At 35.5% G+C, this 943,424-nt stretch overlaps 1 protein-coding gene, 1 long non-coding RNA gene and 1 pseudogene across 14 annotated transcripts in view; all 3 read left to right on the top strand.

Annotated features, from left to right (window-relative positions):
• The first annotated feature begins 25,583 nt into the window (after positions 1–25,583).
• Positions 25,584–532,134, top strand: LOC130544001 (uncharacterized). The gene is made up of 4 exons (XR_008959844.1): positions 25,584–25,624; positions 169,732–169,781; positions 347,124–347,157; positions 532,064–532,134. It is a non-coding gene; the product is annotated as an uncharacterized LOC130544001 (long non-coding RNA).
• An 84,529-nt stretch (positions 532,135–616,663) lies between these two features.
• On the top strand, positions 616,664–617,346 carry LOC123001411 (coiled-coil domain-containing protein 43-like; annotated as a pseudogene).
• A 216,527-nt stretch (positions 617,347–833,873) lies between these two features.
• Positions 833,874–943,424, top strand: part of PTPRD (protein tyrosine phosphatase receptor type D) — a 502,533-nt gene continuing 392,982 nt past the window's right edge. For 7 of the 13 annotated variants that reach the window (XM_057313437.1, XM_057313436.1, XM_057313441.1 and 4 more), the window contains exons 1-2: positions 833,874–834,159; positions 943,378–943,424. The exon at positions 943,378–943,424 is cut by the window's right edge and continues 120 nt beyond it. The gene's annotated coding sequence lies outside the window, so the exon portion shown is untranslated. The remainder of the gene's footprint in view (positions 834,160–943,377) is intronic. The other 6 variants (XM_057313439.1, XM_057313440.1, XM_044386932.3 and 3 more) reach the window with 1 other exon arrangement.

Raw genomic sequence — 943,424 nt, 5'->3', positions numbered from 1 at the left:
ATTTCTTTCATGAGTATTCTATAGTTTTCTGAGTACAGATTCTTTGCCTCTTTGGTTAGATTTATTCCTAGGTATCCTATGGTTTTGGGTGCAATTGTAAATGGGATCAACTCCTTAATTTCTCTTTCTTCTGTCTCACTGTTGGTGTATAGAGTTGCAACTGTTTTCTGTGCATTGATTTTATATCCTGCCACTTTACTGGTTTCCTGTATGAGTTCTAGCAATTTTGGGGTGGAGTCTTTTGGGTTCTCCTCATAAAGTATCATATCATCTGCAAAGAGTGAGAGTTTGACTTCTTCTTTGCTGATTCAGATGCCTTTTATTTCTTTCTTTATTTTATTTTTTTTTTAATTTTTGTCTGATTGCTGAGGCTGGGACTTCTAGTAATATGTTGAACAACAGTGGTGATAGTGGACCTCCCTGCCGTGTTCCTGGCCTTAGGGGGAAAAGCTCTCAGTTTTTCCCTATTGAGAATGATATTCACTGTGGGTTTTTCATAGGTAGATTTTTTGTTATTGAGGCATATAAACTCTATCCCTACAAAAGTAACAGACCAGAAAGGAACAGAGACAATATATAGTAACAGTCACCTTATAGGCAATACAATGGCACTAAATTCATATCTTTCAGTAATTACCCTGAATGTAAATGGGCTAAATGCTCCAATCAAAAGACACAGGGTAACAGATTGGATAAAACAGCACCCATTGATATGTGGTCTGCAAGACACTCATTTTAGACCCAAAGACACCTCCAGATTTAAAATGAGGGGGTGGAAAAACATTTATCATGCTAATTGACATCAAAAGAAAGCTGGGGTAGCAATCCTTATATCAGAAAAATTAGATTTTAAGCGAAAGACTAATAAGAGATGAGGAAGAACACTATATCATACTTAAAGGGTCTATCCAACAAGAAGATTTAACAATTGTAAATATTTATGTCCCTAACATGGGGACAGCTAATTATATAAGCCAAATAATAACAAAATCAATGAAACACATCGACAATAATACAATATTAGTAGGGGACTTTAACACCCCCCTCACTGAAATGGACAGATCATCTAAGCAAAAGATCAACAAGGAAATAAGGACTTTAAATGACACACTAGACCAGATGGACTTCACAGATATATTCAGAACATCCCATCCTAAAGCAACAGAATAAACATTCTCCTCAAGTTCACATGGAACATTCTCCAGAATAGATCACATACTGGGTCACAAATCAGGTCTTAACCAGTACCAAAAGATGGAATAATTCCCTGCATATTTTCAGACCACAATGGTTTGAAACTTGAACTCACTCACAAGAGGAAAGTTGGAAAGAACTCAAATACATGGAGACTAAAGAGCATCCTACTAAAGAATTCAACCAGGAAATTAAAGAAGAATTAAACAAAAATTCATGGAAGCAAAGGAAAATGAAAACACAACTGTTCAAAATCTTTGGGATGCAGCAAAGGCGGTCCTAAGAGGGACGTATATGGCAATACTATCCTTTCTCAAGAAACAAGAAAGGCCTCAATTACACAACCTAACCCTACGCCTAAAGGAGCTGGAGAAAGAACAGCAAATAAAGCCTAAACTCAGCAGGAGAAGAGAAATAAGAAAGATCAGAGCAAAAATCAATGAAATAGAAACCAAAATACAGTAGAACAATTCAATGAAACTAGGAGCTGGTACTTTGAAAGAATTAATAAGATCGATAAACCCGGCCAGATTTATCAAAAAGAAAAGAGAAAGGACTCAAATAAATAAAATCAAGAATGAAAGAGAAGAGATCACAACCAACACTGAAGAAATACAAACAATCATAAGAACATATTATGAGCAACTGTATGCCAACAAATTAGACAATCTGGAAGAAATGGATGCATTCCTAGAGATGTAGAAACTACCAAACTGAATGAGGAAGAAATAGAGAACCTGAACAGACTCATAACCAGCAAGGAAATTGAAGCAGTAATCAAAAATCTCCTAAACAACAAGAGCAAAGGGCTGGATGGCTTCCCAGGAGAATTCTACCAAACATTTAAAGAGGAGTTAATACCTATTAATTAACACCTATTAACTAATACCTATTCTTCTGAAACTATTCCAAAAAAAAAAAAAAAGAAATGGAAGGAAGACTTCCAAACTCATTTTATGAGGCCAGCATTTTCTTGATCCCAAAACCAGACAAAGACCCCACCAAAGAGAAGAATTGCAGACCAATATCTCTGAAGAACACAGATGCAAAAATTCTCACTAATATACTAGCTGATAGGATCCAATAGTACATTAAAAGGATTATTTGCCACTACCAAGTGGGATTTATTCCTGGGCTGCAAGGTTGGTTCAACATCTGCAAATCAATCAATTTGATACACTACGTTAATAAAAGAAAGGACAAGAACCATAGGATACTCTCAATAGATACAGAAAAAGCATGTGACAAAGTATACTATCCTTTCTTGACATGGTGTTATTTTCATAAGGACACCATTCATTTTGGATGAGGGGCCCATCCTACTCCAATGTGCCTTTTTTTTTTTTTTAACTGGATTGTCTGTGTAGAAGACCCTATTTCCAAATAAGGTTACATTGGATGTAATATGTCCTCTTATGGTGGGACACAACTCAATCCATAACAGGTAAGTATTATCCTTACTTTGTAGATAAGGTGGCTAAGGTTACAGTGTTGAATTAATTTTTCCAAGTCCACAAAACCAGTCAGTGGGGGAGCTGGGATTCACATCCACGTTTGATGGTTTCATTTATTGTTTAGAAAATTATCCCACTATTGAAAAAAAAAGCTTTGTCATTCTCCCAGGTTTAAGAATATTGAATATAATCTTTTGGATAATTTCAGTATTGTAGAGGATTCAGCAAGAGTGACCAACATCCAAAATTCATTGATGGCACCAAAGCTCACTCTGCACTTGTCAGAATTGATTCTTAAGAAAGGTCTCCAAACCTGGCATGGATAAAAGAAAAGAAAGAAAGAAAGAAAGAAAGAAAGAAAGAAAGAAAGAAAGAAAGAAAGAAAGAAGAAAGAGAGAAAGAAAGAAAGAAAGAAAGAAAGAAAGAAAGAAAGAAAGAAAGAATAAAGGTTGGACCCCAAGTCATCTTGAAGGGGACCCATATGTAAAATAACCCTGAGAAATCTAATAATGGAGTGTCCTTGTAAAAAAGATTTTCTAATGAAGTATAATTGATGTACAACATTTGAGATGTACAACATAATTGACATTTGTATACATTGCAAAATGATCACCACAATAAGCCTAGTTATCATGTCTCCATACTATATATATGTATATTATATATATGTATATTATATATACTATATATATGTATATTATATATATATTTGTGTGCATGTGTGTGACAAAAATTTTTAAGATTTATTTTCTTAGCAACTTTCAAATTTGCAATATAATGTTACTGACTGTAGTCACCATACTATAAGTTACATTCTTGAGACCTCTTTTATTATAACTCAAAATTTGTACCTCTTATTCACCTTAACCCATTCTGCCCACTTCTTTACTTCCTCCCCCTTGGGAGCTATGAATGTATTCTCTGTTTCTATGTGAATTTTGCTTTGTTTGTTCATTTGTTTTGTTTTTTTAGATTCCACATGTAAGTAAAATTATACAGCATTTATTTTTCTGTCTGACTTATCTCATTTAGCATAATACCTTAAAGATCCCACGTTGCTGAAAGTGGAAAGACTTCATTCTTTTTTTGATTGAATAATATATATATATATATATATCTCACATCATCTTTATACGTTCATGGATCAGTGGACATTTAGGTTGTTTCTGTATCGTGGTATTGTAAATAATGCTGCAATGAACATAAAGATGCATATATCTTTTTGATTCAGTGCTTTGTTTTCTTTGGACAAACATCCAGAAGTGGAATTGCTGGCTCATATGGTAGTTCTATTTTTAATTTTTTGAGGAACCTCCACATTGTTTTCCCTAGTGGCTGCACTAATTTATATTCTCAACAATAATGCACAAGGATTCCCTATACTCCACATCCTCACCAACACTTGTTATTTCTTGTCCTTTTGATAATAGCCATTCTGACAGGTGTGACACGGTATCTATTGTTTTGATTTGCAATTCCTGATGATTAGTGATGTTGAACATCTTTTCATGTGTCTTTTGGCCATCTGTATGTCTTCTTTGGAAAAATATCTTTTAAATCCTGTTCCCACTTTTTAATTGGATTGTTTTTGTTGTTATTGAATTTCTTTCATCAATGCCTTATGGTTTTTAGTTACAAGTTTTTACCTCCTTGGTTAAATTTACTCCTAAGTATTTTATTCTTTTTGAACAATTATAAAGGAGACTGTTTTCTAATTTTTTTTGATAATTTGTTGTTAGTGTATAAAAATGCATTAGATTCTTGTATGTTCATTTTGTACTCTGCAAATTTACTGAATTTGCTTATTTTAACAGTTTTCTGATCTAGTCTTTAGGGTTTTCTATATATAAAATTATGTCATCTGCAGCTACTGATAGTATTACATTTGCCTTTCCAGTTTAGATATCATTTGCTTCTTTTTCTTTCCTAATTGTTCTGGTTGGGACTTCCAATTCTGTGTTGAATAAAACTGGTGAGAGTGGGAAAAAGATTTTTAAACATTTTTAAACATCCAGTATTTACTTAGTAGGTAATTGATAGATAGCACCTAGCAGCATTATTTTATTTTGTTTCATTGTGTGTGTGTGTGTGTGCATGCTTGTGTGTGTATTCCATTTAAGAGTCACTCTCCTGTGGCAGGAAAGGACAATTAACATTCTGCAGTTATATAAGAAGTTGCATTGCTAGATCAAAGTTAACTATCATCACATTTCTGATCTTTTCCCCATGTTTTGCTTTATGGCCCTTAAGGGGTTGGTCCTTGTGAAACTGGCTGGCTGCCCATTAAACTTGGTGCTTGTGAAACTTGGCTCTGCCCTGAGTACATTTATTTACTATCCTGTACATAAGTGGTTGAGATAGAACCTTGGGAATTTGGAGGGAGCAGAAAGGCTTCAGAAACTAATGGAGGGAATCCACAAATGTAATGATTAGGGTGAATAGGAGAGTTTCCATTAGGTCCTTGAATCTCTGCAGTCCTCAGGTTCCTCCAACAAATAACCCTTATTTTTTAATAGTTTACCAAAATAACCCCCTACCTTAAGATATCTTGACAGTGTTTGGATAACATAACTGATATTTTGCTTTATGGGGAATTACTTATGTTATTTTTTTTAAGTGAAAAACTGTGGGAGGTTAAAGGGAAATTAGCTATTCACAATTTAATATGAATTATTATGTTCAGCCTTTGCTTTAAAGAACACTCATTGAGATTAGTTACAGTGAAATAAGTTGAAGTCTTGTTGCATGAGTGGGGAAAAGGAAGGGATAAGTAGGTTGGGAATGTGTTTACTGAATGAAGAGACTTTATGGTGGAGGCATTTTGGTTTGTGTATGGCTATCTCTTTTTGCATTGATGCCATAAACTAGACTTATAATCTATTTTTGATTTGTTTTATAATTGAAGAAAAGCAAAAATATTTTTTTTGTGAGAGCCATTAACATTATTTTATTTATGAAATTTCAATAATAGATACATGGAATATGTAATTGTTAGAATAAATTTAAATGTCTAAATAATTATCACCTTTGATTGCACTTAGAATATGCACTGGGAGGGTGAATGAAGGCGTTGACATAATGGCAAAATCTTTGCAATTTGTTTTAGTAATGGTTGGTAAACCAGGGGTAATGTTAAGTAAAACAGATTTACATTAATCATACAAAGGGTGATTTTCACAGTTGTTATCAATTGAAATAACAAGTTCCAAAATCCCATAGCTGCTTCTTTTGAAGTGCTGTACATGTATTTTCATACACAGTAGTCAACATATCAGCACTCTTTATTATTTTATATAGGTAATAAAAATTGTTGCTGGTCATCTGAAGTGACTTTAGCTGAATCTAACTTTAACCGAATCCTCCTCCACCACCACCTCCTCTTTCTCCCGCTCTTCTTCCTTCTCCTCCTCCTCCTCTTCCTCCTCCTCTCCTCCTCTCAATGGAAGAGAAATAGAAGAAGGAAGAATTATTAATCTGAGAGCAGTTCTAATAACTATACTCCTAACTTTTGTCTTATGAGTTTTCCAAATGAGCTGTCAGACTCTTAATATAAATCCATTCCTGAGGCCTTTCTTCCTCAAAAAAAAATTAGAACACACAAATGATTTATTATTAAAAAAATAATACCTCCTCCACTGACCCTGAGGTGTATACACTCTGTAGATTCTATATAGAATATTGTCTTGTTATGGAGTCTTGAATGGAATTAAGACTGTTAAACAATGATTGATCTGATAGTAATAAATATTTGGTAATGTCATCCAGTGTTTTATTATATTCACTGCTGTTAGGGTTTAGGGGATCAATAAATAATACCCTGTTATTCCCCTCCTGAGTTTAAAATCAATTCAGAATTAAGGCCCAGGAGACAGACAAGGTCAAGTAGCCAGTTTTCTTATAAACACGATTAGAAAATATGTTTTTAAATGTTTAGGCAAAATGGCTCAATACTCCACCACTGAGTTAAGCAGACTTTCCAATATAGTCATCAGCATGTCAGAACAACCAAATGCCTCCTCAACAGGGCCAAGTTGGCCCCTTTAAGTTTATTGCATGACATCAGAGAAATTGACTGAGAAATGATGATCAAGAAGCACTGAAAGAGGCAAGATATCAGAGGGTGCTGAGTTAGATATGCTCAGTGCCCTCTTCCAAACTTTGGAAACAGTGGAGCTGGGAGGGTGGGTTGCTTTAATGGAGACCTTCATGAAAACAAGAGGCAAAGGGGAGAGGGAAGAGTCTACTCATCATCCTCTATCTAGTGGTTCTCTTAACCTGTTGAGCTTTCCCACACTACTCATTTCTTCCATCACAAATTATTATTGTGTATGTTGTCAATTACAGATTAAAATATTATGTGAAAAATGAATATCAGTATACAGACAATAATAGAATGTCTCTGATCTAAAAAAACACCAAATATGGAGAGTATAATTTTTCCATTATTGAATTCCTAGATATCGATTAAAATTCCCATAATTAAATCACCCTGATATGTGAAAATCCAAACAAAAAGCCAAAATTGCTTAGTTAAGTCCAGAGAATTAAAGTCCAAAATCAAAATTTTTGCTCAGCCAGCCAGTGGTAACTCTTGTGATACCTGAGTAGTGAGTGACTTCAGTGGCTGTCATTCAATAAAATTGGGTGTAGTTCTTTCATCATTTCAGAAGCACTCTTGATTTTCCCTGTAGTTTTTATTAAGTATATATCTCTTATAATTAATTACTTAGTTTGATCGGTTTTTGAACATTAAGGAAATTGAAAAATGCTCAACATAGTCTTCTGTCTTCCTTTTTTTGCTAGTCTTGGTTCTATATATTTTTAAATGTGCGTAGCTGTAGTTCATTGACAGCATATGCCACAATTTATTTATCACTTCCTTGGATCATTGCTTCTTTTTATTGTTCTTGTTATTCACAATAATGCTGATGTAAGTATTCATGCAAGTATTCAAGAATTCCTTTAGTATGGGATCTTACTTTTTAAAAAGTACACTGAATTAATAGGACACACAATATTATTACAGCACATACGTTACATATACTAAATTTAGAAAACACAGCAACCCCATATCCTATAGCAGTGAATTTGAGATTGACTGGTAACTCACGGAGGAGGGGTGGTATTCTAGGAACATCTTGATGGGATCAGCTTGCTGTGATGCCAGTTGGTCAATGCTAGTTATGTATATTCCAAGACCTATGAACTCATACAATATATTTTCTTTTGTAAACTGAATCATGATACTAACCACATTTTGGAGGAACTCTCTCTGTGCATACTTTCTTTTCTCAGAGAGTGTCATTTGAAACTTTCTAGCCATTTTGTTAAATTTAGAAACTTTAGTTTAGTCAGTTGCCAGGTAAAAACCGAGGTGACTTCTTTCCCAGTGCCATATTCAAAACCTTTTAATTTGCATTTTGCATTTCAGTCCTGTATCTCTGGAGTCCCAACGCTGTAATGAATGTGGATTCTGTCTTGTGACATGGCTCATACACTCTCTTATGTGTGCACACATATAAAGTTCTGAGCTGCACCAAATGCTACCCTGAACTCTAGATGTTGAAATGCTTAAGTCTATGAAACATGCCTTCTAGGAAGGGTTCATCCTCTAATTTCACACGTGTTCCATCTGGAAAATCAACTTGATCTGAAGCTGTTGGTAGTCCTGAAGCATGTGACCTAGTGGTCTGGCCAAACCCACTACCACTACCATGAGCTACTCCCTAGAATGCTCTATCTTTTCCAGACCTTGAAAAACTTCTATTCTTTTATAGACATTAGAAACTTCTTTATTTTTATAATACCTTTCTCAGTAGCAATGGAGATGTTGCTAGTGTTCTATTTTCTGCTGTTGTTCTCTAACACATTTTTGGGAGGGAGACTCAGCTGAGTGTTTAACTGTTCAAGTTGTTAAAACCTTTCTTTCTTTTTTTAAAAGATTTTATTTATTTGACAGAGAGAGAGAGAGCCAGCGAGGGAGGGAACACAAGCAGGGGGAGTGGGAGAGGAAGAAGCAGGCTCCCAGTGGAAGAGCCCGACATGGGGCTTGATCCCAGAACCCCAGGATCACACCCTGAGCCGAAGGCAGACACTTAGCGACTGAGCCACCCAGGCGCCCCTGTTAAAACCTTTGTAACACTTACAGAACTAGTACTGGTTGCAGGTTCAGAATGTTCTGTTTCCTTTTTCCGCCACTTTATTTTGTGGTCCAAGAATTTGCTTTGACAGTATACTTCTCTAGATTTTTGTTTGTTTGTGTGTTTGTCTTATGACAGTTAAAATTTAAATGAGTACTGTATCTGTCAGAAGGAAGTGCTTTTCAAACATATCTTGTCCAACTTTACTTCTGAAGTTGAATAACCCTGTCCAAGATGTACACTCCTGAAGAGTGTAATGGAGGCAGGGACTCAATATATTATTGCGTGCTGGGCATTCTGCTTCATCTTTTCTGTGCCTTCTTTTATTCCACTTCCCATTTAACTTCTCAAACAGAACCCCTAATGACTAAGCAAAACATATCTCAATCCAAATTACATTACAAATCATGTCAACTTAGTGAATACCAATTTATGAAACTAACTTTATGATGTTTTAAGAATTCTGTGCCAATCTTCCTGGTGTTTTCCTCTCAATCCTGTCCAGATTTCCACATGTAAATTGGTCTAATAAACTAAGTTTTCAAGAGGTAGTTTTCCAATAGTGCTACTCTACCTTTGGATCTCCTCCCTCTCTCCATGGAGATGCATATGTATTTTCTCCCAAGAAGATAGTTTAGTCTCTTTATGCAACCTTGCTTTCTTCTTCTGTTAAATATATTTGGGTATAAGTAACTTTCTGGTTTAATAACAATTAAAACTTTTTCTTTTCCAAAACCCTTTTAAAGAAAAGTTTGACATGGGCATTCCTTCTCTTTCACTTATATATATTTAGCTTACCCATTAAGATCACAACCTATCCCTTAAGAACAATCTTTTCCTTCTAGGTCAGGCTATGTTTCTTTTTATTTTTCTTTCATAATTTCATATTTATAGTCAGACTGAAGCACATTTTTAAAAGTATTGCAGAGTTTCTCTTAGATTTTTCTGAGTAAACAGTTTCTTTAGAGTATTCTTACAAAAGTTTTTTTTTAAAAAAAAGATTTCCAAAGTACATTGAGTTTGTTTTCTTTTCTTTTTTTCTTTTTTTCTTTTCTTTTTTTCTTTCTTTCTTTCTTTCTTTCTTTCTTTCTTTCTTTCTTGAGTGTGAGTGGGAGATTGGGGGTGGGGAGGGGCAGAAGGAGGGGGAGACAGAGAATCTTAAGCAGGCTCTAGGCTCGATCTCAGGACCCTGAGATCATGACCTGAGCTGAAATCAAGAGTTGGATGCTTAACCAACTTAGCCACCCAGGTGCTCCTTTTTTTTCTATCCCAACCAAAAGCAATGGCATATTTTCTTTATAATAAATGTCCTCCATTTTTTTTATTTGTTTGCTTTTAAAGCCAATTATATTATGCTTGAAGTTACTTCTCAGTCTCTAGTTAGCAAATCTAAAGTCATTTTATGGCTATAAATAAGTGGTAGGGAACAATCTGAGTTTACATATAATTGATATGAATTAAAAAAAAAAAAGTTTGCCTTTCTACAGTTCCTTTCCCTGAATGTATTTTGGAGGAGCAAAACCTGGAGAACTGTTCTAACATTCAGCTACCTCACCACACCAAATGCAAAGACACTGTGAAAAGGATGGAACATAGTGAATTTTAGGAACTGAAAGTCCATTGTGGCTAGAGCACAAAGATGGAGAAGAAATTGAGTCCAGAAAAGTAGACAAAGGGCTGAATCACACCAGCTCATAAAGACTGTGGTAAGGTTCGTGAGCAATAGGGGACACTCTGCTTAGAGTTTAGAATCTTCAGAAAGTTTGTAAAGGAGAATGAAACAGCTAAAATCTTAGGAGAAGAATCATAATATGTAAGTGAATAAAAATCAGGGAAATGCTGCTGAAAGAAACACGGATTTGTCCTGTCATGATGGGGAAATTGAAGGAATGAACTCTTGCTAATGGATACCTATTTTCATTGGACAATGTTGCTTCATCTTAGTGTCTGTGTTCATTCTCCAGGACTATATAGCCTTTTATCCAGACATTGTTCAAGAAGCAAGATCCAGTCAATATGATTTGAATAGTGATAGTGAATGAAGAAAGGGAAATTGAATAAGATAATATTTTGCAAATTCTGATTTCATTTTGTGGGTCATTTTGGTGGAAGAAAGATCTTTTTTGGGGTGCCTGGGTGGCTCAGTCGTTAAGCGTCTGCCTTCGGCTCAGTGCGTGATCCTGGCGTTCTGGGATCGAGCCCCACATCAGGCTCCTCCCCTAAGAGCCTGCTTCTTCCTCTCCCACTCCCCCTGCTTGTGTTCCCTCTCTCGCTGGCTGTCTCTCGCTGTCAAATAAATAAATAAATAAATAAAATCTTAAAAAAAAAAAAAGAAAGATCTTTTTTGTTCTAGTTGTCTTTCCAGGTGGGACTGACACCTTCATTTTAATATCAGGAAATAGCTTATCAATAAAAGTAATCAAAATTACTGAATTTGTCCTCAAAAATAAGTTCATATTTAGCATAGAACAAGATGTAAAGCTGTTTTCTCCCCCACAATGAATCTAAGGCATAGCTATACAATCTATTCCCAGTTAAAATAATTGTTCAAGAAAGAGAAAAGATGTGATAAGCTTTGCTGCTTTCAAAATGTCTGAATTTTAGTTTGAGTCTATGCTATTTTGATTAAGTTATTTCTGTATTATATGTTTTAAGAATTAAGTATATTTGGGGGAAACTAGCTGGCTCAGTAGGGAGGACAAGTGGCTCTTGGTCTTGGGATCCTGAGTTCAAGCCATACATTGGGCGTAAAGCTCACTTAAAAAATTATAAAATAAGCAAATTAAATAAGTATTTTCCATTTTAAAATGTACTTTACCAATCCACTTTACTTTGAACATTAAAAAATGTTTAATCAAAAAATTTCTTTGTTCTACATAGCTATTTGTTGGTTTGTTGTTATGGAAATCAGCTCCAAGGAAATTTGTTTTTATTTCTGATATCAATAGATAGTATTTCAGTTTTACAATATAACTGTATTTCAGTGTTACAATATAACTGCATGCAAATGAAATTTTCATGCATGTTTTTATAATTGCTAAATTTTTCAGATTATTAAATTCGCTGAAGTTCTCACATAAAAGTTACATGATGAATTACATTATATTGTAGTTTACAATATTAACTCCCATTTATTGAGCATTTACTAATTGTCAAGCACATCAAGCTTTCATTCATTAATTTCTTTACTCTTTTATTCAACATGCTGGATGACCAACTATTTGTTAGGCATTATTTCCAGTCATTGGATAAGTCAAAATAATAATGTCTCTGTTTTAGTATTTTATTCTTTTTTTTAAAAAAATTTTTTAAAGATTTTGCTTATTTACTTATTTATTATTTATTTATTTGAGAGAGAGAGAAAAAGAGAGGGTAGCATGGGCAGAGTGAGAGAAACTAAAGCCTGACATAGGGCCATCCCACGACCCTGAGTCCATGACTAGAGCTGAAACCAAGAGTCACTTGCTCAACTGACTGAGCTACAGAGGTGTCCCTGTTTGAGCATTTTAGATCACGGTGGAATGTCAAAAGTTTTATCACATCTCTTTAAACCAAACCAAACATGTAAATGTTGTAAGTGCTCAGAGGAATGGCTATAGACATTTCTAAAACAAAACTAAGGAGGGGTATCAGAAAAGGCATTCCTCATTTAATTCTTAGAATGACTCAATGAGCCTACACTCTGGGTCAGATTGACTACCTGTTTAGGAAACCTGGCTATGCCCCCATTGCTGTTTGAACTTGGGCAGGTTAAAAAACTTTCTGTCATCAGTTTTGTCATTTGTAAGTAAAGAAAGTGTAGTACCTTCTTATTTGGTTCTTGTGAGTATTAAACAAATTAAAACCAAACCCGCTTTGGCTGACATCAGAATGCAAGTTTTAATCACTGCATGGTTTTTGCCAACTGGTTGAGAGAGATAGACTTTGTAGGGAAGATCTGTTCTCTGGGTAACTAGTTGTCAGTCACAGTGCAAATCAACATACTAATCTTTGATAAGGGGAATACTGGTTATTTCACAAGGAGGTGCCTGTGCAAGCTTCATTGGGGTCAGGTTGCTGAAGCTCTTTTTCTTTGTGACTTATATCCATATTTGTCATATAGTGAAATATTTCATTTGTTACCTTTCATTAGGCTACATGAGGAAAAGTAACATATAATGGTTAAGGGCATAAACTGTGGAGCTAGATTGGTGGAGTGCAACCTTGGCTCTGTCATTTACTTAGCTGTGTGACCAGAAGAGTGTTTAACAATTCTATGCTTTAGTGTCCTTTCTATAAAATGGAGATGATGATAATCACATGTACCTCCTAAGGCTGTTATAAATCTCAAATGAATTGGTGTATATAATAGAGCCTGGCCCACAGTGAGCTTAATGCAAGTGACAAGTAATGAACAAATATGTACCCCAATCTGATGAAAGTTCCCTTTGTGGATGCAATTATTGTCAAATCTAGTTCCTTAAGCCACTTTTCAAAAAAACTAGTGATAGCCATTTGAAGCCTGAGAATCAGAATTACATTTCCTTCCTTTACCTTATTATTCTCCAAAACAACTTGATTCCCAGACTTAGGCATAGGGAAAGCAAGTACATTAACACAACAAAATGCTTTTTTTCCCCCAAAATGGATCTGAAATCTTTTTACATTATTTTTTTTAATCTATCATGAATAAGGAAAACACACAACAAATAGAACTGGTTCTGTTTACCATGCTATCCCCTTGTTAAAAACAGGAACTAGAAAAATCATCTCCTCAGAAATCACTCAAGAAAACAGTAGGTTAATGTTGCAAATGTACAGTGTTCTTTGAAGCAATTTCCATGCTTCATCACTTGCTATCTGAGACACCATGAACACCAACTAACTGAAAATTGTTTGTATCTCATTTAGGTATTTATAAATCAGTTTGTATAACACTGTCTACTAGACTAGCTGTGAGCACCAAGAGCTTCAGTGATTTTTCTCCATGTACCTAGTTTTTCCAAACACCTGCCTTTGCACTCTATTTTGTTGAAATAAAAGGCATTTTATTTTCAAGAAACTACTCCATGGAATGGTAAAAATGGATATTCATCCCCCCAAATGTATTCTCAAATATATAAAACAAATGATCACACATTTTTCCCCCATATTATTTTTCATATGGTATGGTTTCAAGCATATAGTATGGTTTCAAATAGTATGGTTTTCATTTAGTATGGTTTCTGATAATGAGACTCAATCACAGTGAAAATTCACTCTAGACATCCAAATATGACATTTGAACACATCTCAAGGTGCAATGTTAGACATGGGAGAGCGTGAATTAGCAGAAGGTGGAATCACTTAGTGAAACTTGGCATACCGTTAAATTTTTGAGGGATTTACCATGGCATCTTTACCAAATGGAATTAAATGCAGGGTGGGGTGGTCAGGCAGGATAAATCACAACTACTTGGTAACAAGGAAAAAAAAAAAAACCTGGGAAGATGGGGATGTGGTCTATTTAACTAAAAGTGTCAGAATCAAATTTAGGTCCTAGAAAATGGTATTTTGGGCTTAGTGCTTTGGGAGAGCTTAAACAATCAAAAATCAGGTTTTTTTTTTTTTTTTTTGCAAGACTATTGAACTTAGAGACTTACTTTTCTGAGTGCAATGGAGAAGGATCTTGTGAGACATTTCTAACGGGTTCTACCTACCTTTCTAGGTTAGAAAAAAAGTGATCTGGTTTTTATAGTTGTTAACTCTAGGAGACATGTTTGGAAAGTTTAACTTTCTTCCATGGTGCTGTGGATAAAGCTGGAATTTTGTGAAATAGAGTGCCTGAAGTGTAAAGGTGATGGGTTAATGTGTAGACATCACTGGTACCATGAACACTAAAAACTAAGCATGCCAAAGTGACTGATTCAAGAAATATTTATTTAGTATCTTCAAAGTACTGAGTTCTAGACTCTAGAATTAGAGGTAGTAATATGACAGACAAAATAAATGCAGTTGACTTTCTAGTGGTAAACAGAAACTGACACTTAGAAAAAGTACACAGTATCCTTGTGAAATATGCCCATGGAAAACCCCTTTACTTTTTTCTCCCAGTTACTTAGTCTTTAGGATTGTCCAAAGTCAGGGAGAGGGGTGGATTAGGATGCTGTTATCATTGATCCCACCAAGCAAAAGGAGTAGGGAAACAGGAGCCATCTGAACCCAGAAAAAGATATTGATGTTGACAACTTAGAAAATTGTATCTATAGCACTAGCATCTCAGAGCATGTTCATATAATTAGTTCATGTAATCAGTTCATGGCTCTATGTACACTGCCATGCCTGGTAATTATTTATTTGCTTCAGTTTTCACTAGTTAACATGAACCTTTTAAAAGCAAAATTGAGTCTTAGTCATATTTGTTTCTGATTAATAATTTCTTGCTGAATGGATGAATGAATATACAGATATTAGTGTAACATGAGATAAGACAGGAAAAAAACTGGAAGACATATTGAAATATGTTGTAGCCAATTATTCCTATATCAAACTACATTTACTAGTATAGGCAATCACATTCACTTTGTTTTTTTTAATAATAATATTTTTTATTGTATTATGTTAGTCACCATACAGTACATCCCTGGTTTTTGATGTTAAGTTCCATGATTCCTTAGTTGCATATAATACCCAGTGCTCCATGCAATACGTGTCCTCCTTACTACCCATCACAAGCCTATCCCATTCCCCCACCCCCCTCCCCTCTGAAGCCCTCAGTTTGTTTCCCAGAATCACATTCACATTGAACATGAGCGGCTTTCATTCACAGGGTTGTACATGTAAGACTTATGTGAAAGTCTTTCTGTGATTTAAATAAATTTGATGAAATTTGGTTTAAAACATCTTAATGTAAATTACGTCTCTGTTATGTACCATCTAATAGTTCATTATTTGCTAATGTGCATATTGGATAGTAAGAAGGGGATGCAGTAATAAATTTTTTCCCACAAAATATCTGTGAAAGCATTACTTGTTTCAAAGAAAAATTTAGGACGTGCCAACTTATATGTTGAAGTCATTGTTATAATAGCAAAGATTTTGTGTATACCAATAGCCAACATATATTTAGTGAATTAAAGCTATTTAAAGTAAACTGAGATAATATTGTAGAAAATATGTTAATCACCAGCAATTCTTCAAATTCAGTTATGCAGAGTTTTAAATAATAAAGTTGATTATCTATATATCTATAGAATACATATATAGACTAAACACACACACATATATATATTCCTCAATATCTACATTAAAGATCTATTGAATATACTTATTTTTACTTGAATCTTTTGCCACCAATCCTGCTGCTCTGCTTTGTACTTCTAAGAACAAATTTCGTTTCCCTAAAACAAAACAAACCAAAGCAAAACAAACAAAATGTAAAAATGTTCTTCCAATCAGGTGTCATGTAGGTATTTGCATGAGTCGCCTTTACAATTAATCATAAATTATTACTCATTTGATGAGCACAGTAATTTGGAAGGTTGAATTAAATAATTTACCCCAACTGAATTAAAATTCAAATTGAAAATGGTAGAAGTCAGTATTTGTGCAAGAGATTCTTAAGCTTAAAAAAAATCTATTAAATCAAAGAAATGTAATAAGAGTTTAAATAGCATGACCTTATTGACATACTGCCAAATCAGATAGATTACATGGAACACATAGACATTACAAAATTGGAGGATGTTGATTGTTAATGTGACTATTAATGTGAGAAAGAGAGTAGTTGCATTATATAGACTTCTATAATCAATTAGCCTGTGTTTTATCTTCTCAGAAAAAAGTCAAGGCATAATTAAAACCTAAAGGGAGCTCATGAAACTTACTCAATTTTTGTGAGGGCAATTTCCTGAGTCAGAGAAATCTACATGAATGAAGTTTTGGGTGATAAGCCATAGACTTGAGGTGTGGAATAGCATGTGTGATGTTTTAATCTCTTCTTTCATTTCAAGGTCATGATTTTGGAAAGGGAAGAGGATGTGGACTATGAGCAGCTGACTACACAGATGATATCAAGGAATAGATTATTGTTTATGGTACCAAAGAAAGACACTCTTAGGAAGGTCATATCACATCTCAGATCAAGGTTTATCCAAATTTATGACCCCTCACTAAGGCACAAACACTGTCCTAGGTATCTTTATAAGAATAACATTTAATTCTCTTAACAATCCTGTAAAAAAAAGTGTCTTAAGATACCCTGTTTATTGATAAGGTAACTGAAGTTAAGACAAATTATCTAAATTAATAAAACTAAAGAGCAGTGAGGTCAGGAAACAAACTCTGGCCTGTTAACATAGCTGCTTTCCTCTGAAGGATCTGAAGTATGCATCTGGCAGATGACTTTCCACTTACATAAAGTGGTTTTATTCATTCATGCATTCACTTTTTTTACTCATATTTATTTATTCATTTAGTGAACACCCTCTGAGGTTCTCTAAGCATGAGACTATACAGAGAATGGAGAGAGAGACATCAGTAGTAGGAACAGTATCCTGAAGGACTTAACTGAAAGGAAAAGATAAATTATTTAAATAAAAAGATAAAAATGGACATCATTTGGAATAATTGGATGATGTAGACAGAGGTACAATTATGTTCAGTAATTATCAGGAAGAAACTAAAGAAAAAGTAACAATAGAATTGATTTCATGTCTCTGTATACCAGTATAATGATTATGTGTAATATAAAAAAGAAACTTGAAATTCTAGCAAATGTAGTTGAATATAATCCCACAGGCACCAGGGAACATCATTTAAAGTACATTCTTTGATCAAAAGAAGCTAGTAGAAGGAGAGAAAAGAGTTGACACTCTTAAGGGACATATCCAAGTGGAAACTTGAGAGTCTAAACGTAAAACCTTCATGGTACATATTTATGTGAGAAGAAAAGGAGGAACAAGTACAATGTCCTTGTATGTCTGCCATATTTTTTAAGGTTGATTAAGATTATGGGTGAAGCTCTTTGATCTAAAATTTTTAAGAAAACTTGTACATAAATAAAAGCTACATTTCTTTAACTCCATCACTGCATACAAACCTTGTTTCTGCCTTTTTCTTTCCTTCTTTATCAAAAATCAAAGAAGAAAATTATATATTCAATTAATTATATATGTTTAAGTTACCATTAATCACCCAAACTGTTAAGCTTCCAATCTCAACACTCTGCTTAAATGACTCTTACTAAAGCAATAATGAAGGCCAAATTTCTGTTTCATCATCTTGGACCACTCTGAAGAACATTTTGCATTTCTGACCCTTTGTTCTTGGCTCCTTGCTCCTACACCTCTTAAGTTTCTCAGCCAATTTTTCTTATTGCATTTTTGGTGCCTCTTACAGAAGTGTTGATGTTCTTCTAAGTATCCATGATTGGTCATACTTTTGTGTCCTCCTTTTCTCCCATGCTTCATCTATCACTAAAACACTGATAAATTCCAAATCTGCATCTTCAGTTTATAACTTCCTTTTGAACTCCATATCTATTTATCTAGTTGGTTACTAAAACTACCACTTAGAGAAGCTACAGGGTCCAAAACTCAATACATTAAAAATTTACTTTCCATTTACTTTTACTACCTCTTCAGATTGCTTCATTTTAGTTAAGGGCATCATCACCCTACTACAAAATCTCCACTGCCTTGTCTTCAAAGTTTCAGCTAACTACCAAAGTCTTGCTGTTATTGAACCCTTTGATTTTGGTCTTAAATTGAAAATTGGTCATATCTCTTTCCATCACATACCTCAGAGCCTGGCTACTTAGAATTTATTGCCACCTATGTTGTTATACATACAATATTTCCTATTTAGAATATGTATTTACCCAGTTAAAACCTTCTTCGACTTTCCCTGGAAGAGCTGGCAACTTACACTACTGAGGTGACCCCCTATGTTTTTACCTTAACATTCATTTCTCTCTACTAAAGTTTGAGAGAAGTCAACGTAAATGCTGTTGGATCTCTATTAATTTCCAATAAAATCAATTTAGAAACAGAAGTAGTACTAGAGATAAAATGGAACCACTTAATAAGTTTCTATTGGACAGAAGGATATAAACTTTCTAAATTTGTATGTATTTCTTAAGTTAACCTAACAAAGACAAGAAAAAATAACTAGATCCAAAAGGAAAGAAAAAAGACAAATTCAAAATTATGGTGGGAGATTATAGCATTCATCTTCCAGCAAGATTAACACATTTAATATAATTTATATCTATAGAGTCATGCACACAATTGCAGAATATATAGTACTTTCATATGTACACAGAACATTTGTAAAAGTTGACCAGATGCTGAAATATAAAGCAAGTTACAATACTTTGCAGGATTTATATCATATAGCTTAAGTGTTTCATGTACAAATTAATGAACTAGAAAATCTCCAGATATTAGGAAAATCAAAATACATATTTTTGGAATACCTCTTGAGAAAAAAAATCAACTTGAAGTCATTTACAAATAAATAAAAGTTAAAATGCTATGTAACAAAACTAAAGCCATTGTTAGATGAAAGTGTATTTTAAATACACATATAAGAAAATAATGAGGCAGAGAATCAGTTATAAGTATCCATCTCCAGAAGTTGGGAGAAAATAATACATTTAACCCAAATACAGATGAAGAGGAGAAATAATGAAAATCAAGAGGTATTATAATGAAAAATATTACTATGTACATTGTACCAAACATACAATAGAGAGGCTCAACAAACCAAAATTGGTTCTTTGAATAAACTGATGAAAGTGAGAGATATTGATGTGACTGACAAAGTTAAAAAAAATGAGAGGGGTCAAAAATAACTTATAATTGGAATAAAAAGTCAAATCTCTATAAATCCTGAAGATATTAAAAAGCCATTGAGAAACTGTTCAAAATTACCTTTTTTTTTAAAAATTGAGATTTTTGAATGCAGTAAATTTCTACTAAAATACGATTTAAAACTGACAAGAGAGAGAACAAGACAATCTAAATAATCTTGTACTTACTAAAGAAATGTAATGAATAATCCAAAACCTGTATAACTAAAACTCTTAGTAGACAGATACAGAAGGAATCTTCCTCATTATGATAAAGTATATCTACCTAACGCCTATGACAAATACTGGACCCAATGGTAAAAATTTCCCCTTGAGATCAAGAGATGGATGCCCAGTATCACCCCTTCTATTCACTATTGTCCTGGTAGTGCTAGGAAGTGTGAAAATGCAAAATACGCACAGGCATGCATATATACATACCTGTGTGCATACACGCAGACATTCATGCATACATATAAACACACATTTTTTTAAAGTTCAAAGATTTAAATGGAATATATGAAACACATTATTTGTGCATGATGTGAGTGCAACTAGTAAATTGAAAAGAACATACAGATAAACTGTCAATTTTAATGTATGATTCAACCAAGGTTACTCAATGTAAGGATAATTAAAAATCAATTGCATTTCTATATACAAATGATAAATAGCAAATAAAAATACTACATCTAATAAAATAAAAATATCAAATAGATAAAGCCAATAAAGTAAACTTGTAATAAATTCTGATTTTGAAATATTTAAAGTATTGAAACTTAAAGTGCTTTAATATCTCTTTATTTTAAATATTTTTCAATTACTTTCATGTTATAGGAAATATTAACCACTAAAAATTAATGAAAGTAAAACAAAATAAAGACACTTGGTTGGTGGTAATGCAAACTGGTAAAGCCACTCCTGAAAACAGTATAGAGTTTCCTTAAAAAGTTAAAAATAGAACTACCCTATAATCTGGCAATTGCAGTACTAGGTATTTACACAAAGAATACAAAAGACTAATTCAAAGGGATATATGCACCCTGGTGTTTTGGCAGCATTATCTACAATAGCCAAATTATAGAAATAGCCCAAGTGTCCATCGACTGATGAATGGATAAAGAAGATGTGATATATGTGTACACACACACACATACTAGAATGTTACTCAGCCATAAAAGGAATGGAATCTTGCCATTTGCAATGATGTGGTTGGAGGAAGACAGTATTATGCTAAGCAAATTAAATCAGAGAAAGACAAATATCGTATGATTTCACTCATATGTGGAATTCAAAAAAAACAAAACAAACAAGCAAAAGGGTGGGGAGAAGAGAGAGGCAATTCAAAAAACAAACTCTTAATTATAGAGACAAAACTGATGGTTACCAGAGAGGAGAAAGAGTGAGGTGATGCGGGAAAGGGGGAATGGGGATTAAGGAGTGCGTGTGTTTGTGTTGTATGGAAGTGTTGAATCACTATATTGTACTCATGAAACTAATATTACACTGCACACTGACTAAGTGGAATTTAAATAAAAACTTAAAAAAATCAAATAGAAATGCATCTGTTGTAAGGTATAAAAATTCTACATAGAATTAGATAAATTAACTAAAACAACAGAATGAAAAGGGAATCCATAGAATGGGAGAAAATGTTCTCAAATCACGTATCTGATAAAGAATTAATGTCCATGGAGTGCCTGGGTGGCTCAGTTGGTAAAGTGTCTGCCTTCAGCTCAGGTCATGATTTCAGAGCCCTGGGACTGAGCACATCAGGCTCTCTGCTCAGCAGGGAGTCTGCTTCTCCCTCTCCCTCTGCCCCTGCTTGTATGCTCTCTCCCCCTCTCTCTCTAAAATAAATAAATAAAATCTTAAAAAAAAAGAATTAATGTCCAGAATGTAAGAAGAGTAGTGAGAATGCAACAATAAAAAGATAAACAGTCCAATTAAAAAGTGGACAAAGGATATGAAGTCATTTCTCCAATGTTCTACAGATGGCCAGTACCCACATAAAAATGTACTCAACATCATTAGTCATTAGGGAAATGCAAATAAAAACCACAGTGAGATAGTATCACCCTCACTGTCTATAATGACTCTAATTTTTTTTTTTTAGTGGAAAGTAGTATGTGTTGGATAGTATGTGGAGAAATTGTAACCCTCATACATTGCCAGTAGGAATATAAAATGGTGTACTCACTGTGGAAAACAATTTGGCAGTTTCTCAAACAGTTAATCATAAAATTATTGTATGGCCCAGGAATTCCACTCCTAAATATATACCCAAGAGGACTGAAAAAATATTTTTAAACAATACCTTATACACAAACGTTTATAATAGCATTATTCATAGTAGCCAGAAAGTGAAAATAGCAAAACTATCCTTCTGTTAATGAATGAATAATAAAATATGCCATAGCCATTCAAGGGAATATTGTTAAGCAATAAAAAGGTAGGGAATGCTTCTATGTGCTACAACATAGCTGGACTTTGAAAACATTATGCTAAGAAATAAGCTAGACAAAAATGTCCATTTAACATGATTCCATTTGTATGAAATATTCAGAATAGTCAAATGCATAGAGATAGATTAGAAACTGCCCAGGAAGAAGAATAAGGGAGAACCGGGATTGGTTGTTGATAGGGTTTCCTTTTGAGGTGTTGGAAATGTTCTGGAGTTAGTGGTGATGCTTGTATAATACTGTGAACATTACCACAAACCACTAAATTGTACAATTTAAAATTGTGAATTTTATGTAATGTGAATTATATTTTAAAAATGTTAACAAACTCTTAAGGAATGGTAGAAGGGCCTGCTCTACCAGATACCAAGGTATATTATAAGGTTATATTATGTGAGATGGTGTAATGTAGACAAATTGTTAAATGCAGTACATTGAAATCTAGACCAAAGCCAAGCATCTATGGGCACTTAACTTATGACAAAACTAGCATTGTAGAGCAGTAAGAAAAGATATTTTCAATAAATTCTGTTGGATCAATTTGTAAAATAATGAAATTGTTCCCCAACTCACATTGAGCAAACATTAATTTCAGATAGGTTTTTTGATTATATGTGAGACACAAAAGAATCATAACATAACAAAACTTTTAGGAGAAAATAGAGAATATATATGATCATTTTATATAATAAACAGGATACAAAAATAAGTAAAAATAGTTAATTTGACCGTAGTAATATTAAGAATTAATGTTCAATAAAAGTCACAATAAGTGAGCAGAAGGGTAAGCCATGAGTGGGAAATGTATTTTCAGCATGTATAACCAACAAAAAGCTCATAACTAGAAGACATAACACACTTCTACATATTAATATGGAGAAAACAACCCACGGAAAATGGAAAGAAAATTGAAAATTCCTGGTTAGTATATATAAACAAACACATATATACATGACTAATACACGAAAATGCACTAAAAGTCATTAATAATCAAGGAAATGTAAAATTATATTCTACTACACAGTAAACTAATGACTAAAATCAAGCAGAATAAACATTTTCAGGTGCATTTGTGAAACAATACCAACTCTCATTCAGTATTTGGCAAGATCTTTTAAAGTAGAACATATGCACATTTTCTGACATAGTAATTTACTCCTAGGAAATATCCAACATAAATACATGTTTTAAAAGGATGCTCATAGAATTATTCATAATAACTAAAAAGTAGAAACAATCTATATATCTGCAAAAAGAGGATCAAATATATAGATTATGTAATATTTGTCCAACGGAATATTACAGAGTAATGCAAACTAATGACAGCTACAAGCCACAAGACAGGTGAATTTCACAAGTGTGGTGCTAAGGGAAAGAAGCTAGACATAGAAGAAAATATAGTGTTTGATTCCAATTATATAAAGTTCAAAACTAAGGTAAAATAAAACTATAGGATGACCCAAAACTCTGGAAACATAAATAGACATATATCATACATAGTTTATTGAAATGACAATACACAATGCATTCAGTGACATTACATGATGTGTGCAAACGGTCGGCCCTCACTGGCAATGCAGAATTCATATATCCTGCAAATTTATGACGAATATGTGGTGTCCATGCTGCACCTCCACAAATCCCCGCTTATGCATCTGTGTTTCCTCAATGGTTTGTATTTTCATTTGAGCCTGTGCTTCAGCATAACCCACAAGAAATAATGAAGTGGGTTCCACACTGTGTGTGTGTGTGTGTGCTGTGTACATATATGCGTGTATACTATGTGTATGTATTTGTGTGTGTGTTGTGTGTACAGCATGTGAATATGTATGATGCATATATGTTGTGTGTATGTGTGTGTATATGTGTGTGTGTACATATGCACTCTGTGACCAAAAGCTGTGGGCTTCTAGTGTCAGCCATGTCCTTGTTCTTGCTCTGTGTGGTGATTACATGAGTGTTTACTTTGTGATAATTTATTGAGCTTTATACACTTGTACTTTTGCAAGTTTCTTGTGTGGTTCTCAACTGACAACAAATAAATAACTTAAAATATGAAAAGGAATGAAAACTGGCTCTTAGGCTTGGGGCTAAGATCCTAGAACAGAGGGGCGCCTGGGTAGCGCAGTCGTTAGGCGTCTGCCTTCGTCTCAGGGCGTGATCCCGGCATTCTGGGATCGAGCCCCATATCGGGCTCCTCTGCTGGAAGCCTGCCTCTTCCTCTTCCACTCCCCCTGCTTGTGTTCCCTCTCTTGCTGGCTGTCTCTCTCTATCAAATAAATAAATAAAATCTTAAAAAAAAAAAGATCCTAGAACAGAGGTTTCCGCGAGACAGTACCCACTTTACAGCCCTGAAGGCAGACTAAGGAATTCAAAGAAACTCTCTCGTAATACGACAAAATCCATTACTTGCTCCTCTCACGTGAGGAGCTGGTCTTCTCAACTGATTCTAGGTCCTAGAGATGGAATTTTAATAGATTCACTCTGGGCGATTTGTTACCAGTTAGTGATCCAGCATTATAGGTATAATTCTGACCAGAGACCCTAATTTAAATGCTCTGAGAATAAGGGGAAAGTCACATACACATACGCACACAAAACCCTAGACACAGTGTCAATTCTTTTTCTTCGTTTATTGTATTTTCCATTCTCTTTCAAAGGAAGATATGTGTTTCAACACTCGTACGATATGTAATTTCAAACTTGATTCCCAAGGCAAAAAGAAAAGGTGATCGTCAAATGTTTAAAAAAAAAAAACCCTTATTTTATAATAATAATGGTTAGAAGTTCAATATTTCTGCTCAAACACAGAGAAAGGCAGGCATATTTACAAAAGGCCTCACAATGTTTGCCGTTGCCTTTACACGAGACAACATTTATAAAACCTCTGTAACCCGTGGCAGGTGCTAGGTCTTCTCTTGGGGATTTCTGCTGTTCAGATACTGTCTTTCATTTGAACTTCAAAAACCGTTAAAAAATAGAAGCTGCATTTCAATATAATTTGGAAATTAAAACTCTTTTATTTTTATCATTATAATATCTTCCAAGGATTTACTTTTCAAAAATGAATCAAAGCCCAAACTAATTGCTGTCTGATAGCTAGCAAAGGCAGAAAAATTGGAAAAGCTTTTAAAAATGAAGCTTCGGTTTGCCTCACCCACAGGAAAATTGAATGCGAGTAATAAATACAGAATTTCAAGTACGTTTAATAATGATATTCTCCCCTTCCATTGAGAACGTAAAGAATAAAACTGAATAACTGAATAACCTAAATATTGGAAATATGGTTTTAGGAGCAAGACTATATTCCCTTTCTTTGTTTTAATGGCATAATAGGAAATCAAATAAACATATTAATTTAAGTGAAAAAGATGTTTTCACCTATGAAAATGGTTTCCTAAAGTATTCTCATCAGTCTGTAATACTTGTGAGGATTTTATAGAATTATAAAATTTTATTGTATGTATTTTTTTAAAAAAAGAAAACTAAAACATCTCCCCCCACTCTTCTTCTTATTTTTATTAGGCTTGGACTCCTAGATCATCTGGTGACTTCAAGTATCTGGTAAGACTTTTTTTTATGAAGTATTATCAGTATTTTTGTTTTATTTACCACGAATATTTGGAGGATGTTTTTGCTTTTTTCCGCTCTCAGGCTTCAATCATTTTCTTAATTCTCCCCTCATTTCCATCATCTGTGGTTGAATCTCAGAAGGCCAATAGAAGGTCAGTTACATTTTAGCACATAGCCCAGACACTATTTCCAGATTCAACTTCATGAGTCAGGAAATTATTACAAAGAGTGGTAGCATTTGGTCCTTAAGGAAACAAAACTTACCATGGAAAGAATCTGATATAGAAAAGAAGATTATTCAGATAAAATGTAGAAAGTATCAATTGGAAAATTTTTCTTTTAATATCAAATGCAGTAGATGCATTTTGGATAAAAACCATGAGGGCTGAGTATGATGACTGGATTATAATTTTTTTCATTGCTATAATGTTGGTATTATAGTTTACATAATATGAAACTAGAAACACACTGAAGGAACTGCTCTTTTCACATGGAAACTCTTAAATGTCTTATGGCATTTGCCTGGTACATACATTATAGACATGGGAAAGATATATTGTATAATTAAAAAGATGAGATGTTAAGGTAGAAGTTTTTCTATTAAATTGTACTTTTACAAATAACAGCTTTTTATTCATCTTAGAATCTACCCAGTCCTTTTATTTTTCTCCAAATATTATTGAAAGTTTCATAACATTCAAATTCATATGTTGGGATCCTACTCTGTTCTGAATCTCTGCAAGATTTACAAAATATTTTATCTCCTATTCTCTTATTTAATTTTCTAAAGAATACTCTTTCTTGGATTTTTATTCTTGTGTAGCCTGGGAGTCCCATTTTTTTTTTTTTAATTTCTAGAGTCACCTTTTCTATAATATCCAGCTTAGAGTCATATGAAATTCCATCTTGACAGATTGCAGGAATAGTCTTACACTACTAACTGGTTATACTAATTCTATACTAATAACTGCTTATTGCTTGGTTAGAATGGGAGGGTGGTGAGAGTTCAGCACGTCTTTCTGTTGTGCATTACCTCTTGCTCCCAAATGTTCTTCATGGTTTCTCAACTAGTACCTTCTGGCCATCTTCTCATGATTTTTCTGTGCAACTTCAAGCTATCCCAGTCTACACTTCCTACCAAATAGTAACAGAGTAAACTGTCGTATTTAAAAACTACTACTGAAGACTTGAGGTTAAGCTAACAGAATTACAGCATGAAAAGAGAAACTTAAACTTCTCTCAGGTCTTACTGCTCCTGAAACCACTGGATATGCATTCCCAAAAGGTATGGCATTCTCAGTTCTTTCTTCAGCACCAACACTCCAATGTATTATGCAGGCCCACATCCCTTCCAGCAGAATCCACTATGGTGTTCCTTATATTTGAGTCTAGCCATTTAAGTGAAGAAAAGATTAATATTATAATAGTCTGCCAGCATTTTACCCAGCCTACAAAGAAGACCAATTTTTCTTTATCGTGCAGACTTTTCCTAGGCATGAGTAGGATATTGCATTACCTTTGGATATTGCTCCCAAACGAACTCAGGGTTCCGTATTTAGCCATAAGCAGGAGCAACAGTATCTTGAAGTTTGTATTTTTTCCTTAGGAATTTGTACAAGTCCTGATCACATTCTTAGCCACTAGTTATTCTCAGGACGAGAATGAAGATTAGCCTCCCATCCCTTCAGTACTTTACGCAAATGGGAAGCTTTGCTTAAGCATTTGTTGGGAAGGAGGAGACACTTGGTGGGTCTCACAGGCAGCAGAAATTTCATGTCCCCATGTTCAGCATTACAAATCCCAGAGTTCCTGGATTTTTTCCAAACCTAAACTTTTTTTTCTTATTTATATTAGTGGAATTGGACTTTCCCCTGTAATTATCCTTTACCTTAATTCCACTTTCTTTCCTCATTTAAATTGGCAGTGTATTCTTCCCAATTCTGATCATCACAATTCATTATCTTCTGGGTTTTCTTCCGTCTTGTAATTCATCTCATTTCTAATCCCTGTCTCATAAAATAGATGTTTCATTCTAAAACAGCACTCCCAGACTTACGTATCTCACCGTGTTTCCTATAAGTTCTTCCCCCCACCCCCGTCTGCTGTGTAAAATATAATGGAGTCCCGCCACACTTATTCAAAAGCAGTCTTCCTTGAGTACAAACCAGGAAACTCAAAGCCGGTCACATTACTCAGTTCTTTCCTTTCTCATCCCCCACTGTCACCATTTCTGCTTCTGTGAACAGAGTGATCTTCCCTATCTGCCCATACACCTGCTTTCTATTCATCCCTCAATGCGTAGTTCAACTCTCACTTTCTCCTGGGAGTCTTCATTTTTAAAAATATTGTAGCTTGATCTTCCCTCCCCAAACTCTTTATTTTCGGGATCACAAATTTCAGCTCTTTACCTTATATTGTCATATGCTATAAGGTTCTTTTGTTATGTATTTTCTACTCAGCAATTTTGTAAGCTTGTAAATGAGGGAACAATGCCATTTTGTGTTGTTTACAATGGCTTACCTAACATGTTTCTCTATGTCTCATATTTTCCAGGAAATATTTTCGGTTGACTAACTCATTTAGTCTCACCTACACTTATAAAGATCAAACCTAAAATTTAATTTCTATAATTGTTTTCTTCTGTCCAATTATGCTTTTCAAAGGAAAGTGATATGAACAAGGACGATGATAAATAGTATTACCTGAAACAAATTCTGCATTATATGATTCATTCTAGAAAATTCTTTTTAGAGTATAATTCAAAGAAAAGAAAATAAATGTAAAATTCAAATCAGAATAGTACTGAACTGTAAGTGATAATACACAATCTATTATAAAGTAAATAGATTAAAATATACTCTATTCAATTATGATAACTCTCAAGCTAAAAAAAATATTTACTCTGGAACTAAAGGCCAGCAATAAAAATTCACTTCAATATAGAAGAGCTAACATTGCCTACATTGAAGTTGAAAATATTTACAGAAAATCGTATTGCAGCATTTTTTCACTTATGTAAGATAATGTGTTTAATTCTTACAATTCACTGAATTTTTTATCTGTGTGTGCAATTGCAGCAATCTGTTCCAATTCATAACTTTTATTTTCTGCACCTGGAGTTTGGACCTTTTAAGAGGTCAGAATAATAACATATGCACAATTATGTACGGTTGAAGGAAATTCATATTTTTAAGCATTCATTTTTTTCAGATGTTAGGTTAGGTGTTTTTTTCTACATAGTCTTATTTCAACCTTCCAATCATACTTTGAGTCATACGTTTTGGCCACCATTTTAGAGCTAAGAATACTAAGGGTTAGAGAGGTTAATTATTTCATCTGTAATCACTTAGTAAATTAAGATACTGAGATTTCAATCTATTCCTAGGACTCCAAAGACTCCACTGATATGCCTTCTCAAAGAAAACTTATCCCAGTAAGCTTTTAATAAAACTTAATTCTACATGTATTGGAATAATAACCCTGATGTGTAGTCTTTAGAAAGTTGATACATAAGTGGTTAAAAAGAGATTTAATTTTTGTACTTGCACAGTTATTTGAGAAGATGAAAATCTTGCTTATTTTAAATCCAAAGGGGAAAAATTGTTACAGACTGCCCAAATTGTGTGTGTGTATCTTTTATATCAAATATATCTCATATATCTTTTATGTATATATGTCTAGCTATATCTATGTACATATATGATATATGTATGTACATATGTACACATATATGTACATATATATGATAGAAATATACCTGTGTCATTAATAACAAAAGCGGAATCTATGGAAACCCACATAATCTTTCTGTATTTGAACAATGGTGATTAATGAATGATTAATGAATACTTTATCTCTCATTCATGTTCTCAGGTTTTAGTGCAAATTTTATGTAAATTTGGCCATCCTGAATTTTTTTTTTAACAGTATTACAGGCAACCTGCAAATTACACTCATGTGCTTAGCATTAGTCATGGAATTTCTTTGAAGTAATATAAATTATTCAACTGGAGTACTGCATCTTCCAGGAATTGAGTGCTGTCTTCAATATAGAGGGTTTAAAAATATTTCTTCAACATATGCCAAAATATCTTGATGTTGTAAAGTACCCCCCCCTTGAAAATTAAATGTTTGGCGTTAAAATATTGTATGTCTTGTGAGTTTCTTAGGTTGTATGTGAAAACTGAAGGGAACAAACCACACACATATGTCTACCTCATAGGTTTGAATAAGTATATCAAGATACCCTGTAAATTTTAAAGCAATATACTGTTACTAAAATTGTTTACTGTTAGTGTTCTCTCCTGATGTGAATTGTCATGAAGTATACATAAATCATATGGCCAGAGACCAAAGGAGAGATTCATACTCCTGCCAATTCATTTCTCCATGCATCCCCTCACAGTTTGAGTCATTTATCTATGCAAACAGTCTGATAGAGGTTGGGTGATAGAAAAACAATAGGACATGACCCTGACTTCAGGGATCATCATTTTATGTGTTCTGAAAAATTGTGCTGCTTTTACTCATTTTTTTTTTCTTTTCAAAAACTGGTATTATTTAAAATTCTGAGCTTTTGTTTTAGGCCTTGCATTGTTTCCCTTTACCTTGCTGGGACACAGGTTATTGGAACCGCAAGGATAGTGTGAGACATGTTCCTGGTGCTCATCTCTCTGGGTTTCCTTTCACTCTTGAGCATGAAGGAGATGATATTTCCACCTCGCAGTTTGGTGGGGCCATGGGGTTACTTCTAGCTAAGGAAAAGTGGGAACGTGCTTTTCTAGCCTCTCTGCTTCTGCACAAGAGGTACCAGCTTGCAATAATGGGGCCATAAGAAGAGCTCATCCTGAATCTTGGACTCACCGATGAAAGACAGCTGCTGTGGCAAGTCCTTCAGTCCCACAGCCAACTGAGACTAGGAAGTGTTATTTTGTCTTAAGCCACTGAGGGTGTTTTGACGTGTTTTTTTTTTTTTATTTGGTTTCATTATAGCAACAAAAAATCTACCCAAACTAATCTAATAGTTCTGGGAAAATGCGAATTATAATTTTTGGGTGATTCTAAAATCTGGAGACTGTTTCTAAAGGTATATTTTGGCAATTATTTTTTACTTTAAAATAGTTCTCTCCGGTCACCAAGTAATCTTTGCTTGGCAAAGTAGGTAACACAGGCCCCCAAATAATAGTCTTAGGAAAATGTGTACTAAAATATTTAATAAGGGGTGCCTGGGTGGCTCAGTCGTTAAGCGCCTGCCTTCGGCTCAGGGCGTGATCCTGGCGTTCTAGGATCGAGCCCCACATCAGGCTCCTCAGCTGGGAGCCTGCTTCTTCCTCTCCCACCCCCCTGCTTGTGTTCCCTCTCTCGCTGGCTGTCTCTCTGTCAAATAAATAAATAAAATCTTTAAAAAATAAAAAATAAATAAAATATTTAATAAAATTCAGCTATTTTTTTTTTAACAAATATCTTTAGATGAACCAAAAAACACAAAGTAGGGAAAAATACAAGACATATATCTCACTTTGAAATGGTTTGCTTTCAGTTGAAAGATGATCAACTTCCTTGTAATAATGCTTTTAGTTCTTTAATCTTATCTGGCTTTAGGGATAGAAAGACCATATAACAATGCTTTCCTTTTTCTTAAGTTAAAAAGACTCTCCATGTCTTAGATGATTTTATTAAGGTGTGGTGATCAGAGTAATCTACATTCAGCCTTTATTTATTTATTTTTTTGGAATGACCTAAAACAACACCCCGTCTAATGTCTTATTCTTTTTTTTTTTTACCTTTTATAGTGGAAGTCTCCATATGCTTTCTCATTTTTACTTTTTAAGATATGTACTCATTTAAATGCCACCAACATGCCCTCCAGCAACATTTTTACAACAGCAAATTAATTAAATATAACCCCTTTTCTTCACACGCAGGACTGGAGATCAAAAATAATTGTATATAATTAGCCGGAACTGAAAGAATTTAGATGTAGTACTATGGAACGGAGCACAACAAAGTATGCCTCTTGAAGTATTTCATGCCAATCATTAATAGCCTCTAAAATAGTTGTGGGACATTAAAATTTACCTCTATAATATTTATTCAACTCTTAAGAATCAGAGTTATTACATCTGGACTTCAGTCTAACTTTGGTGTTACATGCTTTCAACAATTTCTATTAACCTTGTGTCTGAGTTCAGGAGACCTTTGTAAGGCAGCACATTCCATTTTTGGGAGACTATTAGTTTTTAAACATATTTCCTTAACACTGAGTAAATTTATTTCATATTAGTAGTTAGCTCCTCAGAGTGGCATAGGACTCACATACTTGCAAGACACAACCCTTAGTTGGACTCTCCTGGAGTCAATAATCAGACCACATGGATAAGTGTCCTTTTAGTGGAAAGTTAGCTTACCTACTTTCCAGGCACTCTCACCTGACATAGAATATTAATAAATGCTTTTGTGAAAACAATTTAAATAAAGATTCTAATAAATCTACTGGCATTATCTTCTCTATCTTAGTACTAATACATTGAAAGAATATTTTGTGGTTAATTAAGCACACGTGTGCACAAGCATATGTGTCCCCTGCTTGATTTTTTTGCCTGCTGTACTAAATCAAGCAGTACTGCTCCAGGCATTCACCAAAACAGAAATACTACCCTAAAATTTTTTAAAATATATATATATTTATATTATTATAAATTTTATATATATTATACATTTATATATATTAAATATATATATATTTATATACACTCCATGTTTATTATTCTCTGTGCTGGCATGTTACTTCCTCTATTTGGAGTACTCAGAACACTGGACTCATTGTCCAATAAATATCATGTGATAACAGGGAAGCTCTATGATTTGCAGCTGATGCACTGTCAACTTCTCATCCCCTCCTTTTGTTTGTGAGAGAGATGCTAAGACAATCATTTCCACTTTGTCCCAGCCTGAAAACCACTCCTGCAATACAAACTGTAGTATTAGAAAAAGATACTTTGAAAAGTTTCCCATAAACATATTGAAGCATACGAAAGGGTCTTTGCATATGTCATTACTATTTTCTAGCTGTTGGATTGGTTTTATTGTTAGTGGGAGATATATGGTAGGAGATGTCTTTCACAATTTCAGAAATAGAAGAGGAACAGGGAAACATGAAAAGATAATAAAAATGAGATAAAAGAAAGGCAATATTTACAATGTGCTTAATTTTCCTGAAAAAGATGTAAGCGTAGAGTTTTGATACTGACCTTATATGCTTTTGTTTGTCCTGTAAGTATCGATTCACTGTCAAATAAATACCTTTTCCCTATTTTATTGTTTCATTGACATAGAATGTACTACTTTGTCTATATCTTATATTTCAAATTAGATGATTAGTCCTCAAATATGTATATTTTACTTATTCATTTAAATATTCTTTCTACCAAATAATGTAGCTCTGTTAATAACACATTGAAAGCAGTATCTCCAGGTGCCTGGGTGGCTCAGTAGGTTAAGTATCTGAGTTTGGTTTAGGTCATGATCCCAGGGTACTGAGATTGAGCCCTACCTTGGGCTCCCTGGTCAGCGGGGGGCCTGCTTCTCCGTCTGCCTCTTCCCCCTGCTTGTGCTATCTCTGTCTCTGTCAAATAAACAAATAAAATCTTTAAAAAAAGAAAAGAAAACAGCATCGCCAAATGACCGCTACTTTTCAGCCATGTACGATGTCATACATATGCATTTGTGTTTTTGAAATGTATATTAGTTTGCTTTTTGCCACAACCACCAAAATTGCTTTGAATTTGCATTTGATCTTTTCTAATATGCTTTTTATTAAGTAAAATTTTACAATAAGCCTTATAGACAATTACAATGAATTTTTAAAAATGCTTAAAGAATATCATAGCATTTTGCTGAAGATACTGAGCATTAGTACGTGGCAAGGTGGGTGGGCTTTAGGCGAATGGGCTATGCTAATCAGCATGAATATGGAGGATTTTACAGTGTCCTGCCAAAGGCTACCTACTCTAGAACGAGAGTCCCACTTCAACCTCTATCCTGGCTTCCGAGATATCCATTATAACCTGGACATGTGTACTGGTTCCTACCTACAGAATGCAGAGGCTTGGTACAAATGTGTGAAAATGGCAGTGTTCTCATATGGATCTCTGAGAGTGAGGATGTTTTTGGTTAAGATTAAATTGATAAAACTAAGGAGATTTCTGAGAAGGATCATAATAGAAGATTAATTCTGGAATAATGTTTTCTTGGTATTATATGACACGGCAATGCTCTGTTAAATAGATATACAAGTGGTCCATAAACCATAGTGCAGGTTTTCTTCTTCTAACCTAAAACTCTACCAAGTCAAATAAATCATGTTTCATACTTAGGTAGCTATGTAGTTGCTGTATTACTCAAAACACTGGATTGCTTGGGTTCTAGCTCTAATTTTGTATGGTTCTCCTGAAGTCATCTGCCTTTTAAAAAGAAATCTCCTGTTAAGAAAAACTTAGAATAGTACTTCCAATTATTACATGTATGGTCAAGTTATGTTTTGAGTGTTTAAATTTTGAAAGAATAATTCTCTTAAAAGACTTCCCTGTAACTTCCTGAAGTACTGAAGTGTGTCATTAATTTTCACAAAAATATTTGTGTCAAAAACGCAAACATTTCATTCCCCCCAAAAAAGAAAATTTGGACATTTTGTTCTATCAACTTATATCTGAATAATTATAAATACTTTCTACTGAAAAGAAAATCAAGAAACCTGAGTCAAGGGACTATATTAAAACTGAAGGAAAAAATGTCTGATAAGCCTCCCTCACTAATACTCCTGCAAATCTTCTTTTAGGAATGAGCAAAACTGTTTTTCAAATTGTATGTATAAAAGTCTTGATTGGTATTCACAGCTGAAATTTTTATAAAGGAGCTCAGATTTTAGTTGTTTTCTGTGTCTTTGCTCCTGACTGTTCAGTCTGCATTCCAGTGCGTTAAAATGGTTCTGTACTATAATTCTGGTACTATTTCAATTAATGTACTCTTCCAGTGAACACAGAAATGATTTAGTGGCAAACAACTGAGGTTTAGGTAAGAAATTGTACCGCCTGTGTCCATCTCTTTAAAAATTCCACTGGGGAGAATTGAAATTCTCTTTGAAATGTGTGACATCATTGATATTGATACATCAACTATACTTCAATTAAAAAAAAGTGCATGGCATCATCATTCCAGAATCCTAAAGTCAGACTTTAAAGACATTGGTGAAGTTGTATATCTAACTTCCTTAGTAATATCACTCCTTTTAGCAAAATAGTCTTTTTCTATTGCCAAGTCTAGGATATCAAGATAAAATTTCTGTTCTGATAGAAGAGAGATCACCTTTCTCATGGTCAAACATGTATTCCATGCAGAATAAAGACACATAATTCAGTCTCATTGTGGCATGGTTTTGTTCTAATTTCTATTAGGAAGTAAGATTAACTTTTTTCTCATTAAACGTAGTGTAGTCTTATCCTGTCTTTTCCAGTTGTCACATTTAGCAGCATCATTTTTAGGGACTTTACTTAGGCTATTATTATTTTACAATATTTATTTTGACCACACAGCAGGACTTTAGCATATACTTTATAATTTTTAAATGTATTAAGCAAACTTTAAATATCTTCTTTGAGGATTATTCTAATAACTTTTAATTCAAAGCAATGCACCGCCATTCTATATATGTTTAGTACACTGCCCAAATGTCCTCTGTGTGTCCTGATTTAAGATTTTTAACTTTGTATCCTTAAGGAAACTCAAATTTAAAAGAGCAGATGATTTATTATTAGTTTGAAAAAAATATGCCTATGGAAACAATCTTGTGCTCCAGGAACATCTTCGTGCTCCTTGAGATTGAGTTGTAGACCAGTTCTACTGACTTCTTGTGTGTGACTTAATGACAAACAATTTAAATCTCCAGATCTTAGTTTTCTCATCTGTGAAATGAGTCTGTGTATAAATTATTTCCAATCTATTTCCAACTCTGGAAATCTATTTTGGATGAAAAGCCTCACCTCTTCTCCATCTTTGCATCTAGGTAAACAGTTACAAGATGACTTCTTAAATTTTCGACAAAGTTCATGTAGAATTGAACATGAAAATCTCAACAGCATGATGTCATTTTGTCTTGAATGTTGATCTTGTTTTATACTCAGCTTTGCAGTTATTTTCTCTTAGAAAATAAAATATGTTGGCATGCGTTCTTTAAAGAATGCCAGTGAATAACTCAAGTATTTATCTTGTATTTATACTTACTCTTTGACAGACTCAAGTAGCATTTTTTCTATAAAATGTATACTATTTTCTTCCATTTTTTTCATAAAGCAAAGGTCAAAGTTCGTTGAACTGGACATGGTTTGACACCAATGCTTAATTCCTAAAGGAATCTTATGAAAAAGGTATTTTCTGGGAAGTTAGAGATGATTATAATTTATTCTCAAAATTTACTTAGGAAAAAAATTGGATTTTTTGTTTCACATCTTTCCATTACTAGTTTAGTTTGAATCCAACAATATATACTTTTTATTGTGAGAGTATTACAGATGGAAGTATCATGTAGTTCATATGTTCCCATATTCTTTTTTTATAGAGTGCCTGATAATCCAAAAGGAAGGGTTTATCATGCCAAGATTAATTGCTTCCATCTATCGTACAGAAAACTGGCTTGTCACCTCTTCCCTCTAAATTGTCAAAGGCTTCCAGGACTGCAGTTAAGGAATAAGTGCTGCTTATATTCATGGTAAAACTTTCCCCTGGGATCACAAGGCACCTTAGTTCTAAATCACTCCTTCCATTTTTGTTGTTTTCAAAACTAAACTTATAAGATCTTGGTTGAAATGGCCACAAAAATAATGTAAACAAAATGAGTGAGTTTTATACATTTTTATTTTAAAAGGTGAGCTCATTAAAAAGTTTATTACGACTCATTCGGCTATTAAAGTACTTGATTTTATATAGAATTACAAATTTTGTGAAAATTACTTTTCACAACAGTCTTCAGCCCTTCAATTCTCTGTTTCACATCTGTTTGGAATAGGGTTTTAAAATTTTCTTTTCAATTTGAGGTGAAAGAGCTCATTTTTATAAATGAAAACATTCTCTTAATATTGCGATGTCTTCTTTTCTCCATCTATACAGCCAGAATTTGTATCTAGATTCTTTCTGAAGTTGAGGATTTACATGGATTTAATTATGGTATATTCTACCTTTTTAGCTTTATCAGAAACAGGTGTTTGTACTTTGATTCTACAAATGAACCAGAGTGTCCATTCATTCTTTTCTTTGTCTAGAATATATTTCTCATGTGTTATTTTACAGCTCCAACCAAGGCATTGATATAACTTTTTATCATTGATGCTATGGAATTATAGAGACATCACTAATAATATGTCATCTGTGCAAGGACTTAGAAGTCAGATAATCAGCATAAGTCAACTTAACAGACATATAAAGAGTTTTTACTTTGTGCCAAACAGTGTCAAACTCAAAGGATTTACAGTTGAAACATATACTGCCTTCCTTCAAACTGCCCACAGTATAGTATGGAAAACAACCTATAAATTATAGTACAGTAAAATGTGTGCACACCCATAGAAGAATGTAATCAAAACATCACATTTTAACTATGAAGAAGCTAAAATCCAGAGACAAAGTAATTTGCCCAAAGACACCCAGGTATCAGGATGAAGATTCAAAGTAAACTCAAGGTGTTCTTATTTCTTCTCGATAGATCTCTAAGTATTGTAGAAAGTGAATTAGCATTGCCTATACTTTCTTCTTTCTCTTAGAAGTGGCACACGCACACACAAAAGTCACAGCAGTAACATATACATGCCAAAAATATAAATTACAATGTACTAAATACTCCTAATCCTGCCTTATGTTCAATCCGTCCCTCATTACCACCTCATCGTCATTTAAAAAAAAAAGATTTATTTATTTATTTATTTATTTATTTATGAGAGAGAGAGAGAGAGAGAGAGAGTAGGGGGAGGGGATGAGGGAGAGTGAAAGACTATGAGGCAGACTCCCTGCAGAGTTTGGAGGCTGACGAAGGACTCAATCTCAATACCTTGATACCATGTCCTGAAGCATCTACCCTGTTAGATGACATCTGTTAAACTCAACAGTCACATTGTTTTCTGAAAGTGTTTACCTTTAGATCTTGCTCTCCACCCCCATCACCCTCACCTGGAAGACCTGGAAGACTTTACAAATATTAGCTTCACTCATTCTTCAGTCTTTCATCTCAGATTTCTCAAATGTCTCTTTAACTACGTGCTTCCTCCCTGATACCAAAGCCCATAATAAATAATATTACAGTCTATCATAGTATGCTTCCAAGTTTTGCTATTATTAATAATATTTACCGAAAATAATTTTACATGATCTACATGCCCTTGAAAAAAGTTTAATTGAGGCATAATTGACATAATATTATGTTAGTTTCAGGTGTACAACACAATAATTTGGCATTTATATACATTACAAAGTGATCATCACAATAAGTCTAATTAACATCGGTCACCACACATAGTTAGATTTTTTCTTTTATTGAGAACTTTTATGATTTATTCTCAGCGATTTTACAATATGCAATACAGTATTAACTATAGTCACCATGCTATATATAACATTCCTATGATTTATTTATAATTGGAAGTTTGAATCTTTTGACCTCCTTCACCCATTCAACTATCTCTGCCCCACCTCTAGCGACCACCAGTCTATTCTCTGTATCTATGAACTCAAATTTTTTTTTTAAGATTACATTTATGAATGAGGTCGTATGGTATTTCTTTCTTTGTTGACTTATTTTACTTAGCGTAGTTCCCTCAAGGTGTCTCCATTGTGTTGCAAATCCCAGGACTGCCTCCTTTTTGGCTGAATAATATTCCATTATATATACACACCATGTTTTCATCTATTTGTTCATTGATGGACGCGTAGGTTGTTTACATACCTTGGCTATTGTAAATAATGCTATTATCAACTAAAGGTGCAGATATTTCTTCAACATAGTGTTTTCATTGTTTTTAGATAAATAACCAGGATTGGAATAGCTGGATTATATGGTAGTTCGTATGGTAGCTCTGTTTTTTAAATTTTTGAGGAAACTCCCTAATGGCTGTGCCAATTTACATTCCCACCAGCAGTGCACAAAGGTTCCCTTTTCTCCACATTCTTCCCAACACCCGGTATTTCTTATCTTTTTTATAATGGCCATTCTAACAGGTATGAAGGGGTATCTCGTTGTGGTTTTGATTTGCACTTCCCTGATGATTAGTCAGGTTGAGTACTTTTTCATTTACCTGTTGGACATCTGGATGCCGTCTTTGGAAAATTGTCAATTCTGGTTCTTGGCCCATTTTTAAATTGGGTTGTTTGTTTTGCTATTGAGTTGTATGAGTTCTTTATGTAATTTAGATATTAGCCCTTATCAGATATATGATTTGCAGTTATTTTCTCTCATTTGGTGGATTGTGGTTGCCTTTACCGTGCAAAAGCTTTTTGGTTTCATAGAATGTCATGTATGTACTTTTGCTTTTGGTGTCAAATTCAAAAGTCATCACCAAGACTGATATCAAAGAGCTTACCATCTATGTTTTTTTCCAGGGATTTTATGGTTTCAGGTTCTACAGTTGAGTCTTTAATCCATTTTGAATGTATAATGTAAGGTAGTAGTACAGTTTTATTCTTTTACATTGTGGCTGCCCAGTTTTCCCAACATCATTTAATGGTTTTTAAGAGACACCATTCCCCCATAGTATATACTTGGCTCCTTTGTCGTAAGTTAATTGACCGTATATACACGAGCTTATTTATGATTCTTTATACTGTTTCATTGATCTATGTGTCTGTTTTTATGTGAATACCATGTTGTTTCAATTACTAAAGATTTGTAATAGTTTGAAATCAGAGAGTGTGATGTCTCCAGCTTTGCTCTTTGACTTAAGATTGCTTGACTATTTTGGGTTTTTTTGTGGTACCATACAAATTTTAGAATTGTTTGTTCTATTTCTGTGGAAAATGTCATTAGAATTTTGATAAGGATTTGCATTGAATCTGTAGATTGCCCTGGGTGGTGTGGACATTCTAAAAATATTACTTCTTCCGGGGCGCCTGGGTGGCACAGCGGTTAAGCGTCTGCCTTCGGCTCAGGGTGTGATCCCGGCGTTATGGGATTGAGTCCCACATCAGGCTCTTCCACTATGAGCCTGCTTCTTCCTCTCCCACTCCTCCTGCTTGTGTTCCCTCTCTCGCTGCCTGTCTCTATCTCTGTTGAATAAATAAATAAAATCTTTAAAACAAAAATAAAAATATTACTTCTTCCAATCAATAAACACAAAATATTTTTCCAGGTATTTGTGTTGTCTTCTATTTCTTTCACCAGTGTCTTATAGGTTTTAGTTTACAAGTCATTCTCCTCTGTTAAATTTATTTCTAAGTATTTTACTCTTTTAATGACATTGTAAATGATATTGTTTTCTTAATCTCTTTCTGATAGTTCATTATCAGTGTATAGAAATGCAACAGATTTTGTATATTGATATTGTATCATGCAACTTCACTAAATTCACTGATTATTTGAAGTTTTTTGGTGGTCTTTAGGGTTTTCTGTATATAGAAGTCATCTGCAAATAGTGACAATTATACTTCTTTTCTGCTTTGGATGTTTTTTATTTCTTTTCTTGACTAATTTCTCTGGCTAGGACTTCCAATACTATGTTGAATAACAGTGTCAAGAGTGGGCATCCTTGTCTTTTTTCTGATCTTAGAGGAAAAGATTTCAGCATTTCACCCATGGGTATGAGGTTAACTGCAGGCTTGTCATAATTGTTGTTAATATGTAGAGGTACATTCCCTCTATACCTACTTTGTTGAGAGATTTTATTGTAAATGGGTGTTGAATTTTATAAAATGCTTTTTCTGCATCTATTGAGATGATTATATGATTTTTATCCTTCATTTTGTTAATGTGGTGTGTCATGTTGATTGATTTGCCAATGTTGAACCATCCTTGCATACCCTCTTGATCAGGATATATGATCCTTTTGATGTATTGTTGAATTCAGTTTATTAATATTTTGTAGAGGATTTTGCATTTATGTTCATTAGGGATACTGGCCCATAATTTCCTTTTCTTGTGGCATCCTTGTCTGGTTTTGGTATCAGGTTAATGCTGATCTCATAAAATGAGTTTGGATGTGCTCCCTTTTCTTCTGATTTTGGAACATTTTAAGTAGGTTTAGTATTAAATCTCTTTTGAATATTTGGTAGAATTCACCAGTGGAGTGTTCTGGTTTTGGACTTCCATTTGTTGGGAGGTTTTTGATTACTGATTCAATCCCCTTATTGGTAATTGGTCCAGTCACATTTTCTGTTTCTTCATGACTCAATTTTAGTAGGTTGAAGGTTTTTGGGAATTTATTCATTTCTTCCAGGTTGTCCAACTTCTTGACATTCAATTTGCTCTTAGTAGTCTTTTATGAACCTTTGTATTTCTAAGGTATCAGTTGTAATGCCTCCTCTTTCATTTCTGATTTTATTTATTTGAATCCCCTCTTTTTCTTTCTAAGTCTAGCTAAATGTTTGCCGATTTTGTTTATCTTTTCAAAGAACCAACACTTAGTTTCATTGATATTTTCCACTGACGTTTTAGTTGCTATTTCATTTATTTTCTACTCTTTGTTATTTCCTTTCTTCTACTAACTTTAGGCTCTGTTTGTTTTTCTTTACCTATTTCCTTGAGATGTAAAGTTAGGTTTTTTATTTGAGCTATCTTGTTTCTTGAGGTAGGCACTTATTGTTCTGAACTTAGAACTGCTTTTGCTGTATCCCATAGATTTGTTATGTTGCATTCTCATTTTTATTTGTCTCCAGATATTTTTGGATTTCTCTTTTGATTTGTTCTTTAACTCCTTGGTTACTAGTCTGTTGTTTAACCTCCACATATTCATGAATTTTCTAGTTTTCGCCTGGTAATTGATTTCTAGTTTCATACCATTGTGGTTGGAAAAAATACTTGATACAATTTTCATCATAAATTTAATAAGACTTCTTTGTGGCCTAACATATGGTGTATTTTGGAGAAGTTCCATATGTACTTGAGAACAATGTATATTCTGTTGAATATATATACATGTATGTGTAGTTATGTATGTATATGTGTGTGTGTTTGTGCATATGTGTGTGTGTTTATTTCTTCTGGTCTGATGTGTCATTTAAGGCTCATGTTTCCTTATTGATTGTCTGTATGAATGATCTCTCCATTGATGAAAACAAGACATTAAAGTCCCCTATTATTATTATATTACTATTTCTCCCTTTAGGTTTGTTAATATTTGCTTTATATGTTTAGTTGCTCCTGCAAAAAATATTTTTACAGGAATGAATCTTAAAAAGTGGGATTGCTGGAAAGAGGTCAAGTACAATTTTAGACTTTGAAAGGTATAATCTGTGTGTGTGTGTGTGTGTGTGTGTGTGAATTGTTCACATTTCTTGCCCATTTTCCAATAGAATTTTATAAAAATTCTTTAAAATACTTGGAGATTTATGTCTTATTTTTCAACTGCATTTATAATGTGTTTTGCCACTCAGAATTTTTATGTAGTTAAATTTACCAGCTGTTTCCTTTATGGTTTTTAGTTTTCATATCATGTTTAAAAGACTTTTCCTCGTTTCAAAATTCTATACTCACTCACTATTCTATAACTCACTATATTCTCTTTTGGTATTTTTAGAGTGTTTATTTATTTCAATTTTATTTTAGATTAATCTGAATTAGTTTTGTTGCAACGCATGCCAAAAATATAGCTTTAATTTTTTGGCAAAAAATTAGCTAATGGTCTCAATTCCATTACTGTGTTATCAATATTTCACTCACTGATTTAAACTAATGAAATAGTATTCTTATGGTCATTAGAATTTCCATTTTAAAAATATTCATATGCCAAAATATGTTTCATGCCTATAATAAGAGCTCTTAAAGTTATCTCACATTTCCCCAGAATTTTATGACTCTGGACAGAACCCAAGTCAACCCTTGCAACATTTAGCTTGATTTTTCAATAGCATTTAGTATTGCAATGATTTAGCAGAGCACTTTTTCATATTACTGTGCAACAATATATTAACTCAATAATCTTCCTTTGAAAAAGTTGTTATGAGACAAAATATACAGTAGCCCTCTAGTAAGAGTAGCAATCTTACCAATTAGGGGTAAAAAATGAAACTTCATCTTAACGTTTGAAAGGAAGCTCCAGTGAGGCAAATCTGTAACCCTTATTTTTTATATTTAGCAATTTGTATTCAGTATTTTTTTTTCTCAAATGGAGCCCCTGTTTTAAAAGATATATTTGTCCTATTACGCCATTATGTATCTGCAAACATGACTTCAGGCACAAGACATTCTATTTTGAATGTGAAACTTAGACAAGTAAAAGTTCAGCTTGCCTGGTGGCTAGAAGTAGGGAGGGTAATCTACCTTCTAGGAAATTCTTTTGAGTGTACCAGCACTTATAATGTAGAGACACAATTTCAGAGAAGAAATCCCCTGATTAATGAGGAAGTCTATGAAACTAAGCTTCACAAAAGCTCCAACTTACAAAAATGGAGACAAGTAGCCCTAATTTTAGTGAAATCTTACAACATCTTACTGAAGATGTGTTCTAATATTCTTTTCTTGTGTTTCTCTCTGTTCTGGTGATGAAAAGAGCATGAATGTGCCTTGGTAAGATGGTGGCTGTGGCAAGCACCTCCCGTTGCCTCTGCCATGTGCTGCTTCTCCTCTCACAGTTCTGTTACTTGTTCTGCTGTCCTTCAATTTAGAACATTCACAGCTGCTGGCTCTGTCAATAAAGGACCCAGGTCCAGCATGAACTTTTGCAGTAGCTCCCAGGGCAGCAGAAAACACCACAATCCCACTTGATGGGATAAAGTGTCTTATCAATGGTCTGCATAGCAGAATTCCTGAAGACTGTGTAGAATGTAAGATAAATTTATTCTTTGTTATGGGAAACCTGCCATTAAAAAATAGTTTAAAAATGAAGAAGAAAGCAGCATGAATGGAACAGCCTATGTAATCCTCTCATCTCTCTCGAAACTGTGTTTCAGGAAGCTCTGCACTTATTTTTCTAAAGTGACCCATCTGTTCATGGGCCAGCTCAATTTTAGTTCTCCTGTTATGCCTTAAAATGTCAGAAATTAATCTCTCCTGGACTTTAATTACCATTAGTATATGGTTTGGATGCTGCATTTTGCACATGGCGTAATCTATTGTTAATAATTTTTGCCTGGTTGCTTATGATACTTCTACTCTGTAGGTAACCAAGGACAGCAGTTTGACTCACATTTCTTTCTGTCTTTCCTAATGTGTAGCATGAGGTCTAGAGATCTAAAATGACTAGTGATATTTTGATCCATCTTATCTCGTTATTCCTGAAGGATCAGAACTATGATCTCCTTTCCCCACCTAAAATTTCTTTGGTGTTAGATTCTATCTCATTTCAATAACATACAAGAAGAATTTATGTCTTTGATGCTTTGTTCTTAGACAAAGAATAACAAAATAAATAAAAAGAATAATGTCTGATATTATCAGGCAGAAACAAGCTGCATTTCTTAAGTACCAAATGTGGACATCAGTGTAATGGATCATTTACCAAGTAAAAAAAGCTTGCCCATTTACAAATATTTTATTTAAAAGTTTGTTCATGGCTTAATGAGTGATGACCATTAGGATTATTTTTCAGGGACCTGAGCAAGTCAAATTGAACAAGAAGATTAGTGGTTAATTTAGCAAATGAATGTTTCATTAGTGTATCGTGTATTCCTCATCCATCATAGACTTCATCTTTCCAGTTCTTTGTGTCACTACAGCAATCATATAACCTTGTATGAAAAACAATAAACACCATAAAACAATGTTTTATAGATTTTTAAAGTTAAGTTAGGTAGTAGATTATTTTTAATGCATTTTTAAGCTTCTTTTGTTATGTTACTGGCTTTCAAGTGCTCAGATGTAGCAGAACATTTGCTTTGTTTGGCACCAACTAGATAAACGAAACTAAAAAAAAAAGTCATCCTAATTCATATAATAAGCTATTGTAGTGTCTGATACATATATGTTAAAAAAAATGGTGATACATCACAGAATAGGTGTGTTATCTGGGAGAGATTTGCTGTCAACCATTCCAGTAGTTTGGAATGCCTTTTTTGACAAGCTGAGGAAGGAACCTTTTCTCATGGGTTAGTATTTCTCCTTCCCTGCGGGTTTAATTTGTTTTTGACTGAAAGAGAGCATCATGCTTTTGGCAGTGTGCAAATTAAAAATATTAATGAACTGAAGTAAAAAGTAAAATAAAATTTTTTTATTATTATTAAATCACAACCAAAGTTTATGTTCATATCTCAGACTTGTCAGCCTGTCACTGTTTCCCTAGGCTCAAGCAATAGGGGAGAAAATCTGATGAATTTTATTTCTTCAGGCTTATGGTTATTGCTTATTTCTTTTAGAAATAGGAAATGCTGTTATTTGCTTTTTCAGTCCAGATGGCTACTATTTTCATGTTCACTAATAAAAGAAATCAGAAGTAAGTGAGGGAAATTATTTCAATGGGTATTTTATTATTACTATTATTTTATATTTGGTTTCAAATGACAGAGAAACTCAAAATTAAGTTCTGCAGGTTAAAATCAGTGAAAAACTTGTTTGGCTTTTGTTTTGCTAAGCTGGTGCAAGATCTCAAATCACTAATGTTGGATTGAATCCTAAAAGAAAAATCATGTACATTCAACCATCAAAATGACAGTATTTGTGCCAAGGGAACTGTTACTGGTTTATTTTCCCATTGAACAACTTTGTATATAGTTGGGTACAGCTGTTTAACTTAGAAATCATGACATGGCTGTGAAGCAGACCTGTCTAATTATTTAGGTTATGTGAATCCATCTCACTTGTAACCCACAATAAGAAACCTGTTTGAATAGATCAGGGTTCCTTTTCTCCACACTATTGACATTTAAGGCTGTTGAATGCATTGTGGGATATTTAGCAGCATCCCTGATTTCTACCTACTACGTGCAGTACTAACCCACCAGTAATGACAACCAAAAGTGTCTAGACATTGCCACTGTCACAGGGATGCTAAAAATCCCTTTGTTGAGAACCACTGGAATAAAATAGATGGAACACTGAGAGAAATCCTTGTTTCTCAATATGTGCTCCCTTTCTGAGAATTAACCGTCAAAACAAGAAAAGACCTGTAAGATATTATTAAGCATATTGTTTTATTTTCAGCTATTTTGTTTTTGCTAGCTTATAGGTTTACCTAATGAGAGTTACAAAGTAGATAGAAACAAAGCACTTGCATTTTCAACTGATACACATATATCAGTTAGTATCTCTTTATAGATATCAGGCAATCTGTATGTATCAACTAATCTATATCTACATCTGCCTATCGATATATATTCTGCTTGGTATCAAGCAATGATAATAACTTATTGACAACTTTCTGAGTGTTCTTAGGTTAAAATGGTGTAATGTTGCTTAATCTAAAAGAAGGATTTCATAATAAATAAGATTCAGTTAAATTTTCTTCTTGGTAAATAAAACTTTTCGGTTCTCTTAAGATTTTTTAAATTAACCATCAAAACAATACAAACAACCTTATTAGAATTGACAATACAAAATCTTTGAATGAAGTCAGAATGACCTGAAATGAAGCAATCCTTTAAATTCACTGTGAGTTGCTTCCCAACTCATAATTAAAAATCAAATACTTGGAATAAAGCTGCTGAAGTTTCTGTCTTTCTTTATTTACTAAGAATCAAATTAGATTATTGTAGGCCTAAATCTTTGGTAACTTTCTTAATTATCCTTCCCATTCTTATTATTCCTTGGAGTCTGGAAACAGATAAAGACTTAAATTTTAGAGTTCTGGGTTCTTGCCCTCCTTCTGCTACTAATTAACTCTTTAAATGAGTTGAGGTACTTAACCTTATTTGACCTTTAGCTTTCATATGGAAAAAAAAAAATCAAGTAATACGACCTCCTACTTATTTTACACCTTTGTATCAAAGATCAGATAAGACATTAAACTGTAAGCACTGAAGTATATTTGCTATACAGATAATTTCAGCTCATTCTGATAGATGTGCTACATAGGCAAGTGGCATTCATAGTAAGGACACTAGAGACCCGTTCTAAACTCTTTGACAAAAGAGGTAACAAAATCTAGCTGGAAAAAGCTCATGTTTGTTGGATGTGATCAATACAATTGTTTTCTACTGAATAATAGTGTCTCTAGATTAGCAGATAATTTCATAAACATTTACATAAATCTATATAAAATACAGAAAAATAATATTCTATTAATTGTATTTAGTAATTAGATTTCTGGGGAAAGAATATTAATATATACATAAACAACCAATGTAGACCACATTTTTCTAAATCTCCAAAGTCTGATTACATGACTGCTGCTATATAAATTGTGATTACTACTTAGGGCAGTAATACAAAGCAAACAGTACTTTTTCTTTTGACCCTTTAAAGTTTGTTTAAAGTTTGCCTTCTGCTAAACAGAAAGGATCTGCTACATTACCCAGATACTGCCTTTCCCTTTTAGAACAGGCAAACGTGAAATGTACTACTTAATAAAGCAGATGCAAGGCTTTGTAGTATGTATTAAGACAGATTGCTCATGTGAAATGGAAGTGGATACCATAAATCAAGATAGCTCATTATACGTTTCTTGTTTTATAGTAATTTATCAGTTTTATTTTTAGTTTTTTTTTATTGTTCAGGTCTATGGTTCCTCGCTGAGTGAAGGCCTCCTTGCAAAATTTGGTTACGTGTGTGCCTTTACCACAACAAAAGAGGGCAGAAATAGTATCTTGCTGTTGCAGATGAGTGACAGAAATTATTGAGAAAGTTGGAGAAAGTCATACTAATTAACGACCTCTTACCAGTGACATTTAATCAAATTTTGATATTTCATAAGTAGTGAGGAAAAATGCTTCAAAATAGACAATACCACCTAAAATATAAGTAGAAATACAACAGGAATCCAGAAAGTTGTAAGAGAATATAATGTACTTCCGAAAAAACATCTTTTCTTAATACTGTTCTATTTTAATATTTGAAACTCTGTAAAACCACGTGTTCTTGCCTTACAACTCTTATGCCAACTTATTCAGAATAAAAAATATTTATAAGGCTTAAAAGTTTTTACGTTTATTCACTCATGAAATTAATAAGATGACAGATGTTAAAAAATATAATTACTGCCCTAAAGATGCTCATGGTGTAACTGGTGCTGTTCAACAAGGGGAGTGCAAAGAAGATCTTCTGGGATTGGCAAAATGGAGGAAAAAATTCATTTTAATGAAATCATAATTTTAAGAGTTATATTTTTCATTAATTTACAATGAAATTTCTACTAAATAGGAGTACAGGAAGTGCGTCATGTTGTCTTTTCAGTAGTATCCTGAATTAGTTTTTTACAAATCCAAGTATTATGCAAATTTCCATGAAATTGTTAAGTGAATTTACACAATTAATGGTTATTCGAAAGCAGATTTTCCCTTCCCTTACCCTGGATGACTTCTACCAGCAAAAGTAGAAGAGAAGAGAATCGTGACTGGGAGGAGACTGCACAGGTAGAGAGAAAGAGTAAGTACATATTTGAATGGATCAGTCAGAGATGTCCTAAAATTAATAAAATTGGCCCCAATAATTATAGAACTTTCTGGATACAGGTTTCTCCAGAAATCCAATATATTATTTTGACTATCACAAACCCAGTCAATAACCTTTAGGCAGGCAGAAATTATAGCTTAAGCAAACACTATAGTTCCTCTCATTAATGTACCAGTTTTTAGAGAGAAAGCTCTCTGGGTGCCATTTAGATTCTCTTTGTTTTTTGAACAAATTTTTATATGCTTAGTCATATGGTTTTTCTCTCATATCACTAAATAAAACACATGAAAGGGTGAGCAAGAGAATTCTACAGGTAAGCATGTGTCCCTGAGAGGTAAAAACTGTCAATGAGATGAAAATGAGAGAGAATCTCATGAGCATAAGGAATTTCAAAGCACAGCTATGGGGAAGCTTGGATTGTGTGGACATAAACTCTAGATTTCAATAGTTCTTTCCATAGAAGATTGCACCCCAGTGGAATAGTGGAACTGCTAGCACATCATCAAAAATAAGATGAACTTGTACCATGTGCCTGTAAAAGAGAGAACTTAAGCACTTAGCATATCTTATGAAAATTTTATTTTAAGGGAAAAACTTACTTTTTTGATAATTCATATGTGAAACTTTTTTTCCAGGTTGATTTCAGAAAAATGTGGGTTGTTTAATTATTTAAAAAATGGCATAATGGATAATTTGAACAATAATAGTGCTATTCTAATTAGTATGGCAGCATTATTTAGAAATAACTTATACCAATCCTATCGCACATCAAATTCTATTTTCTACCAAAACAAGCACTCTCAACAATTTTTTCTAAATTGGCTTCTATTAGAAATGGATTGAATATAAAGTAGATATGTCTTAACCATGACATAATGATTTGCATCTGATGTAGGTTGAATAATGAGTAATGAGATTTCTTTTCACAAGTGTGGGATCTCTAAAGATTCCAGGATGGAATTAATAAAATACAATAGTTTTAATTAATAATAACATCATAATTTCCAGAATATACTTTATATACATAAATGCCATTTGATATTGCCTTCAAAATACTGTATCATTTATATGCTAAAAATAAGAAAAAATTTCTGATTTATACAATTCCTTTAAGGTGTTTCAAAAATATTACTCAGGTCATTATTACTTTCACAGCTGGTAATTGTATTTAAAACTTAGATGTTAATTTATCTGTAATCACAGATTATCACTGTTGAGTAGTATCTCTTTTAGTTCTTTTAACTAGTTCTATCATTTTATTTTTGCTGATAACTAATCATTTCGGGGAGTATGTCTAAATAGTCTTTTGAATGGATGCATGATGTTCAGATTTTTAAATGTCTGTTTCTGTTTGTTTCATTCTATATAAAACATGACTTCTCTCCATATAATACATGTCTCTTCCCCTCACTCCCAGCTAAGAAAGGCTTTCTGTTCGTTTGTCTTTTTGTTTTTTGTTTTTGTTTGGTTGGTTGGTTGTTTTTCTGAGAGAGAGTTTGGGGGAGAGGGCAAAGGGAGAAGGAGAAGGAAGGAATCTTAAGCAGGCTCCATGCCTAATACAGAGCCTGTTGCGGGGCTCAATCTCACGACCCTGAGATCATGACCGGAGCCAAAATTAAGAGTCCAATGCTTAACTGACTGAGCCACCCAGGTGCCCCAAAAGCCTTTTTTATGTTAGATTTCTCTCTGACAGAATATTTAGATAATTTTTAAAAATTAGCAAATCTTTGGTGATGTGAAAGGATATTGTAAGTAACAATTTAATATAACCTTCATCTATTTTAGTATTTGATAATCCATAGAAGGAAAACTTTATAAGAAATAAGTCAGTGTATACAAGAGGCTTGATCAATTGTCAGTGAAATATTTTGGAATAATCAAAATCATTTGGAAAGTTTTTATCCAAAACATAAACATGAATATTAATAAAAAAGAGATCTCAAATGGAACAATTTGTTGTTTTTTCATGCTGGGACTACACATTTCCCCAGATTAGTGAGTAATCCAAAACATACTGCGTGGTAATCAGAGTAGCTGTAATAGAAGTGGGAGTTTCATAATAATAAGAGCTGTCAACTATGCAATCTCCATGTGCCGCTAATTGTGCTGTGTTTTACTTCGGTTATTGCACTTAGTCCTCACATGGACTTCACGAGCAGACATTATTATACTCATTTTGTAATTGAGGAAACTACTGTTCAAAGAGATTAAGTAATTGCCCCAAGAGCTGGGCAAACCATGGTCTACTGCGCTTTGAAGCCTAGTGCACTCTCCAGTAAGTGAGTTTCCCTCTCTCTCATCTGACATCACTGGCAGAAAGCCGAATACATTTTAAAATTATTGATCAAATATGAGGTTCTTTTGTTAGAGTCAGATTTTTTCAAGGATGGAACAAGCTGATAAAAAATATCTAATTGAGAAATCATTTTACAAAGATATAATTTTTTTGATCTTTTAATACATTAGTCAGCACTACAAAACTAAAGTAGCTAACTTTTAATATTATAAGTAGATATATTTCTCTCAAAATGTTTTAATATAAATATACTTTTATTAGCTGAGAAAATTGATAGTTTAATCCTCATACACTATCATTAATATTTTACTATGAGCTTCTGAGACCAGGGAGAGCAAAGACCTCAAGTGTTTGAGGGAACAGTTTCTATTTTAGATAGTAGGAGTTATCTCATTCTTGGCAAAGGTAAAATAAAATATAAAAACACTTCGTTATATTAATACCACTTGAGAGTGTTTTAATATAAAAAAGAAAATTTAATTTTTTATCTCTGTATAATCATATTTCAAAATATTGGATTTCAGACTATGGACACTTTCTTAGATTAAATCTACATCTAATTAAACTAATCATAATGGAAAATGTAGGTCTACATTTAAAAATTCTTCTCAAATCCTAATTCATTTACAGTAATTCAGCACAAAACCACCAGCATGAGAATGGAGAAACCATTATGAAATATTACCTGTCATATGCAATTCTGTGAATGTTTACTGAATAGTACTTGACCTAAAATGCAACCAAGTATGTAAGATGAATTTCTAGCTCCACATGAAGTGCTCTGTGTAGCATTAAAAATTGCTCACATTTATTCCATTAAATAAAGAAAAAAAGAAAGAGTGAGAGAGATGGCATATATTAAACATGTAGCTTGAGGAATCATTCATTTATCTATTGCTGTTTAACAAACTACCCTGAAATGTAGTGTCTGAAAACAACAACCATTTTACTTTATCTTATGAATTTGGGGGTCAAGAATCTGGACAGGGTTTGCTTGGGAGATTCTTCTGTTTCATGTGGCATCAACAGATGCCACTCAGTGATATTAGGTAGACAACGACTGAGCTGGAGTGGACAAGATGGTTTCACTTATATCTGGTGCTTTCATGGGTATGACTGGTCAGCTGGACTCCGCAGGTACTGCCGACAAGAACACCTTCATGTAAACCTTCAAGGCTTCCAAAGAAAGTAATCCAAGCAATCCAAGCAGAAGCTGTAAAAGTTCTTACATGTTAGCCTTGGAAATCCCAGAATGTAATTTTGACTTCCTTATTTTGTTCAGAAAAGTCATTGACTCTAGTCCACATTCAATGTGAGAGGAATTATACTCAACCTTTCAACTGGAAAATCATCAAAAAATTTGTGACCACCTTTCTTGCATCATCCATGGGGCATCACAAACCAGATTCTCTCCCACTGTTTTCATTTTCCCTTTCAATTTGCTTTAGCTATAGATTCAAAGCACACTGGATAATTATTTAACATAATATATCAGGTGGATTTAAATGTCCTTTTTTATCTATGCTTAAACAAAGACAAAGGAGTAGGATTTTTTTTTTTTTTGCTAACTGCAATAAACCAGAATGCTATTTGATGATCTGAATCACAGCTCCTATCTGCTAGAATGTATGGGGATGCCCTACACTTGAATTTGAAGGGATTCAGCAAAGGCAGGGTTGCAATATAAGGTCCAGGTAATTGAAACCAAATTTTTAAAAACTTTCCTGTTTTGGGGCATCTGGATGGTGCAGTTGGTTAAGTGTCTGACTGGGTTTCTCCTCAGGTTGTGATCTCCAGGTTGTTAAGACTGAGCCCTGCCTAGGGCACCACGCTCAGCCTGGAGTCTGCTTGAGATTCTCCCTCTGCCCCTCCTGTTCATGAGCTGTCTCTCACCATCTTTCTCTCTCTCTCTAAAATAAATAAATAAATCTTAAAAAACTTAAAAAAATTATCTGGTTTTAGTAATCTTGCAGAACCATTTAATAAAAACTAAAATTAATCAAGTAATTATTTTACAATTCAAAGTCCTGCATTCTATAGTTGTTTGTAATATTGCTTTAAAATGTGATATCAGATATTTTTGTTGCAAGTTACTTTAACTCTTAAAACTATTTTACTGTGTTTTTAATCTTCCTGATTTCGAAAAACAAATTAAATATGTGTTGGTTTAGGCACAAAAGATCACTTACTAATCAACATATTTTTTTCAAACAGGCAGATTATACTTTATATAATCAACAGTCACATACATACAAATAGTAACATTTACCTTAATATTGAAGTTAATATTTCTCATAATTTAACATGCAAACTAATTGCCCGAAGATTCGTTTTAAATGCAGATGATATCTCAGTACATCTGGGGTGGAATCTACGTTTCTCCATTTCTAACAAGCTGTTGAATGATTTTAATCCTTCTGGTATATGAACCACACTTAGAATACCAAGGTTTTAAGTGGTAAAATGATATTGTGACAATAAGGTGTAGGATATCGTAAAATTTGAGTTTAGATGATGTAATGCATTGTGTTTAAAAAGAGGATAGTACTAGGTTGGCTTTACAGTGTATACCAAAATTGAGTTGGCGACTGAGTTCCTGCCATTCTTCAATCTCCTTGCCCCTCTCACTTTCTTCTTGTAAATCTTACTAGAAGCTAGCCGCTAAGTGTACTAATTAATGTCACGTAGATTCTTCCCTTCTTCATTGCTCCGCTCCTATAATCAGTTACTACTACTTCCAAGTAAGCTGCTTTTTCTACTTCCCCTCTATATGATGAGCATTCTACTTCAAGACCACATTTCTCTGAAATATCTTATTCTCTTCCATTTTTCATTAGTTTTCTCCAAAAATGGCTTGAATTTTCTATGTTCTTCTCTCCATTAAGTCTTCACCTTGAATCTGCTCCCCGGAGCCCCACTCCAGCCTGTGTAATGAAATTACTTTCTCGGAGGATGGCTAATAATAACTTCCAGCCATCAAAGGTGAGAGTTTTCCTGGGGGCGCCTGGGTGGCACAGTTGGTTGAGCATCCGACTTTTGGTTTTGGCTGAGGTCATGATCTCAGAGTCGGGAGATGAAGCTCCATGTTGGGCTCCATGGTCAACACAGAGACTGCTTTATGATTCTCTCTCCCTCTTCCTCTGCCCACTCCCACTCATGTTCTCTCTTTCTTTAAAATAAACAAAAAAATCTTTTTTTTTTTAAAGGTGAGAGTTTTCTTAATCTCATTGGCATTTTTGGAACATCTGATCCAGAAGAAGCCCATGTGAAATTCTGTGCTTCTTTGGGTCCATGATACTGTATTTTGGTGAGCTTTCTCCATCTTGTCCTGCTCTTTATATGCTCCTCTTTAAATACTCAGTAAATATAGACATGACAGGAGACCTCTTTTTAGAATACCCTCTCATTTATACACTGTTTCCCAAAGTGAATTTGTTCTTTTTGTGCTTTGTTTACTGAGATATAATTGTTATGTAACATTATATTAGTTTCAGGTGTTACAAAATAATGATTCAATATTTATATTGTGAAATGATCACCACAATTCTATTTAACATTTGTCACCATACATAGTTATGATTTTTTCTTGCGATGAGAACTTTTAAGTTATAATTTCTTAGCAACTTTCAAATTTATAAAACAGTATAATTAACTATAATAACCATGCTGTACATCACATCCCCAAAGCTAATTTATTCTATAAATGGAAGTTTGTACTTTTTGACCACCAATTCATTAATTTTTTTAAAGATTTTATTTATTTATTTGAGAGAGAGAGAGAGAGAGAGCATGCACACGCACACAAGTTGGGGGAATGCAGAGGGAGAGGGAGAAGCAGATTACCCACTGAGCAGTGAGCCTGATGTGGGGCTCTATCCTAGGACTCCGAGATCATGACTCAGCTACCCATGTGCCCCGCCAATTCATTCTTAATCATGGTTCAGCTATCTCTTCATTCAATGACTGCCAAAAATACACTCAGCCTCTTTTTTTTTGTTAGGAAAAGACTTAAGTTTTCAACTAATTTTTGATCAGTGTGTGTATAAAACAGAACCTATTTTCTTCTCTTCTAAAACTCTTGTGAACTCTGAAATTATTTTAAAAGCATAATTATTCTACTCATCTGAAAAGGAATTATCTGGGTGATTTTAGCCTTAACATACTATCTCTCATACCTAATTTATTTCTAAATCTCGTCCACTCTTCCTCTCCAAGTTCTCTCCTTTGTCTCTTTTTCTCCATCCCTATTTTCACCATTCAGAAGACCAGTGACTGGCTAAATTCAAATCGGTCCTCAAAGTCTTCGGAAATACCCAATACAACATGATCTCTAGTGTAATAAGTCTGACTTCTGCAGCATTTAAAACCTGGTAACTTGCATTTAATACAACTCAGATTTCTCCATTGTATCTAGATTGTTCTCTTACGTTTCCAACCTAATTGGTCTCCATCTCCAGCTTCTTGCTTCCCATCCATTCCAGGAATTGTTAGGGTAATTTTTCTATAATGTAATTCTATTTTCACACTCAATTATTTTAGATTTTGAAATGGTTTCTTATTGTATATGAGGTATAACTACCATCATATTATAAAATGTTCTTTTTAAAAATTCTATGTTTGGGGGTTCATCTGTTAATTTCTTCACTGCCTATATATGCTTTGGATATATCAAACTCCTACTCCTCTCAGAATGGGTAAAACAAGTCTTTCAATATCTGTATATGAGCTCTTGTATATTTCTTAGTCCTCCAAGCTGCTCCACCTTGGAAATACTAATTTTTTCAAAATTCAATACATAGTGTTTAGAAAGCTTTTCTAACTTTTCTTAGGCGAATCAAGTACCCCTTCTTCTCAATTCCCTCTGCTCCTCTCCCCCACCCACTTGTGCTCTCTCTTTCAAATAAGAAAATAAAATCTTAAAAATATTAAAAAATAAAATCTTGTTGATTCATGCATAATCTATAATTCTTTTTCATTCTTAGAATGGGATGAATGAACTATAAACTTGGGGTCTCCATTGTCTATCCTCAGTACATAGAGGATTATATGCTTATGATGGTTTAACTAATACTTAAAATAAATTAGAACTTTTAAAGAAATCTTCTGTTAAAATGTTTTTTCCTAATATGTCAGCAACCTAAAATATCCCATTTTGGAAAATGCTCACTTAGAGCAATCTGAGTTTTCTTTTGACCAACTAAGTACCAAGGAAAGGTCACAACAGCGGGGTTTCTATTTGCTAACAGTCTTGTTTCTTATATTTATTGAAATCAGAGGGACAATTAAAGTTTCAGCAGGGGAAAATTATCCATTAATTAGAAGTAGAAGCAAGAAGTCATGAAGTACAGGTGATAACCATATATCAGAGCAATTAGTCTGTCTAGAAAATCAACATGATCAAATCAGAGTCACTATACCAGCTGCTCATTTAATCTGGGGTGGCAATGTTTTTCTATTCCTTGTGAGATAACCCTGCAGAAAGAGCTTAGATCTGACATGTACACATCCTTCAGAATGAGTCATTATTTCAAGGAGTTGTTTATTATTTTTAAAGAAACTTTTGAATTTGAAGTGAAAAAAAGGGACATTTGAAATGCAAAATGTGAAATTCCCTAATAATGTCACATTGTAATCTAAGATAAATATAACACTTAAATTGAAAAAGATACTGAACTGTATATTTATTTCTTGAGATTGGTATTGATTGACGCTCATTTATTATGCATGCATTGTCATTTTATTGTAATACTGGCTTTGAGGAATATATTAAACTCCTACATATAAATGGAATTATTTTATAATGAAAATAATTTTAATATTTCTCTAAAATTTACCTATTATTTCTAGAATTTAGATGTACAAGGCACTCTATAGAACTTTGGAAGCGTACATAACCTATCTCTTGTTCTCAAAAACATTATTTTGTAGGGGCGCCTGGGTGGCTTAGTCAGTTAAGCATCTGCCTCTTGATTTTGGCTCAGGTCATGATCCCAGGGTCCTGGGATTGAGCCCTGCGTTGGGCTCCCTGCTCAGCAGGGAAGCTTGTTCTCCCTCTCCCTCTGCCCCTGTCCTTGCTCACTCTCTCTCTCAAAGAAATATAAATAAATAAATAAATAAATAAATAAATAAATAAATAAATTCATTTAAAAATTGTGTTTGTAGGAAAATGAGATGTTTACATAAACAACAATAATATAAGGCTAAAAGTGATTGGTACCATTAAAGAGACAATAAAACAGCAAGTGAGAGATTAGAAAATTTTAGTAATTCAATATACATATTGAATTAAAGCTATAAACAGTAATTTCTTATTGTATACATAATATATAACAATTACTTATTGTATATGGTACGACTACCATCATCATTAAAATATGTAATTTTCTGACCTGAAGTTTTAGAGCTTATCTCGTATTTTTATCTATTAAAACTTCCAGCAGATTTTAGTCAGTGTCCTAAAGCTGTCAGAATGCTCAGATGAATAAGATATGGTTTCTGCCATCAAATAACTCACAGTCTAACAGAGTTAAAGATGTAGACAATTATAATACTGAATATTTTTCAAAGATTTTGTTTATTTATTAGAGAGAGGGAGTAGCAAGAGAGAACACGAGCAGCAGGGAGAGGGAGAAACAGGCTCCCCACTGAGCAGGGAACCCAATATGGGGCTCGATCCCAGGACCCTGGAATCATGACCCGAGCCAAAGACAGACACTCAACTGACTGAGGTACCCAGAATCAACAAGATTTTAAAAGTATTTTATTGAAAGATAAGTTAATGACAATTAGTAATTCAGAAACAAAATGAAGATAATTATTTACAGCTTTATTATTAGCAAATTCTTAACAGTCTGTTGTGCTGAAAAACACAGGACTCCATAGAATCCATGAATGTAGAACAAAAATGTTACAATTGGTTGTATTCCAGAAAAGCAGTTTGACTAGAACGCAAATTTCAGAACTAAACATTATTGGTAGCACTATAACAACAGCCAAGATACCCAATTATGGTTCTTTCTCAAAATACAAGCTGGACTTTTTTTAACAGAAAGAATTATCTTGTAGCCCTTTTCTCAGCTAATAATGACAAGTAGGAGCTATTAGAAAATTTCACAGTAGCAAAGAGAAAGTCATCCTAAAAATAAGTTTTTAAATAAAAAGGCAGACTCACCTAACAGTGAAGAATCAAATTTTAATCACTTGTTTGATTAATACTTTTTCATAAATCTGTAAAGCAAAACAGTCAATAAATAGAATAAAGTTAGATTTCGAATAATGATTCATAATTTGAAGCTTGCCTTAAGTGTTTTATCCTGCTCTTTTGGCCTCATGATTGTTCAAATTTCTCTTTCCAATCCATCACTCTTTAGTCTTCTTAAAAGCAAATGCATTTAATTGACATTAACTCCACATTCCAGACATCTGTCATTAAAATGACTAATACAGGGGCACCTGGGTGGCTCAGGTGGTTAAGTGTCTGCCTTTGGCTCAGATCATGATCCCAAGACCCTGGGATCAAGCTCCACGTTGGGCTCTCTGCTCAGCGGGGACCCTGCTTCTCCCTCTCCCTCTGCCTGCCACGCCTCCTGCTTGTGCTCTCTCTCTGTCAAATAAGTAAAATCTTTAAAAAAAAATGACTAACAAAACACAAGATTTTTAAAGAAAATACTATATTTCACTTAAATGGTTTTATGTGGTGGTACTTGATAGTTTTACAGATGAGATAAGGAAGGGAAAGAGAAAGAAACATTGTGGTTGGTAAGGAAACGGAGATTCAAAGCCATGCTGTCTGTCACTATACAACTAATATTCAAGAGCCTCAAACAGAAAAGGATAGAAACACACATATACTTTAAATATAAGATATAGTTAACCACACAAGATTGAGTTAAGTTGCACCTGACTAGTTTATATGTTTATCTACATTTAATATTCATTATTTTCAACTTTGCTGTTTTATTTTTACAGAGTATGTATGTATGTATCTATTTATATCTAATATGCCAACTTATCTTCCTATTAAGGAAGATAATCTAGCTAACTGTCCACCCATCACTCTATCAATATTTAGGATATAGCATCAGACTAACATAACATCAGTTTAAAACATAGCCCCTTAGCCCTATTTTTTAAAGGACCTCTTGGATAAAATGTCTCTGGAACTTGGAAAGTTTAAAACCTGTGTGCCAAACCAGTGGGAGAAGTTTCTTTTTTTCTTTTATATCACCTAAGCTTCATAATCTTTAAAAGAATTGTTCTTTCAGCGAAGTACATTAAACTTTATGAAAATTTCCCTATGTTGCCCACATTTTTGAAATTCACTGAGGACCAGAGAGCACAAAGCCAGTGTCTGACATTTGGGAACTACCATTTCCTGTAGACAGCCTGAGGCATTTTACCCTTCAGGAAGCCCTGTGAAACATGTCTCCAGAGGATAAAGCTTTCCTATGCGGCTCCCACAAAGGGGTTCCACTTATCCTGTCATCGAAAGGGGTTATTTCTTCCACCTGTGTAAGGTTTATTTTAGTAAATTGTATTTCCTCATTTTAGCAAGTTCTATATTTTTGGGATATTTATGTAGACAAGGGTCTCAAGTTTTTAAACATAGCTTCTCTCTATTTCCTGGGAACTTGTAAGTCTGACTATATTGTTAATGCTGTGCTGTGCAGATCTGTGTGCATGTTTATGTATTTGGCCCACCCTCCCTTTCTTTCCACTGGGTTCATTTATTACATATTTATTAACGCCTGTCTTGAACACTGCACTGTTAAGTGTTAGGATACAGAGGTTAATAACACAACCTGAACTCAGTTCATGACCTAATATCAAAATAGAAGCTCTTGGAAGACAAGGACCATGTTTTATTTTCTCTGTTTCCTGTAACACCGAACAGAAGGCCAGACACATTGGAAAAAATCGGATATATTTGTTGATTTGGAAACATTTCTCTCAAAAAAAAAAAAAAAAGAAAAGAAAAGAAAAAGAAAAAAGAACAGAAACATTTCTTTCAAAGTTACATTGTATTCTTAGCTTTTTTAAATATGAGGACTTCGAAGAGTATCATTTTTTGTTTATAGTTGTGTGTATTCCGGTTATTTAACCTCTATAAATACATCTTATGTGCATATGTCTTATCCTAAACATTTATTGGTGTACTATACATAAAGTATTGTAAAGTAAACAAATCTTAAATGTATAGATTGGCGAATCTCTCAACATGGTTTCAAGATAACAAAATTCATAGCACTCCAGAAGCCTCTTTCTCTCGCTGCCTTACTCCAAATGTAACCACCACTGTTTGGGCTTCTACCAGCATGGATTATTAACTCTTCTAGATAGATATCTGTTCATAATAATAAGTTCATAATAATACTGCCTATTCTAGATAGATAATATATCTATAGATATATATAATTACATAAATAATATATATGGGTTATATATAGATAGAGATAATGTATCTAATATAATCTATAGATTATTTAATAAATGTATAATAGGTGATCTATTCTTTCACCATAGATCTGACTAATAGAATCAGAGTGACCTTGAAAAATGTAAATCTAGTCAGTAAATAGCAGGTGAATTGAACCATTGAAATGTTGGTAGATAAGTTCAAATGTAGAAAATAACTCATACAAATATACACAGCTCAAAAGATGATGTGATAGAGGATTGACTGAGGTTGGAGTAAAATTGGTAGCATACAGTGTTACAACGTTCAAGAGAAAAATTTTAAGTAGGACAAAATAGTAAAATACATTGTTTAAAAACAAACAAACAAAAATTAGTCATTTCAACAATGAAAACAAAAGGAAGAGAAAAAATCCATTACAAGTGGAGAATCTAGCTTTTTAAACGCAAAACTTTGGAGAATGTTTTGCTTGAAAATTAAGTAAAAGTTGCCTGAAATTTTTGATATATATTTCTGCTTTAAATTCCTTCATGCTCTCCTCTAAATATTCTAAGAATTCCAGATTTCCAACAGCATTTCTTTCTTTCAAGATTTTATTTAAATTCAAGTTAGTTCACATATAGTGTAGTATTAGTCAACAGCGTTTTTAAAAACATTTCAATGCTTTCAAAATAAGTTGGATTTTTACTTGTAATTGAGATGTAAATATTTTTTGATCGATCAGATAAAGCAAATGTAAACCTTACTCTTTTCAAGAAAGAGAAAAGGATGTTATTCACAGATGATAAGAACTGGATAGTAGAACTTAAAAATAGTATAATTAGAAAATAGTATCAGTCATCCTCCCACAATTACCTATAAAAGTTTTTGCTTAAGTATTTTGATCTACTTTACTAATCTACTTTACTGATCTATTTTACTAATATTTTTTTCTGAGGCAAATTTGAAAAATTACTTAATTTAAAAGGCAGCATTCCAATCTGAAACTAAGCTATCAGTAGATATGCAACACACTTTTCCTTATTCCTTTAATTCAATGAAGGTGCTTGCATATTTTGATTTGGATATTATTGTATGTTTTGAAACATAACCAGGAGGAAATTAAGTTATATATATATATATATATATATATATATATATATATATATATATATATATATATATATATATATATATATATAAAATAACAGAGGAGTTATACACTTCAAGACATATAAATCATGGAATGTGAAAGTAATAGTTTTCCTAAAATAAAATAAATTTGTTCTCACTTTTAAATCCAGTAAACTTATACTGAACTTGCATTTGGGAAGTAGACTCTTGTTTTAAGTGTATATTTATGATTTATGTATTTGTGTGGATTACATTTGCATTCTTCTAAAAAAGTGAGATCTAGAAACTACATATACTAGAAACTATATATATATACCATATAAAAATAGCCACACATTTAAGGATTTCATGTGCTTATGAACTGGAAATTGGTTTTATTTTCACATTTTTTTCTTGTAAGTTGGTAAGAACTATGATCAGCATACTTGAAAACCAAATGCAGATGGAGTTACATACCTGAAGTACGCTTTCATATTTTCCTTAAAAAATCCATTTGTAAAAAGAAAAAAATCCATTTGTAAAAATTAAAAGTAAATGGTTTTTGTTGAACAGTAATAGATAACAGTCCCTAAGTGCTCACCATATTCCAAGGACGTATGCTTCAAGTTAGCAACTCAAGTAAGGTTCTTAACACCATGAAGTATAGTCTGTTCTTATTTTAGAGAGGAAGAAACTGATACATAGAGTTTAAATAACATGTCTAGGATCAATAGCTAATAAATGACAGAGAAAGGATTGGAGTCTAAGTAGTGTGACTTTAAATTCTATGATCATAATCACTCCTTTTGTTCAGCTCTAAAGACTACAATCACTTCTGAAATGCCTGAAGTAGAACAAATAACTCAACCTGGGGGGGGGGGGGAAGAAATCCACAAATACTGGCCTAAAATTTCAATACACATAGAAATAATTGCTAGAACATTTATCTATTGTTAAAGAAAAGGTCTTGATATACATTTACTGAATATTTAAATAATTTCTTGCATACCTACTCTGCCTCACCCCAAGCATTTTTACTCTATTGCTCGGTGAGAGATAAGCAACTATCCCCAAGGTAGAAGGAAAATCTTTCTTTGAGTTAAATTGAATGGCAAAGGAGAGTGTAGCCAGGACCACAGAGAACAAGGTGTCTTGATGTTTTTAGGACTGAACTGATCCAGGAAGTTAGCATCTGACGTTCAAAATGCCTTTCATCAAGTACCTTCTGAGTGAAAATGTGCCCCATACTGGCAGCATCTGGGGACTGGAAAGTGATAACATTTCACCTATTATTGTGTCATCTTAGATAACCTGGAGGCAACGTTTTGAATTATTCTTGCTATTTGAAAGAAGACTCCAGTCCTTGAGTAATATAAGATGTTAGGTGGTCTTTCAAGGTTAACCCTGCACGTCTGTTAAATGTTCAAGCTGTCCTCTTGTTGAACAAGGGGTAAGTGGTATCTTCAATTATGAGTAGGGAATCTGACCTTTTTTGATGGTGGAATTGAGAAAACAGTTCCTAGAGGTCTGAAAATACACTTTAAGCTACAAATAAGAAGCTGTTCTTGTCATTTTCGGAGCATGTTTTTTATATTTAAGAACTTTAATGTTCATCATGCTTGCTTCTGCCACCATAGATTGCTGGAATCATATAATTGCCATTAAAATTAGAATAGTCTTTATCTTAGAATCTAAGGTAATCTAGATTCTTAAGAAAGATGCCCTTGTGATTATAAATATTAATGTGTTAAAATGACTAATCATCTTTGAATTTTCTATCATTTCTGTTGTGATTTTTATGCATATGAGATGATACATTATATAATTATATCTTACACTACCATCTTAAAAAAACATTAGGTGCATGCTTATCTTGTGTTTATCTTTCATGATAAATTCCTGTTATATGATTATTAAAATCTAATGCTAAAATGCAACAGGCAAATAAATCTTACTACCTTGGAGCTCATAATCAGTGTTTTTATTTTTCTGAATGTTTGCTCTTTAACTTACAGGCAGAAAAACATGTGGAAGAACAATATATCAGTATTTTTATATCATTGTCAAGATTTTCTTATCAGTGAAAATATTTTTCATTGAAACTGTTATTAGCTCTCTTATTTTTTTCCAAAGGTAAACTGGGGCTGTTGTCTTTTACGTGCATTGTTGCTTCTTGAATTACTCTGATAAGAAGGAAAATAGCATGTATCTTGTTACTTTGGTTTTGAGTTTTGGTTGTTTGTTTTTCCTGGATTATTATCTGTCCTCAGTAGCCCCATTTCACCAGGGTCTGGTATCTGTTGTCAGATCTCACCGTTTTGCCAGAAACCCTGCTATTTACTTGACAGAGTTCTATGTTGCAAGTAGCCTGCTTATTTAGACTTCAAAAAAAAAAATCAATTTACTTCTAAAAGCCTGGTAATTTTTCCTTGTCCCCCTTCAATTGGGAAGCACTTATACCGCATGTTCAACTTCTTAATTAACAACAGTTCATTTAACTTTTTGAATATAACTCTTATAATTTCGGTGACTAGCTAATTAGTGCTTCAGATCTGTCCACGAAATGGCAGAGAAGAGTAAGTATTATAAAAAGAGAATCCAGGATCTTAGCTGGCAGAGCTTGCTATTCAGAACATTGTATTTCTTTCAGGTTCCTGGTCTTAAAAATGTGTGATTTTGGTATTCTATCCTTAATGTATCTATGTTGATTTGGGTATAAATGGTAATAAGGCTATCACTGATGACTGTCCTATCTTGCTCATCAGTTAAAGTTCTTTCCAGTGATCATCCCCACCACCACCTGATTAGCGATCCAGACCAATCTCTCCCCAGGTCCTGGAAAGAGATTGCGAGGTCCTGGAGCTCTCACGGGATTAAGCAAAATGTGATGAGACCGATAGGCAGTGTTCATACAAAACTCCCAGGGGTATGGGCTTGTAGAACAATTTCTAAAAAAGATATTGGGTGTTGGAAATGAAGTTTTTGCTGGAAGGAAGGCTAGGTGGCTTCCAGAAAATGTCTTTGCTACTGAGCCTGGGCAATGGGCTTTCCCTTCCCCAGATACTTCCAAGGATCATTTTCCAAGCTGATAACCTCTTTTCCTGCTTTCTTCTCTTGCCCCAGTCCTCTGTAGGGCTCCCATTCACATTCATCCCACACACACTTGTATTAATCTTCTCCATCAGAAACAAAACAAAAGAAACAACAGCAACCATAAAAAACAAACAAATAAACAAACAAAAACAAAAACAAACACACTCTTATATTCTTTCTTTTTAGAAATAAACCTTCTAAATCTCCCAAAGACCCTTAATTATTAGCTGATGTCAGTTGATAGAAAATATGAGCATTGTCAATATATAAAGGAAATACCCGAGAAAGTCATTAGAAAAAAAGAGTGTACCCTTAGGAGTATGGGGGAAAGGATCCAATACAACTATAGGACTAGAGAAACCCAGGTTAGAAGAGCCTTAAAAGATCACTAATCCTAATTCCTGACCTCTTGCAATTTTGCCTCGAGCCAGTGCAGACTTCAAGGAGGATGACACACTAGCAACCTGGCTTATAAAACAAATTTTTCATTAATATCAGTGCCAGGTTTGTGTTAAACCATCACTTTGCTGTTATCCAGAGGCTGGCGATTTAGAGCCTCTGCAAACTATGTATTTGGCAGTTTAATGAGGTTGTCAAGCCCATCAATTGTCAGAGAAAGAGAATGGGTAATGACAAGGAAGAAAGTTCAAGGTGATGTCTTTGCTAAGCTCTGGAATGCTAATAACTGGAAATAGACATAAATACAGCAACCCCTATATAAACATAAATGATTTTACTGCATTATTACTTTCTTATTGTCAACAGCTCCTACATCCTGAGTGGTGTTTCTCTAGCTGGTTTTTATGTGACAGTTATTTTCTGTTGTAAGTCAACAACCAGCTAGGAAACGAACCCTTTGGTGATCACCTTTTAATTAAAACAACGGCTAAACTCAACATTCACTTTTCTATTATTAAAATGACTTGCTTGCTGTATAGGGATAACATGGAACAGATTAATTTTCCTCAAGGAGATAAAAGATACAAGGAGAGGGGAAGTAATCTCTCCCAGCCTCATATGGTGTTTGCTTCTTTTCAGATGTTCTGATTAAAAGAGATATCAAAGTGAAAAAAGGTCACACGGGGAGGCAGTAGGGGACCACATGTGGTAGCATGCTGGGTTTAGACAATATTATTTTCACTAGGATTATGTGTTGAGATCATATCTTTATATACCATTTGTTTTGAAACTACTCAAATATTGCATGGGGGTAGTATTTACCTAGGCTGCCAGGAGACCAGAACACAGATAATGAGAGAGGAAAAAACTAAATAAAATAATATCCATTCAGATATTTTGATGTCTTAAACTTTGTGATAACGGTTCAGTCCAATGTAAGAATATAGAGTTGATGAAGCAAACAATCTGTTAATCAAGGAAACAAGCCTCTATATCCTAAAGCCACACTATAGAAAGAAATTGTGTTTCAGTTTAAGACACTTTAAAATAAGTGTTTTCATTACATTAATTTAAGAAATATATTCCTGATTGAAGTAAACCAAAAGATAAGCTTTGATCAGTATTTACAGTTTTAAAAAATATGCTTATTTTGAAATATCTATTATAAATTTGGGAAGTACAATTAAGCAGGAGTTCCCAATTGCTGCTTTGTGGCAAAATTTTCACTAGTCCCCCGTAAAAGAGCTAAAGGAGAACAGCATAGACCTTTATGAAGATTTATTTAGTTAATTGAAAGATGATTCTTCTCTGACAGAATGTCCTAGTAACTTTTTTCAGTTGTGGTAAATGTTCTTTTCTAAACTATTTTACATTTGAAAATACAAAATATCATACATATATATATATAATTTCTCTTTAAAACATATTTTTGATAATTGTGGTAACATGATGTCACACTATATTGTTTCTCACTTTTTTAAACTTCGTGAAATCAAAACTTTAGGACCAATTTCCCTAAGCCCAGAGCAAAATTGCCTTTATGTTGTGACTCCTTTTGTTGAGATGATAGAGAAAGAGAGACGCGGCTGGAGGCGAAGGGAGGTGCAAGCGTTCATGTAGTACTCCGTGACTGACGTTTTTGACTTGCACCATGGAGAACACAAACATCGGATCACATGGAAGCACAGGCTACATAAATGTTTTTGTATCATTGTGTCACATTGATTGTAATAAAGTATTGAAAGAATAGTATCTTAAAGCCACCAATCTTAATAGATAACTGGGAAAACATCAATTTAGCATGTTCCCATCAGAATACAGTAATATGTAATTGTAAAGGGTTCAGTTACCCAAGGATATGCACACACACAGCTGTTAGGGGCTAGACTTTGTGCTAGTGTTCACTTTTTTTCCACACAAAAGAACTTACTGAAGACATATTAGTGTTCCTATTTTAGAGATGGCAAAACTGAGGCTCAAAGTTAAAGAATTACCTAAAGCAATGCAGCTGTTATGTAGGGGAGACCACAGACTAACACAGTGCTTTCAGGTAACTTTTCCTGATTCTCTTTCTAGTATAGCATGCTGGAGGCTACAGTATCCTGTTTTATTTTTAATATCTATTAGGTTCTGGTTTGTTGATTATATTGATATTATCTTAAAGCATTTGAATTTTTTCAGCCTTCACATAATATTAGCAGACATCTGAGAGATGGAATTGCAGCATTTGAGGACTAGGAAAGAGCTTAGGGATCTCTTACTAGGGGACCTGACTTTTGCTGTTACCTTCACAGTCATAACCTCCCACCTCTGCAAACCCAGCCAGTAGAACTGACCACAGTAGCTGCTAGAACTTAAGCTGGAGGACTGAAGGATTCCCAAATCCGAGCAAGGGAATCAGAAAGTATCTCTCCATTCGTGGGAAATCCTATACCCTTTCCTCTGACATTGCGTGGGACATTAAGGCTGTAAGAAGCAAGAGTACCATATTATTAACACTCACAGAAGTTAGATGGAAAAAGACCTGCACTCCTTCGGCTCACGCATAGGAAGAGGTGGCTGCTCTGAGTGGTCTGGCAGGGGATCAGCTCAAGCAGCAAAATGCTTTTATTGAACCAGGCTTTATTTTCTCTTCTTTTATCAGTTAATTCCCAAACAGTTCAGAAGTTGCATCCCTTCCTCCTCTTTATCCCAAAAGGGAATGTAGTGGAAGTCAATCAAGATACTTAGGCATCCAGGCCCCAAGGAATATTTTAGTAGTAAGTAATGACCAGTCACGTCTCCCCAATAACCTCTTCCAATAACTCACATTACCTTTGCCTTTATGTATTTAAATTGAGTTTATTTAACAGCATAATTTTTTATAGATGTAAATTAATTGCTCTTGATTTATTTGCTTTGGTAAACTCCAATCGAATGGAAATCAGCTTTACAAATGACAAAAATTAAAAGGGCAAATTTCATTTTATCCAGATATTTTAGCTTTGAATGATGTTTACTGATTATTTTAACACTATATTTTAACAACTTAATTGGCCATGTTGTGATGGATGAAGTTTTAATAGGTTAAAAGCCACCTTTATAGTGATTCCTACAGTGAATGACAGCTTTTTCAATCAGAGACTCTCAACTTGTCAGATTAAAAATATTTAGCCAATAGTAAGAAATACGTATGATAAATTTGTTGCAAAGATTATGAATAAAAGATGACATAAAAATCAGTAAGTAAATTTAGAAACTCTAGAGCCTTATAAGAAAAAAATTAGTATACATCTTGTGATAAAATATTTTTCTAATTATTACTGAATTGATTACACTTGGGGTTAAATATAAGACTATTTCTCATTAATGGAGGCTCACCAAATGATTGTATTCAAACAATTTATGTTATAAACTTTTTAATCTAGAAGTATTAGCAATAATTCTAGCAATTTGTGAAAATAAATTGCTACCCTATAATTTTTGGGCTTGATGGGCAAATGATACCAAAATAACATTTCTGTTTATCTTCTAATTTTTCAAAGCAATATATTTAAATTAGATACTTTGGAGCCCCAGTTTTGAAACAGTCCAATACTGCAAATCAGAAAATTTATTTATCCTTTTGCAGATTATAGAAGATAAAGGCTTCTTATCATTTTAAGTAGAAAAATAGTTGGGATGAAAAATTACCTTGACAGGATTGCTTGAAATAAAATATCTTTGTAAGATTGAGAAGCTATTATGAGTCATATAACTGTCAAATGTAAGTGAATCTTAGCAGTATTCATTGTTTTCCTGATATCCCTATTTATCTTGGGAGAATTTGAAAGGGAAATATTATTTTAAAAATATTGTTCTCAACAGGAATAAACATAGATTATTTTATATTCAAAAGAGAGAGACATATTCAGATAAGCTTGTGACAGTTTCGCATATCTTATATCAATTTTGCTATTTGAGTAAGCACTATTTCACTCCCGTGTGCTATTATTTATTCTGAAAATTATTGACAGACTCTCTGGATTTCAAGAAAGATTTGCAGAAATAAATATTTCTACACTTTCATTTTGTTTTTAATCAAAACATCTTTGAGTCACTGAAGTACAATTGAACTGGCAGACCAAGCCTTCCTGATTTTGGTTATTTTCCTTGCCTCATTCATTCATTCACTCATTCATTTATTCTTTTTTATCATTTGTTTATTTTTTATGGTAATCTGTCAATCTTTACAAGGTCGGAGAATCCATGATACCTGACTAGCTTGGTCTGGCCTATGTTTGTTGAGTGCTGCTTCGTAAAAGTTCTCACAGATGGAATTTGCTGTTGCCATCCTGTGACGTTAAACATTTCTCTGTAAACTATTACTTAATCAAAGAGACTGATCCATTTGATTACAATTTTTCAGCCAGATTAATTCGAGATCTTGTATACTTCCCTCAGGTGGCACATGGTCTCTATTTTTACAGAGATTTTATAGCTATGTTTCAGAGCTAGAGCTGTAGAAACTTTTTTTCTTATCAAGGTAGTTTTGACTTATTGATTATATATTTGGCATCTTTGCTTATCTTTTGTCTTTTATATATTTATCTGTATCCAAGATTCCTAGATCAATGGTGCCTTCTTTTGTGTATAGTAAAGTGTTTGTGTTTATGTGTGTGCGTAGGAGGGGAGAAGGAGTGAAAGGATGGAGGAAGAGAGAGAGAGGATGAGCCATGTTTGTGTTACCTTTGAGTTTTTTTTAATCAATCAATTTTCCCCTTTGTTTTTTTTCTTCCCCCTATATCACTTAATTGCTGAAAGGCACCTTTCCCTTTTTCAACTCTGACTGTCTAGTAAGTTTTGAAGAGTACCTCCTTACATAGTGCATTCTTTCATGCTCTTCCGCAGTGATGAGTGCTGGGTGTTGTATGTAAGTGATGAATCACTAAATCCTACACCTGAAACTAATATTACACTATATGTTACTAACTGGAATGTAAATAAAAACTTGGAGGAAAAAAAAGGACTCGTGAGCTACCTTAAATGCTTAGTTTAAAAACATAGATTTTCGGGGCGCCTGGGTGGCACAGTCATTAAGCGTCTGCCTTCTGCTCAGGGTGTGATCCCGGCGTGATGGGATCGAGCCCCACATCAGGCTCCTCTGCTAAGAGCCTGCTTCTTCCTCTCCCACTCCCCCTGCTTGTGTTCCCTCTCTCGCTGGCTGTCTCTCTCTCTGTCAAATAAATAAATAAAATCTTTAAAAAAAACCCACAGATTTTCTGTTTTCTTATCTTTCATAATTGACTTCTAATTGTCACAGTGTGGTTGTCAAAAATCTCTTAATTTTTTAGACTTATTTTATGGATTGAATAAGGTCTATTTTTATGAATGTTGAATATGATTTTGACATGAAAAAAATTTTTTCCTCTAATTTTGTATGTAGGATTCTACATAGGCCGTATGTCCCCAAATAAAACTTACTGTATTTTTCAAACCTTCTATAGCTTAACTATTTTTATTGTCTGTTTGACCAACTAATAGTTGAGAGATAAGGGGTTCATATTTTTCACTGTTATGGTTAATTTGCCAATCCACTCCCCTCACAGCCCCCTACCACCAGTGATATGAAGCATATTTTTTCCTCTATAGGTATCAAAGCCTTTTCATTTGATGCATGTAAAACATATTTGGAATCACATATTCTTAGTAAATTGAATCTTTTATCTTAGTGATACTTTCTGTATGGAAAATTCGTTTAATATTAAAATTTATTTTGTCTAAGAGTAATGTAGTTAACTTAGCATTTTAAGGTATACATTTGAGTGGCTTGTTTTTATATCCCTTAGTTTCAATCTTTCTCTGTGCTTATGATATTTGTATGTCTCTCAAAAAGCATATCATTTTGTCTAGGGGTTCACATTCGATTCATCTTTGTGAACAACCTGAGTTCTTGCTTTTTTCTAGTAGGATTCTTCCCTCCAGAAATAATTTGGGTTTGTTTCTTCTGGGAGCCAGAGGGCACTACAGACCTAGATCCCCTTAGTTTATTAAGAGCATTGAGCTTAATCCGGGCATCTTAGACCTCCCTTCAAATACGCCTTAAATTTCCTTCCACATACTCCTAGTCATACTAATACTGAATCTCACCCTCAAAATAATCTTCCTTTTTGTATTTATAATCACTGTTTACAGACCTAATTTTTTTCATTACTATGGAGATCTGTTTGTTTTTATAGCATTGGCAATTTTTTTAACATCATGTAAGCCCAGCAATGCAACAACATATATGTATAATGTAGTTTCCAGTCATTCGCAGTGGAAGGAATCCTCAGAGTTTTAGTATGCCATTCTCTTCAAAGTAGAAGTTCTATTTGGTAATAATTTCAAGCACATCAACATTCATTAACTACTTTTGATCAATTTTTCTGAACTAAGCAACTTAATAGGGCTGTAAGTATATCTTGGTTAGAGAAACAGACATGATTTTTTTCCCCTGGAGCTTACAGTCTGAAGGTAGAATAAAAAAACCTAGCAGCACACCAGAGTGGCTCAGTCAGCTGAGTGTCCACCTCTTGGTTTCAGCTCAGGTCATGATCTCAGGGTCCTGGGATCAAGCCTCATGTCGGGCTCTGCCCTTGGTGGGAAGTCTGCTTGGGATTCTCTGTCTTCCTCTGCCCTTTCCCCAATAAATAAATAAATCTTTAAAAAATTAACAAGGAAACAAATAAATAAATAAGTGGTTTATCAAGAGTGTTTTATATGCTTAAAGGATATGAACAGGACATTAAAATGTATGGTGAAAAGGATAATAATGGACAGCTCTCTAAGATGAGATCTGAAATTTATATCTGTTTCTCAGTCCTGTGAAGTGGCATTTGAGTCATTATTTTTAACAAACTTCCTCAGTATTGAGAATTTGTACATAGCGTCATATTATCATTCTAGTTTTTATATTGTTATTACCCTATACATGCCTGCCTTTCCTTGGTTAACAGGGATCGTATTACCTGTTTAGACTAAGTCTAGAACCGACTTCAGAAAATATTGAGATTGTGTAAATGCATATATGTTACTATCTATATATGTGTTCTTAGCACTTTCAGAATCTTGTTTCATCTTCAGACATCGGGGTTATTCAGACTCAGGTTGTATGTCTAGACCATACTTACGAGAGCTTTCATCTTACATTGCTAAATCTTTTGTAGCCGTTAATTTCTCAACAGTGAAATTAGACAAATAATAACTTTCACTCAGAATTTCTATAAAGACTGAATTGAAGGGATAGATAGAATTCAAAATGCATTTCTTTTTTTTTTTTAAAGATTTTATTTATTTATTCGACAGAGAGAGAGACAGCCAGCGAGAGAGGGAACACAAGCAGGGGGAGTGGGAGAGGAAGAAGCAGGCTCATAGCGGAAGAGCCTGACGTGGGGCTCGATCCCAGAACTCCGGGATCACGCCCTGAGCTGAAGGCAAACGCTTAACCACTGTGCCACCCAGGCGCCCCTCAAAATGCATTTCTAATCCCATTCTCTCTGTGAGATAGCTGTTTATAATGGTTCCTCTCATCACGAACTCTAGGATTAACTTGGTTAGGAATTCCATCTCTGCCATTTATTTATTAGCTGTGTGATACCAGGCAAGTTATATAACTTCTCTATGATTCCATTCCTCATATAAAGTAAGAATAGTAATAGTATACTCTCCATAGGATTGTTTTGAATGAGTTAACCTTTAATAAACCTAAAATAGCTGCAGACACAAGTAAAACATTATCTAAATATATATATATCAGTTCACCTATATGAGTAATTCTTTTTTATTTTTATATTTTGCTGTTTGTAAATTATCCACCAATATTTTTCAATTTATTAAGATAGTCTTTAATATAGATTAATTAATAATCATACTTGCTTGGATTTGTTACAACTATACTGGGAAAATTACACTGTAGTTTTATGACAGAATCATGTAGAATGATATCTGTTTTCTTTTATTTACATATTGAAATGAGTAAATTCTTCTTGCTTTATCCTGTAACCTTCTTAATAATTGAATGTCCTCCCCCATAGTGATCTGTTCAGTGTGATTCATTTTTCACAGCAGGTACATAGGCTGTAAAGGTTGGCTCACCCTCTCAAATGTATCCCTGACAAGTCCTGATGGTTTAATGTACTGTGGCAATTTTTATTCTTCCCATCAAATCTCATAAAAACTCCCTAATCATAGTCTCCTTTGGTTTGGAGGTTTCACGCAGGCATATTTGTGGCAACTGTGAGTCTTTCTTCTGTCAGCTACTCTGGTCTTGTTAATTTTCTTCCACATTAAACACACTTTTTATAGTGTCTTATATTTATTTTTAGTTCAACAGAAATTACTCCTAATTCTCTGTCAAATATTAATGTACCTTACTGTCAGATGATTAAAATTTTTAGTCCCTTCTATCTGAATAAATGTTGAAAATAAGCTAGAACAAAATGAATGGACCAATAGAATATTTATGAAGGGTGGTGATGGATGAATTAATAATATTGCAGTTGATGATATCATTGGATTACAAGCATATTTTAATGGACACATGGTTGTAATCATCAATATATATATTCAGTAAATTGTCAATAATGACTTTAATATACATATACATGGTATTCAGAATTCTTGTCATAAAGGTTATTTCTGTTTTAACGTTTTAGATGGCTGATTTTGAATTATAAAAATGATATGGAAAAAATACTGAAGTAAATTGAAATTGGCCAAATTTCTGTGAAAGTTTAAGTTTTAATTCATAAACATGTAATAAAAATGTAGTTTATTGATTTTAAATATCTAGCTAAAGCTGTTTATTTTCAGATAGTTCAATAAACATATTTTAACAAGTTTAAAAACTCTTCAGTTTTCAATAGTTTAAACACACATTAGAATTGCAGTCTATGTTCAAAATTTGTTTAAAATGGCGCCTTAGAAGTGGTGTTCCTTCCTTTTCTAGCACTCACATATGGTTTTAAGAACTCCACTAGATGCAGCACTTTGATCTTTCAGCTCTTCTTTTTTATGATGTCAATTCCTTACTGATAGAAAGTAGGTTACTTGTGCTTGGGCCAGAACTAGTTCTATTCCAGCCAGGATCAGTTTTATACCAGTTTCTATCAGTTGTACCTGTAGAAACTCTATGTATTGTGTTCCTTGTCCACCTCAGAAACTGTGGAAGTTAAAATTACCCCCCGTTGTTATTGTAGAAATTAAGGAAAGAGAACAAATCTGGTATTAATTTACCATTTCACTATCATTTTGCACTAGAGCAGATGATAAAAAGTTAATTTAAAAGAAATATGTGAATCAAAATATCATCCAAAACTTAAGTTTAGGATTGGTCCCTGAAGAGATACCGTCCCCTCCCCCCCAAGAGTGGATTCTTGTGAGGCAGGAGATGCAGGAGAAAGTGAAGACAGTTTATGGGAGCCATTATTGACTTTGGTGTCCTGAATTTATAAAATCATATCAATCTAAGAGGAAAATAAAATCAATTAGCTGAACTGATTAAGAGTTTAAAATAATAATAGTAATAATAATAATAATAATAAGTAAATAGGTACAAATACCTTTAGAAAGTTAACAAACGCCAGGGGCAATTTTACAGTTTAAATGATTAGTACAACTGAATTTCTCTTTATGCTTAATGAACAAATCTATTAAGAGGAAAGAAGATAAGAGTTAGTTTATAATTTCAAGAGGAAAAAAAAGCCAATCAAAACTTAATTGGATCCATTTAGAAGAAAAAAGATAAACAATGTACTAAAAAGGCAGTAGTAATTAAGAAGGCATTTAAGGATTAATACAATATACTCTAATATTGTATGTCTCAGGGTAACCAAATCAGACCTAATTTAGACTTTGAAGACTGCAATTAGCAAAAAATTCTACTAATAAGCAAAATCCTTTGAAATTTCTTTTTTTACTTCTAGAGAGGAAATGTGAAGTCTTGCTGAAGACCATTCAGGAAATAAATTGTCGGGTCCAGATGGTTATTCAAAAGTGTTGCATAAGGAAAAAAAATGACACTGGAATTCATTTCCTTTATCAGTCGTGCTTATAATCAGTTCTTGTTTTAAGAGCTTCTTCCATTTTCCACGAGTGAGACCTGAGGGCTTATTATTCAAAGGCATGTAGCTTTGACAAAGTAAACTATTATTTGAGTTTGAGGATCTAGGATTCTAGCTTATATTTTGAACTGGAAAATGGACAATAATTTGTGCATTTTCACAAGAATTTTGTTTCACCACAGGTTGTTCTAATAATATATGTAGGTCATAAATTCTTATTTGCAAATTCCATTTCTAAGGGGATGTTTTGTAAAGTGGGCCTACGGATTACCTGCAGCAAAGTCAGAAGGGATTATTGGCATAATGCAGACTTCCACCCCACCCCCACCCCCACAGACCTCTGAATAAATATTTCGGGTTGACATGCTGGAAATCTACATTTTGATAAGCACCACAAATGATTCAGAGGCATGCTAATATTTGACAACCAGCTCTCTGGGCATCTGCCAGCATTTGCCGACTACTCCAAACTGGCTGATTGTCCAGCTGTTGCTTCTAGGTGATTTGGTCTTCACTGCCAGCACTTGTATCCCTTCTAAAAATCTCTGGACTATTGAAAGAATTCATTTTTAAGGATAGAACTAGCTTAAAAGAGTAGACAATACTACCACTACATATAATTAAAATAATAATTCCTTACATATTTGAAATTACAAAACACATTAATTAATATACACTTATCTAATGGCATTTATGGAAACAAGTAAGTGAAGGAGAAACAGTTTTAGTGGTTCTGGTCCCAGTACCACAGACCCATTCAGTACTTCATTGAGATAATATTAAGCACTGTAAGAAAAGTAAAATGCCTAATTGGAAAGTGAGGATGAGAGGTTAACAATGATTGTGATAATCTCAGAACATATAGGGAAATAGTAGAATTTGAACAGGGTATAGAAATATTTGGAGCTTTAGTAGAGATGGAAATGGTTAAAGAAGGCAGTGGTGCAAGAAGAAAAAATTGGCATAAAAATAATTATGGAAGTTAGAAAAAGTGAGTTGGTGTTTACCACCTTGAATAATTAGTTGTCAATGAACTGCATGGAGAAAAGGGAGTAAAGAAATCAAGCTATAGAGGAATTGGATTATAAAGTAATCCTAAAGGCCAGGCTAACAAATTTGTGTCCCTTTGTGTTTGCAATTTTGGGTAAACATGGAATATGTTTCAAAAGAAGTAATGGGTACTGTTTGTTTTTTAATAATACTAATAAAAATATCAGTCATTCAAATGACCTATACCTTTTTGCTGATGGCTTGTATGCAACAATGTATCCATGGAAAGAGAGGGAAAGAATTAAGGAAAAAAGGAGTGGAAGAAGAATCTGATATTGGTCTTAACATTCTTAGATCATCCTGATAGATAATATGATAGATGAACTCAACCAACTCTTGCTTTTAGAATGATAATGTATGGAATTCATTGAAGAGGAAAGAAACTAGATACACAGATGAGGAACTATTGCAGCAGTATAGTTGAAATAAAATAAAGGCCTTAGCTAGAATAGTAGAAACCAGAAAATAAGACTTATGGAGGCCAACCTAACAAAATTTGCAAACTGGTTAAATACAAAGTCAATGGCTTAAGATGCACATCCCTTTGGTAGTAGTAGGAGTAATATTTTGTTAATGTTTTTAACTGTTATTATTTTTATAAGATTGAGCTGTGCATAACTTTAAAATAGTAACTTAAAAAAAAGATTTTATTTATTTATTTGACAGAAACTGAGAGCACAAGCAGGGGCAGAACTAGAGGGAGAAGCAGGCTCCCCACTGAGCGGGAAGCCCAATGCAGAGATCCACCCTAGGGTCCTGGGATCATGATCTGCGCCAAAGGTAGACACTTAACTGACTGAACCACCCAGGTGCTCTAAAATTGTAACTTTTTAAAAGAAAAAGCAAAAGCCGCACATACTTCCCCCAAAGAAAGACAATATCCTAGAAGTTGAACTCCCTCAATGGAAGATAGCAAAAATGACACAAATTACAGAAATAGAATCATACTGTATGTATTTTTTGATACAGTTTTTATTACTCTGCATTGTGTCATAAACATATTCATGTGTCAATCAAAATGTATTAATATCATCCTTTTGAATAATGGTACAATATACTATTTTACACAGGTACAATACTTTAATTAGCCAATCCATTAGCAACGAACACTTTATTTCTTCCTCTCTTTTTGATATTATGAATAGAGCTTCAGTCATCATCCTCATACATATTTATTTCTTTGGTAGAAATGCTTATATGTAGAATTTTTGTGCCAAAGGGTATACACATTTGACATGTGTATCTCTACTGAAGAACTTCACTCCACAAAAATTATACCAAGTAACTGACAACATTTTATTTTTTATATATACAGCACTTGCTTTAAAACTTGAGAAGATGGGGCACCTGGGTGGCTCAGTCATTTAGCATCTGCCTTCGGCTCAGGGTGTGATCCCATGGTCCTGGGATTGAGCCCCACTTCGGGCTCCTCTGCTGAGAGCCTGCTTCTTCCTCTCCCACTCCCCCTGCTTGTGTTCCCTCTCTCACTGGCTGTCTCTCTCTCTCTGTCAAATAAATAAATAAATAAATAAAATCTTAAAAATAAATAAATAAAGCTTGAGAAGATGGGGCACCTGGTGGTTCAGTTGGTTAAGTGTCCACCTTCGGCTCAGAACATGATCCTGGATTCCCAGGATCGACCCCCTCTTGGGCTTCCTGCTCAGCAGGAAGTCTGCTTCTCCTTCTGCTTCTTCTCTCAGCTCTCTCAAATAAAGAAATTAATTAATTAAATAAAAATCTTTAAAACTTGAGAAGAAGAATGATTTTGAGCTCTTCATACTTTATATATTCCCTGTTTTTGGAGTTAATATCTATCCTTTGGCTTATTATTTCAAAATAAACATTTGAAATATGGCATATCACTTCAATCAAATTACCAAATTCTCTGTAATCTGCTCCCTAGAATTTTGGCAGGCGAAGTTCCTAGTTTATCTCAGCACTGTGAAAGAAATATTTGCTTTAAAAAATCAGTCATTTGAAGACTTTTATATTAATATCTTTAATGTAACCTAGGAAAAGAAGGGTAGCAATAAATTCAAAGGGTACTATTTTGGGTGTGTTACATATGGGATGTGGGGATGTGGCTGAAAGAGAATGGGCCTTGACACCCCTCAGACCTAGGTTTGAATCCTTGTGCCATCTACTGTCTGAGGGGCTCTGTGTAAAGTATTTTACTTCATGGAATCTCAGTATCTCCAGCTGGATATTTAGGATCTCCTAAATGTCAGGAAATCAGAATACCAGAACATGGTAGGAATTCAATCAATGTTAGTTTTCCTTCTTCCATTTTTTTAAAGATTTTATTTTTAAGTAATCTCTACTCCCAACCTGGAGCTTGAATCTACAACCCTGAGATCAAGAGTCACATACCCCACCAACTGAGCCAGCCAGGCTCTCCTCCTTTTTCCATGTTCTATCACAGTGACAGTTTATTTTTTTTAAAGATTTATTTATTTATTTGAGAGAGAGAGAATCCTTAGTCAGACTCCCCACTGAGTGTGGAGTCCATTTGACCTGGGGCTTGAGCTCACAATCCTGAGATCATAACCCTGGGATAATGACCTGAGCCAAAGCCAAGAGTCAGATACTCAACCGACTGAGCCACCCAGGCACCTCTCACAGTGACAATTTATATATTTTTGATATTAAATGAAAAAAATCTGCTTCGTCTATTCACTAAAATGCTCTACTCCAATATGATCTTGTTAGCAACTATTTTGCAAGTGTATGCAGCTCAAACGACAGACTGTACAAAAATATTAATGAAAACTGTATATTTATATCTTATTTGTATGTCCATCAATTATTTATGGATTTCAAATAACCCATTCTAGGGTTTTTGTCCATAACTGGAAAGTTGGCTATTCATCTTTTTGAGTCCAACAATATTTTCTGGAGTTAGCACTCTGAATAATTTTGTTTCTCTCTCTCTCACTCCCTCCCTGCCTCCATTGCTTTTTCCCTCCTAGACACACTCTTTCCTTCTTTCCTACATGCCCATTCTTTTGTATAATCTGCTTAATATAAACAAATATGCACACACAAAGAGAAGAGTGATACTGTTTGATTACTTGCTTATGTATAAGAATTCGAGTATATAACAAGTTTTTAACAAGTAATTGAAATAAATTCAATTTAAAAATATAATTTTCTATGCTTAAAACTGATGGGGAAAACTTTGTGTGTGTGTGCTTACACAGCTCTAATATGCTCTATTTTCAGGAAGCCAAAGGTTACTAGTTTAGAAAACTTTCTGAGATAGAAGGTTTCTCATTAATATACAACAAAGGTAGAAAGTACTTGTTCACTGATTTTTAATCAGTTTATGACATGGACTGCAAGGCTCCTTCAAAAGGAGATTCTGCTTGACTAGTAATACATTAGCAGTAATCCAGTGATCTGTCCATGCATTACGGATACAATTTATTTTTCTACTGATCAGTTCTTTTCCTAGTAAAATGAATTGTCTAACTTTTGATGGAACTGTCTAACAAAAGAGCTTTGTGGATGAAATTGACAGACCTTATAGGTTCAGTTTGGTTTGAATGCTTAAATTAGAAGCCCTTGTATTAGGATTAAAATGGGAAAAGAGCTGATCTAATTGCATGTCCGAGCAGATATGTCAAATCTCGTTTCCTAGGAGCATTAAATTCTAGCTTAGTTCATAAATACAGTTAATATATGAGAAGAGAAGTGATTCTTAAAAGCTAAAGAAATATTAGAAGTAGATTCTCCCCCCACTTTATTCTTTAGGAAAGGATTCTTATATGTCAGTATCAATAATTTTGCTTTAATAGCAATTATTAAGTTCATAGATGGTTACCACTACCAACAATAATTTCTGCATATGCTGTTAAGACTCACATCTTTTCCAATTTTTAAAAATTTTTTAATTTTAAACACAGATTGTGTAGGGGACTCTACAAACAATTCACAACTTATTTTTTTCTTAGATGCATGGTTTGCCTTTTATTACCTGTGTGAGTAAATGTTGTTATGCATATACATAAATATAGTCTATTTATCAATTATCAATTAATGTAATCAGAAGTAATGTAAATAAAAGCTCTTTCACTGAAATGCATGATATAGTATCTGTGAAGGATGAGTATCCATGAGAAAATTTATAAAACTTTATCTTTAAAATTACCCAAACCAACTACTACACTTGTAACAAAATTAATTTAATTTTGTGTATCAAATATTGCTTTTGACATCTGAAGTATGAATTCAATTGGCTGTTACAACAACTATTAATCAAAACCATTAGAAGAGAATGGTAAATAGTATATATAGATAGATGATAGATAGATAGATAGATAGATAGATAGATAGATAGATGATAGATAGATAGATAGATAGATGATAGATGATAGATAGATAGATAGATAGATAGATAGATAGATAGATGATAGATAGATGATAGATAGATAGATAGATAGATAGATGATAGATAGATGATAGATAGATAGATAGATAGATAGATAGATAGATAGATAGAGTTATATATACAGTTCTGTGAAATGTTCATTATTATGTTACTTTATCAGTGAATAAATTAAAAAGCAAAGTCAGGTCTTAGTGATAATTTGGACATGAAACTAAGAAGAGAGAGACAGTCCAGTTATAATGCCCATGGCTTTTACTTCAACAAACAGATTGAATGGTGACATTTATTAATATAGTAAGATTGGTGTGGGGATTTCTTAGGAGTAGAAGTATAATTCTGTTTAGCTTACGTTTGAAATATCTATGACAAGACAGATAAGTTAAATGGATGATCGTTTCTACCAGTGTGGGCTGAATTTGTATTTTAAAACATATCTTACTGAGATGATGTTGTCACTTTTTTTTTTTGCTTATGTTGAACTATCTGTCCTTACTAAGTATTGCTATGAAATCAAGTTTATTAATATACCTAGTAAGTTCATTCATAAATATTTATAATATTATAATGGTTGTATTATACTTTTGTATATTATTCATCATAATTTTCTAATCCTGTTTCAAAATAAGTATTTCCCTCACACGATATTGTTGAGTACAGCAGAGATGGAAAGAGAGAAGTGGATTAATGATATCAACCCACTCCAACATTTAATTTCAATTCTGAGCTTTCGATTATGATACCTTTGCTAGTTCCAATACCTACATTTATAAACAAATGTGTTAGCTTTTGTTTTTTAATATCAAATTTTGCTGTTTATGTATCTCCAAATTAGATAGGAATTATGGGATGTGAACTTTTTACGAAATGATCAAACTCACAAATAAAGGGGAAAAGTAAATTTGATTGTTGCCTTGATTAAAGTGAATGAGATCTATTGATCCTAATGATAATGACTTCAATAGAAATGAACACAACTAAAAGTCTTTGCACTCAAGCACCGCACAGTCAAGTGAGAGACAAAACATGCATACAGCAAACTATGGAACGAGGTAGACTACAATGAGCATCACCTGAGGATACCAAGACCCAAGTGGTTTTAATGCTTTGGTGCAGTCTCATGTATGGATTAATTTATGAATTCTGAAAAAGAACAAGTCTTCAGTAGACATGTGTGGTCTAGTCATCTTGGACATTTTGCTTTGTCTTTTTAGAATCTTACTTTGTATGGAGCGTATTTTCTTTACACAAAGAAGTGATGATTGAAGTGGTGATTGAAAATATTTTTCCAGCCTTTTCACACTGATATTATGCAGATATTTTAACAGAGGAAGAAAACACTATTGCTTCATATGGTGCAAAATAATAAGGAATACCATCGCAAAACTCAGCTCTCATATCCTTGTTGATGGTTTTCTCCATACGTTATTGCTTATTTATAGCACAGAATGTTTTCTCTTAAAGAGAAGCCTATTGCTGTTGTAGCAGTAATGTGGTGCAAATAAAATCATGATTACATTCCTTCGGGAAACGCAGCTGCAGTTTTCCAATTTAACTATCTAAGGTATATATTTGAATAGTTTTCTTTTTCTACCACACAAAGAGTTGAATGTCACTTTCATAATAATTAGGTAATAGGTTTGTTTTGATCCTCTGTAAGAGGGTTCAGGAATAATATATGTAAATACTGGAACAGAGACCTTACCTTCCCAGGCTTTGAAGATATTTTATAATTGTATGAGGTATTAAGAATGCTACAGTTCTTTACTCTCACATAGACGAATACTACTTTATAATTTATTATGTAGAAGGGCAGTATTTGACAACTTTTGTAAAATCAGGCATTGATATACTTTAGATTAAATCAGGAATTATATATTATGTATATATTATATGTTTTTCTGTGTGTTTTGTGTTCATGTGTTTGTGTATTGCTAGGTAGTATTAAAAACTCCTAAAATCTATAAGAACTTGAGAGTTCAGATAGATTCACCATTGCACTGGCATAACCATAGTTCAAAATAAATTAGCTGTTTAATACCTGGGGTGACACAAACATTCAGATCTCCTGATTCTCAGAGGGTCTTTCTCCTTTCCTTTCATCTCCATCTTTCCCTCCTTCTGTCTTCCTCTCCTTCTTTTCTTCCCTTTCTTCATTTCATTTTTCCTTAGATGATTAAAATATAAATCGGATCATATCACTCCTCTCCTTCAAACTTTAGTGTATGGCTAGTACTATGGGCAAGAACCTAGATTGAATAGTGCTAAACAAGTTAGCCATGTTTTTCTTATCATGGAGCTTGCAGGGCTGAAAAGACAAATATAAACAAATAAACCCATATATACTATTCTGTGTTGATAGAGTAAGCCATAAACATTCCACATATCTAATGATACCATGGCTTAGTAGAATTGTTAAAGGGTTGCCATTATTTGTCCATAGAAAATAAGATTGCTTCTACATTGAAGCATTAAAAAGATATGATTTGAAAAACATTTGAAAAAGAGTGAGATAAGACTGAATATAGTGTATCAGTTTTAAAACATAGAGTTAGTTTAATTCATTTGAAGCACTGGTTTTTAAAATACTACTGGGGGGAGGGGGCTCCTGGGTGGCTCAGTCGGTTAAGCATCCACCTTCAGCTCTGGTCATGATCCCAGGGTCCTGGAAGCTAGTCCTGCATTGGTCTCCTTGTTCAGTAGGGAGCCTGCTTCTCCTCTCCCCCTCACACCTCCCCCACCCCACTCATGCTCTTGCACTTTGTCTCTCTCTCTCTCTCTGACAAATAAATAAATGAAAAACTTTAAAAGAATTTAAATAAATAAAATACTACTTTTTTGGTTACTGGACAGTAGTTTTACATAATTAGTTTTAATTATTATTTATGTAACATGGAGTCTTAATTAGAAAATGGTGTATGTAGAAGTGAGAAAAGAACTGGCTCATCTTGATGTGTTAAAACATCTGGGTTGGGATTCTCTCCCTCATCCTCTGCCCAACCCCCCACCCCGTTCATGTGCTCATTCTCTCTCTCTCTCTCAAAAAAAAAAAAAAAAAAAAGGAAAATCTGGACAGCTTCCCACTGAAAATATATAGCATACATATAATATTTAATTTTGACTTCCACATACAGGAAAATTGCTTAATATATTAGTGTTTGGATTTTTCTTTTGAAAATAAGAAACTGTATTTCTTTGGGGAAAGTTATATGATGATGCTTTAGCAACAAAACTGAACAGTAGATAATTACCTGAATAAAACATGATTTCCCTATGAAGCTGTTCATGAAGTTATTTTTTAAGTCTTAGTTATGGAAAGTCACTGTGTAAACATGACACAATGATCAGAAGATAATGGATTCTGGCATTGACAAAAGTAGAATTTTCTAATCCAGGCTCTGACTATTATAATGGAAAGGAGGGAAAAGCTTGTAGTTGGTGGTTATTTGAATTGTGCTAAGATTGTTAGTTTTCTATGCATAATCTGTGTGTATGTTGGAATAGGAGCAAGTGAAACACTAGAAATCACTGCATTTTATACTCAAATATCTGAAGCTGAAGAACCTGTAAATATTTTTAAGATCCTGATAAAATGTTATTTGTCATCTCCCAGATGAACTAAGAAATTACAATTTCTTGGAATGCTTATGTATATGTTCATATTAGTGTAACTATCAGTTTCAGAAACATAATACATACTGGGGTTACATCTTCATCTTGGCTTCTCTTTTGCCTAGATCCCACATTCAAGTACAACTCACGTTTCACACTAGAGATACTGTCAAATAATTTTCTAGATCCCACCATTCACACCATTTCTACACTCATCAACCCAGGGCACTGGCATTCCATGCTCGGACACTGAAATAACATTTTAACCTGTTTTCTTCCTTGCACCTTTCCTTATATCCTGACTCCCTGCAGTCTATTCTCCACAAAAAACAGATGATCTTGTTAAATCAGACCATGTCAGTCCTCTACTCTGAACCCTCCAATGGCTTCCAATCTCACTTAAAATACGTCCCCAAACCTTTATGATCTTAGGCTCAGGTACTTCTCTAATCTATCTGCTATCTCCCTTTGTCTGGTTATGAATACAGAATTTTTTGAAGTACAAGCATGTTGTTAGCATTTAACAGGCCAAACAAATGAAAGGCAAATACCCATCTATGTTAATTTAAAATGCTATATATTTTAAAAAAATAAACAGTTGAGGTCAGGTTTTTCCATTGCCTCAGACATTCTAATCTGGTTGGATAGGTTGTTTCCTTTAAATAATGTTGAAGTAACTGTCATTAAATGAAAAGATAACAACACCTGTAACATGTAAGAGAATTGTTGTGATCTTGCAAAAATAATGTTGGAAGTCTTTTGGAAGCCAATAATTTGGCAAGATTCAAAAGGAAATTAAGCATGAATGTCAAATGCATTCCACTTGCCTGGATTAAATATGTAACAAAAATCAGGTCCCATCTTCTCTTTAGGTCATGGAGAAAACTGTCCCACCATATTATAGTTCACTGCCCAATTAAGTGCTTTAGAGAGGGTTTGTGGATTTGTCTTACTTTAAGGCATACTGTGTCAATCACTATCAAAGGGAAGATTATGGTCCATTGGTTTGTAGCTGTGTGACAAGCCTTATGGTCTTATGTCATGTATGTTCTAAATATCTTCTGTGTAGTATGCTTTTTAAAAAATAGCCAAAAAAAAAAAAAACCAAGCATTAAGTTCTCAGCAAACTGTGACTTTGGTTAGTGATTTTCTGAAGTGCAAAACTTTGAAATCATTAATTCATGTCAATTTTTATTGTATTGTTGATAGTATTTATCTCATTTTATTATTATTTTTTTCTATTGTCATGGAATAGCTGGAAGGTTAGATTTGGTCATTTGGTCAGTCAAATTATTTTCCAAGTCTCTATTACATTTCAGGCTCTCTGCTAGGTTTCTAGGATTCAGCATGATTAACCAACACAATAGTCATTTATTCAGTGCACACTAGACACCAAACATAGGGCTAAATTTTTGGCATACTGTTCTGATTTTTTTAGATCATAAGCTTTATATTTTTAGAGAATATTTAGTTTCACCAGAAACTTGAGGGGAAAGTACGGTTCCCATAGACATTATTCACCCATGAATGTCATGTCATTGGAATAATACAGTAAGCATATTGTCTTTGTTCACTTAGTAATCTATATTTAAGATTCCTCCAGGTCTTTTCATAGCTTGATAGTTTACTTATTTTTAGTAATGAATAGTATTCCATTGTCTGGATGTACAGTTTATTCCTCCATTCACCTACTGAATGGCATCTCGGTTGCTTCCAAATTTCAGCAATTGTTAACAAAGTTGCTTTAAAAAGTTCTGTGCAGGTTTATATATGGATACAGTTTTCAACTCATTTGAACAAATACTTAGGAGTGCAGATGCTGGAATTTGTGTTAAGGATATGTTTATTTGTGTAAATGATGGCCAAATTATCTTTCAAAGTGGCAGTACCATTGTGAATTAGCACCAGCAGTGAATAGAGATTCCCATTGCCCCACATCCTCATCAGCATTGTTACTGTTATTGTTACTGTTTTGCATTTTCACCAATCTAATAGGTTTGTAGAGGTAGCTAATTGTTTTAATTTGCAAATCCCTAATGATACATGATTTTTTGAATGTCTTTTCATATACCTATTTTCTACCTGTATACCTTCTTCAATAAAGTGTGTGTTCAGATCTTTTCTCTATTTTTAATAGGGTTGTTCATTTTCTTATTGTTGAGTTTTAAGACTTCTTTGTATATTTTGGATAGCAACTATTATCAGATATGTCTTTTGCAAATATTTCCTCCTTGTTTGTTGCTTGTCTTCTCAGTCTCTTGATCATTTAGTTTTTATAGCAATGCTGTAAAATGGGTGTTATGATCCCCATTCTAAAGATAAAAATTTTTTTCAGAGAGTAAATATCCCTACCTCAGAGGGACTAAGCAAACTTTTCAGATATATACACAAGCTGTATTAAAAAAAAAAATAAACTATTTGTGCAAAAACATTATTCTTAAATATGTACATATCCTCATTTTAAAGAAAACTTTATGAAACCATTTAAGGATTTCTTGGTCAGTGGTATGATCATTTTTATCTTAGGTTTTATTATAGGGATGTTTTTACAATCTGTGATGGGAGTAAGTCATTTATTCTATACTCAGCACCAAGCCTGATGTGTATATGCATGCTACATAATTGAGTGTGTGCAGATCTCAATTGACAATATCTTGCTTTTGATATCGCACCTGCCTCTAGCCAGCCCCATACAGATTATCTTAACCTGCTGAGGACTAAAAAGGTAGATAACCAAACTTGGGGATGGAGAACTTTGCTATGAATATTTGCTATCATTAACAAAAGAGTTTTGCACAATTTATTTGGAATGCTCAGGTGTTGTTTTTTGTTTATTTCTGTGTTCTTAATATTGTTTATAATGGATAAGTAATTACCAGTTAAATATGGTGTTATTATGAATTTCTTATGCTTTGTGTGTCTGTGTGTATAATTTATTTGCAAGTATATACTTAGACATATGTGTGTAAATATAATTAACACATTGCTCATATTGAAATCATTACTTATTTCAAGCATTAACATTTTTTGAAGAGTATTAAGCATGCTACTCCCCATCATGAAATTATACACGCCACATTTTAGTATTCTTATAAAATCTCACTCTTACTGCAAATATTAAGATTAGGGGACAATAGGGTTATTAAAAATCTTCCAGTGCTATTACCAGCCTACTTATGTGATATTGCAAAGAAGCAATATAATGTAGCCTGGGGTTGGATAAAAAGTGTATTCCTTTATAAGAATGAATTATCAGAACCAGCCCATTATTTTCAGCTGAAGTCTTTGATCTAAGACTGTGGCCTTGTAAGATTTCAATTTTGTAACCCTAACCTTCCTTTCATCATGTTCTAAGTGAGGTTTATAATATCCTAGCTACATCAAAGCAAAAATAAAAAAGTTCATATATAATAAAAATTACCAAAAACACCATTTAAATAAGTCTTCTATGAAAATAATAGATTTTAAGGTTTTTATAAAGAAGCAAGAGGAGAAGTCTAATTTGTCTTTATCATTTCAAATACCATGTGTCCTTAGTTAATAGTCCTTCAAAACCAATCCCTTAAGGCAGGGGGGAACCCTGTAAGTGTATCAAAGAGTAAAATGTTGGTAATGTCCAAAACACTAAGTTCCAGCACTGGTCTTGGTTTCTGTAAGCAAACCATTTCAAAGCTTTTAAAGAATTATTTATTTATTTGAGAGAGAGAGTGGGGGGGCGGGGCAGCGGGAGAAGGAGAAAGAGTCTTCAGCAGACCACACTGAGTGCAGAGCTTAAAGCAGGGATCAGTTTCATGACCCTGAGATCACGACCTGAGCCAAAATCAAGAGTGGGACAGTAAAACTGATTGCCCCACCCAGGCACCCCACTTTTTTAAAAGATGTATTTGTTTATTTTGGAGAGAGAAAGAGAGTCAAAGCTTTTATTTGGATTGCTAATTCCTTCCACTAATTTATAACATGGTATCTGAGTAAACATTTTCTCATGCTATTACGTATAGTTTCAAACTATAAAAACAGGTAAGCAGCATACTAGCAAACCCATTAATGATGAAATCTCAAGCTGTTGATTGTTTTGTTAATGTTTCTCTAAATTAAAGGTACAGAATCTTCTTTTGCATTTTGAAAAAAAAATTCTAAATTTGCTAAAGGAATTGCATATTTACTAACTACAAATCATTATTTTGTGTTTAAGTAGAAACTGAGGATGGGGAAATTTCTAAGTGAAGGCCGGAGCTTGGATAGAGTCCATATTGAACATTTATTTCCTCATAAAGGAGAAACTGTGGCTAGGAGTACATTTAAGCAAAAACAAAACAAAACAAAACAAAAAAACATATTGAGCACCTTAAAAGTGCCATTTTTCCCCCCTCTGGTCAGAGACAGAAAGTGTTATGCACTAAATGTTGAAATGCCTATGTTGAAACACTATGCCTCAATGTGATGGTATTAGTAGAGGAGCCTTCTGGAAGTAAGTAGGGTTAGATGACTTTATAGGGGTTGGAGCTATCATGAATGAGGTTAGTATCCTTACATGAGTCATGAGAGACTTTGCTTGCTCTGCTCTCCACCAAATGAGAATACAATGTTGGCCATCTGCAGCTAAGAAAAGGGCTCTCACCAGAACCCACCGTGCTGGCATTCTGATCTTGGACTTCCAGCCTCCAGAACAGTGAGAAAGAAACTGTTGTTGTCTATAAATTGTCCAGTTTATGGTATTTCGTTACAGCAGCCTGAGCTAAGACAGAAAGTAGAAGACCTTGAATTTACCTTCAAATAGTTCAGAATTTGTCTCATTCCAGCTAGGCGATAAAGGAGTTGGAGGGAGCCTAGTGAGATTATAGTGGTCAGCTTCCCCAGATTTCGATGTCAATAAACTACAAACTTTCTTACTTCCTTTAAAGAGGAGACGCAAGGGTTTATTACACAGTCTGAGAGCAGTCTCTAAAATCTAAAAGGAAACCACCATTACATATAATCATGACAATGATCATTTTCACATATTTTATCTCAGATTATTGGTTGGAATGTTGGTGTGAGAGCAGGGAAGTTAAAAAAAAATTCAGAGACATGAAGTGTGGGGAGAGAATAAAAGGCTTCAAACCAAGTTAACATATAGTATAACAAGGAAATACTGGTAATAAAGCAGACAATCTTTAAGCAGATATAATTAAAAAGTAGAAAAACAATATATTATTGCTGTTATAAATAATGTGAAATCTATATTGCAATAATAATTTTCAAAGCTTATTCTCATTTGGTACCAATGTATCTTTTACATATGAGTTGATGGTTTGGTGATGGAAAAAGTGTAAGACTCAACTATCCCAGTTGACCATGGGGATCTTATTTAACTTTCCTTCAGCCTCCGTTTCCTTACTAAGTTTCTTTACAATGGAAGTAGTAATCCTTACAGTATTTTTGTGAAGAAGAATTATTTGCATAATTTCAACTAAATCATCTGCATAATTTATACACAGAAAATTTACTCATGTTTACAAATATTTAATAATAATTTATAAGTGAAACATATTTATAGCTCTATATCACACATTTATGTGTAAATGTATACATATATTTCCCTTATATAGAAAATATATAATTTTATTGATATTATAACTACATTTTTAAATTGGATTACTATCTATTGTATACAATCCATTGTAAATGTAAACATAGATATTATTTATGTTTTAGTCAATTATATGTAATTTCCATTAATTCATTCTAATAAATTCCTGTCAAAATATACATGTATACGACTGCATTTTGAAAAATGTGATATGCTAGAGAAATTTGTAATATTGTTACATTATTATACTTATTGGATTCTTTTGACACAGATCTCCCATTACTATCCATAGTTTATTTACAAATGAAGCTGAAAATATTTTTAGAGATTCTAAATAGCATTTACATTCTGATTCAGTGGATATACAGCAGAGCCAGGACTCATGTCTAGGTATTCTAATTCCAGTCCCAGGTAGAGGTAGCAGGTTGGAAATAGCTCTGCCATGTTAGGAAATCACTGCTTCCACATATTTTACATCTTCTAACAATATGTGAGAATACACCTTTTATACTTAAGTCTGATGTATTTCTGTAGGAGCAATACCCAGTTTTGGCAAAGTCTTTCCTCATTATGTGCCTGAAAAATGACTATTTATCCTTCAAGACCAAGATCATATTATGTTAACAAAATTCTGTTTCACCATCTGAAAGATAAGGCAATATAATTAAATAATTAAAACCCCCAGATTAAACAGATAGATGTTATCCATCAACACGTATTTAAGTCAACTTTTCCATTATTTATTTATATACATATATAAATTTACATTATTTATATCATGTACATATATATTGGAAAGAAATGGGAAAAATAACTTATAGAGCTACCACACAAAAATAAACCACTCTTCCTGGCATTTTTTTATTCCAAACTTTTCCTCAAATGGTTTTCTTTAAGAAGTATTTTGGAAAACTAGTTGTGATTATATTGATTTTTATCTTGCTTCTTTAATTCCTTTAATCATTTTCAATATAATAATGAAGTTTTCAAACATACCTTTTGGAAATTTAGATTTTGAAAAATTTTTATTAACATAAATAGTGCTTTGATAAACATTTTTATGTTAGATCTTTTCTGGCAGTTGGTATTATTTTTAGATTTGATTCTTAGAATAGCTAGATTAAATGGATTAACTTTATTCAATAGTGGAAAAGTCTTCCGGACAAGTAATATAAAAGTGTAAAGTGACAGCAACAGAGAATTGAAGATAAGAAGTGGTGTGGCTGGTGTTCAAGTGGGGTACATACATCCTCCTTTAAAGAGTTAATTAAATTCAACACTTTGGAAGAAAAAAATCCTAGTGTTAATATTCTTTCTTTTTAATGTTTTCTTTTATTATATTATGTTAGTCACCATACAGTACATCCCTGGTTTTTGATGTAAAGTTCGATGATTCATTAGTTGCGTACAACACCCAGTGCACCATGCAATACGTGCCCTCCTTACTACCCATCACCAGCCTATCCCCTTCCCCGACCCCCTCCCCTCTGAAGCCCTCAGTTTGTTTCTCAGAGTCCATAATCTCTCATGCTTCATGCCCCCTTCTGATTACCCCCTTTCTTTATCCCTTTCTTCCCCTACCAATCTTCCTAGTTCTTATGTTCCATAGATGAGACAAACCATATGATAATTGTCTTCCTCTGCTTGACTTATTTCACTTAGCATTATCTCCTCCAGTGCCGTCCATGGTGCAGCAAATGTTGAGAATTTGTTCTTTCTGATAGCTGAGTAGTATTCCATTGTATATATGGACCACAACTTCTTAATCCAGTCATCTGTTGAAGGGCATCTCGGTTCCTTCCACGAGTTAGCTATTGTGGACAAAGCTGCTATGAACATTGGGGTGCATATGGCCCTTCTCTTCACTACGTCTGTATCTTTGGGGTAAATACCCAGTAGTGAAATGGCTGGGTCATAGGGTAGCTCAATTTTTAACTTTTTAAGGGACCTCCACACTGTTTTCCAGAGTGGCTAGTGGCTGTACCAACTTGCATTCCCACCAACAATGTAGGAGGGATCCCCTTTCTCCACATCCTCTCCAGCAATTGTTCTTTCTTGCCTTGTCAATTTTTCCCATTCTAACTGGCGTAAGGTGGTATCTTAGTGTGGTTTTGATTTGAATTTCCCTGATGGCTAATGATTTTGAACATTTTTTCATGTGTCTGTTAGCCATTTGTATGTCATCATTGGAAAAGTATCTGTTCATATCTTCTGCCCATTTTTTGATTTGTTTGTTTCTTGTGTATTGAGTTTGAGAAGTTCTTTGTAGATCTTGGATACCAGTCTTTTACCTGTAGTATCATTTGCAAATATGTTCTCCCATTCTGTGGGCTGTCTCTTAGTTTTTTTGACTGTTTCCTTGGCTGTGCAGAAGCTTTTTATCTTGATGAAGTCCCATAAGTCATTTTATCTTTTGTTTCTCTTGCCTTTGGGGATGTGTCATGAAAAATGTTGCTTTGGCCGATGTCGTAGAGGTTGCTGCCTATGTTCTCCTCTAGGATTTTGATGGATTCCTGTCTCACATCGAGGTCTTTCATCCATTTGGAGTTTATCTTTGTGTATGGTGTGAGAGAGTGGTCAAGTTTCATTCTTTTGCGTGTAGCTGTCCAATTTTTGCAGAATCATTTATTGAAGAGACTGTCTTTTTTCCACCGGATATTTTTTCCTGCTTTATCAAAGATCAGTTGCCTTAAGAGCCGAGGTTCCATTTCTGGGTTCTCTATTCTGTTCCATTGGTCTATGTGTCTATTTTTGTGACAGTACCATGTTGTCTTTGTGATCACAGCTTTGTAGTACAGCTCGAAATCTGGCATTGTGATGCCCCCAGCTTTGTTTTTCCTTTTCAACAGTTCGGGGCCTTTTCTGGTTCCACACAAATTTAAGGACTATTTGTTCCAGTTCTTTGAAAAATGTCATTGTTATTTTGATCGGGATAGCATTGAAAGTGTAGATTGCTCTGGGTAGCATAGACATTTTAACTATGTTAATTCTTCCGATCCATGAACATGGAATATTTTTCCATCTTTTTGTGTCTTCTTCAATGTCTTTCAACAGTGATTTATAGTTTCTAGAATATAGATCCTTTACATCTCTGGTTAATTCCAAGGTAATGTATGGTTTTTGGTGTTATTGTAAATGGAATGGATTCCCTAATTTCTCTTTCTTCAGTCTCGTTATTTGTGTATAGAAATGCAACTGATTTCTGAGCATTGATTTTGTAACCGCCACATTACTGAATTGCTCTATAACTTCTAATAGTTTGGGCGTGGATTCTTTTGGGTTTTCCTTATAGAGTATCATGTCATCTGTGAAGAGAGACATTTTGACTTCTTCTTTGCCAATTTGGATAATTTTATCCCTTTTTGTTGTCTGATTGCTGTTGCAAGGACTTCTAGTACTATGTTGAATAATAGTGGCGAGAGTGGGCATCCTTGTCGTGTTCCTGATCTTAAGGGAAAGGCTTCCAGCTTTTCCCCATTGAGAATGATATTCGCTATAGGCTTTTCATAGATGGTTTTTATGAGATTGAGGACTGTACCCTCTATCCCTACACTCTGAAGGGTTTTAATCAGGAAAGGATGCTGTATTTTGTCAAATGCTTTTTCTGCACCTATTGGAAGAATCATATGATTTTTGGCTTTTTCCTTCTGGATAAAATCTAAGACACTGATCTATTTGCGAATGTTGAACCACCCTTGCATCCCAGGGATGAATCCCACTTGGTCATGATGGATAATTCTTTTAATATACTGTTGGATTCTATTAGCCAGGATCTTGTTGAGAATTTTGGCATCCATGTTCATGAGGGAAATCGGTCTGTAATTCTCCTTTTTGATGTGGTCTTTGCCTGGTTTGGGGATCAAGGTAATATTGGCCTCATAGAATGAGTTTGGTAGCTTTCCTTCTGTTTCTATTTTTTGAAATAGCTTTAGGAGAATAGGTATTATTTCTTCTTTGAATGTGTGGTAGAATTCCCCAGGAAAACTGTCTGGTCCTGGAGTTTGGTTTTTTGGAAGGTTGTTTATCACTGTTTCAATCTCTTCATAATTAATTGGCCGTTTAAAAATCAATTTCTCCTGTTTCAGTCTTGGTAGTTTATAGGTTTCCAGGAAGGCCTCCATCTCTTCCAGATTGCTTAATTTATTGGCATAAAGCTGTTGATAAAATTTTCTAATAATCCTCCCAATTTCATTGGTGTTGGTTGTGACCTTTCCGTTTTCATTCATAATTTTATTAATTTGGGCCCTTTCTCTATTCTTTTGGATAAGTCTTGCCAGTGGTCTGTCAATTTTATTAATTCTTTCAAAGAACTAGCTTCTAGTTCTGTTGATCTGCTCTACTGTACTCCTGGTTTCTAATTCATTGATTTCTGCTCTAATCTTGGTCAACTGCTTCCTCGCGCATGGATTGTGTATGTCCCTCTATTGCCGTTCCAGCTTCTTGAGGTGAGAATATTAAAACTGCGTTTTAGATTTTTCTATTCTTTTGAGTGAGGCTTGGATGGCTATGTATTTTCCCCTGAGGACTGCCTTTGCAGTATCCCATAGGTTTTGGACCATTGTGTTTTCATTCTCGTTGGTCTCCACAAATTGTTTAAATTGATTTTTGATTTCCTGGTTTATCAAATCATTCTTGAGCAGGATGGTTCTTAGTCTCCAAGTGTTTGAGTTTCTTCCAAATTTTTACTTGTGGTTGAGTTCCAATTTCAAAGCATTGTGGTCTGAGAATATGCAGGGAATAATTTCAGTCTTTTGGTATCAGTTGAGACCTGTTTTGTGTCCCAGAACATGGTCTATTCTTGAGAATGTTCCGTGGGCATTAGAATAGAATGAGTATTCTTTGGTTCTGGGGTGTAGTGTTCTATATATATCTATGAGGTCCAACTCATCGAGTGTGGCATTCAAAGCTCTTGTTTCTATGTTGGTTTTCTGTTCCGGTGCTCTATTGCTGATAGTGGAGTGTTGAGGTCCCCTACTACTAATGTATTTTTATCTATATGTCTCTTTATTCTGGTTAATGGTTGGCTTGTGTATCTTGCTGCTCCCCTGTTGGGGGCATATATATTTATAATTGTCATATCCACTTGTTGGATACATCCTTTAAGAATAATATAGTGCCCTTCTTCGTCTCTAACCATAGTCTTTAGTTCAAAATCCAATCTATCTGATATGAGAATTGCTACCCCAGCTTTCTTTTGAGGTCCACTGGCATGAAAGACGGTCCCAGCCCTCACTTCCAGACTGGTGATTCAAAATGAGTCTCTTGTAGACTGCAAATGGATGGGTCATGTCTTTTTATCCAATCTGCAAACCTGTGTAATTTATGGGAGCATTTAGGCCATTTACATTGAGACTGATTATTGAGAAATATGATTTTAACGATGCCATGTTGCCAGTAAAGTCTTTGTTTGTATTGGCTGTGACTTTCTGTTCTGTATCACTCTTGGAGCCTTTTACTTTTATAGAACCCCCCTTAATATCTCCTGTAGGGCTGGTTTCATGGTTACGAAATTGGTCAATGACTGGTGATTCTGGAAGGTCTTTATTTCTCCATCAATTCTGAATGACAGCCTTGCTGGATAAAGGATCCTTGGCTGCATGTTTTTCTCTGAAAGAGTTTTAAAAATGCCCCCCGCCAACCCTTTCTCTCATTCCAGGTCTGTGTAGACAGGTCTGATGTAATTCTGATACCTTTGCCTTGGTACGTGAGAAATTTCTTTGCCCTGGCCACTTTCAATACTGTATGTATCCTTGGATCTAATATTTACGAATTGTGCTATGATGTGACGTGGCGTAGATTTGTCGTGGTTGAGCTTGGGAGGGGTTCTCTCTGCCTCTTGGACACAAATGCTTGTTTCCTTTGCTAGATTAGGGAAGTTTTCAGCTACAATTTGTTCAAATATCTCTTCTAGACCTCTGTTTTTCTCCATCCCCTCAGGGATGCCGATGATTCTGACTTTGGAACGTTTCATTGAGTCAGTAATCTCCTGTAACCTACATTCTTTGGATGGGATTTTTTTGAGCTCAGATTCTATTTTAGCTTTCTCTTCTACTAACCCATCCTCCGATTCGCTAATACGTTCTTCTCCCTCATTCACCCTGGCTGTCAGAGCCTCTGGTTTTGACTGCATTTGGCTCATAGAATTTTTAATTTCTGCCAGATTCGCTCTCATTTCTGCCCTTAGAGATTCTATATTCTCATTAACATTTTCGTTAATACTTTTTTCAAGTCTACACATCATCTTGACCATTGTTACTCTGAACTCCATTTCTGATAATTTGGTTATATCCATATCCATTAGTTCTGTGGCAGAGGCCACAGACTCATTGTCTTTTCTTTGCTGGGGGGGATTTCTCCTTCTTGTCATTCTGATGAGGAGAGGTTGCAGGGTTGTCCAGAGCCCAAATTATTGACCGTGACCCAGGCCGTGCGCCCTTGATTTATAGGGATCTTAGGGATGTGGGCTTCTTGATTTTTCAGCCTGCCTTCTGGGGGAGGGGCCTACCACACCGATACTCAGGCAACCCTGTTTGGGTAGAGTCTCCAAGTCCCCTGCGAGGGGGGATGGGGATGGGCACACTGTGAGCCAGTATTTCCAGGCTTTTGTTCTCTGGCGGCTTTCCCTGGCAGTTTGCTGTACCTCTTCTGAGAGTCAGAGCAGCAGTGGCCTAATCTCAGCCTCTGTCACAGGACAGAGGGATCGCAGACCATTCTCCACTGATGTTCTGGCCACTTTAACTCTGTTACTGTTGGTTCTGCTCAACCCTGCAGCGTCCCGGGATGTGCGCCCCACAGCCGGCGTCCCAGCTCTCACTTCCAGGGCCGGCGCGTCTCTGTCCTTTGTGTTTCTAACACCGCCAGCTGTCAGCCACCCCTGTGCGCTCCCGGAACTCCCTGTCTCAGTCTGGTTCCATTGAGCACACCGGAGCTCCGGTTTTCAGTCTGGTCGCGCACATTCCCTGGCTCACAGTATCAGTCTGCCCTCTTGTGGTGCCGGTCCACGAGTCTGCCCGCTCCCCCGTGCATGTGGCTACTGCTTCCCGGCGCCTGAACGCAGCGGCTCTCTCCCCCTTCCGTTTATCTTCCGATATCTGTGCACGGTTTCACGGCTCCCCGCTTCGTACCTCAATACTCAGCGCTGGAGATGTTCATTTGTAGAGATCCAGATGTATCTTCCTGTGTCTCAGGCTGATTCCGTGGATGTTCAGGCTGGTCTGGTACTTATCCAGCTTGACTCAGGGGACCGGCTGAAAAAGGGGTCCCCTACTCCTTTGCCATCTTAACTCCTCCTAGTATTAATATTCTAATACAAACAAACAAGTGTAACCAAACTAGCATGGGTTCCCTCTTGGCGAGTTGCAAATAGAAACTATATCAGGTGGAGTTGTCACACAAAGTAAAATTTATTTGCAGCAAATAAGAATCACCAGGAATAACTTGCAAAGCTGTGACTCCCTGAGCGAGGGTGGATGGTTTTCTTTTATTCACAGTTAGGATGAATATTTTAAAAGGGGATCCCTGTCATTGTATGTAGAAGTGGTCATAAGGTTGTGCATGAGCCTTAAGGAAACATACCTGTATATACATTGTATGTTGTGTAAATGAGACTTATGCTCCTCCTTGGCAGAGATTTTAGTATTATAATAAGGCAAAGGTAGTTGTTGGTCACTCCATGGTCCATCTGCTCAGGCGTGAGTCAGAAGTTAAGCTCAGACTGGTCTAGGTGGTCTGGGATGCCTGCAGGTCTTGTCAGGGCAGTTTCCATCACTCAGGCAGTGGTATTGGGTTTCATCTGCCTGAGTTAAAAGATAAGCTGGAAAGAACTTAAGGAAAAATGGGACAAAGGTCTGTGATTACAAGCAGGTAGGCAGTAAAGGTCAGGTCTTGGGGTGTAGCTGGTGACACAGGCATCAACAACAAACTCACCTATAGGTAGAATTAGCTCCTGCCACACCCCCTCCCCAGGACTTGATTTCTGTTTCTATTTTGAAATATTTTTTAACAGTTTGCTAATGGGCTTTATAGGAGGGTTATATTGAATTGTGTTTACTGTTATAATTCAGGTATTTATTTCAACAAATATTTATTGAGATCCTAATTATGTTTAATTCTGAGAATTCACTGATAAACAAGGTAGACATGGCTCTTTGCATTGCCTAGTAAGAAAGAGAGACTAAAACATGGGAATCAACACACATATATGATGATTGTGATGTGTTATTAGATCACAAGGAAACAAATAAGACGTAGGAAGGAAGGGCCTCTCTGATGAGGTGACAATTTAATCTGAGACTTCAGTCTAAGAAAGATCTATCTGGTCATGGAAAGAGAAGGAAAGAGTTTTCAGTCAGAAGAAGTATGAAAAAAGTCTTAAATCAGGACCCAAAGAAAGAAGATCGTATAGCTGGAATAGAGGGAGAAAGAATAAAGTTGTGGAAATAAGCTACTGAAGAGAGTTTGGATAACATTGTTCGTGCAGAGGATGAGGAATGATCTTTTAACAGGGAAGCAACTTGATTTAGATGGAAGTATATACTATATACTTCGTTGGTATTTTGATCACTCCTATTGTTAGGTGAAAACAGATGAGACAGAAGAAAGAGAACTGGAGATTAAAACCAAGAAGCTGACCTACACAAAGTTGGTCGTTAGGAAGAAGATTCAAATGGCAGGATTTAGCATTTGATGTGGAGTTTGACGGAAAGGGAGAAACGAAGAATTAATGGGTAAAGCAAAAGTTCTGTTGAGGGCAAGTGAATGTCAAGATATGCTAGCGACACACCAGAAGGGCTGTGTTGTCCAGTTACCTGTCACAACCGCAAAGGTGAGTTTAGATTTTAGAAGCAAATCCTGGATAAAAGATATAAAACTAATATAGGAATGTATGAGATCAGGTTTCTATAGAGAATTTATGAAGAAGAGATAGCCCGGAATATACCCCTCAGGAAGATTACACTTAGAAGACTGCTTATGAGCATCTTTGCCATTCTGTCGTTATTTTAAAAAATTACTAAAAAATTACATCTCATTTTAATTTGCATTACTTTGATGTTTTTGGTTGCAACATATTGCATTCACTATATGGCATTTAAAATCATTTTGACAGAAATAGTGAATATTTATGATTAAAATAATATTTTTCTTAAAAGAAAAATAGTGCAATATTGTATAATCTTAAACGGAGTAGAATCTAGCTAACAAGTGTTTTAACACTAACTTCCAGAACTTCTTCAGGACAACATGGTGACATACGAATGGTTTAGCAAATAAAGTACCAGGTGTAGGAGTTTGTTTCTTAGAGCCATGTGACTATACTACTTTACACAGTGCTGAGCCAAAAAAGGTAAATAGGCATGCTTTGATTTTCAATTCCCCCACTTCTCATTTGGTCTTTTTTCTATAGGTAGCACAACATGATACCATGTTTCTAAAACCTGGTTACATATACTTGAACACATTAATTTTACTTAAAAAATAGGAAAATATTAAAAAATAGGAAAATATAAAGAGACATAAGTCATAGAAGAGAATGCTAAGTATTTTATTAACTTATAAAGCTAACACCTTCATCTTAAAACTGGAATGTTATACTTTAACAGTAATGCTGATAGAATAATCAGGTAAATACATGTAATATGGGAAAGTAATAAATTATCCTACTCCAAGGTGGTACCACATTAGTGAGTACAAAATGAGTGACTCTAATTATGAGAATTTCAGATATAATGAAAATGTAAGAAATATTTTAGTTCTCTCAGGTTGTGATAAGACTCAATGTCACTAAAACTAGGGTGAATATATATTTTGTTTTTTCTTTCTTTTTATAAATATAGAGTGATCTTTCATTTTTTTTTATGGTTTTTGCTTTAAAAAATGCTCCCACTCTTAGAGTATATAATTAATCACCTAACTTTCCTTCCCATGCGTTTTTAGGTAAGTGAGTAGCATTGAACTTAAGAAGTTTATAATCGCTGCTGCCATAACGGCTCTTCTCTAAATTTTGCTATTTTACAGATACTGAGCACATTTTTTTAACCTCAAAATGAAATATGTAGTGCGAGAAGGAATATCCATGTTCTAGAAGCAGTTTTGGCAATATAGTAGATATATACAATATTGGAATTTCCAGTGTATCCTTCTAACACATAAAATGGATCTGAATATATGAAATGAGGAGTATTCTAGAAAATTCATGGTGTGTGTTGCAATGTCATTATTTATAAGTCTTGAGTAATACTTCAGTCTGGGGTCTTTTACTACCTCTCGATCTTGCCCAATTCCTCTGGCTCATGCTGGGGACTTTGGGAAACTCATACCTTATCAACCAGGCCCCTCTGCTTGGCTGGTCAGAAATGCAGACGCTCCCTATGATATTTGTTTAATTTGTGAACCTGTTCTTTCCCTGCTGCTAGTCTTTACTATTGTGACTTAAATTTTGCTTACTCGGTAGCTATCTTAGCTAATACCTCCCTGAGGGATTTCATGTTTCTATTTCCCACCTCCAGCTTATTTGAGGGTTTGGGCTATTTGTTTAGCTGGTTTGAATTTTTGTAAAAAAAAGTTTAGAAATAGAGATAAGGGCAAAATAAAATATAGCAAACTTACCTTATATTTAGCATTTGGTTTACATAGAAAAGAAACATAAAATTGACCTTATTAATACATTCAAGCAATATTGGATTCAAGTCCCAGCTGGTATTATGCAGGATTGGCAAACCTTTGCATCGCCCACAGATTGTTAGGTCTGGGTGCTCTCTAAATTTTTTCTGCCTCTAAATATCTGCACCTCTGTGTTTCACATGACAATTAGTTTCCATAAGAGACTTGTATATAGACTCCCATAAGTCAAGCAAAGTATTTGTGAATACAAATATAAAACATTTTCAAATATGTAAATAACCCAAAATTCTTTTGTCAAAACCAACATAATGACAATTAAGAAAAAAAATAAAATTCTCATTGCTAGGAGGGCAAAGAAGACAGGAAAAGAACTTGCGGAAGTTAAGAGATCACCATGATTAAAAAATAATTTAAAAAAGCATTGCAAAATATATTTTGTGCTAAAACAAAGGAAGGGATATGTAGAGGATATGAATGAATGTAGGAAGTTTGAGAGCTAAAGTGACTGTACAGAAACCTTTTGAGGTTAGAGTTTTGGGAGCCTTTAATTTGAGCTTTGCAGTTTAAATATAAGTTAGATCTTCCTCAGGGAGTGAGAGAGAGGATTTAAAATCTAGGTCATGAATAAGTTGTGAAGACTAATAGGAAATGCCCTCGAGAGCGGGGGAAGAGAGAGAGACCTGCATGCCCTGGGGATTGGGTTTCCATATTTTATTGACAATTGTTAACTAGGGGGCGGGATATTTATTACTTGGGGTGGGAAGCAGGGTTTTGTGCTATTTTCCACTAATTTGGTCAGGGGTTTCCTGTCATGGCATCCACCATCTTGGGCCTGTCTGGTTTGATCTGGCTTCTTGTGGAGTGCTGTCAGGACAGGCCTCTGAGCTTCCGCATAGCTGGCCATGACCTCCTCATTCCTGACCTCCAAGTATCCTGTTGGAAGCTAACTGCCTATTCTAACTGTATCTAGTAAAAATTTATTTCAAGAGCAGACAAAGGAAAGACACTGAAAGACAAACAAAAATTAAAGTTAACATCAACAGATCCTCAGTAAATGAAATTTTAAATATGTAACTTAGGCAAGAATGAATATAGTTCCAGATGGAAGATCTAAGATGGAAAGCATCCTGGTAAGTAAAGATAATTGTAAATATGTGTCTAAATATAAATAAACATGAAACGTATTCTAAACTAGCACAAAACAACAAGGAAAGCAGCAGCAGCAAAACCAATGTCCCATTTACCGGTGGGGGGGGGGGCAGAATAGATGCAAATGCTGTACAAACTTTGCTTGTAATTTTGGTGGAGAGTAGCCATTAAAATCCACTTAACTATTTTCTTTATATTGTTCAAGAGAAAAGTAAAGATATGAATGTTAAAATATTAAGGATTAATATTAAAATATTAGACACAGAGAACATAATTTTCAAAGAAGTAGAGGAGGGAATGGAATAAGAAAAAAGGAGAGTGAATATCAATCGAAAGAAGGAAAGAAAAGGGCGAAATCCAGGTGGGTCTGATTCTAAAATGTGTGGAGTTTGTAGCACCCTTTGAAGATACCCAAAACCCTAGATTATATTACAGCTTAGATTCTTAAATTAGAATACTGAAAAATTAATAAAAAATGTCTTGATCATTTGATACTTCATTTAAGCAAGTAAAAAAGATATGTGGAGGGGTTCCTGGGTGGCTTAGATGGTTGAGCGTCCAACTCTTGATTTTGGCTCAGGTCATGATCTCGGGGTCCTGAGAGGGAGCCCTGTGTCAAGCCCTGGGCTCAGCATGGAGTCTGCTTGTCCCTTTCCCTCTGCTCCTTCCCCTGCACTCTTTCTCTCTCAAATAAATAAAACCTTTTTAAAAATGTGGAAAAACATGAAAATTTCTATGATGCCCAAAAAAAACCCTCATGAAAACACACAGAAAAACAAAAACAACAACAAAATATCACCAACAGCAAATCAACGCCTATTTTAGCCTTCCAAAATTAAAAAAAAAAAAAAGTTTAATATTAACCGGGTGTTCTCAAATTTTATGTCATTTTATCTCTAGAACAAGTCTTAGAAATAAATATTGTTATTCCCATTTTACTCTGAGAAAACTGAAGCTCAGGGAAGTTAAGTAACTTGCCCACAGTCCCACAGTGGAATGGTCAAGTTTCAAACCCAGCCCTACAGAAAGCTTGTATTCATTATGTGAATATGGCACAGCTGAAATGAAACATAATCATTTTAATGGCCTTGTAAATCTTTATTTACACCAAATAATTTGAAAATGCTCATTCTGAGAGTAGAACCGCCTAAACACAGAGGCAGAGATTGGACTAGTATCATCAGTCATCAGTGAGCGTACTAGATTTTTACTGTGTTAAATCAACTAACTGAGAAGCCCGGACAAGCGTCAAGTTTTGCTGTTCCCAGATTCCCTTCTCTGTCTTCCCAGCTGCAGCCATCCTTCACCACTTGAAATCTCTCCGTTTTCTATGCAAGGTAAACCCAAAATGTCATGAGGGCCAAATAAGGCTACAACAATGCACACTTTCTGCTGTACTAGACAGATTTCTACATAAGCATTTTTATGAATAAAAGTAATTATCAGCAACACTTTTGTGTTTCTTGAATAAAATGGAAAACTTACATGTTTTTAGGAAAAAAAAAACATCTTTGAGGGACCAGCATTTTCAAAAACATAGGCTTGCGATTCATAAACCTTCCCGTTAAACTTAATGACTTTAGAAAAATTCTAAGTAAATGGTAGATTTTACACAATCGTAATAGCTGTAGAATATTGAAATGCATATGAGTTTCATTGATATAATTCTTTAGCAGACAATGGTTAAAATTAAGGTAAAATTGGTTCTAAAATAAAACATCTATTTTAGAAAACTAGGATTTATTGTGTTTGGAAACTCATGATATGAGTTTTGGGAAAAGCGGCTTTATATTTTACTAAAAGGGACTATTATCTAAGAACAATCATTTATATAGCTTCTGATTTGGCAGTGATCCAATGATATCATTATGATAGACAAAGAAGCGAGGCTTTTCAAGCTTTTTAATTTAGAAAAACAGATTCTGTTTTATTCTTCTTTCTATTTTCTATAATATGTTTAAAAGACAGGATAGGATTAATTTTATAAGGCGAAGACACAAAGAAAAGATTCACTATCACATCCATCAAGCACAGTTGCCCTGAGCATTATTTGCTTCCTTCATGAAGAAAAATACGTTCTTGTATTCAAACTGCTCATTCTAGAATCCTCTCCACTGTAACAGGTACAGATGAAAAAGCTGTTTTCCTAGCAGTCCTGGAGTTACAAATGCAATTTGAGTTTAGTGATTGAGACCCCATGTTCTTTTTTTAATGTAACTCCGCAAAGCCTAGAGCTTTTTATGTGACTGGTTTTGATTAAGTATAAATCTGTAATTTTATGTGTTGTCCTTTGTCATCAAGATACCACTAGAATCCTCATTGCATGGTTTCCCTGTATAAAAAATCCCCAGACTTTTGTCATACCAGGGTTCTGTAAAAGACATTCTAGGCTATGTGTCCTGAAGAATGCCTGCCTCAAAATTCCCTGAATAATTGGTTTACTTTGCAAATTTCCTAGGTGCGTCCATACCCTACCAACTCAAATCTCTCTCTGATGGGAATTCACATTTTAGCAAGCTTCTCTGTAATTCCTATACATATAGAAATTTGAGAACCAGCATTTTAAAGGTTTAAAGAGAGTTGAAGGCAGCTCATTCTAAGGACAAGATAATGGACTTTGAAGTCTCAAAGGCTAAGATTTTGTCCTAGGAGGAAATTACAATGTGCTCCTACAGCATAGTAGCTATGCGACCCTAAGTACATCCCTTGATTTCTCTGAGCAGTAGAAAGATATGTAGATAGATAGCTGCATATGCATATATAGAGAGAGAGAAAGAGAGAGAGCATGCGCACAAGTGCATGTGTGTGTGGGGGAGTTGTTTAAAACATGGTGCTTATTATTTAACCTCTGTTTTTTTTTTTTTTTTAAAGAACCCATGGTTATCTGAGTAGTCATATAATTTATTCTCTTTACTTTCATAAACCCTCTTCTCGTTTCCAATTGTGAGACTGCTCAGTTCATGGGGTTAAAAATGAAACCCTTTCCCATCTTTGCCTGCCCATCATCTCATTTGAAGAAAGGTTTATGGAAACTTAATGGCCTTTTTTTGCAAAACACTAGGAAAGATTTGAGCCTATCCTGTCACTTAGACAACTAATTACACCATTACATGCTGCAATTACAATTAAAGATTTTCAGCTGATGAAAGGCATGTTCACTGCATTCTCATTACCTGATATTTCCTTGCCAACACTCAAGAGTATCATGATTTTGATGAAACAAAAACAACTCAAGGAGCTATATTTGCTCAGTAACATCAACAGAACCGTTCAGGGAGCCCGTTGCAATTCCCTTCTGCCCCATTGCATTTTTCCACCAAGCTATTTAAAGCTATAGTTTTCATTAATACCTCACAGAACTGTTGGCTGCCAAAATCATTAATAATTTCTGCTGATCCAGCATGATCTCTGTGAAACATCACAACCTGTTAGGTACATAGAGCAATTTTGGCAGTAAGCCAGTTGAATCTGGTCTTAAGTTGACTCAGATAAGATCAGTCAAGTTAAATCACTTAGTGCCAGCAGTGCCTGGCAAATAATTTGCTTGCCTTAAGTATCCATTATTTGCAACATCCTCCTAGCAATAGCAGAATCAGACAGATGGGTCAGGGCCAAAGGACACCCCCTTATTATTCTCTCCTTCCTCCCTTTTGACTTACTGCTGCCTAGGATCACCCCTTGGCTTCCCAGCCCCATAAATGTCATCAAGACCAATCACCATTCTGACGTTTGGTCCATTTTAAATCATTCCTTTCAAGTAATTGCCTAATGTCAGAATATGAATCTTTTAATGGTTAGAAACTTGAAATTTCCTGTGGCTTTACCTTTTGTGTGGATGTTTAATAATTAAAAAGTTCTTCTTCATTGTATTAATTATGACCAGTTATGACTCTGCTCCAAATAACAGAAAACCTGATCTAAAGTGTCTTAAGTGAAATGGTGATTTATTATCCCAACTAAATGAAAAATGCAAAGGCTGTAGGCATGGCAGGATATAGAGATCAAAAACAATGTCATTGGGCTCTTGTTCCTTTCTCATGGTCTCTCAGTTCTGCTTCATTGCTTACAGACAGGTTTCCCCCCCAAGTTTGTGAAATAGCTGCACATGCCCTGGGATCTCACATTGGCTCAACTTCAAAAACTGCGGGAAGGAGTGGCAGCCACCATTTGAGCGTTCCTGGCAAAGTTTATATTGTACTTCACTGGCTTTATTTACACCACATGCATGTCACTAAGCCCATCATTCTGGTGAAAGGAATGGGGTGTTCTCATTTATCTTGAAAACACCATATATCTGCCTTTGGATCAGGTTTGATTATCCCCACTCCTACCATATGAGCTGAGAGTTGAGAGTTGAAACAGGTCTCTAAGAAGAAAATCTAAGTTTAGTTACCAAGAATAGTGAAAACAATGATGAAAAGATCTTGTCCTTAGAGTTAATATTTACCTTCATAGAGGTTTCTCTCATTAATCTGTTTTTGATTCCTTGTATTCTAAATAACAGAAGCTATGTCTCTTTTCTCTGCAATCTGCCAATTCTTGGAGCAACAACAATGTTCTTTCTTCAGCCTACAATATATTTTGGATGGCTAGTTAATGCAACAGGATCACCTAAGTTTTAATGCAAATTTAAGTTAATAGAAGTTTAGTATATAGATCAAGGAATCTAATCCCTGGAGGCATATCAGAATTACTTCATAGAATACTGAAAAAGTAAATATGCCTGTGTATAAACCACACCAGATCTACCACCTCAGCCTTTGGGAGGATGTTGCATAGATATATGTACTTTTTAAAAGCTTCACAGCAATTCTCATGCACTATTTTATTTATAAACCCCTGATCTTTATAGACTGAGGGAAAATATAAATCTATTCTTCTCTATCTGGCCAAACAACAACAAAAGAATTTTACCTTGTACTAACTGTCATATTTCAGAGGGACAGAGATAAGTATAACTTATACATAGGGAAATGACCAGAGTGAAACTATGCCTTTTGAAAAACAGTAGTAACTGACCTCATGGATAATAAGAGTAGCCAGTAGTTAGAGAGAGAGAGAGAGAGAGAGAGAGAGAGAGAAAGACAAAACAGTATCTCAGGAGTTATTTCAGAAAATCATTAGAATTTATCTATCCATTTATTCAAGAAATATTTAATGAGTTCAAATTATATACCAGGCACTGAGCTAGACACTAGTATTAAAATGATGAGTAAAAACAGTCATGGGGTCTTCTCAAAAGGAGCTTACAGTCCAAGACTGGGACAGATATTACATGGTTAAACTGTTTTTGCCTGCAGACCCTAAACCAAAGTGGTTTAATAATTAGAAAATTATTAACTTCACATTGTTTGTGTACACGTAGGAAAGAAGTCGAAGTTAAATAAATAAATGGCTCAGTGACATCGGTAAATACCCAGAATCTTTCTCTTTACTCTTCCAGCGTTGGTGTTGACTTCATGCTCAAACCTATTATATCAGAGACTTTGGATCAGAGACTAGATCCAAATACAAAATAACTAGAGGAAAAAGAAGACTTTGTTTTTATTACCATCACATAAATGAAAACAAGAGTCCCAGAAGGCCCCATCAATTTTTTTTCTTACATCTCATTGGCCACATTGAGGATACATTGAAATCCTTGCACCCGTCACCGGGGAGGAGTGAAATTATTATGACTGGCCTAAACTGTATCTAGATTATGTGGATGTTGAGAGTGAACCAAAATGGCTGCCACAGACATTAATACATTTCAGAAACAAAAAATTATGAATGTTTGAAAGCCTCTACTAGGAAAGTGTGATATCTAGAAAGGTTTTCTTGAGGAAGCTTAAGCAGAGAGCAAGAAAATGAGTAACATTTGAATGAGTAAGGAGCAGACAGGGAAGTGTTTTGAGCAGAAAGAAAAGCATGTGAAAAATGTCCCGAGGCAGGACAACGAAGAGTCATAGAACAAGGGGGAATCATAGGAATATTACTACTCCTGCATAAATGAGAGTCAAAATGAATAAAGTGAGAAAAATGAGAATTTTGAGATGATGATACTTTCTTCGACTTGAGCATTTGTGGTGAAAATGTAGAGAACTGGATTTGTCTATTTAGAGGGAGAACTTGACCAGACTTGAGATGAATCAGGTATGTATTGGGTGGGGTGTTTCCGGGAGTAAGGAAATGTATGCTGCCAAAAGTGACTTCTGGGTTTCCTGGCTTGCTGAAGTACTGGTGGTCAAAGGAAGTGGTTCATGTTGAGTCTGTACAGCAAGACGTATAGTAGAGTATCAGAAAAGGAGTGGCAACAAGGATAAGAAGTTACAGAGGGATTGCACCAATGCTCCTTAAATCTGTCAGTGGCTCCAAAGCTTAGAGAACGTTGGCCCTTCACTGTGAAAACGTAATCAAGCAGCTCATCACAGTCCCCAGAATTCAATGACTTTGGGTGAATAATGACTCTTGGTCCAAATGAAATCATTAAGCTCCCAGAGAGGAGCAATTTTCATGGAAAGTACAAGACTTTATTGATAAATATGAGAGTATTCAGTAGGAGAAGAATGGGCTCCCCAAGGCACCCTTAGCAAAAAAAAAAAAAAAAAAAAAAAAAAGCTTCCTAGTAGCCAAAAAACAACCCAAAAGGTAGCATTTCATCATCGGGCAAAATCTTACATTACCAAATTGCTAAAAGGCACATAAATAGCAAATAGTAAGCCCTCAATATAATTTGAAATCATAACCCTCTCAAATATATCCTAAGAATTTTTTCCACTTATATTCTGTTGGTGATCTTAATATATCTTCAAGGGAAAAAACAACAACAATGTATTTCAGTTTTCATGGCTATAGATGTCATTCTGAGCCCAAAAATAGATGGATACCTTTTAGTTGGTCTAATCCATCCTTTAAATAAATAGTAAGGATGTGTTCTCCTGTTGAGATACTAAATGTCATTCACTTAATATACTAGTAAACATCAAATGGCGTCTAATCCATCCATTCATCTGTGTTTAACATTTCTTCATTTCATTCTAAATCTCCTCTTTTCATCCTACAGCTTTATACAATCTTACCTCTCTAACTAGTTATCTCACAATGTGGCTAACATTCAAAACAGCACAAGTACTCAACATAAAAGTAACCTGTAATCCCCACTTTGTGGAAGCTGGTACTCAGTTACCATTAACACAGTGGGAAGTTATACACCTTACTCCACACCCATTCAAATGAGGTGTATGTGCAGTCAGCATTACAGAAATCCACTCTGAAATTGAATATCTTGATTTTTGAGCTTTTGGAATTGACTGCTTTTTAGATTATATCTTCTGACTAGATAGAAACTACTGCTGTGAAAGATATTATTTTATTATGTATTCACATTTTGGTGGTTGTATAATGAAACATGAATTTTACCTGACAGAGATGTGATCAAACACTTCCTTCCTTCTTCCTATGGTACATATGATTGTGTGAATTTAAGTATTTAACAGTTTGATCAAAGAGTCATTGCAGAAACACACACTCACACACACGCCCTCATTTGATGTATTATGTGATCACAATTACCATTTTTTATTACCATTGTTCACATCTATTGTTTAAGCCCTGGAGTCACATAGATATTTCTATCATTGAAATTAATGACCCCCCTCCTCCTTCATTCTTTGTAAGAAGATCAAAGGTATGTTAAGGCATCAAAACAAGGATAATTGTGCTTAATGAGTTTGGGAACATTTCAAAATTAAATAGTATCTTTCCGCCATGCTGGAACCATATTGAATTCTACACAGCTTTGTTCTCATTTTCTTTTCTTATCTCTTCAAACTGTTAAAAGTAATGCTCTAAGAGGTCCCATTTATAAGCAGTATTGAACTCTAAAAATAACAAGAAACTTTTGTACCTGGGGCCATTGTTTCATTTGCTCAACATGTATTTACTGAGCAACTACATACCTATTAAGATTCTAGGTGCTGAGGGTACAGCAATGAACAAAGCAGGGGGAAACAATCTCTACATTAGTGGAGTTTATGGGAAACTAACTTCCCATTCTAGCACACACATGCACATGTGTACACACATGCAGAGTAAAAGGAAATGAGCGATGTCAATAAAATGGAATCTCTGATACGTGAAAGTAGAAGAAAGTCATTTTAATTAAATAATAAATTATATTAACAATATCAAGAAAATGAACAAAAGAAACTAAAATCTTTTGATTAGCTGTTATCTATCAGACAACATATTAGGTATTTTTAAGTACTACAGCATCCACAGAAATTTCAGTATAATTAGCCGAAGTTTCTGATCCATCCATCCGTATGTGAACAGAGTTTTGACACATGATGATTTCATAAGGAGCATCATCCTACTTTTGTGGTCTAGACATTTCTGCCATGTAATAGAAGCTGCTTTATTAAGGTGAACATATTACTGGCTGATAATACCTAGCAATCTTAAAATAAGTAAAAATAAAATAAAAGATTTATATGTGATTAGACTCTCATAAAGGTTCATATTTGGATAACATGTTTTCTTCAGAGACAGGTCAAGGGGAAAAGTTAACTATATAAACTCTCGATTTTGACTCAGCGCTATGTGTGTGCATGTTTGTTTGGGTGACAAATGAGTGTAGATAAAGTCTATTTATGCAAATGATTTGCACTGGAGAAGACAACACAAATTATTATGAGAAAATTCTTAGGGGAAATGAACTTCCTAAATTTCAAACAAATGGTCTTACCTAAAAATTTGTCTGTGTAAGAGATTTCCTCCTGCTCTGAAAGCCTTACCCTTTCACTATATATGAGATGACCTACAACCTTCAGGATGTGTTTTTAATTATTATTACTTTTTAGTACAGGGATTATGAGATCACATCAACCAGATTTGCCTCTCAGGGGGCAGGGAAGAAATCTCTCACTAAGAAAGAATCAAGTACCTGGGTCCTGGGTGGCTCAGTTGGTTAAGCTGCCTTCTCTTGATTTCTGCTCAGGTCTAATCTTAGGATCCTGGGATCAAGCCCCAAGTTGGGCTCCACACTCAGTGAGGATTTTGCTTCAGGATTCTCTCTCTCCCTCTGCCCCTCTCCCTGCTCGCTTGCTCTCTTACTCTCCCTCAAATAAATAAATAAACCTAAAAAAAAGCAGGTATTATTCACTTTTGATAGCTGTAAATAACTAATATATACCTTAATATATTTGAAACTTCCACATTCTATATGCAATGGCAGTGCAAGGAATTAACATACGTGTTATTTTGAAACAGTGCATATTTGGGAGTATTTGAATTATGAGGGGTTCAGAACATGCTACCTCAAAATATGCTGCTTTGGCATATTGATTATTTTGAGCTAAAGGCATTTGAGAAATTGTAGATAAAGGAAGGTCTCTGTTACCTTTCCCTTTTTAATGAAAAGAAGGTTCATAGAATTTCCCATGAGAAAGATGTTCTCCCTGTACCAGAAAGAGAAGATTCTTATCACTGTAGACTGGGAGTTGGCACCAAATGAACCTGTACAAATAAACCTACTAAAATAACCCTTATCTTCTATTAGTTCTCCCCATATATTTCTTAGTCACTGTCCCACATTTAGCTGTCCCTACCCCAACCCCAGCTGTCTTATCATATTATGACAATTTGTCATCCTTTGTCTAAAAAAGAATATAGTCTTTTTGGCCTAACTTCTTTGGGTCTTTATTTTCTTTTTGAAGATGCCCATGTGTACATAAAAATACTGAATAAAATTCGTACACTTTTCTCCTATTAATCTGTTTTAGTTCAGTTTAATTCTTAGGTCCAACCACAGAAGCTAGGAAGGTGGAATGGAAATTTTCCTCTCATGAAACTACATTTTGATGAGATCTTTGGTAACTCCTTATGATCTATAGAATAAAGCTCAAACTCCTCAGCAAATGTGTTGTTAATTTTTCTTACCCACTGACTAGAACATTTCTTTCTAATTTCCTTTCCTTCTCCCATCCCGTTTTAGCTGATCAGCTTGCCATGTTTCCCAAGGACTCCCTCTGTTTCTTCGTTCTTCTTCCAGTTCCATGAACTTTTTCCCATCCTTTAAACCAAGAATCCCTTCTCATTTATCAGTGCCTGGCCCAAAAGCACATCTTCTGAAAAGCCTTCTACAAACTTCTGGTCTCCCAGAGCGGCACATTTACATCTTTACACATTTAATCTTTAATTGTATGTATGCCTGTATAACTGTCTCATTTTTGGCATAGTTTATCAGGCATTCTTTTGAGCCCCCTGGTTTTGAGGTCAAGTTTTACATCCTAGATAGAGGTTGGAGAGCTCCATTAATAAGAGGTATGTCAAAGCAAAAAAATGAAGCAAGCCAACTTTTTATTAACTCCTTTTTGCCATTTTATTTTGTTCCTAATACATTTTGTATTGGAATGATTGAGTTTGCCATGTTCTGAGGAATTCATGTTACCGTTAAGCCCTATTTTCTTTGTCAACTTTAGTTTTTATATGATTTTGATGAACTTCTTGCAGAGAATTAGTGTCAGTATTATACTGTTATTGAGGTGTAATGACTTATCTTTCCCAATTACTTATATTTTCCAATAATTAAAAGTTTGTTTTAACTGCCCAGCAAATGGCAGAATCCGGCTGTTTGTTTTTGTGCGGTAAATGAGGCTCTGATTATTTTTCTATTGTAGGGTGATGATGCCTGCTAATTTTAGATGATTGTTTTTATGCTTTGCTGTGTCTAGTGTCATCAACACAGACAGAAGATGCACTCAGAATACACAGATGACAACTTGCTCCTTTGTCTGTGTTACCTGGCATTGCTTATGTCTGTGCTGGGTTAGAGATGAGGCTGAATATACTTGGTCTGTATCTAATTCCATAACACAAGCCTGAAACCTGCTGATTTTTATAGGCTGTGTTTAGAAAAAGAAGAAGACATTATTTAAAATAAGGAATGCTGCATAGAGAACTCAGTGAACCAAGGAAAACTGTTGCACCTTGTTTTTAACTCAAACTTAACATTTGAAACAATAATTCTTGTCACTTTTCTATATGCATTAGGTACATGCCAGGTGGAAATGTTGCAGAGGTTATACGGGCTAGGACTGTACTCATTCTTTCTGCTGCATCTTGTGGCATCTTAATTTTCTTGGATTTGTAGAATTTTATACCTGGGAGAATATTTAAAGATTATAGTCTAACTAGATTTTATTCTTTTTTTTTTTTAAATAAAGGAGATGATTTATATAAGACCACACAGCTAAGAAGCAGTGGTACTGGAAATTAACCCTTTGCCCATGTGATTACAAATGCTCCATTCTTAATCTTCTGTAACAGGCTTTTATTGCTTCAAAATGATGGCAGAATCATATATGCTTCTTTATAGACACCTGCCCTTTCATTAAAGGCATAGAAAATGAAAAGGATTTCTATACTCCGCATCTATTTCTACTTTTGTATTTTACTCTCTTTAATAATTTATTTTCTAATCAGATTTAATTCCTTTTTAATCAATAAATATTTATTGATCAGTTTTATATGCAAGTATTGTTTAGGCTTTATGGGGGAAAATTGTGAAAAGCCTAATTCCTGACCTTACAAAGTTTACAGTCTTACTGGAGATATTAGATATATGCAAATAGCATATATGCAAATAAGCCTAATAAAATGCAATATGTGAATAACTTAAAATCAGTTTATTGAAAAGTCTCCACTATTTGGGGTATGACAGTGAAATGCTTTTTTTCCAGTCACTAATTTCCTCCCAGGTTTTATATACTGACTCCCTCATTTTCAACAGCTCTTTTAATGGCATATTTTGCTCAGATTTCATAAATTGTTAGCAACTTTGGGTTAATAAAAGTTTCTTATTTGAGTATTTGAACCTACTCTCAGTGCATTTTAAAATGTCAAGTTCTGTTCCCTCACTTTCCCTTTCCTCAATGCAACCTAGTGCTCTAGTTTCAATGACTTAAAGGGAAGGTGTGGGGAAAGTGGGGCTTGGGCTGGGTCTCGGAGACCATTTGTCTATTGTCTTCTCTTCTGTGTCAGAAGGAGAAAGATCAGGAAAAATGCAAGTATCTTCTTAGGTAACTGGGAAGGATGACTTCTTCTTCACTGTAAAATGAATGCCCAGCAAGTTGTCTATGACCTACATGAAAATGAGTGGCAACCCCAACCTGTCCCCAAGAAGAGGAGCTCACCTCAATTCTGTTCTCTTCAGAATCTGTAAGTCCTGGAAGACAGCAGCCTACCGTGTCTGGCTGACCTTCTGATGGTGCATCTCCCCTGATGCTCCTGTCTCCCAGAAAGACTGCAGCCCCAATCCCAGCCGCCTCCTAGAATAACTGTCAGATCCAGGAGCACACATGCCAGTAACCTTCCTCAATTCCCAGGAGCTTCAGGCAGCAACCTTCACTGTCTTCTTCCTGAACATGGTTCACTTTGTCAGATCTCACTGGTTCCCATTTTCCCTGTTGTTTGCTACATGAAGAGACAAGATCCCAGATCAGACATAGAATGCTTTCCTCCTGTAACCCCCACCCCCACCCCCGAACCGTTTTGAGTGATTCTCTCAAAACAGCCTCCTTCTAAGACTTTGAATTTGGGAGCAAATCAACCCATTCTTTCCCCAAAAGCATTTTCCTCTCAGCTACCTACTTCTGAAAACTGGCAGTCTGTACCCTTACCTTTTTGGGTAATGTAATCATTTAGGGTTCCATTTTCCTATTATATCTTATTAAATTTGTCTTTATTTTTTTGAATAAATTCATGTGCTCTTTTTTATCACCTGTTTTAAAAGGTAATCTGTGATTATTGCCCTCTCTTCAATGTACCCATTCCCTCTGCAACCGGTCTTGGAAACCTTTCCTTCTCCGGCTGTCTCCAGTAGTTTCTATTGGAGGAAACAGAAGGGCTTCAGTTATTTAACAACTATACAGAGCAATTTAGGTCTTATTTGTGAAAATAGATTTGTCTTTCACTTTATTAGCAGGTATGTCACCTTCTAGCCCCATCTTACTGAGAAGAGTGAATAAGCTGTGAAACACTAGCATTGCAAAACGATGCTTACTTTTTTAGAGGAAAACCCTATCAAATTGATTCAAATTGATTTCATTTATCTCCAGCTCTCTCATCTCAGTAGCAAATAATAAATTATTAACATAAATAGCAAATAAATTGAATACAAACAAATCAGGCAGAAAAATTGCCTAAAAGTCTACAACAAGTTTTGGCATTGCTTCTCTAAAAAAGAATTTAATTTTCCATGAATTCTAGAAAGTTCTGAGTCTGTCTTATTGACTCCCAAATTATTCTAAAATGCATACTAAATTAATATTTGATGTTGACAAGTTTGTCATTCAAATTGTCTCTCCCACTGATTCCTCCATCTCCTTCTACTCAACATCAATATAGTTATAATTTCATGGAGAGACAAATGGTTTTATAGTCAGAATGTCTGAATTTGTGTCCATATGGGCACTTACTAGATAATTAATTTTGAACAAGTCATTTCATTTTACCCCCTCGAAATCTGTTACAATAGAAATTGGGTTCCCTATCTCACAGAGCTTGATTCAGTTTCAAATTAAATATCATATGGAGAGTGTTTAAGAATTATAAAAACTTGGTTCTCATCAATGAGTTTTAAGCTCACATAACTTTATGTGAAAACTTTGAGGAAATTCTCCTTTTTTCCTTCCTTCCTTCCTTCCTTCCTTCCTTCCTTCCTTCCTTCCTTCCCTCCTTCCTTCTTTCCTTCTTTTCTTCCTTCCCGCCTCTCTCTATCCAGTTTTTGTTTACTTTTTAATCAAATAGTCCATCAATAAGTACAAATATGGGTTTCAATTTTGAAGCCATTTAAGATAAATTCTTTCCCAGTAGTTTTGAAGTATGAATTTGCATGTATGTGAATGACTTCCTTTATTAGAAAATTATAAACCCTTTCCCAATTGTTAAGCACTATGCTAGGTGCCGAGAAACAGCAGGGTATAAAATCAGGCAGAGCCTTAGGTTTTAGTCTGCTTTTCAAGCTTCTTTATGAGAGTAGCCATTACTATCAGCATCCTACCCACGCTGCACTAACTTATGAAAGTATTTTCTGTGTTATATGGAAGAGGGTTTGCTTCATGAAAAATGCAGGTAACCCCACTGGCTGTGGGGCAGGGACACTAAGAACAACATGAATGTTTTCTCATTTTAAACTTTTTTATTCCAGAGCAGAGGTGGATAAACTATAGCTGGTAGATCTAATCTGGTGTTCTGTAGGTTTGGCAAACAAAATCCTATTGGAACCCGGCCTTCCCTGTTCATTTACCTATCATCAAGGGCTGCTTTTGTGCAATAGTGGCAAACCCAGTACTTGTGACAAAACCCTATGTTCCTCAAAGCTGAAAATATTTACTGTCCAGCCCTTCACATAAAAAGGCTGTTGATCCCTGCTTTAGAGAAAAATCTCTTCATCGCAGTCCATCATAGTCCTGGCTTTCCAAGCAAGCCAGCAACATGATATAATTGACTCTGTTCTCTCTACAGTTAACTGTTCTTTGTTCTGCTGTTCCTTCAAATAGAACCTACCCTGACATTGTCTTTGAAGATACTTCCCCAAATGGCCTTGTGAGTTCTCGTCTCCCTTAGTTACTATGGCCCGCACCATGCATACAAAACTAAGAGATGTCCTGTGGTCATGCGGAATGGTGACCACCTCAGACTCTGATTTCTTAAAGTTTTAACATTTCTCTTGGTACAAAAACAGTTTTTTCTTTCAAAGGAGTATTTGGTCAGAAAATCTCTTTACTAATTCAGAGGTATTGACAATGTGGTGGAGTCTAAGCAGGAAGCCAGAGCTGCGAGGGTTAAAAACTGGCAGAAGTTCTCTGACAGCCCCCCCCCCCCCCCCCCCCGTGCTGCAGAGCCACGGTCCACTTCTGGCCACTCCAACAGCCTCCTCCAGGCTGCAGATAGTCCTGGGCGTTCCCATTTTAGCAGAGCCTCCGACGCGGGCCAGCAGCTTTCTCTTGTTCTGCCTGAGCTCTATTAACTACAGCATGTGCGGCTGCTTCTCTGTCTGCTTCCACATTCCCCGCAGTCACCTGTGTCCTTATTAGTAACCCCACTGTAACCGGTCTATGAACTTAGGAGAGGTTGAGTGGAAAGTATACTGCCAAGAGTTGGGTAAAGGCAAGTCCGAACATACTGCACCCTATTAGCTGGGTGACTTCAAATACTTCGAGTTACTTTTCTAGGCCTAAACGTCACCACTGTGGATTTAATAGTCATTTAACGATAGTGGTTATTTTTTGGCCCTATGAATCAGTAGAAAATTGGCAAGTATTTGTCTTTCTTCCCTGCAATGATTCTTTAATATTGCATGACTAAATTTTAGAGAAAAGCAAAGAATAAGTAAACCAAGACCACATTGCTGGTTACCAACAGAGCTAGGATAAATATCAACTCCTCCTGGCTTTAAAATCCCTACTTTCGGGGCGCCTGGGTGGCACAGCGGTTAAGCGTCTGCCTTTGGCTCAGGGCGTGATCCCGGCGATCTGGGATCGAGCCCCACATCAGGCTCTTCTGCTATGAGCCTGCTTCTTCCTCTCCCACTCCCCCTGCTTGTGTTCCCTGTCTCGCTGGCTGTCTCTATCTCTGTCAAATAAATAAAATCTTTAAAAAAAATAAAATAAAATCCCTACTTTCCCCCACGAATCTACCCAGTTTATCTCTAGCAACCGGCCCTAAAGCAACATGATTAGAGTTCTGAGATCTGAGACTGCAGGAAGGTCCCCAAGTGTAGCACTGACTCAGTCCCATGGAAACAGTGGTGACAGAGCAAGCAAACTGGGCTCTTTAATTCTGGATTAGATCTTTGTAAACTGAACTCTGTTACGGAACAGTTACAATAGTTAAAAACAGGAGTTGCTAGAATATCAAGTAATAGAAATGGGAAAGGAAAATAATAAATACATAATTCTTAAGCATAAATGTCAGCCAATGGCAACCTATAATTTAATTGACTAGGACTTGCTTTTTCCGCTGCTGGGAATAAGTATTTTCATTTTCTACACAACCATGGTTAAATAAGGACAAAAACTGCTCTTTAACTTATTTTTTTTTTTTTAGGATTTTATTTATTTGTCAAAGAGAGACAGAGAGCACAGCAGGGGGAGTGACAGGCAGAGGGAGAAGCAGACTCCCTGCTGAGCAAGGAGACCAATGTGGGACTCGATCCCAGGACCCTGGAATCATGACCTGAGGTGAAGGCAGGCGTGTAACCAACTGAGCCACCCAGGTGTCCCTGCTCCTTGATTTATGACTCCAGGTTGTTGGTTGATTCCTGTCTGATTTTCTGTAATGATCAATGCTTCTTATGATGATGGGTTCCCAGAAAATGTGTTTTTTATGAAGACCCAGACCAACTAACCTCCTTCACCATTTACCTTGGTTTTGAACTTTCACTTACATGTTATTCTAAGGTTTCCATTCGTTCCGAATTTTACTTTTACCCAATCTATAACTAAGAGATTGCATAGGGAAAGTATTGTAGAATGATTGTATAAAACACCGCTGATTGAATATCATTTTTTAAAAAACCTGTTGACCTGTTTTCATAAGATTGTCAAGTTATTGTGCAATGCTTTTCTAACTTCAGTATCCATGAGATTCCAATTCTGTAAATCTGGGATTGGGCCCAGGAAATTTGAGTTTTTAACAAGCATCCAGATGGCAGCAGGTGGATCATTGGACCACACTGTGGAGTAAACTTTAATTGATTACTGTATCATTTATATCCTACAGTGTGGCACAATGCTAGGTATTTAGTAATAAATGAGTTGAATGGATAATTAAAAGTGTTAAATAGAAATAAGACAATGTGAGATATTCATTTATTCACTCAGTGATTCATTGTTTCAGCACTTAATGAGTGGCTTTCATGTATTGGACATTATAGTCTTATATGTGTGTATATATATATATATACATATACACATATACATATATATACACATGCACATGTATGGACATTACAACTAGAAAAGGCACTTTATACATACCCTGTGCTTCCAAAGAGCATGCAAAAATCCTCTAGTGAGGGTTTTGAGAAACTAAACATGCCATTTCAAGGTAATATTGAGGTGTTATTAAGGTGGTAATTGTACAGAGGAGTGATAACAATACAAACAAAAAATAATGTCTTGCCTCTTATATAATTATTATATTAGATGAGTTATGTGAAAATAAGATGATAAATTGTGAAAGGGAATAGATATGCGAATAATAATATTCATTAATCTCCCCCCCCCCTTTATAGAGCTAGCTAGGCCTCCCCAGCTCCATTCAGTGTGTCGATTGGATGCCTCAGCTCACCCTCCTTACCCAACAAGGTAGTGAATTAGTTATCGCTATCTGAATTTCCATGGAAGGAAGTATATATTGCCCATCTCTGTGGCATGAAATCTGAAGGACCGGAGCTCTATTCTAATGCCATGCTCCCTGAACTTTAAAATGTTTTTCAAGCTATAGTAGCTATTAAATACTTAGTTGAACTTCCGTAAGTAATAAAAACCTGTGTCCTAAGGTACCTGAACAGAGTTTCTCTCTTTACCAAGCTTGTAAAATAATACTGTGGTAGGATAATCCTTAAAAAATGACTTCACTGTATGCTTGTTTTGAACACTGTAAATATATGTTACCAATACTCAGAATGGACAGTATGATCTTTTCTTTCTAGGGTCCCTGCATTATCTAAACTTGATATGAGGGCAGACTTCAATAATACACATTGAACTTGCATGAGGTTCATGGAAAGTAGCATATTGAAAATTCTGTGTAAATTACTAGGAGTTTTGGTTGACGGAGACTTTTGTATATATTTTCCCCTTTGAGATGTAGTTTTGTTCTGTTTGTGCAATATGTGATACAAAACAATGAGAAGTAAAAGGAAGAAACGCGAATCTTCTACGTATTAATCAAGGGCTCATCTAGACTATATATCCAACATGACATTTTCCACACAGTGTGTCTAGTTCTTAAATTGCTACTTGATTTCATGGTGAATATGTGTCTTCATATGAGAAAATATGAAGAGCAGAAAACAAACCTGTTCATCTTGGCAGTCAGCACACTGAACTTTGAATTTAATGAGAGCTAATTGTACAAATCAGAGTTGAATACAGCAGACCTAATGGTCTGTTTGGATCAACATCAGTCCTTTTTGTCCCCTAGCCTATACATAAGGCACACTAAGTTATTCTGTGTTCCCAAATACTTTCTATCTTGATTCTGTATTTTGAGACACTTTTTGCCTAGGAGATTTTAGGAGCCTTTTACAGGAATAGGATGTAAAATTAAAACAAATTCAAGTTAGGGAAATGTTGAGGGTCTGCTCAGAATGCCATCAGCAGCACGGCAGGCCACAGGGAGCCAGCAGCTGAGCCCACTGCATGAAAAAACCCCCCAGTCCAGGCATGCTCCACTTCAAACTTAAACTAAATGTATTAGAAAAATCGAATGCCTCTAAAAGCAGATTGCACCTTATAGTCTTCTTTTTCAAGGAGTTTAAAAATGTCGTAAGAGAGGGTGATGCCTGTTTGGGATTTATGATTATTACTCATGGGCTTTATTGCTCATTCTGCTTTCCCACCGAACACCCGCATCACATCTACCAGCAAGCATCCAGAGGCAGGCTCGTCGCTCCAAGTTGTTTTGATAATAATTTATCCTAAAGTCTGACTCCATTGTTCTGCATGTATTACATAGAACTTCTATGGAACATCAAACATATTTATTGATAGGAGGAAATTGTGTCTTTATGAGTGTTTCTGTAATGAAATAGGATGAGGGATGTGGAAAGTCACTGGCAGTTTCAGTTCAAGAGGCGCTCTTCAGGAAGAGAAAAATGGAAATGTTTTTATGAACATGAAATAAAACTCTAAAAATGATGAGATGTTCTTCTAATATCCACTGTTCAATAATATATAGTCATAGTGTCCTTTGTGAATAAAGAGGGCACTGCAGATCCTTCCTGGTTGCCAGAAGTGTTAAGTGTTCACAGTTAGAGGAAAGGAGCGTTACACACCTCTTCCTTTGTATCCTCACAGCCTGGCCAGTGACTACTCTCACAGATATTAAGACCCCTTCGGTGGTTGCCAGAAGGGTACTGATTACCGTGTTAGTGAGAAGTTCTTTATCTCCTCCAGCACACCCGTACCTGCCCTCCACAGACATCAATGCAAGTGAAACCAGGTCTTAAGTTTAATACCGTTGACAAGATAACCCTCCATTTCTGGAACTCTGGCTTGCAATACAGGCTATTACCTTGTTGGCCCTGTACCATATCACTTTGCTGCCTGCTAATGCTTTGCCCCCTTTTTTTTCTTTTCTCTTTTAATTTGCATTTAGAAGAGCTAGCAACCTCACTTGGCAAAGCTAACTGCTGATGTAGCTAACGATAAAGCACTATGGCATCACTTGAATCTCAAAAATTAGAAGAAAATAAAGAGCTAACATATATTACTTTTTTTTTCTAAAGCCAGAGCCTACTTTAATTTTGTCAAAATTGTGAAGAAGAGTTATCCCAATGTGGGCTAGGTCATAGCATTTAAATTTATGTGGAAAGGTCAAATTGGAAAACTACAGGGGGTGGGAAGGAGTTGATTGAATGGGAATAAAGACCATTAAAAGACAATGAGAAATATAAGGACACTTGGAATACTCCACAGTGAGAGAGGGCTTAATATTTTATTTCGCTTAGTTTAAAATTGGAAGAAATCAGTTCAGGTCGGCACCGCTTTTCCGTAAAGCATGTTACGTAAGCCAAACCTCCCAATACACCAGGTAAGGATGAATATGGTTATCAAACCATCCTAATTATGTACTTGCCCGGGTGAAAGATTAGGATAGTTAATGGATAACAGAATGATTTGACATAGTTCTTCCATTTAAGGGGCTTGTAGTCTACTTGAATATAGTTATTTACATCTTTTTATGTTCTGAAATACGTATATCCCTTTTTCTCTCCAGTAGGGCTGTGCTAGTCTAAATATGTTTCTGAATACAGAAGCTTCTTCTCCCTAGAGGATGGGAGAATATCACACACAGTAGGCATCAGAAATTCCAAAAGATGACTTTGTACCTCACAGATAAATGGAACTTTATATTAGAAGGACTTTAAAACTGAGGAAGCCCGTGCAAGGTTGATGGTGCTAACTGTACGTGTTGAAAACAAACTATCTCTCCACCTCTCCATCCCCCTTTTCCATGTATGTATGATTCGGGCAGGATCAGTGTCAAAATCAGTGAATGTCAAAGTTGATGTAAAAATCTTTAAGACTAAGAATTATTTTAATTTTCCCACCTTATATGCTGTTTATACTTCTTATCTCCTTGCGGATTTTATTTTATCATTTATTTCCCTTCTCCTGTATTTTAAACATTAAGTTCTCAGAATGTTTCAACTTCCACATTTTCAAATCTTTCTCATCTTATGGCAAACAACCTAAAATACCACCTTGGCTTGACGTATCTTTTTTTTTTAAATATTTTATTTATTTATTCGACAGAGATAGAGACAGCCAGCGAGAGAGGGAACACAAGCAGGGGGAGTGGGAGAGGAAGAAGCAGGCTCATTGCAGAAGAGCCCGATGTGGGGCTCGATCCCAGATCTCCGGGATCACGCCCTGAGCCGAAGGCAGACGCCCAACCGCTGTGCCACCCAGGCGCCCCTGGCCTGACGTATCTTTACAGCAGTCCTCTTCTTCCATTGTCAAGTATCTTGAAAGAGTTGTTTTGCTCAAAGTTTATACCTCCTCACTTTTTGTACATTCATCCCAGTATAATATGAAATTTAGCCCCACCAGTTTCATTCTTCTAAACATTGACCTCTATGTTGCTAAAGCCAAAACACCTATTTTCCATTCTCCCTCTTGTTTTCTCTGTGCCATTTCATTTCTGGAAGTCTGTTTGCTTCCAGTATACGACACTCTCTTGCTTTTTTGTACTCTTTGGTAGAAAGAGGTATTTATATATTGTAAATTCCCTGTAGAGGTTCCTTTTTCTCTGTTCCTTAAATAGCAGTGTCTCCCTGGGTGTTCTCCAACCATGTTCCCTTTTTCTTCTATACATTCTCCTTGGGTGATTTCCTTTATATTCATGGCTTCAAACATAACCTACAAAGTTCTGATTTCCAAATATATATTTTAAGTTCTATCTGGATAATAAACCTATATCAGATGTTATGTTCCTCAATCATTCAAAAAAAGTTAATTATTTGTGGACAGTTTAGTTAAGTTTTATGATGTTTATGAGTTAAGATAGTAGTTACGAGCACAATCATAGTATTGAGCAAGGGCTTGTTTTAAATCTTGAGTCAGTCACTTGACCCTGAGTAAACTGCTTTAATTATAAACCTTAGTTTGTAAAGTGAAGTTCCCACTTCATAAGATTTCCATGAAGATGAAGTGAGATCATAATGGTGAAGAGCCTGGCACATAGATAGTTCACAATAAGTTGTAACCCTTACTGTAATAAAATGATCTCTTGAACAAGTTTCACTTCTAATTGTAGAAAGCTAGCATAGCACTCTGAGCCCAATCAGGAGACAGAAACCATGCAGTAGGTTAAAGCAGGATAGTTTAAGACAAAGAGTTATTGACTCTGATAAAATAACTATAAGATATGAAGATTTCTGTATGGTAACCTAAGGCTGAGAGAGAGTACCTAAAGAAAGATAAGCTGGAGCAGGGTTCAGACCCCCTGGAGAAAATGTAGTTTGGCCCCTGGAGAGCAGAGCTGACCACTGGTTTGGCCAGAACTGGTTTGGAGCTTCTGTGCAAACACCAGGCCACCTTCCGCAGTATAAACGAACAACAGGTGATAAGCAAATGGTGGCTGGGTCTGCAGTGGGAATCCCAGTGCCAGTAGGGGTGAAAGGTTGTCACAGCTTGCTTTTTCAAGGACTGACTACTTGGTGTGTGACCTTCTGGACACAGGTGGCGACATGCAGGCTGTGCTGGGCTTGTCAGAGGAGTCTGGGCTGTCTGTAGCAATGTTATCGCCAGGATGAGGCTAAAAGATCGAAGGACCACATTCTGGGCTTGTGGCCGCTGAATAGTTCCTCACCAGATGTCCTCATACCCACACTGCTGACCCCCTGGATAGTGCTGCAAAATGCAGGAAGTCTCTATCTCCTGCAAAATCTCTCCTGCTGCCCTCTACTGAGAAAACTTCACATTGTACATTTTAAAGGAGAAATGCTGAAACAGATTCTGTTGTTTACCACACTGAAGGTGCATTTGGAACTGAAAGGCAACAAATTGATAACTGACACAGCAGATAGGCTTAACAAAAACAGAGATAATCTAGAAATCACAACACCATAAAATTGTGTTCAAATACTGTGTTTTGCTCTATAGTTCTTTCAGTTCCAGGTTTTTTGATATGATAAAATTGGCTTATATATGTATAAGGTAAATTTAGTTCATAATTTAAATAGGAATACCCATTAGCATCATGATAACTATGCATGTGCTAGAAAATAATTTAATGAATTACAAAATAGCACATCAAAGAGATGCTATGGTCTATTGAACCAAAAACCCAGTTTTTGAAAACTGCCTAAACATAATTTACCTATCGAATATCAGTTTAAAATGTGCACAATAGGCCATAATGATTTTTTAAAATCTCATGTAAATAATGACCCATTTGATATGTTTTCCAAAGAAGTATATTTTAAACAGTCTTTTATATTTCTTTGATATATTCTAAGAGAGGGCTCTTTTTTCCCCCTATTACCTAAAAATGTTTCTCAGAGAAAATAATATGAAAAATTACTATGCTGAGCATGATGCCAGGAGAAAACTAAAAATCCTTGAAAATATAAACTTAGTTGAACTGCTAAAAATTACTGTGTTATAGCAAAGTGACGTGGCACTAGAATAACTCCCACCGGTCATCAGTTTAGTGTTGATTCCCAGAGAATGTACAATTAACCACTTTGTAACCTCAGGAATCATACCCTTTATTCTTCTAATTTCTTTATCTCTAATAATAATTTTTACCAACAATTGACCATTTATTGCACGTCAGACTGTGCTGAGTTCTTTTTATTTTTATCACATTTCTTAATACAGCAGCAAAGTCTTATTGTCATCATTGCACTGATGGGGAAAGTGAGGAGAAATGTTGCATTACCTATTCAGGAGAATCACCTCAGAAGCAGAAGGGCTGGGATTTGAAGAGTTTTTGTTTGTCTCTGAAGCTCCTATTGATTTTAGGCATGTTTCTGACTCTAGGTCAAAGTGGAGATTTATATTTCATAATCAGAGACGTTAAAGTTGATGGCACTGCTTCTCAAACTCTCATGCACACAGGAATCACCTGAGGACCTTCATCAAATACAGGTTCTAATACAACAGCTTGGAGTGAGACCTCAGATTCCAAAAAGCTCTCATTTGGTGCCTATAATTACTAGTCCATAAACCATACTTGGCATAGAAAAGGTAAGCAACAATAGGGTTGGAACAAACCAAGATTTTAGTGACATCCAAATAACGTGAAGACTTCAGCTCTTTGGCATTTATCTGAAGGAGTTGAAAACTTATGTTCACATAAAAAACTGCACATGGATGTTTATAATGGGTTTATTTATAGTTGCCAAAACTTGGAAGGAACCGAGAAGTCTTTCAATAAATTATGGATAAACCATGATACATACAAACAAAGAAGTATTATTCAGCACCAAAATAAGAACGAGCTATCAAGCCATGAGAAGACATGAAGGAAAGTTCATTGCAAATTACTAAGTGAAATAAGTCGATGTGAGAAGGTCACATACTATACAATTTCGACTATATGATGTTCTAGAAAAGACAAACCTGTGGACACAATAAAAAGATGAATAATTGAAGGGAGTTAGGGAGGAGGTGAATTGTTTTCATGTTTGTTTGTCTGTGTTTGCTTTGTTAGGAAATTGAAAAGATGCTATGATGTTATAATAATGAATATATGTTATTGTAAATTTGTCCAAACCCATATAGTGTAAATATTGAGAGTGGACCATAATATCATCTATGGGCCTTGGGTGATTATGGTGTGTCACTGTAGGTTTATCCTTGGTAAATAATAGTAATAATAATAATAATAAATTTAAAAAATTCCCTTCTGGTGAATCACTTTGATGATGGGAGAGGGGCTATGCCTGTAGTAGGGCATGGTGCACATGAAGATCTCTATACTTCTTTCTCAATTTTGCTGTGAGCCTAAGACTGCTCTAAAGCAAAGTATAAAAATCAAACAGAAAAATGTTGACAAAGGAAAGGACGCTTATCTATCTACCGTACCTAGGATTAATAATCATGAAGGCAATTATCATTCGCACTCGAGCCAATTCTTTTTCTTAGGTGAGAGAATGCTTAAAGTTTTAACATTACAATTTAATAACTAAAAAATATATTTTGTTAGATTTGGGTTATCATTAATTTAATTAGTTACATCTGTTGTCTCTGTAAATCTACTTATAAACTTTTTATTTTATTTATTTATTTATTTTAAAGAGAGAAGTGGGGGGGGGGTTGAAAATCTTAAGCAGGCTCCACACAGTGTGGAGCTGGTCGCAGCAGCTTGATCTGACAATCCTGAAATCACGACCTGAGCTGAAATCAAAAATCTGATCTTTAATCAACTGAGCCACCCAGAAGCCCCTACTTAGAAACATTTTAGTACTAGTTTATATTTGTTGGAAGATTTCTGGTTACAGTTTTCAAAATCATTTCACATGTTAAGAAATCACATACAAAAAATCTGCTGCTTTGTTATTCAGAGTGTAGTGCATGCACCTGCACCATCTGAGAATCTGTTGGAGAGGCACGTCTCAGGGCACATCACCTGGGTGGCTCAGTCATTAGGCGGCTGCCTTTGGCTCAGGTCATGATCCCGGAGTCCTAAGATCGAGTCCTGCATCAGGCTCCCTGCTCAGCAGGGAGTCTGCTTCTCCTTCTGCTGCTGCTGCTGCTCCTGCTTGTGCTCTTGCTCTCTCTCTCTCTGAAATAAATAAATAAAACGAAAGAAAGACAGAAAGACAAGAAAGAAAGAAAGAAAGAAAGAAAGAAGAAAGAAAGAAAGAAAGAAAGAAAGAAAGAAAGACACATCTCAGGCTCAAACCCAAACCTTTTGAATCACAATCTCCTTTTAACAATACCAACACATGGTTTCACGTGCATAGTAAGGTTTGAAAAGGACCGCTCTCCAGAAACTCTGATTTGAGAGACCCAAGAAAAACATCCCTCAGTGGTGTTCTTTAGAAGTATGTGTAAACCAAATACATTTGGTTAAAAAAAAATGAAATGGTGAATATGTAATCACACAGTAGCAGTGTTTATGTTGACAGCAAAGTGTTTCCTATATCAGCATGAATCAAAATTGTCCAAGCAGAGGCTGCCTTTGAAGAACATTTTATCACTTTCTTTTTTTTTCTTTTTTTCTTTTTTTGGCTTTCAAATTTGATTTTATCATCTTCTAATTTTTTTAAGATGTTGTAGTGAAAAATTACGACAATTACTGACTTAGGATAATTGGCTGATGCTGACCATGTGTTATTATCCCATCAGCACCTTGGCCCTTGAGGTGGAAGAAAAAAGAAAAACAGAAACAGATCATGAGGAAAAAACACTTCCTTAATTTTGCTGTTGACTTGCCCTTTGAATTTTGTATTGACACCTCCACTCTGGCCTCAGCAAAACAACAGGTGCAAACTGCAGAGGGATCCATCGCAGTGGCAGACAGACACATCTGCCACTGGTTACATGAGTCTCAATTTGAAAGATGGCCAGCAGCAACCAGATTTGTGTCCTGGGGTGGCAGGGCAGAGGGCTTCCTTGAACAGTGAGGATACTTATAGGCTGTGCTATTTTTATCTGAGCACTCAATCAAGTCCACCGTTCCAACTTTATTTCAGAAGCTTAAATACCGATTTCCCCCCTCCTGCAGGGAGGTATAATTAAACATTTTTCTTCAAGTTAAAAAAAAAAAAAGGAAAAAGGTACCTTACATAAACATATATTCAGTTTATGTTTACTCACCTATTTACCAATATTATATATATACCACAATATTATATATTATTATTATATATCTACACCATATAACAATATTATATATATAGTTCACCAAAATAGCATAAAATATGCCCCCCCAAATTGAAAGTTTAAAGTATATTGCAATAAACGTCTTAGTTCTTTTTTTTTCAATTTTGTGCTCAGAAACACATAATGTATTTAAGTTTTTTGTGAAGCAATTGGGTGTTTGTCAAGTCTTATATATGTGGAATTGCTAAGATAGATATTGTCTGTCAGTTCAAAATGTGTGTGTGTGTGTGTGTGTGCGCGCGCGCATGAGAAATAAAGAGAGGATGGGTATAGTTTTGAGACATGAATGTATTTTGGTGTGTAAAATAGACCAGAATTTAATATTATCTACTTCAAATGTTAGTATTTTTATCCTTGAGACATGAATGTATTTTGGTGTGTAAAATAGACCAGAATTTAATATTCTCTACTTCAATGTTAGTATTTTTATCCTTACATAATTCTGCATCAGTCAATGAATATCCATCTGTTATCACATAAGAAATATATGTATGTGTCAGCGAATGTATAATTAATACACATGTATGTGCATGTGTGCCTGCATTTTTAAATCACGATTACCTAAAATGAATAATATAACTATATAGCAAAAGACTACATATGTCCATGTTTTTATAGCTATATACAGATTAATGGGATCAAATATTTTATATATTGGATTTCTGTTGAATTTTTAAAACAATAATATTTCCAGTTAAAGATAGTGTTATTGACAAGCACAAAAATATACATTAGTAGTAATCAAGTAACTACAAATCAAGCAATTAGATACCATTTATTTTTCCTATAAAATTTTCAAAAATTATAATGATCAGGGCACCTTGGTGGCTCAGTCGTTAAACGTCTGCCTTCAACTCAAGTCATGATCCCAGAGTTCTGCGATCCAGCCCCACATCGGGCTCCCTGCTCAACGGGAAGCCCACTTCTCCCTCTCCCAGTCCCCCTGCTTGTGTTCCCTCTCTCGCTGCCTCTCTCTCTGTCAAATAAATTTTAAAAAATCTTTAAAAAAATTATAATGATCAATATAAAGACTCAGTTCACTGCTGGCATTCATGTGGCATGCCAGATATTTATACTAACCAGCTTTATGTGCAAAGATGTTTACTGACGCATTTTGGTATTGATGATAATTTGAAAACAACCTAAATATTCAACAATAGATATTATGGCACAACATGTAGCCATTTTAAAAAGTACTTTGTTAGAGCACTTACAGACAGAAAAAAATGCTCACAATATGAAGTTAAATGAAAAGAAGGCACAAAATTAAAAGAAAATTAAAAGAACTCTAATTTTGAAAACACGTGTTCAATCAATATTCATCAAGTGCATACTTTTTTGTTTTTGATAAGCACTGTGTAGGTATTGGAGATATTAGAGAGCAAAATGGAGACTCCTGGTCCATATATATCTTATGGTTTAGCAGTAAAAAGACAAAAAAACCAAGAAGATTGAAACTTTTTTTTTTTAAAGATTTTATTTATTTATTTGACAGAGATAGAGACAGCCAGTGAGAGAGGGAACACAGTCAGGGGGAGTGGGAGATGAAGAAGCAGGCTCCTAGCGGAGGAGCCTGATGTGGGGCTCGATCCCATAATGCTAGGGTCATGCCCTGAGCCAAAGGCAGACGCTTAACCGCTGTGCCACCCAGGTGCCCCAAGAAGATTAAAACTTTTAATAGTAAAATGTTGATAGTAAAATTATGGATGAGCTATACTTTATTTCTACTTCTCTGTCTCTTCTAATCATCTACATGGAGAATGGGTTACTTCTACTGTAACAGAAATACAAATATTTAAAAATACAAAAAGCTAGCAGAAAAATAATTATACTACTTAAAATGTTACTAAACTAGTACAGTAGCACTAGTCAGTACTAGTGCTAACTAATCCTTAGTCCTTTTTGAGTATTCAGCCATTCCCTCTGGACCTTAAACTTCAGCCTCTCTCTCTCTCTCTCCCTCTCTCTCTCTATATATACATATACACATACACATATATAAATATATATTTATTTATTTACTTTTTCTCCTCTATTCCAAAGAAGCATACTGGTCTTACTAATTTGTTCTAAAAAAAATTCAATGAAGATATAATTAGTTGCAATTAATATGTAAATATGAATCTTTGGGTCTGGAATTGGTTTGCCTGGCCCAATTTAGCTCTGTAATTCTAAGTGATTATCCATCCATTTAGAGTAGTGCCTTGATAGTACACATCTAGTTTGAATTCTCTTTGTAAAGTAACTCAATACTAATTTACCTGAGACTGTATGATCTGTGATTTTGTCATTTAACCAAATCATTTTTACATTTGCATCTGATATTTCTGAAAATATCATGTTTAATGGCTGCATAATGTTATAGTTGATCAAGTACTAAGTAGGTAATTATTCTCATTTGCATCATGACTATTATTATATTGAAATAAACTACAGTATAAACCTGCTGATGGATTCCAAACCTACCTCTACTGGGTTACACACTGCTGAGTGTCAGATTTTAACACTTCATCCCTTGACATCTCTATGCCAGTGGCCCCAAGCACAATTATGCACAGAGACAGGGGACTAAGAGGTATTTGGAGAACATGTGCCATGAGTACGAGGGACAGCAAGTATTCAGCTTCAGCCAATTTTGCCAATCAAGAGTATTAGCCTAAATTTTCTGATTTTTTAAAATAAATTAGAAAACTACATTTTTAAAGAGATTTTATTTACTTATTTGACAGAGACAGAGGCAGCAAGAGAGGGAATACAAACAGGGGAGTGGGAGAGGGAGATGCAGGCTTCCCGCTGAGCAGGGAGCCGGATGCAGGGCCTGGGATCATGACCTGAGTCAAAGGCACACACTTAAGGACTGAGCCACCCAGGCTCCCCAGAAAACTACATTTAAATGTAAAATTTCCCAGTTATATAATTTGCAAATCAACCAAACACAACATACTAGCCAACTGGATTTGGTTTCCCAATAAGGAGAGTTCGAACTTATGAAACTTCCACATTGTCACTTGTTATAACCTTCTTGAGACAGGCTTTTTTATTTCTGCTTTTGTTTTTTAAATATAGCATAGGGAAAAATTTTAAAGAAAGCCTTAGAATTTCTTTGTATGTATATAGAAACACCCTCACCCTGAAATGTTGTTAGGTTTATTGATGTTCAATCAGATGATTCTATTTTAAGTTTATTATTTTAAGTGTGTGCTTGCTTTTTAAATTGTTAGGCTTTTAAACTTTCATTTGATAATAAATCAATGTAGGTTCATAAATGCCATGGATAATCATGATGGGAATATAGGGAAATTAAGTATATGTGTACAAATCACACATCCAGTCTCTTGCTTCTTAAGGATTGTATACCTTAGATCTATAAACTAATTTTTAAATAAAATGCAATGTATAATAAATCTTGAGCTTGGAATACTACGTATAATCACGATGTTCTAGCATCTCAAAAGTAGGCAGGGAAAATTAAAAAAAAAAAAAAACAGAACAAAGGGAAGCTATTTTTTTTCCAAACCAAGAATAAACAATAAACCAAGTCTTAGTGACTATAAACTCAAGGCATAGAGTCATGGAAGAGGGTAGTTTTTATAAAGTAAGGTACGGAATAATCTACCAAGGCATCAAGCAAGTTCTATGGAATCTAATAAATCTACAACTTTTACTAGAGTGCTTGGCAGGAAATCATAGAGCAAGCTCAGTACGACCAGTTCGTGTGCACAGCTGTCACCAGAGGACAGGGGTGAAATTCTGACTAGATGCAAAGGCAAAAACACAGAAACTAGAGGGAAATTTCATGTCCTTAACACTATGAAGCAGTGTTTGCTCAGCTCAACAGCCTCAATGATGATGTTTTGTTTTTCTGCACATCTACATTCTATTCATGGAATTCCCATGTGATTCAAGTGGTGTCCCTATCAGTCCTCTGACAGGTTACTGTTACTGGTTACTTTATGGGGAAAGGAGGTATTTAGAGATGTTTGTCTCGGGGATCCACCTAGGTTTAAGAAAGGATAATGCCCCCTACTGGACAATCTTACTTCAAAAACATTAGTATGATGTTTTAGATAAAGGTTTAAGGAAGAGGAAGTATTACAAAGGTCAAATTCCATGCTCTAGATGCAATAAAATTGCATACATTACCTAATTTATTAAAATTTATATAAATTATTATTTTAATGTAACAACAATAGTAGTAACTAATTGTTGGTAAGCAACATGCCAGGAAATATACTGTGTATCTCACATGTCTTGATTAATTTATCCTTAGGTCACTCTGTGAGGTAGCTACTATTGTTACATCTTTTTTCAGATATGGAAATACAGTAAGTGGCAGAGCTGGGATTTGAACCTGATCAGTTTGATTCAGGAGTAGTAAACGTAACCTCTTTGAATGTCATTATGGTTAGATGTTTGCCTGGTAGGCAGTTAAGTCTGGTTCCAACCCATATTTAATCTAAGTCTTCAAAATGGAAGGTCTATTCATTTTGCCAACCCACCTTTTATTCAAATGAGGAATCTGCGGGATGCAGCTGATCACTGAAAACCCTGAGAACTCGCTCATTCACTTCAAGACTGGGAGGGTTTATTTACCTTGCTGTAATCAAATTATAACAGAAGCAAATGAGAGTTTGTCCACTCAATGCACAGCAAACCAATAAAAACTGACACTGAGCTTTTGCAGTGAAGTAAGATGGGCTGTTAATGGCGTGGTGCCACCCATGAGAACAGGAAGCTAGTGCTCAAAAGCCCTGTACTCCCTAATGGTTGGCAAGTGAGGATGTTTAAGGCCATAGTTTGGAGCAGGGGTCTCCTGAGAAGGTGGACACCATTGATTGGAGGCCCATGAGGTCATACTAGCAGATGCTCTGGTACCACTTCATCAAGTCCCCCAGAGGTCTTCTCCTTCTCAAGAGATTTGGAATCTGAAAAACATCTTTATTCCTTATGTTAGAAATTTCACTAGGTATATCTGGTGATTGTAACTATTTGTAAGCTAGTGGGGTTGCATTCCTACAGGTTTCTTGGCCAGTTCAGCTGTGCCTGAGGACGATATGACCTCTATTGTTCATTCTTTCATTTGAATTGACAAGATGGAAGCCAGCTTCAAATGTGATTGACTTACTTGTGATTTGTTCAATTTATGTCATAAGTCTAAAATCATATTGGTACTCTTCTTTTTTACTAAAGATTTTATTTATTTATTATTTATTTATTTATTTAAGAGAGAGAGAAAATGGAAGAGAGGGGCAAAGGGAGATGGAGAGAGGGCCCAACAAGAAGCTTGATCTCACGGCTCTGCGGTCACAACCTGAGCCAAAACTGAGTTGGACTCTTAACCAACTGCACCACCCAGGTGCCCCAATTGCTAGCTACTCTTCTAATGTCTGCTTTTGTAGGGGAGGAAATTTTTTTCTTAACATTCTGGATTCTTTTGTCTGCCGTACTAATTAGATTGATTAACATTCCATTTTGTACTTATGGGAGCCCCACAAAGACATGAAAAGCTTCAAGACAGGCAGTTGAGGCTTGCTTATATGCCATCCTGAGGTAAGGAGTTAGGGCATAGGGATCTGGGGCTTCAAAAAGAAGGAAGACAATTAACAGAAAGATGGTAAGAACAAATGTTTGGAAAACAAATGTTTGTCATGACCTGCAGAGACAATGGGACACAGAGAGGAATTTGAACAAACATGTCTTGCTTAGTTCCTCTTAGTTTGGCCCACCTACACTATACTCGTCTTATATATTTCTGGTGGTACCTCTCTTCCTGGACAAGGCCCTCTAAATTCTCAGAGACAAATAAGGGCAAGGTAAAAGTTTTTGGATCAGCTGGGTCTTGATTTCCTTCAGCTCAAAACAGTCCATATGCCAAAGTGACGCATTTTGTGGAAGCCAACTCTGCTTCCCTTTCCTTTCAAAGGGCTTTAATATGCATAAGTGAATAAACCATTACATTCAGTCTGTATAAAGGTGTTATCAGTCATCTGCTTTGCATTGGGGAGTTTTCATTTGAGGGTAAATTCTTCTGAATTATGCTGCCCTATGAAAGACAGCTATGCTCACCGCTACACCACTAAGGCTGTACTATGCTCCCTATGATATGGCAGAAACACATCTTTTATAGCAGCGCCAAGGAGCCAAATTTCTCCACCAAAATGAGCTTTCCAGATAGTTCTGTGTGCCTTAAACATTGAAGAACAATGCTCAGAAGTATAGCCTGCAGAGAATACTTAGACATAATCTATGTGTGTTTGACTATCACTTATTGTCTTGGACTTTAAGAAATTTCTTCGTCCACTTCAATCTACTATTTTAATAAGGACTCCAGTAGTTTTTCTGATGTCAGAGAACTTTCTTTTTAGAGGCATATGTTACCTCCAGATAGTAGATATTGTAAATACATAACAGATGTTCCTTTCTTCAGGATAAAATTCAGGAGTATTAGGACTTTTTTCCTAAAATTTTTTATGATCAGTAACTCTTATTTTTTTTAAAGATTTTATTTATTTATTTGAGAGAGACTGAGAGCATGTGAGTGAGGGGAGGGGCAGAGGCAGAGGGAGAGGGAGAGAGCAAATCTTAAGCAGACTCTGAGCTGAGCACAGAGCCCAACCCAGGGCTCAATCTCAGGATTCTGAGATCACGACCTGAGCTGAAACCAAGAGTCAGTCGCTTAACCAACTGAGCCACCCAGGCACCCTGATCAGAAACTCTTTAGCTTAACATAAAAGTTCATAGTTTTTTTCTGAGATTGCCAGACATTATCAGGAGCATATCTTCCCAAATATTGGAGGAACTTCATCCTAGACGCGTGATATACCAATTTAGTAACGGAGGATATAGGAACAGGCAGGGATAGGGGGAGGAAATAACTGAAAACTATTTGTAGTTAAAAAAAAAAATCCCAGATTTCATTCTATCATACAATAAGCTTTAAAGAAATTGCTTGTTGTATTGAGACCAAACTAATTAAAATGAGACAGGACCAGATAATGATAATGTGCTTTGATTTTAGAATGAAATTCAAGAAATAGCTCCAGGGTCTGTTTTTAATGACAGCTCCATTGATAAAGGATGTAAAATTTTCCAAGTCTATTAGCTAGTCGTTTAATAGTAAATTTGACCAAGTGTAATGACACCTACATTTTCTTATTAGAGTGCTTATGGTTATCTACATAGCAAATGGCAAATTGGAGATTTATATGCCATTTAAATTAGGTTACATCTAGGAAAATTCATTCTGGGTCATCGTGGAAAGACTGCTCTTAAAACAGTCTAGTGGAACAGTTTTAGATGGTTTCCTGTAGTACCAAGAGGCGTTAATATAATAAGAGATTCTTTTTTAGCAGAAGAGTTATTTAAGTAGACAGCTGGGCATTGTAGTGCAAAACAGGCAGCAACTTAGTTTTGCACTTTGGCCTTTACTTATAACATAAAGGAGTCTCATTATGACAAGCCCCATTAAAGCAAGAAATCTGTCCAATGCAGCTCATTCTTGCTCTTAATCCAAGGAGGTTTAATTACCAGAAGACTTAATCTCACTAATAATAATAAGTAACATTCGTAAGGACTTTGAAGTTTACAAAGAATTTTCCCATATAGTTCCTGCCCTTGTATCATTGCCCTTACTTTCTAACTGTTTTCTCTGACACCTGTCTCAACTCCTTCCCGTTCATTCTTAGTATTGATAGTCAAAAACACAAATTTCTTTTTTTTTAATGATTTTTTATTATATTATGTTAGTCACCATACAGTACATCCCCGGTTTCCGATGTAAGGCTCGATGATTCATTAATTGCATATAACACCCAGTGCACCATGCAATACGTGCCCTCCTTACTACCCATCACCAGTCTATCCCATTCCCCCACCCCCCTCCCCTCTAAGGCCCTCAGTTTGTTTCTCATAGTCCATAGTCTCTCATGTTTCATTCCCCCTTCTGATTACCCCCCCTTTCTTTATCCCTTTCTTCTCCTACCGATCTTCCTAGTACTTATGTTCCATAGATGAGAGAAATCATATGATAGTTGTCTTTCTCTGCTTGACTTATTTCACTTAGCATTATCTCCTCCAGTGCCGTCCATGTTGTAGCAAATGTTGAGAACTCATTCTTTCTGATAGCTGAGTAATATTCCATTGTATATATGGACCACAACTTCTTAATCCAGTCATCTGTTGAAGGGCATCTCGGCTCCTTCCACGATTTAGCTATTGTGGACATTGCTGCTATGAACATTGGGGTGCATATGGCCCTTCTCTTTACTATGTCTGTATCTTTGGGGTAAACACCCAGTAGTGCAATGGCTGGGTTATAGGGTAGCTCAATTTTTAACTTTTTAAGGGACCTCCACACTGTTTTCCAGAGTGGCTGTACCAACTTGCATTCCCACCAACAATGTAGGAGGGATCCCCTTTCTCCACATCCTCTCCAACAATTGTTGTTTCTTGCCTTGTCAATTTTTGCCATTCTAACTGGCGTAAGGTCGTATCTCAGTGTGGTTTTGATTTGAATTTCCTTGATGGCTAATGATTTTGAACATTTTTTCATGTGTCTGTTAGCCATTTGTATGTCTTCATTGGAAAAGTGTCTGTTCATATCTTCTGCCCATTTTTTGATTTGTTTATTTGTTTCTCGTGTATTGAGTTTGAGAAGTTCTTTGTAGATCTTGGATACCAGTCCTTTATCTGTAGTGTCATTTGCAAATATATTCTCCCATTCTGTGGGCTGCCTCTTAGTTTTTCTGTTTCCTTGGCTGTGCAGAAACTTTTAATCTTGATGAAGTCCCATAAATTCATTTTATCTTTTGTTTCTCTTGCCTTTGGGGATGTGTCATGAAAAAGGTTGCTTTGGCCGATGTCGTAGAGGTTGTTGCCTATGTTCTCCTCTAGAATTTTGATGGATTCCTGTCTCACATCGAGGTCTTTCATCCATTTGGAGTTTATTTTTGTGTATGGTGTGAGAGAGTGGTCAAGTTTCATTCTTTTGCATGTAGCTGTCCAATTTTCCCAGCACCATTTATTGAAGAGACTGTCTTTTTCCCACCGGATGTTTTTTCCTGCTTTATCAAATATTAGTTGACCAAAGAGCCGAGGGTCCATTTCTGGGCTCTCTATTCTGTTCCATTGGTCTATGTGTCTATTTTTGTGCCAGTACCATGCTGTCTTGGTGATCACAGCTTTGTAGTATAGCTCGAAATCCGGCATTGTGATGCCCCCAGCTTTGTTTTTCCTTTTCAACAGTTCCTTGGAGATTCGGGGCCTTTTCTGTTTCCATACAAATTTAAGGACTATTTGTTCCAGTTCTTTGAAAAATGTCCTTGGTATTTTGATCCGGATAGCATTGAAAGCGTAGATTGCTCTGGGTAGCATGGACATTTTAACTATGTTAATTCTTCCAATCCATGAGCATGGAATATCTTTCCATCTTTTTATGTCTTCCTCAATGTCTTTCAAGAGCGATTTATAGTTTCTAGAATAAAGGTCCTCTATGTCTCTGGTTAAGTTAATGCCAAGGTAACGTATGGTTTTTGGTGCTGTTGTAAATGGGATGGATTCCCTAATTTCTCTTTCTTCGGTCTCGTTATTCGTGTATAGAAATGCAACTGATTTCTGAGCATCGATTTTGTATCCCGCCACGTTACTGAATTGCTCTATAACTTCTAATAGTTTGGGAGTGGCTTCTTTTGGGTTTTCCATATAGAGTATCATGTCATCTGTGAAGAGAGACATTTTGACTTCTTCTTTGCCGATTTGAATACCTTTGATCCCTTTTTGTCGTCTGATTGCTGTTGCAAGGACTTCTAGTACTATGTTGAATAATAGTGGTGAGAGTGGGCATCCTTGTCGAGTTCCTGATCTTAAGGGTAAGGCTTCCAGCTTTTCCCCATTGAGAATAATATTTGCAGTAGGCTTTTCATAGATGGCTTTTATGAGATTGAGAAATGTACCCTCTATTCCTACACTCTGAAGGGTTTTAATCAGGAAAGGATGCTGTATTTTGCCAAATGCTTTTTCTGCATTGATTGAGAGGATCATATGGTTCCTGAGTCTTTTCTTGTTGATATGATGTATCACGCTGATTGATTTGCGAATATTGAACCATGCTTGCATCCCAGGGATGAATCCCACTTGATCGTGATGGACAATCTTTTCAGTGTTCTGTTGGATTCTATTAGCCAGGATCTTGTTGAGGATTTTGGTGTCCATGTTCATTAGGGAAATCGGTGTGTAATTCTCCTTTTTGATGGGGTCTTTGCCTGGTTTGGGGATCAAGGTAATATTGGCCTAATAGAATGAGTTTGGTAGCTTTCCTTCTGTTTCTATTTTTTGAAATAGCTTTAGGAGAATAGGTATTATTTCTTCTTTGAATGTTTGGTAGAATTCCCCAGGAAAACCGTCCGGGCCTGGAGTTTTGTTATTTGGAAGGTTGTTTATCACTGACTCAATTTCTTCATAATTAATTGTTCTGTTTAAGAAATCAATTTCTTCCTGTTTCAATCTTGGTAGTTTATAGGTTTCCAGGAAGGATTCCATCTCTTCCAGATTGCTTAGTTTATTGGCATATAGCTGTTGATAAAAATTTCTAATAATCCTTCCAATTTCAATGGTGTTCGTCGTGACCTCTCCTTTTTCATTCATAATTTTAATAATCTGGGTCCTTTCTCTTCTTTTGGATAAGTGTTGCCAGTGGTCTGTCAATTTTATTGATTCTCTCCAAGAACCAGCTTCTAGTCCTGTTGATGTGCTCTACTGTACTTCTGGTTTCTGCTTGATTGATTTCAGCTCTAATTTTGGTCAAATGCTTCCTCGTGCATGGATTAGGCCTGTCCCTCTGTTGCTGTTCCAGCTTCTTGAGGTGAGAATATAAAAACTGCATTTTAGATTTTTCTATTCTTTTGAGTGAGGCTTGGGTGGCGATGTATTTCCCCCTTAGGACTGCCTTTGCAGTATCCCATAGGTTTTGGACTGTTGTATTTTCATTCTCATTGGTCTCCATAAATTGTTTAATTTGATTTTTGATTTCCTGGTTTATCGAGTCATTCCTGAGCAGGATGGTTCTTAGTCTCCAAGTGTTTGAGTTTCTTCCAAATTGTTCCTTGTGGTTGAATTCCAATTTCAGAGCATTGTGGTCTGAGAATATGCAGGGGATAATTTCAATCTTTTGGTATCAGTTGAGACCTGTTTTGTGTCCCAGAACATGGTCTATTCTTGAGAATGTTCCATGGGCATTAGAATAGAATGAGTATTCTTTGGTTTTGGGGTGTAGTGTTCTATATATATCTATGAGGTCCAACTCATCGAGTATGGCATTCAAAGCCTTTGAATCTTTGCTTAGTTTTTGTCTATTTCTGATAGTGGAGTGTTGAGGTCCCCTACTATTAATGTATATTTATTTATATGTCTCTTTATTCTGGTTGAGAGTTGGCTTGTGTATCTTGCTGCTCCCCTGTTGGGGGCATATATATTTATAATTGTCATATCCACTTGTTGAATACTTCCCTTAAGAATAATATAGTGCCCTTCTGAGTCTCTAACTATAGTCTGTAGTTTAAAATCCAATTTATCTGATATGAGATTTGCTACCCCAGCTTTCTTTTCAGGTCCATTTGCATGAAAGATGGTACTCCATCCCCTTACTCTCAGTCTGAATGCATCTTTGTGTTCGAAATGAGTCTCTTGTAGACAGCCAATGGATGGGTCATTTCTTTTTATCCAATCTGCAACCCTGTGGCATTTATGGGAAGGTTCAAACCATTCACATTAAGACTGAGTACTGAGAGATATGATTTTAATGATGCCATGTTGCCAGTAAAGTCTTTGTTTGTATTGGCTGTGACTTTCTGTTCTGTATCACTCTTGGGGCCTTTTTACCTTTATAGAACGCCCCGTAATATCTCCTGTAGGGCTGGTTTCATGGTTACGAAATTGATTAATGACTGGCGATTCTGAAATGTCTTTATTTCTCCATCAATTCTGAATGACAGCCTAAAACACAAATTTCATCACACTATTTTCCTGATTATACATTTTCAGTGTTTCCTTATTGCCTACATGGTAACGTCTAAGTCGTTAGCAAACCATACAGTGTAGAAAATATTGCTTGTGGGGAATCAGATTTTCCATGATGCACACACACAAATATACCAAAACGTATTAAAAAGGTAATGATAATATTATAGGGAGGAGATGCTGTAGATCTTTGCTAGCTTTGTTTCCTATGTGAAGAGTTCACAGCTTCCAGTGGCATAGATAATACAGGTCAGGGACCAGATAGATTAAGACAAATTTTTAAATGGCTCATATATATTAAACATTTTATTACAATCATAGCATAGTACTTAATACATAATAGCCACTCGACACTAATTTTCTAAACTTTATTTCAATGTGGCAAGTACTGAGTGTAACACATCTAATGTAGAATTTCCACAAAGACTCGGGATGTTGTTATGATAAGGTTCCAGGGTATAAATTATGTGAAAATACTGGGCAAAAGGAAAGGAAATGTTTTGCCAGACGATAATAGAATGCTGCAAATTTCTATTCAAAGAGATTTTTTTTTTTAAATCTGAGTTTACAAGTGTATATTTTGCAGTTGAAAGTAAGCTCTGGCCCATTAGATTTTTACGTACATAATATCAGAGACAACATCTTGATAAAATAAGATTGTAAAGTTTATAAGAAAGTAGTAAAACCTACTTTTCCATATAGATTTACATTTTTGTTCTGGTTTCTTTTCAAATCAGCATTTTTCTGTGAATTATGAGTATTTCCTGGTCAACCAAATGTTCTCTTAGCCTACATTCATTTGGTAGTACACTGAAGAACTGCAGAAATGTGATTAAAGACCAGGAATGTAAATGTTTTTGGCCTGGAAATAGATCATTTTTTACTTTTTCAAACATGCGCTCTTGAAAATTTGCCACTCATATGTACAGACATGACTTAAATTTCTAAATATAATAAGCCGTGAAAAAGGAGCTATGGTTTGAGGAAATGAGTGTAGTAATGATTGTTATGGGAAGGACCAGAGCAAAATTGCCAGTTCAAGAACACTTTATGGAACTTAATGAATTTTCATAGTTGTTTTTAGAGTTAAAAAGATTTCTTATACTAAATGTTAGAACGTCTTTCTTTAACAGGATTCATTCTAAGACATTCAAATACATTAATTTGTTATAGTCAGAACTAAAATTTCACTGATCTCTCTTATATAGAAGTCATTTAAATTACAAAGAACAAACATTTCCTTCACAAAATCTGAATATATCCTTGCTTAACTTGAATCTTAATTGAACTTGATAAATGTAATTTGATTTTCAAGGTTGTTCCTATCATGTCTTACTGAATTATAAGAAACACATTTAAATTTGTTCTGTATTTCTATGGTATGTGTTGTCACTGAAACAGTACTGAATTGACTGGATGCATTTTGATTGTTTAATCATGGCTTTCTACCTATAGCTGAGGATTCGTCACTGAGATGGTGCTATATATTTGTGTTTGTGAAGTAGTATAGCTTTTTCACTTTTAGTGCTAATGCCTGAGTAAAACTGGGAGCCAACTCTCAAATAATACATGTTTATGTTTCCCAGTTAAAAAAAAAATGAGATTTTAGAAGTCAAAGCAAAATTATGTAAACCCAAACCAATGCTATATTATTTGCAGTTAAAAGAAATAATTTACAACAAGAATTAAATAAAATAACTTTTTAATCACTTGTATATCCTGTTTGGTATCAGTTGCAATTTATGATAAAGAAAAGTAGTTAACAAAGTTTTACTCTTCCTACTGGTTTTGAGATCTCCATGTACTTTATAGCCTAACATGGTTTATATAAACTTTATTTGCTATTTCTCATAGTTTTGAAACTTGGGGCACCAGAGCTGGGTATAAAAGCTGGTACTTAAACATCCTAGAGCTCTTCAGCTTGTTTTGACCCTGTTTGTATTTGGTTTTATCTGGCCAAGTGTCAACTACTCATGTCCATGCAGTAGGTGGAGGGATTCATTTCATTGTCCATCCCTGCCTAACACGGACAATGCAAAGGTACTGAGATAGATCGAGCCTGCAGCATATGTTCAGTCATACTGTCTTCTCTTTTAGAGGCATCGTATCTGGCAGTGTATCTCATTTATGCATTGCCTCTTCTAATCTCCCTTTAATCAAATATTTGCAGCATTTTAACCTAATTGTTTTTATAGATTATACTCGATCATTGATTATTTAAGAAAGGGATTCTTCTTTTCTTCCTCCTACTCTTATTCTCATGTATTTTGTAATACAACCTAATCTTTCAAAACACATAGAAGCCAATCTGGGAACCTTTAGAAAAGTAATATTTTCTCTAGGATACCACAAGTTATCATTCTCATTATTTAGAACTTTATAACATGAGACAGCTGAACCATTCACATAGAGATAGATTAGGGAAAGAAAATAAACCAGTAGCAATTGATTGGCATTATTGGTCTTCATAATTAAAAGGTAGAGAAAGAACATGGGGAAATAGTTTTCCCTTAATGAAAGAACTTTTCAAAGATTATCTAGAGAAGATTAAGATATGGTAACGTTGGAGAAACCATATGTCAAGGAAGACTCCGTCGTAGCAAAGAATCCTTCTATGTATGTTTTTTATAATAATAAAAAAAAATCACAGTTACACATTACCTATAAAGAAAAAGAAGGAATATGATATAGGATGAGTTTAGTTGTATATTACATCATTTAATTCCTCTAACAGTCTTTTAAGGTAGGAATTACAATACTCATTTTAGATGTAAATTACCAGTGCAATACTATATTATATAGAATAAAATTACAATTGTTTAGAAAGAATTGATGATTATTGTTTCACCGTGTATTTAACACTTTCTAGATGATGTTGTTTTTAAGGAAATTAGTGTAAATGTAAAAATTCAATATATTGGTGGGATAAGTAATTGTGATCACATTCAGTATTTATAAACACATTTTCTCTTTAAATGCAAAAGAGCTGTAATTAAAGAAGAAAAAACAAGGATTATTTGTATCATTAATTTTATTATTTACATTTTTTTCATATTAAAAGTTAATATTAACATGTGTAATGATAGCGTAGTCTTTTCCAAAAAGTCTGGCTCCCACAATTATTTTTAATAAAAGCAAAAGTAATAGGAAAGAAGCAATGTTATTTAATTTTGTGAAAACACAAAATATTGAAAATGTCAGACTTTTTGTTTGGGAACGTGATCTCTAAGAATATGATGAAAGTAGTAGATCATCTTCTCAGAAGATCCACATGTGCGTACACACTAATCCTCCAATCCTCAATCAGTTAAAATCACTTTTATGTATGCAGTAGCATGAAATACAGAATCCACAGATTTATGATGACCTAATATCCTATAATTATTTATTCCCTGTAATCTTCATGCTTACCCCCAAGGACTCCAAACTCCCCTTACTCTCCCCTGTTTGTTTTCCCTAGCACTTTCACCATCCAACATACTTTTTAACTTACTCATGTATTCAGTGTTCATTGTCTGTTCTGCTTCCTATAATGCAGCTTCCACCAGAGCAAGGGTCTTTGTGTGTTATAGTCAACTGTGCACCTAGAGCAGTTTCTGACACAAATCAGTCCCTCACCATTTCCTGAACTAATAAATGGATTTATGGTGACTGAATATCTTCTATTAAGAGTAAGAGTTTGAAATTTGAATTTAAGAACCTTTATTGAATTGTTGATCTGTATATCCCTAACTTCATCTTTTCAAAAATAATAGATCATGCATGCTTTGTAATGTTTTTAGGATGAAATAGCAAACACATAATCCTATAATAACCATATATTACTTATATGGTTCCACAGACTGTTGCCTGATTTAGCTATAGAGTGTGGAGGCCAAAGCCACGGCTTCTCAGAGAATTATCATATGTCACTGTTGAGTGTCAGTTTGGATTACAAGTTTCTTTAAGGGTAAATTGATTTTTTACAGCCTCATAATGACAAGACAAATTTTATCAAAATAATCATAACTCAAATATTATTATAGCAAGTAAATTATTAAATTCTGAATCTCTCTCTTTCTCTCTCTCTCTCTCTCTCACACACACACACACACACACACACACACAATTAGATCTTTGTCCCCAGTTTATTACCCTGGGTGATACCCATGATTTTTCTTTGATTTATTGATTGGTTTTCACTGTTTTATTTTCTTTTCTAGCATTGTGTCCTTTCTTTCATATTTCTGGGCCATTCCTCAAATAGAATATTCTGGTTTCATTACTAATGATAAGATGGAACCATGGACTTAAAAGACACCTTAATAACCAAATGTATCATGAAATGTACAAGTAGGAAAAAAAAGTCTGTAGCATCTCTAGCCAATCTATCTTTATCACAGCTACTATTGAGAAGACAGACTGATAAAATGTGGGAAGATAATTCAGATTTTGTGAGGAAGGAAAAAATGTTCTTACACTTAGGGACTATTCATTAAATTTTAGTACAAAGGAATTTTTTATATAGCTGAGTTATCAGCCAGTGAATGAAAACAGAAGGATGAACAGTTCTGCTATAATTGTTGTAGAATACTAGCCAAGTCTTGTGAGATTCAGCCTGAGGATAAGTGGGAAAGAAAGAACAGTTAAAAGCAGCTCATCAAACAGTTGATATTCTTTGTTGGGGAGGGCCTCTTGGTTGTCAGATAGGAGGAAGCAGGCAGATGTCAAAACTATGTTCATAGCTCCTTCCTCTATAATGACATAGATCCTGCTAGGCACTTCTCACACTGAAATAAATGACTCTGTATCATATGCCAGTGTGCTAGACTACAACATTTATTCTCCATGATATGACTAATCCTTAAAATCAGGGCCAGCTGGCTAACAATGAGTGAATGAATGGATGAATGAATGAGACCTATGAGACCTATGAGATCTACAAGTGGAGTGTGCAGAGAATGAGAGTTTATTATGTTTGTCTAGATAAGGAACATACTGGGATGTAAGTTTTTGTTTACCTAAACCATTTGTCAATTATACTCCTTCTTACTATTATTCAGTTTCAACTTAAATTTCATAATTATCTTCTTAAATAATTTGCTATAAATACTCAGCCAGAAAGTCCCCTTGTTCCTGTGTTTTCTCATACCACTGTGATACCATTTTTTGTTTGTTTGATCAGTCTGTGTATCCCACACACATAAGAACACAGCAATTGAGATATTAACAATGTTAAATAATTATTTTCATTAATAGGCTATATATCTCCATTGATTCAGGTCTTCTTTAATATCCTTTCATAGTTTTACAATTTGCTACATAAATTCTGCAAATATTCTGCACTCAAATAACAGCTAGATGTTTTATAGCATTTCTTCATTGTGAATGGTAGATATATTTTACTATGTTTTCTAACTTGTTTTTGCTATGTAGAGAAACGTGCTGGTGTGTTTAAGTTTACAGAAGGTCTAGAAATGCTGATTATAACAATTGGAATTTTAGAAATGTAGGTCAAAGCATAGATAAAAACAAAGAGAAAAATAGTGAATTACACAGTAAATCTGATGAAATTACTCCAAATGAAGTGCAGAGAAATAACGATAAGAATGTAAGAAGAGATTGAGATAACTGGAGGAGAGAGTGAGGAGAACCAGTCTACAGTAAAAAGTTCTAGAAGGGCAGACCAGATACTGGAGGAAGAGCTGTACCAAAACTGGGTCCAGGGGCGCTTGGGTGGCTCAGTCGTAAGCGTCTGCCTTCGGCTCAGGGCGTGATCTCAGAGTCCTGGGATCGAGCCCCACGTCGGGCTCCATGCTTTGCTGGGAGCCCGTTTCTTCCTCTCCCACTCCCCCTGCTTGTGTTCCCTCTCTCGCTGGCTGTCTCTCTCTGTCAAATAAGTAAATAAAATCTTTAAAAAAACAAAAAACAAAACAAAACAAAAAACTGGATCCAGGAAAGCCCAGAGCTGCTCTGGCGGACCTTGGACAAGCCCACGAGGACATGAAACATCATGATTAATGGCATGGACTTTGGGTTTGAATTAATATCAGTTAAAGTTGCAACTCAGACATTTACTAAAAGGGTGAGTGGCCTTGTATAAAATATGTGTTTTCTTTAAAGCTCAGTCTCCTCATCATCCTAATGGGCATTGTGTGAGCTCCTAATTTATGATATTGCCATGGGACTCAGGAAGATAATACAAGGGCATTGTTCAGTATTCTGCCTGGCATATAAGTACTCAGAGAATGTCACCTATTATAGGATTCTAGAAGTGTAGTGTTACTTATATTAGTATACTACACTAATATATATAGTAAATTAATGTAATAATCAATATATTATATATAATTATATATTATTAATGTATTCGTAATGCAATGATTCATATTATATATTGATATAATTATATTAATATTAATTGTATGGAGGTATAGAGGTGCTAAATGATACTTTTAAAATTTAACTATCATGTGGTTAAATACAATGTTCTTTGGAGATGAGAACATTTATCATGCTTATCTAGCACTGCTATCATCCTGGTAATAGTATAATCTTATTCTCATTTGTCAGTTCAAAGGCTCCACTTTGGGGAGTTTAGGAACAAGAATTCTGAGGAGCTAAACGTCGGGCAGCAGGCACTTCAGATAAAAAAAAAATACTGAAGCTTAGATCATTTGTAAAAATGACACAGCTGAAAAGTGATGAAGCCAAGATTCAAACCCATGTCCACTTCTGTACAAATTTCTTTCTAATAAGCCACTATGAGAGGAGGAACTGAGTCACTGAAATACAGAATAAGTGATGGGGGAAACATTAAAAAGTATGTCTACCAATAATGTAAAAAAGAAGGAAGGAAAGACGTACGGATGGGCAAACAAGGAAAGAAAGAAGGAAGAAAGATAGGTAGGAAAGAAAAAAGGAAAAATATACTATGAATGAATTTTAAATGGGATAAGAATTTGTTTGTAGCTTATAACAAAGAAAAAATCGAGCCTTTTTTTTTAAAATAGCTGTTTTTAAAGGTCTGGGAAAGAGTTAATCAAAAGATCTCTATTAGTCGCCTCTAAAAAATGTTTTATAACTTCCCAAACTTTTCTACCATGCAAATTTTATTACTTTTTAATAATTTCATAAAAAATGACTTTTTAAACAAAATATAGTAGTCAAGGTTCAGAAGGGCAAGAAACTACATTTGGAGCTAGGATTTTGAAGGGAAGCGATAGTTCTAATTATAATGAATTCAGAATATAAAGAAATAGTGAAGGACAGGCTTCCACTTCCTTTCCTTCCTCTCCTCCCTCTCATACTCCACTCACCCATTTTCCCTTTGATTCTTCCTACAAGTGTGGTAGTGCAGGGTGTGTTCTGCACAAGGGATCCAGTCCAAGAGGATGAAGGGGGACTTTAATCCAGTGCTAAAATGGCGCTGCATCCACCAGGAAAAGAGAGAGTCATTTCTTATTTGGTAACCTTTCCACTCATATTTTTGCATGTCTATACTATAGTGGAAGCAAGGGCCTTAGTTGTGAGGCTCTTGGTATTGAGGGTGTAGTGGGGACAGTGGGAGTATAAGCCCTAGCAGTCAGTCATTTGCCCAAGCCAAGTGGCCACCTAAGTCCTGCTTATGTGGCAGAATACCATTCTATCTTTCTCCTTTTCTCTATTGCTTATCATACCATGGACTATTCAGGAACTGAATGAGCAATTGGACAAAACACTCAAGGTGGGGGATAATAAGCTCCACCTTTTTTTTTTTTTTAAGATTTTATTTATTTGAGAGAGTGGTCATGAGCATGAGCAGAGGGTGGAGAGGAAGCAAAGAGGGAGAGGGAGAAGCAGACTCCCCGCTGAGCAGGGAGCCCAGTACAGGGCTCCATCCCAGGACCCTGGGATCATGACCTGAGCTGAAAGCAGACACTAAACCAACTGAGCCCCTAAGCTCCACCTTTGAAAGGAGAATGATCAAAGAATTTTTGGACATATTTTAAAGTGACCACTGTCTTTATATTGTTTGCATATAAATGCAATGAGAATTAGAGTGTTATGTATTGAGTGATAATTTAAGGAATAATCCTACACTTTAGTTTTTGAATACAGGAGAGCAACACTATTAATTTGTACTGGTTACCACAGAAAAGTGTATATACACTAATTTTGAAACAACTTCTCAATTTAGAATATCTTAACCAAATTTTTCCAATTTATAATTTAGATTAAATATTGCTATGCTACATTGAATATTTAACTCAAAAATGTTTCTGTACTCAGAGCCCTGTGGAATACCAGATTGCTATAGACTGTGAACAAATCTGTATGAACAAATACATCCCAGACTATGTTCTGGTAAAATTACTATTGTAGCAAACCATATTATATATTTAAATAGTTTCTAACCTGGCAAGCAAATATAAAAAATTTGGAGTGGATTTGAGGCAAAAATAAATTATATTACAAAGCAACAAAATACACTTCTGTAAAATCTGATTTCTAAGAAAGCTAATTGAGAATTTCTTACAGCCACTAAAATCCTGAAGTTCTGAGTATATAATCATTTTTGGGAAAAACATCTTTAATCATGAGATATGGTTTTTGTTCATAAACTTTATATGAATAGTATAATGATTGAAAATATAAGATGCTGACAGGGGCGCCTGGGTGGCTCAGTGGGTTAAATGACCTGCTCTTGATTTCAGCTTGGGTCATAGTCTCAGGGCCTTGATCAAGCCTTGTGTTGGGCTCTGTGCTCAGTGGGGCATCTGCTGGAGAGTCTCTCTCTCTCTCCCCCTCTGCCCCCCCCCCCCCCCCGCTCATGTGCTCACTCTCTCTTTCTCTCTCAAAGAAATAAATCTTTTAAAAAAACATAAGAAGCTAACAAAAAATATTAGTTATGGTATCAAGGAAAATTAGGACAGGATTGTGTTCTTTTATCAACACTGCTAATTTAGTATTTGGCATACTATATTCTATTTAACATTCTGCTATTTCCCTATTTTACTGCCAGTTTTGTTTTTCAAATATCTCTATATCTTTCCATCCGTTTCTTATCCACTTGCCTCTTCCTGTCCATTTGTACTACTGAACTGAAACTACTTTCTCCACCGTCATTCATGACACATCTTTCTGTTTTTTATTTTTCACAAACCATTGATCTTCTTACTGTTCCTATTTGTTGACTTTCTGACACTGTTTTTGTTTTGTTTTGTTTTTTGTTTTGTTTTAAAGATTTTATTTATTTATTTATTTATTTATTTATTTATTTATTTGACAGAGAGAGAAACAGGGAGAGAGGGATCACGAGCAGGGGGAGTGAGAGAGGGAGAAGCAGGCCTCCCACTGAGCAGGGAGCCCAATGCAGGGCTCAATCCCAGGATGCTGGAATCATGACCTGAGCCAAAGGCAGACAGTTAAGGACAGAGCCACCCAGGCACCCCATCAGGCACTGTTGACTTCCTCTAGTTTTGTAAAATTCTTTCCCACTTTGGATTTTGCAACTTCACAGTATTTTTTTTTGTTTTTGTTTTTGAATAGTTCTTTAAGGATGCATATTTCTGTAATCATCAGGTCAAACAATCAATACTCAAGGGGTATCATCCTAAAGCAATTTTAGCAGGTTTTTCCCTTCCCTTTATGATTAATCTATAGGACCACTTCTTTATTTCTAAATGGAATTTAAGACAGTTTCCATGACTTTTTAATAACTTCCAAGTATAAAATATTGTTAATTAGTACAATTAATATGACATTGTCAACTATAGTGATAAGCATTTTTAACTTTTTTTAAAGTTATGGCATTCCTACTTGAATGGGCTGATAGCCTGCAAGGGGGTGGTGACATGTGTTAGTCTTTGTCCATTTTTTGCTTTTAACTATGATTTTGAGCCTCCTCCTTGCTCTCCTCTTCTCTCCTCTCCTCTCCTCTCCTCTCCTCTCCTCTCCTCTCCTCTCCATGTTAGAGCTCTGCAGATGTTTAAGGGCCTATTCCCTCTCTCTCATTATTTCCCTTAGTTTCTAAGGCACTGGGAACTTCTCACCTACAGTTTCTTTGACATAAGTCAATGCATCTTCATTCTTGCTAATGTCTTCTTTCTCAGTCCCAAAGCCTTCTTTCTCTGACCCCTCCAGTTTCTTCATAGTTAATAGTGTTGCCAAAGCAATGGATCTCAATTTTATTAATGATAAGGTCTATATCCTAACTTGTGTGATTTATGAATAAATCATATATATACACACACACACACACACACATATATATATATATATATAATATTTCTGAAATATATTTTAAATTAAAGGCAGGATGTCTTTTATATTTCTTTGTACCCAAACATTTAGAATGAATTTAAGCTAATAATAGTTCAATGTATGTCCAATTCACATACCTAATGCTATTAGGCTATTTAGATACTGGTTAAAGAATACGAACTGGTGCATACAGTAACGTCTTGGATCTTTAACCACAACCAGACTACATTATTTCAGCTTTTTATTTGTTGCTGTAGCATCTGAAGGAAAACTTGCAATCAATCATTTCTTCTACATTTTGCTGGTCTTAGAAAAATGAGGCTACCATCACAAATGATATATGAGGTGATGTGCTAAAAATATTTCTGTGTATTAACAATAACAGTTGACCTCTCTAAATAAAAAAAATGAGGTTTTTAATAAAGTGAACAATGGAAAAAATATAGTATGATATCATCCTTCCAAGAACTATTAAGGAAATACAAAAGGTACCTCTGAATACTTTGTTGACTATATAAAGGTATTTACATATAATACGTGTGTAATGTGCAGAACACTCAGACAAGAGTTATTCTGTTGGAATGCTGTTTGTTTCTTATGGCCTCTCTGATCAAAAGATATTCACTAAAAGAACTTTAATATTTCCTATTTTTAACTTGTCATTATGACTCAAACATTAGAATAAACACTATATAAAAATTAATACCTATTTAACGTAAGTGTCATGATAAACAGTATACACATGTTCCTTTGCCCATGAATAAATATATGTACTATGGTTATTCTTAATTACATATATATTTTTTTCCTGGTTAAACACAAACTTTTCAAAAGAGTGTGTGTGTTCATGGGATAATGAACACTCTGAAGAGAAAAATTCTTTGCCCTGGGTGATGATGGAATAATGTTTTGCATTAATTCCATTATATAGCCCATCTTGAGAACGGACAAAACACTTTAACACTGGTGCCTAAGGAAATGTATCTAATTCATTTATCTTTGAATGCTTGTCATTTATTTTTTTGTTCTATTTTATTATGTTCTTCCTTTGTGTTCTAAAGTAATCTGTACTAAACTGACAGTTTTAGTGTAACAAGGATACTATAGAATTGTAATAACTGCATCATTAGCTACTAACCATCATTAATGTACAGATACTACAGTGCTATCATACACTACCATGCCAATAGAAAGTCAAAACTCCAAACACCATTAATCAGGCTGCAGGTGTCCTAGGTCTTTGGGAAGTAGATGTCTTCTTCGGGTAATGAAAAGGGTACTGAAGTCATGAAGGATCTTACTCCTCCTGTATAGTCAGTGAATGGGGTGCAGTGCTGTGTTGAGGAAGGGGTGAGTTGTCTAGGTCTTCAACAGAGGCTAATGATCAGATGGAACATGACTAAACTTCCTCAATGACCTTAATCTTGGCTCTTCCATAGTTTTACATCCAGGACAGAGGGTCGTTTCACTTCTTAAGAAAATTATCTTCACTCTTGGGGGTGCTCTCTGGGAATGTCCCCACCCTCAATCTCTTGGTACTTGTTCTCCACTTTCTTGTAACCTGGAGTGATCCCCTCCCACATTCTCAACATTTCCTTCAGAGGTATTCCCTCTTGCCTCAAACCTCATTCATCATATTCTCTCACAGGAGTCTTAAATAGACTATTAATATCCAAGCAACAACAACAAAACCACGTTTCCCTTTCTTTAAGGAGAAAAATTGTTCAATATTCAAACCTTTGCAGAAGTGAATACAGATATAAAATCAGATATACATGCATGTGTACATGTACATATTTGTATTCCTTACCCTTTCTGCAGTAGAGAAAAGGAAGCTAATATTTTTCTGTAGTCACATTTATGAAGGTGGGTGATTATACCACTACTACTATGCATCCTCCAACTTGTTAATTATAGAAATAAAAATGAAAAGAGAAAACGTTGGTTACAGTAGCTTCATAGATTTATTTTCTAGAGAAACACACATATATATTTAATGTTAAATATATATATAAGTATATATATATATTTTAAAATTTTATTTATTTATTTGAGTGAGAGAGAAAGCACAAGGGGGAGGGAGGGGCAGAGGGACAAGCAGATTCACCGCTGAGCAGGGAGCCTGAGACGAAACTTAATCCCAAGACCCAGAGATCATGGCCTGAGCCGAACGCAGACGCTCAACCTACTGAGCCACCCACGTGTCCCTTTTTCCTAAATATTTCAATTATCAACATCAGCATCATAGCTGATATTTGGTGAATATTTACTACGAGCCAGAACTTGCTTTGCACACTTTACATACATTTTATCAGTTAAGACTTGTAATCAAGTATAAACTCTTTGTATCTCCATTTGGAGGAATTGAGTCTTAAAAGAATTTTAATATTATTTTGCAAAAGACATGTTCAATCTTGAGGCAAAAATTTATCAATTTTAATTTTTAGGTGTTACTAGTAAAGTTGACCATTTTATGATGCTTATTGGTCATTTGAAGCAATCCATGCCATTTCATCTTTCTTATTTCTAGGTCGTTCGAGTAATATTTACTCCTAAAGATTTAAAGTGTTGAAAATTTTGTAATAGTAGAAAAAACACAACAATAGTTTTACCTGATATATGATTAGTTTTTAATATTTGAGAGTAAAAACAGCACATTGTGGCAGCATATGACAGATAAACTCATAAAATCTTTTCAAAGATTTTATATATTTCTTCCATAGAAGAATGAGAGGTTTTTGATCACAGATATATCCACTTTTTTCACTTATCTCCTAATATATGTTTTCTTTTACAAATGTTTTCTGTTAATTTAAACCCAGTAACATGTTCTCCTTTTTTCTTTTCTCTTTTAAATATAAGACAAGTAATACTGATTTGTAGCAATTAAGACATGTCGTCTATTTCTGATTTGTCAGTAAGCCCATGGAAAATAGGGTATTTCTTAGGTAGTTAATCAGAGCTCTAAGACAGCATTCAGCACACAGTGTTCCAGTGATATTTCAAAATGTTGAACAGCATTGGATAGCTTTTGAAGTAATTATGACTAGTATTCACAAATACAGTACTAAGATTTATGTGTCACGGGAGTTTTCTTTTTTGAATCTAAAATGCCATAAGCTGTAAGACAAATCATTATTTTTATAGAGCTCTACAAAGGGGGGGAAGCTAAATTATTCCATTGGGTATGCATCTTGATTTCAGAGATGTTAAAATTCGAAAAACAACATATGGTAAACACATGTAGCAGTAATTGTTACTATTGGCAGATATATGAAATAGTGTTTATGAGCAACGGAAATAGCACAAGCACACAGTGCTGGTGGGAGTAGAAGCTGGGACATTCTTCCTGGAGGTCATTTTGGTAATGCCAATCCAGAGCTGTGAAACCATTCATATCTTTTGACTCTGTAATTCCTCTAAACAGAAAGAATTAGTGAGTGAGGGGCAGATATTTATGATTACCTTCTACATGTTAGGTTCTGTCTTAAGGATTTGGGATATGTTAAATGAGGGAACAAAGATCCCCACTCTTATTTTTATTTATTTTTAAAAATATTTTATTTATCTGAGAGAGAGTATGAGAAAGAGAGAGTGCATGAGCAGGGGGGAGGGGAGAGGGAGAAGCAGACTCCCCCACTGAGCAGAGAGCCCAATGCAAAACTTGATCCCAGGACCTTGGGATCATGACCTGAACCAAAGGCAGACACTTGACCCACTGAGCCACCCAGACACCCCATGATCCTTGCCCTTATGAAACTCACATTCTAATAAAATATAGAAAATGATCATGATATAGTGCACCTTGAATAATATATATATATATAATATAATACATATAATAAGATTTATATTTATTATTATAGATATATATTAATATAATATATATAACATAAATGCCTTATAGAACAGTATTTGCTGTATGAGTCTAATTTGTAAATGTATTTTAACAAATAGAAATATTGCAAATACCCCACAATAAGTGATTGGCATAATATATTTAGTCAACTGAGTTTAATTTGCATTTGGATTTTATTTTATAAATCTTAACCAGATTTGATTATTAAAAAATTAAATAACTTACAGGCGCATGTTTCTGTTTTATTAACCAATCTATATGTACCCTATTTTTATTCTGTTTGTGTAAATCTTAAGTTCTCAAAACAGAGTCTTTATGAGATTGTGTGGCTTGAGATGCCAAGACTACATATGTGGCGTTTCCCTTTGGTAAGCACTGACTCAGTGATTCTTATAGTGGGGTGTCTGGATCAGCAACAGCAACAGCCATTAAGAACTTGTTAGAAATGCAAATTTGGGGGCTCCATTCCTCACCTAATGAATCAGAAGCTCTGGGGGCATGGGCCCAGATATCAGGATAACCAAATCATCCTTATGTGCTCTGACGTTTGAGAGGCACTGTAGTAACTCATATTCAATCGGAAAAAAGCAAACACGTTTGTTGGGGAGCTACCAAGAATCAGTCACCGTAGTGGGCACTTCAACTAAATTATCTCATATAAATTCTAATAGCATGCAAGAATGTATTATTAGCAGAGTCCTCTCCTAACTAGATCTATGCCCTTGGGGGAAGTTATTTAGCTGCTCGGTTCCCCAGATAATTTATCTATAAAACAGATATTATAGAAGTGCCCTACTATTTAGGGTTGTTAGGAGGATTAATTAAACTGACTAGTGTAGGAGAAATTCTAGAACACCTGTAATTCCTTTGTGTTTGTGATCATTATTATTGCTGTCGATTGTAATCATTATTATTGCAGCCTCAGTAAGTTAAATAACTTGCCAGATTCCACACAACTAAAAGTTAATCTGAGGTCTGATACTGCCTGAATCTGTCTCTAGGTTTGTCTTCCTCTAAAAGAAGGTCTGTTTTTCCTCCTTTTTTCCTACTGGGTACAACAGTTATATTTGTACTGTATATTTTGCGTCCTATATACACATACATTTCCTCTTCCTTTACTGTTTAACATTGATATAGTAGACTGGTCTTTGTAACAAAACATCATTAGAGAGGGTTAATGCTTTATATTTCCCAACATCTGATATCATGTTTAGACATATAATAAATAGATACTTAAACACTTGTTAATTGATGAGGAAGAACAAGTCTGTGGCTAAATGTTTCTTCAGATGCTAGTGAAATGGAATAAATCTGCTATGCCAGTGAAATCCGAGATAAAGAACCATATTAAAGAAAAATAGTTTTCCCTCCATTTGTGATAGGTGTGTATCAGAATAGCCTACATATGTAAACAAGCTTATAAACTTACATGGTATCTCACTAATCTCTTTCATTTTTCAATGTTCAACCTATCTAATAGAAGTGATAGATAAATATACAAATGTTCATGGGTTTTTCTATTAAAAAGAAAGAAGAAAGAAGCCAGGTATTAAGTAGTTGAAAGAAAGGTGTTTTATCTTAAAGAATTATGGGAAATAATGTATCTCGAGACTAATTATCTTTAATATAGTTTGTTTATGTTTCATATGGGTGATTGACAACTAGAAGAAAAAAAGGTTTAATAAAATATGTTCAACATTAAAATAGCAATGCTTTGGTACACAAAACTCAATCCATAAAATTATAACTTTACTACATACTCATAACCACAAAATAATTCCCCACTATGCCAATTATATTAGATTTTTTATTGTATTAAATACTCATTGAACTTCTATATATCTCAAATATTATATTCTTCTTTGGTGATGGGAAGCTTAGACAATCTGTCCTCAAGGATACATAATGCAGTATAAAATGTAACTAGCGGCTGAATTGAGGAATGCTGCTGTGATTGGAGGGGGAAAATGAAAAACAAGATATGTGAGTCGAATGAACAAATGGACAACAGCCAGACCATATATAACAATAGAACTCTGGCCAGCAAGCCTAGGAAGACAAACCACAACCTATACAGCATTGGCTCAGAATGGTCAGAAAAGTCCAGGAAATATAGGGCATTTTCAGGAGAATAACAGCCAATTTCCTTAATTTTTACTCCCCACTCCTCACTTCACACTTCCAACTCCTAATAAACTGGAGATAATAATAATAAACTATGCTCCCTAAACCAATCACATAGGATATTCTCCTTGTAGTTAACCCACTCCAGCTTTTCTATGCTAACAGCGTCCCTTCAGAGCATACTTGAAGCTTTCCCTTTTATTCACTGCAAAAAAAATTTTTTTTAGATTTTATTTATTTATTTGAGAGAGAGAGAGAGTGAGAGAGAGAGAGAGCACAAGCCAGGGGGAGAGGCAGAGGGAGAAGCAGACTCCCACTGAGCTGGGAGCCCGATGCGGGGCTCCATCCCAGGACCCTGGGATCATGACCTAAGCTGAAGGCAGACGCTTAACTGACTGAGCCACCCAGGTGCCCCCACTGCAAAACTCTTTGACCTTGGCCTTGGTAACTATTTTTTGGATGACACCCAAAGCAAAAGCAATAAAGGCAAAAAATAAATAAATGGGACTACATCAAACTAAAAAGCTTCTGCACAGCAAAGGAAGCCATTAGCAAAATGAAAAGTCACCCCACGTAATGGGCAAAGTATTTGCAAACCATTTATTTGATAAGAAGTTAATATCCCATATATATAAAGAATTCATAAAACTTTATAACCATAACTTAAAAAAATCTGACTTAAATATAGGCAAAGGAGCTGAATAGACATTTTTGTAAAGATCTGTAAATGGCTGACAGGTACATGCAAAGTTGCTCAACATCACTGATGGAAACCCAGCCACACTAAGGTATCACCTCACATTTGTCAGAATGGCTATATTAAAAAGACTAGAGAGAATATGTGTTGCCAAAAATGCAGAGGAAAGGGAATACTTGTGTGCTATTGGTGGGAATGTAAATTGATACAGCCACCATGAAAAACAATATGAAAGTTCCTTAAAAAACTGAAAATGGAATGACCATATGATCCAGGATTCCCACTTCTGGGTATATTTCCAATGAATATAGAACTGAATGAAGCTCCAAAGCTTATTTGAGCTCCTGCAACAGTTGAAGTGAGATGAAAATTAATGTTGCTATAGTAACCAATTAATTCACATAAAGGTTAAACCAATCCTGTGAACTTTCACACATTCTTGCAGATTTTCCAGTATAATCATCTCCAGTAACTAAAGAATCATTATATTATGCTGGGAGTTACATTTAATTTACATTTCTTTTCAAATGTATGGTTCTCTATAACATGGCCACAATTTTTTCCCCTTCTTTTAAATTTTATTTTATTTTGAATTCCAGTATAGTTAGCAACACTGGTCTATTAGTTTCAGGTGTACCGTATAGTAAATGCCCGACAACTTTTATAATGACATTATTATTTTTGAAGCTTTATCAATTAGTGTGGCTGAATGTTAGCTTAGGAAGATTATGATGGTGTCATTCATGAAGTTTGGAGGACTCTTTATTATGTAACCATTTATAATTTGAGGTTACTGTTGCCAATCATAGCCACACAACAGGAAACACTTTTTTTTTTGAGTTTTATTTATCTAAGTAATATCTACACATCACATGGGGCTCCAACTAAAGACCCTGAGATTAAGTGTTGCATGCTCCTCTGACTGAGTCAGCCAGGTGCCCCAAAAGGAAGCATTTTCCATAAAATTTCAGTGTTTTGAATAATGTATAGAGGCATTTTTCAGAATAGTGGTGTTTGAGTCAGAATATCACACATAGTATCTGTATATTTTAGATTAAAAGATTTAAATCCCCACCGCCAAAAAGGATTGTTTAATATTGCTTCTTTAAGTATTTGACACCAGAAATATTTTCAATCATTGCTTTTATATGCATGAGAATAAAACTTTATTTAGTGGTTTCTAACATTCTGGTTTTTTGTAAGCACAATTTCAAAACAGTTATTCATTTAGTTACAAAGTTATTAAAGACACCACTACCAATAGGCTAAAATACAAATTTCAGCCTATGCCATATGATCCAACTTTATTGGCAAATTTTGTTTTTCTAATCATGAATTTTGTTATTTAGTAGTTTTCAAACGACTTCCCATCATATATTAAATCCTCGCAAAAGCCCTGGATGGTTAATATTTGTCTTGGTGTTAGTTAATTCATGAATAGCCTCTTTCCTAAGTAAACTGTAGATTATGGAAGACAGAGATTGTTTTTTTGTTGTTGTAATTTTTAATTCCCCTAATCTCTACAAACATGTTAGTGCATAGTACGAAATTAATAAATTCAAGCAAATTTGAGTTCCCAAAGAATATGCTACACAATTTTCTAGCACAGTAAAATGTATCCAAATTATTTAAGAGCACATTAAACTAATAGGGCAAATAAGGCACACGTTTTTAATAATAGCTTTATTGAGATATAATTCACATACCATAAAATTCATTTTTTGTGTAACTTTTTAAAGTGTACACTTTAGTGGATTTAGTATATTTGGCATTGTACAAACAGTAACTAATTTTAGAATATTTTTATTATCCAAAAGAAATTCTGTACCCATCAGCAATCATTCCCATTTTTCTCCTTGGTCCCTAAAGCCTCTAATCTATTTTCTGTTTCTATAGAATTTATTTCTTGCTCACATTCAAGAGATAATCCTTCCAAGCCTGAGGTGACACTCACTGCTGTTCAGGATCTAGTCTCCTCCTATTTTAGGAGGTGAGGGTAGTCTGTCATGATACAAAATGTCTGCAGGAGCTCCAGGCATTTATTCTGCATTCTAGTGAGAAATTAATGGGAGAAAGGGTCAAGGATACGCTATACATATTTTCTACATTCAGTGACACTCTAGAAGTCACTCATTCTACTTCCATGCACATGCTTTGCCAGGACTTAATCTTGGCACCAAGTTTAAGAATACTAGTCTTGTTCCAAATGGCCATGGTAGCTAAAATCAGAGGTTCTCTTATTGAAAGCAACATTATTTGGATAAGAGGATAACTGGAATGTTCTGCCATAATGTTAAACCCTCTTGAATTAATAGTGTTTATTATGTTGGTATTTGAAACATCTAAAGAGCAATCCTTACAAAAGTGTATAGACTCTTATGGCCGTCTGTATCTAGTGGCTTTTGATAGTGGCAACAAAATATTGTATCATTAAATATAATATCAGTAACCAGGGTATAACATCTATCAGAATAGACCATATTTGTGTTGTTCATCACTTTAACCTCACCTTCTGGTATAATAGTGGCTGACACATTGTTGCTCAGTAAATACCTGTTGAATAGATGCGTGCATTACTAATATATGTTATCTATAGTTACGGTTACAAAACAGATTTACGTAGATTATCTAATCATGGGATAAGTTGATAGTCCCAAAACCCATCACTCCTGTCACTCCAACTTTCCAGGGGTTTAAAATCTACTTTGAAAGAAATGATCTAGGTATTGAAAAATATATTGAGAAAGTATGGATACTGAGCTAAGGTAAAATCTAGCACGTAAACAAAGGATAACTTTCTTCCTAAGGGCCTATCCAGCAATCATTTATTTATTGGTGCATTTAGGTTTTCATTAGTTATTTATTGAGAGTTTAAAATATGCCAGGTTTCATTGAAACAGCCTATTTTTTTCCCAAACATTTTTCCTATAATTATAACAAGAGTATGTTTCTGAGATGATAAGCTTGGCAGTCTTGAAAGAAGTGAGAGTTCAAAGTTGGTTTTTTTACACATTATTTGCATTTTCCTAAATGAATAGAAGGCTATCTGGTTTTCCAAGTAAGTGTTTCTGATAACCTATACCAAATTGTGCATATATTACATGAAATTTACATATTTTGTAAAATCTTATGTATTCTCTAATTTATTGGCAGAAAATTCTAGAAATTGGCATGCCTGATAAATAATGCATAGTTTCAGTTTAACATTTAATGAGCTAGACACTGAGGGGCTGTCACTACCTAAAATTAATCATAATATATTGGCATTGTAAGACTGGAAAGATTTTAATTCATTTGATATTCTTATAGATTTGTGTGTTTTTTTTTTTAATTAGGGTGTAGTCAGAGCTCTGCTTTAAGAAGTTGAAGTTTTAAGCTTTTTTCTAAATGAACTAAAATGAGAGCCTCAAACTTCTTTCACGCTTCCTCCCCATTGGAAGAATCAGAATCTTTATGCTGCATCAAACTAATAGGGTGAGAGAGTTTATATTTGAAACTCAGCTGTGCCTTTTACTTACTCTGTGTTCTTGGACACATCTATTACCTTTCTAGTCAATTTTCATATCTATGTGATGAAAGTGACCATAATACCAGTTAGGACTGCATAGGAATTAAATGAGATGAATTTACAGCACTTAACATACTCCTGACACAGTATATATTCAATAAATGCTAACTATCATTATTATTATTACCTACGACCAACCAGCCAAGATGATAGTTAGATGTGTAATGAATGTATAATTACATATACATGATGCCCAAACCTGAAAAAAGTGTGCATTGAAATACCACTTGCAAGAATACTCACAATGATTAAATATCATGTAGAGACTATCATGTAATGCTTCATAGTATAGTTTCCCAAGCCAGAATCTGTGTGCTTAAAACATAAATAAAAGAAAGCATAATAAAGAGCAGCTCACTTCATCTATAGAAATACAGTTGTAAGAATTAAATGAGATAATACATACAAAATACCTGACATATGGTATGTATTCAGTAAATGTTATCTATTAATATTATCCTACCCTGGCATATGAATTAATTGGGATTCTGAATATAATTAAGCTTGTATTGAATTTTGCCTCCACGATGTACTAGCACTAAGACCTTTTGGAGTTTATTCAGGCAACTGTTAGTTTCCAACGTCTTTTCTGAAAATGTGGAAAATAATCGCTAACACAAAGAGACTTCTGTGATATCAATGTAGGATACATGACATAGAGTGTAGAAATCTTAGCACTGCACTATTTATCTATTGCTGATTGTGATTTTCCTAAACCCATCAAACTATCTTTAAATTTATTTACTATTTATAATTTTTATAATTACTTAAAATGATTTCACAACCTTTAGGTTTCCAAATCATTTTAAAATTCTGCTTCCTCTCACTCCCTCCAAAATATTGAACTCCCCTGCAAAAGTGAGCTAGGAAGAGATAACACAGTCTAATTCTTTTTAGCATCAGAGAAAATCACCATCTAAAATGCTGATTCAGTGAATTTCTTCAAATGCTGAGTCCCATATCTGATAGATGCATTCATTACTAGCATTAATTAATTTATAGAAATATTAATTCAAGTACAACTTCTCAAGATTTCTGCAGTACTTTGACAGCTATGTAGACAGAGGATAGGTTTAGGATATTAGAATTTCAGAATTACCAAAATTGTAATTTTGCTGAGGTTTCCTTACTTTGCTCAGCATAAATTCTTTCTGAATGGCTATCCCCACATGGATGAGTAGTACAAATGAAAGGAGTATATATGATCAAATCTATTTACTAGAATCTTATCTATGAAATAAAATTTCCTGAAGTGCATCAATGATAAAACTCTAACATAGTACCAATGTCACTGACAGTTTAATTACTGATCCTTCACTACAAATCTCTCCCCTAAAAACAGTTCTCTTATCTACATCATGTTAAAATTTATTTTCTCCCCTTTAATTGTGTCCCAATACTCAGCATTGTTGCCTGAGTCAGGCCATGTAAATCATTAAAAAAAAAAGTAGATTAAAATTGAGGTGAGTCATATTTCTGCTTTGGCTTTCTTATATGCCTAAAATCACCTCTCTCTCTCGGCTTTCACTTTGAAGACCAACTAGCTGAAGTGTTGAATATCCCTGAATTTACTCATGGGTCATGACATACAGTCTGAGAGTCTGATGTATCTACTCAGTATAACAATGCCCATAATACAAACAAAGAAGTCCTTTGGATTTATTGTTATTATCCGAATATTCACATTCAAATATAAATAAACATTCTAGATATAACTGGAGGACATAAATTCCCTTATGTGCTTTTTATGTTGAAATTCTATTATTCAGTTAAAACTGTCAATTTAATATTGCAAATATGCAACATAGTGCCTGCAAGAGTAATCTAGCATCTGATAGTGCTACAAGAAATTATTGTTCCTGTATTATAATGTCAAATGTTTGACTTTAAATCTTTAATAATAAAATAATAATAATTAAAAATGTTAATATATGTATTCAAGAAGTTCATTTTACAATGGCGATCCTTTGCTTCAGCCAAAGGTAGATTCTAACTTAACCTTTTAACATTTACCCCAAATTTAACTTGATGAAACTCTTGATAATAAAGGAGGAGGGTGCAGGACATTATGTAATTTCCTGATTGATTTGTTGAGGTATAAGTATTCAGATCACACTAGATTCTTGGGAAAGTTTTCCTTTTTAGTGAATATCAGTAGGAAGTAGATCTTTTGAAGTCATCTTCTCACTCCTTATTTTGGCAGGGAAAATAAAAGCAGAACACAGTAGAGAATGAATAGCTGGTGCACAAGGTTAATTCCTGTGCAGTGGAATTTGTAAAAGGAATGCACAGGAGACACATCTGTGGAAGGCTAAGAAATATTGTCTACCAACTCAGAAACAAGAAGACCTGGAGTAATGGCCAATAACTGGAGTGAAATACAATGGACTGAGAATCAAAGACTTAGGAAACAGTCAAGTCCTTGCCACTAGTTAGCTCAGTGACTTTGACCAAGAAGGTCTGAGCATTCATCATTGAAAATTTTACTCCACACATGCATTTCAATTGGCAGAATAAGAATAATAAATTTTAATGTAAACATTCACATCTCAGAGATAGTGATATTTTGTTTTCTGCTAACATTTCATCACAAGGATATTAGAAACATTTTATTTCACTCCTCAAATGGTTCTTTTAGTGTCAGAATCATATTTGCATATGATAATTCCTCCTAAGAGTTAAATATCATTTCTTTGGCAGAAAACTATGTTATATAATGTTTCTTTCAATTACAGTAGAAAATAGTTGGAATAGTTTAATTTGCAGGCCTTTGAGAAAAACATATCCTTAAAAACAACACCACTCATTAAGGCATTACATAATAGATTCAATCTATTGTGGTTTCTCTCTTCTATTAATTAATTTTTTTAATGATTTTTTATTATATTATGTTAGTCACCATACAGTACATCCCCGGTTTCCGATGTAAGGCTTGATGATTCATTAGTTGTGTATAACACCCAGTGCACCATGCAATACGTGCCCTCCTTACTACCCATCACCGGTCTATCCCATTCCCCCACCCCCCTCCCCTCTGAAGTCCTCAGTTTGTTTCTCATAGTCCATAGTCTCTCATGTTTCATTCCCCCTTCTGATTACCCCCCTTTCTTTATCCCTTTCTTCCCCTACTGATCATCCTAGTTCTTATGTTCCATAGATGAGAGAAATCATATGATAGTTGTCTTTCTCTGCTTGACTTATTTCACTTAGCATTATCTCCTCCAGTGCCGTCCATGTTGTAGCAAATGTTGAGAACTCGTTCTTTCTGATAGCTGAGTAATATTCCATTGTATATATGGACCACAACTTCTTAATCCAGTCATCTGTTGAAGGGCATCTCGGCTCCTTCCACAATTTAGCTATTGTGGACATTGCTGCTATGAACATTGGGGTGCATATGGCCCTTCTCTTCACTACGTCTGTATCTTTGGGGTAAATACCCAGTAGTGCAATGGCTGGATCATAGGGTAGCTCAATTTTTAACTTTTTAAGGGACCTCCACACTGTTTTCCAGAGTGGCTGTACCAACTTGCATTCCCACCAACAATGTAGGAGGGATCCCCTTTCTCCACATCCTCTCCAACAATTGTTGTTTCTTGCCTTGTCTATTTTTGCCATTCTAACTGGCGTAAGGTGGTATCTCAGTGTGGTTTTGATTTGAATTTCCTTGATGGCTAATGATTTTGAACATTTTTTCATGTGTCTGTTAGCCATTTGTATGTCTTCATTGGAAAAGTGTCTGTTCATATCTTCTGCCCATTTTTTGATTTGTTTATTTGTTTCTCGTGTATTGAGTTTGAGAAGTTCTTTGTAGATCTTGGATACCAGTCCTTTATCTGTAGTGTCATTTGCAAATATATTCTCCCATTCCGTGGGCTGCCTCTTAGTTTTTTTGACTGTTTCCTTGGCTGTGCAGAAACTTTTAATCTTGATGAAGTCCCATAAATTCATTTTATCTTTTGTTTCTCTTGCCTTTGGGGATGTGTCATGAAAAAGGTTGCTTTGGCCGATGTCGTAGAGGTTGTTGCCTATGTTCTCCTCTAGAATTTTGATGGATTCCTGTCTCACATCGAGGTCTTTCATCCATTTGGAGTTTATTTTTGTGTATGGTGTGAGAGAATGAGTGGTCAAGTTTCATTCTCTTGCATGTAGCTGTCCAATTTTCCCAGCACCATTTATTGAAGAGACTGTCTTTTTCCCACCGGATGTTTTTTCCTGCTTTATCAAAGATTAGTTGCCCAAAGAGCCGAGGATCCATTTCTGGGTTCTCTATTCTGTTCCATTGGTCTATGTGTCTGTTTTTGTGCCAGTACCATGCTGTCTTTGTGATCACAGCTTTGTAGTACAGCTGGAAATCCGGCATTGCGATGCCCCCAGCTTTGTTTTTCCTTTTCAACAGTTCCTTGGAGATTCGGGGCCTTTTCTGTTTCCATACAAATTTAAGGACTGTTTGTTCCAGTTCTTTGAAAAATGTCATTGGTATTTTGATCGGGATAGTATTGAAAGTGTAGATTGCTCTGGGTAGCATGGACATTTTAACTATGTTAATTCTTCCGATCCATGAGCATGGAATATCTTTCCATCTTTTTATGTCTTCCTCAATGTCTTTCAATAGTGATTTATAGTTTCTAGAATATAGGTCCTTTATGTCTCTGGTTAAGTTAATTCCAAGGTAACGTATGGTTTTTGGTGCTATTGTAAATGGGATGGATTCCCTAATTTCTCTTTCTTCGTTCTCGTTATTCGTGTACAGAAATGCAACTGATTTCTGAGCATTTATTTTGTATCCTGCCACGTTACTGAATTGCTCTATAACTTCTAATAGTTTGGGAGTGGCTTCTTTTGGGTTTTCCATATAGAGTATCATGTCATCTGCAAAGAGAGACATTTTGACTTCTTCTTTGCTGATTTGAATACCTTTGATCCCTTTTTGTCATCTGATTGCTGTTGCAAGGACGTCTAGTACTATGTTGAATAATAGTGGCGAGAGTGGGCATCCTTGTCGAGTTCCTGATCTTAAGGGAAAGGCTTCCAGCTTTTCCCCATTGAGAATAATATTTGCAGTAGGCTTTTCATAGATGGCTTTTATGAGATTGAGAAATGTACCTTCTATTCCTACACTCTGAAGGGTTTTAATCAGGAAAGGATGCTGTATTTTGTCAAATGCTTTTTTGGCATCGATTGAGAGGATCATATGGTTCCTGAGTCTTTTCTTGTTGATATGATGTATCACGCTGATTGATTTGCGAATATTGAACCACGCTTGCATCCCAGGTATGAATCCCACTTGATCATGATGGATAATCCTTTTAATGTACTGTTGGATTCTATTAGCAAGTATCTTTTGAGGATTTTGGCGTCCATATTCATTAGGGAAATCGGTCTGTAATTCTCCTTTTTGATGGGGTCTTTGCCTGGTTTGGGGATCAAGGTAATATTGGCCTCGTAGAATGAGTTTGGTAGCTTTCCTTCTGTTTCTATTTTTTGAAATAGCTTTAGGAGAATAGGTATTATTTCTTCTTTGAATGTTTGGTAGAATTCCCCAGGAATACCGTCCGGGCCTGGAGTTTTGTTATTTGGAAGGTTGTTTATCACTGACTCAGTTTCTTCATAATTAATTGGCCTGTTTAAGGAATCCATTTCTTCCGGTTTCAATCTTGGTAGTTTATAGGTTTCCAGGAAGGATTCCATCTCTTCCAGATTGCTTAGTTTATTGGCATATAGCTGTTGATAAAAATTTCTAATAATCCTTCCAATGTCAATGGTGTTCGTCGTGACCTCTCCTTTTTCATTCATAATTTTAATAATCTGGGTCCTTTCTCTTTTCTTTTGGATAAGTCTTGCCAGTGGTCTGTCAATTTTATTGATTCTCTCCAAGAACCAGCTTCTAGTCCTGTTGATCTGCTCTACTGTACTTCTGGTTTCTGCTTGATTGATTTCAGCTCTAATTTTGGTCAACTGCTTCCTTGTGCGTGGATTAGGCCTGTCCCTCTGTTGCTGTTCCAGCTTCTTGAGGTGAGAATATAAAAACTGCATTTTAGATTTTTCTATTCTTTTGAGTGAGGCTTGGATGGCTATGTATTTCCCCCTTAGGACTGCCTTTGCAGTATCCCATAGGTTTTGGACTGTTGTATTTTCATTCTCATTGGTCTCCATAAATTGTTTAATTTGATTTTTGATTTCCTGGTTTTTCGAGTCATTCCTGAGCAGGATGGTTCTTAGTCTCCAAGTGTTTGAGTTTCTTCCAAATTTTTCCTTGTGGTTGAGTTCCAATATCAGAGCGTTGTGGTCTGAGAATATGCAGGGGATAATTTCAATCTTTTGGTATCGGTTGAGACCTGTTTTGTGTCCCAGAACATGGTCTATTCTTGAGAATGTTCCATGGGCATTAGAATAGAATGAGTATTCTTTGGTTCTGGGGTGTAGTGTTCTATATATATCTATGAGGTCCAACTCGTCCAGTATGTCATTCAAAGCCTTTGATTCTTTGCTTAGTTTTTGCCAGGGTGTTCTGTCTATTTCTGAAAGTGGAGTGTTGAGGTCCCCTACTATTAATGTATATTTATTTATATGTCTCTTTATTCTGGTTGAGAGTTGGCTTGTGTATATTGCTGCTCCCCTGTTGGGGGCATATATATTTATAATTGTCATATCCACTTGTTGAATACTTCCCTTAAGAATAATATAGTGCCCTTCTGAGTCTCTAACTATAGTCTGTAGTTTAAAATCCAATTTATCTGATATGAGAATTGCTACCCCAGCTTTCTTTTGAGGTCCATTTGCGTGAAAGATGGTACTCCATCCCCTTACTCTCAGTCTGAATGCATCTTTGGGTTTGAAATGAGTCTCTTGTAGACAGCAAATGGATGGGTCATTTCTTTTTATCCAATCTGCAACCCTGTGGCGTTATGGGATGGTTCAAACCATTTACATTAAGACTGATTACTGAGACATATGATTTTAATGTTGCCATGTTGCCAGTAAAGTCTTTGTTTGTATTGGCTGTGACTTTCTGTTCTGTATCACTCTTGGGGCCTTTTTACTTTTATAGAACCCCCCGTAATATCTCCTGTAGGGCTGGTTTCGTGGTTACGAAATTGGTTAGTGACTGGCGATTCTGAAATGTCTTTATTTCTCCATCAATTCTGAATGACAGCCTTGCTGGATAAAGGATCCTTGGCTGCATGTTTTTCTCTGAAAGAGCTTTAAATATGCTCCCCCAACCCTTTCTCTCATTCCAGGTCTGTGTAGACAGGTCTGACGTAATTCTGATGCTTTTGCCTTGGTACGTGAGAAATTTCTTTGCCCTGGCCGCTTTCAATACTGTATCCTTGGATCTAATATTTGCGAACTGCACTATGACGTGACGTGGCGTAGGTTTGTCGTGGTTGAGCTTGGGAGGGGTCCTCTCTGCCTCTTGGACACGAATGTTTGTTTCCCTCACTAGATTAGGGAAGTTTTCAGCTACAATTTGTTCAAATATCTCTTCTAGACCTCTGTTTTTCTCCACCCCCTCAGGGATAACGATGATTCTAACATTGGATCGTTTCATTGAGTCAGTAATCTCCCGTAACCTACATTCGTGGGCGTGGATTTTTTTAAGACCATCTTCTATTTTCATTTTTTCCTCTATTAACCCATCCTCCAATTCACTAACGCGTTCCTCTGCTTCTGCGACCCTGGCCGTCAGAGCCTCTAGTTTTGCCCGCATTTGGCTCATAGAATTTTTAATTTCTGTCAGATTCGCTCTCATTTCTGTCCTTAGGGATTCTATATTCTCAGTAACCTTTTTGTTAATAGTTTTTTCAATTCTACTCATCATTTTGACCATCGTTACTCTGAATTCCATTTCTGATACTTTGGTTACATCCATATCCATTATTTCTGTGGCAGAGGCCACAGACTCACTGTCTTTTCTTTGCTGGGGGGGCTTCTCCTTCTTGTCATTCTGATGAGAGGTTGCAGGGTTGTCCAGAGCCCAAATTATTGACTGGGTCCCAGGCCGTGCCCCTTGTTTTATAGGGATCTTAGGGATGTGGGCTTCTTCTTTAAAGATTTTATTTATTTATTTATGTGGCAGCCAACCAGCGAGAGAGGGAACAGAAGCAGGGGAGTGGGAGAGGAAGAAGCAGGCTCCCAGTGGAGGAGCCCGATGAGGGACTCCTTTCTGGAATGCCGGGATCACGCCCTAAGCCAAAGGCAGGCGCTCAATGACTGCGCCACCCAGGCGCCCGGGTTGTGGGCTTCTTGATTTTTCAGCCTGCCTTCTGGGGGAGGGGCCTGCCGCGCCGATACTCAGGCAGCCCTGTTTGGGTAGAGTCTCGGTGTCCCCTGCGAGGGGGGATGGGGATGGGCACTCCCTGAGCCGGTATTTCCAGGCTTTTGTTCTCTGACGGCTTTCCCTGGCGGTTTGCTGTGCCTCTTCTGAGAGTCAGAGCAGCAGCGGCCAAATTTCAGCCTCTGTCACAGAACAGAAGGATTGCGGCCCGTTCTCTACTAATGTTCTGGCCACTTTAACTCTGTTTCTGTTGGTGCTGCTCAACCCTGCAACGTCCCGGGATGTGCGCCCCACACCTGGCGTCCCAGCCCTCACTTCCAGGGCCTGCACATCTCTGTCCTTTGTGTTTCTAATGCCGCCAGCCGCCCTGCGCGCGCTCCCGGATCTCCCGGTCTCAGTCTGGATCCAGTGAGCGCACCGGGATTCCGGTGTTCCGCGAGATGCCTGGTGGCCCGCACACCCGGCTCACGGTCTCAGTCTGCTGTTTTGCGGGTGCCGTCCGCGAGCCCCGCCCACTCTCCCGTGCAAGTGGCTACCGCTTCCCGGCGCCCAAACACGGCGGCTCCCTCCCCCTTCCGTTTATCTTCCGATATCTGTGCGCGGTTTCATGGCTCCCCGCTTCGTACCTCAATACTCAGCGCTGAAGATGTTCATTTGTAGAGATCCAGATGCGTCTTCCTGCGTCTCAGGCTGGTTCCGTGGTTGTTTAGGCTGGTCTGGTATCTATCCAGCTCGACTCGGAGGACCGGCTGAAAACGGTGTCTCCTACTCCTCCGCCATCTTAACTCCTCTCTCTTCTATTAATTTAAATTGTAAGACATCACGTAATAGATCACCTGCCTATATACCAGTCATTCATAGTTTTCTAAAGTGTTTATAAAAGCTACAAATTTCTTCAGTGATGGAAAGGATCAAATCTTCAGTTTATTCTTTTGTTCATATGGAGCAGAAACTACCTAGAAGTAAACAAATTCAAGGGCTTAATAAGTATGTGTAATTGGTAGGTTACCACTGCATCAAAATATTAAAACTCTTGCAAAGCACATTACTATTAAATATGATCACATATGATGGTAACTAAATGGCTCAATTTAAAGATGATAATATTAACCAATATTATATAGTGTTATTGTTGAATCAAGTATCTTAAACAACTTAAGGTGTATAACAAATTATGGAGTATTATGCAGTCTTTAAAATTATGATAGAGAATATTTATATTCATGGAAAGTTATATATTCTCCACTGATTTAAACAGATAAAACAAAGATAAATATAAGATTGTAGTGTGATAACGACATTTGCATGTGCATGTGTGTGTGCCCACATGCATAGCATGTGTGTCTGTGTATGGGTGTGCGTATATATGAAACCATTAAATGAGTGTAACTGAGAAAGTTCTCTAATATATGCAAAATAAATTTCTCTTGCAAATGTGCCCGTCACCCAGAGTTCCACGAGAAACAAAGGAGACAATAAAAATTATCTACTTGTTTGTCATCCCTGCATTAAAGAGCTCAACTTAGAGTAACTAATCTTAAATCACAATAGTTTGATGTGAGCTGAGTAATGATAATGCTATTTTAGAAGCATGTTGTAGTCAAAATTGTTTGTCAAATTATGTGTATACTAATTACTCATACAATGAAAAATTTTCATAATATTGAATCACTATTTAACATTTTGTGATGCTTGAATTAAAATATGATGCCAGTACTGATAGAAAATATTTTTGCTTATACTTTTCTAGGTCTCAGGGTGGTGAACTTTTTGTCTGAATTCCTAACCCGTGAGCTTATGGTAAGATTATAATTAATACATTCAATTTCAGAGGTTTTTTTTCCCTTTATAATCCCTGCTTGATAATATCCAGTAAATATTAAAGGTAATTTGCACAGTTCCCTTGATACTTTACCATACTTTTACATAAATGTTGAAGAAACTGTGTGATATTTTCTATTAAATGTTTATGTTCTTGGGTAGATTATAATAATATAGTCATTTGAAATAGTCTTTGATAGGCTCTAAGTGAATTTGAAGGCATTGTTCAGAAAGGTAAGATTTATACTACTGAAAAAAGTTCTTTGGACATGAATGACAAATGTATATATTAAAATTTTTTATAATGAGGTCCATTTGATGGCAATGAATAAAGGCAATGAGTTATTGAAAGGAAAACTTAATTTTTTCATCTGTCAAGATTTATCAAAATTGATTCCTCTATGAAAGCTTGGTATTGGAGCTTTAGAAAGTTGAAAATAAAATATGTAACTATGGAAATAAAATGATAAGAAGTAATCAATGACTTTGAAGGTGATCTTATGGGTCTTATTAATTTGTCCATTTATTTGGTTAATGTATTCAATAACACTTGTTAAAAATGTGGGTTCCACTTACAATTAATTACTACAGAATGTAAGTAAGCAATTTCATTTGTGTTGTTTTAGTAAGTGATTTTTCAGTTTATCTCTCCTTTAATGGTAAACATAATAATGATTTAGCTTATAACTGATAAATATAAAATGCAGATAATATGGGCAATTATGTCATATTTTTATATTTTTGGGTAAATGATATCTTCAGAAACACAAAGGTGATTAAGTAAACTTGTTAATTTGATAATGCAGCATTATTGAAATGTATCTGGAAGAAGATGTTTTAAGTGACTGTAGGCAATAACCAACTCTTGGTGTTCTAAGGTATATGCTTTGGTTACATTTTTTTGAGACACTCAGCATATGGTTATTAAAGACAAGTGTCACATAGAAGCAAGGGGAAATTCCACTTTCTACCAAATGGACTCTGTTGGTAATGGAAGAAGTTTTTTTATGAAATACATTATTTGGATATGCACAGAGAAATAATTTTAATCCCAATAAGTATTATTAAGTTGTAACTTATATTTTATAAATATACCTAATGAACTTTTCTCACAAGTTAATTCAACTTATAAAATATGTCCAAATATTTTTAAAAATTGCATTTATAATTATCATCTCATATCTTGCTCATATCTTAAGTATACAGTCTCAATAAATTGTAACAAAATGAACACACCCATATAACCAGCTCTCACATTAAAAAAATAAAAAAGATAGAACACTAGAGTACTTTGAAACCCATTGCACAGTACTCTTCTGGTAACTATATCCATGGATAATAAGCACTATATTGACTTCTAGAAGGATAGATTACTTCCTGTTTTACATTCTATAAATGAAGTCATACAGTAGTTACTACTTTGTCTCTTTTGCTTAGCATTACATTTCTAAGATTATATGCAGTGATAAATCCTCATTTTCATTGCTGCATAATATTCAAGTGTGCGAACATACCAAATTATGATCCTTTTCCCCATTTAAAAGCATTGGGTAGCTTGCAGACTTTGGTTCTTATGCATAGTGGTTATATGGACATCTGGAACATGTCTTTTAGGAAACACATGCATGCATTTTGTTGGATATATAGGATATGCATACGTTTTGCTTTAGTGGATACTGATAGTTTGCCAAAGTGGTGGTACTGGTGGTACTGATTTTTGAAGGCAGGATGTGAGAGTTCAGTTGCTCCCTATACTCACTAACATTTAGAATTTTTTATCCCTCTATTTTGGCCATTCTGGTGTGTTTATAGAAATATTTTAATTTGAATATCTTGAGAATTGATGACATTAAACATTTTTTTATGATTATTTGTCATATTTGTGATGATTATTTGTCATATGAGTATTCTCCTTCTTGCAGTGTTAAGACTTGACCTTCTTCTACTATGCTATGTATCCCTTCTCTCTCTCTCTCTCTATATATATATATCTATATATCTATATAGATACATATACATATATATGTATATAGAATGGGTATAGAGTCCTCTGTGATGTAGCTGGCTCAAACTAATTCACAAGAGCCAACTGTTAAAGTGTCAGGAATTTTGAGAGCTTCCCCGTAGCTTGAAAATCTGCCATGGTAGAAATTTTTACACCACACACACTGGCAAACACTAAAAAAACAAGAAAGTTAGTTGCTAACCATTTTCTGGCATACCATTGGATATTTATATTGTATATTAAAGCATTTGGTGGACTTTCTTGGTACTCTTCTAGTGGTGTCTTTTGATGAATAGAAAGTCTTAAGTTTATGTCTTGTCTGATTAGGGCTTTTTGTGTCCTATTTAATAAATGTTTTTTAAAAAGAGAAATATCTGCCTTTGCCATGGTTGCTAAGATATTTTCCTATGTTTTTTAAAAAAGTTTTATTATTTAAACTTTTACACTTAATAATCTCCAGATTTTAAGGATATTGTTTTATTACTAAATTGTAAGGATATTGCTATGTTTAAGATAGTTTCTTGTATGTTTAAGATGGTTTGCTGGATAGCTTTTCATTAGAATAGTAATTGCTCTGTGTATATTTTAACTCATTGTAAAATTCATTAATAAATATGAAGATGCCAATATTTGTTTAAAAATTTAAGTTTATTTATAAGCAATTTGTAGGTTTTTATAAAATTTAGATATGTATTTATGCATTGTCTTCTCTGTGTCACACACCACAATCAGTTATTCGGCCATCAATTATAATTTTGAAATAAATATTCAGCAGCATAACAAAATTATTTCACTTTAACCCTTAACGTATTATGATAATTTATTTCCAGCATATATTAAGTTAAACAAAGTCTGCAAAATAAATAATCTACAGAATCATTAAAAACCTCAGAAATTAGTCTGTTTAGTATTAAAATAAAATTATTAAAATATATTTAGTTGTCTCCAAAATATTATGTTTAATAAATTGCATAAACACATAACAGCCATGATAAATACAGCCTACAGGATTAACTACAGAATATTATTGTATGTACTACATTGAGATTTTATTTGCCTTGAGATTTTATATATATATGTATGTATAAACACAGAAATGCATCCCATACCTGTTTTGTGCTGGATAGGAATGATAGTATAAAAATCACTGTTATATCTTCCTTAAAATTCTGAGTCAATTATGCAAATGTGTATATGTTTGCCACAGATTGCATTGTCCTATTTTGCATGATTTTGAATTGCATGTGTTTTTCTCTTGAAGTATTCATCTTGATTTAAATACCTTCAGTTGTCTCCAGAATAGCTGAAATACTCAAGAGATGTAATGAAACATAATGGAATTAAATAATTATTTAAAGCGGAAAGTTCAATAATTTCATAGTCACATATCCAATTTTGGCCATTCCTTTTTTAATCTCTGGGTCCATAATACAAGCTATTTCATTAACTTTGGAGTAACTCCTAACTCAAAAATGGAAGTAGAAAAGCAAACCATATAATAGGTTGTTTTTAATAGTTACTTATTATTATTAAATCTTTATAATAGTGAAAAATCTGATGAGAAGACTGTAGGGTTCATAGATTAAAATCCTGAAGCTAAAGAAAGATAGCACTTAATTTATTTTCATAAATTTGGAGAGCATGGAGTTTGTATCGCAACTGTTTTAAAAAAAAAAGAGTTTTTTTTTTTCCTTTTAGACTTTCTTGTCTATTTTAGGTAGCCAAAGATGATGAAATATGGAGCATGTACTAATTAAAAGCTAATTAGGTGATTTTTACTTTTACTAAATTACTGATCTCTGTGGGGTAATTAAGAGCAGGAAGAACAGCGGTGAAACACAGAAAGGTATCTTGAAGATTGGTACAAAGACGTTATGTAGCATTAATAGGTCTGATCCTCCACTAGCCATGTCAAATAGCTAAATAACAAGCTTATTAATAACTTTATCTGTGAAATACAGCATAGTTTACACAAATACTTCAGGATTTAATACCTGAAGGTGTCCCTGATGGTAAATGATAGTTAAAGGGAAAAAATGCACTTGAGATCGATTACTGGCAGATACGAGTAAATGATGCCAGTTAAATATACTTGACTTCATTTTCAGAGAGATGACAGAGTTTGGGGACAAATAAAGTTCAAAGACATGTAATTAATTTGCTGCATGAAGGAAAATGGTACAAACTGAAGACTTATAAACATGTAAATTGGTTTGTTATGCATAGCTTGAACCCAAAATCAAAAGATTGAATAATGCAATAACATTATAATCTGAGAGCATGAACACTTTTTAAAAAGACTAAAAAAAGAGAATCAGAAAAAATATATAGCTAAAGTTTTGGTAACATAAATGAAGATTACCTTGAGAATAAAATGATTGGACACACAGAATACTCTATGTTTTTCTTTTATTTTTGTTGACATATTCAATGATATATTTATTTTGCTGAACTGTTAAAGAAATGTTAGGGTTCCCCACTGAAAAATAGAAATATTTTCTAGTTCCTGGCACAATATCTGGCAGTAGCAGATGCTTTGTAAATTTTTGCTATCTAGAAAAAAACAATTGTATATGAGCTAGACAGATTACTGGGTTTCTTTTGCTAAATCAAACATTTGTTTCTCAACACATTCGTTTTCCAACCATTCATCCCTCTTCCCCCCTTCTCCCTCCCTCCTTTTTCTCTCTCTCTTTTTTTCTTTCCATTGACTTATGAAGAACTTACAATATGCTACTCATGTCAAAATGGTGGAGATGACAAAGTTTTTATCTTATTGATTTCATAGTCTAACGGGGAAAAAGAATTAAACATGAAAAATAAATTTCAACTTTGATAAATGTCATGAAGAAAAATGTTCTCAAATACAGAATAATGAGGACAGGAATTGGTATTTAAGCTAATAACTTTAAATGAATTATGAGTTCACCACATGAAGAAATGGAGAAAGAAAGGAGGTATAATGGGATTTCTAGGCTCTGAATTAAAGAGGAACTTGAAATGTTCAAGGAAATACATGAATGTTAGTGTAGCTGGAGCACAGTAAGTAAAGAGGAGAGGGGCTTGAGATGAGGTAAGCTTCTCAGTCCATGACAAGTATATTGGATTTCATTGTAAGTGCTACTGGAAGTCATTGAATGCTTTTAAACAATAGTGTATGGTAATTCCATTTATATTTTAAGATAAGTGCTTTGTGGAGAATGAATTAGTGGGAGGTAAGACTAGAAGTGGGAAGATCATTTAGGATGAGACACTTGAAGATTTCCAAGAGGGAAAGATGTGATGTCCTAGACCAGGATGGGATCACTGAGGTGGATTTGCAGTCTATTGGAGGCAGAACTCAAAGGACTTAATAATTGATTGGATGTAGAGGGTAAGAGAAAAAGAGACAACAAGCATGACTCCTAGATTAGAGCAATTGATTATATGGCAAAACCATTCACAACCGAGCTGGTCAAAATGAAATTGGGAAACAGGCTCTAGTAAAAGAATCAATAACTCCATTTGGGATCGAGAATGTGTTGTCCTACCTTATTCTACTCAGAGTGTGATTTTTAATTATTACTTCAGATGAAAACCAAATTAGAAGTAGGGAATAAGGATTCAATACTGGACATTCTAAGGATTCATTCAAACCAATGATCTAGCAACCCAGACTATTCTAGCTAATTGTCCTGGGTTGATATGTGTTGTATGGATGAATTGACACTGAGAAGGTATATGGTAACCATTGGGGCTGAAACATTCTATGGGATAAGGTTGAGATTAAATATATTTTTAATACAACAGACTTCAACAATATTTGGGATTATAAAATGAGTCTACAGTGTGATCAGGACAGTGATAAATGGAAAGGAGTAGCAATGGCTGGTATTCTTTAAAGAAATAAGTGGGTAAAGAATAGGAAAAGATTAGTTTATTGAGCAAAGAATTTCCTTTTTTTTTCTTTCTTTTTTTTTAGAGTTAAGTTTCAATTATGTAATATTTTATTTATTTTATTTTTTTAATAATAATTTTTAAAATTATATTATGTTAGTCACCATATAGTACCTCCCTAGTTTTTGATGTAAAGCTCCATGAATCATTACTTGCATATAACACCCAGTGCAAAGAATTTCTAACTTCAACATGACCTCTCATAGTTGAATATAAGCACAAGTAGGAACAATATGGAAGGAGAAATTCACTAGAATAAGTGGAAATTGAAAGATCTCTATAAACTTCTGTCATCATTATTATCTTCTCTAGAAAATCACATCTCTAAACTTGAGGGAATATGATAGAGGAGAAATGAAAACAGATCATTTTCCCTCATTAACTTGCAAAGAGGTTTCTATACATTCGTATCTGCCTTTTTGGTAAAGTTGAAAACATTGGAAACAAAACTGTCTTGTCATTCCTTTTATCTGTTTGTCTGTGAAGGTAGGGACAGCTGATTGTCTTGCAATTGTGTTTGTAGCATGAGGTCCCTGACGCCTCATTTAATTTATTTAGTAGCATAATTATATTATGATTTGTATCTATCTGCACTAGCATAAACTGACCTGTTTACCTGAAATTTTGACCCAGAAATTTTTTGCATTTACTTCAGATCATCCCACTCCATTTTAGTCCAGCATATCCCTAATTATAATCCTGAGAACAGCATATGATATTTAGCCACGATTAATAAATACAGAAAAAGTTGGCATTTAAGCCTATGACTTCTCATTTAAAGAGCTCCTTTTTACCCAAGATAAGCATAATTTATGTCTACAAAAGAAGAATAATGATATGGTAAAATTAAAACCTTAATTATCTCAGAACTTTTATATATTAATTATATATACAAATGATTCCTTACTTACAATGATGTGAACGCTATACACATTGAGTAGAAACCATACTTCAATTTTTGAATTTGAATCTTTCCCCAGGCTAGTAATATGTGGCACAATCCTCTCCCACAATGCCAGGCAGTAGCAGTGAGCTATAGCTCCAGGTCAGTAATGCCATTATAAGGGGAAACAACCAATATACTCACAAAAATTCTGTAGCCACACAAACATTCTGTTTCACTTTCGGTACAGTATTCAACAAACTACATGAGATGTTCAACATTATTAAGGGATTTTGTCCAACTATAGGCTAATGTAAGTGTTCTGAGCACATTTAAAGTGGACTAAACTAAGCTATGATGGTCAGTAGGTTAGGATTACTAAGTGCATTTCAATTTACGACATGTTCAATTTATGATGGATTAATCAGGATATAACCTCATCATAAATCAAGAAAATCTGTATTGAATTTTTTTAAATTTCATGTTCAAATAAATAATCTAAGTATGCTTATTTGAAATCTGTTGTTATTGTTATAATCATTCACTGGATAGTGAGTTTATTTCAAGGTATAATTATTACAAAATACAAATATACTATCCTTAATATAAAACATTCCAGAAAATGCATTCATTTCAACTATGATGTCTTATTCCAATCTGGTGGGCTAAGGGAAAGATAATGTCATTATGAATACCTTATCTCAAAATAAACTTAAAAGTATAAAGTGTTTTATTTATTTTGCTGTATTCAAAGAGGTAAATATATTTTTAAGTTAAATTGATGTCTCTATTATCTGCTTAAAATAAGGTCACGAGCATTTTAGCTCATAAGTAAAGTGTCATAAGAAATCAAAATGGTATCAGTAAGAACTCGGCATAGGATTTCTGCTAGTTTTCTAACATTCTTGCCAAGTGCTTGGAGATGGACAATAATCTGCACCATTGTAAAGGGGAATGGAATAGATGGAGGGTGGAGAAAGGCTGAGGAGGTTGAGGAAATCTATTACTCCAAAATACATATCAACTTTTAAAAGATACAATAATTATTATTCTGTTTAAAAGATACAATAATTATTATTCTGTTGCTACTTCTACTGTGCTGGATATTTATATTTATAGGAGGTAATGGTGTGTGTGTGTGTGTGTGTGTGTGTGTGTGTGAAAGAGAGAGAGAGATGAAATACAGATACTCTAAATATCTTGAAGCAGCATAAATGGGATCCACCTCCCCACCACCCTTTCCTCCAACTTAAAAACACCATTTAATAATATCTGAATTAATGGAGAAATCATAAGCTCTGAACATCTATAATTTAGGGGCAATGCTAATTTTCTTTTTCAAGAGTAGATCTTTAAAATTAGTTTTTTCCCCACTATAAAATCTATAAAATGAACTCAACTAAGGTAGAATATCTCCCTGAAAGTGTTATATGAAAAATATTAGCTAAGACGGTCTTTTTAATTTGTTAAGTCTCTGAAGCCAAGAAGTAAGATATTCAAGTTTGCTTTTCTCTTATTAGAAGTGATAACATTTATAATCAACTGATATCTAATTCAAACAAAAATATTTATGAGGCTTGTTTCTAACCTGAAGAGATTCTAACATGTCTCTTATTAATAACACTGGTTTCCCACTGTATGACTACCTGGATATATCTGTGATAGAAATGGACTTCCTATGGCATCATAATTTAACAGTGAGTCTTTTTCCAATAGCAGAGTAAACATGTTTATCATTGTGAATATTGATTTTTTCTTCACTTTGTAGATTTTTTTTCAAAATTGAAAATAATTATAACATGCATATATTTATTTATTATATTTAAGTATGCATTTATCTATTAACTGGATCTTCAAATTATTCATAAAATATAATTTTATTCATGAATTTTCATAGTTCTTTAAAGGTATCATTAAGTAAGGAAGTCAATTGTTCTTCTAATGTAAATTTCAAGCATGACAGGTTAAATGTTATATAAAAAGCTTACCATGCAAAATTGTTTTGAATACTATTGCTAGAGCATTTGCCCACGCATGAAATAGAGATATAACTTCAGAATTTTCAGGTCAAACCACAGCATCAGGAAAAGGTTGAATATAAATTAAGGATAAAATCCAATATATTTGGGTGGGACTACATTTTCTTCTTGAGAAATCATAGAAGGACACACTTATTATTCTTGGTATGAAATTTCTCAAGTAAAACAAAAAAACCTGACTTTGCTAAGGACACACATAACAAAAGCACTGGCTTGTTCAGTGTTTCATTTTAAACTTCTGGAAATAATTTTGATTAAGGGATTAAATAGCATTGTGCATATTCTGAAGGATACATGATGGAGAAGGGACTTTACCAGGGACCAAGCACATGAGAATATTCATTCCTTAACACGTTCAACACAGACTGCTTTAAGGTAAAGTGTGCACAACCCAGTGCTGATCACAGGGCTACTGACTGAATAAGAGATCGTTTTGGAACTCCCCAATTAGTGAAAAGGAAGGGCATGTGAAAACATAAATTGTATAAGCCCAACAACAGTAAGATTTGTTGAGCATGAACTACGTGCCAGGAAATGTGCTAAATCCCTTACAATGATTATTTCTTTTAATCGCTACAATATCCCTAAGAGAAAAAGGGACTGTTGCTTATTCCAGTACAATTGAGATTAAGAGAAGATATAAAACTTGTTCAAGGCATCACAGCCAAAGAGAGGTGCACCAGAGATGATAGATCCTATTAGAAGGTTATGAAACAAATGTTATAGGAGAGGCTAGGATAATAATAAATGCCTACAGGAGTCTGTGAAGGTATCCTACCTCACAGATGAGAAATTTGAGCTAGGTCTTACAGAAAGAATGCGAGGTTTGCTAGGTAGTGAAGGCAGATAAGGAGAGAGTTTCCATCTAATAAGATTTTCTAGGAGCATAAACTTCTAGCCTTCATTTTATCATTTAAACATGTGATAGTGGGACAACATAATTTCTAAGGTTTTTCGAGTTCTGGAATTTTTTGATGATATATTTGTTTACATAAAAATAAAAGAAGAGGCTTCTGAGTGAATGCTGAAGCATCTGAGACTTTTGACAATATATCACTGATTCTCCAGAAAGAAGAAAGATTTCTTTTATCCTGTGCATGGATAAAGGATCATCTGTTTTCTTCCAAGATAGCTAGTTATACTTAGAACTTTTCCCCCTTAAAGGAGATGGGGGAAAGTATGAGAGTGACATATAAGGAGACAGCTTAGCCAGTCTGTCGTAGCTGATAGCTTAGGATTCTGTATTCTATAAACCCAGTTACTTCTGGTTTAGGGCTCTCTTACCTTTTTTTTTTCTAAGTACTTCAGGAAAACTTCATGTTTTAGACTTCAAAGGATTTCCTTTTGTTGGGTGAGAAAAACCAAAGTATTTATAACCCCTAAAGAGGTGTTGCATGGTGCTGGTGGTGACAGCCACTTAGACTCCCAGGAAAAGTCAATGGAGTTGGGAAGATAGCAAAGGAAACAAATATAAAGATGGCTATGATTGTATGTTCCCTTCACCTTGACCATTTTCCTTATGGAACAGTAGGTGAACAAGGTCAGGATGAATTTGTCAGGAAGGTTTACCAAAGGTTTTACAATATCATCTGTTTTTATAATACGTTAGTAGAATTTATTGATGAAGAAACAATTAGAAAACCTCTGTTCTCATTTCAGGGAGAATGGAATAAACTTACAGAAGTTAACATAGTGAATCAGAGCTTTCAGGACTTAAGTAACTGGAAAGACTAATATATGAAGGGTGATCCTATTAATATAAATACATCTGCATTTATATGTATGTTAAGTGTCCAAAATAATTAGAATTGCATACATCAAAGCAGTGAAAGTGCACAGTAGGAAGTGAGAATGTTTCTGTTGAGAATTATTGCCAGAGTCAAAGGGACATTCTTAGACATGTACAAGTATGCCTCAGTGTACAGAACTGAAGATGTGCATGTGGAATTCATGACTTTGAGTGTGGTATTTGAAATCCTGTCAAAGAATAACTATCATTATATTATTTGTATTTGTATTTTATTTTATTTTATTTTACTTTTAAGTAATCTCTACATCCAACATGAGGCTCAAACTCACGACTCTGAGATCAAGAGTCACATGTTCTACTGACTGAGCTAGGTGCCCTTAAAATAATTATAGAGAGAAGAAATTTCATAAAGCTTACACATTGGAGGAGAGATAGAAGAGCACAATATCAGAGAAATAAAAGGGAAAAAAGTAGTTTCTCAAGCCAAGAGGCCTGTGTTCAAATCCCAGCTCACCCTCTTTATCAGCCAAGAGGGTTATAATAATCCTAAATGACAGTTAAGTGCATCACAAATAATACTCACAACCACAGCAACAGCAGGAAAAGACATTGCATTTGGCCAAGAGAAAGCCATTGAAATCTCAGCAATTCATTTATCATCTTGAGATCTTTTCTTAAAGGAGTGTTTTGACAAACTGATCTCCTGACTATGTGAATATATCTGACTATGAGGTTACTTTTGTAGTTGAGTAATAAAGAACGTTTGCATGAGTATTCTATATCTTAGCTGCTAATAATAATAATAGCATATATAAATATTTTCTTGAGTATTATGTACCGAGCCAAAAGAATTTAAAGAAAATGTCACCTACAAGTTTTTGTAGCAAATAGAAGAAGCAGTAAAAACAATAAAAAAAAAACACTTGAATTCATTTTAAGAGTCTTGATGTTCCTATTCTGATGTTATCTGACAGATAACATAGTTTTAAATTTGGGCTTTAAATAATACAATTTCATCAGAAAAAAACTGAAAAGATTTTTAGCTATATATTTTAAAAGAAGTTAATATGAAAGAGTTCAATGGAGAAATTACATTTGGAACAAAATCATCAGAAAATAAAGTAGGAACATAGCGAAGGAGGACACCAGTAATTGCCTGTCCAGGCTTGGAATAGTGTAGGTTTCGCTATCTGATGCTGACAGACCACATTTTTAATCAAAAAGCACATCACTACTGATGACTAGTGCATTTTGGTAGATGCAATACCAGAATTATTGTTCTGAGAAAGAGTTCAGAGACCTTTTTTATGGTTTGCCTTTGACTTTTATCTTTAATCCAAGAATGGTCTAGTTAATATAATCATTATTACTTGCAAGAACTACATTGTAAAGAACATAATTATTCTGTTATTAAAGCATGTTACTCTCCACTTACCAAAAAGAAAATCAAGGTAAACTAACATTTTCTGAGAAGAGGAATCAAGAAAATTAAATGGTAATACTTTTTTTTTTGTAGTCGGCATCAGTGACTTTAACTGAAACAAAAATTATTTTAAAATACTGCTTAGCCAAATGCATTCCACTCATTCATTCTAAGTTCTGTGAGCTTCCTAGAGAAAATAATATGTAACTGAAGACCCAGACAATATTCTGATACCATCTTAAAAAGTTATCCTTATGGAACTAGACTCAATATATCCATGTGTTTTCATCCACTAATAATTGAACTTGTGGTTTGAAATGAGTTGCTTTTACATCAAATTTTACATCAAATTTTACATCATATAATTCTACTATATTAAGCAGTTTATCTCATCTGTAAAAAATAAGCAATGATAAATATTCAGGAAGATCTTTTACAAATTCAAAGAAATATAAAAATATTTACTTTATTAAAGTGTTGGCACTGTCATTTAAATGCTCAAGTTTTCAGAGAAGAGTGACAAAATTGTCTTCTTACCCCAAAACACTGTCCTTTATAATTTCTGCACCATATTAAGATATTTTTTCTTCTAAAATTAGGATATAAAAGAAAAGAAAAGGTGAATAAACAATACATTTATTAGTATTTAGTGACAAGGAATACAAGAAATTTAGAATATAGGTCAAAAAAATTCCAAAAGGCAGAGTCAACCACAGGTTGCTGGTGAGTACGTGAGTGAATATAGTACTTTCACCATCAGCTCTGTCCAGTCCGAGTTGTTGCAAAGTACAATTAATTCCATTTCCCACTTTTAGTTTTTCTTATTGTAAATTTAGAAGGTAGCCTGCCAGCTGTGATTAAGATTTTCGCAGAGTAGAGGTGCTAGAACATAATAGAAGACTGTTAAAACCATTGTGTAAGCATAATGGTTTAAATCAATTGTATGCAAATTTAGTGTGCACCTTCCCAGAGCAAGCTTGTTAAAACACACATTTTCAGGTACCCGTGCCATCCAGGGTGTCTGATTTGGTAAGATCTGGAGTAAAGCCTGGGATACTCAAGCATCCCAAGGTGATTCTGACACAGGTTCTTTTTAGAATACCTTTTGGGAAATTGTTTTGGAGAGGAATGAAAAGCAGGGTATATTTTTATATGAAAGCAAGGAATTAAAAATGTGAAGAAGGGGCAATAATGAGGAGGAAAAAGGGACTCTCATATTGAAGTACTTAGTTAAAATGAACCTGTTCCTATTTCGTTTAACCTTCATAAAATCTCTACGAGAGGCATTATGACCTCCACCTCACAGAATGAAAGTCTGTGACTCTAAGATACCCATGACTTTTCCATATGTTACCAGCACGATAGCCCCCAAAGCTCATGCTATTTTCACTATACCAAATGAAACTGAGAGAGTGTGTGAGATAGAAGAAAAAGAAATCATTCAAACAACAACTCAGGGAGAAGCTAATGAGTTTATGTATTAGTTACCTTCCTAAAAGTTAAGTGCTAGTAATATGTTAAGGACTAAGAAGGGACAAAAAAGAAAGAAATGTAACTATCCTTGTAACCCATTGGGCATATGTGTACGCATACATACCACAACTCTCCGTCACCTGGAAGCTAATGGCTATAGATTTGTTTACAATCCTCATTATGTCATGAGTGCTCCCAGTTTTTCCTAAATCCAACGTTATGTACTTTTTCTTTAACACTTTGTGCACACATACTGCCAATAAATCCAGCTCCTTAGGAAGTGCTCACCTTGATCTTCAGAATGTTTTATAGGAAAGACACTTTTATTTTAATCAAAATTTCCATTTATGTTCACATTGTGAGTAAACTTTCAGCTGTTTAGTCAATTATCATGAGTCAATTACAGTTTACGGAAATTCAATTAAAATTTTCTATTCTTGAACTGTGAAACTTTAAAAATTGTCACTTCCCATTACCTGAATTTAGAAGGGTGAAAACTGAGGCTTGTACTCTTCTACTTCTCTTCTACTCCTCTTTTGAACTTCTAAAGTTCTTCTCTTTAGAAATTTACTAATGAGTACTACTGTATACTTCTTTCTACAATGAATGAGAAACACACACACACACACACACACACACACACACACACACACACTTGCATTTCTATTATCCATGGCAAAATTTTATCTTGGGTAGTATACTTACTTCCTTTTATCCACCCCCCCCCATGCAATCATCTCTGCTGGTAGGTGCTAAAATATTGTTACCAGATGATTAATATTTTCAATGAAAGAGATTTAAGTTTGATATCTTTCAGAACATCTATATTGTAATTGTGAAATTTTAAAAAACAGACAAAAAAATTCTCAATATCATTTCAAAAAGGTTTTAATCATGGAAAAATGAGAAGTGAATCTGAGATTATGGCCTTGAGATTCAGTAATAAGAATACTTTTAACTACCTGATGGATGAAAACTAGTACTCTAACAGCATATTTATAGTACAAAGTGTTACCTATTTCTTTACTGATTGCCATGCCAAATCCTACATCGAAATCTCTGAACTCTGTCCACTTGTTTCATTGTGAACCAACTCTTAATCGTTTTACTAACTGAAGTAGCTCATATGCCTTTTAGCCCATCTTCCCTCAAACCCTCATAGCACACTTCTGAAACCCTAGACTAACAGAGGTCACATAAAATATGTTAGGTAACTGGTGGTGACATAATCCTACATAGCCAAACTGAACAATACATAGAAAAAATGAAGTTCAACTTCAACTACTGTTTATGAAAATCTGGGTCATTGATGTTTACTTATAAAATGCCTCATCTAAATCCTTTAGTCTGAATACATATGGACTATCACCTCTTTACACCTTTGAATGGATCGTTTCTATCCGGCTAGTTCACACCTAACTCTGATTAAATAAATTATCCGTCTGTGAATTCTCTGGGCTTAACTTTTAATACTTACCTTATATTATTTCCACACTAAATCTAGCCTTCTGCCTGCTCCCAACATGTCAGAAACAAGTAATTTAGTTGCTAAGACTTTTCCATTTGTCTAAAGGCAAACTTATCAACCTCTATAAACATGTGCGTTTTATCTTGCTCCCTGTTTGGTATACCATGGATATCCAGGAAAATCAAGATTAGACTTTTGTCGATTTGACTTGTTGATAATGAGGTAGTAGGAAAAGCAGTAAAGGTATTGAAGAAAAGAGCTTTAAATCATATTTAAGCTTCCTAAAGCCTTTCAACAGAACATATTTAATTCGGGTAGTAATAAAATGGATGGGATTTCATTGTAAAGCTGAGCAGAATTCGGCTTATAATATGTCAGCTTTACATGACAGATTATTAATAAACTGCCACTGTTATCACTTGATACCAATCTTTGGTGACGGCCTTTTTTAAACTTGAAACTCAAATGTATTTTTTAAAGTAATCTTACTTTGTGAACCAGTTTCTTCTTTTAAATATGTTTTTTTTTCTTTGCTCTGTAGAAATTATTATGTCATTCAATTAATGGTTTCAATTTCATTATACTAATATATTCTAAAAATCACTAGGGCATTATATGACTTCACAAAGATCAAGTTTTTTTTTGTTGTGTGTGTGTGTGTGCGTGTGGTTTTATTTTATTTTATTTTATTTTTTGATGAAGATGAAGACAAGGCAGAGTAAGATTGGGAAAGAGGATTTACTTTGAACTTGGTACCTAACAAAATGAGAAAATTGGAAAAATTCATTTTCTCAACTAACTTTCCCCAGTGTGTTTGCCTTTTTCTCTTCTTTGTTCACCCATCCCTGTTATAGATACACATTTTCTATTGTCCATTAATTCAACAAAACACATTAAACATTTATATGAAATAGGCATTTTGGAAAACTCTTAAGCAGTGGGCAGAGCCTCTAAGAAATTGAGAGTTCAGGAGAGCTTATAGGGTCTAAGATCATCCTCTAGATACAAAGGGGTCATCACTTAGGAAGTTCTTTATGCTGTACAACTCCTTGTCACTTGATCAAAACATGAGCTATCTATCAGAGAGAAGTTAGGAGTTACTTTAAAATAAGTTGCAATCAGTGGGTTGAAGGACATAGCATTTGATGATAGTATAGAAAGTGTGTATATAAGGTCATAGAGAGGGCAAAGCAAGTAGCAAAACATGAAGGTGTGACCCACTGAGTTATCTAAGTAGTATATATTATCCTCATTGTCATAATTGGATGGTTAATGTCAAAACTGTTGGACAAAGCTGAAAATAAAGATTCATAATTAGTAGGGTACTCATCAGTATTTACTGAGCGCTTAGTTATTACATACCGCACTGTGCTGGATGATTTTATACAAATAAGAGAGTACTATTTTTTGAAATAAAACTGAAGCATATGTTAGCAGAGTATTTGTGGAATTTAGGAAGCCTGACTCTGCTTATAATTAATTGAGTGAGATCACACAAGTCATTAACTGTCTTAGGTCCTCCCTTTGTTCAAATATCAGACAAGGTAGATGAGCACTGTGAATTTTTTTTTAAGATTTTATTTATTTATTTATTTGACAGAGAGAGCGAGAGAGGGAACACATGCAGGGGGAGTGGGAGAGGGAGAAGGAGGCTTCCGGCTGAGCAGGGAGCCCGATGCAGGGCTCGATCCCAGGATCCTGGGATCATGACCTGAGCCAAAGGCAGACACTTAACGACTAAACCACCCAGGTGCCCTAGCACTGTGAATTTTTAAACCTTTCATGCTTTACATTTAATTATTCTTATTATATAGTTGGGGTGCTTTTGGTTACAAGTAATAGGAAACTAACTTGTTTAAACTCCAAAAAAAAGGTTTATGATACACCATGAGAAATTGAGCAGTTGTAATAGTTCCACAAATGTTTAATTCAGTGATTCATTGACATTAGGAACCTATGTTATTTCCATCTTTGTACTCTGTCTCTTGTCATAAGCTTGTTCTTAAACAGCTTCCTTCAAGAGTGAAAGACATTGGTCATAGTTTCAGGTTTCACATCCGGACACGAGTTACCCAGTAAAGGAAAAGGGACTTTGCCTTCTTTGTTTGTCTTTTAAGATTAAGGAAGCTATTTTGAGAAGACCCACCTGACTGCCTCCTGCCAGCAAATATCTCTTCACATCTCATTGATCAAATGTGTCATATGCCCCACTCTAAAAGAACCAATTACAGTTGGCTTAGACCAATCATGTTTACCCTCTGCATCCAAAAATATGTCTTGCTTCCAAAAAAGCTCATGGCTGCACAGAAGAGGAAAGAGCTTAAAAAAAAATTCTTTTAGAAAGGTGGAAAGAAGGAATGGTTCTTAGCAAGGCACTGAGTGGTATCTATTATACTAATTATGCTTTGTTGGTATACTGCATTCTTCCTAGATTAAAATTTTAATTTTCCCTGAGGACAAAACAGATAAACTGTGGGTCCACTTTAGAATGAAAAGTCTCCAGGAATACACAAATCAAATTGAATAGGTGCCTACTTACTAGGCAATTGTTATTATTTACATTCACATTTTTCCTCCAAATTCTTTTTTGAGTCCTCATTTTCAACAGAATAATTTTTAAATATACAGCATAAAGATTTGGTCTACTCTTGAATTACACAGCTTGGTTCCCATCCACAACCATATGTATAACTGTACCGTTTGCTTTCTAGCTGCTGTGTTTGCCCACGCGGTTCTCTCAACACCACAATTATACCCTTAGCCAACCCCAGCAACCAATCCTCCCTATAATTCTCTCTTGTACCTGACCAGCTCATGTGTATTTATTTGCCTGACAAAAGAGGAGTCGTTCTTCCATCATTCCTTCGTATTTTAGTGATACACTTCACTTCCTCTGTGAAATATTTCACAAATCCTCAGATGACCTATTGCTCCTTCATTAACCCATTAAGCTTTGACCATATTCCTATTAGATTGATTATGTTATGACTTTACATTCAGTTGATGATTTCTGCCTGCACTGAACTTTACACTTTTTGAGGATAAAGCTGGTGTCCTTGCTGCTTTTGTATTTGAGTCTGTAATAACTGGCATAAGGCAAAGTTATTGTGTGTTTGCTTGAGTGCGTGCCTGGGCAACAGATGGTGTTAGAGTCAGTGTACATAAACCAAGCAAATAGTTGGACATTTTTTTTCTTTTTCCATGATAAGGAAATAAGGCATCCTAGAGAAGTGTTTCTCAAAATTTTCCACAAATGTCAAAATGTTTCCTTACTCAAAAACTTGACCTACAAGAGACAATCTGTAGAATATAATTAGTAATGACCTACTGTAAGTGCAAACTTTCTTTAAATAGGGTATTTAATCTTTTAAAACCATACTGATTTTTTATTCCATAGTGTTTAGTCTTTTAAATCCTTGTTATATCTGTATTCTAGATCATACAATACCCAGGATTTGTTTAGCATAAAATAATGTTTACATATCATTATGTAAAATCAATATCCAGGAAGAATCAACTTGTTTATTTATCTTGATATCCTCGGCAAACCGTTAAATATTCTCCAAGGGGTTGAATTCTATAATCAAGAGGTATGAATGTAAGGCGATAGAGATACAACATTTTGTCCACAGTACTACTGGTAATTGCTGGGCAGGGATAACTACTTTCACCTCACTGTGCAAATAAATAAGATCCTTCTGGTTGTATTACTATAATTTACCTTGATATATAAAACTGTTTTTGAAAAGGTTAACATATGCAGATTATGTTCAACTCCTGGAATTCAAGGGTTCGTATAAGTAGTCTTTAAAATATAAAAATAGTTTGATTTGTGTTGTCTATTTATAAATATAAGTATTGGTAGATTATGATTCTTTTAGACAAGTATTGGAAAAAGAAAAAAAAATCCTAAAACGAAGCCACTGGGGAAGAACAGTAGTTGCAGGAAAAAAAGAAAAAAAAAAAGCAGGTCCTAACAGCACAGCATTTGAGTTGTCACAAATGAGGAGACAGCCAATAAATGATTCATTCTGTGTCTATCATAGCATATTTATAAATCCATCTGACATGTTTAGCCTATCAGAGGGCTAAAAATGAAATTATAGATTTCCTACTATAGATGACACCATCAATGAAGGGGTTTAGGGAGGGTTATTTGGTCATTTTCATTTATCTCATTTCTCTCCATCCCATGCTTGACAGCTCTAACACCTAAGGCCTTCAAAATCCCAGGAAGGGCCAAAGTTTAATCCTCTATTTAGTTCACCAAGGACATTTGGTTGTTTTTACAATTGCACAAAAATATGAATAATATGTACAATTCTGGGAATATGTTAGGAAAAATGTAAAAGTGATTATAAAAAACAAAAGACCCATAGTTTGTTCTTGACCTCTATAGGTTTGAAGCATATTCCTTTTATTTCTTCCATCTAAAAGTGTTTTCATATCTTTACAAAAGTAGTTTGCAATATTAAGAACCAGTTTAAAAAATTCAAGAAAAAAGAGAATGAAAACAAAAGAGAAGAATCCTCACCATTAAATCTGGCATCCTAGGATGCAGATTCTAAAATATTGAGATAAACAGAATTGAATGCTTTTCTGTCCAATCCTTGTACAGATTCACATGAAGATATCATCATTCAAAACATGAATTTCTTCCCGATTTAACTCAATATTTTACTCATAATAAATATAACTCCATTTCTACATACTCTTCAAAATTGTAAATTTGAAAGACTGCATATTCTGAACTAAAAGTTCAGAAAAATTCCTGTCCAAACAGATCAAGGCATCGTTTAGTGGGCTTAAAAATGTATGGTTAGAGTGGCAAAGATAGAGGGAAATTAACAAAATATCTTTTATTTCACAGTTACCAACTTAGATAATACAGTAGAAACTTGAGATAAAGGCAGTTTGAAAACTGGCTGTCGTTCATTAACACTTTTAAACAAATACTATATGTCCTTTTTAAATATTTAAACATAATTGACGTATAACATTACATTAGTTTCAGGTGTAAAACGTAATGATTTGGTATTTGTATATGTTGCAAAATGATCTACCACAGTAAGCATGGTTAACATGAATTGCCATAAAGAGTTACAATTTGTGGGTGTGCGTGTGGTGAGAACTTTTAAGATCTACCTATCCCTCACTCTACGCCTCTGGCAACCATCAGTCTGTTCTCCATATCTATAAGTTTGGCTTGGCTTGGGGTGTTTTGTTTTATTTTTATTTTCTCAGATTGCACATACAAGTGGGATCATATGGTATTTGTCTGTCTTTTCTGACTTATATCACTTAAGCATAATGTCCTCAATGTTCATCCATTTTGTCACAAACAGCAGATTTCCCTTTTCATGACTGAATGATATTCATATATGTATGTTTTCTTTATCTATTCACCCGTTCATGGATACTACGTTGTTTCCATGTCTTAGCTATTGTAAATAATGCTGCAATAAACATGGAAATGCAGAAATCTTGTTCAGATAGTGATTTTATTTTATTTTGGATATATAACCACAGAGGAGTTGCTGGATCATATGGTAGCTCTGTTTTTAATTTTTTGAGAGGACGCCATATTGTTTTTCATAGTACCTGTATCAAATTACATTCCAACCAATACTGCACAAGGATTCCCTTGTCTCCACATCCTTGCCACCAGCATTTGTTATCACTTATCTTCATAATAGCCATTCTAATAAAGTATGAGGTAATATTCCATTGTGGTTTTGATTTGCATTCTCCTGATGATTAGTAATGTTAAGGACATTTTCATGTACCTATTCAGGCCATTTGCATATCTTCTTTGGGGGAAAAAGTCTACTCAGCTCTTTTACCCATTTTAAAACAGATTATTTGTTTTTTGCTGTTGAATTTAATGTTTCTAATGTTTCATATGAAAAAAATATATATATATAGCCCGACAAGCAGGGCGAGGGGCAGAGGGAGAAGCAGACACCCCACTGAGCAGGAAGCCTGATGCAGGGCTCTATTCTCGGTCTCTGGGATCAAGACCTGAGCCGAAGAATGACATTTAACCGTGAGCCACCCAGGCATCCCTAATGTTTCTTATATTTTTTAGATGTTAACTGCTGTTTGCAAATATTTTCTCCTTGCCATGGGTTGCTTTTCATTTTGTTGAATGTATACTTGCTTGTGCAGGAACATTTTATTTGATATTATCCCACTTTTATTGCTTGTAATTTTGGTGTCATATATACAGTATCATTGCAAAGACCAATATCAAGGATAATTTTCCCCTGTTTCTCTACGCTTTCTTCTAAAAGTGTTATGGTTTTAGGTCTTACTTGTATGTATTAATCCATTTCAAGTTAATTTTGTGAATGAAGTAAAATAATGGTTCAGTTTCGTGTGAATATCCAGTTTTCCAACACCATTTATTGAAGAGACTATCTTTTCCCCAGTGTGTATTCTTCACTCCTTTTGTCAAATATTAGTTGACTATATACATGTGGGTTTATTTCTGGGCTCTTGATTTTCTTCCATTGATCTATGTGTCTTTTATACCAGTTGTAAACTATTTTTTGTTTTTGTTTTTTTCCAAGTATCAAACTGTTTTGATTACTATAGCTACATAGTATCATTTGAAATCGGGAAGTCTGATACTCCACCTTTGTTCTTTCTTTAAATTGCTTTCTCTATTACATTTTAGTATTAATAATTCTTTTAACCATGAACACACGTTATCTTTCAATTTTTTTGTGTCTTCTTCTATTTCTTTTATCAATGTCTTGTAATTTTTAGTGTACAGATCTTTTATCTCCTTGGTTAATTTTGTTTTTTAAGTAACTTTATTATTTTTGATGCTATTGCGAATGGATTTGCTTCTCTTTTTTTCAGGTAGTTCCTTGTTAGTGTACAGAAGTGCAATTGATTTCTGTGTGTTGATCTTTTGTTACTTTACTGAACTCATTTATTAGTTTTAACAGTTTTTGGAAAATTCTTTAGGATTTTCTATAAGTCATTTTTCAGCAGAGACAATGTTACATTTTTTTGTTCGTTTTTTTTTTTTTTTTTTCAAATTTGAAGGTCTTTTATTTCTTCTTCTGGCCTGATTGCTCTGGCTAGGACCTCTGTACTATGATGAATAGGAGTAGTGAGAATAGGCACCCTTGTCTTGTTTGTGATCTTGGGGGAAAAAAGTCTATAACCTGTCACTCTTGCGTATGTTGTTATCTGGTTTATCATACATGGCCTTTATTATGGTGAGGTACATTCCTTTTATATCCAACTTATTGGGAGTTTTTATCATGAAATTATATTATATTTTGTCAAAGTTTTTTCAGCATCGATTGGGATAATCATATGATTTTAAAATATTTTTCATTCTACTACTGTGATACATCAATCACCTTTACTGATTTGTATACATTGAACCATCGCAGGGATGCACCCCAGAGGTGAATCCCACTTTATCCCAGTGTATGATTCTTTGAATGTGCTGTTAAATTTGGTTTGCTAGAATTTTGTTGAGATTTGCATCTATATTCATCAAGAATATTGGCCTGTAGTTTTCTTTCTTGGTGTTTTTATTTGGTTTTGGTGTGAGGGTCATGCTGGTGTCTTAAGGGAGTTTGACAGTGTTCCCTCCTTTTCAATTTTTGCAAGACTTTGAGAAGAATTGGCATTAATTCTTCCTTAAATGTTTAGCAGAATTCACCAGTGAAACCATCTGATACTGGGCTTTTGCGGCTGTTGTTGGGAAGTTTTAGATTACTGCTTATATTTACTTAGTCATTATTAGTCTGTTAAGGTTTCCTATTTCTTCGTCATTCAGTCTTGGTAGTTGTATATTTCTAGGAATTTGTGCATTTCTTCTGGATTATCCAATTTTCTGGCATACAATTTTTCATAGGTATCTCGTATGCTCCTTTGTATTACTGTGGGATCAGTTATGATGTTTCCTCTTTCATTTATAGCTTGATTTGGGTCTTCTTTTCTCTTGGTTAGTCTAGCTAAAGTTTTGTCTATTTTACCTTTTCAAAGAAACAGATACTTTCTATTGTTTTCCTGTCTCTATTTCATTTATTTCTGCTCTAATCTTTGTTATTTTCTTCCTCCTCCTCACTTTGAGTTTAGTTAGTTCCTTTTCTCATTCCTTGAGGTATGAAGTTGTTTTTTGAGATTTCTTTTTTCTTGATTTGTGCATTTATCACTATAAACTTCCTTCTTAATATTCTTTTTGCTGCGTCCCATAAGTTTTAGCATGTTGTGCTTTCATTTTCATTTGTCTCAAGATATATATATTTTTAAAGTTTCCTTTTGATTTCTTTTTGATCCATTGGTTGTTCAGGAGTGTGCTATTTAAGTTCCACATATTTGTGAATTTTTCAGCTTTCCTTCTGTTACTGATTTCTAATTTCAAACTTTTCTATTCACAAAATGTATTTGATAATTCAAAATGCATGAACTAGTTTAGACTCGTGTTGTGGTCTAATGTACGATCTATCCTGGAGCATGTTCTATGCACAATTAAGAAGACTATGTATGCTAGTGCTGTTGGGTGGGATATTTTGTATCTATCTGTTAGGTTCGTTTGCTCTATAGTGTTGTTCAAATCTGCTGTTTTCTTTTTGATTCTGTCTAGATGATTAGTATTCATTAGAGAAAGTAGAGTATTAAGTCCCCAAATATCATACTGCTCTTTATTTCTCCTTTTAGTTATGTTAGTGTAGTGTCTAAATGGGTTGTCTCTCCGGAACAGATGAAGGTCCCTAAATGTGGGGTGACTATTGGGTGAAGGCTAGTGTCATGGACAGTGAAAGAATTCACCTGAGGCAGAACAAAAATGATAGAAGGGAATCAACACAGATATTCTATAAATTACTAACCTCCCTCTTTTGAAAGTAACAGAAGTTACGATTTTAGTTAAGTCATGGGCTAAGTAGCTTTCCCCTTCCACATTCCCCACCGTTGTTGTGAAAATAGAAGGAAGGTATCCTCTTTCATTACTTGAGTATTATGTCATTTGATTGTGAAAATGCTATTTTCCCCCAGATAGCATGATGAAAAATTAATGACCACTTATTAAATGGCAGTGAGGATCAGACAATGTGCTGGAAGGATACTCTTTTTTTCACTTGTGGACATTCTATCTTACACTCACAACAATCATTCAGTCAACATTTTGTGGATGAGGTACTGAGTCTCAGAGAGGCTAGGTATATTACCCAAAGTGATAGTAAGTAACCAGTGGAACCACCAGGTACATCTTAGTTCAAGACTGTGCTTTTCTTACAGTAGAATTTAATATTTCATCTGAAGTTAGAATATACAGTTCTAGTCCTTTAGCTTTTTCTGGTAGCTGAGAGACCGTCCAAGGTATTAAGCATCTCTAAGGCTTTACTCCCCCATCATCAAGATAGTAAACAAGAGAATTCTCTATTTCTTGCCAGGAATCATATTCTGAGGCTTGAATTTAATCTGATAGCCTAACCATCTAAGCTATGGTAGTCTCAGGTTTTGTTAGCTCTCAGAAAAATAAAGACAAAGCTATATACTATCCATTCATCTGATACAGGGCCCCAGCAACAATAACTAAATAAAAAGTAATGATTATTTACAATGGGGCAAAGCAGTGGGCAAGAAAATTGGAGGCAAATTAGATTCAAAGGGTGAAACATAATTTCTAGCCCTCCAGGAGTTTACAATCTACTCACAATTATTGTGAACAATAGCAAGCATAATATAACGCCATATAAAGAAATAGTTTAGGATACAAATAATAAATGTAATAGGAGATAGAACTTCTATTCATTTATTTTTCTATTTGTAAACTTTGAAAGCATTTGTTAGTTTTGCATTTCTCTTTATTTTTTAATATTATCATTCGATAATATCAATGTTAAATGTCATAAGGCAATCGGATTTGGGTTTATTATTTTCTCATATAATACAATGAAAAATGTCATTTCACACCTAATGTTTTCTCTCCTTTTATCTGTGTACTTGATAACACATGGATTTAGGGTATATTTTGTAACCTACATAATAAATGCAAAACACAGCTCCTTATATATACTAGGTCCACAAGATATTGAATTTAGCCTGTTCCTAAAATAGAAAGCAAACAGGGAAGTAATTAGTTGATAAAAGATGCTTCCATCCCACAGTGATGTTGAGCTATAGATACAGATACTATTTGAAACAACATGTAATAGTGTGTGTGTGTGTGTGTTTGTGTGTGTTTATGAGTATGTTAGCAAATTTGATGGTACTACAATACAGTGAAGTCAAATTTAAGGATTTTGCCCATAGGGTTGTTTAGATTTGTCCCAGTCTGTGACTGCCAACTCTCTCCCTCATCCTTAAGCTCAGTCAATAATGTGTGATACCGCTCAGAAGGTGAACTGGGTCAATGAGTAAAGGAAAAATTTAGGTTCACATAGGTAAGTAATGCAGAAGACATAGCCATATATCTGCCCTAGGAAATATTTTATCGTACTAGAAATTATTCTAGATGTATAAGAGCATGAACACAATGTATATATGAAGCATTTATGCTGGCAGTGTTTCATATATTTTCTCTTTAAAACTCACACACAAAACTGTGAAATATATCACAAGTATATAGAATTATTTCTTTTTTACATAAACACTAAAAATCCCTGCCCATGTTTAACTAGGTTATACGTACAAACTAAAATTTGTAAAATACAGAAAATACCAGCTATAAGCAAGGAAGTTAAATTAAAACCCATATTTTCTGATTGGTTTTATTTCATTGAACAATTAAATATACATCATTTTCTTTGGCTTGAAATTTATGACCTTTTGGCCTATAATCATACCTTCATACTGTGTGTGTTATGGAGCAAATTCCATTAAATCTAAGTTTCCTGCAGTTAAGAAGCGTTGTCGTTTCCTCTGCGATTCTTTTTATCTCTATTTCTCAGTATCTGTGTAGAGATTCTTATTCATTTGAAGACAGTGGAGCTGAATTCCAATGAGTCAAGCCCCAAGTGTTCATTTCATGGGTAATTTCTTCAGGTGCCAAACATCGACCAATATTTTCAGGTGCCAGAGTGGGTATGATTGTTCATTTTCTCTTGGGTGGTGCCAGAATGCATTTCTTTCAAGATATTTAACCCTACACTATTTACTTGACATGCCCCCTTAAAACTCATGTCAAGATTTTTTTTTTCTAAATAGCTACCAGTGTAATCTAAAAAATGAGTGACTTGGATCAAAGAAAAAAAATTAAAACAGAATCATTTGTCACCATGTGTACTAGTAAATAAATATTCTGGTCTCAATAATGTTGGGGAAAGAGAATATATTAGTCTCTATCCATTAGTCATACACTCATCCATAAAATGCTCAAATATCATTCGAATGGACATTCCCTGGCATGTGGACTAGAAGAAGTCAGATCCTTATTGGCATGGCATTGAAGATAAATGACTTGGTAGTGTTTCCTGTATTTCACACACCCACATGAGCAAGTTAATGGCATTTGCAATTAATATTTTTGGATTTTTGCCCACTTATCTTTTGAAATCCTATAATATGAAAAAGTGGAAGCTTGAATTTAGCTTTATTACCTAGTCTATAACAGAATATTCAAAAATGACATGAATCCCAGATGTCATGTTCCCACTAGGCTCTAGTTTATTCCTTGAAAAAGTCATAGAATCAGAAGCAGGAAAAATTCCCATATATAAGCTCTGTTTTTTGAAGGTAGGTGCTTAAAGCTGTCAATTTTCCTTCCTCACTCCCACAGGGCCCAATAATCATCAATTAAATAATTGATACATGTTGAGAAGTTGTGAGCATTATTTAAATTTTTTGGTGTAGCTGTAATTATTGAATTTTGAAATGTATTAAGCTTCTTTGCCTCATTTTTCTAAAAAAGTCCAGGTACTAATAGGTGATACCATGAATATTTTGGTAGGAAGTTCTTACTGCTGGTAATATTGTCTGGTATATTTCGATTTACTTGGTAGAAAAAGATAATTGTATACTCTCTTGCCTAACCTCATAATTTCAGCAAGCTAAAAGTATCCATAATGTCATTTAGAAGCCTTACAACACAGTAGACAGAGCATGATCTTTGGAATCCCAACCTGGAAAAAAATACCAGTTTCCCCTTCCTATTTATGGAGCTTCAGCAATAGTCTTAATTCTTTGAGTCTGAATAGCCTCATCTGTTCAATGGGGATGATGTCATTTGCTACTATATGGCAGGATGTTTCAGTAAATTAAGTGACATTGTTTTGTCCAATATTTGCAGAATGGTATGTTTTGTAAGTGTTGTTTAATAAGGTGTCTTTAATAAGGTGTGTTAACAGTGACTATTATTCTTAATAAGAAATTTGAAAAGAATACTAAACTTAATTAACTCACCCATTCAGTAAGTATTAAATGGTTAATACTTAACAAGTTGTTAGGTATTGTTGTATATGTGCAAAGCAGTAAAAGAATTTCCCAGAAACAGACTTCTAAGAACTAGATATTAGGTTTTATCTATCAATCCCATGCTTTCACATTGTCGAAGAAGATCCTGAAAAAAGCACAGGTTGCAATAATCTGTTTTATAAACTCTCTTCCCAGATGTTAGAACTGTTGGTAGAGTTTGTGGTCTTTGCCATCATACTTAATAAATAAGAAATCTAATAAATTGTATAAATTGTTGTACTACCACAATGCAAATTTGGCCCCAGTGTCCATACCTTATTTTATTTCCTGAGATGGGAGAAGACGGTCCTCTCAAATTGGCTTTTGAAACCCAACCAAATGCTCCAGATGTTTGAGCACCGCCAGCAGAGCTTGCCTGTGATCCATGTCAGAACTGCAGCTGTCAACACAAAAGCACACCTGCCACTGGTTTACTGTCAGCAAATGACTTTTCAATTGTATTAGGAAGTGAAGCAAACGGCCGAATGAAGCATTCACCTCTGAAAAGAATCCGTGTCAAAGTATGATTTTGCTCCATAAAAACGCAGGAATCTCTGGAGCCTTCTTAGGCACTAACCTTGAGCCTGGGCAACGTCAGAAAAATCAGTAGATAAATCTCAGAGTGTTCTTAGGTCATTAGATAGAACAAGCTTGTCATAGGCTCATTACAGAGAAGCAAGTATTTGCACATTAGTTAAGGAAACCCTACTACAAATTGGCACAATTCACTTCATAAGCAGAACAAAATTGTAAAGTAGAACTAAGTAAGCTTATTTGATCCTCAATGCTACTGGGGATTTGACTGAAAGGCTCTCACTGTTTGGAGTAACACAATTTTAGATATTTCTAGGTTTTAGTTATGTTTTGAGATGTAACTAAACTTGGAAAATGGCAGTTGACAGTGAAGTTCATCCCCAAGTGCAAGTCCAAGAGCAATGACTCTGTGACTTCAGGTTAAAATCATTTCCCCCTTTTTGTATGTTCCGCATATATTGTTTCTCTTCAATTTTGTTTTGTTTTAGAGGTTTCTTGGAGCAACTGAGAGGTCATGTGTTTTGGAGTTAGACAGACTGGGCAAATGAATTAACCTGTCTGAGCTTCAGTTTCTTTGTAGAATTGAGATACTTATACTTGTTTTATATGAAGAGTAAATGAAATTTTAAATATTGATGATTCTCAAACTTAGAGGAGATTCTGAAGCAGGACATATAGGTCCATACACTTAGAAACCCTTACAGGTAATGGTGATGAGCAGTTAAACCCGTGCGTCTTTATAATTTATGTGTATTTGCTGCCTCTTCTGCCTCATGGTTTCAGTTTACTTTCTCTCTCTCTCTCTCCACTTCCTACCTTTGCTAACGATGGTAGCCATATTTCTGCAGGTCTTAAATTCAAACTCCCTGAAGGATGATCCCAATGTTCCATTTAGTCACTTGCTCCTTTTTGATTACCATCTTGCAACACCCCAAATTACAGGGCACTGGCAGAGAGGTTCAAAGCATTGTGCCTAAGCCTGGTCCAGGCTGGTGGGACTTGGTTGGTGTAGTTACATGGTCAGCTTTTTAACAACAGCTTTGTCCAGTAGGATGGAAGGATTCCCTGACCATTAAAATGGGGGCTACTACTGAATTTTAAAAAATCTTAATGAAAGGAGGGTAGAAGGTATAGTGAAAAGTGCATAAAGGCCAAACGTGAATATATTTTCAGCCTCTGTTCCCTAAGTTCATATCTAGTTTCATGGAACCATGTCTCAGAACTCTAGTAGGTGGATATAGAGTGAATTTTCTTACTTGATATATATTTGTAAAAAAAAAATTAAAATATTTTATTTATTTATTTGAGAGAGAGAGAGAGAACACAAGGGGGGAAGGGGCAGAGGGAGAAGCAGACTCGCCGCTCAGAGTGGAGCCCAATAAGAATGATGTGCCTATCCCAGGACCCTGAGATCAAGACCTGAGCGAATATCAGAGCCTTAACCAACTCAGCCACCCACATGCCCCTGTAAAATTTTAAATACATCAACATTCAACAGCCATTTTTATATTTATACGTATATACGTAACTATATCTATGCCGGATTAGTACACTTACATGTTATCATGTGTAGAAGAAAGCACCGTGTTGATGGAGGATTAAAGAGAAATAATGCTGCTAATTACTACTTTTGGAAAACTGGAAGTGTACTAGCTTATTGAATAATTACACATCTTTATTTTAAATACTGTATTTCTAAAGGTTATAAGATTTTGACCTCAATTTGTCAGCTTTATGAAATTTTACGGTTTAGGAATTAGTGCTTTTTCTATTGTAATTTTATAAAGTTTATGAAAGGTCAGGTTGGTTATCATTACAAGTGATTTCCTCCACCTTACTTCCAAATTATTTGAAATACCATTAGATTAGACATATAAAGAATACTAACTTGAGGCTCTACTTAAAGATAGTTTACGGTTTTGAGCATGTGTCTATAGCCATTCAGGGAGCTAACATTGTGTACATTGTACCACAGCTAATACTCTCTGGGGACATTACTATTTACACCCTCTATTGTCCATTTTGCTATGTGCCGGGAAAGGGAAATGGGGCTGCTGAGTATAGGCTGGTTAAAAAGAAGTTATTAAAAATATCATGAAATCCATTACATTTGAAATCCTAAAATGATTCATTTTTAAGAAAGTCTAGAAATTCACTAGCTTTAGAATCTTTCACCTACCATGAACTGGAAGAAAAGATTCTATTCCAATCCATATCATTTGTTTTCTCTAAAGCTGTACCACCTTTCTCAGGAGAAAGACAAAGATAACTTTAAATACAATTGCAATTGAAATGAGAAAATGAATCCCAGCTTTTGGTTATTGTCTTCCTGCGGAATACATTTTTTAAATTTAGTTTTTACATATTATTATGAATTATATGAATATCAATTTTCTTATGCTTTTAATCTAGAAATAATTTAAACAGTGAAATCTTCATATTTTAACTACACAGTCAGATAAGTTTTGTCAAGTGTGTATACCTGTTTATTTCACATCCTTGTCAAAACACAGACTATTTCCATCAATCTGGAAAATTTCCACATTTCACCTCCCAGGCAATCTCTACTTTGCCAAGAAACAACCACTGTTACGCTTTCTATCATCAAAGATTAGTTTCGTCTGTGAATGAACTACAAATAAATTGAATCATACAACAGATACTCTCTTGTGACAGATTTTAGTTGTTCAACGTAAAGGTTTTGTGATTTAAACATGTTTTACATGTATTATTAGTGTATTCTCCTTCCGTTGTATGAATATACGTATTTGTATATCAGTTATTTCCAGTTTTTTGCATATTATGAAGAAATCTCTTGTGGTCATTCTTGTATTTCTTTTTTTTTTTTAATTCAGACTTTTGTTGAGATAATTGTAGATTCTACATGCAGGTGCAAGAAATAATTCAAGATCCCTTGTACACTTTGCCAAGCTTCCTCCAAGTTTCCTCTTATATTTGCAAAAATATACCATAATATCACAGCCAGGATATTGACCTTGATACAATCTACCTACCATTCTCAGATTTTCTCAGTTTTACTTGTACTCACAGGTGTATGCACGTGTGTGTATTAAGTTATGTGCAATTTTATCACCTGTGTAGGTTAGTGTATCTACCACCACATTCAAGATACTCAGCACTTCCAAGACCACAAGCAATGCCTCATGTTGCTCTTATACAACCACAACTACATCCTTCCTCAATCCACCCTCTATCACTTATTTAATCCACCCTTCACTACTAACTTCTGGTAACCACTGACCTGTCCTCCATTTATAAAACTTTGTCGTTTCAAATGTTATATAAATGGAATCATGGAGTATATAACATTTTAGGATTAGCCTTTTAATTTATTTATTTATTTTTTGGTGTTAAGTTTCTTAAACTTTTTTTTTTATTATTATTATGATATGTTAGTGACCGTACAGTACATCATTAGTTTTTGTTGTAGTGTTCCATGATTCATTTTTTGCATGTAACACCCAGTGCTCCATGCAATATGTGCCCTCCTTAATACCCATCACTGGGCTAGCCCATCCCCCCCCCACCCCCTCCCCTCTAAAACCCTCAGATTGTTTCCCGGAGTCCATAGTCTCTCATGGTTCATTTCCCCCTCTGTTTACCCCCACTTCATTTTTCCCTTCCTTCTCCTACCAATCTCCCTAATATTCCTTATATTCCACAAATGAGTGAAACCATATGATAATTGTCTTTCTCTGCTTGACTTACTTCACTTAGTGTAATCTCCTCCAGTCCCATTCATGTTGATGCAAATGTTGGGTGATCATTCTTTCTGATGGCTGAATAATATTCCATTGTATATATTTGGGACTTTATCAAGATAAAAAGCTTCTGCACAGGAAAGGAAACAATCAACAAAACAAAGAGGCAATGCACGGAATGGGAGAAGATACTTGCAAATGACACTACAGATAAATGGCTGGTATGCAAGATCTATAAAGAACTTCTCAAGCTCAATACCTAAGAAACAAATAATCAAATAAAAAAATGGGCAGAAGATATGAACAGACACTTTTCCAATGAAGACATACAAATTGCTAACAGACACATGAAAAGATGTTTAACATCATTAGCCATCAGGAAAATTCAAATCAAAACCACCTTGAGGTACCACCTTACACCAGTTAGAATGGCAAAAATTGACAAGGCAAGAAACAACAAATGTTGGAGAGGTTGCAGAGAAAGGGGAACCCTCTTACACTGTTGGTGGGAATGCAAGTTGGTACAGCCACTTTGGAAACAGTGTGGAGGTCCCTCAAAAGTTAAAAAGAGAGCTACCCTATGACCCAGCAATTGCACTACTGGGTATTTACCCCAAAGATACAGACATAGTGAAGAGAAGGGCCATATGCATCCCAATATTCACAGCAGCAATATCCACAATAGCCAAACTGTGGAAGGAGCCGAGATGCCCATCAACAGACTAATGGATAAAGAAGATGTGGTCCATACATACAGTGGCCTTTTTCATTTAACACGATTTTCGGAGATCCACTCAAGTGGTTGCACATATCAAGGATTCATTCCTTTTTATCGCTCAGCAGTGATATGGATATTCCACAATGTTTTTAACCATTCACCCACTGAGAGACATCTAGGCAGATTCTGATTTGGGGCTATTTCAGATAAAGCTTCTATGAAACATGCAGGTTTTATAAGTTTTATTTTTTCTGGGATATACAAGGATTTATATATTTAGTACAATTTCTAGGTCTTTTATATTTGTATGGTTCATTTTATAAGAAACTGCCAAACTATTTTGTAGATGACTGTAGCATTTTACATTCATACCAGCACATTTATGAGCAGTTCTGTTTTTCAGGTTCCTTGCAGTATTTGGTATTGTCATTGACTTTTATTTTAGCCATTTTGATCAGCGTGTAATGATATTTCATCACTGTTATAATTTGCATTTCCCTGATAGCAAATTATATTGAACATCTTTTCATGTGTTTATTTACCATCTCTGTATCCTCTTAGGTGAAATGTTTATGTCTTTTCTCAATTTCTAACTGGATTTTTTTACTGTTGATTTTTGAATGGTGTCTACATTATATTCGATACCAGTGCTTTGCCAGAAATGTGACTTGTGAACAGTTTCCCCCAGGATATAGCTTACCTTTACATTCTCTTCATGTGAACATTCAGAGCAAAATTTTCAATATTTATGAGATGTGTATAAATTAAGAGTCTCCAGAGAAGTAAAACCATTAGGAAATCTTTAATTATGTATGTGTGTATATATACTTACATATGTATACATATGTATAATATATAAATATATCTCATAATATATGTGTATATACATAATACACTTATGAATATGTATATATATACATATATATATATGTATATATATATGAGATACTTTAAGGAATTGGCTTATGTGATTGTGGACTGGCAAGTCTAAAATCCATAGGGCAAGATGGCAAACTGGAGTTTCGGGTAAGAGTTGATTTTGTAGTCTTAACTCTGAAGGCTGAAAATTGGGGCAGAATTTCTTTGTTGCATGCTAGGGCAATTTCCTTTTTCTTTAGAAAACAAGTCTTTCTTCTTAGGGCTATCAACTGATCGGATGAAGTCTACCACATTATGGAGGGTAATCTGCTTTATTTAAAGTTTACTAATTTAGATGTCAATCACATCTAAAAGTCAACCTTATAACATTCAGATCAGCGTTTGACCAAACAACTGGTCACCACAGTTTAGTCTTGTTCACACACAAAGTTAACCATCACATGTTCAATTTATCATTTATTTCCTTGTATCAATCATACTTTTGTCTAGAAATCTTTGAAATATCTAAGAAATCTTTGTCTAGTTATAGATCCCCAAGATATTCTGGGTTGTTTTTCTTGAAAGTTTTATACTTTGTTTTATATCTAGGTCTGTGTTGCACTTTGAGATAGGTTTGTATACAATATAAAGCTTAAGTTGAGTTTATGTGTTTTACCTATACATGTTTGATTGCTCCAGCAACATTTGTTGAATATGCCAACACTGAATGCATTTTGTACCTTTGTCCAAAATCAGTGGAGCATATTAATTTGGGTTTATTTTCCAAAAGCATTTTTGTGACATGTTTTTATCTTTTTTGGGTGAATACCAGGGCAGGGAACTGCTGGATCATGGGGTATATTGGTATTTAACATATTCTCACAGCAGTTAGTCACATCCGTCTTGAGGTTTTTGTTCATTCACATTGGACGTGTAGTGGTATCTTATTATGGATTCAACTTGCATTTCCCTGATGATGAATGGTCTTGAGCACTTTGTGTATGTTTGTTGGCTTTTTTAATTACCTGCTCACCTTTTTGCTCATCTTAAAAACTGGATTGTTTGTATTTTGATTACCTTGTGGGAGATGTTTATATATTTTGAGTGTAAGCTCTTTGTCGTGTGTATAATATATATACATATATATGCATAATTTAAAAAATTTGATGCTCCGTTTTGTTCAGATTTCTTTCTTTTAGAAGTTTGTACTTTCTGTGTAATTTTTTTTGTCGACTCCAAAAAGAGTTGCCTATGCTTTTCTTGAAAAGAAGGTATATTCTAAAGTCATTCAGTATAATGTTCTAAAAATATCAGTTATGTCAAACTGTTTCATAGTGTTGATCAAATTGACATTATTCCAATTATTTTTTCTGTTAATTACTGAAAATTGGCAAAAAATAATCAAATCTCATGATTGTGGAAATTTCTGTTTCTCCATCTAGTGTTGCCAATTCTTGCGTCATTTATTTTTGGAGCTCTCTTTTTAAGTGCATATACATTTAGGATTGTTGATATCTACTTGATGAATTGGCCATTTTATTATTGCAAAACATCCTTCTTTAACTTTAATAATGTTCCTTGTTTTGAAGTCAACTTTGTCTCATACAGCACTCTAGATTTCTTATGAGTAGTGTCTGCAAGGTTTAATTTTTACCACTGTTTGCTTTTAACCTATCAGAGTCTTTGTATAACAGTGTGTGTTTAAACAGCAAATAGTTGCATCTTTATCTGTCACAACTGATATGCCTTTTAACCGAGAGCGTAGCCTACATTTTAGTCTATTTCCATTTAATATAATCATTGACAAATGTGGGTTTAAGTTTATATTTTTGCTATTTGTTTTCAGTTTGTCCTAAAACTTATTTACTACTTGAAACCTTTATCTTCATTTCTTCATTCATATAGATTCTAATTTTGATCTAGTATCATTTCTATTCATCATGAAGAATTCCTCTTATTCCTTGAAGTACATATCTGCTGATGACAAATTATCTTATATTTTATTACTCAGCAGATGCCTTTATTTCACTTTTATTTCGCTAGATAAAGTAATCTTGGATGACAGTGTTTTCCTTTTTTCTTGGCATTTTAAAGGTGTATCCTTGTCCTCTGGCTTGCTTTGTTTTTGAGAAAAAGTCAGAAAAAAATCTTATAATAGCTGTTTTTTTACTGTAATAAGCCTTTTTCTTGAGCTATATTGAAATTTTTCTCATTATCTTTCAGTTTGAGCAGTTTGTTTATGATATATCTTGGGCTCTTTCTTGGTGTGTGTGCACATACATGCACATATGTGCATTTGTGTTTATTATGCTTAAGGTTCCCTGATCTTTCTTGGATTCGTGGTTTTATAGTTTTCATCAAATTGGGAAAAGTTTAGAAAGTATTCTTCAAATATTGTCTTTTGTTCTAATCTTTTTCTTTTCTTTTATCTTACACTTCATCTGAATGTATCTTACACCACATAGTATGATCTTATATGTATGCGACGTATGTCAGCCATTATTTCTCTGAGTCCTTAAGTTTGGACATTTTCTACTGCCTTGCTTATGTGTGGGTGTATATATTATTATATATTATATCATATTATTATTATATTATATTATATTATATATAGCTATATATAGTATTCCTAACTTTTCATTTGTTTTGTTTTTTTCTTTATAGTCATTTCTTTGTTGAGAATCCCCATCTATTCATTTGTTAAATGCACCTTTCTTTAAAATTATTAATCACATTTGCAATGTCTGGTGTAAAGTCCTTTTCTGATGATTCCAACATGGGTATCTTTATTTACTTTTTTTTTTCTGGATACAGGACATATTCTTCTGCTTCTACACATGTCCAGCAATTTTTCCTTGTGTCCCTAGTACTGTAGAAAGCTATGTGATTTGGAGAATACAGATTATATTATCTTTTTAAAGATTATTTAATCCCATCAGTTAATTTCTTGGTGGCTCCCTATGAGTTTTGTGGGCATAGAGTTTAAAATTTATTAGGGTGGGTAGACAGTACTTCTTTCTCTAAAGCAGAGTAGTTTTACTCCTAAGTCCTTGTCTTTTTGGGAATCTCTGTTAAATGCTGTCTTGTTCACAATGGTGTCTGCACTCGGAGTGATCAAAATTCTACTTTCTCTCATCAATGTGTGACCTAAAGAATCTCCATGCAGCTCACAACTCCACCATAGCTATTCTTGGCTTTCTATTCTCTAACTGTGCATAATTCATTTCTATACCTATTTTTCTTTCTTTTCAAGGATTATTCATTTTTCAAGTAAGTCAGGTAAATAAATGGAATGCTATGTGAGTTTACTGGAAACAAGACCTATTTATCAACTGTAGTATTTTTTAAGCACCAAATTGGAATTTTTAACTGGCCCATGAATGTTTAAATACTTCATCTAAGCCAAAAAATAAATATCTTTACTCGACTTAGCTATTGATGTCATATCTTAAAGAAATTTCAAATATGCAAACTAAAAAATAAAGTAACAATTAGGAGAAAAAGACAGTTATCTTTCTTGGGTTGTTCTGGGATTCTTCATTGGAAATGAAAAATAATGTAGCTATCTAATTCTAGTCATTAAATCCAAAGAGAAAATTCAAACTAAGAGCAGTTCTTTAGGGTCACCAGAAGGATTAAATATGCTGAAACACAAGGATTTTACCTGTGTTTAATCCTCAAAACAGTTTAAAGTAGACTCTATTGTTATTCAGGTTTTAAAGAAGAGGCTTCTGACAGTTTCACTTAGTTTCAGGACTAATTAAGTCCTGGTGCAGGGTCCAAATGAAAAATTCACTGAATCTAGATTGTGAGCTATTATCACCCATTAGCTCATTACATTTTAAATAAGATTCTCACATTTATCTGGTGTTTTCAATGTTCTTTCATTGAGAAACAATGTTTTCAAATACCTCAAATATCATACTAGCTTAGATTTAAATATTCTATGAATCCCAAGGATTTTAATCTTTCATTACAGATATATGATAATACATGTAAAGCACTTAGAGTAGTTGACATAAGTAGTCAATAAAAGCAATTATTATTATTGACATAAAGATAAAATCTAGTGGTAAAGGGAAGAGCACTTTTAAATTTGGACATTGTTGTCAGCATTTTAAATATAAAGGAAATAATCTTTAAAAATAATCAGTAATTGGGAATACCAAAGAGTTAAAAAGTAATACTGAAAGTTAATATAGGATAAACAAAGAAAAGGGAACAAAAATGAAATTAAATGAACAAACGAGATTATTTCAAAACTGTCTAAGGGAAAATTATAAAAGAACATTAACTAGAAAAATGTAAGGGGCGCCTGGGGAGCACTGGGGCGCCTAGGGAGTGCAGTTGTTAAGCTTCTGCCTTCGGCTCAGGGCGTGATCCCAGAGTTCTGGGATCGAGCCCCACATCAGGCTCCTCCGCTGTGAGCCTGCTTCTTCCTCTCCCACTCCCCCTGCTTGTGTTCCCTCTCTCGCTCGCTGGCTGTCTCTGTCAAATAAATAAATAAAATCTTTAAAAAAATTTAAAAAAAAGAAAAATATAAAACATGAATGCAGAACAAAAAAATAAAATAAGTGACATACAGAGAACCTGCAACAAATGGAAGAGCTGGGATTTGATTTTGCTTTAAATAGCATGAGATTTAGGTTACCTGGAGCTTCCAAACTTACTCAGAGTTAGTCAGAAGCCTCTCCTAATTAGAAATGTGAACTATGGGTTAGAATTTGCTTCAGGGTTCCTACTTTTTAATTTCCTATAATAATTAAGCTATAATAAAATGATAAAATAAAATATCTAAAATAAAAATTTAAAATAAAATGTAACAAAATGTCTAAATATAAGTCCTATTGGACTTGTCTACAAACAATCTAAATTTTTTGAAGTGCATGATTCAAAGTATGTTTTATTAATAAGCATAGGAAAGAGCCATTATAGATCTAAACTGCATGAATGTGAAGGGTGCACCAAGATATTAAAATTATACTTTTGGTTAAAGTAATTTATTATAAAGTCAGGTGACTGATATTCTTTGTGCTTCAAAATAGATCTAAAGATAATTTCAAGATAAGTTCTCAAAACATTCTAGGCATAATTGGATTAAGTGTATATTATATAAAGAGAATATTTTGAAAGAAATATTTCTTAATGAGTATATAAACCTTACTAGAATTAAAAAATTTGTGTCATATGTAGGTGGCAAATGAAAATGAGATCCGATTTAGAATATATAAACAGAGTAGTCCTTTTGGAAAATTTTATAGAATAAAAGGCATTTTCAGGGACAAGCATTAAAAATACATATTTAATCCAATCAATTAAAATGTCATAAACATTTATTTTAGACATAACTAATAACACTTGCTTCTTATGTATTTGATTCTCATGATAAAAGTTTTAGGGGAAAAAAGTTTTAAGGAAAAAATAAAATCTACGGGTTTAATGAAATAAGATGAAGTACTGTTTTATAAGAAACCGTGTAGTATTGGTTTCGTATTAAATAGACTTTCTAAATGCTTCCCATTTATCAGAAAGCTTAATTCAAACCAAGGTTATTTTGAAGTACATCACAGAGATATGGGCAGTAGCTTAGATGCATTTCCTACAAGAGAACAGATTAAGTCCAGTTTTACGAAATTTAGAATAGCTTACAAAATTGAAGGCACAGGTTCTAATCTGATAGTTGCCTGATAAAATGTGGACTCAAAGCAAATTTTGTTAAGAGCTCTGAAAAATGGTAGCTTCTAATAATATGCATTTAATAAACGCAAATTATTTCCAAATAGTTGAACACATATTCTTCTGATTCCATTATAGCAACTACTTTCAAGTTTTAAGGTAATAACCCTTTAAAAAAGTTAAGCGTACAGCATAATAACAGGGGCTGGATTACAAAGAAGAAGCCCCAAACCAAAATTCTCTCATCTAACTTATTTTTTTTGTTTGTTTGTCCCCTGCAATACTCATTCAGGCCCTATCTGTGACCTAAAATGAACTCTGGAAGTTGGAAAATTCTTGGCAAGTTATTTGTAGATATTTTATCCATCACCAAAGAAGTATATCATTAAATATACTCTAATATGGAAAAATAATGGAATTGTTTGTCAATTAAATTTTTAGGCACTTAACTAATCTTTATTAGAACAAAATTTGTATAAAATAAAATTCAATTATATAAACTGTTGTGTTATTGATATATATATATATAATATTAATTTCAATTAATTTGGTAATTGCATATACCCCTGGGATTGCTACCTGAGGCAAAACATAGAACATTTGCAACCCTCCAGAAAGTTATTTTTTACAAATTTCCAGTCAATTCTATATCTCTAGCACCCACCATTGGCAAACTTTCTCTGCTTTCTGTTGCCATAATTAGTATTGCCTGTTTTAAAATCTATGTACATGAAATCTTAAATAGGCTCCTTTTGTGCATGGTTTCTTTTGCTCAAATTAATGTTTTTGAATTTCATTCAAGTATTGTGTTTATCAGTAGCCCATTCCTTTTTATACCTGGGTGATGATATATCACTGTATGAGTATACCACAATTAGTTTATTTTCCTATAAGGAGACAGTTGTTTTCAGTGTGATGAATACTGTCGTACAAGTCTTCTTCTGGACGTATGTTTTCATGTATTTGGCATAAAAGCCTATTAGTGGGATTGCTGGATATTAGGGTAGCTTTAGCTTTAGCTTTATAGTACATAGAAGTTCTCCAAAATAATTGCAAAAATCTATACTGCTACCAAGGTAATCCTTAGCATTTTATAACAATTCCACTTATTCCTGGGGCTTCTGAGTGGCTCACTCGGTTAAGTGTCCGACTCTTGATTTTAACTCGGGTCACGATCTCAGGGTCATGAGATGGAGTTCTGCCTTGAGCTCTGCACTGGGCATGGAGCCTGTTTAAGATTCTCTCCCTCTCCTTCTGCCCCTACCCGCCCCCCACCCATGTTCTCAATCCCTCTCTCTCTCTAAAAAAGAAAGAAAGAAAGAAAGAAAGAAAGAAAGAAAGAAAGAAAGAAAGAAAGAGAAAGAAAGAAAGAATTCCAGTTATTCCACTTTCTTGCTAACATTTGGAATTGTCTATATTACTGATTTTTAGCCATTCTAGTAAACTGAAATGGTATCACATTGTGGTTTTACTTATATCTCTCTAATGACAAATGATATAAAGTACTTTTTTGTATATTTTCTTTATGAAGTGTCTATTCAAGTCTTCTGTCCATATTTAATTGGGTTGTTTGTCTTTGTATTGTTGGTCTGTCAATGCTCTCTCTATATTCTGTATATAAATCTTTTGTCAGATATAAGTACTACTAATATTTGCTCCCACTCTGTAGTTTCACTGGCTTATTTACTTTCTAAATGATATATTTTGATGGGCTGGTATTTTTAATGTTGATGAACTTCAGTTCAACATTTTAATCTAATATATTTTTATGGTTAGTACTTTTATGTGCAGGGTAAGAAAAATGTGTGGTTTGTATAAGAAATATTTGACTAATGCAAGTTTTGAAAATATTCTTCTATATACGTCTAGCTTTTACATTTATGTATGATATACCACAAATTAATTTTTGGTGTTGAGATGAGTCATGCAATTTTTAAAGGAATCTGTTCATTTTGAGCTATCCAATTGTTGGCATAAAGTTGTTCATGATATTCTCTCATTCTTTTAATGTTTATAGATTTGATGTGATGTCTACTCTTTCATACCTGTTAATAGTTAATTGTATTAATCTCCTTTTCTTTTTTTTTAATGATTTTTTATTATATTATGTTAGTCACCATACAGTACATCCCCGGTTTCCGATGTAAGGCTCGATAATTCATTAGTTGCGTATAACACCCAGTGCACCATGCAATACGTGCCCTCCTTACTACGCATCACCGGTCTATCCCATTCCCCCACCCCCCTCCCCTCTGAGGCCCTCAGTTTGTTTCTCATAGTCCATAGTCTTTCATGTTTCATTCCCCCTTCTGATTACCCCCCCCTTTCTTTATCCCTTTCTTCCCCTACTGATCATCCTAGTTCTTATGTTCCACAGATGAGAGAAATCATATGATAGTTGTCTTTCTCTGCTTGACTTATTTCACTTAGCATTATCTCCTCCAGTGCCGTCCATGTTGTAGCAAATGTTGAGAACTCGTTCTTTCTGATAGCTGAGTAATATTCCATTGTATATATGGACCACAACTTCTTAATCCAGTCGTCTGTTGAAGGGCATCTCGGCTCCTTCCATGATTTAGCTATTGTGCTCATTGCTGCTATGAACATTGGGGTGCATATGGCCCTTCTCTTCACTACGTCTGTATCTTTGGGGTAAACACCCAGTAGTGCAATGGCTGGATCATAGGGTAGCTCAATTTTTAACTTTTGAAGGGACCTCCACATTGTTTTCCAGAGTGGCTGTACCAACTTGCATTCCCACCAACAATATAGGAGGGATCCCCTTTCTCCACATCCTCTCCAACAATTGTTGTCTCTTGCCTTGTCTATTTTTGCCATTCTAACAGGCTTAAGGTGGTATCTCAGTGTGGTTTTGATTTGAATTTCCCTGATGGCTAATGATTTTGAACATTTTTTCATGTGTCTGTTAGCCATTTGTATGTCTTCATTGGAAAAGTGTCTGTTCATATCTTCTGCCCATTTTTTGATTTGTTTATTTGTTTCTTGTGTATTGAGTTTGAGAAGTTCTTTGTAGATCTTGGATACCAGTCTTTTATCTGTAGTGTCATTTGCAAATATATTCTCCCGTTCCGTGGGCTGCCTCTTAGTTTTTCTGACTGTTTCCTTGGCTGTGCAGAAGCTTTTTATCTTGATGAAGTCCCATAAGTTCATTTTATCTTTTGTTTCTCTTGCCTTTGGGGATGTGTCATGAAAAAGGTTGCTTTGGCAACCTTTATAGAGCAATTCAGTAACGTGGCGGGATACAAAATCAATGCTCAGAAATCAGTTGCATTTCTATACACAAATGACGAGACAGAAGAAAGAGAAATTAGGGAATCCATTCCATTTACTATAGCACCAAAAACCATATGTTACCTTGGAATTAACCAGAGACATAAAGGACCTATATTCTAGAAACTATAAATCACTCTTGAAAGACATTGAGGAAGACATAAAAAGATGGAAAGATATTCCATGCTCATGGATTGGAAGAATTAACATAGTTAATCTCCTTTTCTCATTCTCTTTTAATATCTCCTTTTTCTTGGTTAGCATAACCAAGCTTGGCTCATTGATTTTAGATGCTTCTTTTTTTAAAGGTCCCTTTTGTGCCCCACCCAATCTTAGCTTGCCACTGATTTACACTCACTCAAAGCCCTGAATTCATCATAAGGAGTATTGCACCATTCCTGTACTACTGCCATTCCTCCGCGGGCATCGGCTTGCATTTGAGAAATACTACACTTGCTTCAGGGAAGTCCCTCATCTCTTCTTGCCTCCCTTTAGCTATCAGCCTAGCACTTCTATGCACTTGATGAATGCTTGTGGGAAACATTGTGTGGCTGGATTCAGACTTGTTCTGTAATAAGCTTCCCTGTCACTGTAATTCAGCAAACCTGCCACATGTGGCAATTGAGAGTTTGTTGAAAGTTTAACTGATGTATCAGTTAATTATTCTTGTGTAACAAACTACTCCAAAATGGTAGTTTAAACCTCAACATTCTTGGGGCGCCTGGGCGGCTCCATCGGTTAAGCGTCTGCCTTTGGCTCAGGTCATGATCTCAGGGTCCTGGGATCAAGTCCCATATCTGTCCCTGCTCAGTTGAGAGCCCTCTTCTCCCTCTCCCTTTGCCTGCCACTCCCCCTGCTTGTGTGTACTCTCTTTGTCAAATAAATAAATAAGTTTGAAAAAATCTTAAACCTCAACATTTTTTATGATTCTGGTTGGTGAGGCAGTTCTACTCCGCATGCTGGTTGAGATCACTTATGTGGCCTAAGTGACCTGGTAGCTAGGCTGGGCTGGAAGTTTCAAGATGGCCTCTCTCCTATTTCTGGAGCCTTGGTAAAAGAGAAACTGTCAGTCAGTGTGCCTCAGTTCTCTGCACGGCTCCTATATTCACATGGTGTTTTATCTTCCTGGGCCTCTCCACATGACCTCTCAGCAGTATGACCTGGATTTCCTTATATCATGGCAGACAGATTCAAATAGGGAGCATTTTAAAAGGAGAAGCCCCAGTATGCAAGCACCTTTCAATGTTGCTTGCCTAACAGTTCTAACTGCCTTGACCAAAGCAAGTCACACAGTAGAGCTGAGGAAGATTGGCTCATCCTAGACCACCATGGCCATTTGTTCCTTATTCCTGATGATCTATGGCAAGTAGCTCCTCCCACCACTCAGCAAGGAATGAAAACAATGAATAAAGAGAAGTATCTTTATTTTCTTATTTAATCTTTTTAAGTTCCTTTGTATCCTCAGCTATCTGAGGAGTTAAACAAAAATGAGAGTTATGATTCTGTAGATTATATATTTGTTTTTATAGTTAACTTGGAAGGAAAAATTTCCTGCAACTTTTTACATCCAAACTCTGAGTGCAACCAATGCCCACTGTTTGTATTTCATACTTTCTCACTGTCCTTAATACTTCAGGACCCCGTAGCTTTCCCCCTTAAGCTAAGTAGATAATCTTATCTACTGATGGCACGGAGGAAACAGAAGCCAGTGGAGAAGGTTTTACTTCATCTTCCTCTCACCAAGCCTATAAATGCAGCTAATGTAATATAAATAAGGTAATAGAACTTATTTTCTTACCACCAAGAATTTTTCTTACACTCTACCTGGAAATCTTTTTTTCTCAAGTTCCACTTTATCTGCCTTATTGCTAACTTTTCTTTATTGCCTTATTGCTGCCTTGTTGCCTCTGGTTTTTAAACATGTATAGGTACTATTCCTTCCTGTTTCTATTTCACTCAATTCCTCTTCCGACACAGATATTATCATTGCATATTGCACTTGATTACTGGCTTGTCTGCAACCCCCTGCATGGCTCCAATACACACCATCACCGACCATGACCTTTGTGAGGTAGAAATCCTATCTCTACCTCCTGGTTGTCTACCCAACTAAGCACAGTGCCCAACACTAAATGCGTGCACAATAACATGTGTTAAATACATGGATGTGTGAATGATGTATCTCCCATCTGATCATGTGACACTAGCACGTTGCAAAACCCTGGCTGGGAGATACTAACCTAGTGATAAAGCAATAAGTGGCCAAAGTTTTAAAAACAAAAGCTATACATGAGTAGTAGAAGTAAGTAATTTTTTTAAGTTAATGAATTTTATTTAGTATAATTAGTAACTTTAGAAGAATGATTCTTGGGGAAGGAGAACAAAAAGAAGTCATATTTCCCAAAGAGGAACCTTATACCAAAAGGATAGTAAATTATTCAAATGCCTTCATAGGGTAATTCCCATTTCACCTTTAGGAATATTAATAATGGGGATGTATCTGAGAATGACATGTCAGTTGGGAAAAGGCTGAAAAACATTGATTTAAAAAAATGGATTCCTAAATGTAGATTGATTCTCTATATTCTATATATGCCTAGAGTTTAGCTAACTGGAAATGCTTTTTCTATTCACTGAAGCAAAGCAACAATTTACTAAGTAGCATCCTAACATCCTATAAGAGTTTAATGCAGTTTCCAAAAATGGACAACACTCCCAGTTAATGGCAGTGAGCACTTTGGGAGAACTAATTTTACAAATACATTTTTATCTAGTGCTTTAAAAAAATTCAATGCATTACCAGCACAAATAGATGCTTTAACCCTTTTAAGCAAGGAGTGTGTATTTCTAAATGCCAGCAACGGTTAATGTGAATGAATTAACAAAGAATAGCCCTCTGGAAGTATTTCAACAGAATATTTTAGATGTGAAGGGACTCCAAAGATCAGCTCATGATTTATGAGAAACATAAGGCTCAAATTAGTTAAGTTTTGCCTGTACAAGAAACAAAAGTAGTTTACAGCAAAAGCCTTTCATCTTGTCAGGATGTTTTTCTTCTTTTCCACTGCAACCCCCCCTTTCCACTCTCCAAGTTCAAGACACAAAAGCTTGCTTTCTGCAGTTGAATATTCCAAGGTTATTCCCATTTAAGGGCCTTTGTACCTGTTCGTGATTCTGCAAGGGGTGTTCTTTCCCCATATGTTTTCATAAGTGATACCTCTTCATTCAGGCCTCAACAAGATATGTCACTGTGAGTCCTCTGCCTCAAGTAACTCCTTCCACTCCCCTCGTTATTTTATTATGTCACCCTACATTGTTTTCTTCATTGTACTTAAGTGAAATTATCTTGTGCATTGATTTAATTGCATTCTGTCTCCCTACCTTGAACCTAAACTCCATAAAGTAACATAGCTGTCTTACTTGCTGCAATACCATCAGAGCCTACAACAGTACCTGGTACTGGAGAGCATTCAATAAATATTTGCTGAGTGATTGAATTATTTAGCCATATGATATCTGTGATGCCAGTCTGGTTACAGTGTTTCGAAAGGAAAGAAAAGCAAAAAGTAGAACAAGAGTATGCATTTAAATGTATGTTCAATTCCCATTGACTTTTTAAATCAAACCTTTCTTCATAATCTCTCTGAACATTTGTTTAGAAAATGAAAATGATTCCATAACTTTTCATTGACATACATGTATCAATATCAATTTAAAAGTGCATCAATATTTTTATTCATGTCTGCCTGCATTAATTCACATACCACTATGCATTCTGCTTCTTGACATCTGCTGATTCCAGATTTTCTATTTTGCAGCATAACATCATTGAGTTTGGTGCCATATGGCTGCCCTTCTTTGGTCCAAGTTTTGATCAGTCAAGTGATGGCAGACTGACTCATGCCATTTTGAAGAAGATAGGGATTTGATGTGGAGGAAGTCCACTAAAAAATTTCTTGAAGAAAAATGTGTTCTAAGCATCGAACTTGGGGGGAGGAATAAGCTATGATTATATATATATATATATATATATATATATATACACACACACACACAAATATATACTTTGTACTTAATGGCTGTCTCAGAGACAAATTGCCAGAAAACTTGTTTTATCCCTAAAAGGAAATACTCTTTCCAAAATTCTAACTGGTACTGTGTTCATGTGTGTGACTAAAATTATTCTTTATCGACAGTACTGAGGGCTTTTATTCCCTGAAGTAAGGTAGTCTATTCTTTCCCTGATAGCAATTTGGAAACCCAATGTTGCAGTTTAGTGATTTGAAACTCCACCAACAAATATGAGGAAATACTTTGAAAGACGCTCTGATTATGATCTAATGGTATAAAAAAATGCATCAAGAAGTCTGGCCCACATCCTTCCTCTGTCTCCAGTCCAAATTCTGTTTATTTTTTTTACTGATAACTCATCTCATTCTCAAAAATGATAGAGGTAACTCCAAAGGTGTTCATAATGACATGGAATAAATGTTGAAGGCATAGAGAAATTTAAAAAAAAACATTAAAATAAACCTAAGGGTAAGATTAAGATTGTAAAATAATTTCTGGAAGTTTGTAAAACTGGGTAATAAACTTGGCCTTGATATTATTAGTGGTTAAAGTAGAAATGATAAAAGGTTTTTCAGTATCTATGAGATACATAGTTTTTAAATACCAATTATTTAAGAAAATTAAAACTTTTAATTGCACTGATGTTTGAGAAAAAAATATTTGTTATATGGCATCATAAGGAAGACATAGTTCTTGACTGAACGTAATACCCCTAACGACAATTATAAGGTCAATAGTGGGAATTCTGTTGAACTATGCCAAACAATAAGAGGCACCAATGCAATTCTGAAAAACAAATTTTAAGATGTGATTTAATTTTGCGTTAGAAATTTGCAGTAGGCTGAAGTTTTCTGAATTGGCTCTAAGCACAGCGTGTTGTATGTAAGTGTTGAATGACTAAATTGTACACCTGAAACTAATATTACATTGCATATTAACTAACTGGAATTTAAATAAAAGCTTTAAGAAAAGATACCAAAAAAAAAAAAAAAGAATTGGTTTTAAGATAAAAGGCTATTGGCTATATACGTTTCAAGAACTTCATTTAAGGAAAGTTCAAGAGAGAAGTAAAAGTTGCCATCATTAAATAAATAAATAAATGTTTAATTATGTCAGTATGTTGATGTTATCCATAATTCTCCATTTTTAAATTTTAGCACTATTGTACCTAATATACTAGACTAGCTAATATACTATACCGCCAACTCTACTACTTAATAAGTGTGTGACCATATAGAAGTTACTTAATTTCTTTACTCATGCATTTCTTTTTCTATATAAACAAAACATGAAAATAGTCATATCTAGATCATATTCCTTAGTAGGAATGAAATAGCACATGTAATATTTACATGAAATAACACAGGTAAGAGTCCCCCATCGCCAGCCCTGCACTGACAGTACTTGGCACGAGCAGCTCCTCGTTAATTGATACGTTATCCCCCCTTTGCCTTCTTACGCCCTGTATCAGAAAAAACATTCATTGAAGAAGAGTTCTATTGAAAGAAAGGATCTTTTCAGCAACGTAAGTTTTAGGTAAGGCTTTTGTCGAACTATAGGAACCGCAAATAGTGGATGAAAAAGGCTGATATGTACTTAGCTGAGCCTGGGCCACTCTACATCGTACTACTGTCTTTTCCACGTGATTCCATAACTGTCTCGAAAAAGGAAAGAATATGCCAAACTTTTCTCTTGCTACAAAAAAGTTTTAATTGAAAACCAGAGTGCTGGGCTGAATACAGCTTCAGCAGATTCTCAGTTAAATTAGAAGGGGCTTTTCATTTAAGTCCTAGTGTTGATATGTCACTATGCTCTGTCACTTTGAAAAGCGATAGTGCTTTATTATCAGCACGGAGCCCTGGCAGGCTTCTGATGTAGACTTAGACTAAAATAGAATGCCAGAATGATGAAGGCACTGCTTACCTTCGAACACCTCCAGGCTGTGGATGTGGGCAAAGGTGCTGACATATTGCTCTGTCCAGCGCAGTGGGTTTGATAATCTCCAACTGATCATTTTCACATTTCAGAGTAATTTGAAATTTTATAAGGGTTGATAGGTTTTCAACAGAAGCATGAATGTTACTGATTGCATGTGATTTATGCCATCTAGAGACTTAATTTCTTAGGCAAATTATGAATAATTAATTCTTGCCCTTTAACTTGTAAATTCTATTTAGAAATTCTTTAAAGAAAAAAAATTGTACTTGGTGAGTTACAGAGGAAGTTGGCCTGACAACAAACATAGTCATTTCTTGAATCAAACATTGTGTGACAACCTTCTGCCAAGCACTGAGGTAGGTGCTAGAAACAGAAGGACATTTAAGAGTACCCATCCTCAAGCAGGGAGACATATATAGAGATAGGTAATTATAAAATAATGCAGCAAGTGAAATATTATGCATAGAATATTACTGAAGCACAAAAAGCAATTATCTTGATATCTCTTAGGAAGCAAGTAACAGAAATAGTTCATGTCTAACCAGTATCCTTGTTCCTAATTACCAGATCAGCAAATTTCAATGTATGGCTGAATATTTATATTGATATGACATTACCTTTCTTGGCTAGGAACAAGATTTCTCTTAGGAAGAGCTGAACACGCATATTCAAATAGAATATGTTATAGGAAAAGTGGAAAGGTTTTTGAGGGCTTAGAGTTAGTATTCCTCCTCATTTTTGCCACACCGCCCCCAAACACGCACACAGTTTAACCCTCTATACACTGAACTGTCCCATGCCTTTCTTTTGTTGACTACATAGAATGGAAGTCCTTTTTGAAAAAGCTTTGCACTTCCAGGATCTTTCATATGGGCTCACTTTTCTACTCAGCGTGTTTCTCCACATTAAACTCATTAGAGTTTCTGTTAAGATACAAGAAGCAAATAGCTAAAGAACATTAAAAAGAGTCTACATTGTGAAAGGAAAATATAGGTTTTGCCACATTTGTTGCTTTTTAAATAAATAAACATCTTTCTGAATGCATTTGTATAGGATTTTCAGAGCCCTCCCCTCTGCAGTAATGTTTTAGAAACACAGCAGTGCTGCTCTGTGCTTTAATCACTGGGTATTTGTTTTTTCACACTAATTTCAAATCACAAACTAACATTCAAATTGAAAACAGTAATAGGTTCACAGCCTTTCAATTGACTTTCTAGTGTCATGCTATCTTTTCAGAGCATCTGATCTAGTTTAACGACTAATTTAAAACTCTGCAATAATCCACAGCCTCAGAAATATTTGACTTCTACCTAAAAGCAAATAAAGGTCTAGAGTCTCTTACATCTTCAGTAAAAGTTTTCAAAAATGAATTGGCCACATGTTAGTCCCATCTTTATGAGCAAATTCCCAGAGGAAATCCATTCTGGGCTTGGCCCAATTCCAGAGCTGTGTGTGTCTCAGTCCAGAGGGCTGCATATATGCAAACTGACCGTTCAAAGTTAAGGAAATACCTATTTTCCATATTTGTAGATGCTGCCACTTATGCTTCGTATTTTATTTGATCATTTCCTTGACCACCTTAATCTATTAAGTTTGTGAGGGTGGGAATTTGTTCAATCTATTCACAGCCATAACTCAGTACCCACAGACCAGCAGTAGGCACTCAACAATTACCTGTGAATAATCAGGTGCCTGTCTTTAGGGGACTGTGAGTGCAAAGGGGGACCAGAGTTGTACTCAGATCTTAAAGATAATTTCATATATACTGATCCTTATCTCTGAAGGCAAAGATAAAAATGATAAGGAGGGCATAGATAATTAAAGGTGATCCTAAATGAGTATGGCACAAAGGTTCCAAGGAGTTTCATGGACACTTTCCTCTACTTATTTATTAACTGGCATTAAAGTGGTAATGTATAACACAATGCTTCCTTTAAGCAACAAACTTTCAGAAGTATTGCCCTAAGACAAAACTCAGATAGTAAATAAAGTATAATGTCTTAGAATGTTCTTTAGGACCTGCATTTAAAATAGGGCTCTTGTTTCTAACTTGTTCCTAACTGATAACACACACACAGACACACACACAAAGACACACACACACACATTTATATATATACACACACACATATACATATATATGTATATGCATAAATGTATGCATAGGTATATACGTAAGTAATAGCAATGCTATATGTATACATTTGATACATATATAAATAGATCTCAGTACATATTTATATATTATGCAAGTAATACATTATGCATGTTTATAATATTTATATATTATATAAGTGATACATATTTAATACAAACATATTTATTATGTAAGTCATAACTATCTTATTAAGCTATTATCCCTTTCGACAGTAAATATCATCTCAATTGGGCTTGCTTACTTTCTATTTCTCAGTTGGGATTTTGGGCACTAGGTGAGGGAATGAGTTCGTTTTACCTCTCTAAACAAAGCCAAATGAAAAATGGCTTTGATGGCACTGTGGAGGTAATTGAGGATGCCCAATTTTGGCAAATAAAGAACATATGACTATTTTGCTGTGTCCTCATTCTTTCAGTATTGCATAAATAATACTCTTAAAATGTCAAACAGATCATAAGAATATCTTATAATATTTCTAGTCCAATTTTATAGAGAAACACTAACAAGTTGTAGCTGTCAGAGTGATCCTCCTTCCTAAGCAAAACAACTAACAGAGCAACAAGATGAATGAGGAGATCAACAATTTATAATAGAACTACCTTTTGCTTCTATTTTTAAATTCTCTGCTGGTTCACACTATGCCTTCATGGCTACTTATTTAATGTGTGTCTGTGTGCATGAGTCTGGGTTTTCTTTCCAGTTACGTTGTAAGTTTATTCAGCAATTTTATTACCATTTGACAAAAGTTAAGAATTTAAGACATTTTATAGCAGAATTATTTATTATGAACAAAGTTTCATCTTAAATAAAGATAATAAAAAATGTGAGTATAGACAGGTACATTTTAATTTTTTCAAGATACATTAATTAAAAACTATTCTGGATCTTTTTTCATTCTTCTTTTTATTCTACTCTCCTTCCCTGCAAAAAAACATGCACATAAACACAATCATTTTTTATGTAATTATTAAGATAAAATTAATGTCATTTGGTCAGAGTTCAGGTATGAAATTTATTAATTTATATGGTTAGTGGTTGAATGGAAACATCATCATTAATACAAAGGTAGTTTTTTAGGGCAAAGGAACAAAAGGAAATTGAATTAAAGATGACAAATAATATGGAATTAAGTATTGTTTCAAGCATAGTTTTGTGGGTTTTTTTTTAAATTTGAAGGTCATTCTGCATGTTATTTATTCCGTTCAAAGGAAAAGCAACCTTGAATAGTGTATTTTTAAAATAAGCAACGTTAATTAGAGGAAAAATTTTAAACAGGCATAATAAACAAAACACCCAGAGTATGAAAATCAAAACAGGAAATTATGGCACAATAAGAGGTAATCAAATCATTCCTTTAATCATTCTGATAAAAAACTAATGTCAATGTGGTATGAATGAGCCCATTATAAATAGCATGTTGTCTGAAAATGGAAAGAAGAGTTTAGATACATGGCTTGAAAGTCATCACTGGAAACATTAAGACACCTAGAAATTTCATCTTAATCCACTCATTCTTAATTAATCATTTATCTGTCACCATTAGGTTGGACTTTTGTGGTGTTTGGAATAAAAAAAAAGGAATAAAACATAAGCTCTCCTTAAGGAGCCTTCATTCTAGCAAGAGAAAGAAAAAAATATAAACAAATAATAGCAACGCTATCTATCTGTTTACAAAAATGCTTGTAGATGCTACCTATTCATTACAGACCCATGTCAAAGTTTGTACCCATAAACCAAGCCAGGGATGCTGGCCACCTCTTTGAAGTTCTTCACCATTTTCACCGAGCTCTTCATTCTTATTTGATAGTTATTAAACAACTGAAGGGAAGACGTAGTAAAACCAAAATATTTAAATAGTCACACAATGGCCATTTTGAAAGAGATTTTTCTAGTTCATAAGCCAGTCATACAAATTGTACCAAGTTATTTTGCAGCTGAGCATACAGCTGTAAGTACCTTTTTCAGTGATTGCACCAGTAGTGCCCATATGTACTTCTGGGTTGGAAGATTGGGATGCAGTATTGAGATGGAAGGCTTATTTAAAATCCACCTGCTATGAGTTTCAATTCCACTGGCCTGTAAAATGATCTGAACCACATGATCTACTCTAATAACCTCTCCTAGTTTCATAGGGACCAGCAGCAGAGAACCAAAGGTGCAATGAGTTGGAAAACCTTTTCATGTAGCTTTCCTGAATCACAAGGAAATCCAGCCTATTAGTTTCAAAAGAATCTTTCAGCCACTACTGTATCTGTGCTTCCATCTGGGTGGGGACCTAACCGAAGCATGATTCCATGTTGGAAACCTGGACACAGAAAGGCCAGTTCTTAGCTTCAGAGGGGACAGGACACCAGTTTGGATCGAGGTTCAGTAAGGACAATTTGTGAGTTTACTTCTGGGTTCAAAGCAATCCAACTGTCACATGCCCCAGGTCTTGATTTCTTGGGAAGTTAGCAATAGAATGATCTAATTGCCTAGATCTTCTCCTCATTTAAGTGTCTTCAGATTTGAAGACCACACAGATTTTGTCTTTTAATTCTAAACACATAAAAGCTTTTTATCCATCCCATTATGGATCAGACTCATCTTTGTTTCTCCCTAGCTCGCCTGTATTTTTTTTCTGTATTCATTTAGATTTAAGTTTTTTAAGGCAAGAACCACATATAGGGGCACCTGGGTGGCTCAGTCGTTAAGCGTCTGCCTTCAGCTCAGGGCGTGATCCTGGAGTTCTGGGATAGAGCCCCACGTCGGGCTCTTCCACTGGGAGCCTGCTTCTTCCTCTCCCACTCCCCCTGCTTGTGTTCCCTCTCTCGCTGGCTGTCTCTCTCTCTCTGTCAAATAAATAAATATTATCTAAAAAAAAAAAAAAAGAACCACATATAAGGCTGCCTTATTTATGTTCAAAGTCTTAGTGCTTAATGCAAAATCTGGCATATAGTGATTAATAAATACCACTAATAGTTTATTAATACATATTAATGGGAAAACATTTGCTATTTACATAGATTTCTTTTCAGACATATCATATGTAATATATATCTATATACACATGTGTATACATAAATATGATACATGTCTCTCTATATGTCTGTCAGTAAGACATTCGTATGTGAAGTTTTACCTGAATTTATCTCTCTCTATATATATATACAATCAGTTTCAGTAACCATAATATCAATACAGCAAAGAATACATCTTAATAAAAAGATTTATGATCAGTAAATTAAACATAGAATGACAATATGACCCAGCAATTTCACTCCTAGGTATCTGCCCAAAAGAATTGAAAAGCGTTACTCAAAAAAACTTGTACGTAAATGTTCATAGCACAATTCACAATAGCCAAAAGGCAGAAACAACACAAATGTCCACCAACTAATGAACAGATAATATGTGTAAGGAATATTATTCAGCCATAGAAATAATGCAGTCTGAACAATTGCTACACAATGGATGAAGCTTGAAAGCTTTATAATAAGTGAAAGAAGCCAGACATAAATATAACATGTTTGTGTAAACATATGTTTTCATTTTGGTTGGGTAAATGCCTACAAGAGGAATTGCTGGATCATTAGGGCAGTTATGTTTAAGTTTATGAGAAACTGTCAAACTGTTTTCCGAAGTGGCAGTGGCATTTTTCATATCTAACAACCGTGAGTTCCAGTTGTTCCTCATCTTCAAAAAAACCCTAGCATTATTGGTCTTATTAATTTCAGCCATTCTACTGAGCAGGTAGGGCTATCTTATTGTGATTTCGTTTGCATTTTCCTAATGACTAATGATGTTGGGCATCCTTTCTTATTTTCCATTCTTATATCTTCTGTGGTGACATGTGTAATAAAATTAAAAACCCATTTTAATTAAGTTTCATATCAATGAGTTGTAAGGTTATTTAAATATTCAACTTACATGTCCTTTATCACAGCAATGTGTTACAAATATTTTCACTCAGTCATAGGCTTGTCTTTTATTACTAATGTCTTTTGAAGACTAAATATTTTTAGTCTTGATGAGTCCAATTTACGATGTTTTTTAATGTTTGGAGCTTTTGATGTCCAGTCTAAGAAATTGTCTAATCCATGGTCACAAAGATTGTCAAATTCCTTGGGTGACAGATCTTTTTTTTCTTTTTTTTTTTTTTTAAAGATTTTATTTATTTATTCGACAGAGATAGAGACAGCCAGCGAGAGAGGGAACACAAGCAGGAGGAGTGGGAGAGGAAGAAGCAGGCTCATAGCAGAGGAGCCTGATGTGGGGCTCGATCCCATAATGCCAGGATCACGTCCTGAGCCGAAGGCAGACGCTTAACCGCTGTGCTACCCAGGCACCCCCAGATCTTTTTTCTTTCTAAAATTATGAAGATGTCTTTCCATTGTCTTCTGGTTTGGATACTTTCTGATGAGAATCCTTCCTTCCCTTCCTTCCTCCCTCCCCTGCTTGCTTCCTTCCCACTCTTTGTCCTTTTCTTATTTGCTTTCTTCCTTTAATCTGTATTCAATGTTTCATTTCTCTCATTCTAGTTTAATATTTTTTTTCTTATCACTGACTTCAGTAGTCTCTTTATATTATTTCTTGGCCTGCTTTATTTATTTTCAAGATTTTATTTTTAAGTAATCTCTACACTCAATATGGGGCTTGAAATTACAACCCCGGGATCAGTTTTGCTCACTCAACTGACTGAGCCAGCCAGGATCCCCAGCCTGCTTTATTCTTTTATACTGTTTGGGGCTCTTTTGTTTTTCTTGAATCTGTTTTCTTCAATCTATTTTTCAGCAACTTGGAAAAATTCTGACTATTAGTTATTTAAATACTTTTTTCTTACCCTGTGTCCTCCATTTTCTAGCAATCCAATTACATAAATGTATGCTCTGTTATATCAAGTCTTTGTTTTTAAGCGTTAGTAAGGAAGGTCTTGAGAAATTTTTATACTTAAGCTAATTTAGCTTTAAAAGTAAGGCAATATCCTGAGGAGTCTACCTGATGCTCTGTATATCATTCGGTCTTTCCATGCTGGCAAGTAGAAACATGAGTCTTCCTCATCCTTGTGAGAGCTCCATGAACTTCTCTACTCCTTTCTTGTGGCTCTTTCCATGGCCTCTGGTGGGTTCCTCTCATGGCATGTACAGAGCAACACTCAGTGACAGAATTGGGGGATTCCCTGAGATTTTACAGAGTCGTCTGTCTCCGGAACTCTTCACTCCTCTCTTTTATTCTGACCTGCCAAATCTAGTTTCCCTGACTTCCCCAAAATTTGATCTCTATCTCTGAAACTTGGCAAGATGGCTTGATTCTGTTACAGCTAACCCTCCTTTGTTGTTTGGTACAATTGAAGGGCTCATCTTTTTTTGGTTCGCTTATGCCAGAGGTCATAGTCCTGTGCTGCTTGTTGTCCAATGTTTGAAAAATATTACCTCTATTTTGTCTGCTGTCTAGTTGTTTGACACAGAAGGTTTTTTTGTTATTTCATCCTAGCCAGAGGTCAAAGTTCTAGTTCGATTCAACATGCTGAGTTTAAGGGATTGATGGAACATAGAGCAAGAAATCAAAAAAGGGAAACATGGGTCCTTAGAGAGGAACTTATTTTTTATATGAAATTTCCCAATTATTTCTGTAACTATAAAATTGAAAGTAGAGAAATAGTGATTCATTGGAAATTACTATATTTTATGTCCAAAAAGCAAAAGACTAAAGATGTAATTCTTGGGAGTTATACATAAGAGAAGAAAGATTTATAAAAAGAAAATTATATGTTAAATAAAAACAGATACAATTTTAAGGAATTTGGAGTTATTCTGAAAATTCATTGATACTTAAGGAAGAAACTCGTCCTGTTTTCCACTAAAAATTCAGCAAGCTCGAATGAAAATCTTTAAAAGGGATATTATTTTCCAATGAAGTGACAGTTGGTATCAGAAATTTGTGCCTGCTGACAAGACAGTGACTTGGTACCATAACAAGTGCCTACGATTCAAATGGTGTCTAGACAGGAGGGATCTTTTTGAACTTCTTATTTTTCACTGTCATTGAGTTCTGTATCATGAAATACACTTTCTTTTATGCACAGTGATTAGGCATAGATTTCACACAAAAGGAGCATAGAGGGAATATTGTAGCATACTGTAAATAATCAGAGGAGTCAGTTTATTTAAGTAGATTAGATGATCAAGAGAATAATCTATAGTTCTCTCATAAGGATGAAATCAAAACTCTGAACTGTGATTTAATTCTTTGAATATACATACATGCACGCATGTGTATATATATGAAATGATTGAAATATGATACTAAATGAAATCATCTGTTAGTCCAAAAAGAATTTTAATAGACTAATTTATTGAATATTCTATTTCACTTAGCTAGGTAAAAATATTGTTAAAGAGATGCAAAATGGAGAACATTTAGTTTTATACATACATTAAAATATATCCTTGACTCAATCTTTGATTGATAGTTCACTGGAAGATGAAATAATTTTATGATAAAAATATAAATGAACATCTGAATTTTTTTAAAATGTGGATTTCTGGAGCATTATAAATTATACTTAAATTGCCAAACTTTAAGTGATCAGAAATCATATAGAGCTAATCATGTTAATTATTCTGAAAAAGTTGAATAATCACCTAGTTAAGCCCATTTGGAAATGCCGCAGAGAAAATTTTAAATGCTCTAAATAATTTATTACATCCTTTTAGAAGGAAATTTCTGGGGAAAGTACATTTCAAAGACATAAGGATGAAACCATCAAGTCTTTATTAATTTATTGTGGCATTAAAGCCATGTCCAGTTATAGACCAACTTTGTTTACACATTCCTGAGAACTATCCATCATTCCTCAAGTGTAGATTAACTTGTAGTAAAATATCTGCAAAGAAACTGTAGTCTGTATTTGAAAATATTCTCCCTAAACTTATAGTAATTTTATGAAGCAAAAATAAAACATTTAACTTTAAATTATATAATGTCATGATACCAACACTTTGGAAAGCACTTTGGTCTTAATCTATGTGAGACGGGAATTGACATAAACTGTGACTTACTCTATTTAAATGCCCTAGAGAACTCATGTCTACATACACCCAAATGTGTGTATACCAATTTTCATAAAAGCATTGTTAATAATAGTTTGAAATTAGGGGGTAATGTCCAAACATTCATCACAATAGAATGCATAGATTGTGGTATTATCATTACAATATTATATTATAGACCTGTAAAAATAGTGTAACCACAACCACACTCAAGAACATAACTGTACCTTACAAATATAGATTGTGATGAAGATGTAAGACAGAAATACATATAATGTGATTTTTTATTAAGTTTTAAGAATAAGCGTATCTAAACTTCATTGTTTGGGATGCACACCCATGTGGTAAAGCAAAAAGAAGAGAGTAAGGGAATTATTACCAAGTTAAGATTGGGTTCTTGCAGGGCGAAGGGAGGGTTTCTAGAGTAAGGCAATGTTCTTTTTCTTGACCTAGATGTTGTTTGTATGATCACATACATTTTAGTTGTTTGTTAAACAAGTGTATGTTAAAGAAGTGTTTGTTGCAGGGGCGCCTGGGTGGCACAGTGGTTAAGCGTCTGCCTTCGGCTCAGGGTGTGATCCTGGCATTATGGGATCGAGCCCCACATCAGGCTCCTCTGCTGTGAGCCTGCTTCTTCCTCTCCCACACCCCCTGCTTGTGTTCCCTCTCTTGCTGGCTGTCTCTATCTCTGTCGAATAAATAAATAAAATCTTTAAAAAGAAAAAAAAAAGAAGCGTTTGATGCACTTATTTCTATGTATGTCTTTCACAATAACAAAAATTTTTCCAAAATATAAAATTTCAGAAATGACTGACCTAGCAATATTTGGAATATAACAGGTTTTCAAGCTCTTTGCAAGTTTCTGTATAACTGACTTTTTCTCTACATCGATTTTATCATTTGCTATGTAAATATTAAGCATCTTCTTCATATTTCTAAGCAGATTAATCTATGATTTAATCTTTTTATTTGAACAAAATTTATTTAACGAATGCAGCCCTGTCAATTTTCCCATATGTTGCTTTCATATTTCACTATGAATAATTTATCCCTCTCAAATTAATATGGAAAAACATGAATTTTATTGATGACACATCTTCCATTTAATTTGTGAAACATCACTGTGACTTATGACAGTTGTATTTTTGTGTTCTTTATTTGTAATTTATTAAGATTTGCATTTTGAAAGGGGCAAATAGACCACATTATATTGTTGCTGACAATATTTGATAATCACTAATCATTCTTTGATTAAAATATAAGAGTCAGGGATGGGATACATATATCCTTTGTGAGTAAAGGCAGGAATATAGGCTGCAGAAAGAAAAAGGACAGGAAGTCCAGGCCTATAAGATACTTGAAGATGAATGTCTGAGAGACAAAGAAACAGTGACATAAGGATCATGTGCCATATGTAACTTCTGTAAGAATTCCTATCCTCCAAGTATCAATCCAAAAAGCAGTAAATGATGGATAGGATTGAAGTTCTTTTAGTAGCCTGCTTAAAATATAGGTGGCATAAAATCTAAAATCATTAAAATAGCAACAAAGTATCAAAGATATATTAAGGAAGAAGAGTGTAGACAAAAATATGAATAGTAGTTATCCTCACACATCTGAGACCAATTTGGTATTATTTTCTAAGAATCTCCAGGGACACTATCTAATAATCCAGCAGTTTCTGGCAAAGACTTATGCTTACTAGTTGATGTTGGATAATTTCTAATAAATGATGCAAAACCAATAGTATTTTTGTGCAGTTAAATGATGTAGCGTACAAAAAGCATCTAAAGCAGTGACTGCCAATTTTGTAAAACAGAATAAATATTGACATAATTAATAATATTAATTCCACCATAATTTTTACTGGAGTATCTTGAAATTGGCTTCCTAACTTATCTCTATGATGATCAAGAATTTTTCAATGTTAATTTGATTTCTTTCATCTAAATCAGAAAATAAAAGAAATGCACTGATTAGGAATTCAAAATGCTTAAGATAATATTTCTGGCCTGGAAAGAAGGTAGATAGGACCATCAAAGAAAATAAAGCCCAGAAGTTGAGTGTATTGTGGAGAAGAAGGGAAACTCGCCTTACTTTGGGATAAGTTATGTTTGAGAGACGTGTGAGAGATGCAGCTAGAAATATTTGATAGGCAGGGATATACCTGAAGGGGAGATATGATAGAAAAGTTGAGTTATCAGTGTTAAACATTAATCTCTGGAAATTACAGGGAATATTTAAATAAACAAAATAGAACTTGAGAAGCAAATGGCTAAGGGTCAAACACAAGCATATTTGTTAGACTACTTTGATTTTTGAGATTGAGAGAAAAGAAATGGGGAGAGGGAGACATAGAAAGGAAGGACGGAAGAGAAGGAAAGGAACTATTGGTAAGTGAAAGCCTTGGCACAGCTTTCAGGCACAGCTGGATTTGAGGGCTTTTCTATGAACTTCCAGAAACTGACTCTCTCTGTTGCACCCCACCTCCATCCCCCTGTCATCTTCCAGCCAGACTTTTCCCTTTGCTGGCTCTTTCCAAACTGGCTCTTTTCTTCTGGTGACATACAGCAGATCCTTCCTGGTTCATGTCCAGAGGAACCAATAGTTCAGATAAATATCCTGATCCTGTTTCACACTCACTGTCCTGGATCATTGATCCACCCATGAATGACTGAGGATTGTGACTAAGGAGTCAGTACTCTGGCTGGCTCATCCTGGGTCACCTGCTCACTCCTGAAGTCAACCCACCTAAAGCACATGGATTTTAGATGAGTTCAGTTGAGACAGTTGCTAAAGAAAGGGCCATTGACCATGCCTTGTTGAGAAATAACAGGAGAAGGAAAATACAGAGTTGAGAGAACAGATGGAAGGAAAAGTAAGAGGTAAGTTGTCTCCAAAGTTGAGGAAGAAAATTTTAAGGAGAGGGCAGTGACGGGTGTCAAGTGCCTCAAGTAAATGAGTTGAACTGAAAGCAGTCCTTCAAAGTTTGCTTTGGAAAGTCAAGTACTTTAACAAGTGCAGTTTCAAGCGAAGGAAGAAGCCAGACAGTTATGAGGACAGGGAAAAGTCCTAAGAATTGTAGATAAGCAAAAGAGATGAACAGTAGTTAGATAAATATGTTGTGTCAAGGAAAGCTTAAACACAGTAAATATATATTTGTTTGATACTAAAGTGCCCTTAGCAAATTGCATTCAATTCATGAAACAAATGTTTGTTCTTGAATTAAATCAAATATCTCCCTTACATTTCACAGGAGACACCAATACTTAGCAATTATGATTCTTCATATGCATGTGGTAACTGCTTTTTTTCCCAATAACATATAGGAGGATATCAGGCAGGAGATAACAAAAATATTAGTAATTAAATATACTTCTTGCCTAAAGTAACAATTTTCCACTTGTTAGTTTATGATAATATATTGTTCTAAAAAAAGTGTGCATGTTTTTTTTTTAAATCATGAAATTTAAGCCCCAAACTTTATTGTTTTTCTGGATTTTTGCCTATTTTAGGGGGTTGTGAAAAGAGATTTGTGAGAGGTCTGTTTTTCACAACATGAAGAAATTGTAGTTAATTTAGGTTACTTTTTAAAAAATAGTAAGAGTGTTGTTCTCTGCCATATACACCTTATCTTCCATTGATCAGAAGTTGTGCACATTTCCTGTCCTTTCTCACCAAACATTCCTTTGCACAGTAGCTGTTTTCAGGTTCTAAGTGTCAAGGAACGTGCTTGTTAGAGGAAGGTGCACAGCTGGAGTAACCCCTGCTCCACAAGTATTTTGCTGCTGCTCACTCTACTGCTTCAAAAATCTGAAGAATCTCAGGTTTCAGAATTCAAAACTCTCAGCTGAGTTCCCCTATTTTAAGGCATTCACTATCCAGTGAAAGCTGTTTGTTTTTCTTTTCTATGAGTGAGGAGGGCAAGAAATTACACCAACAGGCAAGATGGGTTTCCCTTGGCTTTTTTTTTCCTTGTTGCTCAGCACTAGCACAGAATTCAGATTCTTTTGTTTTCGTAGATACTTATTCTGTGGAATCTATTATTATTTGATAGTGAAATATGAAGCTTTTTGGGTTGCCTGGCAACACAACCAGCAGTGTCCTTTTAAGCGCTTACTGTAGCTGAACTTACCAGTTTTCCTTCTGTCTGGTTAAATGGGTTCTGCTTTTATCACACCCAGATATTTCCCTTCAGAAATGATTCTTAAGAGTTCCCTTCCAACACACACACACACTGCACACCCTCCCACATATTATGGGTTTTTGCTAAAAATCGAACTTTATCTTTATCTCATTTGTATACTAGTCAAACCTCAAACAGTCTTTGAAATGAAATAACAAAGCTCTAGCTCAGAGATTACCGACTTTGTACCTAGTATGCAACATTATTTGGAATAGACAGACTTAGCTTTTAGTGAAAGTAAGTCTCAAAATAACATAAGACAAGCTGGTGATAGTTATAATGCCACAAAATAGCAATAGTTTTACTAAACCATAGAATAGCTATGTTCGGACGCCTGGGTGGCTCAGTCCGTTAAGCGTCTGCCTTCGGATCAGGTCGTGATCTGATTCCAGCGTCCTGGAATCGAGACCCACATTGTGGTCCTTGCTCAGCAGGGAGCCTGCTTCTCCCTCTGCCTGCCGCTCCCCCTGCTTCTGCGCTCTCTCTCTCTCCGACAAATAAATAAATAAAATCTTAAAAAAAGAAAAGCTATGTCCCTGTAGCTGTAGAAAAGATCATACTATTCACTTCGCAAAACTTCCTGTTTGAGTAGAATGGTTTATTGCTCCTACCATATGCTTCTGTGTCACTTATCAGGCATAGATCTCTCATTTTTAAAAGGAACTGTGCTTTACCTTTGCCCCTTATAGTACCTCCTCTTTTCAGGCAAGTGGTGATTTCACGCACAGTTCCTTGCTTTTAGAATAAGTGCATTCCTGGGAAGAACACTGAGGTTTCTTCCAGCTTCAAGATACAGATGGCGTAACTGGGAAATTTTGATGCAACAATGTGAAAGTCTCTCTTGCCTTTGCCTTTTCAGAGTCCTTATCAACCTTGGAGGTTGACAAGCAAGTGGTTAAATGAATGACAGGTGGACTATAAATGTTGACCAGGAAGCACAGAAAGAGCAGAGATGGAGCATCGGAGTAACAAGAAGGGACTGAACATGTTGGAGTTTAGACTGTGATTTGAATGTTAAGAGGGAAGGTACTGCTCAGACCTGGTCACCCATTGCCGTGGCAGGCTTCCTAGCTCAGCAAAACCACTTTAATCAGAAATATCTCTCAGGTAGCCAGAGCACAAGTTTTGGTTTTTGGATTCTTGAGTAGTTACGAAGAAATTCTAAATCTCCTCTTAAAAGATAAACAGGCATATTAAATTTTTTAGGAATTTATTTGAGAAAAAATAACTGGGAAGATCAAACCGGAAATGGTTTAGGTACATTCCACTGACAGGAACAAGGTGAACAACTTAAAGTACAGAAGCAGAGAAAGCAAATTATTTGATTGGCTTAAAACCTAGTCAGCTGTTTGTGATTGGTTGCCCTTAGCAGTTGAATTTCATAACCTTGCAGGCTTAGATTTTGGTTTGTTTACCTAGGATGCTACAGCATTAGAGCCAACTCAGTCTAATGGTGCCCTTATTTTGTTAATTTAACACTTCCAAACAAAAGGTTAGAGACTGGCTTCTGAAAAATTAGTGTGTCTAAAAATCAGCTAGGAAGCTTTTTAAAGTGATTTTTTAAAGATTTCAGTTCACCACCTACTCCACATGTGAGCTGTACTCTTCCAAGCCTCCCAGATGAGGCTGATGCAGGTGGTCTGGAAATACACTCTGAGAAACATTGGCAGAGGGACTTAGAGATTCTCTTTTTCAGGTAAGAGGCAGAGCTTGCTGCCTGCTGATATTTGTTCAAACAGTACTAAACCCCTGACTCTGTGACTTGTAGACTGCTTTAATGAAATTCATTTTTTCAGTAATACATGCTGACATTGGAAGTTTTATTGACGTTCAATTAAAAGGAGAAAAATTGTTTGCCTGTAAAAAGTTTTTTCAGCTGCCAATTACTTTCAAGATAGTAGACTACACCAAAAAATAGAAAATAATTTATATCTTGATAACTGTGGGCCAGATTTCTTCAAAATTAGTCTTTGAAAGTTACTGTGGAGCAGATAAGCATGAAATGTTAAACAGCTGAGTTGAAAAAGATACTATTTCTTTCAGTCAGGAAAATACAAAAGATGCAGGATGTGTGGGAATATGTAAATTAACCTGAAATCTATCCTCCTCAGCTTAAGGGAAATGTGTTTTCTATATGTTGTTAACTGTTCATGTACTGTGCTCTAACAGGTTTAAATATATATAAAATCCTACATATATATATATAATTTAAATATATAGAGAATCCTGTAATAGTGTTTGTTACAGATTACGATTTATTTTATAAATATATTTTATAAATCATAACCTGTATTTAATTTAAAACTTATTTAACTTATGTTTATGATTTGTTTTGTAATATGCATCATTCTTAGAAATTTGTACATTTATGTATAAAAAGTTCTGTGCTCTGGGGTAGAGAACATTATATTAAAAATAAACGTGAAAGCATTACCTTTCAACAGAAACCATAGCTGTGTTATAAAGTAGATTGAGGCGAGAACAGGCACCTTTGCTTCAGTTTTCTCTCTTGTATGGTTAGGTACAAAAAATAAATACTTAAAAAAAGTTTGTTGGATGTCTGTTATCTTGAATAAGGAAAAATTAGTCGCATTTAGGAAATCAAAGGTACACAAACTCCATAGCTTTTTGCCAATAATAATAAGAGTAATTACATATTTGAGAACTTGCATAAGTACCTAGTATCATGGTATGTACTTTATATTCTTTTTTTTTCTAAAGATTTTATTTATTTATTTGACAGAGATAGAGACAGCCAGCAAGAGAGGGAACACAAGCAGGGGGAGCGGGAGAGGAAGAAGCAGGCTCATACCTGAAGAGCCTGATGTGGGACTCGATCCCATAACGCCGGGATCACGCCCTGAGCTGAAGGCAGGCGCTTAACCGCTGTGCCACCCAGGTGCCCCTGTACTTTATATTCTTGATCTCATTTAATCTTTACAGGGAGACTATAAAATGAGTGGGATAATTTTCCTCTTGTAGATATTGAAACTGTAATAAGAAAGTTTGCATAAGTGACCCGGTCATGTGACTGAAAAGTAGCAGTACTAAATTCAAGTCCAAGTATTTTTTTTTAAGATTTTCTTTCTTTATTTATTTTAGAGAGAGAGAAAGTGCATGCACGTGCACATAGGGGAGGTTGAGGAACAGAGGGGGAGAAAGAGGAGGAGGAATCTCAGGCAGACTCTGCACTGAGCAGGAGGCCAATGTGGACCTCGATCTCATGACCCCAAGACCACAGCCCTAACACCACAACCTCAACCAACCAAGAGTTGGTTGTTCAACCAACTGAGCCACCCAGGCGCCCCAAATCCAAGTATTTCTGACTAAATATTACTGATACAATGTGCTTCTAATAAATCTAATTATGATTTGCTTCAACTCTGCGTTGAATGTGTTTGCGTCTGTCTTGTTGTGAGCGCGTGCCCACATTTCTGTTTGGGAAGGATTACTCAGTCATAGGGTATGCATATGTTTGTTTCAATAGATAATGTCAACTGGTTTTCCAAAATGGTTGAACCAGTCGTGTAGGAGTGTTCTTAAGACTCCGCACATTGAGTTAACTTGGAAATTGTTTTGTTTTAAAAATGTAAGCATTCCTGTGGGCAAAGAGTTTTATTTTAATGTGATTTTAATTTGCAGTTTTCTGACTTATAGTAAGATCAGGCACTTTTCAACTTATTTATTGGTTATTTGGATATCTTCTTTTATGAAGTATTTGTATGTTTCCCATTTCTTATATGGAATATCTATTTTTTCTTATGTATTATTTTCTAGGTACAAATTCTTTTACGATTATAAGTGTGAATAGCTTTCCCTTTTCACTTTCATTGTCATGTCTTCTTTGAAGCACAGAGTATCTGAATTTTGTTGTAATCCTGTGTATCATTTTTCCCCTTTAGTTATTTTGCTTCTTGCTTAGGAAATTGTTACACCAAAGTCATGAAGATATTTTATGTTATGGCCTAGGAGACTTTTTTTGCCTTTTATATTTATATCCACTACAATCTGTAATTAATTTTATGTGTGATGACATAGGCATCACATTTCTTTCTTTATTTTTTAAGGTGGATATGCATTTGGTTCAACACTGTTGTTCCCTCGTCCCCTTACTGCTCTGCTGGGCCAACTTTGAAATAAAGTGTCCATATACACTTAGGTTTATTTTAAAACTGTGTTTTTTTCATTATTTGGTCTATTTGTGAACCCATACCACACTTCTAATTATAGTAACTTTATAGTAAGATACTATTATCACTAGAGCAAATTCTCCTCTAGCTCTTTTCCATTTCCATATAAATTATAGAATCGATTGTCTAGTTTCATAAAATTATTTCTTAGGATTTTGATTATGTTTTATTGAATGTAAAGATAAATTTGGGGTAAATAAACATTTTTGTAATATTGTATCTTTCAAGCCCTGAAGCATCTTGTATAACTCCATCTATTACATATTTTTAACTTCTCAGTGTTGGGGTGCCTGGGTATGCAGTTGGTTAAGAGTCTGACTCTTGGCTCAGGTTGTGATCTCAGGGTCGTGATCTCAGGGTGGTGAGATGGAGTCCCACCTTGGGCGTCATGCTCAGCATTGAGTCTGCTTGAAATTCTGCTGGCTTCCCACTTGTGCTTGCTCTCTCTCTGTCAAATAGATAAATAAATCTTTTAAAAAAACAAACTAAATTCCTCTCAGTGTTGTATAGTCTTATATGTCCTGTATTTTATTCCTTTTGTAATACTTTCTGGGTATTCTTAGTCTGGTATCCTGTGATTTTTCCAGGAATTTATTTATTTCACCTAAGTTTTCTAATTTCTTTGAATACATTTACTCATAATTTAGATTTGTGCTCTTCTTAATGTCTGCAGTCTCAATAACTATGTCTCTGTTTTATCCTGGATATTGATTATTTCTGCCTTTTTTCTTTTTTCTTTTCTTTGGTTGGCTTTGAAGGGTTTTTATCAATTTTGTAAGTGTTTTCACTGAATCAACCTATAGCTTTGTCATTGCTTTCTGTCTCTGGTTTGTTTTTCTATTTAATTTATTTCTGCTCTTCATAGTTTTTCTTCTATTTTCTTTAAGTTTACTATGATGGTTTTTGTTCTTTTTTTTTTTTTTGAGATGCATGCTATAATTTATTTTCAGCCTGCCTTCTTTTTTTATGTATGGATTTAAGGTTCAAAATACCCAATAAGCCTGATTTAACTACATTTCACATATCTAGGTAGGTATTATTTCACTATCATATGATTAAAATATTTTAAAATTTTCAGTGTGAGTTCTTTGTTACAACATGGCTATTTAGAGCTCTCTTAATTTTCACACACAGGGACTTTTTTTTTGTCTATATCTAGATTAATTACACTGTAACTGTAGTTTGTATGATTCCAATCTTTTGAAATTTGTTGAGAGATGATTAGTGGTACATATAGAAATAACAGTTCATGATAGAATACATATACATATGTTTATTTCAAGCATAGAGAAGACAACACATTAGGCAAGGGAGGGTAATATTCGATAAAGTTCTTCTTAGCTGTAACATAAAAGGGGGAGATACACTAGGAAGCTACTCCCTAACTCCCAGGTGCATCTTTCCTACCTGACTATACTTGGTTGAGTAGTATTTTTGTTATGCTTTCCTTCTTTAGAACTCTGCTATTATGCCATGTCTATGCTATTAAACTGACACACATTATGTTAAAAAGCTATCATACAAATCTGCCTTATTTAATTTTTTATAGTAGAGAACTATGTCTTGTCTGAGGGAAACATTTAATATCCCTTCAATTTCCATTTTTTGCTATTCCACCATGTTGGAGACAGGGAAATCAATGATACACTATTTTTCACTCTTGACTGTATTGCCAGAATATCGGTTTCCACATTAACCAATCCTATCATGCCTTGAAAAGTTTCTTTGTGAACTTTTATACATTTCATTATGTAACTAAAATTACAAAGCATTTATCTCCTATTCATATACATCCATATTATTATATTCACTTAAAATTTTGGACAATGCTGCTACACTTTCACCAGTATGAATAAAATCTTCCTCTACCTTAAAAAAATGTTATCTATGTTAAAAAGAAGTATTTCTCTCATCATTTTAAGGATAAAGTTCAAACCTTTTAACAGTACATAAAAAGACTTTTGTGATTTTCTTTGTCCCTAATTTATATTTATGATTCAACATTAGAAACAGACAGGAGATGCCAACTTGTCACCTAATTTGCTGCTGTAAGATAAAAATTTCAGATCAAGCTCTCGTGAGGAAAATTTTAATATTCTGTGAGCAGAGTCATTAATTCCACAATTTCTAATTCATAATTATAAAAGTATCAATCTTTCTCAAAAAATAGCAAATACAGTGTGTAATATATTGAATATAAAAAGGAATACTTTTTAATATTAAAATTTAGTAAAAGTGATCTTAAAGTTTTTTTTTTTAAAGATTTTATTTATTTATTCGACAGAGATAGAGACAGCCAGCGAGAGAGGGAACACAAGCAGGGGGAGTGGGAGAGGAAGAAGCAGGCTCGTAGCAGAAAAGCCTGATGTGGGGCTCGATCCCATCACGCCGGGATCACGCCCTGAGCCGAAAGCAGACGCTTAACCGCTGTGCCACCCAGGCACCCCCAAGTATTTTTATACGTATATAACACAGGTTAAAATTTGTATAACTATTCAAAGAAATTTGGATTGAAGTCTTATTTTTTGGGTAAATCTCTCTATAACAAGCATAAGCATTGTCTACTGACCTCCAATGCTTTCTGTTACTTTCAAAAATAGGGACACATGTCCTGAAATCTGTCATTACCAATGAATATGCACCAATGCTTACAGAAATATTTGCATAGTAAATCCCAGGGAAAGATTAGATGGTGATTTTTTTTTCACTGATTGCTTGCTCTTCGATTTCAGTATATCCTTGCTATGCTTTGTAAATGGTATTCTAAAATTTCAATGGAAATCTCAAACTACAAGTGTTTCTAATATTTCAGGTGTTTTCAGTATTACTGTGGGTGTTAAAATAAATTTTATGAAGTTTATTCATTAAAGTGGGGGTTAAAAAAGTTGGAGGTGTGAAAACTGAGCTATTATATGATAAGGGTCACCTTTGGTGAACCCAAACTTTTCTTCATCTCAGTGGTTTTGCGTAGTTTGTTCACTTTGCCTAGAATGTTCACAGCACATTCTCTCACCTGTCTACACAGAAAGTTTATTCCTTTATAAAGGTTTTATAAAGTTTATAAAGTTTATTGCTTTAGTATATTTTAAAATTAGTTACCACTGTTTCTAGAGACTGTCCTACTCCATACAAACAGAATTATGTGGTAAGCATATTTTATTGTCTCTGTTTCCTCAACTATACAGTTAGGTAGCAACTCTCCTTAGGAATCTATTTTTCCCTCTCACCTAGTACAATATCTCACAAATTATGAGAATAAATTATAAATGTTTATGTATTTCATAATTTGGTAATCATAACAACATAAATTAGTATTTTTTAAATGTGCAACATATTAATATCTCTAATTATTGAGTTAATATTTTTGAACTACTTTAAATGCTTTTAGATTATATTCATTGTGTTGTTTTATATTATTGCAACTTATTTCAAGTTAGAGCATTTATTTGTTTGCATCCTTTGTTTTTTTATTTACTTTTTGGCCATTTTGGTTGATGGAGTGATTGTAAATCTTGCTCTTTGATTTTGTCTGAGTCTGTAACTATTCTCATTTGTTAAGGGAGTATAAGTGGACTGAAATAATTCAATTTTCATGGGCCTAAAAGAATACATTTATTGAAACAAGTTCATAACCTTATAAATGATATCCGTCATATAGTTGGTTTCCATTAGAGAATTTTAAAATCTTTTACATAAAGTGTTTTCATTAGAATGCTGTTTGACTCCATCTGTTCTTAATAAGGTTTATGCAAGGGAGTGACAATCATAACTATCTGTGTGTTAAGAATAATGGGTCATTTTTTGCAAGAGGACAAAACCTGGACAATGTTATACCCCCAATTAGTATATGTCCATTTGGCTGAAGTAAGTATAGGTAGAAGTTAAAAAAGAATAGATTGAGTATGAATATATTTAGATGAGCCATAGAATTAACTTTTCTGTTTATGGTTGGCTACTCTTTTTTTTTTTCTCTTCCTTTGAAATAAACTAAATGATAAGGTGCAGTGGTGCAAGGAAACTGAGAGGGAAAATCAATTTTAATTTTAAAAGATTAAAGGTGGACTATTGTCAAATTATCCCAGGAACCATGAAGGCCTAGCAGAAAGCTTAAATGTTGTATGACAATTGAGTGCCTGCATTTGGGTATAAGTAAATTAATCCCCCATTTTCAGCATTCAACTAATTATTTGGAATTTAGTCTTCCAAAAGTCTAACATAGTAAGCATTCTTATGACGATTAGCTGAAGGCAATATTTAATTTACTTGTAATATGATTCTGTTTTTACTAATTCTTTTTTTTTCTTTTATTTTTAATTACCTCACAAATAAAATTATAACAAAAACAGAGGTCATGTAAGGAGCAAAATAATACTTATTTCTCCACTCTAGAATATCAAACTTTTTCTTTTCTGTTTTCTGTCAGTCCTTGATAAATATGTGTGTGCTTGTTTGTATAACTATTAACTAAGTATAGATATAATTTTATTTTGCATTATGGTTTTTAATATTTACTGTTACCTGATGTAGTTCTTCTTGTTGTTCTTTAACTTCTAATTATAGTTGTAGAGTATGTATAATTTATTTTGCAGCCTGCTCAAGAGAAGAACACTTTTCCATCTCCACCATTCTCTTATATAGAGAGAACACAGAACAATTCTGTGGACAGATTTCTTCCCGCCCCCCCCCCCCCATAATGCATTTTGAAGGCCTGCTTCTGAAGGGAAGACAAGTCTGGAAACTAGAAATTAGTTATCTTCATGCTTTGCTTAGGCATTGTAACTTCTTAAGATTAAAATTGAATTGAATTTGTACATTTATTCTTTTTTCTTTTTTTCCCTTTTTCTTTCATTCTTTCTTCTTTTTTTGAAGAACTTTTTAGAGTTTTATTAATTTTATGAGTTAGGCATTTTTTAAATCCTATAGACAGTCAACCACATAGGCTCTAAACAAATGTAAAGTAAGCCATGACATTGCACAGAGGGGCAAGCAATGTTAATACGGTAGAATGTGAGAAAGTACCTACTCATAAGAGCAGCAGGTACAGTTAAGATTGAAATGTTTAGAAAATACTCCTGCACCCGCCCTTCTACCACAAACAGTAACAACAACTCACCAAATTGGTTAAGTGAGACTGTGGAAGTGGGAGGATTTCAGTAGCTCTCCATACAACAGACCAGACTTTGGCTTTGATAAGAATTACCCAATATATGTAGACAATGTTGGAGTAGAAGCCAACAAATGATAAAATGATAAAATGGTTAAGACCACTTGCACTGAAGAAGTTTTAAGCTGAAATAAAAATGCCTCCAAACTAGACCTTGATTGGATAGTTCACAAGTAAGTATTTGTTGAAGTGTTAACCAAAGCAATTTACTGGAAAGCCACCAGTAGGAGAGAACTGGGCACAGTGGAGTTAATTCGGAGGAGGGCTCATTTCTTATGGTGCCATGAAGGCCATTAGAACCTCAGAATTAGGACTTTCATGGATTGTGAGGAGCAGAACCAGATTAAGAAAATCCTTGGAGAAACTTAGCAGTGATAGACTGAGGAGAGCCTTAATTTTTAAATTGTGTATGTCAGTTGAAAAATGAAAATTGAAGTACCTAATTATATCTTGCTTCTCCTTAAGACTATGATATGGCAATTTTTGCTAAAGATACAATGTATGAAGGTTAATGGGACTTAGCAATTTTGACTTGGGCACTTATCACTTGAGAACTTCTCAGATGACAGAAATTTTTCTCCTGTGTTGAATTTTGGTCCTTTTGGTCCACTTGGAGAGCAGTTAATCACAGTGTGTGTGATTGTAAGTAGTTGTATTTTGTCTTAATCTCCACCTTCCTGTTTAGTATTTTAGATACTATCTCCAAACAGACAACCTCCCCAGTCATTTGTAACTGTCCAGAACCCCTGTGCACCCAGGCCTCCTGCATTCCATAAAAGGTTTCATAGGTGGGTGTCATTGTTCCTCAACCTAATCAAGTGTATTATATTCAGTCATGCTGAAGTGTTAATGAGACTGATGTGGCACTCTTATCAGGAGATAATTTTTATTTCTGAAGAGAACAGTACTTTCTTAATCCAAAAAGCTTTTCTCTATTTCTGTCACCTACCTAGAGAAGGCCAAGAGGAGTTTTGGGGCCTTTTCATAATGTTCAAAACACACATACAAGGGACTTGTTGTTTTGGGTCCTTATTACTGACTTGGACTTGACAAAGAGAAACAGCTCTCAAGTAAGCTAGTTTGTTTACACAACATAGATGGTCACAGCTTCTTTTAGGGGCTGAAGCTGTTAAGAACTTGACTCCCATCACATCATGCTTTATCAGCAAGGTTTTGTTTGTACAATCTTCTGCCTTCAGCACTCATCTGCCTTCAACATTCCATCTTAATTTGACAAGGAAACACTAATGAAAACGGATGCAGTTTAAATCTTTAAGAAAAAAAAAGAAAAGAAAAGAAAAAGAGGGTGTAGTTTGCTTTTCCCTATCAGTAAGATCCTGTTATTCTTTAACTTAATTGTAGATAATCTCCTCTTACAGATTTTTGCTATTATCTATAGTGTAATCATGTTTATTTACTTCAATTCTACGTGTCCCTGTGTGTTTCATGAAAGACTGATGGGAGAGATATAGCAACTTCAGGAAAAACTCTAACCTTTGAGAAATAAAACCATGAGTAATTTGGTATTATTTTAGTTCTGGCTTTTTTGTCATGTATCTTTATCAGGTTATTACTGAGTACTTGGAGATTAAATGCAATATATGTGAATAATTTTTACACTTTTAAGAAAAAGTGAAATGTTAATATATCAGATCACATGTAGCAAATACATAATTTATATTACGATCATCTGTTTTTCAAAAAACACTTTGAGTAATAATATCCTCTCTTTCGGTGGTCTTAATATAGTCACATAAATCATAATACATAGGAAAATAATCAATTTAGCAATGCACAGAAGTAAAAGAAAGGTTAAGATATTAACATAAACTGTGAACATTTAATTTATCAAACTATGTAGATACTTTAGCACTTACATATTTTTATCTGTAAATGTCATCACTTTGTTTTATAGTTGTTTGAAGCTCTGGTTGGATTTTATGTAGAGTTATATATCTTGGCCATTTACTGATACTGTTTAATAGGAAATAAATCAGACATATACTATCTTGTTATCTTAGTGGGTTAGAAGGGCAGTCCATCTGCTAGGATTTATGAGATCACTAATTAAAGGTCAGCAGTAGATGTGTTGGCCAGTAACACATCCATGTTCCAAAAGGAAAATTATATTTGCCATAAAGAAAAAAGATAAAAATTATTTTCCTGAATCATTATTGCCATTGAAGGATAGGATGAAAATCTCTTATATTTCTCATTAGTGATGATCAGTAGTGATTATTACTGACTTTTATTTCTTCACCATAGAAAACAAGATATCTGGGCTTGCACTGTAAAGAGAACAGCCCTCAATTTTTAGCCTTAGGAGAGATATTTGGGCCCTATTAAACAAATCAATTAAATTATTTCTGCAGCCTCAAATATAGTCTGTATGTCTAATCTCCAGGAGTAGAGGAACAGTAGAAGCTAATTCATCTTCTAGAATTTAAAATTTTAAGGAAGAATCTTCTAAGAATACAAGATGCAGTGATTTTTATTGTCGTTGTATACATTTGCCAAAAAGAGATTAATGAGATGAGAAAAGATAGCTATTAACTTTTTTGGTTGGAAAGTGAAATTGCATTTCTATCACTGAAATGCATTAGATGTTCTCTATAAGCTAAAAGAAATAGTGGCAGCTTACTGAAAAATAAGTATCCTGATTAAAAGGCTATTATTTTATGTGAGGATAACCCTTCTACCTTTTTAGGGAAATAGTTTATTGCTTTAAAAAGATTTTTTTTTCTAGCAAAGAAGCTTTTTAAAAATAACCTTTTACCCCTTCATCTATGTACCCAGAAAAATAGAAATAATCACCTGCTCAATCATCTTTGATTTCTACATTTATTCTGTCAGAAGAAGGCTTGCATGTTAATTAAAGCGATGGCTTTTGTGTTTTCAATAGCTAATCATGTAATTATGTCTTTCCTAGACACTGTTGGGCCTATTTGAATAAGAGAGAGCATGAGTTCAATAAGTCCTTAGCAGTTTCTCTTGTTAAACTTCTAGTGAGATGAGATGAGATGAAGCACATCTCTATAGGAACTAGACTGAGAGTTGCTTCCAAAATTTGTCACGATCTGTTCTACTGGATGGGAGTTTCATGAAGGTCACATTTATGATCTGCATTCTAGATTATGTGTCTTATGTCTGGTAGAGGAGGATAAACAAGAAGAATGGAAATGCAATTTTAGGTCCTCTGAGTTAAATGTGATCACTGACCATTGGGGGAAAACATCAAGTTGTTTAGAAATGGCCTAACTTTGGCTTTATGCTAAACATCTTTGAGCATTTGGTCTACATTACAGAAATGCCTAAAATAATGAAATAGATCTTGTATTAAATGTAACTATCTCAGTTATAGAGCATGGCAAATTTGAAAGTACTGATATATACTTAAAGATTTAGTAAACATAAGGGAAAATTTTTAATATGTGACGACATAACTCATTATTATTTTTTCTTTGTGATAATTCACCTCATACTGAATTAACAAAAGTAAAGCAAGGAATTCATTATTGTTGTTGCTGTATTTTATTCATTTATTTAAATTTTGATACCTGTAAATTTTCAGAAAAAGCTTTATTTTTACTTGATCACAAAGAGTTATACCAAACTTGATTTTTATTTTATTGTTGTTGTTAGGCAAGACAAACAATATGTATTAAAAATTTCCATCAACTTGGATATCTTGCCACTTGATAGTTGAAAATTTGACCTATATTTTTTGACCTAGCCTCAGCTATGTGCTTCCTGGCAACAGCTCTATTGCAGTTCTATCAGATTCCTTTTCGTATTAAAAACTTGCATTTCATGTTACCAATTTGTCAAGGCTTATGGAATGGTCAACATAGCCAGTCTATACCATAAAGAATGATGGTATTTGGAAAATTTTTCCATCTCTTACATAGTCATAAATATTTTTTTCAGAATGTACAGTGTGATTTTTTTAGTTATATGAAGTCATGTCCAACCTTAAAAAAAGCCAAATAAAAAGTTTTAATCTCCAAAAGGGACATATTCCTTTAGAAGAGCATTTGCCATGGCCTTTGTTCATAGAGTCTATTATATACAAGAGCCTTGTTTGGGTTGGTATCCTGTTCCACTTTGTTAATTCTGGCAGAAATGTTGCTATCTGTAGTGTCTCCCAGGGGTCTTACTGCTTTCATCCTCCATCTTTAATTAGAAAAACAAAATGGAGAAAATTAAAACCAAAAAGTGATTAAACTTTATTTTCTTGCCCTGGGACATTTTTATCAATTAAGCAAAATGAGTAAAAATTTTAGGCCATTTAGCTTGCTTTTCAGATACTAAAAAAAAAAAAAAATGTTTGCCGCTCTTTTATTGCTTATTTCAATGATGCATAGTTGCACCTTAAGAGACAATGCCACTTCTCAAATGGGTGGGCAAAGCCAATGGGGAAGAACAAATGGGAAATTGTTCTTTCTAGAAAAAGGAAAGAAAAAAACTTTTTATTTTCTTAATGAATAGTAGTAAAATATTAAAAAATAAAGGACCAACAGCTTATTATTTCAGGACATTCTTTTTGAGACTGAATATTTATAAATGAAAATGAAGTACCTTGACATACTATTATCATTTTAAAATCAAAACAACTAAATATGCCTCTTAATTTAAATATTTATATTCTCATTCAGAAGTTTATGCTTTTGCTTTATAAAGCACAGTTTGATTCAACACACATTTAATGATTGCCTAATATATACGAAAAAGTGTGCTCATTGCTGAAAAGACTGAAAGAATAAGACATCTTCTGCTTTCAAAAGTTTTTAGTTTTATCTTTCAGGGTCTGGCCAGTAAAAAAAAGATACTATCCAAGGAATTCCCAGCAGAAGGACTTTAATATAGGAACATGGCATAAAAAGAAAAAGCTGAGAAGCCAAACAGGGTTGAAGAAAGTGGATCAGAGAAAACAGGAAACTACTCCACCCCTAGGGGACCAATGTGAAGATATTCCCAGCAGGAAGTAGAGGTGATTTCAAGGGAGATGGAGATACAAAAGAGATGAAACAATTGCCATGACACCTGGTCAATTGAGGAAGAGACAAAAATTTTTCTGGCTTTAATCTCTTTTTTCTTTTTCTTTTCTTTTCTTTCCTTAATTATTTTTATTTATGTATTTTTTTTTAAGAGAGAGAGAGAAAGAGAGTACTTGTGCATGGGAGCTGTGGGGAGGCACAGAGGAAGAGGGAGAGAGGATCCTAAGCAGCCTCCATACCCAGTGCAGAGCCAGATGTGGGACTCCATGCCAGCTCACCATGGGGCTCATCGCAGGGCTCAATCTCATGACCCTGAGATCGTGACCTGAGCAGAAATTAAGAGTCAGACACAACAACTGAACCACCCAGGTGCCCCTCTTTTTTCTTTTTAATTTCTTATCAGTGCCTCTCAGAAAGTTGTCAGTAAGGGAACCTAGGAAAATGCAGTTCCTATGATACAGACCAGAGAGAACAAGGCCAGAGAATAGATCTAAACCAAATGATCTGGGAAATTGTTGGGTACAACAGGAAAATATGTAAAAGGATTAATTTCAATACACTGAGATAAATGCAACAAAGGATGATTCTCAGATTCTTTGAGAGTACACAGGAAGACCACCCACTGATGCCTTGTCAATGATGGATAATTCATGGTAGGTTTCAATCTTATAGAGGCCTGAAGACAGCCAGGCAAAAAGATGGAGGTAAGATCAAAGAACTTGGTGCGGTTAAAATTTGTTCCTAGTAGAAGGATCCAGAAGTAAAATGACTTGAAAATATATATAAGAAAGTACTTTTTGGAGTTCGGAGAAGATTGAAAATGATGGGGGTAAAAGAATCAAGAGATAGTTTATAAAATGTAGGCTTTATTTGGAAAGCAGTGGTGAGTCATGAAAAATGTAAGAGGAATGATATGATTAGGTTTAAATATTGACAAATTTGGCAAATAGAATGTGAGGGATATATGGAGGAAAATCCATTCTGATTTGTTGTGTCTCATTTTTTATTCTCTCAAATATACATGAATTTAAATGCATTTTTTTAAATTCTACAAAACAATGTTAATTTTTGTTAATTAGAGATCTTTGGTGTTAGCAGGAAGTAGAAGAAATGGTACATGGGGAAGAAATATGTTACCTCCTGGCTCTTTCCTTCCTGCCTACCTATTGGTAATCAATGCCATTAGCCGATGGGGTACTGCTCATACAGGAAAGTAGAAGGGAGTAGAAGGAAGGTACAAGAGGAGTTTCAAACCACAAACATAAAAATTATCTTGACAAACACAACCATTAGCAAGTTTGCAAATATGTGTGTGTATGCTGGATGTATGTGATGGGCAGGGAATGTGGGGCAGGGGAGAGAAAAAGAAAGGTCAAGAACTAGAGACCAATGACACCAGTACAAATACTGAAGTGTGAGTTTGATGAGATTTCTTACAAATTATTAAAACACCATATAAATTAAAACACATTAGTGTTTAACCAAATATATATTGAGGCTTTGCATGTATAATAGTGTAGAATATTAGGTTATAGGTACAATTATAAAGGATCTAGATTTTAGGAGCTTTTTCCCTCTCCTCAAATGAGGTTTACATTTTCTCAGTTTGGAATTCTCCTAGACAAGAACGACAAAAATCAAATAGACTTCGGTTTAGGAAGACACAATTGGGATTATAGTTCCCATAGCAACCTGAACAATGACTCTATATCTAAAATACATTTCTATAAACAGTTTTTGATACACATCTGGATCAGAATGTGTACACACTAAGATTATAGATGTTTACTTTATAGGGTTACATCGTTCACTGTTATAGCAGAAATAACCCAATTGCCTTTACTAATGATGAATTTTTTTTTACAACTCTGTAGAATTACAAGACTGGTTTTAATGAACTACTGTGAAATATAAAGAATTCATTATTTTTTTCTTTATTCATCATCCTAGTGCTTTCTGTATCCCCCTTTCCACAGGGATATGGAATCCTTTTTCAAATTTGCTTTATTTATCGGCACGTGGGTGGCTCAGTCGGTTAAGATCTGACTCTTGATCTCAGCTCAGGTCTTGACCTTGGGGTCCTGAGGTCAGCCCTGGGCATGGAGCCTGCTTAAAAAAATAATTTGTCTTATTTTGGTTTCTTTTCCAAATAATTTTTAGTTGAGTAGTATTTTTCTTATTACCATTATGTTTGTTCTTATGGACCTTTACATTTTTATTGTATACAATTCAGAAAACCCAAGTAAGTATATAGAAGATAATTACCTGATTAGCACCCATAAATTTATGGCAAATTTAACGCAAGCTTCTGCATTTATATGACTGTGTATTTTTTGTGTGTATTGATAGAAAAATGAGTATACCTTATGCATCTTTGTTTTTTTTCTTTTTTAAAATGTGGGTTATAATGCTTAAACCTACTTTTTATCAGTTAATAGTATATTGCAATCATTTTCCTAATGTCATTGTAGTTCTTTTATAACTTCATTTTTAATAATTTCCTAAAATTCAGTCATCTTGATGGAGCAAAATTTATTCATGTTCATATATATTTGTTCAGGTTCATATATATGCCCTCTATTATTGGGCATATATATTGCTTAAATATTTTGGGATTGTTATATGATTCACTAAGACAAATATCCTTTTGCATAATCTTTGAATACGTCCTTTAAATTAATTTCTAGAAGTAGAATTACTGATTATTCAGCTTACTATGGTATTAAAACTTTATTATTTATTTTCTAACTCTTACTCTTTTTAATCAATCATGGTTTCAATTTATCAAGGTCCCGTGACTCTTCTGGGCTTCAGGATCCAACTTAGAAATGCTTCCAAATAACACTGGTAGATGAGGTCACAGCCAGAGGCATATAACTTTCATTGCTCCTGATAACTTCTTAATGTGTCTTACTGCTAAAATATATGGATTTCCTCAGCTTCTATATAGGTTAGTCTAAGCTATTTCAAATTGTGCATTCCAAGGACAATTAAAGAAAAAAAAAAGGAATATGCTGAGAAAGGATATCGGGAGACAATCTGATACATTCATCTCCAGGCCATTTCTGTTATCTTCTAGATAACATCTAAATAAAAACCTTCCCATTTCTTCCACATCAAGAGGCCCATAGAAGAGGCATAATCTTAGAATCATATAGCTGGAAGGACATAACGGCAGAACTCAAAGTATTAATAGGACCCATATCACTGGAACTAATCTTCAAGGAATAAAATATCCCAATTCTTATGAAAGTTTTTTTTAACTATGTAATAAGCTCTTTCTCCCTGAAGTTCTCCCTTTCAGATAAAAATTTCCTGATTTCTTATACAATCTTCTCTTTTGTTTTCAGTATGAATGGAAAAATTTGGAAGCATATTACATAAAAATAATTTATTATAAACATGGAGACTGATATATAGGTTGTCATGTGATTTTTTTAAATCTCTGTGGGTTAAATACTATATCAAAAATCTATTCAAGCCTGTTTTTTGTTAAATTTAAATTCAATTTAATTAACATATAATGTATTATTAGTTTCAGAGGTTGAATTTAGTGATTCATCAGCTACATATAACACACAGTGCTCATTCCATCTAGTGCCCTCTTTAATACCCATCACCCAGTTACTCCATCCCTCCACCCACCTCCCCTCCAGCAACCCTCAGTTTGATTCCTATAGTTAGGATTCTCTTATGGTTTGTCTCCCTTTCTGTTTTTGTCTTATTTTTCCTTCCCTTCTCCTATGTTTGTCTGTTTTGTTTCTGAAATCCCACATATGAGTGAAATCATATGATAGTTGTTTTTCTCTGACTGACTTATTTCACTTGGCATAATACTCTCCAGTCTATACATGTTTTTGCAAATGGCAAAATTTCATTCTTTTTGATGGCTGAGTAACATTCCATTATATATATATATACACACACATATAATGACATATATATATATATATATATATATATATATATATATATATGGCACATTTTCTTTATCCATTCATCTGTCAATGGACATCTGGACTCTTTCTATAGTTTGGCTATTGTGGACATTGCTGCTATAAACATTGGGATGTATGTGCCCCTTTGAATCACTATGTTTGTGTCCTTTGGATAAATACCCTAATAGCGTAATTGCTAGAGTAGCTCTATTTTTCACTTTTTGAGGAACTTCCATACTGTCTTCCAGGGTGTCTGTACCAGCTTGCATTCCCACCAACAGTGTAAGAGAGTTCCCTTTCTCCACATCCTCACCAACACCTGTTGTTTCCTGAGTTGTTAAATTTAGCCATTCTGACTGGTGTGAGGTGGTGTATCACTGTGGTTTTGAATTGTATTTCCCTGATGACCAGTGATGTTGAGCATTTTTTCATGTGTCTGTTGGCCATTTGTATGTGTTCTTTGGAGAAATGTCGGTTCATATCTTCTGCCCATTTCTTGACAGGATTTTGGGGGGGGGGTGGTGTTGAGTTTGATAAGTTCTTTATAGATTTTGGATACTAACCCTTATCTGAAAAGACATTCGCAAATATCTTCTCCCATTCTGTTGGTTGTCTTTTGGTTTTGTTGACTGTTTCTTTTGCTGTGCAAAAGCTTTTTATATTGATGAAGTCCCAATAGTTTCTTATTGCTTTTGTTTCCCTTGCCTCTGAAGATGTGTCTAGCACAAAGTTGCTGTGGTCAAGGTCAAAGAGGTTGCTGCCTGTGTTCTCCTCTAGTATTTTGATAGATTTCTGTCTCACATTTAGGTCTTTCATCCATTTTGAGTTTATTTTTGTGTATGGTGTAAGAAAGTGGTCCAGTTTCATTCTTCTGCATGTGGCTGTCCAACTTTCCCAACACCATTTGTTGAAGAGACTGTCATTTTTCCTTTGGATATTCTTTCCAGCTTTGTGAAGATTAGTTGACCATAGAGTTGAGGGTCCACTTCAGGATCCTCTATTCTGTGCCATTGATCTATGTGACTGTTTTTGTGCCAGTACCATACTATTCAAGCCTGTTTTGAAAGCATAGCAAGACTAGATCAATTTTAGCCCAGTTCACCTTCATTCATAGAAGTCTTCCCATATGAGTTTAAAGTAGTTTTTTGGGTTTTTTGTTTGTTTTTTGTTGTTTTTTGTTTGTTTGTTCTGTTTCATTTTTTTTTTAACATTTAGGCTCTTATGTCTTGAATCTGGGAAGTTAAAGCTATACCCTTAAATTAGAGGATTGTCCTACCTACTTAGAGATGAGGAAATATTGCAGATAAGAGTTTGATGTTTGTTGGTAATTATCCCTTTAGCTGTAGCTCCTTGTGTTTTGAAGTTCTATATTATAAAGAAAAAATCATTACTCTTATCCTGAAAATGGTTGTTTCTTGGGATCCTATGGAAATTTAGAAGGCCAATCACAGTTATAACTGGGATTTTTTGAAAGATTCATTTTAGAGAGGGGGAACACAAGTGGGCAGAGGGAGGGTGAGAGAGAGAATCTCAAGCAGATTCCATGCTGAGTGTGGAGCCTGATGTGGGACTTGATCTCTAGACTCTGAGATCATGACCTGAGCTGAAACCAAGAGCCAGACGCTTACATGACAACACCACCCAGGTGCCCCTATAACTGAATTTTCAGAAACATTTTTAACTTGATGAACACACCCATACACAGTATTTCTCTGGGATAATTGTTCTATTTTTGTTTTGATTTCTTGTGGAAGCATACTTAGATAAAATCTTGCTACCCATCCTGGAATGCAGAGTGTGGCCATTGACCTGACAAAATATGCATCCCTTGTTCCTTGAGCTATTTCTAAAATAAAGCTTGTTAAGTATTTGATCACTTCAAATAAGAAGAATAGTTGCAAATATGTTTGATAAACTATTTGGTATCAGATTTATTTCAGAATTCAGAATATTTTATGAGGCTGAGCATTTTTCTGACCACCAGATTCCAATTGCTTAAACTCTATATTGAACAATTAATCTGGATCATTTTTACAAAAGGAAAATAAAAATCCTGATGCCAAAGTAGGCTAAGATGACTGAAAAAACTTTGTAATGATAAAAAGTGAGCTGATATAAAATAGGATTAAGAAATGGATCTACTATTGACTAGTTGTATAATCTATGAGGGTCAGATGCTCTAGCCTTGGATGAAGCCCTTTTGCTAGTTCAGACCCTCTGAGAAGAGGCCAAGATGGGATTAAACATGCAAAGATTTTATTAGAGAAAATACCATATGAAAGGAGATTGGGAGGAAGTCAGAAAAACTAAAAAGAGGCATCAAGCTGTGATGCAAGTCTGAGTCTGGAAGCAGGGAAGAAGCTTAGAAGACTGAGGCAAGTGTCCTGGACTGCCATCTAATCTAAGACCTATTGAGCCTAACTCTGTCAAGAGAGGAGCTCTGAATTTTCTAGGAGTGGTATTTTTTGTTTTGTTTTGTTTTGTTTTTTGTTTTAGTGGATCTCCTGCCATCATTGACTCAATGCTGTGTTCTCATAGCAAATCAAGCAATGGATTTTAAAGCACAATTGCTGGACCTCTTGGTCAAAGGCAATCCCTGTATTAAGAGTCTGTAAGGTGGATTCTCTAACTGCCACAACTGCAATACATGGACTTGTATGAGGTGTATGTGTACACGTTTAGGTGTGGGTATGCATTTAGATGGCAGAGTAAGGCAGCAACCACCTACTGAAAGGAACTTCACAAGATGGGCTACGATTTCCACTGTATATGTTAGGGTAACACAAGCCACTCTAACCAATAAACTCTAAAATATAGATTGTCTTAAACATAATAGAAATGTATTTCTTGCCATATAAATTATGAAATGCATGCTCTTAATTGGTAGGTAACTCTCTATCAAGTGGTAATTTACAGATCCAATCTTCTTCTTTGTGTAGCTCTATTAAAGCTAACCCATGGTTTTCAGTTCCCTGCACGTGTTTGTACAAAGCTGCCTGAAGGAAAAAATGGTGGTAGATAGTGCATGAGAGAACATAATGGGCTATGCCTGGAAGTACTTCACTTCCTCACACATTCTGTTTTCTGGAAATCTGACACAGGGCCAAACCTAATGTAAAAGAGGCTGAGAAGAGAAGTCAGGTGTGGGCCAAGGGGAAAAAAGAAAGGGGTTTGGTTTTTAGCTAACAGTCTTTGTCACACTTGATAAATGTTTACTTCTCTGATCTAGAGTAATTCACAGAAGTTCTAAGGGCTTTACTTTATAGACATGTAAAATGGGAAAGATGATGCTAATCTACGTACTTCAAAAAGATACTCTAAGTAGCCCTAGTGAGATTTTTTAAATATTTTAAATCATTATTGTACAACTGTAGAGTGATATTGTTATTGAGGTAAATTCTTCAGTTAACCATTTGATTGTATGTTATTATGTCATAGACATTTCTTTTGTTTGCCTACACCTATTTATTCAAGAGCGATGTATGCCTATCTCTGCCAGTAAGAACAGATCCAACCTGGTTTCTGTCCTCATGGACATGGGTGATGCTTTTAAGAGAGAGACAGAACAATGTGCCTTACATTAATAGATTAAAAGCTGAAGAGACAAGTATGAAAGCGGGGGGCTAGGCATTGGTGAAGAAACTTCCAGGCTGAGAGAAAAAATAAGTTGGAGCCTTAGAGAGGAATTTTTCATCATATGAAAAAGTACTGCTGAAACACAGCAAATGTGTGTTGAGAAATGAGTTTGGAATGAAGTAGACAAGGGTTATACAATTCAGTGCCTTGTAGGACATCATAAAACATATGAATTATCTGCAAAGCAGTGAGAAATCTTATATTCAAATTTCTTGTATTCAGATTTGAGCAATGTATCTTGGGTAAAGCCATTTTTATTTATTTATTTATTTATTTATTTGTTTGTTTGTTTGTTTATTTATTTTGAGAGAGAGAGAGACAGAGACAGAGTGGGGTAGGGGCAGGGCGGGCAGAAAAAGAGGAAGAGAGAGAATCTCAAGCAGGCTTCACGCCTAGTGCAGAGCTCGATGCAGGGTTCCATCTTATGACCCTGAGATCATGACCTGAACTGAAATCAAGAGTCAGTTGCTTAACCTTCTGAGCCACCTAGGCATCCCTTGGGTAAAGGCATTTTGAAACCTCTTCTGAATAAATGAAAATATAGATATCAAATATTAAAAGAAAATAACTTGTCAAAAAAAAAGAAGAAAACTTTTCCATTTGGAAATGTGTTTCTAAATTTTAGAAAAAAACCTTAGACAATGCTTTGCCTTAGTTTTCAACTCTACCGCACTCCTGCCACAGGATCCCTGCTTTTGGTGCTCTTATAGCCCCATTGGTTCTTATGCAGTAATTACCATGAAGGTTGAATTAACCATGATAACTGTGGCAGAAATAGTAGCATACAAAAAATTTCCACATCACCATCTACATTTCTGTCCCTTAAAGTCATGTTATGGTTTTATAGCTAATTATAGTGCATGGTCTGTGAGTAGTAATGACATGTGTTATCTCTGGACCAAGTTATGAGATCCCCAAACCCTCTGTCCCTTCTGTGACCCAGGAAGTGAGGCCCTAATAGAACAGCTTCACAACTGCATGCAGCTTTAATCAGCCTGGATGTGTGATTCATAAAAAAAGTGCCAAGCAGTTATTCAAAACAGTTTATAAATAAATAAAGTGGTTTATAATTTTATACTCCCAATAGCAATATATAAGATTTCCTGTTGCTCCCTCTAAATGATTGCTTTGGAGGCACCATACCAAATTTCCTGCATGTGTGTGTGTTTACTATTATTCAGTTTAATATTTCTAATTTTCTTTATGAGTTCTTCTTTGACCCATAGGATATCTAGACATGTTATTTTATTTCCAAATATTTGAGTCTTGTCTGATTTCTTGTCTTCATTCATGATTTAGTTATGTTGTAATCAGAAAGGAAACTCTATATAAGATTCAAGTTTTGTAAGGTGCTGAGGTTTATTGCCCAGTATGCAGTCCATCCTGGTGAATATATCATGTTCACTCAGGGAACACAGTAATATATATAGGTAGGTAGATAGAAAGATCAAAATTATATATTTACTGATTTTTTTGAAGGAGTCATTGTTCTGTAAATGCTGAAAAAGGTTAAAATCTCTATTGTTGAGGCATTGTTATTTCTCATTTTAATCTGGCTATTTTTGTTTTCTCTATATTTTATACTCATATTATATAAACACATATGCATATATAGTCAATGCATACATATATATGTATGTATTATATATATACATGTATAAAAATTTGTTATTGGGTGCATATACATCTATAATAGTTATGTGTTCCTGATGAATTAAACTATTTAAGAGATTTAACTTTTATATTTAGTAATAATTATACTTTTTCTGATTCTACTTGCTATTTGTATTGTGTACCTTTTTGCATCCTTTTACTTTTGATCTGTTAGTGTTTCTACATTTAAGGTACTCTCTTGTTAAGACAGAACATATTTGAGTGATACTTGTTTGTCCAATTTGACAATCGTTGGCTTTTAATAGGAATGCTTTAAATTCATTTACATTTTATGTAATTATTCATATGGTTAGACTTAAACCTTTTACCTCACTATTTTTAATATTTTTGGTCTCTTCAATTATTTGTTTCTCTGTTTTTCCTGTCTTACATTGGCTTGATTAGTTGAATATCCTTTAATAATGCATTCTGCTTCCCAATTAGCTTTGTAGCCAGTTCTTTTGTAGGTTGTTAATGACTGCTGCAGAGATTACAAGACATATCCTTAACTTACCAATACATATTTAAGATTCATATTGAACAACTTTACATAAAATATAAGTATCATAAAACAGTATCAATCCATTTACCATCATCCTTTGTGCTGTGGTCAAGTGTTTTAATTATGCAACCGTTCTAACCCTTGAAAAACAACTTAATTATTTTTGCTTTAAACAATCATTATTCTTTTAAAGAAACTAGGAAAAGAAAAAAATAGTCTTCTGTATTTACCCATATAAATACAGATCTTATAGATCCACATCTCCATCTGTAATACTCTTCCTTCTGCCTGGTGAACTTCCTTTAGCATTTCTTGTAGTGAAGATCTATTTATTTTCTTACAGGCCAAAGACCCATAGTGAACTCTCCCACAAATTCAGTGGTACCATATGCAGAGATCTGTGATGCAATACCCTGATCAATCAAATCCAATGACCTTAGCAGCACCAAATCCAGTATCTGTCTTCTCAGCTCCGTAATATATTGTGTTTGGGGCTCTACCTCCCTCCATTGCTATTAGGAAAATGCTCTCAGGAAGAAATTCAAGGAAATGTAGAATGACTCTTTTGTTCTTCCTCAAAACTCACGGACTTGAACTGCATATTGTCTAATGCTTAAAATATATGCTTTGTGTGATTTGTGTAATTTTATTATTGTTTACACCGGGAGGGCAAGCTCAGTACCACTTTCTCTATCATGGCTGAAAGAAGAGTTTATACTTTAATATTTGAAGATTGTATTTAACATTTTATTTCTTTTCTTAAAATAGCTTCTGAATCAAAGGTGTTTGAAAAATATCAGGAATGGGAAAGCAATTGAGAAATGGGGGGAAAGTGAGTTCCCGACAGGTTTTTGAAGCTCTACTCAAAGAGTTTTGGAAATTAATTTTAAACAAAACTATGCACATTAGAATTAATAATCAAGGGACAGGCCAAGAATTGTTATTAATGCACAGTTCTCTACTAAATGTTTATTGCTGCAGTATCACTTCTGCCTGGTATGGATCCGTTTTCATAGCAGTTTATTAGCAATCAGCAGTTATTATTTGGCTCTAGTGTTTACAAACTATAATTCATTACCCTCTTATCTTTTATTTATGAGATCGTGTCAAATGAAAGCAGCAAATCATGCACTGTTCTTCACTGGGAGAGCTCGGTACCCTGGGATGTATTAACACTATGTGTCAGTGTCTTGTTTAAATGCATTCTTTTAAAGGACTCTTGAATGGGAATAGTCCTATACTCTGAAAAAGACTAGGTTGTTTTCTGAGTGCCTGTTGTGTACAGTGTCTGGTCATACAGCAGACTGACTCAGTAAGAAATGATACTTGATCCAGTACCATTTAAAATAACCTAATCTCACTCCAAAAATAACATCTGAATTTTAGATGTGTGAAGATGAATGATTTTTTTATACATGCAAACACAACTAAAAACCATGTGGTACAGTGAAGATAGAATTCCATTGGATGAAATACAATTTAATATATTTGGAAATTTTTGTCTAATAGAATATATAAGAAAAGAAAGTGTGCTGTAGTAAAAAGTGCACAGAACTAGAAGTCAGAATTCATGCTCTCCCATTGCTCCGTGCAATGAACACATATTTGAGTAGGTTATTCAATTTGTAGACCTGTTTCTTCATCTACTAAAAGCGTATACTATTATATGTCTTTATTACATCAGACTGGTTTTGTCAGCATGATGAGAAATATGTGAAGTACTTTAGTATCTGAGTGTCATGGTTATCATGGAAGAGAAATAACAGGATTTTTCTTCTAGTGTGTGCTCAATATTGATTTACTAAGTTGCCTTGAGAAAGAATTTAGCTCTGTTTCCCATAGTCTTAAATGATGGCTATAATACCTATTCTTTTGAGCTTTCAGGAAAACAATTGACAGGGAAACAGACAACTGGAATATAAACATAGGACTTTCAAAACAAAGTATTTATAGATCTGAAGGTATTATTTTAATTGTGATTAGGTGTGGATTGGTTTTTATAAAGGACGCTTTCAGATTAAGCACACAGATATGTTCTAATTGTCTAATCATTAAAAGACAATTTCCTATCATACAATTACTCAATACATTTTAGTGTGCTCATATTCATTATTCTATTTGTGTAACATCTTATTGCTCAAATCAGTGGCATAATGTTCCTGAATAACAACTGTAATGTGATATTTAAATCTGTCCAAATAAATATTTATATAAAACTCTGCAATCTCAAAATAATTTCCCTTACACTATATTCATCGTTTGAAGAGTTTTTTCCCCTCAGTAAATCTTCTTGCCACAAAGGCCAAATAAGGGGAATTTCATATCCACTTCTTAAATACTGTTTACTGAAATGTCAATGAAGTGTGAATGAAAGTCTCTGGAGAAAGTTCCTTGAGCTGAGATATGATAATTTATCAAATCTAAACTAAACCCCAGGTGGAGTCCAAGTTTATAACCTGGATTTAAATTACAGCACAGATTTACTTTTTATCTTTCTGGATCTTTAGAAGTCACAGCTCTATCGGTGACACCTGTATCTATGCCACACATCATTTGTGTCAACATTCACATTTGGCTTACAAGATTGCATAATACAGGAGGGATCCTGAGCAATAAAATCACTTCTCTTCTTGTAGAATGCCACTTCAATAGCCTACTTTTAGTTTTAATTTGAAATCCTAGAACTGTACTACTGAAAGAACTGAACAAAGATAGGCACTACTATAAGGAAGGAGCTGCGAGACTAAATTTCTTTCAGTAAGTAAACTGCTTCTTGGCTCCATCATGGACTTCAGTGAGAACACTTAAGTTTCTCTTCAAATGTACAAAACAGAGAACTATAATCTCAGACAAACAGAGGGTGTTATTCATTATGTAGAAATCCAGAATATTAGTACTGAAAGGGACGTATGAAATCATCACAATTAACCCGCTCGGTATACAGAGGCAAAAACTGAGTCCCAGGTATTTGGAGGTTCTGGCTAAAGTCAGAGTTAGTATCTGATGGGGCCAAGACAGTGACCATCCCAGTGTTCCCCCTCCATCGTGCTGCCACGCTTCGGATCAACTTTACTGCTACCATGGCATAATACCGTGGCATAGATTGAGAACTGGCTACTCAATTTGTGCTATGCTAAATCATTCATGCTCTCTATTTTAACATCACCAAAACAAAGAAGTATTATCCCATCTATTTGGTAGCTAGTGAAACTGTGCCATAGATAAATAAACATTTGGTTCCTTTTGTTTGATTAAAGATGTAATAATTGGTTGAGAGTTCATCTAGGTTTGGGGATTTCACTGTCTTGTGAGCTCAGGAAGCTAGCTGAGAGTGTGGAGAAGAAATAAAGTCTTCGCTTGCATCCCAGTACTGCTGAGTAGGAAAGTCAAGCTAAAGGCAATAGCTCTTAGTCTATACTAAAAAGTACGGCATCAAAATGAAGAGTCTAATTAGGGCTTTTGGTGAGTGGCAGAGTAGTTTTGTCACCATCCATTAAACTGTGGAATTGCTTCCAAAGAGTTACTGCACCAGTACCTATATTAAGAGTGATAGGATGTTGAACAATGCCTCATAGTATAGTGGTGAGAAATATCTTACAATGTAGTGGGATACACATTGGGCATGACACTGAAGACTCAGGTTCGGATCTAGCTATGATCCTTCTGTGTCTCCATTTGTTCTGCAAAATAACGATAACGATAATAGTGCAATGCAAGAAAATCTACCTCAAGGTTCATGGTGGTAAATAATATAAATACGTCATGGGAAGGCATGTCTACAAATGCTAAGATGTTACTTAATTGCAAGGTATTATTTAGGCAAGGACTCATTTTCTACTCCAATTTATAAAGTGCATGCACACTTTGTCATCAGCTCCATCGGACTCTAAACTGTGGATATCAAATAATAGGCATTATTAGAGACAGTTTGCAATATCAGTTAGTTTTGAACCGGAACTAAAACTGAAGTAGAGAGCCATTTTATAAGGGAAAGGACCATGTCTCTACACAATTGTAGCTGGAAATGTAATACCATGCATTGTAAAGAATCAAGGCTCCATCATTAAGAGTGGAAGGAAATATGCTTGCTCGAATGGGCAGTTTTCAATATTCTTTTACTGATCTATGTTTATACAATGAATGGCTATTACTTTGAGAAATAATGAGAATTAAAAGATACCAATCTTATCGATGTTTCAATAATGGAAAAATATTTTTAGATTATTGGTCAAATATACCAGTTTTATACTTGCTTAATCTTGAATAAAAATATAAATTCAGTTGAAGATTCCTTCTGTTACATACTTTTGTAGTATAGCAAGACCAGAGCCTATTCAGATCCTATTTAGCCCTACATAGCGTTACTGTGAATTTTAATAAGATATTCATCATTTATAAAATAAATATATTTATAAATAGTGTATGTATGTTTATAAATACACATATATATTAAATATAAAATATATACATATATTAAATATAATACATATATAATACATATTTTGGTTCATTTAATGTTTTTCCAAGGTATACTAATACTATAATAAAGAAATAGGAAATATGTTGTATATTTTCTGAAATTTATTACAGTTTCTATGACCTTTTTAAGAATAAAAAAAAGAAACAAAAGGTCACCTTTACTAAGAACTTTAGAGGGAAAAATCCTGAATAAAGTTCATGTAAACTGTAATAAATAAATTTTTTAAATACTTTACGTGGTCATAGTTTATTTGTATGACAAAGATAGTTTGAATTTTAAAAGATGTTAGGGGGCGCCTGGGTGGCTCTATCGTTGAGAGTCTGCCTTCGGCTCAGGGAGTGATCCCAGGGTCCTGGAATCGAGCCCCATGTGGGGCTCCCTGCTCCGCTGGGAGGCTGCTTCTTTCTCCCCCACTCCCCCTCCTTGTGTTCCCCTCTCTCACTGTCTGTCTCTCTCTCTGTCAAATAAATAAATAAAATCTTTAAAAAAAAAATAAAAGATGTTAGAATACCATTAATCAAATATATAACATCAACATTACACATAAGAAAAATATCCAATCATTTCAGTAAATGTTGAAACATTCAGTAGGTGGTTACATTCAGCTGATAGGGTTTTTTTTTAAAGTATAAAATCTAGAAATTAAAAAAAAAACACTTCTTAGGCATACCTGCAATGTATACTATTTAGCTTATTACACTTATGAGAAAGAATAGGTCAATATATCTCAAATAAGTTAAGCATAGCAGACCCTATTGATGCCCTGCTAGTATCAGCTTGACCTTACCACTTCAGTGTGTATCTGCCCTGCAGCGGCCTTGAGTGCAGTGATTGATAGATTAGTGTGTAAATACATGAGCTCCTTCATACTCTGATGAGATAATTCTGAGGCATATATTTCACACTGGCTGCTAGCTTTTATCCAATAAGATTAAACTCCACTTGCCCACCTGTTAACTTTCAGTATATTCAGGTACTCAAACTAAGACTATCAACGAACATATTTAACAGTGAAACCCTACAGAAATTCACAATTAAAATCGAGTCTGAATTAAAGATGCCTCCTAATATTTTTATGTAACATTATTTTTTTCTATTTCTGCCCAGTGCAATAATTCTTAACAGTAATTAAGGTTGCCCTATGTGATAAGGATGTAAATTAATCATTAGCTCTACATAATTTGATTACTTTTACTACCCAATCCAAGAGAATATACTGTGAAGCCTGGATTAAGTAAGAGAATTGAACAAAATTGCTGTTTCATAATCATTATCATTATTGAACACTTCCCTGTATATTAGGCACTATTTAAGCCTTTTTAATATATTGATTAGTTTAATTCTCATAACAATCCTGTATTACATACCTTTTTATAGGAAGTTAAATAATATGTTTAAAGCTGTACCGTTTGTAAGTAGAAGAGCTTAGATTTAAGTCTGGGAAGTTTAGTTCCACGTCAGTGTTCTTAAACCAAAGCTCTATTATATCCATGAAAACAAGCAAAATATCTCACTGGCAAATCCCCTTCACAACAACAGCAAAGCCCATAACATACTTTTTAAAAGTATTAACAAGGGATGCATGGGGACTATCTAAAGAAAATTCTCACATACTTACTGTGACATAAAAGTCAGAGATTAAGGAAGAAATAGTCTTGAATGAGAAAACTAAATGCTGAAGGTGTCAATTTCTCTAAATTAGTTTATAGATATAGTGGATGCCCGGTCAAAATCTCATTGGATTTGGTTAAATGACTTGGAAATTTTATCCCGAAACAAATCTGAGAATGCAAATGAAAAACTAAAATATTTTTGAATTAGAAAAATGAATGAGGTCTTATTTCTATATTTTTTATTAAACCAATAACACTTAAAATAATAGGGTACTGGCACCAGAAAAGACAAATGTCTTTTGACATTTTGAGTACCTGCCATCTGGAAGACACTGTGCTAAGTAAAGGAGATACGTCTAGAAATGAAAAAGCAGGCATGATCTAAACTTTTATGGAGCTGGAGAGGAAAATGGAAGACATAGACAAAAGATCATGCAATTACAATATATTATGTTAAATGTCATAATAGGGAAAATATTACATTTTAAGAGAGCTTATGGAGGATGTGTAACCCAGATTCAGAAAGAAGAAATGTTGGAAGAAGACTTTTTTTGGAAGTCTTTTTGGAAGAAGACTTATTTTTTCTGAGAGCTGAGGATAAGTGGAAGTTATTGAGGTGAAGGTGGATTCTGGTGCCAAGAGAGCCTATTGGCAGATGGAGATATAATTCTGAGGCTTAAAAACAATTAAGAAGTGCATATTTGAGAAATAGGTAGCAAAAAAATTCCTAAGAAGGTGCCTCTTGAGATGCAAGAGAAAGCCCAAGAGAGTGTGTATTGTATCTAAAACCAAAGGAAAGGGGCACCTAGGTGGCTCAGTTTATTTGGATAAACTGAATTTATTTGGTTAAGCCTCTGCCTTCAGCTCGGGTCATGATCCCAAGGTTCTGGGATCAAACCCATGTCTGGCTCCCTGCTCAGTGGGGAGTCTGTTTCTCCCTCTCCTTGTGCCCATCCTCCCCCTCATGCTGTCTCTCTCTTTCTCAAATAAATAAACAAAATCTTAAAAAAAAAAACCCAAAGGGGGGAAAAATCAAGGAGAAAGCTGTTCACAAGCAGAAAATGATACTGAAAATCAGAAGGATAAGTGGAAAAATATTTATTCAAAGCAATAAGGAAAACAGTGGTGCCTTGAGTGATTCCAGTGAAGTGGTGGGGGTGGAAGAAGAGATTGCAGCAGACTGAGGAGAGAAATTTTTTTTAAAAGATTTTATTTATTTATTCGACAGAGATAGAGACAGCCAGTGAGAGAGGGAACACAAGCAGGGGGAGTGGGAGAGGAAGAAGCAGGCTCATAGCGGAGGAGCCTGATGTGGGGCTTGATCCCGTAATGCCGGGATCATGCCCTGAGCCAAAGGCAGACGCCCAACCGCTGTGCCACCCAGGTGCCCCTGAGGAGAGAAATTTGCTTGAGGATGTGAAGATAAAAAATGTTGAGATATGTGTTCAAGAAGGTTTTCTGTAAAAGGAAAGCAAAATGGCAGTGGGGAGGTCACACAGCAATTTGAATCCAAGAAACAGTTCTAAGGTGGGACAGATTTGGGAAGTCTAATGCTGGTGGGAAACAGCAGTTAAAAAGGGAAGCAGAAGAAAAAGGGATGTCTGGAATAGCAAATTGAGACTAATCCATTGAGTGACAGGGACAGGCAGGATTAGATAGGTCCTCAGTAAGGTTGGGAAATAAATCTTGTACCTGAATAACACTACTTCAGAGAAAGAAAAAAGAAAATGTTGGTTGTAGGTAGGGGAGGAAGTAGGGAGCGTGTGGATTAATGGAAGAAAGTTGAGCAAATTCTTATTTTAATTTTATTGTTAAGTAAGAGATCACGTTATCTGTCAAATAACCAAAGAAATTGGAAGTTGGGGAAAATAGAGTGATGGTTATTATTTAACTGGCTGCACTTTTGTTTATTACTCTTCATTCTAGAACATCTCTTCTGAATTTAACAAATTTGATACCTTAAAATATAAAAGTTATTTCTTTTTTTTTTTTCTTTTTTCTTTTTCTTTTTTTTTTAGAGTGAGAGAGAGGAAGAGAAAGAGTACGCATGCACATGTGACAGAGGAGGGAGGGGCAGGGCGAGAAAAAAAATCCTAAGCAGGCCCCACATTCAGCAGGGAGCCCTACATGGGGCTTGATCTCACAGCCCTGTGATCATGACTTGAGCGGAAATCAAGAATCAGATGCTCAACTGACTAAGCCACCCAGTTGCTCCTAAAATCTATTTCTATTTAGGGCTTATAATGCCATATTTTATTACTCTTAAATCATGCTGAGAGATTAAGTACAGGATAATGGATTATGCTTCAGTTTCCCCTCCCCCCCCATAATATTTGTTTTCAGGACATGTAAAAGTGTTCTGATAATGTAGTATAGATTATTTCAAAAGTGGGGAGAGAAGTCCTGAAACAACAGCTGTTTGACACATTTTAACATCCATTGATCTTTCAAAACCTGCAACAAATGGCTTGTCTTGAATGCACTTTGGGGAACAATGTGATCTTTACAGTTAAAAGCATTACACATTCATATGTATAATTCATAAACCGAAAATTATTTAGAGCCCAGAAACCCACTGATTGATAGTTTTTGCTTTCAATTGCCGTTACTTCTAATGACTCTTTTTCTCTGCACAACCCTGTTGCTGTCTTCTATTACATGAAGCTCCTCTACAAATTAACACCAGATCTGTTGGAACCTGATAGGAAAAAACAAGATAGCTTGGTGGTCAAACTGTAGACTCTGAAACCAGAGAGTTTAAATTCTGATCTTAGTTCTGCAATGCACTAGCTATGTAACCCTGGAAAGTTTTATATCTTTCTTGTGCCTCCTTTCTCTTCTAAAAATTGGACTAAGTTTTTTTTAAAGATTTTATTTATTTATTTGACAGAGAGAGACAGCCAGTGAGAGAGGGAACACAAGCAGGGGGAGTGGGAGAGGAAGAAGCAGTCTTCCAGCAGAGGAGCCTGATGTGGGGCTCGATCCCATAACACCGGGATCACGCCCTGAGCCGAAGGCAGACACTTAATGACTGAGCCCCCAGGCACCCCTAAAAATTGGACTAATAACTGTGTATTTCTTATAGGATTTTGTTGTGAGGGTTATAGGAAGTAGTGTACGCAAGGGCTGAATGACCCTTAACCAAGCAGAAAGTTATTTCTTCTGTTTTCTTATTAATTGAGGTATAATTTGGGTTCAGCAAAATACATGAATCTTAAGTGCACACCTTGACAGATTTTAACACATGTACACATGCATGTAACCAACACCCACATTAAAATTTATTACATTTCCATATGCAAAGAGAGTTCCTTTGTCTTCCTTTGCCCCTCCCCTGCTTTCCTGAGATAACTACTATGTTAATCCTATCACCATGATTTAACTTTTTCTGTTTTTAAATTTGACATAACTGGGATCACAGAGCACATACACTTTTGTGAACTGTCTTCTTTAATTCAACAGGAAGTTTATGAGATTCATCAGGTCGATTTATGTACTAGTAAGTTTGCTTTCTTCTTTTTGTTGAATAGTATTCTATTATATGGTTATACCACATTTTAAAACTTCAACTGTCTACCCATTGACATGTGAGTTATTTAAATTAGACTTTTCTTAACCTATTATTTCTGGTGCTTAATTATTTTTTTCTCCCTAATATAAAATGTAGCTGGTCATTATTTTTTAAAAGGTGTAGAAAAATCACTTAGCCAGGGAAAATAATAAGGACCATAATTTTTGCTTGTTCTTTTAACACAGAAGACCTATAACTAGGGTTTTTAGAAAATATAGCATCCTAAAGTAATACAATAGAAACATAAAATATGAAGAATTTTCAAGTTGTTTTGCTGTTTTTTTGAACCTCAGAGAAGTGGGTGGTCCCAAAACATAGCAAACAGAAAGCAAATCTTTCTGTATTAAAGTGTGATCAAAAGAATAAACATCACTCTCTTCTTTATTTGTAATTCCACAAACCAGGAAATGAATCACTGATTCCTTGGGCTCAGAACTTCCAAGGTCTTCTATATTCTTGGGTGTCATCATTGCAAGTACCAGCTGTTGAGGATTCTGTAACACCTGTTAACTGAGAAAAAGACCAAAATGTCATATTTTTCTCCCCATCTTCAACCAAAACTACAGCAAGATGCTTTTTTTGCCTATTTTTTCTTTAGACTACAGTGATTTTAGCAACAGCCGCTAAACTAATGCAGGAGACTTCAATATTCTTGATTACTTTGTTCATGCTGCTCTTTACCTCTAGGTTACAAAGATGATTGGCATCTAATTTTCTAAGTCCGTTGACTCCCTTAGTTGTATTCACTCAAAAGGTGAAGCCACTTGTCAATCTACAAGCATCCTAAATGACTCTAAATTGTGTTCTGTAATGTCATAAGGGCAACATGTTTGCTCTATGAAATTACTAGTGACAGTTGATGGGGAAAGCAATGTGGTGAGATAATTAAAAATGCACCTGTGATCATACTATCAATAAAAATTAAAGTGGTCTGTCTCTGCTGACTCTCTCTGCTGTCATGTTCTATGCATTAAATTCTAAGACAAAGAAGCATTCGTTGTGCTACAATGCTTTTAGAGGATAGTTCTTACTTAATATTGATATATTAGGAAGCATTTAGTCATACTGAGTGAATGCAGATTTTTTCCTTATCAGAGAAATACAGGCTGTAAAATCATTTTTTTAAGTGGAGAAAAAAATCAACTTGTAAATATAGTTTGCCAATTATTCTACTGACTTAAGAAATGATTAAAAAGAGAGTAGGGTCTAAATTTCAGAGGCATTTGACAGTTGAACTTCCTTGCAGAGGAGAAGAGAAACAATTGTTTCAGGATAACTGACATTGTTAGCTAAATCCCTCCAGGAAAATAACAGACAAAAGCTACATGCTATCCTTATTTTATTTTCACAGTCTTAATGATTTTACATAGATATTTGCATTTTCTATTTATGAACAATCATGCTAAGAATTATAGATGGGCAACATATGCCATGATTGGAGCTATTGCCATTTAATAATTGTAGCTAATGCCCTCAGAAGAAAAGAATGGGCAGTAAATACTTGAACTTTGGTCCTATTTGTACTTCTGTATCAGACTAAAGCTTTTTTACTTGTGATGCTTCTTACACTTTCCCCTTCCCTATACCAACGTTCCCTCTACTCAAGCATTTGGACAATGAAGAAGGACATGCTGCAAGTTCTGGGTAAGGGTTACAGTGGCATCAAGAGAAATGGTGAGGAAGGGATCAAGGTTGACAAGAGTGAGAGCCTCTTGGGAGAATTGAAGTGTTATCAAATAGCGATAGGTATGGAATTTTATTAAGATTTCCTGCGTGTCATGTACCTGGACACACTTACATAGTTGAGGAAAAACTGACTGAAGCTTAAAATGACGATTAAAACTAAGTAACTTTAAATATGAAAACTCTTTGAACATGGGCTTCTGGGGTCATGGTTTTCTAAGCATTATTTTGATCAAACACAGCTGTGTTCTTGTTCTTTATTCTTTAAATATTTAATTGTATGAAAATGTTGACTGAGACATTTCTGTTATGATGAAAATGAGACGTTGAATTATGCTTGTGATAATTGAAGCAAACTTTATTGATGAATATTAGTTGTATCTATTAGGATCATTGGGTTGCAGAAAACAGAATGAAAATTGGATCAAACAATAAAAAATATGTTTGCATAGAATTGCAAGGACAGGGGCTGCCGTGTTTCTGGTGTGACTGCATCAGAGCTCAAAATCTGTGTTTCTGTGATTCCCATGGCCCACCCTCTGCTGTAGTCTAGGTGTAAAGTGGGGCAAGAGTAGAACTGAACACCAGGCCCCATTATGACTGGTGTGGGCCCTATTCATTTTGCCTTCATGGAGCCTTTTCTCCATATACACTAAAAATTACGTTTATGACTGAATTGGTATAAAAATGAATGTCAAGTTGGTTAATAAGTATAATATAATATATAATAAATTATTGTTTATTAATATTATTTAATCTGAAATAATTTATTATTATGTTCAATATTTCTTCTGATTTTAGAAGAAATGAAATTAGAACATTTTGTGTGCTCCTAAATGTATTGTGGGCCCTAAGCACTATGCTACTAACATGGGCCTACGTGCTGCACTTAACATGTAAATTAGCTTTGCAGAACACAACAGATAGTTTTTGCTGTTTTTTTCACATGATCTTCAAAATATCCCTATGATGGAAGTGTTTCTATCTGTTCCATGATGAGAAAACTATGGATCAGCTACACTAATTAAATTGCTTAAAAACACAAGTAATGATAATTATGAGAGTTAAGAGTTAAATCTACCTTTGTTGGACTTTGATATTTTCTAGTTTCTACTTTTTCAAGTCCAAATTTTTTTCTTGGTGGTAAATATTTAAAATCTTTATTACCTTCCTTACTGTCTACTGCCCATTTCTCCCACTGTCCTTTCTACATTTCATGCTTCACTATTTAAATAAATCCTGCCATCATCGGCTTCATTATCATGGAAGTGTGTACTGAGTACACATTCCATTTATACCAATTTATTTACTCTTTAAAATAAAATCTGTCATGTAGACATTATTATACATCTTTGAGAGGTAAGACACTAAAGCCCAGAGAAATATAGAAACTTGCCCAAGTTGACTCAGGTAACAAGTAGTAGACTAGAATGACACATGAAGGAAGCCTGCAGATATCATGCGTAATCTTCTAACACTTAACAGTCTTTCTCGAGTGTTATAGCACATGCAGTCTTTGTACCACGTGTTTTAGAATTTTGGCACATGCTTTTTGTTTTTCTCTAATTATTGATGGATGTTAATCTTGTCTCCTCAATGAGACTACTAACATCTTGAAGACAGGTTGATCTTCTATGCCACAGCGCTACTAAAAACACATGGCATATATTTCCATGTATTATATAGAATGTTCTTCTTGAATAAAATATGTCACTACAGCTGGAGCAATGACAGGAAATTATGAAAAAAGGAAGCACTGCAAATATCATGGCCTGGCATATTTCTCATATGCAATGAATCTTTTATTATGTTCTGAGATCTGAAAGAAAATTCTTTTAAATTTGAAAATGAACTTATATTTCAGATATACTTTCCGTTTTAATGGAGTGCATGTTTTCTTTTGAGAGAACAATTCTACCTTTTCTCCCTCATGAGCAATATCTCAAGCAGAAAAACTTAAAAGAGAAAATACACTTATTGTATTTTCAGCACAAGATTTAAGAAAGGTGTGAATACCACCAATCACCATCTCCTTCACTATCAACAGAATGATTCACAATTTATTCATGCACCCTTGGACTGATGGATTTAATATGTGAAGCATATGAATGTCCTTACTCTCTCAATGTGCCCAGAAATAAATTCTGTGGGCAATATCTTCATGGTATTTTTGATAGCAAAATTCTGTGGCAGGACAATTGATCCCAGGTTCTTTCACCATCAAACTTTATCATTATTTTTGCTCAGGAAAGGTGAAATAATTATGTTTGTAACAGCCCATGCTATGACAGTATTTTTGAGGAGTCTGTCAGATTTACTATCATTGCTTATATAGATCTATACCAAATATCTATTCAATATTGTCAATTTGTTGAATCCTTTAATAGTCTTTATGAAAAGATTTAAATTATATTTACTTGGGTTTAAAACTACAGAGATTTCCAAGTAATTTGGTATCTTTCTAAAGAGGACAAATGAGGGAATTCAGGAGTTTTATTTTCAACTTTGCCAGTGATTCAATTACTAAGTCTTTCAATCCATAAAATAAGAGTGATTGCCATCTTTTGTTACCAAATAATTTTTCTTCTTTGGGAGACCTATATATAATAGTGTTGGTTCATGTTTGAATTCTGTATACACAAAGTGAATTAAACTAAATTCATTGGCACATTTTTACCACTTACAAAGTTGGCATAGCAATACTGCCTACCTCTTGACAGTGTCAGGGAATTAAATAATATAATGTTTGTAGAGTCAAGCGCTCAATAACTGGTAACTATTATTTGGAAATGATTCTGAGTTAGTTTTCATAAAATCCATTAAGAACATGAGTATTTTTTAAATCAGTTATCACATTTTATTAAAGGATTGAAATGTTTTGATTAGCTCTTCTGAAAATGGAGATGAAATGTGCTAGAAATGTTTTATGATACTAAATGTGAAAGGGATGTGTGTGTGTGTGTGTGTGTGTATGTGTGTGTGTGTGTGTGTGTGTGTGTGTGTGTGTGACAGTTATTTGTTTATCCCCTCCTATCAGGACTATTTTAGGATGATAAAAAATGAATAGTCCTCCCAATAGTAGAAATATTTTAAAGACATTGAGCATAGCACACATTCCTATAGAAAGAAGCATAAGGAAAAATATAGACCTAAGAACCATTTTGTGAATATTTTCCCTGACTCCAAAAAGGCCCATCAAACTAGCCCGAGTCTTTATATCTCATGATGCAATTATCTTTCAAATTTTAGGTTGTATTTACTATGACAGACCAGGAGTTAAAAAATAATCGTTCTCACAGTATGGAAAAGTTTACTTCTAGCAGAGGCAAAATCCTGAGGATTTACACTCAAGCATCATCTTTATTTAACAACAAAAAAAGAAACACATGTGAACAATTTTGGTTTTTAAAAATCTTTTTGAATATTTCAGATTATAACATTTTCAAAAAGATATTATTCAGTGCTCTATAAACAACATGCGTTGTCATTAACCCTTAAGAAATGGTTGACTATTTTGGGTGGAAAGAATAATGATGGGGTAGGAAATTAACTGTCAGACTTGAATTTAAGGCAAGATCCATTGTTCACTGGCTGCGTGACCTTGGACAATGTACATAGCCAGTATGTCTCAGTTTCTCATTTTCAAAATGGAAGTTTGTTGTAAGAATTAGAGATAATGCATGCACAGTACTTAGCGCTATGCTTGACATGTAACATGGGCTTAATAAATGATAAATGACATTGTTTTGGTTTTTATTATTGTTGTTATTAAACTATTAACCTCTCAGAATGTCAGAATCCAAGATCTTCAAGGCATTTCCAGAACTAAGAAGATGCTGTTCTTTTCCTTCCTTCCTTATTGCCTGGAGTCATTTAACCGTGATTAATCATTGGTGCCCTCTTTGCTACATATGCAGTTAATCTATAGAGTAAATCTCATCAATATTAGAGAGGCCTGGACACAAAGGTCTTGATTGTCCAAGTTAAGTAGTTTACTCATTGCTAAAGCCACCACAGATCTAAAGAATATTTATACATAACCCAAAAATGAAATCCAAAATTTTTTGAGACAATTGAAGCAAACACAAACCTAAATTTTTTTCCGCATGATACAAATGTGGTACAAAGGTAAATGTTATGTTTCCATTACTGCATCGTTAATTTTTTGGACTAGCAATTATCAAACTTTTAGAAATTACACAAATCAATCTTCACCATAAATTTTTTAGAACCATTATAGAAGAGGTTATAAAATTCAACTTGAGAATCACCAAAGACTCGGCGACATCCGTCCACTTCTTCTAATGTTTATTTCTGGTGCAATTTTTTGAAACACATTTGTCATGAAAATGTGTAGTTCTAGTAGCATCCCTTCTGCAGTCTTCATTGGGTTCATCATAGCCTTTGCTCTACATAATATGTGACCAAAATAATTCTGCTATTGTTGTTGTCATTCTTACTATTATTATTATTGTACTGAGAAATAAAGATATGTTTCAGCTTCTGATAGATCATTACACAATGTCAGTGCTTTCACTGACTAATTGTTGTCCTACTTGTTTTGGGTTTCAGTCCATCAACTTTGAAATGAAGATAAAAACATCCACCTTACATCATTGATAAAATAGTAAAGGGAATGGTGTATGAAAATGAACATTTGGAGATTTAAAAAGCCTAATCCCCTGTTGCCCTCCCTCTGAGTGCCCATACCTCCTCTTTTGCCTGAGCTAGACTCTGTTTACTCTTATTGTCATAGCATAATTATAACTCCTCCCTTTTACCCTCAAAAAGTGCCAGTGTAGAATATAAACTATATATTGATTCTGCCCACGAGGGTCATGGGAATCCTCAGACAACTGCTTTAAATCTCAACATAGACCCGTCCCTACTCCATGGTTAGAAGCAAGTGCATATCACAACCAGAAGTAGTGGTGGTGACTATTTACATTTGACTAACACTTTACTGAGGAATAATTTGGTTTAGTGGATAAAGTGAAAACTAGAGTCCTGGGTTCAAATACTATGTCTTCCAATAATCTATATTCTTGAAACATTTACCAAATCACTCACATAAAAACTGCAGGTAAACAGTATCTTTCTTGCATTATCATTGCACTGCTTAGAAATAATGTTATAAGGAATGATAAAAAATCAGTAGTTATAATTATTTATTACCTGTTTCTTATATAAAATGCCAAATTCTCATCAGTAGACTGATTAATATGAACACAACAGTTATGTGTAGGGAAAAAATCCAACAAACATTCATACACATGTGTTATATTCTAGAGGCTACATACTGGAGATGAGGAAAGCAAAGATAAATGTGTTCTGCTCCTTGCTATCAATGAGTTTCCTATCAAGCTGACAGAACCAATGTGTAAACTACAATGAAGTCTATTTAACTATCGCCTGCTCTCAATTATTCTCTTAACACATCACCTTATTAAATTTCTCCCCAAAACTGATTATAGTCCTCCATTATCCTGTTTGTTTATTTTCTTCATTGTATATTGTCACTCTTCCCCTCTGCTACCTCTAAGAACAGGCCCCAGGCTGGACTAGTTCAGACCATGTAATTAACAATTTGAAAAGACAAAATGAACAGAGTGAATAAAAATGTTTTCTTGATGGTCTTCCATTTTCTCAAGATTCATTTAAAAAAAAATATATATGGAGTGAATTTATGCATCATGAAGAATGAGGAGATGGACACATTAGGAGTTAACAGATCATTGAAAATTCTATTCTGAGTGCTAGCAAATTTGGGATAAACTTCTGCCCATTGTTTCATTGAAAGATGAAAGATTTAGATATTTCTAAGTTATTTGGTTATTCTAAATTACACTTCTAATATGCATAAATTCCCTTTTTAATGTATTGGTAGGGGGGCATCTGGGTGGCTCAGTTGGTTAAGTGTCTGCCTTCATCTCAGGTCATGATCTTGAAGTCCTGGGATCCAGCCCTGCATCAGGCTCCCTGATCAATGGGGAGCCTGCTTCTCCCTCCCCTTCTGCTGCTCCCCTTGTTTGTGCTCTCTTGCTTGCTCTCTCTCTCAAATAAATAAATCTTTTAAAAAATAATGTATTGGTAGGTATAATATACCATTAATATACTGGAATTTCACAAACATTTAACTTCAAGAAATTACTCTGCTTTAAAAAGTATGAAACTACTGCTGTGGAGAGTAGCACTATATGTGCAGCGTAGGCCAAAGTCTGTTTCTAGAGCATTATGTCTTCCTTCATCTTCATCAGAGGAACCTGGAATGTGTGCTGAAATTTCAGATTCCCAAGTCTTACCCAAGACACAGTGACCCCAAATCTCCATGGAACCTTAGAATAATAATTTTAAACAATGAAATATTCTAATGATATTATTCTAATGAATATTTTAATGAAACCAACATTTGGGCATTATTTGTCCAGAACCTAACAAGTTAAGGGTATCTATGGAGAAATGGAGGTAGTATACCCACCATTTTGTGACACTCTGGGCATAAATCTCACACAGAGGTGGGCAAGACTGGGAGATGGAGAGATAAAGATAAAGTCCTGAAAACATTAGTTGCTCCCTTAATCCAGTCATTTATTAAACTAGCACTATTCCAAGAGTTATAAGTCAACAAAAATCTACCTTTGCTTGTTCTAAATAAGATTTCTGCCAATTGCAAATGTCTCTGCATACTTTTGGTCAACATCTTTCACAGAAGCTGCTCTGCCTATAGAGAGATTTGCAAAAAGAGCAAGTCTATACAGGTTATTTATGGTCATTCCCTCTTATTGATCTGTGACCTTCTGGTATTTGTTTTGGATGATCACCGTCCATTCTACAATGTTGTTTAAGTATTTCGAGTGTCAATCCTAGTTAAATGTAATTTTTATATTATTATAGCTATTGCTAGCTCCTCTGGATATTGAGAAAGTAAAATAATAAATATATTTTATTATGTAATGGTAATATTTGGAAAGCGTGTTAAGGAAATCATTGTCTGACTTGGGTTGATGGAATCACTTCTGAAATCTTTTAGAGTCTTGAAAACAAACAAACAAAAACCTTCATGTTTAATCTCTATTGGCTGGTCTAAGTGTTTTCTTAAAAGTGAGAGCATGGACAAAATGAGTTGAAAAAGCCCATTTCAGCTTAAAACTTCCAAGATTCTAAGCTGATTAAGAGCCTTTGAACTTAAAAAATAAAACTCTAATAGAATAAGATGGAGTTGTTTTGCAGGAGTGTTTAAATGTTGTTTAGCACCTGCTTTGCAGTGATAATTGGTCACAGCAAGCATTATTCAGCTTTATGAATCATTATTGTAATTAACATGAAATGTACCAAATATATATTTTTTTCCTAAAAGGCTGTGGATCTTGTGGAAAGCTGCTCACTGAGTGATCAGTATTGGTTTTCTCAAAAGTGTGAGATTGAAAGTGGCTAGAGGTTGAAGTGGGGATAGAATATCACCTTTTTTATATACCTATATATTATTTAACTTACAAAGAGACACATACTTTTCTAATTAAAGCAATGAAGTAGGTAGAAATTTTAAAATAAAATATAGGCATAGATTACCATCCTATGTCTGTCAGTATATCAGATAAGTACATAAAATATTTGATACATAAATATGTCAGTGGTCTACATTTTATGAATGGAATTTTCTGGTAATTGTAATATGCTTATCATTTATAAGAAACATGATTTTAGATGTAAAACTATGATCAAAAATATCGTTAAAATATAAATCTTAAGACATACTGGTCCCTTTAAAACATAAAATATGACAATTTAAATGCTTAACACTAAAAATGAGACTGCTATAATGCTGTCTGACAGAATTCCATTTTTGCGTGAAATATAATTTGTGAGTGTCTAAAGTAACTAACGAATCATCGAACTTTATATCGGAAACCGGGGATGTACTGTATGGTGACTAACATAATATAATAAAAAATCATTAATAAAAAATAAAAAATAAAGTGTTCTCCAATTAGACTAAAAGTTTGTTGAAGAAAAAAAAAAAGTGGTTCAAGTGCATTGAGTTTTTCCAAATAGGTACATGGAAATAATACATTTCCTACAGTGAAATTTGAAAATCAGAATCTAATGAGATTAGAAAACTTGGTCAGAAATATAAGGACATAATAAGGGCAATTGTAAAATATAACAATTTTGACATTTCTTTTTTGTTGTGGCTCTTCTATTTAAGCAATATATTATTTAATATTCATTTAAGGGAGTATTCATGTTTTTCTTTGAAATGAGAGGAGTATTGATTTAGGTAAATGTCAACAATTTGATTTATTATTAAAAATTTAAGTTTTATGATTCTGGTTGTCATCATTGAAATATGATTGGTTTGTGGAGTGCTCCATGAGAAGTTCTCCTTTTGCCATTGTCACTATTAGCCTATGAATAGCTGAGGTAAAGGAGAGATCCAATTGTTCCATTTAGCCTTTATAATATAAATATCATAGGTATGTCCATATATATGTTTGCGTTAGCCAAAGTATAGATATGTATAGACAATTTGTGAATTAAAACATGTCCATGACAATAACATGTTACTTTTCAACTACGAAAACAAGGAAGGATAAAAATACAGACACTGAAGCACAAAGGACTTAATGCTTTAAATGTTATATATTTATCAATCCTCCTGTTAGACTCCAAGAGTTATATATTACAACTTGATATTTCACATGGTAATAGACAACTGCACTCATCTGAATTCTGGTCACACAGAAAAGATCTAGATGCTGTAGTCTAAAGTCCTATCCCACCAATCATTTATGACAGAAGAATAACCTTTTCACATTAAATCTATAGAGTTTGATCTTGCCTAATTGTAAACTTCCCCTCATGAACTATTTAGCTATTTGAGACAGCATGGCACCTTCACATTGATTCTAGTCCCTCGACACTAATGATGAATGAGACTTTTGTTGCATCTATTTCCAATTCCTATCTCCTGAATACCAACACAATCTATATGGCAATTTATTAGGGCAGTGGAGAATGTAGCCATACTCCATTCTTCTTTTATTTGAATTGAAAACTTGGGTTAATATAGTTTCACTCTAATCAACATGGAGCCAAATCTCTGGACAGAGGTCAGCTTTCTTCAGTCAAAATAAGTATCTTCTTTTCCACTACCTGAAAAATGTTTGAAAAAACTTCCCTTTCAACTCTGTCTTTTGACTCAAACAAATTCTATTCTAGAATCTGTAATTAATAAATGCTTTAAATTATATTTAATGCTGTCAAAGAACTCATTTTGTGCCATGAATCTAAGTGGATATATGCCACCACTGAATTTGATTTTTCATTATATCCAAAGCACCCACCCAAGTCAACTTACATATAACAAAGCATAACAAGAGGAGATAGTCTTCCTTTCAGCAGCTTAGACTGAGAGCCAAATATGCAAAAATCTTAAAAAAAAACCCTGAATAAGTTAGCACCAACTTCATATTTTTCTCAACTGTGCATCAACTATGATATTTATTGGAATAGAACTTTGTTCAAACTAGTTACCAGCAATTAAAACACCTTTACCTCTATTATCGATGGACTACTTTTTTTCTACCGTATACTATCATTAGGAATAAGAAATACTGTTGTCATAAACCACCACCGGGTAGACAGCTTCTCTCTCAAACCCTTGAGCTTCTTCATCCACAGAGGGCTTTCTAGTACCCAACTAAACCTGTCATGCAATAATCAGTTAGTCATTTTGAAAACTCTGACTTCTGAGCCTCCGAGAAATATTGGCAGCCTTATCCTTTACATCATGATGCCTAAGAAGACAATAGAGCTTCAGTTTCTTTCTAAATAGCACTGCCCAGTAGAAAACGCAAGTCATGAATATAATATAATTTTCTGGTAGCTACATGTAAAAAAATGTACAAGACTAATTTATTGCAATGTATCCAGTATATTATGATTTCAACTTATACATAATATTTTAAGATACTAATGAGATTTTTTTCATCCTAAGTCTTCTAAGTGTGTTGTGTATTTCACACTTTTAGTACATCTTAATTTGAGTCAGATATTTTAAGTGGTAAATAGCAACACACACAGCTCTTAATTGTGTAACACTATTACGATGAATTCATGAGCAACTATTTGATGAGTAAAGGATAATGTTTCCCCGTGAGATTTTGATAGAACCCCTTTGTGGCAATACATCACTCCAGATACACATAGCAATATGCTTTAGCTCTCAGGCATATTGGAGATCCAAAAGTTAGAAAAATGACAAATTTAAACATGAACATGAGCCTTGAGAATAAGCTTGACAACATGCCTGTCTCTGAAAAAAATAAAATAAGAATTTAATTTCAGAAATATAGACAAATCTTCTTTCAATATACGTGGAAACTAAAATATATATTTATTAAGCAACTCTATGAATTAAAAATAAATTATAATGAAAAATTACAGTTATTTTGAACTAAAGAAAAACAAAACACTGGGGCTATCCATTAAAACAATAATTAGAAGGAAATATATAAGCTAAATTCATGTTTAGGAAATAAAAAGACTGAATATTAATCTATATGTCCTATTTAAGTTAGAAAAAGAATAATAACATAAAACTAAAGAAGGATGAAAGCAAGAAATAGCAAAAACCTAAAGATGAGGATGAAGAGAAAAGGTAACATATGCACATATAAATACGTCTGTGTATATGGGTATAGATACATGTCTGCACACATCTATACACTGTACTTGTAGTAGAGATTATTTTTTGAAATCGAAAGATAATATTATAAACCACTTTTAGCCAACATATTTGAAATCTTAGAGGAAATGAAATTTCTAAATACACATAAATTTTTTAAAGTGATTGCAGAAAAAAAGTCAACATTGTTGCAGAATATGATTTGGGTAATTTATCATTTTATATATACTGCAATATTTATATTATATATTTATATATGTTATAATATTTTCCATATTTGATAGTAAAATTGGACAATTACAGAAAATAAAAGGTACAAGCCAATCTTTCTCATGAACATATATATACAAAGTTTTAATTTAAAAGTTGCCCTACTGGGGTGCTTGGGTGGCTCAGTAGGTAAAGCAGCTGCCTTCAGCTCAGGTCATGATCCCAGGGTCCTAGGATGAGCCCAGTGTGGGCTCTCTGCTCAGCAGGAGCCTACTTCTCCCTCTCCCTCTGCCTGTCACTCCCCCTGGTTATGTGTGCACACTCTCTCTGTCAAATAAATAAATAAATAAAATCTTTAAAAATAAATAAATAAAAATAAAAATTGCCCTACCAAATATATCAATGTATTTAAAAATGAATAGTTACCAAGTGGCTTTACAGAAACTTAAGCAGTTTAATCTTAAAAAATCTATTAATGTAACTAACCACACAAAATAATGAAATAAAAAATGGTATATTTTCTAAATGCAGAAAAGTGAATATTTCTTGAAGATTTTTTAAAACTTAAACCATTAGAAATTTAAAATAAAAGATAAATTATTTAATGAAATAGAAATCATCTCCTGAAATTTATAGGAAACAGTATACTTCTTTATGAAAGTTAAGTAATATTGTCAATTCTGTTCAACATCTATGTAAATGTCAGCCAAAGCAAAAAGACAAAAGAAGTACGAAGTATTAAGTTTTGCAGATAAAATAAAACAAAACGAAACTTGTCTGTAGTTGAAGTGATCACCCACATACAAATCCGAGAAAGTGTGGTGGACACAAGATCAACATACAATATTCAGTAGCATTATTTTATATCAGCAACAACTAATTGAAAATGTAGTGAATGAAAGGGTACTGAGAAATATATTTAACAAAGTCACATGACACCATTATGAAAAAATAAAAATGTTATTAAATGATATAAAAGACTTCCTAAGCTGTTGAAGTCTGTGATATGAAAAGACATATCAAATATAGAGATGAGAAGACTTAAGAAAGTATGAATTTAATTCTTCCACCAAGCTAATCAACAGATTCTGTGCAGTTCATATTGAATTGTAACAGGATTTTTTTTTCAGCACTTAACAGTGCTAAAAAGTCCTAAACTTTACATGCAAGAAGAAAAACTGTAGATTAGCAAGGACCATTTTGAAGATAAAAAGAATGAGGCACTGGAGAAGATGCAGCATAAGTTTTAGCAATTGAAATTGGTGAGGTTTTTGACACAAATATACTGATAGAGGAAAAAACAGAAAATACTTAGAAACTATTTTAAACAAAAATAGTATTCTAAACAAGTTGGGGAAAGGGTAAACTATTGAATAAACTGTGTATCAACTGATAGCAGAGATTCCTACCCCTTACTATACACATTTCCTAAAGAGGTAAAATGGACAGGGCTTGGTCACTGGTGTCAAAAATAAGTATGAAATCCAGGTTTCTGTTTTGAATACATTTTCTTAATTAAGTGAAAATAACTCATCCATTATAACCTTTGGTTCAATTAAATTATATGAATTTTCTAATGCACCCCAAATTTTGTTCTTTACACTAAATTGTACTCTGCAATTTCACTACAGATGAATGTTATTGAATGTGTGAGATATGATCAATATCAGTAATTTTATTTGGAACACTGACTTGGGAAGAAGAGCTGCTAGGTTTTATGTCTCAGCATAACCTATACACATGGTGTAGAATTTAATAATGTTGTGAAGTCTTTGGAAAAGAGTGTGATTTGTAGTCACTGTGGCTGGTTTTTATTGCAATGGTTGCAGTCTAATGGGAGCTCTGGAAGAAAGTCACCAAAATCCAGTGTTCTGCAAACACATCACTCCCTAATAGTAACATTCTGCCTTGATTCCTATAGAAGGAAATTCCCTCATGGATGCTACGACATAGTTATAATTAAGAAATGACATCTTGTAAAGGCTCTCATCAAGAAAAATCTCACATAACCAAATGTTTGGGCTTTTTTTCAGAACCAGAATCCACTGGGGCTTGGGTGTAGAGGAGCAAAGATTAGAGGAGGGGAGAATACTGAGGAATTAGGACTCTGCAAATGTATTCAAAACTGTCCTATAGGGAATAGGAAGCTTCTTTGTCTTTTATGTGGTTAAGTATGGTTTTGTGTACTTGACTAATGGTCTCACCGGTCTCAATTTTACTTGTGTGAAATTTGGAGATTCTAAGAGTTGCACCTTTTGTAAGTTATTTAGTTGTTGTTTTATTGAAAGATGGATTGTGTCCAAAAAAAGTTTCAGCTGACATCCTGATAATCACTTGCAGCTCGTTAAACATATAGTTATACATTAGCATCTAAATCATACGAAGAGGGGGTGCCTGGGTGGCGAAGTAGGTTAAACATCTGCCTTTGGCTCAGGTCATCATCCCAGGGTCCTGGGATTGAGCCCCACATGGGGCTTTCTGCTCAGTGGGGAGCCTGCTTCTCCCTCTGCCTCTGCCCCTGCTCGCGTGCTCTCTCTCTCTCTCTCACTAACACTCTCTCAAATAAATAAATAAAATCTTTAAAAATAAATAAGTAAATCCTACAGAGTATAGGGCAAACTTCGGAAAGGCATATATGGAGAAGAGCCAGAGCTGAGTCTCTCTAAGGACAGATCTATCTGTAGCCAGTGATGTTTGTAAACATTATGAAAAATACCATTAAAACTCACCAATGCCATCATCCCACCAGAAACTTCAATTTAATCTGTACTTTATGTCCCTGCCCTACAATATGTAAAATAAGTACATGATGTTTAAAGTCACAACTGCTCTAGAAGCTTGCAGTGGACTTGATCAACTGGCATCCCATAAGACAAGCCCAAGGAAGTCAGGAACGTAGGTACCTTTTGTTGCACCCTTACGAACTGGGTAAGAAAGAACATATATAACACTGGAAGAATAATCATAGTGAAAGATAGTAGCTGCTAAAACCTCTGTTTGCTACAGATGGCTTTTATATTTAGCTGGTTAATGTGATTCCCAGGGTGGGAATCAACGGATGGAATTTGATAGATTCTCCAAAGTTAAGGTGATTAGACTTAAGAGGTGGAAAAAACCAGGAACAACATGGGAACTTTCATGAATTCAAGTACTAAAACATGCTAATGTGTGTGTGTCTCTTGCTTTAACATAGATACTTCAGCTAACTCATGCAAAAGACAATTTTAAACACTGAGAAATACATATGCAATCACAAGGAGCTGAATATTAGGCAAAACTTAACTTTGTTTCTATACTTCAACTGCTTAAAATTGAAATGAAAGTAAACATAAAAAATAGGTAAAAATAAGTAGTAAAAGGATTAATCACAATATTTTTTCCACAGTTTTTCCTTTTTACTATATTTTCTTTTGATTATAAATTTTCTATCATCTCTCGGAAATTAAAGGAAGTCGATGGCAGGACAGAGACTCCAAACCCGGTTAGTACATATTCTGTTGTTTTAGGTGCCTTTTGGTCTCTTTTGCCTGCCTGCCCACCTCCAACACAAGTGCACACAAAAACACACACTCTCTCTCTCTCTTTTTTCCTAGGGGAAAGAGAAAAAAGATATCACAGAGGAAAGTCTGGACTTTGTAAATGTAGCCTCTTTGCTGCTTTGTTGTGGTCATTGCTGTTGCTTGTCTCTCTAATTTTAAATTTCAAGGATTCTGTGGTCCCTCGCTACCTGATTCTCAAAGAAAATTTCTGAAGGAATGTTGCTGTAATCCTTCAGCCTAATCGCCTCACAAATGGAATACCCAAGGCAGGAAGATGAATTAATATCAGTACCCGTGGTTTAATCTGAAGGGGCCACAGAGGCTTCCAATCCCATTCAATATCTTGGAAACTAGATGCCAGAAACAATCTTATTCATTTTTTAGTAATCAGTTTCTTAAAGCATAGTATCTGAAAATCGTATTTAAATCCCTTAAACAGCACAGGGGATAACTAAGAAAATTGATAAAGCCAGTCTTGCCTCTTTGCTCAGCTGACAGGAAGAGGGGGTGGAGAAAGGAGAAGATGTCTCTAAATGTTTGGAATTCACAGATCCCAGGAAAGCAGTGAAATTTCCATCTGTGTTTGTCATCTGCTGTGTCACTTGCTAGACTTCTAATGTGTGTGGGGTGTCATTCCTATTAGGCTTTTAGAGTCACAAACCTATTTGTTCTTGAGAAGCTAAAAAAAAATACTTCATTTAGGGAGATGGGAAGGAAAGAGGAAAAGGAAGGATGGATCTGTAGAACAGACAGTTAACTAGCAGAAAAGTGCCCTGGGGGCGCCTGGGTGGCACAGCGGTTAAAACGTCTGCCTTCGGCTCAGGGCGTGATCCTGGTGTTCCGGGATCGAGCCCCACATCAGGCTCTTCTGCTATGAGCCTGCTTCTTTCTCTCCCACTCCCCCTGCTTGTGTTCCCTCTCTCGCTGGCTGTCTCTATCTCTGTCGAATAAATAAATAAAATCTTTAAAAAAAAAAAAAAAGAAAAGTGCCCTGAAAGAGTGATGTGCGTTGTTTTATTGTTGGGTTATTTTGTATCTACTTTTGATTAAATTAATAACTTTGGAAAAAAACCTGACTTACTTTATATGTATTCTTCAATCTAAAATAATTTTAAATGCATACTAGTGGCTTTAAATATATCATTTTATAATGATGACTACTGGTGAACTATTTATTGCCTTTCTGCAAAATATTTTAGTTACAAATACATAAATACAAATACCCAAGACTATGACAAATGAGGACTATTATTTCACATTTCTTGTTTGTTCCTTGGCAGCATAATTCACTGGCAAAAATTACTAAAATTCTAGTGCTCTAGTTCTAAACTCTTTTTTTCCTCTTCAAAATCCTAAAAGATGTCTGAAAGTGGAATTACAGAAGATATTTAGAAATCCTTTATAGTTCTGATGTATAGAGTCTACCCACTCGTTCTTTTCAGTCCAGCAGATAATTATTGTGAGTCTACTATTTGCAGATCACTGTGCCACATATTGGATAATAAACAAGATGTGGATGGTTTAGTTCAGGGGGACAGACTACAGAGAAGTAAACAACTTAGTAAATTGTGATAAATACAAAGATGGATAAAAATAAGATAATTTGATTAAAAACTATTTCTGGAAAGAGGAATGAGGTGAGGGTTCTAATTTATATATGATTGTCAGAGGCTGAGGAAATAATATTTAAACTGAGAACTGAAGGATAAGAAGTCAGGCAGAAAAACCAGGAGACCAACGTGTAGAAAAGCCCAGGCTCCTTGCTGTAACTTTGTTAAAGTAACATTTGTTAAGTAGAGCATGGGTTTGTCGGATGTGAGCCAATGTTCAACCAAAGATCATAAGGGGAAGTGACATAGAGTTTATTATTAACAGGTCCTGGAGGTGGTATACAGCACACCTTGAAGGGCCACACTGGGAAATCAAGGCAGAATGCAGGCAGATGGAGAGGAAGGACCTGGGCTACGTGTTTGAAGAGGGTCCCTGGTGGGGAATGTCTTAGCATTCTGGGGCTAAGGCCAGATTGGTCAATTTGGACCAAAAGGAGTGGAGGTTTGGTGAGATTCAATGAGACTCAAGGTGTTTTAGAGGGAATTAGCATGAGGGACAGATCACTAGGAAGAGCTTCAGGATAGATAGTGAGATGGAACTAGGTCTGGCCCTCTGTGGGGATAGATCCAACATCATTTTACACATAAAGCCTGGGTCTTTCAAATTTTTATAGGGATACATTTGATTTGTTGAATTTGGTCCATTTGGTTATAGTGTAAAGCAGGGTCATTGTGTGCAACAGAGAGGATCCTGTGTGGACAGGAGTAGGGGTGGCAATTTGTGGTATGGAAGAGGTGTTTGCAGAGGTGGTGAAGATGCAGAGAGGAGAGTCTGCATCAGGTGGAAAGCAAAATGTGTAATCTAGTACATTGAGAGTGCCCCGAGAGGTCCCTAACCATGAATCTCAGTAGGTCAAACTAAGGGTATTGTGAAGAAGTGTTTTATTGTGGCTAGTGTGGTTTACAATACGTGGCTTGGCTTTCCATAAGACTGAAATGATATCTAGTTCTGCCAGGCAGTCATCAGGGAGCTTACTCAAGATTCTGCAAGTGTTCTGATGAAGGCTAGGTTCAGAAGCAAGAATTTTTGCATCTTGGCTTCCAGGATGACAGTCACCACAGCCATTTCCCTCCTGGTTCAGAAGCGATGGGGGGTGGGAGGCAGAGTCCCAATGTACAGGAAAGTTGGGACATGTTGTTAACTTCCTTGTTTTCTTTGGTGTGGCCTTACCTCTGAGATGCAGTCATCTCTAATGGTGAGCTCTTGGGCTAGAGAGCCTTTGAGGAGATGCTGTATTTAGGCCAAATGTTGTATTCAGCCAGAGATAGGGTGGCCTTCCCAAGTAGAGATCCATGAAGGGTAAGGGTGGCTTGCTGATGTTAGATTATAAGCATATATGTTAGAGGCCTGGCTCAAGACTGAATTGTAAGTATTAGTTCTACTCGTAGTAGAAGAAATCTCAGCTCCATCAAATTGTCAGAGATAACCTTGCAAAGGAGCCCAAGATACCTATGAGCTTTATGAGGACTCCATCCACACTGCATATAGATTCTTAGCACAATGATGGCCTAATGGTAGGGACATTTTGTGGATGGTAGCTTTATAATCTGGAGTTGGTGCCATTAAGACTGTGGTAGGATCAGTATAGCACAAACCTCCCATCCAGATGAGCCTGATTTGGTTACTCAGGGAGGTCCATTCTGCCTGGGATATAATTTGAGATATGGTTTAAGAGAAAGGAACTCGGGCACCTGGGTGGCGCAGTCGTTAAGCATCTGCCTTTGGCTCAGGGCATGATCCCGGAGTCCTGGGATGGAGCCCCACGTCAGGCTCCTCTCCTGGGAGCCTGCTTCTTCCTCTCCCACTCCCCCTGCTTGTGTTTCCTCTCTCACTGACTGTCTCTCTCTGTCAAATAAATAAATAAAATCTTTAAAAAAAAAAAAGAGAGAAAGGAACTCATTTTATGAATTCCTCCTACTGGCATCATTAAGTGTAGAGGGATGTGAGTTCTGAGTCAAATCCATGCCCGGAGGATGGCGGCTGAAGCCCTTCTAACAGGGCCTCCAGGCACCGGACACTCACCCATCCTATGGTGAAATTGCACATCTGGCTAATTTTGTTTCAGCACTTCTGGGACAGGTTAGGCCTGAGGGGTCTACTAGCAACCCTATTATCCAGGCTGTACACAGTAAAAGCAATAGCCACAGCAAAGGAGAGCACTTGCATTTTACTAGATTACGGACCTCCCTAGGGGTAAGCAATCTAGATATTGACGAAAGGTATTGCCTTGGAACAATTGGTCTTTCATCTCTTTTCTATAGGTGGGGAAGAGGCTTGGCCTGCATCCCCTGATACTGATCTCTGGATTCCAGGATTCCTTTGTCAACTTCCGTTTCCTGATATGACTAACATCCATTAAGCATTGAGCCTCTTTACTTTTCTCTGAGATCCACACAATTCCAGTAGTGGATCCTGGAGCTATAATTTTAATCCCCCCCCCCAAATTTTCATGAGTTTGGTTTAATTAACAAGTATTTATAACCTGAATGATAAGACAAAGCTGGTGGGTTTGCCTTCACCTTTGTTACTGGGCCTGTCGATGGGGCCAATAAAATCTCAGTAATTGTGATTTCGTGGGAGCAGTTTGGTAAGAGGTTGTCCCCTTGGGCTCTCTATTGTAAGAGGATCATATCTGCACACTCCTATACCTTATAGCTTATCATTTTTTAGTTTTGACATCCAACCCTCACGCTAGGTCTGGATCTTCGATTTGGGCCAAAAATTCCTGATCTAGGGGATATGGGGTTAACTTTAATGAAGCTGCACAACTCTAGAAATAACATACACACTTGCATTTTGCAGAACTTTTGAATGTATGTGTATGGGTATTTTTGTAGACCATAGTTCTGGCTCTCACCATGTTCTCAGATGGTTCAAATACCATGAAATAGTTAAGAGCATTTTTCATACCAATTTCCCTCCCCTTCTGTTTTTACCTCTCACAAGTTTGTTCATTTCCTTATTTCTCCTTTTCTTTATTCTGACTCTATTAATTCTTCTCCATACACTACTTGATTTGAGAGGGGTTGATTTTGCTACAGTAATTTAAAAGTCATATTTTGGCAATAAAGAATGCAAGCAACTTCTTTACACCTGGACTATTTTAGGATTTTTTTCGAAAATTTTATAATTTTCCTTCCTGCCACATAATATTTTCCAGTTTTTCATCAGTGTGAAATAAACTCATGTGCATTTGATGTGAAAACTTAGTCTAAAAATAAAATCAAGTATCAAAATCATTTACATTTTTTGAGCAAACAATTATGTGGCACTAGACTGGATTTATAGTTGACAGTTTGATCCTTAAAATACAGAAACACTTTCATTTTCTTTATTAAAATGAATGCAGGAAAAATAACTTTTCCAATTTTATATGTATTTGATTATTCACCATTTACTAAAGTCTCATATTATTACATACTTTTTTACTATGAATCATAGCTAGATGGTAACTTAAAAGAACTAACATTCTGAAGACCTGATAAGGATTAAGTGTTTGCTAATGTATGTTTTTCAAAATTCTAAATGAATTCTGGCTAAATCCACCAAATTCTTTAAAAGCACAATTGTCCCCCACATTTTGTAGATTAAGCAACATGTGTAATCATAATATGAATCACTGCTTATTTATTTATCTATGAAATAGTCTTCCTTCAAAATTCATATTCACAATGAGTTTTAAATATATATTATTCTGGAAACACTACCAATAATAGTAGTAAGGATATAATTTACAGTAACAGTGGCCTGTTCTGTTTTCCCTGGGAAAAAAATTTCCTTGGGATGGGATGGAGGGGAATGTTTTAATTTTAATCTTAGGAATGACTTAATTTGTCCTAGTCACAACTTTTTTCCCTGTATTTGAGTGAAAGCAGTTAAAACTATATACTTGGAAAACCAGTTGGTACATGGAAGAGCCTAAATGATTACTAAATAGAGTTAGATATACATAATATGTTGTACGAAAGACATTTTGTATAGAAACAAATCTCTAAAATTCACATCATAATGGAATCTTTCCCAAAAATAAAAAATAAAACAAAACAAAATGGAACCCCACAAAATTTACCACAGAGCAGGAAATAGACTGCGTCTGAAATGTGTGTGTAGATTCGTTGGTTGTTCTGATGTTCAGAATGTTTAATTTTCCATCCTTGAAGCATGAAGACTGAGATATGTCTTTTTTTTTAGTTAAATTTTTTTCATAACTCTACTCTTTAATTCCCAACACCTATTTCACCCATCCCTCCTACACATCTCCCCTTCGATAACCATCAGTTTGTTCTCTATAGTTAAAAATCTGTTTCTTGGTTTCTCTCTCTCTCTTTTTTTCTTGTTGCTTATTTGTTTTGTTTCTTAAATTCCACATGAGTGAAATTATATAGTGTTTGCCTTTCCCTGATTGACTTATTTCACTTAGCTGTATTCTATCTCTATCTCTACCCATGTTGTTGTAAATGACAAGATTTCATTCTTTTTTATGGCGGAATAATCTTCCATTATGCATATATACCATATCTTCTTTATCCATTCATCTATGGATGGACATGGGCTGCTTGCATAGTTTAGCTATTACACCCCTGCAATAAACATAAAGGTGCATATATCCCTTTGAAATAGGTTTTTGTGTTTTGGGTAATCACACTACTGGATCTTAGGGTAGTACTATTTTTAATTTTTTGTGGAACTTGCATACTGTTTTCCAAAAGGGCAGCACCAGTTTGCATTCCCGCCAACAGCGCAGGAGGCTTTCTCTTTCTCCATGCTCCCCAACAATGTTGTTTCTGTGTCTTTGATTATAACCATTCTGACAGGTGTGAGGTGATATCTTATTATACTTGTGATTTGCATTTCTCTGATGATGAGTGATGTTGAGTATCTTTTCAGGTATCTATTGGCTTTCTGTATGTCTTCTTTGGAAAAAAAGAAAGTCTCTTTAGGTCCTCTGCCCATTTTTAAATTGGATTATTTGTTTTTTGGGTGTTGAGTTGTAATCAGTTCTTTGTATATTGTGGATACTAACCTTCTATTGGCTCTGTCATTTGCAAGTATCTTCTCCATTCAGTAGATTGTCTTTCAGTTTTGTTGATTGTTTCCTTTGCTGTGCAGGAGCTTTTTATTTTGACATAGCCCCAATAGTTTATTTTTCCTTTTTGTTCCTTTGCCTCAAGACATATCTAGAAAAATGTTGCTATAGCTGCTGTCAGAGAAATTACCTGTGCTTTCTTCTAGGATTTGTATGGCTTCAGGTCTCACATTTAGGTCTTTAATCCATTTTGAATTTGTTTTTGTGTATGGTGAAAGAAAGTGGTCCAGTTTCATTCTTTTGTTGAAGAGACTTTTTCCCATTATATATTCATTTCTCTTTTGTTAAAGATTAATTGACCATATAATCATGGGTTCATTTCTGGGTTTTCTATTATATTCCATTGATCTATGTATCTATTTTTATGCCAGTGGTAAGCTGTTTTAATTACTACTGCTTTGTAATATAACTTTAAATCTGAAATTGTGATACCTCCAGTATTGTTTTTCTTTTTCAAGATTGCTTTGGCTACTCGAGGTCTTTTGTGAATCTATACAAATTTTAGGATTTTTTTGTTGTAGTTCTGTGAAAAATGCTGTTGGTGTTTTGATAGGGATTGCTTTGATTAGTATAGACATTTTAACAATATTTGTTCTTTCAACCCATGAATATAAAATGCCTTTCCTTTTCTGTAGACGTCTTGAACTTCATCGGTGTTTTACAGTTTTCAGAGTATAGGTCTTTCACCTCTTTGGTTAAGTTTATTCCTAGACATTTTATTGCTTTTTGTGAACTTTTAAATGGGGTTGTTTTCCTAATTTTACTTTTCCCTGCTTCATTAGTAGTGTACATGAATGCAACAGGTTTCTGTATGTTGATTTTGTATATAACTTTACTGATTTAATTTATCAGTTCTAGTAGTTTTTTGGTGGAGTCTTTAGGGTTTTCTATTTACAGCATAATGCCATCTGCAAATAGTGAGAGTTTTACTTCTTCTTTACCAATTTGGATGCTTTTTATTTCTTTATGTTGTCTAATTCCTGTGGCTAGAAGTTCCAGGATTATGTTGAATACAAGTGGTAAAATTGGACATCTTTGTCTTGTTCCTGATCTTAGGGGAAAAGCTCTCAGTTTGTCACCAATGAGTATGATGTTGGTTGTGTGTTTTTCATATAAGGCCTTTATTATGTTGCAGTACGTTCCCTCTAGACATACTTTACAGAGGGTTTTTTTTTTAAATCATAAACTGATGTTGTACTTCATTGAACACTTTTTCTGCATCTATTGAAATGATCATATAGTGTTTATCCTTTCTTTTATTGATGTGATGTATCACATTGATTGTTTTGCATCCTGGGAATAAATCCCACTTGATTGTAGTATGTGATTTTTAAAAATTTATTGTCAGGTTATGTTTGCTAATATTTTGTATAGAATTTTTGCATCCAAATTCATGAGAGATATTGGCCTATAGTTCTCTTCTTTTGTGGTATCTTTGTCTGTTTTTGGTATTGGCCTTCTAGAATAAATTAGGAAGTTTTTCTTCCTCTTCTCTTTTTTTTGGAATAGTTTGAGAAGAATCGGTATCAATTCTTTAAATGTTTGGTTGACTTTACCTTTGAAGTCATCTGGTCCTGGACTTTAGTTTTTTGAGAGCTTTGTGGTTACTGATTCAGTTTCATTGCTGATATTTGGTCAGTTCAAATTTTCTATTTCTTTCTGCTTTAGTTTTGGTAGGTCACATGTTTCTAGGAATTTATCCATTTCTTTTGTCTAAGTTGTTGGCATATAGGTTTTCAAATTGTTTGTATTTCTGTGATGTTGGTTATTTCTCCTCTTTCATTAATGGTTTTGTTTATTTGGGTTCTCTCTCTTTTTATCAATTTTGTTGATCTTTTCAAAGAACCAGCTCCTGGTTGCATCAATCTATTCTATTGTTTTTTGCTTGTTTGTTTTGTATTGTTTCTATATCATTTAGTTCTGCTCTAATCTTTATTATTTCCTTTCTTCTGCTGGATTGGGGTTTTGTCAATTATTCTTTTTCTAGCTCCTTTAGGTTTAAGGTTATGTTGTCTATTTGAGATTTTTCTTGCTTCTTGAGGTAGTCCTGTATTGCTATACACTTCCCTCTTAGACTGTTTTTGTTGCATTCAAAAGATTTTGGACAGTTGTGTTTTTATTTTCATTTGTTTCCATGTAATTTTTTATTTCTTCTTTGACTTCTCAGTTGACCCATTCATTGTTTAGTAACATGTTATTTAACCTCCATGTATTTGAGGTCTTTCCAAATTTTTTCTTGTGGGTGACTTTTAGTTTCATAGCCTTGTCAGAAAAGATGCATGGTATGATTTTGATTTTTTTTTTTAATTTGTTGAGACTTGTTTTGTGACCTTATATGTGATCTATTTTGGCAAATGTTCCATGTGCATTTGAAAAGAATGTGTAGTCTGCTGTTTTAGGATAAAATGTTCTGAATATGTCTGTTAAATCCATCTGTCCAGTATGTCATTCAAAGCCACTATTTCCTTGTTGATTTTCTGTTTGGATGATCTATTCATTTATGTAAGTGAGCTGTTAAAATTCCCTATTATTCTTGTATTACTATCGATTATTTCCTTTATGTTTTTTATTAACTGTTTTATGTATTTGGTGCTTCCATGTTGGGTGCATAAATATTTATAATCCTTGTATCCTCCTCTTGGATTGTCCTCTTTATTATTATGTAGAGTCCATCGTAGTCTCTTATTAGTCTTTGTTTTAAAGTTCATCTTTCCCAATATAAGTATGGCAATGTCATTTTGAACAGTTTTCCAAATTTCTCATGCCAGTATTACAGTAGTTCTGTGTTATATCATGTTTTGTTCTTCAGTACTCCTTACTGAAGTAGGGACTCTTGATTCTTTCCTTCTTTTTTCTTACTTCCTTTTTTTGAAAATCTTATATGTTGCTAAAGAGCTAAAGGTCTGGAATAAAACTTCAGAGGCTCAAATTCTGACCCCCAAATTTACCAGATATGTGACTTTGGGCAAGTTACTTCCATTCCTTCTCATCCTCATCTATAAAATGTAAATATCTATTTTATCTGTCATGTAGGGATTTAAGAGGATTATATGACCAAAAAAAGACAGGATCACATGACATAATACAGATACTTAGTACAGGTGTAGCTCGCACACAGTAAGCACACAATAAATGCTAGCTACTGTACTCATTATTAAAGTGTGGAGGAGAGAGACCTAATTTGACTTAAGAGAAGTATTCACACATATGAGTAATATATTTCTAATTCTACGTTCTTTCTTTCATTTAGCTTGGTTTTATTTTATTTTTAATGAAAATATGTGAGAACAGGGAAGCTGTAGATAAAAGGGCAAATTTGTTGGGAAGAATTGAATTTTAAAGCAATTTATATTTTTCCCCCAATTTGTGTTTTTATCCCTAATTACTCTTTTGAAGTATGTAGACTTAAAAAACATTAACAACAAACATGTCTTCTCACAATAAAAATAAAATTTTAAACAGTTGAAAAACAACATTTGGAAGAACCAATTTTGTTAAAATGTCTACTATCAAAAGCAATCCACAGACTTAATCCCATCCCTATCAAAAAAAAAACCAAAAAACAAAAAACAAAAAACAGATTTTTCACGGAACTAGACCAAATAATCCTAAAAATTTTTATGTAACCACAAAAGACCCTGAATAGCCAAAACAATTTTGAAAGAGAAGAACAAAGGTGGAGATATCAAATCCCAGATCTCAAGATATACTACAAAGCTGTAGTAATCAAAGCAGTATGTTATGGGCACAAAAACAGACATACAGATCAATGGAACAGAACAGAGTCCAGAAATAAATGCATGCTTTTAGTGGTCAATTAATCTACAACAAAACAGTCAAGAATATACAATGGGAAAAAGTCTCCTCAACCAACAGTATTGGGAAAACTGGACAGCTACATTCAAGAAAGAAAGAAAGAAAGAAAGAAAGAAAGAAAGAAAGAAAGAAAGAAAGAGAGAAAAAGAAAAAAAATACTGGATCACTTTCTTACACTATACACAAAAATAAATTCAAAATGGATTAAAGACCTAAATGTGAGACCTGAAGCCATAAAAATCCTAGGAGAAAGCACACGTGCCAATATCTTTGACAGAGGCTGTAGCAACATTTTTCTAGATATGTCTCAGAGGCAAGGGAACGAAAAGCAAAAGTAAATTATGAGTGACCTCACTCATATGTGAAATTTAAGAAAAAGCACAAACAAAATTTAAAAAGAGAGAGAGACAAAACAAAAAACTAGACTCTTAAATATACAGAACAAACTGGTGGTTGCCAGAAGAAAGTTAGGTGGGGGAATGGGTGAAATAGGTGCAGGGGATTAAGAGTACTCTTATCTTGGGGCACCTGGGTAGCTCAGTCAGTTAAACATCCAACTCTTGATCTCAGCTCAGGTATCAGCTCAGATCATGTTAGGGTCATGAGTTCAAGACCTGTGATGGGCTGTATGCTGGGGGTGGAGCCTACTTAAAAAAAAAAGAGTACACTTATCTTGATGAGGACTGAGTAAGTGTATAGAATTGTTGAAACATTATATTGTACACAGAAAACTAATAGAACACTGTATGTTAATTAGACCTGAATAAAAATACAATGAATTTCTTGGGAATCTATGTTTGTAGTTTTTTATAGTAGTTTTTATAGATTATTATCAGGTTACTCCACTCCAAATCCTTTAGTTTATTATTTTGTTATTGTTTGAAATAAGGAGATGATTGAAACTGAATTATGTTCTTAAAGTGTGGCTACATGTGCACTATTGGCCATAATTAAATTTCCATTATATGCTATGTGCTTGATTTGGAAATATATACCATTTTTAACAGGTGAAATATGTAAGATTTTAAACTTGATTATTATTTTCTTTAATATTTGGTTGTTGGAGACTGAACTTTGGCAACATTTACCTAATAAGTATAAGAAGTATAATAAAGGGTTAAGTGAGTCAGTCAAGTTTGGCCTTTTATCAATCAGCTAAAGAGCACCCTTAAGAAGACCGGCAGTTTAAACCCTGCCTGGCTCAATTTATTTACACTATTACTCTTTTTTCCCTCCAGTAGCATCCATTTAATGCTAATTTATTCTGTTTGAACATTATGGAAAATTTTTTTCATGGTACTTATCAATTGTATAATATTTAGTATACTGAGGGTTAAAAGAAAAATTGTATTTTTTTCTTTTAAATCCATGCCATGGTCTTTTACTATTTTACATTTTAAAAAAACCTAGAAACTTCAGGATTCTCTTTTTTTCTCCTATGAGAAAGCTCCAAATTACTGATTTGGTTATTGGAATCTTCACTTATGTTTTCAGGATCTACAGACCAATAAACACAGCTGGGTAGTGAGAGTGTTGATCTTGATAAGCCTCTTGGGGAGCATGGAGAATGTAAACTCCAGATTTTTGAAGTAATCCTAGGAAGATAAGGTCACCCATCTGTTATTTAACCTAATGTTTTGCAAGTATTGTTAATGTTCAGCACTGTTGATATTGTTACATATGCATAATATTAAACATAAAAATAAACATGAAATTATAAGAAGTTACAATTATTATCATATGTGTGTGGGCAATTTTTACCCACTGCATACCTCTTATATATGCTGTATACTGTTTTTAAAAAATAATAATGAGACATTTCTTACATGAATTCTAGCAAAGGATCTAATTATGTCACTTGCCCATCTATATAAATCAAAGTCACCCAAAGTAGTTGGTAAACAGAAAAAAGGTTGCTCAGAATGTCCACTCTAAATTAACTACTTATGCTACTGCCAGATGTTATTGCATTTATGAAAGTGAAGCTTTTGGGAACCAAACATTGATGCTTAGCACCCTTATTTTTTAGCATTGCCCATTAAAACTCTTATTAACAAGTGGAGAAAAAGATGAAAAAATGCAATATTTTATCTTTTTGTTGGAATACATTTGTTTCCTACTGATCTCTTTCAAGGTTTTCACTTAGGCAATGATTATATAATAGATTCTGTTTAAACAATGAAAGATTTGCGCTACAAGCATTTCACTGCCAATAGTTAGCATGCAAAATGTGTGTGCATGCATGTGTAAGACATTATTTTATATATATAAAGTGTATGTATTTATGTATATAACACATGTGACATTATTTATATCTGATTCAGTTGTTTTTTCCAAACATCTCACACTGGAACATATAGTAGGTGTTAAATAAATGTTTGTGGAATGTTGAATTTCACAGCACATTTATGATGCAGAATAGGTTCATAGGTATACACAGTTAAAGATAAACTATATATGTAATCTACATACTATAAATGTATACATATGTTGTATTTCTTTGTTTTGTTTTTGGTGTATGGAAAATTTTAGTTGACCATTTAAAATGCCTTGCAATCCTGAAAACCTTCTTTTGATCATTCTTACTGAACTAAATGGGAACACCTGAATTTCTGATTAGCAGTGAGGAATTCAGTACAATTGTACAAGAGTTTAATTATCAAGTTTTATTCAAGAGATAATAATTCAATATTTATATATCACTATAGTGCCCTGGGAGTCCTCAGAGCTGTAGTTATTTTATGACAAATTATTGTGGTGGTGTGTGGAGCTAGTGTGTACTGGACTGTTGTGTTGCTAACATTTTTTCCCAATCAATTCCATGTTCTGTTACCCCACACTGGGAGCTTGAAAATAGCCACATTGAGAATATTTCCTCATGGAAATGTGCAAATGTTCCAAATCAGGGCTTTTTCCCCCCCATCAAGTCAACTATCAAACATTTGCCACTTCACATGGAAATATCTAATAATCCAAAGATGCTTAATTTGGCTATGCTTTTAAAACTTGGTATTTTCATCTTTTACATAATAAACATTGCTATATGTATTTGTTATTTTAGTCTTTCTGTTGCATATTTCTTTCAGAAAACATAGGTAACAAAAACATAAAAAATGAGTAACTGAAATTTAAGGAAAAGAGAGGTGACGTGGAACAAACAGAGACACAGAGGAATGAAGTAGCAGGTAGACAGTTTTAGCAGTGAGTCTCGTCGGTGATGGACTTCAGACTCCTGTGGTGCTCACAAGCTTACTCTTCTCACTTTCTTTTAAAAGCCCATTTAAGCCTTTATGTCTCCTTAGAAGCATCACTAAAAGATATGCTTAAAATAAATTCTTGAAACCTCCTTCTCCTTTGAGTTCAGGTTTCAGATTAATACAAAGAAACTCACTTTTTAGTGTATATTAGTCTTACCTGTTATGATATATCAACATCTATTTAAGCTAATTGAAGGGAAAAATAAACAATCATGTACCATTCACATCCCTGTGCTTGATTTAGACATTAAGTACAGTTTTCTTTTTTTTTTTTTTTTCCCATGTTGATAACTAGCAATTGTTTTGGGTAATAGGAGTCCTCTTAGACTGTACTCTAATAAGGAAGGTTGGCATCCACAGAATATTTCTTTGAATCATTTACTCTACATGAATAGCTCTCCAAGCATAGATTTGCTTTCATCCAAAAAAGGGGGGGGCAGGGAGAATGAAGAAGTAGAATTGAGAAAATGCACTCTTACTATTGTTTTATAATTTTAATCTTATCAGACCATGTTTTATCTCTTTTTACATGTCCCACTTTTATAAATGCATAGAAGGGACTATATATGGCTTCAATCATCTTTGTAAAATATTATTACAAAATACAATAAAATAATATTATAACATATTGCCCGTTGGACTTCCTAAATCATTTCGCAGTCTAAAGAATCCTGTTTTAATATTTACTTATTAATGAAAATATAATAGTCTCTGAATATGCAACCCAGTATAATGATTATAAAATGAGGTTGAACATGGAACGATATGAAATAAATGGCTTGTAAAGATACTTGAGTAGTTGTTCACACCAACAAGTGTGTCCTCAAAATATTATTTAGCTTTATAGGGCAATGTGTTAAGGAAAAGTTGTATCTACACTGAAATTTAATCCATTCTACTGAATTTCTAATATCAATTATTTTTATTTCTAAAATATCTATTAGGTTATTTTTAAGTATACTTTATTGATTCATTGCTCTCTAATTTTGTGTTAATTATTTCAAGTTTTTCTTGAAGCATAATGAGTTAGTTTGGTTTGTTAATTAATTTTGATATCAAAAGTTTTTGTAAGTTTGATTCTTTTATTTCTACTTGTTTTCATTCATGCTGCCTTGCTTCTTTGTTTATTTTGTGATTTTTCACTGCAAGCTCATTTTCCTGGGAAATATTTTCTAAGCAAATTATTTGAGATCTTATTGAAATTGCATTTCTTCAATGAACAATTGGCATTGCTGTCATAGTTACCAGTGAACCCCACCAAACTTGTTATCTACTTTAAATTTGTCTCATGATGTTATGTGCTCAAACAGGTAGCATAAAACCTAGGACACAAACTGAAGAATTGCGTGCATGCCAGTTTGTAATTATGAAAATTCTATTAATTTTCTCTTGTTTGTTTTAGTTTTGGGTTTTTTAATTTTTCTGTTTATTGCCAACGTCAAGACCGGTAAATATTCTTCTTAGAGAATTCTGTTTAGTTCTCATTAAACTTTATACTGAGTTGTTATTCCTTAGGGTCTAAGCTTTATTTAAGGTTTTCTAATATCCTCCCCATATGGGGTGAAACTTGGGCTTTATCTCCTGCGTACTGCACTTTGTCAAAACAGAAGCTCAAAGTTATCAAGATTTGGAGATAAAAAGAAGTCAAAAGCTGACTTTGGCATTTGCTAACCTTCCAGGATTTCTGCTTTCACTTGAGTTTTTACATCTGCTGAGTCTTTATTTCTTGCCAGCTCAGTGATGTATTTAAAAATATAAGTATGTATATGTGTGTATGTTTATGCACACACACACACACACCCATCCATCCATATTACATATACATATATTTAATATGTATTTAAATATATATGTTTTCAGCCAGCTCTATAAATGGATTCCATTAAAAGAATCATTCAAGTTATGAAGTCTAACATACAGTGAGCAACAAAACTCTGGAGGACAATTTTGTAATGTAAATCCTTATGTCTCGTGCCTATCTACTCAGTCAGAATATTCATGTCTAGGATAAGAATTTACATATGTCTTTTTTATATCAAACCCCCAAAGTAATTCTGACTTGTACTTTTGGTTAAGAGCAACTGCTATAAGATGTACTTGAAGCTATGTCTGAATATAGATAAAAGGGAAGCTATATATATATACACACATATATAATATATATGTTTTGAATCTATTTATCTATATATACACATAATACACACACACTCAAAGTATTTTAGCCTTAAGTTTCTAAACCATTATAAATTAGAAAAAGTGAAACCCCTCTGATTCTACCCTACATGGTTGCAAGGGCTCTGGTTCTAGACAAAGAGAGTATTGGAAGACCTCATAGAAACTTTGATGACTACCCTCCCAAAAGCTATAGCCCATCAAGGCAGGTCGCTTATATCCTCTCAGTTTTCCAAACCATGATGACTAGCTGTTTACCAGGAAATATCCATATGGCAGCTAGAATTCAGTACTGATAGCTTAGAAAATTATAGCTTTTTGAAGTTCTTATTGACATATTCTGTTTGGGATAATAATCAATAGAGGGCTTTATCTTAATCATCAGCTACTTTGTTGATAATCTTCAAAAAATAATCTCAGATTATTAAAAACAAATTGAATTGCTAAAGAGTTGCACGTACAATGACAAAAGTATGATTCCATAATGGTAAGATATTTTTTCCCCTGTGGTTGTTGTTCTGTTTTGCTTTTATTGTTTTTGCTTTTAATCTGGTGAAGAAAGAATTCACTGTTCCGGAATTCTGGAGAAGAGACAGTTATTGCCAGTGGCAGTCTAGAAGTAAAGATAATTTCAGACAACAGCAGGCTTTCTTGCACATTCTTTTCCATTTCATTAATAACGTGGTCCATAAAGAGACATGCTTTGCGAAGCTGAAAGTGGGGATAGGAATTCCTCAGAAAGAGCAGACATCTGTGCAGATGATTAACATTTTTTAGATACTCCATCCTCCTTTTTCACTGGCTTCTTATTGAAATGCTGATGGAAGATGAGGCAATTATTAGCAACATCATCTACTAGCCACTCTGTTTTTTCAATCACAACCTATGGCGCTATGTGTTTGTTTCTTTTTATTTCTCCCATTGAAAAGAGTACATTTTCCGGACATCTCTGAACTATATTGAGAATGTGAGAGCTGGCTTACATCTTAAAGAACTTCATTAGATATCAGACTGACGTAAGTAAGGGCTGCTCTGTTTTCTTCCCTAGTGTATGTCTTGCTCTTAGAACTGTGCCTGGCATCTAATGAGTATTTATTAAATTCTTTTTAACTAAATGAATAAATATGGTTCAACCCTTTAATTTTTCTTAGAATGTATCCACTTGCTACTACCTTGATTTAAGCACAAAACGTTCCCACCTGGCCTCTGAGCTTCTCCTTTTCATCTCTCTAGCCTGCTCCTATCACAGCAGCAGGGTGATGTTTTAAAAACACAAACTGGCTCCTGTTACTCTTCTGCTCAAAACTCCTCAATGGCAGCCCCCTTCATGAAAATCAAAGTTAATGAAGCCTGCCAGCACTTATGGTGCCTGGCCCCTGAGCATCTCCTTGACCTTACCTCTTACCACTAAACCCTTTCTTTAATTTGCTGTAGGTACAGACCTCCCACCTTTTTCTTGTACAAGGCAGGCACATTCTCGACTCAGTCCTTTATTTAGATCCATTTCCTCCTTTCCCTAGAACACCTACCGCCTAGATTCCTAGCTCTCTTACAATCTTCAGGTCTTTGCTTAAAAGTTACCTTTTCACTGAGTCCTTCCTTGACAAACATGTTTAAGAGTGAATTCCCTACCCCATCCCAGCACTCCATGGCAATTGTCACCAAATGACATGTTTTATTTCTTGAGCTGTTTCAACCTGTTCCTTTCCAGTAGAAGTCCCTTGAGGACAGAGATTTTTACCCATTTTGTTCCCTCTATGCCACCATTAAAAATAGCATTGGCTGGATGCTCAATAATAGGGTCTCAATAAAGAGATTAGAGGAATAGATGAATGAAAAAAGAGAGGCTCATGTGGGTCAAGCAATTTGCCAAAGAGCACATTGATTGCCAATGTTGAAACCTCCTGATAGTTGCAAAGGGTATGAAACAGGTGAGACAGGAGATCGACTTAGTATCTTGAAAGGGGGATTTCTTTCCTCATAGATATTTTAAGTAAGTTTGTCACAAGGATGAGGTGCATTGGGAAGAAAAATACTCTCTTCTCTATTTTAGCTGGGAAGAAATAATATCTTAAGGACACTATTAGAACCAGAGAAAGCAGATTCTTAAGAGTTTTTTAGATATTTGAATGAAACTTAACATTTTTGTTACTCTAAGAAAATTTTAAGTGTTGTCTTTCCCAGACTTTGACTTTCTTGACATAGTGATCTGTTTAGTTTTGTTTGGAGAAATATCTGAGAGGTATCATACGAATATCAAATAAACAAACAAAAAGTTCTCTATCATTCTTTATAAACTTGCTTTCATAAAAAGATGTTTTAAAAGCCATAAATAAATAAATAAATAAAATTAGAAAAGATAATATCTAAAGTAAAGAATACTTCTTTTATTTATTTCTGAGGTATATTTTCCTTCCAGCTCTGTGAGATATAATTGACATATATCATTGTGTAAGTTTAAGGTGTAAATGTGTTGATTTGATAGACTTACATATTGAAAAATGATTACCACAATTGCATTAGCTAACACCACTATCAGGTCACATAGCTACCATTTCTTTTTTGTGGTGAGAACATGTAAGATCTATTCTCTTAGGAAGTGCAAGTGTCAAGTGTATAATACAGTATTGTTAACTACAATGATCATGTTCTATATTGGTCCATGCACTATAAGTTATTCATCTTATAACTGGAAGTTTGTAGCCTTTGGCCAATGTCTCCTTGTCTCCTTATCCCCCCCACCCTCCCAAACTCCCTCCATCCTCCAGCCCCTGGTAACTACCACTCTACTTCTGTTTTTATGAGTTTGGCTTTTTTGAGTTCTACATGTAAGTGATATCTTACAGTATTTGTCTTTCTCTCTCTGACTTATTTCATTTCACATAACACCCACAAGTTTCATCCATATTACTGCAAATGACAGGATTTTCTTCATCGTCGTGGCTGAATAATATCCCATTGTATATATATACTGTGTCTTCTTTATCCATCCATCCGTTGATGGACACATAGATTCTTTACATATAATGGCTATTGTGAATAATGCTACAATGAACAGGAAAATGCAGGTATTTATTTCAGATCTAATTTTCATTTCCCTTGGACATGTACAAAAATGTGATTGTTGGATCCTATGGTCATTATATGTATATATATATATATATATATATATAAATATATATTTTTTGAGGAATGTCCATACTGTTTTCCATAGTGTCTATACCAACTTCTTTCTGACCAACAGTGCTACACATGGGTTCCTTTTGTATACATTCTTATATACATTACTTATACACACTGTACTTGTTGCCTCTTGATTTTTTGATGGTAGTCATTCCAACACATGTGAAGTGACCTTGATTTGCATTTCCCTAACAATAAGTGATTTTGAGCATCTTTTCATGTAGCTGTTGCTTATTTATATGTTGTCTTTGGAAAAATGTCTATTCAGTTCCTCTGCCCATTTTTAAATTGACTTGTTTGTCTTTTTGCTGTTGAGTTATATGTGTTCTTGATATGTTTTGGATATTAATCTCTTGTAAGATACATGACTTGCAAATATTTTCTCCCATCCTATAGGTTGCTTTCTCTTTTTCTTAATTGTTTCTTTTGTAGAATTTTTTTTAATTTATTGCAGTCTCACTTATTTTTTGCTTTTGTTACTTATGCTTTTGGTATCATATGTAAAAAATCATTACCCAGGTCAATGTCAAGGAGATTTTTCCCTATGTTTTCTTCTAAAGTTTTATGAACTCAGGTCTTATATTTAAGTCTCTAATCCATTTGGGGTTCAATTTTGTGAGTGGAAAAAGTAGGTGTCCAATTTTATTTTTCTGCCTGTGATTACCCAGTTTACCCAACACCATTCATTGAAAAGTTTATCCTTTTCCCATAAAGTATTCTTGGCTCCCTTGTCAAATATTAGTTGGCTATTTATGCAAAGGTTTATTTCTGGGCTCTCAGTTTTGTTCCACTGGTCTTTGAGTCTGTGTTTATGCCAGTACCACACTGTTCTGATTACTATACTTTTGTAGTACAATTTGAAATCAGGAAGTGTTATGCCTCCAGCTTTGTTCTTCTTTCTCAAGATTGTGTCAGCTATTCACAGTCTTTTGTGATTCCATAAAAAATTTAGGACTTTTTTCTATTTCTGTGAAAAACGCTATTGGATCTTGATAGAGATTGCATTCAATGTAATGGATGGCTTAAAGTCATATGGACATTTTAACAATATTAGTCTGTTTCACGAACACAAAATATTTTTCCATTTGTTTATGTCTTCCTCAATGTCTTCCATTAAAGTCTTGTAGTTTTAGAGGTACAGAGTTTTCACCTGATTGATTACATTTATTCTTAAGTATTTTATTATTTTTGATGCTACTGTGAACAAAATTATTTTATTTCTGGGGCTCCTGGATGGCTCAGTTGGTTAAGCATCTGCCTTTGGTTCAGGTCATGATCCCAGGGTCCTAGGATTGAGCCCTGCCTCAGGCTACCTGCTCAGCAGGGAACCTCCTTCTCCCTCCTCCCTCCCCCACCTCGTTCTCTCTGTCTCTGTGTGTGTGTGTCTCTCTCAAATGAATAAATAAAATCTTAAAAAAAAGAAATGATTTTATTTCTTTTTCAGAGTTTGTTGTTACTGTATAGAAAAACTTTTTTTTTTGATTTTGTATCCTGCAACTTTACTGAATTTATTTATCAGTTCCAACAGTTTTTTGGTGCAGTCTTTAGAATTTTCTATATATAAGATCATATCATTTGCAAACAAAGACTATTTTACTTCTTCCTTTCTGATCTTGGATGCTTTTTATTTCTTTTTTCTTGCCTGATTGTTCTGGCTAGGACATCTAGTACTATGCTGTATAGGAGTGGCGAGTGGAGACTCTTGTTTTGTTCCTGCTCTTAGAGAAAAAGCTTATAATGTTTTACTATTGAGTATGATGTTGTCTGTGGGCTTGTAAATGGCTTTTATTGTGTTGAGATATTTTCCTTATGTACCCAATGCAGAGAGTCTTTAATCATGAAAGGATGTTGTATTTTGTCAAAGGTTTTTCTGCATCTATTGAAATAATCATATGATTTTTATCTTTCATTTTGTTAATGTAGCATGCGACATTTATTGGTTTGCATATGTTGAACCATTTTTGCATCTCAAGGTTAAATCTTGCTTGATCATAGCGTATGATCCTTTTAATGTGCTGTTAAATTTGGTTTGCTAATGTTGAGAATTTTTTGCATCTATTTTCATCAGAAATATTGGTCTGTAGTTTATATCTCTTGTAGTATCTAAAGGATAGTTTTTAAAACTCAGTAGAATTGACCTTTTGGTAAAGTTTGCTAAATTAAGCTTATTTTTCTCATTTTCTTATGTCCAAACCGTGGTCTGTACACCTACGTTAGGAATAATTTATTTCAAATTTGAATTTTTACAAGCACCTGTGTTCCTGACACCAAAAGTAATATTATTCTACTATACCTTTCTGCTGCCTAAGTCCTCAAGAAACCATAAGAAGCTAACTGAGAATCCTGCCTCCAAGGATTAACCGTCTAGGAGAAAAAAAGTGAAAAGGAATGGCCACTTTCGCCAGATCTCAAGGAAACATTCTTCAATGACATACCTAACAAATTGCATTAATTAGCATTGTTCATATGCAGGGATAAATATGGGACAGACAAGCTAAGTATGATCAGTGGCATTAGCACATGGTTCTAGGATTGTCATAGTGACAGAGATGAATGGGCTACAGTTTGACTTACTCATTTATCATCCACTCTCTAATTGAAAAGCTGATGCCAATTAAGATTTATCAACTAAACTTATAAAATATTAACCAGTACAAAAACTTCCCAAATTGTCATGCCAAAAGCCAATTCATTTATTTATTTGTTTGTTTTTTTCTCATTAATTATTTACTTTTATCCAGAAATACTTTTAAAAAGGTACTCAGAGATACATGTATTAAAGCAAGAAAATTAAATTAAAATTGTTTTATCAAAAGGTATGTAGAAAACAGACAATAAGTTCAGAAAGGAAGATAAATTTGCATTTAATCCCCAACAAGATGTTACTCCTTAAATGATCAACCTGACATTTGTGTTGATCAAATTCTTATTTACATGCAACCACCATAAATTAAAATAAATATATAGATAATATTATACATATTTTATATATATAATAAATTTAATATAATAATTATATGTATAATAATTGAATAGTATCAAATTTATTATCTGTGTTTGATCAAACAGGCTTACTTAGTCAAAAAGTAGTCAAATTTATTTCCTTGATTCAAACCATAATGAAGATAAAATATACATGGTATTATTTTGTCAGTATAATTAAAGAAACTGGCATAATGTACAGTAGACCAAACAAGTTACTATAAATTCAGGAACACTAATTAATACTTATGCATGTTCTGTCTTACTTCCAAAATTGTTCCAGTTATCTACTACTGTGTAACAAAATACTCTCATGCTTAGAAGCTTTCTTCTGATGATGAGGGCCAGAAAGTCAAGGCTCAGCTTGGCACTTCTTTTACACCATGGATGCCATCTAGAATCAGTTAGGAACCAGGCTGGTCTAGAAGACACAGAATGACTTAATTGACATGTTTGACATCTTTGTGAGGTCAGCTAGAAGGTTGAGCTCACCCGGGGCCCCTCTCCCTTTCCATGTTTTTTCATGACCTTTCCATGCAGTCTTTCCATCATGGTGGTCAAACATCTTACATGGCAGCCCAGGACTCGAAAAGACCAAAGCAAAAGCTGCTAGTCATCTGGAAGACTAGGCCTTGATCTGGCAAAGCATCAGTTATGCCACATTCTATTAGTCAAAGCCATCACAGAGCAGCCTGGATTCAAGGGAAAAGAAAACAGACCCACCCTTTCATTGTGAGGGCTATCAAGTAACTGTGACCATCTTTACTCCTCTACAAAATAGTAGCTCATGTGTAGTCTTTGAAATGATTTAAAAACAATGTACATGGAGTGATCCTAATTAGTAGTAGAGAACGGAGTATAATAGAAGTCACTGACTCTTTAGGATCTTGTCCATGCCTATTTTTTGTTCATTTATGCCATATATTTGGCCCAGTTTTTGTTAACCCATGTTGACATTTTCATCATGTTTTAATAATGGGTCAAGTTTTCTTAAAAAGAGGTGAAGATTACAGTATATAAAATGGTCTTGTTATGAAAATCTATGTTATATTGAGTTCAGTTCTGTCTTTTGATACAGATTTTGTATCATAATTTTATTGGTAGCACAATTTAGGAAGTTTCTCTTTAAAGCCACTTTAAGAACGAGTACTTGTCATGAAGCAAAAATAAATTTATATTTGTGTATGTGTGTGTGTGTGTATACACGTGCATACACATATGTACGGATATACATATATAAACACAAATATGTACATGTGGGGATATAAATAAGTATGCACACACATAACCCATACAGTGTCTAAAAAAACTTTAAAGAAATAAAAATAAATAATATTTATTTCTTTATATTTATGTATAGGAGAAAACACTAAATAGAAACATTAAAGGCCCCTCCGAAAAGGGCTTCCCCAATACAGTCAGAGATCCAGTTTTTTGATCAGTAGCAACATTCTCTGTTATTGCAGCTTTTGATTTACAGCTTCAAATAGGCTTTGAAAAATATAATAGAACATCTTTAATTAAATCCCCCAAACTCACATTCATGGATAAATAATAATCCATCAGCTATTTTATTTTCTACCAGTACCCCAGAGAACTTGACAGTCTTAATCACTTCAGCCATTTATACCTTCATTTTGGCTTTATTTCAGTCAAGCCATTTAGTGGAGTTTATCTAAATTACTGTATCTTTTTTCTTATCACACATTCAGAGCTGTAACACAGAAACTAATTTCAGGTGCAAAATAGAATATCACAGAGGCCCAGACATCAGTAGTACAGGCGCATTAGAATGAAAAGTTACCTGTCACTAACGGATATTTGTCTCTGTAATGAGCTGAAGCAAAAGGAACTGTGGCTATAATAAAATTAAGAGACACCAGTAGCATTGCAGAATCTTAACTCTGAGAGAATATATGAGTTCCGTGTTGAAGCTCTAGAAGTGAGCACATTTCCAGTAAAATATATTTTGAAATGTGTTCTTCTACTTATTTTGGATAATAGGTAGAGAATCCCAAACACAGAAAAACACCCCTGTCATTGAGAAATTACCGTGACATATAGGTGATTGTTTCAGCAGCAGCAATTTAATCACTTTACAATGTACTCCTTAATGCAACATTCTCACAAAGTTGAGTGATACCTAATAGTACTGTATATAATGACATTTTTTACAAAAGATATTAAAAAATGGTATTGACAAATTCATCCATTCTGGAAAAGAGGACCCCCCCCCCATTTTAATTCCAAATCATTCCAAAGTCACCAGATTCAGATTTCAAAGTAAAATGTTGATGCCCTTTCCCTTATATGTTGTTATGGAAAAACCAGCTTAGTAATCCTGCAACTATTGTCTCATATATGGACAGCAGGAAATGGGTCATTCACTTTGTTACCTTAGTTTTGCTCTCCGACATCACCTCCTGCCTTATGAAGCCCTTGCATTCTCTGTTCCATCTAAACTCAAATACTTTCTGTTCCCTTAATATAGAGCATAATCTTTCCTGTAGAGAATTTGAAGCTTACTTTTTTTTTTTTGTCAGGAAGTTTATTTCCACCTTTTTTACTTGACTTCTTGCCATTCATCTTTCTAGTGTAAGCTTAATTTCTTCTAAGAAGGCTTTATTCCTTCATAGTCTCCTACACTTAGCTCTCTTAGAAACTACTGTGACAGATAGAATAATTATCAGCCAGACTCCCTTCAAGGAAGAACATGGTGCCCAGATGCTGGAGCCCTGTCAGCAGGCAGCCTTCAGATGACACCTTCAGGATCATGTTAGCTCCAGAGAGCCACCTCACTCAAGGTCACAGTCTTCCCAAAGTGAGGTGACCCATATGCAATGAGCCACTGAGGTGAAGCTATAGAGGCCCAGAACTTTTCTTCCAACGAGGTCAAGTCTGATAGAATATTTTAGCTTCAGAGCTCCCTGTAGCATTTGCTGAAACTGATGTCATGCCTGCAAAATAGCTTGACTTCACACTCTGCCCAATTCTGCTACTTTTCCTCTCTTCCACAGCTACTGATCACCAGGGCACTCCCTGATATATATCCTGCACTTTAAACTCTGACTCACAGAAACCAACATGCTAAAATATATTTATTCATTATTTTACCTTGCTCTTGCCATATTATTGCAATTAAAACACAATACTGTGATTTTGTTTGTCTCTAGTTCCCACAAGAAGGTAAACTTCAAGAAAATATGTATATAATAGATAATAAATATTGAATTGATTCTTGGGAGGATTAATGTAGAAATGAATCTCTTGAAGAACAGATTTTTAAGATAATACTGTTTTAAAGAAGAATAATTTTCTAACACTGATAACTACATGCTGCTGACTCCATCATTCCCTGGTGACTTTTTAAAAATCTATCTGAAATTATCTTATCAGTGACAATTGCTGCTCTGCACCAAACTCACTGCCTAAGAGATAAGTATGAAATCTTGACCTTGCTTTATTGCAAATTCCATTGATTCTCTTGCACATCCTCTTTGAACCTGAGCCATTGACTCTTTTTCCTTACCATGCAAATTAATTGCCCCTTTCTACCTTTCCACTTCCCCATGCAGCAACTTACTATGTGTAAATAGGCCTGAATTATAGAGAAGGAAACAAAGAAAAATAGGTGAACAAACCAAATGAAAAATAAAATAAAATTTTTGTATGTGCAATAATTGGATAATGATTTCAAGCTACATCTTTATAAATTAAGTTGAAGTTGGTAACAAGTTAAGAACTAGAGAGATAAAGTTACTTCTACTTTCCATGAGCTCTGATGATTTTGATTTAATATTTACATATAATGATATAATTATTGAGCTGTATTAAAGTACATAATTCAATGAGATTAAGTTGAAGGGACTGTATGATTCCTGGACTGCATAAGATAATTTTTACTTGTGGAATTTGGGGTTGTGGACTTGTAGTGACTTTACTGCGTCATGAGCACGGTGGTCAACACACTGGGATTTGGCATCTAACTACTTGATTTGAAATCTTTGCCATTGACTTGCTGCATGACTTTGAGCAAATTAGTTAGCCACTCTTGGATTTAGTTTCCTCATCTATAAAACGGACTAATGATTGTATCAACTTCCTAACTTATTGGGATGGTAAAATGAGATTACAAATGAAGTGGCAGAGTTAATGCTCCCCACCTTCATAGTTACAGCCACTGAGTAGTGGAAGTAAGTACCTCTGATGTTTTAAGTAGTCTTATGCAAAAGTTGATCTTATCAGACACTGAATCAGAGGATCTCCGTGCATTTTGCTTTTCTAGTTTTTTAATAGAATGAAAGAGTTCTTAAGTTGAGAAGCTGACAGTGCTGATTAAATTGTTTCCTGTTGTGTTTACTCAACATGCTGTTGCAAGCTTGTTAAAAATGGTCTTTTTTCGGCAATCTCCTTTTCAATAGGTTGTTCCAGATTGAAATCAAAACAGAAACTGATATCAAGGAATTTATTTTATTGTTTCACCTTTTCAGTAGTGCTACCTGATAAACTGTTAGTGAGTGAAAGCAAGCAAGACTCCCAGTGTTCATTCTTTGGCTCTTCACCTCCTGCATCAAAGTTGCTTCATCAGAGCACACTGTTCCTTGCTAGAACTTTCCAGTAAGTGGCGTGTCTTGAAAAGTTGTATTTGTGGGATAGTACTCATTAGCATATTTCTTATGCTTCAGTTTTTTGTTTTTTGTTTTTTTTTTTGGTTTTTCTACTGATTTTGTAATTCTGATGTCTTTACCAGTCTTATTTATTTTTAGATTAATCACATTATTTTCTGTTTTGGAGCCATATATATCTTAGTGCTAATTTATATTCCTTAATGAGTTCTCTTTGGAGGAAAGAAGAGAATGAAATGTGGTTTATGAAACGATCATGGGGGTGCCTGGGTGGCTCAGTCAAAGTGAGTGACTCTTGATTTCAGCTCAGGTCATGATCTCAGGGTTGTGAGATAGAGACCCACATCCGGCTCTTTGCTAGGTGTGGAGCCTGCTTAAGATTCTCTCTCTTCCTCTCCCTCTGCCCCTCCCCCTACCTGTGTGTTCTCTCTCTCTCAAATAAATAAATAATTTTTTAAAAAGAGAAATAATCATGGAATGTTTCAAAGAAATATCATTTATATGTTATTTGAACGTATCATTTTATATAACATGTTAACTTAGTTCCATGTTCAAAACTGAAGACTAATAATCATGGGGTTGATATTTAAATGCTGTTCTAGAGCACACCCATTTCATATCTGACACATGGCAAACTTTAAATTTATAAAAACGATATGATATATATTCACCCATAATGTAGAATATTTCAGTTATAATTTGAAAGGAATTATCACAGACATACATTCATTACATAATAGGACAAGAATTTTGATGTTAATATCAGTATATATAACTTTCTTATTAAATTGCGATTTAGAAGACTTACAAGGGTGAAGTTTAATTTTTTTAAGTACTAATTTAAAATGCCCAGTACTGACTGTAGTGAACATGAAAGATCATTTTGATGAAACCGCACATCACTTTTCAGAGACTCAGAGAGAGAGATGTTTTGGCTGAGTAAGTACCCCACAAATTGATTCATATAATTTGTTAACACCATTTTTTAGACTTATCTGTGAACTCTCCACACATATATTAATTATTCTCATCATAAGAAAGTTCCTCAAATGCTGTCATGACCATTACATAGTGCAAATTTAGAAAGGAAGCCAAATAAATTTTATTTTAGTAAATATTCTGTAACTAAATGAAGTTGTTTGTTCCTTAGTGGCACAGAACATATCTCCCTCACAGTATGTCCCTGGTTCCAGCATGATACCAGGATAAATTATTAAATATATATATATTTGTCTATATATAGACACCTGGGTAGTTCAGTAGGTTAAGCGTCTGCCTTCCGCTCAGGTCATGATCTCAGGGTCTTGGGATTGAGCCCATCTTCGGGCTCCCTGCTCAGCAGAGAGTCTGCTTCTCCCTCTCCTTCTGCTTCTCTTCTCTCTCTTTATCTCTCAAATAAATAAATAAATAATCATGTGTGTGTGTGTGTGTGTGTGTGTGTGTATTAAATGAATGGTTGCCTTTGGCCGAGGGCACTTTGTTAGGGGTTATATTGTGTGCCTCAAAAACTCATATGTTAAAGTTCTAACTCTTAGGTCTTTAGAATGTGACCTTAGTTGGAAATAAGGTCTCTACGGAGGTAATCAAGTTAAAATTAGTTCATTAGGGTGGGTGCTACTCCAATATGACTGATGATCTTATAGGAAGAGAAAATTTGGGCATAGAGATACACATACAGGGTGAATCCCATGTACAAATGAGGACAGCCATCTACAAGCCAAAAAAGCAAGTCCTGGAACAGATCCTTCTCTCATAGTCTGCACAAAGAATGTACCTGCTGACACCTTAATTCTGGACTTCTAGGTTACAGGACTGTGGGACAATGGATTTCTGTTGTATAGACCCTTCAGCTTGTGTACTTTGTTATGCTAACTTCAGCAAACTAATACAGCTCTGTAAGAGAAAGCAGCAATGCTTGAAATGGGTAAATCAGTTATCAAGTTTTGGTGATGGATAGACATTTGCCAAGTTGGAAGGCCAGCATCTTACCTCAGGTCAGCTGTGACGTTTGTACCTAAACAGCAAATCTCAGCCCTCTGTGACATCACACTGCCATGAATCATGGGTTGCAGGGACTATTACAATTTACTTTTATTAAAAATATGAGTCATAAGTTAGTGAAGAATTTATATCTTAAAAGAAGTTCAAGAGATTCTAAAAAGTGTGACATTCTTATTCCCAAAATGGAAGAAAATTCAAGCAGGACTCTAAACATAAAAATTTGCCTGGTAATAAAGAAAAGAATAGAGAAAATTAAAATGTAACTACTGCAAAACCCAGCAGTCTGGGACCCTTTGACATAGGGATAAAAATCTGACATACTTCATTAGTTGCTGAGGACATCATTGTGATTACAATCACTCAGTCAATAATTTCTGGTGACATTACCATCAAAAATTGCAAATTGTATTCAGCTTATTTTGTGAAAGACATCAGTAAAATAAGAAATAATAAATTTTGGAAAGATTTCCAAGAAGAGTAGATAAGAATAAAAACCTGGAATTTCAAAGAGTAGTCTTTAGTTATCTGCCTAAATCTGCTTTGTGGAAGAGCTCATTGCCTGATACTTTCAGGTTTGTCATCCACCGTTAACATTTCCCTTACAGCCCTCTGCCAAATAAAGGCAGAATGTGCACAAGGATGCAGAGCTCCAATGAATCTGGCTTCTCTAAAAAATATTAGTGTTTATTATATTGTTTTAAGAAAGTGAGATAATCTTTTCCAATGAAAGCAAAAATCTACATCACACCATGTATAATATAAAGAATAGAGAAAAGGATGAAGAAAAAGAGCAGGTAGCAGCTTTGCTGGCATATTTTCTTTTTCTATGTTATTGTCATGATTTAGGTGCCACAGACACGCTTTCCCTGTCTTTGTGCATTATTGGGTCAACAAGCAACAGGGGCAGATTCACCAGCCCCAAACCTATAGGAACCAGCTTGGAAAATTCTGCTGCATAGATCTGCATGACTGAAAATGTATGCATATGTGCTGTGTAAAATTAATGACTGTACTAAATATTTAAATGTTAACAAAATAGTCCAATATCTGCTTCCATCACATAGAGTTCTTAAAAAATTCCTGAAACCTTGTATTTTGAACAAGGGGACAACATACATATATGCTATTTATAAGAGTTCTCCTTGTTCACATATATTTATAAGTATAAAATTTATTAACATATTCTCATCTTACCAAGAGAATTAAATGAAATTCTTTTTTGAATGCTTCTATGACTCCATCCAAAGATCAGGGATGAAATTTGGGAGTGTTTAATTCTTATCAGTGAGTCTGTATCTAACCAGTGTCTGCTAAATACTGTAATTAAAGGGTTCAAGATATCCAGTGCTTCAGTCTTGAAAAAACAGAGCCTAAGAATAGGCTTAAGTGCAAGTAGTTACTTTATGTTGTGAAATGGTCCTAGAGAAGAGGAGATGGGGGGTTAGAAGGAGTGAAACCAGGATGGAATGAAAACCCATTGAAGGGTGAGTTAGCCAGGTTGTCAACACTCAGGACAACAGGGCCTTATCATAGTGAAATGTTTTAAAGATGAAAATACCTCAAAGTTGTTGATTCAAAGGATAGGAGAGGAAGCTTTTATTTACCAAGTACTATCCCCCCAGAAACCCAAGGCCATCGGCATGGGCTTTTCATTCCCTTGAAGTTTTAGATTATACCTGGTAGAGTGCTAGGAGTATTAGGAAGTCAGGGGCAGAAGTATGGCTGAGCAAGATGCTGTCAAGGTTTATACTTGCAGGGAGTAGATTGCACAGAAGTGAGATGAGGTGTGACTAGATTGTGAAGACATGATTTTTACATCATATTTCTCATGCCTAAATACTTTCTAGGTTTAGATGGTTTATATCAGCGATAGAATAGAGAACAAAGACAATAGGGATTGGTGACAACTGTGGCAAATCAGAATGCATATGCACTTCTCACCTCTAGTCCATCTTTACTAGGTAAGGACAATGCCTTTTATTGTCACATCCTGATTGTTAGTAAAGTCTCAAATCTGAATTTTATGTGAAATTTCACAATTTTAAAAATAAACCTAAGAAGAAGAAATGATTTTCAGGCTGGTAACCACACATATGTTGCTAATCACTGATCTCAAGTTTAAAGAAAACTGATTAATATTAAACTTTCAATTATTTAATTATATACATATTTTTTTCTCCAATAATTCAAAGAAAAAATCTGATTTATTATGTACATTTTCTTCTCGCATATGCTTACTGGAAATAATTGTAAAAGACACTTGAAAAGTTTAATAAAAAGTGGTCTATACATTGACCAAAATTGATGAAGTGTAGTGAACCAAATTTTTAGCCCTTTGAGTCTACTAATTAACTAAATAAATATATCAATCAATCAACAAAGCAATCCTATAAAGCAATGTCCAAAATTTGACAGATTTCCAGGAAATATTTTAAGAAAGTTAAAGTCCTCTGGATCTAAATATGAGTTTGAACTACTCCATAATATAAACTAAATATTTTTCAATTGTCTTTTAATGTTCCCTTTCTTCAGTTACAAGAAATTCTGTGAAGAAACACATTATTACTAAATTTTAATGAGAACAGGGACTAGCCTCAATCAGAGCTGTCCGGTAAGAATATACAATCTGCCTTTGGATTACAACAATGATAGTTACTAGACCAAAGCCAATTGAGTAACCCAAATAAAATGTTAATAATTAACATCGTTTTTAAATAAACTGTTTTGAGAGCAGGGGCCCCAGGATTAATTTTTTTCTTTATTAGTGAAGAAGTTCACAGAAGTCTAGGCAGTATGTATATAAAAATTAATTTAGAATTCTTAAACTCTGTTCTTGTTGATTTTATTCTTACTTCTGGACCCATATTTCAATATACAAAGCCAACCGTTGACCATGTACTCTGGAGAGTATGTTTGAGTATACACAGAACTAAAGACTGACAGAGGCCCTCTGTAAAGCAATATTCTAGGACTTTTGCAATTATAATTTCCTTTGTTTAGGCAAATAATTGTAATGATATCTCTTTAGCTAACCATGTCAAAAAAAGAATGTAAACTGCTCTTTTGAGCTTATTAGATAAAAATAATCAAATAGTTTGCCAAATGAGATGTTAAGAATGTTGGAAATTGGCCTCCATCAGATTCAGCTCTGTTTGACATTAAAATTTCCAGGAAGAATTTTTCATTTTGGGACTTGATATTGTGGCCTCAAATGCAGTGAAGATTTTATTACTAAAATTAAAAAGGCATACTTTTCTTTTGCTGATTGTAAATATTCAGTAGTAATCAAGAAGAAAGTTATCTATGAGTTTGAAGGGTTTTTTGTATGATATCATTGTGAATCTTGTCTCAGAGAAGAACACATATGATGCTTTCAATTCTTACTAACTTTCTTTCAACATTAATGAATAATAAGGGAGATATGACAGGTGCAGTGTTTGATAATAAAAAAAGAAACTTTGTCACTGTTAATTTCTCTTGGGTTGGGGGAAATTCCAAATCAAAACCACATTTTTACTTATAATATGTAAATCTCTTACTTTTTTGGATTCTTTTATTTTCTTTTCTAAGTAAAACCAAACAAAACAAGCGAATTTTGTAAGGGTCCCTCATGAGTTTCTTTGAATGAGCAACCTATATGTGTAACCTTTTTTAGTAAAGCCATCCTAAACCAAACCAGTTTTCTGAAAAGTGGTTCTGTTTTACCCCTTGAAAATCTTCAACACAATTCTGATCCAACTTCACTTGTGTCAGTTCAGTTCTGTAAAGAAAACTGATTTCCTGCTGATCCAGGATCAACAATTCAATAAGCTTCAATAAGCTTGTGCCTGCTGAGATTCAAACTTGCTTTAGGCATATAGGCATCTTAAGTTCTTCAAAAAACATGTCAGTAAGATGTCTGGCAATGTAATGTATCTCTAAGGATAAAGCATGTTTGTTTTGTGTGTTCTCTTGGTGTTTCTTCATTTTTCTCTTTTTTTTCCCCCATGCTCCTCTTCTAACTTGTCCGAACTTTTGGCCGTCCTACCCAACACACACACGCACGCACGCACGCACGCACGCACGCCCTCATGTGCGCGCACGCCCGCACATGTCTTTGCTTGCACACAAACAGACATTATGCTCCTCTGATTATGTTCAAGTGACTGTTTCAATTGCCTGTGAAACTGAGGGATGCCCTTAGTGAATATTTGAAAGCAAAGCATTGTCTAAAACTGTGGAATTATAGTGATTTCCTGATCCCTCTAAAACTCTACTTTCTTCAATGTTAGCTGTAATCCTTTCTTTGTTATGCCACAGGAAATATAAGAAATCAAATTAAATTGATTCTTTGAAATGTTTGAAGGCTTATTCTTTTCTTAGGTATTAAAGGGGCTTCATGATTCATTAAAGGATACTTTAGAAATTCCATACATATTACCTAGTATTGTGAAATCCTAAATATGCTAGCTAATTTTTATTTGAACAAAGCATTTCCCCCTCAGGCAGAGGCATGGGTCTGCACCGTTGGGTTTATTTTTCAACGTTATTCAAAAGAACAAAAGATCCTCGGAGAGAGCTTCAAAGTAAATAAAAAAGCTCTTCGGTAAATCACAAAATTATGCCCTTTCTTGTAGGATCAATATTTCCCTTTCTCAAACTGAAATATTGGGCTACAAATAATAATACATTCACCCAAGTGTTTAGGGAATCATTTTTTAAAACATCATAAGTTTGTCTTTTAGCTCCTTTGCCTCACCATGTTAACTATGAATGTGAACTACATTTTAACCTTGAAGGAAAAGTGGCAAACACGTGGTCAGTTGACTGTATACATTAGAAATGCACCTGCCTCAGAAATGGTAAGGCAATGTCTGTCTCTGAAAGCCTTCTCTCTAATGCTAGATTGTTACATTTCCAATCCCATTCACGCTCTACTTTTGATTTAAAATTAATTCAATAATCACAGCTTCATGATTAAAGTAGTTCAGACAATACATGATATATACCATTTGCTCCTTCTTTTTTTCAATCTCTCTTTCTGTTTCAGTTTTCTTTGGCGTGTTTGTGTGTTTTGCGTTTCCACTAGTATTACATAAAAATAACTCAGTACATTTTTATATGTGCTTCTAAAATTAGTGGTGAAGAAATTCCAGTTTTACTGTTGTTCAAGATAACGATTTTTCTAACCAAACGTAATTGAATTTATATGGAGAAATACTTCAGGAATTTTTCTTTGTTAAAAATTTTATCTGCATTACTGTTAAATATAATTCCAAATACAAAATTTAGTAATTTAAATTTATGCCATAGTTGACTCTTACCTCTATTCACTTTTACATTGGTGAGGGTGAGTTTCTGAACTCCATTGTGTTCACATGCACACACTCACACAGATGTAGTGACTTATAAAGCAGCCATTTTGTTGCTCAGGAGTTTCACTGGACCAGCATATTTAGTTTCTCTCTCCTCCCGATGCTAGCTGCAGTGGTTCTTCTGGGATCGGGATGACCTCCCTAAGGTCTAGACGCTGGCTGTCCTGTGGGGCATACTGATCCTCCTGTCCACGGCCTCTCACTCTCTCCATGTGATCTGTCATCATGAGGCAGTTTAGAACAACCATCTGTACTTGGTAGATTACATCCAAGAATAAATGCAACAGTGCACGCCTTGAAAGGCTTAAATTTGAGGTCATATAATGACACTTTCTGCTGTATTCTGTTGGTCAAAGCAAGTCACAGATCCAGCTCAGATTCAAGTGGAGGGGAAAGACAGTCTAATTTTTTTATAGGCAGAGTGCATACAGGGATAAAGAAATTGTTGGTGGCCATCTTTGCAGGCAATCTACCATTAAAACATACTGTATATGTCATCGCATATTTAATAAAATACACACACATTTTGTTTCCCAAGTGTTTTCTTTTTGCAAGTATGTAGAAATACAAATTTTTATATTGACCTTGTATCTAAACACCTTGATAAACTTACTATTTAATTATAATCCTTCACCAGTAGATCCTTTAGACCAGATAGATAATCATATAAAGGCCTCTGACTTTCATCTTTGATTAATTGGTGATTAATCATCCTCAGTTCTTTTTTATTTTTTAAGTTTTCTACATTGCATTATTGCTACTTAGCAAGAGACTTCCGATCCTATTGTCTTTATAATTAGTACTTCCTCTAATTCTCAACAGCCTGAGCTACTGTACTAGTAGTATTCCGTTCCAGTTCACCAGTGAACAATTCCTCTGCTACAGCTTGCTGCAGGCTAGTCTATATTTTACCTTCCACCAGTAATGGATTTCTCTTTGCAGCCAGTTGGTAGGTAATTAAACAGCCAAATATTGCTTTGGTGTTGCTTTCCTGGACATTCTTTGTTCCAACTGTCTTAGAACAAGTTCCCCAGGAAACAGACTCTGAGATGATTTGGGGAGTACCCTCTGAACCAACATCTGTGTGGGCATCAAGAAAGTAAGAATGGGCAGAGAGAGGAGTAGAGTTGTGATGAGTGGCATAAAGGCTTCTGCCAATTCTGTGGGGAGTTCTAGAGCTGTGATGTCCTTTCATGCAGGCCAGACATTTATTCCTTTCCATCAGCCAGCCATTAGATGTAGGCAGCCTTCAGAGAGCAGGAGTGTCTGTGGGCAGGATATGTCTCTTTAACCCAGGAAAATTTCTAGAGCAGGATTTAGCTAAGAGGTTTGAGTTGCCAACACTTCCGGCACCTGGGAGAATGACTGCATTAGTATTGAGGAGGAGAACTGAGTTATGCAAGCAGTAGACACTACCCTAGATTCCAATTACAAGTGTACTAGACCTATTCATTGTGTCTTATGTATCTCTTACACTCTCCTCTGTATTTTTTCCTTTGTACATAAATCAGGATATTTTTTACTGACTTATCTTTGAAGTCACCTGTCCCCTCTTCTATCCTGTCCAGTCTGTTATTCAATTTATATGTTGAGCTATTAATTTTAGTTATTGCATTTTTTATATTTTAGAATTCTATTGTATTATTTTTCATAGTTTTCATTTCTCTGATGCAATTCTCTTTATTGTCATCTTGAATATCTTAATCGCATTTATTCTATGTGTATGTCAGACACACACACACACACACACACAATGTAATATTACTCAGCCATCAAAAAGAATGTAATCTTGCCATTTGCAATGATGTGGATGGAGCCAGAGTGTATTATGTTAAGTGAAATAAGTCAGTCAGAGAAAGACAAATACCCATATGATTTCACTCATATGTGGAATCTAAAAAAACAAACAGATGAACATAGGGAAGGGGAAAATAGAGAGAGAGAGAGAAGCAAACAATAAGAGACTCTTAGCTATAGAGAACAAACTGAGGGTTGATGGAGGGAGGTTGCTGGGGAATAGGCTAAATGGGTAATGGGTATTACTGTGAGCACTTGTGATAAGCTCTGGGTGTGATATGTAAGTGATGAATCACTAAATTCTACACCTAAATCCAACTTTGCCATATATGTTAACTCATTAGAATTTAAATAAAACCTGGAAATTAAAAAAAAAAAACACCTCAAAAGAAAAACTGTCTCAGACTACATTAATTCCTCTTTTTTTTTTTCACTTTAAAATCTTGGTTCCTGAATTATAAACCTTAATTTTTGTCTCCCCCCTGTTTGACACTGTAGAGAGCTCTGCCACTTTCTATTGTTTGCAGTATCTATTTCCAACCAGTAGCTACTTAAGAAATTAGCAAATGTCCTAAGGTATGTGTTTCTTACCTCCAATGAACTTCTCTTCTCTCCAAGATCTTAGCCCTTATAGTCCTAGCAAACTCAGAACTCTTCAGTACTTTTAAAAAGACGCTTTCCTGTGTATGCTTATTTTTTATATAGATGTTCTAGTAGTTCTAAACAGTAGAGTATTTCTATTATAAGCTACTCTATCATGGGTAGAAATATAAATGGTTCAATTCATATTTTGATTGCCATCTCCCAGTCCTTTATTCACAGTAGTGCAGTGGTTAAGAACCAAGAACCTGTAATCATGCAAAACTGAGAATTTAATTCTGTGACCTGGGACAAACTACTTAACCGCTTTGTGCCTCAACTTTCTCTCCTGGAAAAGGGAGATTATAAGTGTATTTAGCTCATGCGCTTTTGAATACTGATAAAAACAAAGGATACAAGGCTGTCAGTGCCACGGCAAACACCGAGAGCATGCTCAATAAATGTTTGCACATGTTATTCCCAAACAGGTGATTTAAGTGCTTCCTCTTAATTGTCAAAAGCCTTCATTATTTTTTCACATTCTCCACTGTTTATTTTGTTTCAACACTGCTGTCCTTGACATTCTTTTTAGTTTCTCATTCTTTCTCATAGACCTAGATCTGACATGTGCCAAGAATGTTCTAGGATGTCTGGGTGGCCAGAGTCAAATCCTATTAGCTCCAATACCAAGTGAAACTTTTAATAATAGTACAACTGACTGTGTTTATGAATGTTTTCTTTAGGTTAGCATCATTTTCACATTTTAGCCAGTTCAATGTTCACTGTAAAATTATATGACAAAAACCTATATGAAAAAGAACATTAAATCCCAAGTGGTGTATTGCTGAGCCAGAGGGTGTGGGTTGTATTCCTGAGCTCCAATTATCTTTGGCCCAGAACAAAGAATGAAAAAACATTTTTGTGTCATTTGAAATTGGTGGTATCACAGGTAAGGCACACAATGACATTTTCAGCAATTCAAATTTTAACTACTCATGTTCAGATATATTTTATGGCTTCCCAGTCTTAGAGCCTTTCTTCTATTCCTAAGAGAAGGGAAGAGAGAAAAGATTGATAATTATATAGTTAAAGTTTTATTATTGTTATTTCAACATTATTCACATGCTTAGTATTTGTTTGTCTCCTATATAAAACTGTTATAAAAATTTTACAAGGAAAAGACAATCACTATTTAGAGATTTTTTTTTTTTAGAATCAAAGTGTTTTTATTATAGAAAAGTTTGTTTATTACTTTGTAAAGGCATAATGAAGACCGCACCACTGTGTATGACTATGGAGGTTATACATGGGACATTTCTAGGCAGTATCATCAACTGTGTAGGCAGCATAAATTGTGTACTTAAAAAATACAATTGTCCATTAAATATGACCATTTCTGAGGGGTAGAAGTAATGCCTTAGCAATTCATAACATTAAGAGAGATCACAAAAATTAAACCATTGAGAGAAAAAGATCACTTCAAGTATTGATTGCTTATTTCACCAACCTAAGTGCATAAATGGAAGAGGACTTCATATGTATAAATTTGTAAATACATAAATAAAATCACTACAATTTGACATGCTGATTCTTTCCTCAATACATCATAGGCATCCCCCCATGTCATAAATACTAAACTGCATCATTATTTTAGTGGTTATGTTGCATGTCATTATATGCATGCTGAGTTGCATACTTTATGCTCAGTCTCCCATTGGTTCATACTTGGTTATTTCCAGGTTTCAGTAATATAAATAACCAAGCACTGAACATTAGTGTATCTACATATTTGCATTATTTAGTAACATCCTAATACAATTGTTAGATCAAAGTTATTCACGAATATAACATGTTTGATGTATGTTGCCAAATTTCGGAGTCTGTACTTTAAAATATGACAATGGGCTAGAAGTACTGCTTTAAAAACCATCACAAAAATATGATAGAGCCAGAGTGCCTGGGTGATTCAGTTGGTTGATTGTCAGACCCTTGATTTTGGCTCAGGTCCTAATCTTGGGGTCATAGGATCAAACGCCACATTGGGCTCCACACTCAGCACATAATCTTGCTTGTCCCTCTCCCTCCCTCTCTGCCACTCTCCTCTCAGCCCCTCCCCCCCACCCCATGCTCTTTCACACTCTCTTGCTCTAAAATAAATAAATAAATCCTAAAAAACTGTGATAGAGCCTATTATGATAACAAACATGGAAGGTAGTACTAGATAGTTGTCCACAGAACTGAAATTTTTTATTCCTCAATTTCAACAATGAAGAAATATGCTTTAAATTAGAAAACTTTGCTAAATATTTTTTGTTCATTAAGTAAGGCTAATAGTGCTGTAACTGAAAATAGTTCACATGTCATGTCTGCTAAATATCAAGTGACATTTCATTATGTTTGTAACTAATAAGAAATTGCAATTATTTTCTATAATATTATTAGACATAATGGTGATTAAATTGCTGATCACTTTTGGCTCAACTGGGTGAGGAGAAATTTGCTGCTCTTTGATTTTTACATATACATTTACAATCTGTAGTATAAGGTTTGTAGTCATTAACCTGTGCATATTTTATTTATTTTTTAAAAATATTTAATTTATTTATTTGCAAGAGAGAAAGTGAGTGAGATAGCACAAGCTGGGGGAAGGGCAGAGGGGGAGAGACAAACAGACTCCCTGCTGAGCAGGGAGCCTGATGCTGGACTCTATCTCAGGACCCTGGGATCATGACCTGAGCCTAAGGCAGAGTCTTACCTACTGAGCCACCCAGGCATCCCAACCTATGTATATTTTAAAAGAAAAATTTAACCTGGTTGTGGTCAGATTTACTACAAGAAAATCTGTTTTCTGTCTTTTTTTTTTTAAGAAGTAACTACCTTCCCTTACCATCAACATTTATATGTTATGTGTGAAGCCCTTATATCTATGCTGAATCACATACAATCAGGATTATTTTAATGATATATCACCTTCAGTGGTATTTATAACTTCATGTTGTTGATAAAAAAAGGAAAGCAAAACGCTTTTTCCACCCAAGGAACACTTTTTCTTAAATGTAAATTTATCAATAAGTCTTTTATGACTTTCAAATATAAGCACCTCTGAAAGCTGTCTTATTTTCCTTACAGTCATCTTTACAAAGTATTCTTTGCTGTAAATGAACTTATCTGGGACAAGTTACTATTTGTGCCAGTGTAGGTCTATCCATGAAAAATCCTTGGCAAATTCCAATAACTAATCAATAGGACTTCATATTTGTTAATACCACCAAAACCATGAAGAGAAAAAGGGTGGTGTATTACTTTTGTAAGAGTTCTTAAACAATATACATAGTGGTCTTTTTCTTAAATATATTCATTTCTAAGCAGAATTATAGGCTTCTTGTGAACCTTCCAAGTTCTATGGGACTTATTTTACTTTGATTTTTGTTTCTGAAATAGATAGCATTATTTTCACCTATCAAGGTACCAAAAAATAAGTATTGATGAGTCATTAAGATGATTTATGGAATATCAATTAAATATGAGTAGACAACTAGATCATAATTTAGATTAAAACCAACTACTACTCCTACTTTAGAGTTTAGGAATAGTTTGATTTGGGGCACCTGGGTGGCTCAGTTGTTAAGTATCTGCCTTCAGCTCAGGTCATGATCCCAGGGTTCTGGGAACGAGCCCTGTATTGGTCTCTGCTCTGCCAGAAGCCTCCTTCTCTCTCTCCCACTCCCCCTGCTTGTGTTCCCTCTCTCTCTGTCTCTGTCAAATACATAAATAAAATCTTAAAAAAAAAAAGGAATAGTTTGATTAAATACTATAGTTTCTAATCATCTCAATATATTGCTCTGTTTTGACAATGGGACTAAGTTTTCATTTTCAATGTGTATGCCATTATGTTAGATGAATGATAAAGGCAATATTTGGCCATGTATATATGTATGTGTGTGTATATATTGTGTATGTATGTGTGTACATATTTAATATGTGTGTGTAGCAAAGGACCTATCTTTAGAATTCATAAAGCTAAGATTACCCAATTTTATAATAGAGTCCTCTTGTAGTATCTTCATCTGCCTGTTCTCATTAGATTTTTAAGCAAAATGTTCTACAAAGCCAAGACCTAGTGTTCATCAATTGCTTACCTGGAAGCTTCTTTTCTTCTCCATCACATTCTTTCTACTTACTAGAACAATTTTGCTCCTCAAGTAAGTCCCAAATCAAATGACTCTTCTTCTGTCATACCTCTTTTTGATGGTTCCATGGAAAAGTAATCATTTCTTCCACTGTATTCCTACATCAGTCTGGGTCAAACATACCTTCATTAGTACTGATCAGATTATAGTCCTGATTGCACTTTTAGTCCTCAAAAGTAAGAACTATCTTTTTTTTTAAGATTTTATTTATTTATTTATTTATTTATTTATTTATTTATTTATTTATTTGACAGAGAGAGCTAAAGAGCACAAGCAGGGGGAGCAGTAGAAGGAGAGGGAGAAGCAGGCTCACCGCTGAGTAGGGAGCCCCATGTGGGGCTCGATCCCAGGACCTTGGCATCATGACCTGAGCCAAAGGCAGATGCTTAACCATCTGTGCCACCCAGGTGCCCCAATAAGGGTTTCTTTAATCCATCTCTGTATACCCAGCAAATGAATAAATGAATGAGTTGCTGAAGTACCCTCTGATACAGACATTAATAACACTTATAGCCAATAGTATATATGCATTATTTGTAATAGCATCCCTATTTCACAGATAAGAAAATCAAGGTAACTTTCAATAATTGCATGGCTTATAAGTAGAAAATGTCAGATATTAACCTAGGTCAGTCTAATGCCAAGGTCCCTATATTTATGAATATCTCCTGTTGAGGATTGATCTTTAGATAAATGCTCTCACTGTTAAAAATGAAAAGTCCAAGGGAAACTTGAACAATTATACAACCAGCAGAATCTGCCTGTTTTGTCCTGTATCAGTTAATCTCCATATGCCTAATTCTAGGCTAGATTCATTGTAGACAGAATAAATTATATCCTGTGAATAACCATCAAGATGGCTAAACAGAAAATGCAGTCACCCTTCCTAAGGAGTGAATGACTCCATTCGGCAATGCAGTATTGAGTGTGTCCTTTGTGCTCAAAACAGTGCCAGGCACCTGGAGGCGATGTGAGAGTTGTTCTGTCTTAAAAGATTGGCCAACTGGATACAGGTAGCAAGACTAACATTCATGGGATGAACTTGCAAAGATTCTCTTATACAAATTTGAGGTAAGGGTTTTTAGATGAGAGAAATAAGGGCTATAGATCTTAGGAAACATTTCATTGATGAAATGAATTTTTAGAATTTTGGAGGAGAGGAGAAAAAAGAACATTCCAGGTGAGGCAAAAAATTCAAGTGACAATCTGAGAGAGAGGACCCAAGTGATTTTTTTCTACCAATTGAAAGAGAGTTGAAGGGTTTATGTTTCTTGCCCAATATGAAATGATGTCACATTATATTTGATTTGTATATATACTTTCAAAGAGCTTTCATACTGGCTATCTCATTTAATCTTCACACAAATTCTGAAGCATGGGCAAGGTTGACACTGTTGTTCTCATTTTATAAATGAGAAAACTTGAGTTGTGTAGAAGTTAAATGAACTCCTCAATTCAACTGTTTTTTCTTTAAGATTTTATTTATTTATTTGAGAGAGAGAGAGAGAGCGAGCGAGAGAGAGAGAGAGCAAGCATGAGTCAAGTGCGGGGCAGGTGAGGGGGGTAGAGTCTCAAGCAGACTCTCCACTGAGCACACAGCCCTATGCGGGGCTCTATCCCAGGACTCTGAGATCAGGACCTGAGCCTAAGTCAGATGCTTAACTGACTGAGCCACTCAGGCACACCTCAACTCTGTTTAAGATCAAGAAGCATATCACATAGCACCATAAATTTGTACCACTTCCAGATAGTTTTATGTGTTGTTAATGAAGTTTGGTGGTATATCCAACTTTCCTTCGGGATTCTTTCTTTCTTTTTTTTTTTTTTTTCTTTCTTTCTTTCTTTCTTTCTTTCTTTCTTTCTTTCTTTCTTTCTTGTGAGTCTGTAAGTGTATATCACTTGTTACGGTTAATTAGAAAGTATGGTTGGATTTTTCTAGGAAGTATGAACTGGATTTTTTTCTAGGAATGGAGGTATCAAAGCTAAATTTTCCCTTGCTCATAAGAACATGCAGCTATTTTTTGTAGAGATCCAACATAAGAACATTTGTGGTATATCCTCTAAGGTATTTACTTGAATCTGTTGTTTGAATGTGAAAGTGGGATTGATTTTAACATAATGAAAAATTATTGATGTTTATGGAATGAATCTATAACAATCTGAATTTACATTAGCCAGACTTTAAGATTAAAACTTTCATTTCACCAAGCAGATTAACATCTCTTTTAAATTTATACTGTGACTGCTTTACCTAAATGCCTTAAAAATGACAGTGCCACTTCTATAGCACCAAGTTTATAGTTGATACTTGAAAATGACTGCCTCAAGATTCCTCCAAAGATTGGGATAGTAGCCCATTAACCCAAAGACTGAACATTATTCTTTGGTGGAGTTGGTATGTCAGGCTTTTGTTCATGCATTTATTTGTTTGCTTTCTGATTTTAGTTGACATAAATAAGCTGTCAGTGGAAACCAATATTAATTTTCAATCAAGAGAAGAAGACAGAAATGGTAAGGGCAGAAGGCAAAGTGCATATTTTGAGAATAGTTGTACTGAGAAAAAAAATGAATTTTTCCCCCAGAGACTATCTGACATTTGTGAGATAGTAAGTACAGGGGAATGAGCCCAGGATTTGAACCAATAGAAATGTGTTTAAGGGCTGTATTCTGCTACTCACAGCATGACTTTGAAGAAGTCATTGGAACAATCAGAGACTGAGTTTTCATGCTTAGCAAATGGGAATAACAGCTATAGATGAAGGAATGAGGCAGATAGGTAATGAAAGAGAAGCATTCCTGGGAGAAAGCAGAGCACGTTACTGTTCTGGATGAGAGGGGCAGCATGTCGTGCAGCTGAATGTTTTGAAAATAAAGAATCAGCCAGGGAATGACACTGGTGAGAAAGCTAGAGGCCCACTTAGTGTTTTGATCCCACACCAAGGAATCTGACTATATCCTGACAACAGTTAACATTTACTGAGTGCTCTCCATGTTAACCAGTGTTATTGCTTCATATACATTATTTTATTGAATTACCATAGCCACCCTATGAGGAAATTGAGGACCAGACAGGCTAAGAAGCTTATTAACATGGCATAGCTCAGGGGCCCCTGGCTGGCTCAGTCAGTAGAACATGCAGCTCTTGAACACAGGGTCATGAGTTCAAACCCCACATTGAGCATAGAGCTTACTTAAGAAAAAACAAAAAGCATAGCACAGTGGGTAGTGGTACAGCTAAGACACAAATCCCATTAAGCCTGATTTTAGAATCAAGACTTATCCACTCACAGTATTACATGGAAATATTCCAATCCCAACAGCGACATGATCAGATTTTCATTTTAGAAAGTGTCCTCTAATTGCAGAAAGAACTGTTCTGGAGAAAAGGCCTAATTGGAGACAGAGAAACCAGTAACTAGAGATGAGATGATCACAGCCCCAAATAAGGTAGAGCAGTGCACTTGAGATATTTAGAAGACAGAATCAATAAGATTTAGCAATGTTTTTGGTGAAAGTGAAAAGAAGAAAAAAGGAGGTAAGAATGCACTCAAATGTGGTTTTTGTTTGTTTGTTTGTTTGTTTGTTTTTGTTTTAATGTTTTCCTACATCCATCCTATATAGTAGCTACACTTAAATGTTATTCACTGTTACCCTCATAGGCAATCTGCTTGTCTTCTGAGACTTCAATTATGCCATGTCCTCTGCCTGGATGGTCTCCCTATCCCACCCCACCCTACCAAACTGTGGCAGAGAGATATCCTAGGTCCCCTGCTTTCCAGGTCTTCTCGTATTGTCCCAAATGTTCTGTTGCTATCTTCCACTTCTGGAATCCTCATGTCTCTGAATGTCTTTCTTGAAAAGCATATGGAGAGCTACCTGTGTACTTTATTTTTCTACTTCACATATACTGGGGACAAGAACTGTGTCCTGCTATTCCTTGAAGAGTAATCTGGTGGCTTCTTGCACAGCAAAGGTGTTAAATCAGTATTTGTTGAATTTGAATAAATAAATTTAGTCTCCTGTCAGTGTATGAAATCCACTAATTTAGTAAATGCTGTAATTCATGGCTCATGCATTTCCTCATCAGAAAGGGTTTTTTTTTTTTTTACTCCTTTCTTAAGTAGTTTTGTGACTCATGACCCTTCTCTTTCTCTGTCTTATTACCTTGTTTTATTTCCTTTATACTACTTAGTAGTATCAGAGCAAGACTGGCTACATAATTAGCAGAGTCCAGTGAATGAAAATAAAAATGTAATCTCTTGTTCAGAAAAAAAAAATTACTCAGAATTTCAGGAAGGAAACCAACTTAAACGGAGCCTTAAACCCCACACGTCATATGGCCCTGAGGCCAGTCATGGGTCCATATGTGTGTTTCATACCTCTAGGAATTATCCCTGTCTTATCCCCTGTGCCCAGAGAGGGGAAAAATGGCAGATGGTAGCTACCTAATAAATACTTCTTTTTTTTTTTTTTAATAAAGAATGATTTTAGACTGGAGTTACACATTTTGAAACTTTTGAGGGTAAATGTCCTGACAAAACCCTTTCCTCTATGTCGTTTCACCCAGTGGTTCCAATCTCAGCAGCACGATGTATCCTGGAGAGGATGACAGTGATTTTTTTTTTTAATTGAAAACCAACACTCACCAGGTTGAATAGATTTAATTATCATCCCTAGGATGTGTCCAGGAGCTGAATGGACCAGGGAGACTCAATTACCACCACTTCCTTAAGGCAGTTCTTTCTAAATGTAGTTGAGATTCTGAAATCGCCGACAATTTCAAGAATATTGTGACTTATTCTAGTCAGTACCTATTTTGTGATGTAGACCTTAATTCTCTATCCCTGCCAATTTTGCTTCTTTCAAAAGCATTAAATTAACTTTTATGAAGGAAAAGAAAGAACCTGACTGAAGGCAATAAGAGGTTAATGTAAGCTATTGTTTCTGTGACATGGTACTGCTCCACAAAGCATAATAACTTCATCAGATGGAATTCAAAACTTTAGGGAAAAAGAATTATGGCCTTTCAGGTACCCAAAATACCTTTTGAGATGTATGTGAAAAAGATAATTGAGGAGTTTGGATTGTCCTTTGAGAAGATGTCCAATGATAGTTTAAATCCAATCAAACATTGTTTTAAATAACAGGAGGTGAATTCTCAATAGAGCTATGCAATACCTATTTCTAAAGGAAGGGGAAAGAGTGTTGTAAGGAAAAATTCTATTCTTTCCCTGAAAATTTTCCATTTCAGTTTTATAAATGTGGATTCATCTCTTGCAGTCCAAAATCACATTGCTATTAGTGATTATATTATTACTTTTAAAGGACAAACTCATAACTAAAATGTAATAAAAACTCTCATTTATTAAGTGGCCATCGTGTGCCAGACAGTGTGCTTAACTACTTCAGAAATGTTATCTAATTTAACCCTCATAACAATTCTAAAGGCAGATGCCTGCTACCCCCTCTTCCCCCCATTTTACTAATAAAGAAATCAAAGCTTAAAGAAATTGAAAAAAACATTGACCAAGGTCACAAAGTGAAAAACAAAACAAAACAAAACAAAAACAAAAAACAGAGCCAAGATTGCAACTAAATTTCAGTTGAAAAGTAAATATGACATATGACTATTCTGGCTTATATCTGAACAGAGAATTTATAACTGAGATAATTTCTAATTCTGCTTTGGGTTTTTTTGTTTTTCTCTTCTTTTTACTTTCAGATAGTCTTGTCATAACTAAAATTCTGACAGCATAGTCCATTATAATAAGATTCTATTTCACTTATGTGAGTAATTTCTTTTTTTTTTAATTAGTAACCAACTAAGTAGGGAAATGAGAGTTAAGATTAAATGCTTCAAGACATTTTATAACTTGCTTGCTCAAAGTGACCTTTCTCATCACAAATGGCCCCACGGAGTTACCACCACTGTCAAGATGGAGTATACAGTGCCTTCTGGTATCATTTGAGGTGCATTGCTAAGCCCCACTGTCAAAACTGTACCCCACAACTGATCTTTCCCTTTCTGAAACATACTATCCTTCTGAAGGATACTTAATTTGGTCCATTCCTCTGTTTGAAGGCATTATGTTCAGAAGGCTTTGGGAGAATGCAAAAGTGGACTCAGAGATTGTTAACACTTTTGTCCATCAGAGACCATTTATTTATTAGATTATTTTATTGTCAAAAGGTATGTGGCAGGGTGCCTGGGTGGCTCAGTTGGTTAAGCATCTGCCTTCGGCTCACTTCATAATCCCAGGGTCCTGGGATGAAGCCCCATGTCGGGTTGCCTGCTTCTGGGGAGCCTGCTTCTCCCTCGCCTCCCCACTTGTGCTCTCTCTCTTGCTATTTCTCTCTCTCTCAAATAAATAAATAAAATAAAATAAAAAGGTGTGTGGCAGAAGATGGGTACTGTTTGGAGGAGGGCACATAAGAGCAGAGAAGTCGGTGAGGTTGTCTGAGAGCAGCAAATGTAGAAAAAAAAATATATTTAAGAGGGCGATGATGGGTGTGGGTGAAGATTAATTTGAGGGTTGATGTTAGATTTGGGTAAAGTGAGAGGCACTAAGCCATCTTCTTACTGTGACAGGTGATTGGGACCCATGACTTGGGGAATGCAGAAAGGTGGGTGACTAAAGAAGAGATTAGGTGTATATGGTAATAACTGCATCAAGGAGAAGAGTGTGTGTCTTTGCTCAGACCCCTGATGGTTGGATGCTGGGAACACGGACACAGGGGCTAGGGTCTTAGAAATAAAAAGTGACAGGAAGCCACAGACAGAGCAAATAAAGCAGTGACTACAAAACGCCCAGCTGTTTGATGTGTTGGGTGGTGTGACATAATACTTGTCCCTTGCTGCAAAGCCACAAATATCAAATTTGAAAAAAATGAATTAGTTAAACTATGAAATAATGTGTAAGTATTATGATACGAAAGTTGGTCAGACTTCTATCTGTAAAACAGAAATTGATTCTAGGTGATTCTAGCAAAGAAAAAGGTAGTATCTGCATGATTTGGGGATAAAATTAAGTTATATTTGAAGTTTGGCTGTATAATCCCCCTTCTCTGTATCTGTGCTTGTTGGGATAGCTAGGAATAGCAGAAAGAAGACTCCATTCACTCTGTGGCCCTGTTAGAGTTCGCATACCGTATTCTGGCCTCAATTTCTTCACCTGTAGAATGACAGTTTTGTTTTAAGTAATTCCACTTGTCCCTTTTCCCTGTGGGGCCATCAGCTCATTGTAAATTTAATTTTTTACTTCCTTCCCTAGAGAATCTTTCCAAAATCTTGCATGTAATTCCCTAGCATCTTTTTTCTGCATAGTGTTGAATATCTGTATGTTGTGAATTCTCTCTTAATTTAAAATATTAAAGGCAACATTGTCAGTCTCACACGCAGGCACGCTCACCATTTGCCACTCTGATGGTAATGGAAGTTGCCTGCCTAACTCCTTTCCTCAGGCATCAGAAGGCAAATACCCTCTTTCAACTTGGCAACATAAGATGATTTAGCTCTCATTTTAGAAACGTTAGCAAAAGGCTATTTCTACTTCAGCTTTAATGATCTCAGTGATGCCTGTGTAGTGAGTGGCATTGTACAATGTCCTACTACACTTTAGAGAAAAAGTGTAATTTGGCAGCTTTCATTTGCATAGTTCTAGATATTGATGATGACATTCATGGGAATTATTTCTATACAAACCCACAGAAATTGTTCACAATTCTGAAGGAATTAACATATGTTTGCTAACTTAGAAATTATTTTGTATTTGAGTGTTAATCTTAGAAGGCACAATTCTGAGACAAAAGTCTTTGTTCTTGCCCCTGCCCTGATTATCATGAAAAGGACAGGCAATGTCACATGTCCTCAGGGGTTTTACTGTGTATCCTAATACATTATCAGCAATTGAAAAGGAACACAAAATATGTCCCGGTCTGGAGTTAAAGTTTTAATCCATTTCATGTCTATTTTGATAGAAACTCACTTTATGGTTCATTTCTTTTTCAGGTTAATGGTATATTTATTTTTATAGCCATGCACACACACACACACACACACACACACACACACACACACAAAGAGCTTGCTCAGCTTTGATGAAAAAAAAGTAAACACATGTATTTGGTCTACTTTTTATTTGATTAAGGCATGCACGTGCCTACATTTATTCTAAGCCCCCATTTAGGTCACTGAACATTATTCAGTCAGTTCACGACGGCAGCTTCTGCTTGTAGCATGACTGCGGTTATAGAACTCTGCTGCATATGTTTGTTCTGTGAATGCACATGGACGTGTTAGCAGGTGCGAGTCCATGGGGTGCGGCAATGCTAGCTCTAATAGCTAGCAGTAAAAGAATGGTAATTATTCAAGCCTAGCGTACCTGTATGTGTATGTGACCACAGTCAGTTGTTTTATGGTACCTTTTCCCACTTAATAATCCCTAAAGCTCTCTGCTTTCCTCCTACCCTGTCATTTCTGAACTCTTCTACCTGTCCGTTCCTTGCTTACCCGGTCTCATCCTAACTTAATCCTACCTTCCCTAATCTGTATCTGCACCTATGGCCAGACCGATTTGTCCCCATGCCACAGCACAAAGTGAGCTTGTCTCATGTTACTCTAATAAATGGTTCACGTATCTGTTTGTACTGTCAGACCATGTGCTCTTTGAGGGTAAAAGCAAGGCCTTTTTCATAGCTGTATACTTAGAGCCTTGTACATGATGGGGTTTAATAATTAATTTGTAGAAGGAAGGAAAGAGGGAGGGAAGGAAGACAGAACAGGGGGAGAGGGGGAAATATTTTTTTCCTGTTTTTACCTCCTGTTTGTTGTGCAAACTAGTTGAGTTTAAGGATGCATTTTATTTCCTCAGATTATTTCTGTACCCACAGTAATCTCCATACATAAAGTGCCTTTCCAATTTTCTTGGTATCTCTCAAAATGTTATCCTTCCTTCATGATCCTACTAAAGCCCCATTTGTATCAGGAAACATTTTTCAGCATCGCCTCCCCCAGAATTAGCTATTTCTTATCTGAACTCCAGTTGGAAAGATTGTGTGTGAATGACTGTGCGTGTGTGCATGTGACTCTGCATTTATTTGATCTCATCACAAAAGCCTATCTTTTTTTCCTAAAAGTATCCCCCTCCTGATCCCCAAATACCTCTTGATGGGATTCAGGGAAGGCCTTCCAAAATATACCACTCTGACATATTATTTTGCATTAAAGTTCCCTAAGAAACAGTCAGTGAAAGAAGGTCACTCTGACCTTCCTCTGTTCCCCCAAAAGCAGGAAATAAGTTCCCCATGGGAAGAGTACCCTCCCTGCACCTGCAGGGTAGATGATGTCCTTGTTTCTGGAGAAAGGGAATTCAGGGGCAAGAAGATTATACATTTCCTCATTAATTTGTTACCACAAGCCCATGCTTCTTTATTTTGTCAATTATTCACGAGTTGTTTCTTTGTCTAAAGGGTATAAAAGCTGCTTCCTTTGGTCACTTCTTGGGGGTTCATATTTTTGGGTCTCCATACTTAAAAAATTAAATTTGTTTTTCCCTGTTAATCTGCCTTTGTCCCTTTAATTATCAGTCCAGCCAAAGAACCTAAACGGAAAAAAGGAATAGTTTTCTTCCCCTACGCTCTCTAACAAGTTGAAGGCTTTCTTACTCAGATTCTGGCTATTCTGGATTTTTTGATTTTATATTTTTAATAAGGATCACATGTATGGACTTCTTCCCAGCATGGAATGCTTGTGTACTTAAAAGCTTTCTGTGCAAGGAAAGAGAGACATGGAAAAAATCCAATTTAAATTGGACATAGGAAACAAACAAAAAAAAAAGAATTATGAATGGCAATGACATAAACAATTTTTCTTTTGACATATATGTCTAAAAGTGTCTTATTTTTGGTGTACATTTGCATTGATTTCTGGGTTCAAATCACAGAACTTTCTTTTAATATAACTTCTGCCTGGGATTTATAGCAAAGGTGCATACTGAATTCCAAGCACCCATTACTGAAATACCGTATGGACAGAATACATATTGATTTGTGCCAGTAACCTCTGCTCTAGAAGTCCACTTCATTTACCTAAACAATGGATGTTGTCTTTAAAGACATCAAGCAAGGACTGACTTTGCATAAGGCTGCTTAGTGAACCTTTCTGTAATTTTCACTGTGGTATATTACTTCACAAAAATTTTCAACAACATACTTTTTAAAGAGTTTTTTTTTAATATTCATATTTTCTCTTGTAAGTAGCAAAAGATGGTGGTCAGTGGGGTCAAGACATTATGTTTCAATCATTCCATACTTTTACATAAAATCTGCTTTGGAACAAGTATTAGGCAAAAGGTTTTCCTCTTTATTTCAACTGCATTGTGTATACCAAATATAAAATATTGAAAACAGAATTTGTGGGGTTTTCTGTATTTTTTTTGTTTTTGTTTTAACGAAATATGAGTTTATATAACGGAATAAAATCATTGGAGTCAGTTGTCCAGTAAACTTGAAAATCAACTGCTTCCCTGGGATTCTATTAGGATTTGAAATAATAATTATTCCTTGGGGGTTTTTTTATTATTATTATTTCTTGGAATGTTGATTTTTCTACTTCCTGCATCTGCTTATTCTTCCTTATTCTGGGTTCGTTTACTCCTGTGGTTTGTAGTTTTCATTTTGTGATCTCATTTTCAGTGGAAGGCCTTTTTCATGGACGTTTTATATACTATCAGCTAGTTGTACAGTCTACTTTCAGATCTTTTCAGAATTTGCTTCTAACTCACAAGATATGTTATTGGTCTTGAATTAGTTTAATGTGATTTTTTCTGGCTTCTAGAAAATGATACTTCAACATTGCTGCATATTTGAACTGAAAAAGGCTTTCCATATCAGCTTAGTGGACCATATTGATGGTAGTGGCCCAAGCATATAGTTTCAGCTTTGATGAAGCTCAAAGTATACTAAGTGAAATAAGTCAAGCAGAGAAAAACAATTATCATATGGTTTCACTCATTTATGGAACATAAGAAATAGGAAGATCGGTAGGAGAAGGAAGGGAAGAATGAAGGGGGGGGAAGAGAAGGGGGAATGAACCATGAGAGACTATGGACTCTGGGAAACAAACTGAGGGCTTCAGAGGGGAGGGAGGTGGGGGATTGGGATAGGACGGTGATGGGTATTAAGGAGGGCACATATTGCATGGTGCACTGGGTGTTATACGCAAATAATGAATAGTGGAACATTGCATCTAAAACTGGGGATGTACTGTATGGTGACTAATATAACAAAATAAAAATTATAAAAAAAGGTATTCTAAAACATTCAGATGCATTAAACAAAACAAAACAAAACAAAACCTAAAGATAAGTTCAAGGATGAAATATCAGTTAAAAACTGCTATTGGGTATTATTATCTATGATTATATCTATGGCAGAAATGGACCAGTACATAAAATACTATTATAGGTGGAATAATCTTAACTTTATAAAAATACTGAGGGAATAATATAATAAGTTCTGTGTATATATATTCATCTCTGTATTAAAATAAGAAAGCAATATGAAAATAACGCACATCTATCCTTGTCATGTAGGAATATTGTAATAGAGTAAAGATGAATTTCAGAAGAGTTGTAACAACTGTGTCTAAGTTTTGGTCAAACAATTTGTAGTCTCCTACTTTCTTCATAGATATTGATTTAAAAGGCCCTAATAATTTTGATATATATTGAGTAATATCAAAAAAGTCTCAGTAGTACTGAGTCCAACAAATAACAAAATTGGGAAATTTTTGTTACGTCGAAGGAAACACTTTAATACTAGAGTGACAAGGGACAGAAATATACCACTGATGACCTATTTTGTGTCAGGCAGTGTGAGGGTGTTTCATGTTCATATTTAATTCTCACAATCACCTTTCTACAGATAAGAAAAACTAACTTAAAGTAAAGATTAGTAAACAATGGTGTTGATTTTCAAACTAGGTCCTTCTAAAACCAGAGATCTCTGTTCTTTCCTTAATATAATCTCTTAATATTTTTCTTTTTACATTTTAATACAGCATTTACTAAGAAGTAAGTAGAACTGGAGGGAAATTATTCTTTTGTTTTCTTTTAAAGATTTATTTATTTATTTTAGAGAGAGAGACAGAGCGCACACAAGTGGGAGTGTCAGAGGGAGAAGGAAAGAGAACCTCAAGCAGACTCCTTGATGAGCACATAGCCGACACAGGGCTTGATCTCATAACCTTGAGAACAGTACCTGAGATGAAACCAAGAGTCAGATGCTAACCAACTGTGCCCACGCAGGAACCCTTCTTTTGCTTTCTATTCTCAATTGAAATGAATCCCCAAATTGAGTGTGATGTTAAGTTTTCATTTTATTATAATGTTCTAGGACCCTGAGCAAATGTGCAATGCAGGTATGAATCTCAATAAGAACATATTTGTAAATGCAACGCATACATTTCAGAATCATAGATGAGCTATATGGTTGGAAGAAATTGCTTATCATACTTGGCAACTTTCCTAAATGCCTCTTTATACATAGTATCTTATTTGTTTTAGATTTGGCTGGTTCAATTGAGTGTAGTCCTCAGCTGATCCAAATTTTTAAGAAAGAGATACTCAATTTGCACATATAACCATATTCTTATGAATGTTAAATAAGAAAAAACAGAAACATAAGAAGCATTGGTAATGATTCAATCAGTACACTTATACAGTAAATTCTCCACATTTTTCTTCTCTCTGCTGCCATTGTTACTCTAGTGGTTTTGGTTCAAAGATTTACAGCCCCACCTCTAAGTAACTCAACCTACAGATAGTTTGCTACTCTGTGCTATGTCAACAAAAATTAAGCATCCTTCTGATTTCTCCAGTATTTTTTTTACTTTAAATTACTACACTGTAAATTATTCTGTATATCTAACCCAAATTTGCAATACAAAATTATAGAAGAGGAAACAGTGTTTTCTTATCATAAATATAACAACACAATTCCAAGAAAAACTTACTGAGTAATTAGTTTTTGCCATGAACTAGACTGAGTTTACATATGATAGGGAATTTATTCCTTGCAACAGTTCTATGAAAGAGATATAATGATTCCGCAATTTAACAGAAGAACAAATGAAGAAATTGAGCTTCAGCAAGGTTAAGTAACTTAAAATAAAAAAATAATTGATTAAATTAGTAAAATGTAAATAAAATAAGAGGGAAGAAGTAGTGGTACTAGAATTTGAATCAGGCATTTTGACACCTGAAGTCATATTCCAAATAACTATGGTATGCCAATTTTCAGATTTTGTTTTTGCTGTAGAAAACTTAGGATAAGGCAAAAAATTTCTTATATTCTATCACCCAGAGGTAAACACCCATATTTCAATAAAGATGTCTTTTCTGTGTATTTGATGTTTCTTCCTTCTTTGTGTGTGTGTGTGAGTGTGTATCCAACAGATCTGTTTATCATCACAAAACATGTACAAATGTGTTTATAGAACCATTATTCATAATCATTCTAAAGTAGAAGCAACCTTATTATCAACAGTAGAATGGATGAATAAGTCTTTGTATATTTGCATACTGGAATCCTACACAGCAATGAAAATAAATGTATATATATTATCATGGTTGATACTCACAAACTTAGAGCAGAAAAAGCCAGGCACCAAATCAGACAGTATAAGACTCATTTATGTAAATTTCAGAAACAGACAGTCTATGGTCTTTGAAGTCAAGTAATGATGTCGTAAACTAACATCATAGTGGTGAAAATGAAAAAGAAGAGATAATAAAAATTAAACAAGAACATGAAATTTTTCTTTCTTCTATGTGGGTACCAAAAAGAGGAAGAGAAGGTTGACTTTGCCATTTTAAGTTGGAAGGTGACAGAAGTAACAAAAGTAGGGAAAACCAGGAGAAAGCCTGCTTATAGGGTAAGAATACTGACTTATGACTAACTGACTTCGAAGTGTCAGTGGAATGTCTGAATGGAGAAGTCCCCCCGAAAGATGAAAATTAAGATTAGGAAAGAAGTTTTGGTGAGAGTTATATGTAATAAGATGTCTTGTCTTTGTAAATAGTTGAAACCATGGTAATGGATAAAAATGTTAAAGAAATGACTGTCAGATTATCCAAGATCTTGGACAATTCTTGTTTCTTGTCTGGGGAGAAACAAGGGGGTGTAAAAAAAGAAACAAAGGATATAAGAAAATGTTAGACATGAGGACTGGAAGAAGGAAGAGAAGGACAAGGAGGAGTGGCTGAAGAACAGCATGGTTCTTAGTTTATTATGATGTTCACAAGCCAACTCTATGCTAAGTTTATCCAATCCTTGCAAAAGCAGTATTTTCTGAAATAAGTGCCATTATTCCCATTTACAGATGAGAGAACTGAGGTCCAGAGAAGTTACGTAATTTTCTCAAGATTATGCAGTTAGTGGCCAAGTCTTAATTCAAATCTAACATTTCTAGCTCCAGGGATCAAGTTTTTAGCACTACAGTGGGAAAGAAACAGAAAAATACCTTTACTTTGGTATTAAAAAAAAGAGTTATCAGGAAAAGATATAGTCAATCATTAAAAAATCCTAAATCAAGGCACATTAATTGAGAATTTGCAATCCTGTATTTGTTAATCATCAAATTGGCTTAAGACTTTCTTCACAAGAATAAATGAAATGTAATAGGGACATTTTAAGTGGAGAGAAAAGAGTTTATATCAGGTATTTTTTTAAAGGTCACTGTTCCTCAACCCTATCTCTTCTTATCTCCCCCAGAAATTTGTACCTTAATCTTCTCCTGTCCCCAAGGGTACCTTCCTTAAGTACCCTAGCTTTAGCAAAGTCTCTCTTATACCAAAACATTCTCTTTAAATTCTGCTACTAGCTTCGTTCTCTCACAGACTTGCTTTAATCTCCTTATTTCTGGGCGTGGTATTAAAAACTCTAGTATATCAAATTCTTCTTCTACTTCTACTATTTTGGAATTGTGGAGAAGGTGTGTGTGTGGAGGGAAACCTCCATTGAAAAAAATAAGTGAATAATGCAAGTAGAAGTTTTGATTTTAGTGAAAAGGTAGAACTTTGTAGAAAGTTGGGTTTATTCACAGTAGAACAGAGGATATGCCAAACTGTATGGGAAACATTGCCCTACATACTGACACATTTGCCCTTGAGTAGAAATCAAGGAAATCAGAGTTAAAGAAGATAGAGTTTGCAGTTAGAGGTCAGTACATATTAACTGTGGGCCACATACTAAGGGAATAGATAAGATGAGTAGACAGAGATTCCAGCTGGAAATTTTTACATGTTAGTGACATTTCCTTAATTCCCACCAAGCAGGTAGATTCTGTAGTTCTAATGAGAGGAAACTGAAGAAATAGACCCATGGACAAAGCCAGGAATGTAGGACACTAGGGATGTACACATTTGAGAAATATTAATTTATATGTTATAGATTTTCTTGTCATATAGAATCGTTTTTCTTAATATTGCTTAATGTTCATATTTTTTAACCATATAGCTTTCTTCTCCCATCTCCTCTATTCATCAGTTTATTTACTTTATCAAATGGAACCCATAGCTTAGTGTTTACTTTAATGTTCTAAGCCTTCTACTTAAGAGTAAGACACAATGAGAGGGCTGAATTTGGCTGTCCCTATCCCCAAATCAAAGCAATGGCAGTGACTGGTCCTTTCTTTGTAATTGCAATGTTTAGAGAATATTTTTAATATGCTTCAAAAACATATATTTCCTTAGGTATGTGAAAATTCCCCTTGAAATCCTATTTTAACTATTCAATCTTCTTGATATATTTTACTCCTCTAAATAGACTACAATGTTAGATTTTACATTAGCACTTCATATTCCAAACATAAGTTATCCAAAGAATACATTTTTAATGCACAAGGGAAAACATAGCATAATTAAATAGCAAATTCACTACTTTTTTTATGGCAAACAGATTAAATGTGCAGAAAATACTCAAAGCTGTAGTGTTTGCAATGTGTTAGCAAATTAAAAATAATCTCAAGAAAGAGAAAAGCCAAAAGACAAACATCAGCACAGTTTTCAAAGGGTATGTAAAAAGGATTTCAGTATTGGAAAAAAAAATAGGTGGAGACAATGGTGAATATGGGAGAAAAATGCATATTGTTAAGCAACTGTCTCCCCAGAGTCACAGGTTCAAAAATTCTTTTTACTCGACCATGTTCAAGTCTTCCAGAGAGTATGTTTTTTTCCAGCTGCATTTTGCCATAACAAACAATAGCTTAACATTGCACAAACCCAAAGTATAACTTTGCTACAACACAGGTCCTGAATTTACAATTTTATTAATTGAAACTGAAGCAGATTTACTCAGGCTAAACCATGCCCTAGAGCAAGAAGCTGCCTGTGAAATTTGTTTCAAGTTCTGTCTATCTACATATTTCCTTTAGGATTAAAGAGATTTTAATGATTTATTTTTATTTTTACAGTGTTTATTCTACTGGTGTTAGATGCATTGTTGCTTTGCCTGCAGTTTCTGTGGTGGTTGGTAACACTTAAGCAATCTGAGTCCACCACTGCAATCATTCTTCCTGAAGAACCCATTGTGATTTCCATGTTGCTTAGTTATAACCTGCAAAACAAACAAACAAACAAACAAACAAAAAAACACAAAAAAAATAAATATAACAATATTAGACCACAGTTTCATTGTGAATTTATTATATCTCCTTTTCCTGAAATGTGTAATGCAATGAAAAAAACAATATCATGATGTCATTTTTTTTTTCCTATTGAATTAATCTGTGGGTTTTAGCTTTTGAAAGGAATTGGGAAGAAATGAAGGAGAGTGGTAGTTTTAAGAAATGCTTAGTACTGGAATAATAAAGAACTGGTTGAAACTGAGGAATCATCAAAGTGCCACTGGAATGTTATTGTGAATTCAGAACTGCTGGAAAAAGAAATATAATTTTGTTGAATCTAAACCATAAGCCACATGGGGCATAAGTCAATTTTGTTTATTGAGGCACCTAGTGCAGAATGTACTGTTTAGTAGGTACTTGGTAAAGATTGAATTGAATCCCCCTCTCTAGCTAAGCCCCTCAGAACTTGTTTGTAATTTGCCTTCAGTTCTCACTCTTAATATTGGGATTCCTTAGACTCCCACCTAAGCCTCACACTCTGCTACTGACACACACTCCAATTCCCATGCCTTTAGATACTATCTCTATGGTAATGATTTCCAACATGTATCTCCAGACCTGATTTCTCCACTGAACTACTGATTACTACATCCAACTCCCTACTTAACATTTGTACTCACATAGCTAAGAAACACTTCAGCCTAGCATGGCTAAAATAGAAATCATCACAGCTGATACACACATCTGACTCAACCTATTGTCTCCACCAGTCTTGTCCCTCACAGTAAATACCAACATCCACTCAGTTACTAGAATTCTAACCAACAACCATCCTTTATCCCTTTCTTTTACTCATGACCCACACCAATCCATCAGTAAATTCTATTGATTTTGCCTCTGAAATGTATCCTAGATCAACCTAGATCCATCCAATTTTCCAAATATACTTTAGTCTAAATCACCACAAGTGCTTTCCTGAGAAGTTTCAGAACCGATCTCTCAGTTTTTACTCCCACCTCTGCTTTCTATTTTCCAGAGTAGCCATAGGCATGCTTCAAACAAAATCAGATAATTTCATTACAACTTAAAACTCTCCAGTGACTTCCCATTGCCCTTAGGATGTAATCTAACTTTTTCGCAATGGCCACCATATAATGTGTGGCATGCCGCCCCCCCCCAACCTTTCTAATGTATCTTTTGCCACTCTTCCCTGCTTACTAGATTCCAGTTACATTGGCCTTCTTTGTTGCTTGAATATAAGTTCACACAGGGCCATATGTGCTCAGTATCCCTTTACATAAACATTTTATCCTCTTATCTTGCATGGCTGTCTTGTTCTGCATTCTTAGACTTGACCATCAAAAATATTCCTCCTCTGAGCCACATCACTTATTTCATTTTCTTAATTGTCCGAAATCATTTTTTTGCTTTGTCTGTTTGCTTATGGCCTTTCTCCCCCTCACTCCTCCATGCTGCAAGAATGTAAGTGGAAACAGGTCCATATACCACCCTATCCCCAGTGAGAACAGCACACAACACAAAGTTGTGTGCTCATAGATACTAAGAATACTTCTTTAATAAATGTTAAAAATAATTATTGAATCTAGAATAAATAAAAAAATAAAGTGTAAATTATTCCTTACTCATTTTAACTCACTGTTTTGTTATTTGCTTGATATTGCACAATGGTAGATTCATTAAATTTATCATGTGAATAAAATATTTTTTATAGTGTAAAATATTTAAACAAGAGAACAGGGAACACCATGGTAGTTTTGTTTTGTTTTGTTTTGCTTTGTTTTATGGAAGTGCTTGAAGGCATGTAGAGTGACCAAGCAGGGATCTCAAAATCTAAGTGGAAAAATGAATAAGAAGAGGGAACAAAAAAGTCAAAATCTACAAGTCCTTTATATTCTGGAGATATAACACATAGCAGGTGCTAGCAGAAACACTAGGAGCACCAACAACGCTCTATTCCCTGGGACTGTTAGGGGTGTGAGGTAGATTCCTTAGGCTTGGGACTTTCATTTTTAAAACCAAGGCAAGTTGGTTATCCTTGTTGAAAATAAGGACTTTTTCTCTTGTTATTTGTATTTTCCAAATCTTCCCTGCTGCCTGATTCCTATCTACTTCTGTAACTGGAAGTCGTAGAAAACTATAAAATAGCTCTACTGGTTTTGAAAACATACAAGAGGGGAGAATGGGTGAGACTGTCCTGTTCTTCAATAGAACTGGGAGGAAAGCAAGTAGGTGCTCCTGAGCATGAGTGGTGGTGACTTAAGAAAGGGAATAGGAAGGGTGATACAATCCTGGGAAGAAGAGGAAGGAGAGTATTAGAATCTTCAACTACCAGTTGAGTTCCCTGACATTTTGTTCGAGGAGGTCATTGAGGACCATGACCACCAGTTGACCCACGAGCTGGATTCAGGCAATTGGGACTCCTTACCCCTCTCCAGTCCTTGGAATGTACTTTATGCCCACCGTTCCAATAGCCAGAGTTACTTCAAGGACACAACCTTGACTGAGTGATATGTTATTGAGATCATCTGGGCCATACACATGGCCGAACCCTGTTAAGCCTCTATTTATACCTATAAGTTCTGTCGGGCAGGTGCAGAGATTTGCTCCTCCTGCAGCCACCCAAGACAAGTATCATATGTAACTTCCCTTGCTTATTTGAAAACCTGCCACCTACCCATCTGGGTGGTCTGCCTTTTTCTTCAGTCTCTCCCTGCCCTCTGTGTAAGTGGCCAGTTTCAGATTTCACCTGGAGAACTCCTGAGGTTGTGATCCAGCATAGTTATTGTGGTTACTGATGTATTTGTATTTATTTATTTTGTTGTGTAGTTTTAATTTACTTAGCTATTTCTGTGCATGATATTTCTCCTTTTTTGTAATTTCTTTTTTCTTTTTTCGTCTCCTAATCAATTGGATATTATAACTTCCTTTTTTCTTTTTTGTCTGGGTGGTTACCTTTAAGTTTTAATGCTGATACCTCACTTAACAGAGCATAAAGCTGGTAAATATTCTTACCCTTCTCCTAAATAGCATAAGAGCTTTAGAACACTTTAATTATAACCCCTCCAACCAACTTTTGCATATTATAGATGTCTAGTATTTTAGACACTGTTTAATTTGCCCCAAAATTGATTACTGACGTTAGTATATTACCATATTTTGTACATTATTAATATTATTACATTATCTTATTTTTAGACAGTCAGTGATTTTTTTAGATTTACCTATATGAATCAGTGTCTTTACTTACCGTTCTTTCTTACACCTCTTTCTTTCTAAATTCAGTTTACTTCTTCCTAAATTATAACTTTTAGATTTCCCTCAGTAAGGGATGTAGTTAGAAATTAATGATTTTTTTTGTATGAAAACATCTCTTTTAACCTTCATTAATAAATTAGTGTATAGAGGTAAAGGCTGCTGTAATATTTATTTTCCCTTACTCCTATTGAGATGATTCTTCTATTTTACATGTTCTACTATTTTTGTTGAAAAGTTTGCTGTAAACCAGATCTGCTTCTGTTTAAATACCTATTTTATCTTCTAGCTACTTTTAAATTTGTGTTTATGTTTGTTTGTGGGGTAGATTTAGTTGAATTTATCTTGAGATTCTTTTAGCTTCCTGAAGAGATAGACAGGTAAATAGGTAGACCAACATAAACAGATTTATATAGATATACAGATACATATCACAAGTTTATATATATATATATATATATATATATGTGTGTGTATATATATATATATATCACAATTCTTGAACATTTTTCATATATTACTCTTTTAAGGGTACTTCTGTTCATTGTCTTTCTGGCTCGTATTAGACAGATGTTGGACCATCTGACCCATTTTTTTTTAATGTCTCATAAGCTCTTTCTTATCACATTTTTTTCCTTTGTTTCTCTGTTATGGATAATTTATTCAGCTCTGATTTCCTGTTAATTGTTTCTTAGCTACATTTAATATACCTGTTTACTAGAGTTAATGATTATATTTTTGTTTGTAAAATTATAATTGGCACTCATTGAAAATGGTCTTGTTATTTTGATAACATCTTATTTATTTCATATATTTCTCTCCATCTTTCATTTTTAATTATTTTAAGTAATTATTTTATAATCTATGTTTAGTAATCCCATTATCTGAATGTTTTGGTGTTTCTAATCTTGCTCTTTGAACTTTCTGTTGACTTTCACTTAAAATTGACTCATTTGTTTGATAATTATGGATGTGAACTCCTGCTTAACAGGGTTTTTTATTCATAATCCCTAAATCCTTTGTTAGGGGTGTGCCCTTCCAGAGAATTTTGGAGACTGAATGCACAAGGTACCAACCCAGAAATAATTTTTTGTTAAATCCTCTCTGGAATTTCTCTGTTCTTATCAAAAGTTTAAATTCAACCCCCATACCTGTTAAGAGATTTTCATGTGAGGCTCTTGGCAGAGATTCATAAATGTCCTAGAGCCAAAAGATCAGTGACTCCATATAAGTCATTTCCACTTTTTCCCCTCATTTTGGTCAGTGAAGATTTTCTTAATATATTTCTTTGAGTTATATTTGTCTAATGTTTATCTTAATAATGTTTCACCTAAAGGGTATCCTTTCTTTTTTTACACATACACACACTTAAAGACAATTCTGGATTTTGCTCAGGGGCCATTTATGGAATATATGTCATGAGGCTTAGTCATACCAATTCCTTTTCATTCTTGGTTTCTTTCCCTGTTACCACTCATCTCCAGCCTCTTCAGCTCAACTCCTGGACTTGCTCATGACTGATATGAGAAATGAGGCCTGGAGTTTTTGTATAAAGAAAAGGAAATGCCGAAAGAAAGAAATCTGATAAAATTAGAAAAGAGGAGAAAGAACCCTTCTGACCACTTAGACATGTGTCTATATCTGTATGCATATGTGTGTGGTTGTCAGAGAAATGATACACATGATATATATGTATTACATATGCATGTATGTATTTCAGTGATATTATTGGAACACAAGAATTTCACTGCTAAAATAATTTTCTGTGCCCAGAGTGGGTACCTATTTGCATTTGTTTTCATAATTATTTCTGTAATTGGTTCTACAAGTAAATGCAGAAATAGCTGGCTTACTCTTACCACCTGCTTAGTACAGATATACAGAGAAGGCAATAATACATATTTAATTTCTTCTTCTTATTTTCTAATGAATCATATAATCACAATATTAGAATGATATCCCACTTAGTATTCTGTTCCTGCATTCAAACACCCGGGTTCTTTCATAGAAAATAGATGCTCTTTATGAGAATTAAATGGTCAAATACAGAGAGGTAGATGGCTAATTGTAAGTGCTATTTGAATAAATTTGCATATGAAAGGACCTAAAAAACTTATTTTGAGAAAAAAATTGTAGGTGCATGTGCTATCCATAAATCATTTTATTTGAGATGACTTCTTTTCTATACTCATGCCAGCATCTCTGGAATCAAAACAAAAGTTCAGAAGTTTTTGATAAGATCTTGTCTCTCAATCAATTGGTTATCTAGTTAGTAAGTTATCTATTTCATATGGTATGATTTCCATATTTTGTAGATGGCATTATTAAGTTCTGATCAAAATGCAGAAGAAGAAAGGGAATGGAAAAGATATTTAGCAAGGAGAAAAAAGAAAGAAAGAAAAAAGAATAATAGAAAATTTGGATCAATAAAAATGGTGAATTAGATAGTTGAACATGTTAGAAATTCTAGATCATTAAAATATTTTGTGTTACTAGAACTAGAGGTCTTGATTGGTCTTGTTCTTTGACAAGTCCAGTCACATGGAAGAAAATCTCCACTTAAATGTCCCTAGAACAGATATTGATTAAAACATATTCTGCTTCACATTTCTTTCTAATGGGATTTTCTTTGTTAAGTTTTGGTTGCCTTTTGAGTGAAACAGTAGACTACCATAGGATCGTTGCTTTCAGAAAGCCATGGATCCCTGAAGTCCCTAGCCCAGCTATGTTTGCATTACCTCTGACACAGAAATGCAAAGCAACAATAAATTCAGGGGTGTTTACCACTGATTTTTTTTTTCAGTTTCCTTATCTACTAGTGTCATCCTCAATAAATCAGTATGTAGAGTCCACACTCTAATTTTTTTAAAGAAGTTCAAAGTAATATAGATGATTTTCAGGTATTAATAATTATACCTAAAACTCAATGATTCATTTGTATTAATATTTATGAAGGTGCTTTCATAATAATTGATTACTCTTGCTAAAACAGTTTGGGAATTTTAACCCTTTTTAAAGAAAGTGCCCACCAGGGGCGCCTGGGTGGCTCCGCGGTTAAGCGTCTGCCTTTGGCTCAGGGTGTGATCCCGGCGTTATGGGATCGAGCCCCACATCAGGCTCCTCCGCTATGAGCCTGCTTCTTCCTCTCCCACTCCCCCTGCTTGTGTACCCTTTCTAGCTGGCTGTCTCTATCCTGTCGAATAAATAAACAAAATCTTTAAAAATAAATAAATTAAAAAAAAAAAAGAAAGAAAGTGCCCACCAATGACCAGGTTGTAGACTCACACTATCAACATATATTAAATTAGTAGCATGATTTTACTTTGAGACTTCTCAATTTAACACACACACACACACACACACACACACGGGTTTTATTTTTTTTTTTATTGTGTACTAGGCCTATATTCTTTTTATGAGAATTATAGAAGGTTGGAATGAAGAATACATAATCAAAGAAGCTGCAGGTTGAAATATCATATTTTAGGTTTGGGTACAAAGAATCTAATAAAATTCTCCCTCTCACCAAATTAAGAAACATCGCTAGTATTTTAAATATTCATATAAATCTTTTAATCTAATATTTAAAATTTTGTTATTCAAGAATACTTTCTCTTGATATTTAATATATTACATGACAATAGTAAGAAAGTCTTTAAAAAAATGGATGAAGAGATAGCCAATTTATAGTCATCTAGGGAAAAAAATTGATATGAGTATTTGCACAAAATTGTTTACTTTTTGAAGCTTAAAGTAATTGTGGGCCCAGAAGGCGAATGGAGAATAAGGCATTGTAAGTGTGGAATGCACTTGCAGACTTTATATAAACAGAGTCTGCTCTGGCATAGTTAACTTGTCCAGGAGTATAAAATTACAAACAAGGCAACGCTATCATTTCATTCTCCATAAAAAGATAGATTCTCTTTTCTAAGATGATGCTACTAATTTCAGGCTTGTTGCTGGGGTGATCATGTTAATGGCTCAAGGCAAATCTGTCACTGTTCCTCAAAACACTAATTTCAAACATATGCTGTGCTAATAGAGGGCCAGAAAGTATTATCACCTTTCCATACAAAATTCAAGCTTGAAAAAAAAAAGATTTTTTTAATTTTTAAATGTTTTTTTAAATCTATAAATAAAATAAAATAAAATATATTCCCGTATGATACAAAAGAAATGTCTTGAAGAACTTGCCTAAAAAGCCATTTATCAACAAAGGAATTTTTTTTAATTTAGATTTTTTAATTTATTTTTTCATGAAACTAAAGTTTTCATTCATAATGGATATTACTATTCCCTTAAAATTCAAGTCCTATTATCAAAAGCTGGTGCAATACGATAATATTTTTCTGTTAAAGATGGCAGATGAACCTAAGAAAAATTTATGCATCATGTTATCTCTGTATTAAATGCATTGCTCCTTTTAGCTTAAGAATCATCTTCTGGACATCTCCCGTACCAAAGGCATAGCAGGAAGTCTTCTGGGTAGGCAAAAATGAACGGTCAAGGCATAAATACCTATCTATAATATAAGAGAGAATCTGCTGAGTATTGTAGTAGAAGTACGAAATATGTTGGGAATATCTAAAAACAGAAGAGTAATTCCTTCACTGGGTGTCAAGACAATCTTTATTGAGAAGAAGTTAGTTGAGGTAGCCCTAACAAATGGATAGAAAAAAATACAAAGCTGGAGAAAAAGGGGTGAAACCAAAGAATTGTTTAAAAATAAAAAAATTAACATGTTTAAGATATGGCCTGAGTATAGGGCACAGGGGAAAATAGTGGAAGATGAACTTGAAAGATAGAATAAGGACTCACTAGATAATTATGGGAGAGGGTCTTAGAAAGGTAAAACAGGGACAGTTGACTGAAGCTGCTAAACTTTATGCTAAATACTTCAGCTTTTTTTGTACAAACAATACAGTGAACTTTTTTTCAGCAAGGTGATTTGTATGTCACCATCAGGGTTGTGTATTAGGATAGGATTTCATGATTATGCTCATGCCCTAACAAAAGCCATATTATACAGGATTCTCTGTCCTTTGAAACTTGAACATCAGAATAAAACATGGTTACAAAATATACATTTGCAGTTTGCATATATAAAAGATTTCAGAAACAACCAGCTATCTAATTTGGATCACAATGGTGGGGATGAAACACTTTCATATGAAATAACTAAATGATTGAGATCAAATTATGTATCTTTACTGCTTATTTAATTTTACTACTGTAGATAAATTCACAATATGTGTTTGAAGACAATTTAAAAGTCTTTGGTAGCTTTTATGATTGCAATATCAAAATATATTTTTGTTGTTTCAGTTGATGGTGCCTGTCAATTAACTGAACAACTGTGGTAAGTTGGTTTTTCTCTTCTCAAATCTGCATAGTGTTTTTCTTTCTGATATTCAAAAGGATTTATTTTGCCTATGAAACCTGTAAAAACATGAACACTTAAGTGGACAGAAAATCAAGCATGCCCTGAAATAAGCTATATTTTTTTCCCCAGGGACTTAATGCTTCCCTTTTTACTTCTGAACTGAGCCAAGATTGGAAATCAGAAAGTGTCCTCTACATGTACACCCAGAGTGTAGGAGGGGCACTATTATCCAAATGTTTTCCATAAAATGTGCACCATCCGTTTGCCCAGGGATGACCCTGAGAATACACCCAAATGTTCACAACACCAAAGGCAGAAAAATGTCTTTTGAAGAAATGTTTTGTTTTAAAAGTTATTTAAAGTTATATGGAAGTTTGGTAACTTCTTTTCTCCTTTTATTTCTTTTCTCCTCTTATTTCATTGGAGGTGTTAATGATCATGGCCATAATATACACACAAGTTGACTTTCATGTGTCCAGTTTCATAGCTGATTAAATCTGACTTTGCTTTAGTTGAATCATCATACTGGACAGCAGAAATCAAATGACAGTTTTCTATCTTTGTTGTGAATGTGTTTGTGACTGCTTTCGTGGACTTCTGCTGGGTAATATTCTACGTGGGGAAATGAAACATGGTATTAACAGTTTTGGAAAATAATATTAATGATAATAATTGCATATATATGGCAATAGTGTGCCCTCAAAGGGAAGGAAGGAAAAAAAAAGTTGAAAGAGATTTTCTCTGGCAATTTGTTAGACATTTTAGGATGTTTTGTTTCTTCTTTTTCAATTAAAAGTAAAAATTTAGTTTTCAACCAGATTATGTCAATGGAGGTGTTTGTTTTCACAGATGCTTCACATATTCACACTCAATCAAAATCTCTCAATCATTTAGAAAACTAGCATCTCATTGTTAGTTACTGTGTAAGTAATTATGAAGAATATTGTATAGGGTTTATACTGATAGTGAAACACACAACACTTACTGGCATAAATAATTATTTTTTTCTCAATTATTCTTATGAGAAGTGAAATCAGAAAAATGATTTATATGTCTTAACTTACATAATTGCCATGGATTATTATGATTGATTATTCATTGAAAACTAAGATGAGTGGAAGTAGTTTTTATCAATCTCATTCATCTCTAGAGAAGTTGATACCCTTTTACATCTATCTCAGGAAAGCAAACAACATATTTCTGTGCTTTTACAATACTGGGGAAATGATATTTTTCGTGCACTATTTTCTCATTGTCAGATTTATGAGGAGAGGACATTGCATTATTATACATTTTATTCCTTGAGAGTTTAATAGTTTACAGTAGACTCTTTATAGAGTCTACTCTTTATAGAGAAAATGTCATTACTTTTCTCTCTTTTTCAGCTGCAAAAGAAAAAGTTCTGAAAAAGTGCATTTGTTTAGCGTCCTGCCTCTATTCATGGATTAGAATGCTTGGCAAAATAAGAGATGGCCAGAGATGGAAATAGTAGAGGAGAATAACACAAAGTTTGGAAGTACATGAGCAGTTTATTGAGAGTTTGGATAAGGAAGAGGAATGGACAACTTAGATGTGACTTAGGGAAGACAAATGTTGGAGGAAAAAAAAATTCTGAGTCTTACTGTGTATTATATTAGTGCTTCTCAAACTTTAATATGCTCATGAATCCACTGAGCTATCTTGTTAAAATGCAGGCTCTAATTTAGTAGGTCAAGAGTCTGCTTTCTGTCAGCTCCCAGGTGATGTCAAAGCTGCAAGTTCAAGGGCCACACTGTGAATAGCAAGATATTATATAAATAACTCATTCACTTTGTCTCCTATTCAAGGAATTTCAAATAATACATTACTTCCCAAATATTTGACTTGAAATTGATTTTTAGTGCTTTTACTTCACTCTGTAAAGATCAATCTTAAGATTAGAGAAAAAAGTGCCATGTTTTAGTTCAGTCACATACATAAAACAAAACAAAAACAAAACAACAAAAAAACTGGGTCTTGCTAGCTCCCAAGGTCTGCTTTCCCCTTATTAATTGATTATAAGGGTAAACTGTGAGGATCAGAAAAATTCAATCTGTTTGAGTAAAATAATTTTCAAGTGTATGAGATGTGAGATTTACAAAAAATAAATGTATTTTTTAAATATTACAATCTTTTCAAAGGCAAACATATCATCACCTTGCAATAGTCAAAATATGAAAAGCAATAGTAGTCGCGGAGATTAGAGAGTTCTAACCATAATATAAGTAAACATTATCATTAGTGCTATGCTTGAAAATACTTGACTTTTGTCTTAAAAATGTAGTAAGATGTCACTGGTTTTGTATCCTGTTCCCATTGACATTATGAATGTTATCTCCTTTAATCATAAGGTTATTCAGATTCTGAGGAGATTATCAAGAAGGCAAGATAGAAGTCAGACTAGGCTGGGTGGTTCAGCAACCGTAAATAATGAAGCTAAGAGGCCCTAGTCCAGTCATGTAAGGAAATCTGAAGGGTTTTCTGGAACCTGGATTCCCGTAGGACCCTGGAGAAGTCTATGGAATAGAAGTTCTAAAATCAATCTGAATTTTTCTGCCAAAACCTTTCCTCTAAATGAGTGTTTCTTCACCCAAACTACAAGTCAGAATCACCTGGGGTGTTAAAAAAAATAGTTAATACCTGGGTCCCATCCAGAACAATTAACTCAGTATTTCTGGGTGGAACCTAGCATGATGCTCTAGCTTCCTGGTGAGCCCATGGGCAACTGGAGTTGAGAGCCAGTGCCATATATTAGGACTGAAAATTTACATTTGTCACAAGTTCCCAAATGATATTGATATTGCCGCTCCATGGACCACAGTTTAGGTAGTAAGGGCCTACTAGCCCCCATAAGTTTTTCCATGTGTTCCAGGAGGGTCAGTATTACTTGGGATGAGGGGAGTGGAGGGAAGAAGCAGAAAGGAGAAAAGGGACATTCAAATGGCACATGGTGTGGACCTGGGTATAATATCCAACTCCCCACATGATTGAATTTGAAGGGCAATAGAAAAATTTCTGCATTCCAAAACATCTCATCTCATGAAATAATATGGTGCCTGCATTTGTACTATTATAATTCATTTGATTTTTGTGCTTTTCAAACCTGACTGTGCAAGCATTATTCTGTGAAACAACTGTTACAAATATAGAGGATCAAGAAAGAGGGTTAGAGTTGGCAGAAATCTGAATTTTAATAATCATCCCATATGATTCTAATGAAGAATGGAGCTTAGAAATTAACATTGTTTAAATGTCCATACTACCCAAAGCAATCTATAAATTCAATACAATTCTTATTAAAATGTCAACAACATTTTTTCACAGAACTTGAACAAATAATTCTAAAATTTCTATGCAGCCACAAAAGACCCCAAATGGTTAAAGCAATCTTGAGTAAGAACAAAAAATCTGGTGATATCACAATTCCAGATTTCAAAATATAGTACAAAGCTGGAGTAATCAAAACAGTATGTATGGTACTGACACAAAAATAGACACATAGATTAATAGAACAGAATAGAGAGCCAAGAAATAAACCCACACTCACATAGTCAATTAATCTATGACAATGGAGTCAAGGATATGCAATGGGGAAAAGACCATCTTTATAATAAATCATTCTGGGAAAACTGGGCAGCTACATGCAAAAGAATGAAACTGGACCCACTTTCTTATACCATAAACAAAATTGAACTCAAAATGGATTAGACTAAATGTGAGACTTGAAACTAAAAATCTTAGAAGAGAACATAGGCATTCATTTCTCTGATACCAGCCTTAGAAACATTTTTCTAGTCGTGTCTCCTAAGGCAAAGGAAACAAAAGCAAAAATAAACTACTGGGACTATATCAAAAAGAAAAGCTTTTGCACATTGAAGGAAACCATCAAGAAAGCAAAAGGCAACCTACTGAATGGGAGAAGATATTTGCAAATGATATATCCAATAAGGAGTTAATATCCAAGATATATAAAGAACTGATACAACTCAACACCACAATGTAAATAAATAAATAAATAAATAAATAAATAAATAAAATAATCTGATTAAAAAATGGACAGAGCACCTGAACAACCATTTTTTTCAAAGAAGACACACAGATAGCCAACAGACACATGAAAAGATGCTCAACATTACTAATCATCAGGGAAATGCAAATAAAAACTACAATGAGATATCACCTCACACCTGTCACATGGCTAAAATCAAGAAGACAAAAAGTAGCAAATGTTGGCAAGGATGTGGAGAAAAAGGAACCCTAGTGAACTGTTGGTGGAAATGTGAATTGGTGCAACCATTGTGGAAAACAGTATGGAGGTTCCTCAAAACGTTAAAAATAAAAATACCTATAATCCAATAATTCCACTACTGGGTACTAACTCAAAGAAAACAAAAAACACTAATTTGAAAAGATATAGCACCCTTATATTTATTGCAGCAGTATTTATAATAGCCAAGACATGGAAGCAACCTAAGCGTCCATTGATAGACAGAGATAGGAAGATGTGGTGTATGTGTGTATGTATATGTATACATGTGTGTGTGCATGTACAAATATATGCATACATATACACAACGAAATATTGCAGAGCCATGAAAAAGGATGATATCTTGTAAATTGGGACAACATAGATGGATCTAGAGAGGATTATGCTAATAAATCAGACTGAGAAAGACAAATACCTTATGATTTTCTCCTAAAGAACAAAACTAAAAGAAACTAAAGAACAAAACAAATGAATAAATCAGACTGAGAAAGACAAATACCTTATGATTTTCTCCTAAAGAACAAAACTAAAAGAAACTAAAGAACAAAACAAATGAATAAACAAATAAATGCAAAATCAGACCTATAAATACAGAGAACAAATTTATAGTTGCCTGAGGAAAAGGAAATGGGGGGTGGGAAAAATGGGTGAAGGGAAGTGAGAGATACTGGTATGCAGTTATGGAATGAATAAGTCTTGGAAATAAAAGGCACAGCATAGGTGATAGAGTCATTGATATTGTAGTAGCATTGTATGGTGACAAATGGTAGCTGCACTTCTGTTGAGCATAGCATAACTATAAAGAAGTTGAAACCCTATGTTCTATACCTAAAACGAATGTAAAATTTTGTGTCAACTATACTCATATAAAAAAAATATTGGAGTTTAGAAGCCATTATTTTCAACTACACACTACCTTTTTCCTGGCCTTCTTTTTAATATATTTATTCTGGGGAAGGAGTAATGGAGAGGGGCAAGGGCAAGGGGCTGGGGACTGCTATTTGTCTTAATGTTGTAGAACTAGTTGTCTCTTTATGTACATATATGACTAATAAAAATTATAAGTAAAAAATATATTTTTTCTTCTTTAAAATAACATTTTATATAAACTATTCCATAAATCAATAGAGATCAATATAACAGTGAAATAATAATAATAATATGGTGCTTACTGTTTTGTCAGGCACTGTTGCTCTGAGTGTTTCATATTCTCTAAAACAATCCTAGATAATATGTACTATTGCTATCCTCATTACATATAAGGAAACTGGGAAACAGAAATTAACATTTAACAATTTAACATTTAACAATTTAACAATTGCCTAGACTCACTTAACTGATAAGTTGTTGAACTAGGATTCAAACTCAGACTTTTTTTTTTAATAATGCATCTTTCTGAAATATTTGGCTCTTGTCCACACTCTACTCAACTACCAACCATCAGTTGTCCACAGATTCAACAAATGTTTCTGGAGCAGCTTCTATCTGCTGAGTGCTAAGAATGGAGCAGTAAGCACAATGAAATATGTACATTTATGGAGATTACTTTCTTATGGGAGACATAGGCTTTTGTTTTTAGAACAGCCAGAATTTTTTAAAAGAGCTTAGAATTCATGGCAAGAAGACATGAGCTTCAAATATGATCATTCCATTTGCTTTCTGAGTGACCTTAGCAAATCTCTTTACCTCTTTAAGTAATCCAATGAAGTAATATAAAGGGATATCTAAATGAATTATTTTCATTACTTACATAATTACTGACTATAATGAAAAATGTTTTGTGTGTATGTTTGGCTTAAAAAATGTCTTAGTTGAGAAAGATTGATTTCCCCATAGCAATAGACAGAGCATCATGAAAGCACTTGTTATCAGGAAGGTATTGGGGGCAATATTAGTGGTGTTGATATTGGCATTGGTGTTAGTAGTAGTGATGATTGTCATAATGGTGGTGATGGTAGAGATGATGAAATTGATGGTATAACTACCATTGATTATGCACTTATTATAGCTCAGGTGTTATGCTACATTTTTTATATTTATTATTTTATTTAATCCATTTCATAATCCTATGAAGTAGTACAATTATTGTCCATTATATAGAGCTGGAAAACAAAAGCATTAGAAAGTTTAAATATCTCACCCAAGTCACATAACCAAATAAATAATGGAGCCATGTATCAATTATCTATTATTGTATAATAAACTTCCCTAAATCTCACTGGTGTAAAATAACCATTTGGTATTCCTCATGAATCTGTGAGTTTACTGAGCAGCTATTCTGCTCTACCTGATGTTGGCTGGTGTCATTTATGTGACTACATTCAACTAGGGGCTTAATGAAGATCTCAGTTCTCCATGTGGCCTCTCTTCCTACATGATGAGTCATTCTTCAGAGACCTCATAATCTTTCTCTCTAGCAGAATAACTTAGACTTGCACATTGCATGCAGCTCATTTCCAAGTAGTGTTCCAAGGGACAAGTCCCATTGTAAGTGCCTCACCTTGCACCATACTTGCTAAAGTCCTGTTGATCAAAATAAGTCATATGGTCAAGCCCATGTGTAAGAGGAACCAAACAAGGACAAGAATATCTAGAGGCATGGTTCAGTCTTCCATATCAAATATGTTTAATTCCAAGAGCCATTGTGGTTTTAATTACTACAGTATATTCCTTCCCTGGAGATATTAAAAGTAAACACTGGAAGAAAACAGACCACATAGTATTATTTAAGAGACATCATAGGCAGATTTGATTTGGCCTTATTTCATCAACATCTAAGTACTCAAGGGGAAATTTATCATAGAAGATTCAATACTGAGTGGATGTTAAGATCCAAAGTTCAAGAATTTAGTGGTTTAGAAAGGATTTCTCTATAGCTTAATTACCAAATACAGACAAGGCATAGTTGACAAAGTTCTGAATATTGACACATTGGATTTCTATTCTTGCTTTAATGTAAAATTCCATTTTCAAACCACAAGAGTGTCAGCAATGGTATTGTGTCTACCCAGATTACCAAACTGGATCTCCGTTGAATCTTCATTGACCTCAAAAGCACGCAGAGATACAAAAGATTCAGAAGGCAAAAGGCTCCTGCTGTTACCAATGAACTGTCTAAAATGTAGAGCTACCTCTTAATATGAGTTTTTGAATTACTTTGGGTTTTGAACAGCCTTGTGTCTCAATGGGCCTGTCAAACTGAGTTAGAAAACAAATACCTTGCTTATCCAGAGCTTTGTCATTGTGGTTATCAGTTTTGCCAGCCTGCATACTACCCTCACTTAGGCCAAGGAGAATCTTGATTGTCCAACAAGACCATGGTAGTATAGAATTTTGTTTCACTGATTTTCAGGCTTTTCTTTTTTTCTTTTCTTTTTTTCTTTTTTCTTTTTTTCTTTTTTCTTTTTTTCTTTTCTTTTCTCTTCTTTTTTCTTTTCTTTTTTTTTTTTTAATCATTTTTTTCTCTAGGAGCTCCACAGAGAACATCTGTCTCTAGGAATATAAGTTTGGTACTTTTTACCAGCTCTAAATTTTCTCTATTGCTTAAGAGTAGTAGAGATCAACAGCTTACTCCCATCATTTAGGGACTAACAACTTGGAAAATTGAGTGAACTCAATATGATCACCACTCAAGAGTTCTCCCTGTGACCCAAAGTCTTCTTTAAATTTTGAAATAACTTCCAAATAAGAAGTCAGAAAGGAACAAAAGTGTGTCTGAGAAAACATGCATTTTTTTTGCTTTTCCTTGGCACAAAATGGAAGTGTAGTTTCCTCTGTCGTGACAGGAAGCAGGATCCATTTCTCATGTTGTTTCAGGGATTTCTGTTTTAATAGTCAATAAAAACTGAATCCATATTGCTGGAAGAGAAAATGAAAGAGAGCTAATGCCCTAATATATCAAAGAGGGATTTCTAAGTTGTACCAACAAAATAATTGGGTGCATGTACAAATGAGGATTTATAGGTACAAAATTCAAATTTTGTGTATGCAAATGAGATAATTAAATCAAATAAGTACCTTTGATTAAAATCATTGTATATGCAAATTCATCACTTGCCGAAGCAGTCATATTTTGGCATGTGCATACATGATTAGTGGTTTCTAATTTAAGGTAATTTTATGGCAGAAATAGTCTTACCTATTGGATCTCATGTTTTACATATTAGCCAAATAATATTTTCTTCGATTTTAAAATTTTCAGTAATCATATTACCGTCATTTTAAAGATAAAATTTCTTCTTGTATCAATAACATTTTAACATTTCTGAACATTGGGTGGATTTAAAAATCAATTAGTTATTTAATGTAGTCCATTATTTGTCCTTAAAGTAACCCTTCACTTAACGGTACATCTGACAATAAAGAACCTTATTATCAAGATATTTTGATAAATATCATCTTGCAATCAATACTATCTTATTATAAACCTCATTTTATTATCAAAAAGAACAACAACACACACATCTGTCTTTTATATGTCGGTATCTATCCTTCACAACTGGCCTGTAAGGCAGAATTGCCATATTTTACAGATGGGGAGGCTGAGGCATAGATGACTTTCCCAGGGTCACACAGTAAGTGCATAGCAAAGCTAGGAAACTCAGTGTTTGATAAGACTATGGCTGTGATCCTCCCTGGATGTAGCACTGACTCTGCTGCTTGAATTGCTCCTTTAAGGCAGCTGTAATGGTCCAGGAGGCTGTAACAAGACCTACAGATTTTAGCTCCTCTCTTGCTTCTCTCCTTTACCCATCCTCTTGTACCCGTGCAAATTCAAAACCTTCCATCTTTTCTTTTCCCACCCTCTTGCCTATGTTTTATTTGTCCTCTGAAGACTCTGGGACAGTGTAAAACTGGTTAGGGAGCCTGGGGAAAGTTGGTAGACAATCTTCCCTTGACTGATAGTGGGCTAGTATTTCAGGGAGTTCAGGGATTTGTTCTCCTGTGTCTCTTGATAACTATATTAAAAGCAAAAATCTAAGCATCTGGGCACCTGGGTGGCTCAGTCTGTTAAGAGTCTGCCTTCAGCTTGGAGGCTCAGGTCATGATCCCAGGAGTCCTGGGATGGACCCTGCATCAGGCTCCCTGCTCAGTGGGGAGTCTTCTTCTCCCTCTGTTCCTCACCCACTCTTGTGTTCTTTCTCACTCTCTCTCTCTCAAATAAATAAATAAAATCCTAAAAAAAAATCTAAGCATCTGTATTCTAATTTTGCTTGATCTTTGCTTGGAACCCCCAAATGGCTCCTTAATCTTGCTCAGAATGAAAACCAAATTCTTATAATGCCTTTCAAGGTTACCCATGGTCTGTCTTCTTCTCTCACCTGGTCCCCACCTCCTTCGCCCTCTGCCACTTGTTCAAACTAATCCCGCTTCCTTGCTCTCTCTGCAATCTGCTAAGCAGTCTCAGGCCTGAGGTGTTTTGAACTTGCTTTCTCTGCTCAGAAAACTGTCCCAGTACTCCAGTCCTGTGGCCTCCCGTTGGTACCATTGAGTCTCTGCTCAAACATGATCTTATCACAGTGCTCTTTCGCCCAGCCACCCACCTCTGCTTCTTTTTATCCCACTTAATCTATCTTCTTTTCCTCCAGGGCACTTACTCACCTTACCTATTATAAATGTGTTTATTCATCCAGCTTTTCCTACTGTAATCTATAGAAGCTGTAAGAGGGCAATGACTCTGAGTCTGATATTTCCTGCTGTATCCCCAACGTCTTCACAGAGTAAATGCTCAGTAACTAACTAGCAGGAATGAATTAACAATCAAATGAAGGATACGAACAAGTAAATGAATACTCTAGAATTCTTATCAGGATTCCCTACTTAGCTGTTATTAGAATGATTACATATTGGTACAACACAAAATTATTTATTTACCGCATTAATACCCATAAAGATATATTAAAGAGTTTGTCAGTGGTTACTAAATGTCATTTTACTTGAGACAAGAAAAGGAGGTGGAACCAAAAGTTATTTGCAGTTAAAGAAAAATTACTGGAAACTGTACTCAGAGTTTTATTATTTTAGGGAACTCAATAAAAGCAATTGCTAACCATTATACTTACTATGCATCATCCCTATTTTGCTTGTTTTCTGTGTATTATATAATTTAATCTTCATGAAACTTGCAATGGAAGTACTATTATATCCATTTCATAAGTGGGAAGACAAAGACACAAAATGTTGCAGTTACTTGCCTAAAGTCAGAGAATCCTATGGAATCCCATTACAAACTTTATAAAGTGTGTGTATATATACATATAATTTTTTTACACTGTGATTTATTGTTCAATACTAACTCTCCCTAATGATCTTGATTAAGGTTCCTACTTTGAAATATTTTTTTTCCACAAGAATGGCAATATTATTGCATCTCTTTATACTCATTATCTCAGAAAGCATGTTTTTAATTTATTCTTTCTGAGTGTCTCAGAAATTATCTTGGAGAAATGAACAAATGCATTAGTATACACATGCTACACACTTTCTTGGACTAATACCTATAATTACAGGAATAAAAACATTTCATTTTTTTTCATACAACAATTTTAGCCTGGCATATTTAAGCCTTTCCTGTTAAAATGCATTTTTTGAATCATGTTTCTTCATCAACTCATAAATGAAAACAAGCCTGTGATTGAAAACTAGTTTTGCAATGAAGCTTTGGAATAATTTATTATCACTTTTCTTTATTACCTGATTGATGTTTAAAACTAAGATAGCTATACATCCTACTTTACTTGAACAGTCCCAATTCATATCTGTTTTCCCAGCATTATTATTAATATATAGATAAGTTTTAATAATATCATGTACTTTCACTTTCAAAATCATCTCAAAGTTGTCTAGCGTGGACAATCAATTTTATGTTCATCTATTCAAAGTAGATATGTAATATTTACAGAGTTTTTACCCAAGGTATAAAAGAAGGAAAGATAAATTCTCCTCAGTAATTTTGTTTTAATCCCAAAAGGAATTATTTAATTAAAATCTAGAGAAAAAAAATACATGATCATCAAAATGAGACACATTAGACCTGAACTATTCTTCCATATGCTTAGTAGAAATTTTCCTCAACAAATCTCATAATCCAACCTGAATTATTTAAAGAATCAATCTTTGAAAGGATAAAACATTTATTTTATTATTCTAGGCCTTTACGAGATTTCATATAAACACATATTAAAAGCAATAGAGAGGGGCGCCTGGGTGGCACAGCGGTTAAGCGTCTGCCTTCGGCTCAGGGCGTGATCCCGGCATTCCGGGATCGAGCCCCACATCAGGCTCCTCCACTATGAGCCTGCTTCTTCCTCTCCCATTCCCCCTGCTTGTGTTCCCTCTCTCACTGGCTGTCTCTATCTCTGTCAAATAAATAAATAAAATCTTTAAAAAATAAAAAAATAAAAAAATAAAAGCAATAGAGAGGTTGTGACTGAAATATTATGTTCCATTTACTGTTCCACCAAACTCATTCAAATGTAAGCCTTGTCTTTGGCCATGCTGGCTAGTATAAAGAAAAGAACAAATTCCCAATCATCCTTCACACCTGCATTCACACCCAAAGTCCTCTGTGCTTCCTGAAGTTGAGTAAGTACACAGCCAGAACGCCTTCTGTAATTTCTGTTTAGTTCTATTGAGACACAAGTTCCTTGAAGGCTCAATTTGTAGACTTTACATGAAGAGGTCCTTCCTTTCTTCTTTAGATAAAGGAAATCTCTGTGTTGGGGCTCAGGAGCCAGAGACATTTTCTGAGTTTCCTGTTATTTCATAATATTCCAAAGAGCCAACTATCCACCAAGCTTCAGACCTATAACCTATTTCTGCCTTTGTGTTTTTTGTTTTGTTTTATTTTGTTTTCTTTTTGCATTCAGAGGGCCTATTTAACAAATCAACACAAAAATGTTAATCACAATATTTGTGTGATTTTTTTGTATATAAAATTTCAATTTTAGGAAATTAGGCAAGGTTTAATTTTTTTCTAATGCCTTCTTATTTCAAATGCATTTTACTCCAACTCCTTCCCCTTTTCCTCCCCAGATTTTTACTATAACCACTGCTATAAAATGTTTGTTTGTCTTCAGAGTAGCTGACCACTTTTTCAGAGGGCTGAATTCTCTCTAAGAATCTCTACCACCACCCTCTGTGAAGCTTCCAGTAAGCCTGTTGCAACCACCATTCTTTTTTCCCAAACATATCCTTACTCTTCAGTCTGTTTTATCTGCCAGGGTCTTCTCTTCTAAAATGTATTGCTAGATCTTCCAAGGAGATGTGGAGACTTTGCCTCAGTGGCACATCTCTTCAGTTCAAAGTGAGGGAGATTAGCAGGTCAACAACCCTAAGTGATAAATCTCCATGTGGTTCACGAGCCTTGCTTGACAGAGGCTCACAGACTTCATAGCAGTCACTTAGACAGGATGAGGGAAATCTAGAAGCTTCCTGGCATAGCAAATGTATGTTGGAAGTTACCTTTGTAGCTCAATTTACAAACTAGGGCCCATGTAAGTCAATTCCATCTAAGGTCAGGGTAGACAAGCACTTACTTCTTTTTTTAGCTGGACTCTAAAGTATTTCCTGAAATAAGTTTTTTCTTATAACACAAAGAAGACCACATTTGGTTTCTGAAATCACTTAAGATAGCTGTCCCAGAAGTTTTTGAGTGAATAGGCAAATGAGACCCATAGTAGGTGGTTTTAATTGTTTCATAAAGAACATATTTTAAAGGAGCATAGGGTTGGAATTATGCGTTCAGATTGTACCTCTGACGTTTACTTTCTGTGTATATCTGGACTATTCACTTTAATTACCGGTTGTGTCTTCAAATGGGAAATGGAAATCAGAAGTGACATTCACTCCAAAGTTGTGTAGATTAAGTGGGTTAATGTAGATGAAAGACACAGAAAAGTGCCTGATTTAATGACTTTTCTGTCATTCAGTGTCCTGAGAATAATTGTTCTCCTTACCCATATTCATATTTGCTTCCCTGAAGTTTTGGCAAGTCTGGAGGTACATGCACACAACACACTCATACACGCATGTAGAGCTATGCTACAGAGTAGCTAGAAGCCCTGTGGGTGAAATATGAGCTCACTGAAAGAGCCAGTAACTTTACTTCACGCGCTTCTCTGAAGATACGTGTGAAAGGATTGGTTTGCTGTGATTGCTGACCTATATAAGGCTTAAAGCAAAAGCAGAGTCTACAACCATTTTGAGCTACTTGTATACGATTGTCTGGAACTTCACTTTCCTCTTGTTTATCTCACTTTCCTCTCGTTTATCTTACTCTCTGGGATTATGTCTGAAGGCTGTTGATCAAAGAGAAAGAGAGAAAAAATCTATATCCTCAGGGAAAAATTGTGGAGAATAAATGTCTGAAATCGGCCGTCTTCACAGTGTTATGAGTCCAGATGAAAATGGGTGAAAATGCCAAACAATTTTAAAGGCTTTCAGACATGGGGATGCTTGTTAAATGGAGACAGAACATGTGGATTCATTATTCTTTTTTATGTCGATATTATGCCTACTTTATGGCGTTATGTTGGAAGACCTGTGTTTGCTCAACCTATGAAATAGCTTGATTCAGGAAATAAAATTCCTAACACCCAGATAGCACCTGAGAGAACAAAATAATGTAAATAATTCAATTCTATTTGAGAGTTTCAGGATGCACAACTGTTTTAGAGAGTATTTTTTAATGTGGACATCAATGGGGAGATTCTTTTCAACAGTCATCAATTAGAAATACTAGTAAAAATCTGAAAGACAATAGTGGAGCATGACAAAAACAGTGATGAGAAAATTTATCATACTAGGGGCACCTGGGTGGCACAGCGGTTAAGCGTCTGCCTTCGGCTCAGGGCGTGATCCCAGCGTTACGGGATCGAGCCCCACATCAGGCTCCTCCGCTAGGAGCCTGCTTCTTCCTCTCCCACTCCCCCTGCTTGTGTTCCCTCTCTCGCTGGCTGTCTCTATCTCTGTCAAATAAATAAATAAAATCTTAAAAAAAGAAAAAAGAAAAATTATCATACTAGCAAGTCCAAACTAGTACTTAGTGATCAAGGAGTTCATTTTGTTGCACAATATTGGCAAACAACCTACACCTACAAGTTACAAGAAATAGTAACAACGGGGTGAAAAAGCAATCAATTTTAAAATGTCAAGGAATCTACTTATTTATTTTCTAGGAGTGAGCTTAATTAGAAAAGTTGTTGCAAGTGTCAAGACCCTGGAAGTAACATAATTTACAAGTTAATAGGTACGTGGTAGAATCTTACTGCAAGAAGTCAAAGACTTGGCTTCATCGTAACCAAGTGATCATTGCTGAAATTACACACAAATGATGTTTCCATATTGAGTAAGCTCTTTGGATCAAACTGTTTGACCCACAGAAATTCCTAGTCTTTTGTTTAAACATTGTCTACCAACATAAAAGTTTTCATACCCAAGGTAAACAGGATACAGAATCTTACAGTAGGCAGCATGGTGAATTGAAAATCCAGATTAACCTACGTTTAGCTAACATTTTCTATGCTGAAAAAAAAAAAGACTTTGGACAAGTAGATAACTGAGACATATGTTCTTTGTAAAATACATATTATGTGTTTATGGGCATATATATATGTTTGTGAAGTATCTCATACTTTGAATTAAATGTGACCAGTAGTATAACGTGGTTGTTTGCCAGATACATCCAGTATGCAGGTTTATACATAGTAGACTTTTTGTGAGTGAGAGGGGTTTTGTGGTTAGTTTTGGCCAATACAGTGCAAGCAATGGAATATCACTTTAAGGACAATATTTAATTGCTGTTACAGAAACTCACAGACTGTTTGCTTTTCTCTAGAACAATGTCTGTCAATATGTAAGGCAGAAGCTACTTTATCAAGTCTTTGTCCTTGAGTAACAACAGTGAGACAAACATCCTTGCAGACTGACTCTGGAATTATAGCATGAAGGAGAGATAAATGTTTATTTGAGAAAGGGACCTGATTGTTACTGCAGCATAACTTAGCCTATTCTGACTACAAAATACATTAAGGTCCTCCCTAAAAGCTTATGATAACTTCTTCATAAAAATAAATATAAATATTAGTATAAAAAGGTGTCAATATCTGAATTTGTAGTTTCTTCTTAGCCAAGTCATTTGACATTAACCATGTATTATGTAAGGCATTAATAAGTTCCCAAACATAGCAGTGCCTCCTTCAAATACTCAGGATGATTAAGAGCAAGTTACTTAAATTCTCCAGTATTCTTATTCTAAAATTGCTGACTTGACTTACTATTTTTTGTTTGTTTGTCTCATCCAAGTTCTTTTAGGGATATAAGATGGTGAATGTATGTCTCGAAGGTACACACTTGAGTTTGAGAAGAGTCTGGATTGTAACTTTCTGCCATCTGTTTAATTATTTTGTGTTCAGAAATCAAATCAGAATATCAAATATTTATGAAATACTTAACATACATAAAACATTTGATTTGGGTCATTGGGGAAATATAAAGAAAATAAAGGTGTTTTCCTGGTCTTTAGAGAGTATATAATCTAGTTGGGGAATCATGCCAGAAATACATGAGTTATTCAATAGCACAAGAATCTGAATCATGCCAAATTACTAAAGGAAAATATTAATGCTGCACAAAAAGTTATTTTGATCTCAAACAGCAATTCCCAGGTTTTGAAAATATAGAAATAGAATCTGGTGATAATTTGGCAAGGAAATTTAAGAACAAACTAAAAACTGATAGAGCAGTGTGCATGACTTTTTTTTTTTTAAAGATTTTATTTATTTATTTAACAGAGATAGAGACAGCCAGCGAGAGAGGGAACACAGCAGGGGGAGTGGGAGAGGAAGAAGCAGGCTCATAGTGGAGGAGCCTGATGTGGGGCTCGAACGCCGGGATCACGCCCTGAGCCAAAGGCAGACGCTTAACCGCTGTGCCACCCAGGCGCCCCAGTGTGCATGACTTCTAAGCACATTTCTATTTCAAGGGAATGGGGTACTCTGTTAATGAAGGTTAAAATATTATGTTGAAAATTGTGCTTAATAGTTGCTATCCCACTCTCTCTCATCTCTGGCTACTCCTCTCACTTTGTTTACTTTCATTTCCTCCCCACTTCCATTTACTCCATCTGTCCTTAATATCTGTTCCTTTAACTGAGTTGCTGTCAGTGAGTGGTGAGGCAGTATTTGAAGACATTTTGCATAGTGGTCAATAGCAATGGCTTTGGAGTAAGAATGCTAGAAATTGATTCCTGACTCTGTTGGCCACATGACCTAAAGCAAATATTTCAATCTCTCTGACCTTTTTTTTTCCCATGTTAATGTAATAGGGTGGTGTCATGCTTATGGAGTGGTATTTTGAAGTTAGACAATATATGTATAATACTAAGCACGTCATAAATACTCAACAAACTAGCTAATATTATTATTTTCTCTGATCTAGGTTACAAATACTTACATTTTAATATAAGGTGCTTGTTTGATGAAAATAATTTGTTGAGAATCACAGAAAAACCATCTTATTTGTGGCACTTCTGTAGCAAAACCTAGTGAGGGAAGCATTTTTTGTCCAGGGAGGATTACCATTTTATTACTCATATAGCACTTTTGCCATCTAGAATGAACATACACAGACATTGAGTTCATATAGATGTATATATGAAAGTGTTGCTGTATGTATGTTTGATTAGGTTGCTCAATAAAAATACATAATTGGGTCAGATTTCTGTATGTTTATATTTTCTCTCTTTTTGAATTTAAAGAACCATGTTGACATAGTGCAATTTTCTGGCCAAATTCTTTCTTTAGCTTGAGATTTAGAAAAAAAAAATTTTTTTCACATGAAGTTCTTCCTAGTATGTACATCTGAAATTAGGTCTCCTTACCATTAAAAAAAAAAAATTTAGTATCTATTGAGATGAGTTGCTCAGATCATTACTGAATACTAAAGAATATATATTCTGTACATTATTTTCTATGTATTACGTGATGTTTCATTGGAACCTACCTTTTTCTTTTCATCCGAAATCTGTGAGCAAAATGTTATACTACTTCATTATGAGAGACCCAAAGGGTTCTATTTCAGTCTTACAAGACTATTAAGGGCTTTTGAACATGACTCTATTAATTTTTCTCCCTTTTAAGACTAGATTCAGTTCCAAGACATAGACTTTTTCATATCTTAAAGCTCTTTAGTGTTTAGGAAATGTTTTCCTTATTAAATGCCCGTTTCAGTAGGTATCAGTAGTTACATACCTGCTGTCAAATTTCTTTTAAGCTGAGCTAATAGTTTTGAGCTCATAGGTGAAATTTAATTCATACTCCTAAACACTGTTTAAGTCAATACATATCATGAAATAATTGCATACATATTGTAATTAAAAATAATTTGATTAGTGGAGGAAAGTCTGGTTTTTAGTAGTCACAAATGAAGTTGTCTATATCTGCGGTAAAGTTTTACAGCTGGATGAAACTGAGGCAGCTCAAACCTCAGAGAATGCTCCTGCAACTGTGATGTGCAACCATTTGATCGCTGGGAAGAATGCAATCTTATATATCTTATGCGTATAGTTATAGTAGAAAAAAGAACTGCATGAAGACTTTTTCAAGTCTGTGCGCTGAATAGAGATTATTTAAAGGTTTTCAACAATGAAATATGCAATATAATCAGGAGGAATCTCAGTATAATAAAATGTTAAGATATAATAATAACATCTTCTCTGAACAATTTTTTCTTCCTTGTGTATTACATTATGAAAATGATTTAATGTCTCTTCCTTTACAAGGAGAATCTCTTCTCAATCCTCAAAGACATTTTATTTTATTTGTATTGTAGTACAATATACATAAAATTTAGTATTTTATCCAATTCAGTGGCATCGAATGCATTGACATCGTTGTGCAACTGGATCGCTATGCATCTCCAGAACTTTTTCATTATTTCAAACTTGATTCCATTCACATAATCCCATCTCCCAGCACCCACTAACTGACATTTTACTTTCTATTCAATGAATTTGACTATTCTAGTCACCTCCTATAAGTGGATTCATACATCATTTATTCTTGGTGTCTGGCTTAGTTTGTGTAATTTTCATCATCTCTCGTCCCTTAAGAATCTTTTCTATTGTTAAAAATATGTTTCTAACTTTTTCTTCTTTTGCTATGAGATACTAAAATCTAGTGTCTTTGAAATTTTTTTTGCCTGTACTAGAACTTGTTTTCCTCCTAGTTAACTTTTTCTCCACTAGGATGTATAGAAACTTTTTCTGATTTTCCCCTGTGGAAACTTGAAAAAAAATTTTATCCAAATAATATATTTTACATAAAGATATACAACTAAAAATAATACCATGATAATATTGGTTATACCAACTTTTCTATTCATCTATGAGCCAAATAATCATTTTCTGTAGTATAAAAATGTTTATTCCTTCAAAAAGATCTTCTCATAAAATTTATTGTTGATAATGTATTTTGCAATCCTTAGCTTTATTTTATTGGGTAAAATTTTTTAACTTACAGTTTATTGATCATGTTTCTAGGGAACTTGGGAAAGAATTATTGTGACATTTATTAAATTAACTTTTGAACACATTTAGGATCTAGTTTTCATTAAGATAATAATAACAATTTTCCCATCATTAGTAATACATAGTCAAGAGATAAATTCAAGAAATACTCAAAAGTAAAAAAAAAAAAAGAAATAAATATCTCTCTACCCCATAATCTGTTGAACTTTGTACTACCTTTTATATGTTTAGCTCTATTCATTTTTATTATATGTATATTTACTAAAAGCAGAACTTGTTTAATAAAAAATGTCCATTTTATAACTTATTTTTAACTCACATAAAATAAATCTTTCCATATCCTTAATAATTCATTATTTTAAGGACGCCTGGGTGGCACAGTGGTTGAGCGTCTGCCTTCGGCTCAGGGTGTGATTCTGGCATTATGGGATCGAGCCCCACATCAGGCTCCTCCACTAGGAGCCTGCTTCTTCCTCTCCCACTCCCCCAGCTTGTGTTCCCTCTCTCGCTGGCTGTCTCTATCTCTGTCGAACAAATAAATAAAATCTTAAAAAAATAATTCATTATTTTAAATAATATATTTTTATGTCTTAAAATCATTACCAGGTAAGAAATACAGCTGGTATGATCAGGGATGAAACATATTTATTTTATGGATTTTTTTCATTGTTTTGTTTATGGCTCATTTTACAGAATTTTTTTTTTTATTAAACCAGAACCAGGCTATTTGTTTCAGTTTAGAAGTTAGTGCTTTCCCATGCTCTGCACAGCATAAATTCTTAAATGCTGAATTCCAGTAATTTCACTTGGCATTTTAAATTAAGCTTTTTCTTGCTTTTGCTTTCTTTTCAATGAAGTCTACCTCTAGGAAATGAAAATCATTTGCTGTCCACAGGTGACCTACTCTCAATGATTCAAGAATAGATAGATCAGTGCTGTTTATTTAGACAGCTTTTGAAATCAATACCTTTCAAAGAGAAAATAAAACATCCCATAAATCCTCACCAAAAAGAATCCTTGTTTTAGAAAATCCCAACACTTGAGATTTAAACCATAAGTCATTTGTACAGCCAAGGAAATCTAATTTTTTATTTGATAAATTTTTTGTGTACTAACTATCCTACAGAAATTAATGCCATGAATAATTTGATGGTTAGGATGAAAGTAAAGTATTTATTTGAATTCTCATGCAGTAGGCTTATACCCAGGAATTAGTATATCCTCAGGATATTGATAATTTCAAATGCAGAACCTTATCCAGAATATTACGTTAAAGACATCAGATTATACTTAATATCTTCACAGATAAATGCTATATTTATATTTATATTTAATAGTTTAAATAATTATTTTATTATTATAACTATGTTTAATTACCATGATTATAATGAATGAGTACATTTTGTTGTATTCATTACCTTAAGAATCCTGTATTATATGTCTCTAGAATTGAGACATTTTAAGGGATATATAGGTTTGGGAATGAGGCCTTTGGTTGTGCACATGTCTGTTTGAGAGATCCACAGAGAGACTGGGTTAAATTATGGGTCACCATCACAAAAGGAAGGAGTAAAACCTTGGCTATTTCTTTCCTAGACTGCCTATTTAAGCCCATTTAATAGTGCTTAATCTTTGTTTTGAGAAACATAGACAACTGGGAAGAGCTTTTGATTATAACATCTTTTAACCCAGTGAGTTGTCCATTTGGTTGTATTGGCCATGCTACACTTTAATAAATGTAATTTTACAGTTTCCTCAGCTAAAGATAGAAAGTAAGCAAACACTCTCATCTGAGGAGGACAATTAAGAAATTTATGAATTAGACAACTATTTACATTTTCATAATGTTATGAAGCAGTTATTTCTTTGCTTGTATAAAAAAATCTTCAGTCTTTGTTAAGGTTAATAGCAACTGTATATGAATGATAGTGTATTTGGATAAACACATCTAAAATGCCATGTTTTTAAATTGTACTGTTGGACATGAGACTCAGTCAATAGCTTCAGTTGTATAATAGAGACATGCAATCTTGAGTTGAGTAGAGCCTTTGAGCTTTAGCATATATTGTACAGTGTTCTCCAACTCAGTATAAGGCAATGACATCCTTAAAGTTTATGAGGCCAGATAGGAGTCATCCTTGGTTCCTCTTTCTCTTACACACTCATATCCAATCCATTAGTGAATCCTGTGAGCTATACAATCAAATTTAGAACTTAACCTCTTCTTACTTTCTCTACTGCTACCACTCTGGTCTAAGCCATCATCATTATTGTGGCTCATCTGGATTATGGAAAGTGTCTTTCACCTAATCTCTCTGCTTCTGCCTTTGTACCAACCACACTGGATATTACTCACAACATAGACTGAACCTTTGAAACTGAAGTCAGATCACATCACTTCTCATCTCAAAACCCTCTGCTGCACACCTCACTGAGGATAAAACCACAATCTTTATGGTAGCCTGTGGGGAACCTATTTAATGAGAACATTTCCTCTACCACTCTTCCTTCTTTGATCTCTACCTCCCATTCTTCCTCCTACACCTCAGTGACTTTACCTGTTCTCTCCATTCCAACCATACCCCACATTGTGCCCCTGCCACTCCAGATGGTTTCCCAACCTAGAGCTTCTCCTTCTGCCATGAATGCTCTTCCCTTAAATACCTGCATGGCAGGCTCCTTCATCTCTTCCAAAAATCTACTAAAATGTGACCATCTAGTGTGGCTTTCCCAACCACACTTTTGAGATTTGTAAATACCTACGACCCCAAATTCATTCCCTTCTCCAATTTTATCAATATCAGACACACTTTAATATTTGTGTGACTCCTTCCATCAGAATGTAAGTACATTTGGAAAATATTTTGTTTCGATAGTTTTGTTTATTGCTGTAGCCCAGTGCATAGAATAGCATCTGCTATATGAACTGTAAATGGAATATACTTCTATGCAGGTTTTACGTACATACAGAAGCATATTAGGCAGCTTACTCCACAACAGAGAAAAAACAATCAGTTTAGTGATTAAAAAAAATCTATAGTTCTATTCCCAAAGCTAATTACACATCAGTTCAGGAGGGAACATAGGCCTTGATGAAGTTCAGTACATGAAAATGTAAAAACATGTTGGTGATGTGAATTAGGACATAACACAAAATCAGTTGCCAATGAATACTTACCACAAAAGGCCCTGTGCTAGACATTCTGGGGATTTAATGAGCTACAAAGATTAGCTTTTTTAAAAATATAATTTAATTAATAAGACAGAAAAGAGTACATAAAACTATAGTATGTAATAAATAATTAAATATTGACATCAGACAAGTTGTTTATTCTCACTGGACCTTAGTTCCTTCACCTGTCAAATGTATTCAATGGGGGAAAAAAGTCAACGGTTTTAAAATTTTTGCTTGTTGAGATTTTAAGAGCCCTTAAGAGCTCTTTTAAAAGCTTTCTTAGGAAGGTACCTGGGTACCTTGGTTAAGCACCTGCCTTTGGCTCAGGTCCCGATCTCAGGGTCCCGGGATCAAGACCTGCCTGAGGCTCTCTGCTCAGCAAGTAGTCTGTTTCTCCCTCTCCTTCTGCTTGTCCCTTTCTCTTGTGCATTTGCTCTCTTTCCCTGAAATAAGTAGATAAAATCTTTAAAAAAAAAAAAAAAGGTTTCTTAAGGAATCCAGTGTAGTTACATATAGGTACTGCTGTGTACCTAAGCTTTAGGCTCTAGACCCTGTCTACGTGTCAACACCACCCCCTCTCGCTACAAGGCTCTGCATCTATGATTTTTCTTTAAGATTTTATTTATTTATTTGACAGGGAGAGAGACAGTGAGAGAGGGAACACAAGCAGGGAGAGTGGGAGAGGGAGAAGCAGACTTTCCGTTGAGCAGGGAGCCTCATGTGGGGCTCAATTCCAGGACACTGGGATCATGACCTGAGCTGAAGGCAGACGCCTATTGACTGAGCCAACCAGGTGCCCCTGCATCTATGATTTTTACCTATTGAACCACTTAAAATTTTTTTGAGCAAAGAAAGCCAAGCCCCATCCCACCCTGAAATTACTGTGCTCTAGAAATCTCTAATTGATGTAGTACTTCTTTCATAACCTTTAAAAATTAACATCTATAACCATTAGCAAAATAAAGTTGAGTCCATTTGTTTGAGGTCTCCTGATTTGGGACTTTGTTCTTCAAGTACAAGGGGTACAGTTCTTATATAAGGATGCCTAAGTCCAAGTCCATTACAGCTGTCTACAATGTCAAGACTTATTATGATTCTCAAAGGTATTTATCATGCCTTTTTGAGGTGTTGACCCATAATTGTTGTTGTGGCCTTGTGATTCCTCATTTGGATGACAAAAACAAGAAAAACAACAAGAAACCCCCCAAAATATGTTTAATAACCACTTCTAATGTGGCTACAGGCATAGTAATGGGAAGAAAAGAGAAGAAAAAAAAAGTGATTTACCAATGATTATTCTTCCCTATAGCCCAAAACTTCCAAGGAAATAGTAGTAACCTGGGAACTTGAATAGCATTTAGTAAACTAGGGCTGCCTCATGTTAATTTGTAAACTTCTTAAACATTTGATCAAAAAGGTTTACCAAGAATATACTTTCTATTACTCACCACTTTGTACATCCAATAGGAAAGGTTTTCTTATATTTCACATCCTACTATTTTCCTTCAAAAGTGAAATCATCATGGAAATTTATGGCTGGTTTATAGTATTCCTTCTAAAAAGCAGTAAATTACACCTGATAATAAAATGTTTTTATCCTATCAAGGAAGTCTTAATGTATAGATTTGAAAGTTATCACAAATTAAAAAAAAAATAATGGAGATACTATTGACAATCTGTGAGCACATATTGACCCATTGGAAGTTATCTAAAAATTGTTGCTGGGGGTAAGTGAATTTCAAGAACAGATAATAATGCCCTTTTGCATCCATCTGAGACAGATATATCTTTTAGAATTGAAGTTATATAAGACACATTAGTTGATGTTTCTCTGACAGTGCTGACAATGAAGTACCAAGAGGGACCCCAGTCTCGCTTTCAAACACATGTCATTCTTGAACTATATCATCCCTGAACTGCAGCTATCATACTGCGCTGTTGTTTGTAGTTGGCTGATATTTTTATTATTTATTTATTTATTTTTTAAAGATTTTATTTATTTATTTGACAGAGATAGAGACAGCCAGCGAGAGAGGGAACACAGCAGGGGGAGTGGGAGAGGAAGAAGCAGGCTCCTAGTGGAGGAGCCTGATGTGGGGTTCTATCCCATAACGCCGGGATCACGCCCTGAGTCGAAGGCAGACGCTTAACGGCTGTGCCACCCAGGCGCCCCTGGCTGATATTTTTAAATATACTTGCCTTTTAAAAAGTATATGGAATAACCAAAAATATATTTTCTAACATTTAATATTTACTTATTTATGTTTTATATGCTTATAGATTTAAATTTATGCTGAAGGAAGAATTTGGTGCTATTTCTATAAAATGCATGACGAAGGAAGTTTCTGAAGAAAAACTATAGAAATACAATAGAAGTATCTAACATAGTTTTTACTTCCCAACCACAGACTTGCCCTCCTTTCATCTGTCCATGCTATAAAAGGGCAACAGTTTTCCAGGTGACTCAGTAATAGATGTTTAATTCTACTCAATCAAAAAAAAAATGAGCATGTACTATGTTCTCAGCTAAACTGTCTGTGGTTGGACTCAAGAATGACTAATATTGGCTCTTTCAAAAGGGGTTTATGCATTATGGTAAATGTGTAAGTATCCAATATACATGAAGGAAATTCAGGATAATAAGCAGTTTTGATTGTTGTCCACTCCTCTATGCCTGTTTCTAGAAGAGAGTCTCACACATGGTAGGCACTCAATAAATAATTTTGTACCAGATAGTTGACATAGTAGTTATTATATAAACAAATACCATGGGATAAATAAAATCTTCCATGCTTATACGAAAACAATTTACACTTAAGCTCATCTTTAAAAGATCTACACTAAGACTGAATTCTAAAATAAGATGTATTTTAGAAAAAAAATATGGAAAGAAAGTGATCAGGTATGAAATTGAGGAATTCTAGGAAAGGACAAGATACAAGGCCTGTAAAAGAATAGTACTGTAGGATGCAATTGTGTGTGGCCTTAAATATAATGAGAAGGGACCACTAAATATTAGTAAGCAGCAGCATGACATGATCAAATGGGTATTTGTAAGAGATATCTCTGGTGATACGTGGAGGATGAATTGAAAAGAAGGATGACTGGGTTTTTTCAACCATGAGCATTATATGAAAAAATGCTATAAGCATTTGCATTCCCACCAAAATTTAGCTGTAAGCATTTCACCCACGGTGTGGCCCTCAAATGATTTTTCCTTTCCATGAAAGAGAATAAAATGCATTTAAATATGCCATAACTGGCTCTATTTTTTTCCTGGAAATGACCTCTTTATAAAAAAATAAGTTGAGAACCTCAGGACTAACAATAATATTAGGTCAGGTATCAGAATGTCATCTCTATTCTGTATTGTAATTCTTTCTGGTTACTTCATTTCAGTAGACTTTAAGGTAATTTCTAACAATGATTTATGTATTTTAGTTTAGTGCTTTGCCTTAATCTGAATTTTCCTGTAACCAAGTGATAGACATTAATAAATAGTAGCTTATCAAATCTACTTTCTCACATAACACAATCAGGCATCTTTTCCTAGTATTATATAGTATTAGATCTATTATTAAAAATTGTAAAGCTATCCTTAATCAAGTAGTAATTTACCATTATTTACAGAGAATATACATACTAAAAATAGAACCTGTAATTGCTAAATAACATTTACCTTTTTATATTAATTTTGATATCTTGGCTAGATTGTTTTTGTACTGTATGTGAACTTCATTTCATTATACTTATTTCATATCTTACACATTCAAATTGTTAATTTTTAAAACACTTTCCCCATATCCATTTTACTTTAAGATAATTTTCCAATTTACCTACTTCAGAAATATAAACAAATTTGCACTCACATTCCTACCAGCTCAGACACAAATTTCACCTTGTTAAATTAATAATTACTCCTTCAAGTAATCATTTTCAGGAAAAAGAGTTTAATATAAATTTTCCGAAGCATCCTCTTAGAAAGTGAGATTGTATATGCCTAATCTTGCTTAATTTCAAGCTAAAGCATTTCACAGATTCTGATTTTTTTTTCCTTTTATTTGTTCCTTGTTACACTGAGGAAGGGTCTGCCCAGTTTTTACCTCTTCTCTCTTATGGCTTTGCCAATCATCTTTTTTCCCCCTCTATCATAGAACTGTCAGTCCACAGGAAATAGTCTTCTTCAGCTGTCTAATACCTAAAATGAAAAATATCAAACTGTCAGATTTTTAGAATCACTTCCATTAAAGGACAATTTAAAACCTAAACACTGTATACCTACCATAAATATTAAGTTTGAAAACATAATGATTTTTTGTTATGAAACTTGACTCCTGAAAGAAAACACAGAATTTTTAGTTCATGTAATGTATTGTAACCTAATCACAAAAGCATCCTCACTTAGAGACTATCTGGAAAATGAAAAATGAAAAACCATTTTTAAAAAGTTATGATTATATTATGTTCGAAATGGAATTTGATCTGTATCTCCCGTAGTCTGTAAGAGCTGTGGAATTAAGGATCTATGATTCTTTCACTCTTTCACCAGAGCCTACCACACTGCCTCTACATGGTAGGCGCTCAGTATACTTGCTGAATAAATGAATGAATGGATACATGAAAATCAAAGGGAGTCGGATGCCATTAAAGCCATTATCAGCATCAAATGGAATCTGATTGGGAAAATCATCTGAAGAAAATGAGCTTAGAAGCAAGTTAGAAAGAAGGTATATAATTCCACAAAAAGCTGACTGCGCTTGCAAATTTACAACACATTTTCATGGGAATAGTGACTAGGTTTAGAGGATTTCAAATTCAATTTCTTTTTGGGAGGTAATAATTGCTGCATCCCATCTATACTGCAGAACTGTTGGTTAGCTATGTCTTTGCCGATTCAGCTACATATTTGCAAACAGTGTTTCTGTGAAGATCAGAGCAGAGATGAAAAGGGAGATATTGTCAAAAATCTTCACACCCTCTTATGAAGGGCCACTTTTAGAGAAATTGAATGTGAAGTCATGCATACCATTAAATCCATTTCTTTGTAGTCCCCTAGTGTCCTTTCCTCTCCTTTAGAGAAATCATAAATAGCTCCAGCTAATACAAATAGCCCAAAGCCACATTTAGCTTAATGCAGCTTAAATGAGATTTTAACCCTGGACCTTTCTTTTTAAAAAGCTTACTTTCTAATTGGATAGTGCATTTTATAGAAAACTGAAGGATATAATGTTGATTAAGTTCATACCATGAAGGAAAATTTGCCCCTCTCAGGTCAACATCTGTTGACTCTGAAAATGACAACCAGTATTCACAGTTTGAGATAATGACTGTCTATGACAGGGGTCATTAGCAAATCTACCTTGTAATTTCCAGAAAATTCATAATAAATGCAAGTGTAGCAAAATCTGAAGGAGCTGGTTTTTCTCCCAAAGTGCTTTTTGTAAGTCCTGCCCACACAGCTTGTAGGTTAATAGAGGTGCAACAGTAAGGTTGGACGTAATCAACTTTGATTGTGGACTTCTCAGAGCTGGTTCGTTTTTGCCTTGAGTCTCCTACACAAGAATGCAATTAAGAAACAAGCAGCTTAATGACGTTAATGATTGGTACTCAGACTATGAAGGCGTTGGATTAATCACAAAGTCTGAATCTGATTCAGGCACAGGCCCTTCTCTGTATGTACTTTTTATTTCTACTGGTCTTGCTAGGTCTTCGCAGTGATTCCTGATATATAGAGTAGCTAATAAGCTTGTGGCCAAATCTGTTTGTGGAGCAGGGGAGCCAAATCAGTTCCTTTGTGATGACTGGCATGGTTAGCAAGTGCACACTCAAGGTTACAGCTAGAAAGGGTCTCTGTGAAGGCAGAAAGTTGGTATTTATTTTAATTCTGAGCTCCTTAGAAGCTGTCTTTCCAAATTCTTCCTGGATGAACTGAAGCTAAAGTGTTTCTAGGAATATTTGTTAAAGTATTATATAGATACGCATACAAACATTTGTATATACTCCTATAATTTCATTTTCTGAAACAATTATATTTCCAACCACCAAAAATAATGTGTGCTATTTGAAATAAAACCATTTAAATATCTGGAAAAATAATAAGCACATAATATAAATAATTTGGGGTATCTTTATTTATAAATAGACAACAGACTGAATATAACCAGTTCAGAAAAATATGGAGAAAAAATGCTTATTTAATGTCTTTTTAAATATTACAAATGCTTTGAACAACAATGAAAAGAAAACGAGCATATACTCTTTCAGAAAGCTCTTTGGACAATAGATCTTCCAGTAGATGTGGTCAGAAACATGTTTTAATTCCTTATTTATAAAATGGCAGACATAAATCCTTACAGAAAATCTCATACTTCTTTGCATAGTCCATTCACAGAAAGAAGGAAGAAGAAAGCTTAGCAGTAGTTTATTTGTTAAGAAAGTGAATAATTCCAGAGAATCACAGAATAGAAATGTAACAGCAAATAGAGAACAGAGCAATAGTTGTGGTAAAGATGTTATGAAAAAAAAATGAGGAAGACATAAAACTCAAGTCCAATCAATATATATATTTATGATATCTTTATAATCTCACATATATTCCAATTGCTTGACACAGGGTCATCCTAAAATACTCTGCACTATTGCCCTCTTAACTGTGTGATGGTTTTTTATTTTAAGGACTATTGAGCGGCACATTCTCTGATTTAATAGTGATATTGCAATACCTTTGGCCAAAAGAACTGTATTTAACCACTTTGTTTCTTTCCCTCATTCATTTGCTACTTAGAACTATTCTCTGATTCTTCTGCTGTCTTTTAAGATTATTGACCATATTTTAGGTCTTCTGGAAGCTGCAAGGGGACCTGATTTCCCAGGCATAGGACCTAAAGCCATTTGAAGTATTCACCAAGCCCTAAATCTTGCCTCATTTCATTTTTTTATTATAATAATATTTTTTATTATATTATGTTAGTCACCATACACTACATCCCTGGTTTTTTATGTAAAGTTTGATGATTCATTAGTTGTGTATAACACCCAGTGCACCATGATACATGCCCTCCTTACTACCCATCACCAGCCTATCCCAATCCCCCACCCCCCTCCCCTCTGAAGCCCTCAGTTTGTTTCTCAGAGTCCATAGTCATGAGAGACTTGCCTCATTTCAGACCTAATGAGAGCAGGCAAGTTCCTTCCTTGTGTAACACAAGGTCAGTGGAAATCTACAGACATTTGGGGGGAAAAAAGAGTAAACTGAAGAGAATTTTATTTGGTTTAAGTCCAGAGCTGCATGAGCAGAAGCAGGAACTTAAATTTCAACACAAGATTAATATCTGACATGCCACAAATCCTCACGAAAAGAAAATACTTAGTTCACATCAGCCTCTATTCCAGTTACCCATATATTTTCACAGTATTTATAGAACCAGATTTTGCTGGCATCTAAATCAGCCATTTGCTGGAAAACTATTAACATAAGAGACTTCCTAATTCCAAGGCTCTCAAATATATTATCTGAAGTCTCCTGATGCATTATCAAATGAGAAGGAGGAGCAAGGGAGAGCCGACAAAGTACATGTTGCACTGAGAAGCCACATCCCCTCTGGATGCTTTCTACCTGTTACTCCACCCTAGTTTACATATTTATTTGCCTCTTTTAGTTAACTGTGACTTCATCTTCCTCGCTAGGTGCTAGGTGCCAACTTTATATCTTATCTCATATATATAATAGGAATTCAGAGAATGTTTTTGTATTGAATTTATTAGAATGGATCTTAGATCTCCAATGTATTTATTTGTTAAATACTGAAAATAAAACATAGAGGGAGAACTTGTCTTTGTAATTGTAGAAAAGCAGGTGAGTGTACTTGGAGCCCAAAACTGAGTCTTCTGACTCTTGAACCATGTTTCTTTGAGATACATATTCTAATTACTATTATTAGCTTCACCAATATTCACACTTCTCCCTACCTATCCCCCCACTCCTTTCAACATGACTCACATTCTCTACATGTGATTGAAATAGAAAAGGACATCTGGAAGTCAGTTGTATTTAGTAAAATCAATGTGCAAAGGGTAGCAAGCACCCATGTGATTCATAATAAAAAGTGTTCTGAGAATTTAAATGTGTGTTCATATTTAAATTGATTTGTTTATTATGACATAGGCTTGATGGTTTTTGATAGGCATGGAAAACAATAAGGCCACTGCTACTATGAAATAAGAATATCCTACATTAGGTTTTCCTCAACCACTTGGTTAAAGACATCATTTTAATAATTCTCTTCTCTATCCTACATCAATTTTTCATTTCTACTAGATTGTTTCTATAACCATGCAAACACACTGCTAACTTCTCCAGGATTAAAAAAATGTAAACCTTCCATTGACCCTAATTTTTCTGCCAGCTGCATCCTCCCCATTTCTTGGCTCGTTTTTGCAGTGAGATTTCCTGAAATAGTTGTTTGTATTTGTTTTCTGCCATTCCTTTTCTCATGTTCCCTCTTAAAACTGTCCCAGTCAGGCTTTTATGCCTATCATTCCATCAAAACTTGTCAATGTCACCATGTTTTCCAAATTGCTAAATCCAATCCTCCAGCCTCAGAACACACTTCATTTAATATTACTGGTGGCATTTGGCACAGTTAATCATTCCTGCTTTCCTGTTACACTTTTTCTTGGCTCACATGGTCTAGCTTTCCTTCTCTTTCACTGGTTTCTGTTGCCATCTCCTTTACTCATTTTTCATCTTCTTTCAGCCTTTTAATGAAGCGCTACAGGGTTCAGTCATTGGTTTTCTTCTTTTTTTTTTTAAGATTTTATTTATTTATTTAACAGAGATAGAGACAGCCAGCGAGAGAGAGAGAACACAGCAGGGGGAGTGGGAGAGGAAGAAGCAGGCTCATAGTGGAGGAGCCTGATGTGGGGCTCGATCCCATAATGCCGGGATCACGCCCTGAGCTGAAGTCAGACGCTTAACCGCTGTCCACCCAGGCGCCCCAGTCATTGGTTTTCTCCTATTTTCTGCCTTTACTCACTACCTTCTCATCATCTCATGGCTTTAAACTACCTTTTTTGGGAGTCTTCTAAGTGAGTCTCAAATGTATATTTTCAAGCCAGATCTCTCTCATGAACTCAGATTTTATTCCCAACTGCCTACTTGACTCGTCTACTTGAAGTCAAAAAGCCATCTCAAATACAACACATGCGAAAAGTAAGTCTCTGATCTCAATTTCTCTATCATTTTCTTCACATTATAGCAATTCCATCTATTCAGTCAAAAAAAACACAAAAACCTTGGAGTCCTTCTTAACTCCTCTCTTTTTCGTCTATGTAACATTTGAATGCAATAGAAATGCTATTAGCTCTATCATCAACATATATTCAGAATTCAATTCTTACCACCGCCACTCCTAAAAACCTGGTCTGAACATGTGTCTCTTCCTGGATTTCAGCACTAGCCTCTTAATAGGTCTCCCTCTTTTTACTCTTGCCCCTCTACAATGTCCTCTCAATAGAGCAACCAGAGCGGCCCTTCTGCAATTTAGGTCATACTTTTATCCTCCTGCAGTGGTGCTCCATTTCATCTGGACTCTACAACAGTACCACTACGTGTGCTTTATCTCTTGGCCTTCACTGCTGTTTCCTTTCCCCGCCCCCCACTCCATTGCAGTTACATGTTCCTCCCTGCTTTGTTCCAAATAGCCAGGCATGGTCTTGCCTTAGGGTCATTGCCCTTGCTGTTCCTACTGTTCAATTATTTCTCCTCCAGATATCATTATGGACAACTCCGTCCCTTCCTTCATGTCTTTGCTCAAATCTCACCTTCTTGGGGAGGAATACCCTTGATATCCTATTTCTCTATTCTGTCCCTGATACTCCAAACCCTTCTTTTCTTCATCACTTTAACTTTTCTTCCATAACATGTTTCACTTCTTATTATATTTGATGTTTTACTTATGGAGTATATTTATCATTCATTATCTATCATTATCTATCTCTTCCCATTAGAATGGGGGCAGGAATCTGTCTTTAATGCATTAATGAATCTAAGCTAGAAGAGAGTCTAATACAATAATTGTATATATTTTACATACTAATACAATAAACGTATATATTTTAAAATTCATTGGAAAGTTAATAAATTTTAAGGAGTATATTTTAATATCATAAGACTTTTTTGGTATATAACTTCTGTCGGAATGCTAAATTATACATTGAAATAGTAGAAGAATCATGATAACCACAAAAGGAACTCAAATCTTCCCTTTCACTGAGACGTCTCTTAGTAAGAAAACTATGTGGTCATGGTAGGCAGAATTCTAAGATGGACCTCAAGATCTACACGCCTTTACATCCACTATACAATTTCAGAATGTGTGAGTATGATTGGATAATCACTCTCATGATTAGCTTGTTAGACGGCATGCTTGATTTATTTTATTTTACTTTTAATTTATTATTATTATTATTATTATTATTATTATTTTTACAGTTGACTTTAGAAGGAAAAATTATCATGGGTGATGCTGATCTATGAACCTATACAAGCCCTGTGAAAATATACAATTTTTTTTAAAGGAACCAGGAAGTTTTTAAAAGAAAATTGAAGTGTGGGAGGGATTCAGCAAAAAAGAGTTCTCTATTGCTGGCTTTGTGGATGGAGGGAGCCATGGGGCAAGGAACTAAGAACAGCCAATGGAGCTGAGAGCAACCTCTTAGCCAAAATTCAGCAAGAAAGAGGGTTCTCAACCCCAGACCGTAAGAACTGAATTTTGTCAGCAAGCTAAATGATTCTGGAAGGTTCTTCCCCAGAGCTTCCAGATGACACATAGACCAGCCAATACCCTGATTTCAGACCTGCGATACCCAGATCAGAGAGCCTAGCCACACTGTCTGAACTTCTGACCAGCAGAATTAGAACTCATAAATGGATGTTGTTTTAAGTTGCTAACTTTGTAGTAATCAATTACAGAACAATAAAAAATGAGTATATTTCTTGTTTTTATTCTGCTTTCTATTCCTCTGCTTTACTTTAAAATTGCAAGTCACTTGATGCCCATGTCTTAATCTGGAAAAATGTTCAGAAGAAAGATTTTTTTTAAATCATGAAAACAAGTTTAAATAAACAGGAGTAAAAATCATATGGACAGGAAATAGAAAAAAATAAAACATAGTTAAGTGGCCACATTTTTTCTACAGCACTTGACATTGAAACATTGAAATGGGCTCTAGCCCAGCACTCCAGATAATTACTCTGTGACCATATGCAAAGCATTTAACCTACCTTGACCTATTTTTCCTTATTCATTAAATGAAGAAATTGTACTAAATTAGCTCTAAGATTTATTCCTGCAATAAAATTCTATGATTCAATAATTCTGTAGGTCGAAGATAACTTATAATTTTCTACATTTTCTACATTGAAACATAATTATTTTCTCTGTAAATTTAAATATTGAATTCTGTATGTGAAATATCACTTTGTGAGTTTGGCAATAGACATTAAAGTAGGTTGTCACTTTGTAACCTATCAATTGACTCAATGTACTATAAATAATGTAAAGTAGATGCCAAAAAAGTTTTATAATTTCAGTGGGAGTCTTCCTCTGACCAACCCTGAACTTCCCTAGTGAAAATTTAGTGGCACAGTTTTGGCCACCAGAGGGCTCTCATATGATTTATCCTTGCATTAGAATTTTGAAGGGTTATTCAAATTTAATAATTGATAATTAGAATGCTGATAATATAATAGTATATCACAAAGTAATATAAATAACAAGGGATATTTTATTTTTTGTGTGCACTAGATTTATGCTAAATTTCTTATTTTGTAGAAAAATTATTCTATAAAAACTCATTGGATAAAGACTCAAATCCTAAGGCCACAGAGAATCACTTTTAACCTTTGTATACTTGACTTCTTCTCAATCCTCTCCTACAGACTTAGGGAGAGATTCTTCTTCCAGACATTTACAATCATTAAAATAGTGAGAAGATGATACTTCTATGGCTTTTGGTGCTCTAATATGAAACATACAGGCATGATTCATAGTAATAATTAACCTACTATGTTTATAAGAAAGCTCCTACATTTACATTTAGTGAATTATTCCAAGTTGGCTATATTTTTCTCTGAATGTGTTAGAAACCTACTGAGATTTACAAATAAAAAACAACCAGCCATTTTGTGTGAAGACAAGAGTGAGGAGTTTCCAGAAGCCAAATGAATTCAAAATTTTGTGAAGACAAATGAGGTCTTTTTTTTTTTTTTAATTATCAGGAGAAAAGTTTAATAAATTTGCCCTAGGTATTAAATATATATTACTGGGGAAATTAACAGAGAAATTCAAATTTGAGAAATCTGTTTCTTCCATTGAGAGAGACACATAAACTGTCATTGTACATGTTTTGGCTTTTATCTTACATCTGTAATAGGTACAGATGTAACTTCAGACAAGTGTGGGATTTAACATTACTAAGTCCTTAATCAATTTGGTTTCCTTTAAATAGTAACTCTTGGGGTGATACTGTGCTGAAGTAACTACGCTCTGCTTCTTGATATCACTGAGCTTCCAGTGTATACTGTGTGTGCATGTGTGTATTTGTGTCTCTCTGTGTGCATATTAGCCCTAGAAAGAAAGAAATTCTTTGGAAGTGAGTGAAAGAGAGAGAGAGAGAGAGAGAGAGAGAGAGAGAGATGTTTCTACATTCAAGTTATTAACTATTCTTGACCATAAACATCTCCTAAGATAGGATAATGATGCTTGAAATCCTTCTATGGGAAGAAACAAAAACACCCAATTTTACAAGAACTATTATATTTTACCATGCCTGTACTTTTAAAATGACAATAACACATAATATTTTATAATGAAGGCATTGTTTTCTCATAGCCAGCATAAAAAATCAAGCTGGAATGTTAATCAGCCTTTAATAAATTTTTATAACACAAGATTGACAAAATTTAAAGCTTGGATAATTTCCAGGGCAAGACATCTTAGATTTTGTTGAGAGTGTAGATGGAGGTTTAATTGGTAATATGTCTTTGGAGGGCATTTTCACAATGTCACATTTTAAGAGGCCCATGTTCTTGATCTAGAAATTCTACATCTAGGAATTGCACCCAGAATTTTTCAAAGAAATATTCTAAGTAATATACAAATGACTTTTTTTTTGCCATACTATTTGTTTATCACCTACCAACATAACCTAAATTTCTAACATTATAGAATTATTTACCTGAATTAATTTACATCTGTATCTTGGAATACTATGAAACTTTTAAAAAGTAATAGTGCCCTGAATCTGCAGTTTGGGAAAGCTCCCAAAGATGTATTATTATCTGGGGACAGAAAGCAAAGTGTAGAAAAATATGTATAGTATGAAGTTTGATCATTTTGTATAAATAGTTAAAAGAATGTATAATAGCTATTTATAGCTTTTTTCTGAAATGCCTCATAAAAATTCTTGACAAGGAAGGAAAAGATGGAAAAATAGATTTTACTTTTCATGTTTATTATAGAGTATGGTTTGCATTTTTATCCTAAGTGCATATATTACAGTTTTTAATGTTTGATTGTTTCAGTTGTTTTCATTTTATTATCAAGAATTATCTTGCCTGTAGGATTATTGGATGTTTTCTCTCTTTTCTGTATCAGCAGTAAGATAGCATTCTAATATGAATAACATGGCTTTTATTTATTGAGCTCTTATTATCTACAGACTAACTCATTCAAGACTAACTCATGGGCTCTGTGAGGTATTCATATTATCCTCATTTGACAGAAAAATGGAGGCATAGGAGCTTAAGCAACTAGTCTAAAATGACAGGTGGAGCCATATCAGGAACCCAGATGACCAACTCCATAGCCCATCCTCCTAAGCTTTACAGTCTGTTTCCATACATGCATTAGAATGCATTTTTCAGATGTTAGCAGTCCACAGGTCCTCTTTGAATTGGAAAGAGAACACATTACAAGCTTATCAGTGCTCTTTATTCTCTGGCTAACAAGTGTCTTTCCAAGGTTGCTTGGTTTGCTCTCCTGACTCAGTAATATTTTTTATGTCACTGTTACTAGATTTTAAATTTTGCCTCCCAGATTAATAATGCCTCCTATCTAATGAGTATCACCTGAACACCCGAAAATAGGTTCACATACTGTACTCTTTGTAATTTGAAGAACTAGAATACATAGAAAGCATAGTTACTGTTCTTTTTCCCAAGCACTGCCTTCTTTCCCTCCTTTCCTTTCTAGCAAGCTCATTAAATGTTTATTAATCAATTTGAATGTTTCTAGTGCATGTCCCAATGCAGGCTACATTCAGAATTTCAGGTGCCAGTTTTTCTATGTTGGTTTACATTTTCTTCTCTTCATGTTCCATTTTCAACAAGATATCTTTAGAAATTTCAATTTCCTCTGTAAGCTTGCAGAAGTGAAATGAGGTACAACTCAAATCTGTACATTTTGCTTCTTGTTAGCAGCCCTCCTAAGAAAAGCGTGGTGATAGGAGATACTGAAAGAACTGGCTGAGGTATGTCTGAAAACTGTCAACAAATGTCCATGTAATCCTATCACTCATGCCAAAGGTAATTGAGAATTGACTTTAGAGTACCAGTTGTCCTGTGAGCTTTACAGAAATGACTTGCAATCTTAATTTTTTTCCAAAGCCCTGAAATTGAAAGATCATCAGAGTGCATTTTTGATGACAGCTGGACATTCAGAAAAAGAAGATCTTAAAAGATTTAAATTGGTGACCTAGTCATCTGATTTTCATCTTGACATTATAATATGATGTTTATTGTTGTTTAAGATGATAATTTTTGCTCAATTTAGATGATACTATAGTGTTTTATTTAAAGTTCCTTTTCAAATCCGTCATTTTCAATTCCACATTCAAAATAAAAGAGTAATCATCAGAATGAAGCACAGTGCAGCTGCCTCTCTGGTCCCTCTCTGAGGCAAGTGCACTGTAGATAATATAATATCACCAGAGATATTCGTGGCCAGTTTATATGGGAATTAAAATACAAGAATGAGACCATGACACTTTAGCAATCAGAAGAAATTAGACTATTGGCACAAAAGAGGAAGCAAATAAATTGGGATTATGTTGTTTATTTGAATTCCAGGTAATTACACAAAGGAGTTGGAGAATCTTACTAAAGGGTTCATACAATACTAAAGGATGCTTTAAACTACTTAGAAAGTCAATGTGAGGGGTCACAGTTGAAAACTAAGGTCAGAAATAAAATTAGTATTCAGAAATTCATATCATTTACCTCTATACTTTTAAGAATTAAGCTGCCATTTACACTTGTTTTCTAAGTATCCAAAGAAAGATGAGAACATCTCAGACTTCAGTTTAAGATTTATTATTTCCATATGATAAAATTAACTTCCTGTTCAGGAGAAGCAGATCTTTCATGATGCTAAACACCAAAAAAAGGTGTTTGCCAAGTGTTCTCCTAAGAAACCCTTATGGTGGACATTACCCTTGGAAGCATCTTTACGATGATACCTAACAAGTTTCATATGGGCTAATTTTTATCTTTCAATATAAGTTTCTGTGTTGGAAAAGGGTATTTCTTCATTTATAATGATAGTTATGACAGCTTTCATCAGAACATTTCTTCATACCTTATTGTATCACAGAGATGTTTAAAATATAAAACATTCGCCATCTTACCTGGCCAACCTTAATGTGCTAACTCCCATCCCTGATCTGCAGAATCAAGGGTACTGGATAGCACGTGACAACACACAACTTTGGTTTTCTTCCAAGTGAATTTTTAGAAGCGCCTTCTATGATGACCTGTCCTATAACAGTGACAGCCTGAGAGCTACTGTCCTGACTGTGAAGATGAAAGTGGGTTTCCAACACGACTTCTAACCACTCTTCTCCTGGACCCCTTTTAATCTCTACCTTCTTATGCATTTGTATAGCTGAAAAGATCCTTCTGAAAAATGAGTTGCAAGGACCAAGGTGACACTTACACATGCCCTCTAGCCCAGATCTCAGGATATCTCTGTATTTGAATATTGAATACAGACGGCACTACCTTTTTATTTTTCTGTGGTCATGAAATGTCTTTCTACAATATGCTAGGCTCTAGGCTAAGTACCACAGAAAGGATAATATATGAAAGATGCAGATCTCATTCTCATAAGTGATGAAACATATTTGCAAATAATTGTAGCACAGGGAGCTATGTGATAAGTGCCACTTTAACGATATAAATAAATTGATCTAGAAATCAGGAAAAAGAAAGATCATTATTACTGGAGGTGATGCGTATAGGTGCCATGAAAGAAAAATAATTTGAAGAGCCATGAAGCAATGATTCTCAAACTTTAGTGTGAAAAAAAAATCAATTATGGAAATTTTTTAAAAATCCCAATTTCAGGGCTCACCCCACAGAAAGTCAAATATACTATGTTTTGCATGGGGTTCCAAAGTTACAAATATAAACAAGTTAGTTGATACTTCTGTGCTATTCTAACAGTAGCAATGGTCTTGTTGGGAGGCAAGGGGACTTGTCCTAAAGTTTGTTTGCAATGTTCCTTATATTAGACAGAGAAAATATCAGCTTATGGTCCATGTCCCGGATGGGGGATAAGAATGAGGTGGCTGGTAGTCTGATAGTGCTTTTCCAAAGAATTGGTAGAATGGTAATTTCATCTTGCCCTTGACAATTCTTGTTAATCTATGTTAAGAAGCACCTTACCATTCTATATTGAGGACTTCTGACGTTTTTTAGCAGATGGCAGGGAGTTCGGTAAATAAAATATTTAAGGAGAGGGGTGGTATAATCAGATCTGTGTCTAGGAATTTTTTTTTCTTAAATGTATTTCCATCCCCACTGATGTGTTATTTTTGCATAACGGATCCCCTTTCCTCAAGGGTTCTTCTCTATGATGTTTCTACTTCCTCTACCACTGTAACAGTGATTGGCTACAAAATACAGACAATAAATCTCTTAATGAATATCTGTACTTAGACATATAGTTCCTCAGAAATCACTTCCTATCAAAATAGGTTTAGACTTTTGAATTGATTACAATTCAAGGAAACCAAAATCTCCAATCATTATTAGAAAAAGAAAAGCAGCACACAGGTTGTCATATTACGGAGAGCTTATCATAACAAGTGCACCTTAATTAGGGTAAGTGAGGATCTCTCAGAGCTAATACAAATCGTGTGAACCTCCATTACCCACAAACATTCAAGAGAGGCTATGTAACACACCAAATGACATAGGAAATTAAATTACGTGAGAGATGTCATGTAATTTAGAATACGCTAGAATATTCACTTTCTGGCTTCTTACTCGGTAAAGCTCTTTACCACAACTCCCAATACACAGTGTGTCTGAAGAGAAGGAAACATGTGCTTCTTCCACTTCAAATGTTGATGGAGGGGGGAGAGGTGATTTTCACCCACAGCATTTGTTCACCCACCTAGCATACTAATGTACTCTTTCAATTGGCAAGTCCTTTATTCTTAACGCTACTGTTTTACTTAAGAGATAATGTCAAAGGAATTGAACGTTGTGACTGGATAATGGTCTCCTGCTGCAAGATAAATGCTTAGGCATTTATTGAAAATAAATGTTGAAGTGAAGCCAAGACATTTATTTTTAAAGTAGAAAACTATTTTCTAGTCACAACTTTAAGTGCCAAAGACATTATAGCTATCTTACCAAATGATTTTTTAAGTAAATTGAGATCACCCAAAGAGAGCAACAGAATACCTAATTTGTTCTCACCTATACAACAGGTAACATTGTGGTTTCCTTTCGGCAGATATCAAATCAAATCCAAATATGCTGTTTGTTTGGTGGGGAACATTGAAAGACTGCATTAACAACATATTCAATCAACTCTCCAGCTTGATTGTACAGGCATGGTTTTTGCTTTTTTAAACAAAGTGGATTTGAATATGCATGCTGAAACAGAAGTATAAAATTTTGTGATACATTATCGAATGTTTTTGCCACTGTATAGGCAGCAATGGTTACTGATCTCCTTATGGTGTGTCTGAAAGGCACGTAAGTGGTAACTTAGGGAGCTTTTAGCAACAATGCTAATGAGCTGTGATCTAAGGTAATGATGATTTTGATTCCTCTAGTCCTTGTGGATTGCCTTCACAGAGTGAGAACAGTATAAGTGAATTTCAACAAACACTACTCACACTTTCCCTTAGTGTTGAAATTTAAAAGAACACCGTTGTAACCTACTAGTTATTCATGGAATTTAGGTGTACCGTGAATCAAATTCTCACCCTCTTCCCCATACCTGATGCTATACATTTAACTTATAGTTACATCTTTCTGGTGATATAAAGTAACTCCATAGATATTACCTTTTCTTCCCTAGCCATTCTCTGTAACAACTAAAGAAAAATGAAAATTTATGGCTGAAACAGTCTTAATAGACACACAACTTTTGCATTACCTGTGAACAGTAGGGACCACTAGGCGAATGGTTTTACCCTGAAGAATAAAAAAGAAAAGAAAAACATAATTTAATATAATGTTGGAGAAATTGTTATTCTTCATTTTGAAGATTGTGCTATAAGAACGTCATTTAGGATAATCACATATGTGTGTGCACGTGTGTGTATACATATATATATATCTACATATATGTGAGGAAGAGAATAAACTGCTCTGAAGTATATAAAGTCTAATGTTTATAGAAAGATGCATAAATAATATATGCAGCAAGAGTTCACTTGTAAAATAAAACCATAACCATATTTGTATGCTTTCACAAAGGGTGCTAATGTTAAGTTTAAAGGATTAAAATGCATTTAATAGAATATTATAAATAAAGAATGTAAGACATAGCTAAAGAACATAGAGTTCTTTATACGCATGCATGTATGCATAAGAACAACCCAATAGTTACACACTGATGCTGGGTACTTCCCTTTTTTTTCCCCAAAGATTTTATTTATTTATTTTATAGATAAAGAGAGAAAGAGATTGTGAGCTGAGGTGATAGGGTGGGCGGAGCAGAGGAGAGGGACAAGCAGAATCCATGCTGAGTGCACAGCTGGGCTCAATTCCATGACTCTGGGATCACGACCTGAGTCAAAATCAAGAGTTGGATCCTTAACCAACTGAGCCTCCCAGGCACCTCAGAATGGGTATTTCTCACTGACTTTAAAGAAGTCTTCCATCTTTTCATATTTTAGAAATAAGCATCGTTAACTAATAAATACTTATAATTATGTTATAGATTTGTTTAATGGTGTTAGTAATTTTTGTAATTGTTACGGTAATGATTTTGTGTGGTTTTTAGACATCCCTCTCATTAATTAATTTGGGTTACTTTTCTTTAAATTGCTTCTCAAGATCAAATTTTAAATGGGAGTCGTATGATTATTGACTCTCCCAATATTGTTATTCTATTGTGAGCTTATATCCGCCGTGTAATATCCTTTTTTGAATATTTGGAAGAATTTTTTCTTTCATTAAAAATGCCATCTATAGATAGCAGTTTCACTTGCAGTAAGCATGGCATAATGTGTAGACTCGTTGAATCACTATGCCATACACTTGAAACTCACATAGCATGGTGTGTCAACTACACTTCATTTTTGAAAAAATGCCATCTGTGTAGTCTCCATGTTAGTAGAAGGCCAGACTCCTTCAGCCACCTTAGGAGATGATAGCTAAGGAAATATATTTGACATTTCAGTTATCTTTTTAAAAAATTTATTTTCCACCTCTGCTCTGGGGAGCCAGGGAATTCCATAGCAATATATATGTATATATATGAGGGAGTTTTCAAAATATAGCCCATATTCCAACCTCTTCAAGAATGGAACTTTCTTTGCATATTGGATTTTCACCTGAAATTTTACTTCAGGAGAGTGCCACTGCTAATATAATGGATGGATTAATGTATAAAGAAATACATTGAAATATTTTTATAAAGCCACTGTCTAGGGATGCTTGGGTGTCTCAGTCAGTTAGGCATCTGCCTTCGGCTCAGGTCATGATCTCAGGGTCCTGGGATTGAGTTCCTCATCGGGCTCCTGCTCAGCGGGGAGTCTGCTTCTCCCTTTGCCTGCTGCTCCCTCTGCTTTTGTGCTCCTTCTCTCTCTCTCTCTCTCTCTGATACATACATACATACATAAAATATTTTTTTAAAAAGCCACTGTTTAGGGAAATAGTAGAAATACTTATATAATGTTTTATGAATTAGGTACTTTATTAATTTATCTAATCCTTCAAATAACCTTCTGAGGTTGGTATCATCATTATTTCCATTTTATAGAGGAGAAAACCGAGAAGAGAGAGTTAAAATAACTTGCCAAGATCATACAGTGGGAAGGTGTCAGTCTAGGGATTTGCATCTAGATAATGTGCCTTGGAATCCATGATTATTTTAGGCACAGTACTAATCTCGCCAGATGGGATGGCCCTGGAAATTGTATGTAATTGTACAAAGTCATAATAGAGCATCAAGCTCTAAGGAACAGTTTTTTAAAGTATTTACATGAAATTATTAAACAAAATTATATTTTATGAGGAAAGTTAGAAGTTAAAATCATGGCCTAACATACAAGCCTAGTGTGTGACCTCCCAGCCCTTGCCCGGACTTGAGCCTGTGCCTTTATGCTTTTGCTGCCCAAGACTCATACAGCTTAGCTTAATAAAGACCTAGTGAAACAATCACCTGGGGACATGGGCAGAGGAGGGGGCTGGGCTCAGGGATGTACCTCATGGATAGATAATATATCATTACTAAATTAACCGAGTTCCATATTTAAATGCTGACAGAAGAGTACATCTTTAAATGCAAGCTACTATCAGGAAGGGAAAGAATCTGTATGATAGCCCACCGGAAATTAGCTTTTGTAAAAAGTCTCAAGAGACTTGCTTGATGTATCATTTTCCCATCTGGAAAATCAGTAGCAGATTGTCATTCCTAGTGTATCTCAATTTCCCAACTCTAAATATATGAATACTAGGTGGTAATTTTGTCCCTTAACAAATATTCACCAACAGTCCCCCCAAGTCCTACTAATATTAGTAAAGTAGCTATTTCAGAATATCCTCTGGATTTCTAGCTAATTTTTACAAAGATTCTTTTCATTGATAGAATTAACAATATACATTCATTGTCCCCTATAAATAACAATCACATGTACATATCATGTTTTTTCCCCCAATTATGATGTGTTGCAAATACGTGTTTTTTTTGTGTTAAATAACACTTGGCTTCTTGAATAATATGTAAAACTTTATCAGAATAAACAATATTAGATATATTGTAGTCATGGGCTGGCCATATCTTAGGTTATAATTTTATATAAAATATTTAACTTTTTAATTTTTAAAAAAATTAAGCATATTTTCTGGATATAAAAACACTGTGTGGAGACCTTCCAGATATCTTCTCTATAAATTTATGGATTTTAGGCATGAATACAAACTGAATACAAGCATCACAATGTGACATATATACATGTTTTTTCATTTAAATGAAATTAAGTGAATTAACTTTCTCCATATAAGCTGTTCAGATCTGTTGCCAATTTAATAAAATATTTTTCATAGAATTAATGCACTTGCTCAATTGAGAGATGGGCAATTTCAACATACTTTGTTATCTAGCAGATATTTATAGCATCTTAAAATACATATCATTGATATGTACTAGCTCAATTAGGAAGAAAAGTGAAGAGTTTAATTTCCAAGGGAAAGTTGGGATGCTCTCCCAAGAATTAGATAACCTATCTCTTCTCATTGGGCCATAAATAACTTAACACAGGAAATGAACATTAGCTGGAAATTGGGAGAAAAGAAGAGCATCCTTTCCCCTCTCATTTCATCTCTATTTTTAAAGGGAGTATATTTGTTTCACTTCATTTCACTGTAGGAGTAGGTCTGTAGTCCTCAAAGGAAAAAAAAAAAAAGAAAGAAAGAAAGAAAAAGAAAAAAAAGATTCTTCTGTTCATGATTTTCCAATGGATTTTTTTCCATAGCATTGCTTGCTTGATAAAATGTTTTAGCTGATTTTATTGACTCGGGAAAAATACTCTGATGTTTGCAGATAGTTGTATTGTTAGGTTGTATAGATTAGAAAATCATTTGAGAAAAGTAAAAGACATGCAATTTGTGAGAATTGTGTTGATGGATACTCAACCAAAACTTGTTAAATAGAAAATATTCTATCAAGAATCCTGGGAAGTGTTTTCTCTAGGATTCAATATGCCCCCAAGAGTTGTACATTTACTATAAGCAACAAATCTCCCTATTTCTTCCTGTATACAGGTCATGAATCATGTTTCTTCCATTTCTTTGATCAAATTAGAAAACATAGACAAATATGCCTCAAACTCCTCCCTCTGAATGGATTTTATTTACTAACATTGCTCTTGTTTGCATTTTCTCGTAGCTTTCCCTTTCAAACATGTATCATAATCTTAAAAAAAAAAGTAAACAAATCTATTTTCTCCAGTTTTCCCACCTCTAAGCTTCAAATAAAACGGCATAAAACAAGCTGAGACCCAAGAGTACACTACATAGAAGTATATTACAATAAAGTGTGTGAGTTCTAAAAGGCAGCATAGTATTACTTGATCACACTTGATCATGGTATCTCTTTCTTTTCATTATTCACAAGATAGTGTTTGATAGTCCTGTCTTCCTGCTACTGAATGACCGATTTCTTTTTCTTTTTCTTTCTTTCTTTCATTTCTTTCTTTCTTTCTTTCTTTCTTTCTTTCTTTCTTTCTTTCTTTCCTTTGCTCTTCCTTCCTTCCTTCCTTCCTTCCTTCCTTCCTTCCTTCCTTCCTTCCTTCCTTCCTTCCTTCCTTCCTTCATTATCTTGGAGTGTTTCCTTGAGAATTCTTCCAGTCTCCACATTACCTTTTTTTTTTTTTTCAAGTATAAGCAGTTATCTGTTAATCCAGGAAGGAGTACAAGTAGAGATCATTATAAAAATCAGTTTCCAAATCAAAAGATCAGTCCAAACTCAGGTTGGATACAAGCATTATCTACAAGGACTAAACTCAAGGTCCAAAACCAAGATGTCAATTCAAGTGGGTCAGCAGAGCAGGAAGTGAAAGGCCAAAACCCTGGAATCAACAGATGCCCATCTGACATCAGCAGACCAAGTGACAGAAAACCAGTCTGTCAGTGGGTGTTTCAGAGTATGAGCACTGAATGGGGATTTATTTGGGGTTCACAAGGGAGGAAATGAATAGTAGCATATGCCCGGGCCCTTGGGGGAGGGGTGTACTGAGGTCTCAGTGGAACAACCGAGTTGACAATTTCTGACAAAGGGTTTCTTTTAGAGCCCATTGGCCAAAAGTGTCACCTATCTGAGGGCTTTGGGTCAAACTGAACCTGCAGATGGAGGCCAAATGGAGCAGCAGGGTGAAAGGCCCGTGGGACCAGGAAGAAAGCTGGAAACACCATCTTTTTCTTAAATGGCCACAGTCTAAAAGTGTAACACATGTTTTGTGATGTATTTACTTACTATAGTCATGTTGTCCCTTTCTTGATTTGACAAACAATGGACAAAGAATTTTGTAGTTTTCTTTAAGAACATGTTTACATACATCTAGTAAAAGGAAAATATTTCATATGCTGCCCCATTCTGTATTGAACAGAATAAACTCAAATCTATGTATTGCTAAAAAGGTTGAATGCATTTTGACTCAGAACTTGTTTCTATAAAATCACTGTTTTTGTCACTAGTGGGTTACTGTCATGATTAGCCAGGTAAAAGAGCTATTTTTTTTTTTATCCAGGAATCTACTAATTCAAGAAAAATAATTTGTTTGCCAAAGAGATATTTATTTATCTTTGACATGTTGTTTTTACTTTGAATGTCTATAATAGATTTGTGTTTATTCTGGTGGTATTAATTCCTATTAGTAAGGAAATATAATGGTTTTCCCACGATATGCCTAACAGCTTTCCAGCAGAGGCCAACCCTATTTAATTCATAGCTTTTTGGTCCTAACAGATATTGAATTCTGTACTATGTATTCACTCACAGTGTGATCAGACACCCACCAAGTCTCTGGCAGTAATTAATATATTACATGGGGATAGATCCCATTAACTGAACAACTTTGAATAATGTATTTCAGGTTAACTACTACTTGCAGAATCTTGTGGTATTCCTACATTTGAGTTGTTTCTTTGTGATGCATAATGAATATAATTAAAAGTTTAAAAAAAGATTTATACAGTCATAAAATAATGTAACCCCCTCTATAGCAATCATCAATATTCTGAGAAAATAAATTAGTTTCTTCATATTATGATCTTGATTTTTCATTCATTTTCTTATTTACATGTAGCATCATAGACTCTCTGATGTAACATCTATTTCCTCTTTGAATGGGAAGATTTTATTCATATATTGATTATTAGCTGTTAATTTTCTTCCATCTTGATCAATCATCCTGGTCATTTAGTATCACTTTATAGTCTTTAGTGGGTTTTTGGAGTGCCTTCGTTCAAATTAAATCTGTTGCTTTTCATTTCTTCTTAGAGTGGCATTTATCTCTCTCTCTCTCTTACTGAGATTTTCTATTGTTAATGACTTCTCACAGTTACTGTCATTTTGAATTAAATTTATATATAATTTAGTCAATTTAAGTATGTTAGTTTCTGAATGATAGAAGACTTACAAAATAGAACAGCAATTTTTTGAACTTACATTTATGATTATATATTGATATAAACTGATCTAAAACATATGATATTATTATATCCCCTGCCCTCCAATTTGGTAATAAAAGCTTTTATGAAGATTATCCACTTCTATGGCCTCAAAATGGTTAGCATTTTGCATTCTGAGGTAATTAATTGGGGTGACAAGCAATGATCCTAAGATTTGGAGTAACCAACCATTCAATTAGCTAAGTAAGTAAATATCAAGTGTTTGAAGTGCTTCCTACCTATCCAGTTGATATAGATAACTGAGTCAAACTACTAGAACATTTGATACATATCTTTTACTTATTTATTCAATAAACATGTATTTTTTTAAAGATTTTATTTATTTATTTGACAGAGAGTGAGACAGCCAGCAAGAGAGAGAACACAGGCAGTGGGAGTGGGAGAGGAAGAAGCAGGCTCCCAGAGCGGGAGCCTGATGTGGGGCTGGATCCCAGGACTCTGGGATTACGCCCTGAGCCGAAGGCAGATGCTTAACGACTGAGCCACCCAGGCGCCCCTCAATAAACATGTATTAAACAACAACTTCATGCCAGGACTATACCAGGCATTTATTATTGGATATAGAGATGAATAAGACACAGTGATATTCCTTAAATTAACTCCAGCTTAAGTAATGAGAAAGCATTTGTTCAAAAAGAACTGGAAGTGGGGCAGAAGGGGCAGGGAGAACATGAAAAAGCAATTGGGAAGATTGGAATTATTAGATAATACAGAAGAAATTCTGACAAATCTATTGCTTAGTGGAATTTGACAAATTGTTTGCCTGTCGAATTATGTTTTTATGGGTAAGCCAGCCTTCTGCTTCTAAAAAAAGTTATCAGTCTAAGCCAATAAAACAGTTTGTGTATATAGATATGAAGATCCTAATGTTTTTAAGTCATAATTTCAAAACCAAAATACAGTTCTTTAAAATAAGACATTTTGAAAAGGAAACAGTAGAGAAAACCAAAAGACAACCTACAGAATGGGAGAAGAAATCTGTAAATGTCTTATCAGATGAAGGGCTAGTATCCAAAATCTATAAAAAAACTTATCAAACTCAACGTGCAAAAAACAAATAATCCAGTCAACAAATGGGCGGAAGATGTGAACGGACATTTCTCCAAAGAAGACATACAAAAGGCTAACAGACACATGAAAAATGTTCCACATCCCTTGGCATCAGGGAAATACAAATCAAAATCACAATGAGATACCACCTCACACCAGTCAGAATGGCTAAAATTAACAAGTCAGGAAACAACAGATGTTGGCGAGGATGTGGAAAAAAGGGAACCCTCTTACACTGTTGGTGGGAATGCAAGCTGGTGCAGTCACTCTGGAAAGCAGTATGGAGGTTCCTTAAAAAGTTAAAAATAGAGCTACCCTACAACCCAGAAATTTCACTACTAGGTATTTACCCCAAAGATACAAATGCAGTGATCTGCAGGGACACCTGAACCCCAAAGTTTATAGCAGCAGTGTCCACAATAGCCAAACTATGGAAAGAGCCCAGATGTCCATCAACCGATGAATGAATAAACAAGATGTGTTTTATACACACACACACACACACACACACACACACACACACACACACTGGAATATTACTTAGCCATCAAAAAGAATGAAATTTTGCCATTTGCAATGATGTGGATGGATATAGAGGGTGTTATGCTAAATGAAATTAGTCAATCAGAGGAATTATCATATGATTTCACTCATGTAGAATTTAAGAAGCAAAACAGAGGAACATAGGAGAAAGGAGTGAAAAATAAGACAAAATCAGAGAGGGAGGCTGTAGTTCTCACTAATGCCTGAAGCCAGGAACCATCACTTCCTTTTTCTTGTTTGGTATTATGTACAGTGAGCATTCTGAAGCCGAAGGAGAATCTGCTGCCAATTCATAGATTGACTCTTTTTTCCTGTTTTGTTGAAGGAGATATTAAAAAATGAAAAATAGTGGTCCTTATAGTATAAAAAATGTTCAATAAGAAATGATGAAATGAAGACTTCTTACTATGTATAAACTTTCAGTATGTTCCTGCATATTCAACCACTAATGATACCTCATTTAGTTCTCCACAGGCTGACTCCATTCACAAAAAAACCTTTTTAGTTTATTTTCAGATATAGATTGTTATGTTATTATGACTATGGGAAAGAACCTCCCAATGGCACTGGCAAATTGGCAGAATTAAAGTGCATTTTCCATTTATAGCTCAAAAGAAGAGGTGATCCTTTACCCTTAGCTTTGTCAACACAGTTCATCCTTGAAGTGACAGAAAACTCGCCATTTTTCTCATTTAATATCTTTGACAAAATACCCTTGAATAGGAAGTTTTGAAAATAAGCATACAAATAATAAGGAAGTTTTAGATTTTAAAAATTTGAAAGAAATGTTATAAAGCTAGAAAATTTAATTTTATGCCAACGATTTTGCTGGGAATCCTTGGGCCATTTAATTTTTCTGCTAACGTTCTACCAGTTTCTCCCCAAAAAAGAATATTTTCCAAAATTAAAAACATTGGAGGGGAAAATAAAGAAAACTTTTTTCCCTAAAACCCTGAAATAGTTTTATTTAGTGTCATGGCATTAATAGACAAATTGAAACAATGTCTAAAATATACTATCTAATACCTATTTTAAATCTCTCTTGCTTCATTCTGAATTAGAGCAAAGTACTGGAGAGACAACATGTTCTTAAGAATGAAATTCTTAGCAGAAATAGACAACTATGAATATATGCTATTGTGTACTCAATATAATGCAACAGGATATTTAACATAAGAGTAATTCATTACAGTAGTTCTGAGCATTACTCTAGAGGCTTTGATGATCACTAAATAAACAGGAAATTAGCAGTTTTTCTGTAATGACTCTTTGTTATTGTATGAGGGTATTTTTCTGATGTACTTTTTTACTTGAATGGAGCAAATTGTGCATGAAACAAAACAGTCTTCTGAAAAATACATAGGATGTTGTTTTGATCCAAGTTATCTGCTCTTAATGCATCTTTTTTGGCAAAGAGAAGAATACATTAAGAAAGGAAAATCCTGCAGCTTTAGAATTACTTATGGCTGCATTTTATTACATCATAACAATGCTTAGCCATTTATTTAGTGCCTGTTAAGAGCAGACACACGAATGATGAAGTAGCTTCTACCTTTGATGGAGAGGCTTATAATATACTTGGCTGTCCTATATGGACCATATAGGACATAAGGATGTCCTATATGGAACAATTTCAATGAAAAGGGACATTATCCAGGAAGTTGCCTGTCCTTAAGGAAAGCCAATTGGCCATGCAGAAAGTTCTCCAAAGGGTGGCATTTTTCAAATTATTTCCTTTTATTTTTAAATTTTTTTTTTGCAAAGTCACTGTAGAACAAGTCCTTGAATTTACAGGTTCAGACATTTCACTTGTCAGGGAGTCTGTCAGTTATGGGTAAATTCATATTAAACAAATTCAAAGACTATATAAAACCAATACTTTATTACTTTATGAGTATGAGAAATGAGAAATAGAACTATAAGGAAAACTTCCCTGAGTATATGGGAAAAGAACACTTACTGGGAGAAGGAAATGCACTGCCAACACCTGCCTGGGATTTTTCCCTTTTCTCCACTATCACTGGGAACCAAATTTTGATAGATGATACATTATCTCTAGTTACTTTGGTTGGGGGATGATGTCGTATTTCGTAACTCGGTGATGGTATCACATATTTCTGTCCCAGTACCTTATTTGTTTACTTCATAGTCTCACTGTTTGAAAACATTTTTCTGTCCCTATTTCCAAGTTCTTTAGGAGAGAGATAAGGGAAATTGTCAGTGAACCCCAGGACTGCCTACTATATTACTTTTGATAGATTTTTTCAGTGTATTTTGTTTTAAAAAAACTGTAACAATATGACTTAAAATAGATCTTTCTATGAAAGAGAATTATTGGTTTATTAGGGATATCAATAAAAAAGGTCTATCTATTATAATCCTAAATATCAGTGAGCAATACAATAATAGCTATAGTAGTTCATAACAGGAAACTATCACAGAAAGATATTTCACTAATACAAACTATCCTAAAGATAAAGTTCATAGTCAAGTAACTTAATTATAAACAATTGTTAAAATGTACATTTCAGAGTCATTTTAAAAAAGAGCTTACTTTTTTATAATAAAAAATTATTTAAAAAATAAATGAAGATTTATTTATTTGAGAGAGAGAGACACACACACACATGCAGGCACATGTATGAGTGGGGGGAAGGGAAGAGGGAGGAAAAAAAAAAGAGCTTACTTTTAAAAATTATCAGGGAAGGGGCAATGTGTGGCTCAATCGGTTAAGCATCCAATTCTTGATTTTAGCTCAGGTCATGATCTTAAGGTTTCAGTGTCTGGCTCCGTGTTGAGCATAGATCCTGCTTAAGATCCTCTCTCTCTCTCTCTCTCTCTCTCTCTCTCAAAATTAAATTAAGTAATTAATGATAGCATATAAATATACACATACATACATACATAATTACCAGGCAAATATGAAGTAAAGCAATTATATATCATTGTATTATTTCATAGATATATATTATTTTTAAAAGGTTGGCATATTTCTATCTGGACCAACTATGCTGTCAGAGTATATAACATGATTATCCTCATCTACTAACAGTCGTTAACTGTCTGCCAGTGTATAGTACAGATTGCTTAATACAGGCTGAAACAATTATCTTTATTCTGTAGGGATTGGAGAAGGCATAGAAATTGGTACTGTAGTGACTAACTATTCAGGCAGCGTATCCACCATCATATCCACCATCATTGCCGGTTGCGCACAAAGTTCAAAGTGCAACAACTCAGGCCATATTCCCCAGGAAAACTTGATAACTGACACTTTCTAGTTAGAAGTGCATAGAAGTTGATAGAGTAACAGCCTTCCCTAAGTAACAAAACAGGTGGGCAAAGGATTCTGCTCTTGAAAAATTTGTGTTATTCTCATGTCTGTATAACCACACCCTCACATTCTTTTCAGAAAGGCATCAAAGTCAAACTTTTGTAAAATCTAACTGAAGGAAGTAGATTTGGAAGCATAGATCAAAATCCTGACTTAGTTTTTCTTATAAAGAGGTTACAGAGGTTATATCTTTACATTTCTCCTGTGATAATGAAAGTCACAGAAGACGTATGTGTGTGTTTTATCATTTTTCTGTGTTTTTTGATATACACATTCTCTTACTAAAAACTTAGAAAATTAAACTTACTGTCACATTTCTACCTTTTCTGTAATTCACTTTAAACTTCGAAATTTCAAACTAGATTCCAAGCAAACCCCTAGAGTTAAGTTTGTAGGAATCTTCTCTATAGTGTCTTGTTTCTGAGTTTGTGTATTTTCTGCTTGCCAAAGTTCCAAATTCTTTAATTTCTTATTTTTTACGAAAGAAATTCTATCCACATTTATAGGATCCCCTATTATTGTATTCAAGTATTATGTTATCACACTCTTGCCAATATGGATTTGGACACATTAGATTTTATTGGACACTAAACTGTATCTTTTGTAACAAAAATCCAATTTGCCTTCAAGGCAAACTAGGTATATATATATTTTTTCAAGTTTCTGTTGCCTCATTTGTAAAAAAGAGAAGATCGAATTAAGTTGTCTCCAAGGTCTAATTCACCTCTATGCTTTTTGTGCTAAAAAGGAATGAAAAAGAGATAAAAATTAAAAAACAAAAAAGAAAGAAAAAAAGAAAGAAGAAAGAAAGAAGAAAGAAGAAAGAAAGAAGAAAGAAAGAAAGAAAGAAAGAAAGAAAGAAAGAAAGAAAGAAAGAAAGAGAAAGAAAGAAAGAAAGAAAGAAAGAAAGAAAGAAAGAAAAAGAAAGAAAGAAAAAAGGAGGAAGGAAGGAAGAGAGAAAGGAGAAGTTTGAATATGTGGTTGCTATGCTTAATATTTGGTCTATTTTTATTTATTATTTACTTTATATTAAATTCCTAGGGCCTCTATATTGACTATTTAGTTTAAAATAAATGCCACATTCAAGAGATTATTCCAGGGAAGACCAATTCAAGAAGGATAGTAGGAAAATGTCTTCACTGAATATAACAACTGAAAAGATGAGTTTGTTGCTCATCTTTATAGACTGTTTACCCATTAAAAGCACATAGTGAAGAATAATTTCTATGACTATAGAGCTAAAAACCCTAATGATAGATTCCAAAATTGCCTTCCATCCTGTTCTTTGTTCTAAATCTAGTTTTCTGGTATTAATATTCAGAGTTTATCCTTCACCAAAAGAGTCTAATTATGGAAGAATGATCAGATTGGTGATGAGTAATTCAACTGGGGATGAAATTCTACAGGTAATGTAATATGAACTGCAATCAGGAATGACAATGACTTTTTAAGGCTTTTTCAAACTGCTTATTTGAGTCTAAAATCACAAAGCTAACACAGAATACCAGGCAGAAACCAAATTTCCAGTTGACGCAATTTTGTCATTTGGAGAATATTAATATTAGTCTAGGAACTGCAGTTGACTGCAAGATGAGCACATATTAAAAGCATATAGACTAGTGAACCATTGCTTTAGAAACAGATGCCTTTTACTCATTATATCAGCTGAAACATAAGATTACATTTCCAATTACTGTGCCTTCACAAGGGTTTGTTTTAAAATTATTATCACTACATATTCTAAGTTTAAAATTATTATCACTACATGCCCATATTGGTAGGCATCTAATATTGATTTCTCACCATAAGTAGTATCGTGTATTCATCCTTAAAGATACCTTGGAGAATGTGTGTTTTCTCTGCAATTCTGAACAAATTTATGTTTTCTGGACAATTCTGAACATGGGATGAGAATAGTTGTAGTTGTAATAGTTGTCCTCATCACCATCACCATCACTATTATCATCATTGAAGCCATTATGTTTTGAATGTTTTCTGTGTGCCAGGCAGTGTGCTTAGAGATTTGTGTGTATTATCTTTTATACCTGTCCATTAGGAAGGTACCATGATTAGATCCATTTTACACACTGAGTAAACAGAAGCACAGAGAGATAAATTTACCCAAAAGAGGTCAAGCAAGGTGGCAACATAGGAGCTTCCTGATCTCCACTCCTCCCACAGGCACACCCAATGTGCTACACCTGGTGCTCTGAAAGAAATCCTGACACCAGCTGGGTGACTTCTCCATAATGGGCAAATGAAAAATACCTACATCAAGACAGGTGGGAAATGCTGAGACATATGCTTGCCATAAAGCTCATCTTCAGCACAGTGTCATACAACTGGGAGGGAACTCCCAAGTCCCAGCTTCTCCCTAAAAAGTCAAGAGTTTGAACCCCACATTCAGCACCCCAGATTTTAGGACCCTAACCCATGGGGTGGGTGCCTGAAACTTCTTGCTCTGAAAGCCAATGTTCTTGTGCCCATGTGACCCACAAAACTCTACCAAACACAGGAGCAGTTGTTCGCAGATACATAAGCACTGCTGCAGTGTTCCCCCAGCTCTGAGTCCGGGATTATCACTTGTACCTCACATAAACATGTATTTATTGGCCCCTTCAGTGTTTTTTTGTGTGCCTTGGTTAATTCGTATATGAGGTGTCTTAATTGTAATTTCCTGAAATACAGCCACAATTGAGAGTATGTGCATTTTATTTTTTAAGCAGCTATTATTGAATTATCATCTTGGACTGAGATTTTAGGAAATTTTAAATGAAACCTAAATCAAAGTATACATTATGGGAATATGCACTAATCAAATTCTTTCAACACATAGCAATTGAAGCACTTTCTGTGGACCAGGTAGTATTGGACCCTAGACTAGTTTAGTCACAGTTCTTCCCTCTAATCTGGTGGAATGTCCAATTGAGGATTGAAAAGGCTTCGGAATATTCTAGTTCATCAACACTTCCTCTCCTTCACCATTAGATATTCAGGTACTAAAATAATATGTACCATTTCTCTTGAAAGCTATAGATGCCAAACATTAGAATTTCGTAATTATCTTTGTCACTGTAATCATTTTCTAGGTATATAATAAAATAGTGTTTTCTTTTGTTTTGGACATCCTAAGAGTGTGTAATTAAATAGACGTAAAGATTAGAGTTGAAAGTTTCCATCAACTGTCTGTGAGCTAAGAAACAAACAGGCGTGTTCAAGATCATACAGCATGTTAGACAGCTGGAATCACATTCTGGACCTTTGTCACATTTCCAAGCTAGAGCTTTTTTAATTTTATGACAAGTCCTGGCCCCACCCCAACACGCGCCCATTTATGATTGCATTGTTGAAGTTTATACATACCTCCTGTTTCTCAGTAGTCCATACAGAACCAAAGCTCTCTTTGTAGCTGTCACTGAACACAGTCCAATGTACACCTCAGGTTCTGCCTGGTCCAACTTCTTACTCGTCTCCTTTAAAAAACCATGCTCTCCCTGTCTAGACTTCATCTTCTTCTCTTCTTACACACATGTTCACATTTTTTGCTGCATGCACTTTATATGATATATCCCTAAAATGCCTTCCTTCTGCCTTTGTGCTAACTCTATATCCACTATTTTAAGCCCTTATTCTATCTTCCCAACAAAGACTTTTCTTATTATTTCAGCCCCCACTGATCTTTCTCTTCTGATTATCTGTGTGTTCTATATTGTCCCTCTCTCAGATGTGCTAATCTTGCCTTCTTACGTGTATTTCAAACACTTTGGTAGCTAGAAATGTGGCCTCCTTTTGTGCCCTCCCTAGGAACTCTTGCATTTAAGAAATGCTGAAGGGCACCATGTTGCATTGGTATGATGTCTTACGTTTTTATGATACAAAGATATCTAAAAATCACTTTAGTCACTTTTCCTTCCTTAACACTAAACTTTTGGGTAACAAAAGAATTCTTTTTAGAAATATCATAGCACGTGTACCCATGCAATGCAAATATCAGAAATTGAATTTCCACATGTAATTTATTTTACTTACAGCAGTTTGGGTTTAATTTGACAACTTTCTCATTAAAACTACCAAAAAAAAAAAAACCTTTCTCTGTACAAATGTATTTCCATATTTCCATCTCAGTATAAGCACAGCTGTGAACCAATTACTTCAAAGTTCAAGAGCTGGTTGTTTCTATCCTTAGCATCGCTAGAAAATGTTGAGCATAGTCCTGGGGAGAGACTCCCAAGCTCTGTACAAAGAAGTTGTTTTTTTTTTTCTTATTTCTTGTTTTCTTTTGCTGTTGTTGTTTTCATATCCAGCACAAATGAGACATATTTTCTTTCCCCTACTACTGCATTTATTTTCTATATTTGGTAATAATAGATATCTGTTTTGTATGCTGATTTGAATATATTATGTGGTTGTTTTTTAGTTATTGATAGCTACTAGATAAAAGGACATATACTATGTGCCATATAGATCAATCTGCTTGAGGAATAAATACTTCTTCAAGCCATCTGCATTGTGTGTATTGTGTGAATATGAAAAACAAATATGCATTCTTTACTTGCCCTTTATGGAATTAATTATACTCTGACCCTCTCCCCACCCCACCAATTGAATTTAATTATCTCAGAGAAATAAAATCAAATATATGCTGATACAAACATGTATTTCAGATATCCACACTCTTACCAGTTAGTGTTTTCAGCATGAACTTATCCTCTGCATATTGCTCTCTGTCATTTTCCTTAGTAGACCTCCTGATCTCTACATGTGAACAGACTAGCTGTCATACAAACTCCACAGAGAGGGAACAAATATGTAATTGACATAGCCTTTTAACCCCTCCAATGACAGAAAAAAAGAAGGGGAAGTATACTCTAGGCATCAACTAAAGGTCATATTGATTTTCCCGAAACTCCCCCTCTGGTTTCCTCAGGAGATGTTGCTTTGATGTCAGGCATATCAAAATGAACTAATTGTTATGCATGTGCAGTCTGATGGATGAGCTCTCCAACCCCAGCACAGCCCCTGTTGTACATGCCCCTCTTTTGCTGTGTCACTGCACCTACTTATTTGAGATGATTTGATTCGGTGACTGACAGTAGGTGTGAAAGAGGTGGGCGGTAGGGAACAAGAAGAGAATTCTATTTTGTGAATGTTATCCATATGTGTTAGATAGCCATGGTTATTTGGTTCAGCTTAAGAATCTGAACAAGGCAATGTCCTCTGGTTTCTGATTTGTATAACATACCCCTTTTATTGATCAGAGATCAGTTGATAGTAATTTGCTCTCCTGAGAGATGTCATACTGCCTGTTCTGACAAAACTCTATTTTAAGGGAAATCTAACAAAGCACATGATCTACTCCTCCAGTTTCAACTGGTGGGATCAGACAGGCATTTAATGCAAGAAAATCAATCCATACATAGTCCTGCCATTGATGTATGGCCCCATGAATTGCCAAAACAGAACATAGAAAGACAATTTACTATTGAAACTTTTAATTAGAAAACAGAAAAACTCAGTCAGGTGGAAGCAGGGGTAGAAGAGAACAGAACACATCAAAATTGCCATAAGATATAGAGCCTGAAAGATGGTAGCAAATCTAAGCCATATGTAAACTACAGTTAGAAAGGAGTGATAAGTATATGGAAGCTGGTTTTAGAAAGATAGAGACAGAACACTGGAGGAAATAGCATGTGTCCCCTGAGAAAGGCAGACAAAGTAGTTTGTTACTGGACCTCTCTCAAGCATGACAGTATTCCAGCCCAAATCCTGGTCTTGGTGTTTTCTTAGACTGTTATCTTAGCTAGGTTGGCCAGGTTATCTATTCCATGCCACCAAAGGACCCAATGTATTCTTTTCACTAACATTTTTTTAGCAGCTGGTACAGGCAAAGCTTTCCCCTAATTGTTACAAAGAAATCAAAGATTATTTTTAAAGTGTCTCTCCCCTCCAAAAAATGCTCTTGTATGAGATTTTCTATAAATCAATATTACTAGAAATTCCCCATGTCTCTTTCTAGAAAAAAACGAATTAATATTTTTTAAAATTCAGGTTATGGATAATTGAGCTTTTTCCCCTAAGCAAAAACATAACGACTTCTCCCTCCCTAGAAATCAATACCATATATGAGTTTGGTTCTGTTTAAGGATATTGATTGTACTAGGACAAAATTAATTCTTTGTCAAAGTTTAATAAAAATGGATCAATGTGTATTATTAATAACCTCATCATACATTTGTACAATTTAAGAGTAAAGATGTCCTGACCAGATTTTTAATAATATTATATTGTATTTACTATTTGACTATTGGTTTTCTTATTGAATACATGTTTCCTCCTTAATATGGCCATATATTAAAATTATCTGATGTGAAGGCATAATTCCAATTACATATTAGAATATAAATCACAAAAGGCTACTCTACTTGATTTCATTGAAAGAAGCCTTATTTGAAAAAGCTGTGCCAGGTGGGGAGGAGAAATATATGCATATATATATTTATTCAGTTACTGTCAAGAGTTCCTCTTCAAAATTGAACTCTTTCTTTTCTTTTTAAGAAAAATAGTTTGAGAATAGGTAGTTATTGAGCAAGTGCTTTGGATAGAAACAGTAATAAAACTGATCTGTGTAAGGAATAAACATATATTTTGAGTGTCAGGAGCTCAAGGAAGAGAAGAAGAAAAGAAAATGGAGAAAGAAGTCACACAATGTGGCAAGATTTTTGTGGCAGGACAATGGCAACTCAAGGCAACTGAATAATTTCAAATACCATTACCGCTAAAGGGTTTTAGTGACTTGGAAATCTGACGTCCATTTTTAAATTTTTTCTGTTCCCATGGTATAAACCCGCTCCATCATCCTAAGTTTTCAGTAAAGTCTGTGTAATACACAAATGCTTGTCAAAATTGGTGGAGAAATCAAGAAAAAGCCACTTTCCTGTTACCTTTGACAGGAATTAGTAGCTAGAAGTGACTTGGGAGTGTAGGGTCCTCCGGATTTGTCAGTGAAGGAATTGGTTTATACAGGACATGAATAAGTGGATTAAAAAATTGTGTTTAAATCTCAGAGGCCAAAAGAAACTTACCAAATAACCCATTTGTATTGATATAACTTTAGTCTTAAATACAAAATTTTCTTTGAAGATGAAACCACTAACCAGGGGCCAACCCTCTAAATCATAGTGGGATACTGGATATTTATGCAGTTTATTATAGAAATCATGTAATCATTATCATTATCATTCTGTCATACTCTCTCTTGCTGCCTTCTTGCTTATTCTCTAATGGGATATAGAAGGTTGTCTGTATGGTTTTAAGTTGATAACAGGATGTGGAGGTTGGGTAGAGAGAGGTTGTTTTTAATTATCCCTATTTCTTGGCTTGTGTATATCAGTCAGAGAATAGCAACAATCATAATCATGTTTAACTTATTTTAGTTAAAACCCAGTGTCATCATGAAAAATGTTTTTTAAGAATATAATCTATTGTTATTTCAGAGTTAAGGACATGTAATCTATGTTCTCCTAACATTAATAAAGTTGAAAAAGAAACACCTCATGAGTATGAAAAAATGAAATGAGGTGCATAGACTGTCATCAATGACTGAATCATATATTTTGGGGCCATACTGATTTTTGCACATATTTTTCTTGACATGAACTTACAAACAAAAAATAGCCATATTATCCTACTCTGATTCCAACTGGGAGAACTCTTCCTGTTATTATCAGGTTTTGCAGAAAGATTTTTCTTCCACAATTGGGGGAGCTTTCGGGAAGAGGACAGCTGAATTTTCAGACAGCCATCATTATTATTATCTGTGGGATGGCCTCAAAAAACAAAAAGGGAAAGAAAAAAAGAAAAGTTGCCCCTATAATGTCAACTAGTATCCTATCCCTAAACCCTCACCTCATCACTTTAGCCAAAAGAAGAAATTTGAAGAGTTTTGCTTACAGTTTCCCTGATATTTCAATATGAATGCATATGCTAAATTGACAGATATTAAGCCAAAGACATGTTGAAGCATCAGAACACAGAACAGAAATTTTGTTTAAATACAATTAGAGGGTGGAATGGATATCTTTTCTTTTTATATTAGACTACATTAAGCTAGATCTACCCTGAAGAAAAACAGACACAAAATATATCTAAGAATGGATTATGTAAGTGGAACATCATTCTTCTCCCCCTCCCCATAAGGAAGCCATGATCCTCCATCCTCTTGGCAACATCTTTTCTTCCAAAATTTCATCATTCAATTTATTTATAATTAACTCTAATAATAGAATATAAAAATTTAGTTTTAAAACTCAACTATTTTTTCTAACTTCACTTATTAATTCATTAATATTAATATTAATTCATCAATTCATTAATTAGTCATACTGGAATCACATACACTCACCTAAAATTCATAAGCTTTAGATTAATATTAAATGAGTTCAACAAAAACAGCATTAACTATAAACACTATGTACATACTAGCACACATTCTATGCTGTAAATGCATTTAACTGAAATATAGTATCTGGTGAAAATATGAGTACTCTAACTCTATTCCTCAATTACAAAACCATATGGAAGTATTATTATTAATCAATTATTATTTTTTTTAAAGATTGTATTCATTCATTTGAAAGAGAGAGAGAGCTTGAATAGTGAGGAGAGGGGCAAAGGGAGAGGGACAAGCAGATTCCCAGCTGAGTGGGGAGCCTGACGTGGGGCTTGATCCCAGGACCCTGAGATCATGACCTGAGCTGAAGTCAGATACTTAACTGACTGAGCCACCCAGGTGCCCCTCATTAATTATTATTACTGCTGAAGTTCTCCATTTTCTGCCTTTTTTAAAAAAGTAAACCTCTTGCAGTAGGAACAAAATTAGAATAAATACAAGATATTACTGTAATCTATCATGGATATGGCTACTTTAAAGTGTTTTCTTTTCATATTCTGAGCTTTGCTACATGTATTTTCATATAGCTCTTCCAAATTTCTGTGAAAGCATTCACAGATTTACCATTTAGTGTATTGTGTTGTCCTATGAATGTAAATTCTTTAATGAGAAAATGCAAGATGGGAAAAAAATTACTGGAGCAAAAATCAAATAACTGTTTCCATTTTGATTACTTTAGATTCTACAGCAAGCATATTTAATACTTCGATTGCTTATCAAGAAAAATAGACCAGAACAGGGAATATTCCAAAAGCAGTGGCAGCATTGAAGGACTCTGCTAGAGGCAGATTTAATTTACACTTGTTGTTTACATGTGGGACTTCTTTTTTTAATCTTTTTTGCTTCTACTCAATATGAATGAGTCCATGCCAAGTGTTTAATAATTTACCATGAATTTCAGTAAATGGTAGCGTTTTCTGCCAGGGATTCTGTGTGAGATTGTTCTTGCTAAACTGTGGAACAGCTTCATGCTTTGAAATCGATTGACCTCTTCAGTAAAGGCAGGCCAGTCCCTTTTACTTCGTCTGTTTAGCTTTGTGACTTATTTTCAAAGCCATGTACCCCTCCCACCCTAAAAGTGACTAAGCCACTGCTACTTGGTAACAGGCCTTGATGCAAAAGTGATTAGCTTCTGGGACAAGAAAGGTGGGGTACTCATGTTGATTAACTCTTTCTGAACTGAAGGCTGAATGCCTTTATGTCGTTATAAGATGAAATGGTATCTTTGAATAGGTCATTTATGAAAAAAATATTTATTTTTTTCTTTACCTTTTGGGGCATCTGCTTATTTCTCTTTTAGGTTCTCCTACTTTCTCCCCCTGGTATTTATTTTTCAATTTACTTTATTTCAGGATTCAATTTCTCTTCATCTTACCTTATCACTTTTTTTTTAGTACTTCCAGTGCTTTAATGTTTTTTTCTTTTTATTTAAACATTACTTCTATAATAATTCATATGCATTTCATTGTTTCTCTTGACTTTATATTTAGAAGATAAAAGATCCAAATATCTGGTATTTACTCTTGATTCCCCCCCCCCCCATTTATTAGCTTTGCAATCTTAGGAAAATCATTCAATCCTCTAAATCTCAGTTTTCTAATTGATGAAATGAGCATAAAGGTAGAGCTGTATGCATGACAAATTTTACTGTTAAAGATTTCATTATATTTTAAGGGTTTATTTTTATTTAATACCCTCCTGACAGAATGTCCTCTCAATGCATAAATAACTATAATTTCCCATTGTCTATTATCCAGATGAATTATCAGATATTATTATTGTCAATAAAGAGATTCTTTGAATGAGTTACTTAGTGTTATTGTGAGTTCACTTAAGAAAGTGAATATGACATCGCCAAAGTGAAATCAGATGTCTTCATGATCACTTAATACGAAAGAAGTAGATTTTGTTGGGGGGAGGGGGCCGGAGAAGAGTAATATAGTGATTCTTGAATTGGTTTGAGATATCAGTATTAGTCAAAAACTTTAAAACAATTCTTAGCAAAGTAAATTGTTAAAATGGAAACAGAATTTGAAGTTAAATGACCCCATCTGAATCAGATTTGATTTATTAGTACTGAGCATGTTACTTAACTCTTCTGAGTCTCAATTTTCTCACCTTGAAAGTTAGGAGAATTCTTGGGGCACCTGGGTGGCACAGAGGTTAAGCCTCTGCCTTCGGCTTAGGGCGTGATCCCGGCGTTATGGGATGGAGCCCCACATCAGTCTCCTCCGCTGTGAGCCTGCTTCTTCCTCTCCCAATCCCCCTGCTTGTGTTCCCTCTCTCACTGGCTGTCTCTATCTCTGTCAAATAAATAAATAAAAAATCTTTTAAAAAAAAAGTTAGGAGAATTCTAATTCCACTTACCTCATAGGGTTATTTCAAGAAAGAAATTTAAAAAAAAAGAATGAATTTAAATGATAAATGAATGATATTTTGGTAAACAAAATTTCAATGTAGTTTGTAAACATTATTATTATTATTGTTGATCTGGCTAACCATATAAAGTTTCTTTTCCTTTTTTTTTTTTTAAATAAGGCAGATTGGCTTTTCTTATTTGATGCACAGAGTAACTATTTGAATGGTATAATGAGGAAAATCTTACCTAAATCTTTCACAAGGATCATCCTTTCTGTTACACTCAAAATATTTCAATTTAATGTTCAAAAAAGTACAGTAAAGAGTAACTTTCAGACCAACTTTAGGATTTTATTTTCTATTAGAGAAAGAAAACTTAAGGGGTATCTGGGTGGCTCGGTTGAGCATTTGACTCTTGGTTTTGGCTCAGGTCATGATCTCTGGGTTGTGAGATTGAGCCCCGTTTTGGGCTCCAGGCTCAGCAGGGTTTCTGCTTGAGATTCTCTCCCTCTCCCTCTCCCTCCCCATCTGCCCGTTCCCTTTGCCCCTCCACCTGCTAATGCTCTCTCTCTAAAAGAAATAAATAAATAAACATCTTTTAAAAAAAAGAGAAAACTTAAAATAATAGAAATTGTTAGAAATCATTTGATCCAAGTATCTGTGCACAGAAACACTGTAGAATAATATATCAAAAGGCAGATGCTAGTTTAGCTAGGTATCCTCACTCTCTCTGTGACTCATTCTTACATACCAGTATAGTGGTACATATTTTAATTTTCACCTCAATAAAATTACAAATTATTAGTATCCATGGACCTTGAAATCTGTACAAAACATTTGAAACTATAAGTGCTAAATTCTTTCAAACCAAGGACCTACTTTATTTATTTAGCATTGCATTGATTTACTCATTTAATAAGAACAGTAATCCAAATGATACAGCTGTGGTCCTGCTGTACATGGGTGTTACTCCAAGACCTTTGCTTCTATATGTATATGCCAGATGTATAAAATGACACCAAAATGGTCTCTTAAATATGGAATAGCTATTTGAGAGGTGGCATGATACAGTGTAAACTATGATCAAATTCCAGCTTTTGCTCTAGCTATGTAACTTGGAAATATATAGAGAGTCTCTGGACTTCAGCTTTCTCATTGATAAGATGGTAGTTATATTCTTCTGTTAGGAAAATTGAGTTAAACGCAGCCATGTACATAAAGCATTAATATGATTCTTTGTCCAAAGTAAACACCCAATAATGTCATTCTGAATTTTAGTAGGACATGAGGGCAACAGATTTTCCTATTAAAAGTCATAAGACTCTTTACTGGTGTGCAATATTTAAAAACATCTTTCAGCTATAGTATCTTTCATACCATTTTGTTGACTGAACTCCAAAGCATGTCCATTTTCCAGGTCATGAGTTCACCTGAACACCTAATGCCGTGCATAATTAGAATAACTGCTTAACTGTTCAAGCCTCAAGAAGTCAGGATTTCCAATGATTTGGTGATTATTTATGGGAAATACTTTTAAGACTGTAATACTTATCAGAGTGCCTTGCCAATAAATATTAGATGATGGATTAATGTATATTTTAATAAGGGCAATAAAGTGCCTCAATCAAAATCAAGTTAATTAGCTATTACCATAAAGTTAGTAAAATAGATGACATATATTAAGCATTTACTGGTACTAAGCACCTTACATGAATGATCTCATTTAATTTTCTCAACAACCATATGAGACAGACCCTGCTACTATTCCCATTGTACAAATTCATAAACCAAGAAAGAGAAAACAAATTATTTTGCTATTGTTATACAGCCAGTAAATACTGGAAAAATGGAGTGTGAATGCAAATGGTGAGTCTCTGAAGCCAAAGATTTAAACCACTATATTTTATTTCTAACTATGATTTTAGAGGAGAATCAAATACTCATATACTGCATTTTAACAAAAACAGAATACTCATTTCAATGACTTCTGAATTTTAGAAATATGTTTTATATTTCTTTAGGGTCAGAATGGTGTATGTGCCACATAGAATCATGAGAAAAAACAAATAAGAAAACATAGTTTGAATTTTATATTTTCATATCATACTTAGATATTATAAGAAGTTATCTAATTCATGAGATGATGTCAATTTGTAACTCAATGCTGAGCTCTTAGGAATTCTCTATTAAAGACTTTTCACTGACACTGTGATCATTGGCTAAATTTCTTGAATATTCATGACCCATATTGTTTACTAACAGGTATTGAAGGCAGTCAGTGTCTTTTTACTTAGTTAAACAAGTGTCTTCAGGTAATTCAGATGAACAGAAGTCTTATTTGGAATGTTTCTGGCTTTTGAAAAATTGCTGTCTAATTAAAATAAAATAGTTGAAGAGAAATAGGAAGGTTCCCATACCTCCTTACAAATGTGATGTGCAGGTAGTATAAGAGGAGAAAATCTTAGACACAAAGTGATGTCCTGTCCTATGGAGATGTTTCCCCGAGATAATGATTTTACTAAGAAGATGAATAATAAAATAGGAGAAGTTTAGGTCTCTATGCTTTGCTGTCTTGTTAGGGTCTACCAATGGCATAAATTCTTCCATTAAAGGCCTTCTAGTACAGTCTTTGTGGCATATCTTCAAACCCATGTATTAGGTGCATATATATGAACCTTGACTCTCCCACACTTGGAAAATATTGTCAATAAAGATTTTGCATTATGAGTTTACTTAAAAGCCCTCTATATGATACTCATCACATATCCACCACCCTGAGAATACAAGGGTGAATCACATATGATCTTGCTCACTGGTCACCAGGAAGGTCTACCCAAGCCATGCATATAATAAAATCAGGAAGATCATGCACGATAGCGAATGAGATGGTTTCACTCAGAGGGCAGGTATAAAGGACCAGTGTGTCCTAGGTATGTCACTGAAGTGTGGTCAGGACTAGGAAGACTAAGCAAACATTTGTAGCAGTGTTTGATTTTCTCTCCTGCTTTCCTCCCTTTTTTATTTCAATAACGTTGTTGGGGGTTCTCATAAATAGATTTATCTCTTTAAATATAAATTTTATCCCCACTGGATGGGGCTTTCACCAAACATAGCCTTTAAATAAAAAAACACAATACTCAACCTCACCTCCTCTCTTTCCCACATTGTCCACCAGATGTTGATATGTGGGTGAAGAGAAGTAGATAATCAAGAAGCGGTCATTTTATTAAGACTGGTAAAACATAAGAATAAAAGGGAAAAAAAGGAAAAGAAAATATGGCTTTCTTAAATCCAGCTTAAATAAAACATTTTTAAGTTTTAAAAAAATATATGGTTAAATGAAGATTAAATAAAAACATTTATTTACCTAAATTTGAGCCCATTTCTACTCTGTTCCTTCAAATAAAACTATTTGGCTAAAAAAAAATGAGATCACTTTCTCAAAACTTTTCAAAAGTTAGACTTGTCATATAAATATATTTTAGGAAGTTTCCTTTTTGGTGTCAGTGATATAATTGAAGTGAAAATGCCACTACCATTTTTTAAGGACTTTACAAAACCATGCAGTTACTTAATTCAGATTGTTTCAGAAAAAAAATGAATTGTTACAGGCTTTGTCAAATTAAATATGAATGATTACAATGTGCTCATATAAAGATATTATAGGGTATTTGGGGTTTTCTTGTCTTAATTTTCACTGATGTTAGAAAAATTCTAAATGCCTTTGATGATTATAAGGCTCATGTGCCTTCTTTCTGGAATTCTTGAGTACTTATGGCAGACTTCTGAACTACCTAAGAGGTTCCCATAAGAAGAGGTTTTTACAATCCACTATACCCCTATTATAGTATGAAAAATAGAGAATTGATCCCGTGTGTTTTAATTTCACTCTTTGGTAGACTTTATCAAGCTAATTGCCCAATATCTGAATTCCAAAAATTTCTACTAATTCTGAATCCAACAAACACTGTGTGTCACTTTGGTATAAAATGTTCTTCACATTTTTCTTGCTGAGGTCATGGCCCTGTCTTGTGTGTTCTTACCTTTTATTTTTATTTTAGCCAGCTAAAGAATGTTTTAGTTTCAGCCTTCTCATTACATAATGAAGAGAACAACAGAGTTAAAATAACAATCATAGCAGATTAACATTCAATCCCTGGTTGATTGATGGAGAAAACAGGCTGAAATACCAGACCCTCTCAAACACTGGAGTTTATCTAGTAATCTGAACAAAGAAAAAGCACAACTGCAATCTGAGTGTATTAAAGAAAGGAAGAAAGAGAGCATTAGTTCATTCTGCTTTCAAGGGTGAGTCATTCACCCTGTGGTACTGCTGAAGTGAAACATTTTTATTGATTTGCAGATTAAGAATCTATTTAAAAAGTAATAAATCAATCCCTCTCATCAAGCCTACTGCAGCATGTTCAGGAACTTGAAAGCAATCACTGATGTTTGAGGAAAGCTTACTTAACTTGCGTTTCTTATAATGATAGAGAAGACTATAGTTCATAATGAAGGCACTGTATATTGAACATCTTGATGAAAAGTCAGAAGATTGAGCTGGCATAAATCAACACATGAATCTAGATGCCTGCAGGTGGAATGAAGAGCAGAGAGTTTATCCACCTTGATTATCATTGCATTTGAATGTCAAGGAGGTGTTCACCTCCATCATGAACTCCTGCATACATGTAACTGTTACACATGATTTTTCTTATATCCTGATAAAGAGTAAATAAGATTAAAAATAAAAACTATCTGGGTACTGTCTGTGTTGCATTAAAAGAGTAGACCATAATCAGAAATCCAAATATTTTTTAATGAAATCTTGAAATTTAAGTCTTTTATAAAAGGGAAAAGTGATTCTATTGCCAGAAAAAAAATTAAATCTAAATGCAGTGTTTTGCAAGACAGATCTAAAATATTTGCATACTAGCATTATTACATTTCTGTAATGTTTGGTCTCTTTGTACAAATTAGTGCTTGGAGGTGAGAAGAGATGAAATTATGTTACTTCACCAAACTATTATTATTTTTTGAGGTTTTAGAATCTTGCTTGTCAGCTTTATTCTACATTAACAAATATTGTGGTAAATTCAGATATTACAAGGAAGTCTGCTACCCCCTATCTTCTAAATGACACATTGGAAAGCTATTTAATATTTATTTATTTTGATTGTGGCAAACCTCTTTTTACAAGTATTAAGGCAAAGTCACCTTTTTTTTTTTAACCCTAAACTATGGATCACCTCAGGTGATCATATACCTCAGGTATAACATGTAGCTTCAAGATTTGTGAGCTTAATAATTTTTCTTACCTAAAAGATGATTATTATGAAAATGACTTGGGTTTGTTTCAGTAAATACGACGTATTCTTAAGATATCATAGTTTGCTTAGAAAATTATGCCATAAATTATCTTCCTTTAATTAAATAAAAATGTTTCTGCACTGTTGTGTATCAGTGTCATAATCTTTAAAAGCCAATCTCCTAGAATCAGTCAACCTTCCAACTCAGAGATATGTTTACAAGTCAGGTTTCTGTATTGGATCAAACCATAGACGCAATATTCATCTAAATCTTCTAACCTTTGATCAACGATGCTATTCAAAGGAATTAGACTATGGAAATAATATAGAATAGGAAACAAATTATATACCATAAGCTATTAATCATTGCTTTGTGTCACTGAAAAGTTAGAAATGGAATGCTTGATAATAAGAAAATGAGTAAATGATATTCTATATTCCATATACAATGTTATGCAGCTATTAAAATTATATTGACTACACTATGGAAAGATCTTTCTAACACAACTAGATTGAAAGCTTCTAAATGACAGGGATTCCATTTTATTTGAGTCATTTTGTCTCTTGTATTAGGATTACACTGGCTGTTGTAATATAGCTCAAAATGTTAGTAGTCTAGCACAACATAAGTTTATGTCTTCCTCAATTAACTGTTCAATGTGGATGATCCTTATTAGCAGACAGCTTTTCTCCATGCAGTATCTCAGGAATTTAGGCTTCTTTCATCTTATGACTTTGCTTTACCCTAGAAATTCCTTGTTCTCTGCATCTGGCCAACTGGAAGAGAAAGAGAAAGGACATAGAGAAAAGCATAATTTAGTAACTTGACTCAAAAGTGACAGATGCCAATTTCACGTCCAATCCATTGGTGAGAACTATGATCTGATCACACTAAATGCAAGATGCAAAGTGATTATCTAGTGACAGCTCTGTACTAGGAAAGAGAAAGCACATCTTTCGATAGGCAATATGTTATTTCTGCCACATTTTATTGTTACAGTGTTTGACTTTATGAACGTTAATTGAATGTATTTTGTGCCAAGGATCACTGGGAAAACAGCATGAAGACATGAAATTGTTGGTTCCTGAGGATCTACAAGTCATTCTTGAAAAATAAGACTGAGGCTAAGGCAGACGCCAGATTATATAGAGACAAGCATTCAATAAATAAGTTTACACTTTATTCTACAGAAAATGAGGAGGTATCAAGGGGTTTAAGAATGGGGAAAAAGATGATCAGAATTGCAATTTTTCTAAATATAACATTAGTAGCAATGTGGAGCCTGAAGAGTCAAGACTGGATGTAGAAATACCAATCAGAAGACTAATTAGTGCAAATGATAACAGCAATAGCAGTAGGTTATGAAGGGAAAACAGATGTGAAGCTTAGTCAGGGGATGAACAGAATTTCATTCCTAATTACGGAAAGGGGGTAAAAGAAAGAGACACATAGAGGATTTACTCCTTGTTTAAAGCTTGGGGGACTCAGTAGGAAAAACAGGGGTTTTAAGGAAAAATAATAAGTTGTGCTTTGGAAATACTGAGTTTGACATGCCTATGAGTCTTCAAGAAAAAGGAGATACCCAGCAGGTGGTTGCCTGTATGGGTCTTTAGCTCAAACTAATTGACTGCAAGCTATCAGTAAAGAGGTATAAGTTGAAACATGGCATTACTGATGCCATCCTTAGAAAGTCTATGGAGTGAGCAGAAGACAAACTGGAAGAATACCAATTTTGAAGGAGTAAGAAACCTTAGATATTAAAGAAAGAAATGGCTTAGTAAAGAGAAGGGTGGTGAAGTTATTACTGAGAGAGAAAAATAAACATTGGGTGAAGGTTCTAGATTAATATATGTGAATGAGGAGAGACCAAGAGCAGTGGAACAATTTATCTTAAAGAGAGAAGGGCCATCTGTTTTTTCAACATTGTAGACAAGGAGATGAAGGCAGATTCAGATGTAAATGAGTATAATTTTACAGGCAGTTTATTCTTAATGACCTCAATATGCTCAGTAAAATAAGAAACAAGAATATTTGCAGAATCACAGAGGTCACTCACCAAAGATTCATAAAAGGATTGTTGTGCTGTCCCTGACAGCCCTGGGGATTTGTTGACCTTACTGTGACTGTAATTTGGTAAATGTATCTGATTTATTATGTCATTTTATTTAATGCTATTTTATGTAGATACCAGGCTGAACATAATTCCATGCATCCAACTTTGCTCACTTAAATTCATGCTATAATTCTTGGGAGATAAGGCATAGTTGGTTCTGTAATTTTACCATTAACATATTCCTCCCCTATAAAATCTTCCACACTGGAAGATTAATGCAAAGGTAAAAACCTGCCTTGTGTGTACATGTCTCAAAAAATTATTTGGCTAATAATTTTTTTTTTTTTGGATCAAGCGATGTCTTGTTTAACTTGTCTGTAGATCACCTTAATAAAGTTTTATTTTCAACTTGAGGTTAATATTTTTTGAAATTCTACATATATTACAATTAAGATTTTCTAATAGCAGAGTTTTGAATATTTCTAACCTGAAAAAAATGTATCAGCAATCCAATTGGTTGATGCTTGAGGGAAATGTTTTACTACGGCAAAACAGTTAGTATCAGAGACTGAAGGAGGGGGCCCTTTATTGGTGTAAGAATCTCAAAGACTGAAAATTTCATGCAAAAATATGCCTCATAGAGGTATAAAATTATAAATGTAGGGCATTTCTAAGTAAACAAATCCTGACAGTCAATATATAGCTTTTTTCAGGATCATTATAGACCTAGGAGAGTGCACCAAACACAAAGTTTTGTGGTACAAACTGTTTACCAGTAAACCATGTTTTGTTTATATCAACTTCCATAAGATTCACCTGGACACATATACATACATGTCAATTAATTGGAATATCTTTTCCAAAAATCCACAAGAAAAGTTATATGTGTGTGTTTGACTTTTCTCGGGACTTTCAGTAGTTCACTTGTAACAGCAAAGGTGTCTGTTACTAGCATACAGAAAATTATCTGAAGAAGCATGAATGGCACAAGGATTCTACCTCAGGTTCAGTTTGTTCTTAGAGTTTTTTCTTCCTTTGTTTTTCAGACAAAGACTGGGAAAGAATATTCTACAGTATAAATATGTTTATGACTCTAACAAGGTGAAAGTGAAATATATCTAGTATTACCTGTAAGTCAACAAAATTAATCTGTTTGAGGAATCAAAAATGCATAAACCAAAAAATGGATTTCACCAGATTGGATTTCCACTCAGCCTTATTTCAGAACCATATTTTGAGTTATTTTAGTATGGAAAGAAGAACACAGACTTTGGAATGGGATGAGAAGGCTCCTAAAATTCCATTTTATTTTATTTTATTTTAATCTGGTCATCCTATATAAGTATTTAATATAATTTGATTTCCTAGGATAGTAATACCTAGAAATTACTCACAAAGATATTGTGAAATATGTCCATGTGTAATAATAGATACATATAGATATAATTGCTTTGGTATAGTAGAATTCAATAAATTCAATAAATTATACTTCCTCTTCTAATTTAGTTGTATATCTAAAAGCAGAAAATACTGTGGGTAATGATGTAAGAGGTTTCAGCACCTAAATCTTACAATTAGGCAAGCTTGATGAAGCCCAGGCTCTATATTTTTTTTGTTGCTAAAAAGAAATACAAAGAAGAAAAGGTAAACAACATGTTCACTGTAAAATAATGTGGTATTAAGGTCAACAATCCTCTAAAAGTCAACTGCAGTTTAGTTAGCCTTAGCTAAGATTTGGTTGTAAAAATATATAAAATCTAGATGAGCTGCGTTATAAATATTTAGTGGTAAGCTTGTACATGGAATGAGGAAAAAGATCGGGAAGCTGAGATTGACAAAGTAAATCACTGTAATAAATGCAATTGCTATCTGGAGAACCAAAGGACAAAATGGAAGATAGTCATGGTCCTTTGTGCTTATTGTATCTCATCAGTTATTTCAAACATATTTAAAAATAAAGAAAGAAAACAGAGTAAATTGCCCGAGAGATACTTTAGATTCATTTTGGTAAGTTAGAAAATGAAAATAAAAACCATTCATTTTGACACTGGTTCAGAGTTTATGAACAAATTGTTCAGTCAGATTGTAAATCAATCCCATTGCATTTTAAATTCTTCTGCTTTAAATGAACAGGCATTTATTATATTTCTACCATAAGCAAAACACTACACTAGGCACTGCAGAAGTGAGTGAAAAATGAGAAGCTGTTTAAATCTCTCGAAAGTTAGCTGCTGCTCTACATTTATTTGATGAAATTGTGTCAAGCTGGGACATGTGCCATGAAATCATGAGCTACAAAAAACTGGGGTAAAATAAAATCACCTACATTCTTGAAGGGGCTTTGCTATTAATTTATATTCATTTAAATTCTGTCCATATGTTGGACATCACAAAACTGAATTTTTTATATACCATCTCATTACATGAGTGATGTAAGAACAGAACTTGTTTCTTCAATGCAGTCAGCATTCTAATGAACTCAGAATACAAATTTTGTTCCATTAAAAATAATCGAATCTCCCTATCCCACAGCCATTTAAATGCTTTAGAATAATAGAGCAGTCCCTTTTTTATTCCAGGAGACGTATACAATAAATCTCATTATGAAAATTACCATGTTCAGACTATCTTAATAATGCACATGCCAATATCTCCACCACCTTCAAACAAACAAATAATGGTGAAAATTATGCTAGTACTGACAATGGTTAGGAAATGTTATTGAAAAATAAACTATTTTCCTCTTATTTGTTAGAGTAAAACAGATTCTTTGCTTATTTAACTAGCTAAATGACATCTAGACATTGAACGTTCTAATGTACTGAATACAGAGGACAAGGCTATAGAGGTATTGATATGTGTCATGTTTCCATGCATGCATGTTTGTGCCTGCACGTACACAGAAAACAAATAAAATCAAATCTTAACAAATCTGTATGAGGATTAAAGAGATACATAACTCGTCTGACACTCTCACAAACACTATTTGAATTGATAATCAGCTGACATTCCATTGTTGTTCTCCGTGAATTGAAGCACCAGTTTGAGTAATCTTTATTGGAGGCCCTCTGAGATAAGTAATCAATACATGTCCTAAGCATGCCCTGCTCTCAGCAAAGCACTTATTTCCTGATTACCACCCTAGGTAGGTGCCTATCTCTACTCCTCTTACCACCCTAGGTAGGTGCCTATACCTACTCCTCTTAAGAAGGTTGCATTGTGGACTGAGCAGCTGGATTTAGGAATTTCTCTAACACCACTAGAAGCAGAAGCAGACAAAGAATAGATTGCATCATTGGACTGATCCTGCAAAGTCTCTCAACCTTTTGCTGTGAAAAACTAGAGGTCAGGTTTCCTGTTCTGTACCTAATACTCATACTAATGCTTTATTTCCAGGTGTAAGACCTATTTTATAGGCACAATTGTACAACTTCCTAGGAGGGTTTTCTTCTGCATTTGCTTTATCTCTACCCTCAAATGTTCCAACAGAGACATCATCTATACAGATTTCAACACATTTCTATTAAAGGATCTTATTGTTCACCTCTCGGATACAATGTAGAGACCAATCTCTGTGATGGCTAAGCAACTTCTAAAATTCTATGTAATCTGAATTTTTCTTGCTTTTATTCATTGAATCCACATGGCCTTGGAGTTAAACTTCAGTTGCAATCCTAGATGCTCTAATATCCTAGCTGGATTATTTAAACTCTCTCTCATCCTCAGTGCCTTCAATTTTTAAATGGGCATAGTAAAGCTGGTCCTTGGCATCTCATTTCACTGTTGTAAGAATCAAATGAAATTTTGATCCAAATGAAATCAAATTTGATGTTTGTGTTATGAAGACTAATTAAATGTAAGGGATTTTAAAGATTTTAATTGGAAAATACATTTTCAGGGTATCATACTTCCTTTGTTGGAAATACAAAGGGCTGGCAAATCAAAATTGCAATTTATTTTACTGTCATTACCCACAATTCATAATGTGTTTTTAAACTTATTATTGATGTTGGGATAAAAAGTTAATGTGCAAGGTTAGGTTTATTGTTTACTGATTATAGTTTAATTAATTGCTTTATACATTCTATTTTTATCCTAGGATACAGTCAATGAACACAATCATTTGCAAAGTATAGGTCAATGGGTCTCAGTGATCTGTCAAATGAAGAATGAGAGTTTTGGTTGTGCATTCTATTTAAAACAATGGTGGATCGCCAAGTCTTAAATTTCTATAATGATTACATTAAGAAACAATTTGGTTGTCAGAGATAGAGGAGTTTCCAACCTCATTTTTACAGCTAATTATGGGGTAAGTTTAGAAAAACACATGCAAGAAAGAGCATCCTACTAAATTCTCCTCAAGTAAAATGATAATCTTTACTTATTTCTCTGCCACAGAGGTTTTTGGGAGTATCTTGTTAATGTAAGTCAAGACTAGAGTCAAACTAAGTAAATGGAAAGACACTGGAATGACTGCTTTGTTTCCAAGGTCTTTGGGTGATTTTGTTGTTAACATGCTTGCAGTCATACATAATATTCAGACCTCTCCTGGGGATCTATGCATCTTTTGCTATATAGCAACATAAAATAATGATTTATTGTTTGACTTGGTATTAAATGTTTGTTTGCTCAATCATTTCTTGGATTTGTGACTTCATAAAATTTATTTGATCTCTGTACTTTTAGTTGTTTTGTTTGTTTGGTTTCAGATTTTTAATTTTTTAATTTATTTTGGGCTTGGAGATTAGAAGTGAAAACAACCACTTCTTAGTGTTGTTTTGAGATAATTTAACAAAAGCAGCTAAAACATGCAATAAATGCTAGTAATTGCTGGTATTTGCCTTTTCCTATTTTGCCCTGTGCAAACTTGTACTCAAATAGACAAGTGTTTGAATCTGAGTAGTGATGTTTATTTGCTAAGGTTACTAAATTATTTACCCTCTTAGAGTATTAATTTTTATATAAAAAAATGGGCCTTATGGGGCACCTGGGTGGTGCAGTCATTAAGTGTCTGCCTTTGGCTCAGGGCGTGATCCCAGCGTTCTGGGATCCAGCCCCGCATCGGGCTTCTCTGCTGGGAGCCTGCTTCTTCCTCTCCCACTCCCTCTGCTTGTGTTCCCTCTCTCGCTGGCTGTCTCTCTCACTGTCAAATAAATAAAATAAATCTTTTAAAAAACTGGGCCTTCTGCCCAGAGTTAAATGTGATACAATATGTGAAAATTCTATACACATAGTAGATGTGCAATAACTGTCCATTAATGCCCATTAAGTAGACTTCAAATGAGGATTTCTTTTTCTTTCTTTCTTTCTTTCTTTCTTTCTTCTTTCTTTCTTTCTTTCTTTCTTTCTTTTTCTCTTATTTTTTTTATTTTTTGTCTTTTCTGCTAAAGACATAGTTGTTAAATCAAGTTTGTTGATTTCTTTTCAAGGAAGGTGAGCTACAGAGTATCAGTTACCTTTGGCACATTTCATTTGCAGACAATACAGACCAAAGAAGGGAGAATAGGTCAGGAGCAAACAAAAGGCAAGGCCTCATGCTAAGAGTCTGTAGCTTGGTGGTAGGGCAGGCATGAAAACCAGATAAACCAGTATTACAAGGTATGCATCTGAAGTCATGCTATTTTGACTGTCCTCACTATGGCACATACTATGCTTTGTTATTAAATCCCCAAATACTTCTCTCTCCTCCTACTTTCTCTCCAAACACTACTTCGAAAGATCAGCAGAACCCAAAAAAAAAGTAACCACCTTTGTAAGGATGCTGCTTTCCTATATGATGTTTGGAAGAAATGAGACCTACAAGGAATCCTAGATGATAGTTACTTTTCAGAATAATATTTTATTTTCCCAATCCATTTGCAGAATGCTATGATAATAGGGAAAGTTTTTAGATATGCATCCAAATCCCATAATATGAGTCTAAGTTAAATTCTGTGTAGGATAAAAACATCGTCCCATTGTAAGAGGGAAATCCATGATCCCTCTCAAACAGAGAGATTCCTATTTAAATCACTCCATATTAAACTTGAGCTGAATTAAGAATGGAAACTACAATTCTCAGATGAGAGAGAAAAACGATAAGATGGGCAATCCTATTTGTTGCAAATTTACTACTGAAATTCAATCAATATTTTCAATCACTTACTATATAAGATAATGTGGCAGTACCAATGACTGGGTAGATGAACTAAATAGCATAGTGTCATGTTTTGTCTTCAAAGATTCTCTGTAAAAAAATTATGAAAAACATAGGCAACATGAAGTGTCAGAGATTCTACTTTGTGGTGTGGTTGTGTTCTTTCAGAGGCCCTCTTTGATATGCTAAGAGAGGAGTTTTCTATAATTCTGTAGCATTAAAGAAATATGTTCTGACTCTATGAGACCAGAAAAGAAGAAATGTTCGGTCTTGTGAAAGAAATGAATGTTTCATGACACTTGTTAAAGATGGCAAGGTAGACTTTATTCAAGGGAAGCTACTTAGGGGCGTGAGATTAGAGTCAACTCCAACAAGGACAAGTGGGGGTTTATGAGGCTGGGCAAGCAGGCCGAGGGTTAGTGGATGGAAAGTTACTAAGACAAAGCATCAGGAGTAAAGGAGATTCTTGCTTGTTACACCCAACAGAATTCTTGCTAAAGACAGGCCACACTGATAAGATATTGAGGGTTGGGGGTGAGGAATTCAATCAGATATCTAGGATGGTCAAATGCCAAGAATGGGGGTTTTCATTAGCTTATTTAGGATTCTTGCTCAATCTGAATTCTATAAACACAGGGGGAAAGCCCAAAGTCAGGCTTAATTCAACAGAAGGCTCAGAGGAGCCTGAGGAAAGGTAGGTCAAGGAATAGTCTTTGTCAGACCCAAAAACTATCAATAATAGAATATACCTTGTGAGGCAAGAATGTGGATCCATGAAATAAAGTAAAATAGGTAATTCTAGCAGCTGTATAATTTTGTTTTATTGATACCACCTAATGTTATCTTGTGATCTTCTGTAAGCTGATGTTCTGCTACAAGTTGTTGTGGGTTTTTTTAAAGCAATACTAACAGTAATTTGTTGAGGGTTCATCCACACTTTTTGGTAAAATTGAGTGCTTGTGTTGTGTTTGGGGCATAGGGTTACAAGGAAAAAGGGACAGCAGAGATACAAAACTTATAGGTTAGGCTGAAACAGGGCACCAAGTCATCCTAGGGCAACATCTCAAAAACATGAACTTCATGAGACAATAATAAAGATAATATCACTTGTTTAAAAAAGAGCAAAGACATTCAAATAAATTACTGCTTCTTTCTTTTCACTTGCGCTTTTCAGAAAGGCTGAGAAGAAAAATAAAGTGTCTTATTTTATGATTCAGCTTAACTTATATCACTTATATCATGTAGCACTATTAAATGATATTTCTGGAAAATGTGCTAAGTACATAAATCTTACCAAAATAGTTTGAAAGCTCTACTTTAAATAACATGTAATGATATTTTTGCTCTCTAATGCTAATTAACCCAGCATGCTTCACAGTGTTTGAGAATTTTGTAGTTTCAATAAATTCATGTGATAAAAATTCAACACAAAATATTATTTCATCTGTAGAATATATTATGCTTTAAATTGCCTCAAATATCCATTTTAATAACTCTTTAATCTACAAAAATAAACTTCTAATTATATGTGTATTTTAATCAGATGTAGGTACATAGAATAAAAGTATTCTCAATTCATTCTTTGGATTCTTTCCACTGATATACCTAAGACAGTAAATAACGAGCCTAGGTAACAAATACCAGTCTAGTAGATTGGCTCTATTCCTGGTGAGAGCAGGTGAGGAATAACAAAAACAGAATCTCACTACAGAGCCCATTTCTTGCTCCTCTTGCCAGTGATTTGTTCTCAAGAAATGGTGCTTCACTAAGCAACATTAGGTTGTGCTGAGTCCTATTAGCATTTTGTCCATTCGAAGGTAGGGCTGGTGTAGAAGATATTCAACATTTAACAGCAATATTCTCTCAATTCTTATAATTTAGGATCTTTCTATAAGTACATATAAAATTTTTCCCTTTAAAATACATTTCTAGGATTTTCATCATAAAATCATGAATGATTTGAAAATGAATATGAGCTCTGAACCATCAGTTGGTGATGTTACTTTATTGCACTCTGATGCATAGAGAAAAATTTCCCCCAAATCACACAGCTAGCAAATGGTGGGATTTGAACACAAGATGACTGATTCCAGAGGCCATGCTCCTAAACACTATTCTTAACTACTATGCATTAAGGATTGCATTAAAAATAACGTAACACAAATTAAATTATATATATTGAGGATGAAATTTACTTAAAAATACCAGTCATTAAGTCCCTACTTTCTTCATTTGTTCCATGCCAAAAGTTCAAATATTAAGCTGGCTACCTGGCTAGACTAAACTAGACAACTGACAAACCCACTGAGGAGATGACATGGGAATGGAATTTTGTAAGTAAACTTATTACCAACTTATCATACATGAGGGAGAAAGGTAGCCCTACTTTAAGGGAAGATCATGAGCAAAGACATGGTGGAGACCAACAGAGCATGGCCCCAGGTTTTCATATGATGGTTTAATGCAGTTAGAGAAACTGAAGACTATGATTAGGTCTTGGGAAATAATGCTGAACTATAACAAGTGCTATGTCATAAATGGCTTTTGTTACTAGGCTAAGGAGTGTGAATTTTATCCTGAAAGTTATAGAGAGCACTAAAGGATTTCTAAGCAAGACTTAACTTGACCAGGTTTGTAACTTAGAAAGATCCCCCTGGCAGCAGTGTAGAGAATCATCCGGGAAGGATCACTTCAGAGGCCACTGGGGTAATGGGATCCTACCTAGAGCAGCAGTGGTTAGAATAGAGAAAGACACAGGAGATGAGTGGTTTAAGGGCTCAGTGACTGATTGGACATTAGGCGTGAATGATAGTTGTGGAAGACTTTCAGTTTTCTGTTTTTCTAATTGCATAGTTCAGTTTATTAAGAAATGGAATACAGGAGGAGACATGGACCTGGAAGCAAGCTAAAGTTTAGTTTGGAATGAGGGTGTAGGATTTTAGAAGAAAATAAAAGAGAGACATTTCAAAAGCTTGAGAAAGTATTGCTAGTATGCGCTTGGCCTCTAAAAGAAAAACTAAAGCAAACTGTTTTATTATATATTGTGAGTTACTCAAGTGGAAATGTTTGATCTTACAAGTGAATGAAGTCGTTTTCTTTTCTATCTAAATAGTTTCCAGCTAACTGCCATGTGTTTGCAACTATAGCTGGTTTCACCAGTTTAACTTCCCTAAAATTTTGAATAACCTTAAAAATCAGATTGCAAAACTTACTTGAGATATCTCAGGCGCATCAATTCTATATTGACAGATTGGTTAATTCATTGTAATTGCTGACCGAATGTTCACAGTTTGAGTGTTACATCACCAGAACTTTTCATCTTCAAAATGTCTTTAGAATTCGTCAAACAAAATTTGTCTTTCTAGACTTCAATTTCTTAAACATTCAACTCCTCTTCCAAGACATTCAAAACCCATTACTCTTTAGCTAAAATAATCTTGGTAACAATTTGGATTATAATACTAAAATAGAGTACTTCTTTAGAAGTTATTCTCAATGTTAATGAAGTTAGGAACTCAGCCTTAAAGTAATGAGGACATGTCTATTGATATGAAGAAAATTCATGAGCCAAGAATGTTTTCAATAGCGTTCGACTTTCTTTCAGAAATGATTATATGTTGTTAAATGTATATGCTTTTACTTCATCAAATATATTCAGAAGATATTAAGTGAATATTTTTGAGAAAATATGTGATTTAAAAAGTGTATGTGTAGATATGCTCAAATCCTCACTTTAGCAATTATCACTGAAAAATTTGTCCTTAAATAATCAGGAGCTTCATCCATGTAGTTTAATGACATCAAATACATTTTTACTTGTAGAATTTCTACTCTCCAAGAGGTAAATGCACAGGTTTTGCTCTTTCCTGTGTTTATATATTGTGAGCTGTGTTCTACTTGTGTTCTGCTATCACACTTTCACTTTATGCTGGTGTTATGACACATACTAGTTTCCTAAGACTGCCATAAGAAAGTACCACAAAGTGGGTGGCTTAATATAACAGATAATTATTTTCTTGAATCCTAGAGGCTTGAAGTCCAAAATCAAGGCCTCAGCAAGGCCATTCTCCCTCTGAAGACTCTAGAGAAGAGTCTTCCTTGCCTCTTCCAGCTTCTGCTGCCTCAGAAGTTCCTCGTTTTGCAACTGTGTTGCTTCAATCTCTGACTTTATCATCACATGGCCTTTTCCACCATGTCCCCTCTGTGTCTCTTTATCCAAATCTCTCTCTACTTTCTCTTATAAAGACACCAGTCATTGGATTTAGGACCCATCCTAACCTACAATGACCTCGTCTCCTAAGGTCCTATTTCCAAATAAGACCATATTTTTAGACTCTGGATAGACATGGATTTTGGAAGGTGCTATTCAATCCAGTACATGGTATTTATCAACCTGATCTGAGTTAGGGTTATGTGAGAGTGTGTTTTTCTTGCACTAAACTCTGAGCCTTTGCAGCATAGATATGCTGTTATAATAATTTGTCTTCCCAGTAACGCCTTGCACAATGCACACTAAATTGTTAAAAACATTGTACTGACTTCTGGTTAAACATGGCAGATTGAACATATGTCCATTACTATTCCCTTGGGGAACATTATCAACATTAATATAAGAGATTTTTTTAAAATGTAAATGTCTATAATAACAGAATAGAAAATGAAATTGGACTAAAGATATGAACACAATATTGGAAGACAGAACTTGGTCTCAGTTATGTTAACTGAATTAGTAGAACAGGGAAACTGAAATGTGAAGAAAGAGAAGCTAAAGATGACAAGGAAATTGATTTTCCAGGAGATTACCAGAAAGGTTCAGGAATTGAAGGGACCAGAGACCCTGGAACGTTTGAGTAAAGTTTGGGCCTGAAAACAAGTGAACTAGTAGAAAAATCTATTTAAGACACAGTTAAACTCCTAGGATGCATAGTTCTATCCCATGCAGACATGTGACAAGCCAAGCCCAACCCAGATCTTCAAGAGACAGAGATTCTGTCTTCCCCTCATGGAGAGATTATTGGCAAAGTCCCTGGATACAGGGACACTAGGAACATTGAAGGGTGGAGATTAAATAAAAGTCTGTGAATGATTCTCAGCTCTGTTCCCTGGTCAATTAAAAGGCCAGGAGCCATGCTTTTTCTCAAAAGCCAGACCACCCTAGGGAAAATAAAAGATGCCAATATGGGGCTTTCCGATATTTACTGCTTTATCACCCTAAAATGAATTCTACCAACCAACAAGCCCTACCCATGTATATGGAGCATATAAAATGCTTTAAGTTCTTTACTCTTAAATCCAAATAAATCTTCAAGAATCAACAGATATTTAAGGGAAGTCTAAAATAGGGAAAACAGTGAATAAAAGTAGCAAATGCACGAAGTACAAGACTTCTAAGGAATTATCCAAATGGCAACTCCTTTACTTCCTTCAAGTGCTTGTTCAAATGTCATATTCTTTGAAAGGTTACCTTGATCACTTTACTCAAAATTTTGACTTTTTTTTTTTTTGCTTGCTTTGTTTGTTTTGTTTTGTTCTTACCTCTGGTACTCTACACTCATTTCCCCCTCTTCTTCTTTTTTTTCTTTTTAGTCACTAGTTATACTAATTCATAAAATCTATTGTTTATGGTCCTCCTCTTTAAATTACAAACTGCACAAGGGCAGGTGTCTTTGTTTATCTGTTAGCTGATTTGTCTCCCGAGTACCTATAGCAGTGCCCATGACAACAGTTCTTTTCTTCTAGATAATTGATAAATCCAATATTAGAGTAATACAATGTCATAACTAAACAGAAGTTCTAGCTATAGTAAGCCCTGTTTCTCAATGCATTAAGCAATTGAGAAAAATATATTAATGTTTGATCAAGAGTAATATTTAATTAAGGCAGTTTTCAAGGGAAAAAGACAAGCATACGATTCGAAGTGACCAGTTTTGTAAATATAGAGCCACAGGTGAATGTGAATGAATAATTTCATTCAATGTCACAAAATTTCCAAAGTAACAAAATACATCCCCACTGTTATACTTCTCACAAATTAGTTCTAGTTTAGTCTAATTCTGTGCCACCACCATCTTTATCGTGGATCTTGTTGTAATGGAATTGCTGGGTATGTTTCCTCACTAACTAGCATAATGCTGTAAGTGAATTGCCTGATGGTGTTTGAGTTGGCATACCTCTAGACTGGCAGCCTCTGGCTAAAAGTAGGCGTGACTTCTACTTTGCCAACTCTTGATTTGTTGTTCAAATTCAGTACATCCTCAAAAACCAATCTTGTATGGTTTAAAGGAAATTTTTAAAGACTATACTTCTAAATATATCTGTATATTTGGGCTTATGATAAGACTTAGTAATTTTATTAGTTACTGTGAATTATCAAAGTTTAATTAGTTAATCACAATAGTCTTAAATTATACTAAAGAATTCTGTGTTTATTGAATGCCTGTTTTGTTCCAGATACTGGGTTGGGCCCTACTGAAGTATAGATGAATAATATTGATATAATACTGGTGCCTTGATGAATTTAAAGTCTAGTTAGGTATATTATTCAAATGTTCACAAAATAAATGGATAATGACATATTATGACTAAGTTTTATGAATAACAAAATGAGAGATTAATGCAGGGGCCCCTCATTTTAAATGATCAAAGTCAGGGAAACCTTGTATGAACAAATGACATCTAGAGAGAGAACATAATGATGGAGAGAAGCTGTCTAGAAAGAGGGCTCAGCATATTCAAACCCTCTAAGGCAGGGAGAACAGTTAGTGTCATCAGCAAACATTGACCAGGGAAAAGGAGCTTGAGTCATAAAATACCACTAGAGAAGTGAGGGTTAGATCATTTGGGTTTCCTGTAGGTCATTTTAAGAATTGTGAATTTTATTACAAGTATAACGGGAATCACTTGAGGAAGTTAAGCACAGAGTGACATTCACAAAAATTTTAAAAGGTCAATCTAAGTGCTATGTGAAACATAGATTTGAGGAAGGCAAAAGATTAAACAAATCTAAGGCAATGTTACACAGTGGCCATAGAGATGGACAGATTGAACAGATTCATAAATAAATGTTGCTAAGTTAAAAAAAAAAGTGTGTGTCAGTAAAAAAAGACAACACCTTTTTTTTTTTACACTTTGAACTACATGCAAAAAAACATCATTTGTGAACACAATATATATAGTGGAAGAATAAAATAGAAATGAAAAAAAAGGTTCGTATCTGAGTTTTCAGTTAGGTTGACAAATGAACAGTTGCTGCTCAAGGACATGGAGAAATAGGTTGTCCTCACCACATGTTATGTTTTTTTCCTAACCAACATCCTATCTTCTTGAGAACATGAACTAGAGAAAGTAATTAGGTCAAACTAGTGGAAATTGGTCTCTAAGCAAAAATATGTTGGTCATTATGTCACCAATCTCATCATTTTATCATTATTAAGACATATAGGGATGGTCTTGCCCATACGACTTTTAAAAAGAGGAAGGAGTCCTTTTGAAAGTTAAATAGCTTATATCTGCTGAAGTCCATGGAAATATGTAAATGATCCCAACTATGGAAAATTTAAATACAAACAACCATAACATACATGCTGGAAATTAAAGTTTTTCAAACCGAACACATTTTTGCCAGAATAATTATTTGTTATGAGTGCTGACCTGTACATTGTAAGATATTTAGCAGCACCCTGGCCTCTACCCACTAGAAGCTGGTAGCAACTCCCAGTCCCCCAAATCATAATTATCAAAAATGTCTCCAGACATTGGCAAAAGACCCTCTAGGGGAAAAATCAACTTTGGTTGATAGAACTGCTGGTAAGTAAATCTACCTTTTTGCATATTTGCTTTTTTTTTTTTAGCCATTAACTAATATTGAAATAATAAAATCTGTGTCCATTACCAAAATTAACACACTATACATTTGATCAATCAATTTGCTATTCTAATTGGATTTATTGCACACCTCCCTATATTTGCTGGAGACACAATTAGTTTTTCTCACCATCTATAATCTTCATCTGCCAATAGTCATGATCTACATTATAATTATAGTAGAACCTGAAATGATTAGGCTAATAATAGAATTGGCACAGAAACTGTGAAGCTTAGTCAAAGTATATTAATTAGCAAACACATTTAAGTCCTTTATATTAAGAAAAATAGACTTCTTTCTATTTCATGTTCACTGTAATGGAAACATTTTTTTTAAGCTGGTATTGCTGGCAGGATTAATAACTGCCTTCCTATCGAATCGTATTTTATAAGTTTTTATGATATACAAATTTATAATGGACTTCTATTGAACAGTTAATGGTTTGGCTTCTAATTATGCAATATGTAAATAATTCAGGACAATTTGGAGAAAGAGAAGGATTAAATATAGACAGCTCCTTGCTAAGGGAATTTTTTTTTTTGAATGCTCATGTCTTCCCTTCAATAATCCTTATCTTTTCTCTCCTGCTTCAGCTTCTTTATTGCTCCTCTACTGATTTGGTTATCATAATCTTTGCAGCACCATGAAGCACTTCTAGTTCCTTCTGCAACCTTCCAAAAAAGTCAATGAAAATGCCTATTAGACATCATTTAATTAAATATTCCTTTAGCTTCCCTGTCCCAGTTAAGCCAATATCTTGCCCTATTACAACTTTGACTTTTTCTATGTCTGTTCTATCCACCATAAAAGTTAAAATGTACAGTAGAAATTTAATCTGGTTTTAAAAAAAGTTATAAAGAAAAGATATGTTTCTCAGGATTAAAAAGAAGCAATCCCAGTAATCTGCATATATCGTAATCTCCTCATCTATGAAGGATATTTAACATTTTATGAGATGCCATGGAGAACCAAAAGAATTAAAAGATAAAACTCTGCTCACATTTGGTTGTCTTTAAACTGTATTTCTGCACCCTCTACATTAACAGCTTGTTTAATACCAAATTTATCCATTTCCCAAGTTTAAACTTGCTGCAGTCTTTCTTTCAGTAACATTGCAACTCTCCCCACTCTCCAAGATTAATCACTTGGACTTGACTTTTACTCATCCATTGTTGCTCACATTCTAAATAACTAATTTCATTAATCATATCACCGAACATCTACTATGTGCCAAGCATTGTTCTAGGATCCATAACAACCTTAAGGTTGTGCTTAAATTCTGTAAAACAGGAGAGTATTTTATAAGGCATGCAGGATTACATCACTTAGTACATGTGAAGCTATTAAAACTGTAACTGACAGAAGTTGGCTCTATATCTCACTGCCAGCACCTTATGTTAGCCCTAATCTAACCCATATTAATACTTTATTTTCATCTCTTTACTTTGAATTCCCCAATATTTCTTCTTATTCTACTTACAGATGAAAAGAAACTTTCTAAAATTCCCTACCCAGCCATCAATATTGAGTTTTATTATCTTTTATGACAATGAAGTATTCTGGTGATTTATAGTTTACAATCATGAATATCTCTTACTTAAAACTTCAGTTACTAGGGTTAATGATTTTTCTACATTTCTGGGGGAGCTGGTGGAAATAGCTTTGTCTCCCTTTCTATGAGGTTTTTTGGTAGATGTTCCCTAAAATATAATAACCACAAATACTTGATTAGCTTTGGCTACATGTATTTGGATTTTTGTACATCTGTTATTTCACCTTTTAACCCATGTTGTGGATTGAAAATGCTCATCCTGAGATAGTGGGAGAAGGCAAGACCTTGCCACTCTTCTGATTTTTTATTCATCTTGTTCTACTTCTGCATTAAGCTCATAACACCCCAAACCATATACCTGTATCTGCATTTTTATCTCCTGTAAAGATGGCAAAAAGATGGAAACAATTTTTTATTATCTTTTCCCCATCAAAAATCTCGGTCTGACTCTAGGCTTGCAATGAACAGTGAATTTCTGAATCTTTGGTGAGAGACTAGGAGGCACAAGATGAAGGGGCAACTTCTGGAGAAATTTGGAGAGACTGGCAGCTGACTAATACCCATGTCATTACAGTCTAAAGCCAGAAGGCGCTACTAACATGCAGTACATTTTAACTCTTGTAGAACTATTTCAGGAACAAATATGTTCCCAAAGTCTGTGTGCTTAAAGGTGCAGAGGTTTGAACATTTATGAAAGTCTTAAAGCCTGCCACCAACTTAAGATCTTATCACTAATTGCTTTAGACATACCACACTTCAGTATCTTCTAGAACCTCCCACATCACTTAATGTAGGATTTGCTTTAGGACTCCTGCTAGGACAATCAAAGGCAACGTAAAATTTGTTCAAATTCATTTCTCTATTGTCTTGATTCATCTACATGAATCCGTTAGGGAGCAGTAGGATATCACAAAAACTTCTTCATTTAAAATGTCAAAAGCATTCAGAGCCACATTTAGAAGCCTTGGTCCTCTCCATTCTACATTCTCTCTATTCACAAACATAGACATAAATCCCAGAAGGTGAATGGAAAAACAACAACAACAACACTGATCTGAAACTGACTTAAACTCCTCTCACCCCATCTTCATCACCTGCCCAAGGTATAAGAGTAAGATCATGAAAATCATAGTTTGTATGTGTGTATAAATTTTTAAATTAAAATAATGTGTTGTTAATTGCATAGACTTGAACATATGGTCAATTCAATTATAAAAAAAATCTAATTTGTCAGAAGGTAAAGAGAAATAATGATGCAGCAATTATTCCTCTGAACTTATTTCTTAATTATCCAGGCAAAGCAGCTAATGATGTCCGTTTCCTAGGTTCCACTGGCAGTACAATAATTAGAGGTCACGCAAGAACATTTGTCCCAAGGAGACATAAAGTCAAAATGGTAAACTCAGAATATAAACCTGAAGTCTAATATGAGTCCAAGTTCATGATGCAGAACCAGCAGTCTAGAGATTTTTATAGCTCTTGTGTTAATCATAGAATTTATTTGGTTTCATAACTCTAGACCCCATTAACTGGCCATGATTGGTAGTCTAATACTCTAGGTATTGAACTCAGACCTGATAATGTGTCCAATGAGATATCTGAGTCCTTATTACCAACAAAACAAAACAGAACAAAAACAAACAACACCCCCCCCAAAAGAAAACCTAGAAAATGAAGTGCCATCTAATGTTTAGAAGCTTTTTAAAATTTAATTTTCAGGCTCTCAATCCAATCTCAGGAGTAGTAAGGCCATAAATGTTAATATGCTAATAACAGAGGCTTGACAACATAAAAATGTTGCTATCAACAAGGCCTAGAGTAAAGCATTACCTTTCAATCACCCTCTGGAGGAACCATGATCAAAGTCCTATCATGCACGAAAGCCACCCACAAGCTTGGTGTTCCAAACTCTGGTGGTGAGGAAATGTTTCAAAGAATCAGCCTCCATCTACAGTAAACCTTGTGCTTTTCTATTTTTTTTCATGACACACAATACCATCTGGTTATACAATAAAATATAACTACTCCTTAGAGAAAGTCAGTTTTTCCCTTCAGAAGAATCCAAGAGCAACAGAGATTCCTCATTAACCCCTTGATACGGACTTTTGTTGTTTGAGCACAACTCCTCTTATAAAGGTATATATTTCAAATAGTTATTTGGTTGTATATATACTTTTGAAACAAATGTTTTCTCTTCAACAGCTATCATTTTAAAATACCTAGAACTACATTGTATATTTCTTTAAGTAACAGTGATAAAGTCTTGTGTGAGAGAAATGACAGTTACATTTTATTTCCAGGAAAAGAAAAGTACAGAAAAAATGGAGTAGGCTTGAAAGAGTCTCTTGTTTTACTCCTTATGTTGTTATTAAAATATACGCTATTCTTCTGACAAAATTTCACCTTCAGCTCTATAAATATGAAAAAAATGATATGCATGTTTTCAATAGAACCTGTTAATTAGAATATGAGTCTTGCCTAATTTGTTTATATGAAATTTAGGAACTTTCCTGTAAGATCTACTCTGAAGGACATATTTTCTTTTCTTGCCTACTCAGCGTTTCGTTGTGAACCATAAAACACATGTTTAGGAAATTAAAATTCTGGATAAAAGAAAATTATTGACTCCTCTTTTGGGTTAGGATAATAAAGAAATTAAATTTGAACTGAATAATACATTATTTACATTCTCATGACTCACTGATACAAATAGTGAACTAATTAGACCTTAGTTTTACCTTAATAACTAATATTTCATTTCAAACTTTTTTGGTAAATCTGAAAAGTGTTCAGATTCATAACTGCTTTATTTTATCATAATTTTTTAAGTATATACTTACCAAATATAGCATGGGGTACATGTAAAAACTGCCTCTTCAAATAAGAAGTCATGCTTATTTTAACATAGACACAGATGGTTACATATAGAAATAATCATAGGTGTGTGTGTGTGTAGACACAGGTTGGAATATAAGTATTTATTTTCTTTCTCTGTCAACTGAGGGTGCCTAGAAACAACAACCCCTAGTAGCAGTGGGCATACTTCACACCTGGGTCTGGTTTCTAATAGCATTTTCCAATGAAAAGCTCTCCTTGGTGAAATGGATGACTCTAGGACTGGGACAGGAAAAAAATAAGATGAACCCAGTGCATTTTGAAGTGTAAGAAAGAAAGGAGAACTTAAAAACCCTAACAATGGGGTATGTCAAAGGAACAAGGGATGCAATTAAAAGAGCTCCCAACAGACAAAACTTAGAACACTTTTTTCACAAAAATAAATAATGTAATATTAATTTATCACCCAAAGTATAAAATATTTATAAATCCATGCTAATATGAATAAATGATTGCTTGAATGAATGAATGAATGAATGAATACAGAAGTAAGAATAGATAAGTCTCCCATATAAAAGGATTCTAAATAATGTATGTATATACTCGGCTTTCAAGAAGGTGAAGCATAACTCCCCATCCCTTCAGTGTGGGCTGTGGATAGTGACTTCCTTCTACAGCATGCATTATGTAAAAGGAGGAAAAAAGAGTAACTTTATAGTGGAAAATTTTAACAAATTCCAGTTAAGTGACATCTACATTGTACATGACCAGTACTCCTCAAAACTGTCATGGTCTTCTAAAACAAGGTGAGTCTGAAAAACTGTTGCAGCCAAGAAAAGCCAAAGGAGATAAGACTACTAAATATAATATAGTATCTTGGATGAAATCCTGGAACAGAAAAAGGATGTTAGGTAAAAACTAAGGCAATCTGAATGAAGTATGGATTTTAGTTAATAATAATGCATCAATATTTGTTCATTAATTGTGACAAGTATACCATACTTACACACCAATGTAAGATAATAACATGAAGGGATAGTGGATGTGGGATATGTGGGAACTCTTTGTACTATTTTTGTACTATTTTTGTAAATCTACAGCTTTTCTTAAATTAAAAGTTTATTTTAAAAATACCTCCTCAGTAAACTAAAAGAAAGAAAACCTGTTACATGTTATTTCTTCTCAGTCACCTAAAGATAAATTGTAAAGCTTTCAACATCCTAAGGAAAGTGGCAGAGTTGACCCTGGGCAAATAGTTTTAATTTGTTGACACCGAAGTCACCTAGTACTGAACAAGGATAATTAACTTGGAGATAATTCAAGTGTATAAGATGACCTTAAGTGAGACAGGTAAGATGTAGAAAAAGAAGAAAATATTATGTGATCATTACTGAATATCTAAGTAGAAAGAAATGTTTTTAAAAACTTTTCCATATCATTATTTTCCTTCAGTCTGCCCCGGCCTAGGGATAGGTCCCTCATCTTGTAGGTAAAGCAAAGCTCCACGAGTCTTCTATGCAGATGGACCCACACATTTCACTTTATTCACATCACTTGGTGGATTGAAAAATCTTTACAGAAAAGAACACATGTTAATATAGAAAATAATCATAGAGGATATATTAAGTTAAGTAATTGAATTTAAAATCAAGAAATTTATGATACATGAATTAATTTTATATGTATATACACATTATATTCACTCATGTACATACACATACACAAAATCCCCTTCAAAATAGGATTTTTTTTCCAACTGGAAACAAAAATATAAAAATTAAGGAGAAATATTATAAAAATCTTTAAATTAATGATTATTCCCAAAGAAGAGAGATTTTCTCAACATCTGAAAAAGGTGTTTATAATGGATAAACTTCAATTCCAAATTACCCTTGAGATAACAAAACAGGGAAATAGTTAATATGGAAAATGTAAATAATTTATATACTTCATAGTTACTGCAATGTATTTCAAATTTTTTAACACAATGTTATATATACAGTATGTATAATAAAACACTGTAAAATCAGGTCTTCCAAGGAAGTATTGGTTTATGTTATTGATATGTTAAAATCTAATCAAAATCTCTAATGAATTTCTAGAGCAAAAGGTTAAGATGTTTTCTAGCAATTATTCAAGGAACCAAGTTATTTGCACCTCTGTTGGTGGCATTATCCTCAGGGACATGAAATCCTGAAATTTCTTTATGTCTGCATTTAATTTTAAGGAAAGCAGTCACTTAAATTTCCCACTTAAAGGACAATCTTCCAAAAGGTTCCACATTTGGGGAAAAAAATGTAGTTTGTTTCCTAAAGGATATGTATATAATAAAAAATCACCACTACTTGTGATTCAGTGTTATGGTAATACCATCATAAGAAGTAATTATATATTCAAAAGTTAATGCATATGCCTTAGAAACATTATTGACAGTATATATCACCTTTTAAAAGGAGTCATTACCAACCAAATTTTAGGAAGAAATACGTGTTTTGTAGCTAAGGAAAGCACTCACTAGCATATGCCATTGAGTCATCTTTGCTACTAATTGTGATCTTAAGTAAATAAGACCTCTTGGTTTTCACTTTTCTACCCTGTGAAACACAGAGAATGCACTAGATGATTTCCATGATCACTTCTTATTTTAAAATTTTATGATGTAAGCTCACTGATGGCAAAGATTATGCCTTGTAGTTACAGCACAGATACTTGGCAGACAAAATTTCGTGACTGCCTACATGAATGATGTTATAATTTTCATTATTGGGAAAATAAGTTATCAAACTAATCTCCCATGTTTATAAATCACTTCCAAATGTTAACTTTTATTGTTCATGCCAATAATTATGCTTTGATTCAAAGAGTTTTCATACAAAACCATTAACTTAGTTTAGCTCCCTAACATGAAAATTTAAGACTTGTATTGATGAAGCATAATTACAAAAAGCAAGCGGTTAATAAGAAGTTAATCAAGATTAACTATTAATAAATGGGTAATAAAGTTCTAGTAGTTTTGCTGCTTGATACTTAAAAAAAATTGCTAACTGCTTAACTTGTCTTATCAACCAAGTCATCTTTACCATGCATATATATCTGGGTATATATTTGCATGACATTAGCATGAAATATGTATCATTTGAAAATGAAAATTCTATTTTCATTTGGTTTCTCAAGGGCAACTGCTTGTCAGCCCACTGCACTTTTCAGTGAACTGTGCTTTCCTGACAATGCTATCAGGAAATACAAAGCATCCGTTTAACTTACTGATGAAATTCAAACACATTATGTCTTTTTTTTTCAAATTTTTCTTTAAATTTTAGTTAGCACATAGTGTAATATTGGTTTCAGGAGTAGAATTTAGTGATTCATCACTTATATACAATACCGAGTGCTCATCACAAGTGACCTTCTTAAAACTCATCACACACTTAGCCCATTCCCCAACCTACGTCCCCTCCATCAAACTCAGTTTGTTCTCTACAGTTAAGAGTCTCTTATGGCTTGCCTACCCCTATTTTTCCCTTCCCCTGTGTTCATCTGTTTTGTTTCTTAAATTCCACATATGAATGAAATCATATGGCATTATGTCTTAATGTCAGACAATAATTTTAGTAATTAACTAAAGACTCATTAATTCAATTACAATTAACAATGAAAGTGTAACCATCTTACTGTTTGATAATTTCCTTGTTTATACATATTTTTTTCAAGTTTTATCTGACTTATACATAAATACCATGGTAAAGACTAAATGCTAGTTAATAACTGGAGATGCTTAGGTGGTAACATGGTTTTAAAGTATTCATCATGAGGGGCACCTGAGTGGCTCAATCAGGTAAGCCTCAGACTCTTGATTTTGGCTCAGTTCATGATCTCATGGTCCTGGGATCAAGCCTGTCCCGGTTCCTCACTTTGCAGGGAGTCTGCTGGAGATTCTCTCTCTCCTCTTCCCTCTGCCCTTCCCTCCCTGTTCTCTCTCTCAAATAAATAAATAAATCTTTTAGAAAATAAATAAATAAATAAATATATAAAGTATATATATATGCTATTTTATATTTATATATAAGTGTGTGTGTATATATATATATATATATGTACTTATTATGAGAGTTGTACTGGGAAAGTTTATTTGAAACTGTTCAAGAAAGCATAAAAATAAAGATATTATGACTGGACAAATCCAGAATGGGGCAGGATAAAGTGATTATAAATGTAACAGAGCATAGCATAGCATAATACAGCATAGCATGATATAATATAACTACACATGTATCTAAATTATACACACATACATACATTCTCCTTCAAGATAGTTGTTTTCCAGATGGAAGTCTAAAAACATAAAGATTATGGGGAATATTATAAAGATGTATAAATTTATAATTTTCCCAGAGAAAGACATTTTCTGACATTTGGGAAAGGTAATTATAGTAAATAAACTAGAAAACCAGTGAAAGAAACCAATGGAAAAATTCAGATCACAGTATAAACAAGTTTGAAGTATGTTTAGTAATCATTCCAAACAATCCTTTTATAAGACAGAATACTGGGGTAAGAAGAAACAAATTGGTCTGACCTAGCTCTTCATTTATTGTTTTGTCCATATAAAGCTAAGAGTTGCTGAGAAATAGCTAGAAGATCTTAATGGAAAATCTTGCATGCATTTCGCCATTATAGGTTCCTACTAGGCAGTCTCACTTTGCCTACTAACATTTTGCTTCAGAGCTTGGAAAGCATATGGGAAAGTTAAGATTGAAGAAAAAAAATAAAATAAAGCAATGCTTTCAAAGGCATCTGAGAACAAATAAATGGACTCATTTTTACTGGTGCACTAACACCTTCTTACCGGAGTGAAATGTCAAAGTTGTTCCCCAAACTCTACTGGTTGAATGTGAAATACTTATTTTACCCACATCTAGAAGGAAAAAAAAACAAACAAACAGATTTTTTACAAATATGTTTCTTAGGAGTATCTTCAACACTACATATTATTTTATTGGTATTCTCAAAATTACTGTAAATAAAAATCCTTTTAAATACAAATTTGTTTTACAATGGCCCTTTGATTACCCATTTCATTAATATAATTTATGCTTAGCAACTCTATCTGTCTATGATTATTTAGACTCAAAAATAACTGAAAATTCTTGGGTCACCGGGATGGCTCAGTTGGTTAAATGTCTGCCTTCAGCTCAGGTCATGATCCCAGGGTCCTGGGATTGAGCCAGGCATTGTGTTCCCTGCTCAGCAAGGAGTCAGCTTCTCCCTCTCCCTCTGTCCCTACCCCCTGCTCATTTTCTGTCTCAAGTAAATAAAATATTTTTAAAAAACTGAAATTTTTCAGTGGCTTGGGTTTTAAATATAACTCTACCACATATGATGATGCATTGAATACTTTCCTTCCGTGCATTCAATATAACTAGTCCTCATGAACACTGGCTGGATAGAAAAATTATAAGGTCGCCTACAATCTGGCAAGCTGCAAACTTAAGACACATTATATAATTTAACACTAAAATTTTATAGTGCTGATTATAAATATCGTAGTAATTTCTGAGGAGGAAAAGGTGGTGTTGAAATAGTAAATAAACACATGGTGACTGGTCATTTTTAAGTGGAAATGGCACATAAACATTTCTCTCAAAATTTCTAAACAAAAAAAGCTTTTAAATATCAGAAAACTGGGGCGCCTGGGTAGTGCAGTCGTTAAGCATCTGCCTTCGGCTCAGGGCGTGATCCCGGCGTACCGGGATCGAGTCCCACATCGGGCTCCTTGGCTAGGAGCCTGCTTCTTCCTCTCCCTCTCCCCTGCTGTGTTCCCTCTCTCGCTGGCTGTCTCTCTGTCACATAAATAAATAAAATCCTTAAAAAAATAAAAAAATAAATAAATATCAGAAAACTTTTAGTAGTTTCAAGACCTGTGGTCAGTGCCTTTATTCATCCATTCATTTACAATTTTCGAGCATGTATTTGCCAGTCACTGTGCTAAGCACAGAAATCAAACATAAATGAAACACAACCCCTGTCCTTAAGAATTTCACAGTACTGTAGGGGATGTGTATGTGCAGAATGATAAATAAAGTAAACTGTGATTAGGATTAAAATAAGAGAATGAACAAGGAGTCAATGAATACAAAGAAGTGAACAACTTAATTGTCCTCAGGGAGTCAAGAAAGGCTCTAAAAAACATGTTTCATTTGAATGATATTGAGAAATGGGGGGAAAATTGTTAGGAAAAAACATGTCCTTCAGAGGAAGTAATGTACAATGACTCAGAATTGTGAATGGGTATTATGAGTTCTGGGATTATTCCAGTAGGACTAGAGTTTGAGATATATAGTGGGAAGAGCTAGAGATGAGATTGAGATGCTGACAGTGCCAAAATTGTGAAGCGAGGGTCATGTGGATAGTGCTAAGGGGTTTGGTGTTTGCCCTATTGTTAATGCGATAATTTATGACCCAACCAGACTCATCTGACAACAAAAGGGAGTACAAGAGCTGAAACAACACGCTTATTACCACCAGACTGTTTTGAACACACCTAAGTATATGCTCACGTACAATAGAGAGTAGAATGTTTTAGGTAGGGCAAGAATCTAGTAAGATTTGCTTATTTCCTTTGATAATTCACATGGCGGTAAAAAGGAGAGCTAGAATAAAACAAAAAAAAAATCCTTTGGGAGTCTATTGCAATAGTTCTGATAATGACATGAGTCAGTAGCAATGAGAATGGTAAAGAAACAGAAAACTCAGGAGATAATCTGAAGCAGAATTGATACCATGATATGACCAATTAAATGTGCAGTGAGAAGGAAGACAGGAGAGAATATCCAGGCTGTTTCAAAAGAACTTACCACGGAGAATGTATGTATAGTGACAACATTATTTAAATAGAGAATTTTGTAGGAGGAGAAGTAGTGAGGAACGGGAATGGAAATGAGGTTATACAATGAGTTCAATTTTGAGCATGTTAAGTGTAAAATGCTTTTAGTAGACCAGGAAATTGAAAATCTACTGTGGACTGAGAAGAGAGGTTAATTTGCAGAGATAGTACTCTCATAACAGCTATCCGCATGTACAAAGAGTAGTTGAGGCCATGCAAGTAGATGAGGTCACCCATTTACGAAGATCTTGAGAAAAGAGAGAACTAAAATTAGTCTCATAAGAAGCAGTAATATTTGAAAGTTTTCCAATTAGAGAAGAAGCCTGTGGTTGAGACAGGAAGGGAAAGACCAGAGTTAGAAGGAGAATTAGCAAAGTATGCTGTCTTGGAAGATAAGGACAGAAAGAACTAAATAAGTCAACATAGTTAAGTGCTTCAAGATAAATAGGGCAAGGTCTGAATAAAAGTGACCAATGGATTGGTCTTAGTGGACTTAGTAATGGACTTAGTAAGTCACTGTTACTAGTGACTTACTAAGGAGGATGCAGTAGAATGTTTGGGGCAGAGATCAGAAGCACTGGCATTAAGGGATCTGGAGATAATAAGGACATGGAACCATGAAGTGATTCCTTTTCCAATTAGTTAATGATGAAGAAAAGAAGAAAGATTGGGTGGTGGTTTGAAAAAATTTTTTTTCCTTCCAAATTTTTATTTAAATTCTAGTTAGTTAACATACAGTACAATATTGGTTTCAGGAGTAGAATTTAGTGACTCATCACTTACATATAACACCCAGTGTTCATCATAACAAGTGCCAGATAGTTGATTCTTGATCATTCTTTATAAACTGAAGAGAAATCAGAGGAGAAGAAATTATTAGTATCACATGAAATAGAGAGAAATTTGATAGAGCAATAGATGAGGCAAGTGGGATGAATTTAACTTTGAGGAAAAGTGAGACATGTCTTCCTTTAAGACTGGAGAGAAGGTGACAAGACAGAGTATTTTAGGAACATGTAGGAAAAGAAGAGGAAAAAAGATGAAAAAAATGAAAGGTTTCCATTTTAAAAGAGTACAGCTAAATCATGATATATGTTATTCAGTAAATGAATTTGAAACTACTATTGGCAAATATGTAAGATTTTACATTTAACTTTAAGTACTGAGAAGTGGATATGGAATATGGTTTTTATGGTTATCAGTGAACATTTATTTTCTCAGCTGCTGAAGAATAATGGCAATTGGATTTGACAGATATTGTCCTATATTAGCTTGATGTTGTTGAATATTTGTTGTAACAAAGAGTAGGTAAAGAACTGATAAAGGAGCTCCTATTCTGCACCACATGCTGTTTGTTGTGTTTTCCAAAAGACCTTTGATCAAAGTATTGTTCGCATTAGAAAATGAAATCAAATTTCAGGGAAGTTAACATTAATTGACCACATAACTGGTTAATGATGGAGACAAGATTCTATCACTAGAATCTATGGGCTATCCATTAAGCCAAGGTACTTCTCTGGTAGGGTTGTCTGCATTTTCAATATTACCTTTAAATTAAAATTTGAAAAAATATATTTATGAGGAATGACTAAAAATATCACTTGAAGATTTTTATCATGAAAAACTTATCAGTAGACAGATGGAGAAATGATTGAAGATGTTGGAGAAATGGATCTGTAATACTTCTTCACTAGTGGGAGCAGGGGACTAGCAAATTTGGGTAGTTAATGTTAATATTGTTCCATTCACCCTTTCAGACTAAGTAGTTCTGGAGGCATCTGACTACAAAATAACCAGGGCATTAGTAAGAGAAAGGTAAAAATAAAACTTATAACCACGGAAGGAGCCTGTTTATGACCCTAGAATCATGTTAGGATCAAAAAGTTTTAGGTAGGTCTTCAAAATCAACTTCATGGAGAACTAGAACCAGTACGCTGTAATAAGCTATATTAAGCTGACCCTTAGGACAAGCATGGCCCAGGCTATCAGCCACAGGCTCCTATAAGACCTGAAAGTTAGAGTGGAACCCCAAGAAGAGGATTATTTTAGGTTTATTTACATTGAATATTATGTTCCTTGATTAATCCTGGGCAATACTTGCCAAGTAAAAACAACAACGGTTAGATTAACTAGTGTAAGAAATAATACATTCATTTTAAAATCCAAAGAATCTGGTAGGGCATGCCAGTAAGACTGCATATGGTTGAGTAATTTTTCCAGACACAAGGCCTAGTTGTTTATGGAAAGTCACAAAACTTAAGAAAGATTGACTGTAGTAAAGGAAATTATAATTACTGCTTGCTTATCAGTTTTCCTCTATGTAAGTATATCGAACACGGAAACTTGAGGTATTCAGAATTCTTTGGTATGGGCTATTTATCACACAGAGTCAATATACTTCTAGTATATTCGCTATGATTAATGTGGTATAATTAGAGAGATGTATGTATAGGCATAGACAAGACTCATTTTATGGTAAAGAGAAACCATTTTTAATTCTTTTTCCAGATTCAATCTAACTATTTTCTTTGTTCAATAACGAATTTCAAATGACGTTCACTTAATTGAACCAAATGGTCATAAGGAGAAGGCAGCTGCAGACTTATAACTAAGCAGATAGTTTTGGGGAACACTGTCATTTTTCTATTTGTTCTATCACTAGTGATAATTGGGCTTACTTCCTAGCAGTTGGATGCTTTCTGTATAAAAGAAAATATAAAACTAAATTACAGACGTTATGCCAAGCCTGAAAGAGAAAAGAAATGAGAAGACATAATTGAACGTGTAAAGGGTTCATTTGTAGATGGGACATTTCCTCCTGGGAAATGAAAGATCTCACAGCAATACAATGAAAATACTTCTGATTTATGGTAATTAATTCTGAATGTGGGTTATCTACCACATTGCTCACTACAGAAGATGAATTGTACAACTGAATTATCAGGGTCTTGGAAGTAAAATTAGCATAACCTTAGCAGAAAGTGAAGTTTTGTACCTCATCTTCACATTGCAAGCATAGATCAAGCCATCCTGTCTTATTTCACTGCCCAGAGGTCCAATTATAAAGAGGAAATGAAGCAAAGAAGGAATAGCTTTCCTATGTATTCTTCCATGACATAAGTTTTTTGGATATCACACCAAGTTTAGAGGAAGATTGAGATACTTTCACCCCATTAATTCTAACCTCAAGAGAAGAGTCAGGTGAGACCAGAGATTGTCCCCTGTGGAAGAATGTTTCTTCATACCCAGTTTTGGAATTGAATAGTATAGTCAAAACTGTTGAAAAGTACTCATACTTGCCTCTACTAAAATGATAACTAGAAAGTGTTCCTAACAGAAAATTTGGAACTGCCTTTACTTAAATGTGTATGCTACTTAATCTTGGACAGTATATTTGGGCTTTAACCATAACTACTAATGGTATCAAGGCTGCAAAATTCAACATCAGCATTTAGCCTACAGCTATTTCTAAAAGAAAACAAACAACTGGTTTGTTCATTATCTCTTTGAACTAAGTGGTAAGTTACTTTAATCAAAATGTTAGAATCAGGTTTAGAGAGAAAGTTATAACTTTAAACGATGAGTACCATACGTTCGGGAGAACAAACTGTGAGGTCATTTATATAGTCAGAATCCAATGACCAAATTTATACAAATTCAAATAATCACAGAAGAACAGAAAAGTGTAAACCATCTGAATGTTTCCAACTATCTAAAATTCAGTTTCTAATGGAAAAATTTCTGAATTTTTTATTATCATTTTTTGCCATTTAATTATTTTATTAGACACCATGTCTTAGAGCAGTTTTAGCTTCAGAGGAAATTAAGCAACCAAAGTGATACATTTGTCACCATTGATCAACCTACATTGACATATCATTATTATCAAAATCTATAGCTTATATTGCAGTCCAGTTTTGAGGTTGTACATTATATGGATTTGGACAAATGTACAATGACTTGTATATATACAAGTATATACCATTATACTATAATACAGAGTGGTTTTGCTGTCCTAAAATTCCTCTGCGCTCTGCCTATTCATGCCTTCCCCTCCTCCCCCAATCTCTGGCAACTGCCATTTTTTGATTGTCTGTATAGTTTTCTCTACCTGAATGTCATATAGTTGGAATCATTCAATATGCAGACTTTTCACATTGGTTTCTTTGATTTGGTAATATGCATTTAAGTTTCTTCCACATCTTTTTATGGCCCGATAGCTCATTTCTTATTAGTGCTAAATAATACTCCATTATCTGGATGTACCTCAGCTTATTTTTACCTCCTGAAGGATATTTTGGTTGCTTTCAACTTTTAGCAATTATGAATAAAGATGTTATAAACACCCACATGCAGGTTTTTGTTTGGATTTAAGTTTGCAAGTTCTTTGGGTAAATCCCAAGGAGTGTGATTGCTGGATCATATGTTTAGAGTATGTGTTTTGTAAGAAACTGCCAAAATATCTGCCCAAGTAGTTGTACCATTTTGCATCCCTACCAGCAATAAATGAGAGCTCCTGTTGCTACACATTCTCACCAGCATTTGGTGTTGTCAGTATTCCGGATTGGGGCCATTCTAATAGTTATGTAGTAGTGTCTTGTTTTAATTCACATTTCCCTGATGACATATGATGTGGAACATATTTTCGTATGCTTATTTGCCATCTGCATATCTTCTCTAGTGAGGTGTCAATTCAGGTCTTCAGCTCCTTCTTATTTCAATTGTTCTTATTAAACATAACATGGAATTTACCATTATCATTTTTTAAAGTGTTGTGAATTATTTATTGATTGGGTGTGACTTAAGCAAAGAAAAACGATGAACTTATTTTATAACAAATATACCTTTAACTCTTCAGATTAGTCTATTGTATACATCAGAAAGGGTAAAAAATGGAAACATAATTAAATATGAACAGTACAAAACTAACTTTTAGAGAGAAAAATAAATTCAATAAGGCAGAGGATTTTTTTTCCAGTTCCATACCCATTTAACAGTTTTTAAATGTGTGGTTTTGTTGTATTAAATACATTCATAATGTTGTGCAAAAATTACCACCATTCATCTTGTCTTGTATAACTGAAACTCTATACCCATTAAACGATCACTCCCCATTCCTTGCAAACCACCATTTTACTATCTGTCTCCGTGACTTTGATTACTCTATGTACCTCATTTAAGTGAAGTCATATAGTATTTGTCTCTTTATGACTGGTTTATTTAATTTAGCTTAATGTCCTCAAGGTTCATCCATTTTGTAGCATATGGTAGGATTTACCTCCTTTTTCAGGCTGAATGATACTGATACAATCAGCTTTATGACTTGCAAATATTTTCTCTCATTCTGTGCATTATCTTTTTACTCTGTTGATAGAATTTTTTGATGCACAGAATTTTCTAATTTTTATGAAGTCTGTTTTTCTTTTGTTACCTATAAATTTGGTGTCCTATCCAAGAAATCATTGTCAGATCCAAAGTCAAACAGCTTCTTTCTTGTAGTCTCTTTGTCTTTGGTATCAGAGTAATGCTGACCTCATAGAAAGAGGTAGGGAGTATTCTCTCCTCTTCAACCTTTTGGAAAAGGTTGAGAAAGATTAATATTAGTTCTTCTTTAAATGTTTGTTGAATTTATCAATAAATCCATTGGGTCTAGGACTTTCCTTTGTTTGGAGATTTTTTATTATTGATTAGATCTCCTTACTACTTACAGATCTATTTAGACTTTCTATTTCTTCATGATTTCATCTTGGAAGATTTTAAATTTCTAGGGATTTGCTCATTTTATCTAGGTATTCCAATTTTGGGCATAAAATTTTGCATAGTACTCCCTTATAATCTTTTTATTTCTGTAGAATTAGTAGAAATGTCCCATTTTCATTTCTCATTATAGTAATTTGAGTCTTTGTTCTTCTTAGTCCAGCTAGCTACAGGTTTGTCAATTTTTTTATCTTTTTGAAGAACCAACTTTTAGTTTTATTGGTTTTCTCTATTATTTTTTATTCTCTATTCTATTTATCTCCACTCTAATCTTTATTTTTTCACCTACTTTTGGGTTTAGTAATTCTTCTTTTTCTAGTTCCTTAAGTTGGAAAGTTATGTTTTTCTGTGAGATTTTTCTTTTTTTAATGTATGTATTTATAGTTATAAATTCCCCCTTAACACCATGTTGTTGCATCTTATAAGTTTTCATTGTCATTTATCTGTATTTTCTGATTTCCCTTCTGATTTCTCCTTTTATCTACTAGTTGTTTAAAAGAGTGTTGTTTAATTTCCATAAATTTATGAATTTTTCAATTTTCCTTTTATTAATTTCTAATTTTATCCCATTGTAGTCAGAGAAGATACTTTGTATTATGGCTATCTTTTTAAATCTATATATGATCCATCCTGTAAAATGTCCTGTGTTCACTTGGGAAGAATGTACATGCTGCTTTGTTGTGTAAGGTGTTTTGTATATGTTCTTAGATCAAGTTAGTTTACTAAGTTTTTATTGCTTCTCTCTATTCTTTTGATTATTATTTTGAGTGAGTTAAGTCTCCAACTATTTTTATAAAACTGTTTCTCCTTTCTCTTCTGTCAGTTTTTCTTATTATATTTTGATGGTCTGTTATCAGGTGCATAAATGTTTATAATGCAATATTTTCTTGTGTTAAAACTTTTATTAATATATAATGTCATTCTTTGACTCTTACAAAGTTTTTAATTTAAAGTCTACTTTGTCTAGTATTAGAATACCCACCACTGATCTCTTTCGGGTACTATTTGCATGGAGTATCTTTTTCCATCCTCTTACTTTCAGTTATTTGTGTCTTTGCATATAAAGCTAGATTCTTTTTTTTCTTTTTTTTTTTTTTTGTTTTTAAGTAGGCTCCACACCCAGCATGGAGCCCAATATGTGGCTGAACTCACAACTCTGAGATCAAAACCTGAACTGAGATCAAGAGTTGGACACTTAACTGACTGAACCACCCAAGTGCCCCTAAAGCGAAATTCTTATAGACAGGATATACCTGAGTCATGTTTTTCGTCCATTCTGTCAATCTTGGTCTTTTGAGTAGAGACTTTAATTCATTTACTTTTAAGGATTTTATTTTTATTTTTATTTATTCAACAGAGATAGAGACAGCCAGCAAGAGAGGGAACACAAGCAGGGGAGTGGGAGAGGAAGAAGCAGGCTCATAGCGGAGGAGCCTAATGTGGGGCTCCATCCCGTAATGCCAGGATCACGCCCTGAGCCGAAGGCAGATGCTTAACTGCTGTGCCACCCAGGCGCCCCTAATTCATTTACTTTTAAAGTAATTACTGATAAGGAGAGGCTTTCTTTTGTCATTTTGTCATTACTTTTGTATATGTAGTCATAACTACTTTGTCCCTCATTTTCTGCATTACTATCTTATTTTGTGTTTAGTTATCTTTTATAGTGAAATGTTTAAATTATTTTATCATTTCCTTTTGTATATATCCTATAGCTATTTTCTTTGTGATTTCTACAGGTATTACATCCTAAATATCCTTAATATCCTAAAGTGATAACATTCTAATTTGAATTAATACTAGCTTAATTTCGATAACAGACACAATCTCTGCTCCTTTACAGTTCTATCCCCATCCTTTTGGATCCTGATCTCACAAAACTACATTTTTAAAATAATTTTATGCACAAAAATATAAACTAGTGATTTTTAATGCATTAATCTCTTAAATTCTGTAAAAACAAACAAACAAGCAAACAAACAAAAAACGCACACCAAGATTTGGAATTACAAACCAAAATTACAATAACAGTAGCTTTTAGACTAATAATTTTTTGGTCTTTAAATGTATTAGCATCTTAAATCATGTAGAAAACAAAACAACAAAAAAAGTACAGTCACTAACCATTATTACAATAACATTAGCCTTTATAATTATCCATATATTAACCTTTATTGGGATTTTGATTCCTCCACATGGTTTCAAGTTACTATCTAGTGTACTTTCATTTTGCCCTCCAGGACTCCCGTGAGTATTTCCTGCAGGGCAAGCTTAGTGGTAACAAACTTCCTCAGTTTTTGTATATCTGAGAATGTCTTAATTTCTCCTTGACTTTTGGAGGACAGTTCTGTCAGGTATAGGATTCTTGGTTGATTTTTTTTTCCCATTTAGTGTTTGAATGTATCAGTCTATTGCCTTCTGGCCTCCAAAGTTTTTGATGAGAAATCTGCTGATGATACCTTCTTTGTGGTAATTTGCTTCTTTCTTGCTGCTTTCAAAAAGCTCTCTTTGTCTTTGTCTTTTGAAAGCTTGGTTATAATGCACCATGGTGTGGGTCTCTTTCAATTCATCTTACTTAGACTTTGCTGAGCTTCTTGGATGTTTATATTCATGTCTTTCACCAAATTTGGGAAGTTTTCAGTGATTATTTCTTCAAACATTCTCTTTGTTCTCTTTTCTTTCTGTTCCTCTTCTAGGAAAACCATGATGCATGTGTCAGCCCACTTGACAGTATTACCATAGGTTCCTTAGTCTCTGTTCACTTTTCTTCAATTATTTTTCTTTCTGTTCCTTAGATCTGGTAATTTCCTTTGTTCTATCTTCAAGTTCACCAATTCTTTCTTCTGTCTTCTCAAGTCTAAGAATTCCCCAATGGGTTTTCATTTTATTTATCATACTTTTGAACTCCAGAATTTATTTTAGTTCTTTTTCTCTCTCTGTATTGATATTTCCAATTCCATTGTTTATACATTATTTTCTTGACTTTCTTTATACCTTCTTTTAGTTGTTTGAGCATTTTAAGACAGTTCTTTCAAAGTTTTCCTTTAGTATGCTGTCATCAGGGCTTTTTTTAGGGACAGTTACTATAGTTTCTTTTTCTTTGAATGGGCCATATTTTCCTGTTTCTTTGCATACCTTTTGATTTTTTCATGAACACTGGACATTTGAATCTAATTATGTGGTAACTCTAGAAATCAGATTCTCCCCCTCCCCCAGGGTTTGCTTTGTTTGTTATGTTGATGCAAAATGAACAAAACTTTCAAAAAAAATGTAAAGAGAAAGGAAAAGAGATTTATTCAAGCCCAAGTTATGACAGCTGCCTAGAATACACAATCTTCACAAAGAAGAGAATGCTTCAGGGAAAGAATGTTTGGTGCAAGGTTATGTATGTTTTTTACATAAAGAGTTACTAATTATCACAATTAAGGACATTTCAGAATGTTACAGACTTTATCTTTTGTTTTTAGTGTATCTAGGGCTGTATGACTTTAATCTTATGGGAACCAGGAAGGGTTTTTTCCCCCTTATCTTTATGTTTGGAATGCTCCTTTTGGGTTATATTTTTAACATAACAGACATACAAAGTGTGCTTGAGGCAGAAATAGAGCCCATGCTAGAGGTCTTGCTGACTCATTTCGACCTTGGTTAATGTTAAAGTATAACTTCCCTGGGAACCAGAAGCAGGGCCACAAATGCAAAGTTGAAATGACTATCAGTTTTTATTTTTGCTTTTTTTTTAATATTGTTACAACAGCCTACAGGCTGTCTCTGTGCCAAGGATTAGACTAAGCTGTAAATTTAAGGTCTTCTCAGGTCTTTTCTGGGTCTTTCCTTGAGCACGTATGGTCCTTTTCTAGTTTGACCCATATATGCTGGTATTTTTGAAAGTTGTAATCTTTAAAGTATGATTCCCAAAAGAGGGAAAAGAGAAAAATGAAGCAGGTTAAAAAAAAAAAAAGATGCTGGCCTGGAAGTCAATTCAGTTGTGTGTGTGGGGGGGAAGTAGCTTGCAACAACTGGGGAGATGTAGCAATGGTTGCCCATCTCTTTGCACCTTTATTATCAGAAGCAGTAATCAGTATCAGAACACAAAGCCCTGATATTTGGAGTTCAGGATATTTTTAGCCCATTCTGGCTTCTGCAAGTTGTGTGCAAGCTGCTCCAGGAACATGTGCACAGCTGCCTATCACATGGTTAGGTGTAAAGATTAGGTAAGAGCTGAAATTTACTAAAGTTAACCACAACTTACCATCCAGATCTTTCCCTGGAAGTTGCATGCTTTCAATAGACTCCTGAGTTCCAAATTAGTCATATCAGACAGATTCTGCCAGTGCAATTGTTGTTTAGGTGGGAAGACTGGTTCCTGGTGTTCTTATTCTGCCATTTTCACAGAATTCTTTTGGCCCATTTTTTAAATTTAGGTTGTTTGTTTTCTTATGGTTGAGTTTGAAAGGTTCTTTGCATACTTTGGATAATAGTTCTTTTTCAGGGAGGTCTTCTGCTAATAGGTATCCCATTCTGTGGCTTGTCTCTCATTCTCTTGACATTGTCTTTCATAGAGCAGACATTTTAAATTTTAATTAATACAGCTTATCAAGTATTTCCTTCATGGATCCTGCCTTGGTATTAAGTCTAAAAAGTCATGTCCATACCCAACATCACCTAGAGATTCTTCTATGTTATCCTTTGAGAATTTTATAGTTTTGTGTGTTACATTTAGGTTTTTGATCCACTTTGAGTAAATTTTTGAAAGGACTCAGTTATGTCTAGATTTATTACTATTATCTTTGCACGTGGGTGTCCAGTTGTTTTAGCACCATTTGTTGAAAAGATTATCTTTGCCCCATTGTTTTGTATTGCTTTTTCTCCTTTATAAAAGATTAGTTGATTATAGTCATATAGGCTTTTTCCATACTCTCTATTCTTTTCTACTGCTCTATGTGTCTATTATGTTATTAGTGCCATAATGTTTTGATGGCTGTAGCTTTATAGTAGGACTTGAAGTTGAGCAGTATCAATACTCCAAACTTTTTATTCTCTTTTAATATTATACTGGTTATTCTATATATTCTATATATATTCTATATAGAATATAGAATATAAACTATATAGAATTAGTTGCCAATATCCACAAAATAATTTGCTGGGATTTTGATTAGGATTGCATTGAATCTATAGTTCAATGTAGGAGATACTAGCATCTTAAAAATATTGAGTCTTCCTATCCCTAAACATGCAATATCTCTCCATTTGTTTGGGTTTTCTTCAATTGTCATCAGAGTTTTGTAGTTTTTCTCATGTAGATGATGCACATGTTTTGTTAGGTACCTAACTATTTCCTTTTGGGGGCATGAAAATGTAAATGGAAGTGTGTTTTCAATTTCAAATTCCACTTGTTGTTTGATGGCGTATAGGAAAACAATTAAAAATTTTGCTTTTCTAATATAATCACACATTCTAGGAAGTTTTTGTTCTTGTTCTTAGTTTTGGTTTCTTTGCTCAGATTTTTTTTTAATATTTTATTTATTTATTTGACAGAGAGGGACAGCCAGTGAGAGAGGGAACACAAGCAGGGGGAGTGGGAGAGGAAGAAGCAGACTCCTAGCAGAGAAGCCTGATGTGGGGCTCGATCCCAGAATGCCGGGATCATGCCCTGAGCCAAAGTCAGACGCTTAATGACTGCGCCACCCAGGCGCCCCTCAGATTTTCTTAATTATAATTTTTAGTCCTTCCATTTTATAATTATAATTTTCCCTATTCCTTATTCCTTTCATATATAATCCAATCAGTGTCAGAAAGTAGCTTGTTGGGTCCCAGAGTCACTCACTCAGTAAGTCACCCTTTCTTGGGATGTGTCTGCACAACATGGATTCTGTAGTTAAGGTTCAGCCTCAGCCTCATTCCTACTGAAATAATTGACCCTCATAAATCTCATGAGGATGCTTCCTATGTGAAAGTTTCCTCAGACTCCCAGTGAGTGCCTTTACTCACCAGCTCCTTATAGTATTACCCTTTCTAAAAGATCTCCTGCCATGTTAAAGCATTGTTTGTAATGGTGGCATATTGGATACAACCTTATAGTCTACTGATACAGAATCAACCAATTAAATCCTTGGGCATCCACAAAATTAAAAAAAAAGTGCAACTGCTACAAAGGAATACAGCTAATCTATACATGTATATCCATGTATTATGTGTATCATATAAATGTAGAGTGACAAAAAGTGAATTGTAACTCATACTAAATGTACACTGTGACCAGATTTTGAAACAAACAAAAAACCCCCACAAGATATTAATATATATTAAATTACATAGAAAAAAACATCCAGAGAGTAGTACAACATGCTGGTAAATGAATACGTCAGAGTCAGATAAGAATGGGCAGAAGGCATATGGAGAGATGGGGGGAACATTTACTGTTGTATAAAGTGGTAATGATAAGGTTTTTAATATTTTCTTCCTGTAAGAAGAAAAAACAAATTAATGGTTCTTTTGGTTACTGTTTAATAAAATTCCATTCTTTGTAATGTTGTCTTCAACAGAACTGCTGCCTTTACAAAAAGAAACCAACAAAAAGAATGTTTAAATTAAGTTTATTAGTATGATATGCCTTTTAAATTGTTTTCGTGTTTCCTAAGTCATTAATAATGGGAAAAGAAGGATGTGTTAACTGGCTTTATCTTCTACAATAATATCAGTAGGATAAGATGGGTTATTCAGAATAAATCACTGCTGCTAGCTATACATATATGTCTGTGTGGCTAATCATATACATATACAAAATGATCTTAATATCAGCCTATTATTTGAAAATGGAACATTCAACTCCCCTTATGATCATGGCTCAAAAATATGGTCAAAATGTAACCTTTTGCATTAAACATTAACTTTGAGGCAACCATCTGGTGTGATATATCCCCTAGACTCTACATATGAGTGAATATATATTTTTCCTGCCATGTTGTTGTTCAGATACAAACCAGAATTTATTTTATGGCATGCAAACAATGAGGAGAGTAAAGAGCTATAGCAAAAGACATCTGACCTGGAAGACTGTTTTGCAAAACCTTTCTCTGCTCTAATCAAAACTCGTGTGTGTGTGTGTGTGTGTGTGTCTAAAAGTGAGAAAGGAACAAAACAATATTAGATATACCTTCCACATTCCAGGCAGTTATTTAATCCTCATGAAACACTTTAAGGTAAATGTTATCTTCATATTATGGATGAGGAAAAGGAAATCAGAAAAACCAGGTCTGATTCAAGCTAAAATGTTTGGATCATTCATGAGACTTAAGTGTTTGTATCAGCAGCACCCTGCAGAGCAAACACGTACCTCATGCTACCCCTTATCTACTGACATCCCATCTTTCTGCTTTTCCATTCCTGACTTCTCAAAGTCCTATATTAAAACATATTATCCTTAAATTGGTGCAATATCCTATTGGGTACCAAATTTTAGTAAATTTCTAAACGAAGTTTATAAATGATGTAATCTCATTCTGTTATTCTAGAGTTGTTTTCTTTTTCATAACATCTTAAAATTTGAACGGGCAGTGTAGTGTATTTCCCACCATATTTAAAAATAAAGTTAGATACATCTCTAAAATTATAATACCATTCAATGTAATAGCCATAATAACAACAAAATTCTAAAGATGCCAAAGCCTTATTGAAAGGGATAAATATCTAATGGCAAGTTTTCAGTAATCAGAACAAACTGGTTGGATAAATAATTTAGGACATGATGTCTTACTTGGCTGCCCTTGAATCATAGTGTATTTGTTACTACTTGATTATAATCTTCACATAATTTTCATGTATTTATTATTTGTATAAAACACCTAATTCTGTGACAACTTGAGTAAAGCATAAACTGACCTTTATTGACACATATCCTAACAAAATAAATGTTAAAAATTTTATTAACACAGTGAAAGTTAATACTAATTAATGCTATGAATTTGAGATAAGATATTCTCCCCACCTGTTTGACCCAAAAATATCCTTTCAGAACATTTTACCACGGGCTCAAGTTTAGAAGAAATGTGCTTTTAGCATTTGTTGAAAGATATAGGTCCTTAAGAAACACAAATTTCTGAATTTTAGCATTTTTTGGCAGTTTATAAAGATTAGTTTGAGAACCCACAGTGGTAGTTCCAGAAATGTTGGTAATTTAAAGTAATCAAACATGTCTGGGATATTCTTCAAAGGTTGGTTAAACATCTTATAAAATTCATTAGCAAATCCATCTGGACCAGGGTCTTTTCCAGATGGGAAACTTTCATTACCGCCCATCATTTTTCATGGTTTATTATAGGTATAGTTTTATTTTGGGAGGGCTGCAGATAGATGTGTACGATAAATAAAACAACACAGTTGTTTAATATTCATTTGAGAGATCCTTCTGTATAAGCACATATACAATCACATATAAAAGTAAAGAATGGTATATTGATGATTCTGAATTATCATAGTTTTTCTTTTATTTGCAAATGTAATTTTTAGTATTATTTAATGTTCTACCTCAATCTAATTAGAACTCACAACATTTGAGGATAACAATCAAACTGTAAAGTCTAAATTCACAAACTCACGGTCTACATTTATCCATGTAGAGATATTATGACATCCCTGAAGTAGAATCTCACACACAAATATATTCAGTTATGATTCAGAAATATGTACACTTTTTATTTCAACTGCTGAAAGTGTGATATGCGTTCTTTAAAACCATACAGTCTTTTCTTTCCCTTTGACAACTCCATTAATACCTGAGATGTAACATCTTGAATGTAATATATAAACTCCCAAAGAATGTTAAATTCTTACAAATTTGTGTTTTAAGAGACCATCATGCTGAATTAATCTGTAGAGAAAGAGATCATAAGCACCTAGTATCAATTATTTGCATATTTGTTCAATTAAATTTGACAAATATTTGTGAATACCACTTTTAAGCCAGGAATGTCATAGGTACTACAAATAAATCTAAAATAGGTAAAATGTAGATAAGAGTTTAAAAGTGGAGGTAGAATGCAGGCCAGAAACTGACTTACAGGTGATGAGTGAGGTAAAAGAAGCACGTACTAAGTGCAGTGGTGGCTAAAACAGGGTGTTGAACTCTCCTTGGATATTATAAGAAGCTCCACAGAGGCAGAGATGCTGAAAATGCTCTTCCGGCATATGCAAAAGAAAGAAGACTATCACATGTGTGGAGACACAGCTTTATACATCCAGAAGCTTGCAAGGTGTCTCTTTTTCTTTACAATGGCAATACAATATTGGTTTGGCTGATTTATTCCTCATCCAGTTAGTGAAACACAGAAGTAAGAATTTAAAAAGAACACATCCTATTCCTCTTGCAACATGGAAGAGAGCATAAATTAAAGGGAGACTAGCATCTGGGGGCATGTGATCTTAAAATGCCTCATGTGAAGGTTCATCAGATAAATTAAAAAATACATTTAAATCGATGCCCCTGATGAAACTACTAAACAGGCCAAAACGTAGCTCTGGCAAAACTTTACTTAGGCTTGAAATGTTAGCTAGGGTCAAGCAACATTAGACAAGGACATTTAGCTGAATTGTAACCTACTTTCCCTCTAGGGCTGAGCTGATGTCTTTTATTATCCCAAGAAATTTGTTATAATAAATTCAGTTGAGGTGTTCTCTTCCTCATTTCTTTTTTCCCCATAGAGCATAAGGCACGGTTGGTTTACACAGCTCAATCTCCTTCACAGCCTGGGGACATTCTGGTGTAGTAGGAGAATCCTTCTTTTACAGACACACACACACACACACACACACACACACACACACACACACACACAGCTGTTTCATTCACTGTTGTCAGAAGCAATTTGTTCTAAAGGGAGGGAGGTGAGTAATGAGTGCCTGCACTAATTCACACTTCAGAGAGGACATGGATGGGTTACAATTGCCCTTCAAAGGGCAGCATACCCACAGGTAGAAAGACAGTATTCCCAGAGAGGCAGTAGCTCTTATTTTAGAGACCAAATCCATTCTACTGTTGGGGACTGTTGAGCTAACCCATTCCAGCCCATGGAGGGTAATCTAGGCTTTCAACAGCCTGTGTTGGCTAATGGAACCTAATGTAGAACAGATCCGGTTTTCAAAGCTGGGACACATAAGAGCAGAAGATCACCCCCCCTCAGTATGGGTCCAGAGATATTTCCAATCTCATAGTGCCTCTGTTGCTGAATGCCAGTGACTCTGACCTACTCATGAGGGAAATACACAAACAATAAAGTTTAATCCTGAGAGTGCCTTTCAACTGACCCTTCTTCACTATTTAAAATTGGCAAAATTGATGATTAAGAAGGGTCACATGTAAATACTTCCCAAATTCAGTTCTGCTGAACATGACATTTCAATAAGTGTATTTGGGGAAACAAAAGGGCTTTATTAGTTTGAGGAAAGTCTGAGTTGAACAAATGAAATAAGTTAGATTGCAGAACTTCTCGAAGAATTCTTTCATATGTTTACATAAATTCTGAACCTCTAAGAAAGATAGGAAATTCTGAGTATTTCTCAAATCATTTAAAAGTGGAATAATTTCTATCTGGGAAGTTGTATGAGCATTTCCCTGAAGACTGGTGAATTGAGAAGTGCTCGTTTAATTAACAATTAATATTGATTCACAAGGTTTAGATTCTTTATGTCTTAACAAACAGGAATATGTATTTTTAAGACAATCATCAATGAGTTTATTTAGCCAAATTACTGATTCAAACCAAGAGCAATTCTCCAACTAAATAATTTATTCAAGTTTTTTTTTTTTTAAGTTAGGGGCTGAGGGTGACAAGAGAAAAGTTGGACATTCTTGAGGATCCTCCAAATCTCAAGAAAGGAATAAAAATAATAGCAGCAAGAGTTGGGATGAATAGATAAGCTCTTTAAGGGTCTCTATTAAATGAGAATTATTCTTAGAGATCTGACATTTTTAATTTTTTATAAGTTATCATCTTAGGTTATAGAATAATCTGTTGCAATTTGATCTCATGACACTGGTTGAGCATCTACTCTATGCAGTCATTTACCACAAATGGTTTAAAGTTTGGGATGGCAGAGGGTGCGAGTTTATGCAATTCTACATTTGGTGACGTTTGAGAAGGTAAAGTCAAGCATAAAGCATCAAAGGAGTAGAGCAGAGAAAGTCACACGGTGAAGCCAACATAATAAAAAGCAGACTGTAAAAAGCACATGCTATATCATGTGCAAGGGGGAAGAATGAAAAGGGATTTACAGCCTGGCAGAGGAAAAGTAGAAAGACTGTTTGAAGGATTGCAGAACAGTTTTGAAGAAGCAGGCCATGCAGAGAAGAAGGGCATGGTAGATTAGAGAGAGTTAAGAAAAATAACATATAGGGAGAGAGGTTCAGGACCTGTTTGGAAAAAAAATAGTTTCGTTGTGTTGGATTATAATTCTGATCATGGGATGGTGTGGCAGGTTTTAAGTTATGAAAAATAGCTTAATGTCAGATCATGGAAGATCTTGAATACCATTTTAAAGAGCATAAAATTCCCTTTATAGGTATTGACAAACTTCTGAAGGTTTGGAGAATGTACTAAGCAATAGAATTGGGAAACAGGGAGATATGAACAGCAATGGGTCAAATTTCTGATCAGACTTAGAGTGGAAAATGAAACTGAATTACAGCATCTTACTTCCCCAAGTGTAAGTTATTAGTAAGCAGCTCAAGTGACTGTCCATGCTAGGTCACTCAAGAGATGTGTTAGCCACTGGATTATACACACACTTTATTTGTATCAAATAGAATCAGCCTGGGTAGCTAGCCTTGATAACATGCTACATATTCTGAAGAGCTCTGATATCTGTATCGATGAAAGTATGAAAGTGATTTCACAGTTCTGTGTTCAAAGAAAATTGCATTTGCATAGTAAATAAATGCAGTCTTTCTCTTCCATATCCAATAAGCAGTATACAGGAAAGATAAAATGTAGTTTGTATCTTTTAAAGTTTTGCTAAATATGCATATACATACATACAGCTCGCAAAGTTGTTACAGCCCTGATGCATAATTTCAATCACAACTCTTTCTGCCATACCACAGTGCAGAGGATCCAAACATTGCTCCTTTGTGTCTCAGTGATCCTGTCACTACATTGTGGGCCAGGGACATATACTGAACAGTTGCAGTTACCAACAACTAGATAAGTATTTGCTTTCCTGAAAGTTTGGTAGATATTTGCAAAAAATGATATCTGCATATTGACAGAATGATATTTCTATTTCATTCTTAAATAAGCACAATCAACTTAGGAAAGAGATGTATGCACCTGTTGGGTTTGCACACCTTGGATTGCACAAAACTGGGATTCAAAGTCAATGCCACTATTCATATTTCCTGTTTTACATTGATTTCCGTGCAGTGTTTGCTTTTTACCATGGCAATCACAAACCCAGCTTCACAAAAATATTGACATAATTAAAAGGCATATAGCACTATCTAATGTTGAGACTGTGAACTTCTTCAGCTTCTTCTTGCAGGGTTGCTGTGTTTCTCTTGAACATATTGAATATTTCAGGGCATGTCCAAGAGCTCACTGCAGTACCACAGGGTGTCTTGGCACACAGTTTGGAGAACAGGGTCCTAAGGCTTACTTTTGAACATCTGGCTAGGATATGAATACAGCAGATGATTGGGATGGGAGGAATAACATGTGTTTCAAGACACAGGAAAATGACCTGTGAACAGGCAGTGATACAAGGAGACAGCCTTATGACAGGTAACGTGGAAGCTCAAAAAATGTTACAGTGAAAGATTTGAAGCTCATATACATTCAAGCAATACTTTCCGCCCACTGACCACTATGGCAAAGTAGATGTCATCCGTCAACCACCTGTGCTTTAAATACTGTTCTTACTCCACCAAGTTTGGGTCAGTCTCAATGAACAGAATTAGGGTATCTTTGATTAAGAATACTTAGTAATATTAACTTAGTACTCAAACAATACTGCTTGTAATTAAATAGTAGTTTTCAAACATTGGGAATATTTTGGATTGTGCAAGAGATTTAACCCTCCACTTGTTTTTCCTATGAGAAGATAATTTTCTTTTAGTCCTCACTGCGACATTTGGAATGAAAGTGTTGCCTACATATCAGCCTCTTAGTGACTGCCTTCAGTGTCTGCCTGATGAAAATAATTTTTAAAACCCATCCCTTCCATTTACAGAAACTACTCTCTGGAGTATGCAGTTTCAAGGACAGTTTTCTTGGCAGACTTTTAAAACCTGTGACCTACTTTTAATTCTCTGACAGTTTGGGAAAATAGATCTAATATCAAAAGAAGTTTTGACTTTAGAAAAACTATATTCTATGTTAACCTGACTCTGATATAAGGAGCTACTACCCTCATGAAAGAAATAATAAAACCAAATCACTGCTTTTATCATTATATTTAGTAGGGATGAAGCCTTCAAGCAACTGCTACTATTCTTCTGTGTATATTCCATAATTTCCATTTTCAGAATTTTGAACTCCTCACACATAACCTTTGGAGGCATAACCCAATCACATCATAACCCAATCAAATCCTAAATGTCCTCTTTTTTCTAATCTATGAATTCTATTTAATGTTAGTCTCAGAAACACATTTTCACAGAATGAAGAGATGTTTGATTACAAAAGGTCAAGGCAAAATACCAGCATATTTAACCAATACATTTTTGCAGACTGTTTATAGAAATTATCTGAGTTGCATAGCAACAGTCTTTTTAATTACTACTTGTTATCCAGACTTTAATAATTTAATTAGTATTTTTTGCTTCATTAAATTGCTACACCCAATAGATTTAATGAATTCAATTCATGGCATGTTTTAAAAGGATTTTTTCACATGTTGCTGTGCAACTCAGAATATGAACCATATTTATCTTCTATTCAGACGTAACATAACAGACAGAAAATATATTCCTTTTAGGTGCATTTAACTGGCTTTTTAATCTGAAAAAGAAAGAGTTAATTAGAAATTTGGAGAAAATGGGCATGCCTTTAAAACTACACCATGTTCGGAGAAATGAGAAAGTTCACAAATGGGGTTTTTCCTTTTTTTTTTTTTTTTGTTTTGAAGACAAGGAAAATAAATTTGAAGAATAAAATACTCCTTCAATTCTTTGTAATAAAGTGTTTTTTAAAGTTTTTTATCTAAATTCCAGTTAGTTAGGACACCTGGGTGGCTCAGTCAGTTAAGTGTCTGCCTTCGACTCAGGTCATGATCCCAGAGTCCTGGGATCTAGCCTCACATCTTGCTTCTCCCTCTCCTGCTCCCCCTGATGTGCTCTCTCTGTCTCTGTCAAATAAAGAAATAAAATCTTTAAAAAATAATGATAAATAAAAATAAATTCCAGTTAGTTAACATGCAGTATAATATTAGTTTCATATGTACAATTTAGTGATTCAAGACTTCCATACAACACCTGGTGCTCATCACAAGTGCCCCCTTTAATCCCCAACACCCGTTTCACCCATCTTCTCATCCACCTCCCTTCTGGTAACCATCAGTTTGTTCTCTATAGTTGAGTCTGTTTCTTGGTTTGTCTCTTTCTCTTTGTGTACCTTTTGTTTTGTTTCTTGAATTCCACATATAATGAAATCATATGGTATTTGTCTTTCTCTGACTGACTTATTTCACTTAGCATAATACCTCTCTAGCTCCATCCTTGTTATTGCAAATGGCAAGATTCATTCTTTTTGATGGCTGGGTAATATTCTAATATATCTATCTATCTATCTATCTATCTGTATCGAATGAATCATGAATATCATGAATATATATATTCATGATATTCATGAATATATATATTCATGATATACGTATATAAATGTATGTATATATGTATATATATATATATATATATATATATATATATATATATATGCACATATTCTTTATCCTTTCATCAGTCAATGCACATTTGGGCTGTTTCCATAATTTGGCTATTGTAGATAATTCTGCTATAAACGTTGGGGTGCATGTATCTCTTTGAATTAGGGTTTTTGTATTCTTTGGGTAAATATATAGTAGTGCAATTGCTACCTGCTCTCTTGAAGTACTCAGGAAACTTCTGTAAATTGATTATTATTATAAATTAACACATGATTAATGTTTGAAGATTGGTTTTCCTTTCACTTCTAATATGTTTACAGTGCATAGTTATTTAAAATTTTGGGCTTTATATCAACAACATTTGTTAGTAGCCCACAACCTCACTATGTCTTCAACTGAAAGTCTCATAAACACCTTAAACTCAATTGGTCAAAACGGAATCTTTATCCCTCCAATCCTCAAAGCTTTTATCTCATAATCTTCCCTATGTTAATAAATTACTTCAATGTCCATACAAATAATCTATGAATATTCTTTGATATCTCATTTCCTTCACCCCATTTGTCTATTCTAATACATTCTGTTGGTTCTACCTTCAAAATATATCTAAAATCTGGTAACTTCTCTCCATCTTCTCTGCCACCTACCTGAACTAAGACCCCATCATATCAAGACATAATCATCTTAAAATTGTTTTTCTGAATCCACATCTCTCTATAGTCCATTCTTATAAGCAATTGCTCAAGAAATCTTTATATAGCATATTAAATCACATAACCCCAGGCCCCCAGCCTAAATCCCTTCTATGACTTCCTTTTCCTCTTAGAATCAAATTCTTCCTTCATTCCTTGCCCTGACCTGGCCCTTCCTTACTCGCCAATGTCAGCATATTATACTTTGTAGTTCACCACACTCCAGCCACACTGACCTTCTTTTGTCTCCTTGAATGTTCAAGATCTTTGTCACCTCAAGACTTTTGTATTTGCCCTTCTCGCAGCCTAGCACACTCTTTCTGCCCTTCTTTTTAGCACTGAATTGTTATTATCCCCCGTATCATCTGTTTAAGTGCCACCTTTTCAGAGAGGTCTTCCTTGACATCCTCATCTAAATATTCACATTTTCCTCCTCCTGCTTACTCCGAACTCCTCAGTGCTGCTTTCCCTCACAGTAGTTATCACAATTTGTAGTTATTGTGTTTGCTTATTTACTTGTTTACATACATTTTCCCCACTAGAATATAAATATCCTTAAGACAGAAACCTTAACTGATAATTTTACTCTAGTACCTAAACAGAGATGAAAAATTATGGGTAATAAGTATATATTTGTTGAATTAATTCTTTTTTGTTAAAGATTTTAGTTATTTATTCGAGAGAAAGAGAATGAGTAGGAAAGGAGCAGAGGGAGAAAGACAAGCAGACTCCATGCTGAGTGCAGAGCCAGACATGGAGCTCAATCTCATGACCTTGAGATCATGACCTGAGCTGAATTCAAGAGTTGGATGACTAACTGACTGAGCCACCCAGGAGCCCTGTTGAATGATTTCTTGACAATTAAAGTGTACTGGAAACTGGTAGATGAGAATTTCAATATAACAACTTTAAACAAAAATGAATACATTCAAAGAGCAATGCATATTAATTAATTTTTAAAAATTGAATGCTTACTGGGGCGCCTGGGTGGCTCAGTCATTGAGCATCTGCCTTCAGCTCAGGGCCTGATTCCAGGGTCCTGGGATCGAGCCCCACATTGGGCTCCTCTGCTGGGAGCCTGCTTCTTCCTCTCCCACTTCCCCTGCTTGTATTCCCTCTCTCGCTGGCTGTCTCTCTCTCTGTCAAATAAATAAATAAAATCTTTAAAAAAAATTGAATACTTACTGTGAGCCAGACACTATACTAAGTACCAAGAATATAATGCTTTCATGAAGTTACAGTATATATATACACACACACACACACACATATATACATATATATATAAACTACACAAAAGCTATCCAAGGTATACTTGGGAATAGAATATGCAATTATATATTAAAATGGTTACGTTACACTATTGACTGAAGACAGAGAAAAATACTATAATCATCCCTTTATATTCATTTAGTCAATAATTGGTCCAATCCACCTAAGTTAATGAGGTGTTGAATTATGTTTTTGAGGTGAGAGGAATGGAAAAAGACATAGTACCTTCTTTCAAGTTTCCCATGGAAGATAATATATTTTTCAAAAGGTGGAAAAAATGAAAACAGTATGTACCTATAAAGCAGAAACAAAGTACACAGTGAAGAAGGGTGAAATTCTAATGATAATTAGAATGATTTTGGAGGTCATTTAAGATAATATGATCTCATGAGCCCATCAAAATATAACAGAGGTCACAGAACTTTTGACTATAAGTTCAGTCTTCACCAGATAAAATTGATATTTTTTCTTCCATACATATTTCCTGATAAATCATTTCTTTTAATCTGAGCTTCTGAGTTTCAGTAATTCCCCTGAAATTATATAAAAAGTGAAATTGACAATACAATTTTTTATATATATCACATGTATTTTTTCTAGGGAGAAGAGAAATAATTTTAAGTCTGTAACTAAAATTGTTAATTTAGCTGGATAATTTTATAAAGTATAATTTATAATTTTATAAAGTATAAAGTATAATCATGTCAATGTAGAAGCAGATATTAATCAATGGACAAATATTATTTCAGTAGTTCAAAAGGGTAACTATGTATCTCAATACCAAAAATGAATTTTGTCTTTGTTCTTGTATGAAATAAGATATAAATAAGAAATATACTATTAAAAACAAGCAAATACCTAGATTCTGTTATAAAATTTCCTCTGATTTTTCCATATAGATCTTAGCTCTAGAAATCATTGACTAAGTAAGTGATAACACCAGGTTGATTTCTATATTAAGGAAGTTTTTAACTGATAAACATTGGTGCATAAATCACAGTTCATTTCTCTAGAAAAAGACATATTTTGGAAAATCTAGAGCTGCAATGCCTAATATGATAGCTACTTGTTACATGTGACTATTGGACATTCCAAATTTGACTGACCCAAATTGAGATATGCTGTAAATGGAAAATAAACTCCAGATTTCAAAGACTTAGTATGATAAAAAATATGTAAAATATTACATCAATAATTTTTATATTGGATTAGATGTTAAACTGACACTATTTTTGGTATAATAGGATAAATTTAATATATCATTAAAATTAACTGTCCCATCATTTTACTCTTTCTAATGTGGCTACTAGAAATTTTAAATTACACCTGTGACTCTTATTATGTTTCTACTCAACAACCCTGATCTAGAGGATATCTTAAGAAGCAAATTTGTCTTGGGGCGCCTGGGTGGCTCAGTTAGTTAAGTGTCCAACCCTCGGTTTCAGATCAGGTCATGATCTCAGGGTCATCAGATCGATCCCTGCGTTGGGCTCCATGCTCAGGGCAGAGTCTGCTCGAGATTCTTTTCCTTCCCTTTCGCTTCCCTTATGCTTCTCCCCTCTGGTCATGCTCCCTCTCTAAAATAAATAAAAGTAAAATCTTTAAAAAAAAAAAAAAAGAAGCAGATTTTTCTTATCCTAAAATTATTTCCATGGACTACTCATCATTTGAGTATACATTAAATCATCAGTAAGAAATTACACTATGGGATATCATGGTGTATCTCTTGCCAGTTTTAATATTCCTTTTCCTAATATAAGGAGATTTTATATCATTTTTTGAGAAACCTTTGTAAAGTTCTACATTCTATACTGTTTGAAGTTGTTCCTTCACTAAAGGAAGTCGTTCCTCTGTTTTCCTTTATCTGTAGGTATGTCCACTTATTAGCAGCATGCCTTCCTGGGAAAGAAATAGAAATAATTATAATTTAATGAGCAGAGATATTAACCTTTTCAAAAAGTTTATTCTTTCTCATTTCCACCCCTCCAAGACAAAACTGAAAGTTAGTAAAATGATTGAAGGAGCCACACTTGGCTGAAAATATATACATCTAGATTTTTCCACTGATTTTAGTAAAACCCTTCAAAACTTAATTATATTATTTTTACCACAGTAACTTGATTCATGCCCCTCCCTCCAGAAACACACACACACTCCTTGTTTGAGATTTGTCTTCCACCAACCACTATCCCCCGTGCCCTATTATCACAGGTCATCTCTAACAATGAAAAATCATTTATCGTTCTAGCAAAGACCAGTTCTTTTTCTCCTGCAAAGATAAAGTGCTCACTTTTATTCTCTCTCATTATGGCACATTTATCTAAACGGAATTAATATAGTACCTACCACAGGTTTCCTTAGCTGATTGCTTACAAGTTTGAAAATGTTAATATTCAAGGACATTAAAACCAGAATAAAAGAAATTAGATCTTTTCAAATAGGAGATATTTTAACGTGCGGTCTCATAAAATAAAATAAACATTCTAAAAAATGAAGCCTATAAACATCAGGAAGATGGATAAGTTGACACCTCATTCTGCATATCTCTGTTTAATAATATTATATTTCATTTCCTGTGCTAAGAAAACAGCCATTACCCAAAGCAGCCACTCGTAAACAGGCCTTGTGAACAGATTGCATCCTTGTTGGTGGTATGATAATTGAAATAAGTTTTCCAGTCTTTTATGAGAAAATACCAGATGTATAAAATACCTATTAATCAACTCACTCGCTTTTGCAAACATAAGTTTCAGTACCGATGGCTATTAAAGAATAAATTCTGCATGGAAAAGAGAATTGTGAGAAAATACCAAAGAATTAGCTAAGTGATTCATCTGTGGGCTGCTTCTGAGTTTCTATTGATGGCAGTATGGGCAGTATAATCATCAACCCCTTAAGGACAGACTTAAAAGCGTTATGCTCAGTATTTCTCCACTGTTTATCCTAAGATAAGGAGAACAGGGAAAAAGTGATTGTCACAGAGTACTTGAACATGTAGTCTACCAACTAGTCTCACCAATTATATCTACTCTCTGCATTCATGTTTCTAATAGGTTTTCCTTTGTCTATCATCTTTATAAACTATAATATTTAGGGTCAGTACTTCAGAATGCCATGAAACCAAATCTGTCCAACTTTCAACAAAAATATTTTTGCACAATACCCCAACCCATCCTTTCAAATACAAATAAGGGAACAAAAAAAAATTGGGGGAGAGAAAAAATGGTCATGGGAATGAGGACAGAGAATGTACCCTAGAAACATTAAAATGACAAAAGTTTTCCCTGAAGTGCTCTTGAACATATTGGCATTTTTGGCTTAAACTGTCCTTAACTGCCTTTTCCCTCATGCAAGAGATGAAAGAAGTTGCATTCCTAGAGAAAGAAATAGGTAATTTTAGTAAACATGATTTTCTTTTTTTGTTTGAATCATGACTTTCAATATATTCCCTTTACAGCAGTCTCTTGAGTGGGGACCACATGCCTTACTCAGATCTTCTTAATGTTTCCATGTTTCAAATGCAGGGCTTTAGCTGATGGAGTCTGCTTTTATTCAGCCCAATGTTCTGGGTTAAATAGATGGTTTCTTTTACTTATTTACTTTTTTTTTTTTTTTTTTTTACTTTTGAAAATCAAGAGGCAGATGGTTTTATCTACTTACTTCATTTGCATGTATAGCATTTATATGAAATATATTTTACAATGTTATCTCAAGCTCAGAAAATAGTTTTCATCACAGACTTCACCTCTAGTATTCCTTCTATTCTCTGTCTGTTAAATTCTGAATACTTAGGGCAAATACTGGGAGATCATTTGTGACTTGAGGCCTTTTCACTCTGCAAAAGTCATTAAGGCATACTTCAGCCAAAGCTATAAGGTTGATAGTGTTTTTCCTTTAGGTATTCTCACATCACTTTTACAAGTTTATTTTCCTTAGGCACTTACTAACTTCTAATTGACTGCCTTCATTTGGGACATTGTATCCAGACCCCTATCCCCACCCCCAAAACCCACCTGTGCTAGCCAAGTTCTCCAAACTTTTATTTTCCTCTCCACCTGGTCTACATTTACTATTACTCGGTGTTTATTGGTGATAATAATCTGGAGTTTATATCTTGATCCAAAGAAGGAAGCTCTAATGGTGGAACGGTTAAGTTTCCCAGAAGACTAGTGCAGGTGTAGGTGATACTTTCCCAAGGACTTCAGAACTTGTATATTTTTGAGATACTTGAGATCAAGTGGAGTCCCTTCAATTCGATCATAAAGGGTTGTAAAGGGTCGTAAAGGGTCACCTATTTCAGGCCAGACTAACTCTGAGCAAATGAGCAAGTGGAGATCTCCACTTGAACTTCCAGTTTTCTAAGGCTTCACACTTATACTGAAGGTACATTCATTGAGTGAGGAAAGGCAAAAAAAAAAAAAAAAAAGTTGGGTACATTATAAAAGCAAAGGCTCTCCAGACAAATGTCCTGTTAAGTCCATGTCTAAATCATCTTATGGACAAATTTGTATAGCCCTCTGTCCTCTATTTTCAGATGTCCTTTTTTGCTGTGTCTGCTTGAATTTCCTCTATGGGTCTTTCTCCTTCTCATATGGTTTCTTAAAATAGAAAGAACTTGGTGTCTGAGACAAGAAGCCTGGGGTTTATTCCCAGATCTGGCAATCAGTGGTTGGAGAAATTTTGCCAAGTCATTTTCATCTCTCTGATCCTTGTGTGTCCCTTTGCAATAGATGAGAAATTTGTATTAGTTCAGTGCTTGGGTTTGGATAAGAAGGGCACAAATGTCTTAGACAAGAACATGGGAAGCATCAAACCAGGGTCCTTTCTTGTACCTACCACAAGAGATGCTAGGAGGCTTGCTCCAACCTCTGAGAATCACTGTTATAATGAAGAAGTTCCATAAACGTTTTAGAAAATGGGACCTTTGAAAAATTACACACACACACACACACACACACACATATATATATATCATACCTAATACATATGTATAATATGTATATATTTGATATATGTGTGTGTGTGAGAGAGAGAGAGAGAGTTATAAACTTCCAACTCTAGAGAATTTCATTTACACACAAAATGTTGGAAACATTTTTAACTTAGCATCCTTCCCACAAGAATCTGAACTTCCAGTGGTCTTATTACAATATATTTGGCTGAGATTGCTGCTGTGTAACATAAAACCCATTGCTAAAAGCAGCAGGTCTTATTGTTATTCCACCATTTTACAGTCTTACTTAGCTAAGAAACATTTTGGAAAAGAAAGGTGAGTTAGAAAACCTTCTAAAATTATACTTATTGACCATAAAAAGGCTTAAATTATTATACTTTTCAATATAATTCTGACCTCTTAATACTTCCCAAATATAAGCTATTATTACTGATTCTGAAATGTGACATCACTGCAGCCTGAGGCTTAACAGTTTTAGTAAAAAACAGCATCCTCAACTGCTGCTATTTGTCTTTTTTTTTAATAGAAGCCTGCAATGAATTAAATGAAAAACTAACCAGAACAGCAATACAGACTACTAACCATAATAGTCAGCTTCAAATGTGTATCCTGGGGTTTCAGATGATGTCATAAACTACTACTGCAAATTTAATAGTATTGTTGCCTGGAAGCTAAGCTATTATAGTATGTTTAATTTCACTAAGATGTAAATTACATACTTCAGCCTAGTGCAGTATTGGCTACTGTCACTTTCAGTTTTTATTTTTGCAGCTGTCAGGCATTGTAATTTTTATGGCTGTTCTGTTTATCTAAAAGCCTGATGAAGCTATCATTTTTAATATATATATATGCACACACACATATATATATGCATGTGTTTATATATATACATACACATGAGTACATATATACAGACATATGTGTGTATACATATATATATACCTAAGATAAAATAATATATATTAATTTATTTCATACTGTCTTACTCTTTGAATTCTTTCATTACCACTGTTGCCAAAAGCCGAATTATTTTAATGTAAGAGTAAATGCTCCTGTACTAACATTGCATGTACTTCTTTCAATACAGAAGTCCCTCTATTTCAAAAAGGTTCATTTCAGAAAAAAACCTCTTAAGGCCACCTGTTCTTTTTGTTTTGTTTTGTTTTTTAGAGAGAGGAGGGGGTGCTGGAGGGACAGAGGGAGAGAGAGAATCTTAAGCAGGCTCCATGCCCACGATGGAGCCGGATGGGGGTCCCATCTCACAACCCTGAGATCATGACCTGAGCCGAAATCAAGAGTTGGTTGCTTAACCGACTGAGCCACCCAGGTGCCCAAGGCCACCGGTTCTTAACGCCCCTGCTAGTCTCGGTAGAGTTGACATTTTATTATATTTGCCATGGCACAGAGATTTTTTGAGTATCTTGTATAAAATTTCTGATTTTTTTCTTCTTATTTCTTTTCTTTTTGGGGGGAGGAGGAGCTTTCTATTACTCTTCAAATTAAAAAACAGAGGGTTTAGTGATTAAGATCTTGGGCTTGGGAAATGAAAACCAAATTTTCCATTCTTTTTTCTTTTTTTTTAAAGATTTTGTTTATTTATCTGAGAGAGAGAGAGAAAGAGAGTTGGAGCGGGGGGGTAGGGCCAGAGAGAGAGGGAGAAGCAGACTCCCTGCTGAGCAGAGACACCCCCCCCACACACAATACAGGGGCTCCATCCCAGCACTCTGAGATCATGACCTGAGCTGAAGGCAGATGGTTAACCAACTGAGCCACCCAGTTGCTCCTCAAATCTTCCATTCTTGAGTTATATCTCATATGGTTTACATAACTACCATGTGCTCAATATGTAAAACAGAATTATGACTATGTATTATCTATAAGTCTCTGACCATATAAAGAAAGTTTCCTGTCTTTGTCTTTCTTCCTTCTCCTCAGTGCTCTTCACAACACTTGGAAATCTTAACAAAGTCACTTAACTCTTCCAGAATTTTGTTTTTAATCTATAAAAAGAGATTTTACTAGATCATCTCCAGCTGTCTTTTCAGTATGACAATGTATGGTCCACGTTTTAAATGTTAAATTTCTTATTGGATATTTTATATATCCAAAATGTTGTGTGTGAGAGAGAAAAAGAGTGAGAAAGAGAGAGAGAGGTAAAGGATAGATTAAGTTATCTTAGAGAGTCAGGGCATAAGTGAGAGTAAGATTTCTTTGTTCTGAAAAAAAAAAAAAAGATTTCTTTGTTCTGGGGATGGTATAAAAAATAGCTTGGTCCTGAAAGGGAAATGTAGAAATCCCACTGAATGTAGAAGTCAACAAAAGTTAGACAAAAAGGATTTGGGGATTTATCTTATAAATGGAGAGGGAGCTAGGGCCTTCTGCAGAGGCAGGGGATGGAGGGTGTGTGTGTGAAGATTGTCAATTTTCATATAGAAGAATGACAACATGATAGTATCATTTTGTTCATCTTTGGGATTCTGATAATTAATCAGGGCATTGTCATTTCTTCCATAGTGTCTTATAATACAAAGAACGTACACTAGGGCACACAACATCTGGGTTCTAGTTCCAGATCTGCGAATCATTGGTTGAAATCTTTTGGCAGTCATTTTCATTCTAAAGTGTCCTCTTGAGAAAAATGATGACTTTTTATTAAGTCAGTGTTTAGGATTGGATTAGAAAATTTTCAATCTCTTGGGCAAGAACATTACAATCATCAGGAGGAGAAAATAGAGAAAGAGAAAATAGGAAAGAGCCTGAATTCAGATGTTATTTGAAAAGAAAGGAAGGGTGGAGGTAAGGGAAGTCTAAAGGAAGAATAAGGTTTTGATATAATTTCAAAGGATTCTTCAGCAGCATTTGTTCAGCCACAGAGGCTGAAAGCCTTGAGTTCTTTCTTCTATGATCTCAAAAGCCAGTGATATCATTTTCACTCTTATTTGGTCTTATTTGTCACTCTTGGTTCTAAGACCAAGCAGCAAGGGAATTGGATTTTAGTCCTCTCTCTGTCACTCATTCCCAGGGCTACTGGACACACATTGCCTTTCTTCTGATCCAGTTATTTCTCGTTGTCAACAATGAAGATGTAATTGGGTGACGTTTGAGATTTCTTCCTACTCTAAAGTTCAAGGAAGGTCTGTTTTTGTCTTGGAGTATTTTGCTCCTGCAAGAAACTTTCAAGGCTTTACAATCAATCCAAAGATTAAAGGAGCCAAACACAACTTCCTTGAACATTACTACAATAAAATGATTTTTGAAGTTGAGGCTTGGGCATTTTCTCTGAATCATGAAGTCAGAAAAGGAGCTAAAGACCAGCAAAGGAGGTTTTGGCCAGACAAGCAGGGCATTAGCTTTTCTAAAGATTATTAGTAGGAAGCTGAATTATTTTTGAGAAACAGTCCACTTTCTGCCAAAAACAATGACTTTTACTATAGAGTAAATGTGTATATCTCATTATTGTCCTGTGTTAAATATGTATTTAGTGAATATTTTAAGGCATATTCTATATGCTAGGAATTGTTCTAGGTATTGAGGATATAGTATTGAGCATGGACAAAATTCTAGCCCTTGTGGCATCTTTCTTCTAACAGTGATTAATTGAATTACATTTTATAATCAACCATCATGTTTTCCTTGTTATAAAAGTTTAATTTGGTTGTGGTTTGCAATGTTTCCTGGTGTATGTATCAATAAAGACTCTTGGGCTAATTATTTTTACCTTCTTTTTATAAATCTATCAGGGTGATCCAATCATCATATTTATGTGATTGCTTATAGAGCAGAACAGACAGTTGCCCAATGTTGGATACATTCTCTTTGTTAGAATCACATTGCAAGTTTCTAGTGTTAGTGAGATAGTTTTAGGGTTGGAACATTGTCTGGTTATTAAAAGTAGATCTTAATCTTTTGGATGTACAAAGAGATTTTTGTTATCCTTACCTCTCTCAGTTGAACTATAAGTAGAAAAAACTGAGTATCTTCTGGTCAGCCTAAAAAGCAAATGGCTCAAAAAAAGAAAAAGAAAAAGAAAATAGCTTTTAAGAGAAATTATGGATATAGGCTAATTCAGTTCATGGGATGATTGGAAATAAATCAGAAACAATGAGATCTAAATTTAAATAAAATCATCATTGTAATCAAACCAAACATTTTTATTCTTCTCGAACACCTAAAAGCAAATTAATGCTCCAATGGCATTGAACTACAGATGTTCATTGTTTTTCTTCTGGGTCTGTTTGCACACAGCAAAGCCTCGTCTGTATTTACTTGAGCTTTGTTTATTTACTTAGTGCAGTTGTGTTAGTTAACTGACTTGTGTTTTCTTCTTTATGGAGCCAGAAAAGCTCATCTATATCATGGAAGGATCAGAAAGAGATCTTTGTCAAAATTTTACAATCTGTTTTTCAGTAACGGATATTGTAGAATAAATATAAAGCCATAATAAATCAGAAATATTCTAACAACAGCCATAGAAAGTGTGGATGTTATATTCTCAGGAATATTTGGTGGCCTGGGAATTTGTAATTGGAGGGATTCAAATCCAGGAATTGAATAAATGAACAAAGAGTAGAAAGAATAAGAGTGTGCAGGGCTTTACATGACTGTAAATGAAGAAAAATAAGCAGTGACTTATTTTCAAATATTTGTATGCCTTTTCCATTGAGATTTATCCAACAAGAAATATGCACTGATATTTCTCTTAAATCACTTCTAAGGCTTCCAGATGTTAATCATGAATGTTAGTGAAACTAACTCCAAATCCTCTTCATCTTTGGATTATTTCCTTTCACTATTGAAAGATATATTATTTAAACTGACACATAATTTATGGCAGGAATGAAAGAGAATCTTCCATTAGGACCATACTTACATGTTAAAATGTATCTATCTACAAATAATACAATTAATTATATACAAAACTATAATTCTTCCCTAGGTAGCTAAACAAAAAGACAATAAAAAACAGCAATGAAAAGCTTCCTATTAAAATGAATTTATTTCTAAAACCAATCTCAGATGTAGCCCCAAAAGATACCCATAATATAAGTACAAAACCTAAATAAAAATAGGAAGGAAATGGAAAATATGCAGACTTACTTTATCCAAACAGATGATTTAGTAATTATAAAATTCCTAAAGAAAAACATGTATAGTGGCTGAATGGTTGCCCTCCAAAAAGATATGTCCACATTCTAATCCCTGGAACCTGTGAATGTTACCTTGTTTGGGAAAAAGATCTTTGCAGAAGTAATTAAATAAAAAGTCTTTAGAAGAGGAAATGATCCTGGACCATTGAGGTGGACTGTTCATTGGACTCGTACCATTGACAAGTGTCTTCATAAAAGGAGAAAGCAATGTGAAAAGAGAGGCATGGATCAGAGTGACACCACCACAAGTCAAGGCAGCTGGCAGCCACCAGTGTTAGAAGAGACACGGAACAGATTCTCCGAATATCTCTTGTAGGGAGTATGACCCTGCTTCTAAATGTTGGATTTTGACTTCTGGCCTCTGGAATTGTGAAAGAATAGATTTCTGTGGTAAATAAGACACCAAGTTTGTGATCATTTGTTATGGCAGTCCTGGGAAACTGTTACAGCATGACTTCCATCAATCACTAAAGCTCAATGAGAGTAAGGCCATTTTACCGAAAGGAAAGAGTACTATCAAAATTACAGTTCCTCATTCGAAATCACTCAAACTAGTCCTTATACTCTGGCGTAAGTTGGGACTCCGGCAGACTAAACTCAAACGAAATTTCAAACATATTCATAATCACTCAAAAGGAAGCAGTTTGAGGGTTTAAGTAAGGAAAGAAAGAAGTGTATATGCATACATTTTTTCAAAGCTCATGCAATCAAGCTCAAAAATGTGATCCAATAAAATAAATAATGCATATGCCAACTTTTGCTACTAATTTTAATAAGAGTAATCATTGTGTATTAATTAGTAGAATAACATTTCATCAATAATTCCTAAACTCAATGCCAATTATTTAGAACTTAAGAAATGTTAACTAATAAAGATTTCAGTTTTTACTAACTAATAAGTTTATATTGATTGCATGTGGAATTCATAGGTACTTTTGATCCTTAGAGGAAAAATCAAATGCCATGACCTTGGTTTTCTGAAAACATTTACTCTGGAAGGTTGCACATCTGAATATCAGTGTATCTGTGTGTACTTCAAGAATTCACATAAGAAGTATGACTTCTGGGATGTTGCTGCTAGACAGTCCTCAATCTCTCTCTGTCTCACTCAGAGAATCTCACAATAGTTCCTTTTTAGAAATTTCATTATTAATCTATTTATTTTCTGTCCCCAAAATACAATTTTGCTTGCTGGGCATATTATGCTAATATTTTTGTTTAATGTCTTTACATTTGTTCTCTAAATGATTTCAGATTTGTTTATATCATTCACTCTTTTTTAAAAACATTTTTATTATGTTATCTTAGTCACCATACAGTACATCGTGAGTTTTTAATGTAGTGTTCCATGATTCATTGTTTGCATATAACACCCAGTGCTCCATGAAATACATGCCCTCCTTAATACCCATCACGGGCCTATCCCAATCCCTTACCCCCTCCCCTCTGAAACGCTCAGTTTGTTTCCCAGAGTCCATAGTCACTCGTGGTTCATTTCCCATTCTGTTTACCCCCCCTTCATTCTTCCCTTCCTTCTCCTACCGATCTCCTTGCTATTTCTTATGTTTCATAAATGAGTGAAACCACAGCAACTTCTACCATTCGCTTTCTAAAAGACAGGGTCCCCTAAGAGAAATGTGTCACCATAAAATATCCTGAAATCTAGATTTAGAGGCAGCAAAGACTCCCATGGTAAAATTAGCTGCCAGGAAAACAGTTTAACTACAATAGTAGAGGGCTAAAAGCATTGCATAGCTTGTGGATGCAATGGGCAGGTTCAACTGATTGTTTTTGATGCCATCATTCTGAGAAGAACTTTGTATTTCACTGGGGAAAAGAAGACAAGTAAAGGCCTCAAGGTGGCCCAAGGCATGGTTGAGACTGCAGCAGTGGCTAGATTTAACTAATATCTCAAAGACATTATATACAATATTTCTAGAAAAGTTACCTCCCAGGCTATTTATTTAAACATTTTAGTCAACAATTAACTTGTTTGAGCCTTAAAATGTGTAAAGTACCCCATTATGCTGTTTGTTCAGGATACAGATGAAGAGAACACACTTCTTGCTTCAAAGAACTCTCAGTCTTGTATGGAGAAACACAAGAAAAATAAATATAGCAATATAGTGTGACAAAATCTAAAATCTAGAATACACAGGAGATACAATATTTGCCCAAAGGAAAATGCATCCAACTAAAGTTCAGTTCCAGAGAAATGGATCCAATCTGGCTCTTGAAATCAGCAGTAGCAGTTCTCAAAATAAAGAAGGAAGAGAGGGATTTCCTAGTGAGATCAGCATTTGCAAAGGCAGAGAACTGTGAAACTTGCCAGTGAGTAGCTCCTCATGTGTGGGTTGTGCAACATTTTACAAGGACAGTAGGGGAGATATTGCTAGAAAAGTGGGCAGAAGTCATATCATAAGAAAATTTTATATCATGGAAGAACTTGAACTTTATCCTGTGGGTAACAGAGAGCCACTACAGGTCCTTTTACACGCTGCAGGGTTCAGGTGCTAATCCCTCACATAATGTTCAACAGGGCTGCCTGACATGGATCAGAAATCGAATCACAGCCCTGGAAATCATGGTTGACAACTCCCAGGCTCAATTGTGACACACGTTCCTGATATGCCCCTGCATTTTAGCTCCCAACTCCAAGGTTTTCTAATTTTGGATTTCCATTTCCTTTCTTATCACAAATAATATACAGGATAAAATAGGACATGAGTGGTCTTTGGACATGGTAAGGGAGTAGAGGAGATCAATTTCAAATGTAATTCATCTCATACTGATTCACACTTCCTGACCAGGAAGGCTGATTTGTCTCCGACCTGGCTGAGTTTGCATCTACATGTGATCCAACAATAAAAATCAATGATGTAAATAAATAAGTAAATACATAAACAAATAGACTTTGCAAGACTGGTTGTAGGAAATGCACAAGGAAAATGACCATTTGGAGACTTATTTTATTTCCAATGATGTATTTGTTGACTTGATAGTTATTTCTCTTTTTGGTTTTAGTTTTGTTTGTGCTGTTTTGTAAATTTCCATTTCCCCAACACCCAGAGGCTCCTGAGTCAATCCAAGAGGCAGGCCTAATTTTCCAACATTGAAATGCAAATCATGTTACCAGTTTAGTGCATATCGGAGAGACTTTAAATAAACTCAAGGAAAATGAAAATCATGTCTCCACCTGCTGTTTGAAGAGATGCTGGGTCATGAGTGTTAACCTTTGGTCAATTGGGGGTATTTGTTCAAATCTGGAGAGCTGAAAAACATGGTTAATGGCAGAGAGTTTGCATTCCTCATCTGACCTAATTATAACAGCTTGTGGTCAACTGCCTGAGTTATACCCTCTGAGAGATTTATTGGGCTAAGTAAGGTTGGACAGGTATTAGTATTGATATGCAAACCTTTCATGCAACACCTACACTCCTTCACAGGTGAAGTACTCTTACTCTGGGGTCAGCAAGTTCTATTAATACTAGTACATGGTGGGTGAAAACAGCCCTTCAGGAAGAGAAAAATAGGAAGGCACACATGCACATGCTTGTGGACAATGCCCTAGAGCTTTCTGTGATTGTAAGTATGTCAACTCAGCATTGTGACCAGGTATTAGAGAATTTGCTTGTGCAGCTGTTTAACCGTGTGGTAGGGAGTTCTGGGAGAAGGCAAGCTGCAAGGCAAAATACTGGTCATGACAAGAATGATTTCCCCTAACTGGTTTGTAGTAATTCAAATAGTACTTAATTCAAAGTGAACCCAAAACATTTGGAAGTTTCTTTGGTTTTGTTTTTTGTTTTTAATATGCATTTCTTCCCAATTTCTTCCTATTTGTTTATCTACTTTTATTAAGACAAAACACATTTTAACCTTAAAAGAACTGTAATTACATTAGCTGAGACTCTTAAAATTTAAAAGAATATTTGATCCTTTCTTTTGATGCTCCAGTTCATTCATTCACCTTAAGAAGGTCTGTATAAGGTATGGAGATCCACCACCTTCAAACAAAATAGCCAACAAAGGGCTGTTTGAAGCTGTCTTTTCTGGGACAAAGACAGTGTCAGGAGTTCACCATGGAGGTTCCCTTTATAAAGAATGAAGGATTGAATCTTTAGCGATTGATTCTAACTGTCTAAATCATTTTGGAACATCCAGGAAAGAGAAAGAGAGAGCTAGAAGTAGGCAAAGACAGACAAAGAATCTAAATAAGTTTACAAGGTGTAAAAAGTAATTATTTATTTGGCCTATATTTATTTATTTACTCTGTGTGTGTGTGTGTATAAATTGAGTTGGTTGAAAACATTCGGAAATCAGGAAATTTACCCAGAGAAATCTTGTTTTGGGGCTCCTACTATCTAATAACACTGGATTTGTAGACTGTAGATTTGGAATACAATTGACCAGCCAGGGCTAGGTGCTTGATAGCTCTTTAGAATTGCCCTCCAGTTAGCCCAGTCCGCTTCAGAGCTACTTTACTTACTTGTATTTACCTTCGTGGTCCCTGCAGGCATTTGAATTTGTGATGGCTGATGGAATTGTGCCTTTTTATTTACAACACCCAAAGGACACTCTAATCTTTTAAAGAATATAAGGATGGCACATTCTTAGCATACATTCCATGACATCTCTTTCCCTTAGCCAAACGCATTATCAAGGTACATAGGACTACTTTATACTGAATTTATAGACAGCCTCAGATTTTTTCCTCTCAACCCAGAACACCAAGTAGCCACTAATAATCAGAGGTGAACATAAGATGAACTCTCCTTGTTATCTCTGCTTTAGAACCAAATTAAAATACCACTAGCTTTGGTTATCAGGTAGATGTTAACTAATGCATTTCTCCCATTGCTTACTACCTGTGGCCCTAACATTAGAAAAATTCTAGGCAATTTGCAAAATTACTGTTAACAAGATAATTTAAAACATTCTGAAATGCAACTTTTATGTTGTTAGAAATCACCCTGGAGCTCATTCATCTCTCCATTTGCTCAATACTTTTATTCAACACATTTATGTAACACCTACCATGTACTATAAGAGCTATAAAGAGAATAGTGAACACAGATTCCACCCTCAAAAGCTACTTTTAAGAAAATCAAAGATACATAATATAAATGACTGTAAAACAAAGCCAAGAATAGTAAGATACCAGATTTGCAAATAAAGCATAGAGCAATGGTTCTCACACTTTGATGTTCATCAGAACTACTTTAGGAACTTGTAAAAATTTAGCCGCCTTCATTGACTGTGATTAAGTAGATCTAGGATACATCTCGGGCATTTGTGTTTTCAATCAATGATGGAAAACCACCATTGGATGAGACTCAAGTGTCAGTAAGAGGAGTTCCAGGTGACAAGCAATGTCACTTCCTAAAATAGACATGATTTGAGTTGGGTCTCAACACTAGAGAGGATTCCGCCATTAGCATTAAAGCAGGAGACATTCCAGGCAGAAAGATGAAGAGCAATATACAGGAAAGAATTAGAAATACACTTAGGCTGATCTAATTGTATTGGTTACAAATATATAAACTACTTTCTTAATGCCTTAAGAAAATACTAAGTCAAACATGAAAAAAGCAATTTATCAGTTAGTGTATCTATGTTATGTATTTGTTCAGAAAAGACATGTATTATGAAACTTCCGTAATAAACCTCATAAAGTAGCAAGAGATTTCATAATTTGTTGCAGAATATTTTGACAGTTGATAGAAACATGTAATTGTATGCTTCATTATAGTGAATTGGTTTACGTTAATAAAATTGAGCTAGATTTACATATTAGCTAATTAAATATCACTAGCTTGAATGGACATATTGGTAATGATGGTACATAGCAGACAATTTGTAGTTCTCTGCTACTTGAGTATTCGAATACTTAGTAGTTCTTATTGCATGTAAAACAGAAACTGTAGTTGATGTTCCACAAGTTCTTTCTTAATAGTTGATTTTTTGCAACTGTACTAAAACCTCTTTTCAGTAGTTTAAAGGGCAAGATGAACATAATGCATTCTATGTGCTAGAGAATTTAGTCTTGCAAGCTCAGCATACAAAAGGGTCTTAACCTATTATTCCACATAGCTACATCTGTTCCACTGCACCATAATGGACAGGTAAATAGTGACATTGCCAGGGTAATATACTTTTTTTAAAAAAAAGTGTGAAATAGAATTGTAAAGAGTGTGAAATAATGAAAAAGGAGATGCATCTTTGGACAGTCCCATGTTATTCTGCATATCACCAGTTTTCTTGACAGAGACACTGACAAAGAGAGCAGAAAGAGGTAATGGCCTGGTTACTAGAAGAAGGAAGTATTTCTCAGTCATTTAAATTTCATACCTGTTATTGCTCTCAAAACTTAATAGAGATAACAAGTAACAAAAGTAGTTAGAGGAAAAACAAAGCTAACTAGGGGGGCACCTGGGTGTCTCAGTGGTTAAGCTTCAGCCTTCGGCTCAGGGTGTGATCCTGGCATTCTGGGATCAAGCACCACATCAGGCTCCTCCGCTGGGAGCCTGTTTCTTCCTCTCCCACTCCCCCTGCTTGTGTTCCCTCTCCCACTGACTGTCTCTCTCCCTGTCAAATAAATAAATAAAATCTTTAAAAAAAAAAAGCTAACTTGGGTACATACCTAATGGCATATATTGTACAGAGTAGTATTGCTTGGCAAATAAGATAATTTCCAAAATGCTAAGCAGCTTCAGATGGAAAGTCTTACCATTTTAATTATGTATAATTGTATAATTTTATATATAAATATACAAAAAAATACGTACTTTTACATATAAGTGCCAAAATAAAATTTTGTTCAACTTTTTATTCTCCGATTTGTTGTATCACTTGCATGAGTTCCATTCGTAAAATTCCTGGTTATGTCAGAAATCCACTTTCCAATAATATACTCGTAAGAGAATATTATATTTCGAATTTGTCTCTTCCAGGCAGAGAATTCAGGATACAAAACTACATAAATTCAATAACTGCTTGTTAAAATGCTTTGTGGGGGAATGAAGGATAGAGTTCCATTTGTGTGTTTAAGTACAAGTAATTAGCATCTATACTGAAATCATCTTTTATTACTCATTTGTTTTCCTGTATTTATAGAGAGTAGACATATAATCCTGTCACCAAAACAACAAGAAAACCAGGCATTTTTAACTATGTTTTTAACTTGTTATATCACCACCCCCCACCTCATTGATAAGAATCAAGAAGATAAGGATTTTCAAGTTTCAGCTCACCTAGTAGATTAAGCAAGTGTGAGATTGGCTATTTGAAGCATTCATTTTGGGTTGAACACTATAAAGTGATAAAAATCTGTTTGCCTTAGCTCCTAGGATTAATTGTTCGGGAGTGGGTTGTTTTTAATTAGATTATCCAACATAAGATGGTAATCTTAGGCTGAATTTCTCAGGTCATAATCTTTTTTAAGAGAAAAGATATAGCTTTATCCCCTTTGTATTTTTAGCCACTTGATTATAGCATTTCTTAGTTAATTATGATTTAATGTGCAAAGTTAGATAAATACATTATTATTGCTTAAATAATGTTTTTATTTACATTATATTTTTAAATAAACAATTTTTGACAAAGATTTTAGTATTTTCTAGTTATTCTATGTTTACATTCCCTATTGTAATTTAAAAATGTTTCCAATTTGTATATTTACTGTTATTATCAGTGTTTTAACCAAACATGAGATATTAATATTCATATAATTATAAAATTTTACTCTCCCATCTTATCATGCCCCCTCCCCATTTCTGTAATCTCATTGGCATGTACAAGTTCTCTTCCTTTCAAATTAGTTTGTCAAGACATGACAAAAGAACTTAGTCATTTTTTCCAGACCACCTACCTTTGTCTTTCCTAATTTGGGGAATTGTTGCTCTCCATCAAGTATAATTTTGTTGTGAGAGTAAACTCAAGTATTTGCCAACCATGGTAGCAGCCACGAGGGCTATATTCATTTTCTCTCACCATTTCAGTACGGCCAAGAGAGGATACCTGACCTCAGCTTGGTCAATCAAATATTGTTCACTGGGCTTTAAATTTAGGGTAAGAGATGCAAAGACAGAAGGAGAGATGACAAATTATTTGTCACAGCAGGAACAGATTCACCAGCTGTTCTTATGAGCTGCTGCTGTTCTTCCTGTTCTCATCTCCTTGCTCCATTAATTGTCTGAGCCCACAGCAGGCTTCCAATAACTTGTCTTTGGCTTAAGACAGAGAGACTCAGGTCTGAAGTCCAGAAAATAGTCAATTATAGGACTATTCCTTTGTTTCATCCAGTGTAAGTAAACATAACTTTTAAAAATAAAAGAACAGTCCCTTCAAGTTGAGTATTATTGATTTTTAAAAATACCTCTTTTTAAACAAAGAGCAAAACCAATGAAATGTGGTAGCATTCTACTGGAACAATTGTGTGGGATATGAATGTTATAGGAAAACAAGAGTTAATCCATGTTAACATTTCATTTCTAGGCTTTGACCACCTAAATTACAAAACAATTTCTATCAAGGAGGAATAAAAGATGGTTAAAGACCAGTTTTACATTTAAAGATAAAACCCTTCTTGCTTTCTCCAGAAAAAAAAAATTGTGATAATGTACACATATAAAACTACCTAAACTTCACATGGGTTTCAACTATTGTTTGTGGAGCCTATTACACTTCTTTCCTTTTCAATTAGTTCTGTGGCACTAATTAGCTACAGATAAGAAACAAAGAAGAAAGGTAGAAAAGGAGAAAAGGGAATTGATACTTTATGAGTGATTTCTATGAATAAGGCACTATGCTTGGCATTGGAGATACATAATGGCATTTTTATCTTCATCTTCGTAATAACTCTATGGTGTAGTAATAATAGCATTCATTTTATAAATACAGAAATGGAATTGATGAAGTAACTTTTTATAATATCATATAGTTGATATACACCATGCATACATATTACACACAAACAGATATACACACACACTATATGTCTCCATATATGTACATATGTGTGCATATGTATAGTTCAATAATTCAGTAAGATGCATTTAGAAAGAAGAATGAGTTTAATTTTTTTTCTCAGTTTTCATTCCATCTGGGAACTTCTCCAGTGACACTTTGAAAGAAACATGATCATATCCTATTTAATTGACTTCAATACTTATGAATATCCTTAAATGAAGAATCAATGTCATCTTTTAAGCATTCAGAGTGTTATGAGTAGCAATTATTTAAACAATTGAGCAAAGGTATAAACAAATGATACATTAGAAATATAAGCACATGTATGTATGTGCGTGTGTGTGTATATATATCAAATTGAATTCAGCCATACATTTATGATTCATACATTTTACTGTGTATTCTGTTATGCCCAGAATTTCAACCAGCATGACCAAATGATTTTGTCAGCCTGTGTTCTCCTACTATGGAAACAAAAATGTTCAAAAAATACAGCATTTACTATTACTGAGTAGTGAATTATCAACCAAATATTTTCTCATCAATTCATGGCACTGAAATTTGAGAACGACTTAGCTAGGTGATTCTGGCTTATGGTTTCTCATTAAGTTGCAATCAAATGTTGGCTTGTGTTCCAGTCTGAAGGCTTGAATGGCTCACTCAGAAAGCTACTGGCAGGAGGCCTCAGTTTCTTGTCACGTTGGCCCCTTCATTGGTAAGCTAGCTTTACCAAAAGCAAGTATTTGAAGAGAGAGAGAGACAGAGTAACCAAGAAGGAAGCCATAGTATGTTTTTAAGACATATTCTCTCTGATCATTTTGCTTTATTTTATTTATTAGAAACAAGTCCTTAAGTTCAGCCATATTCAGGCCTCCGTCTCCCGAAGGGAAGAGTATCAAAGAGATTGTGAACCGCCACAATCACCACAAAAACCAAACAGCCAAATCAGTAAGAGGAAGCTTGGGACAAGGAGTCATGGGATTTCAGACCAGGATATGTAGCTCCAGGCTAGGGACTGAGTTTTTAACATTGCAGGAAAAATTAACCAGCCAAACTTGGTTTTCTCCCATACCATGCAAGCGTTACTACAGAATCCATTACATAAAATGAGGATTTTAGAAAGGTTGTAACACATATGAAAATAGGAATTGAAAAAAATATTTTGAGAACCTGTAAGTATGTAAGGAAGCTTGTCATAATACAGGGGGTGGTGGGTGTGTTATCTCCTGTAAAGTGGAGATAACATTAGCTTCCTAATATACTTCAAAGAGATTTTTATAAGAGTAAAAGGAAAGTATGATTATGTATCTCTGAGAAAAAATACAATAATATGCAAATATGAAGTATATTATATTTGACCCTGAGAGGGTCAAACTCTTGTGACTGTGAAATTAAGTCCTTTTAGTATCTTGGAGGCAAATTTAGGTATATTTCTTACCTGGTGTAGCTCTCAGTGCAAGCTAGTTGGCAACCTTATCTTCATTTGATTGTGAAGTTTATCTTTAAGTCAGTAAACAATTATTAAGTGCCTAAAATATGAAGCCCATGTTAAGTGAAAGATACACTGATTAGATAAAAAGGCTATTTGAATAATGGAGTTTGCACTTTAGTGGTTCTGTATGACAACCCCATGATATTGTCAAAGTACTTATTATCTTCATAGATGGGAAAACTGAGGCTAATCCCAAATGCCTCAGGCAAAATCCAAGACCTAACTACTTCACTACATACAGATGACAAAGACCAGAAACTGTACAATACTCTCTCCTTTTTGCCAGATTTTTTCCAATTTTGCCTTTCCTTCTTATTCAATTCTCTCCCCTTTTATGCCCCCCACTTCCCACTTAATTCCCTCTGCTGAGTTTTATCATCCTGACTGATTAGATATCATCAATAATGTGAGAGTAAATATTTGTGAACCAAGTAATAACAACAATAAAGCAACGGTGAGTCTTCTGAGACAGCTAGGGATTCCAAAACAGATTTCTACACTAAAAAGATAGTCTTAGGTGAAAGTAAAATTTGCCTTAATACACTAATATTAGATTTTTCATGTAAATCATAGCATTGACCTGAGGCCAATAAGCATTTCCTACCAGACTAGCTCTTTGTACAGACAAGCAGATTGATACCTACTAGGTTTCTCTGAGGATGTCTTCTAATCCCAGAATGGAGCTATTTAGGTATCTGAAATGACCAGCATTCTTTCCCACTTTAATTATCTCATATAAAGTGGCCATTAAAATGCAAATAATACACTGGGGAGCTAATGTCAATTTGTTTTCAGATACAGATAAATTTCCCCCAATTGGTTTATCATTTTCTTGCGTAGCATAGGACCCTAGAATTCCAGAAGAAGGAACCATAAATTTTCCCAGCAACAAGCCCCTGAGGTAGAAGGAAATGTCAGGAGTGCCTGCTGCTGTCTAGGCCTGTGAAGGAGAGAGAGGAGGTGTTAGTGCCCATTTTAAGATGGCAAGCCTGAGTGAGGCGCACCAATATGCTGCTATATTGTGGCTTTCCTAAATACCCAAGGCAATCTGTCTTTGTCTGGAATAGACACAATTAAAACCTAGTTCTTTCCTCGCCTTTTCTTCTTGTGATCTGCACTCACAGGACAGAATTCTCTGTTGATTTTCCTGCAGTCTGTCTTTTTTTCCATCTTCTTTTCATGAAAATGTTTCCAATCACAGAACTTAAAATTCTTAATTGCTCTAGCACCTAAACAGGAAAATGTCTTCTTGAAGTAAGTTCCTGAGCTTTAATGAACTCAATAATAAAGCTCAAGGGCTTTAATTTGAAGGAAGCACCACATTTAGTGCAGGACATTGACAGCATTCGATGATGTACGGAGAAGTGTGCCCCTCATGGATAAGTGGTACCAGTCACCCCACCCTTCCATCAGTGTATTTGTTATAAAGCAACCAGCATGAGTCCATTTCTTCTAGATGTGAGAGATTTTTCACTAATCCTGTTCATCCTTTTAAACGGTTTCCCTTATAAGAAAGTCTCCATATTTCTTACCATGGCTAGTCTTTGATAGGGTACAAAGCCTAGTCCAGAGTGTGATTTACTTAATCTGACCAGGTGATTTCTCTGCTGTTGTCCCTCATGACATGTTTACCATTCTCTAAAGCTCACATGTAAATAAATTCGATAAACTAATCGAAGGCATAAGTAAGAAGTAAACCATTTAGGAGGGTTCCAAAAAGTTCCATCTCGGTCCAGTTTTTCCCTTCTTTTGCTGTCTGATGATAGTTTAATAAAACTATGCATTTCATATCAAGGAGTTTCATTATATTAATCATAACCTTCCCTAGAAAAAAAGGCAAACACAAAAAATAATTCCCTGTGCACTTGAGTTTAACTGATTCAACAGATCAAGTCGTATTAAATTTACAGGCAGTCAATCAACTCTATCAAACTGGTTTTAGAGAAGAAATGTCTGAAGAATTTCAGTTCATAACCAGCACATTGAGATCAGCAATTACCAAATGTATTAATTTGAGTCCTTTTATTTTCCGTTTTTGTGAAGTATGATCACTTTTTAGCTTATGAAAGATCTTAAAGCATTCTAGAAAACTATCATTTTAGGAAATAGGATCAAGTTTTCTTTAGGAAACATATCAAAGTAAGCCTAGAAAATATGTGACATATTTGTTAAAATAGTTGCTAATGAATGTAATATATTAGTTAAGCCAGTTGCTTTTAAGTCATAATGAAATATAAATATAATCATAATTAATACATGTATCTTAATCAATAGTAATGACTTAGTTTTTAAATTCCCCAATTTTCACTGTGAAGATGTTCACATTGGAACATCTGAACCAAAGCAGAGATATTTTATTGTCCCCCTTAACAACTTTTCTTTCAGAGATACAAATACAAACTGTACTTAAATTTCAACAACTGAGCCAAATCAGAGGCAGTCCTTGGAAAGATGGTGCCAAATAAGAATAAATGTGTTAGAAATAGTTTGTACAATGAGAACCATCTACTTAAAACTGAAAAGTTCACCTGAAATGCCCTTTCCTACTTCCCTTCCCCACACATATAATGTCCAATAACTACAATGATTTTTTATTGGAAACGGATCAGTTGACGGTGTCTGTAAATTTTGCTGAAATAAAAGTTTTATGCCTGGCTTCTTCCTGATTATATCACAGTTAAGGGTGGGATCTGGGGTGGAGTCACCGACTACAGTGGGTTGACGCCCCCCTTACCCCCCCCCAACACACACACTTCTTCATCTGCAAGACTGAGAGTCTTGAGGGACTGACTCTTCAACACTTTCCAAATCTAATCTTTGAATAGTCATCATAGAATGTTCTGTCATTGTACAAAACCAACACAAGTTGCAAATCAGATAAAAATATGCAGTTTAGTGGAAATAAATGTGTTATACTTAATACTTTGTTGTCCTTTAATATATATAAATTGAAAATATTCATTTCAGTCATGAAGGCACAATGCCAAGTGCGTAGGAGAGAAAACTGGACATTTAGTGAATAAAAATGGAAAACTAATGAATATGTAATGTATTCAGCTGAACTCTTCACCAGAGACACATCATTTATAATCCCCAGTTCTTCAGTTAATACACAATTATAATTAAACCGTGTGCATTTGATTTGCATTGTCAATGCACTTTGCCTCATAATGTTTTGGTTTTATCCTGTTTTTCTCAAGTACCAAGTTTTTCAATAATACCAATTTTGTTTTAGTGGGATTGAATCTGCTCTCATAGAGAGATGTTCTTTGATAGTAACAGAATCCATAAAATACTTTTAAAAAAATTAATGAAGGCATTTGCTAGGCACAGGCTGTTTCATCAGAATGTACCTAGTTTATTTTACAATGGTAAAATTGCCGAGATTTAAAGAGCATTCTGATTGAATCATGAATATTCCAAAGGGGTAGATTAATCTGTGTGAACCACAGAACTCTGCTGAAACTGCTGTTTAACATTCTAAAGTGTGGAATTCATCTTCTTACAGCACAAAAGAGCTTCCTATAATAAAGATTTTTTATAACAGCAATAAGGCAGCTCAGTGGGGTGTGGTTTTCGTGAAATAATCACACTTCTGAGGGATTCAACATTGTGCTTTGTGCTGTACAATCCCCTGAAGTATATGATGGCATGTTGATGCCACCTCCCCCACGCAACTCTATGGCTCAGTGACTCAATGGGCCCTTCCAAAAATATCTGCCTACTTAGAGCTATATTATACATAAGCTAGCAGATCTTTGACATAGTATTAATGCTTTATCTCGTACAGTATTCTGTACGATCTGTATAAATACAAATTACTCCTGCTCTGCACTGTCGCTCAGATGTAAAACTAACTAACCAAAATATAGTCGAATTAAGAAAAAGTCATGGTTTAGCAACATGGATGTATACTTGTTGATGTTGAGCTAATAATTATGCAAGTCATATGATTATTAATCTACATTGCTATTTAAAGAAGCATTCATTAAGATTTCAGGAATAAATTTCAATGTTTTACTTTAAAATTAACTCAGAATACATGCTAACATTAACACAGAGTCCTTCAAATTATCATGAATTATTATATGGAGAATATCATACTTTTAGTGGCTGTCCACATCAAAATATAATCTAAAGACTATCTATTTTTATTTTCAGTGATCTCTTAATGCTAATATTTTGAAGAATGATAGAGAAGGGTGTATCTTTCCGTTCTCATTGGCAAAGAAAATTGTAATATGTTGCATATTTCATCCATTTTTGTGTTCAGGCAGAATAATAAGGAAATATATGGTAGAGACCTATAAATGTCAGTTATAAGAAGGGCTTTTGATTTATAAACACTTCTAAGACTGTGCCAAAATATTAAGCTTTGTGGGCATAATTCTACATTTTTGACATTACAGAATAAATTTTTTTAAAGTTGCTTTGAAATGCTACATAATTGAAAATTCCATTATAAGTGATGTTGCACTCCCTATGTTGTAGAAAATATATGCCTAGTTTAAAGTGTTATTTCAAAAATAATGTCATTTTTTAACCACAGAGCACTTGTAAGAGATGAATAGCATGTTTTTAAGCTAATGGTACATTAACCAAAGTTTTAGTTTATGTCCAGGCTAAGAGGATTTTTTTTTCTCAACTTTCTAGGCAAGGAATCTAATGGTCTATCACAGGTTTTATTCACAAAATGAGATAACTTTTGCCTACAATTGCAAAAATAATGCTAATGAATTTTCTGACCAAGCTTCCCCTAAGAATATTAACATTGTTGCAATAAATAATTTTGCAAATTCCAGTTATGGGAGAGGTTCCAAGACAATGGACAAATTAACTCTTGCTTAGTTTTGTAACCATGTTTTTCAACCTCAATGTACAGACAAGTCACCTGAAGATCTTGTTAAAATGCAGATTCTGAAACTGTAGGTCTAAGGAGGGGGCCTGAGATTTTGTGTCTCTAACAAGCTCCCAAGTGATGACAATATTTCTGGTCCAAGGACAGCCTTTGAATCATACTGTGCTATAGTCTTCTATCATTCCTTTGATTTGCTCTCTAGTGATGTTCATGACTGATTTCTTACAATTTTTTGTTGTTACTATGCACTAAATTGTGTCCTGCCAATATTTGTGTGTTGAAGCCCTTAACCCCAATATGCCTGTATTTGGCCATTATGGAGGTAATCATGGATAAATGAGATCGTAAGGGTGGGTTCTTGACATAATAGGATTAGTGTTCTTATAGAAAGAGACCCCAGAGGCACCTGGGTGGTGCAGTTGTTGGGCGTCTGCCTTCGGCTCAGGGCGTGATCCCGGTGCTTCGGGATCGAGCCCCACATCAGGCTTCTCCGCTTGGAGCCTGCTTCTTCCTCTCCCACTCCCCCTGCTTGTTTTCCTTCTCTAGCTGGCTGTCTCTGTCAAATAAATAAATAAAATCTAAAAAAAAAAAAAGAAAAAAAGAAAAAAGAAAGAAAGAGACCCCAGAGAGCTAGCTCTCATTCTCCCTCTCTGACATGGGAGGCACAGTAAGAAGGTGGCTATCAGCAAGCCAGAGGGAGAGTTCTCTAAACTGAATCCGATGGCACCTTGATCTTGGATTTCCCAGCCTCCAGAACACTGAGCAATAAAATTTGTTGTTTGAGCCACCCAGTCTATGGTGTTTTGTTATTGCAGCCTGAGCATACTAATACAGTTATTATTCCTCTTTGTCTTGTTTTTGTTTTCTTCACTCCATGAACCAATATCTCCTGGATTAAAGACAAAGCATGATGCTTTTCTCACCTTCCCCCCAAAAATGCATTTAATTTTCCTTAGGCACCATATTGTTCATGTTACTAAAGTAAACATTTTACACAGCCTCTTTAAGCCCTAGTGTAGGAATTTCAAGCTGATTAGGTAAAGTGTTCTACCTGGTTGCTGAGGGCAACAGCCTCTGCCATGTCATCCCATCCCATATTTTGACCAGAGAGAGGCATGTAACTAAAGACTGTAATTGTGGCTCTTTCACCTCTTGAAATATGACTCAGTCTTGGCTACTGCCAATCAACTCCTTTTCTCCTCCTTGCTTTTCTATTCACAGACCAGATCATCAGTCTGCAAGTGTCAGGGAAATAAATTGAGGTACTACCTCAGAGAAAGCTGGAGGGATCTATTAAATAACATAAGAATATCTTATAAATTATGAAGGTACAAAATGTCAATGGGAACAAACTTACTTTCTGAAATAGAAATTTACTTAAGTTACCCATGTTGGTTGCAGTCAAACTCTTTGGACTCTTTTGAAGTGTATGTCCAATGTAGTTGACTCTGCTCTCTGAACATTAAATACAGCCTGAACTTAATTAACATATAAATGAATGGATACTAAGACCTAATTTGAACACATCTCTTACATTATAGGAAGAATTATTATACTCTGTCCTGGAGTACTTTCTTCTTTAAAAAAAAAACTCATATTTATTTCCAGAAAGTTTCAAAACACCTTTAAAAGGAACATATACACAATGCACAAAGTAGGGAAGTTAAAATGAGGATATTGAGACCAAATATATTAACCACAATGACTGATTTGGTTGCTATATTGGCCTCCTGCACTTGGCAAGATTTATCAGTAGCTCCCCCCCCCCCATAACACTTACTTAAAAAAAAAGTCATTTGGAATATGAAGCTTTGTGAATAGTGTTTTCAAAAGTACAGGAATTATTTACATATGATATTTCTTGTAATAACTTGAAAAAAAAAGTCACTGATATGAGCTTAGGTAGCCCTCCACTGATCTATCTTTATCCAAATACTGAATTTGAGTTACCTAAAGGAAAGTGTGCAGAACGTGATTTTCTCCATTTTTCCCCTACTTAAATTTCTTATAGTTTTGTCCTTCAGATTCCAAGCTTTTTCAAGAGTGTTTTAAAATATTATTCTTTTATTTAAATATGAGTTTATATATTTCTTTGAAAAGTCCACATCGAATGGATGAAAAAAATTACAGAACACATTTTGTTGAGCTAATGAAGAACAAAAATCTTCCTTTCCCCTAGTCTCAATCTTTTTTGAAAGTGGGGCAGATGCCCATTTTCTGCAGAGAATTGCAGACTGGAACACGCAGCTGCCAGTTTTGACTCTCTGCCATGTGCAGAACTGCTCTATCCCTTGGGGTGGAGGTTAGAATTCTGATCTATCCTCCATCTTCACTCCACAGAAAATTCCTCCAAAGGTTTGCTTGTGCTGGGTATCCAATCCTCCTTATCATAGAATCGAGTTCTGAGTTGATACAGATTTTATTCTTAATACATTCAAATGGTTTTCCTTCACTTGATAGTGCATATCTTTTGCCTGGTTCAATGTAAACAGGGTTATTCTGTAGTGAAAAAATTCATTGGGAAGGATTTTTAAATTTATCTCTGTGACTTCTGAATACAGAATGAACAGCTACTTTAAACTTTTTAAGGAACTATTAGCTATTGGCCAAATGTTTAAGGACATGTTTTTGATAATAGTTTCCTGGTTATCAAGTTCCTTAATTTAATAAACATCAGGAGATGCATTATCATTATGGAATAAATCATCTGTGAAATTTGCTATTTTGAATGAAACACTTCCTGAAATATAATCCTTTCTATTTATTTTTAAACCAGAGTAATCTCTGAAAACAAGTCAATCTAGACATTTATTTAAAAAAAAAAACTTTTTGGAGAGTATTTTAAAATCTGAAAAAGTTTCTAAGTACCTTATATCAACCCAGGAACTTTTAGCAATTCTATTTTCCAATATTTTCAATTATAAGTATCTCCAGATTGAAATCTAAAGAGGATATCCACACATGTTTATACATATATAATAATGTAATATATTCTAAATGGCACATGAGATATAAAAAGAGAAATCCACGTTAGTGGAAAAACTGTGTACCTTTCTTTGCTCATCTTATTTTCATTTTGACAATGTTTATGTTTTTTTTTTTTTTTTTTTTTTTTTTTGCTACCTAACAGCTGGGCTACACAAATGAAACATAGCTAAAAGGCCTATTTGGCTTCTTGTATTCAGAGAATGCCAAAATGGTGCCCCAGGGAGGTTGCATTGTTGCCTCTGGAGCATGTGGGGTGGGATATTCCAATGGTGTTTCTTAACAGGTCAGCTGTGATTGGCCAGCATTCATGACAGAGGAAAAAACCTCTCTTTGCTTGTATTCCCTGACCAGCAGAATAATACTGATAACACCATTGCAGACAAAAGTCTTGGATTTTTTTTTTTTTTTACAATGCTCACTAGTCTTGCCTGTTTCATTATGCAAGTTAAAGAGCACTTAGCTTTAATTTGTCTGATTTAGCAGCCTTCCATAGAGGAAGAAAAACGCCAATGTCCTTTTTGTACCTAAGATTATCAAGTGTTTTCATATTGGAAAGACACTTTCTTGTCAGAATAAGACTGAAATATATTTTGTTACTGAGGGTGGGAGGTGCGGGATTAAATATGAGATTTTAAGCCAACGGTCGCTACTCTTGTCTTGGCAGTGAAACATCTTTTAGAAACGAGATATTAAGGGAAGAAAGAAGTTAAACCGAGCATCAATGTTCAAAGCCCATCTACAGGTGGGTCTACAAATCACATAGGAGTGATTAAAAAATGTGAATAAATTGTAACCAGAAAGTGACAAAAATTTGACATTTTGAGAATCCTGCAAATGGCCAAAAAGAGATAGAAAAATTAAAATAAGTAATTTTACAAAATTTTAATTGAATAAAAAATAATTTCCCAAAGATCTTTTTTTTTCTTTACTCAGTACAATGCAACAAACATTTTTTTTTAAGATTTTATTTATTTATTCAACAGAGGTAGAGACAGCCAGCGAGAGAGGGAACACAAGCAGGGGGAGTGGGAGAGGAAGAAGCAGGCTCATAGCGGAAGAGCCTGATGTGGGGCTCTATCCCATAATGCGGGGATCACGCCCTGAGCCGAAGGCAGACACTTAACCGCTGTGCCACCCAGGCGCCCCCAACAAACATTTGTTTGTGTTCTAGGCCATAGATATTATGTGTATAGTTCATTCCCCAGCCCTACAGGACTCAGAGATGAACAAAGTGAACAGGCAAGGCATAGCAGTCATACAATGGAATGAATGCTTTGCTGGCAACATGAAGAAAGAGCTATCACACCCAATTAATAAGAATAAATTTAAGTATTAATTCTATCAAAGAGGAATAAACCAGAGAAGGCTTCAGAAAAGAAACAAACCCAAATGTATTTTGTCAGAAAAATTTTGGGGAAGACAGTACAGGCCAAACAAAAGCAAAGAGCAATTTGGTGAGAAGGCTAGGTGGGGGTGAGGTTTTATAAGAGTGGAAGTGGCTTCAAGGAAGTGTATGTCAAAAATGGTGGGGGCTAGATTTTGAAGAGCCTTGAATATTAGAATAGAGAGTTTGGACTTTATAAGGCCCTTGGAAACAAAGCCCTTGAGAGAAAGTTTTTTTAGGAGGGGAATAATACATTAAAGTCTGTGTTTTAGAAAGAAACTGTATCGATGGAGACTTAAATGGATAAAAGAAAGATCAGAGGTAGCGAACTCATTCCCAGATGAGAGGATAATGGTTGAGCTATGGCAATGGCTATGTTACTGAGCAGGGTGAAATGATTTGAGCATTACTCAGGGTTTATTCTGTTTACAAAGTAATGATGAGGTGCCGAAATGTAAGCAAAAGTGTTTATTATGGCATTTTAGAATCACAATTTGGGGAGCACAGATTCGAATAGAAACTCAAAAAGCATCCCATTGAGAGATTTGTAAAGGAAAAAAATGTGGAAATAGCTATGGATTACAGAACTTGTATTTCAATTACTCTTGACTGGAGGGTAAATATGAATTTATAATCCATTTGCTTACCTAGGTCATCTCATCAGTTTTTAGGAAAAACCACATTTTTCACAGTCCTCAAAAAGCCTTTCCTCGGCTGTCTCCAGCACTTTGGCTTCCTCTTGGTGTCAGCAAAGATTCAGCAGAGAAGACAAGGTGGTCACTTAGGTTGTCTGGTCACCAAGGAGTGTAGCCTTTCCTTCACAATTCCAAATATCACTGGCCCAGAGTGATACACCTTGAAAGGAGATTTGGAAAATTAATAAGTGTGGGAAGTAATCCAATTTTATTTATAGCCCATATAAAGCACTTGCTAGATGCTAGTTACTCTTCTTAAGTAAATTTACGGATTTGACTCATTTAATTCTCATATAAAAACCTTATGAGGCAGGCACTATCCTCCTCTCCATTTTGCAGATAAGAAACCTCTTGCCTACTCAGGATCTCGCATTAAAAAGAGGCAAAGTAGGGTGCCTGGGTGGCTCAATCCGTTAAGCATCTGCCTTCGGCTCCGGTCATGAGCCCAGGGTCCTGGGATCCAGTCCCTAGTAGGGCTCCCTGCTCAGTGGGGAGCCTTCTTCTCCCTCTTCCTCTGCCCCTCTCCCCAGCTCATGGGCTCATGTGCATGCTCTCGCTGCACTTTCTCTCTCCTAAATAAATAAATAAAATATTTTTTTTAAAAAAAAGGCAGAACTGGGATGAAACCAGTTGACTGTAAGACCTGCAGCCTTCCTATTAGAATCTCTTTGGCCAAGGGGACTTTCAGTTCTCAGCATATTAATGCATCTGAATCAACTTAAAGATTTTTTTGAAAACCAACTTTATTAATCCTGTTATTTCCTAAGTATATTTGTTCAGAGAAACCTTTTTTTTATTTTTACTTCTTAAAATTCCATAGAATTAATGCCCCATTGAACTTAGTTTAGAAAATAATAGAAAAAAAGAAATGATTCAGAAGTATAAGCAATACATGTTGGCAACCAAAATTCACTTAATTATTCTATTTTAAATTAATTTTTATTATAATATATTATGTCAATAGAGTTATGGATTATACAAAGAGATTTTTTATTATATCAATATCTGTATTCTTCTTCATATTATTTCAATAAAGAAGAGAGTGTTGTTTCACTGTAAAATAAAATCAGAAGAAAAAGAAAGATAAGGCACAAAAAAACAAACAAAAAATACACCAAACTCCCCTCTAGATCTAAGTCATCAGTCAAGCTAAAATTTTATAAGAACTTCCATAACTTTCAGGGTTGCTCTTGGACTTGCTCTGAATCCTGTATCATTATTCCTGGCTTTCTTTACCTTTCACTCTTACCTATGTAAGCATCATTCTGAACCTGGAAGTTGATGGCATTGGGAATAATCAGTATTAGTCTTTCCTTGAGGCTGGAGAAAGGAAGAGATGAAGTAGGAAAGTACAGGTAGAAAGTTGGTTCTAGATCTGATTTGAAATTTGAAATTCCTAAACTTGAGATTCGATCTTACTTCATCCTAGTAACCCCATAAAGGTAGGCATTATTATAGCCCCATATCACAGAGGAAGAAACTGAGGTTGAGAGAGGTAAATGGCTAGGGCTGGGAAGCAGGTGACTGTCACTAGCATTGGCAACATTATCATAACAGTATTTGAAACATTTGTTGAACCTTCTGTTCTCCAAGTATTTTACTGAGCTTTTTTTTGACATATTAGTTTCAGGTATACAACATAGTGATTCAACAAGTATATACATTCCTCAATGGTAATCCCAAGTGTAGGTATCATCTGTCACCATGCACAATTATTACAATATTATTGACTATACTCCCTATGCTGTACTTTTCATCCCTGTGACTTATTTATTTTAAAACTGGAAGTTTGTACCTTTTAGTCCCCTTCATCTAGTTTGCCAGTTCCCCTCCCCCGCCCCTCTGGCAACCACTTGTTTTCTATACTTGTGAGTTTATCTTTTTGTTTGTTTTTGTTTGTTTTGTTTATTAGATTCTACATTAAAATGAAATCAAAGGGATTTTGTCTTTCTCTGTCTGACTTATTTCTCCAGCATAATACCTTCTAGGCCCACCCATGTTTTGTAAGTGGACGGATTCTATTCTTCTAATGGCTGAGTAATGTTCCTGTGTGTGTGTGTGTGTGTGTGTGTGTGTGTGTGTTTGTGTGTCACATCTTCTTTACCCATTCATCTGCTGATGGACACTTGGGTTGCTTCTATATCTTGGTTATTTTAAATAATGCTGTGATAAATATAGGGGTGTATATCTTTTTGAATTAGTGTTTTTATTTACTTTGGGTAAATATTCAGAAGTGGGATTGTTGCATTGTCTGGTACTTCTAGTTTTAGTGTTTTGAAAAACATCCATACTGTTTTCTATAGTAGCTGCACCAATTTACATCCCCAACAATAGTGCATAAAGATTTCTTTTCTCCACATCCTCCCCAATACTTGTTATTTCTTGTCTTTTTGATATCAGCCATTCTGACTGGTATGTGGTGATATCTCACTGTGCATTTGATTTGCACTTGCCTGATAATTAGTGATGTTGAGCATTTTTTTCTGTATTAAGCTCTTTACATGCATAACCATGTGTAATTTCACATCAACTCTGTGAGGTAAGCCCTATTATAACCCCCATTGAAAACGGGAGTAAACTGAGGAGTAGAAAGTTAGTAACTATCACAAGGTTGCATCTAGCAAGGAATAGAATCAGGATTCTAATTCAGACATGCTGACACCAGAGTGCAGCTTTTCAACCATGCCACCAGGTACTGCCAACATGGGATACAGGTAACAGTCAAGGCAGAGGAAAGGGTGTCACTGAAAAGTTTGTAGAAGTGCTTGCCCCTAAACTAGGAGAGTTTAGTGTACTTGTCTCTTTATTCACCTGTCTCCTCCACTGTACTATTGGCTCCCCCACAGCAGATACTGTGCTATTTTACTCTGTGATGGGATGACCACCTATCACAGTTGCTGATGCACAGATGATTTTATGAATGGTTTTGAATGAATCAATAAATGATTGAATGAAGAAAGCCATGAGCTGCTATGTGTGTTATTTGTTAGTTGTAAATGACTTTGACTCAATTGTATTAAATTAACCCCTTGGGTTGTATAAGCCCCTGAGGAGCTGCCTTCTTCATTCCAACTGTATCACAGTGTCTTTGTCCCATATCCAGGTGTATAATTCCTACAACAGTGGGGGAAAGTCTTCTGGTGTCTTCCCCAGCCTGCCTACCCCTTGGAGCAGTTCAATTTCACACCCACTGTAATGTCTCATGATGCATTTTCAAATCGTCGTCATGGTTGATTCTCATAGCAACACTGTACAATAGGCAGGGTATTTTTATTTCTCTCTAGAACTCAGAGAAGAGAATATCAGGAAGTTTCAGAGTAGCAAATCCAGTTCTCCTGTAACTCCCTAATTTTCCTGAATAAGTATGTAACTACCCCACTGCATACCCTGTGGTAAACTACTATCAGGCACACCTGCCACAACAAATGAGTCATGAAGAAACATGTGAAAGCAGACATGAAACATTTTCCACAATGCATGATTTTTTTTAATGGAAGTCCCTTTCTAAAATTAAATGGAGCAATTTCACCAGGTTGTAGTTTACACTAATCATTAATACACAAATGAGTCTTACAACTGATTTTGCACTGAAACTATTCTTCCCAAGAAAGTGGGCCAGATGGTAGTACTGTATTTGAACAAGTATCAAACTAGTAGAAGTTCAAGAGGCAGCAGAGTATAGAGATTGATGACACAGACTCTGAACCCACAAGGACTGGTTCAAATTCTGCTTCTGCTAGGTATTAGTCTGCGGTCTTCCTTACCTAACCTCTCTGGGCCTTAGTTCCTTGATGTGTAAAAAGTTATAGTATTAGTATATATCATAGAGGCTTGCCGAGAGGAATAAACAAGGTAACGTATGTCTGTAATGTCGACCACATAGTAGGCATTCTGTGAATGTATCTATCAATATTTTTTCCTATATTGTATATTTATACAAGACTTTGGGGGGGAAAGGTACTAGATAAAAAATAATTGGATTGTTCATCTCCTGCTCTCCAAGTTTAAAATTAAAGAAAAAAAGTTGTGCACAAGGAAAGTCATGGAGAGGTCTTACTGACAGATTTTACCCTGGTGAAGATGTTAAATGGCCTTATTTGCTTTCTCCTAATTGAGCAGTTCTAATAAGCTTGATCAGCTTTCCCTCCCCCACCCCCTGCTTTGTAGTAGAAGTTAAAAAAAAAATCCCTCTCCTTTAACTGCTTTAACATTTAACAGTCACCAAGAGAAACTGTTCCATCATGATGTCTTCCAAGTTAGTGGACTGGAACAAATTCAGCTCGTTTAATCGTATGGCATCAGGCAGTGCTGAAAATGCAATTTGTTGTGAAATTTGTTTTTGCATTTGCTATTAGAAGCCAAGTGTTCAGCTCTTTTGCAGCTCTCCACTGGACCTTATCAGGGAACATACTAGCTGGAGGGCATCCGTGGCACCAATCACTCAGAAGGAAATCCAACAGCTGTGGATTTGACAGCTGGAGCAGGCCTGATGTCCATCAACAAATATCCAGGATACCTTGCGCTTTTCCTTAGCTAGTAGGAGGCAGGCAACACTCTGTTGGTTTAGGAATGAGAGTTCTTTTATGGTTGTCATTTTGTCTGGGGGGTAGTAAGTGCTGGAACTGGTTTAAATTTATCTTTTGTTCTGCCAGACATTTGCCATGATTGTTTTTATAGAAATAGGTAAAAATGAAGGAAGATGAAATTTTAGTCCCTCTGTTTTCAAATATACTGACACTTATGCTAAATGGCACACTTTCCAGGAAAGTGACTAGGCCTTTAGCAAATAAAAGTGCAAACAAAACTATACTTATTCAAAAAACAGTGCTAAACAAGGGATAAGCATTGCTATAGAAAAAGGAAAGGAAGTTCTTGGAATTTATTGCATTTTTCCTGCTTTTTTATTGTCTTATATATACTTGTATATTCAATCATAGGATATGCTATGAAGAGAATAATGATCAGTTCTTCCTTAGTGTATTCTAGCCTAGCATGTCACTTTCATTTACTTGTCTCGCTTAAAAATGGACCTATGTTCAGGAATGTTAGGGATACTCTGTTGGGTGCTAAATGTGCCTTTTAGCGTAATGTGTCAGTATATCTGAATACAAAGGTACTAAAATTTATACCTTTACAACACGTTTGTAATAAATGCAACCAAATACCCCAAATCATTTGTACTTAATCAATAGTGTTATCTTAAAAAAGAAAAGGAAAACAGCAGCTTTTGGTTTTCCAAGTGTAGTTTTAAATTAAATGATTATAAGTGTAATTAAAACATAATGCATTTAATATAGCACAGAGTACTTTCAAATACCCTAACCAGGAACAGTTAATAGGGCAGCACGGTGCTCTGTGTTAACTTTCGTCCATAACTCTTCATCAAAACAGGGAACTCTTCCCTGTTGCCTCAAAAACACTCAGTTTCTCCAAGTCCCCCCACAGCCCTGTTTCTTAGTTAATGACACCTACAGTATTTACTTCTCTTAGTTAATGAGTTCCACTAAAGAGAATTAAAGTCAATACCCTGTAATAAGATCTTTAACAGAACCTGAAATCACTGCCTACAGTAGTTTATTAAACCCTCTTGAGAAAGCAAGTTTTAAAACTTCTGCTTAAGAGTCTATCTTGGGACTTTGTGTGCATTGTTGATTCTTCATTTAATATGCAGTAGTATTACAGTAATTAAAATTTTGATCGTCATCTTACTCCTAACCTGACCTAAAGAGACAGGTCACTGTCACAGAAGTTAGAGCCTGTCAAATCCTACAGCCCTCCCAGTTAATCCCCCATTTCACAGGCAAAAACGCCAAGCCAAAGGAGGTGAAGTGGCTTACATGAAGTCACATAATGTAGACAGAAAGCCAGGTCTAACCCCTGGTCCAGTGTTCTTTTCACCACACACATGGTAAAAGCAAAGTAAAACTATCTTAGAATGTAAAGGGTTAAGATGCTGTGCCACCACAGGAGTGACACACCAACTGCTTTCTCAGTAGGACTGATTTCCAGTCCAATAATTCGTATGTGTTTCCATTCCTTAACTGGTAGTCACCTCATGCTCATTAAGTCAGTGAGTGGCCGTGGTTATGTTTACAAAATACTTCTATCTTAACATGCCGGGATTTCTTGTTCTCTCTTACATTTTTCTCCCAACTTTCTATTGATTGGCCATGTAGGGTATTTTTTAAATAGAACGAGCAAGCAAGCAGTTAAAACAAGTATTTGCTTTGCTGCTCAATTGATCTGGCCCAAGTACTTTTGCAGGAATATATACCATCAATAGATCTAAAATCACACATTGTATACAAACAGAATAAACCATGAAGAAACATATTAGGAAAGTGTAAAGAGTAGCTAAAAAAAAAAAAGTAAGAACCAGCATGAAATAACTGTTTCACCATTGGGGATAATCACAAATAAGCCTGGGATGGCAAAGGAAATTTCATACATGTTAGTGATATTACCATTTTTCCCCTTAGTCTTTGACAATAATCTTATGGCAATTATTAACTTAATTTTTTTCCTGCAAATGTGCTAATAGAATATTTTAAACAATAAGTACATTGGTAAGAGCATGAAAATTACCAAATAGTTATATATACCATTAAAGTACAAACATCTTTATTCTTGTCAACAGTGCATATTGCCCTTCTTACTTAAAAGTGAAATAATTATTCTGATTTTTGGCAGAATCCAACTTTGGTGCTTTTATTTTCATAAATAATCAAAATCAACCCATATATTCAAGAAGCAAAAAATGAAAAGTGTATGGTTCAAAAAAAAAAAAAGGTGTGTGGTTCATTAAGCTTGAGAAGTCAGCATAGAATACTAGAAAGGGCAGATATTAAAATTTTATAGAACTGGTTTCAAATCCTGGCTGCAAGACTTAAACAGTTGCATAATCTAGGGTAAGTAACTTAGCCTGTCTAGGAATAAGGTTCTTTATTTTAAAAACCAAACAATTACACCTACTTCGTAGGGTAGCTGTGAGGATTAAATGAGAAGATAATATATGCAAAACACAGCAAAGAACCTTTTGACAAAGTAAGTACCAAAAAAATTACTATTCTACAAAACATACTACATGTAATTATTAAGAATCTAATTATTAAGACTCTGATACATGTAAAAAATTCTGTAGTTTAAAGACCTTCTAGTTCAACTTCTTAATATTGCTGATTAGGAAACTTAGTGCCAGAGAATTTAAATGGTTTCTTAGTGCCAGTTTCAGAGTAATTTTAGGGATTATTAAATTTAATTTAATTGTATAATTACATAAAATGTTTATATGTTTTCAAAGTAAAAAATAAAACAAACTGGTAAATAAAGGGAACAGATTGAACATTTATCCTATTTCCTCTATATGAATTAAAACATAAATATGAGTCTTAATTTCTATTTCTATCCGTCTTCCCTTTCTTCTCTACCCTACATTTCTCCATCAGAAGCTTTACAAAAACTTGATTTATGGTTTGTCCTCCCAGTTAAAAAAAAAAATACAAGCAGATACCTTCATATAACCTTTCTTTCTTAGATGAATAATAGCACACCGTGTACTTGTCTCTTCCTCACCTTTTCACTCAACAATATACTGTAAAGATTGCTCCATAACAGTTTACAGAGATATCCCTCATCCTTTTCTGTTTCATGGCATTCTGATATATGGATGGGCCATAATTTTTATTCAATCAGTCTCCTATTGATGGACATCTGAGTTGTTTCAAGTTGTTTTTGCTATTACAAAGCCTTACAATAAATAGCTTTGTGTATATATTGTTAGGTGTGTTTGTGGTAGATTTCTAGGATTGGGATTTCTGGGTCAGTTTGGCTAGATGTTGCCAAGTGTTCCTCTGTAGTGGATGTACCATTTCACATTCCTACCAGGAATGTAACAGAGAGCATGTTTCTCCACAAAGTAAATCTTCACAAAGCTGTACCAACATTATATGTTGTGAAATCTTCAGATTTTTTTGTTAACCTAATGGCTTTGATTTACATTTTCTTTATTATAAACAAGATTGAGTATCTTTGCATATGAGAAAGAACCATTGCATTTCTTTTTTTTCTTTTTTTTTTTTTACCCCCGAACTGTTTAATTATTTAACATACTTTTCTATAAGATGTTTGATAAGTTTTTTTCGAATTTTTGGAGCTTTTTGTATTTTAGGGAACTACAATCTATTTACTGACACCTCCCAAATTAATATCTCCAGCCCTGACTTCTACATCGAACTGTAAACTCATGTGTCCAACTATCCATACCATGTCTCCACCTGGTTGCCTATTAAGTATCTAAAATTTAACAAGTTCAAAATAGAACTCCTGAATTCGCACCCCACAGGAGTTCTTGCCTCCAGTCATCCACCACTCAGTAATAGCAGCTCCCTCCTTCCAGTTTTTTCAGGCCAAAATGTTAAAGCATCCTTGACTCTCCTCTTTTTTTCAGTTTGCTCACTGACTCCATTATCAATTCCTATTGGCTCTACTTTCAAAATATATCTAGAATCTTACTACTTCCTTCAAATCCATTACTTTAACTCTTATGTGACCCACTTATTATCTCTCACCTGGATTATTGCAGTAGCCTCCTAGTTGATCTCCCTTGCCTCTACTTACCCTCATACCAGTGTAGTGTTCACCTCATAACCAGAGTGTTCTTTTAGGGACATGGGAGATCATGTCATTTCTCTGCTTACAAGTGTCCAATGAGCCCCCACCCATCATCAAATCCAAAGTCTTTTGTATGCTCTACAAATATATATGTCATCTGTCCCACCATCTCTGTCACTAAGTCTCTGACTTCAGCTCCTACTGCTTTCCCTAACACACACTCAGCTCCAACACATTGGTCTCCTGTTGTTATTTGAACAATCTCAAGGCTTCTACTTTGCCAACCCATGTATCTGGGATGCTCTTCCCCCAGCTATCTCCATGGCTCACTAGCTCATCTTCTAATTTGTGCTTATATTATAGCACATCACTAAGACCCTCCATGAAAGCAAAAGTTTTAATAAGCTCACTCTCTCCCCTTTATCATGCTCTTCCCTCAGAGGCATGTAGGACATAAAGATGTGCTTACTGTGTTGATTGTTTGCTTCCCCAACATTAGAATAACCATGAGGATGTGAACTTTGTCTAGTTTTTTGCTGTATCTGCAAGCTTCTAGAACCATGTTTGACACAACGTAAGCACTCTGTAGATTTTTTTATACATGAGTGAATGGATGAATAAAGGAATGGACAAATACAAAGATGTATTTTATTGACTTTGCAATTACATCAGACAAATATCTGTGAGCCAGTATAATGACAAAAACTAAAGTCCATAAGAAAGGCATAAAAATGCCTACTTGGTATTAGGAAAATGCTGGTCCATGTCACCTCAGAAAATGCAAAGAAAAGAAAAATCCCTTGATGCTTTGTTTTGTTTCTGTGGAACAACAATTTATGCAGAATCTGAATTTTATGATACCTTTATGGGCATTATTATTATTATTATTATTATTATTATTTAGAAGTAATTAAGCACGAATCCTGAGCAATGCATTGTCAAGTATTTGGTTTTTTACATTTTTTATTATGATATGTTAATCACCATACAGTACATCATTAGTTATTGATGTAGTGTTCCATGATTCACTGTTTGCATATAACACCTAGTGCTCCAGGCAATAGGTGCACTCCTTAATATCCTTCATCGGGCTAACCCATCCCCTACCCCCCTCCCCTCTAAAACCCTCAGTTTGTTTCCGGGAGTCCATAGTCTCTTGTGGTTCATTTCCCCCTCTGTTTACCCCCCTTTCATTTTTCCCTTCCTTCTCCTAGTGATCTCCCTGCTATTCCTTATGTTCCACAAATGAGTAAAACAATATGATAATTGTCTGTCTCTACTTGACTTATTTCACTTAACATAATCTCCTCCAGTCCCATCCATGTTGATGCAAAAGTTGGGTAATCATTTTTTTTTGATGGCTGAGTAATATTCCATTGTATATATGGACCACATCTTCTTTATCCATTCATCCATTGAAGGACATCTTGGCTCCTTCTACAGTTTAGCTATTGTAGACATGCTATGAACATTGGGGTGCATATGGCCCTTCTTTTCACTACATCTGTATCTTTGGGGTAAATTTCCGGTTCATAGGGTAGCTCTATTTTTAATCTTTTAAGGAACCTCCACACTGTTTTCCAAAGTGGCTGTACCAAATTGCATTTCCACGAACAGTGTATGAGGGTTCCCCTTTCTCCACATCCTCTCCAACATTTGTTGTTTCTTGCCTCATTGTTTAATTCTAAATACTTGATTCCTGCCCATCAAGAATATGAAATGGAGAGGCACTGGATGGCTCAGGCGGTTAAGCATCTGACTCTTGATCTCAGCTCAGGTCTTGATCTCAGGCTCGTGAGTTCAAGCCCCTCACTGAAAAAAAGAATATGAAATGGAGGTCAGTGTTTAGTTCAGTGCCAACTTAGTTAAGTGCCTGGTTCATTTTTAGAGTATTATGTGATTACACAAAAGGCACTGGTTTGGACTATCTGAATTAAATATGTTTACTTAATGTTCTAATATGAATATAAAACTTGATTGGAATTCATTTGGAAATAAGAATTCTTCCTACCTGCTGTTTCTTAGTTAAGAGAAGATTCAAATTCAATTCAAGAAGACACTCTTTTTTCTTTAATAAGTGATTTATAATTTCACTGGTTCTAATTTACTGTAAGCAAAGCATCAGATTAGTAATGTGTTTAATATGAGTTATTAAGTTCCCATTAGACTAAATTACCACCCCTAGAGATCTGCACAACTACTCTGAATTAATTTGCATTCTTCAATAGCCACATACTTCACCTTTTCTTAAATGCCACGGATACTTTAGGATATATTTCCTAATATGGTCCTCCAAGATGTAAGCTATCTTATGAGCTCTGAAATTCTTAGTTCTATAAATTATTTTGTAATAATAATAAATTATTAAATTTAGAAATGGCTCTTGAAGATTTCTTTTGATTGTTTTTATACGTATTAGCACAGTTTCCAGGTAATTCACATCCAAATCCATTTGCAATAAGCTACAAAAAAACAAAAACATATAGGTTTTTTTTTTTTCCAATTTCATTCAATGGCGTTAGAATCACCTTCTAATCGACTGCTTTAATATTTAGTTCTAAATATCTTCATAAACATACATAATCTAAACAATTCATATGTAAATTTTATTAAAATTGAGCCAGAACTATGTATAGTTAACCTACTCTTTAGTTGAAAGCAAGGAGGTTGTGAGTGTTGCCTATGGAACTTGAGACCACAGCAATGCTTACAGGTAAGGAGTAATTTTTAAAGTGTCCATGTGAGGTTTTGTCAAATATGCATGGATTCGACTAGCTCACTTGGACTTCTTGAAATAGTAGATTAACATCATAAATAAGTGTATTAACTTGATTTTATGGTGATAATTAAGAGTACTCCAAAGAAGGTAAAAAATTTCCAATAAACTGTTTATAAAGAGACTTGTTTGCAGTGAAAAATGTGGTCACTGGAAGCATCAGACATATTAACTAATGAAACAAGACCTGTGCATATTTACCAACCACATTTTGCAAAGCAGATTTACTAACTCAATTCCCCAAAGCCAAAGAAGGTATCAGGCTGGATTAGAAATCAGGAGTCCCTATTGAACTCGCATGATGAACTCACATCTGTTCCCTGGTGTATGGCATTAATTTTAGCAGTAATGCAACCAGTATTAGTCTGAGTTGACCCAGAAAAGCACTGGATCACTCAGGGCAAAATTTCAGGGTTCCCAATTTAATCTGATCCCCAAATCAGAGACATATCGTCCTTGTCTTCATCCACACTGTAAATAGTAAGTCTTCAGTAAGCAGAGAAAGCCAAGTTCTATGGTTTCATTTTCTTCTTCTTCCAGTCCTTCTTATATACTACTGCCAAATTAATCTTTCTAGAGCACTGCTCTAAAAAAGTCATTTTTCCATGTAAAAATTTCAATATATCCAAAGACCTTCTTTACGTTAAAGCACATGTTGTTTTTCTGAGTCTGTAAAAATACCTGTTTGATGTATCAGAAACTGAAAAAAAAAACATGTAAAGAAGAAAATTTAAATTACCTATAATCCAATTTGGGTTTTAGAGTAACATGACTATTACAGAGATGGAGAGAATGGATTAAAAGGAGGAAAATTTGGGGACAGAAAGAAAAATGGTTGGAAGGCCATTTTGCAGCAACCCAGGAAAGATGTAATAAGAATTTGAACTGTAAGAGTGAGATTGAGGAGGAGGGATTAAAATGATATTTAAGAGACAAAACTAATAACTTATTGATGGACAGGAAGAAATAATTCCAAGTTTTTTAATTGGATAGAATTGATTAATGATGATGTGAAAAACAGAGAGAGATGCGTGGGTTTCAATGGATCATGTTTTAGAGTGGAATAAAATCCAAATTTTACCATATACAAGCCGGATGACCTTGAGTGCATGAGCTAGTCTGTCTGAGTTTCAGATAAAAAAGGAAAAATATATCTGATTTTCAGAATTGTTTTGAAGTTTAAACTGGATAAAGTGCTCCAGCAGTACCTAGCACATAGTAACTGTTCAATAAATCAGAGCTATTAGCATGATTGTTGTTTCTAGACTGAGATGGCAGGTAGGCAGCTGAAAAATCCATGTCTAGCACTTAAGAGTGGGACGAAGACTGGAGATGTGAAAATCATTGCTGATTTGATGGAAAGATATGAGACAATCCAGGAACTGGAAGAAAAGATGTCTGAGGACAGTACCCTACAGAAACATCAGCATTTAAGGAGTAGACTAAAGGACAGTCAGAAAAAGACTCTTAATTAAATGAAAGTAAGAAAGCCAAGCTTCAAAGTTCAAGAGCAGAGTGGCCAAAAGTCGTCCCCACATGTACAATTGTGTTCTGTGCTAATCGACCACATCCTCCTCAGGTCATGATTCATGCAACAGTCCAGAAGATCACTTGATAGGAGTTTATTTTCTCAATAGAAATGCCAGTCTTGCTGCTAATCCACAACTGTAAGACAGAAGTCTTAAGGCAACAATTAAGGGTATATCATTATGCCCTCCTAATTAGAGAGGATCCTAATAAAAGAAGAGGAAACTATTGATCAAACTTGCACCTGATATAATTTGGCCTTCTTAAAGTCTGGATTTAATACCTTGTGACAGTTTGCTTTGTGGCATTTTGTGTAACTTTCGACTTGACCCAACAATAGTAGAAGGCTGAATAACAGCTATCAGGGACAGTTTTAATGTCTTCCACTGAATGTGGAAGATGTCCAGAGGACAATGGAGAACTTTTAAATACCGGGGGATGTTGAAGGGAAGTATATAGTTAATTTGTAACCAGCTTGCATGGTGACTTTTGACTAATCTGTAGAAAGATAAGAGCAATAGATCTAAGATTCATGCTGTAATACAGTACATATTTATGAAGCGAAGAAATTCCATCAACATTAATTAACATTGCTGGAAAGCTGTCTAGGATTTTCTAACCCTGGTCTCTTCCCAATCATGTTCTCCACATCTGTGTGTTCTACACAGCACACTATTATTCAAGGCCCATCCAAACAGCATCTTTTCTATGAAGTCTTTTTCTGATCTTCCAATTGAAAATAAGTACCTTTTGCACCAGACTCGAAAATTTGTGTACACCTCTCTTAGTGCATTCAACATGCTCTACTTTTCATAATTATATTATTTCATAGGCAAAAAAAAAAATCCTTGAGTGTAAAGGCTATACATTATTGTGGTATTTTTGCTGTGCACCAGCTCCCACTTCTGGGCTTTCTACACAGCCAGTGATGAGTAAATATGTGGTATCCATCGTTAAAATAATTTAATGACTGGTTATGATTATCACCTCAAATTTGGTCCTCTATTCCAAATAATCAGTTTATTTATATTAAATTAATCAGGATGATTTTGTATAGTCTTTTTTAATCAATAGAAGATTATTTTTACCTTCTAAAAGCATTTCTAACATCATAAGACATTTATTAATAAAAGTGTTTTATTGGAAACGTTTTACTTTATGTCTCTTAGAGAAGTTCAATGTTTGGACTTGATCATAATCTTACAATAATATAGCAATGCTTTTTCATTTACAATCACAAAGCCTCCAATTATTCATGATTGGGTTTCCTATCCCAACTTTATTATTAAAAGACACAATAGTTAATATTTTCATTGTTAAGAAAATTGATCAAAATAAACATGGGAACAACAAAATTATTGATTTTGAAATTTTCTGCACTCACCTTTACCAAATAGAAGTTATCTATACAAAGATATTCCTTGCTTTTATTCAATATGATAAAAATAAGAAGGACCTAGATGCCAAAATGCAAGCTCATGAGTTTATTTCCCTTTCCCATCTTCATGTTTCCCTCCACTCAGCTCGGCATTGCTTTTTAATGCTTCTTATTTTCAATACTTATTTCAGTTTTCTTCCTGCTCCTGACATGTGTATGGTAGAACCTGACAATTTTATATGTTGCTTACAAAAAAGAGAAGAATGCTTTTCTGAAGATGCCACTGTTTGTAGTTAAATAAACCATTCTTCATGATAAGGATTTTCTTATATTTATTCAGAGGATTCCATTCTTTTCCCTTATGACTTGATAATAGTCCTGCTATTCTAACCCTTCAGTAAAACTGTGTTTAGTATCCAATTTGAGATATTTGCAGCATACACTGTTCTTCATATAAGATTAGCTTTTTAATAATAGCTTCTTTTGAATTAGGAAAGAATTGCTACAATAGTGAGGGAAACACATGGGGAAATATAATCAATGATGGTTTTGTGTAGGCATTTATAATTTCTTTGTTCTGAAGGTTTCTGCAGTTCTTGGTTAGAAGGGAAAAGGAACAGCCACTACTGTCTAGCCATTACTTCTTTCAGTGTAAAAGCATTGGTGATTATCTAGGCTATTTCTTCATACCGTTTAAAGAATCCATTTTTAGCAGACTTCTACCAACCAGAGATATCATCCATAAAGACTTACAATTGCTTTGCTCAGTGGTATAATAAAAAAAAAAAATCATGAAATCTACAACCAGACAATGTTGTTTAGAATCCTGTGTTACCTGAGGCTAATTGTTTCATTCTCTGAACCTTTGGTTTTCCTATTTGTAAAGTGAGAAGATCCTAAAGTTAAACGAGGTTACATATGTAAAATATGAACTAGTTCTTTGCCCATAGTTGGACCTAACCAGGATAAGCTATCTTTATTCTTAGAGATTTAATACCTGCTTGATTCAGATAAATAGGAGAGCACTCAGTTTGGAAACGTAAAAAGATGCTACGAATAAATTGGATCACATTCACACTGAATTAAGTGATAAGGAATATTTTGTCTTGTGTAACAAGAGGTCCAGGAATCAGGAAGACTCACAGTGTAGGATATCAAGTTTTTTTCTGCTCAAATTCTGATTCCTTCCTTTCATCCTCCTCCTCATGTTGGCTTTTTTGCCAAGCCACCTCTCTCATAGTCACAAGACAACTGCCAGCTGGAACAAGGATAACTCATTTCCAGCAGTGGGAGTCAAAGCTGTCACTCAACCATGACCTATTAGTCTTTACTTTTGAACTGATTAGGACACCAGATCTTGTACCCACCACTGGACTAATAACAATCTTGTGTAACTAAATAGGTATTGCCAATTTACAACCACAAACTAAGTTCAAAGATTTGCTAGACCACACTGCTAAAAAGGAGGAGAACCAGAATCAGAACACAGTGTTCTAATGCCATGTTCAATGATCATAGCAGCACCATTCAGTTTTATCACTAAGATAATACATACACACATACACACAAATAAATATATGCATATACACTAGACCTTTACATGTCTCAAGGTAAATATGTATATGTGTAGGTGTATAGTTTAGCATCGGTTTTAATAAAACCATTTTTGAGACCTTAAGTTACATTTTAATTTATTTTACCTTTTCTTAAGAAATTGACCTATATAGTTTAAATAGTCTGTGGTTCTTTAGTCTTGGCAAATTCTGAAATAGTTTTTTTTTTTAATACTATTTAACTCAAGTTTATATTCACCTTTCCAACAAAGTGATCTGTGGCTAAAAATTTCCCTAGGTTTAAATTAATCTGGATCTTGTTTAGTCAGTTTTCACCATTTATATCTCGGTTCTGGCCTTCTTGTCTTTATTCCTTTTGTTTTTATTCCTTTCAATAATTTAACGCAGCAAAATACTGTAGGTGAATCTCATAACATGAATGTATTTTGTGGTCTCTGAGTTTTCTGGTTAGAGACCCAGGCATATGACATAAGTAAACAGGATGGCAATTAGATTAGTGATTTTACTTAAGGTAACTAATGAGTATTTTGCATAAAATACCCATTTCATACTAGACCTAGGATTTTATAATAGGTCCCTGAACAAGGGAATGTGCTTAAAAACTGTCTTCCATGTTTTCTAAAAATCAATCCCTACCCCAGCAGTAATATATGCACAACATATAGAGCCCTTCCTTGAGTTTTATATATATTGCAAAGTGCTCTAGATACAACAACCAGTCATCTCCTGTTCTTTCTTTTCTTACTTGGAGGGATGATAATATGTCTCCTTTTGCATTTATTTTCAGGGAAGACCTGCAGGTCTTAACCAACTTTCAGTCTGTGCCTTCTGAATAACATGTGGCCCGCTGCCCAACACATACTTTTGGATCTAAATAAATAATTAATCATATGTCATATCTTCTTTCCATGGCTGAGAAGTCCTCTGAAAAACATTCAAGCTATGATGAATCTGAAAGCCAGAGGCCTGGCCTTAGAATCAAAGGCAGACCTTCCATAATGGAATACAGACAGTAATCAATTAAGAAGTTCTATCCATCTACCTTCAGTCATTTGAAGATATACTTGTCTAGTCATCTATCCAGAGGGAAGAATCGGATACTTTCCATTAAGATAAGGCACTGATTATAGACACCCTCAAACCAATAGAATCATAAGGTTTCTGTCCAGTTCATTTTTATTTTAGGACATATAGGAATTTGAGACTAGGTTAAAAATAACTCCATATGTTTTCATTTGGGCCATTTCCCTCAGTAACTCTATCCCATTGAAGTACAGAATCTTAGGCATTCCAAGTTAAGTCACTAAAAATATTTGTGGAGAAGAAGTTAAAATTCTCAAGACTAACTTTATTCAAAGCAAGAAAAAGCTAAAGTGGTATGCTTCCACATATCATGTATCTATCAGCAGCTTCATCTATCCTAAAGGATCTTTAATTTCTACATGGTTCCATTCTTATAAAATAAATAAAAGAAAGACAAATTTTAAAAAATTAAGCCTATTTGACAAAGGGCCACAAACTCCCTACATGAGAGCTAATATACAGTGAAAACTTAAATGAATACTTAATAGTAAGGTAAAAGAATGAACAAACAGTTTCAAGTTTGCTTTGATTTTATGGCATTTATTTTCAACACAGTTGATTGTGTGTGTGTGTGTGTGTGTGTGTGTGTGTGTGTGTATTTATAACCTAAAAATTGCCCACTGGAAACTACAGAGGATTGTAGAAATACAAAGCCACAGATCTAAGTGAAATTAAGATAATAACTGAGCTCTATCAAATATAAGAAAGCAAGATTTATAACTTAAACATATAAACAAACCAAAGTACATGCTTTTCCTCCTTTGAACAAAGTCAGAAATCCCTTGTAGTCTTCTTGTATTCTTTCACTGAAGAACATCTAGTTGAAATTATTCTTTTTCTAAATTAGTTCTTGAGATATTCCAATATCAAAAATCTGGATGGTATGAAGTTAGTGCTCCCCAACTGACAGAGTGATGGGTCAAGCTTTTCCTGAAAGCTATGAGCCCCCTACCCCCACCCAGGATGGAGGATGTTTGGCCATTTCTTGGTTTTGATTTTATTCATGTTTTTATCTGTTTTCAGACATCATTATAGAATGGTTTTTGTCTAGATCCATCATAGTCAAAGAGTGATCTTATCTGTTGTTGATGTTCTATGAAATTGTTTACGTTCAAGAGGAGAAATCCAAGACTCTGCTGTGAAAACCAGGCCAACAGGTAGCAACACCAAGACCTGAATGATCGTATCAGGCCAGCTCCTTGATATCAGTTGTTGCTTTTCCCTTTTGTAGCAGGCACATTGAGATCAGGGTAAGAAAAAGTACAAAGAAAAATAGTAAATATTTATTTATTGGACACATATTACATGCCAGCACTATATTAAATTCACAACAATCTTGAGAATTAATTACCATTTTAATGCACATGCTTCCAATAAGGAAAATAAAGCTTAGAGAAATAAAGTTTCCTGCTTAAAATGACATTGCCTGTAAAAATTTGGAATTAGAATCCCAAGCCTTTATAGCCAATGCACTTAATCATTACCTTATAAAAGAAAGTGAGTATGAGCACAACATTGGTGCATGAAAGATAAGCTTCTCAGAAGAACTTGGGAAGATGGCAGAGTAGGAGGACCCTGATCTGTCCCCATTCTATGTCTACAACTAGATATCATGCACATCCAAGTCCATAAACTGGAGAGTGATCAAAGCCTAGAAGAACAAACTCCACAACTAAATATAAAGAAGCAGCTCCATCTGAATGCCCAGAAAGGCAGAGGGAGGAGACCCACAGGAGGAAGGGAGCTCTGTACACAGAGAGGGCAGAGAAGCAGGCCCTTTTACCAGGGAGCTCACACAAGGAAACAAATCCTCATGAGGTTTAGTTTTGAGAACTAGAGGGGCTGAATTCCATGAGTTTGTATAACCAGTGAGCCTTTGAACCTGGAGCTCTACAAGTCAGCTAACTCAGCACTGGGTGAGCCTGGAGGGTCAGTGATAACTAGGTGCCTTCTCTTAAAGGAACAGCAGCCTGTGTGCAAAGGCAACATAAAAATGGCAGTTTATACAATGCAGGAGGATAAATGGGAAGACACCTATTCTTACTGATTTTGGAGTGTGCTGGGGGACTTCTCCAAAACTGAGGAAGCTGCAGACACGATTTTCCTCCCCCAAGCCCCAACATAAACACAGAGCCATCTGCACGGAGGCAAGGCTGCACAGAGACTAGTTACCCAGCCTGCTAGTAGTGCGCCATGCACACAATTTCTCCTGAGGACTCACTGACACCAAACCTGTCAACCTGGGCTTGGGGAAAATTTTGTTAAAGCCATGTGTGCACCATACCCAGCCATTGGGTGCACAAGCACCATTTTTCCTCATGCCCCCAGCTGCCCTGACACTCAATGCCCAGCATAGGACTAGTAGCCCAGCATGCATTTTTCTAACACAGCCATTCTGCTCAGAAGTTTTTTGGTAGACATACCCCCTCAGAGATGGCCTATCTGTGTCCTGCTAATACTGCAGAGAACAAGCACAGCCCACAACAGGGAAAGAGGCAGTATAGACTACTAAACTGAAAGGAAAAGTGCTTCAGACACAACATCAGAGGGTAAGCAACATACATAGGATACTCTCCTGAAATGCCAGGTTCTGCTGTACAGAGGACACAGCACTGCAGGGCACTCCAGACCCCCTCCTTCATAAAATCACTACTTTCAAGAGCAGAAGACATAGCTGACTTTCTTAACATGTAGAAACAGACACAGAGAGGTAGACAAAATGAGGAGACAGAGAAATTCATCCTAAATGAAAGAACAGGACAAGGCCACACACAGAGATCTAAAAGAAACAGATATAAGTAATATTCCTGATAGCGTATTTAAAGCAATGATCATAAGGATACTCACTGGACTTGAGAAAAGAGTGGAAGACATAAGTGAGATCCTTAACACAGAGATAGGGAATAACATAGCAGAAATAAAGGGCTCAATAAGTGAAATGAAAAACACATTTAATGGAATGAACAGCAGTCGAAAGAAGCAGAGAAATGAATTTGTAACCTAGAAGACAGTAACGGAAAGTAATCAAGCTGAACAAAAAAGAGAGAAGACAATTATGCAAAACAAGAATAGACTTAGGGAACTCAATGACTCCATCAAACATAGTAAAATTCATATTACAGGAGTAGTAGAAGAAGAAGAGAAATAAAGGGGGGTCAGCAAGTTTATTTGAAGACATAATAGCTGAAAACTTCCCTCATCTGGGGAAGGAAACAAATATCCATATCCAGGAGGCACAGAGGATGCCCATCAAAATCAACAAAAGGAGTCCCACATGAAGATATATTGCAATTAAATTGACAAAATATAGTGATAAAAAAAATTTAAAGGGAGCAAGATAAAAGAGGAGAGTAACTTACAAGGGAAAACCCATGAAGCTAGCAAGAGATTTTTCAACAGAAACTTTGCAAGACGGAAGGGAGTGGCATGATATATTCAAAGTGCTGTATGGGAAAAATTTACAGCCAAGAATACTTTATCCAACAAGGCTTTCATTCAGAATAGAAGGAGAGATAGAGAGTTTCTCAGACAAACAAATTAAAGGAGTTTATGACCACTAAACCAACTCTGCAAGAAATATTAAACATGACTCTTCAGTGGGAGAGACCAAAAGTGATTATATAGAGGTAGGAAACACAAAAACAGTAAAAAATGAATATTTTTATAAAAAAATCAGACAAAGAAACTCGCAAAATTAAAGGATATAAAATATAACACCATGTACCTATAATGTGGGGAGGAGAAGAAAAAAGAATAGGTACAGACTTATGTGACCATCAACTTAATATAGACTGCTATATGCAGAAGAGGTTATAGACAAACCTAATGGTAGCCATATATAAAAAACACTAATAAACATGCAAAGAATACACAGAAATAAATCCAAACTTATCATTAAAGAAAATCACATAAATTGAAGCAGAAAGAAACAAGAAAGGATCAGAGAAAAATCTTCAGTAACAGCCACAGAACAATCAATAAAATGACAATAAATGTGTATCTATCAATAATTACTCTTAATATAAATGGACTAAACACTCCAGTCAAAAGACATAGGGGTGACAGAATTGATAAAAAAACAAACAAACAAAAAAAAAAAAAAAACAACAATAACAACAAAAAACAACAACAAGACCCATCTATATGCTTCCTACGAGAGACTCCTAAAGTCACTTGCATATTGAAAGTGAGGGAATGGAGAAACATCTATCATGCAAATGGATGTCAAAAGAAAGCCAGAGTAACAATACTTATATTGAACAAACTAGACCTTAAAACAAAGGCTGTAACAAGATACAAAGAAGGACAATACATCATAATAAAGGGAACAATCCACAAGAAGATATAAAGAATGTAAACAACAGAGTAGCACCCAAATACATAAAACAGTTAATAACAAACACAAAGGAATTAATTGGTAATAATACAATGATAGTAAGGACTTTAACATCCCACTTTCATCAATAGACAGATCATCTAAACAGCAAATCAACAAAGGAACAATGACTTTGAATGATAGACTGGACCAGATGGATTTAGCAAATATATTCAGAACATTCCATTCTAAAATAGCAGAACACACATTCTTTTTAAGTCCACATGAAACATTCTCCAGGATAGGTCACATATTAGCTCACAAAGTAAGATTCAATAAATTCAAGAAGTTTGAGATCATACCATGCATCTTTTCTGACAACAATGCTATGAAACTAGACACCAAAGACAAAAAAAAAAAAAAATCTAGATAGACCATAAGTGCATGGATGTTAAATAACATTCTATTGAACAATGGGTCAATGGGGAAATCAAAGAAGAAATTAACAAGTACGTGGAAACCAAGGAAAATGAAAATACAATAGTCCAAAACCTTTGGGATGCAGCAAAGGCAGTCTTAAGATATAGCAATACAGGCCTACTCCCAAGAAGCAAGAAAAATGTCGAAAGGGGTGCCTGGGTGGCTCAGTTGGTTAACCAACTGCCTTTGGCTTGGGTCATGATCCCAGAGTCCCAGGACTGAGTCCCACATTGGGCTCCCCACTCAGCAGGGAGTCTGCTTCTCCCTCTCCCTCTGTGATCTCTCTCACTTTCACCACTTTAATTCAACATAGTACTGGAAGTCCTAAGCACAACAATCAGACAACCAAAAGAAAAAGAATCCAAGTTGATAAGGAGGAAGTAAAACTTCCACTATTTGCAGATGATATGACACTATAAATTGAAAACCCAAAAGACTCCACCAAAAGACTGCTCGACCTTAAAAATTAATTCATTAGAGTTGCAGGATACAAAATCAATGTACAGAAATCTGTCGCATTTCCATACACCAATAATGAAGCAGCAGAAAGAGAAATTAAGAAAATAATCCCATTTACAATTGCACCAAAAATAATAAGATACCTAGGAATAAATCTAATCAAAGAGGTGAAAGACCTGTAGTCTGAGAACCATAAAACACTGATGAAAGTAATTAAACATGACACAAATGGAAAAACATTCTATGCTCATGGATTAGGAGAACAAATATTGTGAAATGTCTATATTGCCCAAAGTAATCTACACATTTAAAGTAATCTGTATCAAAATACCAAGAGCATTTTTCACAGAAGTAAAACAATCATAAAATTTGTGTGGAACCCTGAATAGTGAAAACAACCTTGAAGAACAAAAAGGTGAAAGCTGTCACAATTCCAGACTTCAAGTTACATTACAAAGTTGTACCAATCAAAACAGTACAGTACTGGCACAAAAATAGAAATATAGATCAATGAAACAGAAAAGAAAATCTGCAGATAAATCCACAATTATATGGTCAATTTAGCTTCAATAAAACAGGAAAGAATTTGCAATGGGAAGAAGACGATCGCTTCAAAAATGGTGTTGGGAAAACTCAACAGCTATATGCAAAAGAATGAAACTGGGCCACTGTCTTACACCATACACAAAAATAAATTCAAAATAGATTAAGGAGACCCGAAACCATAAAAATCCTGGAAGAAAGCACAGTCAGTAATTTCTCTGACATGAGCCATAACAGCTTTCTAGATATGTCTCCTGAGGCCAGGGAAACAAAAGCAAAAATAAACTATTGGGATTACATCAAAATAAAAAGCTTCTGCATAACAAAGGAAACAGTCAACAAAACTAAAAGACTATCTACTGAATGGGAGAAGATTTTTGCAAATGGCATAACTGATAAAGGGTTAGTACCCAAAATATGTAAAGAACTGATACAACACAACACCCAAAAAGTAAATAATCCAATTTAAAAATGGGCCAAAGACAGGAACAGATATTTCTCCAAAGAGGACTTCCAGATGGCAAACCTCCACATGAAAAGATGCTCATCACCACTCATCCTTAGGGAGATGCAAATCAAAACTACAATGAGAAAGGTGCCTGGGTGGCTCAGTCAGTTAAGCAACTGCCTTCCACTTGGGTCATGATCCCAGGGTCCTGGGATCAAGCCTGGCATCAGGCTCTCCTCTCAGCAGTGAGTGTGCTTCTCCCTCTCCCTCTGTGATCTTTCTCACTTTCAAACTCCCTCACATAAATAAATAAAGAAATAAATAAATAAATAAATAAATAAAATATTTTAAAAAAACTACAATGAGATATCACCTCATACCTGTCAGAATGACTAAAATGAAAAACATAAGAAACAGCAGGTGTTGGTGAGCATGTGGAGAAAAAGGAAGCCTCATGTACTGTTGGTGGGAATGCAAACTGGAGCTGTCACTGAGAAAACAGTATGGAAATTCCTCAAAAAGTTAAAAATAGTACTTCTAGGTATTAATGCAAAGAATTCAAAAATACTGATTCAAAGGGATACATGCACCTCTATGTTTATTGCAACATTATTTACAATAGCCAAGATATGGAAGCAGCCCAAGTGTCCATTAATTGATGAATAAAGAAGATATGATATATACATATATATATAATTATATATTATTATATATATAATTATATATTATTATATATATAATTATATATTATTATATATATAATTATATATTATTATATATATAATTATATATTATTATATATATAATTATATATATATATAATGAAATATTATTCAGCCATAAAAAGAATGAAATTTTGCCATTGCGCTGACATGGATGGAGCTAGGGAGTGTAATACTAAGTGAAATAAATCAGTCAGAGAAAGACGAATACCATGATTTCACTCATATGTGGAATTCAAGAAACAAACAAACGTGCAAAGGAAGAAGAAGAGAGAGAAAAATTAAGAAATAGACTCTTAATTATAGAGAACAAACTGATGGTTAATTGAGGGGAGGGTGTTGGGGGATGGGTTAAATAGGCAATGGGGATTAAGGAGTGTACTTGTCATGATGAGCATTTGCTGATGCATAGAATTGTTGAATTACTATACTGTACACCTGAAACTAATATAACCCTGTAAGTTAACTAACTGGAAATAAAATAAAAAAACCTAAAGAAACAAACAAAAAAAAAGGTAAGCCTCTCCATTAAGCCATAAAATATATGAGGGCAAAGATACTGTGTTTTTCATTTCTGATTTTTCCAGAACAATGAGACCAGTGAGTTGTAAACAATGGTGCTTAGTAAAATTTTAATGGTTAATGTGATGGGTGATGGATGAACTGATGGATGGAATCAAAGTTTCACATCTGACCAGGATTAAGACTATTTAATATAACTTTAACTTGTGTCGCAGGAAGAAGGAAGAAAACTTAAAATGTCAGTAATAGCAATTATTCAACTTTTGGATTGCATATGATTTTTCACAACAAACCTCCATGTATATATTCTCAAAAGTCTTATTTTTCACAAGATGGAAGTTCAGATATGTTAAGTCCTCACCCAAAGTCACATTATTAGCCAATGGCCAAACATGGGCTAGACTCTTGGCCTCCCCACCTTTCAGTCCAGTGAACTATCTCCCTAATTATACAATCTTTTTTCTTATAATTCCCCCAAATAATTTGGTAATAAAAGGAAATTTCATAATGTTCACAATATTTTTCTTATATTTTCTAAATATGAGCATTTATGGAATATTTGCATTTAATTGTTCATGATGAAACTATGCCCAACATACAACCCTGTCTCCAGGGCTACTTTTTAGGTAAATATTCTTTTTTGTCCTTGACAGCCTATAGCTGTTTTAGTTCTTGAGTACTATAAAAAAAAAATGTACAGTTCATGTGTACTTTTTAACATTATCTTTGTGTGCACGCTTTTATTTTTCTTCTTGTTTTTTGGGGGGGGAGGAGTTCGGCATTTAAATAATGTTGATAACTCAGGAAAACTTAATATCTGTCTAAAAGCAATGATACTACAGGCTCTTTGAAGAATGTAAATGCTGCATTTGGGGGGAAAAAAGATCTTAAGTTGTGTGATGAATTAAGGGGAAAAAAACCAATATTTTTTTATTAGGTTAGTCATCATACAGTACATCATTAGTTTTTGATGTAGTGTTCCATGATTCATTATTTGCATATAACACCTAGTGCTCATTACGAAAAATCCAAAAACTGCAGTTCATGTTAATACCAAGCCACAAAGAAACATACTCAAACAGGCTAACATAAATCTTATGTAATCCCCTTGAAAAATGCTTTTCTATTGGCTCTGTAGGAATACTGGTTTTCAATTAGGTTAAACTTGATGTTCTATTGATTACGGACACCAAGCTCCTATCACCCAAATCATCTTCCATGTTCCAAAGGATCAGTTTTGCACTCCACACACAGAATATACTGATCCACTTTGCAAAACTGAATTTTAAACTAAAATTGGTCCTGGAGAATATTATTTAACTCTTTCATTTGGTAGAATGAGAAAACAAAAACTAAAAAAGTTTCACTGATTTACTAAAGATATCTATTTGATAAATTCTAGAAACCATACTAGAAGCCACATTTTGGGATGTCCTGTGAAGCATTCTGTTTCCTCTCATCCTTCAATAATAGGTAATATATGTATAACTTTGGGAAATACTATTCAAATGCTTTTAGAACCACTGTCCCACTGTGGCTCTGGATCTCAACACCCAACTTCAATAAGTGAAATCAAAGCCATATAAGTCAATTGACAAGCTGCTTTCTGCCTGTTTGTCTTACATGCCTTTGGAGGTCCCTGTTTGATAGAGCAATATTTAAATGTTTATACAAGTTACCAGAAAAAATTATATGTTATATTGTTTCCCTTTTAAACTAGACTTCAAATAACATAATTATTATTTTTATGTGTGGCTTTCCTCTCTGGATATGATTTTTAAAGATTATATCTGACCTTGAATAAAGCCAATATTTGTGACCTCAATCCATTACTGCATAAATCAGTCATATTTATCAGGCTGTGGATTTTAATTTAGTATAATTTGGCACTATACCAAAAAATAAAAAATGATAAAAACCATGAGCTGTTCACCCATTATTATTTATTTACTTCTAACGAAAGGTTTGTCTGTAGAATTTCAGTCAGGTCATATGCCTTTAAATAGACAGGCAAAACAGAGGAATGGAACATTCTGTTGACAGGTGAATGTGAATCAGTCTAGTTTCATTCAAAGAAAAATAATCAGGCTCTTTTCAAATAATATAAAATGCAAAATGATTGCCTGTTGGAGAGGAGGGGCCTTATCAGCTTCTCTTCTCAGAGAAGTGATTGCCATGTTCTAGCTGGAGGAACCTAGGCTGCAGTTATCTTGTGACTTCTTTGCAGTCTCCGATATTTATTAACAGTTGATTTTCTGTAGCTGCTCTTCTCCTTCTCCCTCCTCCAGTGTAAATTAGCTTCCCGAAATCTACATCTAGCCTTCATTTTCTTATCTGTCTTGCAAAAAGGATGATTATTTCATTATTGGTTTAGAAGAGTCTTTCATATTCAGTGGTGCAGCTCTGGTTTCGGGCAGACATTTAACAGACTCTCTGTTTGTTTTATTCCTTGTCTCATCATTTTAATCAAAACCCCGAGACTGAGGATTTTGTAGTAACAAACAAAAATAAAGGGAGATTATGAATTGTTGCCTCCACAGAAAATGCAGTATTCATCAGGAATTCCTGGTGGGATTGAAACAGGGTCGACTTCAAACATGTGAAAACAATTATACTCACCTACGAAAAGGCTTTTCATAAATAGAATATCTGTCTTTCAAGTTTCTTACTAGGCTAATACCTAAGCAGTGTCCCTCCTTTGAGGCTCAAGCTATATTTTATTGTCTTAAGGTTGCCAGGGGAAGGTTTTCAGCATATAAGTTTATTTTTTTATATAAGAACTGCACTCTTGCTCTCTCCCAAATACTTTGTAATTTTTTTTTTCTTATGGCTTTTCTTCTTCTTTGCTCTATAGACTTTAACATTAACTCTCTGGCTTACTGCATAGACACTGTCCTGGATTCTTGATATTGAACCACTATGGGGAAAATGTAGGTGTCATGCCCTCATTTTTAGATTCAGATGATTCAAAATAGTCTGAAAGCCCTAGTCTCACACTGGCCCTGCACTCCTTTGATCATATTTTGATAAATGTTTTAGAAGCAGTACAAGAATTGGGTTAGCTATTTAAGTAGAAGTCAGCTTATAATGGGACAACATGCAAATGGTCTAATATGACCCATGTTTCTCCTTAATGTACAAATTAAGTTTTCTGTTACCCATAAAAATCAAATAGGTCAAAATAGCTAACTTCCTAGTATCCTAAATGCTAATAACTACTATATGCCTAATTATACCTTATTTACATTTAGAAATCCTTGCTCACATCTATATATCTTTGATATAACTTATTCAAATGACTCAAGTATGAATTTGATTCTTATATGGCTTTGGGTTTATATATCCACTAATAAAGTTTAACCATATTCCAATGTTGCAATAAATAAAGAATTTAAACATCGATTTCAATGTTAGATATGCTTATCATCTGGCATCTCTGACATAATGTTAAACATGTTTGTCCTATTGGTGTGGTATATTTAAGTAGAGAAATATAAATTGTGTTTATTGTCGATTGCTCTGTAACGAATTGTACCAAAACACAGCAGTTTGAAATACCAAATTTTTATTATCTCGTAGTTTCTGTGGGTCATGGATCAAGGTAGTGTAGCTGGCTGCCTAAGGCTCAGGTCTTTCATGAGGCTGAAATGAAGGTAGCAGCCAAGACTGAGGTCATTTCAAGGCCTAAATGGAAGAAGATGCACTTTCATGCTCATTCATAGACTATTGACAAACCTCAGGTACTCTTTGATAAGAGTCAGAGTCATTGATTCCTTGCCATATGGTCTTTCAAGAGGTCCTTAACACATGGCACTGGTTTTCCCCAGACCAACGACTCTATAAGAGTGAGTGAGAAAGAGGGAAGCCACAGACTTTTTGAAGTCTAATTTCATAAGCAATATCCCATCACTTCTGCAGTGTCCTTCTTGTTAGAAGTAAGTCACTACGTCTAACCCACGCACAAGGAGAGGGTATTACACAAATACATAAATGCCAGGAGGGGGAGATTTTTGAGTTCCATTTTGGAAGCTGTCTCCCACAGTCCACTCTTTGGCCTCTAATTGTTCATGTTCCTTCCACATACAAAAAAAGGCTCATTCTCTTTCAGAGTCCCCCAAATCTCATCCCATTACAATAAGTGAGGATGTGCTTGGTTATACTGCAGTAACAACTATAAGTCTCAGTGACTTAAACATAAAGAAAGTAGAAAATTAAATCCAGTTTTATTTGTCAGTCATACTGCATGTCTATCATAGGTTGACTAAGGACTCTTCTTATGTTGTCCTCCCTCAGAGATTCTCCAAGATCATTGGTGTTGGGGGGTGGGGGGGATTGATACTGTTAAAGGCTTCTACATGGAAGTGACATGTGTTGCTTGTGCTCAAATAGCAGGGACTCACTAATTTTAAGGACACACAAAAGTACATTTCCACCATGTGCCTGAAAAGAAGTGGAACAAAAACATCAATGAATAGTCCAAGAGACTAACATAATGGGTAAAGTTATATATTTCACCTCTACCTAACTAAATTCACAGCAAAGTGATTATGGGCCAAATTTTGATATATTGAACTCATTCCACAAATATTTACTGAGTACTATTGGATACTAGGCTTATGCAAAATGTTAAGGACTAAGAGCAGAAAAATAGCAGGTCTACCTTCTGGTTTCTCAATGTAGTGGGCAAAGATATAAATATACAGGTAATTACAAAGTAGAAATAATTATAAAATGTTATTTAAGACATAGTAAAGTCTTTTGAGGCAGACTTGAAGCTATTAGAGAGGACGTCTCACAGTAGATGAACTTTGATGAGTTCTGATACGTGTGTAGACATAAGCCAGGGAGAAAAAAAAAGTCAAGAAAGAACTTTTTCAATGTTTCCTTAATAAAATGAATTTATGATGATTATCTTCCAGGTCAAAAGCCCTGATTCTTCTGAATCTGCAGTTCACTACTGTCTTAGCCTAATCAAGTAAATGGGCAACTGTGTACCTAGATTTCCTCATCTGTGAAATGAGAAGGTTTAATTAGATGTTGCCCAAGACCTTTTTCAGCTGTAAAATTCTATGATTATTCCTGGCTCTAGAGGATGTTTTTTTCAACAGCACCTTCTATAGGAAAATTATTAAATAATTACCCTATAAAACAGTCACTTACTAAAACAGGTCAGTAAATACCTATGGGAAATCCTCATATCTGAAAATTGTATTCTCATCCCTTCTGAAACACAATATGTTCAGAATTGATCACAAAAAGTATAATAAGATGTAGTTTAAAATAGACTGGTATGAAGTTGCTGTTCATGGAAAACTTCTCTTGCAACATTTCTCATCATTAATCTACCACTCTAGATATTTCTAATGATTTTCATATATAAAGACACTCTTCCTATTTGATGTGTTGGATTTGTATATTTGCTTATGAAAAAACTCTGATCCTCCCTTCCATGCAAACACACACACATGCACACACACACACACACACACACACATGCACACACACAAACACACATGCAATTTATTTTGCACTGAAATTGACAGGATACCATGCTCTCTTTTCGACTCCCCACTCCTTTGTGGATCCTCCTACTTCTGGGGAAAATCCTTGGTTGTGAAGGTCCAGTCTTCACCATTCATAGCAAAGCCATCGCTCTCCTGCCAGTCCACTTAACCCCACATCAGGAGTCTTCTCTTTGTCAGGCTATTCCCCATCTCCTCTTTCACTGGTCTAACCTAGACTTTCAAAGCAAATACCCCTACCAAGTATTGGTCAAGATGTGATACAATAGGAACATATATATATTTCAGGGGAGTATAATTGCTACAACCACTTTGGAAAACAGTTTGGCATTATCTACTGAAGTTGAACATATGCATACCAGATGATCCAGCAATTCTACTCCTCATTATGTACAAAATGTGTACCCAAAAATATCTACAAGGATGTTTATTGCAACATCAACTATAGTTGCTCTAAACTGGAAATGACCCAATGCCCATCAGCTATAGAATATACATATAAAGTGTGGTATATTCAAATGTGATATTTGACAAATGGCAATATGAATGAAACTGATAAGCATAATGTTAAGTAAAGAAGTAATATGTAATATATGATTACATTGACATAATGTTCAAGGCAGCTCTGAACTCTAGGGTTAGAAATCAAGATGATGTTTGTTTACCTTTGATGAATAGGGAGAAATGGGATTGGGAGGGAACATGGAGTTTCTGTGGCACTAGAAATGTTCTATATTTTGACCTGGGTAGTGGTCACCCTAGTGTTTACTTCTGTATGACTCATATAAACACACTGTACCTAGACTTAAAAAAAAAAATTAAAAAGTACTTGAATCTTACAAGAAATTCTGTTTTTTTTTAAAGGACCTTGTAGAAACATATCATACAAAACAAAACAAAACAAAAAAACTTCTTCATTTAGTGATGAGAGGAACAACTGATTGTGTGGGTGTGTAAATAGATAGATAAATAGATAGATCGATGATAATGTGTTTATAGACAGAGAGAACAATGCAACAGAGTAAAAGCCCAAAATAAACCCACAATTATTTGGTCAATTTATCTTCAACAAAGCAGGAAAGAATATGCAATGGGAAAAAGACAGTCTCTTCAAAAATGGTGTTGGGAAAACTCAACAGCTATATGCAAAAGAATGAAACTGGGCCACTGTCTTACACCATACACAAAAATAAGGATCTAAATGTGAGACCTGAAACCATAAAAATCCCGGAAGAGAGCACAGTCAGTAATTTCTCTGACATGAACCATAACAGCTTTCTAGATATGTCTCCTGAGGCCAGGGAAACAAAAGCAAACATAAACTCTTGGGACTACATCAAAATAAAAAGCTTCTGCATAACAAAGGAAACAATCAACAAAACTAAAAGACTATCTACTGAATGGGAGAAGATTTTTGCAAATGGCATAACTGATAAAGGGTTAGTACCCAAAATATGTAAAGAACTGATACAACTCAACACCCAAAAAGTAAATAATCCAATTTAAAAATGGGCCAAAGACAGGAACAGATATTTCTCCAAAGAGGACTTCCAGATGGCAAACTTCCACCTGAAAAGATGTTCATCATTAGGGAGATGCAAATCAAAACTACAAAGAGATATCACCTCATAGCAGTCAGAATGGCTAAAACGAAAAGCATAAGAAATAGCAGGTGTTCGAGTTCTCAACATTTGCTACAACATGGATGGCACTGGAGGAGATAATGCTAAGTGAAATAAGTCAAGCAGAGAAAGACAACTATCATATGATTTCTCTCATCTATGGAACATAAGAACTAAGATGATCGGTAGGGGAAGAAAGGGATAAAGAAAGGGGGGTAATCAGAAGGGGGAATGAAACATGAGAGACTATGGACTATGAGAAACAAACTGAGGACTTCAGAGGGGAGGGGAGTGGGGGAGTGGGATAGACCGGTGATGGGTAGTAAGGAGGGCACGTATTGCATGGTGCACTGGGTGTTATACACAACTAATGAATCATCGAGCCTTACATCGGAAACCGGGGATGTACTGTATGGTGACTAACATAATATAATAAAAAATCATTAAAAAAAAAAAAAGAAATAGCAGGTGTTGGCAAGGATGTGGAGAAAAAGGAACTCTCGTGCACTGTTAGTGATAATGCAGACTGCATCAGTCACTGTGGAAAACAGTAAGGAGCTTCCTCAAAAAGTTAAAAATAGCACTACCCTATGATCCAGTAATCGCACTTCTGGGTATTTACCCAAAGAATACAAAAACACTAATTCAAAAGGACACATGCACCCCTATGTTTACTATTTTTCATGGCCAAATTATGGAAGCACCCCAAGTGTCCACTTGAGATGAATGGATAGAGAAATGATGGCATACACACGCGCACACACATACACACACACACACACACACACACACACACACACAATGGAATGCTACTGAGACATAGAAAATAATGAAATCTTGCCATTTGCAGCAACACTGATGGATCTAGAGAGCATATATTGTATGACTTCACTCATATGCAGAAAACAAACAAAGGAAAAAAAAGAGAGACAAACCAAAAAATGGTCTTTTAACTGTAGAGAATAAGAGATTGTTACCAGAGAGCAGGTGGGTAGGAGGGTGGGCGAAATAGGTGAAGAGGTACACTTATGTTGATGAGCACTGAGCAATATATGGAATTGTTGAATCACTGTATTGTACACCTGAAACTAATATAAAACTATGTGTTAATTACACTGGAATTAAATTTTAAACAAATAAGTAAATAAAAAGAGAAAATAAAAAGAAAAAAGAAAACAAACGAAAAAAGAGAAAAAGAAACAGAGAGGGAGGGAGGAAGGAAGGAAAAAAGAAGCAAAGTTATGTAACTCAGGGGTCCAACATATTTGACAGAACAGAGCTTAAAATCATGCACACCACTACAGGTTTCCTACTATATGATCTGCATATGAAATCAGGACTTAACAATTTTGCAAGTCAGGTAGCTTTAGGTATTTCAAATTTTATTTTTCCTGGATGTTTGTTTACCTAGCATTGCTTATCTAGTATGAACTCAAATCTCTGAAAATGTGAGAACAATGACTAAAGAAAAACATGTGCAAACAATTCTGAATAAAAGAGAATGAAAGCCTCTTAATGAAATCTCTTGAATATGTAATTTGAAACTACTTTAAAGGGTCCCAGTTGCTTGCGCTAATATAGAATCTGTTTTAAAATAACATGCATTTTGATAATTATCATTTGGGGGAGTATTTTAGAATAAGGTTAGCAGCAAAAGAAACTTCATGTGAAGTAAACTTCTTTTCTAATTTAAATAGAGTAGTAAAAAGCATCACACTATAACATATAAATTAAATTCCAGCTTTTCTGTTGAAATACCTTTTTTTTAATGTTTGAAGTACTTTAATTAAAAGATGCCTATTACATATACTGGAGTCATAGGTTAGTAATGAAACTTGGAACTTTCACACTAGAACCGAAGCCATGCCATACAGCAAAGAAAAATTACAGTGAGGAAGTCCCAGGAATTTTTTATGGGTCAGAATATAAAATATCCATGATTTGATTCCAGCTAACTCCATTTTGAAAATAAAATAAAAGATGATATTCTCCTGACGTAAATGAAAAGATCTATGCGAAATGAAAGGCTATTTATGAGATATTTGTTATTTCTGTGGGGAAAAACTGGGTTTATGACTGAAGTAAGTGGAAACCTTCAAAACTTAGAATCATTTTCCATGCACATCTGTAAATAATAAAACTGTATCAGACCAGAATATACTTCACCATAGATGGTTCTGCTCTTGAAAGTTACTGACTGTAGCACTTAAAGTTTCCTCAGCCATGACAATTAGTCGGAGCTTTGGCAAACACCATCTAAATGAGAGGTACAGCTTTGTACGTTGCAACAGTTTCTTTTTCTTGTTTCTTTCACTCTCACACACACATCAGGCATGGTCGATGAGCTAGATTGCATTTATTAGGCTAAATCAGTGGCTGAAAATTCATTTTGTTCTGCTTATGAGAATCCACTATTTTTCTCAATTTTCAGGAGAAAAATGAGACTTCTTAATAATTTGCACTTTGACTACAGTAGGAAGTCCAGTTGACTTAAACATTAAGCCTGACTTAGAAGAACTGAGGTCTTTACATATATATGATTCTGTATGGTGTTAAATCTTTCTGTTGTCTTTTCTACCTAGATCAACAGGCCATTAGGTTGATATTTGTGCTCAAAAAGGGAAGGTAGCTTTGTGATGGTCTGAGAAGAAGAGTTGGCTTAATGTCTATGGAAACTTTAAGAAATGACTTCCCCTGGCAATGTGTGTTTGCCAGACACGGAAGAGACAAGTGCTTTGCCAAGGGAAATTATATATTAACGTTGATGTGAATGAACTACAAATTTATTAAAGTTACCATAAAATCTAGCTTAAAAATGTCATTCAAAAATAATCTAAATGAGCTGTGGAGGAGAGCTTGAGGATTTTTTCTTCAGGTTAAAAGGCGGTTGCTTTCTCTTAATTCTTCAGAAAGGAAACAAGGAGGACCATTTCCTCTTTATTTCCCTTATTATAAATAGGGCTGAAAGTAAATGATGTGTCTGAAAGGTAGGTTCTGACAAACAGTACTAAATTTAACCAGCAAGTGGATGATAGTACAGAGACAGATGGGTGAGATTTATGAGGAGACCTTTTGGAAGTGGCCTCAAACAGGTGGTTGCCCAAAAGGAGTCAGTGTGTGTAGTGTTTTTGGATGGAGGAGTAAGGGGGTGGGGAAGAGATGTGTGTCGTCAATAAATACAGGGAGGCATGCTGACTGAGACTTAATATTGCTTGTCAGATGTCTCTATTTTTGTCTAAACTTCAAAAGCTATTTCATTGTACTTTAAGAAGAGCAGAAGGTCTTGGGTTCTGTGATTGGTTATTGTTTTGAAAAGGAAAGAAAATTACCTTTCATTTCGTTCTATTGGCATTAAATCCCCAGTAGAGATTCGAAGGATGTTCCAAGTCACTGCAACTATCTCAAGGAGCTTTTGAGTCCATTACTTCTGACTAAGGTTTTGTAATGCTCTCACCGTTGTAGGAAAAACTGCAAATAGAAGCCTAGGAAAGCAGTTTTGCAAGAATGTTTTGATGTTTCCACTTGCTTTGAACTCCTAAGCAAAATCAGATTTTACCTTTAAGGTATTTACCGAAAGGTATTTTGAAGACTGTGCTAAATGAAGCCTTGCATTTCCCACCAAAAGAATAACTGTATTTAGAGTAATGTTTCCTGTGAAATTTTCATGGTACATTTTATCTCAAGAGCCAAGTTATTAAAAAAAGAGAGAGAGAGAGAGAGAAAATTATGTACTGTATACTATGTCAGAGGCTCAGCTAAAACCTGGAACATAACAGAACCAGTTGCTGTGGGGGTACTATAGTTTACAACCTAATGGTAGAGATCAAACAAGTCAAACAGTCACAGTCTGGGTAGGCTAAGTACTATAACAAGCACCTGACAATTTAATGGCATGAAGAACTGAAATTTAACTCTCATTTACACAAAACTCCAATGCCAATAGATGTTCCTAGTCATGGGGGGGTGATGGATGGTCATCTTTGTAACTCTTTAGTATCAATAGACTTTATTACTGGGGGTGAGGGGTGATCCTGAGATCTTTGGCTGAAGGACCAGGCTCTTTCTGTCTTATGGATCATTCCTCCTGAAGCCCTCAGGGATTCTACTTGGAATAGGGAACATTGAATGAAGGATCATGTATGAGATCGTTTTAAGGCCAGGTCTGATATTGCCATCATTTATATCTAGCTCTATTCCATCATGAAGAATTCAGTCACATGGGCATATCTATCTGCAAAACCTAATGTGACTCAATAACAGGAAGAAAAAGGAAACAGTTTGGTGAACAACTAGCTAGTTTCTGTGACGCAATGTAATGCACCAACGAAATATACAGAACTGCTGGAGCATCTAGGAAATATCTCTAAGCAAAACTTGGAGGGGGCAGGATGTCAAAGAATGTTTTCCATATGGAATGACAACTTGGCAAAGATTGAATACATGGTAAAGAGTTGTGTAGACAGTGGTCTAGACAGAAGGAAACAATTATGAAAACAAACAAGAATCATTAGGATAGTCTTTAAAACTTGTAAAATGATCCCATTGAGAAATTAAGATACCTTGACTTTTTAATTTGTTTTAGAGTTGTGGATTTAAAAAAAATTAATAATTGAGATTCTTTTACATAAATGTAATACTTAGAAGATTTAGTAAACTTCATACTCATTAGTCCTAGGGTGAGGATGACAAATGAGGATTTGCTTTAACTTGGCTTCCAGGGTTTAACAATCTAGGTGGCATCCAGTTCCATAAAGAAGAAAGGATGGAAGTTTTGAAATGTATCATGCAATTTCAGGAAGCAACAAACTGAGACATTTGGTAAACTTGATGAAACAATTGCAAGGAGGTAGTCTGGCCATTTTATGTCAGACACGCTAGTTGCAATCCAAAATATTAAGGAAAAGTCAATATTCACTGCTTTACAGTGTATAGACAAAAGAGAGTTCCATGTTAACTTTTGGCATTTCAGTATTTCAATTGAAGATTTTTCTCACATAAAGTTGATACCAGCTTTTCATCTACCCTCTTGCTTTTTCTCCTCTCCATCTCAAACTACCTTAAAAAAGATGATGGCAGAAATATGATATAAAAGACAATTTAGAGTTGGAAATATTGTTTTTAAAATAATGTTGTTTTCTATCTTGCTAATTAGGTTTTGAATCTCTTGAGGCCAGGGACTGTCAGAATACCTACATTGGGTGATACAAGGTAAGTCTGCAATACATCTTAACCCTTCTTTGTCTTCTTTGGATTCTAATACTTAATGCAGGGCCTGCTATATAGTTAGCATTCAACAAATACTGATTGGAATAGATGCAAGGAAGGAATATTCAAACATTGTATTCTACTCACCTTATAGTCCTCTTATAAAATATGCTAAGATTAAATGGTTCTTTACTATGGATAACCAGTTTTTCTTTTATAAATAAAATTATTCTCAAAACAATGGAACAACTAAGAAATGATCTGTCAATGAAGGATATATTTTTCAGTTTTGAATCATGGATGATGTTAGTCATGAATGTGTGGGAAATCTAACAATGGGTTAAAGTTTTCAACTGGAGCAGCAGATGCCTATAGTTTAAATGTTGATTGAATTTAGCTGTTGCTACTATGAAATTATTAGCCCTCGGCGGTGGTCTTGCCTACATACTTTGTTTTGTTTTTTCTGGAAGCTACAAAGCTATTTGTTGTTAATGAGGGAATAAAGCGAGAAAACAGATTAGCAAATAGATTAGCAAAATTTTAGATGTATTTATAACAGGTTATAATGTGATGCATTTAGTTCTCAGTATTTTGCAACAAAATTTTTGCTATTAATGCAGTTTTGTTACCTTACATATCCTTTCTGTAATATGAACATATCATCTATCATGATAATACTTTTTTGATAAAAATCCTCTACCATTTTTTTCTTGCCCATTGCAACTTAATACTTTGTTTCTGATCTAAAATGATACATCTCTGAAATAAATCATTCCTACACTTTCTCTAAAATATTTGATCTGTTGACTTACCATTTAAAACTATTAGCCTGTATAAATTTGTTATGAATTATAAAACAAACTAAAATGATTTTAATTGAGGTTTCTAAATACAAATTTTGTAAATAAAGTTTACAAAGTTTAAAAGTTACTTAGCATGCTTAAATACTATTCTTTCATAAAAATTTTAAGTTCCCAGCTTAAAGGAAAGAATACCACCTCCCAAATTCTGTTAACTTCATTTTTTAGTTGATGTTTCTTTTGTTTCTAAGAAAAAAGGAATATTAATATACAGAAAAGGCACACAAACTTCCTTCAGAAACCAAGATATAATTGAAGTCAAATTAGATGAGAATTGAGTGAACGAACAAGAGAGAGGTTGTAGTAAATTTATTTCAGGCTCTCAGTCTGTTTCCTCTTTAGTTCCTCATTGTTTCTATTTTATATATTAAGATTCAGCTCACCTACACCATAAAGCTTTCCTGAATACCCCCAGTCAAAATGATGCTGTCTTCTGAACTCCTGTGTCTTTGTTCATGATTCTCTTACAATATTAATCATTCTGTTTTATGGTTCAGTAATTTGTATAGAATCGGCTTCTATTTTCTGAGCACATCATGTTCCAGAGTAAGTTTAAAAACCAGTTGTTCGGGAATCCAAAGTACTTATTCCCATAGAACTAATAATACAAATGATGTTCCTATTTTCTTTTAAGTTCTATCTCTGTCTAATCTAGTGTCGATAAAAATATTTCAAACATACCTCCATTTATGATATAGCTTCTTCAGAACAAATCATTTCTATTATAAGGGGCAAATTGCATAGGTTCTAAACCTAGACTTGCCTGGATTCACTATTTGCTATCTGTTTGATATTAGGCAAATAATTCACTTGTGTGTGCCTGAGGTTTCTCATCTGTAAAATGGTGATAATAATTGTACGTACTTCTTAGACTGTTGTGAGGATTAAATGAGTTTTATATGAAAAGTCCTTCAGAACAGAACCTAACATATAGTAGGGGATATATTGGGTAGTCTGTAAATGTTATCATTATTATTTTCATTGAAACTTAGAATGTCAGGAACTCATTTGCCCACATATAGGCATGTTTGAAAGCGGAAATATGAAATGCGTTTTAGAAGTTTACCTTCTGGAGACAAGATAGATGAGTCAAAGAGCACAGTATCTCATGCTTGTATATTCAAGATGAATAAAAATGGAAACAAAATAGTGTAATTCTCTTCATCTTATCATAGTAGTGACAGTAGAAATAGCAGTGATTATTATTGGTACTACTTACTGAGCCCTTAAGATGTGTCAAGCATGAAATAAAGGGCTTTGCATGGCATTCTCATAGCTTCTGATTATAGATAAAGAAACTGGTGGTCAAGGAGCAAAGATCTCTCACAGCTAATAAGAGTTAGAACAAGAATCTAAACCACAGACTTTCTGACTTTTACATCTTACAGAGTTCCCAATCCACCAAACACAATGATGTGAACCAGGTCCAAAGTATTTTTCAGATTAGTATCTACTCATTTCTAATGTCTTGTAAGAGGCTCTTCTGTCACTTAACAAATCTATCTTGTTCTTTCCAACCCTGTCTTATTCAGATTGCCTAAAAAATATAAGACTTTTTGTCAAACAATTGTGTGAAGCCCAGAACATTTTATTTATAGCATTATATTTGATTAATATTTCCCAAGTTGTCTTCCCCTCCATTTGTCTGAGATCACCAGCTCACTAGTGGTGTTGCTTTAAAGCATTACATTAGAAATTCTTCTTTCCCTCTGTAGTCCATAGTCCATGAATGTTAGATAATCAGTCTTAAAAGCAGGCTACTAACTCTAACATATTACAAAATATTGAACATTTAATCTTGCCAGATAAAAGACAGATTTCTTATTTGATGTATCCTTCATCCCTTAAATGTATTTAAACTTTATTTTTGATATACATAATAATTTCATATCTCACACATGTCTCATGTATTCTACATAGTGAACCTCTGAGGTCTATACTTCAATTATTTCCATGTTGGGATAGGGACCTGAGAACTAGAGAAACTAAATATCTTGCCCAAAGTCACATAAGTAGTAGTAGTAGTAGTATCAGAATTTGAACCCAGGTGGAACTGCAGAGACAACAAGTGCCACTATGTTTTGAGATTGCTTTGAATTGAGAGAACCAAAGCCATCTAACTAAATAGCATGAGGTTTCCACTCTCCTGGAAGTTCCTCCTTAAGTGTCTGGATGGGAAATTTTTTGAAGGGAGGGTCTTTATCTTCTTACTTATCTTCCTATTCCTCGCAATGTTTAAAAGAGTGCCCTGACACCATGGACACTTAATGACTGCTTGAGAACATTATGGGATATCTAAGAAACTGTTGTTGCTTTTTTTTTTTTAAAGATTTTATTTCTTTATTTGTGAGGGAGAGAGAGAGATTGAGATTACAAGCAGGGGGAGTGGCAGGCAGAGGGAGAGGTAGAATCCCTGCTGAGCAAGGAGCCCAATGCAGGACTCGCTCCCAGGACCCAGGCGTCCCCCTAAGATACTGTAAATGATGACTATAATGTTCTTGAATTAAAGTTTCAAAATATTTTGCCCTGGGTTCATTGACCAAATTTAGCCAATTTGGTTAAATGAGCTTTCTTCTTTATGTATTGTCACTGTCACTTTTCATAATTGAATTAAGCTAATGCTAGCCAGAAACTGTTAAACTGTCTGAATTTGGAAATTCACAACTATATAGGGTGAACATAATATTATTGTGAGTTTGACAGCCAAGTACTTGGCTTATTTTGGCAAGTGTAATTTGGTTTCTTGTGAATGATAACATTTGATTATATGCTATGTGGTATCATGTTTTAGTATAAGGACAAATGCCAATGCCTATAAATACTTTCACATAATTAAAGTCACCTTCTGGAACTTTAGTTAACTCTTGGAGTTTCTTCAATTAAGAAATTCAGAAATACTAAGGTTTCTTTAAGTGATTTTAAGAATTGTTTATAAAGTTCCGACTACACCGTTTTGGAGAAATAAGGCAGATTTGCTAAGTAAGGCATCCATTAAATGAACCAGATTTCAGGTTTTTTATTAAAGAAGTAATCAATGTTACACATGGGGAGGGGCGTATTTAGATCTGTATTAGAGACTTTTGATTACAGTATTAATTTCCCAATCCCAAGTAAAGAACAAGTTAATCTAATTAATGGAAGGTTAATTGTGTACACAGACTGTATAGCCAAAAGAAGAAAGCTCAGCAGGGTGTTCTCTGAGCATTTCTCCTTGAGGGAGTTACATTTTTGCATTCAAGGGTAGTAACCAAAACTTTCATATTACTCATTGTGTTTAAAAGACGTGTTAAAATTATTTACTAACAAGTCAGTTTAAGAACAGTGATATGTATAATCTAACAATTTGAGAGACAACTGCTAAATGCTTTCCAGTTCTGAAAATTCATAATTGTAATGATTCTTTACCATGAGTGGACTTAGAGTTTGATTCAGTGTGTCTATATTTATATGGTCAGTGAATGTTAGGACTAATACATACCTTAAAGTCTCCAGGCTATGTTTGTACATGACAAATTTAGACCCAGAGAAGACAAATGACCTGCCGAGACCAGAAAGATGTTTGGTAATATATCTGTGACTCAGGTGTTTTTTACTCTGCATTTAAGGCCATATTATCCTTTGATGGAAAAAACACATTCAAGGCATAAAAACTAAGGAAGTTCACATAGTTCAATATCGTACTCTACAGGAAACTTCCCCATGATGCACAGTCAGCCAGTCTGTGATTTGAACTAGATATTAACCTCATTTTCATTATTGGATAGCTCTAATTTCAAGACATGTCTTCCTTAAATTAATGCAAGACCTATATGCCTTTATTTCTTTCCATTGTCTTCTATTTTCTATGTAAGATATCCGTAGCTCCTTCAACCATTCCTTCTACAACGTTTCAGATGTTCATGGTCTGATGCCTACTCCTAGCATGTCAATAATATGTTTCACATTTCAGGTTGATACTTAGAATTAAACACAACGTGACAAATGATATCTACAAACTACCTTCAGTATGTGGAAAGGCTGCTCTCTCTTGATCTGACTGTGCTTGTAGAGTTTTAAATTAAAATCACCTTTGTATCGTTCCAATCTCTCTTATAAAATACCCAAAACCTAGATAAAGGTATTTTTCACGTAGACTAATATAGATCTTATGTTGATTTTTATATTATTTTGTTGTTTTTATCATTTTAAGTCAGGATTGACAGGATTAAACATAACAATTGCTGTTAACATCAACATAATCAAAAAGACTATCAGTTTGGCTGGTTTGAATTGCTCAAGAAAGTCATGATGATTAAAAAAATAATAATTTCAATCTAATTTATGTTCATAATGACAAAAAATAAAATAGTATAAAATAAATTGTAAGGGCACCTGGATGGCTCACTCAGGAGAGTGTCCGACTCTTGATTTCAGCTCAGGTCATGATCTCAGGATTGTGAGATCTAGTCCCATGTCAGGCTCTGCACTCAGCACAGAGTCTGCCTGTCGCTCTTCCACTTCTCCCCCTACGCACATGCTCTCTCTCTCTTTCTCTCAAACAAATAAATAAAATATTTAAAAATATTATAAGGTAGTTATATTATGTAATTATGTCATTCTCCCTGACAAGAGTATATATTAATCAATATAAAGTGTAAATCATCCACCCTACTTTTGGTCATAATCATCAAGTCACTTCTAGAGAGAGAAGCTAAAAAACAATTAGGTCCCCTTAATTTTTCTCTGAACTTTTAACTGCTCCTAAAGAAAAAAAAATTTTTTTTCCATTAAAAAAAGAAAAAAGAAAGAAAATCTTGCTTTGCAAAAAATATTTTTAACTAGGGTGGACTTATATATATCTCCTATATGTATATATATCCAAACTAAGGATATATTTTGACCATCTAATTATCTACATCCAAATTAACAGAAATGGACAAGAAGGAAGACAAGTACCTAAGTACAGTTTAGGTTCTTATTCCTAATGCTGACCGAATAGAGGTAAAAATGGAGGTTGACTTTTTAAAAAAATGTTTCAAGTTTTTATTTAAATTCCAGCTAGTTAACATATAGCGTAATATTCATTTCAGGGGTAGAATTTAACGATTCATCACTTACATACAGCACTCAGTGCTCACCACAACAACTGGACTCCTTAATACCCATCACCTACTTAAATAGAGGTTGACTTCTAACTCCTCCTCAGAGTGACTTTAATGGTCAAATCATCCAAGATTATGTTCACACAAGGGTAGACTCCGCTCTCTAGAAATAAATGACTGAATAGATAAACTTAAAAATGTCAATCAAATTCAGTTATAGGTGGTGGAGTATAGAACCAGAACAGCTAGTGGGTTGAGAAATTTCTTAGGTGTCAAGTTCTTAAGTATCCATATTTATCTGCCTCATTCTCTTCCACTGTTTTCCTAGTTATAGGCTATAAGAAGATGGGGGATGAAATATCAGATAGTAATGAAATTATCTGAAACATAAATTTTGGTGCTTGGTAGTGGGATGTCTGTTGTACACGGGAAGGGCTTAGAGACTCAGCTACAAAGAATCACCCAGAAGCTAAGTTCAAGAATATCTAAAAGGCTATGCTTTTGTTATTGTGTTTTGTTTGTTTTGAGATGTCCAAAAGTGGGAATTAAGCTACCCATTGCATTTAGCTCTGCATTTCCAAGTAATTTGAGTTTTTGCTAGTATCTGAACAATGTCTTATATATTCAGTGGGATAAAGTTAAGAGTGCTTAGGATGGGCCATGTTAAATGTGGCAGAGTTGTGGCACCTGCATAGTTCAGTTGGTTAAGTGTCTGCCTTTGGCTCAGGTCAGGATCCCAGAGTCCTGGGATCAAATCCTCATGCTCCCTGCTCGGCAGGGAGTCTGCTTCTCCCTCTGCCCCTCTCCCCTGCTCATGCTTGCTCTTTCTCTTTCTCTTTCTCTGTCTCTGTCTCTCTCTCTCTCTAGAAAAAAATGAATAAAATCTAAAAAAAAAAAAACATGGGAGAGTTGCCTCAGTCAGGGGTAATAAACAGAAACAAAGTTACAAAACAGGTTCACACAGGGAGGACAGTATTTCTCAAAAGGAGCAGTAACTTTTTGGGTCCTACATTTATAGGAATTGTTAAGACAAGTTTTTGTACATTTGATAAACATGCCTTGTATGATCTTATATAATGTATTGGCAAAGATTTTAGGGGTTTACTGCTCTTGTGGTGATGGTGCAAACCTAAAGAATTTTTTTTAATCTCATGTTTTGTTTAAGTTTTGAGCACATGAAATAGTTCCAAACTAAAAAAAAAAAAAAAAAAAAAAAAAAAAAAGACTTGTGAATCTGATCCTGATTTTCCTATTCAGAATCATATTTTTGTATCATATTTTAAAAGATCAGAAATCATTTGTAGTTATCAAATGGAATTGTGAAATCTATAAAATATCCTCTGTTGAAAACTGTTGTCTAAAATTTGCTTAAGATCTTCATGTTACTGCTATTTAAACCCATAGTAATGCCAAGCGAGGATTGTGTGTATATAATATTTTCCCCTTAATCACAAGGTTTATGCTACTGAAAATCTTCCAGGCAGATAAATGTAAATATTAGGAATATATCATTTATAAGATTATATTTGTACCAATGAAAGTTTGTATAAATAATTTTACCTGGATGAAAAGTAGGTAAGCATAGTAAATGACGGCATAGTTATGATAGTTTGTGTATCTGAAAGGAGTGATTGGGGTTATGCACAAAATCCTTTTTTCATTCATTAAATATTTATTAACCAAGTCATTACACTAGATGGTGGAGATGGATAAAGGTGAAAAAAAGATAGCTGTTCTCAAGGAGTCCACAATCAATTAAATGGAGGTAACATAAAAGCAAATAAGCATAACACTATTTTGTGGTACCTTCTAATGCAGAAGCATGGATTAGCTAATAGAAGTGCATACAGGTAGAGTTCCTATAGTCGACTAGATGCTCCAGATGCTGGTGATACAATGGTGAACAATGTTGAACAAAAACACTCCTTAGAGTAGGAGAGGCAGATGGTAAAGAGAAATAGATAGAGAGCATATTACATAGTGATGAGCAGGGGTGTTGACAATATTTCACAGCCAGTGAAAATGGGTTACCAAGTCATCAAACAGACACCCAGCCACTCAGAATAAAAGTTCATTCTACCTGCTGAATATCAGACTTAGAATTAGTGCTAACAGGAAAAATAAAACACAAAAGGAAAATTAAAGTATCAGGTAAGGAAAATACTGAAATTTTAGAAATTTTGAATTGAGAGAGACTTTTAAGCAAAACTCTCAAGATGGTAAAAAGTCCCATAGATAATAGAGGAAGACCATTCTAGAGAAAGGAAACAGCAAGACCAAAGGCCACGAGGAGGAAAATTCCCTAAAGTGAGGTGTAGTGAGAAAGCCTTTGTGGCGGGAGTGCCCCGTACAAGGGATGATCAGAAGAAAAGACTTTTGTAGCTCCTAGTGAGAACTTTGACTTATATCCTAAGTAAGACGAGACATCTCCTGGAAGGTTTGAACAGATGATTAATGTGGTTGGTATATATTTTAAGAGGCTCCCTCAGGCTCCTGGGTTAACAACTGACTAACAAGGGCAAGAGCAGTGATAGGTGTACTAGAACAGAAGCTATTACAATTACGAAGGCAAGAGGTTGATCAAGTTATAGCTTTGGGTGTGGGAGAAGTGGCTAAATTCTGGATAAGCATTGCTTCTGAGGTAAAGCTACCTGGATTTGCAGACAAACTAGATGTTGGGTGCAAGAAAGAAGGATAAATAATGACACGGACCAGAAAAATCAAGTAGCTGTCTACGTGCCCAACCCTTTGCTAATGCCTAGGGAACATAGAGGGGAATAAGACAGACATAGTCCATCTAGGATGCACAGCCAATTAAATAAACAGTTACAGGAGAATGCAAATATTCCCCAAATATGGGAAACACAGTAGTTCATAATAAGGTTGCTTAATCTACTCCAAATAGGTAAGGAACAACTTCTACAGAAATGAAAATGATGCCTGAGTCTAAGGGTTAATCAAATTTATTCAGGTGAAAAGAGGGAATGGGGGAGAAGAAAAACTAGCTATATTTGAGTATTAGATCCCAAACACTTTAATTTTGCTAAGATCTTATTAATGACTTTATTGCTATGTCTCTTTAAGGTTAGTATGTTCTTATCAAGCTATTTCTTGCCACTGGCAGTAAGTTGGTCTTCTGCATTCATTCTTTCAAATAAATATTCATGGACAACCCGTTTAGACTAGGGTTTCTGTGCTAAATGCTGAGGAGTGTACCAGGATGTGTTTTATTTGGATCCTTCCCAAAAAGAGCTAAGACCATAGTTTTGTCTTCCAGGTGACCATCTAAGTAATTAAGTCCACTCAGGTATGCATTTATTTTTCAAGTTGTTAGTACACTAGATTTGTATTATCATATGTGGTATGAGTTACCTGAGTTACTAACTACTCAACAGATTGCTTTAAAGGCATGGGGCTTGTTTTTATCACCACCCTCAAGTATCCTTAGCACCTATCAAACAGTGTAGCCTATGATAATATTTTTTAAAAAGTGAATATATTGGGGTGCCTGGGTAGCTCAGTTAGTTAAGCATCTGCCTTTGGCTCAGGTCATGATCCCAGGGTCCTGGGATCGAGAGCCCCATGCGTCCAGCTCCCTTCTCAGTGGGGAGCCTGTTTCTCCCTCTCCCACTCCCCCTGCTTGTGCTTTCTTTCTCTCTGTCAAATAAATAAATAAAATCTTAAAAAATTAAGTGAATATATTAATTTCTCAAGTCTAACTTTGTTTCTGCTGCAGATCATTGAAACAGCCATGAAGAATTCCTATACCTTTATATATTTTTAAGATTTATTCTGTGAACTTTTTAAGTAGGATATGCCAATAAGTTCTTACATAATTGCTTCTATTAAGTATTTTCATATATATATATATATATATGTATGTATATAGTCAGTCATTAATCTTGAAATTAGTACCACTTAGAGAAGAGTAATTTTTTTTCTCATTGACGTGTACTTGCAGGCTTTCTCCCCTTTTTGATATCAATTACTTCTACAAAATTCTAATTCCCATCAGCATATTTGACCTTGCTTTTCACATATTCACAATTTTCCCCATTTATAAACTTCCATTTATCACTCTTGTCTAAACATTGATTTTAAAGCTTTCAAGTTTAGGACGCCTAGAATCATTTTCCTCATTTTTTTTTCATGATCATTTCCTTTACTTGAGGAAGAAAGTTTTTCTTCCTAATTCTCTGTGAAATCAAGTATAATTTTGTTCATATTGAGAAGAAATACCAATAATGATTATAAATTCATTTTAATGTGAATATTATTTTATAATCAGAGTCACTCCGTCCCACACCAATTTTCCCCTCAGATTTTGTAGGAAAAAAGAATTGATCTGGCAGCAAGCAAACGCAAAGTTATGGATCTGTGAAAGTTATTAACCTCTCAATGCCCCATTTAGCTTTTCCCATTCCACAAGAATCAATGATAAACACACCCATCCATTTTATGTTCCTCATTAAAGCAGAGCGTTAACAAGAGACAAGTGCCTCTAGTTTTGTCTTCAACTTGGTAATGTTTATATTATTCTAAGAAAATGGTACTGCTCCCCTGGTGGTGCCACAATATGGCAGGTGCTTTTTAAGCTTCCCGGGACAGCTATACCTATGATGTAGTGGAACCCATAATCCACTTTAAGTTCTACTTGATTTGAAAGTACCAGTCACCACACTTTTCTCTTGAATGGACTTAATTCCACAGATCCAAATGCTGGCTCATTGTCATTCTGGACCATCATTCTTCCTTCCTATTCTCATCTTCCAGTCAATTGCTTTAAGACTTTTAGAAGTCTGAGGTTGAGAAATGATGAATTCTTGACTTACTCCTTTCCTACTTGTTTCTCTAGGTTGAAGAGAAACTGTAAATGAGTGCATATTCTTTATATTTAGTACATTCCATTTTGTCAAATTGTCTTTCCAAAGCTTTCTGTTTTCTTAGCATACGCTTAACCACAGCACTGAAACAGTGAAACTGCTTGTTGCCTTCCATTGAAAATTAAGCTCTGGCCCTAAGCCAGGCTGCCTGAGCCAGCACTAATATAATTCACAACTGGAAGAAGACAATCAATTAATCAATACTATAATTTGGAACTGACCATGGTAGTAACACTCACAGCTATTAGACTCAACTGACTGACACCATTTAGGATTAATGAGGTAGCAAGAGCAGGCAAACCAAAGATTCATTTAAAGATTTTTTCCCTAAAATCAAACCACCCACTCTATTTTGTTATTTTTTCTTACTTAGTGATGCCACAGTGAAATCTAATGTAAATAAGAATTTGAAGGACAAAGAATCTTACCCATTACAGTGATTTTGAACAAGAACTTTAATGAGCCAATTAGGTAAGGATTGTAGGAAAACAATTCAGTTCAATGTTAAACTCTTCTGAAAAATCTAAAAACATGACTGAAAGTGCTTTTCTGATAATACTTGGGCATTACTTGAAACAATCTTATATAATCAGAAATTGGTATATCTATTATTTGGATAAATAAATAACCACTTTTTAAGCTGCAAAACTTTAAAATAGTTTCTGGAAAACCCTTATGGTTTATTCTGTTTTACTCATACAATAAAATAATGAAATAAAAATATAAAAACACACAAGATCTATGGTACTTGTAAAATGACAACAAATACCTATCAACTCCTCCCAGCCTTTCTAGGATTCTCTAGCCCCTTCAAACCTTGTGGATCTTTTTGACAAGACAAAGGTTTCCCTGAAGCCATTGGCTGAATATTTATAATGATATATCATTAAGCTGACCAGAAAGTTTGTGTCTTTGTTGTTATTTCAGTTTTCTTTGGGTTAGACAAACCAAGGTTCTGAGCCCTCAGACTACAGATAACTTTTAGAATGTCTCTAATAGGAGATCTCAAAAGCCAGCCCAGGGGACTTAAGCATGATGACAGATTTATTTGCTTTTCATCTAGAAGTCAACATACAGAAGAATCTCCTTTAAATCTGGCAGAAAACAGGGCACCTGGGTGGCTCAGCTAGTTAAGCATCTGCCTTTGGCTCAGGTCATGATCCTAGGGTACTGAGATCGAGTCCTGCATCAGGATCCCTGCTCAACAGGGAGTCTGCTTCTCCTTCTGCCCTTCTCCCCTGTTTGTGCTCTCTCTCTCAATTAAAAAAATAAAATATTTTTTTAAATCTGGCAGAAAACAGAAAGGAAGAGTAACACAGTTGTACATTTTATATCACCATATATCTGAAGAGTAGGATTTGACCAGCAACACAACAGATTCCACTGAGAGAGACTCTCTTTAAAACAAGGACTTGCCTCCTGTTTTTTTTTTTAATTGGAAAATTCAGTATGGAATTATCTCACTTAATCTCCTAATTGTAGCATGGGAAACTGAACCAAAGTACTTGGAATAAAGACTTGGAATTTATATTTTCTTCCCAAATACTTGCTGTATATTCATAACCAGAAGGACATTGAAAATGTAAAAGTCCTTTTAGTACTGAATCAGAGACACTGAATTTATAACCTTTAATGTGGTCTAGAGTTGGTTAGAAGTCAAGATAGGAATCTTTGTAGTGTGGGGGTGCCTGGGTGGCTCAGTCGTTAAGCGTCTGCCTTTGGCTCAGGGCGTGATCCTGGAGTTCCGGGATCGAGCCCCACGTCAGGCTCTTCTGCTGGGAGCCTGCTTTGTCCTCTCCCACTCCCCCTGCTTGTGTTCCCTCTATCTCTGTCAAATAAATAAATAAAATCTTTAAAAAAAAAAGGATTCTTTGTAGTGTGACGTTTGTATAGTTTTTTGATGTATTTTTGAATCTTATAAACTAAAATAAAATTTGAGAAATATTATGAAAGATTTGGATGAGAACAGTTAAAAAAAAAAGAAAGAGGAACTGTGCAATTTGCTAAGAAAACAACGCATTAGATAAAACAGAAGCTTTCAATTAGAAAGTCATTGTGATTTTATCCATATTTGTTTCCAGTGATATGTAAGTATATATCATTCATAGATATATAAAGCGTAGCACACAATGGTTGTATCTGTAATAATGTATTCTAATTACATGGCATTTCATGAAATGAAGAACACATGCCCAACTTAATATCCCATTTATTATAGAGAGACATAGGAAAACATTAATGTTCATTCTACTTACCTACACAAAAATCAATAAAGAAATAAAAAATAAATAAAACTTAATTTTACTTTTAAAAGGTAATACTTAGTGCTTTTAATAAATAAATGATTATGGATCTTAATTCAGCTTCACCCTGTAATAAGTACATTGCTGTCATCCTGTCAGAAAATTAAGCATATAGCTTAAAATGAATTATCATATTTTTTTTGTGTTAGTCTTTTTCTGTTAAAATAATCAACTAATGCTTCTAAACCTTTCAAAGTTGAAAAACAAATATGTGTCTCATCAAAACAATAAAATACTCAAGTCACTGCAACAAAACAATTTATTTTATGTTTCTTGTTTACTTACTCATTTGTTTCTTTATATTCAACTTCACTTAAAGCAAAAACACTTTGAAACAACTTTCAAAATATAGCATATAATATGATGGAAGATTTTATTTTATTTTGCTTTTATGCCATTTTATTCCAAAAATAAACTGAGACAACTTTTGAAGATTCATGCAATACAGTGAAATAAAATGAATTTAAAATTGCTAAAAATATACGGAAAGAATAATAATAAAGACAAGAAACTAAGGTAAAATATAGATGATAAAAAATGGGCAAAAGTTAAGCTAAAAAGTCACTTTTGTACTTCTGAGAAACATGAGGGCAGGGTAATATGCAGCAGTATTTTATGCAGGGTCTTATATAAAGGAAAATGCCAATCTAAACTTTCTAGGGCAAGGGTCAGTAAACTTTTTCTCTACAGGGCCATATTGTAAATATTTTAGAACTTGTAGGTCGTACAGACTCCATGGCAACTAGTCAACTCTGACATTTTATATGAAAATAGTCATATACAAAACATAAATGAATGGACATGACTATGTAACTATAAAACTATTTATAAAAACAGGCAGTGGACTAGATTTAACCCATGGGCTATACTTTGCCCAACCCTCTTCTAGAGACTAAGGCAAAAATAGAAGCATCATTTACCTGATATTATGATAAATGTTTACTCCAAAAAAGGATAGCTTTCATGACACTAAGATGTGAAATGAAATGCACTAGAGGAAGTTTGGCAGCGGGCAATGTTAGTTACATCTCTGTAATAATTAAAATAGCATGTTTCATGCAGCAGCTGGTCACAGCCCCATGAACATCTGTAAAATGAGTGTAAAATTCAGCATGAAATTGAATTTTTATTTTTTTGTATACAAAAACAATGGATTATTCTGGGGTTTCTTTATTTGGTTATTATAGCAATGACATTTTATGCTTTGGGATTTTTTTCTTCTTAAGTTTGCTTTGCTTTGCTTCTTTTGTTTGCCATTGTTATTAAAAAGAAAATTCATTCCCCCTATATAGCATGTGAAACAATGCACCATCTTATGTTGCATAATAAACTGAGAACCGTATCAGTGGTTAAACATAGGTGAGCATTACAGTGAAGGGAATAAGAAAGAAATTACAATCTGATAGGGGAAAAGGACCTTTAAACAAAGAAAGTATGATGAAGATTATGTTATAAGGAGACATGATTTTGGTTTTGAATTTTAGGTCCACTGTTTGTCGATAATATGATCTTTAGTATATTTCTTAACTTCCCTGCCCTTGGTTTCTTCGTTTCTAGAATGAGGACAATATTAAAACCTTTCTTACTGAGATGAAAGGGTGGGTACGACAAGACTTAGTGCAGTGATACATAGTTAGTACCCAATATGTGACTCAGAGAGGGCCTACATTCAAAAGTAAGGCTCTAGACAATGATGAAGTTTTCAGAAATAAGTGTCTGTGATCTCATTATATAACTCTTAAATCTCTCACACCCATAGGTAGATTCTTTCTTTTTTTTAATTCTTTCTTTATTTTTTATTTTATTTTATCTCTTTCTTTTTTTTTTTTTTTTTTTTTTTGAGGGAGGAGATTTGAAGAGCTTTTCTTTGGAGGCAGGTGTTTTGTGAATGAGGTGTTTTGTGAACACACATATATCTCCCAAAAGGTTTTTTTTTTTTTTTTTAAAGACCATGTAGGAAGCATAGTACGTATCACTTCAATTTAGAGGACATAGAGTACTAGCATCTGAGCAAAGCCTAAAAAGCCTATGAGAAAGAAGCTGACTAAAGTGGTCTGTTACAGCAGAGAGGAGGGCCAGTATGAAGATATAAATGATACCAGAGTTTGTAGGGACAATGGATTCATCAGCTTTTCCTTGAACTACTTTTGAAACACACAGGAGAGGAAGCTGCAGTGGGGTGGTCCTAACCTTCACAAGCAGGTCAGCTGGAGGGATGAAGGGACTTTGACAGGAGGTAGAGTCTGATTTCTAAGAACTTAGTGGTTCTAGAAGAGAGCTCTTTGTGGATGGAGTTCAATAGTCCATGAATGAACACAAGAGGGTCTGCTTTGAACATTTGCCAGGTCCAGAGTACTAAAATTATATCATCTCCACGGACTCAGTCAAACAATGGCTTTGTTCCACGTTACTCTCATCCTCTACCCCTATCCTAACACAGAAAGAGTCAGAAACTAAAGTAAAGAAGATGGGTGGGGAGAAGTGATTCAACTTAAAAGTGCACCCAGAGTTTTAACATATTCATGAGATAGGTCATTGTAATTTCCTAAATGAAACTGTGTTTTGTGATTTAAAATAACAATAGATTGTTTTAATAACTGAGAGTGGACAGAGAAGCAATTGTGCCTGCCTGAATTTTTATTTAGGGACATGATGAAAAGCAGTCCCTTTGAAAAATTTAAAGGGGCCATAGAATAGGAAAAAATAAAAAAAAATAAATGAAAACACTGGTTTGCAAATACATTTGGTTGTTTATAATTATATCCGATAATTCATATCTGTTTGATGTTATATACATTTGTTACATCTACATCTATATATCAATGGATAGAAATCACATGTTTCTTCATAAAAACTTTGTACTGAATACCTCTTGTGGTTCATTCAGGCACTGTGTTGGGCACTGGGAATGAAGGAAATTTCATAAACTTAATAGGAAATATTAATATGAGAAGGAGAATAATGCCTTCTCTAGAAGAGGTCTGCATCCTAATCCCTGGAACTTACAAAGATGTTAGCTTGCATGGCAAAAGAGACTTTGCTGGTGTGCCTAAATTAAGAATATTGAGATGGAGAAATTATCCTGGATTATCCAGGTGGGCCCAGTGAAATCATAAAAGTCTTTATAAGGGAAAGAGGGAGGCAAGAGAGACAGAGTCAGAGATGGAGATGTGATGACAGAAACAGTTTAGAGAAATATTTGAAGGTGCTACATCATCAGCCTTGAGGATGGAGAAAAGGGCCATGAGCCAAGGAATGTAGCTAACCATGAGGAAATGGAAAAAATAAAGAAATGATTTTTTTTCCCTAGAGCCTCCAGAAGGAACACAAAATTGCTGAGCCATTTCAGTCTTCTGACCTCTAGAACTGTGATATAATAAGTAAGCCACAAATTTGTGGTAATTTCTTATAGCAGTGATAGGAAACTAATACAGTGGGCGATGATTTAAAAAAAAGTATGATAGAAGAAGTACATAAATATTGAAGTCGTATTTCAGTAGGATTTACTAAGCTAATCCAAGAATTCAAGAAGTGTTGCTTGAGGAAGTGATAATGTAACCTAAGACTAAGGATAAACAAGATCAACCGAAAACAGGAGGACTAAAAACTATTCCAGAGAAGGGAAATAAGATGTGAAGGCTTAGAAGTGGGCAAGAGCAAGTTATATTTCAAAGTAGGTCAATATGTGTGAATGACAGAATTTGAGGAGGGGGGTGAGTGATGTGGCTGCCAAATATACTGAAGTCAGATCATCTTATGACATGATTGAAGTTTGAGCTTTATCATAAGAGCAAAGGGGAGGCTGTAAGGATTTTAAGCAGGAGAATGTCATAATCATATCACCATAGGTGCACTGTGGAGAATGAAATAGAGGAGAGAGATATTGAAGAATGAAAAGACAATTAAGAAGAGGAGGTGACCATTCAGAGAGGTGATAGTGTTTGCTTGGACCTGGGTGGTAGCTGTAGGAACAAAGGGAAGTATCCAGAAATAACTTGACAAGGTAATCTAAATGATTGATCACAAGATGAGGATCAAGTGTGGAAGAGGGTTAAAAAGATCATGTGTCTGTCAACATTTTGGCTGAGGGTATCCATGACATATACACATGGGAATATTTCACTAGCAGTTGGATATATAGACCTGGAGCCTAGGAAAGAAGTCTGTGCTGGATGAGTAGACTTGGGAGTCAGCAGCTTGAAAATGGTTTTTGAAGCTTCAAGAGTAGGTGAATTTACCAAGGGGTTCCTATATTAACTTTAATAAGTCCTTAACAGTGAGGCAGAGAAAAAGACTAGAACAAGCCCTTGACAGTCATCAATATTTAAAATGGAAGTAGAATGAAAGGATCATTCAAAGGATTATATGGAGAGGCCAGAGGGTAAGGAGACAAATCAAGAGAGAGTCATACCATAGCAGGCAAGGAAGGAAAAGTTTATGAAAAAAAGATTCCAGCAGTATCAGACACATCTACGAAGTCAAGCAAGATAGCTGAGAAGTGTCCATATTTTGCAATGTATAAGCATTGATAGCCTGTGTGAGACCAAGGTCAGTGGCATATTGCAGGAAGAAATAATATTGTATGACTTCAGGAAATTGAAACAAAAATTATAGATAACACCTTCAAGAATTTTGACTGTGAAGGGCAGACAAGAGTAGTATTTGCCAGAGAATTTAGATTGAAAAAAGTTTTGGTATTTGTTGTTGGTGTTGTTTTGTATGTTTGTTTTTGGTAAACCATGCATGGTGAAATTCTAATGAGATTCATCCAGAAGTGGAGAAATTCAAGATACAAACAGACGGAAGGTGGAGAATTTACTATATTTCTATGCAACCCAGAGGAGAAGGGTTCCAGAATATAAATAGACGGTAGATCAATTAGCCAGATGGAGAGCCAACACTTCTTCATTCCAACAAGAAGGGAAAAGATGGATGCTAGTTATAGCCTAGACATTGAGAAGTCCAAGTGTGTCCCCACTGGTTTTAAGTAATCTTCTGGATTTGAGGGAGGAGATGGATGAGCTGAAGATTTAAGAAGAGTTGGGGAGGTTTGAAATAGTATCTGTATGGAATGGGAATTAAGTTCTATAATGGAAGGCTAATAGGATTCCCAGATACTCTTGAGATCCTGGGAGAGATTAGCGATCACAACTGTATATTGGCACCATCTGCCCCTTTGAGTGACATTCTTTAGCAGTGTTCAGCAGAATTTAGCAGCCTCGGTGTGTGCACAGGAAGAAATGTCACTGCAGATAATTTTCTATGCCAAATGACCAAGTCCAATAGGGCACTGGATGCTCAGATAATCAGCAAGAGAGTAGTTGAACCTCTTCTAAAGGCCTGGCTTTCATATTTCCTCCTTTGACAATGCTAAGTCTCTTCCCATGTTATCCTGCTGCTCTTTTAGCATTCAAGACAAAGAATTTCAAAATGAAATGCCTTTAAGGCACTGCTATAAATTAATAAGCTGTGTCCCATTTCATGAAGGTATGGGAAAATTGAAAAATTTAGCTAATTATGATACATATCTATGTGTGTAGCTTATGCCAGTAATGTTACCATTACCATTATATAATGCATAGTTTGCGATTTAGAAGTAAAAGTGTAGTATGATACACAAGTGTATATGTATTTATCTAAAACATATTTTAAATGTATCTATAATTTAGCCACAGATGTCAATGTACAGCTGTGTCTTTATCACCAAGAGATGTGAGGAGAATAATGTGAAATGCTGATATTTTCATTCAGAAGCCTGCATGAATCTTTAAGTGCGTGCTCCCTCAGGATTTTATTTTATTTTTTAATTTCCATTTCTTGAATTTTGTTACATCTCTAGCTTCTCATTTTAATTAAAATTAAATTTAAAAATTAAATCTCTACTGCTAAGCTTCCTGGCTTAGAGCCCAAATAAGAACCACACATTCTTTTCTCTTCATCTCATGATCACTTTAGCAAATTAAATATAAATAGAAGGAAAGTGCCCTACATATGAAAGCGAAGAGTTAGCTTTCCAATTATATCTTATGACCACTAATTCTTTATGCTCTCACAGAAAAGAGGTTAATAGATGAATATCTTTACTACTTATCCTCATGTAAAAATCAGAGAATATCCTGAGAGGCCTTGGTTAACCACCATGTAGCAGAGAACAAGCAGTAGATATATTTTCTTGATTCCTTGCCTCTTGAAGCCATATTACTCATTGGCACCAATAAAATATGGACAGAAGTGATGAGTAACTGATTAAGAATCAGGTGTGCTTTTCCTCTGGTTTCCTTCCTGATCCATCAGTGGAAGAAAACGAAGATTCTTGACAAGATAGAGCTACAAGATGGAAGGAGTCTGGGTCCAAGTAAAAGATGACTCTATTTGGAATGCCTGCTGTGGACTTTGATGTGAACAAAAATATGTCAAGCCACTGGAAGTCATTATACTAAATGCCCCTAAATCTCAGTCATACATTCACGGATACTCTGTTGGTTACTTCTACAGACAATTTGTCTAATCATTCATATGTTGGTTATAACCATTTTAATGGTTTTAATAAAAATCAATTTTAAGTTGATTTCTCAGTTCTGGGAACTTCTTAATACACACTTGTACAAAAGTGTTTTCTTTGTGGCAGACAAATCTACTCAGTTTAAAACCATTTAGGGGCCTTTACCATAAAAATGTTAAGGTAAATATAAATATCTCAGAAGGAAAAGAATGAGAATTGGGCAAAAAATAAGAAAATTACTTTTTCTGCATTCTAAAGTAGATTGAAGGTATTTTTATTTGGGAATAAGTCTAAAAGCCTAAGAAGATAACCATAATAGTTTGTCAAAACGACTTTAAAGCACGTACATATCTGGCACAAAGATTGCTTTTCTCGGGGCACTTTCAGAATGAAGTATTTGATTCTCATGGAGCCTTAGGTAGAAGGGATATCTATTTTACGTGTAAATAAACACGAACTGTGGATAAATTTTGTCCAGTTCAGAAACAGAAGTCTAAGGCTAGAAGCATATCCCTCATCAATTTGCAGAAAAGCTGTAGGAGTTCAGTTTGAAGGGCCTAGTTACAAAGTCTAGTGTGGAAGCTTATCCTGAAGGTTCTAACTGAAGGCAGCTGAAGCAGGAGAGAAGTCATAGGCAGAGGCCAGGGACTGAGCTTCTGCATCGTTGTGCTAGAGGGAAATGTTCACATTGTTGAGGGTTGTAAAACATCAGTTCAAATCACTTTGTTCAGATAAATTGGTGGTTTTCAAAATGTGCCCAAAGAATAACACCAGAAGTGCAATATAACTTTTTAGACTTGCAACAGGCTTTTTTGATGCTGATCCCGGATCATTCACAGATTCATAGCCACCACTGATGCACACAGCACATTTATATAAAACAAAGGTGGCTTCTTCTCAGGATAAATGCAGCCGTAAGAGTCACGTCTTGGCTTGGAGCATGAGCTAGAAGGGCCCAGTCCTACTGCGAGGGTGCCCACTGAGAAGCGGTCCTCAGATGACTCCAGGTTAATTTCTCAGCTGAATCAATCAAATCATGCTTCTGGCTCTCTGTGTGTGCCACCTTGGTAGGCCACAGATCTACTTCTGAGGACATTAACTTCTCAGTGGCCCTTCTCTTGCCTTCACCTGCCCCTCCGTCAACAGATGTAAGTGTGCTCTAAATTCTTGTATTCTAGGGTTGTTGCTGCTATTTAGATGGTTCGTCTAATGAAATGCTGCATCTTACTGTGATCCATGCCTGTACAAATGCAATCTGTGATGGGAACCCACAATTTTAATTAAAAAAAAAATAGCCTTGTAGCTACTAGAGTTCTACATCTAAAAAATAAAAAAAGGGTAAATACATTACCCACTTCTAAAATCAAAAGAGAAAAATACCCTTCAGTGTGCCTTGGAGTAGTCATATATATTAAGGCAATAATCATTTCAGATTATATAATAAACTGATATTTCTATGTGTCTAAATCCCCTCAGTTTGACTATCCCCCTTTTGCATTTCTGCATTCATCAGACTGTACCCAGAGAAGGCTTTAAAAAACCTGTAAAATCTCATATTGCAAGCACACGCACACACACGCACACACACACACACACACACACCAGAAAATGAGATGTTTGTGTTTTCAACAGTAAAAAAAAAAAATTTATGCATCCAACTGGAGTGAATTTGATCATTTTACATAACAAAATATTTTCTACTTGCAAAAAGTGTTTATGTTGGTATAAGATATAGAAAAATGATATTAAAACAAAAACAGCCACATAAGCAAAAGTAGTTTTATTGTTTTGATTGCCCATATCAGAATACACTCATCCTTTTTTCCTTTCTTTTTTTTTTCCTGATTTATTTGTTGCTGTTTTAGGAATAAGCTGGTGCAAAGAACTGGGACAAGCTTTAGTATCATATGACTATTAGGTTATGCTATAATAATACTGTGATGGACCGAATGATAGCATACTCCCAAAATTCATATGTTGAAGCCCCAAACTCCCAAGATGACTGTATTTGGAAATAGGTCCTTTATAAAGGTAACTAAGGTTAAATGAAGTCTTAAGAGGGTTGAGCTCTGATCCAATGGGATTATTGTCCTTATAAGAAGAGACACCAGAGAGCTGGCTCTCTCTCACTATTTATGAATACGGTAAAAACATGGCCATCTGCAAGCCAGAAAGATAATCATTACCAGGAACCAAATCTTGCAGGAAACTTGATCTGAGATTTTCCAGCCTCAAGAAATGTGAGAAAATAAATTTACGTTGTTTAAGCTACCCAGTCTATGGTATTTTGTTATGGTAGCCCAAGCAGACAAAAGCAGCCTCAAACAATCCCCAAATCTGTTTATTACAATAAAAATACTCAGTCTCATTCATAAGCCTGTGATTCATTGTGACAACCTTGTTCCAGGCTCAAGATCAGGTCTGAGTTTTTCTGATGGTCTGTAGTAGCAGCAGCTACTAGGATTATACTCTCCTTCTGGTAGATGCAAGGGTGTAAGCAGTGAAATCAGGCTGTGCAAAATTCTACTGAGACGCACTTATATCATATCTATGCACATCCCATTGACCAAAGCAAGTGACATGCTAAATTCATTATCAATGGGGCAGGGAAGTATACTCCCCCAGGGAGGATGGGAGTGGAATCAGTGAATATGTGCTGAACAGTAATAAATCTACTTCAATAGTCAACAACTTAAATCAGATAAGATTTTTTTAACCAGTTCCTGGTGCTTTAAAATTCTATGAGAAGGTGTAGTTTAAGGAGAAAGATTTATATGTCCTTTGTCCCTAATTTTATTGTATTTTGGCTTTAGATACTGTAGTGAATGAATACTGACTTTTCTAGAAGATAATTGGCTATAGAAGTGTATTAAAACTGACACCTATTTACCAAATGTATTTCGTATTAGAAAGAAGTGTTTTGTGAAGACCTAGATACTTCTATAAAATATACAAAATGCAAATGTATAAATGTGTATCTAGTATCACTGTTCAGTATTAATAAAATAAATAAATCACATTAATCGGCCAAAATTCATTGATATTAAGTTCTGTACCCAGCATATAGAGAAACTAAGCCCCCATATTTTATTTTTTTAAAGATTTTATTTATTTATTTGAGAGAGAGAAAGGGAGAGAGAGCACAAGCCGGGGGAGGGGCAGAGGGAGAAGAAGAGAGAGAGTCTCAAGCGGACCCCATGCTGAGCGTGGAGCCCAATGCAGGGCCCAATCTCATGACCCTGAGATCATGATCTGAGCTTAAAGCAAGAGTCAGATGCTTAACCTACTGAGCCACCCAGGCACCAAAGTTCTCACATTTGAAGAAACACGATAACTTTTATACACATTTTTAATTCTCAGCTATATGAAACTTAAAAAGAAAAAAAAACTTTATTTCTTACTTTATCAATCTCGAAACCTACATTCATACACACAAACATACTCACACTCACGCACATACAACGCCTGTAACATCAACTATAGCGCCAAGAGTGTATGCTTATTCTATTCCGACTAACTGTAACTTCATCGTTACAAAAAAAAAAAAAAAACAAACTGTGAAGTCTGTCTTGTTTTATTCATCTTATCTGTCAATTAAGGAGAATTTATATTTGTTTGCTTATTGTGTTCATAGAAGCTCATACTGTTGAAGAAATAATAATCAATCAGACTTCAAAACTGGCTGAGTTGTAGGTTTAACCCCCTCCTTTTCATCTCTTACAAGTACAGAAGGAAGGCCAGTGCTCCCCTAATGAGAATGCTACTTGTAGACTAACATGGGACGTGTAAGAGAAGCATGGTCAATTTTCAAACACCACCTATTGATGCAAAAATCCTGTAATACGGAATAACCCAAGGTTCACAATTAGTAAGTGGTACACAGTGGGGGGACATAAATATGTGTGTCAGCACTGGGCCTCAGAAAGATGTATTTGGTTCTTAATTCACAAGTAAATGTGTGCCCTTCTCATCAGTTCAGGTTCATGAAGATTCTAATCAAGCAATTTATCTGGTTCATTTCTCATATGCCCTCATCAACTGAAGTGCAAAGTCTACTCAACAACCAGAAAAGATAAGGTCAGCCTTGAAAATAAGTGTTGGCCCATTTTCCCAAAGCCCAGAAGAAACCAGGGTGAGACAAATGAGATCAATCTCTTTGGACGAGGCCCCATAGTGCTAGAGCAGTATTTGGAAGGTAAAAATGCCATTCTTTTAGCACCATTTATATCTCCCCCACCACCAAGTAATAAAGTTGGTTGATAACGCCTTTTTCTCTTTTTTTTCTTTCTTCCTTTTCTTTCTTTCTTTCTTTCTTTCTTTCTTTCTTTCTTTCTTTCTTTCTTTCTTTCTTCCTTCCTTCCTTCCTTCCTTCCTTCCTTCCTTCCTTCCTTTTCTTCCTTTCTTCCTTTCTTCTGAAAATATGTTCACATGCTTGTCTTTAGCATTAATCTCATGAAGATATTCCCATTAGGATCTCAGAATCTATCCAAACCAGTATATGAACATCATAATTTGCCCCTTGAGACTTAAAAATAAATCAAGGAGCGAAAGTGCTCAATATTTACTACAGAATTTTTTTTCAGCGATGGATTCAGAGAAAATTTTGCCTAAGCATATAGGATGAATATTGGATTATACTTGTTAAAAACAGTAAGATAAACAGTGAGTGCATCAGAAGGAGAAAGTTGAAGTCTAAGATGAGGTTTTTACATGTACTTTCAAATCAGAGCCCTGTCGTTGATGCCATGACTCTGATTTGCCAGAAAGCTTGGTTCAAGGATTAGACATGGAGCTAGTTAGCATTAAACTGGTGCCTGCAAATGAGCAAGAGCAAGAGTTGCTCAGTGACCAGCTCTTCATTTGCACCCCATGCTACTACACAGAAGGATTCAGCCTAAGTCATCAAGGGAGGGAAAGAAATCCATAGTACGTTTCCTTTTAAAGAAGTCTGGCTGGCTGTGTTAACTTCCATTCATCCAACTATTTATAAGCAGCAAGATCCAAATCAAATTCAGTCCTTACGTGATTGATGAAAAAGTTACTCTCACAGGTGGGATCAGAGAGCAACGAACACATTGTTAGTAAGTGACAGCCCCTCCTGGTTCTTAGCTGCGCAGTGGGTGCCATCACCAAACCGGCCCTGGTGTGATCTGTAGTACCGCTTCATTTGCTGCTTTATATCACATTGTGATGAAAACTGTCACAATGCGCCTCTTTAGGCACTGAGCAATCTGTGATTTATCAAAGTGCCATCTTGCTGATGAACTGAAAAACAAACCCTGTCTCATCAACAACTAAACCATTTTACATTAAAATTTATTCTCTAATAGTGTCTAAAATTAATCTTCCAAAATGGTTTCCTCGAAGAAAAATAAAAATAGGAAGAATATTTTCAGGCACTTTGCTATGACATTCGACCCTCAAGTCTCTGAAAGTGAAATCATTTAAACTAAAAACACATTATGTTAGCTCTTTCATCCTGAGTTCCTCAGAATGAAGTTCGAGCCCAACTGACTGGTGAGACATTCTGCACCAATCAATCCCCAAGTGCCTGCCTGCAGTCCTTGTCAGTACGTCAGGAGGCCACTCCCGCCCAGGAACAAGGGCTTCAACACCTCTGCCAGCTGGAGTCTTGGTCTGGGAAGCCTGGCTGGTGGGTGTTGATCATCATCTGCTTTTGAGATGCTAAGTCCAGGGGTGAGGGAGGGAAAAGCAGAGACACTATAGCGTACCAGGTGCTCAAACTAAAGCCCTTGACTTTCCAGAACAATCATGACTCTGAAGGACTAAAATTCACTGAGATCCAAGATAAGTGCAGGAGAGAAAGAGTGAGAACGTTTGAAGAGTCCGATGTGAATGGAGACCAGAGCCAATCCTGTACTTTAAAAAAGGATAAATTATATTTGATTTGGAAGGAAGCATTTAAGGATACTGGGTATGTAGAGATAAAGCATTAGTGAGTTGATCACATATGATCTTGTTTTCAAAGTGTATTAGCATATGTTTTTACCTCAATAAACCTCTGCATTTCAGTTTTTTTCACTGAAGTATCCCATTGGTAGAAGGGCATGAGTAAGTTCTTCACAGGGAGAATTTAACTGGAGATACCTGCTTTATCTGAAACATGCATTCAAAATGTCCATTCTATGTCATAGTGTATTTGCCAGCGTTTGTTTTAATATAAAATATATTTTTAATTAAATGACCAATCTCAGTGACATGAGAGACTGTGCTTGTTATTCACAACGATGTCCCCCAAACCTAGTCTAGCACAAAGTAAATGCCCTTGGCAATTTTTGCAGCATATGTGTTGAGACCATAAGAAGATACAAAATTGCACTGTGGTTTCTCACGCATATTCCCGGCAACACTAATTGTACTTTCTAATGCTAAGAAACAGGTGACATGACATATCCGTCATCACAGTAACTTTCTTATGGTTAGGCATAATAGAAAGAAACCCAAATTTTCAAAAAACTAGGTGACCATCTGGATTTGTCACGAATCTGGGGATCTAGTGGCAAATGCTCTGGTGATGGGGAGCAGCACTTGTTCCAAAGCAAACTGTTGTTTATAAAATGGGTCTTCATATATAGCAGCCTGCATGTATACAGTTTTGCCGGTGTGTGCTCTTATACTAAGCCTTATGTCCTCAGAGTCTTAAACAGAAATGCTCTGCCATACATGCAAACTGAGGTCAGGCTTTAGAGCAGCCTCAACAGCACGCCCTTAGGACAGACCAGCAGGGGCAGAGGCAGCTTCCAGATGTCTGTTACGCTAAGGTGGAAACAGGTTTGAAATTTACAGGTCAAAGCATAAGGACAACAGTACTTCTTCTATTGACTAGCTTCCAGTTGTAAATTTTAGCAAAGAATCTGAAAGTGAGAATTTTTCTTTTTGTATCAAAGTAAAACTTGTTATCACCCACTTGGATTAAGGTAGAACCTGGATGTTGTTTTTTGTTTTGTTTTGTTTTGTTTTGCTTTTACCTTGGTAAATGCGGTATTTGGCGAGTGTGGTTGCTGAAGCTGACTGCCTGGAGTAGCTGTGAGCTTTCACTGTGGAGTCTCCATGCACAGGTTCCCAAAACAACTTTTACAGAAGGGCACTGCTAAATGTTCCAAGGTTGATCTAGAAAGCAATTTTAATGAACAAATCTGATATGACTTATGAGAGAGCTCTCAGTTTATTGGCAAACTGCATAATTTTTAACTCCTCTCTATCACCACCATTGCCTTGCAAATATGTGATCAACAACAAAGACGATAATAGTAAAAAACACTTTTGAGTATTCACCATGTGCCGAGTGTGGTCTAAGAGCTTTATGTGGATGTCTCGTGTCATCGTCATAGCAACAATTTGAGGTAGATGATGTCTTCCATTTCACTTGATTTACAGGGAACTGAGATGGGGGGCTGTTTTGTGTCTTGCCAAAGGTTACCCAGATAGCAAGAGGCGATGCTGGGACTCCAGCCTAAACAGTTATACTGCAAAAGCTCAGTTCTTTACTACCCCGGCTGAAGCCATCTTCCTGTAAGTGAAAGTGAAGCCTCTCAGATATGTTTACAGTGTTCTTTGGAAAACTAAACCTGTTGTCTGATTTGCTTATTGACTTCTCCACTGGCAGTGTTACCTAGCCTAGTAAGACCATACCCCTCAATTACAATCCCCATTTCTAACTGCAGCATTTTCCTTTAGCTTTAGTAACCATATCATTTTCTTATTTTATCACCTCAGGCTTTATTGTACTAGTAAATAGAACTGAAATTAAATATTCATTAATATCCTGAAATAAATATCACTGAATGAGGATTGAATGGTACATTGAGCCATTCATTTCATTAGAGTGGAATGTTAGGAAACATTAAATGGGTTTTCTTCAGCGTGCTTTTCAAAGCAATAGTCTCACATAGACTGGATTATTTTATTATATTTTGCTTTTAAATGATTAGTCTTTATGCGTCCTTTCTTCCTCATCTGTCCCCACAGTTTCAGTTCAGATTGGAACCAAGCAGTCTTTTCTTCAATAGTGGATGCAAAAATGTCAGCCATATGGGGGTGAGCACTTGGTGTTCATGACACGTATGCATCAAATGACAGGACATCAGGATCAGGTTCTTTCACAAAAAGGAGTTATATTCCACCTCCCTTCTGTTGAGATCAGTTTGATTTCCACATATAATTTCAGGTTGGGTTCTTTAACTTCATATGTAAATAAATGAAGCATATTTTATTTTCTTCTTTATAAACCAAATGATAAGACTTTTTAAGTGCCACTGAAATTCAGCTTCCAGAAAGGTCGCCATCTCATTTTTCTGTTTTATCAAAGCTACTCTGAGGTAATTTTATAAAGCTTACTAAAATTAAAGAAACCCCTTGAAGTAAGACATGCAATTTTTTTTTCTCTACCAACAGCTATTTCTTGGACAACAAAGAGTGTTCGCCACTATTCATCATTTTCTCCTACATATTTGTGTTTTCCTTCCAAATGCAATATAAAATCTACACTTATATATGTATATTAGCCTACATTTTCAAATAATTTTTGCTTATTGCATATTTTCAAGAATTTCAGACTGTCAATTTTTAAGAATTAATCAAAATACATCAAAAAAACCCCTAAGTGAAACTATTTCGAATGATCTTATTATCACAATAGCAACTCCACGTATATGTTTCGTTGTTATTGCTCTAGAAACTGCCTGGGTCTACTTAACACAGTAACAGTTTATATAACCCACCAGTTTATATCAGCTTCCCAAATCACCCCTCTATGTCTGAGGGTCATTTTTATTAGTAAAAATGCCGTATTACTTACCTAACATATTTTCGGTCCCTTACAAATGTCGGTCATTGTTTTTACTATGTCAGAAAGAGTCTGCAAGGCTGGCTTCTCATTGAAATGATCAAATTTTTTTAAAATTTCAAACACATTTTCATTTAATCATGTGGATGCTGAATGAAGTGATCTCCAAGGTCCCTTTGAGCTCTAAAATAAATTAGTTGTGAGGATCTATTCGTGGTGACTATAAGCCCTAATCAAAGGAAAACGTCTTATTACAGTAATGCTCAATGTTCAGTGTGCATAAGAATCACCTGGGGTTCTTATTAAACATGCAGACGCCTGAGCCTCACCCCAGAGATTCGAATTCAAGAGGTCTAGGACTCCAAATATTGCATTTAAAACAATACCTTAGATAATCCTCCCATAGCTGGTCCATAAATCACACCTTGAGAAACACTGACTTACTACAGCCAAATATATAATTGAGCTTGACAGTAGAATTAAATAAAAGGAAAATTAACAAATTTGCTTTTGGCCATGCACAGTCAGTGGTGGTCTAATATGTCTAGCTCAGAATAAACGATCTCAAGCACAGAATTTAACAGGCCTGGTATTCTGGATCACATTGCTCAGCATTAAGAATTATGATTGGTGGAAATTGCTTATCAAAGCCCCTCTTTAAGCCACAAGTATGATCTAACATAATTTTTTTTTTCAAAGGAGAATCTGTTACATAGGTGTAGTCAACAAAGAAGTTAGGTGAAAATGGCATCAAGCCCCTCTCATCCTGATCTCCAGGCTGATTCCAAAGCAGGATAGTCTCGGTCAGGGTGTTTTCCCTGAGTTGCATTGGTTGGTGATGCATAACTATATTCACTACCTTTCCTTAGATGTGATTTGATTGCTCTTGGGTGCTATGGTCAGGTACCTGTTCCCTGAGAGAAACAAAAGTACCACAGCATCCTATGAACTTGAACAAGAAAGGAGTACATGGCCAAAGTCCCAGTCTTCCATTAGAATTCAGTTATTTTATATTCTACTCACTCCTTGCTTCTACATCAGACCAAAGTAGGTTATTCCACATAGCCTCACTTAGAGATGAAGACTTGTCTCCCTTTACCTTATTCCTTCTAAGATCCTCTCTAAGAAGTCAGATTTCTATTACTATTGGTCCAGCAGCTTTTTTTTTTTTAATTTTGGGGATGGGGGTAGAGTTTATTTTTAATTTTTATTTTATTATATTTTATTATACTTATCATATTTTATTTTACTTATTTTATTTTATTTCATTATATTTTGTTATATTTAGCTTAGATTTAAGCATTTTGGTGGTCAGGTATTGTTGACTAATTCAGAGGTATCCTTGATTGTTATGGATTCTAAATTAAAAGCATACTTAATATCTAAACCTAAAGAAATTCACTATACTTTTCATTTTTTCCAAGAAAAATTATCATAAGCAATAATTATAGGAAATTCTTTGCACACAGCTTGTCAACTATTATCCTATACTCATTTTTCCCGAGACAGTGGTCCCTAAGAGGACGTTAAGAAATGTCTACTCATATTTAACAGGACACTTAGAATATCTGGTTTACTTAAACTGTGTGTTCACTGAATTGGGAAGTGATTCACAGTGGCCAACACAGATATGTTGCATAGCAACACATGCTTAGGTTCTTAAGGAGAAATAGAATATGAATAGAATAGAATATCTTTAAACAACATAAGTAATATGTTCTGGAATTTAAGCTCTCAGGCCTATGATTTTTAATGATATTAAATGATTCAGATCACAATAATCTCCTTCTGCTTATAAATATTTGTCTAAAAGTTGCCTGTTAAACTTTTAGAATATCTTTATAGTGATCCATTTCCTAAGTGGTGCAGTTATAATCAGAACATGGTATGAATACTTTTAAGATATGATGAAAAGATTTTCTTGTGCTTTTAATGACAATATTGCTTTTGTGATATACCAAATTGCCATTAAAAGATATTTTAAATCACTTCAATAAATCTTGAAGTGATTTTCAGATATCACTTAATGTTTCCAGTTGACATAACAAATGAACCATTTCAGATTTCACTGAAAGCTCTTTAGTACATGTCAGCAGAGTATTTTGGAACAGTTTCAAAAAGTGACAAATTGCAGTAAATCATCTCAAGGCAGCTCAACATCGCTGCAGCCATTACAAGGTAAAAGGCAGACCTTTGTAAGTCACCGAAGATTGCATATCAACCCAGTTTTGTCACACAGCAGAAATAGCAAATAAAGGGCTGTCAGGGTGGGATGTTCCCTTTCCTAATATTTCACTTTATTTAACATGTTTTAATGTTGACAAATTATATGGATCTGTAATAAAGGAAGGAAAACACTCTCCACATTCATTTATCAGATATTTGGTGGGGTTTCTAAGGTATCACTGTCATAATGAAAGAGTTGACCTTAGGAGAAGGGTGCCATCTAGCTCCATACACACAACATCTGCTCCTAAAGAAACAACAACAAAAAATCTTAGCCCTTCTCGGTGAATGATCACATGAGGAAACCTCACAAAACCTGTCCTAAGGCAGTGCATGGAATAAATTATTTTGGGTTCATGTCAGGTCACTTGGTATAACTAGCCAAATATATTTTATAAATAAATATGTTACTGTTTAAACCCTAATGATTTTTCACAGAAGGACTGGCAGTATCATACCTACTCACCTCTGAAGATGGGTCAATTGTTCATTCAAAATTCACTACCAAATTATTAGGCAAATTATTTTTCCATCACGTGCAAGGTTTGTGAACGCCGGGTATACTAAACTTTTAATGCTAAAGAAATTTGAAGAGATCCATGTTGTGATGATCTTCTGTGATTGTTAATTATGCCATTATAAAACATTCACTCTTAAAAATTACTGTGATTAACACCCACATTTCCATGAGTGATTTGCATCAGTGATTTTCATTTAAAAGGACTCTCTTTCAACGCCTGATCTTTACTTGGAAAATATAATAGAAGATGATAACTAGTTCAGCCTTCATTCAGTATAATGTGGTTAACGTGATTAAATAATTGTAGTAAATGGAAGCAGTGCAGGAGTGCAGAGGTAACAGTTTAATGAGGCAAAATTGCTGAATTCCAGCCATGGACTAGCTTTGTGACCTTGGGCAAATCATTTTCTTTCTCTGTGTATCAAATCCTTCTATTGTGAAATGGGTAATTTTTTTTTTATAAAAGTTGATGTAAACATCAAATGAATGGTAGATCTGGCAGCATCTCAGAGGCAGACAAATTACCTGACCCAATTAGAATTTAATAAGGACTTAACACAGAGCCTATTTGCAAAGGCAAGAAGAGTGGGGACCAAGGATCATGAACTGTTACCACCTGGAGACTTGAAGGGAGGGAATGAGCACTAGAAGCCAAAAACATAAGGAGCTATGTGGAGAGAGTGAATTAGCAGAAGCTCTGACCTTCCTTGGAGGGAGGCAGCTAGTCCCTGGTGAGCACTCCCTTCGTCTGCTCATGCCAATACTCCCCAGTGGTTGAACTTTACAGGCAGCCAGAGGCCAAGAAACTCAGCAATATGGCCCCCATAGGTCAATCTCCCAGGACACGAGCAAGATGTGGCAGGGAAAGAGTGAAGTTAGGGGAGCAAGTGGAAGATATCTAGGGCAAATGAGGCATGCAAAAATACCTTGAAAATATTAATCACCAGAAAATACTAACCGTCTGCTAGAATGTAGTGATAGAAGCTAGAAATTCTGAGTTATCACTTTTCCTCTCCTACTGTGTAACTTTAGATAAACATTGCAGTTTATTTTTTATATCAAGTCATCTATAGAAGCTATGAGCATCTTTCGTTAAGCTTATAACACACAATGAACATTATTAGAAAATGTTAAAACACAATGGTCACTTCTGAGATTACCAGGTGCAAAAAAGTCCCTGCTAAATTAGGCAAAATTTCTGAGCACTGATTTTATAGCCATGGAAGTAAATACATTTTGAAGTTGCTGATGGCAACCACTTATCATAACTTTAGTAAGATTACCCAGCTTAAGGAGTTATGAAGAAAGCATGCTGTTTGAGAATGAAATTCTCAAATTCATCGTAACATCTTAAGTAGAGAATAATTCACTGCCTATTGACCCACCTATCCAGTCCCAATCGTTCTACTGGTCCTGATACTGAGTCCCTAAGGATAGAAGGATCAGGGTTCTCTGGAGGTGGCACTAGAACACCTGCTATACTGCTCTTGTAAGGCTTCTTGAGCTTTGTCTCCGTGGAGCTTAAACTGTAAAGATCCTGCATTCAAATAGCACCTGTCCAAAGCCCACGCTTGTGTTGTAGAACTGCAGGAGGTCCCCATCAGAACAAGGATAAGGCTGGAGCATTGAATCACTCAGTCTCATCAGCACCCCATTTTAATTTCCTAATGGAGCTCCCACTGAGATGATCACTATAAGGATGGATGTGTATGTGTAGCAGTTAAACCATATGCTTTGCAGGCATTACCAAGAGAAACTATTATTTCTCCCTGGGAGAACAGAGACTTGAGAAGAGAAGCTATTTATAAAAAAAACTCTCACGATGCCCATACCCACCTTCAACCACAAAGCAAGTATTTCAGGCTAAATAATAACACTTTCCTAGAAACTTAGTGTATACATATGTCTTCATTCTTGATTGTGCATTGTTCCACATTGGTCAAAGTAGGAGATGTTTTCCCAAAATTATATAAAGACCAAACATAGTTGACTAAATAAAATGGTATACTGTATTGAATTTTATCCTATATATAGACTGTGTTTAATATAGTTCAAAAATAATAAGCTAACTTTTTGGCTCATATTCCCAGGGCTTGTGAGTTTATCTATAAAAGAGAAACCATCCTTCTAAAGTAAGCCAGAATAGGATAATTGCTGTCACAAAGAACCCAAAATTGTGTTGGATTAGCACAACAAACATTTCTTACTAATTCATGTTGCAGTCCAGGGCAAGTTTCAAAGGCACTTTGTTTCATGAAGTTATTCAAGGACTTAGGTTCTGTCATGCAACAGATTCTCATAGATTTCCCCTAATAAGAACAGGAGAGATGGACACCTGGGTGACTCAGTTGGCTAAGCATCTGAGTCTTGGTTTTGGCTTAGGTCATGATCTCATGGTTGTGAGATCAAGCCCTGTGTTGGGCTCTGGGCTTGGGATGGAGACTGGTTAAGATTCTCTCTCTTTCCCTCTGCCTCTGCCCCTCCCCCATCTCTCTTTCTCAATCTCTCTCATAAGAAAAAAAAAGAATTTTAAAAGGAGAAGGAGAGAAAGAGATAAATAATATAAATGAATGAAGGAAGGAATGAAGCCTTCAGGCAATGTAAGCATCATGCTTACATTTCATCGACATTCAGTCATATGGCCCCGTCTAACCGCAGACACTGAGAAATGAAGTCCAGCTGCATGCCCAGAAGGAAGTGGAAGTGTGGGTTCTTGAATGTGCAGTGCTTTCTCTGTCACAGCGGCTTTCAGAGCTTTAATTGTTGTGCTATCTTCTGTATAACACAGAAGAAAAGTGCTGAAGAATGATAGACACAACCTTCGAAAAATATCTGAGGGTCTTCTAGATTTAAAAGTTCAGTAGTCCAAACAACAGCAACGTTTAGATAACAACCGGGAAGATGTGTTCTTCGGGTCTTTGGTCGGGATATGAATGTGTGTTGTGTACACATATTACTGAGTGCTCAGCAATGCACAAAAATACAGGGCGGGGGGGCATTATCTTTGGAGAAACAATATTGAATTTAGTGACATGTCAGGAAACTCCAAAAGAGCCTTGCCCCCCCAAATCTGTTATTATACAGTGACTCAACTGCTTTGAGAGTTTTAAATCTCCTAATAGTTAACTGTATTATAGAAACATTAGACTGTTCTTCAGCATTACAAACTGCTCATGACTTTGGTTTTACAGCTGTAATAAATCCTTTTGTTTTTTTAGCAAAATAATCTACTCGCTTCATCAAGAATCACAAGCCATGTGCCTATAATATACAAGATATCCCTACCATTTTTTATCAAATAAAAATCATAAGGCAATGAGGGTATTAGGACTCTGTAAGTTTATCTCATTTTTAATCCATTTTACATGAGTTAGTCTGAATTATCAAATATACATCTCCCAAAGTTTAGAATAGTTTACCAAAAACCTCCTAGTCTTCCAGTATAGTGTGCTAAAAATGGGGAAGCACCACATTTGATTTGAAATCCACACATGCCTGTCCTGGCTCTCTCATTTATTGGCTTTATGTTGAAGAAGTAGCTTGGTAAAGAGAGCAACTTAATGAAGCTAAGTATTATTATTATTACTGTTATGCTGTATTTAATGCCTAGTTTAGTTACAATAATCAAATATGTTGAAAATACACGAGCTATAAGTACCTTCAGCCTATGATGGTACCATTATATTAAACACAAAAGGGCCTAATTTCTTGGGGCGCCTGGGTGGCTCAGTCGTTAAGCGTCTGCCTTCGGCTCAGGGTGTGATCCCAGAGTCCTGGGATCGAGCCCCGCATCGGGCTCCTTGGTTGGGAGCCTGCTTCTTCCTCTCCCACTCCCCCTGCTTGTGTTCCCTCTCTCGCTGGCTGTCTCTCTCTCTGTCAAATAAATAAATAAAATCTTTAAAAAAAAAGGCCTAATTTCTTAATTTTTTAACAATTATTTATTGATCCTTATTAAACTATAGAACTATTTGTATAGAGAAGTTCTGTATTAAAATGTATAACATAAACTCCATTGTTCTTCATGATATTTAGCTGGAAAAAAAGCAAGCTAAGAAATATACTTTTAAAATTTTGTATCCTAGTCTTTTTCTCCCACATAAACACCATGAATATACTATAATTTTTAAAAGTTAAGACATTTATTAAAAGTGAAAGATATGAAAAACTGTCATGAGTTGCTTTTAAAACAACTGCAGAGAAATACTTTTTGATAATTTATAAATTTCTAGTGGAGCCATCCTAAAAATAATAACTGCCTCTGCATCAAGGTATGTTTGAGCTTTATGCACAAATAGTACTAAAGGATGATGGTGGTGGTGGTGATGACGATGACGATGATAAATGATAATTTATCTAACAACCATTGAGAACTTCTCTGTGCCAGGCACATAAGTGATTCCATGTCACATAATGGCACTCAGTTAACCCTCACCACAGCTCAATGTGAGGTCCCCATTGGGAGATTATATAAAGTTGAGGCTTAACGTGGGTAATTTCATTGCTCTTGCTTATTTATCTTTATAGTTCTCAGATAAAATAGCCACATTTGGGGAGATTTTTAGGTATACAAGGTTTCCAAGAAAAAAATGCATTTGATTCAACAAGTGTTATTTTATTCATCTGCGTTGAAAAATCAAAACCTATCTATATTAGAAGGTTCTTGCTCTGTAGTATCAGACAGAGCTAAGAAATACCCCAGTCTCCATTGTGTCATTTTCAGCAGGTGAAAAAATATCTCTGAACCTGTTTTCTCAACTGCAGAATAAGATACTAAGCTCTGCTTCATGAATTCTTTTCTGGGGGAATCAAGATATCACATACAAAGAGTAATACTCGAGAAATGGATGATGGTATTATTTACATCAGATTTGAGGCCAGGTATAATGGAGAGAAAGAAGAACTCCTTAGTCCCCTGCTCTTCATGAATTTTCCAATCTTGTAAGACAGACTGATGTACCAGGAATCCAACATAATCTACAATTGAGAAACACTTTTACAGAACCAGAGAGTACAGTGAGAGCACAATACAGGGAAAATTAATTCTGACTTGCTTAAGGCTTTTGTTTAATAATGTTGTTATAGTAAGTCAACTAAACTAGTTGGTAAATGATCCGAGTACTTGGTCATAACATTTGATGAAGAAAATCATCTACCGATTTCAATATATACCCGTGGTTATTCAACAGAGAGTTAAAAAATAATTTCATGTCTTCAGAGACATTAGGGCTAAGAGGGAATTACATTTCAATTTGTCCAGTATCCTAATGTTCAGATAGTAAACATGAAGACAGGCTAAATAAAGATTCTTGCAAAAGTTTGTCAAGTGTGTTATTGGTAGCTTTATAACTTCTCAAGCCCAGATTAGATAGCATTGAGTCATATAAGGTTTTCAAAAGAGAGCAAGAGATGAGAAGTTCAGGCATAATTGTCCCATCTGGTTTAAAACAGCATAGGCCAAGAAAGGTAACACAAGACTTGAGGCTTAAATATAAATTATTGCTGCAATAGAAATAAAATTCCATGTATCAAAACTGAAATACACCTATTGTAACAAGGAATCAATAATCCCTCTTCAATAGCAATTTGCCTTACTTACTCGACTCTACATTCCATAAACCGTGGAAACATTTTTCTGTGATTCCATTAGCAATAAATTACATTTTGAGCAGGTGAAATCATGTAATTGGGCTTTTGAGGTTGTTGAAAAAGCTGGGTTTTATACTTAAGGACCAAACAATAAACAAGAAGAAAATAACACCTCCCTCTCCGTGCACTGCCATTGCAGATCTAGTTTATCCCTGAGTGAGTTAGAGAAAAAATAAGTCCCCTATCAAGTGACAAACCTTGAAAGCAATCCTGGATGGGCGTTTCACAAGTTGGAAATATACAACTCTACTACTGATATGTTTATTTTACTTCCAAATTATTCCACAGCTCCATACTCTTTTTACATTTATATTAAGCTCATCATATAGACAAAGACCATAGGCTTGATCTCTGGTCATTTTTTCCAAGGAAAGCATCTGCAGGAGCAAATGCACATAGCTACCCTACAGATTTTTCTTTGAAATTCTTAGTTACACGGAAACATTTTTAAATGGCTTACTGGAACTACAAAATTTAAACACTTAGACTATTTATTTTACCAAAGGAGGATTATTTTATGGGAACTTAATCATACTTGATTCCATATATTATTATTAGACATGCTAGTGTTTCTCCCTCTGATCTTCCCTTCCTAGAATCCAAATGGTGGTCATATCTGGAATGTGCTATTAACTGAGTTTTTGTCACCTTATCCACATGTACGGAAAGGAGTTCAGATGATGATTTTAAAGCATTTGTATTTCATTCTGTGAGAATCTATAACTTTATTTTATTAACGACTATAAGTAAATAATCAAGAGGAAAATGTAATAGAATAATATTGTATATTATATATATATGTATATATATGTATATATATATTGTATATATATATAATGTTATAGTAAAGTAGTTAAACAACTTTAACCTAAAAACAACCATGACTAAAAGTAGACGTTAGAGACTTAAAAATGAAGGTAGAACTAAAATACTTGAGATCCTAGTGCTTGCCATTTGCTTCTCCTTGAAATGAACATAAACTCCTTGCCACGGTGAATTTCCCTCATTTCAACATTCGATGAGGTTATGAAAGTTGAAAATTCATCTTCAGATATCACAACTCTACCCTACAAAATGAATAAAGATGTTTTGTTAACAAAAGAAATAACTTGTTCTCTCTAATTACCGTTTGTGTGTATGTGTGTGTGCACACAAGTGCACATGCAAAAAGGCAATATACAAGATAGTTTCATATTAAAAATTGAATTTCATAGTTTTCTCCTTTATGTTTAAAACTCTGTCATAGACTAATAAACTTGCTTACTCCAAACTATCTACTCAGCCACTGGAGAATAAGGGGGAAGACAGGGAAATTTTCTTTTCAATATGACTATTTCTAGTTATGACCAGGTACAGCTAATATTCTTTCTTTAAACTGTTAAAAAAGCATTTAATAAAATAATTCCTTATAACATAACTTGTCATCAATAACCAAATTTTGAATGTATAAGATATGTTCACAATATTTTGACCCAAATAATTCTGCAAAAACTGAGTTCCTTGTTAGATTAATGTCAGAATTTCTCAGTAATTGGATTCAAATCTAATTGTTTCCTTCCTTAGTGTCCTTTATTATGCTTAGCACTCCTCTGGACATGTAGTGGAGAAATAATGCATTGGAAGCCTTTTCTTTCCATCTAACATTGCCTCTTGCAATAAGAATTAGTTGACAGCAATCTGAAGATCTCATGGTGTCAGCCATACTGGGGAAAATGATCCAGTCATCTTGAATGTCTTCAAACACTGTTACACTCACATTGATTTTGGCTGTCTTACTCAAACAATTCAATCCAGAACTAAGGAAGTCATATGTTTCTCTGAATCAAAGGATTACATAGGAAGCAATAAATCAAGAAATATTTAATGCATTTTTCTACTCTGTGCAAAGGATCATGGCAGGTGTTGGAGGATGATATGAAGTGTAAAATCTGAGTCAGAAGTATAGGAGCAGAGTGGACAGACACAATTCCCATCCACAGCTCTCCTGAGAATTTAGAGAAAACACTACATTTCTTTAAGCTTAGGTAAAATTTAAATTCCAGACCTGATTCCCTCTACCCTTAAGGAATTTACAATCTGGTTAACACAGATGTGATTTCAAATTAATATAATTCAAGGTAAAGCATAATAAAGCTAATATGAGTGTCATTACTGTGTCATTGCACAGGAAGGGCCTAAAATAGTTGGTTATGTTGTAGACGCATTACTTACCTCTATTTTCTGAGATAGTAACATTCTGTGGTGTATCTACAGATTTTTATTTAACATTCTAAAATTCTTTATTGAACACCAGCAGGGTGCTAGACAGGTTTCTTGGGGACAGGGGTAAGGAACACACACACACACACACACACACACACACACACACACAGTGTCTGTATAAAAAAATCCCTGATTTCATGGAGCATGTAGTCTGCTGGGAGGAATCAATAATCAATAAAGCAATCAAATAATACAGAAATAACTAAGTAAAACAGATAGCAAGTTAGATGATAAAAACTGCTACGGATAAAAACAATTAGGCAGAGGGAGACAGGGAGCACTCTGGGAAAGCAGAGGTGGCTTTGCTGTGGCTATTTCAAATACCAACACTTTTACTCTCAATAATCAGGAAACCACTATATTTATATGGAAATGGTACATGATACAATTCAAAAGCATGATTTGGGCTTGGTCATCATCAGAGAGACCTGTTTGATGGCTGTCGTAATATTCCAAGGTTGTAACAGTAGAGGTGTGAGAGGTAGTGAGGATATTTTGAAAGTAAAGTCACCAGAATTGCTGATAGATTAAATGAGGGAAACAGGGAGAGGGAGGAGTCAAAAATGACTATATGGTCTATTGGAAGTTTCAGTTGCCATTATGACTGTAGAGTAGCAGGATTTGAGCATTGAGATCGGAAGTAAAGCTTTGGAAATTGTGCTTGAGTGTCCTATTAGAACATGAAAATCTTCCTGCTCAAGGTGTACGTAGCCTCATCTAGTTCTCTTTTCAGCGGTGTTGCGGTTTGGATGAATTGGAAATGTGCCAATGCTGTCAAGAGGGAACAAGACCATTCCTCATTCTGCATGTGCGTGGGTAGTTCAGGCCTTGTCCCTTAACATCTTGCACTGTATTTCAATGATATAAACAACTGGAAAGTCTGTGTGCTCTATGTTACAAGTTCAGTGATCATATATGACACAATTGTTCCATAGTGATTCACTGAGATACCTAATGTGTCCAACAGTGATTTTGACACAGTACTTACATCTCAAATTCCTGGGTATCCATGTCTTCAAAATTAATTTTTTATAACTCTCTTGACTTAAAAAGCTTCCCTCACACACATACCTACTATTGTTTTTGTTCTTTATGAAATCTTTTATGAAACTTCTTTTGTTTATTTTTTAGTGTGTATACTCTAATTCCTAATTCCTTAGAATGAATTTGTCATTCTATATTAAATGGATACTAAGTTAATGTTATTCATTAGAAGATAATGTCAATACTTAGGGAGCTTCATATTATGCAAAATGAATGTCCCTGAGGAGCAGGTTGTTAATGAAATAAATTTGAAGAAACTTGCCAAGTCTGGAACATCATCAGAGTAACCCTAGAATCCCTACCTACCTGCCAGCCAGTCCCCAGCCATACTTCCACAAAACTCTGTCACAGTGATTCTAGAATGGTTCCTAGGACCTGTTTTTCACATACACGCTCCCATATATCCCATATATTCTGATCAGCCAAACACAGGAAATTCTAGGAAAAGAACCACATTAATGCCCCTAAAAACGGCCATGGTTGCATGATAGGAAATGGACCAGAAAGAAAATTAAATAAAATGTCTTCTGTTGAAATCATTACTCAGAGAGTCTTAAAAAAAGCTAGCGTCTTTTGTTCCATATATCAGGCTTTATTTGATATGAAAAATCAATATAACTCAATTTATATTGCATATGTAATCAGGTCTCACCATGGATGGTTTTTTTATTCTTTTGTTGGTTATTTTTTAAACCACATATCACTTTTTGGTGGAAAAAAAGGTGATTATTTAGCCCTATATATTTGCACACAAATGTTAATGTTCTATAGTGCATCCATTCCCAAAAGCGTGGGAGGGAAAGGATTTGGAATCTGCAACATTGCCTACAGTTCATTTAATTATGATTGCATATTTGGTTAGGGACAAAGTAAATTCAATGAAGCATTAAAATCAAACATCCTTTTAATTAAACTGGAAAAGAGACTGACTTCTTCTTAGATATTGTTTATTTTTATTAATAGGCTGAGAATACTCTGTCTCCAAAGAAAGTATCATAATTTCTGTGAACTTGAAGATACTTCCATCCCGCTGCATTGTCTGTAAGCTTGAATTTGAACCATGTCTCATTCAGTTTAATATTTCCTGAACAATGGCTTTTAAAGCAAGGAATGTTATACAAATTATCATTGTTACTTATATTTTATGTAGTAATTTGCACACTTGCGGATGGTACAAATGGACTTTACCCAAATCATGAAGGATTTAGGAAAATTCACAGCCTTCAAAATGATTGGCCCATACTGGAGCTCGATAGACTAAACAAGTTCTGCTCATATGAGAGAAATTGTACAGCTGCCTCTCAAATTAATTAAAGCAAAACTCACAAAGCCTTATCTCACTGATGACTTCACTGTGTTTTAAAATTTTTTGGTAAATCATAGTAAGAAATGCATTTCACTCTGAATCACTGCTTACATACATCCCCAATCCTAATTCTCATAGTGAAAGCATTCATCTGTCCCAGTAAATATTTGAATTGGCTATTCATAGGTGATATTTACATTTTAAAGAATTTTTTTTTACAAAGAAACATTTTGGGCATAAACTAATACTTCGATTAGTGTCAAATATACTACTTTTCTTCATACTTAAGAAAAGCCTAAGTAACTACTAGCAAATGCATCTCTCTGTAAAATGGCACTTTGCCCCACAAAACCTATTACGATAGAGTATGTTATAGATATGACATGGTGGGTCATTTTCACAGTGGTAATACCTACCCCTACAATGTGTTCCATGTTATTGTACTGTTTGAACTCATGTGTTTATAGACAAAATTACAGACATATCTTTTTGCTGATTCATTGGTACACATTTGTATAGGCTGTAAAAAGGTAATTGTTTCTAGTTAAAGAGTATCTGTGGCTTACTGGTCCTGCTTTATTTTGAAAAGATTTTTTTTTTCTTTCACAAAAATAAAAATTTGAAAGAAATAGACTAGTTGAAACAAAATTTAAAATGTATCCAAATATAAACAGCAGAGGCAAATGAAAAGAAAAAGAAGAAAACGGTAAAAAGACCAGTATATGTAGCGTTTGTCCCCAAACACCAGTTTTTATTCCTTCAGTTTTATTCCTTACCTCAAGCTATTTCCCTTCACCCTTCCTACTTTTCTCCAGATTTCTCTTCCATCCTAGAAAAAACACTGGATTCATTTTTTAAATAAAAAGTTTATCTTGTATTTTAAAAAAGTTACAGAATTCAAATTTGCAAAGATAAATGAAGATAGAATGAAGTATTCATCATGAGGTCCATTAAAAACAAACTACTTTTAAATGGAGATTTGATTTATATGCAATTTCAGAGCCTACTCCTGATGCATAAAGTGGAGTATAACTCTATCTTCATCAAACTGGCACCTGCTGAGGCCAGCTCAGTAAAATAACTAACCAGAAATATCTTAGCGATCCAAAAATACACTCAACTAATTATTTGCTTTCACTTGCTTTCAATACAAGACTCTCAGGTAATCACAATACAGTGCTGTCAGTAAAAAAGTCTTGTGGAAGCAAAAAATACTCTCTCCCTCTCTGTGTATGTGTGTGTGTTTATATATATAATATATACATATATTAAAATGGTCTCTTTCACTTTAAGGTAAGTCTGAGTAAGAGAACAATAAGTATATGAATGAGCCATGAGGATTTAATATGCAGTATTCCTACTTTGGTTCCCAGATTCTGATTTTCCAGAATTTACTAGAAGCTTTTTCCCCACAAAGAATACCTGACCAATGTATTGCTTGAATTGTAAACTATTAAGTTAGCAAAACACTAAAACAGAAAGATGGAACTTCTGAAGAATTGAAATGATTCTGTTCACATGACTTCTTGGAATTCCAGTGAAATCATCTGGAGAAAGTCTTTAATTTTTAATAAAAATTTTTATGTTTCATTGTAAAGTAAGAAGTAAGTATTCAGTTTTTTTTTATAGTCATTTAGCATTTGTCATTAAACCAGTTTTCTATATTTAGAGTAAATATTCCAAGATCTGGACTTACTTCTACCAGAGCACACATTATTTTAAAATTATCTATATCATTCATGCATTTCCCCAGTCAGCCTGCAAATATCTTCAACGTCAGATTATTATTTTTTTAGCAGTGTATCTGTAGCACTTAACATAAGATACACAAGCACGTAATAATAATTAAAATGATAGCAGTATATAACATTAAGAGCCTACTATGTGCCACACACCCTTTTAAGTACTTAATGTACCTTAAATCATACTTATGCTCAGATTCTATTATTATACCAATATCAGAAATGAGTAAACTAAAACAGAGAGAAATTATGTAACTTGTCCAGAGTTAAAAAACTGGCAAGGCTGATATTCTAAACTAGGGCATCTGCACTCCTCTAAACACTAGGTTATAGTGCTTTGAGTATACCTAAATCCAAAATAAATATTTGCTGATTGCACAAATAAATGCAGCCTAGATATGAATGCAAAATTCAGTCACAACAGTAGATCTCAGTTACGTAGTAGAAGGGAAAAGAATATGGCTAATAACTAATCCAAAAAACTGATATCGAGAGGAGTGTTTGTTATGTATATAATATCTCCTACCTTTTTTGGGGTGTTACAACTACCTTTTGGGGAATGGAATATCACCTATAGTGATGTATAAAATTTTAAAATCTTATCAGCAATCGAAAGACATACCAGCTCTCAGGAGCTGAAAGCAATACGACTTCCTATGGTTCTATTGGAGGAATGAGGGTGAAGAATGATAACCAAGGAATTAATTAAATATGTAAATAAGAGCAATCAATTAATTAAGTTCCGAGATTGAATATTTAAGTCAGGTTAAATAAAGCTTTGTGTTAGAACTATTTGTAAGAGCAACAGCCTCACTAAATTTGGATCACATGGACATGTTGTTGAAGCATTAAATAAAACTGTTGTAGAAGTTTTTCAAGTAAACTCTTACTGTCTACTTGCTAAATATTCATTTAGTGTGACTTCCTTAATTCCTTCCGGCATTAAAGAAATGCTGCTGTGTTTAACAGTTTTTAAAACTGAAGATTCATAATTTTTAAATTATGCTCAGACCACAACGAAATAATACTGTTCTCCTTAAGGTGTGAATCTTGCTGACTTCTCTGTTCTGTTATGTGCAATGAGTGACCCACAGGAATATAACTGCTGCTATAATTTAATTAGTCTTTTCTTTACATGAACCCCAAGCACCTTTTCATCTACTTGTACCAAGTTCTTCAAATCCTATGGTAGGCATAATCTCATCCCATGCATTATATACATTAACAGCTAAAAAATCATGTAATATTCAGAAATTTTATGTAAGTTTTTAAAAGCAAGTGCCTGTAGAGATTATACTCAGAAACCTGAGATCTGTTCGTGCTAACTAGATACCTGAATATGTTAGAGTTTCCAAATAATTGCACCATTTGACATCAAGATAAGTAAGATAATGGACCACGAGGCCATTGCACGTGCATATATAACTGAACGCATGTTTAAAGAACGTGCATTAGAATATAGATACTCGGGGCGCCTGGGTAGCACAGTCGTTAAGCGTCTGCCTTTGGCTCAGGGCGTGATCCCGGCGTTCTGGGATCAAGTCCCACATCGGTCTCCTCCGCGAGGAGCCTGCTTCTTCCTCTCCCACTCCCCTGCTCTGTTCCTCTCTCTCTGGCTGTCACATAAATAAATAAAAGCTTTAAAAAAAAGAATATGGATACTTAACAAGTAATTCTGAATTAGAACCCCCAAATCATCCATTTACTAATAATTAGACAGTGTGCACATGTTTGTTTATGTATGGATAGGGAAGGTCAACAGGAGGACAATGAGCTGAAATATGTTGAATTACAGATATACTTCATAGTCAGAAAAACCTATTAATGATGGTCTTCATTTGTGAGTTTCATATAAAATTGAAATAGTCAAAGCATCCTGATCAAGTACATGCTTTAAGCTGATGATGCAGCATTATGTCCATGAAGGAAAAGCATCTAGGGTTAAATAAACACATATAAAATATTTTCCATGCCCATATATTTCAAATATTGATAAGTTGTGTATTTATTTTATATCTGGAATAAAATTGGCAGCCAATTTAGAAGGTGCCAAGGTGAATGGAGACCTTGAGGTACATTGTTGACCAGATATTCTGGCAGGAAGATATTCTGGCAAATTTAGGAGACAGATGAAATTTAACCAACATTCTTTCTTTTGCTAACTTTCTATCCCCAAGGCATTCCCTCTCGTCATCTTCATTGGTTTATTTCCTCCAAGCTTATTTTCTTTATTCTTTCCTGAGGTGATCTTATCCAAAAGCTTGAGTAAATAGTGATAATTGTTAAATGTATATCTCCAGGCTTAACCACTCCCCTCAGGTCAAATGTGGAAGCCCACTCATTTATCCAACTTATTCAATCAAATAGCATAAAGAGATCTAAATTTATCAGGTTTGAAAAACAAGTATTGATTGCTCTTCATTAAAATGGAATAGACACCCTTACCATTGGATTGAGCAATCCAAACCTTTCAGTTAGATTTACCAAACATAACCTCTGTCATCCAAAGACCCATTACATTCAATCTATCTGAAAATCCTTTCAGTTATATCGTCCAAATATATATTTTCATCAGTTCACTTCTCTTCATCCTTTTATACCCACTTAGTTCATGCCACCATTATCTCACACTGCACACTACAAGGTTAACCAACTGTTCAGCACCTATTCAGGTGTCATGGCCCATTGACCAGTGTCCATTCCGATTGGTTGATGACTTTTCTGATTAACAGGTGTCAGAGGCTATAGAAGCTAATAAGCATCTGAATCTCATTTCTGTCTAATTGTTTTCTCTGATTCCTCTCTTGTTACTGCAAACTATTTTTCTACATCACTAATGAAGGCATCATGTATTTAAATCAAATAATGGCTTATATCACTCTTCTGTTTAAAACCTCACAAAGGCTTCCCCTTGCTTGTAGAATAAAACCCCAGCTCCTAGCATTGGTTTAAGAGACCTGTGTAATTTGATACTGCCTATATTGTAAATCTCATTTCTTACTGTTCTCTCAGTTGCAGCGCAATAGCCTTCTTTCTATGCCTAGAACACTTCAAAGTCTTACTCACTTTACACCACTTTCCCTTCTGCTATGACCATTCTCTCCTTTCTGCTCACTTGACTAGCTCCCTCTCATCCTTCAGGTCTCAGTTTAAACGTCACCTCTTCAGAGAAACTTTCATATTCCACAATAGCTTTCCCCAGTCAACCTTTATTTGATTATTTTCTTTATGTTTTAATTGCTGTTATAGCAATTTATTTGTCCTTCACTATTTTTATCTTCCCTTGAGGGTGCGTGTTCTACAAGGACATGCAACTTTGTTTCTGCGACATACCTGTGCCTACTGCTTAGAATGTACTACAGGCTCAGTAAATATTTGTTGACTATTTTGTCAGGGGTTCTCAACTGGGGAGTACGTTTTCTAATGAATTCATTTACCAAGTACTTCCTAAGCACTCACTGTGTGCACAGAATTTGCTAGGTGTTGGAAAACTGAAATGAAAGCAAAGTCCCTGCCCTGAAGGCTCTCACAGACTAAAGGGGAGGCAGCTCGCTCAACAGACAATGAGGACACTGTGAAATGCAAGTTAACATAAGCGCAAGTGTTGTGGGAAGAAAGTTCAACTACAGCAGGTAAGAGAAAAGAATGCATGAGGCAATTCCTGCTGTGAGCCTTGATGGACAAATAGGAATGGTTTTAATGGTATCATTCTTCCTCTGACAATAGGTGCTCTCACAACAGGCAGCTTGATTGGGGAATCTAAAGTCAAGCAGGGCTTTGTGATGCCCTCTGACCACGTGATCATGCCGCTTAGAAGCACCCCACTTTGTCAAAGTAAGGAACGAGTTCTGCTAATGATAGCTGCCACACTGTAGAGAAACCCAGATTTGGGTATGTTATTGGCCAGTATCGGTTTAGGTGTCTCTTATCCTGTTAGACTGTGAGAAGTTTAAGAGAGCTTGGCAGGCAGAAAGAAGTAGAGGAAGTGCTGGATGGGTAGACAAGAGGGAAGGGAGAAGGAAGAGAGGAAGAGAGAGAGGAAGCAAGGAAGCAGGGAAACAAGGAAAGAAGAGAAACCAGTACAGCAATTTCGTATTGTAAGGAGTTAACAAAATAGTGACAGAGATTTTTTAGTGTTTGGGTTATTTTCTGCTATCAAGTATGTCCAGTGCTTGGCAACTTTTGCAACATTTTTTAAATCTGTGTAAAACAGGGAAAATTGCCCAGATTTGTGACTTCTTTTGGTTTTTCTCCTATAACATTTTTGATGCAAACATAAAGTCTTATAAACTGGCAGACAATGCAACAAGGCTGAATGGGAACTGGCTGGCTTCAACTTTATTATTTGAGGTCAAAAAGAAATGAGGCTTGAAATAGCAGCCAGCAGGTCTGAACTCACCAGGAATCAAATGAATCAGATTTGGTATGAGCTGAATTGTTTGGTTTTGTTAGTTCTTTTTACTAAAAACAAAAAACAGAAAACAAAACAGTTTTAGAGCAGAGATTCTATAATTGCTTTTTTTTTTTCCAGTCTTATAATTGTCTTGAAAACAGTTATGGCCATTTTGTCATTCTGCTCTGGGCTAAATTTCAGTCTGCATTTGACCAACCATACTAGAAATGCATCAATAAATATATTGATTATATGTGGTATTTCCTGCATCTGTCTCAGGAGTGTTATTTAGAGAAAGCCAGACATTCTTATTTTAGCACAAGAAAATATATATATACACACACACACACACATATGTATATATAAACATACATATGTGTGTGCACGTGTGTATATATAAACATACATATGTGTGTGTGCACATGTGTATATACATACAATCTTTTAAAAAAGATTTTATTTTTTATTTGAGAGAGAGAGAGATAGTGAGAGAGAGCACAAGTGGGGGGAAGGGACAGAGGAAGAGGAAGAAGCAGACTCCCTGCTGAGCAAGTAACCCTACACCCTACACCGGGCTCAATCCCAAGACCCTGGGATCATGACCTGAGCCAAAGGCGGATGCTTAACAACTGAGCCATCCAGGCACCTCAACCTACAATCTTATTAGCATGTGTAAATAACATTTAATGAGGATTAATTTAAAAGCCTACCTCTTTTATCCAAAAATTCTCAAAGTATCTATTGCTGTCTAAGGCCTCTCCCGCGAAAATGTCTACTGTTGGATCAAAGACATCTATGCCATAATGCTTCATCATGTATGGTGCACACTTAGGTTGATACAGCTCAGTGTCTTTGCTTCCTAAGCATAGATACACAGATAGGATCTTATTTTCCTCCCGTTTGCCACGTGCTTTGTTTACTAGCCATAATTCCCTAGGCAGTTTTGGTAGTTCCCTCCCCCAACCCCATCTTTTAGACAAAATGTTTACATAAGCCAATAGCTGTCTATTGGTCAATTTACTTTTTCCAAGTTGTGCTTTAGCTTAGATATATTCCATTTCTTCTACTTGTCTCATTTTACATCACTGTGCCCCACATCACCACCACCCATTCAATTTCGTTGACTATGGTTCGTGATTCATTGTCGATTCATTGATTACTGTTGAACCTTTGTCAAAATGATGTTTGTTTTGTCCTAAATTTGCATTTGATAATTTTTTGAGCGTACTCTTCAAAAATATTATATTCCTTTTATTTTGGAAATACTCTGTAGTAAAATTTGAGATAAAGCAAGTTGTATTCTTTTGTTGTGAAGGAACCTGGGTTTTACTCTAGAAATCATAATTGGTTTCGAACCCTTCATTTTGGTAAGAAACCATGCGTTCCATTTTTATCAGTCTTTAGACCGGTTACATAGATAACAAATGTGGCTTTCCTGATGTCATCGGAAAAAGTTTTGTCCTTTGGGACTTCTGTGATTCTATGTAGCTGAGACAGCAGAGTTCCATGTTGGTTTTCTAATCTGGACTACAGTAAGGCTCATGACTTTATACAGCATGTAGCTGGCAGTCTCCTTCGAGTTAGTAATCAATATATGATTTATTTTACTGAGTAGTTAAATGAATGATATTCTTTATGCCATACTACATAGTACAGATAGATGAAACCATGTCTGCATAATTGCCCCTAAATCTTACTACAAATGAAGATATTAGTGTCTCAGTATTTGTTAAACGTCAGAATCTTTTCCACTAAAAATGGAGGGTTCTCCTGCATGAACAGAGCAGCCCTGCTTTGACTCTCATTTCTCCTTCCCTCCATGGATCTCAGCCTTGCTAAACAAACAAAAAAACAGTGAATTGAAGTGTCTTAGAGAGCAGACACTGTAGAATGCCACTGTTCACATATTGCCTCCTCCAAAGGTCTGTTTCTTTTAAAATAAATGGCAGTAACTGTATTAATGGTGTTATGCTAACCTTTTTACACAAAGATTATTTTTATCACCAGCAGGAATGGGGTTGAGTTTGTGTTGTTTATCCAGGTAGGGGAGATGAGTTTTTCCAGAGTTGTTTATAATCTTGCACATTATCCCATGTGATGGCAGAAACGTTAGTTGGGAGTATGGGAGCAGCCTATGTCTGTGAAACAGAATGTAGCTAAACAGGAAACACAGAATTTTCAATCCCCAGTTCTCTGGGCAGTTGAGCCAACTAACCATATGTTCTTGACGCGCACTGTAGCAAGTATCAGTATTTCAAGATGGGAGAGAGCTTAGAAACCATCAAGCTTAAAATCCTTTTAAACATTTAGTTAAAACTAGGTTTGGGGTACAGAAGAGTCTCAAATAAAAACCAGCATGGAGGTTTGACTAAAAGGGAAAAAACAAGATAGTGCCTTTTAATGGTTTTAAGCTTTCAACTAACTCATCTCATAAATTTAGTATATTTACTTAATTATTTTTGTTAAGTATGAAGAGTCTTCTTTGAAACACTTATCACTGATTTTTTATAATTATGTAGATAGAAGTGAAAAAAAAACCTCTTATAATTGTGAAAGGCAAAAGTAACCTCATATAGACTTATCTTTCTGAAGAGTAGATTCTGTATGATGTTGCCTTTCATTGTCAACAAAGCTAGAAATAATATCTGACAGGTAATGATACTCCTCTATAACACATCATTTCTTTGTCCGATCTCAGAAAACCAAATGTCACTGAGTGACATATGAAGTCTGCAAGTGTTAATAGTGAAAGCACTTTTCAAGCATCTATTTTTTTTTTCTAAAATACATGATTAGTATAACTTCTGTGGTAGACTGGAAATAGGTATCTCCCTTAATGAACTTCTGGGAACATTAAATAAGTGGCAATAGTGACTATTTTGATATTCATCAAAAATTTCTTGAGTTTATAGACTTCAAGAATCTTTAGCATAATTCATGGGTTGAATAATATATATTGTTCTGTATGTGAATCAAAAAATATCTGGCTAAGTTCTTTACAGGGATAGAAATTTTCAAATAAGTAAAAATATCTATCACACTTTCATAGATAGTTAGTGTACAGGGTCTGTGCCATTTTGTTTGTGTTCGATTTACTACAAGAAAAATAATCCTGAATTCTTAATAAATGTTGGAACTGAAAATTTGATTCCTAAAGGTGTTATGTAACTTCTGTAAGGTTTGTTTCCCTCATCAATAGACACAAATGATAATAGCATCTACCTCACAGCGTTACTATGACAACTAAGTGAAATAATTTATAGAGGTGCTTATAGTGCATGACACTTAATAAACAACCAGTAAGTACTAGCCTTTAGTTATATTTTAGATTCAAGCAAGAGAGAATTTTTAACAATGACACAAACTGTCTTGGAAGTGCTTAGGCTTAGAAGTTACTATTTATTGAAATATTATAGATGGGATCCTTGGAAAGTTTGGCCTAGATCAGTATTTACCAAATTTGGTTCAGAAAAGGATTTCTGGAAGAAATTTTAAGCTACAAATATGAGTGCTATTCTAAAACTACTCTATCAGACTCTCTAGGACTGAGGCCTGAGAATCTGGATTTTTAACACCCTCTCCAGATGGTTTGCTTTCATGATTATAAACTACTTGTATAGATAACTTCTAAAATACTATACTATTTAGATATTCTGCAAATCAATGTCTAAATCTAAAGAGGTAGCTTTTATAATAAAAGGAACAGGCACAGCTTTCATATTTGACAGCTTTTTACACTGCCCCAAATCTCAGACATGTATATGTAAATGAATAATAATTTATGCTAATGAGACAGATTGCCTGAGCACTGCTGAGTTCATTGGAGGATGGTTTTTAGAGCTTTCTAAAGTACCACAAGTACCTGATGACATATATCATCGTGGTCTCCTTGCAATTACTGATTCAATACTTCCCAAGCTGATGGTCCTTGGAACACTGTTCCGCGAAATGTTATTAAGAAGTCACATAAATGACATTTTTCTTCAAATAAATTTGTAGAACAGTTTTCTTCAGTCTACTACTTCTGTATTCCACGACTTCTCCAAAGCCTTCAATATGTCAGTGGACTTTGAATCTCTAGGAGGGGGGTGTAATCAGGCACATTACAAGCTATTTAGATCATGGGTTCTTTATGGGGTGTCTACCTACAGGCATTCTTAAAAAAATATTTTTCAGATCAATTTGGAAAATGGTATGATTTCAACCATGATGTCCCAAACACAAATTTAAAAATGTTGAATAGTTTGAGACAGAAAACATGACAGAGACTGATTCAGTAGTCATGTAATCTTGCAAAGGAAATATATTACGGGGAATATTTTTGAGATTCTGAACCTATATTGGTTTCTAGTATGAAGATCTTCAACTTTGTTCTGAAAATAGAGTTTCCTATAAATAAATTATACCTACAAAGTAATCGCTTCACTATTTTTACTCTAATTTCTGAGACATTGGTGGAGAAACTAGTCTTTTGTTATTGTTACAAGACACCACATGAAGACTATACCAGCTAGTTTTAGGAAGACAATTAATTGGTTTGCGCAGTAATTTATGGTCCAGTGACGAGCTCAGTAAACCCATGAAGTAATAAACAGTCATAAAAGGATAAACTAAAAAAATGTTAAACCAATCTATTTCACTTGTATAGAGAATCCAGGATGCCATACTAAAGAACATACTGGTTTGCAGGGTATTTTTTGTGTTAATTAAGAAAAGATTACAGATATATCCATTAACTTGAGTGTCTTGGTCTTTCCATGTGACATAGAAATATGTGAACCTTAATATTTTTTTTAGATGAATAATGTCTTTATCCACCACCACAGTTTTAGGCCCACTAACTTTCTTTTGTAATCATAGGATAAAAAAACGAAACAAAACAAAACAAAAAAATGACAGTGACATTTCATGTGTATAATTTTTGTCAGAAGCAATGGGGGTTTTGGGTTTGTATTTTATTAAAAAATAAAGTGCTCTCATAATTTACTTTAAGGTAGAATGAGCCCGTCATCCTTCACTGATCACATGGAATTATGAAAAAAAAAAGTAAAAAGGGCACAGTATATTGAGCTCACACTTTCTAATCACCTTACTTGTTCAATTATCAGCTGCTCATGGTTGCAGATAACTTCTAGGCCACAAGCACAACCCTGTCATTTCAACAGAGGGAGGCTGCTTCTATATGCATTTACAAACTTCTATTCTCAATTTTTTTCAAAAGGTGAGACAGTATGAGCAAAGTTGGAAAATTCTAGTCTCTTTGCATGTACAGGCTAGTGGAGATAGTTGTTTAGATTCTTGACATAGAGAATAAAAACGGACGTTCCTAGAAGGTAGATAGGAAGCCAAGGTGTGACTAAAAAGTTGATGGGTACTAAATCACTGTGCGTACAGTGTGAAATTGGGCAGGATTTTTCTATTCCCACTTTAACTTCTGCAGAAAATGGTCAGTTAAGTGGGGCTAAATGGATTGTAGCTGTTCACTCAATCTGTGAATCCTTGTAGTTTGGGGATCAAGCTCGCCATGTATTCTCAGGAAGTCACTTGGTCATGCTAATAATTGAGGAAGTATTTTTATTATCATATAATTTCTCCTAAAAACATATTTAAATACTTTCATCATGCTATTCAGCTTTCAAACCCTGCAGAGTCACTGTTGAGCCTGTAACAATTATAGTTTGGGTTTTGCAATGACCAGAAGACCCAAATATGGATGATTCTATAGTCTAAGCACCAGAAGCAGTTTTGGCCTGAGGCTCACGAGCTTTATGCTTCAGCCCCTGTCTTGTGTGGGCCTATCTAAGGAATTCCACCTAAAGTTGTGATTTTAAAAATTATTTCTCTGGCAAAAGGTATCCCCCACACTGTATAAAGTTCAGATGTTACAAAACCTGGATCCATCCTTTCTTGTTCCTTTCTTTTCTTTATCTCTACCATTACATATATTCAAGGTAATCCATCTATCTAGTTGTTCAGGCAATGGGACAAATGACAACCTTATTATTTCCGAAAATACTAGGACCCATGACATTATAGTTAGTTTTAAGCTGTAGTAAGGTTTTTTTTTCTTGACACATTAATATTAAAATAAAGCTCCTCAAATTTCACTTTATTCTAGGAAAGTGTAGGGATCCATTCTTTTATTTATTTATTTGTTCAGGACACTTTTATTCAGTAACTGTGTTGCAACGTGATTTTAGGCAGGTACAGAGATAAAGTGTAATTGAATAAGAAGAGATTTTGCTTCTCAATTTGTTCACCAGTTCTGCACTGGGGATGAGCAGGGAAGGTACTTAGTGAAATTCTCAAGTATAAAGTAATTTAAAAATAGCTTATGTGCAAAGTATTTTGTAGGGTGTTGCCATTTTATGTGCATATCTCATTTAGACCATTTTATTATGCTTAAGTACAATACATATTATGTTATTTAAAATGGCAAATTATTAAGTAAAACAAGACGCTAATGAAAGGAGTAAGGCACAATGGAGCTATGTTTAACAAATCTAACAGTTCTTTTATACTCAAGAATCAATTACTTGAATATAAGTTGTGTGCACCCTGAAAAAAAATTAATTTCCTGAGCTCTCATTTGGAAAAAGATACTAAATTTAGATCAGATTCCACTTACAAGTACTAAAACTGTGTGAAGAACAGAAAGTGTTTCAAAGTTTCTATTCGGTGCCCAGGCATTGCCCTTCTCCAAGATTCACCTTCCTTATTTAATGTATCTGGGAAGGAGAAAGGCCCATGTCCGTCCTCTTCCTCCCACGTCGGGCTCTGATGCCTGCTCGGGGGCGCTACTTTATTTGACATACATGTAATGAATTCTTGCTATGAATCAGGCATTGCACAAAGTGCCGGAGAACCAATAGTGAGCAAACTATGCTTCTGGGTTAATTATATAATCACCAACACAGATTACAAACTGTAGCAATTGCAAAGTATTAAGATATGATTGAAGAATCTCAACCTATGGGTGTAGGGGAGCTTTTTCTGTGCAAGTAACATTTAAAGTGAAATCAGAAAGGTGACTTGAATATAATCACCCACTAAAAGAAAAAAAGAAAAAAGGTTTTAGTTGCATCAGACTTTGCTAAAATATTTTGAAATATGCAAACAATTATTCTCAAAATATAGGATTTTTTCCCAGATTAAAGGGGAAATCTCCCAAATGAAACCTTCTACACATATCCCAATTTCTATACTTGTTTCCCTCCCTGAGGACATTTTTTTTCAATCCTCACTACCAGCACACCTTCTCCCTTTAGGAAGTCAGCAAAACAGAATAACTACCAACAATGCATTTACCAAAGTCTAAAAGTTATTTAGCCTAAAACAGTTTTACAGACTGCAAGTAAAGGAGGTGATGTTTCTATACCCCAGTCTGAGACAGCAATTCAAGCTTGGTTTGATCACTCTAAATCTGGTAAAATTTACCCACCAGCATGAGACAGAAAAATACCATTTCATAAATACATAGTCTCCTAAGAGTAATGCTGACTCTTGAGCTCAGTAGAGTTTCAATTCAAATTCAGGGAGAAAATGTTTCCCTGAAAGCCCCATAATCTCTATAGGGGCCTCCACTCAGAGTAGAGGCAGTGCTTTGTGTAGTCATTCACCTTTTAGATTGTGCCCAAGGCATAAAAACTGGAACTCATGTCAAAGCTACCCCCCACACACACACCAATGCCAACCACCTACCTCGCCATAGAAAAATGAGGCAAAAACTTTACATTGATTTTGCCTTATAGTTTGGAGCAGATAAAATTCTTAATCTGGGGGGTGCCTTGTAATCGTTGTAGAGGGAAGGAAGGCAGGTGAAGTCTCTTTTACCCCAGTGATGAATGATTAGGAGTTGCTCTTACATCCTCCACTTATATTGTAGATTGGGGTTTGAGAAATGTCAATATTCCCACTGATAGTGGGATATTTAGCCAAGAAGAAATCAATTTATTCTTCTCTCTTTAGTCAAATATTTTGGGATGGTGACCACCTATAGGACCAAATATTCCCACTGAGGTTTTCTATCTCCAGCAAGTCCTGAATAGGATTCTCCCTGTGTAAAAGGCCTTTCCCAGGCCAAGTATCAGAGACAATCCTTATCATTTTACAACTCAGCACAGTCATTGTTTCATTTTGGAGCTATCAAGTGACAGTGCCCACAGACAAACACAAATGCGCTCATCTCAACTGTTAGACCATCAATACCCATTCCTGTGGGCACCCAAACCACTCTGTGGAAACTGAGTGATCTGCATGAAACCTTACAGTCGGCATGATTGGCCTGTGGTCTGCATGTTTGGTTTGCACTGACTAAGCTTTCAATGATAGTTTTTTGTGTTTGACAATAGAGTGTGGTTTGCAGCTCTCCTGTTTGCGTTCTTACAACAATCCTCACTGTTTTACTCTACTTGCCTGAAACAGCCCATTCATGAAATACAGTGTGAACCTGGGAAAGAAATAGGCTAGCTCCTACCCTGAATGGTCCTTTCTTCTCACATTCTCTTGCTCTAAATATCAGACCCTCTTTTGGTGAATACTAAGTCTGTCGATACCTAACCATAGCATATTGCCATCTCTAAAGAAAACCGAGGCTTTTAAAAATTTTTACTCTCTTGGATAGAATTCTTCAAAGTGTGAAAGATTTGCTATATTGCTTTTTAATATGTTTGGAAGATACTGGATAGTTTTGGCGGTATCCTGGCAGCAATAGGAAGAATTTTGTAGTATCATTGTACATGTCATCATGAGCCATAATTTGCAACACTTTAAAATCACGTATCTTACAGGTAGTCCCAGAAATCTGTTCAACTATTAATTCCATAAATTTGAGACTAGAGTTCTAGATGTCACTGCTTCACTAACATCCCTTTCCTCACTACGTTTTCTTTCTTTTAGTGCTATAGGAAGCTTCTCAGCTTTCCCTGGTTTTCTGGCCTTAACTCAGAACAACTCCACCAAACCTTACGGTAATACTGGAAGCCCTCAGGACAAGATTTCCCTCTTTTACTTGATATTGTATATTTGTTAATACCTTGTGTGTGGTCACTGCACATTAAATATCCAAAGAATATAATTTAGGCATCAAATGGAGAGACAGTGCAATGGAGAATTCCACACACATAAAAGGAAGGAACAGGAACCCAGAGAGGGGGAGTTTGTTTTACGGTAATCTTATCAGAGAGAAAAACACATTTGTTTTTTTCCTCATTGAAAGTTTGTGATCCAAATACCTGCTGAAGCAATTCAAGAGGTACAAAACATATTTGCTATAGTCTCATGGATTTTATCGGCTTTTAAGTTATCTCATTGGGAAGAAAATTCAGAACGCTGATTTCCTCGTAATTTCTTTCACAATTTTATTAAGACTAAAATTCTATGTGATTTTAAGCCTGTGCATTTATTCTCTTTCTTAAAAGCTTTTCGTTTTGCCATTTGATGAATATTGGAAGCGAGTGGATTATCTGGATAAAGAGAATTAGTTGAGGTTTGCATCAGTCAAGAGAGTAAAGCCACCAGAGGCTTTGAAGGGAGTGCCTTACAATATAAATAGTCCTAATCTCCCGCAAGCATTGACTTTCAAGAAAGAGAATTTTCTCAAGACTAGTGTTTTTAATCAGCTACATCTGCAACAAGATTGAAAGTAATGCTGGTGATAACGGGAGCAGCCTGTGCAGGAGAAAAAGCAGCAAGCAGTCAATGATCTGATTCATGAGGAATGTTACAAGTTGGAGAGGAGGGGGAAATTAAGAAGTCTTTCAGATCCCCTAACTACTTCTACCTCTAAAACAGCCATCTGAAGACATCGCGCCTGGAGTGAAAATGTACCATTTGGATGGGAACTAGTTATTAGCTGGAGGAGGGTGCCCAGCGAGATGTTGGAAATGTAGACAGAGCTTTAACGGTCCCAGTGTTTCCATTTTTCATGCCAAAAAGGATCAGTGCCAGATACAAAACAGGTGGAATTATTCTAGCATGGCTTTGAAGGCAGAAAGGAGAATGGCATATGTGTTTTACCTGAGATGGTAGGATAGCAGTCAAAGCAGATAAGGTTACAATATGAGAAGAGAAATGGCTCTGGCCACAAATTGTTGGAGTCTTAGCAGCGGTGGCCTGGGCCCCTGTCCTTACGCATTTTTTTTTCTTTTTTTTTTGTCCGAGAAGAGAGAGGAAGTACTTCTGAACTGCTTGTCTTCAGTGAGGGGAAGGAGGTGGTTTTTTTGGTTTGTTTTTGCTTTTAGTAGCATGCAATTAAAGAAGGGGAAAAAGTAAAGGAAATAAATCCCTCTAAAATTATTTCAGTTGTATTTTCTTAAGTTTGTGTGATTTTTCAAATGTTTTCCTCAAGTGTTTCTACAAAGAGGAAAAGAATTTTCAGTGGGAAAGAGGAACACATAACCAAAGCCATTTCACCTCTTAAATGCAATTCACCTTGAAAATTTTGTGGTGCATACACATTTTGCCACGCACCCTGGGGCAAAATTGTTACACCAATACTATTCTACCCAGGCTACTTCTTAATAGATGTAAAGTGTGATCTGGTAGTCAGTACTTTTGGTAACACCCAAAGCACATGTTGAGCTTTCAGGAAGAAATTTGCTTAGCATCTCAGTATGGAGTGCCTCACGTGCTCAAAGGATGTGTTTCCACCCCTGCTCTGTGTGACATCTATAATCACTTCTAGAACTAGGATTTACTGTATAACCTGTACTCCCACCTGGAAGAGTGACCTGAAGGTCCCTGCTTTAAAAATAGGATCAAAGGATTTTATGAAATGATTATTGGACAGCCAGCTACATTGAAAACCAGAACATACTGAAGACTTTACCAAGTACTGAGAGAAATTACATCAAATAAAATAAATATGTTATTTCCTCTGAGTGTAATACTTTTCTCCTTTTCTCTTTGTCTGATGAATTTCCACATTTTCTTTGAAACTCCTGACCTGGATAACTGGGTAGCTCACTTTATCTTCTGATTTTCCCTGCTGGACTGTAAATTCCATGAGGATATGACATCTTTCTTTCTCTCTTTGTGTGCCCAGTTTCTAGCATAGGGTTGGGCAGAGCTTTTCAATATAGGGCCACCTAGTAAATATTTTAGACTTTGTGGACCATACAGTCTCTGTTACAACTACTCAACTTGGTCATAGCACAGAAGAAGTCACAAACAATATTTTTTAAAATGAGTGGCTATATTTTAATAAAACCTTGCTTACAAAAGCAAGCCATGACCTAGATGTACTCTGCAGTCTATAGTTTGCTGACTGGCCTAATACAAAATCTGGCACAAAATACAGCTCACCAAGAAGGTCTTTCAATAGTGCAGACTGAGTTGATGATGGTCTGTGAGGAGGGAGAGAAGAGGATGGATTGGAACTACTTGGTGATTGGATGAGTGGTGATTCAATGTGAGGGGTGGGCAATGAGAAGAGGATAACTTTAAGTTTCTGGCTTATAAAGTTGGCCTAAAGAGAAGACATTCAAGTTATAAATAGTGGAACTAGGTATGTTAGCAGAAGTGGGGAGGGAGGGATGAGTTATATTTGGAGATACTACATAGGAAAAATAATGTAATATATTCTATAACAATGGCTCTTAGACTTTAGTGTGCATCAGAATCAGCCAAGAGAACAGATTCCTGGGTTTACCTCCAGAGTTTCTGATTTTGAGGGAGAGGGGACAATTATTTGCATTTCTATTATGTTCCCAGATGATGTTGTAGATGCTGTAGAGGCCACCTTTTGAGAACAACTGTCCTAAAGAGATGTGCCAGGGTATGTTTTGTGTGTCATCCCTACTGAAAGTGAATGGAATGGAGAAAGGATCAGGGACAGGATTTGAGGATATCATAGATGTAAAAATGTACCTGCTATTATCTTTCAATCAAAGATTTAGAGCCCTTTGAGACTACAGAAAAATTTGTTTCATCTTCCCCTGCCAGACATCTTTCTGCGATGAGGAGTCATGATTTCATCCCTGCCCTCATCCCAACCTTTAATCCTGTAGTGTCTCCTTGGATCTCCTGGTATAGTACCAAGCTCATTTGGTCCAGTCCTATCAGATCCAGGTCACATTGTTTTTCCTCTGTTTCTATGCCCTTCATGCAAATGACCCTCTCATCTTCAATCTACATATCAGTTTTCGACGTCTGAGCCTTCTTTCCATCTGGCTTAATGTTCTTGGCACACTTCTAGACTTTCCTACTAGATTGGGAAGGCCACCATCACTAGCCAGAATCAAAAAGAAAAGAGACATTGCTATTAAGCAATCCCATTCCCACTCATTAGCAAAAAGATGAAGGAAAATATTGGAAAGATGCCAAACAAGAGAAATATCAGAGGAGACCTCAAACCTCTGGAACTTCAATCTCTATGGTTAATATTTGTGTTAATATTAATATTAATAAAATATTAATATTGTTGAGAAACCTCTTGTAAACTTTTCAACTACTAATATTAGAGAGATCTCTGAGGTATAAACTGTCTTCTCTGTTTTCTTTTTTTGTAGCTCTTCCTTCTTTCTCTGTATTATAACTATTTTGTTATTAAATTAACAATTAAAATGATAGCCAGTATCCACTGAATGCTTACTTCCAAGTACATGTACTGTTAATGCACATTTTCTTATTTTATTTTCACAAGCACCACTGAGGTAGGTCTTTGTCTCTCCATTTCAGAGAGATTCAGAGAGGCTATTAACTCACTTATGATCAAATGGTTAATGGGCAACTGTGAGAGAATTTAAGCCAGGACCTGAATGACACCAGAGCCTACTGTCTTGACCAATCTTCAGCTTCCCAGATTTCCTTTCCCCATCCTGCATGCATCAAAGAAAAATGCACAGATGCTGCATTTTTAAGGACTTCACTGCTAATCTGTACATGGACGTAGATAAGGTATAACAAGCTTAGCAAGGTTTCAAGTCGAAAAGCCATTTTAACATTTTCAAGATACTGATCCACAACAGGATACAATCTTATAGATACAGACATCCAGTTGAAAGACTTCCCTCATCATTTATTGCCAAGGAAGGAGTCACCAAAACTTACCCAACTTACTCCTTCATCATTATTGTTCTTGCCTACAAGAGAGGAACAGGACGACTACTGCATAAAAGAAGAGACCCTTTTTTTAGCACTTTGCAAGGACTAACAGGTGGTGAAGGGGAAACTGCCTTTGGTTTGATGAGATGCCAGTCATACATATCTCTAAGTGGAGATTCCAGTTACAAGGAGAACTTTGAACACTTAGATTCATGCTCACCCTAAATATTTATTAGTGTTCCAGTGGTCTGAGTAATATGCATACCAGAGGGCCTCAGCAATTATATAGCTCTTCCTCTATGAGAACACTAGGCAGAGGCAGCTGCTTACACAACTCACCTGGTATTCATAGTTCCCTTACAGTTAAGCAGGCATTGACTAGGTCTAGACAATGTGCTGTGAGGAGAAATAATGTGGGTCACTTCTGAACAAAGCCCTTCAGATCCAGTAGACAGCCTTCCCAGTGTCTTTTACATTGACTTGGAAACCACATAGGCCAAGTATTGCAAATGGCATAACCACAAGATAAAAGTAGCCTGGATTCCTGAGTCACCACATGGAAGAGAACTATCCTGGACTGTCCCTCAACCTTGGGTGGATTCCATATGAGTGACAAATAATATTGTTGCTGTTTTTACTGAGGATTATTTGTTACTGCACCACAGAATTATTTCTCTAAACTATTGCCAGTGATTTTATTTGTACTAATTTATTTACTCTGGACTGGGTCAAATGAAGGTTTCTGTTGGTTCCACAATATATCTTCACTCTTAATTGAAAAAAACCATGACTAAGTCCAGAGCAGAAAATAAAAACAGAAGGTAAAAAGGAAAAACAAATTCAAGAAATACCATTCAGAGTAAAGAACGCTTAATTCATATAGACAAATGCAAAGAACATAGATTTTTAAATGAAAACCTATAATTCAAGAAAACCATGATTCTAACGGTTTAAAAACAGTATCGGATGATATAAGTCCTAAGGGCTTAGAGAAGTATTTATTACATTGCTTACTAAATGGTTTTCTTATTTTAAAGACATGAGGAAGAAGCTTGGCAACATTAGAAGAAAGGAAAAAAGCAATAAGGATGGAAATTTTGAGGGAGAAAAGTGGTTTGAACATTTGTCACACATAAAATGTAAAAGGAAGAGCATTTAAACTAGATTTTTCCCTGAAATATACACAGCATAGGCTTTCAAAGAACAAATAAAGGAATGTAAGCTGAAAAGGGTAGACTAAAGTAGAGTGCATTTTAACCATCAGTCTTGGGGGTGACAGAGATCTGAACAACTGTAGTTAAGTGTGGATCATAAATAACGTGTTACCATCTCTGCAGCCAAAGACAAATAGCTTGCTCACCAGTAAGAAATTTAGGAGGATTTGTGGATGAAAACTTTCTAACCTAAGGGACAAGGACAAATAAGCTCATATATAAATAGCTGGCAGCCCCATTCTGTCTCCTATTCCACTCCTTCTATTTTACCATTCTCCTGCAGGTGTATCTGTATGTGTGTGCATGCAAATAAGCACTCATGTATGTACTCATACACACAAGACTCATACTGGTCTAAAGCAATTGGTCATTTATAATTAGCAGTTGTTTTATGGTAAATAAAAGTTCTAAGTGTAGAGGCAGGTAAAAGTTTTAGGCCTCCTCCTGTAACTAGGTTACATGAAAATGAGACTTTAACAGAAGGAATTTGGTCACACATACGAACCTTTACCAGTAAACAAGCGTGCAGCTTATTCTGTAAGCTCCTTTTAGTGGTTTGACCCTACCTGTGTGAAAGATCTGCTTGAGGCAAATGCAAAAATATGTTATCAGTAAGATTCAGCACAGTGACAAGTATGCTCAGAATCAGTGGGTATACACCAGACCATTTCAGATTCTGGCCACTTCCAAAAGGTACTGGTAACCTGGTCTCTGGATTCTTACACCCCACTCCTGCAAGGGCAAGAAAGTCTGCACAATATTTCTTGCACCCTTATCAGTAACAAAAAACTAGTTTATAATATACATTATGCTAATCTGATGCTAATCAGACATAAGAATATTAGCAATAAGGATAGCTGAAGTTCATATCTGTGGAATGTGGGCTTCCGATTAGAAGATTTAAAATGCTAGCTATCCCTCGAGTATGTTCTCTCAATTAGGCCAACTGACCTCCCATAGGCCATAGATTAAATTAACACAAGACACACATATATATCACACTGCCTATGAAGAAATCTTGTCAAGGATAATAAGAAGCACTACATAAAAATTTCAATCCATGGGGATGGATAAACCATAGATTTCAGGACAAATAAGGAGAGAGAACAACTATCACATACTGATATATAAATATATAATATATATATAATATATATTATATATTTATATATACATATAGGTGTATGCATAAGCACTTAAGCCAACCACAGAGTTTGCTCAATTACTTGAATTATTTTGGTAAATGACAGCCCTATTAAAGTTAGGTAGGACCCCGCAAATAAGACTTTTTTCCTTTTTATTGTCAATGGAAGATAGGTTGAGAGAGTGCAGATAAATACCCTCATCAGCTGTCTTTTATGAAAGCTTTTTGTGAAGTAGTGTTTAGGTATGTGACCTCCAGAGTCAGACAGATCTGGTTCAAATCTGGTTCTGCTGTCTATTAATTGTGACATTAAGCATATTATGTAACTATAATTTATGGTCTCAAAATGGGGGTGATAACTCTTATGGATGCTGAGAAGAGTAAATCAATAAGATTAAAAATAAATTAAATAATAAATAACATCAAATAAATAACATACTTAAAGTACTTAGAAGAATCTCTAAGACATAGTAAGTAGTGCATACCTGTTATTATTTTTATCATAATTGATATATTTATTATAACTTTAGCATCTGAATTCCATATACTTTCCTGCACTATGGATGTGATGTGAGAAGTATCAAGATAATAATAACTGTCTCATAAGATTTTGTGTAGATTAAGTGACATAATGTGCTGTAAAAAAAGGAGCTGGAATATAGCAGTGACCCATTAAGCAATAATAGTCATAATGTTGAGTAACATTTCACACAGAACTGTGTTTTTATAGTTGCTATGTCCAATCCCTGGAAATTCTTCTGGGCATCCCAGCCATATAATATATTTTTCTGAAGGGCAATGTCCTAGAGGAAAGCACAAAAACTCTCGACCCTGAAGATCTACAGAGACTCTGCTTAGGACCCTGCATGCCTCTCCCTGTGTCCCCCACCCTTCATGTGCCAGAAAGAACTCTGGCTGGAGTGAGGGAGTATGCATCCATCACTGGGGGGTGAGGCGAGAGTGCAGATACTGCACTTCAGCACTGAAAATGGTGAAAGCCTTAAATACTGAAAGTCAGAAATGTAGAAGTTAAATTCTAAAATGGTACTGATAATCAAGCAGAGCCACATCAATTTCACTTTAGTTGAACGGATTTGAAAAGCTAAACTGATAATCCCGTGAACATTTTCAGTGTGTAGCTCTCTCATTTAGTATGTTTAATCCATTCTCCTAGATCATTATACAAGTGTTTTGTTTTGCGCCATGGGAAATTCTGATCTTAGCTGATGAAGTACTCAGTCACCTATAATCTTGTGAGAGCCACAAATGACGATGATTGCAATTTACGAAGTAACCTAGAACAAAAAACACAATACGCTGAGTCTGAGCTGAGGTAATTGTATTTTTACTTCAGATCAGCAGAAAATTCAAAAAAAAGGTAACACCATTTGAGCACTATTTCCAATTTCATTTTCTCAATTTTATTAACTACAATCATTAAGGACTTGCTGAAGAAAAGATAAGAGCTCTGCAAGTTGACTTAGAGAATCTGCATGGAAGAGAGAGAATAAACAATGTACAATCAGTAAAAAGCTATGGAAGAGGCAAAGAAGATTTACTGTGTTGGAAACAATATTGAATTGCAACTGAAGAACTTTTAAGTTTAATAAGGTCACCTCTAAAGAGCTGGGTGACCTTGAATTTCTCACTTCTCCTCTCAGGACCTCTTTTTCCTTATTGATTAAATTTGACAATCCAATGGTTTACCACTAAGATGTCTATCATTCATCAAATTCTGTGAGTATAGAATATGTAAGTTATTATTACACTTTAATATGAATAAATATTACATGTATTATCTGAGGCTGTGGGCAATGAGTGTTCTTTTCTTTAAAAGTCTTAAAGAGATTTATTTCCCTTAATTCTTCATTGTTCTTTCTGTCTTGCCAATGCATTTTCCCTCTTCCCGCTATTAGTTTTTCTGTCCCACAACTACTGTAAGTTCTTGCAGCCCAGGAATCATGTCTAATTTACCCATTTCTCCAGTGCTTAGGCAAGTGCTTGGCATTTAATGTGGAATGACAGAATAAACAAAGGAATGACTAAGTGAATAAATGACTGAATGAATGGTTTGATATCAATGAGGCAGAAAGTAAGTAAAGAGACACCGAGTACCAAATTGTGCAATGCAATTCACCGTTAAAGTGTATCTTCAAGCTCCTGTTTCCTGAGGTCCTCACAAGATACTACCCAAAATCGTTCTTACAGCACTTGTTTTGGCTGAGAGTAGTCACGTTCAGTGAAAATGAGAGGGGGCTTGAGTATCTTTAGAAATAACTGCTTTGCAAACCTAATTACCATTAAGCAGCCATCACAAAACACCTACCTGAGTAGGAATGGAGTATATATATAAACCAAGACTTCACCATCCATCTCGGGGATTGGGACACTATGGTCTGTTGGCCAAATGTGACTCTCCACCTGTTTTTGTAGAGCCTGTGAGCTAAGAATGGTTTTTACATTTTTTAGTGTTTGGGGGAAATTTTTTAAATAATAATATTCATATGCCATAATAATGGCATATGAAAACTATATGAATTTCAAACTTCATTGCCCATAAATTAAGTTTTATTGGAACACAGACATGCTCATTCATTTGTTATTGTCTGGCTGGTTTGATGTCACAACAGCAGAGTTGAGAACTTATGACAGAGACTGTATGGCCTGCAAGCTTGAAATATTTACTATATAGCCCTTTACAAAAAATTTGCTAAATCTTGCTCTATCCGATGTTCAAAGTTCCTTTTGTCCTATCAAACCCAATGTACAGTGATGGCTTTGTGTTTAAGAGAGCTACTTCATCTTCAAATGGAAAGTTTCAGTACCTGCAAAATTTGGAGAAGATTTATTGTCATTTCTCTGTTTCTTTGTTTCTTTTTTATGGAAATAGGATACCTGAAAGAAGAGATTGACTCTAATCAAAGTTTTTTTTTCACATTATTTTTATGAAATTTAAACCAAGAACTATTGTGAACAATTAGCTTCTTTAAAATAATACACTTTCGTTTAACTTACATAAATTCTTCAGATACTTAGTTATTTGTTCCACATTTTCTCTTAATCCAAAATGATTTACCAGTATTTTTCCATTCGAATTCGAGCAGGGGTATGATCTTTTTAAAAAGACATTTGCTTGAAACAATTTATAAAGTATCAGTGAGCTGTCTATAAAGTTAGTATGGTAAAACACAAAAAAATTCTTCTTCAATGAAATTAAGTGATAAAAAGACTTCCCTTAAGCCCTTTCACTCAAATTGTGTCTGAAGGTTAACCATTAGAAAATAATAATGACTAGCTGAGATTAGAAAATTATCTAACCCCACCAAATCAAAAGTCTAGAAAATCACAACTTTTATTTTTGTAGCTATTTCTTTTTTTTTTTTTCTTCATTTGACAGAAAGGGAGAACGCAAAGGCAGGGGGAGCAGCAGAGGGAGAGGGAGAAGCAGGCTCACCACTGAGCAGGGAGCCCCATGTGGGGCTAGATCCCAGAACCCTGGGATCATGACGTGAGCCGAAGGCAGATGCTTAACTGGCTGAGCCACCCAGGTGCCCTGTAGCTATTTCATTTGTGACATTTTTACTTTTTCTCAAAATGCTGTTGCCCAAATTGAGAAAAAGTCTTCACCAGGTTAATTTACTAAATATGCTAATTAGTTCCACGGGATCAAATAATTTCTAAGTAACTTCCATATATGATCACGTTGTAAAATTACTGTAGTCTGCATATTTAAGAAAATGTTTTTCCACATAGGCTAAATTATTTATGTAATAAGTAACCACAGTGGGAAACAAATCTTTCATTCCAAATCAATGAGTGGGTGAGTTGTTATCTTGCTGATTGATGGTGATACTAGGCGTTTGGAGCAGATATGGCCTACATGCTGATGAATGCCAAATGGCTGAAGGCCACCTCTCTCCACAGTCCTTTGCTGGCAGTTATCTTTCAATGAGTTGGAAGAAGCCACAGTTCCAGCAGCATGATTTTGGTTCAGTGGCTCAAACTGGCCATTTCTTCTGCTTAGATCATTGCCCTTACCAGGCACTACCTGTCGGTGGTCATATTATATAATGTTATATATCAATCTTACTTCAATAAAAAAAAAAAATAGAGGCACATCATGACTTCCTCTTTCTTGCTTTTTATTTGGGTGACAGGAAATACTCTATCATAAGACTCTTAAAAATAAAAAGCTATTAAAAATAGAGTAGCAGGTCTACCCTAGATATTTGTTAAAACATATGCAATAAAACCCCAGCTGCGATCTTCAATAATCTTGTATAAGACTAAGAAAATATTTAAATTTAAAAGGAGGTTCTATATGCTTGCCTTTGAGACATGGATAAGTACATTATCTTGGCAGATTGTTCATTTTTATCATTTATGATAAGTATTAAATCCCATCCATCCCCAAAGCACTGTGGGTTTTGTTTGTTGTTGTTGTTTGCTTGTTTTTGTTTTTTTTTCCCAATGCCATGCAAGTCATAGCCTTCTCGTGTCAGGGAGTGTCAGAATTTAGCTCATATCAATTACTCAGGATAGGAGACTTAGGAAAAAAATATTAAAAATTTTTGTAATCCTAGAATTCTTTAATAATTGAAACTGGAATTTCTATATGTACAGTCAAGGAATAATTTCCTCCCACATTAAAATTTTAAAGTAAAAATATTCTCACTTTCTATGCTTGTGGGTTAATCATTTGGTTATTTAGGAATAACTGAGTGGAGTAACATGCGTGAGTGACAGATGCATATCATGTCTTCAGCTTCTCAAGTGGTTTGTGGAGAACAGCATGGTTTTAATGCTTCAGAATTCTTTTTAATCAGGTGCTACAAAAGATAATAATTCTCGTATTAGTTTCCCTAATTTATAAATGTCAGTCATGACAATCTTGTGCAGACACTGGTTTTATCATCACACCCTGCTCTGCTGCCTCTTTAATGCATCAAGAATATCTTAAGAATCCTCTTCCATTCATATTCTTGATTTCATGGGAGAGGGAGATACTAATCATATCTGCACAGGTGTATTTTTATAGAGCTGCCAGCAAATTCAAGCTTCCGCTCATTCAAGAACATTGTCTGTCTGTAATTAATGTTCTGTCTTCTTGCAATAAAGAAACAAGGACCTACCTACTATCCCAAATTTCACCTAGCAGTTAAATTCACAACCATTAATTGAAGCTCAGATCTTTCTGAAAGATACTTCATTATGACTACAATACTAGTTGTTTATTTGCTGAACATCATTATTTTTTATTTGTTGATGCTCTTACTGTCTTGTTCTCTCTCTTTCTCTCTCTCTCTGCTTTATATTGGCCAATTGGTTAAATTTCATATTAACTTCTTGTATGCTCTATGATTTTTAAACATTACCTTCTTTATTCTTTTTAAATAACAAAGTATAATAAAAATAAAATAAACCTCTATTCACATCAAGGAGTCTATATGTATGTGAAATCAAATTAATGCATTGTAAAATTCTTAATGAAATTACTGTGAGTAATTATATACACAGTACAAATAAAAATTTGGAAATCTAAATTGGTAATATGAGATTAGGAACTATACATTATGTCACGGTGAGTTCGCTACAGATTCTTATATCTAAAACTGACAAAACATAATAAAAAAGAGGGAATGGACCTGGATACAGGTCTCTGGATGCAGGACAGAAACATCCCCTTCAGAATGTGTCTGCCATTTTCCCTGGACTTTTTACCTTATCTGTAACGATGCTAATAGTATCCATTTCTGCTGTCAACATTTTCCTTTGTTTTGCTCATTTCATTTATTTGGTACAAACAAATATATGTGCTGATCATCTTCCTGAACAATGTTCTGTTTACCTGCTTATTCTAATAGGATATTAAATTTTCTGGGTCATGTCATCTCATCCCAACATAGAAATGGAGAGGTGGGAGCGGCATTCCCTCTTCAAAAACAGTGGTGGTTGAAGTAAACCCAGCTATTTACACAACTTTGTATCACTAGGGATACATTTTCAAGGCTCTTTTCAGAAATCAGTGTATCTTAGGACGTCATGCTCTTCCCATAAATTCGGGTGCCAAAATGGAAGAGCTACAGGGTTGCAGGCATATTTGGGAGCAGATGGTAATATCTACTGCTGTGTCCAAATAAGCTGGTGGGCATATTTATCTGATATGTTTTTGAGCTATGATAAGAAGCCAACCATCTCTCTTTATTCACCACTGAACAGAGGATTTCACCACCGAGGAATACTTTCAAGTAACGATAACCCGTTCTGTAGAGCCTGCTTGCCAGTTAAAAATAAATAATACACCTGCTGAATTTTTGTGTTTCTTCAATTACAGTCATCACAAAAAGAATACTTTTTATGTCTTGTTTAATGTTTTCTTTTAAAATTATTTCTTTAAAGTACTTGTGTATAAATAAGATCATTGCTTATTAACATTATACGCTAATTGGAACACATTTTCCTGAGTTGCTTAAAATATAGACTTTTTCAAATTTGCAGTGCGTCCTAACCCTTCAGTATAGCTCTGTCCAACTCTAATTAATTCGCATTGCAAAAGAAATGAGTTTGATCTCAGCTGTAGAAGTCACAGTGACTTATCCTTTCAATGAGGTGATAATTGGTGTCTGGTTAATTCTATTCATAGAAACCACAGGCCATAAAAAATAATCCTCTCTTCTATTACACAGCATGAAGCTTCCAGTAGCACCTATGCTGTTTCCTGGTATGAAATATTTTTATTCTTAAACCATAATTCACAATTGCGGAAATGCATCTTTTAAGCAGATACCTATTGTCCACTTAATAGTTACTCAAGAAGACATTGTCATGTTGCTTTGCATGTGGTCACATGGGCTTTAACACAGAAGAAGATGTTATTTACCTCCAAAAACACAAAGGTATCTCCTTACAAAAACAAAAACAGATACTATACATAGACATTTATTCAATATAAAGATCATCGGTGATATGCAAGGTATTTTTACATGGGTGTGTAACATTTTGAGACAGACGAAAGACTATGCATAGTGTTGAGGTATATATTTATAAATTATGAAGCAAATAAGAAAATTATTAATCATGAACCTGCACCAAAGTGAAGAGCTAAAATATCACCAGTATGGTTGCGTTTATTTGGGTGTTGCTCCTTACCTCTTCTATCACCTGTCTCCAGCAAATATGGTTATGACCTGCATTGTGTTTATCATTGTTTTGGCTTTTATAAAGTTTTATCCCATGTTTATACACACATATACATAGGCAACTTTTTCCATTTAAACATCATCATACCCAGTATTACCTCTCAGTTGCTTTTTCCGCTCCATATTGTGGTTCTGAGAATTACCCACACCTATTTATGAAACCACAGTTTGTTCTTTTTTACTATTACATGAATCCTCTGTACTATGAAGATTTGTATCCATTATTTTGTCTATACACATCTCAATTGTTTCCAGCTTTTAAATAACATGGACAATACCACCATAAACAAAATTGTGTATTTCTCCTGGTGAACATGGTTAAAAGTCTCCATAGGAGTGGAATTGGTGGCTTGTAAGATGTTCAAATGATTAACTCTACAAAATATGTCTAAATTTATTTCCAAAAATGTATCAATTTATATTTTCTCTCATGATATGTAAGATCCACGTACTTGCAAAGAGGTTATAAATCATTGGGCTATCATGAACATAGTTGTTATGATAATTGTTTTTATCATTAGTAAATTTGCTGATGTTAGTGCAAGTATACAGAATTATAATAATAAATGTAAATAATAATAACTAAAATTTTGATGACATTGATAATAATAAATATATTTACGGGACAAAAGAACAGAAATCAGGAACAGTAAGCAAGAGAGTACATCACCATTTGGAGGAAAAGAAAGAAATGCAATGTGCAGACAAAAAGAATCACCACCATGAGTGTGTTTGGGGGGGATAAATGGATAATGAATATTTATTAATTTTTTAATAATTGCATAACATCTACATAAATAAATTTACTTTGATTTATGTAAATATATTGATATATGTTAAAAATTTAATCATTTCTGATAAATTAAACCCCTTGATCACTGAAGACTCACTTTCCAATTGCAGTTCTCTCTCTAGTTATAATGTTAAGGGTTTAGTGGGCAACCTTTCAGAATTTATATATGTATATATAATATATAATTATATTGTATGTATATTGTATATAATTATAAATATATATATACACATACACAGAATATTGTGGATGTTTTTATAAACATGGTTTTATACCAGAAGTTTGCATTTCTTGAGTTTGCTTTATTTCTCAAATAAATGTCCACAAAATCCTTCCTCCTAAGTATATATAGCTTGACCTCATTTCATCATAAACAATGGATGTCCTATAATTTAGCCATTATAGTTACATGATTAAATTATTGGATATTATATAGTCATTCCATATAACTGATGGATGTCCTATAATTTAGCCAGAATAGTTATTCTGTGTATGTATTTAGGCTTAAACAATGTTACAATAAATATCCTACCATGCCTTTATGCCTTTGAGAGAATATGGTTTTAAATTAGATACCTAGAAATAAAATGTCTTGACCCAATTGCATATACATTTTGAATATTAATAGTTACAGCCCAATGTTTCTTTAAAAGGCTAGAACTGTGAAGGGTCTGACATTTTACTCTACATTCAAGCTATTAATTGAGCCTGCCACAATTTCATAAACGCTGGCAGAAGACACAACACTCTTTTTTTTTTTTTTTTTAAAGATTTTATTTATTTATTCAACAGAGATAGAGACAGCCAGCGAGAGATGGAACACAGGCAGGGGGAGTGGGAGAGGAAGAAGCAGGCTCATAGCAGAGGAGCCTGACGTGGGGCTCGATCCCACAACGCCGGGATCACGCCCTGAGCCGAAGGCAGACGCTTAACCGCTGTGCCACTCAGGCGCCCCAAGACACAACACTCTTGAGTCAGAGACAAAAGACTTTATTACTCACAGCAGTACCAGTAGCCATTTTCTTATGCAGATTTCCCAAGTCCAAATTCCCACAGGGACTTGTGAAGAGGGTCAGGTGATACCTGCACTTATTGTTATGTGATAGAAACCTTGACCTTAGGGAACCAGGCTCTTATTATGGTAGTCAGTAAACATGCCTGTTCCGTGATCCAGAGGGAAAGATTGTTTTATTGGGTTAAATACTATACAAACATTATCTTTACTTGTTAGGGAGGTACCATCTCTATCTTCCAAAGATAGATCCAAAGTTTTCAGTGTATGAAAACCCTTGAAAAGATAGTTTGTAACACAGTCAGGGCCACTACTCACAAGATACACAGAAACAGGAGACCCACAGAGAATTATTTCCCAACAATGTCCTTCAGAGAGGATTTTCACTTGCTTCCATTAGGAACCATGGTGGTTACTAACCTGTGGGTACTTTAAACCCTTTCCAGGTTAATTCAGGAGTATCTAGTTCAGTCTCCCTTAACTTTTGCTGAAGGATCCAATCCGAATCTCTTAATTACAGTGCTGATACTGCATTTGCTTTTAGAACAAATCATTTTTTTCCCAAGTGCTTAGTCACCATGGCAGGAATCAAGAAAATATAACACCTGCTTTCTGTAAATCTCAGAGAACATATCTTTTATGTATAGGGATCAGCTACTGCTCGTACCACTACTTGTTGCCCTGTTGTTCAATATGTGCAAACCAAGTATTGCCTTATATTCTGATGTTTCAAGAGAAAAGAGAAATCTATATTTTGATGTGAAAACACCCAATTTTCAAATGTTGGTGAATTATTTGAAATTGATTAATAATATTTTCAGCAATGTGTGATGCAACAGAGGAACTAAAAGGGATAACTATACATTTGATATTTAGGAGCTTATTGGTGACATGCCTTTCTACACCCAATTATGGCCCCATTCACAAAGATTTCATGGCATCTTATTTTTTTTTTTTTAAGATTTTATTTATTTATTTGACAGAGAGAGAGACAACTAGCGAGAGAGGGAACACAAGCAAGGGGAGTGGGAGAGGAAGAAGCAGGCTCATAGCGGAGGAGCCTGATGTGGGGCTCGATCCTATAACACCGGGATCACGCCCTGAGCCGAAGGCAGATGCTTAACCACTGTGCCACCCAGGCGCCCCTTCATGGCATCTTATATACGTCCTCTACTATATAGCACATCACATTGATTCATGATTTTTTTTCCAATTTAGATAAAATTTATTTATTATCTTAGAAGAAATTAAACTGAAACCTTTGGGAGTAATCTTTTGTACTAAACAAACTGAGCCTGGGTGGCTCAGTGGGTTAAGTGTCTGCCTTCAGCTCAAGTCATGGTCCTAGGGTCCTGAGATCAAGCCCAACATTGAGCTTTCTGTTGGGGGGCGTTCTGCTCCCTCTCCCTCTGCCCCTCCTCTCTGCTTGTTTTCTCTCTCTTTCTCTCCTCTCTCTCTCTCTCAAATAAATAAATAAAATCTTTAAAAAATAATAAAACAAAAAATAAACAGAAATCATTATATCTTCATCTCATAAGTATAATTTATATGTTATGCAGTTTTCTACAAGTTAACATCCAATGTGACAGAGTTGCGGAAAGACTCATGGCACAGAAGAATTTCTAATAAGTGTAGAAACTAATGTTTGAGTATAATTGTCAAAACTTTTATTTTAACCGTTATGTCACATTCCATAGTTCAGAAAGGTCCATAGTTGTCTCTTGGGAGTTCTAAAGACTTTCCCCTTGTGACCAGAAGGTCACATGGAGAGAGTCTCAGAATCTTCTGGTTGTCTGTACTAGGATTGTTCTTAATCACAAAGAAACCAAGGAGAACTCCTTGGGTCTTTCCTATGACCAGATATATATTTTATCATACTACAAAGTGTGTTGATTTTATAGATAAGTTTGGGAAGAATGAACATCTTAAAAATAGAAATACCACTCAGTTTTTTATGTGGACCTTGTATTTTACAGCCATGAACTTATTCAACTCTTATTCAACTAGCTTTTATACATATAGATAGATGATGATGATAGATAGATAGATAGATGATAGATAGATGATAGATAGATAGATAGATAGATAGATAGATAGATAGATGATAGATATAGATAGATAGATGATAGATTTCTTCAGATTTTCCATGTAGACTGTCATGTTGTTTGTGAATAAAGACCAGTTCATTTCTTCCTTCCTATCTGGGGGTCTTTTTTAAAATTTTGTTATTACACAAAATAGGACTTAAAAAGAAGTGGTAAGAACAGACATCCTTGCCTTGTTTCTAATTAGAGGAAGAAGGCCTTCAGTCTTTGAATGGTAAGTGTGAAGTTGGCTGTAGGCTTTTTGTAAATTTCATCTATTAGCAAAGATATTACTCTCTATACCTAGTTTGCTGCAGGTTTTTTTTTTTTGTTTTTTGTTTGTTTGTTTTGTTTTTTACTATGAATGAATGTTGATATCAATTTCTGGCTGATTTTCACATATTGAACTCTAGCACTCTTCAGAAAATCCTTGTTTGGGTATGACATGCTATCACATCTGTACGTTGCTGGATTTGATTTGCAATTATTTTGTTGAGGATTTTTGCATCTATAATCATGAGAGATAACGGTTTATAATTTTCTTTTCCTGTGATATCTTTGTCTGATTTTAGTATTAGCATAATGCTAGTCGTATAAAGTGAACTGGCAGGTATTCCCTTCTCTTCTACATTTTGGAAGAATTTGTGTGGAATTGTTTTCTTGTTGTTAAGTGATTGAATTTACTAAGGAAGACGTCTAGACTTGGAGTTTTCTTTGTTTGAAGGCTTTAACTTCTAATTTAATTTCTTTAATTGGCATAGGATTATTCAGGCCATTTGTTTCTCCTGAGTGAGGCTTGATACTTTGTGTCTTAAAAAGAACTAGTCCATTTAATCTAAGTTGTTGAATTTATGGTTATTAAATTGAGTTTAATATTCCCTTTATTATCTTTTTAATGTATTTAGGATCTGAGATCATGCTCCCCTTTTAATTCTTGTTTTTGTGCTTTCTTCCCACCCCCTCCTTTGATCAGTCTGGATAGAAGTTTATCAACTTTATTGATCTGTTTTATAAAAGTGTCTTTTGGTTTCATTGAATTCCCTGTTTTTTCCTACTTTCCAAATTATTTATTTCTGCTCTTATCTTTATTATTTCCTTCCTTTTGCTTGCTCTTCTCTTTCTAGTTTCTTAAGATGTAAGCTAAGCTTGATAATCTGAGATTTTTTTTCTTTTCTAATATAACCATTTGATGCTATAAATTTCCCTCTACATACTTTTTTAACTACACCCCACAAATATTGATATGTTGTGTTTTCAAATTTATTCAATTCAAAGTGCTTCTAATTTCCCTTGTGACTTATTGTTTTATCAATACATTATTTGTGAATGTATTATTTAATTATAAATACTGGAGAATTTTTTGAATTTTTTAAATTATTGATTTCTACTTGAATAAGTTACAGAAAGAAAACATTATTTATGTAATTTCTTTTATTTTACATTTTTCAGGCTTGTCTTATGGCCCAGGATATAGTCTATTATGGTGACTATTCCTTATGCAATTGAAAATAATAGGTATTCTGCTCTTGTTGGATGGAGTGTTTTATTTATACCAATTAAGTCATGTTAGTTAATATTGTTACTCAGATCTCCTATGTTCTTACTGATTTTCTACCTGATTTTTCTATCAATTGTTAAGCAAGGAACATCAAAGTTTGAAGTTACAATTGCAGATTTACTTATTTGATTTCCTTTCAGTTCTATTAGTTTTTGCTGCATATATTTTGAGGCTCTGGTGTTAGGTGCTTACACTTCTAAGACTGTTATGTCTTCTTGGTGGTTTGACCCACTTTTCATTATGGAATGTCTCTCTTCATCCCTGTTCTGAAGCCTCCTTTGATACTAAAATAGCCACTTCAACTTTCTTTTGGTTGGTACTTACATTATACCTTTTCTTGCACTTTTACTTTTAACCTAACTATGTCCTTGTATTTAAAGTGAGTTTCTTTTCAATAGCATTTTAATCCAATATGAAAGTTTTTGTATTTTAATTGGTGTGTTTAGAACATTTATATTTGATGAAATCATTGATATGGTTGGAGATCATAATAATTTTTAATTTGTGTCTCTAAATTCTTAAGTATTAACCATCTTTATATTTAAAGCACATTGCACATAATGTGAATCAGTAGATGTTTATTAAGTTTGATCCATTGTCTTTTTCCCTGTATTATGGATTTGATCTAAATATAGTATCTCTAATATTTCCAAATCAGAACTTTTTTCATATAAGTTATGAGTGAAGAAAATAGCTATTATACTTAGTTTCTAAATCACATTTTCTTATAAATACATTTCACATGCCCATGCAGGATAAGAGTATTATAATAGCTGCTGAATATCAATCAGTGAATATTAGATTACTTATCATTCATCTACTTATTACATGTTGTACTTTTGATAATTAAGAGTCCATTGAAACAAAGGAAGAAAAAAAGGAATAAATTTATACATGCCTTGCTACAGAAATCAGTAGCAGCATATGGTCATGAATAAAGTATCACCATTTCAATATCTGTGTCTGCTTTAGTTCCCAGTAGTATTATCTGTAGAGAAGACCTTTGCTCTACAACAGAGAATACTTTTAGCATTTGAAAAAGCATTATTTCTGAGAAGTAGGAGAATGTGATAGTGGTTTAACATTAGCATGTTTATAACAATAGTGAGTCTGATGTTTTGTTTTCATTCAAAACACTATTAACCTCCCCTCTGGAAAATTAAAGTTTAATTTAGGAGTGAATGTTCTAAAGAGGCATTATTTTCCCACTGGAGGAGAATCCCAAAGGCGAGCAGAGAGAACAGAAGGTTGCAGAGATACTCAGTAGCCAGTTTATAATACTGGCAGATAGAATGTGACATTAGGGAGATAAGGGGGGAAAAAGAATATTTTATTAGGGTTCTTGGTGTGTCTCATTCTCATACTCCACAGTACAACCAATTGATTCTTAGGCATGATGGTAAACAATATATAGACTAATCCTGAAAGTAAGCAATATCTGATTTGCCCCAAACCTCAAGAAGCTCAGTATTCCAGGGTATCATACACTACACCATTGGCTTATTCTATTAGGTTTTGTTTAGTTTTTTTGTGACTAAGAATTTGTGCAAATTTAGTATTTGTTACTGTTTGCTTTATATTTGAGTCATTCTCCATGACTACTCATTTACTTATCCATTCCACAATTGAGTGTATTCGACACTGTCCCTGGTACTGAATAAGACTATTGCTGTGCAAAAGCAGTTTTAAGAGTTGATTCTGGAGATGAGAACCATTTTTAATTATAGTGGGAAAAATGTCCATATTAAAGTTACCAAGAATGCTTCCAAGCTTATTGAAGTCTATGAAATAATTTGCAATACTAAGGAATGTATTTTTTTAATTAATAAAAACTTTAATCAGAACCAGAATCACACTATGATTGGAGATCTACCAGAAAAGCAGAACTCCCGAAAAATGTGCCAATATTAGTAACAACAACAAAAAAAAAAAAAAAAAAAAAAACTTTAACTTCTCAGTATTGTCAATAGAAAAAGATATCATCAAAAACTCATTAAGAGTTGTTTCAAATGTGCAGTAACTCAACTGGAAGGATGCAACTTGAAATTAGTGATGTTTTGAGTAAGGGTATAGGCTTTGCTCAAGAGCCATCATTAGTATTACCCCACTTCAGAACACTGAAACGTTTTTCAAGTTTCTATAAAAGTGCCAGGCTGCCCAATATTATTGTTTTATCTGAAGCTGCTGTCTGTTAACCAAAAATCAGGCTCAAAAAATCACAATTACATCTACTCCAGACCTAAGTAATATTGGCAACTTCACTAATTAACCTGGGGATGTACTAGCATGATCAGAAATGTGTGAGACTGTGGACTCTGGGAAACAAACTGAGGGCTTCAGAGGGGAGAGGGGTGGGGGATTGGGATAGGCTGGTGATGGGTATTAAGGAGGACACGTATTGCATGGTGCACTGATTGTTATACAGAAATAATGAATCATGGAACATTGCATCAAAAACTGGGGATGTACTGTATGGTGACTAATATAACAAAATAAAAATTATTTAAAAAAAAGAAATGTGTGATATTTAAGAAGCCATTATCAAGAAGAAGAAGATGAGGAGGAGGAGTTAAGATGGCAGAGGAGTAGGGGACCCCTTTTTTAGCCGGTCCCCTGAGTCGAGCTGGATAGGTACCAGACCAGCCTGAACATCCACAGAATCAGCCTGAGAAACAGGAAGATACATCTGGATCTCTACAAATGAACATCTCCAGCGCTGAGTATTGAGGTACGAAGCGGGGAGCCATGAAACCACGCACAGATATCAGAAGGTAAATGGAAGGGGGAGGGAGCCTCCGCGTTCAGGCGCCGGGAAGCGGTAGCCACCTGCATGGGGAAGCGGTGGGACTTGCAGACGGCACCAGTGAGAGAACAGACTGACACCGTGAGCCGGGAGCTCACGCCACCAGCCTTCTCAAGGAACTCTGGTGTGCTCACTGGAACCAGACTGAGACCAGGAGCTCCAGGAGTGCACGGGGATGGCTGGTGGCTGGCGGTGTTAGAAGCACAAAGGACAGAGACATGCCACCCTGGAAGTGATGGCTAAGACACTGGGTGTGAGGCGCACATCCCCGGACGCTGCAGGATTGAGCAGCACCAACAGTAAAGGAGGTAAAGTGGCCAGAACATCAGTGGAGAACGGTCTGCAATCCCTCTGTTCTGAGACAGAGGCTGAGATTCGGCCACTGCTGCTCTGACTCTCAGAAGAGGCAGCAAACTGCCAGGGAAAGCCGCCAGAGAACAAAAGCCTGGAAATACCGGCTCACAGTGTGCCCATCCCCATGCCCCCTCGCAGGGGACATGGAGACTCTACCCAAACAGGGTTGCCTGAGTATCGGTGCAGCAGGCCCCTCACCCAGAAGGCAGGCTGAAAAATTAAGAAGCCCACATCCCAGGGTGCCTGGGTGGTGCAATCCTTAAGCATCTGTCTTCGGCTCAGGGCGTGATCCCGGCATTCCGGAATTGAGTCCCCCATCGGGCTCCTCCACTGGGAGCCTGCTTCTTCCTCTCCCACTCCCCTGCTTGCGTTCCCTCTCTCGCTGGCTGTCTCTCTGTCACATAAATAAATAAAATCTTAAAAAAAAAAAAAGCCCACATCCCTAAGATCCCTATAAAACAAGGGCACACGGCCTGGTCAATAATTTGGGCTCTGGACAACCCTGCAACCTCTCCTCATCAGAATGACGAGAAGGAGAAATCCCCCCCAGCAAAGAAAAGACAATGAGTCTGTGGCCTCTGCCATAGAACTAATGGATATGGATATAACCAAATTATAAGAAATGGAATTCAGAGTAACAATGGTCAAGATGATGTGTAGACTTGAAAAAAGTATTAAAGAAAATATTAATGAGAATATAGAATCTCTAAGGGCAGAAAGGAGAGCGAATCTGGCAATAATTAAAAATTCTATGAGCCAAATGCAGTCAAAACTACAGGCTCTGATGGCCAGGGTGAATGAGGCAGAAGAACGTATCAGCGAATTGGAGGATGAGTTAGTAGAAGAAAAAGCTAAAATAGAATCTGGACTCAAAAAAATCCATGCCCAGGAATGCAGGTTAAGGGAGATTACTGACTCAATGAAATGTTCCAATGTCAGAATCATCGGCATCCCTGAGAGGGTGGAGAAAAACAGAGGTCTAGAAGAGATATTTGAACAAATTGTAGCTGAAAACTTCCCTAATCAGGCAAAGGAAACAAACATTCATGTCCAAGAGGCAGAGAGGACCCTCCCAAGCTCAACCACGACAAACCTACACCATGTCACGTCATAGTGCATTTCGCAAATATTAGATCCAAGGATACAGTATTGAAAGTGGCCAGGGCAAAGAAATTTCTCACGTACCAAGGCAAAGGTATCAGAGTTACGTCAGACCTGTCTACACAGACCTGGAATGAGAGAAAGGGTTGGGGGGGCATTTTTAAAGCTCTCTCAGAGAAAAACATGCAGCCAAGGATACTTTATCCAGCAAGGCTGTCATTCAGAATTGATGGAGAAATAAACACCTTCCAGAATCACCATTGACCAATTTAGTAACCACGAAACCAGCCCTATGGGAGATATTAAGGGGGGGGTTCTATAAAAGTAAAAAGGCCCCAAGAGTGATACAGAACAGAAAGTCACAATCTATAGAAACAAAGACATTATTGGCAACATGGCATCATTAAAATCATATCTCTCAATAATCAGTCTCAATGTAAATGGCCTAAATGCTACCATAAAACACCACAGGGTTGCAGATTGGATAAAAAGACATGACCCATCCATTTGCTGTCTACAAGAGACCCATGTTGAACCTAAAGATACATTCAGACTGAAAGTAAAAGGATGGAATACCATCTTTCACGCCAATGGACCTCAAAAGAAGGCTGGGGTAGCAATTCTCACATCAGACAGATTGGATTTTAAACGAAAGAATATAGTTAGAGATACAGAAGGGCACTATATTATTCTTAAAGCATGTATCCAACAAGTGGATATGACAATTATAAATATCTATGCCCCCAACAGGGGAGCAGCAAGATACACAAGCCAACTCTTAACCAGAATAAAGTGACATATAGATAAAAATACGTTAATAGGAGGGGACCTCAACACTCCACTATCAGCAATAGACAGATCACCTAAGCAGAAAATCAACAAAGAAACAAGAGCTTTGAATGCCATACTCAACGAGTTGGACCTCATAGATATATATAGAACACTACATCCCGGAACCAAAGAATACTCATTCTATTCTAATGCCCATGGAACATTCTCAAGAATAGACCACGTTCTGGGTCACAAAACAGGTCTCAACTGATACCAAAAGACTGAAATTATTCCCTGCATATTCTCAGACCACAATGCTCTGAAATTGGAACTCAACCACAAGGAAAAATTTGGAAGAAACTCAAACACTTGGAGACTAAGAACCATCCTGCTCAGGAATGACTCGATAAACCAGGAAATCAAAAATCAATTTAAACAATTTATGGAGTCCAATGAGAATGAAAACACAACGGTCCAAAACCTATGGGACACTGCAAAGGCAGTCCTAAGGGGGAAATACATAGCCATCCAAGCCTCACTCAAATGAATAGAAAAATCTAAAATGCAGTTTTTATATTCTCACCTCAAGAAGCTGGAACAGCAACAGAGGGACAGGCCTAATCCACGCACAAGGAAGCAGCTGACCAAGATTAGAGCAGAAATCAATGAATTAGAAACCAGGAGTACAGTAGAGCAGATCAACAGAACTAGAAGCTGATTCTTTAAAGAATCAATAAAATTGACAGACCGCTAGCAAGACTTATACAAAAGAATAGAGAAAGGACCCAAATTAATAAAATTATGAATGAAAAGGGAGAGGTCACAACCAACACCAATGAAATTGAAGGATTTTTAGAAACTTTTATCAACAGCTTTATGCCAATAAATTAAGCAATCTGGAAGACATGGAGGCCTTCCTGGAAACCTATAAACTACCAAGACTGAAACAGGAAGAAATTGATTTTTTAAACAGGCCAATTAATTATGAAGAGATTGAGTCAGTGATAAACAACCTTCCAAATAACAAAACTTCAGCCTCGGATGGTTTTCCTGGGGAATTCTACCAAACATTCAAAGGAGAAATAATACCTATTCTCCTAAAGCTATTTCAAAAAATAGAAACAGAAGGAAAGCTACCAAATTCATTCTATGAGGCCAATATTACCTTGATCCCCAAACCAGGCAAAGACCCCATCAAAAAGGAGAATTACAGACCGATTTCCCTAACGAATATGGACAAGATCCTGGCTAATAGAATCCAACAGTGCATTAAAAGGATTATCCATCATGACCAAGTGGGATTCGTCCCTGGATGCAAGCATGGTTCAACATTCGCAAAACGATCAGCGTGATACATCATATCAACAAGAAAAGACTCAGGAACCATATGATCATCTCAATAGATGCAGAAAAAGCATTTGACAAAATACAGCATCCTTTCCTGATTAAAACCCTTCAGAGTGTAGGGATAGAGGGTACATTCCTCAATCTCATAAAAACCATCTATGAAAAGCCTACAGCAAATATCATTCTCAATAGGGAAAAGCTGGAAGCCTTTCCCTTAAGATCAGGAACTCAACAAGGATGCCCACTCTCACCACTATTATTCAACATAGTACTAGAAGTCCTTGCAACAGCAATCAGACAACAAAAAGGGATAAAAGGTATCCAAATTGGCAAAGAAGAAGTCAAACTGTCTCTCTTCGCAGATGACATGATACTCTATAAGGAAAACCCAAAGAATCCACGCCCAAACTATTAGAAGTTATAGAGCAATTCAGTAATGTGGCGGATACAAAATCAATGCTCAAAATCAGTTGCATTTCTATACACGAATAATGAGACTGAAGAAAGAGAAATTAGGGAATCCATCCCATTTACAATAGCACCAAAAACCATACGTTACCTTGGAATTAAGTTAACCAGAGACGTAAAGGATCTATATTCTAGAAACTACAAATCACTCTTGAAAGACATTGAAAAAGACACAAAAAGATGGAAAAATATTTCATGCTCATGGATTGGAAGAATTAACATAGTTAAAATGTCCATGCTACCCAGAGCAATCTACACTTTCAATGCTATCCCGATCAAAATACCGATGACATTTTTCAAAGAACTGGAACAGAGTCCTTAAATTTGTATGGAACCAGAAAAGGCCCCGAATCACCAAGGAACTGTCGAAAAGGAAAAACAAAGCTGTGGGCATCACAATGCCGGATTTCGAGCTGTACTACAAAGCTGCGATCACAAAGACAGGATGGTACTGGCACAAAAACAGACACATAGACCAATGGAACAGAACAGAGAACCCAGAAATGGATCCTCGGCTCTTTGGGCAACTAATCTTTGATAAAGCAGGAAAAAGCATCCAGTGGAAAAAAGACAGTCTCTTCAATAAATGGTGCTGGGAAAATTGGACAGCTACGTGCAAAAGAATGAAACTTGACCACTCTCTCACACCATACACAAAGATAAACTCCAAATTCATGAAAGACCTTGATGTGAGACAGGAATCCATCAAAATCCTAGAGAACATAGGCAGCAACCTCTGCGACATTGGCCAAAGCAACCTTTTTCATGACACATCCCCAAAGGCAAGAGAAACAAAAGATAAAATGAACTTGTGGGACTTCATCAAGATTAAAACGTCTGCACAGCCAAGGAAACAGTCAAAAAAACTAAGAGGCAGCCCACGGAATGGGAGAATATATTTGCAAATGATGCTACAGATAGAAGACTGGTATCCAAGATCTACAAAGAACTTCTCAAACTCAATACACGAGAAACAAATAAACAAATCATAAAATGGACAGAATATATGAACAGACACTTTTCCAATGAAGACATACAAATGGCTAACAGACACATGAAAAAATGTTCAAAATCATTAGCCATCAGGGAAATTCAAATCACAACCACACTGAGATACCACCTTATGCCAGTTAGAATGGCAAAAATTGACAAGGCAAGAAACAACAATTGTTGGAGAGGATATGGAGTAAGGGGATCCCTCCTACATTGTTGGTGGGAATGCAAGTTGGTACAACCACTTTGGAAAACAGTGTGGAGGTCCCTTAAAAAGGTAAAAATTGAGCTACCCTATAACCCAGCCATTGCACTACTGGGTATTTACCCCAAAGATACAGACGTAGTGAAGAGAAGGGCCATATGTACCCCAATGTTCATAGCAGCATTGTCCACAATAGCCAAATCGTGGAAAGAACCAAGATGACCTTCAACAGATGAATGGATTAGGAAGTTGTGGTCCATGTATACAATGGAATATTACTCAGCTATCAGAAAGAACGAGCTCTCAACATTTGCTGCAAAATGGACGGCACTGGAGGCGATAATGCTAAGTGAAATAAGTCAAGCAGAGAAAGACAATTATCATATGATTTCTCTCATCTATGGAACATAAGAACTAGGAAGATAGGTAGGGGAAGAAAGGGATAAAGAAAGGAGCGGTAATCAGAAGGGGAATGAAGCATGGGAGACTACGGACTCTGAGAAACAAACTGAGGGCTTCAGAGGGGAGGGGAGTGGGGGAATGGGATGGACTGGTGATGGGTAGTGAGGAGGGCACATGTTGCATGGTGCACTGGGTGTTATACGCAACTAATGAAGCATCGAGCTTTACATCGGAAACCAGGGATATACTGTATGGTGACTAACATAATATAATTTAAAAAATTTAAAAAAAAGAAGAAGATGAAGAAGAAGGAGGAGGAAGAAGAGGAGGAGGGTGGGGGGGGGGAAGGGGAAGGGGAAGAAGAAAAGAAGAAGAAGAAGCAGCAGCAGCCATTATTCATGTGGTCCAGTCCCAGAATGATTTTGTGATTAAAGACACACAGCTCATTATCAAAAAACAATTTGAGGACCCTGACCCAAAGATGGCGGCACCCAGTGAAGTGGTTGCAGCTGCCTTGGGTGAAGGCAATGGTGGAGGCAGTGGCTTTGGGTCTTGAGTTGTGGATAGACAGACGGTTTGAGGTGCTGGGAGTAGACTGAGCCATAGGGCACCTACATCTTGGTGTCCTGCAGGAAGAGGAGGAAGAAGAGAAGCTGGACTCGCTGGACTCTGCAGGGTATCCTCTCTGCCTTCTTGGAAGAAGATTCTCTTAACATTTGCAAGGAGATTGTGGAATGATGGTCAGAAAGTCAGAATGTTCCCACCAAAGTGAAAAAAGAAGATGAGATACAGGCCATTGCCACCTAAATTTAGAAGCAGGGACAGATTGTGGTGAAGCCCAGGATGGTATCATAAGAGGAGAAGCAGAGAAAAGCTGCACTCCTGGCCCAGTATGCTGATGTGACAGATGCGGAGGATGAGAAGGATGATAAGGATGATTCAGGTGCTACCACGATGAACGTTGGCTCTGATAAATCTGTATCCCGAAACAACAGTGTGGAAGATGTCTTTAATGCCAGAAAACTGGAGTGAGACTCGCTTTGGGATGAGTCCCAAAGGAAGAAGGAACAGGACAAACTGCAGAAGGAAAGGGACAAATTAGCTAAGCAGGAGTACAAGGAAAAGGAAGAGTAAAGGGCACAAAAAGGGGAGTGGAAGCAATAACCTTGGTCCACTCTTTTTTTTTTTTTCCTCTCTTCATGTAGTTGATCAAAGGGAGAACTGATTGTGCACATGTGTGTTTAAGAGACACAAGAGAACAAACAAAGTTGTTTCCCAAGGCATTTCCCTCTGTTTAGATGGTCCAAAGGAAAATCACAAGCACTTCTAATTACAAAATGTGCCATGTCTCTGTGGTATGGGTAGTCAGATTATTGTAGTTGATGACTGTACCAAAGATCTGGAATGGGGCAACTTTTATATTTTAAAACTCAAGTCCTGGCTCCTTTTGACCACTTTGAAAGTCTTTTCTCAGTTAAGATAAAAAGCAGACATATTCAGAAAGCTGACAGTTATAGTTTTCATCCTGAAGGAGCAGAATCATGACCACTCCTTTCCTGAGATGAAATGTGGGAGTGTAAAGTACTTTAAGAGCAGTATTCAACCCTTAATGTATTGTTTTATGGATGAAATAGAGAGTTTATGAAGAGCCCTACCTGGATCCAGATACTATGTTAACATGGCAATGAACTATGAAAATGGAAGAAACTACGTGGTAGATGTTCTAGATTTGAGGGGTGTTGTTGTTGTTGTTGTTAAGTTTCAGCCTATGGGAGGAAAAGAAGTATTTTTTTAAGTAGAGATAGTTACATATTTTTCCTCATCTAGACTACGATTTTGAAGGATGTGTATTGGGTGGAAGGATGTCATTGTTAGCTAGATTCAGTTTTTATAATCATGAGTCCTTTTGAGTGCTACGATAAATTTCATTCCTGATCTGCCATAAAACATGAGTATAAAGAACTGATAATTACAGTTTGAGAGAAACTGCAGGAACCATGTGTTTAAGAAAGAAACACTGGAAATCTCTGTGAACACAAAGATATGTAAGAGTGTACATCGTGGGTGCTCAACAAATTTATTTAATGAGTGAATGGAAAATGAGCAGGAAAAATGAGCAGGAATTCTCCATTTCTACTTTTGTCACAAGCCGCATTCAGTTGTAAATAAGGCCTTTCTCTACTTTAGGCAGCAGACTGTCAAAAAGCTTGAAGGAAGCAATCTTCCGGACAAGTCAGAAAATAAGTATTTTATCCCTGATGTTGGCAAACTCCTGCAGGCAAGCAAATCTGGCCCAGTCTGTTTTTGTATGGTGCAAGACGACAATGGATTTTGCATTTTTAAAGGGCTGCAAAAGAACAGATATGTGACAGAGATCTTTTGTGACCTGTGAAGCCTAAAATATTTACTATCTGCCCTTTGGAGATAAAGTTTGCCAACCTCCGTTTCACACCATTAACTATGAGGTTAACAAATATTTTTACCTTTGTGCAGAAGGTAAAAAGAAGCACAGTTAAGGAAAAGATGTGTCACCTCTATACATTCCTATAACTGTGGCATTACATTTTTAAAAAGTAATCCCCTTTTAAAAAATAAACTATTTAAATCACAAAACAAACAAAAAACAAAAAAAAATGCAAAATAAACTTTTCTCTTTGCAATTTTCAGACACAGTGAAAAGAATATATATGTCACAATATCACTATTTCTCTTCCTCTATTCTATTCTATTCTATTCTATTCTATTCTATTCTATTCTATTCTATTCTATTAATTATGGATACTGCCTCATGTCTCACTTTGGATCCCTTCACAAAACTATTTTATCCAGTCCTGGCAAGCATGTCTATCTTATTCTCCTACCTCTACCCTTTTCTACTTACTCCATACTATAAAATCTCAAAATCATCAGTCAAGCAAGGGTGGGGAAGAGAACTTAAATAGGCAAGGCAGGATTCCCTTTAGAAGGAGAGGAAGGGAAAATTTAGCAAACTTAATAGAAGAGTAATTTTGGTTTTACTACATGGAATTTCTAGGCCTTTGCATACTAAAAGTTAGTAGAGACTTAATCTGAAAGGAACTCTATGAAACATTTATTCTAACTCACAAATTAGAAACTTTGCTCATATAGTTCAAGTGCTCTGCCCCTGACGACATAGTAATATTCAAGGTGAATCTGGGAAGCAGTTGTCCCAGCTGCATACTTATTATCTGAACACTGTGCCACCTGTCATTATCTCTAGCAGAAGTCAGGAAACTGTGACTCTTGGGCCAGATTTGGCCCACTGCCTGTTTTTGCTAATAAAGTTTTATTGGAACACAGTCACAGTCATTTGTTTACCTATTTTTTTATGACTGTTTCTACTGTATTACAGCAGAGTCGAGTAGTTGTGACAGAGACTACAAGGCTCACAAAGTCTAAAATATTTATTATTTGATCATTTATAGAAGCCTCCTTTCCAAAAGTGTGTCTATTACCTGTATCAGGGCCTTCAAGACGGAGATAACCCCCTCACCCCTGACACATGAATACAGCCACATTATAGGGTTCTGCTGACTCCTCTGATCAGTCACAATCATCTGGGAAAGGCCTACCCTTTACTAAGGAGTGAAAATAGGAGTAATATTGGATGAAAACCATTGGCGGTCTTTTGAAATAGCTCACATTTATTGATTGTGTATCAGTTTCCTGGCACTGTTCTAAGTATTTCACAGTATTAACTCATGTAATATGCACACAAAACATGTATCATTATCTGCTGTTAACTCTTTATAGTTGAGGAAACTGAGACTAGAAAGGTTAAATAGCATGTTTAAAGCAACGCAACTATGAAGTGGCAGCCAAGTTTTAAATACCGATACTGTCTCTAGAGCCCAGTCTTAAATTTTAAGTGGGTTAGCATCCCAGAAATAGTAAGAAAATCTGTTTTTTTGCAACTGCAGTAAGCCAAGTGAAGCTGCATGTGAATAGCCAATGTTGATTTAGGATAATCTGTGATAAAGCTTGTAAAGTATAAATGTCCATTAAAGCATTTGTTCGACCTGTATTTCTTGACCACCTACTGCGTGCCCAGAACCCATTTTATTAAGTGAAAATAGTTCTTTCCTTGACAGCACTTAGAATTTGGCAGGGATTTCCTTTCTAGAAGGCTCAGGATAAAAGTAAAGGCAACAAGAATCAAGGGTTCTTGTGGGAATGAGGTTGTTATGCTCTTTCTGACAGTAGATAATTATGCTAAATAAAGAGCAGGCATTCTGGTTAAGTGAAAGGAGTGTGAGCATTATAGCCAGGAAGCAATGAATTTCACTTTCAAGCTTGACTTTAGAGAAGTTACTGCAAACTCCCTGAGCTTCACTTTTTTAAATTAATTTTTATAGTTTTATAGTTTAGAATATTTACTTCCAGAGTTTTTCATAAAGATTAAGTGAGATCATATATGTGATGAATTCTAGAGTAATGCCAGCAACTTAGCTGGCTTTCAACTTTTTTTAAATTTCTCTTATCTTTTTTAAAAACATTTATCTATAATTCTCATATTTCAGTCCTGGCTCTGAATTCTTCATCTTTGAAATGCCATGCACAAGGTTACAGCTGGTGCATTCAGGAATAAAACACAACCATCCCCATTCATGGATATATCTAAGGATAATTGGAATAATATTAATCATGGACTGTATGTTCATATATAAGTTCATTATTTGTGATTTATCTTCTCCTTAAAGCACATTCTATTTCTGAAAATATATTGCAAAGCCTTCAGGGCCCAGCCCCTAAACTCGACTTTGGTAACTCATTAGGGCATTTTGTAGATATTTTTCACATTTGTGGTTATGAAATATTTTAGACTATTTCAGAAAGAGACAGAGACTCACTAAGTTCATGTTAAATAATAGATATTAGAAGGTTATAATGGAGAAGTAATGGAGAGAGAAATCCAAGGAATAGATGCATGGCCAATTCAGAGATCATGGACGTCAGGGTTTTTGCTTTTCCAGGAATTTGCAGCTCTGATATAATTAGAAAAGTAAGCCTGCTCTCTGTATATCCTTTCAGCCACAATGGCTGTATTTTATTATTTCTCTTCTCTTCTCTGTGTCACATTGTTTATTCGGAGCTTTTGCTGTGCCATAGTTCCTACATACTATCTTTCCTCTGTATCTCTTTTTGCTTCAGCTTGCTACAGTAAACTGTTGGTTTGTTTGTTTGTTTCACTGGGTCAAATTCCCCAGAGAAAGTTTGTGACTAACTTAACCAACCGTCTTTGTCCATAGTTGGAAAAAGCATTTTCCCAAAGCCACACAGGGTGCCATTTTTTAGCTCACAAATTGTCAATCATGGAATAGTTTGCTCATCCTTAGTCACTTCAACTGTGGCCAAGAGGATGGGGTTCTATTGAAATACAGAGTTTGGCCACTTATATTTTTTAAGAATGGTGCAAGATCACATTCCATAACTGGGATAGGTGAGGACAGAGAGACTATGGCTTAAATATAGCATACCCTTGGAAAGGTAGTTAAAGATTTAGTATGCATTCTGGTGCTTATAATGATTTACAAAGGTCATAATAATCTAATGGGAGAGACAAAAGCTAATCATATACAGAGAGGCATGTAGAACAGAAATCAGTCTTTTGGCTCCTAGAATTTCTTGAGAAAAAAAAAACTTTATTCTTTTTTTCCCTAGCAACTTCCCCAATACATGGGACAAAAAAGACTTTTGATATATATTTGCTGAATGGGTAAAGAATGGCAAGGATTCTTGATTGAACTGAGCATGCCAATGTTAAAACCACCATCATATGATGTTTTCATTCTCTATTGTTTTCAGTGGATGGTATAATCCAGCAAGAAGTTCAAAGTTCTATGCCAATAGATTTAGAATATCTTGGTATATAACACATCTTAAGTGGACAGTGTGTGGAGGCACACTTCAGTTCCCTTGGTGCCACTCTGGAAGTGATCCTGATTTAAAAAGAAAATTTAAGTCCCAGTTATGTCAGTCAGTTAATCTTTAACATTACCTTGACAATGTAACCTATTTCTTATATAACAGCACGCTACTATGTGTAGGCTGCATTCATATTTGCTTTTACAAAACTAGCCCAAATTGTTTCCACTGGTCTAGAAAAACAAACCCACAAGCATCTGCTAAAAAGTAAGCAGCTTGTAGTTGGAATCAAGTAACTGACAATCTTTGCTTGGGGCAATTTTGGTCTAAGCAGATGACCTCCCTATATTCAAAAGGTTGAAACTAGTATAGAATTTGGGAAGGTTTGGTAGCCCACAATATATGAAATATTTAAAACTTTTGGACATTGTATCTTACGGCAATGCAGGACAGAGATGTGTTTGACCTTAAATTCCTGTATATAGCAATAAGGCAGCAAACAGACAATTAAGAAGAAAAATCTGAAGGCCAAATGTCAAAAATGAAACTGTTAACCCTGAGTTGTGACATTTTAAAAATGTCCTTGGCACTCATTGAAGTGCAATTGCTAATGTGGCCATTTATTTGTCTATTTATAAGGAAAAAAAAAAACCCTGAGATTTCTAAAATGTTTAGAAATGGGCCTTATTCTCTCTGAAAATAACAACAAGCTGTTATTTCCAACCTAAGGGTCAAAGCTAGGAAGAAGTGTCCATTAGTACCCATCAAAGTTTACACTTACATAGTGCATGTCTTAAAACAAGAATTAGGACACTATATTTTTTTATCTTAACTAATACTAAAATATTCTATGACATTGGAAATAATTAGTATAAAATATTTGTTCTTAGTGGCAAGTGTAGAGTATTTATTCTTGCAATCCTATGTGGCTGTAAAATAATTTAAAAGGTAATATGTTTATGTTTCTTCTTTCTTCTTAGTTTTGGTCATTAGCACAATGCCATTTGAAGAGGAGAAAGTCTCTTTATCTAAGTGTTGATCAAAAACTCACAAGTACTTCTCAGACTTGTAAATAGCCACAATAATTTTGTTTTCTTATTAACTCTAAAATTACTACTTACTCATGCGCTTTAATCAATACCTCCTTTTCAATGTTTGATTATGCATTAGAAAGCAGAGGAACTTTAAAAAACAATATTTTTGGAGAAAAAACAATCATCTTGCCCCATATATGCTTGAGGTGGTTCATTAAATGTGTCTTCCATCCTTTATTCTTAAAAAAAAAGAAAACACGTGGGAGATAATGTCTAAGAAATATAAGCTTTAGAGAAAGTACAATGTTTATATTTTGATATAGAGATCTTTTCGGATGGCTCTTTTGATGAGAGATCAAAACAACAGTCCTTGAGCTATGTTGCTAACTACCCTCTTCTATAAAGTGGCTTGCTTCAAAATCTTGCCCACATTTTGCTATACATGTGTCATTTGGAGTATGCTTTTATTACTACCGTTGTGAGGGACAAAGGCCAAAGCGTTACCTCTGCTAAAAATAATACTCTCAGAGTCTGTTCATTTTTAGTCCTTGAAAATTTCTAGATATTATACACATTGACTTTGGCTCCCAGAAATGTGTGTCAATGGAAACACTTTTCTTTTGTAAAGAAAGCAATGTGGTATACCAGCTCTTAAATCATAATACATCAACACTTAAACCAAAGAGGCAACAGAGCTTTGTGATTAAGTAGGGGTATCTGGAATCACACTGCAAGAGTCTAAACCCACGTCTACTACTTAAAGCTTTATAACTTTGGGAAGTCACCTAACCCTGTCCATATCTTATTTTACCAATCTCTAAATAGAGGATAATAAAATGATAGTATATCACTTTTAGAGTTGTGAAGAGTTTATTCAAGGGAAGCAATTGAAACACCATGTGGTACATAGTAGCAGGCTATATTTACAGTGAAATTAGTATTCACGTATAGCTTTTCTTCACTTTACTGGGCATAATTTTACATTATTTTTGCATATATTTTAAAAGATTTTTAACAACTTATTCTGGACTGGAGTGGCAACATGGTAAATTGGGGAGGAAAATCTGGACTTCAGAGTCAAAGAGATTTGGAATAATTCTGTCAATCATGTCTTACACCTTGTGTGAATTTGGACAAGTTACATCAACTCTTCAGACATGAATTTCCTATTCTTTAAAGTAGCATTCATACATTGAAAAATAAATAATATAATGCATTCGGGAGTCTAGCCTAGTAATAGATGTTCAAAAGATAATAACTGTGGATTATGATTTGACCAAGTTAAATTAAATCCAGAATTGTGGATGCTTATTTTACATAAAATACTACTAGTTCAGAATTTAGAGTGTTCAGGAAGTCTTTGATCATTTAATATTGAATTGCTAGGTTGGTCTAGCATACTGGTTATACTTGAATATTAAATTTCAGTCAAGACTAATTATACACTTAGTCCAGCAATACATTATTACCATCGTACTAATCTGATAAGCTAATGAACTGGATGAAATCCCACTTCCCCCCAGTGTACCTTTGTCTATAACTGCAACATTTGGACTGAATTTTGGTGTGAGGTAATCAGATACTCCCTGGAGGGTGTACATACTGTGATGCTCCATCTAGAGATTTCGTCGCTAACGTATTTCCCTCAGCTGTCTAGAGCTGTTTGCCAAAGGTTATGTCCCCTCCCAGAGAAGATGTGACCAATCACTGGCTGATTGGAGGGACTTGAAGGCCTTGCTCCCTGACCCAAGTTGGGGCAGCTCTGAAGAGCCATCTTGGCTCCAGAGCTCACTGAAGGATCAGCTGAGCCCTCTCTCACAACCACAGTGCAACTTCTCCCTCTGCTCAGTTTGCCTTCCACCCTTCCTTGTAGGTGTATCTCCTGAGACTACTCCACAGTAATCCTTTTGCACAGGACCCTCTGCCCAAAGTCTGCTTCCAGAGAACACAGTCTAATGTCCTCACTAGTTTGAAAGGTTTTAAAGCAGGGAAACATGAACCAAATATGTCTTTCTTTTCTCTCATGGCACAGCAATCGATGAATTAAAAGTGGAACTGCTTTAGAACTCGGTCAGCCCTTTTGGAAGGCACAGCATGCATAATCACAAACATATGAAAGCACACCCACATTCAATGACAATTATTTACTACAAAAGTGGGGGAAAGAAATGTCATGAATTTGCTTTTGAAATTACTTGGCTATGTGTGTTATTGACATAATTTATGATTGGCTATGTTTTTTGACATTTTGTGTACTTAGAAATTCTTGAAAAGTGAAAAAAATCATCCACTAAACTGTTTTCAAATGTAATAAATCTTTTATGAATACTAAATTTAATAATGAAGTGACATAATGTTATGCAGACATTTAATTAAACATTTATTCATTTTGATATTGTGGTTTCCTTTTTTGTGTTCTAGAGACAGTGAGTTTAATTTTAAAGACTCAAATTTTACACGGAGATCTTTGAAAATCTCATAGGCCATTGAAAATTTCAAGTCCTTGAATATATCTGAGCAGAAATCCAGTACATTTTTTATAGAAAGAAAAACATGAATTTTTCTCTTTTCTTACTAATTATCTCTTGATTAAAGCCAGATGGACACATCCTCCACAGTTTGCACCAGAGTTCACTCAAGCTTGAGAGAGATGAGTAAAGGAAACAGAGCTGGAGGGGGTGGGTGGTCGTGGGTATACTATGAGAACACAAAATTAACTCAGGTTAAAGATGGGTCATTTCCTCTCCCTTTCCAGGGAATTTTCCATTTTCTTCAGCTTTATCATATATGCGTAGTCATATCTATGTCTATAACTGTGTCCAGTCCCATGTGGTTAGTCCAATAAAGTGATGAAAGTGATCCCCAACCAATCACAGCTTTTTAAAAGTAGAGCAAAGATCGGCACATATGATCACAAATCTTGGTGTGACACTGTCCTCTACTAGTCTCAGAAAGCTGGCTCTTTAAACCAGTTTTTAAACCTTTATGTTACACATAAAAATATAATAGACTCATGTACATACATGTGTGTATATTTTAACCAAGAGCAGCCAACCACCTTTTGTATTCAGTTTGCTCAATCATAAAACCACAAAGTCAGAAATGGAAAAGACTTACTGTATTAGGAAAATAAGACCATCGAGTTTATGCAAGATAATAACGTCAGCCATTTGGATTCAGTCCCACTCTGTTTCTAGAAATCATGGAGAAATATGCACCCATATATTTTTTTTCCCTTAACAAGACAAACTTTGTTCTATATTATCAATATCTCTGAGAGATTATGTAACAGGACAACATAATATTTTTAGCCCAAAATTGCCCTAAACGAAATTTCACTATTAGTTCCTCAAAATTCACTCTAAATTCGACCTAAAATTGATTATTTTAGATACAATATTTATTTATATGTTTAATATTAAATAAAATATTAATCAGATTAAAAATATATAATCATTCATGTCTTCATGTCATCAATTCATATTGATCTATATTTCAGTCAACACTCATTCTGCCAGATGTACATAAAACATGTGGACAAATGGAGAGAACCAATTAAACCTCAATTTATGATCACTTTGTGGAATTCCACAAGTGCCCCTTTATCAATCCTAAGAACTGCTACATATTGAAAGTGAGCATTCCACCAAAATTTTCTCCTATGTGAATCAATCCTGCAGTGTTTTCAGTATTAATGACCATTTTTACAAATTCTGTCTTTCTCTTCTTATAGCTTATGCTAGTCTTCCTCTCTTTTCAGTTATTCTTTATGTAAATTTAGTATTTCAGTTATCAGCAAGTTTATAACATTGAAGAACAATAAAACCCAGGGAAAAGAAGTTGTGTTAGGAAATGTAGCCATTATTTCACAATCAAAGGAATTAGCTTAATGTCTTAAGAGTTTCTTAATCTCTCTCAGCTTCAGTTTTCTTATTGGTAAATAATGTATATTTCCAGGATGATTTTAAGGGTATAAAATCTCTCATATGTAAGGAGGTCTTAGTGTGTCAGGCACTGTGCTAGACATCATATTATCTCATTAATTCTCACAACCCCTCTGGAAGGCAGTACTATAATCAATTCTCATTTTACAACTGAGGAATTGATGATAGTAAGATTACACAGCCAGGGTACCTACTGTTATATTCAGTAAATTATATGTTAAATATTGGTTATCAGGCCCAAAATGATCAAAGAGATTTTCTTTTTTTTTTTTTTTTTTTTATTTATTTTTTTTTTTTTTTATTAATAATGATTTTTTATTATATTATGTTAGTCACCATACAGTACATCCCCGGTTTTCGATGTAAGGCTCGATGATTCATTAGTTGTGTATAACACCCAGTGCACCATGCAATATGTGCCCTCCTTACTACCCATCACCGGTCTATCCCATTCCCCCACCCCCCTCCCCTCTGTAGCCCTCAGTTTGTTTCTCATAGTCCATAGTCTCTCATGTTTCATTCCCCCTTCTGATTACCCCCCCTTTCTTTATCCCTTTCTTCCCCTACTGATCATTCTAGTTCTTATGTTCCATAGATGAGAGAAATCATATGATAGTTGTCTTTCTCTGCTTGACTTATTTCACTAAGCATTATCTCCTCCAGTGCCGTCCATGTTGTAGCAAATGTTGAGAACTCATTCTTTCTGATTGCTGAGTAATATTCCATTGTATATATGGACCACAACTTCTTAATCCAGTCATCTGTTGAAGGGCATCTCGGCTCCTTCCACGATTTAGCTATTGTGGACATTGCTGCTATGAACATTGGGGTGCATATGGCCCTTCTCTTCACTACGTCTGTATCAAAGAGATTTTCTTAATGGATTTTGAAGAATTAGAACTGACTTTTAGCTTAGTTGGTATATGTGTTAGTCGTAGTTCTCCAGAGAAACAGACCAATAGGATATACATATAGAGTGAGAGGGAGAGATTTATTTTAAGGAATTGGCACACATCTAGAAGCTGGCACACCCAAAATCCATAGGACAAGTCAGCAGCCTGGAGATTCAGATTAAAGTTGCTGTTGTAAATCTTGAGCCTGAAAACTGAAAAGTCAGGCAGAATTTCTCTGTTGCAATCTAAAAGCAGAATACCTTCTTTGGGAGATCTCTATTTTTGCTCCTAAGGCCTTCAACTAATTGGATGAGGCCCATCCACATTATGGAGGACAAACTGCTTTACTTAAAGTCAACTGGTGGTAAATGTTAATCTCCTTTAAAAAATACCTTTCCTATAACATCGTCTGGTGTTTGACCAAATGACTGGACACTGTAGTCAAGCCAAATTGGCACATAAATTAAAAATCACAGTGTATTTCATTTAAAACGTACCATATTGTCCTACACATACAGTCTCAGAGATATTATTCAAAGATACTTGACTGAAGAGTCCATAAGTTTATGACTGTTAAATAATTAGGACACATGTGAAAAAGTCTTGTACACTCTTTGGCACAAAATGGGAAGTAAATAAATCTTGCTTGAATCTAAATCCAAATCTGAGTTCAAGTTACGTTCTGGTATTTTTCAAGAGAAACCTCAACCACCCTATTACTAAACAATGTTCTCCTCAATATTGTCTACTCTTTTCTCCCTTTCTTTCTATTTCTCTGTTATAATTTCTTCTATTGATTTCACCACTATATTGTTGAAAAGATGTCCTTTTAAGTCTGACTCTGACTTTCATATTTAAGATTCCCCAGATTTACTAATGAATCATCGAGCCTTACATCGGAAACCGGGGATGTACTGTATGGTGACTAACATAATATAATAAAAAATCATTAAAAAAAAAAAAGATTCCCCAGATTTAAAAAAATCTCCAAAATTCTGTCATTAGAAGTTTTTTTCAGGATGTCTTGTATTTTTTCATATGCCTTCATGCTTTTTTTCTATATTTTTCATAAAGACAATTTTTAGAGAAGTTTTAGTTTTATAATAAAATTAAGAGAGAAAGGTACAGAGATTTTGCATATACCCCTTGCACCCACACATGCATAGCCTCCCGTTATCTACATCACTCACCAGAATAGTGAATATAAATATATATTCATATATATAGATAGATGATAGATGATAGATATATAGATGATAGATAGATAGATAGATAGATAGATAGACACGTAGATAGATAGATGATAGATCTACACGACATAACATAATGACCCAAAGTCTGTAAGTCCGTGGTTTTTACCTTTGGGCTTACTTTTGGTGTTATACAGTCTATAGGTTTGGACAAATGTATAATGACATATCCATCATATAGAGTAATTTCACTGCCCTAAAATCCTCTGTGATCTCTCCTGTTCATTCCCCGCACATTCACTCCTGATCACTGATCTTGTATTGTCTCTATGCCTTTATCTTTTCCAGGAGTCATATAGTTGGAATTATAATCTATGCAGGTTTCTCAGATTGACCTTTTTTTTTTTTCAGCTAATAGCATGTATCTGAGGTTTGTCCAAGTCTTTTCATGGCTTCATGCTAATTTACTTTCAATGTTAAATAATATTCCATTATCTAGATGTATCACAGTTTATGTACTCATTCACTTACTGAAGGATAACTTGGCTGCTTCTAAATTGTTGCAATTACAAATAAAGCTGCTATAAACATCTATGTCCAGGTTTTGTGTGGACATATGTTTTAAACTCCTTTGGATAAATACCAAGGAGCACAATTGCTGGATCATATGGTAAGAGTATGTGTAGTTTTGTAGGAAACTGACAAAATTTTTCAAAAGTAGCTGTACCATTTTGCATTCGCACCAGCAATGAAGGAGAGTTCCTGTTGTTCTACATCCTAACCAGCATTTGGTATTGTCAGGGTTCCAGATTTGGGCCATTCTAACACGTGTGTAATGGCATCTCATTGTTGTTTCAATTCACATTTCCTTGTTGACATATCATGTAGAACATTTCTTCACATGCTCATTTGCCATCTGTATATTTTCTTTGGTGAGGTATCTGTTAGGGTTTTTGACCCATTTTTAAATAAGGTTATTTTCTTATTAATTTTAAGATTTATTTTTATATTTTGGAATAAATTCCTTTATCACATGTGTGTCTTTTGAAAATATTTTCTCCCACTTTGTGGCTTACTTTCTAATTCTCTTGATTTTGTCTTTAGCAGGGGATAAGCTTATAATTTTGATGAAGTCCAGCTCATCAATTATTTTTTTCCTGGTTCATACCTTTAGTGTTATATTGGAAAAGGTGGTCATCTAGATTTTCTCCTATGTTATCTTCCAAGAATTTTGTAGTTTTGCATTCTACATTCAAGTCTATGATGCACTTTGAGTTAATTTTTGTAAATGATATAAGATCTATGTCTAGATTCTTTTTTTTTTTTTGTATGCAGGTATTCAGTTCTTCCAGCACCATTTATTGATGAGACTATCTTTGCCCCATTGCATAACTTTCTTATTCCTTCTTTTCCATCAAATGTCCATCTATTTTTGGTTCAGTTTTTGTATGAAATCAATGTGGAAAAGAAGGGATATATACAAAGTAAAGTCCAACTCCACATAGTAATATCACATAGTGTGTTTTTTAACATGTGGGCTCAGTAACTTAAGATCACTTTGGAAAGTTATGTAAGCCCTCATTATCTAAGATCTCTCATCTGTAAAATGGAGATAATCATATTAACAGAAATCATAGGACTGTAATGAAGATTCAGTGATATAATACATACTGAGTATATAGAATTTTGTCTAGTGAATAGGAGCTACCTCGTAAATGAAGAGTTTTATTTTAAGAGTATAATTAATAGGGAATAAAAAGACAACATACATTTCCAGTTCACTCCTTGAGAAAATCACCTTAATCCAGAAAGGTAATAAGCAGCCTGAAAGAAATAACAAAGAATGTCAGTGCTCTGTAAAATGGTTTTTAAATCTTCTCCCCACAAGAGTAGCTTTCAAATGACAGTCTATAGTTTGGTATGAGTCTGTGACAATGTTTTGTCTGTTCTAGTTGAAAGCAAATGGGAAGATTAAAGACTGAGTTTGACTCGTGTGTGTGTGTGTGTGTGTGTGTGTGTGTGCATGCATAAGTTACAAACTCTTTTTTCTTGGGAAAGATTCTTCTTTATTCTGAGATTATACCCATACTACACTTTTTGGTGTTATACTACCTTTTTAATGATAAAATGATTAGATACTAGTTGATGGTTTTGAAATGTCATTATGTTATAAATTCAAAGGTTGATACCACTATATCTGTCCCCAAAACATATTTTAAAATTATTTTGGTTTGTGAAATCAGATGTCTGGGAACCACTGCCTGAGGATAAAATCACTTCTTTAGTCTGGCCAAAGCTCTGAGATAAAGGTGCAGTGATGTTGAGAAATGAAGGTGATACAGGAAATAGGACTACAAAGGAGTGGACCATTTCTATGTGTTATACACAAACAGGTGAAAAACATTTTTTTTTCAATAGAAGAATGAAATTTCTAACTTCAAGCAAAATAGGTGTTTTGTTTGTCTGTCTGTAAGTGGCAGAATAACAAATTGCCACACATTTTACAGCTTCAAACAACACACACTATTATCTCACAGTTTCCGTGAGTCCCAAGTTGAGGTTTGTCTCGGTTGGGTTGTTTCTTCAAGATCTTACAAGGTTGCAATTAATGCATTGTTTGGGCTCTGTTTTCAACTGTAGGTTTGCTTGGGGAGAATTTACTTCCAATCTCATTCTGGTTGTTGTCAGAATTCTTTGTGTGTGTGTGTGTGTGTGTGTGTGTGTGTGTGTGACTGAGGACCCCTGCTTTTTGCTGCTGGTTGTAGGCTGGAAACCAACCACAGGTGCTAGAGACCATCCATAGTTTCCAGGGGCCACCTGCAGTGTCTTGCCCCTTGTGTTTCCTTAGTGTGGCTGCTTACTTCATCAAGCCAGCCAGGAAAATCTCTCCTAAACAGGAGTCTGACCTCAGAGTGGGGCCTACTTCTTCTTCTAAGGGTTTTTGCCAGATTCAGTTGGGCCTCTCAGGAAGCCTTTTGATTAACTCAAAACCAATAGATTTAGAACTTAAATTACATATCTGCAATATCACTTCACCTTTGCCATATTCTATTGTTCAAAAACAAGTCACATGCCTTCACTAAAGGTAGAGGATTGATTATAAAAAGCATGAACATAAGTTATGCAGAGAGATGGGAAATCGCTATCAGGGTCACCCTAGGTTTTGTCTACTATAGAAAGGATTAAATGTGTTTTCCCAAACTCTTTACAGGCAGCACTGCTGGTGTAGGGAAACAAGCAGCTAAGCACTACATACTATAAGTAATAAGGTAGTCTGATTTTTAACATTACCTCTTCCACTTACTAGCTGCTTAAACTGGACTGGTTGCTTAGTACATTAAGTTATCTCACTTACAAAATAAAGATAAATACAAACCTTGAACTAAACATTTTTTTAAGTTTCCATACAATGTCAAAATGCAGTGATTGTAGGATCTTCACCTGAGTGAAGTAGTAAGAGTGGACAATGTGTCCCTATGGCTGAAATTCCCAAAGATTAAGTAAAATTACATTTTCTTTTTAGAATTCAACTAATCAAGGAAAAATTATACAGAGCAAGACGGGTTTCATCTCCTTTTTTAAACATACAAAATAAAAGGGAATTTACCCGCAACTTTGAATTTCTTGTATATTAGTGCTTCTAGAAGTTTGATAAAGTTGACTGGATCAACTGGAAATTTTTGAATCATTTGAATCAATATAGATACCTATACTCAAAGAGAAATGACAGTAGGAATGTGTAATAATTTATCACAATATTTCCATACCTCTACAAAGAAATGAGAGGAAAATAGCATAATATTTCTTGTAAAAGTACAAGACCCCTTATGTAAAATGGGCTTTATGAAAATCACCTTGATTTACTATTTGACAAGTTGGCATCTTTGAATTGCACAAATTGCTTCTCCAACCTCTGTGTAAATCTAGATAATCAAGTGACGCCAAGGCAGAATGTAGCTAATTTAAGTCAAGATTTCCTTGTGAAAAAATAAAATGCTGAGAGTTATGTAGCTCAGCTGGTCTCCTAAGTTCTGCTGGTACTTGAAATACATGACTGATTCCTCAAGGACTTTGTCCAATGAAGGAACAAGTAGGGAAATATTTTACAATAAAGTGTTGATTTACTTTAAACTGTAATCTCTGGCAGACAATTGGGCAAAAGACTTTTTTTTTTGTTATTCTTTTGCTCCTATGTGAAATAATAAGCAATAGAGGATCCTCAAACTGACATTACACAATAGCTGGGTGATTGAATCTGGCACATGCTGGAGTAAACTCATTCTTATATTACTCCTCTTACAATGCTAACAGGATTGGTTGTGGAGAATACCTGTGCTTTCTGTATTAAATTAAGAGGTATACACATTTCTTTCATCTTCACATTCTAGCCCTATTTTTGTAAACTCAATTCAGGATAGTCAAGTTTAGGAGAAGCTGAGGCAAGCACTACATTGATCACTACAAGAAACTAAATAATTGGCATTTAATAAAAGAGTTAATAACTTTGCTGGCTTGAAGTCCTCAAAAAGAGGCTATATTCAGGAATCTGGGGCTGTAATTTAACTGCTAAGGTAGCACCACGATAACTTTTCATGTTTTGAATTTGTGACCTTTACATTCTATCAATAAAATTTTGAAATGAAACTTACATTTCTTCCACTTAAATCCCATAACCTAAAACTAACCACTTTTCTCTTATTCCAAAATAACTTATTCTAGTTTCAAAGGTCTTTAAGTAGTAAGTGTATGAAAGCCAATTTTCTATGAATACTATTACGGATAATTTTATTTTTTTACGCCTTCCTATATTTTTTGCTCTTTTACTAAACATTTATTTATAAATAAAAGTAGTGCTGGTTCCGTTTTGAAAAAATAGTAAGTTTGAAGTCATTTTTATTTAGCAATAGGGTTTAAATAACCTTTTATTTTACCCAAATTAGTTATTGTCTTAGAAATTTAGAATTCCACCTTGGGAAAGATTTACTTAAGTATAGTAATATTTTTTTTTACTTTCCTTTAGGTCTTCAAATGCACTATACTCATGTTTATTATAGAATAAAGACATATCCTTAATTTATTTTTTCTTAAATAGGTGCTTTCTATTTTCCTTTGTGTATTTGAAATCCAATTACAAAACTAGACATGATAAAGCTATTTTCTTATCACTTAAAACTGTTTAAAAATACCTAAAAAGCGAGAGGGAGAGTTAAGATGGCGGAGGTGTGGGGGTCCCCTTTTTCAGCTGGTCCCCTGAGTTGAGCTGGATAGGTACCAGATCATCCTGAACACCCACGGAATCAGCCTGAGACGCAGGAAGATACATCTGGATCTCTACAAACAAACATCTCCAGGGCTGAGTATTGAGGTATGAAGCGGGGAGCCGTGAATCCGCACAGAGATAAACGGAAGGAGGAGGGAGCCACCGCGTTCGGGCACCAGGAAGCGGTAGCCACCTGCACTGGGGAGCGGGCGGACTCGCAGACCGGCACCCTCGAGAGAGCAGACTGAGACCATGAGCCGGGGAACGGGCATGACCAGACTGGAAACCGGAGCTCCAGAGTGCATGAACCACACTGAAACGGAGCGCCAGAGCAACCGGGGGTGGCTGGCAGCTGGCGGTGTTAGAAACACAAAGGACAGAGACGTGCCGGCCGTGAAGTGAGGGCTGGGATGCCAGCTAAAGTTAGTTAAAGTCCCCAGAAGATCCCAGTGGAGAGTGGTCTGCGATCCCTCTGTTCTGAGACAGAGGCTGGGATTCGGCTACTGCTGCCCTGACTCTTAGAAGAGGCATAGCAAACCGCCAGGGAAAGCTGCCAGAGAACAAAAGCCTAGAAATACCGGCTCATGGTGTGCCCATCCCCATCACCCCTCGTAGGGGACAGGGAGACTCTACCTAAACAGGATTGCCTGAGTACCGGCGGGGCAGGCCCCTCCCCCAGAAGGCAGGCTGAAAAATGAAGAAGCCCATATCCCTAAGGTTACTGTAAAGCAAGTGCACACTGCCTGGGTCCTGGTCAATAATTTGGGCTCTGGACAACCCCGCAACCTCTCCTCATCAGAATAACGAGAAGGAGAAATTCCCCCCAGCAAAGAAAAGATCATGAGTCTGTGGCCTCTGCCACAGAACTGATGGATATGGACACAACCAAATTGTTAGAAATGGAGTTCAGAGAAACAATGGTCAAGATGATGTGTACACTTGAAAAAACTAATAATGAAAATATTAATGACAGTATAGAATCTCTAAGGGGAGAAATGAGAGCGAGTCTGGCAGAAATTAAAAATGCTATGAATCAAATGCAGTCAAAACTAGATGCTCTGACAGCCAGGGTGAATGAGGCAGAAGACGAATTGGCAAATTGGAGGATGGGTTAGTAGAAGAGAAAGCCAAGACAGAAACTTGGCTCAAAAAAATCCAATCTCAAGAATGTAAGTTATGGGAGATTACTGACTCAATGAAACGTTCCAATGTTAGAATCATCAGCATCCCTGAGGGGGTGGAGAAAAACAGAGGTCTAGAAGAGATACTTGAACAAATTGTAGCTGAAAACTTCCCTAATCTAGCAAAGGAAACAAGCATTTGTGTCCAAGAGGCAGAGAGGACCCCTCCCAAGCTCAACCACGACAAACCTACACCACGTCACATCATAGTGCATTTCGCAAATATTAGATCCAAGGATACAGTATTGAAAGCGGCCAGGGCAAAGAAATTTCTCACGTACCAAGGCAAAGGTATCAGAGTTACGTCAGACCTGTCTACACAGACCTGGAATGAGAGAAAGGGTTGGGTGGGGAGAATTTTTAAAGATCTTTCAGAGAAACATGCAGCCAAGGATCCTTTATCCAGCAAGGCTGTCATTAAGAATTGATGGAGAGATAAAGACCTTCCAGAATCATTGTCATTGACCAATTTAGTAAACACAAAACCAGCCCTACAGGAGATATTAAGGGGGGTTCTATGAAGTAAAAAAGCCCCAAGAGTGATACAGAATGGAAAGTCACAATCTATAGAAAAAAACACTTTACAGGCAACATGGCATCATTAAAATCATATCTCTCAATAATCAGTTTCAATGTAAACGGCCTAAATGCTCCCATAAATGACACAGGTTTGCAGATTGGATAAAAAGATATGACCCATCCATTTGCTGTCTACCAGAGACTCATTTTGAACCTAAAGATACATTCAGACTGAAAGTAAAGGGATGGAATACCATCTTTCACGCCAATGGACCTCAAAAGAAAGCTGGGGTAGCAATTCTCATATCGGACAGAGTGGATTTTAAACTAAAGACTATAGTTAGAGATACAGAAGGGCACTATATTATTCTTAAAGCATGTATCCAACAAGTGGATATGACAATTATAAATCTCTATGCCCCCAACAGGGGAGCAGCAAGATACACAAGCCAACTCTTAACCAGAATAAAGTGACATATAGATAAAAATACGTTAATAGTAGGAGACCTCAATACTCCAGTATCAGCAATAGATAGATCACCTAAGCAGAAAATCAACAAAGAAACAAGAGCTTTGGATGCCATACTAGACTAGTTGGATCTCATAGATATATATACAACACTACACCCCAGAACCAAAGAATACTCATTCTATACTAATGCCCATGGAAAATTCTCAAGAATAGACCATGTTCTGGGTCACAAAACAGGTCTCAACCTATACCAAAGGACTGAAATCATTCCCTGCATATTCTCAGACCACAATGCTTTGAAATTGGAACTCAACCAAAAGGAAAAATTTGGAAGAAACTCAAACACTTGGAGACTAAGAACCATCCTGCTCAAGAATGATTCAATAAACCAGGAAATCAAAAATCAATTTAAACAATTTATGAAGGCCAACGAGAATGAAAACACAACGGTCCAAAACACACGGGACACTGCAAAGGCAGTCCTAAGGGGAAATACATAGCCATCCAAGCCTCACTCAAAAGAATAGAAAAATCTAAAATGCAGTTTTTATACTCTCACCTCAAGAAGCTGGAACAGCAACAAAGGAAGAGGCCTAATCCACGCAGAAGAAAGGAGTTGATCAAGATCAGAGCAGAGATCAATGAATTAGAAACCAGAAGCACAAGAGCAGATCAACAGAACTAGAAGCTGGTTCTTTGAAAGAATAAATAAAATTGACAAACCACTGGCAAGACTTAACCAAAAGAAAACAGAAAGGACCCAAATTAATAAAATTATGAATGAAAAGGGAGAGGTCACAACCAACAACAATGAAATTGGAAGGATTATTAGAAACTTTTATCAACAGCTTTATGCCAATAAATTAAGCAATCTGGAAGACATGGAGGCCTTCCTGGAAACCTATAAACTACCAAGACTGAAACAGGAAGAAATAGATTTTTTAAAGAGACCAATAATTATGAAGAGATTGAAACAGTGATTAAAAACCTTCCAAAAAACAAAACACAAGGGCCTGACGGATTTCCCAGGGAATTCTACCAAACATTCAAAGGAGAAATAATACCTATTCTCCTAAAGCTATTTCAAAAAATAGAAACAGAAGGAAAGCTACCAAACTCATTCTATGAGGCCAATATTACCTTGATCCCCAAACCAGGCAAAGACCCCATCAAAAAGGAGAATTACAGACCGATTTCCCTAATGAATACGGTCGCCAAAATTCTCAATAAGATCCTAGCTAATAGGATCCAACACTACATTAAAAGGATTATCCATCATGACCAAGTGGGATTCGTCCCTAGGATGCAAGGGTGGTTCAACATTTGCAAATCGATCAGTGTGATAGATTTTATCAATAAGAAAAAAGCCAAGAATCATATGATCCTCTCAATAGATGCAGAAAAAGCATTTGACAAAATACAGCATCCTTTCCTGATTAAAACCCTTCAGAGTGTAGGGATAGAGGGTATATTCCTCAATTTCATAAAAATCATCTATGACAAGCCTACAGCAAATATCATTCTCAACAGGGAAAAGCTGGAAGCCTTTCCCTTAAGATTAGGAACACGACAAGGATGCCCACTCTTGCCATTATTATCAGCATAGTACAGGAAGTCCTTGCAATAGCAATCAGACAACAAAAAGGGATAAAAGGTATCCAAATCAGCAAAAAAGAAGTCAAACTCTCTCTCTTCACAGATGACATGATACTCTATATGGAAAACCCAAAAGAATCCACTCCCAAACTACTAGAAGTTATAGAGCAATTCAGTAATGTGGCGGGATACAAAATCAATGCTCAAAATCAGTTGCATTTCTATACACAAACAATGAGATTGAAGAAAGAGAAATTAGAGAATCCATCCCATGTACAATAGCACCAAAAATCATACGTTATCTTGGAACCAACTTAACCAGAGACGTAAAGGATCTATATTCTAGAAACTACAAATCACTCTTGAAAGACATTGAAAAAGACACAAAAGATGGAAAAATATTCCATACTCATGGATTGGAAGAATTAACATAGTTAAAATGTCCATGCTACCCAGAGCAATCTACACTTTCAGTGCTATCCCGATCAAAATACCGAGGTCATTTTTTAAAGAACTGGAACAAAGAGTGCTTAAATTTGTATGGAAACAGAAAAGGCCCCGAATCGCCAAGGAACTGTTGAAAAGGAAAAACAAAGCTGGGGGCATCACAATGCCGGATTTCGAGCTGTATTACAAAGCTGTGATCAAAAAGACCGCATGGTACTGGCAGAAAAACAGACACATAGACCAATGGAACAGAACAGAGAACCCAGAAATGGACCCTTGGCTCTTTGGGCAACTAATCTTTGATAAAGCAGGAAAAAGCATCCGGTGGAAAAAAGACAGTCTCTTCAATAAATGGTGCTGGGAAAATTGGACAGCTACATGCAAAAGAATGAAACTTGACCACTCTCTCACACCATACACAAAGATAAACTCTAAATTGATGAAAGATCTCGATGTGAGACTGGAATCCATCAAAATCCTAGAGGAGAGCATTGGCAGCTACCTCTACGACATCGGCCACAGCAACCTTTTTCATGACACATCTCCAAAGGCAAGAGAAACAAATGATAAAATGAACTTGTGGGACTTCATCAAGATAAAAAGCTTCTGCACAGCCAAGGAAACAGTCAAAAAAACTAAGAGGCAGACCACAGAATGGGAGAAGATATTTGCAAATGATGCTACAGATAAAAGACTGGTATCCAAGATCTACAAAGTACTTCTAAAACTCAATACATAAGAAACAAATAAAAAAATCTTAAAATGGGCAGAAGATAGGAACAGACACTTTTCCAATGAAGACATACAAATGGCTAACAGACACATGAAAAAATGTTCAAAATCATTAGCCGTCAGGGAAATTCAAATCACAACCACACTGAGATCCCACCTTAAACCAGTCAGAATGGCAAAAATTGACAAGGCAAGAAACAATTGTTGGAGAGGATATGGAGAAAGGGGATCCCTCCTACATTGTTGGTGGGAATGCAAGTTGGTACAGCCACTCTGGAAAACAGTGTGGAGGTCCCTTAAAAAGTTAAAAATTGAGCTGCCCTATGACCAGCATTTGCACGACTGGGTATTTACCCCAAAGATAAAGATGTAGTGAAGAGAAGGGCCATATGTACCCCAATGTTCATAGCAGCATTGTCCACAGTAGCTAAATCATGGAAGGAGCTGAGATGCCCTTCAACAGATGACTGGATTAAGAAGTTGTAGTCCATATATACAATGGAATATTACTCAACTATCGAAAAAACGATTTCTCAACATTTGCTGCAACATGGATGACACTGGAGGAGATAATGCTAAGTGGAATAAGTCAAGCAGAGAAAGACAATTATCATATGGTTTCTCTCATCTATGGAACATAAGAACTAGGAAGATCGGTAGGGGAAGAAAGGCATAAAGAAAGGGGGGTTAATCAGAAGGGGGAATGACGCATGAGAGACTATGGACTATGAGAAACAAACTGAGGGCTTCAGAGGAGAGGGGGTGGGGGAATGGGATAGGCTGGTGATGGGTAGTAGAAGGGCATGTACTGCATGGTGCACTGGGTGTTATACGCAACTAATGAATCATTGAACTTTACATCAAAAAAATTTTTTTAAATAAAGGAGTAAGTTAGAAAAAAATACCTAAAAACTTCTTATAAAGAAATTTGATGAAAATATAAATTTCAAGGTAAAGATGGAAAGAGCTTAACTGTTTATCCTGGGAATAAAATATAAAAAGTGACATCAAATAAGTTATTAAAATATTGGATGATAGTGAATGTTAGAAGTTTTAAAACAAACTCAAGGATCACTCATGCATTGCTGGTGGGAATGCAAAATGGTACAGCCTCTCAAGAAAAGAGCAATTTCCTTTAAGAAAAACATGCAATTACAACACAGTCCAACAATTCCACTCTTGGGCATTTATCCCAGGGAAATGAAAACTTATGGCTCAAATAAAAACCTGTAAATGAATGTTTATACCAGATTTATTCATACTATTTCCAAACTAGAAGCAACTTATATGTCCTTCAACAAGTGAATGGCAAACAATCAGTCGTATGCCCCTACCATGGACTAGTATTCAGCAATAAAAAAGAACAAATTGTTGATATTCTCAACAACTTGGACGACTCTCAAAAGAATTATGCTAAGTGAGGAAAACAATCCCAAAGTACTATATTCTGTTTGAATCCATTTATATAAGATTCTTGGATAGATAAAATTATAGATGAAGAACAGAGTACTGGTTGCCAGAGACAGGTGGTTGGAGAGAAAGGTGGTGAGTGTGGTTATAAAGGGGCAACATGAAGGATCGTTGAGGTGATGGACATGTTCTGTATCTTGACTCTAGTCATGGATACAGAAATCAACACATGATAGAATTGCATAAAATTAAATACACACACATACACAAAGAAGTAAAAGTAAAACTGGAAAAATCTTTTTTTTTTTTTAATATTTTGTTTATTTATTTGACAGAGAGACAGGCAGTGAGAGAGGGAACATAAGCAGGGGGAGTGGGAGAGGAAGAAGCAGGCTCCCAGCAGAGGAGCCTGATGTGGGGCTTGATCCCAGAACGCCGGGATCACGCCCTGAGCCGAAGGTCGACGCTTAACGACTGAGCCACCCAGGCGCCCCAAAACTGGAAAAATCTAAACAAGAACAGTAGATTGTATCAATGTCAATATTCTGGTTGTGCTATTGTACTACAAGTCTGCAAGCTGTTACCATTCAGGGAACTTGGGGAAAGCTTACAAAGAATCTCTCTGTATTATTTTTTGCAATTGCTTGATAATCCACATTTCCATAAAATAAAAGCATTTAATTAAAAAAACTAATCTTTTTTCAATAACAAAGGGATTAATTGAAAATGTTCTTGAAAAATTTGGAGAACAAAATTTGGAAGACAAGTACCCACTAAAGAGGGAAAGAGGCAAGAAGCTTTGCGGGAAGAGGCACACTTGAATAAAACTCACAGATTGTTTATACCTAAAAAACATTGTATATAATTTGATACATACAACATGAATAATAAAATAAACAACAGAAGGACAATGAATCACAGGGGCAGAAACATAAAAGCACAAAATGTCAAACATAAATAGTAATGTTTTAGAAATTCAATTATTAAGTTATGCAAGTACATGCAAAAACGTAGTCAGAGATCTTGCAGTTTTAAGGTATGTTTTAATAATGGTTGCCATGGAATCACTTATTTTTCAGTGGAAATTAAATTTTTAGGAAAGAATTAAGCAGATCAAATAATTCCATGTTTTCTTTACAAGATTGAGTTGAGGTTACATCAAAGCTTTGTGAATTACCAGGAAATGTTGAAGAAAACTTGAGTACACAAAAATAGGACAAGAAGAGAGAATGGAATGTAGAAGAGTTGAGACCAATAGAAAAAAATGTAAAATAGTAAAGTTAAATTTAAATAAACCAGTAAAATGTAAGTGGACCAAATATTTTAATTAAAAGACAGAAGGATGTGACAACAAAATAGTGGGATTGGAAGCCCCAGAAACTTTCCCCTCAGGGACACATAGAGTCAACAAAACATGGAGCCAACTGTCTGTGTGAAATCCAGGAACCAGCTGAGAGGTTCATGCACTCCAGTGAGCACAAAATCAACTACACTGAAACTGGTAGGGAAATTTGTCGTACCCTACCACCATTGTTGATCATCCCACCATAGCACTATCCAGTAAAGGCAAATCCCCAACTCTCAGCTTCTCCCTGGAGTGGTAAGAAGAGACTGGACCAAATATCCAATGGGAAGAAGAGATTGGACCAAATATCCAATGTTCTGTTTTCCACAATTGAATACAATATGAGTTATGAGATTTCCGTACATGACCTTTACTATGTTGAGGTGATTTTTTTTCTCTTCATAGTTTGTTGAGTGTTTTTAGCATGAAAGGGTGTTAATTTTGTGAAACTCTTTCTATTGAGATAATCATATGATTTTTACTCTTCATTCTGTTACTGTATATCACATTGGTTAACTTTTGTATGTTGAATTATCCTTGTATCCCAGAACTAAATCCCACTTATTATAGTGTGTAATCTTTTTACTGTATGGTTGGAATCAGCTCACTAGTATTTTGTTGCACAGGCAACAAAAAACAAAAATAAACAATGGGACTTAAATTACATCAAACTAAAAAGCTTCTGCACAGAAAGAAGAAGAAGAAGAAGAAGAAGAAGAAGAAGAAGAAGAAGAAGAAGAAGAAGAAGAAGGAGAAGAAGAAAGGAGAAGAAGAAGGGAAGAAGGAGAAGAAGAAGGGAAGAAGAAGAAGAAGAAGAAGAAGAAGAAGAAGAAGAAGGAGGAGGAGGAGGAGGAGGAGGAGGAGGAGAAAGGAGAAGAAGAAGGGAAGAAGAAGAAGAAGAAGAAGAAGAAGAAGAAGAAGAAGAAGAGGAGGAGGAAGAGGAAGAAGAAGAAAGAAAATAACAAAAACAATCAACAGGATGAGGAGGCAACCTACAGAAGAGGGAAAAAAATATTTGCAAACCACCTATCTGGTAATGGGTTAATATCCAAAGTATGTAATTCCTATAACTAATAGCAAAAAAGAAACTGTAACCCAATTAAAAAATGGGCAAAGGAGCTAAATAAACATTTCTCCAAGAAGATATACAAATAACTGATAGGTATATGAAAAGATTCTCAGGATCACTAATCATCACAGAAATCCAAATGAAAACCACAATAAGATATTACTTTAAATCTATTAGAATGGCTTTTATCAAAATAAATAAATAACAAGTGTTTGTGAGAATGTGGAGAAATTGGATCCCTTGACACTGCTGGTGAGAAAGTAAAATGATACAGATGCTATGGAAAATAATGGACATTCCTTAAAAAATTAAAAATAAAACTACCATATGATCCAGAAATCCTACTTCTGGGTATGTTTCTAAAGAAATTAAAATCAGGATCACAAAGAGATATTTGCACTTCCACATTCATTGCAGCATTATTCAATATATCCAAGATGTAGGCGCAACCTAAATGTCCATAGAAAATGAATGGGTAAAGAAAATGTGATACATACAAACAATTGAATATTATTCAGCCTTTAAAAAAGAAGGTAATCCTGTCATATACAACAACACTGATGAACCTTAAAGATATTAAGTTAAGTGAAATAAGCTAGTCACAGAAGGACAAATACTGTGTAAAGTCCATGTATGTGAGATAACTGTAGTAATCAAACTCATAGAAACAGAAAGTAGATCAGTGGTTGTCAGGGTCTGGAGGAAAGGAGAAATCGGGAGTTGCTGTTCAATGGGTATAAAGTTTCAATTATACAAAGTGAAAAAAAGTACTAGAGAGCTGCTGTACAATACTGCACCCTGCATTTAAAATTTTGGAAGAGAGTAGGTCTTATGTATTTTTTAAATCACATACACAAAAGAAGACAGAGATTATTAGGCTTGAGCAAAGGCTTAATGTACAACTCTGTTCTGTATACTAGAGATTCCAGCTAACTAAAAGGAAATACAGATACAGGTTGAGTGAAAACAAAGGAACAAAAAGATATATTATACAAGAATTATCCAAAAATCATCAGGAATAGCTATAGTAATATAAGACAAAACAGACTTTAAGACAAGAATAATTGCTGGAATTAAAAAGGGATATTTCTTAATATAAAAGTGTCAGTTTTCCAGGAAAATAGCAATTTTTAAATTTCCTGGTTCTAATAATATAGACGGGAATACACACATAAATCACTGACAGAAATGTAAGAAACAATAGAAAAATCTACAATCATCATGGGAGACATTAACATGTCTCATATTGACTGATAAAACAAGTAAAAAAAAGACACAGAAAATTTGAAATAGCAGTTATTAAATGTGTCCTAGTTGAAATACATAGAATGCCATACCAAACACTAGGGGAGTAGACATTCTGTTCAATTACGCAATGAAACATTTATAAAAATGAATCATATCCTGGATGACATGATGTAAATCTCAATTTCATTTCACAGGATTCAAATCATAACAAATTATGTTTAAGAATTATTGTAGGGGTGCCTGGGTAGCTCAGTGGGTTGAGTGTCCAACCCCTGATTTTAGCTCAGGTCATGATCTCACAGTCCTGGTATCCAGCCCCGTGTCTGGCTCCACACTCAGCGGGAAGTCTCCTTGAGATTCTCTCTCTCCTTCTCCCTCTACCTCCTGCTTGTACTCTTAAAATAAATAAATAAATCTTAAAAAAAAAGAATCATTGTAGAATTAATCTATAAATCAATATATAAAGATGAAGAGAAAAAAAATAAAGATGAGGAGAACAGACTCAAATGCCTAGAAATTAAATATAGCATATATAAATAACCTGTAGGTTAAAGAAAATTGATATCAGAAAATATATTTTACTGAATAATACTGAAAATATGACAAAAACTTGTGGGCTATGGCTAAAGTTTAAATGGAAATTTGTGGCTTTAAATGCAATAGAGAGAAAAAAAACAGGAAAAAATGCAATAGAGACACTGAACAATGAACAACCTAATGCCATCTCAACTAGTGAGAAAAGAATGGTACACTGAACACAAAGACAGTAGAAGAAAGGAAATAATAAAGATAAGAGCGTGAATTAATAAAATGGAAAACAATTTTAAAATAGAGTGAAAGAAGAAGTCAAATGCTAGTTGTTTGAAGAGTCTAATAAAAGTGATAAAGACTTGCGGAGGGAGAGAAGGAGAGGAACCAGTTGCCTTGAGTTTCTTGTTATAAGGAGTTAACAAAATAAGTGACAGAGATTTTAAAGAAGCAGTTTCTTGTTATAAGGAGTTAACAAAATAGGGACAGAGATTGTAAATGTTTGGGGTGAGGGTAAGAAGAGAAAGAGACACAAAGAGGGAAAACAAATTATCAATATTAGAAATGCAAAAACATATATTACTAGAGATTGTAAAAAAAAATTTGACAAAAATGAGAGGTTGAGTTAATTCCCTGAGGCTACTGTAACAAATCACCACAAACCTGGTTAGTAGTTTAAAGCAGCAGAAATTTATTCTTTCACAATTCTGGAAGTTCTAGCCAGAAGTCCAATGTTAGTATCACTGAACCAAAATCAATGTGTCAGCAAGGTCACACTTCCCCCAGCAGCTCTGGGGATTCTAGAGAATCCATTCCTTTCCTCTTTCATTTTCTGGTGCCTGCCAACACTCCTAGGCTTGTGGCTGCATCATTCCAATCTCTGACCCCATGGTCCTTTTGTCTTCTTTTCTCTTCTGTCTCTGAACTTTTTCCGTCTCTCTCTAATAAGGATACATGTGATTGTGTTTAGGACCCACCCTGCTCATCCAGGATAATCTCCCCATCTCAAGATTCTTGCTTATTCACATCTGTAAAGACCCATTTTTTCATATAAAGTCACATTTGGATGTTCCAGGGATTCATGTTTGAATATCTTTTGGGGAACCATATTCAGTCTACTACAATAACTATAAGCAATTGAATTTTAATTAATTTGAAAATCTAACAAAAAATGAATGAATTCTTTGAAAAGTACAATCTACCAAAACTAATACAAGGGATAGAAAATATAACTCTTCTTGTATTTATTAGAGACTAAATCTATTTTTAGAAACTTCCCACAACTTCTGGCCAAAATGGCTTTACCAGTGATTTCTTCCAAATATAAGAAGTAACACCAGACTTACACAGACTTTTCCAGGAAATAAATAAAGAAGACAGACTTCTCAATTGATTTTATGAGGACAGAATAACATTGACATCAAAACCTAGATACAAATATACGGAAATAATATTAACTTCAATATCTCTCATGAATGCAGATGTAACAACCTTAAGCAAAACATTTGCAAACTGAATATCTCCAATCATATATATGGATCACCTCAAGGTTGCATCTTTGATTAAAGTTATCCACAAAAAAATCTATAGTAAACATCATAACTTAACAGTAAAATAGTTTAAGCTTTTCCACTGAGATAAGAAATGAAATAAGGGTTCTCATTACTCCACTTCCATTCAACACTGCACTGGAATCTCAGACCATTGCAATAAGATAAGAAAAAAAGAGAAAGAAAGAAAGAGAGAGAGAGAGAGAAAGAAAGAAAGAAAGAAAGAAAGAAAGAAAGAAAGAAAGAAAGAAAGAAAGAAAGAAAGGAAGAAAGAAAGAAAATGTGTAATTAAGGTGAATAGTGAAATAAAACTGACATTTTTGCAGAAGATACAACTTTATGTATAGAAAACCCAAGGAATCTACAGATAAACAATTAAAATTCATAAATAAATTCATCAAAGTAAATGAACTCACCATCCACATGCAAAAATCAATCATATTTCTATTATATTAGCAATGAACAAATAAAATCATTTTAATGACACAATTTAAAAGAATTAGATACAAATCTCATCTGTGATTGATGAGCAAGATTGCTATGCTGAAATAATAAACATTATTGAGAATAATTAAGGATGACCTAAATAAATTAGGTAAATATTTTAGTTCTTTACTGAAATAGATTTTGTACCACTGATCATATTAACAATAGCATGTATTAGAAATTTGTGCTGTACTGTATGATGACTGTTTGGCGCTCTACATGCATATTCTTGTGTAATTCTTCTCATCATTACCTTATGAATTAGATGCTATCTTAAACCCAATTTAACAAACAGCAAGTAAGTGAGATAAATGGATTATGTTTATAAATTACATTAATTATTGGCATAAATAGATTCTACTAGTGAAAAAAACTGGAAAAACTCTGAAAGCATTCTAGAAATCTTAAGATATGATTTCAAGGACAGAGAGTACATCTGTGGTAGGAGCAATTTGCGATTTAAAACTCTGATCTATGCCACCATCATCTCACTCCTAATTAAATATTCTTCTGTTCTAAACTGAAACCCCATAATTTATTTCCACTTTGGTAGGAAAATTAAGTCTGTTAAACTGCAATTCAGATATTAGGACCCTTCTGCTCAAAACCCCCCATTATTAACTTCATACTGTGTTTGGAGTAAAAGACAATGTCCTTATCATGGCCTGTAAGATCCTACAGAACTGACCTTATAACTAACTCTTACTTCATTCTTCCACACACTCCAGCCATGCTGACTCCATTTATTGTTCCTCTAATATGTCAGGTACAGTCCAGCCTCTTCTGTGTGCTGGCTACATAGTCTGTATGAAACATGTTTCCCACTGATATGATAGATCTCTCCCTCACTTTTTAATCTCTTCCATTGTCACTTTTCAAAAAGATCTACCCTGATCTATTTAAAATTGAATCCTCCAACCCCAGAGTATTTCCCAACCACCCTCTCCTGCTTTGTTTCCATAGCACTATCACTTCCTAACACAGTGTTTGAATAATTCATTTAATATCTTTAGTAACTATCTCTACCCAGTGGAATTTCATCTCTAATAGAAAAGAGAGTTTTGTCTAATTTATATACTGCTATATCCCCTGCTCCTAGAAGAGTGCTTATTTCATAGTAAATTCATTAGTCAATGAATATTAGGGGCATGGATGCATCAGCCAGAAGTTCTGATATATAAGAAATAAGTCTGAGTTTGGGACTGATTGTTCAGAGGACAGGAAATTAAAAAGTGCCTGCGCATTTATGCAATTTATTGTAAAACATGTGAAATTGGATGACGTTGTATTATATCACTATGCTTGTTGTCTGGATCCATAAGCTACTTGCTCATTTTGGTGTTAGACAAGTTCTTCCAAATTCTATATCCAGGCCACTTTTCTGAACACAAAACTACAGCTCTCTAATGAAATATTATTACCATTATGATTTTCAATAATTTGATTGAGGGTGTACACTAATTGTTCAAATCCATACCAAACGCTGCAGTCAAATGAAATCAATTGAGCTAACATTATTCACTTTAAATAGTCTCAGTTATCTTTAAGCAAAGCAATAGAAGAAGATTTGGTGTAGGACAGTTTTTTTTTTTAATATAATGGGCTCTTTTTATCCCCTGATGTTGCATGCCATGTCCATCAATGTCAGACAGAAATAACCTGACCTTGAAATGTTTGGTCCAGGTGCCATGGATGAACTGAATCAGATCAATCAAACAGCTGATTGGATCATTGTGTGACAATCAGTTTTCAAGATGACCCAAGAAAGGCATCACGGAACAGTGAATCCTCTGACTACATAAAATATAACTATAGATTCCCTTTTTAAAAAATCTTGATGACCTATATACAAATCACTATTCTATGATACAGTGGTCTGGAGCAATGCAGATGATATCGATATTTTTAATTATGCTAAACTTGGGATCCTTAAAAATAGATGCACAAATAAATAGCAATAACAAATAGGATCCATATGTTGTTGAAACTACAGATGCTGAGGAAACTTGCAAAAACCATTTCTTATGTTTTAAATTTTCTTTTAAGCTGAGTTATGGAAATTACTTTTCTAAAACATAATACATAACAATTTGTACATTATGATATTTTATTAGCACAAAATGAAACTGATTCAAGCACTCAGATGAATTTTTTGTGAAAATTCGCATCTCACTTTCATATTTTTTAAAACTCTGCCACAGTCAATAAAATAATTACTCTAGGATTAATAAAACCTTCTATCAAATTAAAACCATGCTGTATAAAATAGAGGGCTATTTTCCTTGTATTATTGCAAAACCTCATCATACTTAAACCATGTATATCTCTAGAGACCTGACAAAAGAGTTTTAGACTGGGAAATATTCCAGATATTTTCTATTGGTTTAATTCCGGCACATCATCTTTCCTTTTGGCATATCTAAGGAAAACAAAGTCTTCCTGTATTAGTGTTCTTTAAACATCTTTCCCTTAAACAGATCTAGTCTTATGCTACACTTGGTTAAATGGTTTTACTATGCATTCAGTTTCTCACTCAACATATGTTTTTGAGTTCTAATATTGGCTTGGTTTTGCTCCGGGCACCAAAGATTCAGTGGTAAACAAGATAGCCTACATTCTTTTCGAGAAGACAAATGTTTAAAAGAAGAAAATACATACTTAGAGATTATAGTGAGTTGAAGAAAGTACACATAATGATGTGCAGAAATAATTGGGAACCAACCTGGATAGGATAAGGGAAGGCTTTTCTCATATCCTGAATCACTCTTGGAAGCTAAATTCAAATTACCTGATGGCATTTCAGTGAAGATAGAACCTTAACTCCTAAATCACCATTCTGCTATTTACTTTCAAAAACAATATCTTGCCTTCTTAAGTATGAACGATCACAGCGAATCATAAAATTCCAGAATGCTAAAGCTGGAGGTCACCTTGAAATTCATGTAATGTCTAGTTCTATCTCATTTTAAAGATGGAGTACCTGATGGAGTAACAGTGGTAAAGAGTTTTATAAAAAACTTACCAATGCTAGTTGGAAGCAGAGCCATAACAAATATTGGGGTCTCCTGACTCTCAGCTGAAAGCGTATTCTAGCGTAGCCCTCTCAAAGGATCTGGGTTTCCAGGGTGGCATTCCATTGAAAGAAAAGCCTGAAACATCCTTTCCTGATAAATGGTAGGTTCAGGATCCCCATGTGAAATCCATAACCATTGTAGTATCACATTTCTTTAACACAGTACCTTTTCTCTGATGAACTCAAATACTTTCCAACAAGTTAGCACAGTTATACTTAAAGCATTCTTGTGAGATAAGCAAAAGTCTTTTATTCTTGAACTTTAAGTGCTGCCTGGGATTGGGAAATAAGCCCCATGGTGCCTATTAAAATCAAGTCAGTATATTCATTGTGGATAAAGGCAGAAATCAAATGATGAATGTAAGTAGTCATGGTGATATCTACATAACATTTTAAATCACTTGTGCTGAGCTCACTATTGGCAATATTCATCCATTGAAACATACATTCAGTCCTACCTGCTAAGTCAGCAAAAGTTGGACCTCATTTTCTTAAGCATAATTAAATAGACAGACAGAAAAATAGATGAGAGTTTTCCTGTAGGAGTAGTCCATAGGGATACAAGGGAAGATTGTAATGATTGGCAAGGGATTAACATTTCCAGATATTGAAAAAAATTGGCTCCTATCAATCACAAAGTATACAGATGAATTATTAGCTGTATTGGTTGTTTATAGATAATAAGTTACTTACTAATTTGACAGTGTCCATGTAGTATTTATGCACTATCCGCTGTTTAATAATTTTTATATCTTCTCTGATTAGAGAATGAAGCTCAGGTTGTGTTTTGGCATGCAATCTCACCTACTTTTTTTAATGATTTGGTTATAGTGTGTTCAAACTATATATATTTATGCTTATAACTATATCTATATATATTTGTGTGATTAGAAAATAGTGTTAAGTAAATTTTTATGCTACTAAGTAATCTTGAACTTTAATTATTGGAATATGAAATGGGGTAGAAAAGAAGACTAGAGCATTAGGGATTAGAGATGATTTTTTGGGAAAGGTCACTGGGTGGGGAGAGATATTTGTAATAATGTTTGGTTTGTTAAAGTTTCATATGCAAAGGCATCTTTCTGTTTCTGCTCCTGCCGTTGATACTTGGTGTCCCTTATCCATCACAAATAGTGGGATGTGGCATGTTTTCTTTGAACTTGCCAGGGATTCTGTTTGAAGGGGATTATTTGAGTTTGACTACTGGGAGCAGCCCTGTCTCTCTACAGGAGGGTAGAGGGGCTGTTTATTTGACCAGCTGAGAGGAATGTGCAACGAGACAGACCTGCTAGTGTCACTGGATCCCAAGGCCCTCAGTAGGATACAGAATAACAGCTGTTTGCTACAGTGAACAAATCAGAGGATTTTCATTTAATAAATTGGTACTCTATTTTATTAATATTTTAATGGAGCTGGGCTTCATTGTGTTCCTTCTATGACTCTTACCTACATTTTGGGTAGTCAAACTGATATTTTGAACCATTGACGAAGAGCCTTGGGGGCATCTTGCAAATATTAGTGGGCTGAGGATATCCATGGGCAAAAGGAAAAAGGAGAAAGGCACCTAGAGTAACTGCTCTGAAATCAGAGAATTGTAATATATGCTATAGTTTTCCTGAGCCCACCTTGTCATTGTATTACTATTAAACAGGATTCTAGAATCTAAGGCTACATGTTCAAAAAGGTTATGAATTGCAATTGAAATAGGAAATTGCATTAGAAATTTATCGTTTTATAGTTAGAAGAAATATACTATCAAATATTCCATTCATGTGTTCTTTTCTTAAAACTTTTTGTTGTTGAAGTATAACAAGCGCCTAGAAAAATGCAAAAAAAAAAAAATACCCCACAATTCACAGCTAAAGGAATTTTTATAAAGTGAATAACTCATATAACCACCATCCTGGTTAAGATATAGAACATAGCCCCTGCCCTGAAAGCCTTTCTTTTGTCCTCTTTCAATTATAACTCTTGCCTTCCTCCCTGAAAGTAAAGTTTCTTAACTTCTAACAGGAGACTTCAGTTATGTTCATTTTGAACTTTATATGTAAACTTTAATAAGTGCGTGCATTCTTTTGTTCTTGGCTTCTTTTTTAACATTATGTTTGTGAGATTCCACATTATGGCTGTAGTTTGTTCCTTTCTATTGCTGAATAGGATTCCATTCTAGTACTATACTGTGATTCGTTTTTACCATTGTATTGTTAATGAACATTTAAATTGTTCCACATACCAAAACATGCAACATATGGTATGTCAATGATGCTAACTTTTGCCAGTATGAGTGAGTCAGGTCTCTGTGATTTCTCTGATTAATAATGAATTTAATGCCTCTTCATGTGTTATTGGCCACTTGGATAACCTCTTTTAACTTCCTGTTCAAATATCTTGCATTTTTTTTTTTCTATTAGATTGGCTGTCTTTTTCTTAATGACTCCTAGGAGATCTGTATATTCTTTGTCATATGTGTTAAAAATATCTTCTCTGAGCCTGTAGCTTTTAACTTTCTTTTTTCAGTGAACAGCAATTCTTAAGTCTAATTTATTTTAAAATTTTATATATTTGAGTATTTCTATGTATGTTTTATGTACTTGTGCAATTTTTATGCATTTTGTCTCTATGAAATTTCTCTTCAACTCCAAGGTAATGAAATTATCCTCATATATTATTTCCTAGATTTATTTTGTCTTTAATATTATGACATAAAATTCTTCTGGAAATGATTGTTTTATAATGTGAGGCAGAGCTCAAAACTCATTTATTATGAGGACATTTCTTTCTCCATTGATCTGCTACACATCTTTGTCACAGATCAAATATCTATATATGCATAGACCTCTTATTGGCCTCTATTATGTTCCATTGGTCAATTTTCTATCCACGAACCAATGCCAGTTTTAGTTAACAAAGTACAAAAATAACCCTTGCTCTCTGATAAAGTCCTCCCCACCACATCATTATTCTTCCTTAAGAATATTATAGCTAACTGGAGATGTACTGTATGGTGACTAATATAACAAAATAAAAAATATTTTTAAAAAAGAATATTTTAGCTATTCTTAGACCATTGCATTTCTATATAAATTTTAAAGTCAAGTTGTAAAGTTCCAACAATACAAACAAACAAATACTGGTTTTTGTCAGGATTGCATTTAATTTATAAAACAACTCGGTGTGCCTGTGTGGCTTAGTTGGTTTAGCGTCCAACTCTTGATTTTGGCTCAGGTCATGATCTCAGCATCATGGGATCCAGGCCCACATCGGACTCTTTGCTCAGAATGGAGTCTTTTTGAGTTTCTCTCCCTCTGTCCCTCCCCCTGCTCTCTTCTCTCAAATAAATAAATCTTTAAAGTTAAATAAATAAATAAATTTATAAAGCAACTTGGGGAAAATTAACATCTTTACAAGATGTCATCCATTTATTTAAGTACATAATTTCACTTAAAAATACCTTATACTTTATATATAGATGTTCTATACATTTTTATGGGATTTATTATTAGCATTTAAAATTGCTTCCCATGTTTTTCTTATCATTTAATATCTTATTTATTAGAGATAGAATTGATTTTTGTATATTTACATTAAATCCAATAATCTTGTTAAATTTATTTATTAGTTGATATTTTATCTTTTTTGTACAAAATTGCATCATATTCTTTTAAAACTTCCTGATTTTTTCTACCTCCTTAGCATCATTAATTTCCAACCTTTTATTCTTTTCTAACAAATTCATTTAAGGATATAAGATTTTTTTTAAGAATGGTTCTAGCTCTATCTGACAACTTTTCATATATTATAATTTTGGTTATTTATTTTCTTGTTTTGTATTATTGAAGTATAATTAACATATAGTGTTATATTAATTCCAGGTGTATGACATAATAATTCAACATTTCTATACATTATTCAGTGCCCATCATAATAAGTGTATTCTTAGTCTCCTCTATCTATTTCACTTCTCCCACCTTTCCTCTGGCTACTACTGGTTTGTTCTCTGTATTTAAGAGTCTCTTCTTTTGGTTTGTCTCTTTTTTTCTTTTCTTATTCATCTGTTTTTTTTCATAACTTCCACATATGAGTTCAATCATATGGTATCTGTCTTTCTGTGTACAACTAATTTCACTTACCCCATACTCTCTAGTCCCATGCATGTCATTGCAAATGGCAAGATCTCACTCTTTTTTATGGATGAGTAACATTCCATTGCCTATATAAACCAAATCTTCTCTATTCATTCATCTACTGATGGACACTTGGGTTGCTTCCGTATATTGGTTATTATAAATAACACAGCAATAAACATATGGGTGCATACAGCTTTTCAAATTAGTGTTTTAGTTTTCTTTGGGTAAATACCCAATAGTGGAATCCCTGGATCATATGGTAATTCTATTTTTAATTCTTTTGAGGAACCTCCAAACTGTTTTCCATAGTGGTTTTCTCCAATTTGCATCCCCACCAACAGTGTACAAGGGTTCTTATTTCTCCACAACCTCACTGACAATTGTTATTTCTTGTCTTTTCGATTTTAGTCATTCTGACAAGTGTGAGGTGATATCTCATTGTGGTTTTTGACATCACTAACTATTAGTGATGTTGAGCACATTTCCATGTATCTGCTGGACACTTGTATGTCTTCTTTGGAAAAATATCTATTCAGGTGCTCTGCTAATTTTTTAATTGGATTATTTGTTGTTTGGGGCTCTTTTCTGTGTTGAGTTATGTAAATTCTTTATGGATTATGGATATTACCCTTTATTGGATATATCATTTGTAAATATTTTCCCTCATTCATCAGGTTTCTTTTTTGTTTTGTTGATGGTTTCCTTCACTATGCAAGAGCTTTTTATTTTGGTGTAGTCCCAATAGTTTAGCTTTGTTTTGTTTTCCTTGCCTGAGGAAACATATTTAGAAAAATGTTTCTATGGCCAATGTCAAAGAAATTACTGCCTATTTTCTTCTAGGACTTTTATGGTTTCAGCTTTCACATTTAGATCCTTAATGCATTTTGAGTTTATTTTTGTGTATGGTGAGAGAAAGTGTTCACCTTTGTTCTTTTGCATGAAGCTGTCTGGTTTTCCCAGCACCATTTGTTGAAGAGACTGTATTTTCCTCATTGTATATTCTTGCTATCTTTGCTGTAGATTCATTGACCATATGAGTGTGGGTTTATTTCTGGACTTTGTATTCTGCTCTGTTGATCTCTGTGTCTATCTTTGTGCTAGTACCATATTGTTTTGATTACTAAAGTTTTGTCATTTATCTTGTAATCTGTAATTGTGATACCTCCAGTTTTATTCTTATTTCTCAATATTGTTTTGGTTATTCAGGGTCTTTGTGCTTCCATGTAAATTTTAGTATTATTTGTTCTAGTTTTGTGAAAAATTCTGTTGGTATTTTGATAGAGATTATATTGAATCTATAGATTGCTTTGAGTAGTATAAAAATCTTAACAATATTTGTTCTTCCAATCCATGAACATAAATGGGGAAAAGAGTGTAGACAGAACACCCTGCTGATCATTGTAACTGCAGTCCCAGCAGAGGGACTGGGGGCAGGCATCTGGTCTCACTGCTGGCCCTGCCCACCAACAAAAGCCTCTCAGGGGGCAACACAGGGAAAGCACCCTGCAGTTCTGTGTGAATACCACCCCAACACATGGACTGAGGGCATACATCTCTTTGGAATGTTAATATCACCCAACCATAAGCCCACAGTGGCCCCAGAGAGGTCCCTTAACAGCACAAAAACAAAGCCCTTCCCAATGTAGACACAACAGACAAAATGGACTGTTGCAGTCAACTGTATTGAAGGCAAATGTGGCTCAACCACAAAAGTAGGGTGCATGCAGCCCACATAGGAGATACCTTTGTAGTGCCTGGTTCTGGTGAACAGGGGCATTATTTTACAGAGTGCCACAGGACCTCTACTTTCAATATCAGGAAATGTTGCTGGCTATCTTAATACATAGAAAAAAAAAACAGTTATACAAAATGAGGAGACAAACTAATACATCCCCAATGAAAGAACAGGACAAAAGCAAGGTGAAAGAGCTAAATGAAACAGAGACAAGCAATATGCCTAATAAATAATTCAAAGTAATGGTCATAAGGGTACTCATTGGACTTGAGAAAAGAGTAGAAGATCTCAATGACACCTTCAACAAAAAGATATAAAATAGAACCAGTCATAGATCAACAACTGAAATTAATACACACACACACACACACACACACACACACACACACACACACACACACATATACAGGAGGGAATCTGTAGCAGATTAGAAGATGCAGAAGATGTATTAGGAAACCAGAAGATAGGGTAATGGAAAGCAACCAAGCAGATCAGCAAAAAGAAAAAAAGAGTAATAAAAATGAGAATAGGTTAAAGAAACTCAGCAATATCATCAAACATAATAACATTTCCATTATAGGGATCCCAGAAGGAGAAGAGAGAGAGAAGGGAGCAGAAGTTATTTGAAAAAAATAATAGCTGAAAACATCCCTAATCTCAGGAAGGAAACAGACATCCAGATCCAGAAGGCACAATAATGAAAACAGTATGTTACTGATATATTGTATTTTCATTATCTCTTTTGAGCATGTTAATGGATCATTTCAATGCTGCCCACATTAGGAACTTGTAGCTGGCTGTCTGACTATCCTAAGCTACCTGCTTCTTTTCTTTCCTCTTTGACTAGTGCAAACATACTGTCTCACTGGTTTCTAACCTCAACTGGGTCCTCATACCTCCCCAGCACCCTTTCTATTCTCCTTATATTTTCTCCATATTTAGTGACTCACAGCCACGTTTCTAAACTATTTCAACACTCCTAGGACCACCAAGTTTTTCTCCAACTCTGTTTCCTAAGCATAAGACCCACTTTTTAATGAGAAGATTAAAGTTCTCTGGCCTAAGTTCTGTCAAATCCCCTTTGCTCCAAATGAAAATGTTTTGGGCATTCATCTTGATTTCCACTATAAATATATTATGTATTCTTCCTCATTCTTCCCTCTTCTGCTTCATCTCGAGAGGAAGCAGACTTCTTTTTTCAAAGCCAACATGTCATTTAGTCTTCATAACTTGTTCTTTCACACTCCTCTAACATTGATTTCCTTTCCCCTTGCATAAAGGAACACTAGTTACAATATTTCTCTGACCTATAGAATCATATAGAAATTATTTTTTAAGCTATCTCTTTAGGATATTTGGCCAGTCCAATGCAAGCTAACACCAATCAAAACCAACCCAAAAAGTCACTGTTTTTTTATGGTTCATGAACCATAGCATTGCAAAGGATACTGCTTTATTCTAATTCAGTTCTTTTAATTGATGAGTGAAGTGAATCTACCACAGAGCACATTGCTAAAGAAAGAGAGAAAGAAAGAAAGAAAGAAAGAAAGAAAGAAAGAAAGAAAGAAAGAAAGAAAGAAAGAAGAAAGAAAGAAGAAAGAAAGAAAGAAAGAAAGAAAGAAAGAAAGAAAGAAAGAAAGAAAGAAAGAGCTAGTTATAAGTACAAACCTTTGTTGCCCCTTTATTTTCTGTTTTCAAGATTTAAGTATATATTTATTTACAATACTTCACTTTCCAAACACAATACAGTAAATGATGTACGTTTAAGAAGAGTCATGAATTTTTTTCTTATAACTCCATTTTAAGATAGTCTGTAAATATTATGGAATTGAAATCTTTGTAAATGTTAGGAAATCCTACAATAAAGGAGGATGCAAATAATAGAAGCTGTTTACTTTTGCCTCAAGAATAGAGCCAATGCTCATTTTTTATAAAATATTTATACCCCTAATCATGTCTTACTTTGGCTAATATAATTATTTTCTAGTCCTTGCACACACCTGGTATAATTATGGGGAATAGCATGCTTGGTGTCAGTGCAAAAAGGTTGGAATTAAGCACTTACACTATAAACAATCAGCTCATAGATGACAAAGAATTAAGAATTTCAATAATGGGGGCGCCTGGGTGGCACAGCGGTTAAGCATCTGCCTTCGGCTCAGGGCGTGATCCCAGCGTTATGGGATCGAGCCCCACATCAGGCTCCTCTGCTATGAGCCTGCTTCTTCCTCTCCCACTCCCCCTGCTTGTGTTCCCTCTCTCGCTGGCTGTCTCTATCTCTGTCAAATAAATAAATAAAATCTTAAAAAAAAAAGAATTTCAATAATGCTCTCCACATTCTCTGAAGTTGCACTTACCCTCACACTTTTCAGATGTTATTTGATAATGACCATATATCCTTTTTACATGTATACACTTTGTCGAACATTATTATGATAACATGTCAGAAATACCCAACAACTTTCTATTTTAATCTTTTTCATTCTTCACTTACAATAAAAATCCCTTTGGAAGTCTGATTCTTATTCTTGAATCTAAAATTTCAGGCTTCATTTGTGTCCTCATAGAATTTAAATCCATTTTAACATAGTTTCCAAAGTGAAATCCATTTAAACCATGTAGAAAGTTTTATTTTATGTTCACATTAAATTTTACATTATGGTGGGATGGGGGAGGGAGAATTAAGGGCATTGAATTGGATGCTCTCCAAGGTCCCTTTCAGCTCAAATATACTCTGATTCTGAGGGGAAAAAAAAAGTAAAAGCATAGCCAACACTGATTGTCCCAAAATAGACTACTTTTAACTCATTGGAAAAATAACTTTTGAATACGTTTAACTTATTCATTGACATATTGAGAAAAAAATCTTTATACATTAGAATATATGATACTGTTTCCTATAATCAGATTATTATCCATAATGCTAACCGTATTTGTATAACCCTTTAAGGTTTATCAAGAGCTTTTTATGAATGTCTAATTATTACAAACACTGTATAATAGATACCTCTTGAAGAAAGAGAAAATATTAAGATGAGGCTATAAAAGCATAAGCAGTCTACTCAAGATCACTAAATTAGTAAATGGTGGAGTCAATGCACACAGACTGTCTGCAAAAGATCAGTATAGCAGTCAATGGAAACATCATCCTTTATATATATATATTTAAGTAGGCTCCACACCCAGTGTGGTACCCAACACAGTGCTTGAACTCATGACTTGACTCAAGAACTAAGCTGAGATCAAGAGTTGGAAGCTTAACTGACTGAGCCACCCACACCCCCCCCACATATTTTGTTTCAACTTCCAGCATACATACTAGACATTTTTTTTGTAAAAATAGATGATATTGTAAATATAATTTAATAAATACATTTGTATTGCCAAATAAATAATAAGAAGAAAGAATTTCAATGGTACACAGCTCTACTTCAAACATGGAAAACTTGGCAATGGTGGTAAAGAAGATTGGGGGTCATTGAATGTTTTATAAGCATAAACTTTATTCAGCCTAGAATTCCAGGAGTATTACTACCCAGTAAGAAAGTAAAATGGTCCTTGAAAGCTTTAAACCTCTCTCTTGTTGAAAGGTAAAAATGATCATTGGCATAAATTTCCATAAAGGACATTTATTTTTTAACACTTTAATCGATTAATTAATTAATTATTTTTAAAAATTTATTTATTTGAGAGAGGTGGTTGGGGGGTGGCAAGGAGCAGAGGAAGAGGTACAAAAGCAGAGTGTGCACCGAATGCAAGTGTGAGGCAGGGCTCGATCCTATGACCCTGAAATCATGACCTGAGCTGAAATCAAGAGCTGAAATCAATTGACAGAACCCCTTGGTGCCCTCCTATAAAGGACATTTAATTCACAATGAGAAGGAACTGGGGAATGAACGTTGAAAATGACCATGGTAGCAGTTCCTTGAAGATAATGTCTGTGCTCTTCAGGTTACTGCTGAATTTGAACTCCTAGGTCAATCACAACTGTTTCAATATGTGTTTATGTCTCCTTTCTTCACTTAAGACTGGAGTTTGAGATCATCTTTGTACTTCTTATGGTGAAACTATTATATTTCTGAGCATCCATAAATTTATTAACACATTTCCATCTTCTCCCACATATATGTTACTCCTTGAATAGTTAGCTCTTGTAGCCAAAACAGTGGTGGACTCAACAGATGATTTTATCCTCTTGGCAGATTGTTCTGATTATTGAGGTCTACAGATCTATAGAACAACTAATGTCTAGTTGGCACTCTTAACATTTAGTCTTTCTTTGCGATAGACCAGCACTACCCTAGTACATTTTATCAGACATTTTGAATCAAACTGTTCACCAGAACACAAAACAAATGACACAGGGAGAAACCCAACAGAGTAAACAATCTGCAGAGTATTTGCTGAATAATACTCATGAGCATTCACTGACTGAGAACGTGTAGAATGTCACACTAAGTTTCATGACATGCATATGTGTATGTATTTACATATGTACATATACATGTATACGTACACATTTGTAAGCCATTTTAAATCACTATGGAATTAATTCAAACTAACAAATATGTACTCAACCTTTACCATGTTTTGAGGCTTTGAATTAGGAGCATGGATTATTGCAATCATTCTTTTTAACTACTTTCCTGCCTTCACTCTTGTGATAGTTAACTTTATTTTTCAACTTGGCTGGGCCACGGCACCCATATATTTGATCAAATATTATTTGGACATTTCCATGAGGGTGTTTTGCATGAGATTAATATTCAAATAGGTGGACTTTGAGTAAAGCAGATTGACCCCATAATCTGTTGAGGGCCTGCATAGAACAAAAAAACTGATCTCCCCTGAGCAGGAAGAATGGTCTGTAGACGGGAACCACAGCATTGGCTCTTCTCTGACTCTCCATGCTGATGGCCTTAGCAACATCAATGGCATTCTTTGCTGGGTCTCCAGTCTGATGGCACACACTGCAGATTTGGAATTGTAGCCTCCATAATCATGCGAGCTAATCCCTTAAAATAGCCCCTGCCTCCCCCCCCTCCCCTTATGCACACACACACACAAACACACACACACACACACACCCTATTAATTATGTTTCTCTGGAGGACCCTAAAATAACTCTTATACCCTCAAAACCATTCTTCAAGCAACCATCTGTGTAACCATCCATAAATGCTTATTTAATCATATTTGCCTTCTTGGAACCCCCAAAGGTTTTCAAACACCTAGATAGATAAAATCTATGTGCCTTAACTTGTCCATAAGGCCCTCCATAGCCTGTCTATTTCTCTCTCATATTTTTTCTCCTGCCACTTTCTACCTCCCTTACACTCCGTACTATTGTATTGAATCATGTGTTCCCTAAACATCATATCCTATTTCACAGCACTATGTGTTTCCCCAGATCATTCCCACTGTCTGGATACCTTTCCTTCCAACTTCAATTCTTTTTAATAGTTCATCCGTCTTGTTCTTGGCTCACTCTATTCTTCTGTTCATTTTATGTCATTTTGAGATATATTTGTAAACCCAATTTGGGGTTTTAAAACATGACAAATTTTAGCATTTTTCATATTCTTAGTCTATTTTTTTAATAAAGGAAATAAACATCACAAGTAATGTTGAAGTTTCCTTTAAACTCTGGTTTTCATCCTACTGCCCTTCCTCCTTCCCAGAGGCAACTATTGCTATAAAGTTGTTGTCCTGTTGTACATTCTTATAATTTTTATTCATATACACACAGACATACACGCATATACATACATATATACTCACTACTATATAACACTTTTGTGTTTTAATTTCACATAAATACCATTACACCATATTTATCATTCTGCACATTTTACTCAACATTATGTTTTTGATATTTGTCAATATTGAGATACATAATTTTTTTCTATTTCATCACTTTGAATTTGAGTATTGTGTTTCACAGTATGGATATGTCATATTTTGTTTACCTATCTATCTAATGAACATGGATATTTCTAATTTAAGGCTCCTGAATATTTTTATGCATTTTTTCTTGTGTACATTTTTTTTCTTTCACTCAAGTGAAAGTTTGTCTAGATACAGACCTAGAAAAGATTATTGTCACATGTTTTCATTACAATTGTATTGGATATTGCCAAATTGCTCTTCAAAATGGATGCCACAGTATTCACTGTCACCAGCAATGTTTGGCACGTCGTGATCTTTGAAAACACTTGATATTGTCAAATCCTTAATTTTCCTATTTTTTTGATGAATACTTGAGGTTGTATACCATGTCTATATGCAGCTACCTGATCACATATCGAGACTTAGCTTAAGGATTATCTCTTTCAGTACACTTGCTAGCCTACTTCTTTGTGTTCCCTTGCACAGTTGTAGCAGAGTATATAAAACAGTATCTTAAAATCATCTATTTTCTTTCCTGTTTGTCCTACAGGACTATGATCTCTTCATGGGCTGGGATACATTTTTATTTACCTTTGAGTTATTAGATCACACAACAATGACAAACATATGAATATGTAAACAATAAATATATGTTTAAGTGAAATAAAATATAATAGTGAATATTACCAAACTCAAAATGGGTTTGGAGCATACTTCATGGAGATTGCTGAATGATGAGATAAGGAACATCAGGAGAAGCCATCAGATCTTTGGACTGCTGTGTTCCTGTCCATAGCAAAGACTCTTTTCATGGACTTGTAATGAGGCATGGCCTAGCAAGTTATGAAGGCCCAGATGCAGAAGGGGTCACAAAAGATTACTGGTAAAAGTCATAATGATTTTACATCTACTAGTTCAAAATTTTATTCATTTAGAAAGACACACTTACTGATTATTATTAAAATTTATTTAAAAAAGAGTAACTTCCCTTGGTTTCTGAGGCCCTCCGTAGTCTATATCTTCTATTTATCTATAAATACTTTGATATACCCTTTGGCTAAACTCTTCAAAGTTGAATGAGATACAATTGTTTCAGTATATTCAATTTCTCATTTATTAGTTTCATGACAATTGGAATGTGATTTAACTCTTATGACCCTCAATTTTCTATTTTGTGTAATTGAGATAATGACAGAACTCCTCTCATAGGATTGGTGCAAAGAATTAAATGAGATGATGCATTTAAATGCTCCACACAATGTCTGAGACATTTAGCACATGTACTGGGTGCTCAATGTGATCTAGTAGCTTTGTTATCGTTGTTGCTGTTTGACTTTGAATTTAAAAGAAAAAAGTAAAAAAAAAATCTGCTTTCTTGCTTATAATATTATTGAATTGATTCTTAAGTGTATGAAGAATATTAATTTTTTTAATAAGGAAATTAGCTAAGGGTCCTTTCTGATCTCATGTCCTTTTTAAAAATTGTCTAGTTAGTCAGTTAGATCTTGATTTAACTCCATAAAAAGTGATTACACCATGAATACATTAGAACTACTTTCTAAACCTATTCTACCTAGACTACTAATCAACATTTTCAGTAGGCTCCAATTTTAATTCACAAAAAAACCCAAGTTAATTTTGTATATGTGTCTTCTTTTCTCATGATATCCACAATATTCTAAACACATCAACTCTCCAGACCCATTGACCCAACCTGGATGGATTAGTTGTATGGAACAGATATTATCACCACCACCACCATCATCATCATCATCACCACCACCAACATCATTGTCATTGTCACAGACTGAATGTTTGTGTCCTCCCTAAGTTCATATGTTAAAATCCCCCAGTGTGCTGGTATTAGAAGGTGGGGCTATGGAGAGGTTATAAATCCTGAGGATAGAGACTTCATGAAAGAGATTCCAGAGAGCTCTCTAGCTCTGTGCTATCTAAGAACATAGCAAGAAAACAGCCATCTCTGAATCAAGAAGTAGGTGCTTACCAAATATCAAATCTCCTGGCTCATTGGTCTTGGGCTTTCCAGCCTCCAGAACTGTGACAAATAAATGTTTGTTGTGTAAGCCACACTGTCCATGGGTCTATGGTATTCTGTTACAGCAGCCTAAACTGACTAAGACCATCATCATCATCATCATCATCATCATCATCATCATCAAACAATCAGCATTTTTTTCTGAACTTACAATATGACCAGCACATGGGTTAGAATTTTATAAGGATTGCCTCTTAATAGCCCTAGTCATCTAACAGTTCTAAGTAGAAGAACCAGAATTTGACTTTGAGCCCTCTGTGACCAGATTTCATGATCTGACCCACTGTGTTATACTTACGTTAAATGTTATGAAATTGCTGATATTTAAACATTTTGCAAAATGTTCAACCTACTACACGATGCTGTTTTTTGGGAAACAAAAATCAATATATTTGAGTTTTACACATGTACATACAATATAAGCCTTGTTGTTCTATAAGAAATATTTTTAAATTTTTTCCAGGTTTATTGAGGTATAATTGACAAATACAAATTATATATACTGAGAGTATATTAGTTGATGATATGCATACATTCTGAAATGATTACGATTAAGTTAATTAACATATTGCTACCTTACATAGTTACTCTGTGTGTGTGTGTGTGTGTGTGTGTGTGTGTGTGTGTGTGTGATAAGAACATTTAAGGTCTACTCTCTTAGCAAATAAATATTTTTTGATACTTTGTTTTTTTCCTATTGTAAAATGTCATTCACTATCTAAAATTACTTCAAAGGACACTTAGCACATTACGTGAGTAGGTTAACCAGAAATTTTCAGTTAATAAAATTATTTGCTACAGACAGTGGGGAGATGGCAGGCATACTCAGCCAGCTAGCTAAAATGTCCCTACTCTTTTTTAATATTACTTCATTCGGCCTAATAAAATTATTTTTATTGCCATGAAAGAAACATATGCCTCCAGTGGCATAAAATTGGTAACACAGGTTCCAAAAGAAGTATAAAGTTATCCACTGGAAGCCAGTGACTCCCTTATCGTTTCATGTTATGTGTTCAGTATACCCCCGTGAACAGTGGGTTAGGACACCAAAGACATGGGTTCCAATTTGGATTCAGTCTGCCAGTAAGATCATGAACAAATTATTTAGCCTTACCAGATTTCAGTATTCATGTTGAGAAACTGCATTTAATTTCCGTGCCCAGATTGCAAATATGACATTTGTTTTAAATTCACTATGATGTTTTGTGGCAATAGAGCAATGAGATTGGGAATATATAACTTTGATTAGGTAGGATTAGAAGACAAAAAAGATCTATTACCTTTGAATGAGTACAACTTGCCCCGAAACAATTTGGTTTAAATGAATTTGGTAAAAAACAAACTGATTAGTCCTACAAATGGGTCAAATAAAGACCTGAAGCCACTTGCCCTTCTCTTACATTTAAATGCTCTGTAATCATCATATCTTCTAGAAGCTATCAAATCCCTTTTTTTTTAATGACTATGTCGCAAACTAAACATTAATTTATATTCTACACCTGCAATAAAAGCTTTCTAAATGATTTGGATATATGAATTTCAAACGTTCTACCTCTATTTTTATAAAGTTTTCCTAGAATTGCCATTGATTTCTGAATTTCTCTGTAAAGAAATGAAAAAAAAAAGAATACCTCTAAATTTTGATAGCAGAATGTAACACAAATGACACCAAGGTTGGATTTTACATTTAGCTGCATTTGCATTTAGATCAATGTGTTTGGAGATATGCAATATTCTGCATACTTTCACCTGAATAAACATGCTGTACTGCATAATGAAACATTTCAGGCAATGCATGTGGGCCAAACTGAAAACATCCCTTTTAATAAAATGGGCCCTATTTTAAATAAATCCCCTTTATGCTTAAAGACAAACAAAACTACAAAACTATTATGCTTCATAAATTCATAATATTGTTATAATAATTTTTATTTATTACTTTTTCGTATTTGTTAAATATTGAATATCGCTAAAGAATGACCTTGACAGCTAAGACACTGTATAAGAACATGGAAAATTTCCCTATCTAGAAATCAGAAGGCTACATCTTCTCTGTTAGGAAAAATTAAAGTAGTGCCCCTACATGAATGATGTGTAATTGATTTTTCTTTTAGTATTTTAAATGGTAAGTATTTTATCTTTGGTATGTAGGGACAGTGAACATGTTGTCTTTGAGTGTTGGGAAACGGTGTTGTAAAATTAGAAAAGGGAAAAACAGTCTGCAGTTCAAGCCCAGGTCTTATCATTTTCTGTTAACTGTATGACTCAGCATTTTTGGACGTCACTTCTTTCATTTCTAAAATGAAACTATTATACTAACACACTTTCAGTGTTATGACCCTGTGGTTTCATTGATCCATTGAACACTGCTTTACCTCAGGAGATAAGCTAAAGGGAAGAAGTTTTCAAATGTGGTATGGTGTTTATGCTTCCCTCCTGTGTCAGAACAGTATTTTTTGTAGCTTTTGGAGGTGAGGAAACCAAGACTTAGGCGATGACTTCACCAGTGCTCGTGGCTGCTAAGTGATGGAGGTAGGGGGCAGCCCTGTCTCCTGCTTCCTGCTTAGCGTGACCGCCTTCCCGCTGCAAAACCTCACGGCATATCTTGCTACCTCTGAGATCAAAATGGGAAGTGATATGGGAAGCATTCCTTTTAAGGAGGCTTCACAGAGTTATTTCTAACCCCCAAGATGTTGGGGATTAGGCTGTCTCCAATCTCTAAGTCTTAGGGTCTTTGAGTTTTATTTGAATGGGGACAATGTTAATGATTTTATTGAAACACAACCAAGCTCATATTTTCCATACTGCCTGTGGCTGGTTTCCCACTACAACTATAATGTTGTTTGCATAGATGCAGAAGAGATCTCAGTGTCCAGCAAAGTCTAAAACATTTATTATGTAGTCCATTAAACAAAAAGTTTTATGATCCCTATAACAGAGTATTATCATCTATTTGATTAGTTTTCAATTCCCCTAAAAATTATTAGTAAAATGAATAAGAAGACATGAGTAATAGAATGTGCATAAATGCTCTATTCAAACTACTTGGAGTGCAATTTGAGAAATTTCACATCATAATCACCATATCTCCCTCTTTGACATAATGTTTAAATTACATATTATTGGAAAGTTTTCCTTGTCGGATACCAAAGACTGGCATTTTAGTTAAGTAATTAGCTACAACTTAATATAAACTATGTTCATATAACTTCTAATTATAGCAACCAGCCTTCCTGAGTATTTGAGGCATGAAGTGTGCATTCAAGTAATTAGAGACATTATCAAGTGACTTCTGCTTTCCTTTTGAAACTGAAGATATATAGATAATAAAGTTTGTGACATTTTTACATAAAACTAAAGCATGAGTACTATGTTGAGATACTTACATCTTTGTTCATATTTTTAAGCTCAGACTTTATCCTTTCTTTAACACGCAACAAATAAAACTAGATTAGTTTACAGACTATGCAGAACTGAGGCAGCTAAGGAGTGTCTGGATAAACTGATCTCAGCAGAATGGATGGCGGTATATGATTGATGGAAGCCTAATCATTTCCTTTCTGCAGGTCAAATATTCACCACCCTAAAACATCTGCATATCTCAAGCATTTTGCAGTTTTTACAGCTTTCTGATCATCAACTTTTTTTTTTCTTTAACATAAAATGTTTCCAGGACCCAACAGCTGGTACTTGCTGGCTGAAGGAATGAACAGGAAGACAATGTGTTCATAGGATTATGGAACAGGCTGAGAGGGAGAATTTATGCAGAGTTTTATAAGCTTAGTCAGGCAGAAAATAGATTGGGGTGCATAGAGGAAATAATGTGTCATTCAAAGCTCAGCTTACACATAGCTTCCATAGCATAAGACCAACCACGGGCTATCCTTGCTCCTGCCACTTCAACTGTGACCATAAAGTCAGGTGAAACCACAGAAGCAAGCCGCTCTGTGGTCTTTCTTTCCAATGGCTTTTATTGTTTGCTGATCCAAAGCAATCAAATCACCACCCTCCATCCACACCCACCCCAACACACTTACAACTTAAAAATTTCCAGTAGTGGTCAATATTCCAGCAACAAGATAACTGAGAAGTGGTAATGCAAAATGGATTATCTTTAAGGAAGATGAAGAGCATCCTCCAATCAAGGTGACTGACCCCTGAAGCCTTTTTTTAAAAGCTCTGATTTCTAGCAAGCTCCCTGGGTGCTCATAACTCCACCTTCCTTTAATGAGCTCCCATATGTCACTTGTGATTCATCTAAGTCTCCCAAACCCCCTGGGTAGTTGAGTGTATTACATGTTCCTAATTCGGACTGTAACAGAACATGTCTAGTTCTTTGGCTGAAAATGACAATCATGTTTCTGTGGCATTGTTTTTCTGAATGGTTTGGCTGACTTTTTATCATCAAGACCCTCCATTTGATTCATTTGTTTCTTGTTTCTGTTGATTATTTTGATTCTGTTTTATAAGCAAAATCATTGTCCTGGGTACTTCTCAGAAAATGGTCTGACTAGTGTTATCTTGGGTGCTAAGCTAATATGACAATATACTCAAAGTAAATACTTCATTGGTATTCTCCAGGCTTGAGGAGACCTGTCATTCCTTCTAAAAAGTGATTAGCTTGCACTAAAACTAATAGTAAAAAGCAGAAGAAGCTAGGAGAAAATGTTTTAACAGGTAATTACTTTGTATTCTCCTTCCGTGGAAAATGACTTAAGTTCCTGGCATGGTCAGTATGTAATGATTTGATCGCTCCTGATAAATTCTAAGTTAAGATCTACTTCTCTAAAGTGTACCATTTATTTAACTATGATTATTACGTTAGGTAGTCATTCTTTTTACACATGGCCCTGCCATAGAAGAGATAGAAGTGCTTAAACTATGTAGTGTTCACAAAATGAGAGACCAAACACACCTACAGTCCATGTACTGCTGGGAGGCAGTGAAAAATCACATGGCACCCTATTTGCTGTAAAAGTGTCCTCAACAGGACTGAGCCAAGCAGTGTGTTTAAATATTTGTGGCAGATGAACATGGGCCACTTGTAGGGGTCATTGACATCCATCCTTAGCAACCCTGTGTCTGTGTTGGCTTTCCAAACAAACAAAGCCTAGAGAGAAGATAAATTAATAAATCTTTTGGTGACATGTTGTATATTTTCAGATGGTATTTAGCCTTAGCAACGGTTTCCTGTCATTCCTTAGCAACTTCACTCTAAATTTTCTTTTCCACCTAGAACTGTAAAAACAGACTGGAAACTCAAGTTTTCATATTAAAAGCAACTTTTTAAATCTTCATTGTTGTTTGTAACAACTGAAGGTACACAGTTATACCACAAATACATCAGGCTTCTGAAGGAGAATATTTCCTCTTATCTGACTTAAATAGCAGCTATGTATTAAAAAGTATACCACTGAAGTGCTAGTTGTTCTGCTTGCTTATTTTCCTTTTGGCTTCTGATGTACTGAGAATCAGAACATTTTTCTTTAAACGGCAAGATGGCATGTTCTACCTGAGAGTTTAGTTGAAAGTATACCATTTTTTGGCATTTTTACCTTAGTAGAACTGTGGGAGAGAAACAGAGAAGGTTATGGTGACCTTGAGGTCATTCTGATAATGAAATCCAAGAGAAATAGTGAACTTTAACAATGACATCTATCTGCTGGTGGATGGCCCAGACTACCAAATATGCTTTTGGATTTATTTAATATGGATTGATGTAAGTAACATCAAGTATTAAAAACAATCTACACTTAATGTAGGGCAAGTCACTAATCTTCTCTAAACTTGTTAGAGCAGAGAGAAAGAAATTAAGTTTCTCAACAACACAGGGAGCTGCCAGAATTTTCTGATCCTAAGACACTAAAATACATGAGTTTTCTGGAGCTTAGTTGCTTGCCACAGAAACTACCTCTAGATTGATTAAGCAAAGAACCAATTTGCTGTAAGGTTACTGGTAACTCATAGAATCACCAAGAGGACTAGAGAACCACGCTCAGAAATATGCAGGAGCAAATCAATTTACGTAACAGGCAAGATCACTTTCAAATTCCAACTACAGTTCTGCTCCCAGTTGGACACTGCTATTGTTACCTCTCAGCACTGATGCCCAGCTCACGTTCACCTCTGCTGCTGCCTGTGACTGGATATTGCCAGAAAACTAAATATTGCTGTCATTAATTCCCGACTCAAAGTCCGGGACATTGACTGTGTCTAGCTCATTTTCCTGTGCCTTAATTATAAAGAAGGCTGGAAAACCAGGTATTTGGCATTTTTTACTTCTCTGGAAAATGGGTAGTAGAAAAAGGCTTATGCCCTCCACCATAAGGCTAATAAGATTCATGATTCCCTAAAAGAAGGAAGGAGGTCCAGATGCTGACTTAGTAGGCTAAAGGAATTGTTAAGTGCCTAGTGTGTTCTCTAGGGGCAAAGCAAGTCTTCAGTGGTGCTAACTTCTCATCCAGCACCTGCTGTATTGACTGCCCAGCATATCTTTCCTCCTTGCTCTAGTTACCTCACCCCTAATTCCTTAGGGAACCCTCATCTCTCAAACTGCAAATGTCTAACTAGTCTGCAGCCTTCTGGTACATGATTCCAGTTAGAGTTGTCCCAGTACCAACCGCTCAGCCACAATGGACTGTCCATAGATATTCATTTGATCTTACCAGAACCCATCCACATTTTTCCCCAGGATTTTCCTCATTAAAACCAGCAGGGAGGAATTCTCATTCCTCTTTAGTTATGAGGCAGGAAGGATGAAGCCTTGAGGTACCTGAATCTCTTGTTCCAGCTGCACAGAGACAACCAGCTGAGAGACTGAAACCAGCTGTACAGGAAAGAGAAGGCAGGAGATGTGAACAGAGTCCTAAGGGTATTTGAGACTCTGGGTCTATTCCCCGTAGCTTGTACATGCAGTTTGGTATGTGAGCCAGTAAACTCCTCTTTTCATGCTCCAGCCAGGAGAAATCAGGTTTCTGCCACACCAATAGGCTTCTGAGAAATATATTGTCCCTTTTCTGCCAAGACTAAGGAGACCTAGAATAACTTCATACATTTTAGAGACTTCTTGTACAAACAATTCTAAAGGAAATGAAAACTTTTATTTTCTATTGGGAGTGAGTACAGTTTAGATTAACTCTTACAGTAGGAGTTTAATTTGGATTTGGGAGTTCTGGTTGTTCCTCTCCACTCTGCTACCAATAAGTCTTGCGACCTTGGCTCATCACTTAATGCTGCTAGGATTTATGTACTGCATGTATAATGGGAGAATTGGGGGGTCTCAGAGGTGCCTTCCAGTGCTAACTTTCTATAACTATAATTTTCTGAATACCTTCTAGTTGCCAATGTATTTACTTATCTGAGTTCATGGCTCCTTAGGGTTTAGTTCTGTTTCCCTATATTAAAAAATGAGGGGAAGAACTTAGAAAATGAATTGATTATGGATAAGAGGGTTTTTTTTTTAATATTTCCCATCTATGATGTATTTGTTAAAAGTCTCCTAACAGTAAGATGCATTGGCAAATATTTTTATGAAAGACCTACCATATGCCTAACAGTACTTGAAGTGTTATTGAGATGCACTTTGCCACCTAAGAGTTCTCAATCTAGATAAGAAGACAATAAGTACCCTAAGGTAGAGCTTTTACAAAGCAAAATCAGGGCAGCGCACATCCATTGTGCGAGAGGGTGGGACCCGGTCTGTTTCTAAAGGCTGGTTTCCTTTACCACTAAAAAAAAATAATAATAATAACCAAGAGCTTTTCAGAGGTTCTGAACTCCTAAAGAATGGGTCTCAGCAAGCAACATTAACTGCAAGTTTGCAGTCTATCTTATGTCAAAATTTCTTTGAATTTGGCTTGAAGGGAACATTTAATTCTTTTCAGTGTTTTATTTTAAATAGATATTATGACTGTGATTATGCTTATGTTATAGATAACCTTCCATTCTGTTCAGCTTTTAGAAATTCTAAAATATGTTCTTGCTGCAATGAATTCAAAATACAACATTTAAATCGCTTCAAGTACAAAACCAGTTTTGAAAAAAAATTTTTTTTCAGGAACTGTTATTTATGAACATCAGGCTGTGATGGCACCAATCTCTTTATGCAAGAGCATGGGTGAATATGTAAAGTAGTTGGCTAAGATTCCATACTCCAGTATAAATGTTCAGGATTTGTTTTAAAATTTTACACCTTTAAAATCTCTAGGATTTTCTAACTTAATCCATGCTTGTTAAAGAACAACAATACACCTCGGTGGGTGGAAGATACCAAGGCATATGGTGTTGCTTTCTTAAGCCTGGCATCAGGAGACTCAGCCAGGCAGTATAGGTCGTGTGAAAACACCACAGAGTAAAGTATTCAAGTCTGAGCACCTGGTTTCAGGTCCTGGCTTTGCCAACAAATTAATGTGGCCTCACCCTTTCTAAGCCTCCAAGTCCACATCTGTGAAAATATACACTTGAGTTTTATATCTCTTAGGTAGATTTGTAAAGATTGAATGGCATTTCATAGGAAAACAGCTATGAGCCTAGCACAGAGTAGAAACTTAATAAATGTTTGTCTTCTTTCTTCCAATCTCTGAATTTTAGCTTCCTCATCTGTAAAAGCAAGAATTGAAAAAATGCTGTCAGAAAGAAAAGATGCACTGTTAAGTCCCAAAGTTGGCTAGAGAAGAGGGGCTGACCTCCACACAAACCCAAGTGACAACACTTTGGCGGTGGGCACCAGGGCAGTCTACTGGCTTTGAGCAGAGATACAGGAATGGTAGTCTATCCAGAAAGTCAATCTTAACAGATAAAAAGAACATTCAACAGATGGACTTATTCCTATTCTACAAGTTCTCACTCTCCCAGTACAAAGGATGGACAAGAGTAAACAAACAAAGAATTGAAAGTTTGTTTGGTTAGCACGAAGTCAAGGCAAGTTGGTTGAATTATCAGGGGTCAGCAGACATTTTCAAGAAAGGGCCAGATAGTAAATATTTTCGGCTTTGTGGATCATGCAGTCTCAGCCACAACTGTGACCACTCAGCTTTGCTGTTGTAGCAGAAAGCCACCACAGATGATACATAAGCTGCTGGCCATGGCTGGGTTCCAAAAAACTTTATTTACAAAAACAGGCTGGCAAGTGGATTCCCGCAAGCTTTAGTTTGTGGACTCCTAGATTACATGGTAAGAGTTATCCAGATAAACACACTCCGGGAGCACTGGCCCTCCCTGCAGGATTAGAGCTGCAGAATGGATTTGGTATCTGGATCCGGAGGTCGTGAGGCCGACTCCTTAGGTGGGGTAAGCGTTCATTCACTATCAATGTTTGTTTCCCAGCATCCTGTGTTTCTGTGGCTAACTAACACTCCTTTCGATTCACACATTTTCTCCAGATAGGTAAATAACTTCGATTATGTTCCAGGCTAGATTTTAGCTGGGAAGATGCCTATACATTTAGATAGCTCATTGTATAGCACTCGCATAGCTATGCTTAGATTCTTTATGTTTATTTTATATTTTAACTCTCAGAAAGCAATCTTACTTTAGTTTCTTATTGTCTACTTTAATATTTTAGGAGAGGGAGAAGCTTCTTGCCATTATCTTCCTGTACTATTTACAAGTAATACTCATGAAAATATTATAACAAAACTCCTGAAAGTATGTGGCACTCAGTAGAGATTCAAAAACACTTTTTGGCAAGGAAAAAATTTTTAAATAAAAATAAGAATAATAGCTATCATATACATTGAACAAACATTGAATTAGACCCACTTAAAGAATTGTAATAGTTTGTACATGTTCAGTTCTGTCGGGCTCCTGTCATTTCTATTTGAGAGTGTTTAAAAGTAGAGTGGAAGGGAATTTGCTGAAGAAAACAAAAGGAATGCAGCTGGGAGCATGGAAAAGTGATGGCCCAGGCAGCCTAGAGCGAACGGATCTCTGGTGAGTCCCCAGCCGGCCATCTCCTCTCTTGTCCCATTACCTGCTTTCACATGTATAGAGCCTTGTCACCTTCTTCCTATCTTCCCAGCCATGCTATTTTTTGATCTCTTATTCACCCTACATCCTGTGGCTATTTGGAAATATTAGGTGTCCTCGAGGATTTGGTATCCAGACATGACATAGGAAGTGGGGATAGAAGAAGGAAAAGAGGCGGGGCGCCTGGGTGGCACAGCGGTTGGGTGTCTGCCTTCGGCTCAGGGCGTGATCCCAGCGTTATGGGATCGGGCCCCACATCAGGCTCCTCTGCTATGAGCCTGCTTCTTCCTCTCCCACTCCCCCTGCTTGTGTTCCCTCTCTCGCTGGCTGTCTCTATCTCTGTCAAATAAATAAATAAAATCTTAAAAAAAAAAAAAGAAAAAGGAAAAGAAGAAAATATGTATTTAGCATTTGCTATGGAATCATTCCAAGGATATTTTTATCTTAAGCCCTTAATTATGGAATAAAATTGATGTTGCCTGATAAAGAAATCTCAGAGTTCAGTTGGGAACATGGAACCCTCTTCTGAGCCCTGAATTTAAAACATGTAAGCATGTTACATCCTTGAGTAAACTAGCCCTGCCATCTAGCATATTTATAAAACTTAGTACTTCTGAGAAGTACTTCTGAAGAGTTACTCATAATGGTTCAGTCATTAAGGCCAAATTCACTAACACAGGCTGTTGTCTATATATTTTTTCATTCTACTGTAGTTTTTTCTCATATTCTTTATGGGAAAGAGTGGCATCAAAATATACAAGCTGGAGGAGTTTTGACAAGCCAGGTAACCTTCCTGGGCTTCAGCTTACTCATCCATAAAGTCAAAGTATTTGACTAAATAGTCTCCAAGATCCTTTCCAACTCCAACAGTCTTGGTTCATTTTATCCTGAGATACACATTCTTATGATCTCTAGTTTGGACTTGGCCTAGATTGAATGCCAAGTAAAAAGCACAGGATGAATTACTTCCTGATATTAATGTTTATTAAAAGGACTTACCGTTGTGTAGATGAAATTCTATTTTTAACTCAGTACACAGTCTTGCAGATTGCCTTATGGAGCAGAAGTCTTTGTGTGTTCATGTATAAACCAATTTAACTTTCATTTTTAAGGACAATTGGAAGCATCCCAGTTCTTTGAAGTATGAGAAAATACCTAATGGTTGAACTTGTTGGCATAGGCTCTATGCTTTATTCTTCTCAAACCTTGGCCAAGCTCAACCAAGAGGTATGGGACTCTCTCAACAGAATGAGAATAGATGAGAAGGGAGGGGTGGGAAAGGGGAAAGGGATAGGAAATGGGGACTAACAGGAGAGAACTAAGGGAAAATATTAAACAGAATTTTCATTCAGTATACACTGTGCTGGGCCTAGAGATCGAACAAACAAACAAACAAAAACCAAAATAAGACATTTTAGGATTTTCACCTGGGGTCTTTGTCTAAGCTCTACCCACCCACCCACCCCCAAGAGAGCTTCCTCTTTTTTTTAATATAATTTTTATTTTGTTATATTAGTCACCATAGTACATCCCCAGTTTTTGATGCAATGTTCCATGATTCATTATTTGCGTATAACACCCAGTGCACCATGCAATATGTGCCCTCCTTAATACCCATCACCGGCCTAGCCCAATCCCCCAACTCTCTCCCCTCTGAAGCCCTCAGTTTGTTTCCCAGAGTCCATAGTCTATCATGGTTCATTCCCCCTTATGTTTACCCCCCTTTCATTCTTCCCTTCCTTCTCCTACCGATCTTCCTGCTATTTCTTATGCTCCATAAATGAGTGAAACCATATGATAATTGTCTTTCTCTACTTGACTTATTTTACTTAGCATAATCTCCTCCAGTCCTGTCCATGTTGCTGCAAATGTTGTGTAATCATTCTTTCTGATGGATGACTAATATTCCATTGTATATGGACCACATCTTCTTTTTTTTTTTTTTTTAAGATTTTATTTATTTATTCGACAGAGATAGAGACAGCCAGCGAGAGAGGGAACACAAGCAGGGGGAGTGGGAGAGGAAGAAGCAGGCTCATAGCGGAGGAGCCTGACGTGGGGCTCGATCCCAGAACGCCGGGATCACGCCCTGAGCCGAAGGCAGACGCTTAACCGCTGTGCCACCCAGGCGCCCCTGGACCACATCTTCTTAATCCAGTCATCTGTTGAAGGGCATCTTGGCTCCTTCCATGATTTATCTATTGTGGACAATACTGCTATGAACATTGGGGTGTATATGGCCCTCTCTTCACTACATCTGTATCTTTGGGGTAAATACCAAGTAGTGCAATTACTGGATCATAGAGTAGCTCAATTTTTAACTTTTAAGGGACCTCCACACTGCTTTCCAAAGTGGCTGTACCAACTTGCATTCCACCAACAGTGTAAGAGGGATCCCCTTTCTCCACATCCTCTCCAACATTTGTTGTTTCCTGCCTTGTCCATTTTTGCCATTCTAACTGGTGTAAGGTGCTATCTCAAGGTGGTTTTGATTTGAATTTCCCTGATGGCTAATGATTTTGAACATTTTTTTCATGTGTCTGTTAGCCATTTTTATGTCTTCATTGGAAAAGTATCTGTTCCTATCTTCTGCCTATTTTTTGATTTGATTATTTGTTTCCCATATACTGAGTTTGAGAAGTTCTTTGTAGATCTTGGATACTAGTCTTTTATCTGTAGTGTCATTTGCAAATATCTTCTCCCATTCTGTGGGCTGCCTCTTAGTTTTTTTGACTGTTTCCTTGGCTGTGCAGAAGCTTTTTATCTTGATGAAGTCCCACAAGTTCATTTTATCTTTTGTTTCTCTTGCCTTTGGAGATGTGTCATGAAAAAGGTTGCTGTGGCCGATGTCGTAGAGGTAGCTGCCTATGCTCTCCTCTAGGATTTTGATGGATTCCTGTTTCACATCGAGATCTTTCATCATTTTAGAGTTTATCTTTGTGTATGGTGTGAGAGAGTGGTCAAGTTTCATTCTTTTGCATGTAGCTGTCCAATTTTCCCAGCACTATTTATTGAAGAGACTGTCTTTTTTCCACTGGATGTTTTTTCCTGCTTTGTCAAAGATTAGTTGCCCAAAGAGCCGAGGGTCCATTTCTGGGTTCTCTATTCTGTTCCCTTGGTCTATGTGTCTGTTTTTCTGCCAGTACCATGCTGTTCTTGTGATCATAGCTTTGTAGTATAGCTTGAAATCCAGCAACGTGATGCGCTCAGCTTTGTTTTTCCTTTTCAACAATTCCTTGGCGATTCAGGGCCTTTTCTGGTTCCATACAAATTTAAGGGTTGTTTGTTCCAGTTCTTTGAAAAATGTCATTGGTATTTTGATCGGGATGGCATTGAAAGTGTAGATTGCTTTGGGTAGCATAGACATTTTAACTATGTTTATTCTTCTGGTCCATGAGCATGGAATATTTTTCCATCTTTTTGTGTCTTTTTCAATGTCTTTCAAGAGTGATTTGTAGTTTCTAGATAATAGGTCCTTTACGTCTCTGGTTAAGTTAATTCCAAGGTAACGTATGATTTTTGGTGCTATTGTAAATGGAATGGATTCCCTAATTTCTCTTTCTTCGGTCTCATTGTTCATGTATGGAAATGCAATTGATTTCTGTGCATTGATTTTGTATCCCGCCACATTACTGAACTGCTGTATAAGTTCTAGTAGTTTGGGGTGTAATCTTTTGGGATTTCTATATAGAGTATCGTGTCATCTGTGAAGAGAGACAGTTTGACTTCTTCTTTGCCAATTTGGATACCTTTTAAACATTTTTGTTGTCTGATTGCTGCTGCAAGGACTTCTAGTACTATGTTGAATAATAATGGTGAGAGTGGGCATCCTTGTTGTGTTCCTGATCTTAAGGGAAAGGCTTCCAGCTTTTCCCTGTTGAGAATGATATTTGCTGTAGGCTTTCATAGGTGGTTTTTATGAAATTGAGGAATGTACCCTCTATCCCTACACTCTGAAGGGGTTTAATCAGGAAAGGATGCTGTATTTTGTCAAATGCTTTTTCTGCATCAATTGAGAGGATCATGTTCTTTTTTTTTTTTTTAAAGATTTTATTTATTTATTTGACAGAGATAGAGACAGCCAGCGAGAGAGGGAACACAAGCAGGGGGGGTGGGAGAGGAAGAAGCAGGCTCATAGCGGAGGAGCCTGACGTGGGGCTCGATCCCATAACGCCGGGACCACGCCCTGCACTGAAGGCAGACGCTTAACCGCTGTGCCACCCAGGCGCCCCGAGAGGATCATGTTCTTGACTCTTTTCTTGTTAATATGATCTATCATACTGATCAATTTGTGAATGTTGAAACACAGTTGCATCCCAGGGATGAATCCCACTTGGTCTTGATGGATAATCCTTTTAATGTACTGTTGGATCCTATTAGCTAGGATCTTGAGAATTTTGGTGTCCATATTCATCAGGGAAATCAGTCTGTAATCCTCCTTTTTGACGGGGTCTTTGCCTGGTTTGGGGATCAAGATAATACTGCCCTCATAGAATGAGGTTGGTAGTTTCCCTTCTGTTTCTATTTTTTGAAATAGCTTCCGGAGAATAGGTATTATTTCTTCTTTGAATGTTTGGTAGAATTATCCGGGGAATCCGTCAGGCACTGGACTCTTGTTTTGGGGGAGGCTTTTGATCACTGCTTCAATCTCTTCATAATTAATTGGTCTGTTTAAATAATCCATTTCTTCCTGTTTCAGTCTTGGTAGTTTATAGGTTTCCAGGAAGGCATCCATTTCTTCCAGGTTGTTTAATTTATTGGTATAAAGCTTTTGATAAAATTTCTAATGATCCTTCCTATTTCATTGGTGTTGGTTGTGACCTCTCCCTTTTCATTCATAATTTTATTAATTTGGGTCCTTTCTCTATTCGTTTGAATAAGTCTGGCCAGTGGCTTATTGATCTTGTTTATTCTTTCAAAGAACCAGCTTCTAGGTCTGTTGATCTGCTCTACTGTGCTCCTGGTTTCTAATTCATTGATCCCTGCTCTAATTTTGATCACCTGCCTTCTTGTGCGTGGGTTAGGCCTGTTCTTCTGTTCCAGCTCCAGCTTCTTGAGGTGAGAATACAAAAACTGCGTTTTAGATTTTTCTATTCTTTTGGGTGAGGCTTGGATGGCTATGTATTTCCCCCTTAGGACTGACTTTGCAGTGTCCCATAGGTTTTGGACTGATGTGTTTTCGTTCTCATTGGTTTCCATAAATTGCTTAAGCTCATCTTTAATTCCCTGGTTTACCCAATCATTCTTGGGCAGGAGGGTTCTTAGTTTCCAAGTGTTTGAGTTTCTTCTAAATTTTTCCTTGTGATTGAGTTCCAGTTTCAAAGCATTGTGGTCTGAGAATATGCAGGGAATAATCTCAATCTTTTGGTATCGGTTGAGACCTGTTTTGTGACCCAGTATATGGTCTATTCTGGAGAAAGTTCCATGTGCATTTGAAAAAAACGAGTATTCTGTTGTTCTGGGGTGAAGTGTTCTATATATATCTATGAGGTCATCTGGTCCAGTATGTATTTCAAAGCCCTTGTTTCTTTGTTGATTTTCTGCTTAGGTGATCTGTCTATTGCTGATACTGGAGTGTTGAGGTCCCCTACTATTAACATATTATTATCTATATGTCTCTCTATTTTGGTTAAGAGTTGGCTTGTGTATCTAGCTGCTCCCCTGTTGGAGGCATAGATATTTATAATTGTCATATATCCACTTGTTGGATACATCCTTTAAGAATAATACAGTGCCCTTCTGTGTCTCTAACAACAGTCTTTAGTTTAAAATCTAATCTGTCTGATATGAGAATTGCTACCCCAGCTTTCTTTTGAGGTTCATTGGCATGAAAAATGGTTTTCCATTCCTTCACTTTCAGTCTGGATGTATCTTTAGGTTCAAAATGAGTCTCTGGTAGACAGCAAATGGATGGATCATGTGTTTTTATTCAATCTGCAACCCTGTGGTGTTTTATGGGAGCATTTAGGCCATTCACATTGAGGGTGATTATTGAGAGATATGATTTGGTGATGTCATGTTGCCTGTGAAGTCTTTGTTTCTATAGATTGTAAATTTCTGTTCTGTATCACTCTTGGGGCCTTTTTACTTTTATAGAACCCCCCCTTAATGTCTCCTGGTGGGCTGGTTTGGTGGTTACGAACTCCTTCAGTTTCTGCCAATCCTGGAAGATCCTTATCTCTCCATCAATTCTGAATGACAGCCTTGCTGCATAAAGGATCCTTGGCTGCGTGTTCTTCTCAGATAGAGATTTGAAAATACTCTGCCAACCCTTCCTAGCCTGCCAGGTCTCTGTAGACAGGTCTGACGTTATTCTGATATTTTCCCTTCTGTACCTAAGGATTTTCTTCCCCCCTGGCCACTTTCAATACTGTATCCTTAGACCTAATATTTGCAAATTGTACTATGACCTGACGTGGTATAGGTCTGTTCTCATTGACCATGGGAGGGGTCCTCTCTGCCTCTTGGACATGAATGCTTGTTTCCTTTGCCAGATTAGGGAAGTTCTCAGCCACAATTTGTTCAAATATCTCTTCTAGACGTCTCTCTTTCTCCGCCCCCTCGGGGATGCCAATGATTCTGACATTGTAACGTTTCATTGAGTCAGTAATCTCCCATAATCTGCATTCTTGAGATTGGATTTTTTTGAGGCAAGTTTTTGTTTTAACTTTCTCTTCTACCATCCCATCCTCCAATTCACTAATTCGTCTTCTGCCTCATTCATCCTGGCTGTCAGAGCATCTAGTTTTGACTGCATTTGATTCATAGCATTTTTAATTTCTGCCAGATTCGCTCTCATTTCTGCCCTTAGAGATTTTATATTCTCATTAATATTTTCGTTAATATTTTTTTCCAGCCTACACATCATCTTGACCATTGTTACTCTGAACTCCATTTCTGACAATTTGGTTGTATCCATATCCATCAGTTCTGTGGCAGAGGCCAGAGACTCATTATCTTTTCTTTGCTGGGGGTGGATTTCTCCTCCTCGTCATTCTGATGAGGAGAGGTTGTGGGGATGCCCAGAACCCAAATTATTGACCAGGACCCAGGCAGTGTGTACTTGTTTTATAGGGACCTTAGGGATGTGGGCTTCTCGATTTTTCAGCCTGCCTTCTGGGGGAGGGGCCTGCCACGCTGTTACTCAGGCAACCCTATTTGGGTAGAGTTGCCCTGTCCCCTGCGAGGAGTATGGGGATGGGCACAATGTGAGCTGGTATTTCTGGGCTTTTGTTCTCTGGCGGCTTTCCCTGGTGGTTTTCTGTGACTCTTCTGAGAGTCAGAGCAGCAATGGCCGTATCCTAGCCTCTGTCTCAGAACAGAGAGATCACAATCCGCTCTCCACTGAGCTCTCCTGTCCACTATAACTCTTTTTCTGTTGGTGCTGCTAAAAACCCTACAGCGTCCCGGGTTCTGCGCCCCACAGCTGCTCTCCCAGCCCTCACTTCCAGGGCCTGCACATCTCTGTCCTTTTTGCTTCTAACACTGGCAGCTGCCCCTGGTTCCCCATGTGGGTTCCTGAGCTCCCTGTTTCAGTGTGGTTCCCACATGCTCTGGAGCTCTGGTTTTCAGTTTGGACTCGTGCGCTCCCGCGCTCCCAGTTTTAGTCTGAAAGATCTTCTTATACCTCGCATTCAGCTTCCTTTATTATTAACATTAGAATGGTACATTTATTTTTTTGAAGATTTTATTTATTCATTTGAAAGAGTGAAAGGACACAAGAAGGGGCAGTGGGAGAGGGAGAAGCAGACTCCCCACTGAGCAGGGAGCCCCGTATAGGGATATTGGGCTCAATCCCAAGACCCTGGGATCTTGACCTAAGCCAAAGGCAGATGTTTAACTGACTGAGCCACCCAGGTTCCCACAATGATACATTTAATTACACTACAATCAATGAACCATATTTGATATATTATTATTAACTAAAGTTTGTACTTTATTCAGATTTCCTTAGTTTTTACCTATTTTTTTCTCTATTCCATATTATCATCCAGGATTCCATATTACATTTATTTTTTTATTTTTTTAATGATTTTTTATTATATTATGTTAGTCACCATACAGTACATCCCCGGTTTCCGATGTAAGGCTCGATGATTCATTAGTTGTGTATAACACCCAGGGCACCATGCAATACGTGCCCTCCTTATTACCCATCACTGGTCTATCCCCTTCCCCCACCCCCCTCCCCTCTGAGGCCCTCAGTTTGTTTCTCATAGTCCATAGTCTCTCATTCCATATTACATTTAAAATAATTTCTCTTTGGTTCTTCTTGGCTATAAACTAACCATTTATTTCTTTTTAACTATTATTTTCCTTTACCTTAATATTTTCACTTATTTTTTTTGGATAAGCTGTCTTAAATCCTTCCTCTATTTATCAGAGCATCAGTTAGTTACTCCATTGTTTAGAAATGGCTCTGGAAGTCCCCACTTTCCATGCTAACTGCCAAACACTTTTTTTTTTTTAATTTCTGGAAAACTTGCAGGTAATGAGGGCAACCCTACCCAGAGACCAATGAGAATGTATGATCAGTGAATCAAGGTTTTCTTTTTTTTTTTTTTTGGATGGCAAAAGGGAAATCATCTTTATTAGTGAATAAATGAGTTGAAACTCTTAAATATTAGTTGAGGAATAATCTAGTTAAATTTTAAAAGAGGTGGACAATTTGTTCAATGTTTATAATTATACAAAGAAATAGTTAAGAACATTAACATTTAAACTGCCTTTATTAGTCTTCACCTCACCTCTCAGAAGGGTCAGATTGGTTCATACTTTCTCAACGTTTCTCATTTAATCTGTTCAACAGTCACTGAACTAGGTATGAAATTGGGCTTGTTTCTGTTTCAGATAGAAGGGCCAGGATCTCCAGTGTTGTCTATTCCCAATGCAATAATAAAAGCCATGGCAGTTTCTAAATGAAAGATCCTAGAAAATGCAGCTTATTTTCTAATACAGAGCATAGCAGAGTCAGGTTGATAAGAATTCCTACAGGCCATTCTTTACATCCATAGTCATCAGATACCATTTAGACTGGGACACATGATGCTCCGCTTAACAAGTTGGGAAAATACGATGAAAAAACAAAAAAATCTTATCCCAACCCAGAAATCCTCTTCAAAAAGAAAATAGAGAAAGAAAACACACTTATTATTGAATAGTCATTAAAACAGAATGTGATATGCATCACAATCAATCCACTGAGATTGCAGACAGAAAGAAATCTCAACCTTTGATATGGCCAGGCAGATACATCCCATTACATATATGTTTCCAAGATAAAAAAATAACTCGTCCTCAAGTAAGAGAACTTGACAGCATCACTGGTCATAAATTATTACATTTTAAATTTACCTTGGTACTTGAGGAGACTATCTATGTTAGCTAATTGACTTTATCCAAATGGAGTTGTGGGGTGAAAAAAAAACAAACTCATATCTTTACAACAATGAGTTTGAGACTTGGAGCAAGGGTCCCACCAAATTCAGCCCCTACCTTCCACAGAAACTGGGCAATGGAGACACTACCTCCCTTTTGATACTTGTATTTCCAAGAGATGGCTAGTACTTGAGAAAGGCATTCCTATGTCACAATGTTCATAAGGCTTATTTAATTTCTAAAAAGATATATTTCAAAGAGACGAGGATGGAACCGATATTTACAGTTTTCTAAGGTAAATATTTTGATAAAAAGAGAGGAGAGGGAAATCTTAGTTTCAACAGGAAGAATTAAACCTCATATTTTTTATTCCTATTTGTCCTTATGCAAACCAAAGATATCTCTGCTCATTCATGGAAAAAAAGTGTTACTAAGCATCTGGCCATGTGCCGGACTCTATACTAGATACTATGAATATTAATATTGGTGAGATGCAAAAAAAATCTAATCTCAAACTCTAGGAGCTCACTGCCTAAGGAATGAGACCCATGGGCTCAATGCCACATCACTCATAGGTCCTCGGAAGTCCCTCTTGGTAGGAGGAGAAATATCTGAATAACTCTGGCCGAGACTTCTTACTGCTACAGGTACTGGAAGTTCTTGCTTGATTCAGAAAAAAAAGGTACCATGTGAATATTCCTGCATATTGCATTTACTGTCTGCTAGTAAAAAGTAACATTAATTGCATGGTGTTCATGTCTCCTACATTACACACTGCACACACTATAATATTCCTTATTGATTCTCCCAACAGTCCTGTGAAGTATTATTTCCATGTCCATTTTATAGATGAATCTTGACAGTTGGTAGCTTGCCCCTGGACAAGTAAATGGGAGACTGATGTGAATATAGGTTTATCTGACTCCAAAATCTGAGGACACTACAGCCACTCTCCTGACCTATGAGTTTACATCAGGAGAAGAAGGCTAATCGCACCATTAGCAAGCTTTATATCTTCTAGAACTGTGCACAAGTACAGCAACTAAGACCAGCCAGAGTAAGAATAATCCCTCACATCTGCAATGTACTTAACAGTTTCAAGTCACTTTTGTACATGGTTTCATTTGATCTTCACAACTATCTTGGGGAACCATAGGCAGGTTTTTTAAACCCAGTTTAGGTATCAGAAACCTGAGATTCAGAAAGGTCAAATAATTTGTCCAACATCAACCAGCTAGTTAAGGAAGAACTAGGACTCCTCTCTAGATATCCCAACTACTAGTTATCTGTGGTTTGAAATTGAAAAATCTCAAGCTAGTGACTTACTCTATATATGGATTTCTAGCAGAGGTATAGAGGTTCTAGGATTCACCTGGAGCCTGATACCTATCCTAAGAGCTGAGCTTGAATAAGTATGAGCTCTGTCAATTCTGGACTGTACCAAGTAATATGCACTTAAGCATTCCTTTATGTTTTCCTTCATGTGACTTATAAATAAAATTATTTTCACTTGATAGTCCCTGTGGCTAAAATGTTTTTTCAAACTTATTTTTACTGTGCTTCCTAGAGAATGTTGTACACTACTTACCCCAAATTGGGCCCTGTTCTGCAGTTTTTATTCAGGTAAAACTAATGGCATTTCCCCAGAGTGAGGAATGTGTAATCAATCCTATTGTTTGATTTCAATGGCTTATTACCGAGTGGGAGAATTGTTATAGCAGAGGCAATTTAGAAAATCAGGTACAATTGACTCCAGTCAATTTGCATGCTGCAGTCCCAACAGCAAAAAGTCATGGTGTTTATGCCAGAGATAGTGCAGTCATTAAATGAGACCACCTGGGCAACTAATCCCCAGAGAGAACAGATATATATATATATATATATATATATATATATGTGTGTGTGTGTGTGTGTGTGTGTGTGTGTGTGTGTACAAATGTGCTTGTACACATGCACACATGTGCTTAAACAAAACTGCATTCAGAATTCTTGCCAATCAAAGAAGGAAAAAGTGATCTTCTAAGTGGTAACCTCTACTATTTTCTGAACGGTAATCACAATCAGAACAATCCCTTTATGGATTCTCATGTGGCTAGCCTTGAATGTGACATTTGGACTTGGTGCGGTTGTATGTTCTTCCGAAAAAGTTGGAAAGATGCCTCTCTCTAAGAGGTATGGGAACACTCAGGAAAACTCCCTGAGCTGAAGAGCAGAAATCTGGGTTCTCATCCAAACTTAACCATTAACTTTGCTGAAGTCTTGGGTGAGTTAGCTATTTCTTGGGCCTCTGTTTCCTGGTCTGTATGAAGAATTTGGATCAGATGTCTTCCACGGCTTCTCTAGCAATAAAATATGGTGTTTCCAACCCTTTCACATCCTTGAGAAAGGAAAGTCTATCTGAAAACACTGAGTTGATTATGACACAATTGTATGGCATGTCTATGGACCATACCCACTGAGCCAACAGAGAAATGAAGATCAAGGAAGAACAGAAGGAGAGAGTACAGCTGCCCATCCTGCATACAAGTGCATCTCCATTAGGACCAGATAAGTACATGCACAAGCACTGCAGATGGTGGGTGATTAGCACCGTCTTCTCAGTGAAAGATAATGCAGCCTACATTTCAATAATGTGAAGTGAATCTACTGGTCTGAGAAGTCCCTTACAGAGAGATTTCCCTCGTGCACTTGATGGAGAGGGTAAAGGAAGGCAGGTGGAAGATAAGATGTTGACATTTGTTATGAACAGCTAGGTTTATAGACTTTATCTCAATCCCCTCACAGCAACACTGAAGAGTAATTAATGCACACGTCATTTGCAGGAAACTGAATTTGGAAAGGTTAAGAAACTTAGCAAGTTAAACAATAACAACAAAACCTGGTAAGAAGCAGAACTGGGATGTAATCCTTCGCTGAACACCCAAACTCCTCCCACTCTTCCCAATAGCACATTATATATGCAGAAAAGGCCACCTCCTTTCAATCCCATCTATTTTTTTTCTAATACCCATTTCCCACCCCTATTTATGCACATCTTTTCAGAGCATTAGCCAGAAGTGGAAAGCATGGTCTAGTCCCTGGGGGCATGCACGAGGTCTCCATTTCTCTCCCTCATAATCATCTTTACTTCATGACTGCCCGTTTTGTCCATTGCAACTTATTCAACACAAGGCCTCACTGTGTTTGTAGAATACTCTTTTATTGTTGGGAAAGAACTATCTTTAATAGTTCAGAGGTAGGCTGGTGTTGATGCTGGTAGCTGCGTCAGCACAGAGACGGCAACGGCCACATCATGAAAAGCAATTGCATTTTTGAGAAGCAGCAGCTTTTTGCAATCCTCGTCTCAAAAAGATCACTTTCAGAATGTGGCATTGGGTGGAAATGGATGCAGTCATCATTTTCAGAGGTTTTGTTGGGCTGTGGCAGCTGGGAGCTCTTTTCTCATCTCCTACAACCCACAGACCCTCACACAAAACAGGAGGTAAAAATGCCATTGTCCTTAAAATAAAACTCAGCTGTGCAGCTACATATTGTAAGGAAATTTTTACGGGGAAAAAAAAAAGTTTTTTATAAAGGAAAAATGATCACAGGATTTCAAGTAAAAACTAACCTGAGATGTAAAGTAGGTGTTTTTCCTTAATAAATAAAAGGGAATAAAAATCCTTATATAGGACCGAAAGGCACATGTTCCCCTCAGTGACATCAGCCATTTTCACCCTTCCAGTTCTATCCTCCTGGTCCTGCTCAAATGCCACCTTCTTGAGGAGCCTTCTCACATTGCTTCTTTGAGACATTTTTCCCACTGAACTTCTAATATGTTTTTTACCTGAGTACTTCTTTGGTCGGACGTTTCCTTCCTATTTGAACTCTGGTTATTTGTGCACAAATTTTGTCTCCCCTGCTCAGTCTGTAAGCTACTTCAGGAAGGAATTCACACTTTCATTGATTTAGATATTTATTAAGCAAATGTGGTTTGATAGTCAAGTGCCAAGAACCATCTAGGCTTTAAGAATACAAATATTGATAAGGTATATAATAATCAGTGCCTTTTCTCAAGGACCTAATATTCAAATATGGAAGAGAAACATATAAACTTGTATGTAGATTGTAATTGAGGATAAGCAGGATGCATATTGAATTCATTTTACAACCTTCTAAATATTTTAGTGTCTTGTTGAATGAGCAAGTGAATGAAGGTTCAACTCTTACAGAGTAGTAAAGACCCTAAAGAGAAGCAAAGGATATGAACTGGTGGAGAAATGAAAAACCAATGACATATGGGTTCTGTGACTCTCAGCAGTCCAAGTTAAGTATACAAAAACACAGCTTTGGAATCAAAAGATATATTTTATACAAAAAAGATAATATTAGGCAGTTTGTGAAAAGTGGCAATTGAGGATGCAGTACCCAATGCTACAGGAAACAATAAATCTGACATCATTCAGGAGAAACTTTATGGCGTAAGCATACTTACGAGAAAATGAGAAAAAGGTCAAATGCATATGGAGAAAAGCCCAGGTATGGGCCATATTATCCAAAGGCAGAAAGAAAGACCACAGAACATCTCTTTTTTCTTAGTTTTGCAGCTGAAGATTTCTGCTTGGTAATATTTCTGCCTGGTAATATTTTGATGCTAAATAGTAAAATGGCTTCTACATTGTTTTATACATTTCTTATAACATTTTCTCCTGTTGGCTGGTTCTTCCTCCTCGATATTGTTTAATTCCTTAGGCTACATGATCCCATACCATCTTTGTTTTCTTCCTGTTTCTGTAACTGATCAATTTATCTTTGTAGAATATCCTCCTCCAGCCTCCAAATGTCAGTATTCTCCACAGTTCAGTTCTTGGCTTTGCGTTTGAACTATCAAAAAATATCATCACCTGAGATCACACTGCCACCCTTGAATTCAAATTCAGTCCTGTTAAATGGTTATCTAATTTTTATCATCAACTTGACCATTTCCTCCTTGAATTCCACTTCCATTTTACCAGTCTTAAGTACATTTATTCCCTGATGCACACTCTTTTATCAGACTTAGTGATACACCTGTTCTTCACGTTCTTCTTTCACCCAGACAGTAATCATCATCAGAACTCCACTGCTGCTATATCTTCCAGGGCTTAAAAACTTCTCTCCATGAAACAGGTTCCTCCATCAAATTCCTCACTTCTACTGATTGTATCATCATTCTCCCTGTCTCCCCAGTTTACAATATCAGGCATGTTTGATTTTTCCCTCTTTCTATCTTCATGCCTAGTCACTGGAGTTGATTATTCTGAAAGTCTTCTTTTATAATGTCTCTGGCACTAGGAACAATCTAAAAAAACTATTTTTTGAGCAAAAGTAATCAGACACAAAAAACTATTTATTGCCACACCATCTCTCCCTCATTGACACCTGCTTCATTCAGCCCTGTTTCCTCATATGTGGGCGTTTGTGTAGTTATCATTCCCTATATTTCTAATGTCTGGCTTCTCCTAACCAGTCAGCACTTCTTGACCTGATTATTTTCCTTAAAAGTACATATTTAATAAACTCAGCCTCTTTACAATCAGTCAGTAACTTGATGCTGTCCAATAGAAATACAAATCAAATCACAAACGGGAGATATGTGTGTAATTTAAATTTTCTAGTAGCCACAACATAAAATACAAAAACAAACAGGTGAAATTAATTTTCATAATAGGATTGTTATATTTAATCCAATATATCCCAAATATGATCATTTCAACATGTAATAGTTGATAATAATGAGATACTATACTTTTTTTCATACTGAGTCTGAAGTCACACATCTCAATTCAGACTAACCACATTTGAGGTGCTCAAAACTATATGTGGCTAGTGACTACCATATTGGACAATGCAGCTGGGCAGTATACCTTGTGCCTCTCATTTACATTCTTTGCTTATGCTCTCACCCTTGTATCCCTCATTTTTTCAACATAATGAGATAACGATAATATCTCAAGGCTCTCCCAGCTTCAGTTCTAACTCTCCTGGGTAGATTTCCCAACCACCACAAGACTATAACCTCATCTCATGAGATGTAATAGCTACACCACGCAGCTGCCATGTCCTACATCTGCCTTTTGTAATTAATGCATGAGAACTGCGTCGTGGCCAGATTGTCAGTATCCTGAGGGCTGAAACTTCTCTCCATCCCTCATATCACTTAGCAGAGTGCCTTTCATAGAGAAGACACAGTAAATATTTGTTGATGGAGTGATGATAGTACAGTGTTACAGTAATTTTAGTATATAAATAGACTTTATTAATCACCAGTCTTGTTTTATTTACCAAGTGGCTGTGATACCACACTATACTATCACTGATTTCATTATAAGGTTAACTTTATAGGTTTCGGTGAAGATTTATTTTCCAAACTGTAGCATGTATTCTTGTTTTAGGATAAATGAAATATCAGAAATAGGATAACCTACAGTAAATGGAAAGTCAAGTTAAACTAGTATAATTTTAGCTCTGTGATTTATTTGTATATGGAGTGATGAGAAAATTGATAGTTGAAAAAGAGTGAGCATAATAGTATTATGGAAGACATAATTTAGTAAGTTCCAACAAATATTGTCTGATTATCTTATCAGTATGGAGGAATTCTCAGAAACAAATTTAGAAGATTTAATAAAAGAATGTGTTAGAAAAGGTGATTTGATAAGGGATCTTCAACATCAATTTTTATGGGGAGTTTTTGTACAATTACTCTGTGCACAGGTTTAAAGGCTGTAGCAAATGCTTTATCAGGGAATAGTAGATCCAATGGTGGGCTATATGTTTACATATACAAGGAGCACTTGATTAGATTTCACGCAAAGAATTACTGATTAAAGTAATGAATCCTGGTGTAGAGGGTAAAGAAGCTGAGTGTGGGTAATATTTTCTTTATTGTGGGGGATTTGCTTATATTACTATCATTTCATGTGAAATAGAAACTCCTAGTAAGCCAAATCGTGCTTAGTTTGAAGGGCATGACTCATTAACATATAAAAATCTTAAGGGTAAGTTTGACAAAACAAATCTTACAGAAAGTGTAAAATAAGTGAAATCTGTATTTAGAAGGCACCCAAAGTCTACCATTGCCAAATACTCTATTCTCCCTTCAGGCCTATTCACTCCCAATTATTACTCACACCACCTCCATTTTATGTGATAGGATTTTTCAGATGTACTCTTATTTTACTGAGAGCCTTTGAAACTTAAAGATTTCAAGAAACAAATATATGGTATTAAAGATTGTCATTAGGGAAACTAATCTGGTTGAAAGCCCCACATCAACTCTTAATATTATACTATAATCTTCCTGCAAAATAAAACTGTTGCTAATTCATAATATTTACATATATTGATAACATTTACCAAAAAATTCATAATATTTGCAAGAATAGTTTAGAAAAAAATTGCTTTCTAAACTCAATCAATATTTTTGAAACTCCTAGATGACTACAAACAAAATTACAGTATTTGTACCATGCATATGCATCTATAAGTATTTGTTGTTCATATAACAGCTGTTGTCAAATAGATAAAACCTAAGTTGCAAAGGCATGAGTTGTGTATATATTTATTCTTCTTATAACTAAGGTGGTTTGATTATTTATTTATAAATTTTATTTTATTTAAATTCAAATAATTAATATATAGTGTATTATTAGTGATCTGAAGGGTTATTGTTTATTTAAATGCAGGCAAAAAGTGCTATATGGGGGGGGCAGGGAAAAACAAATTATATCCTAGGTGACAGTTACATTTGGTCAATCTGTCTGGAATAGTGGAGAGTGTGAGTAGTAAATGGGTTGGACAAGATTCATGATATATGCCAGAAGCCCTGCAGGAAAGCTGAGGTACAACCTGAAATAGTGATGGAAAGAACACAGCAGCTGCCAAAGTCAATGTTAGAGAGTGGATTTTCCAGTCAAGTGGACAAGCCATAAATGAGGAAAAGAAATCGATGCTCAAACAATGAGGATCAAACCAGCAAAAGATGTAGTTCACTCCTGAACTGCTGCAGTAGTTCAGCACTGGAGATGCACAGTCCTTCCAAGAATGTCAGTTGAAGGTTTTGTTTGTTTGTTTGTTTTGTTTTGTTTTTTGGCAGACAGGGCTAACATATATGAGTAGTAAGAGAGACTTACTTAAAGAAAAGGGATGTGGGGCATGGGATAAGTAGAAAGTAGGAAAACTATAAAGATGTCGGTTAATTATAGCTATTATTAAAATAAGGCAGTTGAGAATTTCAGAAATCTAATTCTTAAATAAATCTATTGGGTCTTACAAATGCTTCTTCAGCACTAAAATCAATGCAGAAAACTGGCACAAGCTTTAAGAAAAGAAATACAAACAAACAAAAATCAAGAGCAATAATCAACTTTCAGTTTAGGAGGTGAAAAATCATCATTACCACAGGCAGCAACAAAACAGAAAGAAAATAAAACTGAACAAAGTCTGAACAGGAAACCAGACTCAGTAGCTGGTTTGCAGTATAATATTTAGGCCAAAAACAAAAACAAAAACCCAAAATATACAGTTTCCTAAACTACTGAATTAATAATGAACTTGACCTTTATCACTTCCTTTTCTTCCTCCTTCTCATTCTCCTCCTTCTCCCCTTCTTCTTCATTGTCATCATCATCATCATCATCATCATCATCATCATCATCATCAACTCCTTCTCACCTTACATAGCCAACCCCTCCTCATGACTACAAAGCCTTGTATAATCTATGATCTGGCCTACGCCTCCTCTCCCTGTAATACCAGGCTTTTCCTGGCTCACTATGCTGTAACCACACTGGGCACATTTGTGTTCTTCAAACACTAAAGTTTGTTTCTATGTCCGAGGCTCTGCACATATATGTCCTTTCTAGAGGTCCTCACCCCTTTCTCTTTTCATGGCTGTTCCTTCTGTTATTCACTTCTCAGCTCAAATTATCACCTTTTAACAAGATTTTCCTGACTACCCCATTCAGCATTACCCAACACTTCCTATACAGTGTTTTGCTTTATTTTCTTCATGGCGTTTAATTCTATTTGAAATCAATTCATCTGCCTGTCTGTCCATCTATCTATCTACAGTAGTTGTTTATTACCTGTGTTACCTATTAGCACATAATCTGTATCAGAGCAGAAACCTTGACTTTTTCTTTTCCAAGCTGTAATTACTAGTGTCTAGAACTCATGGTAGATATGCAAAAATATGTGTTAAATAAATCAATGAATGAGCTAAGTATTAAGTGATGAAATCCATTGTAATTTTGAAACTCAGAACAGCCATGACAGATAAGTATCATTTCCTTTTTTATATCTATTTTACTTAAAAGGAGATTGACTATTCCGTGAACTTAGCTGACTTGCCAAGATCATGTGGCAAGTAAATATGTCTACAAAACTATTTTTTTGCCCACTCCAATATCCTCTTACCTACCCCCAGATTATTGTGAGGGTAACATAAGATAGTGAACAGATTTTAAAACACTATAGTAATGTGAAATATTTTATTTCAGCTCTCAAGGATATGACAAACTGATTTGCTAATCACTAATGAACATCAGCTGATTTATAATTTTGCAGCTGCATAAATTCCTAATTTTCTTGTTTTTATCATGAAATAAGAATGCCTCAGTCAGATTCTAGGGAAGTGTACCTAGGAGTGAACACCTGAATTCCCTTGAGGTGACATTGAGATTAGCTGCTGATCTCAAAGGAGTCATCTTCTTTGTAATGATGTCAATACCAACCTCAAAGAAGTCACATTCTATGTAATGACATCAAAACCAAGACAAAGCATCAGGCACCCTGGGTGAGCAAAGAAAACCTTACACAAAGATGATATTGAAGGCTGGCTTTTATCTTAACCTTCACTACACCAATAAGTCCTCCCACTTGAGTAACATGTCAAGAAAAATTTGGTTTTAGTTCAGTTTCAAGAGAAGAGAAAATAAAACATAACCAACATAACAGCAAATAAAAATATATTGATGTAAACAATCTAAAAATTTTTGTAAGGGACTAAACAGCAATAAAATAAATTCAACTTTGATCTAAATTTGAATGAAAATGGGGTAATAAAAAATGAAGCATAAAACTGAACTTACTTAAATTCATTCATCTACTTATAATCGCTTCTGCATCTCAGTAAATGAAGAAAGCTGTTTAACTTTCTCTTGGGTTTTAGGATGAATCATGGCCTATGTTAATCCTGAAAACATTAAAGATATCATTGGTCTTCTTAATCAAATTTTTATGTTTTAGTTAATACTTTAATATATAAGAAGTTAATTTAAGTGATTATACCAACGACATATGCTCTAATAGGTAACAATGAATTACAATCAGCATTTCAGAAACTAATATATACAAATAAAAGACATGAAAATTTTTTCAACTCATCTGGTAACCAAAGAAATATATTAAAACAATAAATGATGCAATTTTACATATCAAATTGGCAAAAACGTAAAATTCAAATATGACAGGATCTACTAGTAGCTTAGGTATGAAGAAGGAGGTACTCTCATATCTTGCTGGTAGGAGCGTTATATGTTATAACCCTTGTGGAGTGCAATATGGCAATAGGTATCATAAAATTTATAATTTGATATGCAGGCTTGACTGAGTCCAGCATTCATCCTAAGGAAATAGTCATGATTCATGCAAATATATAGCCTTGAGGATGTTTATCACAGGACTGCTTATACGAGAAAAAAGAACGGACAACAGCCTTTTTGATGGGTCTATCAAATTATGTTTCATCTATAAAATTAAAATTTAAAATAGCTATGCAGTACCTAAAAATGTTGCAGAGAAACAGCTCATATTATTTAAAAATATGCATGGGGAAATAAGTGAAAAATAGGAGCAACAAAATGCTATTACTGAACTTATAAAATGTATATTACAAATATAAAAAACAGACTGGTAGTTATATACCAAAAAGTCAATAGCAGCTGTCTCTTAGTGATAGAATTATGAATGACTTTTGTTTTCTGTTTTTTCATCAATGTTTTTTGTACATTCTCAACAGTTAATATCGAATTATTCTTTTAATAGGAAAATAAGTATTATTTTTATAAAAATAAATTAAAACTAAGTCATTATAAAATTATGATTAATGATTTAATCTTGAACAAAGGTGAGATAATGAAAAATTGGGCAATATCACAGGGCATCAAGAAAAGAATAAAAAATAAATTAGAAAGTTAGAAATGTAACTAAGTATAAAGAGAGGGATGAGGGAGATAGAAGGAGCATATTTTAGAAGTATGCTTCAGTCCAATTCAGTGCATTGTGAGCAAGTAGTAGACTTTTCATTTTTACTATGTAGGCCAAAAATTCACAGTCAGCAGTGTACAAGACTTTTTTTTAAATGTGTGTTTCTTTCATTTACTTTCTTTTATTATAAATATCTGAAGAGTTGGTGTTATTTCTTTCTAGGTCTTATTAATGACTTGGAAAATTCTAAATGAAATTAAATAGAGTACACAAATTAAAAACACTGAATATTTCTCATGTGTAATATCAGGTGCCACTGTTAGCCATAATGTGTCATTATTATTACTATAGTGGTGTTATTTCTGCAGTCTATAGTATCTTGCACTGTAGAAGGCATTTTTGTGTATTTTGTAGTACTTATTCCCACCAAAACCCTTGAAAGCATTGTATTATTTTCACTATACAGATGAAGAAACAAAAATCTAGCAAGTTTACATGACTCCCCAACATCCCAGCAGTGTTCAAAACAAATGGAAACTAACAAAACCAAGCCTACAATGAATCATTCCTAAACTGAGCATGACTTTGAAGAACATCATTCCATACCAATCCATGAAATTCCTATGTTTTATTCTCCTTTTATAATAATAAACTATAATTCCAAAATTATTCACTCTATTTCTATGATTGATCTCTATGAGTATGTAAGAGCTGCTGATTATAGAGCATCCCAGTACTGAATTTCTATCTACTTTCTGCAAATTATATCACAGTATTTTCCCACATTCCAAACACAAGTCACAAAGAATGAATGTTCAAGGTCTGCAAATTATTTTGATTTCTTTTCAAGAAATTTAGCAAGGCACTATTCTTCACTTCCAATTTGATTTAGAAAGTATATATGTAACAAAAGATACATAAAGATTATTTAAAAGATGTACTTAAGGTGAAATAATTATAAACATGTATAACATCCAAGAGCCTTTGAGGTTAATTTCTGAGGGTTACAGAAGGGAGGGGGGTGGGGGATGGGGTAACCCGGTGATGGGTATGAAGTAGGGCATGTGTTGTGATGAGCACTGGGTGTTATACATAACTAATGAATTGAACACTACATCAAAACTAATGATGTACTATATGTTGGCTAACTAAACATAATAAAAATAAATAAATAAATAAAAATAAAGACACACACACAAAGAGATTAAACTGATGACAGATTAATTTACTAAAATATTTAATTTTCGTTTACTAACTATCGTGGATTTTTAAATATAAAATCGAAAAGTAGCCTCAAAAGAGCATGACAAACATAAAAATTAGCCTTTGACTTATTGAGCTCTTTTTTACCCTTATTCTGGTTATTTGGAGGAGGGAGGAAGGAAATAAGAATCAAGTAGATAAGTCACCTAGTAGCTGACTCTGGGTTCCTTTATCTATTCCTATTCAGCCGCATTTGCCTCCATTCCGTGGCTGTCATCTACTCATCTATAGGCTGGCAATGCGCAAAATTATTTGTGTAGCTCGAACTTTTCCTCTGAGTTCTAGAAACCTTAACGCAAAGTTTTCTTTTAGTTGTCTCATAGACATTTCACAAATAATATGTCTAAAATGGAACTCTTTTATTCTCCTCAAATTGAATAATTTCCGGTCTTCACTATCTCAGGAAATGGCACCACCATGCAATCTTTGCTAAGGCCACAAACCTGGCCATCATCCTTTGTTCCGTTCTCTGTCCTACCTTCACATCACTAAGACTTTTCTTTGTACCTACTAACTCTATCGTCAGTCATTCCGGCATCTTTTACCTCTACCGCCAGGATGGTAGTTCAAATTTCCTTAAAGAATTTCATTTCCATTTCCACCCATTCTCTCCCCAACCTGGTCATCACACAGCAGTTATATAATCTTTTAAAGCAAAAATTGCAACAATAACAACCTCCCTTAATTTTTCCAAAGGGTTAACTATACATTTCATGTCCTAAATTAAATATACGTTTTGCATGCTTCTATTTCTTTCTTTAGAGCTTTATTAAGGTATAGTTAAAAGATAGTATACTGTACATGTTAAAGCATACAATTTGGTGAGTTTCGACATATGTATATGCCTATAAATCCATCACAACAGTCAAGATAACAAATACATCCATCGACTCCAAAAGTTTATTTATGGCCCTTATTTATGCCTCCCTCCCCCCTCTTTTGCCCACATCTACAGATAATCATTGATCTTATATTACTCAAGATCAGTTTACATTTTTCTAGAAATTTACAGAAATGGATTAATATTTCCACTTGCCTAAGCTACTCATATGGAGTCTTAATTGTTTTCTCCAATTTCACTCTTATAAAATGAAAAACAAAAACAAAAAAATAGGTTTACAGGTTTGATGAAAATAATTGGAATAATGCCAGCATGGTTGTCCAGTTTTGAGAATGGCTTATGAAACTTCTGAAACCCTATCAAATTTTTATGGACTTGTATCTTTTTCAACCCCAATTTAAAATGTATGCATACTACTAATAAATGTCCACATTTTAATTAAAATTTTAATTAGCCTTTTCCTCAGCCCAGTTCTAAGATGTAGATTTTTCTCTTTCTTTTTTCACATAATGATCACACTTTGGAAGATTCTGTATTCTCAAGACCTTGTACTGCTAGCTAAAGCAACTGAATGAGCGTTGTGTATGTTTGCCAAATAACTAAATCTTAACAAACGTTTACAGTGCAAGAAGTATTTCATTTTGTAAGAATTTTTCACAGATTTTTCCAACAGAAATTTGTTTTTTCAATTTAATAATATTTGATGCTTGTGAATATTATTCATATAAAGTTGTGATTACAAAGCATATTAAGTTAATATTCTAAGGTTATCATTCATCTTTCCAGAATAATGATAGCATGTTTTGCTTCTTTCTTTAAAAGGAATATTTTCAATTGCTCTTTACAACAGTGAATATGAAAGGAAATGCCAAAATATAATTATTCTCAGTTCTTTTTGGAATTTGATATTTTTTACTACCTATGTAATATAAACATGCATCACCTAGGTGAGCAGTATTTTAATAGGATCATTTTCACAACATTTTAATTGTTATCACATTTTTTCTTTGTTTAGGGAGACGTCTGGTAAATAGCCGTGGGATCTAAACAAGTAAGATTTAAAGCATGCTTGTTTTTGTTTTTGTTTTTTGTTGAGGTTTTTTTTTGCCTCAAAAAAAATTTGACTCAAATTTTTTGTTTGTTTTATTACTTAATAGTATTTCTTTACTACTGTGGGATGTAGCTTTTTAGAAAAGTGTGAACAATTTTGTTATGAAGTATAAGGAATAAAGTAAACTTTTAACACTTTGAAATTATTTGGAAACTTAAAAAACCCACCTGAATTTTCTGTATATGGTAGGCAGACATAAAGACGTTACAGATGGGGTAAAATTTCAAGCCCAAACATGGGCATGTTTTTGTAAGAGTGACTATGAATCTATACAGTTAATTTTTACAAAGTAATTTTTTTTACAAAATATATATTGCTATACTTGTCTTATTCTTAACTCTCACTTGTCAGTAGAATAGGTCAATGAGTGGTTGATTTGATTTCCCAAACCACCTCATCTAGAGCCATGACTCAGTACCAGAGAGTTTGGGTAATGTGAGATCCACCTCCAACATTGGAATGAGATGTGTTGGGATGTTGAAGGGAAGACACTTCAGTTAATTATGTTAATGATGGAATAGGAAAGAGAAGAGGTGGAATGATGGTCAAAAGGAAAGCAAATGAGTAAGTAAAGAATTGCACATAATAAGAAGGAAGAAGGTAGATCACCCTAAGAATAAAAAGAACACAACAACAACAACAACAACAGATTACATACATTCCATGCTTCATTTGTCTCTATTTGGAAGAATGGAATTTGAAATAGAACAAATTAAAAATGGAGAGCAGATATTGGAACAAATTAAGAGTAGAGAGTAGATATTGGAGAGACAAGATATGCCATAGGTTGTGCCTGAGAAAAAGGAAAACAAAAGAGTAAATGGTAAAACATAGGGGAAGAAAGTTTCATTTTAAATGTTTCCTACTTATTTGACAATTTAGTTTCTTGAGGCTAGAACTTAAATGGTTTTAAAAATGTAAGCACTGAATATTTTTATCTATCTTATTGAAGAAAAAAATTCCAGGTATTGTATAAATATGGGATGTTTTTAAGAATCCTGCTTTATGCTCAATTGAAGCCATGCTTAAATGAAGAAAATGTTTCTTGATTTGTTTCAAGTTTTCTTATGAGTATTCCAAACTTGCTCTACTCTTGAAATTACTTGACTTCTGAAAAAGGGAAAACCATACATTTGGAAAGGTGAGATAAGTTATTAAAATGCATTTCTAATTTACAGAAAATTTATGCTAAACAATTCAAATTTACAGTCAGAACTGTTCAAATTAGTCCTGCATTCAGGGACACAAAGCCCTAGATTTACCCTATAGTTATCCTGTAATTGCCATTTGCAGGCAACAGAAAGGTTAATAGTGGTGTTGATCTCCATTGTAATATACAGATTTACCAAAGAACCTGTAGAATTGACAATTTTTTTGTCCCAATACATAAATCATTAAGACTCAACAAGATAATGTCCTTTGTATTGGCATAATGATATAAATAAGTAAAAATTCCTTTTTAGCAGTACTTGGGAAGTGCGCCTTTAGTTTATGGTTGTTGCTGTTGTTCACTGGTTTTTCAGTGGCTATAATGTGTTAATCATTCATCATCACAATATAAGGTTTCTTCCTAACAGTTGAAGTATCTTAGGGAAAAGATTTTGGTTATTTATGATCCATTATGTATAAAGTTATCACTAGCAGTCCACCATCTGTTATTTCTCATAACTATAGAGCAGATTTCAATGATGGTACAGTAGAAAGTTCCTATTGATTCTGACTCCAAAATACTGGGCAAAATCCCAACATCACCATGAAGATACACTTAATCACTCTGGGCCTCAATGTTTTCATGTTCAAACAAGGATAAAACAACCTACTCACAGGATTACTATTGCATTTGAACAGGTCACCAATTGGAATGTATTTGGAATGTGGTCAACATTAGTGGGTGAGGAATGGGTTCGAGCACCCTAGTAGTTCCTGTACAAAAGCCCATGAGCCACACAAATAACTTTGCAAGGTTGTTGCAGGTGTTTGTACTTGTAATTCAACTTTATCATACAAAAGTTATTTAAGGGGTAAATCAACCTATCATTTGAAAAGCTGTAGTCATCATCTTCATGGATCTACATCTGGACTACAGGAAAAGTTTTTCAGTCTCATAAAAATCTCTACCTGCTGTCTGGTGTCTTACATTCCTCTCTTGGAATAAAACTAAGACCTCTCTTCTATTTTTGTAACACTAGGCTAGGTGGTTTTACATACATTTCCTCAGATAATTCTCAAATCAATCATGTAGACGATATCTGATTGCCCCCTTTGCAGATGATTCTCAGAAAAGCTGAATTACATGACGGAGTTTAGCCAGATAGAAAGGAACAGAGTTGCATTTGGGATCCAGAGCTCTTCACACAGCTCATGCACATTGTAAAACAGCCCTGCCTTTCTCAGTGAAATACAGAATTTTCAATACAAATATTGGTGGAAGTATTCTCAGTGATTTTATCCACATTGGTGGAGAGAAAATGCTACTGGAAAAGAGGAAGGAGAAGAAAAGTGATTGCTAGGTCCCAAGGATGGGAAGGACTGCTGGAAAGGTAAGTAGTTAGTCTCACCAACTCAGTGTTGTGCCTTGAGTAAGTTCTGTGGGACGGCATTAGTGATAATTAAAGAAAAATATCTTCAGATCTTTCCTACTTGGCCAGTTGACAGCAAATTCCTCAAGTTCTCCTGCATGTGCCTTTAAGATCCAAAGCATTAGTATTCTTATGACAGTTTAGCAGAGAGAAGTCCCAAGTCCTATATATTTTTTTCTACTTATTGGCATTCCTCTCCTCATTAACAAAAAACCCAAAGATCCTCTTTTCTGTGTGCCCATGTTTTCCTGCTGATGGTATGAAATTTGTGGTTCATTTGAGTTGGTCTAAGTATACTTACTGAAGTCAGAGAAGAGGATAATTATTATATACAAATGCGCTCTGAATAGTCCCTTTGAGACACCAGCCTCTTGAAACTCTTTAGGGAAAAAAATTAAAATGAGGCTCTTATGTGATTGGTTAATAGTTTAATTGAAAAAAAAATTTGTTTCTAATTGACTTCACTAAAATAAACCTGTTTTATCTTTTTTAAGATAAATTGTCCTAAATAATTATACTATTGAACAAAATCAAGAAATAATTCTCTTTCTATTCCTTCCTACACACATGTACACTCACATGCACAGACGTACTGATAGACACAATTACATGTGCACAGAGGCTATAAAATGCAGGCACACAGAGACTATAATAAGATCATTCCCTCTTTTCAATGAAATATGCCATATTATCTATTTTTTTAGAAGATGTTGAAAAAGTGATTTTGGAGAAAAGTTAAAATGATTGAGCCTTAAATGTATTATACCATTTTTAAAACTTTAATAACCCAGCCCTATCTAAATACTGTTTTGTATCATCATCTTGTGCTTCATAAACAAGAGGCTGACTGTGTTTAGAAATACACTTTCATTGTACTGATATCACAATACAGATTTCTCTTTCCTCAGATTGTCTACAGTGTAAACACGCTGCTTGATAAAGATGACAGTAAAGCTAACTTGATTGCTAGGCAGCTGTATTGTTATTACCATAGATAAACACACTTATTTCCTCTTTGGAGTATTCCTGGTAAGGAATTTCTGGACGAGTATAATGTTTTCTTTGGGTTTGATTATGATCTTATTTATTTTAGGTAATCACATAGGTATCCTTTATGCTTTTGTAAGACTGGATTTAATGCAGAGAAAAGTTCAGAGGGAAAAGGTGAGCTATTAATGGTGTTTTTCAGGGCATGATTAGAAACAGGGATGTTATTATTGAGTCTTATACAAAAGGAGGAATCAAAATCATACAACATAAGCGTGTTTCCATCTAGATTGTAAGACCTAAGTGTTATCTTGGGATCATGAGGGAGTTTTATTTACAATATCAACCTTGCTTATGAAACTCAAAAAAATGTTTCCAGGAAGAAATGAGGTAATAGTAATAGACCAAACAGTTGTTTATTTTGCATGGCTACTGCTTTATGTTGAAAGAGAGTTATTGTTCCCCTGTGAATCTTATATAAAGCTTATGATTTACTTGCTATAGAAAAATGTTCATTATCTGCAAGAAAACTACTGATTATGATGATCAGTAGGCATCAAGAGGGCAAAAGTGCAACAGCAGAGTTCAGGGGTGAGAAAACACTCAGAGTGCACAGTCTCTGTGAGGCTGGTTAAACTGTAAGATGCACCTGGCAAGGACCATATTACCTAGGAGCTGTAGCTTGCACCTTGACACTTTCAGATAACTAAAATGCCTTGAGTGTCTTTTTGTGATGAGAAGGAAGGGTTGATTTAGTGGGACCCCGGTAATGGAATTAATGCTGACAATGGCATCTTCACGCCACTATGTAAAAACACAGTGGACACCTCCCAGGCCTGATAGAGCCAAGGACTCCCTGAACTGTGTCACTTTGAATATCTGGATCAGGATAGGATTGGTCCTGGTTACAGTACCCATATTACTAATACTTGGATAATCTCTTAGAGCCACATATTTACACACAGGGAAAAACTCAGTATCCAAAGGAACTATTTCAGGATAGCAAATTAACTGGCCTCCAATACTGTCTACAATGCAGCAGGGAAAGGGTGAAAAGGAGGCTGGTTGCTTGTGCCCTTTGGGGCAGTAAAAACCTCATTATTCACTTGACATGGACTGTTACCAAACATAGAAGTGAGTAAAGATCCTTCCATATTTGAAGACTATTATTAGTTCTGTCTTGTGAGGGATCACTTCTTTGCTATCATCAATGATCAATGATAGAACACAGCAATGATGGTGCACTGTAGGGTACTCCCACGGCACATTTATTTTCCCCATCACCTTGAGAGTGGTTTCCAAGATTAATTCTTGTGTCAGTGCCCCTTTATATTAATTATTGAGGCAGAAGCTCTTTATCATATATCAGGATTTAGCCACTCTTTTGTTACTTTGATGTGAAGTCCCTGAAGCCTCAGAAATTGAAAACATGCAAGCAAACAAAAGAACTGGCAACAGTTTTCAAACACCATTGTGTATACATTTTTAAAATGAATATCTGTATCATCTTCATCCTCTCTTTAATTCCCTTTCTTTCTGCCCCTGTTAGTATGATTTGCTTGGTTCACATATTTCATTCAAGAAATTCAGATACTCAAAAAACTTTGCTGAAAACTTCATCTAACTAGAATGATCAGTAGGGGAAGAAAGGGATAAAGAAAGGGGGGGTAATCAGAAGGGGGAATGAAACATGAGAGACTATGGACTATGAGAAACAAATTGAGGGCTACAGAGGGGAGGGGGTGGGGGAATGGGATAGACCGGTGATGGGTAGTAAGGAGGGCACATATTGCATGGTGCACTGGGTGTTATACACAACTAATGAATCATCGAGCCTTACATCGAAAACCGGGGATATACTGTATGGTGACTAACATAATATAATAAAAAATAAAAAAAAAAAAACTTCATCTAAGACAGTGAGCAACTCTCTGATAGAAATTTGATATAAATGTTTGGCAATGTAGGATAGTGGTTAGTGAATCCAAAAACAAAGCAAGTGCTCACTCCAGCAACATAGATACTAAAATTTTAACTGTTCAAAGAAGGTTAGTAAGGACCCTGAGCAAAGGCAAGTCACCAATTTTCTATCAGCATTGCTGAGTTTTGTGAAGTTGTGTAAAGTTTACTCTTCTACCTGATGTTACAGGATGAAATGGCAAGAATATACATTGTCACATGGTAGATAATGGTGACCCCTTATCCCAGATGTCAGAATGGCAAAAATACATACATATGGAATCAGATTTTAACAGAAGAAGCTGGATAAAAATTCCAATACTATTGGGTAAATCTGCTTTGTTCTTATATCTACGTAAAGCAGAGCTGTCCTTTAACATTGTAAATAGTTTCCCTGTATCTATGTATGAAAGAAAATCATCTTACCTGTGGTTTTTATTAGCCATGTATATTGAAATCACCTACCATAACTTCCTTGAGTGCGTGGATTTATCTGTCTTGTAGTCTTCTCAAATAGAGTAAATAATCCTTGGCTCATGGTAGTTAGCCACTACTTATTAACCAAGTATGTGTTGGGCAAGTGTCTTAGTTTCCTCTTCTGTGTAACAAATTACCACAAACTCAGTGGCTTAATTCAATGTATATTCATTCTCTCACAGTTTCTATGGGTAGGGACAAGCACTGCTTATCTGGGTCCTTGAGGGGATGTAGTCAATATATCAGATAGGCCTAGTTCTCATCTGAAGGCTCTACCAGTGATGGATGCGCTTTCCAGTTAGTTCACTCAGGTTGTTGGTAGAATTCATTTCCTTGTGACCATGAGAGCAAGGGCTCCAACTTCTTGCTGCCTGTTGGCTAGAGGCTCCTCTGAGATCCAAGGCTGCCTCAAGTTCCTTGCCTCATGTCTCTCTCGACAGGACCTCGACAGCATGGCACTTTGCTTCATTAAAACTCTAGCACCACTCTGATAGCAAGATGGAATATTATATAATGCAACATAATTGAGGAGAGGACTCCTATCACCTTTGCCAAATTATATTGCTTGGAAGTGTATCATAGGTCCTGTCCATACTAAAAGGAAGGGACACCGGGGACCACCTTAGACTCTCTGACAGAGAAGCTATCATCATAAGAACCAGTATCAGCCCTGAAATCCCAGCTTTGAATCAGAATTTAAAATAATGTTACAGGGAAAAAAACATGTTAGTTTGGTCTTACTGAAGAAAATATAAAATAGCTGTTAAATAGCTGTAGGGTATAGAGTTGTCACTACACTAGATTTATGAATGCACCATACCCACAGCATTTCCCATTGTAAGAGGCTGGATCTTCAGAAAATAGGAATGTATTCTTAGCTACTTTGACAATGAATAGCATGTGAACCTCTTTCCTTGGTGAGTGCATTCTGAGTTTCAGGACTCTGAATAACACAGTTTGTGCTTAATGTACACCTCACTTGTCTACTATTGTTTGGCCTGTAACAACCACAGAGGTGATTATATACTAAGTAATTATATGCTGTAGTTAATACGCATTTTACCATCTATTTATCCATAGGTCTGTTTTCTCACATAAGCACTTAATTCCATAATATTTAAATCGAAAGCTCCAGGCTTACTAGTCTTCCAGGATGTGACAACAATGGATGAATTATAAGCTATTCCCCCCAAGGAACTGTGAATTGGGACATGTGGGACCATGTAATACCAGAACAGCCACATCTGGTACTCCCTGAAAAATTCCACAACTTCCTGTCTTCCTGTAGTTCAAAAACAGATACTATTTCTGAGTGCCCCTGCAGACCCTAATTGCCACTTCCTACTTAGAAAAGGCAATCTCTAACGTAACCAGGATATACACTCCATAGGAATTTATACCTAGGGCAATCTAAGATATGAGCATACTGCATATGAATCCTAATGTAAAGAAGATTTTTCCATAACTAACATAAACAATTGAATTGTAAAAATATTTGTATTTATCCACATTAACTCTTGTTGGGAGACACCTTTCGTATCTGTCATGTAATAAATGTGAAATTTTCAGCCCACCACTAACCTTACTCACATGTAATAATGATCATATGACAACTTACTGCATGTGTTTCAGTCAGAACGCTGTCAGAAAACTGATGGCACAATTGAAAGGGGTTGAAGAGAGTTTAATAAAGTGACTTTTTACAGAGGAATAGACAGGATTAAAGGATAGTGAAGCATCCTGTGCTAACTACAACCGGAAGCTACATCCATGGCTTGATGGAACTTACAGTTAGTTATCAGAACACAGAAAGATCTGTTTAAGAGGGCCACCCAAGAAGAAACTGACCTTAAGTAAAGAAAAGCAACATGACAACATGTGTCCTGGCAGGTAAAAAACAAGGGAGATAAATATCATAACTCTTCATTTCTTTTACCTTTTAATACTCTGCTGATGCTTCACATGGTCTGAACCAACAAGAACCCACAAGGAAAGAGAACCTGGTTGATACAGTGCGTAAACATTGGGCTCATAAAGCACAGAACAAAGGTGTGCGTGTTATGTGTTGGGGGAGGCAGACTGAAGAATCGATCAGGAGGGACAAGCGGGGATTAGCCTATCACATATCAGTGTATATCAAAAACTCAGAGACAGTTGTGGAGAATTTTGTCTTATTTTTATTAAAATTCCAACTTTTGTCCATAGTCTAAATTCTATCAGTTTTTTTCCTCTTACACCTGGGGAAAGTTGGTCAAAGATATATTGAATCTGTTATTTTTTAACATCACCTTAGGAACTGAATCAATCATTTATTTCATTTATCAATATTCTGACCTCTTTTCAGAAATCCTGTGGCTTCTAACAGAGGTTGTTGAAATCTTCAATGTCCTTTTAACCATTCATAACTAGAGATACTCTCAAGGCAGTTTCTAATGGTTTCCATCTTCACACAGGTTGCCTAGCTTTAGGATACTTCTATAATTCTAAATATTCTATAGAGGAAGTCCCAAGGACTATAAAGACAAAAAAATCACCCAAGATTTCTCCACATAGGCTCCAAGTCCACAAAAAAAAATTTCAGAACTCCTTAAAAGAAAGCTACCCAATATCTAGAGAGATTTTCTGCAGGTTGCCATAAATTATAGTTTGTTACCTAATGTTTTTACAATGTGCTCTTGTACTTTTTATGCAAGGAAAATTTTTTAAAAAAGCTTTATTTCTAGATTTGAGGTATCATTTCAAAAAAGCTTTTTGAGATAAAGTAGTTCAAAATTGGCATGTAAATCACAGAATGAAATTCTCCAGTTTTATCAATGGAGAGACAAATATCTACTGTATCTAAATAATATTAACTCTAATCCAAATCATCATTCAACATTTTTTTTTTTTAGTTTCTAATCACTCATACCCATTTGGATAAGTCATTCCCCCTTTTTTTTCTTCATGACAACTGACTTTTCTTCATGAAATCTTTCTCACTTCCACTTTTTTTTAAAAGATTTTATTTATTTATTTGACAGAGAGACAGCCAGTGAGAGAGGGAACTCAAGCAGTGGGAGTGGGAGAGGGAGAAGCAGGCTCCCAGGGGAGGAGCCTGATGTGGGGCTCAATCCCATAATGCCGAATCATGCCCTGAGCCAAAGGCAGACGCTTAATGACTCAGCCACCCAGGTGCCCCTCTCACTTCCACTTTTGAATTAAAAGTTAGAACTAAAATCTATGGATAACTTAGTCATTAATGTTAGGACTGTGAAAGCATCCAAACCAATGTTTCACTTTTATTGGATTCTAAGTTTAACCTTTCTATGACTCTAAACAAGTCAATTTTTATTAATTTTCAATTTTATCATATTCCTGATAATCTTTTGTTGTGTTTTTTTAGTTTTCATTTAAATTCCAGTTAGTTAACATATAGTGCAATAGTAGTGATTCAACACTTCCTTACAATACCCGGTGCTCATCACAACAAGTGCGGTCCTTAATCTCCATCACCTATTTGCCTTTCTCGGGCTGACTTGTTTTGCTTAGCATAATATGCTTTAGATCCATCCATGTCCTTGCAAATGGTAAGACTTCATTCTTTTTTATGGCTAAGTAATATTCCATTGTAGAAATATACCACCTCTTTTTTATTCATTCATCAGTCAATGGACACTTGGTCTGTTTCTATAATTTGTCTGTTGTAGATAATGCTGCTATTAAACCCCAGGGTGCATGTATCCCTTCAAATTAGTATTTTTGTATTCTTTGAGTAAATACCAGTATTGCAATTACTGGATCATAAGGTAGTTCTATTTTTAATTTTTTTGAGAAACCTCCATCCTGTTTTCCAGAGTGGCTGCACCTCTTTCTCCACACCCTTGCCAATACCCTTTTTTCCTTGTGTTGTTGATTTTAGCCATTCTGACACATGTGAAGTGATATCTCATTGCAGTTTTTACTTGCATTTTCCTGATGATGAGTGATATTAAGCATCTTTTCATGTGTCTTCTGGCCATCTGCATGTCTTCTTTAGAGAAATATCTGTTCATGTATTCTGCCTATTTTTTAATTGGTTTATTTGTTTTTTGGGTGTTGAGTTTCATAAGTTCTTTATATATTTTGGATACTAACCCCTTATCAGATATGTCATTGCAAATATCTTCTCTCATTTTAGTTTTGTTGATTGTTTCCTTCACTGTGCAGAAGTGTTTTTGGTGTTTCGTTTTGTTTTGTTTTGATGAAATCCTGAAAGTTTATTTCTGCTTTTGTTTCCTTTGCCTCAGGAGACATATCTAGAAGGACGTTGTACAGCTAATGTCAAAGAAGTTACTACCTGTGTTCTCTTCGAGGACTTTGATGGTTTCAGATCTCACATTTAGGTTTTTAAACCATTGTGAATTAATTTGTGTGTATGGTATAAGAAAGTGGTCCAGTTTCATTCTTCTGCATGTTGCTGTCCAGCATTTCCAAATCCATTTATTGAAGAGCCTGTCCTTTTCCCATTGGGTAGTCTTTCCTCCTTGGTTGAAGATTAACTGGCCATATAGCTGTGGGTTTGTTTCTGGGTTTTCTATTGTGTTCTATTGATCCATGTGTCTATTTTTGTGCCAGTACTATACTATTTTGATTATTACAGCTTTGTAATATAACTTGGAATCTGGAATTGTGATGCCTCCAGCTCTGCTTTTCTTTTTCAAGATTGCTTTAGCTAACTGGGGTCTTTAGTGGTTCCATACAAATTTTAGGATGGTTTATTCTAGCTCTGTGAAAAATGTTGCTGATATTCTAATAGGGACTGCATTATGTGTAGATTGCTTTGGGTATTTTAGACCTTTTAACAATGTATGTTCTTCCAATCCATGAGCATGAAATATCTTTCCATTTTTTGAGTCATCTTCAATTTCTTTCATCAGTGTTCTATAGTTTTCAGATTACAGGTCTTTCTCCTCTTTTGTTTTTATTCCTAGTTATCTTATTGTTTTAGATGCAATTGTAAATGGGATTGATTCCTTAATTTCTCTTTCTGTTGCCTCATTATTGGTGTACAGAAATGCAACAGATTTCTGGGACGCCTGGGTGGCGCAGTCGTTAAGCGTCTGCCTTCGGCTCAGGGCATGATCCTGGCGTTATGGGATCGAGCCCCACATCAGGCTCCTCCGCTATGAGCCTGCTTCTTCCTCTCCCACCCCCCCTGCTTGTGTTCCCTCTCTCGCTGGCTGTCTCTATCTCTGTCAAATAAATAAATAAAATCTTTAAAAAAAAGAAAGAAAGAAATGCAACAGATTTCTGCATGTCGATTTTGCATCTGCAAGTTGGCTGAATTCATTTTTTCTGTTCTAGTAGTTTTTTTGGTGGTGTCTTTCAAGGTTTCTATATATAGTACCATGTCACCTGCAAACAGTTAAAGTTTTACTTTTTCCTTGCCAATTTGGATGCTTTTTATTTCTATTGGGCATAATGGAAAAAATCCCAAAGTGAATATTAGGTGAATGAGAGAATTTTTTTGTACTTTTATAGAGAAGCCTACCATATTCATACACATATCAGCCTGATATTATGGGAGGGGGGTATCTTTCAAATAGATGGATTTCTTTTTGAGGCAGTGTGCTTAGGACTACTTTTATTTCCTTCTCTAATTACACTTATATAATTTCAGATTTTTTCCTTTTAAGCACAATGTCATTAAATTTATCCTAAGCAAAATTGTTTTTTACCTGACATGACACTCACTCCATTAGTAATATGATAAAAGAGAAGAGGAATAAAAGATTGTATATAGTTTAAGAAAAAATAATTACAGGAATATAATGTCCTTTGAAATCATATAACCAGGAATTCCTAGTATATTATTAATGAGGCTATTTGCAAAACTCCAAAGATCATGTTAAAGAGTGGTTGGAATATTTTAACCCATAATTTCATCTTTTGATGTTTTTATGCTTTTTTTTTCCCTCATCAAAACCAGAGCCAGTGATGTAACAGGTGTAAGTTTCATACTCAATTTTTCCATAGAGTTGACAGACTGGGGACTCTAGAATGCATTCTTATTAAGTGATGGAAGAGAAAATGCATTGGTAATTGACAACCCATCCTGGACTGTAGCTTTGTTAGCTAGAATATAGGATAAGTAGGTATTCAAAATTGTTAAAAATATTAAAAGATATCGCCTTGTAGCCTTATCTTTTTATTAATCAATTTTTATATGTTTCCCTCAGTTTTTTTTTAAATTTCTGATTTTTAAATGATACTGGTTTTCCATGTTTAACTGATTTTAATTAGCCTTCTCTTCCACAACTGTGGGTAAGAAACCTAAGCCAGAGGTCAATAAGAATGCAATAGCTTACCTGGTTGACCAGCTCTTCTTTAAGAAAGATTACCTCTGTTTGTATCATTGGGTGCCTTTGTTTGGCTGGAGAGATTTGCCCCTTTGGAACAAAGGTTTGAATTCTAGACTTTTCATGAACTGATTCCTTCCTTCACATCTAGCCTTCTTTCTACCCTATTCCCACTTCCATGCATCCTGTGCTTTAACACTACTGAATGTATCATATTACTTCCCCAAAGGCTCTTCCCTTATGGTACCATGGCTTTTATATGTGCTTTTTTTTCCAGTTAATCCCATGGTACTCTAAAAAACTTCTAATAGCTCTTACTGTACCCTTTTATAATAATGTATATATGCCTATACTTTCCAAAGGAAGGAGAATGATTTGAAGGTAGGGATATCATCTAATTCTTCTTCATGTTACCAGTGGAGTATCTCATAGATATAGGATACAAATAAATGTTTATGAACAAGTTAATTGAACAACAGACAAAACTTGAAAGGTCTAGGAGAATGTTTTCCAATGCAGTTGCAATAATTACTGATACCTTATCAAGCAGAAGGAATCAATCTAATTCTTACCACAGTCACAGTGTTATATGTAGGAAAGTGGGTGAACATTTGGGACAATTGATAGGACCTTGTATCTTTTGTTTATAGTTTGAATCAGAAAGGTTATATCAAAGTCTGGTCTTATCTTTTAGTTTTCTAGGTTTCGGCTAATATTGCTTCTACTCACAAGAGAGAAAGAGGCCAAGAATGCAACATTATGCATCACTGTTGTAACAGAGACAAAAATTGCTATTTGTCAATTCAGTCATAACTTGTATTTTAAAATTGTTGGAAATACAAATAATAAAAACAATACAAAAGCCATATTGATTTAATGTCACTATTTTAGCCAGTTGGTCAAAAGAATACATAAGTATGCTATATACTCATTGCATATTTGTTAAGTTTTCCATATCTAAATGATAATGCTGCACTTTCAAAGGGATATTCTTACAAATATGGCTGTAAAGTAAATTTGGTGTCTTATTTATTCAGCAAAATACTAAATGAGAGCAGAGGAAAAACATATATATTATACAAATATATTACATGCAATACACATGCTTATACACATACATGCACATCTTTTCCTCCTATCAGAAGAATATAAAGTTTAATATATGTGAAAAAACACATTAAAATATCAAGAAAGTTGAAAAGTTTTTAAAAGAAAATTAATGAAACTTAGTTTAGGGGTGCCTGGGTGGCTCAGTCGGTTAGGTGTCTGCCTTTGTCTCATGTCATGATCCCAGGTTCCTGGGATTGAGCCCTGCATCCAGCTCCTTGCTCAGCAGGGAGTCTGCTTCTTCCTCTCCCAAGGCCTCGCCCCCAAGCTTGTGCTCTCTCTTGCTCACTCTCTCTCTTTCTCAAATAAATAAATAAAATCTTTTTTAAAAAGTAGTTGAAAAAAGAAGATTAAATTAGAAGAATTTCTTTTTAAATTTCTTAAAATTCTTTGGTCATTCACATATTAGTATAATTATTATTTGAAGTACTTTTTAAAAAGAAGGAATATTAAGTGGCATAACTTGGAAAAGACATTTCTCTCAATGGGTAGACATGAAGTCATGATTTCCTAGAAACTCAACTTCCATGTTAAGTAATTCCCAGCCCATATCTTAATATCATATGGCTAATAAAACCACACCATCTCTTATTCTTGAGTTTCTCATTCAAATTGAATCCTATCTTACATTATGTAATATCAAGAAATGTTTCTGTCTGAGTGATACTGTGCTATTAGGAGTTAATTAGAATACTAAGTCTCGTATTAATACAAATCTCATAATCAACTTGTGTTTAAATATAGTCTACAGTCTTCAGGCAAAACATAGCATATGGAATTCAAAGTCCTATGCTGCCTTCAAAAACACCTCTAAAATATCAGTTAAAATTTTAAAAACAATGATACAAAAACAAATTGAAAAAGAGAGGGATAAAAATGATTAAGAGATGTCAACAAAGTTTTGTAAGATGGACAGTGGATGAATTAGCAAAGTAGAAAAATGTGAATACTATGTTCCCATAGCTTATGTGAATGTGACGTGTACCAGTCTCACCACTTGGACTTACCTTGTACATCGGAGTAAAAGAAAGTGCTTAACCTTGAAAAACAAGAGAAAAATTTGAAGTTTTTAGGTTTTGATTAGGTCACCAAATCCCTTCCCATGTTCATATATGGCTACAAGACCACCTTTCCCCCTTTCCCACAGGATATCAGAAGCATAAACTATAGAAAAAATGAACAAAAAAGGCTGAGGATGAGGCACTGGTCAGAAGTCATGAAAAAAGAAACTCAAATATCCTTTTCAGATACCAAGTCCCTACTCCCAGGGTATCAGAACCAGGAATTAAATTAGAGTATTTTTTGGAAAAACATAACGTCCCTGAGAAAATAGCCACATAAAACAATATGTAGGAATTGCTATTCCAAAGTAAAGCTATCTCATTACCATCACCCTATGATAAAGCCTCTGATCACACACACACACACACACACACACCAACACAGAACTTCCCATAAAACTTTTTATGGTACCACTTAGGTAGTCATAAATCAGTTATATGAAGAACAGTTTTAATTTAAAAGAGAACAAAAAAATAAGTATACAAATAAATATATGAATCTTAAAAAAGAACAACTAAAGAAAAACTAAAGAATCTTGCATATTTAAAGTATTACAGTAGATAGGCAAAAATACAAAAAGGAGAGCTGAAAAATAACATTAAGAAAATTTCCCAGAAAAATAACCAAAAAGAAAAGTGATGGTCAGTGAGAAAATATTATTTTAATGAGAGAATTAATTCAAGATATTCAACATCTGACTTAAATGACTTTCAGAAAGAGTGATCATAGAAAATCTAAAAGAATGAAAATAGCAAAGATATAACAAAAGAAAATTCCCCTAGAACTAACGGACATAATTCTCCAAATTGAGAGAATCCAACAACTGCTCAACATATGGATTTTTTAAAACAGCTACTGTGAAACAATCATGGGGAAATTATGAAATACCAGACTAAGGATTCTAAGCCCAAGGACTGTAGGCAGCAGAGAGGGCATTGATCATCATAGTCCCATATTAAGGAATGGAAATAAAAATGGCAATGTAGTTTTCAAAATATTGAATACTTGGATGCTAAAAGAAACTTATACAGAGAAAAGAATTTCCAATTTAGAATTCTGTTTCAACCCACACTATTAATAGAGTGTAAAGGTTCAGTAAAGGCAATTTCATACAGGCAAAATATTTTAAGAATCACTTCTTATCTACTCTTTCACAAGAAACAACTGAAGGGTATACTTAAGCAACACTTGGGAGAAAACCACATAAAATAAAACAAAGATTCAAGAAACAAGAGACCAGACACAGAAAGGGGTGAAAAGAAGTCCCAAGGAAATAGTTATACCTTGGCACCTAAAGCAACAGGTTCAGATTAGATTAGGAGGGTAAAGGCATGGAGGTCTCTGAGAAAGTTATGGAATTTATGGAAAGTTTGCAGCTATTTCTGAATGTTTAGAAATAAATATTGATAAGTTTGTGTTAGTTCTATTGGACCATTTTAGAAAAAAAAAATTCGGGCCAAGTACACACACACACACAGACACAAAAAGCTAAGTAAATTTTAAACATTAGTCTGGTACTTATTCAAAGAAATATGTATTTGTATAACACACGCTATTTTCTTTTATATTCTGTTATTTGCAGAGGCTTGGAGGGTGATGGGGATTACATTCTTCCTGTTGCTCTTTCACCCTGAGATATCTTTGGAGCTGCCAGTTAACAGAAATTAACTTGGTGTGGAAAACAAAATCAAGTGGTTGAGGGTGGAAGGGTACGGCTTCAAATGTCTATTGGGATTATATTTTTACATTTTACCAAGACACATGACCATATATTTCAATGATTACCTTTACTCACAACCTTAGCCATAATTTGAAATGAGTAATAATTTATCATTCCATTTCTTTCTTTAACGCATGTGGATGGGAGCATACATGAGAGCATTGCTTTAAAATAATCATAAAGTCAGAAGAGGTTAACATAGTGAGCTTAATTTTTTTCTTGCTATGAATAGACAAATCACTAAATGTTCTAAATAGTCAGTCAGCTTCCTATACCTCCACTTGGTATAGGCCCAGGTAGAGGAAGAGAAAGTCCTTAGGCTTACTTATCAACTTTTGCCTCACTGTACTAAATGCAAATGTCACCCACAGATATTTCAAAAAATCATCTCTCTCCTTTTTTTTTTCCTTATAGACAGGTACTGCCTCATTAATTGTTTTTTTTTTTCCTACTCTAAAAAAGAAAAGATATATTGAAAAAAGTCTGTAGGGTCATTTAAACTACAATTAATTATACTATTGATTCCTTGTTATGATAAAGTGTAAAATTTTTTCTTTAAATATCAGGGAATGGATTTAAAATCTCAATAATACTCCCTAAAACTAATGAAGACCAGCAGGCAGATGCTTACATAATATCTCTTTTAATTTAAGGTAAAAATAACAGATTATGTGAATAAATATGGTAATTGAAGCCCAATGGGAATTGCAAATTAATAGTTCAATCTCCATTTTAACAAGAAGAAGCCACTTACAGAGAGAGAACTCTGGGGATCAGTGACTCTTCAGAACAGCATTAGCTTTTAAGATTGAATTCATAAATACCAAGGGAATGAATGAATGAATGAATGAATGAATCTTGCTTTGTCTATTACCCAACAAAAAGAGAGTTCCTTTTAGAAATTATATATTTTGTTCATTCTTGAGGAGAAGATAAAGAAAATAAGAACAAGAAAAAGAAAGGAGAATGAAGAGAATCTAAATTTATAAATTATGCATCAATATATTTGCTTTCATAGCCTTTCTGTTGTAAGAGGACCTAGAATGATAGATTCAGACTTTAATACCGAAAATCATATTACAGCATCAGTCGGATACACCTCCAATCTTTCTTTTGACAGCTAAATTCATGCACTTCAGACATGACAGTGAAAGAAGTCCTCATTGAATCAGTGGTACTATGCTTCATTCTAAACCAGACAGCAGCCATCTTATGGTTCATTGATGCATTTCACTCTACAGAGATAAAAAGTTATTTAATCTATGAGGAAGCCACCAAAAAAAAAAAAAAAATCCAGGTTATTCAGATAGAAGCCCCAAAAGTTTACTACTAAAAGAAATTCCGTATTTTACCCAATCATTTAATGAATGGTTTTATTTTTCTAAAGCGAGGACTACAGTTCAGTGAAGCTAGTTAATTGGTCCAGAATAGTAAACCAGCCACTGGACGATGAGAAGTATGAGTTTGTCTTCCAGACATTACCTGATTATGATAAGAAATCTTGACTTGTTCTTCTGAGAAGAAAGACTATCTCCCATTTAAGATAGTCGTGGTTATACCCACTGAAGCTTGCTAAAATGTATTAGAGAATAATAAAGTGAACTTTATTAAAAGGTACCGTTGGGAGCAATCCCATCATCCTCTACAGCTGAGAGCAGCAGAAATTGTCTACTGGTCCTTCGCATACTTAGCTTTTTATAGAATGCGTTTTTACCAAAAGGATCCGGGAAGTATAATTGCAGTTACCTCTTTAAATGATCTATTAGTCTTGAGTCGTTCACTCATGGTTACAGATTAATTTCATATCTCCTTGTTTTATTCATCAATTATTTCAGACATGAAGTCCCTCTCTCCCATATGAATATTACGCATTCACTATCATCAATAAGGATGTTATTCATTAAGCGCCTACTCTGTGCCATTAGCCATGCTACTTTCAGTTACACATGTCATTTCTTGTTTTCACAACAGCCAGGTAGAGTGTTGCCATTTTATTCCTATTTTATTGGGGAGAAAATTGGGACTCACACCAAGTATTCTGTTTCTTCTGCATCATTTAAAATGTCTAGTAATGAACTAAGCAGATTGAAAATGATCAATACATAATGTTAGCTGGCTTATTATTCAGGTTCCCTAGTTGGTTGAACTTACTGCCATTTCAACCAATAGAAACAAACTGTAGCCATAACAAGACTATTTGGATCTTTCTTCCTAGAGGTCTACTCAAAGTATGTGCACTAGAGGGCATAAAGAGAGTGCAGCTAATGAAGGAATGGGTGATTCCAGCAAATGATGTTATGGTCTGTAATGGGTTTAACACCTGGCAGATAATGCAAATGGCACTGAAAATTACCTCATTTTTGGCTTCCCCATGCCCTGTTCAATTGAATAAAATGTGCATTGAAATAAGCCAATTTTTTTTTTTTTTTGGTATACACACATGTTTTGAATCTCAGCTATGGCTCAGTTCAGTGCACTTACTCAGAAAGAATAATTTCATTAACTTGTTCCTCTCTTCTTGCTCCATCAAGAGATGAGTTTTACGGGTTTTAGGGGGTTTGATTTTCAGTCCTACCTCTTATACATGGACAGTTTTGCCTTCTGTCCTCTAATTCACATTGTGGTTATATTATCCAAACATAAATTTCTTTTCTCCTTGGCATTTTTTCACCTTTTAAATGTGGGAATGATCCATATGGCTAAAGAATGTCAGGAAAGGAAACATTTGGGAAGAATTATATGGGATGCAGTCATCCCGGATCTTGATCATCCTATCCACCAGAGCCAAGTAAGAGAACAGCCACAGAGGGTTATATGCCAAAAGTTTAGAATTCCAGGGTATTTAGAGCACAGATAGGTGATTTAAAATTGCTATGGTTAAATAGCCCCAGCAAGAAACATGTTGAGATGCTTGAAAGATAGGAGGAAGATAAGGATATAAAGTTTTTATTTTATATGATATTTTTAAAAAATATTTCATGTACAGCCTAGAGATATTTTTAAGTTTTTTTGTGGCATATTATTAGACTTTAAAATGGAGTGAGATAATGCAGGTGCTTCCTAAATTATAGATTATGCAGATAAGAATAATATTGAATGTCAAGCCATTTAATAATTTGGGTCTGGATTGACACTAGCATTTTACCTTTAATTCTTTTAAGGAACAAAACTGGAGTAAAAGAGGTAACACTCTACAAGATCACACAAAGATTTCCCTAAAGGAGAAATATAAAGTGTCTTTATTTTCAATATCTGTCTCTGCAGTACAAGTCTTTATGGCCAGATGGGACCATTTCAGGGATTGGGCCTGTTTAAGGGTTCAGTGGCTATAAGGTCAGTAAGTGGATAGCTTTCGTGAAAGGAACAAAATCACCTGAAGATTTTATTGATGTATTGCCATGTCTCTACATGTGGTTATGTGATCAGGCATTCAGAGATTATGATATTTTTTTCTATTTTACTTATAGAGATAAATCTTTAATACTCATGGCAAGAGGGGAAAGGCCTTTTACCAGCTATTCCAGGCCAGTTAAAAAACACATGCTAGTTAAGTAGACTTGGATAAGGAAATTCGGTTTGAAGGAGCAAGAATTTAGTCAACCCTCTGCATAAGAGCCACCAAGATGACTTGGATACAGTTGACAATCACTACCATAGGCCCAATCCTATCTTAGCTTACATGCCTTGAAGTGTGTATTTCCCCAAACCATAGTCAAACTATATTTATATTAAAGAACAGTGCTTTTTCTTTTTAAGTCTTTTACCACACTTTGGCACTTTAGAGGCCAAAAATACAAATAGATGTATTTTAATAGTTGGGGCCAGCAGAGGGAGGCTTTGGGTTACAGAAGGACAGGTCCAGGTGCAAGACACAGACTGTTCAGACTGTTTACAAGGTCATTATTTCAGATTCAGCTATTCATGTTTCAGTTGCTCATAGAAGAATAAGGAGAAAACAGAAGGAACTAGAATCTGTAACCACACTGGCTTACTGAGGTCAGGTAGTCACTTTAAGGTAATGTAAGTTCAAAGTACTGGGACAAGATCCAGCAGAATATAATATGAAATAAATATTTCAATAATAGTTCATTGTCAGGAGGTCCAAACACAGTTATCTAATGTATTCTGAAAGCTACAATGGTCCAGTAGTGTGTTGATAACCAGTTCTCTAGAAGTAAAAAGCATTTGATGATTTCTTTGATTTACATAGTTTTACTGTGGCTTATTTCCAGCTATGGCTCCACTCACAGAATTCCTGAACCTCTAACAACAAGCTTTTGCAAGCCAATGAGATTAGGATCCAACATATGACTGAAAATAACATTGAAACTCTAAAGAGGGAGGTAGGCAGCACAAGGAAGCCATATGGGCAGATAGTACATCGGGGTGAGTCTTTCTTAACGGGGTGCAGGTAGGCAAGGACCCAATGTCTTGAAAAGAGACTGTTGAACAAGAGCAGCTCCCTCGAGTCCTAGAGGGAGTAGAATATTAAGGAGATTGCAAGGACATGGATTTGGGCACAAAGAAGTAAGCAGGAATAATCATATTTTCAGGCCAACAAATAAATTGTTGAGAGTAGAAAAAAAGAACTCTTGTTGTATATAAAATATCAATCAATATAAAGTAGACATCATAAGGACCATATTGTTGATGTGGAAAATTCTATTTGTAAAGGTATGCCACTGTACTATAAATTCTCTGCTTCTATAGGCATATAATTAATTATAAAGACCAGCCATAACTTCCAAAGATGGCGAAAATAAGTTTCTATAATAGGATAATTAATTTTCTTTTTCACTGTTATTGATGTAGCCACTCTTTGAATTTTGCTTCTGCAAATCGGTCTGTAGTATGAGCTGACTAATTAACAACTTGATCATTACTTGGCTTCCATTTAATTAGTTTCAATATGTTAAATTGTACATGGCAATTTTTAATATACTATAGTATCTCATTAATATTAAAATCCACAAATAAGACTTTTCTGAAAAATTTTGTGGTACTTTTATATATCGAACATTTTGTTTCTTTACCTTACTATTTCCTTGTTCATGGGAAGAGGATACATGTCCTATCCTTCTATATAATATACTATGAGATTTTATGACTCCGACTTTGTTGAAAATCTTTGTTAAGCAAAGGAAAAACTTTACCTGTGATAGAGTAATTTGATTAAAATTCCAGAACATTGTGATATAAAAGCTTTTACCTGCCCCCTCCCCCCCAACTCCCACACAGGATGTTAGTGATAGATAACAATTACTGCATGCAGAAGTCAAGTGGGCAGAAACTAGACAGTACTCATTGGAGGAGAGTAATTCTGAAAGGAATAAGAAGAATAGAAGAAGAAATGTGCTGAGTTTCTATTTTTACTCAGGATGGTGTGAGCTGGAAGCTCGCATGGATTTTAGAAACCAGAGGGTTAGAAATCAGAGGTAGCAGATTGATAGACTCCCAAAGGTGATTTGTGAATCATTCTCTTAGAACTCTCAATGTGTTTTTCCCACCACAGCACTGTAGTTCAAAATGATATTCTAAAAATCCTATCAAAATCCTGAACTAGCTCAAATTAAGCTGATGGAAGCTATGAGCCCTGGGTTCCCCTAACTTCTCCTAAATCTCTAATGTTTGCAGCCTGATCCAGAGCTTTAAGTATTGAATCCAGAGAGGGCTTTCAGTCTCAATTTTCTCAGGGTGCCTGGAGTAAACAAAGCAGGAGTTTCTCGTCTGGAGCAAGTTTCCTGGTTGTGCAATGAAAGTGTTATGTTGGAGTCCTAGATTCTAATGTTATTTCGATGACCTACTAGTAACCTTGTATAAGTTGGTCTTTCTCAGTCTCAGTTTCCTGATGTGTAACACAGGGATTCAACTCCCAAACCCAGAGACAGTCTAAGGCTCCCCGTGGAACTTCAGTTCCAAAGATGAAGGGATATTGTCTCTTTTGCTTATTGCTGCGTCTGCACGACCTAGAATAGTACTTTACATAAAGTTCTATATAAAACGTTTCTTTTGAAAGTCTTGCATATACATAATACATTATGTTGAATGAATGGATGCATGCATCAACAGTGCTCCATAAATAACAGGTGCCCTTTAATTTTAATTCGCCCACCTTTTCCACCACCTGCAGTAGTTTAAGGGGTTATTGGCAAAGGTTAACCCTCTGGTCTGGAAAGCAGATAACTGACTGTTCCTTGGATGGGCCATTTGTTGGCTGAGCATTCTTTGCTGGGGCTGTTTGTTGAGGTAAGTTAGGGCTCATATGCAATACTGGCATCTGCCAGTGACCTCTCCTTTGTGATTATGCTGCTGGCCCAAATCCAGCAGGTTATTTTGCAAGGTTGATTTTGGTGAGACCATTACTCATAGTATTATAAAGGGTTTCCTCAGGTTAAGCTTTCTGTACAATACACCCATGCTAATATGCCCAATGTGATATTTCTGCTTCACAAGGTGTAATTTGGTGGAATGAGGGCTGCCTGTATGTTTAGCAGTCAAACCTGCATAATAGCCATCTAAGGTAGAATTCATCAATTATGCTGAAATGTTTGTTTTTAAAATGTCAGGTGTCCAGATGGTGCCATGGCAATGGGGGTCATTTAAAATGTTTAGACACACAGAGAGTCTTAATAAAGAAATGTTCCTGCTAGTTGTACAGGTCCCTAGCAAAGGCAGATTTTTTAAGAAGGTTAATAGGTAGAAGCTACATAAAGGGACGTTGAAACAAGCACCTTGAGATGAACTATGATAGGACTCTGCATTTATGCCCTTATGTTTTTCCATTTCTGTGTCTCCTCTATCACCTCCTACTTGCCCATCTTCATCCAGGAATTTCCTGTATTGTACATTAAAATGACTTTGCAAAAGAGAGAATTTATGGTAACGAAGTCAAACAATGGTGCTATTGTTATTTGGGGTTTACTTAATTAAAGACCTTTACAAAGACTTGGATGTTAGCAGGACTGCTTTTGTAAAACAATATCCTCAAATGGAAGAATTGTTATGACAGTGACAGTTCATCCAGATGATAGAATATTATGGCCTTTAGGATTTTTTACAGATAAGGAAATAAGGAAAGAAATGAGAATTGGTGCAGGAAACTGGGAAAGAACTCTGAGAGGGTTTTTTTTTTAATTTTTTAAAAATTTTGGTCAGGTTTATAGAGGTGTAAATAACATGTGTAAAATCCACCCTTTTCAGTGTACATGAACATTTTAATTTTTTAAAATTTTTGGTCAGGTTTATAGAAGTATAAATTACATGCGTAAAATCCACCCTTTTCAGTGTACATGAACATTGACGTACACTGTCATGCAACTGCTACCTCCCCCAACATGTAAAACAATTCCATCCCTGCTCCAAATTCCCTCATGGCTCTTTGTACTTTGGCCTCCCCCACCTCTATCCCCTGGCAACAACTGCTTTGGTTTTCTGTCCCTATGGTTTCCCTTTTTTAAAATGTCATACCAATGCAACCATAACAATACATAGCCTTTGGGTCTGGCTTCTTTCACTTAGCATGATACATTTGAGATCTAACCCTGTTGTTCTGTGTATCAGTAGTTTGTGTTTTAACTAAGTAGTATTTCAGGTACGGATAATGTATCCAGTTCATCTATACATTCACCAGTTTAAAATCTTTTGGGTTGTTTCAGCTTGGATGACTGTGAGTTAAAGCTGCTATATACTATTTAAATAGTTTTGGGGGGAACATAAGTTTTATTTTCTCCTGGGTAAAAACTTAGAAGTGTCTGGAGTGAAAAGTTGGGCTGCATATTAACTGTCTGTTGGATGTTAAGAAGCTGCCAATTGCTTTCCAAAGTGGCTGCGTTCTATCAGCAAAGCCTAACAGTTCCAGTTTTCCATATCTTCACCAGTCCTTGGTATTGTCTATTGTTTTGTTGTTGTTGTTTGTTATTTCAGTTTAGCCATTCTGAGAGGTATGTCCTGGTATCTTATTGTGATCATTTATTAACCAGGGCAAAGATATTGAATCTAGGTTTAGAAATACATGTTTAATAGAAGAAATAGATTTTCCTTTTTGAGGCCACTCTATAATGTCACGTTGTCTCAGTTGGCTTTCTCAGCTTATGAAAATAGCCTTTTATACTTCACAGCATTGTAAAATTAGTGTTAAGCATCCTAAAGAGAATTTTTAGGAACCAGTATGTATCACTGCAAAACCTGAAACTTCAGTGAATTAGCTCTGTTCTAATTCTTTGGTAAGAAAACAGAAGTTGAGGGCACCTTCTATGGTGGAGAAATCAGAGTTTAACTCCCTGTGGATGTGAATGTTCTGGTTATTAAATGATATGGTAACACTCTCTTGAATAATGTTCACCCAAGAAGGTAAGCAGAGGTGCCAAATCTCTGAGGCTCTATATAAGCCTCATATGTCTTGTGTTAAGTTGAAGAATAGCTTGACCTACCACAGAAATTTTCAAATATCCCCATAAGAAGAATGAATAATGAAAATCAGCATCTTGGGCGCCTGGGTGGCTTAGTCATTAAGCGTCTGCCTTCGGCTCAGGGCGTGATCCCAGAGTTCTGGGATCGAGCCCCACATCAGTCTCCTCCGCTGGGAGCCTGCTTCTTCCTCTCCCACTACCCCTGCCTGTGTTCCCTCTCTCGCTGGCTGTCTCTCTGTTAAATAAATAAATAAAATCTTTTTAAAAAATTAAAGAAAAGAAAATCAGCATCCTAATAGGAAATTTCAGTGTTATCGATATAGTGCCAATTTTTTTTTCTTATCCCCAATATGCGTGTAGAGAAGAATATTATCCCTGTATAGATATCCTAGACATTATAACATTTCACTTATAAATATATCTTCATGTATCTCTAATGGATGATGATTTTTAAGATAACATAATGCCCTTGTCACACCTCATAAAATAGCATAACGAAGTAATATTATCTAATACCCAGTACCATGTTCAAATTTTCCTGAGACATTGGATTTGGTTGTTATGTCTGTTAAGTCTCTTAAGTTTCCTCTCCCTCTTCTAAAATGCCACACATTTATTGGAGAATATGATATATCTCCATATAAAATTTTTCTCATCTATCTTTGTGGTTTTGTTAAAGATGTTTCTGTACCCTCATGTCTCCTATATCTGGTAGTTAGATTTAGAGGTTCTTTCAATTGCTTAACTAATTATAGTAGGGACAGTAGGAGGGCAGATTTGGAGATTCAAAAATTACACCATCACCACCATCTTCCCCCAACACTGCAGAATAATTGCAGGGTGTTCCCTTTAGCTTAATTGTATGCTGTGGGATACAAGTAGAGCAACCAAGGGCATTTTCTGTTGTGCATAAGATGAAAATCGCATTCTTTAGCTTGATATTCCACAGTCTGACACAGACCAGTGTTATCTTTCTTAATTTATCTCTCAATTTTACCCAACATGAATTTCTCACTCTTTCCTGTTCATCCTTTTCACCTTGCCTTTTCCCATGAGATCTCTTGGTACCAAATAAATAAATAAATAAATAAATAAAATAAAAAAGCTAATATTATTTGTCTTCAATATTTGTCCTGATCTCTCCTTTTTGCCAAAAATCCTTTTCCTGTTTTTTTGGCAAACAGTACACTTCCATTACCCTCCCCCTGGCTCGAATCCCCAGATCTGATACCCCAGGGAAACTCTATCCACTGAATTACTCTATAGTCTCAAATTCCTTTCTCTCCAATCCCTTCCTTTATTTGCATAATTGTCCCATTGAATTTAGTGACCTGTTAGATTAAAAAACAAAAATCCTTTGACTAAATAAACTGAATGAAAGAAACCTGTCTTCATTGACATCTACTGCCTGCTTAGCACTGTGTTGGTGTTGTTTAAAGAGCTGTCTAGACACAGACATGGTAATTACCCTTAAAAAACTAACTAAATCATACTGCATTGTGAGAAGCTGATTTTGTTATGGCTTCCAAATGTACCCTTACTCGATGAACTTTCAGGGAGGATACATTTCTTTAAAGATTTTATTTATTTATTTATTTATTTATTTATTTATTTATTTATTTATTTATTTGAGAGAGGGAGAAAGAGAGAGAGCATGAGCTGGAGCAGGGGCAGAGGGAGAAGCAGGCTCTCTGCTGAGCAGGGAGCCTGAGGCAGGGCTTGATCCCAGGACCCTGAGATCATGACTGTGAGCTGGAGACAGATGCTTAACCAACCTACTAGCCACCCAGGCACCCCTCAGTGAGGATTCAGAGTGAAGAAAAGCCATTTAAGCAGCGGGGAAGTTGGTGGAGTGAGAGGGAGCTTGTTCTAATCATAGTTCATTAACTCCCCCTTCCCATCTTGCCCTGCTCAGCACCTATACATTCTTCAAAGTGTGGCTCAAGTCCTACTTTGTGAATAATTCTTGAATTCTTCCACATGTACCAGTGCAGTGCATGTCACAAAATTATTGGGATGCCATGATGGCCTGCCTTTAGCAGGTATCTTCACTCTTTAAATGAATTGCAATTGTCATTTGGTCTTATTTGTGTCTCTCCTGCTAGTTATTGTAAATAAACTATTGTACACGCTCTTGGGTTTGTTAGAATGTTACAGGCATAGTAAGCGCTTAAACATTTGATAAATAAAGAAAATTTTCTTTGCTGAAAAATCTAAGAAATTCTTCCTTCATCAGGGCTTGTATGAAATAAAGTAGAGCAATAGACTTTTAGATTTAGTGAACAGAACTGAAATAAATTTCAAGCAATATGAAATTTTCTTCTATAAAAGTAGGTTAATAAAACCATCTCAACTGATTTTTCCCTGAAGTTTTTAGGAAAATTTTGATTCAAGTAAATTATTGCATTATATTAGTCATGTGGTTATTTGGTCAGTATGGCTTCGACTATGCATACATTATAGACAGATAAGGAAGTAAAAACTGGGGCGCCTGGGTGGCACAGCAGTTAAGCGTCTGCCTTCGGCTCAGGGCGCTATCCCGGCGTTATGGGATCGAGCCCCACATCAGGCTCCTCTGCTATGAGCCTGCTTCTTCCTCTCCCACTCCCCCTGCTTGTGTTCCCTCTCTCGCTGGCTGTCTCTATCTCTGTCAAATAAATAAACAAAATCTTAAAATAAAAAAAAAGGAAGTAAAAACTAACAAATTTTTAACAGAATGGTTAATGGAGAAAACACCTTGGGAGAACACATGACTCAGTCTTCATGCTTGCATTTTGTGATAATAGCTACAATTTGCTCTTTACTTCCTTTTACTAGATGCCACAAATTCTTCATATATATCAATGTGTTTACTCTCCAAAACAACACTATGAGGCAGATATTATTAGTAAACCCATTTTACAGATGAGGAAATGGAAACATGGAAAATTTAACCAACCTGTCTTGAGTTACACAGCTTGTAAGCAGTTGATAGAGATTCTAACTCAGCAGCCAGGTTCCCCAGATCCAGCACGTGGCTCAGGTTCCACACCTGTGAAACTGAATACATCCCTTTCTGTGCTTTCATGTAATTCACGAAACATAATTCTCTTCCTCTGAGTGATTACTGGGACAAGGTTATGTAAGACGATTCAGTCACTCATACTCATCTTTTGTAGCCAGGGAGTAACTTCCTATCGTTGTGGGAAAATCAGAATATATGTTTTGTCCTCTATAAGCTCTTCTCCCCCCTTTAATCTCAACACCAGAGAAGGTGTTAAGTCAAAGAACATTAAAGACCAAACCAGCCCTATCAACACGCTTTCACAGGAATGCAGGCATGAAAAAGACTGTACAACCTGTACTCTTGGAAAAGTCCCAAATGTCCTTCTCAACCCCCTCACAGAATCTTGTGTTAAAGTTTCCTTTGAGGCATGGCATAATTTCGCTAACTTTCTAGTCAGATCCGGGTAACAAATTCTTCCAATAAATATTTAAACAAAAGAATGGATCAGAATCCTAAACCCAAGGCCATGTTCTGAAAGGCAAAGACTCTTAAGCTAGGAGTGGCTACATAATATTTCTGGCAATTCAGTATCTTGAAAACCATCCATGTCACCACAGAAAAATCTTATCTAATATCCTGTGTGTTAAATCACCAAACCTCTGGTGTTGATCAGGTAAAAATAGCTGAAAGTCTAATAGTAGCATCCTTTTTAGAGTAAGGGCTTCCGGGCAACAACCCTGCTGGGAATATTCCCAATTAGTGTACTTCAAATGCTAATTAACCCTCCCCAACCCCCATCATCTCCAGCCTCCCTACCAGAGTCTAAAATGAACTCTTAACCAATGTTTATCACACCCTTTATTTCAGTACCATAATATAAATTATAGACAAGTTAGCAAGTAAAAGTGTGGAAAACCAGTGTGAAAAAGTCTCTTTTTAGAAAGGAGGGTGCTTTGTCAATTTTAGTTGCCATTATTACAGTTTGATATGCTGACACCTGGCATTTCAGAATATTTCTTTATATTTCCATTCTGGGTTAGAGTTATTTCCACCAGCAAATTTATATGTCATCATGGTATCATCAGACTCGGATTCCTTGTTTAAACCCCCAAACAGAAGGTAAATTAGAGGAAGGTAAATGGGGAATGTAGGAGTATTTGAGCTGTAAACTCACCATCCCCACTCTTTTCCAAACCCTTTCCAGAACATTATTTGTGGCTTTATCCTACATTCTGAACACCATAAGCCTTTATTACTATTGTAAAAAAAAATTTTTTTTAATGAAAATAACCTCAAAATTTAGTGTTCAGTCCTACCTAACAACGGTTTCTTTAGAAGTAGTCTAATGAATTAGACATTGAGGGACATACGTAATTAAATATTTCTCTGAATTAAGGCATATAGGCAGGTTTCCAAAATCTTTACTGTGAACTAGTTAATTAGCTATTTTAAAATACTGTTGATCTGATGGTCAGGGCAAAATTACCTTAATTAAAATTACTCTAACAAGCATATTGCGTACAACCAATGTGTACTCAAGCTTTTCAGTTAGAAAGAAAATAAAGACTTTCCCCAGTCTATTTTATTGAATAATCTAAGCTTCTGTTTGCCTGGGTTTTTAATCTTACTCCCACACATATGAACCAGAAATGTGCAGGCCCATCAATCCTTCACACAAGACTGAAGGTATCTTGTGCAAAGAAAGTGCTCGATGAGCATTATACATTAAAATGAGGAAAAATTAAACCATACCCAGTACTCACTCATTCAAGTATTTATTGAGTGCCCACCATGTGCCAGGCAATATTATGGACACTGTTGACAATAAGTTCAAGATACCTGCTCTCTGTGAATTACATTTTAGGAGTTAAGTGGAAACATATTCTGAAACCTATGACCTTTTCTCTTAGATGGACAGTATCCCAACATAGTTAATATAATTGACACAGGATCACTTAGCATAGGCTGTTTCTAAGCTGCCCTATTGCTTCTGTATTGTTTCACTATCTTTCCTCTCTCAATGATCTTTAAGTTCATAAACCAAATGAATTTGGTCAAGGATTTTCTATGTGTATTTATACTCAGTGTGAATGAAAGTACTTGAGGATATTTCTCTTGAATATTTTTGGACTGTTAAATTTGCTTAACAAATACTTGCTTCATAAATAATGGGGAAAGACAAGTGTAAACTTGTCCCTATTATCCCATATTTTGAGTGAGGTCCAAATTAATATGGTTTTATTGTAGTTCATTTCCAAATGTTTCTTTTAGGGATGCCTGGGTGGCTCAGTCTGTTAACCTATCAGCTCTTGATTTTGGCTCAGGTCACGATCTCAACGTTGTGAGATCAAGCCCCTGCATCAGGTGCTCGGCGTGGAGCCTGCTTAAGATTCTCTCTCTCCCTCTGCCCCTCTCCCCATACGCTTCTCACACCCCCAGCCCCCATCACACACAGGTGCTCTCTCTCCCTCAAAAAAAAATATGTGTGTGTATATATATATATATGTATATATATATATATATATATATATATATATATATAGCCTTTATACAAAAAAGTCTGAGTAAATGTTTTAATTAAAAATGTAGAAATAAATTCATATTGCAATTTGATTTTACTTTAACAGTAAATAGTGCTTCTAAAACTTTTTCTTAATGTTTCCTTTTGCAATGTTCCATGGTTTTTGGCATTATGGATCTTTTTTTTTTTTTTAAGATTTTATTTATTTATTTGACAGAGATAGAGACAGCCAGTGAGAGAGGGAACACAAGCAGGGGGAGTGGGAGAGGAAGAAGCAGGCTCATAGCAGAGGAGCCTGATGTGGGGCCCGATTCCATAACGCCAGGATCACGCCCTGAGCCGAAGGCAGACGCCCAACCGCTGTGCCACCCAGGCGCCCCGGTATTATGGATCTTAATTCTCTGGAGAACTTCATCTACTTTTTAAGTGTAAAACAAACAAACCAAAACATATTATAAATGAGAGTCACTTTTAATTTAATTTTTATTTATTTTTTGCTGTTGTTGATAGTGAGCTCTCTTTCATCATCTTAACTATTGGTCATACTTTCTACAATTCTTTAGAATCACAGAGTATGATTTAGTCACATAATTATACTGATTAAGTGACTGTGACATGAATGGTTAAAATCTAGAGTCTGACTCATAACATCCACTGATATTAATTATGAAATTCATGAGAATATTATTGAAAGAACTTGTATAAATATTCTTGTATTAAAGAAAATATTGAACTCTGCTTTCCCAATTCTGAATGCAGCTATTTCCATTAATGCATGCCAATTTTCTTCTGAATTGATACCCCTAAGGACTGACTTCACTTTTTGGAACAATTCTATATAGAAGAAAAGGTTGGTGTCTTCTTGTCTTCAAGAGAAAGACACATGAAATTTCCAATTAGGGCTTCGAAAACACAAATGAAAACAAACCCCATGCAATGAAGGAGACACAAAAAGCAAAATTTAACTCTTCTCATAAAACAATAGGTTGGGGGAAAGACCAAAAAACAATTTTTGTAATGTTAATGAAAATGAAGAGATTACACTGTTAAACCACATCTATGTAAATTAACAGAAGAGATTTCTTTTTGGAAATAAAGCCCATCATGAGACGCACTGCTAAAACCTGTTTTTATTTCCATTAGCATAAAATTCCAGGTCACACTGACAAATACAGTCATTAAATAAAGCACTTTATTATCTGACCCTAAAAAATGAACACTACTCAAAGATACCACCCATAGCTTTAATTATAAAAGCCAGGATTTCTTACAGTTTTTCTAAAGAAAAATAGCTCTGATAGATGTCACTGCAACAATCAATAGGAGTTAGAGAAACATACTAAACGACCTCCATATCCCTTTGTTTTAATATCTTACATATAACAATGAAGGGCCAATGGTAGGCTAATCATTTTACTTAAATATTAAACTACTACGTCTCATTTCTGATTCTTTTGCCCAGCCACCAAAGGCCACCCTTCCTTTGGCCCAGGAGGAAAGTGCGGGTGGTATCTTTGTTTGTTGTTGTATCTTTCGTTTTCATAATACCAACTACAGCTACCTCCTTGAAATGCGTTCCCCTAGCTCTCCTTTATTTCCACTACACTGGGGAAGCATCTGTACTTTCAACCTCTCTCCCTCCCCCAAGTCCCACCACCACCCTCCATTTGCTTCATTCACTCTTGCTTGCCTTGCCTCATGTTTCTGCCACTATGGTTCCCTCACCATCCTTCTCCCCATTACTCTCTTCAAGGGCCATTCAGTCCTATTGCTTTAACTGCTGTCTCCAGGCTGAGGGTTCCCAACATAGGCTTCTAATCCTGATTCACTTGAGATATATCTGCTTCCTATTAAACATTTTCACTTAATATTTTCTACGGCAATATAAAATTTCTTACCTTCTACAAATCACTTCTTCCTCTCATCTTCTGTCTCTTGAGTAAGATCAACATCATTCTGAAAAGCAGATTTGGTGATTCTTTTGGTTCATCCTCCTGCCTCTCTACTACTTATTTTTCCTCAAAATACTGTCATTTCTTCCTTAAAAATGCCTCTTCCAGCCCCCTTTTCTAACCTTTCCCACTGCCAGCACGTTAGCCAAACATTTCCATATGTCAGAAATCTGTCTGTCATATCTCCTAAATAGTTGTCCTCATAGAGTCATTCCCTGCATCAATCTATCCTGTACAGTTTCATCTATTTTTACCTAAACACCATGTATTTCAAATAATTCCCCCGCTTATGATACTATAATCATCCCTTTATTGTGTCTGTCATCTCAAGTCTAAACCACTAGTCCAAGTAGATACATGCATACACAAAGACCCGCATACACACTAACACTAGCATTTACAATTGCATCTTGCACATGTTAGGTGATCAAACATTTTGGTGATTGAGTAACACATACACAAACACAGCACCCTTCCTTTCTCTTCTCTACAAATGATTACTGCCACATTTCAAACCTTTGTAACTTATTCTTTTTTTTTTTAAAGATTTTATTTATTTATTTGACAGAGAGAGAGACAGCCAGCAAGACAGGGAACACAAGCAGGGGGGAGTGGGAGAGGAAGAAGCAGGCTCCCAGCAGAGGAGCCCGATGTGGGGCTTGATCCCAGGACCCTGGGATCACGCCCTGAGCCGAAGACAGATGCTTAACGACTGAGCCACCCAGGCGCCCCATGTACCCTATTCTAAAACAACTAAAAGGAATGAGAAAAGCTAGGGTATAACTGCACAAGAGTGGGAATAATTGTGCAAATTAACTAAAATGTGCATTCCCACTAGAAATATTCCTGTTTGACAGTGCTGTTAATAGAGCCAAAATACTGACTTCTACTTAGGAGAAAACAATTTATCAAGGTCCACTGCCCTCCCCTGCCCACCACATGTACCCACACACACACAGTCATATCCACCTTCAACTAGAGTCAGTTATGTCACACCTGGTGAAATGTCAGCAGAAAGCTAATACCATTAATGCCAAAGAAACTGATAACAAAGATCTTTCCATTGGTTGTCCTATGTGAATGGGGAATATGCTTTAAGCTCAAGTAATTTTTAGAAAGTCTCTACAGGTGGATGAATTCCAGTAGTGTCTTCTTTTTCTAAGAGAAATGGGTTCATGGTTTATTTATTAGTAACTATTTTTTGGATTGCCAAAAACAAACATAAGCCAGAAAGCACACAACTTACAGGAAAGTAAATGTTAATACCTAATACACATACACAAATATTTTCCTCTCTAGTCCTCAGAGACAGGCAAGTTTTAAAGTAATATGTCATTTTCCTTCTTTTTTTAAGGACTTTTTTTATTATTTTATTTTATTTTATTTTATTTTAATTTTATTGTCAGAGGGTGAAATAGAGCATAAGCAGGGGGAGAAAGAGAAGGAGAAGCAGACTCTCCGCTGAGCAAGGAGCCCACTGTGGGACTTGATGCTAGGACCCTGGGATCATGACTTGAGCCTAAGGCGGACACTTAACTGACTGAGCCATCCAGGCGTCCCTAATATGTTATTTTCAAGTACCAAGTAGTGATGACTGAAAAAGAACAAATCTCAGTGAGTGCCAGAGTGCCCTGAGATGGGCGCTCACACTGCTGGTGGGAAGGAAATGACTGTTCACGTACGAGAACCTCAGGAACACTAGTACGTGTGCGTCTGGCTCCTCCCTGGCTAGTCGTCTCGTCTGATTAGTAAGCAAATGATTTTAGAAGATTTTACAAAATTTATGATCTTCACCATAATTATTTTAAAAAGCTAAATAGCAGCATGCATCAAAATGTTAAAAATTATCAAATTGTATGAAGGAATAACGTATAGCTACATATTTCTTTTAAATCAAGAGCTTGGGTAGATTTTTATAGTGTAATATTTAATGAAAAATGAGGATACTAAATGACATATAGCATATTATACAACTAAGAAAAAAGTAGATAAGTATACGTACTTATAAAATACATATACATATCTATTTTAAATACAGGAAGAAAATTATACAAAATCAAACCAGCTGTTATCTCTTGATTTGGGTTATATGTAGTTTTATTTTCTCTCTTATTGATTCTTCTGCAGTGATTCTATGTCACTTCCATAAATTAAAAAATAACATTTGTTTAAATTAAAAATGAAATCAAAGTCTGGATATGGATTTCCAAAAAACAATAATGTTTGGATCTTTCCGGAGAGTTTGTAGAAAGTTGAAAGATAACTGTAGCAAAATGAAAACCAGTTCTGTTCTTGGTCCATGCTGAAAATTTAGTTTAATTACAGAGCTCACTTTAAAAGTTGATATTCCTGCAGACTGATCTTTGTATAACTTAATTGTAAAGATCCTCCCAAGCCCTTACCAACATACGCAAAACATTACAAAAAGTTTTATATTTTAAATCAACCACCATAAAAATGTTTATAGCTAATATGTATGGAAACAGAAGAACAAAGAAATAATGAGAACAACAGAACAAAGTAAGCCTTTTGCTAATGGAAGAAAATTATTTTGTTTCCCAGCTGATATTTTCATGAGAGTTTGCTTTAACTAGAAGCATGTGAACATAATGTGCTAGCCAGTATTTTATTTTAACTAGGTATTCAATAACTTAATTAACCTCAGGTTATAGGTACACTATATATTGTTTAAAAATAGGAAATTTAATCACAGCACACATAACCTCTAATAGCTATTTTTTTAATGATTTTTAAAACACAATAGTTAAAGAGTATGGGCTCTGGAAACATTCTGGCAGGAGATTCATCCCAGTTTCATGACCTAATACCTGTATAATTTTGAGCAAGTTGTTCAACCATGCTGCATTGAGAATGGTTGGAAGATTAAATGATTTAAATAAGCTAAATGCATAGAACAGAGCCAGGCCCCCAGTAAGTTTTACAGGAATGTTACTTGTCACTGCTATTTGCTGTTACAAAAAATTTGTATTAACCAATCTATGCTGTTCATAGTTACTCAATGATTTATTAAGGGTTGATTAAGTATGAGAATCTATTTCAAAATAAGTTGTAATTTTACGGAAGATTATAAAAGATACGAATTTCTTACATTGAATAAAACATCCAGTCATCCATTTCTGCTACAGAATAGTATTTATCAGCAATATTTACATATGTATACATATGTTTAGTATATTCTTATTATGTAAGATAGTTTTTCTCCTATCTCCTTTTAAAAATCTAAATGAATTATTTTCCAAATCTAAATTTTTTAAAGTACATTTGCCCATGTTTACAATTTTGCATTTCTGATCACACAAGGGAAAAAGGAAAAACAACTCTCTACTGAGGGATTTTGTCTTTAGAACTGGGTTCTAAAGAGTGAGCCTGCAGGAAAGGTTGGAATGAAATGGGTCAAAACCAAATTTTATCCAACACATTTGAGTTAGTTCCAAAGCCCAAATAAAATTAAGTCCTGAGTCAGTAGTGCTAAAAATACAAAACAATCAAATGAGTGACTTAGTGTACCCCACAGTAGAAAAAGAATCTATGTTAAAAGAATTAAGGAGGTTTTATTTAATATATGATCCCTGTGTTCAAGCTTTAATAAAACAAATCATTTTTCAGAGGAGGCACAGTCTTGTCATAAATAAATTCTCCAAGTGACACCATAAATACAGAACCACCAAAGGAAGGACTGAGACCAAGGGGAAAGAAAACACTTCAACCAAAGGCTGCAGATGACTTCTGTGATGAGAGTAATAGGTTAAGTTGCCAATTGACTGGATTTATTCCTGAAATTAGCCTAATGTGCCTGAGAAGTCAGAAGGAAGATGGATTTTTACCATTGCTTACTTGCTTGTGCTTCTAGAAGTCTTCACATCCAAAGGAATTTATTGTATGTTTCAGAATAGTTCATAAATTTAGGTTTCAGTTTCCATAGTATAGAGTTTTATTGTTTTGTGCTAAATTTAAAATAGCCTAAATGATTTTTTAGGCTGATACACTTGGAGAAGAATCATAGCCATCAGAACTGGAGGTTCTTATTAAAATACTCATTGCACTTATTTATGTTTAAGAAAATGATTTATTTCTGCTCTTCACCTCTCCTCTTAGGACACATTTTATAACCCAGAACTCATTAAATATTACTAATGGTAGTATAAAACCTATGCTACATTTGATATTAGAAAGTTAAATTAGTCATTTCATTTTAATAAAAACACTTATTGGGGCGCCTGGGTGGCTGGCTTAGTTGGTTAAGCGGCTGAATCCTGTTTTCAGCTCAGGTCATGATCTCAGGGTCTTGGGATTGAGCCCTGCTTAGGGCTCTGTGCTCAGCAAGGAATCTTCTTGTGATTCTCTCTCTCCCTCTCCATGTTCCCCTCCCCCACCCCAGCTTGCGTGCTCGAGCGAGCACATGCTCGCTTTCTCTCTCAAATAAATAAATCTTTTAAAAAAATTATTATTTTAATTTTTTCGTTTTCATTGTATAGTTGTAATTAGTGCTTATGATATGGACTCTTCAAACACACACACTTTTTAGCTGATTCTGTGCTAAACAGGACATAAATATACGAATCTATGTTACCGTAAGAGAATGCCTGCTATTGGTTTAAAATATATTTACAGTTGCGGGGCGCCTGGGTGGCGCAGCGGTTAAGCATCTGCCTTCGGCTCAGGGCGTGATCCCGGCGTTGTGGGACGGAGCCCCACATCAGGCTCCTCCGCTATGAGCCTGCTTCTTCCTCTCCCACTCCCCCTGCTTGTGTTCCCTCTCTCTCCGGCTGTCTCTATCTCTTTCAAATAAATAATAAAAAAATAAAATCTTTAAAAAATAAATAAATAAATAAATAAATAAATAAATAAATAAATAAAAATAAATAAATAAATAAAATATATTTACAGTTGAAAGAGGTTCACTTGAAATTTTAAAATGCTGGTTTTTTTAATCAGACAGACCTTAGTTTGAGACTCAGATATAACACTCATTAAGGATATGAGTTGACTTCTTCAAACCTCTCTTTTTTTACATGAAAAAAGCAATAATAATAACTAGTTTATAACTTTGTGGTAAGGATGAGATGAAGAAAGTATATAAAATAAATAACATGTTTCTCAAATGTGAAAAAGGTACATAAACAGCATCTTCCCTTAAAGAAACAGATGTACTGCATGGTAACAATGTGAGTTGAAACTTTTGATATTACTGCAGGAAAATATTATTATTCTCTATGAGATAAGAGCAAAATATTATGAATTGAGGAAATTTGCCACTGGCATCAGAAGTTTTTCTTCTATATGTTTTAAATTATCATCAGTTATAATTATTAATGAAGCATTTTAATTTTCACCAGACTCTCTTTTAAGGCAAAGATATCTTAATGAAATTTTCATGATGTGAAGAAGGTAGATTTCATCTATAAGTTATTAGGTTAATTTTGCCCATCTAATTATTACTAGTCACAATATTATATGTGTCATGGAAAGCCACCAAAGTATTAAATAACTCATGATGAAACAGACTAGAGAAAATAAAAAATGATTTATGAAAAAAAGAAAAATTGTATCACATCAAATAGATTTTTTCCACAGTATGTTACAGAGTAATAGAACATGGTATGATTCGACTCATCGCAAGTGAGGTTAATTGATGATCCACTTCAACAATCTGAAATGTCAGCCCCAGTGTGTATCCCTATCTAGAGATATTATACTCTCTTGTAGAAGAGAACCAAAAACGTAACGCTTACCAGCTGGTAATGTGCTTGTGAATAGTCCCAAAAAAGACCTCTGAATAAAAGTAGTGCTGAACATCGTAAAAATTATTAGGAAAACAAACAGTATTTGGCTATAATTATAGTCTAAATGCATGATAATTGCTGCATATGAGTGATAATTGAGAAGGAAACTGAATTTGCAGATAGGAATGAACTAGATTGGTGGGATGGATATAATTTTAGAAACATTTTATCTCAGGAGCTATAGAATTGATGATAAAGATGATGATCCTGGAGTGTTTTGTTTTTTGTTTGTTTTTCTATGATGTCCCTTTAGGTAGTATTTTAATTCCCTTAAGAACAGAGTAAGAATCATATATTGAAAACCATGCTACAAATGTGGGAGAACCCATTATAATGATTAAAATGATGATTTCAGGATTGAATTGCTGGGGAAGCAATTTGCTTAAGATAAAAGGTTATTTTTGGCAAGAGAACAGAAAGAAGGACTTCACTTATGAGGCCAATAGAATAAGCAAATGAAGGTTTAAAACCTGTTTGGTTTTTGCCCTAGAAAAAGCTAATACATGGGATTTGGAGCAAACCCAGAACATACAATGGAAAGAAAGGTCATGTAATTTCTATAATGAGTCATTGGGATATATGCATTTCATATGAACAACAGATCATATGTGCAATATATCCAAAATATATGACAATATCTTCTCCTTTTAACCTCTTTTCCCTTTTACAATGAGAAATTATTATATTCAATGTGTTCATTTGATTATGAAATACCATTTTCCCTCTTATTTGTGGGTTTCACTATTTTCACTTGTTGAGCTATTTTTGTTTCTTACTCTGTCCCTGATGAATTACAAATTTCTCACCCAGATTTGAATTTTCATTCATATTAAGACTTTTAAAAAGTAACCTACCTTTTGATCTGATGAGATTCTATGATGGAGACTCGATGGAAAACCAATGAAAAGAAAATTTTTGAACGTTAAAAAGACAAATAATTTTAACATTGTTTATCAGTTTAGTCTATTCCTTACTGCAAGAGGGTTCTATTTTCCAAATGTGGAGAAAGTTAGAAAGCTAAATAATCACATTACCTTCTTACACACTATTTTATTTTATTTTTAAATTTTTTAAAGATTTATGTATTTAGTTTACTTACACAATATTTTATAATTATATTAGATACAGTCACATACATTATCTCATTTAGCCTTAAAAAATCCTATAAGTAAGCAGGGGAAGAAGAAATTGAAGTTCAGAAACATAATTATTGTGCCCAGCCCTCCTTTTTTTGGTCATTTTTTTTCTAAATTAGCTATTATTTGTTCATTAATAAAGAATATAAGCCCTGGATTGCCATATACATTTGTGCCATGTGGGCCCTCCACAAAGGTGCCCAGCAGAGTAGATATATTTCAAGTGTTTCCATAATTTATTTTCCAAAATATTTAAAAAGCAAATCCATTGTTTCCATAGAACTGCCATGAAGAATCTAAACACTTTCCTAAGTGATACCTGTTCAAAAAAATTTGAACTAAAAAACTGAATCACACGACAACATATGCTTTGGAATGATTTTGAGCAAGCTAACGAGTTGCAAGTATTTAGTGTGTATAGACATGCCCCCTCCGTTAAAATTTTTTCCTGAAAAAATTATAATCGTATTAGTGACAAGCCGTGAGGTCAGTAGTAATAAAAATTATATTTTTATTATGCTCGGCTGTTTATTAAGTATCGAGCAGAGAAATATGTGCTCATTGAAAAACAAAATATATTTTATATTTTATAAGCTGATTTAGGTGACAACCCACATACTAGATCAGGATCCTAAAAGCACTTGGCTCTTGAAAATAAAAGAACAGGAAATTCTGTTAGCAAGTTGATGGGGCAAGTAATTCAACATGCTGCTCGAAGATTATGGGAGCTTTCAGCTTTGACATCTAGGAGGCCCATAATACTGAGGTTGATGTCAATGTCGGTTTTATACTCATTATATCTATACAAATCTACACAATGGAATTTTGGCCTGCAAAAACACATATGTTAACAGTTCATGGTCTTTTTTATTTCCTGTTGGATCCACCCTTTGCCCTGTATGCTTCATAAATCTATACCTTGAGTCCCCAGAGATCTGTTTTGAAAAATAGCTATAAGCACAGAATTCACCTTCAGACGGTTTAGCCTTTGTTATTGTCTGTTATTCACAGTAGGGATTTGGGGCTACATACATGTGAGATGATGTTGTTCCTTAATGGAATGCCAGAGCCATTTTCCCTAATGGAAAAATTCCCTTTGTTTAGGAAAACGTAACTCTCAATTTGTCCACAGGGAATTTCTTCAGATAATTTTAATATTCTTAAGAATGTTGACAAAATTTCTAGAAACCTAGTGTTACTATCCAATAGGCTTTTATATCATGATATTATTATCTGTTAGATTTATTCCCCAGTCCTTTAGGAATACTTCAGAGAAGGTCTGAATATTTTGGAATAATTTCATTATTTGAAAGACTTTCAAAAGTCATCTAAAACCAATTTTGAAAAATGATTTTTTGAATTTAAAGGACTTACGACTTATCTAGTGTGTGCCTGTATGTGGGCAACTGAACTGCTTTTAACCTTTAAAAAGAAACAAACAAGAAATGAATTACAAATCTGGGTTTGTTGCCAAAGTTCAGATTTTCAGCCTCATAGGAATCTGTAATCTAAAGTAACCACAACTAAAAACAGAAGAAAAAAAGAAAAAAGATGACAGCCCCAGTGGATTGAAATTAATGTCATTCAAAGCCAACTCTAAATACCTACATGTGCATTGCCTTGCAAAGTAGTAGATATTATCAAGAATCTTTAGCAGTAAAGTTGAGCAGGTAGGACATATTAGCATTTGCTTCTCTCAGATCAGCATCTTTTCACTTCTGAGCCTCATTTGCCAGATCACTTAAGACTCCATGTGGCAACTAGTCTTTCCTTCGTTGTTCCTTGTGTCTCTCTCTCTAAGCAGGGAGGCCCCCTAAGGTTGTACAGGTCATACCTGTGCCTGGCACACGCCAAGGCAGGAGGTATGGAGAAGCATGGCTAAGCTCCAACTCATGTTGTACCCACAAAACACCCACCTTGAATCAGGGCTATGTACCACTGGATGGTTCACCAGTTAATGCTGGCCAGGCTGGGTCTGCCCCAAGAGGGCACCTTTCTCAATTTTGCATGAAGGCTAATGACCCTGACTCCATGTACTTAAATTCCCCTCTGTAGTTTCCCATTAATTCATTAGTGGGTATTTATTGAGAGCCTATATATGAAAGCTGCCTGGCTAAGTGCTATGGAGGTACAAAGCTGGGTTCTGCAAAGGTGAACATTTTCAGTCTAGAACCATAACAGACTTATACAGTAGTAACAAGATGCAAGCAGGAAGTGAATTAGCTATGGAAGATGCTGCCTGTGCATCAGCTAACACCACCCTGCCCTCTGAGATTCAGACAAATTCAACTCAAGCTCCTTTTCCACATAGGAATTTCAAGGACAGTCCTTCTCTCCCAAATTTAAGATAACTACCAAGGAATTGTGGACTTAAATTCACTCCTGGCTCCCAGTTTCTGCTTTCTCTGAATTTCACCTCACATCTATCTTCTAGAGCTGTTCCCTTCTCACTGCTCCATGCCATCCCTTTCCCTGGTTTAGGTGAAAGCAAATAAAGTGAGGGATTTATTTGTGTAAAAGACCACAATGCAGACAACTTAAAATTTAGTATTAGATAATATTAGATATCTGTAACTAAGGATATTTTGCTGGCCATCTTTCTCTAGAGGATCTCTGCTATGTTACATCTTCATTTTCATTTTCTCCTTCCCAGTAGTATTTCCCCACCTAGAACGTCCCTTCATTTCTTTGATAGGTTGGTTTAAATCTGTCTTCATTGTCTCCCTCCAAGACACAGTCTTGGAGCCTCGCTTTCTATCTCTAAGTAGCCCACTAGTGTATTCTCCTAAACAAAGACCCTAGGAGACAATTGAGGGCTAGCAGATAAGATAGCAAGTTTTTCACCCTGTTACAAAGTAGTGCAGATAAAGATGTTTTATGATTTTTGAAAACAGAGAAAAGTTTCTTTGGGATGGCATTTAAGTAGGACTTTCAGGGTTCAAGATAGAATGGCAGAGTATTTGCTAGTTCAAACAAGGACACTTAGAACCTTATAGGAAACCTCCAATGGTTTAGCTTAAATGGAGTGTAAGTTAACTAATGTATGAAGAGAGGTAGAGTGGGAGACATTAGAACTACAAGGTGGAAACCAAAGTAGGAAGATCGGTAGGAGAAGAAAGGGAAAAAGAAATTGTGGGGGGGGGGGGTAAACAGAAGGGGGAATGAACCATGAGAGACTATGGACTCTGGGAAACAAACTGAGGGCTTGGGGGGGGTGTGGGATAGGCTGGTGATGGGTATTAAGGAGGGCACATATTGCATGGTGCACTGGGTGTTATACGCAAGTAATGAATCATGGAACTTTACATCAAAAACTAGGGATGTACTGTATAGTGACTAACATAATATAATAAAAATACATTATTATTTAAAAAATTAAAAAAAGAAAAAAAGAAATACAAGGTAGAAGCAGATCATTGAGGGTGGGATATTCCAAATCAAGTTTTTATGAGGGTCTGAGAGCTTTTAAAATATCTTAATTAGGGAGTGATATGTTCCAATTGCATTTTAAAACCATGAATCTGGCAAGAGTGACTGGGATAAATTTTGCCAACAAGTTGCAATTTGAGGAGGGTACACTAGTCAACTAAGCCAAGGGAGAGTAAAAGAGGCCTGAGTGTTTGAAGGTACTAGAGGAATGGAGTAGACGGGTAGATACCAGAGATATTTCCAGTGTAGGATCAATAAGACTTGGTGACTGATTGTTTATGGATGATGAGGACAAGTAATAGAAAATGTCTTGGGAAAAGCATATTTGGGAAATGAGGAAAAGAGCTCATTTTTGGATGTTCCTTTAATGTGGAGAGAGTGGCCGTCTAGATAGAGATGCTCACCGGGCCATTAGTAGGACTGAAGCTTGAAGGAAAAGTTAGTTTCAGAGATAAAAATGGGAACAGCAACCCCATAATGAAGACAACATCTTTGCTTTCATCTTTAGAGACAAGTAAAGTGTCCAGGTTTAACCACTCCACAAAATCAACAATATCTATTTCTGCTTCAAACAAAAGATTGGGAATACTCTTCAATCTCATTACTCTAGGAGAAAATATATCTGGCTATTTAAAATCAGTCTGTGGATAGTATGTAAGCAAAATATGGATCAAATGTCATCAAAGGTTAGGCTTTCCCAGTACAGGAAAAGGAAGAGCACAAGTTCAAAATTAAATTGAACAAAGCATTTCTTAACACTGACAATCTTATACAATTGTTTTAAGTCGGGGAGCTACGTGGTATAGCCCAGATTAAACAAATTGTTTTGATAGTGGGAACATGATCTTAATATGTATGCCTTTACCTTTTATTTATTAAAAGACTAGCTAAAATGCACTTCAAATTATTATCACTCAGATAATCCTCTTGCACATTAATTTGGCACTGCAAAACAGCATATGGAGCCTAGTGTTTGATGGTGATTACTTAATCACATTTGGAAATATGAATTAGATCCCATAAACATTTCCCAAGCACTTACTAGTGCAAAACACTGTAGTAATTACCAGGGAAGGATTCAAAACTAATAGCTGGGTGATTACCCTGGCTCTCAATGAACTTAAACCCAACAATTCAGTAGGAGTAATCCACATAGGGCAAAAGGAAGTAAGGGTGTAGAAAGAGACTTGAACTGAAATGAGATGAAATGGCATTCAGTAAGTCTATATAAAGTAGTTTATATAGGCAAAGAAGATATTTATTTATACGCAAATAATATATGCAGTATATGTCCATTCCTTTCGTCACCTTTCCCATGGATTTGATTTGATGAATGGCCTCCAAGAATTTTTCATGGTGCATAGGGTATATCATTACAGAGGCATATTCCTGTCTGCATATTTATTCTTTTGATGTGATTCTAAAGCTGGTTGTATTATACATGACATAAAGTAAGCAAAGGGTTAAAAGGGAGTAATAAATGAATGCAGTATATGTGATCAATCCAGATAATCCAATGAAGGGAAACGGCTGTTCACCAACTGATAACAACAGGTGCCATCCTGAAAATAAGAAAGTGGGGATTGTAAACCAATATACCCAGGAGTCCTTGTAGTAATAGGACTCTAATAAAAAGGCAATTTCCTTAATGTGAATCATGATGCACATACTTTCCAGCAATAAATTTTAGCTATGAGAAGGATATTCTTTTCTCTATGAGTAGTCAATGAAGAATAATATGTGTGTAAATTAAAGCAGAAAGAAAATTAAATTTCATCTAGTAGTCCATTAAAGATCTCTAAAACATTGATCTATTAAAAAACAAGTTAACTAGCATAGAATTGTGTTTCCTACTCAGATGTTGTCACCATTTTATCCATAGTGCACATTTATTTCTCAAGAGAGCATACAAAGCTTGGTAGATTTTCATTCCACTTGGGAATGTTCTTGGGAAATTTACAGAATAAAACAGAAGTCTGAACTTGATTGGGAAGAATAACTAGAAGTTTATTGTCTTGGTATCAATGTCCTTAGTCATAAAAAAAAGAAATTATTTGCATCCATGAAGTCTTGTTGTAAGAATTAAGTGAGATAATGCATGCTTCCATCATTGTATTTTTGCCATTCTTTTGTGTGTTATTCATGCTTCATAGTACTACTGACTAACGGTGTTAAGAAATGTCGTCAGTGGTCCTCAGCTAAAATTCTATCATCCATTAAACACACATTAATGAGTGCTAGGCACTGTGTTACAGAGACAGACATGTCAAGAATGTATAGGTTGGTATGCTAATCAGCTTGACTGTATTAATCATTTCACTACTTATATGTAATCAAAGCATCATGTTGTATACCTTAAATATATACTACTTTTATTTTAAAAATAAAATAAAACCACTTTGAAAGCTCAAAAAAAAAAAAGAAAATGAATGCAAGAGATAATGTATAATAGATGCTACTGCAGAAGTGTATGTAGGGCCTGTGTGTCATAACAGTGAGATAGTGCCATCAGAGCTGACTCCTGGATTGGGTGGTTTCATGTTAGGTCATTTATCCTTTTTTGTTTGTTTTACTTGCCACAGAATTGTATGCTGTTTAATATAATTATATTCTATTGAAATGAAAAAAAAGTTATACAGTGCAACATCTTGTCTGACTCAATTCTGGTATAGGATAAAATGAAGAATTAACTTGAATAAGCTAGTATGAAGCTGTCAGGGGTCAATGTTCAAATCCCAGCTCTACCACTTGCAAGCTCTGGGACTTTGAAAGTTGCTTATTTCTTTGGTCTCATTTTCTTATCTATAAAATGGGAATAAGAAAAGTACGTATTTCTCAAATTTTTATGAGGATTAAATGAGATAATATAAAATACTTGCCATTCAGTAAATGCTCAATATAGGTATAGCCTTTATTAACACTATTATTGTTTGGCTTCAACATTTGTCATCTCATTAGTATGATTAGTTAGGATGGTTGCCCCACAAAAATGGGTCAAAGAAGAAAACTTTGCTGTAGTTGCTGCTATAATCTAAAAATATATTCTCAAGATTTTTAATAATTAGAGATCATATTCATTTGATTTTTGCTATGTACCAGACCCTATCTGAAACAGTTACAAATATCATTTAATATTCAAAATAACTTTGTGTAGTTGACACTATTGTCCTTACCATCTTACAAAGAAAATAAGACACAAAGAAATCAAGTAATTACAGGAGCCAGGTTCTGAACTCTAGCTACCTGGTTCCAAAGCCAGTGTGCTCAAGCACTGTATTCTAATATATTGACTTTTAACAGAGGTGTGATTTTGATTTGGGGTATTTTTCTTTCAATTTTTAAAATTTTTGTCAATTGTGAATTTATCTTTGTTTATGTCTTGGCCAGCTGAAGTGTTTCTGTGACTAGTGATTTTCAGTAAAAACATACTTTCTGAGCAGCCTTACATCTAGTAAAGTTTTCTTTGTATTTATGCATAACAATAACTTGGCTCAAGATAAAATACTTGAGTTAAAATATTTTTTGAAAGATTACATAGAAAAAAATCCTACAAATTTTAAGCATAATCTTTTAACATTTTAAAGTTGTAGAAGAAAAGAAGGGTAGCAGCTCAATATTTTTTTGTTGTTAATAACCTGAATTTTTATAAAGATGCTGTTAAGCTTTTTAAAAAGCTTAAGCTAAAAATATTGTAAAAGCATATCTTCAGTTGATTCTGTTTTTTTTTTTTTTTTTTTGTGGAATGCACACACAAGGCTTTCTTAAGGATATGTTTTCAGATAAGCTATTTCCATTACTGCATCTTTTTGTTTTCTTCCGTGTGTTTTAGTTTCCTCTTGTTCTACTTTCTTTCTCAAAATCAACTGAAAATTTTAAATTCAACCTGGTTTTCTATTTAGCAGGTTTACTTTGCAAGAATTTCTAAGGTTTTTTTCTTTACTTTCACTGATCTGAATTTTTGTAATGTCAATTTTGTTACTTCCACAATAGATTTTAAGTTAGCTATTGTAATGATGTCTTCTTGTATCAATTTTAATCACCATTTCTTTTTTAAAAAATATTATTTATTTATTTGAGAGAGAGACAGAAATGCTCAAGAGTGGGGGTAGAGGGAGCAGAGGGAGAGGCAGAGAGAGGATCCCAAGCAGATCCCCGCTGAGTGAGGAGCCCAACACAGGATCAATCCCACAACCCTGAGATCATGACCTGAGAAGAAATTAAGAGTTCAACACTCAACTGACTGAGCCATCCAGGCACCCCTTTAATTTCCATTTCTATATTCTTTTTCATAGCCTGTTTTTTTTTTGTTATTTTTTTCTGTTTCATAGAATTCATGAATTATTGTATTTTATAGTCAGTTTTTAAATAACTTTCTTGTTTCCTAAAATAAATATTTCTTAAATATTTGACCTTTTATAATGCTTTGGAAGATGGACACCTTCCTTGGTTTTGCAGAATTTTTTCACAAGTCTGAACGCATCTTCAAACATAGAAAGCTTATCTAGGACTCACTGTTTTGTAAAGATGCTATTTTCAACTCCACTGTGTAGGGCTGCCATAGTGTTCTATGGCTGTACAGAAGATAAGCTTTACACTCTTTTATTTAACATGAAAAACATGCCAGTAAGTCCATAGCACTAGCCTAGGGAGTAAGCAAGAGTATTCATGCTCAAATTACTTCATAACATATATTAAGTTATTAAAAATAGTAATGAGTCAAGAGTTTCTCATTAAACACTGAGCACATGGCAACTTTACATACCTCCGGTTTTAGAACTGTAAGTCTATCTGACTCTTAGTCCAATTTCTTGTATCACATAAACATTCATCTAATGACTGCTACTTGGTTGATATATACTATTTTTCTCCTATACCTTACTATGTTTTTATAATACTCTATTTTCTCATCTGTTATAGCACTTCTCAAAATAGTAATTTAAAAAGCAATGTAGTAATTAGTAGTTTAATAGCTATTTCCTGCCTTAGGATATAGTCTCCATAAAGTCTGGGTGCATGTTGGTCTTGCTTTTCTCGTTTTTTTTTTTCTCTTTATCATGGACCTCAGGGACAGGGTTATGACTTCATCGGCCCCCTTATCGAATGGCATCCTGTCATCATAGGTTGATTTTATTCATCCATTTATTTATTATCTTTTATCCCCATTTCCCATTGTCATTCCTCTCCCACCACCCAAAGATGGCCTTTCTGATGTTTCATTCGTACATATTATTGTAAAATGTGCAAGAATTCACTGTGTTTCTCACTATTTTTGCTCAGCATTAATTTAAAAGTTAATTCATATTGTTGTATAGTCATTGTCTATTGCTTTTCTCTGATTTATAGTATTCTATGGTATGAAACTAGGATATACCCATAGAAAACCTCCAACTCTTCACTAACACAAATGACCTCCTGATAAACATCCATGTATACCAACCCTTTTGTATTTGAGTGACATTGCTGGGTCAGGTGTATTCTGAATTTGCCAAAGTACTGCCAGATTGTTCTCCAGAATGTCTGTCTCCATCTATAATATCTACAGGAGTTTAATGAGGGCTCTTACATGACTGTCAACACCTGGCATGATTCAGTTTTCCCGTTTTTGTCAATACAATAAGTAAAAAGTGATGTCAGTGCTTAAATTTCCATTTGTCTAATTATATGAATTTGGGCATCACTTTGTTGATTACAAGTTTTTTTGGAGAAGATTCCCTTTCATTTATTGAATATCTTTTATCCTTTGCTTATTTTTTCAATGAGTTTCTATCCTCTTCTTCTTGATTAGCAGGAATTGCTTGATAATCTTACCATAAACCTTGTCAGTTTTAGACATGGAAAATTGTATTTCCTGGCCCAGTTTGCCATCTGACTGGGAACTTTTCCTTTCAATCTTCAGTGAATAAAAATATTGAATTCTTATTTTATAAAAGACACTATTTCCTTGTTTTAGTACTTTTGTGATATTGTTTACGTCCTTCCTCCTATCTAGATCACAGAAATTTATTGCAACCCACCCTGTTTGAATTCTCAGTCATGGCTCCTTCACAAACCAACTGGGTGAATTTGGACAACTTAATCTCTATACACCTGTTTTTGTATGCAAAATGGGAGCAATAATACTAATGGACTTATAGGATTGTGAGAAATGAATGAGCTAATATATTAAAAAGCATTTTAAAAAGTACCTATCTCTACACACTAAGCACTGTATATATGTTGCTGTTATGACAAAAATGCCAGTATAGATGTCTCAATAGGGATCCAGCTTTATTTTTCTATATATTGTAAATTTATTTTCTCGATTCCATATACTAAAAAACTCATTTATGTCCTATTGAATATTTGGTGCCAGATTATCAAGTATTGACTTTCCAGATAGTCAAAGATCTGTTAATAAACTCACTCTTTTGTTTCACTGTTTCATTTCAGGATGTTCCTAAACCAAAGCCATACTACTTTATTAGTGGCTTTTATCTTATTATCTGAGAGACAAAATATCTACTCTTTGCTCTTCTTTTTCAAAGAAGAATCAGCTATTTGTTGTCTTTATTCTTCCATATAAATTTTAGAATGATTGCACTAAATTCTAAAAACCATCCAGATGAAATTTTGCTTTTTTTTTTTTAAGATTTCATTTATTTGAGACAGAGTGAGCAAGAGAGAGCATGAGCAGGGAGGAGGGGCAGAGGCAGAGGGAGAAGCAGACTCCCAGCTGAGCAGGGAGCCCAATGATGCAGGGCTGGATCCCAGGACCTTGAGATCATGACCTGAGCCAAAGGCAGATGCTTAACCAACCGAGGCACCCAGGTGCCCCTGAAATTTTGCTTTTGATTACCTTGAGTTTATTTATTGATTTACAGGGGATTAAAATTTGTATTATTTATAATCCCAAATAAGAACACAAAATGTTTTTCCCAGATCTTTTATGCAAATAATTTTTCTCCATTGAAATCTGGGCAGTCTTTTTTAAGTTAAAATCTATGGATACTTTATAATGTTATTGCTATTGACCTTACATTTCACTTGGGATAAAGTTGATATGAAGAAAAATGCTATTGGTTTTTGAAGGTTGATCTTGTATCCAACAAGAAAACAAAAACAATACTCTGAATTTAATTGTGCTGGGTTTTCTATGTAGATGTTCGTATCATCCACCAATATTCACAATTTTTCTCCTTTCTTTGATTTTTGTTCAATCCTGTAGTTATTTTGCTTTCCTTATAGAATTAGCCAAGACCTTCAGTTCTGTATTAAGCAGTTGTGATAATAATGAGTATCATTGTCTTGCTGCTGTTTGGAAAGAGAAAGTATCTAAGGTTTCCCCACAGAGTATTATGTTTACTGCAGGCTTTGGTACATAACTGTTTTTAAGTTTCATACTTTGCTAGGTTTCTGGGGGTGTTTTAATTGTATATGGCTGTTGAAATGTAGAGAATCCTATGGATATATCTATTGAGATAATTCATGATTTTTTCTTCATAATCAATTTTGGTAATAAAGAAATGTGATAGATTTTTTAGATTGAATTTTTCTTGCAACCCTTAGCTAAATCCATTTGGTCATAATGCATTGCTTTGTTTTATGCATTTTTTTCACTGTGAAATGTAACACACATACAAAAAAGTCCATAAAATGTATAGAAACACAATTCTATGAAAAACTATAAAGTAAATGCCCCATTTAAAATAAAAACATTATTAGTACCTCAAAGCTTTCCATGTATTACTACCTGATCTCAAGCCACTCAAGCCCTATTAGAGGTAACTACTTTCCTAGCTTTTCCATTTTCTTGTTCTTTATTGTCTTACCAATTACCACCAAATAACATATTTGGTTTTGCCTTTTTTTTACTGTAAAGGAATAGAATAATATTTCATGCATTTCTTTTATCTACCTTCTGTCACTAAATATTATGATATTGTGATTATACCATGCTGTTTGGTTATAGTTCATTCATTTTTAATGATGTATAATATTCCACATGTACTTACTTATGTCTTTTTATTCTTGGTTTCTAGCTTGGATCTACTGTAAACAATGCTGCTAGGAACCTTATGTTTATTAATCCTGAGCCTTGTGCATATGCATGATTTCCTAAGAATTGAATTGCTTGTTCACAAAATACACATATCTTCTTTGCTTTGCTGGATGATGCCACACCTCTTCTGAATAATACTTGTACCGTTTGTCAAAGCTGTCTTTGATAGCCTGAGTCCTAAAATGTAATAGGTATAGATTAGTTTCTTTCATCCTTTCACCATAGTAACCCAGGTGGAAAGCGACATACCTTTTCCTGCATGTTTTGGGGGTAAAGTCTCAATGTAGTACATATTAGCCTCTCTGAATCATGCACTGTCCCTGAACGTGAGTGGTTTTGAGGGATAGAGCACCCAGACTGACCACCTCATCAATACCACGTGAAAAGGTTCTCCAAAGAATGTGAAAATGTCACCTGTGCAGACATGACTTATTCTCACCAAGTAGTTAGCTGTTCACTTACATCTTGCCTCCCTTGAAGGAGTCATGCATTTCTTTATTCACATTGTCCATCAGAGGGTTAGCACCTAACTGGTTTTCAATAAAAGTTTGTTAAATGGATAAGAAAAAAGAAACGCCTCTTTTTATACATTCTGATGTTAAAGATACTTTATGAGAATTCATCTTGATATAAAGGGGAGATGATCTAAAATTATGTAAATTTGACTGGACTTTTCCTCACACAGTACATTTTATATATAGTCTTATATAGTTATTTCAACAGAATATTTGATTTTCCTTGTATTACCTCATTTGGAAGTGGAGTTTTGGTGCTATCATGCATGGTGAGTGTTTCCTAAACTGTCACATGGTGTACTTAGAGACACTGAAACTTCAGCCCTGGATTCTGTATGTTTCAAACTGTGCCAGATGCCATGAAGTCATATGCAGATGTCTCACATCTACAAAATTATAGTAACAGTTGGGTTTCTTCATCTGAATATTTCTGCTTATAAGGGTTAAGTAGCCTAGCAGGCAGTGGAAACTGAAACCTTCTGTTCAGCCATGGGGCAGAAATGATGCAATCACCCACATTGGATATTCTGTTAATATCTTCAACCTTGATTGCAGAAGCGTTGCCTTGATGAATGTAGAACTTGGCTAGATCGAAGTCAGCATAGAGTGTGCTCACTGTTGGCTACTAGAGGCAATGATATTTGCAGGTGCAAGGCTAACTCTGACCTAGTTGGAAGAATTACAGAACCTGGCCAAATGAGAGGAATATTCCAGGATCAAGGTCAGTTATTCTCCAACATGTTCTGCAACTGAAATGACCATGATGACACTGAAAAAGAATGCAGGCCCCAGAGCCTTTGGCTTGAACTACTCGCAACTTTTGTTTCTATTTAATCCACGGAAGACACAACTGGGCTTTGTGTACATTCTGCCCTTTCTCCCAGGAACATCTTTCCCTCCCCCAACCACCTGGAAAGCTTCCAGTCCTCTATCAAATATCAGCTCACATTTTATCTCCTCTATGAAATCTTCCCTAGGTTCTCCTGGGCAGGCTTGGGTGTTCCTTCCACAATGGGTTCTACAGAACCTTATGCATGTCTTTGTGAAAGCTGGTTTCTCATTATATTATATAGTATAGTATAGTATAGTATAGTATAGTATAGTATAGTATATCTATATATATACAGATTGTTCATAGTTGACTCCTTACTGAACAGTGTCTTAAAACAATAGAATATTTATTTTCATTTTGTATTGCAATACCAGGAACAGGATAAAGATTCAATAAATATTGCTGAATGGATTTATTTGTACTTCGATATAGCGCTTTAGAATTTTCAGGTACTTTCTTACCTATTACGTTGTTTAGACATCACAACAATGCTGTGTGGTAGACAAGCCAGATATGATTATCCCCATTTTACTGATGAGGAAACTGAATCACAAAAATGATATGTAATTTGTTCAGAATCAATAGCTTAGGAGTGTCAAGATTAAACAAGAAAGCATTCCTCTGACTTTAGCCAGCATCCATGTCAAGCCTTTAATTCTCCTCTAGACTGAGTTACTGCCTCAGGGCTACCAGATCCTTAAAATGTAGCTAGTCCTGCTGGAATATTTTCTCTAATACTTCAATATCAGATTTTCTGCTGTTGTTTTCAATCTTCCTCTGTCTTCCAACTGCATTTTGAATCTCAGATATCAGATTTCTGAGTCCACATGACAGAATTTTCCTGGATTGATTTACAGATGCTGCTGTCTGTCCAAAGCTCAATGTTCAAGTATGCAAGCCCTATCACTAATTCCACTTCTCTTTCCAATTGCACCTGATGTTCCAACGTACAGCAGCCCAATGACCTTTCCATTTCACTGCTGCTCAATATGGATTGATATCTCTACATGCGTTATGGATTAAAAATAATGACTACTACTAATAATTACTAATATTTCTGAGAGCTGCTCTAGTCCAGGTATATTGTTCAATAAATCTAATTTTGTTTGATCCTAAGAACAAAGACTCGACATAGAACTAATAATATCTCCACTTTACAAAGAAGGAAATTGAAGCTTAAAGAAGTTATGTAACATGCCCCCTGTGCCACAGCTAGTAAATTTCAAGGGGATTTTTAAATAAATGGAATCTAATCCCTGAGGGATGTATTAAACCCTATAATATTTGCAGATTTCTTTAAAATCAACTATTATGTACAGTAACCATATGAAAATATGCATGACACAACTGGGAAAAAATAGGTAGTGAAGCACGCTTACCACCTGATAGATGAGGTATTCAGTAAATACTGTTGGAAAATAAAGTTTTCACCTCCAAACTTGAATTTGGTTAAATTTATAAAACTGAGAATGCTTTAGTGACTTCATCTACATGCCCTAGGGGCAAGTATTTGTTTTGAATATTTTAAAGCACTCAAAAGTCTTCAAGATCATGAAACTTTATCCATCTGGCTTAGTAGAGGATTTGAAAGGAAATATAGTTGCCTTCCCATGGATATACTGATATGATTTTTTTATTAACATGAATTCCCAACTTCATACATACAAAGGCAGACTTTCTTTTAAACAACTACAAAATGCAAATGGATAGAATAGTGTTAATCTGACATTTACATCTGATATTTGTACTTGTGATATTTCAAGACTTTAGATGAGGCCCAAATGCTTATCTCGACTCTCAAGGTCTTGATTTCCTGGTTCCACTGTTCTCTCACTCTTGCTACATTCGAGCTCTTCAAGTTCTCAAAAATACCACACTCCCTCTTTTGTCCAGGACTTAGGATGTATTATTTCTCTGTTCTCACTCTTCCCTACTCTTATCAAACCTTGGGGTAAAAGTGGATTTATCAAGGATCTCTTCTCTGAGTTCTAACCATAGGTTTGCTCTCCTACTATGTGTTTCCTTAGCATTCTGTTTTTCTTCCCTACACTCATAACACCTATAAGGACTCGTTCAATGTTCATCTTCTGGAATGTTTCACTGTCTTGCACATAGTAGATGGGTAATGAATTTTTTAAAAAAAATTTTTAAAGATTTTATTCATTTATTTGTTAAGAGAGAGAAAGCGCGCACAAGTAGGGGGAGCGGCATGCAGAGGGGAGAAGCAGGCTCCCCGCTGAGTAGGGAGCCCGATGCGGGACTTGATCCTGGAACCCTGGGATCATGACCTGAGCCAAAGGCAGATGCCCAATGGACTGAGCCACTCAGGTATTCCTGCTCAATGAATTTTTGATAAATTAACAAATGAAGGCATTTCTGTACCAAAGCCACTGTTGCGTTAATAACCATTATCAAAACAAGACACATTTTAGAGCGGATGCATCTTGGCTTCATAAGCTTATTTGACATTTAGAATAAAGTATGCCTTTCCTTTAGTATCTGAGTTGTCATGATCATCGTATCACTTAAGGTACTGAGACTGTAAATAATAGAAAACCCAACACTAACTTAAAACAGAATTTATGAGCTCACATAATAAGACCAGAAGGAAGAGTTGGCTTTTGGGGAATCTGATCCACCTCACCTCTCAGCACTAACCATGATGCTAACTTTGACTCCAGCCTTGTTCCCTTGTTGTTGTGGGATGGTCTTAGAAGCAGTTAAGTATGCATGTTTCCTCATGTCTAGTGGGTGATAGGGAGAGAGACTTTCTTTTCTATGAATCTTGCATAAAATTTCTTACTTCTAGAATTTTTTTTCTTTAAATAACAAGGTTTATTTCTCTTTGTATTTTATTCAGCCATTTACCTTTTTCTGAAATACGTCTATCACTAGGAAGAGCTCATTGGCTTATGCCCTGTTTCTGGGTCAGCCATTCCTGTCTCTTCTAATTGAGGAGTGACTTTACCATGATGGGTTTCTGGCCCTGCTCCTGGAGCATCATGTTGATTCTAACTAGCCAGAGATGAGGGAAAAAGGCCCACACTATCATATACTGAAAATTGCACCTATATTACTCTCACACTCTTTGATTTTTTAAAGAAAGCTTTAAAAAAATCAAAATTTAATCAATTGTTATATCAAAACAAAGACTCGTTATTATGAAAGAGGTAGAAATTATTCTTTTATAAGAGAAAAGTACAGGAAACATTGTGACTCCACATCTTCCTTGCTTAGTCAGAGATAGAAGTGCTAAGCAGGACAGGAAAGGAAATGAGGCATCATGGGTCCCCAAATAAATCAGTTTCTTTTGTGTGATAGCAAATTCTAACACCCCTCTCATATTCAAAAGGACCATTTAACATCAACAGGATAGAGCAATCTCGACTGGTCCCTAAGAGTGTTGAATTAGAATAGACTAAAGCTTTATTTAAGGAACTTTTGATCAGGATTACATTTGAAGGACCTTAAAATTAATGGTTCTTCCATGCTGAAGTTTTACTTTCCATCACTTTTTTTGTGTGATCTTCTGGAAATCTAAATGCACTCTAAGGTTAAAAATGGTATGCTTTTTCTGAGAATGATTTTTTTTTTCTTTTTTGGACCTTAGCATTCCTTTCTGTTTTGTCCTCCATATGTCCTCATAAATATAATTCTGGCATTGGAATCCAGACAGCACTTCCCAGCACTTGCATACTCAGCATTAAGCCACTAAGATATGAGATCATGATAGCTCTGTGCCATTTAATCATTTTTACATTACTTTAACAATGAGTTTTGAGCACCTACTATGTGTGAGACACTTTACCAGGTACTCAAAGCTGTAGATGATATACCTGTCTTGTCTTTGAAAAGACTGAAATAGCATTGGGAGCACAGTTGGACGAATTGAATGGTGCTAAAAATAAGTGTTAATGACAGTGAATTAATGAGAGTTGCTTATGTGGTTGAGAAATGCTTTAGGAAGAAATACTTAAGCTAGAGTATAGAGTGGACAGGGTTTGATTTGGGCTGAACAGAGGAAGTCAGAAGTTCAAGACAAGAGCAGAAGGAAAAAAAATCAAGATTGACTAAGGTGCTCAGGAAATACTAAGGATCTCTGCCATGAAATGATGCACTCTCAACATGGAAAGAAAGTCTGGACCAGATTGCAGAGGTCCTGGAATGTTCTGTTTAATGAATTTGAATATTTGTATGAAGAAGTAGGCAGCCACAGAAGGTTCGAGGGCTATGTTTAGGGAATAAAATGATGAACATTATATCTCTAGAAGATCCCTGTGTGTGAAAAGATCCAGCCAGAAGAGTGTCAAGATTAGAAAATATTACCATAGTGCTATTATGTCAAGGGAAGGATCTGACTATGGAGACGGCCAAGAGATTATTGAGGAAGCAAAAGACTGGAGACTACCAAGAAGGAATGGATGGCCAGGGCTTAAAATGTTAGCCCATATAACTGACGTGTTCTTGCCATCATTAATATAGTAGGACACACAAGTGGGTGCCAGTGGCTGATCAGTAGCTCCCAGTCCTAGGTTCACATTAGAATTATCTGCAGAGTTTTTAAAGTACTGATGTTTGGGTCCCATCCAAATAATTTGTCTTGAGTAGGGCCCAGGCATTGGTATTTTTTAAAAAGCAGGCCATCTGAAATGTTAAGAACTCTGGGAAACGTGATGGTGGGTTCAGTTTCTGTGAAAAAACTCTCTCCTTATTGCAGGGTGTACAGTATTTTACTGGGAATTTTTAGAGGGAGGGAGGCAAGGAGAGAATGAAAGAAATGTTCTGCTTCTGTCATGGTTGGTGAAGTTCGGGAGCTTGATAGCTGTTCTCCTATTGTGAAGCACGTTACACAGCTCCAGTCCTTGATCCTGACTTTTAAAAATACAATCCAACTCAAGCAGTGTGCTGTTATTTTTCAAAGAAATTTGCACATAACCCACTAGTCACTTCTGTATTCTAAAATTACAAAATGCTTTTCCACTTTCAGGATTGTTCATTTGCTTCTTTTTTGTTAAAAAAAAATAAAAGATTTCTTTATTTGTTCAGAGGAAGAAAAACCCTATAAAATTGTAGTAATCAAATGCATTAAACATTTATAACTTTGAGTATCAGTCCAAAATGTGAGGTTTTTCTTATTCTTTTTTTCTTCCTTGAAGAGAAATCATCTTGTGCTTTATATGGATAAACATCAGGAGGTGATAGACTTTATTCATGGCTGTTTCCCTGCATAAATGCTTTATTCTTCAAGAAAAACATTTCTAATCAGGAGCTTTATCCCTATCACTCGGCCCCCACACTGATCACACTGGGAGGTCAGCACCTTATGTTTCTGACATTGTAATTTATTGCTGTTGGAAAGATTGGGTATTTGTATAGGATTTCCACCATAATTCAGCTTTGTTGCAAAGTCTTACCAAGTATAACTTCTTAAGAATACTTTCAGAAGAATACTCTGTAGATTTCAAAAATAGCCAAATATATTTGGACATAGCAAATGGGTATAAATATAAATAGTATAGAGACAGATTTAATGTAAAATAAGGTGTGTGTATATATGCATAGACATGCAAATGAATGCTATATGTAGGTCTAAGGCTTGAGTTTCTTTCTTTTTTTTTTTTTTTCTTCAGCAAAGGACAGTTACATTTGAGATGGTTTAACGAGTTAGCACTATATATGTTACAGGAGTTAAATGTGTGTGAAACTTTTTCTTTTTTTTTTTTAATTGAAAGGCACATAATTTAGATTTCAAGTTCTGATGTTTAAAAATGTGATAAGGAATTTAAAAGATTTCTTGTCTTTTTGCCTTCTGTTTTGAAAATAAGCTTCTATGGAAGATAATAAAAAACAGAAATAGCCTCTCACAGAAAAGCATCATTCTGTAAAGGGCTCAGGGGAAGTTGACAATCAAGAGGATCCCTTCGAGGGAACTCAGAAAAGGGCACTTCCATGTCCCTAGGAGTTGAACATTTATGCTGGTGATTGTCTTCCAAATGAACCCACCCCTGTCCTTTACCAACTATTCTGAAGTGTGTTACCAGAATCATTGAGTCCAAGAGCTTGAAGAGGTACCTCTGAGTATCTATTCTTCTGAGCAGATAATATCTCAAGATCGCCTGTTAAGAAGACAACTTATCTCCTGTCTCCAAGAATCTAAAGTAACCTTTATTTTCAAGGCTTTCTAATGTTTAAACAAACTCAGCCAACTTTTTCTTATTCTGACTTCAGTGGAGCTAAAGAACAGCTGGCCTACATTTTCTTAATAACAGCTCTTCATAGTTTGAAAGAGTTACAATATCCTTCTTCAGTCATCTCATTTCCAGACAAAGTCATGCAAACTCCTTTAGCCTTTTCACAAGTCTTCCTCAATTTCTCGCTCTTTCCTTAGATGCCACCTAGTTTGTCAACAGCTTCTTTAAAGTACAACAACCCAGAGTGGACGTAAGCTTTTCACAAGACTATAAAATGAAGTTGAGAAAGAATGTGGTGGTCTGTAATTTGCATCATAGTAATAATCAACTTTGGTAGAGTTCTTCAACATAACTTGTATTTCTCACATAGATTATTTATGTTATTTATGTTATTTATGTTATTTATTTATTTATTTATTTATTTATATTGTTTATTTTTCTTTAATTAATCTTAAACATGGCTCCTGGAGGCCATTGTTTTTAGCCAGATCCTATAGCTAATGAAGAAACCTTGACCAGTTAACCAAATGCCCAAGAAAACAGAAAGCAAAGCAATTAAGACTGAAACCAAAGACTTCTTTGCATACTAACAAGTAACATGTTAGTTTTAAAGTTCACTCTGTTTCCTCTCATTGGAATGGGTGGTTTTCTCTTCTCAGATTAAATGGCCCTTCCTCTGGGAAGGACATTTCTGAAACCCGCACATCTTACCCCCCCACCATTTGCACACAATATGACACAGGAGACTGCTTACTCACCATTATTATGAGCTCCCATAAACTCTTGCATATCTCCTACACTAACAAAAAACAATGTTTTGATAGGAAAAAAATACTGATTCTACAGTATCACTTGCTGCCCTATATTGTAAAGTCACTAACATAGAGCGAGTGACAGCCACAGGCTTTGAAGACTGAAGACATGGTGGTGGGGTAGCTATCTCCTCACACTGAGTAAAAGCTACTCTGGAGTAGAAACTAAGTTATTTCCTCTTTGATTACACCCTTATTGCTTATACACATTTTGGGACTTCAGGTTATACCATATTTAGGGTAGGTAAATGTAATTTAAAAAAAATTTTTAATTCTGTTTCTTTCTCCACTGAGCTTTATTTTTTTCATATGATCACTTCTAAGTAGATTTTAATCTTCTATGAAAATCTCACTTTTTCAACACCTTTAAGAAACAAATGGAGGTTACCTTTCCTTCCTTTGAAGATACCATCTGTCCTCAAATAGCTTGATTGCTTACTTATGACCTTTTGAATTACTTTACTTAGAACTTCCTGGAATAATAGAATCCCATCATCACCACTTAGCTATTCTTTGGAACAAAGAAAGCTCCATTTACTCATACTTTTTGGTTTGAGACACTTAGGGAAATGTGTATATATGCATGTGTTAAATATCAATCCAATATTTATGTTTAGTTGATACAGTTTAAGAATGAAGACAGAGGGGCGCCTGGGTGGCTCAGTTGTTAAACGTCTGCCTTCGGCTCAGGGTGTGATCCCGGCATTCTGGGATCGAGCCCCACATCAGGCTCCTCTGCTGGGAGCCTGCTTCTTCCTCTCCCACTCTCCCTGCTTGCCTCTCTGTCACTGACTGTCTCTCTCACTGGCTGTCTCTGTGTCAAATAAATAAATAAATAAAATCTTTAAAAAAAAAGAATGAAGACAGAAAACTGTATGGTTAATTCAAGAAAAAAGTAGTCCTGAGCACCATTCTCTAGGATAGTGGTAATAAAATGGAATATTTTGTTTACAGTAATATGTTACTTTGTTTATATTAATGTGTTGAATTTTTATTTATTTATTTGAGTGTGAGAGAGAGCACAGGCCAGCGGGGGGCAAAGGGGAGGAAGAAACAGGTGCCCCACTTTGTAGGGAGCCTGACATGGGGCTCAGAACTCGATCCCAGGACCTTGGGATGATGACCTGCGCTGCAGGCAGACCCTTAACTGGCTGAGTCACCAAGGCACCCCAATGTGTTGAATTTTTAGCTGTGTTTTCTAACTTCCATGAAATTTGGTACATAAGAAAGAATCAGTCTGTTTCTTCAACATTTGTTAGTGGTTGGTACTTACTGTGTAGACATGAACAAAACAAATGAAGTCCCTGACTTAACAAAGCTCACATTTTAGTGGGGAAGCAGACAATTTATACACACATATACATATACACGTATACACGCATACACACACAAACACATATAAACATATGTAGTAATGTTAAGCATTACAGAGAAATAAGGTAATTAGTGATGGTCAAGCAAGGAAGACTACTCTATCTATCCATCACCTATCTATTCATGAACAGCTTTTCAGAAGACTTGAATGAAGCAAGGAAACAATGTTATACATCATGATAAGGACTTTTGAATTTATTTCAAGTGTGATAAAAACCTATTAGACAATTTGGAGCAGAAGAGCATTTTTGCTGATGTGTAAACCATAGGCTATAGGGAGAAAAGGAGAGAACCAGTTAGGTAACTCTTGCTGTGGTTCAGACAAGAGATGATGATGGCTTAGATGATGGTGGTAAAAGTGCTGAGAAGTTGACCCGGGGTGTAATGTGAAAACAGATCACATAGGATTTCCTAACTGGCTGGATATTAAATGGGAAAGAAACAGTGTAGGTAAGGATGATTTCAAGGTTTCTGGTCTGAACAACCCAGGTCAATAAAGAACACAGAGATAAGAGATGAGAGGTGGGAGATCAAGCTTTCGATTGGGGACATGCTAAATTTGAGATCACTACTAGATAAAATAGCAATATAATATTGTTAGCTATGTGAATTTAGATTTTAGTAGAAAGTTAAGTGATTGAACTTATAAATGAGAAGTTAATTTAAGCCAAAGGTGATATTGGGATTTGATTAGGTTACCTAGGAGTTAAGGAGAAAAGAGAATAGAAAAGATCGAATACTCAGCATTGACATAGTCCCATGTTTAGAGGACTGGAAAAAAGAGGAAGATGCAGCAAAGGGAATGAAGAAAAAATGGCCCAAACTGTAACAAGAAAATGAAGGAAATGTGTTAAACCAGGAAGACAGTGGAGAAAATGTTTCAAATTGTTGGTATCTACCAACACTTTCTCTCTGTCTTCTCTTTCTGCTGTCTGTCTCTCTCTCTCGTTCTGTCTCTCTCTCTGTCTCTGCTCTCTCCCCCTCCCTCACTCTCTCCAATTCACTCATTCTTATCCTAAATGAATGGCTTACTGCAATCACTCTAAAATGTATCCTTTAAACAAAGAGTACTTCTAGTCTATCCCAAATAGGATTCAACTATCAAAATTTGTCAGAAATAACTTCATTGAAAAGCAAGCTGGAATTCTGAAGCTGCCTCCCAAAGTATATTTGCTGTGGTCAGCAACTGGCAGCAAAATCTGAATAAGTAGAGTAAGCAAACTTAGGTTCTAGTTTTGGCTCTGACACTTACTAGCTTAATTCAACTAACCTCTCTGTCCTCAGTTTTCATATTTCTGAAAGGCTCAGAGTGATAAAAGAAGAGCTTTTAGAGTATTTCTGGCTCTAAAATAACAAGGTTCTAAATTTTAGGAACTTAAAAAAAATTTTTTTAAAGATTTTATTTATTTATTTAACACAGATAGAGACAGCCAGCAAGAGAGGGAACACAAGCAGGGGGAGTGGGAGAGGAAGAAGCAGGCTCATAGCAGAGGAGCCTCATGTGGGGCTCGATCCCATAACGCAGGGATCACGCCCTGAGCCGAAGGCAGACGCTTAACCGCTGCGCCACCCAGGCGCCCCAGAACTTAAAAAATTTTTAGTGACTTCAAATGAGTGTGTAGTATCCTGGGGAATTCTACTTATTGGAAAAATTGGATCTTTTCTCTGTTACGCATTTACCTAAGTGTAGTGTGACATCATGGTATATGACGTTATGACATCTGAAAATATGTTTCCATTACAAAGTGAGTTTCTATCTAATATATCAGAAAACCTTCCTTCCCCAGAACAATAACAACTTGTTTGATAAACTGCATTGTGGTCTTATTTTTTTTGGAAGGTGACTGAACTGGTACATATAAGCAGATGGTCTTGCCCCACAGCTTTCTCCTCAACTGGACTCACATACCCTTCTCCATATGTTCCTAAATTAAAATGCTGGATGTCAATTGTGAGCAATATGTTACAGAACTTTTAACTTTGTGCTTAAATTTTTTTCCTAGCTTTTTTTTCTACAACCTATCTCCTCAGTGTGTACTATCTCTAAATTGAGACCTTAATTGGAGGAAGTGGAAGGCAGTAGGTAGAGCTACTTAGTAGGTTCCTTCCTCCTTTCCACCTAATGAGAAAAGTGGGGACAACATTAGAAATGAACAAACTTAGATTTGAATTTCATTAATAGTTTCAGCTTGTCCAAGTCACTTAATTTTTCTGAGCCACCCTTTTCTCATTCGTAAAATAAATATACTAATATCCAGTTTTTAGAGGTGTTGAGAGGATTGGTGAGTTAACATTGGCAAAGCCCTTAACAGTGTCACAAAGATGATAAGCAATCAATAAATGTTAGTTCCTGCACTATCCTTCCTCCTGTGCCTCCATTCATTCTTGAATTCAAAAACCAAGTGGATCAAAGGAAGCAAGGTGAACAGATAAAGTTTTTATTCACCTTCTGGATCAGCATTGTCATTTATTTTATGATTCCAAGCAAAAACAAAATTCAAGTCATATCAATTTTATGCTGTATTTCAAAATGTCAATTCATGGAAGAAATAATCCTACAATGTTTACATTTTGTCATGCTAAATACTTAGACAGGTGTAATACTTTTCATAGCAGTTGAACTCTTAAATACAGAATTTTAAGAAAAAAACAATAAAGCATGTTTATGTGGGTGAGATAATGTTATAATGAGAGCCATACCTCTCTCATTTGCTGGCCTCGATGCATTTAAATTTGTAACCTCAACATCACATTAACAGGATGTTTTGCATATGAAATCTGTGCATGATTTTTAAAGTTAGCAAGCTTCTAGGGACCTTTTCAAAGGTGTTATATAAATGGAAGTGATTATTATTTGTGACTAGTCCAGTCGTATTTTTACTGTTTTTTCAACTAAGGCTTTTCATGTAGATTAGGCTATGACCCAAGAAGTAGAGTTGATGTCTTCATATAAATAAAAGAAAATAATTTCTAGGTCAAGTCTAGTCTTAAAAATAATAATACAACATTTAATACCATAAGTTACTTTTACCACTCTTAACATGTTTTACCTACCAACTGGTTGCTCTCCATGGTGGAAACAAGTCTTTATTACACTATCTTCACAAATAGTGCTCACATTGGGGGAAAACAAAAACAGAACTACTGATCCACACTGGAAGCCCAGCCATCTCTTTCTGTGACTCAAATTACTTTCATCATGTCATCTGTTCATCATGTCATCTGTTATCTTTCAAAAAGTATCTCAAAATTGTGGCTTTACCCACCCTTTTCTGTTCCTTGAGTCACTCATTCCATAATCAGGGAGCATGTAATCTAGCAGAAATTGTGAAAGATACAAAATTACAGGTCCTATTAATAAGATCACTTATATTTTATTACTTGTTTTTGTACTACCACAAAGGTTTTGTATAAGATAAGTCCAAAAATGCTTCACTGCTAAAATCAAATAAGAGCTATATTATTTTTTTTATCTGGAAAAAAAGAAAAAAAAATCCCAATGGATACCAATCGTAACCAATGATAACTTTGAAGATTCCTGGGCATGGTAGTTGAGACCCCAGCCTGTCTGGGTGTACTGTCTGGACAGAACTCCTTGGTGCATGTTCTTGCTCCTAGTAATAATAATAGTAATTTCAACTCATAGGTAGTTTGAGGAGTAGGTCGGTCAATAGAAGCAAAACACTTAAAATAGTGTCTGGCACATTATAATTGTTTCATAAATATGAACTATTATTGTTGCTGTTGTTTTGCCAAAGACACATCTGCCGTGCCCTGTCACAGCACTCTCCTCTGGAGATCCATGGAAAGAATATAAATGTGTTCATAAATCAAACTGAAAATTGATTATGCGCTGAGATATTATACCACCTACCCCACCAAACACAAATAAAACAACAAAAAGCACAGAACTCTACGGAGTTCATCTGGAAGAAATTTCCTATGATGGGGCAGTGTGAATGCCCTTGAATATTAACAGGATGAAAGTGATCTTGATTCCTTTTTTTAAAGCAAAACTCAATACTCCAATCTTACCATACTGACTTAAAAATAAGACAAAATAAATAAAATAAAATAAATCTACCTGTATACTAGGGAGCAACAGAAGAGAATGCCAGATATAGTATAAGAAAGTATGATTAAAGGACTAAGAGAGAGATAGAAACAGAGGTAAAAAAAAAAAAAGACCCAAAACAGAGACATAAGAAGAGAGAAGAGAGATAAATATATATAAAGAAAGGGATAGAAGAAAGGGTCCAAGGAAGGAAGGAAGGAAGGAAAGAAAGAAGGAAAGAAGGAAGCACAGATAGATATACAGAGACAGACATAGGAGACAGAGATTTAGAGAAAGACAGAAACCAATAGTGAGAGCCTGATAGATGGTATTGAAGTGAAAAGAGAATGATAAAAATATAGAAAGGAAGAAACAAGAGTCAGAGAGAATGAGCAAGAGATAGGTGTGAGCAAGTCCTGCGCTGGTTTGCCTTCTCTTGGCTCCTGGAAAGGAGCAGGCTGGGGATTTGTTAAGAACACATTCCCAGTCCTTTGCCCTTAAACCAGACATCATAACATTAGCCTTCAGTAGCACTCTACTTTTTTGAAAACAGAAGAAAGCAAGAATGGTCAGTGGTGAGCTTTGCACTTTTGTTGATGCCAATCAGCTCCAGTTACCAAGCTCATGTTATACGATAAACGCCTCCCATGTGCTACATCATTTAATCCTTCCTCACATCTAGTTTTCATACCTCCATAAGTGAACTGAAGTGCATATAGGTTAAGTAACTTTCCTAAAAAGACAAAGAGGGGCCAGCACCCTGATAAAACCCTTTAAACCTATACTCCACTTCTTCCTTGGAAGAAAATTTCTCCTTTATAAGTTTTTTTTTTAATTGATTTATCTTACGGCCCCTGGGTGGCTGTTAAGCAGCTGCCTTCAACTCAGGCCACGATATCAGGGTCCTGGGATGGAGTCCCACATTGGGGGGGGGGTCTCTGCTCAGTGGGGAGCCTGCTTCTCCCTCTCCCTCTGCCTGCTGATCCCCCTGCTTGCATGTGCATGGTCTCTCTCTCTCTGTCAAATAAATAAATAAAATCTTTAAAAGAATAAAAAATAAACTGATTTATCTTAATCCCTTATGACTTCTTTCAGTTTTCTGACAGCCCAAACTAACACCAAAATAAGGGAATAGAAAGCAAGCAAGTATTGGTACAAAATTTAAGAATAGCTAGCTGATGGTATTGATTTAACAGCTGGTTATCTTTTTTCTTCAACACAAATGCACTTGGTTACTATTTTATATTGTGTAATAGACATGTATTTAATTACATTTTGCTAGAAAGGATGTTCATAGCTTTGTATGAGTAATTTAAATCAATATCTCATTCTCTTTCTATGAGTGAAACATGACTTAGGAGTACCTTTCTGAAGGAACAAGTTTGAGAAACTCGGAAATATCTCTAGGTAAGGAGAAGAAAATATTACAGGAATTAAGAATTTTAATGTAAACCTGTAATTGTTCACTGGCGTTTGGGGGAAGATTTCTTGAAGAGATTAGGTTTAATGGGACCTTTAAGAATGTGTAGGATTTAGTTTAGCTAAAGAAAGGAGGGTGTATTCCAGGTAAATGAAACAGCACATCCAGAGGTACAGGGGCAAGATGAGTGTGCTATGTATGGACATCAGTGCGGATAAGACTGTAGAGTCATGTTGCTAAGTAATCATGATCAAATTGGAAAGATAGAGGGAGGTGAACTGGCACAGAATTTGAATGCCAGTGTGTGGAGCATGAGTCTGAATCAGTTACTAACACGGGCTTATTATACTTTGCAAAAGTATCATAATGAAAACTGTGTTGTAGGAAGATTCTAGTGCACACAGTGGACTGTGGATGGCTAGGTACTGAAGTGATACAACAGTAAACATGGAAAGGAAGGAAAGAACCTGAAATATAGAAAAAATGGGGGCGCCTGGGTGGCTCAGTCAGTTAAACATCCAACTCTTGGTTTTGGCTCAGGTCATGACCTCAGGGTCGTGAGATGGAGCCCTGAGTCACACTATGTGCTCAATGCAACGTCTGCTTGTCCTTCTCCCTTTGCTCCTCCCCCATGCTTGCTCTTTTTCTCAAATAAATTAAATCTTTAAAAATATATAGAAAAAATGGAACAGAAGGAAAGTGAAAGAGTAAGAGCAACACTGGAGACTGTTTTGATATGGACGAGAAGTATGAGGGGAAAGAAAAAGGTTTATTTCTTTTAAACTGTCTCTGACAAATTATTCATAATGAAGCTAAAGCCCAGAATCCAAATATGCAGGTTGATAAAGGACAAGCATAAGAAGGAAATGACTTACATGTAGAAACTAAAAAAAAAAAAAAAAAAAAAGTCTAACTCTAGAAACAGTAGAGAAGTGTTTGCCATGGGCTGGGGGTAGGGGGAAATAGAGAGGGGTTGGTAAATAGGTACTAGTTTTCAGCTATAAAATGAATAAGGTCTGAAGATCTGAGGTCTAGCAAAGTGACCATGGTTGATAACACTGAGGTATCGTATGATTGAGGTTTGCTCAATTCAGATGTTCTCACCAAAGGTGGGAGCGGAAAAGAAAAGGGGTGGATATGTAAGGTAATAGATGTGTTATCACCTAGATAGAGAAATCCCTTCAACAGTGTATGCATATATCAGGTTACCATGTTGTACACTTTAAATAGCTTACAAATTTGGTGGTCAATTTTACCTTACTAAAGCTAAGAGAAAGAAAGAAGAAAGAAAGAAGTAAGAAAGAAAGAAAGAAAGAAAGAAGAGAGAGAGAGAGAGAGAGAGAGAGAAAGAAAGAAAGAAAGAAAGAAAGAAAGAAAGAAAGAAAGAAAGAAAGAAAGAAAGAAAAGGAAGGAAGGAGGTAGGGAGGGAGGAAGGGAGGGAAGAAAAGAGAGGAAGGAAGGAAGGAAGGAAGGAAGGAAGGAAGGAAGGAAGGGGAAAAAAGAAAGGGAAGAGAGAAAAGAAGGAAAGAGAGAAAAGAAAAGAAAGAAGGAAGAAAATCAGAGGTACCCAGGCTTATTGACTTCCAATTCTTTTTCTTCTTTTAAAAAGAAAAATTGTTTTGATTGTTGTATGCTGTTGTGTTCATTCAAATTGGCTGTCTTCTAATAACTCACAAAGAAATTGTCTTGCTTCATCTTGCTTTCCCACAGTGTTAATCGGTAACCACTTTTAATTTCATTTCTCTCTGAGAAGGATTTGTCCCTCGCCACATTCAGTAATGTGTTTGATCCTGTCACTACCAGTAAGTGCAGGCTGCTGATGGAGGCTGGTCAGTGTCCACCCCTTTGTGTGACAGATCAAGTTTTAATGTCCATATCACCAACCGGGTGACCCAGTGATGTGTGTCCCATAAACAGGAGGTAGGGGTAGAGGAAAGGATTGATAGCTTGTACCTATTCTAGACCAGCTTTATAAAAGGGCTTCAACTACACAATTGCAGAAGGAAATATATTGTTACAATATATTATTAGCAATGGGGAAGGTGGACAACAGATTCTAACTTCAGCAATTGATCAAAGTGATGCCAGCAGGTTGAATGAAGACCTTCATTCTCCGTTTCATATTGAACACTTAATTAGGCAAGTCCTCTGTTTGCTGTGGTCTTCGTCCAATTTGTTTCATTCACTTTATCTCATTGACAGGTAGCTTTCTCTCAAAACTGTTTTAACTTTATTTTGCCAAGTGCAATATTATTATTTTTCACTAGTATATTACTTTGAATTTATGCTTTCAAATTTAAGCTGTCTTTACAGCAATACTGTAAAGAATTATTTCCCTCATTTTATAAAAAAGGAAACAAGTGAGGTTAAGCTACTTACCCTGAGTCTCACAGCTAGAACTAGCAGAGCAAGGACTCCAATGCAGCTCTCTTTTTCTAACTTAAAATTCTATATCTAGGTATAGAATTTTGTTCATTCTCTAGAAGAAAATTGCACATATACTGCTTTTGTTGGGTGTTAAAACTTTTAATAAATGCTTCCTCATTGATTTAACAAGTTGAAATAAATAAATGTAAACAGTGTTTCATTTTACTTTTAAATATTAATTTAGCTTAACAGAGGTGCTTATGAACAAAGAGAACATAAAAGGCATGTGTACCCCAGCGGGGTTAGGTCAAGTTCCACAAATGACAGTCTCGAGACAGATTTATCAGGAATTCCTGATGAGTGACCACTGCTGTGCTAAGATAATGTCTAAATCTTCAAGCTGGAAGCCATACCTTCAGTCTATAAACATTCATTTTTTTTATTTTTAATTTTTTTGCCTGGAACTAAATCTTATGATCAGTGTAAACTGAGCCCGAGGAATGTTGAATCTAGGCAGTAGTATTGGTCACTAAGAAAGGACTGGCCTGGTGGACATCGTTATCATCATGTTATTGTTGTTGTTATTATTTTGCAGTAGCAGTTCTGTGAAGAAACAACAAGAGTCTGTTGAAGGCACAGCGCCAAAAGGAGTATTGAGGTCAAGTTTATTCAGAGAAATATGGACAAGCAAAGGTAGACAGGTTCTCCAACCAGCAGGTCAGCCACAGCATCAAAAGGATCGTAGTTGGGAGTGCTGGAGGCATTCCTAACTCAAGGTCAGCTACTGAAGTATTGGGTATAACCTGTTCAATAAGAGATCTGCAAAGAGCCTTAGTCAGCAGCTGAACATATGAAGAGTAAAATTTATCTTGTTGGAAAGAAACAGAGACAAAGCAAGGTGACTAACCAGATCGCCTGATGTTGAATTCAGAGTCCCAGCTCTTGTGGACTGAGACTAGAATATAGGACATTCTACAGCCTCAAAACCTTTGTCTTCACAAAAATCCAACACTCTTTTTTTTTTCACAAGTTTATTTGTAATTACCTAAATACAGACTTGATCTAAGTTTAAAACCCTAATATTTTAGCCTATTCTGATTTTATATTTTGCTACTTTTAAAAGTGTTTAAAAGAGGGTGGGGGGAAAAAAAAAGTGTTTAAAAGAGGCCCAAAGACATGAATGTTAAGTTACTTTTTTTTTTCTTAAGAAAAATTTAAAAAGAATAATGAATGAAGAGTTTAGGAAGACTATCACTGGGTACACCATGAAGCAACCCTCAATCTCCATATTATCAAAATTTATCATACGGATTTGCTTTGGTTTCTATTTAATGTAATCAAATGGTTGAACATTTTAGAATGCAAGATGGAAATATTCTTAAGTATCTTCTACAATCCTTTGCAGTAGAAAAGAATTAGAGGTATCATCTTTTTTCAGATTGTCTTTTAATTAGATTTGGAAAGATTTGCAGTGCAGACACATTTGGGAATAAACAGAGGTGTGTGTGTGTGTATGTGTGTGTGTGTGTGTTTTATTATGTATATAACATTGCACATACAGAGATATATAGATGAAGAAAAAATATATAAATGAAATGGGGCAATATAATATATTCTCTTCACCAATTCTATGTATTTTATGCCCATAGTTCTTGATGAAGGGAAAAATATTTCTCAGTCCCACTAAGTGATAGAACCATTTTAAATATTACAGAAATTTTTATCTTTCAAAATGAAGTTAAGAGTATGCATCTATCTGTTCGCTTAACTAACTGCCTATCTACTTGATGTACGTATTCCCCACCTTAGTTCAAAAAGGCTTTGGAGTGTCTCCAGAGCCTTTAAAAATATTATAGGTATTTTCTTCCTTGCAAGCAATGGAGGAACTTAAATGAGCTGTTCAAATAAATATCAGCGGCAGTAAGGGAGGTATCTCCATTCTAAGAGGATGAGAGAGTTCCTGTGGCAATAAAAGATAGACTGAAATCATCACCATGTACACTAGCAACATTATTATACCTATTAAGAGATTCAGAAAGATCTTGCAGTATTCTAAATCCTTAATCACATAATGTACACTCAAAATTCAATTACATACTCAGAAAATAAATAAAGCACCCAACGGCCAGGAATTCTTAACATACTTCAGTAATTTTAGGGCAGAACTGCAAGAGCCAGCAACCTCAGACAGACAGCTTCTATATGATGGAACTGTGCTGGACAAATGTTGAGTGTGTAATAATTATATAGCAATGAAGGGAGGAGGGCATTTGAACTTGTCTTAATTAACATGTTAACTAAACTAATGTCTTTACTGAAAGCTTAGGCAAGATTAGCTACAAATTTGCTTTGTAGAAAATTTGTCCACAAAGACAGTATCTTGGGAAGAGATTAGAATCTTCACAGTAATGGTACTGATTTTTTTTATTCATAGTGGACTCTATACTGAGACATGCTGTTCCCTAGGAAACATCAATTCTGTCCTTCACTTAAACGCTGTCAGATTAATCAGCAGCATTTAACCAACTTGCGATTATGAGGTGGTATGTACATAAATACAGTGTGTGCCATATTAAATATTATGGCAAATGTATTTTCAAACTATAAATCAAGACATATATCTTCACAAGTTCAGGGATACTTATGAACCAACAAGGCAGATTCTTTTTTTTTTTTTTTTTAAGAGAGGGAGAGAGAGGGCAGGGGTCACAGGGAGAGGGAGAAGCAGACTCCTCTGCTAAGAAGGGAGCCCAATGCAGGGCTTGATCCAAGGACCCTGGGATCATCACCTGAGCCAAAGCCAGATGCTTAACCAACTGAGCCACCCAGGCACCCCTCTTTTCTCTTTTTTAAACTAGATATAAAAGTATATATGTAGGTTCATACTTATCATTTGACTCAGAGAATAGGTTAACATAATATAGTCCTTCCATTTTCATCTTCCAGTGTTCTAAGAAAATGCATAGAAAGAAACCAAACCAAACCAAACCAAACAAAAATAGTTATTTAACTGTAATCTTTTGAAGGAAAGTAGAGGAAAGTGCCAAAGTTCAGACATTTATATATTGCTACTTTGAGTCTTGTTTGATTAGCAAGGATGAGGAGTCAAGGTTAGAAAAGGACATTTCAAGCAGCACATGTAAAGTATAGGGCTGGAAGGATACAGAGTCTTGCTGAGAGATGAATATTGCTACAGATACTAGACTATCAGATACACAGAAAAGAGTATGGAAAGGAACAACACTGGAACTGGTCTGTTGTCGTCACCCAAGTATTTTCTTTCTAAATGAACAAGGGTTTTTTTAAATGCAGACTATAGGTAATTTCAAAACCTAATCTCTGCTTATTTTCATCATTCAGTGTGATTCTGAAAATGCGGTTCTACAGGAAAGAGAATCTGATATGAACTTACATGAAATGAGACATTTCTCTGTATTTAACTAAATATAAATTCCACACATGTTCTTGACTATTTTATCCTATATTTTCATGACTACTGTGATGTCACAAGGTAATTATAGTAAATTTACAGTGGCTGTCTCAAATTTTGTGGACACTTTAAGATGTTACTCAATACAATATTGACATTCTTCTTAGGTAACCCATAAGTTATGATAAAGTAGAAAGACCATCACCCCTATTCTCTGATATTAGGAGGAATATATATCCTTGGAAAGTGTTTATGTATGTAACATCTATCCAAGTATTTTAGTTCTTACCTATTACCAAAAAAAAGTGCATTCTCACAAGATAAGTTGATAAAAATAGATTAGTAAATAGAATTTGAATTGCTCAATACTATTATTATTATGTATTTTTCATTCCCTTAGATTAATGTGGATCCCAAAGGGCACTCTGTTCAAGAAACCATTTTTAACTATCTCATGTTTAACATATAACCTTTATCCTTTGAATAGCTAGCAATAAATTGATTATAGCTGAGGTCTTAGAAGGAAATTGGATTAGTCAGTGCTAGAACTGACCCATGAAATTAAGCCAGAGTTATCATATGATTATCAATACTTTAGTACAGGAAAGTTAAGCTTAACATTTTCATTTCTGTCTCTCAGTGATTGTTTCTATTGCATATGAACAGTTCTTATGCTTTCTAGTTCCTCAAAGCAAGACTAGCTTTCTAGCTCCTCAAAGCAAGATTGTCCTAGAGATGAACTACTGAAAACTAAGCCAATTATAACTGCCACATATCCCAAACACTAAATTGCTTGTCTTACACAATACAGATTGGATAGCTCAGTGTATGAAAGTTCTCTTTCTCTCGATCTTCCATCAATTGATTTGAAGTCTTCCGTCATTCAAGATAATATGTCAGAAGCAGAGGGAACAACAAACATCTCTCTGGGAGTTGACGGAGTGAATGTCAAACCAGGTAGCCAAGAGCCTGGCCCCCACCAAAGCTCTATCACAACTTTGAGAGAAAAAAAAAAAAAGGTTCAAGATTCACATTATGTAGTGAGGCTTCCAGCAATATTTGGAGACACAAGGCTTGTGTATCATTATTCAAATTGGTGGTGGAACCCCAAAGGGCGATTGTTTACCCACTTTTGGAAAGAAAGAGAGTGATTATGAGAAGAGGACTAAATCACTCCGAGTAAGACTGATTATCCTGTTCTTTGGAACAGCTTTTGAAAAATATCTTTTTCCAGCTTCTCATTTCATACAGCATTAAGCCTCATGTAATTTCCCAGTGCTAGGGTTTTCCCCAGTGAAGCAAAACAGTGGACTCGGATGCCTTCTCCTCCAGGGCTTCCTGTAAAGATAGAGCTGGTTATGTGAAAGAAGTGTTCATTATCTAGGCCTCCCTGGAGTCTCTCAGTATGATTGTAGGGCATGAAGAATAGACAGACTTTCTCTTTTGATGATATTTTAAACATCTATTATTTGCCAATACTTTAAATTCTCAAAGTATTTTTCTTTAAAGATAGGGACCAGCTAAACTTGGTGTCTATAGGGCCTGATTTTGTAAGTTCAAGTTGGAACTCAATTTAGAGGGTTGAGCTTTCTCTTAATTATACATTATTTTTGTTTAAATGGCTTAGGCACCGAAAGCTTTGTCTCTCCATTCCTTCTTCTATATTATCCTATTACCTCAGTGGACAAATACGTTTTTTGTAGCCAATTCTCTCTTCCTCCCTTGAGGAAGGAGACTTGAGAAAGGAAATCGTTGACCCTCCTTAAGCTTTTCATCTGAAGCTCTAGGCTCCAACTTTTCATCTCTTTTCCCAGCCCTTTATTAACATAATAAAAATTTAATCCTGCCTCACCTGCTAAAGAAACATTCTCCTCTTGAAATGAAATGCAAAGCCTAAATATGTATGCCTATAACACTGAGGTAGAGAACTTGCCACGGGAATCCTAGCTTTGTGATTTACTGTTTTTCAAGACTTCACAGCTTTTGACCATTAATGGTAGAGAAGTTTAAGATGTAAGTTTGCATCATTTTTTCCCCCTTACAGATGGTCAAACTGCTACCAAGTATTGAGTTCTTATCTCCTTATAACCCCCTGGAATTTTCTGATGTCAGTGTATCAAGCACAAAAATAGACTTGGCTGAAAGACCCAGAAGTAGCACATCAGGTGATGGCTCTGAGCCAAATATTCCTGCAGTTAAAAGTATTAAAAGACTTTGTATTCACTTTAAAAAATATATTAGGATAAAATAACTGTATCAGGTATCCATTAGCTCACTGGAAATCAGTCATATGCATTAGAGGACTGACTCAACTCATTCTTTTGCTGTGAATGGGAGAGGCATGTTTTTGGTGATAGAATATATTTATGTACACTACAGCTAATGCTTTTGTAGTCATTCAGAACAAAAGCTTTAACTTGCTATAACAAAGGAATAAGTGATTATTTGTATGCTACCCTAGAGTCCTTTTATAGAAAAAAAAAACAGTTAATATTGAAGTATGTCTTAGAACAAAGAAGGGAGTGTAGGGTAAGAATCTTGCTTAAAATCTTTAAATTGGAGTTTTGTCTTGTTTCTGTGTTCTTAAGAGAAGGTCCAAATATAGCTATTAAAACACTCTGTGACCTTGAACAAATCACTCAACCTCTCTGGACCACAGTCTACTCCTCTATTAAAAAAAAGGTGGGGGGGAGAAATTGGATGACTTGGTTGCATAGTTCTCTTTGAGCACTAAAATTCCATGTTCTGAAAGAAAAAATCTAAACTGATTTATCGTTCATTTCTGGGTCCAAATAATGTTTACTACCTCAAATAATGTTAATACTTAAAAATTTTAAATGCCAGAAAGAGAGGATTTAAATGGACATTAAAACTTGAATTCCAAAGGTTTTGGAAGCTGCTGAGAAATATTGTCAGAAAGGATGATGAAGACAGGGTCACTCAGTAACTGTGAACTGAATGAAGGGCAGCCAAGTTATATAGATATATGAAAATATTTAATATAAGCAGGGAAGGAATGCAAATTCTATCAAAGTGAAATTCAGACTTGAAAGTGATTGTTTCCAGCAGAGAGAATCAGAGAATTTTCCATGAAGAATGGAGTCACAGCCTTTTAGAATATTCAGTCATTCAGTGAACAAGGCACTGATTTAGGCTTGGAGAATAAGAAACATTAAGATACAGAATCTTCATTTTTAGAGTTCAGAATCTTGTGGGAGAAACCATTAAGTTGGCAGACATTCTCTGTAAAGTATTAGAAACTGTACAAGGCAAAATTTATGAAAATGCTTATCACAGCACCTAGAACCTAAAATTCACTCCGTAACTATTCACTTTCACTATTATTACTATTACTGCTATTTTTATTGAGGTAAGCATAAAATGCCCTAACAGGTTGTGGAAAGAAGGGGAAACCAGTCTAGATTGTGCTGTTCAAGGAGGGCTTCCCAGAGGAGGTAACATTTGATTTAAGTTTGAAGGACTTGTAGAAGTTGATTAGGTGAAACCTGGACAGCAGGGACAAGAAAATGCGTTCCGATCAGAGGGTGCAGTCAGGGCAAAGGCACTATCATGAAAGAGGCCACATCCTCTTAAGGAGCCTACAGGAAGCTCGGGAATGAACAGAATGTGTGAGGGGAGGCATGGCAAGAGGTAGAACTATCAGTCCATACCAGGGCCAGATTTAAAGTTGATTTTATATCATTCTAGATAATTTGGGTTATGGATTGAAAAGGAGAGAGTCTTTGAAATAATTTAAATAGGATTATTACTCTATCATACAAAAATGGATCCAATAATGGCAAACTTATAAGCAGGTCAGTTCATTTTGAGGCCATTTGGCACTTTGAAGAGGACTTACACCAAGGCAGTGCTTCTCTAACTGTGAGGGTGGTGGGGGAGAAAGAGATATGAGAGATCTTTACTGGTGGGAGGAGTAGGGGTTGGTGCCTAGATGCTTGGGGTCAAGGAAAGGGAATATTAAGGATGGCGTCCAAGCTCTCAGCTTAGACATGACAGGATATATTTCATACTGACTTGTCGTCTTTGTGGATGTCCATGTAGAGGTACCATCCTCATCAGATGAAAAATATCTTGAAGAGCATGGATTGCCTAAACATGGTAGTGGTAGGTTTTTTGTTTTGTTTTTTCTTTATTTTGCCTATTTTATCTTGTTAATTTTTTTACCCTGTCAGGACATATACAGATATGTCTTATGCTTCAGAAATTACATAGGTGAATTTATACACTTTTGATTTTTTCATCTTTCTGACATTTAAATTTTTTTAACATGGGAGATTATGGGGAGGAGAATGTACCTTCCCCAAACTCCTCATTGCCATCCTACACCACCCTGCTACAGCGAGCACCCTTTTATGGAGAGAAATGACTAATAATTAGCTGTGTATTTGGATGTGATTCTCCAGAAAAAGCCTCATACTAGAGTTGAAGACTTTGGCTGCATCAGCACATAGGAAGTAATCAGAGCTAGGGAGGAGATGAGATTACTAGCAGTAGTATAAGTATAGAATTAGACATGAACAGAAACACAGGACAGTACCAATATTTAAATGGTCATAAGAAGACTGAACAGGAAGGATTGCTCTATTTTATTTCCCAAACTCTCAAGATATCTTAAAGTATTTAGGGAATATCAACATGTAACCCAGCAAGTCACAGTGTTCATGTCCAGCACCAACCTCAACAATGTCAACAAATGGCATCTATGTCATAAAAGATAGCTTCCTGGGCCCATTCAGGTGATCCAGCTTTTCTAAATTTCATGAATGCTAAGTATTGCCACTTTTCAAAAAAAAATTAGAGACCTATTTCAAGAAATAGATGTTCTACCCTATTTAACATCTGCTGGCTGACTCATGCTATGCCTTACTGAGTGGTGGGGCTGGGGATGATACAGTGGAATGGAGCAAGGAGTCGTTTAGAATTTCTTTGCCCAGGAAGATCAGTTCTGCAATTGCAAGTGAGGAGTTGGTAGGTTTGCTAATGATGGACAGTGCTCCATGGACCCATCTGTCTAGGGAGCTGAGGTTGGGGGAAGCTAAGATAGGAGAAAGGGGCTGACAGTTCTGTGAGATTCAAACACCTCTTTTGATTCCCTGATTATTAGAAGGGTGTATTTGTCTCCCCAAATAAACTCTAAATTCCACAGAATGATGCAGTGTGCTGAAAGCACCTGGAAAGTAGCTAATAACTGATTCCTCCTTCTATCCCATTGAGGACTAGATTTTTGTTGTTGTCATTTACTACCTCCCCTTGTACCAAGCAGAAAGCTGAGCCACTATTAGGGGTTCAATGAATACATGATTGAAACACTGCTTGTCGGGGGATAAAAAACAAACTCAAGAACATTTTTTGCATTAGCGAAATGATTAAAAGTGTTTGGTTGGTAGTTTGCCAATGTTAATCCTTTTGAGCACTATAGAGTCACTTAAGGAACTCCGTTTCTGAGAAGGTACTGAATCATAAGAGTGAGGAGAGAGTACTGGATTTAATAGTGTCTTAGGCCCCTGGGACTGTGCCTTTATTAAGACAAATAGTAGACATAATAATAAAATTAAAATATTTCTACTGTTCCAAATTTAGAAAATGACTCTCTTCTTTTTATAAATGATAATGACTTGTAAACAGTTCAGTCTTTTAGCTATGTAAATGGTATAATGTCGTTTAAAGGATTTTAATTAAAACAATTGGAGGATTCAAATATAGACTGTATCTTCCAAATTTTACAATGCCTTGCTCTAAAATGCAGGACTTAAAATCACATATGACCCACTGAGTTATCTTAATGGACTCAGTGACTAATTGGAGATGTGTTCCTTCCAACTGGCATACAGAGCCACGTGTTGGTACTCATTCCTCCTCGGTAAGTACCGTGTGTTTATGAACAGACTACCAAAGAGATTGACAACATTTAGCAATCTTGCTTACGCTTTGTTATTATTTCAAAAAGGCTTAACGTTGTTAAGCCATGTTATTATCTTAAATGGCTATAAGCCATTTCTAAATCAAAAAAGAAAAAATATCTAAGAGTTGCAGAGCTATGCGGAAGTGGTGACTCTAAACTCAACTCACATCCCTACCTGTTAGTCTTCTGAATTGGTTCTCACACAGTTGGGTGGCAGAGATAATAAAAGACAATTACCTAGAACTTTGAATGTTATTTTGACTCTTGGTAAAGAAATAAGAACTTTCCTGATGATCTTTCTATTCTATTCAGAGAAAGTCAGTGATATGAGCAAAGAGTAATGATTTGTTTCAGATGATGTGTTTTATATGTGTATAAGGTGAAGTATAAAAAAGAAGTATGGCTTGTTCAGGGACCATCATGTAAGGAATGAGCTTATTGACATTTTTTTTTTCTGAAGGTCTTGGTATTGGTAAAAATTAGCAATTGGGTCTCCCCTTTCCAGAAAGATTTCCATAACAATTTTATATTTGTATACATGCATATAAACTTTATTTATACACACACAATGGACTTCATAAAGAAAAGGAAAATTGGTTGAGAAAAACAATGCATAAACACATGCTTTTAAGTAAATACTAACATGAGGATTGAAAACAGTATTCTATCCATGAATTATCTGCTAGTTTACAGTGTGAATCTCGTGTTAACTACTAATCCCTTCTTATTAGTAGGGTAGTGAGTGCCCATAGCAAAAAAAAGACTGGATTTTTAATCGGTTTTGATTTTTGGCCGACTTTTTGTTTTATTGATCTAATTATGCCTCCTCTTCTTCTTGTTCAGCTTTAGATCCACATCTTACACTTGTCCATTCTGATTCACTTCAGACTATTTAATTTTACCAAGTTCACACATCAATTGCATAAAACAGTGTCTCTCCAACACCAGGCTGGATTTACCACAACAGAATTCAAATGACAACCTTTTAAAAATACAGGTTCATGGGGTGCCTAGGTGGCTCAGGCAGTTAAGTGTCTATTTCTTGATCTTAGCTCATGTCTCTATCTCAGGGAGACAAGTTCAAGCCTGCACAGAAAGGAGCCTACTTAAAAATATATATAAAAATAAATACAAACAAAGAAATAAAATACATATAAATAAACAGATAGATAGATAGATAAATAAATAAATAAAATACAGTTTCATGAGCCTCACACCCATATGCTCTCATTCAAAAGATTCAGAAAGAAGTCGTGGGAATCAGTATTTTAAAATAGCTCCTCAGGGGGTGCCTGGGTGGCTCAGTTAGTTAAGCACCTGACTCCCCCGGGCTCAGGTCATGATTTTGGGATTGAGCCCCGTGTCAGGCTTGCTATTCAGCAGGGAGCCTGCTTGTGCTCTCTCTGTCTCTGTCTAAAATAAATAAATAAAAATCTTCAAATAAAATAAAGTAAAATAAAACAAAATAGCTCCTCTAGTGAATCTGATGGGCAGATATGTACAGCAGTCATGGGATATAGTCTTCTGTGTATGTTTGTATGAACAAGTTCAGACGTTAACATGGAATCACTGCCTAGAATATATTTCTATTATACTTTTATAATTTACACTTACCCTATTTCCCTTCCTTTTTTTATAATAATTTTTCTTATGTTATGTTAGTCACCATACAGTATATCCTTAGTTTTTGATGTAATGTTCCATGATTCATTATTTGCATATAACACCTAGTGCTTATTTCCCTTCCTAATCATTTGCTCAGTGAACATGTTAGCTCCCTCCACACATCTCTCTCTCTCTCTCTCTCTCTCTCTCTCTCACACACACACACACACACACACACACACTGCAGTGGCTCAGGTTAGTCTGTTCTATCACAATAAAAAGAGGACTAGCTGTTAGTTTTCAGAACTGCAAGTTATAACTTCACTTGTGTAATAAACATAAACTAAAAAAGACTAGAAATGTAATTTTTATCCACAGAGATGCTGCTACAGCCAATATCAAGTAAGTATGTAAATAAACAAAGTAGGAAATAAGGAGCAAATAACTTGGTTTTAATTTCAGGCATCTCAAGAGTCTTAGGATGGATGCAGGTGACACAAACATACTTGATTAGCTTTAGGAGAAGCAAAAAGGAATTTCTTTAAAACTCCCAAGAGCATCTCACGACAGAAAAATACAGCAAGTACAGTCAAGCTGTACAAGAGGCCATGCAAGGTCTGGAAAGTTCTTTGGGTCAAATTCTTTCTCTCTCCATCTCTTTTTCATTCTGGGGCTACATGGATTCTCATCCCAGTCTTTCATTGCCTCCCAGCAGTCTTCGCTTTCTCTATGCACAGGATAGCCCCAAACACTTCCTCCATTCAAGTATGGACAAGAGATTAGGATTGTTGTGTCCAAACCCCAAATATCTGGGAGAAACAATTAGATTGCCCCACCTTGTATCCATTAACTGAGGCCAGAGAACTGAAGTCCAAAAGCTGATTCAGCCAAGCTGTCTCAGTGTATTCTCTGAGAAGGGACACCATTGTGTTTTGTTTGTTTTGTGGGTTTTGTTGTTGTTGTTGTGTTGTTGTTGTTGTTGTTGTTTTTAGGAGGGAGACACAGCAAGGAATGGAACGAATGACAGAGGGAGTAACTGGCATCACTTGAATATCAAGATCAAATGTTTCTGTATCCAACATTTATCCCTAGATTCAAAGCTCCTAGTCTTCCGATACTAAATTTAGCAAAAAATAACCACTTGTTTAGTATGTGGAACTTGAGACTTAATACCTAGATAGCTAAATATGAAAAGATATTAACATTATCGTCTAGCTATAGTAGAAACATTAAACCAACAATCAAAATTATGTGACTATTAGCTGCCCTAGCTTTTAACATAGATGCTGACATTTTCGAAGCCTTGCTAAGACTCATATCACGCAGGGATCTGCACCGGAACGTACATATGTAAATAAAGTCCATGAGGCTGTGCACCCAAGAAGGTAATTTATTATGATGTGAGCTAATGTTTTACTACACAGACTGATTTTCTTACTTTGGTTTCCCTTTGCCTTATTCTAAAATGCAGCAATAAATGCTACTAACGCTCACAGACTAGTATCTTAGCTGGTGAATCTACGCATGTTATTTCTTCAGATTTATCTTCCTCTCTTTCCATTTAAAGAGGTTTTGTACCTTTAACTAGTAGTTATTTCGGTGAAGGGAAAAAAGATTTTGTTTTCACAGGTTCTCCAGTTTCCTTTAGCAGCTGGCTGTTCCTGAGCAGCCAATCAGAACCTCCATTTAGTCAAAACTGACAGTGATTAATAGATGCCTTGGAGATCTACTTACTGATTATCTCCATCAGAAAACGGAGAAACTTGCTGGGAATTATAGGCTCTGTTGTAGCATGCTTTAGTGTTCTTTCTTATTCCAACATATCAATTGCATATAAGTGCTTAGGGGAAGGCTGAGCTTGGTTATTAATCATTTTGATTCAACTACAAAAATTTGACCAAGACAGATATTTTTAATGTTTTCAATAGTTTTCCTCATTTCAAATACATCGCTTCCTTAATATTTAAGGGAAAATATTGTCTTATTAATATGATACACACACATACACACACATGTGATTTAAAAAATACTATAAATGTGGTTATACACAAGGTGAATCTATATATGAAAAAGCTAGAGAAAGCAAAATGATTCCATAAGACATGAAACATCTTCAGGCACGCAATGCCCTCATTAGTCAGGATGTTTAATTAAGTCAATTTGCAAGAATAAAACTTGAAAACCACAACTGTATGTCTAAATAGACAGAGTGAACTGGAAAAATGCATACATTTTAGATGGAGCTTTACCAAAAAAATTTAGAAAGTCACAATTCAGGCCAAAATTTCTCCTTGATCTGCTATACCTAAATAACTGCTCTCATCCTCTCCTAACTTTACGGTATTATGGAGAAGAGCACTATAAAGCAACAGAAAGTATCTACGTGCATCTGTGTTTAGAAATCATCAGAAATAAAGCTTTTGTTCCTTAGGATGTGTTGGGTTTTTTGTTTTGTTTTGTTTTGTTTTGTTTTTGGTCAAAGTTCTTAGACTTTCTGAAGTTTGTCAACAGACCAGCCCTGAAAAAAAAATCAGAATAAATACAATGTGTACTAGACAGTAAAATAACAGTGCAAGTGCTGCAGTAATGCAATCCGTCAAGTTAAAGAAAGCCTGATCTGCAGTATTGTGTTATAAACTACCCTTTGCTTGATTCCTTTACAACTTGTGAAATATAGAATATTCCTTCCCAACAGTTGGCATGTAATTAAGTAGCATTGTATGTTTTTGGAAAAGCACTTTTTATGCATTGAGATAAGGAAGATGTACAATATGTTTACAAAATAGGCTAAAAGAAATCATTTAAAATTAAAAAATATATATATATATATATATATATATATATATATATATATATATGTATATATGTACGTATGTCTGTATTCAATGCTGCTTAATCTCACCCTCTACAGATCAGGCTGTTACTTGGTCTGATTCAAATTACATACTATTGTTCTGAAAGTGAAAAGCCTGGATTTTTTTTTTTTTCGGGGATAAGGATCTCGTAAATGCAGTTTAAAGAACAGTGAAACATGGTAACTACAGGTCCCAAAGTTAATGCCGATTTCCTGACAATTCATTATGTACTCCCAGTCTTGGATCTTTTCTTCTTTGCTTGTTCTGTCTCCCCTTCTGGGCCAAGGGAGGATCTGCTTTCTGTCTATTTTAGGAGCTTGATTTCAGTACGTTTTGTTAGTCTGGGTAGGTCAGCAGGTGTGTACTCACACATTACCCAGGTGGCCACTTAATGCAGTGTGATTGAGCTTGGAGGAAATAAGCAACCTTCCCAGCTCAGGGGGCTGTCTGGCTGCTCTGGCAGGTGAATGTGATTAGCAACTGACTTTGGGTGGAGATGCCCCTGTATTCCCAACAGATGTCCCCCTAATTGAAAGCTTGTTGTGATGCTGTTGATTTTGAGAGGCCCCAAATTTCCTTTAATGTCTCTTGCTCATTAAAAATACACTTCCCATCCTCAAAAAGGGAGGCTTATTTAACAATTACACACATGTGGTGGGAGACTGGGCCTGCACATGCACTCACATGCAAAATCACCCTTTAAAGTAAAACTGTAAATCCCTTTCTGCCTTTCCATCAAATGATCTCCAGCAATAAACCCTGAGGTCTAAATCATACCATTTTGCCAAATGTTCCATTTACAGAAGAGAAATAAATCCGACTTTGTGCTCTGGAGTAAAGCAGTGCAGCACACTTACAGGTGCCTCCTTCTGAGCCGTATAGACTGCTGGGATTATTTATTATGTATATTATACTCTGTTACTATACATATCCAGACCAACTAAGAAAATTGGGGTGATGAGAAAATAAAGATAAGGAAAAAAGAAAGATAAGCTATGCAGACAAAATCATGCTATTCAGTTTCCTGTCTCTGATTGTTACGAATGGACCAGGCTTAGCCCTGAGCTCCCTCGCTCCAAAGAGGAAAACACAGTCGGTTGTACGAGTCTCATCGTCTAAACAATAAAACAAGTCTATTCTTTGTGTAGAGAAGAGAGAGGCATTCATCCCACGAGGCCTCATAAAGAGAATACCATTCTAGGCAGAATCTGCCTGAACCTGGTGGTTTATATGTACAGTGTGCCTTGGATATTTGATACTACAGGAGGTTTTATGTGAAAGTTTTAATCATATGGTACATGCATTGATATATATATATTTATTATAATTCATTATGTATAATAAATTGCATTTTATAGCTCGTTTCTAATAAAAAATAGTAAAGCCATGAGTTGTGAATGGTTTTCCAGAGGGAGTGATGTCAGACATTCAAGGATGTACTCACTCCACAGATATTTACTGAGCGCTAGGTGAGCCGTCTTGCTACGCTCTCATTATATGAGGTGGCTCACTGCACTGCATTTAGTAAGGAAGGAGAATTTTACAACTGTATCACTGAGAATCTTGTAATCCATAACCCTATTTGTCTGCCTCACACTTTTCTAAAGCTCTCTATACACACTGCCTCTAGTTGGTCCCTGCTCATTTATGTTTCCGCTTTCTCCGTGTTCTGTGATGGCACACCTCACCTCATCCCCACCCCGCTCCACCCCCCCCCCCACAGGCTCGATTACACAAAACTGTCTGTGGTGTGCCCACTACGTCTCTGACTGCGATTCTGTCCTGTTCACAGGATCATTCTCCTGATCTAATCATTCAGTGTCATAATTCCCCCCAAATTGACTTCGGCCTTTTCTCTCTCTCGACCTGCTCTTGAAACTTTTCTTATTTCCTATCTACCCATGCTGATGGCTTCCAGTAGCATCTACATGCTGTTGGCTCTCATGTAATTCTTTCTAAACCAAATTTCTCTTCTGAGTCTCAGACCATGTGTCCATTGGTGTACCCACTTCGACGTTGGTGAGTCACTTCAAACTCAGCAAGTTCAGAAAAAAGCATCTGATCTTTGACCTAAAATCTTGTCGTTTTCTGGTGTTCTTAGCTTAGTGAAAACAACCACTAGCCACCAGATTATCCAAAATAGAAATACAAACATCTTGCTAAACATGTCTCTCTCGCCCTATATTCAGTGTGATGGTTAACTTTAAATCGTCAGTTTGACTGGGCCACAGAATGCCTACATGCTTGGCCAGACATTATTCTGATGTATCAATGAGTGTGTTTTTGGATGAGTTTAACATTTGAGTCTACAGTCTGACTAAAGCAGTTATTCTCCTCAATGAAGATGGGTCATTCAATCATTTGAAGGCCTGAACAGGACAAAGAGACCGACCTTCCCATGAGTAAAGGGGAATTTCTGCCTGCCTGACTGCATTGAGCTGAGAAATTGGGGGTTTTCCCCTTGACTTTGGACTTGAACTGAAACATCAGCTCTTCCTAGGTCTTGAGCTTGCCAGCCTTTGGACTGACACTACATTGTCAGCTTTGCTGGACCTCCAGATTGTTGACTGAGGATCTTGGGATTTGTTAGCTTCCATAATTGTGTGAGCCAATTCCTTGGAATAAGTCAATCTCTCTCTCTCTCCATATACATTATATATGCCACTAATCTATGTTGATCTTATTTCTTACAAGTTCCTCTTGTCATGAACCACCTGGTTTTAACTCAGTTGTCACCACCAGAGTCCTATATCATCTCTTACTTACACTATTGTTTTGGCATCTGACCTACACGACACTGATTTCCACTCAATCTGTTCTCTATGGCTGGAGTGAATTTTTCAAAATACTGATCTGATTATGATACCTCCTCACTACCCAATCTCATTTTTCCACCAAAAAACCCTTCAAAGCTTTTTATTATTTTTAGGATAAAGATCAAAATTCTGAATATGATGTATGTGGCTCCACGTAGCCTTGTATACATATTTCTGCAAACCGCTTTCACATTACTCCCTTGTTCTTCTAACACTGACTCATTGACTATTTTGCATTTGCCTGAACATATGTTCTCAGGTGTCTGCAACATGCTTTGTGATTGAGTTCCTCTTACGTATATGCTCTCATTGTATCTGTGATATACCAAGGGCACGATAGTAGAAGCAGTCTTCCACAGTGGAAGTACTAAAGGGGTGTAGTGTCTGTAAAGAACTTAAAAGCAGTAATAAAACACACTAAATGTTAGTCTGCTCTTTATTAGTACCTTATGTCAGCAATTCTAAACAATGTCTTTCCTGAATAAATCTTTTGCTGGTCTAAGTTCATAACAATAGAGGTGATTGCTATTGAGTTTTAATACTTACATACACATTAAATTAGTATTTTTTATTTGACACAGAGAGGGAAGAGAGAGAGCACGCACAACCAGGGGGAGGGGCAGGCAGAGGGAGAAGCAGACTCCCCGCTGAGCAGGGAGCCTGACCTGGGGCTTGATCGCAGGACCCTGGGATCATGACCTGAGCTGAAGGCAGATGCTTAACTGACTGAGCCACCCAGGTGCCCCTAAATTAGTATTTTTTTTTTAAAAATTAACTTTCCAGAGAATTATAATCTATGTGGAAGTTAAATTGGAGCACTTCCAGCTACATTCCCAGACCTAAACATGGACTTAGTGACACACGTTTCTTGAGAGTAAGTTCATAATAGTTCACAATCATTACAGCTCACCTCAAATACAGGTTTGTCTCAACTTCTATCGTACTATATACTTCAGAGTTTAAACAGTAAATTCTAAATAAACAATGATAGCACAGTAATTATAGGTAAAAGAAACAATTTGAGTTACCTCAGTTCTGCAATTTTGTGTGACCCTTTGGAGCTTTTATTTCTGTTCAAAAGTTGAAATCATGAAACAGAGGACAAACAGCAAAGTATAATATTTTTGTTTAAAAAGAGCAATTTTAATATACACATGAAGAATTTTGCTTCATTTGAGTAATATCTTCATTCTTTCATATTTATATTCAAATTAAATGACTAAAAAAGCAATAACTGACCCCTACTTGAGCATAACACCATATATGTACATTTTTACTTATCATTGCATTGGCAGAACTTAGCACAATGTTGACGTGAAACAAGTACTTAATAACGGCTATTGAAGAATGACTACGTGAACAGGTAATACTTAGAAGGATCAGGATTTAATCCAAGTGTCTGTAACTCCAAATGTTCATAACCAGTACGCCCAACTAACTTTTGTCTTCTCCTCTTCATTGGCCACCAAGTGTACCTTTAAACTTCATAACATTGGAGACACTGGTTGGTTTTTTTCCCCACTATTTCTAGCCATTCTTCATTTGGGAAATGGGAGGAAAGGAAGAGGATGGGGAATGGGGAAGGGAGAGTATGCTTTAATGAGAATCTCATTCTTGCTAAACACATTCCTAAATTTGGGGCAGAAGCTTACCAATATAGAGCAATTAAGTAAAAGGCAGTCATTATAACACTTATTCATTTAAATTAAGGAAAAATATGAGCTATGCCAGATGTATGCAGACTCAGAATAGAACCTCTCATGTGTAAATAATATACTTTGCTTGATTTTCAAGGCTTGATAAAAACAGATTGATGTTACAAAATGCTTTATTTAGTTTTTCTTTCTTTCTTTCTTTCTTTCTTTCTTTCTTTCTTTCTTTCTTTCTTTTTCTTTCTCTTTTTCCTTTTCTTTCTTTCTCTTTCTCTCTTTCTTTCTTTCTCTCTTTCTCTCTTTCTTCTTTCTTTCTTTCTTTCTTTCTTTCTTTCTTTCTTTCTTTCTTTCTTTCTTTCCTTCCTTTAATGTGTTGTAAACATCCATCAGAGAGATGCTTTCAGCAATACATCTCACAAGGGTAGATTCTAAGACCGGTAATCACTACAAAAGCAAAGGAAGAGGAACATTCACATTTTACCTTACAGATTTTTATGAAATATGTGGTATTTTCCTTATCTCTTTGCTAATTACTTACAACCACATATCTAGTAAAGTTACACTACTTGTACTGTAGAACGATCAAATTATGTTCATAAAGTTTTTTGTTTTGTTTTTATGAAAATTCTGTAGTATTTATTTTGAAGGATGGGAAAGTGAATTACAAAGGTGATGTTATTGAGCTTCTCAAAATGGCAAGGTGTATGACCATGAAATCTTTAAGCTAAAGAATAAAACAGGCTGTTCAAATTGATTCTTTAACAGGGAAGGTCATCATCATCATTATAATTAACATTTGTGTAGAGTTTTATGGCTTATAAGGCACTTTCATATCTCATTTGAGTTTCATAACAATGATTTCAAATGGGTACATAGGCATGAACATCCCTGATTTTACCAGTTAGGAAACTGAGCTTTAACCATGGTAATTTGACCAGATTTTTACAGAAATGTATTGAGCCAAGATTTAAATTTAGCTCCATATTTAATTCTTATTTTGTTTAATTAAATAATATAATTTTAAAAAATTATACATTTTCTGAATTAATTCATTTTCTTGATTTTAGTAGAACTTTCTTTTCATTTTTAACAAACGTATCAGGGTATAATTCACATACCATACAATCCATCCATTGAAAGTATACAATTCAGTGTTTTTTCATAAATCTGTAGTTTTGTATCCATAATCACAATTAAGTTTTAAACATTTCAGTTACTCAAAAAGTTCCTGTTTTTAGTCAATTCCCATTTCCATTCTGGCCTCAGACAACCACTGATCTGCTTTCTATCTCTACAGACTTGCCCTTTCTGGAAAGTTCATATAAATTGAATTATAAAATATGTGGTCTTTTGTGTTTATACCTGGCTTTTTTCACTTAGCATAATGTTTCTGAGATTCACCCATGTTGTAGGGTTTATCAATAGTTTGTTTCTTTTTATCGCTAGATAGAATTCTATTCTATGAATATACCACATATTGTTTTTCTGCTCAACGCTCGATGGCCACTTGGACTGTTTCCAGTTTGGCCTATTAAAAATGATGCTGTTATGAACATTTGCATACATATTTGTTTTAAGAACATATGTCTTCATTTTTCTAAAGTAGACATCTAGGAATGGATTCCTGGGTCATCTGGCAATTCCACATTTAACTTTTTACAAAACTGTCAAAATGTTTTACAGAATTACTATGCCATTTTTCATTCCCACTAGAAATATAAAGAGTTCCACTTTCTCCATCTCCACATCATCAACACTTGGTATCATCTGTCTTGTTTATGATAGCTCTTCTAGTGGGGCTGTCTTGGCATCACACTATAGTTTTAATTTGAGTGCCTTAATGACTAATGAAATTGACCATCATTTTTTATTGACCATTCTTATATAATTTTTGTGAAATGTCTCCTCAAGTCTTCTGCTCAGTTTTTATTTGAGTTGTCTGTTCTGCATTGAATTGTAACAGTTCTTTCTTTCTCAGAAATATAATTTGTAAACATTTTCTCCCCTGCTCATGCTCTGGGTTCTCCCCTAAACCCAGATTGTGGTTCATTTATTTCATTTTCTTAATTGCACTTTGAAGATAAGAAATTTTCAATTTTGATAACTTTCAACTTACTGATTTTTTTTCTTTTGTGGATCATGCTTTTGTTCTCATATGTAAGATATCTTTATCTAACCTGTGGTCACAAAGAATTTCTCCTATGTTTTCTTCTAGAAGTATATACTTTATATATTTTTTATACTTTTAGCTCTCGCATTTATATATCTATGATATATCTTAAGTTAATTTTTGCATATAGTTTAAGGTATTAAAGATCTTTCCTTTCCCCCTCTCCTCCTCAATTCTGCCCTCCTTTTCCTTTTTCTTCTCACTACATTGTCTAGAACCTCTAGAATAATGTTGAATGAAAGTTAAGAGATCAGATATCTTTGTCTTTTTCCCAATCTTAGGGAAAAAGCACTCATTTTTCATCATTAAGTATTATATTAACTGTGGAACTTTCTGTAGATTCCCTGTTTCAGGTTGGTGGAATCCTTTTTTGTTAAGTTTGTTGAAAGGTCTTATCTGGAAGGATGTTTGATTTTTCAAAACTTCTGAACTTATTGAGATGATCATATGTTTTTGCCCTTTTTCCTGTTAATATTGTTTATCACATTAATTGAATTCTGAACAATTAAACCAACTTTGTATTCTTTGGTTAAATTCCACTTGGTCAAGGTATATAATCCATTTTTTATGTAAGTAAATTTAGTTTGCTAATATTTTGTCAGGAATTTTGTTCACAAGGGATATTGGTTTATCGTTCTATTTTCCTGTGTTGTCTTTGTTTGGTTTTGGCTCCAGAATAATACCAGTGTCATAGAATGAGTTGGAGATTATTTTCTCTTCCCCCATTTTCTGAAAGAGTTTATCTAAAAATGACAAATTGATAAAATTAACCAGGAAAACAGTCTAGTTCTTGGCTTCTCTTTGTGCGAAGATTTTTAGTTACCAACTTAATTTATACATCTATTCAGATGTTTTATTTCTTTTTGAGTCAGTTTTCATAATTTGTGTCATTCTAGGAGTTTGTCTTTTTTACCTAAGTTGTGTAATTGGTTTTCAAAATGTTCAGAATTCCAGATCTTTATATTATATGTAATTGTACATATTTTGTTATATGTAACTGTGTATAATTCATGGTTTATATAATTATAACAAAATATAAGCCCTTTCATTGTTGTGAGGTTAGTAGCCCTTGTTTCAGTTCTGACTTCACAAATTAATGTCTCTACTTTTTTTTCTCTTGGTCAGTCTGAAGGTTTTTCAGTTTTGTTGATATTTCCAAAGAAACAACTTGATGCTTCATAAATTTTCTCTATTGTTTTTCCATTTTATATATCACCGATTTCACTCTATTCAGTATTATTTTCTTCCTTCTGATTGTTTTGAGTTTAATTGCTCTTCTTTTTCTAGTTTCTTAAGATAGAAACTTAAATTATTGATTTGAGACCTTTCTTCTTACCTAATATAGGTATTTATTGCCACAAATTCTCCTCCCAACTCTACTTCGTCTGCCTCCCATAAGTTTTCAGGATGTTGTGCTCTCATTTTCATTCAGTTCAAAATATTTTCTAATTTTTAAAAAAAATTTTTCTTTGCCCCATGGTTTGTTTTAAACTGTTTGTTTAATTTCCACATATTTATGTATTTTCTAAATTTCTTTGTTATTGTTGTTGATTTCTAATTTAACTTCATTGTGATCAAAAGCATTATTTGAATGGTTTCAGTTTTACATTTAGTGTCTTCATTTTCTCCTGTGCATTCGAATTACCCCTTGATGTCATTTCCTTGAAGCCCCATGAAAGTAGTGCAAGGCAGCTAGCAATAAGCATCTTACTCTTAGTCTACTTTGCAATATCTTTATTTAACCTTCATTTTTCAAAGACAGCTTTGCTGAAAATTGAATTCTTGGCAGACAATTTTTTTTCAGCACTTTGAATACCCCATTCCATTGCCTTCTGGCCTCTATTGTTTCTGATGAGAAGTCATCCATTAATTGGTCTATTGTTTCCCTGCATGCAGAGTCATATTTCTCTTCCTGCTTTCAAGACTATTTTTCTTTAGATTTCAACAGTGTGACTATGATGTTTCTAAGTTGGAATCTTTTTGTGTTTGTCTTACTATGATTCCTTTAGCTTCTTGGATCTATAGATTCTTTTTCATCAAAAGCAGAAAGTTGGGGTAACTGGGTGGCTCAGTCGGCTAAGTGTCTGCCTTTGGCTCAGGTCTTAATCCCAGGGTCTTGGCATGGATTCCAGCATCAGACTGCCTGCTCAGCTGGGAGCCTGCTTCTCCCTCTCCCTCTGCTGCTCTCCCTGCTTGTGCTCTCTCGCTCTCTCTGTCAAATAAATAAATAAATATGATCTTAAAAAAAAAAAGACAACATTTTCAACCATTATTTCTGTTCCCTTCCTTTACTCTTTTCATTCTGGGATTCACATTACATATATGTTGGTTGACATGATATTATCTTACAGGTCTCTGAAGTTGTTCATTTCCCTTCAATCTTTTTACTCTCTTTTCTTCAGATTGAAATTTTTCTATTGATATCTCTTTAGGGTCACTCATTCTTTCTTATTCTATTCCACATTTTCTATTTTGTGCACATTGTGAATTCTGACCTTTGTTATTCTATCTTTCAACACAAGAATTTCTGTCTTTTAATAGTTATTCTTTCTTTTATTTATAATCCTAATTTAACGATTCGGTGTTATATTTTTCTATGATTCTTTAAACATGGTTTTATTCTTTGACTATATTTATAATAGCTTCACTGAAGTCTTTGCCTGTAAGTTCATTATCTAGGCCCATTCAGAAACAATTTGTATTGACTGCATTTGTTTCTGGATATAATACACACTTTCCCCTGTTTATTTGGATATCCCAGAATTTTTTTTTGAAACTGAATATTTTAGATAATATATTGCAGTAACTCCGGATTTTTGATTTTTCCCCCCTGGGAACTATCCTTTCTTTCTGTTTGTTTGTTTGCTTGTTTATATGTTCATTTGTAAGTAATTTTCCTACGCTTAATCTTCATACTCTGTCTCTGTTGTATTGTGCAGCTCCTCATATCTCTGCTCAGTTATTTCACCCATATTTTTAGTTTTTAGCCTAGCTTCCCACAGATTGTCACTGTGTCTACTTAGCTCAAGTGTCTGCTTGGCTCAAATGTGTGCTCAAACACTTCAAGTCAGTAAAGTTTCCATACTCTGCTTATAAATGTGTGTGTGTGTGTGTGTGTGTGTGTGTGTGTGTGTGTGTGTGTTGCTGAGTGCATGCAAAGTTTAGGCAATTTTCAATTCTGTCCTAACTTTTACTCTCCACTGCATCCTTCCACGTCTCCCCTGACTTCTAGACATCCAGAGACATGTGGAGAGTTTGGGTCCTCTCCGGTCTCCATGCCCATGTGCAACTTTCCAACCAACCAGGAATAGGTAGGGAGTTTATCAAGCTCTTCTATGCCTCTTTCATTATCAGGATCTCTTTGTTAAATTTCTGGATGGTCATAAAGTCTGCTACTTGCCCCAGTAGAACTCCAATCTAAGAGAGGAGAGCTGCAAGTTTTTCTCATTCATTTACTACTTAGTTTGCCACTACTTCTACTAACAATTCTTTAGGTATGGATTTCTCAAATTAAGTGAAGCTGCTGATTTTAACAGACAGCTCTGCCTTAGCAGAACTGTCATGCTGATCAACATTGAGGGGAGGGGGAAGAAGTGGACAGAACGGAAGGAACTCCAGGCATTAACACTACCAACTCCCATTGCTCTTCCCTGAAGTTCAGTACTTTTTTAAATAATTGCTATTCAGTTTTTTTATATATATTTCTGTCCAAAAATGTGTTTTATAGCTGTTTTTTATGGAGATGATTTGTTAACCCCTTTAAATTTTTGTGACTAGAAGTCCCATTTTATTTTAAAGAGGATGGTTCCTATTATCCAGTTAGAATGGTGATGGTGTTTTAATGATTTTTAAAATATGCCCTTTACTATAGTATGTTAGTGGGGGAAAAAACAATGTAGTAATGATAAGAATAATAGCAATATAAGTCCCTACCACTTATTAGTCACTTATTTTCTGTTGGTGTGTCATAGTATTATCTCGTTTACTTCTTTGATCACCTTGTAAGATAAATAATCTATTCCCATTTACAGATGAGGGAACTGAGGCATATCAAAACAAAGTAACTTCCCCAAAGTTATACTGCTAGAAAATGATATTACCAATTATCTTCCTTGTGTTCTCTTCTTAGTTCACTAAAATGAATTGCAAAAGAATTGTGGGACAAGGTAGAATAGTTATTTGTTCCATCAAGTGCCAAAACATAAAAATAAATAAATAAAAAGAAGGCTGAGGGGCACCTGGGTGGCTCAGTCGTTAAGTGTCTGCCTTCGGCTCAGGGCGTGATCCCAGCGTTCTGGGATCGGGCCCCACATCAGGCTTCTCCACTAGGAGCCTGCTTCTTCCTCTCCCACTCCCCCTGCTTGTGTTCCCTCTCTCGCTGGCTGTCTCTGTCAAATAAATAAGTAAAATCTTTAAAAAAAAATAAAAAAATAATAATAAAAAAAAAGAAGGCTGAGTCTCTTACAATTCAAATTTTTAAACTTCCATAAGTTAAAAGTAAACTTTTATTTTTAAGGAAAAAATAAAAGATGCTGATTTTTTTAAAAGATTGTGTTTATTTATTTGACAGAAAAGGAGATTGAGCAGGAGCAGGGAGAGTGGCAAGGAGAAGGAGAAGGGAAACAAGGTCCTCGCTGAGCAGGGAGCCCATCACAGGGCTCGATCCCAGGACCTGAAATCATGACCAGAGCCAAAGTTCTCTTAACCAACTGAGCCACCCAGGCACCTCAAAAGATGCTGATTTTAATAGCATTTTAAAGGTTAAAAAGTCATGAGCAGAGAAATATTCAAACTCAGGGCATAGGTTCTTAAAAACACAGAATTTGTCATGTTCACATTGTATTCATTGATTTAAAAAAATATATGCCATGTGTCTCTCTAAACTTCAGACATAGAGATTTATCTACATTTATCTACACATATAAAAATAAAATGTAAACCTGAACTACGCACACTTAAAGACTAAACTTAGAAAACTTAAATTTTGGTATTCCAGTGAAGCTGGACCAGAGTAATATTTATTTTTCCATTTGATAATGCATGGTATACATTAGCAATATAGACTTGGTTTGTTTCCTCAGGGTCATTGTGAATAAATCCATTGGGCAACTCACCTGCAGGGTTTGGGTGGTATCTTGTGTCAAGACAAATTATTCTAGGCCAACCCACAGAGCAAGAAAAGTAGGCTTATTCTTTATTCTCTGAAGTATGCTCATAGTTCCTTATCTTTTTTGAACATTCAAAGGAAACAGTGCATCTGGAGGACCATAATATACACCAAAAGAATAATACTTCCAAGGACAATCAGAGAATACCCATGACAGAAAGACCAAAGGAAAGGTCAAGTTCATACATATCTATGAAAACAGGACAGAAATGCAAACTGGGGCCAAATTAAAATCACCACAAAATTCTTTACTTTGGAACTGCTTGATTTGTTTCAGTCATAAACATTGGATTGATTTGCATGTTACATTTTCTTTAATTTCATCTTGACTTCGGGCCCCCCAATCAGAGGAGATGACTGGTAAAGGATGACCTTAGAGATAGGCAGTGTTCTATTTCATTTCTCCATACTCATAATTCATGTCATTTAAATCTTTAAGAGTTTTTCTTCTAACCCTGGTTTTATTTTCTTACAATCTTCTCAAGTTCCAAGTTTGTATCCTCAGCCAATTTTAACGTATATACACACCAAAAATGTCAAACATGCTCACTTCAGTGGAAAAATTGTGTGTTTATATAGCAGAAAAAAATTCAGTTGAGTTGATTTTTACCTCAATTTTATAAAAATATGAATTGTAAGTGTACAATCAGATGTGGGAGTTTCCCTACAAGTGCATTTATTCTTACAGAAAGATGTCAAAAAATCACAATAATACATGATTACTTGTATTTTTTACAAATTAACATGACCAACTCAGTGTAATGTTCAATTTTCCATTGCAATCAAGTTTGAAAAATAAACAATGACAAAATTGGAAATTTTAATGTAGATTATGTATTACATAATAGCATCATACCCATATTAAATTTTCTGAGTTTTGTAATTTTACTCCAGTTATATGAAAAAATGTCCTAGTTCTTATGAGATACTGAATTATAAAAGGATGAAGTGTCATGATGACTGCAAGTAACTCACAAATGATTCAGGGAGAAAGGAGAGGAAAAAGTAATAAAACAAATGTGATAAAATATCCACAATTGGTACAGAGAACATGAGTGTTCACTGTAGTAAAAGTTGGCTCCATACTTCTTCTAACAATAGTAGACCTTTTCTTGGACATGTTTCTGATGTTAACTACAAGTCAGTTGCCCATTATAATAGGATGAGATTAGGTTTTGGAATCAGACTCCTCAACCACTTATTAACTGTGTGACCTTAGGCAAATTCTGTAATGGATCTGGCTTCCTGAATTTGGTGAGACTGGTTCACTATTTGACTTCCCATTATTCAAGACAATTAGGACAAGATGATATTTTGATCATTATTCTAATTTCATACATTTTCCATTACTTCCCCCCAAAATGTGAAGTGAAAAAAATCGATAAAATATATAACATTTTCATTACTATTATTACCTTCTAAAAAATCTTACTAGAGATAGAAATTACACTTGCCTTTAAATGAGTTTCTAAATCACTCTATACTGCGTGTTATATACACAGTTAAGAAGTCTTGTTTCTCCTTCAGAGAAGCTTACGTCCTATGACATTATTTCTCAAAGTTTAAAGTACATGCAAATCACCAAGCATCTTGTTAAAAATGTAGGTTGTAGTTTAATAGATCTGGATTGGAACATGAGACTCTTGAATTTCTAACAATCTCCCAAGTCACAGTGATGTTACTGGTCCACTAACCACAGTTTGAAAAGCAAGGGAGTCCAGCACATGGCAGTGTTGCAAACAAACAGATGCCTAGAAACTTGGGTAGAAAGTGATGTGCAAATTAATAAATGCTATACAAATAAATATATGTGTAGTATGTAATACTATAATATTTATTAATTAACAGCTGAATGGAGAGTATGTATGTGATTGTGCAGAGAAGCACTAAGCCTGAATCTGTCATTTTTCAAGAAGGAAAATTGAGATTCAGAGAATTTCATGGACTTACTCAAAATTGTTGATCAGCCATAGAGCTGATACTGTGCCCATGCCTCTAACTTTCGTTTTTGGAAAGGATTTTCTAATCTTTCACACATATGAAAACCAGCAGTATGACTTGTTTTTGAGAAAAATAAAGGCAACGTTAAAGTCAGATCGAAGAGAGAAATGAGATGTAGAATGAGAAGGTACCTGCAGGTCTGCAACAGTGAACAATATGTTGTAGTCACAAAGTAGTTCCAAGTGTTTTATTTTCTGTCTTAAGTTATACAAGGGTGTCCCATTGATTAGGAGTGGCCAGAGAAGTAAGGGAATGAGCTCGGTTCTGAAGATCGGGATACCTAAGTTCTAGCATCAATTCTGCCACTGTTTCTGCCAAGAGCTTGGACAAGTTACTTACATTTCTTGAAGCATTTTGTCTTTGTTTTCTTTTTTTTATTATTTTTATTTTAATTCAATTAATTAATATATTATGTGTTATTAGTTTCAGAGGTACAGGTCTGTGATTCATCTGTCTTATATAATACTCAATGCTCATTATATCACATGCCTTCCCCAGTGTCCATCACCAGGTTCCCCTATCCCCCCACTCCCTCCCCACCAGCAACCCTCAGATCCTCTGTTTTGTTTCTTAAATTCCACATTATCAGTGAGATCATATGATAATTGTCTTTCTCTGATTGACTTATTTATGAAATTGTCTTTGTTTTTAATCTGCGAATTGAAGATAAGAATCATTGCTCTACTTCCCCCATGCTGCTGTTGTGAAGCAACAGATGTAGAATGGATGTGTGTGATTCACAGGTCTCTATATCATTGTTCAAACCATTACTATTAATATGTATGAATATTGACCTTTCCACTGTCACCATCAAGGCAACAGAATTTTGCCATAAACGTATTTCTCTCTCTTCTGAAGCTACTTGTTTTTCTTTCTGAAATTATCCCAGGCAGTTTAGGTGGCTATCTGAGCTCCAGTTCTTATCCACCGGAGACAATCAGATGGATTCAGAAAATACAAATGCTGGTTCTGCCTCATGGTGTGCATTGGTCCCTCACTGGGACATGTGCAGAATTGTCGAGTTCCAATGAAGCCATCAAGATCACGGAACGCTTCTCTTTGGCATCTCCTCTTCCTGCTCCCCCATCTTTTTGCCCTTCTCAGCTTCTGCTCTAACTCCCCCATTTGTGTGCCTCCCCAGGTTGTCCTTTTCCTTCTGTTTTTCTCTACATTTTCCAATCTGATAATGCCTGCTGATATCAACATTCATTAGTTGTTACTTACCTGTACATACGTCAGCAGCACATTTTTTTTAATTTAAAAGAATAAAAATCAAAGTTGGAACAAACTGTATAAAGCTGCCAGTTTTAGCTTTCATGGTCAAAAATTAAAGTTCAGTCAATATGGTTACCAAAAGCATCATATGCTAAACTTAAACACTTGTTTTACAGCTAAAACCCCACTCAGAGAGAGCCTGAGTGGCTCAGTTGATTAAGTGACAGATGCCTGATTTCGGCTCAGGTCAGATCTCAGGGTCCTGAGATGGAGGCCCATGGCAGGCTCCCAGTCACCGGTGAGTCTGCTTGAGATTCTCTCTCTCCATCTGTCTCTGCCCCTCCTCCCTAAAATAAAGAAACAAATCTTAAAAACAAAACAAAACACCTATTCAGTGATGGATTCTTTGAGACTCTACCCCCCATGTTTAATTTTCATTCAGTGCCGATTTGGTTTATTACGTACAAACATGATTGTCTTTTCTTAGCATTTTGAAAATTCTGTAGGAAGGCCTGTAGCCCCATACAATGCTGTTGTTACAACAACATTATTACCATCCCAGCCTACTTAATTCTAGTGATGTCATCACGACCAGAAATTGGCAGAGAACCACCACTCAGGGTCAAACTCTGACCAAGCAGTGATCTGACTCTGGGGCTGATTATTCTAAAAGTAGTAATAGTATGAGTCTCAAAAAGTTTGAACCACTCCATTTATAACATGAAATATATGTTTGCTCTTTATTAAGATAAAGAGTGCACTTTTAAAATTATTATTACAGTGTTTTCAGATAAGCAATTAGGAATCTTAAAAATTCTAAGCAAAATCCAAAATGCTCTTTCACTGCCGTAGTCTTTAAAAGTCAACATCCCTTTTACTGTGCACATTTGTATGATATGACAACCTGTTACTACCTGTAAGAATACATTTTTGATGTATTAAGAGAGATATTTTATTATCTTTTAATAATGGGTGTTCTCCACCATAATACCCTTGAGCCTAATTATTTTGTGCAAATGACATTCTTAACAAATTACTTACATAGCATTGTCACATAAGCCCACTTGCTGCATTAGAGATAACAACTGGTGAACAGAATAGTCCTTTTCCATGCTTAGCAATGGCTTGATACACACCTACATTTACCAAAAAGCTTCATAAAACATTTCAAAAAGAAATAAAAATGTACTGAAAAAAACTGCTTAAGCCTGTTTGGAATAATTTGGATTTGTTTATCACAAAGTTCCATGTTTCCAAATCTTTTGTTTGCTTCCATTCTAAAAACTTGCACAAACATTTACTGCTCTTTAAGTGTCTAGATTTTAACACGATGAACTTTTGCTATTTTACAGTCTAAGGCACCATGCTGACGGCCAAGCCATCACCCACAAGGGCACCTAAAGCATGCACACACTAGCATCTGGGGGAGAGTGAGCAGTCCCCATGGTGACACATCACAAATGCTAGTAAAAGGAGAAACACTCACTTTTGTGGGTTCCAAGCATCTACTCCAGTCTAAACACAGGCTGTTTCCTTTAAACCACCCTCAACAACCTTCCCACAACTGCTTCTGGCCATGAAATAACCATCTCTTGCAGGATGAGGAGAGCAAAAATGGAAACAATCTGTTTTGCAAGCATTTTTCCAGCAAATTTCTGCTTTGAGACCTTCATGCCACTATCGTCTTATCAGCTGCGGTTGCGGTCTGTCCACACTCAGAGGCAGAGGATGCGCTGATGTATATTTGAACAACAGCAACTACACTGCAGAAACCCAATCCCATGCTTGGAAATGTACTACTGCTTGAATCAGGGTTTGAGAGCACAGTCAATATTTAAATTACAGAAACACGGGGTCCATTATGTTCAACTTACTTTCCTTCGAGAAGGCCTGTTACCTTTCGTTTTAAAGTGTTATAAGTTAGGGGCGCCTGGGTGGCACAGCGGTTAAGCGCCTGCCTTTGGCTCAGGGCGTGATCCCGGCGTTATGGGATCAAGCCCCACATCAGGCTCCTCTGCTATGAGCCTGCTTCTTCCTCTCCCACTCCCCCTGCTTGTGTTCCCTCTCTCGCTGGCTATCTCTGTTAAATAAATAAATAAAATCTTAAAAAATAAATAAATAAAATAAATAAATAAATAAAGTGTTATAAGTTAAAAGAGAGAAACACCACTTGAGGGACCCCGGTTAAGAATGGTAATTATGGTGCTCTTGGATTACAGCACTTCGAAGCGTATGCCAGATGACTTTATAAGCCCCACTCAGCAGATAAACAATCTTTCCATCTTACCTAGTTCTCTATTAGCTCTGTACCAGAAGACAACAACTTTAAAGAGAGAGAGAGAGAAAAAATGATTTGACACAGGAGTTTATGGAAGGAGACAATTGATAGGTTGGTCACTGATGCAGATAATCCAAAACAATGAATTTTCACAAAGTGAAATTAAGTGCTCTGTTTGTATTACATTATTGCCAATTTTCCTTTTTAGATATTATATTTCCCTTGTTTCAGTGAGTTGACTGAAACATGAAAATAGTCTTCTTCTATATAAAACAAGTGCATCTTGTTACATAGTAAAATCCAGCACTTTATTTCCCCTACTTAATATGACCTTCCACAGATTACTTGTCTACCTGCTATGCATGGTTTCTGCGTTCTGTATCATCATACCCGACTTAGCAGTAATTGAACAATATGCGCTACCAGTGCGGGAAAATACTCAGCTGGTCGTTTCTCAGAATTAAAAAAGAAAATGCATCAAGATCTTATCCTTGCCCAAGTCTTATGGATTAGATATTCAATTACCTTAAAGAATTTGATGCAGGAAATAAAACTCTCACCCAATCTCTGTTTTCTTCATTTAGTTTTTTGAATGCCGTTTTGTATATGTACAATGTAATGCACCATGTTTATGCACTATATTTATTATTTTGTAATTATTCAACTCAGTTCATATATAATGGAGATAGGGACTATCTTTTTCTTTTTATCCATAACTGTCAAGAAAAGTGCCAGAATTGCCAGGCTGCCTGTGATGGGGTCAGTCTGCATTACGTTTTCCTCTGCCACCCTCCCTGAATCCTCAGTCTTTTAACTTACCTTTCCCCATTCATTTGCTTCATAAGTATCGTTCTGGTGTCATTTTATTTTTATTTTTGTAAAGATTTATTGATTTATTTGAGAGAGAATGGGGCGGGGAGGAAAGGAGGAGGGAGAGAATCTCAAGAAGGCCCCCTGCTGAGTGTGCGGTCAACATGGGGCTTGATCTCAAGACCCTGAGATCATGACCTGAGCCGAAATCGAGACTAAGATGTTTAACCAACTAAGCCACTTGGGCACCCCAGTTCTGGTGTCATTTTAAAAGTAAAAAACAAACTCCCTTTCCTTCAGAAGTTTATAATTCAACTCAGAGGCAACACATCCTTATATAAGAGAGAACTTGAGTGAAAATGAATAACGTGATATGAATCATGCGTAAGAGTTGAAGGCACGAGAAGCAAGCCTGACAATAGAGAAGTAGGGGGAGCTTCCTGAAAATAGTGGGTCTAGTTCAGGGAAGTGAGAAAGGATGTGGATGAATGCAGAAGAGAGAAAGAGAGCTTTTGATGGCCATGATTCAGCCAATCAATCAGGGACGAGGTGTCATGTATGTTGACTGCAAGCCTGAACATGATCAGCCTTGATTTACATAGCATTTTGCAATTTACAAAGTACTTTAGCCTTCATTATCTCATTTGCTTTTCACCAGAACTGTACAACGTATGTCGATGGAAGGGGTATTACTTATCTTCACAAGGTGAATAAAGGTCTGAGGAACAGAGGAGTTTGGCCCATGCTTGAACTTTACACACTACAAAATGAACAGTGGCTTGAATCGAGTATTTGGCCATCCAGTGAGACATACTCTCCAGTGGTGTTCATGCCCATTTCTCAGGTTTCCAGCCTCTCTCCCAGGTTCTCAGAGGGGACTCTTTCCTCCTTAGCCAGGTCCCTCATCAGGGTCCCATGGAAGTAATGTTCAGCTAAATACTGAGTTCTGGGTCCCCCTTGAGGTGTGCCTCACTAAAAAAATTCCTTTCTGTGCTGTGTTACTGGTATAGCATATCTCGTGAGCAAGGGCCCCTTTGGAGATGCCAGAAATCTCTAGAACCAGTCCAAAGTCTTTGGTATGTCTTTGTGTCTGTTTTTAGAGCAGACTCCACTGGTGCATGGCAACTCCCCTCAGAGCTTCCCTTTGTGTTTCAACCCTCGGAAGTCCTTCGGGTCCCTTCGGTCAGCCCACTCAGACCATACCTTCAAGAAATTTTAAGAAAAAATTATCGCTCTCTTGAAAACTTCTCAAATGCTTACTGTCTTTTCACTCATTCACCTGTTAGTCTTCAAGTACCTTGAGAAGACCATCTGTAACTTAGGTTTCTTTAAATTTCCCTCTGCAGGAAGCCAAGAATATTTAACCAATATTTCTTAATTGGTGGATTTGGGTCTCTGTGTCTACCTCAACACAATGAAATTATACAGTCACACTGCGATAGTTTCATAATAAAATTAAATAAAAATGATTGTCAGCAAATATGATTTATTCTCATGCATTTAATAAGATTTTATATATGTTAAAGCTTCTTCCGTTCTTTTTTAAATCTTTTTTAGAAAGTGATCTTGTTTAATTCATTTCAGTTAACTATACAAAATTGGAGCTAACTTTTTTGATCTCTAAACAACTATAGCTATCTCTTTGTTTTTACCAATTTTATTAGAATTATCAGTTTCCTTTTTTTGGGGGAAAATCTGAATCTATAATATAGATTCTAAAGAAACTAAAGGAGGTGTTTTGTGTACCTAAGGGAAGCTTTAACACTGTATAAATTAATTGTACCCTTTCATAATCTTTCTGGGAGTTACATATACATAGGTCACTTGAATTATGAAGTTAAACCTAAAAGTATTCAAGTCACATAGACTATGGGGTAAAATTATCTTAGGGTCACCTGCTCCTTCCTCTCCATAAATCTATTGCTAAAGTAAACAGTTTTATTGCCTTTTGCCCCAGCATTTGTTCATGGTGAAAACTAGTTCCAAAATTTTTGCTAAAGTTAGATATTAGATTGTGATTCTTTATAATGGAATTTCATTCATCACTGAGCCATTGTTAAATTTCTAGTGTTCTATGTGCTATTTTAGGTTTGGATAAAATTTCTGCCATCGATATTAGTTTCAGCAGATGAACAAACCATGAGTCTGTACTTTTCTACTACATTATTTTAAGCTTAATGTTATTAGAAGCTATTGTGCTTGGAGACAAAGGCAATCATGTCCCACAACCAATTCAGAAGGCAATAGGAAATTGAGAAACTAGTTTAATAAACAGACGCTTCCTTTGCTTTTTTAAAGAAAATCATATTTATTTGAGCAGCTTTCTCCATATAATACAATCTGCATGTTTAAAAGGCAATCATTTCCCCCAGTTTATTCTCTCCAATGAAATCACAACTATTCGTAGATGTATTCTGCCTTGCCCCATGTCCTCGCTCTGATGTGCGGAGTTGGGCTGAAAAGAGAATGAAATTCCACAAGTGCTTAGGATTTAGAAGAAGAGCAACAGGAGTTTTAAATAGCTTTCCTGATTTTGTTAAGAATTTTTATAATAGCAAACTACAGGGGGCAGCAGATATTAACAGGCTCTCAAGATCATGCCGAACCTTAAAATTAACGAGCGCTGGGCTGCTCAACCTCTCTCTGATGGAAATGCCCAACTGTAACCTGAAATGTGTCATTTGCTCATTTCTTTAGTTTCAAGATACGTAAGAGTGAAATCTGGAAGGTTTTTCCCATCCATCTTTACACAGTAAGCTGAAGTCTAGAGGCGTCCCTCACATTTCAACAGTGTTGTTTGTTTTCTTTAAATTCTGCAATCAAGTGTGATGCTCTGAAGTGACATGAATTAAATGTCCTGGGATCATCTGAGCATTAGAGTGAGAGCAGCAGCATGGGAACTGCACAGAGAGGGTAAGCAGTGCGCTCTAAGAGGCACTGTATCCTCTCTCTATTTCATTTACTAGGAGTGAGTTGAGTACATTTAGAACTTCTGAAACATCTCCCACACTGTTTGAGGGGTTCAATATCTGAGACACAGTTTCCAAATACTTGGTGTATTTAAAATCAAACACACTGTCACTGAATTCCCCACACCAGCCCTGACCCCACCTAAAATTCACAGTGGTTTCCATAAGGTCAGAGAAAGTGAGTACCTTTTGCTCATCAATAGTGTTGAGCTTGACTTACACCTTTATTTCAAAGACCAAAGAGGGTGAATGCCAGAACCTCTTTGACAGGCTTTCATATTACCCCCGGGTGTCTTAAAAAATAATACCTCATAAAGACTTGGTGTGGTCCATTCCCCCTTTCTGGGAAAATCTGCAAAGTGGAGAAGGAAGCATTGTCATTCTTTCATCTACCTCAAAAGCAGTGTTTTAAAATATCACCAGCTACTAGGAGGGTTGCAAAGTTCTTTCATTGTTGATAAATATAGTTAGTGACACAGGGTAAGGGCCCTGCACGAGACTTAAAGGCAGGAGCCAGATGTGTTTCCAAAATGAAAAGTGAACATAGAGCCATGCAGGAGGACAGCACCACACTCGGATGACAAGTGAGGAGACTGAATGCCTGTTTTGGTTTTGCTGCAGCCCATCTTCCGTGATCTCTGAGGCTCAGGTTCCTTGTTTCCTATCACTGCCAACTAACTGGTGCCTTCTCTTATCTGTAATTCTTAAGTGAGCTCCTGGGTTTCTTTCTTTCTTTCTTTTTTTAATAATGAAATATTACAAATAAACAGCAAGGCACAGGAAATGTAAAATCACCTATGAACCCACCTCAGAGTAAATAATTTTTTCCTTTGTCAAATAACATTTTTACACATTTTATTGCAGTATAGCATACATTCAGAAAAGTAATAATTTAGTGAGTGTGCAGTTAAGTGACTTTCTATAAACCAAAAACACCTCTATTAACCAGACCGAGATCAAGAAAGACCCATTACCAGCACCGTAAAAGACCCACTCTGTGCCCCTCTATAGTCTCTAACCCTCCACGAAAATATATTATACTGATTCCTACCCAGATCCACTGGCTTTGCCTTTTGGTTTTGGTTTTGCTTTTATATAAATTGCACAGTATGTACTCTTTGCTTTCTGGTTTCATTTGTTCAATGTCCTGTTTGTGAGATTCATCTGTACAGTTCCATGTACTTATAGATGGTTTATTGTCATTGCTACAAGGTATTCTGTTGCATGCATATTTCCCAAATTATTTACAAGACCGAATGCTAGAGATAGGAGATTCAGTGAGAGCGAACTTTGTATTCTGTCAATTATTTCTTACTTATTCCACAAACAAGGATGTATGCATTTATACACACCAATCTACCACTTGCTTTCTTCCCTCAATATTAAGCTACAGATGTGTTTCCACTTTGATACATGCATACCGAGTCCATTTTAACTTCTGGATGGTGGTCCACTGAATAGGCCGCATTTAAAACTGTCTTTTGGGTTGATGGCCACATAGATAATAACTTCCTTGTATAATGCATGGTGCATACCTGGGGTGTAATCTAGTCAGAGAATGTGCACCCTTCACCTTTACTGAGTAGACCAGATTGCTCTCAAAGCAAGTGTAGCAGAAAGCTGTATGAACTCCCACTGTTCTACACATGTCAGCACTTGGAAGTACCAGATTTCTATTTGTTTGCTTGTGGCTTATTGGTTTTTGCAAACTTGTGGGGGGTAGAATGGTATGTCCCTGGTCATGTTGAACATTATGGTCATTTCAACTCCTGTTTCTCCACAAGCCTTTTTTTTTCCCCCCACACTCCCCTTCTCCACTCTCCCTACAGATTTTGCAGGTGGCAATACAGATATTTATTTCCCTCTCTCTGCTGTTGATTAACAAAAGGGGACTATAGTCCAATACAATGCTGACCCATCCAACACTAATCTGTCCACCTAGTCTCTTTACCATCCTCCTCCTTCTCACTGTAGCTGGCCTCTTGCGTTCCACTGAAATGAACACCAAGATCATCAATGACATCTCGATTCCCATGACTCACTTTATTGTCGTCATCTCATTTCAATTCTAGGGACCTCACGCTTGTACCTCCCTCCTTTCCTCATGTATCGAATGCAGTGTGTCCTTTCATTTCTCTAGGTCTTTGCATGTTACTACTTGCTAAGATTTCTCCTTCCTCCCAACCTCAGACTTAGTGGTTCCTTTTTTTTTTTTTTTAGTGGTTTCCTTTTTTTGAGCTGCCACAACGTGTGGCAGATGTGTGTGTGTGTGTGCATACATATACCTATATATTACATATACATAACAACCCACAAATTCAAGCTTTGTATTATAATTATAGTTAACTAAGATATGAGAGATTCTGAAGGACTGGCATTTCTGTGTCTCCAGTGCCTAACAAGGAGTGCTGGCAAATGTTTGGGGAGTAAATCAGTACATCGGGCCAGCATTTCCCTGGGGTGTCTTCCAGTTCTAAGACACTGGTTCAGAGTCTGTGATGACAAAAGCCAGTCTCTTTCCTCCCACACTGCCTATCCTACCCATTTACACAGGTTGTCCTCTCCCTACTAGACAAATCTTGTGCCAGAACCCAAGGGGTACTAGGCGCGTTCTTGTCAAAGCTGAGAAACAGCAGGCTGGGAGGACGAGATGGTCCTCCTGAGTTCCCCTTGCAACAGAGGAGCAGAGAAAACCCACTCCGGAATTTCATTCCCTCTCCTCCATTCTTTAAACCTCATATACTGAAAAAGGTAGGTAGGAAGTGAAGGAGAAGAAAAGGGAGTAAGCGCATGAAGAAGCAGCAGCAAACAAGAGCTCACGAGGGAATGTTAAGAAATGAAGATAATCAAGGGTTTTTTAGCCTGCTCAGGATAAAATTAAATGCATCTACAAGAGTCGTAGACTTTTATTTAGATCACCGAAGTCTATGCAACTCCAAGACTGCTAGATCCCGAGGTACTTTTAAGCTGTCACAGGGTGACATTCTTCTATTTTCAAGTTCCTAGAACTCTGTGCTATTGCAAAGAAATGTTTTCAGGGCCTCACTCCCGGAAAAAGGCACCATAAACACATTACTTGGCCCACCCAGTCTTGTCCTGTGAGATATCCAAATGTACCCTGCTTCCACCACTACCTGTAAGCAGCATGGGGCAAAATTCAGGCCATTGTGTGGCTTTCCTACTGAGAAGACATTGCTGTTGTCCAGAATCATCTCTTGCCAATTCTAAATTAAATCCTATGCTACTAATTCGTGCAGTTAGCAAATGGCTCTTTTATGTGTTAGCATTATATTTTTTAAGATCATACTATTCTATGTATATTAGAGAATGCTTACCTAAAAAAAATATACTAGACTGATTCAAAGCACTAAGAGAAGTGCACAACACCATGTCTGTTCAAATACAAGGGCTAATTGACTTCCCAAAGATGTTGATCCTTATCCTCAAAGTAATACATTTCACTTAAAAAAAAAAAAAACTAACTGTGATTTATTTACACTTTAAAATGATAAACTTCACCCCATCGGTAATCCTATCAGGCTGTTGAACCTGTTCTATGCCTGAAACTTTTGCCCATTTTCTCATGGAGACAAGCAACTGTCAAATGTGGCCTCCACGCTCCCACATTTTACCCTATTTCACAATAAAATAACAAATGTAAATAGGCAATTATAATAACACTTTGCCTCTTAGAGCCCAACGTTCCTGGAAAAAACTGCTGTGCTTTATAAATAGCAGATAGATTATCTGCTTACCTACAGTGGCATTGAAGACAGGATTCTCTTAAAGAAAAGAAAAGTCAAATGGAGCACAAAATGGGAATGGAGATTGCTCTAGGATTAGAGATGTTTAATGGCATCTGAAAATAACTACCTAATAAGTACATGAAAATAAAGACCTTTCAAAAAGAAAGAAAAAGAAAATAAAGACCTTTCCATGCAAAGATCCAAGCCCTCCTTTAGTTAACACACATTTTTTTTAAACCACACTGCCATGCTGATTTGGTCCTGACCCAAGAGATGGATTCTACATAGTGAAGGGCTCTGTGTCACTTATGAGTGTTCAGACAGAGGTGAAAGGAAGCACTAGGAGCTTATGGAAGTTGGTATGATCTCTGCCAGAGACTAATGACATCTGTTTTTTTTTTTTTTAATTTAAAAAAATATATCAAAATTTTAATTTTAGTTCCATTGCAGTCAACGCTCAGTGTTATATTAGTTTCAGGTATACAATATAGTGATTCAACACTTCTATACCTTACTCAATGCTCATTATAATAAGAGTGCTCTTTAATCTCCATCACCTGCTTCACCCGTCACCCCCATCCACCTCCCATCTGGTAACCAGCAGTTTGTTCTCTATAGTTAAGAGCCTGTTTCTTGGTTTGTCTCTCTCTCTCTCTTTCTCTCTTTTTTTTTCCCTTGTTCATTTGTTTTGTTTCTTAAATTCCATGTATGATTGAAATCATTGTGGTATTTGTCTTTCTCTGTCTTTCTCTTATTTCACTTAACAATATACTCTAGCTCCATCGATGTTGTTGAAAATAGCAAGATTTCATGCTTTTTCATGGCTGAGTAATATCCCATCTTATACACACTGACACACACACCCACCCACCCACACACGTACCACTTCTTCTTTATCCATTTATCTATTGATGGACACTTCCATAATTTGAGTATTGTAAATAATGCTACAAAAAACATAGGGGTGCATATATACTTTCAAATTAGTGTTTTGTATTCTTTAGGTAAACACCTCGTAGTGTGATTACTGGATCACAGGGTAGCTCTATTTTTAACTTTTTGAGGAATCTCCATACTGTTCCACAGTGGCTGCATCAGTTTGCATTCCCACCAACAGTACAAGAGGGTTCCTTTTTCTCCACATCCTCACAAACACTTGCTGTTTCTTGGGTTTGTTTGTTTGTTTGTTTGTTTGTTTTTTATTTTAGCCATTCTGACGGGCGTGAGGTGGTATCTCATTGTAGTTTTGATTTGCATTTCTCTGATGATGGGTGATGTTGAGCATCTTTTCTCGTGTCTCTGTTGGTCATCTGCATGTCTTCTTCAGAGAAATGTCTGTTCATTTCTTCTGCCTATTGTTTAATTGGATTATTTGGGGGGGTGTATTGAATTATATAAATTCTTCATGTATTTTGGGTACTAACCCTTTGTCAAATATGTCATTTGCAATTATCTTCTCCCATTCAGTAGGTTATCTTTCAGTTTTGTAGATTGTTTCCTTTGCTGTGCAGAAGCTTTTTATTTTGATGTAGTCCCACTACTTTATTTTTGCTTTTATTTCCTTTGCCTCAGGAGACATATCTAGAAAAATGTTGCTACAGCCAATGTCAAAGAAATACTGCCTGTGCTCTCTTCTAGGATTTTTATGGTTTCAGGTCTCACATTTAAGTCCCTAATTCATTTTGAGTTTATTTTTGTGTATGGTGTAAGAAAGTGCTCCAGTTTCATTCTTTTGCATGTTGCTGTCCAGTTTTCCCAACACTGTTTGTTGAAGAGACTGTCTTTTTCCCATTGCATATTCTTGCCAGAGACCAATGATTTCTTAGACTTGTGTACACCCAATAGGAATGTGAAATGGTTAAATAAATAAAGCCTCTAATCTGTAGCATATTGGATCTAGGAAAGGAACCGTTTCCTGATTTTTCTAGGTAATGTTGCTCTTCTGTATGTTTCATTCTCAATACATTTCATTTGAAATACTATGCAAGTATTCTATTGTGTTCCTTGAAAAAGAGCATAAATGCCAGGTTAGATATTTATATATTCCTGATAGGAATATTCTCTGATGCATCTATTTTTTTGATCATGCATCCAATTCAAATATGGTCATTGAATTAGTCTGAGTTACCTAATGATGTCATTTGTTCATAAGTATTTGTCATTTGCTAAGTATGTGATTTTCTCATTCATTAACTTATATATACATAATCATTGCCTACTCTGTTCTAGGGACCTTGTTAGGAGCTGGGGATTCAGAAATGAGTAAGACAAATGTGCTATGCCATATAATCTTACTCCCTTTCTCTCCCACTAGTCTTCTCACTCTCTCTCCTTCGTCTCCTTTTATTTCTAGTTTTATTTCTAGTTTTATTGAATATCATCATCATCATCATCATCATCATCTGCCCAAGACACAATCCAGGAAACCATCCTCACTAAAGCTCTTTCTTCCTCTTTATTCCAATGAAACATGTTTCTTGGTCTATACCCTCTTGGATATTTGCCTAGAACATAGCAATAGCAAGGAAACAGGTCTAATAATAAATCGGCAATGAATCTACTTATTATTTAATATCTTGTGCACAAACTAAATGTTTACATGCAATATTACAATTGATATTCACAATAACCCTATGAAAAATAAAAGATATTATCACCTTCATTGCAGAGATAAGGAAACCAAGGCTTAGATACATTACATGAGCTGTCCAAGGCCTTCAAGTTAGTAAACAGAATAGCCTGGATTTTAATCAAAGGCATTTTGACTGCAGAGTCTGTGTTCTCTCCAGTCTCCCGCACTGCTGAGCGCGCACCATGGTATTCCCTGATTGTGCTTCTCACTCATGGAGGTTCCCAGTACAGGTTCCTTCAGACACACCTTTAGCTCATCTCTCTGAGGTGATATTTTATATCTAAGGTGAGGCACCACAGTTAGAAGCAGCCATAAAAAAAAACCCTCAAGGTGAAACACTTAATCTTACAAGAACTGACTGTTAAATTATAGTCTGGTGCAGTTGGGAAAAGTCTTTTAACAAAAGGCCCTCTCGTAATTTCACTGTGGTTTAACAGTGGGTGGGATACTGTTGTAGTGGTGTTGTTTTTGGTTTTTGTTTTGTTTTGTTTTTGTTTTTTTTTATCTTTTTGTTTCTTTGTCTGAAATCCCTTTGGGACTAGAACAGTATTATGTTACCTTTTTTTAGTCAAGGCAGTGCCTGAAAAGCATATCTACCTTGAATTTAGTGTTCAGAAAACAGTTATTGAACTGTATCTGGAGTATAATTTCAAGTGTTCAAATGATATCACCCAATTATGTAATAAATGTAAAAGCATTTTGGAAACAACAAATGGCCACATAAATGAAAGGTGTTATTATGTTGGTAGGTAAACATAGTCTTTCACACCGTATTTCATGAACATTCTTTTCAAAGAAAGCAAAAACAACCTAACTAATGTCACTTGATTATTCTATTAAACAGTGAGTAACATAATTATTCTTCCTTTTAAATTTTCACACTGAAAAATGCAGCCATTTGGCTTAAAATCCCTGACTGTGTGGGTGTGTATAATGAAATTTCTGAATGTGCTACGTGTTTGATACACTAGGACCTGTGGTTTTCCAGGAAATGAGACGGCTCTTCCAGTGAGTCCAGTGAGAGGAGATAAGACTTAAGATCAAAGAGCTGACACACTATTTTTCCAACTTGTTTGCATACAGTGTTGAATAATCATAAAAGTCGCGTCCTTTATTATGCGTATCGTGAATTTTTAAATGGCATTTGCAGAACAACAATCATTAAAAAATCTTAAGGAGGTAGTTTTGTGTTCTACAAGTGTAGATTTCATAACTGCTTCCTTTGAAGTAAAAACCTCGTCTCTTTGTAACTGGAATAGATTCTGAAGAAACAAAGCTTCAAGAGGTTCAGATGGGCTATAAAAAATGTTGTAATCTCCTACAGGAGAGATGTGATTTATAAGGCAACGTATTTTTTATGACACATCGATGTTTGCAACAGACCAGGCCAGTAAGTAAGAAGTTCAGATTTAAAAGGAAAGAGCAGCAACATAAGTTCCCTTTACAGGTGTCATTTGGCTGAATACAACCTTTGCTAACCCACTGACTGAATCATTTTGAACGTGTGCAAGTGGGGTTTGTGTAACATTTCTCCCCACATGCGGAGGCAGGTCCTCTCTGCCAAAACTTTTTTTAATGAAATAGTCATAAAATGATCTCTGCATGTTTGTGTTTGACAGTGGTCTTAAACCAGTCTTGGGGTTCTTAGCAAATCTAGGTCTTTGCCATCAGATACTCACTTTCAGAAGAGGCAGCAGAGGGGCATCTGGGTGGCTCAGTTGGTTAAGCAGCTGACTCTTGATTTCGGCTCAGGTCATGATCTCAGGGTCTTAGGATCCAGTCCACGCACTCAGTGAGGAGCCTGCTTGAGATTCTCTCTCTCTGCCCCTCCCCTACACCCCCACTCTTAAATAAATCTTAAAAAAAAAAAAAGAAAGAAAAGAAAAGAAAAGAAAAGAAAAGAAAAGAAAAGAAAAGAAAAGAAAAAAAGAAGAGGCAGCAGAGCATAAAAGTTAATGAATGGGTTCTGGAGGCCAAACAACCTGGGTTCAAAAGTCACTTCTGCCATATGTTAGATTGATATAACCTGAGCTGAGTCACTTGCTTAACATTTCTGCACCACTGTTAACTCGTAGGTGAAACAGGGATAATAAGGCCACCTCAGAGGATTATTTTGTGGATTAAGTAGTATCATATACACTTTATATGTTTAACTCAGTGTTCAGTGCATTGTGAGTAATCAGTTAGGGCTTGATATTATTTTTCAGGCATTTACAAAGCATTTATGCTCCAGACAAAATATGTTAAGTGTAGTTTTGTATGTGCATATCTTCGAGTAATGAAACCTGCCCCACACCACCTCTGCATTATATGAAACTGCGTAATTAGAGTTTTTAAGCAGTTTTTAACCACTAGCACATTAGCAAACAACAAACACTGTTACGCAGTACAGAGTTTGTTTACTTGGCAAAATGCAGATAATGCAGCTGCTTCACACAACAGTTAAACAGGGGGATGAGCTGATTGCAGAGAACTCTGAGCCCTAGGACGACCTTCAGTTAGAGTGTGACATCAATTTCAAGTGCGGATTATTTGAATCATTTTTAAACAAGTTTTAAATAATTTTGTTTAGTTATTTAAGAAAGTCCAGGCAATCCACTTTTTCTGCTTGCATCTAACCAATTAGAACTTAAGAAAAAAAGGGATATAAAGTAACTAATTTAAAAATCCATAATGTCTACATCATGGCATGGCTATCTGGGTCAAAATAGATGTCCTGGAACATAATAACCACCTGCTATAAAATATAATTGATATAACAGTCTAGGCCTATAGGGTGAGTCTTCATTCTGTCCACAGACATTAGCATTATGAAAGGTTTCCCTATGGCAATTACATAGTGTGATTCCATTATGCATATCTTTCCATGTGCACTTATGGACGTGTCTATATGACACTGAACATCTGTATGAAAATCAGAAAAGCTCAATCAACTCTCCAGATGTCCCTGAATAACATAGTGTTTGGCTTATGGACAAAACAGCTGGACTTTCATTTTTCATTTCATTTTCTTCCAGATGTTAGTCTCTTGTAGACACAACCTCTTTTGGAGTTCTTCTGTACCACTTACCTTTGAGATTCTAACTGGAAAACTGAAAAATGAAAAGGCTTAATATGTGAATATGTTTCTCCTGTGTTGAAAGAGGCTGTTAGCCAAAGATCTGCTGGATCATGCATCGGGATTAGTGGTCAAGACAACAGCAATGAACAATGTAACAGAAGAGATGGTGTGGAAGTTATTTGATTCAAGAAAGAAAAACTTTGTCATGCTTGTGTAGTTAGAAAATATGTGATCCAACATTAGTAAGTTTGGGGTTTCTAAAGATTGAGGCAGTATGGTATAATGGAAAGACATCTGGAAATCTTGGGCATGAGTTCATATTCTGTCTTTTTTGACTTGTGACTTGCTGATCCCTGGTTTCCTCTAAGGTAACCAACCATCCCCCCAGCTTTAGCACTTAAAGTCCCCAGCCAGGGAAGCTCCTCAGTCCCAGGCAAATAGGTGGTTGGTCATCCTATTCTTCACCAATAAAATGAGGGTAATAATAACTTACACACAGAGCTGTAGTGCGGACTGGTGAGCATCTAGTACAGTCGAAAAGTACAGCATCCCCAGATGAGAACTATCATTATCATTATAAATCTCATCCACATTTCCTATTCTCTACCCTCTCAAAGCAAAGGCTCTCCTGTTTCCATTTTATTCAACACAATCAACACTTTACCTGCACTAGGATAGTCATTCTAATTAATCCCATATCATTCTCAAAAGCGCTTAAATTTCTACAGTGAATTTTCCATCATTGATTCAATGGCCATCAATTTTTGTCACCCTCACTGGAATCCAAGAGATAGCTTTTTGTTTCCTCCATGCAGAGCTGGTATGCTCCTGTAGTTCTGGTAAACATTGTGGGAACTCCCATGTCCACAGCCAGCCTGATGCACAGTAGGTACTCATTAGATACTTGTTAAGTGAAAGAATGATGCCTGACAGATATAGGCTGAACTGTGGGAGACCAATAGAGTAAACATTGAATTGTGGCCTTTCTCTTCTCTACAAACTCATCTTTTCTGTCATGGATCTCATTTACTGCGGAAACCGTGTTACTATTAAACAGGTGTATTTCCTTTCCAGAATCTTCAATATACCTATTGATCTTTAACAAATGACCAATCCAGTCTCCTCCTACTCCTCTCTGGCTCCCAGATGGTTCTTTGGTTCTCAAACATCTCGTGGCTCTCCTGCTGTGTTGAAACAGCCATCAGCTATCTCTAGCCTCCTCTCTGGGTCCAGCTTCAAACTCAAAGAACCTTCTCTTGAATCCTTCAGATTCCTCTTTTCACTCCACCTTATTCTACCCTCTGGGTTACTCAGGTTTCTGTCCCTGCCACTTGAACTAGGCCACGCTCCTGCTGCAGCCCTCCCAAAGCCTGCCGTCTCAGGGGCCAGGAGGCAATCAAGCCACCTGTTTTTCCTTCTTTGTCTTCCAACTCAGGACCCACCTTCTCTCCAAGAACGTTTTTTTTTTGTTTTTGTTTTTGTTTTTTTTTTTTTTTGGTTAGTTTAACCCAGTATCTAGCCTACAATGACCACATCAGGACAACTATCCCTTCAGAGCTCTGGCTGACAGAAACAGACAGAGTTGCATTTTGAATAACAACTTTGCCATTTTTTGTGGCATGCCATTAAATCTCTAAGCCTCAATTGCTCCTTTGATAAAATGAGGATAAGAGTTATACTTGTGATAAAATGAGAATAATAATTACGTAAATTAATTGAGGTAAGATACACAAAGCTTGGGATAGAGCAGACAATTCAGACACTCTTATTCACCCTAATACTCCTATCGTCTCTAAGATTGCCTGCTTCCCTTTCTTAAAATTCTGTGGAGGAGATTAATTGTGAGAATTCTTGAATATGTATCCCCAAGTACTTTATGCTGCTTTTGATGGGCTCCTAATATCCATCACTGGACTGATTCTAGAAGCCGTAGAACCTGAGTCTGTGAGGAAAGATATGTATTTGGGATGGATAGAGGACCAGAATATTTAGGTTCCCCAAGTGACTTTAAAAGTGAAAACACAAGACCTGAATAAAAGAAAGTCCTCAGCGGGGACTTCTGAGAACCACAGGAGAGAAAAAGGAAAGCTTACACTCCTGACCTCTCACCTTAGCATTTTTCTTCCTTCTGCTTTCAAGCAGTGAATAATCAACATGTCAGAGTTCATTTAGATCTAAATCCAATTAAGTCTGACCTTAGGGATAGTTACTCATAGCTCCCAGCAGGTGTGTGCTTAGAAGAAATTGTCATCTATGCCCTTTGTTCCATCTTTAAATTACCCAAGTTTATGGTCCTGACCAGTCAAGCCTAGCAACATTGCCCATTGAAATCCAAGGAAAACAGCTGCTAGCTTAAGTGTCTAGGCATCTGTGTAGGACAGAATTTGAAGAAATCACCTCTCTTTATTCTGCATGGAACAAATCTGAGAGTTGAAAATTTTCCATAACTTTCATCTAATCCTTATGCTAGTTGTTGGACCATGGGCAACATTACTTAACAACTATGCCTCTTGTGCATACATATCACATCTGTGAAGTGATAGGTAAGATTGCTGCCAGAATTAGAATTAACGAATGTAATTGAAGTGGCACAATACCTGACATACAGTAGGTGCTCAATTAGTGGTATTCATTACCAATATAATTGGTATTATTAAGGCATTACCAAGAACTTCAAACATATGGTCTGTAAAGGTGAGCACCCACGAGGGTTCTGGTACTCTGTTAGGTGTTTTTCATATGTTTTTCTCCTCTATTACTCACAACTTCCCCACAAACTATTATAATTGCCATTATGCAGAGGAAACAGATAGAGATACAAATAAGAGCTCAGACTCAAACCAGGTCTGAATAATTCTAGATTACTTTCTTCTTTTGGGGAGACTGGAAGATCTGATTTCTGGTCTCCACTTTGCCCCTAAGTAATTATTCTTAAACAAATTATCTCAGCACTCTGGTCTGTAATTTTTTTTTTAAAGATTTTATTTATTTATTCAACAGGATAGAGACAGCCAGCTAGAGAGGGAACACAAGCAGGGGGAGTGGGAGAGGAAGAAGCAGGCTCATAGTGGAGGAGCCTGATGTGGGGCTCGATCCCATAACGCCGGGATCACGCCCTGAGCCGAAGGCAGACGCTTAACCACTGTGCCACCCAGGCGCCCCCTGATCTGTAATTTTTTAATCCATAAAGCAAGGGGGTTGGATTAGACCATTTTAAAGATCCTTTCCAGAACTACAAGGTTAAGGTGAGATACTCTAAAATAAGTCTAAAAATAAATCTCGTCAAGACAAAATAAAACAAAGTGACCACTGTTCTGTTTTTAGTCAATGAGTCAACAGTATTTCTTTGAGTGTTCACCCTTCCTAATATCATGAAGAGAAGTAGGAAAATAAAAGACCTTGTTGGTCCTTGCCCTAATATGATTTTTTTCAGACCACTTTTATTTCCCCCTAGTTTGACCTTTGAGGCATGATCCTTAGCATACCAGGGCTCTTCTCTTTTCCTTTATTTTTCTACCAGTCTTTTAAACAATATTCAGTCCAATTCCATCCAGCAAGATAGAACTTTATGGTGAGAGAGCTAAATGATTCCTTCCTCCTCCTTTCCTTGTTCTTTTGAGTAAGAAGACAGGAAGGAACCCATTAAGAGTCCAGGAGCATATCTGGAAAGGGAATCTAGGCATTCTTTCCATGAGAGGACTGACCAAATAAACAAAAAGAAGACAATGGCTGGGTGTCTTGAACCATCTGTGAATTTATTCCTTTTCGTCACCATTTCTTCCTTTCTCTGGTTAATTCTATCAGTCCTTAAGAGCCTGGTCCTGGAGGGGTTTTTAAACTCTGTTCCCAATGGCTACACCGCTCATACCTTTCATTCTGCTATGATCTCACATGTTTAGTAAAGCACATACACTGAATTGTTCTCAGTTGTCCATGTGTCTGTTCCTTACTTAAATTTATGTTACTGTAATTATATCAATACATAGTGATATATACTATGCTCCTTCATTGCCCTGTACCAAACAGACTATATGTCTACACCACGATCCTTTGCAGAGATCTGGAAGAAGGAAGGCATTCTCATGTTCAAGAGGAAAAAGGTGCCCAGCTTTAATAAAGCCTGATATAATCTGGCCTAGCCCAATAGTTATAGTAAAAGTCAGTGCTTTACCTTACAAAAGTGTTAATGGGGAACTTTAACACCACATTACCCTGTAGAATTTTACTACGAATTTGTAAAGATTTGATTAATATACAACTCTTCAAAGAATAATCTCTCTCACTAGATTTTTAGCTCTATGAGAATGAGAAACATATTTCTTTTCCACTGCACCCCCAATGTTTGGCATATAGTAAGTGATTAATAGATATTATTGAAGGAATGAGTAAATGAGAGAAGGGGTGAACAATTACAACTATGATTTTTAAGTGAGGAAGCATAGTGTGTTGCCAAATCTTGCAGCCTATCAGAAACGACCTTAGAAATATTATTTTAGGCTAAAGAAACAACGTGTATTAAAATATTTTAATTATCTTTTCAGGGGATGTTGCATAAATTTGTTATTATACACATGAATAATCACTTCTTGTTAGTGTTTTAGGATGAGAAACAGCAGGCATGAGTGGATGGAGAGAAAAGTGCAGGGTACCTGGACCATTTGCTTGTTTCTGTCTTTGCAGTAATAACATTACTCCTAAAATGTACCCTCAGATTAAACAGTAATAGTTAACTCCAAGCAGTTAGAATTTTGCTCAATAAAAATAATACTATTTAGAGCAGCGAGTAGGAGATTATTGTGTGCTGTGCCACACCATCATCTTTATGGAAGGGAGAAGGCAGAAGCAGGTGGCCAGCTCTTTCTACAGGTAACACTGAATGGGGATGAGCCAGGCCTTGAATTGAAGTCTCCTTCAGAAAAAGCAACTTGAAGATCTGAAATCCCTCCGTATCTTTCAAACAATTGCCATTAATATGCTGTTTATTGAGTGATTATCTACGTGGCTACCATCTCAGTTTATACCAAATGTAACCAGGTAGATTCCTGGCAGAAGAGACTGTGTTGCTCAGGGTTAGGACTGAGAAAAATGACTGTCTTAGTTTCCCTACAGTTTGACCTCTTTTCACCCAGGAATCCCCCCTGCCTTTATTTTTAAAGCTACATTCCAGTCCCCACAGTAAACACAGGGTGTATTTTCTCTGTAAACAGTGTTACAAGTGGAGGGTTGAAATGTTTGCTTTGAAAATTCTTACTTAAGCAGTGAGACCAAAAAGGTTCACTCTCTGTCAATAGGTTTCTGATCTTCTGTGATTCGGAAAGATCACTCTTCTCTCATTACACGTTTTATAATACCTGAAAACAGGTGTTCGGAGCAGTCTCAGAAAATGGATGACCAGAGCCTCGGCTTCTGGCTTTGGTACTGCCTCTCTCCATCTCTGTCTCTCTGAGTAAAGTTGAAGCAAAGTCTAATAAACTTTAATGCTGGAAGGTTGTCATGACAAATTAAAAGAAGTTAGCATCAAATCCAAGATGCATTATTGTATTTTAAATCACTGAAATTAAATAATATCCTACCCCCTAAAAAAGTTTAGAATCTTTTAATAAGTCTATAACTCACAATTTGGATAGGAAGGTGGACATTAATTATAAAGGGACATCCAAAACTAAAATAATAATCAGGACTGACTGTTACTGACGAGTGAGCTCCATGCTAATAGGCCAATGACCCGATTGTGTCTGTTTTCACTCATCATTGTAACCTTAGTGTTTTGCAGAGTGCCAGGCACATAGTGGGCTCTCAGTAGGTATCTGAGTAAATGAGTGGAAAAAAAAACAGGTATGAATGAGCAAATGAGTGAATGCAAAGCCAAGCCTACTAGACCCAATCACATTGTTCCTTCACTCTTCATACCCCAGCCATACCCAGTGTTTTTATTTATTGTGAAAACAGGAAAACAGGAACACCCAGGACAGCTTTGAAGGGCATTCTCCCTCCCGACCACTCGCCAATCTCACGGATAACAGATCCTACTTCTCTGAACCCATAATGAGTCCAAGAAAGGATAGCAAATCCCCACAGACGTGAGGGGATACTGGCCTCTCTCTGGAATACAAAAAGGTGCATTGTTTTAAGGAAGTTCTAAATGCATGTACCTTAGACCTCCGATTCCATCCTTGCCCGTGGTAAGGGAAACTGTTCTCACCCAAAACAGACACAATGTTTATGTTGCATACCAGAGGATCCTAGTAAGCACAGCAGTACCATCAACAATGGCCTGGAGACTGTGTAGCATTGGCATCTGCCTAGAGTCACCAAGGACAGAGCTGTGGCCATTCTTTTTTGTGTGCAGAGAATTCAGTTAGTAGTAAAATAATTTCTCTTTTCTTCTTAAACATTTACACACCTTCCTTATTTAGTTTTGTTCTTCCATCTTTGTCTCTACCATCCCCTACCCTGGCCCCACACACTGACCCGATATCTTTTAGTTTGGATGGTTACAGAGGCAGCTGAGAACACAAAAGATACAGTAGTCATTTTATTTCCTTCCAAGTATTGTCTGTGCCTGGAGTGAAGAGCTGCACAGAAGGTATGGAACAATTCCCACTGCTTTCCTATCTCATAAATGATTCCAGCTATCGGGATGCCTGAGACACAATGTTTCGTAAAACTGCTTCAGATGACTTCCTGAAAATAAGTAATATCTGACAATGTAAGCAACTATTCTCTCCAAGTATGATTAGTATATACAACTCCCAGTGACCACAAAGACCTAAACAAATGCTCATCATTCCAAGATCTCTGGTCAGTCTTCAAAGTCAATCATATAAACTGTCAACTTTCCTTAAGATGAAGAGTATCAACAGCTAAGGAGAGATTTGACCCTCTTTCTAGGTCATTTCGAGGTGGATCATGGGTGATCTTTCACAGAGTTCTGTCCGTAGATACGTTTACTTCCAACCAGCATCCTTCATAGGCTTCATGTTTAAGAAAGCGAAGTTTGGATTATCTGAGAGGAGTTGGAAACACTTGTTTGCGGTTTTTAAATGTTAAAGGGGCAAAGAACAAAAGAGTGACCCCTGGAAACTTTGTCTATTGGCCTGCCTCCTCTGTGAATATAAAATGTCACTGAGGGTTATCATTCTTAGCAAATGTTACTAGAAAATAATGTCAAGTTTCACGGGGATCTGAAAGTTCCTTTGCATTTTTGTTCCTGATAAACTTCTATTATTTTATAAGTAAATGCAAATGCCTATTTTTATAATTTGACCTATTGTCAAAAAAGTCATAGAAAATACCAACATAATAAAAGAGAACTTGCTCATTAAAATGTTAATCTATTTAGATATTAATTTAATATGCGAATTTATTTTTGCTCTGAAATCCTTTACAACAGAGAAATATACTGCCACTGTAAAAGTCCTCACATGTCAGTGCCTCATAAAATTCCCCAAAAAGCTAAAAATGTGATGTGTATCTACTCAGGTAGATTACGCAATGTTCTAATGAACCATTAATTTGACATAGAAGTTATCCTGAATTCTTTGTGTTTGACTTCGTAGAACAAGGCCCAGATTATCTTTCTTCTTCTAATTTGGCTAATACAAATTATTTAAAGTGTGAAGCAGAGTGGTAAAAGAAAAAGACAAGAAGGACACTCTTTAAAGGACACGTTTAAAACAAAATCTACTCTGGTCATCCATCAGGCCATGATCTTGAACTTTGTAACTTTTAAAGATACATGCAAACATACTTGCATTTTTCTTTCAAGTATTTAAAACTAGCCCTTGTTTGCAAAGTGTACCAGGTCACTCAGTGAAGTTTTACTACAGTCCTTAAAGAACAAGAAATGTGCTAAGTTATTTTTCAAGTAAATTTCCCAGATTTAAATAAATGATCAGAGTGTATTAACTTAGAATTATAAACCAATAAATTCTTCCTGACTAGGTTTCTGCCAAAAGCAAATAATGAAACCTTTAACCAGGAAATGACAAACCTCCAAATTCTTCTGAGGATATTGCAGTAAAATGATTATCCTGTAATATTAGAGTGCATGAACATTACAAAGGAGGTTTAGAGGCAGATGGAGTTTTCAGGACTCTTAACATTTTTTCCCAGAGAGAAGCAGATTCCTGGTGTATTTCCAGAGGTTGAAGGGAAAGATAAACTGATGTTTAGAATATGAGCTTTTCATCGACTCATTTGGTTTGATGACTATTCCCCAATATATACCTCAAGTGTGTTATTAATAAAACCAATCTCAGTGAATTTCTCCAGCTATGTCTTATGAGTTGTTTTAATAGCATCACATACATATGCGTGCGCACACACACACACACACACACACACACACGCACTCACACAGGCTCTCCTGGTTTAGATTAACCTGGTAAAGAACATTAGAGCATAAGTGGTAGAAGCCACAAGATCAGGCTTCTGTGCTTGGTTCTTTTACATATATTCTCACATTCCGAAGTACTGAAAAGAAGAGATTTATCAGTTAAGATACTCTGAGCTCCAAGTAAGAGAGAATCCAACAAAAATGTTATTTAAACAATAAGGACACTTATTATGTCATAAGAAATGCACGGGTAGGACTTCGGGATTTGTTAATGCATGGCTCAGCATCATAAAAACCCTGTGATCTTTCTACATGTCTTACACCAATTGTGAAAAGTGTGTATATTTTTCCTCCCTTCTCAAGGGCAGTGAGGCTCAGAGAGCTCAAGGTTAAGCTCAAAGTCACTCTGTTCATGTCTGAGCCAGGAGTTCAGCCCACACTGAGTTTAGAGCCTATTTTTCAAATCACAGTAAAATCATGATACACATTATAGATTTTAAACATCAAGAAGGAAATGAGATAATGCTTGTTATTAAACACAATGATATATATGAGCATCCATACAACTCGATTTGTTTATTTCATGACTATCAACTCCCTGTACCCGCTACACACTTCAGAAAATATATTTTGAGATGCTCATCTTATGCTTGAAATAGGGTTGCCCATGATCATAACATGTTAGAAATAATATGAACTGTGGCACAAAGGAACCAAATAAAGAGTTCCTAAAGTCATTCTAAAGTTTTCAGTTACATTTATTGTGTTTATACTAGAACTTCCAGTCTCAACACTAGGAAGAGCCAGGCAGGTGAGCAATTTTATCATAATTAACTTCAATACATTTAGTGATTGGCATTCTACTGTCTCATTTCATCATCCCCAAAACTGTAAGAGGTTTTTTTCCCTCCATTTTCACCTTCATTGTTTTCCCATTTCACAAATGGATGTCCACCTTCAGTGTGTCCATGTATGGTTGTACAGGTTGGGGACTGAACAACTGTATACCATGGCCCTAAATCTTCCACTTCCTCCTCATACCACTCTTGCTCCACCTGAAGGACTCTCCTCACCATCCATTAGAAAAATGTCCTCCATATTTCTGTTTTGAAAATTTCATTAGAATTACCAACTTAGGTCAGAACAAATATCCAGACATTTGCATCCCAACATTTCCTAGGAGGTAGGTTCTGAGTGGAAATTTCAAGTACATGATTTAATGTAGTCTGTACAATAGCTCTGTGAAATAAGTACTATTATCTTTGTTTTTACAGATAAAGAAATGAGGACTCTGGGGATTTCTACAGCTCACCCCATGACACACAGCTATTAACAGAGTTAGGGATTACGTTCTCTCATCTTCAGTGCAATTTCCACTATAATAAATTAGGGGAGAGATAAGAGTCTTTAAGAGAGCAAGGCAACTGAGTGGTTGGTCAGCCCGGAGGGGATTGGGGTCAAGGTAGAGAGAATGAGATGCTCAGAGGAGGCCTAGAGTGGAGAAAAGGGGCAATAGTCAGAAGACCAATGACACATATTTCCTACTCAGTGTTTTTTTTCCAGAGTTAGACTCTGCAGCTAGGCCACTTTCCTATTTATTCCAGTTTCATTTGGTGATACCCAAATTGGAAAATTACAAAAATAAGTATGTTCAACTGTCATCACATATTATGGGCATCTCCAAGGAACAAAGAACTTCCTGTTCTATATTGGTTTGAAAAGAAAGAAATAATATCTGGAGTTTGCAGTTGAAAGTTTTATATTTGGCAGGATGACCAACCACATGTAAGTCATAGGCAAGTCACTGAACCACCCACTCAGTGGTTTTATCAGCCATTAAATTGGGTAGTAAAAGGGGAATGTTATTAACGGGTTGGGAATTGTTGTTATTCATTCTCACATGAGGACAATGCAGAAATGCCTAAAGGAAACAAATGTTATATTGTATTATTAAAATGTTACCCTAAGTTTGAAAGTGATGCACTAAGAGAACTCAACATCCAGATGAGATGTAGTTTTACCCTAAACGATAGGAAGGACGTGAAGGCCCTGCCCAGTATGCTAAAGAAGGTAGTCGTATGTTTTAATGACTAGAATCTAGAAGATGGTGCTATTCTCGTGAGGTAGCTTGTCAGCTCAGAAAGCTTCCACTACCGATGGCCTCCAAGAGAATATTTTCTTTCTTTCCTCCCTCTCTTCATTTCTTGTCACTTATATTTATCTGCAGGTTTGTGGACCCGTGTGCCAAAGACCCGCAGGACCTGGTCTCCTGATCCTTCATTCTTTAGAATAAGCCACTATGTAATGAAGAAACACTTTTTTGTTACTATTTATTAAAGTTCATAGGGGAATTTTCAGGCCATATTAAGATGAAATAAGTAAGCATAAAGAGGAGAGAAAAAATAGAGAGACATTCGACAGTGGAATGGAATAGGCAATGGAATACCATCATTCATCATTCATTCATTCTTTCATTCATTCGTTCATTCATTCATTCATTCATTCAGAAGTCAACACCTATTTGTAATTGCCTGTTGTGTGCCAGGCACCATCCTAGCAACTAGGGATATCCAGGAAATCAACCTGTTCAATCCACCGTCTGGGAACTTAGATTCTTGTAGGGAAAAAGAGAAATAATAAATAATAAAAGCAACCACATAGCATGACAGCTGGTAATAATTGCTCAAAAGAAAAATAAAGCAGGGCAATAGGATCGACATGATGGGGTGTTGATATTTTAAGCCAGGGATCAGGGAGTGTGGCCATGTATATAAAGATTCTTTCATTCAATATTTATTGACTGCCTTTGAAGAGTTGGGTACTGTGCAAGATACAAGATGAATAAGACATGGTCCCTGCCCTCCAGGAGCCAACAGCTCAGTAGAGAATCTCGCCACCTGCTCCATTAGGCAGACAGATTAGAAGTCTCAGGGCATATTGCGGCAGGAACATTGTACACAGTGACCAATCTGAACAGATTGTAAGTATTCCAAAACTCACAGTGGTTTCCATAAAATAATTCTCACTTCAAGTAAACATTTTCAGTTGGTGAGTAACTCTATTTTCCACCGACAGCACTCATATTTGAGGGCTTCCTTAATGCATTGATGACTTGTTTTTCTGATTGGTTGCTAAGGATTGTTTCGGTCCTTATTGAAATGTACTTGCTTAAGTCCTCCAAAGCATCTTGGCCGGTTTCTTGTTGCTGTACTGGCAAATGCTTCGCTTCCTCCTGCACTGAAAAATTTGTTATTTCTGAAAAATGTGGACTGTCCCTGGATGGTTCTCATGAAAATCAAAGATAAAGAAGAAAGAATTACAGATCTTTTTTTTTCAAGTAAGGGTGAAGAACAGAACTTTGTTTCCACAAAATTTACATAAATGTAGGTCACATCCTGGATACTAGTTTTATCATGCTTTGTTCAGATACCTGGCTCAAAAGTTCCTGATTCTTCAGGAAGACAGAGAAAAGTATAATTATGGTCAAAATACTAGCCTGTATAAACAAACTGCTTTTCTTTTCTGTGTGTTATTAATATAGCCTCCATATCCCAAGCTTTACAAAGGTTGTAATAATATAACATTGTTAAAAAAGAAAGCTCAGTCGTGTGAGAGAACAACACTGAGCAGAAAAGTCTTTGTTTTCCTGAAGACAGAGCCTTTTTTGATAGGGGATGACAGATCATATCACACACAGTTGTTCCAGAGTATAGGAGAAAGATTCGCTGATCTCTGTGCTAGCACAAATGATGCCAATCCACTCACTCTGTAGGCTCCATGTTGGAACCTTCCTCCTCTTCACGGACTCTGTCACATTCCTCACCCTGCACCACAGTTAGAAGACCCAGGAGAGGAAATTATTTTGGCTAGGCTGAGACATAAGCACAGGTGGTACCACTTGTTATAAACTTTTCAGATTTTGTTGGGGCTGTGAGCCGACTTTACAGTGGTTTGTTCTGTCGGAGAAACAGAAGCAAGAGCTTTTGGCCCTAGCTGTTGATCGATTGTGCTGCTGCTGATTTCCACAGGTTGCCATCTTACAGAGGATGCATTTCTTCCCAGTGACAACTCAGGACCACGGGGCCAGCCTGAATCACTGCCAAAGATCCTTATTTCCTTAGGACTCCGAACAGTGCTTTTGGGCCATTCTGTCTATTCTGTGTTGGAGAAGTTTCACACCAAAATTTGAATTTTGTTGAGCTGTTTCTTTTTCGGCTGCACCAAGGTAAAAATCAGTTTGTGGTAAATTCAATCTTTTTCCTACATGTTGGAGTCCTTGCCATTGGTAAAGTGTTCACTCTTATCGTGGCCTCATTTGTAGCAGCTTCCAATGCTGTGATCATGTCAGCTTTAGGGATAAATAACAGACAGAAATTTTGCTATCAAAGTTACTTCCAAAGGCCATGAAAAGTCAATCATTAGATAAGATCAAGAACTTAGCTCTAAATATAAACTCTTTCTCAGCACTTGCAAATAATACCTCCAAAGTTTAACCCTAAATTCCCCATAGGAGCTCTGCTCTTCTCTAAATATTCTGTTTTCTAAGGATATCACTGAAGATGAAATTTACTCCATTGAATCTTAAATAACTGATTCTGTAGCATATTTGCATGTCACACTTTTTTGGGGGGAAGGGATAAGGTGCCAACAGAAAACGTCCATTTTCAGCTCTGTGAACTTCAATTCACAGAATATACTGCAATTAAGTAACATCTCAGAGTGGCCTTCCAAAGTGGGGAGAGTGTCCAGTTGTTCGTGGGTTTGGCTTAGGTTATGCTGTTTATTTGTTTGGGTTGTATGTTTTGAACATGTGCCCAGGGCTTTTAAAAAGAGTGATGGGAACATTTGTATGCATGGACTTGAAAGCGAGAGAACAGGCATTGCAGCACTTTAATTATGGCCCTAGCAACATGTGGACTTATTTGAGAGTTTCGGGGGTGTAAGACAAACTAGAAGGAAACAAGTGGTTTCCAATGGCATAGCTGCCTTTTCTTCTTAGCAAGCAGGAAATGGAAAGTGTAAAGCTTTTCTACCCTTTTGGATATCCAAAGATAGGGCAAACTGCTTTGTGTCCTTCTTTCCCAATATCCTTTTCACTTTGCGGAGCTATCTGAACATAAGGTTAGGTTCTGAGCCAGCTAAAGTAGTCATTTATATTAGAGTATATCTGAGTCACAGAGTATGATGTGGGTATATCCTTGCTCTCTCCTATCATAGTGTTTTCTTCAAGCCCAAAAGGACCAGCACGTCATGGGCTGCTGAACCCCAGAGAGAAAGTGAGAGACCAAATGTGTGTGTGTGTGTGTGTGTGTGTGTGTGTGTGTGTGCGTTCACATTGACGTCTTATGATGCTTAAGGCTTTCTATCGCCCAAGAGAAAAGAGCCAAACTCTTTGGAATCTTTCTTTTCACAGACAAATTTCCCAGAAACTGTAACCATAATAGCTGGACGGTTGTTAAACAAGAGAGTATAACTAAGGTTGGGGCGGTGAACCAAAGGAATTTGGAAAGTTTGAGAATCTAAAAGATTGGGGTGGTTGACACACACTTTCTTTTCCTTTAATTTTTGAGGATTTTTCCCTGTCTTGCATCTTCATTTCCAATCAAATGTATTTCATTCCAGACCTAAAATCAAAATCCTCTTCTCTCCAGTCTCTGTGTGGATTAGGAGTAATTATAAGGTAAAAATAACATTGTCTCCTTTCTTGAAATGCATACTTTTATTCTAAAGAAGGTTTATTGAGGGGTCTATTTGACCTTTTTTTCGAGTTCTATATGAGATGGTATTTGCAAGGTAGTATTATGCGGATCTAATGTAATGTAAGCGGGGGAGGTGTGGCTAGCTGAGAATATCTTAACTTTAAAGTTAAAAAAAAAAAAAAACACTGGTGGAGAAAGACACACACCAACACAAATAGCTCATGGCGATTCTCTTCCTGAGTATAACAGCTAGAACTAGTGGGTTCCCAAGTACAAGGCTGAAGCCGACTGAAATGTCCCAGCAGGCTGCTGAGTTTGCACTCCAATGTCCAGCAAATTTCATGTAATTACAGCTGCCTGCTGAAGGAGGCCTGTGGTCTCCATAGGCTGTTAAGACCTTAGTTGTGGCCAGAAGGGGAATAGGTAGGATTCAAGTCCTGCCACCAACGCCAGAAGCTAGGAGCTTCCTTCACAGCAAGGGCAACTGTTAGAATAAGCCAGCTGTGCAAAGCAAAATTAAAAAGCTTGTAGATTTAGGTAAAATAGTGCCACCTGTGATTTTCTCCCCCTTTTGAAAAGTAAGGAAGAAAGAAAGGCAAATCCTAGAAAAAGGGAGCTAGCCTCTTAAGAACTGCCAGAATCTGCTCAGCTGTACTGGGTTATTTTCCTAGGAACAATAAAAATCAATGAATTTGAATGGAGCTATCACCGTGGTTTTCAGAATTACCTGAAAAGCTTGCCAAAAAATTCTGACTCCCCAGAACTAGCCCAGAGGTTCTGATTCAGAACATCGAGCTCCATTCATGGGTCTGGGTCATGTGTAAAATGGGTGTTTTACCATCCACAGAATTATTAGGAGCCTTAAAAGAGACAGGTGTCTTGAAGTTCTGTGTGAACTGCAAAGTGCCACATAAATGATGATATTGAATAATGTGATGTGGAGAGTGTTCCTCATATTCGTCAGGCACTGGGCTGGGAACTCTCAGAGAAATAAAAGAAGTCTGCTATTGTTGTGTAGTTTGCATTCCTGATAGTTTTCTACTATTAGACTCACCAAGAAAACTTCCTTCTCAAGAAAATGAATTCCTTAAGCAAAAATGTGTGAGCACCGTTTCCTCAAAGTAGTAGCTTTGTTATTTCTAATTTAACTCTGAAAATAACACATGAATATCGAGACTCAACTGCAAATGTTTTCCAAGGAGAGGTTTCTGTCTTTCTGATCTTTCTTCTCTTTGTTTTAATCACAGGTTCATTGGGGGGTGGTGTGGTTGGAATTTCAGTTAAGTTGGTGGCATTTCTTCCTCTTTTAATTGAACTTGCAGCGGATGAAAATCATTAGGGAATGTTTGTATTGTGCTTGGATGAAAGGGTTTTCCTTAATACGTGCGCCTTGGTCACAGCACACATTCTTCGAATCCCTTAATAGTGCATAGTTGACATACCTCACACACACTGGAGGCCGGAATGAGTGAGCAGTGGGATGAATGGGCATACATAAAAACCAAGTCAAAGAAATGCTAAAAATACCGCCCCAGTATACGAAATTTGGGCTGTGTTTCATTTGTAGTGACTACTTAAAAATGGAATCCAGTCAAAGGGTCATTTCTTTTCCACTTATAAAACAAAAGTGATTTCACAAGGAATCCTAAGTTGTAAAACACTTTAGAAATAATCTAGTATAGTGATTTTCAAATCATGCTTCCTAGGGCTGTAAAGTAAGGTTACGCCACTGTGGCTAAACATTTGAATCACTTCGGAAGCTTCTTAACAAAATACGCTAGGAGCCTCATTCCCAAAGAATCCAATTCAGCTCATACACATGGTCCCTGGGCATATGTTTTAAAAGCTTTCCAGATGATTCTAACGTACAGCCAAGGTTGTGAACCTCCGTTCCAGGGATTTGGCAGTCCAAACATTTGGGCTTGTGATCGGTAAATGCAAGTACACTCCCTGGGGTCAATATAATAGAACGTATTAAATGGGGAAAATTAGGATGTACTCATGCCCCACAGAGTTCCCATTAATTTTAAAGAAAACACTAGATTTTGGAAAGTTCAATTAAACAGCATTCTATCATGTATTCCTTATATAGGACGTTCTGCAGATGTACAAAGTACACACTGATGATTAAGACCCAGTCTTTTTCTTAAAGATTTTACAGTCTTGCAATCTGGAAATATATATGGGTTTTGGCCTGTGGCAGAGGTATAAGAAAGGAATGAGTGAAACAAGGATAGATATAACTTTAATAAAAGGCAAGTATGTTATGGATGGCACAAGAAGGACTGAATCACAGACAAAACATTTTAGCTTTCAGCATTTGTTCTAATTTCTCATCTCTGCTTTCCCCAGCATAGAACAGGCCAAACTGAGCACTTTTGACATCCAAACTCTCAGAACAGCATGACTATAAGAAGGAAAAGCAAAGCCCATACCCTATTCCTTTTTACTTCCACTTGGTACAAGGTAGGATATTTCCTAGAGCCTGTGACTCACTAGGTAGGAGATCCCTCTGATAGATGGAAACAAGTAAAAAGCATGGGTGTCAAGTGTTCTTTTCAGGACTGCTTCTAGATGTCTGACTACTGGTTTCTTTGCCAAGGGGAAGGCAGAGAAAAACACCTGCTTGACTTGATTTGCTTTTGTGCTTCTCGAGGTCAAAGACTGTTAATAGCCCCATGTTATCATCCATTGATTCATTCAGCAGACATCTTTTGAGATCAGCTTATAGTCTGGGTTTTGTGCTCACTGATGGTGATATGAACAGTGGGGACAAGCTCAGAGCTCAATAGGGTACAAACATACACAATAAAAATATAGGCCGATACCAAGTAAGAAAAAGAAAGAATGGGAGAACAGAGGCAGAGCAAATTCATTCTACTTAGTGGACTGCAATAAGCTTTGTAAAGCAAGTGACGTTTCACATAAAAAGGGCAATTGACAACCAATTCATTTCCTCTTCCTCTCTTTTTGTCTCCATCCTTCCCTTCCTTTACTTCTTCAGATACTTACAGAGTTTCTATAGTGCTTAAAGCACCGTGATGAGAGTTTTTGGCTCTAATCAGACACTAATCTGCTCTCAAATGGCTGAGAAGGAACATTTGCTAAATATGCACACCCTGTAGAAATTGTTAAGTGACATAATTGAAGTGTAAGATAAGTAAAGATGTTTAAGACAAAGGTTCAAAAGCGACTTAAAAATTGTAGTCTTGAAGTTTTCGTTCCCATTCACTGCTTTGAAAACTGCTCCCAAATGTGTGTGGAAGTGCCCATAGCTACACAGGGGGCCCTTGCCATTATCTGCAAAGCCAGGTGAGACCTTGTGACCGGTCCCCGTCCAGGATGCCCAGGCCAGGTTTGCACTGGTCATTTGTAATCTGCAGCCTGTGAAGAGGCAGACTCACACGGAAATCAACTTGTGCTATTTCGCTTCTGAGTTTCTGAAAATCATTTTCTGAAACCCTATTTGAAAGACCCATTAGAAATAAAGTCGCGACTTCTTATGGCTTTCTTGCTAAAAATGGGAAAACTGAACTTGATTGGTGGACGCAGAAGACTTACAAGCTTTGAAAAACTGCTGTGCTGTGGGTTTTATCCTCGCTTTTTAAATTTTTTTTCCTTCTCTCTCTTCCTAACCATTGACTCTTGAAGCACATTGTTTCATGAAGGGGATTCGGCTTCCTCTACAGCAGTCGACTGTGAGTCAGTAACTTACTCTGGAAAGATAAGAGTCAGCCTCCTGCAATAAAATTTTAAACAAATGCTGCTTTACTTTTCTATCATTCTCTTTTTTTCTCTGTCGTCCTCTTAAACAATACAAACCTTGGTTGCCATGGAACCAATAATAACATTGTAGTTTAAAATATAACTTTATTTCCAGGTGATATCCCATGACATTGACATTCTGTAGATAGTGAACCCAACCTTTTCCTCTTTTAAAGAATCTTGTTATCCCTCCCTAGAAATAGCTGTGATTCATTTCTACCATGTGCCCCATTCTCTTGCTATTCAGCAAAATGGAGCCTGCTTCATCAGTTTCTGGTCTCTGTAGATTTCCCCTTTATTGAGTGATTAATTACTAGCTTTCTGGTGACTTCTTAATCTTTTTCAGTATTTTAAAATATTCCTTCATTTCGAAATTCTCTAGTGTAAGATACAAACTCTAAATGGAACATAAGTAACTGCAATTACTTTCCTCTTTATTCAGCTTTGCCTTTACTACCAAAGACATCGTTTGGAAAATGTATTAAAGAATCATAAAAGTTTAAAACTTAAAAATAAACACTAGGCAGTTAGTTTTGTCAATGAAAACATTAGCATTTAAAGGTTAAAGTGACAAAAAATGTGCTTATTCCTTACATTACTAACAGAGTGCTCATTTATATTAGCAATAGTTGTATTTTTAAAAGATGCTGCAAATACATAAAGATTGGTGGTCTCTGAATATTTAAACACAACAGATTTAATACAACAAAACCAAAGCACACTTTTATTGTTAGGGAATACTGAAACCCACTGCTTAATGTATGAGTTAATGGGACTTCTTGACAAATCACCTGTTAAATTTTAGCTGACAGCTTGTCATATATTAATTATAAATAATTGTAATATACGGCTATCATAATGCACGCAACAAAAAAAAAAAAAGGAAGAAAGGTAATTAGAGTATATCCTTTGTTTTCCCCCTTCATTTCTTGCTCACAAGAAAAAAAATGACCCAGTGTTTCACTTGGGTTGGGATAGTGCCAGTGGTTAATGGAATGCTCCACTCTCCTAAAGAATTTAATGGGAATATCCATTTGTCACAGCCGCATGCCGTAATCTCCAGTAGCAGAGCCAATGGAAAATAGCATCGTACCACAACGTCCTCTACACGCTGCAGGTGAGGGTAAAATGCAGCAGCGAACTGAACAGAGTCAGGGTAGAGGGCCTGGCTTTTCTAGGCCTTTCTTTAGAGAAGATACGGATTTCTTTTCTTTAAGAGAACAGCGCTGCCTGACAGCAACAAGAAATGCCGCCCTGGAGAAAAAGAAAGTGTCTTTCTTTCAGGTGGAGAAAAATGTGAATGTTTGCATAGCGTGTCTCAAAATATCTAACCACCTCTTTGTCTACTGGAAACCCCCTTGTTTGTAAAGAGACTTTGATTAGTGGAATCAGAAAGACCAGGATTAGATTCTTATTTCAATCACCAACTCGTTCTGCGTAGGAGCTTCCAAATCTGAAGAATGGGACTAAGAGCATCGAAACGTGCTACGTTACTGGTAGAATGCACAGGGCCATATGAATCAAAACACCAGCATGGCATCTGAATTACTGTCTTCTTTTCTTCTTAACAATTTAGATGGCATTATGGTGTATTCTGATTACTTTATATGTGTAGATCCTGTGTTCTCAAATGAATCAAACTATTGTTTAGTGAGTGTATTTAATATCTATTTTATCTCTCTCATGTCTCAGTTCTGTCTCTGGAACAAGAAATAAGCTACTGAAAACTGTTGTATGAATTATATTTGAAAAACTCTCTCAAACATTTTAACCCTTGGACAGACGAATAGTTATTTGAAGATTAAAACCATTAATTATAATTATTTTTTATTTTTTAAAAGATTTTATTTATTTGAGAGAGAGAACACATGAGAGAGACAGGGCAAGAGCATGGGGGGAGGGGAGGGGCAGGGGCAGAGATAGAGACAGAGGGAGAAGCAGACTCCCCGTGGAGCAGGGACCCTAGTGCCGGGCTCTACGGATCCGAGGACCCTGGGATCACGTCCTGAGCCGAAGGCAGATGCTTACCTGACTGAGCCACCCAGGGACCCAACCATTAATTATTATTCCATTTGTGCATTTAGCTGCTTATTAATGAAGTATATTGGACATAACTATAACCTATAGGAAGAGATCTCGGATACTCATTTCACTACCTTATGAAACTATCTTCAGAACATGTCACTTAAACCTATGTCAAGTTTCTCCATTCTAATTGAATTAAAAAAAACCCTGGTTCTTACAAAAAAAATATTATTGACAGCAAGTATTTGATTCCTTGGTTAATAATGTGTAATCAGAATAGAAATAAAAACACACGATTTGAAGTCAAACCGATACAGGTTTAAAATTCTAGCTTGGCCACTTGCTATCTATGTCAGCATGGCCAAATTATCCTCTTGGATCCTGTTTTCTCACTTGTACAATGGGGCTAATTATGCCTAACTTCCAAGGTAGTTGTTAAGACTGGAGACAAGGCAACAGCCTTGAAACTCTTAATCGCCAACCACGTGATCGAAACGTAAGCTTTACAGAACAATATTTAGTATATATAATGCACTTTTTTCTTTTCTTTCCTACTCTCATTTCTTTTGCTTAAAAAATTGTTCACAACCCACTAGGTTTGTGACCCACAAAAGGTCATGATATGCCTTTTGAAAACAGTGAGATAGCATGATGTTTAGTACATGATACGAGAGTAACAAATGATTACTATCATTGTCGTTCTGATTATTTTTAGTCTTTTAAAGATGTTTCATTATAGATGAGAATAAAATCTTTCAAGTACTTCTAGGAACTAACTCCCTTGGATGGGGTCCAAAATAGACTCATACTCATTGTATGCTGAATTATGCACTAGAGGGGGTTGTGCTATAGCAAAGTTCCTGTGTGCTATTCATAACAGAGGGTTAGAGCAGAAAGGAGCTAAGAAAATGTCTAGTCCCATTTCTTCATTTTTCTTCATTTAAGCATAGTTTTAAAATATTCTATATTTATTGCTCATTGATAAGTGGGAAAAACTGTTTGATCTAGAACTGGGAGGTGACTAGGAAGAGTTGGGGGCAGAGTGACACTGGGTCATGATATCCGGGTTTTGGGTCTGCTTCTGTCACCAAATAGTTGGGTCACCTTAAACTCTCAGGGATTCGGTTTCCTTACCTATAAGATTAGGTGATTTTAACAGATGACTAGCCCACCTCTGATGTTCTTTGACTTCAAATCTCCAAACAGTAAACACTCCAAGAGGTTATATGAGATGCCACAGTGTTGTTTTGTTACAAATCTGCTGTGAATGTATTAATATTTGTGTATGAGGTGGCTGTCTCAGCCCACCACTGCTCAGATGTGCAGAGTCGGGCTCCTCTGTTTCCTTGAACCCCTCATCCTCAGCAGCGTTGCCCTGAATAATGCTGGATCTTGTACAACAATAGCTCAGACTAGATAGTTGTCTTCTCCCACTGCTACTTCTTTCTCCAAGAAGTTTTTTTTTTGGGGGGGGGGAGGGCAGGAGCATCTAGGACCTCCTGGTGTCCGGAAAGTAGGGTCCTCAGGCTAATCTCACTTACTGATACTGCTCTCTCTCCTCTTCTTTCTGGATCCCTTTCGTACCTGTTTATCACTCATGTTGGTAATGATCACTGCTACATTCTCTAGGTAGTCTAACTGGCTACCAGCGGGGTAGGTTATTTCCTTGACTACATTCCCAGATGGCAGTCAGACTTCCCAGCCGGGATCTTTTAAAATCAGGTCAGATCTGGTCAGACCTCCTTAAAAGTGGCAGAGGGATGTGTGTCTCTCCACCAAATGCAACATAAAAGGATTATTAGGGTCTTAAAAACTTTGTTTTTTCCCCTCTGACAACCAACTTTGCAGGAGGAAAACGGGGCTCGCCAGTTTATGGAGGAGGATGTGGCAATGAGAAAGCCAAATCAGTTTACACCTTGAGCAAGAATCACTTGTGTGGAGGCTCAGATTTCTGAATCCATCCTTAGGGCACAGGGGCAGGGTTCCATCATACCTGTTCAGCCTTTTGGTTCCTCATGTCATCAGAAAGACTGGAGGGTAAACCTGGCTCTGGGGGAGGCTTGCACAGATAGAAACTTCTTCTTTTTACTATACAGCTAACCATAAAAAAAAAAGGACAAGGACGAGTCATGCCAGGATGATCCCCCCCCCCCAACCAAATTGCTGGAAAACTAAATTTAGCAAGACTCCTTGCAAAAATATGTAGTTTCTTTTTGGAGCACAAAAGGGGCAGAGGATTACTGACCAATCCTTCAGTGTGTTTCAGGAGTACAACATGCAGATGGTGGGAACAAATGGACAGCTTGAGACAACAGTCAGGATGCTGGAGCATTAGTCCGAACCTAAGAGGTCTGCTTACCTGTGCCCTTTCAAAAACAGCCTCCAGCCTGCAGGGATAAGTATGGTGTGTATGTGCTGGCCTGAGTGCAGAATGAGCAAGGGAGGTGGCTGGAGGCCCTGCCTTTACTTTATTTAACCTTTCTGACCAAGTTTCTAATAAAATTGTGGTAGGCCAATTGCCAATGGTGGCTTTCAGCTGCTGACTTTTTCCGCATGCTGGAGATCCTGTGAGGAGGAGTGAAGAAGGTTAAAATGTGCCTGTTAGCTAACAATCCATCCAGTGTGTTCTGTGGATGAAGGGTTCACAGATGAAGCTTGTGTAGCGGAACAACTGAGTACATGTCTAGGGAGAGGGTTTTATGGTGTTCTTCAGAGAAGCGGGGAGCAGTGAATCCTAAAAACAAGTAGCATGGAAGCAAGACAAGAGTTATCCCACTAAAGTTGATTCAATAATTCCCTTTCTTCCTTTCTGACTCCAAAGTAGATCCTACAAGCATCCCGGAATAAGACGGCCAAGGTGAACTGGGGCGGACACAAACTGTCTCATCAACGCGCGCTCCTTATATTATTATAACTGCTTTGAATGGGGGCGCGATCAGCATTTTTCCTCCAGTGTGCGGGGATGAAGCACCCGGGTGTGCATCTCTTAGGATATGAGTGAATTTTTTAGAGGGGGTCTTTTCTGGCCTGGTGGATGGATGCTGGAGAGTGACGTCACCCCGCCCCCTCCTCTGCGTGTGTGTGTGTGTGTGTGTGTGTGTGTGTGTGTGTGTGGTGTGCGCCTCCTTCACCCAGCTCTCCTGCCTGCCCCTCCTTCGTCCAGCTCTCCGGCCCTTTCAGTGGGTCAGTGGTCCAGATTCAGGGATTCGCCAGCGGGCGCAGCGGGCCTGGCTCTCCCTGCGCCCGGGCGCACCCACACTCACACTCTGGCGCTGGCAACGCGCACACACAATCTCCCAGCGCTGGGGCACCGCGATTCCGTGGGATCCCCAGCACGATTACGAGGATTTTAGAAATCACCCAGACAAGGAAACAAAGAAAGAAGCTTTCCAATCACTTTCCTGAGCTTTTTCATTTAATTTCCCCACCAAATCACCTCGCCTCCAACCATAACCACCAGGTTCACGCCAGGTCCAAAGGCTGGGCTGGACTGGCCATCCCACCTCCTGGCTCTCGACTCCGCTCGGGCCGGTCTCCAGGCTTCGCCTCGCCCCCTCTCCCCCGCTTCCCCTCTTTCCCCGCCGGCCTCAGTTTCTGATTACCTCTCGCGTGCGCTTCACTTTTGGGGGGAAGAAGAGAAGAAGGGGAGGGAGGCGCTGAGGGGGGCAGCCGAGTTGCTATTTGTGGCCAAAGAATCCTCTTTAAAAGAAGCAGCAGCAGGAAGGAGGAAACGAAAGAAGCGGAGGGAGGAGAGGAGACCCGGCCCCGGACCCCCTAGCCGCGAGCAGCGGAGCATCGAGGAGCGGGAGGAGGAGGAAGAGCAGGAGGAGGAGGGAGAATAGACACAGCGGCGGCGGCAGCAGCCTGCGAAGCGAGCGCAGGGCGAGCAGGAGGAGCGGGAGGAGGAGAAACCGCCGCGGAAGCCTCCGGCTCAGAAGGGCCAGGAGGACGGCCCGGGAGGAGGAGGAGGAGGAGGCGGAGGAGGAGGAGGAGAAGGGGGTAGGGGTGGAGGGAGGGCGGGGGGACGCGCTCCTCTGGATGCTGGATTTCGGGTTTTTGGACTCACTCGCTGACTCTCCTCCACTTCCTCGCTCTGGACTGGGCTGGCCGTTCTAGGGCCCGGGCGGCGGCAGCGACTGGGGGGGACTCCCGCGGCGGTGGCCGCAGCTCCGCGGGATTAAATTGGCCGCCCAGAGGCGGCGGCTAGGGCAGGCGCGGGCTGCGCGGCAGTGGCGGGGCGCGAAGGCGCTGGGGAAAAGTGCTGGTGGCGGCGCGGGAGGCGGTGGCGGAGGCTGCCCGGAGCCAACATGACCAGGTAAGTCTCCGAGTGACCCGGTCCGCCCCCCTGTGCCCTCCCCTCCCTGCGTCCCGGGCTTGCCCTGAGCCCGGTTCCGGCAGCCCGCGCCTCCCGGGCCGGAGCTTCACACTCCCGCGTCCGCGAGCCCAGCGCCCCGGCACCGGAGCGCACACAGTTTGCTCTTCTGAACCTCCTTGGGCAGAGGTCCTCCCCTGCACGGTTCGCTTGTCGTTTAAAACCTCAGACCAAGGGAGACGGGCGATTCTAGAGAATGAGGGTGTTTGTGTATGTGTGTGTGTTTGTGCGACCCCGGCTCTCTCCTCCTAGGGTGGGTAGGGTATTGGGGAAATGGAGGAGCTGTGGGGCAATCCGACCCTACCCAGGGTTTTTGCCTCTGCATGTATCTATGTCTATCTATCTATCTATGTATCTATCTATGTATCTATCTATCTATCTTCTTCTTCTTTTTTTTTTTTTTTTAAGAGGCAGTGATTACTGTTTTAAGGAGGGCTGGTTATGGTGAGGGGGCGAATTCTTTTTCTTTCTTTCCTCTGAACTAGTGGGGGGAAGGAGAAATAGCAGGAATCAAAGTCTACTCGGCTGCCATAGAGGAGGGGGATTGTTTTGGAGACCTTTCCATGGCAGAATCAAAGATCCTAGTTCTGCTACGGGAATCTGCTGTTCTTACTCATTCTGTAGGGAAGGGAACACAGAATTTATAATGAAAAATCCAAGTTGTAGGAAACAATTTAAAAAGAAAGCCACAACAAACCAAAGGTTCTTGGGCTTTTCTATCGATTTATTGTAGCTTTTACGTAGGCATGTAGAAAACTTGAATTGTTTATCTATGAGGTTGATTTTCATTTAGAAGCATTAACAAATGAAGTCAGTTTTCTTGTGCTTAAAAAAAAATATATCTTGAACACTAAAGTGTGAGCTTGTCTTTCATTAATTGGTTGTTCTAGGATTCTGAATAGTAGTTCAATTCTCCAAAACCCTGACTGTCACATCTACTTGTATTGTTTCCAGCTCTCCTCCCTGCACACGACTTGCCGAATGTCTCTGTTTTCTAAAATTCTTGGAGTGATCCCCCAAGACCAAGCTACAGTTTGTGCCTTAAGCACCCAAGAAGATTCCCGAGGGATCACTCTTCCTGTATTTTCTCTTAAAGTTTTTTTTTTTTTTTCCTTTTAGATGTGTATAGACACAGTGGCAGTGACTTAACAGAGCTTAGCACACTCATTTTGAGCCTCTTAGAGACTGGTAACTGCTTTGACTTGAGATAGATTTGCTGTTGGACTTCCAGAGCTACAGACATGGACCTTTCCCTTTGATGTGTTCTTTCCAGCCATCCTGTAATAACACGCATATGGGGAGTTAGTCCAACCGTTCATACTTTTGACTATTTTGGCTATTCTGTCTGTTTGAAAGTGTACACACCCACTACTCAACTTGAGTAAAACCAAGGTGATGTACCAGGACTTGAAATATTCTGATTTAAAGGAATATTTAGATGATACCGACCTAAAGATTGTTTTATGTTGGTAATATGATATCCAGGACAATGCTTAGTGGATATTATACTTATTTTGAAAGCATATTCTGTTATATGCCACAGATAGATATTATTTTATTGACTTAGCAAAGAGAATAAATTTTCAATGCTAGATGTCCGAATTCTTGAGGTAGACATCCTAAATGGACATTGAAAGAAAATTTCCCTACCTCCCACCTCCCATAATTATGTACTGTACTTTGCTTTTCAATGGAGCTAGCAATTCTGTGACAGATTTTTAAAATTCACCCTCATGCTATCAGCTATTATTGTACTTTCAAAGTGTGAAATTGACAAGCTGGTCAGTTTCATGAATTCAGCTGTCAGATTGTGTCCAGTTAAAAATTGCTAAAAGCTGTAAATGTGCCTGCCTGGAATTTTCTTTTGTAAAGGAAAGACAGCAAGAGGATGAGGATTAAGGGGTGTTATTAATTGTACATCCTTTAAAATAGGTGCACTCCAATGTGAGTTTTATCACTGGCTGTCCTTGGGAAATACATGTCGATTTCTACTATTTTAAAAGTGGCCTTCAGTTTGTATCAATATTTCATTTAAAATAGTGAGCGCTTTACTTAGAAATTATCTGTTCTCAAAGCCCTCCGTATAATAAATATAATAAGAATGAAATTCAAAGAGGAAAACTGTCTCTCAAATATATTTTAATATATTTGAGTAATATATCACTTTTTTTGTAATGACATGTAAAGAGGTGGATGTTAAGTATTTTATTGTGGAGGTTATGTAACACAAATTCTTCCTGGACCAGTGCAGTAGTAGTTACTAAAGTAATGAAATGTGGTGATCTACTTTAATATATATGTATTTTGGTAGATAACCATGAAAGTAAAACTGATTAAAGTATTAAATACAATGACTTGATTTGCCTTTTAAGAATGACATTCATGTAAAGCCAGAGTATCTCCAAGTGGAGAACTGAGAATCGGAATCCCCTTGTCTGCTGCTGTTCGCTGAGCCACTAGGGGCCTGTATAACTGTTCTTATATCCAGGAGATACCCTTGTATGGCAGATGCAAACCCTTCCTAGAGAGACATTTAAAAAAAAAAAAAAAAAAGGTAGGCAGTCCCCTAAGTTTTTGTTTTGTTTTTAAACTATTAAGTCATGTTCTAGTGTTAGCCATAGACATTGATTGAAGAGTTTTTCAAGAACATTCTTTACAGAGCTTCTCTGAACTATGGTGGTGTAAGGTGATTTTTTCATATAAAATTTGAAACAAAAGAAGTATTTGTGTAAATTCATATGTGATCCCAGATTCCCAGTGTATGTAAAGGATAAACAAGTAGGGACATTAATAACTTTTTTCTTGGACTGATAAGGATATTATTTGCATAATGTAGGGTTAAAGATAAATGAAGCAGAATTACTTTAAGGAAAGTGTGGTCACAGATTGATGGTGTGATTAAACTCGCTTTGTAAGTGCTGTGCAAGTCCGTATGGATGGAGAATTTGAGGCTCCGACTCCAGTTTAGTCAGCACTTGAGGGACCTGAACTGAAGATGCTCTGTACATTTTTAAGTGTCAGTTTCACAAATTTGAAATCGACCAGCCGTGGCAATCTTGATAGACATTAGGCAATAAGGTCAAGTATACTTACACTGTTCTTTTGTTGATTTTCAGTTTTTCAAACTGACAAGGGTGACTGTTGGTAAAAGAGCACACTACCGGCATTTGCATATTGGATTTCCTTCAGACCCAGCTTGATTTATCAAGCCATTAAACAATTCCATTTTTAAAAAGATGCCGTGGATAAATAAGGATTCATTAACACAATCACATATGAAAAGTGCCATTTCAGGAAAGATGGATTTCTTAAGGTGATTTTGCTTTAAGACTACCCGTCTTCAGTTTCAGCTGTGTATTTGTGGGTAGTCTGAGAGGTGAGGTATGTGTGTGCTCTAACTTGTGATTCTGAGAGCCTCAAACTTTTAGACTCACATCTTTAAATCTATGCACTTAACCTTTGCTCATGGGTACCCTTTCAGCTCCCCCAGAGTTCCTGGTTATCTCAGAAATGAACTTTACCTTTGACATAGTGTGTTCAACTTAGTGACCACAGAATATGCCTTTAGGATTGGTATTACAAGATATATGAAGTGCTAAATATACAGATGTAAATATTCAGTTTTCCAGAGTACTCAAAGAATGTATTATAATTTTTCCCCCTATTTCCTTAAAGGGCCAGTAGTTTTTAGTTGAAAAGTTTAGTATGAGAAAATAAGCTATATTTTAAGCTAGGCCTACTCTGGGTGCCGTACTGCCTTATGGAGTTATTTACCTTTTCTTTGTGCTGTTCGGTTTCTTTGAAAAATTCATTTTGGAAAGCTACTTACTTGTGATGACAAAAAGGCAATGTGCAGCCTGAAGCAAAGTCAATGTTTAAAAACATTTCTTTTTATATTACTAATGATTTGCCAAGAAAGAGCGAAGAGAGGAGTTATTCTCTCTGTGCACTACAAGATTGAAGATTCCCATAGAACGCACCATCTAAGAAATCTGGTAACGTGGAAGAAGATGGCTTAGAAGGAATTTGTCAGTGAATTTTATCCAACAAACATCACTTGTTTAAGCTTCTGTAATTTCATAGCACAGTGACATTTCCACCAAAGGATCCGTTTGTTTGGCGATATGTTTTCTATATAGATAATCTTATTTGCTTCTAATTAGTAGTTGATAACACTTTTAAAATTTCATGCTTGGCTTGCATTTGTTTTGACAATTGAAGTGCCCAACTCCCCCCCCCCCCATTTTTTAAATAAAAATGTGTTTCAGCTCTTCACAATGAAGCCCTTAAAAAAGATAGCTGAAAGAATATGGCTTTTGCTCTCTGATTGTTCATTATATGAAATTACAGCCTTAGATGTAAAAGTTCAGCATTTTGTTTGCGTCATAAGTCTTGGGGAGGTCAAAGAGCAAATACTTACACGTTATAGCAGTCTCTGACCTAATGCAACCTAAATAATAAAGTCGTGACAGTGGTGCTAGACTGAAGCATTAATGAAATAGAATTCTTATAAGCCGTATTTCACAAAATTACATTTAGGTCCTCTGCCCCTCATTTCCCCTTTAATAAATTACTTACTTGCTTTCATGTAATCAACAGTCAGTTTGCATTTTCTTAACCTTTTAGTCATCAAATATTTTTAAGACTTAGACATTAAAGTAATTTAACTATTATATCCACATACACGGCCATATTCTCAAAGCAATGTGTTGGGGAAAAAAATGACTAAAATCGTGCTTGTAATGCCCTGCCTTCTCCCTCTCCAGATAATCCATTCAGTATCTTTCTGTTCATTATTTTCTATTTGATGCTGATATATGTAATTGGATCATGTCAATACTTATCAGTTTGTCTATAGCTTTTTAAAAATTACAGAAAAACAGAACAAAACTGAACTTTTTATTCACTTTTTAACCTTTACTGTCCCTCAAATCAAATTCCTGTGTGTCACAGATCAGTAAATTAAATGAAAGAACTGACGATTTGGACAACTGATTTTGTCTGTAAGCCAGCAGATCAGATGTACCAATAGATAAGTAATCCTGAGACAACTTAGATGATCCTTACTCCCCACCTGCAGCAGGCAAGCCTCGCTTTCCTTTGCAAATGACTGCTCTTAGGTGGCAGGCTCTTCTTTGGCTCCTTCAGCATATGTAACAAAATACAAAAGCAAAAGCAGCCATGTGAGGCTAGGCTTTCTCCAGAGTCTTTGGATTTTCACCGACCAGAAACCCTGTTTAACTTTGACATTCAGAAAACAATGTCAGGAGCGTTGTGACCTTCACCACATTGCTATTTACTGGATTTAAGCTCTGTAACTCTTGTCAGTTTCATGAAATTGATTGACTTTATAAATTCTTAATTGTCTTTTTTAACGACAGCCTTTGGGCTATATTCCTTAATGCAGAAGTAGCTAACTAAATTGAGATTGTGAATTACATTGAGAAAACAGCACTTCTCAGTATTGTTTTGGGATGAGGAGATATTGTACTTTCAAATATATAAAATGATCATCTGTAATCATTGGGTCACAAGTAATAAGAGACTTCTACTTTAAGCTTCAGTAAATCAACTCCTTTTATTAACAAAAATTTTTGTATTAGTACTGATTTTATAAATAATTGAAAATTAGTTCTTGTTTAATCTTCTTTAATCCTACTGGTATATAATGTATATAAATGTAATGTTAATGATGGTAAAATCTCCACTGACTTCTGTTCCTTCCTTCCTCCCTTCCTTCTTCCCTCCCTCCCACCCTTCCTCCCTCTTCCCTCCCTTCCTTTCTTCTCCTTTTCCTTCTTCTCCTTTTGCTGCAGTGAAAAGAACATAAATTTGATGCAAGCAGAACTGAATTTATACATTAGTTTTGTCACTTATTTGTGGAATCTTGGGGGAAGTTATATAACATTTCAGTGTCTCAGTTTCATCGTCTATAAAGTGGAGAAAATAACCAGAGATATAATGACGATCCAATTAGATAATAAGAATTTGTCTCATTTTTCATAAAAAAAAATCCTGGATGTAAGAGTTATGGAAGGAATATGTTATATTCATTAATGCTAGTTTCTCTGATAGAATTCTGCAGTCTTTAGCTATCTGCTATAAATTATTGCTACCTGACTTAAAAATTAGGACTTTTTGGTTATGGGTGTTTTGTGTATCTTTGTTCAGTTTGCACTCTGTTTTGTACATGGTACCATTACTATAGATGCTGGAACTACAGTTTCTTTCCAGCATGTTTAGTGAAGTCTGTATACATCAGTATGTCATGGGACACTATCTCAGAAAGCTTTTAAAGCAAAAGCTAGAAATGATTTTACCTAAAATATACAAAGAGAGCATTTTGCTTAAAAGTCAAAAATGTATTAATAGCTTCTTGTTGATATTTGATGTGGAGCTGCAGTCTGGGGGAAGAAATGTTTAGAAAAGCACTTAATTAAAATCCTGAACCAAAAGAATTGCTTTTTTTTTTTTTTTCTTTAAGGGTAGTGCATCTTAGAAAGCTCCTTAGCTCTTTGCCCAGTGCAGCTGTCCTTCCCTGAAAGATCAGGTTTCAAGAGCAATGATGGATGGTGGGTGCCTGTAGCCAGTTGTGGGGTTTCTACTGAGGTCAAATGTATTGATGGAGGATAGGAATTTACTGCCTTCTGTCTCTCCCTAAGATCTGCCAGGATAATTTCACAGAGAAAAATTAGACTAGACACATCAAATGCTGATCCAGTGTCCCATTATAGGTCAAAAAGACATTTGTTTTCAATGTTTAAAATATTTTTTTCTTCCATTCCCACTTCCTCACGTTCTATCCCAACTGAAGGGACTTCTTGAGCCTGTGCTCTAATGGTTCCTTACTGCACAAGTAGACCCTGGCCTCTCTGTAAAAACAACTCAAATACTTGCAAGAGTGACTTGATTGAAATATTATTAAAAGATTTTAAGAGAGAAACAAAATATGTCTACCAGTTTTCATGTTTCTGTTTTAAGTAGTTCAGTGTGTTTTTTAGGTACATGGTTTTATATCTTATTTTAAATGGATCTATCAAGATTATTTGGCAAGTTGTGAATAATAGTAGTCTATTGGAAATGACTTCAATATTTTGAATCCACTTACTGTCCAAGGAATGATTTTCACTTTTTTCCTGGGGCGAGGGTAAGGGACTGAACTGTAGTATTTTTAGAGGAATAAATTTTGGGAAACATCTTCCATTTGAAATATCCGATGGATGGTAGTTGTTCTCTCTGAGTTCTTTCTTTGGCACTTTTTTCATCAACATTGTTTCCTCTTTATCTGATGATTTGGCTTCTGTGTCTCCATCTTCATCCTAAACTCTTTTATTGTCATGTTATCTATGGCCCTTTTCAGGTCGCCATTTATCTCGTCTTCTGTGATATTCCTATCCATCTCTCACAGAAGCAATAATTTCTGCATAGATGACCTTCAAAATAAATTTCCTAACTTCTTAATGGAGTTCCAGACCTGATTTTTTATCTGATTGTTAGATGGTTGAGAAATAGAAGGCTCTCCTGTATTCCACACTCTGCATTTTATAAGCCTAAAACATTATCTTCCATCCATACTCAAATCGACTTTTTTTCTTGGTACCTCATCATCTGATCTATCCCTGCACTAGAAACTTGGGCGTCACCTTTATCTCCTCCCTTCCTTGCATTCTTGTCCCCATTCAATTTTGCAGGTTTGATCCCTGTAGTCTCTTTTAACCTTATCACTCCGTTTCCACTGCTCCCTTTCCTGTGTTGTTGACACGCTTAACACACCATTCATAGCTGCCTAGGTGATCTCTGTGTTCTCACACTTCTCTCAGTTTTTCCTAAAAACTTTCACTTTCTGAAATGCCAACCTTCTCAAGCCTGCACGCTCAAGTGCCGAATCCTCAATACAGCAGTCAAAGCACTCTGCAGTTGAACCCTAACCTGCGCAGCCAGCAGGCTCCCTCACACAACTCGGGTGCTCAGCCTCCTGCAGTGTTCAGTGTCCCTGCCATTAGGAAGAAGACTGTCTCTGGAATCCCCTTTTTTCTACCAGCTGCCCTGCCTTGCATCCCTTGAAATCCTTCTAATTATTCTCTCATTTTCTAATTCTCAGCTCAAGTACTGTGCCCTTTTCTTTGAATTTAGTTTGAGTTGAATTTAATTGAAATCACAAATGTGAAGAATGATTGTTCATTTGAAACCTCTTACGATGCTTAGGACACTGAGATAGGTAAAAACCAAATTTCTGTTAATTTTTGTGATATTGAAAGTACAGTAGCAGTGGTTGATGTGTTAATCCGTATGAGTGATAGCTGCTGGAATTTGCTGAGTACGTACGCTGTGCCAGGCATTCAGTCCAGGTACCAAGTTTAATCTCTAAAGTAACTGCGTGTAAGTTTGATGCTTTTATTATCACCAGTTTATTTAGGAGGAAACTGATTCATCGAGAGGTTAAGTGACTTGCCCAAGGTTGCACAGGTAGAAATAGTAAAGAAGGAACTTCAAGCCAAGGTTTTAAGTCAAGCAATATTACAGTCCCAACTCTCATCCACTCCAGTCTTAACTCTCAATATATGCTTGTGTCTATGGGATTTTTAAAAATTTATTTCACATATACCAGGCAAATAAAACCAAATTCAGGAAGAATCTTAGCTGTTATGTAAGTTGTCCCCCCATCATTTTTAATGAATTTCTTCTGCTCTATCTCTGATTGGGACTGGAGGCATTGTGGTTTTTTGGATTTTTTTATACTTAAGTTGTTTGGACTAGATGGCCTTTTTGTGGCAGTCGCCTTCCAACACCAAAATTATAGGCTTTTCAGGCCAGTGACACAGTGGCCTGAGTTCTGGAGTAGAAGTGGTTAAACAAAATGTTTCCAGCAACAATAGTTTTTAAAAATCACAAAGGCTGGCATTTTCATAACTGCCCAACAGGTAAGGCATCAAAACATTTTTATAAAGAGAAATATGGATCCGGCAGGATTATCTGAAGAGCAGCCTCCCATCAAAGAAATGAAATTATGCCAAGTGACTGACATATCTGCATTCTATTTATTGGCAGCCTGCCCTACACAGTGGTATCTGGGAAATTTAGTCAATTATAATGTCTCTTCTAAAATACTCTATTTTCACTGCTTACCTGTTAATTTCATTATCAATAACAGATGGATGATTTGATAAGTTTTTCTCCATTTAATCTATTTTGTGAAGGTTTAGCTTTTTTCTTTTTTTAATGAGGCTTCAGAGGCCCATTTCTGATTAATTATGATTTTATAAATAATACAATATAGGCTGTACATTTGTTTGATGATTTGGAAAATTATTTTTTCTCTGCCAACAAGGCACCCTGTTTTAAATCAGACATGGTACATAAAATAAAGTTACATGGAAAATGCTCTGGACTCTTTTGGCTCTTACAGAATGTCAACAACTAAGTGTTCTTTGCTCAGACTTCTAGAATGCTTCTCTCAATCACACACTGTCTTGTTTAGCCATGTTTTCCTATGAGTTTATCTATGAACACAGCCTCTGAGAAGCCTGGAGAAGGGTATCCTACCTTCTCTGAGCACTGTGTAGTGAGGGTTCTCCCCCAGTTACAATCTTAATGCATATGTCCTGATGGTAACAGTTATAAATTAAAAACAACAATTTCAGTAACTGTTGTTATGCATATTCAGGTACTACCAAAGACATGATTGCCTGAATGCATTTGAATCTGATTTTATTGTTATCCAGACTCAACTTGATCAGATTTAGTTTTACCGAAAAAATTAAGAAATCTATAATTTAAATTTTGATTTAAAATTTGTCACTTAAAATCTGTTTTCTCTAAATAACTTGTTATCCCAAGTATACCAAAATTAACATTAACTTTCTTTCAACCAAATTATTCACTATCTTCTGATATGTTTGCTGACATCGGTTGGCAGGGTCCCCATCATCTTTTGCCTGGTTTGCAGCCTCTCTGTTTAGTTGGGAACACACTGTTGTTGCTTCTCTGCTCTGTAGCCAGTGTGATCTTTAAGAAACTCAAATCTGAGTTTCTCCTCCAAATATTCTGATGGTCCCACATTTCCTTGAAATATGCAGCCAGAGTCTCCTGGCCCTTCGTATCTTGACTTCTGCCTTGTTTCTTGCCACCTTGCCATTCTTACATTCATTTTCTCTGCTCCCTTTGTCCTACCCTCAATGCGCGCACATTCCAGCCACATGAAAGTATCTGCTGTTTCCAAGATGCACTCCTCTGACTCTTCCATCTGTAATTTTGAGCATGTCTTCTCTCTTCCATGTGTAAAGTCCCTTCCCCTTCCGTTTTCCCCCGGGTCTCCTCTTCCTTCAAGTGTTACCTTGGCTGATAACTCTTCCAGGAAGACTTCCCATTCTCCCAAGACTGGAAACCCTTTATGCACTAAACAAGCACGGAATAAATTTGACACGTAACCTATATCATAGTGCATTGCAATTGCTTATTTATGGTCTGCTGGATTACAAATGCTTTGAAGCTGAAACCCGTGTCTTGTTCCCAGTGGGATCTCTAGCCCCTAGCCCATGCCCTTGCTCAGTGTAGTCATAACATTGGCACATTGTTGTTAAGTATTCCATAAACAAATCAAGAAAAATCAGAGATGAATTAGTTCATGGCCCAAATCTCATTACCCATATTTTTAATATTTAACTCTACAATTTATGATAACATTATCAGTTGCTCTTTAGTAATTACTCTTTATTTTACTTGAGCTAAGTTTCACTTACCTAGTTCTCTACCAAACCATGACAAAGCCAAATCTGAGTATACTGTGTGTATCTACTCATATGTCACTAGACAAGACAAATCTGCCTTTACATCTGGCTGGGGTAGGAATTCCCAGATGCACTTAATTCTGACACATGGTCATTATTGAACCAAAAGCCATTGCCTGGCATGATGATAGCTTGTATTTGTTTTCATTTTAAAGGGCCTCATCCAGGCTGCCAAATGTACAACAGGTGCCTTAGTTTTATACTTGCCAATCTGTTGTTATTCAAATGACCGCCCTAACAGAGACTAATGGTATCTAATAAAATTGATCTCAGTTCTGGCAAGCCCGGCTCAAAAGAGCAAGCGTGGTAGGAAGTGCAGTGTGGAAATATGCTGGTGGTGAGTGTGCCTGGTGAAGCATAGAGTTTTTAGAAGGTGACATATGTCTCACACATAGGCCCCTTGATTATGTGGAGCCGTGGAAATTTTCCACAGCCCAGTGTTCCTTAAACACGAGGATTTGTAACATCTAATTTTATTTTAGATGGACTTGCTGGGTGGCACGTGGACAGGATTGGCTGTGCCTGCTTATTGATGAATGACTATGCCATATCAGTAAGGCACACTCAGGGTATCTTCTCATGCCAAACAGCTGGCAGGTATGATGGCTTTTACTTCCTGTCATCAGAAATTTGCTTCACTGATTTCATAAATTCTCTGCAAGACTTGACTATTAACAGAGTTAACCAGGAGAGCAATGTGCCAATTTGAAAATAAGAGCTCATGTTTGGACATTTTCATTCAGACAGTGTGTATGATTTCTTGGGTTTTTCTCATGTTTTATAGGGAGCTGGCCTCTGGAAACCTTTGCCACCAAAGGAAATAAACTTTTGACAATTGACCATCAAAAGTTAAAAGCATAGTGTTGGCAAATGTTAGAACCAGTTCTCACAAGGACACGGAATTGCATTGTTTTTTTCTGCCAGGATTTTAGAGACCTCATTTTAACTACCCACCCGCTCTCCCATTTATGTATTCATTCTTTAAAGTGCCACACGTTAAACTCCGCTAAATGCAAGGTACTGTGGGAATATACAGATGAGCAAAACACTGCCAAGTACAATTTGCACTGACAAATAGAGATCTAGATTCTTAAGATTTTGAGAAAGCGTGCTACATAAAGTCTGTTTCCTATTGGAGAATTTTGCGTTGTCATGTGGACAAAAGCTACTCAACTTCCATTATGATAGTGAGACTCACTAAATAGTAATAATAGCCACTCCTAGAATAAGAGAGAGCTACCTAGCCACACGTCACTTAGCTGCACAGTTAACTGAGCTCATCTAATTTCCTGTGACCTAGCATATAGAATAGTTTTAGGTTAGGATTTGGCTATTATTGGACCATCTTTTTGTATTATTTATACCCATCCTACTTGAAAAAGGATTTGTGGGAGCTATTAAATCATATGCTTCATTATCCTTAATAAATCACCTTGGTAGAGCAGACAATGGATTATTGTACAGATGGTTAGTTTCTATGAGAAATTTTTAAAAATATGCATCTTCTTAGCCTCAATCTGACTGATACTTTATTTCAAAGCATTTTTAAAATGATGGGGCCCTTAATGGGGTATGCCAAACTAGTCACTTAGTGAGTGTTGTTCATGCTAAAAAAATGATATATATAATATATATAAATAATGAGTAAATGCAACATAAATATGATTAACAGTGTTTAACAAATATATTTAAAAGGCTTGTTACCATTTTTGATTGTGTAAATTTTTCAAAATAGTCTTCATGACTTAGCAGACCCACCTTGATATAGGAGAATTTTGTAGTAATTTTTTTTGCAATTAGAATTGAGAACAGTAATGATATAGATAAAAGCTTACATCTACAAGCCTGTACGAACATAGTATTACTTATAGGTAAAGGGGAAACAAATTATCTTTTAGATATTTTAAGCATAAGACCCTCTCTTTTTTGATTTTTTAGGTGCCAGAGTGACAAACTGCACTATGTTTTTGTGTCTCCAGATGAGATCGAAACACATTTCTGTCTGTAAAATGAGCCATGTAGGCCTCTTTGTCATAGGGAGAACCATTCCTCAGAGAGTGAATGGGAAGTTTCCCGAAGGTGCTAGAAAGGACGTTTGGTTAAATCTCATGATGTTTTGCTGAGGAAACTAAGACCCTATAACTGAAGAGATTTCACTGTCCCAGCTTGCCCTTCAGCCTTGGTCCCCTGAACTCTAGGCCGTTGTTTTCTGTCGTTAACACTGTCCCTGTTTTACTGCCAGAAGTGGGGTCCTGGCCAATGCATTGCTGGTTCTGAGTTGGAAGAAGGTTTTACATCACAGTATCTGCTTTGATGAGGAGTCTACTGCCTTTTCTCATCAAAATTCACGGGAGGGGCACCTGGGGGGGGGCTCAGTCTGTTAAGCACCCAACTCTTGATTTCAGCTCAGGTCATGATCTCAGGGTCATGGGGCTCCGCACTCATCGGGGAGTCTGCTTGATATTTCCTTTCTCCCTCTGCCCCTCCCCCTGCTCTCATGCTCTCTCTCTCTCTCTCAAATAAATAAATCTTTAAAAAAAATTCAAGGGAAAGTAAAGGACATAGATCTTCTTTATCATATGTATGTGTATATATATTCACACACATATATATCCCTCAGATTCTAAGTCTCCTTATTACTTAATTAAAATTAAATATAATTATAAACTTAGTTGTGCTAGCTCTATTTCAAGTGGTCAGTATCCCCCACGTAGTTGGTGGGTGTCATAGAACATTTCCATTGTTGCACAAAGCTGCACTGGACAACACTAGCCTACCTGATGAGTCTGTAACGTCATTTGGTATTTTTAAAGTTTCATATGTAATAAAATAAAGCTAGACCATTTACGTACTGACAACATGCATTGATCTTAGTAGGAAAGAATGTAGCTGCCAGATGTAGATGAGAGATACTATGTCTCAGAAATACATCCTCGAGGAAAGTGAATTGATAGCCGAATCTCTCCTTTTTGTCTCATGACAAATATGCATATTCTTTACTTTGTCCCTGTGTAATGTAGAGGGGGGACACTTGTATCGGAGTCAAAGAAGGAAGCAAATTAAGGACTATCAGTTCCACCACATCTCCTCTCATTTTGTTAGCCGTCTTTTCTGTCATTTTCCAAGGGGTTTTGTTTGTATTTCATCCATTTCCACTGCAGAGATCCCGGAGAAGGGTTAAATAGTAGCAGTGTGGCTGAAAGAAGGGGCTCAGTAGTGTGATTGTGTACTGTGACAGTGAAAGGGGACGCTCTTAATGGGACAACCGGTATAGACGAGGTCTTTCTAAGCCAACTGGATAGTTCTCATGTCTTAAAGCTTTACATGCAGAGCAGAGCAAATGTGCCTTTGCTAGGCTGGCTGAAATGGGCAGGAGGGAGGCCTGAAGGAAATCCTGGGGATGCCAAAGCGTTACTTACCTAGCCTCCTCTTAGCATCTTTCCTGCTGTCCTTTTGCTTTATTATGGTGCTCTTGAATTTTGTCAGGGATCAAGCCAGTCCGGTGTCACCTGTAATTAGTGCTGACAAGCATGTATCAGAAAACCTGTTAGAAGTCATTGAAAGAAATGTGGGGCAGATGAGGACCTCCAGACTCACCCCTGACAATTCTGTGGGGCTGAGAGGCAGAGTAGTCCAGACAATTCTAAGCCTACAGCTTAACCCCTACCCCTACCCTCTCCCTCTCCCAGCTCCAGGCAAGGGTTAAAGACTGGTTTAATGTTTTTATAGAGTCATAATAGAATAGTCAGGGGAAGGGGGAGGGATAAAAGCTGAACTACTTTGTAACAATTCCTGGAAAGGTAGCCTCACTTTCTCTCAACCAGCCTCTCTTTTGGTCACAGAACCTGAGATAATGGTTCCCAAATGCCTTTCTCTTTTCCTTTCACATCTTAAGGGTCTGTCACCTCCCACAGGGAGCATCACAGGTTCTGATATTTTTGGTTGCAGCCTTTGCATTTTGCGGGTAGAATTTTTTTTCATTATTACTATAGTTATAGAAAGAAGTTGCTTTGTTTTAAATATGCTTTAGAAAGTAAGTGGCAACAGTTAGGGGTAGTTTATTTGTTTGTTTAAATCAGTACTGAGACTCGTTGTCGATATGTACCTCCAGTTACATAATCAAAATCAGCAAAAACAGATTTCTGAGGGATAAGTGTTTTCAAAGGCAGTTGTTTAGAAATATAATCAGTTGGTGTATTAAGCAGTACTTGTAGCTTTAAAAAAGATGCAAATGTCTCTGTTAGGGGCAGGGGATTGTATATACGTGATGCTGAGGGTGTTTGGTGTATAATAAATTGGTGTTTGCTTGGGATCATGAACTGTATCTCCCACCCCCTTCTCAGAAAATTTCTCAATTAAAAAAAAAATAAAGGTTGTTTCCATTTCAGTTATAACAGATGTATTTATCTCCTACTGAGAGGATTCATGGCAGGGACAGGAGTGCTTATGCTTCGTGACATTTTCAGGCCCCTGCAACAAAGTGGAAAAGTGGAAGGTCGACTTTGAGCCAATTAATCCACTAGAGCCTGAGGACACTCACCTCTTGCAAAGTCTCATTTTTCAAGTCTTGGCTTTTTATTGTGATTATAGGTACCGTCTCTATCAGTAACCAAGGTGAAAATCAGGTTCCTCTCGTAATTAAAGATCTAAATCTTGATGGTTGTAGGAATATTATGAGAGGGCAGAAGTTATATAAAACAGCCACACATTTTCACTCTCACCCTAAATAAACATTTAATAGTCCATCCCTCAAGCCCACCACACTGCAGTCATGGCTTATAGTGCTCTAGGTAAGAACGTAGAACTTGAATTTGTCATTATAGAAAGAATACTGAGAACTCTTGGGTAAGGTGACATGGTGATCCATACACGACACTGATCCTTGTTAATAAAAGGCTCTTATATATATTGTTACAGGCGCTGGAGAATATGCAATATTAGATCCGGAATGGTACTGTTGTTAATTGATGTAATTGGTACCAAAGGGTTGCTAAGTCCATTAAAGGGGCAATTAATCATTTTCTATCATTTAATTATCTGAAAAAAATTAAGGATGGGCATGATTAGTGTTCAGAAATATGTGGTTTATGTGTTAGTATTTTAAATTTATGTAATTATAGCCCTACCAAATTAAATACTGAGCCCCAGGGGTAGCCCACATTCTGAGTAGAGCCCAGAAAGGCACAGAAATGTGGAACATCCCACTTGGGTGTGTCTGACAAGTGGCAGAGTAAGAAAAGGTAGCTTGGGTTATAACAGGGTGATTTGAAAGAAAACCTGAATCCAGAGTAGTTTTTTCTATGCACTGCTCTAATACAGTGGTCAGGTGATACTCTTTTCACCTTTCTCTACCCTTTTTATACTTCTATTTTTAAGTGAAAAAGTAGTATAATCTCGTTATAGAAAATTTAGACTGGAAAAAAAAGTCACTTATAATCCTGTTAACCAAAACCAACCCACTGTTCTGACTTGAATAAAAATTTTGGTCCTTTATACTCTATGGTGAGTTTGCTGCTCAGTACCTTGTCAGTTAACATGTTAGCATAAGTACATTTTTTCATCTTGCCTTGTTATGATCATTGTCTTTAATGGCTGCCCAATATTTCGTTGACTATAGATGTGTCTATTTCCCTATGTTAGCCATTTTTGTATTTTCCTCATTTGTATTCCAAATACAAAGCTTAGAAGAACATCTTAATGGAGATAACTTTTTCTATTTTTTGCATTATTTCTTTAGTATCAATACATGGAAGTAGCATCCCTAGGTCAAAAGATATGAATGTTTTTATGAATTTTGAAACATATTGCCATATTGCATACCAGAAAGGATGTATGTGTTGATAATGCCACCATTAATGATGGAGGATACTAGTGTTTTTTCCCCTTTCGTCAGTTTGAAAATATTCTAGGTTTTCTTGATGCAATAGGCGAAACACTGCCTCCTTATTATTTTAATATGAATTTATTTAATTACTAAAGTGATAATTTCTCCCTAATGTTTGTTTGCAAGTAATTATTCCTGTTATATGAGTTGTCTTTACATGTCCTTTGCCTCAGGGTCTTTATTCTTTAGTTCGTGTTCTTTATATTATTGGCATATTAACTCTTTGTCATGTTTGTAAAAAATGTACCTTAAGTCTCTGTATTTGTCTTTCTTTAGGAGTTCATTTTACATGCAGGACTTTAATTTGTAATTTTATATAGTCAAAAGCATTGCTAATCTTTTTCTCTCTTATAATCCTTATTGCATTTAGAAGTAGAGGTCTTTTCCTTTCCTAAGATTCTCATCTAGTTTTTCCAGTGTTTTATTCCCCTTGTTACTACTTTATATTGGTTTTCAGGCAAGTGTTTCTGTATAAGATAGTGAAGTATTTGGAAGTATTAAATAACATGAAATATCATTATATTTGTATCCAGCATAGAAACCTGGCACTGCTTTGTTAGAAGAAAGCATATTATAAATCCACAACCAAGAGTTACATGCACATGGCTTTTTTTAAAGTTGCCAAACTAGATGGTCTGTTCTTTAATCAATCAATTTTTATGTTCCTATTCATAAATTTGTATTTTTTGTTTGGTTATTAGAAAATGGAATAACACTTAGTGAGATAGATACATTAAGTTAATTTTTAGTTAAATTAGCAAAGGATGCTCTTAGTTGACTTTGAAATGAAATATTTCCAAGTAGCTCGTAGAACCTAGATGTTTCCATGAAGCGGAATGTAGTTTGATAGTGTCCCCTTCAAATCATATATAGGCCATATGTAGTTGTAATACAAAGCAAGATTCTAAATAGATTTTTCCCCTACACTACCCATTACTTATCCCCAAACTATATAGTCCTTTCTTCCCCAGTTATTTGTAATGCTCCTTTTAAAATAATTTTATTTGAAATTATTATGTTTTTTTTTTTTAAGATTCATTTATACATTTGAGAGAGAGAGAGACACAGAGAAAGAGCAGAGGAGGGGCAGAGGGAGATGGAGAGAGAGAGAATCCCAAGCAGACTCCCCACTGAGTGCAGAGCTGGTCACGGTAGCAGGGCTCAATTTCACCATTCTGAGATCACGACCTGAGCCGAAACCAAGAGCCAGATGCTTAACTGACTGAGCCACCCAGGTGCCCCTGAAATCATTTGAAGTTTTTTATTCAGTTTTATTTTTCAATAGGTCCATGACTGAGCTAGTTATAATACTCTTTCAATTATGTCCTTTTTAAAAATCCTCACTATTACAGCTTGTTGGGCTGAACCCTTTCTCATGTTTTTCTTACAGATTTTTCTTCAGTAATTTCTCCAGTTTATTTTTTGAAATGAACTGTAGTTGACCCTAAAATTTTGAGTTAGAAACCAAGAAGCCTTAATTCGAATGTTCACAAAATATCCTAGAACTTACTCGTTCTGAGAAGTGGACACATTATATATAATTTAATTGTAGTCAAATGCTTAATTATAGTGGTAATTCTCGCCTTTCTCTTTATAATGTCACATAAAACAAACAAACAGAACTACTTTTGTTTTAAACAGTACAGTTTTTCATTTTCAACTTATATACTAGATAATTTTCTAACTAGGGAATGCCTATTTTGACTTAAAACCCAGTTTTCATGACTCCAGAATCTTGTGTCAATTAGTTTTATAGTTGGAAGAAAGACATTTAATCTTCGTATGCGTCAGTTTTTCATCTTTTCATTCTATATCCTATTTTTAAAATGTTTTTATTGGGCCGCCTGGGTGGTTCAGTTGGTTAAGTGTCTGCCTTCGGCTCAGGTCATGATCCCAGGGTCCTGGGATGGAGTCCCGCATTGGGGTCCTTGCTTAGCAGGGATCCTGCTTCTCCCTCTGCCTACTGCTCCCCTTGCTTGTATGCTCTCTCTCGCTCTGACAAATAAATAAATAAAATCTTAAAAAAATAATAATAAATGTTTTTTAGACCTAAAATTAAGAATTACATATTGCAGGTGAGATTTTAAAAATTAAATTCTTATATTTTTTGTAAGGATGGATTTTAATTATATATCTGGTACGTATCAGTTGTTCTGTAGATGTCCTAATGTTAAAACCTTTTTATTTTTAATCAGAAACAAAACAAAACAAAACAAAACAGTCTGAGAAGATTATGGGTTTCAGTGATTAACCAATAACTCTGGTCTTTTCGAGATGTGCCAAAGGCTCTCTTTCTTTGTGAAATAGAGCATATCTTGTAGTTTGCTTTGTCAGTGTTCTATTAAACTATCAAAACATTCAAGTTCTGCATTTTGAGCAGAATTTATGCTTGAATTAATTCCCAAGTTTCAGGGCCACTAACTTCGATTATATTTATTATTATTTACCAATTTAGCCATGTCTTAATTTATATAATCGAGCATGTAGGAGCACACAAAACTTAAAACTCCAGGAAGTGAAAAATGGCATCTGGACAGTGTTGCTTTGAAATTTATTATATATTAATTAAACAAATATTTACTGAGTTCTAACTGTATCCCAGACATGATCTAGCCACTGAAGATGCAGCTTGCAACAACAAAGGCAAGATTCTTTTCTTAGGGAATGTTTATTTTTGTGGCCAGATAGTCAATAAACAGATATACAGTAGTGTGAAAAATAAATGAGATAGTGATAAGTATGAAGAAACTACATGGCAGGGGAAGCGGAGAGATTTAAAGCGACCAGGGCTAGGGGTGTGGTGGACTCAGAGCTGCTTCCTGGAAGTTGGACATCTGAGACGGTGACTTTCTGGGGAGAAAGAATATAGAAGAGACCCGTGAATGCAATATCCCGAGGCAGGAGTGTGCTTGGATTGCATTTTTGAACTCTTTTGAAAGCACGTTTTCTTCTTAGCTCTATTTGTAGAGGATACGATTCTAGACATACCCTGTTCACTGTTCGCACATGCCTCAAATGCAAGGCCACATCCACCCATGCTCTCTGATCTCATCCTGGCTACAGCTGGTGCTTGGGAGCCCAGAGGACGGCTCACTGGACGGAAGGGCCAGGGTTATCCAGTTCCTCTGCTCGTCTCATGCTCTGGTTCAGCTCTGCTGACTCTCGAATATGATGTCTGGGCCCCACTTGAGTATCTGCCAAGACCACTGCGTTTCCTGATTACTGCCTTTAACCCTGGGTCCTTGCATGCCCTGGATCATACCTGTTAGACCTTTTCCATGCTGGTGATTCCTCAGTTCGGTCATGTCCACTCCTTTAAGGCAAAAGTGCTGGCCATGCTGTGCGTTTTTATTTACTCTTAAGAACCCCACATAAATTCAAGTTACAAACTAAGCTGTCTCTATAGAGCACTTCTGTATTTGTTTTTTTTTCTTCCCTCATTTTAGAAAGGAAAAAAAAAATATCTGAGAAACAACAAGTTTCCATGTCTTGTCCAGCACCATAGAGGGAGGACCTGGTGGGATGTTTGTTAGAAATCATTATCTTTGCATGCCCTAGCTCATTGCTGAGATCTTTGGATGCACTGGGATTTAAATTCCTACTGAGTAACTTCTTTCATCCTCAGTCTCCTTCTTTCTGACGTAGGTCTGACAGGAGCACCTGCTTACTACTATTGCTGTGAATATTAAATGAGATAATGCATTGAAACACTAGTGTGCCTGACATGTGGGATATTCCACACATAAAGCAGTTTTTATTAGTATTGATGCTACTACTATTACTACTTTTGCTGTTATTCTTCCTCTCTATATAAACCTTTAAAAATAGATGTATGGGGTGCCTGGGTGGCTCAGTCACTTAAGCGTCTGCCTTAGGTTCAGTCATGATCCTGGAGTTCTGGGATTGAGGCCCACATCAGGCTCCCTGCTCAGCAAGTAGTCTGTTTCTCCCTCTGCCCCTCCCCCTGCTCTTTCTCTCTCTCTTGCTCAATCTCTCTCTCTCTCTAACAAATAAAAAAAATCTAAAAAAATAGATGTGTCAACAGAGTATTAATAATATGATTTTGAAGTACGTAAGAACAGACAAATTATAGAAGATGGTCAGATGTATGACAAAAGTATTTTGCATAATTACTGAATTTCTTATACATTTTTATCTATAAAAATTAAAGCTTATCATGTGAATTACTGAATATTCACTTTTTATGCAATAAAGCATATATACTGAGTTATCTTCCATCCAACTTCATAATATTATTAACAACTATGTAGTGGTATAAATTGTGTTTGTTATTAAGATGGCATCATTCATCCAGTGAGTAGCAATCGTGTTACATCCTGAAAATTGTCTTTTAAATTTTTTCCTTAGCTTTATTGAGATATAATTGACATAGACATTGTAGAAATTTAAGGTGTACAATGCATAGCTTTGACACATTTCTGTATCGTAGCATACAGAACTACTACCACTTCAGGGTTAACTGACTCATCACATACTATTTCTTTTTTGTTGTGAGGACATCTAAGATCTACTCTTTTAGCCATATTCAAGGATATGATACGGTCTTATTAGCTTTAACCACCGTGCTTAGATCCACAAATTTTGTTACGAAATCTAGAGAGTAATGAGAATTTTTATATGACATCTACTAAAGTGATAAATAAATTCATCGAAATAATTACATGTTATCATTTATAATACATATCTCCATCTACTGGACTCAATTCTTTCTCCATCTTTCTGCCTGCCACTGACTGTATATCAGGCTTACAGATCATCAAAAGTAGCTGTGCCCACTAATGAATCATCGAGCCTTACATCGAAAACCGGGGATGTACTGTATGGTGACTAACATAATATAATAAAAAATCATTATTAATAAAAAAAAACAAAAAACAAAAAAAAAAACAGTAGCTGTGCCCCGACCTCCTGCAGAAGCCTCAAACGTTACATGTTCAAATCAATGTTAATAACTTCTTGGGAATAAAGGGTAGTAGAATACTGTCCAATAAGATTCATTCTTTAGCAAGGTCCTCCTTTATGGTAAGTCAGAAGACAAAAGATAGAAACTTCCCTTCTCAATCTGTAAATGCCGTTTTTTTGTTTTTTTTTTTCTCTCTCTTTTCACCGTAAGCTGTATGCCTGTGGCCTCCAAATGAACTAGGTGGGTTACCACTGTTGTGCAGATTTCTGGGCCCCACAGAGAAAATATCAAGTCAATTGTATGACTGATTTGTTTTTAACTTGGGCAAAATAAGAATAGGAAAGAAAATGTATTTTATGTTATACAGCTCTCTGGATAGTGAACAGTGGATATTAAATTTATGAGAGTACTAATAGGAAGTGAAGGGTTGCGTTTCTTTTCATTTAGGATATTATTTTCTGTTCTTTGGGGGGTACGTGTAGTTACTCACTTCATGGAAAAATGAAGCCTCAGGCAATCTGGAAAAAAAAACCCTCCAATTTAGAGAAATATTAAATATCTAGCCTCCTACAGACATGATTACTTTTACAGTTGGAAGATTTCATATTTAAAGTAATCCTCTTTGTGAAGTCTTGTGATCCTGCAACGTGACCATAAACTTAATCAAAATCACTTTGTTAACAAAACACACTTAGTGGGTGCAAACACTGGTTAATTTTCTGTTTCACATAACTTGAAGTGTATTGTGGTCCTGTTCAGTGAGGCATTTCTGAAATGTTGTGTGGCTGTTTTGGTAATCGCCATAATTGACTTACTCTCTTCCTTGTGATTCATCGTGCATTTCCCCCGTAATTGTCAAATTGTGGAGTGTGATTTGATGAAAAACATGATGGCTTTAGTTGCCGTTGTCCTCACATGTGATATCTTTTAGTTGTTGCTCTGCTTTCATGTCTACAAAAATACTGTTCCTCCCCATCAGATTTCACTGTGTCTTGCAGGATTTTTCTCAATTGAATTAATTGAAGTAAATTAAAGATGGGCTAGGAATTTGGGGGGTTACCAGATCAATTCACACCACTTTATATTGCATTTTCATTGCAGGGTCCTTAAATACGTTTAGGGACTATCTTAGTAGTCATTAGACATGTGTGAACACCATACACGTGTGTGTGTGTGTATTTTAATCACCAGTTACCGTTTGCATTCAGTGCACATTATGGCTCTCAGAAGATTGCAAACACTTTTCATTATTGCCTTTTATCTGTCATGCTGTTTGAATGATTTTACTGGACACTGCTAAAGTAGGAAATGGATACAAGTAAATTACAACTTGTACCCATTTCCATCTGTCAAAAAAGCACTAAAGGAAAAGTAGAATATGGCCTTTGCAAAACATTGTGATTTCAAAAGCAATTTTTGCCAAATTAGTATATGTAAATGGTCTTTGCTTCTATGAAACTTTCTCTGAGGTTTTGCAGTGTTTATAATACAGTCAATTCATAAAAGTAATACAGTGTTGAGATGAATAGCAAAGTGTTTTCAGAATGATCGCATTCATTCTAGCTGTGGCTGAAAGAGACATATCTTGTATGAATTCTTTTTTGTTAGTATTGGAGATGATGTGTCTGATTCAGAAGGACTTTGAGTTTACATTTAAACGGATTTAGTGTGTGTTTGTAAAAAAAAAAAAAAGTTTAGCAAAATTTAATATTGCTCACCTTGTCATTTCTCTTCCCATCCAAAATAACTGACTTCACTGAATTAGATTGAGGTTTTCTTTTTTCAATTTTATGTGGACTTTTTAATCTCTAATCTAGTCTCTGAACAGTTTTACATAACATACTCCTAATGCAATTTCATAATGATCTAATGGAAGCAAGCCAAATGTACTTTGATACAGAGTAAGCAAGATTGTTTTTTTTCTTTTTTTAACCAACTCAGTTAGGGTTTAAACATTTCCTGACATTCTCCTAGGATTCAGTAGGTAGAGCCAACAAGGACAATGATCAGAAATGAGAACATCTGTTACAAGTGTGCGATTCAATTCATAAAAATTTTGGAGGAGACTCTCTAACAGCAACCATTCCTTGCCTCTGCATCTCGCTCTTAAATTTCAGAATAAACAAAAACAAAACCATTTTCTTTTGAGTGTTTAACAGCATAAGACTTTTGGGCTTACCTGGTTTGTGATACATTCACTGAGTTTAATAAGCAGGTTCTGTAGATCCCTCCCCTTCCCTCTCTGCCTTTTCCCTCCTTTCTTTCCTTTTCATGCTCCCTGCTTTCTTTCCTTCTTACCTTATGAAAAATGGTCTGGTGATCTCTGGACACCTGCAGCTGTGATGATGCCATTGAGCTACACTGAGAGAGGATGGCGTTCAGCAGATGTGATGAAGCTGACTGCACATGTCTGTATGACTGTGAAGCTGGTTGAGCACGCAGGCCCCTTCTCAAAGTGCTGCTTCCCCCAGGGGCCTTAGAATAGGTGGAGCCTCTGTACCTTGGCTTTAAGATGTCCTTCTTCCCCAGCTTCGCTAGGAACACACTGTCTACTGTGGATGGGCATGAAGGGCCAGGTAATAGAGTTTGGAATACTATGGACTTTGTAACAGATCCGTTTTCCTAATAATCACATAGCAGTGCAGTACAGGACACAAATGCATTTCTAAAATGTGATTGTCATCTGACGTACGGATGAGAACGGTGTAGACAAAGCAGGTCAAATCCATATCAACATGTATTTCTTTCTAAAAATCTAACTTCAAAGAGCAAGACAGCTTGTTCTGGACCACCTTATACTTTGTTTGTGGGAGGTAAGCAGAAAATATGCGTAAGTGCTATCCACAGATTGATATTGATTAGGTGGTTGTCTTTCAATATTTAGGAAGTTATTATAGAAAAAGTCCACTTTTTTCCATCGTCCAAACCCTTTATCCACTCGTATGTGGACTCATGAGTATGTAGTTTCTTAGTTAGAACCCATCTCTAGTAAAATGATTATTAGGATGAAAAGGAATCCTTCTGTCACTGAAACATAGTGGTGACATTTTATTCACAATTTAATGTCATTTTGTCCTCCTGTGCTACTGTTACATTTTCTGTTGAAATAAGGAGTTGAAACTCAACAGTTTGAGCCTCAATTTCCTGACCTGCCAGGTGTGGGGTTGGATTTGATGATATCAACGGTCCCTTCCACAAAATTTTGAGTGCGTATCTTGCTACGGAGCTGGATCATCAGCATTCTTCAGAAAACTATTCCTGAAAATTCTGAAGCATATTTGTTATTAAACATATAGACTCTACAACAAATGCTAATATCATTGTTGACTAATCTTTATTAAGGCATCTTAATAATTAATTTAAAAAAATAAGAACTTTTTGGAAAAAGAAAGCAACATTTTGCACCTTGGAGGGGTTTAGAGATTTCTTAAGCAATGATTTCAGCACCATGGAACTCTTTTTCTGAATTATGGGCAGAATTGGGACTATCCTCACATGTGAATAGCCATATGCACTGCACTCTCTTTATTTTCCACTTAATTGTCCACTTCCCCTGTGCACTCTAGCAGCCATCATCTGGAAAGAACATAACCACTTCATGATCAAGGCAGACATTCTGTTGCTTCACCATGACCTCCTGTCTTTCCTCTCTCTGGAGCAGATGGAGAAGTGCTGACTTGACCTTGGTCCTCACTTTTCTACTTGATCACAGAGCTCTTGATTGTCCTTGAGACACCCTATCATGTATCCAGTACTCAATCACTTTAGCTCATTTCTTACCTTCCATTCTTGTTTAACTCTTACTTCCTTTTTTTTTTTTTAAAAGATTTATTTTATTTATTTTAGAGAGATAGAGCACAGGGGGAGGGGCAGAGGGATAGGAAAAGAGAAACACAAGCAGATTCTGTGCTGAGTGCAGAGCCCTACGGGGGGCTTGATCTCATGACCCTGAGATCAGATCTGAGCCAAAACCAAGAATCAGATGCTCAAATGACTGTGCCATCCAGGTGCCCCTTAACTCTTATTTCTTAATATCAGCACTCCTTCCAAGATTCCCTTGAAAATATCTGAAGGTCTCATTCAGAATGTCCCTAAAATTTTCCTTTATCTTTTCAAACTTTTCATTTTTTTATATAATTTCTATTAATTTACACTAAACAAATTTATTGAAAGGAATCAGAACAAAGTGGTTAAGAGTTGAGGTTCTGTGACCAAAATAACTAAGTTTATACTTTTGCTTCGCTTCTGGTGAGCTATAAGTCCAGGTCACTTAATCTGGTTTGCCTCACTTTCTCATCTATAAAATGAGGTTAATATTAGTACACATTCCATGGGATTGTTCAAAAATTTAAGAAAATTAATATGTGCAACGTGACTAAGTACAGTGCCTGATTCAAACCTAGTGAGGACTCAATAAGTTCAAGCTCTTGTATTTAATTTTTAAATTTTGTTTACTAGTATTACTCAGGAAGGGTACTTATCTTAGTTACACTATAATAACTTTTTATAGAATTATACAGTTTATGAAGAAATTTCAAACAAGAAATATAACCTTCTTAGTAATTTTCTAAAGCATTGCTGTTATTCCCATTTAACAGATTAGAAAAGTGAAGATTAAGGAAGGTCAATGACTTGCTGCATGTTGTGGCTAGTTAGTGATAGACTGGGTTCTTTGTCCCTGATCATTTGACTCTACAGTTGTTACATTACTCTATGTTGTCAAAATGCATTATAAATAAATATATTTCCAGGACAAAATGTATTCAGAGTTATGCTCATCCTTTTCCCAGTAATTGGGCTTCCAGGATGTGGTGGATGCTCTGTCAGGTGCTGGACGTCTGCCAGTGAGCAAGTCAGGCACAATCCCATACGCACAGTGGGAAGAGTGCAGTTCACCAGGAAACTGCAACGCGGTGTGATGCTTGTTATGATAAAGGTACTATGGGGTTTGTAATAGTCTTCAAAAGTGTCCCTCTGACCAAGTTTTTCAACCCATGATGGAAAGCTACTCAGCAATATAAAAGGAATGAACTATTGATAAATGTACAAAACACATAGATCTTGAAAACATATATTGTGTGAAAGAAGACAGACCCGAGAGAGTACATGCTATATGATTCCCTTTATGTGAAGTTTAAAACAAGTAAAACTAATCTACGGTGACAGAAATCATGATAGTGGTTGCCTTGACAGGGGATAGAAGAGATGTGTGGGGGGTAGAGCATGGCTGGACAAGGACAGGAGGGGGCTTTCCAGAGTAATGGAAATTTGTATATCTGGATGAAGATGTGGGTCATATGGTCATATACCCATGCCAGTTGTGACAATTCATCCAGTTTCACTCAAGATCTGTGCATTTTACGATATGAATTGTATTTCAATTTTTTTAAATGTAAAAAAAATTTATGTGAATAATTAAGAAAGCTTTAGTGGTATTTATTCAAATTGGCAAGCTCTCAACGGTAAATGTAAAATGGGTATATACAACATATGGCATTGCCAATATAGTATGATAGAGTATTTCTTTTTTTTTTAATTTAAATTCAATTTAATTAACGTATAGTGTATTATTAGTTTCAGAGGTAGAATTAGTGATTCATCAGTTGCATATAACACCCAGTGCTCATTATATCAACTGTCTTCCTTAATGCACATCACCCAATTACCCCATCCTCCCACCCACCTCCCCTCCAGCAACTCTGTTTGTTTCCTATAGTTAAGAGTCTCTTATGATTATTCTCCCTCTCTGATTTCATCTTACTTTATTTTTCCTTCTCTTCCCCTATGTTCATCTGTTTTGTTTAACTTCCATATATGAGTGAAATCATCCGATATTTGTCTTTCTTTGACTGATTTATTTTGCTTAGCATAATACTCTCTAGTTCTGTCCACATCTTTGCAAATGGCAAGATTTCATTCTTTTTGGTGGCTGAGTAATATTCCATTGTGTGTATAGATAGATAGATAGATAGATAGATAGATAGATACCACATTTTCATTACTGATTCATCTGTCAATGGATACCTGGGCTCTTTCCATATTTTGGCTATTGTGGACATTGCTGCTATAAACATTGGGGTCCATGTGCCCCTTCAGATCACTTTGTTTGTGTCCTTTGGATAAATACCTAGTAGTGCAATTGTTGGGTCATAGGGTAGCTGGGTAGAGTATTTCAAAGAATATTTCTCTTGCAAGTACCACATAATATGGACCACGCTTACCCACATATGCTCTGAAGACGAAAGCACTATGAGTTATTTAAAATAATAACAAACCTATCATGTCTTGAGTTATTTGAGTTTACTTAGGGGGAGCAGCTCACAAATTTTATATGGCACATTTTATTTTATCCAGTTGCAAAGATTAAAGTTTTACAATGAAGCCACCAACCATGGTCTTGACATCTTACTTTTTATGTTTTTTAGAGCTATATACACAATAATAACGTGTTACCTTCTCAATTTTGACAACTAGTGATTTCTGCAGAACCTGGTATCAGTTCTGTAGCAACCGAGTATATTCTGCAGTAGCTTTGGGTCCTTGATTATCCTATGGTACTTCTAGTATACTCATGTTATAACACAATTCTTTAAACACCTCCAGTTTTAAAGCATAAATCTTTTGAAGACCGAAATGATTCTCTTTCTGTCAGGCCTGTGTGTTTCATAATCTTCACATCAAGTTCTTCATCTGTTTTTTTATGTAACCAATAGACTTTCATGGTATTTACTTCCTTTTTTAATGGTGGACTTATTAACAAAATAGATCAAACTGTGCCCAGCACATTTTTGAATATATTATTATTATCTTGTTATTATTTTGAGGATGGTGATAAGTGCTAATTAAATGTGCTTTAGGATATTATACTAATAATTACGAAAATGTAGATTTTCCTGAGAAAGATACTCTTCCACATAATTTCAGGCCTATTATTTTAAATGGAACCTATTCACGTTCATTTAGCTTTGGCTTAATTGGATTAGATCCACGTTTAGTTTAATTCAAAAATTTTAATAACCTTTAGTGAACAAGAATAAATCTTTGGGTGAAGGGACATGACAAATAGCCTATAGGCTAAAGGCATGCTCTGTTTTGAAATGTAAATGATGAGTCGAATTATTTTGCAAGGTCTGGGGGATAAAAAGGAATTTGGCTACTTTTTGTGGCAGAAAACTAAAATTCCTTGAATACCAGACAGATTGATCTGTTAAGTCACCTATTCCTTCACCATAGGTTTTATTAGGCTTTGGGGGTTGAAATATGAATTAGAAATCATCCTTATCCTCAGTGAGCTTAGTCTAGGAGATAGATAGGAGAACAGATTATAGCAAGTTAGTGTAATAATATTTTAATAGAAATACAGTGAAAGTATAGAAGAGGAATTAATCAACTCCACCCATTGTCTCTCTCTCCATGTGCTGTGTTTTGTGTTTGAGGGGACAGAAAATAGAAGATCCTAGAATTGGATCCAAGCAGTGAGCAGAGATCTCCCAGTTTAAACAAGGGGGGAAGGAATTTTCCAGGCTGAATGAGCAGCATATTCCAAGGAAGTGTGCTCTTTGGGTAACCCTTAGCCTTTTACAAACATGGTGAGAACAAGAGTGTGGAGTTGGAAAGTTGGGAGAGACCTCCAGGGACCAGATCACACAGGGCTTTAACGCTAGTATTTGTGAAAGGTCTTCTGTATTGCCAGGCACCGCGCTAGGCACTGGATACTTTGGTGATCAATGCAGCTTGAGAGTGGGGCGTTTACCATCAGAAGGAGAATGAAATAATACATGAATGTGCAATAACAAACTGGTTAAGGATTATGAGGGAAAAAAAAAAGTGCCTGCCCTCCTAGATCCTGGCCTTGTAAATCTCTTTTTGGAGACAACATTTGAGTTGAGGTCTGAAGGATGAGAAGTAATCAGTTGGATATGGGTAGTGAGTATCAGTAGAAATAGCAGTTTGATGAACTTACCAACCAAGCTGGAGGGTGGAGAATGAAAGTGGTTAAGACTGGAGAGAGTTGGTCGAGGGGGCTTGATGGTCTCGGTAGAGAAGTTGGATTTCATTTAAGGCACAGTGGGGACTGTGGGAGGAGCTGGAGATAGAGGAGTGACACACTAGATTTTTGTTTTAAAAAGATTGTAAAGGATGGATTGGGAGGGACAAGAGTAGACATAGGAAGGCCATTTGGGAAGCTGTTATATGTAGTAGAAGAAGAGATGGCAGTAGCAATGGAGACAGGATTTCTGATGGATTAAGGGCAGGTAAAGAAAGAGGAGGAGGGACAGATACCAATGGAGAATAGATACAGGATTTTGTCTTGAAATAATGTCATTTACTGAGATGGGGAAAGTTGGTGAATGAGCACCTTGGGAGATGGGGAAATCATTTTGGAAACCTTTGGTTTGAGGTCCCCATGAGACATCCAAGGAGAGAGGGGTACTATGTATAATATGAGTCTGTAGGTCATAGGTGTGTTTGCCATGGAGATAAAAGTTTGAGAACATTAAGCTATGTGGGCAGAGATGAATCACCCAGGGATGTCATGAAGGAAGAGTCCGTGGGTCACAGAGTACTTAGAGATCAGGCAAAGGAGCTGGAAGTTTTAAGGAGCCCAAGAAAGAGCAGCCCAAGTGGTAGAAAGAAAACCAGGATTGTATGGCACAATAGAATACCAAGAGAGAAGAGGGTTTCAAGAGGAGGCTGAGGGAGTAGGCTGTTATGTTTAACGAGAGGAAGACAGAACACGGAGTATTATATATTTTGCTGGAGCATTTATTTGTTTTTTCTTCAACTGTGAATGGGGAAACATCAGAGGGTTTCATGCAGAGGACTGACCTGACAAGAAGTGTATTTTAGAAAGATCTCAATGTGGGCTGTGTGAACACTGAATTTAGTTTAGAGGAACAGAAATCTGTTTATCCTTTCTGCTTTCCAACCTGTTAATTGCCTTATCTTAAAGTAAACGACAGCAGTACATGTAGTGGTTTTGGGAGATGGAGACTTTGGGTTTTAACAGAACTGGATTCAAGTTCTTTTCTATTGTCAGCCCCAGGACCTGAGACAGTTGTTTGACTTCTGTCAACTTTGCTTTCTTTAGGTGTAATTTGGGAATAAAATATAATACCCCCCCATAGAGGGCTATGAAGATCAATGCATTGTACAGATAAGCCCCCAATAGTATCACTTATTATTATTATCATTGATACTATATTTGTAAGCATGTGTATGCCTTTTATAAATATTTCATCTTTGTAAAGCATTGCACTTTGCCCTTCCTTTGTGGTAGTATTATAACATTATCCTTCAACAACCGTGTCTTTAACCTTCTATCCAGGTTTAAATGCAGTAATTCTAATCTCTCTGGGAGAATTTCCAAATTGTAGTGAGCACCTGGCTATGCACAATATAAAGCATACTTTCTCTGACGGAACACATGTTTATATTGGTTCACACTTTAACATTTTATCCCCAGTTCTTATAGTCTTTTATTTCTCAGTCTCTGTGTCCCTTTATAGCAGTTAGGGTATTAGAACCCTGGCTGATCAGACATTACCAGGGTGTGGGTAAATGTTTCAAGGGCAGAAGTCAAAGAGAACAGATGTCCCAAGTCATTGAGGAAATTGGCAGTGACTCAATCTGGTACAGAACAAAAAACATAAGAGGGGTGTAGCCCCTTGTGTATTTAAGGAATAATGGAAGGTAGAAAATGCTTACTAAGCAAAATAAAAACAAAACAAAACAAAAACAACTAAAAACATCTTTCCCACTTTTTTCTTTTTTCTTTTTTTTTTTTTTTAGATTTTATTTATTTGAGAGAGAGAGAAAGAGCAAGAGTAGGGGAGGGGGCGGGGTGGAGGGAAAGGGAGAGAATCGGGGGAGAGGGAGAGGGAGAAGTATACTCTCCGCTGCTGAGTGGGGAGCCTGATGTGAGGCTCAAACCCAGGACCTGAGCCAAAGGCAGATGCCTAACCAACTGAGCCACCCAGGTGCCCCCATGTTTTCCACTTTTACCATGACTTCCATGTTTGCCTAAATGGTGGCAACAAATCCTGTAACTGCATGGGATCACAGAATATGTAAAGACTCTTGCCTTGTTTCAGAGTTAGCTTTCTTGGGAGATCAAGGGAGGGAAAGATAAACATGTTCGAGGATGATACATATCTGCGCAGCATTTTGTCATAAAATTTGTTAATAACTTTTCAATAACGAGTCATTATTTTGCAGAAGAAATCCACCTTATTCTAAGATTAATAATGAGAATATTTATTCTCTAGTGCTCTAAAAATAGCCCAGTGTACTGATTATTGAATATCTGGCACATCCATAAGGAAACACAATGTATTAATGAACAAATACTAATAAACTATCACAATAGAAGTAGTCATAGAAATTACCTTTGTAATGACATATTCATAATTGGTATTTTAATTTCTTAAAATAACAATACCAATACTTAAAATATCTTACTCAAGATTAACTCATCATTTGAAATTGATTTCAAACTTAATTCAGATAACATCTCAAGTGCCCATAGGATTCATTTCCGGTATATAAGTAAAAGGTATTAAAATAAGGGCTTTGGCTATGGCCCAAAAGATGATAGATACCAGATATCAAATTTTCAAAAGAAATATTGGAACGTTGTTTTAGGGGCTGGGCATTAAGGAGAGGATTCATGAAGACAAATTTTTTGATGAGCGCTATTCTGCACGTGCCTTTCCCACCCCCTTGACTAAGCCAATTAGGGAAGAAATTTTCAAGTGAGCACCTTTATAGCATTTTACATATTTTCAAAAGTTGAATGAATCTAGTGGAAAGGTGTCTTTATTCCTGCTTAGAAAATTTAAAAGAGATAGGAATAAGCCTGCTTGCTGTTTATCATGAAATGGAGGAAAGAAGAGGCAACTGCAAGGACATTGACTTCCCCTCCATTAGTGGTTCCTGGGACAGAATATGGGCCATTTGTAAGAGAGAGCTGAGGCCCTCTTGGGCCCTATTCAATTTGCTGCCAGGAGAAAGGAAGAAACCTCACCAGAAGTTACCCTGGATTCTTAGGGGCTGTGGAAGGAGTAAGTGATGGATGGGGTAGATTATAACAACCCTATGAAGTACAGCAGGTGATAGGCTCAGAGGGGGGTGGGGAGAAAGAGAGCAAGTGGTCTGTAAGCAGTAGCCAGACCTGGACGACATGTGGTCAGCTATCAACTGTACCCACTGAGAATTTTCTTGCTCCCATTTTGCTCACCATTCCAACCTGGTGGTTTGGAAAATTTATCTATCCATTGGAGGAACTGAGGAATCAAAAGAGGTGAAAAAGAGAAGGAAGGGACAGACTATCTCCTTTTCTGTTGGATGCTGGTCTGCAGCCAATCCTGGCTGGAAGAGTGAGGTACCTGTAACTGGAACATTTCAACTATGACTGATATATTTAACTGAGCACTCAAATTTCTGAATCGGGAATGTATTTGGTGTGCTAAAGTGACTATAAGTCATCATATTATTCAATAGGAAAGTAATTGGACTCCTTGAGTTGTCACATAAGGGCAGATAACTTTGCCCTTAATAAATTTTAAATTTTAAATAAAGTATGGTGGAAGGTGAAAGAAGGCATTTTGTGACTATGCTGTGTGAGTCTTACATGGATCCAGAGACATGAATACATACTCTACTGTGTGTGTGAGCACTATGTAGTGTGTATGCATTTTCACTTCAAGAAATTCACCAAGAAATAGATTTCCTCATTTAAATACTGACACTTTATGATTAGCCAATAAATATGACCATATGCTGTTACCAGTGATGAGTACATTGTTTGTTCCTTGTCCAAAGAAAAAGCTGGAGTGCGGACAGGGACCCTATCCTCATCTTAAATGTTGAGGTTTAAATAGTGGTTTATGGAGCTAGATTGCCTAGGATAGAATCCTAGCTCTGCAACTTACTAGCTGAGTGACCTATGGTCAAATTACTTAATTTATTTGTGCTTCAATTTACACATCTGTACAATGGGCATAATAACTGCACCTGCATGATAGGTAGGCGTATTAAATATACATATATGGCAAAATATGTTTTAAATTATAAACATATGTAAAGTATTAAAAAATGTAATATCCTGTTATTAAACATATTGATTTTTTACTTTTATCTCTGTTATTACAGAGAAAAAGAATAAAATTTCAGAATATCTAGAATCCTTCCTCAAAAGCAAAGTTGTCTGTTGTGAAAAGGCTACTTTAAGAAACTTGATGCAAGGACACTCAATTGTCATGGGATTGACAATTGTCATTGGTCTATTTTAATAATAAGCTGGTTTTTAGAATATAACATTGTGTGGACAAGAACAAGACACAGAAGAGCCCATATACGATCTTTCTTTCAGCTTATTTTGTGTTCTCTGATTATATGTCAGGTAAAAGAATTATCTAGTAATTTTAGCTATCAAGAACTTCACGATATTGTGTCAAAAAAGAATCTGGCCTTAACTAAAAATTGCCCAGCTACTTTTATTGAAAACAATGAAAATGTCATAAGAAGGTTATTAATATGTGTTCCAAGCTTCCCAAAGAGCTTTCATATTAGACACATATGTTAATGTAAAATATAAATTAATATATTAATATTAAAATATATCAATATAAAGTAAAATATATAAAATATGTTTTATCAGAAAGAGTTTTTATGTATTTTATATATTCCATTTATTCAAACAGTCAAATATGTGGCAAATTTTGTTAAATAGTAACTAGTTTTACTTAGCAAAGGAATATCCAGGACTCAGAAAGCTTGGTACTTTATATGTCATCAAAGTTAGTCGGGGCGCCTGGGTAGCGCAGTCGTTAGGCAGCTGCCTTCGGCTCAGGGCGTGATCCCGGCATTCTGGGATCGAGCCCCACATTGGGCTCCTCCACTGGGAGCCTGCTTCTTCCTCTCCCACTCCCCCTGCTTGTGTTCCTTCTCTCGCTGGCTGTCTCTCTGTCAAATAAATAAACAAAATCTTAAAAAAAAAAAAAAGTGAATTATTTTATTCCTAACAAGGTTAAAGATAAAAGAACATGTGTCCTGCATCTTGAAATTTCAGCTCTTGTTAAACTCTCATTTCCTAGCATTTATGCCTTGTTCTGGTTAGTGCTATTTCGTATTTAACACAACAAATGTTATAATTAATGGGCTATGTCTTTTTCCTCCTTTATTATAGGATACACTGTTCTAAATGAAAACAGGGAACCTATCAGGAGTAACTGTTTAAATCTGTTGTGATTACAAACCATTCTGTGTTTAAGATGTCTTATTTTATTACTATAAAAATACCTGAATGTATTCCTAAAAGGGAAATTTACAATGATCAAATTAACAATTAACAATTTCTGTGAAATTCTATAAATGTCATATGTTTCATTAGCAACAATTAAATATCATATTTATAAGAGGGGGTGGTCTTGTAGGGAACACATCTGAGTATTTAGTCTGTTAGAGCAAATGAGTAATAATGCCAATTCAGTGGAGGTGATCTTTGAATTCTGGCAGGTGGGTTTATTGGCTGTGTGGCTTTTGCAGATTAATGTCTCTGAATCTTACTAATATTTTTTAATCTGTAGAAAGAGAATAACCACATCTCAGAATTATTATGAGAATCAAAGAGAAAGAGAGAGAGAATGAGAGAGAGAGAAAGAGAGAGAATGAAGAGAAAAGCTCTTTGGACAGACAATACCTGGCCTATAATAGGTGCTTACTAAATTGTTGTTCTTGCAATCATTATTATAAACAACAGCATTATAAATAAATGTTATTAAACCTAATTAAGCCTCATTTTCTTCACCTATTATCTCCTTGCCTATCTCCCAGAGTTGTAGAGGGTAAAATAAAGTGAGGCATAGAATATACATAGTAAATTTTTGAGTGGCCATAGAAATGCAAAGTGCTATCATTATTTAGTATTAGGTGTGTAATTTTATATTAAAAAACAATTAAAATGATAGTTTCCAAAGTTTTAGATTGATGTTTTAGCTAATTGATATCAAAAGCCTAAAAATTAAAATGGACAATCTTAATTCATAGTGTTTCAGGTTTTAATTTACAATTTTTCTCAGGCTAATATGCCCTGAAAATATTTATACTAAACTGCCCATGCCTCAGATCATAGCCAGGCACTTAGTTTGGAAGAGTGATGTATGCCAAAACTTATATTTAACAGTATTGATAATGTTTAGTCTTTTCAAAAGCTCTGAGCAACTCATTTGGGTTCTATTCAGTCCAAGCACTTATCTTGGTAATTATTTCCCACCTGGTCACAGTTGTCAAGTGTTTTGGAACAAAGTCTGTTATCAGAAATCTTGAAATTCTACCGTTGAGTCTAGGAAGAAAACAATGATTATTTAAAATCGAAGCTTGATATTAGGACAGAGGCTTAACCTATGAGCTGTCCACTTCCATAATCACTTTGCTTGTTGGGTATTTTAAGAATCCCATCATTCATATTCTATGAAAATTATATTGGGTGTATTTTGTATATCAAAATATAGGATGAGGGCATCAGCCTTCTTTCAGTATTTCTGAATAAAATCAAAGATAGCAATATGAGTGATTTACTGATATTTTCTTGAAAATACATTGGCTTTAGAGCTGAGTGTCCTGTTATTAAGTTTTCTAAAGCTTGTTTGTCAGAGTTATTTTTATTTTTTTTTTAAAGATTCTATTTAATTATTTATTTGAGAAAGAGAGAGAGAGAGAGTGCCCACTTGAGGGAGCATGGGGGGGAGGGGCAGATGGAGCCGGAGAAGCAGACTCCCCACTGAGCAGGGAGCCCAGAAGCAGGGCTCCATCCCGAAAGACCCCAGGATCATGACCTGAGCCAAAGGCAGACACTTAACCGGCTGAGCCAGCCAGGCATCCCGGAGTTATTTTTAGTAAGTAAATTAAACTAACATGAGGAGTGTCCCATAAACATGGAGTTACCCTAGTGTGAAACCATGTCACTAACATCAAATAGCCTTCAAATTTAAGCCTGTAATCCATATTATAGCTTCATCAAGCCATGCTAAAGAGAAATGCCCATTAATAAAATGGATCTATAGTGTTTCTCCATCTTTTCTGCTTGCCTTAAAAATGATAGGTAGTAAATGCTAGGATTTTTTCCATGTAAGTTATGCCTATAGTACAAGTGTATCATGTTCAAAGACATGATAATAAAAGAATTAGCAAGATGTAAGAATTCTCTTGTGTTTCTTAGAAGGTAGGGGGGAAATCCATTTTTGGAAAGGGCAAGTACTGCCAGGTAAATTCCTTTTCCCCTCTTCCAGAAGAGCCTTCCAGAGAGTTGTATGTATTTAAAAAGACTGAACTTGACTAATTTAAAATGTTGATATGGAAGGAGTACATATTCTCTAATTTTGAAAAGGATTCGTGCCTTTCGCCTATCTCTAATAAGGTAACAGATGTAGTGTTAATTCAGTTGAGTTATACTTTCTCTATGAGTTTGCTAACAGAACTTGACATAAAAGCCTTTGTGAAGAAGCTTGATTGGTTTGGTTACCATGGCAACTCCGTTGAATGGAAGAATGATTTCCTTTAGGAACCTTTCCTAAATGCTGTTTTGTACCCTATAACGAAATCACTGGCTTGCCATCCCTTGTGAGGAGGTGAGAAGAGATCACTTCGAGGGTCAATGTGGTGTCTTGCGTTTATAGATTATCCTCAGGAATCAAAAGACTGCTTGGCCCAACTCACTCTTTCCATGGCTGAACCAATTCTGCTCTTCAGTATGCTGTGATAATAGGAGACTTGCACAGACCTTTATGTCTTGAAAAACGCAAGGGAAAAACTGGTTGTAGACCAACGATCATATTCTGTTAAGTGCATTTCCTAAAGCTAACGTCTGTCACGGACTTTTAATTCCCTGCTTATCTTTGTTTGAAATTCTGCAATTTATCAATAATTTGTCCTGTGAGTGATGTTACTGTTTTAAAGAGACAAAAGGGTTTAACCAACAAATAGATCAGCAGGGGCTTCATTTAAAATCTTTAGTGGTGGTTTGGTATTCTGGAATTACTATAAACCCTAAGGCTTACATTTCAAATTTCCTTTGTTATGGGGTAAATGTCTGCTCCATTAGCACAGCAATTGTGTACAAAAATGCATCGAATCAGTCAAGTACCACCATAGGGTGTTTTCCAGCGGTTAAAACAGGCTAATGGTTATTTCACTTGTACATTCAATAATAACAGCAGTAAGGCCTATTATAACTATTTTTCTAATCAGCCACATGTTTGTAATTTTTCATTTTCACCCCTTGGTTTAGGTCCTTGGAATCAGATACTCCAAAATAGACTTAATAGCTTTAACTGAAGAATTGTGTCAACATTGTTAAGGCCAGCAATACAGTGACTCAAAAGTTGTTTAGGAATAATTTTGTGCAGGGACTGGGGGGCAGGGACCATAACCTCATACTGATACAAATTGTTTTAAAGACTGCAGCGCATAGCTTCTAACTTTTTCATTACATGATTGATAACAAAATTCATATACAATGCTATGAGGTGATTCAATTAGAGTTATTATTTAATTTTTACCAGTAAATATTAGAATTCAATTTTTGTATTGACTTCTGGTTGCTCATTTTCAGTTTTTAAACCAATCCTTTTATCTGAGTTATTTGGCATGCCGCTGACAGTTAAGCTATTGGAAAAGATCAGATCACATTTTGAGTCTAACTCACCTCAAATATTTATTATTGTGTATCTTGGATTGTGTGGATTATCTTTGAAAATAGATGTCTCAGTAGCACGTCATTCTCTGTGATTAAAGGTAAGCCAGTTAAGTTTATGACTGTAGAAGTGGCAAAAACAAGGTTTAAGACTGAGAAATAAAATATATCAGATGTGGAATTTTCAAATGAGTGTTTCACTTTCTCTTCCTTCCACATTCTCTCATTGCCTCTTCCCTCAAATGAAGAGAAAATTGAAAGAAAAGCCAAATTCTGTAAAGTGATAGCTCCTTTAAATGTGGGATGTGGCAATTCCTATATACCACCAGAATTGGAGCCACGGGCAAGCTGAGACACATGTGGCCATATTTAAGAACAGAATTTATTGAATAGGAAGATGAGGTTTTGGACAAAATTGACACATTTGCTCTTCAGTTATTATCTACTGAAATGAACACTGTCCCCGGAAGACTGTATAGATGTGCAAGGCAATAGAACTTGAAGTTCAATGATGGAAGCCTTCTCCGATTAAGGTTAAGAATTTATCTTCTAATGTGTCTTTATTATTTTTGTAGACTCAGTATATTCTCTTCCTAGTTGTATAATCTGTTCTATGTCTGTGTGTACATCTGTTTGGATGGACACCATTCCTCCAGTTAAGAACTCTTCCTAATCTTTATTATTTGTGCTTACTTGGACCATTGTATACTCTGTACCACAGTTGGTTTTGTGTTCTCGAAACCCATACCCTTGAGTGTCCCAGTCCTTGGATGTCTGTCTTCCGTTTTCACTCACAGTTTCAATATGTTTTGAGTAAGTTGTGCCCTGTAGGGTTCCCTCCCCAGGGATTTCTTCTTTCTTTGCTGCCTTTGGCACTGCTAATCTCACTCTTTCTGGGACATTCTTATTGGCCTCAGCTCCAGGTGGTCAGCCTCCCTGGTTCTTCCAGTTCCCTGAATGTTCCTTCTTTGGATTCGTCCTTATCTTCCCACCCTCGCCTCTTTCTTCACTTCGAGCAGTTCTCCCACAAGACATCCCCATGCAGTCTTGGCCCTCTGCACTCACTCATCCTGTACAGCGCTTCTCCATTTACTGCATGTAAAATGATCACATTTGTAGAAGATGCCCTGTTCCATATTTTTAACTTTAACTCTGTCTGAATTGGAGGCATTAACTCTTGAGTTTCAGGACAGCACTCCTAGATTTTTTTTGACCCACATGAAGCCCATTTTGCATGTGTGTTGTTTATTTTCCGTTCCAAATCAAACTTTTATTGGGTATCCATTATATGTCAGGCGATGTGCTCAAGGGACACAAAGGTGCATCATCTGTGGCCCATGCCCTTTCAAAGATGAGCAATTTAGAGGGCAAAGCAATAAATAAATCTGATTACACTATAGTATTCTGATACAAAAGATGGCTGAGAGAAATGTAAATCCATCTAAGAGAAGTAATGACTTAGCCTGAGAGAGGGAGGAAAAAAGATGGACCAGGATCAAGGTAGTCTTTCAGACAAAGTGTTAGCTTACTGTAATAGTCAGTGCTCTCTGTTGTCATTTCCTTTTAAATGATCTTCCTCAATAAGCGGATCCTTTCTGTAGTGTTAGAAACCAGAACCCGTCTTGCTTAACAAAGTATCCTGGAACTCAGCAGTGCCTCATAGCTGGTGTACTGAAAATGATGGGAGAAGGAGAACCATACCTTGTAGTTGTTCCTTGAAAGGCATTCTGTTTGCAGCTTCTTTTTCAAACATTGGAGGTTATTTGAATTCTGATTTTGTATTACTCAACAGCTGGTGACTCCCTACTGCCTCCTTCTCTCCCTTCCCTCAACCCTTCCTTCTAGTCTGGTCTTATATGCAGGTTTAATAGTGGTGCTAATTATACATGCCAGGTCATGAATGAAAAACGTCCACCAGAGCACTGTCCAGAATTGACCAAAGTGGAACCCCATTTGTTATGCTCTCTCGAGGCTGACACTTTTCCATCGATAGCTCCTTGCCAGGCATGACCTTCCTGCCGTTTCATAGCTATGCAGTGTGGATCCTATTTTCTCAGTTTATTGATGATTATGTCATGAGGAACAGAATCAAAAGCTTTGCTAAAATCCCAATATAAATTGTCTCTTGCTTCTTCCCCTTGATCTACTGGGCTAGTCACTTCATCAGAGGAGATTAGATTATTTTGACAGGACTGGGTCTGTACCCAGCTCTCTTAGTTATTGCTCAATACTCTCTTTTCTTGAAGATGTGCACAACTAGATTTTTTTAGCCATGTTTCTGAGGTAATTCAAAGATCATAACTTTTTTTTGTTAAGTTTTGTATATCTTATTGGACTCCATGCTCCACACAGTCCTCCCAAAAGTTCATAATGTTTATGACCTTGTGATGGCATGGCTAGTTCCTTTAACCATAGGTTGAAGGTCGACATGGACTAAAGAGTGGAAGATTAGAAAGAAGTTGGTTTAAAAGACTCTAATCAAATTTTTCCACCCTCTGCCTCTCTTGGTTGATCTTTCTTAAAGAGTTACACATGTACCTCTCAGAATATATTAGGGTGTTTTATCATCAGAAGATGATACAAGAGTAAGAATAATATGTAGGAACTAATGGACATAAGTTACCAAAGCAGGGTTTAAAAAACTGTTTTCAAAGTAATTACATAGAAATTTTACCCAACTACTAGTTCTATAAATGACCATTTTACCCAAGAATCAAGACTTAGTTTTCTCTAATAATCCATTTATATATGTTCTACTTATATTTTTAAAGATATATATATATATATATATATATATATATATATATATATATATATAAAAGTGTGTTGGCCATACTTTCATTCTGTATTAGGCCTTCTCTAATGAGTACTTAGTTTTTCTGTTTTCTTTATACCATATGTAGAATGTAGGATAGAAATGTTCAACCAGTTCTGCCATTTATGTTGAAGTACCCACTCAGTTGGTATAAGAAGATCCTCTATTTTTATGGAATGTTCCAGAATCCTCCCACCTATATCGATCTCTCTGAAGCTTCCCTACGGAGATCTGTCACTCAGGCTTTCTTCTTCAAGTCCCAGCCAGACCAGATGTCTTTCAAGGGAGAGTCTGTGAGAGTCTCAGAGAAAGGTACAAGTATCAAGATAGACTTTGTATGGGAAAGACAGGTCACATATAAAGAAAATTCAGTTTCAGTAGTAGGAGATGATAAAACTGAATTATAATTCTTTTGTTTTTCTGGGGGCAAAGATAATTTTTTCTAAACTTTTTTTATTAATATGAAAAAGTATCTATGTTGAGATCATATAATTTTAATAGTGGAGACAGTGGAGGAAACAAAGTTCATCTTTGTCAGTGATTAACGTTTTTGATTAACATCAGTGATTAACTCCTTTGGGGCAGGAGTTGAGGAATTATTGCTTTGTTCCTTAGTGACCTTAGGACTGTTTCTCCTGTTTGGGTTTGGGTTATACTTGTAGCTAATAGAGCTCTATTAAAAATTAAATTATAATTATTTATTCAGTCCCACAAACGGTAATGGGCCTTTTTTGCGAACTAATTCAGTCAGTAGACTTTTATTGAACACCTATCTTAAACTAGATTCAAGGAATAATGAACAGGGGACAGAGTCTCCTCAGGGTGCTCATAGTGGAGGGGACTGATAGCACCATGAATGATGTAGTTCATTGGTGTAAATGCTGACATTGTGGAGGGTGGAGGAGCTTCACTCTGAGGGACTTTGCTCTGGGAAGTAGTCAGGGAAGGCATTCCTCAAGGTGAAAAGCAGATGGAGTCCATAAGCCAAATCGGGCCTGTGCCCATTAATCATTTGACCTGCACTATGCGTGCTATGTTATTAGTTGCTGTAGTAGTTGCTTTTGGTGCCGTAAGTCACATCCCCTCAGTTACCTCTAATTTCAGTCACAGCTGTGATTCCATGAATGCTGACTGCAGCCCACCCCAGGCACAGTTGTTGGCTTTGTCAGGGCTTTCTCTCAAACTGAGGGAGCCACTCAGCACTTTGTCAGGTACCACTGGGAAGTGTAGCAACACTTAACCAGTAAAGGACAAGGGCTGGAGGATTCATGCCTCTACTTTACATTATCCACAGGAAAGAATTCTTGGAGCCATTCTGTGGCATGTCCCTGAGGCCTGTGGGATGTCACTAGGACCCTGTTGGTTGGTTGCGATGCTTTCTGTGTCTTACTTTCCTTGCTCCTGTCTCTTGGAATTATTTTCCAAATAAACTACTTGCAAGTCTTTATCTCAAGCTTTAATTTTAGGGAAATCGTAAATAAAGACAGTTGCCAAAATGTAAGAATATAAGGATGGCAAATAAAAATTCAGACTTCTGCTTCTCTTGAAACACTGAAGACCTGGTAACCTTGAGAGCGGGTTCCCTCTGGCAATAGTCAGCTGGAGCTGAGGTGGGACTGTTGATTACCATGAATTAATCTGAGCTCATCAACCTACCCTAATCTCCATCCAGTCTGAGTCCCTCTTTAAAATACCTGCTGAGGCTCTGGAGGCAGGACAGCACTTAAATTGAGTCTTTCAAAACTAGGCAGGACTTGGCCAAGCAAGAAGTGTATCTGCATGACAAAGATAACTTCACATCAAAGCCCAGGAAATGGGTATGTTATTTATATCTTGGCAGGATTGTGTGTGTGTGTGTGTGTGTGTGTGTGTGTGTTTGTGCTCTTGTACATGTGCACACAAAATAGTCTCCCTTTTCCTTTTCAGAGTTCCTCATACTGTGGCAAAGGATGTAGTCATTCAGTAGAGTTATGCAATTATGGCTTTCCATCAATTACAAAAAATACATGACTATCAACACCAATTAATTGGATCGTTATACAAACAACCTTACAGTAATAAACACCCATTGTGTGGCAGTAAGGCATATGTTTGTCATACCCATTAGGGGAGCACTCAGGGCCCAGAGGCCTGATGAATTGGCCCACATTGTCTTACTACTACACAGCTGTCATAGCAGCTCTGATAGCAGGTGATGGTTCTGCAAGAGCATATCAAATTGGGGCTTATCTGTTATGACATCTGTTGATGGAAACTCCCTTTTAGGTTTGATCCAGACAATGACCTTGATATTCCTGGTGTAGAATAAAGGCTCAGAATTATTGTTTTAAGAAGGAGAGACTTGTAGCCTGTGCCTCACACCTGTCATATCAAATTATCAGGCTGAAACTGATAATACAATGAACACTGGTTCTCAACAGTGCTTTATCTGTTGGATTTGTACACACATTAAACCTACCTCCAGCTATGTTATAGAAATCCATTGAGATGATGTGTAGTCACCACCCAGAGTTTCAGATATGTGCACAGGGTTTCTGGCTGCAGACAGTAACATCTGTTTTAGGAGGAGATCCTTGCGAACTAAGTTTTTAAATCTAAAAAGTGGAAAAATATCAACGGTCGAACTGAGAGTTTGTACGAATTCAAAAGAGTGTAAATGAGGTAAGAAACAACAATTGTTGGAGAGGATGTGGAGAAAGGGGATCCCTCCTACATTGTTGGTGGGAATGCAAGTTGGTACAGCCACTCTGGAAAACAGTGTGGAGGTCCTTTAAAAAGTTAAAATTTGAGCTACCCTATGACCCAGCCATTGCACTACTGGGTGTTTACCCCAAAGATACAGACGTAGTGAAGAGAAGGGCCATGTGCACCCCAATGTTCATAGCAGCATTGTCCACAATAGCTAAATCGTGGAAAGAACCGAGATGTCCTTCAACAGATGACTGGATTAAGAAGTTGTGGTCCATATATACAATGGAATATTACTCAGCTATCAGAAAGAACGAGTTCTCAACATTTGCTGCAACATGGACGGCACTGGAGGAGAGAATGCTAAGTGAAATAAGTCAAGCAGAGAAAGACAATTATCATATGATTTCTCTCATCTATGGAACATAAGATCTAGGATGATCGGTAGGGGAAGAAAGGGATAAAGAAAGGGGGGTAATCAGAAGGGGGAATGAAACATGAGAGACTATGGACTATGAGAAACAAACTGAGGGCCTCAGAGGGGAGGGGGTGGGGGAATGGGATAGACTGGTGATGGGTAGTAAGGAGGGCACGTATTACATGGTGCACTGGGTGTTATACGCAACTAATGAATCATCGAACTTTATATCGGAAACCGGGGATGTACTGTATGGTGACTAACATAATATAATAAAAAATCATTAAAAAAAAAGTGTAAATGGAAGGAAGACTTAGCTTTAAGAGAGATGGTCAGAATTGGGTTACTGACTTCACTTTTAGGGATGTAAGACTCGGGAAGTCACTAAATCTCTGGGATCTGCAGTTTCCTTACCCATAAGATGGAGATGCTAATACCTGGCTGCCTTATGCTGTACATCAAGGATTATTGGACATCTGGAAACATTTTTGTTTTTTGGTTGGAAAAGAACTGAATAAACATAAAATCATGGTATTATTTCATTAATTTGAATATTACAGACATTTTAAAAAGTTCAAGTATGAAGTTTAAACAACTAGTGTTTTCAAACTTTTATTTTGTAGATACAGATGAAGTATATGAAGCTGGAATGGGCAGTAGCCAGGCAGGAGATCTGGTTTCAAGTCCAAATAATATAATAACTAGTTTGTTGACCTTGGACATGTCAGGTTTGGTCTTTGTTAGTCTTATTGGACTGTGGTCTGTGACTTTCCTTCCATCCTTCAGTTCTCTGGCTAGTGGCTCCTTTTACTAACCTGGCCACTTGGACACTTCTGTTCCATCTCTTGGTGTTACCTTATCTCTCTGTGATTATGAAATGCACACATTCTGTTAATGTCCAAGTCAGTGGTACTTACTTGCATATGAAGCATCTGGGGAGCTCTTTGAAAATGCATATTCTAAGACGCCACATCCAGAGAATTTGATTCAGTGAGTCCAGTCTGGATCCCAGGAATCTCAATTTTCATAAGCATCCTATTTGAATTTGATGCAGGTAGTCCTTTGAAAATCACTGGTCTAGATCATACATATATTTTGTATTTTATAAAAAGTCAGTAATGATTTATAAAGTCAAAAGGGTATAATTTTGATTGTTTTCTCTTTTGAATTAAATGTCCTTGTTTACTTGTATCACTAAGTTGACTTTACATAAACATATTGGGCCAGCCGTTAAGATTATTAATAGTCTCTGGAGTTTACTGTAGCATACTAAGTCTTTGTATACTTACTAATATTCTTTATGTTTTCTCCATGAAAGCAAAAAACAAATGAGCAAACAAGTAAAATGTAAAAGCAATACATGGTTTTAAAGTTCTACTGGCATGTAAATTTTGTGTGTATTTGATGTTTTATTACTGTCATTTTAGACTGAGTGAATGTAAACTTGATTGAGTGCATTCCCCAAAGTGCCCACCATGAAAAAGATGGTGATATGCTGTAGACAAAGGGTAGGATTCTGGTGAAGGGAGGGAGCAGGAGCAGGACTATGGTTGTTTTGGGTTAGTTTGCAGAACATTTCCCTTTCATTCAAGAAACCCCTTTTCCAGCTGTACTGGACCCTTTTGTACTTCCAAATCCCAAATCAGTCAGAGATGTGGACAGGCTGTTGGTGAGAAAAAAAGGCAAAACCAAATGATGCTGTTGGTTTAAAGTCGTATCCAAGATGAAGAGCAGAGGGAAAGCAATTGGGCGCTTTCAACATTTCCCGCAGAATGTATGTTTTGCACAAATAGACCGATTTTCATTTTGTAGAGCAAATGTGTCCCCAAGAACTGTTTGAAATTTAGATTTCAAAGTTATATAGAACTTTGTATCCTAGAGTGTGTTAGAGTGTTCACTGCCACAGAGCTTCCATTTAGATCTGTGTGCCTGGTTACATGCCCATATCGTTCTTGCCCGCTACCATCGTATATTTTATTAACGGAGGTGCACCTTTAAGGTAAAATACAAGGACTGTGGATACAAAACAAAATTCAACAAAGTAGTAGACCACACTTGTTGGCATTATTGGGGGATCAGATTCTGAAGGACCGTGAAAGACTTTTCGTGTTATCTTTCATACGCTTATTTAAAAGGGGAAAAATAAAGACAGGAGGTGCGCCCCAACCAAATCCATATTAAAAGGCAGAAATCCTCTTAAAGAAGCCATTCGAAATTCATTAACCATTTTGAAATAAAATTACCCACACAAAAATCTAGCGAAATGTTCTAAATAATAGTTCAGTTCTCTCCTAATGTGTAGTTGCTTTGTTTATGTGATTATAGGGATTATAGTGTTCATTAGTACTGACTGGGTAGGTGCAGTGGTTCATATCTTCAAATAAACCGTAGTCTGTGAGTGCTCACAGCTTCTATTTTCATCTTTAAAACCTCACTTCCCACTTCTTTCGGTGTCAGCAGCTCTTCCTTTAACATAAATATTTTTGTCACTGTAATTGTGAAGGAACAAAGGCAATTCATGGTTGCTCCTGCATTCTAGTTGTCCTAGTTACTCTTATGACAGAATTAGGTTTTTATTTCCATCGACTAAGTTATATCAGTGCAAATATATTTCTGGCACAATTATAGTAAATCTCGGTTCAGCAGCCAAAAGGAGGGAGCATGTTTGAATACTTAATTTGAGCACAGTGGTTTTTAAAATATGTTTTTAAGAGTAATCCAAATATCTCTTCTATCAAAATGCTTTTAATCAGATGGAACGGAATGCATAAAAGTCTGAATAGAATCTCAATGCGTTAGTTACAGAAGAGCGATCATACATGACTTCCCGAGTCTTACATCTCCTAAGCCAGCCAAAATGCTAAATTAAAATACTGATTGCATTAACTATATAGAGTTAATTTCAGGAAGACTTTGTCATTACTTGCCTGATATTTGCAGGTAATCTTGAGCATGCACTCTTTAAACTGCATGACTCACAGCAGTTAGAGTACCAGAAGATAAAGTGATTTTGTTTAAGTGTGGCAGGTACTATTTAAATCTCTAGAAATTCTCTGATGAGAGGTAGGTTTGAGTCTGTTCATTACATATGAACATAGGTTCTGTGTTTTACAAAAATTACATGTTTGTAGTTTGAATTTAAAACCCATGTTGCTGATGGTATTGTAAGCATTTTATGAATCTTTGAAAATGAAAATGTGATATTTATGTGCACGTTAAAATGGCCCAATTAGCTCCTAAGGTACCAAAAAAAAAAAAAAAGGTACATGCAATCGTAGCATTGACATCCAAAAGATTCTCCTTCTCTGTCTCTATTTTTATTTCCGTTGTTTTATATTACAATTGAGTTTATAGTTATTTTCCAACATTGACAGGCCACTGGGTTTTTCACCATGATTATTGTATGAAGGTGACTTGCATAAGATTTTCATTTCTGTATTGGGGTTGGATCACTCTGATGTTTATGCTGCCTTCAAGAATATATAGTTTTAGAGAGAGACCAATAGGCCTGAACTTTTGTGAATTTTAATCCCAGCTCTGTCTTGCTCTGTAGACATGAACAAGTCTGAGCTGTAGTTTCCCTACCATTGTGTGGATTATACCAGCATCATCCAATTATTGCAAAATGGCGCTAGGCCCAGAAGGAAGGTGATCTTGATTCATTTTCTCTCACTCTTCTTATTTTTCCAGATAATGTCTGCAGTGTGCAGTATCTGTAGAATGCCATGGCTTTGATCTGATGAGCACAGGTCTCATTAAATGAATAGAGGTCCAATGGAACTTTTAACCAGTAGGGTAGTATAGTTCCTTCAGAGTCTCCCTTTCTTTTTTTTCTGTTATACAAAACCAGAAAATGCATCTCTAATTGGATAATAGTCATCGGGATTCCCTTTCAAATTTAGAAGGCTCAGGATGTTAGATTATTGCGAAGTGTTAAAACATCTCATTGGCCAACACAACCTATTTTTATAGGCTTACCTGTCTTCTTTACCAGCCTTTGAGCTTCCTGTGGCCAAAGCTCATGTCTCAGTCATTCTTATTTCTCCAGTTCGCTGCCACGTAGCCACTGCACCAGCTCTATGACATTAAAAAGAAGTAGAAGGAGTAGTAGAGTATGTTTTGATTCAGAGAAAGTTTATGCCACATGTTTGTCTCCAGTCAGGATAGTTAGTTTTAAACTGCCCAGATTTCAAACATTAGGGGAAAAAATATTAAAAGAACGAACATTTAGAGTATGCTTTAGAATATTTTTTAGCAATAAGTGGGTTTTTGCCATGGCTTTCTGGAAGGAGGCTTTTTTCTCCTTTTTCTGCCAAAAAAGTTAATATGAACAGGCCTACTAAAAGTGATTTAATAATTTTGATAATATAAATATAGATGTAGAGAAGTCAGAGGTTGAACGTAAAATGTTAAAAGATGTAATTGCTAACAGGATTTGGAAACAGTTGGTTTTGAAGAGAAAGTCAAAAATCTTCCAGGTGAATTTGATTTCCTCATTGGCAAAACTAATTCCATTTGATTTGAGAAATCATTATAAGCTGCTTATTCCTGCATGTAATTAAATTATAGGGTAAGCCTAATAACCATAGTGTATGTTTTATTCATGTTATCTAAGGTGTGCATTTGTTCGGACCAGAGAACAGAAGGGATTTTTCCACATACACTTTCGCAGGACAACGATTTGTGAGGGAAGATAATGGTTGCCATTGGCCGAAAGTGCACTAGATGCCTGTTCTGTTGTTTAATCCTCTTGCCTCTCCTGTGGGGAAGTGTGACTATTGTCTCCAGTTTAAGGATGATGAAATGGAAGCTGAAAGAAATTAAGTAATTTTCTCAAGACTAAATAACTGCTAACTGTCAGCTCTGGGTTGCTAGGGCCTTTCCCGAATCAAAGCACATGTCCTTAGGACCTACAAATTCACCTAGAAGGAAGAAACTGGAATTTGCAACTGGAAAAAATCCCCACTTTTAAGAGCATCCTGCTGGCAGGGGGTGCCCATTTTTCAGGCAAATTCTGGTTTCCCTCAGGCTCCTTTCAAGTCCAGTAAGGCCCTCCATCTGTGGGGGTGAGTTTCAGGGAAGGTCCGAAATCACCGATAGTACCGAACCCTATATATGCTATCTTTTCTCCTATATGAACATATTATGAGGAAACTTAATTTATGAATTAGGCACAATAGGAGACTAACAAGAGTAACTAATAGTAAAGTAGAACAATTATAACAATATACTGTAATAAAAGTTACCTGAATGTCATCTCTCTCCCTCAAAGTATCTTACTGTACTTAACTCTTCTTCTCATGATGTGAAATGATAAAATGCCGATGTTATAAGATGAAGTGAGGGGAAGGACGTGACGTAGAGTTAGTCAACTATTGACCCAACTATCTGTCAGAAGGGGGATCATCTGCTTCTGGACCACGTGTCGCTGCAGTTGACCATGTATAACTGAAACCCTAGATGGGGCTGGGGTACCGTACTCCTTTTAGCTGTGCATTCCCTGGAGGATGACTCTTATTATGTTTTGCATCTCCTGCCTTTGGGACAGGAAGTGCCATTAAAGGAGAGGACTGTAAATGTTCTTCTATTTGAGCATTTAGACTTGGCTGGACAGTTCCTGAAGCCTGTATAGTAAGATTGCAATTTAACAACTAATGCAATCTTGTTCCAGTTATGGGTTGGACAAAAAGTTTCAGATTGGTGACAATAAATAATATTTTAGAATTTTCATAACCCTTTCCCTTTTCTCATTCGAGAGGTAAAGTAAGGGGGAAATGTTCTCAGTTCAGATTTCCCTCCTCTCTTTCCTCCTCCCCTTTCTTTCTTTATGTTTTTCAATGTCTGTAGTGTGTGAAGAACTGTGATAATATCATTAAGGGTGGAAATTAAGACTCAGGAAAGGTCAAGCAACATGGCACATAGTAGAAGCGGCAATACTAGCAGCCAGGTATATATAATAGAATAGGTGACTTTTACTTCACACCATCAAAATTAGTAACATATATTTATAATGCCTCAGACATTTCCTAAATGTCCATGAAATAAACACACAGACACCATTTGTTTGTGACCCTTTGGAAGGCAGTGCCTGAAACCACCATTATAATTTTGTGACCCCAGCAAGAGAGAAATTGGTAAGGGAACAAATGTTTGTTTGAGACCCAGGTGTTATGCTTTACATATATTATGTTTATTCCTTGTAGGATAAGTCTGGTTGTTACTGCTCATACTTCACAGGTGAGGAAACTAATGCTCAGAGAGATTAAATATTTGTGTCATTGTCCCTTAGCATTGATGTTCAAATCCAGGTCTGCCTGACCTAGAACTCCTGGCTTATTTATTTATAATAATTTTCATAAAGATATTTCCTATCAAATATCTTCGGTCATTTCAGAGAAGATTTGAATGCTTTGTATGATATATAACAGGACTTAATTTTTTAAAAATATACATACAATATATACAATGGAACATTATTCGGTCATAAAAAAGAAGAAAATCCTGCCTTTTGCAACAACGTGAATGAGACTTGAGGGCATTATGTTAAGTAAAATAAGTCAAACATAGAAAGAAAAATACTGTATATTCTCACTTACACGTGGAATTTTAAAAAGCTGAATTCACAGAAATGGAGAGTAGAATGGTGGTTGCCAAGAGCTGAGGGGAGTGGAGGAAATGGGGAGATGTTGGTTAAAGGGTAGAAACTTCCAGGTACAAGACAGTCAGTTCTAGGAATCTAAAGTACACCATGGCGACTGTAGTTAACAACAGTAAAATATATACTTGAAAGTAGCTAAGAGAGTAGATCATAAATGCTACATAATACACAAAAAAGGTAATTAGGTGAGGTGATGGAGGTAGTAATGGATTGTGGTCATCATTTTGCAGTATATACATGTATCAAATCATATTGTCATACACCTTAAACTTATACAAAGTTATATGTCAGTTACATCTCAACAAAGTTAGAAAACAACTTAAAAATAAGGATTAAAAAGAAAAAAAATATGAAAGCATACATGTTTTTAAAATAATGAGCCAAAAAATAAATAATTAAGTTATTACTTAGTACATTAAGTCATTAAATAATTAAAGTCATTAAAACTTTTGATGTGGGGCAGTCATTAGCAATCCATGCATGCACACAAACATTTATACATATGTTTAGATGGGAGAAGAGGAGGAAGTGATCACTGCTATCTGATTATATGTCCATGTCCTTGAAAAATAATGGAAGCTTTCACCCCGTGCTTGTACACTTTGTTCTTGTAAACACATGGATATGAATGTTTATGTACCAGCCTCTATTAAAAGATTATGGTGCAGTACTATATTTTTAATTTCCACAACAGAATCTTAATTTTATTTGCCTGGGAAAAAGTGGGGATTCTTTACCTGAAAAAATATGTTTGAGTCTGGGAATATCTACCCAGAATTGACTCCACACCAGCTTGAAAAACAGCAACACACAAAAAAATTTCCACTATGTGTGTCTGGGGTGGAGTGGGGGGACAAGCATTAAAGTATAATTTAGGAAGGGGGATTTCTCTGTGGAGAACTGGTAAATAAGAGTGACAGATACTCATTACAAAGTGCATCTAAACATAAAAGAGTCAAGGTGGAATGTTAATTGAAGCTGGCTGCATCAGCTATACCTTCTTTGTTTAGGAGGGCAGAGGTTGGGAAGGCAGCTGGAGTTTTCAGTTGGTTGCTGTGTCTTTGAGCTTGAGTAATTGTTGAATTTCATTTATGGCAAGAGATACAAACCAAGTTTCATCTTGGTTAATATTAAAGATATCCAGAGTTTATAAGGTAACACTTCCTCCCTTTCCCCTGCTACCTTTCAATCAAATGTCTTCCTTTTCTTTTCTTTGTCATTGGGGTGAAATGTTTAGTGCTTATATCTTCCAAACTGGACGGTTTTTGGTCTTCTCCAGCTGGGAGACTTTGAAGCACCTCAGGGGTCACCCTGAGTCAGTTCTGCCTAATAAATTCTTAGATGGTTCTGGGATTTTTTTCTCATACCAACCACAGTAAAACTGAAATGCATTCCATTGTCATCTACACTAGGGTTTCTTGAGGAAAGCCTTTAAGGAAGATGAACTTATGCAGTGATTTCTATCAAACTATTATTGGTAATAATATGTGCAAATAAATGAATGCATTCATTTAAGGAAAAAAAAAACCTTGAATGATACATTTCTTACAGATACTTATATGTACTCTGACATTTAGATAACAATGGTGTTTTATTATAATACCATAGGACTGTAATTAGTATTAGATAAAGCAACTCATGTAAAATTAGTATTGTATCTTGTATATTTATATGTTCAGTGCATTATCACTTCATAAGATCTTTTTATTAAACCTCATAATAACCCTGTAAGAAAAGCAGAGTGGAACTTACTCATCCAGCTTTACATGTAAAACTGAGGCTATGAGCTGTTATGTGACTTCTCAGAGCCACTTGCTTTGCAGAAAGGAGACTAGAACCTAGATGCCATGATCTAAAGTGTAAATTTACATCAATGAGGGGTCTGTGAGTAAAATAACTGTGTTGATATATGACTAGTGAACCATTCGTGGGAGCCAGTACTGTAGATTAATTGTATTTAACTACCGGTAAACTTCAAGAGCGCACAACCTGTTGTATTGACTGCCGAGCTGCAGCCCCCGTGAGCAATGCAGAACATAGAATAGGTGCTTAATAAATGTTTGTTAAATGAATGGATGAGTTAAAAAAAAAAAAGATGCTTTTAGAAGACTTGCTAGGCTAGTTTTAGAATGCAACAGGAAGCTCCTCTTTATTAGAGATGATTCAGAATGATTTTGGTAGATTTAAACATCTTCCATTTATAATCTGTTTCCTGTTAGTAAATATCAGAAGTTCTCTGCTGATGTATTATGCTTAGACCAGCAAACCCAGAATTGTTTGGTTTTGCATTCTCTAAAAAATCCCTATTTGAAAGCAGTATTATCCATGTTCTTGGCACAGAGAGTGATAGGATGGCACTTTGGTATGATTTGAACTTTAAAAAGTTTAGAAAGTTATTATTATTATCTTACTGCTTCTTAAAGAATTTATGGAGAACTGGACTTAATGATCCTAGGATTTACTCTACATCATCAGGTTGTTCAGTTATTTTATTTAAAGGCTTAATGTATTAAGACCTGACCTGAAAAAAGAAATACCAAAAATAAAAAGGAAAATTTGATGCACAGATGAATACTTAGTCAGATATATAAGATGTTGTAATTACCATATTAATGAATCCAAAAAGGAGAGAATCCATTCTGCAAAGCATAAAGTGTAGGATTCCATGTAAGCCCAGCATGAGATATTTTATGCAACTTTGGTTTGAGAGCTCTGAGCCCAGTTGCCATCCCTGCTGAAAGAAAGATTCTGTTAAATTTATTTTCTAAGAGTCTGCACTGTTCCACACACCAAAGAGAATAAATGCAAATACAGGAAATCGTATGATCCATTCACAAGGACCTCACAGTCTAACAGAGAGCAGAAGACAAATATACAAATATCTTTAATACAAAGCACAGTGGGATGAATGACTCAGCTTTTGATTCGTGTAAGATCAGCAAGAGGAAAATCACATACAGTTGGTGGGTAAGATAGAGTTTCACGAATATGGTGGTGTTTGGGGTAGTCCCCTGGAGTCTGCAGGAGAGTAGGGCATTTGACAAGCAAGATAGAATCCCATGTATCAGGACATGCCCTTCATAATGTGTGCTGGTGCAGAAAGGACTCTTTGCAACTGCATCACATAGAGCGTAGGTATCATTTTTGCATATTATCAAGATCCCTTATAGCTGATTTCACTGCTGGTGATCCCTGTGTTGGCGAACAAACTAAACTCAAAACCAAGCAATCTATTTATCTGATAGCTTTGGAAAATGAATTCATGATGAGAGTTTGGAATTCATACCTACATGAGGTCCGTGTACGATGGCACATTACAGCTATAGCTCAGAGAGCTGGGAGCAAATCCCTTAGCCGTAGCACAGTCATATTGGGATCTACCTTCATCTGCAACTGGAATTTGTTTTGTAACAGCCAATTTTGTGTGCTTTAAGTCCCTTGAATATGGACCAAAATTAAGGGGTAACATGGCAAAATTCAGTTTATCACAAATGATCAGGAAATAGGATGTTGCAGTTCATCTAACATTATGGTAGCTAGAAGATTACAGAAATATGTCACATAGGTTATTCAATTCCCTAAAGTAGAATAAAAGAAAATAACATTTAAAATATTCTGGGCATAATTTGAATTGAATTTCTTATTTATTCAGACAGATCTTTCTGTGTCTAGAGGTGTTCTAGTTTACTGATAAAAGTATCTGTTGTTTTCTAGAAAATACATTATGGCCATTTTGCCTTTCTGGATATTTATTTTTATTTCAATTCTGGATTAATGAAATTTGAATTTCTCAACCATAAGATCAGAACTTCTGTTTTTGAAGTCCTATATAAATCCAATATATAAATTCCACTTTTTTGTAAAGCCTTGAATTATCAAGCACATGATAATTTGATGTGATTAATTATGGTTTTTAAATCAAGTTGATGTAGTCAATATCAAGAACCCATAGATATCTACAGGGTTTTTGAAAAATTAAATATTGGGGGGAAGCAGTTAAATCCATACTTCATAGTTACAAGTACTCTGCTGACTAATAAGTCTCTAGGCAGTACAGTATTCACTTACTCTAAAGTATTGATAAATGAGGATCATCGTAATTTAGTGGAACCATTCTCATATCTGAATGTCAGCCTGCTGGAGAACATTTTATATTAATATTAAAGGTCAAATGTTCCACCGGCCTTCACTAGTCCCTATTATAGAATATTGTTCATTCTTATATACTTAAATAACCCCCAAGTTTAAAATATTACATTCCAATATTATAGAAATTTATTTATATCTTGGCTATTAAGAATTAAGGCAATTCACCCCATTTTTCCCTATTGTTAAGTTCATAAACCATCCACTGACCTATAACCTTTTCTGCTATGGCTACCAGTAGTGTGCATAGATCATTATAAATGACTTAACGTGATTTGTTTTTATCAGAAACCTAAAGGTGACCTAGTTGTTACCATGTTTCATCATATGGCACTTAATTTCTTCAGGTACATTTCCTTATCAGTTAAAGAGGTCTTTGTTACCTCCTGTAACTATAGAAGATAAAGAGTGCCTTTGATTTTTTTTTATAGGAAATTTGATGAATTTTTTCTGTACATTTTGTCTGAGTTTACTTTTTAAAATAACATGTGTTAAAAAGAGGTTTCCCTCTCCTTTAGATCTTACATGTAAGATAATGAACAGTAGCAGAGATTGCTGTAGATATTTTGACTTTGGGACTTCCCCTTCAAGAAACAGCTTTTTAAAAAAATTTATTTTTATTTTTAAAAAAGATTTTATTTATTTATTTGAGAGAGAGAGACAGAGATAGCGAGAGGGAGAGCATGAGTGGGGAGGAGAGAGAGAAGCAGGCTCCCCACTAAGCAGGGAACCCGATGTGGGGCTTGATCCCAGGACCGTGGGACCGTGACCTGAGCCAAAGGCAGATACTTAACTGCCTGAGCCACCCACACATCCCAAGAAACAGCTTTTAAAAAATGTTCTAACTCTAATATCTTTAAACTGTCCTTAAAGAACCTTACAATTTACTCTTACGTGGACTCCAATTAAAATATTACAGACATATTGATAAACAATATATTGAGTGATATTATTCAGTTCCCACAACCTAAAAGTTATCGATCAGTCCAGTGACTGGTTGTATTGGTTGTATAGAGTATGAAATTAATTCACTACTGTACTATATTCATTGTAATTCCTATGTAGGCTCTTTTACCAGATAAAATCAATAAACACAGTTCTATGCAATAATAACTTTTTCCCATTTAGTTTGTGCCCAAGAAATTCTAACAAAATCTTCAAATGATATCTGAAAATATAAAAAATTTTCACCCTTCAGGCTAATTGATATTATGAATTCAAGAGACTTCAGTACATGCTGAGAAGGAAAGCACCTTTGTTTTAATGTTAGGCCAAAAATAATTAATCTACAATACAAAAAGTTGACCTATGTTCCTTTTTATGTTGTCAGTCATTGGCCATTTTTCAAAGGCATTTGGAATATTTGAATTTTTTTTTGCATAATCGTACATTTTCATGGCATTTCCCCCAAATCCTGAGCCAGTGCATTGTTACTTCCTATTATCTAAAATAATTTATTCCCTTATTTGCTCTGTCTTGTTAAGTCCCCGTGAGGCAGGTCAGTAAAGTTAAAATATTTTTGAAACCAAAAAACAACTCTATAATTTATTTTTCATTTTAGGGGGAAATTATATTGCTGTCCCGAAATTTGGCTTCTGTCAAATAATCTATAGAGTGTAAATACCATTAGAGAGTCTGCTGTAACTATTTGGAATTCTTTCAGAGTAGTTTGATGCAGATAAAAGGCGATTTTCTTCATATCTTCTTGCCAAGCAGAGTGTAACGTAATGGGCAGCAGTATGTGAAATGCGCTTAAGTATTATTTTATTTCCATACTCTCTGGTTCCTCAATTGCATCCTTTCCCCCCCTTAAATTAAACATATTGCACTTCCATCTGCTATACACTATCGATGATTCACATTTATTTTTGCAGAAATATTTTTCAAATGGGTTTAGGGAGCAGATGTTTTTGCATTTGTACCTGCCTTCCTTTTCCTGATGTCTTTCCACATGTACAGGGGGAAAAATGCATCGCTGCTGTCCTTGGTGAATTTTGCATATCTCTTTGATTTGGGCTGCTGCACTGTAATGCATGATAATGTGACAACCGCAGTCAAGCAAGACGTTTCCTTAGTTTCCTGGTATTCAATATCAATATCCCAGCTGTGCTGCTGGGATTTGAAGAACTTCTTTAGCTCTTTAATTCCCCCTAGGATCCTCGCACAAAAGACTGAATCCAACCAAACTTCTCTCTCTCTGCTAGTCTCCTGTTTCAAGACTGAGTTTAGAGAAGTTATAGCTTTCCAAATGAACTCAAAAATACAAACACACATACACATGGTGTATTTTTAGCACAAGCACTTTGGGTATGATTTTTTTTTCCGCTGCTCTAGGATTCAAATAAAACCCCTGCATTATTTAAAATTGCATGTGCAGACATCAATTTCATCTGTCTTTCTAGAACATGTTGCCTAACAGAATATTTGGCAAAGCCCCGCAACCAAAATTGTGTTTTGAATGCTGGGTAGCTTAGGTAGAGTAGGAAGAGAAGACACGGACATAGTCATAGTTATCCATTGAAATTAGCTGCATAAAACAGCACATATTTATTAGCTCACTTAGTTTCTGAGGCTCCGGAATCTGGGACCTGTTCAGCTGGGTGGTTCTGTCCCAGGGTTTCTCATGCATCTGTAGTCAGAATGTTAGGTGGGGCTGTACTCAGCTGAAGACTTGACTGGGACTGAAGGATGCGATTCCAGGAAGGCTTAGCCACATGTATGTTGACAAGAGTTGCGAGTTCTTTGTTGGCTCAAGGAATCCTCAGTTGGGCTCTCCACAGTGAGTGGTTTAGGTCACTGGCTTCCTCCAAAGTGAATGATCAGAGAAAGAGACATAGAGGGAGTGGGGGAGAGAAGAGAGAGACAGGAGAGAGGAGAAAGGAGAAAAGAGGGAGAGACATGTATGGGGATTGAGGGACAGAGGGAGACCGAGAGAGACCAAGAAGGAAGCTGCCATTTCTTTTATAACCGAATCGTGGAAGTGATATATCATCATAGTATTGCATGCTATCGGAGCAACCCTGTTATGCTAGGCAGGGGACTACGCAAAGTTTGTGAATACGAGGAGGCAGAGAGAATTTAGGGCTACCTTGGAGGCTGGCTCTCACAGGCATGAATTATCTATTGGCTGTTAGATTACTCCGTGGTCTTACAGAAGCCACCAACTTCTTGAGCTGCAGTTTGCTCATCGCCTTCCTACTGAAATGTGAAGATCTTACAAGATGATGGATGCAGATGTACGCTGTAAATACGAAATGGCATCTACACGTGAGGGCCAATTAAGGAACTGTATTTTGTTTTCAGAGTAGTAAAAGGAAAGAAAGAAACTAAAAGCATGAGGGAGTGAGGAATGGGGAGATGGAGAGAAAGAAGAAAACAGAAGAGTGGGCAAGAAAGGAAAGCATCCCCTCCATAAACAGCGACCGGCGGTCTTTACCCTGTTTTTGTTCTTCCTTCTTGTCAGTAGTTAACTGCACGCAAAATGAGTGCTTCTGTCCTCAAAATACACAATCCCATCTTTTTTAGGATTAAACAAAGACAAGCTATTATGAGCTTCTCTTCTCAGCTGGGACAGATTTGATTAAAATCAAATGAATTTAAATCAGTAGTCAAAACGGCTAGATTTAAATCACCAGTGCCAGAACTCCCTCATTGCTGTTTTCAAAACCAGAATGGAATGCTAACCTCCATTATAAATGCTTCTGCCGTCCATTAAAAAGGACAGGTAAGAACCATTAGTATTTCCATAAACCACTGACCTTGGCTCAGTATAAACTAGAATCTAGAAAGTGACTGTATTTATTATCATTTTTAATGTGTGTGCTCTGGAACTCATTTCCCCTATGGATGACTTTCAACTTCATTTTGGCATCTAATTGTGGAGACATCATTTTACTTTTAGAATCAAGGTAACAAACCCTGTTTCCCTCAGTACCATGGGTGACTGGAGACTGTTTACCAAGAAGAGTCATAAAGACTTCAGATTCACGTGCCCAAAGCCGAATGTATTATCCTCTCAATCTACCCCCTACATACACTTGCTATATCAACAAAGTTATTTGAAGAAGTCATTCTGACATTGCCTAAAAATGGACTATTTCAGCTTTCTTTTTTCTCCTCAAGAAATGATTACAACAGATAATTTCACACATTTCCTGACCTTGCCCATTTCTTGCTTCATTGCTCCCTCAGTCTGTGACCTTCACTCTACCTCATATCTGAGATATGTATTAGGAAAGTGAAGAGGATCTGGCCATCCAGTGCAGGCATTCCTTGGCCTTAAAACACATCTTTGCATTTTGATTTGACCTTTTTGAAATGTCTCGTAATTCAAATCACCTGGGTCAACAGAACCAAGTTAATGGATGGTCAGTTTTTCTTACTCCAGAGCCTATGTGGCCAGTCCACAGGCTCAGTCACACTCGAATTCCTACCTTCCCTCTCAATTCTCATGGCAACAGCTCCTAATGGTGCAAACTCTGAAATTCCTTTAAATTTGCCCCCTCTCTATATCCTACTACTTTGTCCTTCTCTCTTACTTGTTTGCCACTTTCAAAGCCTTCTAATTGGCCTTTCAGAAGCTTCCATTCTCTTCTCTCTTTAGTTCATTCACTCCAGAGCTGCCAGTTGCCTTAAAAAAACACTGATGTGATCCTATAATTCCCCGGCTTAAAATACAACGATTACTTTTTATTGTCTACAGCAGCACTGCCCACTAGAAACTTCTGTGATGATGGAAATGTTCTATATCTGTCTGTGCTGCCCAGTGTAGTAGCTGTGAACTGCACGTGGCTATCAAGCACTTAAAATTTATCTAGTGAGACTGAGGAACTGAATTTTGACTCTCGTAATTGAATTTATATGGCTACATGTGGCCAGTGGCTACCGTAATGGACAGTGTAGGTATACAGGATAAAGTAGAAGCCTTCCTATTTTTATCACAACTATTTTCCCCTTTCCCACACATGAAACATATATAGAAAGTATGTTCTATTGCAGTAGTTTGAAACTTTTTTACCTTATTCCACACTAAGAAATGCATTTTCTGTTGTGACTATGACAAATATGGATAGTCATAAAACCCCCACAAATATTTGTTGAGCATCTGCTATATGTAAAGCCTTGCAATACATCCACAAAGAGAACCGGTGAGATTCTCTACCCCCTTGCGGCTAACACTCTATTGGTGAGAAGCACAGTGTAAAATAAATAGTAAGTGTAATGAAAGCAAATTGTGTAGGTATTGGAAAGTGATGGAAAAAGGAAAAAGCAGAGCAGGAAGGAGAGGATCAAGGCTGCTGATGAGTGTGGGGAGCAGGTTGGAGGATTAGAGAGGGTGGCCCTGGTAGGTCTCCTGGAGGAGAAGCAAAGACTTAAAGGGAGTGGAGTTTGCTAGTCGGTGTCTGGAGGGGACATACTCAATCTGCGGATGAGGGGCCGGAGCAAAGGCCCTAGAAATGCACCCTGCCTGTGCAGGGAATAGCAAGGAAGGCTAGATGGTGGTGAGGGTGGGGGTGCGGGGTGAGTAGAGAGGGCTCGTCCAGGTGGGAGTGGACCAGAATGGGAGCCCTAGAAGCAATGCCTGAGCACTCATGTATCTGCCATTCTAGGGACTCTAGAAACTGATTTTGTCTTATCCACCATAACCCTCTCCCATCTCCCAGAAGTAACTGCTCTCCTTGTTCTTAATCTCATTCTTGCTTTTTGTCATCATTTAGTGCTATAGTTGCATTCCTAAATAATATTATTTTTCTCCTTTTTCATTGTTATATACATGGAATGATAGTGCATGAATTCCTTTTTGTGACTTTTTTGCTTCGTATTATGTTTGTGAGATTTATTGATGTTTTTATGTTTATCTACAGTTTCTTATTCTCACTGGTACATACTATTCCATTGTATGAATATCTCACAATTTATCTAGTCTATTGATAGACATTTATGTTGTGTTTAGTTTTTGATATTTATGAACAGTGCTGCTCTGAGCATTTGTATATATATATTTTAATCTGGTGTACAGAAGCACATGTATCACACGTGTGCTTTTCTTTACGCTTCGTTTTTTTTGTATCTTGTTTAAGAGATCTTTTTCTACTGCCCAGCTTCAAAGAGATTCTATATTCTTCTCTAAAAGTTGTATAGTGTTAATTTTCACATGTAGGTCTTCAGTCCACCTGGGACTGAAGTGTGGTGTGAGGAAGACATTTAATTCTCCCCTCCACCCCCAAGAATGGCTTGCCAAATCTGTGCTATTCTACTTCTTTAAAATAGTTTCTGGTTGTGACCCATTAAGTCTATTTCATGCCCCACTAATAATAACCTACCTGGCAGTTTGAAAACCTACTCTAGGGTTTCCTAACCACCTCTTAAGTGCCCACTGGAATTGGTTATAAGTAACAATGAACTTGAACTTGAACTATCTAAAAACAAACCAACAAAAAACATGACAGGAGAGTGTGTGTGTGTGTATGTGTGTGTGTGTGTGTGTCTCAGATCCTTAGGGCAAGGATACAGCCTTCAGAAAAGACTGACGTTCTGCTGTCTGCACATCTACGTCATGTATGTTTCTCTGCAGAGCAGGTTACTGGGTGTTATGACCACTAATAGTTCCCAAGCTTTGCACGTTATATACCCCACGACTATAAGGAGTCTATTTCCATATAGGTCCCAAATGTCCACTGGCACATTTTGGGTCAGGTGGCCACTGCTGTGCCAACCAAGTATGAAAGCTTCTGCTGCATGTGTGACTGATGAGAAGAGAGCAGCTTCTGGGCCCAATGCTGGTGAACAGTTCATCAGGCAAGGCGTCGGGTATGTCCATCCATGCCTCTCTGTGCTTTCACCGAAATAGCCTGTGACGGAGACTTTGCCCCTAAAACGGCATCCTTGGTGTTGCTTTCCTGTGTTCTTCAGGCAGTCAGTTGACTTTCTCTGGTACAGAGGCCTCTTAGAGCTGCTTACAGAAATTTATATGACTCAGTCCGTGTCTGTTTCAGCTGTGAACTATGATACATTTATAGCTAGATAAAGTTATTTTTACAAAAAATAATGTGACATTGATAAGGTCCAATAAACGTTAAGTTGTTGATATAAAGCACTTCAGAATATGTGAGGCATTTCACCTGCATTCGATTAGAATTCCTGTCAACTTCCAAAGTTGTAGTGCATGTCTCATCAATTCCTGAGTAAATCATTGGTCACCAAATAAATTCTGTTCTTCAAAGGTGGGTTTAATCTGCTAAAGCTATAGGTTTGACTCGGGCTATTTCTTCCAATATTTTTAATTTGATTTTGCATTCAAAAACAATTACAGTTAACTTGAATAACAAGAAATGTCATCAGTGTAGGTATTTGTTCTTACCTTTCCTCCATCATAACATTTCCTGTGTTGATTTTTAAGTAAAATATTGTTAGGCTAAGTTCAAAAATACTATCTCATGTGAATCAAAAGGTATGTGACTACTTTTTTCCATTATAACTGAGGCTACACATAACCCTTTTTGCTTGTTAATTTAATTGTCCTAAATGGATTTTGAATGAAGAATAACAGATGTGATCAAGCACAGAATGTTTCAATCTGTCCTGTTATTGAGAAAAAAGAAATTCTGCCTAATTTTGGCATGATGAAATATTTTCATGACAGATAGTCACTGAACTGCATCCATTTACTTCTTAAAGTTAGCAAAATGAAACTTTTAAATGGGAATGACATTTGTAAATAGGGATAACAGAAAAGAGTAAAAGGTAAAATGCTGTAGGTGTGGAGCAAGAGACATCCTTCCTGTAGGATGACTTTACGCCCCAAATTATCCGCCATTTGGTGGGGAGATGATGGAGCCCAGGGCAGCTTGCAGCAGGTTGTTTGGGGAGTCCCGTTCCTAAAGGGCACAAACTCAGTAGAAATACTTTCAGAGACTGAAGTAAAGACGTAACTTCTTTCCTGAGGAGTACCTGGTGGGTGGTCCTGTCCTGTCCTGTCCATGCTGCTCCCCTCTTCTCTCCACTGCAATCTTCACTACTTTTCTTTTTCTGCTCCTCTTCTTTACCAGCCTCAGCTTTAGGCATTTTCCATGTCTTCTCATGAGGATTGAGAGCTTTCCAGATGCATCAATGCTTCATTCCACATCCGTTTTCCCGATATGCATTACTATGTACACCCCTGTTCTAGGCATTAATAGGCTAGAAAAATGTACAAATCACACACCTGGCAGTGTAAGGGGAGAATGTCAAGGGGAGAAATGTGAAGGCAAAACTTTTTAAGATGAAAGAGGCAGCACGTTGGCATCATCTTTAATAAATAAGGAAAGATAGGGTGTTTTGGGGGGTTAATAGCCATTTCTAATATTGATGAAGCAGTATTAATCAAAGCAGCTTTGACTCCCTATCATTGTTGCTCAAATGGAGCACCTAGAAGCTGAGTAGAGCTAGAAGTTGATTGCTCTCAAATGGCAGTGTTGAATTGTTAGAATAATCCTGAGAAAGCAGCATGAATATCTGGCTTCCTGAGATAAGGATGGTAAAGAGTGCAACAGCTGTAAGAATGTGGAGGTTCTGGGCTGTTTCACATGGTCTGCTCGCCATGCCTTATACCCCCTCAGCACAAACTTTAGTATCACAGTTGAAATAAATATTTTGTTTCATGGTTATTTTTAAGGTAGGTATTGGGTTCAGACACTGAGGATCATTTTCTAGTTGCTAGTGAAAATGAAAATATATTACTTTTTTTTCCTCCCTTGGGATTCATGTGCAGAACTCCAAATTTTTTTTTTTTTTTTTTGGTATGTCTGAGACAAATCTCAAATGTAGATCGTGTCCAACACCTGCAAAAATAGAAATGACCACAGTACTGACCAAACTCAATTATTGTTTTAGATGAATTTGTAGGGATTTTTTTGGAAATTTTTGAGTTGGGGGTGCCTGGATGGCTCCGTCAGTTAAGTGTCTGACTCTTGATTTCAGCTCAGGTCATGATCTCAGGGTTGTGGGATTGAGAGCCCCTAATGGGCTCTGTTCAGTGGGGAGTCTGCTTGAGATTCTCTGTCTCTCTCCTTCTGCCTCTCCCTCTGCTCTCTCCCTCTCTCTCTCTAATAAATCTTAAAAGCTTTCGAGTTGAGTAGGAAGACTAAACTCATACTTCAAACAAGATCTAGTGCAGTCGTCTCTGAGTCCTTAATTTATGAATTACGCCTTGGTCATTTTTCAAAGTAATGCTAAGATCCTCTTGTTTATATATATATATATATATATATATATATATATATATATATTCATATTCTGTATTAATATCTAAGTTGCCACTAGTGATGAACACACACACACACACACACACACACACACACTTAGGGCAAATTAGGAGGTATCTCAGACTCTTCTGTCTGATGTTTGTTATGCATGTGTGGCAATTAGAAAGGACCGTTTTACAATCAAAAGCCCATGTTATTCAGGAAAGAGATTTAATAGCCTTTGTTTCCTTACTAGAGGCCATAGAAACTATTTTTTTAAACCCTGTAATAATTTCCAGGAGAGTTTTTGTGTCCCTCATGGTTTGCTAGCTTCTGTTTGTGTTGTCCCCACATTGACTGTAACCTCAGCTAGCATAGTCGGAAGCTGTACCCAACTCGCTGAGCTTGAAGGGCTTGCAGATAATTTAATCAAAGCCCCGCATGACCACCCGCTGTTTATCCTTCATAACCATATACCACTTCAGGGTGGTTCTGTTTTATGCCACTTCGTTCATTAAGCCGATTGCTGGGGGAGTTGACGCAAGAGTCAGAGCCCGGCTGATGAAGGACTTCGATGTGGAGGCGAGGAGTTGGCAAGAGGCAGTGGTAAGTTGATTAGATCAGTTCCTTTCATTCCAAGTGTGGATACAAACTATAGGACGTCGGAAGTGTATTCAGAATTCTTTTGGTGATTTGGACAGAACCGTGACTACGTGAATTTACTGAAAAGCTTGTTGTTCACCTCCATTTGTAGCTAATAATGTGTAACATAAGTCAGCGATCCCGCCCAGGTGAAGACCCTTATGTGGTTCCTTTTGCACTAATCACAGCTACAGTCCAGTCAGCCCTGAAACTCTTACACCTTCGGCAGCTATGCCGGCTTTGAATGTGATGGGGTTTCTCTTTCATTGATCGGCCTTCCCCCCCCCCCCCGTTATTTATTGTCACCTCCTCATTATTTATCATCACCTCCTCATAAGAAATTACCAAATTTCTTTTCTTGCGCGTTTGTGTGTCTGTACACCAAGCCCTTATTTTTGGTGGGCTGTAGAAAGCCTCATTGTTTCTACTGAACAGCTTCCTTAGGAGCCCAGCTGTTCCCTGTCAAGGGTTTTCCCCTTTATTAGTCTCAGAAGGCACGGCTGGCAGGGTGCAGCATGTTGGTACAAGATCCCAGCTGCTGTCATGGCGCTCTCGGGGTCCCTGATCATTTGAAACTTGAAGAAAGATTTGACCTTATCATAGCAGTTGTTTCTGTGTGTTCATGTGTTTGTTTTTGAGGGGTTTGCAAGTATAAGATAAAGAGAGGCAGATGATGACTAGAAAACACGAGGCAGTTTGAAAGAATTCAGTCAGTTTTGCTTTTCCAACTTTCTAGAAGTAGACATTTTTGGTATGGAGAGTTTAATATATTAGAGGGAACTGTTGACTAGTGTGCATATAGATAAATTTATCTTGGCATACCTTTATTTGGTAAACGAGCTAATAAGCAATCTTGGCAAAATTTATTCACATGTTAAAAACAGGCAGGTAAGAAAGCTAATCTCAGAGGCACACTCTGGAAAGTTTTGCGCTATTGAAAGGTTTCGATGCTATTTAATTAAAAGAACAAATAAAACTAGATTCTGCTTTAAAGCGACTTTGCTTCTTTAAGCAGTCTTATCTTTCAGGTTCTTTGGGGGATTTCTCTGCGGCAGGGTCCTTGGGATAGTTTAATAAGCTGACCAAATTATTGAATAATGGAATCAAATACCTTCAGCAATGACAACGTCTGCTTTTAATTCGTTGTGAAAGATTGACAGACAAGAACACTCATAATAGCATACATTTATATTTAAGAAATGCAACTTATTTAAAACACAGAGAAATGAGAGAAATGCTTGGTTGGAACTGAGTCATTACCCAGTTAAAAATAACCTTTCCAGGTCATGTCGTTTTGTTTGCTGCAGTGAAATAAGTTTATTTCAGCAGAATGAAGCCATTATTAGCTTGGCAGAGTCCACTTGTCAGAATTTTATGGAGCACAACACTGTTTGGCTGGGAAATTCAATAAATACTGTAATGTGAGAGGAGTTAAACTCCAAGGGCCGAAGGGGCAAAGAGTGGGGAATTTGCCGCTAATTCATTGTTTTACGGCTACGGTAAGAAGGCATTAGGATATATGACGAATCATCATTAGAGGTCAGGCACACAAACCTTTTGTGAAATACCAAGGCAGCAGGGTGTGTGAAAAAAAAAATAAAAACCTTAAGGTGTATTAGGATGTATTGCATTGATGGTGTGACATAAATATTGAAGTGTCTTGATTCTCGAGTTTCTGATTTTTCTTTTTTGGGGAGTGATATGTCTTCTTTACCTGCTCTGCAGACTGTCTGAGAATTTCCAGAGGAATAAAATATAGGTGGAAAGCCTATGACAATATAATCCAGTCATCAGACCAGTACTGCGATATTAAAATGGAAGTGAGCCATTTGTCATCTTAACAGCATAAGAAACCAAACCAGTGGCCACTCTCAAGCAACAGTGGACTTCACCTTGAGGCGGGGTGCTGCAATGACTCTGGTGTGGTGAGCCTACATTCTGGCCGCTGCCGCTGTGTCACCTTTGGCAAATTATATGATTTCAGCAATCCTTCGTTTCCTAATCTGTAAAGTGGGGCTGAAAAATAGTACTGACTTCATAGAGTAGGAACTGGGAAATAAAATGAAAGATTGCATATAGAATTTTAAAAAAGAACCTAGCCCCTAGCAAAATAAATAGCACCCGGTTATTCTTTCTCAGTTGGATCTTAGAAGGAAACACCAGTGACTTTAAGAAATCCAGAGAAATGGGGCGCCTGGGTGGCTCAGTTATTAAGCGTCTGCCTTCGGCTCAGGGCGTGATCCTGGCGTTCTGGGATCGAGCCCCATGTCGGGCTCCTCTGCTGGAAGCCTGCTTCTTCCTCTCCCACTCCCCCTGCCTGTGTTCCCTCTCTCACTGGCTGTCTCTATCTCTGTCAAATAAATGAATAAAATCTTAAAAAAAAAAAAAAAAGAAATCCAGAGAATTACTGACACAGGAAGTCTTTAGCTTTGTAGGACACACATAACTTAATAAACATGTGCTCTGCTTACGTCATTCTGCATTCACTTCTGAACGTCAGTATTCACATGTACTTTTTTTTCTTAAATAATTATAATTATTTTGTAGGTATTTTTAATGTTCTGGTTTTTGAAATGATTCCTTTATGAACCTTTCCATTTATTACTATGATTCATCTATGTGATTTCTATTACTCGTGTTAATATTCTGGTCTTGTTGATATGCAGTATTTGCTTGCTCTTTGGGTGGTGGATAGTCAAGTTTAAGATTGAAATTGAGTCTTTAGGGATTGGTGAGATTCAATTGGAGAGAGAAAAATGTGCAAGGGTTAGAGAGGAAACCTATTTAGAGGTAAAATGCCACTGCTTACTTCTTTGGAAGGACGGTAGTTAGATGTTACCTGCTAGTTAGATTGCTGAATTTCATACGAAGAGGAAGTATAAAGTCTGTCTTCAGGGATTCTTGTCTTAGCATTAGATAGTTCAAGGGTTCTTTTCATATGTATCCTTGAAGAGACTCTATTAGGTATGTTTTAGCCATATTATCAAAAGAAATTAGGAGTGTTAGCTGCAAATACCATGCTTTTAAAATGACTTCCTGGAAAGTCTCCTGGACTGATCATTCATCTGACCCACTTGCTGGGCCTGTTAGGCATACAGAGTGAAGTGGAAGGAACTTCCAGTTTGTCAGAAATTAGTAGGACATTTAAGACTGGGCGCACAGTGAACTCTTTTGGAAACGGGTGCTCAGTGTCATGTGCTCATTTGCTTGCTCAACAGCCTGACCTTCTCACATGCCCTGCACAGTCTGATTAAGATTCAGAGAGCTCTGGAATTCATTTAATTAAAGCACTGCCCTGGAGTCCATTATTGCAAAATATTAGCATCGTGCTCTGTGTGACCTTTAAAAGTTTAGAAATTGGTAGCAAAATACGGAGGTTGACTGTTTATTCCTTCACTTTAATGCTTTGTGTAATGCTTTTCCCTATACTAATTAGTTGTACTCTCACTGTAAAAACCTGCCTTCCATTTATGGTCAATATTTTGACATATCTTTTCCTCAGTTGGGCTGCAGATCTCCTGACTGTGTCTTTCTTCTTTCACTTAATACTTTATCTCCTAAGGGTATTTTCTTTGGAACTGATAAATTTAACGCATATGGATTCAAACAGACACCACACGGTGGGCTTCAGACAGCCTCTAAGCCATTTAGAGGAATCACCAAAGTCAACTAAGAAGCAGCCCCGTCACCTGTAAGAGTCTTTAGATGTAAACAGTGCACCTTTTGGCAGCTGACTGCCAGCTGCTGACAGTGAGATGTACTTCCTGTGTCGTTTCTTCGGTCTCAAGGTGGACCAAGGCGAAGCGTTTGGCTGGTCAGAAACTTCAGGATCTCCTAAGCAGGGGCTGTAAGAAATGATTGGGGAAATCAGAGCTAACCGTCCCCCGCCCTCCAACTGAATTCTACTAGTAATTACAGTTAAACCTAGGGAGAAGATGTCTTCAGAGTGTAATGGCTCCCGTGGGCATTTTTTCGCTGGAGCAGGTTAATTTATACTTGCAATATCTGACCGCATCTGATCAATACCAAGTATGTGCTGTGCAGAAGCAAGTGCTGGAGACACTGTGAGCAAACACACCTCAGCAGCTGACACATGTCCAGCTGCTTCTGCACGCATTTTTGGCATGATTGTCTTTCTTTTTTGGCTTCTAGAAACTAGGGTTGAAGGATGCCTTACTTGTTTCTGTATATTTATCTCAGGCTTCTTAGTAATACAGCATTTCTTGGCCTAAAAGGTCACACATGATTAGTCATGTTCATTTAGGTTGATCACCAGACTTTGCTCGATTCTAGTATTTCTTTCTAGGGATCAACATCTGTGGAGAGCCTGAGATGCCCACCTAACTCTGGAATTACTTCAGGTCCTTCATGTAAAGAAGCAAAGCACTGTGGGGGCGCCTGGGTGGCTCAGTCGTTAAGCGTCTGCCTTCGGCTCAGGGCGTGATCCCGGTGTTCCCGGATCGAGTCCCACATCGGGCTTCTCCGCTGGGAGCCTGCCTCTTCCTCTCCCACTCCCCTGCTGTGTTCCCTCTCTCGCTGGCTGTTTCTCTGCCACATAAATAAATAAAATCTTTAAAAAAAAAAAAAAAGAAACAAAGCACTGTGGGGTACCTGGGTGGCTCAGTTGAGCATCTGCCTTTGGCTCGGATGACTCCCTGCTCAGTGGGGAGTTTGCTTCTCCCTCTACCCTTCCCCCCTGCTCGTGATCTCTCCCTCATTCTCTCTCTCTCTCAAATAAATAAAATCTTTAAAAAAAAAAAAGAATCAGGGGTGCCTCGGTGGCTCAGTCGTTAAGCATCTGCCTTCAGGTCAGGTCATGATCCCAGCGTTCTGGGATCGAGCCCCACATCGGGCTCACTGCTCAGCAGGAAGCCTGCTTCTCCCTCTCCCACTCCCCCGGCTTGTGTTCCCTCTCTCGCTGCCTCTCTCTCTGTCAAATAAATAAATAAAATCTAAAAAAAAAAAAAAACAACAAAAAACTATCAAAGCACCATGGATTAGTAGCAACTGGCATAGGGAGTTTTTCTTGGAACACCTCCACAACTTTCTTCTCCCAGTGTTGTAAACCTTAATCCTTAAACTTCTAGGGGGACATAACCTTGTCTTAAACCATGTCAAAAGGCTCCTGACTGGATTGTAAACCAGTCTAGCAACAGTGCTCTAACTCTTTGCTATTTTCTGCTGTGCCTAGCACAGCATGGAGCTCATATTTGATGCTTACAAGATGTTTTTACATGTTTGCACCTACTGTCAAGGGAAAATGGGCAGATTTGAAATAGTCCCTCAAGTTATCAAATGAGATCCTCTTGAGAGATGGTCTACTCTTGTGTGGTAGAATAATTGTCTAGAATTTTTACTGAACACCAAGTATTATACTTTGTCATTTTATGTCAATAATTATGATCTATTTGGTGAATTTAGAGTGGTTTTATTTCCATTTATTTGGAAGATGCTATTTTTAGTTTTTCCCCCAGAAGAAAGATATTTTACAGATATTCCTGGAACTGGAGCACTGGAGATTTATGACTGAATATTTGACACCTTAACTTCCCCCGACTAGGCTTTTGATGTTACATTGTGTGGTGAGATATAAAGAATGCTACACTTAATAATAGTAATTATTCAATTCACCAATTACCACAGCTGATCAAAAATATAATGAAATAATAAAAGTCTGCAAAATAAATGGCACCTGTTATTGCTCATATACACTGTCCAAGATGTATCCCTAGGACCAAAAAAAAAAAAAGTCATCAACAAAATGTGTGAGCAAATATGCCTTCTCAGGCCCTGCTGACTGCAGCATTCACAAAACCCCATGATCTGGCGGAGCTTGTGGAATGCCAGCCTGAGGCACAGAAGCTTGTTTACTGTGCTGATTAAATGGAAAGCTTGAAATGACTGAGGAGATATCTGCTCTCAAGGTGTGTGTGTGCGCGCGCGTGCGTGTGTGTGTGTGTGTGTGTGTGTGTGTGTGTGTGAGAGAGAGAGAGAGAGAGAGAGAGAGAGAGAGACAGGGAGACAGACGGAGAGACAGAGACTGCAAGCTCACCTTGTAACGTTATCTGTCGTTGTACTGGTATATTTTTGGCGGTGAATATTAGCTTTAAATTATCCCTAAATGGAGGAGGAATCTCTGCCTCGGGAATACACGTTTTGGGGAGGCTATTTTTGACCCATCCTTTGTCCCCCTTGTCAGCATGCTAATCTGCCCTGAGACCTGAGGCTGGAGGGGCCGAGAAGACTGAGAGAGAGGCTCCTCTTACAGGAGGTTGCCTTGGTGAATGGTACAAGGGGCTCCCAAAACAAGAGAACCTGAAGGTGTGTACACAGAAAAGGCAGATGAATTAAAGCTGCTACACTTTGTATTCTGGTTAACAGATCCTGAAGTAGTTCCTCGGAATGCATACCCGTCTACCTATCTCCCCATCCATCTTTCTCTACCTCATCTCTTTACCTAATGGATCTTATTTACCTACACTGTCTATCTGTCTATCTATCTGTCTATCTATCTATCTATCTATCTATCTATCTATCTATCTATCTATTTATCTATTTATTTGTCTATCTATCCATCCATCCATCTTCTGTGGAATGTTGCCTTTCCATCTGCTATGAAGGGGCTAGTTCTCCTTTTACCTGTAGATAAGGATCTTTATCCCAGGCCTGGCCTCTGACTTCCCCTTCCTGATCCCTTTCTGCTTTATTTTTCCTTTGCAGAGTGGATCAAAGATATCTTTTTAAAGACTTTGGAGTGAAGGTGTAATTAAAAAAATCACATCCGTTGCTTTTTACCTTGCTCTTGAAAAATTGTATTTTTGTTGTTGGTGGTGGTAATAAAACGTAGCTTTTACCATGTGCCCAGCACTGTGGTCAATTCTTTACATTGACCCATCCGACCTACTGAGCAATCTTCTGAGCTCTGTGTTGTGCTAATGTCCACTTCTCTGTGATCAAACTGAGGCTCAGACAAGATGAGCATTGCACCGAAGGTCCCAGAGCAAGTAAGTGGGAAGCCCAGGCTGGCGGTATCCGCAAGCATCCGACTTGTCTTCATGGCCTCTCAGCTGTATTATTATTGATCTTTCTAAGCACAGATTTTCTTTCTGTTTCCAGTAGGAAAAGCTGAAGTATAAACGCAAGTAAACAATGGAATAAATATCTTCTAGGCATGAGATTGTGCTTTCACTACCAAAGTAAACTTTGCCCTGTGAGGCTGGGAAGTCAGGGCCCAGGATCCAGGGAGGAGATCATCTCAATAGTCAGAAGAGTTTGAGCTACCTGGGACTTGAGGTGTAAGATAAATCAAAGAAAGGAACTTGGTGTCTTAAAAATACAATAAAAGGGCAAATTATTTTTTTAAGATTTATTTATTTATTCATCAGAGAGAGAGAGAGAGAGCATGCACAAGCAGGGGGAGTGGCAGGCAGAGGGAGAAGCAGGCTCCCCGCTGAGCAGGGAGCCCGAGGTGGGACTTGATCCTACCACCCCGGGATCATGACCTGAGCCGAAGGCAGACACTTAACTGACAGAGCCGCCTAGATGTCCCTAAAAGGGCAAATTATCTCAGACTTTAAATAGGGAATAATTTTTATTACTAGTTTTGGCTTCTTATAGCCAAAATGGTTCAAAATATATGCTAGCTTAGTGATCTAGCCTGTGGCTATCCAACTGGCCTAAAATTAGTGTGTGTGTGTGTGTGTGTGTATGTGTGTGTGTTTGTGTTTGCATGTAGATAGACAGATAGACAGACACAAAAATAGGCACGAATACACCTAAATACCAAAAAGTGGAATGAAACTTTCAGGGGGAAACAGTGTATTATTATGGAGGACACCGAAGTTTCCAATCTATCTCCATTACTACTTCTGAGAAAGCAAGTAACCAAATCTGACATTGACTTCCATTTTGAAAGCTACACCCTGTAAGACCATCTGTGGACTGGTCAATACTTCAGGATGGCTTCAAAGAGTTCTTCCTTCTGTTGTACTGTGCATTGAGGAGGTTTCCACGGTAGTTTGTGGGAACTACTTCAAGCAAGATGACAATTGGACAAAATATAAGAGTTATATGCTGTGCTTGAATCCAGTCATTAAAACTAAGTCCATCGGACTGTATTTTAGGTTAAGTGGTTGTAGGACTATATAAATCAGGAAGTGTAGTAAGTAGGATTTCAATAAAGTTTAATCTATGACCATCTTGCTCTCACCATTTCACTGTGATCTGATGATCACAGATATATCATTCATATAAGATTGTTCAGTGCTGAAATGACTTACAAAAATTAAGGTATGACTTGCTCAAAATAGGAAACACATTCTCAGGACAGTATGAAGTGTATTAAAAAAACAAAAGCACTAGCTCTAATATCTTTACTGAGTTGTAGAATTTCTTTTGACAGAAAATAAAATCACAAAATTATCTTTCTTTACACATTTGGGGAAGAAGGCATGTCAACTATTTGCAAGGTTATGTAAAAATGTCTTGCTGTTAATTAATTACTACTCTTCTGTACTGAAGTCATTTTCACTTTAATGCATGTTTTTTTCCCTGAAGGAAATCTAAAGGACAAATGTGTTAATTTGTTAGCCAGTTGGGCAATACCTCTGTTTTAATTTTATTCTTAAATATATTCATTTAACAAGAAGTTTTAAATGATAATTTAAAGGGTGGGATTTATTTTAAAAGAAATAAAACCTATTCTAACAATTGAAACACATCTTTCCCTAAATGGGAGTTTCTGCTTCTCATCTCTCCTGTTTTGTGGATATCACAAATACTGCTCCTAGCGTAATCTTACAGAACACCTTGGATCATCACCATCATTGCTACTGTTTTGTTGCATGCTTATTCTTTGTAGTATCTCATTTAGTTCCAGCAGCATCCATTTGAACCACAACCAACTGAGCCTCAGTATAGGTTCGGGCACACCCAAGGTCTGATCTCAGTAGGTCGCTGTCCCAAGTCAGGATTTGGTCCTTCTGGTCTTGCATCAGAGGTTCTCTGATTCTGTGTAGTGATTGAACTAAGGAAATCCTATGATGGTCTCTATAAGCATTTGCTATTATCTACCTTTAAAAACCAAACAAAAGGAAAAAAGACAAAAAAACTCAGAAAATCGAAACTTCATTTCTTTTTGCTTTAACTCCTAATTTTTAACACTCAGTCATTTTCTAATTCAGTCTCCATGAATTTTAGCGACTACTGAGATTTGGGAATTGTCCAGCTTAAATGACACACCATGCTATTTGTGTGTATAACTTAATGTCACTGGTACAGTCCTTCACTCCTGCAGATTATTGCAACTTAGAAAGTAGTGGTTTATACTTGAGATGACAGAAAGTGTGTGCAGCTCAAGCCTTTCCTATTTTTGTTCCTTATCCGAAGAGTTCATATACTCTGTACCTACGCTGTAGGGCATCTTACTAACTGACCTTTCCAGGGTATGGCTTTCCTCTGCATATTGTGGGGGAAGTTCACATCCATGCTTGTTCCCTTCACAGTCCACAGCAAGAAGACTATCTCAGTGTTCCCAATCTTACTGCCTCAGGAAGCATGAAAGCTTAGGGAGCATTTTAATTAAATGTCGCCCAAGGCCTTTATTCTTGCTGAGAAAGTAAACAAAGCTTAAACAGGCCCTATCAGAAAAAAAGCCTTTTCCCTTAAATGTTTGTGTGTTTTATTTTGTAATTGTGCTTCACCTTCTGCTGTTTGTTGTGAAGTAGTAGGGACTTTTTTTTTTTTTCCCAGCTATGTGTTTTAAATACTAATATAGTCAATTGATTAGACGTTCCTTTTAAAAGGACGTTAAGAGTGTTTGTTTCATTTACGGCATCAGTGGACAGAGCAGCTAGTGGAGATTTGCTGATTATACTTGGCTGTGACTCTACCAAGGATTGCTCCTCTCCATTCCCTGTCCCTGGGTACTGGGTGGGCCGGGGGAGGGGGTCTCCAGCTCCCTCTAGATTCACTGTTGCCAATTGAAAATATACCACCTTTTAAAGAAATATCTCTGTAATAATAGCCCAGTTCTAGCTCACCTCTAATATGTTTTCTCCCTTTCATGTTATTTTTCACAGGTAAATTGATTACTTTATGAAATCTTGTTGCATTTATGTTAAGTGATGGCATTTTTAACTAAGTTTTTTATTTTAATTCTAGTATAGTTAACATACAGTGTAATATTAGTTTCAGGTATAGAATTTAGTGATTCATCACTTCCATACAACACCTGGTGCTCATCATGACAAGTGCCCTCCTTAATCCCCATCACCTAGTTCACCTATCATCACCCCCCTACCTCCCCTCTGGTAACCATCAGTTTGTTCTCTATAGTTAACTGCCTGTTTTTTTGGTTTATGCCTCTCTCTCTCTTTTTTTCCTTTTCTCATTTGTTTTGTTTCTTAAATTCCACACATAAGTGAAATCATGTGGTGTTTGTCTTTCCCTGACTGGCTTATTTCACTTCCTATTGTATTCTCTAGCTCCATTCATGTTGCAAACTGCAAGATTCCATTCTTTTTTTTACAGCTGAGTAATATTCCATTGTATGTACACACCACCTCTTCTTTATCCATTCATCTGTTGATGGACACTTGGGCTGGTTCCATAGTTTGGCTATTGTAAATAATGCTGCAATAAGCATAAGAGTACATGTATCCCTTTGAATCAGTGTTTTTGTGATTTTGGAGTACATACCAGTAGCACAATTACTGGATCCTAGAGTAGTTCTATTTTTAACTTTTTGAGGAACCTCCATACTGTATTCCACAGCGGCTGCACCAGTTTGCATTCCCAACAATAGTAGTAAAAGAGGGTTCCTTTTCTCTACATCCACGCCGACACTTGATGTTTCTTGTGCTGTTGATTTTAGCCGGTCTGACAGCTGGGAGGTGATATCTCATTGGAGTTTTGATTTGCATTTCCCTGATGATGAGTGATGTTGAGCATCTTTTCATGTCTGTTGGCCATCTGGATGTCTTCTTTGGGGAAATGTCTGTTCATGTCTTCTGCCCATTTTTAAATTGGATTACTTGGTGGTTTTGTTTGTTTGTTTTTGTTTGTTTGTTTGTTTTGGTGTTGAGTTGTATAAGTTCTTTATATATTTTGGATACTAACTCTGTATTGGATATGTCATTTGCAAATATCTTCTCCCATTCAGTAAGTCGCCTTTTCGTTTTGTTGATGGTTTCCTTTGCTGTGCAGAAGCTTTTTATTTTGATGGAGTCCCAACAGTTTATTTTTGCTTTTATTTCCCATGCTTCAGGAGACAAATCTAGAAAAATGTGGCTATAGATGATGTCAGGAAAATTACTGTCTGTGTTCTCTTCTAGAATTTTTATGGCTGTAGGTCTCACATGTAGGTCTTTAATCCACTGTGAATTTATTTTTGTGTGTAGTATAAGAAAGTGGTCTGGTTTCATTCTTTTGCATGTAGCTGTCCAGTTTTCCTAATAGCATTTGTTGAAGAGATGGTCTCTTTCCCATTGTATATTCATTCTTCCTTTGTCGAAGATCAATTGGACCTATAAATGTAGGTTTATTTCTGGGTTTTCTATTCTGTTCCATTTATCTATGTGTTTATTTTTATGCCAGCATCATACTGTTTTGATTTCAACATCTTTGTAATGTAACTTGAAGTCTGGAATTATGATAATTCCAGTTTTCTTTTTCAAGATTGTTTTGCCTATTTAGGGTCTTTTGTGGTTCAATACAAATTTTGGGATTGTTTGTTACAGTTCAATTGAAAATGCTGTTGGTATTTTGATAGAGATTACATTAAATCTGTAGATTGGTCCGAAGGCTCCCTGCAACTTATATTGTCAATTCACCACTGTTGCCTCTAAGCCCTCATCATTCCGAAGGCACTGAGGTTTTTCTTGATTTAGGACTTTCCTGCAGTATTTTTATTGCAGGTTTTTCAGATTAGTGATGGGACGTGATAACTTTTAAGGTATATTAACTGAGAAAATACCTGGAAAATGAAGAAAAGAGATTGAACATATTATAGAGAGTTGAAAATGTAACTAGCATACTTGTTAAAATAAATTGACCCTATGTGGCCCAGCCTTTTGATACCTAGTATCATTTCCATTTTACAGTTGAGGAAACTTTGGTGTTTGAGGAGCTTGCTTGTCCAAGGTCATAGCTGGGTAAATGCATGTTTAAAATATAGTTAATATACAAAGTAATGGATAACATCATAGCACCAGGAATAATAGGTTTCTGTGAGCACTGAGGTAAGCTGACTCTTTGGGTGGGAGCAAAGGAGAGGGCAAGAAGGTGGCTGGAAGTGTGTCAGGGAGGGAGGGCTTCACACAGAGGTTACATTTGTGCATTTGTGTTGGTTATATCTGGATGAATAGGACTTTCTCAGCTGCGAAGGCAGGGAAATGAGTTGTAGGCAGAGGGAACAGCATGTGCAAATGTACTGAAAAAATGTCTTATATGTGTGAAATGCCAGTTATTGTATTTGTGAAGTTTTGCTATTAGAAGCAAGTGACAGAGGCTTAGCTAGAAAAGTAGACAAGGTTTAAATTATGAAGTTTGTAAGGAGCTTGGAATTTATTTTAATGATGGAACTGCAATGAAATGTTTTATGTAAAGGAGTTACATGGGGCTGTGAAAAGATAATTCTGACTTTAGCTTTGGGAAAGTGGGGTAAGGGACCAATTTATTCTTCCACTTGAAACAAGCCAAAAAACATATAAGTTGTATAAAACAATGGTTTTTATGACAGTGGATATCAGGTAATGAAGTACAATGATCCCTGAACAATAGAAACCTACAAGTGAGTCTGATGATTGCCCCAGTTTATGGCCATGAGAGAGTTTCTAGAAAGTGGCATAGAAAGAGGAAACCCAGTCAAAACCTGGTGGGCTCCCTGAATTAAAGAGTTAGGGTAGAGAGTCTGAAGACACTAAGGCAGCAAGAATTTGTAGGACATGGTACTAGAGATGAGACTGCTGCACAGAGAGAACTCTGGAGATGTGCAGAGCACTGCCCCCCATGGGCCCCGGAGCATTCAGCAGAGTGCTGACCAGCAAGTGCATGTGAGGACATTACTCAAGGTCAAAGAGAAGACCACTAAAAAGGATTTAAGGAAACAATCCCTATAACTTGCCCAAGGCATACCAACCATAATTCATGGGGCAACTGGAAGTGTACTCAGAAAGAATCGACTTCAGAAATGGGGAAACATTGTCTCTACACTAAACCTTAAGCTGGTCCCATAAAAGCAAGATCCAAAAGGATGAAAGTGTTTGCAAGAAGTTTAACTATATCCCAGAACAAAAAACAAGACTCTTTATAGGAATACAAAAGTATCCAACAACCCCCAAATAAAATTAACAATATCTGATATCCAATAAAATTACCAGACATAGAAATAAGTCAGTTAGAGAAAGACAACTACCATATGATTTCACTCATATGTGGAATTTAAGAAACAAACAAATGAACATAGGGGGAAAAAAGAGAGGCAAACCAAGAAACAGACTCTTAACTCTAGAGAACAAGCTGATGGTTACTTGGAGGGGAGGTGGGTGGAGGTTTGGATTAAACAGGTGATGGGGATTAAGGAGGGCACTGGGTGATGTATGGAAGTGATGAATCACTATATTGTATATCTGAAACCAATATTGCACTGTATGTTAATTATCTGGAATTTTTAAATAAAAACTTGGCAAAAATTACTAGGCATAAAGCGAAGCAGAAAACTAATACCCATAATGCTGAGAAGAAAAAAAAATCAATCAATTGAAACTGACCCAGAATTGTCACAGATATTACGGTTAGTAGGTAAAAACATTAAAACAGTTCTTAAATTGTATTCTATGTTTGGGTGACTGGTTGGCTCAGTCTGTTAAGCATCCAACTCTTGATTCCTGCCCAGGTCATGATCTCGGGGTCATGAGATTGAGCCCTGCGTCGGGCTCAGCCCTGGATGTAGAGCCTGCTTAAGATTCTCTCTCTCCCTCTACACCCCCTTTGCTCTTACTCTAAAAACAAACAAACAAACAAATAAACTGTATTCTATGTTCAAAAAGTTAAGTAGAAATATGTAAACATTAAAAAGACCAAGATGGGGCTTCTTGAGATGAAAACTACTGTGCAATGTCTGAGTTGAAAAATACATTGGATGCAATAAATAGCTGACAAGACAAAATAGAAGTAAAGATAAGTGGACCTGAAACCAAAGCAATATAAACTATCCAGAAAGAAACAACAGTAAGAATAAGAAGATAATTCTTTCATCATATTGTGGTGGTGGTGTTTTTTTTTTTTTTTTTTTTTTCCCCAAGAAGGATTAAATAGTATTTTTTCACAGGTTAGTAATTGTTACAATCTGGCATTTCCTAACAGTGATTAGTTGATGACGCCTTGTGAGGAACAACCCCTCTATTTGTTTTTGATCCAGCTTTGCTTGTTTTGGTAAACTGAGACCGTGGTGCTCTGATGGAAGTACTCCGGGGCTGGGCTGGGTCCTGAGGTGAGAATAGGAAATGAAAGAGGCTGAATTGGCATTTTTAATCCACACACAGCTCACAGTCATGGCTACTAGTTTTCTCATCTGAAACAAAGCTTGCATGCTTGTCATTGAATATATGCATGTGTGCGTGCAATTTGAAGACAGCGTTCTATCATAACTGTTCTCTAAATAGTCTTCTTTCTGTATGGACTTTGAGTAATTTTTCACACATAAAACCAATGTCTAATCCCTGGATCTACCCCACAGATTCCCCAGTGACCAAAGACAAGGTTTACACTGGATACTCAGGTCTTTAACTCTTATTGAATACTTAAATCTGTATGTATAACCTTATTACTGTGACTTAAACTGGCCACCTGTCATGAATAAGAAAATTTTTTACCATGGCAGGAAAAGAACTGCTAGTTGATATATTAAAAGAATAAGCACTTTCCTTGATTCTCGATTATGAAAATTTCAAAAAGTACAGTGATGGTCTTTAACATAGTGTATACATGCGCGCATGTGCACACACACACACACACACACACACACACACGTTCTTGGTGTTTCTCTATAAAGGGAAGTATTTTCCCAAAAACCTAGGAAAATGTTGTTTTACCTTTCATTTGAGTTTGTACATTCAAAGTTTTTTTTCTCATTAACATCAATAGTTTTTAAGAAAAGGCCACATCAAAAGAATTGGTGGAAAGTATACTATTTAAAAGGTATAATGTATATTTCCACGAAAGTATTGAACTTAAAAAAAAGATCAACCCAATATTCAAGTAGATCTCTAACTGGGTTTTCTCTGAGTTTAAAGTGCAAGACTTTGCATTCAGTGAAAGCTTCTTAATCAGTTTTCTAGAGTGAGGGGTTGACTGCACTAGTGTCTAATAATCATTAAATCTTCCATATTATACAGTTCAGAGAGATCATATTTTACGATAGGAAAATGAATTGTCCTTGAACAGAAAATAGACAAAACTCATAGCACATATTTCTTCATTTTTTGAAGAAATCATCTCATTTTTTTCTTATTATTTTGTTGGGTTAGAATAAAAGTTGATCTTTCTCTTTTTTCCCTATAATACCAAATTGAGATGATGCTTTGAAGTCAACTGTTTATAATCATAAATACCTTAACATATTAATATTTTACAGACCCCTTCTTGTTTATATTTATCTGAATGTCCATTTTTTAACCCTTTGGATATTGACCAGCTTATCGTTACTGGCATCCATGATGTGGGGGTGGGAGATTAGGGTTGGATTTTCCTGTGTTTTCAAAATGAATGAATTTGAACCATTACTTTGAAAAATTGTTCTCTCTCTCTCTTTTTTTAAGAAAAACCATAAACCTTTCTTTTTTTTTTTTGAAAACCATAAACCTTTCTAAGATGTAATATCAATTGAAGAAAACTGTTCCTTTCCTTCTGACATCAGTATTTTCACAGTAGAGCCATTTCATTTTCACACTGAAAGCTAATTTTTAGAAGAAAACCCGTTTCATTACAGTTGGTATTCAAATGAGTGGTGGGGGACACATTTTTTAACCTATCACATTAGATTGTTGGCAGTTTTCCAGTGCATTTGTGAAGAAGGGAAATCCACACAAGTACAGATGCCTTTATTGTCTACTACCTAGGCCAAATCATGTACCCTTTGAATGTTCAATAAATATTGATTGATGATGCTATTCATCCAAAACACTGTCAGGTTAAAACTCAAAGTGAGTACTTAACATTCTCATCCAGCTGTAATTACATTTCTGCAATTTCCATTTAGCTCACAGTACTACTGTCTACAAATCTGTAGCATTGTGAGGAAGCTAAACAGGGTACATACAGAGTGGATGAGTAAAGAAAGACATTTTGAATGAACTCAGACAGATATTAAACACAGGAATGTTTCCTAATACAATTCCTAGTAAACATTATAAACAAAATGCTACTTTGTCCTCTTTGTGAATTTCCCTTGATGTTGGACGCTTAAATATATATAAATATTTCAGCCATTACATGACATAGTGCCCTTGCATGATTCATAAATCATTAATAAAATTTGGCATTACACTAACACAAAGGATTAAGTGGTTTCTTTTGGATAAATACCTCCCCTATGCCTCCATGGGTACAAACACCCTTGAAACATGGGCATTTCACCATTCTTATATGTCATTCTTACACAAGATTATTATACAGTGGGAATAGTGTTTAGTTATATTTCTTAATTTATTTTTATTTTATTTTTTTCTGTTCCACTGAAGGGTTTTGGATTAAACTTTATGTCATCAGGACTAAGGGAAAAATAATTTATTAAGGAAAAAAATCAGACAAGCAGCAGTCTTCTGTAGTGTTGATTAAACAAATGTTTATTTTTTTTACTCTTTCAACCTGTTGTTTTGTTATTTTGTAGCTTAATCTTTCAGTGGCTTTTAAAGATGAAAATTGAGGTCAGATATTAGTAACTATCTTTGTTCTTCCAGACTCTATAGCCATTTGAGAAATTTGTGAAATATTTTTTCTCCTAAACTTTTATTTTTATTTTTTTAAAAGATGTACTTATTTATTTGAGAGACAGAGAGAGAGTGCAAGTAGGGGGAGGGTAGAGGAAGTGAGACAATCTCCAGCAGACTCCCCGCTGAGCACGGAGCCCGATGTGGACTCAGTCCCAGGACCCATGAGACCATGACTTGAGCTGAAATCTAGATTCGGATGCTTAACTGATTGAGCCACCCAGGTGCCTGTCTCCTAGCCTTTTAAATTAGAGTAGTGACATACATTCTTTGTAAAATAATTTAAGTGGTAAAATTTCCTTTTCACTCTATCTTTACTATTTTTAGGGGTGTGTGTGTGTGTGTGTGTGTGTGTGTGTGTGTGTGTGTTTATCTTTTTCCGTACCTGGACAAAATATACAGAATAGTGTGTTTTTCTTCTTTCCTTAGTCACTCAAATGAGACCGTCTTCAGTGGTAATTAACTTGGTCTGTATGTTAGAATCAGCTGGTAAGCTTTAAAAAAACACTGACACCCGGTTCTCACCTTTAGAGATTCTAAATTAGCCTAGAGCATGGCCTGAGCATCACAATTAAAAAAAAAAAAAATTAAAAAGGGGCGCCTGGGTGGCTCAGTTGGTTAAGTGTATGACTCTTGGTTTTGGCTTGGGTCATGATCTCCAGGTCTTGAGATCGAGCCCTGCCTGAGTGAAGCTCTGGCTCAGCATGGAGTCTGCTTGAGATTCTTACCCTCTCCTTCTCCCTCCCCCCTCTGCCCCTTACTCCACTTGTGCGTTCTTGCTCTCTCTTTAAAATAAATGAATAAATAAATTATTTTAAAAAATTAAAAAATAAATTTCAAATCCTGCATGCTGGGTTCGATCCCTGATGTAGCTTCTGCAGCTTGTTCTTTTGATTCGTGACCACCCTTCTATGACTAAACATACAGTGTTTATTTGTCTCTTTTGGTTTAGTGTGATTTGGGGCATTATCTCTTTCTTTTGTTCTTACAGCGAGTGTCAGAAATATAGCTTACCAGGGTTGAAAGTCATCCTCTATGTTATCTGCCTATTTCCTATCCAATGCAAGAAAACTTTCGGTATGGCCAGCACTGATGATGATCCAGTCTCCTCTACCAAGAGGCCCGGAAGGCAGATCCCACTGCTGGGCAGTTCCAGTGGCCATCTTTTCTTATATCAAGGGTAGAGCTGCCTTTTACAGCTCACTCCTACATTTTCACTGCCAGAAGAAACCTTGGAAATCATTTTGGTTAACACCTTTCTTGCATACATGAGGAAATGAGACCTCAAGGAGCTGTGTGACTCTGCCCAATATCCTTCCACTGAGAAGTTATAATCCTGGGTTCGGAGACACAGATTCATTCTCTGGCCCTTCCCCAGTCCTGCCACAGCTTATTCTTATTACATGTGTAGTAGTTAGCAACAGCTGTGTAACAAATGATCCCACATTTAACAGCTTAAAACAACATGTATTATCTCACAGTTCCAGTGAATCAGGAATATGGAGTGGCTTAATTGTGACTTTCTGACCTAAGGTCTGTCATGAGGTTGCTGTCAAGGTGTTGGCCAGAGTTGCAGTCTCCTCGAACCCTCATTGGAAGAATTTCTGCTTCTAGGTTCACTCACATGGCTGTTGGCAGGATTCAGAATACCTGCTTTTAAGCTGACTCACAATGTTAACAACAGCCTTTGATTCCTTATCATGTGGGTCTCTCCAAGGCCTGCCCCAGTGCCCTCAGAACATGGCAACTAGCTTTCCCTGGAGAGGGTGATTCAAGAGAGACTGAGAGATTGAGAGGTTGAGAGATTGAGAGAGAGAGCATGCACAAGTCACAACTTTTATATAACTTAATCTTGGAAGCATCATCCCATCACCTCTGTAATAATCCCTTTGCTAGAAGGGAATCACTAAGTTCAGCCCACACTCCAAGGGAGTGGAATTATGCCCCATCACATAAGGGGAGTACTAGTAAAGAGTTTGTGGATGTATCTTTAAACCCACACACATGTGTTTAAACTTTACTTAGCACTTAGTAATGGCAAGACTCATAATTTTAGCTCAAAGGGCATTTTATTTTACCTCCCATCCCTGAAAGGAAACTAGATAATCATTTTATCATCACCACACAACTAAAATAAACTTCTAAAATTAATATGGTATCTTAACAATATCTTCAAGATTGCCTGGTTTATAAATAAGGAATATAGGCCCCACATGTTTTAACCTATGTTTCCTCATATGCAATCATGAGACGTATTCAATCATTAAATGATTATATATCAATTTATTCATGACATGATTTCTATCTCCACCAAACAGCCCATTATTGTGAGTATTCCATAATGGTCTGTATTTTCAGCGTCAGACCCATGATCCCTAAAATCTTAATGCCTAAAATCCAGATGTTTTTAATCTCTAAACTGTCAGGGTGTTACTGGGAACATAAGGTAAATGCCTTGAAGCAAAACAATAATGTGTTTTTAATGAAGAGGCCTTTCTATATTGCTGATCTCTGAATCAAGAGTTTGCCTCTCTTGCAATAGCCTTTTCATACCACCCTTTGTAATGAAACATATGGCTTATATCACAGTAAAATATGTAGAGGAGGAAGAAGAAAAAACATGTTCCACATATGTGCCATGCCTAATGTAATGCCATATGCCCAGCAAACTTAGACGAGTAAGAGGTAGCTTCAGTCCTGAAATAGAGTGATAGAGTGTTCATAATATGTTTTAAGTACTGCAAATGGTTTCCCATTTTCAAGTAATTAACACTCCCTTCACTTTTAATATTTGCATTTCATTATTAAAAAAAATCGCCAAATAACTTTTAATGAACCTTCAAAACTGTGACCTTTTGAAAGCATAGGCTTTCCCAAAATAAATTATCAAGAGAAAATAGTTCAGCTTTGAATGTATTATATTTATGAGCTTAAAAGAAGGAATTTTAAAAAAGAAAATGTGATTTGTGGCATTTTATGAAATGTGTATTATCACTTATCTTTGTAGTTAAAGGTCTTTTTCAGGTGATTTAATAAGAGAGTGGGAACTTAGGATTCTCCCCTTTTAAAGGAAGAAAAATCTGCCCTCACAAATTCAAAAAAAAAAAAAAGGTGCCTAATTTTTTTGCTTTAAAAAGGAGTTTATTTGGGGGTTTTTTCCTGTATTATTTACATAGTTAATGCAAACAGTTTTCTGATTTGCAGCTTGGAAACAATATGTAGTCAAAGCACTGAGGACTTAAGGATGGCATGTTAATTACCTGTGACTTTTATAACAAATTAACTCTAAACTTGTTGACTTAAAACAATAGAAAATTATTCTCTCGCAGTTCTAGAGGCCAGAAGTCTGAAATCAATTTCACTGGCATGCCATCTTCTTTTTTAACACTCCTTTTTCTTAAGTGTGCTATCCCTTTCCTATTTTTCTTAACAGAAATGTTATTTATAGCAATGTATTGTATAATCTATTATATTATATATATGCTATATATAATATAGAGTATGCTAGTGCATGATTATTGCCATTATTATTTATGATTGGAATCTTGTCTTATGATTGTTATACAGTCTGCTCTGTCTTGAAGTTAACAAGTGAGAACAGAGAGAATCCTTTCTCCTCTAGATCTTACCTAGCTTGAAGCCATCTATGTTTGGCTGGATATCCAGGACGCCTGATTGTTTGGTGTTGGAATCTGGGTTTCTGTTTGGGCCAGAATCCTGAGCACTTTGGACCCTCAAGCTGGTAATTAACCATAGAGGCCAGATGGAAAGGCTGCATAACTATCTGGGCATTTCAGTGCCCTGCAGGAAAAAGTACCCCTATCTCGTGCTTGGTATGAGCTGCTGTGCGAAGTCCAGTGATCCTTTGTCCCAGGGCATTCTGTGTTTTTTCTCACCCCTGGGAGGCAAGCTGCTTGAGGGAAGCTTTGCATTAGATCACTTCTGTATAGCTCTATCTCTGGGTATCATAAAAATTTCTCCCTGCCATAAAGAGAGACATTTTTCCTACGGGTTAACTGGAATAGAGGAGGTGGAGAAAGTGCTTTTAATTTCAAGGGTCAGAAGTTAGGAGAAAAACCATAAATATTTCCTTTCCTGAGCACTCATCGTGCTGTAGCAGGCCATTAATTTTGAAAGAGGTTTTCTATTGAAGGAGCCCGTTCATCTGGTGACATGATGGGTTAGTCTGTATTGCTTTCTCTCCTCTCTGCCAGAGAAATGCTGTTGAGGAGCAAATTATTTATTTAATAATATCTTTATGGAAAATGCTAGGCATTGGATTAAGTTAAAAAAATAGTAAAGGATTTATGCTGAGGCACAGTTGTTATTGTTTTGGTTGTAAATCTGGGTCCTATCAACATAGACGATTTCTCTGCGGATTTAAGAATTTCCATGAGGGTGATATTTAAATTTTACCGATATAGTCCCAATAAGAATGGTTTTATTTTATATTCTCAGCAGGGAAAAAAAAAATCCACAAAGTCAATCTCATTTTCAGTGTTCAAATTTGAATTTCTCTTGTTTTGATGAGAATTTGATACTATACGATTCTAGGGAATGCCAAAGAAAGTGTAATTGAGAATTACACTGATATATTTAATTCAATGGGGAAAGCTTTCTTACAGAGATTTTATTGTAAAGAGATGTATAAATAGGTTTTAAATATAGTTTAGGGAATAGATAGATAAATAGATAACATATATATAGATTTATATAAATAGATTTAGTCTCTATCTGATTTTCCCTACTGACTACCCCCACAATAGATATTTTGCATATACCTAAATTGTGCATCTGAATTTATTTGACCCTCTGTGATTCATGTGTTAATGGTGCCTTGGAGACCGAGGTTTATAGCTCTCTGGAAAGGGAGAGATAATGGACTGTTTTCACTCTTAGGCTGCTTTGCAAGTATATTTAAAACTCAGACTTTGTAATCTCATCTTTCTTCTTCCACTACATTGGCAGAATTTAGTGACCTTTAAAATTATTTTCTCCTTAGGATTTTTCTTTCCATTTTCTTTTCTTTGATAAACCCTACATCTTTTCATTTGTCTTCTTTGCATCATGATTATTGTTAACAGTATTATTATTTGACTAAGTTCTATGTAAATGAGCTTTTCAGTCGGTGATTAGCTGTATGTTCTTAGGATTGTTAAGACCTTAGATGTTTTTAGTTCTTTTCAGCTATCCTTGTACCTGCTGTTTCTTGTGTTATGCCTTTGGATTTTAAAATCCCATGAAGGTACACCTCTCTATAATTCTTACTTCGTTTAATTGCCCTCTCCATCCATAGTCATTACAAATAGTAACATTATCCTGTGGCACATAGCTTTGTGCAAAGAGCCATACAAAGAAATGTTGTAATTGATTGTGAAAAAGAGGGAAGTCTTTCAATTTAAAGTTTGTCAATTATCATATCCTTTACTAGAGTTTTATTTAACCACTAGTTGTTGTTGCTGTTGTCTTGTTCTGCTGAAGTACTCTGGTCACTTTTGTGACCCACACTAGCTGCTAAAGTTACTGTTTCTTATCCATGTATCACTTGATAATTGCATGCTTGCCTTATTGGGATACAAAGGGCAACCACAATTACCTCCGTTTATAAAGAGTTTTTAGTTTAGATCTTTTAGATCTAAGATCATTTGCTTCTTAGGCAAAGAAATGAAATCAGCTCTTCTTTTCTTTCTTTTTTTTTTTTTTTTCTTACCTGAAGCTTCACCCCACAGTCAGTTGTTGACATAGGAGATATAAAAGCTTGATGTCTTTGCTTCCCCAAATTATAAACCTTTCAGTGAAAAAGGACTAAATATTAAATGATCCATCATGAAGTAAAACATTAAAAAAAATGTATGCGTACTATGTGGTAGGCACTAGAAGTAGAAGTGGAACTAACCACATCTTCAAAATTCATAATCCACAAATTCAGTTAACAAGAAAGTATAGCACCATTACCTACATTTCTTTCGACTTTTCTTGAACCAGATGAAATCATTTTTTTTAAAGTGGGAAGCAAGACCACCAAGGACAATCCCTTGGAAGGCCACTGCACTCGTCAAGCCCACACAAACATCAAAGGGCTATGTGTCGCCATGCGTATCATGTTGATAGCTCCGCGGGCCAGGCTGTGACATACAGGCTGGCCATGTAAGGGGTTCTCAATCTCAGCACTCTGCAAGAGTCCCATACAAAACAACCAGGGGGAGGAAATAGAAGAGGTGTAAGTAAGCAGGCATATTAATTCATTAGAAGTTAAGTGGCATACTTGTTTTTAGCTAGAATAGTCAATTCATGGAAGAGAATTAAGTTATTTAAAACAAAAAGGTCAGCAGCAAAAATAATAAGTAAATAAAAATGAAATAAAATAGGAAACCAAGCAAAATCCCAAGTACAAATAAGATTATCTTACTTGCTTGGTTTGCGTTATTTAGATGCATTTAGTATGGTTAAGGAAAGAAAAGTTGATATGATTTAAATAAAATAATAACAATAATAATAATAAATTATATATATGATATATATTCTTCAACTAAGCCATTCCCTTTAAAAAGGTGTTAGCTGCCAGCCCTTGACATGGTGTCTCCCATTTTACCATGAAAATTTTGTGTAGACCCAGAAGAATAGAAATTGAAGTATGCTGGAAACTAAGACTGAAAGACAGTTACAATCCAAGAATGTATCCATCAACACAATGCTAGTGGAATAGGAAGGAATAAACAAACAAACAAACAAAAAACAAAAAACAAAAAAACCCAGTGTGTTTTCTACTGTTTGAAGGTGGCTCCCTAAAAAGACAGGGAACTCCTTGATCTCACCATGACAAAGTGTCCTGACTCTGTGCCATTCAGAAAAGTAGTCAGCAAACTTCCTACTGCACCATTTTTTTGAAATGATCAGTATCTATCTTCCATTTTTCATATGATCGTACAGGATGTATGATATACGATCATATGAAATAGCCAATATCTTGGCTATTCTAGTCTTTCCTGCACTCCTTGTTTTCTCTTTTAAGAGAACCATGCATTGGGATTATAACGAATTCTTACCTTGGTCTAGCAAAGCCATGTTGGATCAGTTGCAGCGACAATTGCAAGTACCCCCACTACCCAGATAAGGAGGATACTATGATAGCTTCCTCATGGGCAGTGCAGAGAAGGAACATGGATAAAGTTTGCCAGAGAATCTGTTCACCAGCACTGTATCTGGATAGGTCTGTTAGAATTTAAGCACAGTAAATAGTAAGAATTGAACAAACATGAGTCCAGGAAATGATGCATCAGCATAGGGTAAAGGAATCTCATCCTGAGACCACAGAAGAAAAGAACCAGTTTTCTGAAAAGGATTTATTATGGTGACCAGGAAAGAATTTTGAACAGATGTTTTACTTTCACAGTAGGAAGAACAACATATGGCCTCCATGACAAAGAGGAGAAAGTCATAAGGAGCATCAAGATGAGATGAGAGGAAAAAGACTCTAAAATGAAACAGGGTCTTGACGAGGACAAAAGGAAATTTGGAGAGAATAGAAAATGACAGCACCAAGTGGAAATGCTCGTTGGATATGCAACATAACAAAAATGACACTGTAAAAAACCTGAAAAACTGTTAAGTAAAGTCAATGCATTGTTGGGTCTTCTAGAATGCAGAAGGCTGTGAGGGAATTGAAAGTGAAGGAGGAGAGAGGAGAAAAATATAACTTACACATTATTAGTTGCCTCCTGCAAGGAAATAATATAAATGAAAAATGAAAATTAAAAAAAAACTTTAATTAAAGGACACATTATAAGTTTAAAAACTACTTAATGATATGGATCAAAAGGGCAATCACCTCCTTGGAAATATTAATTACAAAGAAACTCATACTTAGACATATCTTTAAATATATATGATATGTGATTTTCTTATAAGCATATAAAAAAGAATATAATTAATAATTTTTAACAAATCAATTTAATAATAATATTAATGATAATTGCATTACTTAACATTTATTGGTCATTTTTCCATATGTCCCTTTCTTTAACCATCTCATGGAAAAACTGTTCCAAAGAACTTCAAATGAAAGAGACCTTACTCATTATCATTTTATCATTCTCCTCTCCTTCAAAAATAGCAGTATTGTGCTCTTACCAGTTAAAAAGTACCACGGGACTCAGAATTTGATGAGGTTAGAAGATGGTATCTTTTTGCAAAGAGTGTATAGTTACTTGGAAAAAGAAAATGTTCAGTTTTATTAGCTGTTGAAATTATAAATAATCACTAATATGGATTCTTGCTGCATTATCTAGAATTATCTTTGTGGAAATAAGAAGACAATTTAAAAATAGAACTCTTGCAGCACCTGACTGGCTCACTCAATAGATTATGTGACTCTTGATGTGAGGGTCATGAGTTCAAGCCCCACGTTGGGCATAGAGCTTACTTAAAAACAAACAAAGGAACAAACAAAACCTCTTTAATATATACCAAGGATACATACTGACTGTGCATTGATTAATAAATTAATGAAAACCTGTAAACATTTAATATGTAAGCATCTTATAATATTACATATGCATAGTTATACATAGGATTTGTAATTATGATGATTTTCAAAAAACCAGAATATCACCGTCAAACCTGTGGGTTAGCTTTCTATAGAGTGAGTACTTCAAAATATTTTATCCTACAATAGATAATGTAGGTCTATTTTTTTTTTTACCAAAACAAGAGGATTTTAGTTTATTACATTAGACAAGATGTTCTAAAAGTCTTAGTGCAGTTTCAATCTTTAATATTCTCAGAACCATAAATGTTACAAATTTACAGAAAAGTTGTTTTGTACTTACCTAGTTTGTGAATTTTGAAGCATTATGTTTTTTATTTTAACACTGTTTCCGTCAGTGTTTGCCATTGTATGAATTTTCAGAGCTGCCATAGTAAGTACCACAAACTGAGTGCCTTACACGAGAGAGATATCTTGACTCACAGATCTGGAGGCTAAAACGATCAGCAGACTTGGTTCCTATGAGGGTGAACAGGGACGGATGTTCTCCAGGCCTCTCTCATTGGCTTACAGATGGCCATTTTCTGCCTGTGTCTTCATGTTGTCTTCCCTCTATATGTGCCTGTGTCCAAATTTCTTCTTCTTAGAAGGATATTGATCATACTGGATTAGAACCCAGCCTAATGATCTCATTTTAACCTGATTGTCTCTGTGAAGACCACATCTACAAAATATGTCACATTCCGAAATTTTGGGAGGCTAAGACTGAACTGTGTAAACTTTCGCAGTAACACAATTCAACCCATAGCAGCCATCTTGATTTCCTTTGCTTTCTTTTCTCAACAGTGGCTTGGGAGGTTATGTAAGTTTTGCAGTCAGAAACAAGTTGCTGGCACTGAACTTTTGGGCCAGACACTGAACCTCCTCTGAACCTCAGTTTTTTTCATCTCCACATGAAGATAAATCCTACTTTGAGAAGCTTTTGTGAGATTAGAGAGCTACAAAAGGAGCAGCCTTTGTGTGTAATTAAACTAACTTGAGACTCTGCTTCATACCAGCTGTAGATGTTAGGAAGGTTATTTTTCCTGGGTCTCATTCTCCTCATCTCTAAAACAGGAAGAAGGATGTTTGCCTTGCCGAAGCACATTGTGTAGAATTTAAATGAGCTCCATAAATATTAGGTATTCAGTCAGAATTTCTTTTCAAACATTTTGTAAATGGTAAAGTATGATAACACTTACCCTTTTCTTCCTGCTTTGTTACTTCTGTGTAATATCTCAAAATTTATGAGCTATTCATTCCAGCATTACTCTAAGTTATTTTATTTTTCTTTAGAATATGGTGAGACTTTGGATCTACAGGGCTGTAAACATAGAATTTTTTTTCTTAAATAAAATGACATCAAATACCAAAGCTTAGTTTGTGTATAACAATACAATGTCAGCTCTTCCCATCCTGAGTTCACAAGAAAAGTCAGCCCTAATGCCCTAAGGCATCTATTGTATGTAATGACTTAATTTCTAGTCCATGCATCTAGAATAGTACTAGCTTTGTACTATCCTTGGGAGAATTGAAAAAGGAATCAGTCGAATTATATTCTGTAGGGCAAAATTATCTCATGGAACCCCAGCTGAGAAAGGCTGGCTAAATTTTCTTTTGTTTTTAATGACAATGGACAAAAGCTTCTTTCCTGAAAATCCTTCCTGCATCCCTGATTTTAGTGTGCTTTTGTTGCTCACTGATTCTGATGAGGTAGGGGGGAGGCAGCTATTATTTCATTTCACACAGATGGAAGTCGAAGCATGGAGATGTCAGGAATTGTCTCCAGAGCCTTCTTGAAGAAGATAATGACAAAGTAGGGAATGCGGTGCCCATTCAGCCCAGCCACTAGACTACTTCTATGGGATCAAGGTTTCAAATTATAAAATGGATGTCATGTGTTTTATATAGATATTGATTCCAAGGGAATCAGGAATGTCTGATGCCATTTAGGATGAAATTAGGATTATATTATCCTGGCAATAGTGTGCTACTACTATAAGCATCTTTGGAATGCACTATTATGCATTTTTATTACCTGGTTCACTAATATCCAAGAGACAGACACTGCTATCATCATAGCTCTTAACTTTTTTTATTTTCCTTTAAGACATTTAAGGCATATAGGCACACTTTGGGAGAACTAACACTAACTTTATCTCTACTTTTTCTGTTGACAGTTTGAGGTTTACTGACTTGCAGGATAAACTCAGCTTGCCTTAAAAGACTACCACAGACTGACTTCATTATCTTAATTCCTTGTCATACTAAAGCTGTGATGTTTATACAATGACAAATTTATTGGTTCCTGAAAATGTTTTGAACATACCAACCTCTAAATCTTAATGCTTATTGTTGAAATGCCTTTTACTCCTCTCAAATCAGGATTTTGCATATTCTTCAAGGTCTCAAATACCACCAATTTCACAAAATCTTTCCTGAACACTGAGATCAGATTTTCCTCCTCTAAACATATATGGGTATTTATTCCTCAAACCATCTATTTGGTGTCTGACACAGATTATCAAGCTTTTCTGATTTTCACGTTCCTGTAGTTGCAAGCAAACAGCAAAGTCCTTAGAGGCGTTGCTCCGTCTAATCTTCTTTATGTCTGACAAAGATTAGCAGGATGTGGGATACAGAAAGTTGACATTCAATAAATATTGGTTTCTAGATTCTTTGGAGCCATATCTTAACTCTGTGACTTCATCATTAAACAAGTTTCTTCCAGGTATTACATGTAAGGAAAGAAAACATGTGCTGCTGAAACCAGATTATTGTTTTGAAGATTTTTACTTCCTTTACCTGTTGATACACATACTTTTGAAGATCCTAGACATGGAATAAGCTAGAAGATTGGGCAGTAATTTTTCCTTAAGGCTACAAGTCTAAGGCTTTATAAAACTTACCCTTCAATAGCCCAATACTGTGCCCTTCAAAGAATAAACAGTCCATGCAGCTAACTGGTAGCGCCGTCACGTTGACCACTGCCTCTATCATCACCATCTCCTTGTGAGCTGGACGAGCTGCAGATGGGTTTGGGGCATTTTTGTTGTATCTTGCAAAATGAGTTTATCCTGTATGTATTTTGTATATGTACCTTCACACAAGTCGTGAGTATTTAATAAGGTCTTTTGTTTTTGTTTTAAGGTTTTATTTATGTATTTGAGACAGAGAGAGAAGCACAAGCAGGGGTGGGCAGAGAGAGAGGGAGAAACAGACTCCCCACTGAGCAGGGAGCCAAAATCAACTCGATCCCAGGACCCTGAGACCATGACCGGAGCTGAAGGCAGACACTTAACCAATGAGCCACCCAGGTATCCCTTTAACAAGGTTTTAACAAATCCTTGTCCTTGTGGATACTGTGGGGGACGAGGACAATAAACAATTAACATAACAAATAAATATGTGATATAGTTAAGGTCATATGTGCTATAAAATAGAGAAGCTTGGGGAAAATGAGTCACAGAAGGGGAGTGATTTGACCAAGGGGAATATGAATGTGAGCGCTAAAGCTGGTCTAGAAGTCTGGTCCCCTGTTTGTCTCTGCCCTTTTCTTTGGACTACACTGCTACTCCTGGATCCAAGGGTCATTCCTCTTTCTCGACATGGATTGCATCTTCATGTTTCAGTTCTTCTTCCTGCTGCTTGAAACTGAAAGACTATACCTGATCCCATGCACTGAAAGTCATGTCTTTAGATTCCCAGTGCTTTAGTCTGATCGCTATTTCTACCTTCTATATAAGTTTCCAAGAGAATTTGAGTCCCACTCTTATTTGTGTTTAACTTTGACCTATGATATTCTTCATGACACATTTATTTTCTTCAAAGTGATGGGGGGGGGGCGGATGGCGACGGGGTGCGTAACTAAAGAATGCCCTGAAAAGTTTCTAGAAAAACTAAGCTAAGATAAACAAAACTATGTTTCTGTCTTAAGTTTTCTTGGAAGAATATATTTATTTTCATTGCTATGAACAAGTATTCAATTTTATGAATATACCACAATTTACTTTTTCCCTGTGGTATATGATGAACATTTAGGTTAATTCTACTTTGTACCTCTTTTCTATAGTAACATTTATGTTAATGGTGGGTATATCACTAGCAATGAAACTGCTGGAGGGTAGGGTAGGTGTATAATTTTATTAAGTACAAAAAAAAAAAAAAACCCCACCTATTTCCAAGGGGTTTTACCAATTTTCACTCACATCAGCAGTATATGAGTGTTCCTTTGTTCCACAACCTTGCCAAAATGTGGTGTTGTTCAAATTCTGATTTTAAATATTATGGTGAATATAGAGTGGTTTCTTGTGATATTAATTTACATTTCTTCAATGATTAACATCGTTGAGCATCTTTTTAGATGTTTGGTGGCCACAATTCTTTTTGTGAATTGCTTTTTCAAGACTTTATCTTCACTCCCTCCCTCCAAAAGACAGACAATACAATAAAAAATTGATAAATAATATTGGGCCTCTGGTGAATATGTGTTTTGCAGATATTTTCTTCCACTCTGTGGATTGCCCTTTCTTAATAATGTCTTTAGATGGCAGATATTTTAAATTTTAATTAATTCCTACTTATGTCTTTGTTGCTGTTACTTTGCCTTGTTTCAGCAATCTTTGCCTATCCCAAGGTTACAAAGATATTTTTCTGTGCAATTTTTTGTAAGATTTATTGTTTATCTTCATGTTTAAGTTTCTAATCTATGTGAAATTGATTTTGTGTATGGTGTGAGGTAGGGGGTCAACATTTATTTTTATTCATATAGATAGCCACTTGACACCCAGTACTATTAATGGAAAAGATTATTCTTTCCCACTGCACTACAGGGACACAGTTGCTTATAAATTAACTGTCTGAGTAGGGGTAGATATGTTTCTAGAGTTATTATTTTGCTCCACTGGTCTGTTTGCCCTTGAGGCAATACTTCACTTTCTTAAATGTTGTGGCTTCATAATAAGTCTTGGTAACTGGTAGTGTTACCTTCGATAGGTAATCCTTCAACATTTGTTCTGTAGGATTGTTTTGGCTCTTCTTGGTTCTTTGCACTTCTTTATAAATTTTAAAATCACTTTTCTGTTCCTCAAGAGAAAAAGATGTTGGAATTTATATTGGGATTGCATTGAACTTATAGATCAATTTGGGAAATGTTAATAGCTTTACTATCCTGAGTCTTTTAAGCCATAAGCATATTATTATGATCACCTATTTGCTCATATCATCTTTAATTTATTGTTAATGCTACATGATTTTCTGCATAGAAATCTTGTTGACTTTGTTACATTTATTTCTAGGTTTTTAAGATATTTTTTGATGCTGTTGCAAATGGCACATTTTTTAAATGTTTGTTTTCTAATTGTTTTTTGTGAGTATATAATACAGCAGCTGGCTTTTTGTATTGACCCTGTATTCAGCAGCCTTGCTAAATTCACTTACTGATTTTATTTATTTATTTTTAAAGATTTTATTTATTTGACAGAGAAAGAGAGCACATGCAGGGGGCAGCAGCAGGCAGAAGGAGGGGGAGAAGCAGACTCCCCACTAAGCAGGGAGCCCGGTGTGGGGCTCAGTGTGGGGTTCAATCCCAGGACCCGGAAATCATGACCTGAGCTGAAGGCAGACGCTTAAGTGACTGAGCCACCCGGGTGCCTTGTCATTTACTGATTTTAATATTTCTTATTTTTTCTTACTTTTTCACCCATTCTAGTAACTAGTCAAGTTGACTAGCTCCTGTCCAAGAACAGACACATCCAACACGGTGTCAGAAACTGGCCTGAGGTGTGCTCACTAGCTGTTCCAAATGTCATTCCTTCAAAAAGCTCATGAAATTTCCCTGCTTTTAGATTATTAGCCTAACTTGAATTGTGGGCTTTATCCCTGGGGAGAAACTGCTTAAGGAAAACAGCATCCACGGAGATAAAATTATGCTAACTACTACCTGTCAGTACACTCGGTGAGATCAATTGAGATCTCAGACACATACGTCACTTCAATTATATCACAGGAAGGAACGTCATGCTATGTGGTTTTAGCCAATGGTTAAAGACATTTTAGAACAATTTTGTTCTCTCTGAGCTCTGTGGCAGAAAATATTTGTAATTGGAGGAAGGGGCAAAGAGGCACAAACAGTTTCAAGGTACTGATTTTCCTAAATCACTGAACAATACACTACTTAAAATATCTAAAATCTAATGACAATGATTTTACTAGTTGCTGTTAAAAGAGGACAAAATCAATTCAGATGCAGCTATAAGAAGCCAAGTTGCCTACTTGTATTTAAAATGTGAGAAAATACTGAAGAAAATAAACATTTTTAAATAATCTTTGTTTTATACTGGATACGTATTTATTCCCTTAGTGTCATTAGTTTTTGCTGTATACCAAACCATCCCCAAGCTTAGTGGATTCAACCCAGCATCCGTTTACTCATCTCACGGTGCTTTGGGTCAGAAGTTCGAGCTGAGCTCGGCTAGGTGGCTCTGCTGGTATGGGCCACACTTGGCTCATCTTAGCCAGGTTTGCTCATGAGTCTGTGGTCAGCTGCCAGGTCCTCTGGGTACTGACTGGTCTCCGATGGCTCAGGGGGTAGCCTTTTCCTTCCACGTGCTCTCTCATCCTTCACCAGGCTAACTTGGGCTTGATCCAACAGTGTGGTGACAGGGGACCCGATATCAGTGAGTGGGAGAGACACACAGGGCTGCTTCCCGAGGGTTTTGGGGCTTCTAGAGGCTCAGGGTCAGAGTGCACACAATGTCAGTTCTGTCGTAGTCTGTTGGTCAGAGCTAATGGCACAGACAACCAGAGGAGGAACAGAATCCTTTTTTTTTTTTTTTTTTTTTTTAAGGAAGAGACTCTTTTCGGGAGGCAGGGTAAGGTGGCATTTTGTGGTCACCAGCTACACCCTTTGTACAAGAAACTACGGTGCTCTGTAATGTATTTTTAAGACAGAGGTTAAATACTGCTAGTTTCAAGTTTAGGTAACTAATAAGAAAAAGTAAGGAATTAAATGACTGCGTGTTGGGGTGTTAAAAGCCTTGATTTAATAATGGAGGAAATCCTGGAGTGAAGACTGAGAGATGAAATGTAAAAGATAGCTGAGACCGAAAAGCTAATTTGGGAAGCTAGCCAGCAATTGACTCACAGCAGGACCTAGCTACTAAATCCTGAAATAAAGGAGTTTCGAATTATTGGGACGGCTGTGTTTTCTAATAGTCTGAATGTGGTGTACTATTGGGTATTAGTATCACTGCTAATATTACAAGGATTAAAAGGGTCAAAACAAGACTTTGATGTACCAAACTTCAGAAACTTTTTTTTTTTTTTTAAGTGTGTTTAAGAAAGCCTTTCCAGAATCACAGATTTAGAAGTGTGACTACGGAGATCCAGTGTGCCTACCATTTCTTTGTACATGAAAGCAGATTTTTTTTTTCTAGATTTCAGGAATGCAAATGAGAACTAACATCAGGTACTTTACTTTTCAAGTACAAAATCTAAGGTGTGTTAAACTTCTCTAATGGAAGAGCCCCCCCTCCCCCCGCCCCATGAAGAAAATTCATTCTGTTTTCCAGGGCCTGTTGCTATCTAGGGACAGAGAACAGTAGGACGACAGTGATCCAAAACATTGAAAAGCAACACATTATTTCGGGTTGTTTTAAACAGAATTGGGAGAGGGAGAGTGCCATAGGATCCTTGAAAAGTGAAACTGGGAGACTTTCATAAAGGGTCAAAAGACTTTACAATAGAGTACAATGGCAGTGTCCAAATAAATAGAATGGAAGGCTCTGCAGAAACTTGGAGCGGGGTGGGTGGTGGTGGGAGCATAGCGTTTTTTAAACCCTGGCGCACAGCCACTGAGAAGTCGTCTAAATATAAATCAGACCATGTCACTCCATAGCTTGAAGCCTGCCAGTGTCTTCCCATTGCATTTCAAATGAAATCCAATCTCTACAATGCAGCCTACAGGTCCTGTACTGTCGGGACCCGGCTTGCTTTCGCAGCCTGTGGCACACAGCTCTCTGCCCGGCTCACTAGGCCCCAGCCCCTGCCCTGGACAGTCTGTCCCTTAACCTGGAAAGCTCTTATTTTTTTCTATATCCTTGCCCTGGAATGTATCAGGGACCTTGCTGTTGTGTGCGTTGTTATGTCTTTTGCACCGATCACGGTGCCTGGTGTTCAGGAGTATTCATGGAGCGAAAGAATGAAGGAATTCATTTTTCAAAAAAAAAAAAAGACACAGTGGATGTGTAAAAGTTCTAACTCAGGATAGATGGTTTATGATTATAAAATGAGGACATTGGATGAACATCTCAAAAAGCAATGTCTCTTCTCCTTTGTGCGTTACATCATGTCGACATCAGCTGTCACATAGAGCCTTTAACATTTGGTTATTACAGCAAATGTTTGACTCCACAAGGGGTTTGGTGGACAAATGAGCAAAAGCTCTCTCTTTTTTTATCCATTGCCACCTGAAATGTAGGTGAAGAAAAATCCAAATTATGGAACATCTAGGACAGTGGAACTCCAGTGATTTATGTGGCCTGGGAAATAATTATAGAACTCTATTTCTGTTTATTTTTTTTTCTCATTTAGAAAAGGTCTTGTTTTGTGTGTTTGACAGCATATGTAGTTGCATATATAATATATAAGTAAATATTTTTCACATGCATTTTTAAACAGGCACTATATTTGTGTTGGCCTGTGTCTACCATATTTATGTATGGGATGTACGTACCAGTATAACGTGATAAGTTTGCAGATGATGATTTATGCTATTAATAGTTTTGACCCGGGTGACAATGCTGTGGGAGAAAGTGAGCACATTTCCTGAAAGCTTAGCCTCGCAAAAGATTTTTACAAGGTGATAGGATAACACATCATGGTTAAATCTATGATTTAAAAAATATTAGAGGAAACATAATAAAGAGAAGGGTCAGTCTATTAAGTCTGTGAAGGAAACACCATTGGACATAGCGCAAAAGGTAAAGGAATTCCTAAAAAGATGGCATTTTAATTTGGAGCTTGATCCCCCAAGCACACACCGACCGCTGTCCCAGGTCTGCCTGCCAGCACCATCCCCTGTTAGTATTGGCTGCTTTCCTGCTTTGGAAGATAAGAATCTGTGTTTTGAAAGGTTTCTGAGATGATGCCTAATGCAGCAGAGAAGTTGGGTTGATGTTATTGGCCATTTTCTTTCCTTTCAGTCACGTGAGCTGCTCATTTAAGATTACAGTCAGTATCTAGAAAGTTTGGGAGTGAGGAAGTTAGTACATCTAGTTTGCAAGTAGGTTTTGAATGACTTTAAACACTCTTTCTTATATAGGTACTGTGTATTTTGTTTGAGGATTTTATAGAAGTATAATAAAAATGACAGTATTTTACAAAAGCCTTTTTCTGGAGGTCTTGAATAGATTTTCTAAAAGAGTAACTATGGGAAAATATTTTTTTTCATTGCTGACACATCTTGGTATGGGAAATGCATAGTGCTTTTATTGCTGCAGGAAATTTCTGTACTTTATTATCAAATCACTTCATAACGCCAACTGCTCTTGAAAAATAGCCATTGTGTGTCTTCATTTCTTCTTTCAACACAGCCGTGTTGCCCTAAGCAACTTTATAGTAAAGAGCACTCGGGCTGGTATCTCTCCACCTGAATAACTGTCCTGTTAACTCTGTGAATTCACCATCTAACACGTCCTTATTTATTTCCAATTAGTCTGCATGTATCCTTGCTAAAATTTAAAGAGAAAAAAAAACCATAAAAAAGAACTTGAGAGTAATATACAAAATAAATATGCCTTACGGTGATATAAACATGTGTCTGCATGTTATTAATTCAATTACTAACTTGTGAGAATTTTTAAAAATCTGTTTCTGGTTAATCATTTCTACTTCTAAAAACACATATAAACCCTTTGACTCTAAGATTCTCAATTATACAATAATGGGTTACTGGGTTAAAGATTGACCTTATGGAGAATTTTTGACTCCTGTTATAAACTTTCATTTGTGAATTATTTACCCATCTAGGACAATGACTCTCAAATACTTTTATCCGGTGAGATTCTTTCATCCTTCCTTCCTATACTCCACTTTTAAGATTTTCTTCCTTCTTCATTTGAGGGAATCCTTATATTGTCTGTCTGCCAATTAAGGGAGAGACTTTTCCTTTATGTTGCTAATTTTAGAATTAACTGTGGCTTCACCTAAGCTAGTAAGTCAGAGATGATAGAAACAGAATAAGAAACAAATATGAGATACAAAATTGGTCTAGGTTGTAAGCCCTCCTCTGAGACTGACCAGATGTGTCTTCTGAGATTAATAATCCCATTATGTTCTTTTGCTTCATTCGTTGCCTGCTAAAGGAGGGGGTTACCCAAGATGACTTATAATTTTTTTTCTGATTTTTATCAAATTATAATTCCATTGAAGGAAACACATAGAGATGAGGAAGGTACTAACAATAAAGAAGAATGCAATATACCTGGATACAATAAATATGCAAGGTGAGAGAGGAAGAGAGTGTATATTGGATATCTGTCTTTAATACTTGTCCCCTCTACCTTTCTTTAGGTTTGTTTCCACTTGCTTTAATAACCGTTTATCTGGTTTCTCCACACAGAACCCAATTCACAGATTTTCAGAGAGACACCAGCTTAAGTCATGAGGTCAATATTGGGAAGATGAAGAGCATATTCCTTAATTCCACATTCCCCAGCCATTCATGATGACCTCTCACCACTGAAGTTTCTATCTGTTGCTGGCAGTGATTTGAAATAACATTCCTTGGAACTGAATATTTCCATCCGGGGGCTGTTCCCTCAGAGAAGGGCTAAGCTCCCAGCATGAGAGATGGGAACCACGTCTATTCACTGACAAGACATCAGTGCAGCGATGTCTGCCCCATTTAACAGATTCATTCTCTTAATTGGTGACAATATTTATGTCGCCTAAGCCTGTGAACTGAACTTCCCATAAGGCAAGCCAATTTCAATTCTAGCTTAGGACAAAAAGGGAAATTTGGGAGTCATCCATAGTGTTTGACTGCCATGCCCAGAAATCCAAATCTGTTTTGAGTTTATATACTACAACTGCACTGGAAACACCTAACATTGTTAGGTTTAGAAAACAAACTAGAGACAAGCCTTGAAAATCCCAATTTTTTTTTCTTAATTTAAAAATTTTCCTCAACATTAGTGAACTGTTCCAGCACAGTGTTTCCCAGCCTTAACACTGTTGACATTTGGGGCCAGGTAATTCTTTGTTGTGGGGTGGGGGGCTATACTGTGCCTTGTAAGATACTTAGCAGCACCCAGCATCCCTGTCCTCAACCCCCTCAATGTCATTAGCACTCTCCTTATGTTGTGACAACAAAAAAATCTCTCCCGACATTGCCAGATGTCCCCAGGGAGGCTGCAAAATCATTTTCAACTGAGAGCTACTGGTCTAGAGCTTTGATCGCTCTGAGGATAGAGTTACAGATACAGCACCTGTGAGCAGGCAAAATCGGTTTTCATTGAACACCAGTAAGGAAGGATTTAAAAACGATTTAAAGGACTTCATTTTGTTTCTAAAATCTTTTTAAGGAAAAAAAGTAATCTATGGTAAAGGGAATAGTAATTTCCCCACAAATTTAAAAATTTACTTTTCATGGTAAATAAGTAAAATATATCATGTATTGCTAGATTTCTTTTCCACTATGTGTTGATGGAAATAAAACAAATAAAATGGACATATTAAAATTAACACCCATAATACATTTTAAAAATTAAGTGCATTTTATTTTTTTTAAGGTTTTATTTATTTATTTGAGAATGAGAGAGAGCAAGATAGCGAGACAGAGAATGAGTGGAGGGGAGGGTCAGAGGGAGAGGGAGAAGCAGATTCCCCGCAGGGAGCTCAGTGGTGGGGGCTCGGTCTCAGGATCATGACCTGAGCTGAAAGCAGATGCTTAACTGACCGGGCCACCTAGGCTTCCGAAGCTAAATACATTTTAAACAAAAAATATTTCACATGTGTGAAAGAATGAGCACCCTTTTTGATTTTAAGATAATGAAAAAGAAAATCAGGTGTAGTGAGTTAGGAATGATGGTTTCACATCCATTTAAAAATGCCTGAAGAGTAAAATAATAATCTGTTCTGTTGTTTGGGTGAGAAGTGGCTGGATTGAATATCTATCTATACTTTGTGAGATTGATCAGTTACTCACTTTTAATATGTGTTTTTGGAAGAATGGAACAAATAGCAGAGTCCCAATAGCATGCTGAATAGAATCGTATTTGAACTTTTCCAATGCCAGTTTCCATCAGCACCATATAAAACTAGATGGAGGTAATCACATGCAATAATCATTTAAAGAAATTAGATGCTTTAAATCTATCCTCCTTTTCAAATCAGAATTATAGTTCTGCTTGTAGAGAGAAAATAGGTAGGCAGGGACATAAGGTGTCATTTTTGTCCTCTTTATCTGTTTATCATGGCATACTTCACTTTTACTTCTTGAAAGGGAAAAAGAACGATCAAAGTTAATCATGTCGTTTTGTCATTAATGAAAGTAACTAATATTTATGCCTGCCTCAAATGTAAAGTTTTGATGTCTTGTAGAGATGTTATCAATAGTAATTTGGAAAGTGCGTCATACTATATTAAGCTCAGATAATTGGCTTTTCTCTGTATGTATTAAAACTAAACATGTAAAGAGCCTTTTATAGTATCCATATTCATAGGTATCATTTTGCTCTTCAGATAGTCTTATAATTCAGTTGATTTCTTCAAAGAATTACTGTGTGCTTAAAGTCATCTATCTTCATATTAAGTCAAAGCCTACGCCAAAAATAAGATGATTGAGTTATTACTTTGTATTTATATGTGACAGCTCATAAAGTCTCTTTTTTCCCCCCAACTTATTGCCACGTAATCATATCTAGGGCAAAATATTGAAAACTATAGAGTTTTTGATATGATGTGCTATTATGGGAAAGAGTGTAATTTTGAGAAGATTTTCATTTCACTCATAAAAATAATTCCTAATATCCTTTCGATTTGAGTGTTTTATCCAAGCATGGATAAAGAGTTATTTTATCAGTGTTTTATTTAACTTAATAGCCTTTATCCACTGTCCTTCTTTTTCTCAGTGTGTTTTCTATGATGGGCTTTGAGGCTTTCAGTGCTACATGTATTTAAGAATGTTTGGCATAATCCTCATTCATGTTAATCAGTTGAATGTGGCCATTCTATAAAAACTATACAGATTGTTTCCTATGGATGTGTACAAATCTGCTCATCTTTCCTGTGTATGGGACATGGCACACATTTGCTGTCAGAAGTTCCTATTTCTGTAGCATCCCAAAGAAGGAATTTCACCAGTGAGAAATAAAACTTTTCTAGCTATGATATGAATCAAAAATGTTTCTTTTTAATAAAATACTTCTGTTTGGACACTTTCCAGTTGTACACTTGACCACTTACTGATCCTTCCTTTACATTCTGTGGAGTGGTTAAAAAAAAAAAGAGAGAGAGAGATACTTGTTTTTCGGCAGGGTATGGGGACAGGAATGGGATAGTGAATGGCATAGAGGTTAAGTGGATTTCCTTATATAACACAACGAATCTTTAGAATCTGATTATGGGGGCGCCTGGGTGGCACAGCGGTTAGGCGTCTGCCCTCGGCTCAGGGCGTGATCCCGGCGTTCTGGGATCGAGCCCCACATCAGGCTCCTCTGCTATGAGCCTGCTTCCTCCTCTCCCACTCCCCCTGCTTGTGTTCCCTCTCTCGCTGGCTGTCTCTATCTCTGTTGAATAAATAAATAAAATCTTAAAAAAAAAAAAAAAGAATCTGATTATGAGGAAGTCAGGAGTGCAAGGACTAAGGGCTCCCAACTCACTGATTCCGTCTGCAACCCTGAAAAGCTATGACTTGTTTATAGCTATTATGGTCAGTGCTGTTGAAATATGTAACCATAGTCTGTGCTGTCCAAAAGGGCAGCCGCCAGCCACATGTGACTATTTAAGCTGAAATTAATTTAAATACAATAAAATGTTTACTTCCCCTGTTTCACTAGCTATGCTTAAAGTAGCCAGTTATTAGTGCAGTATAAAGAACACTTCCATCCCGCAGAAAGTTTTATTGGATAGCACTGGAAGATTCTTGTCCTAGCTCATGATAAAATATTTAGGTGGCTATCTCCTGGTGGAAAATCCTCATGAATAAGTGAAATGTTGAAAATTTAGTTTTGTTTTTTCCTTTCATGTCCTTGTGTTGTCACTGTGCACTGAGGGCAGGGAGTTCACAGATGGCCCTCAGAAGCCTCTGCCAGCTTGCTCTAAAGTCCAGGCCCTTCCACCCCTCGTGTCAGCCACAGCAGCCCTGCTAATGTCTGTTTTACAAATTGGAGTTTCCTGGTAGCACGTCTTGTGCACAAATGGTTGTTTCTCTTAAATGATTGGAACCCGCTCTAGTGGATTGAGAGAGACCTGACTGGTGTGGGAGGTTGATAAAAGAAGTCACCACAACATTTTGGGACTTCCTCCTTTAGCACACCATCCCCCCAACTTAGTGACTCTCTGTATGGATAATGCTCAGTTCAGTATCATTGCAATATGATCGTTTCTAAGATGTCTAGAATTGGGAGCAGGGTGTTGTTAGATAAGCCGGAAAGAAGCAACCTGATAAACGATGTGATAAACAATGATATCTAGTTTTCTAGTGACAGCAGGTTTTTGTTTTGTTTTAAGTTGTGTGGAAATTTTGTTTAATGAAACATTCTTTCCCTTTCTCTCCATCTTTTCCGAATAATGATTTGATTCTTTAACTCCCTTCTAGAGTGACTGATGTAATTTTTTAAAATTATTTCTAAACTTGTGAACCCATGGATTTTAGTAGGATGTGTTTCAGTGAATTGTAGTTACTGTTGTCCTTGCTGCTAGATTTTCCTACTTTGAGCCAATGGGGCCTCATCACCTTGGCTCCTTGTTTTTGGATATAACCTACTGGTTCCTGAAAGTCTCACTGCTTCCTCCTATCACAAGGTGCTGCACACTCATTTTGCATATTTCCTGCATAAAACCTACAATCATTCATTTTGCTGAGGGACTCAGGATCCTATTTGTAAAGAAAGAAAAGTTCTATTTTGCCTTTTTTCTGTTATGTTAATGCAATCTGTAGGAATACATACCACAATACAGAAAGCTGAAAAAAAAATCCTTCAGATTCATATTAGTTTCAATATGAAGATACTTGTTACAGGGAAGAGTTACAATGTTAACTTGAAGATAAAGAGTTGAGTCCATGGCAGTTTTCATGATCACTTGAAACAGTGATCTGGGAAGGCTTTTAGGCAAGTACACTCTTTGTTATCCCATTTCAAACCACATTGTGCACCCTGGCCCTCCATCTGTCAGCCTCTGTAGCCATTCGTGTACAGAAATACAACAGTAGATGTTTGGCTAATTGAAAATCAACAAAATTATTGTTCCTGAAGATCTTTGTCCTGTGAGTAATAAGAGACCAGAGAGCTTTAAATATCTTTTTCATTTTATTTTAAACTTAGCTACATGGTTCAGTTTTATCTGCATGTTCCAGTTAAGGAAAGACACAAAGGACAAGGCATATCGAAATCCAAGTTAGCCTCTGCTGGGGCTATTAGACACATGCAGAATCATTTGTGATGTAAGCTAAACTATGGTACTTTTTATCTCTAAACCCCTTCTCCTGCTCTTTTCATTGCAAAGTGCTTGGTGACCCCTTCTCTAGGCTAATAGAAACAGCTTGTAATATTTGCTCGTCCTCATTATTTTTGCTGTCAGTGTTTCCTTAAAAATCCATTTCCCATTTTTGTTCTAAAATTTAAACTCCACGTTACTGATATGCAAGCCAGCATTTCCTTTTGGCAATGTTACCAAGTAATAAACAAGATATGGAGTGGAGATTAGCCGGAATGAACGTCTAGAATAGGTCTTATCTTCACACCTCTGATCTCCTTTTGTCATATCCAGGCCAAGGACATAACCCATTTAAGTATAAATATGTATGTTCTCTAGCTGCATCCATTCCTAGATCCTATCACTGTTTTAAGTCCAGAGGTAACATTTGTAGGTTCATTTGGAAGAATTTGGTCTTCTTACACCACTTCACTCACGGAGAGGAAAAAGCCAAATCACTTCTTCCCTGAGAGAGCATTTCATACATCTCCATCTCTGTGATCGCACCAAGTCATTATGTAGCAGTTGGCTCTGATACGCTTGCACAGACACAAATTGAGTCCGACAGGACTGATGTCTCCTGGACTTTGCTGTCATTTGAAATGCTGGCATGAGGATGGGAACAGTTAAAGGGGGAGGGGAGCAGAGCTGATTCCTTTAGCACTTTTCCTATGAAGTTTTGAGAATTTTAGCATTTGATAGCTATGAACTGCCTGATAAGTTATTTTCCAGATGAGACTGATAACAATAGCAGATTTGGAGCAGCTGGCTAGCTTTTGGTTTCAAGTGGATGTGTTTCAATGTATAACTTGCTGCTTCATGCCACCCACAAATCTGTTAAAAATAAAAAGGGCTAGGGAATGGATTGGTAATTACAATGATCCCCCACCCTTTCATTTAGTTTTATCTTTCCTGCATTCAAACGACACATGCATAGTAATGAAAAAGATAAGATCTTTAAAAAAATTTTTGTTCCCAGGCTCGAGCTCAGTTTCAGAAGAGACAGACTATAGTATCTGCATTACAATACTTTTTCAAATACAAGTTATTTTTGTGGATTGGGTTATTTCTGGATATCTCTAGTATTTCCTGTCAAGAATTTTGTACGTGTTTCAAATATTCCAATATACAAAACTTAAAGGAATACCGTTTCATTTGGCAAAGGACTTCTGATTGTCATGCTCAGGTTTTCACCATGATCGAGGAAGCAATAGAATTCAGTGCTCTCTCTCTCTGTATTGAGAGCCTACTCTGTGTCAGACACTGTACTAGATTTGTTGAAGGTTCCTGGAGGAACAACTAGTTATCACCTGAAGATTCATACTTCAAATTCGTGCTTGGAGCAAGTCAGTCATCTCTTCCCCTCTTTTCTGTTCCCACCGAGACTACTGTCGCCCTGTGGTCTGTGTTACTTTTCACCTGGGCCTCTTGCTCTGGCCTAATAGTGCCGCATTTACTTGTCAGCTCATCTTTTCAAAGCCCATTTACTTGTTCTTCTGCTCTGAAACACTAAGGAGCTTTATCCGCGGAAAGGCTGCTTGACTTAGATTGGCATTCAAGGCTCACCATGACCTTTTCTTTTTTTCTTTTCTTTTCTTTTTTCTTTTCTTTTCTTTCTTTCTTTCTTTCTCTTTCTTTCCTTCCTTCCTTCCTTCCTTCCTTCCTTCCTTCTTTCTTTCCTTCTTTCTTTCCTTCTTTCTTTCTTTCTTTCTTTCTTTCTTTCTTTCTTTCTTTCTTTCTTTCTTTCTTTCTTTCTTTCTTTCTTTCTTTCTTTCCTGAACCATATTCTTTTCGCTCATCTTCTTCTGCTTCCCTGATGAATTCATCACTCCAGCCCAGTGATCTTAATGTGGTCCCTGCACCAGCTGCATCAGCATCACTCAGCAACTTGCTAAACTTGTAAATTCTTAGACCCCATCACAGACCTAGTAAACCACACACTGGGGGTGGTCCCCAACTATCTGTTTTTGTTTTGTTTTGTTTGTTTTTTCACCCAGCTATCTATTTTAACAAGCCTTCCAGGTGATTCTGAAGCATATGGAAGTTTGGAAAGCCCTACTCCAGCCAAACTTGGCGACTCATCTTTTCCAAAGTTCCTTTCCCACCACCCTGCCTTTGTACAGAATTCCTGGAATGCTTTTCCCTCTTCTTGGTTAAATCCCGCCTGTACTCCCAGGCTCACTTTGAGATACCATTTTATCTATGATACCATTCCTGATCCTATCTTTTATGGCATTATTTGGTTTTCCTTCCTGGCACTCATCACTTATTAATTTATACTAGTCGTCTGATGTGTCTGTTTTATTTTCCCTACTAAACTGGAAAGTCACAGAGGATAGAATCTGACTCATTTTTGTACTTCATGGCACTTTATACTAAGCGCATTTGCACGCAGTAGGCTCTCTAAAAATAGTTTGTGGCTTATTGATTTTACATAGAAGATGGAGAAAACTAAATTATTGCCCAGGAGACATATAAAAATCCTGTTAAATCAAATAGGCTCATGCTAACTATTGTTTTGACTTACTGAAGCCAAACTAGACTTGAACGTTGATGTGTCTTCAGGAAAGAAGCCAAATGTGCTAGTGTAAAAAATCTAACCTCTCCTGTTTAGTTGGAGAAGTTGAATCAGCCTTGTCACTTCCCCTCATGCCAAGAAAGCAGCTTCCATTATTCTGTCCATAATAGACTTTTATCCGGCACGGTGGCACTTCTCTTAAATCTTTCTCATAGCATTGCTGTGCTTTCTTCCACGATGTTTTCACGTGGTGTTTCATAAGAAGTGACAGTTGCTTCTCACAGAGCATTGCCCAAAAGGTGGCATAAGCAGAGAGTGGAACTCAAGGTGGTTGGCTCTGGGATAGGCTGACAATGGGAACAAGATGTGCTCGGGCTGCCCCACTTTACAAACCAAGTTACTTTCTTTCTCATACAAAGGCATCACGGTTACAATTTGTGTCTTTACAATGGATTGTGTCTCTCGTGGTGGTGGTGATGGAATAAGGGGAAAAGAGTAAGAAGTCTAAGTGTCTTTGTGTTTTCTTTCCTTTTTTTCTCTTCCTCTGCCCTTATAGGCTCTGAAAGTGTCCCAGCTGAAATTCCAGGTCGGACAGACTCGCTG

Source organism: Ursus arctos, unplaced genomic scaffold (assembly GCF_023065955.2).
Source record: "Ursus arctos isolate Adak ecotype North America unplaced genomic scaffold, UrsArc2.0 scaffold_18, whole genome shotgun sequence".
Lineage (NCBI taxonomy): Eukaryota > Metazoa > Chordata > Mammalia > Carnivora > Ursidae > Ursus > Ursus arctos.
This window is presented reverse-complemented; position numbering and strand designations above follow the sequence as displayed.